The sequence below is a fragment of the Euwallacea fornicatus genome, chromosome 16 (assembly GCF_040115645.1).
Source record: "Euwallacea fornicatus isolate EFF26 chromosome 16, ASM4011564v1, whole genome shotgun sequence".
Lineage (NCBI taxonomy): Eukaryota > Metazoa > Arthropoda > Insecta > Coleoptera > Curculionidae > Euwallacea > Euwallacea fornicatus.
The window spans coordinates 369,920-1,420,676 of NC_089556.1; the positions used below are offsets into that span (position 1 = coordinate 369,920).

At 38.4% G+C, this 1,050,757-nt stretch overlaps 33 protein-coding genes, 7 long non-coding RNA genes and 4 other non-coding genes across 92 annotated transcripts; 21 read left to right on the forward strand and 23 right to left on the reverse strand.

Moving 5' to 3' along the window:
- The first annotated feature begins 237 nt into the window (after positions 1–237).
- LOC136344226 (adenylate cyclase type 6) lies at positions 238–117,452 on the forward strand. The gene is made up of 28 exons (XM_066291476.1): positions 238–267; positions 47,183–47,269; positions 58,441–58,542; positions 67,994–68,084; positions 68,548–68,613; positions 68,671–68,786; positions 77,538–77,732; positions 82,187–82,412; positions 83,167–83,258; positions 86,276–86,464; positions 86,977–87,126; positions 90,984–91,105; positions 93,686–93,778; positions 94,776–94,922; positions 102,088–102,246; positions 105,666–105,807; positions 107,387–107,481; positions 107,540–107,699; positions 108,432–108,529; positions 108,596–108,686; positions 109,113–109,229; positions 109,284–109,415; positions 109,975–110,150; positions 112,660–112,793; positions 112,901–113,010; positions 114,783–115,002; positions 115,811–116,067; positions 116,211–117,452. The coding sequence occupies exons 1-28, from the start codon at positions 253–255 to the stop codon at positions 116,427–116,429; spliced, it is 3,801 nt and encodes a 1,266-aa protein (XP_066147573.1). The 5' UTR covers positions 238–252; the 3' UTR covers positions 116,430–117,452.
- LOC136344227 (uncharacterized) lies at positions 32,922–35,615 on the forward strand. Of its 2 annotated transcripts, none has more exons than XR_010732926.1 (3): positions 32,922–33,522; positions 35,038–35,127; positions 35,177–35,615. It is a non-coding gene; the product is annotated as an uncharacterized lncRNA (long non-coding RNA). The 2 variants fall into 2 exon arrangements; XR_010732925.1 differs by having other exon boundaries at positions 32,923–33,522; positions 35,038–35,131.
- Positions 49,084–51,788, reverse strand: LOC136343982 (uncharacterized). The gene is made up of 3 exons (XM_066291007.1): positions 51,584–51,788; positions 50,417–50,646; positions 49,084–49,611 (listed from the first exon to the last, which is right to left on the reverse strand). The coding sequence occupies exons 1-3, from the start codon at positions 51,706–51,708 to the stop codon at positions 49,463–49,465; spliced, it is 504 nt and encodes a 167-aa protein (XP_066147104.1). The 5' UTR covers positions 51,709–51,788; the 3' UTR covers positions 49,084–49,462.
- Positions 117,453–119,162: 1,710 nt separating the features above from the next.
- Spag1 (Spag1 axonemal dynein assembly factor) lies at positions 119,163–121,466 on the forward strand. The gene is made up of 5 exons (XM_066291464.1): positions 119,163–119,635; positions 119,718–119,906; positions 119,955–120,252; positions 120,905–121,187; positions 121,246–121,466. The coding sequence occupies exons 1-5, from the start codon at positions 119,397–119,399 to the stop codon at positions 121,398–121,400; spliced, it is 1,164 nt and encodes a 387-aa protein (XP_066147561.1). The 5' UTR covers positions 119,163–119,396; the 3' UTR covers positions 121,401–121,466.
- A 1,627-nt stretch (positions 121,467–123,093) lies between these two features.
- On the forward strand, positions 123,094–163,457 carry LOC136344223 (tribbles homolog 2-like). The gene is made up of 5 exons (XM_066291467.1): positions 123,094–123,240; positions 124,120–124,613; positions 129,485–129,774; positions 153,909–154,097; positions 161,585–163,457. Exons 2-5 carry the CDS (start codon positions 124,233–124,235, stop codon positions 161,838–161,840), a joined length of 1,116 nt encoding a protein of 371 aa, XP_066147564.1. The 5' UTR covers positions 123,094–123,240; positions 124,120–124,232; the 3' UTR covers positions 161,841–163,457.
- LOC136344230 (uncharacterized) lies at positions 146,252–147,878 on the reverse strand. The gene is made up of 2 exons (XR_010732929.1): positions 146,820–147,878; positions 146,252–146,465 (listed from the first exon to the last, which is right to left on the reverse strand). It is a non-coding gene; the product is annotated as an uncharacterized lncRNA (long non-coding RNA).
- Positions 163,106–182,951, reverse strand: Rgl (Ral guanine nucleotide dissociation stimulator-like). 5 transcript variants are annotated; one of them, XM_066291454.1, is made up of 15 exons: positions 182,766–182,951; positions 182,575–182,650; positions 171,827–171,937; positions 171,504–171,763; positions 171,295–171,450; positions 168,747–168,894; positions 167,771–167,898; positions 167,152–167,310; positions 166,960–167,096; positions 166,682–166,902; positions 166,480–166,622; positions 165,851–166,065; positions 165,672–165,772; positions 165,437–165,605; positions 163,106–164,990 (listed from the first exon to the last, which is right to left on the reverse strand). In XM_066291454.1, the coding sequence occupies exons 2-15, from the start codon at positions 182,593–182,595 to the stop codon at positions 164,857–164,859; spliced, it is 2,103 nt and encodes a 700-aa protein (XP_066147551.1). In that variant the 5' UTR covers positions 182,596–182,650; positions 182,766–182,951; the 3' UTR covers positions 163,106–164,856. The 5 variants fall into 5 exon arrangements, with proteins under 5 accessions (XP_066147551.1, XP_066147550.1, XP_066147548.1 ...); XM_066291453.1 differs by having other exon boundaries at positions 171,827–171,940; XM_066291451.1 differs by lacking the exons at positions 182,575–182,650; positions 182,766–182,951 and adding an exon at positions 179,838–180,755.
- LOC136344228 (uncharacterized) lies at positions 176,221–177,110 on the forward strand. Its single transcript, XR_010732927.1, has 3 exons — positions 176,221–176,289; positions 176,340–176,756; positions 176,818–177,110. It is a non-coding gene; the product is annotated as an uncharacterized lncRNA (long non-coding RNA).
- Positions 182,952–183,033: 82 nt separating the features above from the next.
- LOC136344224 (solute carrier family 25 member 44) lies at positions 183,034–186,388 on the forward strand. The gene is made up of 6 exons (XM_066291468.1): positions 183,034–183,365; positions 183,429–183,754; positions 184,385–184,477; positions 184,684–184,865; positions 184,947–185,133; positions 185,324–186,388. Exons 2-6 carry the CDS (start codon positions 183,535–183,537, stop codon positions 185,641–185,643), a joined length of 1,002 nt encoding a protein of 333 aa, XP_066147565.1. The 5' UTR covers positions 183,034–183,365; positions 183,429–183,534; the 3' UTR covers positions 185,644–186,388.
- Positions 186,389–187,455: 1,067 nt separating this feature from the next.
- Stat92E (Signal transducer and transcription activator Stat92E) lies at positions 187,456–205,102 on the forward strand. 3 transcript variants are annotated; one of them, XM_066291447.1, is made up of 16 exons: positions 187,456–187,770; positions 190,518–190,659; positions 190,708–190,884; positions 192,945–193,113; positions 193,764–193,845; positions 194,108–194,271; positions 194,360–194,538; positions 194,598–194,807; positions 194,900–195,063; positions 195,223–195,395; positions 195,446–195,574; positions 195,661–195,917; positions 196,079–196,203; positions 196,511–196,666; positions 197,375–197,528; positions 201,653–205,102. In XM_066291447.1, the coding sequence occupies exons 2-16, from the start codon at positions 190,526–190,528 to the stop codon at positions 201,792–201,794; spliced, it is 2,415 nt and encodes an 804-aa protein (XP_066147544.1). In that variant the 5' UTR covers positions 187,456–187,770; positions 190,518–190,525; the 3' UTR covers positions 201,795–205,102. The 3 variants fall into 3 exon arrangements, with proteins under 3 accessions (XP_066147544.1, XP_066147546.1, XP_066147545.1); XM_066291449.1 differs by lacking the exon at positions 201,653–205,102 and adding an exon at positions 200,600–201,113; XM_066291448.1 differs by having other exon boundaries at positions 187,457–187,770; positions 194,123–194,271.
- A 92-nt stretch (positions 205,103–205,194) lies between these two features.
- Positions 205,195–213,553, reverse strand: LOC136344256 (putative leucine-rich repeat-containing protein DDB_G0290503). 2 transcript variants are annotated; one of them, XM_066291555.1, is made up of 10 exons: positions 213,538–213,553; positions 213,108–213,296; positions 211,572–211,839; positions 210,255–211,515; positions 209,944–210,030; positions 208,703–209,881; positions 208,204–208,380; positions 207,892–208,065; positions 207,025–207,294; positions 205,195–206,942 (listed from the first exon to the last, which is right to left on the reverse strand). In XM_066291555.1, the coding sequence occupies exons 2-10, from the start codon at positions 213,237–213,239 to the stop codon at positions 205,616–205,618; spliced, it is 4,875 nt and encodes a 1,624-aa protein (XP_066147652.1). In that variant the 5' UTR covers positions 213,240–213,296; positions 213,538–213,553; the 3' UTR covers positions 205,195–205,615. The 2 variants fall into 2 exon arrangements, with proteins under 2 accessions (XP_066147652.1, XP_066147650.1); XM_066291553.1 differs by lacking the exon at positions 213,538–213,553 and having other exon boundaries at positions 213,108–213,363.
- A 110-nt stretch (positions 213,554–213,663) lies between these two features.
- On the forward strand, positions 213,664–283,577 carry cno (adherens junction formation factor afadin). 5 transcript variants are annotated; one of them, XM_066291552.1, is made up of 30 exons: positions 213,664–213,944; positions 222,051–222,176; positions 225,033–225,332; positions 225,396–225,552; positions 225,611–225,736; positions 225,834–225,962; positions 227,918–228,037; positions 258,137–258,333; positions 263,888–264,093; positions 265,049–265,126; positions 265,711–265,869; positions 265,978–266,148; positions 266,653–266,908; positions 269,704–269,859; positions 271,205–271,502; positions 271,678–271,869; positions 271,928–272,064; positions 272,119–272,440; positions 272,900–274,584; positions 274,891–274,945; positions 275,919–276,081; positions 276,229–276,360; positions 276,418–276,673; positions 276,736–277,075; positions 277,318–277,474; positions 277,933–278,612; positions 278,938–279,110; positions 279,466–279,728; positions 279,835–279,985; positions 280,162–283,577. In XM_066291552.1, exons 2-30 carry the CDS (start codon positions 222,060–222,062, stop codon positions 280,483–280,485), a joined length of 7,500 nt encoding a protein of 2,499 aa, XP_066147649.1. In that variant the 5' UTR covers positions 213,664–213,944; positions 222,051–222,059; the 3' UTR covers positions 280,486–283,577. The 5 variants fall into 5 exon arrangements, with proteins under 5 accessions (XP_066147649.1, XP_066147645.1, XP_066147647.1 ...); XM_066291548.1 differs by lacking the exons at positions 272,900–274,584; positions 274,891–274,945 and having other exon boundaries at positions 213,666–213,944; XM_066291550.1 differs by lacking the exons at positions 272,900–274,584; positions 274,891–274,945 and having other exon boundaries at positions 213,666–213,944; positions 276,739–277,075.
- TRNAT-AGU (transfer RNA threonine (anticodon AGU)) lies at positions 238,227–238,300 on the forward strand. Its single transcript has one exon. It is a non-coding gene; the product is annotated as a tRNA-Thr (tRNA).
- Positions 271,594–286,201, reverse strand: LOC136344266 (uncharacterized). The gene is made up of 3 exons (XR_010732934.1): positions 286,073–286,201; positions 284,826–284,982; positions 271,594–272,448 (listed from the first exon to the last, which is right to left on the reverse strand). It is a non-coding gene; the product is annotated as an uncharacterized lncRNA (long non-coding RNA).
- On the forward strand, positions 284,259–288,361 carry Pdss2 (Decaprenyl diphosphate synthase subunit 2). Its single transcript, XM_066291559.1, has 7 exons — positions 284,259–284,996; positions 285,082–285,200; positions 285,497–285,671; positions 286,085–286,332; positions 286,815–286,955; positions 287,006–287,137; positions 287,213–288,361. Exons 1-7 carry the CDS (start codon positions 284,710–284,712, stop codon positions 287,356–287,358), a joined length of 1,248 nt encoding a protein of 415 aa, XP_066147656.1. The 5' UTR covers positions 284,259–284,709; the 3' UTR covers positions 287,359–288,361.
- Positions 287,813–292,957, reverse strand: LOC136344260 (all trans-polyprenyl-diphosphate synthase PDSS2-like). The gene is made up of 6 exons (XM_066291560.1): positions 292,420–292,957; positions 291,168–291,280; positions 288,733–288,882; positions 288,408–288,671; positions 288,183–288,359; positions 287,813–288,131 (listed from the first exon to the last, which is right to left on the reverse strand). The coding sequence occupies exons 1-6, from the start codon at positions 292,695–292,697 to the stop codon at positions 287,893–287,895; spliced, it is 1,221 nt and encodes a 406-aa protein (XP_066147657.1). The 5' UTR covers positions 292,698–292,957; the 3' UTR covers positions 287,813–287,892.
- Positions 292,958–293,499: 542 nt separating this feature from the next.
- On the forward strand, positions 293,500–297,274 carry LOC136344258 (coilin-like). The gene is made up of 4 exons (XM_066291558.1): positions 293,500–294,396; positions 294,905–296,576; positions 296,679–296,778; positions 297,025–297,274. The coding sequence occupies exons 1-4, from the start codon at positions 294,158–294,160 to the stop codon at positions 297,156–297,158; spliced, it is 2,145 nt and encodes a 714-aa protein (XP_066147655.1). The 5' UTR covers positions 293,500–294,157; the 3' UTR covers positions 297,159–297,274.
- A 221-nt stretch (positions 297,275–297,495) lies between these two features.
- tud (tudor domain containing protein) lies at positions 297,496–311,790 on the reverse strand. Of its 5 annotated transcripts, none has more exons than XM_066291543.1 (33): positions 311,607–311,790; positions 311,205–311,541; positions 309,510–309,691; positions 308,912–309,447; positions 308,200–308,480; positions 307,876–308,069; positions 307,649–307,806; positions 307,120–307,266; positions 306,554–306,729; positions 306,414–306,500; positions 306,308–306,334; positions 306,177–306,251; positions 305,738–305,880; positions 305,528–305,684; positions 305,112–305,294; positions 304,860–304,883; positions 303,855–303,959; positions 303,626–303,803; positions 303,320–303,530; positions 303,111–303,264; positions 302,799–303,057; positions 302,582–302,745; positions 301,384–301,535; positions 301,141–301,319; positions 300,827–301,082; positions 300,352–300,562; positions 299,958–300,285; positions 299,700–299,825; positions 299,364–299,484; positions 298,974–299,153; positions 298,664–298,918; positions 298,435–298,611; positions 297,496–298,377 (listed from the first exon to the last, which is right to left on the reverse strand). In XM_066291543.1, the coding sequence occupies exons 2-33, from the start codon at positions 311,429–311,431 to the stop codon at positions 297,683–297,685; spliced, it is 6,348 nt and encodes a 2,115-aa protein (XP_066147640.1). In that variant the 5' UTR covers positions 311,432–311,541; positions 311,607–311,790; the 3' UTR covers positions 297,496–297,682. The 5 variants fall into 5 exon arrangements, with proteins under 5 accessions (XP_066147640.1, XP_066147644.1, XP_066147639.1 ...); XM_066291547.1 differs by lacking the exon at positions 311,607–311,790 and having other exon boundaries at positions 297,496–298,050; positions 298,108–298,377; positions 311,205–311,583; XM_066291542.1 differs by lacking the exon at positions 311,607–311,790 and having other exon boundaries at positions 311,205–311,583.
- Positions 311,791–313,107: 1,317 nt separating this feature from the next.
- On the reverse strand, positions 313,108–315,272 carry olf186-M (Ki-ras-induced actin-interacting protein-IP3R-interacting domain olf186-M). Of its 2 annotated transcripts, none has more exons than XM_066291566.1 (5): positions 315,105–315,272; positions 314,679–314,843; positions 314,446–314,611; positions 314,129–314,196; positions 313,108–314,045 (listed from the first exon to the last, which is right to left on the reverse strand). In XM_066291566.1, the coding sequence occupies exons 1-5, from the start codon at positions 315,125–315,127 to the stop codon at positions 314,003–314,005; spliced, it is 465 nt and encodes a 154-aa protein (XP_066147663.1). In that variant the 5' UTR covers positions 315,128–315,272; the 3' UTR covers positions 313,108–314,002. The 2 variants fall into 2 exon arrangements, with proteins under 2 accessions (XP_066147663.1, XP_066147664.1); XM_066291567.1 differs by having other exon boundaries at positions 315,109–315,263.
- A 120-nt stretch (positions 315,273–315,392) lies between these two features.
- On the reverse strand, positions 315,393–318,641 carry LOC136344263 (uncharacterized). Of its 3 annotated transcripts, XM_066291563.1 has the most exons (6): positions 318,529–318,601; positions 318,409–318,454; positions 316,572–316,685; positions 316,274–316,512; positions 316,107–316,229; positions 315,394–316,046 (listed from the first exon to the last, which is right to left on the reverse strand). In XM_066291563.1, the coding sequence occupies exons 2-6, from the start codon at positions 318,442–318,444 to the stop codon at positions 315,944–315,946; spliced, it is 615 nt and encodes a 204-aa protein (XP_066147660.1). In that variant the 5' UTR covers positions 318,445–318,454; positions 318,529–318,601; the 3' UTR covers positions 315,394–315,943. The 3 variants fall into 3 exon arrangements, with proteins under 3 accessions (XP_066147662.1, XP_066147660.1, XP_066147661.1); XM_066291565.1 differs by lacking the exon at positions 318,529–318,601 and having other exon boundaries at positions 315,393–316,046; positions 316,572–316,669; positions 318,409–318,521; XM_066291564.1 differs by lacking the exon at positions 318,409–318,454 and having other exon boundaries at positions 315,395–316,046; positions 318,529–318,641.
- Positions 318,642–318,677: 36 nt separating this feature from the next.
- On the forward strand, positions 318,678–586,240 carry CadN (Cadherin-N). 11 transcript variants are annotated; one of them, XM_066291540.1, is made up of 38 exons: positions 319,370–319,407; positions 326,596–327,692; positions 327,748–328,029; positions 352,067–352,286; positions 352,855–353,073; positions 353,624–353,840; positions 355,339–355,432; positions 355,519–355,730; positions 355,844–356,000; positions 356,083–356,366; positions 356,416–356,688; positions 358,938–359,129; positions 365,715–365,905; positions 367,665–367,854; positions 367,915–368,097; positions 370,525–370,714; positions 518,351–518,494; positions 533,635–533,750; positions 534,235–534,399; positions 541,761–541,898; positions 551,680–551,917; positions 558,582–559,540; positions 559,766–559,892; positions 559,955–560,164; positions 560,347–560,531; positions 560,829–560,984; positions 561,107–561,343; positions 567,276–567,362; positions 567,662–567,831; positions 568,366–568,739; positions 568,799–569,111; positions 572,927–573,483; positions 576,583–576,772; positions 580,051–580,304; positions 581,691–581,894; positions 581,954–582,118; positions 582,325–582,350; positions 583,568–586,240. In XM_066291540.1, the coding sequence occupies exons 1-37, from the start codon at positions 319,385–319,387 to the stop codon at positions 582,342–582,344; spliced, it is 9,033 nt and encodes a 3,010-aa protein (XP_066147637.1). In that variant the 5' UTR covers positions 319,370–319,384; the 3' UTR covers positions 582,345–582,350; positions 583,568–586,240. The 11 variants fall into 11 exon arrangements, with proteins under 11 accessions (XP_066147636.1, XP_066147637.1, XP_066147633.1 ...); XM_066291539.1 differs by lacking the exons at positions 319,370–319,407; positions 582,325–582,350 and adding an exon at positions 318,678–318,923; XM_066291536.1 differs by lacking the exons at positions 365,715–365,905; positions 580,051–580,304; positions 582,325–582,350 and adding exons at positions 365,207–365,397; positions 577,981–578,222.
- An 863-nt stretch (positions 586,241–587,103) lies between these two features.
- On the forward strand, positions 587,104–591,085 carry LOC136344261 (protein obstructor-E-like). The gene is made up of 5 exons (XM_066291561.1): positions 587,104–587,413; positions 590,034–590,285; positions 590,338–590,538; positions 590,595–590,790; positions 590,844–591,085. Exons 1-5 carry the CDS (start codon positions 587,308–587,310, stop codon positions 590,977–590,979), a joined length of 891 nt encoding a protein of 296 aa, XP_066147658.1. The 5' UTR covers positions 587,104–587,307; the 3' UTR covers positions 590,980–591,085.
- Positions 591,086–591,710: 625 nt separating this feature from the next.
- LOC136344262 (proteasome subunit alpha type-7-1-like) lies at positions 591,711–592,976 on the reverse strand. Its single transcript, XM_066291562.1, has 4 exons — positions 592,771–592,976; positions 592,333–592,562; positions 592,050–592,279; positions 591,711–591,987 (listed from the first exon to the last, which is right to left on the reverse strand). The coding sequence occupies exons 1-4, from the start codon at positions 592,870–592,872 to the stop codon at positions 591,800–591,802; spliced, it is 750 nt and encodes a 249-aa protein (XP_066147659.1). The 5' UTR covers positions 592,873–592,976; the 3' UTR covers positions 591,711–591,799.
- A 649-nt stretch (positions 592,977–593,625) lies between these two features.
- Rubicon (rubicon) lies at positions 593,626–597,879 on the forward strand. Of its 2 annotated transcripts, none has more exons than XM_066291557.1 (11): positions 593,626–593,810; positions 593,920–594,129; positions 594,178–595,099; positions 595,363–595,773; positions 595,873–595,989; positions 596,039–596,213; positions 596,463–596,642; positions 596,763–596,945; positions 597,011–597,193; positions 597,249–597,400; positions 597,457–597,596. In XM_066291557.1, the coding sequence occupies exons 2-11, from the start codon at positions 593,935–593,937 to the stop codon at positions 597,468–597,470; spliced, it is 2,532 nt and encodes an 843-aa protein (XP_066147654.1). In that variant the 5' UTR covers positions 593,626–593,810; positions 593,920–593,934; the 3' UTR covers positions 597,471–597,596. The 2 variants fall into 2 exon arrangements, with proteins under 2 accessions (XP_066147654.1, XP_066147653.1); XM_066291556.1 differs by having other exon boundaries at positions 593,629–593,810; positions 597,249–597,405; positions 597,457–597,879.
- Positions 597,880–602,928: 5,049 nt separating this feature from the next.
- Positions 602,929–608,761, reverse strand: CycB3 (cyclin B3). 5 transcript variants are annotated; one of them, XM_066291006.1, is made up of 8 exons: positions 608,633–608,761; positions 605,954–606,210; positions 605,338–605,633; positions 604,987–605,227; positions 604,794–604,931; positions 604,495–604,743; positions 603,994–604,168; positions 602,929–603,939 (listed from the first exon to the last, which is right to left on the reverse strand). In XM_066291006.1, the coding sequence occupies exons 2-8, from the start codon at positions 606,161–606,163 to the stop codon at positions 603,779–603,781; spliced, it is 1,470 nt and encodes a 489-aa protein (XP_066147103.1). In that variant the 5' UTR covers positions 606,164–606,210; positions 608,633–608,761; the 3' UTR covers positions 602,929–603,778. The 5 variants fall into 5 exon arrangements, with proteins under 5 accessions (XP_066147103.1, XP_066147101.1, XP_066147102.1 ...); XM_066291004.1 differs by having other exon boundaries at positions 604,987–605,251; XM_066291005.1 differs by having other exon boundaries at positions 605,332–605,633.
- A 280-nt stretch (positions 608,762–609,041) lies between these two features.
- Positions 609,042–615,132, forward strand: Pex1 (peroxin 1). 3 transcript variants are annotated; one of them, XM_066290932.1, is made up of 15 exons: positions 609,046–609,260; positions 609,322–609,543; positions 610,017–610,131; positions 610,323–610,421; positions 610,670–611,509; positions 611,559–611,817; positions 611,876–612,038; positions 612,093–612,243; positions 612,320–612,507; positions 612,609–612,808; positions 612,868–612,927; positions 613,002–613,188; positions 613,765–613,929; positions 614,764–614,873; positions 614,928–615,132. In XM_066290932.1, exons 1-15 carry the CDS (start codon positions 609,171–609,173, stop codon positions 614,992–614,994), a joined length of 2,916 nt encoding a protein of 971 aa, XP_066147029.1. In that variant the 5' UTR covers positions 609,046–609,170; the 3' UTR covers positions 614,995–615,132. The 3 variants fall into 3 exon arrangements, with proteins under 3 accessions (XP_066147031.1, XP_066147029.1, XP_066147030.1); XM_066290933.1 differs by lacking the exons at positions 609,046–609,260; positions 610,017–610,131 and having other exon boundaries at positions 609,419–609,543; XM_066290934.1 differs by lacking the exons at positions 613,765–613,929; positions 614,764–614,873; positions 614,928–615,132 and having other exon boundaries at positions 609,042–609,260; positions 612,989–613,157.
- Positions 615,133–629,488: 14,356 nt separating this feature from the next.
- Positions 629,489–634,485, reverse strand: LOC136343936 (uncharacterized). The gene is made up of 4 exons (XR_010732880.1): positions 634,335–634,485; positions 633,592–633,777; positions 633,174–633,329; positions 629,489–633,038 (listed from the first exon to the last, which is right to left on the reverse strand). It is a non-coding gene; the product is annotated as an uncharacterized lncRNA (long non-coding RNA).
- Positions 634,486–636,174: 1,689 nt separating this feature from the next.
- On the reverse strand, positions 636,175–643,843 carry LOC136344265 (uncharacterized). Its single transcript, XR_010732933.1, has 3 exons — positions 643,708–643,843; positions 643,286–643,456; positions 636,175–642,279 (listed from the first exon to the last, which is right to left on the reverse strand). It is a non-coding gene; the product is annotated as an uncharacterized lncRNA (long non-coding RNA).
- Positions 643,844–645,574: 1,731 nt separating this feature from the next.
- Positions 645,575–657,301, reverse strand: LOC136344251 (uncharacterized). 4 transcript variants are annotated; one of them, XM_066291529.1, is made up of 7 exons: positions 657,159–657,301; positions 656,388–656,548; positions 655,970–656,109; positions 653,945–654,017; positions 653,669–653,833; positions 653,214–653,280; positions 645,575–653,106 (listed from the first exon to the last, which is right to left on the reverse strand). In XM_066291529.1, exons 1-6 carry the CDS (start codon positions 657,177–657,179, stop codon positions 653,226–653,228), a joined length of 615 nt encoding a protein of 204 aa, XP_066147626.1. In that variant the 5' UTR covers positions 657,180–657,301; the 3' UTR covers positions 645,575–653,106; positions 653,214–653,225. The 4 variants fall into 4 exon arrangements, with proteins under 4 accessions (XP_066147626.1, XP_066147625.1, XP_066147627.1 ...); XM_066291528.1 differs by having other exon boundaries at positions 653,184–653,280; XM_066291530.1 differs by having other exon boundaries at positions 645,575–653,280; positions 653,945–654,014.
- Positions 657,302–661,807: 4,506 nt separating this feature from the next.
- LOC136343995 (uncharacterized) lies at positions 661,808–671,626 on the forward strand. The gene is made up of 2 exons (XM_066291023.1): positions 661,808–662,522; positions 670,445–671,626. The coding sequence occupies exons 1-2, from the start codon at positions 662,299–662,301 to the stop codon at positions 670,965–670,967; spliced, it is 747 nt and encodes a 248-aa protein (XP_066147120.1). The 5' UTR covers positions 661,808–662,298; the 3' UTR covers positions 670,968–671,626.
- A 25,633-nt stretch (positions 671,627–697,259) lies between these two features.
- On the reverse strand, positions 697,260–727,593 carry LOC136343964 (transcription factor Sox-3-like). Its single transcript, XM_066290986.1, has 5 exons — positions 727,361–727,593; positions 721,437–721,678; positions 714,237–714,431; positions 703,376–703,527; positions 697,260–699,007 (listed from the first exon to the last, which is right to left on the reverse strand). Exons 2-5 carry the CDS (start codon positions 721,663–721,665, stop codon positions 698,408–698,410), a joined length of 1,176 nt encoding a protein of 391 aa, XP_066147083.1. The 5' UTR covers positions 721,666–721,678; positions 727,361–727,593; the 3' UTR covers positions 697,260–698,407.
- Positions 727,594–751,034: 23,441 nt separating this feature from the next.
- Positions 751,035–752,805, reverse strand: LOC136344037 (jerky protein homolog-like). The gene is made up of 2 exons (XM_066291102.1): positions 751,924–752,805; positions 751,035–751,861 (listed from the first exon to the last, which is right to left on the reverse strand). Exons 1-2 carry the CDS (start codon positions 752,728–752,730, stop codon positions 751,079–751,081), a joined length of 1,590 nt encoding a protein of 529 aa, XP_066147199.1. The 5' UTR covers positions 752,731–752,805; the 3' UTR covers positions 751,035–751,078.
- Positions 752,806–759,620: 6,815 nt separating this feature from the next.
- Positions 759,621–759,692, reverse strand: TRNAE-UUC (transfer RNA glutamic acid (anticodon UUC)). Its single transcript has one exon. It is a non-coding gene; the product is annotated as a tRNA-Glu (tRNA).
- A 3,119-nt stretch (positions 759,693–762,811) lies between these two features.
- Positions 762,812–763,641, reverse strand: LOC136343979 (uncharacterized). Its single transcript, XM_066291000.1, has 4 exons — positions 763,414–763,641; positions 763,283–763,362; positions 763,066–763,225; positions 762,812–763,008 (listed from the first exon to the last, which is right to left on the reverse strand). Exons 1-4 carry the CDS (start codon positions 763,586–763,588, stop codon positions 762,911–762,913), a joined length of 513 nt encoding a protein of 170 aa, XP_066147097.1. The 5' UTR covers positions 763,589–763,641; the 3' UTR covers positions 762,812–762,910.
- Positions 763,642–772,097: 8,456 nt separating this feature from the next.
- Positions 772,098–773,789, reverse strand: LOC136344006 (SOX domain-containing protein dichaete-like). 2 transcript variants are annotated; one of them, XR_010732892.1, is made up of 2 exons: positions 772,569–773,789; positions 772,098–772,386 (listed from the first exon to the last, which is right to left on the reverse strand). XR_010732892.1 is itself a non-coding variant. In XM_066291038.1 (1 exon), the coding sequence occupies exon 1, from the start codon at positions 773,694–773,696 to the stop codon at positions 772,980–772,982; it is 717 nt and encodes a 238-aa protein (XP_066147135.1). In that variant the 5' UTR covers positions 773,697–773,789; the 3' UTR covers positions 772,454–772,979. The 2 variants fall into 2 exon arrangements, 1 of the variants encoding a protein (XP_066147135.1); XM_066291038.1 differs by lacking the exon at positions 772,098–772,386 and having other exon boundaries at positions 772,454–773,789.
- Positions 773,790–779,836: 6,047 nt separating this feature from the next.
- TRNAR-UCG (transfer RNA arginine (anticodon UCG)) lies at positions 779,837–779,909 on the reverse strand. The gene has a single exon. It is a non-coding gene; the product is annotated as a tRNA-Arg (tRNA).
- A 9,169-nt stretch (positions 779,910–789,078) lies between these two features.
- Positions 789,079–796,762, reverse strand: LOC136343881 (uncharacterized). Of its 5 annotated transcripts, none has more exons than XM_066290864.1 (5): positions 791,299–791,411; positions 790,970–791,124; positions 790,726–790,917; positions 790,510–790,664; positions 789,079–790,457 (listed from the first exon to the last, which is right to left on the reverse strand). In XM_066290864.1, exons 1-5 carry the CDS (start codon positions 791,340–791,342, stop codon positions 790,263–790,265), a joined length of 741 nt encoding a protein of 246 aa, XP_066146961.1. In that variant the 5' UTR covers positions 791,343–791,411; the 3' UTR covers positions 789,079–790,262. The 5 variants fall into 5 exon arrangements, with proteins under 5 accessions (XP_066146961.1, XP_066146963.1, XP_066146960.1 ...); XM_066290866.1 differs by lacking the exon at positions 791,299–791,411 and adding an exon at positions 796,697–796,762 and having other exon boundaries at positions 789,080–790,457; positions 790,510–790,667; XM_066290863.1 differs by having other exon boundaries at positions 789,080–790,457; positions 790,510–790,667.
- A 439-nt stretch (positions 796,763–797,201) lies between these two features.
- On the forward strand, positions 797,202–797,274 carry TRNAR-UCG (transfer RNA arginine (anticodon UCG)). Its single transcript has one exon. It is a non-coding gene; the product is annotated as a tRNA-Arg (tRNA).
- Positions 797,275–804,550: 7,276 nt separating this feature from the next.
- LOC136344293 (general odorant-binding protein 72-like) lies at positions 804,551–819,468 on the reverse strand. 3 transcript variants are annotated; one of them, XM_066291609.1, is made up of 8 exons: positions 819,449–819,468; positions 805,302–805,437; positions 805,179–805,254; positions 805,073–805,125; positions 804,986–805,021; positions 804,815–804,929; positions 804,688–804,758; positions 804,551–804,631 (listed from the first exon to the last, which is right to left on the reverse strand). In XM_066291609.1, exons 2-8 carry the CDS (start codon positions 805,383–805,385, stop codon positions 804,614–804,616), a joined length of 453 nt encoding a protein of 150 aa, XP_066147706.1. In that variant the 5' UTR covers positions 805,386–805,437; positions 819,449–819,468; the 3' UTR covers positions 804,551–804,613. The 3 variants fall into 3 exon arrangements, with proteins under 3 accessions (XP_066147706.1, XP_066147705.1, XP_066147704.1); XM_066291608.1 differs by lacking the exon at positions 819,449–819,468 and adding an exon at positions 806,325–806,380; XM_066291607.1 differs by lacking the exon at positions 819,449–819,468 and adding an exon at positions 806,177–806,290.
- On the forward strand, positions 807,653–822,730 carry LOC136344186 (uncharacterized). The gene is made up of 50 exons (XM_066291398.1): positions 807,653–807,906; positions 807,961–808,107; positions 808,158–808,354; positions 808,409–808,578; positions 808,635–808,779; positions 808,828–808,965; positions 809,015–809,170; positions 809,226–809,443; positions 809,495–809,660; positions 809,711–809,795; positions 809,846–809,987; positions 810,042–810,179; positions 810,231–810,391; positions 810,445–810,717; positions 810,770–810,888; positions 810,938–811,081; positions 811,129–811,412; positions 812,192–812,277; positions 813,475–813,612; positions 813,659–813,855; positions 813,910–814,079; positions 814,132–814,276; positions 814,329–814,466; positions 814,517–814,672; positions 814,720–814,934; positions 814,987–815,164; positions 815,218–815,302; positions 815,363–815,504; positions 815,558–815,695; positions 815,749–815,909; positions 815,962–816,234; positions 816,295–816,413; positions 817,051–817,194; positions 817,248–817,510; positions 818,310–818,425; positions 818,474–818,611; positions 818,661–818,845; positions 818,896–819,065; positions 819,115–819,259; positions 819,312–819,449; positions 819,512–819,673; positions 820,458–820,678; positions 820,791–820,968; positions 821,030–821,114; positions 821,163–821,304; positions 821,356–821,493; positions 821,544–821,977; positions 822,031–822,149; positions 822,205–822,348; positions 822,410–822,730. Exons 1-50 carry the CDS (start codon positions 807,825–807,827, stop codon positions 822,689–822,691), a joined length of 8,310 nt encoding a protein of 2,769 aa, XP_066147495.1. The 5' UTR covers positions 807,653–807,824; the 3' UTR covers positions 822,692–822,730.
- A 3,542-nt stretch (positions 822,731–826,272) lies between these two features.
- Positions 826,273–829,125, forward strand: LOC136343984 (uncharacterized). Its single transcript, XM_066291008.1, has 5 exons — positions 826,273–826,440; positions 827,894–827,988; positions 828,045–828,266; positions 828,551–828,586; positions 828,643–829,125. Exons 1-5 carry the CDS (start codon positions 826,356–826,358, stop codon positions 829,003–829,005), a joined length of 801 nt encoding a protein of 266 aa, XP_066147105.1. The 5' UTR covers positions 826,273–826,355; the 3' UTR covers positions 829,006–829,125.
- Positions 829,126–955,451: 126,326 nt separating this feature from the next.
- On the forward strand, positions 955,452–1,045,707 carry caps (capricious). The gene is made up of 4 exons (XM_066290882.1): positions 955,452–955,747; positions 977,995–978,035; positions 1,019,874–1,019,906; positions 1,041,627–1,045,707. The coding sequence occupies exons 2-4, from the start codon at positions 978,009–978,011 to the stop codon at positions 1,043,136–1,043,138; spliced, it is 1,572 nt and encodes a 523-aa protein (XP_066146979.1). The 5' UTR covers positions 955,452–955,747; positions 977,995–978,008; the 3' UTR covers positions 1,043,139–1,045,707.
- LOC136343889 (uncharacterized) lies at positions 977,261–996,157 on the reverse strand. 3 transcript variants are annotated; one of them, XR_010732873.1, is made up of 9 exons: positions 995,764–996,157; positions 993,783–994,031; positions 992,949–993,728; positions 992,671–992,884; positions 992,478–992,613; positions 992,235–992,363; positions 990,653–990,869; positions 990,277–990,595; positions 977,261–977,538 (listed from the first exon to the last, which is right to left on the reverse strand). It is a non-coding gene; the product is annotated as an uncharacterized lncRNA (long non-coding RNA). The 3 variants fall into 3 exon arrangements; XR_010732871.1 differs by lacking the exon at positions 995,764–996,157 and having other exon boundaries at positions 993,783–995,227; XR_010732872.1 differs by lacking the exons at positions 977,261–977,538; positions 990,277–990,595; positions 990,653–990,869; positions 995,764–996,157 and having other exon boundaries at positions 991,464–992,363; positions 993,783–995,227.
- Positions 1,045,708–1,047,285: 1,578 nt separating the features above from the next.
- Positions 1,047,286–1,048,968, forward strand: Fis1 (fission 1 protein). The gene is made up of 3 exons (XM_066291026.1): positions 1,047,286–1,047,472; positions 1,047,919–1,048,177; positions 1,048,231–1,048,968. The coding sequence occupies exons 1-3, from the start codon at positions 1,047,428–1,047,430 to the stop codon at positions 1,048,374–1,048,376; spliced, it is 450 nt and encodes a 149-aa protein (XP_066147123.1). The 5' UTR covers positions 1,047,286–1,047,427; the 3' UTR covers positions 1,048,377–1,048,968.
- The last annotated feature ends 1,789 nt before the right edge of the window (positions 1,048,969–1,050,757 follow it).

Below are 1,050,757 nucleotides of genomic sequence, written 5' to 3' on the forward strand. Positions count from 1 at the left end.
TTTATTTGAGTTATTGAAATATGCGTTTCATTGTCATACATTTGCATATATGATGCATTTTACGATGTTTATATGTATGTGAATGTATCGCGAAACGGTAGGGACGGACTTAATTGGACACTGAGCCGCAGAGGACAGTTTGGTTCCGAAAGTGCCATAGAAGAGAAAATCGTTGGTTCGGCAGCGGAACGTTCGTCTCTTCATCAGCGCGCCGAAGGAGATCTGCCAGCGTCGCTAAGTTGTCTAGGTGTAATGGCCCTACACAGGGTGAGTACTTTTTCACGCACATTCAAGGGATCTTCGAAGCTAAACGAGATAGGGAGTCGGTTAAACGGGAGGTTTGCAGCTTTTTAAACCGAGTTTAAAGCCATGTTCAAAGAAACTCATGGCTTATTGCGTGTTTAGGAAAAAATAAAATAGGCGAAAAAAACTAAATCGCCGATGGTCCCGTTGCTATCAATAATATCAGGAAAGTGTAAACGTAAAGGTCGTACACGATTGTTCTGCAAATACGATAAAATTAAGTAACTTTTTTCGTAAAGTGGGCGTTTCCGAGATATGGCACAAATTAATTTTTTTTTACACCTTGTACGTGGGTATTGTCTCCTAAAGCGCGTGCGCGATCGTTCATTTTTTGGGGGGTTTAGAGATGATGCCCCTCTAAAAGAACGGGGCTTTCCAGCGTTACGTCAATAGGGCACAGCACCTACGCCAATTTCACGTTTTTAGTTTTCCTTTCGAATAAATTGCGCCTTAGTCATTGACGAAAATATTTTTTGTTGAACAAATATTTCGGTTTACTTATAAAATATACTCACTCGCAAAATTGGGTTCTCCGCATATTTCGTTGAGCATCTACATTTTGTAAAGACGGAATTTCCGCTATTTCATAATTTTACCGATCGATTCCTTAGCTGTTCTGGTTAGAGATTTTCGACTTGATGCTATCGCATAACATGCCACAAAATGCCCCGAAATGTGAGACCCCGCGGCCTCTCCAAGCCCTCAAATCCTGCTCTCCGGAAGTTCGATCTCGGCCGAATAGTATATTGTCGGCCTAATATCTCGAATTAAAAACCGCCCCCTAATCACCCACTAAGCAGGTACAGAGTCGTTCCCCATATTTTTCCTCGACCCTGAATCTTTATTTTTGGAAATAGAAGAAAAAATTGTCAGTCAAATAGGAATCAGGGAGGCGAGCAGGTTCCAAAAAGGTATAAACGTACAGGGTGTTCTGTTTAAAAGGCAAAACTTGCCATTTTTTTGACAGCTTCACGCTGCTCGTCCGTTTCATCCGATGGCGGATTCTGATAGTTCACAAGAACCAAACATTTGTCTGCACTATTTTTCTCCGTTTCCAAAAATTACGACTTTTAGGGTCGGGGGGAAATGTGGGGAATAACCCCGTGCACCGTATTTTTTGAACTTTTCAGACGTTCCGTGGAAGCAACTACTTATCACGGCCCGATGTTAATTTTTAAATTGAAAATTTTCCAATTTTCACCTCAAATGTCGTCGTAAATAAGTTAGAGCTAAAGGCGGTGATATGATTACATGAAAACATCTAAATCGATGTTGTTCGCCCACCAATGGTGAAATGAACAAAAATTACTAAGAAATGTTACTAAAAATAGGCTCTATTAAGTACGGTCGGAAGACTATAATTTCGATGTAACGTTCTTGTAAATATAGCTTTCGGGCTAAGTACATATGTATAATGTAATTGTTCGTCGTCCGTGGAAATATACATAAGGTTTTCCAAATGGTTTTGAAAAATTTTAGACGGAGGAAAATGCAGACGATGTAAGGTTTGAAATGAATATTCTATGTACAGTCGACACCCAAGAAGGTGCCTTTAGCAATCAGGGTAGATGCATCTCGCTGCTCTAACCGCTGATCCATTCCCATCAGGGATCGATTCCATACCCGAATCGTTATATCTTTGCGTGCACGTCGATAATAAATGAGAATTGATTGCGTGCTATGCAATCAATTCTCGTTTCAGTTTATTACTAAAAGATAGTTTGTCGCCGACAAACTATCTATTATTGATTATGATTTTGACGGCAAAGACAATTTTCGAAAGATTCCTATGAGAAACATGAGGCACATGTGGGAGTTCGTAATTTTTCGCGTTTATACAGAAGGAGGTAGGAAGTAAGTAATAAAATTATAAAATTGCAATTTGCCAGCAAATTTGCTTTGTGATTATTCCGTTAATGGAAGTTGGTTGTTGTAGGGAGATAGAAAATGAAATTGAGCGCAAATACCCGCAACATAAATCAGATAATTGAACATATTATATGGAAAAAATTACTTTTCGGATTTGAAATGCGAGTTACAATCAATGTGCGGAATGAATCGTTTAAAAAACGTCCCAATCTTCGGACATAGCAATTGTCAAGTCCACCAGCTCCGAACTTAAACAATTTACGGCTAAAAATAAATATTTTCAACTTAATTGCTTTGCGTTGCTGTACGCGAAGTCGTTACTCTACTATTGATCTCGAAGATTATGAATGTGATTAACACGGGTTAAGTTTGATCGCACACCAGAGGTGCACGAGAATTATGCAACACGAGACGTGCAGTAAGACTGATTAGAGACGTGTTTTACAGCAATATTTGCGTACGCCACTCTGGCGGGGGATGCTTCCTGGGACACCTGAATTCGAAAGGGTAGGAACTGCGGAAATACATTAAGGGACAGAAAAGTCGCATGTTTAGTTGCTCCACTCGGGACAGTTGTGAAAACCAGAAAAATCTACTGTTTGTCGCTGTTCTCGTGTTAAATTCTGAAAGATCGACTCCGTCGACAGACTCATTAAATTCCCGAACGAACTGTGGTATATTTAGGCGTTATTAAAATAACAGTAAAAAAGAATTTTCTCCTAAACTTCAACGTATATTTGGGAAACTAACCTGAACACATGCAAATTCGTAGAGACTTCCTTTTCAAGTATTGACCCGAGGAATGTGCCCTTAAATTGGCGCCGCATGTTTAGGGAACGTCCTACGTACAAGGCGATTCAAGGCTCGAGGTGAAAAATTAAGGAATGCGCACAGTTTGATATTCTGGTTAAAACATGTAGAATGAAATTTTAGCTGACAGGCCTTCGTTTCCGAGTTATTACACTTCAAAGTGCCTGCACGTTACGATTTTTTACAATTTTAATAAAACAAGCCATGAGACAAGTCAGGAATGTCAGAAGTGATAAAGGAAAATTATTTCTGAGAAAGTTTTTTGTTGTTTGTTCCGTTAAATATGCAATTTTGTTCTCATTCGGCACAGCGAAACTTTTAAATGGGAGATAGCTCGGCGGGCGTGGTTAAGTGTTATGGCCCCCGAGATCGCCTGACTTGAATCCTTTGGATCATTGCGTATGGGGACATTTAAAACAATGGATTTGTGCAGTAGAAATTGATAATCACGAGCAACTCGTGTGGGGAATAACGAATGCAGGCAGATACATTCAAAACGGACAAAGTATACAATCAGCATATGATTCGCTTATTTTATGCCGCCAAGCCTGTATGGACGCCGATAGTGATATTTCGAACACTTGTTACAATCATTATTATTATTATGTTGTTTAATTATTAATAATAAAAAATTACAATTATGACTTTATTGTTGATGACCAATGATAACATACGGAAACTTCGAAGTGTAATAACCAGAAAATCAACGGCTTGACGGCAAAAAATTGATTTTAACCAGAACATCAAACCGCGCACGTTTCTTAATTTTGCACCTCAAGGTTTGAATCACCCTGTATTTGACCAGTTCACATCATACAACTTGTACATCAAAGTTCTATTACCCGTAATCACTTTAACACCATCTAAACACCATAATTATCACTAGTGGCACGATGTTTAGACTTTCGTTTCATTCATGACAATAACTCACCAGCACACACATTGAACTTCCGTTTATGGAGCCCTTTAGTTTTTCAATCTGACTACCTGCTCATTTTTGATATTAAAATGGTGCACTGACCACCATTGAACAGCCCCTTGGCTCATTTGTTGGATTTATTGAGTAGCACTGAGGGCTTCAAGCAAATAAATTGAGCTAACTGAGTGAAGTTGAGACGGCTCTCTTTTGTTATGTGATTCTTTGTATAGATTTTTTCCCCGCTTTATTACAGTTATAGGTAGCTACAGTATCAGCTTAATTGCCCGACTTTCTGATGGGTTTTAAAAGTTAATGGGGCCCATAAATTTACAACCAATCCGCCCCACGACCGCTTCGCGGCTCGAGGGTAGCTGTCAGGACTTCCGCCCTGTAAGTCAGGCACGGATATCGTTTACGCATTTTAATTACGAAATTCATTTTTCTTTCACCACAGCGGTTAAACTGCATAAAGTATGGGCTATGGAACCTTAGTAATTGTTTTAAAAATTCGAGATCGAACTGGTCAACGTCGATTTTGCTCGACGGGCGATGGGCCGGTCTTTTTCCAAAGGAAGCCAGACTTGTACCAGGTTTTTTTTTGGAAATTATGGGCTTTAAAAGAACAGAAAAAAACTGCGAGCACCGCCATACTCAAAATATAAATGTTTAAAAAAAAATTATGGAATTGTTATTCTCGAAACTGGAGAGTAGAACGTTTCCTAAACTGCACTTTCAGTATGAAGTCGGTTTCCATCTATCGTCAGTGGCGCAATCAGGCACGAGCCTGCCGATGATTTAGCTAAAAAAATCCAGAACGCCAGTGGATTTTTCAATACTTGAATTTTCTTCGGACGCTCCTATGATTTTACAACAGAAAAAGTCTTTTGATTTTTTTTTTGTCTAATACTAATCCATGTATTTAAGCGTTATTTAAGTAATTAAAAAAACGCTCAATTATACACAGGAAATGTATTCTGGTCTAGGTCGTCTACATTCGTCCGTTTTGAAGTTATTTGCGTTTAAAAGGTGCAATATATCTTGTTATGAATGTTTTTTTCATTTTTCCTTCACCTTCATTATCTTTAAGAGTTCCGGTAGATAATACGAGAAGCCATGAATACGTTTAACAATAATGGAGAAATTTTGATTAACGTCCAGAGACACTCAGGAAAGTGTATTTTAGGCGGCGGACACCTCTAACATTTGACTTGAAATTTGTTATTATCACTTTTCCCTATGATTGTTGCAGTTATCTACTGTCGTTTTGACTAGTTTTCCGTACTTTTTCATCTTTCCAAAAAAAAAGAAATATATATATATACAGGGTGGTCATTTAGTGCGGTCTCGGAAGATTACGGCTAAACAATTTAAAATTTTGAATTTCTTTTTTTTTGCGTTATATAGAACTCGATTATGGGCACATTCTAAAATTGTTTTCGTTTTATACAGGGTGTTCTAAATAAGTGAAAAATATCAAGTTATGTTTTTTTAAATAGGACACCCCATATATTAATATCGTTTCAGATTTCTTGAGAAAAATAAATGTAAGTTTCATTAAGGTTTACTTGTCCCAAATCTTAAGGATTTCGAAATAATTAAGTTTTGTTTAAAAAATCATGCAATTTTAAAAACTTTGCTTTGAAGGAAGTTTAAACTGCAGTAAATCGAAATTCATACCAAACCTCAGATATGAGACGTATTTTATGCCAGAATTATTAAAATTGAAATATCTCATACAGTGCGTCCAAAAGATAACATGAAAATTGCATTCTTTTTGAAAGGAAATAACTTGCTTAATTTAAATAGAACACCCCATATTTTATTACTCGAAATAAGAGATAAACATATGACTAATCAAAAATCGTTACACGTTCCTATACCTAAATGTACAGGTTCTCTTCGAAAAATAAGATTTATAAATAATGATTTAAATTACTTTAATAACGCTGTGAAACTATTGCCCTCTAGGAGCAACGTGAAAACGAGCTTAAAATTCGCAATTCTCACACCAAAAGACATAAAACTACCATTTTTCAGATTTAAAACATCAGAAATTTCTCGATTGTTGACGAATTTTAGAATAAAATTTGAAATTTGAACGAGCCGTCTCGTAAACCACCAACGTTGGTAGGAGCCACGCTGAGCTCGGCCACAACACTTCGGTGTCTAGTGTTTCGGTTTAGCGCTGGCCCGTTTTTGTCCACTCACACCGTATATGCTGATCGACTCTGTGATACTGAACGTTTCGGTTTTAGTCGTCGACATCGAGCACAATTGGGACTTGCTTCCTCTGGACCGTGACAAGACGGGAAGAAATAACGACCATTTTTTGCCACTTCTGGAACAGAGCATTTCGATAAATAACGGAAGATTGTTTAATCGCAGTGAATAAATAACGCTGTACCATATAACAAAAACACTGTTGCGTAGGCGCACCAGATTCAATGACTTACTTAGCCACCTGTAGGTTCCTACCGTTTCGCGATTGTTTCGCTCCTCGTCGTCGATTCTTCCCAGTTGGCGTCGCGATATCAAAGCAGTAACTGGAAACGCTTCGCGGCGCATCAAAAGTGCTTTGCCGGCTTCCGTCGCCGGCAGGACGCAAAGTTGAACTTTTTCGAAAAGTGCCCGTAAAAATAAATACCATTATGATTGGTGGCGATTAAGGGACAATTGAACAACTAAACTTTAATGAGCTAAGGTTGGTTAATAATAGCCGTTTTGTTGCTGTTGTTAGGTTCGATGTTAATGATCGTTTTGCAGGAAATGTGTAATTGCTTTTTAACTTCGTACAAAGGACGGCTAAATAGAATTACCGCGGAGGGAACGGTGTTTTAAACTTTAAATTACTTTTCTTCGCTCTAGCGTCTTCTGATGGAAGCCTCTTTAGTAGGCAAGATTATTGTTTTAGTCTTTCGAATGCAATTATGAATTCGCCAACTTTTCGACATCCAAGGGCTTAATGTAACACCGTGGGGAGCATCTTGGAAATTACCAAGCGGATATTCTAAATCGATGTTGACACACCAAACCATTGTAGCACGTAGGTACTTGCAATCATCGCTAGTCGACCTGTTTTTAAGTAAATAATATCGAGCTTGAAATGTGGTCGTCTATGAAAGCAAGTGAACGTAGTAAAGCACAACGAATCTTTTTTTTTTTTTTTTTTGAAGATTATTTATGTTAGTTAAAAAATCTTATGAGCGATCATTCATGAAATTCATTTCCAACGCATTTGTTTCGGCCCTCTTCAAAGTACTTGACTTTGACCTTTTAATATAGGCAAATATGAAAAACAACTACTTATTAATTATAAGTCTGCTAAATAATTACTGATTGTTAAGGATATCCCTTTATTATAAATTGTAACCGTTTCCGAACATCGTACAGTGTGTCCCCGTCAAACGAAGCAAATTCAGAATTTCAATTATAGGGCGTATATAGTCAAAAAATTGAGACACGCCAAGCTTAGATTTAAAAACGATATCCTGCACATCCCATGGTGTGCGAATATCATCCTCATCAATGGTCCTCGTTCCAGTCCTCTTGATACCTCCATTTTATATTGTACATGCCCTTCATTTTTTAATAGCATCCAAAGGTTTCTACGGTTTCAAAACTTCTATAGCAAAATTTTATTCTTAAAGATATGTTAATCGTTGGCAGTCGAGAGGGAAAACATCTTAGAAGTGGGGTAATATCAAAATCTCTTCTTACTTCCTATCAATTTATAAATTTTCGATCAGCAACTGTCGCCTGAAGGTGGAAGTTGTCGGATATAATGATACTCTTATGTCGCAGAATATCGTTTTGAAAGCTAAAACTGACCAGCTTCGTTTTTTTTTTTATCAACTATCGGTAACAAATCCAGAGATTTCTGTGGGGATTTCGGAAACTATAAGAGATAGAGAGTCACTCTGTTCACCACAGACGTGCACAGTGTGAAACCGATCTAAAGTGTGACTCGAAATAGGGAAAGTTGTTCTGCACATATTCAAAAAAATGCTGTAAGAAAGCCACAAAGTGCAGAAATCTAGAAAGTAAAACATAATTTGAATCAACTTTTGAGGACGTTTCATTGGTTATCAAGTAAAACAAATACTTCTTTATTTAACTTATTTTCATTTGAACGCCTCTACTGGCTAGATCTTTCTGTTTTTCACGACCTGATTTTCCTCATAATGACGTGAGCATGGAAAATAATGGATAGTTTACGGCTACGCGTACCGACGTATTGGGCCTAAAAAGCTCAAAATCAATTTTGGCAACGTAAGGACCGAAAAGCGTTGTTAAGGCTAAACGTAAAAATTTTTGAATACAGTAGATGGGTACCATGTATTGAGAGGCAACAGGCTGGAATATCTTCTAAACAAAGGGGAAAATGAGAATTAGAAAGCAAAAAAATTAAGATAAAGCAACATTTAGTTTAAACAATTAAACACCTAAACGATTGGCCAGCGGGAAAAAAGTTGGGGTGGAGGGGGGGCCCGCCCATAGACCCCCACGTTCCCACTCTGGTTTAAAATTTTTGCACAAATTGGGTAAAATTGTGCATTATTGCAAAATTTTATTGAAATTTGTCAAGAAACTCCGAAGTTATTCTTCTCTCTATGTCTCTTTTTTTAACAACTGCAACACTGTGTAGTTAGCATAGAGAGCCAAAGAGAGGCCGCATAACGAAGTCTAAGTATTTTCGTTGAAGGAATCTGTGCTTAAAGAATTGGTCTACTAGTTTGCAACACCCTATATATATATGTATTAAAATATGAGAACAGACGTATCTCTACAATACAAATTAACATCCGTAATTGGTACTCTTAACCTAATCAAGTGTTTTCAACCGTGCTCTATTCATCGGACTACAATTTTGACCGTTAAAACGTGAGTTTCTAGCAGGAATTTTAGTTTTGTGACTGTCGCAGTCATAACAGTTCAGGGATTCCCGTAAAACTTAATATTTTCATATACGAAACTGAGCTTTTCAACTTGCAACGCCGAAAACATTACAAAACTCTATTTGAAGACCATCGGCGAACTGCGGACTCAAAGAGAGCCTTTAACTTTCATTTTTACTACTAAAAAAATAGAGCTAACTGTGGTTTCACCCGGCCCGAATTCAAGATATCGGGGTCCCGAGCCAACCTCACCATTTGTCAGTTTTATGATGTCCCGAATGGATCGGGTCGGGTTTCGCCCTTGAGTCGGCCCGACTCCGCAGCCGGGCCAAATCCGGGGGCGAAATCAGTTATCTTATGCTTAAAATTTAATGCAATAAGGAAATAACATTACGTGTGGCTCCTCTTGTCCTGTGGACCCTTATATATGTCGAGTTATGCAAATGGGTCCACTCTGATAATGCATTATCCCTAAATGAATTTTCCGACGCGTAATCATGACAAATTGTTTGCATCGATGCTCTCATTGTAAAGTAGGCACTCTCCCATATGTGGAACGTTTCGCAGCCCTTGTCCGTTCAGCATCAGAGCCAAACCAACGTGCGAATGTGATAAATCTAAAATGAAATGCTTTTATGCCTTGCAGATTTGAAATAGGCACACGCGGAGACCTTCAGGGTTTTTCTTTTAAAGTTTTTTTTTTTTTTTTTAAATAATTTTTCGGACTGAAGTCGAGCGACTTTCGAAACGAATTGTTGTATCTAAGATATGGATGGAGCAGCGATCCGAAAAATACAGCAAATACAAATAGTGTAATCAGTACCTTCGCTAATTTTAACCACAATCACGCGGAAGTCTATGAACACATAATAAAATATATATTTTTTAATTAAGCAAGTGCTCTGAGATAAGGATTAGGTGGTATCTAATTGTTAACACAAAACGGTACCCTAATATTGAATAATCCAGAGACACATGCATAACATTTACATTGTTAAAGTAAACTGTGTTGAGTCGGTAAGTTTAGTAGTGAGTCTTTCAGCGGAAGATTTCTGTTGGCGAACCACACCCGTTATCACCAAAAACGTTTCGTTTTTCCATATGAATTTCCTCCTCACTCCCAACTCTGGTTTTGACGAATTCGCGGCGACCCCTGGGGGGGAATTTGAGAAGCTCTAATTTCGCGACGTGCGGGGCATTATTTGGGTGCGTGTCCAAGCTTCAAGGGACGATTCTTCGAGCGATTACAGGACGGAAAGTTTACAAAAATATAGGTCCGTCACCAACAGTAGCCGCAGACAACCGAACAACTAAACCAACAAAATACATAAAATATTTAGGAGTAACAATCGACTATCAAATGAAATTCACGAAATACGCACAGGAAATCAGGACGGAAGTTAAGAAAAGAACTAAACACTTCAGATTACTCGCGTACAAAGATAAGGGAATTAGCACGGAGACAGCCACCAAAATATATAAATCCATCTGCAGACCACCATCAGACTACGGGCACATGATAAGAGCGAACACCACAGAAAAAACAAAAAGACATATCCAGACGACAGAACAAATCGCACTCAGACTAATTACTAAGATACGTCACCCCGACAACCTCCCACATAACCCATCCAACCATTATACCAAAGCACCAACATGACAAGAATAACGGAAGGAATTCTGGACATGCAAACGAAATGGAAGGACAATCCTGACAATTGGGCAATAGTAACCCCACTGTGTCTGACAAGACAAACGAGACAGTCAAATCTCCAATTCCCCAATACAACCCTGATAGAGCACTACAGCCTGCAAATGTAAATAGTGCAACTGATTCAAAATATTTCTGTTCTTTCTTCTTTTCTCTCTTGGACAGTATGAAACACTAAGTTTAGTGATTTATATCATGGGCAGAAAGACCAATAACGGTCGATAGCCCTTTTCCTTTTGGAAATAAAGATTTTATATATATATATACAGAGTGAGTCGGGAGGATCGTGCCAAACTTCAGGAGCGTGTTGTACATGAAAAATAAATGTAAAAAAACTCAAATGTTGTTATCCGATTTTCGTTTGTTTACAAGTTGAGTGATGAGTAGTGACGCACTTGATGAGCTTCACCTGAGTTATCACTAGAATTTACATTTTCAACTTGATGGAGCGCCCATTCATAATGCGGTTAATGTGAGAAATTGGTTAAATGATAATTTTCCCAACCGCTGAATCGGACGAAATAGTCCTCTTGTTCGTTGGCCACCACGATCTCCGGATATCACACCCATGGATTTTTTCGTTTCGGGAACAATAAAAAATAAAGTTTATGCCGCAAGACCCCGGGCCCGAGAAGAGCTTTGTGCGCGTATTAGAGAGACTTGTCAGAGCTTAACTCCACGACAACTGAGTAAAGTACTGAGAAATAATCGTCGACGTATTGAAAAATGTATGCGAAAATTGGGGGGGTGGATTGAAAATATCAAAATTTAGTTAGTTATTGTTAAAACAAATTTTTTTGCCAATTTTAAAATTCGTTTACGTAAAAAACATGTTTTCTTGATTTTCTCGAAAATTCTGTACAGTAGAGAAATGAAAGTCGGAATAGGTAAGTTTTAGGTCATTCCATTTAAGAATCTGTTTCCGTTTTTATCCCAAAAAAGCCCTAATAGTATTTTCCGAAATTTGATAAAAATGCGCGCGATTGGTTATGATTATGGGTAAAGAGGGATCGTATCCATTAGACGAATGCGCATTTTGAATATCTAATTAATAAAAAAAAAACGTCAAAATCGATTAAGAAATAAAGGTTTTACGAAAGTGTTAAATCCATAACCCGGACACACTGTATATATATATATATATATATATATACAGGGTTCGCCATTACTCCGGCCTTGGTTCCTGGTGTCTTTGTATAAATATCAATATGAAATGTTTAGTACAGTACTTATTTATATTGGAAAGCTGCATGATTTAATAATACTTTTGTTTATACAGAGTGTTCCGTTTTCGCTGGGCAGCATAAAGTCATAATTTTTTAAATAGCAACCCATAATTTTTTTTATGCCATTTGATGAAACCTGAATTTAGAAGGAAAGTGCATTAAACATTTTTTAAATTGGTGGCGGCGTTGCCATATTAGAGAAATTTCTTTAAAAGTGCAGCGTCGGAAAAAAATGATCACAAAACTGGTGTTTTTTGAAATTACACAGTTATGGAGATATTTACAAAATTTCAATCAAATAGCAACAGGCATTATTATAATCAACATTTACAGTTTTACAGATATTGATAGAGTAAACCTTAGTTAAACTAAAGAATAATAAAAAACAACAAAATAAAAAATATATATATTAATTTAACAAGTGCTCGAAAATTCTTTGATGATCATTTCGATAGCGACAGATATTTGGGATATAGATAAATATAGGTTATATATATATGTATATATAGGTTCGATGACGTTTCGTTTTCATAATACGAGGCTGCACGTTTTTTTGTAAATCGTTCGTCGCCAGTCCTGCTGCGGTTACATAGCCTTTCCGCCTCGGAGTCAGTCCCCATTGCTTGCAGCGAACTTACGTGTACCGAAAACCTGGGACGCCCTGTATATTAGTCGAGTCCGACGTGCCGGCAGGGACCGGGTGATATGAATAACGCAAAAAGTGCACGACTGGGTCAGAATGCGAGGTTTAAGCCTGGCGGTGGATCAGTGAGTTTGAAAAGTTTATGGCTCCCAAATCTAAAATTAATTTATAGCATTTCCTTTAATTTCCCGTTTGAACTAAAATTTCAGTGAATGTTCTATAAATTTTCCACGGTCAAAAATAAATAGCATATCCACGTATATTGTATCTATAGTCAATTTCATTTACAACCAGTTGTAAATTAAAAATTTTCGTTTTTGCTAATCATATATGGAACCCATGCCGCAGCGCAATATATCATAACTTTTAGAATGTATTAGTTGTATTGGGTACGTTTTTGCCGGTACGGTGCAACCGGTTCTCCGTGCATTTGAAATCTTTACCAAGGCAATGAGTTTTAATATATTTTTTTTATCGGTATTCACAGACAAACGAGATAATTTCGTAGATATTGCAAGTTCAGCCGATTTAAGTCGCTATCAATTTTGCCGATCGGTTCTAGCGTTACTTAGCGGTTTCTGGACGTCGAAAATTTTAACATTAATTAAATTTGAAAGTAAACTTCGTCTAATTCAGCGAAAAGGTGTTCGCAAACCGAACGAAGGGAAGAAATATGCAGTTTAACTCCGGTACATTTTCCCCCGCGGGAAGCTCGAGAAAAAAGCCACTTCGATGACGAAACGTGCCGCACGTAAAGAAACGTTTCAAACAGGGCTTTAAAGAAGTTACCTCTTTTGTACTCTACAACTTGCTCTAACGCGGCATTTATCACTTCTCTCGTGTAAGTCCTCGCAAACATTTAGATGAAAACTCGAAATTTTCATTTTACTTCTGGCAATAATTCCGAATTTAAAACGGGCATTTTTGGCCCCGTCGGTTTAAACGCGCTACTGACACCACAGTTTTATCTCGTTCGCCTCCTAATAAAGGTGCAATAATGATATTTGATAATGGGATTTCCTTTAAGACTTGAACCGACTTGACTGATCTCCTGGTGATATTCCTGGTAACTGATTGCCACACTTATCGGATGCTTAGCGAGACCTCGATCGTTGCCTCCCGTGTTATCAGAGCTTTAAGTAAAACGTACGTAAAAATTATTCTAAGCAAATTGCCGTGGAAATTCCCCTCGAAAGCGGAATTCCGAGGGGATCAAAGTGTGTCGTTTTAATCCTAATGAAATTCGAATTAATTATTCTAACTTTCGATTTATAGATGCGGGAATTGTCCGTCGAAGCTTGTTCTTCAAATAGCTTAAATTGATGCTTTGCACAGCCCGAAATCCTGCTGCTTTTTCCAGCTTTCCCTCCTGCCAAATTACTCGTCTCAAGCTTGAAATCTTTTGTACAGCAAGCTAAAAAGATAACATAAAACAATGTTTACTTTTAATTTAAAGCGTTTCGGCAGTTAAATTTGAGAATTTCCAATAAAGCCCACTTGACTAAACATTTTAAGTATCCCGTTGCCATGTCGGTGAGCGTTTAGAAGAATTTTGAAATTATTTTTTTCTGCTTGTTTATTTTTCGGCTCCCCAAAAATAATTGTTTATAAAATCCTCGCATCTGCGCACTCTGCCAAAAGAACGGCCACGGACCCTCCTGCGTTGGCTCCAACTTCAACTGTCGATGCCGCACGTTTTTTTCCATCACTAATGACGATTATTTGGGCTAAAAATTATAGTAATTGTTATTAACAGAGCTAAATTTGCATATGATTATGCGCACATTAATTGACTGGACCGCAGAAGTGAAAACAAGTAATTCGATCTAAAAGCACACACTGCTGACCCATTTGATATTGACGATATCGTTTTCAATGATTTTAACCAATAGGGAGGCTACGGCGAATCGATCAATGGGTTCATTAAATTGATGACAAATCGCATTTGGCCATCTGTAACACGGCGAGTGATTTAAGTAGCTGAAGGGTGTTTTTGAATTTTGAAATAAACGAACGAGGAAGTGCAGGCTCGGCTCCTTAACCGTAACTCAAATTTGATAATTCCGCTCCGATCGAATCTCAGAAAATTCGAGGATAGAGATATCGACCTTCAATCGATACATCAACCGCATATGCGATTGACTTGGGGCGTTCCGGAATGTTACTGGTTCCAGTAATGCTGGATTAAGCGGAGCATGGTCACCCGAACCGAAAGGAAAAAAGCGTATCGATTCCTCGAGTCATGCGAGCCCTTCTGGCCCTCATCCTAAAACCTCCAGGCTTTAAAAAGATGTTGGAAACAAAGCAATGATGGTGATCCCGAATTATGGACACGCAAACATGGACCAAGCCGATTTTATGTAAATATGTCGGTGCATTGCGCGGGGCCATTCTCTCCTGCGGGTCTGTACTGAGGTAAAGTGCTCGAAGCTGTCTTAGGAGGTTATTTTAAAGAACGGCTTTCACGATAACAATAAGCATTTACGAGGAACAGATCCTCTAGATAAAGCAAATACTGACTCACTTTTAACCATTTTTAGTATAGAAAGCTTCAGGACTCCCGGTATGGGAAACAATGCACGAGGGTTTGCTGCATGAGACTTGGAAAGTTGTCCCAGCAGTAGCTTAAGACGCGAAGACGTACGTACATACGGGGTCCTGCAATGGTGCGGCAGACTTCGTCAACTTCCATGCCAACAAAGTTGATTTTTTCCCTCCAGGATTACACATAAATTTATACTTACGTGCTGTAATTATTTACTACGTGATTATAATTAAAAAAAAAATTGGCGAAAGAACGAATTTGCATATCGTCGCACTTTTTGAGGCCACTCTGTGCATGACAAAATAACTTTTGAAAATACGTCTGTACGTGCCGCATTATTCTGCAGAAGGAAAACGTGTTTCACTTCGTCGGCATAGAAGTTAAGGAGGTCCGGCGCACTGTGGCAGGACCCTGTATAAGTAGTTCACTACCAGAATAGAGATTGCTTTACCAACGAGGGCTAGGCGGTGATTTCAGAGAATCTTATGTAATTTTAGAGAGATGTCGGAATTGGAAGATGGTGAGGCATCTAGCCATAGGTCGGAGTGCTGGCGCTGATTTGCAATTCGGGGTGGTGCAGTGTCATCTCTACCTTCCGATAACGGTCCTAAACTCATTAAGTTGATATCATTGTTTCGCAAATCCCCAGCGAAATATGGGTTATCAATTCAATATATCTGTTTAAAATCCCCCCCCCCCAAATTTATTTATTTATTTATTTATTTATATATTTATTTATTTAATCATTCACGTTACATATTATGAATTAAAAATTTGCAATGCGGACGCAAACATTGATATAGTTAAAAGTATATTTAAAGTTTCATTGAAAGTATCAGTTTTCGTGCACATTTCGAATCGAAACGCTTAAGGTTTCTATTTTTATTGATAGAGACAGAATCTCGGTCTATTGCTTTTGCAATCTGTGCATGTCTTTGCCTTTGTGTGTGAGCAAAGTCTTGTAAACATTCATTTTATATACAGCGTGTAAATGAAATGGGGGGACATGTTTTAAGGGTCGATTCTACATTTGAAATTTTGAAAAAAAGTTGGTACAAACACGGGTCGGTAAAAGTCTCCGAAGAGAGCTACGACTCCCAAAGGACGCTTTATGACTGTTAATTTACGTAGTTTTGCTTTTTTTCCCTTTTATTATTAATTTTTTTTTAAATTAATTTTCAACTTGATTTTTTTTACCTTTGCTTTCGTTTCATAACATCTATAAAAGAAAAATAAGTGTTGTTTTCCTAGACAATTTAACTACCCAATTTTAGCTTCTCACCCTGCAATGTTCCCTTTACAGCGACATATCTCTTAAACGGTTCGTTCTGTACTGCAATTTATCAAGAGTAATTCCGATGTCAAATTGTCGTAAAAGTTAAAGGACACAGAAATATGTTAAGTAAATGTAGCCGCTCCCCGGTTCCGTACGCCATTCTGCATTACTTGAGGGCCACTGTCGCAAGGCCGTAGTCCCCCTCACAAGGCTTGCGGGCCCATATTTATGCCAAAATTCAGCCCTTAAAAGTATGCCCCCTTATTTCGTTTAAACCCTGCACATTTATATTTGTGTACGTGGAATTTTGGGAAGTTACAGTCACGAACTACCAGGTCTACCGGTATGCAATGACCGCTATTTTGTGAAAATAAAACACCAATTTCAACGAGAAAAAAAATTATTCAAAATATTGACCGTTGCTTTCAGCACATTTTGACCACCTTTCTGGCAATTTATGGACACCAATAGAAGTGTGCCTCTTTGGCATCAAACCACTTAGACACTTCTTCGTAGGCATCGAAGTGCTGCTCAGCCAATGCGTGTCCCATCGATGAAAACACATGCTAGTCCGAAGGAGCCAAGTCTGGTGAATACGGCGGATGGGGCAGCAACTCCTAGCCGAATGTTTCGATGGTATCCTGAACCGGTGTTGCTTCGTGTGCAGGTGCGTTGTCATGGAGCAAAATTACCTCCCCGTGTCTTCTGGCCCGTTCTGATCGTTTTTCGATCAATGCACTGTTTAAATTAATCAATTGTTGTCGTTAGCTATCAGTTTTGACGGTTTCGCCAGATTTCAAATGGTCGCGGTGCACCACACCGTTCTGATCCCACCAAACGCACAGCGTTGCCTTTTTGCCGAATCGATCAGGTTTCGCAGTCGATGTTGATGGTTGTCCCGAATCGACCCGTGATTTTTTCCGTTTAGGATTTTGAAAATAAATAAATTTTTCATCTCCAGTAACAATTCGATGCAAAACTGATTTTCTTTCGCGCCTTTGAAGCAAAATTTCACGGGTGTTTTTCGGTTCTCCATCTGTCTTCCATTCGATTCGTGCGGCACCCATTTTCCACACTTCTGGACCTTTCCCGTAGCTTTTGAACGATCAGAAATCGTTCGTTGTGCAACATTTAACATTTCTGCCATTTGCTTTTGACTTAAAGCGTCATCTTCGTCCAATATCAATTGCAGTTCGGCGTCTTCGAACTTTTTTGGTGGTCTGGCACGTTCTTCGTTTTGCGCATCAAAATTGTTATTTCTGAACCGTTGAAGCCATCTTTTGCATGTTGCTTCTGGTAAAGCATGACCATCACATGCCTCGACGAGCATTCGATGCGACTCTGCAGCACTTCTCTTCAAATGAAAGCAAAAAATTAACGCTCTCCGCAAATCATCGTTTTGTTGTACAAAATTCGACATTTTTGGCACAATGAAATAATTTATTGTTATTTGTTCGAGGACTTGATTCGTAGTAAATATGTTTGTTGGTTTGCACACGAACCAAGCAAACAAAAACAAGGGTTTGTTTACAACGAATGCCCTGTATATCGAGACATTTATATCCTGACGCTCTCTTCATACCGGTATACCGGGTGTGTTTAAATGTATTAAGAGATTCAGTTAACGATGGCTTTTTGAGACATCGTTGCAACCTACTAATAAAAATGATGTGCCTCCTAAATAAAAGCAATTACGTCAGCATATTATTTACCATTACAGAGTAATAAAAAAGCAATTAGTTCGGTGGTAATGAAATTACGTGCGGGGACATCTGAAGTAATCAAGTGGCTAACTTTCTTATCGGTAATTTTAGTTGGTATTTACAGCCATTACCAGCCTTAGCAAGGACTTCGGCAAGGTATAAGCACATAAGAAAGTCCTCAAGGTGTTCTGCACAAACTCTTGTCTCGATGCACAGCTCTAAGCTTATTATTAGACACTGGTATCAGTCTCCAAGAAACTGTTCAAATTTGCATTCCGAAGGTTGGCCCAAATTTGCATATATATTTCCTCTAATACAGGACCTTTTGAAAGCTTAATGCGAAATAAGTATACCGGCATTGGTCAGATTTATGGAAATTCAAAGGTATCCCTCTCTTGTAGTGAACCTTTCATATAAGGAGGTTAGGATTCCGTTATTTTTGTCTATATACAGGGTGAGTCGGGAGGATCGTGCCAAACTTCAGGAGCGTGTTGTACATGGAAAATAAATGTAAAAATACTCAAATGTTGTCATCCGATTTTCGTTTGTTTACAAGTTATAGCGTAAATAAAACGTTGGATTGGTCGTGGTGGCCCTATTAGTTGGCCTCCAAGGTCTCCAGACCTAACACCACTAGACTATTGTTTTTGGGGTCGGTTTAAAACTGAAGTGTACAGAGTAAAAGTGGACACGCGAGATGCGCTAATTCAACGCGTTAGAAATGCCGCAGCTGCCATTAAAGAAAGACATGGAACAATCAGGAGCGCAACGAATGCTCTTCATAGACGAAGCCGAAAATGTTTAGAAGTTAATGGCGATATTTTTGAACATTTACTATGATGTCCAAATTTATGGAATTTCTTATGAAATTTATAATTTTTTTTTAATTTTATGTTTTAATTTTATTTACGCTATAACTTGTAAACAAACGAAAATCGGATAAGAAAATTTGAGTTTTTTTACATTTATTTTTCATGTACAACACGCTCCTGAAGTTTGGCACGATCCTCCCGACTCACCCTGTATATTTCGGATTTTTCGTCCTCCGTTATTTTACCTACATCTAGAGCTCGCTCTGTTCTCTACGAACCTCGGCGGCGGACCTAAGGATAATTCGTGCTCAGTATGATGGGAAATTGACGTAGGGCTGCTTCCATTGCTCAACGCGTGGTACTCGCCTCCGGAGAGATGGGGCAATTTCATTCGTAGAGGCTCAAAAAAAGCGCCAAAGAGCACAATGAAGCACGAAATTGCATCGATTTATCTCGGAATTTTTCGAAAGCGGTAGTAAAAAACCGTCCTCAGGAACCCACTTTCGTACCCTGTATATCGAAGACCAAGCGCCTTTTGACACACAGGATGTTTCGGATTAATATATTATAAATTTATGGCGTGATTCTGTGAGGGATTTGGTTGGAAGGTTGATAAGAATCTTTAATGCAGGTCCGGACTTAAAAAAAAATATATATATGGCAAATTTTAACACCCTGTGTTTCAGACAGAAAGCGAAAGCGGATCCATGTTCATATAAACTTTTTTTCTCAAAATCGCTCGTAGAATCACCCCTTAAATTTATGACATACTGCTCTGAAGCACCCTGCGCGTTTATATGAAGTTTTTGTCACATTTTGAGACCTACAACGTGTGGATGAATTTATGGCACTACGTTCAGAGACACTTGGTACATTAAGTCATTGGCGTATCGCGATCTTAAAACATCCAGTATCTTCGATTTTTCATGAAAAATGATTTTGGCGGAATTTGATTTTCTTGGTCGTGGGTATTTCTGATTCTTTCTTGGAAATGGTGTTCCATGCGATTGGCTTTAGGCATTTTTCAGCATTCTCTCGAGCCCTATCTCATAATAAGCACCTTCGGCGCTAATAAATCAGATGTTTGCGAATTCCTCAAATAAATGGTTTGCAAATGCGAATGCTATCACATCTGTTATCACTCAAAATGTACGTAGCAAAGGCATAGAAAAAATAACTCGCATTTAACGTTCGCTGCTATCTCGGCTGTTTTCACCTATAATTACCAATTTTCCTCCGCTCTGAAATTTTCCATTTCCACCGGCAATTTCAGACTTATCCCTTTGCTCACTTTCTATATTTCATTTAAAAGTATTAAAAATATGACCCAAAAAAACTTTTCCTGGATGAAATTTGTACGGCTCGCCTGCCCACTCTGCGAGTGAAATATCTCGCTGTATAGTATAAAACTGAAATATGCCACTTGAAGTCAGTTCCATAAATAAGAGGAAATGGAAATGGGCGTCTTTTGAGAATTTTCAAGTCTTTTCATTAGGACGCATATTCGTAAAGGTAAGTGGCATTTCTCAGTGGCTTATTACCCGTTTTTCTACAGCTCGCCAAATTAATTGTCGCTGGTTGCACGCTTTCAACCCGGCTTCCATTCTGTTTTTAATTAGTCGTGATACGCAAAATTTCCATTCCTCAAGCAGCACCCAAGCAAAGAACCGCGAAAAGTGGATCCCCATTTGTCGCATTTGAATAGTGTTAAATAATGCAAAATTGCAGGGGCTCTATCCGAAATAAGTTGCCGGATAAAAGGTTTTTACCGGAGATTTTGCACTTTCCAACACTTAATACCCATATTGTATCGATCGTGGCAACTCATGCATGAATGAGTAAAGCGCCGCATTTAGAATTGTTAGGAGAATCTCAAAATATCCTCGGGGCATTATTTCGCTCTGGCACACATTGGTAAAGAGGTTGTGGCAGTATATGGCTGAAAACGTGGTTAAGTAAACAGATATTTCCAACGGAATCGGGAATGAAATTATCCGCAAATCTATTTACTTAGTGCAGATATTTTTTCGTTCATCCTCTACGCGGATCTTCAGCTGCACGAAGGAATTCGCGAAATGAAGTAGACGAAAGTATGCCAAATAACACAAACAATAATCATTAAAATGAAGGAGGTTTATTTCGAAACTGTGCACAGAAATTGAAGCAAATAACCTCGACAAAAACGTCCGTGTGGATCGTCCATCGGTTCGTAAAATCCCACTTTCCCGGAAAAGTCTGACGACACGAAGCATAATGAATTTTTTTTGGCTCGGAAAAATTTGCGAGTCGGTAGTTCGCTCTGAAAAATGAAGAAAAATGCCACAAGGAAAAAAACATCGAATGACATTTGCACGGGAGCCCCCCTATGCGACGCCCCTGGCTCAAATCTGCGGTTATTAACACGAAAAAGTTTCCCCGTTCCAACTTATTACGGTATGCTGACTTTAATAATTTTAGCGTAAACCGCTTCGAAAATGCTGCTAAAAAACATCTTTAGGGTTCAGCGAGGGGTTCTAGCCCCATTAGGGAGCAGTTTCTTGGGACATCTTCGTTAGAACTTTTTCATTATTTCGATCTCCGCAATCGCCTCCCAAAACATTCGAACGGCGTTTCGGGACACCCTGTGTAAAACGTAACCGAGGAAATTTGCTTCCGACGAAGTTTTTCGTGGGTTTAAGCAAATCAGCAATGTTACGTAACCAATCGAGTAAAGTGGAAGACTTTAAGGTCTCGATATTGAATAATGCGATACCTTAATGGGTTATCCACGAAACATTATTAAACGGATTTGCTAAATATTTACCGATACATTATCTTCATTCTTTTATTGACACAACTCCGATAGTAGAATATTGGCGATGACTGTATCCGAGTAGCTACACTATAGACTATGACTATCCGTTCGGTAAGTCCTAGATTCACGTTCAAATTTTAACTAGAGTAAGTAAAACGATTCCATTGGCCTCAAACGTGCTTGAAATAAGCTGATAGATATTACAGTCGGTGCAGAAAGTATTCGTACAACAGATAATATTTTATAAATAGATAAATTTCAATGATTTTAATGTTAATTTACTTTGCCAAATTGATCATACACATTGTTTCACATTATTATATTACGACATCAAGAAAAAAAAAAACATAAACAAGAGTATTTCTAAGAAAATTACACCAAGAACAAAAAATCGACCGGAATAGACTCGCATAAAGTATTCGTACATAGCATGTAGTTGCATCTTCACCGTGACTTAACACATACACATTTTAAATTTAGTAAAATTGAAAAAGTTGAATATTAAAGGTAATAAAATAATTTTTTTTACAATGGTACATAACATTTTGAAAGCTTCTTAGGATCATGGGACGTAAAAGTAATGAAACATCGGAAGAAGTGCGACAGTTGATTGTTAAAATTACATAATAAATGCAAATCTTTAGCGGAAATTGGTAGAATAGTAAATAGGCCAAGATCTACTATACAAACGATTATACACAAATATTGTGAGCGCAAAACTTCCAAGAATAAACCTCGTGTTGGACGTCCAAAAAAATTAACTGAACATCTAAGACGCATTATTGCGAGGAAAGTTAAAGAGAATCCTCGAATAAGTGCGGAAAAAATTGCTACAGAACTAAAGACATACAACAATACACTTGTTTCTGCTAGTACTGTGAGGAATTGTTTAAAAAAACAAGGCTATCAAGGCAGAGTTGCTCGTAAAAAATATTTTATTAATGAGATCAATAGTAAGAAGCGATTAGAATTCGCTAGAAGACATCTTACCACCCCACTATCTTACTGAAATCGAGTCATATTTACTGATGAAAGTAAATTTGAAGTTTTTGGCAACAAACGGCATTTTAAGGTATGAAGAAAAAAAGGAACTGCGTTTAATAAAGAAAATTTACAACCGACAGTGAAGTATGGTGGAGGATCTGTTTTGGTTTGGGGCTGTATGAACGCTTCAGGAGTAGGATCACTTCATTTTATTGATGGTATTATGAACCAAATGGTATATATTCACATTTTAAAAACCCACCTTCTACAAAGTGCAACAAAAATGGGAATTAAGGATAACTATATCTTTAGCCAAGACAATGATCCTAAGCACACTGTTATAAATACCAGGCTCTGGATCCTTTATAACACCCCAAAATATTTGAAAACTCCTCCTCAGTCGCCAGATATTAATTCCATCGAACATTTTTGGAGTTACTTGGAAAAAAAAATTAGAAACCACCCAATCCAATCAAGGGAGGGATTAAAAGTTGCACTTTTAGAAGAGTGGAACAAAATTCCGGAAAATTTTACAAGAAATTTAGTTAATTCTATGCCCAGAAGGTTAGAGGCAATTATAAAGTCAAGAGGTTATCCTACAAAATACTAAAACTGTTATTAGAGTCGTATTTGTTACTTTAAATTTTGTTTTTGACATGTGTACGAATACTTATTGCGTCTGAATTCGTGATTATTTTGTAGTTTCCTATATTTATTTAAATAATAAAATTATTAAACTTACTTTTTCTTTTAAAAATATTTGTGAATAATATAAATGAACCTCTATATGTTTCTTTTTGTCTTGTAAAGATGTCCTTTATAGCATAAAATCGATCGTTTTTATAATTTTGCGTTCTGTACGAATACTTTCTGCACCGACTGTATATGAAAATTATCGCACACTTCAATGTCCTGAACCCGCGTCGGTTTATCTTTGTTACCTTGTTGACATAGAATTTCATTAAGGTCTGCGTCATCAACATAATGCAGGTAACCATTACAAATCCCTTGCAGAGTTGATTGTTCGTCCTGATGCTCCGTCATCAGATAAATAGCCCTGTTCCTAAGCCATAGCTTGGATTAGTTTCATTGTGTGCACAGTATTAAACTAATGCATACCTGTCTCCATTTGAAAAAGCGTCAAACTATGGATTTTTTACCGACTTCTCGTTCACCTCTAAATTTCACTGGTTTAATTACGTTCCTGTTCCCATAGAGATTAAAAATTGTTTAATTTTTCATCAGACACCTAATCTTCATTCCGATAACAGTTTACGGAGTAAATTTCTGCAAGCAGTTATATAGCACGAATTGTTTAATTTAAAATCGAAGCTTTGTCTCATATTTTCCATGCTGGCTATGAACCAAATCGTGCGACGACGTTCGCTGAGGTATTTAGTTGCGAAGAGCAGTGGCAGGAGCCTCCGTGGAACCGTGCTAGAAACTGATCGATGTCATAGAACCGGACGATGATTTTCCGTTAAAAACTGCAAGGACACTCTCGCCGACGTAAAATGGGCTTCTGACTCGGTTTTTATGAGTGCGTGTCGGAAGCGAACCCAGTGGAACCCAGAGCCCTAGGACGATCGTCGTAAGCAAACGATTTTAGATGGCATGAAAATAGTCGCAAGGGGCTAAATCAGGCGATCGCGCCGGCCAGAGCAAGTCACCGCCCGAGGAGGTGGCTCGTCGTCCTGGGAAGTGCTGCCAGAAAACGGCAATTGACAAGTGTGCTGCGTGTAACGTGCCACCGTCCTTCTGGAACCACAATTTCCCACGTCCGTCTCGTTGAGCGTCGGCAGGACGAACTCGCGGAATTATGTGGAAGTCACGGTCAGAAGTCACGGACGCTGCCCGTTCGCATTCTCCCAAAAACCCACGCGATGGGAGGCCTGAACTGGAAGACGTTCAGAAACACGCCGACATCCAGGTCTACTGTTGGAACGCCTCACGTTACGAAAGTGTTATTATTCTCCTCGCTTCTAGCGCTTCACTATAAATTCATGCACGATGACAATAAATATCGAATTATCGGTTGAAATAAATAACAAGATCCCAAGAGAAATGGCAACGAATCGATAAAAAGTTCAAAATTAAATTCTGTTTGCCTCTGCAACACGGGGCAATTTTCTTGTGCAAACAAGATGTGCACGTTTTTTCAGATAAAGTTTTCCAAATGATTGCCGAAGGGACCCAGCAGTGTAGAGGTATTTGTGCTGGAGATACGACGTTAGTTTGGCAGCTTTAGGGTTTTTTTGTAACCAGGTAAAAGGCAGCCTGCTCCTATTTGTGAAATTGGAAGATTTGAGACGGCTACATAAAAGAGAAAGTAAACTTAAATTTCCGTTTTACTAGAGTTCCCAGGGATAGAGCGAATTTAAATGTGATCATGAATTTTGAACGAAGTGGATGCAGCTTCCACTACAAGGTGCCCCAAAAGTCCACTCGACGAATTTGAAGAAGTGGCGGGGGCATCGGCGCAAACTTTTCCCTTTAACGAACGTGTGTGCGCAAGAACGGCGTTAGAGCTGCCGAGAAAATAACAAATTACTTTTAAATAATTTATAAATATTATTTTTAAACGACTAAATTAATTATTGATTTAGTTAGACGTTTTTCTGCTTCGGCCGATTTGTTTTTGTCCTCGGAACATTTCTTTGCAACAATCAGACACACCAAAAATTCGAATTCCAGCACCGTAGCAGGTATTATTACTAAACCACGATTATTCGTTTGGAATAGCAACAGCCATTTTATTCATTTTTAAAACAAAACATGTATCGAAACTGGGCGTGAATTTTTTAATTTGAAGAATTTACCGATAGCGGAGAAGGGCCCGCAGCCTGGCCTGCGCATTCTCCTGATCTGAACACCCTAGATCGTTTCCATCGCGTTTATCTCCGATCTCTGGCCTACGGAACTCCCATTCGCAACGAGGAAGGTCTCTTAGCGAGAATAATGACCAGTTGGGTACATCGACGAGCTCTTCCCGGAATGTTCCGTAGGGTCCGCGTGTCACAGTGCGATCTTTGTGCTGCAGCAAATGGTTAACGCTTGGAACAATTACTATGAGCCATCGTTTATTTATCGATAAAACATCTAGCACTAACAAACACTGATTGTGCCGATCGGAACCATATCGTCTAGTTTCCTGTTCAAACGGCCTATTGGCTGGCACGCGTTTATTTAAGAAAAAGTTTGTATTGATGCCTCTCACCGGCCCTTAAAGCGTATCGGTACGTATGGGACGCTCTGTACGTGGGGTGATCGGCCACCCTTCAAACGTCACAGATGGAAGGAATGTGCGTTGATTGGCACCGGTCTGACGTGGAGCCCTTTCGTAGGGCTCACTTTTCGGATTTTGGTATCAAAACCACTTATGGAATATGCAAATCCTGCGATAAAAATAGCTGGAGTAATTCCCGGACTTATCCCCGTTTAATCAATCGATCGGAAGGCTTCCTGAGTGGTAATCAATTAAGTTAGTTCGAATTGTAATGAAATTTCTTCTTTTCACAAGCAGGTAATCACTCTCCTGGATTCCAATAATTTCTCTCCTAGCTGGATGTTGTATTTGATCGCAGATATACTTAAAATAATGCTGATTTCTAATTAACTTTTACAACCCTGTGTAAGAAACTATAATGGAAAAAATTCTAAAAATAGCGATAGATATTTCCTGCCTATACGTACATACACGCGTATACAAATTCAAGGTACATACTTAAATTTAGTTGTGCTGTTTGGATAATATGTTCATATGCACACATGATAATAAATTCATGCTTACACAGCTTACATTGTTGACTTAGCTAGGAAGGTGTATTAATTATTCTTTATTTCATTAATTATCGCACAGATACTACGGTTGGTACTGATTCCCTTTCGTTTTGGTTATATGTATTTAGATTACTCATCTACGCATCGATTTGGAAGTGTGTTCGTATAATATACAGGATGTAATAAAACCTGCGGCAAAATTCCAAGAAGCAGACCTTCGAATAATTCAACGTTAAAAGTTCACATTAACAGGTGTGCACAACGGCTGAGTCTTCGAGATAATTCTATTCCCACAAATTAATTTTTTGCCGCATTGGTAATGCCCAAGCCCATAGCGCCCCTTTTTGCTCGAGCAGGTAATCTGCAGGCGTATGTTTATTTAAGAAAAAAGTTTGCACCGACGTGCCCCACCGCCCCTTAAGGTCGGTCGGTACATTTTTGGGCCATCCGACACATCTCCGCAATTGACACTTTCGCGAAATCGCTAATAAACCCATATGGAGGTGCGAAGGGACGTCCGATGGACACCCTGTGTTTTCGGTAGATAACGGGACACTTCGGAGAAAATTGTGCATGCCGGGGATGTGTTCGAAATTTTGGTGATATTCGCACAAAATCGTGGCATTGGTAGCTTCCACAAGACAACACGCGACCCAGGAAGGCCTGCCACGTCCGATGGATTGGAATTGAGAATTCACGGTAATAAAATTATGTGGAAAAAGCTCGCCGCTGTGGGCCCACGTAAATACGGAGTTTTTCTCTCAAAACCTTCCCAAGTGTGTCTTAACGTTTATCCGAATACCTAGTTAACACCCTGTAGAATAAAGTGTTAGTTTCGTACGTGAACCTCTCAATTATTATTAGACGACCTGTGTTTTTAACCATCAAGTGATAATTACTGTAATTATGTACAATTCAGTAGTCACGCTATAAAATATATGATAAGCATTACCAGATATATCAATTAGGATTACTACCTACACACTCATTCGAACACGAATCTCCAATTCCAAGACTCCCCAATTGGCAAGTAAAACGTGGAGAAATTCTACTCCTCAAATCATAAATCATAAAACACCTAAGAACGAACGAATAATTAATTAGAGAGCATTTCAATATGATCTTTGCTTAGACGTATTTCCATTATGATTTCACTAATTTTAGGTAACGTGTTCAACATGTGTAGGCAATATGTACCTACGTATATTTGCTGTCATGCACTTGTTAAGTTGGAGATGTCTTAGTTCATCCGACATCAAAGCGGAGTTATATTCCGTTCGGGGGAATCTGGTCCTCCGTTAACAACTGTAAAATACCGGATGGCGGAGTTTAAACTCGGTCGCGTGAGCTGCCAACACCAACTCCGCAGTGATCGACCCGATGACACTCCAGATCTGACCGCTCCAGATATTGTGGAGACCATCAGCGAAATCGTTCCGAAAGGGGAACGTTTCGAAAAGTATTGTACATCGCAATTTGAACGAAGTGGTTGATACGAGAAAGCAGTGCGTGAGATGGGCGTAGCGATTTCTAACAACTGAACAAAAACAGCGTAACGAGAACGTTTCAGGGGAGGATTCGACGATATATCGCAGCAATAGAGCTGGGTTTTTGCATCAATTCATAACCGGGGATGAAACGTGAGTCCATCATGAGACGAAAGAGCAGCCGTAACAACGAATTCGAAGGGGAGAATGGGCCCCAAAGAAGGCGCACACCGTTCCATCTGCAGGAGCGGCGAAGGCGTCAGTTTTTCGAGAGGCGCGAGGGATAATTTTGATTGACTATCTTCCTAAAGGAAAAACAATAAACGAAAAATATTACGTGAATTTGTTACAGCCTTTGAGAGGGCAAATTAGGAAAAAGCGACCGCACATGGTGACGCAGCAAGTCTTATTTCATCGAGAGAACGCACCGGGCCGGACTTCCGCCGTCGCGATGACCCAATCAATCGGCTTGGTTTCGGGCCTTTTCCTCGCCCACCGTATTTGCCAGATTTAGCCCCCTCGGACTATTTTTAATTTCCAAACTTGAAAAAAGATTTACCGACAACGAAGAGGTGGAGTGGGAGGTTGCTTCCTATTTCGAAACCTTTGAAGTTTTTTACTACGAACGAGACGTAAGAGCCGTAAAACATCGCTGGAAAAAGTGTGTCAATCTCAAAGGAGACTGTATGGAGAAGTAATGTGATATTTCTCAACCTTTCCCCTTCAAGCGTTAGGGCGGGTACTTCTTGGACTATCCTCGTACGACACGCACGAAACAGAACTAATGCGATGGTATCGTATGTTAAACCTTACGGCTAGTCGTAATGCACAGGATATTCATAACTACTTGTAATTTACAGAAATGATGGAATAGAATGCGATAATTGATATTTCTGAGAATATGTTCTAATTGACGAGGACTGGACATGGAATATAAAACGTTAACCTCGATTGTTTGCTTTCATTGCGAAACGATCCGAAATTAGATGAACAATTTCACAGAAATTTATTTATTCAAATCGCCATCATGCGGGCTCATTTTGGCATTGAAATACTTTTCCTATCCCTAGAAACTTGTGCGGATGCCGCTTTGTAAACTGTAGACGAATGAAAATTAACATCAAACGGTTAAATATATGTACCAAGGCTATGTTCATGCATTAATGTATAGGGGGAGGGGGGGAACAATTTTATGAAAGACGAGGCTAGTTTCCGAAGTCGACCTTCACCTTTGTTACGATAATTGCTTTCAACGATCACTGTTTACAGAATTAAATGGTTCATCATGGGGAATTCTACACAAATTACTGAGGTGCGAGTTCTTCCCTAGAAGAACCGACTGCTCAGAATCCGGCAATAAAAATTTCCCGATGTTTGCTACCTGAAACGTTCCGAGAAGCAATTATAAATGGTGTTCTTCAGAGGGATCCTTCTCGGCACTATACAAAGTGTTCGCTTAAAAATTTATCGTCCCAGTAAGTTCAGAAGCAGGAGGCGCCGAAATGCGGTTTCTTGAAGTCTCAGCGGCTGCAAGGGGGATCATTTGCGGCAGCAGCAGTGTTAACCTTAGGCGCGCCTCTGTCTCCGTCACCAAAATTTCATAGTGGAAAATCGCAATCTGCCTCGATGTACACGCCATAGTAAAGGACGTTTAAAATTCGCTATTTAGATATAAATAATTCTAAAACTGATAATAAATGCAAAATCGAAAAAAAAACAATTCTTTAACAGAATAAACAAATTTGCCAGAACTCAGTTTGATTCGAACATTACTGTGTGGTAACTGACAAATAATTTACTGCTATTATTAAAGTACTAGTTAACTAAAAATAATTTATTCCATTGAAAAAAAATGTATTAATTTATAGAGCGAATAATGGATTTTCTATGCAAACTGTGGCGGATTCAACGGGAAAAATCCCGACAAACATGTTTCGCATGTTCATGTCTTTCGACTATTGGGAAAAATTTTAACGACCGGATCTGCAGCAAACATAAAACCGAACAATCACAGGGTGTTAGACGAAGCTGCTCCGATCGAAGTGCTGGGACGCCGCACCCGAGATCACTATATCACTAAGGAGTATGTCCAAGGAAACCGTAACTTCATTAGGCTCAGTGCGCGAAATGATAAAAAGTCGGAAGCTGGGGAGGGATCGACAACAGAGGTGCAATGGAATGGTCGACAAGATCTCCTGACTTAATAATACAAAATGATAACATGCAGAAACTTCGAAATACAGTAACTCGGAAACAAAGGCTTTCCAGCAAAAATTGTATTTTACATTTTTTAATCGTTCCATCAAGCTGTGCACGTTCCTTAATTTTTCGCCTCGAGTTTTCAATCACCTTGTATAGAAACTGACGGATGCAAGTGGGTACCTTACGAGTGAAAAAAAAAAATCAGGAACTCGTGAAGGGGCTAAACTACCAAGTGATCATATAAATCGAAGTACGTATTTCAACAAATCGGGAATATTTCAAAATTGAATCATGAATCATACGTGAACAGTTTAAACCAGACTAACCCTGATAAATAACGTTGCGGACTGATTCTTTACAATAGTGCAATATTATGTGCAAACATTCTACATTTATCAAAATATAAATTTACGAACTACTATTGATGTAATAAGGTTATTCAGTCCATAAAACGTAATGGAAATTGCCTCTTTTAGCCAGTATCTATATTTAAATTCTGCAAAGTTGTTTTTTTATTCAACTTGGTAAAATGGCGTAAAATTATTAATTTATGGACTGTTTATTTTTAATAGCCAGCAAGAGAAGTAATTTAATAAAGCGTCCGGCACTAAATTAAAGTAGGTAAAAACGGAAGGTGTAGTGCCTGCGAGTGAATGTGTCGGGTATAAAAACGAATGAGTTCATTTGTATGTCGATAGAAACTGAAATATTACAAGGAAACGGGGCGAAAGGCACTTCATCTAGTAAATGAAAACTGAGCAACGTAATCCCGACACATTGAAATCATCAATTACGCCTATGAGCCTTTGATCATCCGCTACACCCGAACGCGTCCCTCTTCAAACTCTGCCTAACTCTATTTTCCACCACTTAAACCATCTCGGAGACCCTTCAGCCAACTAAAACTAACAATGACTTTAAAAGGAGAAAACCATCTATAACCTCGAGAGAGTCTTAACAGAATTGCGCCCCTTTGAAACCTGCTCTGCTCCTGAACTCTTCGTTTCATAACACCAGTTCTGTTATCAAATATCTCTTTGCGTCATTAGCCACTGCAAATTGATAACATAACTAAAGCTTGTATAACATATTGCTTTTGTGATGACTTTGGTGTTATGAATAACTGAGACGTGAGTAATTCAAGTTAAGAATTGGAAACTTGCCCCAGAAGACTTGAAAATACGTGAAGTTTTACTTTGTGTGGAGAAGTTGCCGAACTTTTACCATAAAGCTTCTGATATACATAAATGCAGTTTGTAAAGTGCTTTGTGTGTTCCTGCACTAAACTTATCCCTTTAGGTGGATTAGATATATATTTTCAATCATTGACAAAAAAAGTTGCAAAACAAAGAGTAAAGAGTTACTTTTACTGCGTAGGAAGTGAAGTGCAACTTTACTGTTCGTTTCCTGTCCGATTGCAGAAAATTTCACGAATTCCTTTAATGCGAAGAAATGTAATGAAAATTATGAGACTTTGGGCACAGTTCGTGGAAAATCGCTAACGTATTAAGAAATTTTAATACTGGATAATTCATAAAGAACTATTTCTTAGAGGCCTGAAAAATTGTGAAGATTTTTATACTTCAGTACTTTACACGTCGAATCCAGGACGTGCTGCATAATTCATTGAAAATTCTGCATTTTCCTTTGAAGTTAACAACTTGAAAATGTCGAGAAGCTTGGATAATATTGAGGAATCTTAAATATTCTAGAATTTCTTGGTGAGTCCTAGAGAGGCTTTAAGACTCCCAGCTAACATCAGGCGCTTCTATCCTGGGAAATTCTAGCCAGTTTATAGGTAATTTTTCAATTTGCTTGCATTGCAAGAAATATAAGTTCTCGTACATTCTGAATTATTTTAAATTTATCTTGAGCGAAAAAATATAATTTTCAGATCCTTTATTTCGAAGCACCTTCAAAATCGAGAAAATCAGTGTTTCAGTATTAAAGTTAATCCATATTTCAGGAAAAGAAAGAAAGAGAGAAACCTGCCCAGAGCAGACTGATAGAACTCATCGCGGCCGTATGTGGATATCCAGTTAATACCAGACATTTTTATTCCTGGATATCTTTCGAAATTCAGTGAAAATTCTGCCGTCTGCCCAAATTTGAACAACTCGACGTAAATTTCTCAAGTTTTAGGTAATTCTAATCAGCTTGCAACATATACAAGGTGGTCGTTTGAAAACGAAACACGCACAGTTCTGAACAGTTGAGAAAATTTATGCAAAAACGCTCGGACACGAAAACTTATTTTTGAGGGGAAGACATTTTAGGAGAATTTGGATTCCCCTATCTGTAATCCCTTAAGCGAGAGGGTGTTCGGCCCCAAAATCTAAACGGAAAAGGGAGTCGAGTGTGTATGAATGTAAATGAGTAGCTCATATTGCTCTGCACATGTCCTCCACTAAATCAGGATGTCGTTGAATCGCTAATCCGTAATACAACGACAAATCGCTCAACGCCGTGCAAAGGGGGACAAGGCACTAAACGCGAATTTTGAGTTAAGGTCATAAATCACACGAGAATTGTTGAAAATTGTGTTACATGGAGAGTTCGAAAATTAATTCTGACGAATAAGTTAAGCTCAAGTTCAGTTATAATACGTATTTTCGTATTTTTCACTTTTTTGCGTATAATTTGCAAAAATGTCTATCGATGCAAAGGAAGTAAGGAAAAAAGTATAATCCGGCTTAGTTATTAATTATGTGAAGCGATTTGTAACATTTAATCGAATTTCGGAAAATCACCATTCACAATTCTCCTAGAATAGTCGAGAGTTTGCCGGTCCATGAGGCAAAGAGTAGAGTCCTACATCTTGGTAGGAGGACATTTTAAAAAAATTGTATTTTTTTTTTGCTTCGATTTATTTAAATTTTAAGCTGCGCAGTTAAACAAAATTAAGCTAAAAGCAAAATTTGGCTAAAGAAGTTTCTTAATATTGAAAAATACCTGCGTTCTTTCCACAATCTACCGCGAAGGTCAGTTCAAGGTGGATACAGCAAAAAATGGAAGGCGTACCTGGCGCCTCCTAATATAGGTCACGTGACATTCCACACATTCCACTGCGAAGTGTTAAGCGCGCACTAAAGGGGATGACCTCTTTAATAAAGCGATAGCTGTGAAGGTTTTGAGACAATGTGGCATCGGACGTAAGACAGAGATTTAATACGTCTAGATGAATGCCAGATAAGGATGACAGATGTGTAACGCACTGAGAGAGACGGGATGATAATATTGCCGCCCTTTTCCAAGATGTCTCGTTCGTTGCTTTCATTCTAACCTCAAATTATTTGATTTGATTTGAATTAAAAGACCGTTAATATTCCGTTAGTTACAACTTAATTATGTGATGTGTAATTCAAGGACTTACTTTTTACTACGTATTATGTTGGAGTTTCCTTAATACCATAATTAACAATATAGATTAACCTTAAGACACAAACGAAATTACTTTGAGGAAGTGAACGATCGGGCTCGATTGTGTGCCGCGGAAGAGGTTACAAAACCCAGAAGAAATAGTGGTAACTGAACCTGTTGCATTTTTGGATCAATGTGACGAGGTAGGTGTAAAAAATGCTATTTTTCTAGTACAGAAAATCTTTATTTAATGAGAGAGCATTACTTTTAACACGAATCTTCAGTTAAATGTCTGGTGCAAATTGACTTTTTGCCAAAACTGATTGGAGAACTGTAAAAAAGTGAGTAATAAGCCTTTTGCAAAAGATGTATCTCCCGTTTTGGAGGATCGTCCTCTCCCTTTAAGACGATATTTTCCATTTATTCAAGAAGGTTCTGCTCAGTACCATAATATTAAAACTCTGTTATGGCGAACCTGGGTTATAACGATCGGTCGCCTTTAATGAACTAAACGTCAAGAATGCACAAAGTGTCCACTTACGTGTCACTTGTATTCGAATATAGGGAACCATCGGTTTTAGCGAACGCTTTTCAGACAAGAAGTTATAGGTTCGATCGGTTATAACGCACTAATGCGTATTTAAAATACCATTCTGAAGAATTTATTAGGCTATTTTAGGGTATTTTTTTGTCGGGATAATCTCGGCACGGTAAATCCCCGTGCATTGAATCATAGTTGATTTTGTACGATTTCGGATTGCATTAACTGCATTTTATTAGAATTGGATGTTAAGACTTGGGTAATCTCCAAATCTGTCATCCCCATTTGTCCTTGCATAAAATTAATGTGTATATGTCTAGGTTTAGTTCACACCCCCTAATCAGCCACAAGTAAACGCAGTTTAGTGTCAGCCAAGGCGAACACACTATATGTATTGACATATTAACTAGAATCGAATATAACCAACGCCCGGCTGTAGTGAATAAAATCCCTCGTCTCCTCATGTTCATTGGAAACAATTATCGATTGTATGCCTAAGACTAAATTATAGAGCGACGTGCGTTTGCGACTACATTTGTACAAATAGTTGAAAAATACACTGTTACATACGATCATACTGTAAAAGAGTGTGCAGGAAAAACCTCAGTGTATATCTTATTTATCTACTCCGAATGCCTAGGGCGCTCCGTTAGTGCTTTTGGTTTGAAGCGTCATTATTAGTCGAAAAGGGAGGAGGCGCCTAAAGAGTCTATGGAATATTAATTCTACGATCATGATCATATACTATGGAAAAAAAATCAATTTTTTTGACCCGTAACTAGCCTACCCGCTTAAGGGGGAAAGGGGGTCATGGCCATAGAATTAATATTCTATAGGGAAAGATTTCTACGTGGTCCTGGCATTTCCGATTGGTCGTAAAAGTGAGTTTTTTATGAGTTTTTCATTTTGAAAACTTTGAAAGCGTTTTTCTCAATACGACGTTTTTACACCCGGCGCAGACTATTCAAAAACAATGTTCGGCATATTTATGACTGTCGTCCGTACCCCACGCATGTTGAAATCGTAACGCATAATTTCGCCTCATATATAGCCCAAGAAAATGTATGTTTTCCTCTCCGTCGCCATTTTGTTAATTTACAGCGAAATTAAAAAATTTTGGTACGGGCGGTAGCGATCGTAACACAGATTAAGAATATCTTTCGATTTTCTGTTTCAGATATCTAGGAGGGCCGGAATTACCTGCGTCAGCAGAACTGATATTTTTTTTGATCGATGTGGAAGCAGATTTTTAAATAAATACATATTTGTAAGTTAAAAAAAAAAAAATTCTACTGTCCTAAATCATACCTTTCCAGGAAGAAAGTTCGCTCGATTGTATGCGATACTTTTTGAAAAGAATATGTTGAAAACTTGTTCGTGTTCAGACGTTCACGCTAGCCTACCCACCCAAGTCGGCATAAATTTCTATAAGGAAAAATTATTTTGATAACGTTCTTATGGCAAGACCAAGCTTAAGGTAGCCCCAATTAAAAGCCGCCAAGGAGAATGCCAGCACAGAAGCATAAGAAATGAAGTCAACCTTTAATGTCCAATCGGCGAAATTGCGAATTTACTGCCTCAGACTCGCCTATGAAGAACGCTACTGCAGCAAATATGTAACTTTTTGCCTCGTTAATCAAATAATTATTTAAAGCTTAAATCAAATAATTATTCCTAAAAGAAATCGTCGATAAACGAGAACGATTGAGCGGAAGTAATTAAATGTCAAATTTATATATTTGTATTCGAAGTTTGCAGAAGTATCGCTTGTTTGACTTAAACATAATAAAGCGGTTGCCTTTGCCACAAAGTATGTTTTACCAGGGAAAGCAAACGTTTAACGAAACAGAACTTTGATTGTGAATTATTTGAGCTCACGTCAGGGGATTCGAATATGTACCCTTAATTGAGTTCCTTATAGGGAACGAAATGAAGCCAGAAATGTCTTATAAAGCCTGTAGTTAGACCATGCAACTGACTTCAATGAAACAAAGAACTTTATGGAAATGACGTCCAATAAAGACAATATTTTAGCTTATTACTGGAGGGCGAACGATAGCTGTATTTGATCGTTCCGTAATATTTTACTTTTCCAAATGGGTAGCGTTCACCGAAAAATGATCAATTTTAATTTCGAGAAATCTGAAACAACACATGCAGTAAAACTCAAAGCTCGTGTTAATGGGATTTTGTTGTTAGCGCGGTTCATTATAAAACATTTCTAAACATGAACATAAAAAAAAACTGGAAATGTTTCACTGGAATACAAATGCCCCGTCGGGGCTTATTTACGGGATGAGCATGAACGAAATCACAAAAGAATTGAATGGGTAGAAACATACGCATCAAATTGATTGTGACTAAAGCTGATTTGAAAGTTTGTTGCTTTTCAAATGGGTGATAAATAGTTTGTAGAAGCATGGAACTTCAGATTGGAAAATTACGCTTTGAACAATGCACGTCCCTTGGGGAAGTATCTACTTTGCAGATTTTTAACTAAAGGTTCGAATGGTTCTTTTGGACGTTAACAAAACCGTTTGAAGCCCCTCTGTTGAGGTGAGCTTACTTCTGTTCCCTTGTGGAATGTGATCATTTTTCTTTTAATTTGCGGATTTGTCCTTCGACTCCTTTTGAGGGGTTATTAGATATTTTATAATTCCACTTCGTCGAAACACTGCATCTCGTGGTATGGTGCAGAATCTATGACCTTGGCGGCCTTTTTTACATACTGAAATTTTTTTTGGAATTTTTACTACATCTGTTCTTTTGCCGATTTTGCCAGACTAGTCGTTCCACTTTATTATATCGTCAAAGAGTGTCCGTAATTTTCAATAGACGATGAAGATGCCTTTCAATTCTCAATGACAAGTCCATGCTCGCAACTCAAAAAGTTGGGGGTTGCAGGTGTCAGGCGAAAGGGGTTTAATCGAGGGCCAAAATTTGGACCCCACAAAATGTAATTTCGAAGCCTAAAATTTGCGTGTTTCGGCATTTTTTCGCACACTTCGAAATATCCAGATATTGAGTTTGTTCCATTTGGCCGTTCCACCCCATGTGTGTCAGGTCGGAAACTTGTTGAGTCACGTGGCATATTTTTCAATTTGTTTCTCAACTCCTTTTATGGATTTCGAATCTTTGTCGGACGTCAATCAAGAGCTGCAATTGCCTCATCTGTAGTAGCTGATCTGGGACCGAACGAACGGACAGCTGGCGTTGTCTGGAATGCGATACGCGGTCAACAGGGAGTGCGGACAACATTAATATGTTGGACGAATACTGACAAGGCAGAAATGATATTTATATTTCGCCGAATTATTAAAATTTACGCAATGACATTATGCATTAAAATGTAAATTTCATATTAATATACCCATCCACATCCAGAGAGGAAAACTGCCACCGTACTCAATTTTTCCCAATGACTGAAAACCAAAACCTAATTTCCATAATCGCTCCCAGTAGTTTCGCCCTACCTATATTAATTTAAGCCACACATGACAGTTTTCAGACGGAATTTTACATAGGTGTTATTAACTTTTAGGCGGAAATTCTTTTTCCCAGGTGGAATTTCCGCTGAACTAACCCAATGTAATTTGGCGAAGAGGAAAGGTTACTTTTGGTGCGGGGCCGAAGTTTTAATGCTTTACCCGTATCACCTGTCACTAAACAATTTGGGAGTTTTTGAGGATTTAATTTTGAGAGGCTGAAGAGGTGAGGATTATTGACGGGCAATATTCCAAAATTGTAAGTGAGGATACGGGAAATTAGACATATCTACATTCAAAAGCTGCGCGAAATTTATCTCTAGATAGAGCAGTAGATCCAGTTGATGTAAATCGTGAACTTTTTATGCTTACGTGTGCGTTTTGTATGAAACTTTACCGATTTGAATCGGTATAGTTCACCTACTCGTCGTAGAGCACACCGTGCGGCTCTGAATCATTTGAGGTGCCACCGGATCCATTTTCAATTAAAAGAAAAAATGCCGTTTTGTGCTATAGGTGACCTAAGTGACATTAGAAAAAATTAAACAAACATCGAAAGATAGTATTTTTCGTCCTGTTTAATGCTCCTTTTGAGTAAAAAAAAATAATAATAATTTGTTGGGAGGTGGGGGGTTGGGGGAGGGGGCATAATGAAAATCCGCACGGAAACATGGATGAATACTGTCGGAATCATCAACGTAACTTTTCCCTTTTCTTCCTCTCCCTCAGAAATCCCTGCTCCCTTCGAAACCTTGACGTGTTCTCAAACTGTCCATGGACAAATTTTATAGCATGAAAGTATTAGGTATTGGACATTTTTACGCTTTTTTTTTGAGTTTAAAAACAATTCACACAACAACAGATCTTCAAACAGGCAGAACTTTTAAACAGAAAAAAAGAAATTTATCAATGAGGACTTTTTGAGAGATTCCTACTTGCTCCTAGTATACGACCCAAACACCCCATTACTTCCTCATGTCAAATTAATATTCGTTAAATACAAGTTTGGGGGAATGGCTGAAAGATAATAAAGCTATTTAATACTAACTGTCTTTAACTAGCAAATAAGGGAGGAATTTATGACGTAGTTCATGTTTAATAAGCACATAGGGGAACATGATTGGGGCGATTTCGGGCGAAATTCAGGACGGGAAGTTAACCCGGAATACTTTTTATTATATACTAAACGAGAGGAATATTGTAAAATTGCGTTGTCCTGCACCTGAAAATCTCCTAGAGCAATTATTTTCTCGTGCGTCTTGCAGGTGCACGAAAATTTTTTTTCCCGCACGTTGGGTTTGTTAACATCAGACGAACGAATCGATATTACGCTTATATTTAGATCAGCTGGATGCTGGCTGCTATTATACAACTAAACCTTGCACGCTACTAGTTATTTGCTTCTTGCATTGGTAAACGACTTCTACTGCCAGGAAATTTGGAAGGTAACTTTGTTATCCCCCAGTCAAAAGAGTCGAACATTTTATTCGCTTTGAGTTGAATCGGCTATATCCAAAAATAGAGATTTGTTTCTTTATTTTCCGGACCTTGTGAGTCTTAAAAGCGCCGCTCTATATAAAGCCAAGATAAAAGGGCCGGATATTATGCTCAGCCCACCTTGAGACAGCCCGAAAGGCTCCTAATATCGCTTCGAAAAGGGAATGCGAAAAAAATATCCGAAGTGACAGAAATCGAGTTTTTTATAAGCGTCACTTACCTGCGGGGATCGATGGTGTCTCGAAGGGAAATTTATTCGCCAAAATAGGTAAGTCGGGCGAAACTTCACCTGGAGGGTTCCTAAATTCAGGCAAACCGTATATCTCCAAGCGATTCGATTTAAAACTTTTTTTCGGAAACTTGAATTTTATCCGCTTTGTTTACTTAGACGTTTTTACAATACTTCCGAAGGTGTCCGTGCACGCGGGAAGCTAACGACACGGGCTACTCCTTCTTGGTGAAAGAAAGCACCTTTGAACTGCCTTGAACTTAACGTTGACAGCTCGAAGATGTGGAAAACATCAACGGAATTTCCTCTCGTTAACGCTTTCGAGTTATCGAAATAGATTGATCGTATCGAACGAAATAAAAATACTCCCGTATGTATCCGTTGCCACTTCGAATTTCCCCGTCATCTTTTAGTATCAAACGCCGGCTAAAAATGGCCATTATCGACAAGTTTAATCGTACGGAATAATTGATTCAATGACTGGTACTAAATAAATTAGAGAAATTGATTTTGCTTCGCTTAAAATAAACCAACGAAATTTCCAGTAATCAACGGTGCACGGTCCGTTGTAAATACCCGAAATCAAAATAACTTTCCACGTGCTGGTCGGTGCACATTTTGCAGATTTTACGCGTCTCATTCATGAAATTAAAAATAACTATTTGAGTAACGCAACGTAGACATGGATAGAATGAATAACACGGAAATTTGATAAGGCCTCTATACTCGAAACGAGCCAATCAGCCTAGTTCCAGAAGTTCGGTTCAAGGATTTTTGGTTCTGATTATTCATGACGTTTGAGTGTTTCGAATACGATTCCACGTTCGCCTTTCACGTACTGAATACACTACGTTAGCCCGCAATTAGTGCCTCCTTATCTCCAGCTTTTACTGTCTCGCTGGCGAAAATACTATTTTATGTCAAGTTCACGCAGAGTAAACTTACCACAACTTATCTTATTATATTAAACTTCAGCTCGCCATGTACAACACCTTAGATATCGATAACAAACACTATAAAATTTATATCGAATATGTAGAACCCAAGTCTTACATATTCGATATACAGCAGCGGACAAAGGTGGAGCCGCAAGCGTATTCTTGAAAATGTTCAGGGTTTGTTGCGACCTGTCCGTAAATTAGTAATACCAAAACTGCGTTGGGACATCTGGAAATAACGCTGGAAAAAACTACAAGTTTGTCCCTTGAGTTGGAGGCGTTCAACAGCAAAAACGAATAAATGTGGCGGACAAACGTCGAGCGACGATATGCAGGGTGTCCGGGAGTAGCGTTGAATTATTTTATGAGGTGATTCTGGGGGTTAAAACAATAAAAAAAGCTCTTACAAACATACCCCAAAAAATGCCTCTTGAAGGGGCTGCAACCCCTTAAAGGAGGACCCCTGAAGATGTTCTTTTTTTGCAACATTTTCGAAACGGTTTGTGTGAAAATTACGAAATTCGGCGCGCTTTAGCGAGTAGGAACGGGAAAACTTTCCTTGTTTTAATAATTGCAAATTTTAGTCAGGGTCGTCACATACGGGGGGCCTCCCACGTAAATCTCGCCTTAATTTTTTTGTTTGTGACGTATCTTTATTTTCGAAATCAAATTGCCGATTCGCAACTGTTTTTCAGTAAAAAAAACTTTTGTTTCATTCATCTCGTTTGGATAGACCGTTTTCCAGGAAAATAGATTTTTATAAATCGACGCGCGATTACGGGGACATAGAAATGTACGATGTTCCATGAAGAAAAGAATAAGAAGATCTGCTGAGATGGACGGAGGCCATTTTCAACATTTGTTCTCAGTAATAATTACTAATATTGCTCGTAATTGGTCAATAAAAAAATATTTCTATCAACAAGGATGCCCACCATGCTCATTAAGATACATTTCCATGTCCCTGTAATGCCGTATCGATTCTGACTTATTAAAATATACCGAATATTTTAGTTTTAACACAAACCGTTTCGAAAATATTGCAAAAAAAACATCTTCAGAGGTCCTCCGTTAAAGCGTTTTAACCCCTGTAAGAAGCATTCTTTGGGGTATGCTTGTAAGAACTTTTTTTATTATTTTAATCTCTAGAATCACCTCATAAAATATTTCAACGCCATTCCCGGACACCCTGTATATCGTCGCTCCACTTTCGCCCGCACATTTATTCGTTTTTGCCGTTGGATGCCTCCAATTCAGGGGACAAACTTATAATTTTTTCCAGCGTTACTCCCAGATATCCCAACATAATTTTGATATTGCTAATTTGAGAATAAGTCGTAACAAACCCCGAATGTTTTCAAGAATACGCTTGTGGCTCCACCTTTGTCCGCCGCTGCAAATTCGCACTTGCGATTTTTCCCGGTGTCTCGTGCCCCACTGGGTCACAGTCGCACTCCACAAACCCAAATTGGGTAACGAGAAGTTCGTCGCTAGTCCGTGGCGGACATCTGGATGAAGGATAATGACGATCTATTTCGAGTCTCCCTAATAAACCCAAATTTCGACTCAGAACCAACAGATCCAATTCTCGATTGTTGGCCATGCCCACACATTTAAATCCAACACACGTTAAATTCGAGACGTTTAAATGAGACAAAGCCAACATGAAAATCATACATTAAATCTACCACCCTCGGAGGAATATGATAGACATGCCCAAACTAAGGCGATAATTCAGTTAAATTTAGTTAGTACGCAGTTTGCCCCCTCATAAGAAACCACTAACACGTAATACGGTTCGGGTTGATGTTGCTAACGAAATCTAGTAATAAAAGAGAATGAACCAAATGGCAAATATAGTGGGAAGGAACTGGGTCAAATTTATTCTATCAGGCTCATTTGGTTGCATATAGAAGCCAGAAATTTGGCGTTGTACAGTCCATACTCCTCACTGAGGCTCTTGCCCTGCGTGGAAAACTTTCGTTATTATCTTTGGAGGGGTTCTGTGGTCGACCTAATAAAATTTAATGTACGAATTAATTTACGTTTTCAACTTCAGTGCTTAAAACACCTTAAAGACCCTCCATACCAAACTTTAAATTAGTTTTCCCCAAAATAATAGTCGAACCTAATCTGTGCCGGCCGCTTCAGGACGATAACGGAGGTGGAAACGCCCGGTATTTTTTGAACTTGTGATTTAATATAACTCATAGGAGTACAGTATAATTATAGGGGTAAAAAACAGTTATTTTTGCTGATCATTTGAGTCCGACACTTTCGAATCATTAGTTCTGGCCACACGTTAACTTCGTTACTGTTATTTTGAGATTTAGTGCTTGAACAGACCGCTTAATGGGCGTGTTCTCTTCAGTTTTTCTCGGTAAAAAGACATTTTACGATAAGTAACATGAAACTTACAAGAGTTGCTGGAAATGTTCTTCTTTAACTTCGGCGCAAGCATTAGCTCGCTTTAACATTGATTGCCGAGCACATTGAAATATTCCCGGCGTACATCTCATCCGATTACATGAACTCCGTATCCGTTGGATTCGTTCTTCTTCGGTATCGACTGGAGTCCTATCTCCGAAGGACTTTACGTGCCACCAAAGGGACAAATCGAACGGATTTAAATCTGGCGATCTGGGCGACCTTGACTGTGCTTAATGCAAAAAAACGTGAACGTTTTTAAAGAGCAGGTGGCGCATAAAAAGCAATAATAACTGTAAATAGCACTGACAAATTCCAATAATGCGGGGCAAAAAATTGTTGAGTTTTTGCGAAGAAACGAGTCTCGAGGAAAAGTTTCACATCCTGTATCTTTAAAGCGAAACATCGCCGGAGCTAGTTTGTCATAAAAAGCCTTAGAATCACTCCATGAATCACCCCTTGGGGTGTAACCACGTTCTTAAATAACTCCCTGTATGTTGTAAATGCGCGTTTTATGTTGTTCTAATGAACCATCGATTATGGGGCGTTTCTTCTCCATTAAATTCTCTCTCTCAAGAACGTATACAATTAAAGGGAAAATATGATATAAACGAGACCAGTTTATCTCGTGTTTAAATCGTCAAGGCTTAATGTAGATTTCGTTTTCGATTGGGGACTTAGAGACATTTTTTTTTCACTTTTCTCTAAGGAAACCGGCGATAAATTGGGTTCCCGAAATAAATACGCAAACAGGCGATTTGTGTTTATACGTGAATATTGAGCTTCGATCTCTAGGTTAGTCGGCTTTTCGATACAAAATTTATAAAGAAAATTTCTTTTCAAAGTAAGACACGAAGTGTAATCTGGTTTGTCACAATAAAACTAGCCGATTCAAAGATACTATCGACCGTTTCTTTCTATATAACCTTTCGACGGTGAGTGAAGCCGACGTAAAATGCTTAGCATTTGGGAGTGACTTTTTTGAAGAAATCTTATCTACCTAATCCAGGGGAATGATCGCAAATAGGAGGTCACGACATCAGCTTTTTCCAAGCAGCGCTGGTTTCACGTCTGGCAGACGTCTCCCCCCTTGACGAAGCACGAGAGGAGCGTAACACCAGCATTCTTTCACCATCTCCTAATTAATTAAATTGGCGACATAAACATTTCATCCCCTCATTTACTACAAAATTCAAAAACGACTGATTATTCGTTATGCGGAAATGTAATTTCGTTGTTAAAGTCTCTTTTGCGCATAATTTAGTAGGCCCTTGAAGGATCTTATCCTCATTACAACCTAAAAGTCTTCTTTTTGCGGTCCGAGGGACAATGATGATGATTTCTGCCCGACGTTCCGTTGAATTGGGAAAACATAATAAGGCAGTTCATCACGTTGAAGAAATATTAATTGACATGTCTCTAGATAAAACATCGTGCGAATTTAGGTTTTGCTTTTGAGCGGATTACAGTTAATACCTAAAGAAAGAACTTGGGAAATAGCAAAAGAGTGATGGATATTTCCAATATTCTCGTTCGAATCGCCCTTAAAATTCCATCAGAAGCAATTCTCGTTAAGATAACTTGAAAGAAATGTGGTTAAATTACATTAAAGCATTTGTTCCCTGGAACGTACCTGTAGGCAAGAGAGAATGATACTTCTAATTGAATTTTAAATTAAATTTTGTCTGCAAATTGAATTTTTTTCAATTGCGACCAATTTGCAAATGTCAGACGATTTTCGTCAAAAGTAAATGGGTTTTATACGTCTACGAAGGTTGAATTAATTGAATCGTTTGTCTTGAAACATGAGCGTGAATCAGATCTAGTTCTTCAATTTCAGTATTTAGATAAATTTGATTGTATGACTCAACAATAAAGCGAACACAATTAATCCTTGCGGACGTGTTTTTGTTATTAGGAATCGGTTGAGTAGAGCTGTTACCGAACACCTACACGGTTTTATTATATTTCATTCGAACCCGTTATTTCGGCGTTAATTTGTCAAAATTAATTAGCGTTAGTAAGCTTTCAAAGTACATACATATGCGAGCAATAAAATAAATACAGCCATCAGTTCATTACGAATCTTGTGGAAATTCAGATGCCATGTAATTGTTCGGAGATTAATCAAGTCACGTGACTGGTGCAATGTGTATTTCTCCCAGATGACAGAAAGATGATACATCCCTATGAACAATAGAAACTGTCAAAAATTCAATTGTTTTTACCCGAGCGCTTCTTGACTGACATTCTTATAAACGTCAGAAAGTGAAATTTATTAATTTTTACGATAATAATTTCTGTTAAGTAAGATCAGCTTGTGAAGCTTTGTTTCCTTCGAATATCCTGTAGTGTTCTATAAAAAAAATTGAAGAAAAAGGGTCGCAACAAGCACCCTTCGTCCGATGAAAGGCGTCTGATAAGGAACCTAAAAAATGGAGGGCTGTCATCCCGGTCCATCGCAAGAGTTATTGGATGTTCCGTCGGAATGGTCCAGAATGCCTTTTAAGACCATCCGAATCAAGAAAACAGAGGTAAACCTCGGAAGGGCACGCCTAGTATGGATCGGAAAATTATGCGAATGGTAAAGAAAGGCCCTTTCAAGACGGCCCAAGAAATACTCACCGAGTCAGACGCTAATGTCAGTGTTTGAACAATTCGGAGAAGGCTCCTGAACAGAACTTGAAGGCGAGAAGTCCCCGACAGGTGCCCCTTTCGAAAAAAATTCATCGAGTAGCTCGCTAAACATTCGCTCGAGAACACTTAGAACGGTCGAGAGAGGAAAATCAGAAAAAATGGTGAAACATTCCATGGAGTGACGAATCCAAGATTATGCCGTTTAGTTCAGGCCGTTCGGGATTGGCGCTATGGCCCTCAAGGTTAGCGTTCGACCCCAGATACACGGTGAAGACCGTAAAGGAGGCCGCATGGAGGCGGCAATATAAAAATCTGGAGATTTTTTTCTTGGACTGGTAGTAAAGTTGATGCATTCTAACTAAAGAACTGTATTAGGACATCTTAAAAAAAAACAACAGATGTTGCCGTACGCCGAGGAAGACATGCACTTTAAAATTTCAGCAAGATGCGGCAAAGGTTGTGAAGAATTGTTTCGGCACAGATTCCATTGATGTTGTGGGTTGGCCCGCACAATCGCCAGACTTGAATCCCATAGAAAACCTTCGGCACTACTTGAAAAACCACGTAAAAGAAAGGAGACCAGCTTCCCTAAAGGATTTATTGGCCATAACTCTAGAGGAATGGAGGAAAATACCTATCGAGTACCGCCAGAGGCTTATCGCCTCCATGGCGTCAACAAGGTTTGGAAGCAAACGGGCATACAATTAAATACTAATCATGAGATTTTATAGTGACATGTAAATAATTTTTTTTTATATTTAATTCGTTTTTGTCTATTTAATGAAAATACCTCATTTTTCAATTTTTGTGTTTTTTGCTTTAATTTCCAAAATTTCGCACATGTTGCTGATAATTTACTGTAGAGTAATATTAAATACTGCCTTAGACAAGTTCTCAACGTAGAAGGACTATTTCTCGCAAACACTTCGACAGTACAGAGCGTTAAGCAGCAAATGTGTTTATTTCATTGCTCGCATCTGTATTTGAAACAGTAGTACAACAGATCAAAAAGGCATTCGTACACCTATGAGGTTGCTTTACTTATCCCTGCATCTTTAACAGTTTTGAGAAATTTAAAACGTGCGAAAGCCAGTTATAACGAAAGTGCAATAAACATCTCTTCGAAGCAAAATAAGAGTTCACTAAGCATCACTAACTATGCACAACTAATGTGAGTGCCTTCTCCTCAGCTGCTGAATTGGGATCTGCCGCTGGACAATGCGTTCATCCAGAAACTCTTAGTGTTCATCTAAGGAAAAGCGTTTATCATGATAGAAAACCCGTAAAGAAGCCATGGATTAGCGGCCAAAAACTAAGAATAGAGCTCGCAAGATCCCACTTAGACAGGCCCTTAGAATTTTTGCAAAAAGTTGTTTTTAAGACGAACGTAAACTTAACATCTTTTTTCGCTCTGACGGAGCAAATTTTGAATGGGAAAATCCAGAGAAAGGCGCGAATCTGCAACCAGCAGAAAAATATGGAGGTGGAAACGTCATAGTCTGGGATCGTATGGCTGCAATGGGGCGAACTTCATTTTATCCATGGAACCGTGGGTGGGTTGGTGTGTGGAGACGTATTGACACAAAATTTACTTACAAAGCTTGGATTGGCCGAAGGTTATTACTTTTAATGACGCACTGACCTCAAGCTGATGCGTAAATGGTTGTTGTACAATGTGCCTCAAGAGTTAATGACACTTCCATAATCTTCGGATCTAAACCCTGTTGAACAGTTGTGGTTAATATCTGGATGGACAAGTTCGGAAATATGAGTTCCAAAACAAAGTTTGGTAGGAGCGGTGTTAAAGGAAATATGGTAAAAAAATTCTCTAGAAATTACCGATAATGCCTCATCATCTATGAGCAGTTATCGAGGCCAAGACCGATATCCAGACCGTACTTTTCTATTTTATTAATTAACAATAATTAAAATCAACTATGTATAAAAATACTTTTGGGGTTGAAATATTTCAATTACTGTTTAAGATTCATCGATAAGTCCGGCAACCTAACAGGGGTACGAATACTTTTTTAACGGACCTGTATACTGTAGTAAAAAACTTGACGAGCCTTATTTTAAGTAAATAATTGTATTTTTCTTCTTTTGCAGATAATTTTATCATGGCATGACTTCGTTAAACAACGATTTTATGAACGAGAGTTTAGGACTTTGCACCAAATTACAAACAATATAATGGTAAGACAGGCTAATCTGTCCCCACACACTTGGTGTTGGTTGGGCCAATATCGAAAACGCTTTAACAGGTTTTCGTCAAATTTGGGTCAAGTAATGGTGGATTCTGAATTCGAAATTCCGGGTGAAATTCAGCGAAAAACGGGGGCCAATTTCTGTTAAAAAGTTATTTGCTCATGAATTTCCGCAAATGTTACGTTTCGGGTATAACTAATTTTTATTCTCGTCTTTTTTCCATTTTCGTGCTAAATGGCTTACTTCCCATCATCACTTGAATTCCTTTTTTACTCAAGGGGTTGGTGTTTTCCCCGTTATTCCTGTTCTCATTCTGAGACGAAATCAGCTGGCATTTGATATGAATAGACATGAGGATTTGAAATACGTAACTCCATTTATCATTGATTTCCAGTCTTCTGTATCCCATCTGTTATGCTGAAATGTGCCATTTGTTCCATAATAGAAACAGCCTAAACATACCTAAATTATTCAGCTCCTACATTAAACTAACAATTTCAAGAAATTGCTGTTAACCTGGAAACTCGTTTCAGATTAATGGTTTGAAATGACAGAAGGTTTTCAAGGGCTCAATTTTCTTCACAAGGGCATAAATTATATTCCGCGCTAATACTTAGAAAAGGCTGGACCCAACGGGGAAGGTACGGGGTTAAAACCGAAATTGAGCTGGTCGCTATGGACCGGAAGGGATTTCCGAATATAAGCTCTAAAACAAATAATACGAATATTATTTAAGCCCATGCAGATTTAATAATTTACGAATTACGGTGACCACCGAGGCAGCAAATTTTGAATATAGCGGCTGGTGGCGGTTCCGGAAAGGTTTCATCATCCGTTTTCCTAATTGGGGCAATTAGCGCTTCACAATGAGTGATCTAGTGAAGTCCACGCGTTCGTCGAGAAGAAATTTTTATTTTCTTCACTGCGACACGCGGATTAAATCTTTATTTCGAACATCCTCTCAGTCGCCATGATTGCGCCTTCAAGCATCCAAAGAACTGGTAACCGACTTTAATATCGCAACATCTCAATATTGATCCTGGAGTATCTTGTATATTAAATTCTTTATTGTATTTTCACCCTCAATGCAAAACTAGAGCCCTATTCCCAGAAAAGTGTACGTACAGTCTGGAGCAGAGAGATACGCCTGGAATATCCAATGTAAACTGACCAGAACCGATTGGAAACCGTCGTAATGGATTCTTTGGTCGACGGATATTGGAAGAGGCAAATTGTCGTAAAAAATAAATTGAGGCCATGAATATGTAGCACGTCGAGATTGATTGTATAATATTGCTCGGCCTGACTGCGAGATTAATAATATATTGGCCATAAATCAACAGAGGTCGTTATGTCCGAGACAGCGTCACTCTTTATTGTATCAGATTGCATAAAAGGATCCTCTCTTGGGGAGTTAAATCGGCTTTACCTTCAAGCAATTAGTTAAGAAAAGTTATTACCGCATCGTGAACTAAATAGAGAGTGACGCAAAGTTTTACCTACGGTGACGGTCGTTGAATTAAGGACGTATAGAAAAATAGAGAGATGTTTTATTGTCACGATGTCCGAAAAATTACTAAACGCGTCCCCGGTCCAGAAAAAGGTAAAATAAATATTAACTGCCATGGGCGAAAGCAACCCATAAGGCGGTCATTGTCTTGGGAATACACCTACAATTCTTACTTCAGGGGAATTTTAGGGGGTTTCGATGTCGCGAGATGAGAAACAACACTGAGTCAAAGTGTGTTTTGCACACGGAAATTCTTGCGAAGGTCGTTCCTCATGGAGAAAAAACACATGCATATGTTCAAAGGAAAGAAATTTATTTAAATCGATTAGAAATCTCTATGATACTAGGAAAAAATACACTTTTTATATTAGATTATATTATACATAAATATTAAGGACGATGCTATCACAAAGTTGAAACTCCAGTAAACCAATAACGTTTTAAATATTGAATAAATTAATGTGCCGCATTCGGTGCGAGCAATGGGAACGTTCACTCATTAGAAGTCATCAAATTTTGTACATTAACCATGAAAGTACGATTTCCATTTAGGGCCAAATAAAGTACATAGAAACCGAATTAAAAACAATTAAATAAATATTGGGTTATGAGGTTTTGCGCTTAGACTAAATTAAATTAAGTGGGAAATTTTACGTTCATCTAGATGGGTCCTAGAAAGTCGCTTTTCCGCCTAAAAATACTCCGAAATCTGGCTTACCACCGCCCGGTCCGAAGTGTCTGCGGTATTCTCCAGTAATTCCAAAATTGGCATTTGGTTTTTGAATGAAGTTCCAAGTGCCCGAAGCTCCTACGTCGGTACCTGAAGGGAAGAAGGTGAAAATGGTCAATGCTGGAAAGCTGCTGGCAAAATTAGCAAAAGACAGGTTGTAACCGAGAGGACTAGCACGAGGAATATCGCATTAATCTCAGTTGGAATTCTAGCCGTACCGATCATTTTTACGAAGAAGGTTTGGTAGGTGTGGTAAAGTAGGATTCGCATACGTTTCGGTTTCATCACCAGACCATTTAGGAAGTATGCAACGTCGACCCACGAAAGCCTTTAAAAATATTGCGGCCTATAAAATTAATTAACTTAATCGATTGTGAAACGGGGTCTTTAACTGTCGCAATTTCATGAAAATTTACCTCAATTTCTTCGCATGACATCAAATATTGAATCCGACGTAATAATTTTCCTTCCATTTTTATTAAAAAAAAAAAATAAAAAAAAACCCGACTTTATTTTCGAAGTTTCCTTCAAAAGACGATATTTGAAAAACCGGGAAGCCTGGAATTATTTGATTAAGTAAACTCTCTTTGAGACGTTGAGGTATCTGTGAGGTTCAATTTAATTAAAATGGTCAATAGCGCACCTCAAGAATCATAAATGCACAACGCAAGAACGTGACCGGTCCGCAACGAGCGACTTCATCATCACTGTAAACCATAAGTACCGCAATGGTTAAACCGTTGCACTTCTACTGACAAGACTGTGGGGGCGCGATCGCCCCAAAAATTCAACTAAAGAAGTTGAAGGGTTAAGGCGCCATTCCTCTAGGTGCTCTTAATGGACACTCTTGACGAATGGCACTCGCCACAACTTCGATTCAAAAGGCAATATTTACCTGATCTCCGAAAATGATCAGCAGTGACACCCAATCCAGCGCCGCTGGGCTTGTGCAAGTAATCCAGGCTGCCGCCATAGCCGTCGGGCCTCAAACCACCATGCCTGGAGAAATCTTTCGTGGCATAACCCATCCCGTCCAATCTGTGGTTGTTATTGTTTAATAGAGTTCCTTGGTGGCTCAAGGTTGCGATTCCAGGAGATTTGACTTGAAAATTCGTTCGTTGTTGCCTAGAATAGAAGAATTGCTGCAACGGCTATTTGCATCTGACTGCGCGGGATCGGCCACACTGTCCGTTCGTCAAAGAAACGTTTGATTTCTGCCCAAATCGTACCCCAGTGGAATTTGGTTTCAGGCTAGAATCGAACGTTTTGAATTCGAGTCGAATATTTTTGAAAAGTGCCGCCGTTTTCAAAATATTTTGTCTGTCAAAGGCGAGGTCGAGAATTTGCCAATGAGAGGGTCGCGGGGCGAACCCTGTAGAATTTTTTTTCCGTGTTCGAATTAGGTCAAAATTTTTTGGAGGGTTGACGTGCGCGGACAACGTAGTTTTTTCGAGTTTTAACGTCACTCGAACACGAGAAACGCCCCTCTTCGAATTTCGAAAATTAGGCCCTTAACGGGAATATAGGAAAAACGCACTGCTCCATCACCTTTTTCCGTTGCTAGAGGTGACTTTCATAGTTAGATAGTCGACATTAGAGTTATTAGTATACATTATGCGCGATTGTGCTGGCATACAAATATTCATTTTAAAATATATGACAAACAAAGCTGCAAGTATAAATAAATCCCTTAGTATATCACTCTTAATACGAAAATACCTCTATCCTCTCAATGTGTGATGTGTAAGCCGTGAATTTATGGCGAAATAGACTTTAATTCTTTGTCAAGATGGATATAATTGTGCTGCAGCTTTAAATCACAATAAAGCTAAACACGAAACAACTATTATTGTTGTCCCTTGCCGGCAAACAATGAGGCAATACAGGCTCAGTCACAGAAGTTCGAATTTATTTTTGGCGTTGGTATTTACACATTTTGTTAATTTAACGTTAAGCAATTATTGCGCGATTAACAGAATTAAATAATTGATAGCGCTCTCCGCTAATTGCAACATTTGCTGAACGCTTTTACATGCGGCCTAAGAAAATTGAACCAACATACCTCTTTTCCCTCCGTAAGGGCACCAGGTACATTACATCTTCTTCACTGTCATGTTCGCCTACAGGATGTGACTGAACACTAACGAAGGCAAACGCTATAACAAAACTAAGAGCGACTAACTTCATTTTTCTGAGTTGATATGATTTATGGCACTAAAAAGTCAGTAAACCAAAGATTCGTTACGAACACTAGAGGTAATGTCCTGACCCGGCCGAATCGAGGGTTTATATATCTCGAGAAGTCGGAGATTAATCAGTAAACGCGGTACTTTTTCGCCTGATAAGTCTTTCCCAGCCAAGGGGAAATACTGTTAAATCCCATCCGCAGCAGTTGCTTAGACGGGTCGTTTAAGAGATGTAAAGTTCTAATTTCCAATGCATAAACGCTTCTTTTTGCTCTTATAGACGCAGTGAGTCACGAAAGCGTTCAGAATGAAATGTTAATTAACGTAATGCTGCTACTTCACGTATGGTAAATTACATTACCTATGGAGAATAGAATCGATATTGATAAATAAATGCAAAAAATTATGACAAATACTATACCGTTCAATAGGCATCTGCGATGTTGTTTATTTTGACCCGTAAGAGCGGTCGAACGCTGAAAATGTTACATACAGGGTGTCCCGGAGCAAAGTGCAAATATTTTACCCGCGGTGTCTACTAATGAAGTTAACAAACACGTATTTTTTCATTCTGTCCAGAAGTATGTCGTCTAAGTTCTAGGGCTCTTTGAACGCGGGGCCCCATTCGGATAAAACGATTTGTGTTGAAAGGGCCCTCGACGGATTGCTATGAAATTTGGTGCGCAGACGCTTTCGATCGTAGCAATTCACAAGTAAAAAAACGAAATATGCAGCTTTGCCATAACACAGATAGAAGGGCCGGACTATGAACATATAGGCCCCTTATTTGTTTAACCGTCAAATATTTCGACGAAGTGATCATACCTTCAATTTAGAAACGTTTTCGTCTCTCGGAGATTTTTTGCGGAACGCGTCGTTTTCTCATGGTGGTAATTTTGAAGCAATTCGTACTTATCTCCCTCGGATTAGACCGTGTCCGCCTAAAGTTATTTATTGAATCGTTTGAAGCAAAACAACAAAGAAGAGCGAAATCGTGCGCTATAAAAGTTGTTCGAAATGACCGCCATCTTGCTTGATGCACAGACGGGCACGCGCTTCTAAGGGGTTAACTGCTGCACGTAAAACATGAGGAAAAGTTTTCAACTCTATTCGAACTGTGAATAATATTTCTACCTCACCAAATGAACTATCTCGTATATCTTGAAACAGAGAAGTATCATCAATAAATCTGGATCAGACAGACCGAAAAAATTGATAAATCGCGGATAGGCGATGGTTTTGCGTCGACATGCAAAAACTCTTTTTATTTCTGCACCGAGGTTAGCGGAGTACGTCATAACCCAGTGTGGAAAAGAAGCGTATTCTGAATTATGAAGACGTTTTTTAACAAGTAACGACACACATAGATGAGCAGTGTCCGTCAGGAAACCCGAAAAGAGCATTTAAACCTTCCGAAACGGTACATACCTATGGATAATACGTTTTGGGAGAAGGTACTTTTCTCCCGTGAGAGCAGGTACAATGTTTCTGGCAGTGATAGACATCAAAAGGTGTGGAGGAAAAATAATTCAGAACTGAATCGGAGAAACTTGCGTGCAAGTGTTAAACAGGAGGGAGGAGTATGGAGGGTGCATGGCGGCGAGTGGGGTTGCAAACACTTTCTCGATGGACGGAACGATGGATGAAAGGAGATATTTGCAAACTTAAAAAATAAATTTAAAGTTAAACGTAAGGAAATTGTAATTGCTAGAAAATCGTTGGTTGCAATGGGACGCAATGACCCGGAACACACTAACCCATACGGTGAAATCTTGGTTAGCTCACAATAACCATCGTTTATTACCGACTCCGCCACAATACCCAGGTCTGGACTCTGTCGCACGTTCGTGGGACGAAGTCGAAATGACTCAGAACTTACCTCGTCGCCTCTAAGGAGAGTTTAACGAAATATATCTCGGAGTCCTGGAATTCCATTTGTGTCCAAGCGACGCGAAATTGAGTTCATTTGCCGTGACGTCGTCCACGGGCGGTAATTGAGGCAAAAGGAGCCGACGCCGAATATTAAAATATTACAAATCAATTTACTTTTATTTTGTTTCACTTTATTCGAATACTTCTGCGGGTTAAATTTGATCGCTTTCAGAGAAAAATCACAATTTAAATTGGCCGCACCTAATCGCTCGAAATATTATTTTTGTATTATTCCGTGGAAATTAACGCACTTTTACGTGACGTAGCTCGTCTGACTTTTTTTCTTTTCGACATTAAAAATTCAAACACCTTTCGAACGCCTCTGTGACCCGGCGCAAACAAATTCGTCTCTTTTCGAAGTCTTACCGGTCTTACGCAAAAGCGTACGAACGTCCGGCACGGTGGGCGTAAAGAGGTCATACCAAGTGGGTGAACAAAGCCATCCATCATTAAAACTTAATTAAGGTTTTTACGAGCCATGTATATTAAACTTTATCAGAGCCCAAAACTCCATCCACTAGACACAATTATCCCTGCTTTGTCCGTATACAATGCCAAGAATCCCTTTGTCCGTTGTCGAGTGTCCATGGGCTTTTAAGTGACTGAACCATAAAAAGACATTTAGAGACGTTTTACGAACACTTGCACTAAAGGTCTAGTAAATAAATGCTTTATTCATTTTTCTTTTGCTTAGGGGTCGCTAACTCCCAAAAGTCGTTTGCATAAATTCAAATATAAAATGGAAAACGTCCCACATTTAAACAAAATTGCCTGGGATTATTCCATTGTTTCAGAGGCGCGCAAAGCTATTTAGCAACTCCTTAAATATTAACGAATGCCGCTTTGCCCGAGTACCAAACAAGACATAATGCATTATTCAGGCGCAATGTACCTACACGGTGGCCCGATAAAAATTTTGCCACCTGACCCTTCGGCATTTAAAACGAAAGTGTGTAAAGACCTCGGACCCGCCGACTTGCGATGCCAACGGGACAACGTTTTTATTGCATTTTCAACCCTTTCGGTTCGACCTCCGAACAGGGGCGGCAGTTACGCCCAACGTTTTTAATGAGAAGGGAGGTCAAGTGACACCCCGTTTCAAAGGTGCTACCTCGATAATGATCACCAACTTTGAGCTTACCGCCGTTATCACAGTTGGTACGACAGCTTGTCACAGTCCGTGAGGAATTTATCACAGCGAGAGCGGCAGACTTCAAAATGAGGGCAGGAAGACGGTTGAAAGTGAGACGTCACTGAATCTGGCGAATATGAGTTTTACCCCTAATTGTGTAATTCGTAAATGCCCTTAACCGACATTTGATTCGTTGCACGGAGGCAAAGGGCGGTAATTTCCAATACTTAATAAATTGATCGGAAAAGTAATTTGTACACCTCCGTTTCTTTTATCCACATTTTTTAAGAAAAAAAACACAAATAAAGGAACGAACTCTTTAATTTCACGGGGGAAACTCACCTCCGTTAAAACGATTCAGTGATATCTCACGTTTAAAGACTTCCCTACCCCCAGTTTGAAGTCTGCAGTTGTTATGGTGACAAATTAATTATTAACTATTAGAAACTTTTTCCCACCAACTTTGGCAAGCTGTCATATCAGCGGAGATAATGCCATTTACTGCAAACTTGGAGGCTGTAATCGAGATTCAACCACCTTTAAAACGAGGTATCATTCGACACCCCTTCCTAGTAACAATTTCGGGGGTAACCATCACCCCCGTTCAGGGGTCGAAATTTGAGTTAAAAATATGATAAAAAATTGCCCCCTTGGAGTCGAAGTCGACGAGCTTCTTTAAGCATTTCAAGCGCGAAAAAGCGAAATACAAAGCTTTCGTCGGGTCACTCTGTATATTTTCATTGCAACCACGCCTGGATGTCCTCATTGCGGGTTTCTATTAAATAAATCTGGTTTTGAATAATAAACACAAAGAGCTTTTCGAATTAGAGGGAAGTTTCTTCGTGGATAAACGGTTAGATCAGTTTCTCGGGTTTACCAATTGTTGTAGTGTAGGAATGGGCGGCAAAGTAGTCCTCCTTGCTTACCTGATGGAAATTCTCCAACGACCCAGATTTCATACGTGAGATGTTAAAGTTCAGCCCCTCCCCCCCCCCTCCCCCAACCCTTTTTACACGTAAACAGATGGACTTAGCAAAGAAATTTTTTTCCCACATTAAGTAAGAGGACGCAAGAGGGCTTCCAGAGTATTTGGAATATGGAAAACCACCGATAATGTTCCTGAAATCATTCGACGGTTTCTGTAGCATAATTCCATTGGCACATGGAAATCTTGCTGGTTGATTTCAAATAATAAAGAGATTTACAAGTTCCAGATGAAATTTCGAGAAAGCGGTTTTGGCTAAAGTAAATTTACGTAACATAGTTTGTAGAGTTTTTTATTCGGCAGAACGGATTTAAATCTCTGTGTGTTTTAAATTAATCAACGTATTAAAAAGGGTCAGCTTCCGCCCTTCACCTTGAAAAATATGATGTTAAAGAACGCTAATTTACAAAAGCCAAATTAACTTTAAACGCGTCCCCAAAGGGCGCGTTAAAACACGGTTTACCGCTCCAAAAGCCAGAAAAATGGGGTTTTATGAGCAAGGAGAAAGTAAAGGTACACTAAGTAAATTTTTGATAAGCAGACAGTGAAAGGACAATCTTGTTAAGGCTTAATTCGGGTTTTCATTTTGAGGACAATTTTGTTGGTTAGAGGCTCAAAGCATATTAAAAAAAAAAAAAAAAAAAAATGTAATTTGGGCGAATGAAAAATCACTCTGGTTCGGCATGTAGTAGACAAATAATGGTAAAAGCCAAATTAACTAGCAGTGAAATTAGAGAAGGGTTAATTCGAATACTCAACCTGGTCGGATTTTTTTTCCACGCCCAATTTGAACAAAACACAGAAAAAACAAATATATAAAAATTTATCCAGTTTTGAAGCTTTAAATTATCTGCAGCAAAAGCTCCGGAATGGGGACATTAAAAATGTGGCGTAGATTTATTCAGCTTTCATTGGAATTTTTTAACAATTTACCGGCGATATTTGTTTTAAACTATTTACTCTAGTTATGGAACAAATAACAGATCAAAATTACATTTTATTATATGAAAAATTAGATTTCGCAGCGTTTTATTACGCCGTTGGAAGTGTTATTAATAATATACGAATTTTTACAACAATCGTGCGTATAAATATTGTAGTTCCTGTCAAAAGATATTGAGCAAAAAGCTCAATGAGAACTTTTTGCGGGGTAAAAATCATAGTAAATTCACTTCCCCTTTAGCGTACATAGCATTATATGAACATTAACCGAGAGGCTGCACCCTTTGAAATTTGATAGAGGCCCTCTTTGTCTCTGCGTCTTATTTCAAGGGAGCTCCCTAAGTGCACAGTAATCGCTGAACTGTTATATATTTGGGTTAAAACAAATGTGTTAGAATCAATAAGTAACTTTCTACTCGGGAGAAAAGCACAACGAACAAAGAATTATAAAGAGGAGAATTACTGACTTACCTGAGGTTCGTCGGGTAAGACTTTGCTATTTTATTAGTCTTATATCGTCAACATTGGACACCTGAGTTTCCCTTAATAATTTTCCGCTTTCCATTTCTGCAATTGCATGATTGCAGCCGTACCCAAACTCACAAGCTACGAAGATATCTTAACAAAAAAAAATTAGCAGGGCGGTTTACCCGTGCTCGTCCGAAAGGGGGTGGCATCTGACCATGTATACAGGGTGTTTCCTAACTACGTGTAAAAAATTTAAAGGCGTAATCCTCGATTTTGAGTCAAAAATATCTAATAAACATATGTCCGCAAATGCCTTGTTTCCAAGATACAGAGTGTTGAAATGTGACAAGAAAAAGAGATTTTATTTCCAAAATGACTCAATTTGGGTGTTTGAATTTTAAAAAAGACAATTCCGGGGGTTCCCGGGTTTTCTTCAATACGTCTTAAGATTTCTTCCTCCACTTCTGGTGTTCGACGTGTTATTGGCTTTCCTCCTCCTGGAGTTTTCATAAGAGATCCTGTATCACGAAGACGTTGAAAGAGGTTTTTAAAGGTTTGGTGGTTGGGAGCTTGGTGGTTTGGAAACCTTTCCATGTAAATTCCAAATACTTACCATCAGCAAGGCCGTAAACAAAAACCATATTGGCCATTTCTTGATTAGTGTAATTAGGCATTTGAAAAATGTTCAAAACTGAGGTATAATCTGATTTTTGGGACACAGAACTGAATTCTTTCACTTTAGAGAGTAAAACACCAAAATAACACTGACTATCTTGTTTATAGTAGTGGAAGTAGCAAAAAAAACTAACAATAAACAAGTTAGTAAATACCACCAAACCTTTTTCGACGTCTTTCGGTCAACACCCTGTATTTTGGAAACAAGGCATTTGCGGACATATGTTTATTAGACATTTTTGCCTCAAAATCAGTCGAGGATTGCGCCTCCAAATTTTTTACACGTAGTTAGGAAACACCCTGTATATTTGCAAGTCCCTCGAATTTCGATATTTTTCCGAATTTCACCGAATTCGCTGCTAATTTCCATGCGATTCGTGATGCGAATTCAGTGAAACATTCGACCTGATTTTATTATTTTTTTGGCACAAACTTGGGAATGTATTTCATCGAAATCAAATATGCAACTGAGTCTACATGTGAAAAACAACAAATCGTAGATTGTTTAAAAACTCCCTTATTGTTTGTCCAATAACGGGCGGCGACGGGCGGGACGTCCGTCGTTTAAATTGTTATTTAAACGAACTTATTTGTTTTAGAATATGCAATCCACGCCCATGCTGAGTCCTCCGAGTGCAGACTCGACCCCGAAACGAGATTGGAAAAAGAGACTCAGCCTCAGAGACCGGAGGAGGGACACGGTGAGATATGATTTGTTCTTTCAGGTGCCGCCCGAATATTTCCGAAACGAAGGAAGGCCCGCACGCTTAGAATTTCCTTAAATCTACGACAGTTAAAGTCTTGCGGTCTGGCAAAAATTTCATTAACTCTGGAAAACTTAACTAAAACCTGAAACAAAACTTCAAAGTTTCTGAAACTTTTCATTTGAATGCGATAAGAGTGAAAACAATCTTCAGAGCAAAAATATGAAAAAAAAAAAAAACTTTAGAAAAACTCTTTCGCCGAGACAAGTAAAACGCTGCCTCATCTTAAATTGTTCTGAGCTACTGCTGGTTGAGTCATGGCCGAGGAGAACGGTTTTTCCAGAATTATTATATTATCGTGCAAAACTGCCTTCTTTCCAGACGGACAACGTTTAATTCGTAAATATTTGCAAAAGTGGTCGAGCTTTCCACCTGTCGGAAAAGGGCCGAGTAGATGCCGAGTAAATATAGAACCATAAACGATCAGACAGGGATCTTTGGAGTAAAAGTTAAGTGTCAAGGAAAATACCAGCGTGGAAATTTCGATCGAGTTAATTAAAAATAACGAGCTTAATCGGTCTTTTATTTGCGGACGAACGAACGAAAAATTGGAGCCGTGTGCCTTTATTAAAAATGTCCAAGTTTGCCTCACTAATTGGCAAGATTTCAGTTCAATTGCTCATTATTCCCGAAAGTTCTGCTCGATTATGGACAAAAAAAAATCTGATAATCCAACTTGTCTGCAAATTATCGGACCACGGCAAGAAAACACCCTGTCAACTTCAAAAACACCCTCCCCGCTCTAATTTGAAAGGTGTACCTTATCCAGTGGAGAAATCTGGAAGTAATGTAATCTACGGGAAAGCCTGTCGCATACAGCTGTGTGTACCTTGTTTGCTTTTGAAATGAAGACGGGTTGATGAAGTTTGTTTAATACAAGCGGCTGCTTTTATAATGACGATGAAAACGACAGTTATTGATTAAAACATGCAAATCTGACAGAAAGTAAATATCCCAGATATAGATCCCATACAGAGTGTCCCAACAATGCCCCGGCGGACATTACGCGGTGACGAAGGACGTCAATACAAAATTTTTTCTCTGATAAACACCTGCGCTCAGAGCCCGCCGGGGCTGCAGAGAAAACAAAATAATTTAAATTACATCAAATAATTAAATTAATTTTTAATTTTGTTGGACTCCATTGTCCGCCGTTGAATAATTTTCGCTCCAACTATGTTTGTTATTGGGAGCACAAACATTTCTTCATTACAATTAAACATTCCAAAGGTGCAGGCACAGTAACATTAATTTTGTTGGTTTTTAGACCGAAATTCGTGTTGAAAGTGGACGTTAATTTTTCATTTGAAGAACCCACCGACACGTGCCCACAGGGGAGATCCCGCAGCCTGGCCTGCGCGCCCCCCGGATCTGAACACCCTCGATTTTTTTTTTTTTTTGCATTATTTCAAACTTCTGGTTAGCGAAGCTACTGTTCACAACGAGGACAATCTCTTAGCAAGAAAAGTGTGCAGTTGCCCACATCTAGAAGCTTTTCTCGGAGCATTCTGTCGAGCCCGCGAGTCAGCGGAGCGCAGTCCCGGTGTTGAAGCAACATTTTGAGCAATCACTGCAAGCCAGTAAACTGTCGAATTTTTCAGTGAGACGTCTAGGCCCAACAAAAGGCGATTGCAACGACCAAAAGCATATCGCCTTCTTTCTGCTCAAGTTTGCAAGCATACGCGTTTCTAAGAAAAATAGTGTGTATTTACGTCGCCCCTCAAAGCTCGTCGGTATATTTTGGGGACGCCCGGTATGCAGGCTGACCTCATCCGTTTCCGTCACAGGGACTTTTCCGGTTTCCATTATACTCCTCTGGATTAATCTCGTATAAGGAAGAGTTCTCTCAGAGATGCTCCTTAAACCCAGCAAGGTTTCTTTTTATTTATGCCGTTATGACATGAGACCATTTAGGATTTAATGAAATAAAATGTCTCGGTTGAATTAAAAAAGGATTATAGTCCGAAAAGTTTTGCAACTGTAAATTTACTTTCAACGGGAAAAGCCGATCTCCGATTACAAGACGGGGGCTCTACGAACTAAGGTAAATTGCGAAAGTTGGTCAAAGAAAACGTGTCTTAACGCGTTGTTAAGGCCCAATATGTAAGAAGAGTTTGCCTCTGGCGAGTAAATAATTACGAGATATTTACTTGCGAAAATGGAATTCCTTTTTGCTTTTCTATTAAAAAAATCATTCGTAATTGTCGAGTTCGACGGGGGCTTTAGCGGTGAGAGAGGGGTAACGAATTCCTTCGATTTGACCGATTGACGCAGAGAAAAAGTAAATTACCGATTTTTTTCCGATTGACCTTTCCAATTTGCCCTTTGCCCTAAACTCGAGCTTGAAATCGAAATCTACTATGGGACACTACTCGGTTATTCTAAACACAAAGAACACTTCAAATTATCCTATTAGATGTTCGACGGACGTCGATGAACACCTGAAAATCCCCGATACGCTTTTCCCTCGATCGTCGAGGACACAAATCGCCTCCACGGAAGTCTAAATTGAAAAACTCTGATCGTTATGAATATCGCCTTGTTGACGTCACGGACCAATTGACCCCGTCCAATGAAGCAATTTCATTTTCTCTCTGTGTAAGTGTCCGCTTATTATACCTTTCTGCAGTCTCCTTTGATTTATGCTGAAAATCCTGCAAAATGACGGCTACAACGCCGGTAATAATGTAATGTTAAGCAAATGTATATATACGTTTCGGAAGAACCTCGTTTAGGTGTTTTCGTACTTTGCCGAATGGCGGAACGTGTTTGGGAATACAAAATTCCCTAATCACTTTGTCTGATTTTATGCTGATAAGGGTTGCACTACCTACATAAAGCATGCCGGGTTTCTTTCTCCGATTCTAAGTGGGTTTGGAGGATTTGCTTTTATAGATACACGCAACGCCGAAAGTCTTGGGCTTAGCCTTGTTAAACAAGTATCTTGTTGGGAAAAAAATATATTTATAGGAGTATGTTGTTTGTTACATCTGTTTTTGCGATAGTATTTCCACAAACCGAGATATCCTAGAAGATTAAGGATTAACAAAGCATGATTTTGTCGGCAAAATATATACTTTTAGTACGTATTTGGAACGTGACCGTAGGGAACTATGCAGGAACTAGGAATCACTGCTTCTATTCAACTTCTCAATGGTGCAAGAACACGACAACACCAGACACTAATCGTGGGTTTCTTCTTACGGCGGCCGGGAAATCTGCGCGACTTCTGCAGAGAGGGTGCCTCTTTCAAGGGGTTCCCAGGTGCTTATAAGCTGCTGCTCTCATTAAGGGTAGTTCGTAGGTTAAACCGAACTTAGACCTTTAACCCGGCAACCTACTGTAAACGAATTTACAGTGCTGGACAAAGAGATAACAGCCAAATGTAGCAAATAACTTGATTGTTCTGTGACGTGTCTGGACGCTTGAGGAGACGTTCCACGAGAACTAAGATAACACGGGAGGTGCATTACATCGTTTTCCGTATATAATTTTTTTATTTATGTACTATTTATTTTTTATTTTATTTATTTCTATTATTACCAATTTTGTTGCGCGTCACATATGTACTTTTCCGGTGTGCTCGGGGCCCAAACGTGGCTCACGTATGTGAGCATCTAGAGAAATAGTCAAACGGAAAAAACTCGGAGGGAATTTAGCGGCCAATGCTACCCCACTTCGTTTAAAGGGTCATTAGTCACCCTACCTCCACAGAGGACAGTTTTCTTAATCTGGTTATCCTGAGACTTAGGTTAAAACTCACCTTTTCGAGCTTCATCTACGAATCCACGTGTAACGCGAGCTTACGCTCCGAGCGATTTCGTACTTGGGTTGAACATTGGTTTGAGACACCAAACTGCAACCAACGGAATTTAGATTTCCCGTCTTGTTGAGATAGTTGCCGATCAATGCAGGATCAATTAATGGTGAGTCGTCACAATACTAGTGACGGCGCACATGTCGCGTTCCAGGTATTTTAGATTTAACAATTGATACGAGCTTAGAGCTTGGGTATTTGCGGTAATGAGCTCGAAGCAAGGTATTAGCGGCATTTGCCCTTGCAAATTGGCACTTTCGGCTTGCACAAAGGGTAAGTAATCAAAGTGAATCAGATGTCTAAAAATAGATATGAATGTCTGTTGTCCTGTTTGCGTAACAGTAATCATGCGAACCCTTCAATTTTCCCTTCTATACAATTTCGCAAAAGTCGCACACGTTTGAAATTACAGGCACCTGTGTCAAATTTGAACGACTGAATTAGAGGCAATGCGTCGGGATTGTGTTGCCGTTTTGCATCTACTTTGGTTTCAAACACCGGCTTTGACATCAATATAATACACTCGATTTCAAAAGTCTCGCACCCGCCATGTTATCACAAAGATGGAATTAATACAAGTTGGCAAGCTGAAAATCCCCCCTCCGATCACCCCCCCCCATCACCCCTCACCCCCTCCAATCACCCCCCCATCACCCCTCACCCCTCCAATCACCCCCCCCCACCACCACCCCTCACCCCCTCCAATCACCCCCCCCCACACACAGCCGCGTCATCTCCAAGCGAGATATACAGGCTGCAACTTAAGTGGTGGCATTAATTTTAAGGGATGATTCCCTGTCACATTTTATGAAAAAATCTTCATACAAACGTGTGTCCCAACTTGCGCCATTTTCGTGATACTGGGTGTCAAAGTTTTATCAAAAAATCCAGTTTTCATTAATTATTCGAACTTGTTTTCGTCTTAAATCTTAAAAATGCCGAAAATCAAGTTCGAAAATCGAGAATCAAAAATCAAGAGTTACAAAAAAAATGTCAAAGAACATGAAAATTGCACTTTTAATCGTTTGGTCTGAAACGAATGTCGAATTCAGGAGAAAACGGTGACGTACAATGATCACGCCATAAATATCAATCAGGTGACTATTTGCGACGTCACTGATATGGTTATTCGAAATGCAGCAAAGTCAAAAGTAGCCCTTCATTGGTGCTAACACGCATGCCGAGTTTAATCGAGATCGGCGCAGAGGTTTTCGGATCGTTAATAAAAGCTCGTTTTTTTTAATCAAACTTTGACACCCAGTGTCTCGAAAATGGTGCAAGTTAGGACACACGTTTGTATGTAGATTTTTTCATAAAATGTGACATTGAATCGCCCCTTAAAATCAACGACGTCACTTAAGTGACGCCCTGTATTAAAAAAAAAACAAACCGCAGGAACACGTCAATTTTGTGTTCGAGGAGGTACAATTTTCACGTAGAATTTACTGCGCCCCTTTCAACCCCCAATCCTCCGGAGTTGCCCTTTCAAACGTCTAAATATCTCAAGTGGGAGAGAGGCCTGATTGATAGATAATTTTAAAAAAGCTTTTCATGCTCTACATTTTGGGGCCTCACGTGCCACATTTAACTGTCGTGTTATCAAGTTCAAGACGCCTTCGTTCGTTCTTAATTCGTTTCTCTTATTAGAGAGACGAACCCCATGAAACACGTAAGGGGTTTCGTCTCGGAAACCATTTTCACCCTGAACAACCCACTGCGAAATAGAGAAAGAATATTGCTGCCGCTGCAGAAGAATGGATGAATATTCCTCAAGAAACGATCATTAATTTGATTATTGAGAAGTCTAGATGAGTAAACGCACTCGTAAGGAGTGGAGGCTCGAACGCTGAGTGGTCATTGGCCATGGTGCGTTGTCAGTTTTTAGTTTTTTAACACGATTTAACTCATATTTTCTGAAATTTTTGCATTGCAGTTTTGTTATGTTGTCTATACCTATTAGTTCATGTCAATAAATCATATTATCGCATTTCTTGTCAGCTCTAAATTCATACTTTTCACGGGGGATTTAAAACGTTTTACACAATATTGCACAAACCAACACAAGTGGGAGATGCGATATTTTTGGAAATTCGTGCATTTAGGGAGAAACACGCTCGACACATTGTAATCCCTGAAGCTGTAATTTGTTGGTCCAGCGGCTGCAACCGAAATGACCCGCCGTCCAAGATCGTGGGTTGCACAGAACTTAAACCCACACTTCCACACACTTTGATCCATAAAACACCTCACAATATGGCTAGCCGATGCATGCAAGGGAAATGATCTGGATCTTAAGGTCAGCGACGCAATGGCGAAGCCAAAGCCTCTCTAACTGCTCGGGTTTTTGAGAAATTTCGCGGGAGCAAAACCGATGCGTTTTCGAGAAAAAAAATTTAATCGATTGTTTATTTGCAAAAAACGAAATCTGCATTAATCTGCCTGGAGCAGTTTTTTTTTTATCGAAATCCGTCCGTGAAGATGCAATTTTAAAGCAACGTGTGAATTCTCCGGAAGCGTCCATAATTGCAGTCTTATGTCCCTGGGACCGTCCGCGCCTTGTAAATGTTGCTAACGTTAACATGCGAACGAATCGATCTGTTTTGTCTAGTGAACTTCTGCACTAGATTCGGAGGTATAAGATAAACTAAAAATTTCAACTGAAACTGTGGTCCAATATTGAAAACTTCCGGGATGATTGATTGATATGATCCGAGTGCACATCTGCGATTGTCAATATGGAGCTCCCGGTAAGTTTTATTCGATCAACTAAGTTTGGAAGTCCAATATTGATGACTGTAACTTTACAACTTTGGAAAATATTTGTCCTGGAAGCGCTCAGACTACATTTTCAAAGTTCAATACCCAGCGGTTTCGAATTTTCTTTAAGCTTGGGGGAATTACTTTAAACTACTCGCAAGTCCGTGGCATTTTTCTGGATTCGGTTCCGTTTAATTTCGGTGCCGCCTCCCAATTTGGAAAAATATATAAATTTTTGAGGAAAGGTAGCGGGGGGAGGGGGGCGCATAATTTAGGGCCGCGCGGTACGATCAGTTAACGCGGAAAGGAAATATCGAAAATGTTCCCGGCAGGCAAAAGCTTTTGTCGGAATTTTTTCGTCATGTGCACGTAGCTTTTGTGGCCTTTTCAGTGATTTAAAGTGCCAATTGAATACAATAAATGAACAAATCGTCCCGATGATTGATGAAAAGTCCGCTCATCTGGTACAGCAGCTACAAGCTGATTGCTGCTAAATAATTACGAACGGTTTGCCTTTTCGACTGAACAAGTTAAGTTAATTAATCATACATTTTCCCTGTGTTCGCCTATTCTACCACCGCTGAATATTCAATCTAGTTCCGAATTAGTTTCGCAACTTCGATATGGCCATCTGCAATTTAAGTTTACTTTTTGGAGCACACGCACATAGAGTTGGAGGTTCGGGGAAATTAGCCAATTTCTCCTCATAATACATAGTAATAATAGTTACCATCTATATTAATAATAAGTGACAAGGCGGGAATACTGTTTCGAGAGTGCAGATCTGTTTTTAAATAAATGGAGGTAATTCGGGAACGCCCTCGGTTTCCATTTAAGACCATTTCTCCCTGGGAATCGTTTGGATTCACCTCTCAGACCGCTTTACTCGGGTCACTCATGGAAGTCATTTAAGCACCTTCCTCTGGTCACATTAGACTAGGCTGGTGTTACAGCTGCTATTGTAGCTGCGTGAAGACTAGCTAAGTTTCGCACCGAACCTGCTTGTCCAGGTGGCCATCCTCAACGTATATGTATGTAGGGCGTCCAAGGAATGTGGGCCACCATCCGCACCTTGGAAACTATGACTAGGGAAAAGTCGAAACTTGGGCGCCATACTAAAGTGGAGATTAGAAATATTTTCGTGAAAATACCGCTTCCGGTTACGCCGGAAATTGATGTCGATTCGCTTATTTTAAACGCAACACCCTGTATATTATAACGGATTGCGGTGTATCGAGATAATCTTCGTTTGAATAATTCACGAGCGCCGCCATACTTGGATTCTGGCGAGCAGCGCCATCTAGTAACTCTAGACGGCACAAAGCACTTAGCCGTTTTCGAATTATTCGAAAACACGGCTGAAACTATAATTCTTTTTGGAAAATTCTAAATATGTCGAAAACAGTAAAAATTAAGTATGCACGACTAATATCCATAATGCTCCACAGAACCTAAATTTGTTGTGATATATAGGGTGTTCAGTTTAAAATAAGCGAGTCGAGATTCTTTTTCGGTATAACCGGAAGTGGTATTTTCACGAAAATGTTTTCAATCTCCACTTTAGTAGCATGGCGCCCAAGTTTCAACGTTTTCCTAGTCATAGTTTTCAAGATACCGGCAGTGGCCCACAGTCCTAGGACGCCCTGTACAGTTGGTGACACGAGATTCGTTCGGACGGTAATGATTCGCTAAAAAAATTAAGCTCCACCATTTTTTACGAGTATTCTTAGTATGCTTTTATAGATATTCAATATTTCTCTCTAGTTCGTATGCCCTTACAAGGTGTCCCAAATCAAATTTGCACCTCGTGAAATCACCGATTTCGTCTAAATGTGGGAAAAATATTATTAAACCACGTCAGTTTTGAATTGGAGGGGGACCAAATTTTGTTTTGCTTTCTAAGTGATTTCTGCACTCCTCTAGCGCCCAAAGCGACCCTTTTAAAAACTTCAAATGGTGAGAGGGGCCTCGTGACACATCACTTCGGAACTGCTTCCATTATCTATGCAAACACGTTTTTTTTCCGAGGTTCGGTCATCGGTTTCGCAGAACACTGCTCAGATGACTGTGAAAGTAATCAAAACTGGTAATGAGGAAACAATTCAATTTAAGGAATGTGTTGCTCTGAGGGTCCACCACCGATTTCCATAGAGTAAGACGAGCGATTGTGACGAGCTTCTCCCAGGTTTTGCAAAATTTCTGACGTGGCCGAAGGGCCCTCGGCAACGATTCACTCTCGAGACGTTTGCGGAGGTGAGGGTGACGCGGCATTAACGCTATGTTTTAAGTGGCCCCAAAAAAGAGATACACGGGGGTAACAAATTTTAAAGATAAGTGCAGATAAGGTAGCGTTTCTCAGTCTGATCTCAACAAAAAAAAATGTTCACACAACGTCGAACACATAACAATTTCGCGATTCTGAGAAATCAATCGCTTAAACTTAAAGAAAAAAAACATGGTTGCATGGAGAATGGAAGCTGCTGAAAAATGATGTGTCGCTCGGCCCCTCTCGCCACTTAAAATTTTTGAAGGGGTGGGCCTTGGCGCTGGGGGATGCAGAAATTGCTTCGGAACCGAGATCAAATTCGGCCCTCCCTCAAATTACGATCGACATATTTTGGCGTTTTCCCACGTTTGGACAAAATCTGAGATTTCGAGCGGTGCAAAGCTCAGCTGGGACACCCTGTATATCTGAAAATCGTGCCGTTCGCTATCCAACTCATCGATACGAGAAAAATAAGTTTTCTTTTTTCCCTTCCACCGCACCACCAATTTTAATATCGCACGTGTAAATTTGAGTCTTTTTCGTTTCAGGACACGTCCACAGTAAAGAGAGGCACTGGACGGCGATGGACAAGTTTGAGACAACCCCCGAAGTTGTTTAAAGGATCTTCGAATGAAAGCTGTAAGGAAAAAAGCAATATCGATCGCTCCTATAAAGAGAACTAACCGAGATTAACGTTTAATCTGAACAGACCATTGGAATTGGCTTCAAAAAATTAATCCTGATTTCCGCTCTGTGCGCCAGAATCTGTCGATACATTTTTGGCTAGATTTATCATCTCCATGTTTCGTTCTTCCTTTCGACCATTTTCAGAACGCGTTTTTGATGTCCGTGTAACAATTATCCATCTTAACACTTGTCTGATTAGTTCCAGAACTAAAGCATGCAAACCCGACTTCCGGAACTAGAACAAACCTAATCCTGTTTGCAAGTTTAGCCACAAAGTGTACTGTTGAGGTTAAGCTCCCCATATAAGGGAATTTAATATAGCATGAAGGCATGCAGCTTGCGGCAATTACTCGGTTTACCAATTATTCCCTTTAGGAAACGGTAAAGTGAACATTTGAACTTAATTTTTTTCCAGGTACAGACACAACAATTTCAACGCCCACCTCAACAGCTACGACTAGCCCTTTTTCCGGAGGCGGAGGCGGTGGCGGAGGAGGAGGAGGGGGCGGAGGAGGTGGCGGAGGAGGAGGTGGAGGAGGGGGGGTAGGTGGCACTGGGAGCGTCGGTGGGGAGAGCGTCAGGAAAAGCAACTGGCAAGTGATCGAGCATTTCGGTTCTAAGGAGAAAGGCAGTTTATCATCCAGTCTTATAGCAGTAAGTATGAGCAAAATCACATAAACATGTTTGTATTCCTTGGCGAATAATCCGTCTTTATCCAGGGCATTAAACATGACAGAGGCAACTTTCTATATAATCCGGTGATGTTTGCTGTAGGAGCAAATCCACTGTCAAACAGTAATGAAAAAGTTCCTCCAGGGAAATAGGACAAAGCCCAACTTCAAACAATGTAATTACTTTTGAGATATAAGCCCAGTCCAAAATGATCACACAATATTGCGGAAAGTTAATTATTTTTTGTTTACCAAACTTCTAAAGAGGCTCTTCAATTCTCGGCCGGATATTTCTCCTTAAAGTTCAAATTCAACTTTACAATGTGGATTTCCGGTAGTTCTCGTTTTAGAGAAAGCTCTGAATCATTTTTTCTACCCGGGACTTTCGGCGGTTTATGCGTCGAGGCGCACCCTCCCCCGTCCCCGCGTGCGCCTTAAGACTTTTGAAAGCGAAAGAAGATAATTTCTCTGGGTTTTCGGCACATTTCCTCCAAATTCTCCGAAAATAAAATCGGCAATTTGAGGGGAATTCAATTTCATAAAATCTGGAACGATTCGGACGAGAACCGCATTCCAAGTAGGACAACTCCATCTTTTACAGCCCCTTCCGGGTTGTTGATCGGATAATTTTATGCGGAAATCGCGTGTCTCGGACTGTTCCTTAAATACTTAAATCGAGGATATACTTTGATAAAACTGTTGAAATAAATTGCATGAATATTTTACGCAACTGATAGATGGTAATTTGAGGAAAATAATTGAGATTTTTTACAGATCCGCGATTCTCCGCGAACAGGTACTGCTGTGAATTTGAAACTCAAATTAAAACTAAGCGGGTGGTACCACCACTGAAGCATCACTACCTAGTTGGATCGTTTCACAATTTGTCCTCTGAATCGTCCATTTGCGGCGTGAACATGGTCGCCGCGTCACTGTCGCTTTCTCATGGTCCCAAGTTATGGAACTTAGTTGCTAAACGATTTTTTAGGTTTTCACAAGTTTTGGACCTAAAAATGACCAAGCGGGATCTTTCATCCATGCATGGAGATATTAAAAATGGCGCGTGATTCGTGAATAAAACTCTGCACTTTCGTCACCTCCTGTAGGAACCATTTTGATTTTTTTTCTGCCACCAGCTGACTTCATTTTGAAATTTTTCGACTCTCGTAAAATTCCCCCCAATCGCGCAGTTTCCCTGCGACAAAATCATTTTCGATTCCTTGAACTTCATGACTTGTTCAGTCGGCGCGAAAACATGGAAAAAGCTTTCTTATTAGGTTCATTCTCGTGACATGTGTTCGAAATTCCGACCGTTCTCTTGAATTCATTAGGTCTACCGGAAAGTTCCGTCCGTTTATGAAGAAGAAGAAAATTATGCAGTTTTTGGTCCATCTAACGACACTCACTGTACGACATAATTCCCATTATTGTTTATGACTTCTTGCCAGCGCGACGGCAACGTGTAAATCCCTCTTGTGAAGAACGCCTCGCCTTCGAAGACGAAAAACTCAAGAAGCGCCGTTTTGACGTCTTCTTCATTTTCGAACTTTTTTCCCGCCGAAAAATTTCGCAAAGAGAGGAACAAGTGAAAATCAGAGGGTGCAAGGTCTGGGGAGTGCGGTGGACGCCAAGGGATTTTCCAGCGTAGCTCTGCAATTTCCTGTCGCCGAAGCTGCATGTGATCGGGCATTGTCGTGGTGCAATGCGATTTGCTTCCTGTTGAACATCTCCATCATCCACACTTTCTTGGAATGCTTTCTTCAACTCGTCCATTTGCCAACAGTGTTTCACCGAATTGAGCTTTTCGTTGGGTTTCAAAAGCTCGTAACGGATCGGTCCTTGGATGTCCCACCATATACACATACGCATTCTCTTTTTAAAGCTCAATCCAGGTTTAGGAGCGGAGGGGGCAGGTTACAGTACGCTCTTTTCCTTACGATGGTTTAATACGTTCTTTTCCACTTTTCGTCCCCAGTTATCGTATGGTCCTAGAAAGGTTCGCTATTGGTCCGAGCAAGGAGAGATGCGCCAATGACGTCATGCAAATTTTCTTCACTTAACTCGTGAGGCACCCATCTGGAATATTCGTAGACCAATCCTGGCTTCCGAATGTGGTCCGAAACGGTTCGTTGAGCCGAGTTAAGTTTCTCCGCGGTCTCCGACGTTGTTAGATCTTGGCGCACCACGGTCTTTGCAACATCGTCATCGATCGGGGATGGCCGCCCAGAGCCTTATCACCAAGATCGAAATCAGCCGCCTCAATTTTTTCGAACCGTCTCCTACATGTCCTTTCTGAAACGGCACCTCCCTCAAAAACTTTCACTAAATTGCGACGTAGCATTTCTACCCCGTTGGAGTTCGTAAAACACACGGCGTCTCAAATGAACTCTATTATTACCCGCGTTTTCACGATCGCCCCTAGCTGAATAAAGACGTGAGATATCTTTACCGCAGTTAATTTCGGAGGAAACGCGTATGCACATGCAGCTATGAAGAGCCGCGGCCATGTATGGCGCGAAAGAGCATGCGCGCGCATGTTTAAACTTGATGCGAAGTTACCGGACGGAACTTTCCGGTAGGCCTGATGTAAATAAATTCATTTCGGAAAATTAGTCTTACTCTGGTCATCGAGCTCTTCTTCAACTTCTTTGTTTTCGCGACAACGGCGAATTACAGGGTATCGTAAATAACGTTTTTGGCAGGTGGTCTGTGTGTCAGACGAAAGATTTACGAGAGAGGAAAGTTTTTAAATAAAGTCGGCTGGAGGAAAAAATAAATTTAAATCATTCTTCAATTTTACAAGTGCTGATTTGCTGGACGACGCTAAAGATTTTTAATGGTGATATTGCGTGCTCGCAAGAATTGCCTTCGTAAATGCGGAGCGAAGTAAACGAGTGTTTACTTTTTAGTGCCTTTAGTGATGTGATTTATCCGAATCGCCCAACTTTCCCATCTAAAAATCTTCAATTCTAATGCCGTCGCCGACATGTTACCAATATCCCGTTGCAGTTCGAATGCGTCCAATTTTCGACTGTTTATTCCTCAATTCAACGTTGATTGGATGCCTCAAGGCATTCCCTTCCCGCCAGTGTGTTCTTCATAATAAAATTTCATCTAAAGTTCCACATTTTGTTTCGAACAACTCTAAAACAAAACTTATTCCGCGGAACACAATATGCAGAACAATGCTACCCCATTGATGCCACAGCATGGAAAAAAGCTCCTCTACCTCTTTATGCTTTTGCCGTGATGATGTTTGTTTCATGTCCTAAAAGTCGTAATATTCAGTAATAACAAATGGAACCCACGAGGCGGAATGTACAATTTATCAGTGTTTTGCTTTGCGCCGCTTTTAAACAGTAACACTGATTATTAGATTCGGTCAGGACGTTTTTTATCCGGGACAAAAATATGTCCCTTTTGATATTCCGGCAATTATTTGGAGTTCGGAAATTAACCGTTGATAAAGCAAGGTCAACGCTGACGAGCTCAATTGACCTCGATGGACGCAGGGGGTTTAATTAGGAAATCTGTAGGAGGACGGTCCTGGAAATGCCCGGCCCAACACTTAAAAAAATGTCACGTGTGCAGCAACGGAAAAATGTGGAGCGACTTGAAGAAAAAATGATATAATCACAGCTGAGCTAGTTGGACTCATTTCAATAGAGGTTGAATATAGAGGTACCACCACATAAGGGCATACTTTGACCATCGGAGATATCAACATTTATTTTATGTTTTTATACCGATAACGTTCTTGGAATGGCAAAAACCAGAGCGACTCTCGAGGAATGTAAACATTTATCCGTAAAAACGAAGCAAAAACAGTATTGTTTATCGTTTTTTGTGAAAAAGACCCTCGACCTTCTGGCATCTGTTGAGCATCGACCTTATCGGTTTTGACGTCACCGTGGGATCCACGCTGCACCAGGCTTCCCTCAATGTTTCGAATAATCGATCGGTACTCGCGCAACTTTTTCCCCCGGATCTTTTGGTCTAAAATTCCCCAGAGGTTCCCGATCGGATCGAGATCGGGGGATTGCGAAGGCCGTTCCAGAACGTTGACATTTCCTCCCCTAAACCATGCTTTCACGTGTTTCGACGCATGCTCGGGATCGTTATCCCGTTGGAAAATACGTCGTAAGGGCATGTGGCACCATTTGGTTCTCCAAGATGTCCCTATATGTTGAAACCTACCCATGCCGCCTGCTATTTTGTGGATCGGACCAACACCCTAGTCCGAGAAATGGCCCCGGACCATCATCGACCCATCTCCGTGCTTGACTGTGGAGCGTTTGGGATTAAGTTTTTTACCCTCAGGGCGTCTTGCATAGACCGTGCCGTCACTGTTGAATTAACAGAATTTTGATTCCTCGCTCCCAATGACTCTTTGTCCAGTCTTTCTCTGTCCGGCGCAAATGTGATTTGGCGAAATCGAAACGAGCCCGTCTGTTTCTCGTTGATAAGAGCGATTTTTTGGCTTGGCCCTCTGCCATACAACTTAGCTTCCATCAATCTATTCCTCATAATCCTAGGAAAGGCTTCGATTCCAAGTCCTCCAGAAATACGGCGTTTGATCGTGTCAGGGCCAATGGAAGGTTCGCTTTTTGCAAATTTTATAATTTGTTTGTCCTCATATCTATTGGATTTTTTTGGCCTTCCGGGTTTCTCCTTGACCGGACCATTCCCGAACGCACGATTTTGTCCGGAAACAATGGACTTGTTTAGGTCCATAAGCTTGTTCAAGCCTGCTTTCGACCACTCTCACGTAAATTAACAATAATAGTTTTACTTCCAAAGACAAATGTTTTCCTCTGGGCATGTTTGCTGATGTAAACTTCCAGTTGAAATGATTATCAAGGAAAAGTTGTTTAAACGTTTCGTATCGTTGAAAATGTTGCTCTGTCTCTTTCCATCCCCAATAGAACGTTATCGGTATAAAAACATAAAATAAATGTTGATACCTCCGATGGTCAAAGTATGTCCTTATGTGGTGGTACCTCTATATTCAACCTCTATTGAAATGAGTCCAGCTGGCTTAGCTGGGATCAGATCATTTTTAAACTAATTAATAATTAAATTACTTAAAAGTTGCTCTCCACTACTGCATGTATGTCAGATTGGGCACTTCCGGGGATGCCCCCGCAATAAAATCTAATTGCTACTTTGACCACAACGAATAAATTTTCATCAGACACATCATGCATCGTCAATGTGCTACACAGTGATTTATACATTAAATGGACGTTTCGTGAATCTTCGAAACTTAAAAGTCCTCCTCTTGCGGTGTCCCAGATATCTGAAATTTTGCCTTCGAGTTACTCGCACGCACAAACACGTCATAGCTCGACTTCCATTTTGGGTAACTACTCCAAATTAACTTCGGACTTTTACAATTTACCCGTAGGCCTTGAGGCTCGTTGACCACAGTAATGTGGGCAACTCACGAAACCCAAAAATACATCTGGAGGTCCCCGTCGATCCGACTCGATGCAAGCAGTTTTTGGTCCAGTTTGGACTGAATTCAATATCAATTTCGCTGGGAGTGAAAACCAGGTTTTCGGCCGCATAGTTGCTAATAACTTCAAATTTAAAGAACGTAAATTTATCGCCTTTGTAGGCAACGGGAGGCGGATATTAATTATTGGAACCTTTCGTTGCGATAATTATTTCCATTAATTAATGTCTACAAGAATAAAACTTGGCGACATTTATGAGATTTCCAGTTAAAAGAACAATAAAATTAGTTCTTTTGAATGCGCGAAACGGCTATACAGGACGTTTCAGAACTGCTGGATCAAATTTTTAGGAACTGCCCAGTGCGACGATGGAGGACACCTGAGTATAAAAACCCGTATCCGCAAATGTCTCGTCTAAGACACTACGGCCTTATGGTTCTTTAAGACGGTTACGTGCATGTTTCATCGAGTTTTAGTAGATTTTATTTTAATTTGTTTGCGCAAAGCGGCACCACACAAATTATTCAAAATGTCGATGCGTTGGTCTGGTGACGCTGAGCAGTACAACTTGAACATTTCCTCCCTGAGCCACCCTTAAGGCGTAACTCCGAATTATAATAATCAAATTCGATTTAGATTGAAATTGAAATAGGTTACTGCTGGCGCATGGCATGCGGATGATCTTATGAATTTCATCGTATATCGAAATACTAATTTTTCAAGATAATCCATAAATCCAGGGAACGTTCTAGGTTGTGGATGCCAAAACATTCTATACAAAATTTTAGGATATTGGAGCATTTTAAGTCGATTAAAACGTTTCTAAAGACCGCTATCTAGGCCATTAAAAGTGTAATTATAAAAATCGTTTTAAATCTCTTTAATCGCTTTATACAGCTTTGGCTAAAGCCAAATTGTTGAATCATCGCTTAAGCCTGGCTCACCTATCGTCGTAGGGCAGCAATTTTTACAGCGTGAAGAACCGAATTGCTGTCTCCACAACAGCAATCTCACATAAATAAATAAATTCCTTATGTGTGTTCGTATACACGAGGGTCGGGTTCTAATTGAGCTTTGACTCTTACTCAGCACCACTATAGTTCCGGTCGTCTTATAGCCCAGAATACTCTCCCCGAGGAATATGCGGGGCGCTTAAGAGAGAAAGAGCCATAGGTCGAGAGTGGAAGAACGTCTAAAACGTAGTTAAATGCAGTAAGAACGATGACTCCTCTTCCGGATTTAGGCATTTTAGTAAATGTTGCCGAAAACCCAATTTCATTTATTTAAACCAGCCATTTCTCCATTTCGTACCCCTCAAAACGCGAGTACGATTACATTTTTAAAGTCCACATTAATTTTCTATCAGATAAGGCAGTTTTTGTTGGTAAATGTGCCTTTTTCAACCGAACGTGGCGGTCTAAAAACTAGGAAAATCTAAAAATCCATATTTATTCGTATTGCTCAATGGCGGCTCACGTAATGAATTTCCCAGCTACCTCTTTGGAGATTTCATCAAAGTTGTCCTATTTAATATACATTTAAAAGGTATCCGTACAAAGTGATTCGAAACTAGATGGGAAAAATTACAAATCCTTTACAATTGATGTGCAGATTTTGGTTGAAAAATGTAAAATGAAAGTTTAGCTGGCTTTGTTTCCGAGTTATTACGCTTCAAAGTTTGCGCATTGATCGGGCGCGATCAGGTACTGTGACCTCCGAGACCACCTGATTTGAATCATTTGGATAATTTCGCGTGGGGACTTTTCAAACAATTGGCTTATGCAGTAGAAATTGATAGCCACGAGCAATTAATGCAAAGAATAATTAATGCAATCGAATACATTCAAAATGGACAAAATATGCAATCAGCGTACGATTCGCTTATTTCGCGCTGGCAAGCCCGTACCCGCGCTAATGGTGATAATATATTTTTGAACACTTGTTATGATAAATTTTTTTTTTCTGTTGAATTGCTAATAATAAAAAAATTAAACATAATTATTATATAACTATTATTTACGATGAAAAATGGCGACATGCGGAACCTTTAAATTTGAATAATTCGGAAACCAGGGCCTGCCAGCAAAAAATTTTATTTTGCATTTTTTAACCGGAACATCAAACCGTACACGTTCCTTAATTTTTTGTGTCAAATTACGAATCACTCGGTATATCTCGAAGAAAAGTCAGGCCAGAGCCCTTGTTGTGGCAAGATTTTACTACATTTTCGATAATCCAATCGCCCTCAACTCACGTCCCTTTCTCTCTGAAACGTCCTGTATGTAACTCCTCCATTTAAGCTTTTGAACAGTCAAGCTAGAATCAATCTCCAGGTTTTTTGCTTCCCATCGTTCTCACTACCAGTAGTTAGTTGCTTTTAAAATCAATTTCCGTCGACTTTACCAAGTCTCAAAGCATTATTTCTCACTTCTTTGTTTCGGCCACCGCTCCAGCTGCATTCTAACTTCTTTATTTAATTGAGTTCCCTCGGAATCAGAGCTCACTTTTACCCCAGTTCAAAAAGTTTGCGTATATGCATTGAATTATTAAACCCGGGCATTCCTCAGAGAATGTATCTTGCCTAAACTCGATTAAATGTTTCTTGTAACACCCTTTGTTAGAGAAGTCGACTCTAGGATATTTAACCGTGATTAATTTATACGACTCCTACATTGGCTTCATCACATCCTGATTACTTGAGTTCCCTCCAGCGATGTTGTTTTTTTGTATTTTGATTAAGTTATTTGAGAAGTTACATAATTTATGTCTAAGGAGAAACGCATTGTGAAGCACGGCGCCTCCCCGCGCATCTCGGGGTTCACCTTGCCATTCGCCTCCCCAAGCGATGAACGTCGCCGTGTATCATATTTCAATTGTCTAGTTTCTCACAAAGAAAGAGGTAGTAAAAATACCGTTAGGTTCTTCAGGAGCGTAACTGACATGAAATCCTTTTTCTACCGCCATTCAAATATTCAACCTTACGGCTGGGAACTAGTTGGGGCTCTCTGAGTTTTTCCAGATCAATTAATGGCAAAGATGCTGAAAAATATATCTCTCGACTTTTTTGTAGTTCAGCCCTAATATCACTTGCTATGCGGAAAAATAAGTGATTAAAGGCGATGCTATCAATTAAATATGACTTCACTTGTGCGAATCTACTGAGCAAACGGCTAAGCAAATTCGCTTTAAGGCACAGTCTGGGTTTTTCCTATGTAGAAAGATATTATAAGCGAACAAATAGTCAAAATTTGAACGTCCATTATGTTTTATTTTAGGTCGGCAGCATAACGAGATCACCACCGAATAGAGAGAATGGCTCCGGGCCAAATTCTCCCGATCCGGAGAATAGGGAGGTAGAGGACGAGCTTCTTGTCTCGTCGGCATCCAAGAAAGAGATGCCCGGCGTCTTTCGGAAACTCCTCCGGCTATTGAGGAAGCTTTGTAGTACTCATCAGTTTAAAAATGAACAAGTAAGTGTGGAAAATTTACTCTGGAATCGTGTGATATACCTCTGTTATCGATTCTCTGTCGGTTACTGTCGATCTCTCGAAAATTACCCGGATGAACCCTATAGAGATTATTAATTGTGTAATATATACAAAATTAGGGAAAACATGTCATCATCCATTAGCGTTCGGGAGTATTCTAGTTCTATGATCATCCAGGAAATAGCAGCGCGGCAGAAGTGTTTTGTTTTTAGAGAAATGAGCACGTGGCTGCGTACGGCACGTCACCATATAGAGCAGAGAAAATCTGCGGCCCTTTAATACTAAATTTAATACTGAGTTTAATGCTAAGGTAGTTTAAGGGAATGTCGCGACTTATATATTTTAGGATTCAACATTTTAAACTAGGAGATGAATCTTTGAAGTTCCAACTTCCATGGAAATTTACAGCCCTCGAATGACGTCGAAGTTGCACAAACTTTAATCTATTATCCACACGTAGCAGACCACGTGCGTAATATTGACGTCATTCGAAGCCGAAATGCTGTTATTAGGAACTAAGGAATTGCGCTTCCCATTTTAGGCAGGCTGAAGCATTGCACGATGATGTAAAATATACGAAATTGCGGACTTTTACAGCTTAAATATTTGATTATGTTGTTTAACCATTGCGCAAGAAAGTTATGAGTCTTGGTTTCGTATATCTCGAGAATTGGATCAGCGAAAAAACGAAATGAGTTGTGTAAAATTGCCAACGTTTCGCAGCTTTATTACACCCTCAGGACAAATCTATTTTTATCGCTCCTCGTCTAATAAAACCCACGCAAGTACAGTTGCATAGACGTGTATATATATACCGTCCGGCTCTAAATTCTACCCCCCGAAAATTTTTCAACTAATAATGCTTTTTTGACATTCAAAAGCCACATTAAATAGGACAAAAAGCGCCATCTTGTGACGTTTGTTTATTATTTTTTTAATATTCCTTACGTCACCGGCAGCACAAAATGGCGGATTTTCAAAAACTGGAGCGTGAATCAAGTAACGACTAACGTTAAAGGTGTTTCACAACTAAATTCAATGGTGAATTGCGATTCAACATCTATCGGTTAGCTTTTGCGGAAAACTGGTACAAATTTGGTAAAAAAAAGTAGCACAAACTCTAATAAATAGTACGTGAACAATTTAATTTGTTTATCGATTGGAAATGTGTTTGTTTTCGATTTTGGTCTCGCGAACAGTCTTTGGATATTTATGTCATTTTTCTGTTTTGACTTTTTTAGCAAAAAAATGTACAGTTTAAGAGGATTTTAGAATGTAAAAACGAGTTTCTCCCAGTTAAATTTATGATTAGAACATTAGCAAAATATTGCTCAACACGTTTGCTCGCAACAGAAAATTCCTCTATTGACCCTGATCCTCTGCAAATTGAACATTTTAATTCTTTTGAGGGTTGTACGTATTTTATTTCGCCCTAGCTACTAATCCCTGCATCATTTTAGTTAATATTCCCTACATCACTGAGGGTGATTTGGCTGCGATATATTTCCTGTAGGTATAATCAAAACCAAGGACCGTGTACCTACTAATGCCTAGATAATTACGAGTGTGGTTTGGCAACTTGTTTAATAACAATAACACGCTTAAATTGTAAAATGCAATTCCAATTAGTCAAAATTTAAATTAATAGTTAGGTGCGTAAAATGATTAATTACGATATGATGAGTCAATCTACTCTTAATTGAGATATCTTAAAAACATGTCCACTAAACTTCAAGGTGTGATTCTTTAGGCGATTCTAAGTCGAAAAGTTTATATAAACGTGGCTGCGGTAATGCTGCGTTTTCAAGATACAGGGTGTCAAACTTTTCTTTAAAAAAAATTTTTTCCGTAAAAATCTTTACCCGATTTTGGTGAAATTTGGCAGCGTTGACTGTGTATGGATTTTATTGTTATTTATGCGCCCCAGAGTTTTAAAAAACTTTCACTTCATTTTTTCGCATTGAGCCCAATCACGGCCACCCGGATCGCCAGATTTAAATCCGTTAGATTTTTCCCCTTGGTGGCACGTAAAGCCTTTCGCAGATAGGACTCCAGTCAATACCGAAGAAGAATGAATCCAACGGATACGGAGTTCATGTAATCAGATGAGATATACACCGGGAATATTTCAATATGTTCGAAAATCGATGTTAAGGCGAGGTAATAACGCTAACGTGGAGGTTGAAGGGGACATTTTTAGCAACTATTGTAGGTTTTGTGTTACTGTTAAATGTGTTTTTACGAAAAATGCGTATTGTTCATTCAGCTATACAATTTTAATAAAGTTTTTTTTGTTTGGTTTTCGTTAAACTTTTGGCGTTACCCCTGCGCACCAGCTGCGCCGCCGACAATGAAATCCGAAGAATTTTCAGCTTTAAAGATCTCTTCGCACCACTCCAAAAACTGCCATCGAACTTCAACGTCGTTTTTCGTATTCTTGTTATCTAGAAGTTTTTTAAATACGTAACGACAAGAAAAAGTTCGACGCCCCGTATGTCGGAAGTGAAGCATTGCGGGACCTATGATCACATAAAGTTTTCGTCTTAAAATCACTCAAAGAATCACCCTTTCAAGTTTTGTCACGTACTTAAATAATGCCCTGTATAATAACAAAACGCTGACCTAATACTGAAGTTGCAAAACTAATACCGAGACCTGTGTTCTTAAGTTTATAAAGAAGGCGTAAGTCCCAATTTGTCCTGAATCCTGAAAGTTATCGCCTGAAAGCAACTCCTGTTTGATATTATCCAGTTTAAACCAAAACTTTGTTATAGAAATCCTATTTGGGGTCCCGGAAGTTTTACCAAGATATTAATTGCTCCGGGCTCTGTAACTCGAAGTCGATTTAATATTTAGCATAAATAATGTGCCTAAACTAGTTCCGTATAGTGTACTCTCTCTGACGTCAAATTCCGGAGCAACATTACCATACTTGCAAAATTTGCGTCCTTAATCGCTTTACAGATTGAGATAACTGCAGGCAATGTTTCAAATCTATCAGATGACGTAGTGTTCTGGAAATAACTATCTTTTTCATATTAAGTAGAACCTCCACTTCGCATTCATACACGAGAATTTATGAGAACAATTTAAACAATAGACGTATTTCAGAACCGATAAATTAGATTAAAAGCAGAAACGCCAGAAATAAATAAAACAGATACGTCACGGGCTCGTTTCCAGATAAAGAAATGAGGAAAAGAATGAATTTTTACGTTTAGATGTCTAAAGTGAAACGATACGGAATGTTCCGTGCGGAATTTGATATTCCGTTACGGAACACTTGCTCCTTCATTAATGTAGGTTTTCATTTCGTTAGCCTAGGGGCACGGCTCAAAGCTGGGTGTCTTTATGAGGGTGGACGCGGCTTTTGTCTTCACATCGAAACCGAATCGAACATCAGCAGGAATCGGGGTTGGAACAGAATAGGAATTCCTCGTCTGCTGGAAAGTCTTGAATACTAAACCCTCCGGCGGCGCACCACGGGCGCACCCCGGTTGGGGGTGCCATCGACGTCACGTGCGCTACCCGCCGCATCGGATCGCGGCGGCGAAGCGGATAAGAGCTCCTTCGTCGGCGGCAATTGCGTCTGCATCATAAAGACCGAGGACGCTTATCATAAGTAATACCGACGCCGGCAAAGTGACTCGGCGGGAATTCTCAGGCGCCAGCCAAAGTCCACCGCGGGCGTGCCAAAGGGGCACATCATCTCCCCAACGATAACTTAGCCCTAACTCCGTTTACAATCGACCACCGTCCCGACGGAGTCTCGACATAAATCAGAATACGCGATGCAACGAAATTAAAAACTGTGTACACGGTGGTTGATTTGACTGCTGGATCCTACGTTGATTGCGTTGATGTTTCAGCACTGGCGCTCAATCCGGAGCGCGAAAGCTGCGCGAAAGCTGAGCGAAAGCTGAGCGAAAGCTGCGCGAAAGCTGCGCGAACAAATAAAATTCCAAGGTCAATAATGGTCGTTTCCGTATGGAGCACGTGTTCGCACAAAAGTAATTCCATATCAGCTGGAAGCTCAAAAAATTCGCGAGATTTGCTTCGTCGATTTTTTAATATTTGTAGGATTTTATATTGTGCAGACAGATTGGGTGCCTTAGATAGAAGTTTTCGAATAAAAGAGATTTCAATCTATAAATTAATCTGTGGAAGTCCACGTTGCTCTAAGTGTTTTATTTCCCTCTTTGAAACCATCTCAAGCGCTCATCTCGTCATTTATCTTGAGGATCTCGTCGGTCTTCTTGCCTGCTTAAAATGCATAGAATAAATTGGTTTTTTTGAATTTAGTATGTGATTATTTTCGAATACATTTTAGGAATGAGTAAAACTGCAGGAATACATTGTTTACACTCTGGAAATTGGACGGACACGACATTGCCTCCGACGTAGTACTCTGTTTTAAAGATTTTCTTCCTTTCCAGGTAGAAATGTTGTACCAAAGATATTTTCTTAAAATGAATCAAAGCAATATGACAAACCTGATATCGCTGCTGCTGTTGCTTTGTATAGCGTTTTTATTACTGGGAGCAGTGGACTTCATCCTGCCCCGAGATGAAGACTCCCACTCCTATTTCAAAGACTCAACTCGCTTAGATTATTTAGTCGTACTTATGTGTACTTCAGCTTGCTGTATCGCTGTTTATGGTGGTAAGTAAATCTTTATTTGTCGTTTATTACCCCTCGACCAAAATTTTCTCCGCTCCGACTTACTCGCCCGCGAAAACGACTCTCGTGGGGGGCTGGGGAGGGGGGGGGGTGAGCTGAACGTCCATCTTGTCGAAAAACGAATCGTTTGAATTAATAACAGGCGAAACAGTCAATCCTCATCTCAACTGCCATCAAAATTTTCAATTGTAGAGCAGATCCAAATACCGACAAAAGGCATAAAAGGGATTTAAAAGACAATAAGATAATCTCGAGGCGACTTTAAAGCGATTCGAGTTTTCAGCTTTGGAACATCGGCAACGGTTTCGCATATTATTCCGCGGGGAATTTAAACGGGAATTAAGTGTCTCATTGTATGACAATGTACCATTTTAGAATGCCTCAGAGATTATTTTAGGCTGCTTTTGAGCGACTTGATTCTAAGTAATGAGTTTCTTTCCATGAAGTTTCATATAGCTCACCCCGAACACCGAGAAATTATAAGTCTGGGAGGAGTCTCGATCCGAAGTCGAACCGCGAGGAGCTTGACTGACTGAGTTTTCCCAATCGTTATCCAGGACCGTGCGGGGGAAACTGAAAATCAAATTCTCGTCAATGTTGTCTAGTCGATATTCGGGTGTCATTGACACGCCGTATTTTCTGTTTTTTTTATTTTATTTTTATTTATTTGCACATTATACATGTATTATCATTTTTATTTACTGCAACTCAAGGTGGACCCGTTTCTTTGTTTCAGTTTTACTCACAGTGGTGTCGAAGCCTACAATGAATGAGGTTTATTTAATCATAATCTCGTACTTTATTTTGTTAACATTTGTAACATTACAGGTAAGTTATAGAATGTAGTACCTAACGGTCAGTGTTGTATGGCAGTAGGGCCGGTGACATTTGTCTTGAAATAGCTCTTCAAATAAAGACGGAAAAAATAAAAATAATACAGCAAATTTTCGTTTTTTTCTGGACGTCTCCGGGATTGTTCGGAATCTTTGCGGGTCCGGAGCGGTACTTTCTCGGGCGTTAAACGCGCGATTTTGCCTCAGTTTAAACGACCCCGCATCTCTTATAGTTCCCGCGATCCCAACGACACGCCTCGAATGCGGACCACCCTATGCTCATTTCGTTTAATCAAAGCCTGGAAGTTTCGCGACCGACTGCCTATTTCATCACGAGCGACCGGTACCATGCACGTAGAGAAACAGAGAAAACTGTTTCGTTTCATTCGCACCCGTTCGTCGAAACCCGATTTTCGTCACAGAGATTCTCGAAATTCGGTAAATGTCAAAATCGCCTACGGGGCGTCCCCGCGAAAAATCCCACCCCCCTCTAGCTTCTTGAAATATTGAAATGGATAAAAAGTACTTGAACGCTCGTGTAGTTTTTCAAGGTAGTGAGCAGTTTTATACAGGGTGTTTGATGACGCGTTCCAACTTAATATTGCGCTTTTTGGACAATTAGACGTTGCTTTGTTGCACATTCAAATTCTGCGTTTCATTTCGAATTCAAAGATACATACCGAAACTTAAGGGTCTACTCCGATGTATTGAAACGTTAGGGGGGGAGGGGTGAGCCTTCGCGTGGACACCCTGCGCATGGACGGCTTAGGAGTGTCCTAACGTTGAAGGTTCCCGTCATGTTTACGTGATTTACATCACTATGACGTCGTATCGAGACGAACTAATCCCGGGGTCTGAAGGACTGGCCTCAAGGTGGACAGTCCGCGGGGTTATGATTCGCTTACCAAGATGGAAACCGAACTGCAAATTTAGTGTAATTTTTGTCCACGTAACAAACAAATTTTCGTTTGCATAACAAAATTGACGAGAAATTTCATCGCTGCTGGCAAGCCGAAATATTGAATTGAAAAGTTTTGTTCTGCTCATAATTGGTAGTTTTATCGAGTATATATACATACGCATTACAAATTTCACCGGGCCAAAATGGAAGTATGAAACATAAATTCTGGTCTAACGGTTATATCAATATCCATGTCTGTTGTTCCAAAACGTACATTTCAAAAATTCTGGCGTCCCAGAACAATATTAATGCTCCGCGGTCTCTGAATCTAAATTTAGAATTTCAAAGTTGGAATTACAAGTTGATACACGTGCTTAAAACAACTCGGAGATTAAAGTTGGGCGGAAAATTGCAAAGTTCGTGTACCATAACAATGAGCTTATTTCTATTTAAAACGCTCCCTTTACAACCGATTTCAAGTCTTGATTCGCGCTTATACAGGGTCCGGCAACAAGAGCGAACTAACTTAAAAAGCTTGCGGTGAGGAAACGAATGTAGCGACTCTAACGGCCAGTACTGAAACATGGGCTCTGATAATTTGCAATTTCTCATTGTTTGGAAATTGTCCCCTCAAAATGTCCGCCACGCTCATCGACGCACACGTTTGCCGTATCTTCCTAAAATTCTCTAACACGTTTCGAAACCAATCTTGATCAAAATACCCTTTACCGCTTGCCTAAGCCGATCTCTTAAATTTTGCATTGTCTGAGGACGAGCGGTCCACACTTTTGCGTTTGAATAAACCTAAAAAAAAAAAAAAATAATAATAATCTGGTGCTACCAGATCCGGAGATCTTGGGGGCCGTTGAATGTCACCAAAACGTGAAATGAGGAAAGGTAAGAACATTTGCCCCAAAACGGTTAAATTTCGCCTATTTATACGAGCGGCAGTACCAGCTTATTGAAGCCATGCAATATTTTGTCTCCCTCCTTTGAAGTTACAAATTCACATAGAGGGATGGAAAAAGCATATAAACAACCCCTTCAAAATCTTTTAGAAGATGAATTTTCCTTGCTTCGTAAATAAGTTATATGACCGTAAACTTAGACGTATTTCACATGTTCATTTTGAGTTTATCGCGAAAAAGGGCTTATCAAAAAAATTCAGTATTTTGGTTTCGATGAAAACACATGGTCTGCCACATTGTGTTAATTCCTTCGATAAGCAAACATTATTAAAAATGCTTTAAATAACTGTTCACACGTATATTTCACGTGCCCCGAGGACCACAGACTACTGTGGAAATGAAGAAAAGCGATGGTTCGCCACAAGCAGATAACGCAAAAACTTTAAATTTGGCAGTTTGGACAATTATTAACAAATGTAACCAAAAAGGACACGATTGAAGGTGCCCGAAGGATTGTCCGGCCTAGAAAACTTGGAATTGGAGCAATTAGGTCGATCAAAACTATTTTATTAGGTTGATGAGACTGAGCCTACATGATGATAAGCCCGCTGAGAACGTTTCGATCGTTATTTAACATTTCTGAAGAATTCTTGCAGAAACGTAAAGCGGCTTCTTTGTCAGGATCATTCGACTTATAAACAATTTGTATTTTAAATGGGTGGTAGCGTAAGTCTTCGGGCAAAATTCGTCTTAAAGTTACCGCCTGGTGCTTTGAATATTTACCGGAATACCAATTGTACGAGTACCACCAGAAACTCTGATGCGACGCCGCCCGTTTCTTCAAAACATCTTACTCGTCTTAAAATCGCGTTTCTTGGTATTCGTTTTCGAGGTGGCACGTGCAGTTCGTCGTGGCGGCACCTTTGTGTCCGTAATACAGATTTTTTAATAAAACACTTTACAGCGAAGACACGTTGGTTTATTTCCCAATCAGCCATAACAAACTGAATTGTCATACCGATAAAATCGAGAAATCGCACTTTGAAAAACGTGACTTCATTAGCTTTTCCACGGCAAGCTTTTCAAAACCGTTCAACGCCGCTTTCCGGACCCTGTATTTAGGGTCTTTATACTTTCTTAATTCAAATTTAATGAGCGGGAAAGTATTGATAAGACTTTGCTACTACTCCTTCTCATTTTCAGATCTGTATATCATTTTTCTTTGGGACAGGCAGACCGTTGATTGGTACGGCCTTTGCCGTTACCACTACTTATCTGACTTACGCGCTGATGCCAAACCGACTGAAAGATGCAGTTTTGTCAGGAACAATACTGGCAGTTATAGAGCTGGTACTGCTGATTTATGTGGCGAATTTCAGAGATTTTTCACACGTAAGTAAAAAAATCTGGTCACGCAGTAGGAAGGTTTGTGCGCCCGCCAATGGGTATGGTGGCCGACGGGCGACCAACCATTGGCATCGAACAAGAGGAATTCCTCTGTACACCGAGAGATACATCGAGAAAGGCGGAAGCTCTTCCGATGTAAACTGGATTGTGGCTCCATGTGCTGTCGAACGTTCTGCCTCCGCGGCCATGGGAGCAAATTGAATTTGCTTCCATGCCCCTTGTTTCCTATTAAATTACTGATTTTTGTTGGTCTAGTAAAGAACTAGTATCATTCGAGCGTTTAGTGGTGTAAGGCGATTTTGGTGGGGGGTGGCTTTTTCTGTAAACATTATGCTTGCCTTCCACAGTGAGAGTGTACATACCTCTGTTTCTTCAGGTAATAAACGGATACTTTTCAGCAGCAGCAATCTCTACAGAGCTCTTCACCGTAAACAATTATGTTCGCGAGCACTGCTTAAAATGCAAAACCCCAGGGACGTTAATTTTTTTTTTTTCAGATAATCAGCAATTTCATAATTCTTCTCTGCTCCAACATGGCGGGAGTGTGTACTCATTATCCGAGGGAAGTAGCCCAAAGAAAAGCTTTTTTAGAAACGAGACAATGCATCGAAGCCCGATTAAAAATACAAAGAGAGAACCAACAACAGGTAGGTTTCATATTTTCCGCATTAGACCATTTCTATATTATTTTGTTTCGGGACGTTTTTCTCGAGTAGTTCCTCGCAGAACTGCAGGGCTTGTGAGACAACCACAGTCCAGCCCGGAGTTTTCGGCTAATTAGGAAAGTTAATTTTTCAATTAAAAACATTAATTTACAAGTTGCTAATTATGCTGTAAACTGTGTGTGAAAACGACCGTATGTTCACATCAGGCAGGAGCTCGATCCCGCACAATGAGCAAAGTACACAACATTAAAAGCCGAAGATAAACAAGGTTGTCTAATCCGAAAAATTCAATTTTCCATAATGGGGTTTATCCGTGAATTTTACGCAGCCCCTCGACATCTTATTATTCAAGATGCAGGTGTTTGGTATGCCATTTTTCTCGAATGAATTAGCACGAAAATAGCTTTACGGCAAGCAAACAATTTTAAAAGTTTTTCTATTATAGGCAAATCTCCCTCGTGAAGTTTGGAAAAGCGCCCATATTATTATTCCCATGAAGTTCGAATTGGGGATTTGACTACTCGGGACAAAAGAAAAATGAGAGCAGATTAGCGCACATGTGAAAATTTTTTAAATGAGCTGAACGCTTTCGTAACTGCACTGCGATTTGGGAAAATTGGCATGTTGCATGTTTGGTGATGAGGCTAAATTTGAGACATGCAAAGGGAACAAACAAGTTATTGTTACCTGTCTAAATCCTCAACCGCATAAGTATATAGACGGGCAGTTGAAAGAATTAGTCGAAGAGAAGAACCTAAATTAAATTCAAATTATTCTTGCTTGCCAGGTGCGCAATTAAGTCTCCGGGTTTCACTCATGGATGGCGCTAACGACACGTGCAGTCGACACACATGGCGGAAACCGTGTTTTGTTTATAGCATGCGCAGTTCTTGAGAATTAACCGGTTGCGACATCGACGCATATCGCAACGCAAATGTATCTTGTCCAAGAACGAATACGTCGAGTTTCGTGCCGTATAAACAGCGTTTGCGGGAAGTTTCGCTTTTCCGGTTTACTTCGAAAAGAAACTGCAGCGAAGCACGTCATTTGCTTGAGGAGACCTACGCCGAATATGCACTAAACTACCTGTGAAGATTGGTTCAAACGCTTCAGAAGTGGCGGTTTTAACACTGAGGACAAGAAGCCCTCTTCGGAAGACCGAAAATAATTGAAAACGCCCACCTGCGAGCGCTACTGGACGAGGATGGTGCGCAAACACAAGATCAACTTGCGGAGGCATTAAACGTGACTCGCCAAGGTATTTTCAGACGTTTACGTGCTATGGAAAAAATTCCGAAGGAGGGAAAACGGGTGCCGCACGAGTTCTCTGAGAGACAGGTGGAGAGTCGCTGCGGAATGAAGAGAACGCTCTGCGTTTGGTGGGACCAGAAAGGAATCTGTGTACCGCGAGCTGCCCGAACTGGGCGTCGCTACCGACGAAAACTTATCAGTCTGAACCATGGATTGCTCGAAAAGAGGCCAGAATGGGACGCGAGACACGAACGAACGCTCCGCGCTCTCGCGCTTCCATCGTTCAGGACACCATCAAAATGCTGAAATGGGACCTGCTGCCGCACCCGCCACCTTCGCCAGACCTGACCCCTTCCGATCACTGCTCGTTCCGATCGCAGGCACGTGGTTTGGCTGGGCTGCACCGGGCCAATTTCGAAAAAGTTTAAAATTGGTTGGACGAATGGTTTCGGTCCACAGACGCGTTGGTTCGGTCGTCGCGGCATTCGTGCGTTACCAGAAAGATGGCAAAAATGCGTAGGTAGAGCGGGACGATCATTAAATGAACCATTTGAAGTATATTTCTCTTGAAATTTTACATTTTTCGTTGATGAAACAAACCCGGAAACTTAGTCGCGCATCTAGGAGCTCGCAATCAAGGGTGTTCTTCATCGACCAACCTCCTCCCGAACCGGAAACAGGCAGTTGAATATTCGAGGGTCGAAATTCTTTAAATAGTAACTTTAGAGAAAATATATTCTCGAAGCTCGATTAGTGTTCTAAAAATTGCCATCTACCTTAAGACATAAATAATTGTAACACCAAGTACATAGTCATAGCGAGGGCTAAATTGAGAATTAACGTCCTGAGAAATTCTAAGATGAATAAAATCTTTTGAGCATCCTCAAAACTCTTCCAAGACTCGTGAACTCGTTTCGATAATTCGAAACAATTAAATCTGCGGTCGCTCAGGGAAAGTGAATTTCAATCGGCTTCGACGCATTGAGGCTTTCCATACGTTTTTTGCATTTTTATATATTATCTTACCCGGCATCTCATACAAATTCCTTAGTCTCCCATTCTCTGTTCTGGAAAGTTCTGAAGTATCAGCTTACTGTCTTTCTCATCATCTTCGGGGTATTCTTTACCCGCAATTTCGACCGCAATTTAGATATCGATCCAGATTCTTTCCACATTCCTTCCCTTAGGGCTTCCTAAATTATCAACCCGTTGAAAGATATTTGCGTGATTAAAGTTTTACTGTACATGCGACAAATCTTTCATTTTTTAATTGGTATTCCCCATGTGCAAAGCTTCGTGGACACAGGCCCGAAATTGCCTGGCTCTAAAGCAACTATAGGAAATTCAAATTAAAGCAGTTATGGCAAAGTTGAGGACATTGTTTTCTTTTCGCTGTTTGTTCAATGTTAAGCTCCAACAATTGAGCTCACCGTGAGATTCAATTTAACAGATATTCGATAGAAACTGCACGATTTTGCCATCTACCACTCGCATGTAACAATTATTACAATTTTCCAATCAGCCGTTGATTATCCAGCTATGAGGCGCCGAGAATGGGATCTACAAAACAAAGCTTTGCCGCAGCTCTGTTCATCTGAAAGATTTAATCTACATATTCAGTTTAAGCTGGGTTTCGCTAGTAAATAAACTACAACTTTGCAAGGCTAATAATAGAGCTTTGTGGAGCAAAACGGCCCGATTTGATTATGTCTGATCACATAACGGCAAGTTATTTTGGGATTAAGTCAATACCGGATTAGGCTTATCATTTTATTCTGAGGGTGTCTCAGTACTGGGATAGTCCCGAAAGCACACTGAAAGAAAAAAATCGAAAATGTTCCGTCATTTCTCGACGCAATCTCCTTCGAGGTTGATATGCTCTTCCCAGCGATGTGGTGTGGCTTCTACATCCTATTTATACTAAGAAGCTCCGAATGTTGCAAAATAAGCATCAAACTCCGGCTCCACCTCTGCGTTATTGGCAAATCTCTTTTCAAGTTATGGGAAATGGAAAATAATCCATGGGGGCTAAATCTGGCGGATGCGGTGGATGGGGAAAAATTCCGACACCGAATCGATTGATTCTGGCCATTGAAATGACGCACGTATAACATCACCGGGTCGCAAGGCAAATTTTTAACGAAGAAAATCGTCCTCCGTATGTCGGGTGAGGTACTTCTGGGACTGTCCTCGTAGCTTTTGTGTTTATTGGCCCGAAAACCCATAAATTCATCTGAAAGCTGCAAATAACCTAACGCCAGAATTTTTACGTCTGATTTTCCGTGCAAACTTTCCAGAACACAATAGCGAGTTCCCTAAACCGCGGATTCGTTCCATATTAGGAAAGTTAACACAGCGATACCAAGTTCAATGGATGAAACGTAAATCAAACAAAAACCGATAGGACTATCGTGCGGTTAAGTCGATGAATACGCATTCATATTGGTACAATTGCAAAAACCGCAGGCTCCTGTTAGCTTCGAGTCCATTGTTTGGGACGAAATCTGGAACGTATATTCAGGATTATCTGCTGAAATTACGCTGAATTTTATCCCTCCGAAATCACTGAAATACTTAATTAATTTCAGGAAAGATTGCTGCTCTCGGTTCTTCCTCGACACGTCGCAATGGAAATGAAGGCGGACATCGCGGGTCAGCCGAAAGAAGAACAATTCCATAAAATATACATTCAAAGACATGAAAACGTTAGGTGAGTTCCTAAAACCTGCAAAGTATGCTGATAAAGTGAACCTCGACACTCTTTAGCGTTTCTGGCTGGCTCGGAATCTAAATTATGTTCAAAATCCTCGACAAAATCCCCAGCAGACCAACGGCCAACAAATAATGGAATAAAATGTTTATTAAGACAAAGATAAATGGAAGTACAACTCCGCCTTCAGCTCAATTTTATCTCCGTCCGTGTAAATAACTGAAATAGCAAAGTTTAGGATTTAAGCTCGGGGTCTTTTTCGTTGAGAGGTGAACGTTTCCAGGGGCGTTATAGTTTTTCAGTGAGTAATAGGTTTTCTTTTTGCGACTTTTCGTGATAATATCATCTTCAGTTTCATTCTATAAATGGATAGTTCGGGGAAGAATAAGCTTTTTAAATGAAAGCCTCAATTGGAAAAATGCAGTACGGTTTATCGCTTCAGAAATTGAGATGGTGTACTCTCCTCCTCATAGCGCACGCACCTCGATCCCCACCCTGAGCCGATGAATCTTGGATATTTCATTATTTCTTTAAAAAAAAAAAAAAACTTTTTCAATTCCATTAATGCATGTCCAGGACAAAAACCGAAATTTGCCTTAAAATTGGTCTGAATCTAAAAAGTTTGTGTGCAAATAGCGAAGCAGAGGCAATTTTCGCTAAAAAATAGCTTCGATATTCAATAATCTCAGACGTGCAGCTTCATTATTCTCTCGGCGTAGCTTCGTGCAGCTACGCCAATTAATTCTCGATACGCGATGGCTTAATTGTTCCTTTCTACGAATTATGATAAATATCAAGACTGCATCCAAATATGCCAAGCAACGGCGAATTTCCTACATTCTAAGAGAACGCGAGTTAGTCAATGAAATCTTGGCATTCTACGAATTCACTATTGCTTCACGAGAAGAATTTTTCCCTTTTCGCCCGAGGTGAGTGCGACCATCGAATTTAACCCCGTCCAGAAGGGTTGTTTCGATGTTCACGTTTACACCTGTGGTAGCGAGCGTGTCGTAATGAAATTCGAAAAGAGTACTGCTAATCGTGCGTTAGAAGACGCACTTAAAGGCTTTGGGAACCCCCAGTACATTTACCCATTAGATTTTAGTGGTGTCGTTTATCCTGGGCATTTGTCCGGACAATTTCCGTGCTGATACGCCCCAAATGCACGAAGCACTAGCTCCGGTGGTCGTTTCGAAGAACACGTGCTGTTGCGACAAGGGCAACACGTAGGCCAATGAGGCATCGTGTCCAAGCAAAAGTGCCCGAAATCGGTTATCGAAAGTTTTCGATCACCTGATTTCACTCGGGGCGTTCCACGTCTGACCCATTAATAATTTAATTACCGCCCATTCATTGTTTGATTCCACTTAAAATCCCTCTTAATCCTCCTCATTCCGATCGCATTCTTCAGTCGGCGCTATCCCGGACTGTCGTTTTTCGGCAAGTTCCAATCGAACCCTTCATCCCAAATATATTTTTCAACGTCAGGATGAGCGCTTTTCTCCTATATTTTTTATATTTTAATGAACGAACTTCACGATAAGATAAATAGCATCTGGTTAACATTAACACAGAGGTTATAAATCAGGTGTCCCGTTAAATCACCTTTTCTATTCCAGCGCTGTGATCGCCGATATGCAAGGGTTCACGAACTCGTTCATTTTCCATATTGTTAAAGCGCACGAGAGTACGAGATTCGGAAAAATCATTACTTTTGTCGATAAATACGGGAAAATTTACAACAAATTTTCGGGCAGTAATTTTGCTTGCGAGGCGGCGTCACGTGAGCTCATCGATTGACGCACGAGGTATTTGAATTGTCTGAACCGCGAGGACACGCGAGTTCCGCAAACGCGACTGCGATGTTGCAATTCGTCGTGCGACGAAGTTTACCCGAAAATTGCGAAATCGGCAACACTGCCGTTGTGCCCAGGTGAAATTCTCGCGTTGGATGTTCGCCATTGCTCGTATATATATTTTTAAAAAGTTTCTGCTCGTTGTACCTGAACGGCATAAGCGAGGCAAGACTTTTTACTAAATCATGCCGCAATTTGTGTCAGAAATTGCAGATTGCCGCATACATAACACACCAATCGGATCGCATCCTTATACACATATTGTATAAGTCGATGAAGGTCGCGCGTTTTTCAATTGTGTCCTCAAGAATGGAAGATTTCGCCTAATGAACTACACGTTGCCATAAGCGAAACTCGTCTTTCGTGCTTTATGTTGTTTGATACAACGTGAGTACGAGAATGGACTTAAAGCTGGCCATCTAAACCTGCAATTATTTACTCTTCGTTCGAGTTATGTACATATGACTCCAATGACCGGAATGAACAAGGACCCTTCGCGAACGTTTCCATTCACGTAATATTTCCATTCGCGATATGGTAAATCCGCTCCCTATCCGGATCTCATAGACTTTTTACTCGCCTGTGCGCAATTAACAACATACTAAACTCTTAGTCTAGCTTTTGCAACAATATCCATTGCTGGAATGGAATAATCCCAATTTGTTCGGCATGTACAAGGTAACCGTAAATCAAATGTCCCATTAAATTTCCCTTCCTGTTACAGTATCCTGTTCGCCGATATATGCGGGTTCACGACCCTCTCCGATCAGTGCACCGCTGAAGAACTCGTCCGAATTCTCAACGAACTCTTCGCCCGGTAAGTCTCGTTTTATCGAATTTTTATTTTTAGTAAAAGTTAAAATTGCTCATCTTTCTATTATTGTTCCGTTTCCTTCTGATTTTGAGGGGCCAAAACGCAATTAGGTTATTGGATTCTCAGGAAATGAAAAGTTCAAGTGATAAGCTCTCGAGGCGCGCTTGAAACTTTGAGGGCAGACAAAGAGCTACGATCACATATGTTATCGTAAATATTTCTTTCTGATGCGGAATGCGATGTTCTCTGTGAAACCCGGTTAACTATTTGCTCTTTAAACAACGTCTTGGCTGGAATAAATAATATCGGGAACAATTTAGATCCCACTGCGGACATATCTTTAATTTCCTGCTGTGACTGAGTCCTAATAAGCTGTAGCATGCACTCTTGTTCCGGGTAACGTTTTACAGAAGCTTAATTTATGAGAGAGAATTCAGCTAGTGCACATGCTAACGGAGGAAGACCATATTGTTTTACAGGTGCACATTAAATTTTAAGTTTCGGGAGGGGGGGGGGGGGGGTAAAATATACAGTCAGTCCCCGCAGGACGATAAAATTATCAAATTCAGAAAATATTGTGAAATTAACTATGCTAATTTCTATGACAGTTTCAGCTATTCTAACACTCAAAGAGGATACTTTCTTCTTTAATTTTCGTTTACATAATTTCCATTTTACGAGTTTCCCCCATTAACATGGAAAGTTATTCGTCAATTAACTTATATTTTAATATGAATTTCATTAAAAAAATTTTAAAGCGGTTTACATGGATATTACTCCTCTTTTATGCCCGCGTGGTCCACTATTATAATACCATAATGTGGTTGGTTTAAATACCAGGAACCTTTCACACACACACACACACACACTCACACACTCACGTATATAAAGGTTTTTACTTTCCTCTTTGTTTTGCAGTGCGAGGTGTACCGAGTGTGTGATTTTGCGCAATGAAGATCGTCCATTTCGTGTTTTACAAAGCGTTTTTTCATCATTTTAGATTTGATAAACTAGCAGCTGAACACCACTGTCTGCGAATTAAACTCCTGGGGGACTGCTATTACTGCGTGTCAGGATTGCCAGAACCGAGGCCTGATCACGCCCAGTGCACAGTTGAGATGGGTCTGGACATGATCGATGCAATCGCGTAAGTATGGAAACCGGTTCTCATAAAATATGAAACCACCAAGAGGCTCAAGAAAGGGATTCAACATACATCTAACCCGTTGACTTCTGTCTGCTGTTGACTTGTCCGTCGTATGTTACTGGACGCAGCTAAACTAATCCTAGAAACCACGTACGGTCAACTGGACGGAACGCTTTTATGTCCAGAACCCTGTCTGCTTAAGTAGACGGGAGATGCGAACGGCTGCATGTTGTCAAGTCGTAGTTTGATCTCTTGGAGTAAATTCTTTGGTAATATTTGCCCGCCGAGGGTTTCCTAATTCACATCTTATTTTTTTCTTAGTTTTGGTGACCGATGGCACCTTCACTTGGGGGGGAGGGGGGGACGTAGAACAATACTTTGGGTTACAATAAAGTTCCGTATGTGCACTAAATTTAGAAAAATTTACGGAAGTACGGGTCGGTTAAGTAACATCGGTTTATTCCGGTAATTTGGTTTGATTGGAGGATATCCATTGAAATAGAAGAGTGGTGTTCAGCTACAGCAGGAACTCTATGCGCTCTAAGCTAGAGAAAGGTCGTCACTCAACCCATCAACGTTCAAGAGAATGCCATGCCCCGTGTTTCCCAAAAGTGAACGAATTAAGAATTGTTTTTAGCCATTTAAACCCATGGCCGTAAAACGTTCGACAATGAGATCGGAAGGCTATTGAGCTAGATTTTTTTTAATGGGTGGTACCGAAGGCGTTAGAAAAGTACCGTCTGTGCCCCGCGCCGGAAGTAATCTCAAAGCGACTTCAAAATACTGTAAAAAAAACTTCACGTACGAGGGGCAAGAGTGTACGTTTCGTCCTTAATATCGGATGTGCTATTGTTTAGCTGCTCGAAAAGCTCTAAAAATGTATTATCAATTTTTCAAAATTATCCAAAAATACCCTGGATCGAACTTACATGGAATCGTCCAGGATTTTGCAAAGAAATGATTTTTGGTGGAAATATTACGTAATAACGAAAATAAACTAAAGGGCTCTCATTTTGTAAAAGCAAGATTTATAAAAAAATCAAATTATAAATGAAATTACAGACTTTTTGGGTGTTTTAGTAATCTGCATTTCCACCCCTAACTTCGAGGCAAGAACGGATGCGACGGGGCATGCGTCTGAAAGTTTGTCAATTTTTCATCGAGGAATATTTCTCCAGTCTGCAAGAACTACTTGTATCAGTTATTGTGTATTTCCCAGATTGAATTTCCGAGCCCTAACCTTTCTTTTAATCACGTCCCATAAACGTTCTACGAGATTCAGGTCTGGAGGACAAGCAGGCCACGCTACTAAAACTCTGATACCGTCCATTTCCAAGGTATTTTTCTACTGGTACGCGGTGGAGCATAAATAAAAAATTCCCTCCAAGTTGTTATTATTGCTTGAGGCATTAAATTTACGTACCTCTGTCCAGTTAAGGTGGGTCGAATGGGAATTAAGGGAGTTTTTTCTCCCATCATTATGCCGCCCCAAAACATTACTATTCCCCCTTTATATTTCGGGACAGTATGGAGCCTGGCTTGCCTTCCACCGCCTCTGAAAACGTGGAATCGCCGATCATCAGATCTAAGTACAATCCAGGTTTCGTTCGAAAAAGGGACGTTTCGCCGTTCGTCCGTTGTCCAATTTTGGCGCTGCAAGCGCCAATTTAATCTATCGCGTTTGTGTTGTCTCGTCAATTCGGAGACTTTTAGTGCCCTTCGACTAAATAATTCTCTAGCTCGAAGTCGTTTTCTAATTGTTTCCACGGACACGCGTATCTCTGTCGCTCGTGGAAATTGCCTTCGAAGCTCTGGAATCGTTACCGTTGGATTTCTTCCAGCTATTTGCACTAAAAATCGATCTCGTCGATCTGTAGTGCCGTTTCGGCGACTTCTTCTCGGCCTGTTTTGCCACGTTCCCAATTCCGAGTACCTCGAATAAGCTTCCGAAATCACCCGTCGCGAGGCGCCAGCTGCACGGGCAACAGTTCTTCGGGGCATATCCAGCTCCGCCAACGCAGTTGTTCTTCCTCTCTGGACATCAGATAATCCCACAAAAGGCGTTTTAAGGCAGTTTAAAGCGAAAAATTCAAATGAGAAAACCTGAGACGTGGCTTATTAATTAGTGAGGTCTATCCTGCCGATGTGCCGACATTAATGTTTTGTTGAACTAAACTTTGTTGCCCATCAACAAATACGGCGTTTGTTTATTCGCATGCAAAAACTAATCAGTAGGAACACCTTTCTGGAAAATACTGGGTGATTCCGGATAAGTTTGATTGAGTGTGCATCCCAAATACATATCACCGTCCACAAATGAGCGCTGCGTAACGAACCAAATCCGCTGAAACTGAATTTGCTACGTTTTCGAGCAAATTTGCGAAGTTCGTTTACAATTACCATTCTACATAATTCAAAATTATGGCAAACGAAACGTCGGAAATTTAATGCCGGCAACTTTGGAAAAAATTACAATAAATTCCCAACATGTCAGAAAGGATTACGGAGGCTTAAGTGCAATTTCTTAATATTGTTAACAGTCTTGACAAGTCATTTTTCCTGCGTTTATATAAGTATTATCTCGGGTATGAATTATGAGAGAATTATTTCAACCCGGCAGTTATTTGAACGAGATGAAGGTAAAACTCGGAGGGCCGCTACATAAAAAGTGTAACGTTTCACTAACAAAGGGCGGGGAAAACGCCGTAATGGTTTTTTTAACTCAAAGGAACTTTCTGGAAAATTAAAACATTAGAAACCTTTTAGTCTTATCCCATCTAATCTGTAATATATAACCGAAGTTGCGCATTCACTAAACCCCAATAGAAAGTTACATCTATCAGCGCTAGAATGGTCTGCTGGAAAGAAAAGTTATGGCCCCATCAATATTATTTCTAGCCCATGTATGAACGTAACGGATTACCTGAGGGACAAGAATCTGAGGGTTAGAACATAACTAAGTGTTCTTTCTGGGGAATAAAACTTCTTCATGTATGGAATCCGGAGTTCCGTTATTCGAACGAAAATAACCGAGTGAAAGGGGGAAAACGTCCTAAAACGCTTGAGGATATTAAAAATTAATTAAGACGAAGATTAATTTCGGAAGTTTGCTTCGTTCAGTTCGAACGAAGATTTAGTGTGAAGGAGCATTATGAAGGAGATTGCATATTTACCCAATAATTGATCTTCGTCCCAAGGAGGAGTACGAAAATTTTCCCTGGAGCTTTAATTGCTTCTGTTCAAAGAGTTAAGACAAATGTTCCCTTCCTTGGGGCTACAAACGCATAGTTCAAACGCTCAAAATCGTAAAGACCAGTTGGAGCTACTCCATAGTTAATATTCATTTAGACCTTTCCAATTTTATGCCTAAACCGAAATGAATCCTTGTCGTCGTCTCCTGAGAGTTGAGCATTCGGAACGGGGAATTTTCTGCTTTGTTGCCTGTTTCGTAAAGGAAATAATAGGAAATGGAAGCAACTCGAGAGCTTTATAACGTTAATTAAAGAAAGATTGATATGATGTTATTTCATCTCGAAACTGAACAAACCGAAGGTAGGAGAGAATCTGTGCCTCTTTTTACAAAAGCTGAAAGCAAAGTTTTCAACTTTAAACGCCGATTTTGAGTTTACGGCGAATGAAGTTTATGTAAAGTTATAATTATGTTAGCTTACTTTTCCTGGTAGCTGATGGTATCTGATGGCAAATTAAGCCGATTCAACTTAACTTTAAACCTAATGTAAACCGAATATAAGTTTAGATGTTATTGTTGGGGGGGGGGGGGGGGGCGTAGCGTCGTTCCGTGTATACAGGGATGCTGATACTCGAAACTGGGATTTGAGGACTTCGATTCGTTTTCGAGCTTCTCAGCTTGACCTAACGTAAAATATTGAAGCAATCGTTCGCGCATCGAAATCGACCCATGTAGTTTCATGGCGATGCACTGCAACTCGACTGCAAATTGCTTCCATTTTACGGAACGGGCATGCGACGAAAATTTCCGAAATGAACGCGAGTTTCCCATTGGATTGAACCAAAAATGTGTGCGTTTTTGTATCGGCGCGATTTACAGAGCGTGACGTAAGTAGAAATTTTCCTCTTAACGCGACATAGACCTCAAAAGACCACGCGACATTTTTATGCGACATTTTTTCGAAATCTCAAAAACAACCGAAACACGCGCCTATGGAAGTTTTGATAAGTACTACATCTTTAGCTACTACTCGCTCCGAGACTGGCTACAGAAGGCGTTCGAAATTGCCCCCATTGGTCTCGTTTGCACGAACCGCTGCCAGAGGTGATGATGGTTCGCCTCTAACGATCTCTGTCCGTTCGCGCAATTCTTCCGCTGTGTCAATTTCGCTCGTAAACACCAAACTTTTCACGTAACCCCCTGAATAAAAATCACGCGGATTAAGGTCCGGCGATCTTGCGGGCCATCTTATCGGTCCGTCGCGACCTATCCACCTGTTAGGAAATTGATCGTACGAAAAGTCCCGTGCTTCGCGCGTGAAATGGGGTGGAGCACCGTCACGTAAAAACCCCATAGACCGTCTGAAGGCACGTTTTCAAGAAGTTCAGGCAAATTATGTTCCAGAAAATGGAGATGGTCCAAGCCCGCTATTCCATCTGGAAGACGTAGAGGCCCGATCGGCAAGCTATTGACCGTGTCGGCCCAAACATTTAAAGAAAACCTCTGCTGGAAAGTAGTCCGGCCAATAGCGTGAGGATTTTCCACTGCCCATACGTGCGTATTTCGGAAATTATTTATTCCGTTACGGGTAAAAATAGATTGATCCCTTACCAGAACAAACTTAAGGAAATTTTCATTGTCGACGGTTTCTCGTGAGTCACGCACGAAAGTGTACTTTTAGGAGATGGTCTTGTGGCGTTAACGCTTCAACTCGTTGCAGGTGATAGGGGTGCAGTTGATTTTCATTTGAATTTTTCCGCACTGCCATGTGAGATGTAGGAACTTGCTCTGCGATTCTTCTAGTACTGGTAGCTGGATTGTCTTGAACGATATGTAAAACATGCACTTACAATGGGTGCCATTCTAGGTGGCCTAGGTCTTCCAGCACGCCCACCATGCGTTGCTGTTAGGTTTCCGGTTTCACGAGCTGTTCTAACGAGATAAACAGGTCTGCGGGCTGCAGGATGGTGTCTTCCCGGAAAGGGCTCAGCATGCAACTGCGAAGCTGCGACGGAGTTCTGGTGACACTCCCCGTACATCCGCAACGTGTCCACCAATTGGCGATTCGAGCAGTTACGGCCCTTTGTCGATTTAATGGTATCAATAGTGATCGTTTATCAAAAGAACACCTGGAGCTGAACTTCGCGACTGATTTTCGAGCGGCGCGGGTAAATTACACAAAAACAGTAAACATTAAATGTTTTTTGCGTTTTTGCGATGGCCGATCATTTTTTGTGGGACTTTTTATCTCCTTTACATTGAATCACCCTTTTATGCAGGAACGGATTTAGATTTCATGCAAAAATGCACTAAAACTCATCTGCGCATGTTTCGTTTTTTTTTTTTTGAGATCTCAGAGATTTTTCAGAAAAAATGCTACATAAAAATATTGCTTAGTTTTTTGAGGTCTACGTCGCCTTAAAACGATAACCCCTACTTACGTTACACCCTGTATTTTGTAGGTTTTAAAAAGCTCTTCCAGATTTACTCATTAATTAGAATGAATTTATTGATCGTTTAATTTGATTCGTTTTAGTAAAATCGTGGAACATTTTAAGAATCTAGAACTCCTACGCGACTATTCCAAAGAGAAGTTTAAGGGTAGTGAAGCGGCAAGGAAAATACGCGAAGTGGAACGAGGAGAGGTCGTCTTAGTTCAAACGGCACAAAAATTGTTCAAAAAGTTCGATGAAGGACACACAGACCTCAAAGATGAGCCGCGAGACGACCTCCAGTTTGAAACTCGATAATGTTCCATTTTTGGAAAATTACTTCGGAAATATAAAAAAAAAAAACACTGGACCTCTTCGTTGGCTCTAACAAACGGGCGATGCCAATTTGATTGAAACCTTCTTGAGAGAACTTCGAGGTGAAACTCGGAAATGAAGAAACAATTCGATCTAACACTGAACCAACCTGAAATTTTGACGAAAGCTTATTTAAATTGGATCAGTCCGGGTTCCTCGAGAGCGCCAGAGTTTGATATTATGAATGAAGATTTAATTGCTCTAATTTCGAATGGGGTGCGCGCACTCCGTGCTCCTAAAACCGATAAATTTGAAATGAGGCGATTTCAAAACGAATTAAACCGAGTCAACTCGAATTTGAGTTAAATAATTCGAAAACATGTTGAATTCCAAATTAGGGTTGCTTCAAGTTTCCTGCGGTGTTCGAGGCTGTTGTTTCAAAACCGCAGGATAAATAACTTCGGGTTACATCAGTTTACCCGAAGACTTTAGGGGCATGGTTTGGATTTGGGGTTGCTTCGAGATTTCGAAGGTGCGTAATGAAAGAAAGTCCCTTTCAAGGCTCTATAACTCCAACACGGTTATAATTAAGCATGGGAATAGGCAAGTTGACGAGAACTCCCCATCGTATGCAGTGTATAAACAGGTTGCTAGGAAGGGTTACGTTAACCCCGTTTTGGGACGCTAAAGGGGTAATTTTAGAAGACTACAAGCCGTACGAAGGTAAAGTTCCTAGTGCAACTTACTCAAAACTTCGGACCGCCTCAAGCCTGCTATCAGGACCAAGAGACGAGGATCTCTAATGACGTGTTTTTGCGACACCACTGCGTACTGTGCGTTAACGGCGACAGTCGTCCAAGATTTGAAGCTTGAATGTCCACCACATCCTCCACATTCGCCTGACCTCGCCCCCAGCGACTATCGCGCGTTTGATTGTCTAAAAAAGGCTTCGGTGGGGAAAAATTTTAAATTAATGACGAAATGACTCAAGCGAGGCACGAGTGGCGGCGCACACTATCAAAAGTTTTTTTTCTTCGGGCATTCAAGCACCTCTGGAACGATGGAAGAGATATAATGAACGCGATGGTGACTACATTGAAAAGGGGCATTTTATTCGTTTTTGGTATTATTCCAAGAAATTAAGTCTAATGCCGTTCATCGGATTTTCATTTGACTCTTCCTCGCATAAATAACGAACCTGATCACAGGCCCTTTTTTTTATTTTTAGTTTAGTTCGTGGCGTGATGAACGTAAACGTCAATATGAGGGTTGGAATACACACCGGAAGGGTCCATTGCGGAGTATTGGGGTTGAGAAAATGGCAATTCGATGTGTGGTCCAACGATGTCACATTAGCCAATTACATGGAGAGCGGAGGAATTCCTGGGTAAGTTTTCTTGTACATAAAACTGCACGAGCCGTCATTTCACACGTAACTAATTTTAATTTAAAACTCAATTTTGACGCGAAAGGAATACTGATTACTTAGAAAATCCATCGGTTTTCGAAAAGGAATCTCGTTAAATTTAGTCTTGCATCCGCGAAGGTTTCACATGTTATAATAACATCAAATGCAGAAATCCCTTTAATCAATTTTCACTCCCTTTAATAATACCGTAAGTAAAGGCCCTTAGAGTAATTAGTCACATCCATTCCCTTCAAAACCGTAATCTCGCCCAGAATTTTCTAGTTGAGATAATTATCATACTGACGGCACTTTAACCGTGAATGTTTCAAGGGTCTCATTAAATAACCTCTTGATTTACAAATTCAGTCTCTGTTACTCGTTAGGGAAATGTTCCCCGGCACAAAGACACACATCATGATTCTTGGCATGAAATCAATATTCCTTTCGAAATATTTTCGAGTGAGGACTGACAAAACAACAATGTAAATTACGAAAACGTCTTCCATTCGGCGCCTCTTCATACATTCATATATCAGAAACTTAAATAACGAATCCATATTTGAATTTCAAGACTTCATCGCGCGTCTTTAAAGGGACTTGGAAAAATACAAAGGAATCCGACCTAGTTCTACGTGAAATAAAAACAAATATAAACTGTATTCGAAAACTTGCCAGACATGCACCAACAGCGAAAACATAAAATTCCACTTTTGTCTTTTAAGTTTATCTGGAAATAGTTGCGATGTTGGGCTGAGAGAGATGAAATATTTTGATGATTTCCAGGAAACGGAGATGGATATTTGCTGCCTATTGCATCTTGGGAATTCTATACGTGGAGAACCAAACGTTGCGCATAAATTCATTAAAAATCGAACGGAATATTTCTCATGGAAATGGTGGAGCGCGTCAAAGTTTTTTTCTTGCGCGCCTTTTGACGTAACAGACCCGCACAGGGCGTACCGGAGTGACGGTCGAACCTCTTAACGGGGCATTCTACCAGCCATTTTAGGGGGGTCTTCGCACGAAATTTAGGCTCTTCCCGCCCAAATATTCGGGTCTTAAAATGGCGGAAAATAAGCTTTTTTTTCATTTCTTAAAAACGGTTAAAAATCGGAACTTTTTCCTGCGATAGCCGATTTCAGCAAAACCTCGTTTTTAAACGCCGAACGTAACTTAAAATTTTTCTTCACTCCCGTCACTTTTCCATGCGACCAACAGGTTGCGTAAAAATAATACACGGAGAAAACGAAATTAGGGGTTGCCCTCCAGAAACGTGAGTGAAGGAACAGACACCACTACGAAATAGCGTTTGACTAGCTGCTAGGGCGTGCCAAAATTGAAATTTCTAAGCGTAACCGTTCTCGAGAAATAAAGGTAACGACTATTTGCCGCCATTTTGAGACCCGAATATTTGGACGGGAAGGGCCCAAATTGAGAAATTTCGTGCGAAGATCCCCACTGAAATGATCCCGTTAGAAGATTTGACCGTCATTCCGCAACACCCTGTGTACAGGGTCGCCCGCGCAGGAGACAAATGTACTATTTCGATTTTTTCTCGCGGAACCTCACGTGCGTTGTGACGTTATCGCGTTCTTCGAGAAATTCTCAACATATTTCATGTAACGTACCCACGTCTAAATGCGACAAATTTACAAACTGAGACCCTCGAGAAGAGCTAAAACCATCTGACGCGTCACAGAGTGCAAATGGACTTTGTTCCGTACAACAAAGAAAACATGGATCGTTGAATATGTTCCACAAGTGGTTCATACGTTACGTCTTTGAAAGCCTTTTCCTGACATAAGTAGGTAAAACAGTTCTGTTCTTATTCTGCTCCTAGCCCAGCCTGACAGAGAACAATAGGCCCTTGAGGAATGACGCTTTATGTCTTGGAAAGGTTTGGATGTGGATAGCAGAATGAAAACGTTGGGCGAAAGCATAACATTAAAATTACGAGAGGTAGATTTGGTATAACCGAAAAGGAACCAAAATGTTTATTTAAAATGTCAGGTCGGCCCTTAAGCTAAAAGAAAATATGTAGGTCGCATTTTATGCATAAATCAACCTTAACATTAAACTACCCCAACTTAGCATTAAGGGTCGCTTGAACTTAACGTTTTCTGAATCTTGATACTTAATGCTGGACTTGCATGCGTCCACTTTCCTGCTGCTTTTTCCCGTACTTCACGTGGTGAGTGATTAAATGTTTTGCATTGAACATGCAATATCAATTTCGTATTTTCGTTTTAGTTAGAAAGTGAGTTCAGTTCGTCCGTTGCAATGCCGAGTAATGAATCAACATTATTTTTACCTTTTGCAAAAGAATGTTCACGTCTGAAGTAATCTATTGGCTCTTTTATGCATGCATAGCAAATGAAGCAATTTGCCCTAATAGCCAAAGTAACCGGCCTACATAAATATGCTATAACATAAGCTGCTGTTGCTAACTTAAGCAATCAGCTTTGATGAAGCTGCGATTTGCCTAAGTGATGAAATTAGCATATTTGGGTCTCCCTCAGGAATTTATCCTCACCGCATTTCCTATGCAGAATTTTGACTGTGCAAGTTTCGATGGTCAAAAATCGGGATGTTCCAAGGAAACGTGTTACTGATACGTTCCCGTATCGTAAATGCGACTGGAAGAGCGTGAAATAGACTCAGCGGAAAAATCTAAGGATATTTTCATGGATGGATTGACGTTCTGATGAAATTAATTGGAAAATGAAGTGCGTTTATAACGTCGGATGCTGTTCAATGTACGACAAAATTAAACTTTCATCGATAGATTTCCAGATCACATTGATTTATTCATAAGTTCTAAATATAACTAAGACGCCCTTCTTGGGACTTAACGAAAAATCGTCAAGAAAAAAAAAATTGAGTCTAACGCAAGGCATGGCCTCCGCGGTCATTAAGCGCGGCCCTAGTTCCGGGGTCCAACTACTCAAAACGATATCGTTGATTTCGGCATACGGCCTCCATCCCCTTTTCCGTAAAAGTAGCCCCCGGAATGTTGGCCATACGAAACGCCTCTCTGCAGCACGTCTACGACGCGCTCAATTGGATTCAGATCTGGCGATTGTGCCGGCCGCGGCAATGCGACTGTTCCCCCGTTGACGAACCGCTCTGTCGCAATACAAATATCTGTAGAGACGTTGCGCCGTTTTCTCAATCGTAGTTCGAACCGAAATTATTCAAGGCTCTATTCAGCTTGTACAAGGTTTTTCTTGCTGTTCTCGCTGGAGCTAATGAAAGAAAGTCCCCTTGCCGAGCTCTCCCGTGTCATTTTTCCGTTAACTAGCCCATTTATTTAGCATATTGAAAGGCTACAAAATTTTATTTATTTTCCCTCTTCTCACCTAATCCTATAACAACATAACCGCATAATATTGTTCCAGGCGTGTTCACATCACCGAAGAGACCCTCAAGTGTTTGGGGAACGATTACGAGGTGGAACCGGGACACGGAGACGAGCGCAACGCTTACCTTAAAGACCACAACATTGACACGTTCCTGATTGTAGCACCAACCTATCGAGGGGTAATTATAGCATCATTATTCTAGAAATGAACGTCGGGATAACGTGATTTTCACATGCTCTTTGCCAGATTGCGGCTCTAAAAGCCATTAGCCAGGATTTGTTTCATCTCATTTTTCCAGTCAAAAAATCTGCTTTTATTTCTAAACTTAATCTTATTGGATATATACGCCCAAGTTTCCAGACCCATTCATTTCAGCAATTAAATTAACTCCAAACTAAAATATTCCAGACGAATTGTATGCAAATAACTACAGAGTTTGTTCCCATAATATTTACTTACTTTGGGTAAATGAGCTGCGAGGATTTATCCTTCGCTTTATAATTTGGCGGGATCAAGATTTCATTAGTACTGTAGCTGCAGTTGCCTGATAAGTCTGAGGATTGTAGAGTGTAGTCAGTAAATGCACAAGCTGAGCATAAAATTTTAAAAATGCTCAAGGAGAATTAAGAGTGTCCCGGAATCATCACAGCCGAACCGGTCTGGACTCCGCTTAGCTCACGAGACCTACGTCATAAGCTCCCTCTCTCCCCTTCAACCGCTCCATTAGGATATTTCGAAATGCGTTCGTTTCCTATTTTTGTATTTTACGAATGATTGTTTATGCGTGAAGGTAAACGTTTTGTCACAACGGCAGAAAGGCCAAGTGATGTGTGATGATAGATGTTGTGCACAGCGTGTTCCTAAATATCACGTACATGTCGAAGGAGGTAGTTATTCACATTGTTTCACGACTAAGAGTTCATAAAAATATAAGTCCGCGAGCAACTCGTAACCTATCTACAGGGTGTTAAAAAAATGAATATCATCGATGAGTTAAAAATGGAATATTGGACGCACGCAAGAAATACCGGGGGTGTACGAAAGAGTACGAACGGCAATGAAAAGAAGGGCGGGTCCGTGTGTAAGGGTTGGAGGAAATTTCTTCAACGGTTGCTGCAACGTAGTTTCCTCGTTAACGCTATCATCATGATTTAGGGGTATGTCGGCGACAATTGTTCACAGGTGGTTCCAAACCCTCAAACTTCTCAAAAATATGAAGATTTCTTTCAATAAATAATTGCTCGCCCGTAACAAATTTCAATTTCATCCGGTGAATTACTGAAAATCGTTTTTTTTGTTTTTTATCGATGACCGATGGAGATACGAAGAAACTGCAAGAGGCCAAACAATTCCCAAACGGAATAGGAAAAAAGTCGTGTTGTGTTTTAGAATGTGTCAGCGGTGCACTGCGAAAATTCGGAGGAAGGAAGGGGCGGCGCGACCTCTGGAAAAGTATCACCCTGTAGAATACGAAAACCGTTCTACATGTCCGATGATGTAAATCTTACGGCGCAAACTACATTTCAATATTTGGCTAAACATTTTAAAAACTGCAGGAGCTATGGAGAGAAACAATGAATATTGCGGAATTTCAACACCCTGACGATAGACGACGAGGCGTTTGCGGGCCTACGCATATGTTAGCTTTTAGCCATGAACAAGCTGAAGAACTACCCCCTTCCGCGTGTGCATGATATTTAGGAACTCCCAGTATACAAAAAAAAATTTTTTTAGTTCTCTCAAACTGTACTTTATAGGGTAGCACACCATATCAAAGTCATTCCATGAATGGCAACGTTGCCAAAGAAATGAGGATAATGGGTCACGGTACTCAGCCTGGACATTCCACGAAGTAATCATTTACAAAACCAAGTTACGCAGGTATTTTACTTTATTTGTGGCTTCTTTAGACCCTTTAGCGAAACCGGCGAATCCAGAGATAAGAATCCGGAAGACGAAGTGAATGAGTACCTGATGAAAGCTATAGATGCGAGAAGCATCGACAGGCTTAGGACTGAGCACTGCAGGACTTTATTGCTTAATTTTAGAGATCCCAATAAGGAGAGAAAGGTGAGCGAGCATTGCGACAAACCGTCAACGATGAAAAATCGAAATTTTATTGTTTAATTCGAAGAGTTGTTGTTGTTGTTGAAATCTCCGGAAAGCGAGAAATTCAAGTAAATAAATAATTATTAGACGCTTACGGCGGTAACTTTCACAAAGTTATTCTAATAATAAGATCGAGCAACTTTTCTATAACAATTTCGAAAAGTTTTGAATAGATTATTGAAGTAGAGATCTGAAACTTCCATTTGTATAAGAAGTTAAATGAAGTTAAAGTTGTTTTTGAGGCGATTTTTTCTTCGATCGGAACAACCCTTTAGTGCCAGATGCGGAGTCTAATGAAGGGAATAAATCTGTTATTACGTAAGAATCGTGTTGATTTTATATCATCAACGGTTTACGTCAGACTTTCCCACAGGTCAAACGCTCTGAGCGTTCAAACATTCAGATCACAAGGGACGACTACTTCTTTACAATAATCTATATTAGGTGCTTCTGCCGGCACATTTGAATAATTTACTAAGATTAAGACCTAACGAAGGCCAGTTTTGCAGGTCGGAATTAAGTCCAAGGTATGTGACACGCCCAACTGACCGAAGCATAAAGTTTCCGTGAAGTTGGGAATAAAGTATCACCGTTGATCCTCTGCCTCACTTCATGAGCAATTTCAACTGAACCCACAAAACTGGCCGAGCGTGAGTTTACAGGGCGATCACAAATCACTTTTTTTTTTTTCAGTACGCTTTAGAAAGGGATCGAATGTTAACCCTCTATTTCGTTTGCTCTACTTTCTGTTTTGCTGCTATAGTCCTAGTGCAGATAGCAATATTTAAAAGGTAACTCAGCGTTTTACGGTATACTAAACGGCCATTTACTTTTGTACAACAACGTCTTGGTTTCAGCAACGAGACTGCTCTGCTGTGTTCAGTTCCTGTAGTGCTGTTACTTATCCTTCTTCCCGTGGTGGTTTACATGGACAACGTCAATATTAGGGTATGTTCTTCTTCGAGACGCCTCTAGTTTACTGTAGAAATGTTCATTATCCGAATGTACTAACACAACGCCTCTGGAGCCGCATTATCGTTTCCTGACGACTTTTCCATTCTAGAGAAGGTCTATCGTTTGGTCTATAAAAAAAACTCATTATCTTAAAAGAAACTCGTGCAATTAACGTAAAAAGTAAAATAGAGAACTTTGGGATGCGGAAAACATATCTCCAGAAAAACAGACCTCGCTACATATCTTTCGATTCTGTGGTCTCGTTCGGAATAACGAACCTCTGTTGGGATTTGGAGGAGGAACTTCGTGTTGACAATATGAAATATTTAAGGAATTTGTTGGTAAACTTCTCTATTGTCTTATTCTTAAATATTAAAATTCGTTAAAATTGTAAAATATCAATCTATTGTCCTTTTTTAGCATTTCCAGAAGAAAATTTTCGCAGTCTCCAGACAAATCCACAAAAACCGAAACATCGCTCAAATTTTTTGCGTTTTCATGTGCGTCTGCATTTACTTTCTTGTAATGTTGCGAAGTGTAAGCCGACCCCCTGAAGCCAAGATTCTAAACAGTAATGCTATTACCTTCCAGCTAGTTTTGCCAGACGATATCCAGTGTCTGAACACGACCTTATTTGAAAAAAACTGTACGAGCTTTTTAGAGGATCCGGGAATTTCGGCTCAGGACTACAACAAAGACTGCAAACCTTATACGCTGGTCGACGTAAGTATTGGCCAAATCCGTAAAATTACGTTACGGTAATGTTCAGATAACGATAGCTATTATTACTTGATTAAATCGTGGAAGCTTCGTTAAATTTCAGCGTTTCCCTTTTCAGTTTCCCCGTTAAATAATTTAGCATCGGCCCTTGTTTGCCTTTTAGGGCGAAGGTTATCTCGAAGCAAAAAACGTTTTCCTCCATTGACTCTTTTCTTCCAGGAATGCTCGAATTAATTTTCCCGATTGTTAGTCCCGTTTCCCAATCAGCGGCGATTTCACATTTAACCGCCGAACCCACACTTGAGACCATATTTTGCAGTTCATACGCCTGCAAATGGTCTGTTCATTCTCCTCGGCACAGCCCGTGAAGGACAACTCTTCCTGGAGTATTTAATTTAAAAAATATATATATATTAATTTAAAAAAAAAAAAAATTAATTTAAAAAAAAAAAAATTTTTAATTTAAAAAAAATTTTTTAAATTTTTTTTTAAAAAATTATAAAAAAAAATTACTTTTTGTTTTAATTTTAATTCTAATTTGCGCACTTGCCGCACATTGCAGAATCTTCTCCTCCTAGTCCTAATTTCAATGATAGCCTGCGCAGTCTACCAGATCATGATTTCCCTCGTGAAGACCATCATTCTGCTGGGCGCGATGGCTGGGTTTCTGGCTGTCTACATGAAGTACACCAAAGAAGTGGACCTAATTTACAAGACGTCCTGCACGCATAAATACAAGTAAGTCATAACTATTTGGAAATTTCCCGAAACGGGGCGCATGCAAAGGAACTCTCCCGAAAATTCTTATTGTCGTTGTATCACGGAGACATGATAAATTAGTAAGTACAATGTCACATTTTAAATCCTCCATTGTGTTTTATGATATTTCACGCCGTATTTCTGAGCTACCCAGAAGTTTGCAAAGGTCTCGGTTCCTTTGTTTCTAACTCAAACAATATATTCCTGTCTTGTGTTTGATATAGGAAATATACGTGACGCAACTAAATTATATTTCCCTTCGCTATTCCCAGGACAGAAAGGGTTAACTAAAGCAAATATTTCTTTTCTTTTTGTATTTGATATTCGAGGATTGAGCCATTGGCAGACGATGTGGCGGTTAGTTCCGCTCGAGGAATGCCTAATCAAGTATTGTGTTATATGCAGTTCCGGGATGATATATCGGATTTATTCCAGTGGATGACTGACTTGAAATCAATATCGAACTGGTGGTTAGTATCCAGATGGTTTATAATACGACGTGGAAATTAATCTACAATTGAAACAATTCCGTTGAGAAAAGGTCGGGGCGTGTATTAATTTCTGCGTGTCTGTCTCGGAAATCCTTTCAGCAATTGCTTGTTCAAATTGATTGTCTTGACGAGGGCTCTCAGCAAGGCCGTAATACGGGGATAGCCCCGGAAGTACCCGACTTGACCCGTGGAGGGCGATATTTTTTTTATTTGTCTACATCACGAAAACCTATCCTCGAAAACTCGTATCTGAAGTCCGAGGTGACCGCTTCGATTTTTTGGGTTGCCCAAGAGGAAATTTGTACTGCCTCTCTCCCTCAAGGAAGAGCAACAAATTATATAAATAAAAAAATATATTGTGTAAACTTATCGCGGCGCTCGAGTGAAGAAATTAGAAAAGAGCGACCGCATTCGGTGAAAAAGAGGGTCAGCTTCCTCAAGGCGTCAAAGCAGTCCACACGCTTCCATCATCGCGATTTCCGAAATCAATCAATATGGTAACGGATTATTTCCTCGCCCACCCCATTCGCCGCATTTAGCCCCCTCAGATTGTTTCCTCTTTCTAAGGTCGAAAAAATGCCTCGATCGAAAGAGATTTGGCAATAATGAAGAGGTGGAGTCCGAGATTGATGCCCATTTTGAAACTTTCCGAGCTTCTTACTAAAAACGGGGAATAAAAGACTCAAAACATCGCCGAGAAAATTGTCAATCTCAAAGGAAACTATATTGAGAAATAACGCAATATTCTCAATTTTTGTTTCTTTAAACGTTCGATCGGGCACTTCTGGGACTGTCCTCGTACATCTTTTAATTGCACGGCTGATACCAAATTGAAGCAGCTGTCCCAGAGTTACCGAACATCCTCTCGCCATTTGTACTGAGACGTTTTATTGCTTTTCCGGACTTACCAATAACTTTTCCTGCTTCATTTTCGTCGGCACAATTCTTTCCACCGCTGAACAGTGCTGGCTGGTGGGCATCCGAGACAGAGCTGCCTTGAATGCTCTGAACTCGTCCCGGAAATTGGTCAGCCTTCGGCTGTGTCCAGAATGGCCGAGCCGAAGCCTGCTTCTGACTTCCTCCTTTTTTCCCCTTTCTATCCAGGCTCCGTCCACTTTTGCGTATGTTTTCGGAGACGCGCGACACGTTGCCCTTGCACCTTTACGCACGCGTGCCTCATGGGAGTCATAAGTGGCGCGCACCGAACCACATTTTCAAAGCTGCATTGTGGAAGTGTGCGTCTCTCCCAGCACTTCAAAGCTAAATATAATAAATTTTTTTTTAGGATATGTTGCCGTCACTAGTGCTTTTAAACAGGCTACAAACTCACATTTTGTTTTATTACCCGTTTTCGTGAAACTCCCAAATTGGCACAAATATTTTACCTCAGCGTCAAATTGGATTTTAGGGCGAAATCTGGAAACTTACTAACATTTTTAAGGGAAGTGGGGCATGTAAAAAAGTATATCCTTAAATCATTGCCAAAATAAAACGGGCGTCCCTTTCTTTCGCTTCAACTTTTGCCATCGTCCTAAAGGCATATCCATTATCGACGGCGACCTGGGATTTGATATTAGATCCATTTATCTGCAATGTTTGACCATTATAGGGGAAAACATTTAGATTTCCTGTTCCAGGGAGCTTTGGTCCAAATAAATAACGAATCCGTCTTTTCACAAGTAGGTTGCTCCGATTTGATACTGTAACTGGTGTTTTCCAAAAGAGCCCGGCAACGTTCCCCACCGACTCTCAATCTCCAGCCAGACCCGTTAATTTTTTTGGAAAAAGCATGTGGCTAGAGCGTTAGCTTGGATCATCCGCGGCCTCTATGGAGGGAAATTTAGTGTACGCGACGGGGAATAAAATTGTCGGAAAAATCATCAACTAAACGTGTTTTCAGAGCTTCATTGATCTTCATTACGCGGTGTAGTGACGTAATAAACTTTATTTTTTAAAAATCATATTAAGCTCCGTCAAAACTTATTTTGGTATTTCAGTGCAGATGACACGCTCACTCAACACTACATGAATATCGTAATTTTGGCTGGATTTGTCATAGCCTTAATCCTCCACGGGCAGCAGACGGAGGCGACCTACAGGTTGGATTTCGTTTGGAAGTTGCAGGCGACAGGTAATTGCCAATTATAATAACTTTCGCGAAGTTTTTCGTAACCACAATGTCCCGGTAAAAAACATTTAATGTAATCTTCTACATTGAAATACTACAACTCGTTACAGAGGAGAAAGAAGATATGGAACACCTGGAGGCATACAACCGAAAATTATTAGCCAATATTTTACCAGTCCATGTCGCAGAACATTTCCTGAATACGGACAAAAATAATGATGTGAGTAATTTGTTATGATTTCCTTTCCATCCAGCTGTAATTAATGGCTCCAGAAGATTTTTTGTGATAAATTTCAGTTTGCCCGTATCACATGCGGACGGACCTTTGCGTACATACAAATTTTCTGCTCCCAAACTCAATTTTCCATTAATTATTGATATTGTTCAGCTATCAACTCAACTAAATTCTAAAATAGTGTTGACATTACATTAAATCTAAATTAATAAATTCGTTAAAAGCCATAATATAACAAAGTACGTGCTTTTACGTGGTCAAGAGTTGGGATAATTAATTAATTCGTCGCCCGCTACAAAGCGAGCTTCCAGCCTGCTAATTGAACTGACCATTAGGAGACACGGGATCGGCGATTATGTTAAAGAGGGATCATCATTTCTTTTATATTAGCTCTCGTAAATGTTTTGGCTTTTTTGAGAGAGCTTTTCCCAGGAAGCGCAGATCAATTTTTTGCAGCGATCGCTGCGCTTCTTTTTCAAGCTCGGGCATTGTTTTTTCCGTCTTTGACATCTTCCTAATGCAAACAGTTCGGGGGGGGGGCTCACGCACCTTCCCCTTTTGTTCGCGACGCTAATCACCGTCGTTCTTTTCACGTACGCGATGTGCACCGTTGCTGTCCACCCTCGGATTATTTACTTCCGCTCCATTGTCCGAAGGACACGCCGGAACTTCAGCCTCTTCAACACTCGTCGAGTTTATTGAATTTTTTTGAATATTCTGTCCTCCCATTCGTGATTATTGAATCCGAACGCAATGCGATCACGCAAGCGTTCCCTTCAGACCGTACTGCTGAAATCACAATTTCCTGCTAAACGCAGTAATTTATTTATGAATTCGCTCATAAGGTTCCACTTGGTCCCAGAAACAACTGGCGAAGTTTATCGTTTGATAAATTGATCGCTTCGGAAAATAACGTGGATTCTGAAATCGGCACGGACGATGCAAAATGAGGTAAAAAGAGAATACGCAAAGGCCCATCAGATGTTTTATTGAAACTAATTTCACTTCTCTTTTTTCCTCCTGTAAACACAGCACTAGGTATTTCCGTGGGCATTTTATTTTATTACGGCCCTCACAAATGAGTTTAGAATTGATATCTCTCGTCTGATATTGTCGCGAAATTATCTGTGAGAGGCGTCAGAACAGCTTTTTCTAGACCGAGCTTTCGCGTTCTTTAAATGGATGAACGTAGTAACCCTATTGTAAGAGAGAGAGGGAGAGAGAGAAAAAACCTCTGAAAAAAATATGATCTTCACAGATTTCAATTCTACAGTCAACAATTAACAATTTTTTTCAAGCTTCATATGGGAAAAGAAGCGTTAAAATTTCACGCACATCAGCAGTCTCTGTTAAAGCTCGTGAAGGATTGGCTGCAACGAATAAGTCGAAAGTAATAAAAAAAAAATTTTTTAAATTGGCAAGAAAATCCACTTTACGACCATTCCACTGAATCGACGAGTTTTTACCAATTTATTCCACGTGTTGACTTTGATTCATATTCCAGAACCAAATCAAATTTTCTGCTTAACGTTCATTCCCCATCGATTTGTAATAATCAATTACAGCCAGGGGAGTGACTTAACTCACACAATCATTGCACCTATTTATGTACGTTTACATGCTGAAAAAATTCGAACTTAAATTATTTTTCGTAAAAAATGTATTTTCTCTTTGTTTATTTGCAATTTACCAACATAAATATTTATCAAGGTTTCAAATCTCTCTAGAATTACGTCAAATGAAATTGTTCGTTTTAGGAACTGTATCATGAACAATGCGATTTCGTTTGCATCATGTTCGCTTCCATTCCCAACTTCTCAGAATTTTACGTGGAACTAGAAGGAAACAACGAAGGTGTCGAGTGTTTAAGACTGCTCAACGAAATCATTGCTGATTTCGATGAAATGCTCTCTGAGGATCAGTTCAAATACATTGAGAAAATTAAGAGCACCGGAGCGACGTATATGGCGGCATCAGGTGAGTTCTAGTCGGAACAGGCGGAAAAATCACTTTTCTGCTGCTGCAGATTTTGAAGCAGGTACGATTTTCATTAAAAACAAGATTTACACGAAGCGTCTCTGAACCTGGAAGGGTACTGATTTGTCAACTTTTCTCACATAGTGAAAAGAACCCAAATGCGTTGCTTGAATTTTACCGGTCTCAACCTCACCTTAGTGGATCGCGCCTTCAGACGTTCTCTGATAGTTCGGGATCGTATTGATGAGTCCAAGCAAGAGCGATAAACGCTCGGCGTAAAGGACCTCAGTTATTCTCATGTACTGGTAAAGGTGATAACACACAAACCTGCTGCATGAGTTTTGCTGGTTCTTAGTCCTTTCATGAATAAATGTATGATAGGGGACAGTGATGAGATTGATGTGAACTTCAATTGCTCCCCCGAACCGAGAAAAGTACAGCTAAACGTGAAAATAGTTCCGTCCATTGTTTGTTCATCTGTTATGCTAACAAGCTGTGCTATGCTAGCAGCCTTAATACCTTATGCAATTAGTGTACGTTGTACTCAAAAGTAAGCAGCCACCAGCCGAAAGAACGGTATTTGATTTATCGATTTGCCTTTTATTGATTATTTATTCGACCATTAAGTATTTCTGTATTGTGCCATGTTTCTTAATCTACATTGCATATTTCAAAGCGTATCAATGTTTGTTTTTCTTTTCGCATCTCTTATTATTTGTTCCCGTTACTTGTCTCAACTGAAATTGACTGCTTAACGGGGTATTGATGATGATCGATGTCTTTTACGGATTCTACAACAAAATTTCAGGTCTCACTCAAAACACTTGCGATATGCAAGGTTTCCGACACGTCATAGCAATGGCGGACTATGCCCTTCGGCTGAAAGAGCAGCTCCAAGAGGTGAACGAGCATTCTTTCAACAACTTTCGAATTAGGATCGGAATCAACGTGGGGCCAGTAGTCGCGGGAGTGATTGGCGCCAGAAAACCGCAGTACGATATTTGGGGCAACGCCGTAAATGTCGCGTCGCGAATGGACAGCACTGGAGTATTTGATAAAATACAGGTAAGGAGTCCTAAGAACCGAAACGTCCACATTTTACCAAGGGGCTCTCTAGAAATGATGAAATAATTGGTTTTGGTGAAAATTATCTTCCAAGTGATAAAATGTACCGACGATAATTTACGGCTATTTGTGGTGAATTTCAGGTTACCAAAGAAGTATATCAGATTTTAAGCACAAAAGGCTACATGCTTACATGTCGAGGCACCATCGACGTGAAGGGCAAAGGTTCCATGGAAACGTACTTTCTAGAGGGCAAATGTAAACAACTATCTCAACCCCCTACTAATATAACTGTGAACCCCTTGGCTGTCTCCCAATCTAACAATAGTTCGATGTTAGACACAATTTCAGAGCGAATTTAAGAGCTTTTTGTTGATCACTATAGTTTCTCCCTGGTTTGATTGGTTGCTCCGAGCACCTAAGTGTTAAGAGAAGCTAAACTCTGTGCATAGTTCGAATGGGAAAAAACCAATCAAATCTATCAAATCAACTTTTAAAAACTTATATGGAGGTATGATGATCTAAATCTGTTTTTTTAAGTTTTGAACATTTGAAGACACCAATAATAAAACATGGTAGGTATACTGAGGTGTGACCAGATGCACATTAAAATTTTCTGCCCAAGTCATTTCGTATGGTTAAAGTCTTTTGCGAGCGTCCATTAAACTTCTTTTCGTTAACTTTAGACAGCTAAGAGGTATTTGAAGAAGGTTAACATCACCTCGAACTAAAACTTTTCAGGCATAATTTCCTATGTCATACCTCCATGTTCATGTAACAAGAAACAACGGCTTAACAATATATAACTATTTTTATGTAGCCGAACAACGTCCCAAAGGCCCATGTTTCCGTAAGGTTGTGATTTGTGATGGTAGTACAAAGTTAATTGTATTATTACAGTACCTATTATACTATTTTTGTATTATATACATTTTTGTGTAAATAATACAAATTTATTTTGTTATTTTACCTTTTGTTTTGTATTACTTAATGTTTTAATTTGTCTAGAGATGTATGTTTTATTAAGAAAATTTGTTTACAAATTATTGTAGAAAATGTATAGTTTTAGTTTAACTTTATACACTTCTTGTTTTATCTTGTTTTCTTCTTGCTTTCGTAAGTTATTGGCAAAGATTCTGTCCACGATTCCTCCCCCTAACTAATAGTCAAAGTAATCAAAAATAAATTGATGTTATTTTTTTATTATAGGTATAAAAGAAAGTAAAGGGACAAATTTAGAGGCAAAGGTTTATACAAGCCGTTGTTGACTTGTCATTTGATAATACTCTTGTATATATAGATACTTCGTCATCCATCAGTGTTCTTACAGTTTATTTTTGTTTATAGACAGTTTTATAATAAAACTTACAAATAATTTGGGTTGACTTGTGTATAATTCCGGGCATTTTCACATAACCATTAAGAATATTGCTATCAGCAGATGTTATCATCGGAACTCGTGCATTCACCAAAACTTCAAGAAGTAGTAGACAAAAAAGTCAATTAAGTATAATATGTAATTTTATTGTCTACGCAAGAAATTAATTAAATGACTGTCATACAACGAAAAAACACCCCTGTACAGTATTAATAACAACTCCTACATATTCCTCAAATCCCTAGAAGCTTTATGGCGAAACGTAAACCGCATAGATACCTTTTAATAATCAATTTGAATATACCAATCATGATTGAGGAATTCTTGGTTCAATCCTCAGCCCCTTGATTTAAACTTAACAATACTTTGAGTTTAATCTAACCACTTAAAAAATGTTTAAGGCAGTTACTGAGGAAGTCTGGCCATCATTCATGAAAAAAGAAGAGCCTATATAGTGCTGGGCACAACTCATAGCTTTTCACCCTCCCTCGAAGAGTTTCTCCTATCAATGACAAAAAAAATGCCTGCTACTAAATGGGAGTTAAAATCAATCTTAAGAGGAACGTTAAGGAGAGAAATCTTCAATTCACAATCGTTGGTTCCTAAATTCTTCAAAATTGAAGATTTCCTCAGTGAATTATCTGATCGACGTTTGCTAACTTGAACTAATTAGATATTTGAAAGGTTCTGTTTGTAAGATGAATAACTCTTTTTTGGACTCTACTGCAACCGCTTCGGCCTCCATGTGGATGACAAAGTAAACCATTAGCAGCTTTAAATTCTGTTACATTTCTATAAATAATTGTGTTATTTTACGAGTATTTGGTTACTATGTGCGTATTGAGAAATACGATGAAAAAGACCTAAAGATGAACTCTATCTGCGATGCTAATTAGCCATTTCGATGAATGAATGGTATAGGAGCGTGTGCAGACTACACTTTTGGAGTGAATTTTGCAACTCTGTTGGATATTGCCTCAGATTTTTCTTGTAATTAACAATTATTTCATAATTTGCATATGATTAACCAAAGCTATTCCATCGTTAATAAAAGCAAATATCAGAACTTTTATATGATAAAATTATTATGTTATAATCTTGCTCATTATTCTTTGATCAATTTCTCCATTCAGGCACTTTACGTTTAAGCGCCCTTTTACTACTTCATGCTTCACTGTTATATACCTGCATAAATTCACTAAAATACATTTATTACCCAGAAATAGTGTTGATACCCAGGCATGTAGCCATTTATGAATTTATTTTACCTATGTAAATATGGAAAATACCAAAGTAATAAAACTTTGATCGCCTTTGGGCTGCAATTAGGCAGGAAATATACAATCAGACTCTCTTATATGTTTTTTTTTATTATTATTATATAAGAGAACCCACATCAACGCAAATATTATAAGATAAAGTATTGACAAATATATTTGTCTCTTGTTTGTTTGTCTGGACGACCATTAGTAACGCCATTGCAAATTATTTGTTGCCTGTTTGCTGTTTACGCTAACTCTTAAGGCAATTAGGAGAAAATGTTATTCATGGAAATTTTTGAAGATTAAATTCGAATTACAAATACCTTTAGTTGTTGAGCTCCGGCATTAAATATTCAAAACAAGTTATCAGAGAAAAAAATCGGCATGTCCAGATTAATTGGTCAATGAGAGAAATTATAGAGTTTTAGCGAGTCTCGTAAAGCTCGTAGCAAAGCTGGAACGAAATGACATCAAGTAAGTGATATACGAGAGCGGAATGCAAGAAATCTTCGACTATGATAAGTTCATAAAGTTGAGTTTTACAGTATCCAAAATTAAAACATTCCTAATAAGAATAGATCCATCGCATGCTAGGTGACACCAGGAACAAACGAGTAGATACGTTTCCATAGCATCAATCCTGTTATTAAATCAATGTCCTTTTTCATTCCTCTTTTGCCATTCTCTCGATGTCCTCAAAACCAGTCCCCAGCATGTTAAATTTAGATGATTTATCGCAAAGCTACAAAAACGACTCCTACGGGATTAAAAACTTTGGACCTGAAGAGTCTTTGTTAAACAAATACAAAATCCCAATCCAACATTTCGATTTCAAGTATGTGTCCCGGGCAAAAAATCCGAATGAGCTAGAAAAGATTATGGAAGTTTTAATTTCGGGACAGGAGGGATATTACCCTGATTTGCTTAGGTATGTAAACCGTTTTCTATCTCTCGACAACAAAAAAATTCAAGTTTTTGTGGCTGTTTGACAGACTTATTTGGCATTTCAGGGCTACTGAAGACAAACTTCGAAGACTGAAACCAAACAGCAGATTTTTAAGGCGAACTTCTAAAGTTCTGAACAAAAAAGAGTTGGCAGAAAATGAAGTCGAACTCATTTCCGATGATATGCAAAAGTGGGTTTCAGACGTTTCCAGAGACAGCAAAGAGCTGGAGCAAAAAACGACAAAAAATATCCGGTAATAAACAATTTTTTTAAGTTTTATTGCAATTAACTGTTTACTTAGGTGTGAAGTACAAATTCGTCGACACGACTCTCAACCGGAACAATTAAAACTTGTCAAAGACGAAAAACGAATTTCGTCTACGGATTATCGAGCTTGGGATCAGTATGATCCCGACACTGAGTTGTTGAAGCAGGAGTTGGGCGAGGAGAGAATGAAGCAGCAGGCAAAGCAAGCTCAGAAGGCTGCAGAGAAGATGAAACTGGACGCTGGAAATTTCGTTTATGCAGAAACGAGCAGGCAATCTCACGTTACCACAAACGATCTGAATAATACCAATATAAAGAAGCTGAAAACGTCGGTGAGGAAAGTGTATTTTATGCTTCCAAATTCTACCAGTCTTTGTCATTTATTTCTTCAGAATTTCATTTAAACTTTTTATCCCGCGTTTCTGATAAGTCCGTGTAATTTTTTTATCTGGGGCCTGATCAAGTCAATAGTAAAAGGGAAGAGCTAAAGGAGTTCTCAGTTTAAAATCCAAGGCAATCCTATATTCTTCATCTTAAATGCTAGAAGAAGGAGCATAGAACTTTGGGACACTCTGTATAGAATAAGGAAAATCTTTCTTGAGACAATGCCTTAAATATTAATTTTGAATGGCATCTAATCACGTTTTTATAAAAGGGAGAATCTTCTTAAAAGCCAAAGAAGAGGCATCAATTACGCTCCTTTCGTTTTGGCCGCAATCAGTGCGTAGTTTCCTTTAAATTATATTTGACGAATCTCTACAGTTCCTCTATCGTTCTTAAACCCTATTAGGATTCTTTTGAAAAAGAATCTAAGCCAAAAGGACCTATTCTTATTAGGGAGGAGTTGCTCTTTCATATCTCCCTATACGTTTTCTCTTATATTCAGAGACGAAATCATAGATAGAAACGAACTTATGCATAGTGTTATTCGTTATATACTATAAATTCTTAGGCTAATACCATTAAAAAAAATTACGTTTCTAGGTACCTTTGAACCAATATTACACTGAAGTGGAAGCATCATTTACTTCAAACAGGGAACTGGAAAAAGGCAGAGAGTTCTTTACGACTGGTGACTATGAGTTCGCACTCAAATGCTTCACCCAAAGCATCTTATGTAAACCTTCAGTTATAAACCTAAGCAACAGAGCTTTAACCTTCTTAAAATTGAATAAATTTGAGGAAGCTGTCAGCGACTGTGATCACGTATTGGCAATTGACGATAAAGATTTGAACGCTTTGCTACGAAAAGCTCAAGCTCTAGAAGGTATATAAGCTCACAGATGCTGTTGAGTCAACTGGATGAGTCGCTTTTCTCGTTGTAGGTTTGAAGAAATACGAAGAAGCATTGGATTGCGTAGATTTGGTCATAGAGAAAGATCCCAATAATAATGTGGCACAAGAACTAGCGGAACGTGTACGAAAATATTGCCGGAACCTAATGAAAAACACAAGGATGAAGATTATTGAAATTCAGTAGTTGTATTTTAGAGTTTACTGCAATTTCCTATAGACTTAATGTTCGATAATCAGTTTGCAAAATAAACGTAATCAGTTATGTATTAACAAAACAATGTTATTTACAAGTAGATAACTTGGTGCATCAAGCAAACATGAATAAGTCAAAATATTGACATATGGAAGAGAACTTTAATCCTCAGCATCTGCAACGACAATCTGCCCTTTTCATACGCTGGCAATAAAAACCTAACGAGATAAAAAATAGGGCACACATCTGTCCCTGTGTAAGTTTCTTTGTGCGTGGTTCGAACTTGTTTTCTGATGGTATGTTGAGGGATGAAGGTGGGTGGCTAAAGGGCCAAGCTGCACTGGCATCCCGAAAGGCAGATGCAACGTACCTTTGTATTATGTTACCTGGTTCACCTACGTACGCATATGGTACCAAAGTACTGCATAATGATTATTCAAGAAAATTTCATAACTTCAGCTAATCGGAAGAGAAAATATTCATAATGGTGATTTGATCCTAAAGAAATAAGTATAGCTACTTAAACTGCCTTATATAGTAGCTGTACACAAAGGTAATATAATCAGAAGTAGAGATAAAGTATGTAAACCGGTAAATTTCTAATGGTCATACCGTTCCAATTTTGCAATGTGCAGAACTGCTAATAAGTTGATTTGCGGAGAACACCGGAGAATGGTGTGCGGTTTTAGTATAGGCAAACACGTTATCTGCTTTCTCCAAAGTTCAATCACCGAGGAAGAAATTGCCTACTTGTTGACCTAGCGCAACATTTTCAAAGAAGTCATTAGGATCAGGAAAAGCTACTTAGTTTTTAAGTTGTATCTATGAAATCATGTAGGAATCATAGTGAAAATATTTAAGGTAGGTCCCGTCTTCGAATTATGTCATTAATTATTGGTATCTCGTCCTATTCCTACATATTACTAACGTTGAAGCACTTCCCTATCCTGGGTGGCCAGATGCGTCAATAAGCGATCTGCCGCACATTTATTTTATAATACAGGGCGTACATGGTTTAAGGCTCTCCTTACGTGAGGTTAAGAGGGAACTTAAACAGAAATAATGTCAGTTTTATATATAAGCTATAAGCAACATTTCAGATTTTCAATGAGAGTTACCCATAAGAAAACGAGATAGAGGAATCTGATGTATCTTGCTCGACATGACGCTTTCAAATTCGAAATGCGCATTATTTAAGCGTAGGCACGTGACCGTTGACCAATACAAAAACTGCTAATACTCACTAGACAACTAATGACAGTGTCAGAATCGGAAAGCCATGTACATCTCCATCATAGGCCGCTTTTTTGACTTGGACTGACTATAATAATTTATCTATTTAGTAATCGCAATCTAACACGAGCCGTAAACCCCATCCTGAGTGACCCGGATTGACTGCATTAAATTTATTTTGTTTTAGTAACGTTTAAAGAGACTTATAATTTCGGAATATTCTCGAAGAGCGGCAACAGCGCATGAGGCCCGCCCATTTCTTTTACGTTTTTAATTGACTTACCCGAGAAGGCGGCAACAGTGCCGAGCATTCCGAGCAATGGCGCCACGACGCGACGTTTGGATTTTCGTCGATTTTTCAGACGGACCATGCCGGCGGTAGAGTGTGCACGTTCGCTCGTTCTCATCGTTGAATTCATGGCTGTGCTTTGTTATTCGTTTGTTTCGTGTTGAAGACTTAAAAGTCGGGACTTTGAGTGACATTTTCGGGCTTTTCACTCGGTTCTAGTGGTTCCAGTTATAATTGCCCTCCCCCCGCGAGCCATATTTCGGATTAATTCCGCAGTTTTCTGCCTGACCAGTCAAAATCAAATTCAAGGTGAGTGTGTATACCATACGCAATGTCACAATAATGGTTCTTTTTGACCTTTTCCAATAACACATACGTGTCGTAATTTTTACGCAAGGTTTTTTCGTTTAATTTTTTTGGGTGTTCCATTGTTTCAAGGCAAATTTTAGTTCGGGCTTCTTTAAAGAGTTTTTTTTTTTAATATGTTCTCATCGGTTTTGTCCCAAAATTATTTAATTTTATCAAAACATTTGAAAATGTCAAAAACATTTATTTCAATAACTGGTAAACAATCGCCCAGTCGTCATGGTTACATACGATTAGACAGACGTTCAAATTTCCCGTCCTGCATTGAAAATTTTTACGCAAATTATGATACAACGTGATGGGGAAAACGTTTTGCCTCCTCGAAATCCGGACGAATTCAAGATTTCTCATGTAGTCGCGGGACTGCGCCCTCGAATCTCTAATGTATGTAATATCGTAATTGCGACAGCCGAACTAATTCGTGAAAAGACGACAAACATAAAAAACTAATTTAATGTATTTGTTTTCAACGAAATTGCAAGTACGTATGGATCCGTGTTTGTAGATATTTTGCGAATGTTTAGTGTTCGTTTGAAAATGTATTAATCAGTTTTTTTGGCAAAAAAGTAAATAAAGTATATGGAGTACCTTGAGTGCGATATGAAAACGACACGTTACTACGTATTTTGAATAAAATAGAAACTCGAGGGACATGAAAAATTCATTTATCTTATTAATTTTCCAGTCAGTTATTCCGTAATAGTAAAGACATTTGTTACCAAATTCCGACCTTTTCAAATGTTCTTTTTGCCTTGTACAGTGTTTTCTTTATAGGTGCATTTCGCCTTACTTTTTTACATTTACATCTAATGTTGTTACCAGATCATTCCTGACACATCAACCTTCTTATCAAGCCACAACATCGACCTCAAACTCACATCTCTTGAAGCAAGCCTTCAAGACACAAATCAAGCAAGACAATAATCTTGTCACCCATGCGAGGCAACAAAATGTCTACTATCCAGAACGGCGCAGTATCAGCCTTGATATCAGCCATGATACATGATACTGACAAGCTGAGGCATAGTGATAACCCTCGTGATAACCGTATCCCCGTTACGAGTCGGGATATCGTGTCTTCGTCCATAGCCGATGCTGTGATACGCAAAATTCGACTAGCTAACAGCTGTGATCCACGAGTTAAGGCCATCAGCAAGGGAACTCAACAACATGAAATTGTGATACCTGGGCAAAACTGTGATAACGACTTGGATAATGCTTTATTCACTGACAAGTACCAGTTGTTCGAACAAGTGATTGGGAGTTCGTTGTATAGGTGTGTTGACGTGAAGAATAAGCAGGAGTTAGTTTGCAAGGTAAGATTTTTGGGGAGGTGTTATTTTTTGGGGTAGGTACATTTAGATGAACATCACATCATGTTTTTTTTCTCGTTGTCTTACACTTTCAACCCTGCATTTACATAATAAATCCCGAAGTTTTCGTCCTAGAGGTGAGAAGTGTTTTCCCTGCTTTAGAGCAGGACAAACACTCCTCGACAGATCCGCTCATAACTGACGATCCAATGGAGACTATTATCGTGACAGCGTCATTTGTCACTGGAGTGTTTTCTCTTAGTTGATTTGTCAATTTTTTAATGTAATACGTGACGGCGAGATGGCGAGCAAAATTTGAGGTTTACGGGGATTTGTCCCGGTTCTACCCTGAATTCTGGGTTAAATTTCTTCGAACTTCCGATAAACGGATACTATACATATTTCATTTTAAAGCTACCAACTGTTAGTAGCTAATTGTCTAGTGTCTTAATCTCTTTGCTCCAACAAGGGCTTAATTCTTTCCAATGCGATTTGTGTTAATCGCTAAAACGATTAACCTTCTCAGCAATTTTCCATTGACAATTTGCCGAGGAATTTGCATACTTACATTATCCTCCAATACTGTCCAAGGTCAATTATTGTGACACGCTCACCACAATTTTCTGGCTGATATATCATTCCATAAAACATCGTACGATTTCGTCAGCACCAACGTCATTTCCTATTTCGTGTGTTACTATTGGTTGTTAGATTTTCGTAAGTATTTTTGTTTAATTTTATTAGGGATATATCCTCGTATATTCCACGTGAAATTTCACAATATTTCATAAATAGTAATGGATACGTCTACTCATTGAGCTACTGTGATACACGCTCATCAAGGATATCGCATTCACATGTTTGAACTCTAGGTTCAACGATTAGTTTGTGCAATAGCATTTTTACGATATTTTATGATTAAATACGTTGATGTTCCGTCTCGAATTCCATTCCAATGGATTAAGGTCCAAAAACTTTTGGGGTTAAAAAATCGGTTCACTTTTAAGCAGTCCACATATCTTTTTTAAGGTTATAAAATCTTGGTAGAATATTAGTCAGCTTCGCAGTTTCAAGTGTGCCTTCACAGCGAATCTACCAGAAATAGTCTTTTTTCAGCGAAGCTCCAATGAGATAACATCCACAGGAGTTGTGGACGAACGTCAACGTGAAGCAGCTCTATCGAAACACGGTTTATATATCTATGCCTGAAAATGATTTCCAATTGTATTTTGACCAGCTGCCGAAAGCCTTTATAGTCTGATGGAATTACATTTTCTTTTTTATTTTGGAAAATCTCAGACACCACAGTTCAGTTATCACACATTTCAGTCAACTATTAATGTAAATTTGAGTCGTGGGATTCACTTAAAAGTTCGTTTTGCACTCGTTCCTGCAGGGCATTCTCACAATCAAAATAGGTTTTTTGTGAGATGTTGGATACTTTCCAAATCTTGATAGACAAAATCCCGTTTTTCTTTCTTTTTTTTTCTAGAAACTTTCAGATTTTAGACTTATGTGTAACAAAGGCTATTTCACATCATAAGTTACGTGACATTCTAACGAACAAAATCGATTTCTTTTGATAGAGAAAAAAATTCTTACACCGGGACGTTGGAACAGCCTTTGGCTATGGCATCGGGGAATAGATAGATAATATTCTGTCAGGAACTTGTCCAATTATTTAAAAAAAAATTAAATGTTTGTTTTTTTATTATTTTTACTTCAGCTTTATCTTGAATTCATTTGTTATTGAGACTTTAATGGGCCCCACGAACGGTCTCCCTGGCGTCCAAGTCGATACATCAACTCACTAAATACTCAGTTCCACACTTTCTCCAAACGTATATTCACAATTTTTTACGACTTACAATTTTTTCTCACGGCAAAAGCATCGACCCTAGCTATCACAGGAGTTTTCTCCCCAAAGCCGACTCCAGTTTCCTATCCAATTTGCATCCTTGTGTTTGGTTCTCAATCTAGCCACCCTTCGGCTTTTATGGTGATCACAAGTTTGAGATCAAAGTTTACCCTCGCTTTTGCCACCTTACACCTTACCTAACCTGTTCCGTTAATATTGGTCCTTAGTTGCCCTCCGTGTAACCCCCAAGTTCGAGATCAAGTTATAGAGTGGGTCGAGAGAAGAGTGAATTAAAAACTGGTCGATGAGATCCCATATTTGTAATGGAAATATTTTAAAATATTGCTCCATTCTAAACGGAAATTCGGAAATTTCCGTCCCTGAATATTCATTCATCCGTTGACGCATCCTTGTCCGAGGCATAATTCTAATTAAGAAGCGTATTAATCAGCAAAGGGCATAAACGTCTCTTGACAAATGAGAGGAAATTCAGTTTGCAGTGAGCAAGAGCAATCATTAAGTGACGTTTCTGAACTCGTACCTAACACTAGCCGGACAAACGAGGAGGGAAAGTTGAGTTTCCATCCCCGCTCTCCTATGTACTCAAATAATATTTTTTTAAATCTTCTCTGTGCCCGTTCCCAGTTTTATGTTTTCCCCCATTTGTCCTTAGCTTTTCCTCTGGTTTCCTCTTATTGTTTGGCGATCAAATGATAGGGTGTGGTGGTGGGTGTCCGAGTGAGGCAGACGTAAGTGCAGCCGCCTTCCTGATACCAAGGTACATAAATTGGCGAAATGGGTGCATGTAACTATTTTTTTGCGAGGGGGTTGATGGAAAATTCCGACCCTGCATCAGTATTTGGCTCATAATTTGGATTCCTTCCCACTGCCAATTTTTAAATAAATAATATAATATATTTAGAAGGGAGCACATGTAGTTTTGGCTTCGCGTTTTCTACTAACCGGGCATGGCCCTACGCTCTCGCCCCATTTTGCAGTCTCATTAGGTGCAACTCGCACAAGCGCTCATTACAATGAAGCTGAAACATTGAACATTGGAACGTTGGCCCAAGGTTAAGATTAATTTCAATGTGTAGCGATTGCGAAATATATTTTTTGTGGGTTGGCCAAATTTATTTACTCGCTCTGGTCGATCTAAAAATACCAAGGTTAATCTGTTGCACCAAGCGTTTTATCCGATATGAGTAGTCATGAAATTAAAAAAGTCTGGCAGAACAAGGAAAGTCGTCATCAATACGGCAATTAGTTAACAGTAAATCTAATCCGCTACGTTGCTCTTCGATTTATTGGCATAATTGTGGGCGTATAAATGCGATGCAAGATTACAAAACCAATTCAAAGACACGATCATTCCACCTTGATAATTCTCAATTATTCAGCATACATTCTACGATAATTCGTAGAAGGGCAACTGCACATATTCCTGAACCGCCGCATTGCCACCTTGAATACTTCCTCAGTTACGAAAAAGTCCCACCAGCTGCTTTGGCGCTTTTCATCTCGGGAAGATTACGAACCATTAGTAGTCAGCGCAGGTATTACTTAGCCCCTGACATAGAAATATTATAAATTGATATTTTATTTCTATTAAAACGAAGTTGCCCAACGTTTAAATGTGATGTAACAACGTGCAATTGTCAAGGTAATGTCGTTTTTGCAGAGTTAAATACAAAAGAATTATTTGTTAAACAGCTATATTGTAATTGGTGGGTAGGTACACCTAGTATGTAATTATATATGTGTTTTATTTCAGATTAAATGCCAATGAAAATGTGTTATTGACTTGTAGGGGTAAAGTTTAGACGTGTTCCAAGTAGGAATTCATGACATCATCTCCTATCATGTACGCATCGAAACTTAACTAACAATCGCCATTTATTAATTCACCTTAAATGGTACGCTCAATAGTGATTACAAAATGATTATAACGAGAGCTATAAGACCAATCCTTTTTGGTTTCGAAATAAGTCTTTCACAAACAGGTTGCAAAAAATACAACATACGAATCGATTTCCTAATGACCAGCTCAGCATATAGTGTTTTAAAATTGGTATCTAATTATTATGTAGGTATCAGTGACAGTGCTGATATTAATAATATTGCCTCGCTACCAGATTTGCAGGTTGTCAACTGCTAAATGCAGGAAAGTTGAAATACCTTATGTAAAGGGTTTAGGCGACCTCGAGGTCATCATGTAGGTATTTGAATGAAGACAAGAAAGGATGCGTAGTGCATGTCAGAGTATGGAGAATCCACAGGTGTAAATTTTAATTACTTATTGATAGAATAAAAAGCATGGTAATAAACAATGGCCGTTCTTCTATTCCCTTCCTGTCTCGTAATGACAACTCCTTTCTTGGTGGACTCCAGCTAACAAAGTAATGACACAGCGTCGGCAATATTTGATCAAATTAACCGCCTTTGGTTTGTTAGGAAGTTCTAGAAGACCATTTCTCAGCAAATCGTCGGGTTATAGTAACGACGAAATAAGAGCGGGAGTATTGGTCAGTTTCTCCGTTACGCGGGCATTTTCTTATCACCAAAGTTACCACAAGTTCGAAACCTTATACCATCATTAACGTGCCGTAAACCTTACTTGCAAGCGAATTGTCATAGAAACGTTAAAATGCCATTTTTTCTTCATCGGATGCTTGGTTCAACGGAAGTTAATTTAATGTTAAAACAACCAGCACATTCATAATTAACGAATATATCTCCAAGAGATCTTTCCGTTGGCCGTTCAGACCGAGGTTAGGTTTTTTCCGATCGAATTACTAAATCAGCAGATGCGTTGCAGGTCAGAAAAATTTCGATCTGGGTAGACAGGTCTCGCCAATTCACGCATTTCCCTCAATTTTTGAAGATCTGCATGATTTAGGAATGTTTCAGTGTTCCCTCCTATCGCTAGAAATAAGTGGTCCCAAACCCAAATCATCTACCGTTCTAGGACAATTTCGAACACTAAGGTAGTTTTTTTTAATTTTATTTCTTTCAGATTGTGTCAAGGGATAACCACTCGTTGATCTCCGCACATTATCGGTTGGATTCTCATCCGCTCGTCCAATCGCTACACGAAGTGGTCGTCGGGCAACGCTATCTCTACCTCGTATTTCCGAACTCGCACGGCGACCTCCATTCGTACGTGCGACAGCGGAAGCGCCTGCGCGAAACTGAAGCGCGCAGACTCTTTAAGCAGATCGTTGAGACGGTACAGCTCTGTCATCAGAACGGGATCGTACTGAGAGATTTGAAGCTGAGGAAGTTCGTTTTTGCGAATCCTGAGCAGTAAGTATTTTTTTTTATATTGAGGATTTTGATGTGGGGGTAAATGCGCTTCTGAGCATTTCTTGAGGTGCAAAGTCGTTCCGAAAGACCGCCCGGAAAATCACGAGATAACAGGAGTCGGTTTCCGTAATTTTTGGGTTTAAACTTTTTTATGAATTTTCGAAATTTTGCAATTTTCGGTTTTCCGTTCTTTCCAAATCTCTGGAATTTTAAGAGAAATTTAGCGAGCGCCAATTTGCCTAAAACGCGTCGGCGCATCGTGGGAAATTTCAAAGGTCAAATCTAAAAGTACTTGTTTTCCCTTATTTTTCCTTCCAGCAAAGCAAGTTTTCAGCACGGCCGGTTTCAAATCGTTCTCACTGTATCAGTGGCTTTTTGTAGACACATTTGTTAATATCTGATTTTATAAATCAACGTGTAAGGATTGACGCTGGAATGAAGACTGCACGACGCACTAGAGGATTAAGATGTTTGGTTGCCGCAAAGCTATAAAAAGTCAGCACCAAAACGGTTTTTCACCAGCAAATCGCTTACGTTGCTTTGAAAACTACCAAGGAAACGCTAATCGTAATTGGCATTTATATCTTCGTCAATTACGATCTTTCTGTTTTCTGTGCATGCATTTATCTACCGGAACTATCTGCGGTTCTGAAATAACTTGAAAGGACGAGCAACACGAAAACTTTGCACACAGTTACGATTTATTCTTGGCGTGCAATCTCCTTTATGTGTCCAGGAAGGCACTGTGAACTTTAAAGCTCAACTTTAACCGGAAGTGGCCAAAACAAAATCGAAATCCCAGCTGTGCGAAAGGAATTTTAAAGTTCGGAGCGGAAGCTGCCAATCTCTGTCGCCTACCTTGGCAGCCGACCTGACCAAATTTATCGAATAGATCCGGTCGCATTTTCATCGCAAAAAGACTTTAGGCCCTGGAGCTATTTTAAATCCGGAGTTTGCGGCAATTTCGCAAGAATTTTTCAATTATCCGCCTAGCAAACGATACACTTAGCTTGAATGCCATTAAAAGGCACGAAAAAGGGCGCGGTTTTCAATGTTACAGGGACCCCTTTTCTTTTCGCTCATTACTCGATTGAGCAACGAGGCTCGTTTCTTGTAGGTCCCATTGATTTTCTCGATTGCGCGACCGGTCGAAAGGTCAGCATTTTATTATTAATTCAGCATTTCAATTTCATTGCACTATTTCATCTTGAGTAATTGCGTGTGTCAATATTGGCAAAGGTAAATAAATGGCTCCGAGCTCCAATAAAACGTACTTTAATTTGTTTGACCAGCGCTCTGAACAAATCATACGAAGCTTTCCTCGCCTTTGCAATAAACGCCATAAGACTCATTAAGATCTTTACAAAATACATCTTACACCACGTTTCTACATTTCCAACAACACAATCCTCTTAACGTTACCAACTCGGTTGCCAATCCACCTGAAAGGAACACCGTAATTGTTATTTAAAGTTACCAAATAGGATTTGGCAACCCACCGTTGTCATTGTAGTTCGTACCTATGTGGTAAAATATTGATTTCAGCCAATTATGCATTTGTGTGGTACCTGATGATGGTGCGCGCGTGCTTCAGGGTGACCATCGACGTAACGAGCTGAATCTAAGGATATTTGCTTATCATTGGCCAGTCGCAAGGTCAAATAAAGTTGTTAATGCCGTGAAAAATCGCCATTAATTAAGCATTAAAAATCGAGCTCTTCGTCGAGTGATGTACAGACGCGGAGAGTTATTGCAGCGTAAACCACGTCTGAACCACCCAAAGGTGGTAGATGTACGTATGAGATATTGTTACGTGTTCCTCGGAGCAGCTAAATCAATCAGCAATTTGCAAGCTTGCGTTATTTTACATTGACCTCTAGACCTTTCCGATATGTGTAACACAATTATGTATTCACCACTCGCTAATTGGTGTAATTTGCCCTTTGTTTTCGATCTATGTATTCTCATTGTGAACCAGTTTGTTGGGTTTGTGCGTCGATATTATTTTGTAATAATTAGAGCCGTCGTATTATGTGTTTACGGCAAGGAGCAATTAAACGCATTCCATGGAGTTTACCGTTCACTCAGAGGTTTAATAAAATATGAATTTTGTAAGTTCCAGAGGTAAAACTATGAGGCAATAGATTTCAAGTGAACCGTCAGGCCGAAGCCAAACAAACACTCACTTACACCGAGATATTTCGTTGCTCAATTTTTCGTTACTTCCCAATCATGAAACGTGTGGGCAGAGCTTTACCTCGGTGACGAAACCCGGGCAGTATATTTGAATTTTAAATAGACATTTTTCGGTTTCTATGGACTCTCTTAGCTAGAGCACTTCTTTATAAAAGACAATCGAAAACTCTGCGCCGTGCTCGCGAACTAGGTTAACTTTTGACCACGAAAATGATAAGAACTTTGTTTAACGGGCAATTCGACCTTTGCTCGAACCTTTCTCAACCTAAAAATCATCTGTCCACTTTATTTTTATTATTAACCAGATCCGAATGTATTTCTGCTGATGTTTCGATCTGTGAAGTGGCACGCGATAAAATTATTACTGTCTCAAACGATAGTTAAAAACCACAATTGAAGGTTGAACCATTTTTATCGAGAGCATCGGAACCGTCGTGGAAAAACCGTGGAAAGAGCGTTCTTCCTCCTCGATTTCGGGGGCAAATTCTGGATAGTGCGAGGCCGAACCTCGATTCCCAAGCTCCAGATCGGGAGGAATGGAGTGCGAGACAAAAAAATGATTCAAGGCGATCACATTGTGCGGTTTAGCGTACCCCTTGGTCGTAATAATAGATCTAGAGGTGAATAAACTTCCTAAGTTCAATTAACTTAACCGAGATGATGTTAATGTGAAAAGGGAAGACATCACGAGCCGGCGAATCTTACAATTTCCCTAAAACTCGATCGTTGAACTGTCGCACGATTAGAAGATCACTTTTATCCGACTTTACTCTTCGTGATTTTTCCCGGCCAGCAGGCTATTTGCTTCACACAAAGTAATAATCGCGCAGAGTTGTAAAAATCCGTTTGTCAAATTTACTTAAGTATCACAGGATCTTTTGGTTGCAGCTGTTACATAACTTCCGTAATCTAAAGACTCGAGCCCAAATCGTGCTATCTCGATATCATCCTTAAAATACAGCTGTACATGCCAACAATAACCTTTCAGGGGGAAGAGTTCGCGGTTAACAGCTCATCTTTAAGCTCACCTACATGTACTCTTACACCTTTAGGCTCTTCCGTTTCCCATTTCCCGACATCGAGAGCGAATGCTCTCAAATCTTTTCCTCCATGTCGGGTCCCATTCCTGGCTTCCACGATCCACTCGACGACCAGGTATTCCAGTTCTTGGTCTCATCAGACGCGATCTTTGAAAGCAGAGAGAAAGAGAGATAAATGGGGATATAGAGGAACTCGATTGGATTTCGGTTGGCTTAGGTCTGGATTTGCCGCATTAAAGTATCCCCGCGGAATAAGATGCGATTAGGAGTTTAGTTATTCGCCCACCACGGTTGTTTCCTAAAGATCGTTCTTACCACACACTAAGTGTTGCGCTTGGTTGAAAATGAGCCTATATGGTATTAAACCGTTCAGTTTTTATTAAATTAGCAGTAAAATAATTCTCAATAATTATAAAAATTGCTTCAAAATGATAATAGTTTCAAAATCCGAGCCGAGCAAAGCTATCCGTCCACTTTGCAGAAGCAACAAAATATTTACTGTTTATTATTATTTTTTTTTAATTCTTCAAGGCAATTTAAACGTGCCATTGTGAATATCACAATATTGTTTACTATTTTCACAAAAGTGCAGGTTAGTACAAGTTACTTGTAAAAATGGGTCGTAAATCTTCTGAAGTTTCTTCTCACGTAAGAGAGTTGATCATAGAATTAAATGCCGAAGGAAAATCCCGACGGGCAATGGCCGAAATTACTGGAAGGAGCAGATCAACGGTCCAGTCCACCATGAAAAAATATAAAGCAACAGGAACATTGGCGGGAAGAGGGAGAAAACCTGCATTTAACAAATTCGTGAAACGGGAAATTATTAGGAAAGTGAATGTTAATCCAAATATTACTGTAACAGATTTGGGAAAGAGAGTTGAAAGTAATTGTGGAGAAGTTGTACATGTTACTACAATGAGAAAATTGTCGAACAAGAACGGTTCAGGGCACGAGTAGCTAAGAAGAAATCGTTTGTTGGTGAAGTAAATAGAAGGAAGCGTCTTGAATTTGCTTAACAGTGTATTAATAAAGACGTTGCAATCTGGGAAAACGTTATTTTCACGAATGAAACTGAAATTGAGTTATTTGGAAAATGACGAAAAGTTTTAGTCAACAGAAAACAAGGAGAGACGTATAAACCAAAATCCAAGGGTGAAACATGAGGTAGTTCAGTTAGTTCTCATTCGGGGGACGTATGTCCTGGCTTGGTGCGGGTCGGCTTCATTTTATTGATAGAATTAGGGACCGCTTTGTCTGCACATTCGTAAGAGCAATTTACGAGACGGTTCAAATAACATGGGAATTTTGGATAAATACGTTTTTGAACGAGACAACGGCCCTAAGCGTCAACCGAGTATTGTTAGCGGTAACACACCAAAAGTATTGGAGACCTCGCCTCATTTGCCAGACGTGAACCGTATTGAACGTTCACGGTTCGATTTGAAAGAAATGGTAAAAAATATGAAATATCCAATAAGGAATAATTAAAAACCAGTTGTCAAGGAGACTGGGCCAAAATAGACGTTAATTTTATTAAAAAAAAAAAAAAATTGTAGAATCAATGCCCAAAAGGCCGGGGGGGATTGTAAAACAGAAAGGATATTCCATAAAGTAGACATTTCGTATCAAAATCCAAGTGAATGCAAAGTAGACGAATAATTTTGCTCGGCTTAGATTTTGAAATTATTAATATTTTCAAGCAATTTTATTTAAACTAAATAGTTTAATTGCGCGTAGGCTCATTTTCAACCAAGCGCAACATTTGGTGTGTGCTATAAACAATTTTTAGAAAATAACTATGGTGGACGAATAATTAATCTCCCGATTGCATTCACGACTTTAACTTTATCTAAAGGTGTTTGTTTAAGCTTGTGCAAGTTCGAAAGGTATTCGAAAAGGAAATTTGTGTTTGGTTACTTTACCGGCATTATTCCTATTCATCACAGCTCAAAGAGTCTTCTAATCATGATTCAGTGTCTTTTTTTTATCCTGAGATAGGATTGCCATTCGAAGGTCTATACATTGAAATATCTGAATAAGGAAGAGTTTTGATGTGGATTGTAGATGTAAACGATCTTTCAATGTTTGCTGCTATCTACTTGCCCGCTTGTGTAATTTATAGACTCGGTATGTAGGATTTCGAAGAGATGCAAATTAACCCTGTCTTAAACCATAATTATCGAAGAATTCAAATGGGTAAAGCATTCATTTAATCTCGATATTAATTGATTCCGTGTCTGGTCGTCGATTGTGTTATCTGATGACAACACCTCTTAAATCATGAACATCAACGGTGACATTTCACTTAACATTCATTTCCATGGCAACCATAAATAAAACAGCAAGGTGAACCATTGTGGTCTATTAGTTTGCTAGATAAATAATGATCCATAAGCGTGTCATTACTATCCTGTTGTTCAACTGTTTTTTAGAAAAAAAAGGCTAGAAAACGTACTTCACAGTCATTCAACACGCCCAATAATGGTTTAACGTTAATAATGGAAAAAAGCTTTTGCTTCGAACGTTCGACGTCATTTGTTCAGAAAAGTCCAGTTACAAATAAAACTGGACGATATTACGTACATGGGCCTCAATATCCAAGTTTTTCAGTCGACACCTTGGTAGTGGAAATCTGGAAGTTTTTCCCTGTTGTTCAAACGGTTCTTCCATCTCGCTTCATAGATGCCGCACCTTTTCCAGTGAGTTTTCCCTTTTGTCCGTACCCTTCCGCGCCTGCGACCCCGTTAGGATAGCGCAGCAACGGGATGTTACAGCAAACGAAGCTCTCCAGCTAAATGGAAATCATTTTCCAATACAGGGTGTCCAACGAATACGGGCCACTATCCGGATCTTGGGAACTGCGACTAGGAAAAAGCTGGAACTTGGGCACCACACTAAAGTGGAGGCGATCTATTGATTCAAAATATTTTCGTGAAAATACTACTTCCGCTCATACCGGCAATGAATGTCAGCTCGCTTATTTTAAACAGAACACCCTATATATTACAATAAATTTCGATTCTGTGGAACAGTAGGAATATTTTTCGTGTATAGTGTTCTATACCAGATTTTTAAGATTTTCGAAATATTTTGAATTTTCCAACGAAAATTAGAGTTTCAGCCATGAACGTGTTTCCAAATAGCTCGAAAATGGCTAAGTGTTTTGTAACGTCTAGAGCTACTAGGTGGCGCTGCTGGCCAGAATCTAAGTGTGGCGGCACTCGTAAATTATTCAAACGAAGATTATCTCAATATGTTTATTATTTACGTTGAATGTAACAAAGTATTGACCAGAACGTGTGGTGCATTTGGTGTCCGATACCCAGAGAAACCGAAGCCATCACGAAAACTCCTCAAACGCGTCAGAGATCATTTTAAAACGAGCGGATCTGTCAAAACGTCTCACAGAAGAAAGAAGCCTATCGTTGGCGATCGTTGCGCCACCTAGTAACACTAGACGTTATTTAAAATGAATTCTTAAGTACTGAACATTGAAACAATTTTTCTTTTTTTTTTTTAAATAAAATGAAAACGGTAAGATTTAGATATAGACAATTGAATTGAAAGTGGTACTTATTCTTGGTGTTAAATATGTATTCGTTGAAAAATAGGGGGTTCCTGTTTAAAAAATTTGAGTTTCTTACAATTCTTCAAGGATAATTTTGGACTCTCTTTTCGAATACCCAGTACGAAGAAACGTGATTTAACTCACTGATGCGAGGACTGTAAAGCATTTTGTACAATACCGCAGAATTCCATTGCGAAATATACTTGGCGATTATCGAATTCATCGGACACCCTGTATAGTTGCGTGTAAATTATCGTCGTTAAATGATTTTGGTAAGAGCGTGAACGGGAAACTGCATCGAATCGACCAGTGTAAAGTCGCTACTCAGTCTGAACGCTGATGGCATTTGACGAGGTTTAAAATATGAAAACGACGAAGAAAATAAGTTCGAAAATGACTTACGAGTTAAATTTTAGAATTCGGAATGTCGACCGTCATCACACCCGTCACTTTCCCTTATTTCACTCTCTACTCATATGTAATATTTTTAGCAGACAAAGCTTGCCAAAAGTTCGCGGATGCACATAAAATCGGGCGCTGACGCAGGTACCTGTTAAACTGTTAGGAAAGACAAATAAACTTATGTAGAAAACACGGCACTGGATTACAAATATCTGTTAAGTGTACGATAAAACACTGGGGAGCGGATGTGCGTAATATGCCATTCGCATTCGAGGTCCGTGCCAGAAGTGTGATCTGAATATGGCTTCCTCTATGCTAAAACATATCCTGGTTTATTCGGGTCAAAAATTAAAATGTACACGGACCAATAACACGGGATCCCATCACAAATCAGTTATAAAAACTTGACTGGCATTACAAAACACAGGATACCTTCCCGACTTCCCATCTTAAGAACAAACGTTTTTTTTTTTTTAGGTCATCCACTTACAGAAATAGGATATCCCCCTTGAACCAAATCGACCATTCATCGGATCCTGTTTTAGCAGGCACGCGCCCTCATTGTTCGAATTGTTTCTTTAGGTTGCCTGTTCGGGGTATACTTTAACAGGCGGAAGTTCCACAGACACGTTATTGCCAGCACGAATCCCACATAAAAATCTAAATTTAAACAAATAACAATAATCATCGAAAAATTCTTCATCGCTCAACCCGAATCGATTGGTAAACTTTCTCAATTAAAGTGAGTGTGACAGAGACAACCAGATAGTGTCGTGATACGGATCGTCTTACACACACTCGTAATTTATATATACGAACATATCTGTGTTTATTAAACGGCACGTGATATTTCGAAACGTATATTATGTACATGAAACAAGCGGCAGAGGAGTATTAAGTTATTGCAGCATTTTGGATTTTTCGGAATGATAAGGATAATTTTATCATCCGGGAAGATTGTGAGAACTTTGTCAGTGCTGTGGAAAAAAGTGCATGTGTACTAGAGATACGTGGGAGAATCAACGTCGTATCTGGTATATTTTTATAAATAACCACAACAATTCGAATATGTTTATAAATATTGCACGCTTGATTTCCTGTGCTGAATTGGGTGTCCTGCAAGGAGTAACATGTTGTTGCTTCATGCGTTCCAAAAAGTTGTGAAACTTCTTTGATTATGAATGACGAGTTCAAAACAAATAAGATGCAGAGGTCTCCGCCGCGGGTCACGATGACTCCATAACCCAAATTTCAACTAGGAAAAAAATCACAGCTCCAAGTGATCCAGCATCTGGACGGTTGAGCCGCGCACGCGGCTCGAAGTTGCAGACATCTGATGAAATCGTCGATTAATACGTGAGATCTTGTTCGATTTCCAGCATAGAAACCTCGACGACCGTGAAACGAACCGCGAAAACAACGGGCCGCCCGATCCAGGAAATTATACCATGAGATCGAAGAATTCTTAGACAAAGATGTCAGTCAAGAGAAATCCACATTACGAAAATCTTGCGTGACGATTGTACAACAGCAAATTTAAACCGAAAAATAAAATAAATACGTTTCGGATCAAAATTAAATAAGAAAGTGAAAATACCTGTGCGAGTGGTGCAAAATCGAGAATTGAACTTGAAAGTTCATTAGCTCGCTCGGAAAGTGCAACTGAAGCCACAAGTGGTTGGAAGACGTGAAAGATCTTATTATACCACGTTAAAATGGTATAGAGAAATGGGGGTTTTGCGAGATAGATTCACAAACTGGAATGCCATACTCTTGGACTGTTGCACTAAATTTGGGCTCGTTATCACTAGAAACCAACCGTGAATGACATGCAGTTTCTCGTCCTTCGTGCCCTTCCGATCGATCTTTTTGCGATTTTCTCTTCGTCGGAGGTTCTAATTTCGTTTGAAGGTAGTCATATTTAGTTACGATTTGATTATCGCAGAGCCCTATAATTTTCATTCCAGAACATTAAGGCGTCCGTCCAATTTCCTTTCTCCTCCTCTTTCCAGTTACAAGTCGTGCAGTCCTCAGACGGTCGCTATTGGTTGATATTTTAAAAATCTTCAAAAATAACTCTGTCATCCTCACGTTCCCCGGTCTCGTCGGGGACTCCCAACCGTACATCGATGGCGGTTCTCAATAGGTCAATTTCCGCCTCAATTTGCAGACATTTTTAGGCCGGCCCGTCCAACCATGAGAAAGATATTCGCAACTTCGAACCGGTGTTACTCCCTGTAGGCAATAAATTTTCGAAACCGATTATAAAGCAAACATGCACACACACGTCAACCCACTAGAAATAGCTGTTCCGTCGAACGAACGGTGTAAGTGTCGAAAGAGACGTTGTTGCATCAAGTGTTGCACAAATTGTTTAAATCTCGTCGCTCGTTGTTTTAGGCCGTTGCACAAACGCCACTGTTGCCTTCGGCGACCGAACCTACATTTTCACATAGGCGAAATTTGTTCTGAATACATTTTCAACAAACAAAGAGGAGTTCTTATCAGGATTTTTTGACAAATTAACGTCTTCGGTCTTGATGGGAAAACGTTGCGAGATCTAAATCAGTTGTTCATCGAATGAAATTTGCAAATTTCTTCATTTTACAACTAGCGATATCTCGTCCTTCTCTTGCCTTGAGGAGAATCTTCTCCACCGGTGAACTTATCGTTCGCAAATTGTTTTTTCTTCTGTATGGCTTTTTCATCCATCTAATCTGTGTAGTAATCTTCGGGGCCTACGATAATGCCAGCGTCTCCGATACTGGTAAAGTTCAGAACCATTCAAGACCTCCACGTCTCAAGCCTTCTCCTTGAGCCGATTCTAATCGTTTTATTAAAATTGCTAATAATGTCTATGACACCATTCTACACCTTTAAATAAAGCACATTACTGTAATCTTACATTGCAGAAAATTATTTTTAAAGCTTGATAGATGTATGCACATATAGCAGAACGGTGGCATTGCTCAAAGGATTGTTTGTTCGACTAGTACAGGTTGAAATATGACTTTTCAGTGTTTTGATGTTAAAATAGTTAAGGTACAGTTAATTAATCTCGGTTTAACTAGGGCATGCAGGTGTGGTGTATTAACTACACGTCTTTATTGCATTTTTTGATTGAATTATGTATTTACGGTTTTGTAACAGATACTACTAGTTGTGTTGCAATAGTATAAGCCAAATCGACTACGCGACGTTTTTATCCGACAACCAGTAAACCTAGTTCCGATTGTTTGCGACATCTAGAGCATGCTAAAGCAAGGATTAAATATCATCTCTTGGACCGCTCTTTGTATTTAAAAAATCAACCGCCTCATAACCTTAATAAAGACGTAGGCTCGTATAAAAAAAAACAAGGCCAAGAGTAACAAAATGCAACTTAAGTCCGCAAGTGGGTTAAGGTTCCCGCAAGGTTCTATGAAAGCAATTACTCATTCACATGCTTCTGCGCTTTAGACGGAGACGCAAGAACGAGCCGTAGCGGTGGTGCGAGAAGGAGAGAACTGGCGCCGATGTGTAGTTCCGAAAGGAAGCGAATTTCGGTACGGTATTGGCGATTTTTTCGTCTAGGGACGATTTGTTTCAAGGAAACTGACATTGTCCTCTTTTGAGCCGTAAAATTCGGGTGACCTTGACGAAGGGACGTGTGGTTTTCGTTGATTCAAGTTTGAATCACCTTGGATAGTCTGGTGCAATAACGCAGCCAGATGAACCAGGACTCGAATGCAATTTTTCACAGTTTCAGATTAGTCAACGACAAATTGTTTCGTTACAAATGTGATAAGCGTTAGCGGAGACCCCCTGAAATACGCGACAATCGTGTCTCGTTAGTATCTTGCGTTGCGTGTGTAAGCCTTTCTTCTTGATAACGTTACAAGCACATTAATAACTTGGACTTAGGTGGAGCTATTTACGATGATTTGGAATTATTGTTCGCGATTATGCGTAAGATTATGTAAATTGTGGAACATCTTATGTAACCTAAGGATATAGCTTAATGTTTCGTTCAAATACCTCAGAAATATACTGCCATTTAACATAGTATCTTTTTCGAGTACCTCATTAATTCTAATGTGCGCGAGGTACTAAATCAAATCAGAAGCACGCTATAAAATCGCCACAACCCAACTATTAGATGGAGCTTAGCAACCCGGCTTACCTGCGCTTGTGAGCCGTCTCTATGGTAACTGCTGAGCGATCTCTTGACAAATGAACGTCGCAGGGTTGTCGCGCTACTGTGCTTTTTGCGAACACCGCAGTTCTCAATGAAGTCATCTCTCGAGTCTCGAATTTGGAAAAACCGAGCGAGACACTGAGGACCCAAATAAAATTTTGAAGTTTTCCATTATTCCTCGGACCTTTGTGATTGGGATACGTTCCATTTCCTACTTCAGGGTTATGTGTGGAATTAATGCGATCCACGCACTCTCTAGAGCATTAATTATAATTATTATTGCAGCAGCCAGCGTGAATGTTGCACGTTGGAGAAAGACGGAACACGCGCCAAGTACATTGCACTATTACGGAAGAGCGGTGCATAATGCTATTGAAATATCGGTCAAATTATTCTATATTTTGCGGCCGCTGATTGCTGCAAGTTTTGCATTTTTTCCAAAGAAACCCATAGGCGTAGAGATATAGTGGAAAGTCGGTGTTAACTAAAAACATCCTTTAGAGGCAGAGTTTTTACCTCATAAATTCCTTTTCTGCTAAGATCTTCATAATATTTTCTTCTACGGCATCAACGGTCTTTTATTTCTCGCCTATTCCGCAAGGTATTAAATAATATCTTCGCGTTTGCGCCACATAATGGTGCGGGCAATAATTATGGTAAAATTTCTCCACTTTTCCGTAATATTCTGCAAATGCATTTTTTGCACTTTCTTTCCGCCATCGTTCATTGCACCTCGCCATTTTTGTCCGCAACGATCAAACGTTCACCTATCACTTTCTCAAACCGTTATTTTCACAATTGCGGTTTTATTCAATTAGTCCATTAGGCGAGGATTAGGCTAGGTACCCCTGCTACAAATTAGATCTACAATAAGCCTCGGCTTTTGAGAAAAAGACTGTTTTAAATGCGATGGCGGAAGTAATATGAATTTCAGAGTATTGGCAAATTTTTGCCATTATTTAACACTGGAGAGACAAAAATATTAGTGTAATGCTTATGCAATTGGGATTTAAAAAATGTCGAGGGAATTCGGTAATAAGATTAAGCGGTTTGGACAAAAAGCGACTAGTGGAGTGCCGTTAAGCGTAAAAGCATCAAAATCTACATGTTTGAAGTCTTTGAAATGGTTCATTGCACTGTTGGTCCTTCAAGTTTCAAGGTAAATTTAATTGTCGTAGCAAAGAAGTAGTTTTGAAAAACAGTCACTTCTGGCCCATTGTGGTCATTACGTCGGGTTAAATTTACATCGTTTTGCTGTTCAATCAAAAACGTCATTACCGCGAAGCCTGGGGCGAGATTCTGGAATCGGCTTGGCGACCGGCATAAACCACCCAAAAAGCGCCCAGAAAAACGTTTCGTTCTGCGTTTATTAATGGTGCCAACGTTACATGGGACCCCTCACGGGGTTACTGAACTAACCACTATTCTACAATATATTTCACTTCGCTCCAAAAATTCCATACTCCACGACACTTGCTGTAATATTAATAATTTTTTTCCTGAAACAAAACAAGTTTGGTTTTACAACAAATATTATCAGAAATCACTGACTCATTAAAATAACCTAATGCAACATATTGCTTTAATAATACCTCATAAGAAAATTGCAATCGGCCGTTTTGCAAAAATATTGTTGTAAAATCAGCAAGAGAATTTCCGAGGAATTGCACGTTCACTGCAGAATGCAATGGCGCAAATTACGCATTGCAAAGTCGGTGAAGAAAGAGATAACCCATCAAAAATTATACAATACTGTTTTATAATACTAGGCATAGGCGGTGAAGAAGTTCTTAGATTATGTGGAAACGATCTACCAAATCTAGCCGATCAGCGTTTTAGTATAAGTGGCCACCATTTTACCTGATGCCTAGACCCAAAAGTGTCACCCGGTTCTGTTACGGAAATCAGCGATTTATATATAGCAGATGTACGGAGAACCAGATAGACCAGCCAAAGGTTCAGTATCAACAATAGAGAATGGGTTTGTGCGGTGTTTGGGCTACCTCACAACCCCTAGGTTTCGCCACGCATATCCACCTTATTCAGAGTTATTCACGTATCACACATTGGGCCATCTAATTAACAAACTTACTGTAGGTTGGCTAATATTTTGGTAATGGCGGATCGGTGCGTTCAAGTACTTCGTGTGTATTAATACATCTCATTTTGAAACAAGTATTGACTGCCTTTCCAGACGCGAATGTGTTTCGTAATTTTAGAGGCCTAGATTTTGCAAAAACCCCTGCAGGTGTAACCGATTAAGAGGATGCTTGAAATAGAGATGTATTTGAGCTAGGTCAATACGTAAATTATTAACGTACGTATAGTGACGTAAAGTTCTCTTTTTGGTTCGTTCTGCGGTTAATGGTTTGACCATCAGAGGTGGGTGTCATTTGTTCCGACACGAAAATCCTGCGATTGAACCATGTTATTCTTGAACTATACAATTTTGTTAATGGCTGGAAATGAGGGCGTTCGTTCGTTGTCCTTCTTCAAAAATTAGGGAACGATTTTAGCCGTCCCTCAATCTTAATTTCGCCCACTTGGACTGCTCTAATTTGTCACTTAAAGGGCGATTTTAGTACATTCGATAATTTACTTACTCTTGAAAGTGCCTGTCGTCGAAAACGATGGAGATCTATTGGAAAGCCAAGCTTGGAGAAAACAAATTATTAAAGTGGATACAAAGAAAAATGCGGGCTTTTATGTGGATTTTAGCACCTCGCGTACTATTTTCTTCCCTACGTTTCTGCCATCAGAACGTCCTGAATTTTAAATATTTCATAATTTTTATGAAAATCGCAGGAACCTTCGAGGAATCCCACGGAAATCGAAACTGGAAAACGCGGGTTGGCACATCGTTGCCAAAATCCTTACTCTTGTCGTTTCGATGTTCAGCCCCTTCCTAAAATATTCAAAACGTGAACTTCCCAAAGTTGGAGAAAATCTTGCTTGTCGTCGTAAAAATTGTAGACATTTCTCCATTTAAGCTTCGGAGAGTTTTCGTGAGGGGTCCTCGATCGTCTCAGACAAAATATTAAAAAAAAAGACGATTCCTATGAAAATCCCCTTGGTAGACTTGCCCATGAATCAACTTGGAGAGATCTTTAGATTGGAAAATTTAGTTCCCGAAATAAAAGGCAATTTAGCATTTAGTACGCCCCAATTGTAAGATCTAATGAATCCTTTCCCTCGTTCCTCATTCTCCAAATTCGAGGAACTGGAACGGCACGAGCACTTGAGTCATCTTCAATCATTGAGCATCTCCAAAATCCTTCAAGTAGGCGGAGCCTATTATTCAACAGCCCTGAACAATGGAAACGATAAAAACACTTCCTGATTCGAGAACGAGTCGTCTAAATTAATCGGCCCCCAAGAATCTCGACATTGCGAAACGATCTCACGGTCACGGACTCGCTTGATTTATTTCTGTTATTTTGTCTTTCTACGTAAAATAATGTCTTTCTTTTTGTTCATATGGTATTTTCATTGGATCGAAACCAAAACCAACAGAATGTTTCTGTTTATGCAAAACGGGAAGTCGCGCTTATGAGCCACGCTTCAGAGAGGTGACTATCAGGTTACATTCCGGGAAAAGAATCAGTAAAAGTCATCAAAACGTTAACTTTTGCTGGAATTTTACAAAAATACACGTGTTTAAAGATCCATATCCAGTGATAGTGAACTCGGTGTCAGGGTACCAACCATCAAGAAATGTGAAAGTTCGTTGACTCTACAAGAGCGATGGTAAATTCGCGATGCAGTTTATCTAGGTTACAACGAACCTTGTTGTGATAAAAATTCAAACGTGACCTCACGTATAGTTTTTGTGAAGATTCACGTTGTTAAGTCAATGTATAATTGTGTGAACTTGAAAAATCAAACAGCTTCAACCGGAAATACCCGCTTAACCCGAGGGAGATATGGCCTTTGTCTTCTAGATAATGGAACAAAGGCACTTAACCACATATCTAATGAAAACATTAAGTATTTATGTCATTCCCTTTAAGAACGGCAGTACAAAGTCTGGTCATCAGCAGCAGTTCTTGCAAGACAAAGCCTGGTCACTCGACACTTGGCTAGCACTATAATCCTTGAAGATGGCAGAATATTTTATGTAAATACTCGGAATACATTAGGGGAGATTTAGGAAGTATTTTAGTTCTAATTGACGTTACTATCAAGAGAATGATAGGTGCTTAGAATTGTGTCGCCTAGTTGGTATGTTGCTTTGAGCAGACCAGTTCGGAGAGGTTCGGCCCTTATCTGAGCCTGTCAGAACGTGCCCCAGACTACCTGAAGAACCACAAGGTGGATTCGAAGTTCCTCTATGACCTTGTAGAGATGTGCAGTTTGTAAAATAACAATTGTTGTTTATTCTAGTAATTGAGCATGTTTCTTCTCTCAAAGCCAAAACAACGCACTTTTACCAATTTGTGCTATCAAAGGGTTACAAAGTCTACCATTAAAATCAACATACTTACATTATCTTGATGTTAATGTCATTATACACACACACAAATAAATAAATAAATATATATAACAATCGCTGGTTGGGCTGGAAGTGCATAGCGCAATTGGAAGTCGCAATTCGATATTATGCAGGTGCGTTTGCGCAGAAAAAGTCGTGTCAGTTGACTTGCTAAGGGCCAAATTATCAGTTTGTGGTTAACTTTGGCTACAAGCTAATGACCATCGGAATAGAGTCTAACTATTGGTCAGATTCTTTCTTTCGAGGCAAATTAATTTCTTGTTAAAGTTAAGAAAACAGTATAATACTAATTTGGCGCTAGGTGGCGCTCATCGAAGTCCGGGTAACTTTATCCGGGAGATGGTTCCTTGAAAATCGCGGAACTTCGCTTTTGCCATGTGCTTTCCAAGCTTCCCTCTTGCAGCCAATGCCAGGGCAGATAATTTGGCAAAATTTTGGGCTTTGCTCCCGGTCATTCGCTCACCTTTTGAGGACTAATGCCATTCCCCGTTGCAATGTAGTTTCATGTTCTTACCACAACAAACCTTCGTGAATGCAGAGTCCTTTCTATCGAGCTCATAAACGGCCTTATTACTCGTATTACATGAAACAGTGCATAATTTATGATCCTATCTGTATATTTACATCGGCATACGAGCGAGAAATACTATTATTTGTAAATACCGAATTCATTCTGACGATATCTCCAACGAAAACGTCTAAGAGAGCAAAGATCCAGTGTTGCTCTATTTCCACGAATTTCGACACGGAACTTAAAATAATGTGAACAGTTCATCGGGGCACACTAACTAATTGGTATGTGTAAATTGCTATCTGAAAATTTAATGCAATATGTTAATTGATTTTAGTAATTTCGTACCGAACAAATAAAAGTATTTAAATAAATAAATAATATTTTTAGCGGCGAAAGCCGATAAGCGCTAGGCAGCTACTAAATCAAAAACAGGAACTTTGCATATAAACACGAACAAACTATGTGACCTCCTTTAATGAGGTGTCATGAAGAAATTTTGAATTCGCACGGGGGTCAAGCGCGGTTAATATCCACTAACGGAAACACTTACGAAATTCGAGATAACTGTTGGTACGTATTGATGTGCATAACACCGAAAAGAGAAAAGGGCTTCACACGTTGAACAATCAAAGAATTCTCGACGAACCGCTCACCGATGTGCCGTTTGGAGACTTGGATTCAGCGATGTGTACTCAGCTTCGGACCTCGGCCATGCTACGCTCGTGCAATTCAAAACGATTGTTGATACGTGTTAAGGTACGAGTGCTCGGATTTGGAGTGTTTTGACGGGAAAAACCCCATTTTCCGACTAGATAGGGAAAAACTAGCCGATACGTCAAGAGTTTGATTTTTCAGAAAACATTAATGACAAACGCCACGTTTCGATGTTGTTACACTCCGCGGCGCTAGGGGGCGCTCTTCAAATTTTGGCCATTAATGTTCTCTCAAAAATCGAACTCGTGGCGTGTACGCTCGTTTTTCCCTATCTAGCCGAGAAATGTGATTTTCCCGTCAAAACGCTGCGAGACCCGAACGCCCGGTAGATAACCCAAAACGAGAGAACGGCACGCGGAATTAATATTGCGAGTTTCACGGGCATTAGCAGCTTGAGCCATCAAAGAGTTCTCGTCGAATCGCTCTTTGGGGGGGTGCCCTTTGACGAACTAGAGCGAGCAAAGTTGTCACCGCACTACCCCAATATTCGTAGATTTGCGAGATTCGAGAAGCGCACTGAATCGTCAAAGACCTCTCGAGAAATTTGCTCTCGCATCTAATTGTCCCGCCGATGTCCTGGTCGGTGAACTGAATTCGGCAAAACTATCACCGTCAGTCCTCGGTCATCGTCCAGGCCAAAGAAAGCCGTATTCTTGCGTCAATGACGATTATTCAAAAACGATATGATGCAATTTTAAACAAACGAACGTCTTGGCCAAGCCCGGTTCTTGCATACTGTTAATCGGAAAGCACAGTTATAGTTTTGAAATAGCTTTTTTGTTGTAATCATGCTGGATGAAATGTTCCTCTGGCGTGTAAATGTCTGTGGAGTTGGGTCTACCATCTGCTTGCGAAGTATATGGGACACATTTTTACCTGCCTATGCACGTTCTAACCCCCGCACCAACTTCACATATTTGGGTGTCTTTGTCCGATTTGGCCTCGGACTCTTTTTGTGTTGTTTGCCTGGGCTGCGCCGTAGCGCCTACGAAAAACTATTTAAGACCGCTTTTTTGGCGAAACCTTCACAATTTCTTCCAAAAACTGACAAAACGCGAAATATATGTTTCCTTTAATATACCTGTTTCTCTCCTACACGCAACCATTACCTGCACATCTGCCACCTTTATACACTCTCATTCTTCGTGTAAAGGTACCAACAATGCGAGACCTTTTTTCTGCCTTTGGGTTTTGTTTTTTTTTTGCTCGGATTGGCCAAGTGTTCAGACCATCTGCCACGCGACCTGGTCACATGATACTCACTCGAGTGTAATGCGGCCGAAAGACCCGCAATTTGGTCCTTTTTCTGTTTTGGCCATTGGCCTGTTTTGGTTTGGACCGTGATAAGCATCGCAGAGGTTGCGCGTTCGCGGTGGGGGGTGGTACACGTTTTTGTTTTGATATTGCAGGTGAAAAAAGAAAATCTCTTCGGAGCCTTGGGAAGTTTTCAACGACTTAGTTTTCATCATGAGAGAACGTTTCCCAGGTTGTGCAGTGGCACGGTTAACAGCTTTCTCCTGATCCCAGGTCTTCAGACCAAAAGCATAAAAATAATCGATTCCGTCATGGATTCCTACCGTAGCGATGATCGCCTGTTCATTCACATGTCCTTATCTGTAGTCTTAATCATCTCAGGTAATCTTGTCTTAATGGCATTCAATCTATCTTTATGTTGCTTTCCTCTGCGTGAATGGAACGTGACTACTGGGATTGCACCAGCACGCGGGCCTATGCAGGTCCTCCAAAAAAAAAAAATATTTATATATAAATATTTAATGAGGGATCGACGTTGGTAAAAAGAACGTGACAAATAATCGAACCATCTCTCATATTAGCTCGGTTCTCTTCGAGAAGACTGCCTTTCCTCTCCCAAGCCGTCCCTCCCAGCTCCTCTCTCATTTTGATCAAAATCATCAACATCTATTGAAGACCGAAACCGTCTAGGTCGGAGCACGAGCATTATAATGGCGCATAGATACGCGGAAGTGCCCCAGATCATGCCATACCATACCAGCGAAGTCATCGACTGGGGCTAGACCTGGTCTGTGCGGCGGCCAAGGTTCTCGCCGAAGACTTCCGCGATTGGTGCTTACCGAGCGGTGTGCCCCAGGACACCTCATAGACCTTGAGAAGAAGATGACAGCGAATTTTGCACACGCGGCAGACGCAGAGGTAGTCAGTGGAATATTTACTGGTTGGCTTCTGGCGGCTTTGAATAGATGTGACTGACTGTTATTGAATGTTTAATTGGCGTGATGGAGAATGCTTAATGCGCAGTTATCTAGCTGCTTAGTAAACTACTTATAGGTCAGAATTGAAATCAATACTTCTCGGATTTTAAACGCATTTACGACTTGTGTTCAGGCACATTTCGACATGAAGTATATAAAGATTTATCAACTGGCGCGCTTTTATGTAATTGTTTATGTCAAACCTTTAAGCACATATTTAACGTGAGTAATTTTTGCACCTAATTTTAGTGGATTTCACTGAAACCTTACTACCAGCGATTATTTCGCCATATATTTATTTTATGTGGTAACATTCAAGATACTTCAAACGGTAACTTATTAAGTCTCGTTGACAATAAGTCGATCAATATTGTGCTCATCGAAAATTTTGAAAAAACCCTTCTCTGGGATACGAGACAATTTACTACCTAATTAGCGAGTGAGCAATTAAATTCCTAGGCATTTCCCTAATAACAAATATTTATATAAACTACCTTTAATTTATTCCCTTTGTGCAACTCGTACGTTTGAAACTGCAACTTTTTACGATAATAATGAGCGAGATATTGCGTTTATAATCAGCAACATACCAATTTGGTTGCTATTGCAAAGCGTTTACGTCGAGTACCTTTAACAAACATAATGGTCGTGTTTCAAAACTGAATTCTAAATACGACCCGGTCATTGAAAATATCATTAAAATCTGGCACCTACTTGAGATTGGCAAATCTTGTCGGGTGTTGCAAGTGCCGCGTTCTCTCAGAGACCAGAAATAAGTTGCAGTTACACGTATAGTATTATTCATATTAGCTGCAATCACTTAAACCGCCGATTTTTACGAGGAATATTGGGAGAAAACCGCGAATTTTGTAGAGAAATTCTAGTAGATTTGAATATTTACCGTTCGTAAATATTAAGGACTTATCGATATGCAATCATTATGACATCTAAATTCCTAAAAGTGAAAAGGAAAATTTGTGCAATAATTCATTGCCCAAGCAACCTTTACTTAAGGCATGATTAAGATTTTTCTTCATATGTGGGAATGGTCCAGTTAGCTCGAAGCGATTTTGTTGAGGGTGTTGCTTGGCAACCAAATTTCCTTCCGTCCTCCGCAATTATTACACAACTTCGTCAATTTATTTGTTCGGCGTACGCTCGGACGTGGATAAATTAGTCTCAAACACTGCGCTTATAAGAAATGGGGAAGAACTATTGCAGTCTCATGCATTCTGCTTAAATCAGGTTTCTTTGGACTAAAGTCTGTTGCTGCTGCTGTTGCACTGCTGCTTTTTCAATCGAAATCGACGCGAACTAATCTCAAGATCTTCAAGATTGTCTTTCATCATTCGATACACTCAGCAAAATTACCGTTCTATTAGTCTCAACTAACCCGAAATGACCTCAGTGTGTTGCCACTTTCGAACCTTCACCGAACGTCCACCAAAATCATCTCCATCGCAGTGCACTGCAGAGTCTATTTTAGACGTCCCAAACACGCCCTAAGGGGTAGATTTTTGAGGGTTAAAATCGATACAGGTTAACTTGGAGTTATGCAGATAGGCCCGATGATCGAAAATGATTGTTTTTTACAGCTCTGCTCTGCCTTTTTTGTAAACGAACTCCCTAATCCGGGACGGTTAAATTGGAAGAAATAACTTTGACGTTCCACGTCGCGCCTGCGTGTCACGCGTCTCCGACGACAAAACAACGCGACGAAGGCGCCGGTAGATGGCAGATTTCCGTCGAACGATTTCGACTAATTTTGGTTCGACGTTGCTCTGCTTTGTAAACCTCCACGAAGCCGTCGCTTTTCGGCTTCGATCCTCTTTGATTTTTCTTGTCATGATGTAACGATAATGGTTTGCTCACATCATAAATAGGCCGAGATAAAGCTGTGAGAGCTGTTTAGCGAGGTGTAAATGCTATCGTGCCAAGGTCGAAGCTTTCGAAGTTGTTGCGAAACAGGATAGTGATAAGAAGAATCCACATGTCAAGAGTATTAGGGTTTTGCAATCGCGCCACTGGAATGAAAATGTGTGTTGAGAAACATTGTTATCTCGCTGTGTAGGCACCTAAATATTACAAAATCGCCTTCAATCCCAGTTCATTTCAGCGCAAACACATTTAAGAACAGCGAGACCCAAACTTATCTTTTTTGTTGTGCGTATGTTTGCCTCATTTCTGGATAAACCATTACTCAGTCCAAGAGTCGTTCCTAGAACAATTTTTAATTGCACTTTCGTGGTTATGCATCGAAAACAAACGCGATATCACAGAAAATAACAGTTTACGAATTTGTTTTTAAGAATTACAAGTAATCAATTTGACGTGTTTAAGCCAGTTCATGGTTGAAGGACCTAATCGGTCGCAAAATCAATGACCGGTCTGTTAGCAACAGGCACATAGCTGTTCAGACTTACATTTTGCGCCCATCCTAGACCAGAAACCAGGAGAAGAAGAATGGTGATTTATAGGTGTACGAGGCTCTAGAAGTATCGCGAGTTGAAAATGTGCTGCTATTGAATATTCTACTTGAACCTTTTCACTTATTGCAACGATTTTGAAATTGTTCAAGGCGGTAGAACTGCCTTTGCTATATTTGGTATTTTGACCATAAGCATGATAATTATGATAGGCAGATGGAAGCATTAATCTTGGTCGAGTGTGTCGTGTTGCCTCGACGAACGCCAAAAGTGAGTCGCGAGGAAAGAGATAACAGAGCTATCCGAGAGTTCTCAAAAATCGGTTTTATGGGAACCACCTAAATGCAGCTCATTCGTTCGTCAAAATCTGGCGATTCCATTTTCACCTTTAGTCCCAGCCCCCGAGGTTTATATTAGCGAATTACTCATCATATTCGGGGTCAATATATTTCGAGTTGAAACGGTAACCAAAAAGTCTTTGTTATACACACAGACGTGCAGCGATGTAACCAGTTCTTCCAGTTTTTTTACTAGTTTCTTAATACACTTCACGAAATGTATGTTATTTTTATGTAATCATTAATTTAAAGTAGTGTGCGAGTTTGAAACCAGAAGTGGCCGAGTTTGTGTTCGCATTTGCAGCAGCACATCTTGAAGTCGACAATTTCAAACACTTTCTGCCCCTAATATCGTCAATTTCCCACGTCAGAGCGAAACGGCCGATCCAATTAGCCTTCCACAAATTCTGTACTTCTCCACAATTGATCGTTAATAATTTCCCAAGAGAACAAGTTTTTTAGTGCGCTTTGATGATTGAAAGGGCCAGCAAGGCCACCAGATCTGAGTACCGGCGATTTGCTTTTTGCATTATTTTAACGTAACATTTTTTGTCGCGGACAGAGCTGGAGCACAATTCATGTAAATTTACGTGGTTTAAGAAATGAATTATAATACACAAAGTGCGGCCTTGGAAATGCGAGCAGGAAACAACACTTCTTGCACACGCTCGGATGCTGGTAAATTATGAAATCTAAATCAATGGAAACCGTAATACGACAAATTAATTATTATTTGTTGATATTCCCGTCGGAACAAATCAATCAATGCGAACGTGCGAGTGCACGACTGGCCTTTATTTCTCGGCCAAAGTAACGCGTTAATCCTTGCTAGAAACAACAGGTTTGCAACTTCTGATATCAGAACTTCGTGCCTGCCTACTTAATTGAGTTCAACTTAATATATGCCATCTAACGTTGCGCAAGCTCTTGAAAGTTCCTTATTGCCACTTCGTGCAGAAAGCTTCCCAACAAGGAGACGATAACACTTACCGCACGTCTGTCATACTTGCTCACCAAGAATTATTAGTCACTTTAGACAAATTTTCAATACAATCTATTTCCAACGAACGCAGGAAAATACAAATTAGTAATCACTTGTCAGCATAATTTTTGTTTGGATCAGTAATTGTGATCTTGCAATAGTTACAATCGCAAGTGCTGAGTGAGCACATTCTTTATTCTCAACCCCATGATAAATAATTTTGAGAGTTGAGAAAAATTGCGCAATTTCAGAAGGATCGTGGTTGCTGTTTGACTCCAGGCACGTATGCTTTGTTTACGATTACAAAGCGCTCACTAATCGACTCACTTGGGGAAGCCACCAGTTTAGAAGCTTCGTTTTGAATGCGATGTAGATACATAAAGTGCTTCTAAATAGTTATTTCATATTGTTATTCATTCGGCATGACGCAACGTATCTGCATCCAAGTACAATGAACCTGCTAATAAAATCAATTTCTATAGTGTTATAACGCTACGGCGTTTCGACATCGCTCACTCGCACGTTCGTAAGAAATGCGGAAAGTCGAACTATACCTCACGGCCCTTTTTCGGATTTCGTACCTGGCCATCTGCTCGGCACGCATTGTAAATAGATAGCTGACGCGCACCGTGAGGCCAAAACCGTTCAAACAATGAATATCCTCATGATTTATCCGAATATTGCTCGTGTGTGCTATTGAATCCAAAATCAGCATTGGGCAATTGAGGATGTGGAGATCATTTTGTCGCAACAACAGTGCTATTATATTCGATAATTGGGCTACGAAATTTCGTTTCGTCAATGTTGCAGCATTACCTAATGACACAATAAAAGATGGTTAATTGATAAGCAAATGATGTCTAGTTATGTTTTGTCCTTACCAGCGATGCAATGTCTGTTTATGTAAATATCAAACCAGAGTTTGTTGTTGTGGCTACGACGTTTGCACACCGCAGACCGAGTGTGCGATGTGACGCTTTTTCGGCACATTCATTTCGAGTTTCCAAGCAACAGCAAGAACACTCCTACCAAATCTTCTTTTCTTTTTCAGGACGAACCTCAAACTCGAGTCCTTCGAAGACGCGGTGATGCTAGAGCAGCCGGAGTCCGATTGGCTGCAAGACAAAAGGGGTTGTCCTGCCTACGTTAGTCCTGAAATCCTAAAAGCCGGACAGTATTCGGGGAAAGCAGCCGACATGTGGTCGTTGGGGGTGATTTTGTATACCATGCTGGTGGGAAGGTGAGTGTCGCCTCGAGTGATCTGCGGCGTTCGCCTCTGAGAGCTGGCACGATCCACGCACGGAAGCTGACGAGTTCAAAGCGATTGCGTTTTGTTGAAAAAAATCTGACGTCAGAATCCGCTGGTCGGGTCTTTTTCCACGGAACGAAGACGCATTATCGAACTTGTAATTTTCTCTATGCGGATTGTGTCAGCTCCCAAGGGCGAACCCGTACGTAGATAATTGCTGTAAGAAGTTGCTTGACAGTGACTTAGGTCTCGAGTCTTGCGGTAGTAGTTTCCGACGAAAACTCCTAAGTTCCTCAATTAAATGTACGAGCTCATTTATTAAAACTTAGCTTAGCTGCATTTAAGACACCCCTTTGCGCGCTCTCAACTCCCGGCCCATGCCTGACAAAATCATTAAAATTAATGAACATATACAACGTTATGACAGTGCAAGATGTGAGTAGAAACGCGATAGGTGATTCGCCGCATTTTGACCTATGAACATCAAAGTATCATATTTTTGCCAAATCATCTCCAGGTCAGAAATCCAGTCAGAAGAGCTTGGCGAACGTGTTAATACAACTCTATTTAACCACAGTTAAAACGTGCGTTAAAAGGCCGCTAATTTTATGTTGGGAATAATTTATTTTAGTGCGGGCTGCACCGGTCGGTCGAGGTTACTCGGACCGATTCGCGCTGCTGTTGCTGAAAACACTTCGAACAGGTCAGTTCGGAGCTGATGTAATTTGGGCTATTTACGTTAGGCGCTCAATTAATTGGTCATAAATTGAACTAAAATCGGACAAAGCCCATTGTGCAATCATAATTTTTTAACCCGACTTGAAGTCGACGATTTGATTAGTAACTCCGGAGTTGTTGGAGACGAACGGCAATGCAGGATGGCACAAATGCTCGTCTTGGCGTGGGCCTCTTGGAAGCCGTCGAGTGACTGAATGCCGCGTTAGAGTGTCGTTTTGTATACAGGATGTTTCTTAACGACGGGCTGATATTTAAAGGTGGGATTCTGCATGAAAAACCGTGATAGTTTGTCGTATTAAACTGTGCTCCAAAAACGCTCCGTTGCTAACACGGAGGGCTGCAGTTTTGGGAAAAAACGGAAATCGATTAACGTTTCCGAAACCGCTCGGGGTATTTCTATGAAATTTGGTACGTAAAGGGGCGTCAATTGCAATAAGAACATGCAGTACAATGCAAACTTACTCAAAACCATTTTGACACGAGTAAAAAAATAGAAAATTTGACACGTCATGGGTTGACATCGTGACGAAATAGGAATTCCAAATTGCTTCGGTGCGTTTGAAGAAAAAGAAGGTGCGCCACTGATTTTTGTCGCAACCAAAAAGGGTTCAACAAGCAAATTTGTTGTTGCCACTGTTGCCGTTGCGAAATCTGCTCCTCCAGTTTCATCTTTTGCCGGTGCGGCTGAACAGTGTTCCTTTGGAAAATGTTGAACACTTATCTACTGTAAACGTCACCGCAAAATAATCTGTTCACTGGAGAGCTGAGCTTCGTGCGTCCGATGTGATGCAGCAATTTTTGGAAATGAAATTTCCACAGATCCACATGGAGCCGAGCAGGCTCCATTTTTCCCGACACACACTAGGCGTGTTTAAAATCAAATAATCCGCCGCTATTATTTCAATTCACCAATTTACGTTTCCAAGAATGCCTTATCATTTCTTAGCACTAGACGACAGGTATATTTATAGTGTAAACAATCACAGACGATTAGCATCACTCGCAGCCTTGAACTTACGCCATTACAACAGGAACTCGAGCTCTAAAAAACATGTTTACATTAAACGTAAATATTGTTGGGATAGGACACTTTTCGAAGTCTCTATTACCTAACACGAACGTTCGCCTCAATAACACTTTTAGTTTTCGCGGGCAGCACTTTAGGAACTTCTTGGGGAGCTTTTATCCGCACGTAATCGCTTGACTTACAAATGCGTGATTGAAGACCAAAAGCAAAAAACAGAAAAAAAAAAAAAGCGAAACCTGATGCAGGCAGGCATCAGGTAGATATTTAGGAGCACCTGCCGACGTCAAGATAAAGAAAGCCAAAAACCAAAAAAAAGAAAAAAGAAGAAAACTATTTAATACAGCCCTCATGCTACGCCACCGGCTACCGTCATGTATGAGGGGCAGGTGGTCCCGAAACAAAATTAATGTGTGCCGTGCAATAATCTTGATTGGACGGGGTTTACGTCTTGGTATTTGGTATAATACACTGCTCAATGCGTTCACCATTTTCAGACGCAAGTCGCAGGGCGACCATAGAATCACCTCTTCTAACGGCAAACGGATCAACTGAGTCTCTTCTGCTTGACCACTTAAAAGGCGACTTTGCACGTTCCGGAAATATTCCGGAACCCATCGGATGTTTCAAGTTCCGTTCAAATTCCGGTTCTATTGCTCCTAGATCTTTCCAGGTCGAAAGAGCATTGTATGTCCGTGACGGGTTCACCATCTTATTTCGTCATTGCAAGATTAAGTCATATCTCGGACTGTGAAACCTCGTGTTCTTAGCGTTCAAGAGATCGTCGTGGAATTATGTCGAGTCGCTCAAAAAAGTATTCGCACAACTGAGGAAAAATTCTGTAAATTCCGATTTTCGACTGATTTTGTTCGAGTTTTGTACGGTGAAAATTCAAGTCGAAACGCAGTTGACGTGTTCGAGCAACTTTTGAAAATTTTATTTTTAGATTGCTCTTCGAGACATTAAACGACGACTTTGGACGGCTGCAACTGCCTTACTTGAAGTCCGACTTTGAGTCGAATTTTCGGGATATATTTGGAAAAATACTCTCTGCAATATTATTAACCCATCAGCGCCCAGTGATCTATACAGGGTGTTTCCTAACTACGTGTAAAAAATTTAGAGGCGTAATCCTCGACTGATTTTGAGGCAAAAATGTCTAATAAACATATGTCCGCAAATGCCTTGTTTCCAAGATACAGGGTGTTGACTGAAAGAGGTTGAAAAAGGTTTGGTGGTATTTACTAACTTGTTTATTGTTAGTTTTTTTTGCTACTTCCACTACTATAAACAAGATAGTCAGTGTTATTTTGGTGTTTTACTCTCTAAAGTGAAAGAATTTAGTTCTGTGTCCCAAAAATCAGATTATACCTCAGTTTTGAACATTTTTCAAATGCCTAATTACACTAATCAAGAAATGGCCAATATGGTTTTTGTTTACGGCCTTGCTGATGGTAAGTATTTGGAATTTACATGGAAAGGTTTCCAAACCACCAAGCTCCCAACCACCAAACCTTTAAAAACCTCTTTCAACGTCTTTCAGTCAACACCCTGTATCTTGGAAACAAGGCATTTGCGGACTTATGTTTATTAGACATTTTTGACTCAAAATCAGTCGAGGATTACGCCTTTAAATACTTTACACGTAGTTAAGAAACACCCAGTATATAAATCGCAGAAAATAAACAACTTTTACGACATAAATTTGTTTATTAAAACAATTTTTATTGGGACATAAGGTTAGCTTATGCAGGTGGTTGTAGTAGTAGCGAGTATGCAGCGAGAACTGCATTCGTACGATGGTTTCCCTGTTAAATTTTGTGACAAATGTAATGTTACCTTGTGTACTCTTTGCTTTCCTAATTGGCACAATAAGTAGACCTGTACTTCCAGTTTATTTAGTTTTTATATATTTTTTTTATTAAATAGTTTTTGTAAAAAATAAAATTTATGAATTTAACGCCTAAATAATTTAACCAAAAATGAAATAAAAAAGTATACGGCACATCCCAGTGATCTATATATAGATCACCTTTTTTTAAAAAAATCGCCGAAAAAAAAGATACATTTCAAGATGAATTTTTGAAATATGATGCTAAAAGACTAATTCGTGAAGAAAGCAGGACATTTTTTCACGACAAAATAATTTGGGCGCTAATGGGTTAAAGCCATATTGAAAGTCTTCCACCGCGCGAGAATTTTCCAAAGCGGAGGTGTTTTTGACACCCCGAAAATTGCATTTTCAAAAATTGCTCGAACACGTGAACTGGGTTCAGGTTTGAATTTTCACCGTGCAAAATTCGAGCAAAATCAGTCGAAAATCGGAATTTACAGAATTTTTCTTCAGTTGGACGAATACTCTTTCGAGTAACTGTGTGTAAATGCGGTCCCTTGGAGTTCTCAAAACTACTTACTACCTTAAAATGGCGAGAACCTGATTGACCACAAAGATTGTTTTAGTAAGAGTTTGGAGGCAGCTTTGATAAGAAACCACTTCTGCGAATAATGAAAACGTGGAATTACTTCAGAAATTCCTAGGAACTCTCAAAAGTGGTAGACGTGAGTGTTCCAAAACGTCGAAAACCGCACTTACTCATCAGAAATACCTAGTAACACTTAAGGAGAATCCGTAAAGAGCCCCGTAGAAGTATCTGTAGAATGTGCCAGCCCTGATGTAAGTTAGATAAAAATTAGAAAAATAGTCATTACGGCGAAGTGTCCTTCTCGCCCTTTTGTCCATCTGGGAAACCCCATTACGTGTCTTTTTGTTTGCCTCGTCCTCGAATAGCTACTCGAAAGTCTAAACCTTTCAGTTAATTCCGCGTAAACGTGAAAACATTGATACAATAACCCGCAACTCCTAAAAGCAGGTACTTACGGGTTGAGGCTAGGGGCAAGCAGGTGGTTAACTTATCAAGGGTTTATCGAAATTTCAAGAGGGTCGTTTTTTTTTACTGTTCCTAATCGGACAGTGGCCATCTCTTCGCCTGTAAAGGAACAGGTGCATTTGAGCTCTTTCGAATTGTTGTTTGGAAGGGGTGCGCTATTTTGAGGGTTGATTTTTGACAATACGGCATTCACGAGGGGCTGTAAATAACAACAAGTTGCATTCAAGGAGGTTCGGTTCGTGAAGCGTATTCTCTTATTTACATATACGACTACCCATAATCGGTCGCACACGCGTTTCAAAGTGGTTTTTAATGAATCAATCAACAGGATATAAATCAGGAAAGGACACTACAAGCTAATTTTCTTGTATATTCATTACTATGAGACACACGTGTGTGTCACGTCTGTGATGCGAAGTGCGACGATAGTGAATGGCGAAAAGATTCACAGAACCCCGCAGGAACGTTCCTGTGAACGTTCACACTGCGTCGTGGACCAACCAGACGTCGCCAGAATCTCTGTTACATAATCATATAAACACGAATAACGACACCAAGTTCTTTACGAGTGATTTCAGCAGGATTTTTTCAAGGGCAATTTCGGTCTATTGTATTAAGCTCTGAGGTGTACTTTTACAGGAACCCATTCACTGTGATCTCCGCTTTATGGTATTGTAATTTTCCCAGCTGTATCCTTACCGTGAAGGTTAATTGATTCATTAGTTACGGTAAAATGCCTTAAAACCTTTGACTACCCATATGCGTGGTAGTCGTTATTAGGTACCCAAATTTAATATACCAATTGCGGTGTGGATCGATTTGTATTCTTTCAGAGGAGGCGAATCGTTTAAGATCGATCCGGGTTAGTTGGAAATACTCGAACCCGCGAATGGTTCCCGTTTAAGTCTTTTCGACGCGACGAGCAAAAATTTTGAAACTGCGATTTAACGCCGGCTAGAATCGGTGAAATATTCCACAGATGGTACCTCCAGATACCTCTTTTAATTGGCTGTTTTTTAATTAGTCACTTTAGCGTTTATAGCAAAATCCGATTAAAAGAAGGTTTCTGAATTTGTTTCTCCTCGTTATTCCCGGTCGGTCACGGACTCTGAATATTACTAGTACCGGGTCGGTCAGAAATTCTGCAGTTAGAAATTCAGAAAATTGACGATCTGACCGGTTCGTCAGTTGAAACTCACGAAAATTAATCACTCGTATATCACTTATCTCCAAGCTAAGGCAACAGCGGACGAACCGATGCCACAGAGCGGAATGTTCATCATTTGGCTACGTGGCCCAAAACTGTTTTCATTCCGAATATAATCATAATCATCATTATTTCCACAGCAATCAAAAATAGGATTCAGTACCACTTGAGAAAAAAAAAGTGGAGTTTCTCGTTCAAACTAACAAAGCCTAGATAATTTTGCTGCATCAGCGTTATTTAAAAATATTTTGAAAGTATTGCTGAGTAGGTGGTTTCTAACCCACTCATTGTCAGAAAGCCGGATGTGTAATTTGAGATTCTACTTAATTCACAATAGGAAACATATTACGATGAATATAATTAAATTCCATTTTAATCATGCGGAACGAGCAATTTTTTTCTTTTCTTTGAAAGAAACGATTTTCAGGCGAAATCTTCCAAATCAAAAACCACCCAGAATATCTGATAGCTCTCCGATGCGTAACGGTCTTACCATATGACTGCCCATAAAAATTCCGATAATTAAATACCAACACAGGTGAACCAAGAAATAAGTTGCCCCAAGCATGCACATGTTATTGTATCCTATTAGAGGATACAAAAGGGTGAGGGTTCTCCTTGGTGGATTGCGGTACCTATACCTTTAAAGGTCCCATCGTCTACCATATGTTTCCTGTCGGCCGCGATGGTCTGTTATTTTATTTTCCCTTTAAATTTGTTGTGTTCGTGTGAAAATATCATGTTGGGGTTTCATGGTAGAGTAGGTTCAGATGGATTTGGAAAATCTTCTTTTCATTGAGGGTGAAACAGCTGTTTTGGTGGTAGGTTCGCTTCAGAATTGCGGTTCGATCACGTGTTTTAACAGATAATCATCACACAGATCATTGATTCGACAAAGAAGTGCGCTCCTGGATGAGCTCCGAACTCATCCTCCTTCTGCTCGCGATGCCGCTTGACAGGCGCACGAGTAAACTTAAATCCCCCGCTCGGTTCCTTGTTTTCGATTTGAACGATCGGTTTCGCCTCTTGTCTGCTACGGCTGTCGACTATTTCGGCCTCAATCCTCCTATGAGAAGCCACAGCCTCCAAATTAGAAGCTCCGGCTACCCCAACAAGACATTAAACGTCACTCCCGGTGTGGTTCTGAGTGCACCAGTCATTATCAGGCACACCACTGTTTGCAAGCTTGCCAACTTCACCGCGTAGCAGATTTTATCCATCGTTGGCCTGCAAACCACAGGCAATTTGCATTCGGTCGCAGGTACTGCCGACAAACTTGCGCAGGACAATCGTCGGCCCGTTGTCAGCATGGAGACGTCACAGGGGCGATGATAAGTAGTTGAAGTAGCTACCCTGTGGGCAGTCGCTCTTGACCCAGATTTCCTTCTGGTTGCTTCCCAGACGTGCCGCGAGAATCGCGAAGGTTTCCGATCTTTACCTCATTGAATGCTTCTTGCTTGTCAAACAAGAGTGCTAGCACCGCATTTTTCTAAATGAGCCCTCTCTATCCTGTGCGCTACTAAACGGAGAGCCAAATTGAGAACAAATCGAACTGGCATTGCCGTTCGATGACCAACGAGAAATCATAAGTTTGAACTAATGTATTTTTGTATTGTTTCAGGTACCCTTTCAACGATGCCGGAACCACGGTTCACGCCAGCCTCTTCGCTAGAATTTCCAGTTGTTGTTACATAATACCGGAATGTGTCTCCCCAAAAGCTCGGTGCTTGATCAGATCTCTACTCCGAAAAGAACCATCGGAACGAATTTCTTCAGAAGATATCCTTTATCATCCTTGGTTAGCGAAAGAAGAGAGGGAATGGGTGTCCAGGTCGTGTGATCAGATGGTTCCAGAGTGCAGCATATATGACAACTAGGTTATCTTCAAATGAACTGAGTGGTTGGGAATTTTGGAGTAGTTCGAGTCAGTTTTATTTATTATTTATTTGTCTGGGGAGGTTTTTTTTTATGGGCAGTAGGAAGTTTTCAAACGGATGTTTTAAGTATTTTTCCTCGTTTTTTTGAATTTTATGCATGGCACTCTGATTTCTAGGCATTCCTTTCACCATTATATTTAGAACATTCATTCTTAAAAACTCCTTGCTGTTCCGTAAAGGAAAGTTTTCTCATTTTTGTGAATATCGCCTCATCTTTTTGCTCGCTTCGAATTTGTCTTTTCTCTATGTCGCGATACATAAAACGCAGCCATGAACTAATTTTGGTATGGTCCGTCTCAATTTTAGTTTTATTTTCTATGCAAAATGCAGCATGCTGTCTCATTATTGTTAGCAAAAAGGTTTGGCACAAATGAAGTTCCCATTTTCCCAGGTGAAATTCCCATTTTCGTTGCCCCTGCTTTGTCAAAAAAAGCAATTCAGGCATGGTAGTGGTGTGCGTCTTCTCGAAAAATTCAGTGCAATTTGTCACATATTTTTGACAGAGAATCGGCAACTCGTCTAGGAATGTACGTGCAAAGTCTTGTGCTGTGTTGTAGGTTTTAAGCGTTAGTGTCTAAATTTATTTCTAAGCCATATTAGATCGTCTTAAAAGGGTTTATACCAGGTAGTAGTAGTAGTAGTAGTAGTAGTTTTCCTTTATTACCGTTTGGTTGCAGATTATGTAAGTTCGGACTATAGACTTGGACATTGGTTTGCAATGGGCCAACGGCAGGCCGTTGACTCGTCTTGAACTTCTATCAAGTACCAAGTAGCCAAAGTAGTTTACAAAAATACAGGTGAACCTATTTTCCCTTGAAAAATTGTTATTTTGAATGATTAAAAAATGAATATTTCAAAAACTACTTTGTTTCTACTACAATTAATTTGTGTGTAAACTTTTTTTCATTTCCTTTATTGAATGGAGAGCACTATGACTGCTTCAGTTTCATAAAAAATTGTACTTATTTTATTTAATTTTGTTTTGAGGGTCATTGTAAATTAATACGATTTTTTATTGTTGTGTTTTTATCAGAGAAATTTCCGTTACAACAAGGAAGCATCACTGTGGAAAAGACTGATGTAAATTGTCTTTATTTATTGTCTTTTTACGTTAAAATTCAGACCTTTCACAATCATATAGTGTCGCTAATTAATTTGCTTCTGAAACTAACTTAATTATGTCTAAAAATGAATTCTTCCACCACTATGTGCCAAAAACTAGTTTTATTTACTGTAAAAAAATCTCGATAATATTTACTATTCGTTAAGTGATCTCTATCCTACTTTGTATTATTATTGAACTATATTAGGCCACAGCGACACTCCTTGTGTATAAAAAAATTATCAAATTACTATAATTCATAATTATTACATTAAATTCTTTGAACTGATGTATATAAAACTCGTTAAGAACATTATTATTACATAATACAGTAATAAATAAGTGTAACATGTTTACTATAAAAATGTACATAAAGCTTAATGGTAATGATTGTTAGAATTCGTTGGTAAAATTTGCCTAAACTGTTTGCAATAAACACTATTTATTTAAAAATATTTATTGGTTTGTTTCATTTCAGTCTCGGAACGCGATTTGTAAGAAACGGTTTGTGCGAGTGAAAATCTATTTTATTAGAAAAATAATACACATACTTAGTTGTTGGTATGGACATAAGAATACTGGTCAAACTTTGACGCTTTGTACTCGAAAACCTGAATGAATCTTACCTATTTAAAGCGTATTCGAATTAAACTTAAATGTTCAATTGAAAGATGTAGTACATACGACTCGTAGTATTCAGTTCAGTTCGGGTGGGAACACACAAAATGCTTTACCTGCCACCCTGCGATACGTAGCACTGATCCAAGTCCAGGATTAAAAAGTACCATAATTGTTGAGTTAATCACGCTTAGCCTGTCCACTTTGTGGTCGGTTACATATGGTATTGCTTTCTGATATTCCCTAATAATTCGGTGGTTTTTTAATCAATTTATATTGGCAACCGTAAGTCTTACTAGAACATAAATCACGAAACATGAAAATGTGGATAAAAAGCAATTTTACAAAATCTCTAGCAACATATCGTTTCATCGCCGACATGAAAGTGTTATTGTATTGAGTATTGGAAGCATCAAAGTTTGCTTGTCGATATTACAGAATATAGTGACATTACAAGAACTTAAGTACAACAGTTATTAAAGAAATAATGTTAAGTTAATCAGATCTATGGAACTATTTACATAAATTCATGTTGTTAAGACGAACTCGATGATCGATAGTGACAACAAGCGATAGTAAAAGTAAGTGGATGGGAGACAAACTGAGTATTTTATAATTAGATATATCAATTATTTAACTAAAATTGATTGGATTTTGTTTTAACCCTTAAGTTTTCAACATAAAATAAATTTCATTAATTCTATATTTTTGGCATGGCTTTCGTAAAAACCTATTGTATGTTAATTAAAGCAGCAATTCCACTAATAAATAAAAATTTCCTTTTAAATACAAAAAATCCTAATACGTTACAAAAAAATACAAAAATATCAAAGATATACAATAAATTAAAATTTACTTATGGTATGTGATGATAACCGAGTAGAGCTTGATTTATCACAGTTAATGTTTCTTTTAAACAATCCATTTTAATATAATGGGACACGTTTGAGAATATTATCAAAGAATTATAATCCGTTAAAGAGGTAATGGGAAGCGAGGTCCAAAATCTTCATGGATCCAGTTTAAGGCAGGATTTTGTCACAAAAATTGAAATTGCTCCACGAGAAATTGAAGAAAATGTTTTCTCCTGGTAAAAAAATCCTCGCAGAAATTTTTAAATATTAAAACGTGGAGAAATTTCTATATAAATTTGAAACGTCTTCCTCAGCCTTTTTAATCGAATTACAAATGCTGAAATTAAAAATTTTATACAAAAGTGTCCCATTTCAGTAACTGTTATGACTTGGACTTTGCCTTTAGTCCTTTATTAATAGAATTTATGTCGATTTTCTTTGGACGAAGTATAAAATTGAGGTTGTGTGCGGTATTGACTGCGTAATACACATTGGCATTGGGAGGGAGGATCATATCTGAAACAAAAATTAAGGTTTTTATTTAACCAGCCAAAGATAATTAAGTGAATAAAAACACAGTTAAAATGCAGCACATTAAAATCTTAGCAAATGTTTAGTACGTGGTGAAGACACTAGTAGACTAAACATAATGAGAATCACACTGGACGAATGTTAAACTAGGCAAAAACAGACATTTTATTGCAATTCTATATTTTTTATAATCCCAGCAAAAGCAATTTCCACTGCCAAGGCACAGATGAGGGCTAAATAAAAAAATGCTATAAAGGGCCATTTGACACGATAAAAGAAATTAACTACCAATAGAGTGTATCCTTTAAAACTTTCATGACAATATATATTCATATCGCAAAAAGATTACTGCGTACTTCATCCGGCATTATTCAATGCTTACGCTTCGGCTGTGCTTGACCCAAACAAAAAATTAACAAATCGCGACTTACCTTTTTCGGGAAGCACTTGTGCAAGTGTATATTGGTCAGGACTCCCTTCTAAACCTAATTTGTACATGGCGTTGCGGATGACCTGAGGCGTCCTTTCATTATTGCTCAACATGATGCTCTTGTACAAAACTATTCCCTCCGTTTCCGGGTTATCGGTTTCGTAAGTTACCTAAAGAAATATTAATTCAAAACATTAAATTCGTCAATTTACACCTTTACTCGGCCGAGTACTTACTTTTATTATATAAAAATCAGGACTACTTTTTTGAGAAGTATTGCTTAAAGTTCCCGAATTATTGGACAAAGGCACTTGAAGCGCGCGATTTGTTGCACTACCTAGAATATTAACTATTTAAATTTCCTCACAATAAACTAAAAACATGAGCATTTTCTCGTGATGTCGGAATAGATTACCTGAATGAGAACTGTTCAAACTAACATCCAAACTGCGTAAAGACGAATTGCTGCTAGAATTCGACATCTGACTAGGACTCATTTTACGGTCTATACTGTTATGAGGCGACCCAGAAACGCTCTCCATGTCACAGTAAAACTGAGAACTGTTACTGCTGCTCGTACTTGTAATGGAATCATTCTTTTGGTGTCCAGGTGTTGATTTCTTGTTAGTCCTAGAAGGTCAAGAGGTTCATTTAGCTGTTAAGCCTGGTGTACAGGTGCAGTTTTCAGACGCTCTAGTAGTAAATATTTTATTGACCGACAAATACTATAATTCAGTGTTATCATTCAATTTAGCCAAGATAATGGTGTACTCAATAATTTTAAACGCCACAATTAAGGCAGATTGTTAGTACTCCAAAATCGAATTAGAAATGCGTGAAATGATTATTTATGGAGTAACCAAATTTGTTCACTGCACGCTCTCCAAGACTACTAGAAAACGTATTCTTTGGAAATAATTTAAACACGTTCCTATGTCTTTCTACGTCAATCAAACGTGCTGAGATTAATCAGGGCAATTTTACTTATGCGCGCTTATTTCTTTATTAAGTTTTCCAAATGATCTTTTGAAAACCACCGCTTACCGATCTCTTCTGTTCTGTCCATTTGTTGCGGGTTCTATCTGACAACTAAGCTGATAGGCCTCGCGATCATCCAGCACCAAAATTGAGTCAAACCATCGATCGAACGCTGGATCTTCGACGAAATGATAAGCGTTTGCGGCACCCTATACACACGAATGAACGATTACTGGCGAAAATCGTAAATACGATTAAAAAATCTCACTTGCAAAAGCTTAATCTGCGCCAACACCTCAAACTCCTTTCGCCTCTTATCGAAATTAATCAAACCGTCCCCAATGGTGTCTTGAATCGCCGTATCTATCATAGTGAGATCAGTTAAAAAGGTTCCCAAATATGGTATAGTTCCAAAGGAAATATTCGCAGTGTGATGGTTTTGTCTTTGAAAGATCTTTTGTAGTTGTTTGTCGTTTTCCCCTACCGTGTCTACGGAAGAAAATAACTTTTATGCACGCACTTAATTGTATTACGAGGAAAACATACCCGCAAATTTTGCAGTGCCCTCTTTCATTAACAATTCCCTCTGAGTCCACTGATTATTATCTTCGCTAAAAATTCGAGCCAACTCGTCGAACAGCTCAATTTTCTCTTTGGATATTGTTTGCCACGTTTTCTGAAGCCTGAAAGTTTGAACATGAAGAACGCGGTTAGCTAATGACATGATACTTGACTTACCTGTAGATGGGATTACTTTGCAGGCCGCTAATGATGGCTTTTAAACTACTAAAATTCTTGATAAGCCTCAGTTCCTGCGCTATGTCGATCCAGCAGGTAACCAAAGCCGCTCTATCGTGCGCTCTGAGAGTTGGTTCAACTAATATCGAAGAAATTACCCTGAAAACAAGAAAATGTGTAAAATTCGCGTAAGACGGTAGATTTTCACTTATGTCTAATATACACAAATTCTGGCATCACATCGATAATGCGACATTGTGATGTCATAGTTTATTAATAGCAACCGCTATACAGGGTGTCCAACGAATATGAGCCTCTATCCGCATCTTGAAACCTACGACTAAGAAAAAGTTGAAATTTGGGTATCATGCTAAAGTGAAGGTGATATCGTGATTAAAAATATTTTCATGAAATTACCACGTCCGGTTACAACGGTAATGAATGTCAACTCGCTTATTTTGTATGGGACACCACTGTATATTACATCGAATTGCGATTCTGCAGAACGTTATGAGAATTTTTTATGAATAATGTTCTGTACCAAAATTTTACAATTTTCGCGATATTGAGGGTTTTCCACAAAAATGCCAGCATAACAGTTCAATATTATCGATCTTACCTAAATGACACTGCATTAAATTGGTTAACTGTAGCTAAAACTGTGGCAGCTTCATGCGAACGACTTCGATCTCTTCGAGACCATACTGCCCCCAAACATTGATGTGGGACTAGTTTCTTAAATAAATCCTGGAAAAACACATACGTAAATATCAAGGACGACCACGATCAAACTGAGCGCGTTTTGAAATAATCTGGGAAATTCCTCCAAGTGTTTATTAAAGAAATTTCAAACGTAGAATCCAGTTGGTACAGAAATTTTGTCCGAATTTAATATTTTAAAGAATTTTATCGTGTTACAGCAGCCTTGTAGCGTAATATCAACAAAATGAGGTTTAATTAAATTTAGATATGATAATATAACATTTTTAATACATACGGAGCCATTTAATAGAATTTCTGGTAAATTCAATCTAGCATATAAGATTAGAAGGTATAAGTTCACATAATAAATCATCGGTCATACTAGACTCGAGATAGTCTAATAGAGTTCAAGTTTATAAACAAATTGATTAATAAAAATTATGTCATTGCCAAACAATTGAGTAATATCCCTGTGATCTGCCTTTAAACTTAAAATCACTAGTCGGGTAGAACAAAAACATCAGGTGGATCGCTCAGGAGTTAAATGTCTAATTGCCGGATGAGTCCTGTAATAATTACTTGACAAATTGTTCACAGCATAAAACAGACATAAAACAGGCAGTGTGAGATACAATGCGATAAATTGATTTTTATGCATTTCAAAGATAAAGTGAAACAATTTTCTATTGTGCTTGAACTGAGTTCGTCAAGGATTCTTTCCACTGACGAACGAATTTACGGATTAACAATTAGAGTCAGTGTATTTTTTTCGTTAATGTGCCCATTGTTTCTTAATTGAGATGACTGACAGTACTTCCAGCCGCTTCGTTGATAATGTTCGTTTTTTAGATAAATTTAAGAACAATATGGAATAATGGTAACCTGATACGTACCACATCCATTCTGGTGAGTTGTTCGGCGAAATGCCTGACTGGAACGTCTGGTAACTTGTAATTCCTCCATCCCGACGATGTGATGGAACGCATGGCAAACGCTGGAGGAGGAGCTAGGAGTGGATCCACGTGTGCTTCTCTTGAATATCTAAAATAATCCCTTTTTTGGAACAAAACCAAGAAATACGTGCATACTAGAAAAGCTATTTATTACATATAATCCGAGAATGATCCGAAACTCTCTCTTTCTTGTGCGAATGCGTGCCAATTCCGCAACAAAATCATGAACTTATTCTAGCATATCCAGGGTGTTTTTGAAATAATCACAGAATCGTCAACTTTTGATATACAGTGTGACCCATTTGTTTTGGGGTCAGTCTGTAAAAAGTTTATTGATTGTGCGATTTAGCCCGGATTTTCTTTTTAATTATAGAGCTCGATAAACTGCACATTTTCAGCAAAAATGGCCGGGTTGACATGAAATTCAAGGCCCACTATGACAGTTTCTAGGAGCAAAATTTTAATAAATCACGTTAGCGATTTTTTTAGAAAAATCTGTGCACGCCACTGAGTTGATCACCCCTCAAAACGGGCTTGCACAAAATTTTAGTGAAAAATTTTGAGTAATAACGATTTTGTGGAAGAATTAAAAATGCACACTGGGTACTTACTTACATCTTTTTAGACTTTATCTGGGCATATTAAGGTCCAAACTAGCCATTCTAATACTATTTCGGGAATTGTCGTTAAAATAGTGAAAAATTTTGTTGTTATTTAGACAAAGTCCACGACGTCCATATTGCCTCGTTACTTCGACTCACCGGTCTATCTGGATGTCCGACGTTGAATTCTGCCGCAGCTTCTGCTGCCGAGCGCACGTTGTCGCCAACAAGACGAACAATTTCTGTTCTTTCTCTTAGACTTAAATTTTCTATAATTATCACGATCGAAAATTTAATTTGTGTTAAGCACAAATACGTTCTGATATCGGTGTTGACGTTTGTTGCGTTTGTTTGACAGTTGAACACTTCACTCGACCTCCACAGCCGACTATGAATTTTTGAAAATAAATAACTACTGAGGGTGCACTTTTAATTCTTCTAAAAGATCGTTATTACTCTAAATTTTTCATTAAAATTTGGTACAAGCCCGTTTTGAGGGGTGGTCCACCCAATGGCGTGCACAGGTTTTTCTAAAAAAATCGCTAATGTGGTTTATTAAAATTTTGCTCCCAGAAACTGTCATAGTAGGCTTTGAGTTTTATGTCAACCGGGCCATTTTTGCTGAAAATGTGCGGTTCCTCGAGCTTTATAATTCAAAAAAATCGGGGCTAAATTGCACAATCAATAAACTTTTCACAGACCGACCCCAAAACAAATGGGTCACACTGTATATAATTTTCTTTTTTATTATAACAGCATAGATGAAAACATAGTTTTTTATAATCGTAAGCAGACATTTACATCTGGCATGTTTCCAAGCAGAGGAAAGTGGGCTTTTCTATATCGTTTGCCTCGCCCTTTGAATGTTTTCTGAAGTGCGCACAGTACGTTGAGGGCCGAGAGACTTTTTTTCGATTGTTGAACCTTCTGTTCGTCGAATGTTAACCGAACTTAAAATTGTGTCACGCGTGGGAATAGAATCGTTCGGATTAATATTGAATCTGCGACGAAAGTCAGGCTGAACTGCAGTCACAGACTCACCACTCCTAACAAAATTATCATAAACGAATATCGATGTTCTAACATCTCACGATGGCTCCATGGTGACAACTAAGAGATAATAACACTAGGAGCCAAAGGATGAAATGCCCGCTGAAGCACAACCCTTCCGTTCTAAAAGGTCGAGTTTTACCCACACATAATCGCCACGCAATTTGATTTAAGTTTAACCTCCACTGATCTGGATCTGCGACCTATAAAGACTCAGAAAACATCTATTCATGTTAACGACAATTTGGTCAAACTCGCATTTGTAAAGCATTAAAAAGTCATTGTACGTGGACGTTCAAAATACTTTTCTATGAGTTTAATGCACGTATCGCATCATTTTTATAACCGTGCGATTATAGTTAAGTTCTCTTTAAGCGCCTCTCAGAAAATAAATCTAAAAAAGCTTTGAAAAGCAAGTTATAGGAGAAAAATAGACTCGAAAATAATATCACATTTATTGTTAAATTTGCTGAGCTAGTTTTTATAAGCACTATTTCTTGGGAGCCCACGGTTTCCAGAAAATCTACATAAGCCTCTAATTAACTGTAACGTGAGACAATGCTATGTCATTGTTAAAATTCTAGCTACTGTAATAATAGGAAACAATTTTCAGTTCTACGATTTTACGAATTAAAATTGAATAATTCAGTTTATCCTTGAGATCCCTCTTAAAGGGGCTAAAAAGTATTTCCCCGAAAGGTATCCATCTACTTATAGCTCACCCTACGAAGAAGTCTTCCGCAGATATTCAAACCCGGGGTGATGCGGACAATGCTTAAAGATTTTCCATTCGTGCGCGATGGGGAGACATGTATGAACAAAAAAGCTTTCCTTACCTGTCCAGCCTATGTCGAACTTTAGCATCCAATTCAGTATTTGGCAAAAAGTCTTCACAAAAATTGAGTAACAATCGAAGAGCGATAAAATCCGGAGGTTCTTTGAAATCTTCAGGGTAACTATCGAGCCATACGTGCAACGCAGAGATAAGAGTCCTAAATTCAACCGTCATTATATTATTTATCACTGTAAGAACACAAAACCGTACTTCTTGTGTTGTTCATGTTGTTCAGGTCTGTCATTGTGGTGAGATTCGCTCAATTCCTCATATCTACGCAGCAATAGTGTAAGCACTTCTTTAGGGGTAGAAAAACTTCTGTAAGTTGCTAAGAACACGTTGATGTAGGTGGTTTCCAGTTCTCCATCGTCCGTGGACAGCGCCTCGACCAACTTCTTCAGCGTACCAGCTTTCACAAACCTGACTCTGACTGTTTCCCACTCTAGGTGAGATATTTCGTCATCTGAGTCCTTTAGTAGAAAGACATTAGATGTTTACAACAAATATAATTATTAATATGCCAGAATATTCACCGAATGCGACGAAGAAAGGCTTCGTGTAGGCCGATGATATCGCACCTTCTTGAGGTAAACCGTATAAAGAGCGCCGTCTGCCTTTTCTTCTCCCCAAAGCCGCCATGTAGGCTGCTGGAAGATACAAGAAATTAGAAGAGAGCTGCTTACTAAGGAAACCCAAAAAGACACATGCAAATAGCAACAAGCACGTAGTAAAGTTCATTGGGAACTTACAATTTCATCGCAAAAACAGACAAAGGAGACCCGAATAGGCTCACTGGCACTGCTCATTGTTTTCAAGTCATATTTAACTGATCTATTAAACACAGTACCGCAATGAATCATTTTGTCAACATTTCTTCCCACAACCTATCACTATAATTAGTACCAATTCATAATTGTCTTATCAGTCACCTACATGTTTATCCTTATCAATAGATAAATAGTGCATGGAAGGGGGGATATTGGCAGTGAATTGTATCATGATCATCTAGAAAAAAGTGATTGCAAAAATTAAAATTTCTTCTTCAGAGTATAGGATTCTCCTCGCCTATTGTTGACCCAGGAAACCTATTATTAAGCAATTATTTTATTTAGAACTTGTAATAATTACCTCAATTGAACACAATGGCTAATTGAGAATAAAAGAAAATAACAATAATTGACTTGGGAAGATCGAGTATTTTGCAGTGTGACCGTATTGGATATGTATCATGAGGAAGACAAAGGAAAAATAGTTATGATAATAAATGAATGAAACGAAACATACTTAAAACTCCACTTTTACATTTATTAATAAACCTCTTTTTACACGATGTAAAACAAACATGAAAAAGCCCCTGAAAGCCGCATGGGTATTAAATCTAAACAAAAAAGCTGCAGGATGTAATTATGAAGCATAGATGGATGGTACCTATGACTCATACGCTTCCTCCAACTCTCAGAAGATAAAGACCGACATTACTGAAAATACCCGTCTTTGACAGTATGGTCATATCGAGGCACTATTGTTTAAACTTTGTCAAGCGTGATAACAGCACCACTTTTGTCATTATCATTTAAAACTGTCATGTATCCTAATAATAAAATTAATATTTATTATGTTTTAACATTCTGCGAAACAGCATTCGATGAAAAATAAACTCAAAAGTTCAAAGAAATATAACAAAAGTGGAAATGATGATTACAGTCTAATTCAGAGAATAACATAAATAGAACCGAACCAGCTTCGTGCATTTTAAGGTCCCTACGGCGCTATATTCCCTTACACCGTATTGGTTTTCACAACAGATTATCAACCACTTCAACAATATTTATTGAAAACTATTTATAAAGTGCGGTAGCCGATATTGACAATTATTATTAAATCTTTCTGCATGTTACTGCAAAAATAATCAATGGAAAAACAATATAGCGTAAATTACCTGTAGTGACTAACACGTACAGTTCGAGACTCACAATGGAGTTTAATTAATTAGAGTTAATTTTCTTGAAAATGAGTAATGCCCAGGTGGGAACTAAATCAGAACAAATTATGTGCTTGCGTAGCACTTATTCAGTATACAGGGTGAGTTGTAACGGAACAGAACAAGGGTGTGTAGGAGACCTCAAAATGTACCTATTTGTTGAACAAAATTTTTTTTACAGTTGATAGTTGAGGATATATTAATCTCCAAAGTTCGCTTTTAAATTTCTCAAAACAGCATACTTCAGCAGTGCATCATCTCAACGTAACTAAATTTGGAACATGTCTCATTCTTATCAATATTTTTAATTGGTAAACACGTAAAGTCGATAGATGCTCAATAAGGTTAAGGTAAGGTCTAAAAGAGTTGGGATTTTTTTATCTGCAAAGCAACCAACAAACCAACAATAACATTTAAGAGTAAATTTAATTCTAAAACTTTTATTCCCCTTGAAAATATGTCGAAAACTTTATCGATGTGACTTTATCAGTTCTGGTAAAATCGTAGCCTTGTGGAATAGAAACAAACGGAATTTAAAGGAATTTAAAGGGATTATCAGTTAAATGTAGTGATGTAATGCAACATTTAAGATAACTACGACTTGCGTGATTTTGGCAAATTACAAATAGCTTATTAATCAAAAACCGTATTGTTTTTAACCGCTAATCTCTTCAAACCCCATTAAATTTGATTTGGTTCTATCCAACAAAACTGTGACTTTTTTAAAAAATGATAAGGTTTGCGACAAATTTTGAAGGAGAGTAAAAGCTTTAGGATTCAACTTGCTATTAAATGATGTTGCCCATTTGTTGGCTACTTTACAGATTAAAAAAATCCAACTCGTTTAGATTTTGGCTCAACCCCAATCCAACCCTTATTTAGAATCAACCAATTTCACATTTCTACCGAGTAAAGATGTTGAAAAGAGAAAAATAAGTTCCAGATTTGGTTGCGTTATGACGACGCGCTACTGTTTATGTACGTATGTTGTTTTTTATAAATTTACAAGCTACAACTTCGGAGGTCAATATTTCCTCGACTATCAACCGTAACAAAAAATCAACAAATCGTTATATTTTGAGGTCGACTACACTCACCTGTTCTGTATCGATTCCGTGCGACTCACCCTGTATATCGGACAATGGAAATTCACGTAAATTTTAGCACAATACGATTAGCTGGAACGACCAAACAAGGTGACACATGTGGGTCAAACCGATACTAATTATGGAGCATGGACTATATGAACACGAGAATGTTTTTTTTTCAAATATCAACCTAAATTGACAGTCTGCACCATAATAATGTTAAGTTATTTCGCAATTCAGGTGTAAGCAATTCGAAAAAAAGGAGGCACAGAACAATAAGGAAACGAACTATGAAGTCACATAATAAGAAGACGATCTAAAAACAGTAATGTACCACCCAACATACATGTGAAAGACCTATCATCTATCATATCATCATTCTGCATCGAAACGTGGAAATGTAACGAAAACGTCAATTTCTTATAACTATAAAGTCTATTGTTTCAATTTTTCCTAAAAGTAATTTTGATTTTGGAAAGCAGGAAGGTAGGAACTGTTTAAAAAAATAAATTCTTTATCTCTTGAATATTTTGTACTAGCGGATAAAAGCCAATAAATAGTAAGCTTTCTCCACTTTTAAATAATAACGAAACGTTCAGCGATTTACGTTAAATATTTATGAATCAACGGGAATAAATTTCAAAAATGTGGTTTCATTGAAACTTGTGTAACTTCGCGAAAGGCTCGGGTGGCTCATAGTTACTGTGATTACGCTCATACCGATGATTTTTTGGTTGAGACTTCGGATAATTTTGCATTTATTTGTAATAAGAATCACTAATTCTAATGGGTTTTCTCAAAAAAAAACTGGGAAACCCGTCACGTATATAAAAAATTCGTAGTTTTCATGCGATTTTTTTGAGGAATTTCTAGTTCTATACCTTTAGACGCACCGTCAGGGGTAGCCTTAGCGAGATCTCCTCTGCCGAAGCCCACAGGGCCATTTGGAGGTCACTGCCATAGTTCACACGATTCAATTACACTTTTAAAGGAATTTCAAAAATATCCTCTCCCAGTTTTGCAACAGCTAATAATTTTAAAAACAGACGGAGCTCAATCTGGCGGAAGAATAAATTTCTATAACATGCTTAATTGCAGTGTTACATAAAATGCACAACAAACACGTGAAATAATTGTTTTAAAAGGAAAACGCATAATTTGTGCTGCCAAGGTTAAAACTTACGATGGTGCCACCGATTTCCTAGAGGCGGAAATAGGCGTTTTGTACTCGAATTTCACATATAGTTGCTCGTCACGATGCGAAATTGTAGCTAATGAATCAGAAAATACGTATCATATTGCTTGCGCCTAATGCAGATACACAGGGTGTTTGGAAATGTTGGTACAAATCTTAAGGGGTGAAATTAGAGGTAAAAATATTTTAAAAAGTTCCTATAGACGATGATTCGACGAAACACCGTTACTGAAGCATAGCCGTCTAAAAGGGTCCCATTATTTGGATATTATTTAAAATAACTTTCTGATTAAGATAATGGAATGAGTATTGAAGATAATCATCATACCATAAGTAGCTTTAATTATCATAAGTTTCATCAAAGTCGATTATAAATAAGGGCAGTTTTCTAATCAGCCCTAACAGAAATTTTCCGATTTTTTTTATCCCTTAAATTATCAAGTAAAAATTATTTTTTAATGAAATACTTATATTTTTTGATAGAAAAAATGTCTCTACTTTTTTAGAATTCTACGTAGCTTAGTCAGAAATAATTATTTTTTGCAATAATATATGGCAGAACCGTAATTTTTTTACATTTTCACGTAAAAGTTATCTGTCACAGTGACAGTTTCATTAGAGTGATTGACACTTACATGTTTTGACGATTACCACAATGAAACTGTCAACATAAAATAAAATAGTATGTTTGTATGTAGTCGTGATGTGGCATACTACATCAGTATTAGATAGGTAAGAACAAAACAAAAGTGTTCGTTTTACCTCTTTTTTTTTGCTTTCAGCTGGTGTAGAAATCTTAGCTATGTATATACGAATTCAAAGAAAAAAACTCAACTCATGAGAATTTTTAAGACAAACATAATAGTATGTATATGTATGTACATAATAACTGGAATCGGATATAATGAACGCCCGGCTGTAGCGAACAAAACCTCTGACCCTCTCGTGTTCTTTATAATCGACTTCGACTGTATTTTCGTATCTTTTACTTCCTGTAGAATTTGCAAAAATATCTATCGATGCAAATTAAGAATGTAAAGAAAGCAAGGAAAATATAATCATCCGGCTCAATGATCAACTATGTATCTGAAGCAATTCGTAACGTTTAATCAAATTTCTCAAAATCATCATGCGCAATGCTGCTAGAATAATCAAGAGTTTTCTGGTCTATGAGGCAAAGAGTGGAGCGCTGCATCTTGGTACGAAGGCATTTTCAGAAGTTTTTATATTTGTTTTATTTCCATATATATTTATTTTAAGTTAAAGAGTTAAACAAAATTAGGCTAAAAGCCAAATTAGGCTGCAAGAGTCCCTTAATATTCAAAAACCCGTGTTCATTCCGCAAACAGCGAAGGTCAGTTCAAGGTGAATGCAGATAAACGGAAGGCGCACCTGGCGCTTCCTAATATAGGTCACGTCACATTCCAGACATTTCGATGCGAAGTGTTAAACGCGCATTAAAAGGGATGACCTCTTTAATAAAGCGATAGCTCTGAAGGCTTTGGGTCAATGTGTCATCGTAAGTAAGACAGAGAGTCAAAACCTCCGGACGAATGCCAGATAAAGATGGAATATCTGTAACGCACTGGGAGAGACGGGATGATAATATTGCCGTCCTTCTCCTAGATGTCTTTTTCGTTCGTTCCATTCTAACCTCAAAATATTTGATTTGATTTGAATTAAAAGATCGTTAATGTTACGTTATTTACAACTTAAATATCATAATAAACAATGTAGATTAACCTTAAGAAACAAACTAAATTACTATGAAGAAGTGGATGATCACCCCATTGTATGCTGTGGAAAAGGTTACAAAACCCAAGTAATAGTGGTAACTGAGCCTCTTGGTGCATTTTTGAATTAGTCTGACGAGGTAGGTGTGAAAAATGCTATTCTTCAAGTACAGAAGATCTTTATTTAATAAAAGAGCATTACTTTCAACATGGACCTTCAGTCAAATGTCTGGTATAAGTTGACCTTTCGATAAAACTGATTGGGGAACCATAAAAAAGGGAGTAAGAAGCCTTTTGCAAAAGGTTCCAATTTTTGAGGACCATCCTCTCACTTTAAGAGAATGTTTTCAGCTTATGTAATAAGGTTCTGCTCAGTACCGTATATACTAAAACTCTATTGTGATGAACCTGGGTTATAACGAACGTTCAATTTTAACGAACTAAATGTCAACAAGTACAAAGTGTTTACTTATGTGTTATTCTTATTCGAATATAAGGAACCATCGGTTTTAGCAAACGCTATTCGAAGAATTTCTAGATCGGATCGGTTATAACGCACTAATATCTGTTAAAAATATCATTCTAAAGAATTTATTAGACTAGTTTTAGGGTATTTTTTGTTCGGATGATCCCGACACCGGGGAATATCCATGTATAGAATCGTAGGCGATTTTGCACGATTTTGAACTGCAACAGCTGCGTTTTATTAGTATAGATTGTTAAGATTTGAATTATCTACAAGTCCGTCGATGCCCATTTGTCCATGTATAAAATTAACGTGTATATGCCTAGATTTATTTCACACCCCCTAATTAATCACCCTTCAAATTACTAAGTTTAAAAGGTTTCAACTGGGTATACTCGGTCAAAAAACGTTAGAAAAGGCCAGATCAACATACGAAAAGAAAAATACCCAAAAGACACGTGTCCACCTTGCATCAGAAATAATGTTTTGCCTCTGTTGGACTATTCATTTGAGTAAAAAATAAGCCAAGAATTATTCACCAAAAACTCAACTTACTCACGCCAGAGAAAAATACGTGATTTTAACACTTGTTGTCTGAAGTTTAAAATTATCTACCATTTAGTGCGACCTGCTAAATTTAATGCGAAAACCGCAGATAAATCATTTAAAAATATTTTCAATCGTTAAAACAGTGAAATGTTTCCGAAATTTTGAATGTGCAGTGGGAAAACCAGGGAATTAGTTCATCAGACTCATAAAAGATTAACAAAAAAAAAGAAAAGTAGTGTAATTAGATTTAAAATGTTTCACTCATCTTCAACGCCAATCTTGTCATGGCTAGCAGGCTCAAGGAGAAATTAAGAACAATTTAAGCCTGATGTAGGTACATCATGTTTATGGTTCGAGAGTATCAATCAGGTTTGCGAACACACGTATGTCTGTGACATGCCTAGAAATGGATGGTTAGTGATAATAATTTGTACTAAAGCACAGGAATTTAAAAGTTTATTTAATCCGCATTACAAAGTGGGAAGACTCCCACAAACGTCTCGTGATTGAGTTAAAACATCTGTGTTCTCAAAACTGTAAAACGTTTTTATTACTTGTAACACTAAACGAAATTCGAATGTTTGCATCAACTTTGAGTTTATTGCAGCTCCTGTGTATTTTTCTTTAAACTACCAACGGTTACAACCGTAAGAAAACAAGAAACAAAGAATCTATTGAGACCTCATAAGCGCATAGAACTAGGAAAAATTCTCAAAGCCAACAAAACATTTACTTAAAGAGTGTGCACATGTTGTCTTATTCCGAGTTAAAATATTCCAGATTGAAATTTTTGGATTTGGGCCAATCATGTACTCATGTAAAGATTGAAATCTTTAGGAACACCGACAGGGTGGAACGGTTATGTAAATGTTAAGATAGGTCGTGGATTATTTAATGTTTCCTAGAGAATGATGCTATTTGACATTTTTTCCCAGGGTTAAGGCAGCTGTAATTTTGCTGTTGCAACCTCCCCCCAATTAATGTTGTATTGTCTCGAGTTTGTATAGATTTCCAGGACTATGAACGTCTGAACAATGTCTGTTCATAGTATTAGAAGCCCCTCCCTTCAAAGATAAAAGAAACTATGAGAAGTCAACTATAGGGGTGTTGAAATTCGTCCAACAGGTAAAATTACCTAAGAACCTATATGCGATTTTCAGCGGTTTTGAGATATGGAGCACTAACTTCAATTTATTTGTATACCCACATAGAAAACAAAATCCTCTGCAAATAAGTCGTAGCCGTAACCATGACCTAATGGCTTTATCCTTGCTAACACATATCTTTCATTAATAAATGAATCAATATAATTGCGCACATTAGAGGAAATTGCCAGTCTACATTAAAGAGGGTAATGTGCAAGGTTTCATATGAATGACATCGATAATGTATGAAATTATCCGTCCGACTCTCACTTAAAATAGAAATAGTGCCCATAATTAATTAAAATAAAAGTAATTAAAGTTAAGGAAAAAATCTTTCTCAAACAGTATTCATATGAGTTCTTAATATATTCATATGTTCAGACATACCTTTACATACCACTTGGCCGATTTCTTATTTTTCCGAGGACCGGTGCAGGCACAAAACTTAAATTTATTCCTATCAGCACTTTTACTCCTACTATGACTATTCAAGGCACCCTTATTTTGCTTCCTACCGCAGTTCAAAGTCAAAAACTTAGTTTTTTCTACTACCTCGTGGTAGATATCGGTTTGAAATCCTATAGGGCAGTTCGAGTTTGTTGTCGGCAAAAGCATATCAAATTCTCACACACAGTTATTCACAAAAAAAATTAAACACATCCCAGACAAGCGCTCTATACTCTCTTGGAAAGCAAAACAGGGGTTGTAAGCGACGCGGAAAACTGACTCACGGGAAACCCTCCCTTAGGGTCATCCACATAGTTATCGATTGATCGATCCCTTTACGTGGGCTACACGTTGTAATAATGTATTTTAAGACTAAAACTTCGCTGACGGTGCCTGCTTCGAGGTCACAACCGGAATAAATCAGACGAGATACTCGCCCGTGCATGTACGATATGCACAAGACCATTGCCGCTTATTGCTGTGGTACTGGGTAAATTGCGGTAGAGGAGATGGTCAGCCAATGACCGAAAGTCATTTAAAAATTTTGAATGCAATTTTTGGTCATATCAACATTATACTATCCAACTAATCTAGAATTATTGTTGACCAACACTGATGACGCCTACGAAATGGAATATTACATTGTATACTTCGGCTACAAAACAATTGGATAAATGTTTAAATAGATAAATTTTTCTGGCGGCTGGTACCACTCATTTCCTTTCGCGGTTAAATTACATGATGGTCACGTTTTTATCTATTGTGCTTTGTCCTCCCTCCAAAGTTAAAAATCAATATGTATGCGACTTCTCCATGTCCACATAATATAATAATAATTATTATTGCTATTGAAGTTTGGAATTTTTAGCATTTACACAGAAACAGGTACATGTAAGTAATACCATTGATTGCAAGTGATTATTATAAATAGATAGAGGACAAAATTGGACATGAATAATTACAAAATAAACTAACCAATTGAAAAAATTAAGCAGAAAATTAGAGTTGTTAGTAGTTTGGTTCCTACTTTCTTTCTCATTGAGGCGAACTAAGTATGTGATTCAATGTCAGTACGGGTCTCCTCAAATTCTTTTCTGTTCTATCTTTTATCCCAATTGTTGGAATGATTACAAAGCAAATTTGCTTACAAATTTTTACTTTGTAACCTTAGTTCCTTTTTACTCATTTCTACCCTTCTTTTCCATATCTATTTTTTTATAAAACTTAATTTTATAATCACTCTGTCTAAAAATGGGTAGTTTTTTACCTATTTATTCCATATATTGGAATCGACCGCACTTATCATATTTCTTTTTTGACATTCCTTCAATTAACTACTTAATTTTGTGCCTATTTATGCTCAATTTCGTTCTTTATCGATTTTCAATAATTAATAGCAATCAATAGAATACTCGCACAGCAGATTTCTCTGTAAATTGCAATTTTATTACAGTGTACCTAATTCTGCATAAATGGTAAAAATTCTAAATTTAACTATTTTTCATAAGAAAAAAGTATTTCAGTCTCTTAAAAATTGTATAGCTTAAGAGACGATCCTAAGAATGTAATGATATATCAAAAAATTAGATTAATAGAACGCCATTCTATTTGGGTGAATGTTATTAATCTAGGCAAATTTTGGTTTCAGCTGTAAAAAGAAATTAGAAAATTGAACAAAGACTGTAAAAGATGTTGCCATATGTGGTGCTCTAATTTTTTTTAACCAGTGGGTGTAATATACTGCATTAGTGACAAAATATTAATGTGCTGTGATTTTTACCTGCAAGGCAATTGCCATAAAAATATTTAAATAGAGCCTATAACAACACAATAATTTGGTGTAGGGACATTTGCACTACTACAGCTAAATTATTAATGTGCTTTTAACATTACCATCAAGTTAGTTTCTATAGGAACCAATAAGCTGACTTATAGTAAGGGTCTATTTCAACGTTTTTATGGCAATTAAGTTACATTTGAATTTGAAAGCACATTAATAATTTGTTCATGTAAGAAACCAATATACATGAAGTTTGTAATAGGAACAATTAGATACATCATGGTAGATTCCTTGTTTGATCATTGCTTAGAACTTTTACATAATAATTTACTTAGTAGACATCATTTGTTTAAACTAGTTCCCTACTTGCAATAAGCGGGTAAGGTCTGTACAACTTCTCTCATATAACCTAAATTAACATGAGCAAAGGCATGCAGTAAATATTTACCAATTTTCTTTTGCAAAATTGAAGGATTCAATAATTTTGTTGCCTAAATATTAAAAAAAACACTGCAACACTAATTCGTTAAAAATTTCAATTGAAGATGTTGAATTTCTTTATCACTCTCACATTTTTCAGTAGCATCATCCCCTTAATATACTTGCCATCTCTGCCAAAATCACTACCGTCACATTTGAAGAATTTTCACAAAAACTTCTGTTAAATTGTTATACTGTTTAATTATTTTTTTGAAACAACAATTGGTTCGATTTTTTCTTTTAATCTGCTTTATAAACCATAAGCTACTGTTTAATAAGACCCTTGTTTTGTCAACTGTTTTAACAATCTTCTGTAGGTATTTCTTGTGAATGTCACAAAAACTAGAAAACCCTCTACCAGAATCTCATTAACCCACCACCAGTAATCCACCCACCAAGAACAAATCTTGTACTGACCAAGCTATCTGCATCATTCATTTTTTTCTCGGCATTTTGGTTTAAAATGGTCCCATAGGTCTGCTGCTAAGTTTGGCTTAAAATGAGAAAATGTTGCTTTCTAATTCACAAAGATACATTGAAATACACGTCTTATAGCTTTAGCAAAATAATTATTTACAACACTTATGGGAATGAAGAAAAGCCATTACTTTGCTGGATTAGGTTGGAGACAATCACATAAGCAAAACGAGTACGACAACGCTTCTAAACTACGACGGCACAATAAGATCCGGGTGTGGGATTTAACATTAAATTCAAAGGAAATTTGAAAATTATGAAAAATTACACAAAATTTAATTTCATCCCATCTCCATTTCCAGCTTTCACTTTTCACCTGTTGCTGTAGCTGTGTTGCCGTTTCTCTTCTGCCTTCTTAACTTAGGTGACCCGTCATGAATGTCAGTAAATATACTGTCCGATAATGAAGGGAACAGAGAAACTTCAAAATTTCCCATTACCAGCAGTTTTGCAGATTTATAAGGGAGTTTTGGATTAAACTTGCGGCTGCTTTGCTTTGCCTTGTCATAGACCGGGTTTATTTAGAGCAGTTAAGTTAGAAATCAGAAAGTTTCACAACATCGCACAATGCTTGGAACTGTCACTGTCACCGTCACGAGCCACTCTTCACACTTCTTCATCGCTCACATTCAGGGTCAAAATTCACAATACAAGAATTGTTCAAAATCATCTGACTTCCAAAAGAAAAATTTGCAAGTTCATAGTGCAATGGGAATAATCCATGGGGAAGGGTATATTACAATAACTTACGAGAAGAATCAATCAATGTCTTTATTAATAATCTTCTATTTTAGGACCATTATCTAGTTCATACATATCTAAAATGTTGATCCTTCCAATTCTTCAAACATAACCATCATATTTTATGATGATAAGTTGACGCGCAAAATCAAATTTTAAATGTTTCTGTATAAAGTTTTAAAACTAGACATGGATTTCATACCTGTAGATGTTGAGGAACATAAAGACTACATAAAGACTATCGAATGGCATATGATGGATAAAAACAAATTTTTTCCATTGTCCATGTTGAGTTCCTTCAGTGTTCGATGCGCCTTGTACCCCTTAACGTTAATTAAAACTCGTTTACAAGTGCAGAAGCACAATGATATATATTCAGGTAAGTTTAGATTCATTCACATATTCTCATAAGAAAATACAATGTCTAGCTAAGCTTTCTACAAAATGGCACTGTTAAAATAGAAAAATACAATCAGAGGCGCAGTGGGTAAATCCCTTTAGAGACCTTTATTTGCAACTTGTAAATACTTACTAGTGTTGGAATCAGTAACTTCATATCCATCCTACATTTGTTTTCAAATCCAGGTGTTACGGACTGGTTTTCTTGAGATGTTGGTGGTTAGTTGCATGGTTACCATGAACATCTGAAAAACTCTCAGGTTTCATATTTATAACTAGATTTTTCTGAACCCTATTTTATGAAAATATGTGTATACCTGTTATTCTGGTTCTAATTGTTATCTGATAATGACACATTTGATTTTTAGTATAGAGCAGGTGGTGAATTAAATTTTAAATAACGTATCTCATAAATCAAATTCTTGTAGGTAACTTAACTTCAACTAAAGTTCTATTGTTGTTAAAGAATTTTAATAACACCCAGGTTCTGTTTCAATGGTTTTATGGATATTTGCTTTTAACTATAGTTGACATAATATCAGTTATGTAGTTCTAAAGTGAATAATACTGTTTGAGAGCTGATATTGTTTTAATCATTGTTGTTTTTCAGGAATGTTTGACGCTTATGGAAAAATTTACAAATATGAAGGAATTTCTGGCCTTTATAAGGGTTTTTGGATTTCATCAGTACAAATCGTGAGCGGTAGGTATTTTAATTATATACTTAAGTGGTTATATTGCCTAATATAACAATCTTTCAAAGGGTTATTTTTATTATTGGAATAATACCAGTCAGGTCTTCTGAGCTCAAATATTTATTTATATATTCAGATGTAAAGACGAACATTTAAAGCAAATAATTCTATACAATACATAATATAGGTAACCAAAAAACAATATTATTTGCAGGTGTATTTTATATATCTACGTACGAAGGCGTAAGACACCTGCTAGCACAAAAAAATGTAGATTCACGACTTAGAGCTCTGGTAGCAGGTGGATGTGCGTCATTGGTGGGCCAGACCATTATTGTACCATTTGACGTTTTAAGTCAGCATCTTATGATGATAGGAACCATGGGTAAAAAAAATGTTAGTACCACAAGATATCCCCTTATCAATTATTATATTCCTGTTCCTCATAAATTCCAAAGAGTTTCAACCTTTTTTCAGATAGCATTTAATCCTTTAGGAATAAATAATAGCCCAGATAGGAGTAAATTAGCCATGACGGTAGAGTTAACGAGAAAAATAATTCAAATGGATGGAATTAGCGGGTTTTATAGAGGATATTGGGCGAGTTTAGCGGCGTATGTACCTAATTCTGCTCTTTGGTGGGGTTTCTACCATTTTTACCAAGGTATGCAGGGAGAGGTATTTGTTAATTATACATCAAAATATAATTAACATATTCACTAATACATGATACTATTGCACAATGACATTTAGTTCAAACTATGATGTAATGAGAAAAAAAATTAATTTGTTGTCATCCTTTATACTTTCAAGCTGTTTTTATATGAAAATATTGGCCATGATCGATATTTCAGATGAACTTTTGAAGATAATTCCCTCGTCCGTATCTCATTTGTTGATACAAACATTAGCCGGAACCTTAGGAGGCTTCACCACTACCGTTATTACGAATCCCTTAGATATTGTAAGGGCCAGATTACAGGTTCAAAGAGTGGAGTCCATGGGACTCGTATTTCGGGACCTATGGCGGGAAGAAGGGCTGCGTATGTTTTCCAAAGGGCTTAGCGCCAGGTTAGTACAGTCTGCCACTTTTAGCTTTAGCATAATTCTAGGATATGAGACAATTAAACGAGTGTCAGTTAATGAAGAATACAGAGAGTATGTTCGGTGGTGATATAGATTTACGTCATGTTTATTTTCATAGGAAAATTATTTTTGGCTCGTGAAGTACATGTACGTTGTAGTAGAAGAGTGTCTGATGAATCTTGAAGTAATCCAAAGAAATTTGTTTATGATAGAGAGATATTGTGTGATAGTTTAGAGCAATATAGGGAATATACATAAAATCATTTAATCAAAGAAAGGCCTTTTATCATGATATATGATAGGCCAAGTTCAATAAATTATTTCACATTGAAGTTCACACTAATTTAGAGAAATTACCACTAATTTAATAGCTTAAATATAATTGTTCTGCACGTACCTGAAGCCCATCGAATGATTTATTGGTAATTCAGTTCATTTCTCATAAAATTATCTCAATAATATCTAACAAGTAAGTGGTATTGTGGTTGGAAAAAGTTTTGATTTTTCAACTGAATATTATGCTTCAATATACATACAATGACAGGTTTTGTATCAAATCAATGATTGAATAATATTTTAATGGATTTTTTATATATATTTAATTGCATTATTTATGTTAATTTAACACTTTGGGAGCTATTAGTTCTAGAGAAGTACACATCAAATCTAATATAATATGTGTTATAGTTCTAGTTGTTGATCTTTTAAATCAATTTAAGCCAATGTTACTTGTTATTTTGAGAAAATGTATATAGTTCATATGATTTTGCGGCACATTATTGTGTTAGTGACAATACGCTTAGGTCAATAAAAATGAGTGGTATCAAGAGAAATTCTATTTTATTCAAATCGCAGGAACGAACCTCATCCCCTTACCATTCTGCAGTATTAAACGCATTTTTCCACTTCCTTTGCGATTAGTTATTTATTACTGACCTAATTCCACGGGAACATGTAAGAATTTCATTGGACAAGTTTTCATTCCCCTTTGCACGTATTTCTATAGAATAACAACTCCCGCTGCCATTTCTAATGAGTGTGACGCGTTTTTGTACCTGTAACTTGTATGTTTTATCGTTACAAATGGAACTACGAAAGTACATATTAATTTGAGGTAGCAACCAAAAGCATCGATACCAAAGAAGCATTGTAAGTCGACTGATGGAGCTAACGTTATAAATACAGCCTAGTATATATTTTTTCCTTGTTTACGATTCTTAGAGGCTTTTTCTATCACAAGGAAAATCTTGTAAAGACACCCGGTATAGTATTCTGGGAACTGGGTCGTGAGGGATTCACCGATTGTCTGCTCACGAAAAACTCCGTACTTTAAAAGTGATCTTGTGGAATATTGTTAGCATCGGAGAGCGCTGTGCGTAACTACTATCCATTTCACTCAGCTTATGCTAGTTAATTCCGCGCTCTCCTCATCTGTTGTTTTTTTAGAACATCTATATCTTTGAGTTATTTCGTTCTAATTTATTTATTTTCGTCTTTCTTATAATTGAAAAGGCCCTCGTGATAGCTTCGTACCTCCTCATAGTCGATTTATGTCCGTTCAAGTTGCGAAGCAATGCCACTTGTACTCCTCCAATCATTTTGTCGAGGTCTTTTTAAATCCCGTACTGTGTTACCAATTGTAATGTATCCATCCGAGAGAAATATTAGCGTTTTTGCCTTCGGCAATTGAAGTGGTTCTTGCATGTTTGCCATTTCTATTGAGATGCTTTCCTGTGCGTCTCATTATTTCTACGTGTATGTTTGAGTCACTTTCTTCAAACCATCGATAATTAACACAGCTCTATTATGATTACGCGATTGTCAAGCCATGACTCCGACGTAACTTTCAACGTCATTAGTGACATAAATGATGGACCGCCATTCAATAACGTAGAAGAATAGAAAACATTCAAAAACAACATGGCTGTCGGGCAGCAAGAATTGTGCGCCGCTAGTAAAATGTGATTCAAAATTTCTGATATTTATACAAACTTGTGTTGTTGTACGATAAGGTCGGAAAGAAATTGTTTACATTAGTTTTTACGAAGCCCACAATGTTTTTTTTTCTCTAAATATTGTATTGTCGATCTACGAATTGTAGAATTGCAAACAAATATTTCACTTGTCCTCGGCAACGAGCTGCGGCGACCTTGACTGATGTTCAGCTAATCTGTTGAATTTGCTTCTTCCTATCTTGAAATTGTCATTTTATTGGGTAAGTGAGAACGTAGTATTTAGACTTAATAATTTAACCCCAAACGTGAGCTGGTTCCCCGCGGAGGCAGTTCGAATAACCATTACTATACAAAGCGGTGTTTAGAAGTTCCGGAAAAACCTTATCACAATATAGATATTTATTTCCACTGTATAAAGCAAGTCCACTTTAAACCACTCAATATGAGGTAAATGTGAATGGTGCTTACCCTTATGCACGCTCTCATCAAGCAAATATAATACTTCCTTGAGAATGAGAGTTCATTTAATCTGAGCCCAAACGGTTCAGCAAGCAAAGCTCTCATTTATCAGATCAAAGTTATGAGTAATAAAAATTTCCTTTTGAACAGATCCAGGCCCTTAAAAAGCATTGTAACTCCTCAGATGGAGTGCTTGCAATGATATGGCCAAGCCATTCCTATTTATTTGTGTACTTTGGGTATCTCAATGTGCTGTATTAGTGACGTTGAACTTTTCTGTTCATATCTTTATCATACTCTCTTAATCAATTACTTTCATTTTGGGTTTAACCAATTTTGCAGCCCTTTTTTCAGATTTAACTTCACATCACAACGTCAGTATCTATCTCAGATTTTAGAGCCGGCTCCTAACAATCTCTTTGATTTTTAAATTTTGGTTAAGGCATTTTTGTAATTCAAGCTGTTAAAAATGATAAAAAAGTTTGCAGTATCAATCTTTGCAGTGAGAAGTTTATTTACGTCCTATGGAGTCCTAAAAAGTATTTTGCTTTGCGGTTTTCTTCGAAACAACTTCAGAAATAAATAAAAATAAGAGTCAAACATTCGCTTTTTTTTTAATTTCTGGGAGCGCCGTATATGTTACGGTTTCAGAAATCCCCAATTCCCGAATCCGTATCTTGGTCGTTCCGTATAGAGGAGCTTCTGACTACTTCATTAGACAATTTGACAATCGGAATAGTTTTCAATGGGACTCGCAATTTTTAAGAGTTTTTAAATTGAGTTATGTCGTTTTAGTAACAGTTGTGTGTAATTTTTCGCTGGGTTCCTTAATTTTAGTGAAAATCTTCAAATGTTGAAAATTTAGGTTTTTCCTTTTTCAAATTCTGTACGTATATTTAAAACCTCAAGAAAGTGACAATTTTAAAATTCATTTTAGTTCCTTATTACCCTCGTTGTTCCCATGTAATTTCTCCAACCTTGTGCAGTTATTTACTGTATAGCTTCCGTCACACCCAGATACCTAAATTTATGGCATTTTGGACCTTTAACTTCCGAATGGTCACGAAGGTTTCGAAAGGTCCTGTGCGCCGAGCTGATGTTTTCACAACGGCCATGCGGGTTTTTAGAAGAAAATTATCAAGAACGGTCAATTTGAAAAGCGACATTTCGCGTGGTTTTTCATTTGAGTGGAGCATCTCTCGCGGGGTTTCAAATATAAATCCTGTTGAAGATTTGGGTGTTGTATGTTGCTAGACTTATGTACCAGTTACTAAAATTCTTAATAATTAAAGCTGAAACAACACATTTATTTTATTGTAACCTACAGGTATTTATGCGATCCGATAGGAGAAGTATTGTTTTGTGCAATGAGTGGGATTTGCGAGACGAGGAAAAAGGATATCCCGCAATATAACATAAGCTTTAGATATGATATGTTTCTAATTTTACTGCACGAGGATTGAGTCACGAGAAATTTGCATATACTTTAACATGTTCAATGTGTTTCGTCTGTCTTTGTAAACCTTCTTAAGTAAACCCAAGTTACCATATTTGCGATTAGGTTTGCTTCGTACAATTGTCGTTTGTGTTCATGGATATTTGAATAGGCACCCAAAAACATGGGTTCAAGATGGAGGGGCAAACGCACCTACTCTAAAAAGCTTCAGTCTGCCCCTTCAAGGGTTTAAGAGACGTTTATGATTATCGTTTCCGTTCACTCTTTGCAAATGCCCTGTTACGTCTCCTTATAGTGACAGAACTACCCATTTCTTAAAGTTCTTACGTCACAGTAAGCCGGAATTAAGTAAATGTTTTTTTAATTAACATTAATGCATTTTTCTTGTTTTTAAATATGTATATTTCTTAATAACGACTCATTTTTTATTAATAATCCCTTTGCGTCAGAGGCCATCGTCCTTTTCCAAGTGGTATGATCATGTGAATTGAACGTTTTGTATGCAGGGTGTTCAAATTTATTGTACTAGAAATTCAATTGTGTATTCGACATTAAGAAAGAATACCAGTTTCCTATATATATATTTTTTATGCAGAGTTTCTTTATAAAGTATATTACAGAAACGCATCGCTACTGATATACGAGGGTTCAATGTTTGCCCTTTTCTAAGGTTTTATTCGTAGTTCCTCCAGTTCTTGAGGCGTTGAGTTGAAATTCGCACGCCCGGTATTTTTTACCATCTACACGATTTCAAGCTACAAACTGTTGTTAAAACGTACAGGGTGGTACTTTTCTGGTGGTCAGGTCCCTTTTTGAATTTACTTGTTATTCAGCCTCCTTCAAAGCAGGCATAGCACGTAAAATCATAATCGAAAATCTGTCCTCTGCCGGACTATTTGCACGACCGTTACATACGTTTTTGCATAACCATTAAAATTAAATTTACTTCTTCGTTTCTTAAATAAATTTACAACTTTTATGTTACTTATTCTCTCACTGAGTTTAGTTTATCTCGGACAAACCGAAATTCGCCTAGTCGTAAAAAGATGAAGCGTTATTATCATAGTTATAATCCTTCTGTTTTATAATCAGGTTTTACAATGTCTTTGTGGGCAAAAGCTCAGCAGCTGCCTGCGGACAGTATCCATCTCCAACAAATTCGAGGCATTTATGGCGATCATTTTCCAATTGAAGTCAGACACTATCTGGCACAATTCATCGAAGAGAAATTTTGGTACGAAACATTTCTTTCCCGACTTTTTTGCAAACAGTAATTTAATAGGTCGGACATCGAACTTATGCCTGAAAATGCAACTTACGAGACTTACGTGGGAAACCTGGTCAATCAGTTAATCCAGGAAATCGAGAACAAAGCAGAAGGCTCCAGCGAGGTGTCTGAGTACTTCCTCACCAAGCTGAAATTAGCCGAGGCCGCTAAGATGTTCAGGCAACGTTATAGGTAAGATTTTCTGCAAAGTTTGATTTTCAATAACCTTGCTGTGCCTGAAATCGTTCAAATATTGCTCTCGCCTAAGCATTGTTTATTAATAATTAACCATAGTTCTGATCAAATCTTTGGCATATTTTTCACAAATACCTATCTTACGATAGTGCTTCCGTAAATCCGGCGGTATGCTAAAAATATAATACATTAACCGTAGTTTCTCTCGACCTTAAAATTCCAATGACTAATTGGAAAAACTGAAGCTGAATAATGGAATGTTATTTGATACAATTCTGATTTTAAATAGAGCAATCTCAAGAAATAACCATTTAATATTTTGAAATAAACACTATTCCCAAATCGTTTAGAAAAAACAGAGTTGCAGATTTTCATATTCATGGAAAAAACTTGTGTTCTTTGACCCCGATTCCGCGAACACCTGTTATTACTCAAAGATGTTGCGTTCATAAAAAATTGTTTATCATTTTGTTGTGGTTATACTTTTCAAAGAGTAGCAAAAACAATCAGGCCGTATACCACAGTATTTATAAATTACAAAGAATTTGAAGATATTAGGTAACAGGATGTTAAATTTTATCTAAATGGTTCGATTTAAGACTGGCATGAAAAGCATTGAAAGAAATTGTTTAGTATTCAGTAGTATCACTCAGGTGGTAAGTTGTAAAGGACTCGTCAAAAGGGAATTTGCTTGAACGAGCACATTACGGAGATTCCTTAGTCTGTTTCGTTAAGTTTCAGAATGGTTATTTCCATCCTTACTGCATTTCCCCCGTCTGCAAAGAAGTTATAGCTCTAATTGGGTAGATGCAGAAAGCAATTTGTTAATGACTCTTCGGGAAATTGATTCGTTTCTATTCACTTTGAGTAGAGTAATAAGTTAATGAAACTTCATTCTCTTGAAGGTGAAACTGTCAATAATCATTTTTGATCGTTTCTCATTTTTTAACTGCACGAAGTGTGGAATTTAATAATATCATACATGCGAGATAAGTTGCCTGTTTAAATCCGCACATGACATTTGGGTATCTATATCTAATCATTAAATAAACAACGTTATAACTAAACGTATTGCAAAGTTCGTGTACTGAAATATATATGACGAGATTAGTTCGCATCTTCTGGGAATCAATATGAGTTTTCAGGTTATTTGCGAACTTTGCGGGTTGAGGGATTGCGTTTGTAAAACGGATGCAAAATTTATTTTAACGCATATTCTGCATTACTATTCATCCAATCAGTAGCCTATTTACTCTAATACATTAAACATTTTCAGTGAGTCGTTTCGTATTTAACCAATTTTTAAAATTCCTTTAGTTAAGTTAGTTCGGATTGGGTTAGTAGGCTGTAGTATCTTTCTCTTTCACTTATGCTTTAATATATCAGTGAAATAATTATATTCAGCAGTAAAGTGGCACTGCAGGTGTTCGACCATTTTTTTAAATTTTATCTGCACTGTAAGATTGATTCATATTTATGTTTTGGTTTGGGTATCAATTCCAATAATAACGACACAATTAGTTCTTCGGGCATGAGTCGAAAAAAATGTTTATTTGAATGTCGCAAATGTGCAGCTTCTTTATATTTATTGTGTAAACATTTACATGCTTACACGTTATATAGTACTCTCCATCGACCTATGATTCGTAAAACATCTGTTTATTATTATAAAATGTTATATCTTCGTACTACGGCGGTTTTAGGCTCATAAGAGCTTGTAGGATACTTTACTTTTGATATAAAAATATAAAATATGGTTTCTGATTTACTAGTCTAAAACCATGAAAAAAAATGACTTCATTTCTACCAAATCGAAGGAATTGATTAAAAAAAAATGTAAGTTAGTCGCAAAGTACAATACATATTTCTAATTTTTTTTTATATAAAATGAATGAACCAGCAGAAACTAAATTTTAGCCTTTCTCACGCGTCACTTTGTCATTGCTCACTACTTTAATTGCTACAGTTACTCATTATTTTTTTATCAAACCGAACCTCGTAAAGTTTTCCCCGTATAACAGCAAATCTTATCTCTAAGCAATGTTTTTTGTTTCCAGTCAAAATCCCATGCAACTGTTCAATTTCATTCGACAGTGTTTGGCGGCCGAAATGAAATATCTTCAAGATGCCGGTGCCGACTTCATGGGAATGGGTCCCGCTCTCACGATTTCGGACTCAGCTGCGGAGGTATTGCATAAACTGGAAGACCTCAGGCGTAGAACCACTGTGAGTTTATATTTTACGTTCGGAATTGGTTCACCTTCAGTTTGCAAATTTGAGGCGGTTTGCCTAGTTTTCTGAGATGTTGAAGCACCTAGCGATGCAAATTGGGTCGCTTTTAAGAGTGCGGTAATTTTTGCTATATGAATTTTGTAATTTCAAAGATAATCAAAATCAAAAAATTTTCAGGAAATAGTTTTTCGTTATCTGAAAATGTCCCGATTATCAATAACCCATTGATGACATCCTGGGGTTTCATTGACTCTTGTAAGACTTTGCCAAGCATAGTCCCAAAATTTTTTTGAAGGATGACGTGTACTGCCACCCATTAGAGATTTTCCTCCATCAACAAGTTTTTTGCCCCAGTATATTTTAACAGGCCGAAATACGCATTTCTCTAGCTTGTATGCGATCCGTCAGATATATTTTGAAGAACCTGATGAAAAACCTTCTAAACAGTTCAAAAACGCTGCTAAAAATGGCGGCAAACCGTGTAAAAGCTTAATAATTATCAATTATTGTAGTTTCTCCAATAGTTTTTGCTGCTACACCATTTTAAGGCCATACTAAATCTTGTTTACAATTGCGCCTAGTTTACATATACTGCCGATGGCGGTAAATACTATTCTTTTAATTTTCGCATTTGATTATTTCAGTCAACAGCAGAAGACACGAGGAAACTAGAACAGGAACAAGAGGCATTTGCTTTGCAGTACCATGAATGTACGAAAGTTAATGGTGAGTGCTCACTATTTTATATAATCTGTCTTAGGTTAGTTCAGATGCGGGAAGATAAAAAAAGCTTCGTTAATAATAAGACAATATACTTGCTCTTTCTAAAAAATAGTTCCCAAATTTGCTACTTGAATTCCCTGCAAATTCGTTTTTGGCTAACAGTATAGTTGCGCTCTTTGTCAAATTGAGAAAGGAAAAAATATATATAAATATATATTTTGAAAAAAATGATTATTTAAAAATAATGGTGTTATAAATATAACAGTTTTTAAATTTCTAGCCCACTTGCAACAACTGAAAAATCAAGGAGGTCCAGCATGCACTGGTGACCAGATCCACAGATTTGCAGCGTCTGTTGATCCACCAGATCAACAAACACTACAAATGATTAGCAAAAAGGAATTGTTGGAGCAAGACTTAAATCGCAGGGTGAGTAATATACTGGCGCATCATTTTTGTGTTAAACCTCCGAAAGAATCCAAAGTCTACGATCGTTCACGTTAAAATTAAATAACAGGTGGCCCAACTGATGGAATTGCGAATTAGAATAATGGAAAAGTTACGACAGACGTATCAGCATCTGGCTCAGTTGCAGAGCCAAATCATCGATGACGAGTTGATTCGGTGGAAGCGGGACCAACAATTGTCCGGAAATGGTGTTCCATTTACCAGTAATTTAGACCAAATCCAGGATTGGTATGGCATATTTTTTCCACATCATGCTTCATTTATTTAATAATTTCACGTCTTAAAAGGTGCGAAAGTTTGGCTGAAATCATCTGGCACAATCGACAGCAGATCAAAGAAGTAGAACGACTGAAGCAAAAATTGGCCTTAGATCCTCCGGGAGTTGTTGATGCTCTTTCAAGTATTTTGACTGACATCACCCAATTGCTGTCATCTTTGGTCACATCGACATTTATAATAGAAAAACAACCGCCACAAGTGATGAAAACTAACACCAGGTGAAGTAAAAATACACAACAATAGGTTTATCCTATCTTTTTACTGCAATATGCTTTTTTTTAAATTGTGTTAGTCATAATTTTCTTTTCAGATTTACAGCTACAATTCGACTATTAGTAGGAGGCAAACTTAATGTTCACATGACTCCTCCTCAAGTCAAAGTCACAATAATATCCGAATCCCAGGCAAATATGCTTCTTAAAAATGATAAGTTGCTGAAAGGCGAAAGTTCTGGGGAGATTCTCAATAATACAGGTGAGTAGGGATTTTACTGAATAAATAATAAAATAGGCACAACACTCAGAAACTATTTTGTTGTTTTTGAGTTCGTTTTTGCATATTTAAATATTAATGATTCACTAATGTTTTCTCATAAAATAATCATTATAGTCGTAATACGTTTGGAATGTTTAGGTACAATGGAGTATCAACAGACCACCAGGCAGTTATCGGTTAGTTTTCGAAACATGCAATTGAAGAAAATTAAAAGGGCTGAGAAGAAAGGCACCGAAAGCGTCATGGACGAAAAGTTTTCGCTTTTTTTCCAGTCGCAGTTCAGTGTTGGTGGCGGCGAACTCATGTTTCAGGTACATAACAATTTGCTTTTTTTTTCTTTTTTTTTATAATAAAATTTCAGGTTTGGACTTTGAGTTTGCCAGTTGTTGTAATCGTGCATGGAAATCAAGAGCCTCATGCTTGGGCTACAGTAACTTGGGATAATGCTTTCAGTGAGCCTGGCCGGTGCCCGTTCCAAGTTCCAGATAAGGTAGTTTTTTCACATTCACTTATTTGGGATTTCCTATGTTAAATTTGATCGATTTGAAGTTAATGAATGTTTTTACATTTAACAAGGTGCCGTGGTCAAAAATGAAAGAAACTTTATCTTTGAAAATGAAACATGCCACCGGAAGGGGACTCACTGAAGACAATTTACGGTTCCTGGCTGAAAAAGCTTTCCGAGGAAATTACAACGAGGCTACAAACTCAATGCTTAGTTGGGCTCAATTCTGTAAGGAGCCACTTTCAGAACGTAACTTCACTTTCTGGGAATGGTTCTTTGCTATCATGAAGCTAACTAGAGAGCATCTGAGGGGACCTTGGTTTGATGCGTAAGTTTAGTAGTAATTATTAGTTATTTTATTGTCTTGACCATCTTCGAAATGTTAACCTTCATAGAAATTTCTCCATTATATAAAGAGTCTCTAATATGTGGATTCGGTTTGTTATTTGCTGTTTAAGCTTTTAAAAAATTCAAAACTATATTTCACAGTACTATTATGGGATTTGTGAAGAAGAAACAAGCCGAAGAGATGCTTTCAACATGTCCTGCTGGCACTTTTCTTTTGAGATTTTCTGACAGTGAACTAGGAGGAATTACCATTGCCTGGATTTCAGGTACTAAGCGACATTATTTTCTTTTTTTTTCAGGCCCATGACTAATTTTTTGTACGAACGTGATGTAAAGTGGCTTTATCTCACGCATTTACGATCTGAAAGCAATTTTTTTACTGTGACTTTTATAATAAAACTTTTTTACCCCACGTAAATATTGTAACTAAATTTATTGAAATCAATAAAGTTATGTCCTGGGTAATAAATATATTTGTCTTAAAAAGTACTATGTTCCTAAATTGTAATCGGCGTACTGTAAATAATTACTTTCGATACTTGTTAGGTAAACTATTATCTGTCCGTTATTTAGATTCTCAAGAAGTGTTCAGCTTACAACCGTTTACCGCCAAGGATTTTACAGTGAGATCTCTGGCCGACAGAATTTCTGATTTGAATCATCTGATAACTTTGTATCCAGACACACCGAAGGATGCCGTTTTTAATAAATATTATACGCCTTATCAAGGTAAGTACCGTTATAATACAGTGCGCGCTCGATAAAGATGTTTGGATAATTAAAACGCAAGACAATACTTCAAGTGAGAGAAAAACTACTTTCTCGGCAATATTTCAACTTTTGGCAAAGTTCTGCAGGTAAATTTTAGCGCACATCAAGTATTAATGTTAGGAACACTAACAGTCTTAGAAAGTGGTATTAACATTTTTCTCCACTACTGCGGTGTTTAAAAAGAGATCTGTTCTCAATTGCCAACAAATGTATGTATACGTCGGTTTAGCTAGCTACAATCTGAGAAGACTCCCACTAAATTCTCGATGTATTACCGGCATCTTCTTAACCGCCATAAACTCTTGAACGTGGCAAGGGAGATATTAGTTCTGGGTTTGCTTAAATACTACGTCCAGATTGCTTTTGGTCTTTGCTATTTAAACGTTAGCATAAGAGCAAAGTTAATTTTCAATAATTGTTCGTCAACATATTGGGGTATGTGCATTTCTAAAACGTGACATTCTTGTTAGATGTCTATCTGCAGGGCAAATCCATTCGTTTAAAGGGGTATGATTGGGCCGTACTATTGAAGAAGCACGTTTAATAGAGTAAACTCAAAAATCGAGCTTCTAATATCTGCCATATTTTTCCATCACCATTTTACCTGTAAACCCAACGAATTAGTCTATAGACGTTTCCACTAACAAAACTACATATCTATTTTAGATCAACAACAACCTATCAACGGTTACGTGAGACCTCTATTGGTAAATTTCGTGCCCGGTTTCAACAACACGGCGACCAACTATAACGCTACACCCAATCACAGCTCTTACATGAGTCCCGACCCTTTGAGAGATACACCATCAGTAGCTAGCAGGTATGTTCGTTCTTCACCACTTTACAGATATAAAACGCTTTTAGCTACTTGCATTTTCTCCAACAAGTAAAAGAAAGTTCGAATATTATCCTTTCTGAACTTATTTGAATTGTAATTATTCTGTGTTTCTGTGTAGCAACATTACGACTAAGAACATTTGCTTTACGCTTTCGCCTCTGTGCTCTAGGTTTCGTAGGTTAATTTTAGTTGTGTCTGGTTTTCCATAGTAGAGTGAAATTTCGAACCAGTTGCTTGCACGATCATATTAATTCAGTTTCCCGTTCGTTAGCTAAGCTAAGATTTCTTGCAAAAAGACGTGATTTCAAATTTTACATTTTCGTGCAGTAGATTGCAATACGTAATTGGGAACAGTTTGGAGGTGTGATTTGTGAGGTGTAAAATGTGTAGACTATACAGGGTGTTCAAGAAATAAGTGCCATAATTTGAATCAATAATGGAACTCGTAAAAAGCAATATTTTATGCGTAAGTTTTCCAGTTTAATTCATTAATAGATTTAGTACGATTCCGTTACCCGCCTATGGCATCTAAAATTGTTTATCCTAGTTCGGATCCTTCCCATAGATATCTACTAAATTTTCTGCCTGCTTTCTTATGTGCATGTCTTTTGCGAATAATCAATAAACGCGTACAGCTAAGGAGGAGGAGTTATTGGGGTTTTACGTTATTTACTGTTAAAATAATAAAAAAATGTGACTTACCTACAAAAGAGGTTACATTAAGTGTTCAAAATGTCTTCCATTATTGTTGGAAATTATGTGTATATTTAGTAGAAATTGGGATTAACAAAACACGAATGCAGGAACCGACTTTACTTATAAACGGCAAAGGCACCACTGCAGCACGAGCATCGTGAAAGATTACAAGAAATATTTCCCTTTTTATGTGCACGTGAATCAACTTGGTGCGTACACAATATGAGTCAACTGTGCCGAAATTGTTACTGAACTATTACTATTTAGATTCGATTTTTCTACATAGATTTGTAATGTAACAAATCCAACAATTATTCTCGAAGCATGTCTGTATTCGGCATTGAAAATTTTCTTCTACCCTCAGTATCGCTTCCCTATCATTTCGAATAATTCTGGCGGCATTTTCAACGCGTCCTCGTAGTTCCTCAATTGTGTCAAATGTTGTAAAATACACTATTTGTTTCATACGGCCTCGTAAATAAAAATCGCAAGGACTTAAATCTGAGGATCGAGCGGGCCACGCAAAGGAATCATTTCGGCCAATCCCACCTATTGGGAAAGTGCTCATTCAACCATTCTCGTGCGATTCGGGCGTTACGGCAAGGAGCACCATCGCGAAAATACCAAACGTTTCCACGAATTTCCAGCGAAAACATCTTCCAATAAATGATTTAGCTCGTTATCTAAAAACTGTAAATAACTTTTATCATCTAATCGATCTGGTAAAAAGCGAGGGCCGATGAGCCGGCCGTCTATCGTTCCAGCCCGTACATTTATTGGAAATCTCTCTTGAAAATTGCGAGGCCTTATACCGTGGGGATTTTTTCATCTGTCCAAATGTGAGTGTCGTGCATATTAAATACCCCTTCCCCGGTGAATCCCGCTTCGTCGATGGCCAATACACGGCGAAGAAAGTTTGGAACACGTCTTAGTTTTCTTACAACCCAGTTGCAGGACCGCTGTCGATGATTATAGTCCTGCGGTTGTAAACACTGAACTTTTCGTACACGGTATGGGTATAATTGTTGTTAATCTTAAAGTCCTCCAAACTGAACTTTCCGACACATAGCGCTCCATTGCCATTCTACGAGTGCTGCTCCCAGGATCATTTCCAACACTTTCCGAAATTTCATTTTCAACATTTGCTAAACGATTAGGCCGTCGTCTGCCGCGATCTCGATAGGCACCTGCTCAGGTTCGACTATTGCGAAGTCCTTGGAATAACACGAACAAACGTGCGCCTGTTAGGTGTAGGCCGATCCGGCAAACGACGCGTACAAATCCTACGAGCCCGATTTGAATTTCCACGGGATATTCCCCATAAGCTAACACCATATCGGTGTATTCGTTATTTGTAAATTGCGGCATTTCACACGAAAATTCCTCAATGCCATCGATCGTAAACAATACAAGACTTGCGGTGCGTCGACCTTGACTCACGTTAGCAAAAAAAACTTTACGATAAGAAAATACCAACGAAATATCCAGTGTTTATTTGGATTTTTTTCCGAATCCTTAAGCGGTGCCATATGGGGGGTTTTAACGGGTAAAAATGTCGGAAGTAAATGTGATTAAAAAAAAAAAACTTATTTGACAAAAGTTGTTACCATTGATGAGTTCTGTTGCTTGTCGAAATTGTGGCACTTATTTCCGGGACACCCTGTATCCCGAGCCTTTCCCTTTCGCAATTTCAAAAAAGTTGCACGATGTCTGTGCGCGTATGCATCGATTTTTTTTTTATATATATATATAAGAAAATTGATGTATTGCGCGATTTGGAAACTTGTAAAGCCCTTTTACTTATGTAGTTTGGCCATTGGGAACTCTCTAAATATCTTGTTGAAATGTAAATTCTCTAGGGTTTGTAGGACTAATGCACACAAATGTAACTAGATTAAACTACACGCCGCACGACTAACTACAGCTTCTGCTAGTTGACGCTATTTCGTATTTGACAAAACCCATACAATTCAATCTGTACCATATATCACACCATAGACACAAAAAATGTGGCATGAAGTAACTTTCTAATAGCTAAGACTAAATGGTATATTATCAGTTCCGTCAATTGCTTGGGGTCAGATCTAATTGGGTCACTTAAAGGAGAAGTTAAATAAAGCCGGGCTCTTCGTCTCCCCAAATGATCTGAAAATGGCGTATACATGTGTAACATCATAAATTGACACGAATGGCCTGTTTTTTTTTTAATAAGATTTTATATTGTGTGTTATGTGACTGAAAAAGTGGAGTTGGTCCTAATCGTGGCACCGTGCACCTCGTTTCACTCACAGTTTATTTTTATTTTGTCCATGTTGTGCAACAATAGTTATTAAATTAATTGTGATCTATCTGTTCAGTTTTCAGAGTGTTCTTGATCTTTAAGAACAAGCACATCCTGTCTACTTCAAAAACACGCATGCCTTATGACATTAGTGATACAATGTATTATTAAAATGTATTTCGAGTTTACATTTAAACGCTTCATATCACTGTTAATAGTAAAGTGAAATTTGTCACTACCAATTTTCAATACAGAATCGACTTTATAAAAAAAAAACTTATTAGTGATCGTTTTATATTTTTATACTGTTTATGAATTTTTGAAGTTTTAGAATTTATAGCGTAGGCGTTTTAGATTTGATTTAGTGTCGTAGGTTAATCCATTTAATTAGTGTTCGTTCTTTTTGATTAATATTTGTGCTTACTGTAAGAGTAGGAGTGCTCTCATTATGCTGCGATTTTTTTGTTTTTGTTTTTCGCGAGATGCAAGTTTTATTATCCGTACTTAATTGAGTTGATTGTTTGAGAAATGCTGATGATATGTGCCTATTTTTTAAATACCAAGCCCTCAAATAAATAATTGCATTCAAAGTTGATTATCTTTGTTCCATTGAAGATACATACATAGTTTTTCACAACGAAAACGAGCATGCTGCAACACAGACATAACCAGACACATTTGCCGGACCTGTTTTTAGTTTTTTCCTTAAGTTATTTTTCATTTACTCTCAATTTGATGAATTCGGCATACTTTTGTTAACACTTGTGTTTCAGCTCTAGAGGTGAAATAGCCTCTACACGTAATAAGAGTGTCTTGGGCTAAGAGCGCACCGGATCGAAGACGCATAAAATTGCAGAACAATCTAATATTTCCGCTTTGAGACGCAACCTTGCCCCCATTACCAGTGCCAGTATCGTTTTTTTTTTCTTTTTTAAAGTTTAATGAGTATGTGGTTGATTTTAACTGAACTGTTGATAATAGTGTAGTTTGGCTTTGAAAGAGCAGGTGCATCTAGCACTTGGCAAATGTAATGTAATTTTTCGCCCCACTTTTCATGGTTATAATCTGTCTTGCAGTCATGACCGCATTCGAATCTGACAATCTAAGTCTGGTTATGTTCTGTTTGCAGCTACGCGGGCTCAACCGCCACCATGACCACCGGTCCCGGGGGACTTTCCATGAATATGGACTGCTTTGATAACTTAGACGAATCGAGTTACGCAGGCATCGACATCAATGAAATTGTGGCACTCAGTTACAACAGCAAATAATTCGACTTTAAGGTAGATATTTGAGGCCACCTTTTCGCGGTTCGTACTCAAATGTCGCGGGATCACGCAACAATCTCAATATTTTTTATCACAAATTTGTTGTCAAACATACTATAGATTGCTGTATTCAGAGGGGCACACTCTATTGTAGTTTTTGAGAGAGTAATTTACAAGGAAAAAACAAGCGAAAACCTAGAACCTTTCCTGCCGAGAACCAATTTTTTTTTTTTTTTTTTTAATCGGTTCACAGTTTTTTTCGACAGCTTGGCAACGTTGTCTATGTAGCTGCTACGGCGTACCTATCAAAGTCAGTCATATATCCTTGAAGTAAATGCTAAGCACGATGTTGCCTTTTCCTAATTTAATTTAAATCGCATCGAAATTGGGACTTCTAATTTGATTGAAACAAAATAAGCTAAAAAATGTGTTTCTATTTTATTTGAAGTTGATAAAAGTGTCTAAGCCGCAATCCACTGACCAATCTTAAACTGTTTTTTTCGAGTGACTTCTTGACGTTACTAAGGAGAGAATTTCGTTTTTGCTGCCTTGCGGTCATACACGTATGGTCCCCTGTACATATTTCACAGACCTGAAAACTGGTTTTGAATATTATGAGTGCTGGTTCTTTTCACTATATTCTGCTAATCATCGTTCAGAATGTGGTAAAGGGAACTCTGATTCGTACGCGAAACCTCAGAGATCCTGTTGTCGGTACAAGCTCATAATGGCTGCGCTTTTAAGGTTTCATTCTACTTTTTGCCTCAGATGTTGATATTGTTTCAAAGTAGTGGCGAAGAAGGTACTACGTTTTCCAATTGGTCAAATTGTTTCTTGATTGGACGGTTTCTGTCGTGACAAAAACTGTTCAATCAACAAATTTTCATGCAATCGGTCTCACCCGTAAATTATTTTGAAATGTTGCAACAGTCAAATCACGTACTCTTTCACCGTTTCGGAGAGAGATGAGATACTTCTCTTGAGTGCCATGAATATTAAAATGACAAAAAAATTTAGTTTGAATAATTACTTTTTGGCTTCAACTAAAAACTAAAAAATAATTTACAGGTGTTTAAGTTGGTTTAATAAGGATGTATAAATTTGCGTATCTTTATTGTTCCTTGTAATTGGGTAAATATAATTTTCTGTATGTGTCCTGTTTCTGCTCTGATTTTAGTGTTCACGGTGTAAGAAATGTCGAAAACCAATTTTCGGTTGACTGCGCATGAACACATTCCTTAAATATGTTCAAACTCTTAGCGACCTTTACTCGAGAGGGATTACCTCCGCCAATTCCCAAATACTCATCGGAACCGCACATGTGTCTGTTGCAATGCTTTGTATATTTCCTTAAATTTCTGCAAGGATGAAGACACCTTCGAAACGTCGAAAACGCACTTTTTATCGGGAGCATATACTTTTTTCCCACAATTTGCTATAAAGATATCTTTTCGTAGCAGGTGAGTCACGCAAAAAAGAAGTGATGAAGCTGTCGAAAAAACTCATGTTTACTTCATGCGTTTACGTGCAAAACCAGATTCGAATCGGATCGAAGCTCCCAAGTTGCAGTCGTGGCGTTGTCCCTTACTCGCCTGATTAAATTTTTGAATATTTTTGGTCCACCGATTTTTAATTCTCAAAGTTGAATGTTTTTCATTTCGTTGTTTCTTTTCGCAATGCAGTCGACGGAAAAATGCTTTAACTAACACGTATATTACTGAACGGTTAATAATCTTTACTTCTAAAGTACCTCTTATTGATCGCCGTGACGAATATGCTTGTTCGTTAAATAACAATTATTCTTAGAGATAGAGTTATTGAATGATATACGTATTTTCAAGTGTAAAAGTACATAAGAATTTTATTGGGTAATGTGCTAGTGAAAATAATTACGATAATGACGGCTGTTTTTGTGCCTCTCAAATTAGTCCTGTCGAACTTGGACAGTGATATTTGCTAGATAATAAAAGTGATGCTATTGCACGCGGTAGTGTTCAGGCTCCTTTTTAAGTTTTCATTGTAATTTTATATTACAATTTACAATGAAAATCGTCTGAGATGTTATTAAAAATAAGGCTGGTGTTTCGAGTGAGAAGAATCATTTGCTTAAAATGAAAGAAAAATATTTTTACGATATTTACGATATTAAAAATTTTATTAGTAGTATACCTACATAAGGAGCTTAACTTTCGGATATTTCTTACACCTCTAACGCAACAAATGTTAATGCTAAATGTGGCCATATTATTTTTAAACATTTGCAATTATTTCTTTTTACAAGTTACGATTTGTCACATTATTATTTCCGTGGGGCACTCTTAGGTGTCGTTTTTTGCATTAAAATCTGAATTTAAGAAATTCGATGTTTGTTCAAGCAGAATGCTGCGCATAAATTTTGTCAATTGCGTCAAAAGATTTTACTGCAAAAACATTAAGTACAAATACACTATTTGGTAAGATTAGACCTTTAAAGTCAATTTTAGTTTAGTTCATAAGTTAGTGCAATGTTTTAACCTCTTTTGTAAATAATAGTAGCTTTTGTTTATCTGTTGTGTTTACTTATAAATGGTGCTTATTGTAAAGGGGGAATTACATCAAACTGAGTAGTCGCAAAACCGTAGAATAGCGAGACCTTTCTCTCACAAACCAACACTAAACCTGTAATTTGAACGAATGGCTATGTTCCTACTGAATTTTATAAAATATTACTCACGACCGAGTTTGACGCCTATTTGTATCATTTCCTTTTTTGCGAAAAACCAACTACGCGTTTAGTTTAAACTACCTAATTATTTTTTGTTTTTAAACATGTATAGAGCTTTGACGAACGATGCGAACGGCAAGGAGGGATTTTAATATATTTACCCGCAGATACGTTTTTGTAATTTATACACGTCGTAATGAAATTGAACACCCGAAGATGTAGGTGTCGCGGTCAAAGTTGATACAAACGGGAGTAAGAATTATTCATGCTCAGTTTCATGTGGTCCAATCTTTATAAAGATAGAAATATTTAAAGCACTTACGACGTTAACGCAATATTTTTTATTATATAAAGTGATTTGCATGTGCAGTGGTCAATATTGATATCGCTTTCAGTCGTATCTTGTTTAGATGACCGCCAAGTCTATCTAACGCCATACTCAATTTTATTATAATTATTAAGATTTCATTTTTAAGATAAAGTACCATCCTTTTACACTATCATCTTAGACAATCCTGTTTAGGCTTCTGCCGACATGTTGTACGTATACCTATTGTTAGATTTGCACACCATTTTGGAAGTAAATAAAGTTTAATGTTCACAGTTATCGAGTTGGTTTTACTTCGTTGTTAACACCTGTGCGTGGGGCATTATGAGAAGTTCCTCTGATGGATCAGCGCGCGATTAGAATTAAAACTCTTTAATATTAAATTTGACAAATTTACATTTTGTCGTATATTTTTTCACGTGCCTAATTTGTATTTATAATATGTAAAAACTAGATATTAACCTAAGTTAAAAAAACTTAACTCTGCTTCATTTAAGCGACCCCACTTCTTAACGATTTGCAAAATATTAACTATAAATTACCAGAAATCAAAAGAACGCACTATACTTTATTTAAAACAACATAAAACTAAAAAACTAACTAAATTACATAAGAAAAAGTCAATGTATCAAAATCAATATATGTATGAAGATTTTTTTTTATCTTAAAACACTATTGACATCAAATGAAAAATACACAAATTAAATTCGTAATCAACAAACTTAAATCTTATTATCACAGATTCTCCAGATAAAACAAAACACATTACAGCTGCTAATATAAAAAATCTTATTACGTTTTCTGTATCAATTGTATAACTCTCACTCGTTTCTGGCGATCTCTTTTCATTGGCGTGGCCAAATAGCTTTTGTAACCGTTCGTCTGGGTCGATAAATCGTTATTCACAACTGGAGTACTGCTAGAGTTGATCTGTTTCTCTTCATGATTCGTCGACACTTGAGGGACGTCTACTTCATTATTTTCTTTTGGACGTTTCATCGGCGTGGACGTATTCAGGTTCTTTCCCAGCATATTAGAAAAGTCCAGCTTGTCGACGCGTTCGTTGCCATTTTGTGTTTCGTTATGGGCGGTTTTGACACCTCGAGTTTTGTCCTCGCTGCCGAACGAATGCAGACTCTTGTCGCCCAAGTATTCCGTCATATTGTCCAATATCACTTTCTCCAGTGTCCCCAGCAACGATACATCTTTGGAATCCAAATTTATTTGATTAACTGTGTTGTCGTTAGATGCATCCACGGTATTTGTTTCAGCTAAATCTGATAATTTTCTTTGGAATGCCGTCGTCTTGGTGCTTCCCAAAGGGCAGTCGGCGTAGACGTGGGTTGCTGAAGTTTTCTTTTCAAACAGTTTCAACATTCCCTCGATATGCGGCAAGGGTGATTGGCTCGATATGCCAAATTCAACAGACATTTTCTGCATCTTCCCCGGTCGTTCGTCTTTAAGTGGCGTATTTATCTTTCTTTTCTTTGTCCCCTCTTCCATAAGGTTGCCATCTATAGAACTGTCAACTTCACCAATTTTCACTGGGGTTATTCTCCTTGTTTGCGTTTTTCTTTCTTCAGAAGCATCAAGTTTTTGCTCCTCTTTGGGGCTTTGCTCCACTGTTTTAGTAATATTTTTATTTTTTCGTTTGACTTTCACCGATGGTGTCAAAGGTGTTTCAAACTCGGAAATTAGTTTTTGTTCGTGGTGTTTTTTCGAGACCACTTTTTGCGCTTCCTCCTGAATCGCTTGGTTGTATTCGTGTGCAATATCCTCAGAATTATCATTAGTGTTATCTTGGGATATATCTCTAGTTTTACTTTGTTGCTTCTTAGAAACCCTGGACCTGTTCTTTGATGAAGTAGTTTTCTCACTGTCTCCAATGCATTTCGCTCTTTTAGTTTTACATTTTTTAATGCGTTTGTCCTTTTTATTTTGCTCGTTAAATGGCATTTTCACTCTAATTCTCGCTTTCGATTGTTTTGGGGTTCTCTTACGCTTGATCTTTGTGTCAGGAGTTGTGGATTCTGTGCATTTATCGACAGCTTGTTCTTTCTTGGTCGATACTTCTTGTTCTAATTTTATTCGAGCATTTGGACCCGAACAAACGGGAATACTGGAAAGAAAAAAAAAAGTGAAAGTCCCTTTCAAAACTGCCATAGGTAATCTTGATTCTTAATCAACACGAATATACTCACTAATGCAGATTGTTGCGGAAAATCGAATAATTCACATCTCCTCGATCAAAATTTCTTGAACCCCTTTCTATAGACGCTTCCAAATTATTTTTGCCTAAAATTTCAGACAAAACTGCATCGGCTGTTTGGCATCTACTTTTCCTCATCTTCGGTTTGCTCAGCCCAGCTTTTTTCGTTTCTTGAGTCGCCCCAGTGTTTCGAGCTGTTGGTAAGTCAGCTAGATTCTTTCCCAATTTTTCAGATTGCATTTCGTGGAATTTTGTTAATCTCCTGTTGACAGATGACAAAAATCTATACAAATACGACATTTAATAATAATAAATTTTCTCACCGCTTACAAGCGAGTGGAAAGGCATTTTCTTGTAATAATAACAATAGTAACGTAGTTGACAATAAGCTTTTATAATATAAGGTATTTTCGGATATAATGTATTTCCAAGGGATACAGTTACCTACAATATATTTCAATTGCAGATTCACTGAGATTCGCCATAATAGAGCTAACCATGTTCAGCAGTTTGATCCAGCCATTCAGTACTAAACATTACAGACCATTTTAGATTGCCTATGCTGTACACATACAATTTATTTGTATATTGAAGTCAAATAAGTAAATCTAGACACATGGTTTCGTTCAAATCTATTAAAGTTGCGTCTTATAGAAAAATTACGCTAATTCTTCCCAGTTCCAAAATTATAATATTAAGACTCGAATTTGGGCCATCCTATAGATATTAGAGACAAATCTAAATGAGTTTGCATCTGTTACTTCTTTTGAAAATTCTTAATACATATTACCCTCAATGTTTAACTAAAACATCTCCTTTATCGACTAAAAAGATAAATAAAATTTGCAAAACAACTTACTCTGAATTCACTGGAGAATCACTCCCAAATAAACGGACAATCTTTTCGTGACACGGTCTTTTCAGTGGCTTTGAGTCTATGACATTGTCGGGACTAACTTGGGGAAGAATTGGAGACTCGGGAATATCGTCCTCCAGACACTTCTGCAACTCTTCCGTGTCTAGTTCGCTTAAACTGAAAAAATTTTGACTTTAGGCTACTAGGGTTAGACACAAAAAATTTATTTAAAAAAAGATATTTAATTGTGAAATAATTATTAAATATACCAGTTATTTAAACTACAAAAATTAAAACTTTGTAATAAATCCATACCTAACCATTGATGTAGTATGCTCAGTTCGTGGAACATGAGTATGTATTGCTTCTTGAATTTGTTCTATACATTCAAAATTGTCCGAGTTTTTTTTAGAGTGACTTTCTGTAGCTGTTTCCAAAACGTTTGATATTGATTCTTTTCTGGTATTAGAAGTGTGCGACAATGAAAGTGAACTACAAAAAAAGAGATGAGGAACAGACTGAACAAGAATTGAACACACAATTTCACTTAATTGTCAAATATCACCGCCTCTATACATTTATTCGTCAGAAAGTGAAATTTTTACCCTAGTCTAAACAAGTAAATGCTTATTGAAGATACGTTATCGACCTTTTTTTTTAATTATACTAGTATGAACTTCATGTAGAGGGGCGATTATATTTCAAGTATAATTAGCATTTGAACACTGTGTATATAATGAAATCATAGGCAGATTGAACACATAAAACCAATATTAACGTAAAAGAATGGAAATTGAAATTTATTAACACTTACCTATCTGCCGGAATTACTACAACATCAATAATACTAATTTTCATTTCGACTTTGTCGTCTTTTATAGGCTCCACTTTTTTGAAAGTGTTTTCATCTTCGTCATCAGACATACTTAAGTCATGAAGAAAACTATTGTCATTTATAAGTACTATATTATTCTGGCTGTTTCTTACTAATTGAGAATCATTATCCTGTGTTTTGTCTTTATTGAAAATTATATTTTCTTCATCTTTTAAAAATTTAGCCTTCTTGTTCATTAATTCCGAATCATCATTTTGTATTTTACTGCTATTTGAAGCAATTTTGTTTATTCCGTCATTTATAACTGTAGTTTTTTTATCCCTAGTTATTCCTTCAGAATTATCACTCTGTAGTTTGCCCGTATTTGAAATACTGTTTGGTTCGTCCCTTACAATAGTAGTATTTTGGTTCTTGTTTCCTCCTTCACAATTATGATTTTGTGTTTCGCCATTATTTGATATCTTGTTTAGTTCTTCACTTACAACTGTCTTCTGGCTCTTGTTTCCTCCTTCAGAATTATCATTTGATATTTTCCTATTTTCATTTAAAATACTGTTTAATTCGTCATTGACAACTATTTTGTTTTGATTCTTGTTTATTTTTACATTGTTATCGTTCCGGGCTTCATCAGTTCTTTGACCCAATAATTGGGCTTCTGTCTTCTTTTCCTTTGTTTCATCTAATGTTTTAATGCTTTTGGTAATTTTTATACTACATCGCTGTTTATACTGGTCCATATCTATTTTTTTCTTAATTTTATCCTCTACTGACTTGATGTCATCAACAGGTTGCTTAACTTCTTCCTTTGGTTTGGAATTTTTTGAAAGTTTTTGATCTACAAGTTGTTCAATACTTGATTTTGTAATATTATCAGTTATTTCTGTTCTACATTGTTCTGTAACTGACCGGTTTGTTACAATTTCGTCATTCTGACTTACAGCCTTCCTTTGCCCAAATTCAAATATGGACTTACATTGATCTAAGTCACTCTCTTTTTTTTTATTGAGGTCACTAGGTTTCGATTTTATATCTAAATTAGATTCAATATCTGACATATAACTTTCAAAATCGCTGAACGCAGTGTCAGCGCCAACAGAATTATCAGACGCTGAAGACGACTCGATAAATTGTAATACTTCTTGCTTGTCGTTTGAGTTCCTAAAAATAATAAATTTCAATGCATATTAATTTTTTATTTAGTAGCAAAATTGTTATCTCACCTTTTAAGATCAGGTTTGCATAATTTATTTATGTCTTTGAAAGATTGAATGGGTTTAACGTTACATTCTTTCCTGTTTGGTACATCTCTAAAATAAGACAGCAACAATACAAAAGCGTGTTACAAATCACTCATTATCAATAAGAAAATTTTAAATTGGACTAACGTAGAATCTAACTACTTGAGATCAACTCTGAAAAACTTTATTTAAATCATTCCTTTTCATTTTATTTTACAGTTTTACTGTACAATTTGTTTAAGTATTTCAAATAAACATTTGTTCAACTTTACTGAATTCCTCTACTAACTTACCTTCTAATGTCCATATCAATATCGCCATAATCCATTTGGCCTCTTCGCAGCGATGTCTTATTCTTTTTCCTTGACTCTCTATTTTCCTCTTTATTGAATTGAATCTCCTTCTGTGAATTGCTCAGTTTTTTCCACTCTCCATGAGTTGGAGCAATATTATCTCCATACCTATCCCTTTGATCTGATGTCTTTTTTGAGCGCTTTGTATCCTCCACACTTCTCGAAAAACGTAAGAAACTGGGACTTCTCCTTCTATCTGTATGCTTGGTTTGAAAACCAATGTCGCCTCTAGAACGTGACCGTAATTCAAATCTTTCTTCCTCTCTTTTTAATTGTTCATTCGCAATTTTTCCATCTCTGTGGGTTCTTAAAGGTGATATTGATCTGAATGGTTTCCAGGTTCTACGATGCCTTCCGGGACTCTTTGAGGGAGATCTACGACTTGTTCTTTTACTAATTTTGTTTCTAGACAAAGATGATGGGAGTGAATCAGATGAAGTTCGTGGATCATTTCGCTCACGTGTTTTACTTCTAGATCGTCTAGATCTAGATGTATTTTCTCTAGATTTAACATCTTTACTGCTAGCAAAATTACTTGTAGTGGAAATTAGGTTTTGGCTCTCTAAATTTTTAGACACTGGTTCTGATTTTGTACAATTCTCTCCGTGCACTTGATGAGGATTTAAAGACTTATTTTTGTTTTTGTCAATATTCTTTATTCTTTCTGAACATCTATGGTTTTTATCTCGTTCAGAATTGCTAATAGAAGGAGATATTTTTTGTTCTTTAGGTTTTAGTTGACTTTTACCACTTTCTGTATGTACATATTGTTCATATTTTTCTGTGAACACATCATCATTTTTGACAAAACAATCTTCATTAATTTTTTTATTAAATTTTAATCTTAAATCGTTAGAATCTCTCAAATTCCTCTTTTCATGCACCTGTTTTACAGGCAATTTTAAATCATTATTAATAGTTTTTGGGATCCCTGCAGATTTTCTTGGAGAACGGCGCAATTCAGGCTTTGATTCCATTTTTAATGTTTCTGATTTATCAGGAACACTAATTTTTACTTCATCAACAGTTTGAACAAAAGCTATATCCTCATCTGAGATAAGCAAAACATCGTTACTTTCTGCTTGGACATTACTGTTATGATGGATGGGTGGTTCTGAATCTTCAACCTTTTGTCTTACATCTGTTTTGTTCTCTCGACGGTTATCCTTGGAGTGGTTCTGATGAAACACATTATTTCTGGCTATAATAAAAACGTTTAAAATTTCAATAAAACAAAAATGCAAGTATTGCTCTCACTATTCTCATTTGGCTGCTTGTGAGGCTGATTATTAACACGTTTTTTTCTTAACAGCATATTATTGATATTATCATTTAATTGAAGTAATCTTTTATCCTTTCTTTCCAGTTCAGCTTTAGCAGTTTTGTATACTTCAGATATTCTTAATTCCAAAAGACTTTTTTCATTTTCCAACTGTTTAATCTTTAATTTCAACTCTTCATTTTCTGCTAGTATCAATGAGAATTCTCTAGTTGTTGAAGGCAACACATTGTTAGGTATATTATCCTAGAATTGATAAAATCTAGTAAATCTGAAATTCTAGATATAAGTTGGGAAAGGAATCATTAATCTAATTACCCATCAATGGCAAGCAATTAGTTTAATTACTCCTTTTTCAAAGTAGTAGATAAATAATGTAAAATGAAAAGATTGAGGGTAGTGGCAATCAATTTTTGATCATTTTATTGCTGTTTTTATAATTTTTGAACTCATTTCAACTGAAGAACCCTAAAATAAAAAGGGAAAGTTTGATCTAAAGTATCTGACTCAGATCAAACACATATTCCATCTAACATCGTATCCATAAATGTTCATGATTAACCCATAATGTGATATAGGAAATTTGCCTGTAGAGCAAGATAATTTATAAAGAGAACTTTATTACTTTCTCTGAAAATACATTTACAGACGTAAAAGGCGAGGAAATATACAGCACATCACCATGTTAACTTAGTTAGGCCCTTCCTTGCCAGTGCCTCTTGCTCCTTGTATTTTTGCACACACTATAGTCGTGCTGTTTGCACAGCATATGCATCTCATCTTTCTAATGATCAAAGATATAATCATTAACATATTTTAAAAACAATCTCAATTCCAGTACTGGCTCCTGTGAAACTTGTGCCTCAAGCATTCTCTTATTAGAGGAAAAATAATGCAGGTGGCTAGTTTTGCAATGACAGGACCTTCAAAAGTACTCTATGTGCAGTACCTGTTTGTTATTAGAAATATACATATTTCATATTAAGAGTCAAGTTCTCATTACCCTCATAGTCAAATAAGTGCAATGCTCACTTGAATGCACAGGACTATGGTTTTCCTTCAGTGTAGACTTACTTTTCAATGTATTAGCTTCTGAGATTTGCTTGAAAAGACCATAAGTGTTTCTACAGTATGGAATAGTTTTTAAGAACTTTTTAAGAACCATAAAGGAGACCACAAGTTGTATAACTTGTGGATGTACAATTAGTTTTAGAGACCTCACATAAGAGGCATGTAACTATGTGGTTGACCAAGATCAAGAGCATGACCACAACTTCACTCTTAAATTTAAACTTTTTTCCAGACACATTTATATGAGATTAAATTCAGTCTTATTTCAAAATACAAAAACTCAATTGTACTAGTAAGTACAAATTAGGAAACATAATGGTACTGGGTATGTCTGTTAAAAAACAACCTTTTGAGGATATATTTAACAAGTGGGATTTGCATGCTTCTGTATTATTAAACTAACAACTAAGACTTCTGTGGAAATAAAACATTTTAGAGCTTACCTGTTCATTTTTAGATCCGTCAGGGTTTTGAAATGAAGGTTTGAAGGCAAAAATATCGCTATCGTCTACATCGTCGTAAATATAAGCCATTAATTTATCGTCGTATAAATTATTGCAGGGAGTCTCATCCATTTTTTTTAACTAATTGGAGCAAGTTTACTGTTGAGGAAGCCTCAAAAACTACTCAAACTAAAAGAAATACATACAAATAAAACTAAAATGAACTGATACCATAACCTCAAAGTTCTGTGGCAACAGCTTGTGGAGGGAAGCTGTGAACAGAGACGTGCAAAGTTTATTTCAAGTAAATATTAAGGTTTTTCCATTTGCGGCTATTTGTCAGTATGTGAGTTTGAACTAACTACGTAACTCGCAAAATACATCAAGGAAATGACACAATTAAATCAAGTAGAAATTAAATATAACGTACCTGTAAATAATGTTTAAGTAGAAAGGCGAAATAAAAATTGCATTGAATTAACTGAGCTACGCCACTGGTTAATGCGCAAAACCCAGCGCAGCTGTCAAATTTCCATTCCGTACCTTTAATTTTTCGTGTTTCGTTCGTGCTTCGACTGTTTCAACTGTTTCGAGGACGCGAATAGTGGAGTCGTGCAAGTCACACCTTGGGAAATTCGAATATTTACGCGCATTTCCACGCGAAAATACCGGAAAAACTTTTATAAAGTGTACTAAAACTTCAGAAATGTTGCTCGGAGTATGAACAATGTCATAAGTGATCTGAAATTTCTCATTGTAAGTCGTTATAAGTGAGATTTATTGGTAAATAAATGGATTAAGAGCAAAAACATCGCTTCATCCGTGGAAAAACAACAGGTAAACTTTACAACTTCCATCTTTTCTTTCTTTATGTTTTCTCGATAAAGTCGGTGTGTTATGAAGTGATGAGTTTTATTAAGAAATATGCCGTAAATTGTTTAAAAAACGGTACTTTATACGACTTTAGAACTAACTATCCTGACAGAACCCGATTACAGGTAAAAGCCATGTTCACACAGCACACAAAATGCCTTGTGGTATGGTACCGCTGGTACCTCTTGGGTACACGCGGGCTTTTAAATGACCATACACGTACAGGTCAAGAAGCATTGATTGGTTTTAATTTAAAATTCATTCACGCATTTCGAAACACGGTTTTGTCGTTTTATATTTTGCTTGTTGTCACTGTGGACACAAAAGGAGTACCTGGATTGAATGGCTATTGCTATTGTCAATAGTTTTATTGGAATTGTAACCACTGGCATCAGATTAAAGTTGTTCCAAAACTAAAATTTTCAGGGGTTAGTCATCTCTTGGGTCATCTTTGTGGTTTAAATTGATTAAGTACTTAAGTGCTTGTTGGTCTGTTGACTATACTGACGAATATTTGAATTACATTATATTCTGGATTCTATCTTGTCGTGTAGAGTGCTGTTTCTTGTTTACAAAGCAGTAGAGATGGAGTCTTCACTTTCACTGGCTTTGATTTGCAGTATTCTGGTGTACACACTCGAGATATTTCAAGATATCTCGAGAAATTCTAAAGAGTCCAGAAAAATGTCGTAAGTGATCCATCCGAAAGGAAAATCATTTACAAATATGTGTACATTGAAATTCTATTTTTAAGGAAAATTCACCTACCTCCCAAACTTTTGCTTAAAATTCCATGAATTTCCTATATCTAACATAATAACCTAAATATTTTTACCTAAATTCCAATAAATTCTTCTAAATAATAGCTTTTAGGAATCAATAAAATTTTATGGATGGGTTCAAAATTGGAAAGCTTTCCATTAAGGGCTAGTTTCGTTTTGGATTATCTAACAACTTGTTTTACCATTAAAACAACATTGATTGTGGCCAGGGTTAAAAAATTCGATGTTTAAATACATATCAGATATACAGGGCGATTCACGATAAAATGGACACAGAACTTTGGTTTGTGTAGACCTTGAATCCAGTCAATTTTTATATAATTTTTTTCTTATTTCTATCGTTGTTGAGGTATTGGTTTAAGAAAATGTCGTAAAAAAATTTGAAAAAACCCTATTTCAGCAATGCCTTAACATAGAACAACCAAATATTGACAATGCACATTTATTTGATTGGCGCCTTTAAAATTTTCTAAATTTTCTGAATTGAAACGTAATTTAGAGTTAAGGTTTCTAGAACAGATTCAATTTTACAGTTTTTATTCTGGTTAATTTTTTGAGACAATACCCTCTTTCTGAGAAAACAGCGATTTTCTGATACGGGCCATAATCGATTAAATCAAGCAAAAAATAAAATTGTGTGCCTTCAGGGCGATTCAAAAATTGCTGATCAAGAGTTCCCTATATTAAACTGCATTTTAACGTGGAGGTTAACATAGGAGAGCACGGATAGACGCCTCATTCTAGTTGACCTTGAGGAAGGAATGCACTTCTAAGCACAAATTGCTTCAGCACCACAACTTCTAGTTTTACCACAACAGGCGAACAAAGTTTTTGGCAACACCCACTTTCACTCACCAAATGACAGTTGTATTAATTAAGTTAATGCGAACGATAAAAATAAAGCACATTTTAAGTATTCAATAATTTTTTTTTCACCTTTACCTATTTAAGTATTGGAGAATCTATCTATAAATCCCTCGGTACGTTTTTATTCGGGGTATTGCCTACTGCAGACATCTTCAGGAAATAATCCTTTACAAACAATTATCCGCCAGGCTAGTGAACCATTTAATATTTGGTGGGTTCAGAAGAGCAGAGACAGTAATAATGCATCTGACTTCTTAGAACTTTATATGTAATTAATTTAATAAATTGGGTAATTTGCATGTTGAACGACCCTATTTATTAGCTTATTAATTTCAATTTCACTGGCATCTTTGCCAATGGACTTACTTAAGCATTTAACGCAGTTTTTATGACATTTGCGTTCCATTACTCATTTGTTGAGTCATATAAAGCCCACCGCAACAGCGTTTAAGCTCGAGTACATTCCAATTCTTCGATGGGAGTCAAAGACACTCCCATACCAAGCTGATAAGTAAGAGATGCGTTGTTCTTTGAAGGTCTTTTTTGAACATTGATGCAAATAATGCGAGATTTTAGCGCCCTTTTGAAATTCTCTCAGCTGCCCAAAAAGAAAACGACGAAAAAGAGGTTTTAACTTTGCTTTAATTAGAAAACCAGATTACAATTCTTGATAAATGGTGACTATTCGCGTGATATGTCGCTGAATATTTATTTCTGAATGTTCTAAGTAGGAGGTTAAATATACAAAAACTACTAGATAACATACTTGGCGCACGAAAGGAAGTTAAGAAATCAATAATTGCTGCATGGCGGTTGATGATTGTTCTTTGGTTGGACATAGCTAGAAGCTCGGTTAGAAGTGAGAGATAATAGTTGGTTATACCTCGGTCAACTTTCGTGATCTAATGCACTTGATGAATTATCATTTTCCACTTTAATGTATGTTAAAGGCCCGGTCAAGAGGGAAATATTCGCAATTCCAAATAGGTACACTGTCTTGCACTTGCAGATCGTGCTCTCTTCTCGAGTTGAGGGCCGTAATGGGTTTGCTTATGCAAATATTTTTAAATTGGAAATATCTAATAAACGAAACGAAATTCTGGTAATGCACAACATGCAGTTCGTATTTGGGCTAAATCTCCCTTCAATGTGGAGAAATAATTACCTATTCAGCGTTCACAGTTGAATATCTAATCCTCCATCTAATCCCTATACTAAAAATCCAATGGCCTGTGCCAGTTGGTGCTAACTTGCCACGCAGCCCGGTGGAACTTTGAGTTTTCAATATAGAGTTTCCAATCTGAATAAAGAACTTTGGGAGCAGCCAAAGAAACGATTTATGGTGCATAAACGTAAAGTAATTAAAATACTAATTAATTAGAATATGTAGTAAAGCTGTACATTCGTTCGTTCGTATGTAATTGTCTCTTTGAATTTAAATAGTTTTCATTGTTATTATTATTCAAGGAAAACTTCTCAATTTCAACCACATCTCGCCATTAAGAATCTAGTTTACGCTCGTTTGTTCTTTATTTATTAAAGCCCATATTAAAGCTATAATCTGCTCTGAACACATCATAGCCCTTCTCTCATTTGCAATGGGAATTAATTATTAGGAGAACTACTCTCTCGTGACTGCCAGGTACATTTCGCAGTCGTATCTGTGTCAACTGCAGGAAGTTTCTTCATTTCGAAGCAATGCGTATTTCGTTCAAATTTTTTTATTTTATTTATTTTTTGGTTCGAGTTTAATTGACATTAATGAAACATTCCAGTGTTTCTGGGGAAAATTCAGGACATTACTTAGGTGACTTATTTAAAGTGAACTTAGTTAAGTTAATGAACTCGAGCAATTGTTATCATTCACGCCTCCTCACTTGCGTTTACGTTCGTGCATTCTGGTTAATGCAGGTTCGATATGGAATGTCATGTTTGTTTTAGAAATTTCACGTAGCTCAAAATGAGTAGTCTAAATACGTCTTGATGAACGGCCTAAAAATGGGCCACAACGTAAGGCACATCTCGAGAGGAAACATCTTTTACATTTCGGTGCACCAATGCGATGTTTGGGTTAGTGCCTGTACACGGGCGTGTCCTCACCTCCCTCTTTAAGTTCTTAGAAAAGTCGTGTGTTAAAAAGGCAATTTATGGCACTTTTGAAATTCCCATCCACTCGAACTTCGACAGTTTTTTAAGTGGTTCCAACCCAGTTCAAGGTAAATTGCACGAGGATCTTTGAGTACCGGCAGTGGAAGGGTATCTTATTTCTGCTGACTTCTTTCCTTCGATGTGTGGGACCATTTGGTCATAATCTGTCCAAATGCTATTTCGATTAATGCGGATTACGTATCCCATGTTAGTGACTGGCGACGCGACGGTTTCTCGTTTCAAAGACCCTGATCAATTCGTTCATTGTTTGAATTCCTCCTTTAGCAGCAAAGCTCAGGTTTCAAAGATTTTTAATGTCGATGCGGTGCACTGGATACAATGAAAAGTTTGATCGATGTTTTCGGTTGTGTGTACAACCAGCCAATAATGGAGGAAAATTGGATTGAATAGCATCGACGCCCAACATATCGTAGCTTCATGCCCAAACAAGCACTTCATTTAACTTTGACGTCGAAGTGCAATTCGTAAAGGCAAATATTGCACCAAAATAAATATTTAACTTGCAACAGAAATGAAACTTCACCCACGTTATTTGTTACCTATGAAGAGTTCCCTTCAAAAATATTCATCTTCTAGTTTCGACACCAATAAGGTTATTAACATTTATCTGTTCGTTATTTATAGAAGATCACTGCATTAATTGTTATTGTAGTCGTTGGCTCAGTGGCTGACCTCCTCAGCAGATACCTTGAACAGGTGTTTAGCCATGGAGGAATGTGCATAGCTAAGCTCGTACGCATTGGATTGTAGGGGAATATTAAAAACACTGGTATTATACTAACGCAGTTAAATATTAAGCATTAAACCATCATGGTGGGTACTCTTGAACAAACCGGTAGGTAACTATTACGGCCGAGATTAATGTAGTGATTAATAAATCTAGAGAACTGACCTCGATAGTGGATGTTAAAAAAATTGTATGTTTATTTTGTAGTTTTTAACGCAGTATTTCAACAGTTCCTATTATTCCATTAAAGCCATCGAGAGTGTGTAAAAGAATTTCCGGAGTGTTTTGATTTGTTTACCCAAGTAAGAACCAAGGAACATGTTAAGCTCGATGTTATCTCTGTTAACACACTTAAGTCAAAATAACTAGAATGAAAGTGTAATGTATTTTGCACTTCATCTAAGTTGAAAGCTGGTTGTATACGAAATGTTTACTTTTAGTTAAAAACCATTTAAAATAGGTAAAATTGCGATACGTGACAGCTGGTGTTAATTGGCCAAAAAAGCCATTTATACCCACAATTAGTGTTGAAGTTAATTATCGGCGTAGCCATTCGGGAGGCCATTCTGCGGTTCTTGAAGAATTTAAGTTTTGAGCTGTTAGATGTACTTAAACGAACAGCGAGGTGTTAGAGCTTTAGCTATTTATGTTTCAATGTCAAAAGTGGGAACGTAAAAGGATTCGTAGCGCTCAACGCCCTGTCTTGCTTCGTATTTCAATCGGAAATAACAAATAGATGTTGATTTTATACGATGCTCCGTAAATTTCGGCAAACGTCTTAATACCATTAGGGAGGTTCCTTAGACTGAGCGTTCGATAAGGTGTTGTACTTCTTTGACTGGTCAAAGATACAATGGCGCGGGTACCGAGAACGAATTTATCTGGGGCATTAACCAATTTTACCGAGAAATTTCCAGAATTTTGAAGTGCATTCGTTCACTCGCTGTCCATATTTTTTCTATTCCCGTTGAAATCCAGCGTTTGGAGAAGAAATTATATAGTGAAGTTCACGATTTGATTGGTACCTACAGAGGTTTTTTTTTTATTTATACCTTGACTGTAGCTTTCAGCCTTGGAACTACCGTTTCTGTAGATTTTCTTACACAGAGCTTTTAGATAATATACATTTTTTGGCAACTCATTGCTTTCATCAACGGAGGGAATTCCTCGTGGAATGAAAATTCCTACGTAAACGTGCAGGGAGTATTTGCATTATAATATATCCTTAGTATTCTGCTTTTTAAAATTCTTAATTTTTGTGACCCCGGATTTATTTGCAAACTTTTAGCCATCAAGACCTTCAAAAAATACCTCAAATTATTCATCGTGACGGCATTCTTAACCGCAGGGGGAACCCAGGTTGTAATAGATCTTCGAGACTCCAATATCCAGGGGTACTTTCTTAATTTATTTTTCCGTTTTGGATGCCTCTTCCTCATCCCTGAGTCACACACACACACACACACACATACACACACACCATTGTGATATTTGTTCAATTGCATATGACGAAATAGTGTTTTAGAGAAACGGTGATTTGTGTATAAATCCTCAGTGTCGATTTCCTCCGCACTTCTTAAGTAACAAAACCACAGTTATTAGATATTTACTTAAACTTCATGAGTAAACATTCCGTGGAGCAAAAGTATGATTTCCATGTGTCATATCATATAAGCCGATACATGCACAAAATAACTTTAACATAATAATCACCCTGTAATTTGACTTGTTTAACATGCAAATATACTGTAAACTACGCCTTCTAACAACAATTCACATACTGGATAAAACGCCGACTATTGAACTTAAGTAATTGGTGATCGTTTAGCGTGAAAATGCGAATTTTATTACGTTCACGATAACTAATGTGTAGGTGTTGCCTTTTGATTGATACCTCACGATTCTGGCATCGAACCGGAAAAAATAGTACGGAAACACCGGAACGGTGGAGCGGAACTTTCACTAATTACAGGTACCGCCGGATAGTCCTTTTTTTTAACTACCTATTAGCCAAATTTGTCCGCCGTGATGAAGAAATCAGCAATAGAACCAGAATATATAATGCGTTTAATTAGTATGGTTCAGTGTTGGTAGTAGTTTACCTGCCGGACTTAACTGTATTTACCAATACAAAAAAAAATGAACTAATTGAAAATGACAAAGTCAATTATACAGGGTGTTCTAAATGATGTGCGAATATATAAAGGTGGCATCCAACGTGAAAAAATAATGATAGTTCGTCATACAAACTATGTTCCAAAATGCTCCGTTACGAAAATATAGGGCTGCAAAGTTTGAGGGAAAAAAATGTAACTTAATGAATATTTTCAAAACCTTGAGATATTTCAATTAAATGTGGTATGCAAAGACTGTAAAGGGGCATTAATTGCGATAAAAATATGCGGTACAATGCAAACTCATTCAAAACTATTTTAATGCAACAAATAAAACAGTAGAAAATTTAACACATTATGGGCTGACATCGCAGTGAAACGTTAATTGCAACTAACAAGAAACAAAAAAACGCGATTTTTACAAGTACTGAAAAGTTGTAATTCATAGTTCATTGCGATGTCGGCCCTTAATGCGTTAAATTTCCTATCGTTTTATTTATTGTATTAAAATAGTTTTGAACAAGTTTGCATTGTACTGAATATTTATATCGCAATTGCCGCCCCTTTATAAACAGTCTTTATGTGCCAAATTTCACTGAAATATCGCGAGCGGTTTCGGAAATACTCATTAATTTCTATTTTTTTAACTGTAGCCCTGCATTTCGGAACGTAGCACTTCTGGAACATAGTTTATATAACAAACTATCATTATTTTTTCATGTGGAATCCCACCTTAAAATGTTCGTACATCATCACGGAACACCCTGTATGGCCCTGAAACTTCGAGTAAGAAAACTAATAAACTATTTTCTTTTAAATTTTAATTCCTTTTAAAATCGCCTTAAAGCCACGTACTTACCGATTGAGTAACGAACAAATCATTATTGTTATTCCTTCGGTTGTTTTGTAAATTCGTAAATTCCTCGATTTTTTCTCATGCGTTGCACTGTGACAGCACCATTGGTTCCAATGATTAAATAGGAAAGTACCGTTTGTAGCTCGTAAACTGTAACAATGAATGGGGAACTGAATACTCTTATACTGAAGCCCTGAAGTGACAGTTAGATTATTAAGAATTATGACTGAATTGGGGCACCATTGGTGGTCAGCCACGTGTCAAAAAATGATTTGTTAACGGGGTAAATTGCACAAAAATGTGCCCGAGATCATTTAGTTACTTATACAACAAATATTTCTATTATGATGTACGAAGTATTACAAAGAAGGAAAAAATGTCTGTCCCCGTCACAATAGAACGAGTTTCCCACGGTCGATTATCGGCATTTGGTAAATTTCATCCATCTTAAAACTGGCGGCAGGTTTCATTGGTTTTCCTCAGCTGTCCTTGGATTGTTTAAATAATTTCCCTTAACGTACAAGTTACAATTTTAATTAGATACGTTTGTTACAGGGTCTCTAGATGATCGGCGGCACGTCGAACGATCGCAGGGCCCTCGAGAGAGAGGCCCTGCGAAATGTCATCAACCAATGGAATGCTAATCGTCTTGATCTTTTTGAGCTCTCAGAACCAAATGAGGTAATTTTTTCAGCGTTGACTAACATTAGTATAAGTATATGGTATCCGTTTTTTCATTTTAAAAGTTGGGTGTGTTGGAGTTGTTATTATAAATTGTAAACCGTCATTTCAGTCAGGTGGAAATACGCACCACTGGCCCTATGCAAGTTTAGCCCCATGGCATTATGCAGGTGAACTGAACCGTAATAAGAGAAAGACAAAATCATAAAATGCGTTTTTGGTGCAGGTCGTAAATTGTGAACAAGTCTGAAATTTTGGAAATAAAAACGCTTTGTCGCCAATCTATGCCGGCCATATTACCTTTTATAGGTAGAATCAGGTTCCAAAGCGTAACGCGCACACCCGAACTCGCGGACAATGCCTGATTTTGGGTATACAGAGAAATAATATGAAAATCCACTTTCCAAATTATTTTATTGCTCTCGGCGTACTTTTCCCTTCAATTAGATCAAGCTATATACGAATTCAATTACGTTTTCCATGATGCAATCTATTTACTGTGACCGAAGAGCTAGTTGCTGCCGATAACATGATAAGTATGTCATGGTACCTGCCGTTCTATCAAATGGCTCTGAGTTACACAGGCGTAACTTAGAGCCGTTCGATTTTAGATTAAAAACGTCTAGATGTCAGTGAGGTCTTCCATAAGTTATAAGATTCGTGTCGTGTGTCGAAATTGGAGCGTTTTCCGGAACCTCCATTACTTAAATACACTTCGCAAGGAAGGATTTGCCCTCGAAGGGGAACGAGGAGGAAATGCTGTTGCTGTCCTCCGAAAAATTTAAAGTTACGTCAAACAGCATTTTACTTCGGCATACCTGAGCCCGTCAATAAACGTTGGAAATACGAATTGTTGGACGGACATTGATGCACACGCTAAGTTGATTAGAAATTGCTTCGTGTTTGCTTATACTGGGCACGGATGAAAAGGAAATGCAGATCTCCGTTGCTTTATGGCACTTGAAATTATTGGTACAGGGAAAGTTTTTTTTTTATTACCAAACGTACAGGTTGTCAAGGCTCATTGAATTTTCTAGCGAAGCCACTTTTCGACATTCGTGCTTTTTATGGTCGTCATTACCACACTAATGGAAGAACAATTACTCTGAGAGAATGCGAATATCAGTCGAAAAGATGTGTGCCCGACACAAACTCATAGGTACTAATAAATAAACGCATTAATCTAGTTTAAAGCACACAATTTACAAGATAACCTTGATACCCCATTTAAGGTTTCCCGCGGATCGATTTTCTTTTTGTATTTGAAACGTACACAAACAGGAAAACATTTTAAGGCCTTATAAAGGCTTACTATATATAATATTTGAGTGAGATGTCACAGAAGTAGGTTAGTCAGTAGGTTAGCGAAAGACCGAATTGTTCAACCTGGCTAAAGCCGGGGCATTAGCGCAGACTTACAAGGTAAAGAGCAACGACCGGCGAAACGTGTGTGTGAGGTATAATGGCCGGCTCTTTTTCAATTTCAATCGTCTTATTCTAACATAGAAAAGAGAAGCCGACTCGATGACAACACGGTTGAACTTTAAAATTAAGCATCGGGTAATTGCCGGATCCTGAAGTTGAGAACGAACTGGATTCAGGCAATGAAGAACAATTATTACAGCTACGTTAATTCATTCTCGTTGCAACCATACCGGAGGACCAATGCCAACAAGATTATGTCGTCAATTAGGACTTACAGGTGTTGGCCTAATGGTTTCTGTTACGGGCCGATTTTGAGAAGTCTTAAAATTGTTTAAGTTGAACTATCCGAGAAGTAATCGTAGCCGGACCGAGTGTGTATAATTTAATTTTACATCCAGCAAGGCGCAAAATGAAAATTTAACAACTGCGAAGTTTGCTTTATTGGGATTAAAAAGGTGTATCTTAAAACCGCCAGAGTTATACATAATACGATTTAATTTAAATGCCAGAACCGTACACTAATTTACAGTTATATTGTCTTGTAAACATAATTAATATCCGACATTGGCCTAGTCATTATTCATAAAGTAAAAGCGGTAGGTATCCCAAATTAGAAACTTACTATTGTTAGTGTATTGCGAACATAATTAATTAGTAAGTATCTCCTTATAGGATTTTATTCTTTTTTTCCGCGATGAGATTTAAATACGCTTTACCTTTTATCTTGTTTTTTGGAGGCAGTGCGCTTCCCAGGATCTTTTTCTCGACTTAATTAAAAGGGAAAATTATAAGAACAAATCCCGAAGCATCCGCCATATTTTAAGACTTAAATGGATTCGGTTCGAAATCCGCGAGCGCCAGTGATCTATGCGATGCGCATAAACAAAGTATCGGAAATGGCAAAATGCGAAATTCTGTTTTTGAATTACTCATTAATTCAAAAAAAAAAATTTTTTAAATTGGTCTTTTAGCAGAATTTGAATCAAGACGCTGTAACAGACACGAATTTCCGACCCGGCACTGAATTTCCTGTCTTTATGGCAGATTGCACCTTCTATCTCTTTAGCATTCATCATATCGTACAGATTGCAGTATCCGCTTATTACAAACACTTGTTTAGATTAAAAGATCGATTTACAATTATGCAAAACGAAATTGAACATAGTTTAAGATTCATACCGTAATACGTGGCTCATGCAATACTGGTCGGTTCTGGCTTAATAGCGGTTTCTATTGCCTTCTATTAGTTTTTAGAGTATGCGTCTCCCTTTCCGTTGGCTGTCAGTGATATTAGTCATTCTAATGTAGGTGAAAACTCACTGCCGACGTCAAAATTGGCCTCTTTTGACGCTCATGATTCGCGTTCCCACACACTCCCCAACCGTTCGGTCGAAATGATAAAATTATGATTCAACAATCATTTTTTTCTAGGACTTGGAATTTCATGGTGTGATGCGATTCTATTTCCAAGACTCCGGGCAAAAAGTCGCCACGAAGTGTATTCGAGTGGCCAGCGATGCCACCGTGGAAGACGTCATCGGTACCCTAGTAGAGAAGTTTCGGCCCGATATGCGAATGCTCAGCGTGCCCAGCTACGCCCTTTTCGAGCTGCACGAAGGGTGTGCCGAAAGAAAAATGTCTGGAGACGAAAAACCATTGCTGGTACAGCTGAATTGGCATATAGATGACCGAGAAGGGAGGTTTTTGTTAAAGAACGTCGATGATAAAACGGTAGGTTCTGAGTCTGAGTCGCATACAACGTCATGATTTAACAAGACCCCGTGTTCGTTTTAGGTTAGTTCGATGGGTTCTTTAGATTCAAACGCGAGCTTTCGAAGGAAATTATCGAAAAGGGAAAAAAAGCAACTGAAGAAGCAGGAGAAACTGTCGCGGATGAAGAGCGAGAATTTAGATGTAAATGGTGATAATGTAACTGAAAAATTATATCATGGTAAGTAAAAATTGTTATTTTTGTTAGATTATCGTCATATTAACGTGCTTTTCCATAGAACTTCCGGAAACGTCGTTCACTCGGTCAATATCAAACCCTGAGGCTGTGATGAGGCGAAGGCGCCAACAAAAGTTAGAGAAGAAATTACAACAGTTTAGATCGAAAGATGGGGGCCCAGATACTGGTACGTGTTACTACGCAATTTTGGTCCAGACAATCTCGAAACCAAAATCGATGATATTTTCTGGCTTTCTCTTGTTTTATAGGGCACTTTGTTTTAGGTGGAACACTGAAAATTTACGGAGAGGCTCTGTGCAAAGATGTACCTTATAAGACGTTACTGTTATCGATAAGAGACTGTGCGGGTGCGGTAGTGCGGGAGATGTTGGATAAATATGGTCTAACAAGAGGTACGTAAAGACTGCGATGTACAGGGTGATTTAAAAGTACTTTGAGAAACTTCAGAGAAGACGATTGCTGCCATTGCTTTAAGAAAAATAGTTCTTATATACGGCGGCTCTTCACATCAAGTAGATTATTTTCTATGTACGATATTTCCCAAATCTGTTCGTTCTTTTTTCTTTCGTATCATGAATACTAAAATTTATTTTTGTGTTGCAGTTATTGTTGTGCTGCAATATACAGTGTGGTATGGAAAGTTCATAAGTGGACAAAAATTGTATGCAGGGCATTCGCTCGAACACATGTCTAAATGTTTCATAGAGCTGTTAACACTCCTTGCAATCGTGATCCGTTTGATAATTCCGATGCCTAATGTTCGTTCAACTATTGTTTACATTTCTAAGGTTGTCGTAGTCTTGGAGATGCCTTCAAATTTCTCAAATTCGTTTGGCCTTGATTCAACAATAACGTCCTGCAGAAAAATTACGAATGCTCGATAAGAATCGTATTCAGATATTCGAATCTTGATGTGCGAATCCAGCAATCCCGCATTGGAATAACATAAAAATAAGAATTTCGACACGACTATTGGTTGATGTGTGAACCGAAGCGGCCAAACTATGAGCTTTTTGGTTCTTGACTAATAGCAGTGATGAGACAAGGACCCAATTTTTCGTGATTTTAATAAAATAAAAAATTGGAATTATTTGAGAATTACTTAATAAATATTGTGGTAGATAATTAGCATTACTTTACATTCTAAGTATAATATGTATATGTAGTCTAGGAAATAAGGATTGAACATAATAAATAAGCGATTGTCAGGTTAAATTTAATGCTGGAAAATAATCATATTGGTTATAGTACTTTGACAATGTGTTAATTAAATATCGAAATGGCAATGAATTCTGCCCAACTTCGCCTATTTCTATATTTATTAATAAAAAAGTTCCTTGTATAACGAGATAGTTAATTGCCATCTTATATTTTTGAACCCCAGTGAATATCAGCATAAGGTCCGTTTAGTCCGTAACTGCAGAATGTCTCTGGTACAGGTTCCATTTTATTGTTTGCTGTTACTGTCCATTGCACAATATTTGTGCATGAGTACGCGGAATCTGCATATTTAGCCTTACTAATCCGGAGGAATTTTACACAACACACACAAAACGGGAATTCATCTATTTAATTCTCTAGGCTCCATCATGTCCTCTTTCAGTGAAATTCAGCGGAAGGACAATTTATAATTAAATTTTCTAAAGTGATTTTAATAATATAGGATTATATCGTTTTTCTGCTACACATTGATGTCTACTTGCTTTTTCTTATTTTGCGGGCGATAGTGTGGGTTTCACTCAATATTGCTGCCCTTCTATCTTAATCGTTTGTCCGAAGGCGTCATCCCATGATATTGAAGGACGGTGATTTCCGAAGTGCGTATACTCCGTACTGCTTGGTTTCACACTTTAGTATGTATGCATTCTTTAACCTTCTCTCTAGTTATGCCATGAGATTCGTCGGGTTTTACAAAGAAAACAAATATTTTGTTAGGAGAATTTCTAAGCGTTCGTCACACTAACACCAAAAAATATTGGAATTCCGATAAGTTTAGTAGGCAAGGTCTTAAAATTCCTGCTAAATCGGAAGACTTCGTTATTCCGTTCTTTCGTTTGCACGAAAACCGGGGATGGTTTAATTGAAAAAAGGCCCTTATTTTTATTTTGCGGTTTCCAAACTACACCTTGCATATTAAAAATATAAAAAACTTGTAAAAATCATTTCATCCATTTAAATCCTTTTTAGTAGTCCATTTTGCTAATTTTTTGCTATTTTAATCGTTTTAATACTGACGATAATAAGTAGAGAAATTTCCAATTGAGCATGCCGTTTTGCATATATTAAATATATAAATTATATTTGTTGTTGTTTTGAAATGTCCCCCATCATCATTTTTTGCTTATAGGAGATCCATCGCAGTTTTGTCTAGTGCAAGTCACGCAGCAACCAGGAATTCCGGATACAGAATACGTACTTGACGATGACGAATGTCCACTCAGTATACTCATGACGGCGCCAAACACAGGTTAGTTATCTCTGGATATTTTTCATGAACTGAAAATTGGCCATAAACATTGCGAGGGCATTGTTTACCAGCGGTGGCCAGAAAGCGCAGGCTAAAATCCCTTCACAGTATTTTATTGTCATCATCTGACTAAGTTCCTTAAAAACTATAGGATATTTGTCTCTTCGTCACCATCCTTTGGATTCCATTGAGGATATGTTTCTGTGAAGTTAGTCTTGTTGTTTTTGTTGTTATTGTTGCAACGATTTGGCGAATGCAAGTCCGTCGTTTTTGTCAATGTGATGTCATGAATGGAAAGAATTCGAAAAAGGTATTGAAATATTCTGAGCGTACAACTCTACGACTAATAGATTAAAATATTATTTTCGTGTATTCATCATTAAAAGGTTAATCGGGTGATAATATTATCAAGGCAATTGATTACAAACTCATAATTGTGAAAAATTTATTATAAGCATACATGAGCAAAAAAAGGAAGAAATGATCAATATCCTTATGTGGGTTGTATGGTTTCACATCTTTCCTACGTGTACATGATTTTTAATTATCATAAATTTAATAGGATTTTTAACTAAAGAGCTTGTATCACTCTACTATGAAACTACACAATTTATTTTGCTACCTCAAAATGGAAACAATTTTTTAAAATGATAATAACTTTGTAATATAAATACTGATGGAGTAGTGGGATATTTTGATACTCGAATTAATTGATAGGTGATTTCCATTCAAAGTAGATTCCTGTCTTGTATTGATTATTTTCCTCAGCTTTAAATTCGTCCCATCCAAATACAGAGGGCGCAAGTTAAAGTTCACTACTTTACCACTAAATAGCGTGTTTATAATGTTTTTTTTTTACATTTCTTCTATGGATGTTGCATAGAACTCGATTAGAGAAATATAAAGCGGGTTAATGTGGAAAGCCAGTGAATGTTCAATCAAAATTCAAACGAAGCTTTTCCTATTGGAAAATATCGTAAAAAAGCACGCGTTGATTTCAATTACAACTTACGATATTGCACAACACTATAGAGCAGGAAGTATACGGGGTGATAATAGGAAGTGCTATAATTCGGAAGTTTATTATTAGTTTCGATTTAATTATAAAATTCGTGGAGTTCAATACTGAAAATATTTGAGAAATGTTTCAAAACCTTTGTAAAATTTTAAGTAAAATACGCAAGTAGATTTAAAGGTTTGCAAATTCTCAAGCAAGCTAGATGTGGCATTTCACTTCTCACGATCTAAAATATGTATGTGCACATGTAGAGAATACACCTAAGAAGGGCGACTATATAAATATATAGTGTATCATCAAAGGTATTGTACTCCATTTTTCTACTTTATTCAAACGAATGATAAATGAACATACAATAGAGCTAAAGATTGGATTAAATTATTTATACTTTAATTTTTGTCCGCAAATTTTCTGGCCCAGTTTAAGGTTTTCTTATAAATTTCAGAACGAACCAAATAATAGGCACCATATAATCATCGGATTCTCATTATAAATTAATATAATAAAACGCGTATAATAAGTCGTTTAAACCTACCTCTGATTATTAATTAATTAATGCAATTAATATTGATTGAGTTTCCAGTTCAGTAAATTAATGAATATCTCTTCAAATAATTATATTAATTATTCGTCGTCAGTACCTCGATATCGCCTGATATTTGATTCTGCTGAAACTGTTCTTTGTTGGCAAAAAATACCCCTTGTTACCCCGTATAACGCTTCTCGCACCTTGACTTTGTTTCTACTCTTTGAAATTAATTTTACGTAAATCATTCATCATTGTGATGGCTGTAACCTAAATGTGAACGAGTTTCAGTAACATGTATGATGTTTTTGAATATTGAACATGATTGTTATTAATTGGTAATAATTGTTAAACGTGAGGTATTTTGTGTCTATATTTATTTCTGGTATGCCCTTTCATTAAAGTGTAATATTACGGCTATAACGTGTGAGCTTGTTTTAGAGAAATTCATAAAACTCAATTATTATTATTTATTGAGCGGAGGATTAATTAGCAGAATGGGGATTTAGAGATGAATGTGTGGAAACGAATTTATTGCTTCTGGTAGAGGTGAAAATTGAATTAACGGAATATACGTAAACTTGCTCTTATTCAGGTTACACATTTAGAGTGGTTTTATCAAAGGACTGTTTCTTAGATGTTTATTTTGTCTCAGCATTAAAGGAAATTTATATTTGAGCTTTTTACAGAAACTAATTCAATTCGTTCGTCCGTTCAGAGTTCAAAAGCGAATTTCATTTGGCTTGGTTAATAAGGCAAGTCAGACGAAATATTCTCCATCTACAGAATCAAACGGGGTTCTGATTTTGTTGAACCGGTCGAATTAGCGTTCATCAAATTGGAATTTTTAGGAGCAAAAGAGCACCGTTTGCTCAATTACGTTTTGGAATAAAGTCAATTTTTACGTTTCGGTGATCATACCTCGTCCTGATTATAGCAAAAAATTGGGGACTTTAATTATTTTAACATGAAGGTTTGGAATTTGTGAAAAAATGACTTTAGTTCTGAAATTTTTAACGTTTTCGCACCTTGAAGAAAAGGAAGCGAACATGTGTACCTATGTAATAAAAATTTTTCGTAAATGCTGTGAAATCATGCTTCAAGTGATTTTACAAAAGGGCAATATTAAGATTCGAACGGCAAATAATATTGGAAAAATGTGGAAAACTGTAATATCTCTCTTCAAAAGAATTGAGTTGAAATGCGTCAAATGGAATATACCATAGATTTATTCTCGCTTGTGCATAAGGATAATGCCATGAAAAGACACCCTGCATTGGAAAGATGTGGTTAAGTTACAATTTGAGTTAAAATACTGGGCGATTCAAGGAGATGGCTTTCCATTATAACTTTTTTTGTTATTAAACGTCGAATGTTGCAATTTGGAGGGAGCGATATGAGAATGGAGCCGTTGATTGAGATTAATGGCGTTTATCTAGCTATTCCAATTTAACAAGAAATGATCTCAACTTTCGATTTTTAAATATAATGCCCTATAATTTGTCACTTTTTTAGAATCTAGAAGTCGTTTTTAGTTTAAAAATATTTAGAAAAATTCTTTTGTGGTTTTTTCACGTCAACTACGCCACTGAGGCATACATAATGGGCTTAATTTTGGGTCAAAATTATGAGGAAAATACCGATTTGTCATTTTATTGGGTACTTTTTCTTTTATGAGTAATTTAAATGCAAACAAAAAAACTGTTTTTTCTACATATCCTCTGTTTTCCAAATGGCAACATAGTGGCTCTTAGCGATATTCTAAAACACTATTTCTCCCTGATTTTTTTGATACCAAACACAACGTATGTTCATACAGAAATAAACTGTTAATTTATTTAAAACATTCAAATATGGAAAGAAAATATATGTCGGCCGAGGCATGCGACATGATCACCTTCCCAATGACAGAACAGAAAAATAAAATATTTCTACTGGTAGAAGTTGTGTATAGTCGTGAAAACGCAGGAGAATTAAATTACAAAAAAAAATGCAAAGTTATGCTAAAAGTGAAAAAATGGATATGCTGTTAGTATTTGGAGAATGCTGTCAAAGATTTCCACTTAGAAACCATCTAGGGCACCGCTATTCAAAACAAATATTGTATAAAATAAAAGCGGGAAATGCTAATGGAAAAGAGAACTTTATTATCAGTGAAGGCGAATCAGAATTTGTGGCGTAGCTGGACATGGAAAAACCACACGAAAAAAAATTTTTTTTTTTTAATGACATATTTTTAGACCAAAAATTAGCTCGAAATTTAAAAAAAACTACAAATTTATAGCACATTACGTTTATAGATGGAAAGTTGACGTCATTTCTGGTTAACCCGGAAGCGCTAGATAAACGTCATTAACATCAATCAATCGGCTCTATTCTCGTGTAGCTCCCCTCGAAACGTCAACTTTCTAATTTTAAAAGCAAAAAAGTCACAAGGGCGCGCCACCTTCTTGAATCACCCGGTATATTGGGAAAAAGCAGCAATTTTAAATACGTAAATATTTTTATTTGAATAAAAAAACAATTGTGTCCGACCTGCGCCCAATGGAATACGCTTTGGAATTAAACCCGAAACGCATTTATTGTTCCTTTCGGAGGAGTCACTTGCTCCTCGTCGCACGTTACAGCTATTTATGCAACAATCGTCACTTTCCAATCGTCATTAGTCGATGTTCAAATTACGGAGTTGTCCCGTTTTGAAGAAGTGGAGGATGTTCGGTTTAACTGGGTTATTGTTATAGTAATTCAAGCGGCGAGCGCAGCTATCTTCCGAATTATTACTCTCACTGCAAAGATGACTGACCTAAGCCATCCTCCTTCTTCTTTGTCTTTCCTCTTCGGCGATTAGAGAAGAAACCGGCGGCCAACGGGGCGGGCAGCGCATGCTTCACCGCGTGCAAGTTTCCGAGTTCACGTCGCACGACGAAGAATCGCGGTATCATCATCAGTTCCTGCTGTGGCCGTTACGTACAGCAGGAATCAAATATCATCTCGAAACACGCCGCGCAAAGTTAACTCTTTTAAACCAGTTTCGAAAATGTAAAGTTTGCCACGTAAATTATTTCGGGAGAGTTCTTTGTTTGAAGCCCACGAACGAAATGCCGGGTGGAAAGGAAGGAGGTCTTGTCATTATGAGCGTAACAGACTAATCCAGTTTGGTATAGGGGTTGGCGCCATGACCTGACTTAACGAGGGAGTGAGGAGTATGTGACAGTTAAAATGATGGACTGGGGCATCAGACGTACGTATGGATTTCAGTTATTTTTCAGTCGTCTTTGTCGACCTCAGTTTACCAACGATAGAAAAACGTGCGGCAAGGCTGGAGAAATAATCCGGCTGTATTGAATGGCCGCGATGTAAAACTATTTGCGATCATGATAATAACTTTCCGTGGCACCAGAATTTTCGTTTTTCCTTCTACGGCCTGGAAAGAGAAGTTTTCCTAGATTAAAAGCAGATTCAGCGTTCCGTTTTAGTTTGGACATTAAACTTCCGATTGTTAATTATCAAGGGTCAAAATATAAATTACTTTACTCTTAAACTGATCCAACTCGAGGGAGTTGCATTGTCAAATTTTGCCTTTGTATTGCTCGGACCGTGGTTGACGAACAAAAGTTTTGATCAGATTTGATAATTCTCGCGTACGACTTTGAACGCGCTCAACTGGCCTTAACAATATCTTACGTGGTTTATCTAAAGCTCGAGTTCTAAATGGACGTTGTAAGTAACTTTTAGCTCTCAGAAACTGAAAACATATTACACAAAATGGTACCACCGACACCCAATCGGATCTAAAAGATAAAACCAAAACGGGTTTTCTAGAGACCTTTAAAACGGCCGACATGCTGATTTATGCTGTTGCTTTTTTCAAACCAGTCACGAGAGACTCACAGCTGTGTGGTACCAACAAATGATTATGCAGTTCGTATGTACCGCACGCTCTTAATGCCCTCTATTGTCTTCATTACCAAATAAAAGCGTTTGTTTATGTTCTTGTTTGTTTCTTAACACGTTTGTTGCGTCGGGAATTTCATTTTAATACGAAATTAATTACTTAGGGACTATTTAATAAACAACCATTAAACCTATCAGTAAATCGCGTGAGAACTGCGACACGCGGTCTGCCATTACTGAAACGGCATTTTTTATGATATAACTGTAGATCGTCTATTATTAGAAAGCAACTTAAAAATTAAACGTACTTTTGTCATGAATAAATAATGCGGTAAAGGCTGCAAGTAGGGCCAGGGATTGAATTGATCGCCATTGTGCCCCGCTTCCGTATTTCCATTGAGCAAAGCAAATGTTTTTTAAAGCCGGGTGACACAAAATAGAAATTACCCAAGTTTGGCTTTTTACGTGCTAAGCCCTAACTACAATGGAATGCCCGATGTTTAACCCATCCATCGATTTCAATTATGCATGTGTCGTGTCTTGGGGGTACTTAATGCCCTTGCCCTATAATCACGTCGAACCGGCATAAACACACCTATTATTTCGTTTCCGCTAATCCATATTCAGTCCTTATTCAATGCACGGTCCTTTGTGTCTCCAATTGCAATGTCAACTGAGTAAATAAACTCTCAATTAGTCAAAACAATAGATGGATTAGCATGGGAACTGCAGTGTGCTTAAAAATTCTCATCGTTCCTAGGAGAGCTCGAGATCGTACCTCTTAACATTTTTCATTTTAATTTTTTGAGTTTAAAAATGAAAAAAAAAGACATCCACGCATCGAGAAAACAGCGACAGAGGTTTTTCTGGCCCTCTTCGAGATCGCGATCGCCAGGTTTTATATATACATGGAAGAATGTAAGTTCTGATCGATCAAAGAATAACACTAACGAGTTTGAATTATTGATAATAACTAAGTCCGTCGAGGTTTCGCCGTAGATCAAACGTAATAAACTTAAAATGTCGGCAATTATTTCGCATCTGTCGCATAATTGATTATCGATTTCAATGGAAGGAAGGGCAAAATGGTGCCGTTTGATACTCGGAACGTATAAACGGAAGTAAGCTTTACGTCGCTCCTTTAAAGTTTTCTCCCAGCTAATGATGCCCCGGAATTGGAACTTGAAGGAAGATGATGGAAACTTTTAGATAACCTTTTGGGAACGGCAAAGAACGTGCCTTTGAGAGGTTTTAAAAATAGTTTCGGTAAGCGAGCATGTGCTAATGCGTTCTTATATCGAAATAATTATTGGCAAAATTTTTTGGTGCGGCGCGATGTTCCCGCTTAAAAAAAAAGAAAAAAGTGAATAGTGATCGGACCGACAGGATTCAACTTCCTTTGGTCCAATTACACAACGTCTGCCTTAAACCTCCCGTAGAATAACCGGTGCTGTAGCCCATTAGTGAAATTAACAGCACTGACACAAAATTGACGTTTATTGTGTGGAAACGTCTCTAATTTAATACCTTCTAACATTTAACACCCCCGCTTGACATTACGCCTAGAAACGCTACCACTCGAGACATGAAAATTCAATTTCGCGTCTATTGAAATAATGCGATCGAAGGAGGTTTGCTGCAACTTTCAATAAAGCCCAAATATTTTTTAAGAGAATCCCAAGATGTGCGTTTTATGAAAATAAATGGTGCCTCTAGTCTACCCCGTCCTTCGACTAGATTTTTGCTTATCTTTCACCCTTTGAAGGACAGGGCAGTGTCAGCAAAGGTCAGCGAGCATTATATTTTCAGTCTTGCTGTGGTTATATTAAAATTCGAGTAGTTTGTCTCTAAATCCCATTTTGTATGTCCTTGGTACGTCTTTTTTGTACCTTTCGAAATAAGCGAGGAGCCATCCTACCAGGGGAGGGTTATTAATTAATTTTAAGAATTTAATCGAGAGGGGACTCCTACATCAATTCGTTTCGTGTCGGCGTGTTACAAATTTTACGGGTTAGCATTGATACCACCTCCGTCACCGCAAGGAATTTTAAATTAGTTAAATGAGAGCAAAATTGCACATTTTCAAACAAATGAAAAAATCCGTCCTTATTTATTTTTCACGGCTTTATTACTTAATATTTTCAAAAACCATTAGCAGTTTCTCGGGCCGCTTTTTTATCCTCTTCGAGAAAATAATTTGATTCGTCAGCCATGACGTTTAGTTTTATTGCGCGCTGTTTTTAAAAATATTTTTGCGTAGTTTTGGTGTTGAAAAGTGCTCAGGGCGCAAGACCTCTATGTTGCCGTATCTCCCGATTTCAAAAATTTTAAATTTACCGCTGTTCTCTCCGACCCTCCCCAACATACGCGTTCCATAAGAACGTTCTTCGACACATCTTAAAATCAACTTAATCCAGACGTGGATCGGTACGTTACTTCAACAATTTGCTTATCGCTTCAATCAGTAATTCCCAAAATAGATTTTTTTTTTATGTCTTCGGGCATAGGCTGACGTCGCCTTGATCCACCCTTGCGATCACTTAATCCAGATAGGAGACTCCCCCGAAGTTTCTGGCACAAAATCATTTAGTCGCCGTTCCCGTTTTTGTCCTAATGCGACAGGAAGTGAGTTCGTATCCATTGTGACGGATCATGTGTTCTAGAATGTGATTTGGGTAAGCGCGGGGGAGGATTTCATTTTGCTTATCGCTTAAGAACGGATTAATTGAATGTGTATGGAACGACGAAGGGTGAGTTTTGTTGTGGTGCCTGGAGGAGGTTCATCAGTTTTATATAGTTGTAATGGATTATTGATTTTCAGTGAAAGTTTGCGGTTGCCCGAGAAAGTTTACTGTTGAAAAAGTGTGAGGTTTATTTAAAAGGCCGATCAATTGTAAGCAATGACACGTTGTGTGGTTCAATAGAGTAAGACCGTTAAAAGGTTTTGTCTTCGTTTTGATAAACCGTTTAAAATGCACATGGATTACTTGCGTTTTAATTGTTTACGTCAAATTTAGATGGTTAAGTATATTTTCATTCTGCCCAAGGTGTTTGAGCGATCATTTTTGCTTGATTATTTCCACCGAATTTGAACCACGAGCTTGAAATTGATCACGAGAGTAAAATCCATCCGGTTCGAGTTTGCCAACGCCCAAGTAGTTGTCCTCAGTGCTTTTTACCTAATTTCATAGCTCAAATGCCAGTAGTTTCGCAAACAATTGAATGTACTTATGCAGGACCTAAAAATGCATTTATGAATCAGTTCTGATCTCTCGAGCCTATGCAGATTTCCTCCATACAAACAACTAGAATTTATATTCGTAGAATCTGTAAGCGTAGAAGGACGAGTAGCTCATTAAGACCATATTTTAAAGCGTACCAGCACTTCAAATGATTTGACCATTCTATGTCTTGTGTAGTGTTCCCTAACATTTCAAGAGTCGTCCCGATATCATCTGTACTCCAACACGTTTGATAGCTCTTGACTTTGTAATAAAGACAACAGCGACTGTCCTTCAGGGGTTTGACCAATTTTATTCGACAACTACGATTGTAGGAAAATTCTGTTTAGGCCCAGATTTTCGATATCCCAACCGAACCAAGAAAATTGTCAGACTAAAACCATTGACCTATATCGTGATTAATCAATTTTATTAGGCGTTAGAGAGTTTAATTATTTTGTCTGATGGAGCAATTTGGTTTTAATATCGAAGCTAAAGTCGCGATTAACCTCAAACAGTTTTTCATGAACAAATTTCCCTTAAGCCGTGGCGGTTTCGGAAATATTTAGCGAACGAATGCATCGGGAAATAGAATTTTAATGCTTTAAAAACACCCTTTAGAACAAAATTGAATAAAATACTCAATATTCTTTAAGAATCATAATGTTTACTGATAATTGTGTATTCTGTTGCAAATTTAACCACTGATCTGGTTTATTTGTTGAAATCTTAAGTGAGTTCGGATTTAGCGAACTTCCCCCAATGCCCTTAATTTACCGAGATGTCTGACATGGCACCCTCGAGTCTAGTCTGATGCTCATCCACTAAACAGAAATTACGTGAAGTTTAGCGTTCAGGTAGTTACTCATATATCGATTACTTGACAAGTTCGATTCGGACTTTCATAATCTTTGACAGACACCATCTAGAACAGCCCCATTTTATATTTAAGACATGAAAGGAATTTCTCCAGAAGTTTTGTCAGAAACTCGAAACTTAAATAATTGCAGTTGTTGCTAACTAGGCTTTGCCTGAATGCAGAAGTTTCCATAGACAATTAAGTAGACATCTAAAAGCCATGCAAACAATCGATATCAAATTACCTTTTTGGCACAATTCACCCCGGCCGAATCAGTGGTTAATTATTAACCCCGTAATAGAGATAACTCCTACACTTGGCACTCTCTATAAATCTCCCAATCAAAAGATAGCGTATTTTACCTGATGGATGTAATTTATCAGAAAGTTGTTCGGGAAGTTAGCGCAGGTTTGATTTGGTATTGATTTGGTGATTTATGTAATTTTCATAGGGGTACGTTCAGGCAACCTTATGTATTATTGGTCCTCAGAATGTCGTTTTCTATTTCGAGTTAAATGTCAGGGAGGGTGCCTCTAAAACGCATTACATTATTACCGCACTAATCATATCGTGTTCGAAATGATGTCTCACTCATTACCACTCATTCTGATAAAGATATCTGATATTTCAGCATTCCAAACCAGCTTGAACTGCGTGAGTTTGAAAATATCGGCGCCGTGGCTTAGTTGGTTAAAGCGCCTGTCTAGTAAACAGGAGATCGTGAGTTCGAATCTCGCCGGGGCCTCGAATGTTTTTTTTATCTACCTTTCCGACTTCTTCACCAGCATCCCTGCAACTGTCAACGACTCTCTTAACCCACTTCCACGTCATATAAAAAGCAACGACTCGCAACGGCCAAGTCGTAACGAGTCTCTATCTCTCTATATTAAACTCGTCCGCTCTAACATCCTTTAAATCCCAATTGTGCCATCATCCATTGGAAACTTTTATCGCTGTTAAGTAAACCAGAGCCCTAATTGAATTACGGTCCCAAAACCAAAGTTTGTTAAAATGCCGCCCGTCACTCGTAATCCCATTATCATGCGCTGTAACTCTTAAGACAACTTTAATTAGGGCTGTTACAGCAGCGTATTTTCAAACATGAAAACCAACCTTAGTTAACTTGATTCGAAGTAGTGCCACTTCACCGTCCCTGAGCCATCAACCTTTGTTAATATCTCTCTGGAAAACTGATGAACACATATCAGGTTATAGCTACTTTTTTTTCGAGGAAATTCCATTAAAAGTTCGGAAACTTTCTTTCGGTTGGTAGCCGAAAATATGCCTATTGACAAAATGGCGAAGGTGCCGCAGCAAATTTATTCTAAAAATTGTGTTTCGATAGCGTCAGCTAAACGTTGCATATGAATATGATGAACTGGGTTAGCATTACTCGCAGAGCGCAACGGCCGTTGAAAAAGATTTGGGAAGTATTTAATTGCTGCGGGTCGAAATTAATTAAACCGAATTTCCAGCGAGAGCACTATTTCGAACAATTAGGTTATCAGGTGCTGAAATTTCACGTTAATTGTGGAAATGGTTGCGGGATGTTCTGTAAATGTCAACGACCTATTTTGGTTCTATAACTGCGAGTACTTTCGATAAGCAAGATTAATGAGAAAACCTTCAAAGGTGAAAAATAAGCGCTAATGCCCCTCGCCAACTCCGTGCTAAATAAATTTTTAACTTTACGAAATTAACATCTTTATATTTTATATTTAATCGTATTCTCCGCTAATTTGCATTAAATTTTCATACTATCCCGAGCTTTAGACAAAAATTGGCTCGGTGAAAACGTCCTGAGCTTTTAACTCTGGAATTGTTTCCATCACCTGGTGAAATAGTTTAACCGGCTTATGTTAGAATTGTTAAGCAGGACGGGGGTAATTTCTAGGTTATTCGAGATTCGATCTCAATCCACCATGGTGTAAGATGGAGTGATTAGTGTTGAGTTTGGATGCGTTTTATTAAATATGTCGAGTTGTTTCAGGTCGAATTCTTGTTTTAGCCGTAGACGTTAGAGATTTTCCGAACAGGATTACAGCGATTTCACAGCTACAAGTTCATGGCCGAAATTTATTTGAAATCTCTCTGCTCAAGTTACCAATATTCTCGGCCAAAAGTTGACCGCTTACTCAACACGAAATACTTGTGTTTAGTAGTGATATTTACGGCTTTTTTCGTTAAAATATCGTTTTTTGAAAAGCACTGAAGTACCGTTTAAGAATCAAATCTAACCCAGCCAAATGGGTTAAATTTCCTCCGTTTGAGTTACCAATATTCTGAGCTAGATTCTCGCATCTTTACGCAGTTGCGAATACTCGTTTTTAGCAAAAAATCGAAGAGTATCTGTGCAGAACTCTAATTTTAGTTAAGACTTGACGGCGTAATTTCAAAACGATTTCAATAAAGGCAGTGTACTTCTCTTGAGTTTAAAGACACTTTCGGCTAAAAGTCGCGTTTCTCACAATTCCGAATAAATTTAAAAGTGAAGAAGCAAGACTTCTAAGCTGCAAAAATAATTCCGGAAATAAAATTGAGCTTTCTCCGCTTTAGTTTGAAGATGTTCTGAGCTAAAACGTTTTGTTTATACAGGGCAAATTACTTATTTTTAGCGCAAAAATTGCAGGTGTTCGCAGCAACACTCTAGCGATTTTTTAAAAGCCGCTTTAGGTTTAATATAAGCCCATTTAAGTAAACGCAATTATAGACGCATCTGAGCTGAAGCTCGATAATTTATGCAGCTTCGAACGCTTTAAGCAAAAAAAAATCACTGTGTTTCCCTCATTGTCGACCTTTTTTCGTCTTATCCGGGGTCTCTTGGTCGCCTCGTAAATGCGGGCATGCATCCTTCTTCTCGCCCTCGCACATTCTATTATACGTACGTTTATTGGCCCTTGCCTAGTAATAAAAACCCTTATAATGAAATTATTTCAGAATTAACCGGTTATTTATTAGTTACGCTTTTGCCGAGGGAGTTGGGATTGTACTTTTTGTTTACACGCCAATTTTGTTCGGCATTTTAATACAATTTTCTTCTGAATATCGAATTTCTTTCGCCAGAACAATAAAAAGTAAAAGAAGTCGGTTTGTGCTTAACAAGTTTACAGAGACAAGATATATCTCTCTCGGTAGCTATAAAAATAAAATGCCAGAGGTCGTGGGAAATTTCCGAAGCGAATTTCCTCACTTCCCTATTCGCGGATGTTTTCCTCCGGCGCGTGTGTCTCTTGAAGTGCCTTATTAGGGATCAAATATAATAAGCCCTTGGCAGACTATTTTACGTGGGGAAATGTAGGCTAACGAGATATAAACAGCCTAAAACATATCTGCGACGGCTTATTTCTACGTACGAAGAAAATGTGAAAGTTCACAAAATGTATGTATGCATAAGAGCTCGAACTCCAGTTCTCGTTATTTCTGATGTATTGTACACAATAGCTCTGTTGAATTCACGATCTTTGAACGGATCCGAGTGTGTTTCGTATCCGGTTGTATTGTAGTGGAAAATTAAAAATATCTCTAGGAAGTAATCAGCGATGGTTTAGCGAGAGTCCTTTAGCGACATTTATTAGAGAAATTTAGTAACGGTTCTGAAATGTACGAACGTCGCTCGCGTAAGCTGGTGAAAGGTTAAGAAAAAGGTGGATTTTTAGTCAATGAATTAATGTAATTTTAATGAAATATTACTCTGAAGAATGTCGAGAAAAAGCGGTCTGCAACAAAATACGCCGTGTAAACGGTGTCAATGCATGGCTGCACGCGAACATGTCCAACATCTGTGTTTACCCAAGTGTGATTTCATTACTAATCTGTGAAAAACGATCTGTCGATTAACAGCTCGCTTACTGCCTGGATGCTGTTAATTACATTTTTTTTTTGTTTCCTCATTGCATCGGTCGTTAAGCTCTTTTCATCTCGTTAAAAACACAGCAGCCATAACAACTAATGCAATCCGGTAACAAAAATAATACTGTAATAGGGAGGGAAAGGTGAAAACTCAATATCCAACCACTTCAATACAAACAATCGGTCGTCGACTAATTGGTCCCAATTGACGTCAAAAGCCGGACGAATTGGCTCAAAAATCAATTTCGTTTGATCCGTAAACTTTACCCGAAGTGCCATTCGATGCGATAAACTCCAACGTTTTAATGCCTGCAAATTGTAAATCGCGGTCCCTATCATTAAATGAGATTATATCACTTTCGGTCCAGGTTTAATCCAGATTGTCTCTCGTTTTATGCGCAATTGTGGAGAATCACCTAAATTAAAAGAGCATGTTTCCTTTTAGCGTACAGGTGGACGAAGGTAATTAATATGCCTTAGGGGACTATTCATTTTTGAGCCTACGGCTTTTAATGGAAAATTGGAAGGAAACCGGCATATTTGCCGAGTTTTCAGGTTGGGGACAAATTTGTTTTCAGGAGAAGGCAAAAATTTCAAGCACGAAGAGTTTCATTTCGGGAATTTGGCTGGTTTTAACATTACGTTTTAACGCAATTGTCGACTGAGGCTTCGGTTGGAGAACCTGCAATCTGTTTATTTTCCAAATATGTACACGCAGGTTATCTTATTAGATTAAGCCATGTCACACCCGCTTAATACCCGAATGCGAATTTCTTATCTTCCTACTATCTGGCCCATTCAATTCTTTCAATGGGTAGCTACTTCCAAGTACCTAACTGTCCATTTCAATAAAATTCGCCCTTTTTTTAGACCATTTACGTTTTTAATACTCTTGCGAGCACTGAAGACGACATTAAGATCCTTGTGGTTGTCCATAACGATAACTTTTTATGCCGTTCCTCCTTTATCGTCCGCTTCAAGAAAAAAATCCTTTTCGATATCTTTCCTCTAAATTTGTTTTATATCCCATCTAGTCCCATTCCCATTCTCTATGAAAATCCCAGGTCGCAAACGAAAACTCGGTCCAGTAAACTGTTTTCCGTTTGCAGGCCCATATCCGTAAAACTCGATTATGCTGGGTTTCGCGTATACATTTCTAGTTTGATCCCACTGGATCCAGAAAATGTGGTCGTAAGATTTACTAGCTCCCGCAGCGCAAACATGGATAAAATACCAAATGTATCGGCGCAAGAAAATTGTTTATTAAACCCTCTTAGAATTTAGAGCCAGGCTCAATACACGGCAAGCTTTCTGACGGGGTATTTATGGACCCGTTCGCGCAATATTTCACGGAGGAGAGACACGTTGTGCTTGAGGGCGGATTTCTCCGGTAATATAGTTTAGAGGTTCCATTTCGTTTTCACCATAAAACGTGCTATTTTCAGAGCTACTTCATTTGACAACCAAGATACACTTCGCTTAGAAATCGTTAAGAGGTTCTAAAACGTAAAAGTTCTTAAACTGTCATTGTCATAGAGATATGGATCGTCGTGTTCGACTGGATTTTATCCAGTTTTATCGCCACTTTTCGTAGAAATGTTGATTTTATTCGTTTATATATGATTTTATTCGCCATTTCGTCAAGAGTCACGAGCGTAATATTAACAAAATATTGAAGTACTAGAAAACATTTCAGATAGGGAGAAACTGTCTTATCAGTATTTTATTAAGGCAAGCAAATATCCTACAAATCCGAGTGTCGTATACACACCACCAAGAATATACGTCTTTTCCAAACCATTCCCCTTTTCTTCCAATCTTGTTAGAGCGAAGAAGCTGCCGCGGTGGTCAGATTTATGATTTTCTATGCTCTAAGGATCGCTTGGATCGTACGATGTAAATTTTGAATTAAAGTAGATCTCTTTTATTTCAAGACGTTTCAATTTGTCCTAGTTAAGCACGGAGGAAATTGGATTCTTAAAATTGTTTGTAACAACGCCGTTAATACCGTTTGAAATATGCGCTGACGTGTAATCTTAATTGTATAAAATTTTGAAACGATATACATATACAATGCTGATGTGCTGTAAGTAAGGCGTTTACGCAATTCCTTTAGTGGTCCGGTCAGAAAGAATGAATTTCAAAAATTGGACAAAATTTATTTAATGTCCAAAGTCACGTTAGAATGAGTGATTATATCAAGCTTGGAATAAGTTTTTATTTGCAAGTTTCCTTGGATAATGCCATTGTTGGGCTTCCATATTTATATCTCTGTGCTGAACGTATTCGGAATTTATCTTCTTTCAAGTTTTACTTCTAGGATGAACACGGAAATTGGTACAGATATGGAAAGTTTTTAGTGGTGGGTTAAAGTGGAAAATGCCAAATTTTGCCAATGTTGCTTTGCCAAGGTCTAATTTTATGCTAACTCTAACCGAGGCCCGTATTATCCAAGTTCATATAATTAATTTCTGGTCGTAAACGTAATTCCTGTCCATAACAATGCATTGAAACAAATTTATGATTATGAATTACTCTTGTTACGCTAGATAATCCCAGGGTTTGAGCCTCATACCAGAACATGAATTTCTATTATGAGACAAGTTCGAGAATTTCTTGGTTTCGGTGCGATGTTGAGACTGTCGTATAGGCCCTTTCTGTTGCACGGTCCCGTCTCAGTACCGCATAATACACGATTTTAAACAGCAGAAAAGATTCTACACTTTTTCCCATAATAATAAATCGTTATTTTGAATTTCACTTTTTTCATGATCGATTGTGTAAGTTTCGATCTTGATATAAAATACCAAGGCCGAGACCTAGGTTTAATTGTAAATACGAGATCGACAGACACTTCAGTCTCGCGAAACACCAGTATTTGATGGTAATATCAACACGTTTTCGAATCCCAAAGCGAATGGTTGTCAATGGAGCAATGAAGGATTTCTTCCATCTTTCTTGGGCTTATCGTCGAATTTTCGTTAGGAAATTAAAAGTGGTTGGTGATCTAAAGTCGCATTTATAAACCGTGGATTATTAGTTTTAATTTAAGTTTTGAGATTTTTACCTGAAAATGTTGAAAACGATATATAGATTTAAACTGTGCTCACATTCCTCCCCGTTTCACACAATGTCTGTAACCCCATCTAGTGGCCGTCCATGTTCCACACATCGTTATTAATGGTTTGTTACAAGAGCGCCATTGGCAGTGTCCGCCATCCCCCTCCATGTAGGAAGTGTGCCGGTGGCGCCCGTTTTCAAAATCTAACATTTAAGGGTTGTTATCAAGTTGATGGGTTGCAGTCGTTAGTTCTACGCGGCGGCGTTTGGCGCGATTGCCGGATAATCTGTCGTCAATTGAGCGGAAACCGGAGCCGATCCGGAGTGGGCCCGAACTCGGAATTCAGCGCGGGAATGGCGCGTTTCAAATCTGCGGGTCGTATTTCCGCGAATTATCCACAGTTTCGACCATTCAAATTTTCAACGATGATCTTTTTTTTCCCGATGGAAAATTTGAAAACTTGAAAGTCACGTGTTAGTTCACTTTTTTTTTATTCTTCCCGCCAAACAGGCCCCACTTGTACTTGCGTTATTGTTGGGTGGTCAATATTGCCGAAAAACACTCTTCGAACTTGTACATTCCGGAAATGAATTAAATAAATACAAATGCATAATGTATATCCTTTTTAGTTCAGGTATTGTAACACGCAGTGGACAGCTGACGTATTCCCATATCCAAACAAATAAATATTTCAGATCTAGGCATGTTTAGTGTGAGACCAGAATAGCGCACTCCAAATCCAATATCCAAATTTAATGAGTTTCTCAGAATTTTTGGATCGAACTATGTAGATCTGTACGAGTTTTACCGTTGCCTGAAGCAAAAACGTGCCATATTGCCTGAAAAAAGGCGTGCATCGAGCACGGAGGATTCCCAGATCCAGGAATATTGCAATTTGGTCCCCTGAGCCTGCAAGAATTGTTTTTCTGGCGTTACGGTTTGTTTTCAATTTTTCTCCGCAAAATCCATAATCTGAGTCCGTCATTAACTAAGTGACTCGCACATTGATCACTAATGGGCACTCCTTTCCATACCGTGACAATACTGTTGCCTCCAAGCGCAGAGTAATTAAGCCCTATCCCAGTCGATACGTGTTTTTCCATTCATAATTACTGTTTTCTTTGCATGCAGTGAACAATACCATCATTATTCCACTTTCATCTGGTAAATATCCCCCTGACAAAGTGGCACTAAAAGCCAAACTGAAACATTTTATAGACTATTTCGCAAGGACATTACTTGTACTGGTAAAATTGCACGACACAACGTTTCTGATCGAAGTGCTTACACGGGGATTTTAAATCGCAGCAATCATTCTGCTTTCGGAAAACGCGAATAATCTAAATAATAGAGATATGAAAATATAGAAGAAATTCCGGTTTTGTCGAGGACTGATCGGAATATCAAGATGATGAGCTTTAGGTCGTTGAAGAGAGTGAGGAACGGCGATTATGAGGTGGTGTTGGGTAGGTATTTTAATTAGATCGTTAACCATTTACCTATAACTTTAATCTTTGTGTAACGTATGTATTAATGAATACATTTCTCTAAGAGACGAGTTAAAAATATACATTTAGCACAGCATTGTCGCGTAATTTTATATTTCTATACCGTTAATATTCGCATGTCTTTCTTATTTCTGATTTTTTGTGGTTACTCAAGTAACCTCGAAAGCTCTCAAAAGTACATTGTCGTTAAAATGATAAGATTTGCAGTTTAAAGAGTCCACTTTAAGGGGTTCTCTGTTGAGCAGATATTGTTAAATCGGTTGAACACTGGTGGTTACAGCCGTGACGCCTTGACTTGTGACGAGGATACGTTCAATTTTCTTAATATGCATATAGATCATAAAGATATTGAACAACTAATTAAAAAAAAAAAAATTAAGAAACGAAACCTGTAAATTTTTCCCGCTTAAGGTACTTTGTGACTTCCGGGATTCCCGAGGTGACCATAAAAGCTTTCGCTGCGTGCCATCTTCCACATTATTGCGAACCATCTTCATTTCAGTTCCAGGTGAAATTTCATGCAATGTTATTTTTCTTGCTTTATAACTTTTAGATGTGTCGGCAGATAGTGACCGCATTTAAGATTTTCTCATGTTTTTAAAGCGTGAAGCATTACGCTCATGGAGTGAGAGGAAAAAGCCTGAATGTGTGCTCTTATCCTGCCTCAACATACACAATGAAAATACTAATAAAGGAAGATACGACAATCAAGTTGTCTCTCCAGTAATTTACCGAGACAGGCGAGTCAAATTACATTTACTTGAACATTTTAGACGGCGTCACAAGGCAAATAATGAAATTAAAGGCGTTTTCGACTGGAACTAAGTAAAGTCAACTCTAAGTTAAGTAGGTAAACTCAGTAAACACTTATTGGTTTGAACGAAAATTTCTCATAGAATGTGCTGTGTTGGGAAACTAAGCGTTAACACCTTATTTATATGGAAATTTTCATATATCCTATTCTGCAAATAGAGTTGTGGACAAAACTACCATAACTACTAAAACCATGGCATCTTTTAAATCCATCATAGTTTTATATCAAAATAGTTGATCATTAAAAAATAAGCGTAATCCTCAAAAACCCAAGTATATATTTAACAATGTTATAAACAAAAATGGTAAATTACGCTGGACAAAAGAATGGAATACTTCGTAAAAGTCATTATAATCAATACAAAACTTTAAATAAACTAATATTTCGTGGCATATCCTTTCCAGTCTAGGGCAACGTGACATCGACTGTGCACAGAATCGATAAAATTTTCACAAATGGAAATAGGCATCTTCACCCATTCTTCCTACAGGACATTCCACAACTCATCCCGATTGGACACATTCTTGTCTCGAACTTTTCGTTTTAAGTACTCCCAGAGACGCTCAATCGGGTTGAGATCCGGCGATTGAGACGGTCACTTTAACACGGGAATGTTATTATCATTCAGCCAATTTTTTACTAATTGGAATGAACGTTCAAGGTCATTATCCGGCTGGAAACGCCAAAGCGAAGGCATATCTTCATAGGCAAATGGCAACATGTGGTTTTTAAATGTGTCTTTGTATTGAAACCGATTGATAATTCCCCGAGTTTTGAATCGAGAAAAACATCCCTGTGTTATTATGCTGCTGCCACCATTTTCCACTATTGATTTTTAACAATTGGGATCAAACCTAATTCCCACAGGTCGACGAACATAACTTTTCTCATCAGAATCAAAAATATGAACTGCAGTTTCATCACTAAAAAAAAAAAGAATACTCCACTTTGAAGGGGACCAAACTAAATGTTCCTTAGCAAATTTAGTTTTGGCTCTTCTGGTCTTAGAAATGAAGGGCTTCTTAAGGGCTTCTCCACTGCAGTCCTTCCTACTAATCTCATTTCGCACAACCGACGCCGTACAGTGTGATCGCTTATATTGATTTCATTATTGTTAGTAACTTCTTGCTTTATAATCCTGAAGGAGTTGCCAGTATCTGCAGATGATATTTGTTTAATCCATCGATTGGTAGTGGCGCTCGTTTTTCTTGGACGTGCAAGTTTTAGACCATTTTTACATCCCCAGAAGCGTTAAATTTTCTTAAAATTTTGGAGACGGCGCCTTAGCTGATTTTTAACGTCTTTGCCACATCTTTGTGGTTGTAGCGATCACGTGACATTTGGATTATTGACTTTCGAAAATATTCGGAAAAATACTTTTTCTTTGTCATGTTTCGTTAAAAATGCACCACAAAATCGGATTGAATAACTGACAATGCCCCCAGAAACAAAAACACTACGTAGTAATCCATACTTTTGTCCAACAAAAGAATGGTTTTTAACGATATTTAAAAAAAAAATAACATTCCTGAGCCCAAAATTATACGGCGAAATGAGGAACACACACCTTTACCTTATTAACAAACTTTGGAGCTGAAAATAAAAATGGTCATTAAGAAAATGTTTTAAAAAAATATTAAATACTTTTGCCCACAACTGTATGTCCCCTGCCCCCCTTCCCAAAATGGATTCTTTGAAGAATAATGATTTGTCTAAGCGCATGATTTTAATCACTATTGTATTCCTACGTTCCTGTGTAAACCAATTCCTATATAAACTATTCCGTCGAACATAAATCACTTAGTACTCCTGCTTAAAAGAGTTCCTGCAGTCTCATCAGACCCATTAAATGTGTAAACACATTCAAAACTTTTATAACAAAACATTGTTTATATTCCTTTTACCACTACTAACGACTTCTACGATCTTTTAACCCATTCGTTCCTAGTTCAGGTTAAACATTTCGCGACACACATGTATTAACCAAATTATTAGCTACTTTCTTGTATAATAATGTGCATTTAAAGACGAAGTCCATTTAAAACACGAACCCATTACTCCACCTAATTGATGGCTCAAAAAAAGATTGAAGGCATGTCGTGTTCAGTAGTCGTGGGCGTTATTGTCTTACGGTGATTTAACTTTGTGTTTTTGGGTTTGTCCTATTGTTTGTCAGGAAGACGCACGTGGATGTCGTTGAGAAAATAGTTTAAATGTAAATTAAAGCCAAAAAATAGCTGAACCTTAAGTGAAACCAGGCGATCGTATTGGGGTCGAAAACGTCACCAATGTAATTAGGCATTTTTCGGCAATGGCATCGCGCTACGCCTTATTATTTTTGAGATTATGAGAATTCACTGTAAGAGCATTTGCATTGTAGATTGAAACACTCTCTCGCATTTTCACTGAGAAAACTCAAATTTCCTCTATGGTGAGAATCTGCCGTTATTACAGGATTAGTTTAACATTCTATCTTTTCACTTTTCTGTATTTATCTATTTATGGCTAAAATCAACTAAAATTTTCTAGACATTGGTGTCAGAGTGTGTGTGTGTTTTCTATTTAATGTACTTAGCTGCATTACATGATTTTTAATACATACGGCGTGACCCATTTGTTTTGGGGTCGATCTGTAAAAATTTTATTAATTGTACGGTTTAGCCCGGATTTTTTTTTAATTATGGAACTTGACAAGCTGCACATTTTTGGCAAAAATGGCCTGGTTGACGTAAAATTCAAGGCCTACTATGACAGTTTCTAAGAGCAAAATTTTAATGAACCACATTAGCGATTTTTTTTAGAGAAATCTGTGCGCGCCACTGGATTGACCACCCCTCAAAACGGGCTTAGTAATAGTAAAAAAATTTTGAGTAATAACGATTTTGTGGAAGAATTAAAAATGCACGCTGGGTACTTACTTACATCTTCTTAGGCTTTATCTAGGTATATTAAGGTCCAAACTAGCCACTCTAACACTATTTCGGGGATTGTCGTTAAAATATTGCAAAAGTTGGTTGTTATTTGGGAAAAGTTCATGACTTCCATTTTGCCTCGTTACTTCGACTTACCGGTCTATCTGGATGTCTGATGTCGAATTCTGCATTCTGCCTCAGTTTCTGCTCCTGACCCCACGTAGTCGCCAACAAAACACGAACAATGTCTGTTTTTTCTCTTACACTCAACTTTTCCATAATTATCACGATTAATAATTTAATTCGCATTAAGCACGAATACGTTCTGATATCGATGTTGACGTTTGTTGCGTTTGTTTGACAGTTGAACACTTCACTCGATCGCCACAGCCGACTATGAATTTTTGAAAATAAACAACTACTGAGGGTGCACTTTTAATTTTTCTACAAAATCGTTATCGCTCAAAATTTTTCGATAAAATTTGTACAAGCCCGTTTTGAGAGGTGGCCAATCCAGTGGTGTGCATAGATTTTTTCTAAAAAATAGCTAATATGATAATTTTTAAAATTTTCCTCCTAGAAACCGTCACAGTGGACCTTGAATTTTATGCCAACCAGGCCATTTTTGCTGCAGATGTTCAGTTCATCAAGCTCTATCATTAAAAAAAAAATCCGGGCTAAATCTCACCACCAATAAACTTTCTACGAACTGACCCCAACACAAATGAGTCACACCGTATATGTCGAAGAAAAAATGATGTTGTTGTAGTGTATTTTGGATAAATAATAGATGCACTGTTATGCGAGTTCCCTATGTTGCACCGTTGAAGGTGCTCATGATGGCCCACTCAAATGTGAATATCGCTCCTTCTTGAAGCGTCCCTTTTCCTTCCCAGAAGCTGCACAAAAAGAGATTTTTTTCTGGAATCCACCAACATGTGAACTCTGCCATTACCAAAATAATCATCAACCACAGTAAAATTAAACGAATAACATTTTGTATACAAATGTAGGATGCTGAATGGCGGTTTGCTATATTTGTACACCGGAAATGTATTGCTCTATTTACATTTCTAAATTAGAATTTTAATCACAGTACTCTTTGTTTAGTGTAGGGTTGAGGTCTCGCACGTGCGTTTCTCGTAATTGGCCTTCATTGCAATGACTTATTAAATTGAAACACATTGTAAATCTCTCTAAAAATATCTAAAAGCAATTCCCAATATTAATTCTCAATTAACCAAAATAAACAATTTCTTTTCCCGGAAAGTTACAAATTTACGTAAATATTTGATGATGAAATGCACGAAAGAGGGAAAATGTGATCGTCCGGAAGATTGACTTTCGCAAAGCGAGAAACTCGCATTTTGCATATTCATTGTTATCCTTCGGTCGCAGCATGAATCGCATTCTGACTTCAGAAAATTAAATTCTTTGAAATGATGCTTACAAATGTCGAAATATCTTTTCCGAGTCTATCTTTTGTTGCAAATATGCTTTTTTTTAGCAGGCGATAAATTGAGATCTAAATGGACTTTCGTGGTTGCTCATTTTTCGATGCTTTATAAATACCTTCGACTGTCTATAATCTTAAGTACCGGAAGTAGATACTTCACGGGGATTGTAAGTCTTCTGTCTACATCCGAGACATTCCAACCAAAACCCCGATGGCATTTCGACCCTTTCTGATTTAAGCTACTGAGGCATTTTAATGCCGGCCATTATTAGCCGTTATCTCGTTCATATTTCTGTTAAGAGTTTTTGATATTTATAACAATTAACCGTGGGCGTAGGAAAAACAGTCGGTTTTATTGCTTAAAATTCTTGATATTGGGAGAGATCTGTTCTATGTTCTTCAGACTTTTAAGGTGCACTTATCTATATGTTGCTGCAACTTATCTCGGAACGTATAAATCTATCCTTAAAAGAATCGGTTCGAGAGCCCCGAGAGGATCAGGTGTCTTCATTATTTAGTTTGTCGTTTACCCCAGGGGAGTGAAGTTCGGTTTCAACCATTGTGTTGCAGTTTTGTTTGATTAGTAAAATGGTTGTTTGTCAGGATAGGAAATGTCAACATTATTACGTTCAAAAACAATGTTATACCATCGGTAAGTTAACATTGCATTTAAAACTCTTTTGGGAATATGCGGAGCATGTATTAAAAAATTAAAAAAAAAAAACCGTTTGTGTGTATTGAAACGCGTTTCATCCTGTTATGTGTGAATCTGAAGCCGTTCTGGCATAACGCTCGCTTTGAGTGTACCAAACCTTTTCGTTTGCTGACTTTTTATCCAAATCACTTTACACCCCGACGCCTCCAATCAGCATCTACTTCCGAAAGTATACCCGTTTCGAGCACAACGAGTCTAATAAATAAAAATAAATTTTAATACCTTTTCGAAGAGCAAATCCGTCTCGTGAACAGTTTGAACGATGGGGAATTAACTTTTTTTTGGTAAACACGATTCACGGGGGTCCAATCGGGGAAACGTGCCACGTTCTCATCATGAATAAATTAAGACTGTTGCCTAAATCATATTGACGCACTGCGGCGTTCGCCAGCTTTTGATTAAAACAAATTAATTTATAAATAAGTGTGTCGAAGACATCGTTCGAAATTTCTAAAATTAGGTAATTAAAACATTTCTGATCATAACTGTGAGTTTGCGACGGTCGAGCACTGCAGCACCCGAAGGTTTTGCCCGACAATTCGATTTCAGTGGCAGCCGTTAATGGGAGTCTTGTTAATTTGGACTTCTTGAAGAGATTTTAATGCCACAAATTACTCGCGATAAATCCCTCAAAAAATTAGAAAGTGACGATGTTACGGCGTTTTCACGCGACTCATTGTTTTCAATCCGCAATCCTGATAATAAAATCTTTATCGGCGCCTAATAAATTCCCGATCCAATTTTCCGTAAACCCGTAAAAGCTATTCTGGTCGTTATACCAACATTAAATGGCGGGGTAAAGAAAATTGGAAACTATGCATGATCCAATATGTACCTACTTCAGAACAGGATTGGATGAACCTCACTGGTTTGATTAAAAATTTATATTCAACATAGCTCGGTATAGAGGTGGCTTAATAGAAAATTGTTACGCGGTGTACAGTTGAGTTAAGGCTTTAATCGAATCGAAAATTCATTCACCGTGTTCGAAAATGAAAAAAGAACGCACTATTTGTTCGATCGGTCTTTCGAACTCGAGAAAACAACCACCGGATTCGATGTATCATTGCAATGGTAATCGCCCCATTATAACAGAATTAACCTGGCAATTAAACTAAGCGCAAGAGACGTCCAAAATTAAACTTGCAATTCGAAACAATGAAACCGCAATTAGATGTCTGACCTGGATATCCACCATTTGCATACAATGTTAGGAATGAAATAAGGTGTAAAAAGAGCGGGGAAACTTCTACCAGAAGTGCAATCATGTTTGGTAAAAACGAGCTAATTATGTGCTAGGCGTGTTGATTTAATGCCGGATTTTCTTCCAGTTTAAAGCAAATTGGAAGGCAAAAAACCGCTCTTATTCGGCTGATTCGTGTGGATTTCAGCGTAATTCTTCTAGTTTTATTGACGTTTGCCCAGCCGAGTTCCGTTTGATCTACTTAGATGTATCAGCACTAAGTTCATCGGGAACGCCGGGGCGCTGGTGAAACAAGTTTCGCGAGTGTGACCGATGATTAGGAACGCTATTTTGAACAAAAAAAATCCCTATAACAAGGGGTCGTAAATACAACCATTTCCCCGAAAAATAAAAAAAAAACATCTTCTGAAAATTGGCAACGTCGCGTCGTGTTTATTTCATTTTGACACCTCCCTAAGTAGCCGCATGAACTAGATGGGGTGCATTTACACCGGTTTTTTCGGTTCGAAAGGTTTTATGATTAAAACGTAAACATTGTGCGATTTTACTGTTTTGAAAAGCCGCTTACCTCTAAATTACTGTGGTCTTCTATAATTAGCACAATACGTTACGTTACACATTTTATACAACCCACATCATAATGAAAAAAACAAATTTGTTATTGTTTGCACTACATTCAACATATTAAATGTCCGCCATCTGGGTCCATGTACTGCGTTTTAACCAATTCTCCCGTCCACGATCAAAAATTCCTGGCCCATTCCTAATATGATCAACGGCAGCGAAAATACGTTGTCGTAACTGATTTTCATTCCTTATTTCAACAGCGTAGACCTAATTTTAATAAAGCCCCGAATTATTAAAATCCGGAGATCTGACAGGCCAATGATTAGGGCCATTTCTTCCTATCCCTCTCCTCGAAATTAAGACTTAAGTGCTCGACAACTAGACCTAAAGAACACATTTTCACGTGGGTGTTACTAGCTTGGAATAGATTCATCTCCGGCTCATCCAAATAAACTTTGAGGGTGAGGTGTTGTGCGTAATGACAGAAGAAGCATTCGAACGAAGAACGAGGTCGCACTAAAGTATTAAACGTATGGAATAACATAGAGTCCAGGATAAATGTGAAATCTAAGGGCGGTTTTATTTTGTCCCTTCTCCCTAATGGGCACCACTTGTCCATTGGTGCCAGGCTTCTTTGAACAGGATAAGATGGGATAAAGTGCAGATGACCACAGAGTAAGGCGACGCAGATGGCTACGTCACTCAGATATTGACACTCGAAATAACCTGAACTAACCTGTTCGCGGCGCGTCCGATGCTTTATCGCTTCACCCACAAAGTTAACTTGGGCGACCCTTTAAAGGGTCAGATTACCAGGGTTCGGTGCGGCGTTGCCGCTGAAGATTACTTTTACCGTTTCAGTCGTATTATTAGTTTCGATTAAGTTTCAAATTGCTTTCGACAATGTTAACGCCGAATAATTTTTAATTTTTTCGTTACACGTCACACAATCAAAGTCTATCAAGAAGGTTTTTCAACGTTTTATTCAAATTTTGGGAGTATCATAACTTTTTGGTTACCAACTTAAAAATTTTTTCTTTAAACAACTATTATGTTTTAGACCCCTGTTGTGCGGAACTTTTTTTGTTTAAAATTATGCTCTTAATCGTTTGTTAAACTTGCGAAATTTATTTAACCAACACCCTGTATCTCTCTCTCCTTCCAGCTTTCTTGTGTTGACCCTCCAACAGTCCTGATGATAATAATGGTAGTTGTTACCGCTCTACCCTCTGACAATCACACCTCTTTGTTGCTCGATTTTTTTCTCTTATTCCCTTCTCCCCTTTACTTCTCAAACGACTATCTTGGAAAAAATAAACGTAACTCCCTAAGGAGTAATAAGGAAACATAATCTAAGGAAAATATTTCAGAATTTTTATACGCACTGATAAAACTGTAGATTATCGGGTTGCATGACTAAGCATGGTTGCTTTTGGGGGGATATCTTCGAAGGGAAAATGCCTTGAGATATTTCTAGGAGATTTTAGTAAGCAGGAATAATTGTGTGCGTTTCCGTCTAGTTTGTACCTCTACAGTAAAAATTCGAAAAATTTTTATGCAAGCGATGCAGGCTTCAGAAACCTGACCGAGCAAAGCTGCCGGGTACTCGGAATGGAATTCGGAGCAAACTAGTGTAGATGGCGGACACCAGACTTTCGAAAATCAAACGACGGCACAACCCGTGAAGATAGGAGAGTCTAATGCTCTATTCCCTTAGGAACCGGTTGGTGTCGAGCGTGGGTTTCAAACCCACGCTCTCTTCAGCGAACCAGATTTGTAGCACCAATGCAAACTTGGCACAAGCCAATGAATTCGATTAATAAACTGGGTTTGAAGTCATGTAAGCGAATACAGGAGGCACAGCTACGAAACGGTTTTTTTTTTAATGGAGATCACTTTAGCGAGAACATCTCTAGTGATTTATAAATGAACTGTGTTCGTGGGTGTGTAATAATTGTATGGGTGGATTTCTGGCATTGATTTAGACAGGACGTGTAAACTTATCATCGAAAAAACCTTTCACGAAAATTCTTGTCGCAGCGGCAGATATGTGGAGAAATATACAGGGTGTCTCTAAAAGGTCTGTACAAAATTCTATCACAGATTTCTAAGGTCAGAACATGACGATTTAACCCAATTTACCTTAGTCCAAAAGTGGACGGTCTTCGAAATACAGGGCGTCAAAGTGAAAACAAAAAAAAGCAAAAAAATTAATTTCTTGGTTGGTAATCTACACAAAATGTCGTATCGGGCGGTTTTTGGGGATAAGAAATCAGAATCCGTTTACATTTTCGATGCACAATGTAGAGGGCGTTGTCAGCGCTCGATGAACCCTCTTTAAAAGGGCATAACTTTTTCATCACCCGGTATAAAATTTATTTATGACTAAACTTGTGTTTTCCTATATTTTTTAAGGAAAAAAGGTCTCTTGTTAAAAATTTCTACGAGGCTTCCTTCTTGAGATATTTGAAGCTTAAAGTTCGCTGCATGTCTTGAACAATAATTTTAATGTACTACATATCAATTCTTACAGTTGGATCGAAAAAAATCAATACTTAAAAATAGGTTACAAATTACTTGAAAACATAGATACCAAACATAAGAACGAAAAAATTATACTTTTAGTAGATGCTCGAAATGACCACCATTGACTTGCATACAAAGATTAATAATTAAATAAGTAACAAAAAATTGGTATGCACAAATAAAAACATGAAGATTTAAATAAAAGGATAAGAACTGAAGACTATTTTAAAATTTTTTATTTTGTATTTCGAAAACCGTCCACTTTTGGACTAAGGTAAATTGGGTTAAATCGTCATGTTTTGACCTCAGAAATCTGTGGTAGAATTTTGTACAGACCTTTTAGAGACACCCTGTATATATATATATATGTATATATTTCTAGCCTTTTTTCAAAAAAAGGCTTCAGGACAATGGTTCAAGGAAAATAATAGTTGAAATTAGGCTGAAATAAAAAAAAATTAGCTTTATATTGAAACTAAATTGCAGAACACATAAAAATACAAAAAACAAAAAACATCTATCCATTTCAATTAGAAAGACATCACGTCATGTGCATATATTTACATGCTCGCATTCATTCATCAAAATTTAAATTGTCGACTCGATCTAGCAAAGTGCATCCATATGAACATAGAAAAATTCGTCTTTGTGTTTTTAATTTCGTATTCGCTAATACCGTCATCAGGCCTTTTGTGAAATGCACCGCGGTCGTTAATGAAACCATGCCGGAAAATCTGCATTTCCTACTGTACCATGTATTCTAGGCAAAGAGCGAGGAAAACGGACCTGCTAGTCCATAAATCAATTGACAATCATGTATGTGTCAACTGCACACACGGCATCAGGTTCTATCGGCACGATTTTTTCATGTGTCGTTCCAGAAATGGTTTTACTTCATGTTATTTTTTTCCGAATTAAACCTTGTTAAAACATATACATGCAAAGATGGAAATTTTAGTGGCACCTGCGAATTAGGTTTAAATTATGCACTGAAAGGAAAACAAAAGAGCTGTTTTCCTCAGTATTACGAGGAAAATTCTACATGCATTACGCGTTTGGGAAACGCGACGCTTCATATCGTCGGAATGATCGAATTTGGCATAGAATTTACATATTTATGAAGTAAAATTTGCATTACAATATTAGGAAGAACGTTTCGGTTTCTGTATATTTTCCAGGATTAATTTGATGTTTTGGTGGTGCAGTATTTTTCGTCTGTGTATTTAGTCCGATTAAAGCGAGGACAAATAAACTTTACAGTTGGTGTCTATGTAAAAACCTCAAACGCAGCTGCACCTCCGAGTTTTACACTCACTAATGTAACAAATGTCTTTGTCGAACAGTTTTAACGTATTGACGGAACTGTTTTTCTTCCATTTAAGAGAATTGGTCTGCGTATCGCGCAAATGCGAAATGGATTTAGTCAAAGGGCCACATGGCCGAAGTCGAGGCGGTATTTTAAAATAAAAACATTCTATTATAGATCAAAAAAATTATTTATGAGGTAAGAGGAGGCAGGTCGATTTTGGATTAATACTCATCAGTTTTTCGCTATTTTTGCAACTTTTTCATACCCATATTTCCAACCCAAATTTCCCTGTTTAGGGTTAACACTCTTTTTCCATACGGAACACTTCTGGCGTTTCATTTTTAACCTTTCAGCCTAAACAGGTTACACACAAAGAACCGCTCATTCCTCACTTCGGAGAAACATCGCAATGTGGTCTATTTTTAGTAAAATATGTTAATAAACTTGAACCCTGCAGCATTTTCTCACGTTTCCAGTTGCCAAAATGTTTTTCGCCGAGTAGTCGCACCTTGTAAAGCGCGCTGCTTCAAAAAAAAAAAAATCTATATATATATATATTAAAAATGAAGAAATTCACAAGGAAAATAGGTCAGATTTTCCCATTAGTAATGTCATTGATTGTATCAAAGCAAACTACAATTAAGTTTTGTTTGGTTTTAGGCTCCATAATGTTCCATGTACGACGGCGTCCAGCGGACTGTGCTCCCCGCAAACGCAAGAAAAAACCGCTTGGAGGTGTACGGGGAGACCAAAGAGCGGACGCGGCCCCGTTCCTCTTGGAATTGGGCCCAGATGGACAAGCGCCTCATCCAGCGGACACTAACAAGACAGTCAGGCTGGTGAATGACGTCATGGAGGTGAGTTTAGGCATTCATAAAAGCCCTTTATCCGCGCTCTTATATCGCGTAAGTATTACAAAAAGTTTGCACGAGCTTTTTGTAAGCCTTTACAGTTAGGCGTTAAAACATTATTGTATATTGCCTTTTAATAGTATCGAACGGGCTGCTATTATCTTTTATATTACAGACCATCACCTGTAGCAGTGAAATATTCATTGCTAGGATATTACCATTACTTTCGATGTTATTGCGGGAAATATGAGGGATCCTGTTTTCATTGTTAGATACTAAAAATTTGATCGATAATTCGATTCAAATGTGGTTTCTCGTAGACCTAATTAGAGTAATGTATGAACTTCATTTTTGTTCTTTTCTATCTCGAGGATGTATTTCCTTCGTCTTTAGTCGGATTCCGGTGTAGGTAGTAATGTGAGGGTAAATATGTCGGAAATATTTACCTTGAACATTCTTTTCGCCGCAATTCGTGGTAATTTGCTGCTGCGGCAATTTGGCCTCAATGAAAACTTCAGGAGAAATGCGGAAAATATAAGACAAGCGTGACCCGCCCCACTTATTCCTACTTTGCCGTTGCCAAATTGAAGTGCACGAAAACGCTTTTTTAACTCATTCAGTTACATTATTATTTAGAATACTGCATCGCCCGACATTTTGAGGTAATTAGTGAGTACGTGCAAACTCAAAGAGGACTTTGCTTGTTTTTGTCAAATATTGGGCCGATGCAGGCGCTGCATTGCAAAATTAACGCATAACTTTTTAAAGTGCACAATTTGCTTTCGAAAATGTTTATAAAGGGCGCTGGAGATTTTAAATTATTGTTTATGGCTTTTAAAACTTTTTCATTTTTTTTTACACGTTTATTTATGATATAGCAACGGTTGTTTGCAAAATACTCGAAATCGTCCCACTCAGTTTCATATGAAATGCACCACGCAGCAATAATAATAATTAAGTCTTGTAACTTTGGCAAAATGACGCTTCATAACGGAGTATCGAATGATCAGTTTCGCTGAAGAAGAAAGAACGTCAATGGTTTTTTTGTCATCGACCTTTTAGGTTTTTTACTCAATTGCTAATAAAAAAAAACAATATTTACATGGAAATATCATATCGGTGAGGAGTAAAAAATTAGGTGATTTTTTGTGCTCCGCGTACGCTCTTAGCTGTGCCCCGCGTATTCTCTTAGCTGGGCCCCTCATTGGATTTCGTCAAGTTAGATTTATCGAAAATGACGGTTATCCCCCTTAGCAAACGCAAAACCTTTTCTCCAAAAATCGCAAAAACGACAATGCGTAAATATTTCAAATGTGCGTTAGTTTTGCGGTGCGGCGTATATATCTGCTCTGGGTGGATCTATCTGTCATTAATTCCCATTTGACCAGCTGAAACTTTTTCATGGTACTCTCGCCTCGGAAGAAGTACCACTTGTGCTGAAGCGTACAGCGAGAATTCGACATAAAACTCTTTCTCGAGATTCCTTCTCGCGCATGCGATAACCCATGTCACATCCATTCGTGGCAAAGATGTTTGGTGACGTAACGGACGACCCCTTCTTTGGCAGTTCGTTCTACCCCCTAAGCACGAAAAGGAGCAACACCCTTTTCCAGTAAAGGATCGACGTTAGTGTCGTGCCAGAGGGCGAAGAGCTAGAGATAGTTTCTAAAATCTTTTATCAGCTCAAATAAGTTATTTAATTATTTTACCGTATTAATGTCTGAAATGAAAATTAATGCCCTTGGCCCAGTAACCACCAGTTTAATAATGCAATTCCCACCTCCCCATGCCGCTCCGTATCTTACACATTTTCCCTATAGAGGCATAATCCCAGCGAGAATTCAACGCTTTTCCATACTGTTCATTTGGACGTTAATTTTGTAACAGATTACAGTAGATTAGACGCTGCCAGCTTTCTGTATTTGAGATATTGTTCGTCTAACACATTGTTTCCCATTATTTGCGGAAACAATAGGTCACAATTAGCGTTCTGCGTGACTGCAGGGCGAAAATGGTTTACAGCAAGTATGTAGATTATCATGATAATGATTTCCAGTTATTCGGAACAAAAGACCAGGGTTTCTATCTTATTGGATTCGATGTGCAGTTTCAGTTTCGAGCGTTATGGATTCCTTATCAGCAGGATTGAGTGACGCGTTGAAGCAGAACACTCATGGCTCTCCCTAGGGAGCCGTTGTTAAAAACAATATGCCACTGTTAGATTGCCCTTGGTGCTTTTAGCTCTGCGTTTTATCTAAATTGATTTTTATAATTAAATTTGAAAGGAATCATTCAGTTAATAGTGCCAGCAACAGTCGAGTCTGTCTTACTCCGGTCTGTGATCGATATTGTGCATTTTATTTGTTAAAAGTACGTTTTGAATGACCGCTAACCGGGGAATTTTAATTGAAAATCAGTCGCTAAGGTATCCGGTTTTGTTAGGAATAATCGGGTATGTTGTGCCCCGTTTTTAGCGTGGCAATTGCCAGGTAGGTTAATTAAACAGGCGTGTAATTCGGAAAAGTACGAAAAATAAATTAATTAACCAGAAATTTAACGCCGAGCGCGCGTCCACGTCTTTGCGAAATTTCCTTAAACGATCCGTAAGGCGAACGAAAAAGCTGAGTAACGGCGGCCGCACGTGTTTCGTCGCAATTAAAGGAGGAAGGAAATTATACTTTTCCTGCATTAAATGAAAAGAAAACTGAAATAATTGGTAGAACCGGGATGCGAAATCCTTTTTCCACGTCCCGCAACTTCGGCATATGTCCGGAGTTTTGCGGGACTCGTCCCGTGTTGTTCGGGCCGTCATATTTATTTACTTTCGGAGAAGAATAAAACGCGGTGTGCATTTCACGCGAATGCAATCCCGAGAGATCTAACAACGGCGCCTCACATCAAATACAAGAAACGGGACAAATAATACCGAGCCTCGCTTTCAACACCGAAACAAATTTATCTGCATTTGCTGTGCTACTGCTGGTAAACATCCGCACCATCCTCGGAGTTATAATTAATTTCGTACTTTTGTGACAGTTATATTAGTGAATGCCCCAAAGGAGGGGATTGTGCCCCTTTGTTGTTACTTTTTCCGAACTTTTTCAGGGGACCATTTCACGAAGGGGCATTGATAGTGCTGCTTCGAAAAAGACCATTAGGCGTAAAATTGCGGTGTGAATGATGTGCTGTCAACCTTAACTGCAAGATAATTTCCATGGAAACGCGATAGAGAATTAGTATCGGTCAAGTTCGCAATTTCTATGGAAACTAGCCTCGCGTCGAGTCCAACAGGAAATTAACAATTTACCTCTAATTCCCAGTATTTCCTCCGTTTCGATGGAAATTATCTCCTCGACAGAGTTACCGCGACAGTCGCATCGACATGCGATAGCGGAAAAACGTAGAGCGACTTTTGAAAAATTGATATAATTAGAGCTTTAGTTGTAAATAATCGGGCATAGCTTCGATATGCAGCCGGCATGTACCCAAATGCTCCTACAAGAATAATCGTTATTTTCATTTTTTCTGTGGAACTTGTATTAATAGTTTTTTTTTGGAAAAAATAAAGCAACTTGTCAGATTACGGTAAATATTTACCTTAAAATTAATTTCACTCGCGGAATATCGCTGACCAAAACGCCTCGAGGCAAAAATGCATCAATGGAAATAAAAAACATGTTGTTAACTTGAATGGAAGCGGCCGAAAGAAGGCAAATATTGCTAAAACATTTAATTTAAACAAATCCATTGTTTGCTGAATCATCCGGCAATCTCTAGTGTCTGGGAATGTTGATGTTAAAAATGAAGCGTGGCAGACCCAGGACCAACCAATCGTTACCAAGATAAGCAAATTTCGAAAACTGCAAAAAACGAACCATATCTAGGATCGAACAGAAGTGGGGGCCGTATTTCTGATGAGCTCGGTGTTGAAATGACATTTAGAGCAGTGGAAAACAAGTTACTTGAAGGCGAATTTTACGGAAGAAGACCAGCCAAAAAAACCTCTTTTATCTGAAAGAAGTAGACGTGACCGACTTAATTTTGCGTGACAACATCTTCATTAGATGGAGCTGGGTTGGAAAAAAAGTGATCTGGAGCGACAAATCAAGCTTTTGTTTACTTAATAGTGATGCTATCGCCTACGCGAAGCACCAAAAAAGTGAAAGACGCAATCCGAAATACACCCGCCCTACAGTGAAGCACGGAAGTGGGTCGATGATGGTATGGTGTTGGCCCCCTTTACAAAATAGATGGCCATACGAATGGATTTCGATATAGAGAAATCTTGAAAAATCAAATGGTGCCATATGCTGACGATGTTATGCCCTTAAGACAGGTTTTCCAACAGGATAACGGTCCAAAAAACACGTCCCAATATGCGAAAGGATAGTTGAGGAGAGGGAAAGAGAATACGCGTTTTGGAATGGCCTTCGCAATCTCCCGATCTAAATCCCATTGAGGACCTCTGGGGAAACTTAGATCGGAAAATCGCAGATAGGACCTATAGGAATCAGGACGAAGTGTTTATTACTTTAAAAGGCGCGCGGATAAGCATGGACCAAATTGCTGAGGTCTATGGCAAAAAGATGCGATGCTGTAATAAAAAACAATGGATGTTTTGTTGAATATTTAATTTTTTTAACGTAAATTGGTGTTTTGATATATTTCAAAGTAACTGTTTACTAGAATTTGATAAGTTGCTCTACCTTTTTCTACCAAAAAATACTATTGTTAATATAAAATTTCACAAAAAAATAAAAATATATTTTTTTTTTCAGAAGTGTTTGGACGGACACTGGATTCTTACTGAACGTACATCTAAACATTTATAACTATTGAAACTGTAATTATGTTAATTTTTCAAAGTTGCTCTACATTCCTCCGCCACTGTACGTTTCGGCAAAGAGTCATGATTAAATTTTGCATTGTTCAATATCAAATTTTCACCGTGTTTCAAATTTCACTGATATCAGCACAAGACTTTACTGGCTTGGGTAACGTGTTAAAAATTATGATAACGTCGTCACAGTATGCTTGAAACTTCATACCCATAAAATGGAAGTTCGCGACAAGTCGACGTAAACTTAACTCGTGGTCGAGTGGTAAGGAAAAGGGCAATTGCGTGAAAAGAAACCATACACTTAGTAACAGTTTATCAGAAATTTTTAATCTTGTATACTTAATGGATTTCATGAAGCCGCTTATTAATAATTAACGAGCGTTAATAGGCCGTTAATTGTTAGATAACCTTTGCAATGAACTGTAAAACCATGTCTTCTGAGATGAACGCGTTTTAAAGGTTCGAAGTTGAAAACCTTGATCTGAAGTATGAAGAGCAGATTTAATTTAAGAATATGGGTTCCTTTCCATTTTTTTTTCGTTTCCATGGTAATTGTCTGACTGCTAAAAGTTGCCAGGAGATTCACAATTTCCTCCTGAAGGAATCTTAGTTGTTCGGCTTAATCGGAAGAACTACAATCACATACAAAATTCGATGAAATGGCAACCTCGAAATTTCTAATATTCAACAAAGATTCTTGATACTAGAAATTTCTTCCAGGTTGGATCTGCCAACGGTATAGCCCTCCAGCTCTACGGTCCGCACATTCAACCACGTCACTGCGTCATCACCAACTCTGACGGGGTCACCTCTCTCACGTCTTGTCACGCCGATGCTCATACTTACGTCAACGGTCAGAGAATCCATCAGACGACCATTCTGACTAATGGGTGTCTGGTCAAGTTCGGAAACAGCAATACCTACAAGTAGGTGTGAAGATGTCGATGGTTTTTTGGCCAAATAGGCAAACGTGAGAACTCGGAAAAGTCGCACGATTCAAAGGATTTTAATAAAATAAAAAAGTGTCTGTTGCTTCATTTAAAGTCGCTGAAAAAAAGCAGTCGTACAGCGGGAGAAAATTCTGTAAGCCGTAATTTTCGACTAATTTTGTTTAAATTTTGTATAATAAAAATTCAAAACTAAATGCAGTTTGCGTGTTCGAGCAGCTTTTGAAAATTTAATTTTTAAAGTGTTAAAACAAACTCAGTTTTGGAAAGTTCTCGTGCGATGGAAATTTTTCAATATCGTTTTAGTAATCTCGCAGATGGGATCGTTCTGCGCATATCCCGAAAATTTGATTAAAGTCGAATCACAAAGACAGGAGTTGCAGCCTTCTAAATTCGCCAAAAAGTGACGGTTTTCGCGCAAAATCGTGAAATTTAGACATTTTTGACGACTTTAAAAGGCTGCGACTCCTGTATTTGTGGTTCGACTTTAGTCAAATTTTCGGGATATGCGCAGAACAATCCCATCTACGAGATTACTGAAACGATATTGAAAAATTTCCACCGCACGAGAACTTTCCAAAAAGGAGGTTTTTTTAATACCCTGAAAAACAGCCTGAAAATTACATTTTCAAAAGTTGCTCGAGCACGCGAACTGAGTTCGGGTTTGAATTTTCATTATACAAAATTTGCACAAAATCGGGCGAAAAAATACAGTTTACAGAATTTTTTTCGGCTGTTCGAACGCTTTTTTTGGAGTGACTGTATGTGCCAAACCTTCCACCTTCGAATGTCACGTTTACCTTATCGTCCTAAAGCACTTTTAAGATTAAAAGTTACCTGACAAATTGCCGTAGATCATCCGTACTATAAGAAAAAAACCAATTAAAGCTTTAATTATTAAAATGATTAATAACACTTAGGTTCCAATTTATAGATTTGTCGATCCAACTCAGGAGGATAGAACGCGACACCCGCTCGGAAACCTGGACAACCAGGCTCGCATATACGAAAGGTAAAGCAACGGTTTCGTTAATTAGTGTCATGAATATTAAAATTTCTTTTTACTAATTTGGGAGAGTGCAAAATTTGTTTGTGAATTATTCAAAAGTTGCAAGGATTTTAATTAAACTGCAGAGAGCGTTCCGCAAAATGCAGGGAGGAACGAATTCGGTGTGTTCTGAAACGCGTTTTTTATGATAATGTTATGTTGTTGCATATCAGAATTGTTGCTGCTGCCGGAAAATCAATACAATTTAAGCTAGGAAGCCGCAGTGATTTCTATTAAGTATTTAAATCAAATCTAAGCACCGACGTTAAAAGCTTCTCTGGATGGGAACTCGGAGAGTATCGATAAAAGTTTCAGCAATAACATGAGCTTCTAGTTTCTACTTCAAGTTTAGCGTCTTCTCCAGAAATTGAACGATTGCAAAAAGGACTGAACAGTACTTTTACATCAGCCAATCAACTCGAAGTCTTTATTTCAATTCAGTTTTTGGCTTTGCTTTTAATTTAAGTTGAATTTTAGGTGTTTTTCCTTTGTACCGCCGCTTTCATTTGTTTGTTTTATTTTTTTTTTCTTATTTTATTTTCATTTAGCCGATCGCCTAGAGCTCTAAGTCCGACACAGGCGTCAGGTTCTAGAGAAAATATAGAAACCACTTTCGATATTGACGGAAATGTCGAGACTGTGTCTACACATAGCGGGGCTCGAGAGGATAATAGGTCTTTAGGGTCCGATAGCAGGTCGGAGAATAGGTACTTTTTTGGTTTTAAAAAAATTGGTCGAGGTTTTTCTTTAACGGATTAGAGTACTTTCATAGAATGTTTGGACTGGAGGGACTCTTTATAGCCAATTTTTCTTAGGTTAAGTGGTATGGATAGATATCCGCGCGGCCAGGACCCAATTTTGCCGGCTGTCCTGGAGTTTCCCGAAGATCCTCAAGAGCAGTTCTTGGCCAGAGTCATTACGCACTTGGACGTTACAACACCCACATTTAGGCTAGCCCCAGCGTATACGCTCTACTTATGTGCCAGGTAATTTGCTATTGCTATTATTTTTTAATGTTGGCTTTAATTGATTGCTAAACTTCAGAATAATCTTAATGCAATGATAGCCGGCGTAATTACCGCATTTTTCAACACACTCAAGTTTTATTCATCAACATATTCGTCAGGAATTTAAATGGAGAAAGTCGATTTTAATCAAAACGAAACTCCATTCATTTGCTTTTAAAACATGATATTAGAAATTAAAGGTTAACAATGAAAAAAAAAATCCTTCGTTATCCAATTTCATTTCATTCCATCATTATCAAGAGCGAATCGAGTGAATTGGGGAATCGTGAGATTATCTGCGTTTTGATAGATCAAATATCCATTTGTGCATGCATACGTTTTTTCTCATCTGGCGAAGCGTAATTTCTATAAACAATTCTCTATTGCTTTGGTCATACTTGTGCATACTTTCCATGCTTTTCCTGGGCTAAATTTTTCGTTGACTATGTGCAAACGTGGGTGAAATTTTTCCCATTGTTGCAGGTATCGAGCGTCGACCCATTACAGGCCGGAACTGACCCCAACGGAACGCGCCCACAAATTGACTTTACTACTTCAGCATGCCGCCATGTTAATCCGGCACACGGTACAGGATAGAAGCACGGAGAGCACGTCGCAAGCCTTTTGGTTGGCCAATGCCAGCGAATTACTTCATTTTCTAAAGAATGACAGGCATATCAGCGCATTTTCTTTGCAAGCACAGGACACGCTAGCCGACGCTGTACAGCTAGCTTTCAAGGTAAGCTAATCTCGTAAAGATAAAAAAAGGATACTGTTTTAATTAATTTAGTTGAATCGGATTGGAAACACTGTGTAAACGGCCTATTTAGTCGAGATCGATCGAAGTCCGTTAGTATGAGATCACCCTTTATAGTACAGTATGCGAAGGGCAGAAATCAAAAACGGAAAAGTAAATTGTGTTACATATCAGATAGCTATCAATTACACTGGTTTGCAAAATTTACCTTTTTCTCTGTTGCCGGAAATTGTATAACTGATAAAAGTTATTTCTAACATGCCGTTTTTAAATTTCTGAACCTCTTTTTTTGTACACCTCCAGATCCTTCAATATTTGTTTTTTGCTTATTTTTATTTACTTGCTAATAACGTGCAGGTTTTAAGCGAAATCACTGTGTTGCAACCATAAGCAAAGTTTTGGCACTGTGAGTAGTTTCAAGAGGTCTTGTTTAAATAACAAAAAAAAAAACATTTTTGTTACATATGCGGTGAACATGTGTAAAAAAATTTTAGAAAAACCATCGCCGAGTACGTTAAAAATACCTATTTGCTACATTTCGGCTTGACGATGGATAGAAATGATGAACCCTGATTGTGTTTGAAAATCGTGCGTTGAATACTTGGGATTATGGAAAAGCGGAAAAAGGAGGACGCTTAAATTTGGAATCCCAACCATTTGGCAAAAAAACAAAAAATTACCCTGACAATTGTTATTTTTTTTTGTTTGAATATAAAAGGCACGCACGGTAGAAATCGAACTAAACGGCAGCGCCCAAATACTACATCTGTGCAGCATTCCATATAACTTTCGGTTGGAGTTCCAATTTCTTCAGTTTCAGTTACTGAAAATGGATCTCAACATGAAATACAAGGAAACGTAGATTTTGCATCAACAGAAGCTGATACTGATTTTGAAAGTTTATCAGATGAAAAATCTCAACCTTCTTCGCAAAACGAATTAGACGATCTTGGAAGAGGTCTAAATCTTTCTAAAAAATCATCGGCATTACGGTTAAAAGAAAAAAACTGACACTGTTTTTTGACCAAGATGACAAAATTGCATTCTGTTTAGATATCAAAAATTTATTGATAAAAATGGGTTTGGCGCAGCATCAACCAAGCGAATGGCATTTGCTTGTCGACAGCTCAAAACGTAGCCTTAAATGCATTTTGTTACCTACGCTGGGATGTCTATTGCACACAGTACAAAATTGAAGGAGGAATATTGTAATGTTTCATTAATTTTGAAAAAAATTGAAGTATCATGAACATCAATGGGTTATTTGTGTGGATTTGAAAATGGTTAACGTCCTTCTTGGTCAGCAAAGCGGGTACATTAAGTTCCCTTGTTTCATATATCTTTGACATAGCAGAGCTAAAGCTAATCATTGAGTACGAAGGAATTGGCCTTGGAGAGAATATATGAGACCTGCTAAACAAAGTATGATTCACCATTCATTGGTATCTCGTGACAAAATCATTTTGCCATCATTACATATAAAACTGGGCATAATGAAACAGTTTGTCAAAAATTTTTATAAAAATTGGAGCTGTTTCTCATACAGTTGCCGAAAATTTCTTCACCTTACAATGGAAAAGTTAAAAGCAAATACTTTTGATGGTCCTCAAATCAGACAACTCACGCAAGATGCCAACTTCATAGATTCGATGACTGATACTGAATCAAATGCTTGGAAGGGCTTTTTGTCGTAGTGATGCAAAATTTTTGGTTAATAGAAAATCGGATAATGAGGCCTAGAAGATCCACTGCTACGATTAAAAAATGTAGGATGTAGTACCAGTACAAAAATTTACATTCTTCATAGTTATTTTGACAAGTTTTCTGACAACTTGGGTGATTTGAGTGAAGAGCTAGGAGAACGTATGCGTCAAGATTTTCGTGTCATTAAGGAGCGTTTCCTGGATTTTTGATATACGCGTGTGATAAACAGTCTGTCCCGGATAAGGATGAACAGCATGGGGATCTCGAAAACGGTAATAGATACAAAATGGTCTAAATTGGGAAAAAGTTGGGCAATTTAAAGCAAATTAATAATCTGTTTTCATACCGGCTAAATTCCCGATGGTTACGAAGATATCCGGAAAAACCGAATTTGGCGGTTTTCGTTTTTTGCAGGTAACTCTTATACGGTTATAGTTAGAGGAATGAAAGTTTTAAATTATTGAAACACTTGTTTTGAGAACTGCTTAGCAGTGTTGCCAGTTTTCCCGTTAAAGCCTTACTTTCAGAGGACAATTGGTAAACTTTTGATTTTCACATAGGCGCGATATCTATTACCTATATTTTCGAAATCGTCATAAAATTCCCTTTTCAGCCATGTATTACATATGGTATTTTTCTCAGAAACTCTATGAGCTTCAGCCATTAAAACATTTTTCGATAAGTCGGCTGTGATTTTGACTTGCGGTGATGTTACGTATTAAATAAATGAATGCCGTGGAAACGTCATAATTATTTTGAAGTATTTGCGCTTTGGAGTTGAACATATCATTAGCACCCGGCAACAGTTCGAACATTTCAGGTAACAGATATTGTTTAAACCAGTTAATACTGGTATACACAATAGATTCGAAACCCCTTTCACCCTCCCTAAACAAAGAGGCAACGGTAGCCATCTTCAGGAAAGAAAGAACACAGTGACGTTCAGTTTCTTTTCGAGGAGATTTCCATTCTTTCCCTGAAGTTTTTGTTAAACAAAATTATCCATCCTTTTCTTTTGTCTTACCATACAGGCTTTCGACAACACAGCAATAAAAATAGTTTTTTTTCCATAGAATTTGGTCGCTTGCCTGACAGACGAACTCAACGCGGGTATGGCCTATTTAATGTCGGTAACCGGAGACGATCATCCAAGAGAGGTCATAAATATTTTGAGTGGGGCGATGAACCTACTGCGAAAATGTAGGGTAAATGCCGCATTGACTATACAGGTAAGGAGAAATTAGTTATATCCCTCGCCCGTTTTGTTGTTTTTGCTTCGCGCAGACATATTCATGTCGGATATCTTTTAACAGTATTTATCTGCAGTGTGAGCCGTGGTAATGGCGGCTAAAACATTATCATATGCTGCTTAATTAAATTAATTAAAAGTAAGAAGGGATTAAGTAAAAAGTGGCTTTCATTACTCCTCCCCAAAAATCTGTAATTAACGGGGAACATATTGAGTTATTTATAGTAACCATTGAAAATAATAAGTTTTGTTTTCATGAGAAGTAAAAGTTAAATTTAATATTAAACTCTCTCTGTATCTCTCTCTCTCTCTCTCCTCCTTTCTCTCTTTGTGCTTAAATCTCCAAATTCTGCCAATTAGGACAGTAATTGAGGTAGACATTATTCAATCATATTTAATTCTCAACTCTTTCGATTCATTGATCATCTTTATGGGGAACGTACGCCTCCGGCCAGAAGTTTGGATACACTTGGTTAATCACGAATAATCATTTATCAACTTTGTTTACCAGCTACTAAATACGGCTATTTATTTGTTTTATGTCAGTATTTAATTTTTAAAGTGAAAACAGACAAAAAATCCACTCAATATTTTGTGACTACTGGAATCGGTACGTCAAGAGTAAAAAAGGTCTTTCTTCGCTTATCAGGAATAAGGGATTTACCGCTCACCTGCTATTTTTTATGATCCACGTTCAAATAAATTGTGGTTGTTTACATTTAAAATAGTTCTGAAAGAACATTTGGATTTTTTGCCACGAGTGCTCGAGTGCAGAACACGCCGAAACCTTTCCAAAAAAATTCGTGGACAAATTCTTTAACGATCCACCTGCTTAGAGAATTTAAAATGGCAAAAAGGATTGAAATTAGCGTTATGAGACGAATTGCAATGATCGCTTTACACGGGGAAGGATTTTCATATCGCCAAATTGCTAAAAAGTGAAAGTTTCCCTCGAAGGTGTACAATCGAACATTGATCGATTCAATCATACGCGCAGTTTTCGCGATCGCCCTTGTAGTGGACGGCTAAAAGTGACCACCCCGCAAGAAGATGCTGATGTTATTGTCACCAGCATAATAAATAGGCTATTAACAGCACCAGAAATCCGAGCAACTTTGAGCGGTACCCGACTAAACCCCGTGTCGTTAACAACAGTAAAAAGGGGTCTGTACCAAGGGGGATTAAAGGGGTGCATTTCTGTGAAGAAACTGTTGTTAAGATTGGCAAACAAACAAAAACGCCTTCAATAGGGACAGTTCACTTTTTTTAGTGGTATCCCAACTTTCGGCTGGTAGGGTGTGTTTCATCATTCACTATTTTTTCAGCTTTTCTCGCAACTCTTCCATTGGATATCGGCAAAGGCGCTAACGAACGCGATCTCAAACAGCAATCTTTGCACACGAAATTTTGGCAACAAATTGGCCAATCGACTGCGTAACCTCCAAGCATGGGCAGAGTCACAAGGACTGGAACTGGCAGCTGAATGCCACCTGGCCAAAATCGTCCAATGCGCCCATCTATTACAAGCGGTCAAATACACCCCCGAAGATTTGGCCAATTTGAGTTCCGCTTGTTTCAAACTCAACTCAATGCAGCTGGGAGCTTTGCTTATGCAATACAAAGGTGAGATTGACAGCAAGATTTTATTTTCTGCGACATATTGTGTAGGGTTGGAGTAAGTGTAAGGTAGGAAAAGCATTGAAAAGTCTATTGATAAGCAAAAGCAACTGCTATATTACTGTTCAAAATCGTCTATTAACCAGATGTAATTTTTGAGGCAATAATCCGTTCTTCTTAGCTGAACCTGGCGAAAAAATCGCTTCTCCGTCTCTTCTTGAGCAGGCGGCTAAAGCGGCTGAAAGTGTAGCTGATGAACTGACTCGTGCGGAAGGCAGAGAAGTGACTTTGTACGAAGATCCCGCTCCTCCATTGCAACTCCTTTTGCCGGATGATGGATTTAGCTGTGATGTTGTTCAAGGAGTCCCTCCAGGTTAGCCCCTGCCGAATCGGTATATGGCTTTAACTAAACAAAGTATCTTCTCCTCAAGGTCTTGCCGATTTCTTACATCCTCTGCAAGCAGCAGGATTGTGCAGATTGGCCGCCCAACCAACGAGTTCCGGCTTTTGGACGGTATATATGAATGTACCAAGGCCACCTAGCGCTTTGAGTTCAACTCAACCAGAGGTTGATACCGTAGTTTAGACATTATTATAACATTACCTCATGGTATTTTTCTAGGTCCAGGTAATACGTTTACACAAAGCAGGCGGTGGCATGGGTCTTTCCATAGTGGCAGCTAAAGGCGCAGGACAAGAACGGTTGGGAATCTACATTAAATCCGTAGTTCCCGGTGGCGCAGCTGATAGAGACGGTAGATTAGCCGCTGGAGATCAGCTTCTTTCCGTGGATGGTCAGTCTCTGTTGGGGATAACTCAGGAAAAAGCCGCCGAATTTCTGGTTAGGACTGGCAGTGTAGTCACTCTGGAGGTGGCCAAAGGCGGAGCAGTATATCATGGTTTGGCAACGTTGCTTCAACAGCCTAGTCCGACGCCTCAAAGAGGTGAGTACCTATGTTTTATTGACATTAAGTGACGGACTCATGGTGGTGTTAATTTAGTAAAATTGTGCGCATGGATTAAGTACTCTTGGGTGCTCAAGTTATGGGGAAAGTATACTTTAAAATTACATTAAGTACTGCTAGTTGTGTAGTAATGGCCATTATGAGCATCAATCGCTTATTTCGAGAATGCAACATCTAAACTTATGGGAGGATTCGATGTTAAAATTGCCTTATTAACGGTTCTAAATGTTTGTAAAATATTTGTAAATAAAGAAGTTCGAGTAGTTTTTTGAAGTTACCATTTTAGTTTTTTCGACATCTCCGAAAAACTGTGTAAAATGGTCAAATCGGCGAAGGGCGATGGGTTCCTAACGAGATTGTCTAAAAGTTTCGTCGTTTAATATTTATATTAACTCTTTAATTTCTCGCTAACGCTAGAATTCCTTTCTTTTCATGCAGCCTTGGATTCCAATTTTTATGATCAATATTACTATTACAACCACAGAAGCCCTATGGGGTCGAACGAGTCCTTATATTCAAATCCGGGCAATCTTTATACACCACCAGTTGACAGACCTAAAAACAATGTGTTTTTCAACTCGGACGATAGCCTATTCAAAACCGAAAAGCGTAAACTCATAATTCCCAGAATCGAAATTCAAACCGACGAACCTGTATTCAATCTTCAAGTGACCGATTTCAGTGATCCGTCTCCAAAAAACGTAACACTCACATACGACGAAACTGGTTGCAACATGAAGCTGCAAAAGGTCGAGGATTATGTGAAGCCGAAAAGCAAAGCACAAGAGTTTGCTCAGAACAAGAGCTTTTCTATAGAAATCAACGATAGTTTCGTAGATATTAGAAGTGTCAAAGATACCGATAAGTTCCTTAGTATTGGGGCCAAAAAGCTTTCCCGGCAAAAAGCAACATCTACTTCTTTGATAGATCTTTCAAGCTCTACTTCATCAATAAACAGTTGCATTTACGAGTCGAATTTAGATCTCAGCCAAATCGACCCGGACACCCCGCTTAAACATTGGAAAAGTCCCTTTGAAATTCGACATGCGAAAGATCTAGAAAGGGATAATAAAGCCACCAGCGAACCGGCTCTCAATAAGGCCAAACATTTTGTTAGTAGCCGGAGCAAGAGCGTAAGTGAAGAAAATTTGAATAATAAGCTGACAGAGTATGAGCGACTGGAGATTTTGAAGTTGTTGCATGATTGGAGTTTGAACGGGTCGGAGTCTAAAAGCGAGTTTAATATTAATCTACACAGGGCAAGGAGCACTGAAAATATCGATAGTATCGCTAACGAAGAGGCTGATGTCGGGACGTTGAAGAAATTTGCAGGGAGATTTTGGTCAGAGCCAAATTTGTCCCCCAAAACACGTTATAAGGACCAAATGAAAGAACCACAAATAGTTTTAGAAAAATTCAGTTCAGAATCGAAAATATCTTCTACAGTACCAAACGACGATTTCTTGCACAAATGTCAATATAGAAACTGCATATTCAACGTAGATTTTACTCCAGTAAACGGGACCAATTTTTCGTCTATCCAAGATATATCAGTAAAAACTAATTCTGGAAAACTTAAAGGAATTTTGAAAAACAGCCTCGAAAGGCTGGATAAAAAAGATACCGCGTCCAGCGAATCGCTGAAGGAAAACTTCGATACCGACAATCGCAACAATATCGTGAATTTGAAAATGAATGAAGAAAAACCTAAAAACCAATTCGGGTCTAGGCGCTATAGCGAGATCATAGAAACCAATAAGACGATAAACAGCGTTTTAATTCGGTGCGACAGTCTGGAGAGGTTGACGCAAATGCGTAAACCAAAAAAATTTCCTGAGTCCTACGTAGTCACCAGAAAGCCTAGCCTGAGAATTGGACAAAGACTGAAGAATAACGAGAATGGTCAAAGGCCTAAAAGCCCAAAAATCATAGTGCTAAGGAAGAAGTGCGTTCCCAAGACTTGGAAAAGCTGCTCGGATATAAAACCTAGAAAACAAGTAAAGAAATGCTGCAAGAACGCAAAGAAAAACTGTCCGATTTTAAAAAATTCCTCGGACTCGCCAAAGAGGGCCAGAAAAACCAAGAGTTGCGCCTGCATTAGCGAAGAGAATATCGTGGAATCTGTTTGCGATCAGGAGCCCCAGTTTCCTGATTCAAACACCAAACCGATCAGAGAAGTGAAAGTTTGTTTCGCAGACGAAGATGAGAAGTTTCAGGACAATTTCTGCAGCATGTCCCCGCAAAAACTTGCCAAACAGCACTCGTTCGGGGTTCGACCGAACCAAAAAATACCTCTGAAATCTCTCTTTAGACAGAACACCCTGCCCGAAACTTCAGTTTATTGCGTGAAGTGCCAAACAGTTACGCAAAATATCGAAGATCCATTCCAGATAAGGCATCGCGAGGGCATTTGTATTGGTGGCCAGCAGCAGAAAGCTTCTGCTAGGTTAGCAGCTGGTTTTTCCCTCATACCTGGCTCTGCTTGTATTGTTCATCGTAAGCTTACGATACTGTCTTCCGCACCTTATGATTTTTTGATATTTAAAACATTTTGTTTGACGGTTTGCTGTTCCTCAAGGGTTATTTTGCGCAATACTGGGTGTCGGTCTTTCGTCGTAAATGTGGAGTGTTTTCTTTTAAAGGTCGTTAAAGTACCGTTTACGATGAACACCCAACGTAAAAAATGTTGAACTCTTGGGGGAACGAACCTTTTTAAGGGTCTTTAATTATTCCTGATTAAGATGGATGGCCTGACCAATTCATTAAACACACGTAACTTCGTTAGTTTTTCAGTTCAGAATCTTATTCTGAATTTTTTAAACGAATAAACAAATTCAATTCAATACTACTTATAACTCAACTTGAACAGGGATGTTATTAGAGACTCGTTATATCCGTTTTGTTTTCGTGTAGCATTCGATTTTGCCATGTTTCGAGCAGCTTGTTTTGAAGTTATTATTCTTGTATTTTATTTGAAACAGGTTAATGTTTTATATATTTTGCTAAAGACTATAAAGAATTTATTAGAGAGTATTTTGAAATGTATGATATTTAAAATGATTATAAGACTCTCAAATAGATTCTCTGTCGTCTCAATATATTTCTATACACGTCCTCTGTCTTATTTGGACCTTAGTTTACCTAAAACAAGAGATTTGAGCATTTTTGGAGCCGCCATAAGTTCGGCGTTACTTTGGCTTATTATTGTGTTCTTAATGGCGTCTCCTGTCGGGCAATTTGCCAGTTATTGTACCTTAAAAGTTGGAGTGTTTGAAAGTTTATGATTGAGAGGGAACTCTTTCAGTTTAAATTTTCTCTTTTTATCAAAAAATATCAGACTCCAAACTTTACACTAACAAGTTAAGAAAACAATACTGAATAAAAAAAAAGTCTCGCAATAAATTTTGCTCAAATCTAAAATACCTCTTGGCCGTAAGTAATAACTCTTTTTTATAAGTAGGTCCCAGACGAATGTCTGAACGAGATCTGCCTTCTCGAGTCGACTCAGAACGCACCATTCCCTCTTCCAAATCCGTTCCTGCTCTGCATCAAATTCATTCCTCATCTCAAGATCCGCCAAGAGCTGTTGGAAGTCAACCGAATAATTTTCTAAATGATGGGTAAGTACTTCTACCTGAACCTGTATTAAAAAAGCACCTGTTCTATTGTTGTTTTGCATGTCCCATTCTTTCCTTAATAATGTTTTTATTTATTAACGGTATACCACACGCTATGATGCTCATGTTCAGAACTTTTTTGTTTTGCAGTGGAAACCAAAACGGTCCTTCAGGCCTTAGGAGTCGATCCACTCACAACTTGAATCAACAAGATGGTGGATTTTATCAGAATCTTAGTGTGTATCGCAATAAAGTGCCTAGCCCCCAACAGTTGGGCGACCGGTAAGTTTAAACGCACCCCAAACTAATCGATTATTAACTAAATCTGGGACATTTCAGGACTTCGGCCCTCCGTTCATCCCAAAACTCCCTGCAATCTTCAATCGCTTCTCCTCCAAACTCTCAACGGCCCTCGTCGGCCTATTACCCCACCAACCAATCACAACCCAACTTCGCTCGGCCCAATTTGCACCAATCCATCCCGAACTTGAAAAGTCCGCCATCGATGCAGCGGCTCCATCAGGAGGATAGTAACCGTATTTCCGGCAGTTACCCGAACGTTGGAGGAGGGCTTATGCAGCAACAGTATTATGGGGTAAGAATGTTTTGAATATATAAAACATTATAGTTCACGGTGATTTTTTTCTTGTATTAAAGCAGCCAGCGGCCCAACAACAACCACCACCTCAAACTTATGGTAGACAAGTTGCTGCACAGCAAAACTATCCTGGGTCTCCCGATGAGCAGCTCAGCACTCGGACTCAGTACAATAATTCTTATGGGAACAATTCAAATCAACCCTATCCCTCTCCAACACTCAGTAGCACCCCAAATTACAGTCAGTCCAACAATTATCCTACAATAAGTAACCCACAAAACAACTATTCTCCCGCTGGAGCTCAGCATAATATGGCTTATAACCCATCATTGAATAATGGAAACTTAAGCAATGGACAAAAGTATGATGAAAGAATGGAATCTAGAATTGAGCAAAGAGGTATGTAAGGTCTCAATGTTCGGTAATGGCCTGTGCTGTGATTGATATTATATTGTAGTTTAGCGAGATAGACTAGAGCTTCTGTTATTTATAACAGGAGTTAACACAATGTTTATATAATATATAATTTTAACAGATAAATATATATTAATGAGTGATGGACAGAAGCATGCAAAGTATATCACTCAAATTTGATTATTTTTGATATTTAAAACTTGTTCTTATTCATTATTTAATTTCAGGGTATGCAACTCCAAACACTGGAATGTTACGTGAAGATGTTTTGAGACAGTCTCACAATGCCCGGTCGGAGGAAATGTTGAGATATCCAAGCACCAACAATATCAGAATATCTGAGGCTCAAATACAGAACAATAGAGGAAGCGATGATCTGAACAGGTGAATAGATTTATTATTTCAAGTAGGATTTGAAACATTCATTACTCTGTAAACTCTGTTCAGTTATACTTCATATTACACAAGTTTACCAATTAGCAGTTTACTGAATTGTTTGTGTTTGCAACGCAAGCACATCAGGTCTGATAGAGAAACATTTCGCAAAATTAACTTTGACCACGATTATGAAATGACTGAGAGTTCATTTCTTATCAAATAATAATAGGCAAAAAGTGATTTTATAACAATTAGATTTTTTCTGATGCTTTCGGAACTGGTCGATTTTTCCAATATCAAACAAACATTTTATTGTGCAATAGTGAAAATTAATCGACCATTAATTGTTTAAATAATCGCTTTTCATGTTTAATCTTAAAAAACAATCATCTGGATTAAATATCAATCATATTTCTATTAGAAAATAAGTGTGTCGTTATTTCAACCAACGTAAAAATTCACAGGCATCAAGAAATGAGAAACTCGAAGAGCGATGACATGCTGAAGCATCACCATCAGGGAGAGATGTTGCGTTACGCGAGTAGCGGCAACATTCGAAGCCACGACATTAATCAACCTCTAAGGTCGATTCAAGACCATCAGCACAGATTAACCAATGAAGAGAGACTGCTTCGTGGCCAGGCAAAATTGGCTGAAATGGGCGAGGAGGTTAGAAGGCGACAGCAGCTTCAGCAACAACAACCATCACAAAACCGATTACTAAGTCAAATCCCGCCTAATTCATATTACCAAGCGCAGCAGCAACAGCAGCAACACTACTATAATACCCAAATGGCCCAGTCCCTACAGAATCTATCGATTAATCCTACTTACCAAAATAGCGGTTATAATCAGAATTATCCGGGAAATAACTATTATCAGAGTCAAGGCCCGACGTCGCCTACTTACAGGTCTCAAAACAACCTTCAAAAATCAGTGAAGAAAGAGGAATCTCCTCCAGCGCCTCCTCCTACTAGTACGCATCCCTTGTATGGACAACCTCCTACGACAACAGATCCTCTAGCTACTTATACAGCGTCCAATCAAGATCCGCCAAAAATGGCTTTGTATCCGACAAGTCCTCCTTCCACCAGTAAACCTCCTAGGGATCCGTGGGCAAGGGAGGAACAGGAGAGACAGCAAGGTGACGAATTTTTGTTGTTTCCTGCTTTCCTAGTGAATTTTTAGGCGATGTCTGTTTAAAATTAGAGTAACGTCTCATTAGCAATATAATAATGTGACATTGTCGAACCCCGAAAAGCAGTTGTTAGACCTCTAAATATTCTCTAAGCGAACGTGGTTTTGATCCGCAAATCAATGAAACTTAAGCCAAAAATGCCTGCTGGGTGAAAAATATGCACTTTTGAAATTTTAAGCATAATTTGGGCAGTTTGCATTGATCTATTTGGGAGGGGACATTTTGCAAGAATGTCCCAAGACCTCTCTAATATTAATTTATTTTTCCACAGAAGCTAGAAGGGAAGCCGCGAGACAATGGCAAGAACAGCAAATACGGGAATTGATGACGCTCTCGTACAGATCTCCTCAGCAAGAGGAACAACTCAGGGTTTTGCAGTTGGAGCGAGAGTTTCAAAGGCGAGCGCAAGAAGCAGCCGGGGAGGACGATGACGAGACAGAAAAGGTAAGATTATTTGCAAGTGTTTTCGACTTACCGATAAGTTACTTATTAGGATCTATTGTGACGCCATAATGCCGAAATTTATCCGACTCTTTTGCCCATATATGTTTCCTCTTCCTTTCAATAGCAATATTGCTATCCAATGGCAAACGTTGATTTAATGACGTAGCATATAGTATTTATTCATTACTGTCATTTCGACGGGAGGCAAATATACATGTATTGTGTGCTACTTATTGTTGACAAATTGTCCTTTTAACGAAACACTGCAACATCAATCAGTACCCCTTGTAGCACGGACGTTGCTTATTAACGCGAATAAGACTCTGTAGTCTGTAACGCCATAACTTTTTTCAAGGAGTCTCCCATCCCACACATGCCACAACCCCAACCAGTTTCCAGTCAAACTGTGGTAAGCACGGTGTCGTCTACTACAGTCTCCAGTAGACAGGAGCCGACCCAACAACCACCTACATCTATTTTAAAGTCGGGAGTTATCGGGGCATCTCAACTTCCACCACCCTCCATCACTAACGTTTCCAGGGAATCCCGAGAGGTACATTTACCGACACAGAGGCCGCTGTCACCTGTGGAATATTCAGCCCCACCACCACCAGAAAGGTAAGAAAAAAATATTGTAGGCAGCATTTTGTGAACTCGAAGGCAGAAGTGAATATCAAGTTATGATTCTTTTTAATAATAACAAAAATATCATTTTTGTCAACAGGGGATCGAGTTTTGCTGTCATGTCCATGAGAGCTAAAGACGCTGGGAAACGCGTGTCATTCGAGCCTGTATCGAATCATAACAACATTCAATCGCCGCCTCAAATTCCCAACTCTTTACCAGTGAAAGAGACTGTCAGGGAGGATCCGAATGTAAGTAGTCCGATTTAGTTACGTGAGGTTTCAGAAATCACTTCATGTAAATGACACCTATACCGTCTTACAACATGGAATTTTAAATTGACACTTTGTCAAAAGTATGCCCCCCGCCCCTCCCCCCATCTAGCGTTTTGTGTGCATTTGTTCCTAAAATATTTCGCCTTCTTCAGAGTTTTATTCGCCAAGCCGAATCTATGTTGGCATCCCCTACCTCACCCACCGAGGTCAGTCAAAGCATGGCGACGGCTACCCCAGGCGTCATAGGCGCCCAAGAGGTATATCGAGACCCCCGAGCGCGGCGTCTTGCCGAACAACAAAAAAAGACCCAAAACGAGGCCACGCCCGTTCCCGAAAAGCTCAGTTTCAAGGAGAAAATGAAGATGTTTGCAATGGATTCAGGAGAGCAGGAGACGCCCAAAGACAAAAGCAAAATCAGCCGGGCGCAGCGCGACATTGACAATCTCGGCTCGCCGAGTTCGGGAATGGTGCATTAGGAGTTTGAGGAATAGTCTGCGAGAAATCGCGCTTTTTGTTTCACTTGGGACCAAGTTGTAAGCAGAGACATATATTTTTTGTGTTTTTTTTTTAGTATTTATTGAGGTTTTTTATGATAATGCAAGAGGCATGATTTATACATAGGAGAGGTGTTGTGAAGCAGGGCACTTGCGGGTTTTTGGTAGCTAATATCTTCTTATTGGTTATCAAGCTCAATCAAATAATGCAGAAGAGCTTTAGAACTATGCGCGTTCTCCGAGATTAACCAAGTTTTTGAGCGGTCTTGAATTTATCACAAAAAAAAGACCAGAGCAGGCACTAAAGTACTTATGGAAGAGAGTTGAGAAATTGTTTTGTATCTTTTTTTTCAGTAGTAGGTTGGCTTGACTAACTGGAATGTGCGTAGCAATTTATGTCCCCACAACGTCAAAAACTTGGATTTTATTATGCGAATCTGCTAAAGAACAACATCGAGCTTGGCATTTTTTTATTTTTTTCTAAAGATTGACCTCGCATTTTGGCAAGAAAATCATTGTCAATCCGGCAAGCAACATTCCAGATGTATAAAATCTTAGGTGAAAGCAGGTCGCTTATTAGTCCAGGTTTCGCATAAAATAGGTCAAAACGTAGGTTCAAAAGTACGTAGACCCAACGGCAGTACCTATTCTGGTCTTAAGAGAGTTGTTTTCATACTTACAGAGGTATTTTCGCATTAATCATTTCTGGTATTCCATCGAAAGTTCTCATAAGAGTTCCCATTATCTGCGCCTTATCACAGCTTTGGAAGCTCTCAATCAGTTTTTCCAGCTCCGAAGCCACTCATTGGAAACACACCGCATTTTTTCGTGCCAACGGTCCACAGGCGGAACTGTACGACAAAAATAGAGCTCGTCTTGCGAGGTGGCAACAAAGAGCATAACTAGATCATTAATGCCGTTTTATTGATTTTTATTGTGATTTGCTCGTATATTACAAAAAACGCTTACCAAGGATCGATTCTTTCGCGGGTCAACAAAGGGCGATCGCCCCCATATCACGTTTAGAGAGGAACCCTCCTTCGAGAAATACGTTTTCACATATTTTTATGCTTAAAACGGTTCTGTTGTAAGTTATACGCCCGCATAGATAGACTCGACGACATTCCTGCTAAACTGGATTGAGACGACTTTCTATAAAGATGTGATATTTAATCCCATACAAATACCAAACGCTCACCGCATAACTAAAAGACATAACAATGTCGATGTGCTTTGACTAACGACAAATGAGGTCTCAAATAGTTTTATAATGCAACGGATGAAAACACCAATATTTCCTTCTCAAAGTGAAACAACCATGTCTTCAGATAAATGGGGCCTATATGCTAATCCCGTTCTGATATGCGTGTTTGGCTTCAAACACGCATAAGGGCATGTGCCATTATTTTTCCTAAGCAAATGATATTGTGCGTAACAAATGACTTCTTGTGATGTTTTATCTTCGAGGGACCTAAAGGTTTTTGAGCAGCTGATGCACATTTAAAGTAGTTTTAAGCGTAAGGGTATAAATATAATTCAAAAAAAGCGCTGTAGTCGGACCAAAAATTAGTCATAGAGTTACACAATTTTGATCATATCTTCTTACCTTACCCGTCCATACTTGTGACCATATTTTGATATCTAGCGATTGGTTTTCCTTGTGCGATTGTTTTTTCTTTTGCTACTGACAAAAAATTTTAACTCACTATCAAAACAGTCAGAGTTGAACGTATTTTCCCGTCAGTTTTGAGAAATCGTGTTTCGGACAGTCCTTTAAACCACGTTCTGGACAAACAAGTGCAACATGCGAGCTCCCAAAAAGGCCGTAAAAATTTATCTCTCCGAGTATTTTAGCGAACAGTTTGTTTGTTTTTTTTTCGAAATAAACAAACGGAATGTTATTTGTTTAAAGTACCGTTCACCGACAGTAAAGAAGAAGAAACTGACGCTAAGGCAAACCGAAATATTTACTAGAATTTATAGAGAGTAGATATATGGTTGCAATGGTATATTGAGGATTCTCTATCTTAATGAATTCACCTCTTAAGAATATGTAGGGGTCATTTCAAGCGGTCTAATTGAATTGGTCTTAAGCATACGTTACTTCGTGTGGGTTTCTTTTTTCGACATTTCTGCTGACTGAATAACTGAAATATTGATCATTCTTTACTAGGTACCTAGAGACTATTTTGACGATTAAAATCAATACAATTTGCCGCCGCTTTAATATCGAACGTAGTGGCTTAGATAGTGATTCAAACTACTTTATTAAAAGTGTAAATTGTAGATGTTCAAAGGCTTGATAATATATTTAAAAATATACTATATTATACATAAAATTATGATAACACGTTGTTTCGGAAGATACATTTTTGCGGTTTCATAAAAAAATATCACATAAATTAATTCAAACGTAAAAAAATCAGGAGACTTCGACCTTTAAATACTCTATTTTTAATCTATTGATAAGCAATACTGTTTGCACTTAAGGACCAATTGTTTATAGCTTGTAAGAGCTTATAGGGCACACACACAATTAATAAGAGTTTTTGGTGAATCTTATTTAATTTTGGGGATCGTGAAACTGCTTCTAACACGTCTGATCTACTTGAAGACTAATAATTGATGAATTTCTGTAGTCAGACTTGGTTTGACTCGATCGATTATATGCGGTGTTTCGATTGCCTCCTCCCCAATAGTTGTAATGAAATTTCAAGTCGAACTTCTCTGTTTACTTAAAAATGAATTGAGTTTAGTGATCTTTTATCGAGTTCTACACACTAATGTCCGTGTACTTTTTCTTTGTAAAAATATATAAAGTTCATATTAATTAAATTGAATATTAATTTTCACATTTTTCTTTTAATATAAGCAATACATCTCTCTGTATTTATGTCAATATTTAGTAGATTTCTGTACATAAACATATGAAGAATGTATATTAATACTAAGGGTATAGTGAAGTACTGAATCTATGTTTATCTTTTAGGAGAATTGCTACCAATATAAACAAAATTATGATCTGTTAAATTATGTAATGTCTATTTCTTTCAATTAAAGTTTAAGAATTTAAAGCTGTTTGATTTATTTCCGTTGAAAAGGTATTTAACACCGAGAAGAAAGTTGATTGTTAAAGGTTTTAATTGTGAAACGATGCACTGGCAAGGAAACAAACGTATGTTTACCCTAAGTAAACGTCCGTCACAAGCTGAACTGAAATTTTGATAAAAAAGAAAAAATATTTGTACAGCATCTTCGCAATTTTTTCCACGCGTCCAAATTCCTCCCGAAAATTTTTACATATGACAGTTTTGATCGCCAAATTTGGACTGCGGCAAAACAGTGGCGTACATGACAATTTTCGACAAAAAAAAATGAGTGAAAATTAAGTTCTCAGATTGAGGCGAGGCTGGGTTCCGCAGTAGCCGTGCGATAAAGCTTTAGTACATTGCAGTCAAAACTCGAGTCGGATAACTTTGATTTTCTGGCCCGAAAATTTTCATAGTGTACAGTCAACGATATGCACGAATGCACAAGATGAAATCATGGTGGCCTCATCAGACACATGAGACCTCAAAAAGCAGTAAAGAGGACTGCTGCAAATGTCCCTGCGTTTCGGCTAGTCTACAATAGATGGCACACTAAATTTGTACGACGAAACAATAACCGACATACGCATCACTTTCTATCTCCGTCAGAAAAGCATAACTCCTTTTCTATGACAAAGAAAGCAATCGGAGTTGAATTGTTTTCAATGTCAACACGAAATTTAAACCAAACATTTAAAGGTGCAAACGTAAACAAAACAATTTCTTTAAAAATTTTAAATCAGTTGTTGGCCCATGTTAACGATGTTAATTGTTATTGCCGCCTTTCATCTTTCTTCATTAAGTACCTCTGTTAAAAAACCTCTCTTTAGTACTGCTATACATCTTGCATTAGTACGTGAATCAGAATATAGATTATTAATTCGACCCTCAACCCGCTTCTTCAAAGTTGAAACAAACGTTTCCTAATGCGGAATCTGTAATTTGAGTACCAGGTACTACCTCCCAAATTTAAACCAAACATACACATTAAAGCAATACATATTAAAATGCAAATAATGAGGTCAACTTTCACCTTCACCAGTAACCACTTTCCATTAGTCCTATGGCCGTCCTCAGCAGAATTTTATCAAACTTTTTGGTGTCACACTAATTCCCAATGTCTTTATCAAAGTTATTTGTTAGCAGCTTAATTAGAAATCTAAGGGGCCCATTCGATAATATTTTGCATGGGTCAAAATACATGTCTTCAGAAATTCAGCGTACCAAACTTACCCAAGAGAAGAAACCTGATTGGAATAGGGCTGTGAGTGAAGCAGAGAAAATTGTTGGGTATCCAACATCTTTTTTAAGTCTACGATGGTTGTTGAGTGATGAAATTGCCAATGTGGCCCTGCATCTGAGAAAATTGGTAGGTTCAAATCATCCACTGCTGAAAACAACAAAGTAAGTTATTCTTCTAAGTGTTAAGTTAATTGAAATCATTACATTATAATCATCGATGACCATCATGAACATTTTGTCATTGCAGAGGCCTTTTGTATAATGGTAAAAACAATATGCAAGCATGGGGTCTTATTGTTTTGTTGATATCTAAAGCTGCAGGTCACTCTGCTGATATTCCAGATATGGAACAAGATAAGGCAGCAGGTGAGAAACTCGAATTATTGAACTTAATCATGTTTTAAGTTTGAGCTACATAAGCCTTTGATGCCTATAAAAAGTTTATTTAAATGTGATATTGGCTAAAGTTGAATAAAAAAATAAATGCATGGAATGGGAACGAGAGAAAACTTCTGTACAGAGTAGTCCAAATTCAATGTGATTCAAAGTTGGAAGAGATTTTCTTAAAATATCTACATCATTCATAACTTTGAACCATACCCAATTTGGACCACCTTCTAGATGAAATGATAAAAAGTTTTATATGATAATCTGATGTTAAGGAGTTCTACACAACCAGAGGGCCCTAGCTGAAGTAACTGAAATGATAAGAACAAGTCATCTGGTTCATAAAGGACTGGTGAATTTACAACCACCAAACGATGTTGATGCCAGCGGCGATATGATCTTTGGAAATAAAATCGCTTTATTGAGTGGCGACTATTTGTTGAGCAATAGGTATGTTGCAAGGAAAAGAGTTTCATTCAAGCCTCAAACTACGGACGAATGTTGAAAGTAATGCTAAACTTAAACGACAGTTGAGTCACACGGAAAGAATGCAAAATATGCCGTGTATTGGTGTGGTTCGCTAGGAAGTCATCATCCTGTTAAAAATTATCAGGATTATGATTTTTAAGGAACTTATTCTATTGTATCAAGTTTAACAGAGAATTAAACTTCTTGTTAACTGGCAAATAGAAACTACCATCGTTAGGCCGTTGCTCCGTTTTCATGGAATTTCTGCCCTTGGTAAAGATAGTGATACTTCAGTAATTTAGCCCTTAGCTATACATAATTTCTTTTACCATCAAATTGTTCAAACTGGCACATCTTTCGTATTTTAAAAAAACTTTCCTTACATCTCCCAATAGTTGTATTGAGCTGGCCAATCTTAGAAACCAGGATTTGGTGGAATTGATGAGTTCTGCAGTGAGAGACTTGGCGGAAGCAGAGTTTGTTGGCCCGAGAGATAAACAAAACAATCCATTACCTGCCAAGCCAAAATCGAATCAAATAGAGTACAAACAGTTTACAGAAAACAACTTGGAACCTTTGGTTGTTAGTGAAGCCTTAGGAAATGCACAGGCGGAGTGGACTCTGCGACACGTCTTGAACGCCGGTGAATTTTGAGTATTTGAAATATTGATGTAAAGCCTATTTGTCGAGATAGACACGATCAAAACGAACGCCATCACACCGTAATCGCAAAACTATTGAACAGGACCGCACTTAGGTTTTCTTAAAATGTAATAAAGGACAATTTGTGAGCTTATTGCTAAAATAACTTAATAAATTGAAAGTTGAACTATATGAGGATATTAACAAATCACAAACAACAATAAATAACAATTAATAACACGTATATAGGTATGTACAAATGCAACGAGAATGAAACTGATTGCATCTCTGTAAAACAATATGTCACGTGCAGGTGTAGACCAATAAGAGGCTGGTCACGTGGCGGATGACGCTTTTATTATTGTTTTGACCGTGTCGGTCTTTAAGATAAATTAACTATAAACTATACGAGATATACTAGTGTATACTTACCTCATACTGCTGTATATCTCGTACCTTTTGGTTTAATATATATCTTGTTAGGTTCCCTTCTTGGAAAATCATGTCAAGGGACCTTGAAACTTGCGGGCCATTCTGAAGAACTTCAAGAAAAAGGATATCTTTTCGGCAAGCATCTAGCTCTCGCCTGGCAAGCTTGTTTGGATCGGGAACCTTTCCAGCCAGGTCGGTGAGGGTGCCTTACTTGACATCATGTATGCTATATATATCTTTAGGGTCAGGAGGTCCATTCAGTCTGGTGTGCGCCCCTCTTATGTTCACACTTCAACACAAACCCGAACTATACAAACATATAGAGAAAGGACTCGAAACTGTCGACGACGTGGATTATGATTTACTGCGAAATGAGGAAAGTGCGCAATATCATGTTCTGCTACTAAATTTATCCATCCTTAAAAGTATTTTAATACTTATGTTACTTTAGGTTTTGGAAGGTCCTGGATTGGAATTAACTAAACACTTGCAAAAAGAACATTCCCAAGCGGCTCTTAAAGTACTGAATGAATTGCCCGCTTCTGATGCGAGAACTGCATTGGCCAACATAATTGCGGCGGTCCAGGAGTCATAAAAAAATTGAGCAATAAAAAATCTGCTTCTGTTTACTGTGATAAAAACGAATACTGGATGTTTCAGAAATAAATATCTTCGGTTTACAATATTGGTACATGATACGTTTGTTACGTATACTATAAGTACAATATGTTTGTATACTTGCATTTTTTCACTTCTAAACATATATTCTAAGAGATATATATATATATACACACACACACACACACATATATATTTTTTATATAATATATTTATAGGTGTTGGATAAATATATTCTTTTCCTCTTTTTGAGAAACTACTTGGAATTACTACGCTACAATTAATAGGTCTTGATGAATTACATCCGGAATTTGGATGTTTCAGATAGTCACAATTTTTTTGATTCTCTCTACGACGATACGTGTGTCTCGCAACAATAAACTCCAAAAATATTCAAAAAGAAAATAAAGGAAACAGAAATAACGACAAAATATCATTGATAATGTATTAACAAATAAAACATTCAAATCAGGTACTGACAACAAACATCATATCACATTGGCGAAAGGAACTATAAAACTTTAACTATATTTTCTAATGCTTTTTTGGCCTCACTATCCTTGAACCGCTGAAGGGCTTGAAAGCTTTTACTTACGTGTTCTTCTTTTAATTGCATCGCTTTGGCAATTCCTGGTCCGCGTCTCACAGTTTCGTGTATCCTTTCAAAGTCGCAATCGTGAACGTCTTCCGCTCCTTTCAGAATTTCCGAATAAAAATCTGGATCATGTTGTAGATGAAACATTAATGGAGCTAAAATGACGCAACGAAATGTAATCTTGTAATATTCGTCCCCAAACTAACCTGATATTAAACTGAACGGTCCTTTTTGCTCTTCTTCAAATATCCCTATATCATAATGTGCTTGCCATGCCAGTGCCATATGTCTTCCAAATAAATTACCACATTTTTGATACTCTTCGTCATGATTGGCTAATTTTAACGTCGCTTGACAAAATTTTGCCAACAGGCTTGCTTGAGCTGAAAGATCTTGGCATAATGATGATAAACCAGCCAATCTTCTCTTACCTAAGAAATGTCTTAAAGTCCACTCTGCTTTGGCATTACCTAAAATTTCGTTCACTTTAAAAGGCCCGTCATCAAGCTCGATTGGGATTTCAATTTTCCCGAATTCTACTAAAGGCTTGGCAGGCATTGGCCTATTCTGTTTATCTCTGGGTTGAATAAATTCGGCTTCAACCATGTCTCTGAGAACCGTCGAGATTAGCTCGTTTATCTCTTGATTTTTGAGTATGGACATTTCACGAAAGCTACTGCTTAGTAAGTAGTCTCCTGAAGCGGTGACGGTGAAATTGATGAAAAAATACTCTTGGACTGTGGATGGAAAACTTGCCTGCCAATAAACTAAGCATGTTTCCGAAATTTAAATCTGAATATTCTCGAAGGTCTTTGGTGTAAATATTTAAAACACTATTGTGAAGAATATTGCTTGTTCTAATCATTTCTGATATTTCAGCCAATACCCTCTGCGTGTGTAAAATACCTGGAATGGTTCCGTTACCGGTGTAAAAGAAGGCGAATTCACTGAGGCACATAATGAGAGTATGTATACGATTATGAAATTATACCGAGTGTTCCTGAGATGACTGTATTATTTATTTATTTTTTTTATTTGCATTATTATTAAGATCAACCAAAAATTCCTGAACCAAAAACAAGGCGGTCTAAGCAAACTTCCTTACATCCAATGTTGTTTCGTTTTGCCAATATAGGCCGCCAAAGTTTGCAAATTAATACCGTTTTTTCGAAATAATTGCTAAACGCTTTTATCGTTTTTCACTAATTTTGGAAGTAATAGTTACTACGTAAATTGACGAGATTTGGCATGAGCGGAATATTTTGTCAATTCGTGGAAATATTAAAAATGACGTGTGGTCCGTAAATAAGTTTGTATTTTTGTATCTACTGCACGAATGTTTTTAATTCTTTCTCTGCCGCAAGCTGTTTTTATTTTAATTATATCTTTATATTTAACTTAGAAGAAGAAAGGTATTTTTTGGACACTTTTTAAACTTGGAACGCCAATATCTCGGGAAGGCATGAGGTAATTTGGAAAATATCTCAAATCTATCCTTTCGAAGCGCTCTGGAACTTTACGCAAACAGCTTAAGAAAACCTCTTTCGTTTATACAATTTAATTGGTTTCCTACAAAAGTCACGTACTAATAAAAATGATGAATTCTGGACAATTTGATGAAGGAAGGAATGCCACTGCAGGATAGCAACGCGATGCTTATGGCTATTGTTCATAAGATAATTAAATTTATTAGCTCACGTATATCATTGAGCCCTCGGAATTGTTAAGTTTCCAACAGACCGAGACAAAATGATAAGGTTGATAGGGGCTTTATTCATTTTATGAGCTTATTAATTACGAACATGACGCATTTAATACGGTTTTAAATTCTAAATTAGTATTGTTTCTGGAAAACCTCAGACTTATTTTTCCATCTAGTTTTCTTCACAATAGGAAATTGTTTTTTCATTTCGTTGGGATATGTTTTCATCACGAAATTGCAGTCCCGGATTTACATTTCCCTTATTTAGCTAAATCTGGAAACGTCGCATGTTACTTCCAATCGAGTATCGATCCAAACACCGATGAGTTGTACCTTTACAAAGGCAGGCAGTAATTTTTTTGTACCTTTTGGTACCGATATCACTTCGTAGTTGATTCATTCGAATGTTAACGTGGCGATGAACAAGACGTGCGTAATGCGCGCTCCACTAATGATCGGGAAAATCGGGTTTTCTTTAGTTTTAAAGACTTGAGAGATGTGCCATTGGTGTATCTATGACTTAGTGAGTGAAAATAGATGATGTTTAACTGTGTTTTGAGAGTGAAAGGAGATGTTGCTGACGTTGTTCTAAATCACGCGTTTGATATGCGTGGATAAGTTCTAATTGTTTCTTTTGGTTCGTAGTACCGTGTTCTCACGTCAATGAAAACGACGTGATTAGAATTTAAATTGAAAGTGGTAATTACTCGCAATTTGGGCTCTTTCGAAAGGTACTTAGGACCACCTTTAGGCGTACCTGAAGAATAATATCGCAAATCAAGCTGCTTCGAAGATTTAAAAAACTTTTTTCAGAATGTAATAATGTTTTTTTTTTTTAATTCGGGGCCTTAATTAAGGCGCCTCTGCCTCAAGTCGAAATTAATTCAAAACCAATTGTTTTAAAGATTATTTTCCAGAAATTAATATTTAATTCTTTTGTGTTTCAGTGTTCCAATGTGTGCGCCTCCGTTTCGAGTCGAAGTTCATTCCAAACTCTACTTGTTTCGGATTTTTTTTCCAGCGATTAATACGCAGTTTTTCTCAGGAATTAATGTTGAATTCTTTTGTGTTTCCGGTTTCAATTGAATGCGCCTCTGCTTCGACTCGAAATTACTTCGAAAATAACTGTTTTGAAAATTGTTTTTCTAAGAATGAATATTGATTTTGTTTCGTGTATCGCAGAATTTCGAACTATCAAGCCTTCGTGAGTAATGAAAAGCAACTTAGAGAAGTAAGTAGTTTTAATACAAATAATGTAATTTCTGATCCAGTGTTGTACAGTCATTTCAAGGACATCCTATATAATCTCATTTAATTTCTTGAAAGAACAAATTAATTCACAACACATTTCACCCTTCACATCACTTGTCAGTTTATAGAATCACATCATTTTGGTGTTGTTCAATAAAGCTTTACGGTTTAGATTTAATAACGTGACATTAGAGTGAGATATATGTGATGACTGACTGATTGATTCAAAATTTAATACCTGCTGTAATATCTTTATCCACATCTGTGAATCCTTTTCCAATTTCACCAGCTTTAGAAATTAATAACACGATTAAGCCCCATGTGGGTGTGCGGTCACCGAGAATTAAATTTCTGTAATTAAAGTTTTAAAGTAATTAAATTCAGTGTGGGCCCTGAGTATTAAATTCTAATTACCGCGTTTTTAATAGTTATTTTTTCTCTATAATAAGGCAAAAATAGGTATTCTGGAACAACCTAAATAAGTAACACATTTTAAAGTATCAATATTCATCCAAGATATTGTACAAGACCATATAGAATTGGTTTCTTTTAATAGGTGTACCTCTTTGTTGAACCAGTAAGGCATAAAAATATAACACCCATTACACAAAATTTCAAACTAATCCTGAATTAAACTTATTCTATAGTAAAATGTTAGAGACTCGGTTCGAAAATATATAGGCAATCCAAAAAACATGTAATAAATCTTTAAGATGTTTTAAACTATTAAAATTTGGGAAAAATAAGTTTCATCCACTTTCTCAATCTTCTAACAATTTTATCAACAAGATAATTTCTATAGAAATGGGAAAATTTACGAACGACTTTTGCTTTGATGTGATGGTATCCAGGGAAATTTTCATTGCTTGAATTTTGACATTTTTATGGAAATTATCTTAATGGCAAAGTTAGCAAGAGTCTTAAAGCCTTGGCCCTAAACCAGTAGCAGGTTCATACATTGCCACGTATCTCATGGTAATTTTCATAACAAAGATGCTGCTAATCAGTATTTAGTTACTCAGATAATCTGAGGAACCCACCACAGCTTTAGGTTTAGTGGATCTACCAAGAATCTTGATTTATATTATATTGGGATTATATATATTTATATTAAAAATCTTGATATATTTAGCAATAGCTGACTTAAAGCAAATCTCAGTTCTGTTTCATTTTTTGCCACCACAGATCCACTAATGTTCTTTTCAATAAGCCACAAGTTGTGTAAATGGCTATGTCATGGGCAAAGAGGATATAAGAGATTAGGCTTACTAACAGATCAATTACACATTAATTACAATTTCAAAATATACACTTTATATCCACTGTGTAAACCAAGGGATAATACAGCAATCGTGATTGATATTTTTTTCATAATACTGGACCAGAAATTTTTTATAAACCCCTTATTATATTGTTTTATTTTATCAATGATTTTTTTAAACTCTGACGAGTACATTCCTCTCACACTAAATCTTACATCTATGACTTACCGAGCTGTAGCTAATAGTGGATGGTTTGTTCCAATGAGTTTTCTAATGTAATAGACAATATTTGCAACTTCATCATTTAGCAACCAGCGCAGGTTCAAAAATGAAGTTGGATATCCCACAATCTTTTCAGCCTCACTTACAGCCTTTTTGCAGATTATTTCTCCTCTATATTGCGTAGCAACACACTTTTTTGATACAGGATATAGGAAAGAAGTCACAGAATTTTGTAGAGTTTTAGGAAGAGTCTTATTGAGCTGATTGAATAATTGTGTACACATACTTACATATGTATGTTAGTGTGGATATATTGAGTTGTTTTAGTTTTATATTTTGAATTATTTGAATATCTTGAATCTTGACCGAAGGGAACAATTTCTTTCAAATAAAATATAAAAAATTACAGAAAATTAATAAGCTTTTGTTTAACTTGCAATTCTTAATTATAAAGTATATTCTATATTGTGATTAAAATAAAGTATCAAAAAAACAATTCAATATTAAATAAGAGAAATGATAAAAATAAATAAATAATGCAAACAAAAAGATGTCAGAAGAGACAGAACGCCAAAATCAGAAAAATAAGTCTATCCTTGTTGTTTGGTGAGAGATGAACAAAGTAAAAACCAGTAATAAACTAGTTTTCCTGTGGATTTTAAGCACACGTGACCTAGACTGGTTTTTTGAACTAATTGGTTAAATTTAAATGCGGACAGTGAACAAATTTTACTTTAAAATCAACAAATACAAATGATTGATTGATTTACTTCAATCATGATTATTCTTCATTTTTAAAATAAATACAGTGATTCAAACGATATTTATTATTTTTATGTAGGGTAGAGTAGATAAATTAAAAGCAAACAGGCGGATATTATCGCAAATAGGTTTTTTCTAAAAGATGAGACAGACCTAAGATCATTAGACTTAACTTGTTAGATCTCAGTTCTTAACAATGCCACAGATTAAAATAAATGTAAATAAACGGTCTTGAAGGCATTTTACCCACGTATCGTACTGAGCTAAAAAATTTCATATAAATATATATTGAAAACGCTCTTTTTTTCTATATAAAGGGTATAAAAGTTAATTCCTGAGGATTAAAATTAATATTGGCGATATTCATCTTTCGACTTAGTTTGAATCGTTAGATTTAAAATGGTTTACGTGTGTTTGTATTCAGTCTTCGGTATCGCGTCCATCGATTCCAGAAATAAACGGCTGAATTAGTCATTAGATGGTTTTTTTTTTTAATTCTAACACCAAAGACCACAACGAAGTGACTCAAGGACAAACTCATTCCCTGCTAGATTCTTCAAATTTATTATTATTTTTTGCAAAACCGTACTCTTACAAAAAAAAGTGACACGAATTAAGGTTAAAAGAATGTAAACAAAAGATGTGCGGTATGTCACAGTGGCTACGTCCCAATCGATGCGCAGTAATCAAAAAACGATTTATATGGGCCTTAGCTAACCTATAAATTTCTACCCTCCTTACGTCCTGTGTCCTACGATAGTGGTCGCTTTATAGACGAGTCCCAAAGCCCTTCATAATGTTATTAATACTATAGTTTTTACCGCGCTTTGCCCTTTTTATCTCATCTTTTTTTCTCGTCTTGTGTATGTAGATAACATAATAAATTTCTCAATATTTAATTCCTAAAGAAATGATCGTCGGTTGATAAAAAAAATATATATATAAGTGCTAATTACCACACGTGGGGACAACGTTCGGAGCAATGTCTTTAAATACAAATTTTGCTAATATTTTCACTGTAACGCTAGATCTAAGTAAATATTACAAAGATTACCGTAAATATACAATAATTTTGATTAAAGACACTTTTAAAACAATACAAGATGTAAAACAGCACATTGAAAATCTCTTTAAAATAAAAGATTTTTATTTAACTATTGCACAACACTATTTACCTGCTGCAGAAGATGTGAGGATTCTTCATAGCCAGAAGATCGTGTGGTAAGTAGGTAGATTCTTTTGTCATTTCTGTCTATGCAGTATGCCTTTTAGGGGCTAATGTTTCAGGTAGACCTAGTTATGATTGTTTTAAAGAAGAAACCATGTTCCTTGTATATAGTGAAAAGAGATTTAATCAGAATTAAAGGCAAGAAATTTGTCAAAAAATTATTGACACATCATATCAATAAGCTAGCATCATCACATGAAGTTATATTTAAATAAACCAATTTTGTGCCTTTCCCAAAAGTAAAATATAATATGTATGTAGATGTGTACAAAAACAATAAAAATGTAATTGATTCCAACTCAGAAAAATGATTTCAACTGGTGACCGCTTTGTTATTGTTCTGATTGTGTATATTTTGAAGATTAATAGACTATAGTTTGTACTGGCTTAATCAGAACTGAAATGCTAAATAATAGCAACACTGTCAGATTTTAAGTATATAGTATTGCAAAATATTAAACATTTCATTGTTGTTTACTAATGTTAACTTTCCATCTTCAGTGTTCATCCCATACATCAACTTGAGGCTGCATATGAGCTCTTTAATAATATCTCTACGCTGGAGGATATTGTCCCAAACACGCCGACGAAAAGACGATTAGAAGAGCAGCCTAATTCAACAGGCGAAGGAGACGTAGATTACAAAAGGCACAAAACTGATTTCCAAGCTCCTGGTACCAATTTTTCAAATAATACAACTTCCCTAGAAGAGGATCAGGCAAAAACAGAAGTTCCTCTATCAGTGTCGACTCCAATAACTGTTATAGATTCAGTTACAGAGGAGAAACAAAATCGAGAAAGTCCGGATATTACAAGCCAAGAAGGATTGACCCCTGTGAAACCCAATAAATGTCACATTAGTACAGTTGATCCAATATTACCAGAGACAGCAGTGAGACTTTCAAGACAGGCAGACACTGCAGTTCAACAATATACCAAATATGTTCCCCCACAAAGAATAACTGATGAACATATATCAAAGAAACGAGTTAATATTGTTAAAGTTGAATATCTTACCAAGCCAGGTGTTGTTGCAGGAAATGACAAAGTTGTGGCAAGTGATCGTTTGTCTAAACGGCTGTCAGAGTGCTCAGAGGATTTCCCAAGAGAAAACTATGTCAAGATTATGATCTCTGAATTTGAAAAAGTCATTCCCTCAGGGAAGGTTGAGGCATCTCCTGAGAATCAAAAAGAAGAAGCATCAAATTACACCCAAATTTATTTAAATCAGAAAGCCGCAAATACCTCATGTACCAATCCGGCATTTAGTAGTGAGAAGACAGGTTTAGATTCTTCTGAGCCAAAGAAACAATTAGGCAAAGTTCTACAAGTCCTCAAAAATGATGTGAATCCACAATTATCAGCAACTGACTTGTCACAAAGCACCTTCCTAAAAGATGACGTGATCTCATTACCATCAAGTGATAGTTTTAATGTACCTGTGCTGATAGGACCTGTAAAAGAGAACGAGACGTGCAGCTTTAAAAATCCTAGACCGATACCTTGCGTATTGGATGGAATTGAAGAAAGTAATTTGAAAGATCCGAATTATTTAAATGGTCCTCGTATTTCTGAAATATACCTGGATTCTTCATATGATTCAGTCATGCACAACATTAGTACTGCTTCACAAGAATTAAACACTACTACTGACATCCTAAAATCTGTAAAAGATAGTAAAATGAGAAAATCTAGTACAGGGTTTGGTATAGGTTCTTTTTTAGAGGAATTAAGGGAAACATCTTCAGTCTTGTCTCAAGAAAGCGATGTTTCATCAATAGAACATGTAAAGAAAAGAAAGCGATTGAGGAAACGCGTTAGAAAATCTAAAAGCAAAGTTGAACCGTTATTTATACCGGCTACACATGGAATTTCTATACCTGAAACTGCATCCAATATTCAGAGGGTTCATATAAGGTTTGATGACCAAGGACGAGCAATAAATCAGGATGAAGAGCAAAGTGTTGAAGCATTGAAGATTGATGAGAAAAGTAGTGATCCTACTGGGAGTGAGAAATCTTCTGTTGTTCCCCAAGTTGAAGCAATGCCAATTGCTAACGAAAAAGATATTTTAATGGAAGATAAACCGATATTTACTGCGGAAAATATCGAGAATTCTCCATCTATGAAAGATAGACTTGAGCCCAAGGTTGGAGATATCATAGCTTTTAAGGTAATATTTTAATACTCCAGTTTCGATGAAAGTAAAATTGCATATTACGATATTTTATTATGTTGCGCAAAGTTTCAGTCGTTTATAAATAGCTGTTTGCAGATTCTCAAAATCTCAGAAAACTATACCCCACAATTGTCCAGTCGTATTATTGGGAAAGTAACAAACTACGCGTCCGAAGTTGTGTCTTTTAAGATACTAAGTAAGTCAAATTTATTAAATATTTTATGTCTGATTGGATTATAAAGGCCTCATTATGATATCGTTCTGTGGTTGTAAATTGACTTATTATAATCCTTGTATAATAAAGCAGGTAACAGTTCTATGTTCACTTAAATTTTACAATGCAATTCTACAACATGCGATGTATCTTTACATTTACGTTTTATGGGTCGGATTGTATGTTATATTTTTAATAAAAATGTATTTATAGTTCCCGCGTTTTCAGGTGGTATGCAGGAATTTGCTAATCCCACTGGAAAATTCTTCATAGATCTCGATGTAGAAGCAATGGATATAGAACCAGGGTGTAAAGAGTTGCGATGGGAGAATGTTGTCGAACCGAAGTTGTTATTCCCTTAAAGTATTCGTTATTATCACTTATTGTCCTCTATTAATTTCTTATTTTCTTTTGTGATTTTGTTATAATTATCCTTATCCGCAATTAAAGAATAATGATGTTGAGTCCTAAAGTCGAATATTGCAATATTATAATGTATTATAATGTAAGTAGAAGTAGAACCACTTTAAAAAAAAGTTGGAAACATTAGATAACATTGAATCTAAGGTAGTTCGTCTGTAATTACTCGTGCGCTCACATAAGAAGTTCAATGAGCATCCCTTCAATAGCAGCACACTAAATGGAAACACTATTACTTTTATAAACTTAGTATGTTCCAGAAAAAAAAATAACACAACGTATCGATACATACTTTATAATTCACATAAACAAGAAAACCGTTAAAGAAAATGAGGCGATTCTCGGAAAATAAACGTGCTAGAACACACACTTAATCCACAAACACTTAAGTGTCGGTACGAATCAACATGATTAGTAAAAACGAGCTGTAATTAAAAAAAGTAAGTAAATTATATTAACAGCACATTTAACCCTCCTGCTCCGGTACAGGAGTCTGTGGCCGAGATAAAACTGCAGGCAAAATTTTGTCATCATGACTTATACGACGGCCCTGAGAACTGGAAGGTCTACTTGCGGGTTTGTTTTCTTCGGTTAGGTTTTCGGGTAGAGGACTTTGAGGACGTGACACGCAACCGGGGATAATTTGTTCATCGTGACGACTGCGAGGTCTTTCTGTACTGGACGGTCTACTCTTTACTGACTTTTGCACAAGTTTAGTTGAAACTGACTCATCACGAGATGTTCCATCATCTGGCTTAACAATTTCCTTCTTCAACGTTTTTATTTCTTGATCTTCAGAGGAAACTGCCTGAATTTTGGTTTTACTCTCGTTTTCTACAACCTCCACTTTTAAATCTTTTCTTTCTAGTCTATTCAATTCTTTGACATCACCTTTCTCTTTTTCAGCTTTAAAATTGGGGTCTTCACTTTGCTGAAATCCTGTTTTTTCCACTTTGCCTGTCTTAATTATCTCCTGTTCTGTAATAACACCCGAATCTTCATCTAAAATAGTAATATCATCTGCAATCTTCTCAAGCTCAGAAGAACATCTGGAGTTTTGGTCTTCCGTTTCTGGGGCTGGATAAACGACCGGCCCCGATGTTGTTTCAATTATTTCTGTAACTGTCTGCTTGGAATGTTGGCTCTCAAAATTATCACGACCTGAAAGAGAATATTATAGTCATCAGTAGTGTTTAGTGATATAAAGTAGTCATTTACCGGCTTTGTAGTCAATTACTTGATCCTCACTCGCGGATAGGTCCTCAGTCTTCTCGGATTCATTATTAGATAAGTTATGTGTGGTTTTTACGCCTCCTAAATTTATGCGGATATCCACGCCCTGCTTATAAAGGCGAACACCATTATCACTTATAAATTCTACTTGGAATAAAGTATCTGCAATAAATAATTTTAATAACAACAGAGATTTTCAATTACTCTTTCGTACTGTTAGGGTACAGTTTTAAGAAGTTCATGCTGGACTCCTCGTCCCAAGCCATGTTAGGCATGGGTTCCAGGTATAATTCCGGTAACATTTCCTCCCCCTTTTCAATGCAGAATTTTAATAAAGATTCGAAATTTCTAACAAACCCGTCTTCAGTTACAGGTAAAAGTTTTGGAACTATGTTTTCACCGTTGAGCAGTAGCTCGACCGTAGCAGTTTCCCCTGCAGTAACTTTGTTTAATTCGAATGTAGTCGCACCTAAAAATGTACTTTAGAAATCGTAATTTTGAACTTGAACTTAAAGAAAATTTACCATCTGCAGCAAGTTCAGCAAATTTATCTTGAGTCTGTTTGGTCCAGTACGGTATCGTTTCTGGCCTTTGAAGACTACACTTCTGGGCCAAAGGAGGGGTCACTACTAAGTTTTCTGGTAGCTGTCGAAGACTGCTGCTTACGCTTGGGTTGCCGTAATCGATGAAAAGTAGTTCAATACCTATTCGGAAAGATGGATATTGGTATAAATAATTTAATAACTAAGATTTAAACTGTTTACAGCCAGTTATTCAAGATTGTAACAACCAATGCTCACGAATGAGGGGACTTATTGTTGAGGTTGATTTTTCTACTCACAATATGACTTATCAAGTGAATTGCAAGGTAAGTGTTTTAAAGCTTATAGTATTTTTGCTCAAATTATATTTACCTGCGACTGTATTTGATAAAATCCGGGCACGATACCACATGTCGTCATCCGGAAATAATGCTGCGCATAGTGTACCAGGTGTCAAATCTTCTAATTCAGGAAATTGTTCAGCACCGGAAAGCTGCAGAAGGAAGTCATATTCACAAGTGAAATTATCAAGGTAAAACCGAAGACTAATAAAATTAAATATTTATTGAAAGATTGTTCACAAATAACTTTATATACCTTGGTCTATGTAGTTTTTCATTAACATACCATTTAGAGACCTTTGTTTTATATGCTATTTTGCCCATAATTTTGTGCAATGCGACTATTTCCGCTAAATTCTCTACCCACCTGCTCTGCGATAAATTCCAATTCATTCACGCAATTCTCCATTTGAACCCAAAACTCTGAAGGAGAATTTAAATGACTGACGAAACATTTTGCGACGCTACTCTCGGCACCAATTTCGCATGGAGTCTGAAAAAATTATTTTAATGTTATGTAATCTAATTTGTTGGGTTTCTGATTACTACTACAAGTTAGTTTGCGAGTTGAAAACAATGTAAATTAACCATATGCTTAATAAATGTGTTCTTAATCACAACTTACGGCCAGATTTTGAGCTATCAACACATCCTTTATGTTAGTCCTGTTCGCATATACCTCCACGATATTGGTTTTCTCATCTTGAGCGATAAATTGTGCGGTCACATTATCATATTTTGTCAACTCCTCAAATACTTCGAGAGCCTGCTCGCTCCATTCTTCGTCTATCGCTTTAAGTTTCAAGCTGCATCTAGAGGCGTACACCGCGAGACTTAACAAATTTGCGGGCAATGTTTTTATTTCTGTTGTCTTGTTGCTAATCACATCGGTATTGCCGTAATCGATGAAACGGACTGTGGTTATGTCTTCATCGGCATCCAATACTTCAGCTCTAAGAAAGAAGGAAAAAATACTTTATTTTCATGGCAATTGGAAGGTTTGAAAAACAAGCACTGACCGGTACCACAAGTGGTCAAGGCTGTAAGGTGCAGCACATAAAACTCCGACCGAAATATTCTCCACTATAGGCATTTTTCCTGCCGTATCCTGCAGTTGTTGTTGCAATTCTTCTAAAGCTGCTTTGGTTTCGGTAAATTGTATATAAAATTCGGTCGGGCTGTCGATATGGCTGACAAAGACAGGGATTCCGGGCTGAGCTATTTCTGCAACTGAAAGAGGCGCAGAGTACAACCAAAACGAAAAAAGATTTCAAACCTCTTTGGTACCACTCAGATTTATGTAATGTTGTCTGAATTTTGAAAAGTTTCTCAAAAAACTGAAATTTCACAGTGGCATAAGGTCAGTCAGATATCTCAATTCTGAGATCGATTATAAATTTTGCAACCAAACGTTATTCCAATTTTTTTTTCTTAATTTCTTTGTTGCTCAAGCTTTTTTTTTTAACTCGAATTAAAATGAGCCCATTTGCTTACCTACAGTTTTTCCTGGGGTCGGTGATTGCTTCTCTGCAAATTGTTGCTCAGTTACAGGTGAAGGTTCATGAGCAACTTCCACAGCAACAGTCTGTTCTTGTGCGATTTTTTCAGCTGTCAAGGAAACCTGCTCCTTAATTTTCTCTGGTTGAACCCATTCCTCCAGTGCACCTTCCCAACCGTTATCCCCATAACAGATAGAGGTGACTACGTTTTTATCCAGAAACGAGGAAGCTGCCCCGGAAGTTACACTGACCTGTTTATGGTGTTTACATCCAGAAAACATCTTCCAGTAAAATTTAACTAAAACCTACCTGCACACACATCATGCTAGGGACGTTGAACTCGCTTTTTAGTTCTCTTAGCGAGCTAAAAGGCACGTTCTCGTAGTTTCCATAATCAACATAAAAAACTGTGGCATTATCGTCGTCGAAACTATCGACTCTCCCTCGGTACCAATTGCCATCACAACCGTGGACAGCATATACAAAGCCTATTTTACAAAAAAATAGGTCTTGATATAATATCAAATTTCAAATCATTTTACATTGCTGTACCTTCTTCCGGAATTATGTTACTTTCCTCAGTAACATTTTCGTAAGCCTGAAATAACTTATGTAATAAATCAGTGATTTGGTCCCCTTGAGCGTTCGGCTGAATAAAAACAGACGTCTCGGTTGCATGAGAAACGTAACCCACCAGCGTAGAACTAAAATAGTAAAAGTTAGTTAAGTTTAATGTAGATTTTAGCGACAGTAATTTCTATGAGTAACTATTGCAAAAAAACTATTTTCCTTAAGCCAATACTTCATATTGCTGATATGTTAAGATTGATGTAATATTAATAGAACTTGATAGAAAAAAAAAGATGTGACGGTATGCTTAAAATCATGCGATCTATCATTTTTCATCATAAGTTCAAGAATCAATAAATTGTCCAATGAAAGCAAGCAGAATTTGCATCTCCCATTCGCATAGAACCATTTGTTATTGATACCCGAAACGAGAAGTTTACCAAGTTTCAACGACAAATTATATCGTTTGTAAAATTATTTCATAATTAAGAACAATTCGAATCCAGCCTTACCGAACTCAGGTCTTGAATTAAGTTCCATCAACATTCTCAACATAAACTTGGGCTGTTATTACGACCTTTTTTCTGTTTTCTCAAAATTATGTTCGAACATCTCCAAAACCCAATCCCTCCAACGCTATTTAATCAGATTTTGCTTGGTGATGTTCTCACTCACAACTCGCATAAGTATTTAACTTATTTATCATGATATTATATAATTTTTATTTCAAATAACTTGTCCCGAAACCCACAATTTCGCGTCATTAGTCACTCCGCTATTACTTTTCAAAAACATTTTTTTAATGCCAAATTCTCATTGGTGATCCATTCCAATTCAGTTTTAACACCATTTTTTTCGTCGAAAACTGAAATTACCCTTTCATAAATTTTATAGATTTTGGCAGTGTTTTCAGCGATTTTTTTGGATTTCCAGAACTTTTTGAATATTTTTAGAGTCCTCACTGCGATTTAAACGATTTCTTTTTGGAAATGCCGGGATCTCTACTTTACCTCTAGTTGTGTACGTGCTTGAGGAACAATGATGCGCATGATATACATTGTGACCTTCGCAGCCGCGCGTCAAAAAGTTTGGGATGGTGAACACCCTGTACATTATCGTAGTTATAATTTAACTTTTCCTAGAATTAAGACAAACATTTGAAAATTAAATCTTTGCTCACCTGACCACTAACGGAGGGCATAGGGGATCCACATTATCTAACGCTCCCTCATCAGGTGTTAATATCACAATTTTATTGCCTTCGTTGTCATAGAAAGTTACGTCTAACACGGTACCATCTATTACATTATCGACGTACATGATCAAAATTTGTTCCACATAAGTCTTAAAATGAAACGATTAAAATTTTAAACATACATGTATATAGAAATAAGAACCTTCAAGAGATCCTCAAATGATTCGCTAGCCCTCTCAATATTATGTGCTTTACAACTCAATGCCAAGCCACATTCCAGAGCAACGATAATATCATTTAAGTTGTTTACGCTTTTAAGTACCACGCGGAACTGTTGATTAAGTAGTAGAGGAACTTGGACACCTAATTCTGGCTGAGTGTTAGCCGGAACTTTTATAAGGTTAGCTTGTTTGAGAAGTTGCAAAACCTCGTTTTGATTGTCCCATAATTGGACATAAGTTCTGAAAAATCACTAATTGATTACTAAAAAAAATATAAAGTATAATGAACTGACCGATTTTCATCTCTGTTTAAAAATCGGGCGATGTAAAATTCTTTTCCAAAATACTGGGAAAAGATTGATGGGTCAGGCCAATCTTCACCGCAAGGAGCCACTTTGGCCAATCCACAGTTCAAACCCTGAGCGGGCATTTGCATAAATTTCTTGTCTGCAATAATTTTTTTGTTTGAATTTTTTAAGCTATCGTAGAATAAACTTTGTACCAATTGGCCAGACTTTCGTAATAGTAGAAACATTTCCGAAGTCCACGTAAAACACTTTGTAAAGACCACCCACGACTTCTAAAATTTGCGCTCTGTATAGAACGTTATCTTCAGCAAAAAGACCTACTACTGGTGCTCCTACGGCACAGGATTCCGGTATTCTATCCTTATAAAATTGTTGTATTTCATCCATTAATATTTTAAACTCCGGCTGAAATTCAGAATAAAATAATGACAATAAAAAATTTGTTTATAAACTAACGTTAAAGTATAATTCAAAAACATTACTTTTCCATGGAATCTTACCTGAATGCTTTGTAGTTGACAATAAAAATGTGCCGGATTATGGAACCAACTAATCACTACAGCGGCTTCGATACCTACAACATCTTGTTTCGCGAAAGACGCAGAGTTTGGAGCTGCATCGAGGGGCACGCTGACACTACTTACATTCCATGAGTTAGTGTCAAACGAATTGCCTCCCCTACGAATCAACTCCTATAAGTGCTGTTATAAATTATTTGGTAATATTTACTTGTGTTGGAAGCCCCTTCCGGCACCATAATCATTTCTAGAACTAGTTCTGGGACCTTTGCGGAAGCTTTTTTCTGAACCGCTTGAACTCAGTTCACTGCCGTCTCTAAAAACACAAAACTCTACAGTGGCGTGATAATATACTGGATGGGTTAAAAAAACACATAAAGCACACCGAATTTTACATTGGACTACAAGTGAATATACTCAATCTTGTAGGTAGCTATTTATCGGAAGAGAAAGCATAAAAATAATTATTTCCTATTTTTTTCAATCTTGGAACTGCGCTAGTTTCAGATATTAGCAGCCCGAATTTTAGTGAAAATTCATCTGGTATAATCTGCAATTCAAATACATACTTTAAAAAAATAATGAGAATTAAGTTAGAAGCACATATAAATAAAACCTTTTAGAAACTTTCTGAATTGGATTTTCCTAAAATACTTGTTTACAAGCAACAAAAATTAAAAATTGAAACTACCAATTCACTTATCACCACAATTTACATAAGCATTATTTCGTAACGCACATTCTTGTACCGTGACCTAAGCATTCCCACATAAAATTTATGACATTCTGGCAATGTATTTTATACAGTGTGGCGATTTCAGTGATTCATGTAGTTGAGGATTTGTCAAAGCAAGTCCGTGGTGCATTTAGGAAAAACAAAAGTAGAAATACAGATGCAAAATGGAGCTTTAAAACTCACTGAGGATCACCTCCATCTCCAACAAATGAAAGCTCCTCCACATAAAACAAATTTAATGACAAATTTCATAGGCAAATTAACTAGGTACCGCAATAAAAGATTAGGTTTCAAATATATGTTTCGGAAACCCAAAAATACATACAAGCTCCCATAAGACACTTTCTCAAAAATATATGCAAAGAGCATTTGCATAATTACAACACCGACACACAAATAGTAGTCACAAATGCATCAACGAACCTGAGTATGTGTTTTTAAATTACTTACACCGCATTGATCGTTTTACCATTCATTTACCTGTTATGCCTAGGTGGGCATGGTCTGAAAAGGATTATTACTGTTGACATAAAATGTTAAAGAAAGTGTTTCAACTAAAGGCCTGTTCCGACAGAAAGGTAAATCGATTCCGGATCTTCAGAAATAGTCAGAAAAATGCGGAGAATACCGATCGAAAAGGCTTCCACATATTTCTGACGTTTTTGACGACCCGGAATTATTTTCCTGCCTTGTTGGATCAAAACTTTTATATTAAACACTTGCACTACTTACTTTCTGAAATCCTTTCTGAAACCGTCTCGATTAAACCCATCTTTGTTCCACCCGCCTTTGGCGTCGTCTTTCTTGTCCCAGCCCCCTTTATTGTCTTTATTGGACCATGCGGCCTTGTCACCGTCTCGACTTTTCCAACCACCTCGCTCACCCCGATCTGGCCTGTCACTACGATTGTCATACCTGAAGGAAAGAAAAAAAAATTAATGTGAATATCATTAAAACAACATAAACGTAAATAGATGAAGCACACAAATTAACCCTCATCGTCCATTGTTCTCATGTGACATTCGGAATTCACGTCTTCTAAAAGGCGGAACTCGACAAATATCTCGAACCTTTTACTTCGTAATCATTGGGAAAAGTTTATGAAAAATGAATTATTGTAATGGCGAAAGTGAGAATAAAACACTCACTTTTTCCGTCCTCCGAACTTATCCTCCCTGGACTTGCGCCCACCGTCAAAACTGTTCTGTCCCGGGGAAGTGGCATCCGTCCATCCCTCGTCGGATGCAGGTGAAGCACTTTCATTTACCGGACTGTTGTTCCAAATTGACGACTTCTGAAATTCATCTTAAAAAAAAAATCAACAAAACTCTAATGAATGGACTTTCCAATTGACGTACTATCTTGATTATTCCGGTTACTATTCCTATTTTCTCCTCCCCGTTCGCCTCTGTCCCTATTTTTAGTAAACCTTTCAATTATATTCGACCTTTCTCCTTGCTGGTTCCGATCGCCCCAGTCCCTATTGTTTCGGTCTTGTCGACTGCAAATTTAAACGTATATATGTATAGGATGAAACTTAAATATTATTTGTAAAAATTCAAGGGCAGAAATTTTTCGCACCAAACAATGATCAAGAAAAAGAATGGTTAATATAAACATTCGTGTGTAAATATCTCGGTTCCAAGGCACAGATTAAAATTTGAAAAGGACCTTAATGTGGTCTCTACAGTTCTTAGTTCATCAGATATTTACATCAATAATCAATCAGCTTTTTTTGTCTTATTTTTATGAAAAGAATATTTATAAAACAACCCGCGAAAGGTTTTTATAGCTTACTTAAATCCTTTGTTATTTTGTCTCCATGATGCACCATCATTGGATGATCCCTCGTTCTGATTAGTATCGTTTTGCCTTAAAAAAAAGAGTATACATTATTTTTAACATTTGAAAAAAGTGAAGAATAATACCTTATACGCCAAGATATGTTTGACCCGCTTAAGAAAACAATAATATTAATATTTAGGCTTATTTACGTGCTTATTAAAAATTTAACGTATTTGGACAACTTCTTACCTCGTGTCTCGGTTTTCATTTCGCCGTGGTGTGTCGTTTCCTCTATCGGTATTTCGGTTATCGTTTCTTTCGTTCCTACCCCAGTCTCTACATAGAAAAATCAACTCATGCGCTCAGACACAAATAATTGTAGTTCTAACCTTGCCGGTTTCTTTTGCCCTCGATAACTATCGCTGGAATCACTGCTCTTTCGGTGTTCCAACGTGTTACCTGCCTGCACCAACATTGGACTCACCTGGCTCTTGGATGCAGCTACTTTATCCAGCAATACTGAAGCAATATTGTAGTTACTGCTATCAATCAGTTCCACGAGAGCCTGAGAAAACAGCGAATAAAATAAAAACACCCTTCCAAATCCTCATGTATTTCAAATAAAATTCTCTTGCTGGATTTATAAACTCCGTTATTCGTATTGCTCGTAATTCGTTGTTTGTGATTCCCCTGTTCGGAAAATAAATGTACCGAATCGCTTGTATCAATTTACCAACTGCCGCCATTGCGTTATTCGCGGTTATTATTGTTGATCAATTTATTACGAATTTCATAAACGAATATGTCAACAGTGAAAAACCAACAACCACTAACAAGCACAATATATCATTATAAATTATAAACACGAAAACAGCAATAATAACAGTGTCATCGAAATAACAGAGATCATAAAGTTTATAGAATTTATAAATCCTACTAATGAAGCATTTCTCACTTTCTTCCCGATCATTTCGTTGACCCTCATCGTAAAATTTTGCTCCAAAATTAGCTCTTCCAACAAAGCGTCTCTCGTTTCGTCTGCACCCATATTTTGATAACCATTCAGACAACATTCTATGGCTTGAGGCCGAAGAACGGTAAGCTAAAATATGTTTTACCTTTTTATGATTTTGAAAAAGATGGTCGACGAAATACGTAAATAATTTATGATTAAAACAAAACTGGTTAACAATACAAACATCTTGACTATTTGTTAATACAACTGTGCAAGGAAACTAATATTTAATTTTTTATTATTAGGCCTACTTCTATAAACATGATTCAAAATTCGATTTAGCTGAACCAGAACTACTACTTAAATTGCTACGTAAGAACAGCAATAATATTCATATGAATGATTAAAGTACCAGTTCTGGTTCAGATAAACACACTTTTGAATCATAACTGAACAACTGGGTTTTACACTGTATAATTTGATCCACAAAGTTGCACAAATTCGTTCAATCAACAGCTAATTCACTTACCAATTCTCCCTCTACCGTTTTTAAATTTGTCACCGGAACCACTTCCTCATTTCCATAATCTATGTACCGAACTCTAACATTATCCTTGTTCACTACCTCTACTATTTCGCTTCGATACCAGAACTGGTCTTCTTCAAAAAGGGCGCAACATGGAAGACCTGTAACCAAAAGACAAATAATTAGATAATATGAAAATATTTCAGAAAATTTTATTTATCAATGCATACCGAGTTTGATTTCATAAACAGGATCACTAGATTGGCAAGACACTTGAAGCTCCGCCATTAACTTTTCGAGTTCTGCTTCTTTACTTAAAAGTTGAACGTAAAATCGGTTACAGCTGAATACATAGCTTATTTTGACTGGCAATGTGAGACCTCTGTTTAGGATTAGTGGTTCTGGATATGCATACTGGGCGGCTCTAGACATATTAACAAAATCAATAAAAGTATTAAATTGTTAAGTAAATTCAAACTTTCAGCTTTCTAAAAAAATAAATTTTAGATTTATCTTTAGTAATACACCAAAATAACACCAAAACAATCCCTCACCTATTAATTACGTCCAAAGCGTTGGTCTTTGTTGCAGGATCCCACAGTTCACATTTTGGTATGGTAATTTTCTTTGCTGAAGACAATACTTTCATATACAGAAGTCTATTATCAACAAACTTTTTAAAAGCAAGTAGCATCTCCATGGTAACCGTGGATTTTTCTACGCCGTTCAAGGCTACTCTAATGGCCATTACTTTAGGGAGTACGTATTTAAAAGGAATTTGATACAGACACTCAAGTGGTAAGGTTTCATAGTTTCCAAAGTCTACGTAAAAAATCTAGAAGAAAAAAAAGGGAATATTGAAGAAACCAAAAGACCAAACACCGAGTGCACCTTATGCAGTATAAAACATGAGATAAAACACAGTACACTACAAAGGCAAGCAATGACTTGAAATATACTCCGAAGTTTCAGCAAAAAAAGCAGTCTCCCCCCCCAAAAAAAAAATCAAATATATGTATAGACTTCAAAGCAACATAGATATATAAAAAAATGTATATTCCCGTAATAGGCGTAGCCAGAACAATTATTTAATGACTATTGAAGAGGCGGCAAGATTAACTGACAGAATAAATTTTTTTTGAGATAAAAATAAAGACTTGGTGTGTTCCTTCATTTCCATGAGAACTGTAGTCTCAGAAAACTTAACAGCATTTTAATAATTTGCGTCTAATTCAACATAAATAAAAAAAACAATAAATATTATACCTTAAATAGATTATCTACTTCATTTGTTACTACAGCACGACACACATTTTGATCCTCCTGACATCTTGCCAAACAAATTGTGCCCGGTAACGGCACATCGTCTAGCAATTTCAAATTAATTTCATTGATATCTTTCATCAATTTAGCTAACATATCCTCCGACTGCTGAAGCTGTACCGAAAAATGTGTGGGACCCTCATTGACAAATGAGACATAAACAGCATATTGCTGCATGGGTTCTAAAGTACATGCTTTAAATGTATGAATTTCCGGAGTCGGAGAGACCACCATCTGAGCGGGACTCGGTTGAGGTCGCCTTTCTAAACTCATGCTGAGCAGCACGGCTTGTTGAGCATTCAGATGTATTGGTTGCAATAATCCACGATTAATCAAGAGAGAACCCACATCTGTGCCATCAATGTATAGGCTTATTAAATAATAGTGAGTAGCCTGGGTTATTAGGTGGCACTGAACTTCTCTATACCGAAGTTCTTTTGCGATAACATCAAATATCTGCTCTTTCCATTCTCCACCGCCTAAATCATAGAAGAAATAATTAAATATTTTTATAAAAAAATAAAAGAAAGTTTATACATGCCTGGGCAATGGGCTTCTGCTAAAATGAAAGAGGTGGCTAATGGTGGTATAGAGGCAAAGGCTGTTGGAAAATTTTGCAGACTTCTAATGGTTTCAGCTGGGACTACATCTCGGTTTCCATAATCTATAAAGCTTACTTCCACAAAAACTTGGTTCAGATAGTCTATGCTGGTTATTTTTGACCTTGAAGGGACAATGATAAGTGTAACTATTTCCAATGCTCTATTTTAACTTACAAGAATATTTATATTAAATTGTGGAAAATTATTTTTATTATTTAGAATATTAGAACAAATTTGAATATAAAAAATAAGAAATCCTTGTTGAGCAAATTAGTTGCAATAACCTATTTTCTGTGTATTAGAAATAAACTTGAAATTGTATTTGATTGTGCCTCGTTTATTCAGTTTTTTTGGAGAAACTTGAGATATGAGGTCTGTGGACATGTTGGGCAACACTCATTAGAGTTGCAAGTGGTAGATACTTCATATTAACTGAAGGTTTAATATATTCTTGTGGAAAAGAGTAATTTACATATGCATGCCAATTGATTTAGTCAAAATTTGACAGTAATTAACAGTGGCTATTGCGTTTTGAGCATCCATAATTAATTATTTCACACCATTCCAAGATGTAATTCCAGTTAAATGTGCATTGAAACTACTTCATGTTTGGTTTCCTCTAGAATATTTTTCAGAAAGTAGCTTCACCTATTTAAAACTAATGGTAAAGAATTAGATGCAAAATCTGTTTATTACTTAAGGTAAGAATTATGAAACTGAGCTTCAATGTTCAATTAAGTTGGTAATGTGTTCTATATGTTTCAGGAGGATTGTTAATTTTTATATTTCTATTTGAGAATAAAATTAATTCTTCGTTAAGGCCTCCAACACAACAAGAAATATCAATTTATAAAGTTGTAGTTAGATTTGGCATTATGTTGCTAACCTGAACATCACTATATAAATAAAATTTCATTTTATGTTTATCATTTCCATAGAAAATCAAAAGATGATCCTGTGCTCTCAAGGGCTGATTTCATTTAACTACAACATGCTGTGGTTTCACTGTGAGTGTCAATGTCAAAAAAGTAAAATTGGTTTATTTTCAATGAAAAGCCAGTGGAGACTAAGCTGCAACTTCATATAGGCTAGCACTAAGTTTTCTAATACTAAAGGCTGTAAATGTTGCTTCTGTGAGAATACTGCTTTGAGTTTAGCAGGCATAGTTAGTAGAAACCTCAATAAAAAGCAAAGAATAGGAATCTTTTAACAAAATATTTAAATTTCACTTTTAAGTTTATACTAAATTGAGGCAACTTCTCGAAGAATTCAATAATAATTTTACACTTACAACCTTGATCACTGACCTTCAATTTGGTTTGCTTTTGTGACATTAATCAATTATCGAATCAGTCATATAAGGTCACATATCAGTGACAAGCTTATTAAACCAAGAATAATATAGTCTAGCAATAAGTGTCACCAAGTTGATGCAAGGTGGGAAATGTAGTGATGGAGACTAGCATAATAATAAATACCACAAAATACAGTTGTTAAACCCATTAATCTCTATGTATATAATTAAAGGTGATATAAACTCAGGAGAACTTGGCTGCTGTGTCCCAAACTATGCAATATACACAGAATTAGCCTTGTATTCTAGCTTCTGCAGTAGTACAAATCCAATTCCATACCTGTAATATTTGTTGTCTTTATACTTGGCACAAACTAGAGCACCAACTTGTAAAGATTCGAACGGTATTTTACCGATGCCTTGATCGAATTGCGAGGAGGCACCGAGCAGAAACTGTTCCACATAAATTGAATTATTTTTTTCTGCTTGCCCCCACACTTTCAAGAAGGGACCCTCCTTATCCACGTAAGTTATGAAAAGGCTCACGGACTGAGCAGTTGGATTCATGATACAGTTACAACCTAACGGATTAAATTAGCGAATCTGGTAGTTCATTTACCGGCATGAACACTCGCTCAACAGGCCATCGATAAGATAAGTGGCAGGTAGGTATTTATCTAAAATATGGTAATAAAAATTTGGCATTTTCTTTATCTTCCGATAGGCAAATTCCCATACATACATGAATAAATAAATAATAAATATCCCGCGGTTTCCGATCTGCACGATTACAATCTTTCAGACCATATTGCGTCTTTGTTTTACATCTAAATTAAAAATAAAAGAGAGATCACACTAACCGCGCATGTGCAACGCAGTTGGTTTTTTAAGGTATTTCAGTTTGATCTCGTACGTGAAGCAACTGAACTGGCTCTCTGTACACCAGATTTGACACGTTTTGAATGGAGCTGCGCCAAATTAAAAAACGGCGTTTAGATTGTACAGGGTGTACATAATTTAACATGTCATCGTGAAAATATTTCTAAGGGCAATAGTACTTTACAAAATAAAAAAAAAACGATAACAAGCCTGCGGTCAAAAATGCAGTATTTTAGACATACAAAGTGAAAAAGATAAATTTTTTTTGTATGTTGACAAACGCAAAATATGAAACTAAATACGAAAATCTTCCATCTTGTAAATCAAAAACGGTGCTTTTTTACTATGGGTCTATCAGCATTTGTTAAAATTATTTTGCAGATTGTTAATGCCTCCTAAAATATTTCTTTGATATATTTTACTCTGTATGCGACTAAAATTATAATTGATAGAAATTTAAGGGTGCCATGTACATGGTCTTAAATTCAAGAACTTCGAAATAAACGTAGCTGAAATATATTAATATTACAGAGGATTGCTTACTGCCAATTTGGTGAACGGGGAGAATTTATTTAACATCATTTATGATTAATCTTAGGTGCATAGAAATAGTTAAATTAATATTTTGTATAAATAATAGAAAATTGTTTGGTTTCATAATAAAAGTTGTACCAGTATTTGATTGAAACACTATTATATATTGTATAATACCTAACAGTTTATTATTCATTCTAATAGATACTGAACATATACATTTCTTTTTTTATAATAAATCATTTAACAACTATTACTAGAACTTTAACTTACATAAATTCAATAAATAACATGTAAAAAAGTGCATAAAATATGGATAAATAGGTGTACATTCACATAAAATTGACAATTTAAATTTAAAAAGATATAAATTGCCTCAAAGTAGGTCGTAAACCAATCGGCTCATTCCAACCAACTCAGGACTAACACAAAAAGCGCAGTCTATAGCTTATCACTTCTTTGTTGGAACGAACCTCCAGTATACGATTTACTACCAATGAATATCCAAAAAATGGAATGTTGTGCTTTATTTTTTATTCTTATTTAATTATTACATGATTGTCTGAAGTCTCATATTAATTATTCACTGAAAATACTGGAAATAAATTAAACCCGCAATCAAAAGGCCTAATATCAATGGAGATATACTTTATGGAATAGCAGAATCACTTTTTGTTCAAAGTTTCTTACGAAACTTTTTTAAAGGTAGAGACACCAATAGAGGAATTTTAGTTAGAAATAGAGAGGTATAGAAATTTCGGCATGTTGCTGCTAATTAGATTTAATTGTTTTCCATTGTATCACAGAACTTTGACATTGAGTAGTAGGTGCTAAAATCTTTGTTTCTTGCTAACAACCGTTATGAAAATACACGTTAGAGGTTAGACAGTATCGAAATCTGGGGAAATTATGTATGTGTACTTAGCTGCCTATTAAAATTATCTCTAAATATTCAAGCACTTTCTGCAGCTAGGCTACCGATTTAAAATATTTTACTTAGTTTTATCATTTACTGTACTAGTTAATAAGAAAATCGGAATATCTGATTTTTAAAATATCTATTATTAGCACTGTACAAAACAGTACTTTTAATAATAGTAATAATTGACATAATGTAAATATAGACATGTAGTTTAAAATTTGAATCTTCAATCTATATCTTTGGTCCACTACAGTTTAATATAGGATGTCCCGAAATTCGTGATCTGGAATGATTATTCACCATTTACTAGTAATGATAGTCACCAGCTATTTAGCTCAACTAAAATGTTATCACTTAATAATTTTGAGACACCATATATAAGCACCCTGATCATTTCTAATTAACTTGATAAAATTTATAAATTGTCTAATTATCTAAAGGAATGTAAAAGTGTGGCCATGAAATATACGTGTATGTAGTATTTTTTGTAATTATTGAATAAATTTTCAAGGTAAATTGGAGTGTTTCAATACTACTTCTGGTCGGAATGGCGAAGTATACATAAAGTACCTTAATAAACTAAAAACTTGTCAATAATTATTATTCTGAAATATTTCGGTAGGAAGATATAATTGCATTTTTTACTATCAATATAAATTGGCAAGAATGCAACAAATGCATTAGGAACTTTCGACTCAATTAGGATATCCGATATTAAAAGACCACGAAAAAAAAATTAGCCTTAGAAAAGACAAAAACCAATGCATATTAATTACGAAGATGTCGTCTAAAATATGTATTATTTAATTCTTTTGTTTCAAATGGACTGGAGAATTCGGAATGGACCTGAAATTTACAAGAAATAATTTTGAGACTTCATTGGAAATCATTTTTACTCTACTGAAATGTAGGTATTATTCAATACTTACTGTGGTAAATCAGCAGAATTTTGAGCATATCTCTCAAGGAACTCATTAATGTCAATTTGGGGTATTAACTGAAATATAAAATAAGTGATTTTTACCTGTTTTATTCCAGATCTTAATTTATTTTCACAATCTTGCAACAAACTGCTGTTATTATACCATGACCTAAATTGACTCATTTGTAAAACAATACCATTACCAATTATATTGCTAACTCATCAGATTACAAATTTATATGATGAAATCTTTGGGACCATTCCTTCATCATCTAAGATATCAATAAATATTCTAACTAGAACCGAACTAGGTGTATTACTTACTCTAGAGGGCTGCAGAAACCTAGCAGGAATTCTCCCTATATTATGTGAATTTCGCCTAGGCCCAAACCCCAAGCTTAGCAATACTTCTTCAGGATCTGGCTTTCTGAGTTCCAACACTGACTCAACACTACTGCAGTGGCTGTCATCTGATTGGATAGAATTATCTCTACATAAGATATGATGATTTTCTTAGTATGGTAGACCTAAATTGCTTTACAGATATGTTATTCTACCTTAATAGTTGTCTCTGTCTGCTCATTAGTGATTGCTGCGGGGCATACATGTTTGAGTAGGAAGTATTTTGGAGATGATTCATTTGGTGGTTCTGAAGGTTTTGCAAGTTCTCTAACCATTGCTGAGTTACCGTAGAGTTTTTTCTTTTAAGTTCTGCCATATTACTATAAAGAACATAGTTGGCTTAAAACTTGCAAATGTCTACTTGGAAAACACTAATTTAATAATGGATTCAATGACTTTTAATATTCTTGTTTTCAGTCAAGATAACCATAGGTGTCTAGTTTAGTTTTAAATTGGTATATCTTTTCTACTTTTTCTCTAATTTTTGAATCTAAGACTTCTGAATCTAAGAAACAGTTAAATTTACCCTAAATTTTTTATTCATTGTGACAACATAAATTGTGTTAGATCTTCATACTCACCTACTTTTAGGTGATTTTTCCATGTCTGCAACTTAATGCGTTCAGCAATTTTATAAGATTATAATAGTTCGTTGAAAAGGTAAGTATCAAAAATAGAACATTTTTAATTAAGAATTATTTTATAAAAACAATAATATCAAAAAATGGAAACAAATTTCATAATTAATATGATTGACAGTGACAATTTCATGGTACTGGACAATTTTGTGTTTGATTTGATAGTTGTCGGTCGCGTTCACAAACAACACAATCCGTTCTAACCAGCGTACGACACACTCACCTTGTCCGCACTTATTGTTCTCAGCTGGACTTCCCTCATAGTTTCCATGCTTTTCTTATGATTGAAATCTTTGTTCAATTTATACTTTAATGTGGAGAATTGACTACTAAATGACTAACAATTAGCATCCAACATACCGCTTCAATAACCCATTAGTGGTATTTGTTCTTCTTATAAATAAATTTAAAGTTGAGCTTAAGCCGATTTACTACTTGACTGGATTTACCGAGGATAAAACAAATCGACGAATATTTTGAATAAGCGGAATCATTTCATTCTGTAGTATCATTTTAATTCTATGATAAAAATATGTTGTATCATTTAGCAGAGGCTTTTAGAGATTTATTTAGATTAAAATTAATTTCGTTTGAAGGCACAAGCCACTTTGGGTACGAATGAGAGTTAAGCCTCAAAATTAAATGAATTGTATATGCTAATGCACACGCATATAAGGATCGATTAAACCGATAAAATATAGATATATGTATATTGCCGCAACAGACGCTATTTAATTCTTAAGATTTCATTGCTTCTTGAAAGTTGGAAGGAAATGAGGAGTTTAAGGTCCTAGTAGGAGCTTCTCTATTTTCTCTTTTTGTTTTTTGGTCAAAACTATTAACTCCTTTGGGTCTACTGAGCTCAAAATCGGATTGCAAAATTCCCTGAAATTTTAGAACATTTTCTATCAATGAACAGTTTTCTCATTACTCTCCGGTTTTTACCTGTGAATTCGTACACCATCCAGTGCTCTTGCTCTTAAAAGCTCATGCGCTTTAAGTTCTCTAATAAATTGAGTCCTTTGCTGCTTACCAGCTTTAAGCAGTCTTTGGCGACACACTACGAAACTACAAAAATAAAATAAACTTAGATCCATTTCTATCTCACTTACTACGGCAATTTTAATTGCGTAGGATCATTAGTGTCACTTGACGCCCTTTCATAATCCTTGGTAGCCTCTTCAATGTTGTTTTCAACACCGCAAATCTGAGACATTTTACTTTTTGCATCCTTTGCCTGCTCATCCCTGAATTCGTTTTCCACTTCTAGCTTCTTAGATTTGATGAATCCCTCAAGACTTTCTCGTGCGGAATCTGTAGTACTGGGTGTATGTTTTATCAAGTCATATATCTAGAGATAGAAGCTTTGGAATAATAGTAAATTTCCTTATGATGTTAATGGTAACTTACCTCATTTTCAAGCGAGCACGCTATTGAGTGTCTTTCCTGTAGAGTTTGTCTTTCCTTAGGACAGTCTTCTTCATTCGACATGTTAATGGAAATTAACGCTGGACACAGGAATTTCTAAATCAAGCGATGAATTTGTAGGAATAAATTTACTTTAAAGTTTTGTGATAAAAATGAGTAAAGCTTAACACAAAACCGCATCAAAAATAATACATTGGCGTGGTGAATAAGGCGCTTCGCGTATAGATACATAATAAGGAGGCTCAGAAGAATGTAGTTTGATCGATAGGTCTGTATGAACAGCGTCGATTAAAAAGTTAGCCTCCTGTGAAATAATCTGATGCTTGTGTTTTTCTTGGTAAAGCATTTTTGTTTACCAAGAATCACAGCAAATGTGCTGATCATAACCTCTGTAATTATCCATGCTCTTTTGGTGTTGGGCAAGCCACAAGTTACAAGACAATGTAAACACCCATAAAATCAATGACTAATAATACCTTTTAAACAACTCCGAAGCCAATTACTGGGCAATTTTGGGGGTGAGGTTGATGTTTCATATAATTATACAACTGAAGGAACTTGATTTTAGATCATCGAGAGAACCCACCCATCAGAAAACAAAGCTAAGTTAAAAAATGACCTAATGACATAGTACCTGGGTATCAGAAATTACTTCCTCGAGAGTGCCGAAAAATTATTTAATACTACCGTGGTATCTTCTTTAGTAGAATGCTTATGAAGAAATGGTATAATGCATCTTGCGCGTATTTTTAGCCCAATTATATTTCTAGGCGGATCGAGTAATTTGCGGCAATATATTCAGATCTGCAGACTCAACCATTTCAGAATCAGTCTTCTGATATGAAAAACGTTGCAGGCACCTGCTTGCTCTTGGGGATAATCTACGTGTTCCACTTTGAATGTATTTCGTATTCTTTATTACCGGGTGGGAATCTCTGACAAATTTTAAATTTAAAGGGATAGTAGCTTCCAGAATTTATAGTCACCTTAGAAAAAAGGTTCATAGAACAATATATGTTAACTTTTCTGAAAAATAAAAATGATGGCTTCTAATGTTCCATCTAACCGATACCAAGAAGAGTTCTCGGGATTGGTTATATAGGGTGTCTTAGTAAATCTGTTACAAGGCGATATCTTCATTGTGGTTAGAGATACTGGAAGATATTTTGGGGACAAATTGTTTGGTTTGATGAAATACATTATGTGGTGGGATTATACAGTTTTTTGAAAAGTCGTTTGACAATAAAATTTTCATTTTGCTTTATTATTTTAGAATGGTGCTCTCAACGTGTTTTATTTTCAATTAAATCTGTACATATTTTTAAATTGGTTCAATATATGACGCAGTACTGGTCGGTTTATTAGTCGTTTTAGCTATTTTTCTTACCGATTTACCTTGTTTATAGTGTCGCAAAGTAAGTTTCTTCATTTTCATGCTCATTTTTTTCTTTTTCGACTCATTCATTCATTTTAATATCGAATTTCTATAAAACACTTTTTTAGACTTCACTAAACTAATACGTCTCGATATTTTGCTGACTCTTATTTTCCTTCAAATGGTTCTTTATTAAACTTATTATATAACTACCTTTTTGTTTTAGATTTTGCAGAATTATTAAAAATACATAGATAAGTACGGCAACCTAATAGGTGGACGAATACTTTTTTGATCTATTGCATATCAAACGAAGATATCAGAGGCGCAACGCTAGTTTAAGCACGTAAAGTTCTTCGAGCAACAAAGTTTTCGGGCGCGTCAAGATTAATGATGAGTTTTACGGTTTGTATACTAAACTAATATTTGTTTTATTTTACTCACAGCAAGATCAACTCCAGCCCGATTTCGAAGTCCCATTCAATAAGACCTGACAAATTTATCTATAGAGTTTCCCTCCTGAATTCCACGCGACATCACAAATCTTAATCAAGGATCACCTACCTCCTCAGGTTGACTGCTTCACAGGTCGATCCCGGTCGCTCCCGAAATTCCTCCCAGAAATCGGGCAACGTCGCGTGTCGTCCATCCCGATTGCGCGAGATTCCCATTCCGACTCCGTCTGGTGTAGTATCGATGTGACGCGGTCCTAAAGCAGGTCGGGCGTATTGCCAACTTCTCTGATTGGTCTGACAACTAAAGCGGGTGAATTGCGGCGATATACGCGTTTCCGGGGGTTTTTGGATGATTTCCGGGCTCAAGATGGACGGCAAGTGAATCTGTGTGGATTTCTTTGGTTGCAGTTGGGGATGTAATTGGTGTTGGAAGTGGGTTTAAGTGAGAGTTCTTCCATTGGAGCCAGGAGCGCCTCGCGCACCTTTTTGAGTCGGATTTTAGAGGTAATTAGCAGTTCAAGGGGTAGAAATGCAGTATTCGATTAGCTTTCTAGGAAAAGTGTTGGGAGTTTTATTATCATTTTATGTGGAAGTGTGAGTGATTTAAATATTACTACATCAACCAGCGATCCGCGCTTGATAGTGTACATTGAACGGAGGGAATTTTTGAATTCCTTCCAAAGATGCGTGTTTTTTTTTTAAATGAAGATGAGTGGGGTTTTCAACTGGTTTTGTAAAGATTTGTGGTTGTAGTGTCCGAAACGTTTCCTCCTGTCAAATGAAGTAATGGCCAGGAAGTCGGATTTTGCGATTGCGCGTTTCTAGGGGAAACTTCAAGCTTGACATCCTATCGAATATTATAAGGGTGCTTCGGCTCGGTCTTGTTACATTTTTATGTTTAATTTTTTGATTTTTTGCTTTGTATATGGTGATTTGCTGCTGAATGATGAAAAAACCAACAATTAATGGAATGTTTGATCTCTGCACGGTGAACCCTCTCAAAATTAAGTCTAAATTTAACACCCATCTCTTATTATTGTTTACAACATAGTTTAATGACCCGCCATATTCATTACTTATGTGTATTACTCTACTACTTTACCTATTCAAATAATTACATTATGCGGCAGCAGAAAGTTCTTAATGGGACCTATATTAAATTATGATAATCCGAGCATGGAAAAGTGTCGTTAACTTATCAATCATTGATTAAATGGTTGATTCTAAGTTATTTTTTTAATGTATATGGTTGATGGATCTTGATAAATTTTCTGGCTTGGATGTCAGCAATTCAACCGATAATTCCTGAAGAGGGATGAAAGACATGCATATTTGCAGTGGAATTTTGTTCTTGGATAAGTAATTGTGCTATTTCGTCGTTAGACAAAAATGTAAATTGTAAGAGCATGTAAGGGATATGGTATACGTATAACGATTGCCCTATTCATTCAGTGGAACAAATTTGAGATCGCCATATCAGTTTCGCACGGCAATTGATAGGCCTCTCTTACCTTAAATTAGTGCATATTTTTTTCTTTCACCCATTCATTGGCAACTGCAAATAATGTGTGGTAAAGCATCAGTAACTAATATATGCAAGTGCTGTAAAGATTTTTTTCTATGAGTGGTAAAAAGAGATTAAGCCTTAATTAAACTTACAGAAGACTACATTAAATTGATAAAATACGCTCTCTTATAAAATATAAAATATTGCGCGCAAAAATATTGCATCTAACACGTGTGAAAGCGTCTTAATTTTCAATTTGGACAGAAAGAAACGGTTTCCACCTAGATGTTTAATCTACATTTACAGCGTGTTGTGGGATATGTTGACACATACTCAATCAACACTATGAAGGTGTCAACAGAAACTGACATAGAGTTGACAAAAAGCTTGTAGTAGAGATTGTTCAAGATGTTTCGGTTAAAACCGTCACCAGTTTTCGTTTATAGGCTTGTAAGGCACACATGTTCCATGAAACCAATGTTGTTCTAAATATATTTAAGATAGGTCCAGTGGCTGATCTAGGGGTATAATTAGTTTTGGTGCAAAGCTGATTCACTGCTCAACATAGGAAACAGCTGAGTTTGAGAAGAAAGAAAAAAATGAGTAGAGAGGTAAGAAATTTGGAGAGAGGAGGATTCAATAAGCGTCGAATTTGAGAAAAAAAAAATGCATCCTAAATAAGGAGGAAAAGGGAAGTGCTCCAGGAGTCCAACGAGTCGATACTAACTACCACGCCACAAATTCGGATTATGAACGGTAACTACCATTCCAATAAACACCTGGGAAAGAACGTATTGCAATCAGAATTTGAGGAAGATGTAAACGTAATGGCGGCAAAGGCGCATTTTTACAAACAAAAAGAAATAGATACGTTCTTCAATAAGGCCAACAGATAAAGAAATTTTGATTTTTTGCTCTTTGGGCACAGAACAGATCTTCTGGTATTAGAAAAAAAGCAGAGACTGGGGCATTTATCCACGTGATTTTTCAATGATAAATATATGCTTGGTGACCGTAGGGTATACGAATAAGCATTTAGTAAGTTCTTTCTATTCCTCCAGATATCTTTTCCCTAAGTTGATGAAAGTCTTCAGTCTTGAGAGTTAGTGTTCTGTGTTCAATTCATTCTGAACTGGATGGTTTGATGGGTGTTCCAGTGACTAGGTGTGTCTGATTTTTATCTTTCAATGGCAAATCTGGATATTTTTAAAACTATCGTTGAATTTCAACAGGTTCGTTTCGCCTTTTAATTAATATAAATTCGACAGCTGATAATGCTGAACAAAAAAAAGGTGGGTGTCACCCCTTGACACGCGTCTATCGAATGCCGGAACACGTTGTCAGGGTGCTGCTGCGACGCATACGTGCACCCTATTAAAAATCAATACGTAGAAGAAGGACACGTTTTCAGAATATTTCCCAAACGTGCATCTCCCACATATTACATCATGAAATTAATCTAGACCAAATAGGTTGGATAAAAAGCTTATTAATATAATTAAATGGTGATTTATTCAAGTGGAGCAGATAAACCAACCTCCACCACGGGCATATAATCTCTTAGATCACAATCTATAATGGAACCATTCTTCATAATCAAAAGATCGCCATCAGAACCAATACTGACCGTCAGACTTCATCACTTCGCTTTGCTTACTGGCCACAATAAATCAGTTTGTATCTCGATGTTTAACAAGATAAGGCCTCATAATGTGGTTCTTCAAAGGCATTAGGAAACGACAGGTATAAAGAAAAACACAAATCTGTCAACACACGATCTTGTCTTGAATAAAACGTTAATGGGCGTATAAAATTCCGAAGGATGGTAGGGTGCCGGTACCGGCGTGATCCCTTTCACATAAAATTATGTTAATGAGAAGGTTGAGTGGTTCCTAAAGGTGGGGTTCAATAAGGTATTGTATTCTTATAGACTATAAGTGTGCTCAAGTGAAAATATACCTTTGATTTTTTAAAAGAATTTTACAGAGATTTTCATTTTTGTCCCGTATTTTCGAGCGACATAATAGGATTTTAGTTAGATATTTGTGGGAATTTTGAAGGATTTGTGTTGCGTTTCACATCATTTTTAGAATAATGAAGCAATTGTGCCGAGTGATATTTTTGTGTTTTTCGAGGATTTTAAAAGGTTTATTAGACTGCAGAGAAGTTGTCATCAGAGATTAATTGGAAACCTACTGGGGACGCATTTGATAGTATAGAAGGCTAAAATACCCCACAATAATGTAAGGGACTAAAACACCAATAATAATACAAAGGGTCTAAAAAGGAGGTATAAAAATATGGGCTTTTAGTCTCGCATATTATTGTGCCTCCTCCTTTGTCGAACATCTCAAGTTGTTGATTTCCCAATGTGGTGGAAGTAACTTTGAACTTGAATTAGCGAACTGTCGAAATGGAAGAGCCAATTGATCGCCATAGAATGCTTAGAAGATCAATACTCATCAAATTCAAATGTACCACAAATGAAGACAATATATTCAGTTCCGAATTTTCTTTGTGAATATAGCCCTGTATACAATAAATAGGACACTTTAAGTCGAATATCCTCAACATAGCTAACAATATCTCGAAAACGTTACCAGTTACGAAGGCTAGTGGTTGCTGACTGAAACAAGGAAAAGAGCTCAGAGAAAACAGCTACGATTGTAAAACGAGTAAAAACAACGTATAACGTTTTTATTGATATAAAAGTGCTAACGGATGTGATGCTGAGATGCTCAGTTTGATTTAACAAGTAAAGTGAAAGTTCGTGTGCTCTTTCAAGCATGGGTTGTAGAAGCAAGGCATAAGATCCAATGGTTAGTGAATAAAAAGTTTCGTAACACACTCACGTGTTTGCCGCCCTCATCTGTGGCTCGTGCGTAACATTTGAGGCTCGTGAGTTCGAGGGTCAAACGTTATTTAAAAATCTTCAAAATGAAATAAAATCTAAGAAATTTGTATCAAGATGGATTTGAACTAATAACTCCTGGCAGATCTCGAACAACTTTATACGCTTTTAAGGCTGCACCAATGCCACTTTGCACTAACAATTTTCAATTATCTACAGCTGCAATCCATGAGATATAGAATCGTTAAGGCATGTAAACGGGTTTCTTAACTAAACTCCCAAGCCGCTATTAGCTCTAATAATGATCCAGGCAGTGGGTTTAGTTACATCCAAATTTAACCGCTGGATAATAAAAGCAAATCAGGCAATTCTCGGAATGTATAACAGGACACAGTTCATAACCCCTAATGCGTGTCCTACATGATGGATTCGAACTGACTTCAAGATTTAGAGTTTAGCTTGAGGCTCGCGTGTTCTTCTTGAAGAAGATGTGGAAGAAAAAGGTCTTAATGATATGTTTTCTTGTTAAGTTTTCCGAATTTATTGTTATTCAGGACATGCAAAGCAGCACAAATAGAATCTTAGCTCTGCAGCTACTATGGATTGATTTATGGGACGTAGTAAGAAGGCGAAAGGCCAAAGAGAGCTACAAATCAAACGAGTAGCGCCGAATATGCTAATGTAGCAGCTGGAAGTATTCGAAATTGTTTCTTTTACTTGTCAGCTTTGGTATTTTCGTTTGGAACAGTGTCTCATATTGCTTTTAAGGAAAATGAGGAACAGTATGTCTTGCATTAGAACAATTGAAATACATTGGCATAATCACTGGGTTATAAATTGTGTACCTTGTTTGTGATTTTTCTAACATTAATAATGAAACTGTGCTATTATAAACCTCATTGTTAAACACATATTACAAATCTAGAGTACCTCCACCTATATGTTGGCTTAGACTTAAGTTTCAAACTCGAATAAATTTTTATGTTTCATTCCTTCCATCGTGTGGCTTAATTTGTGACCATTAACGCCCAATTCCATTCTCTATTTACCTACAATACTCAATTGCAATCGGTTGAATGGCCACAAACCAGATTTCCTGTTAAACTTCCATTTGGTAATACCATTACTTACTTTTTGTAAAAACATTACTATGACACTACACTACTAATTTACACTCTTTCTTACATAAAATAAATTTTCCGCTAACTTACAATCTTTATCTTAAAACCTAATCTCGCTTCATCTATCTAAAAATATCTGTTCTTTTCTAATACCTCAGTGAAGAATCTTTGAAGTCCACTAGGCCATAACATAAAAAGAAGATTAAAAAGTTCTGTTACACTACAGGTCGATTTCTTTTTAATCATTTTAAAATGGCCTTTCGTGAATTGATGCATTAACTGTGTACTGCACGTGCAGAAAACATGTGAGACATTAGCTATTCTTAGTCTCTAACTTTCCGGCCTCATGTTCCAGCTTATTAGCCTTTTTCTTGCCTGAAACTGAAATATCATAGAGATAATAGCAGTTTGTGGGTTCCTATTTCCGGTCAACGTTAAACTTGATCTTTATTTCTCCTCTCCGTGGATCCTTGAAATTTTCTCGGGAAAAACTGTTCCGACACGTTGCCTTTAGTGACGCAACAATTGGATGCATGCTCTAGTATTACGTATAAACAAATGGAAGTAGGATTTTCTCCTGGATCCTAGTGAATTTTAGTTCACGTTAGGTTAATTAGATCAAATTCCTGATAACTTTAGGTCGAAAATTGGTACTAAATACTCCCCGAATTATCTTTGATAGCTACTTAGTCAATGTCTTAAACTTTCCTTCACTAAACTTTTGTATAAGTAAATTTTCCCCTTTTTAAAGGTTTTAGTCATTTGTCTGCATAAGGAGTGTTTGGTTCCTTAAAAGTAGTTCTTGAAACCGTATGAGTTGATCCAACGACTTAGTTTCGGATTCAGCAGAGACTTATATGCGAATTTGAAACATCCTGGAACCTTAGGAAACGGTATCAAATGTTTCGACGGATTCAATGTAATACTTATTATTTTAATAAATTGAATTTTGGTACATACGCGCAACATAAAGTTTAATAAAATGAATATCCTTTAAACTCCATTTTTAACGTGCCAAAATAGCCTTTAAATGGGGTCCATCCACCATGGAAGTAGGATATATCATGTATTCTTTCATAAAAATAATACACGCAAATTTTCGAGGTGGCGAGGCTCTGCCAGTTTTCTATCGCTTCGATATCTCGGAAATTTGAAGAGGAACTGTCTTAAAAATGTACCACAAATTATTCGTCCCGATTAGCCGGATAAGGGCTTGCATAAACTGAATTTTAACAGTAAAGCTTCTGAGACCAGGGCAATGGTAGCACCCATTTTAGCAATTTTCAAAGTTCTTGAGAATTTTAGACGCCTCAAACTGCACGTCTAAGCTTCCAAGAAATTAATTCATGCATAATATGTTAGTCGAATATAAGATCCACGTCTCACCATCGAAAAATTCCACCTGAAATATTTAGAGATTGTCCTGAGAATTCTCTACTTTGTACCACTTTTCAAATTTACATATGATCACCGATATCATGTAAGGCCGCAGAGCAATTGCCTTAAAATGCAAATCACAGTATTCTCCTCAACGAGTTTTATGAATCTGTACTGGTTGCGTTCGAATATCCTTTTTTTCCGAGACAAGGGTTTGATTGATTTTTTTTTCTTAATGTTTCTATGATTGTTCTATCTTCTACGCACTTTTAAGTTTCGAAGACTCTCTTAAGATAATTGAGTTCACAGATTATGTAGGAACGATTATGCATTATATAGATTATATATGTACATGAACGTTAAGTAAGGATTTACCTTTTAACACATAAAGATTTTAAATAACTAAGCAAAATCTTCATATGGCATTTTTTCGAAATCTCAAAAACAACCAAAATATGCGCGTATGAAAGTTTCAATAACTGACAAAACCTTTAATTATTGTTGTTGGCGCCAGGACTGGTTAGAAAAAGTGTCTGAAATGGGCTTCATTGCTATAATTTACGCAAATTGTCACTCGCTTTATCCACCACCCTGTACATCCCGTTAAAAACAATCTCTTCAATCGATTTATTTTTGGGAGTGTTTTCTATCCGTTCATGCAACTTTGCCACTGTGAGAATTTCAGTTGTAAAAACTAAATTTTTTACGTAACCCCATAGATAAAAATCACATGAATTTGGGGCCGATAATGTCACGGGGTATCTCATTGGTCCATTGGGATTCATTAATCTGTTAGGAAATTGGTTGTTCAAAAAGTCACATAAGTTTCAAATTAACGTGGGAGTAGTGTTGTAACTCTAAAATATACCCAGTGACATCCGTTAGGCACTAAAAAAGGAAAAATTGGTAACAAATAAAAAGGTGTAAAACAGTTAGCAGCGTAATCAACTAATAAAATGCAATTTCACGAACTAAATTTCCTAATAAAATATACATAATATAAACAACAGCTTTAGCCTCGTAACCTCGGATAGCTGATAAATAAAACACGTTAAGTGCTTAAGACGTGAATTATCATGGACAAGACTGGTCATTCAAGAGCTCTGTGTTCTTACGTGCAATAAAAATTCCTTTAATTTTAGCCCACGTAGATTCTTCAAGTCCTATTTTTGTTACCAAACGTTTTAACTTTACCAAAATAACTTCTTTGAGAGTGTGGTTTAATTGCGTCGTGTAACTTAACATATGTGAGAGTGTCAAGAACTATTCGCTTTGATCTAGTTTGCCCTTTACCTATAATAGATTAATACTCATTTTCAGGTCACTACATCCAAATGTTCCATCCTACCACCAGCTGAAACATTACAAAAACTCAAAGGCCAAGATGAAGGCCACTGAAGCATTGGCTATTGCAATAGCCTTTGCCATCTTAACGTTAGCGAAATCTGATACAGTGTCAGTCATTCCACACGATGCTCATCCGGGCTACAGTGTTAAAAAGTTCAACGAACACTACACTCTAGTCAATTCTAGCTTTAGCGAATTCTTTACCATGCTCCAAGATGGATCTATAATGACCGTCAGCGATGTAAGTCCTCTGGTGGATCGGCCAGTTGATTTATTAGTGCTGGAGAACGATGGGAACACCACCAAAAAGCATTTGGTCCAGCTATGTGTTCTAGACAGGAGGAATATGCTCCAGTTTAAAGATGATAGTGAAGAGATTGTGGGAAGGGTTGCTGAAAATCAGCCTACAGGGACTAGAGTGGCTGGGTTATCGCTGATCCAAGCTTTGGCTAGCCACAACTTCCCAGTGACATATAGTGTTATTGCTGGCAACCTCGATCAGGCGTTTATGCTCAGGAACAGCATCACGGGGGAGAACATGCCGAATGTAACTATAGACAACTCAGGAGGAGTGTATCTTGTGACGGCCCAAGTTCTGGATAGGGAGGAAGTACCTAGATACGTGCTGACTATCCAGGCTAGTGACACTAGTGGTATAAATAAAGCAGTCACAAATATTGTGGTTGAGATTCTGGATGAAAATGATAATAGCCCAGTGTTTACTCAGAAAGTCTATAGATTCATAGTTGGTGATAGTTCGCTGGAGGGAGATAACGTCACTATGAATTGGAAGAGGTTTTCCCCTATAGGAAAAGTTGAAGCGACAGATGCAGATGGCGATAAGGTTGCCTACAGACTGGTAACTCCAACCAGCTTTCTGGTGATTGTTCCTCAAACAGGAGATCTTTTGCTCGCATTGGAGCCGATAGAGGAGATGGAATTAGAGTTAGTGGTTGAGGCTCACGATATACGGATGCCCAGTAGAACTTCACCCAGACCTGCTCAAGTGATCTTTCACTTTAAGCCTTTGGAGGAATCTTCCGGTTTAGATTTGCAGAGTCTCGGCGAAGGTATAGACCTTTTTTTTTAACACAATTTAAGGTTTTGTCATTTTATTTTCTTCAGGCGATCACATACTTCATCGAGAGAAACGGAGGGTGACCAGAGCAGTAAGGCCAACAAAGCGAATCGAATTTACGGAGACTGATGGCGAAACTGAAGGGAAAGTGGTGTTTCAGTTAGAAAAAGAGACTGAAAAGGAAACGTTCAAAATAAGGGATGATAATAGCTGGGTGGTGGTGGAGCCCAATGGATCTGTGAAAGTGAGGAAGAAGTGGGACTATGAAGAGTTGGGGCCCGAGAAGACTATCGATTTTTGGGTCACCATCACCAATGCAGAGAAAGGGGGTAAGTTGTAATTTACATTATATTGGTAGTTGTCGCATAACATTTACAAAAAAATGGGGGTTCTGCGTAAAACTTGTTCGAACAAAGAAATTTAACCATTAGCGGCAACTAATAAATATTTATAATCGTGGTTTATTTGACGATAGATGAATATGTATAAAATTTAATCCAAACGAATTGTTTGAAAATCCATCAGTTCATATTTGTTGGTTTAAATGCATATAAAACGAAGTTATCTGTCGTAACTTTTAACGGTTTTTTGATTAAATTATTATTCAAATTTTAGGGCAGAAATGAAATTTTCCAACATTATTGCATTGTGTTCGTTGCTTTAATGTGAAGCTCATTTACTCCCAACTTGCGCGAATTGGCACTGAATCTTTAAGGGAGGATTTTTTGTACGTACCGTGTCTGGTAAAAACTTAATCTACAGGTAGATTGAAATACCTTCCCGACTGGGAAGCAGACAAATAGAATCGAGATTCGGTGTCCATTGCAATGTGGAAAATTTATGTGTCGTAAATTTAAATAGAGAGAGTTCTAGAGTGTTTTTCAAGGGATGATTGATTAATTGAATTCATTATTCAACTGCCAAATGGCATTAGTGCATTCACAAATTCGGTTTTAGTCATTTATTCTGTGTGAGAACAGAGCGTGGTACTTGAATTTGAGAGGTACCTAGGTATGAAAGAGCACACCTAAACACATTTCTGGACTACTTTCGGGAACTTGTTCGGTTTCCAAGGTCTCTGTTTTTTCGACTACTTATGTGACATGCGAATTACTAGTTAAAGCTGTATTAGACCAAATGAACGTTTTTTATTTCTTTCAAAATTATTCAAATTTCAACATTAATATTTATAGTATCACTTGTAAGTCGACCAAATGAACGTAGGAATAACTTTAAACGCAATTCAGAAATGTGCAGAAGCTTTCGTTTTATTGACTTTTCATTTGATTTTACGAATGAAGGATTACGTCACATGCAGTAATTTTTTTACTCCCCTGGGAGTAAATAATTCACTTTACTCCTTCCTTGGGGGGTAAAAATTTTATTTTAGTCTTGGAAGTGCAACAAAGCTATTATTCTCCCTATTTGTAAGAGTGATGATCCGGATCAACTTGGGGATTACAGATCTACAATCTTATCCCCATCATGTCTAAGATCCTTTTAAAATATTTATGGCTTTACAGGCGCTGCGACTCGTTCGCAGAAATTGATGTGTTTAATAGTTCGTGGTTTGATTTTCGATTCTTGAGATTTGACCTTCTGTATTGTTAAATCATTTCACGAAAAAATTGAAATGTACTGTACTCGTCTTCTGCCGAATGGAAAAGGATGGTTTTCAAAATGTGTACCATGGATAATGTTCCAACATTTGAATTAACATTTTTTAGATTCACCACGCATCCACAACTCTTCGTAATAGTGGAGTTCCAACAAGTTCTTTGGGGCGGTATTGGCTATCAGAAACCCCCAACGTGCGTTTGCACTACAGCCCGGTGATTTTCAAGAAATTACGATTTTCGACTTTTTTATTTTCGGAAATTTTTTTCTGAGAAAGTCTATTCCGCTGGGGACAAGTTCTGAAATCTGCAGAATAATATATTTCCGGAGAACGATGTTAAAAGGAGGTGTATTGGTTGACATTCTTCACGGCGACACGGCATTAGTTGCACCATTTTGCTGTTATTAAAGCTTACATATTTACGAATATACGCAATATGACAGTAGTTTGTTAATTTTCACATACCACATGTTCCTTACTGGTTCCTCTTCCTCAAGGGCTTGTAGATCCGTGTAACTTTTAAATTTCACCGAGAGATCATTTCGATAGAGACCAAGTTTTTGGCGCATGCCTCGTAACCTGTCCATGCAAATATTCTCCTGGACATAGCAACATTTCCTTTTTTCGCATCAAACCTTAAGGTTTAAATTACGTTGATTTCCCAAGAAACGCCCACACCGTCGAATTATTCAAAAAATGTGACGACTCATTGACTTCCTTGGACCATTTAACATCCCCTAACTGTCAACCACAAAATGAACAAGCAAATATAAACTGAACCTAGTTGAAAGCAGAGCGATAAAATAGAGTCGCTCTATTTATACCTGGGAAGATGGATTAGGTAAGTGCGTGACCTCTTTCGTTTTGTCAACATGCGAAAGACCCTTTTTAAAATATGGGACTACTTAATAATTTGTCCCGGGACATGAACTCTTTGGAATGAATTTGACAAACTATGTATTTATGTGTTCAGATTTAATACGGTGAAATTCTTGATTTGGAAAGATCCCCTGCCGCCGTTGAAATCTTCGAGATGTCCCGCTACTGACACAATTATTTCGTCATTTGCTAGTTAATTTTTTCCTCCAAGTTTTCACATTAAAAAATACTTAGATGGAATTTCCCGTTTCGAATTGGAAGTTTCAAATTATAGGAAGATATAGATCGGAGTTAAGTTCAATAGCAAATCTTTTTATTTGATTTCTAACCCAAAAATAAATTGAAAACTATTCGAAAATCCAATATCGAGAAGAAAGCTACATAGATTTACTGAGTAGTTTTATTGCACTGATGTGATCTCTTGTCTATAACAGATATGTAATAGAACATTGATTTTGTTGTACGAGGCCTTCCAGACACAGTTAGGTAGTTTCTCTAAAATACGTTTCTTTTACATTACTCCAGACTGAAAAGTTTTTAATTCCATTCTTCTCTATGTGTTCGTGGCATTGAAACCTCCAATTATTTGTTGTTCATAATACTTGAACAGAAATTAGTTATAAGTGTTGTGCAATTCCATTCAGTCATCATAATTATTGAAAAACACCGGCAATTAACTAACATTAATGCTTGAATACAAGACCCGTCGGTTCATTTTACGTAAGATTTCGGATCATTTATCTTTGAATGACAAGAAGATACATCATTGAGTGTTTTTCAAATGTGAATGAATGTAAATAGCAGATTTGATGGATTATCGTATAGTGTTTTGTAGAGAAAATTACGATTCAAGGTTAGGACCCAGTTAAAAACTCCTAAGGGGTAAATTGTACTTTAATGTATTGATAATTTTGTAAGGGTTGTAATGGTCATGGAAGCCAGGAGAGTGGTTAACTACATGTTATAATATATTGTGGATGTTTTGTTTCCCTTCCACGAACACACGTTCTGTTTTGGACAGGCTCAGTGGTTCCGTTGGGTGTAAGCTGTGTAACATTCTACTGGCACATTGGGAACAGAAACTTTTACCGAGCTCACAACTAACAAATTTGTTCTTATAATAATGTTTAGAAGGAAATTGCTTGATTGATATCGGATGATTGAAGAAGTAAATCCCCTTACAGGTCACTTGTTGGTGGTTTTTTACTTTTAGTTACACCCTCTTGGCTAACTTCGAGGCTACATTACTAGACTACACTATCATCCATCGTACAGTATCCTAAACTGCTTCTTCATTTTACAACAGAGATTTTGAAACTTCTTGTTGATCACAGTTACGGTTAGCTGAAAATCCTTAAAATTCAAGTCAATCTCGAGGAAATGTAATTCGATTTAATCGAGAAACAGTAAATGCCAGGAGTAAATCCCTGAAAACTTTTCATTAATGGTAGCTCTAAGTTAGCTTAAAATCGCTAAACTGAATTAAGTCAGGTTGGGTTAGTCAGGAGCCCGATAATTTGTCATTTTGAGGCAATTCTAATTAGTAAAGATTTCTCATTTGGGTCAATTGGAGCTATTCAAGAATATTAGAAATTGTAAATAAAGCGAATTATTCACCCAATTTTTTAGAAGACGGTATTTGATCTTTTTTCATTGACAAATTGAAAAATGTCGGTTCTGCTTCATTGCGTAAAAATATCTAGAGAAAAAAATTCTGATAAATTCGAATCAGGTGTAGATGTAGATTACCTAAAAATTTGCGGAGAGGAATCATGGCATCTCATGGTGCTTTAAAATATGTGACGTGAAATATGGCCAGAACGGATGCGTAAAATATCTAGGAAAAGGGATTAGGTTAGTTCAGGTTGGTTCAAAATTTATGGAAATATGAGATTAATTGGGGTTATTACTAAAATAAGAAACTAGGTGTCTAGTTTAGGGAACTTAGTTTGAGAACCAAAACCAGGTCGTTTCAAGTTCAAAGGCATTGAAATGTCAAGGATTGATTCAAGTCATTGAAGATTATTGTAAAATTACTTCTCAAACTCTCAACTTTCTTGTTTCTGAAAGTTCCGAAAGATTTGGCGTTTTCACAGATTTTTAAGTACTTCGAACTGCTCTGATTTTTTCGTCATGTCTTTTTTAAGACTCAATTCCACCGATTTTTTTTAATGCAACTGAACGTACCAGAACTTTGCTTCGTATAGAGTCGTAAAAGTCATAATACATGATGATTTTTGTTTCAATTTCGGAGAAAGGGATTGAGAGATTCGCACTTTCATAATGTGTCATAGGCATCCTCGTCCATCTAAAGAGACCAAGGCTAGAGCCTTAACTATTATATTCTCTAAAGGCATTCGTTCGTATTGGAATTTCATCCTTAATTTCATCGAGGTATTTTTTCCTATCGTGTCTCTGGCCAGTTATACCTACAGTTCGTATGATTCACACAAGAGAATTGTTCAGTTTGCTCTTAATCGTCAGCAATTATTATGGTGTTCTTCATCAGGGTATCATAGTATAATTATGGTTATTACGACTCTCGCATCGTTTTATATGTAATATAAAACTCCTTCTCATTTGCTCAGATGATTCAACACTGCTCGTTGTTTGGCATTAGAAGAGCAATTACAGCTGTGTAAGTCACCGTAAAAATTAAGTCGTAATGTAATTTTGGTAAATTGAAGAAATCTTCAGGGTTCTTCCCCCCTTCCCCCAGGGTATGAACGAAACGTAAACTGACTTGAAGGAGTTTTTGGCTTAATGCCGTGTTAATTAAGAAAAATATTAATAAATCAATATAAAAGGTGTAAATAATTTTTTTCTCTGTTATTACTTAAACCTGCTTCATTGCACATCGTTCTTCATTTTCTGTTATCATTGTTTTATGGTTCGTATCTGCTGGCCGCAAACGTTCGAGCGTATCAAACTGATTAACTATAATAGCCCCAATTGAAAAACCGACAATCTCACGACCATCACGGCTAGGACTGTTACAGGTGCTTATTTATGTAGGAAAAATTACACCGGAATTTGAAGTAATTCTTTGAGGAAATTCCATTTCCTTCAGTACTGGCGGGCAAAACCATAAATCACTACCAAAATACTTTTATGTCACATACAAAGGTTAAATCGTTTTATTTTATTGAATTGAAGCTATCTTTTGAAGTGCTTCTGACTCAATTAAATTAGCCTCTGCCCACATAAATAAACATTGAATGGATATGCAGATTCAGGATCGGCAAATCAGTTATTTGCGACTAAAAATCTATTAACTGTAGCTTAAAAGCAAACTCTTATCTAACCAAGTGGAAAACACATCCGTGACACAAGCTCCTCGAATAAATTTCAGGAAAATATCGGAGAATTTCCTCGGCAATTTCCTGGGCCAGCCTGCGGCAAAATATGCAAATTGAGTGGGAGAAAAGCCCAATTATCGGGCTTGAAGAAAATCGCCCAAGCGTGGAATCGTGTCTGCTTCTCCTGCATCCCGTATTTTTGTTTGTTTAGGTATATGTGTGCGGATTATTTTCTCTAGGTGTGGCACAAAGAAAAGACCTCACTATTTTATACCCTCCAAAAGTTTTTAGTATATCGATACTAAACCTTCGACATTCGAACCCCATTTTCTCGAGTTTGTCAGGCAAAAACCGGATGAAAAGGAACTTTCTCGCCACCAGTAACTACATTTAACTTGACAAGGGCCCTTAGGTGTCAGTTGCCATGGCAATTTTCAATCGTTCTGGAAGCCTGATTGGGGGGTCGTCTACCCCAAAGAAAAGTTCGACGATTCGAGTGGGAAAAAGTAAATATTTCTTTGAAAATCCGATCAGATATGCTTCCACGATAAAGATTTTGAAAGCTCACCGTTCTTATTCTTCATTGAAAGCAATTAAAGACCCAGCTTGTGTTGTCTAGTGGGTGCATTGCATTCCAGTTTATTTTTCTATTTATAAAACCCACAATTAAAGTTACGGTCCGTTGTATCCGGAGAAGGAGAAGCTGCACGTACAGCTGCGTTCTGTGCGTCTGCGGCAGCTTTTTGTTTATGATTCGTGTGTAAGTTTTTGAGTCCCCGCAGTTCTTAATGCCGTTATTACCTAATGAATTCCTAATTCAGGGCTGAAATAAATTCCAAGAAAAAAAAATTAAACTAAAAAACAGACGACAGTGCTCTCATTAGAACATGCACTCTTGAAATGCTTTCAAGAGATTATCCCGGCGACAAATATCTTTCATCGCTTTCGGTCGGAGTTTTTCCCATTGTTAAGAGGCAGGTCCTTTTGTTTATCGAAATTTTTAGGAACAGGCACGAGGAAAAGGGTGTAGTTGTTTATTAATGGTTGGGCTTTATTAAGGGATAATAATGACTAAGCCCCTTTTGGTAGTTATGGAAACACGGATGGGTACTTAATAATTTGTAATGGTGTTTTCCGCACTAATGAAAATGTGGAATGAAAAAGATTAGGTGATTATAAGTTGAAGGAAAGTGAAACTTCTTAAAAGAGTTTGAGCCAAATTATCGATAATATCTTGTGGAGAAGAGATTTTCGCAACCAGAATTAAGCCTGAATCTTAATTTAGCAAAAATGCAGGAACTAGATATTTTATGAAAGTTAGGAAATTTTCGGAATTTGGGGCTTAAGAGTGTCTATGTTGACACGTACTGGCAGGGGTTCTCTTAGTTGTGTTTATACAGTATTTTAAGGTCAAGGGAAAATTTACGAAAAAAAATCATGTTCGAAAAGAAAATGCAAGTTTTACAGATAGAAGATCATAATTGGGACACACTTAACTGGGTCATGTCAGGAACATAGTGAGAAACACATTCCCAAAGTTGCTTGGAAATTGAACTTCAAGTTCATAAATCGACAACGATGAATTAAAACGCTTTCGAAATATATTTTGGCGGCTGAATTTAAAACATAAAACAAACGTTTCCATTTTAGAAGGATTGTCCTAAAACAAAACGACAAAAACAGTTAGTTTCCTAGCCAAATATCCGTTTTTTTCCGTATTAAACTATCCAACCGAGTGAAGGAAGCAACAGCACAAAAGTCGAAAACGAAGATCGATGGAACCGTAATGCGGAGAATACGAACACTAATGGCACTAACCACAAAGAGATCGTTATGATGATAAGTTTATGGGCCTTTTTGCGATCGACCCTGCTAACGTTTTAATGATGATTGTGCAACCGTGGGAATAAAGCGCATTGAGAAACACGATACATCAATATGCAAATGCGGTTTATGATTTATCGGAAAAATCATCGTGAAAAACCATTTAATCAGAGCATAAACCATCGAGTTATTAAACGTAAATCTGTCTTAAATAGTCGAGGTGGCGAAGCCGATGGCTAAGAATATTTTGAGAAATTCGGTGCAAGCCGGCAACATCGTCCACCCCCACTTAACAATCTCTCTCGCTCTAACTTAGTCTCCTTTTGACGAGGCCCTTGTGCCCGTGACGTTGTCGCGATGGTGGGAAGAGGGGGTGGCGGACACAGGCGTGGTTAGTTACAATTCGCCGGAAAAATCAATAAAGCCGGGAAGACGCGGGGCTTACTCACGAAGTCTGGACGTTCTTTGATTTTCGAGCGTGGAGTGTCGTAGTAGGGCAACGTTGCCGAGAATAGCCGTTTTTTCGCGATATAGGGGCTATCGCCTATAGAGAGAAGCTGATATTAAGGCCGACAATTTACAATGATTTTATTAATTGCGTTAGTTTTCAGGTTCCAATCATCGTATTAACGTAGGCTATTTAGCCTAAATCTTTCGGAACATCTTGTGTCCGAGAATTAGTTGTTTAGAAGTAACTAAAGTGTCAACACAATAATTCTACCACAAAATGTAGAAAAAGGCATGAAAATAACAGTGGCGGACACACAACAGTTTGCAGTACTCATACCGGATTCCATGTAATTTGAGGAATATGCATTTTCATTTAGTAAAACTTTCAAGTAACTGCTGCACAACTGCCGACTTTGTTGACCCGGCCATTGGAAACCAGTGAAAGGATTTGAAATTTCAAAAAGGAAAGTGCCGTAGTTTGTCACTTAACTTTCTAGAAATCCGTAGATACGCGATTACGAAATATGCCACTGATATTCTTGAAAATTGAAAGTTCATAAATCGGGTGATATATCAGAAGATAACACTTAGGAAAAGCTCATTCAACATTCAAAACCATAGATGCGCTACAGAACGCAGAAAACCGCGGATTTTCGTTGATACGCAGTAACTCTTAGATCCTAATTTGGTGCCACTGGTATGGACAAATAAGACCGCGCTAAAAAAGTGTACACAACAAAAAACAAATAAATTCGAGTTTTTCGTGACGCAACATTGTGGAAGTTCTGAAAAACCGACTGCGCCACTGGCTTTTAAAAAGCTTTTTTATTTATTTTATTTTCATTATTAAGTCCGAACTAGATCGTGAGAAATATCGAAATTTCCATCGGATCAATAAATCAAAAACACTCTAAATACCCCGCTGATTTTCATAAAAATGCAACAATCGATGCACGTCATCATCTCATTATGGCCTCGGTGGGAAGCAGGGTTGCCAGCGCAAGCCGATATTTGAATTTTTAGGGATAAAACACGAATGCTTTTTGGTTGGATCTGAAAAGAATGTCGTGCCGTAATGAGTTTGCCATTATTAGCTCTCTTGGACAGAGTCAACAGTTGTGCAACGGTTGAGAATTATACTGAATCACATGGCACCTTTCAGATACCTTTAAATAGGAGCTGAAGTCTTTTTTGCTCCGCATTTCACATTTGGAAACTGTTACATATCAGTAGAACCACCATTCCTTAGTTCTATTGCAACGGGAGGCTCAGTGTAAGCCAAACTAAAACAAGCTAGAATATCGTTGCACTGTGTCCTATTTCTTACTCTTTATCGCGGTTAGGCATCGATATTCCTCTCTTTTGGTACAGACCTATTGGGTTCGCACTGTCGCTAGGAACCTAGTTCGACAGCAAGGTAGTGCGCTACATGAATTTACTTTGCATTAAGTCCCAATTACCCCTAGAGCCGCCACTGAGACAGATTTTGATTATATTGGGATCTGAGTTTTAATTCAACCGCACATTACAGTTCTTTGACCTGAAAAAACGGGATATTTTGAGTTAATTTAGGTGCGTAAACTGCAAATCACCGGACGATAAAATCAGTTTCAGCTAAAGCATTATTTGAGATTTACGCTTTGTTTATGTTTTGATTTACACCAACCTTTCAAGCGGAAAATCGATAGCAATTAGTTGCCCGACAGTTAACACCAAATGTTACAAGGCAAAGATCGTTAAAGGTCTTCAAAATCAAAGCTAGTTGCGGGCCCATTGTGTCTCCTCGCTGTTCGTGGGGTATTTTGCAAACTCAGTATTTGGTATTTAAGTCGGCTTAAAACTAAGGTTGAGCACTTCCATTAATGCGTCGGCAGGCCCATCATTACAAAGATAAATCAACCCAGATTAAAAGGTCAATTTGCGAGATGTGTTAAGATATGAGGTTGCATTGGTGCAGCACCGACGTGCTGCTGATACGAAGTGAGTAATTTGCAAGTCGCATTTTGTCGCTGTGAGATCTTTCTCAAAGAAACTTTTCTTGATGAATCGAGAAATTTTGTCTTAGTTTTTTGCACCTTGTCGAGGTTACTTCGATTAGTCGCTGTCGATGTCTCTTCTGCAGTACAAAAATCGACTTGTTACGTACATTTTTACTCTTGTAGATAAATATTATCTAGTAGCGTTGATCCGAAGGAACTAGACATAGCGATTGCGGAAATTGTAGTTATAATGCTGGAAATACTTTCCGTTTCTTTTCCCTTTTTTTTTTTATCCAATTTGATGTTAATATAACAAAAATCGGAATTTTATTGCACAACTGAAAAACTAATAATCCAGAGCCTTTATTTGATTCTATTGGCAATTTTTCTCCGGCCAAACTCCCTTAATCATCGCACAAGTAGAAAGCCCCTTTTGCTGTATAGGGGTGTAAATGGGGTGCACTCACCCCACAGTCTCGTGCACGTCGCTATTGTTGCCGAAATTAAAGGGACCAAGACCAATGCCGTTTGGCTTCGATTTATGACCTTAGAAAGTCTGGGCTTCTAGTTATAATAATTTTATATATAAAATTTCGTATCGTGAGTTTGGCACAACTCAAACCCGAACAGTAGCTTAACGGCTTAAGGCCAAGTGGTTCAATGACAATGCAGTCAGTGGTGCATGCTCAGGAGATAAAATGAAGTGAACATTTCGAGATGAGGGGACCCATTGATCTGTTGTCCCCAAGCAGCACAAGTCTGCGTCTGACTCTTTCACTGTGTTTAAAATGCACTCGTGCATAGCCGGTATTTGTTTCTATTCCCGTTTTGTATAATATAATGTGAAGCGAGGAAGATTGGTTTCCTGATTTGAAAATGGACATGCAATGTCCGTATTAGTTTCAGTGGGCCCTATGGAGGTATTCAGGTTCATTTCGTGATTAGCGTTATTTGATTTCAGTCGTCATTTTATGATCTCTATTAGGAGATGGCTGTGACATTTGCTTAGGAATATACACTCAAAATGCTTCTAAAATGACAGAAATGAAGAACATTTATCACCTGCTTTGTTTTTTGATAGACCGTTTAATTTTCTTCATAAGCCATTTGTCAATCTGGGTTATCTGAATGTTGCTCCTCGAGAAATGAGTAATGGATATAGTCTTCTGATGTTTCAAGTTAGTATTGAGAAAATTTATGACTTCATACTCAATTACATTATGTAAGCCAGGCGATAATTCCAAACGTATACAATAACATTCTCAGGACGATCCGTCATTTCAGTGACTTCTTGAGATGGAACAGGAGCTGGTTGTCCGCATTTTAAAATAAGTTAAGGTTCAGGCATAGTATGAATAATATGGAAAGTGTGAGTGTGCTTTGCAGACGTGGCCCTCAGCACGAAAAGCCTTACGTAAATGAGCTACAGGGGCATGTAACTTTACACTAGCACAGCATTATTCTCGTTAAGTCAAAAATTTTTATGGATCTTTTTTTTATGTTGTGTGGGTATAAGGCCTCAGATACAAATAACGGTTATTGGAGCGGCGGAATTGCACGCTATTTTCAGGAAAATCTAACTGACAACGTCATTCACCCTTTACTAAGGGCTTTTATTCAGCCACGTTATCATTTTATTTGAAATAAGTGTTCGATTATTGTGTTAAATTTAATTTTTTTTTTTACAACCTTATTACCAGTATTTGTGATTAGCTGAAGTGGCGTTTGTTAGAGTGTAATACTTCTTGCGTTCAAAGCTGCTCCTTCTTTCAAATATAGGAAACCACGTAAAATATTTATATGGATTTCTGTTATAATGGCACCCTGGGAGGGATGCGTCATTACATTTTTTGGTGACTGTTATTGTCAGATTGTTTCAATCGAGAGTAGGGTACAATTCCAGCGCTTCGTCAGCTCCTATTTGTGTGTGTAGTGTTATTCCCGAACAAAATAAAACAAAAAAAATAACAGTCAGCCCCAACTTGATAGAATATAGAGATACAAATATAGATATTTATGAACCTCTGTTTAATAGAGTCGTGCAGAGTGCCTCGTGAATTCAAAATCAACAAATCTTCTAGTTTATATATTTCTCTCTACGGTTTAAATAGAAACGAACGAGGTAAAGCGAAGGTAAAACATCGATCGAATCTCAGAGGAAGCAATTTTTGCTCGATACCCTTTGAAGAAAAACAATTTTCTACAGAATCCCCCGAAAAAAAGGATCTGATCGTACACGGATTCTCCTCAGCTGCCCTTTAAGTCGTATTATTTTCGCATACGTCCAACATAATTGAACACTAATTGTTACACTCACACAGTTTTATTCATCTCATTGTATCGTGCCAAACCTAAAGTTAAATTCCCCTCCAAACCTCGCTGACCGTACAAAATCATACTAATGGTGCTCTTGTCGATTAGCTTTCATTATTTATTCAACAAACAACCAAATATGTATGAAATCTGTTTCCAAACAATCTACCATATAGCCTGGAAAGCAATTAAATTATTCTAGGCTAGATGAGAGTAGACCAGAATAGGTCTGCTAGTAGAGTGCCTCATGGGATAAACATATACCTTGTAGAAGCACTCAATACTGATTTACAACAATTAAATTTACTTTAATTTTGGGATTATGTGTGAACGATGTGAAACCGGGATTCTTGGAGTTAGGGAGTAGGAGTATGCTCTGAATAGTCAATTTGACTTGAACTGAATGATGAACATGAGGGGTCATACTTTTTTCTGGCACCTTTCAACCCCTGTAGTGTGTAAAATCCCGAGTTGTTTCCCGAATCGATTTGGAGATTTAGGATCTTTAAGGGGACCATTGAATTCAATCTACAACCATCTCATATACTTTTCCTTTCGGGATTCTCTAGGATGATCCAACAAGCTCTTTTCATCAAAGATTTTGTCTGGATTTCTTAGTGGATGAACATGTTGATAATTTATGCATGGTATGTGCAATAGTAGTTAAAACACACGTCTAAATGTAAATTGATACATAACAGTGAAAGAACACTAACAACGGTTTCCAACTTTAGAATTTCCCGTTTGGCTTCCTAGATGGATTGTAACATACACGTATCTCACCATATCGATTTCCCTCTGGCGAATAAGTCTAATAGCATGCATTACGGTAGAAGGGTAACCCAAAACCAAGTATCTCTTTAAAAGTAGAGCCATGAATACTTAGGTACCTCTACTTAGCGCGTTGTTATCCTTTTGCCTCGTAGTGATATTGTATAACACGTGCTTATAGTCTTATTACGGGCTGATGTATGATATCACATGGCACTGAAAAATGCTCCTCGTTGGTTCCGGAATACCATCACAATGAGTCATTTTCAGAAAATCGTTTAAAATTAATATGCCTGCATCATCCTCCAAACGGCATTGCAATTTTTTTGGGAAATAAATTTGATGTTTGCGTGGTGGCAGAGGAGTTGCTTCGATGAATAAAACATCTTCGGCATATTAAATCCCCTTTTTATTGGATATCGTTTTAGTTTCGGCACAAAATGAGGAAAGAAAAGGCGTGGAAGATTCAGGTTATTACTTTATGGCTGATATCTTTTGCATCATATTACACACAGCGGCTCTATTCCTAAAAGAAAGTGTAATTTTCCTTTAGAAGCATCAAACTATGACTTCCGTCCGGCGTGTTCACCTAATTAATTTTTTTACTAAACTCTTTAATTTTCTCACGACCTTCACTCATTGTTAACTGCCGTGGCATAGTTTGTTTTATAATTATTGTATGTTATTGAAAATTTAAAAAAATTCACAGGAAACATTAATTTATCTCGTTATTTATAGTGGAGCGACTCTAAACATTCATTATTCCTATATGGTCCTTAGAGTTTCCAATCAGATTGGGGTTCATCACTGTCACATACCATGACTTGCTACATAAAGTACCAAAGTACACAATGCCATGTGCATTGTGCGCTATGCATACAATGGGACAATTCTTCTAACCAGGTGCTTCTAAAGGGACTAACGATGAGATATTGGAAATTGACCTCCGCTTCTAAATTCGGATTTGTCTGCTCATTTGTTCGGTGCATGCGACTAAAGCAAATATTTTGCAATCTAATCGATTTTTCTTATAAATGCATTCCATAAAACTGTTAGTTTTTCTTGGCACGTCTCAAAGCTCATCAATATTGCAAAACTTGATAGAAGCCATAGCTTTAAGTTGGCCCTCCGAAGATTCGAAACATACACCCTAGTTCATTTCCTCTGGGGAATATTGTTAATATATTGCAGGGAATATTGCCCTTTTACTAGTTGTATTGATTGATATTGCAATAAGGATGAATCATAAATTATCCGTCGAGGGAGAGGGAAGTTCTTGGACATGCGATAACATGGCCGAACTCCCAGCAAGTGAAGATTTATTGTTTTTGCTGATACTTGAGAAAATTAGTTTTGCAATGAACGAAATTTAAGGTATCCAACTGTCTTCGCATCTCAGTTATATCTACATTTCACGAAATTGTGCTTCTGGAGAATTGCTCTATCTCAGACATTTCCTGCTTGGATGAGAACAACAACACTCCGTCTTATATTCCCCCTTTTATAGAAAATTACTTTCATTTATTTCTCGAGTCAGCTGCATGGGTGGAACCTCAGAAATTTCGTCTGCATGGGGGAAATGTACTATTTGAAGAGGGCTGAGAGTTGCTGTGAAGGTTTATAACTGAATCCTGATTAATTAAGAAAGTAAATAATTTTCTGAGTTTGGTGTCCGGGTTGGAACCATAGACGCTCAAATGTAGAGAACACCTGTGTGCAGAGGAATGTTGCTTAAAAAAAGGAAAAAGGATCTTTGCAGGGTCACGATAAAAAAATAAAAACAGATGTTTACGCACTATTTGACGAATCGAATCGGAGTACTCTCCGGAATTTGAGTGAAATCACGAAACCCGTTAAATTGAAAAGTAAACACTTGGTTTTTGCCCACATCATAATGCACCATGATTTAGGTCTGCCATTATTACACGAGGTACGACGTGTCATCATGGAGATACTTCAAGTGGCGATAGTACTCGGCAAAAAAGAAGATGCTAATGGGGCCATTGCCAAGAACGTATCATTTTTGACATACACGGGGTGGTAAAATTTCACGTTTTTTCTCATATTTTGCGTTCTTGTAACGTTTGCCTTGAGTAAAATTTCGTATTTCCTTTAAGATCATGTGTGACAAAATGTCAGAATTGTTGTTGTCCACATAAACGATGTTATGTTTCTTTGGCTCATGCATTATTTTATGCTTTGACTATTTTCCGGAAGATCTTGCACGAATGCTGATAGCAAATTTAAATCCCTTCTTCAGTTCTCTAGCTTTTTGGTCTGTTGCAACGTTTTCGAACCTTTCACCGTTTTCCCAGAATTTGCAAAAGTGTCTGTTGGTGCAAATTAAGAATGCAAAAGAACCGAGTAAAAAAATCGTTAGTTGTCAGCGACGTGAATGTCTCAAGGGGAATACGACGAAATTCAAAAAATCTAACTCGAGGCATGTGTGGGAAAAATGCAAAGTATGAGAAAAAATGTAAAACTCTGCCGCCTTGTGCATCGAAAATGATGCGTTTTTGACCATGGGTCAACTAACATTTTTTAAAAGTTATTTTACACATTACTATAACTCCTTGACGTATCCCCATGCAGATGTGTTACATCCTGTATATATTCTACTCCTACTGTGTACATCGGTACATCCTTTGACAGTTCAAATATGAAAACTATTTGTTATTTTATGTATAAGTTTGTAAAGTGAGGGCAGAAAACGCATCATCAGACACCGAGTGCATGCCGTGTTAATTCCTATTGTCCCTGGGAAAATGGCTGCTACCGGCAAATGCAATTAGGACCGGTCCCAGTTGGACCTGTGCACTTTAATAAATTAACGTCATAAATTTTAATTATCTGCTTAGTAGAGGAAGCGTTTAACCAAGCCTGTGTTAAGGAATCAAGTTGGGGTTGCGTTTCTGATTAGAGTCAATTTCACTGAACATTTGTTGATCTCAAATAAGCTTTGTTATCCTTTTGAATTTTAAGCTTAAAGAAAATACATTTCTGGGCTCTAAGGGTAACACAACGTCACGCTTTGCTTATCTATTGAAAAGAAAAGTCCACACATTTAGTTTTCTTTATTACGACTATTATGGCGAAAGGGGAAATTTAAAGCAATGTTTGAGTCGATGGAAATTTTCGTCTGCACGAACGGCGAGGTTTGTGCCCGTCCACCGCAAAACATATTTCAAATACATCGGAGGGATTTTCAGTTCCTTACTGTTTGGTATTTTCTATATTTAGGGGATATTTTCCCTTTTTTGACCCCTACCAGAAAGCGATTATGCAGCTGCTACGCCGTGTTTTTGCAGAATCATAAATTTTAATACGTTCCTGCATAGACCCCTTCAGAAGTAAATTTAATAACCGGAGGGTGTATAATTGGTTATGTGGGTCACTAATACTGGTCAGCTCATGCCAGCACCGCCTCGCAATGGACGTCTAAGATAATAATGTCAACGAATAAGCACGTCGGTGAACTCATAAGGAAAAATTTATTGTGGTACTATTTTTTCAACTTTAAGGCCTCTTTTGAAAAATGACGCAGTTAGTCTAGATTTAAAAATTGTGTAGGAGATGACAGTGCAGAACAAAACGAGCTAAAAATGATACGCTAGCAAAATAAGCAAGAAAGGAAAACGGATTCAAATCTCTGCACAAACGAGGCGCAGAGAATCAAAACTGTCTGGTATTGATTAGTATGTACATACTGCAGAAATGTCGTCTCTGGTGCCACTTTCGAAATGGAATAAACTCTAAGATAAGAAATAGACGGAAACAGGAATTTCCATCGGGCAGTTCTGAAGTCACCTATGATTTTTGTTACATTCATGCAACTCAGGCATGTGTCCACGTATCGGCCATCCAACGAAAATTCAACTCAAGTTTCTGGTCGTTCCTAATTTCTGGAAGTTTGTCGGCGAAATTGGGGTTTGGTATCGTCGGCGTTGGATTTTTATCCTGTTTCTCGGTCCATCTTGTCCGCTCCGCCCATGTCCACAAAATCTGATCCAAAGTTTCTTGAGTTGGAATTTGAACGTTTGCTTATACGTGTCGTGGCAAGGACCTACAGCAACAATCTAGTTCCTTATGTTCCCCCCCTCATGGAAATTATATATTACATTATCATTTCAAAAACACATTAAATTGATTCGGAAGTTGATCACAACGTACCCCCGTTTTGTACTATGTCACGCTAATTAAAATACAAATGAACATTTGCAAAGTTACAATTGATAACAGTTTCACTATGTTTTGCAAATTGGACGCAAACCAAAACTTTCCCTCCATTTTACCAGCTCTGCCTTTGTTAGGAAGGTAATTAATGTCCGAGTGTACCCTGAATTTTACGGAACACACTAACTGATAATTAATGCCGTTTAATAATAATTTATTATCCGACCACGCCTTGAATTATTGCAGTTGCCCCGTAGCGCAATTTATCCAGGTCAGGTAGATATTAGATCATTCAGGAACTTTGCAAAGCCCTTTGCCAGGAGTTTTTTTAAATTCGTTCATGGACCTTCCAGCACCAGGGCATTTTTCACCACTATTTAAACGAGAGTCTTTGTCAATACGCTAAAAGAGCTAATCTCCAGCCATTCTCCGTTTTTCATTACTTCTTTAATTACTTCTAATAAGTGTTAAAAGGGGAATAAACTGGCAGCCGGCTCCCAGACAAATAAAAATTAATTAAGGTTAACTCTGAAAAGAGATGCATTTCTTTGGAAGCTAGATAAATGTGATGGTTTTGTCGATAGATTTCAGGTCAAATCTAGTACTTTTCACTGCATCCCGTTCCTGGAAAAATTCCAAATCTGCCCTATATACACGAATAAACTTGAGAAATCCTTCAGCCGCTCTAATCCCTTTCGAAATTGCGTTAGAGAAATTTTCAGCAAACGGAATGTTATTCAGTTGGAGAACAATTTTCCTGGAACAGCGTGTCCGAATCTTTTGTTGGTTCGAACGGTCGACTGCCTGCAGGGCTATTAAACTCAAACTCTGCGGGATTTTGAGGTTTTATTTATTTATTGATCGATCCAGGATATTTTCGTAAACTTCAGAGTTTCCAGTACAGGGGCGTAGAAGTGTGGGTCAAGGTAACCGACTTGATTCGGACGAATCAAATCTAGAAATCTTTAGATCTGTATTTTTATGTCTTTACCATCTTTTCTTCTCTTTTATTTATTAGTTGCGAGGGCCTCGTGTGTACTTACAGAACTAAATTGCGAAGATTCCAGATGGAGATTGCCTTATGAAGGAAGCAGCCTGTTGAAGTTTCAAAGAAGTATGCTAACTCAAGAAGGAAGTCCGATTTGCAAACCATCGGCACGGAGAATCTATTATTATCTTTGCCCTGCAATCGTGATGGATATCTCTTTCTGTGCAGTTTCCGTTTAAAGGCGCCGACAATGCGCGAAATTTTCGTTCACCTTTGCGTGGTTATAAACTCATTATAAACGGGGTGTTTCTTATTCCAACACGTCTCTACGAGATAATCCCGTTTAACTGCCGCCACTAACTCTATTGCTATACAATATACATAAACGGGAGGTTCCCATCAAACTGACCGAAATTGGGATCAAAATAATCCCATAAGTTGACTGCCCACAAATGTTGCGTTCAAACTTTGATATCCGATTAATTAGGACATTAAATTTCCTCCGCCCAACTTTTGTGTAATATAAGGGAAAATTACATTAGCTTTTAACGTTTCCGTTTGCCATTCCGCATGTAAGCCTCCAAAAGAAAACCACTTACGCAAATGTCGTCTATACAAAAGTTCCATCAGTTTGAACGTACAAACACCACTTTTCCAAATCACTGGAAAATAGACCAAATGCTTGTCGAACATCAGATTCAATTTAAATGCGCGTCGAACTTGTTTGGCTGTTGAAATTTCTTTTTTTTTTCAGCATGGGGACTCTTTTAGCTAAAAATTTGCCCCCTCGTTCTTTTCATGAATAAATTCGATCCGATTTGTGGAATCGGAGAATTTTAGAGTACCTACACAAGTTTTGAAATCGCGCTAATTTAAAGCCTTCTTTTATTGGAATATTAATTGAAATAAAATTTTCCGGACAAAGACCTTCTCACCCTAATTTCTACTGCAATCGTGATTGAGAAAAAGCACAAAAGAATGAAATGTCAGCGAAACCTTTTCAAGCCGATTTTATCGCCCTTTTTCAACGTCTGTCCGAAGGGAATCAATAATTCCTTCGTCCTCCAACTTTAATTTTCCAATTACGTTTGCTTAGCGCGCCCGACCTGCTGAGACAATCAAATTCCCGTCTTTAACTTTTAAAACTTCAGATAAGGGAAACTTGAAAAATTAAGAAATAATTTTTTCAATTCCGGAGTTTGATAATGAAATTCTTTATCTTTCTGTCATAGGAAATGTTCCGGATTCCCACTTTCAATGTTTGAAGGTGATTTAATGTAATTGGAAGTGTAGAATAGATTTGATTTATCGCGAGCGGCCCTAAAATTGTTTGTCCCACGACTTAGCACATCCATCGTGTCTTAATATCGTTTATAGCTCACTTGGCAGATTCGACTTCTGTTTGTTCGTCCCTTTTCCATCAAAGCGCCACTTTGTATTCTTCAATGGTCAGGAAAAAGCTACTCAGGAAATGACTCTCAGAGAGAAGCTCTGACGTTTCTTTGAGCTCGGAGAAGAAGTAGCAACTGGAGCCCCAACTGTAGTGCTAGTCTTGTAGTGCTGATATATCGTGATATTTCATAGTTTGTGAGGTACATAATTTCATTTAGCACGATTCGATCGTTTTCGATCAAAAAATATTTGTCCTTCAAAAACGACCGATTTCTTGAAAAATGTGTAAGAGTGCAAAAAGATGTAGAACTCAATTTACTGTCACATTGTTAAACCTTAATTGCATGTTAGATTAAGGTAAAAAAATTCGTAACTTTTAAGGATGACCCACCCTTAATCTACCTCTTATTGAGCTTTCGCCCACTTCAAATTTTTAGCAAATAAAAATGTCAATAAAGTATAAACATTTTCCAAACATTGTTATTCCAAGTTAAGGCTTTTCTGAAATTCCCAACTTTTTCAAGTTTTTTATTCACCTTCTGAAACCAATACCTCAGCAACCACAGGCATCAGAAAAACTTCATATAAAAAAATGAGATGTTTGGAGGTCCTCTAAAAGCACCTGTTCTGTGTCGGTTGCGTTGCGAATCACCCTGTATCTGCATGTCGAGGCAGTATACGAAGAGAATGCAAACTGACAGCATGCAGCGTGACACCTTCAACTGGGTCGCGCTTTACCGGATTGCCGGTTAGTCGTGAGCTGTTACGTAATCAGACCGGTTGGCGTTAAACATTATTCAGAGAACACGGTTGGACGAAGACGTGAAATAACTTTCTAGTTATAAAAAATTCGACATTTTGTATTGAATTTGGTATGAAGAAAAGAAAATTTTATATTAACCCGTCCTTGCTGTTTGGATTTGATCCCTTCTACAGAGTTGTCGGTTGGATGCGAGTTCTTGACCGGTGCAGTTCCCGAGTTTGGCTTTCAAATTGATCTGATCTAACGAGAATGGAAATTGACACTTACATAGATTGGCTAAGTAAAGGGTTTTACACCATTATTTTTCCAGTCTTTTCTTTGATAATGCGGCGTGACAGCGCAATAACGAAACAAGGAGAGTCCGGCTTTAATGGAGTATCCGAGGAAAAACGGGGCATTTACGTGGCTTATTTCTGTAAAGCCATTATAGTGCTCTTTCTAGAATATTTTAAAATTTATAGGTTCAATATGTCTGCTCGTTATTTGCTCCATTAGGCCTTTACAAGCTTGTAAATTTACTATAAATTATTGAATGGCGTCTAGTAAATGAATATTCTGACACAATAATTGAGCTAATTCAGTAAGTTAATGGGATGTATTTAATATTATGCAAAAAAAAGGGTTTTTGATGCTTACATACTTTATTTCATTGCGACGCGCTAAACATAGTTTAAGTAATTTGGATTTTATTGCAATTCAAGTTCGTTCAAAGGAAATCTCCCTGGCAGGGACCATCATCTATGGGAAATTACTAATTCTTGCTAATAAGTATTTTTTTTATTTTCTGCCTTAAAAAGCACTTATTCCATCATCTGTCCATTTGTACATATTACTTAAAAATCTCGAAAAGCTTACTTAGTAGATTAAATTTAGAAAGCTCATAATTTACGTTCCAAGCAAGCATAGAAAATTCCATTAAGTTCTTAAAACTTCCCCTCAGAACTGTCAGACATTTAACATAATTTCATGTAGATGTCGGGAAGTTAATCTTCAAATGCATAAGATGGTGGGTTTTAAGATCCGTATATGCATACATTTCAGCAAGTACGTACATCTACGGGCTATTGGGACCAAAAATATGATGCATCGATCATACAGAGATGTAAAATTGTTACTTTAATGTTGATTTCATATAACTGGATTAATTAGAAATCAGTTCAAGCTCTATACGCCAAGATTGAATAATGCCGGGTTTGCGATTTGAACCCTCTTCTCTGTCATTCGCAGTTTTCTCCAAGATTTACTATCTTATCGCTTAATTCAACAGATGAGAAAACAAAGGGTCGATTATATTTAATGAGTGCACTCAAAATAAATAGGAAACGTCGATAATGTCCTCCGTTTCCAGGTTTAACAAATGATGGCAATTCCTAACGCCTGTGTTCAGAATATTACTTTAAACGACAAAACTTTTATAGCCAAGAAAGTAGAAAATGACACTTAGCTCCAGCTTATACACGAAGAGCTTTTAAAAATTCCGCTAAAGTTTCTCTGCCCATAATCTTTGTATCTACTTTTAATTTGTCAATTTTTGCCAGTTTAGTTTCAAAGCCTGACAAGGATTACTGAGAAATGAAAAGGCTAAGGAGGGTAAAATGCTCTATCTGTCCCAAAATAATATGCTAATAGTTCGATTTCATTTGCATCTTGAGGGGTAAATTTCGGTCTAAAACGTTTTCACACTTATGTATTCACCAAATTAACAGAGTTTATATCATTTGTCATCCAGATAACTCTCTGAGCCCTATATTGTCGTCGGTCTGTCTCATTTACATTTTCGGCATTAGTTTGCTACTAAAAAGCAATTGAGGAAAGGCGCATTACTTTCTTGATTTAGGGAACGCGTCACAATGATACTTTACCCACTTAATTTGTCTTTGATACGAATCATCACTCTTTCCTTTAATCGCATCGTTTTTGGAAATTTTTTCCAGTATCGATTAGACTTAAATGTTGACGAATCCTTTCACCGATTTTTGTCCATATTTGCAATTTCTTACCAATACAATTTTAAAATGAATTTGAACTTTAGACCTGATTGTGTATCTTACACCGTTTTGCATACCTTCATTAGAAAGATGAGCTTGAGTGCACGGAGCTCAACACTGCTCGTATGCAGTACACTGCTTTCAAACAAATATCATTTATCTCCATTTGTACCACGTCTCCTTATATTTAATAACCAACGTAACGTAGTATTGCTATACAGGGTGTTCTCGAATTAGTGTATATCCATTTAAACGGCCTTAAATGTTCTCGTTACACTGTCCGAAATGGCCTGGTCATTAAGGAACGAACTGGGTGTTATTAAATGATATTTTTAATAAATTACGGAGCAACATGGTGTAATTTAATGCTGGTAGGAGGTATTATTGTGTACGACCATATCCATATCAGCTCTTCGGCTTGTTAATTTGGTTTTCTTGTTCCAAAGATGTCTTACATGAGGCTGTTTGCCTACGGCTGTCTAATGGGCACCAAAAAGCACGAAACCGGTAATGGGCTAGATTTTCTTGAGCGCGCTGTTTCTGACAAAATGTGTTTCTGAATCTGTGCAAATCATTGCGGCTAATCGAATTTACCAAATTTCACGTTCAGTGGCGTATTATACAAAACTTGCGGTGATAAATGGAGGCTTATGACCCCAGAAAAATTACACTACCCTGTAGGTGTTATGTACAATATGTACCATAGACGTTCTTTCAGAAAAATTGTGTCTGGATGAGTTACCTTATTTGCGATGACTATTTTTTCGTTTATTCCATTTGACCTTTGGATTTGGAATCGATAACCCTACACACGAAACACAATGAAACTACTAAAAAATCCGCTCCTTAGCTATACTGACCCATAATGGAAATTCCACCCTTATCTTCGTCCACTCCATAATAAAAATGCGGGCTTGTGTAGCATGTAAGCCATTTGAGATATAAACTTTCCCATATTCCCAAGGAAAAGCGCAGTGGTGCTACCCAGAACTTTAATCTCATGACAAATAAAAGAAAATCGTTCCTCGCAGAAGTCCCTGAAAAACTTATAAACCGAAGAGACCTGCCGAAATTAACTTCTAAAGTTTTCAGACAAATTTTACGTGGAAGGACTTGGTAAACAGAATTGTACGTATGTTTTCGTTTCATCAGCTCTATGGAGCCAGATATTGGCACTTTAGTCAAAGTTTGGGAAATTTATTGGAGTTTGATGAAGGGATGAGGCTTTCTTCGTTTGCTTTTTAAAGTTTGATATGCCAACAATGGGGGGGAAATTTGCGATCAATGAGGTATGCGAGTGTTATGCGAAAACAACATTTTTTAACGAAAGAATTTTTTAACAGTTTGTTCTATAAATAAATTTATTTTCGCTTTATTTTATTGGGATATTAATATTCCAAACAAAGAAATATCTTGAAACTAATGTGGATTTTTTTAATTTTTCATTGCTGCTATTTCTCGCAGGACTAAAATGTAAGTACTTTATGGTTTTGTAGCATAATATGTAACCTGTGTTCTTTCCTTGCTTCGTTGAACGTCCAAAATAAAACATTTCTAATAGCTAACCGTCTGTAATCTTGACGTTAAATGTACTCATATAAATTTACCCCCTCAATAAAAAGCCCTTCCTACCTGGCACCCCCCAATCAAAATAAAGCACCTCATAATTTAAATCTTGCCACGTGGTGTATTATAAAACCTTTTTATTCCCTATGGCCTTTGTTGCGATTTCAGTTCCTATTTAACTAATTCGAACCCACCTTTTGACCCTCACAAAATAAAGCTATGGTATAAAGGCCCGGAAATCCCAGTTGTCTGTTTTAAGGTTTTGAATAAGTCTCAGCGCCAATCAGACTTGGTCGAGGATTTTGCTTTTAGACCAGAAATCCACTTTAGCAGGCTTTTTTTGCAACAATGATCAATTTCCAGATACTGACAATCAGAGGGTTATAATCCACGTCCGGGATGTTAACGACGAGCCGCCTTACTTTATCAACAGGCCCCTGCCTATGCAGGCGGTGGTACAATTGAATGCGCCCCCTAACACCCCCGTGTTCACCCTGCAGGCCAGAGATCCGGACACGGATCACAATATCCACTATTTTATTGTCAGAGACCGAACGGGAGGACGATTTGAGGTCGACGAAAGGTAAGAGAGATTTATCGGTCTCGTGTTAAAGTATTTGTGTTACACCACGAGAGCTGAAAATTAATTTCCTACGATTTGCTATAAAGAAGCTCGAGAAACTGAAAGGAGGTACGTCTTGAGCTTTCGATTTGGCTTTTTAAAGATAAACATGGGGATGGTTGAGTCTTATCAAATATGTGCTTATTGTACTGAAAATGTAGCAATGGATATTTGAAGGAAAAGAGAATCAAGAATTATTTATATACTCTGTAAGGAAATTCAAACGAGGCTTTGATATCTCCTTTAGTTGTGGAAATATGAGACGTGATTATTCAGTTCATTCACATGCCATTCAAACTGCGTGTATGATTGCGATGCTTTTGATTGCTTCGACGGAAACCAAAGTCCTGCTGATGAACTCAAAAGGGTGAAACTGTTAAAAAGGGATGGGTTTCTGTCAAAGTAAGCAAAGTCGTGGTTTTCCATAAAGCTGTTTAAAATGTCAAAAACTTTATTTACGTGTACCAATGGCGAGAGAAAATAATTTTTTTACAGTAATTGTTAGGAGTGGTAAAGATATTTGTTTTAGATCTGGAGTTGTCCGCACTCGAGGTACGGATTTGTTTCAACTGGACATGGAGTACGTCTTGTACGTAAAAGCTGAAGACCAGAATGGCAGATTGGACGATCGACGCTACCAGAGCACACCTGAGGAACGTCTGTCCATAGTTGGTGGTAAAAGGGCTCCGCAGTTCTACATGCAAAGTTATGAGGCTGAAATTCCCGAAAATCAGAAGAAAGATTCAGAGTGAGTCTATTAAGGCTTTTAAAAGAGTGTTATTCTTTTTGGGTGTGGAGAGTATTAGTTTTGTTGGCTCAGAGTAAGGTGTTGGAACTGACAAATTGTTTGTGCTTCACTTGACTAATAACTTTAGTTTGCCTTTTTTAAACACAGAATTTACGAGTAACTACGTTTCATCAACTTCCTTTGTGTATCTCTAATTCGAAAAAAAAAATCTGAACGTTTTCACAACTAATGAATCCATTTAGCTTGAGCGGATAATTAAAACGTCAAGAACACACCTGTCCGTTCGTGCATTTTAAGTTATGCCTTTGAACATCTGGGCCTATATTTAGAACTTTGAACCATTTTTTGCATTCAACAACTAAAATCATTAGCAACCCCTTTAAACTCAGCTCGATGGGGATTGCAGTGCTGAGCCTAGTTGTTATTAGTTATTACAGTCTAATTACTTGAGAAACTTTTAACTGGAGTTTCTAATCAAGATCGCATTAAACAAATTGAACTTAATAAACACTTAAAAAGGTGATAAGAAATTCATATGTGTTTTTTTCAGTATTATTTCAGTTAAAGCAAAATCGTTTGCGGATCGTGAAATTCGGTACACGTTGAAGGCTGCAGGACAAGGTGCTGGCACCTTTAATATCGGTCCTACGTCAGGGATTGTTAAGCTGGCCAAAGAGCTAGATTTTGAGGACCTCAGACAACCTCACGTTTATTCATTAATAGTTACTGCTACAGAGGATTCTGGAGGATTTTCGACCACAGTTGAGGTAAGGCCACATATAAAGCAGTCGCTTTCAGCATCTTAACTTCATCTTTATGTTCGGTAATATTTTAAACTGAACAGACAAATTGGAAGAAAGTATCTACTCTTTGTACAGAAGTTTATAAGATGTATAAGTTTTTCGCGAGCTTGTTATTTTCTTGTTTTCAGCGATAAATCTGAACTATATTTCAGAAGCGACACATCGCTGTTTCTATCTGTATTCACCCCCGTAAAACTACGCTAACAAAGTGCTGAGTATGATAGATCTATATTTATAGCTCCCATTTCTCACGTTTTATTGTTTAGCTTCTCGAAATGGAAAAATCCTTAATACAGGGAAGTGGCTCAAATTTGTAAGAGTCTTGATTGAACAAAGTAGGTAACAACCACGATGGTACACATATTAAGTAAATAGTAAGTCGTTCATTTAGAGATACAACCAATTTTGGCGATTTCACCAATGTGTTTCATACCTGCAGAACTATGCACATTGAGATCTACTTACTACCTCTGATAAGGTTTGAAACATTCAGTAAGATAACACACAGGATGTATTTGAATAAAACTTTATTCGGTGCTTTCGTTTGATGATCAAATGATGACCAAATTATTGAATTAACTTATTGGCTGATGATGATTTAAGGCGTTTGAAGGAAGAAGATAGATAAACCACCTAATGATTTTCATATTACTTAAAAGTTTCAGGCGAAGGTTTGGTCAAATCCTCAGATAAAATATATGTATTGAAGTGCATAACATTTTCTATTCTTTAATAAGAAAACTCAATATTTACCTTTTGAAGATTTACTGCGTTTTTTTTTCGAAAATGTGGCTTATTTACCCTAATCTTTGGAGCGCTTTATTTATCCTCTCAATTCTTTTATTTTTTTATGTAATCTTTATTAATAATGCTATTTCTTCTTCTGATTATTTTCTGTAAGTAAACTTTCATTGCCATTCTTGACTCTCTCGCGTTTTGGGGATATTCATTAGTTTAAATTTAGACATTAGGGATTCTTTCAGAATCCATAAGCAGAGTATCAGGTTCCATTGAAATCTAAATAATATCAACATGGAGAAATTGCTCTTTTAACAATATCTCTACCCAAATTAAGGACAACTCCTTTCGAATCGATAAATAATTAAGGATTCCGTATTAGTGACGGCTCTGGGGTGGTCGATAAATAGCTCTAAAAGGTATTAATTCATTTGAAAAGAAAAGTAATTCCAACTTAAATTAGGGATATAGTAGATAGTTCTAAAACAATGTCTCCACCCAAGTTCACGATAATTCCTTTAAAATGGATCAGTAATTAAGGATAGGATGGATAAATAGCCAAGGACTCGGCATAGATAAGTAGAGTTAAAGAGTATCAATTCTTTCAACTTTTCAATCGATTAATATTTACTTCACCTTTTTATTGGACAAATACTTATTTTTCATCTTAATTTTAATTTTCGAGACTATTAAGGAAATTCCTACATTAAATCATCATTTGCAGCTAACCATTAGGGTGACTGACGTGAACGACAATGCCCCGAAATTTGAACTTCCTGACTACCAAGCTCATAACGTTGACGAAGATATTCCTCCTGGTAAGCCTTAACTTCTTTATTGCAAAATCTTAAAATTCCTTCTTAGTCATAGGTTAATCGGTGAACTTTCTTATTGCTTTGTGTAGGCACATCTATCCTGAAAGTAAAAGCAATGGACTCCGACTCGGGCACTAATGCTGAAATCGAGTATTTGGTGTCAGACGATCATTTCAGCGTCGATCCAAGCGGTATTATTAGCAACAATAAGCAACTTGATGCTGACAACAATAATGCTTACTATGAGTTTGTTGTGACTGCCAAGGATAAAGGAGAACCACCGAAAACTGGAACAGCCACGGTAAGACCAGAATTGGAAAAAAAATGGGCTGGAGGCATGAAAACAGAATACTCCAACACCTAATTTTGATCTTTCCAATTTTTTAAAGTTAATTTTTTATGTATGAATCGCAGGTTCGAGTTTATACGAAAAACAAGAACGATGAAGAACCTAAGTTTTCCCAGCAAGTCTACACGCCCAATGTAGACGAAAACGCAGGTCCGAATACTTTGGTGACAACTGTGGTGGCTTCTGATAAGGACGGTGATAATGTTCGATTTGGTTTTGTGGGTAAGATTTTAGATATATATGAAAAATCTTCCTTAAACTTAAAATTACTTTTATAATAAAGATCGAATAAATTTTATCTTAGGTGGCGGAACAACTTCAGGCCAATTCGTCATCGAAGAAATAACAGGAGTTATACGTCTGCATTCCAAGCCGATTTCCTTGGATCGTGATAAGTATGAGTTGAATGTGACTGCAATGGATGACGGAGCTTGTTGCGTTAATGGAGACTTGACCATTCACACGAGCACTGCGGTTGTCGTTGTTTTTATCACGGACGTAAACGATAACAAACCCATCTTCAAGGATTGCGGAACTTATTATCCTAAGGTCGAAGAAGGGGCTCCGAACGGTTCTCCCGTAATTAAGGTCAGTGTGACAAAATTGTATTCAAAATTGTTTTTCAATGAATCTTTAGGTTCACGCAACTGACGAGGACAAAGGCGTAAACGGTCAAGTAAAGTACTCCATAGTGCAGCAGCCTAACCAGAAGGGCACTAAGTTTACTGTAAATGAGGAAACTGGAGAAGTTTCTACCAACAAAGTTTTCGACAGAGAAGGGGATGATGGCAAATTCGTATCGGTTACTGTTAAAGCTACAGATCAAGGGGAGCCAAGTTTGGAGGGAGTATGCTCCTTCACCGTGGAAATTACGGATGTGAACGACAATCCGCCCTTATTTGACAGACAGGTGAATAAAGCTCCAATTCATTGCAGAAGCGACAAAAAAATTCTAAATTTTGGTCCATGACTATTAAATGTGCCTGAAACTACTGCAGCTTATCGTGAATAAAGATCTTTTTATTTCTCTGGCGCGTTGCTAGTATGTATAAAAGCGTAATATTACTAACTGGCATTAAATATCTCTTATATCTGCGCCATTTAGCATGAAATATACGGTCTCTATGTAAATGCGAGAGTGCTTATTGTTTTATACCTTTAGACTGTGTATTTCTTCGGTTTGAACGGTAATTGAATATCTCGTGAAAAACCGTCTCGAGAGTGCAGGCACCAAATGCTTTTATATTCGGTTTCTGAAATCAGAGATTTTCCTCTAGCAGAAATTTGTTCAATATTTGAAATTATGGTTTATGTCTGCATTTGTGGTGTTTTAAATATATATTAAATGATGAAAATTATACCACTCCATTGAGGCCATCTAGTGCTCAACGTCGACAGATAAAAGTTTATTTAGGAACGGTTACACAAATTCGTGCTATGTCTTCCTCTTGCAAGACCCTTTCAATTTTAGTTGATGTCTGCTACAGGTCATTTCTGCAATTCAAAACCAGCTATCTTTTTTATTCACCTGGACGTGAACGAAATTGATGTGAGTTAATATACTGGATGCTCCAGTCCCTTCATTTTAAAAGTTTTTTTAACCGTATGAGTAATAGGACTTAATAAACGTAGATATTTTTCCCCAATACTCACCACCAAGAAAAAACGCCCTGTGACGAACAAATATTACAGCAAACAGATTAATTTTTCATGAATATTTTAGTCGATACATGTCAAACGAGGGGCCTAATCTATAGCATCGAATGCAAATAAATTTCGTATTTAAATGATGTCAAAATTCGGAAAAATCGATATCATTAAAGTTGCAAATATCAACATTGCCGGGTTCATAGAAAAATAAATGGCAATTGATCCAGTCATTTCAAATTGATGCAATATCGCTAAATCAATGCACATTCGAGATAATGCGAAATCTCCAAAACTAATTGAAAATAATTCGATAATAGGTAAAATATTTGAAATTGGAGTTTGAGTCAGGTTAATGTAGAATCGGCTAAACATTCTGAGTTCGGGTTAATTCGGTTGCTCACTAATAGTATATTGTTTAATAATAGGTCGATTAATGTTCCCGAACAAGCATCAATATAATTAAAAAAATTTAATTAAAAGATTAATGGAATTTAGATCTGCATGAGCATAATTCTGTAATTTTAAATGGTAGAATTTCGCATTCGAATAACGCGAAATTAAAAAATGTAATTTAGTAGTATCGATGATCCAATATTCGTCATTTTGATACCATGTGAATACTTAACATTCTCATTCGAATTTAAAAACAATCCCAACGGGTATTGATTTCATGTCGCTTTGTAAAATTTATATGAATTTATTGAAAAAGTTGTCTTGCAGGAGAGTTCACTGTTTACCCGAACACTCTTTACCGGGGCACCAATTATAATAGATCATTAAGTATTAATGCAATTTTTGGAAGGAAATTCTAGGTTAATATTAACTCTTTTATTTTTATGTCGTCAGGCTTGTGATTGCGAACATGGTCAAATGCATACGGGGTATAATTTTGCAAAATTTAGAAGTATCGTTTAAGTTCTGAACAGTTTTGTACAATAGCTAGGTACTAGATGCTTGTTAAAATTTATATTTTTAATTAAAACTCATCCTGGTATTCATATCCAAATACTCACTTTTGTTTATACAGGGTGGTTCTCTACTCTGCCCTCAATCTAGTTGACTATTTTATTCTCATATTCGTTATATACAAATATTTCCGATTCATTTTAATGTCCAAAAGATCTGAAGGTTTGTCTTATTATTTAAAGTTTTGTCTAAAACTCCGACAGTTTTTGAGATATTACTTTCGATTTTTTTTTAAGAGATTCATTTAGATTTCCACTATTATGCCGAATTAATGGTGATTTTTGTAATCTACGGGGAACACTTTCGACTTACTGTGTGTAATTCAGATAGAAAAAATCAAATAATTGTGGTATTTTGCAAAGAAGCACGGAGAAAATAACAGGCGGAGACGGATTTTCCCAAGCTTTTTAGTTTTTTTTTTTATTTCAGCGACCGATGCAGAGCTCCAAATTACTGCCTAAACTAATTATTCTTATTCGTTTCTTAGATATGTTACTTCCTAAATGTGTAGGAGAAAATATACACCCATTTAATGTTTTTTAGAAATACGTTGAAAATGTGAAACAAGACGCCAGCATAGGAACCAACATCCTCCGAGTCTCAGCATCAGACGAAGACGCTGACAACAATGGAGCTATTGTCTACACCCTGAATGCTGGCTCGAATCCAGCCGACTTGGATTACTTTGAAATCCAGCCGGAGAGCGGCTGGATTGTCCTCAGGAAGCCCTTGGACGTAAGTATTATAAGATCCCTAAAATGAGCCCATTTACAATTATTGCAAAGCTTAAAAGATTCTAAATTATTGAATGCATTAAAACTGATAAGTATGTTTAGCCATTTGATAATTTGAAGATGTTAAGCTTTTGAACGTAGCTGAACATAAAGTAAAGAAAAATTTCAGAAAAAGGCAGTTCAGCTATATCCTATTATTTTGCATATAAACGAGAGAAACTCATATTTCTTTTTGATGATTTCGAGATGAAAAAAATATTTTTTTAATAGGAATATTTCAAAATTCTCTCCATAAAGTGTCGCAATTAACGCAATATCATTCCTTCAATAAATTTTCAGCAGTTTTGTCATATAAAACCGGTTTAATTGTTTATAGTAACATTATGATAACTAACAATTTTTTGCAGTTTTAGCATTGACATCTGCTGTGGTCAGTCCTAGCTTTGTAGTAACGTTATTAACGTTCTTATGTCCTAAAATAACTAACGAGAAGTTAATTATATTACAGAGTGAGTGAGTGTGTGAGTGCGAGTTTCAGGAAAAAATCTGTAGGGGGCCTAAAATACATGACAATGTCCGGAAACTGATAGGTACGAGTGGACATACCAATTTAAAGTTCATTCCATTTTCGAGTTTTGTTTCATGAATGGTACAGAAAAGTTTAAGCAACACCACACCCCCGTAAACAAATTGGAAACTGCCTCGGTTGCCTTTCATCTAGAAAAGAGATTTGAAATGAGAAAAACTTAGAAGTTTGTTCAATCTTTTTAAGAGGTTGGTGGTGTAATGAAATGTTGTTTGACCTTTGAAATATGAAACAAATTGGAACTACGAATATGGTTCAACATGGAATGTTCTTTAGAAGCTTTTTAGTTAATAATTTTACAGCGCACCTTATCTTTAAGTTGCCAAATTATCCAGATCATCTCCCATCGGAGGTTTCTGGTCAATTGCACCGTTCTCTTTTTGAACTTTTATTCGATGAGTTCGTTTGTACGGCACACCTTGCATACAGTTACAACGTATTAGAGACTTTCTGATGAATTTTTTCTCTATACCTCTTTTGTTTTTTGATTTTTCGTCGGGTTGAACATTGGAAGGAAAAAAATATATATTTGATGTTTTTAAAAAAATATACTATTTAATTTGAGCTGTTTCCTTCCAAAACTCAACTAACTTACCCCATTCTATATTTTTTTGGCGTAGCAAGGAGCGCTGTCCATTTTTGTTTTGTATTGCCAGGTACTACCTACAATTTTTGGCCGCCACTGTGATTTTTTGAAATTCACCTGGCCAATATAAAACGAGCTTTTAATCTTGCAGCTCAGACATTTTCGAAATAAGTACTATTTTTCAATTAAGCAGTAAATTTTGTGACTGTGAGCTGTGAGATTAAAACCATATGAATGGCCCAGGTACCCCGTTTTTGACTGTGTGATTTTTGTGATTTTTGAGAGAGATTTTTACAGGTGCTACGACTGGACTTGTATTTTTATATTTAAGACAAGCTTGGACAGTGGGAGGAACGATTTTTGAACACCTCGCATTGGTGTACTCCTTCTGTCTTAAAGGGAGCTGTCACTTGTACTTGAAATAACTTTGTTTTTTGTCATTGGACTTTAAATTAGAGAGTTATTTCTCTGTCCACGGTGCTTCCTTTAACATTGTGACATTTTTGAATTGTGTATGGGGCGGCGATTAAAACTGCATTGAATCGAGAAAGATCGAAAATTAAACGTCTAACCGGTTTTTGATAGTCGTTTAACGTGGAAAACTTTTTGATGCACGTCCTTGCTCCCGACTTACCCTCAAGTTTTTGTTTCTCCTGTCTTTGCATGCGGTTTGCCTGCTTACTAATTTGGTTGTTTTGGTTATATTATTCTATGTGCGTTTACGCCGTGTCCTTAGGTTCAGAAACAGTCCTCAATGGATCATCGAAACAGAACAACATCCTTAGTTATATTAACGTGGCATATTTCAGAAGTGTTGGAAAAATCTACGATTTTTAATTATGACCAGTACACTTTTCTTCCCATAATTTCCACCATTTTGCCATCAATCGTTTTATAACTTTTAATGCATTGTTGGGGGTTTTTGATGTGCACATAAAATTCAGTTTAACGTCGTGTACTTTTTACTTATTTTCAGACGTGAAAAGGCATTCTAATTCATTTAACAATACTGTCAATAGTTAATGCGTCGTTAGAGAAATTCCAAATCATATCTAGTCCTAGTTCCAGATCTTATTTTATAAGACAAAAAAATACATTTATTACGTATTATACAACATTAATTTCTAAATACATCAAGAAATCTTATGTAGATGGCTATTTTGAGGCAAAAAAGTGCATTTTTCAATGTAGAGTTTCTGAAAACTGGTTGAATTCTCCGAGAAAAACGTAGCAAATAGCGAATTGATAGAGCCACCAAGCAAAATATCCTTAGATGTAACATGAAACTGTTGCAGATTCTGCGAGGAAAATTATTATGATCAGATGGTGCTAAACATCAAAAATAGTATTCAAAAGATCAATGTCGCATGCAAGTTAATTGGATACTCACCATTTTTGCCCAAGCTCTTGATTTATTTCGTATGATTTTACGTGCTCCATGTTCAATGGAACAGAAGTATTTGCAAGAAAATCTGCTTTATGCCCATTTCATTGGTTGCAATTGAATATTACGAATATATAAAGAATGAAATTGAGTATTATGTTGACATTGATCCACATTTCACAGTTAAATATCATTCTTTGCTATCTTTCTTCGATTATACTTGCAGGATTGTAGAGGTTAATAGTAAGGTATCCCATCTCTAGATAATATGTAGATATCTATTGATTTTTTTCATATTTCTGACTTTTATTACGGCTTTTAAAATTGAAATTGGATTAGCAAAAAAATAATAATAGAAAAAATGTATTTATCTTTTTTGTGGACAAGTAGGATCGAATCGCCAGGAAAAAACACCCCCCTTAATTAAAATTTTCGAGGGAACCACCTTGCATTTGGGGCGAACCAATGGGGATAAAAATTTAAATAAAAAAAACCACCGAATTGGCTCAAATAAGTATTGTAATGTGTATGAACTGATGGTGAACTAATTTCGACCAAATGCCTTGTTTCACTTTACAAAAATCACCAAACATAAATCACTTGCGATGAATCTCTTTGTACACCCCCTTTGTTACGAAATACATAACATTTTTAATCTTGTGGTGTAAAGTCATTCTAAATAACTTTGAAAATAATTGAGGATGTTGAGTCTGTACATCCTTAATTTCTGGAATATTATTTTATCCTGATGAATCGCGAGGCGACATGGAAATTCACATCTCAATCTTTCTACATAGTTGCCTGTTTCGAAATAATTTTAGTGATCGGCGTAAAATACATAGTCTTACAATATTATATGATTTCTTTATTTCTTAATTTAACTGCACATTTTTCGTTGTTCACTTAAAATATACCACCGACCAATGGAATACAGGGATGTTACCCAGTAAGTAATTCTTGTAAGAACCAAGAGGGCTAGATACGTATTAGTATCATGCTTAGTTATGGTGAAAGAATCATCAATGTTCAATAAAGGCTGTGTTTTGGTGAATCGGTGAATAACGATCTACCTAATCTCATGTTATCGAGTTTGATTTATTTGTTTTGTTTCATCTGAGCTTAGTTAAAATGAGTTCTTTAAAATGAAGAAATAGTGCACTTTATGTTTTGGTTTATTTGTAAAACTACATTAGTTTAAGAAATTTGATGCAGATTTGAGTATGTTGTAGATGACTCTCAGGGTGCTTCACTTCGGATAAGGTTAGTTTGCAAGCCAATCAACATGCAGAAAGCTCAAGTGGATATGACACATAATAATAATTGAAGTTTTGTTGATGATCCCAGCAGGTAAAGTGCGCGTGATAATGTCAGGCAATTTGTGATAATTTTGCCTAACACAGTTTTTATTTTTCTGACTTAATCAATAGGAGCTGCATCATTCAAATAAGTAGTAAAATCAAATTGTGTTCTAAACGAAACTAATATTTTGGGGTTGTATTTACCACGCGAGTTTTCGTAACTATTCACAGTTTCAAGATAACTGTTTAGATGTATTAAGGCACTTTTGCAGAATGACACTATGCCAGACTTTTTAACGCATTGTTGTACAAGTATTTCGTGTATTTGAAACCATGCAAATCCAAACCTACACTGCTCAAACAATGTCAGGCAGCTCACTTATGAAGTGTGTACAGGGATATTGTGCTGATATGAAATTCTTCAACGGCGTGTTTATTTCAAATTCCTAGCACATCCTTATTGTAAAAATATTTCAGGAAAATTTCGAAAAATTTAAATAATATTTTCAAGGGCGAAAAGTATTTATCCACCCGGGGAAAAATCCTAGGTGGAGAATCACATTTATAAACACGTTATAATTTCCTCATACGACATTTGATCAAGTCATTTGAGTTTTTCCTAGTAATCATTTCACAGTTTTCTCTGACATCGAGAATTGATCGAAAATAAATGTGTTATTAGTGAAAATCTGGTTGAATCATGTGATGTTAGAGGTACCTAGCAGTTTGTAGATATAACATGTGGTAACTTGAACTGCCTGATTGATCAAAATCTTGAAAGCTCGCCAAAAGTTATTTACAGAAGATCGATTTTCGGTGCTTTCAAAGAAGAAAAATTATGATCTAGGAATCTTGTCGGCAACTCTATGGGCTTTCTTTTCCATTTAGTCAATCGCGTACTGGTTTATGGACGCTAGGGAGTGCAAACATTTATTTCTACATTCAGTAACTGTGATCACACAAACTATGACCAGAGGAACGACTGCTCCTTTCAGAATGTTTAAATAACCTAAGTTGACTATTTAAATACTTCTATTCAAATTTCCATAGTGAAATATTGGTTCTACAAGAATATTTCCTAATGTGCATTTCCGAACGTTTACTTTTAATGGAAATCGGGTGTGTTATTCAAGAAAAAAATATGAAAGTTTTTTATATCTATAATTTTACTTGTTGATTTTTCAATTCAAATGAAATGAGTATTCATCAGGGATTCAATTATTTCGTCTCGCAAACATAGTTATACACGTATTATGTTGTTTTCTAAAAGTGAGTTCTTCCTTATAGATAATCTGCAATAAATTTGTGGAAAGCTGAATTTTATGAGGGCGAAATGTGTGCTGTTTGTTGTCACCGGAGTGTTTATTTAATGTCTATTCTTACCCCTTGAAACTATTATTGACATACATATTTCAGAATTTCCCTGAATTTTTGTACAGTAAGAAGAAGATAGGGCTTTCAAATTTTGAACGGGACTCTTTGTATACATATTTTCTCAACTAGTTAGTTGTTATATGAAGAAATGTAAATTTTTATTGAATAACTCATGTTTTATTCAACGGTTAAAACCAAAACACAGTCAATTCACCAAGATGAAAAGTATGTCGGCCTCATCATATCCATTTATGTTTAAGTTTAGTTGTGTGATTGAGTTTAGATTACTAATTTGTTAACTAATTATTATCGAATTTATTTCTATTATTTATATTCATTTCATCTTTAATGGGTCCCTATCTTTGGGAGTAGTTACGTCCAATGTTGATGCATCTTCATTGGTCAGCGTTAAAATGACAGTTGTAGTGCAACTTCATTAGTGGTAACTGTCGACTCCGATTCTCATAGGTGGAAAGATAACTGTGCACTGTGATTTTTTCGAAAATGTCATAAATATCGAAACCTTTCACCAATGGAATTGTGTAAAGACTTTTATGCTTATGAGAATCCAATTGCGAATTCAGACATTCAAAAAGTGAGCACCGGGACCTACAAAATGCCCGATTTCTTCCAATGTCTTTGTTTTATTGTAATATTTCGTAACGCCTCAGATTGACGTAGTTGGTGGGCACTTTTTCGATGTACGAATTCGATATAAATTAACAATCCCAAAGATCGCGACACATTAATGTCATTTCAATTTACGTTATTACCAAAAACAACGTAATTATATTTGGTTGTATCCCTCACCTGATCATGACCGTGCCGTTTGTCTATTTCACTCTCGCAGAGAGACAGGTACAGATTGCGCGTGCGCGCATACGATCGGGGAAAACCACCCACTTACGCCGACGTCGACATCGAGCTTGACGTGGTCGACCGCAACAACAAGCCGCCGCTCTGGGACAGAGACACCTTAAGCCCCATCCACATTAAAGAAAATGTCACAGTGGGTACTGTGGTCACGTCGGTCAAGGCCAGGTTTGTATGACGTCCAGCCGGGTGTCGGGGTTGTTCCTCCTCGAGCTTAGAACGTGCTTTATGGGGTGAGCGCGTTCACCTTATAAAGTGCGTTCTAATGCCAAAATGGCCGAGCAGCCAGGTAGAGTGATTGAATATTGGGTTACCATCAATTAACCTGGCATTCATAGAACAAACGATCCATTTTCTTTTTAAGTAGTCGCCGATGGGTGATAGAAGATCGCTCTCAAAAATATATTTTAATTTTACCACCTGTCGCCCTTAATTCCTCGCAACTAACGCCAAGTCCGGCTCTGCTCTCTTTCATTACTCATCAGCGCGAGTCGTACCGTCTCGAGGCCACTGCGAAGGACAAAGGGTTCCCGCCCCTCTCCCGATCTGTGGAGGTTCAGATCGACGTGGTCGATCGGGCCAACAATCCACCCGTTTGGGATCACGTGGTCTACGGGCCCATCTACATCCGGGAAAACTTCCCGGTCGGCGCCAAGGTGGTGTCCGTTAAAGCCAGGTCTGTCTTTAATGGAGAGCCAGATGGACATGTGGTAGATGAAGGAAAACTTTTGCTGCATAGGGGCAATCAACCCAAGTGTAATTGTTAACAATAAAGTGCAATCCTGGGATATTGCTTACTTGAGGGTTGCTTTTCATGTCTCAATATGGCATTCATTGACGTTTCGAGGTAGAGACGGAACTGAAGTGATGTAGCCAGATAATTTATTTTTAAATGAGTCGATATTAATTATTTTAAGGTGATGGACTCCGTGTCGGAAGCTTTAATATAATCGACGAAAAGCTTTTCCATTCGGGGGGAATTAGGCTCTCGAAGCGGCTATGCTTGTGCCTTACTCTCACATGTTTCTCTGTTGTGAGGCTCAATATTTGCGACGGTTAGACGCTTGTGGTTCCGCACGTAACTAAAAGTGAGGCGGTTCAAGGGCCCGAATCCGTCCATTGGTTGCTTTATCGGTATATGGCTATGTGCTTAACTCAACTCTTTCACTGGAAACTAAGACTCTTTTAAATTTATGGCGACGAAGTCGAGAAATACGTTTCTTTCATAAACAACATTTTCCCGATTCAATGAATCGGATATAAATCGTTTTCCGACCTTTGATGACGATTTTCCAGCCTTGAAGCAAAAGTTTTCCTTTCGGTTTCAAAATGCAAACTGCAGTTTTATTTCGTCACTTTCTGTGCCCTCGAAATCAATTAAATGTTAAATTGCAGTTTTCATTTTGTCCAGCTCTCCCCACCTACAAGAGATCAATAAAATGGTGTCAGTGTTAACCACCGCGGCAGCACGCAGCGCCGCGTTGTGGCTGGAGTCGTAATTTGCACGCTTTATTTACAGAAAATTTTAAGTTAAAATTCCAAAAAAAGAAGTTCGGATCGAGCACGAGTTCCGAAAATCGATAGACTGAAGACTTCTCAGTTGTTTTTGTCGTGTATTTTATTTTTTATTTAGAATGTAAATCCATATGCATTTTTTAAACAGTCTTAAAGTATGGATTTCCGCTGTAGTCCCAATTTAAAATCTGGAATTTGTGCGAAAAGTATCAGTGCGAAAAAATAGATGCTGCTCTAAATGCACTTCACCGCAATATTAACTCACCTGTGCTTTCTAAAAGATGGTTGAAAGAGGCACTCAAATGGCAGCATTCAGAGTTAAATGATGATTCACTTTTCCTGAGCCAAACTCTTACTCTCTATCCCTATCCTGATTTTACAAATAACAACATTTTTAAAAACATACAAAATGGATCGGTTTTTGAAAACATTGAACTAGGTACCCGTTGAGGGTGCATCTGATTTTTCAAATGAGGTAATTGGCATTCCGGAATTAACGAAAGACCAGACCTTCATGCATGTTTTTATCCTTGAAAGTAGCCATGTTAGAGTGATTACAGTTCAGTTCAAATACTTTTATTTCGAAAATCTCGTAACAAAGGGAATGCCAGTGTCCTTAGTTAGATTTATACATTTTTGCATGTACATTTACAGTAAAAATGCCACAATTTTCTTTTAGAAAAGTAAACAGTGATCGGCGTTTTTACTGTAACACTAATTTTTGCATGTGGCTATAGATTTTTGTCGGCCATGATTTTTGAGGCGCTATGTTTTGATCGTTAACAGAGCGATATTTTTGAGGGCGCTGTTTTTTCATAGGCAGTTTTACTTTTGTCACTCTGAAATTTTTGAATTTTTGCAAAAGTACTACTGCTCCTGCATCGAGGACCCTATGCTATAAAACTATTATTTCCCTCTAGTTCTGGGATAGAGAATAACCCCACTGTGTTTTATCGTTTGATGCCCGGTTCTACTGCGCAAACCAACAAATTGCACACGTTCTACCTTCAACAAAGACCTGATAACGGGTTCACTTGGGCCGATATCAAAGTCAACCATCCATTAGATTATGAGCAAATCAAGGAGTACAATTTGACAATCCGAGTTGAGGTATGCTACTTAAAGGGTCGAAGAAGAAAAAGCTCAAGCGTATTTCCCCGTTATTTGTAGAATAACGGCGTTCAGCAACTTGCTTCCGAAGCGATAGTCTACATTCAGCTTGAAGATGTCAATGACGAAATTCCCCTGTTCACCGAAAGGGAACAAGAAACCGTGTTGGAGGGAGAGCCAATTGGTACTAAAGTGACCCAGGTCAACGCGATAGACCGGGATGGAACTTTCCCTAACAATCAGGTAAATCTTTAAAGAAGAAATCATTAGTATTCCCGAAGCTTACCGCTGCAAAGCTTTATTCAGCAATCGTAATATTTGTATTAATAAAACACGTGTACCGCATTAAAAATTTGATTTGCGCCTCTGGCACCGGAGAGATCTTATTAATCGAGTTTTCATTTAAATAAACTCCCGTGGGTTTTGTATTATTTAAAATTCATGACGGGGCGCATTGAAAGCGTAAGGCACTAAATAGCTAAAACGCAATATGAAAGGTGGAGGGCGGGGGGCGTCTTAAATCGAGATTCAATGATGTTTGGCCGGGAGCAAAAAATTGCTGAATTTTGTTTTGCCTGGAAATTTAAGTGAAATTTCGTGTTTTGCTTCGGAGATTGATTAACGGCCAAAAGGTATTGCTAGCAATCAAGAGACTCTGAAGTTTTGCGTTTGGAATAAATTTAATACAGAATTATGAAGGTATTATTAGGAGCAGCGTTATTTGAAGTCATTCATTTTAATCTTATTCTTGATAGTCTTTCATGAATGTGTGTTCATAAGACCGAATTGTGGCGAAGAGAGTCCGGAATCTCATTAAATGTAACGAGAAACAAAAATATATTTTAAGTTATTATTATTATTCTTATTCGCCCCTGCAAGGGAAATATTTTGTGGGTCGTGCGTGTTAAACTCCCGGGTATCATTCCTGATCAAACTCATTAGGGCTGCATGTCGCAAATAGGATCAAGAATATGAACAGAATTAGGGTCGACTCAAAACCTCAAGTTTGCGAGATATAATCACGTATTGGTGTTGGAAAGAGAACATAAAAACTGCTCGGGGCAGTTCTAAAGTGCTAAATGTGGAAGAAATTACTATAAATTGTAAGTTCGTTTCCCTAATTGATGGCGAAACATTTAAAGACGTTCTCTTTAGGTGGTAACCCTTGGAATGAAGAGTGAGGGAACACTCGTTCTATTACTCCCGATAGTGTTTTTCGCACGGTAGAGGTTCTATCATATGATCGAAGAAGATTTCAGTACCTGTACTTGTAAAAACATAATTTGTCATGTCTAATCGTGAATTCCACCAACAATATATTTTTTTCCTTTTCAACGCTCCTTTTTCCTCTAATCTCTTTTTCAATACCGTGAGGGATTGGCGTAGGTCGCCGTAAGTGGCTTCGTGGTTTGCGAAATAATACTCGAATCTGTAGAAAACATTTTTTTCTTTGAGTACATGATATGAAACTTAGCCGAATGATATTTAGGAGCTTGAAAATCGCAGATCGTCTGAAATGTAACGAGAGAAGGAACTAATAAAAATTAGAGACGAACACCGACTCTTTTATTATTTGAGCAATAATAATTCTCAATGGAAAAATTTAATTTAGAGTTCTCGGCACGTGGAGTTTTATTTTAAGGTTGGGGAAATTTGTACATGGAAATACGCCATTGCTTCATTTCAAATTGCACTTTAAATTTACTTACTGGTGTATAAATCGTTGCGTTTCATTCCTAAATAGCTCAATTTATTGAGTTAAAAATAGGTGATGGCGATTTCTTTTGGCATTAAATGAAAACTTCGTACTTAAGTCAAGGCTGAATTTCATAGGTGCTGAACACTGATTCAGCTGAACCGAAATCAAGTTGTTGGACAAAAAATTAACAACCCGATGGGCACTTAATAGTTTTTTCCAAAATTCTATTACTTAGAAGGATTTGAAAAATGTGGAGATTGATCGCTGCTCGAAACTGAAAATATACTCGTAGCTGCCCCTTTTTTAAAACCAGGAACATCATTTGTCAAAATCAATATTTCTTGCCCGAGAACTTACCACGAGTTGATTGAAAATTAAGTAGTTTCCCGTGTTTTTCGTCTTAGAGGGAAATCCGTGTTAATTTCTCTGGGTTAAATTTAATTTCAGAGCCTGCACTTCTTCGCTGCAAAGAACTTTATTAGATTCGAACTTTTTGGAAAACAAAAATATACTTTTCAAAGCCTGTAAAATAGAAATAAGGGCACACCTATATTTCACCTAGGATTATCACTATTTTGCACCGGAGACTTTGCAATGTGGCTGTATATACAATTTAAAATTCCACTTATACACATCCCTTGTAATACTTCCTAGAATATTCGAGAAACTACTCCACCTTAAGTACACCGAAAACACTAAGTATTAATAAATTTTAATGTGTTCTACATGTTTAAGATCTCAGTCTTGGATGGAGATAATTATTTTAAAATTTCAGCAGGCTTGTATAGCAGGAGATAATAACACTTTAATGCTCTTACCTGCAGAATAAGTTTTGAAATTAAAATTTTATAGGATAAAGTAGTGCTTTCGGTTAATAAGTTTGAAATTAGATTTAGCTGCTCCTTGAACCTAAATTGAGGTATGTTTTGCTGTTCTTAGCTAAACTAAAAATCTTTGTATTTCTCTCTTAGGTTTACTATTACATTGTGGAATCGCCGAGGAACGAAGGGAAGGATTTCTTCGAAATTAACAAAGAAACCGGGGAAGTGTTCACTAAAGTAGTCTTCGATCGTGAGAAGCAAGGGGCGTACGCCTTGGAGGTAGAAGCCAGGGATGGAGCACCCTCTGCCAGGCCGAATAGTGACAACGAACCCAATTCAGGTGAGTCTCGTGTGTTATTTAATCTGAAGTAAAACTGAGTAATATCAATTTCTCCAATTGAATAAGTCAATGTAGCTGAAAACGGATTGCGATAGATCTGTGAGCCGGTGTAGGGAATATACATATATTTCATGAAAACGCTCGCCTGGAAATGCTCGTATACGTCCCAAGATAAAGCGAATTGTGAAAACCATCTCGCGTGAAAAATCACGAAACTATGCATATTTTATATGTAGCTTGTTTAGCTTGTTTACTGTCATGTATAATTTTAGCTGGCATAAGGGAATTAGGTCTTTTTTGGCATTTGGTAACAGAATAACGTGAGAAAACTTCTAACTGTTAGAGATATTTTTAATAATGTTTGAGGCGCGGCACAAATCTTTGCACGATAATCAAGAGTAGCGGCTTCCATTGGTTGTGAAGAGGTACTATGAATAATCAGAGCTTGGAACTATGCCTAAAATTTCAATAATAGCTATGAAATCGTCGATCTAATAGATGTTAAAATATTCTGTCCACTAACACTTCGACAATGATTCAAAGTGAAATCTACTTAAGAGATGCATCGTTAACTCTGACTTGGAAATTGTGCAGAATCGAAACTCCTGCCTGTGCTCAAAATTTTTATAATAAACGGGACAATGTTGATCCGATAGATATTGAGGTGTAATGTCCACTAACAGTTGGATAACAATTCAAGGTGAAATCTTATGGGGCATCCACTTAATTTTTGGCATGTGAACGGTCATTTACTAGAATGAAAATGACCTTAATCGGTCAGATATTTCCTTCTCAAGCTAGTGTCTTCTAGTATAATTTTTTATTTCGCGCTTTCCCTGAGAACAGAACGTAAAGCTACAAGATTTCTGACCAGATTTTCTTTATTATTTTCAATGTCTTGTTGACAATATGATTAAGAATATTGTGAAAATGAGAAATGCCGGTGTAAAGACTCATTGTGCCCAGCCTTTGTGTGTTAATAACGGCAGGTTTAATGCTTGACTTAACTTGTGGCCCGAAACGCTCCTACATCGTCTTATCAAATTTCAACTTTTTTCATCGGAACATCCATCACCTCTCATGAATCGATTATAAAGTCCTTCTGTTGTTAGTTAAGAGTTAAAATTGTCTGCGTAAAAGGAGTTAAGGTGGCGCAATGCTGAAATAAGTTAGTCTAGAAAAGGTGTCTCTTTCCATATCACGTAACCACCAAGTTGTTTGAAGGTAGTTTCTATGAGGGTAAACGCCCCCTCGAGATATCAATCAATAAAACTGAAGACAACAAGAAAGGAGAGCTGTGGGTTGCAGGAATTCATGCGGCCTGAAGATATCCCCCTAAGAATTCATTCGGAACAATTTCTTAAGGGACGATTCTACGCCCCTGAGAAAAAATAAAAGGTGGAATATCAGATGAGTCCGACGTTGTGCTTTTTTTAATAGGACACCAATTGGCACCAGTGCTTCTTTACCCTCTGTCAGCGCCATTTGATAACTTCATCGAAGGCATGTGTCTACCCCTCTACCACCAGACGAGGAAAAAAGATGAAATATCGTATGAATCCCATGTTGAGCAGTTTTCTAGCAGAGCTTAAATTTATGCCAGGACTCCCCTAAGGCACTCTGTCATCATTCATACGGCATTTCATGATTTGTTTTTCGATATGGGGGTATTTTCACCCTTCAACTAAGTCATTTCAGGTATGATGTGCGTTTTAGATAGGACATGTTCTGGCAGAAATTTAACTCTTACCAGAGTAGCGCATAACGTGAGATTCATGAGAAATTCCACGTTTTATTTTTCTGATATAAGGGTAGCTTTCATTCCCCTCAAGAAGTTATTTTAGGTTTAACAGTAATAGGACGTGTCTTGGCACGAACGTATATGCTACTGCTAGTTCGCAACGTTGGATTCATGTGATATTCTACATTTTATTTTTGTAAATGAGACCACAGATTCTTACCCCTACGAAGTTCTGTCAGGTTTGGCACTTAGTGTACTGAGAATAGAGCCTCAGGACCCGATTATGGTCGTACGAAGATAGTTCACAACGTGGGGCTCATGCGATGTTTAACATTTTATTTTCTCATATGGGGGCAAATTCGCTCTCTCGAATTTTTTCCAAGTAAGGTACCGATGAGGGTCTTAAGAGATGTCCTGGCATTTTTATAAATCGTGTAACATTGAAGTCATACGTCAGATTCATGTTCTATTCAGTTTTATTGCTTTTCGCAATGAGGCAGGTTCACTCCCTTGCACAGTAATTTCAAATGAATCCCTCAGAAAGCTTATAAAAACGCATCTATTATACATTCGTATAACCTACATCACAACCGCGTAGTACGCGAGATTAATATTCTATTCAGTTTTATTACTTTTAAAAAATAAGGGGGAGGGGGGGGGGGTTGGTTTGGGGCCATCTCCATAGAAAGTAATTGCCGAGGAGTATGGATACCTGGAAGAGTTTGCTAAGGAACATCCATATACATGTCTGCAACCTAAACTAGAATTAGGTATCGCCCATTTCAATTGAAGAAGTTGAATTGTGCTTGCTGAGGCATCTGCCACCTTGTTTGCAAAGCCTTGAACGACAATAGATCCTTCCATGCAATCCTTCTCCAAATAAATTATTACTCGGGGAAGGTTTTGTCGTGGGATTTTCTCCAAATGAACTTACTTCTAGAACTCAATTGTTATCCATTATCCGTTATCCAGATAGCATGAGCTGAACATTGATATCGGAATGATGACTTTCTGGAGGACTTAGTGTTTGATGCATGATTCATTGAACGTGCAGCAACTAATGACACACGCTTTCAGGGATCTTCCTTGAAACGGTAATCATTCTAGTGTTCTAAAGAGGAACCATTCATTTTATTCGACATCAATACAATTCAGTCACATGCATGTAGTAATTACAAACCTCTATAAAGCTCTTGACTGCTGATAACGAAACCACTAAAGCTTATAATTATTGGGGAATACTAAAACCGCCGAAAAAGGGGGAACGTTCATATAATCGGAAAGTTCAAAGGAAAACTTGTTCCAATAATCTGTCACCATGGCGGCTAATGATTTTTCGCTGTAAAAATTCATTAGCAAGATATGTTTTTATTCTCGGAAAAATTGGCAAAGCTGGGAAATGCACGTCAACGTTGCGTTATACATTTTGATGAATTTGGTGCCGAGAAAAATAACGGCAGTAGCTTCCGGCATATTTAATTCTCTGTGGGTTTCGATAGCTAAAGGCGAATGTAGTCGTGCTAGTGATAAATAAGGAATAAATTTTTTTAACTGCCAACACTCATATAAATCAGTCAACAAAAATGAATTCCGATGAAGAAACCATTAGCATTTCCATTGCAAAATAAATATTATTCATTAAAGGGCCCCTTTGATGGCTCCGGTTATTTCGTTTAAATTTATTCATAATTTTCTTTGACGAGGGAACGCCGTCTAGAAACCAATACCGCCGAGTGGGTAAGTTAATTGGAGCAGTTTTTTGATTATGAAATTAATTATTTTTAATACTAGAACTACGCAGAAAAATATGCGCTATTTATTTCCCAATAAAGCAAAGTACATTCTTGCAGGAGTCTATCTGTAACACAGCCTTAGGGTCCGAGGGAAAGGTCTCCGATAAATGGGATTTGCGGTGTATGCTTTGTTCCATAAAGCTAAACTCAATTTTAGGTTGAATGGAAAAAGGAGCGTAATAAGATTGAAAAGTGCTACCTTCGTCTTATACTAAAATACATTTCTAAGAACTACCTACTCAATACATAATAAAGCAAGATTTTCGTGCAGGAATAACAAAGAGCAATTTTTGCATTTTAAATCCGAACCGATTCTTTTGCTAAGTAAAGTAATCATGCAATTTCTGCTCAGATTTCAGTAGTAATAAGTTGCCGTGTAAGAGATCTTTTATTTACCCTGATAGGATCCATCTTTCCGAGAATCCAATTAAAATTTAAAATAGGTAGGCCATTCTCAAGATTCCGATATTACCATAAAGTTGCAGCTCGCGGAATCGTTGCGGACGTATTTTATTCATCAGTTTCTTCCTTGTCATTTTATTTCTATGGTTATCGAGGGGTACTTCCAAACTACTTGAGCAGTCGAACCGCAGATTTCAAAATGCGACCCACTTAACCCTCAAACTTTATGACATATATCGCCATTTTCGACACAGCTTTGCCAAATACAGAGCAGCTTTTAGACTTGACAAGAAATTCAGCTTGTGGAGTGGAAGTTCGCGCTTGTGGAAGTCGCACTTAAACCGCTACAGCTTCCGGCGATTTACGACGATTGATTTATGCTTTCTTTGGGAGTTTCGAAATATTCTATTCTTCTCTAAATTCGATTTATGGATGCCAGGTGGAGGTATTTATTCACGTGGAAATCTTAATTTACTGCCACTTTGACAAGCGGAAAGAAGCTAAGTGGCTAAGTACCACGTAAGTGCAGCATTCTGGGTTTTATGTCATTAGCGAGACCTCCCATGCGGCTCTGTCCAACTGTGGTGTGCCGAAGTCCAAAGGGACTGTTCTCTAAGTGGATGCATTTAAAATTTTTGTTTTTTACAAAGTTACGCCCATGTGCTTAGCCCCCTTCGTGGATGTGATACATTTCCCTCACAGAGAGCTAAGCAGTCGAGGCCTTCGGCTGATTTCTTAGAAAATTTGAAAATGCAATTTTTTTTTTGAGTCTTTGAGCATATTCGAATTTTTGAGAAAGATAGGGGAGCACCCACGGTGCGAGGCTTTCAAGAATAGAAATGGAACGTCCCGAAAATGGAACTTCGACAACCTGACAAATAGCTCGCTGTAAAAAGGACTAAAATCTTTTGTTACGTTCCAAATATTTTGAACTGTCGAAATATTCCTCCCCAAATTTGTATTCTTTGGATAGTCCCGTAGATTGTCAGGAGTAACACTAAGCCTTGTAGTGAATTCGAATGGAACTGCTCGTTTTTCAAAAAAGTTGCTAACAAGGATCGGGAGATAGCTCCCAAAGTGAAGGACACAAACGCCTAAAAAAATTTTAGTATTTTTTTAGAAAATAAAAAAAAAGACGTCGCGAAGATGGAATCACAAGAATTTTGTTAAATTTCGGAAATCGTAAACTGAAACACAAAGTGAAAATCGAAAATCGTACATAATTATCTGCTTTTCGGTCATTCCGTTGGTTCCAGTAGATCATTGCAGATTGACAGTGAGCGAAACTGTGCATCGACGGCCACAAAATAAAGCAGATAATCGAAGAAATGAAGTAAAAAATTAAATTTGAATTGAGAAATGTGGGTCAACACCAAGAAATGGAATAAATGGATGAGAGACGTACCCATTTTTAGAAAGAATGGCTGCAATATCACTTTCTGCTACCACACTTTTGCATGCTATCTCTGTCATTTATTTGTTTAGAAACTTCAGCATGTTTGCAGTCAAATGTTTTGTCGTCTTTGAGGATCACATTGTGAGCACAAAGTGTATAAAACTGAATATATTTTACTTTGGATGTACGGTTACCGAACATAAAATTTTAGCAATCCAACTTACGTGCTCTTAAACCGGAACAGTAAATCTAAACATCAGGCGCAGCCTGATCGGAACTCCCAGAGCCATAACTGATGGCCACCTGTTTATATTGTGGCCATATCCAAACAACCATAAAATACTTGGAAACAATTTTGCAATAAATCAGTACGGAAATCGGATTGAACTCCTATGGAAAGTCGGAAACTATTTCCATTCAGTCAATGTAATTCCAGTGTCGTAAAAACGCAGGGAAATTTAAAAGTAATTGCATTCACTTGAAATAAAATCGGTTTTCAGCTGACTATCAAGTCTGAGATAATTAGTTCTATTTCGTAATTAAATTGGGTCAGATCGGGAGTGCCTTTTGCAATTTTAATTTTGTCAAGTGCTTTTTGTGGATAGAAAAATGTCGTAAGTTTGAATAGGAAAAGCTTAAAGCTCAGGGATTATCGGATTGCTGATAATACCGATTCTTTTTTTTTTTAAACAGATATGCGACGTTTTTAAATGGAAACTGGCTCATGCATATTCAATTCCTTTACAAAAACACCACATATGGGGTTGCTGGGTAAGGTTTATTAAAATAATTGTTGATGTGAGTGGAACGGCATAGTTTTCATTTGTGAATTCGTATTTTGATTAATTTTTGTTTCCAGAAGTAGTGTAACTTGGAATGTCGCGGGAATTTAAATTATAGTTCTTTTTCCGCTAGCAGAGTATCACGAATATCTCCTTTTAATTGCGGTTAACACACGCAGTTTAATTAACCTGCCTTGTAGTTTAACGAACTTGTCTGATTTGTGCATTCCCGCTGCTGCTTCAGCAAATCTAATTTCATAAGCCCCCTCCTATATATCACAACTTAATTGATAATCTAACGAACGCCGAATTTTCATCTCGGAATCTATGAGAAAACGCGAGTGCCCTCCTCATATTTTTATTATTATTTCATCCTCTGATGTGCCCGTCCATCCATTCCTATGTATAATTGGAGATTCCTCCAGCGTAATTTCCAAAAATGTGAGGTCCGGTTTGCATGCAGGCTGTAAATCAATTTTCTGATTTATATCCAAGCAATTCTGAACCGTTTTATTCATTGCCCTGCAATGGTCACATCCTAAACCATTTTAGCTGATTTATAAGCATCCAGGTAAAGGTAGGAATGGATTTTGTGATTTCAATGTCCGGCGGTACATGTATCGCTTCGCTTGCAGTGGATCACCGATTTGTATTCCTGGTTGGTGCAAAGGTATTTCCCATTGTGGTAAATGAAGTCAAAAAAAATGCAAATAGAATCTCCGATCCATTTTTGCAGTAACGGAAATTTGGGCTGATGCAAGTTGAAAGTGTCCATAATATAAAATCTTGAATGGCATTATTGCACACCTTCTTAGTGAAAAGCCGCCCCCTAAATGGCAAACAGCTTTTAAGCGGGTCCGAGAAGCCGCCCCCGACATTTTGTGACCCGACTTGGGTTTGGAGTTTTATTAAAGACGAAAGCGAAGCATCGTTTCCTGAAGACGATGTCGACTTGCGGACGGTTTATTCTACGTTAAATATTTTAATTTAAATTTTCATGCACATTTCGAGATCTTGCATTTAAATATTTAATTAAATTTTCCGGTGGATGCGTAAACCTTATCTGATTTTTCTTGTTGCCTGGGGAAATGCAACGAGGATCTACTAGCTGATGTTCGAGAATTAATATAGCCAGATTCCTTAGATGAAAATAGACGAGTTTGAAAACGTAATCAAAAATTTTATCGAGGCAAATTTACTCGCAAACGACAAATCAACCCTCCCTACACCTTGCTGTTCCTGACAGGGACTCAAGTGCTCGGAACCCGAACCTAAGGAGCAGGTTTCTAATGTTGCCATAGAAACAAATTTACGAAGGTACTTTAAAGAATATACGAGTAGATATACATATATCAGAAGCTGCTGGAGAAGAAAAACTCATTATAGAGCGATGTGATTTGAATATCTTTCTTTGCGAATGTTGGAAAAAGTAAAAATATTCAATATATTCGATGGAAATTTTTTTGCAAAAAGCGGAAAACTTGAATATCTTTCTTTGGCACGAGGCACGAGAGTGATTGAATATGCTTTAAAATTATGTCCGAAAGTGTGGTGCGAAAGCAGCAGGTTCAGAAATGCAGGGAAACTCGAATATCTTTCTTTAGATATATCATATCATGCGATTGATCAGCCATGCTTCACAATCGTACCCAAAATATTGAGCATCTTTCTTTATGAAATGTTCGAAATAGTGAATATTTTCAATACCGTCCTTCGCAAAAATTCTGGGGGCACATGACTATGCTTTAGACTCATGCCTGTAATTTGTATGCACGAAAGACCTTGTCATTCGTATAACTCAAATCTGGGCAGTGTGTGAAACTTGAATGTATTTCTGTGAAACTATTGAAAAAAAGTGAAAACGGGCAACCTTATTTTACCAAATTGCGCAGACACGTGACTGATCGAATGGATACGGTTTTTTAAAACGCTTCAAATTTGTGTGCAATAGGGCCTCACGTCCTTGAGGACCGAAAATTTGGACCAAGTAGGAAACTTCAATAACTTTGTAGAAATTTTGAAAAAATGTAAATTTTCAATGCCAGCGTTTACCCAAATTGTGTAGGAATTGTGACTGATTGCGTTTACGATCATGCCTAAAATTCATATCCAAAAAATTTTTGTTTAGCTCAAAATCGGCAATTCTAGATAGAAGCGGAACGTTAGAACTTTTTTTTTTTTCGAAAAATTAAACGACTCGAAACATCTCATCTTCTTCCTTAATATCTCGGAGTCGACGAGCGACTGACTGATTTAATATGCTCTCTGGACTCATTTCCGATATTCTTATGCTAAAAGGGCATCAATCGCAAATTCCAAATCTGGAGATATCGGGAAACTTGAATATCTTCGCGAAAATTTTAAAAAGTCGAACGGCGCGAGGAAGAACGGAGACCGCAGTTCGTTACTCGTATCGTCGGAAAAAGCGGAAAACTTTAATTGTATTTTCGCCCTTAAACTGTCAAACTCTCCTTTTCTGTTGTTAATTTTCTTTCGTTGGGCTAAGGTAAAATATGACCTATTTCTCGTCATTTTGCGCTTGCGACAGTACAGTCGCAGGTGCAAAACAATAGCGGTGTTTTAACAAGATGTTGGAAAAACCAGATGCACATTCTGAACTGCGGAAAAATTTAAAATTTTTAACGACGAGGTTGGCCGTTAGGGCGAAGACTAAAAGACTGAAGACGTGAAAAGGCTCGGAAATGAACGCCTATACCACCACGCCCTCTCCAACATTCACGGGCGGCGGTATTCTGGTTATGGTCTCATCATCAACAACTGAAGCATCTGAGCTCTAGATTGCAGACTGACACTTCTCACGGTTTAGCGTCGAATCTGACCGTTGATTTTTCCTAATCCTTTTCGTAGTAGCTCGACGTGTTTCTCGAAGCAAAACGTAAATGTGTTGAGTGAAGAGAACTACTCTAGGTCAACCCCACCCGCCTGGTCGATTAGGCGCTTCGAATTGGTTGGAACATGGTCGAGACCAAGGAAACATCCGCTCAAGTTTTACACAGGCCTGGACATTTGGCCGCACCGCGAACAACGCAGCGACCTCAACGCCAAACGAACAAACCACTTGTTTGGACGGGGTGAGATACACGTTTGCGAATTCTATGGGTTGCTACCCCGTCGGAATGAGTATTTTATTCGGCGTCAAGTTCGTTGTATTGTTCGTCGTAAACTGTTCAGGCCTGTACGAAGTTGTCGAGTCAAAAAGGTCTAAAATCTTTAAGACCCTGTTTTTCAAACTCCTAGTGACTTTGCTAACAAGATAATTTCCATAGAAATTACAACATTAGAGCAGAACGTTATCTTGCTGGCAAAGTTACCGGGAGATTCTGACTCTTTTGATACTCTGAAAATCACTGCTATATGTTGTTTGCGTAAAACTGAATATAGATTTGAATCTCTCCATGAAAAGTTCATTCTCGCTGCTGAGATAATTAGTTTACCAGAATCCTTCACGAATGCACACATACCATATGCTCATTTTGTATTACGTTTGTAGCGTGAATCATGTAGGGTATGTATAGCATAACCAGCAAATAAAGACTTAATTAATTTGCTTTCGGAAACCCCTAAATCTATTTACATCTTGGGGTGGAAAACAAACGGAAACTCGATTTGGCTAGTTAACACTATCTAGAGCAGGAACTCGGCTACTAACATTGCAACGGAAATAAAACCATCAATTTTTCTGTGGTGTGACAGCGGTAATTTCGAATCTCTCCTTTGTTTATATGGACGAGATGGACAGATTGCATCACTGATAACCGAATGCCTCGAAAAATATGAATATGGAGATTGGTAAACAGGGGTCGGCTTCATGCATATGCAGTGTTTCTATTATTAAAGACACATGTGCGTTCGTCTCGGTTTTTGTTACGTTTTTCAGGAGACAAAGCTGGAATTTCAAATGGCTCGTGTGGTCCACACGTTGCTGGTCCCGCTGAAAAATATTCCCGAATAACTTTCCCTAAAACTGAGGGCCAACTGAATCGAATCAAACATATTATTCAAATATCTTTTATTAAATCCCGGATCTTATTGCCCTCGATTCTGGAAAGCTGCGAGATTAAACCTGAAATCTAGCTAGTTTTCACAATACTATAGCGCCTCCCGTTCCTCTAATATCCTCTATTCCAAATTTCATTTTGTCTATAACGGAATTCCTTCGGATATGGCTGGAATGGAGAGGAATTCCTTTTTTGCCTCCAGTCGTGATATACGGAGGAAATTTGTTTCGCCTTTCGTGGCTGTTGGTTCGTAAACCAATAAAACAATTCGATTTGCCGTTTGAGAGTACGTACTATTAATAACGATAGCGGTAATTAATGAAGCGAGTAAACTCGACTTGCCTTTATGCAATAGAGAAATAATCCGGATAGTTCATTTTTTGGATAATTCATTTGCCGTTTTCGAAATTAACTGGGCCGACTTTCCCAAACGACCGAAACCATTTTCGGAATAAATTGTCATAGAAATCTAAAACTCGGATATCCGTGCGTGCATCCCCTATTGCACGTGATTCTCCATGTAAATTTTTTCCTAAAGCACTCGACTTCGGGTGTTTCGAAGCAATGTGATATCAGTCAGTGTGTACATGCACCTTTCCGACGATTTTTTTTTGTGCCGTTGCAGTGCTTTAGACGTTTTTCGAATCCCGTAAAAATCAGAAATAAAAATGATTGATGATCCATTGTTATAAAATACGTTATAAATGTTATATAGAGCAGCATTCGCCTACATAATCATAGCTCACGAACATCTTTCCTCCAGCGGAAAACCTGGTAATTTGAAATAACATGGAACTATAACAATGAAAATTTCATTGTAAACTACAGGTAAAACGTTTTATTGTTTTGAAAACAAGCGAGCCCCCTCGTAAAACTAAATGACCCAGGGCTTTGGTGTATAGTTTATGCTATGACACCACACTTCATGGGGACACGTTGTGAAACTTGGGGATATTACGTTTTTGCGTCTAACTCCGAGAGAAATGTCAAAAAGTTTTGCATCACATATTAAAAATAAACTTTCTATATTAGTGAATAATTATTATATATATATGTTCATTTGAAGTTAATCTACACGAGCGAGCTTCACTTCTGAAAGTTGAAACATCATTACATGGCAGGTGGAGTAATTAAAAGTTTACTCCATTATACTTTAAAGTTAACGATTATTTTCCCCAAATTTCATTGGAATCATTCTGCCATATCGCAACTCCCAGGTCAGGTCTAATGCACAATAAAAATTGCCTGGAACTTTATAATATCATTTTAATTTAGGTTTTCTACGTTACCTCAGGAATAGTGTTTAAAAACTTAAACCATTATCCACTGGCCATAAAACATGTGGCTTCCTAAAACTCATGGCACTTTTACAGCTTTTTTTTTATAGTACAAAGTAAAAAGAGGTATAAATCTGAATGTTATAAAAACCCCGAAAGGCAACTGGGTTTTGAATTTTATATTGCCGACCCATTAATATCAATACTCTAGGAGTTTGAAGACAGAGCAACCTGGTCTTTTTCAGAGCTTGATCCTTGGAAACTTTGCCAATGACGTGGATAATAGAGAGTTATAACGATTATGGAGAGGCGACAAGTAGAGAGCCTTCGAAGGCCCGGATGGTTCGATTTGATCAGTTAGACATTTCTCAATGGAAACAGCAGTTATTTACCTGAGATGATCAACCTTCCGGGATGATGATGCGAATCGCGTGAAAAATGCCATTTCCCAGCGGTCGAGAAGAGAAATTTCGTGGGGTTTCACGCGTTTTAGATCATTGCTGGATGATGGGGGACAGATTCGTCACCGAAAAATGCCCGTGGGTGTCCGCCCGATCGTTTACTAAAGGATAAATTATTGTTGGAAATTATGAGTGTATTTAATGGAAATCGGGGATTAACAAAACCCGAATGCAGGAACCGACTTTACTGATAAACGGCAAAGGCACTACTGCAGTACGAGCATCGTGAAAGATTACAAGAAATATTTCCGTTTTTATGTACACCTGAATCAGCTTGGTGCGTACACAATATGAGTCAACCATGCCGAAATTATTATTTATCTGTTACTATTTAGATTCTAATTTTGCACATACAGTATGTAACAGTTATGTACGTACAAATGTATTTTTTTAATAAAACACTCGATTTGTGCTTTCCAATGCAACGTTGTTTATGCTTATTTAATTTTTTTGATCAATTACTATGTTGTTAACATTTATATAATTTAAACAAATTTCATTGTTCATATTTAACATCATATATATATATATATATATATATATATATACAACTCAATTTTCATGCAATAATTCTGTTCGTACGCTTCAACTTAAATATAAAAGTAAACAAAGATTTTTCTTGTTCGCATTGTTAATTAATGTTTTGTTGAATCGCCTTTTGCTTCGATCACCGCTTGACATCTTCTTTTCGTGGAATAAACCGAATCCTTGCACATGTCTGGAGTGATTCTTTCCCACTCTTGAATCGTACTACTTCTTAAGTGAGATTTTGACGAAATTCCATGCTTTCTAATGCTCCTCTTCAAAATGGCCCACAAGCCCTCGATGGGGTTTAAGTCGGAGGATTGTGGTGGTGTCTTAAGCCACTTTGGAACATTCCAAATTAGCCATTCTTCGTTAAGCAGAGCCGTATGATTGGGGTCGCTGTCTGGTTGGAATCTACCAAGCCCGGGCATACCTAATTTTTGTGCACTTTCTTTCACATCTCTTTTCAAAATTCCGTTGTGGCCATGTTTATCCATAATATATTCTATAAAATGAATAGTTCCACCTCCTCTTGCTGACATGCAACCCCAAATAATTAGAGATCCACTTCCGTGTTTTGCACTTGGAACTGTGTTACATGGATTATTGTCGTCTTCATCGGCTTTCCTTCACACTCTGTCGATTCTAACGGGATCAAAAAGATTAATTTTTGTTTCATCCTACCGAATTACAGTATTCCAAAACTTTTCTACTTTGTCTATGTGTTCTTGAGCAAATAGAAGTCGTTTGCGACGGTTTATCTTATTAGTGCAGGGTTTCTTCCTTGGAATTCTACCATGATATCCGTTTTTCAATAATATGCGCCGCATTATTTGATTGGTTACAACCTTTCCTGTTGCAATTTCGATGATTGGGCGAATTCGTGGTAGGCTCATCCTCGGGTTCTTAATTTCTGTAAGAATTAGACGTTTTTCTCTTTCATTTAATCTTTTTGTTTTCGGTTTTTGCGGAAAGTTTTTAGTAGTGCCTTGATATTCAAATTCGTTCACAATATACTGAATTGTCGAGTGCCTTTTATTAGTCATTTGACCCATTTTTCTCGAACTACGGCCCATTAGTGTCATATTAACAATAGCGTTCTTTAAATCGCCACCAAGTTCTTTTCGATTTGCCATTTTACATGGAACTAATGCAGTATTCTTGATAGACTACACGATAAGATGTGGGCAAGCAAAAACTTTCTAACAAAAAACATTTGTTTACAAAGTTTTTGCTGCATTTTTTATCCACCGTACGAGTAGCAATGTTGCTCGAAAATAAGACGTTCCTGTCGAATCAACCATTTATCCGCGTTATACATGAACGATGAAATTTGTCTCAATCACGTAAATGTTCACAACACGGTGATTGTTAAAAATCAACGTTGTATTGGAGAATACGAATCGAGTGTTTTATTCCAAAACTGCATTTGTTCGAACAGAACTGTTACATACTGTAGATTTGTAGTTTAACAAATCCAACAATGATACTCCCAGATAGTTTTAGCTGGGAAGAATATGCAATTGCACCGTTCTGCCAGCCTCCAAGGGGGTGTGACGCGCCATTCCCAAAACTAAGAGAAAGAATGAAGAGCCCCTCAAACGCGTATGACGCATTGGAGCACATCATTATGTTCTGTCGCAGCGGCAAATGGTTTACACGGAGGGCGTCTCAATATTGACCATATCGTCGGTACCAGTGACCGGTCCAACTAGAGTGGTTTCTTTGCCATCAGGAAAATCGGCAATTTCACCACAGTGGGATGTCGTGATTGCAGAGTGGACGCTCAAATCAACCACGGTCGTTGCTCATTACACGTCAAACCAGATCCTTCTCGACGATTTTGCGACGTACTTCGAAAGTTCGGCCACGTTTGTCTGCTTGTTTCTCTGGTTTCCATTTCGAGGATAAACGAGTCCTCTTACTCGAATGTAGATATTGGGGCGTTTTATTTAAACCACTGAATAAAAGCCGTGAATAATAGTTCTCTCTTTATCCACGAATGGGTGTTGATCACACAACAAAAGCAAAGCCACGCAAGATTGAACATCGCCGTTAACCGCACCTTTCGTAACCCGTCCAATAACAACGGCGGCACCAGTCAGCGTCAGGTTTTCCCAAAGAGGACATTAAGAAAAATTACTTCCCGCAGGCGAAATTCACCGTCGATTGATCTCCGAATGCGCCCCGTCAGACAGATGGCGCAAGGAACGATTTTACGTTTTGCGAATACTCAATTCGAACGTTCTATAAAATGTGTAATTACACTGCATAAAGTCCTCGATGTGTATTCTCGGTTTTGTGCCTGGAATAATGGAGCTCTCCAGTCATGCGGAGGCTTGTGATACCATTTTGTCCGGGATTTTTATTGACACTTATTCCAATGGGGGCATCTGTAGGAGATCGATCGAAATTAAATTTATGTTAAGACCTACAATTTATATCAACATGCTACAGTAAAACCATCGTTGAATCGAATCGAATGAACGAGATGGTGAGTGATACTGCTTTAATGGGCCCTGTGCTAACTCTGGCCGCTCGTCCTATATCTTCATTTTTCCTCGAAATCGAAAGGGGGAATTTTCATTATAAATAAAAAGCTTCAAAGATCTCCGGTTTTTTCTCTCGCCCTGCTTGTGTGTGACCGTCCTTTTTTCCCGTAAGTGGAAATTCTGCAAAACGTACCAAATAATGAAAACTGTATTTGAAATTTCATTAGACGTCGAACCTTCAGCGGACAATCGACCGCTACCTTTGAAGTCCTTATTGTGTTCATCGAAAGAAAAAATTAACACGTTTAACCTTGTTAATTCGAATTTTGTTCGATTGGTCTCTTAAATTGAGGTGGGGGGGAGTTGAATGCGTTTTTAAATTTGTCAGAACTTGAGCCTCCTGAGGTCCAACTTACAGTGGTGTCCGCACAAATCAGATCAGTCTGTAAAATGTACCAACCTTATTTATAATCGGAAAAATAAAAACATTTCTCTATCATCTTAGCTCGATATTAAATAACATTTATTTTTATTAAGATCTTTAACGTTTCCAATGAGGATTTAGGTCAACACGACAAACAAGTAAAGTTCCTCTGGACAAATAAATAAGAACGATTCCATTTAAGCTAAATTTTAATCCTAAAATGGCCTAAACCTACTAATAATCACATTAATACTGCTACAAACTGAAATTAATATTTAGTTGGGTATCCTTTATTCTGGATGACTTTATAACACCGTTGCGGCAAAGAGTTAATTAACTTCTGGCATCGTTTTCGTGGTATGACATACCAAATCCGCTGAATTCCTCCGTAAAGTTGAATAAGATTTATTATATTTTCATCTTTTAGTGCCTGTTTTACGTCCACCGTAAATTCTCAATTGGGTTAAAGTCGGGACTGTAAGCGGGCCACTTAATAACATCAACTTGATTTTTTATTAACCACTGTTTTACAATTGTTGCTGTACATTTCGCGTCGTTGACGTGCTGAAACTGCCAAACGACAAGAAGGGCATTCTTTGCATATGGCAGCATAATATTCTCAAGAATATCGCGATATTTCTGCATGTACGAGCTACCGTCAATTTTGGTAGCGGGCCTAATTCCGTGCCAAGACGTGCACCTCCACAGTTTAACATTGCCGTCACCATGCGTGGTTGTCACGTGGTCGAGGGTACTTTAGGTTAAATTCTGTGTCACGAGGTCGTCTCACATGACCTCGACCAACGAATCTGTTAATTTTTGCTTCGTCCGACCATAACACCTGCTTCCATCGACAACTCGACCTTCCAACATGAAGTTTTGCAAATTCCGACCGCGCAGTTCTGTTACGTTTCGGTGTCATGGGTTCTCTTCTGGAAACTTTTTCAAACAAACCTTCATCATTTAAACGCCTTCGTATTGTTCCTGTTGGAATTGTGGGCATTTCTGGGCCGAAGAGCCCCCTTTGTAGTTGAATAGACGTTAATTTCGGATCTTTTTTGGTTAGTATTAATAAATGTCTATCAAACAGGGCTGTTGTTTTTCTTTTCCTTTGCTGTCTCATAGGAATTTCTAAAGTTTTATGGATATTAAAATGTTTTACTGCACTCGCGGCCATGGTTTTAGAGCAATCTAAATTGTTCGCGATTTTTTGACAACTCCAACTCTTTCCCGCTAAAGACAAAATCAATTTTCGCAAGCCTGGAGAGCAATGTTTTCTTTTATCCATTTCATCTCCCATTAAGGTATTTTGCACACTACAGCAGCACGAATTGATCGACAAATCATTTATTCGAAAACAATCTTATTTATTTGTCCAAGGGAATTTTGTTTATTTATCGCTTCGCTCTATAGCATTAATATAAAAAAAATGTAATGTTGACTAAAAATGGACGTATTTTATTATAAAAATGCCCGATCACACAAATATGTTTATTATTTTTGTTTTAAAGAAGTTTTCCACTTTAAGGAGCGTTTTCATTTATACGCCAATATATGTTCACGACAGGGCCGGAGAAATAATGGGAACGGGACTAGCAGTGGGAACCTGGCGTTAGAGCGCGGATGGTGGGTAGGCGTTCGGTCGTACTGAGAGTACCAACACGAGTACTAGTCGGAATGATTTGAAAGTTTGCTGCCGATTTTCAAGGAATTTTAGCGTTATTCTCCTCATCTGTCACGCCACCTTTTCGCGCCTCTCCTCATGTCAGTGTGGCTCCCACGTGTTCGATCGTTTCCTCATCAATTGGAATTGTTGCGACGATTTTGATCGCAGAGCGATTCACAGTTCTCAACGTTATCGCGAGGTTAATTCTGTCGATGCCCGTTAGTACCGCGACGTTATGCTCATTCGGTTCTGGCAGTTCTTCCGTTCCTCACTCGAGTTAGAGCGACTCTGTATAAAGCGTGAGTGTAGCTTTAAATGGCAAACAATCGGGTAAACCGGAATGTTGTAATATTTTTCAGGTTGATAAATTCCCCGGAGTTTGCAATAAATACAGGCGTTCGAGTCATAATGCGTCTGTTCATTTATTACGTCAAAACACAAATAAGCGTGTTCAATTCCACACGTCCGCGTCTTTCGGGAACCAATTTTTCTTTATCTGGAGTAATTGATTCACCGTTTGGTGGTAACAAAGATAAATTTGTACACTCGAAACCGGCAGAATTCATTCTTTAAGTTCGCCCGAACTAGAACTTATATTTATGTGAAAACTTTCGAGGAAGAGTCGTTATTAAATTTCCCGACTCATATTATTTAACCTCTTATTGAAAAGTTAAGTGGAATTTTTATCGGAAAAGTTCGAAATGAGCGGAACATTTTACCTATTTCATTGGTTTCGAAGTCTGCAGATTTGCGAGCTTTATTTAGGATACTCTTCCGAGCATCTAAGACGGCATCGTGGAAACAAAATATCTGATTTCAAAGACAAATAAGAAGCGAATTGAAACCGATTTGATTGGCGGGCGGAATATAATTAAATTGGGAATTAGTAAAATTAGAACGTAAATGAGCAACGTTGAGCTCATTACTTCCGGGAAGCAAAGACCAGTTGAACCGAAATTAAATTTCTAACATTCCTGACGAATTTTCGATTAATATCGGATGTTTTATGTTTGAGGAGCTTTAAGGCTCGAATTCGAACAGCAGTTTTAATCTGTTTGAGTTGATTTTTATCGACTGAACTTTCACAGAAACGAAGAGGTTCTTTAGCGAACGCTGCATGCTGAATTGCGGATACAACATACAATTTAAATCAGAAACGCTTATTTTATAGACCGGAGTGCTTGCGGGAAGTTCTCAAAATGCTATTCTATTCTGTAATTGCAGATTCTTATGAGTCTTGTGCTACAATTAGTAGCGAGAGTTCGAATTTATAATCGCCTCCCCCTCTGCGAACTTCCTCGGAACTTCGCTAATACCCTCCTAGATAGGACAACAATAACATTTAGTCAGAATTACATAGCTAACGGAGCTAAAAATAACAAGTGCTCTTCAAAGAGCAACAAGCACTTCTCCCTGATTAATGTTATAGGGACAACGCGAAATGGCAAATCAGACCTTTGGTTGCTGAAAATCATGACATTTGCGTTTTGAACGTTCGCTAAATGAAAGGGACAGAATGTTTCGGTTACGTATGTAAAATGCACTTAATAAAATTTTATTCCTCATGGAACCTTAAACGATACGATTTTCGAAAAGTTGAACATGGGACAACTTTCCTGCAAAAACTTCAGGATTTGTCCCAAATCACGTCTATTAGAAATAGTTTCCGGCTTGTTAAATTTAATTTGTATCAAACAAACTTCGGCCATAACAACAAAACTAATTTCGCTAAATGCCACAGATTTGTTTTAATTTGTTGTATCAGTTTAAGCTTTGGCCGGAATTGGTCTTTCCTGTGAACTAGGGAACGTGGTAAAATGAATCACACACAACCGCTCATAGTAAAACTGCCCTCGATTATTCGGCAGCTAAACAATTGTACGATTTTCCCATTGCCGATACAACTTTCCCGAAGAAAATGCGATTCTATCATAATAGACCGAGCCCACAAAGGCTGGCAAAAACCACGAACAAAAGGCATAGGATAAGCATTAGTGTGAAAGGTCTCTTCTACTTCGAGCTTGCCATTTTTATATTTTATAGTTCAATGACTTCCGCGATTTATCAATCTTCCCGGGTGTATTGATAGGGCATTGTTCAGGGGATATATGTAGTTCGCGTTTGTGGTAAGACCCCTACGAAAATAAAACTAAGCCTATGAAGATGGAGATTAACAGCCCGAATGAACCGTGTAATGCCGTAATAGGGACATTATTTCATCGTCAAGCGACCTAGACAGGAACAATGCGGTGCCAAAATTTATAAGGCGAGCTAAGTTCTCCAACTCTAATAAATTAAAAGCTCCTGCATCTTACGGTACGTCAAATTGTTTAATAACTTTAAGGAGCAAATTAAATTATGATTCTGCAATTTATAAGAAATACGAGCTTTTGGTCGGTAGACGAAGGCCGGAAAGGTGAAATTTAGGTCATTTCAAATTATTAAAAGTGCTTTTAAATTCAGTCAGTGGAAACGCTGCAAGTCTGATACCATCTATTTAAGTATTCAAAACTTTAGTTTCTCGGATCTCAAAAACTTCTAATATGAATTTATGAGACACGCAAAATCTTGTCGTACTTCCTCTGAAACAGAAAAATTTCTTTTAACACGAGATGGGAAAATCTCCTTTATAGGTTCAACTGCACTCGGATTGTCATTGTTGTTGACAGAAATCGAATTGCCATTATGGGTTGTCTTGAATACATTATTTCCGGGCATGAGAGACTGAACTGCGTTCCTGGTGTTGACAATTTCTTTTCCCTTTCACAGGCCTCGAGGCACAACTTCAGGTTTGCGTCTGTGCCTCCTTTCAGTTTTAAAACTTTTATCAAACAAACTGAGAAGTAACGAGTACCAACGCACAATGAGCTAATTGAGCATATTTATATTTGGAGACAGTTTAAAGGGCTTAAATTTTCCGGAAACTCATCGCGCTACACCGCATGACGTTTTCGAGATAGTCTCAGACACGTGTGTCTTTGACACACCCTCACTTGCAAATATCTTCGAAACTGGGGTTGATAATTCGTAAATATCGGCACTTGCTGCTCGTTGAAGACTAAAAATTTTGAAAACTCGCCTTTTGTTGAATTCCTCATACGCCCCAATGTTCATTTTTTGTGATGGTCTCGTGAACTTTCAAATCGTCCGGGAAGTGTGTTTTGCAAAGTAAATGGATGGCTCCTTTTCCTAATGAATTACCAAAACTCTGAGCCGGTCTCGAGCTCATCTGAGACGATTGTTGAAATTTTTTATCACGAGTTTCAAAATCTGTTAGTTCTCATCAATCGTCGGTTACCAAAATTGAATTTTTTTAAAAATTATTTACACTGTACCACCCCTCTAGGCCTGACTTCATTCGGTGACTATAAGCTTCGAGCTCACTTCTTTGTGTTGTCTGTAAATTGATAGTTTTCCGTTACATTTTCCAGTTTATGATATTGCGAGTCGATTTCTCTCTCGCATTCAGCTTTTATTGTCTCGCTTCTTAGCATCTAGGCCAACTTATCCCATCCTTTAGAGCTTTATCAGTGAGACGTATTGAATACTTCTCTTTGTACTACCTTTCACGGGTACTCGTTTAAAGTTTATATCAGAATATCTGTGTTATTGAATGAGAAATCAGGAAAAAATTTGAACTCTCGCAAAGGGGGATAATTCATAAACTTAAATCGAGGTATCCATGTGAAGGCGACAATGAGTCGAATTTGCATTTAGATGTCTGGGTTTTACCAGTGGCACGAAATTGATTTGTTTCTTTTGTCAGCTCCTTTTGAGGAATCTGAACGCGACAACGCTTCTTTTCCCACTAGTTCTACCAACTCTACCATCTGCCAGATTCCACTTACAAAGGTCGTAGCTAATATCCTGGATTACGCGATCGTATCCTTATGAGTCTCGCCTGCTCGTACGTACCAAAAAAATTCAAGTCGCCTTCTTGAAGCTCGTATGCGATCTCGTATTTAATACGAATATTAGAATCTCATTTTTACACGGCTCTTAATATAAAATCCAAAATTCAACATTCGCAAGCAGCCAAACTGGGTTTCCGACGTTAATTATTTCAATTTCTTCCGTACCTGCCTCATTCTCAGCAGTTGTTAATAAAGATATAAGACGAGCCGGGTTAAAACGAGAACACGAACTGCTTGTATCATGCCGCGTTTCCTCTAAATTGTCTATTTTGTACGTCATTAGGGAAATTTAAGGGGAATTTTACGCCCTTTGGAGGAGGAGAAGAGGTGTCTTCCGAGAAAAAGTGAATATGGCAAATGAGTGCCTGGGACTAACATGAAAGTGGGCAGGCTTAGTTCTTAAAACGTTGGTACTTAATAACTTTGTCGTCCGGAAAGTTATCTATTATTTCGGGCAGCTAGTCGAAGCAAGTTTATATATAAGTTTGTGCAAAGTCTGGAAATTGAAATTAAAACTTTTTCGGAGCGTTAATTTAATAGAACGGAAAGGATTTGAAGATGCTTGTGAGTCATATGCCAGCAGATTACGGTCAAAGTTGAGAATCCTCGAAATCGCCACCGAAAGCTTAAAGAAGAAAAGGCGTAATATCCTAACATTACCCGAGCTGTACCTTTGTGGCATGAAAGAGTCTATTTCGGCTATCAATTTAAATGCAACTTCTTCCCCTTGAGAGCAGCTTGAGTAAACTCCGGTAAAGTGCCTGCCCTCGAGATGAAAATTAAAACTTTAATAGGGGCGTCTTAGTTACAACTTTTTCAATCTCTTGTCATTTCCTGTAAACCAGCCCTCATTAAAAATTTGCTAACTGTCGTGAATAAAGGTCGAAAAATTTGCGTCTAGTTTTAAACTAATTAATGAAGCTTTATCTGAATCTAGCTGATTGGTCATTGACCTAAACCAGCCTTGTTTGCATTAACACAATTAAGTAAGTATTAATAGAGTGTCTCTAGTCGATAAGGGACTAAAGCGCTGTGATGATCGGCTGACGCCAATGCAACTTCCCATCACTTTGCAATAATAATTTCCTTTCCTTTGCAACGTTTTGCAGCTTGACAGCAGTAAATTGCGGAAATGCCAGGAAGAAAATTAAAACAGGGTGAGTGCGCCAGGAGTTGGTAATAAAATATAATAAAAATATGTTGCCATCGGGACTTGGGACGTATGTAACTGCGCACTATTTTTCCTCTGCGTTTTTAAAACTTGATTTACAAGTTGCATACACCGCGGAATAGAAATGGGGTTTATGTTTTAATGCTGAAGAGAGCAATATAAAGCGAAGGCTTAAATTAGCTTCCTTGTCAAAATCTTTCACATCAAAGTTGATCCGGGTGAGCACGGAGATTCAAAAACCCGAACAAAGTTAACAAAAATTGCATACACACCTGGCAAGTTTTAAAGCAGTTCTGGAGTTTATAACTTCCCTGCTTGCTAGTAATCATTTTGTCATCCATATCGGAAATTGTGTGTTCGAAAGTTCTGCAACGTGATGCGTGTTTCCTATATCATAAATATGTCAATACTTAAGGGTAGCTTTTTGAAGAAAACTTCCCTGCTCTTTTGGAACTCAACAAAGTCCTTTTGTTAACCCACGAAGGAGGATAATTCTCTACGGGATTCGCTCTAAAACTCTCGAAGGCGATCCATTTATTACATTGTATTTAGCATGAGGTGAACTGAACTGTTAGCCTTCCGAAACTCTAATTTTAGTTCCCAACTTCCGAAAGTTTTAACTGTGTCACCTAAAAACTGAGTCTTGTATTGGAGTGGCTGAGAGTAAAACAAAGTTTTCAAATTTCTGCTTTTGACAGAATTTGCTCAGGGCTAGATAGATTTGAAAACTTGCTTTAAATATTCTCCCGCTGCAGTCGGGGTAACTTTGGGGGATTAATTCCTGCCTGAACTCTAAATATATCGAACTATAGTGAACAATTAGTGCAACGTATCAATACCTACTCGTACGAAGCCATTAGCCAAATTCTGCACCGCTCCATGCTCCATTTACCGCTCACTGAACAAATTTCCGTTTTAACTATGCATAATACGTATGGCGGTGCTCACGTGAGATTAAAGTCATTGATAAAGTTGGAGGTGAAATAAACCCGCGAGCAACAAACGTAATTTAATCATATAAATTCGTCAAATGTACGTTACATGTACAGATTCGGTTCTACCTATAACTCAGATATGTATGAAGTATGAAGGTGTGCATGTCGGAAATATGGAGTCTCTGATTGCTTGGCGATCCCGATTTGCAATCTCTTACATCGCAGTTCATATTCGAATCGATTATTCCCATTAGAGACGAAAATACCTTTTCCAGTTTTCATATTTTCGAGTTTTTTGAAATTTGACGTTCTCTGAGAAAGAGCTCTATGAACTTTCCTTCATACTATATGACGATGCATCAGCTATTTTTAGGTCTTTTGGAGTCTTAACTACCGAGTTAATCGAGTGCGGTTGGATTTTCAAAAACACACTTTGCCATCTGTGTGGTGGATTAGCCCAAATTGGCCGATACATTGACACGAGCAGCTTCTAATCAACTTCGATTGTTGCGCATCTTGCCCAGAAATGCATCACGCATTTTAGGTTCGAGGCGTTTAAAGAATGCTTAAAAAATGCTGTGCTGAATATCGTTAATCCAGCATTTTCGTTATCCAATTGTACCGTCCAGAATCCATTACCACAATCCAATATGCTGAAATATTTAGCCTCTGACAACTTCAATACAATTCGGCCTAATGTTGGGATGTGAAAATACTACCGCTTAATCGCTAAATTGAGTTGTTTTGGGTCAATATATAGGGTGGTTCTAAATATCATCTACGTACGGAAGGGGGCAATTCTTTAGCTCATTTCACGATTGAAAGTTCGGACCAACGTAAGTCCGCAAATACCTCTGTGGGGCGTCTAAAGTTCACAAATTTATTGTTTTTCTTTTTCTTCACGACTCCTGCAGTTTTTCAGATATTTTGGTAAATTTTCGAATGTAGTTGATGTTTTAGGATGCGCATGAGCTAAAGAATTACCCCTTCCTGGTGCACGTATTCAGGAACGCCCTGTATATTCTAATGCCATTATTGTTTTGTTACAACAAAAGCATTTGCCCTGTTTGTCGGCTGGTTTATTTTTTCAATTATGTGTTGGTTTTCGATTTCTGTTAATTTATCTCTTATCTTATCATGCAATGCATGCGGATTTTTCCTGGATGAGTATATTTTTGAACGTATTGATTTTTCTATTTCGACTCTGCGTTTACCTGAAAACCAACCTATACAACTAGGGATATATTTATATTTTTCAATGATATTGTTACCCATATTACACTTGTTATTTTAAATTTGACTTTACGGGGTGTTCAGATTCTTAAAACGTCGTTCAGGTGAAATATTTAATTGCACGTCTGCTTCTAATTTAAATGAAAAATTTATTGGATAATTGGGAAAAAGATTAAGACATTAATCATTACAATAATTTATTTCCAACTCATCTATTTGCGGAAGGCTTAAAAATTTATCTCCTTTTCCGACTGATTGATCCGATTCCTCCGCTGATGGCTTATAATTCAACTCGTAAATCTCCGTAATGTTGTAAAATGATTAAATTTACTGCATTCTTTACATTTGTGTCCGTTGGATGGGCATTTGAATGTCGCATACCACATCGCTAGCATGCTCGCTCTGCGGGGCTCTTTTCCTGACTACGTCCCTGTAGGGTTTTGTGACGCACGGACGAATGTTCAACCCCACATCCTCCACCTCTCTTAACTCTTCAGTGGTCGTGTGCTGAATACTTACACCGCTAGTCGTTTGGATTCATATTTTACCTCAGAGCAAAAACCTGATATAAACATATATTGTGATAACTCGTCAAATTACCTCTGCTGTAATATGGCAGCTTTCTGATTAAGCTTTTTATGAGCTTAAGTTTCACGGTCCGTTTCCGAATTAAACAGGATATTTACGAATGTAATATATACAATTCGTAATCCAGACAGGAAAGAAACGAAATAATTTAATCCCAAGCTATGAGATCGTACATCATCTTGTAATAAGATTGGTAGCGTGTGCTGCTCAGGGCAAATAATAATAATGTATAATATAAGTGCATAAGAAAGCCTTTAAAGCACGCGCGACATACTGCACAACACGACCCGCAGCGAAGTGTTTCTTAAGGCACAAGGGCTTTAAAGGCCCTTTTATTCGAATATTATACAATAGTTCCTATTACAAGTCCATCAATATTACAAATAATTGACACTTCTGGGCTTCAAGAAGTGTTGAGTCGAAAAGAAAAAATCTGCCTGCGTCAGTGTCATGCATTGAGGCATGACGGAATGGAAAATTGCCGGAAAAAAATCATGATGACCGTTTTGCACACATGGTCGAGAGGGGCAGCACGAATTAGTTCTTCAAAATTGGACGCAGGGATGTGTTCTCTTAACGGATCACTGGTTTGGTCACTTCGAGTTTAAAGAGGAAAACTGTACTAACCTGAATTAATCCATTTAATTTAAATTTATAATAGTCGATATCTCGAGAGACCGAAGTGCGATTACCTTCAAAAACCATCCGAAATTTGTTGTGTCAATGAGCGATTGCGTAAACGCAATTGGGGTATTTCATCGGGTTCTGGACGTCCGGGGACACTTTGCTATCTGAGCTGAGGATTTTAATATTGCCGTTAAATTGAGATTCCTAAATCTCAATTTCCAGGAATTGATCCTCAAACGAACTATTCCGAGTTTATGGAACATACGCGTCAGTCGATCTAAGCGAAAAACAAGCACTTTTCAATACGAGGGTCCGTACTCCTCAAGCCGATGTGAAAGATGTGGGTTCAAGACGTATGCATGTATTTCTGACCTATGCATTTGTACAGTTATTGTATAGTTGAGAGGCAGTAGGGACATTAAGAATAATGTATTTCCATTGTTAAATGAATGAATGATACGATGTTTTTCATTTAACGATACAGAGTTCGGGGAATCCCTCTATAGGAGACCGAGAAAATAAAGAATAACACGATAATTTTTCATCCATTAATCTCCGAATTTTCGGTCAGAGTCACGTCATGATGTCTCCAGGAATAGCTTTCGGCTCTAGGCACTAGCCTGATCTTGTGGTTTTGCGATTTCGGCTTTTTAATTAAATTATCTTCAGATTACAATTTTTATTACTCTTCGGCGTTCGTACTCCTCAATCTGCATAAGCAATCCGTGTTCGTTCTTTATCTTTCTTCACATCTGCCGCAAACACCCCGTTCCTCAATAAAATCAACCCTCAAATATATTCGGAGAATATTTCGCGCAATTCCCAAATACCATCGTTGACACCGTAGGATTCCTGCCGAGCCGTCGCCTTCCTAATAACTTCACGGACCGAATTTGTTTCGGGACTTCGGGAATTTCGTTCGACGTTTGCTGAAACTTTTTAATAACTTTCAACTCCGCAGTTGTTTTACAGTTACTCCACTCGAAGTTCCACATGTCAAACTTTCCAGAGGCAGGTTGTGTTCAGATTTCTTTCGTTTACCAGACTGTTTCGACCTGCTGACGCCTTAAATGCGAATCTTCGTGGTGCCACACTCACACAGCTTTCCTACCGGGTTCGTTCTCCAGCCGAACTTTACCCTTTAGGGTCGCATAAATTAGCATTTATCGCAGGACACCTGGCAATCCCACACTGACCAAACTTCTCAATAAAAGTAATACCTTTCGGCCCTCAAACGGGTCGTCCCCGAGTTTATCCGGCTTTGGCTCGCCGCAGTTGTGCCGTAAACGTCTGACATTAAACCGTAATTGTTAGTGCGATATTTGAGTCTCATATGTAGTCATAATTCATCTATAATCTCCTTTGCGGCTTACAATTTTAACTTGCATGATGGTGGCTATATTTCGTCTTTGTTCATTGCTTTCAGCAATGCCCGTCCGGGCAGGTATTGTTGTCAGATTTCCGATAAATTTTAACATTGAATGGAGGGCTGCTTTTTGTGGTATCCCGTTAAAATGCAATGCCTAAATTGGTGCTATCTGTGGAAAATCGGTACCGTTGGTCTAATCCTTGTTTAAAGTAATTTCAGAAAGAAACAGAAATACGTTTTTCTGCAAGCGCTAAGCTTACGCCGCCTCTCAGTGCAGCAATTGCATAATTCCATCTTGTTCCAGCGCTTTGAGCTTAACTCTAATAAGCAAACTTTTAAAGCTTTGTAACCTAAATATGTTTTGCCTCGAAGATTTGGAACTTTTTCCTAATTAAGACGGAACTTTTATCCTCCCGAGTAATCCAAAGCATCTGCGTCAACCATCCGCGCAGTAGTCTTTAAAATGATAAAACATTTTTTTTTCCATTTCGGCTTGCCAAAATCATTTGCGTTTTATCGCTTTCCATTAATACAATGTAATTGTAGTTAATTAAGTTGAGTTTGAGAGCGTTTTGGAACAAACACAAATTAGCCCATAAATTCGTCAAGCAAATTACATATATATGGGGTCGAATGGTACAGTTTGGCTGCTGAATCCATGGAATTTATTGAGTTTTGCTCGAGTGGCGTCCGTAATTACACAACTATGCTAGGGCGAAATAATTATTCGGCTGTTAGTGTAATGTGGGCCTCAACTAGTCATTAGGAAGTATGTTGTGATTATGGGGAAAATTTGGCTATTCTGTCAAATCTGGCAAGGAGGAAAAGAGCGCCGGGAAAAGGCAGAACCTGCAAGCTTTTCAATTTCAAATTAACCTTTAATCATTTGATATTTTCTTGCTCTTATGCAAATTATTTGTGGCGCTTCTGATAGCCGAAAAGTGCACCACCTATTCAAATGCATTATTACCTCGACAGAAGCCCGTGAAATGCCGCCTATTGTTCTAGATATTCAGTTCTGCTACACTTAGGATGATTGCAGACATTTATACCAAAGCAAACAAAGTTAACGATTTTCGTAAGTAGATTGTCGGTGAACCTCATAGTTATTTTCCGATCCGGCTATGATCCAAGTTAAAGTCTGAAAGTGAGCAGAAGGGTTCACACGTGTTAGTGTGAAATGTCTCCTGCGCGTTCCGCTCTTCCTAAGATTTTTGTTTTGGAAATCCGAGTTTCCCTAACAATTTGACCTTCGAAACTTCTGCTCTTAAACAACGTTCTACGCAATTTCAAGGACCAAAATTGAGCGAATGTCTTGACGATTGAGAACTTGTAATAGGTCAGGTTAGTCCAGGTTAAGTTATAATAGTAACTACGGATTTGACATTGGTACGTATGCAGATTGACAAAAGTAGAAAAGCATCAATACAGAATGTTGTAAAATTCACTTTGGAAGAGGTTACTTAAAGTATTCGTGTTTCCAAGGCGGTGTTAACTGACGTTGTCGGCCGTAGGCCGAGCGAATGCGGCGAATTGGATGAGGTGTTCAAATTGTTTCGGGAAATGCTTTCGGCATATGCCTGACGTTTTCCCGAAGATAACTGTGAACACGCCCTTGTTCAGAAAAGTGGCATGTTTCTTATGTGAGCGAAACTGACAACAAATTGGAAAATTGAAGTTTAATCTTTTCCGAACAGCGGTAATCACGAACAACAAATTACGAGCAGCACGACTAACAGAGTTTACAGACACAGTTTTAGTTCTACTTGAAATTCGTCAGAAATGCTATTGACTGAACCGTATTTGGTTCCATGTACACATGCGCTTTTTGCGTTTGCTTTTTTGAATTACTCGACCCGATCTCGGGAGAATAATAGAAATTTCATTTAATCTACTTCGACTGGGGTGACCGAGAAAGCTTTTCGAATATTAGGAGTGCTGTCAAGGCTTCTGTAAGAAATCAAATTGCGTCAGGTCCGTGCACGATTTTGTTAGGCAATTTCAAAATCTAAAATCGTCAAATTTAATTATTGTCGAAAACCACGTCGTGTCTTGTCAGTGCTTTCTTTTCTTGTCGATCTCCGAATTTACAGACTTATCCTCGCCGACCTCGCGGTGTTCTTTTTTTCTGAAAATGCCCACTATAGATTGGAGAACGTGTCATGTTTTCCAACCAAAAATTGTGACAAGAAATATATGAGGAACTTCCCAAAAAAGGGGATTTATTGAGCTGATTTCGAATCACACAAAGGGGATAATCAAGGCACGGCCAAAGATAAGGTAAAGCAAAGAAAAGGGTGTACCAAAACTTAGAAGGATCCGGTCTGTAAAATTTGAAACCGGTTTAAAATTTAAGAAAGCGTTCGTCCGGCTCACAAACCCGAAGCAATGGAACATCAAAGCTGGTACAACGAGTTGCGAATCCATAAAGAAGCAGGAAGCTCCAGGTTCGCGTGTGTGAGATAAGGTTTAGCAACGAAGCTGCCAGTGCGCTAACTGGATTCAATTAACATGATCTGGCTCAAACGAAATATTTTCTTTCCCTGATGTCACAAAATATAGAGCAGATGAACCGCGAGTGAATCGACGACCCAGAACAAAATAGAGAGGAAGAACGACGTGCCGCTGAAGTTGACGTAACACAATGCGACCAATGGCCGAGCACCAGCAAACGGAAGACGCAACAAGAAGACAAATTTATTTAAATTAATTAAAGCAGCACAAAAATCCCATGCGGACGCAAATAAAATGATAAGAGATCGCAATTTATTACGAGAGGAGTATCGGAGGAGGTATCGATGCATGATGCACTACTAAAAGTGGAGGAAACTACCACAGGATAATCATCTAATTGAATGTAAACACAGCTAGTTAAAGAAAATTGAATAAACAAGGGTCCTATGACGGAAGTCAAAATAATTGTGAGCATTAAAGACGTCAAACAAGAGATACAGAAATGGAAATCGAACAAATATTTACTTCCAAGCCTGATACTGAACAGGCCGAATGGAGACTTAATCAACAAATACCTACGGGGGCAAAATGAGGAAAATGGGGTTAATTGTTTAATAATTCAACCTGCGAATTTGTCGATGAGTCAGATATTTGAGGACCTAAAAATTTTCCGTTATTAGCTTATCATCTTCACGATGGAATACATGCGATGTCGGCTCCATGTTCCGGGAAGAGAGTAATGGAAAAATACTGACCCTTAACTTCTCAGCACGCCTTCTAAGCTGTTTATTTAACGAAACTTGGAGCGTTCGCGACTCCGGCAGCAAATTAGTCCTTTGTTTTAAAACCATTAGGCACCCCTCGTTTACGATCAAAAATTCGCATAAAACAAGGACATTATCCTAAACAAACCGACTAAGAGCCTTAAGTAAACGGGTCCCGGCTATTTAACACAATTGTCAGCCGCACACAATACTACTAACCCAGACTCTGGCAGATAATTGTCAATAAATCTCGTCGTCCGATCTTTATCTCTTTATATAGAAAACCCTAAAGTTCGATTAAATCAACGCTGTTACTCGAAAATGACTCTTCAGGGAGCAGTTTTTGCCCTTTCGAGTTTTAAGCAAGGATCTACTCGTGGTCCCTTAGCCATTTAGGCTTTGTTTAGGTTAGGATACACCTATAAAAATGCCTTTTGTTTGATAGGGCATTTTGCTTTCTCTTGTACCTTTTCGTACATCTAAAAGAAAACGGGACGGTTTTTCTCGGAAAAACACCGCGAGCAAAACACATCAGCCCGGGTCCGTCTATCATCCCTGGCGGGCTTTTGCATCTTGCATCTTATTTTTATGAAAAATTCTGGCACTTTGGGACCCGTCCACACCTTGTTGTGTCTAAAACAAATTTATATGGGCTCAAAGGCCCTGGTGGCCTCCACTCATAAATCTTTTGAAAAACAAAACAGCGGAGGGATGGCATCGACATCTCGGGAATGATTTTATAAAGTTGTTTCCGGTTTTTTGTTGACGACCAGATGTTTTCGGAACTTACGAAGGGAAAGGAAATTAAGGCGGTTTCCATTTTGGGTGTTTTAGGAGTTTTGAAGAATTCCCGCGTATACGCGAGGAAGAACTGTGTTGGTTCTTCGACCCTCCGAATCGATAACGAGCAACTAACAAGCTCCAATTCCTCCCACTATTTAGTCTCGGAACTATATTGCAGCTGACACGTTTCCTTTCACGCCATAAATCTGTCCCTTTCAAGCAAAATTTCATCGCTCTGTGCAACCCCACAATTATTTGCCACCCCATTCTCATGTTTATGCAAGCAAACGTTATGTTTGGGTCGCACAACTTTCGACAGCGAAAGGTTTTGGTGTGTACCCCTGTTAGTTTTGCCCATAGATTGTTTGACTTTTGTTTGGGGTAACGTGGAGAAGTTTCGGTTTTTATGACATGGGGTTGCGGTCTTTGTGACTCATTACAGAAGCCGATTCTACTGGATTCTATTGGGGTAATAATAGGCATCGTAATAGGGAAGGCACTGCGAGCGCCGTAGGCTGTATAAGACGAAGTTTTCATTCAAAGCAGAAACGGTCAATTTTGGAACGCTTAAAGGCTTAGTTAGAGGCAGTTCTATCCAAGTATCGGATAACTTCTTCGGGAATTTTCGGAAACCGTCCTAGGTCAATCTCAACGGACAACTTCGTTAATTGTTTTCAGCGAACTTGGTCGGTCCTGAATAATAATTTTTGGCCATTTCCTTGGCTGGGACCGGCTCGAGTAGACGTGTGGTAGAAACGTATCGAAAAAGGTCCAGAGTTGTGAAACGAACCGAGGTGGTTCCAAATCTTGGACGGGACACATAACTTGGAATCGCTCTACGTGGTAATTTTCGGTGGGTCGTTTTGAAGCAATTTCCATCTTCGACCGCATGACGAGGTGATTACTGGCGTTTTAAGATTTTGAAAAACTCGCATCATCATCCTCTAAGCTCCTCCTCTTCTCTGAGCTTCTCCTGCTCAATTTTCTTCGGCGCATGCTAATTTTAGTTATGTGTAGATGTGTAGGTACATGCGATAGCATCGCAGAGGTTTCTCCCTTGCCCAGCACGTGCAGTTTTCGTCGGTCAAGTTCCTCAAGCCAATAAATTCTCCGGTGATTCTCCTCGGAGGTTGAGCTCAAGAGGCACAGAAAATGGTTTTGAATGTCGAGATGTTTAGGATTCAAAGCCGTTACGTAAAGTCCTATATTAACTCGCGTAATACGAGAAAAATGTAGCTCTAAATTTCCCTTTGGACGTTGAAATTTCAGTTTTTATTTAATGACTTTTCATTAAAATAATTCAACCACGATTAATAATGACCACCAAACAAGGGTAGATTTTAATTTGAAAATTAAATTACCGCTACGCAATTTATGCGCACTATTTGTTTATTATTAAAAATATCATCACCATACCGTAGGTTAAACGTTATAAAAAAAAATGAATTAATCTAATTTGGTTGTCGGCATATTTGCATTTATTTATCGATTTAATACGCCGAATTAGTTTTAAAATTTATATGGACATCTGCAAATTCGTTTTCAATCAGTGTTGACGCGCGGCCGTTGAAAAGCAAAAATATCCTCTACGTCCATCAGACGTAGTAATTATTTTGTTTACGACCTCACATTTCTTTAGGAAGATCCGCAGATTAAATATTTAATCCGAGCCACCAATTTGAAAGTAAAACATTCAAGTAGCGCCTTTGGGAATTTAAATTACGGACGATAACTGCTAAATTAAAATTTATGGTGACGGCCGAAATTTGCCTTCTTAATTCTTAAACAAACACCACCAGCCTGGTGTAAGTTAAACTCAGATTGAGAAAGGTAGAGGGGCTAGAGAATATTTTACCATTATTAACTTTTGATTGGTTCATCGAAGGGTCGCTCGGATTTTTGAATTGTAAAATTCGGGCTTTAATCGAGGAACTCGCGTCCCGGATCTGTTTAACGACTAAAGGTTAAAGAACATTAATGTAATATAAACAGGCGCGTCATTTTAGATCCCCAATCCATAACTTTCCATATGTTTAGGTTTGATAGCAGTGCCGCTTATTTGCCAGTATAAACTTAAAAGCGTTCTTCGATCAGCTTGCTGAGCTGAAATGATTCGGAAAAAACTGGCTTCGCTAGCTTTATATTAGCTACTTCTCTCGCACACACGATCTCTCCCATAGCTTTAACGTCAGAGAACATATTGATGGCTTTTTAATACATAAGTCCTCATGCTCTTCACGTCCACGCTTCAAACTTGATAGATTATTAAACAGTACACCCCGAAGGCGGACTCATTCGGTGTACTAAGTGTAAGCATGAGCTAATATAGCGTGAAGAATTTCTGAGAGGATTGAACGACGATCGGTCATTAAAACTTCAACTTTGGGTCGAAGGTTTTGCGGAAAAAATATCTTTAAATAGGAATTTAGTCCGACGGCGGCAGTCTTGGTCAGAGATGAGCAAAACAAGAGCAATTCGGAGGTACCCTAAACTTTTCTAATGAATAAATTTAAGTTGCACTCTGAGAAATCGGATTATAATTCAATTCGGAAGTAAGAGGGCCCTTTTCTAATTTAAGACGAGGTTTCTAAAATAAAATCCATTTCGGTCGCAGATTTCTTTTTTTGTAAGTAAATGGATTGGAAGAATCGTAAGGAATAATTATTACAGTGCCGCAAAATTCTGTCTCTATTTGCCACATTACTAGAAGCTTAAAGACTTCACTCAAATTGGTTTTGAATCGATGTGTTAAATTATAAATAAACGAGCTTTTTCGAGAATCAATCAAGTTTCCGGACAAGGGTGTTTTTAAACTACAGCCGTTTTGTTCGTTCAAAGATGTTCGTAAATCTCGGATTAAGCGAGCGTATGACACTTGTTCCATCTTTATCCGTAAGGATTTTAAGTAAGTTTTTGAAAAAGTAGCGAGAAACGAATTTCGTGTGTCTCGAGTTAAGCTGCCACGCTTAGCCGCCATGACCATCTGGAACCAGCAAAATTAGCCAGCTGCGAACATCCTAGGCGAATGCGTGCGACCGAACGTACCCTTTACGCGTGTCTTTTCGCAGCCTTTGCGTACACCCCGGTAAAAACTGAGAGATCTTTTATAATGTTTTTATAATGGTCATATCCTCGATTCCAAAGATATTCATGACCTTTAGAGAAGTAATCGAGATGTCAAACTCGAGTTTTACAGCCAATAAACGCCCCTCGTAAGGTTCGTATACACATTGCCAACCGCATGTGATCCCCAATCGAGCGATTTTTCTCGATATATCGTTTAGGCGACCGAACGCGGTCGAAAGCAAACTTATGCCCTGCCTAACGTGCTTTCAATAGGAGGACTAAATGCATAAGTTCGATTGTGTTCGTTCGCCTAATGTACGCGGTTTAGGGGGACCCCTCAATACATTATAGTGCCAAGTCCTCTTAATGCCGCTCTTGCCCTATTGACGAATTATGCGCATATATCGCCTTCGTATTTTTGACCAAAACCAACGTGGCGAACGGCCGAATCTCGGCATCTTCGGGTTATCTCGAAGTTGCTTTTATCTGATTAGATCGAAGTTAGGCGTCGGGTTGAATTTTCCATATCGATATATGTACATATATTGGGTGATATTATTCGATTATATTTCTAAAGCGAGCTTAATTTTAAATATGGAATATTGATTGTGAAATTCAAGTTCCACGCGTGGTTGTGTTTAAACGATCGAGAGATTTTAGAGATTGATAGATATGCAAGATCTGGGTGGAGAATCGCGAACCCCATGACGGTCTCGAAAATCCGATATGGCATGTTAAAAATCTGACGACATCGTCCCGTAGTGAAGAAAACTGCCCGTGAAGAAATGCCGTTTATTTCGGGAAACATCTCGAAATGAGCACGGGACTAAATGAAAACTCTTGAAGTAAATATTATGTTTTCCGAATATTTCCGGAACCAGTAGGAATTTCCTAAACTTTAAAAGATAGTTTTGCTCGGCATAAAAATCTGCAAGTTTGCGCCAATTCAACCGACATCGTATCTATTACGGTTTTCGAAATCCCAATGCGGAGCAACGAATTTGAATAACCCAGGGTCATAGTTTTATAGAAACTGCTACAAAATTGAAGTGTCTCTCGGGCCTTCGAAGCCACTCATAAAAATATATCGTTTTTTTGTGGACCAAGGATGCTACAGAAACTAACAAAGACTTCCTGCAACTGAGAAAAACTAGAGCGTCTCTCGGATTTACTGTAGAAAGCAATTAAAAATCCTTAAAAAAATAAAATTGTTTGAGACACAAATCTGTGCCCCATCGACGTCTTTCGGTGAGACCAAACCAGAGGGGAAGATAAAACTGGTCATTTAAACGAATTTGGAAATATACTGCGTGACGTTGAAAAGAGAAAATCCCGTTAAACCGGTTTAATTTGGATAATTCTTGGAACGAACGTTTCTTATGCTAAAACAAATATTTCATTAAAAAATTTAACAATTTTCCTCGTCAAAAACCAAAAGGAAAAATATAATTTGTTGGTCCTCCGCTGTGTCTTATACATTCCAGTGCACGTCTAGGCATGGATCTAATGAGGTGATTGATGTCCCCTTGGGAGATCTCATTCCAGGATAACTGGACAGCATGTCATAGCGGCGCTAAGGTTTGTGGGGGATGGGCTAAATTATGCAATCGTCTACGTACAATATCCCAGCATGTTTAATCGGTGAGAAATCTGGAGGGCGAGGTGGCCAAGATAGCAAATCGAGTGCATTTCGTTGAAATAAATCTATAGTCACTCCAGCCACATGTGGTCGCGCTGGAAAACTGGACCAACAAAATTTTCCAGATAAGGCACGAGATGAAGTTCCAACACTCCTTGGATGTATCGTTGGACCGTCACATTGCACCTAATGAAAAGCAAAGGTGACCTGCCATCACGTGCACCATTACTTCAACAGTCTGATGGACGTGCCTCTGTATTGTAAGCTGAGGATCCCGTCTATCACCCCGTCTTCTTTGTGCTCTTGCGCGACAATCATGCCCAAACAGAATCCGGATTCATCACTAAACACGATATTATCCCATTCCAGATTTCGATGTATCCGTTCTCTGCACCACTGCAGTCGATTTTGACGATGATTGAAGGTGAGGGGTAACACAAGACGGGGACGGCAGGAAATTAGTCCAAAACTTCTTATCCGGCGATAAATGATTCGAATCCCAATGGGCTTTCCATACTCAGCAAACTGCCGAGCCACCGGCGCCCTCGAGGAGATGAGCCCATCCCTTAGGGCCATAATTCGAAGGCGGCGATCTTGGCGTTCTCTAATTCTTCGGGATAGTCCAGTACCCCTCCCTGTACCCGTTTGCTTTCCTTGGAACCACGTCTGACAACATCTCTCTGTGGTGTTTACGTTACGGTTCAATCAAGTGGCGATTTCCCTAAATGACCGAGGGGCCCCTCGCAGACCCACTATTCGACCTCTCTCAAATTCGCTCAATTGATAAAAATTTCAGTACATTCTGCCTGTGGGCATATTTGATTAATCTAAAAGCAGTTTCTAACCGCACTGTGTACCAATAAATGAAATATTGCGGCCATATTGTTGATACTTTATTGGAATTGTTATAGGTAAAAAACCCTAAAATTCCCGATAACGTAAAAATATTGACAAATATGGCTGAAAATTGAGTCCTTTCTTGGGTTCCCATGTACGAACGTGCACGTCAAAAATTATTTAAGTGAAGACATTATTTACGGGGCGTTCTCTTTTCTACGTAGCGCAGGACACGAACGGACTGATTTCAGTTAAATATACGTGGACGATGTAAAGAGAATTGTTTAAAAACCCTTTGTCGGTATATATGATAACTTTAAGTCTCTCTTAACCTTCCGTACTCTGTCGAAAAAGTTGCACTGGATTTCTGGTGGTTGCATGTTCCTGTTCCCGTCACTTTGAGCAATCCATTTGAAATCAACGCATTTCAGTTCCAGGTTGATCGTTTAATTGGATTGATTGTGGATGACTTCAAGGTTATTTCCTGCTATTAACAAGTACAACTCCGAGGCTGTCAGGTTGCGTACAAATAAACACGACTACCTTAAATTATATCCGATTCGCCTGAACTGGTCATCTTCACAGCATGCAGTTCTTACGTTCAATTTCGTTGATGAAACGTCCAAGGAAAAGCAACTTTATCTTGACGACGAAAGGCCACCCTTCAAACAACATCACAACTAATAGCTATCAAATTCCGTTTATTCAAATTGACCCAATCCGAGAACTAATCGCACAAACCGGGCACATTCGCAGTGAAATGGCCGAAATTTCGAACGGCTCTAATCGGCTTAAGTTGTTCAAAAGACACACTTTCGATCCCCAATCACTTTAAAACTATAATTCTAGTTCCTAACCGAGTTTTGGGTTAGTTTTGCCTGAATAACAAAGGCACTTCGGTTTAGTGTTGCAAAGGTTTCGCTCGTTTTTGAAGTTTCATTGCAATGTCGATACGAGATAGAATTGGAAAACAACTTAATTGGGGATATTCTATAAGATTTTATAGTACAATATATTAGTTAAAGGAATCGTTGATGCTCGAACAACACCCGATAACGGGTCGGCCAGGGTCTAAAAAGGGGCTTGCGCCACTGTAGGTAAAAAAGCTTCATGCTTTAGGGGGAAAAAAAATGGATTTTTGACCTTAAGTTTTTCACATTAAATTTACCGCATCACAAAACGTAAATAACGTTTTACTTTTCATTAAAATTAACTTCATTTATTTGCTTTTCCTGTAATCCGGCAAATTCCAATTTCATCTGTTTATCCTACAATATGTACTCAACGCGGTAGCGAAAAGTCCCCTTTTAAATCTAAGGCACATTGAAATTTTATTATTTTTGACGACATGAATTTACATTAACAATATTTTTCTTTCCAGGTAAGTGCCGACTTTTCGAGCCTCCTCAATTTACCCGTAAGTCTCATGATACTTTTCATTAAACTCACTAATGTGAACTGAGTGAAGTCGGAAAGCGAATTTCTGACCTTTAAAAACGTACACCCGGGACACTCGGTCTCTGGACTAAAAATGGTGTTAGGCACGCAAATATCTCCGGAGCGTTTTAAGAGCTTGAGGTATTGTGAATGAACATCGTTGAAAAATTCCCAATCTTCGTGGGTCGCGTTAATGACGTATTAATTGCCGCAAGTTCCGCTTCATGCGAAAAAACTCGCTAGGAAGACCAGAAAGAATTGCAATAATAGACCCAAAAAACCGAAAACAAGATATTTATCTTTCCCCAAAGCATCAAAAGAAACCCCTAAAAGGGGTCAAATCACGTTTCGAGACCTTCCTATTCAGACGAGTGTGAGGTCCTCAACATTCCTTCGTCCTATTCACTCAAATCGGTCCTCCTCCTGCATTCGGGGCCGGTCGGGAAACACTCCGATTCAGTCTTCTAAACAGAATCCAAACGTTGTCTGGCAGTTTGCGTTGGATATCTCGACGTTTGCGTGGTTCTCCGATGTAAACGCGGCTTTACACGTCTCGTTTTCGCGGCAAAAATTGCTCATTTGGTACTCAGTTTTGTGGTTTTGTGACTATGGTTCTCGTGATCTAGATGGATTAGCTTCGAAGGGGGTTTCGGGTCAGGGTGGGTGGTATTTGCAGGAGCACGGACGATTACATCAGATGCCGGCACATCCTGTCAAAAAAAATTTTGGATTTGTTCCTATAGCCTTTATGAACCAAGAGCTAACATTGATCAAGGTTGTTTTAGTCTCTGATATCGGTTCTCATTTTAAAATCTCGATGCTAACGAGAATCAGATTCTCAGTGACTTTGGCCTTAGAAGGTTTTTTATTGGCATTTTCATCCATTTTTTTATTTGAATAACAAATAGGCTGCTGAAGAACTACTCAAAACTTACATCTATGTCAATGATCGTATAGTTTACGAGTCCTTAGAACTTAATTAAATTTTGAAGTGGTTGTAATCTATAGAGAGAATAGCGGTTAAGGCATGAACAACCTGAAATCTCTAATATCGGAAAATCCGGAAAATCCTTGAAATTAGTGCTACGTTCTAAAATTTCTTGAACAGCATATTGAACAATATTTGAAATGTAGTAAATTTCCATTCAAATCATTAGAAAATAGTTATAAAAATGTTCAGTGTCATGTGGATTTTCAGTTACTGTCGTCGTTTCGCAACGTTATTGTTGCATCATCTGGGTATCAAAGCAGCAGGCCTCGTTGGGACACATACAATAAAGAGTCTTCTACGTCATTAATGACGATTAAACCGCAAGATCAATATAGGTAAAATGAAAAGAGGCACAATCATAATACGAGGTCTGAAAAAATACGTGAATAATTTGCCTCTTTTCTTCAGTTACATCATCATTCCAATCTTATTGTCATGCATTACATAAGCGTATACAGAAACATCATTCGGAGGTGACTAATTTATCTCACATCTCTAGGGATGTTTCTTAATTTAAGGAACATCTTTATTGGAGTTGCCCTGCATATCGGTTTCTATAACAACATGGGTTAGATGAATATTGTAAGTAGGGGGAAAAATGCGAACTTCAACGTTATGATCGTGTTTCATTTTTGCTCTGTTACTTTTGATCTTAAGGTTTAATGACTGTTAACTTCCCGCACCTGCAGAGTTCGTGGGAAGTCATTTTTGTATGAATATCTCATCGAGACTTACTGATTTACTTCCTCGATGGTGCAGCAATAAAGGTGCATATCTTGTCAATTAACCGCATCATTATTTAACAATTCATATCTCCGAAACCAGGAAAATGTGAGGCACTTGTCTGCTCTGTTTGATCGATTAAAATACATTTTAGCTAAGGGAAATTATTTGTTTCGGTCGGGGACCCTTCCCGAGGTGGCATTTGCAAGTATCAGCTTACCGCTTTTGAAAAGGAAACATGGTCGCAACAGCGAAAAAAATGAACAAGTTTATATCTCTGATACCGGAAATCTTAGGGGCATTTGCCTCTCTTGCATCGATGCACGAGGAAAAATTAACATCCCAAGCCGTGAGAAACCACGAAGCAATCGTCATAAGCATTAGGTCACTCTTCTGGATGAGGTTACGTTATCAAAACTTTGACAAAACTGAATCCTGCGAAACCAGGAGGGTCAGAGGAGTAATTTTAGGCTTTCGTGATGATAACCCGAAAGAGTAGAACTACGGCACGGAAAAGTTGTTTTAATCACGCATTTCTCGGCCGCAAGTATGCGCCCATCTCGTATGCGGTAAAAATTTTTACCTCACGCAAATTGAAGTATCGTGTCTCAGTGTCAAAAGTCTCTCCGTCTGTTTGACATCGACATGCGTGCGATAAAATTTTCTACCTTACGTTTCCATGTAGAGATTTTATCGCATGCAAATATTTAATTGAAATTACAGGGAGAAAATAAGGGTAATACGAATGCTCTCGTGGAAAAAATATTGTACACACCTGCGGAAGCGCCTTGTTCGTATCAGAGTAATCACCTTCGATCGGTAAGCGGCAAAGTAACACTTTCCACAATTCGGCAACTAACTATTAAAACGACGGAACTTTGTTTTGATTGCGCTGACCGATGGCTAGTTTTGGAGATCAACTGGTATTTTTATAGTTCTAATTTCCTAACCTTCTTTCCATTTCGTTCTCGCGAGGAATGCGTTCTTTCTGTCGGAAAACTCAATACTCAGACTAAAATATATACACACGCACAAAAACAAGCTCCCTGTTGATGATGATGATGATGTGAGAAATTTCCTGTAAAATAAAACTAATTGTCCGGAAAATTGTCTGACGGGTCCCTCCAAAGTATACTTCTGAGGGGGCCCTTCAAGAGGAATAATTTGAGTTTGAAATAAGCTGTATAAATCGCAAAATAACAGTTACAAACACCAACTTCACCACGTAAAGGGTCTAATTTATAGAAAACGTTTCAACTCTGATATATTTCGTTGAGTATCAAAAGGCCTTTGTCTACGGACTCAATCACTTGTTCTATTATTTGTTGTGGTTAACCGAAAACTAGAGCCTAAAGGAAAATAATCAAACCGATTGACGTTGGGAGATTTATGTCCGAGCTGTTGATCATTTTCTAATCTCAGAGATTGCTATTATAGGGAATGTGTTTTTCTAAGCAACAAAACCAATTAAGATTATTTCAGTTTGAGTTTCATTAGATTGCTCGCAACCTCTAATCCAATTAATTCCGTCTATGAGGCGATAGTATAAGCCGCAGAAAGCAGAAGATCCACTTAAGAATGTGGTTATCGGGACAAAGGAATTTTAGGATTTTCTAGATTTTTTTTTTCTTACGATTGCGCCCCGGATAGATTAGTGTATTGATGTAAAAATGGGTCATCATTTGGAAACTGAGGACCTATAAATAATACGAAACGTCTAACATATGGCAGTTGTGTATAGCTGAGGGTTTTCTGTATGCAACGAACCGAACAGAAAAATATACAATTTTTCACGAGTAGAGACAGGAAATTTTCATTTTATATCGTGCTAGAGCTCTATGTCGCTTTCAACTGTCATGTTAAACGCGATTTATGTTTCCTTACTATCGATTCAATTAGCGGTTCCTGGTTTGGAACAACTGTGTAATATGATATTTCTATAATAGCGAAATAAGACCCTTCGTGGCAGACATCATAATTGCTCAATTTATTATAAAAATTAGGGCAAAATTTTTAGTCTCAGCTGCCGGAGAAAAATCACAAAACATTAAAACAATACGCGTCTTGATATTTAATTTGGGCTCTCCATCCTTTCTTCCAAATTCGGCTTATTTAAATTGGCAAATATTTCGTGGAAGGAATTCTTCGCAGCAGCGTGCCGAAATAAACTTAATTTATCCCGTAAACCCTTAACAATAACGTTAAATATAGGTTACTTGTCTAACATTCGAAATTCTTGACAAGTGCAAGTAAACAGCCGCGAAACTTTAGTTTGGGCCTTACTGAAACGCAAACATCACCCCTAGGCAAGTAACTAGATAAGTTTGTTATTCCTTGGATTTAACTTACTTGTACGATATGGAAATTAGCTAAGGTTAGCACTTGCAGGTATATCAAATTTCATTGAAAACAATCGGTTTTTGCAAATTAACTTCGCGTAATTAAAAGTTGTTTCTCATCAGCTAATAGACGTTTTCACAACAAACTGTCCCCGAAACCGTACCAAAATTTATGGATCTTCAGGTGTGGGTGATAGGGCATAATTAATTTGCATAGAAATTTGGGAAAAGCTGCCAGTCCCAACTTTTAATTAAATTTAATAGTAAAATCCCTTTCCAGCTGTTCATTTTAGTTCGGTCAGCGAAATTTTGACTCCTTAACTCTCCGAAACAAATCGGTTTTGACAATAAACCAACTTCCGAAGTAATTAAAATTTACATTTGGATTTGTATAGCTTTCGGTTCAAATTTACCTATGTCCCTTTGGGGATGTTTCGGTAGGTTATTAAATCGGGCACCACATATATTTGATAATGAGCAAATTACCACGGAAAAAATTTTTCATTTTTTTTTCGGTCATTCCTATTTTCGATTTAGATCCCGATTGATGGCCAAAATTTCACGAATATTCGCGGAATACCGATTGAATTCAGCGGGACTCCAGCTAATTGCTCAGGTTCAAACAATATAGTACAATGAGTGAGTTTAATTGCAGAAATGATGAATAGACGAGATTAAGCGACGGCCATGAAATAAAGTAAACGTTGTTAAATGAGCAGTTAATATTGGGATTGATAATGGAGTTTATAAGCTTCGATATGGCCGAAATGTTTTTTCTTGCGACGAAAAGGTGTGTCCACTCGTCAACGCAATCACCGCGTTGGCGAACAACTCATTTTTGATAATTTGGCCCTAGAAAAAACACCATCGCTAAGTGAGCGAAACACGAGTGACGCAAAGGAAAACTTGTAATGAGGATGTTGTGCATGAGAGAGATCCAATGATATTGATTCTTTCCGTGAGCTAGTCACGCTTAATTGTGCAGATTCGCCTTAATTTAGCCTATTTTATTCCCTATAAGCTTTGGGCACATAGATGTATTTCACTATCTACATTTCTAAGTGAAACATGTTGCAATTTGCCGCTTCCTAATTGAATAACTCTTAAAAAAAAACAAAAGAACAGCGCTCATGAAGTTTGTTAAACCGTTGTTTAACGAATAGAAATTAGTGAACTTGTCACGTACCATGAGAACTCAACTTTAAGCACTCGACTAATATTGCACATACGAAGCTTCTAGCACGGGCAATTCTGGTTTGCAAATCGACTTTAAGCACCGGACAACCGTGCTTTGGACGATCGTCGAGACAGGTACATAAGAGTCTCAGAAGTGGCATGGAAAACCCGATGTAGGGATCAGAAGCTGACTTATCGATGCAGCTCGAAAACATACCGTTAAAAGTAATCGTGTTTGTCTTGCGGTTCAAACTGCATTTCCCCTAGTTGGTCCGTGCCGGAAGCGGTCGACTCACGTGACGTAGATATGGGCACGGGAGGGCCTTGGTCTCGATACCACGTGGTATTCAACGGCTTATTTTCTGAACGGTATCAAATATTTAAATGAAAATTCGTTTTTGTCGAACGGCGGCGGGGTTCGTCAGGATATTTTTGAGTAATTCCGGCTTGCAGGGGCTCGGCTTGCGCTAAAAGTCCTGGAAATTGTGGGTTTGAAGATATCTAAATATTGCGTACCCTCAAATTAAATTCCCTGTCCAAATATTGAATAAAACACTTTTCAATTTCTCAAGAACACGATTTAACAATGTTCAAATGTTTTCGATTCTATACATCGTTCCCATTTCTTGGACGACGAAATTAAATTTGGCGAAGCGCGTAAATATTCGATCCTTTATTTCTCTATTGTATCCCATTCCTTTGTTTCTTTATACGGTAATATTCGTTCGAAATTGAATTAAAACAACAAAAATGTTAAATTTTATTATTTATGCATAAAAATTGAATTGAGTTGCGCACCGCAGCAGAGCTCTCAATGTGTTTTAATTCAATTATTGTTTTACGGTGTAATGCTTTAACGGTTAAGAGAAATTTAATATTTTATGGACAAATTTTATAATGGAAAGTAAACTTTAAATGTTTAACGCAATTCGCCCGTGCTCGCAGTAGAATTCTCTGCTCAACAAAGCTTTTGGCATTCATTCAATATTTTCCTTTCCGCTCGTTTATATTCAGCATCGACGATGGATAAACGTCATACAAAGTAACAAAAGACATATTCCAGAAGATTTATTGTTAAAAAAGAATCCTCCTGAAAGTACGCAAACGAATAAATCTCGCCTATTCGGCTAATTTGATTAATTTTCTGGGCTTTGTAGCATTTGTTCCGGTGCGGCCAACAATAGGAAGGAGGAAAATCGAAACAGCTTCGCACAATATAAGTTAGAAAATAACAGAAAATCAGCAACATATTTCCACGGAAACTTTCTACCGGTTTTGTTCCTTTCCGTGGCCGGATTTTTAATCAGGACAATAAAACAGGTATATTGGATGCAGCTTTCTACCTAGTCGGTATAAATCTTTATTTGAGAAATTCTTGTAGTTACTCAAATTAACGATCTAAATTTCGAAAATTCGAAATTAAGCGCATGCGAGTTTGTCCTACTGGACGTGTATGACGTACGAACATTTCCATTTATCTATCGCGAATGTGAAAAATTGGAAAATTCACTGGGTATTGTTAGATTTGATAGGAATTTGGGTTTCAGTTTGCAATACGAGCACTGGATTATGTGGATATTAATGCACGTGCAGAAAAATCGCAAATGCCATAGTTTGTTTTTAAGCTTAACAAAAAATAGTTTATTGATCTATTGATTGCGGATTTGTATACAGGAACATGTTGATTTTGAGAACGATGCAAGGCAAACGAACTCGGTTAAACACAATAATGTGTGTTAAATTCAGTTCTTTAATATCCTGCTAGAACTGAATGTGAAGCGACTTACCGCACAGAAAAACCATCAGTTAAAGTGTCTGTGTCAATTGTGGAGGCGTTGCAGATAGCTGTCCTGAGGTCAACTGTTGGTTAAATTTCTCTTTTTGTTTGAAAAACACTTCATTGCCGAGAGCTGCCAGTTAATAACTAGCTCGCTTGCTAATTCGACGTTGAAAAACCTATACCAAACTGACAGCTACGCTATTTACATGGTACGGTTTAAGTACCAGCCGTGGTTCACCCGAACCGATTTTTATACGTCTCGGCCATCATGTAGGTTTCTATATCGAATCTTTTTGTTTTTGTTTTAAACATTTTCTTTACGCCTTTTCTCCCTTCAAGTGGCCTGCTCCGCCATTTATTCCGCGCATTTGTCCATTTATAGAGTTTTAGTTTGTATGTAACATCGCATGTGTTCAGGTTAGTTCAGTTTCAAACTCCCTTAGTGCACCTCTGCATGCAGGTTTTTACTTGCGCTTTGTTAGAAAACCAACCTGGTGTCTGTGGCCACATTTATCAGTGAATTCGCAGGCAATTTGAACCGAGTATCCGAAATAATGAAATTCGAATATGGATATTCCAAGACAACAGCGTCATCAAACATGAAATATAATTCATGCTAACGGTTGCATGTTTCGTCGTTTACACGACCACAATGGTAGGAACACGAGTAGGATTTCATTCAATAAGGTCCCTGATGTCAAAGAGGAAACGTAGACAATTTTTTCCGCTAGATCATCAAGTAGAATGCAGCAAAAGGCCGTGTGATGGTTTTGTATAAGGATAGGTTATTAGCTCTTGGGGATGAAAATTTCCTTCTTCTTGTATATTTCTCGTAACCTACATTATATGAGAAGATCGTGAAATATGCCAAGAATGGGAATAGTATAGTTCATTACGAGCCCAGAAAATAGTATTTTATCGTCCCGGAAAGTCATGCAAGTACGGGAAAATGCATTTCGCTACACGTACGTCTAATGAACGAAACTATTAAATTGTGAAAATAATACGTTATTATTACTCGCTAAAATATTAACAAAATGTTTCATTCGGAAGTTCTTAGTGTATCTTATGAGGCAGGAGGAAAAATAGCCCACCGAAAACGTCCTTCCATGCTGTCTTCTCGTGCCTTTAAAGGGCGGTACGGTTTACTAATCGGAAGAGGGGGCATTTTCATAGTCGTGTAATAACGCAATTCTGATATTTTGAAGCAACGTTCGGGAAAAATGCTTTACTATAGGCAACAGTAAAGAGTCAATGAAAATCCTTATTGTCAAAATCGGGAAAAATACGTAATTTTTTTTACAATATTTATTTTCCATCTAATTAAAGCGCTGGCCTTTGAAAATTCATATACTTTTCCGATATTAAATGACCGCGGTCAAAATAGGCAATTCATGTTGATTTTTTCATGCACTTTTGCGGTTATTTTGTGCGAGTTTCGACATGCCGAAGAATTAATTTAAAACTGGAAAAAAAATAACAACATGTGACGACACTTTAAAATTGTCGTAACAGAGTTAGAGGACTTACAGATTGACGGGACGATGAGAACATCTCTCTTTTCAATTCAAACGTAAACGTCGAGATTTTCATTCAAAAGTAATGTTGGTTTTTACATAAACTATATGCCAAAAATCCCTCGTTATTGATTTCAAATTTCTTGATTGTTAATCGAGATATGCGTGTTACCCTTGAGGGATAATTCACTCTGCAATTCCGTGGCAGGGATACTTCGCTCGTTAGAAACTTTAAAAATTGGTCTTGTTTGGATGATCTTTTAGAGTTGCTCTCCAATGCCTGCACATGAAATCTTTATACTCCGACGCTCTTTCATTACATGTTGCATTAAAAATTTAATCAATTACAGGTCATATTTCAGGGGTTTCATTGGCGTAGTGGTGCCATTATATTTTTCTTGAATGGTATTTTAGGGCTGGAGTGTTTTCATATAAGACCCTTATGTGCCACCGTTTCATCACATATTAAGTTATAAATTTAATCAATTTCGCCGTATTTAAAAACGGGTTCACCGTGAAGGTCGTTGGTTCGGGTTAGTTTAGGTAGAATTTTTTTGTTACATTTTTTCCTTTATTCGAGGGGATTTGTGAGTTGCTTAAAAATGACTGGAAATTAGATTTTCCAGATAATTCGTCATGTATTATTTCACAAAGGGAAGGAGGCACGAAACATAAACACTGAAATATCATTTTTTTGCTCAATATCCTACATCACACGATCGGTTAAATTCGGACCTTATAATCTCGATCTCCTGTATATTATCGTTTTTGCGGTGGTTCAGGGTGAGTTTTCCGCGATAGAGCATGAAATCAAAACCGGGAGAATGTACGATTCTTTCCAATTGCTTGGCTGAATTTATTTCCGCCTTAACTGCAAAAACGAGCTTTTAAGCCAATACATCAATTACTTTAATAAGACAGAGAACAATTATGAGACAAAAGGGTCTATCGTTAATACCATTAAGAATTTATGCCCCATAAAAACTTCTCGTGATGCTGTAAAAACCGTTCCCGATTTCAACGTAACGACTCAGAAATGAAATCAGTAAACCTCCAGGATGTTCCACTCTAAATAATTAAACTGAAAACGATCGTATTTCGTTATCCAAGTCGGCTTTCATAAATTTACCTGTAAAAGCCTCCTTGCAAGTTATCCGTTTTGCCTTGGCAATGAATGATACCAAATGGACTGAAAAATTCCCCAGATAGTCGTTGGACTTTATTTAAGTATTTTATTATTATTATTTTTTTTTATCAAATAATACAAGGTGAAATATTACACAGAAGAATCTCTCTGTATCCGAGGAATTTCCGTATGGGATTGCGGGGCGGTTTCGCTAATGGTAAATTCTGGACAAAATCAAATTTGTTACTTCCGAAAAACTTTCTGATGAATAGGCCGAGGACCGATTGAGAGATACCGCTCGGCCCGGGCAATTTGGCAGTAAATTAAAATATATATCTTGATCCGGACAAAAGTGGGTGACTGATATAAAAAATAGCCCCGTTTTACCTTTTTCCATTTAAATCTATAGGGGTCGTAATAAATTTTATGCGGGTTCGGGCATATATTTTATATGCGCTTGCTGTATAATATTGCGATGGTCTTTTGCCATTTGAAAGCGATCGTTGGGAGCAGAGTGACAGGGAATTGGCCTTCAATGGGCTGCTTATAGGAACGGACCGAGGAAAGGAATTAAAAAAAAAAAAGAAAAAAAAATGTAATAAATAGAATTCCTTTCTAGTCTGAACAGACGGACTCATTTTAAACTCGGAAGATTCAATTTACGGAGGTAGAGAGAAGATTGTCGAATTCAAAATGGTCTTAAAGTCGTTGGCGTAAGTTGATTTTTAGGGCATTAGGAAACTTTTCATCAGAAAGCGAAATTGCAAATTTGTTAGTGTTCCTGTAGTTTTTACTCTTTCAGATCGCACATCGGTCGATATTTTTATTAATCTCTGCGAGCCTGACCGCGACTTATTCTCGAACGTTGAATAACGCGAAACATTTATTTCACAGAAAATAGAGTTGGGCTATCGGACATAAAACGAGGCCTGGTGAAATTGCTGTGATGTTAGTGATTTTGATCCTCTCAAGCGCAATAAATTAACCACTAAAACTTTTCAAACCCACGGATGTAAACGGTGGTGTCGTTGTAGTTGGAAACCTCTCGCGAACATCGGTTACGTTATAGAAAGGCTTACTACACGGCACTTGGAAAAAGAGTATTGCGACACGTTTATAGCGTCCATAAACGCGTTATTTGAAAAAAAAAAGGTTAAATGCGTATAATTTTTTTTAAACGCATCTGATGCATTATTTTCGATGTTCCAAATGTTCACCCCTATCCAGCTACCCCTACTAGCGCTCAATTTTCAAATGGAGAGATATCCGTTATACCGCATCAAATGAAACGTAATTCAATTTGAGATAGAACGGTATACTGAGAAGTAAAATTGGATCTAAAGTTCTTTAAAATTAAAAAAAAAATAGAACAATGTCTATATCCTAGAAAGTTTAAAAGTTTTAATCCTTGCTTCCTAGATAGACAATCCATTTCCATTTCACTTTGAAAAAGAGTGAAAAAATGACGATAGGGCGTGGAAATCTCAAATCGTTTTCCAAGTAAACCATTTTGTAGATAGAAAATATTTTGATTTTCTTAGAATTCCTTAATAGGCGAGCTCGATTGAGTTCAATTTTTCCGTGGAGGCACGTTAGGGGTTCCGTTTACAAAAGTAGACCACAAAATTTGGATGATTTATGTCTTAGAATTCAAATAGAACGACAATTAATAACAGGAGCAACACTTGATAATTCCACAGAAGAGTCCGAGGAACGACTGAGTCATTGTCAAATTGTTAATGGAGCCCGATTTGAGCGTTTATTGCAGACACTTCAGGTTTTCTTCGACGCACTAGTGATTTACCATATTTTGTATTTTGTAATTTTATTTTTTAAGGAAACTGCAGATCCAGCTTTAGTTCCGAGCACGTCGCGGTGTCCCTTATCGAATAACATTTCGACTGATACACCACAATGGGCGTCTTTCTATTTGAAAATAAAAAGTTAGCAAGGGCAGCTGGACAAGGGTGAAAATTTTGAACGTCGAAACTGACGCATTAAATGTCTGTTTCCAAAGAAAATTGTGTTTGTTTAAACATTAAAAAAATATATATCAGGTTGGTGAAAAACCGCAATACTTTAAAAAACACTATATAAACAAACTTCAGGCAGGCATTTGGGAAGCTGTTTCGATAGGTCTATGTGAGATTGAATCAATATGATGGTGAAGGTCGTCAACCTCGCAAATTGGCAATTCCGAATTTTTTGCCGGTTGATTAACAGGGGACCGCTTGAAATTTGCAGAATACAAAACCGCTAAGTAAAAAGGTAATTAATACCCAAGAAGCCTTTTAAATTGTTTTCGACCAATGAAAAATGGTCAGCCTCTATTAATCACGGAATGTTGAGGGATGCTTTATCTTCTTTACGTAATTATTAATTCGTTTTTGTTGCGCGCATTTTTTATTTTTATTTTTCCCTTAAAGTTTGGCCCTGTCGACGTGTAATGTTGATTGATAACTTTTAAACGGGATAAGCGTTTTGTTTCACGGTTAAAACATAAGAGTTCCGGGTGCGGAAACTTGGAAAAGAGAATTTAACGCGGGGATCTTCCTATTTCCGTATGAGATTACGTCCGTCGGTCATGTTGAATTTACAATTATTTTTTTTTTGGCTTTTTGGCATTTTTCACACCTGAGAGGGTGAATTCTGAAAGACTTTGAAACAATAAAGATTTTGCTTACATATTTCCATACCAGAGGTACATATTATGTTGTGACGTTAAATTCAGGGGTTTTTGTTTACTTTCCGCTTCATTATGGTAATGCACGTAGGCACTGTTATGAATAATAAAGTAACTTTTTTGTGTGAGCTTTTAGTTATGTTGTGGATTTAGTATTAAATCGCTTTTAAAAAATGCTTTTGACCTCAAATCCAAACGTTATTACTTAACGTTCTTGTGATTTATAGTGAATATTTTGATGGCGAACTATAAAGGAGAGGCATTACGGTATTTTCTGCAAATCCTCATTGATGGCTAAGAAAACTATTTTCTGTTTAAATTGAGCGGACGATCCGACTCAGTTTCTATTCGAGTGCGCTTTCAATCTTGACATGGTAGATCAAAAATTTTTCAACTTGAACATAAAACTCCTTGGAATTTGGGCATCGTAGATAAACCAAATACGGAGGAACGTGTCCTTTCTTGTTGCATATCGAGGGCGATTTCGCCTTAGTTTCAATTCGTTGAGTGACAGGGAACTTTAAGCAATTCGTAAACGCTTCTGGGTTTCAAGTTCAAGTAGAATTTTGCAAATTTTTTGCGGCCTTAAATGTACCATGCGAGTATTTACTTAATACGAGAGTTTAACATTCTCAAGTCTACTAAAAACGAGACGCAATAAAGCTCAAGTTGATCCAACTTGAAACCTCATTTCAATGCCGTATTTATTAAATCGAAATGTGAATAAAATCTACATCGAAGAAATTCCCCCTCTCGGTCCAAGGAAACGTATCATCGTGCGGATATTAGGGCCTAAGAATGCCCGATGCGGTATAAGAACATTTAATTGCAGCATTTAGTTTTTCTTGTGTAAGCTTCTTGAGTTCACACGGTGTTTGTTTAAACCTAAGTTCCACATCACCCCAAGTTTCCTTCCGAACCGAGTTTGCTTTGAAGCTAAGAGGTTCGCGGGAAGGATACCAGAGAATCGACTGAAATTCGTTCATCGTCGGGAGAATATGTCTAAATTTCAATAGAATCACGTGAAAAATACGTTTTAGTTTCGACTTCAGTAGTTTATTTACAATTATAAAATTTTGCAGCAAAAACGTCTCAGCTTCAATCCGAGATCCCTTTCAATCTGCGGTCGTTATCGACTTAATTTTAATCTCGAGCTTCCCTTCAGAACGTCTATTTATTTCAATCGATATGTTTAGTTGGAAGCAGTTTGCGCAGAAGCAGGTAGAATGTACGAATTGTTGATACCAACAACTTGTTGGAATGCTTCACCAGTCTCAGCAAGAGCTCCCTTTCAACGTGAATTTCCATTCAGCCGAACGATGGCGGAGAAAGGGCGACAGGTCGAACCTCACTTTGTTTTCAACCTTAGTTTCGAGCCTCCAAGGTACATCGAAATAGAACTGAGGAGAAAAAGAGAAAAATTGAAAGTAATTTTCTTGTTTTTCTTACCGGTTTCGTTTTGACACAACTTGGAGGCTTAACATATTGGAGAAATGCTTCTTAGTTTTTTCTGATCAATAAATTGGGAGCCACTCCGTCCAATAACGTCGCAGGTGAATAAAATGTGTCAGTTTTTACATCCCCTTTCATTTCATCAATGCACGTTGCGACCTGAATTTCGCTTCAACCTGAGTTCTTACAATCTGGTCCTCGCGGAGGACGCATCACAGTTTACGTATGAGTATATTTTTCACCTGAACATCTGGAGGAAAGTACGTCTCATTTTCAATCCGAACCTCACTTCGTCCTGGGCGTGAAGTGAAAAATATGTTTCAGTTTCCACTCGAGTCCTTTTTCAATCTGAGCGTCGGTGGATGAACATGTTTCAGTTCCGACCCGCGCTTCTTTCCTACTTGAGCACCATTGGGAAAACGTTTTAGTTCAAAGTTTTCAACCAAGAAAATGATTTTAAGTAGCTGTTGAGGCAAGCGAAAGCAGAGAGATATGGCCGACATGACGCAGCAGTTTTACTTTTTTCGTCTCTAGTCATTCGTTTGTGGGCTTCCCCGTTGTTTATGAGGCAAAACAATGGTCTTCATCACGCCATAGAAAACATAGAAAAGTTCACGCCGGCACGATTCGTTTTTTACGGCATTAAAAATGCCGAAATTCAGAGGGGACTTAAATTTAAAAGACTCAGTTTCCGTGCCTGAATCCTACGATAACCTTCTCCGACCTCATAATTTCTTAATAGACATTTTACCCGCAACGAAGCGTTGAGAAAAACCTTATCCTAAATCCCCTTATTTATATTCTGCAGGCAGGAAAACAATAAACTTAAAGTGTAATGCAGCGAAATTATGAAATATGGCCGAATGATCTTCGTAATGAGGTTCGTGACCTTGTCGTCCATAAAAGAGATTTAGGGCCCTCCCAAAATGTATTTTTCGATACTGCTGAAGAGTAAGGTATTTAAGGAAAGCTTATTTAGACCAGGTAATCTTTTTATAATGGTTCGTTGGATTGGCTCTTCCAATATAGCTTATTTCTTAGGAAATCCCTGGATGTGGGTACATGATAATGTTAATGCTCCGAAGTAAAATTACGATCCGATCGAGCAATTTGTTGCGACTCGTCTATCTACGATTGGTCTCGGAAAATATCGCATCCTTCAGATATAATGGTCGTATAATATCAGAACAATACACAAAACAAATAGCGATTTTAAACCAAAGCTGTACTCTGGGTTAAATTCGAAGCCCACAAATCTTCCCTATGACTGAAACAATAGGATGGTTGTTTACACAAAGAAAAGGGAGATTGCAATCACCATAAAACTCATAGATCTTGGGAGCTATAAACGCCGGGTAACAAATCTGTTGAAAACTGCGCCAATATTCGTCTGCAGAAACTTGCCAAATGGCCCGAATAAATCAACTTCCTGGAACTATTCTTATCCGATTATCTCCAAGTTTTTGAAGGAGTTTTCTGGTCCCATCGATAACGCGGCTGTTTTTCATATCAGCGAGTTTGGGCAAAGTTTCGGCAATTTGGCTATAAAATACAAACTTTAATGGTAATTAATGTTTCCCTCGTAAAACGGAATAAAGAAAACTACAGGAATTCATACAGGGAGTGTTGGACGCGTAATCGTGCAGAAGAGCGACGGCGAAGAGGAGATTCTGCTTGATTAAGATCGCCCCTCTGTCGTGTGACATATTCTTGTTATAAAAATTGCACACCTCTGGAGAATCTTGAGACGACGGCACGAATCTTTTTACAAGAATGAATAAGTAATTTTAACAGCTAAACGAGGCAAACCATTCGGGACTTCTGTTTATTTAAACACCCGAATTTGTCATCTGCACGGGAACGTGTTATTAAAAATTCACGAATTTTACACGCGCAATAATTCCACCAGGAAACATACCTTAAGGGCAAAAACCGACGTTCTGCGAACCGGCTGCCCATCAACACTAATCACTTATTGAAATTTGGAGGTTGCTCCTATCAACATCACTGCAGGATGAATTGTCGTCATCGGTCATATTAGATATCTCTGCAGAGGTTTAATGTGGGGTTTGGTCAAATTTAGGACCCAATTTAAGTGATTCAAATTTGACAGCGGGACGATAAGGAGGGTTATTTATTGGTGAGATAGCGTTGTCTTGGTTGAATTAGTTCATTATTAATGACTTCTTCCTTCATAAAACCGAATTTTGAAAATAAATAAGTCGGTTTCGGTGAGAGGTTCGGTCTCAAGTTTAACCTGATACAACAGGCTTTAAATTAAATTGCGGACCACAACCTTCCGGTTGCCATTTTTTCCCGCCCCAGAAATTAAAACTTATATTTTGGGACTAAACTCAATTTCTAACGACAACGTCATCTCTTCAACCGGGCTTGACGAGGTTTTAAACCCCGTAATGAGAAAAGCGTACTATATAAGGGAATTTTAGGAATATCTTGCTATCCCCCAGATTTTCGAGGTAATAAAATGCTAAATGAAACTCCTTTGTGTCGTCCTTACGGCTTTTACGCAGACTTTCTGAAAATTTCTTCGGCCAAATCTTACAGGTTGCTGAACCATAAGGAAAATTCAGAGGGGATGGGGTTTCAGTACCGAATTGATTAACCTAACGCCGAAATGAGACTCAATTTGTTTGCGAGGTGAGGGAAGGGCGTAAGGATTTCAAATGGAGATAAACAGTTCCTTATTGTCTTTTGCGCCTTCCGAAATGGTAATTGGAGGCATTATTGACGGGATGGAGGTTTCAGTTCTGATGAGGGCATTTTCTTCGTAAGTGTCACACAACGATTCACGTTATTCGGTTCGTTTCTGGCTGGACCGGTCGGACATCGGCGAAATGGTACTTTACAAAATTTTGCACCGTCTCCTATCATTTTCAACGGTTTAGCCCCGTAAAAATACCGTTAAAATAACGGTGTTTGATACGGAACGCTCTGCACGACAATCGAGAAACACTGTACAGGGTCTTGGTCGCTAGTGTGCCTCCATACACTCCCGTCCTACCCATTTTTTTATACCGTTCGCGTAACTAAATAATTTCCGATGGGTAAGCAGGAATGAGCCGAAAGTGGAAATACGGAAGGAAAAGCGAAATTATATAAATTCAGCACAATAAACCAATGTGATTCTATAGTAAAAGCTAATTTGTAGGTTTTTCCCCATGTAATGCAAATTCATTAGGCACAATATTTGTTTGAGCTTTAATTTTAGCGGGATTCCAGAGGATAACTCATCAAGTTGAATTTAATGATTTAATGGAAATGAATAGAAAATGGATATGCCTAGTAATTTTAATTAATTCGTCGAAATGTAAAGTACGAAATATTCGCTGCATTATCGAGATTCACCGAAGAAGTTTGTATCATCTCGGAGGTTTTCCAAGGCATTCTTGCGGGCTGAGCAAGATGCCTTATTCTGTGAGCGATCTGTGCTAATGCATAGCAGCTCTATAAATAACGTTTTACCTCTAGTGATTTAAAACACATTAAGCCTCCAACGGCAGTATATCGTAAAAATGTTTGCATTGTCCAGAATTAAATGCCGGATATTTAATCATAACCGTCGGGTATTTAATCCCATCATTTTTTTATTATAATATATTCTAAATCGAATCAAATTTTGATGAGCGCAACTGGAAATTGATTGGATGCGAAAGTGTGCTGCGAAAATGTGCAGAAGGAATTTTTTTCGATAAATAATTTTGACTGTAGCAACAGAAATTCCGCTGGGAGCATCTGTAGGCGCGACGATCCGCGGACCCGAGGTTGAACAGGTATGTCATGTTTCTGGGAGTGCCTTCGGAAAAATTCTGCTGTGAAGTTGTAGGGATTCGACCACGTTCAGGTCTTTAGCAAAAGATCTCGTTTTGAACAGGGACGCGGTTTTTTCTTTAATAATACGAATTTCTCTGTTACTTGTCACAGAGAGATAATGCGGACTTTGCGGTAACTTAACAAATATGTAAACAGGCCTTGCCCGTGGCTCCAACAGTTCGTCACTTATGGCATTTCGCCTCCCGAATTTCGGCGCTTGTTATTGTGTTTGACTTGGTTAAATACAGAATCTTCATGAAATACTCTCGTTGTATGCGTAATCTACTCAAATATTGATTTGGCTTCCATTAATGTACTTTATTAAACCAAATTCTCGAGCTTCGTTAGATACATTCGTATCGAACACATTGGGACGACAATTTTTTATCCGATATCCCGCCATATAAAGTTTTAATAAAACCATTTATTTAGTCTGAATCGAGCATTGTCAAACAGCGGCATCGATGTGAAAAGCCTTTGTAACGTAAACTCATTTATTTTGAATAAATTCCAAGCGTTGACTGTTTAAATTATTGTATATCGTTGCTTGTTTCAGTAGTATGGATATTACTATTTAGCTTATTGCCGAGCGGAATAAAGAGGCGAACAAGGGTAAATTTTAATATAACAACCCCTTAAAATCAAATCATTTTTCAATTAGGAAGAAGAATCCTTCAGGGGAAAGAACGGTATCATTTTCGCCGCCGGGATTGTTGCAATGTAGAAAATTATTCTCAGTCTTTTTGAGTAGGTTTTAGTCTTTTTAGAGCGGAATATTAAAATCGTTTCCCGTATTATTTGCAAAGCCTATATTTAACCTTTTTTTAAAATAAACAATCACCATCAGAGGGATGTGGGCCACGATTTTTCCAATCAATGTACACTACAATGTAAATATTGACACTTAATCAATTATTTTACCTTCCTGGTAAGTGCATGCCTCGCACCATGCCTTACTACAAATATATAGTAAATTTTCCATTTTGAAGCTCATCCATAAGATGTTTGCAGAAAAACCCACTTCAACATGTTTACTATGCGTCGTCACCCAAAAATGCAAAAATCCTTATCTGTTAAATCTCAATTCCATTTTCAGTATATTTACATTTAATCTGAACTTTGTCGAGGTTAACGAAAAAAGTCTGCATTCCATTTTAAACGGTCCTTAATGCCCCATGTGAGTTTAAGAGTTTCCTCTTTGAGTTCTGCGGGAGGAAATAAAATATTTCAAGCGCCGGAGGCTGAGCGTTTTTACTCCTCGACGAGAGTAAGACGTTTTCCTGGATTAGTAGTCGGGAATAAGGGAGATGATGTGGCCATTTGTTTGTTGTGCTTCCAGAACGGGTGTACCGACTTGAATTAGGCGAAAAAAGGCCCCGCTTTTGGGGTAGATTTGCGTCTTTTCGAAGTATTCATCAAAAACTCGAATAAACATCGGGAACTCGTGAAAACTGTTTCCAAATTGGAGACAAATCAGATTTTAAACATCGTTGCACTCCGTAGGCAATTAAACGAACCGTGTTAATCCATCTAGTTAGCAGCTGTTTATGATGTTATCTCTCTATCTCTAATAACAGATTTCAACTTTATTAATATCAATCCAGTGATGATATTTCCAAAACCTGAAGTACATGACTGATCGCATGATACGAAACACATTGAGCAAATGATTTCTTCTCGTTCCCCTGTTAGTAAGTCGCAAATAACGCGAGGATAACCCACGCCGAAAAATCGGCCATTAATATTAGTAAGGGTGTGTAATGAAGCTGAAAAACGTGTTTAATAGCATTAACCCAGAGCATTGAGTAGAAAAAGGGTCATAGTGGCGTAAACGCGGGAACTGCACCACGACACGTGTTTTACGTACATACAGGGTGTTTCAGAACAATATGTCATAAATTTAAGGGGTGATTCTAAGGGTGATTTTGAGAAAAAAAGTTCATGTGAACTTAGGTCCGTTTTCGCTTTCTGTCTGCGATACTGGGTGTTAAAATTTGCTATATTTTTTTGCTTTTTTTTTATAAGTCCGGACCTGCATTAAATATTTTTATCATACTTGGTGGTCTAAAAAAAACAAAAAAATAGAGCAAATTTTAACACCCTGTATTTCAGACAGAAAGCGAAAACGGACCTAGGTACACATTAAACTTTTTTTCTCAAAATCCCTCGTAGAATCACCCCTTAAATTTATGACATACTATTCTGAAACACCTTGTGTATGCCTTCAGGGTTTCGGAATGCAAACGAAAGGAACGTCATTTTTGAAAATTGACATGATAATTACACAAGTTTACGATCAAAGAGCCTGTAGAGTTCCGTTGATGTAATCGATCTTCGCAAACTGCAAAAAAATCATTATGCACTAGTTGACTACTAACGATTGTCCTTGCGACTCGATCGCAACCGTTCGTCTGGCGCGTAATATGTTTCTCGCTCCTCTCGTAATATATTGCCCTATTTTCCACGAGCGTGCGTGATAGTGGTACTTACTTTGTCGCGCCGTAGTGATAGTTATATACCTAAAAATCGCGAACAGTATTACTTTCAGCAATTTTTACGCCATCGGTGAGCAATGGAGTGCGGTAAAGGCACCCTGACCCGTTTTAAATGTCATGTTATTCTTACGAGCGCGTGTGTGTTAATTTCGTTGTGATTTGTAAGTTCCATTACGAACATCGATTAATTAAATAACGTCGGATAAAGCACTTGGCACGTGTGAGTTAAAAACTTTTACCGTCGCTCTTCAGCGGCTGCAGCTTGACGTTGCTGCCATGTCGTGTCGGGCGCGGTAAAAATTTTGAAAATTATTTTGCTGCATTCTCATTGGAGAATATTTCCCTCGGACACCGTATAAAGTGGCATGTGTTAGTGTTAAAAAATCTTCTCGGCCGTAAGGGAGCCGTCGGCGTTAACACGTTTACGATAAAACCTCGCTTTTATCTCTTAAATTTTTGATTGAACTTATCGAAGACCAGATTAAGCCAGGACGGACATGCAGTCACTGGAACTATTTTCTGGTGTAATGAAACGTAGGGTGCTACCCGAATCGAATCTGGGTTCATTATTCAAACCCAAAAAACCGACCCTGGCAATAATTACTGGGAAATTGCGCTTCAGCACTAGGCAAATAAGATGAAAACTGAAACGGGTCCGTTGAATTATGTATGAATCGGTCCAATCTAGGGATTCAATCCGATATTAAATACCGGCAGACCGAGGCACCGCCATTGACTTGATCTGCTTAAGTGAATAGACGGTGTGTCCTGTTATTCTGCTCCGGCACGATAAGGACTTCGTGGACGGATATTTCGTTTTCAAGGTGCAAATTTCGAAGTTAGTTTATTTGTGTCACCGGGGAAGGAAAATGTAAGATTCCGATGCCGGTTAAAAATCGGGCCTTAATTAGTTTTCGAAGGTATTGAGAAATTTGCGTAAGTTTTTCGTAACCTTTGGGGTAGGCATAAAGAGGTTTATGTAATATGTAGAGCGTGTTCCGGGTTAGCCGAGGGATCTGGATGGAATTGCTGTAATAAAAGGGATAGAATTCGACGTAGAGGTTGCGCTGCATCTGGACCAAATAATCGCTTACCGGTTTCTGGCTTTTAAGGCACGACATCGGCTATGGTGGACCGTGAATAAAAAGTGAAATGGCCGCTTTTACGTGCGTTTACTAAGCCAAACAGCTGCATCGAATCTTGCCGAAGTTCTAGGAGAAGAGGGAAAATTCAAAGTAACAATCAAAATTCGGTAGTTTGTTACTGCCACTTCTTCGAACCTGTAGACTTGGGGACATCTACATGATCGTTAGAAATTTAGTTCCTAAAAATGCGGAATTAACTCTGACTCATTCGTGATTGCGCGAATCGGTTCTACTTCTATATTACATTTTTTGAATCGGACATCTTCCAGAATCTGCATCCCTTCAGTTCTCGTTACGAATATTTATATCCACACCTGTTCCCATTTCTCCGCGTGGAAATCAGATTTCTTCATTTTTTAAAATTTATTATTATTTTTTTCTTCTTAGATAAAATCAACAAATTAAATATTTCGGCAGCGTTTCTCTTCCAGTTCTCAATCTCCGTCACCTCGACCCAACGCGGGTTCCGCTCAGATGCCGCGATTAACTTTAAATCGTCACCGTATCGAAACAAAACAATTGCGATGTATATTGCCTCAACTATATTCAGATTTGTCATGTGACACAGGCTAAATAATGCGAGATTCGAGTGCCATGGGACGGTTGAAATTTCCAGCTCAATGATCCATATCAATCACGATATATATACACATCCCTAGATGCAATTAATTTCGTCATTGAACCCGAACTCATCTAAAGTAATCATAATCATTCAGACCAATTGTCAATTACAGTCTAGGGAAACGAACTTTCTCTGCGGGTTTTATGCCTGGTGCAATAGGTTAACATCATCCGAACCACCTGACTATTTAGAGATATCATGGTTGCGTGTTCTTAAGTGATTTTCGCTCAGAGTGGAGTCCGAGATAAGTGAAGTCTTTTTCATTTATTTGTAATCTCCATGCGCAGGTTATAAAGCTTTAAAAATGGCGATAAGTAGTTCTTCCCCACCTTTTAGAGTTTTTTAAACGTCGCTTTTCGTTTAATTGCGCGGTTTGTATGTTATATGGGTCTTTATGGTAGTTGTTGCACCCGAACAGGTTCGATATTGCGGAAAAAGGTGTCGAAGTCACAGAACATTTTTTTATTTTCGATATTTTATGTTTTCACTTGGAACGAATGGCTTGGTGGAAATCAAAGCTACATGACAGCTGAACATATACATAAAGTGTAAAACATCAAAGCCCCAAACGCTAAAAAGAAATTTATCTCAAACCCAATAAAGGGGAGTGAGAAAAAATCTGCCCAACAGGGGAAGATAAAGAAGCCCCAGCTTTCGCTCCTTTATTCAACAAAAACTTCATGCAGTAAATTTACTGATAGTAAACAGCTACTGACAGGAAACTTGAATTACTTTAGTTTTCTAGGAAACGTAGGTAAATAAGCAGAATTAAGAATATATTTAATCCCGATATTTGTTTCGTATTCATGTATGTTAATAAGTTTTAAACTCCGGCCTCCCGGATAAGAGAAATGTTAAGGGCGGAAAAGTTTGTTATTTTAGCGAGTCTTTGAACCGGTGCTGGTAGAAAGATTTTCCTTGAGAATTAAGGTAGTCTTATTATTTAAATGCGAGATAAAAACTTCAAAGTTTGTTTAATCTTTTGGGGAAAATGCTGGGCTTTATGTTGTTTAAGATAATTAGGTACTTAATTCCCTCTTGAAAAATCGATATTTTAACCCTTTCAAGAGCGAAGAAGTAGTGCATCGCAGTTCGTTCTCCTGCTAAAAATTGAACAGGTCGGCCGGCTCTCGGCAGGCCCGACATCAAAAGCTAAAAGCGTCCCGATTGTGATTTCCTTTAACTTGCATTTCATGAAATATATTTTACCGACGTACCCGTTAATATCAGCCACAATTTCGCATATTATTATTTTACAATAAATATTAATTTAGAATAACAAATAGTAATAATAATTTGGTTTTGAATTTGCGAAATTTATTTCATTACATCGCTGCCGGGTTTAATTCTTTAAAATATACGTTTGTGATTAATGGGAAGTCGGTAAATTAAAAAAATGTCATGCTATTAATCACTTAGTAAAAACTAAATTTTTCGATAAATTTGTTGATTGTGCGGGAGTTATTATTGTAACCTGCAATGACCTGTGGCCGCATTACATTATCGAATGTTGGCGGAGGCCTGTTTACTGCAATTTAGACATTAGTTTCAAGTTTGAAGCCTTCGTGTCTGGCGTGTTTCACAAGGAGTTTATGATCGTTTAACTCGAGTCCACACGACTCAGGCTTAGTGCTTTTGTTCGGATGCCAATAGCTCCTACGTTCGATATTTAACTATAGAATATGCCAAGCACAAGAGAAAATTATATGTGCCACTCTAAAGACCACAATACGCCATTTCCCCATCCATTCTCTCTCGCCAAACTCAGACCTAACTGCTGTTCAACCATTAATATAACTTGCTTGCATCATAAGCAATAGTGACACTGGTAATGCGACTGTAATTCTGCTTACTAAACGCTGACGAATTATCTATTGTGATGTGCCTTAATCCTGAGGGCTGCACCTCCATAATCGAGGGGAAACCGAAATCTGCATATCGACAAAGCCCCTATTGTGCGGTTATATTCAGAAAAAATTTATCGAGTCTTTGTCGAAAAACCTCTCGACCATTACCCAAGATTTAGAGGGTTCTAAAATAAATAGAAACAGCTCAATTCGCAGGGAGAGCGCCTCGATTTAATCCAGCCAAACTTTGGTGGCTACTTATCTTTAACCTAATTCGTTATACGGAAGAGGCATTCTTGACAGTCTCGTGTCCCGTTCAAATATTTATGCAAACTAGTTTCGGGCTTCTATCTGCTTTTTTACGTCCAGGCGCCAAGACGTCTTTTAATTAACGGCGCAAAAGTGGGACACTGTCTTTGCTCCTCGGAGAATAATGGCTTTGGGCGACCTAATTCCTCTCTTAAAATTCTCCACCACTGTGGGCGCATTAGGGTCGATTTTCTATGCACTGGGATTGAGTTTAAAGGTTAGGGGGAGGGGAGGGGAGAGGGGGGGGGGTGTTGCTTAAGTACGTATGGGTGAAATTTTAAGAGTTTCAATACTCGATTTTATCTGCTCGCACATCTTCGGCCACGCTTGGAGAGAAACCCAATTAAAGGTTTCCCCCCAGGAAACTAAGGCGAAATATTCGCCGCGAAGCCGAAATAGAAAATTCGCAGTGAAAATCTGAGCCGTAAAATTCGAGTCTGTCTTAACTTCGAGATTTGTCAGCGGGCAATCGAAATATAATTCGAAATTGAAGCGGTGTGAAGCGAAACTTGTGCATTGTCTCCGAATAAATTTAATGAACACTCGGGCCTTTGAATTTTAAGCCGATGTAATCTGTTTCCTTTGCAATTCGGTGTAGACGTATGAATCGGTACCGCGAACGGTGGTACCGGGGCCGCAATAACTTCTCAAGCACAGTTATTGTTGCCGCGGTGCCGAGATCTATAACGTACTCGCCACCAAACATTTTTACACAAGACTCGAAACAACACCTGTGTCGGGTCTGGCGAATTCACTTCAATATAGATTTTCAGTAACACCACGGCAGAGCGAACACATAACTTATAATTTTCCACCTCACAGCGATCATGCTAACGGATAGAGCTTTTTCGTCGGACACGCTTGATCTTCTCACATAGTATATGGCCGGAACTTTCACGTAAAGAAATATAAACTAAAACCTGAATTACGTACCATGCGATAAAAAAACAAACTTAAATAATTTTATATTTTCAATTCCGTAAACCGAGGTTTTAATTAAACCATTTAAATAAATTCAAAATATAAAAAATCCCCCCTTAAAATGCGGCATATTTAACGGAACTCAGTGCAAAAATAATAACAACTGCCCTCGCCTATTAACTTGATTAAGTGAATATAAACCTGAATAAAACTGTCGTGCTATGTAAAAGCACATAAAAATAAAGAATAAATCCTTCTATAAAATAAAAAAATAAAATAAAAAACACATAACGTGTGCAGTGAGCATTTTGAGAGAATGCTCAACGGACGCTACACGTCTCGAAAGTAAGTTGACTTTAAAACCGCTTTCAAAGTCTAAGTTAAATGATGATACGGGCTAATTGGCTTCAGTGCCCCGCTGCACAGTTCTAACTTGTCTCCTCAGAATTTGGAAATATCGAATTTTATTGCTGTTGTGGAAGATCCTACGGTGCAGCTCTCCTTTGGCCTTGCCGAAAGATCATTTCGCGATCAGCGTGATGCCGGTTGCTGACGTCCACTGGTTAATAACAGACGAAGTGTTGTCATTGTGCTAAAATCGCACGGAGTTGGCCAGAACAGCACGAAGTCCTATAGAGGTATCTAAAACATTAAACCCATAAGCGTGCCTTTGGCACGACCCATCGAGAATCTGCGGGTCTTAACGAGGGGGAGAGTGCACGGCCAAAATTGGGAACCTCGCACTGAAGAACGGTCGAGGCCGTAGGATCTATGAAAAAAACACCCATGAAATTGAAGTTGCCTCGATGCAAAGTCTTATGGGGCAAGTTAGAGCTGAATTGCCATCGGAGGAAATGGACTTTTATCAATGATTTGATTTAGGTTTATGAATTTGCATTCATCTACGATTAAGATGTCAAACCAGAGAAACTCTCTTTGCGCGTCGTATCAGTTAGATAAAAGAAATAAACTTTAAATTAAGTTTTTCATTAAGAAAGTATACTGTGCGGATGATTTCACGCTAGAGACCAATAAAATCTTCAGTTGGTTAAATGAGAGAAAAGCTGCCGGATTGGATGTTAGTACTGGATTATTAGTTTCTTTAAGCTAATACGTAGCAATGTTTTTAATATAATCTTGTTCCTTGTTTATTTTCTTAGATATTTCAGGATATAAAGTAACTTTCACAGACTCAGCCTGATTTTTTAAATAAAAAAAGCCTGACAATGGCTTCGAAAAACGTAAAACGCCGATTATAGCGTGAGAGTTCATTTGATTGGCGTTGACGAGGGCGAGCAAAGCATCCAAGTCTGCATTCAAAAAAGTCAAATTTCAGCCAGTGCCTCACACGCTAAAGGGGATAAAAAATGATCTATCGACAAGAGTTTTAATGAGGTTTCTGGCATAATTTGCCGTGTTTTATGTGTTCGATCAACCTTTCGTGAATAACCTCATAAGATCCAGAACAGGTATTTTCCACCTTCCAATGTAAATATCTACAGTAAAACAAGAAACATGATACTACTACAAATACGAAATAATTAACCTAATATAACAGCCTTCATTTTAATGCATCTAGATATATGTATGTGCCTACAGGCAAATAATTGGAATTTAATCCCACACATCTCTATACTAATGTATTATTAGTCAGTGTGGGTTTAGATTATTCCATCGCACTGCAAATTCCATAGACCCAGCTAGTTCCTTCTCAGAGGCCAAGAACTGGGATCAATAATGATGAACAGTTTTTCAGTTTAAGCATTGTTCAAAAACTTTAAAATGGTTCCATCGTTAACCGAAAACTTTGCACCGGACGACAATCGATCCGCATATATCAATCGGTGATCATTTGGCAGTAATGGCGATTCCTATGGCTTTTTCTGACTACAATGTGCAACTTGTCGCATCCCTACTCAGGCTTCTTGTCGGTGAGTATATATTCATTGTGTTTTTTTGCGAAAAAGTAATATTTTTTTATAAACCCCTTAAAGAAGAATTTGTATGTGTCCGTAAATAACGAATTTTACGTTCTATTTACATCAAAAAATGTTATGGAAAGTCGCATAATAGACGTCCCAATCTATGCATATTAGAGCTTCAGTCTTGAATTTGGAAGAATGATATTTGGTTCCCTGAGACTAATTGAGTTATTCCAGTCATTCTTCATTTCGCTAGCGCGCAGGCAGACGTAAGTTGTCAGGTATAATGTAACTAGAGCTATTGAACTAATTGTGAGTCATTAATTTGAGAGACAGGTTTAGTGAACAACGGAAATAACCTTAGGCGATTGGATTGCGATAATAAGAATTGCACTGCTCTTCAGAACGATAAGGGACGAGAGTCTTCTAAATATAATGGCCCTCCTTCAATAAATTTTCGCTAGGATTATTTAGAGAGACGTTTAAATTCGGTGATGGTTCCCATGTTTCTACCGATGGCACACATCACACGGACACGACGTTGAACAACGTTGAACGCACAACAATTGAACAATGTTCATCTGGTCATTGGGATGTTGCAGCTGAAGTTCCTGCTCCCTAGAGTTAAAAATATATTCCCAGCAGCGTGACTCTCTCGCTAGCTCTATTCTCGAAGGTGAAATATTTTGCTCTAATAAATGAATACACCCCAAAGCATCCCCAGAATAAAAACTGTTTGGTATTCGGGCGAAACGACAGAGTTTTCTACCTCTAGTGTGGACGTCACCATGCCTAGAACAGTCGAAACTAGTTCCCAAAAAATCATAATTAACGGTCTGCGAAGGTGCTCGCCAGGTGGTATCGAGGACAAACTGTTAAATTCTATTTTTCCGCTTTGAAAGTTACATTCGGAGACGGTTTCTTGCAAAGAACGACAATCTTCGAATATTTCAAACTTTAAAAAGCTCGTAACAGTTCAATCTCGTGGAGTGGTGCTAGAGCTACGTCTTCGATGCTTAGAAGTTACCATTAGGTCTAAATCATCATTTGGATCTCCATCCTAGTTTTCAATACTAAAATTTTCAATACTAGAGTGAAAATCTCAATGTAAGGAATTAATTAAATGCGCTTACAACAGGACGCTCATTGCTTCATTATTTAGAACGATGGAGGAACGGAGTTTTCGAATTTATAGGCATTTTTAGACCCTTAACCGGAGGCTTAGTTCTACTCAGTTTCTCGTTTGTCATGTCTTATGACAATGTTTTCTACGAATTCGTGGAGTCTTTAAAGAATGAGGGCAGATTTTTCCTTTGTAATGATCCATTAAAGAACGCTCGGGATCTCTAATTTTTCTACGGGATCGTCAAGACTCAATAAAAATTCTTTGAATTTAGGGCTATTTTTGTGATACCTGTGACCATTGCGAATGTGAAGTGGGTTTATCATCTCCAGTCCGGTAAATCAGAAATTGCCCTATAGCGTCCCGTCTCGATTTTCATTGCGGGCTCAGTTAGACGAATTAGTGGTTTATCGGAGTGATTTCCGGAAAAATTATTTTCAGTTCAGACTTTCCTAATTTTCCTCTGTTCGTTGCATATTTCCGCTTTTCAACGTTGCAATTTTGTGGCGATTCCTGAAAAAGGACCATCGCCCAGTTCCTTAAAGCTCCTGTCGGACTTCTTCGTTGTTCTCACGCCTTCACAGTATTATTTACTTTCCATCTGCAATATTTCATTTGTATCTTCACTGTCTTTTTTTGAGGGGGGGGGGGGAGACTTTTAATATATTATACCTCGACGTAGGAATATAAATATTTTTTCATGTATCTGTAACAAATGGGTTCTCCATTCGCTGAACTGTAAACTGTTTTCTTATGAAAGAGCCGGAATGAGAAAAAAAAATAAAAGTGATGTATGGCGGTCCTTTTGTGTTTGTCGACGATTGATAAGGCCAGTATAGAAACTTTATTTAAAGTCTTTAGATAGATCTACCTAATTGTATCTTTTCGAGTCGTGATATTGTCGGAGGACGTCTGGCGTTCGGTTGAAAATCACGAATCCGCCTTGCGGAGCGAAATTCTACACGACGTGATATTGATTCTAACGAGGGAAGTCGCCAAAACAATATTTACCATGTCAAGTTGTGTCCCTAAATCAATTTTTTATTTAAATAATCGAGTAATGAAAAATCTTGGAATAGGTTTTTTTTATCGTGCTTCGGGGAGCAATAAAAATACGTGGATGTTCGCCATTTCCCCCTTTCCATGCCAACTGGAAACCTGGGCACACCGGCCGCTTTTTCCCCGAGACCTTGACAAACTATCGATGTCATTTGCTCCTCTCACTGGAACCAAAAGTGGTTTCTTATAAAGCGTTTAAACACATTTGCTTTCAATTTATCTTTCCGCCATTAACTCGACGGGTTGGAATAAAATTTGCTTTCATTTTAATTCGTGGTCGAAAGGTAATGTATTACCCTAATGATAAATTAACTTCCACATACAAGGGTGGTAATTCTTGCACCAGGAGAGAACTCGAACTTTAACTGGGCTTGATGTAGAACCAGAAAATTAACAAAACCTCGTTCACCAAAAAGACAAACCGAACTTAAGCCGAGCTTCTTCCAGACTCAACCAATCCAAATTTACATTTCCAATTCTACCTATTTGGGATTCTGCCCTTGTAATTTAAGTTTCAAATTATTTCAAGTTAGATAAGCCAGCCGAATTTTCTTATTTTGACCGTACAACATTCGTCCACCAAAGTTTCAGCGGTGCAAACTTCCAGTAAATTTCGTTTAGATAAATTGCCTGTCAGATTTTAATTAGTTTACTTACACTCTGCCAGTATTGGTGTATTGGGAGATAGGAATAGTTGCAACGGGCTAGTAAATGTTATGGGTGTTTACAAATTTGTGTTGGAAATGGTTGATAACCAATGCTGAGTCGTAATTTTGAACCGAGTGGTAATTTCCTCGATTTAGACTCCTGATATTTTGAACTAATAACTTTTATTTTGTTTTCAGGTAAGCAACCACTGTCTCTGAACTGCCTCTTCTCAATATTCGAAAAGGGTAAGGTTTCCCATTAAATTTCACTCCTGCGGAAAATGTTGAGAATGTAATTTTCCAATTAAACACAGTTTAATGTAACGAATGCGTTACGGTTAATTATCATTGTAATATGAAACGAAAACCAAGAGTAAGCACACGTGTGAAATCATGTAGGTAAGTTAAATATAGAAGCAATATTTGCTATATTCCAAGCGTAATTTAGTTGGCCGAGTACGGAATTTGAAACTAGCGATAAATCAATATGGAGGTAGCATATGCACCAAACAATGAATAGGATGGTTCTCCTATGATTTATCGGTCCATCTGTTAATGGTCCCTATTTTTCGATAACAATTAAGTCCAGAAGAGAAATTTTAGACTACGATTGCAAACTGAAACTGCACAAATCTGAGCAGCTAAGTTCTAGTTATACTTTTCTTTCGTTCGAGGGTGCAATTTGGCCCAGTTACCGAAACAAAAAACGCATACGTATAGGGAAGAAAACCATTCTGTGTAGACTAGAACTTCACATCGAAAATCAATATTCTAATCAGGAATAAGTTCGTTCGTTCGTCTGGTCGCTTATGCATACTGCACGTTGATTTGGTGTTTGTCGTAAATATGTTGCTTGAATTACGCGTATGGAGAATGACAAATATCGAGAATTAGTTCTTGTTAGTTGGGCTTCGGTTTTTCGTCTTAAACGTAAGGCGAAATAGTAGATCGCTTCATCAACGTCCAGCATCGGAAAACGGCGTCGCCCCAGGCAGAGGTCCATTTTGTTTTCGGCGTAATAATCTCCTGAAACACCAATGGCTTTGGAGTCTTACGTATCCAGTTTCGCTCTTCCCTTACCGCCAATTGTTCCGGCCTTGCCTTGGACACGAGCGAGAAACCCCAGCAGAATTCCCAGGGTGTTCGAATTTTCCCAATTCTTTGCCCCTCCGTTGTTCTCTTACATGTGCCTGGGGCTACGCTTCTATGTAACTCTCAAGCTGTACATAATTATCATAAGATAAAATTTGTTTCAATGGGTGTAAGCCCTTAAAACACGGCTTTTAAAATCCCAGTAAAACCGAGAAAATACCAACAGCCTCGTTCCGATAACTCCATTATCTACGGTTCTATTTTAAAAACCTTTTCCTTTAAAGAATATTTTCCACGAATAGATAAAACTAAGCTCACATATCCGCTGCACTTTCCATACGTGTTCCACACACAGCTCGGAAGACATATCATATTATTAGAATATACCGTAGTATGCGCGGGCGCTGATGCAAACTAAAATATGATTAGATTATAGAATATTCATAAATATTCAGTGTTTACGTTGCATACACCCATAGATTTACCTCGTCTGTTTTCTTTAAGAATCACTGAACTTCATTTACGGGAAATACTGTTATTTACACATTCCGCTCTAAGGGCAAAACTTCGCTAGCAGCGGTTTTTGATATACTGCGCTCGTACGTCGACGCTCGGAGTAACTATTGAACTGTCCGGCATCGAATTCTAATTCCCTCGGTCGAAAAAGAACCTTTAACACACCCCCCGTGTGTTATCTGAAAAGCCAGCCTCTTTTATCTTTGTGAAAAGCTTTGAAAAATCCCACCTAAATGGGTTTTTTACGTCCAACCCTACACGTAGGTGAAAAGATCACCAGAATTCCCACGAATAGAAACTTATAGGGCTCGAAAATAGAAATTATATTATGCTGTTTAACTCGAACAGTTGAGAGCGTTTAATCATTTATGGAGGGTTTCTTTCTAGTTTGGCGCTTGGCTTATAAAATGCATTTTAATTAAAACTTTTAGCGGCGATGCTTGAAAAAGGATTGGGATTTTTTATTTAGTTTGATAAAAGCCAAATGATTTGTTAGGAATGCTTTTTGCTGACGTTAATGAAAAACATTTTCTAAGGACCCTTTAAATTTTGAACATGGAATTTTCGAAATGTGGGCAAAATTTGCCCCCCAACCGTAAAAAAAAAATTTTTTTTTGAGAATTTCCCATCGTGACTTGATCAGGTCGTCTCTCTTGGCCGAATGAAGGAAATTGGTCGGGATTTTTAACGCAACTATTAATCCCAAAAATATCAAAAATTAATCGTCAAATTCGAAAAACTGCGGAGAGGCGTGCCGAGGGAGCACGGCGCAAACAGGCACGCCCTCTTTACTGCTCTAGTACGGAAAATCAAAAACGTTGCAGAACAGGGAATGCCACCAAAACATACAAAGCTACGTGCAGGTCATTGCTGGATTGCGGTCACGAGTTGAGGGCCAATGCGACATATAAAACCAAACGATAGATACCAACAACGGAACAGATTGCAGCTAGACCGATCACCAAGATGAGACGCCCGAGAAACCCACTGCACGGCCCAACAAACCAACTACCGTATGGACATGTAGTGACGGGAATGACTGAAAGACTACCACAGCTGCAGGCCAAACGGAAAGACAACCCTCGCAACTGGACGACGCTGAACCCACTTTGTCTCGCAGGACAGACGAAAGAAGCAAAGTTGCGTCTGCCGTCAAAACCCGTGCTGGAGTACTATCGGCGGCAGAGCTCCTCTGAGCTTTTTGAGTTTTCCTTCTGATCTTTGCGTTGCTGCGTTTTCGATCATTTTCCTCATTGTAGTGAAATATGTTGGCAACATAGAATAATTGTACAACAGGGGCAGAAAGACCAAACGGTCGATAGCCCATTCCTTTGGGAATGAAGATGAGTTATATATATATATATATATATATATATATATATATATATATATATATATGTAAAAAATGTTATATGTAAATAACAGGGATGTTTTTTGCAATTGACAAATACGGCGGTGCATTATAATAACAATCCTGCCCAGGGCGGTCGCTGCGCCGCGTTTTTCGCAACGTGTGTGTGTGTGTGTGTGTTAGGATATCCTAACATTGGCGTGCGTTAGATTTTTTTGTTCACAAGTATTGAAATTAATGTGCGTGTGTTTGCGTTTTATTCTCCGAGAGCACACATTCCACAATGTTTTCATAACGTATGAGAGAACTAAACAATCGAACGCATTAAACGAACAAATGCCTTTTAAACTTTTCGCTTTTCCAAATAAAAAATTCATCGCTTCATGGCTCAAACTCAGTTTGTATTTATGGGTTTTTTAACAAGGCCGTATATTTGCTGGTACCGGGGGCTCTAATGATTTGGAAAACAATTGTTTTTGTTGCTTTTACGCATCAGTTTCATTGGCATTGCTTTATAAAAAGCGCCGTTTTCAATTTTAACGAGAATATATATTACACAATGCAAATCATGTCTAAAAATCCGACTTTTCCCAAAGGCGATGATTTTTCCCGTGAAATTAATGTTTAAATATAAGTCCGACCGAACAGTAATTAAACCCGCAGCTCTAACGTAACAACACATCAAAGTACCGAAATTTGTTTTATAACGTAGTGCCGATGACAATGGCAAAACCTATAAAATACGGTCGTACATTGCCCGAAAACTAAGCTAACCACAGTTGGTAAAAGTAATCAGCAACTTTTGTAATTTCTGTGATTTATGGCTATCTACGGGCTGAAAATGTTCCTAATAAATACTCACATTCGTCTTTTAGTTTTGCTTCCATTCAAAATCGCGTTTATTGCTTAATTTTAGCCTTTTATGTAATAGACAATTTCAAAACTATTCCCAGTGCAGGCTCATAATACACATACGCAACTAGCAAATTTGCAATTTCGTCCGGGAAAGTTATGTCTAATTACTCTGCCAGATGACACAGTTTATCACCGTTTTGCGAAATGTTTTACGGGGCCACATAAAACGCATATTTCATACAAATATTTAAAACACCCATTAGAGATGGGGAAGGGGAAGAGGGGGGGGGGGATTTAAATTCATTCTAGAAATAAAATGTTAGTTATTGAAGTAATAAAACCGGATGTAAATATAAGTAAACAATGTTGAAAACTGCACTCGCTGGAAAATTTATGTTAAACTTTATTCCAACTAATGAGGCTTAATACTGGTGAACTTTCAGAATTTCAGCTATTGCGATATGTGTTAATTTATGGTTGGTAAATGGCCAAAAAGCTTCAAAGGTATCGACGCGCTAAGCTAGTCCGAACAGGAATAAATGTGCTCATTTTGAAAATACTAGGCCTGTGGGTTTATAGATTAGCGGATTACTGAGCATTGCAGAGCCCATTAGTACTTTTTTCTACTTGCAATATATGGCCGGAGGTAAGAATTAATTATGGTTTTTCATTTATTAAATAACAACGGAATAATGTTCGAAGCCTAATCCGAACACCGTCGGCGGCCTTATTGAATACGTTTCGTTGTTGATGCATCACTGCTCGGATGTTACTCGATATTCCGCCGGATAAAAACGCGCGACTTACCAGTAACTTCTATTACCTGCCCTTAGCGCGACGTCCTCTAGCACCTTCGTACGATTGAAGGTGTCGTACGAAGGGGCCTTGCCCGTCCAATTTTATTTTGCTCAGACATTTCGGTGCACTCGTTGAAGTTATTAATTGCGCGATCTGAAATCAACTATGTTATATCACTCTTCTAAATAAGCCAGAATGTGACATGATTTAAACCGATAAATTGTTAGGGCAACATTGAAATGCTGATTATTATGAAAGATATCGCGATTCCGCATTCATACATATTGTATAATTTGTTTAATAATTAGCTTCCATTTTGAACTTTCAATGAGTTTTCGCTACCACTCGCATTTAGTTATATTGACAGCGTGCAATGCCACATCTGATATTTGGTTAAAACTCTTTGTCCCAAGTGTCTAACAGTTATTAATTATGATAGGGGCCCATTTCGCTGGATATCGACCATTATCAACGAATTAATTATTATTTTAATGAAATATTTGTGTAATCCCGTATGACCTGTAATATTATGTAAATTGAATGGTATCGTGTTCAGTTGACAATGGTCAAACAACTAATGTTATTAAATGTATTTCATTAACTTTTGGGTCAGGATTAATAAGGGGCTAATTAATTATGTATCCACCGCAAACTGAATTAATAAATAATGCGCTCAATTGAGTGTTGTACAATATTAATTAATCCCTATAATGTAATTGTAAAGGTTTTTGGGGTATCTCGTGAGGCTTCATACTATTCAAGAATATCAGCCTACGAACGGCACAAAGACAAGGGAGAATTACAATGGTTTCAACCTCAAATAGGAGACAGATACTTTGGATATTAACTATTAAATTATAAGACAGTTGTTCCTATGGGTTAATTTGCTAATGAAATTTCCACGACCACAGAGAATTGTTTTATGTAGTATGTGTCTGGTATTGAGCTTACCCCCTCTAGTTCTCTTGTAAGCCTTCAAACAAGTTTTAAATCCCCACATATCTGCTTCGAATTAAACCTCCATAATCCACGGCAGAGTTTTGATCCCTTCAATCGTACACCGTCGACGATAATGCGTTGATTACAGGAACCTTGATTAATACGTGAAAATGTCTTTTAGTCTCAGCCAATGTACAAGGGGCGTGATGTAATTAATCTGCTATGTCAGGTAACGTGTGCGTTCACTGCGTAATTCTTTTGTATGTAAATGAGTTCTCGGTATTAAAGGGTTAAGGGAATAAGGGCGTTTAATTTTCAGTAAATAGAGCGTGTTCGGTGTGGGTTTTCTATTCGTGGCTTTTTAATTAACTCTCTCAAATGTTGCACACAGGTAGATATTTGTTGATAATTCGGTATCTAATTTTCGTCTTTTTGTGCCAAACACGTGCCATAGTTCGTTATTCCGTCCAACAATCTCCATTTCTCCTTATAGACATAGAAGACATAGATACTGCTGCCTTCGAAATAAATTTTTATATCTGTTTGATTTCTTTCTCTGAGGGACGATCAATTGACTTACTGCTATCCGGGCTCTCCTATTTTCTTCGTTCCCTTCAGTAATTCAATTTTGACTTTACGAGAGTCTGATAGTGTCCACAACGCCTTCAAGTTGGGATCGTTCAATTCGGAATAACTTCCAGGTTGGCGACATCAGCGATCTCTTGTAACTCGGACCTCTGGTCTTCAATTTTCGCTATAAATGTGGGTCCGATGATTGGGTCTTCGGTCATTTCTTCCTGAAGTTCCCGTGCGTCATAAAAATTCTCTTGACACAAAGAAAGCCGTATTCTTTTGCACCGGCGATGCCCTTCTAAATACGATCTTATGTGCAGATTTTAGATATGTCTTTCTGGCTGATGCCAAATTTTGCAATAATTCTTGTAGTAGAGATTTCAATGCGCCCATGGGCAGTTCTAACCAGGAATATTTCTCCATATATAACGGTAGTACCGCTCGGGGCACTTGAATATCGTTAACAGCTCCTTTCTAGTAACGCAGTAGTTCCTTTTTCCTTCACTTAACGTCTCATTCTGGTATTCGACAACCTTCTGATGTCCATCCTGTCTTTAAGAAAGCGCGGCATCTAGACCATAGTTAGTCGAATTTTTGTCTGAGACGGAGAGTACGTCACCCGTAGGACGATCTAGGATTGGACCGAAGCCAGGGGCCGTTTTAAGCTTTGCAAATCACCGACTCCTCCATTAGTTCGTGTAGTGGTTCCGCGATATCGGCAATCCTCTGTATAAATCTCCTCAAGTAGATTTGCATGCAGGTCCAAAAGCCCCCTTCATGCGTGCCTCGGGAACCTGACCAATAATTAATCGCAGATATCTCGCCCTGTGCGGCTGCAGAGCGTACACCAGAGGGGCATCTTATTTTGTTCCGCTCCTGCCAGTGATTGGACGAATTCTGCAGCTTTTCCACGGAACGTTACCATTAATTCTGTTAATTTCCACTACACAGACGAATGATGCCAATTCGTAGCTGCCTCGAAGCTAGTTTTGTGTATTTCCTCGGCCGTAGGCTCAACGCAATTAGCCTAAGCGATCTCGGCACGGAGTGTCCTAAAATCCTCCACCGAACTGTCACCATCGTCATCATCGATGCGATTTTCGAGAAATTTCTTTCGTATCTTCCATTGCTTTATGCCGGCCGGTAGTCATCGGCATAAAACGCGAAATGTTCGGTAAATAAACAGTCACTCAAAGTTCAACAGGAGCAAGTTCTCAAGTCTTTGAATGGAGTTTTGAAATCAAACGTTGTTTTTTCGAAGTTTCAATAATTCAGTATAACACTGGTTTTCAACGTAAATAACTTTTATTGACTCAAAAAATAAAAACAATTATAACTGGCCGAGAGATGGCCCGCTAATACGTCACCATTGCGCTGTTGAACATTTTTAATATCGCTTTTTATGCTCGCTCAATTCTCATACCCGTAGTAGTCTTCGACACACCCGATTTTTAATAACGTCTCCTCATATCTAAAGAAAAATTTCAAAGTTCGTTGAACGACATCGGCTTCATTTCTTTAAAGCATCTTCCATGCGAGGTGGTGTGTTATTATGAATTAATGGAGTAGAACTAATGACGACTTCGTGTCTGAATAATCCAATTTTTAAAGACAATTTTTCAGCTGAGTGGCACTCTAGAGGTGTTTTTTATGAAACGATGTTAATCTTGACTGAGGGTTATTCGCCCCCTTGCGTCGGAGTCGATGTTAAGCGAAAGATACGCGACGTACCATGGCTAATCATGGTGAACGGTCGATATTTCACCAATCTTTACATCTTATGAGGAACGTGGCATGGCTACCACGTTTTACCGCTCAGCCATTCAGTAAATGTCAAAAAAAATGTAGTACTTTAAAGGCTTTCACAGCTGCAAACCTCGTGTAAAACTGAACGTGTAACGGACACTCACCAATGAGTGATACTGCACTTGTAATGGGTGAATGGCATAAATCTTTACTTATTTACCAACAGTCATTTACTGTTGTTTTGATGCGTTTTAACTGTATCCTATTTATCTTCTTCCAAAGTTTAATTTTACAAACAGTATCCAATTGGAATCATTAATTCAAAACACTCGACTGATATGTTGAGAGTTATTCCATTAAAATAAAACAAACAAACGTACATTTTCTATTCCGTAATTACAAAAATAAAATATTAATTGAAAGTTGTTAACGAGGTGTTTCTGTATTACGAAATTTAAACAATGCGTCAGCTTAGAGGCCGTTTGAACAATTATTGCTAATTATTTGTAAATAAATTGGTAAGGGATTCGAATCATTATTTTACTGCCTATTATCTTCTAGTGTTGTTATAAGGTCAGTAAACTGCTGCTTGATTGCAGTGTTGTATTTCAGAGCATTGTGACCAGAATTTTGATCCTTTAATACAATAGCAGGCTTGAGCTGGTAATTAATTACTGTTGTGGCACACGTCTCGTCCGAGAGAATATCACATCCAAATCCTTTACAACCTCGTTCAAAACTCCGAACGGATAGTGAGAAATTCGAGATAATTATTAATGTTAGATATGTTATGGTTTTTCCACAATGGCTTTTTCGGGATGAGAGATGGAAGTTGATTCTGGACGTCGCAACCTTTTGTCCGGAGGTTGGTGACGAGAATAAAGCGGTCGTATCATCAAATGATATGAATTCCACGATTGAAGAAAATTTTCAAATTGTCCTTTGCAAATTTATATGCCACGCCGTAATGGCTGGAGAATTATGGCTTTTCTACGGATTTCCAGGAATGTACGAGAGGTTTAAAAGGGTCTGATGGAGCCATAAATTCTCTTGCACGAAAAAGTTAATTCCGCTGCATGAAAATCAGAGGCATATCTTATAGTCGGAGGTGCGTCCAAATAGTCGATAATTTTACATGAAAGCTTATAGTCTGAAATATGCATGAGTTCGTTTTCATATTGTGGCAAAAGAGCTCGTTGACATAAGATTTAATGGGTCTGTGGTACGTCGTTTTGCCAATGTTTGCTAGTACTCGCAGGAAAATTACGTTTTTCTCTTTTTCCATAATTATACTTACTTAATTACCTAGCTACGCAGTGGTGTCGCTGTCGCTCGGTGTCTTCAAAAGATCACGGAAGTCACACGTTGTGATATGTGCAGTGTTCATGTAAAATAGCAAGACGAGACACGCCAAACCACACAGTGAAAGTGATTTTCAGCGTTTCACTCTCATTTTGCTTTGATGCAGGCTCGAAATTTCCTGCCCAATATAATTTTGACAAAATTTCTTGTTCAGACGTCCGTCCAGTAGAACCGGGCCTGGAAATGTTTCTGGAAGGTGATTCGTCCCGAAAATTGTTCAAACTTAAAAAAATTAAATATTTGATTTTTTTTTTGGATGTAATATGTTCGTAATTTGTAATTGTCCGACATTTGTCCTGGTCTGGTATGATTTGCAGTTCAACTGCAAGCGACTCCAACCGCACTACTTTAAATACCGGGTGATCTACTTCACAATTGCTAGCAAGGCTTCACCCAAGGACGGGCAGCGTTGGAATAATATCCGTTTCGCAAATTTTTTTCCACAGACAGACCGCAGTGTATCGTCGCAAACTTCGTTCAAAGACGACAGACACGCTGGTTTTTTTAGGAAATTTGAAGATTTTTACGCACTGATATTGTGTTGACGTCATTAATTTCACTATAATTGCGTTTTCTATCAATAATTCATTTCAAGATAACTGTTAGGTACTATTTAATTCAGGTAAAACTTCATGTGCTGTTTGAAATTCTATCCATCTATGTACATATATCAATTGTACAAATACGTTTTATCAATATTTGAACAACTGAAAAATGTGCTCAGTTTGTAACGTCAAGAAAATCCATTTATTATTTACTCAACAAAAAAAATCGGTTGTTCCCAGGTATAGATGTTCTGACTATGCAAGTTAGCAGTAATCAAATACACTGAAAAAGAAGCTGTTTTGTACAGTTACATTTTTTGATGAGTATACCATTTCGTATACACTTCATATAAAAATATAATGTACGAACATGTCTTAACGATTCTAATTTAACGCTAGTTTTATTCGAGATAAATCTTACTAAAATATGCAGAGATAAAGAGATATGATAAAACGTCATTTTTAGAACTTGACAATATATGTTCCAACAAATTCCAAAACTACTAGTAGGAAAACAATCAAAATGATATTGCTCAATATGTTTGCAGAATGTAGGAGATAATTTTGAAATTATAGTTTAACGTTGATAGTTGATGCAATTTTGAATACTAATATTAACATATTATACATGGTTGTAATGAAAATTTAATGCGGTGACTTTGATGGATATTTGTTCAAAAAACCGCAAATATCGCACCAAAATGCATTTGCAATTAAAAAATTATAGACAAGCTTGTGGGCATCAGTTTCAAAAATCACCCGGTGCGGTACCTCTCACCACATCAAGCTTTCTCCCAAAACTGTGGAACACTTGCTGACAAATTGGAGAACTCATTGGAGTAATTCCACAGTATCATGCCATGTCGGCGTGCCTTTTGAAAAATATATGCACAATCTTCTGAACTATGATATCCATTTAGTTTAATACGAGGATAATCCCCGAAGTGCCTCTCCTAACACTTGAAGATTTTTTTCTTCGAAATATTACATTACCTCTTAACATAGTTTCTTTTAAAGTTAACACACCTTTTGCAGCGATAATCTACGGCTTCTATGCCCTGTTTACGTTAAGAGGTTTCGAACGTTTCAAAATAGACATCAACTTCCGACTACATCTGCGTATTATTGACAAATCTCTTTTCAAGTTTGGAATTATAAAATAATCTGAGGGGACTAAATCTGGCGAATAGGGTGGATGAGTAAAAAAGGTGGAAATTGATTTTGGAGCTGGCAATGACGAAAGTGCGGACTGGTGCGTTGTCGTGACGAAACAAAACGATTTTTTTCACCAAATGCAGCCGCTTTTTCGTAATTTCTTCGCTTAAACGCTGCAACAAATTTGTGTGATATTCTCCGTTTATTGTTTTTCCGTTAGAGAGACAGTTAATACAAATTTTCTCATGTTCGGCCCAAAAAACTGACGTCATCACTTTTCCTGCAAATGAAACGATTTTCATCTTCTTTGGAGCCGATTGTCTCCTTTGAGTCCATTGTTTTGATTGCTCTTTCTTCTCGGGTATGAAATGATAAACCCATGTTTCATCCATGGTTATGAATTGACGTAAAAACTTGGCTTTGTTGCCTAACGCCGCTGTTTTTTTCCGTTATGAGTAATCATGTGACTATTCACGGTACTCCATGTTGCGCACAATTTTCTCATATTCGATTATTCGGTTCAACAAGTACTGTACATTAGAAAATACAATATGTAGTACTTGTTCAAACACCTATGTTCCAGTAGAGTTTTGTGGATTTTCGCAACAATATCCGGAATGTTTAGATCTGGAGTGTCATTGGGTCAACCACTGCGGAGATTCTTCTAGAGTAAAGCCTAACTCCGCTTTGATGCTGGATATACCAAGACTTAAAAATGTTCATAAAATCTCTAAAAACGTTCATTAAAAACAGCTGCTAAGCACGCTCAATTCAACGTACCACCCTCAATCTTCAGACATAAGCTTTGTAAGGTTAAGTCTTTGTAATATAGGCAAATTTTTAACACAAAAAGCGCCATCTACAGTCGTGGACAAAAGTATGAAATACTACGATTTTGTTGTGCATTTTATACGAAATACGTCAAAGAAAAAATATTTTTCCGGAGATTTTCGAAATTCGATAGTCCAAATGTCACGTGATGGCTACGACCAAAAAGACACTGCAAAGATGTTCAAAAACAGCCAAGGAGCCGTCTACAAAAATTTAAGAAAATTTAGCAATTATGAAGATATACAAGGTGGTCAAAAACCTGAACTTCTAAGAAAAACGAATGACCCTCCCAATCGACGGATTAAACAAAAATCATCTGCAGATCCTGGCAAGTCCTCGAGGATTGTAAAGCAAGGAGTCGCTAACAATAGTGACATCAATATAAGCGATCACACTATACGTCGTCGGTTGTGAAAAACGAGATTAATAAGAAGGATTGCAGCGGAGAAGTCCTTAATCTCTAAGAACAAAAGAGCCAAAACTAAATTTGCTCAGGAACATTTAGTTTGGGCCCCTTCAAAGTGGAGCACTCTTTTTTCAGTGATGAAACTGAGGTTCATATTTTTGATTCTGATGAGAAAAGTTTCGTTCGTCGACTTGTGGGAACTAGGTTTGATCCCAATTATCAAAAATCAACAGTAAAACATGGTGGAGGCAGCATAATGGTATGGAGATGTTTTCCCCGATCCGACGTTGGACCATTGGTCAACATTTAGGAAATTATAGTTCGATTTCAATACAAAGACACATTTGAGAACCATACGCTGTCATTTGCCGATGAAGATATTCCTTTGATTTGGAGTTTTCAGCAGGATAACGACCCTCAACATTCATCCCGTTTAAAAAAAAATTGGTTGAATAATAATGACATCCTCGTATTAGAGCGGCCGTCGCACTCGCTGGATCTCAATCCGTTTGAGCAGCTGCTGGAAACATTTAAAACGAAAAATTCGAGACAGGAATGTGACCAATCGGGATGAGTTGTGGAAAGTCCTGCAGGAAGAACGGGTGAAGATTCCTATTTCCATTTGGAAAAATTTAATCGACTCTATGCATCGTCGACGTCAGGTTGTTACCGATTCGATGGGCCACAAAATATTAGTTTATTTAAAGTTTTGCGTTAATTATATTGGATTTTACGAAGTATTCAATTTTTTTATCAGCATAAATTATTGTTTTTGTTTATGATCTCGTTAAATATTATATATGCTTGGGTTTTTGCACGAATGTTTATTCTTATTTTGATACAAAAATAAGACGTTTTTAAAATATTCCACATTTTCGTCCGCAACGGTGTGCGTCAGATCGGGTACTTCTGGGACTACCCTCGAAGCGGAAGAGGGCGCTGCGTTCGGTGTCTTCCGATTGTTTGAGATATTTAGTTCTTAAAGTCGAAGGTGTACCATGTTAATCTACGATTGAAGACACACTCGTTTTTCCTGACAAATTCAATTTTAGTGTCACACCAAATCCGAAACTAATGCTCGTCCCTCCCGTTTTGGAGTGTTAATTGGAAGGACCGAAACAGCGGCACATCGCCAAAATGGCTCGAATCCGAACGATAACTACTGATTGCGACTGTCAGATCGAATTTAAGGGACCCATTTCGTGTTCGGCGAACTAAACAATTTTTCGGAATGGTCGCGTTAACACGTGAAAAACTGTTTTCGGCTTATTGTGGCTTATAATTTCTAAATAGAAAGGTTTTTCAATTTGAAACTGTTGAGTGACAATATCCGTTTATTTCCCAAAAATTTCCAAGTGGAAATGCAATCCAGAGAAAATTGGAATTATTCCGGTGGATATAGGAAAGGTGAACTGGAAATGTTTTTGATCCCCTCAAAGAGGACCAGAATTCTAAGTGAAACGCCCCCTAAAATGTTTTACTTTTGAGGATGGTGGCTCGTCACGGTTCGTAATCTTCATTCACGTTAAGAGACGGAGTTCCACGCTTCTGGAGATCTGAAATGCCACTCCGTCCAGGGTCTGGCTGCAAATGCATAAATCTAGTTGCAATAGAATTGTGTAATTCATGCTAGAGCATTTAAGAGGTACTTAGGGTGATAATCTTGGCGCACGTCGTGAATATTTTATCGCGTCGCAAATTTTACACTCTGTTCTGCCTTGTCTGGTGTTATTAAAGTAAAACGCAGCCCGAGTAGGTATTTAGGCTGAATTCACGCTGGATGCATCCCATGCACTAATTACCCAACTATCCCGGGACTCCGCTGTTATTAATCTCAATTTTCTTTTACGCTCTTTTACTCTCCATGAATTTATTATTTCGAACGCCGCAGCACACGCTTTTAAATTCAGCAGTATAGGAGCAAAAAATTATTTAATACTGATAGGGCGGAGCCGCCCCTGTCCTTAATGGGAAAACGAAATTAACGTTTTTGTCCCTTCCTTGGACCTGATTAAAAATGTTCCTCTAGTGGTTTTACTATATTAAGCCGTTATGTGAGCGTTAATTGCTGCGGAAGTTTAACAAGGAAACAGCTGATAAAGTTGGAAGCAGCAAAGCTATCCATTGAAAGAGTAATAATTGAAAAGGGTTAGGGGACGTAACGTTCAGGAAGTCGATTTGGGCAGTTACAAATGTTAAAAAAAAAAAAATTGCATACCGACCGTGTCCGAAGGTCTTTGCTCTTCTCCGAAACTAGAAGAAATCACGGAAGTTCTTGGGGAAACTCTGCATTCTCTATCTCTCTATTTACATAAGAACTGGCAAAGAGCGGTCGCTCCACGACGTACAGTACGCGTCGACTTGGCTCTCGTGCCCCTATCTGCACAGGGCTTAACATGACTTGCGAAATCCTGAGGAGCTTTAAGAACTTGCAAAACGTCCGTAACTAAGTCCGAAATTCTATAGAATTCATCAGTACGTTTCACTCATTTGAAGACTCAATAAAGTCAGATCATTTAGGCTCAGTCATCGTTTCGGCATTGCTTCTGTGCAAATTTAATCCGATATAACATGAAGGTCTGAGGATATAACTTGCCACAATATTCCTCCCCTAATTGTGGGAAATCTGATACTGCTTCTATGCCCAGAATTATTTGCCTTCTTGCGGATCAAATTGGGCTAAGAAAGGTACGTTTGCCGGGTAGACGGTTTCTGTGAGGGTCATAATACAACGCAGATCGATTATTGTTAACTCATTAACCCTTCGGCAAACAAGACAAACGTGCATCTAGCTTAATATCTAGATATTGTTTTTAGGAGTTTTCGTAGTTTATTTAAAGGTTGAAAAATATTACGTACATCAAACCGGTGTCCAACTATCAACGGCAGAAAAGTAGCCTTCAACAGTGTCCTATATAGAGAATGATGTTGAACGCTGATGTTCCTCATTTTTCATGCTAATATGAACAGAATATATACAAGATTTAAGATGTTTCTTATTGATGTCGGTTGTCAAACTGCGTTTGGACGGCAACGTCATTAAGTCGTTCGGCGAAAATGTGTAATTTTGACAACGATGCGTTAAGTCGATAGTTTTTCTCCTGGGCCAAACGCATCTGTTGGCTTCGGGAAACGGTTTAGAAGAGTTGCATGTGGTGTCAGTAGTTAACGTAAAAATACGACGTATTTAAACCGTTTTAAACCGTATTAGCGAGAAAGAATGGTTTTGGTGTCCCTTTAAATTCTCAAAAGTGTCTAAAATTGCCAGTAATTTCCCACAAGGCGTGTGCCTTGTCATTTCTGAGTAAATTTTGGCTTCCTAAAAGGTCACATCCTAGAAGCATCCGATAATTAGGCCCTATCATTACCCAGTGACAAGGGTTAATTCTCTTCCGGGGACGTAGAAATTATTCGTGGACGTAACTAAGTTGGACCTATCTTTCGCCGTGACAAATTACAATAAAATGAAAACATTACACCCAAGAAAATTAATTCAGTCTCAACAAGAATTTTAATGGAATAAAATATAAATCATAAATCAAGAGAAGGACAATAACTATGTCAGGGAGTCTTTTATTTTTAAAACATAAGCCCCAGATTCATTTATTTCCTCGGCGAGGAAATCTGATATATGATCAACTATAGAACATACACGCAGGTGTTAGAAAAACCCGGCCTAAAATGATCCGCACAGGGGTGATAAATTACAAATTTAATCTCACCGGACAGGCCGGGTGATGAATTACCAATGGATAGAGATTGAACAGAATGGGGATAATAGAGTTGAAAGACTTTGCTGGCCGAATGTGGGAAAGTTGCGTCCTTTTGTCCCGACATTAGTGTCCCCCTTTTTAGCGTGATTTGAGATCGCTGATGTCGAATATCTCTCCAGCTTGACGAGTACTTAATTACAAAGGTGTCACCTCGAAATTCAGACCTCAGAAAACACAAAACGGTTGTCGCGACTACTGAAACGGAAAATCACTTCAGCATTTTAAAATTCTCCGGACAAATTCATACTAAAACAAATTACTAAGGCATTCATTCAATGCAAAGGAATTCCGGAACTACAAGTCTCCGTCTTTGCAACTAACTTCGTAGTCTTATTTGGGAAAGTGAGTTGTATAAACGGGTGGATTAATCAGCCTTAGAAAGCATTCGGAATTCTAAGCCTCTTAGCATCTGCTTCACTATTCAGATTTTCCGAAACAGGAACAATATGACATTATAGTTTAAATTAAGAATTCATTAATCAACATTCGGGGTAGAGGAATTAAGTGAGGAAAAATATCCCGAGGATAATGTTAAATAGATATAGATAGTATAATAGTTGGAATGAATTCGTTTATAATTCATGTGGTGTTTGTTCGGGAACGAACGCCGACCTGCCGCCTTTATGATGATTAACTGAATTTCATGGAAATATGATGATATTCGAAATAATATCGAAAAAGTAGACGTTTGTTTTAGAGAACGCGTATCTGAAAGTAAATGGAAATCGATGGATCCGAGTTTTATATATATACATATATATATATATATATATATATCGACGTATATACAGAGCCTCTCTAGAAGCCATTTCATCCAAAGAACTAACTATTCAAACAACATCATCTTACTACTAGAGAGATAATAATTCCCCAAGGCAAGTTTATGTCGGACGTTCTACAAGTTTGCTACAGTAACCAAGGACATTAAGGGCCCTAAGCTGGATTTTGAATTTATGAAACGTTACGTGCATCGTTAAAATTCCACATTGAACGTTATATTTGTATCAGAACCGACACATGCCTTGTCTGAGGCCGGATCCACTCTTCCCGGGGCGTGCAATAGCGAGTATTCAGTCAGTCAGTTAGGCTCAGTCAGAATTCGCCATATTTAGAATGTGTAAACTTGACTTTATAGTGCAGTTGATACTGAGGGAAAAATCGATATGTTTATTTTTCTGAATCTTAACTTTGTGTCTTCCTGCTTCCGTTAACTGTCCTATAAATCTGGCTTAGTGCTGCTTAATGGATTCCACTTTGGTCTAAGTCATGGGTATTTTTGGCCCTTCCACTTCGTGAACCAAAGAATTTCCTTGCTGCAGAGGTAATCGAGGCAAACTTTCAGGATCTTTTGAGTGAACAACTTCTCTCATGACTCTCATGGCAAACGTAGCAAAACGGATATAGCAATGGGCACAAACTTAAAAAAGGGATCTCCCAATAAGTGAAAAGGAGAACGTTAGACGGAGAGAGAGCTGTAAGTGGAATGGGATAGAATAATTGAGTAATCTATAGATAGGGACATCTAGAAAGTTCTCGAGAAGTAGGTCTGATAAAATAACCTGAACTGATCTATCGACCTTGCCGTTGTTTTTATTCTTTTAAGTGATTAGTTACTCCTGGGGAGGTGTTTGATTTTTGTGAAAACGGATTTGGTTTTTAGGACGTGACCTGAATTGGACGGGGCCTTAAGCTGCCCCGAGGCTTATTCCCGTGCATCCTTCATCCAACGATACGATGTTCCGAAATTCAATGGTAGGAAACGATCTGTTACAATACGGGAAACTATACAGGGTGAATCTCAGGAAGGCGTCTTGCTGTTAACGCGAAATAGACCCCAAAAACTCCGCAAAAAATGTTTCAAGTTTTTCTTCTATATCTCAAAAACAATCGAATTAGGCGCGTATGGAAAAAAAATTAAAAAATAACAACGGGACTTTTTAAGTAACTAATTTTTTAACAGGTGGATAGGTCGCAATAGCCGAATAAGGTGGTCCACGAGATCGTCACATTTAAATCCATTTGATTTTCATTTGAGCGATTATATGAAAAATTCGATATTTACGCAGTGGCGGAGTCGCGTGGACGGATCAAAAAGGTCGCAGAAATAATTCGAGGAAAAAGATCTTTTCTCGTGGCACAGACTCGTGAATAACACGAATGACAGTTTGTGAATTGTGTACACGAGACCAACAGCAACAATTTCGGACACCTCTTGCAGCCAGTCCCGGAGCTAATGATAAGTAAAGCCTTTGTCATTTGTCAAAATCGTCATCGTACCTCGGTTGTTTTTGAAATCACGAAACGTGTTACACGAAGATTGTGCTTTCGAGGTCTGCGTCGGCTTAAAATGGAAAGCACCTATTCAAGAGTCACCCTGTATATTAGCCAAAGATTTATCTTAAAAATATACGTCAAGGGGCAGAAGTTAAAAAGCCCCCGATCCGGCGTCGTGCCAATTAGTCAACCAAACCAATTAAACTGCCCGGCAATTCATATTATCGTCGAATGGCGCTTGCATGATACGAAGTTAAAGCTCATTTCTCGTGCGCTTTTCATCCGACGATACGATGGCGTGGCCTCGTCTCATCTGAATCTCCTGAAGTGAAATGTATTACTTTCCTATGGTGTCATTTCTGATGTTTTTGAACATTGAGCTTCGCCTCGTGAGGGACTATAAAGTTAATCTAAAATCCGGGCGAATTATTTTTATCGCAGTTCTATTGCCCGGATATCGATGTCCTCGTGTTAAAAGGCACTGCCATTTCCGTGGCTAAACCGTATCTGGAAAAAAGCATAAATCAACATAATTCGTCCCAAAAGGCGAATTTCCCATATTACCTAAAATGAAAAAAAAAACCTCCGTTTTATGGCGGGAATCGTGTCACAACTTTTTGACAAGTTAAACCACGTTTTTACGTCGGCCAGGTACTCTCGCAAGGGTCTGTTTGGAATGCTGCCAGGATCGGTGAGTTGCACCAAGCAGCAAACGTTTTCCCTAAATTACCGAATTTACATAACTATTATTCAGGGAGGTTATTAGTCATAAAACTACGCTTCAAGGGTCTTACTTTACATTAATTTTCAAGGAATAAACGCCCCGTCCCGTGGACAACTTGAATGTTGGATTAGGGTGGAGGTAATAACAAACAGATGCGTCCTAGACTAGATAATAAAACGCTTACGAATGCAAGTTCCTAAATGATTACGGTATTTTGGGTCACAATATAACTTTTGGGGTTAAGTAATAAACTGAAAATCATTTGGAAAAGTCGTATCGAGGTTTGAAAACATTACCTAAGAGTAATTGAACATCTTCTGTTGCTCTACATGAAATTTACATCGGTGGAACTATCACTCGCTCAAGGTGAATGATTAAGATGAATCATTGTATCAGGAAGGCTTACGGTGTTCACAATCATTCGAACTTATCAAATGAAAAGTATCAGAGTACAGACGTGGTTTACACATAAAGTTTTAGTGAACTGACGCCAATAATCTGCACCAATGATATAAGTTGAAAGCAGTTGGACTCTTTGGCATCAGTGATTACCCCGACACTGAAGCCAATGAACGTTCGTGCATACATCTAGTTTAGACAGACGTTAATAGGTAAAATGATAGAAAACTGGATTCGTTACTTGTGCCTTTTTGTTTAAATCTGCGCTCAAATAAGGCTGTATTTGTTACATAGAGATGTAATGCTAGATGATTGTTCATCCGCGTACATGTGGTCATTTTCTATTATTTTTATCCTACTGTGTTCACGGTTTGAGCTTTTTGATTATACAACATGCGCGTTTTTGCAGTTTCAGGCGTGGCCATGTACTTGGTGTAAGTTTCACGTCCCGTTGAAAAAAGCAGATTCAGATAAAAACAGGGATGCAAAATTGAATTTGCAAAGGATATTGTCGGGGCTCGTCCTCCATTTGCGCAAATTGTCTCTATGACTTGCCTACGAATGCATTCAAGACGCTGCATTTTACATAAGCAAATAACCAGTTTAGATAGAAGTGCATGCATTACCTACATACGATTTTATTCTTGCGATTTCTCTTTTGTAGTCTTACCAGCTTTGTTGGTCTGTATTCACTTAAAAGCCTCTGTTCGCGTGTAGTTTCCATTACTGATAGATTTTTCTTTAGTTCGACTGGAAAAACCCGCCTTCCATTTTATAAAATATATCACGAGATTTAAGTGACTTTGCACCGACGCTAATACTAGAAGAAACTTTCAATGTAGTTGTCAACACATATTAGGCTTTGCGCGGTCTATTTCCCCGCAGAAATTTCTTGCACTATGTGTGCACAGCGTTCTGCCTTCTTGGCTGAAATAGAGCGAATCAGAAGCGATACATATACGAACTGAAACTGAGAAAAATGTACTCTAAAAAAAGATTTATGAGCACTGAAACCTGCTCAAAGTTCAACTTTTCACATTAAACAAGGACGTTTTTAGTATAATTTTACTTTAGTTTCTGCTATAATTGGTATTTACAAGGACATTGTGTTCCCTCATTTCATGTCCTTATCCCGAACCGTTTTCGAAATATTTAAAAACTTAAAAAAAAAAAAGTTAAACCCTCTGTATCTTGGAAAAAGCGATTGCGGACCTACGGTTGTCGTCAAAGCAATAGCGGTACCTTAATAAAATTGCGGAAAGTGCAGATTTTGCGTTTAAAAATTCTCTCAACGCAAAAAAAATTAAATATTGAAATTTTTTCAACGCTAATTTCAAATATCGTACAAAAAACTGTATTGATAAAATGTGAATAAACAAAACTCCAATAATGTCCCGTGGGGACGCCCAATCTTACACGGACAAAATAATAGCGGTTCTCGAAACTTCTTGGTATTTGTACTAGTTTAACTTTTTTTATTCGTAAGTAATTCTCATTTTTCTATTATTTACGCAATTGTGAAGAAGCATTTCCGTTTTCAAAAAGATGATGGGAAGAAAAATCGCATTGTTCTGCAGAAAAGCGAGATTTCATTTTAAAAAGACGCAACGAGAACAAAACCTGCTCAGAAAATCAAAATCTTTTGGGTTGTTCGACGAAAATGGCGAGAAATGCTCTAAATTGGCAACTTATACCCGAAACCCGTGGTCGGAAACGGGAAACGACCACAAGAGAGCACAGAACGACGACGAGAGCTGCAAAGGCCAATCCATTTGCCTCTTCTTATCAACTCCAGGAGACGATGATTGGAAATCAAGAACCATAAAGCGATGCCTTCAGGATTTCAATCCATTAACAAGAAATCGGCCAAAGGTAGCCTTGCTCAATAAAAAACATTAAAAAAACGATTAGGGTTAGCAAAAGCACATTTAGATGGGCCGTCTACAAAATGGTGTAATGGTCTTTGATGGGATGAAAGTAAGATCCTATTATTTGGTAATAATGAACGCAGAGTTTGTCCGACGTCCCCCGGGAACTGTCTATCAACCTGAGTACGCCCTTAAGACCTTTAAACATGGAGATTCGAAAATTATGGCGTGGGCGTGTTTTTCTTATTATGGAGTAGGACCTGTATTTTGAGCAAAAACATCATGACTGTCAGAATTTATGCTGACGTATTGAGGGAAGTTATGCTACCTTACGAGCGATACGAAATGCCGCTAAGATGGGGCTTCGTGCAGGTTGACGATTCAAAGCATACTAGCCGGCTTTGCAAACAATTTTTAAACGATGAAAATATTGATGTATTAGATTGGCCAGCTCAAAGCCCGGATCTCAATCCTATTGAAAATTTGTGGGGCAACGTCAAAGATGCTGTTGCAAAGGGGATGCCCAAAAATCAAAATAATCTTGGAGCTGTCCTGGAAAATTCTTGGAAAAACATTCCCCTTGCTAGATGCCAAGACTTAGTAAATTCCATGGGTTATCGATTTCGAGCTGCCATTGCCAATAAAGGGTTTACAACAAAATATTAAGATTGGGAGAACGTATCTGTCTACTTTTATAAGATTAATGAAGTACTGCCGTTATTTCGCCCATCGAGCTTTGTGAACGTGTTTAGTTTCTCTTTAACTTTCGAGGATGCATTTTATTTTTTACTTGTAATTATTCTTTTTATTTATAACATAAAATAATATACTACTCGAGTTTTCTCAATTTTCATTAAAAGTTCTGACTGCATACGTTGTTGGTAATTTGTTAAAGCACTGCTGTTTTTTCGACGACGACTGTGACTTCACTCCACTTGAACATAAAGCTCCGCGTCCGCTGGAAGTTTGTCGGCGCGTTTGTGAAGCACCCCGTACATTTCGGTTCCCGGAAATCTAAAACGCTTTGACAAATTCATGACACTTCTTGAAGCGTTAAAGTTGTAACGTTACGCTACTGCAGTACTTGTAATTGAAAACGTCGAATTAAACTCGTGCATAAGAGTCTGCGAAGCCCCGCCTTGCACAACCCTTCGCCGCGCGTTACACGTTCTTAGGCGCGCATGCTCGAAGGGCCTTGTTACATACTTAAAAATGGCGGTCGTTAAAAAATCCTAAGTTGGGATTGCAACGCCAGCGGCATATCCCGGATAAATTTACTTGTCACGAGTCCTCAGTCAGATGTGTCGTGGTAAATAAAAAATGGCTCCGTCCCACATTTACGGTTCACCTCCTGCTGCGACGTCTTTTAATGATCACCCGTTATTATAATTTTTTTTTTTCATTTTACGAGGCCATTTACAAGACAGCTCATATTTCATAAAAACGTGCGGAGGAAATTTTTTTGCTGCCTTTGTCATGTGCGGTGAAGCAAAAGGCAGCTCCTGATTTCAGCAGGGGAGATATTTGAGGATTCCTTATTTCAATTCTTCACTCCACCTTGCAGGCTCAAACATAAGCAAGCTTAGAGATCGCATTCTATTAAAGCAAACACACGCAGTAGCTAGAGCGAACGAATAGTAATATTTGTTATACGTCGAAATCGGAAAGAACACGGATTCAAGCTGTCAAAGAAATTGAGAATAACAGCTGGTTTTCAATGCAAAAGTCTTACATTGTCGGGTATTGGCGTTCGCTCGGAATGCGAATGTTATTTGCCAGAGTCATTGCCATGTCAGTGCCCTTTCAAAGAGCTTTTTTTTTTTTTTTGTCAGTCCCATCTGCGTTAATTTTCCAGGAAGTTTAGTAAAGTTTTATACGACATAATATCCATTTACACTCACCGAAGTTTGGTTATTTCTAATCCATTTCATTCTGGCTTAGCTTAATTAAAGCAACAAAATATGCGGGAGCAGCTTTTGCCGGCAGTTTGGAAACAAATTCTTTTGAAATGGGCCAACAAAGTGTCCCAAGGAACTGAGCAAACATTAATATGAAATGCAGCTCGAGACGCATTGTTACCCAGAGCGTTTGAAGCAAAAAACTTCGCTAATTGCGTCTGCAAATTTTTATGTTACGTGACTTTCTAAGTTTGAGTTTACACAACTGAGCTTTGCTTTGTAGAGTAGCAAAGGAAAATGTTTTCTTTGTGGGTTTTAAATAGTTTAACTTTGCGGTTGAATCTCAGCGAAATGTAAACTGAGAGCAAAACACTCTTATCTGGTAACGGACATAAATTCAACATACTTTACTCTTATTCTTTCGGAAAACGGTGATGGGAGAGTTTTAAGGAAAGAATGAACACTTGTGTTTGCTTGTTCTTTGCTTGCCGGGATTACTCCGCAGTCTTGTTGTTTTTCTCATCGTAGCTGATTTTAGTCAAAAGTGAATTCTGTGGTCAAATAAAGTTTCCTATTTTTTTTCTAATAAATAAACTTTGCTCAACAGTAAGTGCTTCACCATCAGAGACACACAATACCAAAGAATGCTTTTATACTCACCGAAGCAATTCCCACACTAGTAATAAATTTTTCTTTTGTCCGAGTTTCTGGGTAATGCGAGTCGTAAAAATACAAACTTTTCAAGATACTGGCAATTAATTCGCCGTGGATTTCGGCTATAAGAATTTTGGAACTTCTGAAAGGAGGGGAAATTTATGTCCATACTTTGTCCTGGACAAAAAGTACGTTTTAATTCCATAGCGTATGCATAGTGTAGAAGTGCTTTCTTTGATTACATGCTTCGATGGAAGTTCTCCAGGAATTCATCCAAAAGTTTTGCCAGTCTCCCTCAAGTGATTTTATCACTTTTTCTCGATGAAGTCGATTTAAAATCTCCGAACTTGTTTGTCTCTTTGACTCGGTTGTTTTCTAATCTTCGAATTTTTATTCTTTTGCTGAAAGATGTGTTTTCGAAAATTGGAAACCGAACCGCTCGGTTTCGTCCTTGGTTTTCCCAGGGGCCCCGATTAAACCTTTCCGTCGGTGCCATCATGTTGCAGGGTCGCAAAACCAGGCCATAAGTTAGTTGACCGTCGGCTTTTTCTTAAATTTACGTGTCGGTTCTTTCCATTTGACAACGCCGCGTCCCCGCCCTTGAAGACATCACGATAAGACAGTTGGAGTGACGATCCTTCGGCCATCTGGTGCCCAGATGCGACCGAGCGGAGGTGAGAAACCCAGGTAGTAGTTAAGTTAGTTGGTAAAAGGAAGAGGTTGACCCGAAAAACCACGAACTGAGATGACACAGGCTTCGGTCCCCTTGCTCTTCCTTCCCCGTTGCTCTTCTATTTTAGTTAATGAACGCACATTTATAGCTTTTATTTCTTGGGTTGTGATTCCTTTCGTAGATATAACCACCACCACACATCTGCTCTAGTATTGGAATTTGAAACCCCATTGATTTTCCATACTACAATATTATTCTTTTTTTGCTTGGTGTGGTATGAACCAGGCGCAGTCGCGTAAACGATCATAAAACGGACGTTCTAGTATATTCGCGTCTATTTTCTCTACCCATAGAGTCCTCCTACCTAGAACGAGCTTTCGTAGCAGCTTTTCTTAAAAATATGACGAAATATGTATATCAGAACTTTCGATGAAAAACAGCTTCATAAAGACCAATTTCGGAGTTTTATCCGAAATTTCTACGTGAGACCACATCCGACGTTTAATTTGCGCATATTATACTTATATTATTTTAGATAGTTTCGTGGATGCAATCAGCTCAGTACATGTAGCTACACAGAGCCTCTAATCAAGCAATCGAATTCTAGGTCTAAACTACCATCTGCACAGTTAATTATTGTTTTCCTTAAATAATTTACTTTGAGTAATCTAACAGTTTTGCGCTAAATCGCAGAACCAACGTGCTCTGGAGATTGGGTTTACACAGAGATTAAACCGAAGCTGAGCTACACTTTGGCATTAATTAGACGATAAAACGAAGTTTTAGGGTACGTGTGTTACCCCATTGTCATGCTAAAGAATTATGCTCGGAAATGAGATTGTTTAATTAATTTTTTTTCCCTGGCAAAACGAACTTCTTTTACCTTAAATAGAAAGGGCTCTGCCAATAGCAACGTAAAACACCCTTTTAATGCCGTTCCTGATATTTTCGAGAAAACTCGATGTGGACTATGCATTACATTTAGCTCGGGCGGAGCTGCTTCTATTCCAAGACTTTAAGAGCTGCCCGTGTCCAAAAGGAAGAAAACCTATTAGAAGTAAAAGAAAAACATTTTCTCTTCCGGTAACGTAAAAGCTCCTCTTAGATTTAGTTCTGTTTTAAAGAAGTCACGAAAGGTGAAAATTTGCCGTGTAATTTACGATTCCGGTCGTACAAGACTGCGCTTTGCATGGTAATGATATTTACATTTTAATAGTGTCTCTTGTAAGATATAAACATTTGCATATTCAGGTTCTTCTCTGGAACTTTTCTCCAATATAACGCAGTGTGGTAACGGAGGTTTGTTTAAGGATCGTTAGTCTGATATGGGAAATGAAACGGGAAGGGTAGTTACTTTCGATTTACGTGACAGCGTAACACTTCATTCTTTAGGATCACGTCGAATGGGAATATTAGGATTTGCATGGTTTCCGATAAATTTTGACCTCTGGCAGTGACTGTAACTCATCCAGTCAATGGCGCTATTTACGAATTTAACATAAATAAAAACAGGACGAGATGAGAACTTTTCGCTCTCAATATGTTCACTTCACTTCCTCTTCACGGAGTGTCTATTAAAATCGTTTTATGCTAATCTCGGATACTTGAGAAAATTCATGTCTCTTTGCAGAAATTCAATCTTCACAGAGTTTCATCTGACATCGGTGCGAATTTGCGTTTTATTCTCAGTTATTTGATAACCACTAACAGCCGTTTTATTCTTTAATTTCTAATTGCAATTTTTATGTCCTTAAAAACAGCATTTTTCCGCTCAAAGTATTTCAATTAGCTCTAATTTAAAATGCAATACAAATTTTATACATATCACATGTTGACATAAGCTGAAAATAGAGGTACCTAAATGTTATTTGTAAAATTCCAATATTTTAATTAGAAGATTTAGCAATATTTGTGTTTCAAAATTAAATTTTATTGTGCATACACATGCTCGAGCATACTCCCTATATGAGGAGTATAGGTTACACTGAACAGATGACGTTCAATTTTTTTATATTATGTTAGTAAAAAACGTCTATAACATTGTTGGAATCGTTTAATAAGAGCATGCTCTGTTTCATGCAGCTGCTAAAGGGCTCGAGAGAAATTGCATTTGAACACGTTTTTTTTCCACGACTTTTTGGAATATTCTAAAATTTAAAATTTCCAATATTTTGGTGATGGCGTAACTCATGTAAATATGCCGCAATTCGTGACGTATCTGCTTACCGTCCAATTATCGGGACGCACCTTTATCTTGAAGAGCAATCGATTCATGACCGTGGCTTCCAGTTTTACACCATATACACATGTACTACATAGGTTCTATACCACACCAAAAGTGATGCTTTGCATTTCACTTCTAGATACTTTTAGTTACTCGACCATCTCCACAATGAATTTCTCAATGTTCGTTTAAAATGCAAATCCATGTAGCACACCTCGAAATTGACTAGATAAACCTTTATTAATGAATGACGACCGGCAGGGCCATTACGGTTAAAAACAATTACGCGTATGTACATATTTATCAAATAATTTACTGCTTAACTATATTTAATTTCCATTACAATATGTGTACATGGAAGCTCGTTCTACAATCCCTCTTCTAGTGTTTCCCCCGAATCTTCCAAATGCTCCATTTTGGTTGGCAAATTTTGTCTGCTTACTTGTTTAGGTTTTTGGTATGAGTTTCAAATTCCCCAACAAACACATCTTTCACCTAGTTAATTAGATGAAAATGTGTTTATATGAATCAGCAGAACTTGAGCTTGAGCGAAGTTATTCTTTGCATCTGTGAAGTCATCACTCGGTCAGCGTGTCGTGAAAACGGTGTAGGTTGAGCGTGGCGCTTGTGGTCAATTTCAAAATTCTGTCGAAAATGGTTTCGTCGCATTAAAACTAACTTTTGAAGGAAAATAGAAAAGAAGGCGTAAGTTTTGGGCATGCTCTTAGTTTAAACAGAAAAATATCTAAGGAGCCCAAGGGAACACTCACACTATCAATTGATCAACATTACTTCCCTAGGCGTTACTATCGTCCATTGTGTAATTTCTCTCAGTTATAAAAACAGCATTTCTCCTTTGCGAATTAAAAGTAATTGACAATATACCCGAAAGCCGTAATATTTCCTTTGAAGTTTACCGACTTTATGGCCCTAACGAAATTGCGCCGCAGGAAAAACCCGCGGCCTAGCCGAGCTTGGTGTGACCTTAACAAAATAGGTCAATTATATTTTGGAAACTGCAGGGAGTAATAAAAAACTGGAGGATCAATGAACTCACTGTCTTGAGATTAAATAGCTTCCTATCAATCCAAATCACCCACTTTCGCCTTCGTACAAGACCTCCCGACGAATTATTCTGCCAGAAGCAGCAGTTGATCCGATCTTCGATCTTCTTGGCTTATTGTCTCCGGTGGTGGTCAAGGTACAGATATTTACACCAACGTTTTGTTTTTCTTTTTTCCACACGAATGAGACACTTGGCAAATCGAGTTCGTGAGGTCAGAGTCTTCCGGAATTAAATGATCAGCTCAGATCAAGAACAGTCACTGTGAGCATATGTACAGTATCGGAAAAAATTAAATTGACTTTAATAATTGTTCTGTAGAAGTGAGAAGTTAACTAACTAAAAATTTAAAAATTCATAAACCGGGCGATTCAAGGATATGGCTCGATTTTATGACTTTTTTGTTTCTAAACTTACAAAGTTGAAATTTGGAATGAAGCTCTATGGGCGTAGAGCCGACTGATTCACTTTAATGGCGTTTATCTAGCGCTTCCGGCTTAACCGCAAAAAACCTCAATTTTCGATTTTTAAATGTAACTCACCATCATTTTTCACTTTTTTTAAATCCAGTGGTCGCTTTTAGTCCGAAAATATGTAATTTTAAAAAATTTATTTATGTGTTTTTTTGTGAAAAAGTTGGTGTGCTGTTGGCAGTGTTCGGAGGATGTCGTCAACGACCCTGGGATGCTGCGCGGCTTTATGCCTTTATGGAAAAGTTTCCACTTAGCAAGCGTCCATTGTTAAATATAATTATTATTAGCTTTCTTATAACAAAATGTTTACCTATTTAAATAAAATTATTATTTTTGATATCTTTATTATTGATGAAAAAATATTGACATTCGCTGATAGTTGATTTAATTTTGTCCAGTGCTGTAGGGTTAAATATTTATGGCATTTCAAAGTCGTGATGTTTCATGACTAGTCCCAGGCTGCTGGTGGAGTGGGCATTTACCCAGTGACGGTGAGAAAAGCTATGTTGGTAACCCTTGATCCACCTCGTTTCGGCCATGGGCCATCGTGCAACTTTTTCTATGTGCTTGTTGAGCTAACTGACAAGTTAACACTTCTTCTCTTTTCGAATTCGGAAGAATTACGAGTTTACTGGAGTTGTGCGCTTTTAAAAGCGGTTTGAATTTGCCAATAAATGCGAGTTCCCAGGCCCCGCTGCCAGAGGAAAATTTTATATCTTCGTTAGCTTTTCTATCTTTATTAAGCGCGCTTTCGGGCAAAACATGCAATCGGCCAACAAGAAAAGGATTCGGACAGCACGAGATCTCGTTTAAAAGAGCTTTTTATGCTATATTATCGCAAGTAATATTCTAATTAAAATCCGTGACAGAATTTAAATTGTCATGTCGCTTTCCAGTGTACACATCCTTCGAACTCGGCTTATGTTAGTATAGTGCCTTTGCATCCGTTATTCTGCCTTGCACTGCAAACTTCCGGGGACAAAATACATGCATCCGAAGTACGTGGAATAATTGACAGTTTAATTAAATTGGAACTTTCATTGCGGAAATTCTTCAACGTGGAAACGAGGCACATCTGGCGTGGGTTTGCTCCGCCCTCATTTTAAACTTCAAATAAAAACTTTGTATACCTTACTCCCGGCTTACCTGAGAGATAAATATTTTATCTCGAGGGCAGTTACGTCGTTTGCCATCTAACCTACCTACTGAAGAAAAACGACATTTCCTTATTTCCTCGCTCCTGCCTTGTAGGTACGTGATTGCTTTTTCTTTAACAGGCGAAGTTCATATAAAATTGAAAAATGTCGTCGACTAACATGATTTCAGTTTTCCACGAGATAAACTTTAAATGTTGCCATTTAGTAATTTATTACGCAATTTGGCTCCCTATTCAGCTTGTATTTCTTGGAGAAATGTAAGTTTGATTTTCTATACCCCTAGTTGCTAGAAGACTTTAATTCATGCTATTTCTAAGTTTACGGTGAGAGTTTCCAAAAAAAAAACGTTGCTCATTTGCATGGATACCTGTTACTTGGTTACCATTCTAATGCAATAAAGTTTGACCTTTTTACAAGGAAACTTTTCAGTGTATTTAATAAGTTGACCTGTAAATAAGTTGGAACGTCTCCAGCTTGTTAAGACGAAAATCCAGTTATTTAAAGTTTGCGCCCCTTCTTCACTTAATTTGTATTATGAAAAGACCCTTTGTTGTTCGAGAACTTCTATGCAAGTAACTATCAAAACGTCAGAAAGTTTGTACATAAGGGGGGATATTGTAATTTCCGTAAGATATTAATTAAGTTTCCTCCTTGCACATAGTATTTCAATTTAAACCTGATAAGAGATTGATAAATTAATTCCCTGATTATATGGGGCGTCACCATTTATTGCACCTAATTTTTATTAAGGAAAAAAAGTTCCACTCTATACATCTTTCCGCGCTTCCATTATTCCCTGGACTCCGGGAGTACGTCCACTTAAAAGGTCTTTTTCCTAATTTCCCTTATTCAGGATTTGGCCAAAGTAAGTGGCTTCTTACCTAAGCTGAATGGGACACGAGCTCGGGATAATAGATCTGAGTCATTATTTGCGGTCGCCTGGACCTCCCAACTTGATCTTTGGAAAGTGGTTTTTACTTATGCATGGGCAAGGGGTAACTTTCGAGGACGATGTTGGTTCTTTTTTCGAGTATTATTGAACTGTTTTATGGCAAAAAAATGTTTGATATTGAGGAAAAACGGTGGAGATTTATCAGGAACACGTAGAAAGATCATTAATCAGGTCTTAATGTATTTTATTTTGTTTCAGGTAAGGAACTCTAAGCTGCTTCCCAGCGTGAATAGAGAATTCAAAACGATCATCAAACATTTGGTGAGAACGAACCAAGTATGTAAGTGAGCTGCATTCACGTGTCTGACTTGACATTTCAACTGTTAAATGTTGGTAGTTGTAGCACGAGTATCGGGTAATTTATCCGGTCGCAAATGTAGCAATAGTAATAAACTGAAATGCAATATTCCTCAATTGAAATGGAAGCCGTGAAATTTTAGGTCAAAGCTAATCTCAAAGTTTCAAATCGAAGGTGAACTAATCCAGGGCCTAGCAAAATGTGTGTAAAATTTGTTGAAGTTGTTTCATCCGAATTCGGATTCCAGAATGAAATTTGAATTTAATTGCGCTACTCCATATCCTGAATTCTGCTGGGTTGATGTTCGATATCCCATATAGGGAAGTCGATTTGCCATTAGTATCTCATAAACTGCTATTAAATTTTCTGGTAAATTAAAAATCGCAAAGCAACGTCGTTGCAAAATTACAATCAATTTTCAGGATATTGCAAATTCCGCCGATAGCAAAAAATATTTTTCAGACGTGGAAACATTAATGATACCTTTTGTTGAGGACTCAAGGTGCAGCGCAAAATAATCAAAAAGAGCTTATTCTAGCAATTAATTTCATCATGAAACGTGGATTCTCGTATAATCCTGAAAGGAACGTGGTTTCATTCGATGGCAAAAAATTCATAGAAATCGGCGGCAACAAGAAAAACATGATACCTGTGTCGTCTAGTGGCTCAAGCGAGAAAAATTCTTCAAACGCTAAATAAATCGTGAAAGGTGACTACTGAAATTGGTCCTGAATTTTTCGTTGGATTGGTGATTTGGAACTCGAATGGGAGAGAAATAACCATTCGAATGCTGAACAATAGTTCCTGATTTTTTTCCGAGCATAATAACTCTGGCAAAGACATACTGACGTGCGCCCTCATGTGTAAGATCTAAATAGGTAGATATATAGAGTACTGCAAAATTTTGCTAAGAGAATTTTAGGCAGATTCTACATTCATAGCTAAAAACAAAATTCTTATAAACTTAAACACGGATTACAACACCCTGTAATGCGACAACGAATCATTTTCGCACGTATGAGCACAGAACATTTCTTCCAACTTTTTTGATATATAGGAATAGAATTTTCTAGAATTCTTTACACAATATTTTCCAATATCCGGTAGGTCGTTGTGCGAACTGATAAGAATTCTTCAAAGATGAAACATCTTACATGGAAGGTATCAGTATTTCCAAATATGTTTTCACCTGTTAGGAGATCACTTGGGTGAACGGAAAGTTCGCTCTACGAAACGACACATTTTTGTTTACGAAACAGATCAATTGCCCGTGTTAGTCATACAGGGTCGGCACCAAACTTGAGGATAACTCCAACCTTGATCGCCAGTTCCCTGTCTACGCGAGCAAAACAATTGGAGCACTAATACCTGCACGGGGAGCATATTTTTCTGAGAATTGGGGCTTGATAGTGAGATTTTATAAACTATAATTAAAGCTACCGGAAAGTTATGCTTCTGCTACATTTGGCAGGGTTCAATCATTTGGTGTTACGTCAGGTGGAACAGCGCACATTGGTGAGGATCAGACTCAAAGAAAATGTTTCCACAGTTTCATCTGAACCATTTAACGTGACATGATAAAAATTGTTGAAGAATTTAAAATGCACCAACTGTCACGAATTGAAAATGTGTAATAACAATACTAGCCTGAAGCAGACCGTTTCGGTGTCAATCATATCGACACTGGCGGTGATCAATTAATTGATCAATACACGCTTCAAGCACTTCTGGTGAAAGAGTAAAAGATTTATTTATTGAAATGTTCCGATTTATCCTGTCCGCGATCGCCTCCAGCAATCTTCGTGCAGTATAAATCTGAATCTGCAGAGGCTCTGTGTCGACTATATATATAAGAGAAGTTTGACCGCGAATATATGATACTTTTCTGTTTCTATTTACACGAACATTTGCAAAACTTGAAGAAGAGTGTCTTTTCTAAGAAAGTTGCAGTAATTATGAGAAATTGGTAAAGGTTTGGTCAATATTCTGTATTATTAGGGATGCACCTTTTTTTTTCTTTTTTTTAATGGAGGTTGAGGGGAATCTGCAAGCAGACCTTGGGGGCTCGGCACTCGGCGATCTTATTTGCCCCCTTTGTGTCGGGTTAGCGTCCCAATCCAGGGCACGCCGACCGACTTAACCTCCCGTCCCCTCTTCACCGTCGTTCCCCCGGAACCGCCGCAAGGCATTACTTCGGGGGAAATTAGAGATGTGTCTAATCAACATTTTAAAGAAGCACCAAAATAGAAATCCGTGGTACACAGGATACTTCATTTTGAATTCGACCTAGAAATCTATCGCCTTACATTTCATTTGTGGAATACTGTATTTCTTTACCTCGCAGCTGCATACTTCATAGATTTAATTCATGAAATTCCCTTGTTATATAATCAATATTCTGTTCCCATTCATTCTAAAGTATGCTTCAAGATACGAGAATGACATAAATCTTATTTAAATGTTAAAAGCGGCCAATTGCCACGTTTCAGGTTAGTTTGCGTTAGCTCCTAATTTCCTAGCGTGACATGAGGACAGTGCGAGATTTCTGACGAATTTTCTCTAGTTCGTTTTTAGGGGCTGAAATGATTTCCAAATGCATCAATTGCAAAATTTCGTTCTCTGATCACTGTCGGGACAAAAACTATTCCTGACCTCGGCGAATGTCGCACCATGTTCTTCTTGCGCGCGAGAAGAGGAACTCTGAAAGATGTTTCTCAATATGAAGGGAATTGTCAAGTCAACTAATCAACGTCTTCGCACCCATTCCCAAGTTTGTTTTAAAATACGAGCCTGACATAAATCTGATTTTGAACCTGTCTCCGAGTAAGTGAAAGACCATTCTCCGGTTAATGTACTTGAAAGTGGAATGGTCTTATCAATTTAGCTGCACTATGACTGGATATAAAGCGAAGCTTAATAGAGTCCGAGAGACACACAGGCCTTTTAGTCTTTCGGGCGCTACACCAAAAAGGTTTTTTGCGATCCACATCTTTCGAGCTCACTGGCCTTCTGAGGTCTGTCATTATCACACATTTCTTATTACACGTTATTGTCCATAGGTTTCTGGCTTAAATCCAACTTTAAATTGCAATCATCTCTCCCATATTTTCAACCTCCGACGATCCAGCGTAATCATCAAAGTGCAATAAAAAATTCCACGTGTCAAACGCAAACGAACAAGTGGAGAATAGGTTATTCAGGAAAGTTGTGTACGTGATGGGAATTTTTTGCATTCAGATTAGAACGAATTCCTCACTGAATGCTAATACGTGAAGTTGTGCATCCCCGATGACCCCCGCAGATAATGTCACTGCATGTAGAAAAAAAGCTCGGAAATTTCATATCTTCCGAATAAATGTTTTGAAACGTAACCTACGGCCTGTCAGATAAAAAAATTAAGCAGCTTACCGCGTTTTAATTCTTTTTCCTGGAAAACCGGGACTGCATCGTTCCAGATACATAACTAACATAGCACAATTCCGACGCGGGTAGTATATCTACCAACCCAACCCTAGCCATGGGCATGATACATTTATTGATGCATAAACAAGATCTAACAGTTTACATCTAATCTGGTCTCAACGAAATTAATTTCGTCCATAAAGAATGAATCATCAGCGCGGTAGCCCCCGGAATTAATATCGAAGACAAGGAAAAATGAACAAGAGAGCTGATATAAGATACAACTGTTTAGAGTGTTTTGTTAATGAGCCTTATCTTTATGATTTAAGATGGCGTTTATTTGCGTTGTGATGGAACAGGGGAATCCTTGAAATTAAATGATTTAATCTTTTTGCCTAAAGCGGGAAAAATATGTGAAACAAGGGGAGTTCGTTGGCCTGCTGCCACGGCAGGGGCCACAAACTCTACGCCACTGATCTAGTTTATAGATATATCGGTTTTGACTCTGAAGTCGTACTCCACCGCCTTTCGGAAAAGAAATGTGTTTTCGCCAACCTCCTAATTTTTCGATGCTGGAATTTGGGATCTTGGGCCGCAGATAACGTTTATTTCGTCTCGTTTGGGCAGAATTGAGCGACTAAGATAAAAAAATTTCTAGATATATCATCGATCATTAAAAACGTATTGTTCTAGCTTCAGAATAATGTATATATAATTTACGAACACTCTTGAATAATGTTTGATAATGCCTGTTAGCGTCTCTATATCTACTTCTTCATTCCAGTCAAATGTAGCAGAATATGAAATGTAATCAGTTTTTCGTAAGATTTCTTTAAGAATTGCTACCTCTCCAGCATCTAAATTTCGCGTATTTCCATAAATTCGCACGACAGCTTATTCTCTGTTCAACTCTACACACAGCCAAACCCATATCAAATTATTTTCGATTTTGATACTTTTAGAGGCAATAAGTGGTACTCTAACATGCCTGAAAACTATTTAAATGAATTAAATAGGTTATATGGGTACGTCTATCTTTTTTACTGACTTGACGTGATCCCACACACATGCCGACCATTCAATTTATGGCCCTGGTCCACGTGAAAAATTCCACTCTTTCTTTCGCAAACCATGAAACCAATGTTTCCGGATCACGAAACTTGTATCGTGCTGTTCCTCGGTCTCTCAACCTTAGCAGGTAATAGTTGTCTTGTCAGCAACAATTGATTTTCTCTTTGTGTCTCACTTATCCCAGATTAGAGCTATTTTTAGACTATTTTTACTAATTAGTTTTATGCTTCTGAGAGGTTGTCTCCTCGTAATTCTTGAGAGACAAATTCAATACACTACGTGCTTGAGATTGACCTACCCTTGAAACGAACATGTCGTTAACTTAATATTCGCCAATTTTCCATTCGGTAATTTTAGCAGTAACATCTGCCAAGTCAAGTGATTATATATATATATATATATATATATTAATTATGATATATTTATGTTTTAGAAATAACCTCATTTTTTCTCAGAAAACGCTAACGATTTGGTCGGCTATAATTTGAAATTTAGATAGTCCATGATATCTTGTTTGGCAATATTTCTCGAGACAGTTTGTTCGAGATATTCTAGTCAGCTAACATCAGCTACAATATAAAAAACTGAAAACAATAGGAATGGTCCACTTGTTGATTCTTGCAAACATCGGATATTTCTCGGTAACTCTATTTAAGAGATCTACTCGATCCATGTTGACATTGTAGGCAGCTACTACAAGATCTTTGACAACGATGCACTTAGCGTCTTTGACCATTTTCTTCATTTACTTTCTTGTCCCACGCCACATATTGAATTTGCAGAATGCACAAGTCATCATCGGATGACGAAACTTTTCTCTCATCTTGTTCGCCCTTGTCAGTTTGGCTCAAAAAGACCGTCATCTGCGTCACTAACTACAGAATTCTAAATTTGCTGAGATTCGTATTATCACCGACATCGTGGAGTTCCTTCATGGCATTAATGGTTCTGAAGACGAGAATTTTTCTTGTTTCAGAAACGTCGTAATCAAACAAAATTTCGTTATTTCCGCCAAAACCAGAAAGTATTGTGGCTTGTTCGGTGATAGGGCAACATTCGTTATGCAAAACAATAACAAAAACTTGGTTATTTGCTGCTTTTTGACTTTGAAGCCCTTAGCAGGCCGTACGTGACTTGAGGCTCCTGCCGCACGACACGTAAAGAGAAACAAAACACTTAATGAATCTAACTTCAGAGCTCTGAGCGAGCATGGGTAAAAATTACAGCTCTAAGTTCCACCGTATCTTAAGGGAGAGAAACAGTGCTGTGGCTCCAAAACACGTTCCGCTGCGTATCAATAAATTTCAACTACATGTAAAACATTTCGGGCCTGAAGAGGTTTGAGCATTTTCCGAGAGTACAATTTGCATAAAATTTCAAAATTATTAGGTGTTTCCTTTGATCGCTATAGGACATAGCTATCAACGTATCTGTAGCTATACTAATGCAATTTATCGTTTCAGGACCACAAAATTTGTATCTCGCCCTTCTTCTGCCTCTCGTTCTTGATAGCGAGTAGTAAGATTTTGCGAGTTCCTCTGCGGATTCGGCTGCTTTCTAAGCTGCTTTAATCCGAACAAACCAACAGTAAGTGGTAAGCTTAACGCAACTGCAATGCGACCTCAACGCGAGACGGCGCTAATGTTTAAATACGTGTGTTTCCACTTACTCGAACGCGATTCAATTGCATCGCAACCACTTGAAGTTCAGCTTGTCAGTAGCGCTGTCAGTCAAACTCGAACCGAAAAAAATCAAAAAAAGGCTCGGCAGAGACCTCTGCAGGCCGATGTACATGCTATTTTAAACTTCCGTTAAAGGGCCATCCGTGCTCGAGAGGGCGCTCCGTGTAGAAATCGATAAATTCCCTATTGGGCAGTATCAAGTTCGCCCGGAAAAAGGCGCTGTCTTGTGCCCAAAAGAGCAAACTCTGCGGGGAAATCGATTTTCCTGGAGCAGCAAACTGCACCAAGTGGCTAAACCAGAGCGAGATTGCTCGATAATTGTTTAGAGGGCGCGTTCTGTGCCATATTCTCTACCACACTTTCCCTACGAAGTTTGTTCAATTTGCATGCATTTAACAAAAAGAATCAATTTCGATTTTTATTTCTTTTTATATCGAAGCTATTTCCTTCGTTATCCATAAAGTATTCAAGGAGAAATTCTCACCGTTCTCGATTCCCCGTCTCGAACGCTTCAATACCTCTTTATTTGCACCTTATCAGGAGTTTTGACTATATGCAGCGCCTGGAAAATTTTGCTATTTACTAAAGCCGTATCCAGCCTTTACGAATATCATATTATGGAAATTCCACGCTTCTGGAGGAATATACTGAATTTCTTTCTTTTTTTTTGGTAGCACGTTTTCTTTAAGGTGTCTAGAACCAGTTTACCAGTATCAAGTTGTACATATAATTGAAATTTAATGCTGCACACATGCACGGCTGAGCCAAATCCGCAGTAAATTGCCTTCATTATTCCCCGACATCTCCCGGGTAATCTATCAAAATAATCCGACCGCAACCACAAATGCCTCTGGTCACTATCTTGTAGCATATAGTATTTCAGCGGACTGTGTTCGGAAAATGTGGTTGCTCTGTCCCAAATTAGTAACGAAACTTGTGTAGAATTGTATCTCCCCTGGGAAACTGGACATAGAATGCAGATACGTCTATACATTTGAAGAACGTAATCCTGCAGCTGTTAGTAATTGATTGGTTCAATGGAGGATATTTTGCGCAGCGGGAGTCCAGAATTGAAAAATTTGTTTCAGTGCAGGACAAGGCAGCCTTTGTCCTGACACTAGGACTGCTGCTTTTGCATAGAGTTCTTACAACTTGATTAACATTTTTCGCAGTTGGCCCTAGTGCCAACGGGGGGAACATTGCTTTTCGAAGTTGATTTCCGTACGCTTCACAGACCTTAAGTTACCCTCTTCTACGAGCATTTAATCGGAAAGGTTTAACTTGCACCAGGTCAACAACGGTAAATTTGAACGTGTATTACGCTCATTAATACATAAACAGGGAATTCTCGAGAAAATAATTAAATCTTAAAATGCATTAATTGAAAAGTTTCAACTTGCGTCGTCTTGTTATGAAGTCACAACAATCGTGTCTTATCGTCAATGGAGAAACTTTGAGTTTAACGTTCATAATTCAGTCTTGATCCTGCCGTTTTCACTAAGTCTGCACGATAATTATGCCATTAATGTGGAAATTTCGAATTGTCACGAAAAAAATTCTACATCTAAATCCAGTCACAAATCTCCCGCGTTTCGGAGGACGTGCACCTCCTAGATATTTCCAAAAGTGATTTTAAATCGTCCTAATCATGTCACTAGTGTAAGAAATTGTACCTCAATGTCTCATTTGAATTTCTCCATCTCAAGTTTCTACATCGTCAAGACAGGAATTGTGTTAAAATAATTGCCCTAATGGTTCGTTATCTCACATTTTGACTTGAAATTAAACTTGCACTTCCCACGGAAATGTCAGGAAATAATTGCTTTTATCTGTTCACCCCCAATTTGACTTAAAGTTGAAGTGCCACATCTCTCTCCCATTATGTTCTTGATGCAGCTTTTCCTTGATTATGTTACATTGGATTAAACACTTCCATTGGTCTGTTTCGAACACCTCAGAACCACAAAAATTAATTCTTCGCGTATCTTTGTTGAATCCACTCTAAATCGGTAAATTTCCCTGGAAATTGCCTACTCAGAGAATCATTTCATCCGTCTGCATAGTTTACATCAAAGGTTGAGATTGTCCTAATTGGAAAATTACGCATTCTCTCTGGCCCCGGAGTCATAAATTACATTTACGTTGGTTACAGTTGTGCCAATCAGGACATCGCTAATATTGCGACCACAGCTAATAGCCACGTGGCGTGAAGGTACTATTGGGAAATCATTGAATATTTAATGACATCAAAGCGAGAAATTCATGGAAATTGACCGAAGAAAACAACAACGGACATTGATTTTATGTTCGAATTATTGAAATTGAAATGAAACAGGGTTGGAAAATTTATTTAAACGGGAAATGTTGTTTTCTTCTTAAAGCCTCAAGTCCTCAGTAGGTCTAAATCCTGGCTACGCGGTTGGTTCGGAAACGACCTGAATTTCCCTGTTCCAGTTTCTGGATTTCTTGCCGGTAATTTTAGGACCCTTTTACACATGTTCCCGTGCACATCTCGACAGTTCAATTCGCGATTTCAAGCATATTTATGCGTACAAAAAAATTTAATTATAAGGAACTAGCAGCGTCCTGCAACCTTCTGCCGTTGCTTTTAAAAATTCCGAAGTTTGGCCCTATTTATGGATGTATTCAGAACTCAGGCATATTTTTACTATGAACCACGGAACCTGATTCGTATAGGAAAATTCGTTTCAACTTCAGGCTAGCATCGCATTTCATTTTAATGTGAGAATGACGTATTTTCGTGTGTTTATTTTTCGACAAATCTGGAAATTTCTTTCTTGTCATTGTTGAGAGTTAAGCATCGGCCGTCCTAACTGAATTTGTAGAGAGGCCTGGAAATGAAGATGTCCTCTTCCTCATCACAACCCAACCAAATGGGTCTCAACTTCATCGTTGCACTTTACAATTTATTCTATCCGGATGTCGCGGCACAACGCATCATTTAAGAGCTCAATTTTATAGACTTACTTTATCTAGGCCAGTCGGGTTGTCACGTACCCGATAGTTCAATTCGCTACTCCGAGCTACCATAAAACGGTCTTTTTAGTCGCAGAGAAATCGCGTTTCCCCGTAATTTTCCACCTTTTTAAAGATAATGAAAATAATCTACGTCCACTCCCATTAAAACTATTCCCATCTATAGCGTCAGTATCCTTGGTACCATTCTGAGAATTTGACCGAAACTTCGTGTTTGACTCGAATTTCTTTTGGAGGTGGACATGTGTGCCGAAAATATGTGCTCCCACGTATTTTTGGAGAGTTCTAGAAATCTCTCTTTCACCATCGTCGAAATTAACATCTTGTGTCTTAACTGTGTGTTTACGACTTGCTCAGTTCCGCTCTTCTCTTAGAAACCCAAGTCGGGCACGGTTCCAGGTGTGTGTGTGTGTGTGTGTGCCTTCGACGAGATGACATCACGAGATGGTATCATGTATTCAATTAAATTCTCCACCCTAAATTGTTTCTCTATTTTGGATCCTGGTGGAAATAAAGCTACGCGTCAACAACAGATATGCCTTTGCATATCTATAAGCTTTTGCTTCTGCTCAATTTAACAGTCCGCACATATTGCTAGCTCGAAGGCAATTTGCATTAATTTATTTGATTAATTTATGTGGTGCATACGTGAAACTCGAACGAGAACCACTATAAAGCATCTTATCAACAACATTCAAGGTAATATTGCCGGAAATACCGTGCAATAAAGTAGATTTATCAATCGCCATATACGCGTCTACGTTGAAGATGCGCTTGCAATCATAATTCCCATGATCCCTGTGTGTGATGTCTAAAATATCACTATGCCCTTGTTCGATTTTTCAAATTCTCTTCGCGACCGAGTTATACTGAAATTAATTAAGTGAAGTGGATCGCAAAGCAATCTTGAAGAAAACATTCCACGAGATACACCTCGAGTGCCATTGAGCAAACAAAATTCCCTGCGATGTGAACATAAAACTCCCATTACTCTCATTTATTTAATGAGTACAACATTTCCGATGCTTCCTGCGTCATTTCGAAACTTCCTCAGTATCGAGATTAGGTTTGAGTTTCCTGCTTTGGATGGACTTAACCCGTCTCTAAATTACAGGTCCTGCGGCTGATGCGTCGCTTAATATTAAACCCTATCGATAAGCAGGGCCTCGTAAACAAAGTGGACCCTTTGAAGTTACGTTACCGCCTAAGAGCCAATTCGCTATTGTACTTATGTTGAGACTATAACGCCCGCAGGGCAGGTTTATCCCTTTCATCTGAAACAATGTTACTATTGGCTTATTCCTGCGGATGGTTTAAGTTTGCATTTCCGGATAGATGCGTGGAAAATTTCGAAAGGACGATACACTCCGTGTGCAGTGGCGTCCTGGAAGTTCGGACGTTCCAATTTGGTGAGGAAACAAATTTGGGATTTCCCGTTGTGGGGGTTTTGAAAGTCATCCCGAAGAGTTGAACATTTTCGAAACTCGAGTCGCGGTTATTCCGATGTCGTTAGATATCTCTCGTTCTCGATTTATCGATATATTTCACTTGCATTGTTGTGGACCGTGGTAGTGAAGGGTCCGAGGAACCATTGCCTCCCCCTTGGGGATATATTGGCGCTTAGCATTTTTGTCTGCATTTACGAATACGTTTTATTGTACAATGTTGGGCGACACTATTTATCGTTGCGCGCTAATAAGAACATTTTTTAAACCGAAATTAAAATTTAATGGAAAATAAATCAACCCAGCTCAAATAGTGTCATGAATTCGTATTGAAAGTTAAACAACATCCGTTCATCAATATGTAAATAGTTTATTTGCTACTGCTTTGTGCGAACAAATAGCCATATTCACATATTTACGATGTAAATGTTTAAGTACCCTTTTAATATGTACATATATATTTGTGCATTTTTTACCCCAACAGATAGTCAAGAAGCATCTCGCTGAATGCGTTCGATCCCTCCCCTATTTCATGATATAACTATCCGTTATAATAAATATTCGATGCCTCTCTCAGATTTCACATTCATGAATCGTCTATGGACACATAAAGCCACTTATTGATTCGCTGGTCTTCATACATACCAACCAAATTCGCGATCTACTTTAGAATTCTCGTGATCCGAGAGGGATCACAGGACGTCCCGTACCTATAAGAGCTGCTTTCGAACTTTCGCAGCCAAACTCGAATCTCTTTTAATGGTTGATACGTCGTGTTTCCACGAGCCACAGCCTTATAATCGGGATTCGATGTAAATCATATATTTTCGCTCGACGAATCGGGTTTAATGCTTTAGTGGTGGTCGTTGACCAAATTGATCTGGATTAGTTCGGTTTGTATGCGCCTTCAGAGAGCCTAATGCGCCACTCGTTATTCTTTTTGATGTCAGGACGGAGAGACACACGACTCCTATTCCCGTGTAATTCTACACTCATGAACAAAAAAGTCTGGAACTCTAATGATATTTAGGAATGTGTTCTCTTCGTGTTTCTGCCATATAGTTGTGAACCCCTGGGTAACTGAGAATCCGCACCCGACTCGACTTTCTTTTTAATGTGGATATATCGCGCTCCCCTATGTATCTTTATGCAATGCCATAATTCTAGAATTTCTCTTGTCATAATCCAATCATCATTATTCAAATTCCGTCTCAACCAGGGATCTATGCTTAATTGATGTAATTTTAATCACCCTTGGCACCTATATATAAGTCATAATCCCGCGTTCCTCTTAATAGATAAATTCAAAACTCCTAGCTAAACTCGACATTCTCTTTAGTGTGAATACGCAGTGTTTCCATTTATTTTCTGACTATGCAATTTCAGAAATTCCTCCCATTCCTCGCGACAGCTTTCCCGTAGCAAGCATATACTCCTCCTCCTCCTGAGGAAGTTTTCGGGGTCCAAGTCATAATCTCGAGTATCCGAATATTGATATTAACAGGTTAAATTGCGAATTGTTTTGGGTTATGTTGTGATAAAATGCACCTCTCTACCATGCGACTCCCATTATCGATGTTGAGGAAGTCTTCCGACGAAGTCGAGGCGTTACGAACACCCGATTCAAAATTTGTAGTTCCTGGACTCGTGCAGACTTTAACACAATAATATATTGCATTAAGAACCGAAACTAATTAAATTAATCTTTTGTCATTTCAACATGTTATCATCAACATTAATTAGTGTAAAATATCAATATGGAAGAGATGAAAGTTAATTTATTGCAAACGCACCTCGGATATGCGATTGTCATATCCATTTATCACTGATGGATTTAAATTTGCATGTTATATTATTTGCTTATTAAATATTCAGCATAGAACAAATCGAGCTTTTTATAGTTGATTATTTTATCCTATAAACCGTTTTGATAAATGCGGATATTGCTACGTTTTTATCTGCTGCATGGGTTCAGTTGGGCGTATTAAACACTTTATAATGAATTTATAGTCTAGAAGCACTGAATAGAATCAGAGAAGGAATAAAGAAAAAGTCATTGCAATCAATATCGCAGGTTTCAATTCGATCATCTTTATTACTCCACGCCGAACAAGAAAGCCATTGTTGAGACACGTTTAATTGAATTTACTAGTCGCCGGATGACAGCGGAAAATTTAACACCCAGTACAAGCGATAACATTCATTAGATAGGCAGTATTGTGAGGACGTAATTGGGTTCTAGATTATATTCTCCTGATAATGGGTCAACTATTAATTAGCTTTAGTTTTGGAGGTTGGTCCAGGATTTGAGGTGACAAAAAGAAGGGTCTTTGCGAGTTTCAATCATTGGAAATTAACTGAAACGTTATCCCAGCTCCAGCTCTGAACAAGATAATGGGGGGGAAAGTTTTTTTTTTTTTTTTACCATTTCCTGACTCGTTGGTTCACGAACATGGCCAAATGCAACGTTTGCAATTATTGATGTTTATTCATATTCCATTCTTTGTGAATTCCCTTTAAATAAATTTATTTTCAGAATATTTCATTTAGTTTTTGCAGAAATGGCATGTTTTTATTTCAAATGTTTCGCCTGTGCTGGAAATATCCCTCAAAGCCGCAAGGCACATTAACAATTTTATCGGTTCGACTGACTGTTGATAAGAGTGTTTGTTGCTGATAAAAGGAAGATATTTTTTTGTTCAATTCTTAAAGGGTTAAACTCGATTTGAAAAGGAAAACTTTCAACCTCGAGAATAATAATTTAAAAATTATCCAGATTAGCCTTTTTAAACGTGAAAAGGGAATAATACCGTAGGCGACATAAACGAAGAAAATAATAAAAAAATTATCCTCATTCTCAAGTTTAATTTCGCGATTTAAGCGGAAAACGCGAATTTCATTTCAGAGACGATACAAACTTTGTCCGAGTCGAAATTAGACCTATTTGAATTATTTATACTTTTTACGTTGACGTTTGTAGTAAGTTCGGAAATTCAGGAAATGCTTCCAGAGAACTTTAGATGAGTTCTTGTTTATGTTTTCTGCGGTATTTGTGCTGCCAGTTAAGTTTCTTCAAAAACATAAAAGCAACTTTCTATTTCTCAGTAACTCTTCTAAATTTTATTTCTCCGCGACACTGTTCCGGGAAAAACTAAAAAATTAGTTTTTGTTAAATTCTCCATAATGCGAAGCGCAATTTTCTCTAAATCTTTGGCCAATCTCTGGCGGCGTCCAACCTACGATCCAAATTCGCAACTTCCGCAGATGGGGCGGAAATAAATTCAAGTTATTACGCCCCTGTTTCAGTTTCATACATGGCGCACTGTTCGAAGACAAGAAACGTACATTCCTATGACTTCACATCAAACACCGAGATTTTTTAAATAGAGACGTTCTTATCGTGGGATTAATATTTGACCACACCCATGAATTAATAAGCTATTTACTTTGGGACAAGTTATCACGGCACCATCTGATTGCAACGTGTTAGGCTGATAAATAGATGGCGGGAGATTATGATTATAGGTAAATTCTCGTATTTATGGCCAGCTGATTTAAAATTTAACGTTAATTTGCCACTCGTTTTCGTTTCGACTAAATCCAAATTTGTGTTTATCTGTCTCTTCAGGCGAATGTGTCATAGTAAAATTTGGCCCAAATGCCCGGAACATAAATAGAACAGTGTAAGAATAGTGGCGTGAACGTACCTCAGATGCTGCAATGATTCATGATAGGGTTTTATCAAAATACTTTTTTACCCTGTATGCAGAGGTTTTTGTAGCGCCTCCGCAGGTATTAGTACGTCCCGAGGTCCCGCCAGATGATAACGGTACGGAGGTTGGCCTTAGTCCGGGAATTTGCAGGGTGTTTGCATACACTTCCGCCTTACGGAAAGGTTTTGATAGAAATATGTCCCTCGGAGGAACGTGTACGAAGCTATTTGGTTTCATATTAATTAACGTCAATGTTATGAAATTTTTCAATCACTCTTCTCAAGAAAGTTACATTTTCTCCAATGTCCAATTTCCAAAGAGAATTTCCAAAGGAGCTGCCATTACGCTCGTTAAATCAAGAAACATGTATGAAACTTAAGCTTCTACCTTTTTTCTTTATTGCGATTGATCGCTTCAAATATTTACAACATCTTTGAGAAGCCAGAGGCGTACTAAGGGAGCGGTAAGATACGCCTTCGAAATCATATGGCTCCGTAGATACTTATGAATATTATGACCTTCAAAAAGGTGCCTTTAGGGTTATTTATATTTGAATACGAATTGGAGAAGCTTTGTGATGTGGACAACCGCAGTTCCAAAAACGTCGCACTGTCGAAGCCACAAAATTAAATAGTGACAGTGGAAAAAATGTGTCAAAGCTTAGGGACGAACTGCGCCATGGAACCAAAGGTACCTTTAGGACTAAAGGCATGAAGCGCCAGTCACCGGACATTAAAAAACTTGCAACAACATACCGGATTTTCCCACTTCCCTTCGTTTTACTTGACCGATTACTGGCTTTGAAGTCTTGAGAAAACCCGAGCAGTACAGAAATAGCTTAACGATCATGGGACTGGATGCGGAACAATAGATTTGTTGACCCGCACCAAAATCTTAGGTTTAGGTTGAATTTTGTAAATATCAGAGGCGTACCGGTGCATTTCTCAAGACCTTGAAAGTGCAGAGATATCCACAAACGATCCAACTTTATGCGCGACCGCAACTCGCTTTAAATGTTTTAACTGATATTTTCGCGAAATCGCAGCGGGTGACTTCCCCGCCATCCCCGGAGTTGAGCGACAAATTGCAGAAGACCCACGGGTTTTTTCGGAAAACTAAAAAGGGAGGGCAAGGGCAAAACCAACGCCGGCCCCAAATAACTTGTGTGCGACGGAGAGCTCGTTGTTCGGTTGCACAACTGTTGACTCCGCTGAAGAAGGCCGTCGAACGCCGCACTAAAAATGAACGTGTACAGCTTTGCGAAATGACGATCGCGCCTACTATATTGATCCATTAATAACTGAAGCAATACTTGTAAACAATATGATTACGGTAATTAGTTTTGCTGGGTTAATTATTCTGGTAATTACTAATTCACTCATGGTGGGAGCCTTCAAGGGAATATTTAAACATGGTATGGATAACAAGCCTAATAGAGCGTGCGATGGAGAATGAAAAGCGTCCCCGTAAAAAAAATCACGCGGCCGCGCCAATGGTGTTTTTTTCATTTTTGCAGAGTTCCGCGAAGGTCAATTAATTCTTTTACGAGGCAATAACTTCAAATAATGTCATAACTTTTCTCAAAAATGTTCTAATAAAAAAAAAGCTGCCGCTCGCGCTTTATTAAACTGAAAGGACATTATTCTCGTCCGTCGTTACTTAAATCAAGGGGGTGTCACGATTTTTAGGTTTATCAGGGCGCTTTTTGCGTAGGTAGCAAGTATCCGATGTTATCGCCTTTATGACTCTATATTACGACAGTGTGGGCCAAGTTTGTATAAGACGTTTCCGTTTGATGTTTCGGGGAGCGAAAGATCACCCGACGACTTCCAATTACGTCACGAGCTCCCTCCGTTTTCGGATTATTATGAAAACGGCCATTTTAGATTGAACAATTCCTATATTGAAACCAATATTTCCTAATTTACGCAATTACCAACTGAACTAACTATCTTCGCTCGCTATTATTATGAACGGAAATTCGTGTCGCTAATGCCTCCATTTCAATAAAATTATCGCACCAGTGGAATGCCACAGCAAATTATGTTATCCATGTAAGTGTCGGCGTTTGTACGTTTGTCAAATTTCATTTCATTATAGCGGAAACATTAGTGCAATTTACGTGGGTACTAAACTCGACTGAGTAACCAAATTAAATATATATGAAGGGATCTGTTCAAGCCTCAACATCTCTATTCAGCTTGAAAATTTAACCTCATATGTAGGCCGCATTTGGGTCTCCGTATACTTTGCAAATTGGATAAAGTTGAGAGATGCATAGACTGGGAAACTTTTAGTAAAGTATGGCTTATAAGCTGTGGGGATGGATTAATTCTGAAACCTTTAAGACGGGCCCGTGACGAATGGTCCGAAAAAAAAAAAAAAATGCCGTAAAGTCAAATTACAATTTTGTCGATTTCCGGGCGTCTTCCACAACCAGTCCGAGCCGCTCGGCGACGACTTAGTGGCGCGCGGTGGCTCGTGCCACTCCCGACTCGTCGGGAAATTATCGTATTGTAGTCCTCTTTTCCCGATAAAAAAAAATAACGCGAAAATTCAAGGATCCAACGTGACACTCCACCCGGAAGAATAATATTTCAACTAGGGGATGAAGTGAATGGCAGACGAGCAAACACAGGGGGTAATGTAGCGGGAAAAGTATTAAAAAATTCCTATAAATTGTGGAATTTAATATTCGGCGCTACATTTAAATTCAAAAATAAACGTTTGGTAAATTGTTATTAAAATCAATAAATAAAAACGTTGACAAATAAATCAAGGACCGTTTCAGTATTTGTTTTGTATTCTCAATATTATGGTGGTTATAAATGGCGTCGTTTTAACAATTTATGAGTATACCTTTATTATTTAAATGGGGTCATATTGATATTATTTTTTGCCGGCATTGCCGTTTTTCGTATAACAAGGGAAATTTCCGGACGCGACAAGGTAGATAAAGGAGGGACATTGTCGGCCGATCAGATGGCTGGAATTAGGGGAAATTGAGTCAGTTTTTGGGGAGTTTCAGAAATATCATATTCCACACCTGCGATTTATCCCACCTACTTTTTCGACGGTAAAATCGGTCCCGACGTTGTCGCTACTCCGAAGATTAAACAAAAAAAATCTTATTCCCGGTCTCCGGCCGTTATATCGCCGCCCGAGAATCTCACCTTTCCCACTAGATATGCAAAGCGCTATTGCGGCCTTAAAATGCAAACTGGCCAGAAACTCGACTTAGATTTTCTGGTGATTTCAATACTGTAGCCGTCATCAAAATTCAATGGGAAATTCTCTACATTAAAACGACATCCCTCTGATTTTAATTCAAAACATTAAACCTGGGAGGGGTGTGCAAATCGACACAATCAATTAGAAGACATAATGGAAGGACGAATCGTAATGTTTGATATTTTCTTAAATTGTCGACCATTATAAATGCAAAATTAATGGTCTTTGTGGGAATTAAATTTTATCTTTTTACCATTTTCTTCCAGGTAAGACCGATGTTCGCTGATGATGCTGTTGCTCTTAGTAATCCTACTTATTGGTACGTATAAAAGCCATTATCTTCGTAGGTACTTTATACAATATTCTATTCTCATTCAAAATGACAACCCTTAAGCCGAAAATGATAGTATTTCTGTTAGACACGTCAAAGTTTACGTTGAACTGAAATTGATCCAACATCCACGGAAAACGTAGATTAAAGACCCTCAGGTCTAATTCGTAACGCTCGTACGAATGCCTGTTGGTTCTACAACTTAATTATTATTGTTGCTATCTATGATGGGATCAGAGAACTTTTTATGTTAAATGTATTAAACAATTTGCAAAAAAAAAGAACAAATATTTTATAAGTTCCTTTGACAATTTAAGTAGCAATTCTTTCAGGCTTAACCATACCCAAAAGCAGTTTATGTCATCGATCTATCAAGTTAATGGATGTCTCTTGTTTTTCTATTGCCCCTGTATCAAGTATGTTCTCCCCATTCATTCGTCTTCTTTCAGGCTGTGTAACCTACAGTCTACAATATTCCATCGGTTTGAAAACCGGACTTGAGTTCTATTGAAATTTCAGAGTGATATAATTTACAATTAGGGCCCTTCGCTTACAGCCACAACGTGTCATTCAAGTTCATATTTAAAATGATAATTTTTCTAAAACAGTCTTAAATTTAATTACTCTCACTTCAGAATTTAGATGCTGAAACACCGTACATGGAACGATTTATTATTTTTTATATGCCTTAAAGGGCACAAATTCAATTCGTAATTTTTCGAATGAGAACGTGTAGGACTTTTTACGTATTGAAAATAGATTGAGTCTGTTATTTTCTCTATTTTGATCTATAAAAACGTTCGAAGATATGGCGCCCAACGTGGCAACATCTTCCTGCGCTCTAGTTCTGGCCGACAGGGCTCTAATTTGTCAGTGTACCTAACACGTTTGCTCAGCTCTAACCTTCGTGACGAAGACCGCTTAAACAAATTTCGCGAAAACATCGTTGCGTTTTCAAAAAACTTTAAGTTTGAAGTACAGAGAACATTATTAAAATTTGGTTAAATATTGCCCCATCGCCACTATTATTGCTATTTAACATCAAAATATTAATTTCAAATAATCAAATTTTAAATCAAAACATAAAATAATAGAAGTTCCCTTACAAATTTTCCGTACTTTTTTTGTTATTATATTTGATAAATATATACAAAATATTCCCGATTTATGATCATTAACTCCGTGACATAAAGGCAATAGTGAGGACCACAGTGATACGTGTGATATGCAATGTGATACCTTCTTGGAATTGTTTTGGGTGATGGTTGACCCTTTCAAAGTATTCTGGGTATTGACTAACAGCTCATACATAGGTAAATATTCATTCGCTTAAATTTGTTTTATTCATCAGCTTCTGGAAGAATCCAATTGGGTTTATTTCGATTTAATTTTTTTCCGAAAGTCTTATCAGGCAATTTAGATCAAAGTGGACAATCGAAAAATCTGGTGAATCGTGAGGGACAAGCAAGTTTATTCATAAATTATTGTTTATTATTTTCGTTATACTAGAATAATACGTCTCTACTAAGAGGTCAAAATTTTGAATATTTTATTACGTTAAAGAGAATACTTTAGGATCAAATTGACCCTTTTTGTTACACTGTCTGAAAATGGTAAAATTAATGGAATAAACACAAAGGACAAAGAAAATAAAGGGGCATTTAATGAGGGTTGCGTAAATGGCTTTTAGTAACTTCCTAAATTCTCAAATTGACTAAATTCCGATCATAAAAATTTTAATTGAACTTTTATCAAAAATCTAGACTCGCGAGATAACGAAATAGACATTTCTATGGAAGGCCAATGGTTAAGTTATTGTTCTTTTTATCCTTTAACTTCTGCCCGGCTTCCTAGACAAATTTCAGTAACAAAGCAAAAGGGAGTTAAAGAATCCTTTGCTTACGGTCCAGGAAAGTGATATTGAGAAAGATAAACCGAATAAGAGACAATCGAACATAGAGGGTAATGTGTCCCAGACAAAATGTGAAAAAATCCTACGAAGTCCAATAATCAAGTTAATGTATTTTCCAAGACCAACAGAGCAAACTATACAACATATCTATAAAATATTAAGAATTTCCTGAAAAATCCTAGATCTTCCATGTCTTTTTCCATTCCCTCTTAAAAAAGACCACCAGAAGAGTAGTTTTTGCCCATTCCAATCTGCGACTTTTAAGTTTCACATAAAGTAATATCAAATCTTCTCTGAACCAGCCCAGCCGAAGGCCGTTTTCAATGGTTTTTCCACCATTGTGTTTTTCCATTTTTGATTGATAGCCCTCAGTTGTACACACGGACCTCTTCAAACGAATTAAGTAACCGACTAAGCCGTCCTGGCTGACCAAAAGTCTGTAACCTACGGTGACCGTTAAAGTGCAGTTTAAGAACTGAGAAACCTAGACGTAAAAGGCATTAATGATTCATGTGCAATTTTTATTCCAGAACTGAGTCAGATGTTCACTGGAATTATTTTTACAAATTTTTAGCATTAAGGAAATTGAAGGTCCTTCGCATTCGTCCGCCTCAGGGGCACTGGATTAACGTATTGGAATTTTTAAGCGTAAGCTAATTTCAGTGGTAGCTACCAAATAAGGCGACGATGCTCCTTTATTTTGTCCTTTCCATGGAAATGAAATACTTTCCAAAGTTATTGGGATAACGGCACTTCGGCATGTAAAGGAAGGCTGAGGTGGACCTCAAACTTGTTTCACAATGGTGTCTTCTTTGATGTTACGGTTCTCATAGTCGTATGAGGAATTGCGACCGCCTCAGTTTAATTTCATAGGGAAGAGATGCGTGCAATGGAAAAAGTATTTCTCCCTTTTTGCCGTCATCTATGTCTTAGCGAACGCCCCTTCGCGATTTTCCTTAATTACGAAATAAAAACTCTTTCATCTCCTCCGATCTCAGAATGTTCCATCCTCTTTGTTCAATTTTCTATATTAGCGCCATATTCATTCGCGATCCAACATTCGAATACCTCCGTGGAAATTTTGCTGGTGAGGCTAGGAACATCGTGTATATAATCTGGAACCGTCTGCATGCCGACTCTTAATTGAATTTGCAAGAATTCCGAGACTGGAAACCAACAATAAGGAAATTTACAGCGTCTGGAAAGAACGATTCTCTCAGTGCTTGCCGCCGATTTGTTCACCTGGTTTTAACCGTCGAAACATATTGAGACAGTTTCCATGGCCGAAGGAATGCCCTTTTAATTTACGTATGTGGCACCAGATGTTTAGATTGACAATAGCCCTGCTCACGGGTTGCAACATGGGAAGTAATAATTATAAAACAATATGGTCGCTTCTGAAACTAAAGTTGAGCTATCCGGAGGTTTTCAGGCGTGTGGTTCAGAGCTGAGACAACCGTGTATTGTTCCCAGAGTAGAGAACAATTAAGTTGTTTCATAACTTTCACTTTACAGGGCTGCTTTTTAATCACCCCCTACCACGAAAACCCTGTTATCACTGTTAGTTCAGTAATTCGGACAATAAAACTGTTCTGGCAATGCCACCATCACGCACATACGAAACCCTATTATGGTTTGAGAAATAATCGCCCATATATTTCTTTCCATACATTGAAACAATCCCGGTGAAGCATTATATTAAACCATATGAAATATAACCCTGCGTTTAAGATTACCATCAAGCCCCTCTAAATTCGTCGCTTTATTTAATATTAATGGAAGTCGTTTTATAATTTCCAAAAGGGGTAATTGTTTGTTTGGAGTTAGAATGTGAGATTTTCGGATTACCTTTCGGATAAATGCGTAAATGCTAAATGGAGGCCTTGGGCAGTAAACACACTTTACATGGCTAATGTGAAATATCGTTTTCCTTTGTGCGCGAGCTTTAATTTTTGTTAATGTTTCGCGAATCTTGATATGACCATTCGTATTTCACAGGTCCGGAAACAAATTTTAAACAAGGTTGAACATCCGCAACTCCTCGCAGGAAAACAGGCTCTTGCGAACAGAATACGAGATATCCAGATTTCCGTCTGTCTCGGAAATCTGGGAAAGCGCTTATCTCGTATTACTTATTCAAGCGAAGGTATTCTCGAAGAGGCGTCTGGAGCTGTTTTTGCAAAAGTCAGAGCTAACACGGGATTCTTTTATGTTTGCGGCACTCAGTACCAGCTGAGAGCAGTAATGGGCAGATAGTAATAAAAGCATTCAGCGTCGACAATGTTGTCTTATAATGCAACTGCCTGGTGTATATCAACCACCGATATAATGGCGTTAAATGTCAGAGAGGACCAAAGTTTACACAGATGATTTACTGAGCGTTGATAAAACAAAGCGAGTATTCATTGGACCGTCGCCATTTTATAAAACAAACTGTTGCGGAGCAGAGAACTTCCCTAATGTTGAACAATGCTATAAGAAGCTTTAGTCTTTTGGTACGAGGTGAAACGAGCTATTTACGTTCTCGTACTTGTCAACCACGGGCACATATTTCAGTGCTCATTATAAGTACGTGAAATTAAATACAACGTGTTCGGGAGAAGGAATAAGATTCGGCATTAAAATGTCCCGAAAGAGATGCAGGGTTGGTTAAATCAGAAGAAAGTTAACACAAAACCAAAGTTGTGTAGTTCCGGAGTTTGGAAGTTCCAGCTACTTCAGCGAGTATCCGCGAGTAATTAAATCGTCGGATTTTTGTCTTTTCTCATTAATTCTAACTCTCACTGTGGAAAGATGGAAATAAGGCACCTTTTTCCGAAATATCGAAAGGGGTTTTTCAGCTTCAATCGGATTTTTCATGTTGTTCATGGTAAAAGAGATACAGCAGACGTCTTCTTTCCTGTGGATCGATTTCCAGATTTTAAGTCACTTTTTGCTTTTGAGTGGAGTCTGATTTCAACGGTTCTCGACTGTGTTTTTCCACCAAGAAATCCCCGGGGGCTGATTATAAAGGAAATTTAAACAACAAGAAACGCCAATAACTCCCTTTGGTGATGACATATGTACGTGAGCATTCTTCGTCCATGTTGAAACAATTAATCAATTATCAGAAAATATCATGGGGTTCTGACTCTAAATTCCTCCCAAGATAAGTGCGAGAAAATGGTAAAAGGGCCGTCATGAATCTCCTCGCATTTCTTGTTTATGTTGAGACTATTAATTGGCATTATCTGAAAGTGGTGCAGGCTTTTGGTACCAAACTCTTCCCCAGATTAGCGTGGGAAGAGAGGGTTTTTTATAAATTCCTTTAGCGTAGCTGAGAATGACGTTTAGGGGTTTGGTACCCGTGGGAAAAAAGGTGGACAGCCCTTCCATCTTATCGGTTCTCTCACGACGAGGGGATGCGTTCTGCGTATGCATATCGGGTTGTATCGGGGTTCCATTTTTGGTTCACGGAGAATAAAGAAGTGCTCTGAGAATTATCTTTTCGCTCTCCGCCCTTGAACCGCGAATCTTACATGTACGTATTACACAGTGCGAACAATTTACAAATATGCAAGTTCGCCGTTTGCCTAAACGGCACGCATAAGTTTGTTTTAACGGCCTTTTACTGAAATTAACCTCGTTCTATTCGAATGAATAGAAATTCTCAATTATACGAACTAATTATCGGTTGTGCATCGTTACCAAATTTTAATCAAAAGTAATTTCTATTACGGGAAATTGTTTTTACATGATTTAAAATAATACGCATTTGTAGGCCATTACTGATATTAAAATTTATGTCTTTTTGCGATGCATTTAGACTGTGAAATGAAAAGCTCGTGCCTCTGAAATTCTGCTTTGTTCCGTCACGTTGGAAGCTTCCCGTGTTTGATTTTTTCCAAGAGTACCAATTTCGGAAATTTCCAATTCGAGAACGAGACCTTACTCAGCAATTCTTCCATCTTGATGCATTCAAAATTTAGTATCTTTTTTTTTTTAATTCTCTTTTCAAAATCTGTTTTCGAATATGTTGCTGTTCGACTTAGTCGGATTGATGAGGTCCAGAACTGTCTATTTTCGAAGTAATCGATCCCTATCTGCATTAACATCCGACTGTCCTCACACGAGAAAAAATAAATGTCACATTTGCACTTAAATACTTAATCATGTTTGCTGACTTATAAATAAATGATGTTTGTTGGAAAATTTCACTCTGTACCACAAATCAATGACCTTGGTTGATGTTACGCACCTGACGATGTATTTTTCCTCTGGAGCTTTTACTCGGGACTCAATGCAAGACTCGTTTCGATCCTACTTACTCCTCCTAACTACTCGGAGTGTTATGTTTGGAGAAATTGGACGCCAAGACAGGGAGGTTTGTTATTAACGCTGCTTGGTGCTTGACATCGCTAAGGTCTGCATATGTTATGTGTCTGGCCTGTGGGACGTCTTTGAACGGTGGCCCGATGAGAAGTGTGATTGACGGCATGATTGCATTCGTCACAGTAAAGCGTCAGATGTGAAGAATGCTACAGGAGCTGGTTCGCCCGGCGAGACTTATCAAAAGAGCTAAGTTGCCGCGGTACCGTGTGCACGCTGTGCTTTTTAGGCAAGTTAGCTGAATTGCCCGATGTTTTTTACCTTCGACGCCCAACACTCATTTTTTACCATTGTTTCTAGGCCAACGTGTACGACAGGAAAAAGATTTACGATTTTTTGTCCTTGGTTGTCCAGCAGCTACCTGCTTTCGGGTCTTTCAGGGGCGGTACGAAGTCTTTTTTTCTCATTGAGAGGGCTTTTCCATGTCCCCTTTGCCAATTTGCAAAACTTAAGTGTCTACATTTCGGCCACTCGCGGAGGCATTGTCTTTGAAAGTTGCGCACATTCATCGTTTCGAGTCGTTTAAGTTTGCGTAGGTCGGGTTGTAATGTCTCTTCTAGTTACTGAGATAGGGGAACCCTTTGATGCCTTTGATTTTGCCGATTTCGAAACCTTAAATGAAGGTGTCTTAAACTGCATTTACACGAGACAAGGGCTTTAATTGATGTTTCCGGCTCCAATGGGGGAACTACGTAAGTTCAATAGGCCGAAAATTAGAACGGTTAATCGAATAGAAATTAATCGAAAACATGAAAAAACTTCAAATTTTCGTTTCGGGAAGTTGCCGAACGCGCGCCACGTCATCGTTTCAACGCCAAATTTGATTTCGCAATTCATTCATATTTGCTAATTACAGTGGATACCACGTGATAGTCATTTTCCAAAAATTCCTGCTAAATTTAACCCCTAATAAATGAGGTCTGCTCACCGAAACTTCGAGTTAAAATGACCATTAATAATTGCGCCGCTTACCCCAATATGAAATTAATGCCGTTGCCACATATTGAAGGTGAGGTTAATTCCGAGGTTAATTAAGCGAATATAGTGGAGGAAAGTTGAGCACGCCATAATAATCGGGAATAGTTTTAATTTATCGTCGGGATTTTTCCGGTATTCGTCAAGTTATATTAAGCTCCCGAGCCGGCCGTTTCGCCGGTCGAATCTCCTCGTTGCCGCCCGCAGCAGCAGCTTCGAAAGGAGCGAAGCTGAGGGTCTTCTTTTAACTAGTTTTTCAATCGTTTATGTGACGTTGCAAATGAGAAATACGGCGATAAATGCGGAAGGAGATTGAGGAAATTTCGAAACTTTTGCCCCGCACTTTGCGACACCTATTGATTGTGCAGAAATGTATAACTCCACTTCCTCCAGGTTGTTTTTGTCTCTATTTCGTTCCTCCATTTTATACTATTTTTAGACGAACAACAATGTATTCTTGCTCTATGAACACCGACTTCTTTACATGTAACGGAGCAAAGTCGAAAATAAATAGCGAAAAAGAACGGCATCACGTTTTATAATCATCACAAAGAGCCAGTGAAACAAGTAAACTGCCGTCACCGCAAAAATAAATTTATGCTAACGCTCATTGGGGATTTTATTTTCTACCATAAAACCGCCTATAAAACAAACGAGCATGAATTTGTATGAAATATAAATGGTGTGCTTGTATAGAAATATGTTGGAATAAACGCGCCGTTTTGTTAATTTTGTTGTTATGACATATTATGATAATTTACTGTTCATAAATTTGTGAGAGCGTGAGCGATAAACGTTATACAATTCAATAGGGAATTTAATTTATTGCTAAAATGTTGCAAAATATTGGAGTTACGGTCCAATTTAAATAGTAATTTTCAATTAAAAGCTGCCTTGAAGTGTCCGAGAGCGTCCGGAATGAACCCAACACGGTTCGGAGCCGCCACCTCCGATGCTCTTCGTCGATGCGGCATTAGAACCCGACCGACCTCTCCCTCCAGTAGTCGCCGAAATCCCATCGCCACAAGGCTCCGATTTTTAGGCTTAGGCGATGACTCAATTTTAGAGCGCTTCCGAGCCTTTTTGCCCGCTCCCTTTCAAACCAGATTTGTTTAAGTCGCCGGTTTTTCGTTGTTGTAGTTCGTTTTGTTAGTCGTCGTTATTCGCACTTTCGTCCCCGAAGTTGCGCCCACGTACCTATTCCAAGAATACCATCCGGGCGCCCATCAGGCCACATGGTGCTTTATGGCTGGGAAATACGCTTCTAGTCAAAGGAAGATTTGTCGGTTGGTGGGACCGTTGCCGCGATCTGCAGCTCGGTGGGCCCGCAACGTTCCCAGAAAAGCGACTCGTAGTCGTCAGGTGGCCGCGATTTGCGGCATCCGGCTCGGCCGTAGCCCGCAAGGGCTCGCGGCGCTGGTGCGCCCCCGGTTGGAATTCCTCGGGTTTAGTACTCAAGGGATAATCGAAGTAATTCTGCGCACTTCTCTTCGTCTCGGAGCGGTGTCGGACATATGTGATCCGAATCGTAGTTCGCAAACCGCCCGATTGAGCAGTCTCCCTCTTCACACTTAAACTGCCAAATTCTGTCATTATTTCAAATCAGCGCAGCTAAATACAGGCCGTTTTCGCGGTTTCGCATGTCGAAGGGACCCCTTGACGACATTTCATCAAAGTCTCTTCTACCTTACGACTTCTCTGGCCTGCGTAGAAACTGCGCGACGTCCGGATTCTTCCCTCCTAGCCTCCAAATTTTCAACATTTGCCGCTACAGATATAGATACATCTTCCACGTTTTCTTGGAAACACGGACATTTTTATTTTGCATGTTGAATATAGTCATAAAAAAGAAACGAGATCGTATTTCACCTCGCATTTCTGTCTAAACTGAATTTTGAATGTATTAACCAGTAAAACAGACGTAAAGCGCTATACATGTTTCGGAGTTTTCATGATAAAACATCTCGAAAAAAAAACGAGATATAAATCCTCATATTTGTGTATATCTGAAAAATTCGATGGTCGTGAGACGTATGGAACAACGGAAATGAATAATATTTGTTCCATTTCCCGCGTCCGTTGCTTTCGCGTCAATTATTACGAATGGAAAAAACAGGATCCCCTAAGAGGGCTTTAAAATCGCGTTGTTGGCATGACTAATTGTGATGACAGGATTGTATAATTAAAACCAGCAACTGCAGTTTTCCCTTTAAAAACTTTTTAGTTTTAGAGCTGGGACAAAATTAAAACTTTCCTAGAAAATTCGCTAACTTTCAGCTGGAGGTAAGTAATTGGGTTATTTATCTAAGGAACCTTCCATTAAAGGAAATAACGACCTTAATAATTTCCGCTGCAGCTGCAAATGTTTTATATAATAAACTTTAACAGCTACCTTTTTTTTGATTTTATTACTGTTATTTTTCAATCTGAAATTATATCAAACTTGAACCATCGATCACCCTCAAAACTGCAAGCTGCCCTCTTCAAATTACCAGACGTGATTTTCCGCTTATTATGTCGCTAAGCAGATTAAGAACTAATTTATGCAAAGCTACTTAAATTGGGCATTAAGAAGTTGTCTTCCCGACTAGCTCGGGCCTAAATTTGCTCCGAAGGGTGCCGAGTTAAATACAAATTGAATGCAAAAATTATTATTTATAGACGCGGGTGTTTAGATAACTTCATTAAGGTGCCATTTAATCATGAGAAAATTCCGGATTTAAAAGCTCTCAGGTGGCATCCACTTGGCGTCGTTAGGCTACTAAAATTCATGCTTCATCTATATACAAATGGGAATTGATATTTAATACGAGGAGGCTTATATTGGGATGTCTAGTTTAAAGAGAATTGGTGGGTCATTGATGACGCGGACCGGACACGCAATCATGAAATTTGATCCAAGTTACGACGGTGACCCGGTTTTCAGTTCCGCTGTATTATTTAAATTCGAAAGATTGTGTACCTATCTTTTATGGCCCCCCGATTTAGGTGGTTCGAATGGAAATGGTTTTTTTGCCCAAATCTGGTCAAGTCGAATTCGGAGAATCAGAGTCGTTAGAGCCGCGTCTACTGAACACACGAGGGAATGAAGTCAAACATATTTCTATAATTATATTTTGCCAGTAAATCGGAGAAAATGCGTGTAAGCGAAGATGTCTGTAAATAAAAGCATATTAAGATAGCGCGGTATTTATAAGTGCGCTATAAGAGGTCCTCAATAGCAGTGTGCGCGCTACTGTTCGTTGTTCGATACTACGTTTCGTAATTCGGAGAAAACCAGATATTTTTCCCCCTTAGAGTCATGTTTAGAAGTCGATATGTGATTTTCAGGAGTTCTTTATGTCTTAAAGCCCGATAGCCTATTTTATGAAGCAATAGAACGTATTTTCTTTCCGTCTAGTTCATTTTTCCCAGGAAACATTTCCTTTTCTTTTAGGCCAGTCATGCAAGAGCTCACCCTTCTCAAAAATGAGCATTAAATTCCGACCGTTCCCATTCGAAAACCCGTACCAAGCTCGTCCTTTCGTACCCCGGAAAGGTTTTGAGACCAAAAAGTATTTTGACGGACGCAGTTTTTGATGCAACGCATAAATCCAGTGATTAACGCATTGTTGGATCGCGTCGGCCCGAAAAGTTCCTTTTTAAACTTCGAAATTTGCACTTAAAGTCGTCAAGTTTTGTGAAATATCAGGCGGCAAAATAGCACCGGCGAGGGGGGGGCGGAGACATGTGTCTCTGCGATTTCCCACAGTTTCTCAGTAGAATATCTAAATTGAGCCGTTTTCATTTCAGTTTTTAAAAGGAGAATAAAAAAGCTTCAAGTCGCACACATTCGCCTTCGTTTAACCGATCCTGTATCTCTTAAGGTTTAGAAGAGTCTCGTAAATTCTTGCGAATTTGTATAGCACCCTGCAGACTAGTGTTGCAAATTTGATCACATTTTATTTAAAAAAAAAAAAAAAAAAAAAAAAAAATTAAATAACCTTTGAAACCACTTGGAGTATGGGTAAACTGGGCTCGAACGGTAATTACGGTAACCCGCTATTGTTCGAATTCTTGGAGGCCCAGTGTTCTGAAATTCCTTCCATTATTCGAAATAAATATCCATGCTGGTACCACGCACGAATTTCATCCACCTTTATTATCGAGCTCACATGTCGCACACAGATGTACGCTCAGACATTCTGCGGTATTCACGCAGGGTAAGTTTAATTCGAACACCGTCTCCTCGAGTTACATTCATTAGCATTGTCGCACTAGGAAGACAATTTAAATTACCACTCTATTTGATATCCTCCAGGAGCAAAAGTATAGAGTTACGTGTATTCTCCTTATGTAATCTAATATTCCATCTTTCGAGGGAATATTGCATATTAAATATTACCACAATTCTGGCAAGTTCAATAGATTGAATGTTTTATTAGGCATTTATTAGTTTTCAAAAACTGCGGCATTATACCGTTACCCATCAGTCACCGGGAATGTTTAATGTGTCGGAGATTTATTAGTCCCTAAGTGATAAAGTGTAACATTACAAGCTGATAATATGACGAAGGGCAGGCTGACAGGGCCACCTTAAGGAAAAGCACTGTCGAACGAGGTCGCTACCACCAAGGGCGAAATCGAGAGGCCGCGTGCGCGAGCCTTCGCGGGAAACAGGGACCAGCAGGTACCCTATCCCTCGGATTTGAAAGACTCGCGAGATCTGGAAAACCAGAAACCAAAAAGGGACAGGCAGATTAGATTGGGAAGCGACGAAAAGCGCTCGTGTGGTAGCGAATTCGTTGGTTTTGCCCTTTTTCTATTCTTGTTATTAAAAGTGAACTAAATACTTTATATCATCATGGAAAACCTTCCTATTGATGATCCGACAGATACAATACCGCGTACAAGACGTGCATAACGAATTGCCCTATCCATCTTTTCATGTTCTTGACGGATATAAGACGATCGTGATCAGGATTTCGTCTCCCCTTTAAGGCAATAAATTCCCACTAAAACGATCTGACAATACTACATCGTTTCATGGCACATTTGGCTGTTAAAAGATGAGACGTAAATTTATGTGTCGTGTATTTCCAATGGAATTTTACTGTTTTTTCCTCCTTTGGGAAACGCACGGAGAGGGGGGGGGGGCGGTGTTGCAAAGAGAGAGAGGAATTAGTTGTTCGACAAACTGTGTGATATAAATCGATTTCTAATCAACATCTCCACCTCGATAAGGCGAGTGGAGCTCTGAATTTTTGCGCTCTCCAGAACGGCCACCGACTTGCCCTCTAAATGATCTAACAAGTGGGCTAGAGAACTTGAGTATTACATAAGAAGGAATCCCAAAAAGGGCTTTTAAATTCACCCCTAATACCCTTTCATCATCTTTTACGCCTTTTTTAAGGTATCCAGATCATCGTCCAGTGACAACTCCTCAACCGCCTTGAACCATATTATATTTCCTGAAAATCCAAATTATTATCACTCGAAGGACATTCATTATTGTGACATTGTGTTGATTTTTGTCACTTCACACACCTTAGCAGCATCACTCTTCTCCATTTGGATGGTTCCTCATGTCTTGCTATGCACTGATGCAACTCCGAGTCGAACCGAGGGGTAAAGATTACTTCTGGACTATTTTTCCAGTGGGAGGAAATGTCGTTTTGAACGCAAAAAATATGGTTGAATCTAAATGATATCTTCACAATTAAATTAGGACCAAATTTTTACATCAAAATTCCTAATAGGAGGAACACGTTCAGGCTCTCGCTGAGGTTCGCCTCGTTGATCAAATAGTCTAAGAGGAGCGACTACTTGGTCGACGGTTACCCCCTTGATATGGGACGTGGGGAAATCGGATATTATAGATACTTGCTCTGTTTAGGCCAGGAACTGCCCGGGTTCCTGCCTAACGGTAGCGACTGCCTCACTGGGCATCCACAGAGACATCCAAACACTCTGGCGGGGTCTTTTACTTGAGTCGAAGGACCAGACGGGCTACCGTCATGAAATGATGAGGGTCCGATGGTTCGAGAGGGTACAGAAACTTTGTGACACGAATCACATTAAATTTAATCACAAACTAGTTGAAATGCTGGGTTTGATTGGCGATTGAACTATCAATTATAAGCCCCGCGCACAACATCTCGGTTGCGACGAAATGCGTTAGAAGTTGGTTTATTCGAACTGTGAAATTGGGAGAGTTGAGAAGTTGCTGTTAACGCGACGAAATTCGAAACGGTCCTGCGTTCTCCTCCAAGAGGGGTGGTGCTCCTTCCCGAAAAATACAAGTCCCAGTGTTTGGTTTTTTCCCCTGAATTCGGGGGAAAGTCACCACCTTAATACTTTCACACCATTGCGTTATCGCTAACACCCTCTAGTTCTTGGGCCATTTACGCGGGTTGATACGAGACATTCCATCCTAATTTACCGCGGCCCTTAATCTGTTTTACGATTCGCCCTTCATATATCAGGAGGGAAGCAAACCGGACGAACGGTAGTTGGCGCGGTGTCCGTGGTTCGACACCCAATGGGGTGGGTCGAGGTTTGGGTGCTGGTTTCTTTCAATTTTTATTTATTGCCCGCATGCTAGGGCATTGCGTGAGCGCGATCTTCATGTTGGAATTTGTCCGGCGAGCTCTTTACGTATAACTTAAAACCAGGACGAACAATTATGTATTTAGGAAAAAAACACCGATTGCCCGATTACTATTTGAGGTCCTCGCGTGTTTGGACGTTTTGAGCGAACAACTCTACTTTTTCGCCCTCTGAAGTCCAGTTGTCCAGTTGCAAGTTGCGAGTTCACTTAATAACTTGATTTTTGTGGTAGACCCGGACGAGCTAACGAGACGACAAACCTGGACGGGCTATCAAAGTTATAAATATTTAACAGTGAAATCGTTTTATTGTCAGATTGTTAATGTCGTAATGCGCAAGTCTATTTCGGCAGCAAGTGCCGATCTGCCTGCCGATTTCGGACTCGTGGGGATATTTCGGTAAAATTAACGTAACACGGATGATTTGGACCCGAAAGAGTTTTTTTTTTTCTAACCAGTTCAGCAGGGAGTTCTTTTCCATCTCGTGTCTGGGAGTGCCGAGTCATTACTCACCAACTACTTTAAGGAGCACATGAATCCATCACAATAAGCCCTCCCTGTGCTGGTCAAAAAAATCCTTTAGGGGCTTATTTCAAAATTAACTCCCCCCCCCCCCTTTTTTTCCTCTGCCGCCCTTTTCAAGTGTTTTACCTTAACCGCGAAAAAGTTTCTTTAATAGACATGTAAGCCCTATCTCATCAGATAAATTGTATCCTTTTAAGGTTTTGCCTTGGTAAATAACATTTTAAAAAGCGTGACTTTCTTTTAAAAAGATGTCTTTTAATACGCCGTGCCAGGGAAACTTTCTACGTTTTCTTAATTCACTGGCTCGATAATAACTTGGCCTGAATAGAAATTCTTTTGTGCACTACGGAGTTTTGAAATTTTGTCCCTCATAAAAACGGTTTTAGAGGTTTTCCCAGGTTTAATACTGTTGTGTTCTTTTTTGATTGTCGTTAAGAAATAATGGGTTTGTTTCAATGCTCGAGATCGTTGCCGGTCTTGAATGCAGTGCTTCTTTTAGGAGGAAAATATCACACGATTGAAGTCTGGAAAGGAAAAAAACGTGCGAATTATTCATCCAGGGACGGACTCAATGGGTCGAGAACTGTCGCATTTTCGCGTACGGAGGTGATAAAAATTTGTTGCAATTTTTGAGGTTGCAGCCGGGTGATCAAATTACCGGGGCAGGGCATCACTATTAAAAGTAACACAAAAGAATCCCCTCCTTAATAAAAGAATGAAACTTTATACGTCCCGAGGCAAAGGAGAGATATAAAACTTCCATTTAACTGTTTCGCAGCAATTCTGGCTTTAGAGTATCTCTCACAAAGAAACAGCAAGAATTAAAAACACCCTAAAAGTAATTGAAGCTGTCTACTCTGAAAACGAGTGCCTTGCATGCTTGTAATTGTCGGTTCTTGCAAGTTTGCCGTGAGTGGTTCTTAGACGCCATTTCTCTGTAAAACTTTTGATTTCAATTAAGTTGGACAAACAAAAATTAGTTGCACTCGCTTGTCAGTTATCTTGTCTTCGTTGATCCATCTGTAATCGAATATGGAAGTTGCCGGGCCTCTTTTAAAATGATTATTTATTTCGGCTCCCCAATTAATTTGCGACCCTTGCGACTTGTCCTTCAGCCCTTTGTAATTAGGGTCAATTTTGAAAAGTCAAATTAAATTTACATTTAATTAGAAGAATTATTGAAGAAAGGGAAACTTTCGAGTTATTCATCTCATGTCTTGACGTTGGCGTATTTATAGTACAAATTAGAGGAGAGAAATTCAAATATAAAGTCATGTCAAACAACAAATTGTTAATATTGACTCTTCCAGAGTTGGGAATCTAATAAATTCGTCTTTTAGAAGTCTTTGCTCAGCAACTAAATAAGAACTTTGATATAGATCTGAAAGTAATAAATATGTTTGTCTTTAACTTTAACTTTAACTTTAACTTATTGTGCCCATCGGGGAAGTTTCAAGGGTAAACGAATTGATAGAGCTTGAAAATTTGCCACGTAGGGCGGTATTAATACTGTTCGATTTAAAATGTTTCCCTGTTGAGGAGAAGTACAACTGCAATTTAGAGCCAATTTATCGGGCACTAATTTTAATTGCATGACAGCACACCTGCGTGCAGCCAATCACAAGGGAATAATATGTCCGATGATGTTTCAGAATTTAGAGATTTCGATAGATTTAGAATGAAAGTTATAGCAGTATGCCGGGACAGCTACATTTGCAACGAAAGCTATTTAGCCGCAGATCGAGGAAAGGAGCTTCTGTTTTCGAAGGAAGAAGTATTCCCATAAGTTCCTGACATTTGAGCAGACATCGGACACTTTTCGATGCAGCAGCAAATACACTGCTCGAAAGAATCTATTTTTTTTTTTTTGAAATTCGGAATAAATTCACGCAAAATTTCTTCGATACCCACCCCGAATGAGTCGAAATTTAAACCGAGACCCACCTGAGACTGACACATTGGCTCGTTCTTCCAGACTCCGTTGTCGGTGTTGCTCCGCCAAGCCAGACGCGAAGTCCGATTTCCTCGACTCGTATGGGGTGACAAGGGAGTAGCCCAGATTCATGAAATAGATTTTTAGCAGGTTGGTCCGAAACCAACATCTCCCCATACCTCGTGCCAGTCTCCAATCAGATCCGCAGCTATAGCTGTTGTTACACGTCCAAAAAATGATCTTGCGCCGCTCTCGTGATAGGGGTACGGCCAGTATGTCTTTCTAGCACGCCTCCAGCTTCTTGGTACCGTTCCCACGATCGACTAATAACCGACTGAGACGCATGAAGTATCAGCAACTTTCTTTTTACAACAAGTGAATCAAATGTAAGAATTTTTCAACAGTTGTCCTTGTCGCTAGATTGTTTTGGGCAGTGTATGTAGCTGCATTTGCTATAACCAAAAAGCAAAGTCATTTTCTCCAAACTGATTTTTGTAATAGCTGCGCTATTGTCGAACGAAAAATTACGTGAAGTGTGTCTCCTTGGATTGAAAGTGGAACACATACATACAAATATACTTTAGGTTATTGCTATTTCGATTATTTCTATCGTTTACCATTGATGAAAAGAGAGAAGGGGCTGCAGTGAAGACTGCGCCCCGTTTCCGCCCCATAAATTACGGCAAAAAACATCCGACAGCGTTACAAAATTGTGCGTAAAATGAAGAGGGGAAGCTGGAGCAAATTAACAAAAAGAGACAGGTGGAAACCAGGATTTTGTGTATTATAAAACTGACAAAATCTCGGTTTTAACAGTTCTCTCGAAATATCATTTTGTGCAAACACAGCCGCTGTCCCTGTGCCCACGATTAAACTTTGCTTAAATATTTAACGACCGAAGGGAGCAAGCAATATGACGCATCGCAAGTCTTGAAGCAATTAGCTAAATAATATGGGAGTTCACATCAATGAAAAACTTTCGGAAAGGAAACTTCAAAGGCGATATTATAAGAGAGTAAAGGTATTTCCTCCTGCTTTATTTGTCTCGATGTAAGAAGCATTGTGAGAAGTACACTTTTCGGTCTTTATACCTTCCACAATTTCCAGCATAAAATGAAGGCCTCGCGGATGTAAAAGCAGCTTGACTTGAACGTCCCAGCTATTCCCGCCAAAGTCAAATTCTTCATGATTCATCCTCCTGTCATATGTCTTTCGTCGTTGACCTTCGGTCTCATAGATCCTCGGCCAAGCAAAAAACCTAAACATGTCAGCCATTCTCCCTTTAAACCCACGGCGATGCAGGTCGAACACCGCAAAATGTGTTCCTAGAGCTGACACGTAGTTTTATTGATACAAAAACCGAAGGGCTTCACATTAAAGGTATTTACTGGCATCCCTTTCTAGTTCGAGGCCCTATTTGACTCTTCCAAGTTTGGTTTCATTAAGGCGAATGTGTACATCTTGCCTTGTAATTGCAGGAAACCGGGTTTCAAAGTTCTTGCTTTGGATGGGACATATTTGGATTGTCTCCGTATCGTTAAACTTTGGTTAATTAATTGTTTGAGATCCGCTTTATCAAGGAGCTAGGATTAACGTCGTAATTTAATGCTTAAGTATAAAGGGGTCCTGAGTCGTTACAATACTCTTAATGTCTCGGTTAAAGAGCTCGAGGGCACTGGTTTCACGTAATTAATAACGGAGCTGTCACATTTGCTAATTAAAAGGTTTATCGTTTAGAACTAACCTTTTTTGTTTAAATCAAGTTTTACTTTATGCGAGTATGAAGTTCGCCCACCTCCAGCTACATTTCACTGCCAATTGATTCTTAGATTCTAAATCATTCAGCTCACTGATCCTCGACAACCTAAAGCTTTTTAGTCATTCAAGGTTTTTCCATAAGAACTAACCTGAAATTTAGCGTAACGTTAAGGATACGTTAAGGGTAACGAGTCTACATGAATAAGTAAGAAAAAAATCAGTTTCGTGAAAGGTCTCTAAAATTTCAGTATCAGTTTCTAACCTTAATAATAAATCTTCTTTCTCTCAAATCCCCCTTGAGAGGATCTTATTCCACGGGATTTTCGGTGGTTGAAAATTTATTTAAAGAGGTGCCTCAAAGGCCGGTTTCTGTTGTGCCATAGGCTCGTTTCTGTAATTAAATATTCACCTTTGTGCGAAACTTCACAAGTGAGATGTGTTTAAATTTACTTGTGTTGGTGTTCGATAGTTTAACTAGACATTTTATTTGTTCATAGAGTTTGGCGGCTGAATGAAGCACCGCCAGTTCGCAAATTATCTTCCACGTTTAGATCGATTAAGGCCGGGAGTATTCGAATAAGTCGATTCATATTTATCAGTAATATGGTGATTCGTTCACCGCACTACATCTGTCGCCGTCCTCAAACATCCGATCGTTCGAATAATTAAGTGGGCCTTCTGTCGTCATTGGTGAAGAATATCACAGAAACACGACAAGGGCCTAATTCGTGCCGTCGGTGAATGCGAAAACGAAACAGGCATAATGTCGTCCAGTAATTTTAAGCATTCAATTTCGTTCATTTGAAATTTCTTCAAGCAGACCGATGTTGCCAGTCCAAAAGACGTTTTCCGGAAGGCCCGCCAGCAGGTCGTCGGTGGTACCGAGAAAGTTTAAATAGAAAGCGTAGTCGAAGCTGGACCTCAACTGTCCCCCGATCCGACCACCGCACCTGGACGCTGGCACTTCGTAAAATTCACATACCCGAGTTTTGTTTTGATAAGACACATTTCAATCGCACTACCCTCGGAGTTCTCCCTACGCCGATCGAATTAAGCCACTTTCTTCGTTCGCAAAGAGGACGAACTTTTGCAACTTCGCAAACACTGAAGCACCCAGTATACGATGACTTTAAAACAATATCCATGCCCCGTCCGACATTTCCATTACAACTTCATTGGCCAACGGAACAAACTTAAACCGCTACATGGGGCGCTTTTTAATACACTTAAGCAAAAACTGGTCGAAGAATCGACGTGTTCGATTACCGATCCGCTTGTGGAGAGATTGGAATAATAATGGAGAAATCGAAGATCGTCGTGCATTTTCACTAGCGGGATTTTATCTGCTCGTTCTAGTTTTGGTTTAGCCAACTATTGCGGATTATTGTCGAAGATCGCTGATCGAAATTGCATAATACGCCACCGTGACAATCTTCTTATATATTTTTTTAGCAAATTCATTTTCTGAAACGATGGATGCGACCCAATTACTCGCGTATAAAAGATACCATTCTAGATTATAACAACGTAAAATCTAGTCAATTTCGAAAGGCACTAAGCGCTTTATACCAAGTCGGACGAGTTGGCTTTAGTAACTTTTTACCAAAGTACACTAACTACTAATTTCTGACTTCATTAAAACGTCAGGTTTTTAGTTTTTATTGCGAAGGAGCACAAAGCTTTGCGGACGAGACTGGTCTTCGTAAGGCTTAAGCCGCTTGTGGCAAATGCAAAAATCTAATTACCTTTTGAAGCTATGATATTTGTGCAAAAAAATTTTTTAAAAATTGTCCATCTATGGCCCGACGGTTAAAGGGTTTTGAAGTTGCACTTACGGACTATCTGAGACCATCGTTTTCCCGAACATTAAACAATTTACTTTAACTCTGCATTACAATTAGGCAGTAAAACACAACAGCACGTACGTTTGGTTATCCATGGCCTATCTAATCGATACAACGGTAATTAGGCAGATTTGCAAACCTAAATTTAAATTGAGCCAGTGTTTAGTTTTGCTTATTTGTGAAATCAGTTTTAGATCGGATGCAATTAGTCGACATGCAAATTAACTGGGGCCGTCTGCTAAATAAATCATCCGAGTAAACTTCAAACTGGCCGACAGTAATCGGTCGATTTTGCTAAGTAGTTTAGTTAGCCGTGGTACGGCGGGCGCATAATTTCTCCTATGTTAGTCAAGATAGTGGTAAGAAGTGGATTTTGAGAAAGTTGCTCGTTTATCGGGTCAAGGTCGAGCATTTTCTATTTCGGGAGAGCCAGGGAGAATGATAGAATTTTCTAACGAATCGACTGACCGAAAGCATTTTACCCCCCCTTCCCCTACAAAGAAGACGCAAAAGACGTTTTTTGGACAATCTTCTCCTCTGCCGTAAGAATGAAAGTGTCGAGACCCTTACACTGGCTTGAGCCTTAAAAAAAATCGAAAAAGTATTGTCGACATAGTCTCCTTTGGGGTGAACATACTTTTCTCAGCGACGTCCCTTGACCTCTATATCCTCTTTACAGTAAGAAGCTTGTAATGTTTCAAAATAGGCATCAACCTCGAACTCTACCTCTCCATTGTTTGCAAATTTCTTTTCAAATTTGAAAATAGAAAATAATCTGAGGGGTCTAAATCTGCCGAATTGGGTGGATGGGGAAAAGTTCGATCGATTTCGCGCATCGCGATGACGAAAGTGCGTTGTCTTAATGGAACAAGACGATCTTTTTCGGCAAGTGTGATACATTTGTATAATATTTCCCGTTCATTTTTATTTCCTTAGGTAGATAGTCAACAAAACTTGTCCTACGTGCTAAAAAACTGACGCCATCAATATTCCTACAGATGGAACGGTTTCCACCTCCTCCGGGGCGGATTCTCTCCATTAAATGCATTATTTTGATTGCTGCTACGACCGCCTTTAAGCTCTGCCTCCAATGTTTTACAGTCGCTAACGAAAGACCAGGTTACCCCAGAATTCGATCTAATTCCATTTCGATATTGGATGGATATAAACTTTTTAAGATTAAGTCTCTGTAATGTTGGGTAATTTTTTAAGAAAAACCGCCATCTATATGTCAAGTCCGGCACTTTTGCGACTGTCCTCCTATGAGGTTTAGAACACCACCATCTCTGTTTACCAAGAACGTTGATAGGAGAAAATCCTAGAAATTTTGAGCATTTGGCTACTGTCAAGCTTAGGGGCTTAACCAACTTTGTAAGTTCAGCTCTAAAATATAAACGAAAATCCTATACGTGCAGTGTGACGACCGGTCAGCATCGCTTAAAGCAAATCCACAAACATATACGGTCATGTCGGCAAACTGCGGGCACGTAATGCAAGAGGTACGGCCACATGGAACATAATTTGTGGACATGTAAATTCCAAAGTATACAAACGCGGATTAGATAAAATTGCGAGAATACTGAGAAGAGAGAATAAATTCGCGCAAAATACCTAGAAAATGCACGAAAACTCTATAGCAGCCTTAGAGGAGGAGAGTGAACGCTTGGTGACAAATACGAGGGCTGTAAACGAGGGTTTCATAAAACAAGTTGATGTTTTTAAATGGACAAGGTTAAGTTTGGGGTTAACTGAGCTCGCTTTGCTATTCGCGTCTTCACCGGACCTTCATGAATTTGCAGAACTCTTTGTCATTGACCAGTGGCTTATGCCCGATTTTTCACACAGAAAACGTTAGTTTAGTCCAATCTTTCTTTTAGGAAATGACCACCGCCTTGAAACTAGGGCTCCGTTGTTTTGGTTGCGTGCAAAAATCGAAATCCAAGTTAGAGCGGTTAAAATTGATGAGTCGCTGAGTCTAATAACGCTATTTAGCATAAAATTTCGGGGATTTGCAAGAATAACTTCGTAAATGAGCACAAATCTACGGCGATTACGCTCATAAAATCGGCTCATTTAAAGAATACGTTTGCGAACCTTGGGTCAAACAACTGGCGAATCCTGGAAATTTCCGGAATTGCAGAGTAGCTGTATTTCCAACAAATTTCACGCTTTTATACTTACTGTTGGGATCATATAGGGCTGTTTTTTATCATTTTTTTAAATCAATTTTTGAAAGCACCTTAAACGTGTACTTGAATCAAGTCGGAACAAAGTGGCTCAACCTCAACGTATCGTGTTTACAAGTCCACATTTTTGCGGAACGTAATATTGACGTTGCAGCTCAAATATAGCGTGAAAATGTGGATCTGGACATTTTTCATGGTCCATACTCACGGCATGGATATGGCTGTTACATGTCGCTTATCAATGATGAGACCGAGGAGGGGATGAATAAGTTCTTGCGCGAGAGCCACAAGTTGGAGAAATAAGCCACGCAGATAACAGAGTACAAGAAGATAATGGATAGCGCCCCTTTAGCCACGGAACTTGTGATAACCATGGAAATGCAGGACATTAGCCAAAGCGAACTTACTCATACACCTGAAACGCAAACTGACATTCTTCGAGAGAAGCTGATTAAAAAGTATGTTAAGAATTGTCGGTAATTTTGCAGGCGGTGAGCCAATCTTGAAATTATTGTTCAATTTAGTTTGATAGTTTCACGTTTATCGAGGAAAGACGACCTCAATTACTCATAGTTCAATTTGTGATCCAATCTGCATCCATCGCACAATTCGAATCCATCGCACTGAGTGACTTAAGTTGTCAGCTCTCAAAGTTTCAGGTCAATAACTTTTTTAATCTTCCATTTACTGGATAACATCCCTCCAAAGGCTCTTATGAGTGATGGATTTCATCGAAGTGGGTGGATGAATAAAAAAAAGCGCCCATTGGCTCTACTGTAAATTGACACTTCTATTACGCAAACGTCTCTTCAGTACGTTCGCTAAAAACTGTGAATAATGGAAGAGAGTTGACCAACCATATTCCTCGTTTAAACATGAATATTGTGTTTTCAAATAAATTACGCTTTTTTTTTCTTTCGCTCTGTTCAAGATTAATGGCCCACACAAAAGTAGGAGTAGTTGGAGCGGTGGAATTGCCCACTATTTTCAGTTAAAACTAACTGAGAATAACATTCACCCTTTGCTAAGGGCTCGAACGAAAACCCTTGTTAACGTTGCGGCGGCAAATCTGTTAGCGTTCAGAACCTGGGGAAAATTATTAGAAAGAACACCCCCTAACAATTAAGCAAAATATCGGGAGGGTGAATTCATGAGATGTGTGTGAACATCCTCAAATTGCGCTTTTCATATGTGTAAATTTTTTTTTGCGAATGTGAGAAATTTTATATATGGTGGAACCTCTGGTCTCTTAAAACTGGAGGTTTTAGGACCTCGGAATTTCAGCAAAATTAGAGAATTTCAGAGGGCAGATAGATGCCAGCACGCTATTAATAATGGTCGCAGAATTAAATGAAACGCTGCTTTTATCGTTACCGAAAAGGTATCGGCAAAGAACCGCAAACTCCAAAAACTTTGATATACAGGGTGGCCAAGTTTCACGTTTTTTCCATATTTTACGTTTTACTCAGATACACCTCGAGTTCAATTTTTTAAATTTCGTACCTCTGTTTTCTTTACAACTCTCTACAATAAAGTGTCAAAATCCTCGATAGCCATATACATGGTGTCATGTTTTTGTCGGGCCATATAATATGTTATACTTTGTTTTTTTTTCGAAGCCCCTGTTGGGGAAATGCCCAACACCACTTATCGAGTCTGGACACCTAAATTATTGTCCAGTTGATTGAAACCCAACACCCGTAATAGCATGGGCAAATCACTGGACATAATTTAGGTCTTAGACTAAACAAAAACTATCTTTATTTTTTATTGCGTTGACGGGGTGCTGCTCAAAGGCGACCAGGCAGCTTTGAGCGTCAGCAGCTCTTCTCCTTCTCACTTGCGCACTTGGTTCTGGTCCTTACAGCCTTGGTAAGGTACCTTTGACTCGCCCATTTAATCACTAATATCTAGTTGTTAACACTAAACCCGTTATAAGTACAACCTTGGAAGCACCAAGAATCATTGTTGTCCCTTGTTGTTCTCTCGTATTATCTTAGTATCTGTTTTCTAGACTTTAGTTCAGTTGTGCAGTGTCGTTCGTTTTTGTTTTAAATAAAACTGTGCGATCTCGCATCGGGTATATGTTTAAAATCGGTTTAGGGCTGTATGAGCTGTAGTCCTTCGATAACTCAACCTTTGCAAAATATAAGTGCTCCCCTTTGTGTTGGGGTAAGACGCCGAATGCCAGACTGCTCCGACGGCGCCCTGTATGAAGGCCGATACCAAATTAAAATTCCTTCTTTCCATGCAAGTTCAGAATGCAAAGAATGTGAGGGAAAAAATGATCGTCCGACTGAGTTAACAACTATCTGATGCAACTCGTGACGTTCAGTCAAGCTTCTTGGAATAAACATAAATCTAAAAGGAAACGAAATTATAAAATCTGTTGAAAAAACTTCCTTTAAAAAATGTGACACTTTGCCACTCTGTATGTTAAAAATACTGCGTTTGTGGTGGTGATGGTGTTGTTGGTGTTGATGGTGGTTATGATGGTGGTTATGATGGTGATGGTGGTGATGGTGGTGATGGTGGTGATGGTGGTGATGGTGGTGATGATAGTGATGGTGGTGATGATAGTGATGGTGGTGATGATAGTGATGGTGGTGATGGTGGTGATGGTGGTGATGGGGGGTGTATGGGCCATGGGTGTATAAGTTATTTCAAAATGATTTTGTCCGGTTCTGTCGTTCCCTGAAACTCTCCCGTCATGATACGTTGCGTCCTTTGCGTTGCTTCAAGATACCAATGGATGAGTTCTTGTACCGCGAGCGCGGCCAACACTTGGTCGGCAAACGAAAAATGGACAATCCACCTCGAATACATAGAATATACTTAAATCGATTTGTCGATCGGCCCCCAGGTTTTTGTCTCGATTTGGCCGATATTGGTAATTTTCCCGTTTGCGTTTGCTACCAGCCATTGGGTGCACGCAATAAAGCAGATCAAATTTATAAAATCTCGCTTGCCTTGCGTTTCACTTTAATTTTAACGATTCACTCTTACCTGACAGAACTTCCTAAACCGATATTTCAACTAAATTGTACTAATCCCTAACCTGAATCGCTGCAGAAAACTTCACGTCGTTTCGGCTTGTCGCCAATTTGGAAACTCCGAAACTGGCTAAACACTATTCGAAACAGTACATTCCGAAACAACTTTCCGCTTCTTAACTTTATTTCGTGCATTGAAATAAATTTGCCAACAATTTGAGCATTTTAGACGTTCCAAAAGCAGGTGGATCATGAACAACTGCAAAGAATTCTGCCCCTTTGGCCTCCGCAGTGTTAGCATAACAAAAATGCACAATCGTAATTTAGGGAAGTTAGCGAGGCGCATTGAATGGACTCGAAATGGAATTGCGAAGCAAAGTTGTGCTCGCTATTCTGCGATTATTGCTTTAGAGGAAATTTCTTGAATTACTGTGCTTAGTTTGGACTCCCTTGAAGCGTTATTTCATCAGCAAAAAGTGTTAATAAGACGCTGCTTCCGGCCTTAATAACGAACTAAAAGCACTTAAAACAAAGCTAGGTCGTTTCCTGGAAGACCCCTATAACGATAAATCATTGCTACAAGGCCTAAATAAAACAACTGGAAATAAGTACGTACGTGACGAATATTTATTGCAGTTCTTCATATTCTTTTTATATTATATGGTACACCCAAATCTTGACGATTTCGATTCCGGCCCTCTATTTCCTCTCGAGGGCTGTTTTACTGCCGAAATAAGAGGATTGTGGATATTTTTATGTTTCTTTTATTGCAGTGAAGATATAAAAAACCAAGTTAATAAGATGTTGGTTGTGAAATATGGTCGGACACTGCTAGGTTTCTATTTCCATTTACATATGTCCGAATGCCCTAAGGCCCGACTTTATCTGATCGGCAAAAGGGCGTTTCACACATTTTCACGATTGCGTGCGGGTTTTATACATTTTTACTTCGTTATTGCCCTAATTCAGTTACGTCTTGGAATGTGTCGTGAAATCATAAATTCCATTCAGTCCGGCGGTTGGCAAATACATATACAGGGTGAGTCGGGAGGATCGTGCCAAACTTCAGGAGCGTGTTGTACGTGAAAAATAAATGTAAAAAAACTCAAATGTTGTCATCCGATTTTCGTTTGTTTGCAAACTTGGCGCGCCGATATTTTTTTAATTGAGCACAAAAATTGGATAATTCACGAAACGTAAAACAGTGCCGTAGGGTGGCCCATTTTCAGGTTTACGGAGCGTATTTCTTCAAAACTATTTTAAAAATTTATAAGCAATAAAAACTTTATGAAGCACCCACTAAATTTCCTACAAATGCGGACTGTGGTGGCATTCTCAAGCATGAAAACTGGGAATTTCATAAAACTTTGATTAGTGGCGCATACAGGTTTTGAATTAGGCTTATAATTTTTTTTTTCTTACAAAAGAGTATTAGGAGAATGATTATGTGCGCTGCGACACGCCAATGAAAATCACCACAGGTGGGGGGTCCAGCGTCTTGTGTAAAAATGCAAATTGGGACTTCGTTCAATTCCAAACAGCGACACGCGAAGGGTTAATTTATCCCGTGTTAGCATCATTTTTAAACGAAGGGCACGTTTAATAATGTGTGACCTTGGGAATGCCTCGGTGATACGCCATTGAGATTCGCTGCCGACGTAGTGCCTAGTGGAGGGTTTCGACGAGGGGCGCCTTCACCAACTATCCTCGAAGGTACTAAAAATGAGCGATTCGATAACTAAAACTTGAGTCTTTCATTCTAAACGTTTTCATTGTGATGAATTTATCAAAGACATCCATTAAACCAAATCGAAAGGATTTTCTCCCTTTTCTCCTCTAAACGTAATTATTCCTTTAATATTTCTCGTCGCGAAGGCTGCCTACGAGCAACAATTTCCCATCCTTTCAGATAAAAATTCCCTCGCATTATTACCTAGTATATGCACATCTCTCCAAGGACCTTATTGTGTGTGTTAGCTTAGGTGCATCAGAAAGCTCCTTTATAATAAATAAATAATCCCCGGTAGTTTGGAGCTCCGCAGGTTTTCAAGGAAATTTTCTGTTGATGTGATCTAAAATTACTCGCCCGTTTAGCTTTGCTGAAATATTCAAGCAGGTGATAAGTTCTCATAACAAATTTCAGTAATTTGTTACGTATGTACGAGTGGGAGCACATTTATTTGAATAACGCAGATAAATGTGAATTCTCTGAAAGGGGAACTTGCCCCCAGAAGCTGCGTTCGAATACATAATTGCATATTGAACTATTACGTGTAAGCATTTAGTCCTCCGACTGTATTTGCTGTGGCACATAACAGACCTAAATATTAAATTCCTGTAGTGATATGTCTGGTATCAGTAATAATGCAATGCGATATTGCATATTTCATAAACGTAATTAGGGCGACTTCTGAGGAGAAGTTAGAAAGATTAATTCATTCGTTGGAGACGCTCAGTTCCTTGAAGCCCCAAATATAATTGCGAACGGAAATTTCTACGGATTTATTCGTAAAAAATGCGAGTTATTTATCAAAATTTAATGTGAGATTTCTGGAGAAGTGGGCTTCCTCAGGGGGCAGCTTGGGTCAAGCAAGACGTATCTAACGACTTAAAAGTGATAGATAACATTTGCGCTCCTAATAACTGGCCCAATTATGTAGCCGAAAGCTGCAAAGAACGCGTGTTCTGCGTCGAAGTTAGAGGCATATCGGGACTAAGGCTGAATACCAATATTTCATTTTGTGGTTCCGTTTATTACTTATCCTGTCTGGAATATCCAGTTGGAGGGGATCCATTTTTCTCAAAATAAATATCCTAATCCAGGAACAAAATCACAATGACACTGAACGATAAATAAACCCGGACGGAGTTTCGAATTGATTTCAACCTCGCCCGAGTGAAATTATATGAAGTGAATAAGAGAAAGAGAGAATGCAGGGCGGAATGAAAAATGTGATAAGGGTGGGTAGGTTTAGGTATTTCACGGATCCTGTTTTTGACTTCAGGTTTGACGTGGGTAATTTCCCTGAAAATAAAAAATACCAAGCGGGGGATTTTTTCGGGATTTTACCTAATTGTTTAGGGCTTATTTCGGGTTTATTTGTACACTTGCTACCAGATTTGTTTGCCTAAGTGATTGCTTTCGGATAGGATTAGTGGCTTCGGCCGTAAGCGATATACAATTTCTGCAAAATTATGCACGAGGAATGACAGTCGGTTTGTTATGTATCGCGGTGACATAAATGTCGAGATGACGAAGGATGGAAGTTTTTGAAAACGCAAGTGTATTTACGTTACGTAAAAAGAGAGACGAGCAACGGAAGCTACACGAGACCTAAAACGGAGCTTTCCTCAAACAGTTGTGAGACATACGGAAGCGAGCTCTCAGCAGTGCACACCGCCTTTTTTTTAAAGAGGAATTTTCCTCTCGAATTGATTTTAATCAATCTCGAACGACCGCTAACAAATGTCCTTTTTTTTCGCATTAAAAACCGAATTCATCGATTCACAAATTACGTCACCGGTGACAGATCAATTCTCTCGATTCAACTTCAACTCTTCATCATTCCGAATTTATTCCAACACTGTAAATCAATGAAAAAACACACAATTTCTGTGTCACTTTTGGGAAAATTATTTTTGACCCTATAGACTCCGCGTCACCCGCATTTGATATATTATCCCCATTGTGGCCACTATTCACCTGCACCGCACTCCACGTTCTTTTTATACCCTCCATGAAAATGGAAACTTTAATAGAGTTAATCTATTGTAGCTTTCAGCACACGTGCTGCTTTATCCATATTACTCTGTACCTTTCAAACAAACCCTCAACGTCACACATTCCCGTTCGGCCGAACTTCCAGATTTAATGATTTGTTTATAACCTCAGTAATAACTAAACTTGCAAAATGCTGCTTTTAGAAATTTGTTAATTAAATTCTCTTTCAATTTGTGAGTTCTCATCAGGGCTTTCAAACGGATTGTGAACTGTTATTGGGACATTACGTTCGGGCAATGCTGATGTTCTCTGTGTGATAACGATTTCTTTTCGTGGTTAAAGATTCTGCGGTGGTTCCTGAGGCATTTTCGAGAATTGAATTCAATGAATGTTTAATCGATTACTGTCCAGATTAAAATTGAATGGGTTTGATACAGTTATGGAAATTTCAATGTTTAATCGTAGAAACCATCAGCTGGCTGTTCGGGCGATGATTTTTACTTAGGAGGTTTTATTTACAAGAGTGGTTTTCCCTGAGCAGGTTAAAAAAACGAATGATTTTCGTTTTTATTAGCGAACTATTTATGCAGCCGATAGCTCGCGTTGTAATCGTTTTATTCAGAATCGCAGGGTGTAAAAATAAAGAAGGTTCGAATTTAAAAAGCTCAATTATTACATGGTCGACTTGGAGCACCAGGAGTTTAAAGTGCTGATATTAGAGTTTTACGGCTGTCTCGGAAAACTGTTATTGTACCTATTACAGGTAACGTCATATCACCGATTATTCGAAATTTCCTGCAGTTTTAGAGTTTGAGTAAAATCAACAGTTTCGTTCGACATAAAACACCGAGGGTTTATCGTCCCGGTACATGGAATTTTTCGAGTTCTTCTTCTTTCCCTAAAGCCCCTATTGTAACCGTTGCAAGTTTACAGAATTACAGAATATTACCTTACGGAATATTTAAAATTTCATGCCGGCAAAGAATTTGAATTTAAAATGTAGCGACATGCTCGCCACGGAGCACAAAGAGTTCAGGGCATGGATGCAGGGAATTTTTAATTGAACGGCCATTTTTGCCGACCTCCTGTAATTATTATATGTTGCGTCACACACACACACAGAATATTCGAAATTTCCTGTCGATTCGAGATTTAAATATGTATTGCTGTAGACACGGAACAATAATAGTTTTAGTCTAGATATCTTATAGGATTCCAGAGTTTCACCACTGCCTTGGGAGCTGTTATTGTTCCTACTACAAGTTAAGCCTTATTACATGAATATTCAATATTTCGTGCCGGTTCAGGGTTTAAGCTTACAATGAACAACAATTACTTAGACATAAAATAACAAGAGTTTAACATCGGGTTACATGGATTTTTGAGTTCCCCGATTGACTCTTTAATCCGTCTCGGCGTCCCTTACAAGCTCGCGATGCGGAATATTCCAAATTTATTGCACTACAGGATTTAAGTTTGGAACAAGCTGTAGCTGTAGAGAGTTTGAAATCCAGGTACGGGGGGTTCCCAAGCCTTGCCGTGGCCTTCGAAGACTTCAGTTGTACCTGTATACTACCACGGCTGTTAAGAGTCACGGCTCATTGCAAAATATTTTCAATTTCATATCTATACGGGGCTTATGTTTGCACTGAACCGTCGAGTGAATGTAAATCGGTAAAAGTTTAATATAGGATTTAGAATCGGATAACGAGGGACTTTCAAATTCATTCATCTAGAGTTTGCCATTACGGCCGTTACAAATTCATATCACAAATTATTTTTTAAAAATTCGCATTTACAATGCGTAGAATTCCCGAGTCCCGTCACATTTTTTTTGCAGAACGTCATTACAGCTGTACACAAATCAAGCCTTTATCGTGTACGTGCGTAGATAAGTATACAGGGTTTCAGTTACGATTGGCTACGGAACGGCCACGAAAAAATAAAGGTTATTTGGTTTCAACGCGATCGAAACGGCAACGTTAAAACAACGGTCGAAAGGTCACTTAGGGGTGGCACAAACACATTTCAAAAAAAAAGAAAAAACTGAAATTTCGCAGCTTTAGGGCTGTTGCCGGTTGAAAGTGCAACAAGCTGCGCATTGAAAAATATTCAAAATTTCACGCGGGCGTCTGCTTGCGTTTCAACGGACAGTTCCCTCAGTACGATGCAGCTAGAGTCTGAAGTCGGATGTGCGTTTGTAGGAATTGCCATTGTAACTGTTAAAACCTACGTCTTATTATTGAATATTCGACATTTCGTGCCTAAACCGACACACGCTTTGACGTTTAATCGTCTCAATCCCCCCTCCTCCCCCCCCTTTTTTTTATTTCGGCTGATTCCACCGACGTCCCCCTCCTGTCCTTTTTCTCCCGATGGCCGCAGGTCCTTTAACGCAGCGTCCAGCTCGAGTTAAAAAATATCGAAATGATCCCTCCAATCTCCATTATCACCTCGTTCCGATTAGTGTTGACCCCATCTAAGCGCAATTCATCAAATCACGAGCGTTTAACAGTTAGTTCACATCGGATCGAACAACACGTTATATAATAGCGTCGGTAATTTTTCTTGTCTCTCCATCAATTTGAGAGTCTTTCTCCGACATTTTTCAACCCCGAATAAACAATAACAAATGACTGGGAATGTTTTTTTAGATATATCATTCTTGTCACGCATTCTTCCTGTCACATACATACACTTTTGATTTATTATCTTCGTGGCTTTTCCTTCATAATTCCGCGAGAAAACAGTTTTTATTGAGTTGTAAAAAATGTCGTCGAATTTTTATGGCCACAAGTGCGAGAAAACGTTAATTCTTTTTGCTAGGTGCAAAAAGGTGATATTTCTGTTTTGATTTCAGTCACCAAGTTCATCCGCATTGGCATCGCAGATAAGAATGACAATCCACCTTATTTCGACAAGGCTCTATATGAAGCGGAAGTCGACGAGAATGAAGATATTCAACACACGGTGCTTACCGTCACCGCCAAAGATCACGATGAGTGTAAGTACCCCTGATATATTTGCGATTGAGTGTTAAACGACTTACTTAGCCACAACTTTAACCCTCAAGCGAATCCATTTCGAGACCATTAACGAGCATCCTTTGTTTCCTTGGGCGCAAAGAGATTCCCTGGAAATTGCTTTATCCTTCAGGTATTGTGCCATAAACCTCAATACAATTCAGTTGTATCAAGTGCCTCTTTACGGACCATAATTGGTGCAATATATAAAAATATTATTTCTCTCTAAACGTTCCCTAAACATAGGAAATCAATTTAACGCGGAAAGCTTTTCTGTTTTTGTGAGTTCTCCAAGAAAAATAAAATAGTAACGCTGAAAGTGTTATGCCGAATTCATCGTTTAAAAATCTCTTTTGGGGTCGGGAAAAATGGGATTTTCAAAAACCTGCACCGTTATGAAACGTTACATCTTCGACGTGAGCTAATAATTTATTGAATCGCATATATTTAATGTGTCTAGTGCGTTAGAAAACTGGAGGAACGCGGGTAAACTAATCCATTTAGTTCGCATTCCACGTGCCTCCTGAGCATTTAGTCCTGTTGTTGATGGCAAAATGTCTTTGGCTGGTGTAGATTTTAACGCCAACGTACTCTCATTGCGGAGGTGATGAACTGCTTGCCAACAGGTTGTGATAATTACTCTTTAGGCTCGATTGCGTTTAGCCGCGCTTGGGAGTAGGACCGCTCATTTACTTCTTTCAATATGCAACTCGGGAAAAACTACACGAAGTAAGGCATCCCGTGTAAACGGTTTCTTAAAGAAGAGAGGAGTCCCGGGTCCCGAAAATATACAGCGTAGTCCATTATTGAAAAAAAAAAACTGAAGTTTTACATCCGCGAATGGAAGGGTGCAGGAAAGGAAAGAAAGTTTGAGCGAAAACCAACATCTCTTCTGCCGAAAAAATCAATATCTGGAAAAGCGATAGATATCGCTACGGAACCGTGAAATGGAAAATTTCCAAAAATAAAGCGAGTATCCCACTGAAGTGCATCATTGGCATAGTTTAGATTCCATTTGGCCCGCTCTTCGGAAATGGTAAGAAACCTCTCCCACAGCAGTCAGACTTCAAATTCAATCAACTTTTTGCTTCTGGCAACTATCTGACGTGAGTTTGTTCCAGTTTCGCGGTTGAATTTTGCAATCCCTCATTAGTACGATGAAGAAAATGTCGATTTTCCTTACGAACGAACTCCCGTTATTTCTCCAGATCCTCGACCCAAATTTGAAGAGCTTGAATTGTTGGCTCGCTCTTCGAACTCGAAAACGAATTTCAACACAGCTGATGCATACGTCAAGTCGATCGTAACACAAAGTTTCCCTAAGCCGCTCTTAAACTTTAACCCGCTCTAACCGCATAAGCATGAACTCTGGCTATGTCAGGTGATCATGCAAAGTCAGCCAACTTGGCCTCTTAGCGTCTCCATTACAACTGTGTCTACTTGTTATGCAATATTCATCTTGCATTACACTGAATCTCGTCCACTAAATATTTCGATGTAGTCAAGCATATTTCTTTCACAATGACAACTGAAATTCCTAGGCTTCAGGCGTGCCATAGATCCGAATACATTATTCAACAGTTTACAAATCTTTTTGACAGCCTCATCGAGTTGGGTAAGATTCAGATTACCGATCCACGCGAAAGCTGCGGCCTGCTTAAAAGCTCAGACGAGCTTTTATTTCTTTGAGGTGAAGGCGAATTTGTGAGTTGACCTCAGCTTAAACAGAGTGTATCGTGTAGTTCGTTACAGATAAATTTGGAATTATGTTGGTGAAGCCTGGGAAAGCTCAAATTTAAGGTTTGTTAGGAAACTTCTTGGCAGTTTCTTTGAAGCTCAGTTCATGTACTTTTAGTTGACTGATAATCAAGGCAGTAAATAAAACGAAGGCCGAACGGAAGAAGTTCCGATGCAGCCCTGCCGCCGTTCTTTTATTGATCACGTTAATATTGACTGAGCTTATTCAGGAAATAAATACACAAAAACAAGGATTTTCGCTGTAATATTGCTAGCGTAATGATTCTGCGTTGATCTTATTGTTTGCATAAATACAGGCATAAACTGGCTGTGCCGAGATGCTATTGTGCCTCGGAATGGGTAAGATTCGGCTCAGAAAAGTAAGCAATATTTCAGCAATTCCTTTAAAACATTTACAAAGCCAGAAAACCCTTGATAGACCTTTATAAACCTTCATTTATAAGTCAGGAAATGGTATGGGAAAATTGTGTGCAATTGTAACTCAAAAGAAGACTTATTTATGTTCTTAACTCATCGATAGTTCCGTTTTCTTTTCTTTGATGCGCTGTGCCATTTACGGCTTGGTAGATTTATGGGGAAAGTTTTGCTCAAGGGCCGTTATCTAAGATCAGAGTTGATAAAAAATGAATCAGCACTAGGGGAGATGCTATGACCTATGAGTTGCCCGAAATCGGAATTTCGGGGGATGAAAGTTTTCGCTAGCCAAGAATTTAAGACAAATTTCATGTCGTTTTCCGAAGGAAATTCTAAAAATTTGATAGTAACGATTATCAAACTTCACTAGAACTCTGTGACGGTCCGTGCGCATCCACGAAAAACATCTCGATTTTGCAACCCCTCGGGATTTTTCCTAATTTTCCTCAGCATTGAAAAGAAAAACTGAAAATTCCTGAGGTTAGTCATTTGCATAGAAAAAACAGCAACTTTTGGATTTCGGACCTCTCAGAGAAGTGCCCTCCTTGATTTCGATTGAGTAGTCCCAGCATGTCGCAAGATAGAGTAACGCAGCTCCTCAGTGTTTTTCCCGCGAATAACGAATTATAATAATTCTCAAAGTGGAATGATGAGCTTCCTGTTTGAATTTTTTGTGAATAGTGCCTTAATGAGTCCTTGTGAATAATGAATTCAGGAAATTATCAAGTAAAATTCCTCGAATTTATAATATTTTTAAAATTTCTGGCGCGGAGAGATTTTCCTTTATTTTCCGGAAGTAATCCGGTATCTAGTGACTCCCTTAGATCCACAGATCGCATCAAGTCCTTTAATATTATTCTATCGATTTTTAAACACTTTACCGGTTTAACATCCCAATTAAAAGCACTTGATCCCGGCGAAGCTTTAAAATGAAAATTACGAAACCATCTATTTCCTCATTCAAAGTCCGCAACTTACATTTTAAAGCATCCATAAAGCTCGCTTTATCTTATTTCGAGCAATTTAAATTTGACTTTAGAATTTTCTGATCAATAACATTTTTGCTCTCCATAACCCGGGCAGTTCCTGATTGAAATTTCCTGACTTCACTAATGCCTTAAATTAATATTTATCTACGCTTTTCTCTTGGAAAACGTTCTTAAGTAATTTGAAAAAGACCTCCGCCTCTAGTAATTCGAAAGATTAAAGCTAGCGGATCTTCACGTCGAAATGATTTATTACGGGCGATTTAACAAACCGCACTAAGAAGTATTGCGAAGTTTTATCAAAGTCGAATCGATGAAATCGTAGAGATCATTAAGGATAAATATTGTATTAAAGCTTGCTTAAAGTCGCTTTTGCTGGGACGCTCTGAGTGTATGGAGCCGGCTAATTAGCAGCTTTGGCAGGGGCATAATGTTTGAGTTAACTTGTTCATCCAGGCGACTCTAATAAGAACGAAGGGTCAATTTGTGACTCGACAATGGAACTGCTTCACAGATTTTTCCATTAGTGCCATTATTATTACACCACATTCGTTTTGCACTTTCCCATTCTTGACAAATGATCGTGAAAAGCGGCGAGCTAAAAAAAAATTTCTAAGAGCTTTTTGAGAGAGTTTTAACCTACAAGAAATAACCAGTTTTCTTCTTTTATACGCGGAATAAAGGAAGGGACTCCCTATTTTATTTGTGAAGCACTTTAGTTGTCGAGTCGCTCTCGGAAAGGCGCGAATCATTTTTAAGATGTGGTTTCTCTAAATTGCTTGACCCAAAACTAATAAATAACTCTCTTCAAAGGCTTGAAGTGAGTGTTCTTAATGGTCTGTGTACGAAGACTATTAGTCTTCAACAATTTCTGCAGTAAATTCGTAACAAGCCTTTCGGAACCTATCCAGAAATCCTCCCCTCAATAACCAAATCCGCATATATTATTACGTAATTTATGGTAAATATTAAAATTCGTATAAAGCCTCTTATAACTCGCCCGTCATCATCCATTTGCATAAGTCCTTGTTCGAGGTGAACTTAATTGCGCTGAAGTGGTTTTAAGAAAACGTTTACGTTAACTAACGTTAATTAAAATGGATTACGTGGAAGTGAATTAGGAAGTTACGTACCCACCGACGTCGGTAAGAACTGTGCGAATGGTTATGATATGCTTTATTGACCAAATCGAATTGGCGCAGTCATTCTGGGGCTGGCCCGGGGGTTTTGGGAAATTCCACATGAGGGAAAAGGTTCGCACGTGAGACGTGTGAACGGGAGCGAATTGCCGCGAGGACATTTCGAGGGCGAAAGGTGTCACGGGCCTGTTAGATGACGCAGAAAGTTGCTGCCCAATAACCTCAGTGTACAGGGGCTCTGCTAACGTCAAGGAGGGGTTCCTCGTCACGTTGCATGAAAAAAGTCCTAATAAGCGTATCTCCTATCTTGTCTCGTTTTCGCGATACTGAGACTTTTTTTGAAAAATTTTTCGGCCGCAAGGGCCACATCGCGGTGACATTCAGCATTCGGGGGCGTTCCGAAACGGGGAATTCGAGTATGACATCGGTTTCGACGCGATATGGGGGGGGGGGGGGGGGCAGTAATGTTCTTCTGTTAAACGTGCCCCAAAGTTTTTAGGACCCTGCATTTTGGCTTCTGATAGATTACGCCTTGTTCCCCCGTCGATTCTAAACGAAAAAGGTACGCTTTGACGGAATACTCTCAGAGCAATCGACGATTAAAAACGTCTCCGCCGGTCGTTTCATCAAATCGATGATTCATCAGTGAACATGTAACAGTAACCACCTGCACGTTGCGGTAAAGCCGGTGTCACGTTTGAATCCCTCGTCTCGGAACACCCCCGAACCTCTGCCGATACTGCCCTTGCGGCCGAAACTGTTTATGAAAAAATCTAAAAAAAACTTTGACACCCGGTATCGCGAAGCGGAAACAGGATAGAACGCACGTTCATTAGGGCCGTTTTCCTAAGGCGTGACGAGGAGTCGCCCCTTGAAATCGATGCCGGCCCTTAGCGGAGACCCTGTATGTGGATTTACGTGTAAGGTTAATGTCGAAGGGCGAAGGCATTTCACCAAAGTTTCCATTACATCGTGCGCTGGAAAAATATTTGTTGCCCCGCTTTTTTTCCTTATGCAGAGCAGTCTCGCTTCTCCGACGAAATTTCGTTCCTTGGATACTTGAAAAGCCGAGGTCTCGAGACGAAAAAAATTAAATTAATTAGGGCTTATTGAATTCCAACTACCTAACGCCGCCTTTTCGTTTCCACACTCGAGATGGACCGTGTGATGCCAAAATTAACTCCGAATTAAACCTTTCAATCAACATTTTAAAAGCAATAAATTCGGCCCGAAAAACAGTGAAACTAATCTAACCAACACTCCAATAATAGGTTTACTGTTCAAATAAAACTAAATTTCCCTAGCCGTTTAAACCATTAGTTACAGCTGGAAAATTGCAAAAATCAAAGCGGAAAAACGGAAAAAGGTTCTTTCGGTATTGTATCCAAGCTTAGTGAACCGTGTGCCAGCACCAATATCATCAATTATTACTCCTGTTGCAAGAGAGACAATAATTAGTATCTTGTGTATCTGTTTACCAGTGCTAAGAGCAATAACCAGTAGTAATGACTTCCGATATAATAAAGCATGCAATAACAGGTTTGTGCTCGATAAATTGAAAATTCCAGAGATCGTATAAATGGCCCCTTAAGAACGTCCAATGATTCTTAAGAGGGCCCACGTTACGACCAAACTTATTGACCCAATTTTAAAACCTCTCTCCATAACAGCATTTCGGCCGAAATTGCGTCCAATAATTCTTGCGAGGTATTTTTAAAATTCGTTTAGAATTTGTATTCCAGGCGTTTGAGTCCAGACAAATACCGAGCAATTTCGAATTAACCGCAATTCTTTTTCGAAAAGTCCCTTACAGCTCACGAGGATTGATTGATACCGACCCTCAATGTGAACTTTAATTTGGAAAATGAAATATGGCAATGGAAATCTATGATGGGGACTAGACAAATTGAGACATTATCCCGCAGATCTTGATAAATGAATCTGAATTAAGTTCTTAAAGGCCAAATTTCAGATTTGAAACCGTAAAACGGTCGTTGTGGTAAAAACAGGGAGGTTTTAACTCTCCTTGCTCACTAACGCAGCCAAATTTATGAGTTGACCCATATAGGTAAAGCAGTTTAATAAGAATTTATATCCTCGGAGTTGCAGGAGGTCGCAGTTTATAAGAAGTTTAGTTTCCTCTGGGGCAATCTCGAGTTATGTTATTGGATTTAAAAGGATTGAAAACTCCAGCTCTTGACACTGCGTATGTCGGGGACCAGACGTTACGTTTGTTCTATCAATCGATTTGAGGCTTCGCTCACATGAGGAGAGGTAAAACAATAAATGCTGAAGGGACAGCTGTCCGTAACAGTTATCGCGGTCGTTTTAGAGGAAATTGATAGCGAGGTAATTTGTATTTCAGATAGAAGACCGAGAGTAATTAAGACGGCTAGTCAAAGAACTAAATGAAGGTCCAAACTTTCGGGGGTAGGGCGTACTACTATCTGATGAGCACAGGGGGGTTCAAAAAATAATTAAATTGATTGTTCTATGATCACTTTGCTTAAAACTTTTTCTTCTTTCGAGAGCCGCTTCCGCAATGCGAAAAAGGCCACAGTCGTAATTTAAACTGCGCCCTTTAATCTGCGGTTATTTCCACCCTTTCAATACAATCCCTCCAATTTTCGAATCACTATTAGAAAAAGGATCCGCTCGTGGGTTTCACTATCCTACTCGAAATCGCCATTTCCTGCCAGTAATACGTTATCAAACACTATAAAAACCAGATATCCCTTTGACGATATGTTCCTGCGAGAGTTAGCTACGTCTCCTGGATGGAAAAGTCGAATAAAGCCTGGAAAATTATGCAGGAGCTGTCCTCGAAACGATCGTTTATAAAAATGGGTCATTTATTTCATTTGCTGACGAGTTTAGTTTAATCGATGGGGTCTGGGCGGGAGGTCTCCTGGAAAAATAGGAACTCTTAGGAAAGGTCGAAATTGCTTAAGATCGATGTGGTAAATTGCTCGACAAATTCCGTTTTTTTTTTTTTTTTTTTTTTTGATCACAATTGGAACATGAAAGTGCACGCAATGGGACCGTGGGCTCCATCCCTATGAGCTCTACCCATTTAAATTCAAGGTGTTTTTGCTATGATCTTGTACGGCCCCAAAGCGCTGACAATGTGTGTTAAAAAACGTAACTCGCGTAATAAAGAATCGAAAATATTTCTAACGGTCAGATGGTAAAATAAGTGAAGTACGTCACTGAATTCTACTGCGAAAAGAGCCTCAAAAAACCTCGAAGAAATTTTGGAATTTCGTCAATTATCGGGTTTCCTTCGGCGAAGGAAATTTGCGAGAGATTCCAATCAAGATTAAGAGGGAGACCACGACTTATCGTTAGAATGCGTGCGGTATTCCATTTTATACGATTTATGAAGTGTCTGCTTCTCGTGGAACCATGCGAGTTCTCGTGGAACCATCCGAGTTCTCGCGGATTTCCAAGCAAAATTCCGTGAAAAATTTCCGTCGTTGGTCATCCAAAATGGCTACGAAACTTTTCCTTTCGATAAGAATAAACAATAATAATTATCGACGTGTGGGACGCATGTGAGACTCATTTCAACGACCGAATCTTCTAATAAAAAAAAAAAAAAAAAAAAAATTGATGGGAGAAACCCGAAGGGGCGAGATGGTATCGATTGCTCAGCGGCATAAAAAGTCTTAATCCGCCCTTGCTTAAAAGAGATCTCATGAGTTACTAAATAAGGGAATTTATCGTCCAGACAGCTTGCTGGATCCTCAATAAAGACGTATTAATTGTCCCAGCTAACAGTAAAAATGGGATCTAATTCTGTTTGGTCGTTAATCGTTATTAACCTACTCTCCACATCGGAACATTAGAGCGGCTCTAATAAATTATTCGCGGACGTCGGTCAGCCCCATGTTGTAGATGGACCCTTTTCATTGAGTTTCAAACAAAAGAAGACACAAAAGCTCGAAACCATCAGTTCACCAACATCCCTTTAAATTCGTCAAAGATTGGAATAGACACGATATCATTCGTTCATATAAAAGCTCGCATTAATACGCACATGGAACGATTCTGACTAAAACTCGAACCTTTTTATTAATTCCCCTTTATTGTAATGTGAGCAAATTCCATTTAACGGGCATTTACGTCGCATGCTGAATTTTAATGAGAGTGCACAGAGTCAATAATTATCGCTATTTGCTTTTATTCGCACATCACTTTGCCCATGTCATTACGTTAAGTTTCCCTAGTGATTAGTCCAAAACGTTGTTGGAATAAATTTGTTTTAGGCAAAGTATCACGAATAATCCCCATTCTCTTGTGCAAGATCTATTTTCAACCAACAAACGATCTTGTTTTTATTTTCGTTTCCCCGGTTTTCTAATCATTGGTGTGTACCGAATCCAAATTGCTTCCCGGAGGCAAAACAGAAATTAACTCCGAGACCTCCCCCCCCTCCCCGCTACCGGAACCACTTTTTATTCCCGTCTAACCATAATTTCGAAATTTATGCCTTAATCTCTAAGATCTAAAACTCGGTTAATAACGGAGAGACGTAAATTTATTGTCGGTTTAGTGAAACGTAATAAAAGTTCGATGTCGCTTTTGTTCGGTTTTTCTGTCGGGCGAGATTTTTAATTTTCAGGTAGCATGTTGAGCCGCTTTTTAATTTAGAGCAATGGCTTGTTATTGGTGGCCTTCATTGAATTTTTTACCCATAGAAATGATTTGAAAAAAATGAATTAACAGGAATTCCTTTGAAATGAAAAATTCATCACTGCAAATGCAAAACTATACAATAAGCGAAGAGGGGAATTGCAGGGTAGTAATTCCGAAAGAGAAAATTAGTGACACTGAACGTCCGAAATTCCGCCAAATTAACTCCAGTTTAATTTGACAAAAAAGATTCCGTTGCAAGCCTGAGACATTCAGTGGCAGTTCGCCAAGTAATAACTTGATCCAGCTGAAAGTGCAGCGTAATTTCTATAGATCACTTCGAGGTAAAACTTTGCTGACGTACTGCTCATAATTTTAAAACTAAGCGCCGGGATTTCTCTAAGATGGAACAAGATAATATATATTCTTTATTTGAGGCTACCGAATTTACGAGGGCGTCCGAGGTAGCAGAATTCATCCCGGGTCGTCGTGGAATATAATGAATGGTCCCAATGAGAATTGTTTTCCTGGCATTATTTTTGAACCACGAAGAAACTCCTTTATACGCAATTGAAAGTTAAGCCGGCCATGTTGGCAGTGACGTAAATAATTTACTGCTTTTAGCAAAATTGGATTTTTATTAAGTGGCAAATTGGGTCAATAAGTTCGATGATAATCCTGCTTAACTCAGCTTAAGTGTGCAGAAAAAGCTTATAAAAGTTTTATGTTATATCTGCCACTTCCATCCGAGCCACCATAAATCGTTTATGAGTCAATAAAATAGTTGATTTCCTTTTCCTAATCTATGGAAAACTTACTTCGTAAATATGTTTTCGGTATTGAAGAGCTACTTGCCTGAAGTGAGATAGGAGGGAAACTTTGTGGGAAAACTTTAACTTCATGATTAATAAAAGGCATCCAACGAGGACATCAAATTTCCTGAAACACCGTTCATGTTTAAGTGTTTAATGCAGTAGTCTACCTCCAAATCTACTTTTCAACGTGGGAAAACTGAAACATTCCCCAAAAACTTTGAGGATACTGTGGACGTATTTGCGGAATAGTTTATTACTAAGTTCGCCGAATTATTATATGACAGTAATAAAAACCCAAACTAATTTCGAAGCACGCGAGAGGGATTTTGTTTGACAATATCACTGATATCAGTTTTGTGAGCCTGGAACTAACCATATTACATTTTACATGCAGTTTAACTACACTCGGCAAATATTTAGCTGGAAGAGAGTTATGTAACGTTTGTTTACATTTGGACCATAATGTAGACTTTAGAGAACCATGTTGGAAAATTACATAGTAATAGACCCCAAATAATTTTGGGTTAAAACTTTCAAAATCAACTTTGTTTAATCCTTTAAATCGGGTTTAAATTTCCGGATCCTGCAATTCTAAGCTGGGAAATAAATGGCCAATAAAACGACGTCGTGTAGCATTTAGTTTCGCGATACAAGAATTGGAGGAAGAATAATTACAAAAAATTCTTTGAACTTCGTTTGAATAGTCGGTAATTCCATATGAATTGGACTAAGTGGAAAGTTTGGATGTAGCGACGTTAATTTTTAGCTTAAACACTCCACTTTTCCAATCTCGGAACGATAATGCACTCGTTCAATCTTGAGTTTTGGTGAAACGAAACCGACTAAAATGAAATAAGCCATTATGACACACCAAGCGTAAAAATTTCTATTTTGTCCCACATAGTTTCTTACAAGGGCACAACCACTTTCAGACATATAATAGGCAAGAATGGGGGCTAAACTAAATCCTCTTAAACTTCCTAATAGTTCTTAGAACACTATTTGGGAATTTGGCAATCATCGATAATAGCAGGTACTTTCAGAAGAGTTTAGGCTTACGACTTGGTAGTTTTAGGAAATAATAAAACAGTTTCTACTTTGCAGTATTACTAACTCTGCGCGTGCGAAATAGTAAATCTTACATCTCCAAGGCCAAATTGTTATGAGAATATCGATGGTCTCCACATTTATTTATTACGTGAACCATTGGTAGGTACCCGAACGAACCTGCTCAAATCGAACACTCTGAGAAAAGAATCGGGGACGGTATGTTGAGGGATCGAAATGAAGAGAGATTTAAACCAACTTAAGTGCCCTAGACGACCACATTCGAAATTTGTGATCTTATCAAATGCGACTCACCTACGCCAATGATTAAGTAAGCCAGTTAAGAACGCACCTCATATTTTTACTATGTTATTTAACAGGTGTCAAAAGATGCATGAAGTGAATAAGCTGTATGGCCTCTATGAAGCTGTGCAAATGCAATTTTGACATTTCTGTGATACGGAATTGATCACACTTTTCACGGCAGTGCCCATGAATCACTACAGTAATTGCTCATCACCAATATCATGCTATCTCAATGACTAATATACGTTAACCGAAACATATTGTTTCGTCCGGAACAAATATGTAACTGAACGGGTAGAATGAGTTAGTTTCACGTCATGAGATTTATAAATGTGGTTCAGAATGGACACATCATTAGCATTTGTGGTAATTAAATAACTAGTTAAAAACTGCCGCGAAACGCAGCTGAAGCTATTTTTAATATCCGTAAACCACGCAGCCAGACACGAAGGTTAGAAGTTCATTACGGTTTATCCACAGTAAAAATTTTCTTGCGTGGTGGAGGACACTTTGCGTCGAAAATACCGTTCGGGGGTTGTTCGAAATATATAAAAAATGTGTTGGCTCAGATGTAGCTTCTACAGACTGCTACCTGAGCCGCTGCTACCTAACCTGAACTTACCTACTTCAGGTATACCAGTATAATGCAAGTGATTCCATATATTTCGAAAAGTACCATGAAGAGGACGAGTGCGGGATGGGCCTTTAGATATGAATTAATTAAAATACGAAATGTTTGTAAATTATGTGACAATTTTCGGACACAAAATTGGACATTACCGACCTATATCAGAACTACCGGATCATTATAATTTATCTGCGCTAAATATGCAATTTGGATGTGGGCCCAAAGCTTAACAAAATATTAGCTCACCTTAATTGAATTGTTACGTTAAATATTGTGTTTTCCACGGCCCTATGTATCTATATATCTATATATGTATCTATCTATCTCTATATACAGTGTAACCGCGATTGGAGTGCACGAGAGGAAAAAAATCTTTATTATTTACCTTACCAGAAAAAATTGTTCACTATGAAAAGCTTCGTTTGTTGAGAAAATGAGATTGCAATATAAAAATTTTAGATTAGATGTACTGGGTGTTAATAAATTGGGAAATGTGTCTTTTCAATACACTGTAGATTTTTTCGGGGAAAAATTTCCTAATAAGCCTGTAACGAAAGAAGCATTGCGAAAGTTGTTGAAAAAAAACAATGGATCGATGATGAATGTGAAGAAACCTAAGGAAACATACCACGAAAACGACGCACCTGCATTGTTAGAAATTAGGGTCAGTTTTAGACAATATAAATTTATCTTTAAGAAACCGTGCGGAACTGGAGGACTTAAGCAAAAGTGAATCGTACACAATTTTTAAGGAAAATAGGATTAAGTCTTTTAAGCCAAAGCTGCGGCATACACTTGAAGCCGAAGATTAAAAGAGACGTCTGGAGTTTAGTTTCTGGATGAGTGAAAACTATCTTGAAAACCGGAGATTTCACAGATGATTTTTTTCTACCGATGATTAATCTATATTTTGCACAAACGGGCACGTATCTTCCCAAAACTGCCGTCATTGGGCTCTCGAAAATCCTAATTGTGCAATAAACAAACGAAGTCGACATTATCAATAAATTAACGTATGATGTGGAATTTTTTTGGATCGGGTCATCGGTCCATATTTCAGAGAGGGAAATTTAAACCGACACGTGTATTTGGACATTTTGGTAACTATTTGTTTCGCCATTTCTTAACAGTTCAGAACCAAAAGTAGTAAATAACACGTTCTGACAACAAGAGGGATGTCCTGCTCATTGCGCAGCCTTGGTCAGACAATGGTTACATAATCATTTTGGCGTAAAGCGGATGGGGTGGTTTGGCTCAATCCATTGTCCAGCTAGGTCGCCTGACCATTCTTTGTTAGTCTTTTTTTCTATGGGGTGCCTCAAAACAAAGGGTTTATACGAATGATCTTCCACATAATAGGGAAGTATTAAATGAGCGCGTACAGGAAGCAATAGATGAACTAAATGTGCCGCTAATTATTGTTAAAATGTATGGTAAACTAATTGAATTAGCAGAAAAGTGTGTCGAGTTGGTAGGCAGTTAGGTCGAATCATTTTTAATTATGTGGTTAATTAATTTAATACTTTCAAATCCTCATTCCAAGATTGGTATTTAGATTTTTCGTTAGTTCGACGTTGTTTCGTGCATTTTTCCTTCGAAAAAATTAACAATGGCTCTTCTGTCTTGAAGGAATTTTTAGATTTTCCTGATTTGTTAACACCCCGCACATCTAACCTCAAATGTTTGTAATGCAAACTCATTTCCTCAACGGGCAGAATCGTTTTTAATAAAGAATGCTTTTTGTCTTAAAATAAGTAATAAAGATCTTTTCCTCGTCTGCACTCCATCCGCGGACACATTTCGAATATACAGGATGTCCAACGAATATGGGTCACTATTCGCATCTCGGAAACTGTGGCTAGGGAAGAGTCGAAACTTGGGCATCATACTAAAGTGGGGGTGATCTGTTGATTGAAAGTATTTCCATGAAAATACCACTTCCGGTCATACCGGAAATCAATCATTTTAAATAAAGTCTAGAGTTACTAGGTGGCGCTGCTCGCCAGAATTTAAGCATGGCGGCACTGGTAAACTATTCAAACGAAGATTATCTCAATGCGTTAAACAAGTTGTTAAATATAAAATGTTTTTTTTTTTAATAAAATGAAAACTGTTAGAAATAGATGTAGACAAATGAGTATTTATTTTTAGTGTTAAATATGTACTCGTTGAAAAAATAGGGGGTTCCTATTGAAAAAAAAATGAGTTTTTTTACAATTCTTGAATGATAATTTTGGACTCTCTTTTTGAATACCCGGTATGAAGAAGCTTGATTTATCTCACTGATCCAAGGACTGTAAAGCATTTTGTGCAACAGCGCAGGATTTCGTTGCAAAATACTTAGCCGCTTTCGAATTATTGCAAAATACATTCATGGCTGAAACTTTAATATTTTTGTAAAATTCTAAATATCTCGAAAACCGAAAAAACTGGCGTAGAACACTACCCACGAAAAATATGCATAACGTCCCACAGAATCGACATTTGTTGTAATATATGGGGTGTTCCATTTAAAATAAGCGAGTTGACGTTCATTTCCGGTGTAACCGGAAGTGGTTTTTCATGAAAACATTTTTAACCAATAGATCACCTCCACCTTCGCGTGTTGTCCAAGTTTCAACACCTTTCGAGATAGTGGACCGTATTCGTTGGACACCCTGTATAATACGCATCTGGATACTGACTTCAAGCTTAAGTAATATTACTTCTTATTATTAGTTATAACTTCTGGCGGGCTGGCGCTACATAAAAAAGCTCAATTTTGCTATGTATTCAGAACGTAAAACCAACTATTCCAGGAGCGGCTGTGAAGCATAATTGAACTATTAAACTTTTCTATGTCCGAGTCTCAGTGGTTTAACGTTTATTTGATCCTTTTCCATAACAAAATATAATGCTACCGAACTATGTTTTTGCCTGAAAATTTTAGTTACAAAATACGGTTGGGTTAGGTAATTCCGCAGTTGAACCTGACGCTCTTTTAATTGCCGTGACCGACGCATTTCAACGAATAAAAACGTAGAAGCTTCGGACGTAAAGAGGAAACAAACAAAAATTTATGTCCACACAAAAACTTTAAATTAATGCAGTACTAAGGCCCAACTATGCAGCGGTAAAGCATAAAGGCAGAAGAGAACGTTCTCCAGAATTACATTTAATTTACTTAAGTAACTAACTGGAGGATAGGTCACTACTTAACACAGACTGATTGTTTGAAATTCGCTTTAAATCAGAGCGATGCGTTCCATGCACAAAGTGAAAGGAATTGCTGCTCTTTTTTAAGTAAATTCACCTCAGTAATGTACGAAAATAGACATTTTGCCAACGTCACGATGATTACTCAATCAATTACAGTTATAAATGATTACTCAATCGAACATGTACTTGTTTCAGCTTCCCGTATTCGATACGAGATTACAAGCGGTAACATAGGAGGAGCTTTTGCGGTTAAGAACATGACTGGAGCGATCTACGTTGCTGGGGCATTGGATTATGAGACCAGGAAGAGGGTAACTAGAAACTTTCACTATAGCACTAACGTCTCTTACCTTAAACAAATTCAGAGAGAAACGGATAGTAAATGGAAACAAAGAGTTTTCACGAAAATAGCAGGGTAACTCTGAAGTAGAAGTATGTATATGCCAGGTTTGTCCTGAAGAGACGTCGTAAAATGAGATTTATGCACTCGGTGAAAAATAAAACGTAAAGTACGGTGTACAAGACGAGTTGATATAAAGCCTTGGCATGCCTCTACATCATTCCATTATTGCAACTTTATTCTGAAAACGGGAATTAAGGTTAAGCTATTTCATTTGAAGAGGACGTACAATGTGCGAAGTTCCTCCTAGTACTGCCGCTCTCAAAATTTGTTTATAGTCAATCAAACGCTTGGAAAAATACAAAAAACTTTCCACTTTCAAATAAGACTCAACACGTAGATGGTATTCTTCCAAGTGTAGCATTTACTAACCCACTTTCCACGTTTGCAAACAGTACGAGCTGAGACTGGCAGCATCTGATAACCTGAAGGAGAACTACACCACCGTGGTGATACACGTTAAAGATGTGAATGACAATCCACCGGTCTTCGAAAGACCCACTTACAGGACCCAAATCACTGAAGAAGACGATCGAAACTTGCCGAAATCTGTTTTAAGGGCGAGTGTCTTGGGGCCGAATTTTTAAATAAATCGTATAGGGATGATTTGCGTTATAGCTCCCCTATACGTTTTTGTATCCGAACTCGCATGCGAATTTTTTTTTAATTTTAATTTTTCTGCAGCGTGTTTCTCTGAAATGTTGAACCGAGCTATTGTGTTAAATATCCCAGAACAATGCACTTTTTATTTGGCAAAAAGAAGGGACATTTAGCGCAATTTCTCTGAAGTAATATAATTTACATAATTTAGCTAGTTTCCCGTTGTTTTGCAGAGGCATCACCCCGTTGTGACCCACTTTTCGACATGAAAATCATGTTCTGCATGACGGTCGTAAGTTACGATTGATAAAGTTTGGAAGACGTGGACGTTCTGGGTTATTTTTCTCCCCACACAAATCGACACTTTAAACTTTGCAGTAAACAGGAATATCAATTGTAAGATTTTTGCATAGGGAGAGAAATATTTCAATCTTTTGTGTCGAATTTCCATGTCTGTTCACTTTGTTGGGCGTAAGTAGAATTTTCCCGAGTGTTTTGTTGGGAATTGAATTTTCGTTACCGGCTAAGGGAGGTTTGCGACATCTCGGATTTAAATTGCTACGTGGACGGATACCTGGAAAGTTTCCATTCCTGCGTTCGTTAATATTTCCAATAAGCACAAATTTGATATTGAAGTTTCATGGCGAGATATGAAATTACAAAAACAAATTTCCTAAATAAACGTTCGATTCGAATTGTCGATTTTAAAGTAACCGTCCGGGTTGAGTCCACATAACTTCCGAATAACTGATGCAATTGGTGGAAAGGTGTTATATTTCCTGCCCTCGGATCTCCTCTAAAGCTACCTCTCTTTTATAAATTCAAACCATGTCCATAAATTTTTCATTCTATTGCCAGAAGACTTTTAAATTATTGATACGCGCGTGTTAAAACGGCATACAAATGAGCAGGTACAGATTCAAATCTATTCAAAACTCAAAGGTCACAAATCATAAATCACATATTTTCCAGCCGGTCGCTTCCAAACTTTATCAGGGCCGAACTTCCCAACCGTATCGTATTATTTACGATTTTATTTCGTATTTATTGCGCATCCCACGGCATATTTATTTGTTTTGTTATAAATCTATTATTGGTGGCCCTTTAGACAATAGAGACCGGGAATACGAAACGTCACGAGACCGTATTAGTCCTCTCATTTGTCTCTCGGTCCTCCAGTTTTGTTTTCTGTTTTGTTTTTGGTTTTGGCATGCCTAGTACGAGCTAACCCTGGTAGCGTCAGATAGCCTAAATGAAAATTACACCACGGTAGTCATACATATTAAGGACGTGAACGACCTACCTCCTAGGTTCAACTGTAGCGCTTACGATAGGAAGGTTCAAGAGGAATACCCTGGAGAGTATCCCATGTTACTAATGCAGGTTAGACTTTAGATTTAAGGTTTTCTCTTATTCTCAGCTCCTTACTAATATCCTGGAGATATAAAACAGCTGTTACCTTAGGAAAGGTTTTAATACAATATCTCTCCACAGCCTGGAAGTGCTCAATTTAAGAGGTAGGTGGCTGAAGACATCTGTCGACACATGCATTTCTTGAAGAATTTATGTCGGTGATATATCCAGCAACCTCTTATATTTTACGACATTCTTAAACGGGGCTTTCTCTGTTTGTCCTCATCCAAATTTTATTGTTTGACGGCAATTTTTAAACTGAAACTCTTAGACTTTTCCTCGAGCGTTATTGAACACGGGCCCCGACCTTCTACAGCTATTAAATTACATGAAACGAAACGTTGGTGACTGCTGAGCAAAGTTTCCTCATTACAGGGAAATGTTATATCGAATTTCGGTTTTTATAAAGGTACCTCTTTTTTGGGGGCAATGTAGAAATTGGTAAAATTAAAGCCCTTTGAGATTATATATCTGGGGGCGATTGAAAAAGAAACCAAATCGGGGTCTTTTATATCGTGGAGCCGGGTCGACAAAGTTAAAGGTCGACGAGGAGATGGTATTAGCGATTTGAAGAGTTACACAAAGAATATGATTGATATCGCAGCTGGATCAAATACCATTAGCCAGAGAAATTCAATTCATTAGGAAGAAGACAAATATGGAAGTTCGTTAATAGTTCAAAAACCGTTTGACACAATTAGACGAAATTTGGGAATTGTAAGAAAACATCATCAAAATCACAATATATAGGGTGTTCCAGAATGCGGGGGTCAAGGCTTCACTACAGTTTCCTTGGTCAAAAATATATCGATTCACGGTGATATAGTTATATACGAAATTGTCTCTTTCTGGAGATGCAGCCCGTCAATTTTTTTTTAATTTTGCAAATAAGTCGAAAACGGCTGATTTCATTTTTTTCCGTCTAATTGAGGCTCCAAATCAAAATTCGATGATAAGATTAAAAAAAAAAAAGTTGCATAATAGACCGGAAATTTCACATAAAAAAAATCAATCGTCTTCGTGAGCGAATAAAAAAGTTCTGGTGTATTTAACATTCGACCTTCTCGGAATTGACCACTACCCGTGATGATTTTGGAATAATGACCCCCGTCTAATGTGCCCCGAGAGGCAGAAAGATTATGCACCAAATTTCGTTGCAACTCATATAGCCGTTCTCGGCATATTTGCAAAATAAAAAAAAAGTGAAACTTCGGCTGTCTGTATATCAAGAATGAGACAATTTCGTATATAAGTACATCGCCACGAATCGATATACATATTTTTGACCGAGGAATATATGGTTAAGCCTTGACCCCCTCGTTCTGGACACCCAGTATAAATTAAAAAACATATGGGGACAAGAGTAGTTGAACATTTTGTGAAGGGTAGAGCGCAAACGCAATAAACTTTTTTTTTAATGGATAACCATATATGTTATCGCGTCTTTGGGTTGCTCATGGAGTTCTCCGAATACGTCATGTAGCACGCCCCGTTCCGATTATCAAAAAATTTACGTTTAAAATGTGACAGATTCTTTCCCCATGGCCTGCACATCTCCCGAGAAAGTCTTTGCCCTTAACGTCCTAAATTATTGGATGGGCCAGTTCCATTAAACATCAGTGGACGGGCATTTTGAAAGAGTCATCCTCTGGCTTTTGTGCCTACTCCGCTTATGAATCTCTTTCAAGAAACAACATTTTTTTGACGTATCTCGGTATAGCCGGACCGCTTTAGGACCTTAGGTTTCACGGACGTCTTTAAAATGACTCGTATCGTTTAACTAAAATATCGCATATCCCTGGACCATTGTCGTGCAATCAGGTTTTATCGGGGGACCTGAGACGATGACTAGATTAGGCGTAACCCGGCCGCGGCCCCTAGGAACCCTCGCCGAGCCCGATCAACAAAACTTATCGCTATTCATGGCCCGACCCGAAGTGAAATAATAAAACCGACAAATTGACGGGGTTTGCCCAGGAATTTTAATGACACTTATGCCATTTCTCATCTTCGCCAATCTTAGATATGCCCCATACGTTTCCACTCATAAAAATACCCCCTCGGAACAGATAACTTCTGTTATCTAATAACCAGCGATATGTCAAATCTTTTGACAAAGATGAAAAAATTAATCAATTCCGATTTTTCCGGAGGGAAGAAATACTGAATAAATCACGGGCCAATTTCTCATTCTCGGCTTTACCCCGAAGTCAGTCACATCTTAAGGGACAATAAACTAAATGACAACCCTAATATGAATTCTCGACAGCGAATCGAAGGCCGATGAAACTTTCATGAGCAGGTCTTTTAAACTTATTAGTCGGACCTTGTCGTCGAAGCCACTTTTATTATTAGAGATTATGAGGTCTCCTGCCTCATCCGACGCATGAGGCGGATGAACTTTATATAATGAATGCAGATTAAATTTGTCCAAACCCTGAAGAGGTTTGGAACAATATTTTCAAGTTAAAATTGCAAAAGTGGCACCGCATTAGGCTTAATGACGGGTTTTCACACGGGCCCCTCTCTCTGTCCCTCTCGCTCCCTCTCTGTCCGCGTAAGCCCTCCTTTCAGACGTTAAAATCTTAGAAATATTGAGCTTAATGAAGATGAAAATTAATGGCATGGCATTAAAAAGTTTAAGCATTAAATACAATCTTTTAAAATTAGGCGATTTTTTTTTCCGGAGGACCTCCGTTTAATGCGTTTAATTGGACGAAATAAGGGCTAAAAAGGGCGATGAATTTTTAAAATAATTTTCTCTTCAATTCTCTTTGACGCGCTGCATTGTCAAAACCACTCATATCTCTGTTAGACACTTACCCACGTTAGACCCTAACAGCGTATTCAACGAGGCACATTATTTCGTAAAACGCACCCTAGGGTGTCTTTCCAATTTCCCTTGCCATTTAATTTCCATTCAAGGTTGGAAACTTAGCAATTACTATATTTTAATTTGGCTGTCTCTCGAAAAATGATTATTTTAATAATTTCAGCTCCTACCTCTAACCGGCATCAATTTTTCCTCCCATTGTCCTGAGAAGATTTCTCCCGAGAATTGGACTTCACAAACGTAGGCATTAGGGATTTTTAAGCCAATTTATTTAAAAGCTCCCAGATTAGCTCCAAAGTTAAATTCTACTTAAGGCAATTAATAGATTATTCCGGATCTTTCAAAGTTAGTCACTTCGAGTTTCGCCTCGTTGGAACATTAATAACGTCCGTCAGCAAGTGCAGATTTTCCAATTAGTTGTCCATAAACTTTTATACGTGCCGTACGGATCCTTTCGCAAGAGCTTTTCCCTTCACATTTTTGTGGCATTTTGCTTCCTACAAAATGGCACTAATTTTTTTTTCACTCCCTGTAATCGACGAAAGCAATTGTTCGAAAACTTCCCCAATAATTGTTGAGTTAAATTTCAAAGTCGAAATGCCAACTGGAAACTTATTTAACTCGGAAACAATGGCTTAAATCGTTTACCTATTTGTCTGGACTCTAAAGTGGATGTCGGCTGAAAAGTACAAATGGCATAGCAGATTAGCTAAATGCAGCGTAGAGCTGCATACACGCAAAATGCATCTGAGTCTGATCGTGATTAAACGGGTTTTAGAATTTCGGTTTGACTGGTTATTTCACTGTTATGTATGCTCGTGTGTGTGTGTGTGTGTCTGTGTGCCTGTGTGTGTGAGTGTATGTGAGGGTGTGTGTATCAAATTGTGACTGCTCTAGAAAGATTACCTGGTATTTGTTCTGTGCTCTAAAAAACTGGCTCGTTTTCAATTCGCATACAGATGTAGCTAAAAAGACCGTATTCAACCTTGTTATGCATTTAATATAATCAGTCTCTCTCACTATTGCAATGTTACGAGATTGAAAGAGCAAGGCTTGATTTGTCAAAAAAAAAAACGAACGATCCGGGTGTATAAACAGGCTTACACGCCATAGCACTGGATTCTCGCATATTGGGGTTTTGGTGTCAAAAGCCACCAACCCAATACTTGCCGAACTTAACGAGCTACGCTCCGCCCCGTGGGCAGCCGCCTTTAGCCGCTAGTCTTGAAATTTGAAATCAACCAGAACTTCGTTTCCATCCGACTCTGGAAATGCGGCATCAGAACGTCATCAAATTCTCTTCCATCGTGATAAAGGTTCGGGCAGTTCGGGTTCCTGGACAAATGCCAAAAGGTTTCATTTCGTTTTCGGTAAAATTAAAAAAAAAATCAAAGGTCAGTTTTGCCTGATTGCGGAGACTTGTCTGTGTGCAAATTTCAATTAACTGAGATGTCTTAACCTGAATTTCAGTTTACCCGAACAAAACTAACAGAAACAATCTGGTTTTCCTTCTGGGAAATTGTTAAACAATTTCGGGTTAGCTAAGTGGTATTTCATGAAAAACGGTGATCAAAATTTTAAAACTTTGCTGCATATTCATGAAAGGATTCAAAGGCTTTTCTGAAATTAAAATTCGAGTGAACTCAGTGTGCTGGTAATTCGCGAACTCTAAATCGGCAATAAGTGCTCGCCACAATCCTAGAATATCGCTAACACAATTCGGAAATATGTCAATTTAACTACTTTTTTGGATAACACGAACCAAATTCACCTAAGTAAAGATTCCTGGAAAATCGTGAGCGTACTCCAGTTTTTGCGCTAGAACATTTTGAAAAAAGCTCGCATCAATTGAGTTTTTTCAAAAACAATGATGAAAATCCCAGAACTGAGCTAGAAAATTGTGAAAAAATTAAGCAGCTTTGTTGGGAACTTAAAAAATTGAGGCCGGGCTCAGGTCGTTGAAAAATGAACGAAATCCAGATACAATTCACGGACGAAATGCGAGTTTAAAATTTTTTTTTCTCCAGTTAGGATTTGTGGAAACTCAAGATTAAAATACAGTCACTTTCCGGAAAATCAAATTGTTCAGATACCCCTTCCGATTCGATTAAATTACGAAATGTAATCTTTCCTTACGAAATCGTATTTCGCCGAAATTAGCTTTTAAGCACGCAGTACTAATTTATTTGCCGACATTTCCTTACAAACCAGTAATTTGCATTCCAACGAAAACGATATTTCCAGATAGGATTGAAGGCCAATGCTCAACTAGTGCTGAAAATATCACTTTTGAAACGACTTTACACCTGATATGAGAAGTATTTAAAATATAAATTTTTTTCCCTAATTTTGATCAAGTGACAGTTTTTTTCCTAAAAACGGATCGTCCGACGGGTTCGATTTCCCAACTAGTTGCGCAATGAAAACGAGTACTTTAATGGGCAGTGGTAATTTATTCAACTGCAACAACAATGGTCTAGGGGTATAGGATGAATATTGAATATGTTCAAAATTGGGTCCAGGAAGTATATGGCAAAATTTCCCCCAACTTACTCGTCGTAAGTCAAAATTAGGTAAAATCGTGTATAAAACTCTGTAGGAAATACTATTTTATGCAGCGCGTGCCACGTTGCAGAACCTCGCTTCGCGGCTCCCGCAACATTCCGCTCGGTACCAAGAACTATGTATTTCCTAACTTGTTAGATAAGTAGCTGCTCCTGCAGTTGCAGAAAGACAGCAAACGCACTTCAACGATTTATTTCAGAAAACTGCACTTTACGCACTCGTATGCGGAATCCGTGCATAAATTTGTAGATAGTGATGTTCAACTTACGCTCCCAACGCTCGTTTTCGGGACAGCCACAGTGAGGAAAAAGTCGTAAATATCATATCGAACAAATCTGAATTAGATCTTTAATCTTATGAAGTTTTCAAACTTGCATGCGTGTTTTTGCCTACGTGAATTTCACCTTTAAGCTTGCGCACATTTCCTGATTGAAGTAGCAGTAGAACCTGCCGTGTTCCCTCTAATATGGCGTAAGGACGGCACCTAATAACGTACATTTAATTGTGCAGGTTACTGCAACAGATGGAGACAAAGACAGGCCACAGAATATCGTCTATTTCCTCACCGGCCAAGGAATTGATCCAGATAATCCGGCCAACAGCAAATTCGACATAAACAGGACAACTGGTGAAATTTTTGTTTTAAAGGTAAGTCGGTTTCCAGATGGAAAGGGCAAGAAGTCGGCCCAAATGCGATGTTGTATGTGTGTTTTCGGTGTGATAATGTTGTATTGCTCTAACGATATGGAGGTTCCATACAAGTTTTTTTTAAGTCTTTTGATGACATAAAAGCGATAAGCGGCGGTGTTGCCCCAGTCCTGCGTCACTGTTAAAGGTTCCCCTCATTGATTTCTCAACAAACACTGATTGTTGAAAATGTCCGCGTTCATTTCCGGGCCTGACAGTCCACCTCTGCGTGATAGAATGTTTATCAGACGAAAATAAGGAAATGTGTGACTTCCCAACCCACTTTAAGTGAAAGAATGAACCAAAATATACCAACGATAACTGAAGCAAGTAATCTTCAAGGTGCATTTATTTTTCACCTGCCACACTAGGCACATATACATTAGGATAGTCCAAGTTCCCCAGCTGGTTCTTTTATTTGCTTAACGGCGAGTTTGGCAAAGTTTCAAAAGAATAGCTGAGTTTTCCGCTCTAAAACTTTCAAGCAGCTTACGGTGCTCTTGGCACTGGACGGGCCAGTTTAGGATACTACGTGGAAACTTTCAACGAAACGCGAAAATATATGTATATCTAACTAACTAGTTTCAAATTACCGTTAGGTGAATCCGGGGAAATAACACTGTTTCTGGCTCCTTTACTGGAATGAGGTTATTTATTTTAGAGGGGTATGTTGGCCATTTATACCCAGTTATTTAGTAAGCGCAGCTATGTGGTTTTCCTGGGAAAATTTGGAAAACCCGTGGAAGGTGAAAAGGAAAACTCGTGATTCCGAGGAAATCTTAGTTGTCACTGAGAGATCCATAATAATATAAAAGTATGTGGGAGATTAAATGGGTGTTTAACTGGCTGGTTTCGTAAGACTTAAGGCGGAGCCCCTGACTGGGATGGCTCAAATGCCACGTAGTAAATAACAACTTACTAAATTTAGGAACGTGATCAACCGTCGGGGCTCCAAAGGCTGCAAAAGCAATCTCTTTAATTTTTTACACGGTTGAAAGGTCGTTAATTTTCCAAAAGCAATAAACTGGTCCGAATTCAGTGTCTGGATTTCAACCTCTTAATCGGAATTTGTTTCCGAGTGGCGAATTGGAGCAATATTTCATTACCCTTCGACTTACAACAACCCTCCGATACACTTTGTGTTTACTCTTTTAATAGGAACGTTTAAAGTAGCATCCCTTCTTAAGGGCAGATATTACATTCTTGGGTGCCTCGTTACCTTCGTTTCTTCCTACAGTTATTATATCAAATAATGAGATTGAGCATCTCGAGTGTTGACCGAACGTGATAAATTTTACGTTCGACCTGCTTAGGTATTTATTATTATTCCATATGTGTACATAGCTTCGGCGATATTATTTACTTAAAAATGGTACATAAAGCATTGTCTTTGTTGGTTTTCAATGCTGCAGCTTCGGCCGCCCATCGGATGTTTGTTTTGTCGCCATGTCACGTTCGCGAGTAAGCACTTTGTGCCCCTCAAAAGCCAAAGTGGAAAATTGAAGTAGGAACAGGTATAACAACTTAAAGCCAAATTGAAAGTTTTAATGTGTCTCGTAAAATTGAGGATAAAACGATTTGGTCGTCGTTTAAAGTGGGAAATCAGTCTTATCACTCCAGTTGGATTTATTGGGAGAAGGAAAAAGCTCACAGTGGCACCATATAAATTATTTTAATTTAGTTTAAAAAACTGCTCTATCGAAGCCGTTTCCAGCAGTCGTGCTCCAGTTTCGACTAACCGAAGTAGGATTGTTTAGAGCTCAAGCGCAGAGCGGAGGGCTGTAGAGTAAAGCACGTCGGAATTCCTCGATGTCGTTTAAAAAAAACTTTAAGTTTTTACATGTAAATTTCTGGAATTCATAAAGCTTCTAAGCCGAATAACGCACGACAGCAGCACTCCCATCGAAGTAGATCGCGAAGCAGCCCGGTTCCATTCACGATCTGATCCCACGTTCTGTCAATTCAAGCATTGAAATAATATTATTTGAGTCCCACTCTGAGGATTTGGACATGGGAAAAGCTTCTGTGACAGATTTAAATAAATGTGTAAAAAGAGGATTGCTGAGAAATCCCGATCAAAAAAACTGTAATCGATACAGATCCCTCACAATGATTGCAAAATCGATTAAAGCCGCCGCCATTGTCAAGAACGCCATTGGAGGTATTGGAAGTCCCCGTACTAAAATTCAAGAGCCATTCAAACACTCCTTCGGTTAAATGAAATTTTCTATTTAAGAAAGCTATTTTTCCCTCCGCATTTATGAATTTAATGGAAAGAAATAGAGTCTAATCCGAAAAATCTTTTATCATTTAACCGGACGCTAATTCCATCCCTTACTTTTTGGGGGTTTAAACCCTGTCACTAACCCTGTTCCAATTCGTTAAACGCGCTTTCGGGTTTCAATTTCTCAGGACAACATCGAGCCCCTGAAATTTATTTGGTCCGAACTCTCTATTGACAAAGAAAAGAGAGAGAGAACATTAAATATGTGTTTCGCTCAAATAAGAGTCTTTTTGCGCTCAAAAAGCTCACATAATTTGTTATTGTTTGATGTAGCTGTGGACGCGGAATTAATTATGATTGAGCCGAGCGCACAACAAGCCTCAACTTAATTACTCGAACAATTAATTCTTTTGGTAAACTACTCCGGATGCGAGCTTAAGATTTGCATAAAAACAAAGCGCAAAAACATTCGAAATGGAGCCATAAATCAGTAGCATCGCTGTGAAACATGGTTTGTAAACATCATAAAATTACGTAAGTTGAATCGTGAGCTCCACTTGGAATGTCCTTTTTATCCATTGCATGGAACGACCCATAAATCTCCATGAAACAAAGGCAACTAACCATGAAAACAGGAAAAAATGGAGGACGTGTTCGTGATACACAGTCTAGTGCAGACCAAACGGTTTCGGTGTTTTTCGTTCGCTGCTGGTGATTTGACAGAAGTGAAATTTAATAAATTAGAAGCTGAAAAACGGGAAAAATTTGAATTTTTCAAATTTCTTTAATTAATGTCTATAATATCCTTTTTAGAAGTTCGTAATCCCAATTACTAAAACTGTCTTAGATATCTCAAGTCTGTTAATTAAGCTTTTTGGCTGTACGTTTTCTTTTACAATTGTGAAGTTTCTCTACAATAATTCAGAGTTAGCAATTATTCATGTCCATAATTGCAAGATTAAATCCAAGGAAAAAGGATTTTTTCGTTTAGTCATGCCACTCTTTTTTCATCCTCATTTATTCGCAGTAAGTATACAAGTGATAGAGCATCCAGCTCTCTTACAGGTCAAAATTCTGTGCATGAAATTGGAAACTTTTGAGTGTTTCAATTCGTTTGGAAGTCAATCGCAAGAATCCCAGTACTTGGAGGTTTGGAGTAAAAGGAAGCAGAGTATTTTTCGAAAAAAAAAACATTTTTTCACGAGGAAATACTTCAAGACACCCGACCTGTTGTTCTGGCAACCAAGTAGTGCGGGATTCCCCCGGACGCCTTAACACTAAAAACTTGGGGAGAACCAAGGAACCGATCTTCGATGACCCGGAGGTACCCGTGGGGGACATACCCTCAGTGTTGAGTAAGCATTAAAATTCTATTAGCTGTAATTCTTCGAATTGAAATTATCGTCCTCCTTCCAGTGAGGAGGGTTCATTGCACTTCTATTATGTGGCGATTCCTTTCTTTATTGGGTTATTACGTTGTCCTATTGTCCCTCGTGATTAGTGGAACACTCCGTTCGTTCCTTTTTTTTGACCATCGCGGAAATGGCACTGATGCAACGGTCCCAATTCCTTTTCCTTTTTGATACCTCGTTCATAAGAGATGTTGAAGTCAAATTATTCACGCACTTATTCAATGTTCCTTTTTATTCTCCGAATAAGGAGCATTGAAAAATGCTGTGCTCTACGAAGTTGTCGGCCCCGCAGTCCTTGCAATCCGGGCCCGTCTTACCGATACGGTGCATATAGTCCCTAAAACTTCCTTGTCCGCTGAGGGCCTGACTTAGGTAGTAATTCAGGCGCTTATGTTTAAACGAGACCCATAAATTTAGCTTAGGGATAAGTCTTTTGGTCTACTTGTCCTCGAGAATTGACCGACGATCCTGTCATTTCTGGATGCTCCTGCTTCTGCGTGCTCTAATATCCTCTTCCGGTAACCGTGAAAGAGCGCCGAGGATTGAGCGTTCCTCCCGGAGCAAGTCGAGGGAGGGGTTTGAGCTGCCTCGTGGGGTACAGCGTGATATGCACATATGGCCTACAATAAGGATTTCCTCTATACTCTCAGCATCATATGTGCACACTTTGTATTCTCGCCATCCAGACCCAAATTGAGGAACTCGAAGGGACCCAAGTATAATGAACGGTTCCAGGATGGTTTTCTCACGGGGGAAATAGAGAAAAGATGCCGTTCTACCTTTTCATTATTCTCAACTGTCTGTGTGTATTAATATTTATTCCCGTCGATCAGAAAAGTAGCCGTTTCAAGTGTCGCTGTTTACAGCAAAACTAAGCATTAACCAGCGGTTTTCATGATATATTTCCATGTAAATCACTTGTCCGGTGCCGTTATGAGTTGCGATCCCCCGAGTAAACGAAATAGCCGACAAGAAATGCAGTCGTTTCTCATGCTGTTGCTGAGTTTACGATGTGCTAATACAATATTTCCCTGATGTCCAGGATGACGCATTCGAGTCATGAAATAAGAGATAACAGGCATCAACCCTCCAATTGTCGAACATTGCCGACATGATTATTATTCAAGCCGCAAATTTGGGTCCCAGTCCAAAAAATGGAAAACTTTTAGAAAGCAATTAATCTTTTCCAGAATAAAATCAGCATTTTTAACACACCGCCGTGAGATAAGGGAAATGAAGGACGCCGATTAATCATTGGAACCGAAATCTCGCTTGTCGGGGGCTGTTTTAAATTGGACACATTCGCAAATATATCCTATCACTTAATTACTAGTGAAATTGGGTTGGATAAGGTGCGTTTCCTGGTTATCCTGTAATTTCCATGTTAATTGAATATTAAGCAGTTCGAAATTCCAATTAAAAGGAATGAAACAAAAACGGTTTCGAAAAATCGCAGAAGATTGTCGAGGCGAAGCGTAACGGTCGGATTTAGAATTGGTCAAAAATCACTGGGCATCAGTTTTCCCCCCCCCCCTTTTTTTTTAACCCGACATTGTACAGTTTCAACGAAACTCAGGCTGAATTTCAAACATTAAAATAATGGAAATATCCATTCGAATGGAAAGTACTTGCTCTAAATATCGAATAAGCGATATTTGAAAATTCACAGCACAGATTGTTTACATCAGCCAGGAAATCGATGAGAAAATTGCTTTGGAAGCTCTGGATTTTTCCAAGTTTCACTCCGGCTGCTCGAAAATATGGAAAAGTTGTTGAACGTTTTCGTTTCGGTTTATAAATCCATAATCTGGCAAAATCTTACTTACAGTGGAAGGAAGAAAAGGGTCAAAGTTTGAATTAATGAGAGAATTTGGCTCATTAAGAAATCCATAAAATAACGACTAATGTCTTTTTCATTAGCTACCTCGCTGAATAATTTGGTGACATTGTGGTAACTCCGCAGAATAAAGATGCCCCAGAGAGACGCTCTTGATGAGTTTCTACTGAAAGCTTTTGAAATGAATAAGAAAAATTTGAAACTTTTGAAAAGGGTTTAATGTAATATTCATTATCGTCGTGGGACGTATTATTAATTATTAAATGTGGCATTTCAATTAAAAAAGTTCGGGAAATTTAAATAAAACGTTTGTTAAGTTATTAGGGTCAGCAAAATTGTAATCCCACAAGTGAAATCAATTAGGGAAAAGCCACAAAGTGTATTTAATTTTTTTTTAACATTGTGGCCGACGCAAGGGAAAGTTCACAAAAGAAATCCTTTTCAAGGGGAAATGGAGGGTGTCGGGTGATCCCGCAACACGTGTTTTTGCTTATTGGGGGCCTCGAGTGTGTGTGTGTGTGGACTTAAGGTAGGTACACACTTCGTGCAGCAGGTGCCCGAAAATATACACCCACGCGGGTATCACCAGGAATGGATAGGAGGAAAAAAGGGCAACTGCAAACAAACATGACCTTAACCTTTTCTGGAAACACTCAAAACTTCCCTTATTTCGAGGACGCGTTCCGGATCCACTGCTAAATAAGAGATTTTCCTCTGATATATGTATAAAGAAGACGTTAGGCAAACAGAAAATCTTTCAAGCACCTCTCTAATATTAAAATATTTAGATGCCGCTTGGGGTATTGCCGTGACATCTTTGCTTTTATGGAAAAAAAATTATTATTGCCAAAGAACGAATCACAAGTTCTACATTCAAACAGATGTGAAAAAATGAAAAAAAAAGGGAAGAAAACGGTCTGCATTGTGGATCCCGATGAGAATGATTGGTGTGGCGTCCCTACGAGCGGTTATGTACTCGAAATCTATACCTCCAGAATTTAATTAATTTATGTGAAAAGTTTGGAATTTTCCGCGATTTTAAGGCTAATATCTGAAATATTCGGAGTTGCTTATAGGTAATTTAAAATTTTTGCAATCTGCACAAATATCCATTTGTATCGAGCGAAAATTATGACTGATGGAGACGGAATCCAACAAGGAATATACATGTGCCCGCCCAAATCAATATGACAAAACTAAGAACCGCGCTGCTTTTTGATGTGCAGTGGTGGCCATAAGTGTGGAATATTATTTTAATTTGATAAAATATTTATTAAAAAGTAATAAAACAAAAATTACACAAACGCTCGAAGGACTTTATTTAATTTCCTATAATTATAGCATAAAATTAAGATTTCAAGTTGAAAAACGTTTTACAAAAATGAAAATGAAAAATTACACTTGGACAAAAGTATGGAATATTTTTTATATCGTGGTATGGAGCCTGCCGTCTTAAGTAAACTCAATATGTTGTGGCATGCCCCTTAGCGTCTAGGACAGCCTGACACCGACGCTGCGTTGAATCAATTAGATTCTGGCACGTTGAGGAAGAAATGTTTTTCCATTCTTCTTGCACGATCCTCCACAATTCTTCAGTATTTGACACGTGTCTTTGTCTAATTTTTCGTTTCAAATGGTCCCACAGACGTTCGATGGGATTTAAATCGGGATATTGTGAAGGCCACTCTATAACATCCATCTGCTTTTCAATAAACCTATTTTTAATCAACCGCGAAGAATGTTTAGGATCATTATCCTGTTGGAACCGCCATACCAGTGGCATTTCTTCCTCGGCAAATGGAAGCATGTGCCGCTCTAGGATATTTCTGTATAAAAACCGATCCATTATTCCATCAATTTTGACTAATAGGCCAACTCCAGATCTCGAAAAAGATCCCCACACCGTTAAACTCTGACCGCCATGTTTAACAGTGGGCTTTTGGTACTTGGGATCAAACCTCTTCCCTATTGGTCGCCGAAGACAAGTTTTTCCATCCAAATCAAACAGTTCGATTTTGGTTTCGTTCCTGAAAAGGACGGTAATCCATTTTTCGGATGTCCAAAACAGATGCGAGCGTGCAAACTTAATTCTAGCCTTCCAGTTTTTTTTGGAAATTAATGGTTTCCTCACTGCCAGTCGTCCAAACAATCCAGTATCACATGGACGACGCCTCACAGCACGATCACTAATTTCAATATCACTGTTAGTTGTAATTTCTTCCTTTATTAAGCGCGATGATTTTTCGGGATCTTCGGAGGATATAATTTTAACACGTTGGTCTGTATGGGCTGTCGTTTTCCTGGGACGTCCTGTTTTCGGGCGGTTTTTTACGGCGTTGAATGCCCTAAACTTCCTCAAAATTTCCGATACACACCCCTGGCTCACATTAAATGTCTTTGCGACGTCCTTCTGATCGGCTCCGTCATTTGACATCTCCCCTATTCGTGATCGAAGATCTTCCGAAAGATATATTTTTTTAACCATTTCGGCTTCAAACTTTATCGAACTGTAACACTCAACACTGAACACTAAATGCAAAATAAATTTAAATCTGTGCTATTCCGTACTTTTGTCCATCTGAAAAAATTCGTTTATCGGTGAAATTTTTGATAGCAACATTCTCTAAATACCGTATGGTTCAAAATGTGGAATCGACCTATCCCAATTTAAATATACCAGAATGGAAGAAAAAGGTAAAGGCCCTTTAGCTAAGTAAAGTTTCAAAAAATATTCCGTGCTTGTGGCCACCACTGTAACTTGTTGCTGATAACTTTTATGATACCTGCACGAACCCTTCCCCGCCTGAATAGAATTTCATCTATTTACATGGAAAGACCAAGCGAGCCCAAACTGAGGCTTATTTAAAATTTTGTGATTGTTAGCTGAATTGTCCAGAGCTGCGTGAAATACTCAGAAAGGCATTAAAATAAACGTCAGCAAATTTAAAGAGAAACAAGGGATTTCGATGTTAGCAGTAGCGTTAAAATTATAAACCGTTTACCTTAGAGGACCCACCAGAATAGCGCTCTTTTTGAGCTAAGGCAAAATTGAGGACGACCCAGAAAACCGGCTCTGAATTTAATATTTTGTCCAATTTAATATTCGAAGTCAGCGCTAAATAAGATATTATCCTCTGGTGTATAAAGAAGGCGAAAGGCAAACAAAAAGTCTTTAAGCAACCTCACTGATATTAAGATAGATAGTTTCATTTACATTTTCGCGTCATTGATGCGAAGTTAAACTAAACCTCTGAAGCTTCGGAACACATAATGAAAATTCGTAGCTCGTATTTCAAGTTATATATCCGCGAAAACAAAAAAAAGTATTTGGACTATCGCATGCGAGCATTTGAAGTCTCGTACTTTATATAAGAAAATATACGGTCGGAAAAAAGGTTTTTTAACATCAAGGAAATTTCACCATGGCGATGGTAACGAAGACGATCTTTTTGTCGACCCTGTAGTAGTTTTCCGGTGCGATGTACGGGCCTTCCAATACCCTTGAACCTCAGCTCCAGGACGCGCTATTTAGACATGTTGCATGAAACATGTTCCGAATTTGTCATGGGGCTCGAAAAGTCGGAACGTACGCGGAGTTCCACGAGGAAAAAAATGACAAAATACACTTATCTACCACGTGAGTAACCCTGTGCACTTTCCACGAAAAATGCGTCCAATTTTGAATAGATTTACACGGGACATTTGGTCCTCTACGTGCATCTGAATACGGTTCTCGCGCTCGGAGATCTTCCCTTTTTCCTACATATTTAATTTCACAATTAGTTGGAAGTTTTTCATTACACTCTATGATGAATTATTAATATAATAATTAAATATTCCCGCAGTTTAAACTTTCACCGTTGAATAGCACACTGAGGCATTCGCTGCCTGAAGCAAACATGTGAAGGGCCCTTGTAAGCGAATCCCAGTTCCATTACAACGTTATATGATCGAAGGGCTAAATCGAATTTAACCTCGGCCAATATTTCAGATCAAATTAAGTGTTGAGCCGAAAGCTGAAAATCTCACTGCAATTTGATTTATAGTACCAGCACTATTGTCCGGCATTTATTCAGCAATAAATCTCCAAACGAGGCTTCCTCTCGAAAATCGATTAGAAAACCCGAACTGTACATCGACGATCAAAAGCCATTTCTGTCCGATTGAACTCTGGTTATTGTCAATTGCCGACAAAGCTTTTATAAGTCAAATTTCCTTATTGGAAAACTTTCCGAAAAGTGTTACAAAACATTTTTTTTCTTGTTTCAGCCACTGGATCGTGATCAACCGAACGGCAGGCCCCAGTGGCGTTTCACGGTCTTCGCCCAAGACGAGGGAGGCGAAGGACTAGTGGGATACGCTGATGTGCAGGTCAACCTGAAAGATATAAACGACAACGCCCCCATTTTCCCGCAGGGCGTATACTTCGGAAATGTCACTGAGAACGGCACCGCAGGAATGGTGGTCATGACCATGACCGCCGTGGACTATGACGACCCATCAGAGGGTAAGTTAAAAATTAAAAATCTCATATTTGTTCTGGCATTCGCCGAGGCGATTGCTGAATTCACGCCAGAGTGGCAAAAAGGCGGGCGGTCCAGACCGAATCGCGGCAAAAAACACAGGTACATTATACGCTCAAAGACGTCCAAAAAAAGCCAATTTACATCCGGATAACTTTATTGCCTCTAGATCTGATTGATTGGAATTGCTCCGCGCTCCCTCTAAATTATAACAATCGTTTGAGCGAACCAAAATTAATTATGCCATAAATTCAACCAAAATAGAATAAATTTCATCTAAAGGTGCAATTGAATGTAATCATATAGAATCGAAATAAATGAGAATGCGGCCATTAATTTAGAAGTATTCGATTTTCATGCATAGTTATGCGGGATTTTAATTCGATTTGAGCATGAATCGCGACGTGTAAATGGGCTTTGCAACTTCTACCTGTAAACTGCGCGAACGGATTGAAATTTCACGCAGATCGGTTTAATAAATTTGCACCCTCCTGGGCCAAAAATATGGATGCTCAGTATATCTCGGATGGAGAAGAAACCGGGAACTCTTCGGAATTCTAATGGGGGGCCGCAGACACTATCAAGAAATTTACTATTAAGTAATATGCCTGCGACAGATTTCGGAAATTTATTGTTATAAAATGGCATTTATTTATACGCTTCCAGAAGAGAATGGCTCGCGCGAAGGCCGCCGCTGAGTAGCGCAGAGCTACTGGACTCTTAGTCATAGATAGTAACGACTGCCACCCTTCAAGCGGGCGGTCAAAACGCGTCATTCTTAAAAAAAAACGTAGCAACTGTTCATTTCTATTATTAATTTCAGGCTGGAATCGCAATTCGAAGTGCTGGAACGCGCAACTTTTCCACCCCGCGGATCGAAAATGGTGCGCTTTCGGCCATTGGCCTATTGGCATTCTTTTATTACGTTGCGGAGCACTGTCACCCCTGAACTATCTGCGTGGCACTACGTTACACCCTGTATAGTATTGCAGCGCAATTATTTCTCCCTTAATGTACTGCGGAACGTGAAACAGAGAACACCCCGTAAAAATGGATTCATTTAAATCATTTTTGGTATGCACGTTTTTATATGGCAAAGCAAAAATGATTCAATTTTCAGCCATATTTGTCAATGCATTTACGAGTTATCGGAAATTTTGTTTTTTTTCACTATAGAAATAGCAATAAAATATCAACAATATGACGGCAATATATCATTTATTAGTGTCTAGTGAAGTGCTTAGAAAGTACTTCCAGTTTAATCGAATATAGACCAAAATGCAGCGAAATTTTCATGAATTGAGAGGGTTTTAGAGAGGTCGAGTAACAGTGATTTCACGAGAGGCCGGTCGGTCATTTAAGGAAAACGCCACTAAATTGAACCGTAATGGAAACTTTATAGAGAGATGTTGTCCGGCATGCTTCCAAGGAGAGTAAACTGGCAGGAGGAGAGACACTGGACGATCCCGAAGAACTACCGACCGCCAAGATCGCCTCCGTCGACCTATGACCCTAAGAGATTGACTCATCTCGTCGAGAAACGCTGGCGGATCAATGGTTTGCTGAGTATGTGAAAGCCAAACGGGATTCGAACCCTTTATCGTCGAATAGAAAGTTTTGGACTGATTTCCTGCCGTCCCCGTTTTGTGTTACCCCTCATCCTAAATCATCGTCAAGATCGACTGCAGTGGTGCAGAGAGCGCATACGTTAGAATCTGCAATGGGATTTAGTTGCGAATCCAGATTCTGTTTGAGTACGCTTGGTGGTCGGGCAAGAGTAAGCAGAAGACGAGGTGAAAGATTGGATCCTCAGTTTACAACGCAGAGGCACGTCAATCACACCGTTGGGGTAATGGTTTGGGGTGCTGTCGCATACGGTAACAGGTCACCTTCACTTTTCATTAGAGGCAATATGAGAGCCCAATGATGCGTCCGAAAAGTCCTGGATCTCGTTAGTCCAGTTTTCCAGCAAGGTAATGCACGACTATTGACTTCTTTCAACGGAATGCAACCAATTCGCTCTACCTTGGCCACCTCGCGCTCCAGACCTCTCACCGATTGAGCATGTATGAGATATTGTAGGTAGAACGTTGCGTAATTTACCCCATCGTTCACGAACCCTTACGGCGCCGTGTCATGTTGCCCAGTTAGCCTGGAATGAGATCGCCCGAAAGGACATCAATCATCTCATTAGATCCATGCCGAGACGCGTACATGTATGGAGTCGCCGCGGAGGGGCGACAAATTATTATTATTATTTTTTATTTTTCAACAATTAATTGTGTTCGATGTTTTAACGAAGCAATTGTTTCAGCGCAAGAGACACGGAAAACAAAAATTATTTAAATAAAGCCATTTTTACGGGGTGCGCCATTTTCTACGTCACGCGGGATATTTATTGCAATGGCGCGTGCTGTCGCTCCACGTCCTATTGCATTACGCTCGCAGGACCTGCTACAAGAGATAGATGATCCAAGACAGCGTTATTTTTTCGCATTTTCAAAGATAAAATTCAAATTTGCGGAAAGCGAAAATGCGATCCGTAATAAATTTCCCGAAGCCGGTTTCGCGTTTTACTGAAAAAAAGGCGTCAAAGTCAAGACTCATTATCCACATTCTAAACCGCTCAATTCCAGCCTAACAATCCATATATCTTCCCGCCAAGGTTGTAGATCTCACAGCGGTTTTCACTCTGCTATTCTCTGAGTTATTACCTTTAATTTGTGGAGAGATTGTGGTTCCAGCTAAAGTGTAATTCGCTAAGAATTTGTAGTTTGCAAATGTTGGAGATAAATTGCGTAAAATAGCGCGTAGCTGTTCCAGTAAAAATGAGCGGTTCCATTCCGGATTGTCGTCTATTGTTTAGGAAACTTCCGAGGAAGATGTTAAAATGAGTTATTGCAGGCAAATAGCTAGATAATGGCTAATATCCTTTAGTCAAATAGAACGGCACGAATAGTTGCACGAGTTTCCAACTTTGCTCCTATTCGGAATTTAAATTAGGTCCTATTAGGAATCTCCTGATTTAGTTTTCAGACACAATCTCGATGTTTATAGTATCTACAAATAATAAACTGCATTAAACTCAGTGTCGTCTTTGTTGCGAAAGTTTCCATTTGAAACATGTTCCAATCTAGCCTCCAGCTCCGTTGCGATTAGTACCGGTATCCATCCCGGTGCTCGTGCACCAAACCATACCGTCCTCGGCAAACACGTGGCCATTCCTCATGCATGCCTTTCATGGGGAATTAAAATTGAAGCCATATTTGTATCAGTACTAAATATATTATTCTCCGTCCAATTTCGTTCGTGTGGCGAAAGAGATTACCACTAAAAACATACTCAAAAAGCTGCAAATGAAACTCTCATTCGAGTCAGCTCTAAAACACTTGTAGATTCCTGTTTTTATACACGAGTGTACGGCTACAGCAAATGGAATTGAAACATGCTGTAATAGAGAAGCTTTGAAAATCCTCCGAACATTTCAGATGCTTGCAAAGTGAATTGGAAATGTGTGGATTAAATTTACTCGGTCGTTACGATTTATAGAGAAGCTCAATCGAAGAATGAAAAGAGAATGTAGACTAGATGCTCGATAAAGTAAGCGCCCTTTAGATAAAATCTACATAGGTTTACTTTATTGTTTGAGGGAGTATCCGTGGGATAAGTCACGTTTGGAAGATAATAATTGATTATCTCCCGAGTCGGAGAGATTCTGAGATAGCTTCGATTACAACCTTGTCATAGGTGTCGACAGCAGAAGTCCTATACGTGGGGGAGAGAACAGAAACGTTCAATTATTAGCGTTACATACAGCGCGCACAAACCGTTCTCGTACTCGCTATGTCGAATCAGGAAATACTGGAGGCCATTCAATCGAACCACCTCGTCCACGCCAATTTAAAGCCGCATTGTATAGGCGGAGACACATCAGGGAGATATTTGAATTGATATTGTTTCCGACTCTCTCCAATTAGTCTTGTGACCGTCAGTTCGATTTCTCTTATTGTGAATCTCCCTATCTGCGTTTAGCACGAGAAAAGAAACTGCAGTTTTTTTCTTCCGCGATTCGATGGCGGAGGAATGTCATCTTTCGCTCCCTCGCCGATTTTCGTATTCTTCATTCGCTGAAGTCCTTGCTGGGTGCAACTGGGATATCTATGCCCTCTTTCCCCCTAGTTTTCTTATCCGTTTTATTAAAGACCGAAAGAATGTCTTTCAGGGTTCTCTGACCTCAAAATAACTTCATATTAATTTGAGTGGCGCTTTAAACTAAAGCCGGAAAGTATCGACGTTAAAGGGCTGATGTTCTTTGATCCTCAAAGAATGTCTCACAGTTATGCAATAAGTTATACTCCCACTACAATTTTCACTGAGGTCAAGTATCAAACTTGCTTAATTCATTTTCAATTAGTTGCTGGTAAACTTGTAAATTACTTGTCAGGGTTGGAAACTTAACTACATATGCGGGGGGCCACAGTGCAAATCAATAAATATCGTACGAGGTGGAACAGTGAAATTTTTATGTGATTTGACACTGATTTTACTGAGGTCTTTAAAAGACTGGAATTGCAATATAGTGAGCTGAAAATAAGGAAGTGTAAAGCGGGACACGATAAAGAGAAAACTCTGGAAATTGAATATGGCGCCCATAAAAATGTTTTTCACTCTATCTTTGGTGTTTTGCGTGCTCTTCGCGAACATCTATAAAAATAACCGAAACTGTATAAACTTCAAAGCGTGATTTTGTTGATTTCTAAACTGGACGTTCAACTTTTTTGTAATTAAAACGACCACGCAGTTCTTGTCGCTTCCGACATGCCCATACATCCCCATTGCTAGTTAGAATAGACTGAGGGTAGCAAGCAATCACAGACATTCTGAAATCTCTGGGATCTCGCAGACTTGCTCACCTCGTTCGGATTTATCCAAATCAGCTATCGAACATTCTAGAACGTTTATTTGTAGAGTAATATCGAATAATTGATGTAAACACAATTTCACGGTTTTCAGGTTTTCACACGCGTTTCTAGAAAACTCTGGGAGTCTCTGCGAGTCAATCCAAGCTCTAAGGTCGACCCGGACTTTCTATTTTGGACAGTTCACGCCCCCTTTAGACTAGTCGCCAGTTGTTGTCGTGATTTTCTTGATTTAAAATATTTAAAATTAAATCAAAAGTTTTTCACGGTCTCGAACATTTCATTAAGTTCTCGAGTAAGAAATAGTTATCGATTTTTCTAATTTGAAAAGTTTTCTCGTCTCTAGTTTCCTCTGTAGTTTTTTAAGCAACTTGTGGCGACTTTAAATATTTTAAAAATTAATTCAAAAGCTTATGATACTTCTTAGAAATCCTACTAAATTCCACAGCAGTGGAAAAACGATCGAAGCTTTCTCTTTAACAAGACACCATCTCCATTTAACCTTCTAACCGATTGCAAAACATTCTGCTATCATGTCAGAACTCTCTACGCCTAAAGGGCGGACTGCATAAACTTTTCTGTTAGTCGAGAATTGACCTAAACAATGGGTGTTCATGTGCTACACTCTCTTTGTTCTTTTAAATGAATCTGAGAGATTTATAAATGAAATTTCATGTAAACAATTGAAAGCATTTGAAATGTGGCAAGTTTTGTATTTCCAGGGCTCATTCATGTAACGAGCATTACCGGAATCGGACGCGAAATCAGGAATTTTTAACAACATTCGTTCTGTTATTAAACAGGGTAAATCGGAGGATTTTACCATGTAATGAAATCCTGACGCTAATTGTGTAGGGGCAAACATAGAAGGGAAGTACGACCTACGAGAATAAATAAATATCAAGGGAGAATTTAATGAAAAGCGAAGCCTAAAGCATATTTTTGAAGAAACTTTTCGATTTTTGCTAAATCAAAAATTTTCAGCAAAAAAGTGAGTATTGCTAAACACAGCGGAACTTGCTCAATAATAAGGAAATATACTAATTTTGTTGATATAGAAGAAGCCATTGATCTATATAAATTGGAGCGTTAATGTTTGTCCCATCTCTTTCCTCCCCTCTTCTGCGTATGCTTTTGGTCAAACTGTTCGATTTATTCCCAATCTCGTGCATAGGTTTAGCACCGAGGAATCCCAAATACAAGATAGAAATATCGGTTGTTCCAGATAGTAAAAAAATTCATTGCTGGTCAGGAACTCGTTGTTTAATTGATAAATAGTTCGATCATCAGCGCCAGAGGTCTCCTGGCTCTTCTGGAACGAAAACTGGAATACAGTAATCAAAATCAACATGGCCCTCTGCACAAAGGTGTCTCAATTTTCTATTATTCCACATTCAACGTCTGTACGAAAAAAGGCAGATAAGGGCAGTAAATTGAAACGAACCCCCAAAGGCAGCATTCGTTCAATCAGCAGTTTCGTTTGGTCTTAATTTCTTTCGAGGGTTCCGCGTGTAAATACGTTTTCCGGTCTTTCATGCAACTCCACCGATAAATTGGTTTAGAATTCCTAATAAAACGGTTTCCAATATCCTGTTAGACCTACTGAAACCTCTTTTCCGTCATATTGAATTGCAAATTTATTATAAATTTTTCGAATTATCTGGTTTCGCGCAGTGGATAATTTCATTAAATGATCAGGCTTTGAAATGATATTTAAATATTGTTTCAGGTACGAACGCGAAGCTGACCTATTCCATCGAGAAGAACGTGATTGAGGAGGAGACTGGATCTCCCATCTTCGAAATCGAGAGTGAAACGGGAGTGATCAAAACTGCCGTGTGTTGTTTAGATCGCGAACGCACTCCAGACTATTCTATACAGGTTGTCGCTATGGACGGTGGAGGGTTAAAGGGAACTGGGACAGCTAGTATACGAGTGAAAGACATAAACGACATGCCACCCGCTTTCACCAAAGACGAGTGGTTCACAGAAGTGGACGAAACTGATGGTAGTGCTTTACCAGAAATGCCCATCTTGACGGTGACGGTACATGACGAAGATGAGACTAACAAGTTCCAGTATAAGGTAATCGAGAACAGCGGCTATGGGGCGGATAAATTCACAATGGTGCGAAACAACGACGGAACTGGTTCCTTGAAAATCGTCCAACCTCTGGACTTTGAGGACCTGTTGCAAAGCAACGGCTTCCGTTTCCGCATCCAAGTGAACGACAAGGGCGAAGACAATGACAACGACAAATACCACGTGGCTTATTCATGGGTTGTTGTTAAGCTAAGAGATATCAACGACAATAAACCAGTTTTCGAAAGACCTAATATCGAGGTCAGCGTGGCGGAAAACGCTGAGGTGGGAAAGAGCTTGGAGACCTTCAAGGCTACAGATCCGGATCAAGGAGGAAAGAGTAAGGTCTCATTTACAATTGACAGGACTTCGGACAGAAAGAGGCAGTTCGCTATTAACCAAGAAGGTACTGTGAGTATCCAAAGGTCTCTGGATAGGGAAGACACCCCTAGACACCAAGTGAAAATTCTGGCCATTGACGATGGAATTCCTCCAAAAACAGCCACTGCCACTTTAACAGTAATCGTCCAGGATATTAACGATAATGCACCCACTTTCCTAAAAGATTACAGGCCTGTCATTACGGAGCACGTTGCCCCTAAGAAGGTAGATTTCAATTTTTCAAAAAAGTTTGAAATACTGGGTGTCCTACAAAAAAAATAATTTGCTTGATGATCAGAGAACTAGCCAGGCATGGAAAGTCTGCTTAGATTCAGATTTCGAAAATTTTGACTAAAGTAATTTTAACATGACATTGGGGACCCTCCGTATTTCTCCTTCGATTCACGAGGTATAGGATGACTTTAATGGTATCGTTTTGTTGGTTTTCAGGTTGTGGAGATTCTGGCCACAGATGACGACGACAGATCAAAAAGCAACGGCCCACCTTTCCAGTTCCGGCTTGACCCCAGTGCCAGCGATCTCGTAAGAGCCAGTTTCAAGGTTGAACAAGATCAAAGTGAGTTTTTCCACTTTTCAAAGCTCCCAAGTCTAAAATTGTTGCTGCTGTGATGTTTTCAGAGGGCGCAAATGGCGACGGAATGGCCATTGTAACGTCCCTTCGCTCGTTCGACAGAGAAGTGCAAAAAGAGTTTCACATTCCCATTGTAATTAAAGACCATGGAAATCCTGCCATGACCGGCACCAGTACCCTCACAGTGGTAGTGGGAGATGTAAACGATAATAAAATGCAGCCAGGTTCAAAGAACATTTTCGTCTACAATTATCAAGGTAAAGCTAGAACTTGAATTACAAATTCCTGCTGATCTCTACAGCCACAGTCCTGATTACCTTATTTGCTCAAAGCTGACCTAAATACACCTCGATATATCATATTGCTCGTGAAATCTCTCGACATAAAGTCAATCCGGGCCAAAACAGCATCATGAAACAGGCATAAATCCTTGTCCTAGGTCAAGCCCCGGAAACCGAAATAGGGCGAGTATATGTCTATGATCTGGACGACTGGGACCTGCCCGATAAGAAATTCTATTGGGAGAATAACTCGGAACATCCCAGGTTCAAGTTGAACGAGGACACAGGAATGATATCAATGAAGCACGGCACCAGAGACGGGGTTTATCACCTGAGGTTTAAAGTAAGGCACCTCTGGGTTTACGTAATATTGCTTTATTATCCTTCAAGTTTGCCAAGAAATTATTTGGGAAAATTGAACTTTGTGCGGGTAGATTACAGAGTAAAGCTTTCTGGTTTTAAGTAATAAAATATAAAAATGAATCTCTTTCGATTTTTAGCTCGCAACAAAGAGATAAATTCGGAAAACCTGAAAGGGAAAGATTTCGGTTTCGTACGTTATGCCCTCAGGTGCTTGAGATATTCTTTATTTCCCTTCATTTAAATTGTCATTCTACACATGTGTTTTTCCTATTTTAAGGTCTACGATAGAAAACATACTCAAACAGATGTTCCTGCCAACGTAACTGTAACCGTAAAAGAAATCCCACACGAGGCGGTCATCAATTCGGGATCGGTGAGGATAGCCGGTATTACTGATGAACAATTCATTAGAATGTGGGACTACAAATTACACGTAAGTACAAACCGTCTGAAAAATGTTTCGCTTCGACAAGGAAGAAAAATGTTCGTTTTATTTCTGGCCAAAGGTTTTTGATTTCAAGCATGTCTCAAGATTCATCTCAGGGTTTGTTCCAGGATTTGCCCAAATCAATGGCGGAGAAATTCCGGGACAAAATCGCGGACTTACTTAACGTCGATCGGGAAAATGTCGACGTGTTCAGTGTGCAATTGCGCAGGAAACACCCTCCAGTGACAGACGTTCGTTTCTCGGCACATGGTGGTACCCCCTATTACAAACCGGTAAGGCTCAACGGCATGGTACTGATGCATCGAGAGGAAATAGAAAGAGCTGTGGGAATCAATATAACTATGGTAAGTGAAATTCGTCCCTTCTTTGGTTATTCATTGGGACTGTTGTAAAACGTAAAAAATTCTCGGTTGAATATAAAATTCGAGTGTTCACATTCCAAACCGCCACTAAGCACCACCTACAGAGGCAGCAGAGTCAGAAAAAAGAGCGAACAGAACAGCTGGCTATAATCAGACATAAAATATTGATGTTAAGCTTATACAAGAGCATTTTTATTCAAGTTTCGTTTAGTGCGCAGTGGATACTCAGTTGCCACAGAGATGGAGTTTATATTTAGTATCATTTGTTTATATCATTTGTCAAATCGTATTAAACGAGTGACCTTTTTGATGTCACGATTTCGAACTGAGTCCATTTTGATTAGGACAACTGCAATCCAAGCTTCCGCCAGATGTGAGATTAGTTTACACCACAGTTACTGCAGCATTGCATTGAGGAACTCTTAAACATCTAAAAGGACTCACACGAAACAAAAGGAAAGGCACGTTGTCATCGGGAATAGTTTTATTTGATGATAATGACCGCATCCATGCAGCAGTACACATGAAAGAGCTGTTTAAGAATTTCGGATGGAAGCATTTGACCATCCGCTGTAGAGTCCTGATTTGGGACCGAGTGATTTTCATTTATTCGCTAAGATGAAAGTGCGGTTGAGAAAACGGCGATTAAACACAAACAAGAAATTGGAAGGGTGTGCGCAAAATCGGCTTAGTGCACAGACGGCGACTTAGTATGAAGAGGGTGTAAAAACACTTGTTACGATAAATGTCTTAATGTCCCTAGTGACTATGTCGAAAAGTATAGTCAAAAAATCTACTCCATCTGCGATAGCCAGTCGTGCACATTTTTCTTGTGCCGTGTAAAATTAAACTTTTTAGCACCTAATCATGTCTTGTTTTTAAACTATGATGATGCAAATTTTATATTATATAAAATGATAGGACATTACTGCCTACGACATGGCAACATGGCATTTAAATTTGAACCCAGCAAAATGCCTGGGGAAATGAAAAACTTCCCGATTGCAAAAAAGAGGCATTTAGAGCATCCCCGAAATTAAAAGAGTTAGGTCCATAAACAAAAACCGGTACACAACAAAGAGTGAAGCATTTAAATGTAACGACCCCGAAATGTGACGTAATGATATCATTTGTCACGCCGATTAATTCGTGACAAGGAGCGAACGAGCGTCGAAAGAGTTACGCCGTAGAGCGAAAAAGAAGAGCGAAAAGGATAGCAGCGTTCTTGGGATCAGTTCAAGGTTGTTCGAGTATGTGAATATAAATTTGACGTCATGTAAAGAAACGGCAAAGCAGAGCAGACTACATGACAACGCAGCATTGCAACTGCACTGAGGATATTCAGGGTGTCTTGTACAGGGTGTACACGCGAAAAGTCCTAAACCCCCTCCCCCTCTAAATGTTAATATATTGAAATAGAAATTTTTTTTAACAAAAAGTGCTTGAAAGTTCATGTAGTTTTTTAAGATCGTTAGAAATTCTGTACAAGATATTTAATAAACCTGTGCCAACGCAATATTGTATATTTTGAACAATTAAGCATTACTTTTTTTACATATTTAAATGCTGCATTTTGTTACGAATTCAACAATGCATATACACCATACCTTAAATTTTATAATTTTCGAAATTTTTACAAACATTTACTCCCGTGTAACATAATTCGATAGCGATGTTCTACAAATATATTTTAGTTAGCTTTGAAAACAACATGGCTGATGTAGGCAGTAGTGGTGGTTTATTTTGTCATTGTTATGGATAGTCTCAAAATTAAATTCAATAGTTCATTGCGTTTATAATCAATATTTTGCTACACAAATTATATATATTGAAAAAACATGATATCGAATTTTGTCAATTTACTTAAAATATGAGAAAATGCTTTAAAAGTTATTTATTTTTCTTATTTTCGAGACTAAAAAAATATTTACTTTTCAGCCCAATCGGAGTATGCTCTTGTACATCCCAATAGGAATACACTAAGCAGGAAAACATGAAAAAAAACTCACAATACAATAAAAGAAACATTTATTTTTTAACCAAAACAAAATTATACAAATTAACGTAAGGACAGATCAGAGAAATCTACACGAATATAGACAAAATCCTAGTGCCTCTTTGCGCAGTGGAAGTTTGAAAATGAATCTACCTCGAGGACTACTACATAAAGTTTTAAAAAATAATCAAATGAAAGCTCACAAGTTTACAGCAGTGCAAAAATCGTCAGATACTCATATGCAGAAAAAATCAAATTTTTGTAACTATATGTTAAGTCGCCTAAGGGATAATCCAATTTTTTAAAATTTATTGCCAAATGAGGCAACATTTGCGACTGCTGGTGCGTTTAACGGACAAAACGTGCACGCTTGGTCTAGGTGCAACCCAAATTTAAAAAAAAAGTAAAAAATAATTCAAGGCAGAACTAAATGTTCTTGTGTGGTGTGGTATTTTCAACAATAACTTTATTAGGCCAATTACTTTCGGTGCCACCTCGACGGGTCAACGGTGTTATGGATTTGTAAATGAAGACATCTTTGATTTCATTGAAAATTTACCCCGTAATGAGCGTTATGAAATTATTTGGCAACCAGATGGCGCGCCAAAACAAATCGGGAATGTCCATGACGAATCGGAAAAAACGGAACAATTCCACGGCCACCAAACGGTCCCGACCTCACCCCGTTGGGCACTCTTTCATGGGGTGCTTTAAAAAACTAGATATACGGTGGTGCGTTGGTTGATACGTTAGACGCGACGAGAAGAGGAGTCTCAAGTATAATAAATCACAGTAATCGAAGTGATGTGATAACAATGTGCCTACGAAATTTGGAAAAAAGATATCGATCGTGTGTTGTACATTATAGAAGGAACTTTGAATGATAGTTGTAAAATAACAACAAAAACAGGGGAATAAGTTTATTCTGCCTTGTTGTGATTGTATTCAATTTAATTTAACTTTAATTGTTAATATTTTAGAAAATAACTTTCCTCTTCGGTACTTACCGTTTTTCATAGAAAATATTGATTATTAACGCAATGAACCATTGAATGGAACGTTGACACCGTCCGTCACGATGACAAAACAAATGACTACTGCTGGCCACATCAGTCATGTTGTTTTCAAAGCTAACTAAGATGTACACCTTTGTAGAGCACCGCCATCGAATTACGTTGCAGGGGAGTGAATTTTTGTAAATATTTTGAAAAATTCAATATAGGGTTGGCGCACGGTCATTAAACGCCCTGTGTGAAACTGCTGACTATCTCGAATAACTACAACAGCACCTTTTGTCACAAAAAAATGCCTATTTCAATATACTTGAAAGTTAGAAAGGGGAGGGAGTTTTCGCGTGGACGCCCTGCACATTTGAACCTTTTCTCCAGCACCACTCACCGCCTGTATTACCAATCGGCTCTCGTCCATTGACCACGGACAACTTTTACGTCGGCATCTCGGGACGCCCGTGGAGGTGTCACAATTCAAAAATTTCCTGATCTCAAAAAAAAGGGACTTTTAGGGCATCACCAAAATTGAAAGAGTTAAGTAGCATCCAGTATATAATCAAGGGTGAAGAATTTAAATGTAACGATCCCGAAATGTGACATAATGACGTCATTTGTCACGCCCATTAATTCGCGACAAGGAGCGGACGAGCGTCGAAAAAGTTACGCTCCGGAGCCAAAAAGAAGAACGAAGAGAAGAGCTTTCTTTGCGTCAGTTCATAACATCTCGACGCTGACAAAGTTAAATCGAAAGAAGTTGCCAGCATTTTAACGACGACGATACTTTTTGCCGCCTAGAAAGCTGCTACATATTTTTATTCGTTTGAGCTTTAATGTTACAGAGGGATGTTGTCGTGAAGCTTTCAAGGACGATTTACTTCACTGGATATGTATAATGCAACGGGAATTGATATTGTGTTTGAAGTAATTCTGTAACGTGCGCAATTTTTATCCAGGGCAAAGCATTCTTAAATTTGGTGTGATGGGCGGAGTTTCCGAAAGCCTTCCGGACAAGTCGGAAGATTAACAACGTGATATGAGTCTTCAGAGGCCTGAATCAAACTCCTACAGAATCTATGTCCGGAATTTTTTGACCACGGGTCTGTTAGAATGAAGCACGCTGTGTACCTGTTCGCGTCCCCGAGATTAACCAGATTACCTGAAGATCGAATGAGCCATGTACCGACCTAAGAGGACATGGGGAGGAACTTCAAAATTATTGAAAGTCAGATAAAAATGACCATTCGTAGTAAATCGGGTATTAGAACAGGTATACTTAAGGGCAGATTCTTGGTGCGTACAGGGTGTTTGAAAAAGATGCTTCAGTATTTGACGGAGTGATTTCTCAGGCCGTTTTATGAAAAAAAGGTTCCTTTATACGCAGGTCCGGAAATATACGTTACCAAGATAGAAGGGGATAATTTATTTTGAATAATGATTTTTGAAAAATAATTCCAATATCTTTTGACGGATTTTTTTTCTAATTCGGTAACTTTGTAATAATACGGGACAGAATCATCGAAACATAAAATATGCTTAGGGAATAAGGGAATAAACCCTTGAGTTTTTTGAAAATGTTTTTCTATGATTAATTAAATTTAAAAAATATCGGTCCAAAGATATTTGAACTATTTTTCGAAAACCGTTAATAAAAAAAAAATTACTCCCTCCATCTTGGAAATAAGGCATTTCCGGATCCGTGCTTATCGGGACTTTTTTTCCATAAAATGACCTGAGAAATCACTCCTTTAAATATTGCCGCGTCTATTTGAAACACCCTGTATATTTTCGGATCTTACAATTACTAACGAAGAAATATAATTCCTGAATTAAAAAGAAACTCTCCAGCACGGCTATTTAAAAAATACCACTGCATTAAGTTTGCTTTAAACTGCTGCTGCGGTGTAATAGTAACTTTACCCATAAACGAACCGATATTGTTTGTTCACATCACAGTTTCCATGGCGGAAACCATGAGTTTTTGACCAGCGAACTTCGTTTTATTTTTACAGCCCTTCGTAGACGGCAATGGGCCGTAAAGTTGTAATGTCTTTCGCTTTTGGCAACGAGCCGTAAAGTAGAAATAATGCCTGTTCATTTTTTTAACTGCTTTTAACCAAAAAATAGACGTACTAATTTTGTTCTACTTGCACGTGGAGGGTTTAAAAAATATCATTTATGCGTAAAAAGTTTTACGTCTTACGAGATGAAAGGTTTGCGCCCTTGACCGCATAAAGACCCTCTGCCCCGCGTCGGGTATCAAACTTCGGCCGCAGGCGTACTCTTATTGTTTCAGCGTCTTACTCATAAATAACTCTTATGATGGTATCATTTGAACTTTCTACGGCACCCCGTTTTTACTTCAAAAAGATATTTAAAAAAAAACAATAGAAAGAACAAAAATATCAGCAACTTTGCCAATTTCACTTCTATTGTACCCTTAACCAAGACCCGTTGTTCTTTCCTCATGTAACAAATTTTCCCCAATAGTCCCCTACTTTGGCACTACAAAGCATTGAATGAAACGATTATTAAACAACTTTTAAAGTAGCATATTTCAATCGAGCCCTGTAACAGAATAGGGACAATAACTAATATGCCCCAACGTGATAAATCACTTTTTATATTGCTTGGGAGTACGAGACATGTTGGCATCGTCCTTCCGTTATAACACGCAGTGACATTTTTGATAATAATGTGATGAATCGACTTTATGTATTTAGAGCGATAACGTCATATTATGTTTCTTCAGTCTTTCCATCGTTCCCCACCTCAATTATTTTCCATTTGTTTCCCTTCGCGATGGATTAAAATAGGTTTCACATACACGCCTGCATAGTAAATAATTATCCTTGGAAGTACTTAAGGTGATGGGACTTGTTTAAAGATGTTTTTCTTCTTTTATTTCCAGGTGGGGATCGATGAGTGCCTGTACGAAAACCAAATGTGCGAGGGATCCTGCACAAACACGTTGGACATAAGTGCCTTGCCCTACATGGTAAGTACCCGCCCATATCGTCGTCATCGAGTAATGGTTCTTTTTTAAATAATGGCCCATCAATTCCGGACGGATTGTGAGCTATCTCCTGGATATATGTCGTGAACGAAATTGCGATAATGGTAACCGTCTAATATGTCAGGGATGTGACGGATTTTGATATATTAAAGATTAGAGCAAAAAAGTGTTGGAAACGATTAGTTAAACGAAAATGTGTTATTGGATTTTTTTCGAAGAAGCTTAGATATTTCGATAAGATTTTTTGGCAAAGTCTAAAATTGCCTCACGGATTTTTCCAGGTCAATGCCAATAAAACTGCTCTGGTGGGGGTGAGAGTAGATGTATTGGCAGAGTGCACATGCGGGGCAAGAAACTTTTCCAAGGAGGAAAATTGCAGAAATACGCCCTGCTACAACGGTGGACGATGTAGCGAAACCAGGTTTTCTTTGGCTTGTTCTTGTCCTGCAGGGTAAGAAAAATCTTTTTATTCTGAAAAAAACTGAGAAAAACTCGAATTAATTTCTTTAACTGGAAGTAAATTTTCTTTTATACACTTCTTGTGTTTTGCGTTAAACAATAAGCGAAAATATAGCGGACTGTATATTTCCTTTCTTAGCCATTTGCATATTAATGCGCTTTATGAACTGAGAAGGTAGTAAATCTAGTTGTTCCGGAATTAATTAAATTTTAACAGGCAGTAACACAAAAGAGAACAACGGTGCAAAGTAAAGAAGACAGAACAAACCTAGATTTTTCCGATTTTACGAACTTCGAGGCCGTGGGTTTAAATTTCCGAAACTTCAGTAAATATTTATACATCACTGGTTTTTCTCTTAAGAATAACATTAAAACAGAATTTCAAGTTATTATAATTCATAACGGGCGATCGTTGAAAAAAGTCGATGATGAACCGTACCCTTAGGACCTCGATTAATCCATTTACTAATTATCATCAAATATCTATGTGTGGTTTTTTGGCTTTACCCGTCTGTACCCCAAACAGATACAACGGTCCCCGATGTCAGCAAACCGCAAGAAGTTTCCACGGCAACGGCTGGGCCTGGTATCCAGCCTTGGATATGTGCGACAAAAGTCATCTGCACTTTGAATTCTCCACCAGAAAAGGTGATGGCTTGCTCCTCTACAACGGCCCCATTGTCCCACCAGAAAAAGACGAAGTCATGGTCTCCGACTACATCGCCCTGGAACTGGAAAGAGGCTATCCCAGGCTGCTCTTAGATTTCGGGTCAGGAACCTTGGAACTAAGGGTTAAAACCAAGAAAACATTGGATGACGGAGAGTGGCACAGATTGGACATTTTCTGGGACACTGAGAACGTGAGGATGGTGGTTGATTTTTGTAAATCTGCAGATATAGGTAACAAGTTAGAGGGCTTAAATTTTATCTTAAAAACTACTTCAAACGCTCTTTTTTAGCTGAACTAGAAGATGGCACTGCGCCAGAATTCGATGATAGCAGCTGCCAAGCTCAAGGCTCCATTCCTCCGTTCAACGAGTACCTCAATGTGAATGCTCCCCTTCAATTGGGTGGGCTATATGTCGAACAATTCGACCCGACGCACTACCATTGGCAATACATGCCTGTTGGAAAGAGTTTCGATGGGTGCATCCGCAATTTGTTCCATAATTCCAAGTTGTACGATCTGGCGCACCCAGGGCTGTCCAGGCACAGTCAGGCCGGGTGTCCTCAGACTGACGATTTGTGTCAGCGAACAGACATCACAGCCCGGTAAGAAAAGTTACGTTTTTTCACTGCGAATCGATTGCATCCAGCGTGAATGATAAACCTGGATCCAAAAGATGTCGCCCAGAAAGATTATTGGACAATTTTATACTCGATGGTTGATTTTGAAAAGTCCAGAATTGACTCATCACTAGAAATATCACCGATTTCTATCAAAATCGCCATTATCTTTACAACCATCCGTCAGAAGCGTCTCAAAAATGTTTAATATTGACTACTTTAAGGGAGTTGCAAAATTCCGATGATTCAGCTCGATTTTTTAGTTGACCTAAATATCCAATAATTGGAATAAATTATCATGTGCCTTATCCAGTGAAGGTTTCCCGAAGTTCCCGAGAACGTCGAAAATTTCTTTTAAGTTCGTACTAAATTTCCCTGGAAGAAAGGCTCTGAAGACTGAAGTATTGTATCTGCATTGAGACGACAATAGACCTTTTGGGGGAAAGAGACCGTAACAAAATGTCCCAGTTTGATTGGAGCTCCCTATACATATCTGAAATTTTGCCAAAATGTAAATCTGAGCATTTCGCCGAACAATGAAAAATACAGCGACCCACACTGCAAACGAAACAACAGTTCAGATGGGACCACAAACGCCTTTGCGAATAGGTTCTCAAATTATGTTTCTTCGTCAAAGGGCTTGCGGTGTTCCCATCACTTATCAGCTTTCCCCGACATTAATATTAATGCTCATTAAATATACATTTGAAGATACAACACAAACACGTTCCGTTTGTTGCATTGCTTATTGTTCGACGAAATCCTCAGATGTATACAAAGCATACCATAGAATGTATAATAAAAAATTCATTATTGCATTTCCGGACCCCCTGTATAATAATTAGTTCAGGTCCGATAAGTATGCATACATTTGTTGCTACTGGAAAACTGGAGAACGTCCAGTTTTTACGTCATATGGGAATATGTCTTCTGCTCGTCCTTTTGCGGCCCCATTTCGCATTCCTCGCTCGCGAGCCTCGCAAACGTCGTTTTCCTTCCCGGTCTTAAGACAGGATAACGGGCCGTTCCTGAATTTTTCATTGCAAATCGCTTAGTAGCCCCATTTTTTACGATGATGAATTCGGTAATAAATGATACGTTTACGTAATGTTGTGTTTCTCTAACGAATTAGGTTGGGAGATTAAATTCGCCTACAAAAACATTTAATCAAAATTTCATGCTCTAAAAGATAATGAAAGTCGAATTGTTAGTAACACGAACGTCTTCTCAAAACCATGAACTTTGCTGTTTTCTTAGCACTCTCAACGAAACGAAGGAGATTAACTTGGATGTTAACGTGACTTCGTGCGATAAGGAACATTCATTATTATTAAATGGAACTGTTATTTTGTTAACTGAAAGGATAAGTATATATTATTACGTTAAATCGTCGCGTTTTCTGGTCTTTGTTGGACTAACCCACAAAGACATCTTAATAGGTGTAGTTTCATCGTCACTTGGGACAAATTATACAGCTCCGACTTGTTAAGATCAGAGATCGATGCTGTTACACTTCATGGGGAGGACATGCCTTACTGGTACGTTCGAAGAGTTTATAGCGAAAAATAACGACAATACAGCCTAACTTAAAAACCTATTTCGTGCAAGAACACTTTATGAGCAAGAAAAAAAATTAATAACGTTCGAAAGGTACACTGTAGATCTGCACAGCCGCTGGGTCCTATTGTGAGAAGTACGCATTGCACACGAGCGACCGAAATTAGGGGCGGCCATATTCGGTAGAGGTTTTCAAATGGTAATTTTTATTACTTGCTGGAGTCTTAAACTCAACTATAAATCATGTTTATAAAATTTCTCCTGCAAGCTCTGACTGTCCTATTAGGTAGAGAATAATTCTTTACCGTCAAAGCATAAATTTTTATAAAATATTTCCGGTACGTAAACCTGCAGCTGGAAAGAAATCAAAGGAATGTCTATGAGAGATTGTTGTATATTTTTTTTATTCCGCTAGCTAAAGCACCAGGTGTATATAGATTCAGGAATGTTCCTTGTCCTTTTTTTTTAACAATAATACGGTTTTTAGCAGGTTCGCGCCAGCTACTAATTTCAGTAAAAAAATACATCATTTCATTACATAGACCGTTAATAGAGGAACATGCTCCGTTCTACAGGTGCATTAAACTACGTAATAGGCTGCCGGTATGCATAAATGCAATGTGAAATATCAGTTAAATTAATAATGCTGTATATAATCCCTTGATTGATATTAATCCACACACTTTAAAACAGTATTTTAATTAGTATCGTTTGTCACATATTACGCACCTGCTCTTAGTGATTTTCCGTATTTCTTACCTCACCCCATTTTATTGAACAACGTATAATACACCATCGTACGGATATTTCGGTAAGCGACAGTGCTCTGCAAAGCAATAAAAGAGGCTGATGGGACAATGGTCGAAAACGCACCATTCTCGATAGACAGGATGGCACATTTTCTATTGTTTTCATAATTTTCTTTTTTAGATTTATTTCCATCTTCGGTGTTCCGAAAAAGATACGTAACAAAATAGTACATGGCTCGAAAAAACACAACACTGTGTATATGGCCATCGAGGACTTTGCCGTTTTGTGAGAAGACCATTATTTTTATTAAAATTTTCCAGTGAAAATCTAGTTAGCTCGACGAGCTGATAGTGCGTGTTAGCTCGGTTTTTGGAAACTGAGTAAATTTCAAAATTTTATTCACACGCATGGGGCGATTTCGTCGATTTTTTAATATTTTGGCAAATTTTAAAAACTTGGAGAGCTCCTTAAACATTTTTTACAATTTTAAAAACGTTGCCAATCACAAAATGTGTCCCATTGTCCTAAATCCAGTCCACATGGGTTTAAAAGGCTTATCGTAAGTTTTAAATTTGTGCAAAGTTACAACGATTTTAAGCACTTCCAATTTGATGTAACTAATCGATATTCGCTGCTAGCCAGCATTTTTAAATCATGAAATTCTCCATTATTTAAATAATATATTTAGTCATAATTGTGCTTTTTAAATCATTTTAATTATAAAAGCGATAAGATAATTACGTTTAAATGTGATATTTTTAACGCAAACTTCTGATTCATCAATTCGAGATTGCCCTGTGCGTTTCTTCGAATAATTTACATTAAACTCATACTCCAAATCAAGATGAATATTTGATTTACCTTTTGAAAATTTAATAAGAAATTTCCAGCCAAATGGGAAATCTCCTATTTGCGTATCTACTTCGAAGATTTGTAATTGACATTTAATTTTCTTTTCATCCTTTTTTACTAAAAACATTAAATAAAACTCGTTGTGAATTACATACTTTATATTAAAATAGTTTACAGATTTTGCATTGGATTTAATGGTAACTGAAATCTATGTACTTTATTTGGAGCGTGGCTGCTTGTTCAGTATTTTAATTAAATTCTGTTATCAAAAACTTCGCATTTGGGACCTTTTTATAGGGGAAAAAAATACTGAAAGGTTACTAATGTCGCTGTTCACTGTACATCCAAAACGATATACTGAATCCCAGCCATTATAAACTTTAAAACAAAATTTACGATATGGTATAAGTGAATATATCGGGTTTTTCCGAGAAATACAACTTGCAACCACCCGACAGGTCTAATCTGAAGGTTATGAAATTCTCTAACAACTTCAACAAATTAGAACTGAATAATACTTCTTTCCATCTAGAATTGATGTCTCCATCTGCCTTCTCTACCATACAGCTTCTTCTCACAATCCTACAACTCAACTCCCTATTTTTTGTGCCTTTTTCCTGATGCATGGAATTTTTTTCCAGATGTTGGGAACACGGAACCTGCGTAGGCAGCATGAACGAAGCAAAATGCCAGTGCCATCCCGGCTGGACGGGGCCCGCTTGTTCCATTTCCACCATCCCCACGAGCTTCCGCCCTCAATCATATGTCAAATACGCCCTCAGCTTCGAGCCGGACCGTTTCTCCACCCAAATTCAGCTTCGGTTCAGAACCCGCGAGGTACACGGCGAACTTTTCCGTGTATCCGACCAACATAATCGCGAGTACGCCATTCTGGAAATCAAAGACTCTCGTCTCTATTTCCGGTACAACCTGAACTCGCTGAGGACAGAAGAGAAGGACATTTGGTTGAGTGCGGTACCGGTGGACGATGGACAGTGGCACGTGGCGCGAGTGTCCCGGTACGGCAGTGCGGCAACCTTGGAGCTTGATGGGGGCGAGGGGAGGAGATACAACGAAACATTTAATTATTTGGGACACCAATGGTTGCTTGTTGACAAGCAGGAGGGGGTTTATGCTGGAGGGAAGGCCGAGTATACTGGGGTGAGAACCTTCGAAGTATATGCCGATTATCAGAAAGGTAAGTGGTCCGTTTCGGTTGTTTTACAAGTGTCTTCACCTAACATGTTCTTCAATTTACTGTGATGCGATGCTCTCGCACACATCTACACTGGTTTTAAATGCGCTAAGGTTTACGTAGAAATTGGCTTCTTTGCAATTCAGGGTATGACAAGTTTTGCACGTCTGACTCATAGCTCTGTTCCAATAGGAAGGAACACCAATTTCGGATAGTCATAAATCGGCGCAACATAGCCCGATTGGCACATTGCGCATATTGATAATGAACCGGAATACGTTTTCCTGTCCGTTAGAAGTTACAACTTGGAACATACCCGATATTTCACGTGGGAGATATTTTGCCACCGGGATACCATCGCCGCGGATGTTCTGTATTAAAAATTGCATAAGCAGTAAGGCTGTTCCCTCAGCGTTTCCTTACAATTTCGTGCCCAAGTTGTCCCGAAAAATGTATTGTTTGCAGACTAGGGTACGCGTTTAGATCACTACCCCTAACTCTCATATGTCACTTAGTAGATTTGCAAGCAGCGGATTGCCTTATTCCCCTCCTCACAAGTTGATACATAGTCCTGCCACTATTCACTTACGCTAGATTTTATTTTTAGAAGCTCTTGCAGTCCAGCAAAAATGAGATGTCCTGTTTCCGAGACATTCAAAAAACGATCCCTTTAGAAAAACTTATCTCATTCCACCTTTCGTCCTTAAACGTCGTGACAAAATCGTCTGAAAATTAAATTTCCTTCTCGCCAAACCGGAAATTTGTCGCTAGCATTAGGAGCTCTATTCTTTGAGAAAGGGTTTTTCTTTACCTTAAGGAGTAGGGCTATCCCTTACGTAACGTTTTGCGCGATATATCATATCAGGGGGCAAAAGTTCCATTAATGCGTTGAAGTATCGCTTTCAGTGTTATGCGACCCTTATCAAACTTAGGACTAGTTATTAGAGGATGATGCGCGTAGTAATTTCGCTTTTTATGACCTTTGGGATTTCATACATTATGCATGATGGAATTCATGACTGTCACTCACCTTAGGGAATTTGTAATATACATACCTTGTTACCAACCAGTAATATGAATGTTCTTTGGGTTAATGCAGAAAGTTCTAGGATTCTGTTTGGTGCAATAAGCACACAAGAAGCTAACAAGGAAACTGCATTATTTCTTGAAGAGAAGACTTAGGGCTAGTTTGTCGCGTTGAAAGTTTGGTCCCCTGATGTGAGCAAAGACAATAAGTACCAGAGTTTCGAAAGGGGAAAAACCTGGACAGCGCGCGTAGACAATGCTATTGCAGCCTTTATGCAGCTTTTAAACTAAAAAATTAATAATCTACTTTGAAATCAAAGTTATCTTAAAGTTTTCACGGTATCTTTGGCCGGATGAGGAACTTAGAGATCATTTTGGATCACTTAGCGCAATTAATTGACTCCCGTGCATCTAGCAGTTTCAAAAATATTGTCCAACCATTAATGGTTTATCCCGAATGTGGTTTTACACCACTATTAACATTCCCCTCGTTGAGATAAGCGAGACTCTTTTCTCATCAACCGCAATCAGCAGCAAATGACGAAGGAGAACAGCAGAGCTTACAAATCCAGCTTAATAGCTTCTCTAACTCGCTCAATTAGTATAAATTTAATTTGGCCCCCGGGCAATTTGAGGTATATCCCAATTCGCATAACGAATGGTTATAATACAATAGGACGAGGACAAGGGACGTATCGACGACACAAAAGGGCGGACTGAGCGCGAGGAAAATTGGGGCGATGCCAGTTAACTGAAGCGTTCCGAATGTTTAAGGGCCGTTAAATCGGATCGTGCCGTTCTTTTGTATTAAATATCTACGAAGCAGGTTTTTATATCAAAGGAACAACGATAACTTCCGAGAGTGGTCTAGAGATGCCATTTTGCAAAACCTAGGAAATGAGTATAAGATTTACTATATAGACCTGGATGGCGCATTTTTCAGGGTTGCTCTCGAATTTCAGCAAGAACAACAACTTTTTTCGACTATGAGCTTTAAAGGACACCATTGTCGGTGTATTGAATAACAGAAGGGGGTTATCGTGATCCACCTTACAATCCCAACCACCCCCGCCCCCCAGTTATTTCTATCTGCCCTTACAAATCATGCTAAAACCCATGACCAAAGTGGTAATTCAATATATTTTTGCTGAGCGACATTTTAATTAGTCAGTCAAATATCGCATTTTGCGAATACTAATTTGCTAGCATTCATTTATGCAACAGTTAATTAACGAATATGGTATTTTCAATTTAAATTATTCACTTCTAAAAAAAGTGGTATTCTTTGTAAGCCGTTTTGCAATCTGATGGTCAATATAACGCAGCAATTAGGATAGTAAAATATTGCTATTGCAATTGCAATTTAAAGAGAGTTTATTTCGTTGAGTTCGGGCTATATCCAAATTCAATTTTAGCTACTGGAACTCTGCCTATACCTCTATTTCCTCTGCTTCCAAAACTTCACTAATTTTCAATCAGGCAAATACTGGCCTCAACATGCAACAAAATGGGGAAGTCACGTTTGCACACACCCCTTGTCCTAGCAGACGCTATCCAGATGGCGCCATTTACACCAGGGTCCAACTGTACAACGGGACTTTCGGCTTTCCATTTTAATGGAAGGGCAAATTCGTTGACGTATCACGGATTGATAAATCTCTCGGTTACATACTATTATTCACCAGTATAAATTTAATGCCGGTAATAGTACCGATCAGTCAGGAACCCACGGACGTCCCATTCAACTGTTACGGTCTTTACAACGTTATATTATGTGATTTCCACGCGATTATTTGAAATTTGAGTAAATAACACACGAGGTGCATACGTTAAAGTTGATGATGATATGAGCAACGTGCCGTGCAAAGCAGGGCCTGTGACAAAATCCATACTCGATTCCCGAAGCGTAAAAGATCAAAAATGTAGCGACCAGACCTGGAGATAAAAAGTTAGGGCCCTTATTCTTCAACGTAAATCAATGTCATCCGTCCAAATGGATTGGTCATATTCCCACGTCCCCAGCTCTATTTTCGTACCCACGAGATACATTTATCATATCTGGAATTTTCTTTTCAGGTTGTTTGGACGATATCCGCCTTGAAGGCAAACACCTACCGCTTCCGCCCGCGATGAACGGTACTCAGTGGGGCCAGGCCACAATGGCAAGGAACCTGGACCGCGGCTGCGCGTCCAACAAACCATGCGCAAACGTCATTTGTCCAGAACCGTTTGAATGTGTGGATCTATGGAATGATTACGAGTGCACGTACGTACTCTAATTGTTCATGTTTTACATAATACACATCTGCAGATATAACACACCTTTCAATGATACGTGATCACCTTTGGTTTAGTTGCAGGGGCACTGAGTATTTTATTTATTTTCTATATGTACATAATTACATGTTTACGCGTATCATCATCATTATTATTTGGACTTTATTTCAACGATTCTTCATTATTATTAAATCGATTTAAATAATTATTATTAGTCACGTGTATATTTCCGATTGACGGGGGATTTGAAAATTGCACTTTTGATTTGGTTTCAAGCAACTGCATTTATTTGAAATATTCCAGGTGAATGATTTTATTTTCTATATCATGGTGAATGTATTATTTTTCTGTTAAGTTTGGTTTATCGTTGGCTTTATCGTTGTCATTCTTAATGAAATGGATTTTTAGTGCATTTTATTTTGTGGTTTAAGCGCATTTGTCCTGGTTCTTTTAAGTTGGGAGCACTTTTGTTTGAGGAATACAGACTTACTTGCCCAAAATATACTATTACAGAGTACTCTGCATGTGATTGGTGACTCACAAGTTGTTGATAACAAACGTATAATACGTCAACATCTCGCAAACCTGAGGCAAAACTTGATGAAAGTTGATGCCTTCGGATAAGAAAATATACCTGACGAAATGGCGAGCTCCGCATTGGCACGTGAGGCGATTTGTGAGAGTATTTTGAGGACAGAAATAGAAACTCGGAAAAGTTGTCGAGATTGGTTAATGTTGTTTTTCACATTGCTCGATGTTTTGTACCACTCTTTTCCCAAGCACAATGGGAGAAGGGGGGAGCATAGAAATAAACATTTTTTAAAATTTATGTGTAATTTCAAAGTGGACTAAATATAGAACGTCCCTCAGCAACAATGCGAAAGTCGTCATTCTGTCGCAGGGAGTTTCTGGAGCACAGGTGGATAACCGTTCCACGAATTTATTACACACCGTGTGTACATATATCAAGACTCGGTTAGGAAAACTTCAAACTGTAGCCACATCCTAATTAAGTAAATGGTTATTATAGAAGTTATTCCAGAAGTAAATCTAAATTGCAACTGGAGGAGGTGTAGATGCATAATGCCGTACCTAAATTAATTACGTAAAGGCTACCTCCTTCGCTGATTCATAAGTCTTGAAACGAACCGATTTTGTATCCAATAAATTCACAATCCCAATGTTCCTTTGACATAGCTGTGGTGAAGGTCGCATCATGTCTTCAGACTCGAAAGATTGCAACGACAAAGACGAGTGTCTAGACCTCCCTTGCCTAAACGGGGGAACCTGCATCAATCTGGAACCGAACCTACGTTACAGGTGCAACTGTCCAGATGGTTTCTGGGGCGAAAATTGCGAACTTATCCAGGAAGGCCAAACGTTGAAACTTTCAATGGGCGCTCTGGCCGCCATTCTCGTGTGCCTGTTGATTATCTTAAGTGAGCAGGAATCTATGTTTTAGGCTAGATATAGACCACGTTATAGAGAATTCTTCATAAACTAGCACTTTAAAAAATAAATTGAAACACTATTCGTTGTAAGGCATGAGTGTGCTGCACGCGATGCATGGATGTATAAATGGTAGATAGGTACTACTAGATGACTGATTCGTAATCTCAGCATTCGGTAAGTCGCTATTAACTTCTTAAATTGAATATGTAGTTGCCTAGACTTCGTCATAGTTGCTAATCGCTGGTTGGCCCCCTCGCAACTTTACAAACTAGAAGTAATTATTCCTGAACAAAGTGGGGTAACTTGCGAATTTGCTCGAAAATCGGTTTATCCGCAACTTTGCGCCAAGTAAGAAACAGAATTTACGAAAACACAATACAGATAATTAAAATCTGAATGAACACCACCGCGGCTTGGGAACAAGTTTATGGAAGCTGCAGTAAAATAAATAGGTCATCCAGGAAGTGAATATGGATTCCATTGAGATAAGTGCGCATCCGACAAGTCTCAGTGTTAAGAATTCATTATCAATCTTTGTTATAAAGTTACCTACGGGCAATTTACGATCTCGTTAAGGTCGGAAATGTTCGATCGATCATCAAATATTCAGTTCATCTGCCATCGATGTGCTTCAACTGTGGTTCTATCACGAAAATTGGGCCTAAATTTACGCCGCTACAAAATTATTTGCTGCATCAAATTGAATCATCCATTATCAAAGTGGGTTTTCAATGTTAAATTTTTTTATTATTTTTGCTTGGGGCATGATGTGTGTTTTATGAGGCCCTAAGTCTCTCTGATACTATTACCCGAATTCTGGTTTTCATTGATGGAATCCATGAAGGTTCGCGAGTTCGAACTCTCCGCTGGAAATCGCTCTGTAGCTGTAATCTGATTTTTGAATGATCGTTCGAGCGTATGATTCTTATTATTAGCAACAATTTCCAGCTTGATTCGGCAGGAAAAGGAGATACGTTCGGAACTGATACAAAATTGGCGGCAGTTACACGGGAAGATTCGTTTATCAAATAATAGCGTTTTCCAAAATTTGAATCCCGAATAACAGGCATTCCACGCCAAAGCGATTTTACTCGTTTTCGGTGCAACTTCTTGGAAAAACGAGTTAAAACGTTCAACTTCATTTGGCAAGAACCGCACAGCCACCGTCACCTTTGGGGCACAGGCTGACGCCCCGGAGGTGGCGGCAATAATAGATATTTCGTTTCCAAAAAGACTATTTTCGAAAATTGAAATTTGTCACAACGAACGCCCCACGCTAATGTGCTTTTGATCGATTTTGGTGCGACAAGTTGTTCAACAAATAGGGACGAGGACACTGTAAAACAGCCTTGTGGCATTCCGTATATCTGATAAGATCCGACATAACTCGAAAAAAATCAAAAATCGTTTTCGGCGGAAAACCTTTTTAAATTATGGAATATCTGAAAGGAAAGTTTGGAGCGCAGTGTCCCCATTCAACAGAGGTAACAGTTGTGAGTGAAACTGTTGCACAACCCTTTGAGATTCAGAGCAAGAATAATGCCAACGCGCGTTTAAACATGTTCCTGGGGTAACGTGTCATTTAGCGGAAATCCCAGCAGCTGCACAACGAACCTGTGACGGTTTTCATTTCAAGCAAGCGATACAAGCAAAAAAAAAACACTTTTTCGACGAAATTGTCCTAAATATAAAAATCAGCTTAACAGTCATAAGACACATACCTGCAAAATTACCCAAGGGCGTACTCAGTGCCATCGCAACTTAAACCAATCCTCCTCCAAGAAGGTAAGTGACCGAGAAATTACCCCTTTTTAGTTGTCGAGCAGGGTACAAAGCACATGTCCGAGGGTCCTCGGAACTCGAGTGCGTTAACGTTAATGAATGCCATTGGTTGCCTTGCACCAATGGAGGCATATGCGTGGACCTCGATCCTCCTTTAAGGTACGAGTGCATTTGTCCTCGGGAACACACAGGCCTTAATTGCGAACTCGAACTGGCCTCGGCTGGTGCCATTATGCCCTCGAAGGATTTCATTTTGACTGTGATTGGTTGTTTACTGCTGCTTATGGGTAGGTATTCCACAATGTCTATGGATGATCATTCACCTTAACTTTATCAATCTTGCATGCTAGGTGAACAATTAGGGAATTAAAAGGAAAAGGTTTGATTTCAAAACTTCCAAACGGTTCTCCGGGTTTTCTCTATACGTGGAAGTCGCAAAACGACGCTTTTGTTCAAATTTCTCCATTGCACAATTCGTGATTGGGCGACCGTCCAGGGCGGCGACCCAAGGGAGCGGCGGACTTTCCCGGTCCGCTTTTTTCTTGGGGGTATGCGGGCAGTGATTACAAATTTCTCCGAGGACGCCAGGCTTGCTACATAGAAATGGAAAGATGGATGTTCCATTTGAGACAAGTTTTTTTTTTACCCACAAGCGGTCCAAAATGACGAGAGACATCCAAATGTGTGCTTAACTAATACCTTTGTGCCGTGGAAATGGAAATTTGATCAAAATTACGTGCTAACTCTGTGTTAAGTTGCTAAGTGAACGCGCCTATCTGAGATCGTCTGGCTTAAGAAAATCCAGTGAACCGTCTTAGTTTCGAATTTGAGCCGAAAACTTGCTCGATACCTTGGGCCAGCAGTTTACGTAATAAAAAGGCTGAAGCAATTATCCCTGATGAACCAAATTTCTTAAAAATTTAATTATAAAGTACTCAAACTTGCATCAACTTATGACAGCCTTTAGTGTTGATCTAATTAAAACTTGGAACTTCCCGGATGTTGTGGATTGATGAGTTTACTTCCGTGGCCGAAAAGAAGCAAAACGGTGACTTTAGCTTGTTTCAATGAAAACGTGCACCTTTATGTATTTGAAAGTCAATTCAAGCAAAGCCTTAAAATCGGTTTTTGTTCTCGAGAAACATGGCATTGCTAAGGCTAAGCTACAACTTTCATATATTTAGTTACAACATCGAAATGTGGCAGTTTCGTCAAGTTTCCAACTTCTAAAGAAGAGCTCAACCGGCTGAAAAGTATTAGAGTTGGTTAAAGTAAAAGTTTAAGCAAGTAGATCTTAGCGCTTGGCAATGGCACTTAGAAGATAATTCCTATGGAAACCGATAATTCTGTACACTTATCGTATCGTTACTATGCAAATAATTTACGACAATACTAAATTATCCTCCTGGTAGCGTTATCTGGACTTTGACTTTCTACCTCGGAGGTCCTATTACCGAGGTGCCGGCAACGTTACCGGGAGCATAGCTACCTTCAAAGTGACGAACTATTAAAATAACATAATTTATGGCGCTGTTAAACTTTGCATAACTCCGATAATTTGGACCTAAAGAGCTCGTCGATTTCCAATTTTTGCACCAGCATGCTAAAATCTACTCTAAACTTTTTTACTTTCATAATTACTTTCATAATCAAAACTAATTGACTTATCATAGTCCTGGTGCTGGTCTTCGTGGTCTATAACCGGCGAAGAGAGGCGCACATAAAATATCCAGGTCCAGACGATGACGTCAGGGAGAACATCATCAACTACGACGACGAAGGAGGAGGCGAAGATGACATGACGGCCTTCGATATCACGCCTCTGCAAATCCCGATTAATGGACCGCATCCAGAGTTCGATCCCAATAAGCTCGGATGTAAGTGATGTCGATGGCGGGGAGGGTTCAGGTTTAAATGTGTATTTGGTCGTGCGCAGTCACCATGATGGTGCCTGGCCAGGAGCCCAACGTGGGCGGTTTCATTGACGAGCACAAGAAACGGGCAGATTGCGACCCCAACGCGCCACCCTTCGACGATTTAAGGAACTACGCCTACGAGGGTGGTGGCAGTACTGCGGGATCTCTCAGCTCTTTGGCTTCTGGTAAATTATTAGCTATTAGTAATGAGTTCATTTTGCTCTTGTTCTTTTTTGTACGGTTTTGTAGTTGTTTTGTTATCTTTTTCCCTCTTAATTTCATTCTCTACAGTTGTTTTGAATTGTGGTTAATTGCAATGTTTCTCATATTAGTTTTTTCATTGTCGTGATAAGCAGTTTCTTAAATTTATCGTTTTATCAAATGTTGGCAGATGGCGGTTACGTGGCATAAATCCAAGTATGTGGTTAGATACAATGGCTTCAGCTTTGTATCGTTTTTGGTTGATTTTCATTTGGAATGCAGTTATGTGCCTTCACATGCAGACGTCTTAGTGGCTGTGTCCACTTTGATTTCATCATTACAATTCGAACTTAATATATGAACACGTGAAACAATGATAATAGTAATCCCTACATCACGGTGGACATGGTTTTAGTGCACAAGTTGTATATATCTGTGTAAAAGAAGTTATGAAACATATTTTTAAGGATTTTTTAGGAAGGTGTGGTTATATCCTTACCAATGGGGGTCTTGCCAAAACCCCGGTAACGATCCAAACTGGCACGTTATTGGAATTTCTTTGTTTTAATTATAAAATATAAACCCGAAATTGTACGCATATCTGCTGCATGGGCATCGTGAACTACCGTATCTTCAAAAAAGAGAAAACTGATAGATGTATCGACGTGTTTCTAGGAACACAGGAAAAATTCTCGCCGCAATTTTTGGAAAATTACAATTGAAAATCGTCACATTCTCGAAAAATAATATTTTAGGTCGACAAAAGTGTCGCGGAAATCGTCAAAGTTCGTAATTAGGCCGCTCAAGGGCGGGTTCCTTCGAAATTTCCACAAACTTCTCTCAGATGGGATGAAGTTATTTGAACATTGCGAAAAAGTCGTATTGTCGCAAATTTTATTTTATAGATACAATCGTCCGCTACTTTTCTAAAGGATTCTCGGGCATTGGCCCAAACATTTCCTGAAAAATCAATTTGAGATGGATGTGGAAGTAGTTCCTGATTAGGATATTCCCAGACATTCCTGCCCAAATCGGAAACTACTCACCCTACTATAGAATGTTTTCCTTATCAATCAATTTTTTTGGCCCCGTATAAATAACGGAAAGTGGCGGCAGCCAAATTTTACATACGAGCGAGGTAAGAAATATAACAAATGTCACGACAAGTGTCAACATTGACACAAGAATTCAGCATATTACCTATTAAAATTTGACATTTGTTAGAGTTGTCACCTCACTCACGCAATATACCAAATTCAGCCGCCGTCACTGTCCGTTCTTTTAAATGGCACCTATTGACGATCATCTCTTCTCTGTATAGTTAACTGACATTAGGACTATATAGGAAGACGTTTAAAGAAATCATCTCGACTTACTTAGAGGGAGACCCACCATACTTTTTCATTTATTTTCGAATTCTTCCTCCTTTCCAGGCACAGATGACGAACAACAGGACTACGGGTATTTGGATGCGTGGGGACCTCGTTTTGATAAATTGGCTGATATGTACGCCGCACCAGGAGAAGAGACTGAGCTTGAAGAATAGGCAGTTATTTAACTTAAAACAGAATCCTCATTCATACCAAAGACTTACCTTTAAGGAAAACTTACTTTAGGTTTAATTTTATATAGGAGCGTGGCTCATAAATATGGTATTTTCCTGGCAACAAAATCTCAGATTACTTTGGCTCATTATCATTGAGTACTCCATTTTGAGTGCATAAAGAATTTAACGATTGTTTGGAATTTTATGACAACGAATATTTTTTGTTTTGTTTGGAAAACTTCCTTGACAATACTTTGGTAAACACATCATGCTCAAAATAATGTTAAATTCTTTGCTGTGGTCAAAATTTAATGCTCATTTTTGCACTGCAGTCCATGGACTTATACGGGACTTTCTTCAGCTGTTAAGCCCTTGTTTACAGTGCTAATTTGAACTATCTCTCACTGCCACTTTTTTAGTTTTATACCGACGAGTTAAGGCATTTTCAAGGTTATTAATTTCGACGTTAGGATGGTTTCAAACTAGACATTCTGGACTTGACACTGCAAGAGGCCCTTCGGGTAGGCATCTATCCTACAGAGGCGCATATATTCTGATCAATATGAAGAGTTTGGACCCTCCCAGCTCATTGAAATACCATAACATAATCGTTCTCTCAATAAGCCAGCATTTCATTCACTTAGATAAAGTCACTAATTTCTAGGGGAATAGTATAATGCAGGTTATCCTAGTACTAATAGAAAAATCACCGTGAATGTTTGTTGAATTGAACGCGCTTAGTTTCAATCAGCCCTGTATGTTACAAGCATGCGAAAATAATGTATATATGACTAGAAAAGCATCTAAACAGAAATCACAACTTTTATATTTAAATAAGCACTGTATGTTGCCATAATAATGTGTTAATCTAACTTATTACATACTTAGGTTAATCAGACTGTAAAGGCTTTCACGGCCGGTGAAAATGCAATTGGGAATATTTTCTAGCCCTTCAAGCAGTGATCCAGTGACATTTGTTCATAACGTCCACGACGGCGATGGATCTTATCAAGGGCGATGAGATAACGATCAGAGAAGAGAGATGAGAAAAAGTCATTAATATGAGTCTCTCAAAATCTGAAAAACCTCCACCACAAATGGCAAAGGAAGTTCTACGATAATTTGAAGGATTTCTTAAGAATCTCAAAGTGACAATCTGAAGGGAAATCGAGGATAGGTCTATCGTGATAAAAGTCTTATTTTATTATGAAACACGGGAAACTTCAGGCTTACTTGGAGAAATTTTTCATTCATTAAAAACCTCAAAAATAGCTTCATACGTTTTACAGAAAACTATAACTATAGCGGGATAATTCTTAAATAATTCAAGCATATATTGTTAAATTCCCAAATACTTTGGTTCAAGCTTAACCGGACAAATTCGTTTGAAGATATAAAGATAACTTAATACGAATGAAGATTAATCTGAACAAAGGTCTCATGTACATGTGCTGAGGTGCGCCGCATTTGTGGACGAAAAATCGAGAAACGCTTCCTACGAAGTACTAATTAGGTTCCCGGAAAATATTGCCAAATTGTTCTTAGGTTAAGCTTAAGTCGAATACTCATTGTTTAGTACGTAACTTAGTTCTTAGTAACCTTTGAAGAAATTGGGCATTGATTTTAAACTTTTTCACACGCGCGTGTTTAATTGGGGGTGTGAACGAACGAAGCGATTCGCGATCAGTTAAGATAATAGTAAGTAAAATAGGAGAAATCTTAATTAGTGTTACCTGTTTCTATATAAATAATATTGTGCGGGTTATTTTCACACTTCCAATTGTTGTACTCTGCTCTGTCCATTTTTGTGAAAGACTGACGTCAATTTTACCGCGATATTGTTATAAATTTGACGTAAGTTTAAAGTGAATATATTATTATTACCATAGAGAAAGCTCTAGGATAGTTAACTAATATGTACTTTTCTCCAAAGACACTGGTATATCTGTAAAAGCTATGCATGTCCTCAATTTTTAGAGAGATCGCATTGCAGGACAATAAGTCCTAATCTTATTCAGAAAGATCTCTTTAAAGGTTGTTCATTTTTTCTTACTAATTATGTTAATTTTTGTAGGTATGTATATAGAGCAAAAAGAACGAGAGGGATGGATGCGTCGTGCCAATACTACCTTGTAATTGTAACAAAAACTGAATGCTGAAACTAAAAAATATTAAAATAATGAATACATGTTTGCACTCACTTTATTCATCCTGTCATTTACCAAATTATGTATGTATTTATTCCAATGTTCGTCTTATGATTCGAATAAGTACCCATTTCAATTTTATTCATTAACGCCACTTATGTAGAAAACGTTTAACAAGAATTTTTATAGGCAACAAACTTTTGGGTTGTGTGAAAATTTTTGCTAAAGTGTAATAGAAATCACGCTAAAATCTTGATTTTAATCCGGTTGTATTATGTAAAATTTGAGTGGTAATCTAGTTTGCGAATTCTTAATTTTCTTAAGGGTTCGCTTTAGGTGAATTAATATTACGTATCTGTGGTATGTAAAATTATTTCGAATTTTTTATTTAAATAAAATTACATAGAAATTAATTTCAGAAGTATTTTATTCTTGATTATGTACAAAGAATCCTTTATTTTGCCCCTTAAAGACGGGTCCTTTGAAGCACGATTCAAAGTCGGATACAACAGACGAATCGAAAATGACGATCTTTGTTTCCAGAGGCGACTCTCGTTATTTTCGGGAAACCGGCTTTTGCAAAACATTTCTTTATGAATTCAAGTTAAAGAAATATCCGTTAATAGTAATCAATCAAGAGTCTTATCGTCAATTTGCTTTAACTTGAAAACGAAGCGATGTGCGAAGAAATACCGAAGGACCGAGCAGTTGAAATTGTTGACAAACCAATCCTGTAGGCACCCCTCTAACGCTTTTGAATCAACTCGAATATCTGAATTAATATCTAAGTTGATATCTAAAAGACACTCTAGTAAAGAAAGGGAAATATAGATATAACGACTATCTGAAAAAAATGTTGCTGATAATTTTAGTGCAGTGCCAAATGACCCAATTCAGGTAGTTCCGGAAAACACCAATAAAGATTCAATTTCCTCAATGATTTCAACAATATTTTAGTGCATATCCAAAACAGTTTAACTATGTGATTTTCGAAAATTCCTGTATTTGAAGGTCACTGAGGTTATTCACTGTTCTCCATAATCCGATCACATTAACGGACAATTAACTAAAGCAGAGTCGCTTAAATTCTAATAAACATACTTAAAGTAGGTTTGACATTTTGACAATATTTAAGAACCTCGCACCTTTACTAAAAGCCAAACCCGAAGGCCTTGGAGAGCCGGAAGCTGCCTCTACCACAAAAGAGACCATGATGTATTAAATACCAGGTTAACCCTGATCTGTCTCCTCTGAAACTACACACCTAATTATACAATAATCCATATTGAAGAAAATTATCAAACCGAACACTTCGTGCCAAGTCTCAGTGGTAGAAACACCTAACGACCAATTACTTTCCTAAGAAGATACACTTGCGTAAATCCCAGAAAGGAATGAAAATTGCTTCAGAAACCGAGGAATCGCTTTGACTCTTCATTTCTTCGTGCATATGTCAGCGAAGGTCAGTCCGCATACTTGAATGGCAAGTTCTTTCTTTATAGCAGCTCGCCACTTCAGTTTGCCCACCAGTTACAACTTAATCATGAACAAGTTACGATGTATTGTTTGGATTTGTCTTCTTATTGGTGAGTTTTTAACAGATTTTGTATTTAAAAAAATGTATGTACACATATGTAAGTGGTAAAGGTGCAAGAAGGAAAGCTTGCAAGTCTGCTTTTGACTTCTTTGCTTCGCCTTCAGATATTTACACACCTTTCTATCGGGGCATTGTTGAATATTTCTTATTGTGAACAGTGCGGTCCAGTACCAAGTATTATAGTTTAATAAGTAGATCACTTTCTTGGTGCTTTGTAATTACTTTTAAAATTTAAATGCCAACTTGGTGCGTTTTGCCGAGTGACGGTGACGAATCACTAATCAGCACTAAGTTTATTAAGCTGCCTTTGTGCGCTTTTTATACGGAAATAGACAGTTAATCGATTGAAAGGAAGCAATCGTTTATCTACTCGTCGAAACAAGCCACCATTGGCATATTCTTTTCAATTAACACCCCATGAAACCGTCCGAACGTTGCCATAGCAAATGGGGTGCAAGTCGTCGCGCATAAAATTTCCAGATTATACTTTTTGGTCTAGAATCGCCTAGAACCAGAGGATGCAAAATGCACTGGCAAAATCTAATTTCCAATATTCTTCCATCGTCGTCTGTGTCGTGGTTTCGAACCTTTGTGGGCGTAAACCTTTAGCACTTTCATCACATACATAAATAATTAGTAATTCTTAATAGAATTTTGCAAGTTTGTAACACGTAACCTCTTGCCCGATATGCCAAGTTATGCTGAAATATATCCTTCCTTATTTCACAGGCCAGTTTCGCAGTTTTCAAGCCTTTTTAACAACAATACACAATACATTTAATTGATTTTTGTATTTTTTTTGTCAGTTCATTAGGGAAAGTTGAGATTGTAGAAAGTCGCTTATTCGCTTGCGTAAACTTCGATTGATGGAAACCCCCCAAACTTTACATTAACCAGTGTCGGATTCATTCTTGTTGAAAGGGTTTACTTGAAAAAATTTCTTAAGTCATTCTAGTTCATTAGTAGCTGCATACATGTATCGCAGCGGGAAATGTTTATGAATCTGGCTTTGACCTTGGTTATTTCTTTGGTGCCACCGGTCTCACTTTCAACCAAAACAAGTACCCATTATAAAATCATTAATTTTCAATTGACAGTGGTAATTCGGGTATTTTTAGCATAATTTTGTTATTATAAATCTAGTTGTAACGGTAATATCACGGAATAGCCATCTTCAATTGTGAAGAAACTAGAATTGACCCGAATCAAGCAAAACAGTAGATTTGATGTCTTTAACTTCGTGGCCCAAAAATTCAGCACTTTCATATTGATTAGAGATCTTAATGTTAGATGGATAAAGAAATTACAGCCTCCAAGATCTGTCGTTCTGAAGACATTATACATTCGGTAATTTAAGAAAAGCTTGAATTACTCTGTGGCTCTGAAAAATTAAGTAACTTTGAAGTAACCGAATGGGCTTCAACAGGAAAAAAGTACGTTTCGTAAAATCAACTCGTTTTTGCAACAAATATACTGTATTTTCGAGCCCTCTGCTCTGGAATGGTCATCAACCCCCATAGCAATGATCCTAGGGTACACTATACACACATCTAGGATTGTAATGTTATACCGTATTTCAATTTGTAACACTATATAAAGGCTAATTTATGCGAAATCTTCTAAATTACATAAATTTTAAAATAAATTGAGGGAACGTAAACAGGACAAACAACAAATTCTATAGATTTATGAAGTCTGGAAACGTACTTCCGGACCCCATATCTAATCTACAGGGCAGTTGCAATGTGTAAATGGGTCAACGCTGGTGAAGCGTTCTCAGCTCCTCTCCAAGGCACAAAATCTCAAATAATTACTAGAAAAAACCGGTCAATAAAAATAAAGTTACAAAAGTTTACAAAATCGTTTCACCGTTTTCGAAAATTTACATATGAATTTACTACTCAGAACCAGTACCGCTTGAATCAGCAAATATCTACTCTAACACATTCGTCATGGCGGATGCCGGAGTCTGCTAACATTTTGTTGTTCCGGGACGAACAAACTCAAATTGTAAATGTAAAAATTGTTGTGGCAACTAGTGAAATATTTCTCTATATACCTGAATTACGTAAAAAAAATGTCGCATAGCTCTATTTTTACGGTGGCTGCTCTGCAATGAACTTTATTTCTCTTATATACATCACAGAAGAACAGTGAAAGTTACAGAAAGCTCAAACGTGTCGTGTTCTTTAGCGCACATACGTGTCTGTTAGATTGAAAATGCCTTCTTACGGTGTTTATCATGGCTCCTTTAACTTTCAGTTAGCAAAACGTAGCTGCACTACGGGTCTAATTGAAAATTCTACCATAGAGCCACGACAGACACCGGCCCCTACCAGCCATTTTGTTAAGCGATTCCTTGACATTATTCTCAATGTTGCGTCTAATGTTGAAGGCGTTGAAGATAATTTTACTTTAAACTATTATGATATATAAAGGCGTAAAAGCAAAGGTCCTTAAAATGTTGAAATGATCGCGGGAGTAGTTGGGAAAATTTGCACTGTTGCTTGAATTACAGATTCACCTCACTTACCAGTATCACTTATTTCAACTGCTTCAATCCACTCGATATTAGTAAACTTTAATTATCACAATTATTCTTACCCTAGGAGGAGCCACTACTGCTTCTTCCCGAAAACAACCCGCGAAACAAGAAGATGATTCTCTAACTTCAGATGAATGTCCCGAAGCCAACGGATACTTTGCGGATGCGGAACAATGCGACAAGTACTATCAATGCTTAGATGGTGTCATCACCGAAAAATTGTGTCCTGATGGTATGGTCTTCAATGACTATAGCTCCGAATACGAAAAATGTGACTTGCCTTTCAATATTGACTGCAGTCAAAGACATAAACTTCGTAAGTGATCTATGAAATTCATAATTCCATATCTAAAATGTCCCCTTTGCAGAACAACCCCAACCATCAGAACATTGCCCCAGGAAAAATGGCTATTTTGCTCATGAAGAAAGAAACATTTGCGACAAATTCTATTATTGCGTGGATGGCAAATTCAACATGATTATTTGCCCCAATGGACTTGTGTACAACGAAAACGCTGGAATTTGCTCATGGCCTGATGAGGCTAAGAGGAAAGGATGCACCTCTGAAGGTATCAGTTACCAACCTCACCATCACAATAAATATGTTAAAATACCACCTTTGCAGAGGTATTTCAATTTGAATGCCCTAAAGTAAACGAATCAATCGGAGCTACTCATCCAAGATACGCAGACCCTGAAGACTGCCAATTCTTTTATGTCTGCATCAATGGTAACACTCCTCGAAGGAATGGATGCAAATTGGGTCAAGTATTCGATGACGACGTAAAGAGATGTGACTGGGCCAGAAACGTACCTGAATGGTGAATTTCTTGATTTCATTGGTTTCCAAATTTATTAATTTACTCTGTTTTAGCGCTGACTGGTACAAAGGTCGCCTTACCGAGGAGCAAATAAAGGAGTTGGAGAATCCCACAACACCAAAACCAAAAGTTACCAAGGTCTCAAAGAGGAGGAATAGGCCGAGGCCTTTGGTAGCTGAAGAACAGTGAGGAATAAATGTCTTTAAGTTAATAGGTGCTTAAATGTAATGTTAAAAAGAGATGTTGAATAAAATAACAAAATGGGAGAAATTCAATTAAAATTAAAAAATACCTTCACGTACTAACCTGAACTAATTTGAACGCAAACATTTTTTTTTTCTAAGTAAATATTTCATTCTATTTAGTAGGGTATTCATTGGTTTCTAAAAGCAAATTAAAGAAATACATAAGTTAAATGCAACCTTCTATTCCGAACGATTTAGGAGACGGTACTAATGAACCATAGCAAATGGACCACCAATGTAGGAATGTTTTATGTTCTATTAAATATTCATATCGCATACCCCAATCCTGAACTAACTCCCGTGCCAAGATAAGAGAGGCATGAGCAGTCATCTGTTCAAACAACTTTTTAATTTCAGTCTGTGGCTTGGAAATAAAATGACTCACACATCGGCCACAGGTTTGTTAAAAATGTACTTGTCCATTTCTTGTGATAACTGAGACATTCCATAAAGGAATGAAATCTGGACGCTCCCCATAAGTAATTTAGTTGAAATAAACCTTCCTTGCAAGTACCTACAAATTGAATGTTGTTAAGTTACTTGGGATATTTGACTTCAGTTTGAAGCTCCTATCACTTTGCTATATAAAAACTGAACCTTATCTTACATGTATATCTCTCACCTCATATGGAATAAACTAACTTTATAATACTCTATAATTAAACTCAATCAAAATTTATCAGTTTAAAAATTAGTTATTTTAATGCAAAAGATATATAACTTAACCCAAATGTAAGATAAGAATTTCATAATATTCCTCCCTCTCATTTCTTTGCTTTCTTCTTCTCAGCTTCTTCCTCTTTTTCTTTTTCAATCTCAGTAACATACTGCTCAATGGTGTTACCATCCAACATTTCCATAGGTTCCCCATGACGCATTACTGCAATTTCTAAATTCTTTTGTCCTGATTGAACGACTTCCAGCAAGGCTCGAATAGCTAACTTAATGGTCCCTTTAAGGTAAAAAGTAAATGTAGTTTTTATTCAAACGTCTATAATTCATAAAATGTTCTACCTCTTTCTGTAGACACTTCATCGGCAGTATAATACTTCTCCAAGAATTCCCTTACTGTTTTTGCTGATCTCCCAGTAGCATTTGCTTTCCACTCATAGTAAATACCTGAAGGTTCAGTCTGATATAAGTGGGGACTACCATCAAAATCAAAACCTCCAATAAGGCAAGAAATCCCAAAAGGCCGTCTACCATTACTTTGAGTGTACTTTTGTTTCAGACTTGCTATGTATCTATAGATAATTTGATTAACTTTTCTATTTATAAGAAATATAAGTAATTCAACCTCGTAATGTATTCTAATGTCACAGGGTCTTCAACAGTCAATTTATGACTCTGGCACTCAATTTGAGCACGATTAATTAGAATTCGGGCATCAGCAGTCAATCCTGCAAATGCCATTACAACATGGTCATCTAAGAGGCATATTTTTCGCACTGTGCGCTCCTCTTGGAGTTTTGCTACCGATTTCTTTTCTACTCCAAGAACAACTGTGTTGGCTCCTCGAACTCCAACCTGTAAGTATTAACCACTTTATAAAACATTTAGGAGTCAAAAAATAAAATGAAATGACAGTCAATAAAATTGGAAGTATGTAAAATATCGTTGTACTCAAAAACGATGCTAGTACTAAGGACAGAAAATGGGTAGAAATAAAGGAAAATAAACATATAGAAATATTTGATAAATCAGGACAAAACAGTAAGCAAAGAATACAACTTACGGCTGTAGATCCTTTACGGACGGCTTCTTGGGCATATTCCACTTGAAGTAAATGTCCATCGGGCGAGAACACAGTAATTGCACGATCGTATCTTGCAGACATTTTTTTTTAAATACAAAATTTCTTTACACTTCTCGAAGATGAAAATGAAAAGCCGAAATCTAACCTCAAAAACTATTTTGCTCGTAAGGGCGACTTGCAGGAAATGGACATTTGAGGAGTCAATATTTTTGACAGTTGACCTTAAGAACAATTTTTACTAATAGTTCACCACTACGTCAAGAACGTAAATAATAGTGAAAATATTAAGGTTTAAAGATACAGACAGATGAATTTAAGAAATACAGATCGTCAATAATAAATTATTAAACACCAAAGAAATTAAAAATCGATCGTTCATATTTCCTTGTGTGTACTTCTTTTTCAGTACTATCTCAAATATCAAGATCATACACATGAATATATTGTTCGTTCAGTTCAAAGAAGAAAAATGTAAATACTTTTCAATACAATTTATTGGAAATTATGTTCTTTAATCAACTATGAAGATTGTCCAATAGCCTGCCAAAAAACCGAAACATATGGGAAGACATTAATGGGTGTTTTAATATCTCAACTAGAAGTATGCGAGGTAAGAAATGATACTCCAAAGAAACCAGAACTCACAAAAACACGGAAATCATCAGAAAACTATTTTCACCTTTCAAAAACGCAAAAAGACGAACAAAAATCCTGAAAATTGATTTCGCTCCGATGACTATGACCATTGTACAGGACTTGTCACAAATCCTAAGAGCGTTTGTACCGACGTGATCGAGATATACTAAACGAACGTCAAATTGACAAATTCATAGGAATATTCTGTCAAAGTCATCCATATATTAAAATTTCTTTTATTATTAAAAGTAAGTTTTTTTTTTATTTTTTTCAAATATTTGTTAAAATAAGTAGGAATGTAAAAGAAATCCATAAAAGTTACATATATGGAACTCGCACACTGTAATTAAAAACAATTTCATCCAAAAGCACTAAAACCAAAGGTATATTTAAGATACTTATCTCAAAATTTCTGTTTATAATTACAAATTTTAATGGAATTTTTGTCTACTTTAAAATAAATAAAAGTACTGCAGGAAAACTGTTGAATAGATTTGTAGTTTTACCATGAGCCACCCCTCCTCTTCTACAAGTACCAATGATCCTGCAATTTATCAACAATACTTGTATGGGTTAAAAAGCACTGTAGAAGGCTTATTGGTAGCTCAAGTGGCCAATGTATGGTCTATTTATGGAGGCTTAAATCGACTTTACTTGTGCCTGGAAAAGATTTTTCAACATGGAAGCAAACATACATCTCAAGTAAGGTTTCAATGGCAGTTTGATAATGATCCATTAATATTTCAATAGGAGGGCACTTTCTATAACTTCATCAAAGGGCTTGAATGGCTGCAACCAGATACCTCAAATGCATATTTTGCCCTTGACTGCGAGTACCGTTCTCATGTACCAGCTATTCTAAAAAATGACAAATCACACATTTGGCTCTTTCGAAACTTGGAATCTTATTCTCTCTTTGTTAAGCTCTCTTGGCTGCTAATAGATGAATCCCATTTGCATTCCTGCTATGAACCATGGGCTTTTTTATGCCAAAAAGAATATGCTGAGGCTACATTGATATGTTTAAGAGCTGTTGAGAAAAATCGAGCAGCTTACCTATCTGAAATAAATCCTTGCTTGTTTTTAAAAAACGCAAATTCTGGTGAATTTGTCAAGACACATCGTAGGAGCTGTTCACTCCCTGATAGTCACTTCAAACACTCTGTTAACAAAATTATGACTGGTGCCTTACAAGAAGTTGCCGATAATAGTTCTAAATCAAAGCAGAAGATAAAAAATACAGTAATAGGGAAACTGAAACCTTGGTCAAGTTTACCAGCACTGCAGATTGACAGTTCAATTAAAACAGCAAAAAGGGTTCATTTTGAGAGTAAAACTATGCCAAACACTCCAGTTCACAGCAGAAAAATTTCCCCAAGTCAACTTGAGGTTGACTATAAAGTGCTGAAGCAAACAATTCCTAGGGCTAGTCTTAAAAAATCTACTGGGAAATTGAAACCCAAGTCAATAGATGTTAAAGCCATCATAATTAATAATAGTGATATCATTGAATATACTCCTCCTTTGAGTAGCAGCCAGAGCAGTGGTGTTACAGCCAGGGATGAATATGGATCTCCAAGTTCTTCATATGATCAGAAATGTGAGAAGAAAAAGAGATTTTTTTCACAAAGTCCATTGTCTATGGTGGAATATAGTTTTTTGCCCAGACAAGGTATGTTTGAAATAAAGTTACCAACATAAATGAATATTGCAAATGATTTAAACATAAAGAGGTACACAGGCATACATTTCACAAAATAGTATTAATCTAAATGAGAATATAAAAACAAATGAGTTGAAACAATTTATTTGTATGGGTTTTAAGAAGGGTGGTTCTTAAAAATGCAAATCTTGAATATTACATATGAAACAGATACATTTTCCAAGATATACCGCTACACAGTATTATTGTGTACACTTTCTTATTGCATCTAGGAGAAAAGGACTATAGCCGTCACCAACCGAAAAGTTTTATTGAAGACGGAGGAATGAGCATTCAGCCAATGTCTACAGGTCAAGATTACTTTCCCAGACCAATAAAAGGTCAGAGCATCGCTTCTTACCTCACTTCCAGTAAATTAGCACGTAGCAATGCTGAATTGGATAGGGAAAACGCACATTTCAGCGTGTCTGAAGCCATTATATCAGCGATGGAAAAATTGAAATGTCAATATAGAGACATGGGTTATTTCGACAAATTGATGACGGATAGTGATGATAGTGAAGACAGAGCAAATGATTTATCTAGAAATCTTAAGCAGCGAATTCGATTAAGGAGAGGAAGGATGATGCGGACCCGATGGAAATGTTGGCATGGAGGATTGTTGGGTGATGGGAGGACCGATAGTAAGTTCTTGATAAGCACACATTATAAAATAATAAAACAAATTAGTACTATTATATCTGAAAAAATGCAGTTTCGATAGTACCATGACATTGTTTCAGCTACAACGACCGTGAGTCCTAATTCAACCCCCGAAGATTCGCCCTCATATTGCAGTAGCTCTGAAGAGGTAGACGATTTGGAAATTGACGAAGCAAATAGTCTTAAAGAAAATCAAGGTTTTGCGGTTTTTTAATCATGCGAACATGGCTAAAAATTCTATTACAGGTCTTTCAATGTCTATGGCGTCTCTTTATTCCGATGCAGACATTCTAAAAAAACCGAGAGGCGCACCAGATGGCTCTTCCGAAATTATAGCAGCAGTTGCGCCGTCGGACGTGTTGAGTGCTGAAGGAGTGGCTTTGTCTTTGATTAGCAAATTTAATGAGAAACATCTACCAAAGTTAGTGGTGGTATTGGCTGCTGTATAACGGGGTTATTTTAGATCATTAATAACTCATAAATCAATTCTCGTAAAATTCTCATTCAAATGCTAGGGGTATTTTAAGAATTTGAGTCTATGCGTGATTCATAATTATTACTCTTCAATTCCAAAATAACCCCTCTATTCGATAATTAATGGATAATTAATCTACTAACTACTTAATATTTCTACTTTCACTAAAAAACAAAACACATTTGTTCATTTTAGAGCTTCTGATTTGGAATGGTTGGTGTCCGAGGAGGAAGCTCCTCAGGCTTTGCTACCACTTCCAAAGAGCTTTCCGGTAGATCCTGACAGCCACGAAGGCATTTCCACTCCTTTGCGCGGCACTAGAGATTGGGCTCCACCACGTCCTCAAATTGTTCTTACTCTATTACCTCCACCATCGTAAGTGAATGTTAAACTTAAAACAATTTTTAATTGTGGTCTAACGTTGATTATCGACTCATATTTTTCACTTTTTTATTCGGAAAGCATAGAATTTTTTTGTTAAACGACAAATTTCAGGCGGAAGGAGTTAATAGAGAAACAGAACTATAAATGTGCAGGGTGTGGAATGACAGTGGCCGCTCAATATGCCTCCAAATATCGATATTGTAATTATTTAGGAAAGTATTTTTGCACTGGGTGCCATAAGAACCAAGTGGCTATGATACCGGCTCGAATTTTATATAAATGGGATTTTGGACGGTGAGTTTTCGCAAACTTTTAAAAAAATTTACTTTGATGAACAACAAATGGACTTTGCATACTAGGTACCCAGTCTCAACATTTTCCTTTAAACTTCTCGAACAAATGTACGGTGATCCTTTGTTCCGAATTTTCGACCTTAACAAAGACATTAAGAAGTTTTCTAAAAACTTAGAATTTATCAGAAAATACCGCCTAGGGCTGTGTTATATTAAAGAATACATTTACACGTGCCGATATGCGGAAATGTAAGCGAATATAAAATTTTACTTAATAGTTTCCAATGAATATCGTATATTTTAGAGCACAAGAAAGACTGGACAGAGATTTGCCGGCCTACTTTTTCTCGAAACCTGACGAGTACTCTATAGATGATCTAGTCAATATAAAAAATGGGGAACTGAAAACAAAACTTAAGTTTTTGGTGGACATTTGCCTTCGCCATACTTCAGAGTGTAAAGTACATATATCCCTGTAATTACAATTAAAATATTCATGGTAATTGTTTCAGCTTTGTTTTGCTAGAGGTTACATTTGCGAACTGTGCAAAACAAGTGAAATTATATTTCCATGGCAAATGAAATTTGTCATTAGGTGTACGACTTGTGCTGCGTGTTACCACCTGAAGTGTTGGAAACGGGAAGAAAATATGAAATGTCCAAAGTGCCAACGCAAATTGCGGAGAGATGAACTTAGTAATAATGATCCAAGCATATCCTAGCGAGAATTGAATTTCGGGGGACTTGCATAGTTTATGAAAATGTTTACCTTAAACGGTAACGGAATATTTGACCGACCAAAGTGATATTATTTTTATTTTCACTGTTTTATATTAAATATAGGTTATTTTATATAAAATTTTAATCGCCACATTGTTCTTCATTGTTCTAAATATTTTTATTAAATAAAAAATAACGTTTTGATTATGTAAAAATATTCATCGACATATTTTACCATTTGTGATTCCTTCAATTCTCATTAAAAACTAACCTGAAGCAATTATTAGCCGGTTTTGCTAAAACTTTTAAAATAGTTGGCGAAGTGCACACTTTCAAAACGGATATTTGATCGTTTTCCCTAGAACCAGTACCGATCTTGGAGGGCGGTGGGCGATAAAAAATTTCACTTAGGGAGCCAAACTTGCTAAGGCTGGCCCTGAGTAGAACTATTGTTTTCGCAAAGAACAGGGATGAAAGTTTTACTATACAGAACTATTCTTTTTTGAAGATAATTAGTACTACAATTTAGCCAGGTATGTTACCAAAAAGTGGTGATGTACATAGCCACAACAAAATGGCCACTACCGTTATTTTAAAAAGGAACAGGATTCATACAGTTTGTTCAATAATTCACTAGATACAATTACTCTCGATATTAATTCAGTCAGAACTGTATAGGGCTAAAGTTAGATACTTCCGCAAAGTAACCAATACACATAAATATATAGTTGTGGGCGGTATAAACACGCTGGAACCACCCTGAGTTCGCAGTTTCAGAGAAACTGTTTCATACATAAATAACTAACAATCTTCTTAAATATTACTAATGTGTAGTAGTTTAACTCTCATACGAACTGGACAATATCGACATATACATGCAAAAATGCAGTACCAGTTTAGTGCCCAAAAAAGGTGTTTATGTATGCCGGCAGAAATATGAGCAAAAACGTAATAAAAATAACGCTCCACGGCGAATGGCACGGTTGCCACGTTGACTGGGATTTACCACAATACAATTTTAAATTACATGCATTAGCGATAATGCGTGGCAACATTGGCAATGCGGTAGGAGAAGGAAACGTGCAGAAACACTTTTTGAATCGTTATTAAAAGGACTTTTTGGCAAGACTGTGATTCATTTAGTCATTCAGATGACACTTCATGAGAGCATTGTGCATAACAAATTTTAAATTTAGAGTCGAACCAACATTACCGAAATGACTGCTATATACAGGGTGTCTCGGAAATAACGATTCAACGCTTGACTAAATTCCTTAACTAAAATTAAGACGTTTAATGCAAACTTACCTATATCCAATGTTGCTTCATTTGGCTGCTACAGGACACTAAGTTACTACATAAACTGGCGTGTCTTGACGTGAGCGGAGTCTTTTGTCAATGAATCGAAACATTGAAAACGATGCGGGACTCGTACATAGAAGTTTGTATTTTTTTATTACTCCCAGCACGATCAACTTTAATATTTTCTCTACCACAATGTGGCTTTTTCTTCAAACCTTTATTGTCACGTGTGAAATTCTGCGACAGGCATCCAGTTTATTCACAAAAAAAATTATTACGATATTAGATTGTACTTCACACATGCATTAATTTCTTTAAATAATTCATTTCCTGAAATAAAATCAATATTAATTAAAAAAAAAAAACATTTCAACACAATTAGTCTCGAATTAATTTCGACTCGAAGCAGAGCCGTACCAAGTGAAAACCTGAAACAAAAAAATCGGTAGTAATATCTCAGGAATAAAAATTTTGGTTGTAAGTTCAAGCAGAGGTGTACAGAGTGGCACCCTGAAACAAAAAAATCGGTAGTAATATCTCAAGAATAAAAATTTTGGTTGTAAGTTCAAGCAGAGGTGTACAGAGTGGCACCCTGAAACAAAAAAATCTGTATTAATATCTAAAGATTAAAAATTTTGGTTGTAAGTCCAAGCAGAGGTGTACAGAGTGGCATCCTGAAACAAAAAAATCGGTAGTAATATCTCAAGAATAAAAATTTTGGTTGTAAGTTCAAGCAGAGGTGTACAGAGTGGCATCCTGAAACAAAAAAATCGGTAGTAATATCTCAAGAATAAAAATTTTGGTTGTAAGTTCAAGCAGAGGTGTACAGAGTGGCACCCTGAAACAAAAAAATCTGTATTAATATCTAAAGATTAAAAATTTTGGTTGTAAGTCCAAGCAGAGGTGTACAGAGTGGCATCCTGAAACAAAAAAATCGGTATTAATATCTCAGGAATAAAAATTTTGGTTGTAAGTTCAAGCAGAGGTGTACAGAGTGGCATCCTGAAACAAAAAAATCGGTATTAATATCTCAGGAATAAAAATTTTGGTTGTAAGTTCAAGCAGAGGTGTACAGAGTGGCACCCTGAAACAAAAAAATCGGTAGTAATATCTCAAGAATAAAAATTTTGGTTGTAAGTTCAAGCAGAGGTGTACAGAGTGGCACCCTGAAACAAAAAAATCTGTATTAATATCTAAAGATTAAAAATTTTGGTTGTAAGTCCAAGCAGAGGTGTACAGAGTGGCATCCTGAAACAAAAAAATCGGTAGTAATATCTCAAGAATAAAAATTTTGGTTGTAAGTTCAAGCAGAGGTGTACAGAGTGGCACCCTGAAACAAAAAAATCTGTATTAATATCTAAAGATTAAAAATTTTGGTTGTAAGTCCAAGCAGAGGTGTACAGAGTGGCATCCTGAAACAAAAAAATCGGTATTAATATCTCAGGAATAAAAATTTTGGTTGTAAGTTCAAGCAGAGGTGTACAGAGTGGCACCCTGAAACAAAAAAATCGGTATTAATATCTAAAGAATAAAAATTTTGGTTGTAAGTCCAAGAAGAGGTGTACAGAGTGGCATCCTGAAACAAAAAAATCGGTATTAATATCCAAAGAATAAAAATTTTAGCTGTAAGTCTAAGAAGAGGCGTATAAAGTGGCATCCTGAAACAAAAAAAATCGGTATTAATGCTTAAAGAAAAAAAACTTTTAGGTGCGAATCGAACAGATGTTTACATCCTGGAATCCTGAAACAAAAAAATCGGTATTAATTTCTAAAAAAAAAAAAAAAAATTATGTGCGAATCAAAGCAGATGTTTACATTGTGGAATCTTGAAATAAAAGGTTGTGAATATTAAGTACTGAAGACGACATATTCAAAACAGCTAGTTTCGAATTAATTTGGATTCGAAGTGAAGACGCACACAGTGGTAATCTGAAAAATAAAAAAATTCAATGTTAATTCCTGAGGACAGAATATTTAAAACAGCGAAAATTTCAAATTGATTTGGAATTGAAGCGCAGGTGCATACAGTGGAAAGATGAATCAAGAAAGTTCGGTATTGATAAAAAAAAAAATGTTCAAAAAAAAATTAGAGGTTCAGATCAAAGCAGAAGCGTACATAGCAGAAACCTGAAACAAAAAAAACAATATTCACTCTAAAGAAAAAATCTTTGAAACAATTGAAGTTGTGATATTATTCTTTGGCTACGTCCAAATCTGGTTCTAAGTATCTTCCAGAAAAACCAAAATTGCAAATAGGCTCTCAACTAAAATTCGAATTATGTCGTTTTTGTTGACCTGAATAAACTTAACTGCAAAGCAGAAGTGACAACATTCAAAACTCACCCCCAAGCACCGAAAGCGTTACCCAGAATCACGTGAACAACATTCCCTTTCACTCCCAAAATACAGTTAAACGTCATCTATTTTCATCCACTAAATCATGGATACACCAACGGCACATCTCACAAGTCTTTAAAACTAAAGAAAACCCGATTTTCCCGATTATTAGTGGAGCGCGCATTACGCACGTCTTGTTCATCGCCACGTTAACATTCGAATGAATCAACTGCTAAGTGATATCGGTACCAAAAGGTACAAAAAAATTACTGCCTGCCTTTGTAAAGGTACAACTCATCGGTGTTTGGATCGATACTCGATTGGAAGTAACATGCGACGTTTCCAGATTTAGCTAAATAAGGGAAATGTAAATCCGGGACTGCAATTTCGTGATGAAAACATATCCCAACGAAATGAAAAAACAATTTCCTATTGTGAAGAAAACTAGATGGAAAAAGAAGTCTGAGGTTTTCCAAGAACAATATTAATTTAGAATTTAAAACCGTATTAAATGCGTCATGTTCGTAATTTATAAACTCATAAAATGAATAAAGCCACTATCAACCTTAATATTTTGCCTCGGTCTGTTGAGAACTTAATAACTCCGAGGGCTCAATGATATATGTGAGCTAATAAATTTAATTATCTTATGAACAATAGCCATAAACGTTATGTCGCGATCCTTCAGTGGCATCTCCGTGTAGCACATTTCTGACTCATGCCGGCAACTATTACAATATTTGCAATAAATATACATATAAACATAATTCTATCCCTTGAATGACCTCCTGAAAGCTTTCTGACCGTTTATTTATATATTGGGAATTATTGGGGACTCTATTAGCAAAGGCTTCATACTTCATAGGTATTCTACCAGTCTACTGGAATGGCACCATATTTTTTTTCTTCTCAATTTTTGGCATTGGCGATTAACGTCATTTGGACTAAAACTACCTCTTTCCTTAAGTTGCTTCTTAATACTCGCGAAAATATGATGATTCAGCCGTTGGCGATTTGAATATTTGTGACGATACTCATATGTACGTCCATTTCCGTCGCAAAATCAATTTACTAGAAGCATGTAAATATTCTCAGTAATGTAATATTCCATTTTGCGACACCAAAATTTATTCATTTTACAATAAGCTCAACTCCAATCAATTACAACCATAGCAAACACTATCGGTATGTCAGATGTATAGAATGCAAAACACATTTTTTGTAATATTGTTTTCACAACAACGATCAATTGCAAGGTGTCTTCTTGTAACAAAGAAAAAATTAGATATTTGTATCCAAAAACAAACTATTGTTTATGAAGCACACGCCATTTTTATATCTGTGCATTAAAAAAAAATCCGCACACGTCAAAACACGCTAATTTATATAGTACCTTTTTATTCCAAAATTATAAAAACCGATAAAACCGTTTAACAATTATTTCTATAAAAACGCTATTAATTTGAGAACTTTGGTGCGTTATAGCGGCAAAACAAAGCAATATTGGGTGTAGGCAAGTTTGCCTAGAATGCCTTATTTTTCATTCACAAATTATTGATCAAGCGTTGTACACTGATTTCAGGGATACCCTGTATAAGGAATATATAATAATAAATAAGAACTCATTATATCCAGGATAAGAATTTATTAATTAAAACGTAACAAAGTACACCAATAAATGGGCTAATTATCATATCCTCAAATAGCTCAAAAATTACCTAATAAAAAACCGACACATTAGTAATCTCCAAGTGTTCCAGTATAGGGAAAACACCTTACAATTCACTTCCTTGCAGGTTTTCAATTGCAAAATTTTGGATTCTTATTTGTATTCCTAAAGAATACATGTCATTCACACTTACCAAAGACAGAAATTGTAATGTGTGTGCCCCAAATTGGTTCTACAAGTATGGAGATCTCTGCGTCATAAGAAATACGAAGGCTGTTAAGTAGGGAATATTTTAGAGAAGAATTTTGTAAGAAGCTCGTACCCTTTTTAAATATCCCTTAAGGATTTTTTTGTTTTCCAGAATAATGGAAAGGAATGAGACACTATGTGTAACTTTGTCCTGTAGTATTTAAAGAAATTTCTAAATCAAATATGAGTTTCCAAACTCCTTTTAAACTCTAAATCTGTTCCTATTTAACTGACCCTGTACCTCATATGGCCACCGAGATTTCCACGCATATGCTCAGAACTAATTTGGGACGCACTATATACACAATAAATTAACGTCTGTTATGTCCTGTCTAAATACGAAGTTTTTCCCGAATCTCTTGTGAAATTCGGGGAAAAAGCACAAAAAAAAACATTATTTCAGACATCAAAGCTTGCCAATTAATCTTTTTAATAAAACTTAAAAATCCATATATTACACAACATTATAATAATGGATGTAAAATAAAATGTAGAGAAAAACTTAAAATGTTTAGTAGTCAGATTGGGTGATAAGCGGTTGGAATGCAACAGCTAATCTAAAAGAGATTCGCATCGCTGAGTAAAGGCGTTTTGGCTACTTCAAAGAATATTTTGTGCGAATATTTATTTCGTACTGTCATTAATTGCGATTTCGGAGGCTTGCTGATAGCTCTGTTTAGGAGGAGCACTGTGTTCCTCAAGTCATTTAGTTCATAGCCTGAAATAAAAGCCAATATCCTTCGACTCCTAAAAACTCTCGGAAAGAACATACCAGTATAGAACTCTAAGGTAGGTGTCCAGCCACTGATCTCTTTCATCCTTAAGGATAAATACAAAGAAGCAGACGCTAACAGTGAGTCTCTGATTGTAACTGTTTCATACTCCATCAGGCTGAATTCTAAGATGTATCTTGCTAAGGTCAGGACATTCATAGTGATTTTCGAACACTGGAATGCATAAGTGTTATTTCAATTTCGAATTAAAAGTTAAAAGTATGATCAGTAAATCATGCGATTTCATATGAATTTAAATAGATATGTTTTCTTTACGCGGATGGAAGCTTTGGAAAATCTCTTTTCTTTGCTCTATATATATTTTATTAAGTTGGTTCCTACCTTTACGTCTTCGCAGTATAAATATGAATATTTTTCCAAACCAGGTTCTGAACAATTACTAACTATATAAACAATTATTACAAAACACACAAATCCACCAAAACTATTTCGTTTTTACCGCCACCATATTCACCAAAAATGCAAAAATAAAGACTCACCCTTGCATATCTTCTTAAAAATCTATAGCTAATAGGTATCCCCAAATTGAAACCGACGACTTTCAACAGGTTTGCTTCCATCTTGATCATTTCCCGGCTGGTATATGCTCCATCACAAATATATAAAAAGTCGTCAATCATTGGGGGAATCCTTTCGTCGAATTTGCTAGCTACGAACATGGCAGCTGCCCCTACCAATTGTAGGGTTTCTTTCGAAACCGTCACGCGGTCTAAATACATATCGACCAACTGGAAAATACGATAGAAAAATTTGCACCCGTGCAATAAATGTCTGTTACCTTAACTCCTAAATACAGAGTTTCATGGTTAAGTTCAAAACTTTCTTGAATCTCGACCATCCAGTCGACTAAAAGTGACCTCATCCACTTGGAAAGGCATATTTGTTTGTCTATGTAATCTCCGACGGGAAATTCTTTCTGCATTATTTCAGACAAATCAATTATAGAAATTTAATCAATTGAAAAATCCTACCTCCTTTTCCTTGTAATAGTTGAAAATGTCCATGGCGTAGTGCGATACCTGATAGATATCGTCCCAGTTCTCCTTATCGTAATCAGTCACTCCTTCGGGCACCTCGTGATTGCCTAAGTTTAGTTTGGTCTGCAGTTGAAGAGCCACAAACGACAAGTTATTTGTGGATTTGGCACCATCATCAATAGCTGATGAAGAACTGGCCCGTTGCTTTAAAGCTCTAGTCGTAGGCCTTTTGGCACTGAAGTATGTAGAATCGTTGTTACTAAAAGCCATGTGTGGAATCAAGGAGTAACGACGCAAGTCATACTCATCTATTTGGGAAATCCCCCAAAGAATACTCACACATACCTCTCTTCCAATGCGGTACTGTACAGCGACCCATCACTCTTCTCGAACTCATTACTGAGACGTTTTTTAGTAGTAACTGCCACTGGTGCTGTGTTTTCTTTATTTGCCTCTTTAGGTTTGACAGCTGTGTGAGTAGCACAATGCACGATATTTTTCACAGTTGCTCTAGTCACAATTTTGTTAACCACTGGGGCAGGCGGAGGGGCTAAATTTTCATTTTGTTTCGGTTTTTGAACCGTTTTCACTGTGGGAAGTATTTTGGCCTGTACTGTGATAGGTTTTGTGGGTTTCGTTACCTAAGGAGAAGAAAAGTTGTTGATAAATTATTGAATGATAGTGTAATTGGTCAGAGTGTAGTAAATATTCACATGACTGTACTGACTACAATTCAAGTGCACGTGGCACTATTTCTTGGTTGACTCAACTAAAATACTTTTTGAATATATAAATATAATACTTTAGAGTACTTTTATTCAGTTCTAATACATTTTAAATGTTTAGTGATAATTTTTTTATTTACATGGTGACATAGTGAACCCAATTAACAAAATGCAAAACATTTATACCGCATTGTCACTGTATGTGATAAATAAGGGAAGCTTAAGCAATTACTTACCCTAGTCTCGATTATTTTCTTGTAATTGTTAGTTAAATTTATTAAAGCAGACCTTTTTACTGCTTTATCTTTCGAAGGTGAGCATTCGGCTTTTCTCTTGCCGCGCACATGTTTATCTACTGCTTTGTTAGGATTGGTATTCTCGCATTGTGTTTTACTCCTTGTAGTAATGTTAGTAGTTATCTTGCTTAACGCTTTTGCCGGTGCCATTATTTGGAAATGTTTTTTTTTTGTTACTTCAACTGCTTTGTCTGCAACTGAATTTGAAAGTTAGTTTAACATTAGTTAACTGGAATCTTGAATTGAATATGTTAATAATTGGATAAGTTACCAAAAGTACCCCTTGATACTTCTTCGTACATGTCTTGTTGCCCATAGATATTATAGGAATTTGGTTTGAAAGACTTTGAAAGTTACGAAATTAAGGAATTTGTTTGGGGGGGTTTTAACGGGTAATAAATGTTCTTAAACACTACCTATACATTGTCCAGTACTAAAATTGATGCACGTCATAAATTACGTAATTCCGTTGCCAGCTTACGTTTTCAAAATACGAAAAATTTTCAACGAGGAATTCACCTAGAGATAAACAATAATTATTCGAATAAACTATAACAAGTACTTGGACCTAAGAGTAACCTACCCGTTAACATTTCGTAAAATAATTAAACTTAATATGAACGTGCTTTTAAAATATTAGGCTTGGCTATTCCTGACAGTAAGGACCGAAATGGGAAAACAATTATAATATCACATTATAAAATCATACAATTCGTCAGTATAACCGTAACTAATGTTTGGTCATTGAAAGATTATTCCAACAGCAATGAAATTGAAAAAATTCAAAAGGGATTTTAGCACTATTTATTTGTCAAAGAAAAAAAACATTTATCCGTTCAAGATCTCATACAGCTCCATCCATGAGTTTCGACATATGTATATAATGTGCTAGGAAGAAATCCCAGTCTTTTGCCCCCGATATGATAATCATTTAATATTATTTATTCTGAAAGTACCTTAAAAAAGCTAAGAAAAACATGTTATGTTGAAAGCGTTTATGCAAAGCAATAGTCATTCCAACATTCCCTCAAAAACATATTTCCGTCAGTAACAATTAAAATAAGACAAAACAAAACATTTACAATGTTGACGATGACATCAACAATCTTCAATGTTGTAAGTTTTCAATCTTGGCTTGGCGCATTTCAATCTACGAAGATCAAGTTATCAGATCATCTCCTTTAAGGATATCTAAAGTTAAATAGGACTCGAAACATATTTTGGAAGCAACATGGCAATCCTGTTACTTTATAAAACATTTTAGCAGATATTTTTTTTAGTTTTGATCAGACATTTTGAGACTAGATGAGGTTGTATAATTAGTATAGAGTGTTTGTCAAATGTTAATTAAATAACCAGAAAAACGCGCTACAGATAGAAAAATTATTCCTATGGAAATATTTTTGTAAATAAAGTTAATTTAGTGCATACTAGTTCCAACATATTCTCTTTCCCATGATGTCTGAAACAATTAAGGTTTATTTGAAAAAAATATTATGTAATTACCTAAAAAATGATGGAGTTAAGAAAATCTCATTCTTATTTATCATTCTCCAAATCTACTCAAAACAGTGCATAAATAATGTAGGAATTATATTTATCCAGCTAACATAATAATTAAAAAATGTATATTTATCAAAAATGGCCAAACTTAAACTTTTGCTTCTAGTTGCAGAAATTATTGAAAATCTTTAGTTATTTCTTAAAGTTACCGAGCTTTCTACATATACATCAAAATTTACCCAAACTGTACAGATATTCTTCAAAATAAAAATAAATCTAAAAAAATCAAATCAATCTAAATAGAAGACATTTTTTGTAGCAACACTGGATTCCTGTAAAAACCAACCCCAAAGTGCAAAGATTTTTTCATATACTTCAAAGAGTATTCAAAATATTTAGAAAATAATATTTGTGGGATGCCATTTTCAAATGGCTTTAGTTCTTTCAAAACTCATTTATGGGCTCATGTTCATAGGAACTTTCTCTCTTATTTTAACTACTCTGTAAATAATCCCATGTGAAAAAATCAAAATCAATATTTAATAAGCTAAATTTAACGAAAAATTAATAAGAATTAATAAAAAGAATATATTTTGAACTTTCCTAATAATAAAAATTAATAAGTAAATCCAATAGTTATTGAATGGCAAAAATTAAATCTGGGAACACATGGACAAAAGTAAAAGAAGATCCCCTAAATTGGCCCTAACTTTTTGGATATGCTACACAAATGTATTTTGAGTTTTAATAAACTAATTGCAATAATTAATAAACGAATTCCTGAAAAACATAGCATGGAGGCATTACGTGACACGGGGTCACACGTCACACACCCTTGGTTTACCGCGTTTTTTGGTCACTCAATATCATTTATAATTACAAATTAAATATAATTTGTAGTTAGCATACCTTATAATTTCTCTGTTGATTAATCAAGGCTACTAAAGCAGAAAAGCAAGAAAAATATAACACAACAACACAACCCAATACGAAAGGTACAGGAAGTAGCGCCAGTGCTCCGGCGTTAGCTAATAAACAAGGCGTTTTATGAATGAAAATTTCAATGCAAAAGAAGCTTCTTAAAAGAAATGCTTCGTTAAAAGAATTTATGCTTACCACAGGACCGGAAAGTCACAAAATTACAATATTTCTCGTGTATAGTTTAAAATTCACATAAAAAAATATCAAAAGACGTTACAAAAAACGTCAAGCCCATCTGCTTAGTCGTTTGACGTTTACTGACGTCAATAAAGAAAACGGTTGCTTGATTATTTAAAATGAGAGTTTCATTGGTCGGTTCAAAGTAAGGGAAGCGATTTTTTGATTGGTTGAATATCATGGAATCTGTCAATCCACAATATGATATGTAGCATTTGACATGAGACGCCGTTGATTTCACGGTTTTCTTCTGAACCTGGACCATTTACGTTTTCTCACATACCACGTATCAGATAAGGACAGCAAGATGTTTGCTTAGTCTTTGATAATAACTAACACAAATACGAATTAGAACTTGGCTTCTTCCAAATTTCTAATCTGACTTAACCTTAAATTTCAAATTATATGTTTACAAACTTTTTTATTATAAAATATACTTCACACTTTTTTCTTTTTATCATTCATGTCTCGCTGTTGTGATACCAAGCTTTAAACAATGTTTGACAGAGTGTTGTGTGTGAAATATGTATCATTTAAAGATTGTTTTATATATTTATCCCCCAATCATAAATATTTGAATGCAGGGGTAAGATATTTAAACCTTGTACCCAGCGCCTCATTTCCTTAAAACTTATCTCAACTTACAGGTGTCAATTAAAGTCGCTTATAACGGTGATTTTATAGCTTATTTCTCAGCTTCCTTTGTTAAGAATGTGGTGGATGATGAATCAATTGGTATTAACTCGAGATATGCCAAAGTCTTAGGTATTAAAGAGAGAGAATATGTTAATGTGTCTCAAATTCAGCAGCTACCAATTATTGATTCTATAAGCATCCAGCCACTGTCTCAGTCAGACTACGAGGTGCTGGTGGGTGTATTTAATATCTAAAGCTACCTAAAGATTACAGAAAATAAATCTGCTATTCAATTATTTAATACTTATTTAAATTTAGACATGAATTTATTCAATAAATGTATGATTGAGTATATTTTGTAAGTGAACAATGCATGTAGTATAGTAAAACCCTTATTAATTGTATCCCCTCAGAAGTACCCAAACATTGATCAAAGCTGAATTCGAGTTTAATTATCACATTCTATTTGATAATTGAAGTTCAGCTATATTTGAATTTTTTGGCTTGAATGCCTTTGCGTAAAGTATCAATACTATTTATGATGTGATTTTCCATCTTCATGTAGTGTTTAATCACTCATGATTTTTTGAATAATAAGTTACTGTGTATGAATAGAAAATCTATATTTTGCTTACAAGATTAACTAATTGATGATCTCTATTTCCTTTTCTTTGGCTAAGGTCCGTTAACTACAATTATTTTGTAGGAATTATTGTCTCAAAGTGTTCAATCTAACCTTCTAGATCAAGTAAGAGTTGTTAATGCTGATCAGAAATTGATTATTTGGATTGGAAATAATTTGTTTGTCACTGTGAATGTGGGTATGTACCTACCAGCTAATCTTATGAGTAATTTTCTTACAATTTTACCTATATTTTCAAAATTGAACATTTAGATACTTTAAATATAATGTTTTTCTATTTTTTGTATTAAAAACTAAACTTAAAATTGGTAAAATATCAAAAAAAATATTCCTATTTACGCCTTATTCATTACAAAACTCGTTTTCTAGAAACTGTAAAACCCATTTCTCCGGGAATGCTGGATTTTTTGTCTGAAGTAATAATTAAACATCCAAATAATTGTATCCAAGATAGTAAACCAGTGGAAGGTGAGTGAGTGTAATATTTTCTTATAAACCTTGCCAACCAGCTGATGTGTCAAAAGATAACAATTATCAGCTTGTGTCAATTGACTACCTGTACATATTAACCCACACTTTAAATTCTTCCTTGGTTTATCAAGTTTTTTTTTAATCATTTTAATTTCCTTTTATCATTGGCATCTCAATTGATTTATTTAATTTTTCTTACATTATGTGGGATTCTTCAACATTTTTACATTATACTTGCTTTTTAGCCAATAATGTACTGGCCAACAAATACCTCCAACAACAAAAATGGATTTTTGACAATTTTTTTACCAAACAGTCTTCCACCAAAAATTTACCTGATCCATACGAAAACTTCTCAAGGCCAAATATATTTTACTATCGTCTAGTGCATTTGCAGGAACTTCCCAGTTTCAAAAATGCGAATTTCTATCCCTTTAACGTCTTTGTTTGCAAAAGTTGTTGTGTAGACAATGATGAAGATCATAACTTTTATAGTATGCAATCGTTGAACAAACATAAAGAAGGGAAGACAATTTATGTCAAAGTTAAACTTCTGGAAAACTGTCCAGAGGTAAAGGAACGGATATTTTTAAAATCCAATGAAAACACCATGTTTGTCAATGAGGAAATTCTAAATATCTTGCATTGCGAGATTGGAACTCGCGTGATTCTACAAAGAGTCGCGTCGAGACCTCCAATAGAGAAAATTATGGTGAACAGTGGGCAGAACGACACAACTAATATTGTGGATGAACTGAAGAAATACTTTGCTAAATATTGCAATGAAAAGCTCATTCTTAACACTCGCTTTCCAATAACATTAAACTCGCACTTGAAATGCTCTCTAGATTTCCAATTCAAACTTTCCACCAGTCCGTTTTGTATTATTGATCAGGATTTTTTAAGAGATTGCTCATATAGCGTTTGTGAAGGATACACATTCTCATTCAAGAGTTCCGTGGCCAAGCATGCAGAAGCTGAAAATATTTGTGAGGATATAAACATTAGTAAAGATGTCTGGTCATATGTGTTGTCAATTTTACTTAGAGATGAAATGGTCCAAAAGGAGAATATTATCATTACTGGTAGATGTTTAAAATGGAGATTTTGTGGTTTGGTAACATATTTTTCTAGGCCCTCCTGGTACTGGAAAAACAACAATTCTACGGTATATTTCTGAAAAATTGAGGTCATATCCGTATTTTATCAATATGAAGGTAGTAAGCTGCAAAACGCTGAAAGGAAAATCATTAGATTCATTACATAAGTTCCTTGGCGATATTATTAATAATCTAGTTCTCTGTCAGCCTTCTTTCCTATTACTCGATGATCTTCATGTCCTTTGTGAAAATAGGGAAGGGGGAGAAACTGGAAATGAGTTGTATACGCACAGGTATTATCATATTTGAGATTACATCAACTCTCAGAGGTATAGTGTCGCATTTTTCTAGAGTAAGCGAATCACTTTATACCTTAATTACAAACATTCAAAGGCATTATTTTATTGGAATTGTGGCCAGCGTCAAGTCCCTTTCAAGTCTTAGCAAAAGTCTGTACACATCCAGAGGAAATCATTTGTTCAAAAATGTGGTTTCCTTGAAGGATTTAAATAAGGTGTTAAATTTTTTTAATTAAGATATAGATTTTTCGTTATAATGGGGTTTTTAGGAGGACAGAGTTCAGTTGGTAAAGCACTTCCTTAAATCCACAGATGTTAGCGATGATTTAGACTTTGATGATTTAGCCGTTAAAACTGACGGTTTTGTGGCGCAAGATATTAAGGATTTTTGTAATAAAGCTCTTTTCGAAGCCCATAAAGGTACCTAAAATTAAAGAAAACTTCATACTACGTTTCATACATACCTTATACACGGCGATACTCTCTTATTATGTAGATTCCTCTGAGAAAAATGGAAAAGTAATCGTATTCAAGCGACACTGTGAGGAAGCTTTGAAAAAAATGTGTTCTTTAGCTCTTCAAAATGTCGAGTTTCATTCCGCCGGAAGCAAGTCTTTTGGCGATGTAGGAGGGTTGCACGATGTCAAAAACACTTTGGTTGAGAGTTTGCTATGGCCAGTAAAGGTATCAATACGAATGTAGAACGATTTTCTACACGATTTAAATAATTTTTCTCATTCCCCTACATGATTAGCACCTGAATGTGTCTCTTTTACTGTGTTTAGTATTCCAATATTTTCGGAAACTCCCCATTGAGACTCCAATCGGGGATTCTTTTGTATGGACCACCAGGTTGTGGAAAAACTCTCCTTGCAGGAGTGGCTGCCAACCACTGCAGTTTAAGACTGATTTCCGTGAAAGGACCCGAATTACTCGGCAAATACATTGGTTCCAGTGAACAGGCGGTCAGAGATGTTTTTGAGAAGTACGTTCGGTTTTTTCACATAACTTTGACCCCCAAACGGCATATTAACACCTTTTCAGGGCTCAAAGAGCGAAGCCTTGTATATTGTTTTTCGATGAGTTTGATAGCTTAGCTCCCAGGTAAGAGCTTCATCGTACAATTTTTCTCTCTCTGGACTCATTATCAATAGTTGAGGAACAGGAGTTCTTTTCAGGCGTGGTCATGACGATACGGGTGTTACTGACCGAGTTGTCAATCAGCTCTTAACTCAGTTGGATGGTGTCGAAGCTCTGACGGGAGTCTGTGTTTTGGCCGCTACTTCTAGACCAGATCTTCTAGATCCGGCTCTGTTAAGACCAGGGAGATTGGATAAACAGCTTTTATGTCCTATGCCAACGCAGGTAATCTAGTTAGATCAGCAAGTTTGAGGTTTTGCTGGGGAGTTTTTGAAGTTCCTGGGGAATTATTTTGGGAACTTTTTGAGTTTGAGAAATATAACTTGCTATTTCCATTTAGAGAATAATTTTTTAGCCTTTCAGAATATTCTTACAGGCCTGCCGTCACATGCACTTCGAGAGTTCCCGGGTACTTTCCAATCTATTTTCCAACAAATGAAAGATTTCTGTTTTAGTTGACTTTAATTTTCTCGAGAATTCTTTTCAGCTTTCCATAAAGAATTCTTAGAATTTCCACTGAGAAATAGAGGAATTTTTGTCTAGAGTTTACATTTATTACTCCATAGGTTCTCAATTACGGAATCTAGTCTCGAGAATTTTGCGAATTTTTGATGAGTACGTGCGTAAAATTCTTTTCGGTCCAAAGGAGATAAATAAGAGAGTTTTTAGACACCAAAAGCAAAATATTTCTATTTTCCGGTTATTCAAAATTCGACTTTGTTGATGCGCTTTTAAGTTTCTTCAGTGCTCTGGACAGAGTTTGCAATACTAAATTAACCATTTTCTCCTATATTTTCCTAGGATGATCGTTTAGAAATTTTGAAAATTCTCTCGGCTAAATTGACGTTCGATGAGGATGTAAATTTAGAAGTGGTGGCTGGACAAACTGATGGATATTCCGGTGCCGATTTGCAGTCTCTTCTTTACACAGCTCAGATTGCAGCAATGAAAGACATTTTTGACGAGGTAAGTCAGTTTTATTCAATTTGAAACTTATGAAAATTAGGCTGCTTGAATAAAATCACATTTGTTCGTTGTTTTGTTGGAAAATTAAGGTGCGGTAACTGTTAAAAGATATAGTTACGTTTACAAAAATTTACTCTAAGATTTTTTTATTCTGAACTCTGTTTTAAAATATCTAATAGAGAAAAACTATATTATCTACGGAAATCCAAGCGTTAAGGTAAGTATCTACGTTAAAATCGACATTTCAAATGAGTGGAATATTTCGAAATACTCGTTATGATCATCAATTTCCAGATCGTCTTTGTAATTTTAACTAACGTGCCGTTTTTGTACTAGTTAATATTTAATCTGATGTTTCGCTATATGGTTCCAATGACAGCACCAATTTTTTGCTGCAGTGAAGCTCAGGTTTTCTCGAAATTGAAAAATTCGGATCCCGTGTTTCCTAATTTAAGGGATGCAGGGCTGTCTTTATAATTTTAACAAATGGCCCCACCTCAGAACTAACCGAAGATAATGTATTAGTTCAATATAAGTTCCCTTGATTTTTCCGATTTTAACAAGAATTTGTTAATTACTTTCGTAATCTCACACAATTAATGACAAAACTTGAGCGATGTAGGGTAAGTAGTTATCTATAATTTTGCTGTAGTTGCTTTTTAAAATGTAATATGAAAATTCATTAAGGACTGTTGTTCAATTTCATAGCGAGTTTGCTCCGTGATGGAGTATTACATTAGTTAAAGTAAAGTTTGATCTAAAGTTACTATTACGTTCATATTTATTACATTTACTGCATGTAAAAATACATATGTATAATTTTCTTGTACGTAGGAGAGTACTGACATAGAAGAATTCCACGTCAATCAGTCCTTACTGCTAGAATCCCTTGAACACACTCGTCCATCTTTAACAAAACTGGAAAGGGGGAAATACAATATTATGTAAAAGCTGTTTTGTATAATTTCATATGATAATTTCTAATGGTAGTTTTGTAGATACGAAAAATTCCGAGGGGAGAAACTCGAGGATTTTAAGGCAGGTTCCAAGGTAACTTTAGCATAGTTTTTTAAAAACAGCTTCAAAAAATGTGTAAATTTTATATGTTTCCACTTTTTATGTATCCAATTACAGGTGTAAGTGTGAAACTATATTGTTTTTATTGTCTTTGTTGGAAATTAAATGTTTGTTTTAACACTAAAATTTTGTTTCTTTTATTTACATATAATTAATAATTCCTACAGAAATGTGGTTTTTCATTGGAGCTACTTTTCCTCACGAAGTATTACCGTAACAATGTCCGTTTTGGCTCTTTTTCGTCGGCGTGAAAGTTCTAGTGTTTGAAAGTGAGTTCTTATCTCTCAAGAAAATAAATGTGTTATTTATAACATTGAATAAATAACAAGTGTTAGTTTTCTGTTGTTTTCCACCGCTGAAGGCGTATTTTTAGATGCCCATGGTATTCCTCAGTGGTATTTAAATGTTAGCAGCAATAACGCTTACAAGGAAGGTAAGAGATATAGTATGTTTTTGTGCTGTATTTATTTATGTTCCGTTGTTTTATTTGAGTCGACCTAGTAAGACTGAAATGTAATATTTGTTTCGAGTTCACGTGAAAATATCACCGGTTTAAACTTTTAACTTGCAAAGCATTCGGTTGGAATCATGTAATATCTGAATGGAATGAAATAATCTGAATAGAAAAGAAATCTTGATCTGAAATAGTCTTAACATCAAATCAAATAATTTTGTTTGAGGTTCTAAAGGAGAATTAGCGAATCACTCATATCACAATCCTTAATTTAAAAAAGTTCATACCTTATATTAGACTTTTAACGCTATTGCAGAACAGTACATAAAGATCTATGTACGTATGTGCATCACTAAGTTTTAGATCTGCCATGCTTTTGGCTGTATTATAGTAATAATTAGAGCGGCAGCTCCCCGGAATTAGCGCTTTAAGTTATTATTAAAAAATTCATATTACAACCTCGTCGTCTTCAATTTGCTCACGTTTTGGGCAGCAGCAGTTTTCAGCTTTTTACTACTAGTAAAATACCTCTCCAGTTCTAGAATTGGCATTTGAAGGGCCAAAATCCAAAAGGTGGCAACCGGGAAGATGAGGACGAATAACCTCCAGTAAGAATATGCCTGAAATATACCTCGGCAAGTAAATCGTAAATTGAACGTTAGTGCACGTACCACGTTAAACGCTGAAAAATAGTTTGGATATTCTCAATAGTACAGTACCAAATAAAGCAAGATGTAGTGGATTAGGTAAATTATGTAACTCAATTTGTTTAAGATGTAGAGGACGTAGGACGTGTAGAGGAAAAAAAACTGAATGCCGAAGGAAAAATTGTAACATTTCCTTGTAAATCCAACATTACGGAGAGAGTGACTGCTGGGAAGAAAGTCAACAAAAACTTTAATTTAACTTTAAATAATACCATTTTGAAAAATTACAAGGCATTCTTTGATATGTACTTTTATTCCTGATTTTAAATTAGTTTAACACCTTCTCTTTGAACGTGTATATGTTTATTTAAGTCTTCTGTATTATGCACGTAATTAATATTCCCTTAGAAATGTGACTAACTATGAGCCAAACAATTTCCTTTCCCTTTTTGCTAAGAACACACAACTCAATTTACATTACATAAAATGAAACAATTTGTAAGGATTTCAGTATACTTCACTTGCTTTTGACGCAGAGGCTTTCGGTTATAATTATTATTTCATTGTCTTTCCTTAATTATTTACCCTCTATCAATAAACCACCACTTTGACTTCAATAGTTGTGCCGCAATTAAAATCACTTTTATGTGTACGAAAAATTACACGTTTCCTTAATGCGAACTAGATACACATGCATTCCTCATTAAGACTATTTACCGAATTCCCATCCAGAAAAATTGAATCGTCCGAAATTGAATTCATTAATATTCATTGGCTTAGTTAGGGCTTATTCATCTTGTTTTTAAAGTTTTTAAAATCTTAACTCATAAAGGCAGATATTTTCCGTCGGAATGAATAAGGGCTTTTAAATTTCCAACGTTTGAATTAGCTGGCATTGACATACAAAGCGGTTTTGACGACTCTGGATAAAAACGCGACGCTTATCGTTTTTCTTAAGAAATATTTTTAACTTAATTGTCGGAGTCTTGGTTGGCAGTGAATCTCAAACGGTACGAGTCGATAAAGCGCACTTTACCGTAATGATTTCGAAGATGAGCGGTTGAGCAGCTGGACAGTCCAGCGGATCTCTAATTTCTCATTGCACGTTCAGCCAAAGGTGTCCTGCACGTCTATGTCCAAACGTCCAATTGAAGCAGCTGGGTTCCTAAAGGATCTATGGCGCCCCTCTTCACTGATTCTCCTAAAAGCGACATATTAATGCAGTTAAAAAAAAAATCGGTTTCAAGCTCCGGAAATGTGTTAGAACAAAACTTTTAAACTTTTCAGGAATTAACACATTTTAATTGTTCTTCCAGACGTTGAGGCAATTGAAGACCTGCTGGGAAGAGTTTGTTCTCGTACGGTGCAAAATAAACTTTTTGTAGTCCCTGAAATGTCTCGTTAAAAATTCCCAGAATGACGTATTTTTCGTCTAATTTGAAACTTTTTTGTAAATACATTCTTCTAATTTTCTTGCTAGCGCTTTCTGGTTTAATTGGATTTGCGCCTCAAAGTTTAGTGAATTTTAAGAAGTAAATTACGGTTCTTTTGTTTAATTTTGGGTACAAAACATGTTTTGTGCCAACGCTGGTGACCAAATCCATACCAGCCATTTGATAATTATTTAGCAAAAACCGGTCGATATTTAATTTATTTCCAGGAATTTGGAACGGCTCTGCAGCCAATCGAAATTCGCAAGGTCGACGTCAGGTTGGTACGGGCCAGTCTTAAGATATGAAAACAGCCACTAAGAAAAGCAAGGGCAATAGCGGAAAAAAATTTTACTATGCCCTGAACGAGAATGACACACGAAATGGCCTTAACAAGGCCTATAAATGAAATTCGTGAGAAAAGAGACGAAGAGCAGGTAAAAAAGCGTTTTCTTCTTAGAACAGTTGGTGATTCTAAAACAGAAATTGTTCTGCATTTCAAGACGAAAGAGCTAGAGCACTTACCAAATTCAAGAAAAAGAAACCAGTCGGCGCTGATGGGACCACTGCTGAGCTGCCACTCGGTAGTAATCCTTGCCCTCGATTGAAACATCCTCGTTATCGGTATCTACCTTAAAAACAACTTATAAAACCTTATAATATTGATTTGTAAAACATGTCAACTTTATTATAAATTTCCAAAACCTAGACGGCGTGAAACAAGACGAGAAGGGCGAAATTGTTTTCGCCCTGCGATTAAAGGGCGTCGATCCGTGAGGTAACATTGTTACCGACAAATTTGTCATTGCTGATGGAAATTTCTGAATGCGCTTTAAGCTCCAGGCTGGATGTCTCAGGCAGCTTTCAGGATAATAATAAAACAGTAATACAGACAGTTTACAAAATTGTCGTTTGCTGATCGATTAGGTGGCGTTTGGTAGGTAAGCATGGTAAAAATTAGTTATTTGTTCTTAGCTGTATTAGCGAGAGTGAAAACAGCATAAACTTTTTTATTTTGGACAAACAAAGTAAGAGTTTTCTTATCTGAAATAATTGTAAAATAGAAGCGGTGTCCTTAGTTAATGAATGGGATTAATCGTAATAATGCTTGCTATAGTTGTGAAGACTACAGCAAGTATTGTTATTTAAAGTAATATTCCACATTGTGATTATAACGTGGGAGAGAAGTCTGTTACGAACGAGCCCCATACAGAATTCATTGGCCAATTTCGTAAAGAGGATTCATGAAACTTCTCGATCATTAACTCCCTTCCATTCCTTTCAATGGCCCTCTACGAATCTATAGGTATTTCATCTAATTCTAGTAGAGTAATCGATACGTTTCACATAACTTAGGCAATCAATTTTCTGTCATTTCATATATCAGTTGTACACATCTTATTCAAATTTCTAAATCTTAACCACCTTCTAATGTGCTGGTTCAGGGCTGTGTAATTATTTTCCAAAATAATCGAGATGCGGAGTTAATAATGTAGGTTCATACCTCGTCGGTTTCCCACATAATTTATTTCCCAACCGCTATTAAACGTTAATTGCAACTAACTTTGGCAAAGATTGGAAGATCGTCGAGTCTCTATGAATTTTGTAGAAGTTCGGAACATTTTTGCTTTGTTCATGAACGATTTGTCCAAGTGTATTTGCGTAACCTCATCTTATGTTTCTATTAATAATATATAACAATACGTGTTAAATCAGGACATTTTTACTTGAATTTTAGCAAACTCCAGTCAAATTAGCACAAAGAATTTTCCACTTTTAGCCACTGTCTTAAACATCGCCCAACAAAGCTATCGCAAGGAGCGAAACGACTTTTCATAAATTGCCATTTTCTTTTACGCCCTTCCAGCAATGACCCGACATGGAAGACGGGTGAAAAGAAAAGGAAAATGCTGTAGTCGTAAATTTTAAATATAAAGTAAGAAAGCCCATTTCGGGTCTGTTACATTATTTCTTTTCATAATAAACGTTCTTTCTTTTTATTTTCGTGGTATTTCATGGCTAACCTGCCAGAGCCTTTATTTTTTTTTAAGAAATAGATTCGATGTTACCACAGTTTCTGGGAAAGGAACACACTACGTTCAAAAATTACGACAACACCAAAAACGGTTCTCGTCCTAGCCCTTAGTAAAGGGTGTGCAATTTCACCGACCCAACACCCACTACTTGTAAATCAGACGTTATTCTCCAAAAGCGTTAAAGAAAAAAAGTAACATTACTCCCCAAACTATTGAATATATTTAGATTGTTAGTTCAGGTTAGTAACCATGACTGTGTCTATGAGGCTAACTAATCTGACTATGTACAAGTTAACCAACGAGGACCAGATAAAGCCTAGTTGGATAACTGGTAACGTATAGTCCAAGCTAATCCGAGCGATCGCCTGTCAAAACAATGATATTTGTGCAATCCGCACGGGTAACGCTTCCGATTGGTGCGATAGTTACAAAAGTGCCACGCCTACCACAGAAAATGAAATGTTTTATAGATATTGGCAATCCTGACTGGACTGACTGCTTGTCCAACGTGTGCATTTGTTTAGTTGGACACCACGTGGGATTACTTTTATTGTGTTTTATTTTCAATTAAAATCTAGAATGCGCTCCTGAGGTAGGGGCCGAGACTTTTGTGTCACCGTGTATCATTGGTATTTTGATCATTTTAAAAATTAGAAAAAAAAATCGACGCCGGAACGTCGACTCGCGACAAAAATGGGCATACCCGTGTTAGAAGAAAATTAATGAAGCCGTTGAACGATCGAAACGTCGCAACTTGAAAACACTACTTTAATGTTCTGCGTCGTAGAAAGGGCCTTAAATAATTGAAAAATTAAGAATGTTATTCCTGTTTTTATGCCATTATAAAATCAAGTTGTGCGATCTATTTGGAAATAACAGGATGTTTGTTGCTATTAGAATAGCGAAATAGTTCCCTCATCAAGGCCCAACTTTGCAGCCATTTGATCGATTCTGTATCCCCGTGGTTTTCGAGATCCCTACGTTGCAGCCGAGTTTGGGACACGCTGTGTGTATATTTGGAGTTAAACTCCAAAACTAAACGAAACATTTTCCCTTACCCGAAGCGCCAGTACTAATTTCTTTCATGTTTCTGGCGGGCGCACGGATTTATGTCTCCGGCGCACGTGCGCAAGATAGTGATGAAGTATACGGCCTTGCCCCGCGAGATAACGCCCTCTGGCATAATAGGATTTACTATACGTTACATAATGGACCATTCTGTGGCGTTTTCTTATTCTTTCTCGAGATAAAGTGGCGAAATACGCGCGATATCTGGTTATCAGCGGTGGCGCAGCGCCTCGGCACCCGGAAATGAACGAATCTGGCCGATAAAGTGACGACACAGTCGCTCCACAATACGCGAATATAATGTTATCAGGGGAGGGTTTTTACGCCTTTTGTGTTTTTAGACCGAGCTCCTTTTTGTCTCACACAATCGGACCTGATTGTTAATTGAGTTTTGAGGATGTCGCTAAACTGTCAAATTCACTAACGACGCCGACGCCGTCTTTTGTTCCTGCACAGATGGGGCTTTTGCCAATTTGTTGGAAATCCAATCCTTTGCAAGTTTTGGATATATGGACGGACCGTGGAGCACTCTGCAGCGCTTTCCGCATGTGGAATTTGCAATTTCTTCCTTTTTGCGATTTGCAGATTTTACTTAAAAAAAAACACTCAGAAGTCATAAACAAAAAATTACCACCCTCTTCTACAACACTAATTCGACAATATGAATGTATAAAATAAATAAATAAAACAATTATGTTATGTCAAATTATAACCGCAAGTGCCGCCATCTTGAAAATATTTTTAACGCGTGTCCGCCAACGAATTGGGTATATCCCATGATTTTTAGATTTTTCCAATTTATGGCTTTTCCGCAATCGATCGAGGGACTTCCCAGAAGACCGCCCTGTATATACATAAAACTTTCATAAAATGGTCAAGGTAATATGCGTAAAAATTGCTCTTAAAACTTCCTCCTTCCAATAGCTATCCAATGAGGTGTTACACGTTCAACGAATCGTTTGTGATTCCAAAAAAAACGTCGAAATGCCTTAGATGAACAATTTATCTTAAATTCGAAATTGGAAAATTCACGTATATATACAGGATGTTTTTAAAGTTGAAGCTATCTTTTCACCAGCGAATAGGGCTTAAAGAAATAGAAATTTTTCTTTGGCTCTTCTTCGAAATATCACCATCAACGGAGATACAGAGTGTCAAAGTTTCATAGAAAAAAATCAAATTTATTAATGGTTGCCAAGCAACTTGAGATAATTAAACGAAATGTTCTAGATCTGATTATACATATATAATCAAACGCCCCCCTCCCCCCATACACATGCAAGAAAAACCGCTGACCAGGAAAGTCCATCGCCCTGGGGTGTTGCCCAGCCTCGCCCTCATAAGGCCGGTATAGGACTTAGGGTAGGTCTGATTTTTTTGGTCCTAAGGTGTTAAATCATAAGAAGTTTTGAGGCTCTGAGGTATAGCATTGTTCGAGTGTGTTGTGCGAATTTTGGCCAAATTCAATTGTTCAACGTTTCCGGAAGGTTTTCGTTATTACGGGTCAATTCGGGTGGACACATATCTTTAAAAATTCACGTTACAACAGTTAAAAATGAGAATACCACATATATCAAAGAAAGTGTCCCGAATTCATAAAATGGCAATAGAATATTATAATATAAGTGCATAAGAAGGCTTTTAAAGTACGAGCGACATTGCAAAACCAACGCGCAGAGTGGTGTTTTTTCAGGCGCCAGGGCTTTAAAGGCCCTTTTACACAAATATCATACAATACTTTTTATTCCAAATGCAGCAATATTATACGTTTTGTCGTGGCGAAACTGAAATGTCTATATAAGTGAAGGAATATCTAGTTGGAATAAAAAAATTGATTAAACCTTTGAAATTGCTTTCTTTGAAATGTTTTTTATTTTTTTTATTTTGAAACAGCTAATTTTTAACCATCATGTTAGTTCAGGAGACATATTCTGCGGTATGTTTATGAGAAATAAATTAACATGATGAACCAAATTTTTTTTCGGTATAACATCTCCTTATTGAACCATACAAGAATTAACCTAGAGCTCTAAAAAGCCCCTCATCGTATCAAGAGTCAGCCTCTCACAAAATTACCGTTAACTTCAAGGAAATTCCCCAAAGCTCATCCGGTAAACTTCCAAAATATATCGCGATTAATAGGGAGTTTAGACGGTAATTAAGAGCCGTCGCTGCCAAAAAGACAACTTATAATTAACATGTGTAAAGTTGGCCTAAACAAACTTTTTAATTGTTACAAATTGCTCAAGTTACACTGAGACGTAATTAACTCCCAACCTCGAGTTTCAACGTAATTTCCTCTTAGATAAACGAAGGAGGCGTTTAATTCTGTTATGCTTCCTGCCCTCAAAAATGACGAGATTGAGTGGAGTTGCATGGGGATTTTCAGTTTGTAATTACGCTTAGTTATTATTATTGGTTTTGTGGGCTCCTTTATACCGCGTGCATCTAAATATCGTGGAAAATCTTTAATAACACATCCCAGCTAATATTTCTTCGCACTATATTCAATAATTGTTGTAGGAAAGAAAACGTTACACTCACCATTTTGTCAAGAGAGAGGCATAGAAGTTCCTCGCAACCATCAGACTCTTTTGGAAGAAATTGCGACACGGGGCTACTGCAAATCCATTAGCTGAGTAAGTTTCCTAATCCCCAAGTACGTCTTTTTTTCCCACTTTACACCACCTATGATAGTATGTTTGAACGTGCAATACTGGCTATGATCCTTACAAGCCATAGAACCTTAACCCAATTTGCTAAACAAATTCCATACAGCCTTCGCCTTAAAATAGCAGGCACAAAGGCATCTTTATGCCGGCAATTCGTCCCGAATAGATCGTATTTACATGAGAGATATGATATCAAAGGGGGAGTGTTATGGGGCACTTCGTGAATAAAGCCATAGATTGACTGGGAGGACAAAGTCGTAATTCAGGTCACGTGCCAGCCCAATCAGGACACAAAGGCGCGAATTTTCTCCCTGATCCGAACGGGTTACGGAGTATACAAATGATATGGCAGTAGTGCTACTACAACAGAAATATTTGGAATAAGTTTCTAGTTTCTGCCTAATTTCGGTTCCATTCAGCCTCAACAGAATATCATCTAAATAGTTCTGAAAGAATTTATTCACGATGTATTTCAATTTAGTCGAAAGCGGATTTGATCTCAAATCGTACAAACTGGCTACATAAAAGGCTCTTTTAAAGAGATTTATTGAAATCATATTTGCACTTTTGCGGATCGCCCATGCGTAGCGAATAGACTTATTAGAAAGGGTGGTGTATGAAAGGGAGTATTTGCCTCGAACCAATTCGCTTGTAAATAACATACTAAGGCTTTATTAATTTTCATTGAAGATGTGAATATTCATCATCATTTCTTACACTAATGAAACTTTCAGTGCCTATACGGGAAAAAATGTACACACCATATATCATGCCTTATGAAAATTTCCTTTTGTGTCTGATAAAAAGGGAAATGTAGATGATACGCTTATTGGTTGAAAGCATAAATAAATAAGGAGGGGTGAATGGTTGTATTGACAGTAGATACAAATCTTGTATTTCCGGGAGATGACCAAAGGGTGGCCATATGTGCGTCTAGAGAGTGGTTATCTAAATGACTAAGACCGAACTGAATTTGAAAATATATGGTTTTTAGATAGGCAAAGTTAGTATTGTAACTTATGGGATTTTCCGTACTTAGTATCAGTAAGGATATAGGGGTAGATTCTATGCAGGACATGTGCTGGGACGCAGTATATATCCTTTCAAGAAAAGGTTTAGTGCATATAGGTACGTAGGTGCGACTGTCCCGTTAACTCTTGTCTCTAGTTTTCGATCATTATTTTAATGATGTTGAAAACACATTTGGGTTGAAGGTGTATAGACAGTTTCAACGAAGGAATATATGAATAAATGCAGTATTGCGTCGATCTTTGAGAGAATGAATTGTCGATTATCAGATTCTCAACTCTTGGAATTTCCGTTTGCTTCGAAATGTTAAAATCTTTAATCTCTTTCTGAGACAGAAATTTTGTTAATTGGTCTATAAGAAACGGCGTCCAAGTACGAATCAATATAAGATCAAAGAGGTAGTACGGTGCAATGTTCCAGCGTCTATATCTCGATAGTTAGCAGAGCAATTCCGTTGCATAGGATTTAAATGATAATTTGAAAGTGCCTCTAAATGAATCTCTAGCACAGCAATTCATAAGAATTAGATATTGGTTTCCAGGGTCGAAATAGAATCCAAATTATTAATTCATTAGGTAGTTTAAATATATTCAATTTTTTCCAATAACTTAACTCGGTGCAAATCTACGAGACTGATCAAAGTCAAGTAATATTTGCGTTAGCTTGACACTTTTACGGCGCCCCCTTTTAAAAGACTCATTCCATTGTCAACTTCACGCTACTTGGCCGATAAATGAAGTGTATCTTTTCGCCCCTACCGCCTTTATCTCCAAAACAATCACTATTTGAGCATATTCAGAGGTGATTCTCTAAAAACAGGCGATCGCCGTGGGAATTATTTTGCGTTTTTTTTTCACATATGATGTTTCTATATTGGTTATGCAGCCTTTTCATCGAATCACCCCCTTTGCAATACAGATACATAGTATATCCACAACAAGGGCGCACTATCATCTGTTTATCGAAATTGATTCTTATGTGTGGGTACTTTCAATTAAACCATGAACAAAATGCATACAAAGAAGCGGATGCTGAGTGTTTGTGCTATGATTACTGGGGACATTTGTAGGGATTTGCATTTATCTGATAACTACTAGGGTTGGGGCTACGCAAGCCTCCTTATGTCATTCTAAAGGGCTGAAACGTGGAATTTTAAGGCTTCTGATGGAGACCCAATAGGAGGGACAACTTTTTGAATTTTTATCTCGAACTGTATGTAAAACAAGAGCCTTGCTCCAGAAAACAATCCTTCCGAAGTCATCTCTGTTCCTTCCCATTGTGTGTCAGTTAAATTTTGATATCGACCTTTCTGATGATAATTGTTAAATTTCCAATTTTGTTTATTTTAAGGCGTGTTTTTTGTGGTTGAAGGTTTTTAAAGCAACTGGCAAAAAAGACAAGAAAAACCCATTAACTCGGCTGAAGGTAAACAAGGTTTGAAACGAATTTCAGCAACAGGATGAAATTGGATAAATGTCGAGTGGAAATAATGATAATGCAATATTGAGGCCGAGCGTCGGGAGCGCTCGTCTGTATGAAATTACAATCATGGACGAAAAATAGAAAACGTGCCACAACGCCATCAAAATTAGTGAAAATTGGCAGAAAATACAGACGCCTTTCTCATTTTCTGTAAACACTATTCTATTACCAGACTAGCCGGAAATTTTAGCGTAATTTTCTTTAACGAAAAAAGAAAAGTGCCTAGACTCGTGCAATGGCAATTATTACCTATAACGACCATTAAGGTAGTCATTCATCAGGAAAATTATATTCTAACAGCATGTCAACAATATCCAATCGTAATCAATGGAAGGAGTAATTGTTGTAGCAGCCGTGCCTGAAGTTCAGGATTAACTGGGATAATAGTTATTGGTTTGCATAATCCTGGATATAACGTTTATTTTGCGATAAATCAATGGACAAATAGATATGTTATTTTAATATTAATTAGATGTCTACGCGGATGTTGTAGAAATGTCTACGCATATGCCGAAGATTTTACCGCAAAAATACTAAAATAGGGACATCGCCACAGTTAAGTCGCAATATTGACGAGGAAAAATCACTAAGTGTACTGGACGGTATTTAAGTCATAATAATCCCCAAGATTTTTCCCTGTGGGACACTGAAATGCAATTATTTTCAACGTAATAGTCATCTAAATGATATTGGTTAACGGGCAGAATTCCGTACATACCACGAATTCTTGCTGAGGAAGGAACACGCCCCCCCTCCCCAAAAAAAGGGATTAAATTGCTTTGCCTTCTTAGAAATAATTGCAATTAGTGTTTTGCAAGGTTTAATCGGACCATAGATACCTGGTACGTGATCGTCATGAGTATATTCAATCAATAGACAGACTATGGATGAATGAATAAAGCAGTATTGCATCCATCTTTGATAACATTGATCTTCTATATTTAAGAGATTTTCGACTCTTAGAGTTTCCATTCGCTTCGGAATTTTGACATTTTTTGGAGGTTCTGGTAGCCTTCCGACAGAATCTGAAATTTCTGAGAGAAGCTGCACAAATATGCCATCCTGCGTCTTTTTCTAAGATATTTTGGAATGCCACTAGGAGAAAAGTATCAGAAGTAAAATAAACAACACTCTTGTCCAAGGCTCAATTTGTTAACTTCTCGCCGAATGAAGGAATAGTTTTCCAAACATTCAATAATTCGAACAAACCTTAAAAAGGTGGTTTTCTGAAACGGTCATTGTGATTTCATTGAACATGCCGCCGAAAATCCAAAGGGAAGGTACGCAAATTTCCATAATCTGGATAAATTCCAGAAGAATTCTTAAGATGAGAATAACATGCAATTGAAAAAAACCTGGCAGAAGGTTTCAGGATTTTTATTCAGTTATTATCAACTGATAAAAAAAATTCAATTGGGGGATGAAATTTCAGGGATACAGTTTAAGGCTTAGTGGGGAAATGGTGCATCCAAGTCCACGATCTCCTTTCCGTCCCTTCTGGCCTGAAACAATTTCTCATGTAGCGACAATTCACTCAATGGAAAGGGAATCTGCATTCATTCTCTTGCGATTCTCCTCCGTAATTAAATCAATCTATTTTTCAGGCTTCTACCTTCTGGTCTGACAATAAATCCCTCTGCACAAACCCACAACGTTGTGTCAATAGAAATTAAACTCGTCGAACACTACACCGACCAATCAGATTTTAATCCAATTTTTCCACCCACAATCGACAGTTTTAATCGCGGCTAAAGTAATTTTAAGTTTTAATTTAAACCAGTATTGCGTGCCTAAATGAGGTTTTTAATTTGTTTGTTTATTGTTGAGGCTACATCGGCCTGGTTCAAATATTTGAGTTCGCGATTGCGGCTATACAGAACTGTAATTTAGTTTTATGTTTATGTTGATCGCATTATGTTTAATAAACGTGGCTGAAGGTAAACGGATACCTTTCCTACTTTCCTGCTGTGATGGAAATTGCGGATTAGTTATTGATTGCTTCTGTGTCGTCGTCACCGGATCCCAATCCGTTTACCGTCGAATAATAAGTCCGATTTTATGAATTGTGCCCGAATAGCAAGAACGAGCAACTGGCTATAGAGGCCAGTGAATGGGCCTTAAAGACCACTCAGATATGGCTCTATTCTGTGAGTTGCAAGCGCTCTCGTCTTTGTCACCTTTTTCTGTGATTTCCGCTGCTCTCGCAACCCTTTCGATGTCGGTATTGTGTTTGATGAATAAAAATATAATGGAGCTCTATTCAAGCTTTCTTCCCGGCTCTAAGTCAATAAAATAACATTGCAATCAACAGCAGAAATTAAAAAAAAAAAAAAAATACCCTTGGACTAAAAGCGAAAGCTCCGAAATCGGCTTGCGGTGAACATAAAAGTCACAATTCCGAACGGGATTTGTAAACTTTACGATATTATTCTTGTGCTATTCTCACTTATAGAAGCTCTTTATCAAGATTCCTCCAAGTTTGCTCCTTTCAAAAGAAACCATTCAAAAAGAATTGGCGAAATTGAAAGCGCCGCATAGCGCTAAACCCGAGAAAAGAAAGATGAACGGGAATTATATTGCCAAGAGGATTTATAGTATATTCGTTTAACCTTATAAACCCAATATCTTTACTTATTTGCCTTTAGGAATGAAACGAATTAATTTCTGGAGCAGTCAATTTCCAGAACAACCCCGAGGAATTTAGCCGATAAAGGGGTTTTATTCAATTCGTCTTTGCCGAATAAAAAGAGCATCCACATAGTATTTCCACGTATGTCGGATTCTTCGTCAAATGGCCGTATTTTTGGGATTTGAGAAAGCGTGTAAAGATATGGCCGCATTTTCTAAGCAAATCCTTTCGAATGGTATATTGGATTTTCTATAGATATGCGACAGTGTGCCGTGCGATCGTTTCTATTCAAGCTCAAGTCTGTTTTCCAGAAGCATTCTTATTTCAATTTTGATGACATGCAAGCAACAAGGAACCAAGGCTTTGATGGGTGAGCGAATTAACTTAAATTATATTTATTTAGGTTTAATATACAGGGCGTCCGAAAGCGAGTTCTCCAGCCGCCGGGAGCAGGCCCGCCTTCGAAAGGTGCCTCTTTAAGTTATTATCTCCGTCTTAATCTTCGACATCGTCAAGGTATTTTCGCAAGCCAATTATCCACGTCAAATGATTTATTCATTCAAATTAGATCTTGTTAGATTACGAACCAAAGTAACTGAAAGTCTATTAAGCTTCCCTGCTCTAAAATCGATGTATTTTTCAGAAATTGAATTGTTTTTCTCCTGAGGCCCACTCAGCAGCAAAATAAACTGGTACCGCTTATCATAACCCATTTTGGTTGGCAATAAATCTCGTTTTCAAATATGCAAACATTTTACCAAAAATTAATCATGTACGTTCTTGAAAAATGAAACGTGTAAACCAACTCAGTTCCCTTGTGTATCCAGGAATATGCTGCCTATAGCAGCGCATTCTTAATATCTAAAATTCTGGCAAGTTTAGCCACGGTTACATCGAAGATTCAGTTAAGTATGAAATTTCGTGACATATTTTAGAGTGGAAAACACTTAAGGCCCTTTAGGCTACAAGAATAACTGGAATGAAATAGACGAACGCAGATGCGGGAGCGGGTAACTGTCAAATAGAACAAAAATATTTTAAATTGGGTTTACATGGTCTTTATTCCTTTAAGTTCATACAAGTTTTTTAGTGTTAAAATAGAAAATGACCATGTGGTATCATCCTCACATAGAGCAGTGAAAATGGTACCGAAGTATACATATATAATTTTTATTGCACAATTCCATATACGTACACAGTTTAACATAAGTATTACAGCTAAATGACATCCATGCACGTATCATTAGAAATTACAATAAACTTGATGGTGACCATAATAAAGCAAACTGAAAAGTATTTAGTAAACATAAATTATCAAAAATAAACCATAATAACATCTAGAATCTGACACGCCGAAGTCAAATTGACAATAAGTGCTAAGTCTTTGGTTTTTTTTTTGGCACCAGGCAGTGAAGTTTGACTCCCCTGAGAATTCATTAAATCTACTTAATTTCTTGGAGGAAAAAGTTCGAACTGATAGTTCACAAACTAGTAAAGACCGGCAATATTGAGAACTAATCGTTAACCCAGTCCACTTGTGGCCGATATAACAACCCCTTAGCTCTTGCTCGCATCCCAGACCTAAACAACCTAAAGTGAGGCATGGAGGCTGATCCCAAAATTTTCTAAATACCCAAAACAACTATACAAATATACTTCTTCGCTGACCTATGCTCAGAATGAGGTGACAGGTGTTTATAGATCTCAAAGCGGCCTCCGACAATGTTAGATATCAAAATCTAAGAAGGCACATGACTGAAGCGTGCGCAGACAAAGGAATTGTTGAGTCGATCATGAATCTGTGGGACGATCTGGAAATTCTGATTGCGTTCATTTTAAGCGCTTTCACTGGGAAAGTTCTACCTATTTATGACAGTCAGACATGACTTTAATCATTTTAAAATGACTCAGATTTAATCAGTGCTCTACCTATCGTCTGAATTCATGATATTCGTAATAAATCAGTAGAAGCTCGGAGTCACAATTCTACTAGATGTTTAAAGCTCCACGATGTGTGACTGTAAGAATTCAATCATGGGTACTCATTAATATGATCATGTTTAATCGTAAATTAGGAGAAATTTCTAATGATGAAAATGGAGTCTTGATTGAAGACTCATAGGCCAATGAAGTACAATCAGTGAAAAGATTAAATGCCGAAATTTGTGTCTGTGTCGTCAGCTAATCTTGCACGTGCGGCAGATTCTATATGCGAATTTGTGTATAGTAAAACAGTTAAGAGGTGAGTTGAAACAATTTTGGTCAATTGCCAACAAAAAAACGCATTTTCCGGCTTTTCTTTATATTATGCAGACTAAACTAATCTACTGTCCAAACCTTAGAAAGGGCCGATTTGCGAGCAGACCTGTCTAGAGTGGTCGGTTGAGCAGGATAGTATGTGTATATGACTCAACGGTGTTTTGAGGGTTTTGTTGGCCATGCTTTTTCCTATGGATTTCTATAAGCAAAGGATCGCGATTCTTTACCCTACAGGGATACGTGAGCAAAGTATAGTAAAACCATCACCAATAAATCATTCAATTTTGAAGCGTTGGCCGCTTTGCGCGAGGCTATAACTGATAGTTTACATCAATGAGAGCAAGCGGAAGACCGAAGGTTATGTTTAATACGTGGACGACAGCTCAAATTTACTAAAAGCTTGACCATTCGAACATTTCGTTTTCATCACATTTTACCGAAAATCACGAGGATCCACCTATCAGAAGACACCATAACATACCAAAACTGCCTCAATTGACTTCATATGTATCTCGAATCTACTGGAGCTTCCAACTAGTGGCTCTAAATTTCGAAATTGCGTGGATTCGCTACAAAAACTATTCACAATTTCATATTAACCGGAACTTTTTTGATTTAAGTTCCTTCGGACCTGTGAAAGACCTGGCAACAACACCTCTCCTAACCAAAGAACAGAACCTCCACATTTCTTAAATTAATAAAGTCTCCTACATCAGCCCTTTGCCTGTCCGAGGTACATTTCCAATGCATAAATAGTTCAGTACAGCTAAAAGACAATAGAGGTCTAACTTTTCACTCCACCCTCCGAATAGATTCATCCGTCCTAGTGGGAAATCCTATAAAGTATTAAGGTGCACCAGTACATTGGAAGATGTATAGAAGGAGGGCTAAGAGAGTCGAAAACAGCCTTTTGTGGTGTTGTCTTCATAAGGGGTGGGAATTGACTGCTCAGCTCTTGAGGCATTCAGATCCGGCATTTATTCGATGCTTCAATCTTTGAGTTTTAAGGGCCCCGCCCCGGTAGTCGTGAGGAAGCAGCAAAAAAAATTAAACCTTTTATCAAGTAAAAGTCTGGATATTTTCCTGATAAAATGTTGGAAAAATAAACAAAATATTTCCAGGTTTTTTCTGTTAGTGAAAATCAAGCGGGGCAGCAATTGAAATGCCCAATGGGGAAAATGAGAGCATTTGCCTTCCTGACAATTAATTGGTCTCTGAAGGATCTGGGTGCAAAAATGAATGAAATAACTAAAATTACTTCGAGGGTACCGGAAACAAGTCTACTGTGTGGAAGATGACGATGACGAAGACTGGCGTTAGGCCTGAATTAAAGAAAATTTAATTAAAAAAGGAAGAGTAAAAAAACGCACTTCTTGTTCGTAGTAAACTCAGGGCGAAAAACGTTATAAGACTATAAAAGTCGCAATATTTCTCATCACTGTTAACTTTACAAGTAAGTTCGATTTCCAACTTCAATTGGTCATCATAAAGCCTTTTGCGCTCTTTTGCATGTTTTGGTCATTTGGTACAAAACAGCAATATCGAAAGATTCTGAAGTGAAGTGCAGTTGCCCTATGTGAAGTGGGGAATAAAATGGGGAAAGAGAAACTATTCCGTAACTCAAAATCAATTTAAAATCCAGATGAGTCGAAAGTTGTGCCTCATACTACTACTAATACTCGCTACTATTGTTTGGCTGTGGAATGGAGTTGTTCTTAGTGCTAAAGTCTCATTTGTGAAACAGGATGATGATAGGCATTCAATATACCTACATAGAGAGATAGCACTTCAAGTAAAATCACTAGGTGTGGATACTAACACATTAGAATAGAGTTAATATTTCTAGAGATAACTATTCGTTTTCAAGGGGTCGAAATTTCAATTTTTGTCTGTGGTGCAAGAAAAAAACCTTGAAACCTATAAGAGTTAACACATTTATCACTATAGCGAACATTTTCAAAAAATTCGGTTTTAACTCGAATTGGTGACCATCAAGCCTTTTTTTTGTGATTTTTAAATTTTCGATCTTAATAAAACATTTACATTCACAAACAAATTGCTACTTTCTCAGCAGTAATTGAAGAGTTAAATGATGAGCCGCCTATCAACTAATATCACAGATATGATCATCAGGGGTGTAGTCAATGTCTTTTCAAATGTCTGCACTCCTGAACATTATATTAATATCACTGTATAAAACTCACATTTGGTGATTTCAGACGCGAGGGTATTCACTGATGGTGTATGGACCTTATGATGATCGTACTTGATGTTCTGTACGTTTTGCAGACTAAGGTGATTGGTAGCTAAACTTTGATGAGAATACCTAAAGAAAAAAAGAGATTTGAGGAACATTCTGTATAAAACCTAAGAAGAGTTAGTTAGAGAATGCAAGAGGAAAGATATTGGCATTATTTCTTGTAATTTCATTTAGACAAAAAATAATTAATCTTCAACTCACCAAAACCTATTTGGTTGACTAACACCCTTAAGTGTTACAAGGGGCATAAGGTCAGGGGCATCATCTGTAGATACGTCAACCAGGAGCTTGGTGATGTCCAATTGAGATCTCCTGAGGGTGTTCAGTGCCAAGTAGTTAATGCAAAAACATGAATAACTGAAATAATTACGCATCAGTACCAGAAAATAGTAGTGTTAAGCGCAGTAATTACTTAGTTAAGGCACAGGAATGAATGGTGTAAGCTATTGTTAGTTTTATTGTTTTCTAAAGCGAATATTAACGATTTAGTCAGTTAATAAATAAAAAAATTACTAATTAAGAGCAACTAAATTTGTCATTTACTTAATTATAATAATCTCTCAGTTTTCATGATTAAATGTCTGTTTTTTCTAACCTCAGAAGATTTCTTGCAACTTACTAACGGTAACGTGGAACATTCTTGCAGAACGTCTGTCCTCGCCGTGAAAATTAGGACGATACTTTCATGGCGGGACATTTTCCCTCTAGAGGCCACAATTGCCCCGTGGTGCACCCGTGCATTGGGGGGTCACGCTGAGATGGAACATGAAGGGTTGACCACCAATTCTCCCCAAACCCAGATTATCTGCAAATAATTTTTAAACTTTTAATTTTCAAACGGATCTTGGTGCACGTTTGCAATTAATAAAATTATTAAGTTTGAAGTTTGGACTGATATCAAAAATTGTGTCAGAGTAGGTCTAATTCAGGGGTTTTTTATGAGTAACATTGCCACATGCACTAACAATTTGCGCGTTTAAGGAGAATATTTGCCGCTTTTAGTTCTAAAAATAATAACTTTATGATTTTAAACTTGTTAAATTATACTTATAATCCAAAGGATTTAATCAGTAATTTAAACTAAAATTCTGCGATTATACATCCGTGATTTTTTACCAAGAAACGATAATAGAGTTTGAAGTGCTAATGGTACCATTAGTGAAAATACGCGTAATGAGATTTTTTGATGAGATCTGTAAAAAAATCGGTTTTTAAGGAAAAGAACTGAAACATCCCTTTTTATTTTCGCATCATAATGTCATATAATTAGAATTTAAATTTAATTAATAATTTTAAAAAGCTTATAAAAAAAAACATTGTAAAATTGAAAGCTACGTATTTCCTCAATACAATTTTCCTTACCATGAAGAACTTGAGACACATTTCCGCAGTTATTTTTCCGATGGTAATCTGCGATGTTCTAAACGATGGATAGGAAAGAAACGTCCGATCCGGTCAGTCGCTGCCGAGAAAGAGAACCTGTTCTTCGAAACATGCGAAAAATTCGTCTAAATCCCCCCTACTAAGAGGAAATAAGTATAATAATAAAAAGATAATAAATAAATGTACAGTTTTTGTCATGGCCTTGACAAAATTCAACGACAATCTTGGCTTTGTGTACTTTTTGTGTGGACGGTCTGAAAGTTTTTTTTTTATTAAGTTGGCACTTCTGAGTTGAAGCATGCTTGTTTGGTACTTGATGAAATTGTATGCGATTTTGCTTCAACGAAAATTGGCGAATACATAAATTATGGTAAATGCTAACCTTCACCTTCTATTTTTCACTTCAAAACTCGCTCAAAAGGGAAAAACTAAAGGTACATAACTTGACAGAAAAGGGCGGTGTTCCTTCTCTCTATTGAGGAACACGAAGAAGGTTTATTTCGATTTATGGCAATTGCAAATTTGCAAGCCAACGTCAAGTTGAACTGCAAAATCAAATTGTGCAGGAATCCAATTTAATTCGATTTTTTCTTATTTTTTCTATTTGATTCGGTACTTCGAGTAATTTCAACATATTTCCGTTGTGCTAGAAAACCTAAAAGAGAACTAGCTAAGAAAAAGAGCTATTTATTAGTTGGTTTTAATTCAACAACAACAAAATAAGAGAGAAAAATATTGGTCTATTTTGAGAAGCAAAAAGCATTTGTTATTAAATATTGCTTTCTTTTTTTCTTTTTTCAGGGCGTATAAAATTCAATCTCCTTTGTCTTTCTGCAATCTTTGTCCAGTTTACTCAATCCACGGAAGAATTTCTTTTACCTCCCTACAGTTTTTTTACTTTTTGACTCAGTATTTGCTAAAAATTCGAAGGAATTTTCTCTAACACTTCTAAACTTTTTTAAAATTACAAAATCTCTCTCATTCCACTGTAAATTATGGTATATAAGCGCCATATAATTTACCTGCCATTGCGAAAGTCGTTATATTCACTTACCACTCCTTGCTGGGCAAAAGGGGCTCAATTAAAAAATATATCAAGTTAATATCAAAAAGCCAGTTTTGTCGTCTAATAATCTGTTTTTTTCAAATTTTTAAATGTATATTCTATTAATTAAATAAATGTTTATCACATACTGGTCATTTTTCAAAAGAACTTTAGTTCGGTTGCTAAAAATTCATTACTACCTCTACATGGACCAATGGTCTGAGAGGATATTTAGACCAATGCCTTGGTTTGGATTAACACGGATGATGATTAACAAAGTCGTGAGCTCTTAGCAGGCTTCTGATAAGTTTGATTCGCCCACCTACTTTGTAAATTATAAATATTACTTTCACAAATGACCTAGTAGAAGTCTCTAAAAATAAAATCAAGAATTATTTAATGTCTTTTGCAACCGGCAATATGGGTGCCAATGCTTTTTCAGTATTCCACAATCAGTGAAAAACTAATTTTGTTGTTTAAACTGCCAAAATTGTTCTTGATGGTGCTGTAACATTTCAAATTGTAAGTATTGCCCATTTGAAAGCAGAGCACTTACGAAAAAGCTGTATTTACATTACATATTTTAGTCGCTGAAATGGACTTCTCTTGCATGGAGATTAGCAGCCATGAGAGAACAAAATAGAGGAAGGAAAAACGAGGCTGTTATGCTAAAAGCAAATGGACAAAAAATTAGGCAACGAGAATTGAAATGGAAAATTAAGATAATGGATCTGGAGGTAGGTAGCAAGAAGGCAGAATAAAAACCCGTTAAAATGGAGTTTACATCGTTTTTATTTTTTTACAATAAGGTTATAACAATAACTGAAACTCATAGTGGATTCATAATGAAATCTGCCATTTGTTTGTTCAGTTTAAGCATTTAAATTCATGCATCATTATAATGTATATAAATAATAAAAGCTTAAATGGAAATGTTTTTCCAGACACTGTGTTATATCATTATGCATAGAGTTTTACGTCCTAGAGATCGTAAATATATAATTTTTATTGCACGATACGATACATAAACACAGTTATACATAAATAAGCACTACAGGTACATTACATCTATGTAAATATCATTGGATATACATATTTATACAGTAAGCATGATGGTGACCAAGTCATTGTAAATTTGAAAAATTTTGGCTTAACAGCGCCTGAAACTTCTGAAGAAGTGAAGAATGGAGGCGCTTTCTAAGTAAATAAGCGTAAATTCTCCCCCCCAAAAAATAAACTAATTTGAGGCACCGAGGTCAAATTAACCCCACAAATGATAAAATTTCGAGTTATATAGGAACTGTTTGAGTCACTCTGTGATACATTGTAAGTTATACAAATGAATTTAAGATTTACTTATTCTAGTTTAGGCGGTAATGAGATAGATTCGGTTTTTCAGCATATTGTAGTTCGTTGATCGAAGTAACAAACCATAGCAAATCAATCAGAATAAATTAGTTTAGGGGAAAAATTCTGTCGATTTATGTCACATTCAATCAGTCGAAGTTTTCGTAGATTCTACAGATTTGTGTCATGCTCGACCAGCAGAAGAGCTTCGTGGGCGATCAAGAAGGGATAAAACTGTATGTAACAAATTGTGTACTGTATATTTCTCCAATCCCAAAGAATATATTGAGTAAAGAATTACCCTATCGTGTTCCTCAGCCGTAACCTTCATCATTATGCAACTTCAGCGCGAGACATGAGAGGTTTTTCAAGGTATCATCATTCAGGACACGTTTAAAAGGGACTTTTGACAGATAGAAATCCCAATATCCTTCCACTTTACGTTCATGAGTTGTATTCGGTGTTTTAAGGATTCCTCGTTTTGGACAAATTTCATCTTATATTGTCACCTAATAAGGCTTGATGGACGGCCATTACAGTCGTTTCAGGGAAGTTGCGAATCAATTCAAATGAGCGATTTTGGTGGTAAATTTCTATGGATAATTACGTCATGTTTGCCATAACTCGGCAGAAGCTCGAAGTAACAATAAACAAATTAATTAAATGATTAGTAAGGAGAACTTTCCAGCAATAAAAATGAAGTCTTGTTGTGATTTTCAGAACGATGATATTCGACTTTTTTCTGCAGCAGTAGATAACAAATTCATAAATTTTGTATTCACAGATGCACTTGTCCCGTATTGCATTTATCATTTCGGGGTTGATTACTGGAAAGTTCTAAATTTCAAAATTTTAAACAGATTGGCACTTCAAAGGACATTACATAATTCCCATATTATGGCTGGTTGTGGAAAAGCGAAGTCTGGAATATAATCAGCAGAAGGGTTATGTCAGCACCTAGTAATTATGCTGGGCTTAATTACTTGGAAGCCCTAAATTTCATCATTTTAGCCAGCAACGTCTAGTACGGGAAGTAGTACTAGAGAGCAGTCTTTAAAAGTAATGGAACATTGTGAGAAAATGCTTGGATGATTCCGAACAGTAATTAACGTGTGTTGCTGAAGCTTTGGAAGCTTTATGGCGATGACAGTGAGAGCACTACTAATCATGGTAAAAATGTCTCCAACTATACTTGACATAAACGCTATGTTCTGATTTGATAAAGAAAGGGAATTTCGAGGGTTGGAAAAGGTCGCATAAAAATCGATTTGGTTTAGATGTAACATGGTTGTTATAGTCGCAAATAACTTTGGAAAAGGGCACAGATGTTGCAGTAGAACAATTATCTACTTTGCCTTCAGTCCAAAGCAACATTGAACATTTCGCAACCAGGCGCAAAAGATTTCATTCAGCTTTATAATTTCACTTGGTTGATTTTAGCTTTTCCAGACCTGCCAAACCTCCGGAAACAAAATCTCCCATAACTAAAGAATCGAAGTCTCTATCATTCCACAAACTAGTAAAGTCCCCTATAACAGCTCCGTGCTTTTCGGAGGTGTCTTTTCAAAACACCAAAAGCTCAAGCTGCTTGAAGACGGTGGAGGTCACTGATGTTAAAAGGCCGAGTATATTCATCCAATCATACTCCTGATTTATTCTATTGAAATCTACTAATAAAAAGGTCAAGATCCGAAATAGTGTTGCAGGTCGCAAGTGCGTTTGAAGATGAGTAGAAAGAAGTCTGTAAGACCTAGTACTGGGATCAATTCTAATTAATTGCCTCCCTGTGAGGGCCAGGGGGCTCAATTCCTAACACCAGTCACAGGAAAGCAATTCAAGAAGAATATCACACCGAGTGCAAGTCCCTTCATCCAGCCCTTCTTTCTGTGATGAAAAGCTACAAGCTAAACGGCTTTTCAAAATGTCCCACTCCACAGTATAAAGAATGATGCACTTTGTAAGGTCGTGGTTGGACCCTAAGGTACAAAATTGGTCCAAATTTAAGGCCTCTAAGATTTAATATTGCGTGTGTCTACATTACTGGGCTATTTTGGATGCTGGCGGAAGCGATGCAGTATTAAGCCGTAATAGAAGAGAAGACCCCTCCTCTTCGTCTCTCTGTGGAATGACGAACGTAGTTATGTGTTTAATGACAAACGAGTTTAAGTCTATGAAGTTTTGTGCACACCGGGAGGTACCTAGAAGGAAGCGTCTTAAGACAAGCGCAGGTTTCCCTTACGCCTTGCAGTCTTATACATTGCTTCCGGTAACTAGGAACCTCTGAGGCTATTGCGGAACAAAGCAAATATTCAGCTGCACCTCAAGGTTGAAGAACTCGGAAAATGAGCGAGGGTTCCTGAATTTGCTGGCAATAACTTTCGTTTAGGATTTGTGAATGTGCAATTGCCAATCCTACCAAGAGAATTGCTGGCGCAGTGTTGCCAGCAACAAAGGCAGAGTGTTTGCTTTCATTCGCGCTTCCTGAAAGAAATACTAAGCCGCTATTGCTGGCAACACCCCCGCTAGCGCAACTCTAAATAGGTTTGACATTTGCATGCCCACAAAGCCGTAAAACGTTAAAACCAGCAAAAACAGGATCGTCCCGTCAAAATCTTTCGTAGTGACACTCCTTGAAACCCAACCAAATACTAAGTTAAAGGGATGGGTGGTAGCAAAAGAGGACGGAAGGATAGATATAGGGGTGTTCGCTTCTATGCTGATGTCTCTTGCAAAGCTGCCCGGACGAGGTTCGAAATTGTGCCCAAAATAAATCTATGGAAGTTTGCGTTGAGAAAACTGGACCGGAAAAGGAAAAAGATTGAATTGCCATGCTATTGCTGTTGGTGAATCACCATAGTGAGGGACGGCAGCAGTGCAAAGGACCATTGGGAGAACAGCGGTGAGGTATTTGAGTACCTCGCTAATCTCTGACTTACTGCGCTGCGGTGGAAGGGGGTGCGAAATAAGGATGCAAAAATAAATGATTTGACTTGGTGATAAGCGTGCAAAAGCAGCTACTATGTTGCGTTTATAAGGCTATCTTGAGTGCGAGCGTGCAACTCAAACTTTAAAAAAAAACCATAACGAAACGGAAAATATCACGTGCTGTATAAGTAGGTTCTTAGCGGGTTTGTCACTGCACTATTGAGGTATGATTGTAGAAGTCTACCAGGCCTGGTGCCTCCAATGCTAAAGTCCCATGTATACATGAGACTGGATAACGGAGAGAGGCAACGGTTCTTAAATGAGAGAAAAATCAAGCAAAAACACTAGATGAAGATACTAACTCATCAAAATGTAGTTTGATTGAAGATTTGCCGGGAGAACTAGTTTTCATTCACCTGAGATGCTGTTTTAAATATATTCAAAGGGGAAAAGGAAATAAACCAGGTTTTCGTACACGTATATTTAGTCGGTTTAGTCCATCTTTTACTACCAAAACATATGAGACAATCTCATCACGCCATTGTGCACCTAAATAAGGAGGCGCCAGCACGAAGGCGTGCCAAGACCTGAATCACTTAACAACTCAAACAATTGTTCCCAACCCAAGCAACTAGACAACACCACTCTCTGTACCACTCCATGGAACCCATCGAGTGACGATGAAGGACTGAAGGTCGTTTCGTCCAGCCATTAGCTCCATTCTGGTCTTAATTCTATGGAAGTGCACGAAGAGGTGCTCAGGGGTAGAGAGAAGATAAGATACTATAGAACGCAGCCCCTGCCAATCGAAACCAAAACTGAAACAAATACTAAGTGGGGTAGCAACCCTACTGGCATTGAACTGCAGTGATATTACTCGACGACTTTGTCGGGGAAGCGGGATATCCCTATGATGATGGAAGATGCCTTATTTTTAGATTTGTCTCAAGGAAGAACTTGGGAAATCCGAAAGTTGTGGAAAAATCCGGTGGGCACAGCAATCCCTCGAGCTCTGGAGCTACGTTTGTACCAATCTTCTCCGGTTCCGTTGGAGGTACTTCCTTACCGCTTGCCGGGACATTTCCCATGATAAATCCTGAAGGAAGTACCTGTCAATGGATCACGCACCGTTGGAAAAGCTTCACTTTGATATGGAAACTAAGCGTTTCCAAATCGCAGTAAGTAGCGCGATGTTCTCATAAAACGTCTTTTCCACCCAAGCACCATAACGCGAATGCATCTGCCACAGAAGGCCAAAAGCGAATTATGGCAGTATAAAATGAGGAGGAAGAACTAGGAAAATTGAAGCTTTGATCAAGTAAAACTTTGCATGTTTCAATGAATAAAAATGAGCAAATTTTTCCAAGAATTCTTCTGTTAGTGAAAATCAAGCGGGACAGCAATGGAAACGGCCAATGGGGAAAATAAGAGCATTTACCTTCCCGAAACTTCATTGGTCTCTAAAGGAACTGGGTGCAAAAATGAATGAAATAACTGAAATGGCTTTGAGGGCACCGGACACAACTCTGCTGTGTGGAAGATGATGATGACGAGGACTGGCGTTAGGCCTGAATTAAAAAAGTTGATTAAAAAAAGAAAGTAAAAAATCGCACTTCTTGTTCGTGGCAAGCTCAGAATGAAAAACGTTTCGAAAACTGTAAAAATCAAAACATCTCTCATCACTGCTAATTTCATAAGTAAGTTCGATTTCCAATTCTAATTGGTCATCATCAAGCCTTTTTTGATTTTTCTTATTTTTTTGTCGTTTAGCACAAAACGGTGACAGTGAAGGCATCAAAAATGAAGTGCAGTTGCCTTGTGTGAAGTATCGGACGAAATGTGGAAAGAGCAACCAATCCATAACTCAGAATGAATTTGATATCAATTGGGGCAACAGTGCTTTATACTGAAGTGCCATAACTGGTTGGTGTATAGATCTAGTTGTCTTCAATGCTAAACTCCCATTTCTGGGCCAAGACGATGGAGAGTGGTGTTAGACTTGGATAAAAAAAATTAATTATAAAAAGAAAGAGTTAAAATTGCATTGTCGGCTTGAGGCAGGCTCAGAGTAAAAAGTTTTGAAGACTATGAGTCAAAACATTATCATCAGTGCCGACCTTTTCAACAAGTTCGATCGCCAAGTTGAATTGGTCACCATCAAGCTTTTGTTGTCATTTCTTATTTCTTGAGCCTATTTTTATGTTAAAACACTACATGCACACATACTACACACATATGTTCATAAACACTTTGATGCTCTTCAAGCAGTAACCAAACAGTTAAAATATGAGTCACGTATGAACTAGTATCACAGATATGATTATCATTGTAGGTGTGGTCACCTCGAATTGAGAAACGTTGAGATTAAAACCAGCTTGAATCATGAAGATTTAAATTTCTGCAGTCAAGTCGGTCAACAAACTTATTATTAAGAGTTTCAACGAGTTCTTAAGTATTACATTGGTTTTACCGCACAAAACTCACATTTGGTAGTCTCGGACGGGAAGGTATTCCGTGATTGCGGGGGGAGTTTCTGACGATTGGATTTTGGGTTTTGTATATCTTGTAGGCGTGGATGGTTATTAGCCAAAACATTAATAAGAATACCTAAGGGCGAAGAACAAATTAGAAACATGTTTTCCATAAAATTTAGGAAAAATCTACGTAAGAAGGTAAGAGGAAACATATTACAAGCTAAATTACTGATGAAATTTCGTGGTTTTTACCCATGGATGAGCGTATGTATTATAAGAGTAGGTAATGAAAGCTCGAGGTGCCAACCAATGGTAGGCGCATTTCCATGTCATCCGCCTACCTAAATCCACCTCTTTATGATACATGATCAATGCTTGCATGTGATGCTGAATTTAGAATACCATAAGTGTTTGATCCAATATATGTTTTCATTTTAAATTATCGAGGAAAAGTGATTTATATCATTTTAATGCGAACATTCTGTGATAAATGCTAGAAAATAGATAACATTGATAAAGTTGTTACATGCATTTAGGTTCATTCAATGTTCAGAGCGCCGTTGGTTTTACAGGATCGGAATACATTTTTTTTGCAGTTATTTACGGAACTGATGGAAAAAAACTATGGTAAACTGATGGGCGATTAACATTAGATTTGGTTAATTTATTTACTTTTTCATGAGACTGAGCTCTGATGCTGTTGTGATTTAATGCCCACAGCTCCATTTATTTCTGAAAGATCAAATTGAAAATTTATGTGCTGGCTTAGGAAATATATATCGGAATTAAATCAAACATGGGCACTCGGCACATGGACACATGGATGAAACATACGGAATCATTTCAGATTTTTTTTTTCAATTATTTACGTTTCCTGGCAGCGCTCAGTGTCACGTGATTGAGTCAGAAACATGAATCAATAAAATAATCATGCATAAATTACAGCGAAATAGGATTAATTGCCTCGTGCATTAATTACCATTGTTCGATTTTAGTGTTTTCCAAATCGATTATTAACGATTTAGGCAGTTAATGAACAACAAATAAAAATAATAATTTTGATTATCAGCAATTAGCCCTTTTTTCAAGTTTCAATTTATCACAGTTAAGTAGCAGTTTTTCTCTAACCCTGAACTTACTAAGGATCGACTGGAACATTCTCACAGAACGTCTTCTCAAGTCATGAAACTCAAGGTGGAACCTTCTTTTTGGGGGCCACAATGACCCAGCGGTGTACCCTACCATTGGAGTCGCTTTGAGTGGGCAAAAGATGAGATGTTAACCACCTATTGTCTCTAAACCCAGATTACCTGCAAGTAACTTTTATTTACACAACGATCTTTGAACACGTGTGTAAATAATGAGATTATTTGCAATGTAAGGTGAAAATATTCGAAAAAAATGCCTAATCATGTTTCAAGTCGGGGATAAGAAGTTTCTTCGGAGTATAAGGAATAAGAATGGTTGTGTTAATGGGTCTATCACAGATCAAAATAACCCTAATTCGGCTGGTTTATTTTTTAAATTTTCAAACATAATCAATCAATAGAATTTTTCTTACCATCAAAAACTCAAAACACATCTTTGCGATTAATTTCCAGATGGTACTGAATGATGAATGGACAGCAGCAATACGTCCGATCTGATCAGTTGCTGCTAAGAAAGAGAACCTCTACTTCGAAACATGCGATAAATTCTTTTAAATATCTCCCTCCCATTTGACCTCTCTTTCTCTCTTTCTCTCTTTCTCTCTTTCTCTCTTTCTCTCTTTCTCTCTCTCTCTCTCTCTTTCTCTTTATTTCGAATAAATAAGTAAATGTACAGATTTATGTCGTGACCTTGAGAGGATTTCATACGAAAATTGGCTTCAAGTAGTTTTTGTGTAAAAATTCCTGAACATTTTGTTTTTTTACCTTTTTATTTCTTCTCCCTAGTTTTGACGCAAACCGTTAATGAAACGAAGAAAAGTCTAAGAATAACAACTTTATAGGGGACGACCGTTTCTCTCCTGCCCGTTGAGGAGGAACCGAATGAGGAAAAAGTAAGATCCTTTGAGAGTTAAGGAGTATAATCCTCACATTAACTTGTGCAAAAGCATCGTGCTAACCCAGCTCTTTTTCTACTTTATTTCGAACTGAAAATTTCTACAAAGATAACCATATGATTTTGGGACGAAGAGCAGACTGGTTAGAGTAGCACTCCGTTCCAATATTTTTTGAATAAAAAATACAGAACAAGAATTGAAAAAAATATATATTTAAAATACTTACCCTAAGGCAAGGAAATTTAAAGTGAACTTAAGGAAATGAATCTGTTTCCCATATATATAAGTCACAAGGGCCACCAAAATCAGAAATATTGAAACGATGAAAACAACTTAAAAGTTTTCATCTACATTTTGACTAGAAATGTTCGGAGAATGAGAATAAAAGGAAAGATGAGTTAGTTTGTCAAAAAATCTAGGGACTTAGAGAAGAAGAAAATCTAATACAAACTGAGAAACGCGCTTTTCCTCTAAATTTTACCTCTAAATTTCAAGAAAACTAATGAGAAAATGAACGTTAATTAACACTAAAATAGAGGACTGTTCTCCTTTCTATTTTTTCTCAGAATGCTAAAAAAGCGAAGAAAAAAGAATATATAATTTAATGTATATAAAAGAATGTATGCGCCTTTACGCACCTGCAGAATATAATTTTACAGTCATTTGGTCCGAAGTTCATTTATCCCATATTTTTATCCTTTTACTCCATACGCAAAGTGAACATTGTCTCGGTTCAACACCCAATCTAATTTTAACTTAATTTCTTTAATTACGTAGAATGGAGGACGAAAAAACTAGGCTACAGTAGTAAGCGCAAATGGACAAAAGCAACTGGTTAATGGAAATTGTCTGGATGTGGAGGTGGGCATGCTTAAGGTTAAATGAAATTCTGTTAAAATTCGATTTATGCCGTCTTTATTTCTTTGCAATAACGGTGTAACAATAACTAAAATATATTAAACATAAATTAATTTCAATGGACGATATTGGATTAAGTACGAAAAACGTGTATATCTGGATTTTATCGCAAAAAATTAGGCTTCTAGGCGCCTATTTTCGAAAGTTAAAAATGTTCATTTTTTTTTTTTTTTTTTTTTTTTTCGTGTAGTTACACTGTCGCCTTTTAAAGCGTTCAAACAAGACTACAGATTAAAAAAAAAGCCAATGTTTCCTGCCCGTATTCGATACAGATTAACACCATGTATAAATGGATGACAAAAAAAATAAGGCCTCCAGATATCATCCTTTGAAAGGTACAAACTTTCATATTTTTTTCAATTTTCTAGTGCATTTACTGCGTGTTCCCTATGCCCCCAGGCAAAGCCACAGTTCTTTCAAACCTGTTTTTTGCTCATATTCATCGTAAACTAAAATTAAAAACAAATTAAAAGCTGCATAAATGGTTAGTCTTTATTTCTTCATTTTTTCATTTCATTACAACAATAGCACAACAATGACTAGAATTCACAACGGATTCAAAATAAAATCCGCCATTTTGTTGCTCATTTTAAATATTTAAATTCAACATGGTGTGATATAAATAGTTAAGCTTATTGAAAGTATATACATATTTATATATTTTGTTCGGTTAAATTACAAAATGGCAGTATGTTACCATCTTTACGCATTGTGCTAAAGATGGTAATTACATTATTTTATTGCACAATTCCATATACATACACAGTTATGCATAAGCATTACAGGTACATAATAAGTATGATGATGACCCATGTAACGCAAAATTACAAAATATTTGGCTTAACAGCGCCTTAAACTTCTGTAGGTAGAAAGGTACAGATGCTTTTAGGGTAAATAAGGTCAAATAGGTCATAAACGACCAAGCTATAGGAACTGTTTGAGTCCCGTCGTGAGTTATAGTACGGCAGAAATTAATTTATGTTGTAATTGTTGAATATTAGTTGGTAATGAGGTTGATTGGGTTTATCAGCGCATTGTTGTCCGTTGATCTAAGTAGCAACCCTTGGCAAATCAATCAGAGGAAATTAGTTTACACGGAAAGTGTTATCGATTCTGTCATGTTCAATTAGTAGAAGCTCCCCATTAATCAATGGAATGAAATTTGGATGATTCACAAATTGCGTGTGGTGTATGTCCCCAATCCCAAAGAATTTACCAACTAAAGAATTGCCTCGTGTTCCTCAGTTTCTTCAAACCCTTCATCAGTGTACCCAATCTGTAGAAGACGTGTTACGTTGAAATATCATCATTCAGAACAAGTCTTGAGGCAACACTTTCGTTGGACAAAAGCCTCGAAACCCCTCTACGTCATGTTACTCAGCTTTTTTCAAAATCTTAGCTGCACTCAGCAGACAGGTCGCTTAGTTCAATGTATCATAATTTAGACTACGAGGCAAATCCATTCGTAGCTATTGAAATGCAAATGTTGGTAGAGAAAAGCTCGGTGGTACGAGGTAGTGGGAAAGGTTTACCTATTTGGTGGCTGGTCTCGATGTTGGGCTTCATTGCTGAAAAGGTCTAAAATTTGTCATTTTGAATCTTTAAATGGGTATTCGATATCGAAAAAGTGGCAGTGGCGTTACAGAACTGTAAGGCAAACCCTCAAACTATTGTTGCCTCCATAAAGGCGAATTCTGAGAGTTAATCAGATGAAGGGCGATTTTCTGAGATTTTAATCTAATAATTTTTAACACTTGAAAAACGCTTTTATTACGAACATCATTGTTAGTTCTGAAAAAGAAAATTCTCAAAAAGCTACTTAACAAACCCACAACGATCTAAAAATTTCAGTCAGCATTTTCCAATAAAATAGTCCAACCAACAAGGACGTCGGCGAACATGAAGGTGCGATAGGTTTGATGTTCGAAATTGTGTACAAGAGATCAACCCAGTGCCAAACCAAATTTGATGGCAAAATGGTCCCATATCTTCGATGTTACAGCAATGATATGCTTTTTGATATGTATCGAGACGACTAGGAAATTTTGCAAACCTGTGTGTATATTACAACTGAAGTTATAGGGTGCAAATGAGTGGAATGTGAGGTATACAAAAAGTACCAGTCTCTATAAAAACAACCACCCTCAACATCAAACGGACTTAAGGCTATTAAGTACAGTGCCCTTATGCAAAACCGACCTAATTTTCATTAAGTCGGTAAAGTGCATGTTCGGTTTGGTCCACAAATCAGTAAGGGCGAGTCACAATGGCTGTTTGGCTCTGCCCGCCAGTGGCCCAGTCGCCAACTGCCGTCACCAAACCAGGACAGAATCTGCTTTTGCTCAATTCTCCCATGGCGAAAAAGATGTTATATCGCATCAAAGTAGAATCGTCCAAAAGCAGATCCTAAGCACCAGATGTTCTGTGCGTTTGCAGGGTTTTAACACATATTGAGATGCGAATGCCTTGGAGTCTTAGTCCCCAGATCACATTATCACCACTCAAGCGATATTTTAACTCGCGAAGCTGCCCGAAAAAAAATTTCTCCAAATAGATTTTACGTGCAGATGTTAATTTTGCAGCGGCGTACCGCCCGTGGAAAATCTATAATGAAATAATTTTCGAGCGGCGAAAAAGTATCGCTTGCGCGGTGTCGCAGTGCGCAAGGTCTAGACCTATGGCGCTCACATCCCCTCACATGCTGGGACACCCCACATTCCCACCCCGTACCCACACACACCCCTGTGACTTGGGAGCGGCTCGGCATCCCGTTTTGGCAGGCAGCAGTCGGCGGCCGTCGCAAACGAACAGAACCCGCCTCCATTGTGTCAAAACCCTTAAATTTGCTTTCCAAACTTTAATTGATGTTATATGGACTAGCTACCGATACGGCGCTGCTGTCTCGAACCTTAAGTAAGCAAATAAGCGATGAAAATCGGAAGTTCTCCATGTTCGAAAAACATGCAACATTTTTTTCCCACATGTGCGGATGTTAGCAACGGCTTACAATCCTTCTATTGTGGGCAAAAGAGCCACCAAGAATCGTCATCAAACAAACCGCATTTAGATCATTTCAGTCCACATAACACATAATATCCAACGCATTGAATAATATGCATCTCGTTTCCTGGATGCGTGTAAATGAGTTTGAGTGTCTTACTGGATGCCGTCATTCCAGCAAGAAAACACACGGAAAAGAAAATCCTGCATATGGTTCTCTATACACCATGGATATGCAGTCCTGCAAATAAGCAACGTAATTAGTGGAGGGAATTATTAGCCGGGGGTTGTTAGTTGGGATGCTGTATAACAGCAGCAACTTAAACGGTAATAAAAGGGCACTTTTTTTTTTCTTTTTTTTTTTGTAATTTGGGGGCCCAGGTTAGTACTGATGTTATGGTACAAAGTGAAGGTGAATGATATGAACTTGATAAATGAGGTGAAATAGGGACAATGGTGCGAACACAAACGATCGACAGATATCAACTCCTGCCATCACACCGAGACATGATCTGCTTTTATGTAATTGCACCAGAGGAATATGATGTTCCATTGCCTACCAGTGCAACCAAGCAGACTCTAAGCACTAGATGTTCTGCGCTTTTGCGGGTGTTGTTGCTTGCCCGCCGACCATGGTTCGTATTCGTTCCATTGGTAGCGGGCATTCGTCTCGTTGTGGCAAGCAGGTGCTGGTGGCTACCGTAAACAGCAGAGACAACAAATTGTGTATGTGTGTGTGTGTGAATGGGTGGAATGGTGCTATTGCAAAATCGGTTATTTAAAACTAACTTATTTGTAGTGAATTAGTAAGAATTAATGAGCCTCTAAATCTATCTAAAATTTATAATCGCAGCATTCGTTTGACTTTTGAGTTTTGTGAAACCGAAGTTTACACGAAAAATTAGGAACATAAGAGAAAGAAAAGGAAACTTAATATCTATAGGATATATAATAAACAGTAATCCTAGCCATCAACTATATCCAGCGCCGGGGATAGTACTAGAAACCAACCTCCAGAAGTAAAGTACCATGATGGTACAAAATGCTGGGCTAGTTGAGACACCAGTAATTCACCATCGATGCGGAAACATATCAACCTCTAAGGCAGTAACATTGAGACCGAGATTCTAACTGATCAAAATGATATTACTAATCATGATAGAAATGCCTTCAGCATCGAATGGTTCAATCCTTAGTCTTCGATCCTGCATAGAAAAGGGATGTTTTACATATTTTATGACATGAGTTTGAATTGGCAGGTTTTTGGTTGTGGGTTTAGAAAATCTCACTTCAAGAATAAATTTCCCTTAGATGCAATGCGGTTGTTAACGAGGCAGCAAAGTTTGAAGAAAAAAGGAAATTTGCCGAAAGTGCATGTTGTGTTCATCAATTCAGTACTGGCCATTATGCCGTCATTCGCATCGGATTTGACCGTAAATTCCAAGAACCCCTCCAGTAATGAAAACCGAATCTTGAAATTGATCAGAGGATGCTGAGATGCTTCTTTGGTCCGGGAAATCGAACTCACAGCTTTATAATTTCCAAAAGCAGCTGAAATCATCGGTTTTAAGTCTGTAACGAACGATAGAGCCTCAATCAGAACGAACAGGTTTACCCGGAAAGTTCTCCCGTTTTGTGATTCTCAGATATCGAAAGTATTGATCATGGCTTCAATCATTAGGAAAGTTGAAATTTCATCATAAAATCACAAGACACTTTGCAATGATAAAAATCAAACCCTGGAAGCTAGCAGAAGATATAAGAATCTACGAGAACTGCCTCAAAGAAAGAAAATATAGAAATCATTCGTAAACTAACTTTTAATTTATTAATCTATTGATGGTTGCAAGTGAAGACTCACTAATCCAAAGTTATGAGGATTGATTACTCAAATTAGCTACGACATCACGATAATTAGAACTTTCTTGATTTGAGCTCCTCCAGGTTTGCCAGACAATCAAAAGCAAAACATCTTATAACTAAAGAAGCGAAACCTATCGACCAGTCCTCAGCTAGTAAAGTCTCCTCTAACAGCTCTTTGCTTGTGAAAGGCGCATTTTCAATGCACAAAAAGCTAAAACTGCTGGGAGACGATCGAGGTCTAACTGTGTTATTAATTAGGAGAATATATTTATCATATCATAGCCCTGAATACACTCTATTGAAATCTGCAATTGGAAGATCACGATTGAAGTGCACGAGTGCATTTGAAAGTGCATAGAAGGACTGCCATGAGACCTGGTACGTGGATACAGCCCATCTGGGGTGTCCTCTCCATAAGAATGGGAACCAACGATTCAAATCTTGACGCATTCAGATCCGGCCGTGATTAGATGCCTCGATCTTTGAGTTTAAAGGGCCCCGATCTTGTAGCCATAGAGAAACTCTAGAAACGCCCTAGCCAGGTTCAAAGCCTCGTTTGTCAGAGCCTCCCTAATTGGAGAAGAGTAAATGGCTCTACAAAAGGTTCCATCTCTTTTGAATCGAAATTATGCACTTTAGCCTACACGGACTTATGTAATGCTTTTCGCGGTTGAGGCCTCGATGGCTATGACCAGACACAACGTATAGTCAGAGGTATCTCAAAGATCAAGAACTTGAAAAGTCAGCAAGTCGAGTCTGAATTTGCTTGCAATGACGTTTCTTCAGACTCTGAGGACATGCAATAGCCAATCCTATCTAGAGAGGTGCTGGTGCAGTGATGCCAGCAAAAAGGGCAAAGTGTTTGCTTTCATATGCACTTTTCGGAAAGAAACACTAGGCCGCTTTTACTGGCAACACTCCACTAATGTAGCTCTTGGTAGGGTTGGCATCTACATGCGCACAAAGCCTTAGATTGTTCAAACTAGAAGAAGCAGAATCTTCCGGCCGACTTCCTTCGCTGTGACGGTCTTCGAAAAACAACCAAATGTTAAGGCATGGACCACAATGGCTGTTATGAACGAGAACGAAGATATAGATATGATGGTGTTCGCTTTTATGCTGGTATCTCTTGCAAAGCTACCCATAGATAAAGAATTCTTCCCGAAATCAAACTGTGCACGTTTGTGTTGGGAAATGCGGATTTAAATGAAAAAAAAAAAAGATTTTTTTAATTGAAGCGGGGCACCAATACAAAGAATCAATGTTAAGAGGTGTTGAAGGTTTTTTTCGGTGGTAAATAATATAAAATTAACCGATGTGTCGTGGGAATCAGCATGCGAGAGGAGCTACTGTGTCAGATGTTTTGGGGGATGTTTTGTGCTCTTACAAGCTATGTAAGTGGTTTAATAGAGAAATTTTCGCTGCACTAATCAGTTATGATGTCTAAAAAGTTAATGGACACCATTGCTGCATACAAGTACTATGTATACAAGACTATATGATTGAGAGCGACGACGAGTCTTATATGAAAGACAGTTCAAACAAAAATACCAGATGAAGATACTAACTCATCAGAATAAAATTTGGTTGAAGATATGTCTGGAGAATTAAATTTTGAAAGGTTAACGTCTTGCATACCCAGGAATTTTTCACCTTTCGCTACTTTAATTTAAGAAAATCTTGGATGGCAAAAAATGCCGATTAAGCAGTATTTTAATTGGCGTTAGAATGAAAAATCTCTTAAAGCTGCATGTACTCAAATTAGTCCAAATTTTCCTATTAGAACGATAATATTATGAGGTGTTCTGGTCATTGTATTATGCGCGTTGACGAAGAGGTTCTCTCCACAACGATTTGCCAAGGCTCGAACCCCTGATCAACCACTTCAAAGGACTCAAACAGTTCTTTCCAACCTTCGAAACGAAACAGCCAATACCACTCTCTATATCACTCTTTAAATTACATTAATCCTCTTCTGTAACTGATTATCCAGCAAAGGATGATGAAGAGCTAGCTTGTTGTTTTTTTTTTGCACATTGAATTTCCACCCACCATCCTACCTCTTTTCTGGACTTAATTTTATTGAAGTGCACGAAGAAGGTGCTTAGGAGTAGAGAAGAATTAAAGCACTAGAAAGCGGCACCTCCATGATAAGGAGAAAAACAGAAAGAACTACTTCGAAAGCTAAGACTCCTACTAGCATTGAACAACACTCTTTTTCATCCCGCTGTGGAAGGTGAGTTGTTTTTACCCTTAATAATAAATCGGCAGGGATGAATAATTGTCTATGATGCTTTACGCGTTTTTCGTCTTTGATCATTTACACCGCAAATTTTTCGTAGCTCTGATGAATTAAGAGTTTGGCAGAAATGCGAATGACCAATGGTGGAAATAGCAAGACTTGCCCGACCGATACTGTGTAGATTCATGAGACAACTGAGTGTAAAATTTAATGAAATAACCAAAATGGCATTGGAGATATTGGAAACAAGTTTAGAGTAGAGTTCTTACTCTATATTATTGTCCATCCCGATTGCCACGAAACAGTATCATAGAAGAGCTTTAAACTAAGCCATAACTCACCATTAAAAATTGTGCTTTATACTGCTACTATGGAGTTTTTTGCTTTGGCAGTGGAAGTTTATGAAGCTAGCCGTCTTTAGTTGTATAGTTCCATTTATGGATCAAAATGATATTGGAGAGCAGCATTAGACTCTAATTGGCAGCATTTCAAACAAACCATTCGCTATGGATACTAACTCATCAGAATGAACTTTAGATGAAAATGTGCCTAATTATTTGTTTTCAAAGGGTGAAAATTTCAATACTTTTCCGTGGCTTTATCACCCTAGCGAACCTGTCAAACAAGTTCGATTTCGACTTGAATTTATCGCCATTAAGCCGTTTTTGTTATTTTTAAGTCTTTGGTATCAATTTCTATTCTAAAACTTACATACATACATTAAAAATCTAGACAAACACATTGCTACCTTCTCATCAGCAACTGGGCAATTAAATTATGAGCCTCCTATGAACTAGTATCACAGATCGGATAGTTAGGGGTGCAGCCACTTTCCTTTGAGGTAGATTACGTAAGTAAATTAAATAGTACAATATTCTTAGAGTTAAGTCAGCCTAGAAAATTATCACAATAAGCTTTAAAAAATGGCTGCACTGGTGAATTCACATTAATATCACTATTTAAAACTCACATTTGGTGGTTCCGAACGCGAAGTTATTACCTGATGGTTGGTTTAGTTTCTGATGGTTGTTGGTATCTGGTGACAGCCAAAATATTGATGAAAATACCTAAGGACGAAGATGGAATTAGAGACGAATTTCGTAAAATCTAGAAAACAGTTAAAGTCGCAAGAGGAAGATATTACTAAATTCGAAGGATCAATAACAATATTCAGTAGCACGATTTAGAATTAACTGCAGAACATATCGTCACAGCAGCTATTGACTTTCACCATGAAAATTTTAGTTACAATCTAGTAGATGTAAGAATATTTCTGGTCCTTCAGAACCTGATTGGCAGAAAAAGCGATCTTTAAACGCCACAAAAGGGGCTGCACAGTGTGATTTTTACTGCCTAGGCACAAAAATCTTTCAATTTGCTGCCAATTTACGAGCTAAGGAATCAATACATGCACGTTTTCTAGAATATACAGGTTAACGGCATGATCGCGCTTACCCGCGTCCAGAGTTGAATTGGCGTAAAGATGCTCCAGAAGTTACTGAAGGTTGGTCCAGTCTTCGATATCGATTAATTTGAGAAAGTCCTGTGCTGATGCGGAAAGAGCAAACGCCCAGGCTCATGGTCAAAGTGCTGTTGTCGATGGTGAATTGCTTGGTAAATCTGTGGAAGTTTTTTTCTTGCAAGTTAATACAGCACGAGATGTTAATAAACACTTAATTTTATTAATGGAATTTGACTAAATTGCAATTTTAAAAATGTGAAATTATTTACCTTACGCGGGATATTCTCAACGGTAGGCCAATGGCAAGTAACGGGGTAACACCATCATCCAATAATTGGTCTTCTGAAATAACAATACGATATATAGATAACGTATACCGGCACAAAATACCTGTAATAGATATCAGGTCTGTCAGTGTATTCTCACTGAATGCAAATTACTCCACGAAAAGAGCATTTTTTCTCTAAAAACTCTTTCTTTATACCTGACTCCGAGCCGCAGGGGAGGGAGACACGTCATAAAAGAGTGTGTTCTTATTAAGTGGAACATCCAGTACCAATAGTGGCGTTCCAGGTGGCAATAATTAATATTAACCAACTTCTTCCAAAAATAGACGATAAAATCATATACATATATTTAATCACGTTTTTCATAAAATTCAATAAAAATTATTAGTCAAAAAACACTCGAGGCACAATTGAAAACCAGGAAGTTATTGATATTAATAAAAAATAACTAATTTAAGAATTATTATAATACAATTATTACTTACTAAAACATTATTGATAAGTAAGAAGTACAAAAATTTATAACTATCCTAAATTTTCTTTTTCTCTTCTGAACCCACCTCCATTTGGTTCATTACCAATGCTTGCGTGTGACACTGAACCTAGAATCCAATAAGTATTTGTTACAATAATTGCTTTAATGTCTTTTGTAATTGTCGTTAATGTTATATTAAGGAAGATAATAAATTAATATTTAGATACGTGAGTGCACGTTGCATAGCAAAAGCTTTGTTAGTGCAAGCAGAAGTTGTTAGAAGCAAGTAAAAATGCCAAAATACTTACCTTTTCTTAGTTAAAAAAAACTGAGAATGTACGAAAATGAAATTTAGTAGTAAAAATTTTACTTATTTTGTACCATTCACCTTTCTAATAAGTTTTTTCGAGGACTCGTTCACGTTTCCATGGACACTTTAAACATAATTTTTCCAGACTTGTCCTCTTATTTTTTAACAGTTTTCTGAAGACCTGGAATTTTCCAGTGCTGTGATAGATAATTTTGTACATTGCTACTGAGTTTTTAAAGAAACTTCAGGACACTTTTGAAAATTTGTTCAAAGTTTCCAGTTATTTCCAGTTTTTCAAGTCTTTTTTGCTACTAAATGAAATTTTAGGGTTATAATATTTGGAATATTTAATGATATTCACGATCCTATGACATTTTCATCTCACGATATTTTCTTAAATTAAAAATATTAAGGTTATTACTTGAGACTCCTTGAAATTAATTCGTGTTTTTGACAATATTCTATAATTTTTTTAACGGCATTCCATGCTCCGCGCGCCACTGAGCTTAAAGGCATAAAACTGAAAATTTATGCGCTGGTTTAGGGCAAATATCCTAATCACACGCTACCAATTCACAGTTGTATCAGTACAAACTTCAACATGAGATTTTTCAAATGCCGATTTCGTGAAAAAATAGAATGTATTAAATAGTGGGGTGGTTCCCATGTTTGGAACGGCACTGGTTTCCGAGAACAGAATTGAAAATTTATAAAAAGATCAGAAAAACTCAGGAGCATTCATTGCTAGTTACAACACAGATATTTTTAAAACTAAATTCAAATAAATTTAATTAAACTTTGTACGATGAATATTATAAACGTGATATATGCACCTACTACATGATAAATATCCAGGGATTTTAACGTAGTGAAGGTGAGATCAGAGACACAAGACACATGCAGCAGAATAAATTTCAGGTCACGTAACTCAAATCTGCCGTGTGTGGATGAAGCTTCAGAGAAAGCAAAAGCACATACAAGAAGGACAACGGTTTGAAAGAAATAGAGCAGTAGTCCCCCAAAACTTAGTCAAAAGCCCGATATAGCCAATCATGAGAAACCGGAAAACAGAGCAAGTAGCAGTTGTGAGAATTAACTAACGAAGAAAGCGTCCAGACAAAGACAAAAAATGAATAGTGATGTATACATAAAATCCAGATATTAACGGTATTTTTTTTCCATTTCCCTTAAAGGGAAATTGGCTCAACTGCTTAGAACTCACCAGTAAGTTTTCTGTCTTTTGATTGAGTATTTGAGGGCGTTATCATGGACGAAAAGTTAGGGGCATCATCTGTAGATTCGTCAATAAACAGCTTGGTGATATCAAATTTATATCTCCCGAGTGCGTTCAGTATTAAGTCACTGTAACAGAAACATCAATGAATTAATGAAATAATTACGCATCAATTGCAACAAAATACTATTAATTGCCTCGTGGATTAATTACATAATTGAGATGATGAGAAAGGTGTTGTATAAGCTATTGTTCAGTTTCTGTGTTTTCCAAATCGTTTACTAATGATTTAGTCAGTTAATAAACAAGAGATAAAAACTATAATTTCTATTTACGTGCCATTGAATATGTTTTTTAAGTTTTCACTCATTATAATTAAATATCGAATTTTTTAACTGGAACTTACGAAGGATAACCTGCAACATTCTCACAGAACGTTTGCCCACCCTGTGGTACACAGGGTGGCACGCTCCCTTTTTGAGCCGCGATGGCCTTATGGTGTGCTCTTTCGTTGGGATCGCTTTGAGACAAGGTGTTAACAATGAAGTGTCCCCAAACCCAAATCACCTACAAACGATTTTAATTTACATCACGGTTCTTTGTGCACGTCGGTGAATAATAAGATTATTTGCAAAACCAGATGCAAATATTGGAAAAAAACACTTGTTCGTTCTTCGCTTCGGAAATGAGGAAATTCAAGGTTGTACTAATGTGTCTGTCATTGGTCAAGATGAATCTAATTCAGGTTGTTTGTAATGAGGAACGCTGGTATACATTTTAGCGATTTGTATGTTAAAGCTCTGCTTTTAATTCTAAAAATACCTTTAGTAGGATTAAATTACTTTAGATTAATCTACGAATTTGAAGGATTTTTTTTCTCTAATTTAATGCAAAATCATGGATATGTACAAATATTTATGGGCGTTTTGCTACTTTTTACAAAGAAGCACTATAACAGATTAATATTTGAATATTAAATTTTTTTTGGCCTTAAGCCTTCAGCAAACTGATTTTTCCACTCAGGTACCAATAAAAATATTTTTTGACTATTTTTGCTACGGACACTTACACATTGACAATCGTATAATTAGAACTTCCAGAAACATTGAAAAAAATTAAAATTGAATAAATTCGTTCAATTTCAAGTTCCATAATATCTCAATAAAATTTTTCTTACCATCAAACACTTAAGACACATTTTCGCGATTTTTTTCCCGATGGTACTTGACCATACTTTGGGAAATGGGTAACAACGGAACGTCTGATCTGGTCAAGCGCTGCTGAGAAAGAGAACCTGTTCTTCGAAACTTGCGATAAATTCTACTAAATCCCTACCCCCCATTATCCCCCTCTCCACTTTTTACAAAATAATAAGTAAATGTACAGATTTGTGCTGTGGCCTTGATAAGGTCCAACAGAAAACTTGTCTTTGTATGTTTTTTGTGTGGAAATTCCGAAAAGTTTTTCACCGAATTGGTACTGCCAAACCAGCGTGTTCGAATAACGATGTTTTATTGGTACTTCTAGAAATTTCGTACAATTTTCGTTCCGAAAGAAGCTGAGGAGTATAAAGTAATTTTTATGAGTGCTTTTCTTGTCTTTATTCTGTTTTTAAAATGAAATATTAACGAAAACAGGAAGAAGCGCACAAAAGAAGGCTGTTCCCTTTCTCCCAATGGAGAGTGTGGCCATTTCTGTCGGTGAGAGAAACATTTCAACTAAACGAAAAAGGGAAAAATATAACCTGAACTTTAACAGCATTCTTCATCTCAGGGAAATGTGAAAGCGACATATTGAGTTATCCCACTACATTTTAATTTAAAATTTGCACAAGTTGAAGGAAACAAAAATGAATTAACTTGAGTGAAGGAGATAAAATTAAGGGGGAACTGAATGTTCGGATATCTTGGAAGGTGGTTTCCATCTAAGTTTTGATCCAAAAATTTGCAGAAAACCAGAAAGATAGAACATACAAAGTAGTAGTTAGTTTTTTGTCGGTTTTGACCTGAAATATCCCGAAAAGGGAGAGAAAGGACGGATGAGTTAACAAAAGGGGAAGGACCCTTCTCCGTCTCTATTTTGCTTAATCAAAACTCAATTACATGAGAGCAAAAGCAAAACTGCGATATGACAAAACAATTTTCCCTATTTACCTACACTTTTCATCCAGGAATGTAAGGAGAACATCTTTTTCTCTCTTCATATTGACTAAAAAATATTTCAAAACCCTTCTGAAATATTTAACTATACTGGACGATTTCAATTTAATATTGCAGAATTTTTTACTCCCTAACAACTATTGTTATTTTTTTTTAATAAATTGGTGCACCTACCCCTAACATAAATTGCATATTTCTCCTCTAAAAAATTAAAGCGGACCATTTCATCATCCAAGACTGTCTTACGTGTACCCGACACACTTCATATTAATAAATTTTAATTTATTAATTGAAACTTAGGAAAATATTTAATATCAAGTGCAGGTGATGACCTTGAGATAGGCAAAGCTATTACAGAGCTTGAGTTTTACTCAAATCTAAAAGGAAATAAAATTATTCTATCTTGATAGTTGCTGGGTGGACGAAATTAAAGAAAACACCATGTTTTTTTGTCAGTATGTCACCGTATTTCCCCCGTCTAAGGCACCTTCTCTTCTCCTCGTATCTACAGAGCCTAAACAATGACCTGGCTAAGCATCATTTAAGACCCAACAACCCTTATAAGATCTAGCCAAATATCCCGACATGAACACAAGATATCTGAGCCAATGGCACAAACAAGGCGGGGTTTAAACAATCGATGAGGGTGGAGGGGTGCAGCAACAAGTTGCACCACCGGAGATGGTTATAACGTGGGAAGACCGCTAATCCTGGGTTAACTTTGGAAGAGGAGACTTTGGAGAAATATTGCAATTTTCGGTTAATAAGAAGCATTTAGGAATGATATTGGGTAAGATCTCAGAGCCGGTTTTTTTCCATATATTTTTCATATGCCATTCATATGTACATATGCATTGATTCGTTAAAATATAGGGGTGTACTTGCCCTGGGAAATTTTAAAGAATCGAAAATAAATCAAAGATGTTTCAGGTTTCTCTGTCGAGGATTTGCTTAAGACACTGATCACAGAATAGAAGTAAGGAGGAATCCTCATGGAAAAATAACGCACGTAACCTTTAGATATATACATTCTTTCTCCCCTTAAAGCTTACCAAAGTAGGTAGTTAGTAAACACCCAATTTAGAGGCTATTTAGAATGACTTTACTCCATCTCACACATTTACTCAGGTGTTCAAAACCTTTTGAGTGATTGTGCAATCTCTATAGGTGTTTGGCCCTTCTTTAGACCACCTAAATAGATTTTCACAATAATTTCTGAAATGTCTTGAGTAGATCTAGAATAAGAACTTGAGATCTTTGAAAATTTATGAAATATATTACGTGTTTGTCTCAGTCCTGGGGGTTCCGAATGTTTCGCAGATCTGAGCAACAGTTACGCCCTTGACGGGTCTCAATTCTACGAAGAATCTATTACATTTCCTCAGTGGGGGAACGTTTCGGAAAATCCTGAGTCGATTTAGGATACTGAGAAGTTTTGAGAAACTTACTATTTTTAATCTATTAGATTTGAGGCACCTAGAAGGTTTCCTAGAATGTTAAGTATGGACGTAGAAGGCCTCTACAACTCATGGATGTGCGGCGTTCCTTTATGAAATCTTTTAGAATGTTTCCCCCTCCGGTAATTGTTTGGTAGAAATATCTCAATTTCTCCACGTCCATGTAAATCATCGGAAGTTCCGAGCCCATTTCAAATGGAATTGCATTGATCCTTAGTTTTACAATTTTGGAAAAACCTGCTAAATAAAGGTTAATGAATACTTAAAGACTTAAATGGAAAAATTCGACATAAACCGACGAGTATGGGTGTATGTTTATCTGAGACAATGGGTCAGTTTGTCCGTGCCCTTTAGCCCAACTCGAAGGGTTGCCCTGAATCGATCTTCTTAGCACGTGTTTTTACTAGAAACAATAAAATGTCAGTTTTCTCATATTGCTATAAATTCACACATATAAAACACCCATATATTCCTCATACTATTGTTGAGTATTGCAAAAAATGACGACTTTGGCCGCAAACCAAAAATGCACAAATAACACAAAATACCTCCATAGTTAATCCACCATCGTTGGCCTTTTGTGCTCGAAATAACAAATACCACTTTTACAATAGTCTGCAAAATGTTAACTGAAAACGTAATGATCGAATTATGCATATACAATCAAGGGAGTATTGTAAATCGACCATTATTTGGTCTTCAATCGATTTTTTTCTTTGTTAATAATCGTCGTTGTGGCTAAATGTTTTGCGGCTTTAGCGTGCGTGATTTGTTTACAATTTAATGCCGGTTAAATGTTTATGATCATACAGGGGTGGCAGGAAAAAATAAATCAAAATAAATTCTCCTCTCATGGATTTAAACAAAATTGAACTAAAACGGAAAAAGAGTCTCAAAAACAGTGAATGCCATTTAAGGGCGAATCAAAATTCCTCCCCCGTAAGTTTGACCTGAATGGCGATAAATTGTCGGCGGCCGTGCGGCACTGTTTGTCAGGCCTACTGCATTGTCGGGGGTACAAAAACAAATTGACATCGCAAAAACCGGCAATTGTCTCACCAATCACGGTCCATTGTCTGAGCAGATGACTGTTTAGGGGCGACAGTGTAAGGGGATGAACCCTTTTCGATAAGAGCTTACTCCAGGTTGCCCATCATGCCATCGTTATTGCCCATGTTAATGCGTTGGAACTTACATAGGCAGTCATAATAAATCTGCTGAATTAAGTACCGAGGGGGAGTAATAATTGGCTAATTTGACTGAATTTAAAAAAGTGATATTCTAATTGCTGCAGTTTTTTCCCAGATTGGAGAATTTCTGCAGACGAACTGGTGAAATTCACCAGTTCACCTTTACAAGTCAGCTGTTCCCGCATTGCTACTCCTACTTTTATGTCCATCAGCGCACACTTTTTATTGTAGAACATTTCTGGTGAGATGAATCAGAGCAGGTAACTATAAAAAAAAACTCGTGGATGCTCATAACTCATTTCTGAAATTGATGACATCTGGGCTGTTTCCACTGTATGCTGAGTTGATGCATGCTTGTGGTATTTTGCTTTCCATCCTCTCCAGGCTACTCCCGCACATGCGGACGTCTTCCAACATGCGCAGCATGATGCGTGTGTCTGTGTCAGCGCGACCTATTTTATACGCAAGCATCCCTGATGAAGCCAGTAAATAGAAACACCTGTCCTCGAGTTGTCAAGATCCGTTTTTCATTCCTACTCGGACGGTCATTAATTTTGCGGACTTGCTACCAACTTTTCCTACTTCATTGGAATTCTACACATACAGAAATTGGTGGCGTGTCTCGCATTTTATTCTCTATAGGAATTACAAACGCTGAAATTTTTAGTGAATTCAACGTGCTTTTCAGGTTTTCAGACATGCCCCTCGTTCACAGTGTACTTAATACACACTTTGAACCCCTCCAGGGGAGCTTTTGTTCTTCAGGGGTTTTTCAAAACTATTGCAAACATTGAAATTTTCATGGATTGGGCTTTCGTAGAGGAAAAGAGGTCTTTTATTATTTTTTTTTTTAATTGTTTTGTTGTAGCTAAACCTGACTATACAGCAAAGTCATAGGCGCCTTTCACGTTACACAATCCTCTTAAAAGCATTCCCGCTTCTCTGAAACTTGAATGACTACCGATCTTTTGTCTCTTCCTATTTTTAAACTACATATTAAACATGTTTGTACCGTTCGTTTTGTCCATCAGCAGTTTATTTCTGAACGGGGGAACACAAAAAACTACTTTACATTAAATTCTAACATCTTTCCCATCACTCCCCCGCCTGCGCCAATACGGAAAGTAAGAAGTCCCGACAAAGGTCAACCGCAGTAATTCACCATCAAATCGTGTTCAAGTACAAAACACAACATTATGTAAAACCGCCACTTTAGGTCCTAATAAATCGGGAATAATTTCAGCGGCGCACGTTTACTCCGCCCCAAAGGGGCACCCCGTCCCCACCACCCTTCGAAACAACGACGAGGGGAAAATAATTTCGAAAGTCGGCGTGCGACAACTTCAGTTTGCATTATCAACTACCCAAGATAACGTTCTAAGTGATAAAAATTGGTGCAATTCATATGTCTTTCGTTAGTAGATGATGGGTCTTCTCCGAGCATTTCAATGCTAATCTCGAGTGATTGTGATAAAATCCAACCATAAAACATTTAGTGGTAGTCAACAAACATGTCATCATCTCCGAAACCGAATAATCTTCATCAGAGTGGGCAAGAGCATATCAAGAGGCCGATGAATGCTTTTATGGTGTGGTCACGAGGTCAGCGACGGAAGATGGCTCAGGAGAATCCGAAGATGCACAACTCGGAGATATCCAAGAGGTTGGGCGCTGAGTGGAAGTTGCTCAGTGAGGGGGAGAAGCGTCCTTTCATTGATGAAGCGAAAAGGCTAAGGTAAGCTCATATTTCAATTGGATTAAAATGTATTACGATAGTAATTTAATGAACCGTGGAACATCGGTCATTGTTGATTAATCGTTTGTGTGTACGATTAGCATAAATTATCGGCTATTAATGTCGGAAAGAGATTCAGAAGAAAATATTTTCCCTCATATTTGGTGCGAAAAAAACTCTTTTTTACATATTTGTATATGTTCGTTAAATTTTGGGTATTAACATACCGATGTTTAGCCATTGTACATTGAACGCTCTGTAGAGAACATAGTTTGCCAATGCACTCTTCATTCAATTTCATCAGTCATTTCCATTTATGAGTAATAGTTTATATGTTTCTCCTACCACCTTGGTTTCTGCACGATGGCGGGGGTAACATCTTGTGGCCCACTATTGTTCATTCATATTCATGATATTTAGACTGTCGCAAATTAGTCAGTTTTGTTTCTATCGAACGTTATGATACTTCGAGGACTCCAAGGGATTTCGGAACAAATTTTGGAATATCGCGGAGATTCACTAGAATGCAATATATATTGTTGATTGGTTGTATGTATAGGAAAAATAAAAGTGAAGTTAAGTCAGTTTTCGAAGGAATTTTGTGAAAAAGTCAAAAAATTTCCAAAATAAAAATGGCGTCCTAATGAGGCTACAGGTAAATTCCATCAGGAACGTCTAAACACGAATCCAACGGGAGTTTCAAAGACGAATTGTAAAAATTATAGAGTTCTATCATTTCTGTGATCCTATATTGGCCAATTGACGTTCAGGTTGCAAAATTAGGCAGACTAGATACCATAGAATTGTGTAGAAAAAAAAAATTGTAGGAAAATTATGCAGATTTTGAAAATGAGAAATTTGGGGTGTTTACGAGAGTTTCCTGGAAAATGCATTAATGAAGGAGTCAGTTTATGAGAGCTTTGAGAGGTGCTACATAGCTGCCTTATTTTCACAATTCCATAAAAGACTGTTAAAAAGATCGCCCGGGTTAGGAAGGTTTGATGAACGGAGGCTATCATCTTCTGACGAAGTTTTTCCCACAGTTAGTACACCAGTCTGGCGCCGGAAGAGAACCGCCCAGCACTGGATTTTTTTCGCTAGTTGTTTAATGGTGGCCACACGTGGTACCCGACGCTTCTAGGACGATTTGGGCATCATGTACCGTAAGCGGTTCAGCAAAAAACGTGTTCAGAAGCATCGGCAAATCCTTGAAACCACGATAATGCACCGCTTGATTTACGGCAAAGCCACAAACAAAGCAAAAAAGGACATAAACAAAAGTTCGTCCGGGACAGATTAATGTTTCAGAGAACCCGTTGCCACGAACCTGTAGTAATTTTCAAAAGTATCGAAAAAATCTTGGAGTAAAAAAAATCTAAGACTGTAAAAGAATTATTCAGGAAAACGAAATTTGTAGGTAAGATGGTTTTGAACATGAATAATTTCGAAAATTTACCTGGTAAGTTATCTCAATACCGACTTAGTAACAATTTCAACGTCGAAAAATCTGAAATAGTACGGATAATTTCCAATAGGTCCTAGACAATTATATAAAAATCCTACTAGAGCTAGTTTTTGGAAAGATGTTAAAAAAATCAAATTGACCAGGTATTTAGTGGTGTTTCCACATTAAAGTCACACAAAAACCTCTGAGATAGATCCATTTCTTGCACGTAATAAAGCATAAAAAGGGAACGTCCACTCGCTTTCAGATTATTGTTATTTAATAATGTTCCAGTGGTGGGGGAAATTTTTTATTCTCGTTTGCCCTACACAGAATTTCTTGAAAATGTTTAAATGCTTCTGTTTATAGATCGGCTAATGGATGAATGTAACACCTACGCCAATGATGTTCATGTCACAAATTGCAGATCTAAAAATGTGCAGGCAAAGGTGTTTAGGAAACTTCACATTTCCTCGGGTATCTCTATTTAGAAATAATTCTACAGGCTCGTAAAAAGCGCGAAAGATGTTCTTAAAATCTCCAAAAATCCTTAAATATCTATTTAAAAAGCCGTGACGCAAGTCAGATTCTCATGATCAAAAAGTGAAAAAGTGGATGCTAGAAAATATCACTGACAACTTCTTTCGAGACGAAAAAAGCAGACATAGTCGTGAGCACCTTCAAAATTTCTTATGAAGCCGTGAAAAGCGCTCATGGAATTTTCGAAATTTTGCAAAAGTTTCATTATCGTGTGTTTCCAAACCTGAAGAAGCTGGGAGTTCGTTGGATGCGGAAAATGCTAGATAGGCCTGTGCTCGGGCTTATGTAAATATCGAGAGCTAAACTTATATCATTTTGCCAACCTAGCAAATATCACCTTTAAATTACACGGCTGAAAAGTATATAGTAAAAAATAAAGATATATCTGGCAAATATTAAAGTACATGAAATTATCTCAAACAAGTACATACTTATATGTACATACATGGTAGATCTGTGCGGCCAAAACTAAAACATAATGATTCGAAGTCAATTTCTCACATTTCTACAACCTTCGAGCGACATTCGACACGTCTTATTTTTTCATGAGCTGTATTATTTCATAGATATCTGCAGATTCTCAGATTTGTCACGTGGTCCACTTAACAGATGAGACACTCGCCCGTGGCCCTTTTCTCCCGTTGAGAACAAAGATATCTGAACCAAAACAAGGGTAGTCGTTATACGAGCATAGTTTAAATAAGAAACTATTAACTAATATTTAAACAAAACTGTGAGATATGAATGTCTCAGCTCATAAAGTCGAATTCTTACTGTTTTTGGGCAAAGAGATTCGCCCATATCTTGCCTTCATTTATCTGAGAAACAACTCACAATTGTATAGACTCCAAGTAAAATAATGCCCCATGGTGTAAAGGTGATACATCTTTGTTTGTGTGTTTACTCGAGGAAACCTGGGTAAATACGAATTCAAAAATTTATACTACTGATAAAGTGTTTCCTTATTTGTTTATTAACAAAATCGTCGTTGATGTGCCTTATTTCTCGCTGTTTTCAGATTATGTACACCTTTTATTGACCCAAGATAATATGCTCTTTATATTGATATAATATACTAATTCTCGGGTTTATCACTCTTCAAATAGTGTTCTTATGGGAACAAATGCGATGGAATAATCGTATCGAAGTGATGCAGCATCTAAGATGAAAATTACAGGAGTTGCCATAGTAAACCATCCCAAACCAACGGTTTGACTTCTGCGTAGCATGAATTTTTCCGATGGGCCTCAAGAAGACTTTTAATCGAAAAATGACGCAATATAATTAAATATTGAAATAACATATGTAATCGCTAATAAAAATAGAAACGACACATCAAACGTATTAGATAGGCAAAGAATCAATTTCAATTGGAAACACTTTACAACGACAATGGGTATTTCAATGTAACGAGTGAAAATAATTAATCGTAAGTTGTAGATTCGTATTAACAATACGTGGTACTTCATGAAAACAAAACATTTGACTTAAATAGCTATCAATTTAGATTAGTTTCTTTAAGTGCGAAGATAAGAGTATTTTCAGGTCGAGTTAGCCAAACATGTGTGCGAACATCATGCTGCGGAAAAGTAATGTGCATTCGTCGAGGTTCCCTAAATTCGTAGCAAATCCGAATGATAATCCGGTTTGGGAAGATCTGATAGGTAAAAAAAAAACAACAACAACAACCGAATAGTTGCGGAAGTTGTGCTTTTAAATTCGTTTCCCTTGTACACCACTTCCAAGATCATCTGCAGCCTCAGCTTCCGAACATGAGTCGTCACGGAGATGTAGTTAAAAAATGAATTAAAAAAAAGTATAATGTTAAAGGAAGACGAAAAAGAAAAACGTCAAAATTCATCCCAAGAAAAATGAGAGAGGAAGTGACTTCTCAGAAATTTGAGGCTGATGATTCAGAGATAAATGTGCGATATTCAAAGTATACGCGCGTCTCTTTCCTTCTCTAGCAATATCAAATTTCAATCTTTTTCTAAGGACGTTTTTCCAGGTCCTACGTATCGTTTGAATGCGATTTCCTCATCCCATCCATTGCGGTTTTCGTATTAGACATTTATCGCCTCCTGTCTGGGTAAGCGAACATTGGTTTAAATGATATCAATAAGTACTCATTTTGCCTTCCCCCCATATTCATTGCCAACTATGTTTGATGATCACTTGAACGTAGAATTCACTATGATCAAGGAACTTCTAATCTTAAGAGTACATACTCTCGTTGGTCCCACCAGCTATTTAAGAATAAAACGAAATCTGGCGCGTCAGGGAAAAAACATGGATGAGATTCAGATTAGGTGATGAACACGTTTCAGAAAGCTTCTAAGATGTCTCAAACATCTTTAAGTGGGTTTGTTCTGTGTAGAAGCTATTTGGATCTAATTCCCGGATGCGTTTTCTCTCCAGAGTAAAAACTCACTAGAACCCTACTGATGTCCCTATCCGGAAGAGACGACCTGATCACATCCTTTGGGATTTAGGAGTCGATGTGGAATTCACACTCTTTAATTTAAGAATTTCGAAACGCGAGCATTGAGCATCAGCAGTTTAAGAGATTCCAAATGAAGGAATTAAAAAGATCCTGGTGTGCAGGCTAGAAGGGTTGAAGGAGCTTTTACCTAGAATATATTAGAGGTTCTGGAAGAGTACTGAACTTACTCACGCACCCACTTGAGAGCACGCATTAGGATAATGGTAATAAGGAGAATTCCAGATTCTCTTCACTTATCTACGACAATAGAAGAAGATTATTGAAAAAGTACTGATTGAAGTTGCTAACACGACTGAAGTCCAAACAGAAACACCTTGAAGTATTTCTTCGGGATGGCGAAAATATGTTAACGAAGATGTAGGAAGAAGAGAGTGAAGTCAGCCAAAATTCAGCAGAAACAATTACTTACAGCAAATATTACACTAAGTGGTCCCATTTCTCGTCTGATGGTTTAGGATTGAGACACTGCAGGTCGATGAAGAAGTGGAGAGTCGAACTTTCCGCTAGAAGAAAATTCTAACCGGAGAATTTCATCACTTAAAACAACGAATGCTCCATTTTTAAACAGTGCTCCTTTCTTTTTGTCTGTAAGTTTGTCTGGAGAATGATCGAAGTCCAGATAAACGAAGAAGAAAGAAGTAAAACTTGTTAAAAGAGAAAATCGATGCCACAGATGATCCAAGGCAAATAATTTTCCTCGCCCGAGCACGTATCTTCAGGATACGGACAATTCTTCACAAGAAAATGGGGAAAAAATAGGGAAAAATAAAGAATTATGAAATGAGACTTACTGATGAAATGACGACGATGACACACAGAAGCTCATCTCCTTAACGTGGCTGGAATTTTTCCTGGCAATTGCGAAAAGGTGGTAATGTTGGACGCCAGCGGGGCTCGAAGTCGAAAAAATCCTTTGGAGATAATCAAGGAAGATTGAAAAAAATCTTTAGTCGATCGATCCCATTCAGATATGGAGGTTAAGAAGACGGTGATTCTGAATTTGCAGATTTTTACCGAAGTTAAAATCAATTCTATATCATCCATCGTGCTCATCCAGGAAACCAACTCGAGACGATTTCCCTTCTAATGTCTGAATGTAAATAGAGTGTGCGGAATTGCGAGCAGAAACAAAAGGAAGTGGCGCGTGAAAGGAGCATTATAACCGAAAGGATAGAGCTCCAGTTAGACAATCTCTCACTGTGAATAGGATCACAGGAGGTGCTCACTGTGTCCTTACAATGCCAGCATTATCTTTTGTCGCCAGCTGAATATGTCGGCTTAGATAGACCATTGTGTTTTCTCGCCGCTATTCCCTGTTAAATAACTTTTCGCTTCGCTGTTTGCACTTTCGACTAATAGAGATTCATTGCATTAAAAATTCCTGGTACGCAAAAATAATGTCTGGAAAGTACACTATTTACCGAAAGAAAACATTATGCACAACTATAAATCAGAGGCATTGTTTACAGTCCTAATCCCCGGGGCACACATAAAGTATTTAGATCGTCCCCATAACAGAGCGTTATGACTTTATTAATATGCCCCGTCTAATCCCTAAGTCCCCATAATGGGATGCACGGAGCCCCATTCTGAAGCGCGAGCTGTTATCTTTTGTAAAACAGACGACCTGCTTTGTAGTGAATCATTTTAAATCTCTGTTTATTGAGATGAGAATCGCGTGGCTCCGACGCGCATCTCTCCCAAATACTTGTGGGAAACGTAGCACTCGAATTGAGGAGAGAAATGGAAGGTTTCCATTTAAAAGAGTGATGAATTTTGGGCTTCAGGAAGTGGTGTTTTGTGACTCAAGAAATACAAGATGTCTGTTTGTGGAGCTTAACGATGATCATAAAAAGGTCTGTTAAATTGTTGCAAAGTCGCGCCCTTCCGAGTTAACGAATGCGTCGTCTAAAATTTGAAAAATTCAGACGACTTTCGGAGGCGGTTGGAAAAACTCATATTTTGGAAAAACCTCTTTTATTTTTTCCTCGTTTGTTTAACGAAGTAATCCTAGAATAGGACAGAAGGGTATGGTCTGAGAAGACGGTCAGTTTAACATCCTGAGCATCCAGCCTTCAAATTCGTTGTTTTGAGAGATCAGTGCCGCGCCAAAGAAGATGTGAAGAGTGGTCGAAAACTCCGACAAAAACATCGAATATTTTCTCATTCTGAAAATTATGTTACGCCCGGGGCTTTCAAACTTAACATTGTTGGACATTCCAGTGCAAGATGTTGGTTTTAGAGAATTTCGAGACATCGAGAGCTATTTTTAAATAGGAGTGACAAAATCTTTATTTTTGAGAAACTGTGAAAAATTGTTTGAAGAATGTATTGCCTCTCCCTTTAGAGAATTTAGGAATTTGAAACTTTAGATTTAGTGTTCAAAAGGGAGTTTGCTGAAGTCAAGGGCATTACACAGTTGCAAATGGAAGAAAATCGCCAAACGTTTCTATATTAAAAAAAAAAAAAATCATGCAATTCCCAAAGACAGTTACGCCTCTGGAAATAGAGTTTATCGGACTGACGATTTAGTTTCAAAATTCGGATTTTACAGGTGACTTTCTTAACATCTGCATGGTGCCAAACAATTCTCAAAAAGAGTCAAAAACACACGAGAAATCGTCAAATATTTATCCATTTTGCCTCCAAGTTGGACCTCTAAGGGTCAGTTCTTCAATGTTCTGCTAAAACTGCATGTTAAGTCCTTCACAGCCGATGGTAACCATCAGTCTAAGTGTATCCGTTACGTGAACTGTGGAAGTGTTTCACATAAAGGCTGTTCCTACTTCAACCGACGGTTGAGCTTTAACATCGGTTTGAAAAACACGTCGTCAGTCATCATGCAGATGCGGGTTTCTATCCCGACATTAAGAAACCAGCCCTAAAAGTATCAAACTTAATACTATAATTCACGTTTGGTGCTCGCCCGTTGTCCAGCAGTTTATATTATTAGTCTGAAATTGGATCAAGTCGATTTTATTTCCATTAAACTTTGTATATTTGAACGAACGGCTTGTTATTCTAGAAAAAAAGAGAAGTAAAAAGTATCTGTACAAATATGTGAAAGCAAGTGGGATTTCAATTTTGTACTTCGAGCCATTTGCTTGAATATTTCTACCTACCTGTGAAAATTTATTTATTTATTTAACCTTGAAACGGGTCTCGCATGGTACCCATATTTTTATCGAGACACATTCCCATAAAAAATGCAAAAAATCAATTAATTTTTTTTTATATTCATCCCCAGTCGACCAAAACAATCACTTTTCACATGCCAGATGTACTTACTTGTTATTGCCTCCGATTTACAAGAAAATGGGGTCTAACATACGGTAGAATCTGACAATACGGGGGAGGATAGAGAGGGGACCTCTTATGCAGCCTCTTTACCTCTCACAGCTACTTTTAGGTACCTATATGTTTTTGTTGTTTCAGGGCTCTCCACATGAAGGAACACCCGGACTACAAATACCGCCCGCGGCGAAAACCGAAGCCGCTCATCAAGAAAGAACCAAAATTCGGCTTCTCCATGTCCCCTCTCCTCCCTCCCTCCTTGGATAACCACAACCTTCAACGCGCCCTCATGCCTCCCATCTCCACCGCCTCGGGCATCCCATCACTCTTAAATCCCGACTCTGATCACTTAAAATTATCCCGTACTTTATTCCCGCCGCTGCCCTATCTGTACCATCCCTTCCGGCATCCGGACGAATCCAAATTTGCCGCGGAACTGGCCCTTTTATACAGCAATAGCCCTTTGTACCCGCCTAATATTAATTGGCCAATTAACAATATCCCGTCGCCAAATCTCAACGGGTCGAATCCGGCGTGTAATATGTGCCCTCCGAGCTTCGCCAGGAGGTCTCCGAGCCCGGAATCGATGAAGAGGCCTCCGGTTTGTATGATCATGAAAAACGAGGAGTTCCGGAATGAAGCGGTTCCGGCGCCGGTTATATGAAAACCGCTTCCGGTTCTACCGGATCGGTTGAACCATTGGTTTGGTGATATTGCCAATTTGGCCACCAGTTCCAGTAGCAGGTCAGCTGGGGCTCCTGTGGTGGAGTATAATGGGGATTCTGGGAGAGATAGCACTAGTCCTTGCAATTAGGAGTAGGAGGATAGTTGTGATAATACGGGAGAGTTTGAAGGGAACTACTGACAATGATGGTTTGTTCATATTTGAAAGTTAAGGACGTGTGCCACTTAATAACTAGATTTATTTCGGAGTATTTCAATGTAGATGGGTCTCCTTCGTCGAGGGAAGAACTTTTGATTTTGAGTTGTAATATTCAAGGGAAATATGCAATTTACAGGTAAACGATTTCTCTGTAACAGTGACAGAACAAAAATTCATAAGGGTTTACGGTTGGTATTCATGAAGTCAGTGTACGAAAGACATGTAAATATTAGCTATTCCTAGAGGTTTAATCTTTGAATATACATATGCCAGTTTTTAATTTACATTAAATTAATTGTTATTACGTTGAAATTGTAGTGCAATTATTATTATATTATCAGCTGTTAGTTTTGTTTCGTTTTAGAAATGGTAATGTACAAACGTTCTTGTTTCCTTTGGTACCGCAACGTTGTTAATAAAATTAAGTTCCACAAAACTGAGTACGCATTCCAATTTTTTCTTCAGCTTCCAGGTTAGTGAAACTACAGTGAATGCAAGAGTTCCCGTGTCGATTTCACTGAAGGACATGCAGGTCCAGGTGCTACTTCCAATCCAGAAACTTTCCTAAACAATCCAGGAATGTTTTTCAGCCAAACAATTCTCCACTGAAATATTCTGCTCCTTTTACCACCTCTTAGTACTTCCATACGGGCAAATGCTCAATACTCAAATAAGCATTCTTCCTTGTGTATTTTCGGGACGCATTAACTTGGGGTGCCAAGTCCATTTCAGCCACCTATAGGATTTTCGCATCGATCCTTGGTTTACTAAGTTTTAAGGGCGTTTCAAAGCCGAAATATTCCGTTCCAAGAACGAAACAGCATTTCTAGATGAGGACAGGCAAAGTTCCTCTTCGACTTGTCCAGACTCCATACAGTCCAAACAGTCTCTTATGAACGCCTCAGATCCATCAACCTTATGGTATACGCCATTGAGCCGCCAAGATATGTCTGTAACTTACCTCCCACTCTCCTCTATCCATTTGCCAACGCTTTGGAAAAGAAGTTTGAGATTCGCAAATTCAAAGCTCTCAATCTAGATATAGAAACGAGGATTAAGCTGTCACTATTCTTGAAAGGGCTGAATATTAACTGGAACTGGACTGAATCTGGATTAAATTCGTTTCCATCGGCAAGGCCCCAGAAACAGCTGAAACTATTCTTCATCTTCACTGAAATTTTAACCGAAGAAATCTTTAAAATGTTCTTTCCAGCTGCAGCGGGGACTCCAAAATATGACGACATTTTCGTTCTCATCAATTCAGGTTGGGAGCGGCGGATCGCGGAGAGATATTCTGGGGCGGGGAGGGGGGTGCTCGTGCTAGACTAATCCTTGGCTGGTCAAATGTTGAGTCAAATAGCCTCAACACTGAGTCATGTTGGGGAAACCTGAGTCGGCTTTATTATGGTAATGCCACAAAACATATTTATCACGGAAAGTTCGCTTCGCCGCGGCATCTTGATCTAGTTAGATGAAAGTAACGCCCATAGAACCCGAAAGGACTAGATATATTTGGAATTTTGTCGCTTATTTTTGGTTAATCTTATCACACGATAGAGCTCCAAGGTACATAAAGTTGCTGCGTTCTCTGTTTCGGGTGCGTTCGCGATATAAGGGTCACTTCAGCAGTTCAGCAGATGAGGTAGCAATGACGTCAATTTACTTTTTTTCGATATTGATAAATATAAGATTGCTTCACGCGGTCAGGATGTAATCGCAGGGCAACTTACATTGCAAATTTGACTTCGAAGTGCCCATTGCCCGTACTGATTCTTGGACCACTCCTAGATACTCTCCTAGTGGCTAGGAGCAAACATGATGTGTCGGGAGATAGCGAGCCACGATGCAACAATGAGCATATCAATGCAAGTAAACTCAATAGTAAAATCACTCCAAGACAGTCCCAGAATCCGTTTGGGTTATATTGCAGATTCGACCTCGAAATGCCCACTAGCCAGACTGGCTCTTGGACCGTTCCTAGACAATCTCCTGGTGAGTCGAAGCAAGCATGGTAATATGTTCGGTGATAGAGAGTTACCATGCAATAAGCAGCATATCAACGAAGTGAAATATGCTTCTGTGAGGCCATAGTTATTAGTGAATTTATTAAACTTTGAACCCAGTTCGAGCATCTGCAGTAAGATTCCACAAATCGAAAAGTGAGAATCGATCGTGAGGTCCCAGCATAAATCTTGAAATTCATGATCCTTCGAACATTGAGCGTAAGTTCGTCAATGTGATGAGCCGATGTGCGATAACGAGGATCGAGAAGAAATATGAAGACGAGCTAAACACCCCTTGCAATACCTTTGTTTTGCTGTTGATTGGAAAATGCCGGTGCTAGATCCGATATTTATCGAAACAAAGCGTATCAAGCCGGATGGCTTTTGCTCGATTTCAAGTGGAAAAGTCGAAAGAGAGTCATCAAGAATAAGTCCTCAATTTCCACAAAACACATTTCCAATGAAAACAGTCTTTATTTTGAAAGAACAAATGAACAACTCGCGGGTATTTGACATAGACACCATTCTGTTGACTCTGGACACAAGGCCGGGCATTATTGGACCGGATGGGTCCTGTTGATTCATTCTTTGAACTCAATAAGAGGTCGTCCAATATTTGTGTTCAGGATTCGCCGATACGTTTCCATTATATTTCGGCGAAGTTTGGAGACAATGATCAATATTTTTATACTCAGAACTGTTTAATATTCAATAGCGAATTCGTCAACGTCCTCTATTCCCTATATACAATGATACGATTATTTTTTCCAAACAAATACCCTGTTTGCACTTCGGGATATAATGGAAGCTCCTCACCAGCGTTCGACGATAGATCCCGCAATGAATACGTCCTTTATGCCAATTCAGTGATTCCCTTCACACGAAATTGGATTATTTTTACACATGTCGGTTTTGACTGTATAGTTTCAATAAGAAATAAAGGACATACTTCAGTACCCACGGTTTCTATCAATACGTTCAAATACACCTCAATTTGTTTTTATTATTTGTCCAAACAGAAAGCCCTTCTTTGTTGCAAGTGGAGTGGTTTTTCGCGAAACTTTTCAGCTGCTGAACGATAACAATATCCAACATTATTTGTTACATATTCAAAGGAAATAACGTCATAAATAACCAAATGCGATTATGCCGGTATCAGCAGGGTACTCGCCAAGGTTTGTAGTATCGCACGTTCTAAGACAAAAGCGACTTAAGTATAAGTATGAATCTTTTCAATGGTGTATTTAATCTCATTGTGCTTTAATGGTGTTTTCACAGCAATGCAGGCGATTGGGAGGATGTATAGTCTGTAGTCAGAATCTTTGCGCGACGATCGAATTAGGTAGCACGTACGTGTCTAAGGTGCGGGGGGCAACGCAACATTCAAGTTAAAAAGACGGAGATATGGTATGCATGTCTTCTACAGTCTGGACTAACGGGTCGAAATTGATAATGGCAGTGTATGCGGGTTGAACAGAGACGGCGGTATGGACGTGTACCTTTGAACTGGTTATTTGTTGCAATTGTAGCACGATCAGAAGCGTGACAATATGAGTTAACGATTTCACTGTGTTCCCCATAACTTTAAACAGCTTTCCTGATTTCGACTTTATCTCCCTGACGTTTGGTTCATAAGTTTACGGTGCTTCATCTCGTAATCCTCTACCTGCCCTTGCTGTACCAGCTATTTTCACTTCAATCAAAAAACGTAAACACTTTGAGACGCCACTGGTCACATCTTACGTTGACATTGATTTGATGCATCCGATTCGTGTGTATGACGCACATGCAAAGATCCAAACCGCACACTATAGATGGTTTCCAGAAGTACCCGCGAGTTCTTTCGGAGAATCAAATTTCCGGAGGGGTGATTCCATCTAAAGTCTAACCTAAGCTTGTTGCACATATAGATCCACGTAGGATTATTAGCGGCAAACTAGCATTAAAATTGCATCAAGCACGTGAATATCGTTTAATTATAACATTGAAACGGCATAAAATATTTTCAATCGAAATCAAGTGGTGGCAACACTTTTGTTTCTATTTTCTGCCTATATAGCGTTTAGAGGACCCTTCAAGCCCTACGACCGAACGTGAGGGGTGCACGAGCGAAAATTTAAAAACGTTAAGAATTGAGTACCCTCGGGAATTATGAACCCTGCCGGTTTATTAAAAGATAATTTGAATGCTTAGTTTCGAATTTAATAAAAGTAGCATTGCTGGGTTAAATCAACGTAACGGTAGTCGCAATTAAAAACTGATTTAGGTGTTACTACGTGTTACTATGGTGGAAATTTTCAATTTCGTCTCCTTCAGCTTATGAACTATCTAGTGCAACCGAATTTTCGGATAACAACGACTATTAGCGGGATCGAATTCCCATGTTATGGGACCATCCAGAAATACACGAAGGTCTAAAATACAAAAATGCAAACATTTTGCAAAAATGCAAAAATGCAAAAAGACAACTTGGATTCAGGTACCTCCATGAAGTAAACTCTTGAAGGTTCGACGTTGTTTCTATAAAATTCAAGTGGCGATTTAATGCGGGAAGAAGTCATAATGTGTGGATCTAGCTGCTTTTCACAAACCATTTTTTTTTTTGAAATTATTTACCTACAGCAAATGTCTAAAACTTCGAATAATTTCCAAAAAGCAAAATTTCCATGTTGCGTTCAGAACTTAAAAGTATCTGAATTGTTTGCGTCTTCACGTACACATTTCACATGGACTACTGCAACGCGCGAATTCCTAAAGATATCTCCAAAATTTTGCATTTCTTTCATTGTCTGCATAAATGTCTCTCATCAATGTGCGACGTAAACTAGTTTGTAAGAAGCGACATTATCAGGTTTCCTCATTGATTACATCAACTAGAAGCAACAATTCCATAGTGAAACAAGCAAGAAAGTCATCATAAAACTTTATGAGCAAATTCAAAAAACCCGGTTCGGATTGGTGACATGGATTACATGGACGTCTTGAATGAGAGCGAGATTTGAGCTATGTCCAAAGGGCAGCGAGGCGCTGAATTACCTGCATTGTTCACGTGATTTTCGATATATTGTAATTCAATGGTGGTAATTTAATTTGGTTCGTGCAAATAACATACAGTATTTAGACGAAAAATTTCTGTTAATGGCACATACGAGCTCTTGACTGTAATTCAATAGTCGAAAAGGTAGGTCTCCAAGCAAATCTGATTTTAAAATATCAAACTATCAATGTTGGTGACATAAACGTTCGTGGCGAATATCCAACGAGAGTTGGTCGAAGTGGTAATATATACGTTGTTTCCATTTTTTTGCCTAAATATTTCATATAATTATTTAACTTGAAATAATCTCCAAAAATTAACATGCGACGTGAGTTATCTTCCAGAGGAAAAATTTCGCATCTGCGATATTAATCACATGATACGCTGGACCAAGCCTGGAAACTGGACGTCTGTCTAGATAGAGCCAGCTCTTAGGTCCATTCGGAAGTTTGTGATCCGCATTAAAGGCAGCACACTCCAGTTTTCATTTTAGCGCGTCCACATTGAACTGTTTCTGATTGAACACCTCAAGCCCCAACGTACATCTAACCAAGTTACGTCAGTTACGATAATTGCACAGCGAGCAGGTATTTACGTTACGTTATGTTACGTTAAGTTCGCGTTACGTTACGTTATGTGCAAATCTATAAAAGATCGGCACTCAAAACAACTCAAAAAATTACTGGCGTCATCTATCAGCAGCACTCTTGCACCTTAAATCCTCACTTTCTGGGCGATCAATAACCGAGACAGAAAGCTGCAGCTCTGACATTACTGAGACGGCGAATAGGTGGCGTCGCCGGACGGTTTCAAGGCAACATCTGCAATACTACGCGATGTAGTTCCAGTCTTCATCGTTAGGTGGTGAGGGCGCAAGATTCAATATTTTATAAAAATTATATTTTAGGTAAATCTGGAGGGTTATTTGTCAAGGCGCTCAATTTGAGAATAAAGCTAGATGAAATTTCAAATAGTGGTCTTTTTAAGGAAACAAATCTGTTAGGGTTTAAACCCGCTGATTAAATTTCCTAGATGGCGCAAGTGGTCTTTAGTAGCGCATTTTATTATAATTTTTATTTTTAACAGCCGAAACATATTATTTTATGTCTGAACAAATACCGTGTTTTCACAGAAAAAAAATTGATAAATAAACCAGGAACATTTCCCAGACGATTTGTATTATAGTTGTTTTTTTAAATCCTCTTATGTAAAACGAAAAGGCACCCAGCACCTACAAGAAAGCCTCCTTGTTTGGCTTCACAATATAAGATATAAAATCAAATCATTATGGAAGCCACATTTATAATACCTTAGCATAGGGGCGAAACATAAAGAACGAAAAAATGGAGGCTCTAGACAAAATAATGCTATACAAGGCAAAGGAGGAAGAGCAAACACTGAATAGGAGGAGCGATGGCCGGTGTGGATGTGAATAAATTTTAATCATTCTCTGAGAGTACGTGAAGATCCAACTTCTCGACGGGCCTTTGAGCTCGTTGTATTGAAACATGAGAAATATAAATAAATTTTTAAATTATATAAACGCAGAAGCGAAAAATATGTTTTTCAAGTTATGTCGTCTTCTCACAGTCAAAGGGCCGTAAGGGCCATTATCATAGCAATGCGTCAGAAGCTGCATTGTGGCTGATAATAAATAAATCGAAACTTATTTGTTCAGGTGTCATTAAGGAGTCTTTTGTCATTTTAACAATGTAATTAAAGCGAACGCACCCTCGTACATCCACTTCGTTATGAGAATTTTAATTAAAGTTTCCAAATGAAGAGTGTGACTTTCGTTTTTTGGTTCGGGCGTATGTTTTCAAATATACGTGTTGATTCGTTACGCTTCTAATGAGATTCCGGTTAATAATAAGCCGGTACGATTTGGTTTTCTTTATTTGACAAGAGAGGACTTGGTTAATTTAACAGTTCGAATTGCTCCCACAAAAGTTATATAAGGAAAGAAAATCTTATTCGGCAAGGAAGTGTGTTGAATTTCACGGTGGTTATTGTAGAGAAAAAGTTGGAGGAAAAAGATGCATCCACCCCCCCACTACAGGTTCATCCTTCACCGAACTGGTTCGGAAAAAGAACTGTGTGTCCATTATCAGACACTCGAGACACTCAGGTCCGCTTTTCTAACGAAAAATACAGGGGGAACTCCTCAAGCCAAGGATCCAATCAAAAATTTAGACATTTACATAAAATATCAAGTTTGACTTCCTTCCAAGCCAATTCGAGTTTAGTTAAAAAGCATGAAACTTTCCTGGCGGACCTTTGCCAGCGGATGATTACACTCGCCATATTAGAATTAGATTCAAGGGACTGCTTAGCAGGACTTCTATCTATACTTCAACGCCTCTGTTCCAATTTAATTTTTTTCTTGTCATTTTCTCAACATTTTTGGTATTTACGTTCTTCAGCTTTGAATACCGTACAAGTATTCCGCTGGGGCGTCCTAATCAGGATGTTCTCATGTCATGTCCCTTTCACTCCCATTTCCCCAAATACCACACGACACAGCTGTCTTCCTCCTCCGGGAGGAACTTCCACCTCCCGAAATAACACTGAGCGGCAGTTCCTAGGAGGTATCCAGAGTGAAGAGTGGGAAGTAGTGTAGCCGATGCTGTGTGGGCAAATAAAACGCCTTTAGTGCCAAGCCCACATACCCGGAAACAAATTCTCTACTTATACAAAAAAAAAACAAACATCGTTCAAGTTGGCGTCAATCCTACTAATATGTGATGATTTAAAAACAATGTTGCCAAGTTGTGGTAAATTTCCTTGATATTGAAATTATTTTTGAAAATTCCTGAAGTTCGCTCCTCAAGTTGAAGTATACGTATAATATGAGCGATTGAAACATATATGTTGTCTGATGCTAATTGTCAACGTTCCCACTTCTAAAATCTTTGCAGGAGCCGAAAACTGCATAATTTATTTGGAATTGCATTTTTTCAATTGACTGGGTTTTCATCCGAAGATGAAAAATGCTAATCTAAGGCACAATTTCAGCAGTTGCTGCTCCAGTTTTAAAAAATGTCCACATTAACCACTAATTGCGATCCTTTGATCCTGACCTGATTCAAGATTTTTTTTAACTAAATGAGATTAAAAATTTTTTTTTTCTGGAGCATTGAGAACGAATACTTAGTTAAACTGTGGTCCTGGGAGGTTAGCAATTATTCCATTTCATTTTTTTCCTTTATTCCATTCGCACTGCTAGCGACAATATGAGCGGGCCTGAAGAGCCTGCAGCAGTGTCTGAAAAGTGACTTTTTCGCAAACGTCTAGGTTTTGATGGTATGATCATTTCATCTCGATAAAATTTCATTTTACAATAACTTTTTTGTTCATGAAGATATCGATACGCGACCAAGGCTATTCTCTAGACCTTCGTATCAATTTTTGTGCAAATTGAGAGTTAACTCCCAAATCTGTCAAATTTGGAAATTTCGTGACGTATCTTGAATTTTTTTAAATGGAACATCCTGTATATTTTTTCCGTATTTTTAGGGAAAAATCTAAACATATTTTTATAGTAGGTCTATCCCTCACTGCTACCATAGTATGCCAATTTATGTGTTGAAAATAGTGTTCATATGAAACGGTCTCTGGCTTGAACGGCCTTGTTAGAGTTAGGGATTTGCCTTTCGTAAATAATAGTAGTAGTAGTAGTATTGAAACCGGGTATTGATTTTTCCTAACAATATCACAAACTCATTCTTTTATTACACATCTATTAGGAAACTAATGAAAATAATTGTTAACCATCGAAAGCAACTAACATCTAATTATCTGGTGTTATTTGTTGGAAGAATCGCTGAAGGTGGCCGCCCTGTTGCGGAACGCACTTTTAATAAACTTTAATGATATGTCTCAGAGAATTAACGAGGGCTGCTGGTCTCTGTCCTAATCCTTGGACAAAGTGTTTTTTTTTTTAATTTTAATTCTTTTCGAGTTTCACATCCTTCACTCTTCACATATGCCCAAACGACATAGATCAATTTTAGTTTTAACTAAAAACCGTTTAAGCACTCAGAGACTACCTGCGTCATACGAAAACTATTTTCAATTTTTACATTGGCTTACTGAGCTAACGGTACGAGATGAACGTACTAAGTGTTGTGTAAAATACGCTTGGAATTTCTCCTAGAATATGAAAATGAGAAAATATACAGGATGCTCCATTTTAAAAAGTGCAAGTCACGTCAATAAATCTCAATACTTGACAGTTATGGGAATTCATTTCGATTTATAAAAACTTGTTGCAAAATGAAATGTTATCATGATAAAACGATCACACCGTACCTTAACGGTCCTCTCGCCGATAGTGTATTGGTGCAACACGTTCACTGTTTCTACCACTCATTTAAATCTTCTTTTTCCGCATTCCGGAGGATGACGTTGCATGTGAACTCACAGTAGGGCTTTCATTCGCTCTCATCCAATTGTTTCGATTTTCGGGATGTTTTTACGATTGGTTTGTTTGGAAGCAAAGATCCCGAAAGACGCATTTCTCGACAACTCATCCATGTATAAAAATATACTAAGGAGACCTCAAAACCCTCTGACGACGTTTGCGGCAAAGTGCGGCCACTCAGAGCTCTCCGGCGTCTCCCATTTACTGCTTCAAGTAGCAATTAGCTTTTATGTCAAAGTGAGGTTTTCATTTGCCGTGTGCCTTTTCAGTTTCCATCTTTATATTGCCTTAAAGCGTTGCTTTTAATGACGTTTTTGACGTTTTATTTAACTACCTTTTACGTAGGTATTTTCTTTCAGGGCACATGTCTCGTACAGTAATTCAATAATGGAACCATGAAACTGGAAACTAGAAACTCCAGAAATCCAATTAAACTACCTACGCCGCCCTATTCTGGGAGCATTTCGCCGACAAAACAAAAAACAATCGCAGTCGGAACAAAGGGCACAATCCGAACAAAAAGCAATATTCAGAGCTGACCAGGATCCCTAGTTAATCACTAAAATGGCGTCTACTGTTTTCCCATGTGTTTTTATTGTGCTGGAAATTAAAACAGCGACTACATTGAGCTTCCGCGGGAGTTTTCATTCTCTCTGTTGCAGGGTTGCAGCGATTGCGACGCAACGAGAGCCCCAGGGACCTCGTTGGTTGGCAATTTTGCTGAGTAGCTTTCGGATATTGTGCTTTCCACTCTTTGGGGAAAATACTGCAAAGCTCGGAGAAAAAAAAAGTTTTGTTTTTGCGTGTCACGAAGCTACATAATAATAAAATGAGCATCCGCAGCTCTCAAGCTGGTTGGCCTCGGTGATCCCCAATCAGATTCCACGTGATTTAACGTAACGGCAGGCGGTCTTCAATGGTAAAGACGATGGTAAATGATCGGGTACCACCGCTCGCTCGTGGTTCTGCCATGGCCGCCAACGGGCGGGTTTCTTAAGTCGGTCGTGGGCCGCAAGTCCGCCTTAAGCATGTGCGATTGGGAGGAGCGTGCGAGTATTTATCAGTTGCAGTCGGATGAGAGAACCATCTGGTGGAGGAATCAGTAGTTCTGTTGGAAGTGTCAGGAAAATTGTTCAGTTTCGGTCAGATTTGTGAAGCATCAAGCTTCGCAGGCTCATAAATGCTTCACATGACAGATTTGAGGAGCACCTCCTTGATCCTGAAACTCTGCCTGAAATCTTCGCTGAAGACTTTGAGATGAAAATTAAGGACTGTTTTGTAGAAGTTGGCTCCCGAAGCTTTAAATCGGTAGTTTAACCAGGGTGCATTGGACATACAGACGCCTACAGGGTGTTTACTAAATACTCGAACAAACTCTAAACAGTGACTCTGACTAATTTTAACATAAAAAATTCACATGAACATAGGGCCGTATCGGCTTGGTTCTTGAGGTACAGGGCTTTAAAAACAAAAGCCTCCCAGATCACCAGATGTGAATTCTTTGGATTATTTTCCGCGAGGTCACAAGTTTGCACAACTGCAAGATCTAAGAAACAGTACATTTGCATCGTGTGCTATTATTAATCAGCCTCCAGGTATATTCTAAAGAGTTGTTTATTCACGGATTCATGCGGTAAACCTCAGTTATTTTCGGCAATAACTGTGAATGTTATGAACTTATTTGCAAGAGTCGTTTAGTCCTAGTGTCGTAAGCGATCTAAGTTTATCACGTTATAATACAATCATCAAAAGATATATTTTTCAAAAATTCTCAGTGATTGGACAGGGGTTCTTTGTTTAGCTCCTCTTCCATGCTCACGTGTCTATTACACGCGTGGGAGTTGCCTACCTTTTGGTATCCCTTAAATTTGGTTCAGGTCAGTTAAATCAAGCTTGGGAACCCCGCATGGTCAATTCATCGGCCTGGGGACCTCCACTTCCTGCCCTATGAACTCGGGCCCAACCTACAGTGACTCTCTTCGCACTCGCCAGTTGCTGAGGAGTATATCTGCATTCCTGGACCAGCTTGAGAGACATCTTGCTCCTATAGGTAAGTCGCCGTGTCGCTTTCCTGACTTTCTCTCGTATGAGCATCATACGTGCACGAAACCCCGGGGTTAAACTTCGTTGTTTAGTCTCGCAAGAGCAAAAACTCGCTCTGTCCCGGGGGTAGTCCTGGACATCTCGGTTTCAAATTCGCATCGAATCCAGAAACTTCGCAGTTATCCAATCGCGATTGAAAAAGTTCTATCGTAAATTATTCTCTCTTTAGGATGTTCACTCTGAACGACTGTTTCAGCTCTAGTTCGGGCTATTCTTTTCCAGAGTACGATGCAATGTGCCGTCAAAGGAACTCGGTGATCTTGTAATGACCGGTTTTGTCGGTGTCCTTTCTCGGTTTGCAGGCGCCAATCTTTCTGTGGAAAGTCGCAGCCTCTTTGTTGATCCAGATTGGGAATTTGGGCAATCTAAGCCAGGCATTCGGCCTGTCGTTGGCGCAGGTCCGCGCGCTGAGTCTCTCGGTCTGAGGCTCCATCGGGAGATGTCATTTATATTTTAACAATAAGAATGTTCGATGCAAGTGTGAAACTTCACAGTTCTATTTACTCATTCAGTTAAATTCAATTAAATAAAGTGTCATGAATATTTCAGCTCACTCAACTTCCTCATTCACGACAGCTTCTCTATTTAAATTCAAAAGGAAAACTTCTCAAAATAACAAAACATTAGCATTTCGCATTTGCAAACGTAGGCCACAATTTTCCCTCGAACAATACGTATCCACCATTATAAAAGGTGGAAATATTTACAGTTGTATATTTGTAAAAAAAGAATTTACATAGCAGAAAAGGGCCATTCGTATGGAAATGGCTTTTCTGTTCCCTTTTGTCGAACGTCGATAAAATATAAGACGGCAACAAAGGATTTTAGCTGAAAGCTTTTTGGCATAGAAAGCGCCATTCCGACTCTATGCAGCAGAATGGGTATTTGGCTTTAGCCACTGTATGCTAACGACTCAGGATGTCCGGTTTTTCTAGTTTTATTTTATTTTCCAGAATAAATAAACCATTAATTTCACGAACCATTTGTTTAGTTGCGTTTCGTCCATAATCGATTGAAACCTCAATAAACCCCAATTGGGCAGAGGCAGACGTCCCGAAAGGTAGATACAGTTAATTAGAGAAGAAAGCACAAAAAGGACAAATTGAAAATAAAGTACAAAGCCAGTTGCAAAAAGGTCCTATCACAGTCACTTTTGCCCCCATATATCGAGGCTTTGTGCGAATTGTAAGCTTGAGTTCATTACAAATGGACCTTTTATGCACTGGTCAATCTCATCTGAAAGCGATCTGCTACAAGAAATGGATTTCGTCGTCTTTTTATAAGGAGGGATTTTCCCCGATTCATTCGGAAAGTTACATCTGTCGGGGGATTAGCTGGAAGTGGAAAATATTGAGTCCCGAATATATTTTAGGAGAATTTTGAATTTAAAAGTTTTCAATTTGAATCTCTATTGAATTCTCTATCGATACCACCAAGCAAATTTTTTAATTAGACTCTGGCGTCGCTAACTGTATATTAGTAATTATGATTGTGTGGCACACACCACCCTTGCTCAATAATACATTGTTTTGAGCTGCACAATACGGATCCTAACAAAGGCAGTCAGGTATATAACATTGGTATCAATACAATTAAGGCAGAGTCTGAAAAGTTTTAACGATGTATTCTGCATTAAATAATAACTTGTTAGAGCATGGAACGCGATCAATACACTACTGTATCCATGCAGTGTGATATTTCCTCGATAAAGTTATTTGAATTAGTCAGTTGTGGAACTTTTCAGGTTTAAAAAGTCAGGTCTGTTGTGCAAGACTGGAAAACTCTGGTATCGTAATCCATGATGGAAGATAAAATTTATTATACCGAGAGGTGGTCATAAAGAAAAACGAAATCTGGGAAGCAAACTCCGAAATTACTCCTTAGTCGGAACAAGTTTTTCCAGGATTAAATTCTCGAAAATGTCGGTAAGTCCGGTAATTAAATCGGGGAAGTCGTACCATTCAAATTGGCCAGGAATAACGCGAAAAGGAATAAATTGAAGGGAGTGCTGTCGTCATATTTTTGTAGGGGTGATCAACTGACCTTTGGCGATTTACAGGGCGGTCCAAAACTGAGGACGAGCATTTTAATATGGCATTTTTGAGTTGTTTCTTCCTGCGAACCTCCATCCCAAAACGCGTCCCTTCGGAGCTGGAGTCACCGAAAGAGAACTCCCAAGTCTTTGTTTTTTTGGGCTCTCTATTCATTATTTTTTGCTTCGAAAACTATTTGAACGTAATTCCAGAAGGAAATAAATGGAAATATCAGGGATCGCAGTCCAAGTTTTTTAGTTCGTCATTTTGATGATGTGCATTACCCCTTCGTCCAACAGCAATTTTCTTGCAAACGGCTGGTTAGATCGGAAAAACGCTAGATGTGAAATTTTTTATGGCCCATGGATGATGGTTAAATTTAAAGGTTCTGGGTGGAGACACAAAATGTGGGCTCAATGCAAGATGTCGATCCCCGATCAACCCTCCTGAAATTAGGTCTAAGTAATTTTCGAAGCGAAAAATTGATAGGGCTCCTAAAAAACAGGGGCTTGCAAGTTTTCATGAAATCCGATCGGTAGCTTTGATTAGAATTTGACCTAATCAATTTTTTTAGCCCAACTTTCGATGGCCAGCTCCAACGGGGTACATTTTAGGGCACAGCCTCATAGGTTAAAACCATCTGATTTTGATCTCAAAAATACTCTCTTAAAATATTTCCGCTCCATTTTGCATCGTCCTGTAGGTTTGCAAATTTCCAACAGGGCTTTAACCAGGTGGTCAGTATCGCAGCACACAAATGTCTAATGTCGAAGTTCCACATGTTCATATTTTTGATACTTTTAACAGTTTTGGTGGCGACATGTTAAGAACAAAAGTTTAACGTGTATTTGTTTTTCGTAGGAGTCTTATTAACGAAATTGGAAGATTGCGGTTTAATCTATTCCTCCCTCGTACGCCACTGCGTTATTAACAATTTTCATCATCAGTTAAACTATCCGCCCGTACGCAATTAATGGCTCATCACAAATATTTTGAGATGTTCCCATTTTCCTTACGAATCAGTAAGGTAGTTTCTGAGGTTTCATTGAACTCATCGGAGTGCATGCCATTCTTGTTCCATCGAATCATGTAGGTTTTGCGAAATTGGAGAAACAGTTTAAGCCGCGTTCTTATTAGAATGCACTGGCGTAACACAAATATTTTTACACGTGCCCGTTTTTGATCGAAATCAGTAGAACACTGGCGCAAGTGCGGATTATTCACTCCTCTGCACGCCACTCTCTCATTATCGAACCGCATTTAATATCCGAAAGCGCGAGCGAACAGTACGCACAACGTAATTTACAATTTACAACAATCTGCTTAACGCACAGCCACATTCAAACTACAGATTTTTATGGATACTCGATATTGCTATTAAACTACGTTTTTCGTGGTTATTCGAGAAAATTGAAATTTTCCTGACACGCCTGGTTATTATCTCGGAAAATACGGGAGCAACCTGAACAAAGTTTATTGATGGGAAATGCAATCTCGCCGCAAATTGTTAACGAAAAGGTTAACACGCCTATAAGCAATACTGTTTCTAACATCGAAGTTAAATTTCGCACGTTACGGTATGATCAGCATAAACAAGATAAGTGCCATTTTGTCCGTCCAATTTTTTCCTGAATAATAGAGGGCTATAATATAATTTTTGGGAATGGCATTGTATATAAAATCATAACAGATTTAGCGGCATTATTCCCATTTACATAATGGCAGTTTACTTCTTTATTTGGCAGTCACGGGACCGTGAACATTGTTTTCAAAAGTAGCTGGCAATAAATCAAGACAACCATAGGGATAAGGGCTATTAGCGGGTACTTAGGGTCTCCTCTTGTTCGTTATTCGGCGAGAGTGGCAATTTGCGGCAGTGGCGCCACCTCGAATCCTCCACTATGAAATGTACGGTAGCACGGACAAACGCCACACGAGGAGAAATTTGTGCTTGATCTGGCTGTGGCCGTCCCCTTACACACGTAGAAAATCTCAAAGGAGATTATTGTTAAGGAGGGCGTTGAGGGTAAAATTATCCTCCTGCGCCTCTGTGTATTCGGCGTGGACTTAAACAATATGTTCGCAACTATGCGTCTGTGCTGTAATTGGGTTGAGTGATGCACGGCACACGCGCCGCTTCTCTCGAGATGGGGTGGAAATACGCATTTTATTAATATTTATGTCATAATATCTTCCTTCCTGTCGCAACTCGTGTTATACGCTATGAGTAATGGCATGGAGGCCGATAAGTTTAAATAAACCACGAGGCTTAACGCCTTCTCAAAAATGCATAACTAAGAACAAAATAATACGCATTTCTAATTAAAAATTAATTATCCAACATGCTGAAAATTGCAATTTACCATAAACACATGCACGATTTCACTATAGTGAATAGATGTAACACAAAACGCCAGTTTCTTCTGATTGACGTGTAATTGTTGTTTGAGTGTAATTAGCGACGAACAATGAGGACCGCATTTGCAAATCATACTTCTTGTAATTACGAATGGAAAATTAAAGTTTCCTGTTCACTTAAATCATTCTTGGTTTTCATCGGCAAGTAATTATCTATTCTCTTTCATTATTTATAGGCACAATGCGGGGTTTGTACTCGCACAACGGTATTGTTGAAATATTTGCTTACAGAGTATGAGCGAACGAACGAGCGAACATTTTGAGCGATAAGTTTATTTTAAATATTTCTAAAAGGGGAAATTTAATGTCCTTCCTAGTTCTCGTCCTTGTTCGGGAGTACGTAGACTTCGCGTCAAATCCAAATATAACATTGAAGGATTTAATGAATTGATGTTTCAATGTTAACCAACCTCAAGCTGCAAAAACAGGACGAGATGGAGAGAAGGGGGAGGAGGGAGGAAGGTTATAGGGAGGGACTGGGGGAGTCAAGAAAGGTCGAAGGAGCTGGGAGTGGCGTGTGTGCTGTAGATTACAGCAGGAATAATAATAGATTGAGGGACACTGAAGTTATATAAAAATCCCGTACAAATTCGTTAAAAATCGAAGGAAAAATTTTCCATTGCAATGCCGGAACATGTCAAATATCGTTTTTAGTTGTGCATTTTTTGCCGTGACCGATATGCATGCAAGGTTGCCCATGGAGTAGATAAAGGCACTTATCCATTTTTTCCCTGCGGACCCTAAGCGTATGGGTCTCATCTTAGTTTATTAAACTGATGATCCACATAGATTTTGACTCGGGCCATCTTCATCGGCGATTTTTACTGGAGATGGCATTTTTACCATGTAGAAAATCCCTAGTTGGATTTTGTGGTCTCATGAAATTCAGAGATTTTTTTTTAGTAGTGCCCTCATCAACTTCGAGTCTTCGACTCGATTTCTTCGCGACCTCAGGAAATGATTTGTCCTGCGCCTATGGTTTCCTAAACCGTTTGAACTGTTGATCTATGAACCCGTTGACTTGTACTAACACCGATTTCAAAGATTCTCATTGAACATCTGTTAGGTTACGGATTTTTCGTTTTGCCTTGTGACAGTAAGTTACTCTTATGTAATTTCAGGAGATTGACACGTGTTTTTTTGTTAAGTATCGAAGTATTTGTGCCAGTTACTCACTCAGCTGAACTTTCTGATATTAGTCGGTTTCTCGCAATATGAAAAGGATCTTTGTTCTGTAACCAGAGTTTTTCGAATCTCGTTCTAGTGCTTAATTACTTGATCCAGTAATTTAGCAATTTACTACGGTCAAGCGACAATAAAGAATGTCAAGGCAAAATAGCTTAATCACTGGAATCCCCTATAACGAGGATGGATCCAGTATTACTCGACTCAACGTATAGATGGAGTTTTTTTTGTCACAAGTTTGCGTACATTACCCAAACCTAACCCTAAAAAAATTATGTATGAAATTTTAGAGAACTACGTTGATTTGTGATTGTCTTGGAGCTGTTTTTAATGTTCGCTTTTAGAGCTTTTGTGAACATGGAAAAAATCAGTCATCGATACGTGATTGAATATTTTAATCTGAAAGATCTTAGTCCTTTCAACATTAAACGTTTATTAATTACGTAATTTATTTTGACATAAACGGCAGCATCGGTCTGCGAGACCGACTTAAAAAATGGTTTTGTCATGCGCTATACACTAATTTCGCAATTGTTTCAAATTTGAGTGAATCAAGATCATACAAGTTGTAAATGTTTTTTTTTTGAAAAATTGAGCTAACTATAAAATTTAGAAAATCGTACACGGCAAGAGTCCAAAACGGTTAACACTTTTGTATGAACATTCAAAAAATATATTGTTTTTGTTTTATTATGAAAATTAAATTTTTACATATTTCAAATTTTTTTTAATATTTCGAAAAATAAGGATAAGTCGGTTACACTGTTTCGAATATTAGCTAAGCCCCAAGTTTAACGCATTTTCTTTAATTTATCTAACCTGGATCTCACCGTTTACGAGTTAGCAATGGTACCCAATGGCATTTGCGACACCCTGTATAGTGCATATTGCAACGTCGACCTCTCAGACTATTACCGTGTGTGGTAAAAGCATACACATAGTATGCATGCGACTGTTGATTTTTCGTGAGGAAACAGAGGCTTCTGGTGTAAGAAGATACTGGGAGGGTGAATACACAATTCTTGTCAGTCTCACAGACCGCACATTGCCAACGAAAGGTTAAAACGGAGTTAGATTCTGCTCTGAGAGAATCTGATCCTTCGTTAACAACTGTGAAACATTTTAAACACGGTTGTACCAGCTGCTCAAGGCAAGCTCCGCAGTACTCGACCCAACGAAGTGACCGCTCCAGAAATTGGGCTGAAAATCTACAAAAGTATTCTGAAAGATCGACACTTTGACAAGTATTGTACATCGCACTTTGACTGAACAACCGGATATCAGAAAGCTCTGCGCAAGACAGGTGTCGCCATTACTCACAGTTGGATAAGAGCAGCGTAACGAGGATGTTTCAAGGAAGTGTTTGGCAATGTTTTGCAACAATAGAGCCGAGCTTTTGCTTCGATTCATGACCACGGATGAAACATCAACGGTCCATCATTTCACACATCAGACAAAGAACCAGGGAAGGCAATGGACTTAGAGGGGAGAACCGGCTCCGAAGGAGGAGAAAACCGTTCCATCTGCAGGAAAAGCGATAGCGTCACTTTTTTTTTTTTTTGGAAAACGAAAAGGAAGAAAATCAATCGATTTGGTTTCGAGCGTTGTCCTCACCGACCTATTCGCCAGACTTAGCCCCCTCAGAGTGATTTGTATTCGCGAACTTGCAGAGAGAGTCGCCAATAATGAGGAAGTGGAGTCCGAGGTTGATGTCTGTTTTGAAACATTCGTAGCTTACCATAAACAGGGTATAAAAGCCATAGACCATTGCTGGGAGAAGTGTGTCGATCTGATAGGAGACTATATTCAGAAATAACGTAATATTTTCCATTTTTTTTTCCTTCAAGTGTTAGATCGAATACTTTTGGGACTGTCCCGGTAGTAGTCCTCCAAGTAGCCATTACCACAGCCCATTCGAAACTGGAGGCGTTTCTTTAATCATTCTGGAGAGAATGCCGTCAGATATTCTTATTTAGTCAAAGCTCTTGCTACACATGTACGCGGCCACATGGTGCGACGGAAGGAGCTGTCGCCGGACACTTGGAGTGACGATCGATATTCCAAATATCTAATTCTGATGATGTTGGCTGGGAATAAATGGCTTTATAGACAACACACTCGACCGAATCAGCCAACAGAAAACATCACTAAATTGATTGAGCATTTATAAAGTCATAAATGCTATCACTCAGGTGGATCATTATGGGAAAATATGTTCGGGACGCGTCCAGTACATACACACGCTTAATATTCAAAACGCTTTTCGCTTAGATTCGTTTCGCTGTCACCCGATAATGATTTATCGAATATTTAATGGTTTATTTTCCTTTGTGTGGCCGAGAAGTGTCAGTTTAGTATAATTCGAAAATAAACATTCGTTTTTGTCCAGGAACAACGTGGCCTCTTTTATAAGGAAATGTAATTATCTATAGACGTATTTGCTAAAACCCTTGTCCCTTGTTCGTCATGACTTAAAATAGCTTGTGTGTTTTAGCATTTATTGATGGAAAAGTGGGTCCCTAATTGGACATGGTTAAAGGAAACAGAATTGGCCCCTATGGGCTTGACTGATTTATTAGTAAAAAGAAGGGAATTATGGAAAAACATTTATTAGCCGACAGCACTGATGGTGTCTGTGATCGTGCTGCAGACGTATTGAAGTTTATTATGTCGGATTTAATCCTTTTGTACAATAATTCCCCGTTAATCACAACAAAATCAACAAAACATGATTTGGGGAAGTGATTCCAATTTAATAATCCTGATGCGAGTTCGTTCCAAGAGTCTAACGAAATTATGCGTTCGTTACTTTATTTCGCCTCGCACAATGAATTGTCCAAAGGAGAAAACAACAATTAGACCGGTGAATAACACCGAAAAAAGTTGCAAGTAATTGTTGAAAATGATTAAGCTTTACAATCGCCGCAAACAAAAGCCTAAAAATCAGTCAATCATCACAGCAGCGCATTAATAGTCTATTAACGTCGAGATTCTATTTGATTCGAGAAAACAATTCGAGGGTTCGGTAGCGACAAAGTTTTCGGACAATGTACCCCACACTGGGTCCAGTTCGTACCGAATTAAACGCCGACCACCGCCAATCACATTCGGCCATTGTCTGGCTCAATTGTAGCCTCTGGAGTAGTTCGAAGCGCCCCCCGGGGGGTAAAAGGCACATTGCTCCGCCCGGATATTATTTTTAGATAACATTTAAACTGAAGTTACGTAAGAGTAATCGGTGTAGGTTACAAGGACATGTAATGCCCCCCAGTTCTTCACCTTACACTATGGCGAGTCGACATTATCGAATCGACATAACTCGGGCGATATGAATATGCTTGATCTTGTAAGACCAAGCCCATACATAACTGCACTGTACATACAGTGTGAGTCAAAAATATGACAAATATACGTTCATGGCAATTCATTATTATATGTTATACAGGGTGTTTAAATAAGACGCGGCAATATTTAAGGGATGGTTTCTCGGGTCGTTTTAAGACGGTTTCTCAAAAACGATCCCAATATCTTTCGACCTAAACTACTCGACTAATAATCGACTAAAACAAAATTGGCTGCGTTGGTTTTAATAATAAGGGGCTGATTTGGCCCCAACTACATTAAAATTGTGAAATTCAGTTATGTCACTGGGGGACACCTCAACCAAATTTATTGACGAAAGAATGTACGCCGCTGACTTTAAACTAAATTTCGCTGTTGCCTTTTAAATGAAGCAACTAAAAATGCAACTTTTTTGTTTCTTGCTCTGTCGGCGTGTCTTACTTCGTTCATGAGCTAAAAAATAAAAACCATTTTATTGCATGTTCATTTATCACAAAAAACATTTTCAAAAAATTCCAGCGTTTCCCGCCTTGTGTAATAAGAGCATTTTGCGCTTTGATGATTTTTAAAAAGTTTTAAAAAACAGGCCAAAAAATACTTTAATTGTTTATCAAAAACCGCCATTGAAAATACAACTTACACCCTGTATCTTGGAAACAATATATTTCCGGGCCTGTGTGTATAGGAACTTTTTTCCACAAATCCACCTGAGCAATCGCCCACTTAAATACTGCCGCGTCTTTTTTAAACACCCTGTATATCTATGATAATCCAAACAAAATGAGCATCAAGAATCCCAACAGGCGTAAATCGTCATTCAATCCTATGCGATTCGCCATTCGATCTGGCACGACTACACGTCCAACTGCGCAACTGCAAAACCTAATAAAGCTCGGACAAACAATTCCCGAGATATTGGGTGAAATCCAAACTTGAGTTATATGCCTTGAATATCTCAATTCTGCATTTTATTTGCTTTCAAGTTTCTTTTATAGATGGTGGGCCTTTCTCATATTTACCAAACCTCTTTCGCACATGCAAAAAAGATAGGACAAACACTATGTCCAGGTTAAATTTTCATGGCCTGTCCTTTGGCAAACACTAGCAAATACGGGTTATATGCTTGGACAGCCAAATATCGTCGAATCGGCCCCTTTTTACTTAGTGTTTTTGCGAAAAGTGCCATGCACGCTACTGTTTTCTTGAAGCCTAAATATGTCAATACAAATGTGTGTAAAATTTTTCACAAAAAAATGTTCATGATGTGTACAACGCCTTAAAATTGGATCTTTGCAAAATTAAGAGGGAAATGACGAATTTACTCCGGTTTTAGCGATATTTGGCTCTGTAGCACCTGCACGATAGAGTATTGATTTGCTAAGGTCAAAAGTCGAATCAGAACACTTCGAATTTTCAGTTAAAAACTTACATGATGTATCGATGATATTTTTCGTATAAAAAAATCGGTGTGGTTCGATTCGAGTTTTGATTTACTTAGAGTGAGGCTGCATCGTATGTGCACGACGAAGCCACACATCACTGGAATCGGAACTATCCAGTTTTCACTTAATTTTTTTTACGTAAAATTGTCACGCAGGCCACTGACTTTTCGCGCTCAAATTTGCCGATTTGTGCCTATAGCGACGCATAGGGTGTGGAAATTTGAAAAAGGGATCTCGACGTTTGCCTTCTGTTCGTAATTAATCAGACGATTACTGCACATTCGGGGCGATTATAATTACAGTTAAAGGTATAAATGATATCGCCTTCGCGACTGATGGTCAAAATTTACAGAGTGATGCTGATTTTCGAGTCACGTCCTTGGCTACTTTTCGAAATTTTTATGCGCCTCAAGAACTACAACTCTAACGACTTTCGGCATCAACCGAGACACGTGACTTATGTGCATGCATGTTTCCCTACATCTCGGTAAGTAAACATTTGCCTACCAATGTTCATGTGGAAGTTGTCTGCGCTTTCTGATGTAAAGTCTGTCCTCGTAGCCGTTCTGATCAACATTTGCAACCCGTTATCCACCAAATAAGACTGCAGGATCTACTCTCTGCGTCCATGAAACATTCCAGATTTGCCTCGTAAAGAATTTACTTTATAGATAATATAAAAACTAACTTCGCTTAGTAAAATCTTTATGAAAATAATGTATCAGTTGGAACCCACATTGCTCCTGTTTTTTTTTTTTTTTACAGCGGACTCCAAGTACCCATTATGCACTGAGGGCTATTACAGTAAAGCACGTGGGCTTTATAACCATACAATTCCAACATAGTAACGTCATAATCAGCGAAGTATTTTACTACTCTAAAATCACCAATGGACGTTTTTATTGTGGGACAAATAAAAATTTTACAACCTCAATTTGGCAGTAAATTTTAGTGCCAAGGGTAGCTTTCTTCTTAGAATTATAGATGATCATAAATAATTTTATAGAAGGTCCTGTAGCTTGCTCCTACCTATACTACAGAATTTCTTGCTCTCCGACTCAAAAAGCTTTTCAAGGGCGCGTATTACAGCGAAAAACAAAGACGCTTTTTTCACCGAGACTAAAAGGTAAAGAGTGATAATATCTTTAAAGTCATCGTTACTGCGTTGAAAATTCTCCTTTTCCTTGGCCTTTTAATTGCACAATAACATCGAAATTTGAAGCCTGCCCCATGTAATTTTCCTCGTTATTTCGATCAGCGTTCGATTTCACCCCCAGATTCTTTTCAACAGCCAACTTCTTATGGAATTATCGCCCCTTATGTCGTTTTCTGGTTGTCTAAACAACGTTGAGTTTCTGTTTGCCAATAGACCAAGAGGGAGGACGCCTATTGTCGTCTCGAAAATCGATAAGATGACAAGATAATTGGGTTATTAGGTTATCACTTGTCATACGAAGGAGGAATTCGTCTGTATTCGACCACTATGAATGGTCGATTTGAAAGTAGTGTTTAAATGATCTAAAATGCAGTACAATGTAGCTTTAAGACCAGGAGCCCATCAACATTAACAAGATAATCATACCAGTAATCGGACCGAGTCATCATTATTAAGAAATTCCTGAAAGAGCTAAGCAGCTTTAAAACACCCAACCATTATCCTTTCTGACACCTGATTATTTTCAAACCCTGTAATTACCCGAAACCAACTATTATCTGATTAAAAACAGAAGACTTAGTTTGGACTTGTGAATGAATGAAGTAAGTGTTGAAAAAGACAGAACTGTAATTATAATTAAAATGCCTTATAAGCAGAAATGTAAATACAATGTGGATTTATCATTCTTTTTTCAATCAGATTCGAATAAGAACACCGAAAGGAAGTCAGGTTGGAGCTGAGCTAAAAGTATGAATTGGAAAAGAAAGTGACAGTGACCCCCTTAGGTGAATCAGAGAAGGGGAAACCTCAATCTGAAGTACTTTGGACGAATGCACACCTTCACATTCTAATGCATAGTAACAAAGAAAAGAAAAACGGGAAAATCGTATTATGGTCAAAAAGGTAAACCGTGGAAGAAGTGATGGACGTAGGCCGAAGTGTGAGCCTTGAAAGACATCCAGTGATTACCTGCTTTCAGTTCATGGAACGAAGGGCGTGTTTTTCGACTTTGTCGAGAGTGACTTTTCATTATACAAAAAAGCGAGATGGACACGTAGAAGAAAAAAATCAACAGCTCGTCCATGTTGCTCCTCGACGGGATTAGGGCGGAGATTCGGGAAGAAGCTTGAGAATGGACGATTACCTTCCACACAGTAGACACTCCGATAGAGCAGCTTTCTCGTGCTGAAGGGGGAATTTCTGTTTCCTGAAATCAACGTATCATTTCATGAAGAAGGCTCTCAGTGATGTGGAAGAATGTATTTGCCTCAGAAATTACATGTTAAATTTACACAAAAAAAATTGAATTACATAAGTCCATCGTAAATAATTTAAACATGTATTATATATTCTCCTTTTAAATGAACTAAAGTTGAAGCAAACCATTAAATTTTGATATCGAGTCGAGCATCCTAATGATTCGCTGCTTATTAAAGTACAAATTTTGCTATTGAAACAAAAAGTCATTTCGCAACTTTAGTTACTTAAAGCTAACATAAATCACTTAAAAATATATAATATTCAAATTTTTAAATGAATTTTATGAACATTATTTATGCTTGATGGATTCGCTTAAGTTGAAGCTAATGAAAACGTTTGATTCTGTCAACATATTTGGTCAGGTTCGCCAGACATTAGCACTAGAGGAGAGACAAAAATGCAGGGAAGAAAAATATTAGTTGATTAGAGAGATTATCAACAATATAAAAATTGCGGATTGGAACTGTAGGACCAACGCAGATAACAAATATGTTATGACATCTTTTGCATAAGCTAAAATTTTGCGAATTTCACCCTCATGCAAACAAACCTTAATTCCTGGAAGGGCAGAGGAAATTTCCGCTATTCAATTTCGCAAAAAGTTAAAATAATTTCGGAAATTTTCTATCGCCGCTCAAATCAAACAACAATCAATTTTTTGATCGATTAAAGACCCGAAATGTAAAATTTCGGAATATATTTTTGATGTTGGTGGATGTAGTTGATGCTGGAAAACAACCGAAATGGTCATATTACCTTGAAAACACTGAATGCAATCAGATTTTATACCGCGATAAAAAACGTGTTTTTATCGATGCCCCGACCAATTTACTCGGTAGTAAATATGGTATTCGAATCTGTCGATTAAAGCGATAAACAGCAACTTAAAAACTTCGGAATTTCCCATTCTAGACCATTGTCGTGGACGTCGGGCGCAGAGTCAAGTCTGGATAGAAAAATAGAATTTTATAGATGAAAGATATGTCGTCTTGCTCACATCTGATGCCTTTTTCGAATTTTTTTTTCTGCTCAAAACACCATCGAAGAAACACCAAACAGAAAGTAGGGCCTGAAGGAGGAAAAGTTGCAGGTCGGAATTACCTTTTGAAATCTAACAATCGCCAATCGATGAACGTCTAACTGGAACAGTGCGTTTAGAGCAACTTCCAGCTTCCAGACCCGAGAGTGAATCAAATAGTTAATAGTTTTATAGTTCAGTTCTAAGGTGTACTATGAAACTTTGTAATAAATCTTCTGGCCCTTGAAGTGCAATTGGTTTCCGGTAAACCCGTAATAAAACTAATTTTCGTACGGGGATCTGCTGCTTTGAAGAAACAGGTGCGAGGCCGATTGGAATTTAAATTGTTACTTTGGGGGGTTCGAGATTTGCCCCAATGCATTTCTTACTTACTAGAACACTAGGATCCTACAGAGGCTAATGTTTGAGGTATCAACGAGAATACGAAGTACTAATAGACACAGCTTTCCAGAAGAGAAAGGTTTTTCGGAAGATTGACGTATGGAGTTAATGAAGTACTTATCAGATGATCCGTCATCACTTGGAAAAGTGAAACGACCAACATGCGTGAATTTCACTCATAATCGGAGGAAGAAAACGACCTTGTTGGCTTTCTAAAGACTAATTGGTTAAACTGAAATAAATCTGAAAACTTTAGTTCACAAGAGGCTCTATTACTGTTATTAATAACCATTTTGTTTCTCTATACAATAACGTAATGTGTATGTTTACATTAATATGCCTACGGCTACTATTAGGTAATGAATGATAATAACAAGATTTGCAAGAGATTTAAGTAGGTAGGTATACTTAATTCACATTACTTTCTGTTTATGTTACATTACTATCTAGCAAAAATAGGAACAAAAATTATAATCTCTGGATATAGAAACAATAGTAAAATCTAGTCAAATGACCGGTCTGAATAACTACAAATAAATAGAGTTTCTAACATTTTTTATAATCTTAAGAATAGAAAGGGGACTTTAAATTACACGTTGATATTTTATACAGAGTGTCGGAAAAACGAGGCCGATTTGCCATCCGGATATTGCGATCAGGTCAAATACCACAATACAGATTTCGAATTTTTTATCGACACCCCGTGCCCGCAAAAAAAAACTGATTCTGCTGTAACTGACCCTTGAGCTTTTAACAAAAAAAAAATATATTTCTTCTTCAATAACAAATCAAAAGTCTTATTTTTAGAGACTATTTGATACACTTGTCACGTACGCGATATATTAAATAATATTTTGTACACACTATAAATAGTGATATCTACACAGTCTATATGATACCGCTGAAACAAACCAAGAGGAAGCATGTAGCTTAAGTCTAGAAAACTCAATAGGTAAATGAAAAGAAAATTTGATAATTTTCAGAACCAAAGTGGCAATAATTATACACTCTGAGCACATGTTTATACTCCCAACCATGAAATAATCACATTCCATCAATTCGAACGAAACGAGAAGAAAAAATATAGGAAACTAAGCTAATCCCATGTGATTTTTCAGAGTTATACGAAATTGCGTTATTATGCATCTACCAGGTACTTACTATCATTCTAGGGTAAGACATCCACGCTGGAATACTCACTGGAATAAATTTAAAAACCAAAAAAATATCGAGGAAATTAATGTTTGATTCTACGTTGAACAAAATAACAAAATCCAGAAATAATCATCATTGATGTCAGAGTCATACCCCCAAAAACAATTTCCACAGGTCTACTCTCCATCCCTATCACTAGTATGCACCTAAACGATATCACTAATCACATTCACATATTTTCTGGTCAAAAGATCACGGTCAGCGGCCTTCTAAACTCACTACCAGGAGTCTGCGATGGGTACTGACTGGCGTACTGCGTCATAGGCAAAATTCCTGGAGGTACCGAATTGCCCTGTTGCATGGCACTTCCTGGATAGTAGCTGGGGATCGCCCCCGGGGACGCTCCTGCCGATGATGTGGTGGTGGAACTAGAAGAACTGGCCGCATCTAATCTTTCCTGATTATTCACTTTGCTCTCTGGAGGAGATTCACTTCTTGGCGAGCCAATGCTATTGCTGGGAAGATGTTGCTGCTGCTGTTGGTTTAATCCTCCGTTGGCCCCCATGCCAGTGTCGTACATTTTACCTATATCCAGGCCTGGGTACGTTCTAGGGCTGTCGCTGCTGTACTTGCCGTCCATGTACATTTTTGAGGTTTCGAAGTACGCTTTGGTAAACACAGATGTAGAGTCCAAATAACCTCTTTCCAGATAGGCCTTGGAGTTGCTGTCCATGTACTTCGGATCGGAATACATGGACATGGCTAAGGTAGAGGGAGGCATGTAGGGGGACCTATATTTGTCTGCCTCCATGGAGTACTTCATGGCGTCCATCGAGCTTACCACCTGCAACAATCGAGAGACATTTTTAAGTACAGAATGCAGAATTATCCGAGCTGTAATAATAACAAGCTGAAGCAGGAATTTCTTCCGAAAAAGGGTTGATTTATGAGGAAGACACACGAAATCCCGGCGAGGCCAGAAAGCTGAAAAGAAACTGCGTGACAGAAAATTCCACGCATCGTCCACCATTACGGCACAAAGAACCGGTGTTATATGTTACACGGCTTTGTAGTCGGGTTAGGAGCAGCACCTTGCTGACGATATATCATCCTGTACAATGGGCCTTAATGGACGAGATAAATGCCATGCGTTACGCATAACGTTATGTGTCTTCTGTGTGTTTAGGATGGAGGGTGTTAAAGACGCTTACTGAGATATTGTTTACGTTGGGGCGATGAAATAAAGAGTTGTTTCGGGAACCTTTAAGGGGTGTTTTTGCACGGAATGCCGTCTTGATCCTGCCTTTTAATTAACCGACTTTCGGCGTGAGGCAATCCCTGCGTTTTTAACGATTATTTCCGCACTCGCGGAAAACCCATCAAACACGACGGCGATTTTCCACTAGTTTGGAGATAAACTATTGGACTTATCGTGCCTTGAGCTCATCACATGGTATTCGGATCGGTGGAGGAGCAAGCCCATGATAACATCGAGCGTCAGTGTCTCGGGAACCGACGGAGGAATCGCCTCAAAGAATTAGCCGGCTGCTCTTTCCGTGGTGATTTTGAAAAAAATGCCCAAAACAACGGGAATTCTCTAAGTGCCGCTGCCTGGTTCGATTGCAGGATTCACATCGGTGAACTGCACTAAAATTGTCGAAAGGGGCAGTGACATCTGACTTTTGCCGATTTGACAGTTTGAACTCGGATATCTCGGGAACTGGCGGAACGATCGCATTAAAGGTGGCCACAATGAATCATCTGGATGAGCCTCGCAGATCGGCACCGACATACTTTTGGTTTTTGAGGTAGCCGTGTTCGGGGCGTCTAGTGCCCCCTTCGAACTTGCCTTGCGGCGATTTCGACGAGGGATTTCACCGGCGGTTTTTTGTCGGTGAAAACGAGGCGAATCGCCAGATTTTTTTCTATTTTCTTCCAGAGATGCCCGAATCGAATTCGTTTCCGTTCCGAAGCGACTAAAATTTTAATTAAGCGTCTAAATTCCCCAGACTGCTCTTAACCATTCTGTGCACAATAAAATATCCACTTTATTTATCAACATTACAAATTAATTAGATCGGTGACAATAAATTTATTATCGGTCGGATTACGGGGAGCCAACATTTGAATATAAATATGAAACGATGCCCAGCGTGCATTTGACAACTCACTTATTACCGCTAAGTTATAATAGGAAGGCCTATAAATTGGGTGTTAATACCATAAAAAATGGCCCTCTTGCATGCATTATTTTTCAAAAGTTGTTTGGGTTGATGTCGTTAACGACAAAAGGTGTCTGGCAGCGCGGTTATTGCTATTCTCAATTCGACAATGTGACTTTTACCGGATGTGAAGTGGACAATCGGGATTACCGGGCCTCAAGTGCCTGCCTTCTTAAATCCCTTGATATATTATAATTGACCTACCAAGGGAAAAACTATAGGAGTATCGCTGCCGTTGAAGAAACACAGTTTCTTGCACCTCGCCGAGGTTTGCTGCCGGTTATTTAGCAAACAAACCATTTTTCATGTTACGGATACGCCGGTGCTAAAAATCGAGGATAAAGATCTTACAAACAGTCACTATTGTGATTTGCTTGTTAGCACTTTTTCCATACGCATAGAGCAAACAGGAAAACAACTGCCCAACAAAAAAATGTCATTTGCGGCTAATAATTTAAGCATATTTCAGCTTGAAGTGCTAATTGTGTCCACTTGTTGGGCTGCTTGTTTTCGTCCAGTATGGTGTTTTTTATTTCTCGTTACAGATGCACGTTTCGGATTTGAACGACACTAGAGTCGCTCAATTATTATTCGCTCATTCAGAAAGTGGCAATTGACTCAATCGGATTTTTGTCAACCCGGCAGTATCAGGAAATTTGAACTTCGCGGAACGGTCCTCCGGACAGAAGGAAACTGTCGAAGAACGCTCAATTTGATGCAAAGTTTCAGCTGCTTCCAGGCCACCCCCCTACAAGAGCTCGGAGTCCTTTCACCTTTGTGAGAAGCCGGCAGGGCGTCAGTCCGATTATCAACGTCCACTGCCTCACTAACCCCGCAATCAACGAAATTCATGCCGATTTTTTCTTATAATACTGTTGGTGGAAACGACTGTTGGTGGAAACGACTGTTGGCGGAAACTGTCCGTTCCGTTGCGCGTTTGTTCAATTCCAGTACGAAAACCGTTAATTTTTCTCTGCAGACATGAAGGACTGTACTTTTTGGCGAAAGTCGGGTTAAATGGCCCCTCTCTTATTCACGCAACTAACTAATCACATAATCTAATTGCTCCACGCAGAGTTTAGAGTGAAACATACCTAGCGTGCATACAAAGCACTAAACAAAAGGAGCCTGCCAACATTATTCAGATGTAACCATGAATATTAAAGAGGACAACGAGATTTAAACTTCTAGACAGTATGAAAAGATCCCATTATCATGATCCCTAGTTTTAAAGCAATTTCGTAAGATGACTGGGCAGAATTAACCCTGTCCTTCCGCCGGTTTTAAGCCTGGCTGCCACCAAAATTGATGTCCCTCCACCCTTTTCGCCTCAAAAAGATCTTTTCGCAGGGATTCACCGAAAAAAAACACACTCATTTCGAGGGTAGTGTTTTGCAATCTTTACTGTGCCTAATCGAGTGTGAGAATTGGCACACGCTGCCTTCGGTTTTTAGTTTGGGCGAAATGCCAAGTCACGACGGTGACTGGTCATGGCTGGTCATTAAGGAAAGCGAAATTAAAACCGGCCAGGTGTTAAGGTGTCCATTAAATGTACTATTAAAAGGTTTTTCGAATGGATGTATTATTCATGATGGAGCAGTCACTACTGATGCTCAGAAATGTGAATATCATTGGAGAAACGAAATGTGATGGGCAATGAATCGAGGAAGCTCCATTCAAAAAGTCGAGGTTTAGTCAAAGACACATACACATGAGAGGTAATAATGCATTATTTCCGTCAAGGTCTTTGGTACGGAACATTATGTAATAATTGTGCAGATGTTTAAATTGCCTCAAATCAACCTTGCACATAGGTACACCTGTGTTGGATGGGCCTAAGAGAGCCCTATTTCTAGGAGCCACAAAAGGAAACTGATATTGGTTTCTGGGACTCAATTTTTATAACAAACTTAACGGAGGAAATCGCACCTTTAGATGGTTTACCGTTTGAAAGCTAAGAGGTGTTTCAGAAAAAATGCATTTTTAAATGCCTAAAACTTATCCTGTTCGAAATTTTGAATTTCTACTGAAACGTCGTCTGAGGGAGAAGGTACTTTTTAAGTGAACCTTTCAGAAGTAATTTTTCAAAAAATAAAATTTTACCATTAAACTCTATGTAAAAACGTGGCTTGAAATTCTGATTTTTGCTTTCTTTGGAAAATAAACAATCGGATATACAGGACGACACAAATTAGCATGGAGACATTTCAGGAACCGACAGTACTCTGCAAATAATAGAAAAAACGCTAACAAATCCACAATCAAAAACGCGCCGTTTTGGATATACGGGAGTGGCAAAATGTCAAATCGTTTCGTGTATGTCAAGTCATCCTCAGGGATGCTTTAAGTAAATGTTTTGATACTCGAACACTTATTTTCTTTAAAACCCTTTACTAGAAGATGTCAAAATTGTCAGTAGCCACACACAGGGTGTTATGTTTGTTTGGGTCATGTGCTGGTTTACGTTTTGTTTCTTTTTTTTTTGGAACACGCTGAACGACTTGTGATACCAGATTTAAATTCCCCTTTCAAATCTTTAGCGTTTTCGTCTCTCGCAGTATTTTCGTCCTTTCACCGTTTTCGCAAAATTTGCAAAAATATCTATAGGCGTAAGCTGAGGAAAAAAATAATCGTCCGGTTCAGTTACCAAGAATCTGAAGCGATTCGTAACATTTAATCAAATTTATGAAAACGAAAACGATATTATAAAAACTCTTGAAAATGCCCCTTACAAAATATGGAACTTTGCCCCCCGCACGTCGAAAATGGTACGCGTCTGTCAGCGTTTTTTCATTATTGTGGAGAGCACCGCTCCCTGAAATGTCTCCGTGATGACATGTTGCGTCCTGCATAGCTACTTTTAGAAAATGATCGTTTTCGAAAGACCCCCTCCATAACTGTGAAACTGACTTTCACACATCGATATCACTTTTACGGCTCCTAGTAAAATTGTCGAGCAATGCAATTTTCATAATGGCTAAATTTCCTACTTGTCCAGGCGATGTCAGACTAGCGGTCATTGCCGCTGCCGACTGCTGGGCAGCTGCGGCTGCAGCTGCCATAGAAGCTGCGCTCAGTGATCCGTAAGCTGCCGATGGATTGTAGTATGACGCCATGGACTGACCCATACTCGATGCCATTCCTGAAAAGAAAAATAATAATATGAAAACTGAGATGAATATTTGGAGATTGTGCTGAAACAATATTCCGACGTTTAAATTGCGCTCAAAACGATATCACCAGACGGTGTATCAGAAGTATCATGCTTTCTGATTTGAATTTCAATTTTGCAAGCGTCACAAAAACGCATGGCAGAGCGTTAAATACGTAATTTTTAAGCTAGAAAAGGAACTTTTGCCCCTTAGAACTTGAAGGGAAATAGTAGAAACCTGCCCCTTTTTTTTCTTTTTACTGTATAATCCAAACTTGAGGATTGAAGAACCAAGAGTCTTTGGCATCGCAATCGATAATAATTAATCACCGTGTTTATCTGCAACCGCCACAACATTCCTGCGGTTACCAGGGTCCGATCCCCCAGAAAGCTGACCAGCAGGAACTCACACTTCTTCACTTAGAGGCCAGTCCAGGTGTGTCCGAATCTTCTCCTCGCTCCGTGACACTGAAGATATTTATGAGGAGAGAAAGAACCACTCCGGTTCTGATATGAATCATTCCGGAGCGGTTTCTTTTTTGTGTCGATCTGGTCGATCGCATTTGCGGCTGATTTACACCGGAGCGATTTGTTAGGATTTACGCTTTGCGACGTACCTGTCTGATTATGTTTATGGCTTGCTGGGCTAAAATGATATGTTGCCCATTGTGGAAATGTTGCATTAGATTTTTTGAAATTCCTCCGATAGTTACATACATGCCCTAGGTGTCAATAGGTACAAAGAATGTGTCACTGAGGCGCTAATGTTTTTTACTGCCTAATTTGACGAAACGCTAATGAGCGTTAGTGGTCGTTTAATAGCCTCAGTGACGTAATCCCACATAACCATAAAGATATCGAAGACATGTGCTAAGATCTCCTCATAGAAACAGCTGCAGGAAAGATTTTTTCTAAAACGCTTCTGTTACAAGGTTATGAACTTATCATTATTAAAATCTTTACGTAACGGGCGATTCAATACACAGAATTGTTCAGCAAATATTTGAGAAATCATCCTGCCGCCTGCAAGAAACAATCAATCAATTGTCGTGGTGTTTAATTAATGTCATTTTTGATGAATATTAATATCCATTTTATTAACAAGTACTGCCTTTCGGCGTGTCAACTACATCACGCCGGCATCGTTGTATGAGAACCGAGTTCTGTTTGTTTTTAGTCCCGGTACGCACTTCAGAAAATAGTGTCTTTCATTAGTACTGCCACAAAAATACCTTTAGATAATAAATTTCAGCTTCACAAAGTATGTAAGTACTGCCACAATAATTATTCGCAAAGTGGGTTAGGATAAGTGCAATTACCGGTTCTATAGAGTATACATAGCTACACGCAAGAAGGGCCACGTTTCTTTTCTCACTCGCAATTGTGTGTTTACTTTCTAGATGGCTTTTTTCGATCTTTGTCTTCTGTCGCAACAGTAGCAATAACAAAAACAAACATCAACAATTTCTTAGAAGAGCCGAAACACCAACATTCGCTCAATCTTCAAACTTCCATTTTCCGCATTATTAATTTTTTGAGCATGGCACTCCTGTTGCCCTGTCGGTGTTTGCGAACGGCCAAATACCAGTTCTCAAAAATGACCCAAAAATGTTGCATTTCGACTAAATTTGTAAACAGTTTACGTCAAAGTTTACTTAAATATGCCGCGCGACACAGAAAAGAGAACACCCCGTAAAAATGGTTTTGTTTAAATAATTTTTGATGTGCGCGTTTCCTACCCGAAATCAATTACTTCATTAAAAAATTGCATAAATTTAATTGTTAAACACCAAAAAAAAAATTATTAATTTGTCGGTCCTCCGCGGTCACCCATACACTCCAGTACACGTCTCGGCATGGCTCAATGAGGTGATTGATGCCCTCTGGGGGATCTCGTTCTAAGCTAACAGCCTAGCATGACATAGCGCCACTAGGGTTTCTGGGGAATGGGGTAAATTATGCAACCTTCTACGAACAATATCCCATTCATGCTCAATGGGTGAGGGGTCTGAAACGCAAGGTGGCCAAGGTAGCAAATTGAGTGCGTTTAATTGAAAGAAGTCCATAGTCGCTCTAGCTACATGTGGTCGTGCATTGTCTTGCTGGAAAACTGGATTGATAAGAGTTCACAGATAGAGCACGAGATAAAGTTCCAGGACTTCTTGGGCTGTCATACTGCCTCTAAAGAGAAGTAAAGGTGACCTGCTACCATATGCAATAGCACCCCAAACCATTACCCCAATGGTCTGATTGTAATTGTAAACTGAGGATCCCGTCTTTCACCCTTCTTCTTATTCTTGTCCGGCAATCATGCGTACCTAAAGAAAATCTGGATTCGTCATTGAACACGATATTATCCCATTTCAGATTCCAATTTATCCGTTCTCTGCATCACTGCAGTAGATTTTGATGATGATTTAAGGTGTGGGGTAACACAAGATTGGGACGATAGGAAATCAGTCCAAAACTTCTTATCCGGCGATAAATGGTTCGAATCCCAATGGGTCTTCCATACTCAACAAACTACTGATTCGCCAGCGTCATCGACGAGACGAACCCATCTCTAAGAGCCATAATTCGAAGGCGGCGATCTTGGCGTTCTGTAGTACTTCGGCATCGCCCTGTACCCCTCCCTCCGCCTGTTTGCTTTTCTTGGAACAACCCCTGACGACATCTCTCTGTAGGGTTTACACTACGGTTCAATCTAGTAGCGATTTGCCTAAATGAGCGACCCGCCTCTCGTAGACCCAACATTAGACCTCTATCAAACTCGCTCGATTGATGAACATTTCACTGCATTCTGCACGTAGGCATATTCGATTGATCTAAAATCCCTTTCCTAGCACACTATACACCAATAAATGATATTTCGCAGTCGTATTGTTGATATTTTATTGCAATTTTTATAGAAGAAAGTCTAAAAAACTCGTAAATACATTGATAAATATGACTGAAAATTTAATCGTTTCTTGCGTTCCCATATACAAAAACGCATACCAAAAATTATTTAAATAAAACCATTTTTACGGGGTGCGCTCTTTTCTGTCACGCAGTATATTTGGTACTTCTGCAGAACTAACACTTCCCTATTCTAACGTTAACCCGTAGGAGTGTGTCTCTAACCGTTCTCGAGATATAAATTTATAAACTTAGAATGTAGGTACGTAAGAACTGCTTGTTCTTTTACAGGACTACATTGTATTTCGACTTTGGGTAGATGTGCTCTTTGAGTTGCTCTGTAACGTCGTGAGTGTAAACCGAAACAGAAAGCATTTTACGTAACACGGTGAGGGTGGACGTCCTCAGGAGGTCATTCAAACTGCACAAGAGATAGTTTATGAAAATCTCACGACGTCCATTACGCACCTATGTCAACAAATTCAGGTTTCATTTACAACATGTCATAAAGTTTTGCGGAATGACTTGCAACTTTACGCTTATCGTGTCCAATATGTTCAGGAGTGCTACAACCAGCTTACAATAGTTGTATCATAGTGCCAACAACTGTCCAGTTGCCGAAATAATCTTTTCTGGTGTTGAAGTCTACATCCAGCGAAAGTTTGAACAAGAACAAGCAAACAAAGAATAATCGTTGGTCGAATTTTCTGAAGGTACCCAGTTAACCTGTTTTGATGCGATTATTCGTTAAAGTGGGAGCATTATTCATTTTCGAGAACATCAACTACAGAACACGATCGAAATGAAATTCTTATTCCATTCTTTGAACAACTTCACAACGACCGACTGAAAAGTGGCAATTTTTAACTTTGAATATACGTACGTATATACACACTAGTGCAAGTTAAAACTTCTACAACCCTGCCAAGTTTTACGTTACTGCCATTTCAATTTCTGACACACTACTACGGAGCAAGGATTTATATATACAACGATAATTTATTCGATAACAAGATAATTTAAATCATTATCGAATGATTGTTATTAGAGAAAGTGTTTGAAATGATCCCCATTACGTGCCGCACACAAATTGGAACATTGCCACCTAGACTACCGGACATCTCCCGTATTTTCAGTAGTTGTTCTAAAAGCGGAATTTTCGATTCGCCCTATGAGCTCTTTTTGAAAGTTTATAAGAGCAGAGCATGCGTTTTTTTTCACAAACCTCGAAACGCAAAGCTCTAGAGGTGTTAGATCGGTCGGTAGAGGAGGCCAAACAATCGGTTCTGCGCGCGTCTGTCCATCTTTGTGGATAATTTGCATCTAACCAATTCCTCGCCGCCAGAGAACAATGTGAAGAACATTCGTGTAATCATGCTGTTAATTTATGGTCAAAATTTAAGCTAAACAACTCAAAAACCTTTTCAGCAATAAAAAATAAACTGCAAAAAATATGATACTTCAGCAGCCCCGTATTTCCTTAACAAAGCTTTTCTCGTATATAGTTAACATAGCAAACTAATGTTATTTTTATGCGTAGAATACATGGCAATCACTGTATTGACCGTGACACATCCGTTGAGGAAACATGATTTTGACGATGAAGTGTTTAATAATTGGAGGAAAGTGTGATAAAAATTATTTTTGGATTGAAGCGTGTCACGAGTGCAACGTATATAGATAATCCGTGGAAACTCGGATTCATGCTAGAAAATCGTCACGACACTAAAAACACCACTAGAAGTAGGGAAAATAGGCGTAAATGTAGATGCAGATAGATATGAAAAACTGGGATTACGAAATATCCGGTCGGGAAATATATTTGACTTGCTTGACAGGTAAATTACCGGTTAATATCATTTTATATATCTAAGCGTCAACTGTTGCTGTCATTTACGCCAAATATGTCACTCATTCTGTCATTATTGAAATTGACAACCGAATTAAAAAACATTCGAACAAATTCAACACGACTTGTTGGCTTAGGTCAATGATTTTGGCGGTAATTTCCCGGTAAGATAATTGTCATCTTACCCTAAGAAATATGGATACTTGAATTTACTATTAATGTGTCACACCGAGTATTCTCCAGTTCATGCACCCACAAGACGTAATATTTTCTCGACTGAAGAATGGAATTCTTTTGAATTTGCTACATCACAGTTACTACGCTTTCACGAAAATTGAGCATGTTCTAAAACCGATTCGAGTAACGAAATTTGTGTGGGGGTTCCCATGCTGAGCTTCAGTTGGTTTTCAAGTAAGTTTTTCAATTAGGCAAATCGAAATATCGACAGCGATCCGAAGTAACCGAAACTGAACTGACACGATTAAATTGTACTCAAAGTACATTTTCATCGTTACCTTCGCCGTCAATCCAAGTTTACCTGACGTGACCGACACAGCCTTTGAAGAAATCCCAACTAACTAATCATCGGTATGACCAGATATAATTCGCAACAACCATAATGAAATTTCAAACGAATTTGATTAACATGAAGAATTGAAACAGAATAAACATGTGTCAAAGGAGTGAATCGAAACAAAACGGAGAGCAATCAAAGGAGGAAGTTGAAGCGAGTAGGAAACGAAAATCGATATAGAAGTCGAAAAAATCGAGGAAAAAGCAATTTCAGATACTGATATGGCGTTTGATGAATGCTCAGTCTAATGAAGCTTAGCGATGAATGAATGTTCGAAATGTGCAGGTGAAAGTTTAATTTCTTGTTTGTTGGAAATGTTCAGGGCTGACAGCCCGGGCGAATTAGGAACAATTAGAAGAAAAATTGCGCTCATTTCGTTAATTTACCCAATTAGACGGTAATAGTGAGTTTACAAAATTACGCGACTGCGGCCGCCGTAAATAATCAAGAGCAATGACGGTTTAGGGCGTTAATACGGCTTGTTGGAAATCACCACAAGTGACACAACCTTATTCTCCTACAATACTCCATTATGTATCTGCCATCGTTAACGCGGTAACAATAAAATTGCGAGGAAATATAAATATGCGAGAGGCATTCTCACCTGTCTTAAAAGGTCGCTCAAGCCACCAGGAAACCACTGTTGGTTACGTACACTGTCGACCGTCTCATTATAAATTAGTTCGAATTTAAAATTGGCGCAGCTGAGAGAATAAAACTTTCGAAAGAAGTCAAAAGAAGAATTAACAATATTTGCCGACTACCGAGTCAGTTTTATCCTTCCTTTTCCCATTGCAAACAATGAGATCGAATCCGTTCGACTACCTGAACCAGATATAAGAAAATAGACAAAAATCAAGCTGGAATGGCAGATTGATTGAAAACCAACAATACGGGGATTGTATTCCCTCTTTTCATTCGAAATCCTCCTCTCGTATTCTTGTGCGAAAAGAGGAAGCTCCGTTGAACACGTTTGAAATAATAACACCTGGTGCACGTCTGAAACAATTATCTGACCTATGCTTTGGCAGTTCACATCCGGATTTGAATTTCAAATTCCTTGGTTTTGAGAGCAGTTATTACCTGGTAATAGCTTGCACAAGCACCAACGACAAAGACAAATCGTTATATACATTCGCACCCAACGGACATCAATTAACTGTGAAACAATGCGGCCATAATTCATAAATTTCAAAACCGAACATGTTCAGCATTCTACGTCGACGTTTACACGTATGTTCTGTCCTCACTGTGCTGCCTTTCGGGCTATAAATCACTAAAGTAACCAATCTTACATGTCAAATATGAATATTAAATGATGCTTGATTGACGGTTAAATGTGGCCGGCTCTTTATCGGACCCACAATTGTAAAATTGTGAGGGAATATTAATGGATTTTTAAAAGAGAGATCTTTTAATGAACGAGTTGTATTAATGAGGTATTATTGAGGTGTCAGATCGATAGGGTTTAGTGCAGAAAAATGCCTAGTTGAGATGTGTCATGCTTGCAAATTGCTGAGCTAATCGCTGAAGAATGCAAATCCGATGAAAGTGTAAGGGAATTTGGAGAGCAATGTCAATATACCTTTGACTGGAACATTTCGCTAGGACTCATATGAAGGATCCGACTAGAGTGTCAGGGGCGCGCCTTCCGTCGCGACGTCCGAGTTTCTGGACGCGACGCATGCAGGGTGTCCCGTTTGAAGCTGCCGATTTAAGGTCGCTCAACAACGGCACGTCGCGTGAAAAAGAGCTTCGAATGGAAGCTGTCCGGTGAAGAGGGACACACGTCGTCAGAGCAGGGAGTTATAGCCAAAACGTCATTTCGAGGGCAACATTCTTTTTCGAACGGCAACCCTGCATTCCTTTTACGGGTCCCGTTAGACCTCCACGACACGGATATCTTTCATTTAAACAATTTTTCCTTAGACACCTTACAGCAAAGCCGCTCTTGATTTTCGACCGATTTTCGAGATAGTCAAAACATTGATTTTTTTTCTAAAATAGTTTTGCTACGAATATTCCGTGCAAAACTCACAGCAGTCCTTCCATTCAATCAAGAAAAAACTACTTCTATAAAAAATAGAATTTTTTTTTTTTTAATTTGGCAAATTAGTTTAAAATCTTGACCTGAGGAACTTATGGGAGCAAATGTCCAAAGTAGTGTCCTTCCTGCTTCAAACGCGTCCCAACTCTTATTCGAAAAGACCTGTTTACTCTGCGGAATAACTCCTCGTTTATCAATTTGACACGCATTTTCAATGCTGCTTTTCGTGTCGACTGCAGTTGCTGGTACTTCTGCAAAAACTTTGCTCTTTGAAGAACCCCAAAGGAAAAAATCTGGCGAAGCCAGATCGGGCGACCTAAGAGGCCAGTTCGCTGGACCGCCCTGTCCGGTCTATCGATCTGAATACGTTTCATCCAGAAATTCACGAAACATTCTAGAAAAATGGGCCGTCATACTAATACCACATCACCCGTCTAATTGAAAGTAGAACGTTTTCTATCAATTCCGGAAGATTATGACGCAAGGAATTGTGGTACATTTCTCCATTCAAGTTTCTTCAATGATGGAAGGTCCAATTAAGGATTCCCCAATAATACCGCACAATACATTCATCAACCGTGGTCTTTGATGTCCAACTTCTCTAAGCCTGTATGGGTTTACAGCACTCCAAAAATGCAGATTATGGCGATTCACTGCATCATGGTCTAATGAATGTGGATTCGTCCGAATACAAAACGTTGGAGAAGAAATTTGCATTTTGATTTAATTGCTGCCTTGGCCAATTACAAATATAGACTCGGTTTTCAATGGTAATTCTATGGAGTTTCTGACGTAAAGAAATGTGGTGAGGACAGTATTTATTCATCTTCAAAATTCTTCGGACACTTGTCTTTGATATTCCCGAACCAGCAGCAATTTGACGACAACTTTTATATGGAGATCGAAGGCAACAGCTGCAAGAACTGCTATTTGATGGCCTTCATGTATTGCACTTCGGAAGCGATTGCGGTTTTTTGTTGAAAACATTTTCGGTTCTTTGAAATTTTAAATGACACTAGTGAAAGTCGTTCAATGGGGAGCTCTTTCGTCCAAAAAATCTTTCAGCATAAATTTCTATTGCCCGACTAACACTTCTTCAAGCCTCTCCATAAATAAAATTCATTTCAAATTTTTCATCCAAAGTGCAGCGACCCATTTCAATTATTGAATTTTCAAATGAAAATAATAATTTTTGAATAATTTCACATAAAACACTTAGATTGACTATCGGAAAAAGAATATCGATTTCCTGCAGATCCCGTTATGAGGCAGACTCTATCAAGAGGAAATTTAACAAATTTTTTTTCATAGAAATATTTTTTTTTTTTTTTGAATTGGTAGAAGGATTTTTACGAATTTTGAACAGAATATGCATTGCAAAACTTTCTTAGAAAAAAAATGCAATTATTTCGACTATTTCAAAGATTGGACAATAATCAAGGATAACACTGCAGCAAAACACCTAAGAAAAAAATTGTTCAATTAAGGGATGCTCATTTTTTTGGAGGTCTACAGGAATCTGTAAAAAATACGAGTTTGCCGTTTGGGAAAAAAATTGCCCTTAAAATGGCGTTTTGGCTAAAATTGACTACCTTCATAACATGTCCCCCTATTTACCGGAAAACTTTGATTTGAATTTTTGTTATGCAACATACCGCTTTCGAGTAACGTTCAATCACAGCCTTAAATGGGACGCCCTGTATATCTAAGATTTACTGATGGACAAATTAAACATCCTCGATATTTGCTTTTTAAAATCGACTTTGCTCAACCATCCTTCTAAGCAGGCCGCCTCACCTTTTCCCATCAAACTCTCGCAGAGCACGGTGACTCACTTTACATGTCGCATTTTCAAGCACTATCTCAAATGAGTAATATTCAAATTTACGAATATTACCAAATAATTGCAATTAACAGTATCAACAATAACAATAAATGATCACATTCTTGTGTTGTGTCCAAAAATGACATAGGAAATAAGGAAAATTCCCTCGCATTGCCTCTAATGCCACGCTAGTTATAACAGCTAAATATCAGATCTTTACTTATGGTTCTTGGATTTCTTTCCTTCGCTTAAATCTTCATTTTTTTTTTCAAATCTCTAAAATGTACTTTAAAAATCTGTAGACGTTCGATCACTCGTTCAAGTCACACTTGGAACTTCATTCGGGTAAATTCCTATACAGTTCCAAAACTAAGGTTGATGAATCCAGTTTACGCTCGAAACACCAGGTAGCTCAATCCTGGCACTATTTTATGCAAAATGTTCTTTCGAAAATTCTCAAAAGTCCCTTCGGTATTTACGTGATTTCGAACTCATTGAAATCGGTTCAAGAGAATTGATATACACATTTAAAATTTTGATGGACTTTAATTATTAAATTTCAAAATTAATAACGAAAATCCATCAAAAAACTCGTAGAGAATTTTCGTTATAATAGAATCCGGCTTTCAATAAATTTCGCTTTTAAAACCGATTATTTCAATTTTATTTCCATAGCTTTTACACATATGGCAGCATATCATATAAGCATTGTGAAAACTGAGGCAACAATGGCTCAAAAGGCGGGTACGTATAATATTAAAATCCTATTTTGGGACTGAATTAAAAACAGACCCTCACATAAAAAGGGTTTTTGTGTCGCTTTATATCTGGAATTAGTTTTGGAGCAGTGTTTTCGAATTGGAAATTTAATGGAAATTATTATCTACTTCAAATATAAATTTCGATTATCGCAATTATGAAATTCACTTCCATCGCCCGTGGAGTTCGTTCGATTAATTATTAATTAGAACGCTGCAGTATCATCATAAAAGACAGATTGGTAGAAGATGCGGTACCTAAGCCAGCGTTAGTCCACAATTTTAACCCACATTGACCGTACCGTAAACATACCAATATGAATACCCATTGATGCATCTCTAAATAAACGCCAAGGTACTTCACACAACCATTAGTGAACCATTACAATCGTCATTCGCGAATAATTATTCTTATTGCCCATTTAGATAATTAATTAGGTGAAACGACAAAAACTCAATATGGAAAATTGCTTTCCAAACAAAAACGCTGTTTTATGTTTTGTCGTGTTGAAGTCCGCCCATCTCTCACTTAAAATAATTAAATCGCATAAAAATTCCACCTTATTTTCAATGCTCTTATCAGCATTTTTATCTAACGAGGCATAAAACTTAAGAGCCTCCAAAAACCCTACACCCTCACACAATGGGCGGGCTACTGCACGCAGGAAACAATTGTAGTAATACTTTCACCCAATGAAATGCCCCATAAGTGATAAAATTTTCACTAGCTTAGATCGATGAGGGCTTACCTGCCCTAAGGGCGTCCATTGGCACTGACGGATATGGTATGGAATAAGGATAACCCTCCTTCCTTAGAGTTTTCGGCTTCCTACGAGGGCGATACTTGTAGTCTGGATGCTCTTTCATGTGCATCGCCCTAAGACGCTTGGCTTCGTCAATAAAGGGCCGTTTCTCGTCCTCGGTTAGAAGTTTCCATTCGGCACCTGAAAATCAAAAATCGAATATCTAATATGGGATATTGAAATTCCTCGTTGAAACGGCTATCATTGTTGGTTCTGGTAAAGGGCAGATTTTATCTGCGATACAAAAGGGCGAGAGACAAAAAATTGGCGTTAAATATAGGAATTGCAGCAAGGCGTCTCCAAGGAACAGCCAATCGCTTGCTTCATTGTCTCGCCAATGGGAAAACACTGGCAAATATCAAGTTATAATGGATCGATCCGGGAAATGCCGGTGCTCCATGTTTTTCTTAACGACCTTATTATGTAAGTACTGGGTTTGAAATAAAGGGAAAATATTGCCACGATTTCGATTATGAATTTTCGCTTTGAATGACTGATTTTGATGGATTCAAAGTCCCTGGAAATCGGTTTCGTTCAATTTCCAGGGATTTTCCCGAGAGATTTCTTAACAACTACAAGCGATTTAATGTTCGAATATTTCCTGGGAAATATCTTTCCCTCTCTTTCTCGCATGGCATGGAGAAGTCTTTAAACGTGATTCTCGTTTTTTTTTGCGCAATTTTCGATAATTTTCAGGCGACATGTATGTTGAGATATTCGGAAATTTGCAACGGGCGAGCCCCTGCCCGAGTTTCGTAAAAGCAACACCCTGTACGTTAATGGCACTCAGGTTTCCTGCATCTGGGCAACGTTTTTTCCGTTCGGCAAGCCAGTCAAGAACAAGGGAACATTTTTTTATTGGAAGTAATTTTTATGTATGTGATTCACATTAAATAAAAATCAAATTGAGTTAAATCTCAACGAAAACAAACTAGAAAATTCAACCCGATTCCATTAACAGTAATCAAGACAAATTGAATTCCGTTTACTCACCATCAGCTGGACAATCCGAGATAAAACTAATTTGCCGCACAATGGTTCATTAGGGCCCAAACAAACACTCCGAAATAACCGTCTGTCTCTGTTATTCCAACCAGGCATCCACGGTGGAAAAAAATTAAAAAATACATTTCAACCCAACTGAACGTAGAAGAAAACACCGAGTGCATACAAAAACACTCGAAATTCCATATAAGCGTGAAACGGCAGCTGTAGACTGTCACTTGTCCATCATATACGGGGCCGTAGATGATCTGAATATGGTTTTGAATAAAACATGAGGCTCCCCACTACATAAACAGTGGTAGCACAATGTGTTATGATATGCCTTTAATGCCGTTTTAGGGGTGGAAATCTATTTAAAAATGACGTTTACAGGATACATATGTGTGGCGGCCATTGATATGTTAAAGGGGTCCTTTGTGCCGTTTTAAAATTTATATTGTTATTTTATTAGGTCCGCAACTTCATTTGGAGAAGGAGTTTTTAGGGGCTTTGTGCTTTAGACGGGCGCGTTTTCGCCATTGTGTCTTCCTATGCTAATATGTACATCATGGGATTACGGTTTCGCAATATTGTTCTTCCTATTGTTTCGGGTTAATTTCATTTTGACAATGCACGTGAAGTTGGGTGATAATGGGACTTGTAAGGAGAAGGAGCACGATGAACAGGTTGTGGAGATGCCCCTAAAACCAGTCGAGTTTTCCAATCACGTTTTATTTATTCAACCTCCGGCTGCAAAAATTTTTAATTTTTTTAATGCAAAAAGCTTTATTTTCGCAATATTTTAATGTAGAACAGTCAAATTTTGAAAAAATACATCTTTTATGGATTTATTTAATTGGGTAAACCTTGATGGGACGGTAAGAAAACATTTCTTACATACAAATGCACTATTCGCTGAAAGTTCCACTACTTTCAACATTTTAACACGATTTTTATAATTTCCTAAATCTTCCTAATTCTCAAGGGGCGTCGACTATACAAATTCTTTTAAAGTCTCCCAGAACAAAAGTCACATTTATTTAAATCTGGTGATCGTGGTGGCCAGTGTTGAGAGCAGTTACAGTCGTGACCTATCTGAGCTCCTTCCGTGAAGAGCCTCATCGAGGTAAATCTCCAGTCTTTGATTTCCTTAAGTTGCGAATTTATTTATTTGCAGGAGGCAGAGAGTACATGCGGCCTTCGCAAAATTTCAAAATGCACATTTTATTTGTTGATAGCCAGCAATCATCCAAAAATGTGATTTTTTGGTTTTGTTTGGATGACGCACATATCAGCGTATTCCAATTCTGTTTTCACTTAACTCACGTTAATAATCATATCACTTACAGAAACCACTAATAGGATGTGCAATATCTAGCAGAAAATCCAGAATGTGTCACCTAATTACTAAATACTACCGTGTTGTGGTTAATTATCGATCATTCAGTAGATGTCCAGTACGCCTCTGATTTCAATTGCCCCAAGTTGCAATTCCTTTTATTAAAAGAGACACTAAAGAGTTGCGCCCTGTAGAATATCACGGTTTCTAGGAATGTTCAAAAAATGTAGGGGATTGGGTTAAATTTCGAGAGATGGAAAAAGTTACTTTGTCGCACTTATGCGATTACGACGCAAAGACCTAACTTTACAGTAGGGAGTGCGGTAAATTATTTCCCGTTGTTCTCTGTGGGTTTTCCATTAATTTAATTGTCCAAACTGCACTTTCCGTGGGAACAACTCAAAACGAAGACGACAGTCTCCAGCAAAAGGTTAAGTTTAGCAAACGGTTACTAAAATCTGGCACGTACTTATGAAACTGAAGAAATGAATGAATCTACCTGTAGATCGAGATCCTTTACCTCAGTAGGAAAGACCGAAGAATTCCATTAATTTTAACATTAAAATTACCTAAACGAACACTTTGGCACAACAATTTCCAGGGTCGCGATGAAGGCTGCTCTCAGATGCCATATATTCTTTGAAGGTTAGATCAGGATAGATACGTGCAAATGAGATAAATATCTGAGCATCTCCGGCAGACCATACGTGACCGATTGGTGAAAAGGCGGGTTGAGATATATGTACATGTGAGAAGTATGTGGAAAATAAGACGAGGCCCAAAATGGAGCTCTGATTGCCCTTCACCGACAACGGGTCTGAAATAACTTGTTCATTTAATACACCTTGATCGTCGTCACTTAAAAAAGTCACGAAAAAAGTAACAGTATCATGCCCCAGTTTAACATTTTCTAAGACCAACAGTAGAACGTCATGATTAGGCGTATCGAATGCCCGAGAGTAATAAGAAGCAGAACTAAGGCGATTAGCATACTCTTTTCAGTGGCCCTGAAGATGTCCTCGGTTGGGTGCACCTGCGGCGTGGTTCTTTTCTAAAACTACACTGACTCTCCGGTACTCATCCCCCAATATCGTTGTCAGTTAAATACTTTACTGTTTGCAATTTTTAAGGTCATAAATTATAATTAAACCATTGGAGAAAATTCTACGAATTTTGGATATGTCCATTATCGACAAGCGAATCGAATGATTTTCTCAGAATTTTTACATCAGCCTCTTTAATCAACTAATCCCAATGATGTCACAAGAGACTATCCTCCCGTGCTAAGAAGCGTCCCACATTGCAGTGGACGCACAATCCAATGGTGGGCAGGGCCGTTATTGATGGTTTCATGCTAGTTGGCGTTCACCCGACGTCTGTAGGTAATTAAAAGATCAAGAAGTAATTTGAAGAAACAGCAGAATTCAATAGCGGCATTGAATTGTATTGTTTCCCAGTATTTAAAAATTTATTTGCTTTTGCTTGTCTTCTTTCCAGAAATGCTATCCACGAAGCGATTTGCGTCCGCAATTTAGTAAAAAAAAAATATATATATATATATATATAATTCACTTTTAATCCAGCATTTAATCAACTTATTAAATTCAAAAATATTTAATAAGATCTAAAAGGCAATCCTTATAAAGCTCGTCCAATCAGTCTTGTATTTTTCGCGTCTCGAAACGTTGGTCTTGGCGGTTTTAGTCTTGTCCCTGCATTGCCAGTCTGGGTCTTGGTCTTCCATTTGGTGCAAAACCAAGACCGAGACTGCAAAACCGACCCCTTTGCTCATCACTAGTAGCAAGATTCCAAATCCGTGTTCGGTTCTGCAAATAAAAATGAACTGTGACTCAAATGAATCTCGTAGTGTCAATGTCACGTGTACGAGGTTTTATTGAGGAGCGTTCGGAGATTCAGAAAAAAAATGCGTCAAAGTGGGGGAGGTTCAGAAAACGTGAAAAAAACTGTGTAGATGGATGCATGAAAACGAAGAAAATTAATGCGAAAAACGGGAATATGAAAATGCAGGAAATGGTGTTGAAATTGAAGGAGAAGACGAGAAAATAATGAAACTGTGAAGAACGGGGGGAGAAATCATTTTCAACATTGCGTTATGTTGCAATGCATTACGTATGAGAGCGGTTTGATTCTAAAGATACTCGGGACATACAGAGTGTTATTTAGGTACGTGGGAAACTCCAAAGGGTGATTTTCTGAGTGATTCTAAAATGAGAAGTTTGTGTAAACGTAGATCCGGTATGCTTGGTTTCCGACGTATTGGGTGTTAAACTTTTTTGTTTTGCTAGTTTTTCCGTATGAATCTTAATAATCCTCTAACCGATCCTGTAGAAATTTGTCTGTATCATTTATGGTTATTATTGTTGTTTATTTGTTTAGATGCAATCTTAACAAAGTGTTTTTCCCATTTGATTTTTCATAAATTGTCGGCGTTACCCTTGTGTCACTAGCCAAAGAAGAAAAGCAATTTCTAGCTTAAAAACTCCTTTGTACTGCATTAAAAACTGTCACCAAGTTTCGACGTCGTATTAGTTTGCGTCTTCTTGTTTTTTGAGTTTTTAAAAAATATTTAATAACAAAAAAAGTTTAACACTTTGTATCTTGAAAACGGAGCGTTACTGGAGTATTTTTATATAAACTTTTCGCCTCAGAGTCATTCAACGAATGGCCCATTGAAGTTTGGTCACGTACTCAAACAACGCCCTGTATGTAACAGTAACGAAATCGCTATAATTTGCATTGTGACAATTGATTTTCACTCCAGTGTAAGAAAGAAATCATACTCACCTTCGTTTTAGTTTCGGGTTAGTTCAAGTTAGTGCATCTAACCTGAACTAACCTGGCGCGCGTCACATCTTTCGTATTTTTCAAACTTTTGGTAATCGCGTTGCACCGTTTCAGTTTACCGTTTCGCTGTAAAAACCTTCAGTTATACTGATATTACTTGCGATAATCATGAGGAATCGAGTTTCGCGACAGCTTCGTAAGCTTCTCGTGTGCTGGCTAACTTGACGACGAAAATCGAATAAAATTCCCGTTAAATGCCAATTGATTCTTCGACAACAAATTGTCTTTATTATTTACGTCAACTTTTAACAATCTCGTAGTAACAATCAGCCTCAAAACGGCTCAAAATAGATAAATGTTTCAAAAATATAAAGGCCCGTTACTCGACGTACTTAACGAAGCCTCACAACCACACAATAGTGATTCTGTGCCGAAGTAAGATAAAGCAATCAGAAAAGACAATCTCTTCGAAATTATGTAACTTGAAGCGTCTATTCTGCGAACAGAGAGGACAATGCGAAGTGAACAAAGCCTCCTAAAGAGACATCTCTTAGCCCATTGTTCAAATTGAATCTGTTTGTCCTTCGACAAAAGAACAGTTTGAACTGCAAACATATTGCTGAATAGGACGCTATCGCGGATTAACCAAGTTCTTTCCCGATTTAAGGACAAATTCCTTTTTTAAGTGAAGAAATATTTCCCAGGCTCGCTAATTGGCTAGAATAAACACTTTGAATAGATATTGTAACCTACATAGATAGGTAGATGCTCTAGTCTGAAAGAGGCGAAGCCAAACAAAGGGGGTTATCGTGTGGCGCCCTTGGGCAAACAAAAATATTTGACTTCTCGTTACCTGGATAAAAGGTCAAACATTTTACTAAAACATTAATAATGTCTCAAAACCAGGGTACTTCTTCTACGGTAGTTAACACCCTCACGATAATTTGGTGACAATGTTAGGAAATATGTAAACTGTGACCAGCTACTTGTTACACGTCTATGCGCAAACGAAAGTACATAAAAAATAATGTTGTTTACTCGGCTCTATCTTCGTCTGTGTAGTCTGTTTTTGAGTATTTGCTTTTACTGTAAATGTCAAATATTGAGCCATTCAATCTCTTATTGCGCCTCCATATTAGTTTTTTAAATTAACTGCTAGTGAATAAATACCATAGTCAATCACACTTCTTCATTCCTTTCTCCTATTTGTTCCTGAATGAATGTTTCCTTTTGTACCTCGTTTCAGAGGAACCACAAAGATGTGTTCTATTGTCGGAACCTGATGTTTTTGCCTTGCGGTACCATTTGAATTTATAAATAAACTTTGAATGGAACATGTTTGTTTACATGCCACAAGAATCCAGTACAAAAGCAGTATTTTTACAATGTGAATTCGTGCAGTTTTGCCTACTAAATTTAGAAAATACGAAAAATATGTTCAACGATGTTCATTGTCGCTCACCGCAAACGCAATATATCTTTGGAACATAATGAATATTCACAGTTCACAGTGGATATGTTTTTATGAATGGAAAAAAACTCAAGTGGAAAAACCGAGCAGCTCAACAATGTGGCTCAAAACACGGTATTAATAATGAACGTTATTGGTAATTATTTTGCAAATAAGTAATTTTTAGGCTAATGACCAGAAATGAATAAGCAGAATTTTTTTCACCTTCAGAGAAGTGAGAGGTAATTCTCTAAGATCTTTCCGAAGCTAAATATTCAGCAATATATCATTCGGTAATATCGCGGTGTAGCAATACTCCGGATAGTATTTTTTTCGGTGAGCTCTGTAACCCTCAAACCCTTAAAGGTTATCACATACGGATCCCTTTGCCCCAACGTTACACTGACGATTTCGGAAACATCACTAAAAATGTGCATTGACTGCATTACAAAGTTCAATATATTACGCGATTCAAGCTTGGTGAGAGCAAAACCAAATAATTACAAACTAGCGAAGCTGCATACAGAATTTGAGCTAAACCCGCTCGTAAACCAACTCAATTTCTTACCCAATCGTTTAGATATCTCTGAGTTGTGCATCTTGGGGTTTTCCTGCGCAATTTTTCTTCTCTGCAATCTGGACCATACCATAAACGCATTCATCGGCCTCTTGATGTGGTCTTCTGGCTTCTTGACCCCCTGAGAGCCCTGTAGGCTCTGAGGCATGCCAATGGGGGTGCCACCCAAGGAAGCCATTCTAGAGAATCCTTCTGCGGAATTGAAGCCTCCATCACACATCTGGCTCACGGACCTGAAATGTAAAATAAAGACTTTTAGGCCCGGTTTTACGGCCATGTCTCGCTATGTTTGTGACGTAATTTTACAAGAAATAGCAACAACAAATAGCCGGAGGATCTAAATTTATTACGGGACGTCGGCGAGCATCCTTTAAACTACAAATATGTCGTATTGCCTGACGTTAATTAGGATAACTCTTCGTAAACTATTTTTATCCGAGAATATTCTAAAGAATGAAACTCTTGAAAATATGTTGCTGAGAATGTCATCCATTCACACCACTAAATCTGTCACAACGTTGTGTTTAGCCGGGAGGAATTCAAACTTACTGCATATACCGGGGGGTCACTATGTCCACAATATTAATGCCCCCTTGGACAGGGGGTGAATTAAATGAATCAAAAACAAATGGTTGAAGTTATGTGACCGATAAAATGCCTCTATGCTAACCCTGAATATCATTGATTAGAGAATTAATTCGCCCATTCTTTCTCTATCCTTTGGCGAGTTGTTATTCTGGCGGGCACAAATCCGGAATTAAATTTGATGGGTTTTCTTTATACGTTCGCGCCTTTTCATATTCATAAGCAAAACCACAAAGGCCTTAAGCCTCAACCGGGAATAAGACAGACTTTATGTTTGCTTTTCATAAAGCCGTATTTACACAGCCCCTGTCACTTGCACGGGCGTTTTATGTTTATTTTCGTACGTTTTAATACGTGTAGGTTATTCTGCACCGAGTTCTATTACCATTTTACTATTGTTTAAAATCTCTGAGCTTTGTTTGCTTACCTGTCGACATTTTTTCTTATTTAAATTAGGCAGTAGTCGAGTGGATTTTCGAATGAGTAATCAATACGTTATAGTGAGATTTCGAGAGTGCGCCCACTTACAAGGTGCACGATGACGTCCACTCTTGACTTGTCCACTGAAGATGTCTTCATTTTAAATTCAAATTTTGCTAGCTATACTACAGTAGAAGAGCATTAAACAGATCAATTAAATTTTGTGTTGTGTACGCCTCTGGTGACAAAATAATTACAAATCCGAATCCCGGAGAGCCATAACCAATTAACACGAGACATTAAGTTACAACAATCTTGTAAACGTCCGACCGCAGTGGGAGGTTATGGTCCCAAAGAGCTCTTAAATGAGGGGCAAACAATCGTCTGAGAGTATAGAAAGTGGCTAGAAAAGGCTCTTTATTAGGTAGGCAATGTTTTCTACAAGATTATACAAAGGTCAACATGCTGTAAAAATACCTGTTGGGATCAGCTTGATCTGTAGGTTTCGATAATTTAACATGACATTTCATGATGCAGATTTTTCCGCAATACACCGATTCCCGAACTGTAATATCGGAAGATCATAGCTATGAGTCGTTATCAGCGTTTTGATGGGTCTTAAGGTCGCTGCTAAATGTAAACTTTCTTACGATTTTTTCTTAGATTTTTACCTGGGTATTGCCCCGTTTAGGGCTGCGAAGAGTGAAGCTTTCGCACGGTTCTCAAACAAATCTTCTGCGTGTTGAACTATGTTGAGTTGTGTGGCTAGGGAAGATTGATCAAAAAATCAGGCCAGTGGCGAAACTCGGAAGAAATATCTGGGAGTCAAAAAGGGAATCAGGGGAAAATTCAGGTTGTGTCACAATAAGAAACACAGCAAAAAATTTCTAAGGTCCCTTGGATATGTTCCAATTCTTATAGCTGGATGATCGGTCCGCATACGATTTGTCAGCTCTATCGGGAGAATGTCAGTAATCCAGATTGAACGGTAAATTCTCAGGTTTCTTTGGACCTATCTTCAATACGAATTTCTCCAACCAAATTTAATATTAAATAACAACAAAACGATAAATAATAATGATAATAACAAACTCTATGAGGATTTAACCAAGCTGCAGAAAATAGCTTGGTTAAACGCTCGTAGAGTTTGTTTCTCTAGAGAGAACGGTCTATCCCTGCGATAACGCAGCTGCTTTAGATTTTTTGGCCATTTCATATCGCCGAATTTTTAGCATTTCCACGTTTTTCACGGAATGAGGTGTTCATACGGAAAATCTCTCTGTGAAAACCGGACCGCGGATGCACTCTACAGCATTAGTTGGCCGCATATGTAAAGAAAACAAAACTGTGGAAAATTTCGATTTATTTCCCCTACAGGAGACCTGGCACTGTGGTGACGCAGTCACCATCAAGTTCTCGCTTAATTTCGTCAATTATATCTGGTTTACTTTGCGATTTTTTCTGCTCAATTTCATTCTCCACCTATTTGCAACAATCGATTGCACCCAACGAAATGGAGATTTGCCTAAAAATCTCCATTGTTGTATCTTGTTTCTATTATATTCATTGTGTCGAAGTACCATAAACTCCAAAGTTAATATATTTCGTCTCATGTTCCACACCCAAATTCTTTGAGTGGTCTCACGGATAAGATGTTCTTTATTCTTAGTGATAGTAACTTGGGCTAGAGAATAGGTTGTAAATTCGAAATTTGGAATTTCAAGGGGGCTCAATTCAAAACGTGAAATTTCAGCCATAAACTGGTATCTACCTATTTCGAAGGTCAGAGGAGAAATATGCTATTTCATTCTTTCTTGTGAAGAAGGTAGAATTTTTTTGTACCTACATATGTACAGTGGTAACTTCGCATGATTTCAGACGAGTTGTAGGCATTTTTTCAATATTAACCGAACGTGCATAGTTTGCTGATTTCCCTCAATGATGATTCAATTTTAGAGATAATTGCTGAGAAATGAAAGTTGCAAAGAACCTTTGGCAATACCGTATCCGGAATGTGCTTGCCACTGATATAGCTCTTGGGTGAGAGCTTCGTCCTCAGACCGTCAGTCCATTGCCGATACTCATTCGTCTCCTTTGCATATGTCAACAACGAGATTAAAGATTGTCCTAAAATGTTTCGTAGTCAAGAACAACGAGGGCGATTAGTTTTTGACTAGGCACCCTGTATATATATACACCAAGATATGCGAGAATGCCAAATTATGTACCATTGCATGCTGTCACGCGTCGTTAAAGTTCGCGTAATATCAGAATTCAGAAGCATGCTGGAATAAAATATATAATCGCATGTAAGCTTCCGTCCACCTATGTAATGAGGACGGTTATCATATAAGCCGTAGTTAAAGGACCAACAATGTATGGCTAACCATGTCCGAAAGCGCGAAAACCACGTTGCGCATTTAAGCGACAGTTCGTCATAATTATCATCAATCTACATACAAACTTGCACCCAGAAAGGTAAATGGAACGCACTTGGGATAAATTTAGTGAAACAGAATCAGAAAAAAACGAGATCAGCTGTCCGAATGCGGCCATTTTGGTAGCACCTGTTGTAAGCGTGATTGTAAATTCAGGGTCAATGAAAACGGTCCAGCTACACGGAATTGGTCGAAAGGTACCCAGCCCCCTTTAAATTTAAGTAATTCCTCCAAGGTCGATATTTAGCTCTGCGCCTTGTGAAGTAGCGGAACGAATTAAAAAGGTATATGTACAGACCCTGTAACCTAACTGTATCGTGGGGTTAGGAGTTACCCTCGTCGAGCTGGAGCCCGTGCTAAAATGCCTTGCTGGCAAATTGTCTTGTAGCAGCGCCAGAAAGTCATGAAGAGAGACCATAGAGTGTTATTGCTACATTAATGTAATGTTAATGCATAGTGTACTGAGCTCCGCGATTTAACAAAAAGTACGCTGCATATGAAGAGGTTGTTACCCGATTGCACGGAAGGTAGCAAACAGCCAAGGGAGTAAAAGATGCTTTATTTTTTGCACTTTGAAATGTGGGCATTCTTATCATTTTGATATAAATTAGAGTTAGGCCGTTAGAACTGCACACTATTTTCAGCTAAACTTAACTGAGAATAACATTAACCTGTAAGGGGTATAACTTTCTGAAAATTCCTTGCCTTAGTCGCCGAGGAAGGACAGTGTTTACCGTAAACCATGTTAACATTTAACTTCATGAAACCGACGTGTGAGTTTTTGTTCGGGAAACACGGATAAGACTTGATTACCTATGCTTAACCAAGATGTCAATCTTGAATGCATAAAAAGAAACTAAACGTGAAGAAATACCACTTTGAGTAATGGCTTACACAAGAGATGACATTAAAAAAATAGATGACAAATCATCGCTTACCGCAAATTAATCTTATAGATTGACGACATGGCTCATGTCAAAAACTATCATTACTCATTGACTGAGGAAAAATTGTCAGTACATTTCAAACATTTTACGTGTTCACCTCCCATTCATTTAAGTTCAGCTTCGTTTTCGTCCTTCTAATTATTTTTTTCGATTTTGATTAGGGTCACAGATTTGTCCTCGAAGCACCAATAAGAGCTTTTGACCGGACCCTTGATAAAGGGTGAATGTTATTCTCCGTGAGTTTTAACTGAGAATAATATGCTGTTCCGTCACTCCCACAACCCTTATTTGCGTGTGAAGCGTTAACCCCGGACGGATTAAAAGAAATAATAGGTAGTGTCGGTTCTCAAGAAATATCAATGATAAATGTTAAATAGACACCATTAAATCGATAAAATAAAAAATGATTAAGGTCGAAGATGGTTATGAAGATGCTGCAGAAGAGACCGCTAAGGCAATCAGAAAGTCAGAAAACGTCAAAACTGATACGCGAGGAATGACATATGAAGAGAGAGAAGGGCATTAAAATTATTCAGAAAATGTGTTCCTCCTACATTTTTTCTTTGGACAATCAAACGAACTGCATCAATCGTATCGGAAACGTACTCCATGCCGAAGGTTTCTTTTATCTCTAACGATAATTTGGGCACGTCAAAATACCAGAGCTTTTAGTCTTTCTAATAGGCAAAATGCAGCTTACAAGCTAGAAAAGTCCAAACTGCTCGTCAACAAAGCAAATTCCTACCGAATGTTTCTGATGATGGATATCTATCGATGAAGATAACGATATTTATACCAGCATTTCCATGTTGGTATACCTTTGAAAATCGTCCTACTTACAGGACAGCAGTCGCCTACCGGGCGATGAGCTCTCCATCAGTTAAGGGCCAGCAAAAAATTATGTGGATCGATTATTTGTGGTTAAAAATTCTGCTGTTGAGGGCGACGTGGTGTTATACTAATGCGGTAGATCGAATTGAGAAACCAGGTAGATCAACGATTTTTTTCAGACATACATTAATAATGGATGACTTAATCAAGCTATAGGAAGGATGTCTTTTCACGTGCCAATATCTTCACGCGACATTGGGTTAGAAGGGCGTTTGCAACAATGTTCTGGTAGCCATGCATAGGAACTGAAGAAGGTTGACGAACTGGGAAAGGAATTTTTGGAAAACTTCAAAAAATCCGTTTAATTTCCAACGTTTCTACCGTGCCACCAGCTATACCGCAAAACTGTCTCAAATGGAAGAATTTTTTGGAAAAGCCTTCCTCATAAATAAATAAAAAAGTCAAGCGCCGTTTTGCTCCACTTCAAGATTTGTTCCCCAACATATCATAAAACTGCTGGAACTGACACGATCATATTCTAAAAGTGTCTGGGGAAGTATCTCCATCTTAAGTGAAAATCGTTTGTAATTTCAATGCAAATAAAGGCGTAAGTGTAGGGAAACCTCCTCCCATCATCGCTTAATTGACAGCAGCGCATCATTTATTTACATCTAGTCAATATTTACTGTCATACCTAATGAAGTGGCCGCTCGAGGCCTGTCGCTGTAGATCCAGATCAATTTTGAGGCCTTTCTTCACACTCTTCGCACTAAACCGAACGGAAATTCACGCGCCGCGTGCACAGTCCACCAAAACTGTCCGCAATTGTCCCTTTCCAGTATAATTGCCAATAAAATGGAATACAATGGCACAACGGGCTCGAAAATACGTGCAAATCTCATCAACTTGCGGCACTCTGTGTGTAAATTGTCCTACTGCTAAAGGTGAGTTTATAGGGGGCATGCGCCTAGAAGAGCGGACATGTAGCACCAATGAGGACAGCGGGCGGAGCTCCACGCATTATCTCCGGACGTTATGCTCCGAGAACAGAACGGATCCGCCTAGCGATTGTCATGTTAATTTTTTGTCTCTTGTCCTTTTGTACAGGTGTTTTTGTATTGTATTTGCTTTTGAAGGTTTTTTTCTTGTATCGATTGTGTTTCGCAGGATGCCAGCTTTCGAGGCTTTGTCGCAGTTTCTGAATTAGCAGGGAATTATAATTGCCACTTATTTATTTGAAAAAGCAGCCAGTGCTGAAGGTGGCACAAATGCCTTTCATGCGAGTTAATAAATGAGATGAATTCGTCAAGATGGAGTTGTGGATTTATTGCAGTATTTGCTGTTTTCAACTATCCTTCATTTTCTTTTGGAACATCTCAGCATTCATTTATAGAATCTGCACAAAGGCAATCAGAAAATTGAATCGTCCCCAATAAAATACATCACCACACAGGCGCACCTAAAAATAGCCTAAACTGCAGATAAACAATGGAATCTATAGAGACTAGCAAACATGTGGAGGGTAGCAATTGCAGATATCGAATTGAATAGTTAAGTCACATTGTTCTGGCGACGGCTGTCGTGAATGCAGGAAAGTACCACTTTCCGCATGAGTTAAGGCCACTTTATAGTTTACCAGTTTGCTAGACCTTTCATCAATTTTAATTGCACTTATGCGCGTTATTATCACTATTTCTGAATGTTCGCACTCTGATCTTAAAATCTGAGCGAGCCCGAAAACTGACAATTCTGCGTGTAGCTGACTTAGGGAGGAAATGGAGGTTGGAGCGTAAAAATGAATGATGGCGTGAACGTGAGCGTAAAATTGACAAGAGCAATTGGTGGGGAAATTTTGTCGGGCTGGGTCGGTTTCGCAGCAGATCAAGACTTGCTTTCAGTTTCAACACTGTCGTGAAGATTCACTGTAAAAGTATCTCTTTCTGCGAGAGATTTCAGTCGTACATTGTCATTCAATGCATCGCTCTTCGTCATATTCCATATTATGTCATCACATTTATTATCACCCCACTACGTATTGAATCGCCCATCAATCTCATCCCACCATGTAATGAGGAATTAATCTGAGCCCGACTCAATGATGCATATTTAATCCCGATCTTGTGCCGCCAATAAATTTCATTCCTTTTTCATATCTAGCATCAATTTGTCAACATTATCACTGCATTGTGCGTCTATTATCTTCGGACCGGATGATCCTCAACACACCCCATCGTCTTCACCATTAATACCGGTTAATGCATTCATATTATTCATACAACGGCGGTCGAAATAAATCACCTACCAAATAGGCCACAGGAATATAACTCTTAAAAAACGAATAAAGAAATCAAGCAATAAAACCTCGATAATCCCCGTCAAATGAATGAGAGGGTGCTGCTTTCGTATATTAGCATATTATGGAACATATTTTATAATTACCCCACATAATGGGCTTTGTGATGGTAATTCTGCTGGTATAATGGTATAATGCCAACATTACATGGCTTGAATTTGATAGTAATGAAAGTGAAATATAATATTGCATATTATAGATAGACGTAAATGGTGGTTGGTGTCTTTTTTCCATGGAAAGCCATGCTCTGAATAAATCTAGAGTTTTACGCATGTTCAAGGGTATTGGGTTGAAACTGATAGGAAAGACCATTAATCATTTGGGAATTAAGCGTGTCAAGGTCTAAAAAAGCTGGACTTAAAGTAATAAAAAAGCGAGATGTTGGATGTATTGGAATTCTCGACTAACCCCAAAAAACGCAATGCGCTCTGCCGCAATTCGAACCATGTGGGATTTCTGAATAACCCTAAAAACTGAGAAAAAACCACAGACGGGTGCGAGTTACTTCGAAAGATACAAATGTAACTTCAATTCCCATTTATTTCTTCTTTTACATATATATATATATATATACAGGGTGTCCTCGAATTACGTGGCCAAAATAATACCGCAGATTGTTTGAGTGAAAATAAGTCGATTTAACTAAACTTCTCTCAGTCCAAAAGTTGATAATTATGGAGCTACAGAGTGTTAAAGTTGAAAAAAAAAATCACATTTTCTTTAATATCTTTCGATTTCTTTGAGTTAATTTCACGAAATTTCATATTTGAGGGTGTTTTAGGATACGAAATTCAAATTTATTAACGATTTAGTTGTTTCTTCTAGGGGGCGCCACAAGCGACCATTAGGACACATTTAAATCTCTGTAACTTTTTCGTGCCACGGTGTATATTATTTTGGTATTTAAAAACCTTTTTCCCTACCTTTTATACTTAGAAAAGGTATACTTTATTGACATCGCTAGAAGCAACGGTTTTGGAGAAAAACGCATCTAAGCCTGATGATGCATGCAAATTACCTTAAAATTATTTTCCGTTAAAAAAAATTAAGTTTTTCAAAAATAATTATTAGTGAAGGTATAACAATAAGTTTTCAAAATCAGATATTATTTTGACTATTACAACGGTAAAGTCCATAAACTAACAGCATATCCACCATTTCAGAATAAGTGAATTTATTGGCCATACTTATGGATATTTACAGGAACAAGAAGCAAAACTGACAAGAAAAACTGAGGGCTAAATAAAAAAACTGACATTTGAGAAACAAATTCAAGTGTTAAAATGTCAATTAAAAACATAGCCAACTGAGTTATTTACTTAAAAGCGCTAACGCAAATATGCAGCGCGTTAGAATTATGCGTTTTTCTCCAAAACCGTTGCTTCTAGCGACGTCAATAAAGTATACCTTTTCCAAGTATAAAAGGTAGGGAAAAAGGTTTTTAAATACCAAAATAATATACACCGTGGCACGAAAAAGTTACAGAGATTTAAATGTGTCCTAATGGTCGCTTGTGGCGCCCCCTAGAAGAAACAACTAAATCGTTAATAAATTTGAATTTCGTATCCTAAAACACCCTCAAATATGAAATTTCGTGAAATTAACTCAAAGAAATCGAAAGATATTAAAGAAAATGTGATTTTTTTTTTCAACTTTAACACCCTGTAGCTCCATAATTATCAACTTTTGGACTGAGGGAAGTTTAGTTAAATCGACTTATTTTCACTCAAACAATCTGCGGTATTATTTTGGCCACGTAATTCGAGGACACCCTGTATATTCATTTCTAATCCCCCTATGTTATCAAAGAACTTGCTCTTGAAGTGAAACAAGGACGAGTGAGGGACCTGAAAGAAATGGTTGGGACCTGAGTAACCGCAAGAGGAAGAAGGAAATAAGCGTAACTGCGTAGCAAGCGACTCGATACCCTTGCTGGGACGCTGTTGGAATGGCTCAGGAACCCCAAGACGAGGACGGAAGTTGGTGGCAACCCCCTGGGACTACGTCGCTCGAATCTCGAAACCAGAACTTACATATATTTTGTCGGAATTCCAATTTCAATCTCGAAACACTAGAGACGAATTCGTTAGTAGGTATGAGGAGACTGAAAGTAACTCGATGGTATTCTTGGATAATCCACGAAGACGCAACGTCGACCTGCTGGAAGCGATGGACGTAACTCTTGTTTTCCAACTCGGAAGGAACTTTTAACCAACCTGGAGTGATCAGAAATGAACTGTGCTGCTGAGGATTCTCTTAGTGTCTTTTCATGAATTCCTCAGTCACCTGACATAACGGCACTACAAAAAAGAAACCAAAAACATTAACGGTCGTTTTCAAAGGACCGCATATCGTGGGTATCTCCACTTCATCGATAAACTGGTGCAATGGAAATAAAAGCGTCCAATTGTTCCCCATCACATATCAGCAGATCGAATCGAGACATGGGTCACTCTCTAATCCATTTCCACAGGAAATACTAAACGTAACAGCAGAATCAACATGTGACATTTTTTACGAATCTCCACCGCACAATGAAAAGGGCCCTTGATCTTTAAATTCACTTATCAGATTGAACAATAATGGCGACCTAATCCCGAAAACCTTGAGAGGCCTTTGATGTGCCATATCGGACGTATATCTTGAATCGATCATCGATATACGCAGATATTTGTATTTTTATTGTAGGCTTTTTAAAAGGAGGCTTAATGGGATTTCACGCATATTGGGCAATGTTGTTTTGCCAAAGAAGAAATCCACAAACAGAATTTGTTCCTTAATCTTGTTTGCAGCTGAACTGGGACATATTTAATTCCCTTATAAGGGCAGTTTTTAAATTCGTTTCTGTAGGGAGCGAGTGATTTTAGCATACAAAAGCGTCTAATGGTGGCCTATGAAATATGTGCCTTTTCTGCGAACAAAGCCCTTAGAAATGCGCAGTTCGACCGTTACGCCATGCAAAAATTGATATCATTATTAGGAAAGTAATAAATTTTAAAACGGGCCCATCCCATTCTCACCCAATTTCTATCGTTGAAGAACAGCGATTCCACCATTAGCACCACATCTGAAAGTATGTTCCATCGTGCGTACGCCGTAAATAAAATCACGACCCCTTTCACATCACAAACGAAATAAATTCGGTAAAATGAATGGTACAATAGCACATGCACAAGAGAAAATGTCGATATAAAGACATAACCCTTAAGGGGTGGAGAAACAAAATTCTATTGTGCGAAAAAAGGTCCTGGACCAATTTTATATTCATTTGGGCCATGGTGTGTAAACCCCATCCGTTTTTTTATGATTTATAAACGCCGATTTCCCATAAACGGTCTTGTACTATAACAAATCTGAATTACCATAACAGTTGATCGATTTATTTACGATTGAAATGTGTATCGGACCGTTTCGCTCCGGTTTGGGAATCGGTTTAGGGGCGTGCGCATATATACATGTATTTCTACTCTCATTTGAATCGCATTACATATCAATTGAGAATGTGACTTTAGGATTAGTTTGTATGCATTTATGCACTTTCTAAAGCATATGCCTCCGATTTAAAACGGGCGTTTGGGCGCAAAAGGAGGAGAGAATGGGGTATCAATTACAGAAAATTATTTTTTTTTAAACGACAAACCCTTATAAAGCTTCGGTATGCAAATATCCGAGTTTTGAGCCCCTAAATGTAGGTATACAGGAGAGTTTGTTATTTATGACAAATTCTTATTTGTGATGTAAAACGTGACTTTTTCGCTTGAATAAGGTGTAAAATTACCTTGTAATAAAAGGCGAGTAACGGAAAAATCCTGCTCCCAAGCGCCTAGTTCCGTTAGAGACACGTTTTCTCCCATTAACGTGTATATTTTTCCATTTCGCGTTCCAAAGGAAAATTTTCAGGGTGCTCAAAAATTTATCTACGCTTTTCCCAATTTTTTTGAGCGAATGAGGATTTTCTTACATTTAGCAAACGAAATTATTACGGGAGAAATGGAAGAATGGAAGACTGTTGTTGGGAACGTGGGGAGGAAGCTTTATGGCAATATCAACTCGTGGTAGTGAATTCGTCCGTCGACAACTCATCCAAGATCTCCTGTCCAATTGCCTTCTGAAAAAACATGTTTTAAGAAGTTCTCTACGGTCACCTGAAGGTGGTTATGCTCTTCTGGTTTTAAATGGTTTAACACTTTGAAGTGATTCCAGACATACAGCTTCCCGTCGAGCGGGACTTAAAACGGGGGGAAAGTTCCAGGAAAAACAGCAAATATATAATAAATAACTCTGATTTTTTAAAATTTAATAGAACGCTCCAAAGGATGTTTTAATTAAAGACACGTTGAAAAAAGAGGAATTGCTGCGGGGCCTTAATTGGAGGTCGATTTCAAAGTGGTGGCAGAAGAACATATCTTCCAACTAGTCGCTTTAACTTTTCGACTGAAAAAAAGCGTTAATCTTATCTACCTCGATTTAAGTAGCTCCTTCATCGAACTTCAGAGACGGACTTACCATTCTCGCCCGCAGATTCATTTCGCTCTTGTTAAATCTCGTCTAATCAATATTCAGCAAAATTTAATACGTAAACACTTGAAGGGGGCACTTTGGATAATCAAAAACAGGGGTCCTCATCCCTAATCTCTTTACCGACACATCATCATCAAGACAACAAACATTTCTCGCGGCTATTGCGAATCCGATCTTTTATTTAGTCCACCCCAACTCGGGGCTCTATTCAAATAAATCCACTTGCAGACACTTCGCCGATTGTAAAAATCCCTATTATGTCGTTGCAGGTCCTTTGTAAATGTAAATAACGACGAAAATAGAGGAGTATGGTAGTGACGCGCCTCCCGTGCATGCCCTTCGATAGTCATTAGCACTGGGAAGTCCCGCTGGGCCAAGACCGCATTGCGATGACACGTCCTTTTGACATGATGACGTGTTGTTACTTGATGATTTGAAGCTTACAATAGTTACGAGTACGTCAAAATGTTGCAATTGCAATAAGAAGTCTTGAGGTGTTGGTTGCAAAGCGCATCACCCTATAGGCAAAATAGAGGAATGCTGTTCAGCCATATTCGTGTAATTTTGTCCCCGGTCGAGCTTAATTGGCATTAATACACACATGACAACTGAGAAAGCATTAACCTATAGGGATTCTCAAATCCGATTCTCACCGCTGGGATCTCGGAAGCTAGGAGGAGATGCGAACCAGTTTAAGCGGAGGCAAAGCTATGTAATTTAGCGCTTGAGCAAACGTCTTTTTCAAAATTTGAATTTTCCCACTGCTTCCATAGATATCTGAAAAAGACTAAAAATTTGAGATTTTGTTTTTGGTTTTCTAACTAGTAACCTCGAACTTCTTCGCATCTTCTCTTGTTTCTCTCTCTGTTTCCGAGATCCCGATGGTGAGGGCCGAAGTTGGAGTACCCTGTGTGTATGTACATAATCAACATACGTAGCTATTGAGCGTGAATTAATCATGCTCTGCACTGGGAACGGCTTCATCTGACCATAGTTACAAAAATGTCGAGGGCACCACATGCGAAGTCGCTACGCGCTCATTACATAAATTAAATTAACTGGTGTAGGCAGGACCATTCAGGAGAACATTCTTTATAAAGAATTAAAAGAAGCTCTCATGTCTCAATATGGTTTTAGCAATCTTGCCTGGTATTTACAATATTTCTACGAACTCGATCTTCGTAAATCTTAAGGTGTTCAATAGGAAATAGACATTTAACACGTCCTTAATATTTGAGAATTAATACGTGAGAATTTCTTAGGATTAACAGGGATAAATTAACTCAGGATAAAAATAGCTTCATGTCTTTTTTAGATAACTTTTTTAGAAAACTGTAAGAGACAATTTTGTCCGAATACAAAAGCTTTATGGTTTAAACTGGCAATTAACATCAAGGCTAATTTGAATATTACATGAGCTTGCTGGGAGTATCTCGCTTCATGTTACTAATTCGTAGTCACACAAACGTAATTTGTTCGCAAGTGTATTTTTAGATGAAAATGCAATAACGACCATAAATTAGCGATACGAAACTGGACAATCCCGGCCCCGAACAAATCATGCCGTGTGTGATACAAAAACAAACTAAAATTGTCATTACGTAAAAATCTAACACTCGGTGTGTAGGTCGAAGATAAAATAATTAAATTCTCATTGATAAACCACGAAGTCTATAATGTTTTACATTTTATTCCAGTTTCCGAAGAGATACCGTATCATCTGTTGGGCGGGCCACCCTGTATATGTTACATAGCTGTTCGCAGAACTTTCAGTGGTCTTTCACTACTGCTACCTGTCGACAAGGAGAGGAAAAGAGAAGTAAAAGCAAGTTATGAAGGGATGATTCGCTCACAATCGTTGCAAATAATACTGCGAATTTACTCTTCCCCGATCTGGATAATGGACATAGACGAATGAGAGACACATATTGAGAGGGGGAGTGTATATAAAAAATTGGGAGGGGGGTGCTCAAACGTTCCAAGCTTTAAGACCTTAGTTAAGCACATACTTGCGAAACTTTAGACTCTGTGGAACCCTGCTCATGATGACTGGAAGTGTCTGCCACTGCGCAGACTCCCCGAACCAAGACTGAAAGGAAAATCCTGGTTATCTCGCTCTTCATCAGAATGAAGAGCGGGGAATTTCCGTGATGGATTTTACGAATTGCATCGTTATAATGTCCCTGATAACTCGTAAATTTCAAGGGTGCATTGAGATGCCCGAAAGATGAATCAATAACGAGATAGTTCGATGGGATCTAAAATATAGATTGGTGACCATTATTGGGCTCGGCCCTTTCAGAAAATTAAATTCTTGCATCTGACAATCCGAAATAAATCCGTCACTCGAAAACGCATCGGACGAGGGCCTGACGTGCGAGTTTTCCGCTATTGAAAAGGGTTCTTTTTGGCAGGTGCATCATCGGCCTCGAGATCGAAGTGCATTAGTGGCTGAATACCGGCCAATGAAGCCATTATTGACCACCGGAGAGTGGTTTTTTTCTGCCGATCATTGTTTGCGACCGGCCCCGCAACCGTCGGATTGATTGAAATATATCAACTTGGAAAATACGACTGCTTATCACAATAAATCACTATTGATATCTGTCCGGAATATTTTTTACCTTTCGCTTTTCTTGTCGAAAATGATTTATTTCGAGACTCGGAGGACCATTGTGGACCGGCGGATCGCTTAATGCATTAGACACTTCAATTAATCCATTAATACCCAAGTTGTATTTCCGAAATTTTATTTGCCATCAAGATTTTGTTCCTGCTGCTGATAAATTTGCTTGCATTCAAAATAAATTGGAATGTGTCAGTCATTTGAGTAGTTCGGTGATAATCAATTTGTCGAATTAAATTCAAAGTGATAAAGCTGGATCCAGCGAGACCGACTGAATTATTGCGTGTGTAATGAGGGTTCAAATATCTGCCTTCCAGTTCCATAAAGGATCAAGGACGTCTATGAACTATGGTTAACTAACCCGAAGCATCAAAAGGGTCTCGTTTTTTCACGAGTACCATTAAACTGCCCCGGATTAAACCGCTTAAACACCATAAGTAAACTCATTTAGCAGACAAACGTATCCAGCCGGTCTGGAGAGCCCTTGAAAAATTACCAATTGATACCCATAACGATTTTTCTGGGTAAACACAATTAATCTTCCTCAGCATATTGCGAGCCTCGTCGTGGCTAGAGGGCACCCCAAATTAGTGATGGCACATTAATTCCATAGTCGGCCAAGCACTATACGAACATCATCTGCCGCTTGTACGTGGTACGCGACAACCCTGTATAATACAACTGCACAGGGGCGGAGATGAAATCCTTTACAGTGGAGAGGGAAGGGTACCGTTTTGTTTCTCTGGAGAGAGAAAGCATATTCTCCGTTGCTGCCGAAGTGTCCTCTTGATCATAGTGAATTTCCATTTTTTAGCCATAAAAAATGCAGCTAATCCAATTATTCCTCCTAAGGAATATATACTGTGAACGTGAGTGTAAATTATCTCTCATTGAAGTTGCACCTAAAAAACGAACAAACTCGAATCCGTATCGGCGACAATCATAAATTCAAAGAGACCAACCAGCGTCGTGTTTCACAAAAGACGGATTAAAATCGACATTAATCCTTGCCCAAAAAAGCCCATGAATGCGCTGAAAATCTACCTAAAATAAATAGGGGACAATAGGAACTACTTGCACATTGCAAAGCGAACAAAAGTAGACAATAAACAGCTAACAATGAAGTAAAACACGCTCAATAGACACTATTAAGCCGACCAACAAACATCCAACACTTCGAAAATGAGGGAAATTCGCCTTTAGGGCCTGCGTCGGTAAGGGTCTGTTACATTGGTCGTCAATGGGCCGAAATAATTTGGATTTGTAACCAGTTACTACAAAAAGCTTAATTCGTGTGGACGTTGATAATATGTCGGAGATAAGTGAATGCGATGCTTTTGTTCGCCTGGTTGATACCCATCATTGAGATTGGACCCATACAGGAATAAGATGAGGGAAATGTAAACCCCAATGTAATGGAGAGAAAAAGGGGTTTTGACTTTGAGGATACGAACTATTAGTAACAAACCATAGATGAAAATGCATCTGAGCTTGTTCTTTTACGAAATTTGAAACATTCTATTTGGGCTGGAAAGAACTTCTTCACAACAGTCCTTTGATTACAAGTTAGTACGGCGAATTCTCTCTTAGCGGACAGCTCCCAATGGCGAACATCTCGCATTATCGGACAATTTCTCTAGACCCAAATTATTGAGTGTCAGTTCGCATGTAAGAGATGTTTTGATTAGCGGATACTGTCGGACGGACACGAACAGAGGAATTAGTCTCAGTTTGCCCAAAACACCCCCATCAACGGATACGAATCTCCGATAACGGACAACCGCAGTTTCGTTCGACGGCGACGGTTTTTCTCTGATTGCCGCTGGGATTCCCCTGTGATTTCAAATGTTGTGTTTAGCACGTCTTAGAGTCAGTATTAGGTAAATTATGTTCTGGAAGCGGTGCAGCGAAAAATGACGCTTTTTAGAAATTTTCTGACATTAAGGGAGGAAATAGAAGCCATTAACACTGCCGAGCAAGAAAATTTTAATATCCGCAAACTGGATAAAAATTGAGTTGGTACATGGAATTTTTTTGTATTTTTTTGCCTAGAATTGTGAATAAATTTTAGATTCAGTATAAGAAAAAACTCAAGCCGCAGAGATTGTGACACAAAAGGGGAGCACCCGTAGTCAGGAGGCAATTTAAATAAACAAAAAATTCTTTAAAATTGAAAGCTGATGCTGTCCAAAAGGACAAAATTGGTTTTGAATGATTTGCTCGTGCGAGAAGCCAGAACGTTCCTATTTCAGGATCACAAATAAAAGCTAAGGCCAAAAAGGTAGCTAAAGGTTTAGAGTGTCAGAACTTTAGTGCATCCGATGGGATGGCTAAACGAATAGAGAAAAAAGCATAAAATTAGCTTTATGTATATTTCAAGTGAGTCAGAGGACGTTAATCTGAGAGATGTTGATCGATTTTTCGAAAAATTTCCAGAAATGCTGTTGAGATACAAACTCGAAGACATCTGCAATGCAGATGAGAGTGGCCTGTCTTTCAAAGCCATACTTTGACACGTAAAGGCGAAACTTCTGTAGGGGGCAAAATGGCAAAGGAAAGATTAACCATATTGTTTTGTGCCACTAAGGCGTGTGAAAAGAGAAGCTTTTGATCGTCGGAAAAGCTGTGCGATCAAGGCATTAAAAAATATACCACATAATAGTTTGCCTGCGACACGGAGCTCGAATAAAAAAGCCTCAATGACTAGTTCTATAATGACTAGCTTCTAGATTTTGATGAAAATGTGAGATTTTGAAAATGAAAAATTCTGCTCTTCCTAGGTAATGCTGTTTCGCGTCCTAGAGAACTGAATTTGGACAATATTAAAATGATTTTTCTTCCCACTAATACAACATCTGGTGTCAGCCCATGAATCAAAGTATTCCACAGAATCTTAAGTTTTTCCATCGGTATCAGATTTTAGGGCACGTCCTCCCAAAAATAAATTATGTTTTCTCAGTTTTAGAACATTTCAGAAGTTGTTTATTTCATTCAAAACGCCTGGAATAAAGTAACTTCATCACCATCAAAAACTGCTGCGCTAAAGCAAAAATTAAAAAAAATTGTTGAAGAAGGGTTAGATTTAGGGTACGATGCAGAAGGTGACCTGCCCTTGGCAACCCCAGCACGATTTTGAGGAGACTATAATGAAGTTGGTCAATCTTCTGAAAGCCAATGTGAGGGCGTTATTGATTTGGACCAAAAGCTTTCCATTGGGGAGAGATTTAGTGAAAATATAAAAATTAGACGTGATGTAAAGGAAGAGAGAAAAGTGATAATGCAGAAGAAGTCGAAGAAATATCTAATCCTAAAAATTCCTATACTGACACCTTAAGAATTGTCGAAAGTCTCAAAAGGTTTTTAAAAGGGGATTTTGCTGCGTTTGAACATTCAAAAAATATCGAGTCACGTTTCAAAAACTGCTTTTTCCATTAAAAAAAGTAAAAAATGAAGCAGTCGAAAATATTAAAGTTAAAAAAAAATGCCTTTTTTAAATGCCTAATTATGTAAAGTATGTATATGTACATATGTATATAAGTGGTTTTATGGTACTACTTTTTTATTTCTTAGATCTAGCTTTTAGATATGCTTGTATGTACATATGTTTGTACTATGTACTCAATACATAACTTGCTTTATTATATAACTTTTCTTATTATATTAATTTGGTTTTTAAGCGTCAAATATAGCTTTGAAAAAAATGAACGTATGTACCCAGTGGGTTTTTTTACATATTTATCGTGTTCACAACAGTCTTACAACTTGAGATTTCTCGTTAGCAGAGAAGAAAAACTTGGAACCGTCGCTGTTGCTAATGGGAGATTTCAAAGTACCTGGGGCGCTCCTTTCTCCCTTACGTTATTATCGTGACAATGCTACAATTGTGAAATAGCTTCCAAGTGAGTATGGCATCCAAGCTCTTAGTCTCGTGGGACTCATAACTTCAAAGTATCTGACTATCATTATGCTAAAAACCATCACGTACCATCAATAACCATAAATCACTCAACTGATACCCAATGAGATGAAGTGTACGAGACGATTAAGAACCCAGAACCTAGATGAAAAAAGAAGATTGGTGATGTGTTACAATGTTGGTTGATGAAACAGTTAGGTTGACATTGTGTTCCAGGCGCACTTTCGGGCTCTCCGGTGAGACATTGGTAGGACCTACTTTAAATATCCTTCCTAGTGAGAACGAAGGTTGTACGATGAGAGCAAGAGAGAGATAGAGAGAGAAAGAAGGAAATGGAGAGAGAAAAAGAGAGAGAGAGAGAGAGAAGTGAGGACTTCAGATTAAAGGGGCGAAGAGGTGTTCGAATAAAAGTGAAGCACGACGTCAAAGATAAGATGAAAAGCCAGTGTTATCTCAGATGATATTTGTGACTAAGAGCGGGAGGGTAGTTGCTGGAATTATGATAGCTTTAAACACGAAACAGGCGATCTTTTTTGAATTCTTATGCCCCATGGGTATTTTTTGTGTGATATTGCAATAATGGGTGATGATGTGAGCCGAACAGTTTGATTATTAGGCGTTCTGCCCATGGCCTGCATTTGGACTTTGCAGTGAACCAGCTGCTAAGCCCTCTTTTTTTGGCGATGAGCAATAGTTCTTGATAAACTCTTCGAGTGGGATACAGTGGGTTCCTAAAAAAAAAACAATCTTTTTAGAACTTGAAAATTCAATTGAAAAACATTTGCAAAGGCATGATGGAGAAATCGTGCTACTTATCCCCTTGGCGGGGGGTCTTCTGGGACGGATGAGAAGCAGCAGCTGAGGCATCCTAAGATAAACAAAAACGGAAAAAAAAAATTCTAAGAAACAATGCTCTCAGTTCTCGGCCATCTCTCCACCACTGACTTCCGAAATGGTCAAAGTCCTTGATGTGTTCGATGAGGGCATTCAAAGAGAGATCCGGCCGCCAGATAGATTGACGATATCACGTTCAACGTGTTAGGGACATCAGTGTACCCTGTTAGTAGGCGTAGATGATCCATTGTTATGTAATTGTCCGTTTTTTATTTGAGATGGAAACGCCTCGGATGTCAGCTATCTTCATCCGAGATGCCACCTGGCCCAGGCGGCATCTACTGGATCGCTGTCTAGCGCTTTTAAAACGAAAAATTCCTATCTAAATTGTTCCTGTGCTTGTCATTAATAATAACAAGAAAGGTCTTGTTCGTTCTCCCTTACCAAATTGCTTTATTTAGGCTTTATGCATGGGTTTTTATCTAAGATAAAAGAATAAGATTGTTGGTACAGGTTTTTTGATGTACAATTTCACGGTCTTAAAATTTTTAGTACTTAATTGACAGTACTCTGGACGAGATGGGTGGCCAACGAAGCCCGATTATAACCTATCCTTAGTAGTTTTTTTCGGCTATCCCGGCACCTACAGAACCAAAAGAAAGTTTTCTTAAAATTGGTACTGCGTCCCATGCGAAATCTACAGGAAGGGAATTTATAACACCATGTGAAGGCATTGTAGATGCTGTCTGAAAACGTATAAACAAATGGAAATCCGAAAGTTACGATTGGGCATAAATATGAAGGCAGTGCGTGCCTCTTGAAGTCGGGATAATAAATATAACAAGCTATTGATCATCATCGCAGCGAGCAAACCGCATGGATGAGAGAAAACCACTCGCGGAGCGGTTTCCTGCATGGACGACCGAAAAAACGTCCATCAGATAATTTGAAGTGACTTTAAAGCGAACAATATGATAGACAGGTTCCTCTTTCGTTGCCGAGATATTGACTTCTCTTTACATTAGGCCTTTTAAGGCGCTACTAAAACGATTCTTCAACATAGATATGGTAGCGATTCTCAATGATATCTCTTTCCTTTATTCTTAAGCATTAATGTTGAATTTATTTCAGTGATTCATTTACTTTTATCTGTTAATCACAGCTTTATTCAAAGACAGTTATTAAATGAATCCACTTAAATGTAGATGGTAGGAACTGTCTTAATTGAAGCTAATCACTTACCTACTTGGGTTCTTTCGTATGTTTAACAAACCCCAGATTATATCGGGACAGAATACTTTGGCTAAATGTTTCAGAGGCTCAGTTCTAGCTCGGCTTCTTTTAAAATATTGAAAGAGCACAATGGGCTGGACACATAAGTGTATAAACTACCTGGGCAGACAGCTTGGCACCAAACCTTTCGGGTTCTGGGAAAAGAATCTATTTACGTGGGCATAACCTTTAGTTTTCATGCGTAATAGCAGCCATGCAGGTATCGTATCTGGAAGTTATATTTTATTTTTATTACCTATAAGTGGGTGGTTCTTCTAAAATCAGTCGTTTTATTGGGTTCGAACTTTATTACTTGACATGGGTATGTGTTTTTTGATTAGGATCTTAAATCCCCATTTGGCTCCTTTGTAGAGGAGGAGCGCCAGAATTCACGTGAAGCAAGATTGGCGAAATTTGGAGAGATCTATGCAGGCTTGGATGTCTCTCAGGATCTTGGCGAAATCGTGTAAATGAAATCAGTAAGGAGTCTTAAGGCAGGTGAACATTTCGAAGGACGAGACCTAACTTACTAGGTAGTTGGAAAAACATCAGCCACTCACCGTTCGCACTGCATTTTCGGATCTTGGTCGACTTTTGTCGGATCATTGCATCCAATTTTTCCTCTCCGACGTCATGCCAAGGAGTTGCTGTATTCTGTTCGGATCGCGGACTTTAGTGAGCACCTAGTCACGAGAGAGCATTGGAAGTCAGTCATTCGTTCTTCAGCTCGCTATTACCACCGACGTGACACATTATGAGCAAATGGAAAAAGAGGTCGAACCTGCAAATGAGATGGAATTGTTAAACTGTAATCATGACCAGTCGGCATCAATAATTGGTAAATAGTGTTTCCCGATGGCAGCGAGAATCCAAAAGTGAAAATAAATTAATCGGAGGGAAAGTGAAGGCCTTGATATTCCTGACCTAGAGCAAAGCAATAAAATGAAGGAAATATTATAAACCGTCAGAAGTGAAGAATGGACTTCCTGGGGCGTCTTTGGAGCAATAGGGCGCATGACAGTGCTTACCCGATCTTTCTGAATGAATTCATCCCCGTGTCTCTGAAACATGACGATGGGTCTTTGGTAGAAGTCTTCATGGCGTTTCATTGTAATATAATCGTCACTGTATTTTATGTCATACTTATCTAATATAAAAAATGGGCAGCAAAGGGCCGAGTGTTCTACAAGTTTTCGAATGTGTCCCATAGCTCCAGCAGCTGCTAAGCCGATGAAGTGATTATTAAAACCTACTGAATGATAGTGTCCGCGGGGTCAACCACTCTTAAATGTACAACATCGTTTCAGTTATTGCAGCTGTGTCATTGCATAGCAAATTAATACCATTTTTACGTCATGTTAAAGTGCTACTACAGAAAACCTGGACGCCCTGCGGACTAATCTAAATTTAGCTGATTTCGGGAAGAAGGATGGGCAAAAACGTTTTCCTTTGAAGATGAAGAGTCATGAACGTTGCAGTCAGAGTGGGGCCTTCCCTAGGAATCCTCCCGACGTTCCCGCTTCTCTCGATGTATTTAAAATGAGTAAATGTTCATGTACGGAATATTGGTTCGTGCCACGTTTCGAAATAGCCCCAACCTCGGCGATTTTGAAGTAATGACTCTCAAACCTTAAAAAAAAAATTCCGGAGATGAATGTTGAACTCGGGAAGAATTGAAGAGAATTCGGCCGTTGTATAACAAAAGTCGATTCTGCATTGCGGTATTGTACGATTTTACAAACGTATGCTTGAAACAGATTACGTAATTATATGTATTTTCTTCATTGAAACTACAACGCGAATTCGAACTTTCATCCACATTAGCATTTCATTAGAAACGGTCAATAGAACTATCAACGTAACAATAATTCATTCAAATCCTCCGGCGTGGTCCTTTTTACCGCAGTCGATTACATCCATTCTCTGTCAGAATTATACGGGCACTCCGGGCCTAATCTATCAAGTCGGCAATATCTTAAACGTGTTTCGAAATAATAAATGAGACACCTTAAACATGAATGAACCATAGAAACCTACATGAATCATAAAGAAACTACGGGATTTCTTGGGAGAAAATTTTGTGCGCGACCACCTGTGACTTAGGTAAAAATTCTTCAGAAAAGGGCTTTTGGGTTGACCACTCCAGACTGCTTGTCGCCGACGAGGCCGCCTCTGCAGGGCTGGATTTAGGGTGATTGTAAAATCTAACTTGTTTGCGTTAGTTACCGCAAGTCCTCTTTTAAATGCCTCGTTAGTAACTTTAGTAACGCTTCCACAATTTCGGGTTAGAATCCAATTCTCCACCCTTTTTGTTCGCCCACGTCAGCCATGAATGCAGATTCCTTTTTAGAAACACAACACGATTTTATGGAATGGAAATTGACTTCTTGGGTGGCACATTATGTAGGTGTTCGAAACTCGTTATTTAGCCGTCCTTTGTGCTATAAAATAAAACGTAAATTGGCAAATTTCAGTTTAATTTACTGGGCAGAGTACCGACGTTGTCTTCCTATAAAGCATGAGTGAAAGCTAAATAGAACTCTTTAGATTCGGATTTGTGCACGAAGAGCCCAATTTATGCCTTCAAGCTGACCTCTGGGCGAATTCTTTTTCGCAGGTGTGAAAACATAATTTAATACCCAATAAATTCCCGCAAAGATCTGACAAACAATGCCACATATCAAGAGTATTTTTATTTGGGATACAGAAACAATCATAAAGGATTCCGCGCAGCAGGGCGAATGCTGAAGTTTTAAATTGACCGCGGGGGGTTAATGTTGCCTTTCAAACATCAAAAAGGCGTTTACGACAACCTTCATGGGGTAAATATCTTTATAAATTATACAATCAATGTGAATATAAAACGATTTGTTTTCGACTTAATAAAAGGTAGTTAGGATGGCATCCCCTGGTATCAACTCAATGCGGTTGATTAATTGCTGGGTAGACCAATGATTTGAAACACCAAGGAAATCCCCGAGCTTTCGACCTTAACTAAGCCGCAAAATCTACAACAATAAATCTCCAAGAGTGAAAAAATTCTCAAATAAATAAGGCTAGTTACATTTCCTTATTGTGATCTATAGATTGTAGGCACGTTTGGGTCATAAGCTGTCTATTCAAATAATTTATATTTGGCCACGGGATGCAAAATGCCCTTTCAATATTTATGGTAATGCCGCTCCATTATGGGACCATAAAGGACTGGGATTTAAGTAGAGTAGCGTGAAAGTAGCTTTCCTATTGATTTTTTCGTTTCCTTTTTAGTCCCGTTGGTGAGCAAGAAAGGCATTGGAACGAAGCGAGTTGAATATAATTCGGCTTATTATACGGTTATACAATTATCTCCTTCGGTGGGATTTACGAAATGGTAGAGTAGGAAGGTCAAGAGGGTGCGCTAAGAATACCAACGAGCATCAAACGACTCGCTTGGGGGTACGTCAAGTGAGGTGGTCTGTGGAGGGCTATAAATCTGGGCAAACGAGGTTGGTAGCGAAGGTGCCCCTTCGCGATTTCCGACCGAACGAAGCATCTCCGAACTACAGTTTTGGGAGACTACAAAATTTGACGTTTCGGGCAGAAGCGGTGCACTGAAAGTCCTGAACTGGCGGAGGGGGGAGTGGCCGGTTGTTTGAGGTATCCGCTACCAAGTGAAAAGGTGTGAATCGGATAGCGACAAGGGACCTACGAGCAGTGCTTCGGCCAGCAGCTTTTCCCGCCCTACCACTTGATGACTAAAAAACCGTGCAGGCAAGACAGTGGAGAATCCTTTGAGATCTGCGAGACTTTTGCCTCGTAATTGAAAACCAAATTCAAGAAGATCACTAACCATTAAATGGATGCGAGAGATTTATGAAAAGAAAACGTCGCGATTTTCCACGCCCTCGAAGCGGACTGGTCGTGATCCCACGTACCCCCCAGTTCTTTCCACCCAAGCCGCCGAAAATCTTTCTCGTTGCAACGCAAGGCCCCAACCACGACTCCGAACTCGCTACTGAACGGGAACGGGTAATGATCTCCCGACGGCGCTGCAGCAGGAAATCACACGGCCTCTGCAGCCTGGGGCGGCTACGCTCTCTGTAATCTGAGACTACCAAGTGACGGATCAGCTCAGAATTCTTCTCGAAAAGGCATGACACTATTACAGAATTGCAGAAACGACTTTCTATTCTACTTTAACCGAGAAAATCACGAGCCCCACAATGAAAGAATGAAAATTATCCAAGCCTTGAATGGGTTTCCCTTACAACGAAGTGACAAATGGTAAATGGGCTATTTTGTTATAGGAGTAAATACGTCTAAAAAGAAACGATCTGATTCGAAAAGAACATTCTATCATGTATCAATGGCATGTCTCAAAAGAATGTTACCAAAGCAGGTAGAAATACAGAGGATATAAATCGGAGTAGCATTTTGTTTCGTATGAAAGTGACCACACCTTTTCGAGCTCCTCTCACACATTTTAAGGGTTTCCGGTGTTTTGTTGGCCATTCTTTTCTGGCAACATTGTTAGGCTCTGAATTGTTTAGCCACATAATAAATGTTGGATACTCGACATTATGCTCTCCTTTTGGTGCCTTGATGAAACGTGACTCAGCATCCGAACCTAGATTTAACTTGCCGAAAATTGGTCAATTAAGCTCGATAGGCATGTAATTATTAATTTAACGTTTTTAAGTTTCTCCACATGCGGAGTTTAATGCCAGTTGTGGTGGTCTTGGATAGCGCGGATCGCATTGGATACGTTAACAAAGCAGCATTCCATTTTTCATTCGATATAATAGCTCTATTAAAAAGTTTAATATGGTAGCGCGAATAAAACAATAATTAAATCCGATTGTTGCGTCATCGACAGAAGGTGCAACAATGACTTTCGTTACCGCACAACAATGGTTTATTAGTGGAGAGTGGCTGCCTGAAGATAAGACTCGTTCAATTTACATTCTAAAGAAGTCACAATGACTTCACGAAGTGGACATTTTACATTCTTCGAGCCCACTTATGAACACATGTTTGGATGGAGCTGGACCAACGGCACTTTTCAGGGATCGCATTGATTGTTTGATGTTTCCTTTCGATTTTGGTTTTTGTGTTATAAACGAAACGTGGGCAAACTTAAAATCAATGTGTGGTCTCAAAAAGATAACAATTTCGAATTGAGGTTGAGGGAGTTGAGGGAGCTCGGAGCAGCTTATTCATCGGCGTCTTATGAACCGAAACGTGATTCTAGCGACCTTGACGCCGAGGTCACTTGGAACTTTGATTTGGTGCTGTTCCAGTTCTGACTTTGCAAAGTTGAAAAATGGCGCTATTTTCGAGTCGTTGGTTCGATGGCTCCGAAATTTGTGCATCGACACCTTTACAAAGATTATAAAAAGCTGTAGAGAGATAATGTGGAGGTGAGAGCACCTATATACGCAAATTTTTGCTTTTTTCCACTTCGTGCGCTGATATTTTTTGGATAACGATAATAAGTTTAACGAAAGCTACGCAAGCGAGGTGGAAATGCTTCGATTGAACACTTTCCAGCCAAATTTTCTTAACTTCAAAGGATCCTTGCATTCCCAGGGAATTCGAACGCCATTTCGAACCGTTTTACCTTCGAACCAAAAACGGATTGTTAAACTTATTAAACTGAACAATGCGAGCAACTCAGTAGCTCATAATATCAATCTGTTGCCAACACATTTAAATTAGACCTCATAATATGTCAACTGTAACGCCTTCTCTTTGAACAACTACTGTATTATAAACAAGCCAAGACTACCACATTACTCATTCAATAGCTCAACGAATAAAATCTCATTATACAATATTTTTTAACATAAAAGACAAATCTGATTTCAGTCGGGTGACTGTTATACTCTGTCTAATATCTTATGTTGATTCGAAGATCGAAATCGCCAGTGTCGCGACGATATTTGAAGGCTCGAGGAGTTGACTCGGACGCTCTTAACGCAAGCCACGGCTGCGCCACTGCGTCGACATCAAAACCAAAAAAAATAAAGTATAACATAAAGCAGTCGGTTTAACTAAAGAACAGGTTCCTATATGACACTATTTTAAATTTTATTCATATTATTTATGCACATACATTAAGCGTCTTTGTGAGCTGCCGCTTTTTTGAATTGGATACGGTTTTACAAGATGAATGTGGAAATACTGAATTGGAAGAAAGAAAAGGATATACACACGGACACATTATGATTTGTATTATGGGGGCCCTTTTAATTTTCTCAATGGAAACGCTATTTACGGAGAGCTAATCCTCGACTATATGGTTCTTGAGGAAGTCAAATGGATAAATTTATGGACCACGGTTTCGGGTACGAAAGGTTACTGCTTGAGGAGACGCGTATAATGCACGGTTCTTCAGCAAACGAGTTTTCGATTTTTTGGTGATACGGCTTTGAAGGAAATTTACTGTGATATGTGATCCAACTGTAAGTGAACTAATCCAGAATCGTTCGTAGATCAGATGTGTTCCGGCACTAATTTGACATATCAATTTGAATCGAGGGGAGTCGATCGAAGAATACGAATTTTCAGAAAAAGACCCAAAATTTCTGACCAATGCATCGAAATATCTTTAACGCTCCTTTAGGCCCGAATTATGAATGCGCTAACTTTAACCCCAAGCTAATTTCCCAGCGTTGAAATGGGGCTCTAATATTGCCGAAATTCTTGGTTCTCACGAAAACTACCTTGATGTTTAACATCGACATTAACAATATGTTGGGCTTTTAGGGCCGAACTATTAACATGGCGGTACGTTGTCCAACACCGCCATGTTAATAATCTCCTCTTACTGGACATGGGACCGCCTATTTTTAGATATATCGAGAGAAACCTGTTTATGATCGAGTTCGTTTTCATTAAAATTTTGGATGCGTGCGTGGTCACGTTGAGATTTCTATCTAAGTATATTCGAAGGCACTTGACTGCTTCTTGACCTTCGATCATTTGATCTCGACTGTAATTCGAAGGTTTGGAATTCCATCGTGCAGGACAACCATCTCAGTTTTGAACGCCCATTTTCAGATCCTTAATTTTCAGTACCTTCACTATTCAGCACGGACCTATGAGGCCTTGTCACGAAATCGCTGCTCTGCCGTGGTCCAACCACAACAGCGAGGTCGTCTGCGCAAATTTTTGGGTCCACCCTATCCTCCATTTCCATTTACAAAGTTCTGCCATACATGCAACGATAGTCCTGGAAGTACCCGACCTGAGATGGTTGCCGCGATTATTCAAACTTGGACAAAAACAGCGTCGTGAGGATGTTTCTAGAGAGTGTTTGACAAAGTTTCGCAGAAATGGAGCCCAGATTTTGCTTCGATTCGTAACTATGGATGAAACATGAGGCCATAATTTCGTACCTAAGACAAAAGAGCACTCGAAACAATGGACTCAAAGGGGAAAATCGGCTTCAAAGAAGGAGAAAACCGTTCCATCTGCAGGAAAGTTGATGGAGGCAGTTTTTTGGGATTCTCGTGGAATAATTTTTATTGAATATTTTCCTAAAAAAAAAACCATAAACGGAGAATATTACACAAATTTATTTCAGCGTTTAAGCGGAAAAGACCGCCGCATTTGTCGAAAAAGAAAGTTTTGTTTCATAAATGCAACGCAGTAATCTACACTTCGGTTATCGCGATGGTCAAAATCAATCAATTTAATTTCGAACCTTTCCTCGTCCACCCTATTCTCCAGATTTAGACCCCTCAGATTATTTTCTATTTCGAAATTTGAAAAAATGGCTCGGTGGAAAGAGGTTTGCCATTAGTGAAGATGTGGAGTGTTGGTTGGGACCTATTTTGAAACGTTTGACGCGTCTTACTATCAAGAGGATAAAGAAGCCATTAAAAATCGCTGGGGAAAATGGGCCAATCCCAAGGAGATATGAAAAGTAATGTATTATTTTCCAAACTGTTTTCTTTCTCTAAGTGTTAAGTCGGACACTTCTGGGACTACCCTCGTAGAATACGATTGAAAGGGTCGAGCCGAGAACAGATTAAAATTTTCTGTCCATTTTCGTACGTAGTCAGGTGGTCCGACAGGTAAGTTTGCCATACAAGTTGCCTTATGGCAACTAATGAGACTATTAGTAAAAGTTATTGGGCAATGGGAATTACATTATCCCACAGACATCCCTCACACTAGTTCCAGGAATGTTCCCAACAAGGATTACGTCTATCTCCGGAACTTCTTTACGTTTACTGCGCCAGAGCCGGAGCCAGCTCTTTCTGATTTATAGGACCAATATAGCCTCTGTTGGTTAGTTCGATAAGTATTTGAGGTTCCAGTTACTTATTTTTTTCTCGAAACACTACCGCTCTCTGACATGCTTTCGCCCTCATATCACTGTCTTCATCTGGTTGTTCAAAATGAATTTTGCGAGGCACTAATTTGAACTATCTGGAACTCGAAGAAGTTCTCGTTTCCAGCAATGCAGTTCCACAAAGCTGAAGCTTCCAAGATCCGGAATACTAGGTGCCATCTTGGAAACTTTGGAACATCTAAGATAAGCTGACTGTAACTCCATTCAAAAAAACGTTTTTTTTTTTTTTAATTTTGAATTATGTAGTTCATCAGTTTTAATGATTATAAATTTTAAAATTTTTATCGTCTAATTTGACGTCTCTGGAAAATTAAGTGAATCTCCACCAATAAGTTTTAAAGGCATTATGCTTGATTGCTTAAGTATTTGACTATACAGCAGACGTTCGATAATGTGAACTAATTAAAACCAAGTGTGGTTCACATTATCGAAATGTTTCCATTAGCGAACGTAATTTAAAAATTCAAAGATTTATTGAAAGAAACGTTTAATACTAACATACCTATAAAAAATTAACAAATATTCTTTTATTGTAGTAATAAGTAGTTATTAATTAGAAGAAAAATAATCAGCAATTTTAGTCTGCGTAAATTTGCGATTAGCATTATCTTCCAATGCCTGAGCCCGTAATTTACGAAGAACTAAAATATCCGCGTATGACACTTCTTTTCTTTCAGCCCAATCTAAAGCTTCATTAAATATATGTACAGCTTGGGCATCAGTCACCAAACTTTTTGCTTCAATGGAATCGTCTTCATCATTCTCACTGTTCTCATCTTTAGTAGCATCATTCGTTAGTTTGTCCTCGTTCCAAATATTAATATCAGCTGAGGTACAAACAGTGTTAGGATTCACTACTTTCAATAAATTAACAACATCCAATGATGCACTATTGACAATAGAGTCAACGCTGGATAGCAAACGTTCTCTAATTACACTTAAGGGAACATTCTCTTCTTCATTATCTTCATCATTGGTACTAAACAGCTTATTCCAACATTTTGCAATAGTTTCCTGATTAAGTTCACTCCAGGCCATATGTAAATCTGTGACAGCTTCTCTTAATGTTACTTTTTTTAAAGCATCAGATATGTTTTGAGGATTCTTAGACAAAACAGATGAAAGTAAAAACTTTCGATAGTACAGTTTTGTTAGTCTTATTATATTCTGGTCCATTGGTTGAATTATTGATGTTACGTTAGGAGGCATGTACATAACAAAAATTGACCCATCTCTGCTCCTCAGTTGTTGTTCTGGAGGATGACATGGTGCATTATCCAATAGTAATAACGCTTTTATTGGAAGCTTCTGTTCTTTTAGGAAATTTTTTACCTACAAATTGAAAAACATCTTTAAATTATGCACAGATCATTTGTGTTTGTTTATTGTTATACCTGAGGAACAAAGCGCTTATGAAACCATTTCAGGAATATACCGCTAGTCATCCAGGCGGTTTTTGAACAGTCATAATCAACAGGAACTTTAAAATTTTTAAATGATCGTGGATTTTGTGCTTTTCCTATTACCAATGGTTTTATCTTGTGTGAACCATTAGCATTAGTACAGGCCAAAAACGTTATTCGTTGTTTTTCTGTTTTTATACCCGGAGCAGATTTTTCATATGATGCAGCGTAAGTTTTCTCTGGTAACATTTTCCAATAAAGACCACTTTCATCTGCGTTGTAAATTTGTTCCATTCTTAAATCTAACTCTTTAATGATTTTTATCAATTTTTCTTTAAATGGTTGTACTAATTGTGGTTGTGCTGATAATTTTTCACCAGATATAGATAACAGTCGAATTCCATATCTTCCTTTGAATCGTTGCAGCCAGCCATCACTAGCAACGAAATTTTCAGTTTCTTTCAGTTTTTGATTTAACAATTTAGCTCTCTCTTTAAGTATTTCGCCACTAATTGGAACATGATTTTCCCGCTGTTGTAAAAACCACTTATACAGAGAATTTTCCATTTTGGGTGCCTTTGCATTTTTTAAAGTTCTTCTATTTCCCGGTCCTCCAAATGTATTGCACGTTCTTTGTAAAAGTTGTCTTTTCATGCGCTTAATTTTGCAAATTGTTGCTTTTGATACACCATATTTTTTTGCTAATTGTGTTACTCCAGCGCCTAATGAAACTTCTTCTATAATTTTCACTTTCTCACTTAATTTTAAACATTTTCTTTTATACGACATGGATGCCATGATCGTAAAAATGTATTAACGCATGCAATGTATTGGTTGTTATAACGTATGTATAAACGTGTTCTAAACACCATCTACGACTGGCTTGGTTTGCCAGGTTTGTCGTACTTTCTTGCAAAGCTGAATCCCCAACATAAATCGGCGATTCACCGTCGCAAAAAGTTGTTTACGTCATCGAGCGTATACATTGTTTACATTATCGCGTGTTCCGTTTGATGCTATAGAACGAAGTATGTGTTTACATTAGCGCAAGTTTTAGTTATCCCATATTTACGTTATCGAGCGTCTGCTGTATTTGATATTTGATGTATATATCAAATTTAAAAATTATGTCAAGAAGTAAATCCCTCGCACAGGTGGATTTCAAAAGGCGAACTTTGGCACCTCCATTATCTCTTGGCAAAGTCAAGGTGTTAAGGGGAGGATGAAGGGAACCACTGGTAAAGGCAAACGAAAAAATTAAACAGTTGGAAATTTGGAGGATTTGGTAAAAGCACATTATATGATTGCTGTAGCCGAGGTAAAATAATCACTTGATATAATTAATTGTTAATAATCGGAATAAAACGGCAGAAAAGAGCACGAACGTATTCTTATCTAAATTCTCTTCCTTTTTGGAACTTGTCTGCCCTTCAAGTCTGAATCATGTACGTGGCTTTTCCCCTAAATCTAGGATTAGGCGGCGTCATAACAAGAAACCTTAGAGAATTATATCCGCAATTTAAAAAGAAAAATCGACAATGGCAATACTTACACAACTGCTCATTCTTGCGAGAGCGGTTTTGTAGGCAGGAAATCGTATTTTTCAAGCCCACTTCCACATTTATAATGCCATTTTAGACCAAAAGCTGCACTCACAAAGACCCACAATACTCAACTTTCAAAGGGGATTCTTGTTGGTACATTATTATCCCCAAAATAGAAAACACGAATCCGACAGAACTGGCGTATGAATATGAAAATAATTTTAGTTTTTGGACTCTTTGAGACTAAAGAATTGTATGTGAAGAATTGATGAAGAATAGAAACACAATTGCCACAATGGCGCAAAACACTGTTTGCATCACAAAGAGCAGTTTTAATTTAATCTCCCAGTATAAAATAAGGCAGGCTGGAAACGTATGCAGGGGTTTCGCTACTGTTGGACAACAGGAATAATTTCTTCGGCAACAATAACAATCCTGTTTCATTCCACCCCTTAATGTCTAATGGGAGACGCTATTTGTCAATTGAAGGGGTATGACCGCATGCTAAATTGATTTGCATTTTTAACGGTCATGTTTTATTGATGATGGAGGCAGAGCAGCGATCACTATTAGAGGGAATATGGACTGAAGGACGAATAAAAAATATATTATGTTTTGCTGAAAATTAAATATTGTTTTATTTTCAGATGCCAGCCGTCACCTCTCGTATGATTCATGATGTTTTAAAGGCATTTCTACCTCCGCCTGTCAAGAGCCAAAGAACGTCCTCAGCGGGTAGTCCCGGACATTCTCAGGTGTTCCACCATGTCTTCTTGAAAGACCTTCATGTTCACCACATCGTTGCCAAGTCGATCGATCTGGGTACGACATTGAAAAATCACGAACCAACCTGGAAACTCTTAATTCAGTTATTCTGATTGTGAGTGTGAAAAAATGCAAACTTATCCGGAAAATTTGGTATCACAAGATTCTCTTTGAATTGAAAATGGATCTCAGGAACTTTGGCAACACTGCAAGTACATAAGGTTCATGTTGGAGCCGCCACGTCTGGCGTGGATGATTGCACTTGACCGGGTATAAGTTAAGGTATGGGATACCCACTCGTATAGGTCTGAAGTTGCTTTTAATATTAAAATTCGAAAGCCACACTCAGTTTGATTCATTTTCGGTTGATGAATGAAGTGTTTGGAATGCCTTTATGTCCCGATAGAAATTCTCATTAAGGCTGTTATAATATAATGGCCGTTTCTTAGACCATCCGCATCACCCCTCTTCAAACCACTTCCGTATACCTCTCGACTGAAAACCTTTTAATTACAAAATAACAGCAGAAAAGACCTAACCCTTATACGGTTTACCTGCACTGCACAATGGCGAATTATTGGATCATCCCCTTTTCTGGGCAATCAGCGAGAATCAAAAAAAGTGGTCCATTTCCCACAGCTGTTCTGAAAGAGATCACGCTGGTTCGGTGGCAAAAATCACTATAAATAAAGTTAACGAAGGTGGTCTGGGACAATATCTCACCCTGTGTGTTATTGGGTTGAAAGGGCAGTTCACAGGGACGGACTGGGCGCAATCAAAAATCCCGTGCACGTAGTAAAAAAGCCAGAACTACGGTCCTGACAGGTCACTGTACGACTCCAGGAAGACAAGCTGAGCTATTTTTTGCTACATTTATTGCTTTGACTTTAATTCTTGAATGGAGGATGGCCAAATGCTTTGTGACATTTTCGATCCTTTGTGCCCGTATTAATTTATTCTTTTATCTGTCTGTGTGAACGGTGTTTCTATTTCTCCGATTGCAAAGGGAGGAATATCTTATTTGGCATGGGCGCCAAAGATCCACGGAGATGGGTTGCTTCCAGTTGAAGAAGGTCCGAAAGATGTCAATCATTTAATTTTTAGGGCCATTTTTAAGGGTCTGTCAAGGCTGGCTGTAATGTATTAGCCATGTAGTACAAAGGGTGCTAATTTAGTCTATTTCTAGGCATCCAAGAGTATGAATTCTCTTGAGATGAGATCCTCTTAGCTTCTTTCAGGTTAGATGACCGAAAAGATCCGTGTCTAGGAAAAGCCGAAAATTTTGAAAAAACATCTTAATTTCAATGAAACGTACAAAATAATGAATCTCATCGTATCTAATCCTCTCAACCATGAAGATTCTGATTCACGTCACTGAGGGCAGCTGCAATCCCAGTGTTCCATACCATCGCAGGGGTCATACGTGTCAGAATCAATTCGAATTTTCTGTCGAATTCAGATCGTAAGGAGTGAAACTTACCTCTCAGTTTCCACTCGAGTTTTCGGTTTTCTCTCATTGTGACCATCAAAGGAGAAAAGTTACCTGGCCTGATTTCAGCTTGAGTTTTCGCTCAGTCGGTGCGCCATGAGGGTATACATCTTAATTTCAACCGAATTTTCTCTCAACTTTACCATAATGGCAGATTTCTAGTTCGTTCACTAACTAAAGCATTCTATGGGGTGAAAGACACCTTCGATTTTCAGTAGAAATTATCCGATACAATCGATACCGGGAGTCACCGAGAAACCGTCATTTAACGTTTTCTTGAAATCATCAAATGTCACTGGGCTGCCCTGCAATTGCGACCATCCAGACACCCTTTTAACATAAATTTTAGAACCCAGTAAAAAATCTCCCTTTGCACAATGCACAATTAGCAGCCACCCCGTCTGAACAACTTTTAATGGACGGTATTCATACCTACACGGCACATTCGAAGGAGAAAACCCAATTTTTATTTTAAAACAGGCCAACTACAATGGGCAGATTACAATAGACAAAGTACCGTGCTTACTGCCATGTCACATTAGTTATGATAGATCGGTGTCCCTGTCACGCTAATTCTGACCTTACCTTAGTAGTCGATATGGTTTAGGTTCGCTCGTCAGGCAGGCTGAGGTGTTTCTGTGAGAAACTTGTACGGCTAGACTGCTCGGCCCCTTCTATTAGTACTGATTTTAGGGTCTTTTTTTTATATATATTTATTACTGTTTTATTTTTATGGGTGTTTCGGCCGTAGTTGCGTTTTATTGTCATGATATTTTTTCTAAAGGTTGACTTGTTTTTAATTTATTTATTGCTTTTGATGCCAATGAAGAAGGTAGTATAATCCTTTGGGCGGGTTAGATATTATTGATGATTGCTTAGCATTTAAAAAGAATCAAGCGTAGATGAGGAATTGCTGAAAAAAGTACTGTCACAAAATGCCATGAACACGGTCTGCATTCCTAATAACTGGGTATGAAGGCATCTCTGTCCGATGGACCTTCAAGCCTGCGAGAGAGTGGATTGGATTCACCATCAGAGAGGACGTCGAAGGGGGTTTGGCAGTGATGAGGATGAGGAACAACTTCGGAATGCGTGAGTGGCCTTTTACATTAAGGGAAGCAGAACTGCAAGTCTCCACCAAGAGTTGCGCTTATGCTGGAGCAACGGTGAAGACGAAAAAGTGAATTTTTTGCCCGTTATGAACCGTATCTGAACAACATCAAGGAAAAAATTTGTTGCATGCAAGGACGGCTTTTTCGGCCTAATTCTGATATTACTCAGAGTGTCGAAGATAAGGGTGCACTACACGGACATCTCCGAAAGCGTAAGAGATAGCTACAGATCACGTTTCAATGCTCCACAAGGCGGATTTGTTTTAAAAAATCGAAATTTCATCTCCGATATACCGATATCGAAGTTCTGACGATACGTTAAAGAATACCTTGTTGCTCATCGGTTAAGTCAAACTTTACCTCGATCCTTTGTTAATGATTTAATTAATGTCTTCTAATACCAGTATCCATCATGCTCATAATATCTATTTATTTTTTTATAAAAAAAATCTAATATTACCAGCTATTCGTGCTGGGAATCCCGATTACTGTCTGAGTGCCAGTGGCAATTATAATAATAAATGTGATACCATTAATAATGACATGAGGTAAAATATGCTGATGGACACCGGGAAGCGGTGGCCATCGGGTTGTCCTTCACGATTTCGTAACGCGGATAAGAATCATAAATATATTAAAAAGTATTGAAGGTTCGTCGGAAGTTCAAGGGGAAACCGAAACTTCAATACTTCCTGCGTCAAAATGAGGATAACATATGCCCAGGTTAGCTTCACTTCCGAAATACTGGGTGTGGCAGCTTAAAAATATGTTCTTATTATATTTAAAATGTATTTAAAATTATTATTTATTAAATAAATTTAACTCTAACTTTCGCCATTTCATGACATCATTGTGGTGTGCCTTTTAGCTGTCTCCGCGTTCGTCCAGAAATTTCAGGACCACGCTCACGGAGTGGACCTGTGGGAACTCTGTACAAAAATGGCAACGCCCAACAGATAATATTCGTTTTTGTCGCGTTTCGAAATGTTCGCTTCGTATGATAATTTAGCTGACCTCCTATCTTTTACGGTTTCCGAGATTCTCGTGCAGTACATCCCCGTTGTGGACGCATCGTGTATTATTAATACCACGCAGAATCTTCACTTGACCATGGAGACCCACATACCACGATCTGTTTCAAATAAGGAGACTTGAGAATACCGTCAAATGCATAAACAAATTCTCTTCTCTTTGCACAAAAGACCGTACCCCCGACGAGCGAACTCCTCGATACCATAATGAAGGTCCAAGCACGTCGCTACATTTCTGCTCGGCAATTATTATGAAGAAAGTAATAGATATCGTGATGGGCTTGGTCAAATCTTTATGAGCGAATCGTTTCAAAGTGAACGATGCGTGGGGTTCAGTCGATCATCCAGGTGGAGGCAACCACATTGTAATAGGTATTTCAATTAAGCTGGCACAGTTCTAATTATACAAATATATGCATATCAAGTAGCTTAATTGGCATTTCATCAACATGACAACAATTCTTCAACCATGCCCACTAGAATTATCTCTCTGAAATAATTAACGTCTTACAAAGCAATCATTTCCCGAAAGCGTCACATTCAAACCGCTATAATTATAAGATTTGCTCAAACACGTGAGACAATAGAACACAAACTATGAAACATAATAATTGTAAAGTCTGAGCTTCCTATTCAAAATAAGACAAGTTTTAGCGGTATTCTAGGCTTCTTCGAGTCATATAATAATTCTAGCTACGTCTTAAGGCTTTGCCTGTCTTGTTACCGAATTTATCTCCTCTGAGACACAATTACGGCACAAAGTTGACAGGCTGCTTGTGTTGGATTGAAAGAGCTCATAGAATTATTACAAACTCGAAGCCTAGAAATTGTGCTCGCTTGTGACTATTGCTGAAGTATTTATGACATTCAGAAATAGCGAAATCAAAAGCTATTTGTCATGTGCGTGTTGGTGTAAGGTATTGTTCTTAATTTATTTGTCGGGGTGATGAGAGCTGTTAATGACTAGATTTCTAATAAATTTTACGTACATGGGTTCGTAAAATTACAAAAAAAAAACAAAAAAAAAACGAGGCGAATTGGCTTGCGGTTTAATCGCCATACGCATGCCAGCAACAATACCGAAAAAGCGATTGTTGCCATTGTGCCCAATTGTCAGCTGCATGAAACAGATCCATTGTGCGATATTTGCCCATATAATTACCTAAATACTGCGCAAACAAAACGTTTTCAACTTTTACCTGCCCACTTTTTTCAATGGCAAATTTTTAGGAAAAGCACCCGAACCTATCGGGACATTTTATTTTCGTATTTCCTCCCGAAGAATGGGTCCGACACTGTCTGACAAAAGAGACAAAACCTTTCGGCGTCTCTAACGCGTGTATATCTAAGCGAACCTTTTGTCCTCTGTGAATGGAATAAAACTGTACATAGTGAATTCTTCAATAGCTGATATAATATATTGTCACATGCTGTTTCGAGTTTCACAATGGGTTCCTGTGTGGCATTGTACCTTCGGAGCGTGATTTTACGCCTTATTGTTGGGTGCTTTTAGGACCAAAACGGACCCACTGTTTTTCGTGATGAAGAGGAATTGTGAAGCCAGATACAGGGTGGATAGTCCAATTACCCTGTTTCCGGTGTTTTAAGTTTTATAGAAGGATTTATTTTATCTGGAAAAAATAATAACATACTTTGAATCGTTATTATAAATATTGATGATAAAGATTATATCAGTTCAGGAATGCTGGGAAATTGTTTATAATTAGTAAAAGGAAACAAAAAAATATTCCGATACCGGGAATCGAACCCGAGCCTCCTGGGTGAAAGCCAGGTATCCTAGCCACTAGACCATATCGGATATGAGAGGATGACTGTGAAGTCCCATCATAAATGCACAGCCCAAAAATTACAAGCCAACATATTGTCCATTGAATTTTGGATATTTTGTATTCAGTATAACAGTCGGCTGACACCCCGTTCACACTAATTGATCCAGGAAAGATGTCGAAGGAAGCTCTCGTGGGTGTGAAACGGGCATGTTAAAAGCTATATGTGTTGTCATTTGGTTCAGCGGTTTTGAACGTATTGTACAATATCCTAAATTATGAGAATCAACAGTACGAACCATTTTGAAGTTTCTAATTCCAAATTCACTTGGTACGTTCATTTGGAAAGCAATTTTGAAGCCTCTTTGCTGAAATGATAGAAGTCTGAACTCTCTGGACTCATACCAAGATCAGCCCATTATTGAAAATTCAATTATTCTCCAAAAAGGGCTTTCAAGATAATAATATTTAATATAAAAGCTGCCTTGTCAAGCTACTGGTCTTATTGTGCCCGTCGACAATGAACGAAAATGAATGAAATCTCCTCCCCCTACAAGAGCTTGCATTTTGTCAAACGTTTTAATATAACACGGAAGCTTTAAGCACTGGCGGAGCTCTGTATTTGCACAAAAGCTCATTTTTCTTTGTCACGTATATTTTTAATAAAACGTGCTTCCTGTGTTATACATTTTTATATCAATTGCACATTTTATATGTATAGAAACTTTTCAAGTGTCTATTACCTTAAACCAGGCAGCTTTGAGCAAAACTTACACTCGGCACGTCGCAATTCCATTTCTTCGGTCGTCAATAGATTATCCCGAGAAATGGCCCATTGTCCATCGTGACAGGAATTGAATTTCGCCCATTGTGTGATATATTGTTGCAAGGTGTTTAAAAGAAAACTGGTCAACGGTACAAACAAAAGATTGTTTTCAACGCGTGTTAAATATGGGGTGTTGGTATGGACCACTACGAAGACCAGGTGGTCTCAAACTCGGTTCTCAGAAGCAATGGTGACTCTTCAGTTTTTGGTCTTCTCGCGCCAAAGCATATGTCACAGGAGTGTAAAGCGATCCCCAACCAAATCTCTCCCCAAATTACACCCTAATATTTAAATACAATTTCATTAAGCATGATGGGGGAGGCTAAGAACGTAATCCGAGTACCCCCTTGATAATCCCTCATTCCACGTTCAGTGATTCGAGAAATATAAATCGTTAACAAAATCATTGAATCGGAATTTTATAATTACTGTGATATATGCTGCAAACATGCTGTATAACGATCTTTATGTTAATTGTCTCTGGAGTATGTCGCTTGGCTGAAAGAGGCATTAGAGTGCGTGTTAACAGGGTGGATTGAGTGAGGGGCAAATATTAATTAATTGCCATGATTTCTATTAAAACCCAATCACATTATTTAGTTATTTGAAAAGGAAAATGCATGGGTCCACGTCTCGTAAAAATGAAGTTTTGCCGAGAAGAACCAAAAATGCAAACGAAGGTCGTTCATATCATCAAACAAATGAGAGCCATAAAACTAGTGTATAAAGCAAGAAAGCTCATATTTTGCGCCACAATAGACTCGTTCCATTTGAAAAATACCAGCTCTAAGAATTTCGAATTTAATCTCATAATGGATCGCGGAGAAAATGGAAGTCACAATTTAACGCTATTATACAAGTAAAACAAAAACGTTCGCCAAGAATCGAATAAGAAACTCGAAGCCGTCAGTCACCGGGGCGAAATAAAAGTTGAAATTCAATGGCGAAAACACTGGCTTTGTTTCCCAGTTTAAAAACAATGTTTTCAAAGAAGTTAAAGTTTCAGAACAGAAAACTACAACCCTTTCATTTTAGTTGCCTTTGGTCTTTTGTTTAAATGAGTTCTGCTCCCCTCTTTCGACATGCACAGGACAGGACTAGAAGTCAAATATAAATAGTCGAAAAACAGTTCAGTCGCATACATACATTTTTCCCTCCATAAACTCCACATTCAAAATTAAAGCTGATGATAAAAAAAAAGTCCTTGAAGTCGGCGTTGAAATATCCAAGGCATGTCTTAGATCAGTTCAACTCTTAGTCAAACGCTTGATGGTAAGCAGTTAACTGCTCAATGAACGCACTACGTACACGGGTCACCTTTTACTGCGAGGTTGCTTTTAAATGACCCCCTTGGCGTAATGAACTAGGCCCAAGTTAAAATTGAAAATTTCAAAGGACAAGTCCATTCATCTGAGACTTTCGACGTTGATATCTACACTAACACCATCCTGGCACCTGAAAATATTCTTCTCGGGGTTGGTCCAAAATGGTTCTAGACCAACCCTGTATAAAAAGCGATGGTAATTGAAATAATAATTGAATGAAACTGTGGCTCTCGACTTCTCGGCATTGTCTAAACTGTATTAAGGGCCTTTGGTCGAAAGGGAAAATGTTATTCAACATCTAAGTAGTTGCTGCAAGTAGGCTTCGCCTCTGAGAACAATGCGGCAGGCTCTGGATTAATGGTGGTTGTTCGTTTAGAAAGGGTAACAGGGATTTTTCAGCTAAGGTACATTCATTTTTGCAGGAAAGTTCAAGGATTTTCTACCCAAAAGCGTAGGAACAAATCGTCCTTTTCGGACACGAACTGCCCCATTAAATTCTAAAAATCTGTCGGAGTCTGATGTGATTTGGAATAACAGAAAATAAACTCGGTATATAAATACGTACATATTCAACATAGAAAAAGAGAAAAGAGGGAGAAAGAAATTAAAAAAAGTTACATGCTGACTAACAGAATTAAAAACTCCTTCAAATGAGGTGTCACTCAACCTACAGTGCTATTTGACATTCTAAAGTTGAATGTGCCCCCGCAAAGGGGGTTGTTTTGGTGAATCTGCATTTCATGCTAAAATGTGTTCCCCTCGAGAACGAAATTCACGTGTCGCGACAATTTCCAAAATTTTAATCGCAGTTTAAAATTATTTGGTGCAAAAGGTGCAAAGTTTTCATTGGTACACCCTGTATATTCAGTTGTGGCTTGAACGCCCTTTTGCATCTTGAAAAAAGTGTTTTGGGTCGAAATTAAGAATTTGTTTACATATCTCAAAGGTTACGTTAGGCTGGTTTGATTAAGTACATTTCTCTATTAATAAGTTAGAAGTCAATGGCATGTATTTTTCTATCATTAAAACTACTTAATGGATTGATTGACAATGATAATCGAACAACCTATTTAAATCATGTAATTACTGGAACTCCTCCTCATGTGAGGGCCTTGCAAAGCTTCTTCTCCATCTTCCTTCGGTACCAGAGATTGGCGGACAATAGCAAGGTTCTCAGAATGAAAATCACTCTCAGCCCTTAAAAACACAGTATCACTCATTTTCCGTTTCTGCCAAAACACATAGGATGGGTACCTAAACTAACTGACATTAGGACCAACGCCACCCAATGTAAGCCGGTTGAATATCTCACAGTTCTTAAAACAGCCACCATCTTCCGCAAACTCTTGTAATGGTTGAAATATAGCCCATACAGGGTGACTACGACCCATGGAAAAATTAATGTAGTTTTTCTCTGGAATTTAACATTTAAAAAATCGTCTTTTTCTAGAGAGTATTCAGAAACGTCTACCATGCAGAGACCTTTGTGCATCATCCACGCCGCGGACATTAAAAGCAGGACGTCTTGTACGTTGAAGGATATGGCGGCACCTTCGTGCATAAGTTGTTATTTCGATATTCAGGGAAGTTAAAAAATTGTACCTTGAAGATTTCCGATGAATTCTATCTTGCATGCGGAAAAAATTGACTGGAATAACCAAAGAGAGGCCATCAGCAAGACGGAAGGTTCGGATTCTGTGAATTTCCCATCCACGCCCTTCTGGCTTATTTGGTGTCTTGGGGGGTGTCGTTGCACAGCCAGGGTTTCTGAATTCATTTGAAATTTGGAGTTGTTTTGGTAATTCACATGTATTTTTTCGTAATTTTGACATTAAGTGTCGCTAGAGTGTTGCAGGTAGTACTACCGGTAATTGATTTGTTTAAGGCAGGTACTTCAGTTCAGGCTCGTTGATTTAACATGGAATTCGCTGGAAAATTACACTCTTCTTTCCTTCTTCAGATTTATTACCTTCGCAAGAAGGCGAATCTTTTGACCAATAGTACTTTATGCCAGAATGTCCTTGATATCCGTTCCTCATAGGTGGCATGAGTAATCGACGTATAAGTAATCAGCTACTCACCGTTCGAACCATCACATCCACGGTATTTGATATTAAGCTGGTGGAAGGTGAAATTTACTGTGTGTATTTCCTTGGGCAATTTTCGGAAGGAAAAAGACCATTGACTTTCGAAAACCCCCGCGTGTTTCCCCGCACGTCTGTATCCTAATTTAACCGCCTACGGTTTTCGAGGTCCCCATACACCTTGCACACACTGTATAATTGTCAAGGCAAAACAGAAGCAATTCACTCGATTAAATCGAGAGTGTGTGAAACATTATCGGCTTTCAAATCGATTTAGTGCCTAGGGACATACGCTATTTAAGTAATACGTCGATTTATTGACCCGTTAAAGAAGGGTGAATTTTTAATTGAATATATCAGAACCGCATTAAGCTTGCAAATATGTCCACTTTGCAACGTGAAATTGCAACATCATCAGGGGAAGACTCCTTTTGTCTAACGTCTGCGGAGGAGTTTTGACGCTAGAATATATTTGATACCCCTCATTGAAATTTCTGGGCATTGTCCCTTCTGCACAACCAACTAAATACCAACAATACAACCTAATCCCAGTCCGGACCTAATAGAAAAATGTTGGTACACACCAGATGTGCTGCTGCGTTGCCAAACACTCATTGTGTACCTCCAACAATGAAAGTTAAATGTACGGCCGTAGATTAGGCAACGATTGTATTGACACCGAAATAATTTGTGAGGGCCCTGTATTTGTTCTATACAGCAGAACTGATGGATGGAGGTGATAAGGTTCGAGCTGTGGCTGGATTGTTTATTTTCAATCCTTTACAACAATTACGACATGTAATGAGCTTAGTTCGGATGAGTGGCTTGTTGAGATTTTCCGATTGCGGATTATTGAGGGGTTTCTCCATCATGTGTGTGAACGTAAAATTGGAGCAGCTGAGCCGACGAAACCTGTAGATCTGGCGTTACTTTTCCGACCTCCAATATTTCCTCCATCGTCGCGGACAGACGTATGAAGGGGGATTTTGGCTGCGTGAGTTCGCAAGTGTATCTAATATCCCGCTAAAAAGGAACGCCAATATTAACAAAAAAAAAATGCAAATCGACGTTCCGCAGCTCATCACGTGTCTGCAAATCATGGAAATGCTGGACAAATACGTTGTTTATTGTCTCATCTTGAGACGTCATTGTTACTCGCATCTTTAGCAAATCCGGCCACATTTCGCACATCCAGCAAGTACACATATTCAGTTTTTAAACGAAACTTCATCAAGCAAATCCTCATGAGTGAATGAGCATGTAATAAATGCTAATTAGGCTTAACTCCCACGTTTACATAATAGTTAACGTGGGCGCAATAGAGATGAAACTTATGGATATTAGCAGAAGACGCTAATTACTCATACGCTATTTGTTATGCCGAAGCACGTTATTTCTTTGCACAAGTTTAGAAAATCACATACATATGTTTACAGTGAAGCATACTTCCTTTGGCTCAGAACTGAAAACAAATCAGGCGTAAGACGTTATTACCTACATTACCATAAACGAATAGGGACGCCATTTTTCTCCCAACAATACTACACCCAAAATATAAGTGGCTGTATTATTCCCCCGGACAATGGACCCTATAACATTTTCCATTGAACCGGGCTTTTTTCACACAGTTTCGGATAATGGACACTTCCGATTATAAAGCACAATAAGAATTATATCTAAAATTCTGTATTATTTTGGTAGTTTGCCAAACATAATTTATAGATTGGGTATCGAGGGGTACATCCTGCTCCTGGTAGCTGGTAGGGAGCTCTGTAAACAGCTGATTGAACCATTCAACACACAAGGGGTAAGCTATTGTGCTGTTTGTGTGAAAATAATAGCTAATGAAGCGTAAGTAAAGGATTTCAATACTGGAACTTTGATTTACATTCAAGGCTATTAGCACGCATTAAACCATATACCATTGTACCATTTTCTCTCTTGGATATACCCTCATAAGTGCGGAATATGAATCAGGAGTTGATTGAATCAAGGTTAGTACGAAGCCGTATGCGTCTTGTGGGAGCTCGCAACACGGGACTGCTCCAGATTTATTCGCACCTTTCTTTCTTACTCCGAGGACTTCTTGCGGCATTGAAGTGGCAAACCGAAAATTCCTCCACTTCGCCTTTTTTTATATGTGCAAAATCTTAGTGGGAAGAACCTAAGCTAATCAGTAATGTATTATTGTGGTCTTTTGTTCCTTGAAAAGCCACTTGATGCTCCTGCTGAGGAGAATTTCATCTCGCATCCCGATGCTAAACAAAACGTTTAGTAATTCGTTACTAATTTGCCCAGATGGACAAAAGCAACAATCGACAATCGCCCACAGTGTTAGGTTTAACGCCTAATCATGCCGGCAATTTCAGATGGAGCGCCCCATGGTAGCCATAACACACGGTAGCAATCACCATCACCGCATGGGGCTCCTTTTGTCTATCGTTCTTCGAACTAGATATCATCTCGCTACTAATTATCCCGCTTTCGAGTTTCAATTAACAAGATGACATTTATGTTTCGAACAAGTCTGTTCACGCCTTTGATTGCTTTTTCGGGCACCGCCAAAAGAATCGGGCATGGGTCTCCATCAGAAAAAATTTGGTAAAAGACATCCAGCTTGTGCTCCGCAACCAACCATTTTAACAAGGCGTCATAAAACTTCCATTTTATTAAGGGGCACCCACATAAAGTGTCGTTTAATTCGTCGTTGAGGCTGTGCCAGGGCCATAAATCTGGATCGACCACGAATCTTGGGCGCAGCAATTAAAGCGACAAAGCCGGTGATTGAACCCCACTTGAGCCGGTCCGTCGAGTTTAATCAATTCACATTCACGTTTTAATCATATTAAGCTGAAATAAGAGGGTGCACACTCCAGGTTTTAATTGTATGTGAAAATGCGAGAGGAAAATGTTTACTGGACAAAGGAATTTTGTCTGGTGTGGAGTTTAGTGCTCCGGTATTATTGGAATGCAAATCATGTTCATTTACTTGGAAATTAATTTACAAGAAAGTTTGAGTCGGGCTGTCTGCATTACTGGGGATCGCAGGTGCAAACTCACATATAAACGGCGGAACGTTGCGGGCTGATCACGTCATACGTTCACATGAATGTGACGTCGCACTTGATCGTGGGGTCTCCCCGAAACGAGTAGGAAACGTTTACACTTTTAGCATTATCGAAATCGATATCATCCACGCTAACTGTGATATTCAATTTGTTTACGAGGGTTGTTTAACAAAATCATATTTTTTATGTCTTCTCACTTCACGCTACTCTCAAATCGCAGTACATCTGATTATACGGGGTGATCTTTTCGCTCGCCGACAAAGTGACGCAGATGAAAGGTGAGGTCGTTGTAAGAAAATAATTCATATAGATGCATGTCCAATTTCAATTATTTAACGGTTTAGGCGGCTTGAAAGTTTCTGCATATCACCTGTTTGTTATTAAAAATTGCGCAGATGAGGCAGTTAAAATTAAAACTATCGCGGCGGTTGCTCAAAATGTCCTCCCTCTGCAACGGTACATGCGTCAGAATGAAGAAGGAATGACCCTTTCGTCAGGATCAACAAACGGCACGAGAATATCAAGAAAGATACCGGCACAGGCCTCAACTCCATCACACAGTTTTTGCCGAATCCTTCGGAATATTGCGAAAAAATCCTGCTCCGGTTAAAGTTATGCAACTTCTCACCATCAACCTGTAAGGCAAAACTTTTAACAAAAATTTCCTAGACCTGCATGTACTTGACAAACGCTGAAACACAGATTCCTACAGAAGTTTTATGGACGATGCAATTTTTTGACTTGATCAGGACGTGCCACTTCATGTAATTCAAAATATCTGGTGCCGGCATGATGATGGTGCGTCACCTCATCGCACCGCCGCGATTTCCAGACTTAAATCTTTTGGATTTTTATTTATGGGACCATACGAAGTAATTTATGTACCAAGAGACAATTAACACAAGAGAGCAGTTTTTAGATAGACTGCACGTAGCTGCTGCTGATCTAAGAAATCGTCCAGATATGTTGATTCGGGTGAAGAACTCATTATTTCGTCGTTGCGGGACATGTATTCTTGCAGAAAGAGGACATTTTGAGCAATTGCTATGATATCTTTACTTTCAACCGTCATTCGCGTGATTTTTAGTAATAAATAGATAATATGCAGAAAACTTTGAAGTCCTTAAATAATTGAAATCGGACATGTGCCCATATGAAGTTTTTCCTAAAATAACCTCACCTTGCCGGTGAATTAAAGAACCACCTCGTGTAGTTAGTGCATTCATTAAACTTTTTTAAGGCTTGTGACGTGCAGGTAATTAAAGCTACATTATTGAATGTTGATACATCAATTACTCTTGGTTTCGTTATATAAATGAATTTTCTTGATGTATCGCTAAAATATAACGTCCATATGTCGTTAGTAAAAGTGGTGGATAAAAGGTAATTTTTCATCCGCGCGACATCTCACTGGTAGGGTTTTACGCCAATTCTCTGTGAGATTTTTTTGCGTCAAACTGTTACGTTACTGTTACGTCAATCTTTCATGCGTCCTTCGATCTGTTCATTTTCCGCTGACTCGCTTTCAACTTGGGAAAAACTCGTAAGAAAAACTTTCACCTTCGCCTTTCCACCATCATTGCCACCAAATTTAGGACCACTCTCTCGTAGTATGAGCGTTTCCTGCGCCTTTTCGAGAGTACCTGTATTCGAGCTAAAGCAGAATTTATGCTTCAAGTTCGCCTCATTTCTATAATACTTCTAATGGAAAAATTAACAGACTCCACAATTTCGTCCCCCTTTTGAATTTTTCTCTTATTGTCTGCTCTTTTCTCTGAGCAATTTTCAGAGGGAAATAAATCGAAGATATTTGTTCCGAATTATTTCTTCACAGTAATCTCATTCCTTCCTGGACTTCTATCCCTCATGGAATTACATAAGGTAACGCAGCCGTTGTTCAGATAATTCTATAGCGGATTCGATTTGCAAAAACACGAAATCGATCATACAAATATTGATGCGCAAATGTTTCGTTGGCGAGATACGGGAGGCTGAAGTGTCAAAGTAGCTTCAAATTTTTCATAGACTGAAAAAAATATGGCGAATTTTCAGCACCAACTGAAACACCTTAAAATTGAAGATTTTTGCCCCTCTGAAATTTTTCCAATTGGCAATTTTGCCAATCGCCACATGGTTTCACCTCGGACGAAGATAATTAATGATGTGCTTATTCAGTTGTTCGTAATGTCGAAACTGAACGTAAATGCCCAAAGAAAGCTACACATGGTATAGATTTAATACAGGGTATTGACTTAGGTCGGTTCACTGTTACATGTTTATCATGTTACGACAGATGTGATAATCACAGGTTCGCACTCAAGATCACCAGTCTCATCATTCGCCCTCCTTGGCGCCTTAAGCCAAGTAGACTGCAAACAAATTAATCTTCTTCGAGCACTTCAGGTTCTAACCCCATCGAAGGTTCAATAGAAAAACTGAATTGAATATATCCATTTTGGTCAAGAAAAGGCACTTGTTATACGCGTTTTCTTGGGAGTTTTAGTATATTGTCTTGTGGTATTTTTATATTTATTTATCAAAAAATCAATAAATGACCGGTCTAAAAGAAAAAAATTAATATATCCATAAGCCTAATCTAAACAACTCGTACCCAGTGAACAAGGCATTCCTTTTGACACTGGCTTGATAATTGGTGGCACAAATATAAAATGAACATCATTAGAGACTTGATGCTGGGTACATACACCTACACGCTGTACGAATATATCTCCAAGAGATCATTATGATTGTGAATGTAATTTGACCTTTGTTTTAACATCTTGTTTTCGAAACGTGTTAGATGGTTGAATAACGGCATTGCCGAGCACAAACAACATGGGTTTAACAATCATTATTGTGCCTGACCTTATAGAATATAGTTTTGTTAGCACGTTAGTAGAAAATCGCTAAAAAACATAAACAGATATTTGAGAACCGGATTTACATTAAGTGTCTTGAACAGGTTTTGTTCTGGAATTTTTTCAATCTCTTCGCATATTTAACTGAGATGTGTGCCCATTCAAAAGGGTAACCTATAGCCGATATAGGTGATTTCCTGATCCAAAATCTGATATCGTAAGCAGGAAAACAAGCTATTTTCATTTCCCTTACAGGACCCCGTCCGGACAATGGGCCGAATCTTTGGGATTGGGACGGCAACAATGGACAACAATTGATTCAATGTCCGATAAACATGAGTTCATTACTTGATAACGTTGCCTTTAGAATATACTTCCCTCCGTATGTGATCAATTTCCCGGGAAACTCGACGACGTAGCTGCATAGTTCCCCGTGTCTAGACTTCCTGGTCCGACCTTTAAATTGGATAAGCTCCTTTTATAATCCAGAAAAATTTATCTCTAATGCAGTTAGAAAAAGCGGAACTTTATTCAGTATTTTTCTAAAATTAATTAGTTTTAGGTAAATGATAGTAATATGTGCCTCAAAGAAGGAAACCTGTCCTAAGTTCGGTTTGAAAGCAGAGGAACTCGCAAGCCACCGCTTTTCCACGCTTCTCTTTAATTCACATTAATTAATGGACCCCTTTGATGTTGATAAACCTCTAATTATGCAATTGCCATCGGCAATTAACGCCCAAGCAGTAAATTTTAAATGCCGATTGCATAGGAGAGCAAAGAGTTCTGTTGGAAACCTTTCATATTCAGGGAGAGGAGGGTTTTCCCCCCAGGACTCCTATTTCAAGCGATAGATAAGTTTTGTTCTCTATAATCATTAAATACTTCGTGACACCATCATCAGGTTTCATTATCCATTGAACCATCATAAGAGAACTCTAGGTATTTGGTACGGTGACGATATATGTCAATAAGAAATTTATACTTTTAAGACAGTAATCATATTAGCAGTCATTGAATTAACATGTTCGTTTATGAAATTAAAACTAAATCAAAATTTACTTCATTGCATTCAGTTTAGTCTAGATTTTTAAGGTCTCTTATAGGTAAAAAAAAAACTTAAACTAATTGTTTTAATTAACGTTAATGGCGGCTATACCATATGTCGTCTCAAAAACGAATCACATCAGCGGATTGACATGATTCGTTTTATACCTCGTAGATTTTTTGAGACACCCTTTACATTGTTTTGAAACCTCACAAACAACAGACAAAAACACACAGATGCCAAAGAAGGTTTCAAAAAAGTCAATAGATCGAAATCACCCTATTGTACAATAACAGCCAGCACATCCGTGCAAGATGTTGTGAACCTTCATTCGTTTCATAAAAAATAGGCGTCAACACTGGCGAAAACATCTTTTCCTATACATATTCGTTAATTAGTGAGATACTTAGTGAAGGGAACGAAAATTGGACATTTTTTACATTTTATAAAACTTCTAGTTCTCATTTGGAATTTACCAGATCAAAATAGAATTAAAGTCGCTCAATTAAAATCGTAAATAAAAACTAACAGTTAATGTACTGAAACTTTGACTACCGAAGTTACGAGGATATTAATGAACAATCCATTTATAGATCAATACTTAAGTATAAGTTTAAATGGTTCTTCTTGATGACCCCTCTATAAACCTGCATTGTACGGAGTGGTGAAAATTGATACCTTTTTCACTTTCCGAGATGTAGAGTCACCTTGTTACCTTTTTTTCACCAGAGCCGGTCACGGAAATATCCAAAAAAAGTGGGCAGGGATGGTCATCGTCCAGTGGAGAGCCGCAGAGATAGAGCGCTTTTGGAACGCCTGCTGCGGCCTTGTATACTCGAGGGGGTATATTTTATCAATCACAGTGATAATGACATTCTTATTCGACGTTCTATTTATTTTTCATCTTTTCTCGAGCAACTTCAGTTTACCACCCATTCCGTATTACCTAACAATATCACCTTGATTATGTGAACCGACAGGACTTAACATTAAGTTCTGTGTATCTGCTGGGGCATCTGTATTCCGCTACAGAGCGAAACAAAAGTTAAGTACGAAACAGGTTTCTATATAAACACCTGGTAATCCATAAAACACAAATGTTTCTCTAATTTCGGCATCATTCTTGAGGAAACAGCTTTTCATGTTTCTGTAACGAAAACTCCCATCGCAGCCTCAAGGACATAAAACTACATATGCATACAGGATGTCTCCTACATGTACCGGGCAAGGGCATATTCTTTAGGTCAAAATAAGCAAAATAAAGTTTAGAGCGTACCGATACAAAGAGCTGGTTCCGTCATGGCAGGTATAAATCTATTGTGTCAAGCTGGGGGTAAAATTTACCAAAATTACCTACAATGTGACTATTGCCTTGGGTTTTGTCATGTGAACTTAATTTTACAATGAAATTATGCAGACACCAAATTTTCGAAAATTCGTTATTTCATCACGTGCCGGTTAGCTTCACGTCTGCGTCATGTTCAAGTCTTTGCCACGTTCATACCTGTCCATATTCAATGCTGCAAAAAATTGTTCTTAATACTGTTGGTTATGATACACCGTTCCTAGGTAAAGCAGGCTATACACTCCCATTATGTAATTTTTATTCATTTTTTCCATATAAATATTTCGGTTTAACAAAATATCAACAATCGATACAGCTTTATCTACGTCAGCTATACAAGAAATTAAATATAAATACCTTATATTTACATTTTCACATCAAGAGTTCAGTCGAAATGATCACAGAACAAAAACCTACATACTAACGTAATAAAAACATAATCAGTACTATCCAGATCTCAAAACATTATTTTAGATTTGAAAGGATTGATTTTGACCTTCAAACCGGACATAGGAATTCTGAAATTCATATAGGTGCTCCAGGAAAAATATTTACAATAATTGCATAGATAAAAATAACAATAATAATTAAATATAGTCTATAATACACTTTTGAATTGATAAGAGATTCATCATCACTGAGACCAAATTTAATTGTCATATAGCTGGGAAACATAAAACAATTTCCCAGGGAACAAGACATGGATATATGCCTTACCCCATTCAAAAGCATATCACTAATTCACTCTTAAAGCACTATTAACAGTCACTAATACATAACAGGCACAGGCCTTCTAATTTCCAGATCTGTGCTCCCAGTACTAGACGCTGGACTCGATGATGCAGAGTACATCAATGATGTCGTAGGCAGTGACGTGGCCATCGAAGAAAACATCCCATGCATAGGTGCAAAAGACTTGGCTGTAGGCTGCTGGTACAGCGAACTGTACAGTGATGAGTGCAGGGAGGGTGCTGGTTGAGGCATTTTTTCTGGCTGATGGGGCATTCTGGAGATGTCAAACGCTGATGGGTTGAAGTATGGATAGGGTGCACTTAAACTGTCCAAAGGATTAAAGTATGGGAGTTGTAGACTTGGAAAACCCATTCCATGTTTAAACCCTGAGGTCATTGGGGTCTTAGGTTTCCTCCTTGGTCTGTACTTGTAGTCTGGATGTTCCTTCATGTGCAAAGCCCTCAGCCTCTTAGCCTCATCGATAAAAGGCCGTTTTTCACTTTCACTGAGCAACTTCCACTCGGCCCCCAGCCGCTTTGATATTTCGGAATTGTGCATTTTGGGATTCTCCAAAGATATTTTTCTTCTCTGGATGCGAGACCAAACCATGAAGGCGTTCATCGGACGCTTAATGTGACTCTCACCTCCAGGACTCACAGGTTCGTTGGACTGGGTTGGAGGTGGTGGTAGCTGATGGGCCGCTGCCGCATATTCTTCCATGATGGGATTTGCCGATGGGAAACCGTACATCATTCCAGGGATACTTGACAACGTTCGACGTGAATAACGAAATGAACCGACTAATACTAAATCGAACTAACAACTGTGCTCTTAACGTACAGCAAAAGGTATTTTGTACACAAATAGGCGGGGCGTAACGGTAAGAGAAATGTAAGAGAATGACGGAATGGCGTGCCCCGCCTATTTTTTTCACCATTGGTCGATTCTTCCCCACTTTTCAATCACTCTGACTCTCTCCGTTAACCGCACATTATTTAACCGCTCTCTTTATCGTTTTGTTATAGCCGTACGCGTAATAATATTCTTACAGAACGTGTACCTGTTCATGTTTTCTTGCACCCAGACATGAAATATGGCCATTGTGGCTCTTATAATCTCTGAATTAATGTGTTTGTGAATGTTACATTATTCGGGTTCATTTTGTAATATAGAGCCTGTAATAAATTCTTTGTAGTTTTGTTGTTACGATTTTTTAGTTCCACTTCAGGCGATAGCTGAGTTGTTAAGCTGTTAGGAGCAATTAGGTTTGAAGCGCATTTGTTCGGTCTCCGCCATAGGGGAACCAAAAATTTAATATATAAATGAGGGAAGTAATAATGAAGATCACTTGAGGGGTTTTGTAAACATGAGTAAACGTTTGTAAGCCACGTTCTCAACCCATTAGGTTTGCCACATGGCGGTGATTATGGTAACACGTTCGATATTAGTAAATTCTGGATGGTTTTGAGTTGGGATAGAGCTTTGCGACACCCTGAAATCGGTCTCGGTGATGCTTAAAATCGAGCGACGAACCTTAAAAAAGGTAATTGAAAATCACTAAAACCACATTGAAAATAGATAATGTCATAGCTTAATGCATGTTAGAGTACCTTTAATTACGGCCAGAGAATTGATACGAACTTTCCTGCATCATTACCATGGAACCAATATCGAAGAAGCGTAAAATAAAAGGAGATGGTATATTTTACGTATTAAAAATTAGTCTGTGGTCTCTTGTCCAGTAAATATGTAGATATCAGTTGACTACCTCTACTTCAGCTAGAAGCCAACCTCGGACATGCAAAACGAAATTGAACGCTAATTAATACCACTTAGAGCGAAACAGTGAAAATTAAATTTCCAAATTTAAGATGTAATCAATTAGCTTTAATTGATTAAACAGCATCGACTTTCTCAAATCAATCTTTTGCGATGGTGGCATGACTTATGCCAAAAAAAACTGTTATTCTTCAGCGATTGAAAAAAGGATTTTCAAACGAATTCACACAATTTAGATTCTGACCTTTCACGTATTTCAGTTTATCTTTTATTTTCGTTTTTCCACTTTTTTCCTACCTTGTGATTACCATGACAAATTTGTCACCGACATGTTAACAAGGGTGTTCGTTCGTTTTGGATTGTTAAAGAAATAATCTTTTTCTTGCTGTCGTTACATTCAGTTAATATAAAATGACAAATATCAAATCACTTGTCTACCTTAATCACAACACAAAGCTCAAAATTCTTTTTTTTCTGGGATTTCATTTCCGCCTAACTCAAATATATTAATCCAGTCCACACAATAATAAGTTGGACCGTCAAATCGAACCATGCACTCATGGCAAATCAAAAACACCTCATCTTAAGTGCCGACTAACAGAGAGTTAGCTTTCACACAAAACCAGCCAAGTCCCCGGGGTTCCCACAGAGACAAACCACCGTCCACTTCTCTCGAGGGCCCCCCGGCCTACACTCGAGATCCAGCTTTCTTTGACGTCTGGCCACTTATTCCAATTCAGTAATATGCTCCCTAATGGCCCCTTAATAACCGATATATAGGTATTAATAAAGCAGGCCAAGGCGGTTTTGGCAAAGACCCCTTACTAACGATTATCTCTGGATAAATGAAATTGGGGTTGATTTGTTTTAAATCATGGCGTGGACACCTTAATTCACCAACGAGGTTCATGTTATTATAGGATAAATTTAGTTGAAATATATCACAAAATTTCTTCAATGGTGGAAATTTTGCTGGTTCAGGGAAATTTATACAAATTCGCTTTAGACATTAAACAGGATTTATCATTCCACTCACGTGTTTCAACCGTTTATGATCTAAAATTCTTCGAGAAGCAACAAACCCTATCTTTGACTTTCTTTTTTTCTGAGAAGGTTCGAGTCCTTAATCGCAGAAGGACAAAAGTTGTTTACTATTTTATTGTTTTATAGACGTCATAAATTTTATTAGAATCATAGATTTTATGCAGAAGGGTAACACAAGGAGCAACAATAACCATAAGAATCGGCGTCCTTTGGTTGAAACAAAGTGCTTTGGCTGACAATCCCTTCTCAGCGCTTTCCTTCAAGGTGAGTTAAAATTTTATTGCAGCACTCATCAACAAATTCTTCAGTCATTTCGCGATTTGCTATGGACAAAGTTACATAATAATCGCGCGACTAAAGCAATTTCACCATACATTCTTGCAAAAAAAGAAAAAATTGTCTCATCAGGAATCAGACGCACGGCACATGTGGCACTAAAGCTCTGTGGTACTTCTGCTAATTACGCACGTAAACAACCCATTACAAACCCAGTCAGCTTTTCGGAGAACCTAGCTGATAATAGCGTTCATAATCCCCGATGCAACAAAAAACGTTGGCTCAACAACAACCGTTTCGGCTGTGTTCCGCACAATGTGCTCTAATGGTTTTTTGCCCCATCTGATAATGGGCATCATAACATAATGGTGAAGCAGCGTTGGTTCAAAATGTCCTTAAAGTAATTTATCTTATTAGCTTTCATTACGTACACTGGATTTTGTCGCAGTGAAAAGCTTATTATTCGCTAGCAAAGTATGAAGAAAGGCCCTGTGTTCAGGCAAGCAGAAATCGGTTTTATTGTATGAAAATTTTGTCGAGAGTGTGTCCCATATTTCTTTTATTAATTTTGAGATTTCCAGTTTCATAGATGAATGCGAATGTTGTATGGACTCCATTTGAAATCAAATAAGAGAAGAATTTTCTTTGTTCAAAAATCCCTAATCCGCCAAAAACGTAACCCATTTCCTTTTCTGGCAAGAATCGTGGACCGCTACAAATAAAATACACAAATGGCGCTTTATGTGGTCTGAATTTACAAAGCAATTGAAAAGATTTCAATATCGGTGTAAGCGCTGTATGTTGCAGATATTTGTGTGTACAGAATTCGATTGAAAGGCTCCCCGATTCGCCATTGTGATGAAAATTTACACTTGTGCACTCCAAGGCACATGCTTCTGTTGGAAATGTTGTGTTAAGTCGGAACTTTTCCTTTCTGCCTCGCAAACTGAATTTAATTCGTTTTTGGCGGTCTGGATGCTGAAAAGCCACCTCTCCAAAAAGGAACGACCTTCTTTCGCTTATTTAAAAAAATTGTAATATATGGCCGGACATACACTGATTTATTATGTCAGATTCAGGCTGATTTTCCTCCAAAAGCACTGCCACAGGCCCTCTGAAAACGTATTATTTGCTTTCAACACTAAAATCTGTGCCATTATATTTAATTTTAAACCATGACGTACTAAAACGACCAAGTGTTGCGAATTAGCTTAAGGGTGGTTATTTTTGCCCCTTATAAACCGTTTGTGTTGATACAACGGTCGTAAAAGACACAATTGTTTGAGCACTGGCTATAGTTTCTCATTGTGACTTAGACAAACAGTACACATAGGGGACTCTAGGTTTCAAAGTCACTGAAGGACAAAGGTTTAGGTTTGAAGAAGAAACCTAAGATTTGAAAAGTTAATTACGGTTTTACAACAGGCAATTTTGTTCAGTTCTAACTAAAGATAATCAATTAGAGAATATTCTTTCCGTACAACCGAAAATAAACAAAGAAAAAATGCGTGGTAACCGTGAACAAACTGAAGGTTGATTGGTGATTAAACAAACCTTCATGGTATTTCAGAGATTTCAATTAAGGCAAAGAAAATACTAGAGCTTCACCTATAATAAATTGGTTAATGTTCCTATAGATGATCAATGTGTTTAAGAACACCTAAGGCCTGTGTCTGTGACACATGAAATAATCTTCCCAATGCTTCAAATTACTGCACCTAGTGCAATCATTTAGTAACTTGGACTTATTACTACCGCACATACTCTTTTTAGTTATAGCACGTTAGGTTAACCACTAGCCAGAGGTCAATAATATATTCGAAATTATTCGACCTCCGATGGTAAAATTTACAAGTATTTTGGTCTAGACTCAAGAAATATGAGAGAAAACTCACTATAGACGACCTTCGTGACCCCCTTGGAACCCCTTAGTTCCTGGATTAGAGGCTACTTGTTAATGCTGTTATATAGAGTGTCCGGTTTTTTTGCGACACGATTTTAATAAAGCATTTCTGGAATGTTGTTAATATAGCAAACTAATGATATTTTTATGCTTAAAAAACGTTGTTAAAGTCCTGCTCCAAAATACCCAATCACCCTTTAGTTTAACGTGTTTTTCTAGTTCCCAATTATTTCCTCGTTGCGAAGTATAATATTAAGAAGAACCGTTTGTAGTAATACGTATGTCGGATACACAAAGATTGTGTACAGAGTGGTTTATCAAATTATAGTACCACCACATTGGGGTTCCCTTCCTCTGAAGTCTTCCCTATGAAGATGCTTATCGAACATCTGAGGCCAGTGAAAGTCTGACAATGCAAAATCTTCTTCGTTCCCAGTCACATTCTCATTGCTTCTTTTCTATAAATTTTCATGTCTTCTTAGTTGAATGCAAATTTAAATGGTCCACTCCCCTTGCCCCATACCTTGGCGCGCTTATAATATCAATTGTTAAGCGATTTTTTCCATGTTGCCTTGGAATATTTTCCGCTTCCAATTCGCCAGACCTAACTGGATGGCCTCAGGAAAATATCCACATATTGACACATAATAATAATGATTAGTGATTTTAAGCCTGAAACAGCAAACTCATTGACAAGGGTGTGAAAACCGTGGCCATTAATTTAGGGGGCGTTATAAGATACGTTGGCAACGATAAAAGCGGACACATGCGGTCCCACTTTCGGGGGCACTCCCATCGAACTAATTGTGCCCCCTGCGGCCACCAAACAGACACCCACAGCACCGCCCTTGTCTTTAACACCCTGTATAATTTAGGTGTCAAATTTATCGATCTCAACAAACGTTTTATTTGGACTCGTGAGAATAAAATATCAATTAGAATGCCCCAACATTAACGTGTTTGAAATAAAAATGGTTCAGTTATACTTTCTTTCCCATCATTTTTCGAAAAAAATTGTGAGTTCTCATAGCAATACGAATTTTGAATGCAATTGTTGATTCAGTCCGAAGTTAAAGTTCGAGGTTCAAGTCCCAAATTCGAGGTTTGAATCATAAGATTACAAGACAGCAGTATTCCGGACTTTCATGGAAGTTTCGTGGTCTGATGGTGAAATGCGGATTTTTGCCGGATTTAATTCAACGATGTCGCTACAAAATCTCATGCATATCTCGAAATAGCGTTCACCCTCATCCAATTAATTAATCTAATTAGGTAGCCAGTTATTCACCAAAGCGAGACATGCACGATAAGACGATCACTTCCTTTCTACTGAATGAAAGAAAACACATCTCATTGCTCAGGCATCGATAATCAGGACGGTGGTAAAAAAGCTTCGTAATAATTTTTAATAAATGGAACCAGAATGAGCCGCCATTATACCAAATATTTGATTGACTATTGAAGAGAATCGGCGGACAACAGATGTCTTAAATGAATAATGATTCTTATCACCTAGATTAATGCGTTTCGTGCAGGTATACAAGATGGCGTGTCTTAGGGAGGAGCAATAGAATTTTGAGTGATAATGAATGAATGGGGTTATATAAGTGAAGCTAAATTTGTGCAAATTGGTGCTTTTTTATGATTTTTGGGGGCGCTGCCCTAGAGATCATGACACCAGGATTTGAGTGATTTTTAAGTAATTTCTTCTCAGTACTTCAAAAGTAAATTCAAATTGGTTTCACTCCAAATTTCTGCAGACATTTATTTTAGCAAATATAAAAATATTAATTTTAAAAGGATCCCTGATTTATGACATCCACCTGACAGTTTTAACATATTCTGAAAATGTTTAATATAAAAAAAGTTGGTTCTATTAAAAAAAAAACAACGACCGTGACAGGATTCGAACCTGCAATCTTCGGATCCGAAGTCCGACGCCTTATCCATTAGGCCACACGGTCACGTTTCCGTCCCTTCAAATACACCCTTTTTACTAGACGAAGCACCTGACGACCATTTTAATTAGACAAATTTTAAACCTACACCTCTTTTCTTCCTTTGCCACCCGCCACTGTGGACCTACTGATAACAATCTCCTATAAGATAAGCGATGAAACGGATCGTTAGTTTACATCCTCTAATATCATTGCGGCCTGTTCGAGTCATTAGAGCCCATTGTCAGTCCCGTCGAAGCGAAATCTTTCCCGGTTTTGTTAAGGGTTAATGATTAATTATTTTTTTAAGTTTCGTAATCCTTTTTTAATCAATTAAAGGCACCGTTCGACGGCCCTTTCAAAACTGGTGTCAAAGATCCCTTTGTTGGTGCTATAGGTCCCCTGGAGGGTTATTGTGCTTTTGGAGCACTACTGCTAGACCATTTTACATGCCCAAGAGCTTGGCAATTTTATATTTCATCACTCTCTTAATACGGCCCGTGTAGTAATTTTCTAGATTAAAAATACCGCTATCAGGATTACAAATGATTATTTCATGCAAAGCCACAATAGAGCGGTATAATATGACGTCTCTATACAAAAGCCCTCCAGCGCAGACATAGAATCTCATAAATAACGCAATTCGGGACGACAAAGGGACACATTATGGTAAAAGTTTAGCCGAAGAAGAATACACAAAACCCTTAAAAGAAACATGTCCCTCCGTATCGTGCCAACAAATATCATTTATTATAAGGAAAAGAGGAGAAAATACTGAAAACGGCAAACAAGAGTATCAATAATGACGTTGACAATGGGGAAATTGTCGTCATTGTTGCTATAACATACAGTGGTGTAGTAACATAAAATATTATTTGAATACTGGCAAGTGTATGAGTTCAGTCAGAGTCGGGCTGCTACTGACCATCATGGTATCCTCAACAATATGAGCCTATAGTCGAAGTTGTGGATCAACTGAGAGAGACATGCTAGTGAACATATTGGCAAGCTGCGACGCCACTGGAAAGTAGCACATATCCAAACTTACTATGATTAATGGGAAAGAACAACCTCAAAAGACCATGCAGCTAATGTTTCCGGATATTAAGGAAGCTCTCTAAATAGCCACCAAGAAAAAGTCGTATATAGAGCCACCCTATTCCGGTGGGCATTAGAGCTATTAGAAAAGGGCGGGACATTCGAGTTATTGTTGTGGGAAGCTTCTTGATATTTCAAGGAAAACATTTAATAGATAATTTCACTACATATGCATCATGAATTGTAGTTATCGTCTTCATTCACTTCGTTCTTATATTTTTCATCTCACTTGGAGACCGCAGTCAAGCAAAACACATCGACGCAAGTTTAGAAGTTAAGTTGAAGCATGTTCACCAATACAATTTGCAATGGGATAATGCCATTCAGCTATGGAGAATTGTTCTATAGTTTCTAGATACTCGGATCTCTTTATGATTTAACTCGAATTCGCCTTCAAATGCCGTGTCAGCATTTCCTTTCTTGCGCCTTGGCAGGACCTGCGCTCCTATGCGGCACCAAGAAACTCGTTTTCTTCAAATATGGAAGCACATTGCAATTTGAACATTAGGGAGAGTGCATTTAAAGCTTAAAATATTAGCCCTCGATACATTGAAACACCAGCAATTAACGCTGTACCTCTGGTTAATCTCAAAAAGGTTTCCGTCGATAATATTTTGAATCTTAAAGACCACGAGGCGGCTATCACGTGGCATAGTAATCAGAACCATATGATAGTCGCATCATCGGGAAAGAGAGTAAATATGCCAGGTATTTGAAGCCTTGCAAAGAAGTGCAAAGAGAACGATAAGATTCCTTAGGGGAAGACAGAGGGAAACAGAACTCGAGGGACATCGGCACTCGACTGTAATGTCCCAGACGGTTAAATTGTACTATTTAAACTCTATCACCAAGATCGTTTCGAAACCGATCTCTGATCCGCTGCTCCATTTTCTGTATCAAAGTATCGCGGCGGACGCAGTCGAATGCCGTTGACAAGTCACAAAGAACGACAAAGATGACAACCGTATTAATTCCAAATATAGCCCTCCAAGAAGGAAAAATATGGCATCCGAAAGGCTCGTAGCTGCCCGGACTAGTACTGTTCAGAAGTGAGAATCGCGTATCTATTGAGGAAAAAGTTACAAAGTCGACGTTTCTTACGGTAACACCCTGTGTAGTTTTAAACGTTTTGAAGTTGTAAAAAATAGGAAGCCGCCAAAATTCAGCTACAGCTTTCTTTAAGGTTTCATGGTAGTTTCATCGTTGTGTCTCAGTGTTATTTGATAAAAAAAGGGTTTTTCTGGAAATTACAATTGCAGGCAAATTGTTTTATTTGAGGAAAACTTTCCTCTGACTCGAAGATATAATTAAATTTGCAGAAAAACAAATAGCCATTTGAGTCTTGGGTTTGGGTGGCACTATCGTCTATCAACACTGAGGTAAATTCCGAACTGAAGCGACATGTGGATGGTACCGCAAATTTTAGAACTTTCTGGATGGAACTTACGCCCCTTGACCAATATTTACCTTTTTGCTCTATAAACCCGCTTTACAAATCCCTCTCATTCCAATAAATTTCTCATTGCAGATAACAGGAAAAATCAAATATTCCATCAAAAAAACTAGAAGCGAGAACCGGTATCATTGATCGCATTCTTTTTGAAAACTGTCAGAAGCAATGCGGCTTTGTCAGACGTCTCGCCAGCCTCATTGTGATCGCCTATTCGAGCCTTCATTATCTAAAAGTTGAAGCGCTGAAGAAGCTTGACAAAATAATGCAGATATTGGTAATGGATTTCGTCGCTTTCGAGTTTTGTGATTTTAAATGCAATAGCTTTTTCAATTTGACAACGGCAGCCCCGTTGTGTATTGATTGTTCCATTGTCGAGTCGCGTAATGGAAAAATTTTCAGTTCCAAGTGGTCTTGGTTTTGATGGAGATTCCCTCAAATGCAGCTCAATGAAACTATTGTTGGCAACAGTGTGTATTTTGTGTACGTAACTGGCATGTTACTACGCAGTAACTGCGCTTGCGTGGGGAAATGAGCTTTAAAGAGCATTTGCTTCCGGAACCGGGTCGTGCCGGTACGGTTCGCATTGGTTCAGTTAATTAGGAAAAAGTATGAAGCCAATAATTGCTTGGTTTCACCTTGGTATGCTGCTGTTTCACTGGGTTTTCGACGTGGAAGATTCACTTAGCTTTAATTCGCCACCTCAAATTAGCCTGGAGTCAGTCTCAATGCGAGCCACATCGAATTCAAACGCATGGAAAATGAAATCATATTGATATTTAAGCTAAAAACATTGACTTTCACGGGAAAACGAACCATCCGCCTCCAATCTTCTTTTACTGGAATTGTTCCCTATTTTACGACGTAATCAGAGATGGCACTGCATCCATTAGAAGGGCACAAAAGGGCTTTCATCCGGATTAGCGCTGAGAACGTCTCTCGAGGCGCAACCCTCAACTGTTTGTTTATCACTTTCTGCACTTCTATTAATAAAATGTATGCAGATTGAATTGTGTACTTTTCGTATTTTTAATTCTCGGCACACCCTTTCGCTTAAATGATGCACTTGACGGGTTTTATTTCGATTTTTAAGTACCGATGAGAAGAAAACTGCTGGGAAATGAAGAGACGTATGATGGGGTTTGAATATATCAGGGGAGTGTCGCTCGTCGGGCCTAAAGATTTGTTTTTTAGGTATGTGCACACAGTTTTGAGTTTTTGAACAAGGGCCCTCCCCACCACTTTTCCACTCAATAAACCCCATTTAAAAATGTCCCCCACAAAGCGTCCCGCACAATTTCCTTTTCAAAACGACACAATGTTATGTATCGCACCGTACCTGATTGACACTCGATTTAAACCCGCCGGATTTTCTTTTCATTCTTGTTTTAATATCTATTCAGCCGCAAGAATGTCATTTGCCGATTTTGTCCACTGCCCTTGTGTCTGGCATAAGCCTCTTTTGACGCTTTAAATAGATTGAAAATTCTGGCATCCCAGAGGCGTACGTGGGCTATATTAAAAATGCCGAGATAAGGCAGGCTGTAGGGCTTACACCAGATAACAATAATTATCTCCCCCTCATACGCCGAATCATACGTCCCGATTCTGGATTTCTACCCTCACATTTCCAAATTGTTAATTAAAACCATCTGTACGGCAAGCACCAGCAGCAAAACGATCTCAAGAAAACAAACACATGCAAAATAACGTCTGAATGGGAATTTGAGCAAATGAAGGCTTCGCGCGATCTGGTTCAACAATAGAAGAGGGAGGACTCACTCCTTCCGATATTTGACGCCTCGCTCCAGTTTAATCGAAGACTTAACCCTTGTGCAGGGGGTGGAGATGAATAGGTCTTATTGTTATTGGAAAATAAAAAGAGTGAGGCAAAATGCTGCTTTGTGTACCTATTTCATAATTTACGACGGGTTTGGAAGTGAAATCGTAGACGTCAATTGATCGTAAATAATAATTGAGAGCCTTCATTTCGATCGTGCATTTGGAAAGAGGCGCATATTCAATCGAGAAAACGAAGCGTACCCTCTATGCTCAATCGAGTTCCAAACTCATCACCTCAAAACTTGATGTTACCGAAAACCACGGAGCGATTGCTTGGAAAAATTTGCCGAAATTACACCCCTCGGATAGAGACAGGCCCTTTAAATAAACCTACCCACGCAGAGTTGTAGTATCTCTTAGAGTTTCTGAGATATAGTATTGCTTTGTAGAGATTTCCACGATTCGGCGCTAAGAACTATACTGCGTGACATAGAAAAGAGGACCATTTTCACGGAGTGTTCACTTTTCTATGTCACGCAGTGTATCTGCGATAATAGATGCCGTGGAAAGCTTCATCTGAATAAACGCAAGTGCAAGAAAAATTACGTGGCGTGGCCGCAAAGGAATCGAGCGTTCAATAAAAATTGAATAGAAAAGCGGGTGTTGATGGGCAGCCCGACGATGAGTGTTTCTATTTATTGGCTTCATCAGGCATATGTACATATGTAGAGAGCATTTTCACGTTGCGCATATCCAAAGATGCGGACACATACTAGTGTAGCGTGGAAACGCGCTAGAAGCAGCAGAACCGGTACCTGCTTGAGGTTCTGCCCGTGGACGCCTCCGTATACTTTCGGACAGGCGCAGCTTGATATGTGTACCTATTTTATTGTACACATGTTTGATGAAATCAATACACAGAAATAGTCGCCGGGGTGCCCAACATCCTCTTTCTATTTCTACTTGAACACTTAATTCCTTTTGCAGACGTGTCACGAACTTTTCTCCTTGCAGAAACACGACACCTGGTACCATTTACCAGCGGTTGCGGAGCCTGCTATGATGTTTATTAGTGAGATTGGCACCCCTGAATTCCGAATTCAAATTTAAATAAGTTGATGGTTCCATTGAAATATAATTCCATCGCAACCACGAAAATGTCCAATACTCTTCCTTTATTTCAGCATTTCCATGGTTATTCTCCTCTTGCTAAAACTCTCAGGAGTACGATCTAGTTGTCCTCTGAGCGCTACATGAATGCACTGGTAAGTTTACTTGGAAAACCTCAAATTAATTATCTTTATGAACTCGATATGCCTGCTGAGACCGGGATATAATATTTTTTTGGTTTTAGAGTAAAGAGGTCTTTCTCACTTTAAAAAGTATTCTCAAATGAAGGTTTCACAGAGCATTTTTGCCGTTATTGGACTCCAACTGAGGTATCTATGTTGGACATATCAGTTCATTAGATTCAGAGGCCACTCATAGAGAATGACATTTTCCTGAAAATTAGTCGAGCGGGAAATTGCCCATACCCTTTTCTATGCAATGTTTGCATTTTCAAGCTTCGTACGCCGATATCTCGTGAACCTGTAGAACAATTGCCGAGAAACAAAAAACTTTCGGTTCAATACACAGTTGTGATTGTACACGTAGGATGTATTGCAGGTATGAAAATCGCATTTTCTCACCAGGAAAAGAAACAGTTTTAATTAAAATCCCCCCTGGAGACAAAATATGGAAACAAGGAATAGAGAGTGATTAAAATCAACCTTTCTAGCACACAAAACGTATACCAGTCGAAAATAATTTTCCATTAGAAAGGAGACAAAGCTCGAATCGGAATGCGCCAACGTTCTTTTCACAAAATAGCAGCCACATTTCTTTCTTGCGCTGAATCCCTAAGAGAGCTCGCTGCTCTACAATAGAGCTTTTCTACCGAAAAGCTCGCCGTTGTATGACTTTTACGTCGCATTCAACGGGATGTATAAAGAACAAAGCTTATTCTAGAAGCTTTTACTTTATTCAGTTTCGATGTACTGTCGACAATGACGTTTTATTTTTCCTTTTAGTGCGGATTGTTTCCTCCTACTATTGGAAATTCAGCGCTGTCTCCGAATTGCTTTTCAGTCTCTTTTTACCCGATAAAAGTAATGAAAAGAGAGACAATAAAGGGCTTGTTTCTGACCCATTTCATTTCATTGCACCGTTGATGTATAAGGACCCGTCTTTGTATGCGATTCTCAATTTGCTGGAAATTGATACTCTCAGATTAGTTCGGGTTAGTTCCGGTCATTGGTGTGTTCAATAGAAAAACATTATTTCAATAATATATAAAAAGGCGGTAGTTTAATAAGGAATAGAGATATTGTACTATAATAAGTATGATGAGGAATTTTCAAATGTTAGCGTTAGAACTTGATGACACGAACGAGATGGGAATGAAAATTTGATCGCAAAACATCTGGTATAACAGTCATTATTGTTAAGATGAACAGTCATTATTGTTAAGATATAGTCTACTGTTTTGAACATGATATCACTTATCCTACTCAGATATTTTCAATATCTTGGCTCCCTGTATACAGGATATCCCAGATCACAGCTCGAGCACATTCTCAGATTGAAACAAAAAGTTGTATGGAAAACCCGAGCCTGTCTAAATAAAAAATATTACCCTACATATACAGGGTGGAACATATCATCGTGGAGATTTTTCAAGGGCTGATACTACTTCACAAAACAATAATAAAATGTTAATAGACCCATGGTCATAAACGCACCCTGTTCCATATACAGAGTGGCAAAATTTCAAATTGTTTTTCATGTTTTGTAGCTTTCTTACATATGTATGCCTTGGTTTAAATTTTTCAAAATACAAAACTTCAAAAATCATAACAAAATTGTTAAAATGGTCCATACTCAGCCATGGTATCCTAAATTACAGACCGAATTACTTAGACTGGACTTTCTCAATTTGCGATAAATATTTTTTTGAAATTCTACGAGAACGATGATAGATATGAAAAGCTCTGCAAGAGACGAAAATGCTAACAATCTGAAGAGCGGATTTTAACGTGATATCAGACTCGACACAGTATGTTCCAAAAAGATGATACGAAACAAAAAATAGAACATGTCCCCAAAAACATAACATCCTGTAGATAGCTATCGACGATTCTGACATGTCGTAGAAGGTCATAAAGAAAATAGTTATAAAAAATTTCCTAAAATTTTATTCAACGCATGCGTGAGAAAATGCAAAATGTGAGGAAAAAATTTTGTCTTCATGTCTAATATATTGAAAATGGTGCATTTTTGATAAAGGGCCTAATAGTATTTTATTATTATTATTTTGCAGAGTGCTATGGCCTCCTGAAATATCTTCATGATGATATTTTACACCCTGTATAGTCACAAATTGAGAATTGCAACTACGAAGACTTCAATGAGTGGCATATTCTCCGAATTCTAACTTAACTTTTCACAACCTATATAAGCTATGATGAAAAGGATTAAATTGAATTTTAACATCCTGCATACCCCGTTAAAATTAGAAAAAAATTAGACAGTTTCTGATTGAGAATTAATTCAAATATTGACCAAAATACATAGTGTTTTCATGAAAAAAAATTTAGTCAGTTTAGTCCACCCTGTATATTTAAGTAAATTCTTATTGAAAGGAGTTTTTTAGGCGATGCACAAAGACCGGTCTTTGTATGTGGTTCCCAATTTGCTCGAAATTGATACTCTCAGGGAAACTATTGACCAGCTGAATCAGTAGCCCCATAGGCATCCCAGCATATAATGTACATAGCTAATAGTTTCCTAGTTTAACCGCAATGTATGCCTCTGATATTTGGGTTTCAGTGGCTTCGTTTTGTGTGCATCTGAAATGGACATTTCACAGCATTATAGCTGACACACAGCATAGTTTACCAGTGTATACAATAGCTTTGTCTGCATTGTGAGTGCAAACTAACCAATATCATTGTGGCTGATCCCACAATTGCGATTTAACTGAACTGAAAGTCGTGCATAACATGGACAGAAAATATCGTCTAAATATTCCCTATTTTATTGCCTCAATGGACGTTATTGGATCCTATAGAGTTTGAACTGTTAATTACAGCCCAGGCATTAAAAGCCATAAAAGGCGAGTCATAAACTCATGTTTGTACTTAATCAAACGACAAATATGTACTTGGAAGATAAGGGTTTTAATGGCGTATTTGCGTGACATAGAAGGCAGGCTCTTTCTTGGCACTTCTCAGTGTGTTAATCCTCAAAAATTTCGAAAAATTATAAATCATTATTATGGAAATATTTTCATAAAACAGACGCAGGTTGTTAATCAATATTAAACATTGACATCCGAAGTAGGTGCCTTTCGCCGTGCTGAGCATCACGATTTGCATATGAGATTAAATGGGCCTTCGACACGCAGCCTTCCAATTAATTAAAACAAACTGAAGAGTTTTGGGCCGTAAAGTCGCCCTAACAGCACGCGAAGTTATTTATGTCATTATTCTTGTGGAACAAACCTTTTTTCTATGTCGCTAATTGAGAACGTCGGTTTTGTTTGGGTGAAATTTACAAATTAGACCACAGTGTTGGCGTATGCACATAAAGGGCGAGATTTTTACTGCAAGGCAGTTCTCTTTATGAATTTATTATTGTTGCCGACATTCGGGTCATATATTAACTAATTCGGCTTTCGAAATATAAAACCATGGGCGAAAGATCATCAGTCGAGATCAATGCAAGATCTTCGACGTTCTGGGTAGATCCGAACGATGACGGATCGAGATCTATCAGCGAGATTTGCCAAATTGCGCAGATCCGTCGCAACAATTTTTCTGCCGCTCACGCGCAGTGAAATGCTTTTAGCTACTTCGCCACATGCCCGTAGGAAAATGGATTTTGTCGGATTCTCTGTTCTTCGCAGAAATTGAGAGGACTGAAATTCGTCGAGAAGAAGCAACGCAGGTCAAGAGGGAGACGCTTCGAACGTCGCAGATGAAGGAGTTAAGAAAAACATTGATCGTCATACAGAGCTGTATTTTTTTCTGGGCCATTCCACCTCGTTGCTGGTGCGGGTATTTGCGCACCATAGAAATTGCGGTCCAAAGTGGGTCCTAAGCTTCTTCGAATTAAAAAGAATTATACTACGAATCGAATCGTTTGGACTTGCCTCCTTGCATTCCTTTAAATTCACTACGACTGAGCGACCTGACATCACCATCCAGAATATTCCTCTGCGCATGCATAGCGTCGCAACACCGTGCGGAAGCCGCGAACCAACGTCTGCTAGTATGATCCTCAGGATATCGTAATGCACATGGTACCAGAAAAGAAGGTGGAGCAGCTTTGGCAGTGATAAATTAATCATCGACACATCACCACATTAGCACCATCTCAAATCCTCAAATACGCGTTTCTGGTTGCTTCAAGATCTTACAGAGAAGGAAGAAGTTTCTTGTCCAAACGATTTTGCACTGACGGTTGAGGATTTGGGGACGCGATGTCTTCAGGACTAATAGGCACATTGTTTAATTTTGAATATTCGCTAATATCTTCGCCGTACAATCACAGCTTTTCAACTCTAGTTTCAACCCTTAAATTGAATTCGCCCCCATCAAAACATGCTCCCAGGCCACTGTGCGGTAAATCACACAAGACGTCATTCCACGTTTCATTTACATGATAAATTTCCACTAAGACTCGGAGTGATAATACGATTTGCTCGGTGAAAGGTGAAAATAAATTGATTTCGCGTTTCTGGTGACATATTAATGCACATATTAAGATTTTCTTGAAGAGTCTGATGCGTACAAATCCGGCCCCTGATGGAACTCATTACCCGTTCTGCGAGATTGTGCTCGGTATAATGGTGTTTTGATGAATTGGCAAAGCTCAAGCAGAATTACGAATTATTTGCTCGTGACGTTAATACGTATTCTCGGATCGTGTATAATGGATTATGGAGTTTCTTAACAAATAAATTAGTTACTAAACTTTCACATAAAGTCCAACAGAAATATTCAGTTTTAGGGCATGTAAGTCTGTATGGCATTAGAGGCCAAATCGTGGTAAGTATAGAACGAGGCTGCCCTTAAAAGGGCTCTGTGGTGGAGACTCCCTGGCAACGAGTCGCACGGAGGCAAAGGGTGTTGATTCGAGCCGAAATCCGTTAGGAGCCCTTCGTTTTCCTTGTATACTGGGGCGAGTTGATTCGAGTAGTCCTGCATATTATAAAATATGGGAAATTTAGTAGCAAATAGATACTTCACTTACGTATTTGATATACTGCTGTTGAGTCTGGCAGGGTGGATTTAGGACTGAAGAGTTATAACCCACGGAGTAGCCAGGGGCTGGATTTACGTCTGCCCCATATTGCTGTCCCATATCCATGTTTATGGATCCAAACTTCATCACTGAAGGCAGTTTGGCTGCTAAATTATAATCAGTTCAATTACAATAATCACGATTATTCGAATCAATATCTTATACATGTGGCAAAAAACGTCCGATTAATGGCCATTTGCAGAGGACCACAATAACCTTTCTTCCTGCCGTGGGGCTCATTCCCTTGCTTGCCCTGGTTGGGCTTCCTTCTAGGCTTGTATTTGTAGTTAGGATGATCTCGCATGTGCTGAGCTCTAAGTCGTTTGGCCTCATCTATGAAAGGTGTTTTCTCGTTTTCTAGGAACAATTCGTAAAATGAACAGATCACAGAGGAGAGGTGCGAATCTACCAGGTAGAAGTTTCCATTCAGTTCCCAGCCTTTTTGAGATTTCCGAGTTGTGTAGCCCAGGGTTTCTGTTGGCAAGTTGCTTTCTCCGGAGCCTGGACCAGACCATGAAGGCGTTCATGGGACGTTTTACGTGGTCTGGCTTTTGAGTAAAGTCGCTAAAAAATGACAAATTGGTGCGCGATAGTAACGAAAAGAACATACTACACCGTTAGTTCTTTACTTAGGAACTCAATTCTTAAACCTTCTCCGAGGACGTTAACGGCGCGCGTCTCCTTGATGCAGTTTAAGAATTTGGTTCTAAATTTACTAATTAAAAAAAATGTAATAACCTCGAAAAGGTAGCACTAACATCACAATCATCACCACAAGACATTACACAATGTTCACCACTTTACGCTGAATGACAGAGGCCTACAAAAAGACTGACCACAATAAAAGGCGCACCGCTTGTGTTTAACGCTCAGTACACATTGCATTGTAGTTTATCGACAATGTCTGCATTGTCAACTAACTTTATTTAGAGGAAAAAATTATTTGTTCACAATCAAAATAATTGCGCCAGTAAATCGGTATTATTCGACGGGATAAATACGTTTGCGCCCTCTTTGCATTGTTATGTCAGGTGCATTGTCGATGTTATGTAAAAAATTGTCCGAGATTGACAATGAGTTTTAAAGGACAATGTATAACTGAATTGGAAAATTTGTTGGTCTTTTTCTGAATTCCTAATATTCTGTTCAAAACTCGCCGATTCTTGGATGACTGGAACTCCACGTTAAGATGCGCACACCAAGTGAAATGGGACTTGAGAACTGCTCAAGTTCTTTGACGTTGATCACACCTGCGACAAGAAAACTAAGTTTCTCCGGTTAGTTGAGGCTAAGAGGTTTTTCGCAAAAATGAGCTTTTGAGAAAATGTCGAGAGCCTCTAAACCAGATTTCATTGGAGGTTGCCCGCGAAATTCCACCTTGAGGTGGACACATTTCGACTGCACTGGACCGCAAAATTAACGCATAATTTTTTAAACTGAACAATTCGCTTTCGAAAATATTTATAAAGTGCGCTAGAAATTTAAAATTATTGTTTATGGCTCTTAAAACTTTTTTTATAATTTTTTTACGTGTTCATTTGTGAGATAGCAGCAATTGTTAGCGAAATACTCAAAAATTGTTCCACACAGTTTCGTATGAAATGCATCATGCAGTAATAATAATAATTAAGTTTCGTAATTTTGGCAAAATAATGCCTCATAATAGAGCATCAAATGATCAGAGTTTCGCTAAAAATGAACGAACGCCAATGGTTTTTTTGCCATCGACCTTTTAGATTTTTTATTCAATTGCCAATAAACAAAATAATATTTACATGGAAATATCATATTGTTGAGAAATAAAAATTATATGATTTTTTGGTGCGCCGCGTATTCACTTAACTACACCCCTTATTGGATTCGTTAAGTTTAATTTGAATGAAAATTACTGTTAACCTTCTTTAATTAACGTAAAATATTTCTCTAAAATCATAAAAATGCATAAAAATAAAAAACAAGCGGTAATTTTGCGGTGCGGTGTATCAATTCGTGTTCCTTTTTCGGCATATTGCTATACGAGGATCGTTCCAAAAGTACTAACACTTAAGGAAAAAAATTAAAAAATATTACTTTATTTCTCCGCATAAAACCCTTTGAGATTGACACCCTTTTCCCAGCGATGTCCTATGGCTTTTAAACGTTATTTATAGTAAAAAGCTTCGAATATTTCAAAATAGGTATTAACCTCCGCCTCCGCCGCTTCATCGTTGGCAAATCTCTTTCCACCGACCCATTTTTTCAAGTTCGGAAATAGAAAATAGTCTGAGGGGACTAAATCTGATAAATAAGGAGGCCAAGCGAAAAATTCGGAAACAAATTTATTGATTTGGGCCATCGCGATGATGGAAATACGAACTGATACGTTGCCTTAATGAAACAAAACTTTATTTTCCGTCAAATGCGGTGGTTTTTTCCTAATTTCCCCCTTAAAAGCCGCAATAAATTCGAGTGATATTCTCCATTTACTGTTTTTTCTTTAGGAAAAAAGTCAATAAAAAACTGACCTTATCATTTTTCCTGAAGGTGAAACGATTTTCGCCCTCTTTGGAGCGGATTTTCCCTTTTGAGTCCATTATTTTGACTGCTCTTTCGCCGCAGATGCGAAATGATGTACCCATGTTTTATCCGTTGTGAAACTTGGCCAACGCACTCCAAAATGCAACGTACAGTACTTGTTGAAGTGCCTATCTTACAGTACAGTTTTGTGAATTTGCACCACAATTTCTGAACTGGTCAGATCTGGAGTGTCATCGGGTCGACCACTGGGAAATTCGTCTTGGCAGCTCGTACGACCGCCCTAAAACTTTGCCACCCAATATATTATAGTTGTTAGCGAAGGACCAGAGACCCCCAGAGTAGAATCTAACTCTGCTTTAATGTTGGATGGACGAAGATCTATAGAGGATTAACACAATCTTTAAAAGTGTTCACTAAAAATAGCTGCAGTAGAAACATAAATTAACGTAGCACCCTTAAATTTCAGACATAAGCTTTTTAAGGTTAAGTTTTTGTAATATTGCAAATGTTTAACACAAAAAGCGCCATCTACATGTAACATCGGGTACTATTGGCACTACCCTTGTAATGTCACATGTATGAGAATTTTCCAATGCCTCTCACGTACTTGCGCGCATTCTCTTTTTCCTGATTTAATTCTTCATCTGCGATATCTGCAGATCTCGATAGTAATCGTCAAGGGGTTCACCTTTCGCTGGTTTTGCACGTTACAAGTTTCTCAGACACCAAGGAGGGTTCTCATATCTTTTTATGGTTCTTTACAAACCTGATTTTCTGAATTTCTTCTCTGCTAGTTCTTGATTTTAACTTATTTGTCTTACTGTAAATACGGTCAAACATTAGAGACGAATTTCAGTAGACGGAAAACAAGGGAGGACTGAGGACACTGGCTCCAAGATTGGCGTGTTGGAATCTCTTTTAATTTGAGGCTTGGCAAGAATCAAACCGATTTCATAAATTAATTTCTCACTTTCTGAGAGAATCTTTCATGTATAAATTCATGTATAGATGATAAACTTAAAATTCCAAAACGGCGAATGCACTTTCCGCCTTCATTGGACCACTATAGAGGGCGCCCCATATTTTTGGGACACTCTCTGTATCCTTTAGTGTTAATTTCGTGTGCTTAAAGTTTCATCCTTTGGTGTCAGACACTGTTGCAACTTTTCCCTGTTTGTGTGATATTCACTGCCTAATCAGCTTATTGCCTTTGTCAAGCTTAAAACTCCGCAAATGAAACCGCTAACCTCACCCTGCAGATGACTCTTCAATTATCGAGATTTCTTAATTAACCCTCATTTCTATGCAATTGTTTAGGTCGACGGGTTTCCTAAGGATATATTGTTCCGCTAATTTTCGAATTCCCCATTTTTCCAAAGGTTAATAGAAAACCAGCAAGCGCATTAATCGTTTAAAGCCCCCAATATGGAATGCTTTTGAAGAACTAATTTTAAGCCACATGTTCCTTAACTGGAAAGGTGAAATATCGATCATATAGTTTAATTAAAAGGCTCTTTAAGATTCCCCATTCCTGCAATTGGCTGCCATGCAATTAAAAAAATAAAGGGCGAGTTCAGGACTGTATGGGCAGCCTTAATCCACCTTGTTTGATCTCGAATTTTCCACGATTACCTGAAAGGCTTCAGATTCGCATCAGGCTGAAATTGAAACTTGTTAAAAGAGATCTCGAGATTTAATTTATTTCCGGCAATCAATTAGTGGATATGACTTGATTTGTCGTCCCTAAAGTGGTTTTCAGTTTGTATGGACCGGGGGTTGACAAATTGCTTATGACTCGAGAGAACTTTTCAGTCCGGACTTTTCAAGTGTTATTTCTAAGGCTTTGGAAATATTTCTTTAATTACTAGTAATATAAAGGGGGAAGAAAATCACCCATCATCAGTAATTGAAAACGATCTTTTTCCCACATTGTTGCACCTGCCGAATGCTAGAGGGTTGGTCAGATGTTTGGGGTTAGCGGGGTGGATGAAGGAGGAGGGCTGAAAGATGGAAGCTGTTCCTATTGTGTTGCGCATAAAACAATTACTGTGGCGGAAAGCAGCTTCGCTATACGGATTGGCCACGGTTCTCGCACAATCACAAACGATAAATTTTCCTGAAGAGCGGATGCAGTTCATTTTCTGAGGTGTCTTCGAGTCTTATTAAAATATGATTGAATATTGAATATTTTATTAAACGGCTTGAAATGACAAGAAGTCTTCTAGTTTGGTCTCTTCTCATCCGTTTCAAATCGATATGCGAACAATCATTATAGCAACTTTATACACCAACGTTTTAACAATTTTCTAACAGTTTGTAATGAGGCAAAATCGAAGTAAACCGGTAGACTCTTGAAATGGAGAGTTAAAAACATCAAAAGTGCGCTAAAAATAGAGAATTTTGTAGGTCTAATATACGTCAGAGCGCCTTTGACATTATCAAATAGAACCAACCTTACCAAGGTAACGATTGTCAAACCCGCCCCTGGTAAGTTTTTATCGAATTTAAGCGATTTTTTATTGCAAATTCGTTGATGTGATGTATTTTACACAATGTTTTGAACACACATTCGCCTTAGCTGAATATCACACTGTATGTGCAATCTCTAATATTATATTAGAAAAGGAAGCTTCTGTGGTAATGAATAAAAAATATTATGATTTAGCTGAAAAATAGAATGCCTATTTTTATTGTCAAACTGACTTATTGATCCCGGATGTAAAGAGTAATCAAAAGCTTTTATTGTCGGATTTGAAAATTATAAGATAATTTATTGTTGTATTTGAATTGTGACGGTTTGTTTAGTTCTATTTACACGTTCTGTGGTAACATATTTTTTATTGTTGTTGAGGTATTACAATACAATATTTATTATAAGTATGGACGTAATTATTTCATTACAATGAAGTTTGCACATACTAGCGATAGCTTGATAGAAACGTTGCAATTCAGGACCTATTTTGCAGCATTTGACCGAAAAGTAGTATCTTCAAGTGCCGAAATCAATGATTGCATTATTGTGGCAGGAGGATAACATCTACCGAAACAATGGCATAATAGCGGATCATTGATATACTGTCTATCAACATTATCTAACAGATAATTTCCACGGACATGAAGAAACTAAACAATGATGGGTCTTTATCTCATTGCTTTTATAGAAATCATCCTCTTGCCAAAGTTACCTTCGCCACTTATTAAGACAAATTTGTCTAACTGTTTTCCTAATAAACGAGGATAGACACTGCAGGAGATCGTTTTTTTTTTTTGCTACCAGTATAGCGTGACCTCAAATCTTCTGATGAACAGATGTTGCGGTCAGTTTCAGCATCCTGAATTTATAGGAACATGTGCGGTTGCGAATAAGATTTTTTGATCAATCAACGGTTTCAATCAATTTTTTTCCAATCAACGACGCCAAAAATGTCTTTCTCACATGTTCCTACACAATCACGTCCCAGTTACTAGAGCGTAGTTTCGCTACTAACACTAGTGGAGGAAAGTAGGACGCTTTATACTTAAATGAATGAAAGGTGCGCTTTCATGAGTGGAATTAGAGACGTAATACTTTTATTACGTTTTTCTGGTAATTCCAGGGGTTAATCGAAAACTCCAATACCTGGTATTCCCGTAGTCTCATATTAACATCCCTGGCGCCATCTTTCAACGATATAGTAAACCCTTTTAGATGCTTCACAACCAGACAACTAACAGCTATAACCATACAAACTACACACCGTAACAATTTAAACTAATTATAAAGGCAAAGAATGCTGTTGCTTGTCGCACTTCTTATTTTATCAGGTCATAAGAGTTTCAAGTGGCATCACCACACCTCTTTGACCTTATTCATTTATGAGATGAAAAGTATTGATTTAGATGTGAATGAGGCAAGGAATTGAAATAGTTGGCAGTGCTAAATGTAGATGGTGCCAGCTGGGATGATCAAGGTTTCTTGCGATTTGATGAACTATACGATTAATTGTAGTTTAACCTATGTTGTGAGTTTTTGTTTTCATGTAGAAAGTGTCTATATAGAAATATAAATTTAGTTTTAAAAAAATTAGAAAATTTATTTTATAGTTATGTAGAGTTTCTAGAGTATAGCTGACTTTTATTTTTAGGACCGTGTGGCCTAATGGATAAGGCGTCGGACTTCGGATCCGAAGATTGCAGGTTCGAGTCCTGTCACGGTCGCATAATTTTTTTTTAATTGATATTTTTTATTTTTTTAAATCAGTAATTTCTGTTTGTTTCTGATTCCTTAGATTTAAATACAATAAAAAATTTGAAGACATGTTTAACGAATTCGTTACATGTTTGTATTATGTAATAATCCCCATTCTCACTGTACAATTAAAGAAGTTAATGGCTTTTTTTTATCGAGGACCAGTTTAGTTGAGTTCAAACGATTTCCACTGCTTATAAAGTCACAAAATGTGCATCTGCCAATTAGAGACGTTATTTTAGTTCAAAATTTCAAACTAACGCTGGATTTCATATTGGAAATATTCCAAGCAGTATAAGTGCGCATTGGAGTGAATTGGTCACCCGCTTGCAGTATCTAAAATACGAGCGAAAATGGTCGAAAACTTTCAGTCATTAGTTGCATCTGGCGCCACCTCTGAACGAGAGAGTTCAAGGAACTAACCAACGAACAGTTACAACTTTCAGTTGTGTCTCCATCTAGCGCCGAGGAACTACTAAATATCGATAAAAACGTGGGCCTTGGTTCTTATGACAATCAATGTATTGCTCCATATAGAGGTTACTTGATGGATGGGCGTTTAGATGTCACAAATAGTTCTACATTCACACTATCTTCATAAATTATTAAAATAACTACTCAATAAATAGCTGTTTATGTAATCACTTAGGAAATACATAATGCATAACTTTATCCAACAGTGGGGTTCGGCGGCATAATGCGACACGAGTTATACAAGATAGCATTTCCTAATGAGTTTCAGTCACACGTGGACACGGTCGCTGTAAAATCATTTTGTGGAGGTACACAAGTATGCGTGCTTAAGGAGTTATCCTTTCAGTAATTAAATTAAATTTCAATTTGCATCTACCTGTAGTAATTAGTTGCAACCAGTGGAATGGCCGCAAAGCGGATTTGCTGGCAAATTTCTAATTTGTAAGTTTATTACTCTCTTCATATTTCTCGCACCTACTTTTGCGTAAACGCCTAAAATAAAAAATTTAGAAAACTACAATTTTCATAATAATTACATTAACTGGTTAGTTCAGGTTAATATTAAATTAAATAATAATTAACGTGAATTTTCCACGCGTTCGTTAATTTTTTTCATGGCCTTTATAATTTAATTATAGTTAAATTTCTATTGTTTAGTTAAAATTTCAATCGCGATTAATGACTTAGCACAAACAATGCAGTATTTCAATCAAAAACAATTCAATGGAGCTGCTTGGCTAAGAGCCATAGTAGATGATGTATTGTCTATATATTATAAATATTTACTAAAGTCTGCAAAGTTGCCAGTTCCAGTGCAAACTATTGTCAATGAAATTTTACTTGAAAATTGCGAATAATTTTAATATTTTTGGAATTGGTTTCGCTTTCATTTCATATAGGTTCGAGCCAGAATTCTGCCCTCGTCCGTTAAAAAAAAATGCAGTTATCAAAGGAATAACTGAGAAAAACGAACTGCTCTGAGCTAAATCAATTTTCCATGTAGACTCTAATTTTGAGAAAAAATATTATGCCTCAGGTCTTAATTAACTATTCCGGTGAACTGAAAGTGTACCACTATCTGTCAAGAAACTCAATTAACCGCCTTAAGATAACAAAGTTTGTAACTAGATCAATCACTTTATGAAGAAAAATATACGTGTGCTCAAACCCCATGAGGAACTTTAGCTCAATGCCTTGTATATCGAAGTGGTGCTGATCAAAGTTGCTCCAGTAATGATTCTGTTACTGAATTGTCCTTTACACAACAATCTCTCTGAATGGCTTTTTGGAACGAAAACATAATTTACAGGCCAACACAACATAAACTGAGTCCTCTAAAATTCAGTGATAAATTGGAATCTTGATAAAGCGTTGGGCATGTCATGGATGTCCAACGCTCATGTAATCAGTTAACCTGCTTTAGAGCTGCATGAATCTTGATTGATGAAAGTCATATGTATACAACTTGGTGTCACATTGATTAATGACTAAATTCCATCAAAAATGTTCGAAGAGCATTCTCCAAAGATGCGCCTGTAAGCTTCTTATGGAGCGAGAAAATTGGGCGTCTCTGATGGAACTTTAGAACCGGGCATCACAGGTCAAATTATTGTTACGACTTAACTGTACTTACCAGAGGCCATTTATTTTACAATGTTCCCGGCTGTAAAATCTGGCTCTAACGTGTCTTTTGAGGTTTTCCCTGTAAAGATATTCTTTTATATACTGCTTGCAGAGTGGTTAGTTGAGGAAGGAATTCTAATGGATAAGTTATTTTGAAACCTTGGAAGAGCAACTCTTTAGTTGGTATTTTTCTACTGTTACTAAGCTGTTTAAATTCCTCATTGAACACAGTTTAACAGGAAATAAAGGCTTGATGAACATTAAAAACACGCTGTTCCTGACGTGTAACACAGCTCGTTTTGAAAACTCCAAAAGAAACTTTGATGTGTAGCCCGAGGCGCAGTTTCCGACATGAAAGCTAATTTGGTGGCCAATTAAAACGTTAAGTAATTAAGTATATGCAGGAGAGAGGTTAGGATGAAGTATTTTACGTTCAGGGAATAATTTAATTAAAAATTTCTTTGGCGAAGGGCTTAGTAGTGTTGAGTATAAACGAATTGTAGTTTGATCAAAGAGCATTCGATATAATGAAAGAAAAACCACATCAAAAATGTTATACATTTTTTATGTCTTCTATAAAGAGTCTCATGAGTGTAGGGCGCCCTAAACTTCGAATGAGGCAGCTCGTAAACTGAAACATTTTTGGAACCGCTTTGAACTTTAAGTACATTTCGTATAACATATCAAATTCTAATTCTCCGCTATTTTCGCGATAATGACGTTATAAATTTGGCATTTTATGCACTTTTGAGGATACTAAGTAATGGCGACCTTTGGTCAGTTCGATGCTGGAAAACTTTGAATATGGAATGCATTTATAGATTGGTTAACGTAAAGCGTGGCATCCTTAGTTCAGTGTCGTGCCCATACAGACTTGAAAATTGTAAAAAAGTTAAAAATGTCGTTTATTGCTCCAAATTTTGAAAGTTTTTAGAAGCCTCGAGGAATCGAATCGGCCACAGTTCTTTATCTTCGAAATTGAAGTGCCAATGGCAAATTGTTTGTTGAGCGCCATTAGGACTCTCGGCAATTTAGAAGACGAACATTTGAAGCTGGTAAAAACATGGACGCACAGAACACAGTTTCGGAGAAAATCTAATTTAGCAAATTTCTGGATCTCTAAATCCAGCGATACTCCCCGTAACTTCCGAACAATTTTAGTTTGATGTAAGTGATTTTCAGATTATTGTTACAATACAAAAAAATTCGATTTGTCCCAACGAACAATTTTTGACTAAGTTTTGAAAGTTCGCATGAAGGTTTGAATTTCAGCATAACTCAAACCGTTTCGAAGTTACCGCTGGCGAAAACGTGACAAGTGCCAAATCTTGAATATCGACGTGCGGAAAGTGGGGAACGTTCCATAGACTCTGTGGGTTTAAAAATTACCTAGCACGAATTATCTAGTAACTAAAGCGAAATCTGATTAAGAAATGAGGGTAACCATATCTCAAATCCTTCCAATGTTGACGAAACTCAAATCAAGGATTCCGCCCTAATTCCCGGATTATAAGGGTCTATTCGTAAGGGACTAATAATTTTATGTTGTGCATAATTCATCGTTGAATATAAATGCCTCATTCATAGATTAATTTAAGGAATAAGTAATAAATTGCAAATTCCAGCTTTAAGTCATTAGATAAATTAATTATTGCGTAGTAACGTGCATAAAAGTCAAGGAGACTTTATGTCCTCGTAAAAAAGGTAATGGATAATAATGGCCCTGCTTACACACCTGATACCTGCACGTTATTGATAATTACTCTGCAGCTACTAAGGGTTAAATGCATAGTTAAGGAAATTAAGGGATGTTTTCCAAGCTTTTACCGCCGGCATTTCGGGCGCCGAAAATAATTTCTTTCGTTAGGTAGCTTTGCTATTCGTACGTCTTTTATGTCTGGTCTTAAACGAGCCAACCCCTAATATTTTATACTTCTTTACCCCCTTGAGCCCAACATGTTCGGGAGCGCGTTCACCGGACGTGACCGTTGCAAAACTGGGTTAATGTGTGGAATTGCTGTTGGAAATATATGGTCTTTTATATACACATGCACAGCTTGAGGGACGTTTTCACGTTTTAGGGGAGTGTAGAAAATAATGGTAGTTTTTGGGAAAAGATATGGATGCAAGGTTTTTCCGATGAAGAACGATGGAAAGGAAATTTTAGTAACTTGCCCCTCTATTCACGTGAAGAGTTTAAAGCGGACTCGATTAGTCTACGGCTATTTCCTGGTGTTTATAATGGTGCGGACTATAATTGTATTGTTATACAGAAGTAGTTAAGTCTCTAAGAATATAGGAATTTTTGGGAAAATACCGGAAGTAAACTGAACTTATTATGGTAACTTTTGAGCCTTAACGGATAGTTTCGTATGAAACCGAAACCAGTAGTGAACGAGACCCCATTTCTTGGTAATTTTATTTCGTAGGGGCATCCATGAAGCTGAAAAGGATCAGTTGCTGTTCAGCACCAGTCACAAAATACTGGAAACAATTAACCTCTTAAAGACCTCCTTTAGTAGAGAGGAACTTGAGTAGTTAATGCAGCTAATGAATTTTACAAGTGAAAACTGAAGCTCGTTTTGGAAACACTCAAGGAAGCCCTTAGGAGAGCTAGGAACGACTAGGAGAGAAATTTCAGCTCCAAATGTTGTCTTCAATCAGCGGTTCCGCAGCGTAGGCGCCAATGGACTAATTTTAATAGCTTAGTGAAAATGTGGAAAACCTTATCGATGATTGTTTACAGAAATAAGGGTTGCTGTACTTCACTGATACGGCCCCATATTATCTCCAAGTCAACCACTTAAGTTTACTTCTTCCCTTATGGCATTAATCCCCAACTGACTAGGGCAGATAAGAGAGTTTCCTCTTTAACACCAGCTTTAGTAGAAAAATCTCATGAACCTTTTTGAGTTGAATGTTACAATTTCTACTTTCCCAGTCTTAAAACCACACAAATCAATTAAAAAAATTATCGCATGCCTTTACTTCTGCCACTTTAGGAGACAAACTTAACAAACCCACACCAAACTGCTGACGAAAAATGACGACGTTTCTCTAAGAGGCTTCCAATCAGCCATCACGTCCAGTGTAGGGACAAGGGTAGGGGCCAGTGGGGGCCCTTTTTTGAAGGTTAGTTAAGTCCTTTGTTCTCTCATAAAGACAAATGAAGGGATTTGCAGTTATTTTATGGCTTACGTGATGTTACACGACGCGGATTGTTTGCTTTTTATGGTTTCGTATTTGTCTTCATGATAGTGAACGAACGACTGATTTTTTTCATGGAAGTCGAGGCTTTTTGCCTTAAGGGATAAATGTGCAGTTGCCCATTGGTGCGTGTTGTAGTTATTAGAGAGAAGCTTACAACCCCAAACAGGCCTCAAGCACATTTATGTTTTGTATCCTAATGTCTATTCATCGTACAATGTATCTCCTTTAAGTTTTTCGTTTTGGACTAGTAGGAAGTCTTATTAATCAACCTAATCAGCATTTAGTAAATGAATTTCTGGGAATAATATTTGTAAATAAACAAAAAGGAACGATATATCCAAACAACGGCACAGATTGCCTTAAGACTAATTGGAAAAATAAGCTCAAAAACCCGTTACACAACCCATCCAACCAATTGGTATAACGACGCACGTACATGACAAAAATAACCGAAAGACTACTACAACTGCAGAAGAAAAGGAATGACGATCCCCATAACTCAACTATACTAAAACCACTTTGCTTAACAAGACATACAAACCAATACCTCTTCCTCTTTCCGTGGACCGCTCTGTTGGAACATTTCCAGATCGAGATCATAAGTTTGAGTTGTAATAATGTTAAGTTATGAATATGCACCATGAGCAGAAAAGCCAATTTGGGTGATAACTTTTTTCCAGGGAAATACGGATTCTTTATATATATGTATGTATATGTATCTCCAAAAATGACGTAGACACATTTGAGGGGGAAATTCCAAAGAGTTTGGTATCATTTAAAAACTTATTGTCAGTGCTTTTCAACGATATGTCGCAATCATACGCACGCTATTTTGAAAAAATTACCTGGCTGGGGTGCATCTGGTACAGGGCAGTGAGTTCATCATATCCTCAATTATTTTTCTCCATCATATTATGGGAGACGTGTTTTTGGATTTCCTCAGTATCGGCATAGTTTTCAAGATATGGGCGTTTATAGTTAAATGAAACTCACCCTGTATAGCGACTTCAGTGATATTCACGCTCACGCTGAAACGAGCGTGGCTCAGAATTGAATGCATAGTAGCGCGGCGGTCATTTTAGTTTGAGATCACACCTTCAATGCGTTAAATTATGAATTTTTCTTGAGCGGAGCGCGAGAATCACTACAGTATGGAGCGGTCTGTATTGATCATCATCACTACCCAGCGAAAGCAAACGAGAATCTGTGAATACTAGGAATTTCCAATCATTAGGTTTTATTTCCTCTTCTGTTGCAAAGTAGCATTAAAAAGGGACATGGATTTTCCAATTTTGCTCGATAGACTTATAAAAGTAATCCACTTAATATTCATTGTAGTACTTATGCAAAGTGCCCTTGCCTGCAACTGAAATTACAAAATGGCTTAGGTATTTGAAACTTTGAAACTCCAATTCTCCTTTCCGATACTTCCAACAAACTTTTCATTTATCTAATTGGGGATTAAACATTTATTCTTTTGAGGGGCTAATTTTGGAATTAATGAAATTCGATACAATTGCAAATAATCTAGTTCAGTAAGGGGTTGAGGAGGGATTTCTGCAATTTGCTAAATTAAAAGTTTCACGCCTTTCTGGGCAATCAAACAAGAATAATAAATTTCTCCTTTCTATTTAACAACACGCAAAAGGAAGCTCGTTTTAAGAATTAAGGGCGAGGAAGGTTTTGCACGCAACCGAAATCAAATACAGAACTCTGGATGGGGAAATTGATTGTTGTTTTGATTAAAAATTCTTAGGAAAAGTTTTTCTGGGAAAATATGCCAACGTCGGCGAGTTTCCAAGTTGAAAATATGAAGGAAATTCTGCTGATTTGTGCTGCCTTAATGCGAAAAAGTGACACAATCAGTGGTCCCTCCAAGGGCGAGGGATTCCTAATTCGCTTAGCGGGACGTGGGTCAATATTTGAAACACAAAAACTACTTCACATTGCGTTTATTTTACGAATATTTGTATTCCATTGAAGGGCTCATAAGTTGATTATCTAAGGTAGGAAGTATTTCTGGAAAGCAAATATGTATATGAGGCAGGTTGGTATTTGAAGATCACGTTCCTTACCTCTGGATCGCAAAAATAGACGCACTTGGAAAATTGGTAGGCTGCCACGCATTTGTCGGTCAAATTTGTCACTGTAAACCAACAATAAATGCTAAAACTCAGCATTTTTACAATCGTAACTTCTTGCCTGCATTTTCGCATTGGTCTGTGCATCTGACCACGTAATCCCGCAAGCTTTCTGGCAACAAAGTTTCTATCTGCAAGTTGAGCGCTTCTCGGTCAAGCCGGTTATCTTTGCCCATCTTCAAAAATTGCAAAAATTGAACTTTAACAACAAACTGTGCGTTGGAAATTTTACCAGTTTGTAGGAGTTCAGGGCGCACGACATGTAGCACTATAAAGGAAAGCGGTAAGGAAATCGTTTGTGAAATTTGATTTTATTCACCTGAGCTTTGTAGTCCACATCCCAGTCTCCTTGATGCATCTTATCAATATCAGCTAAGTCACATAGAAAATGGGGAAATTAATACTCTCACCTCACTATCGCTTACCTAGATTGGGCTTTTCCTTTACCGTGCACATGTTCCTTACCAGCTTAACTGCAGCCACCAGCTGCTTTTCCGTCATCTGCAATGAAGGATTTAGAAAAATCCCATTCGCAATTTACTTCTCACCCTTGATGCCGTAGGCTCGAACATTAATAATGCACACATGCAAAATAGGACAGAATTCTTCATGCTCGATGACGCGATAGTCATAGTCCAAAGTCACAGCTTCAAGTCATTAAGGTCTGGCTGAAGCAAGATGTAACTAAAAAAAAAATATATAAAATTTAATAACAGACATAAGCATTTAATTATCGTCCATCTAATCGCTAATCGGCAATTAAGAATTTCCTGCATGGACTGTTGAAAGGTTGCATATCAAAATTCGACAAATTGTAGCAACAAAGCTGTATTTACAACAACAAAACGGAGTTTGTTTGGCATTTAAAAGCACATATTAGCGATTAGGAGATACCTCCTTGACGTGTTATTACAATTCGATAGTGGATTTACCTGAAAAGGAAATGGGACGTGACTTAATGGAGGAAATTGTCAAACATGCAATTTAAGCAAGAAACAAAAAAAAAAATCTCACGTATAAGTTATTTAATCATATTCGGGTACTGCACGCGATTTCCCCAATGGACGTTCATGAAACGACAAAATCGTTCCTTATAAACAGAAACAACCCCATCACGCGAAATGTGACACACAATTAATGGATTTGCGGTCGACAAAGACTACAAATTGATTACTAGATGGATATATACCGCGTAATGCTATTATCTTAATCAAAGCTTCATCCGGTTTGATTGTGCTTTTAATAATCCGACCATGATAATTATTTTTGGTGGTGATATATTTGATTCATGACTGTCTGCGACTCAGATGTGAACGTAACATGAAAGGGCGGAGTCCCTTTGAAGGGGGGAAGGTGAAAAATTTACTACGCCTATGATAGGGACCAAGTACGAAATTACCCAAACTGTGACGTCTACAAATACCTGGATTAACTAATTTTCAATATTTCCAGCAGGTAAATATCGCATGCAGTATGCCAGTTTCCGACTTGTGGATAATGTGGTAATATTTCCTCGAGGTCTTAAGCTAGTCCGCATATTTCCTTCAAGGCACGAGGTTGTCACAAGTTACCTTCGAATCAACTGGTTCGAAACTGCAGTCTCAAGATTCCTAGACGATCTGGAATTAGGGATTCGAGGTCAATGCAGGAGTCGAATCGTTTGATTTAAAGAAATTTATAGAACAAGCACCCTAGAAAAAACCCTAAATTAAATGTATCTTTTACCAGTCAGCCAGCTGTAACATCTCATTTAGTTTCTGAGATAAGTCGCTCTGACGTTACCCAGCAGGCACAAATGCGCGTGTACCGTGCATTAAGAACACAACTGCACTAACCTCGAAAAGGGCAGTGTCCAGAACGTCCTCCAGGGTAAATCGCCGTGCAGCGGAACGCCATTACGGCATGGCCGAGGTAGGCCGGCAGCCGCCAATCAACCCTGGTTGTTATCAGATCACCACGAATCGCCCATGGCTTTACTGCGATTTTTGCAAATGGGTGGACGATGGTGACCCGCATGTCATTCCGCTGCATAACTGGTGACGGCATGCTTCACTTTTGGATTTACTACTTCCGCAGTTCGACAAAAGAAAGTTTGGAACTGAAATATTATTAACAATTAAACAAGGAAGCTTCGTCGAGGTCATAAAGTTCTCCCGGCCAAATTCGTCACTTTGCGACCACCATGGCAGGCCAACGAAACACCCCAATAAAATGCGGGAAAATGCTACTTTCAGCCCGCAAATGCATGCGGTAAAGCCCCTTTGCCGCACGCTAGGAATAAAAATCATTTGATCGCTCGCGAATAGGAATACTGAGTTGCAAGCTTAGATGTGGAAAATTTTCATTTCCATAGTCAATGTGATATCCAAATCGGTCTATTTACGACCACCCGAAAAGGAATAGTTTCTTTGATTCATTTATCAAAATTTATATTTCGATAATGCAATTCAATAACGAAATGCGGGTTTCTAGTTCCTGTGCTGAACCACTCAGCGGAAGACTAAAACGGTGACTTGCACTAGTGCAATTATCGCTGTAGTTCAGGCTAGCTGCACAGCGGCAATTTGCACCAGTGCCATTGTGCACATAAAATACCGCAAATAAATGCTTATTGACGGAATCATCGTGTTGAATTAGCGGTGATGTTACTAGAACATTGTGTAGAACTCCTGGCAAGTTTACCTATGACAAGTTTGTTGAGCATACATTTTAATTCCGTCTTTGAGGAATATCGTAACGCACGTTCGAAGTTATTCTGGCCTAAATATTTTCCCTAACACGCTGTTACCTTGAACCATTCAAAATTGGTTTCAATTATAACGTTTTTCCCGCAAAATTCATTATTTTTTAACTAAGCCGATCCTAATCAGAGACGCGTTAGCCTACACATTTATTTTTAAACAGGCAGCTAAGCATTTAGTTTGGCGCTTTACCAACACTTCGTATAGTGAAAAAGACCGAAGAGATATAACTAGATCAGTTTATTAGGTTTACGTCTATGTCGTAGGTTTAGTGTCGCTTTTATTACTTCGGAAGTCTATAAAATAACGGTGCATATGTCGTGAAGGGAGATGGCTTTCGGGAACGTTTCGATTTTGGTCATTTGGCTATTTTATTATCAGTTGAGCTTCGCAAAGGACAATATCCGAATTGGCAAGTAAAACGAACAAAACATAAAGTCTGGTTACCGAATTGTTATTTCTGCAGGAGCATTCTTCAATAAAGATCAGAACGACATAAACTTTTGGGAATCGCTGAAGTTAAATCTTCACGAAGACGTGGAACTGGCGACAGAACCCGTAGATGCTGTTCAGCGAGTGTCTAAACATGACATAATTGAAACAAAAAACATAGGTAAACGAAGACACAAATGGAACCACAGACGACTTTTCCTTATGTTACAGCCTGCAATTTCTTTGGTTCAATCAAAGGTGAAAGACTTGTAGCAGCCTTGGCCCCAAAGTCGCAATTTGTCTCCCCTATATTAGAGTCCGTAAGCGCCCACCTGGCGTTTCCATACATAATAACAGCATGGAGACCCAAAATCGAACACCCCTTTAATGTATTTAATGTCTATCCAGATGCAGAACTTCTGTCCACGGTAACCAACAGAAAGCTCTTTTAGGGGGAGAGCTTGAAGGCAATTTCTTTCCAGGGTTACTCAAAGATCATCGAATCGTTGAACTGGATTTCGGGGTTCATAATTCTCTACGAAGATGACGATGGATTGCTGCGCCTCCAAGAAGTTCTGAAACTGCAAAAGTACATGGAAGGGACCACGACGAATGATATCAGCATAAAGAGATTAAATTCAGGTGACAATAGGTAATAATACTATTCGATCTGAAAGGTGTCCAAAAATATTTTCTTCCGCATTTCAGGGAGATTCTAAAGGCAATTCGTGTGTCAAACACCAACAAAATCGTCTTGGATTGTCACGTGGATCGGATCATAGACATCCTGGATCAGGCCGATAATGTGGGATTGCTTTCAGATTTTTCTACTGGCATTTTGCTTACTTCCCTGGTAAGAATGAGTTTAATGGTGACTCCAAAATAACATGGAAATCTGCAGGATGCCCATACTCTGGATTTCAGTGAAATTAAGACGCAGGCCAATATAACAGCAGTCAGACTTCTGGATCCCTATTCTTCGACGTTCCAAAAAATTGCCACGGAATATTTTCCTGATGTTCTTCCGGAGAAAATTAAAGTAAGACATTTTGGTGGATAAAAGGGGGGTGTACGATATGGCAATTTAGGTGGAAACAGCTCTGGTGTTTGACGCTTTGACTCTGATTTTCGAAACGATCAATCAGCTGAAAGAAGAAAAAGTTGAGTTTGCCGCCCGAGAGTTAAGTTGTGACTCAGAGAAACCATACGACGATAATATAGGTTTAATTAATTCACTGGAAAAAGTACATAGAATTGTTGGTAGAGCCTCAGCAAGTCTATATAATATGCATTTTCCAGGCATTAATTAGTAACACTTTAACAGGTGCAATTTCGTTCCAAAATCGAAAAAGGGACAAATTTACCTTACAAGTTATTGACATCGATACTCCACGTAATTCAATAGCTAACTGGAATTCGGAAAATCCGGATCAGATTCATTTGACGTTGAGCATCAGCGAAAGAGAGGCTGAACTGCAGCGCAGGATGATCAGTCGCAACTTTATAGTAACTTCCAGGTAACCCCATTGAAAAGCCCAGGAATGGACCCTTTTAGCTGATTCTTACAGACTTGGTCCTCCTTATTTAATGGAGGACGAGAAAATGCCAGGCATTTACAGGGGATACTCGGTGGATTTGATAAAAGAAGTCGCCAGAGAAGCAAAAATAACTTTCCAGTTTGTTATAACGAAGGATAACTCTTATACTAATTTAGTGACTGATTTACAGGAGAGGGTAAGTTTGAAATATGCAAATGGAGGCAAATTAATTGGCGCTGCTTTTAGAGGGCAGATTTGGGAATATGCGATTTTACAATAACTCCACAGAGGCAGGAAAAGATAGATTTTAGTATGCCGTTTATGAATTTGGGTAAGTAAAAATGTCCCTTTTTAGACAGCTGAGTCAGGGAAATATTCCAGGCATAGGAATCCTGCATAAAGAAGCCACCCAAGAAGAGGTGGACAATATGTACGCCTTCATGAGACCGATTTCTTGGACTGTGTGGTACTACATGTGGACTTTGAGCTTAGTCAGTTCAATCACAATGTTCTTCGTTGCAAGGTGATTTTCACCCCTTTCCCTCACTGACTTCACAGCTATGTTGTGCTATCCTAGGTTATCACCTCAGGAATGGGAAGATCCTAAACCTTGGGACCCACAATCGAAAGAAAGGGAAAACATCTGGAACGTCAAAAACTTCCTCTGGCTCAGCTTGGGCTCGATTACCGCTCAAGGATGCGATATTCTACCCAAGTACTAGAATATTTCCATTGAAGTCCCACGTCTAATGGAAATTTCTTTAAGGGGAGTGCCAACTCGAGTAATATCAGCCTCATGGTGGTTCTTCTCTTTGATTATCATGAGCTCCTACACTGCGAACTTGGCAGCGTTCCTCACAATGCAGAAAAGGGACGTTACCATCGACTCGGTAGAGGAGCTTGCCGCCCAATCCAAGGTAAAATATGGTAAGTTTTGCATAAATCCCTGGATATTCCCAGAGAGTTTGGATATGTTCCAGGTTTAATGGCAAAAGGCTCTACAGAGCAATTTTTCGCCACTTCTAACAATTCTCTGTACCAAAAGATGTGGAACACAATGATTAATGAAAAACCTGCGGTGTTTGAAAAAGACAACCCTTCGGGGGTTGAAAGGGTTTTGTCCACTAAAAACGGCCTTTATGCCTATTTCATGGAATCGACTGGGATTGAGTATCAGATGGAGAGAGAGTGCAACTTGCGGAAGATCGGCGGTTTGTTAGATTCTAAATCGTACGGAATTGGAATGCCCTTGAGTAGGCAAGTTGTATTTAACTAGGAAATTTAATGAGGAATAGGTGCTTGCAGATGCGGAATATCGCCTCGCAATAAATAACGCAATATTGAAGCTCCAAGAGAGTGGCAAATTGATGGAATTGAAGGAGTTTTGGTGGAAAAACCAAACAGATGGGCCTCCTTGCAATAGGGTACAAATTGAATAACTCAGAAGCAAACTTCTAACGATTGTCTTAACAGAACCAAGAAGAACAGTCAGATGCTTTAGCCCTCTCAAACGTTGGAGGAATCTTCATAGTGCTCGCCGTGGGCATAGGACTGGCCTATGTAATAGCTATAATTGAGTTTTTGTGGAACGTCAGACAACTCTCAGTAGAAGAGCACGTAAGTACCTCAAGGGCTGTTAGCCGAAGTTAACCGGATTTTTTTAGATGTCCTATTTTGAAACATTGAAATGCGAGCTGAAATTCGCTTGTAAAATATACACGAGGAAGAAAAGAGTTAAGCCACTGGCGTCGGAATCGGCGTCGTTCTCGAAATCCGGCTCGGATAGGAATCTGGATAAATTGAGCGCGGCTAGAGATCTGTTTACCAAATCTGCGGTACTTTTAAAATACAACGGGGACTCTGGAAATGAAGGGTTAGGAAGCCAGATAAGCCCTACGAGGACTGAAAGCTCATGCGGTACCAGATTCAGAGTTCGTAGCAGCGATTAGTTTTGATTATGTTATGCATTTGCGAATTTCAATAAATCCTCATTGAAGGAAGTATTGCTGTTTAGTGTTATTTAAGGAAAAATTTGGATTCGAATGAGCGAAGTAAGAAATAACTTTCGCGGTAGCTTATCGTTTCCAGAATTTAAAGCCCAACTTTAATAGGTACTTGTATGTAAGAGCGGAATAGTAAAGCTTTAATTCTCCTATAGCTGCAGTCAAGTTTGCCTCGTTAAAAAACGCTAAAGTTTCCCAGTTTTATATTCGTCTCGTCAACAACTGTCTGGTGTTGGTAACGATATATCATAAACTTGAAATTAGAATCGAGGATCTCTGATTCTCGAACGTGACGCTGAAACGCTAGAACTTCAATTCAGTCTAGTTCTTTTTTCAAATTAGGTTCGTAGATTTCCAGTGGTTTTATGCATGCAGTGTTGCTATCCACTCTCGAACCATCTTTAGGAATAGTCTCGTTACATTATGAGACATCAAGAAAAATATTGCCACTTTCTTAAACCGAGATATATCCGGCAAACTTTTAGAGGAAATCGTCCTAAGGATGGATGGACTGGAGAAAGATCGGACTGGTCCAGGCTTGCCACCGTCAAAACGGGGGAAACGAGAAATATAATTGAATTGAGGATGGGAGGGCGCTCAACACGAGCGAACTGAGACCTAATGTTAAAGCCGGGTCAATCGCTCTAGGTGGGGAGCATGGTAAAAATCCGAATTGTAAGACGCTAAGACTAGCACAGATTTGATGAAATATGATAATGAATAGCAAGGATTGCACTAAACGAGACAGGACTGGAATCTGCCTCAGGCGGGGAGAAAAAGGTAGCGCCATTAAGAACTGCTACAATCAAGGTCTGGGCATAAGAAAGATACTTTTTACGTGCCTCCGGATGATTTTTTACGCGCTCCTAATATATTTTCACGTGCTCCCATGCCATTTAAAAGTTTAACTTGAAAAGGATGTAGAATAAACAGTAAAAATCCCCGAATCTCTCTCTATTAATACGAGTTACCACAACACTTACGTAAGTACTTTCATACGAGGCTGACTATTTCTTCAGCTGCATTTTTCAATTGGATAATGATACGTTCTTTAGGTCGGGTACAGACAACTTGCATATCTCCTAGAGAGCTGCATGCATCGAAATGGAGTATCCTAATTAGCATAATCTCAAAAAACTACATGTACCACTTAAAAACCAGAAATAAACTCGGGGCTTGGTATTTTGAAAGCATAGATAAATCGCTCCACTTCACATAAAATTGTAACATATGGGCGACAAAGTATATTTAGATGTCTAGTAGGAGGAAGATGGTCAATAGATGAAACATTAGTTTTACAGGGCACTATCAAACCATGGAGAGTGTCGGATTCAATGCCTAACTCTTAGGCATCTGGAAAATGGTAATGGAAGTTCAACAAAACAAAATCAAATAAACTCTGATTGTTCTAAACGCCCTTCGAACACAGGAATACGAATCGAATAAAACTGAGGAATAATAAAATCGTTCCATCAACCTGATATTGATATGGAGAAGAGTAGAGCAGAACGTCAGTACGTGCGATGCAGGGTAGCAGCAGCATCGAATAGGCATTGTTTAACAAGGTTAATGAAAATTCCCCGAGTTCTGATCGTACCTACCAAAGCTCCCTCGTACATTTCTAAAAACATCAAACCAACATGCATTTAGTTATAATTAAGATTGAAGCTCGTTATCAGGTTGACGTTTCAGAAATATTTAAATATACCACACATTGAAAACTATTGGCCCAGGACCAGGAAATGTAATGATTTGCATATTAAGTTTAATGGAACAGGGTTACAAGTATTTCGTTAGAAGTTTTTGCAATGACCTAAAAGCAGTTTCGCAGGGAAACTTCTGAAATCTGTTTTCCTATCGGCATGGATTTCGAACGAGTTATTTTATGGATACTGAGTTTTCCGTTTTGGATCGACGTAGGATTATCGAAAGTGACAATAAACGTTGGTAAGTACAGACTTTCGTAACTTCATTACATTCAATATAATCTAAAATTATAATTGAAAGGATTGATAACAACAAGCAGTGAAGAAAACGACTACATCGACACCGACATCTCATCCCAAAACTTTGACGAGACCTTTAACGTTTCCCTGCACAAAATTACCCTCCAAGAAAATGAACTTCTAACATCCACAAATATTTGTAAGCACCCTCGTAAGCCGCTTATAACAATTTTAACGCCCTCCAGTAGATTGCAGCTTCACGAGCCGAGATCATGGCCTCGTTGCTGCGGTTGAGCTTCAGCAAAACGACCTCACAGACACCATCAAATCTCTCTCCAATTATTTGGGAATACCCTATATCAGCACTCAATGGACTGCCAGGGAAAACGAGCATTTGACCACTTCATTTAGCGTCTACCCTGAGGCCTCGTTGCTGTCACAGGTTGGAACTTCCCCAAATGAAAATGAAATGGCCGATAGAAAATTAGTTTTCCAGGCTTTTGGAGTTATAATACAAAGCCTCGGTTGGGACTCTTTTGCCATTTTGTACGAAAACGAAGAATCAATTATAAAAATGCAGGACGTGTTGAAAATTCAGGAACACAATGTCGAGGCGACTAAGAACTCGTTGATATTGAAGAAGATTGATGATCATAATGATAGCAGGTGAGTGGCACTGACTCCACCATGAAATTGGAACTTATAAACCCATTTTTAGGCACATTCTGAAGGAAGTCAGAGCAGCAGGATTTAGTCACATAGTCCTAGATTGCGGCACTGATAAAATCTTGGATGTGCTCCAGCAGGCCAAAGGAGTGAAGCTCTTGGACGATGTCAATACTCATATCTTTATAACCTCCCTCGTAGGTATTTTGGAAAATCGCTCTAATTAGCTTCATACAAAACATATTTTAGGATGCTCATACCCTTGATTACAGTTCTTTAGAGACCCGCTCAAATATCACCGCAATTCGCTTATTCGACCCCAACTCAGCCCTAACAATAGAGAAAATAAGGAAAGCCTATCCAGACGTTACACCTGAGAAAGTCACTGTCAGTACTACGAGCATTTTTTAAGATTAAACCTACTTTGATAGTTGCAGGTTAGAATGGCCCTTCTGCACGATGCCATGCTCCTCTTGGCGGAATCGCTGAACAGCATTATATCAGACTTCGACAACACAACTTTCAATCCCCTGTATTGCAATGCTTCAGAAAAGTATCAAAGTAAAGAAGAAATAATCTCAGCCCTGCAGGAGGTAATAATCATGTTTTAATCAAAAGTCTCGTGATAATTGGATTTCAGGTTTCAATACCAGGAATAACAGGAGAAATAAACCTCCGAAATGGAAATAGAGAGTATTTTGAACTAAACGTAATTGAAATTAATAAGCCAGATAAACCTATTGGTTTCTGGAACTCAAACGATCCAGACAAAGTTATTCGAACTAGGAACGCCACTGAACGAGAAGCAGAGTTGTTGGAGAGATTGAGTCAGCATAATTTTATTGTGACCTCAAGGTTTAAGGCTTCATCAACTTTTAATTAAAAACATTTACATGTTTGCCTACAGAATCGGCGCTCCATATCTATACAAAAACGACGACCCAGATATGATAGGCAACGCCAGATATTACGGATATTCTATGGATCTCATTGGGGAGATTGCAAAGCTTCTGAACATATCTTTCAAATTCCAGATAACGCAGGACAATGCTTATCCAAATTTGCAGAAAGACTTAATCGAACGGGTATAGATCTTATTCAATGGCGTTTACACAGACGAAATTATTTTTTGTCCTAGAGGGCTGACCTAGCAATATGTGACTTCACAGTCACCCCTCAAAGGCAGGAGGTCATAGACTTCAGCCTTCCGTTCATGACTTTAGGTGAGAGGACACAAAATTATAGTGATATTAATCAGTATCAACATCTAAAACCTTTCTAAGGAATTGGAATTGTTCATAAGACAGAGGAAGCGGAAGATAATAGTCATTTATACGCTTTTATGGACCCTTTTTCGAAAGTCGTCTGGTTTTATATAGGAGCTTTCTGTCTGTTTATGTCTTTTATCTTGGTGGTTATCGCAAGGTAATATTTCAAAATCAACGATTATGAATATGTTTTGGAGGATTCATTTCCAGACTTTCCAAGGAGGACTGGGAGAATCCTCATCCTTGCGATCAAAATCCAGAGGAATTGGAAAATATATGGGACTTCAAGAACTGCTGTTGGCTAACTCTAGGATCCATCACGGCCCAGGGTTGCGATATTCTGCCTAAGTCAGAAGATTTGCCGACCCCTACATAGCGCGTGACTCATATTTTATTTCCAGAGGGAAATACACTAGAATTGCGACAGCCAGCTGGTGGATCTTCTCACTTATAATAACAAACTCCTATATCGCCAATTTGGCCGCTTTCCTCACTAGCAATAAGAAGGTGACCACTATCGATACTGTGGAGGAGCTGGCTCAACAATCTAAAGTGAAATATGGTAAATCAGCACGTCCAAAATTTAATCTATTTAAAAAAATGCATCTTCCAAGGTTGCCTGAAAAATGGAGCAACGGCAAGCTTCTTCCAGCACTCCAACGACACTCTCTATCAAAGGATGTGGAACACTATGATAAATGAAAAACCTTCCACATTTGAAGTCAGCAATATGAATGGTGTAGAAAGAGTCCTATCGACTAAAAATGGCCTGTATGCATTTTTTATGGAGTCAACTGGAATTGATTACGAGATGAAGAGGAAGTGTGACTTGAGGCGGATTGGAGACTTACTGGATTCAAAGACTTATGCGATTGGAATGCCTTTGAGTAAGTTGAGCAAACGTGTTCGAATCGTCTGAGACCTGGCGAGAAAATATTATGCTTCAGATGCGGATTATCGTGGTTCCGTGAACTCAGCTGTTTTGCGACTTAGTGAGACAGGAAAATTGGCGGAACTAAGGGAGAAGTGGTGGGAGCAAGAACGAGACGGACTGCCGTGTCCAACTGTGAGTAAATGTTTATTGAGGGAAATGATCCATTTTGTTATGTATAATTTGCAAAAAGCGTACGTTAAACTTTCACATGTAAACAACTTTCAATATCATTCCGAAATCTGGATTTAGAATATTCTATTGAGTTCGCTTTTTCCAGTCTTGATTCGATTTCCTTCTATATCAATTCGCAGCCCCTCCCCAATGATCACCTATCAGTTCCTCATTGTTTTTTATGCGATGATTGTCCTCAGGAATTCTCAGAGTCTCCTAGCGTTTGATCATATGATTTTAAACATTTTAAAACCCATTTAGTACTAATCTTCGTTTTAGTTCGAGTTACATTTCAGACTCAGCAAAGGAATACGCTTGTAGTACTAAACAGTCATTGCAGTATTAAACGATCCTCAGGAGAACGTTTTCGCGTGACTTTAATGATCACTACGTTCCAGTCGTCAATCTGCCGGTAATCTGTTATTCATCTATAATCCAATGTCTGTCATTGGTGCTCTGCCTTTCAGCCCACTCTTTCCTTTCCATATTCCTTTATTAAGAGCCTTCAAAATTCTTAGGAATCCCGGATCTTCAGGTGTGAAAATTTCCATAACGTAATCTCCAGATCTCCTACAATTTACTAATTCCCATTTTTCAGAAAACTCCCGCCAACAGCCTCGCCTTGGCCTTAGAGAACGTAGGAGGAGTCTTCATAGTCCTTATCGCAGGTATCGGCCTGTCCTTCGTGGTTGCCATCGCGCAATTTCTGTGGAACGTCTACAACATCACCATCGAAGAACGCGTACGAAACCCCGAAATTCCCCGAACCCTGTAGAATTGCATGGAAAGTTGCAGATTTCGTATTTGCAAGCTCTGAAAGCCGAACTCAAATTCGCCTGCAACGTTTTCGTGACCAGGAAACGACCGAAACCGGTTATCTCAGAGTCGTCTTCCGCAAAATCGGATGAGGAACACCTGCCTGGAAAGGGAATTTTCACCGGAGCTGGTGCGGTTCTGAACGTTAACGCCGCAATTTTGAACAGAATTGGATCAGCAACTAATCTGGAACAGCAATCGAAATCGAAGAGCACGACAAAGTCTAAAAATAGTGATTTGTAGGTGGTGACTTGTCGGTTCTGGAGTAATTTACGATGCCTGGACGTGAATGGAAGATGATGATGTGAAACGATAATTCGCGCGATAATAAAGCCGCAATTGCAGGAAATTTACTGTTTTTGTTCTCATGTAATAATTGGGGTGTGGCGAATTAGGGCTGATATAATAATCGATACGACACCTCCGACATACTGGATTATTTATCTGCGAGGTGAAATATAATTCAGTGTAACGACCAATAACATAAATAAGGAAAGACGTTCGAAAAGCGTTGTTTTGACGGCCGAGTTCGACTGTAGCATGACGCCCGAAATCAATTATTTTTAGGAGGCATGTAGGCCGTCACGAAGTGCGATTTCTGAATAAATAAGTATAATAGGAAAAATACCAAAAAAAGAATAATTTATTTTGATAATAAATAGTTGTACAATTCCTTAAAGATTCCTCAACTCCCCATCCAAACGCAAATGCAAACCACTCAAATTGCAAATTTTCCTATCATACATTTCGTGCTTCCTAGCTGCATAATATTTCATAATAATTTCTATCAATAAAGCCCACATTTCTCAAGCCAAATATTCAGGATCTCAGGTGCGTCTCGCTATAATTAAGGCCGAACTCATTAGTGAGGATGTCTAGGGCTATTTTCGTATCCTTTAGAAAACGATTGGCCGGGCACCAGGGTCAGATACTTAAAAATATGCCGCATTTTTAATAAGCGAGACTTTACAAAAACAACACGAGTATTTGGTCTGGATTTAGTGCATTACATTAAGTGCGCACCATGATCAATTGAACCAGCCACCTCACGTTGGATCTATTTATAATGACCTGCAGACGTACCTTCCTGCATGTCTTGTGTTTGCTGTTGCTCTCTTGGTTACTCCGTGCCGAAGATGAGGCGAAGATAACCATTGGTAAGCCGAAAACGCAGTAAACCTCCATTTACATTATACATAAACTAGGAGTCGTCACGTTTAACGACAAAGAGGTGGGTAAACTGAATCTGGAAATTCTCAATGACCACATTCCCACCAAATCGAACGTCGAAATCCAGACGTTGGAAATGGTAGAAAATGACTGCTTCGGCTCAGCGCAGGCTTGTAAGATTCTGTTAATTGCCGTCAAACTCATACTAAAGCCAGTTTTTAGTATGTGAGGCTGCCAAAAACAAAGGACTAACCGCCATTTTAGGGGTTGAAACGTTCGACGACACCCTCAAATCAGTTTCACATTTCTTAGGAGTTCCCTACGTAGAAACCGTGTGGTCCCCAAGGGGCAGTAAACAATTTGAGACTTCCTTTAGCGTCTACCCAGAAGCGTCTCTCCTGTCTCAGGTAAATTTGAGCAACTTTTCAATACTCGCCCAACGTGAAGCCGTTCTCAGGCCTACGGAGCCGTAGTGGAGAGTTTGGACTTGAAGACTTTCGCCATCGTTTACGAGAATGAAGAATCGCTGGTGAGAATGCAGGACGTGCTCAAGCTGCAGGAGTTCCAAGCTGATTCCAGGAAGAATTCGGTGATTTTGAAGAAGCTGGACGAGACTGGCGATAACAGGTAAGCAGTTTTATTGCCAACTTGGGTGGTTTAATGAGGACCTTTCCAGGCACATTTTTAAAGAAATTCGAAACACCCCGGTGTTCAGTATAGTGCTAGATTGCAGCACTGACAAGATCATAGACGTGCTCTTGCAGGCCAAGGACGTGATGCTTTTGGACGACCTCAACACCAACATCTTCCTAACATCTCTCGTGAGTTGTTCAAAATGTTTCTTTCTAAATTTTATGGAAAAATACCCCCAAGGACGCACATACGTTGGATTACACAATCCTCAACACCATCACCAACATTACTACAGTTCGTTTGTTCGACCCCTCGTCCGAGATAGTGGAAGGTTACGTAAGCAAGGCATATCCAGATAATAGCGCAAACCAACTTACCGTAAGTAACTTACTGCTTGCAAATAGCGACTGAAAGATGTTAATTTTGGGTATGTTTTTCAGGTGAAAATGGCTCTCGTGCACGACGCAATGCTTCTGTTGGCAGAATCGCTTAATGCCATTAAATCAGCACATGCTGACGGCAAAATTGTTTACGAGCCATTATTTTGTAACGCTTCTGAAAAATATAGCGATAAATATGGCTTAGTGTCAGCCATGCAGGAGGTAAGCTTTTAATAATTCATTACCGCTGCTTAAAATGGCACTGTAGTTTGTCTATGTTGTTTGGCAAGTAGAGCAGTCACAGCAAACGATTTTGGGGCTTTTTTTTCATTTCCGAAAGGTTAAGTCATGGTTTTGATTGCTGACGTAGTTTCATGAAAACTTTACTTCATGTCCTTAAACAATCTCGACGTTTCAAAGGAAAAATCGGAGAGCCCGTAATCAAAAGACCATGCTGCTATAGCGGCCAGTCAGGTGGTTTTCCGGGGCGCTGATATTTCCCCCCGTTCCCGCGGCGACGGATCATTCTAAGCACTAGAAAAGCCATTTTCAATATTTCTACTTCTCAATTGGAGTGTATGGGGCAAACAAAGAGGCCAAATCATTCGTTGCAACAAAAAATAACAAATAAAAAAATTTGAAAAGAGGAACGGGGAGATACCAATTTTTTACCATTTTTCTCGCTTTGATCTTCAATTCGTCTCGACAAGCTTTATAAGCCTCTTAGATAGATTCCGCTACCTCCCCCAGTGTTCAGACAGACCCATATTATAACCCTTCTCATGCCATTATTTTCTTTTGTATTATTGCCAGTTTGAATAACATCCCCCTTTCGACATTCTTCGAAAAATATTCGAAATTTTCGATGCACCCTTTATCAGCCCGTTGGATTCTATGGGTCCTGCGTTGACCGCGGATACCTCACGTGGCGTCCTCGAAAAAGCACTTTGTTGAAGTTTCGACGACATGAAACAAGGATGAAAGTAAGGAAGACCTTTGATTCAAGGTTACCCTAACAGGAATAACTGGGGAGGTCACTTTAAAAGCTGGAAAAAGAGAAAACTTTGACCTGGAAATCGTTGAGTTATCCAGGATGGCAGAGCCCGGCATAATAGGACTGTGGCACGCCACCGAACCAAACCAAGTGGAGAGAACTCGAAGTGCCACGGAGCGAGAGAGAGAATGGAGAGATAGATTGTCGATGAAAAAGTTCATCGTGACCTCGCGGTAAGCTTGAAACATACATTCCTGAAATTTCCTAACGAAACTTGGAGCTTTGACACAGGGATTCATGTTCTTCATAAATACTTATTCGTGCCTATAAATACCCAAAATTTAGAATCGGTGAGCCCTACCTACGTCTCAGTAAAAATCCAGATGCTGAAGGCAATGCCAGATATGAGGGTTTCTCCATGGATCTTATCGATGCGATTGCGAAAGAACTGGGAATAACTTACGAATTTCAGATAACTGAAAAAAACTTGTATCCAAATCTACAGAAAGATCTCATGTCGCGTGTAAGTACGTCGACGATTTCTGTCTTTTAAACTCATTTTTTTCTTTGCGATATGCCATTAGAAAGCTGATTTGGCCATATGCGACTACACGATCACGCCTCAGAGGCAAGAGGCAATTGACTTTAGTCTACCGTTCATGAGTTTAGGTAAAATGGACCGGAATGATTTTCTTAGTGGTGTAAAATTTACTTTAGGTATTGGTATACTACACAAGGCAGAACACGTAGAGCAAGAGGCCAATCTCTATGGTTTCTTGGGCCCTCTATCTGCAACTGTGTGGATGTACATAGGTGCATTGTACCTTTTTATGTCCCTCATTCTAGTAATCATCGTTAGGTATTGAATGATTGAACGCAGGTTGCACCTATTTGATGTTTTTACAAATAGGATGTCTGGAGAAGACTGGGAAAACCCCCATCCATGCGACGAGACCCCTTCAGAACTTGAGAACATTTGGGATTTCAAGAACTGCCTGTGGCTCACTCTGGGTTCGATCACCACTCAAGGATGTGATATTCTGCCCAAGTACATAATACGTAATTTTTCAATGTCCATGTGTTTCAGTTTTTTTATAGGGGTGTGTGCTCGAGAATTGCCACAGCCAGCTGGTGGTTCTTCTCCCTTATCATAACAGCGACATACACTGCCAATTTGGCAGCTTTTTTAACTATGTCCAAGAAAGATGATTCCATAAAATCGGTGGAAGAACTGGCAGCTCAGTCCAAAATAAAATATGGTTGCCTGATGAATGGCGCCACTGCAAGTTTCTTCGAGCACTCCAACAATTCTCTATACCAGAGAATGTGGAACACAATGATCAATGAGAAACCGTCAGTATTTGAGGACAGCAATGTTAAGGGAGTGGAAAGGGTTATGTCTACTAAAAATGAGCTTTATGCCTTCTTTATCGAGTCTACTGGGATCGATTATGAGCTAGAGAGGAAGTGTGACTTGCGGAGGATTGGGGATTTGCTCGACTCCAAGTCGTATGGGATTGGAATGCCTTTAAGTGAGCTATAATAGCTAACGTTGAGGCTGATGAGGAGGATTTTGTATTTGCAGATTCGGGCTACAGAAATGATATTAACAGGGTGCTTTTGCAACTCCAGGAGAAAGGGGAGTTAGGTAAATTGAAAGAGAAGTGGTGGAAGGAAGAGAGAGAAGGAGATCCTTGTCCAACTGTAATGTTATGTTATAGTTAAGCAAAGAACAAATGGTTTAGTGGCAATTTTACAGGTTGTTCCGGGTAACTCAGACGCTTTGGCTCTAGAGAATGTAGGAGGGGTGTTTATAGTTCTAATAGCAGGAATTGGAATAGCCTTTTTGATTGCCATACTGGAATTTCTATGGAACGTCCACAATGTCTCTGTAGAAGAGCATGTAAGAGTTCAATCATCTCTTAAACGTATAACTGGATGATTTTCGATTTTTGTAACACAAGATTTCGTATTTCGAGGCTCTTAAAGTGGAGCTGAAATTCGCCTGCAACATCACCGTTACGAAAAAACGAGCTAAACCACTACTCTCAGAATCCTCATCCTCAAAATCGGTTATCCCTGATGATTCGAAGTCAAACAAAAGGATTCTACTGGGGGCTGGTTCGGTTTTAAACATCAGTGCTTCCATCCTGAATAGGTTGGGATCCACTTTGGATGCAGAGGAAGCACCTATGAAGCATGTGAACTCGCAATCTGCATCGTCTAAGTCGAAACGCAGTAGATAATTTACGAATTATGATAAAATAAAGTATAAAATTAGTTAACACCCTAGTTTCACTTAAGGCATCTGAACTAAATCTGGAAAGTTTCCTTTAAGTTGCAAAGCTGACTCGCCTCGCCGCACTCTGTGACCCCGATTTATATGCGATAGATTGCAGACTCATAAAACATTTAAGGAAGTAATTAACATAGAGCGGGAATTTCTTTAGGTAAAATGCAAATCCCCGTGGAAGTTGAGGAGTTTTTGTTGACGGAGCGAGTTGGAAATTAACAAACTTCCTCCAAGTCATTAAGAAAATGCTGCAGTGACCTCAAGAGAGGGACTTGGGTTTCAGTTTTACTAGCTTCCCCGAGAATTATCCGTGAGATAAATGTACTTAAATGAGAAATACTGTTTGTAGCATTAGGGGAATCATTCGGCAAGTTCAAAGTTTCAAACGAACGTGCAGTGGTGTCAAACTAAATGCTAAATACTTTAACATTTTCCCAATCGCCCCAAATTAAATTCTTTCACGTGGTCGTAGACCGATGGTATGAAGCAAATTTATATTTTCTCTAAAACGGATTGGACTGATTGCTTTGGCATTACCGCAAGCTCCCTGAGCGACAAGAGGAGCAATAATCTCAGAAAACTAATTGGGTCAGACACTAAGAATATACATAGAGATAAGGTTTGTGCATCAACCTGGCCTGGAATTACAGTAGAGCAGCGAAATGAGAAATTGCAACCTCGTATCAATATGCATGAGGTGGAATGCTCCGAGTATAGAGCTACAATTGAGCCATAATAATTCCACATATTTACTGAATATTAAACAATACTCCCTATTAACAGGGCTTTGTGCCAACTCCTGTTTATAATCTAAATCGAGGGTTGTTGGGGAGAAATAGGGTCACTAGACCGTTAATTTTGTTACACATGAGCATCATACTGAATACAGACATACTTGAAGCACTATTTCATGACCGTTTTCCATTGTCGTGAAAGCTGCTCGTAAATTTTTAATAACAAAAGCAATTTATGAAGACCATATTCCGTAACTTGGATATATTAAATCATTCACTCCGGATATTCTTTATTCTTCGCCTCGCAGATTTTTATAGCCCTGGAGAGCCATAAAAATATGTTTTAATTAAATAGTTTGCCAAAAGTCTTGATGTATGCTTCAGAGAGGATTTGTGATAATATAGAGATGGTGAAACTAAATAGAAAATTAGCACTGGTGAACTTGTTATTTTCCGGCAATGAATATCTATTTTACGTAGCTATCTTTTGCTGAGTAGGGATGGAAGTTTCTAATTATAAAAATTGAATTTACTCACGTTAATGGCATTCCACGGCATCGCACCTCGCGAGGATCATTCCGTACAAGCTTTCACTAAGAGTGAAAAGAATTGAAATCCCCCTGGAAATCGCAGAATTTACTTGTCAAAGGAACGAGAAACCGAAAAAAAAAACAGATTTTCTATCGAATTCTACGCCAGAATTCGCAATCGTGGACTTGGAAGATACTGTGGTCAAAATGTAGTCAAAAATCAACAAATTTCATGATTTGACAGGTTGCCAAAATAGATCGAATTTTCCTTAGAAATGTCCTCCGAAAAATTCATATCGTTTCGAGAAAGATTAAAAATTCTTTCATCAGGAGAAGAACTGAAAACTTTGGTCTATAAGTTTTTGAATGCAAAAATTTGGCTGAATTCATACGATTCCTATCTAGACATGTTCGGTTACAATTAAAATTTAACGAAAAATCAAAAAGGGGTCGAAAATGGAAGGAAAAGAACCGTAACAGAAATTACTGCATCTTCGTGACTTTTTCTGCGATTTACAAGAGCTTTCGAAAATCTTTATGCTAAATTAGACATCGAGGTTAAAAACTATCTTAACAAGTACATGATTTTAGCAAAATTATTAAAATTCCTGATAGCATTTACACTCGCTGAAATCAGGCAACGAACAAATTACAGGCTGGACCGAATCGTACTTTGTGGATTTACCAATTTCGTGTTCATCAAACTAATATGTTCACCATTAGCGAATAATTCTCTGTTTCCCGTATTTTTGAATGTAGCTACACATATATAAATCTATTTCGAACCAAACGTATCACCGAGTATAATTCAAAGTGCTACTATATGAATTCAGTGTCCTCTGACCTTTTTGTGATTGGTGATAACCTCACATACAGCGAATTCATATGATTTTCACGCCTCCCTATTCTGTAAGCGACCTTCGACGGTTTTTCATATTTTTAGTATTTATTCACTCTTTCTTAGACAACTTATTGTCTTCCTAGTGGACCGAAATCCACGTCATCTTAGGAATTACTCATAACGATCGTGGTAGCTGAAGACGGGATGCACCTAAGGCATCAGGATATTTCACGAACTATGCCCCACAGCCCAAAATTCTATTAAACTCATCTAATAAGGAAAAACGTCACCACGAGCATCACCATCGAGGCACTGAGCTGTGCTGTGGTGAAGATTTGTTCCAGTCATTAAAAGACAGAGTTCTGGGTATATCACAGAAATGCTTCGAGGACGTAATTGGACTTGAACTTTCGGCTAAAGGCACCAAACATTTTGATTTCTTTAGCTGTGAAGCAGCGGAGAAGAGGAAAAGCGATGTGATTATGATGTCTCATTATTAAAAAATCGTTCTTCGCACGAATAAACAAAATGTTATTTTAGCGCATTAAGCTACGCAAAGGGCAACAATTAGGGCCGGTAATGACAATTTTCCATTGACAATCTTCAGGCTAAACAGCACACATTTCAAGTCCATGAAGGTGGTACTCCTATCAAAGAGAACTTGCCCGAATTCTTCAGAGCATTTTGCTGGTTCTTTAGTCTTGGAAAAGACGGGGGAAAAATGTATGGCCCAACCAATTGCTGGTCAGAGTGCCCAATGAAAATCCATACTAAAGGTCCGAAAACGTGCAATTCCCTCCCTCAGTCTTTCGTCCATTGTCTCTTCGAGTCTAGTTCAACTATTCCGAAGGTCAAATAAAAGACAAAGAGCCTTGCCAGGGAAGAGTTAGGGAAAAGATCGGAGGTCACGGAGGATGAAATCGATTCAAATCACCCAAGGGAGTAATTCATGTTGTTCCTCAGTGTATTTGAATAATGACAATTTGATCAAAGGTGTTCTAAATAATATTCATTTATGTTTCCTTAGGTTTGGTCGACTCATTTGCAAATATGATTCAGCCAAACCCAGAGAGACAAGATCTCAATATTTGCCTTCTATGAAGTACCGTTAAGTCTCTGTTCAGATATGCTAAACAAACATTACTTGGAAGCACCTTTCTTTGCACATTAATTAAAAACAAACCAGGGAAATACCAAATTTGATGTAAACACAGAAGTTCTACGAAGCTTTAAAAAGTAGCTCTCAATGGCATGATGCAGGGTTTAAAATAAAAATAAGTCGTTTTCGATTATCTCTAAGCTTTCTCATACTGAATCTACTTGTTCCATTATCTAATAGCCAGCAAAACACGTTTGTCCTTGACCGAGCACGTTTGTGATTGCCCATCGGGTTCGTAGGTAGGAAGTATAGTAATTTGCAGAAGATGGCTTCCCTGTATATATAAACGGCACTACTGAACCTCAGTTATATTCAGTATTAATCCACGTCTTCATAATACATCATCGGGAGAAATGAATAAGTTAGTGGGTATATGTGCAGCTCTTCTGCTGGCGGTCGTCTGCTCTCTGGCTTACGATTTTGAAGATGACGATTTCAGTAAGTTGCAATTTTGTTGATTGTGAATAAGTTTCCATCATTTGAAAATGTTGAAAGATACTTTAGACTTAGAAAATAGTTCGTACGTGTATGACCAAAAAAAAGCGATTTTTTTCGCGATTTTATTTTCAAGACCCTGAGATTCACTTCCAAAAAATTGAATTGTAAAATTTCTACAGAAGGGGGGGGGTCAAAGGTTATTTAATGAATTATACAGTAAGAGAGTGCGTATAAGCACAGTCGTTGACATGCGTCGTTGACCTATAGCAGGCCGGTCCAGGCTCGAGTCCTATGCGCATATGACTTTCTTCCTAGACGAAGATAATGTTGAAAAAATGTTCGTGGTAATGTTCGTGCTCGTCGTTGCCTTATTCGTCTGCGGCTTCTGGTTTACAGGAACTCAAACATTTCTGTGTTAAAGAGAATTCCTAAATTGTCCAAATTTTATAAATTCATTGGTCTATGATTCTCGTTACTCGGCAGGAAAAAATTAAGTCGTTTTCGTGTTATTTTCACGCTCATTTACGTTTCTGGCTTTTGATTATCTTGAACTAAAAAAATTGCCGTCTCACGAGCAATTTGTGACGGTTCATTTTTCAAAGAACGACTCGACATAAATTTGTGGAGTCATTTTGGTGTTCACTTCAACGTAGGAATCGGGCTTTTTATCATCTCAAACTCTAGTTTGCCCGAATTAAAGGACCTGCTAGACATTACCAACTCAACTTTCCTTCTCGTCTCTCCTCAATATTAATTAGTCTGCTTCTCATTATTCAAAGATCATTTGAAAAAAAAATTGTTAAGCCATTGTGGTGCTCGTTTCATGTCGTCTAGGCCAATGAATTTTGATTTACCGAAGCCGATAAGCGGAGACCCATTGATTGATGAATTGAATTGACTGAAACACTTTCATGCTCTTTAAGTAGCCGATTTCCTTAAATCGTTAATCTCGGAAACATTACCTAATCAAATCTTATTTCAAATGCATTATTAACGACTTAACAGGACGCGAATTACTATTGTTTTGCCACTCTCGAATCACGTCCAAGTTCACGGTCGTGCCAAGACGTTCAACTCCACACCATCCATCTTCCACCACATACCAAGCCGATGTCAACCACATACCTCTGTGGGGAAAAATTAGTGACTTAAAAAAAACGAGACTCAAGACCATTATCAAATCATCTGTCAATATTCAAAGAGTAGAAACTGGTTCTAATCTCGCAAATCACCTCACACAATGGTTCCGTTATCGTTTCGGGGAATTTTTATCGGCATTCGCATCTCTTAACGAAAATATCCATCAATGTCAAGAAGCTTTTTCAGGGGCACTTCGGGTTACTGCTCTTAACACTCAAATAGATTTTGTGTGTGTTAATTAATCGTGATTATTAATCGTTGAATACGTAACGATGTTCGTGTGCGAATAACTGTAACCTCGTTTTAATCTCAGATCAGCTACTTTCTGCCGAATTAGAAGAGATTTATGATTCGCTTGATGAGGTTCCCACGCATCCCCGGGCCAGACGCGATGAAGAGGCCGCGGCAGTAAGTTTTTGAGGTGTTCCCACGGGCTGATTGAGATATTTTGAGACTTTATCAAGGCAAATGAGGAGAAATGCAAGAAACGTCATCGCCGTCCCAAATTGTGCTGCGCAGAGTCGACTCTCGACGCTCTCCACGATAACGAAAAGGAGCTGTGCAGAGCTTGCTACAAGGAGGTGACTGGAGTGGAGAAGTTTAACAGGCACGAGTCTGGACACCATCACAGGAAATTCGACCTTTTCAGCTGTGAGCAGGTCGAGAGGAGGAAGACCGACATGATCGTAAGTGGGATTTCATTATTGATATCTGTTTTCATCCATTTTTTGCGTCTCATTTAAAAATCTAATGGAAAAATTGTTGGGTTGAATCGTTCTCTTCCTACCGCTTTCGAATTTGCAGGAAAGTTGTCTGGTACTTGCACGAAACCTTTTTGATTTTTTTCAATTTTCCATTTTCCGTTTCAATGGAGAAATAGAATTATTAATATTATAAGCTAGTTCGGCTAAGTACAGCTAAGCATAGTTCATAGCGTAATCCGCACTAATCCCTTAATATTTTTTACCAGTGCATCCACCAATGCATCGGACGAAAGAAGGGAGTGGTAAGTCCTGTCAGTTATTAAACAAAACCGCAGAAACTAAAATTCGACAATTCTAGCTTGCAGAAGACGGCTCTCTAATCCCCGAGAAATTAACCGAATTTCTCAAGCAATCCTTCGCTAATGAATCCTGGTTCGATCAGGCAGTTGACAAGATTGTTTTAACTTGCGCCGCAGCAGCTAAAAATGCCACAGAAAATCCTGCTAAATTTTACACCGATGGATTGAAATCCTGCAACCCTTCCGGAATCGCGCTGAAGCATTGCATCTTCAGGGAACTGCAGCTGAGCTGCCCTGCTGATCAAATTAAAGACAAAGTCTCCTGTGATAAGTTCCAAGAGAGGATTAAGAAGGGAATGGAATTTTTTGACAAAGAAGGGCCGGGATTTGACGCCGCAGATGCTTCCGCCGAGGATCACTAGCTATTACTTTAAGTGGGTCTTATTTAAGTTCTTCAACAGGGTAAATTTTAGTTTTTTTTTTTTTTTCGAAGGTGGAGCAATAATAAAATTTAGCTGAATAATAATTAAAAATGCGATTGATCGAGTAGATTTTTTTTCCATGACAAGTGGAGCGCCACTGCAAATCATTATCGACCCTCTCGATAGGCAAATGTTTCGGAAATTGCTTCGGAAATATTCCAATCCTGATCGACGCTTCATTTGCCTTTATTTGCATGTTAATTCTTTTCCACTCCTGAAGCGAAAAGTTCAAATAAACGATAATTGCGAATCGGAACTGAGTTTACCGACCGACGAAAAAGTCAATCTCCAGATTTTTAGATAATGCAAACCGAAATTCTTCCTTTGGGTTCGAATTTCGATTACAATGGAAGGGAACTGATAATTCGTTTTTCAAGAGGTTGTTTCCTTTATTTAAGCCCAAGTCGTCGCCGTATAATTTTCCTGGTTTAGACGAGAAATAAGTTACAGAGTAACTGCTTTGTCAACATTTGCATGAAAATAAAAATTACTCGTTAAAAAGTTTCCCCCGATATCAAATATGCCGTTGGGGTTTCGAGGTAATATGTCAAAAGTTTCACCAGAATATATGCATGGAAATTTAAAAAGAGCTCTTATTATCAATAAAACTGCACGATATTTTAGAAGGAGCACTTAAAGAAAATTATGGGCTACAAGACAGGCAAGTTTTTGTTTGAGGCAATTCGCCTTCGAAGAGACGTTTGAAATGCAAAACTGTATATACCTTGTATAACAAATTTCACTTAAATTTAAATCGAGCGTTTAAGGCCACTTTAACGCACGCACGTACGTTCAATTCGTCCCCGGCTCAAAGTCGTACTAGATCGGACTAGGACCCGTCTCGTTCCTCGAAGATCTGCGACGCCTCAATATCTATTGCAGGGAGCCCCGTTCATGAAAATATCGCACCAATAAACCATTTGTGGGAAATCTAATACAAAACCAGGGGGGAACTTCTTTTCATTAAAGAATTTTCTTAATCTCGGCATCCATTTCATGAGATATCAGCAGGAAACGTTAAAAAAGGGAGAGTTTATTCTATTTTCTGGCGCTTTTTCTCTTCAAAATCTTTCCTTAACTGTCTAATTTTAGCTAAGTAAATATTGATCAGATTTTTTGCTGATATCAAGATACACAGTCCGATCCGGGGAAGGTGTGGATTTTTACGGATCTATTGGAGATTCGGTTCTTAAAAACGTTAAGTTATTGACTTAGGTCCGTGAAGCACAGAAAGGGGCAAAATATGACTGGGGATGTTTTTTAACCGAAAATATTACTTGGAGGCTCTCTGGGAAGACATGTTGAGAACTTTTAGTTAAATTAAATAATGTAGTGCTTCGAGGCAACTTTCTGGAAATCTATCTCCTAGTCAGTGGTGGAGCGCTTTTCAAAGCTCTTTCAACTCTGCTCCTGCAACGCAGCGAACGCACGCGTAATACCTTGTTAAATTTCCCTGGCGCGCCTCTGAGTTTCGGAGAGTTGAGATGTAAAACTTGCTCTAGTTATTTGATATTTGTGTCCTTTACTTCATATAAAGAGTAATGGTGAGACGCGTTTTTCTGGGCCGGAATATTCTTGGAAGTTGATTGATTTTATGAGTTGAAATTCGCTTATAATGTTTTATTCATGTTATCTGGCACGTTTCTGGTTATTATTCACGCGAGATGTTAATTCGACTGAATTTAGCTGACATCTGTTGTCTTTTGTTTCCCGTGATAACCAGCGGCGGCGCACGCTCCACCTCACAAACAACTTCGTAAAAACCCTTCGTCGGCGCTCCTAGTTTTCGGTTGGGACGAGCAAGTAAGTTATCAATTTTTCAGTAATCAGCAGACATCACGGACTATTATCTTACAAAAGAAACGGATGCTGCCTGAAAGATGGAAACTCAAGAAGCAATTTTATTTTCTTGAGAAGTTTTTCATATCTGTAAAGGAAATTTCAGTTGAAAAATGCTCTAGGGCCGGTATGAAATAAACTTAACGTCTACTTCGGTCTACTTTCATTTGCTGATGGAGCACACAGGAAAATGTTCGCCTCCCAAAACTCTGGTGCGACAAAATCGAATGAAAACCCACGTTATTAATTTGGAACTATTACACAATCGCATTCGGCATTAATCATTCGAACTTTGCCTAGGACAAGCGGTAGTAAATTATGATCGCGTAATAATGAAGCATGACTCCATTTATTATTAAAATTAAGCGTACGTACAAACACAAACGATAAAACGGTAAAATATTGCACCGCTGGTAATGAAATAGTCATCAAACGTCGACTAATAAACGCAATAAATAGCCCCTTTATCCAACGAAAATCTAATTGCGGATTCGAAATTTTCAGTCTGATTGTGGCTTACAAAGGGAAACAATTGGGATGCATAATGAAAAGTCAAAGCCGAAACTACAGAATTGATTTAGGCAGATATATATACATACATTAATTACTTGATTATCGGCCCGTTCGTACGACTTATCACGTACTTTTTCACGTGCAAGGGGATAATGTTTCCTCGAGTTGTTTCTCAGTAGAAATTCTCTCCCTCCACCAGATCTCCCGAAATTAAATCCATTGCTATGTAATTAAATCGCAACCCCGCAATAAAGTTTCAAACTACGGACGAAGTTTTTAATCAAACAGGTCCGGATTCGATTCTGGACCGGAGGGTGTCTTCTATTGTCCTTTGTTCCTTGGAATTTCCTCGAAATGCACAATGTAAGCTCCGGCAAGACGGATTTCCATGAAATAGCACACGTCCTTGAAAATTAAAGGACAAGTCCTTGGAAAGAGCATGTGTGAGAGCGAAACTTGTTGCTTAAAAATCCAGTGTATGAATTCCTACCTGCCCCTCTGTCAACAAACCACCTCCGTCGGTATAAATTAGTCCAGCACATCCGGATCGCGACGAAACGGCCCAAATACTCAATGGAAAAGATAATTCCTTTATTTACCAAGCATGACTTTTATAATTCATAAGCGTGGAAACAGGCCTTTAATAATTATGAACCGGTGTTGCGTTACCCATGGTTTTAGGTATGGAACCCAGCCAAAATTGACTTTGGAACCACGAAGAAGTACCCCCCGCCGAAACCGTCAAACGAGCTGCATGGGCAAAAACGCGTCAGGCATGGAGCGTTTCTATGAGAAAACTTTTCGTAACTTGAGATGAAAATCTTTTAGTTTACTGCTTTAAAAAATCATATTTCACCCTGCGGAAACCAGAAAAGAGTCAGATATAATTTCAGATTTAATCGTAAACATTCTCTATAATACAGACATAAAGCCGGATGAGTTTCCGGCGAACAGGAACTTTCAAGGGTAATAAATTTCCACTGTTGTTAAAGTTTTCATATTTAAGTAAATGGAAAAGCGGTGTTTATAATGGTGCATATCTTTAGAAGATTCAAAAGAAAATCCATGGACGATAGAAACTTCCATACACCCAGGACATTTACATCCAATCTGATGAACGTTAAAGTTGAAAGGGCCAAGAATATGGAACAATATTAACTGCATTGCAGTGGTGTCCCAAATTCGTCCCTTTAGCATCTTAATTAGTAGTTTCAACTCTATTATTCACTAATGTCCAAAAGCAGAGTCGGTCTATCCAGAGGCCTCATAGTCGATGTTGTGAGATATTTATTACCAAAGTCTGTTTTGTCCGACGGCGCTAGCCCTGACATTCGAGTGATAAATGGATCTCGCCCCAAATCTGCATTACGTCAATTATTATTATCGGATCGGCCATTGAATTGCTTTACGTTTCAACCGTGGTAGGATTTGATCAATTTGGAGAGAAATCAATCAAAAGATTTTTAGCTTTAAACACACTCTTCCTAACTGGGTTTTTGCTCCACATATTTCTTCTTTTTGACACTCGGGGACTTTCCATTTTCCCTTATCCAGATGCCCTCGTTTGCATTTCTTTGCGATCTTCTCTGCCCCATAATACATCAGTTTACCGACATCGTGAACGTCCAATGGATGTAAAGATTAAAACTCACTTCGCTACTCTGGGCCAGCGACCAAAGTCGTAACAGTAAAGTTCATTGTTTTGAGTTCATGTAGTTGCGCACAACTCAAAATTACCCCTTGGAGGAAGCTTTAGATAATCTCCCGTTGGATTTAATATATAACTATTTCAAGAGGATAGCGTGCCCTTACGTAAGGCAGGAGTTGCGCAGGAACGTCTATCACGTGAATGCCCTGGAAGATGAACAGGTACCCGTTGGAAGGGGTTCGTGTCCCAGCCAGAGGTGCATTTTTGGTGACAACTTTGGCACGTGACAGGTGATTTCGTTAAACATTTATTACGCGCCGTCGCCAAAACGTCAAGAGTGACAAAAAGCGCGTCACTTCCGGTCGATTATTCTCACAGCGCGATTCGCTTTCCTCGTCAAAATTCGAGGATACCTCCTTAAGAGATATCCGAATTTCTTTAATTGGAACAATTTCTATGAGAACAGCAACATCGATACCCAGCCCCCCTTTTTACAGCATTTCTCCTCAGAAAACAACGGTTCTAATCCATTAACAAACAATTTAAGGCATCTTTTTACGGGTGGCTTTTCTGAGCCAGTCGACCAGCAGTAATTTGCTGTTATTTCCGCATTTCGGCTTCTATATAGCTGCCTTAATGGCTGAAACCATTACACGAGCGCATCGTCGCTCCATATTATATTTGTCTTCAAGCAGTTAGCTTTGGCGCCATAATGCCACCGCTGTCGCTTGATGAACTCTTCCAGATTTTAGATAGAGACGATTAACTGGAGCGTATATGCGCAAAAATCTCCTTTGCAGGGAAAAACGCCATTTTCGAAAACAAATTAGCTCTCGTGATTAAGCTCTTAAATAACTGTTAGCAGTGTTGAAGGGTTTCCGTTGTTTTCTAATTTTATTGCTTTCCAATTCCAATGTTTACGGAAAAAGTAATTAATGATCGCCTGATGAAAATCTAATTGAGTTGCTGCTTTTTATTGTTGTGTACTTTGCACTCTAACTCGGCTACTTCACGCGAGGATTTCGATGATTCCTGGGTGTTGCTGTGTGCGATAGCGTGAAGCATTGAAGACGTGCTTTGGGGATCAAACAGGCAAATAGTCAGACTTGGTTAACAGCTTTTCTTTTCATTTCAAAGACAGAGAATTGAGCGTTATTTCAAACACAACATTATGTTTTATTCATGTGGCGTTTTTCACGCGAATATGTGAATTATTTTGACCCAATAAATAAGGGTCGTTTGAAGGGATTTATGCGGTCTATCAGAGCGGCTTTATTGAATTTTTAATATGTTAAGAAACACCGGAATCTTTTTCTGTTCTGGAAAATGTTCTTTCCAAAATGAAAACACTTAAAACTCATTAAAGGAAACTTATCTTAAGCGAAAGCACCTGTGGTATTGTTGGTGATTTATTAACGGGTCTTAACGACCCTCTTTACTACTTGCCTGTTGACAGAATCATGATCTACGACGCTATGGTTGCGAATAAGGCTGTATAATATATGCGAGTTTTATATCTGTGAGGCAGTTTAAAATTCATTAGAGTGCATTCAATTTTCCAACTTTTGGAGAATCAAAAATTACTTTAGTAAAATGTAAAATCCCTTGCCGGTACTGTAATCTCAGAGCTCGCTTCAAAATTAAATGAAAAACATCATAGATTTATTATGTTGCTCTTATAATCAGTAGGTCTATAAAACTTTTATGACACACTTTTGGAGAATGGTATGATCATTCTTATAAGAATTCTCCCTAAAATTTTTATAGGGTTAAATTTATTTACCCCAACCTTTTTACCATCGTAACATCCAATGCATAACAAATTTGCCGAATTAGGGGATGAAAAGCACGCTAAATCGCTCATTATTTCTTTTTTAATAAATAATGTATTTCCTCCTTCCATTTGAAGCCAGTTTGACATATCAAAAATCGTTCAGCGGAGGCACAGCCAGTTAATTTATCTTTGCTGATAGTCATTAGCTGTAATTTTTGAAAATTGCTGAAAAACCCTTCAGTTTAGGCGCTTATACGGGGCGGTGAACTTTCACACCTTGTGACACTTTGCCCCGTTTTTTCTCATTAGGTTTTTTTCACGTATGTCTCGAATTAAGTTCGTAAAATTTTGTACAACGATTTTCTTCAGGAACCTCCATAACAAAATGTCAAAATCGTCAGCAGCCTTATATTGAGTGTTATGTTTTTTATGTCACATATTATTTTATTCTTTGTATCTTTTTTGGAGTACCCTGTACAAAACCTGATAAAAAATTTAATTTTCTTCTTCATTTTTTTTTGTTTTTTAGACTCTTGTAATATGTTCATACCTTTCACCGTTTTGGTAAAATTTGCAAAAACATCTACCGATGCAGGTTAAGAACATAAAGGAGGCAAACAAAAAATGTGAAAAAAACTTGAAGCATTTAATCAAATTTCTTAAAATAAAAATAACTCTAAAAGAGAATAAAATTATAAAATCTTTTGAAAATGTGCGTTTTCGACCATGGGCCTATTAGCATATTTTTATTATTCTCCCCAGTGCTAGCGCTCTCTGAAATATCTCCATTATCATATGTTACACCCTATATAGTTTATATTAATTTTATTGCAGTCGGTATTGCTTCGGGAGTAATAATACTTATAATGTAATTGCAATAAATTCCTTTAATTACTAACCCATTTGGCGCCCCTCAGTTGAACGACTCTTTGATGTTGTAGCGTTCTTCCAAGGTTAAATGGTCGGTTAAATAAACTTTGCTTATTATTACCTAAAAATGCAGATTATTCTAAGGTAAAGATTCTGAAACAGGGCCATTTATGTTGCCTGGTTTGAGAGTTTATAGCCCTGTCCCGCTTATAGAGTAGTCGATGTTGCCAGTGAATACCATTTTAATTAATTTAACTGGGTGAGAAATTATTAAGTCAGCGATATTTATTTAAAAGGATAAATAGGGGCATGGGAAAGTGGAGCAATTTTCCAAGAAATAAACTTGAAGAGTGGCGACTTTGAATATGACACATTTCCTCCACTAAACCAAAATATACATATATGCATGGGTTTGCGAATGCATTTGAAGAAAATGAGAATGGTAACTTAAAAGTAAATAGTCATCTAGGCCTATAATAAATTTTTATGTTATTGTAATGACTGACGATTTTTAACTGATATTTAAAGGGATCTCAGAGCCAGAAGAGTGAGTCAACTCACAATCGAGAATGAAAATTTCGCATTCCTTCATAGTAGCTTGTGTGGCTTTTAATTTTGTCATGGCTGTTTGGCCCTACGTTGATCAAAAATCAATAGTTATTGCCAGTAATTCGAAACATACGGGTCTTATTGCAATCAAAATCAGATCAATCATTATTCGTATTATAGATTTGCTCGTTTTCGGTAATAATCGGATTGTCCTAACGCGTCCACGGCTCTTTGCAGTCAGATATCATACGTGAGTACCCATTTCATGACATATTTCATTTTTTGAGTTCTGCTCAGCTGGATCGTAAATCGTTTATTTTTTTAATAGTTTTTGTTCTAGCACCGAAAATTCCCACGATTGTTGTAATAATTGCCGAAGGACGTACGTTATAGCACTGGAGAAGGTGCCTTTCGAAACTGCTGTAACACTTTGCTATCAATCTGGAATGGAAATTTCCACTCCTGCAACAGCTGAAGAGGAAGCCGCCTTGAACGTGCTTTGACTCAGAGAAATTCTGATTAATAAACACTAAAACCGCTTTCGCAGAAAGTAAAATTCAATTTTACGTTTAAATATCGGAAAATTAAGCAGAGCCAATAACAGTGTATCTTCATATTTTTAAAGCGATTTACCACGACGCGACACGGATAGGAGGAGTTAGATGTTCAGCTGCAAGTTGCTTAAGGCAGGTTCTTCTGGATTACCACAGGAAAGCCCGTAGTCCATAACCAAATACAAACAATGCTAGCGGTACTAAAGAAGGCGAAAACTACCGTATGATTGCACACAGCAATGGTATAAGAAGATGGAACGATTGCGTATGTTCCCATGCGAATAGGTATGCCTGCCAAAATAAGTGTTGTAACCGATCAAGTGTAAATTCGTTTTAAATTTTATGCTTAATTTCTTCATAATAATAAAAATAATTATTATTTCTATATTAAAATTTTTCTCTTCTGTGCATACTTTTGGAGTATTAAAAATATATCTCATATTTTTATTGGTGCATCTACGGACTCTTCAGTCTGAACTAGAAACCGTCAGCCGTTTAATCTTTAGCACTCTTTAAAATGACCTAAACATGCCAGAAACACTCCAAGTATATCTTATAATTTATTAGAAACTCCAGGATACTCTTCCAATATGGAAAACTACGTTAACGAAATCTCATAGCAACTTGCAGATATTGTATATGAACAGAGTAGGATTATACCATTTCAGGACTTGAGTGAGGAACGCGGGCTAACGATCGTAGATCTAGAATACTAGAGTCACAATGAGCGACTTGAACAATCAAAATTTCCGCAGGATTAAAGGTAGTGACAGAAGGCTGCTGCCTCGCGAGCACGCCCCTGTAGATTCTGGATGAAATTTAATATATCTAAAAGGCAGAATATTGTTATTAAGCGAAGAAAAATTTAATTCAATTGGTTTAAGGTTTTTTAAAATATTTAAAAACCGTTTTTAGCTTTGACTCCGATGAGCATTTCGTAGATGAATCGAACCCGGGCATATGTTTAAAGGAACTTTTCGTCTTATTTGGGCCCAAGTATCCTTTTTTCAAAGTTGCGCCGTACGTCATTCCCAGTTTTTTGCACGAAATAGAAAGAAATAATTATTTTATTTTACTTCTTCTGGTAATGAAGACTTCCACCAGCGATTGCTGGCACGCTTGTCACATGTCTCACGCAATACGATTGCAAAAATTGAATTCCGCAACTGTTCTCATTTTGTGCAATTAAATCGGAATAGATTTTGACACTTTTCCGTTGGTTGGGGACGAATCCGCTTTTAAAGTTACTTGAAGAAAAACTGGTTCGGGAAGTTATTGGGCCTAATTCACCAAAAATAATTGCAGTTCACTAATCCATATCGCATTCTAACTCTTAAGATGATTACCGGAACTGCCGATTTCAGCTGAATCACCACAGAACATCCAGTAGTTTATAAATTTCTCTCAGGCGTGTCAGACAATTTAGGAAGTACTGAGAACTGTCTTCAGTTAGTCTTTGTCGTTGGTACCAAAGCTTGGAGCTATGTGCGATGTCCAGGCTTAGGGCTGACTAAATTATTTTGTTATACTATTAATGACAGCAAAAGCCTATGGATCTTAGCATTTCTGTTAGTCATTTTCAGTTTCGTAAATTTAATATTACTCTTTGGCACTCGCAACGAGGAACCAAGACGTACGAGAATGTACTTCGTTTGTCTCTTAATCGAACACCCCGCGCTGAAAAGATTTTTCAGAGAGTTCTGGCACCTTCCTTAATACCATCTTTTCCACCACCGGAAAGCCGACAGTTTACTGGAAGCTTCTTTTAACGTAGCCGAGTAGTAGTAGAAGTCATGAGAATTGTGTTCAGAGAGCATTCACTAATAGCCCAATGGGATGAAACAATGAATTTTCTAGCTATGCGATTATTCGCATTTGAATATGCGAAAATTCACCTTTGATCGGATACCTTATGGTTTCCGATCAAATTAGGTGTTGTCCTTCTTGAAGACATACAATATATTCAGCTACTTGCTATGTTTATATATCTTCGACTGGGATTGAATCTGGGTCCTCTCTGCGACGAAAATATCTCACATATCCTCATTCAAATCAGTTCGAGTTCCTTGCCTTCCCGCTAAACCCAGAAAATCAAAGACCTCCTCTACCCCACACTCCTCTTAGGCTTACTTTCTACATATCGCATCGTAATATTATTATATGAAGTTTCTTTTGGTGTCGAAATTAGGTAATTTCTGTGCTCTTATAAAAATATTTCTCTCGGTATAATAAGAAGCTAACGAGGCGTAATATCACATCACATTTCATTTTTGTTAGAACGAAGTCTGGAGTTTTTCAGCTCAGATGAGGAATTTTATATTTGCATTGTCTGTTTGCCCAAATGGAATTTGTGGTCTTGGAATTTTTCGATAAATTTTCAAGAAAATTATTCGATGAAACCCTCCGTCGAATTTTCCTTGCCGGATCAATTCTGACTAGATCCTCTCTAGATATATCCACAGATTGCCACAGCTATCTTGCAGACGCAATTAACACATTTCGGTCCAGAAAAATGTCCACGCTGGACAATTTATTTCATTTTATCGGACCCTACCGTCACTGAGCCGACCTAAGAAAATTGCCATGTGGAATTGGATGTGCCCTTTCTCGGTAATCTGTTGGACGTTTCTTTAAATCAAATTGCTAATAAGAAAATACTATTACGGTTTCTAACTATCTTCCACGAGAGTTCCGCATTAATTCTCTCTGCTTACAGTAATTAAGCCTTTAACCTTTCTGGAGTTGGCTACTCAAAAGGAAGTTTTTAATCAAACAACTGGTAATTCAATTCCCAGCCCCAGGGTGTATACTATTGTCCCGTCTTTTAGAAGTTTTCTTACAATGCAAATTTTAATTTAGATTGTTATTTCTTTAGGAAATTTCACTGGTTAACTACTGGAGACATAAATGTGAAAATATCCAGAGATGGGAAGTGCGTTATCCAATCTTTTAATGACTAATATGTGGGGTAATATTTTCCTGTTCACTAAAATCGCAGTCCGAATAGTGTCGTTATAAAGACATTAATATCCGTTACGATTTCCGCAAATAATTTATGGCCCTTTTACACTACACCAAATCCGTATTAAATCTCTGCATTATATCCATTTTAATCAATTTTGACTGCACCCGAAGGGTTAATATCCAGTTGTTTTTGGATCGTTTTTACTGGCGATATGCAGATTTTTTGTGTCACTACAAATAACCAGTATATTTTCACGTTTTCAAAACTACTGAATAATTGCATTTAATTTATGTAGGGGAACACGAAATCGGCCATTTTGTTCAACATTACACCTCGTGATTCGGCCAATCACTGTTTCAAGAACTGACATTCTCCCGATGAAAGAAATCAATGGAAAATAATAAAAATTAACTTTAAGGCGAAACGGTCTCGACTGCGCAAAACTACGAAGGAAGCGAGAAAGCATTATCCAGCGATGATTTCATCTTTTTCCATGCGTATTGTTTTTCTGTTAAATTATTAGTACTTAATGCCGTTGGGAGATAAAAACCCATCGGCACCTCCAGGTGATGATCCCTGGATGTCTCCTCCCCGTAGACCGGGTAATCGACCCCGGAAGGGGACACACTGGTAACAGGAAGGCAGAAGGATGGATGTTAAATGGGAAACACTCGCCAGTGCCTAAACGCAGACATGAGGAAGGAGCGATTTATAGCATCAGCAACCCGCCCTTGGGGTACATACATGAGGAGAGACCAAGACGAAAAGACCAAGGAACTAACCCAAAGGCGGCCATACATGAATGGATGCCACATCACAAAGAGAAGGATCTCGGGAGAAACCGGAAACTTGCGGCCACAATTTCCATTGCTAAAGGAAATGGTAAAAATTTCTGCAAGTTTTACACTTTGGGATTGGTAACAACACAATACGGAAACAAAAAGACAAAGAGAAGGCAATTGGAAGGATAAAGAACGGCGGTGTCCCTCAACTAGAAAGGACTGGAACCGAGCACGGGGAAGCGCAAAGCCATTCCGAAGGATCGCTGGATTACACCAACGGTTAAAAGAAGTTAAACAGGACCTACATGATCAAAAGAAACAGTAGATGTCCTAAAAACACAACGGATGTGGGGGGCTCGGAATCAACTAGCAGGAGACGAGTGGATTAGCTACTTGCAGTCCTGTTCGACTCTAACGGTATATCTCAAAAAGTAATGATCTACGTTTCTGTGGGTAACCCAACTTAAAATGTGTTTTTGAATCATTAGTGAACCATTGATTAGAAAACCTGAAACATCCTGTAGACAACTCGCTTTATTAAAAACTTCTTGGAACTTTTCATTTGGAAGTTATAAATTGCGAAACTTGTAGGAAGTTTTGAGTAGCATTTTTAGTCCCAGTGATGCCCTATTAGTTTTATCCATAACATCCAACTCAAAATCGCGAACTCGATTCCATAAAACTAATAATAAAATACTAATTTCTAAACTTACTTGAACCTTCGAGTACACATTTAGAGTTTCAGTGATGCCGGGTTGCTCCTGCCGACGACTTCCAAGAGCAATTGTCGATCGAGCTCATATTTTCAAAATTTTAAAGGAAAATCCATCTACAGAAGGGTGTCTTTTGGAAGTTTTGTTCGAAAGGTACGCATTTTGAAATTCGCTTCAAGTCCCAACAAATTCATGTCAGGCACTGTTCTATTGCTCCCGTCCAAAACTCCCAGCTAAAGACGCGAGTTGAGCTGAAACATCCAGTATTTTTAGGAAAAAATCGTTATTTGGAAGTTACAAATGTTTATATATTGTATGTGCTCTAATTTAATATTTTAAAAATAAATTAAATACTAACGAAATATACATAGTTCTGGGACGACTGCAAGAGTTCGAATTCCTCGAAGTGTATTCAATAGGGAATTCTCATATGGCGATGCGCGCGCAGATGACGCTCCGGTCATATAAAGCGTCATCCGCGGATACCGCGGCAAGTAAAGTAATATATTTACACAAAAAATACCTAAAAAATGTATGAACTTTTCGCCTTTTTGGGACTACTTTCCCTTAACATTGCGGAGAAATGTTCCTAAACCCTTTAAATGGATTAATTTTTAAATAATTTTGGAGAGCAGGTTTCAGGATTCTTGATAAACACCCTGCAGAATGTATTTGGGATATTTCATTATCTGGGAAATTTTGGCGGAGTGGAATTTTCGGACAGCTAAGCATCGATGTTAGTGGTCTTAATAAAGAGAATATTCGAAATTTTTGACTTCTAAAGCTGATATATAATAACTCACGTAGTTCGTAATGCGAATTCGTGAAAGTTTCAATTAAACCTGACTTTTACTGCATATTGAATATTAGCATTTTTGGACTTTACGGGAATGGAGTTAACTAAGAAAAGAAAACTCTCGATTTTTAACGCACTCGAGGATAGATGGGGCGACCCTGAAATTAAAGCGCCCGATGCGCTGGAGATTGATGTGCCCGGAGTCGTCTTGGTTCATCTAAATACCTCCCTAGGAACTAGCACGTTTTCGCCACCATTGATGTGAGTTCTTCTAAAATGGTAGACTATGCCGAACTCTTAAGAATAAAAGAAAACTAACTGCAAGAGGTACGATTTTACCGGTAAAACGCTTATAAATTAGACGAGTAATACTTGGCAAATTCACAACTTGCGGTGGATTCACCTGAAGGATTCGCGCTTTAATACTTAAGAGACTTAAACAAATAGCAGTATAAAACTGTCTGCACATAACGGCAATAAAGCTTGCTATAGGATTTTATCACTTGTATATGACGACCTTATTCTTCCCCGGGCTACATTCTCTCCCTTCGTTTTTATGTTGATTTTGAACTTCTGGTTGAAAAGTATCACTTTAAAATTCCTTTTGTATAGAAAGAGAAGTGGTGCACTTCGGCCAACTAAGAGTATTGAAAGCCAAGTAAAACGTCTTCAAAAGAAACGCCGATCTCCATAAGTCTTATTTATAAAAATTAACATCGACGATCCAAAAGTACCTTCCGTCGTCCAGGAAATCATGCAGATGTCTCAATTTGTCGTTGTTTGAGTTTAAAATTTTAAGTTGTTTCCAAATCAAGAAGTTTTCTGTTTAATTTCCCGATATTTTTCAAGGCGGATGTAGTGAATACGCGACTAGATGAAAAAGTTTCCGAGCTCGAACTTGTAAATTAATTGTATGTCTTTCTAATTTCGCTCAGTGAAGTTTCTTAACGAGTTTAGTGGAGCCTGGGACCGTCCCATTTAAATTTAATTTTAAATGTCTATTTCTGCGAGGCGGTATGGCACTAAATAGAATTATCTTCAGTGTTTCTGTAAAGGGATAAGTTCTAACTACCGGTGCAGTTTTAGTTAGCTAAACTAATACGGAAATTTGCCCCTTAATAAGCTAGATTCCATTTTAACGTCTTGTCGTTAGTCACTAGCGAGATTCGACCCACTGCGTGCTCCTAAAGTATCGCTTCTGAATTGATTCACTTAACAATACGATTGTCCGAGAATGCCAACGTTTGAATTGTCTAAGGTATAATACGTGTACCATTATGACAGGCATTATCATTAGTTGCGAAATATTGCAGAATAACAATTTTCTCTCATCTCCGCATGACCACATCACCCTTAAAGCTGGAATTTCCCACTGGACATAAAAGATTCCTGCCATGGACAGTTGACGCAGTTTACCCAGTGCACTATAGGTCAAAATCGAGGGAAACAGCCACCTTCACATTCCCCTGAAATGGAACAATAAAATGTGTAAGTGCAAAAGAGACAAGATTTAATTAAACTCTGGATTTGACAGTAATTGAAATCGGTAAACGTAGATTTGTGTTACGAGAGCCGCAAAACAATTAACAGCAGGGATTCGATTTAAATCGTTTGTTGGACATATTAACTTTAATCAGAATTCGAACATTATAGAGTGAGAATGGATCCAACACTCATGCAGAGGGGTAATTTTGAACCTTGCAAAAAGTATGGTGAATTTGTGACATGCATAACATTTGGTTCCGGATTGAGTTTTATGATTACGAGGACCTTTGCGATCCGACGAGATTTCCAAATTCTCATTAGAATGCACCTTCATAAATATTCAAATAATCCGAATAACGTTGTCCCTGTTCACAATTTGCCTAATGAAGCTTGAAATAGTGCGTTTCGTCTATTTACATTTCCAGTCCGCCGTGTTAGCTCTGTATAAATTAAACCGATAAAATAATTATTTGATTCGGTTATTTGAAGACTCTATGGTAATGAAGTTATTGAACGTGGAATTTGTACGTAGGTCGATGAAGGCCAGGAGTCCTCAAATCATAAGGAATTACATAGATATATTAACTTGACACATCGAAACTGAAGTAGAGCCACGTCCTAGGGAATTCCACTTACCCTGCCACGTTAACAAATACCGTATAATAAAGCGCCGACAATGCCAAAGTTCCGGCTATAAACGGCACTAGTATCGTAAAATATATCTGGAAAGAATTTGCAGAAACTCTTATATAGAGCCGGAAAGACGAAGTGCATGGCATAAATCACGAGGGACGAGTGAAAATAGCTCTAAAGCCACACCTCTGTTACTTTTCTTAAAATAAGTGGCGCGATTTATAGGTGGGAGTTTGTATCAATTTATAATGCTACCCGAGGTATTAAGTGCAGCTAATGGATGCTGGTCGAAGTGTAATGCTTTTGTTGTAGTGCAAAAGCGACTTTCAGGTGGTGAATTAGTTTTTAGCAAGCTATTGTGGCTGGAACAAACCCGCTTTGTTCCTGAAAGGATTTTGACAAGTGGAAGTATAAGAGAATAGTGGTCTGGAGATGAGCTCAGCTTGAAAAGTTAATGCTGCTCTTAGAATAGACTAGCTTCATTCAAATTCAGCGCTTCTGCTATGTTCCTAGGTCCAGCGGTGTATAATTGAAGTGTAAAACTAATCTGGATGTAAAACGAAAATGTGAAAAATCTCCAGAAAGAACGAAACAAAGAGTAAAGTTCTGAAGAGCTTAACCTCAGAAACTCACGAGAACATATTAAACCGGTTTGTGGGCCGTGTGATAATAAAATGAGCTTACACCGGCAGTACATGCCGATACACAAACTTAGAAAACTTCACATTAAATCTGGTAGCTTTTGAGAGCGTCGCAAAAACGCCTCTGCATTCAATAAGTTGCTCGATCACGTTTTTTCCAAATCGAATTCATCGATAGTAATTTACGATGTGGTTCTTTGTATACGTTATGAAAGTGAACGATTTAAATTTAAAATTTTTAGAGCTTTCATAAGTAGTTCACAATCAAATCCAATTCCGAAAACCCCTTTAAAATTGTTTTAGCAATTTTCTAATGATACTTTTCAGGTCTTTCTCAATTTTCTTCCTCTTCGAAACATATCATAAATATCAAACGTCCGCAAGCAAGGGCACTACTTTAAATAATTGCATCACTTCGCCATAGTGGCTTTGAAGAGAGGTAAAAGGCTTGTTTTGGTCTGTTCTTTCGCCGAGGGAACCATTTGAATATTCATAGGGGCGCGTTCTTAATTTACACTCTCGAAATGTGGCGAGCCGCATGTGCTGCATTTTATGAAATCTGCAAGTGTTACTTAATTGAGTTTTCTGTGGGACCGCTTTTTCCGAAGGAAAACTCGTCTTGCTTTGAATCGGTTTTCTATTCACGTGCAGATGAGCTGACGGTCGCTTGCATTTTTATTATGTTGTTTTCTATAACGACGTTATGGTAAGGAGGAAGGAAAAGAATATGAATTGCTAAAAGTTAATATTGGAAATGACCTCAAAATCAGTCATGCAAACCGCACAAAAATGTACAGCGTGTGTCGCTCCGTTCTATAAGCCGATGAGGGATGCGAGTTTTCTAATATAAAAGGGAAAAAATCTTGGGTGGTATATTTGACTTTCGCCAAATCAAAAACTCAACTGTCTACTTCACATTTGCTTCCGATCGACTATTAAATAATCTGAAAAGCTATTGAGCAAAGTGCATACAATATTTTGAGCAGCAGAAATTGTTTAATTCAATAAAGCGGTCGAGAGACGAATCTTTTAATAAGAACGTCTGAGGAAATCTTCTGCACCAGCCAAAATCTGGATCTGACCACAACGGAAGCTCAACTTCCTAACTCACTTTTACTTCCCTAGACACTATTAATAGAACTTATTAAACTTTCCCGCAAAGATAAAGAATACCCATTTAAGACTCGTCGTATTGTTTGGGTTTATTAACGATGTCTCCTCACTATGGCGAGCCATTATGAATGTTAAATAGGAAACAGTGTCATTGTTTTCTTTGGAGGAGCATTCCCTGTTTTAAATTACTTGGCTGAAACTTTTATAAGCTCCATTGTCCCCAACTTTTTACGTTAGCTCGTTATAAAGCTGCCGAGTTAAGTCTAACATGAAGTTGCTTCCTGAAAGTTCCTTTTTTGTGGAAATTATAATGAGACTGTACTTGATTGTTTGTGAATCTATTGGACATAGAGATGCAATGTTTTTCTTGTTTCTTTATTAAAGTTCAGTCGAGAGCTTTGCCGGAATATTTTCTCGTGCCAATATTTCCTTCGAAACACTTTCCCATAAAAACTGGACCGAAAACTATTTAAACCGAGCGTCACTTCGCCTATTAAACCTTAACCCTCACGACAATTTAAGTCCCCGCTAGCTTCCATTCTATATCTCTAAAGACTTTGGCTTAAAATTGATAAATGTTCCAAGAACAAAGGCGGGCCCTGCAAAACCCAAGGGAAAATCTAGGCTTTCATTTAATCATTCCCGAAATGGAACTGTTGTATACACGTTCGATGATTACATTATAAATTCAATGGAGCTCTGTGTTTCTTGCTCAGTTTTAGTGCAAAGTTGATTTGCTCTTACTGCCCGGAAATTGGTGTATGAAATATGGCGTGCAAAAAGTGTTTCTCATTGGCAAAAATTGCCCCAATAAAAATTTCGAATTAATTATTGTCATTTGCATAAAGCTTACATAAAGCGAAGGTCACCGTCGTTCTTTTTTCCTGCAGGAATCCAATTTAATTTCCTGTGAACACTGCAGATTATAACCCCTTTTAATTTCAAAACCAACAAAAGGGTTGCTCCTTCTTGGTAATTATTTTATTAATACCCATTTAAATTGTCAGATTAATTTTTAATGCTTTCGGTTTTCGTTTCAGATCTATTGCCGTTGAAGTTCAAAAGTGAGGCCCAACTTATTTAATAAATTTCCGCGATATTGGGAAATAAAGCGACATACAAGTTTTTTCCCTTCAACGCTGCCTGATTTCAGGCACCAAATTTGTTCTAAAAAAATCTTATTTTGTGGCCGATCTTCCATTTTAACGAAAACCTTGGGTGTTTCCCCTTGAAATATACGAAGATTTGAGCCTTTCCCACATGGCATGACAGTAAGAAATATCCCGTGGCACTTTTTAAAATTTACGTGCCAAAACGAGTACAACAGAATTTTTATCCTGCAACTGGATGCCTGTTTTATATACACCGCGACACCGAATGCTCGTTCTATGGAAATTTTCCTGCATCCGACTTGTTTATATGTCTCGAATATTTTATCCTGCCGTGAGAAAAACTGACACAAATTCTAGTTTACCCAGGTATATACGGTTTTTATGTTAAAGAGGGTAGATACGGTGCGTTCTGTTTAGATATATAGGACACATATAAATACTTTAGACACTGCTTTCTTCTAATTGTGCCTGCTCCTCGGGCATGTTTTCAAGTAAATGTAGGCCAGGAATTTCGCAATAAATTCCAGAAACAACGCAACCAGCCAGACTGAGGCAGGATTGAAATAGGTCTGGTTCCCAGAAGCAAATTATACACATTTAAACCTTTCACACAGAGAAATTCCAGGGGCGAATCCCTCTACTTAACTTAATTACAAGCCTCAATTGATTATCCAAATAATTGGTAGTGAGCGCAGTTAATGGATTCCAAGTGGCGGCAGAGAGCGATTCCGGCTTTAATCTGGAAATCTATTATTCCTCCGGGTCTAACTAAATCACCTGTGAAAAATCGGAAGTCTGAAGACGGCAGATTGCTGGAATGATTTCTGTCCGATACTGGTACGGATAAATACGTTGCCTGGGTGGAAGATTGATGATTTCTTTAAGGGAATTGGGCCGAAACATTTCTATTATGTGTATATTTGCAACGCTGCAAATAACTTGTTATTGTGTCTGTTAACCCAAAGTGGAACCAGCGGGATTATGAACCGGAGTCTGCATCTTCGTCCTTTCTAGTATGGCGGGGGGACACTTGTTCTTACAATTTTTTTCGTCATGTAAGGCAAAGAGGGTTGGGACAGTTGTTTTTCCGCGTTGTCCGAATTTGGTACAGTCTTTCAGTTGTGCCTGTAAGGTGTGTCCGTCCACAGAGCAACATGAAGACAAATCGGAGTTTTATTACAGGTATTGAATTGGAAATGACTAAATATTCTGAATCAAAATTTGCGCTTATCTCTTTTCCCACAAATCTCCATTTGTCAGTGCTTCGTGATCAAATTTGCACCAAAAAGTCTTTTTGTAAGACCTTAGATAAAGCTTCAGGAGGGGAGCAAGCTCTGCAATACAAAGGAGTTCTCCCCCTCCTGAAGGAGACAAAGTAATACCGTCTACAACAATGTCACCGTTCGCATCGCCTTTAATCCATGACGATCCATGCTGAATCCATACCTATACGTACATGCTGGAAAGTCTGGATTGATTATCTACGGGGAGCGTGCAATTGTTAATACCGCAAAAAGGACATTGAAACGCCATTGAAGAGATCTCAAAGATTATGTTAATTCCTACATTTTGAACAATCGCACGCGCCCTAATGGCCATTGTTACTTCAACAGCTAATAACCTTAACTTTGATACGTTTTTAAATAATGGACAGACAAAGGCAGCAGCTTGTCCACCACGACCCATCTCAACCACACATGGCGAAGGCAAATTAGCAACCGTAACACAACCTCCTTCTTTTCAACTTTTCGTGGATGGCTCTGCACGTGATGTCCGCTAAATTCAGTCGGTGAGTTGGCAGGACTTTCGAGACCACAACATGTGTTACCCTGTACAGTCATTAGCAGGACGTGGCTGATTTGTAAAACTGGTCAGTAAACTGTAATTTTAGAGGTCGAGAGAGCTGTATGAAAAATAGAGCAGGAAAAGCCGGGACAGCGCATCAGCAGGGATGTGACGAGGCCCAATATTTCAATGACACGAGAATCTATTATGCTCAATAGATATTGTCTGGATGCTTTTAACCGGAGAGACGAATGTGTTTACCTATTCTCTCCTAACTATCCGCATTACCCTGATCTATATTAATAAGGTCTTTTGTGTGCCGTTCACTGGTTTTCTTTACCCTTGATGGATTGAGCGATAAGGAGAGAGAGCGCATCAAGTTTCATTGATTCGCTTAAGCTGGTGAGACCAAGGCACCACGTCTGAGCCTTTGGTTTTTCATTTGCCAATTTTTCCGATCTTGAATATTCCAACAACAATATGTCGATTAAATTCCGCTATGATATTAAATTAGCAAGTAGGTTCGGAGGCACTTAGCAAAATCATTACTCCGCAGGGTGCAATTCATTTATCGGCAACAGAATACCCTGGAGCTAAACAAGAACAGATAACGTATACTAAACTGATTTCGGAGTAAACTAGGCAATCGGGCCCGGTTTTATGCCGGGTAAAAAGCACTTTCGAGGGACGCAATAATATGATTAATCGTTATTAATTAGCAAAGAAAAGGGTCTTCCCTGAATGGAACTGTTTTATCATCCGGAAAGTATCTTCTGTACTTTGAATGTCTGCAGGCACTTACTTTCGAATAAAGTTCGTCGGATGATAACACTCTTGCCGTGCTAAAGAAAATGATTTATTGGGACTTTTGTCACCTCGAGTTTGTATGAAGATTTTCAGCTATACTTTAATGAAATATGAGTCATCTTTGACACGAAAATTTCATTAATTTTAAACCTCAGTTTGATGCTTCCTATAATGATTTCCGTGGTTTGATCAAACTTTTTTTTTCCATCAAATTATTTTTTCCAAAGAATTTCACAGGAAAACTAGAGCGACTGCGACACGAATCCGAATGAGTTACATGGCCCTTGGGTGATTGGCCTCAATTCCATAGGCATAAAGTTTTCATCGCGAAATGAAAATGATGTCCTAGTTTTGAGGCTGAAAAACCTCATCAGTCAAACATACTTCATTAAGCGTCGGCTAATTAGTTGAATACTTAAAACATACAAACCGGGGGTCTAATTAACAAACGCGCCTAATTAGTATCTACATATCAAAGACAAATAGGGAGCGACAAATTGACAAAGCAATTTCCACTCGAAACAAACTTTTTGAATTATTATTCTGCTCGTATCAAATTTACCGAACTTTGAGAACGAATCGGGCTGGTTGTAATTATAAAATTTCTTCGGATCCAGGTCAATGAGTAGGTCGGGGTCGTAAATACGCGGAGAAGACCAGGGAAATGCAATACGTTAACCAGGTAAAAATGTAATATGAAAAATGTTATGCAGGGAGAAGGACGTCCCAGTTAAGGAAAGCTTGAGAAAGCTCCGAATAGATTTGAGGAAATTTAGATAGTTGAGGTCAGCAAGAGGGTAGAGGAAATGTCTCCAGAAGATTAACAAATCAGACAGGTGCTGTGGCAAATATGAATACGAACGTCATGAATGATTGACAGTAAATTAAAAAAAATAAGAGAGAAAAATTTCAGGGAAATATTCTCTCTTCCGGAACAGGCAACTCTCGAAGGTTAGCTGCTCGAGGTGAACATGTGGACGGAAATGCTAATGAACAAGGAGTTGCCGGGAGAACTTCCTCGATGCCATTTGCAGAGACGATGACACAGACTTTCTCACGCGCAAACAAAATATCTTCTTCACTTCTAATGGCACCAAGCGCGGATTGCTAAAAGGTAAGATCGATGAGGGCTCAATGTGACTTTCGAACACTTCGCTCTTAATTTTCGACAAGAAGGGCTCGACTAAGCTGTACCAATCCGAACAAACCTGACGTTTTACTGGAAACATCTCATTGAAGTGTATGCGATCAAAAGCATTGTAGTCGCCTGCATTGAGAACCTGAAGAAACGGCGGAAACTTAATCATGGTACATAGTGAATCCTCATAAAAACGTTCATAGAAAGGCCAAAAGGCACCGTCTTACCAACGCAAATCGAACGTCCAGTATTTTTCCAGACTAATACCGTTCGGGATGCTTGTAAATACCATTCCATTCACAGCCAGTTGTTCCGTAATTGATCGCAATCCCTAAAGCTCCAGAATTTGTTCCTTCCTCAATATATCACTTTTAATATAAGGATAAATGCGATGTTGCCCCTAGAAAATGACACTGAAGGCTCCGAAATGGGGTGATCGCAACTGGACGCATTAGAGGCCTAATGCCTTGCAAGTCCAGGGGTGCCGAAAAAATTACCCCGCAGTTGACATCTTAAGGATTTATCGTCGAGGGCGAATGCCCGTAAAAGTCTTGTTTTGTCCTAAAGCCAGTACATAAAAACTTGTCATTTCTTCTTGAAAACTACCCACGTACTCAAAGAGAGATGTGATCCAATTGATGAAATGTTAAAAACATGCCTCAGGATTATGTTTCCCCATTTATTTATTCCCGACAAAATATATGGAAATCTCGAATTCAATTTGGTATTCACAAAGCAGCGCTTCCATATAGTTAAGTAACGCTGCATCGATCAATCAAACCGGATGTAAATCGATCAACGCCTGAAAAGGCCCATATTAATATAAATCAAGGCTATGTTGGTTTGCGATTGGATTAGTCCTACAGATTTATCTTGCTCTTTGAAGTTATTCAAAATAACTCGCCTTGCGGATTCCCACTTTCTCATTCTCAACATGAAGCAAATCGTATTACTCTTCACTACTCCTCAATATGTTCCAAATAGTTTCAAGTTTCCCATAGACAATAGCCTATCAATGCATTGCAAATCCCGCAGAAGCTGGAACTTCCGAGACGGCTTTGGTCAAAATATTGTGACAGTCTCATTAAAACTTGCCACAGTAATAACGGAAGTTCTCTCGAAGTTGGTCTGATTCTAATAAATTTCGGGACGTCTTTTCAAGTCGGTTATTGGGGCGACAGATGGACATAACTATGATTAAATGCGGTACGATAAGGCTTCGGGACACTCTTATAATGAGGGTAGTGTTTGGGTTATCTGAGTCTTGCGATAATAAATGTGAGACGTCCTGAATAAGTTGAAAATAGGGTCGAGTAAAAACTCGTAATGCGGTAATTGTCGAAAAACAATGCTGATTCGTGATCGCAGGTTTTTATTTCGTTAGTCTAGGGGTATGATTCAAAGCTGGGTGTTTTCGTGAGGGTGGACGCGGCTTTTGTCTTCACTTCGAAGTCGAATCGAATGTCAGCAGGAATCGGAGTTGGAACAGGATAGGGATTCACCGTGTCCGGGAATACTAAACCCTCTGGCGGCGCACCACGGGCATACCCTGGTCGAGGGTGCGCTCTCCGTCGCCTTGGATCGCGATGCCGATGCCGACGAAGTCTTGCGCGGGGAACTCCCGTGCCGACAAAGTAACTCCGTGGGAATTCTCACGCACCAGCCCAAGTCTACCGTGGACGTGGCAAAGGGGCACACCACTCTTCTTAACAACAACTTAACCCCAACTTACAGTCTACCACCTCTCCGATAGAGTCTCGACCTAATCAAAATACACAATGCAATCAAAAACTATGTGCAGGGTGGTTGATCCGGCTACTGGATCCCACATGATTTTCCAACAAATCTTTCCCGGTTCTCTTTCTGCTTAACGCTAAATGCTCGTCGTGTTAGTCGATCACACATTTTGAGGTCCGTTAATCGACAGATTTCCATAATGAACAGTATACAGGGCTTTAATGGTAATATCTAGGATTGGGGTAATTTTCAGGTGCGTGCAGAGTAACACAGTAACATAATTAAAGAGAGTATATTGCAGCACAGAAATAATTTATAGTGCTGCAAGTTAGGTAAAGTGAGGGAAATTAATGACATAAATCGATTTAACAATTTGAACTTCAATTATTCATCGGATATCGGCACAGTTTATGTACGCCGAGTCGATCGAGGGAGGTTAAAAATGACGTTGTTCGTTCCACTTTCGTCTTCGGGCAAACGTGCAACCTCCAAATGGCGACATCGTTTCAGGTACCGAATTCGCGGGAACCTTTTTCGTTACCGTTCTAATCCCCCGAGTTGTCGCAAAGCGGGTTCCCACCTAACATTTATTTACGGCTTGAAATGACTGCCAAATGTCCTTTGTGTGTTGTGAAAGACTCTTTCTTCTTACACTTTCGCCAGCTCACCACCCCGCGATAAGATAAATAAATCGTGTATTCACGAAAATTAGAATCAAGAGGTAAAATGGAGTAGAAGTGGAATATTAAGTTACACATAAATGCAAATTCGAATCTTAAACGTGCGCTCTCCTTTTCCGGGTGTTTTATCAAAATATTTCGATGATTTTTTCCCATTTTTCACCACCCGATCACAGAAACATATCACCCATTTTCATGCCTAAGATGCATCACTTGGTTACGTCGTAGGCCACAATACTCCTTAAGCACTAATTCTGTTTTACGTAAGACGTATCCCTGAAACGTTGTTTTTAATTCCCCGCCGTAATATTTTGCCTTAATGGTAATCTACCGCTTTCTGCTAGACTTAAGTGCGGATTCTGCTCTCATATTTGCTTTACAGCTCAGAGCCTCTGCACAGCATATGTTTTTTCACCTCTCTAGCTTGATGCACTTCCATCGTTATACTTGACATATCTCCTGGCTCTTTGTTCGTTTTCCATCTCCTTTTTCTTGAGGCTTTCCAGTGGTCCTTTTTCTTTTCTTTAATGCTTAACCGTAACTTCGAGCCCCTTGGTGTTCGTTATTCCGGGGTTTGTACTCGCTTTGCCAGTTGTATCGGCTCGTCCATTATCTTTGACTATCCGGTGCAATAAGGAATTACGATTTCCAGACAGTGACTCAACATTTGCCAGTTCTCGGAGATCTCGTGCCTTTCTCCGTGTTTTACGGGCCGGTAAGAGTCAGTATCGCTTTCCCGGTTCAGACTTATCAGCAGGTGACCCGTTCTTTATGAAAATCAATTCTCGCAGTCTGGGGGCTCCCTATAAGGCCCTTTTACCACGTTAAGCCTATAACCGAGCCAAATCTTTCGGTTAACATCGAAATTCACTTTATCCGATGGGATGACAAATTTGTCCTCAAACCGTTTTTATCGTTCCTCGCAGCGGCAGCAAAACACCTCAGAACGCTGCTCCTCCTGCGACGGTTCCTCACCCCGGAGTATATCTCCTCTGGTCCGATAATCGCCGAATTTACTCAGTGTCTTTCTCCGAAAGCGGTTGTTTCGGAACAATAATTAAAAATCGCTTAATATCGCTGTTTTTCCAGATGGAACGATTCTGGTCTTTGTAGCAACAGCTTCGGTCGAAAATAATTACATTGTCCTACGCAGTGTTTCTGAACGAGCAAACGCCCAAATAAACAAAATAAATATTTCGGGTCTCGTTAAATCCGGTTGTGCAAATTACTCACAACTTCTGCAAATGGCGCTTTCATTCGTTTATGTTCATCTCGCATGGATTAATTCGCCGGGCTAAACAAACAAATAAGGACGGTATAAAGTGCTGTTTTTGTCGTGTCGATTATAAAAGTGTAGGCTTTGTTTGTGCTACGTATATGGATGCCCTTCACAAAGGGCGGCGCTCGAAAAAACTGTGAAAGTTAGGTCCAATGTTATATGTGGTGGCACAGAGTGTCCAAACATAAACATCCGAAGGGTTCCGAATTCGACAATCATATACCAAACAAATTAATCCTCATGAAACGTTTGCAGACCCCTTTCCGTTCCACTCGGCTACGACAACGCGCTATCTCTCTGTATAGATTGGTTTGCCTGACATTTCGCAGGTTTGTTCTTCGGAGAGCGTAGCTGCAGTAGGAAATCGCTGTGATTAATAAAAAACATGAATTTAGGTCATGTCTTAATGTTCTGCTTGATGGACGCTGGAATGATTAGTTTCGCCAAGTTGCCGAGTTTTTATACTTAAAAACACATCATTTGTGTCGCGAAAAAACACACTGTATTTGACTTGGGGCGCCTTCCAGAGAGACGGAATAAAAATGACGAACCGAAAAGCGGAGACTCCATTACTCCCTCCACGTTCGACCTGCGTGTGAGCAAAAAAATTACAAATCATCGTGGATTCTGAAATATCGAAGGAAAAAATTTAACGATTCCCACCCGGTATACCATCGCATCTCCTTTACATGGCTCGGTTATGGACGTCGCGTCAGCCTAAAAATCCCCACCTCGTTATATACGAAAGATTCCCAATTTAAAATAAATTGCAGGCAATCCCCGAGTTTAAAAACTCACTTTCCAAAATTCATGAATATTAAAATTAGAATTATTATGTGGAATTGCCGGTTTCAAAGGGTCCCGCGGTGTCACAATAAAACTATTTCGGCTATAGCATTGCGGCATATTCGGTCTAGTTGCCCATTTATATTAATGCTTTTACTGGACGAGGGGGACTTGTTTTGTAATTATCCGGGGAAACGTTATTGTTTCGAAGAATCTTGAGCTCATGATCAACGCCATCCATCTGGATAGCAAATAATGATAAATAGGGAAGAATGTTGAGGGTTATGCAACAAAGTGTTATTAGATTTAAAACTCGTTATATTTTCTCTATTAAATCGCACGATTCAAAATGAAGCAATCCCTCTAACAATTCGAATGCGCTAACAGAGTTAGAAGAGTTAAGCGAAATGGCTTTAGCTCCCCCAGGCCATATATGCGGTTATTTAAGTGCTAGAGTGTGGAAGTTCCGCTGTATAAACGTCGGGTTTCAAATATTTACTTATTTCTCTTGGATTTTACTCTATATTCTTAAAACTCTATCATAAAAATGTGTTTGTGTCTTTTCTTTTTTTTTTAACTCGAAGATACGTCCCCACCACGAAGTCGAATTCTTTCATCCACTCAATTAATAAGGTTTGCCCATGGAAATCGCCTCTCTCTCTCTCTCTCTCTCTCTCTCTCTAGCATTGAGGCAAAAAAGCGGCCTCTAACAAGAAATCTGCTAAAGGATAACAAGAGCCAAACAGAGAACAGACAATTTTCCGGCGATTCAGCCGAAAAGCAAACAAACCTGATTTGCATGGAACAGACTAGCAGATTTGCAAACACACGAAACATGTTATTTCGAACCCCCGGCCGAAAATAATGTAAGATTTATGCTGACGGGATCCGCGTCTGTCCAATATTATGCGAGAAATCATGCTATGCTGACCAGATGCTGGATGTGGTCAATCTCTCTTTCCCACGCCATCCTGCCATTTCGTCAAATTATAACTCATGAATCTTCATAAAGAAAGTAAAGATTAAATTCTGCCTCCAGCTGGATGAAGGTTACGGAGAACTAAGGGTGAATTAGTAGGAGAGAAAGCCGGAACTTCATCAATATGACATGGGGGGAGAGGGCTTTCAAACGAAATTTGTTATCCAAATTGCCCCACTAAGCAATGTCCTTTCAATCTACTTAATTCAGGCTACTTCGAGTATGCCAACTCCCAATTGTGTTAGGTCAGCCTTGATGGAATCCAACATAGTTCACATGTGATATTCCCAAAGTTCGGTTTCAATCATCGTCTTGAACGAACCGTCCTTACTAGCCCTAAAATCATGTTGTCACAGTTAGTTAAGGACAAACTGGACTATATTTATCCCCTGTCAGAATAATTCAACGATGTCCTGATATCAAATTATGTTGAACTTGTCCGGTAAGTGTGGAAGTGTTGCCGGGGCTTAATGAAGTGCAAGAGACACTAGATGTCATCAGAAATCTGTCATCGTCAGAAATTGGAACAGGGACGTTTGAAAATATTGGAAGTGAGGATGTTTTCCGTTGCTCTAGGAATCGTCAGAAATACGCATACAGGGTGGGCCGACGGAACGCTCACGCATGGATCATTTATGGCTCGTCCGGCAGACTGGTGGAAAAGCTCACATGCGTTTTGATTTCTGAAGGGACGTCTTTTCGAGTAGAACTCCAAATGTTAAGTAATTGTCCAAGAAGACACTGCGTCGAAATTTTCATTAAAAAAACCGCGGTGGCCGACTCTGTCGAATGCCTTATTAATGCCCATAAATACACCTGCGGATCTTCTCCGGTCAGAAGTGTTCTTTGTACGTTATTGGCAGAAACAAGGGACAGACGAATAATTAAGTGATTCCAACTAAATATCATTACGTGGATTACTTTTGCATCTCTGCAATTAAGGCCTACACGAAATGCCTCCAAACTTTAATCTCCGTACAATTACCCTGCCTTAACACAGACCCTCAACAATTACGTCCAGTGATCGACCACCGAAAGAGAGAGAGAGATAGATAGATAGATAGATAGATAGAGAAAGAGAGAAAGAGAGAAAGATAGAGAGCAAGAGAGAGAGAGAGAGAGAGAGAGATAGAGAGAGAGAGAGAGATAGAGAGTAGAGCCCGTTAAAGCGTGAAATATTTAAATTAGGGCCTGCAGTGTACACATTTCGTGGCCGCGATTGGAGATCGGGCATTAGATTTACATTATGATTTAGCTTCACTCGATGCACAACATTGTTACGTCTGCCAGATTCATTAATTACTGCGGAGAGTCCGTCCTCCTCCCCTCCCCCTCTCCCCCTTGCGATGTAAAGCGGTTTATGTAACCAAGCAGTTGCAACTTGCCTAAATTGAATGAGATGCATATTCTGGAAGAAATGTAATCGCGTTTCCGGAATATGCCGGGCAATCTATCTTGTGGGTTGGGATTAAAAGCTGAATGGTGCGAGCAAGCTCTAATGTCGGTTGTTGGTATCAAGAGAATTCCGAGTACATTTTTATGCGGATGACAATGATCGCATTCGCGTTCAGCGACGCTAAATCCGGCCTGTAAACCAATAAACACATTTGGTGATGTATCAAAGACAAAATCGCTTTGAAATCACGTAAAAGCCACAAACCGCGTAGAACAATAGATACAATTCACCTGTTGATTTTCGGGATTTTAGCAGCACCCGCCTCTGTTTTGCCCCATTCCATTTAGCCGGTATTCAGAACTAATGACCAAGATAGTCCGACCGAGACAGGTGAACCAAAGCGAATTTGGACGATCCATTTGGAACTCTTTTCGACTTTAGTGGAATTAACAATGTTTATTAACTATTAAGCTATAGAATTCCCTCGGCCATGGAAAAGAATAAAACTGAATTGCAAGTTTTTGAGCAGGCAACATTTTCCTGCACCAGTGTCTTCTAAACGTATTAAAGCAATTTCCAGTGTCAACATTCTGCAAGCTCCATGTTGCCTTCTCAAGGGTTCGTATTAAATTAACTTGTTTTCGTTCCACTTTTTATATTGAATTCGCTTTAGTTTCCCCCAGTGTTGTAGGCAATTGTCTTTTAAAACCCAGATGCGAACTTAAGAAAATATTTACAATTCCGCCTTTAAGTTCCGCTCCATTTTGTCGCCAAATTGCTTCGAAAAAACTGTCTGTAAAACTCAATAATTTCAATTTCTCTAGGGAAAACTTGCAGTGGTGCGTTCGGGGTATTAAAAACTCATAAAGGGGGCTGATCCGTGCCTGCGATTTGCCCATCATCATACCCAGATTCGGTTGACAGGCTTCACTTTCAACATCAAATTTATAAGAGGTGCTTTCCTTAAGCTTTGAATGTACGAAATTGAATTCTCGTCATTCTGTCACCACAAAAGAAGAAGAGTCTTTCCAGCGACAAGGAGATTCGTTTGAGACACCATATAAAAGAACGCGAAGAGAAAAGTTTGAAATTGCGAAAAACGTTGTCTTTTTGAAAAAAAAATTTTTCGATTTAGAACTCTGGATCCCGAATCGGGTACGTAGCCCAAAATTAACATTCAAGCAATGGCCCTGAACTCAGATACATTAAAAACTTCCAATTTACGACAGTGAGCGAGAGATGACGCGAGAACAGCCCATGATTATAAATTGGTGTGTCGGGGTCAAGTGGACTGCAGTCCGGCGTGTAAACTGGCCAAACGGTTTGTCGTAGATTCGCTCTCAATATACGGCGAGTCTGCAAATCTATCGCATAAGAAAAAATTCGCAATCGAAGTACATGAGACCTCTGAGACGGCCATCAGAGAGACGATTCAGAATTAGTACTCTAGCCTCAAATAGGGTGCCTGTCAAGGCTGTAAACTGGCCGGAGTGCTGTAACTCTATTCTTAATTCGTGGGCTATGGGGTTAAATACGACGCAATCGGGTCAGTAATCTGACGTAATGACGCTGCCGTTACGGGTCTTTTTTGTCTCGAGGAAAATCTCCTAAGGGCACAGGTCTGGTGTTCCGGCGACCGGATTAGTGCGGGGCACCTGCCCACTAAATTTCCTTTCCCGGCGGCCTGCAACGAACCGGAATTGTCAAAAAGCACACCTACACGAGGCTTACGTAAGCCCTCAGATTAAGGCAAATGAAGTTTCTGATCTCGAATTCTGAAAGGTGAGAGACGCTTCGAAGTTGGTGCGATACAGATTGGTCCGTGGACTCGTGTAACGTGCGTATCTGATGTAATTTGCGGATTGCGAGTCTGCAAATGTTCACGTCATTTCGGTGCGAACGCGGAGGCGTTCGGAGTTACCAAATTTTCCGGGGGGCGGGAAATTTGGTACGGCAGAGCAGAAAAATCAGCGCCACGTCTGGCGCCGCTCCCCCAGCTTCCGTTTAACTTTCATAATACCTGAAGCTACATTTAAAAAATAACTGACCTTTTCACGCACGCCATTGAATTTGCTCTTAAATTAAAACCAACGATACGACCGACAGGTGCAATCTCAGCCTCGACCTTCACCAATCCACCTGTCGATGGCTCCCCGAGAACCGAATCACCTGCGTCTTTAACTCCGACCACAAAATTACCTCCGAATCTCCGCAGCTGTTTACAATAATCGTTAACAATCACAAAATAGCTACTTGAATTTTATGAGTCGGCTTAAAGTTTAAATCCATCCAGATACAACGGATCCCAATTGATTCAAGACAGTAGTTCATTTCAACTAAAATGCAACACACAACAAACGTAATCAACACTTGGCAGATTACAGCAGTCGTGTTTCTATATGAACTTTGGTCTTGCCAAGTAAAATAGACTGCACCAAATCCTCTGGAGATGTGGCCGGGAACTCCAGAGGCCTCTGTTTGTCTCATTAGGAAGTCAAAGACCGAATCCAGTTTGCCAGCCAACTGCTTAATGGATGGCCCTAGTTTAGGATTTTCGGAGGAAAAAACACGTAAGAATATTTCAAATTTTCCCCCATCGCAGGGTGCCTTAAATTGCACCTTTGATCTTCAGCTAAACTATTTTAGGTCGAGGAGAGACGGTCGATTAAAGGTGTCTATGCCATCGCGGTGTCTTTTTAACATATACTTACGGTTTGAAGAAATTTTCCGAAAAGACAGTTTATCGATAGAGCATGCGCCATAGCGGAGTTTAAATAGCAAACCCTATTACCGCAGCTGAGATAAGTAAATGAAACTATGTTCCAACTCTATCCTAAATTGTTTCGCTTGTAAACAAAGCAAAAAAGCAAAACGAAGGGAGTCTGCATTGTAACCGACCGACCGACATCGACATTCACTTTCCAATAACATTTTCAAGACGGTCGAGAAGAAAGAAACATAAAAGAAAACAAAACTGGAAAGGAACGTTTCCGTAAACGACCCCTACAACTTTCAAATTCAATCTCCCTCGGACCTCGGATGACATGGACGTTCGTCGAAAACGAAGACATTTTTGTCCGGCGCCGGCTTTGATCTATTAGATATGCAGGAAGGACAGTGGCGGAGCACTAGTAGCAGCGGTGATACCCCTTTTTGATGTAGTTCCCTTAAAAACGCCGTGCGAGAGGACGTGCAAGCTCGGGATTAAAATTCATTTCCTTTACGCTCCAGATGTTGGAGTTGGGGAGCAGTTCGAACTGGGAGGGATTAATGGCGGGTGACAGTTCTGCCTACAACACTGGAAATTGGAAAAAAGGGCCCCATGTCCATCTATTTTCCATGTTATTGGTTTGATTCGACTGTGTCAATAGAAGCGGTCGGGCTTTCAGGTTTCGACGACTCCTCACAAAAGATTCAAATGCTCGGATAAGTCATTCTTCCTGCTGTGGTCCTGTATTTACTTTTTCTACTCCGCGTTTGGACTTCTCGAGTGGTATTTAAGGAGGAACAATTTATTGCAAGTGTGTTTACTTCGGACTTCAGACCAAAATTTTCCTCGCAGCAGTGTTTTTAAGCTCAAATTTCATTCAGACAAGCGACTAATTGGCCCTTTCCTTTTAGGGGTTTTTGTATCGAAATTTCCAAATGGGAATGAATAAAAGAATTTCCAATTTGCATTGTTTTGATTTAGCTTTGGGAAGCAGGTTCCATTAAAACTGTTTGTTATTATTTCCTCCTCGGGTATTATTGTTTTCCAGGCTTGGCTGAGGCTTTCTTTATGTCTGTTGTTTTTCGCTGTTGACTCAATTAAACCTATGTATCTTTGGGGGCTATTGTGTAGATAATAGGGGGTGAAGCCAAATTATACAACAATACTGGAAAATACGTTATTCGCGGGAAGGAGAATTTTAAACTGAAATATGAGGATTGTGTATCACTTTCGGATTTTCTGCATCTTCATGAAAAATGTGAATACTTTCTGATCCGGCAGCTTAAAACAAAAGCAATTTAAATTCATCCATCGAAAGAGACAGTAACACATCGTTCTTGATATATGCAATGCATTTATATTGACTGCTTTGCACGTAACGCTCGCTGGGCGGGCCGGGTCCTGAAACACGCAGAACTTCATTCCATACCTGTTCCTGTTATGCTTTCGTATATCTTGAACACCCCCTGGCGTGGGGTAAAACTTGATTGATAAGATTTTTACGTGCTGCAACCGACCTCCTATCAATTTCTGAGGTGTTTCCGGTGCCATTGTAGGTATCACATGAGGTCTGAAAATATGGAAACTTACGTGGGTGCGTCGATTTCCTTGAGCCAAGATCTTGAATTAGGCGAAGGGATTCGACGGAACAAATCACGTTGAAAGTTTCGACACGTGAAACTGGAAAAAAACACCACGACGAGCGAATGGTGATCCGCTGGTAGGGAATCGAGAGCAGTTAGCGCAAGTGCACACAAGAAGTCAGTGCTTGGTGGCCACTTCGGATGGCTGTTCGGCCATTCATCATCCGCCACTAATGGATATTGCGTTATTGCTTATTGGGCGGTGATGAGGTTTTCGTTCCTTAATACAGGCCAAATTCGTTACCAGCACATAAATACCTTGACAAAATATAAACTTCAACGGAAATATGCTACATGCTAAACGAATTCTAAACTTATTGCTTGATTTCAGAGATTTTTTCGTTTCCCTGTAGGTCTGCTCGTAGATCATGTCTGTAGCTTTTTAGGCAAGGTTTGGTGCCAGCGCATACCGAGTGAGACAAGTAGGCACAAATGTTTTTTCTTTCTATATTACGAAGCCATCTACGGATTTCATTAGCATTTAAAAGTTGTCACATTTTAAATCACCCTCCAGACACGTTTTTTCGCAAAATTTCGTTTTCTTAGTGCACGTCGATATCTCTAAGAATGATGACCGAGTTACGGAGTATGAGACAGGACCAGAGCAAGTTTTCTTTGCTTAAGGCACATTTTCGTTTGTTTCAAGCGATCTACGAACACCGACAATCATTTTTACGGACACCTGCGGAATTATCATTTTTCCCTATTCTGATGACGTTTCTTACTTTAGTTCCTGAAAAACTGGATTATCGCATATCAATTTTTTGCAACTCGTTAAAGTGCAGCATTCGTCGCCATCGATTAGACCGAAAAATGGCTCCCCAAACGTTCCCAATCTTTTCTGAGAAAATTGGACAGCCACCTATTTGTCGGCACCCTCAGATTTAAAAGCGAAATAAGCATATTGAGATTTCGTCTCACGCGGTTACCCGCACCTCCCTTATTACGTTATCCAGATTAAGGGCCAAAGGAACTCTCTTCGATTTTGATTCCTTAGGCAATCTGCCTTAACGCGAAATGAGCTTAATGATATCAATCAATCCAATCACAGATCTTCATTGAGCTTCGGCTGAGAATGATTTCGTTCGGTGCTGCGTAAATATTTATTTGTGTTACAGGCAAGTGAAAGATTTCACCAGATCGTAGTAGTAACCGAATTGGAGTCTGGAGCCCACAGGCAGGAGTGGCCTTACCAACCTGACGAGCTGGGAGAAATTTTCAATTAACGCTCCCCTACCCCCCGAGAAGAAGTGCCGACAAGGAAAGTCCGCCGCCCTTCCTGGCCCCCTCTCACTGGTACTACCCATAGGCGCGAAAACTAGGTAATGTTCTTTGCAGATTTCTAGTTTCAAAGGTGTGCGGCCTTAAAAAAAGAATGAACTAGAAGGACAAATGGAAGCCTAAAAATTCAACGCTCTTGGTGTCTACGTAGTAAACCAACGGCAACCTACTGATATATATCTCACCTAAGCATCTTACACTTTATTTAACTTGACTTTTTCATCGAGCCCTAAATTTGTGACTAAAAAATTTAAAGCAAGTCTGACTCCCAATATGCGTCCTCCAGTGGCTGTAAATTTTGATCAGGCACCTTTTGGGAGTTCGTTCGCAATCTTGGCATACTTTGGGTAAATCTTTATTATTTTTACTTCTTCTAACTTCCGTGTTTTATTCTTCGGAAATCTGGGCTAAGAGATAAATAAATTTCCATTAGACTCAAAATCGAGCTGATTGAACTGGGCTTTTATCCTGGGCAAAGCGAATTTAGGGCAGTTTGCAACTTTGGAGATGTGAATTTATTAAGATCGATTTCACTTACTTTCAAAGCACAATATAACGCAAATTTGTTTGGAAATGTTTGAAGAAAAACTGGTGGCAAATAAAAGAAAAACCGCATTTCAATGCTCCGTTTGCTGGTCTCGAGGATGGGATTGACAAATGGCTGGTAATTCAAACAAAACCTATCTGAGAACTTTTTCATATAATTCCGATATTGCAACCATCAGCTTTTTCAATATATTCAGGCCCTTTCCGCCTTAACACGCAGCATGTTTTTATAACCCGAATAAAGTTTTATTGGAAAAAGTTGAATAATCAGGATTCCAGATAGATATAAAGTTGAATCGTTTGGAATTTTGAGATTTTTTCGTGCTATCGTTTCACCGGTTGCGTTGTTCACGTGATTAACTGTCTTTTTCTGGTGAACAAATTGCCTCGAAAGGTGTAAAAACTGCTCACAAATCCAGACGTGTAGCTATAATGAAGACAACTTGTTGCTACTAATTTGGCTTAATTTGTTTGGATCAATTCTCGCGGACTTGCTAGAGGAAAAGCAATTATTTTTCTGAGAACCTTTTCTGTTTTCCATGTTTCCAATCTGGCGGTGTTATGTTGATAGAAATCTAATTATTACCGTCTTTCCAGAGCCAAATTGCCCAAGAATCTCCAGTCAACCCAGACGGGCTGCCAGAGTTAACTTCTGACACTTACTTCCTTTTGAAATTTTAGCTGCTCTAAATCGTGTCAGTGGATTTGTAATTCCTACACAAAACATGTAATAAACTTTTTAACTCGACTTTGAACGGTGGTTGAACCCAGATCGACGAAAAAGTTTTTACAAGATATTTCCTTTATATAACAGAGGTCCAACTTTTCTCTAAGAAATGTTATATAAGTTTATGTTCTCCAAGAAGCCCAGAAGTAGTAAAAGAAAATTTAAATTTTCTAACGTCTGCCTGGATTATTTGCGCTTCGTTTCACATTTATTTAATAAAAATATAAAGGGAATATTTCCAGGAGAGGCTTGTTTTAGAGTATAACTTTAAAATGGAGATTTTTGATGTTTTAAGCTGTACTGTTTCCGCGCATTCGTAGTTATTACTCCGTTCTGAAATTCGTATATTTTAAGAATTATAAAACTGAAATACATTTAACCGTCACATTTTAAACCTCCACACATTAGATTACAAAATTTCACTCAGTTTCCGACACGCGAAATGCACAATTCGTTGCAGAGTGCTCTAAAATTAGCATCCTTCGAAGCTCATTTTAAACGGCCTAGAACCTCAATTTAGTCATCCAATACATGACCCGTTTTCGTCGATTGGATTAAAAAAAATCGCATTTTTTCAATCTATTTTTGACCACTTATCTAAAATTAAACGCCCATATCCATGGAACCCGTAGAGCAATTGCGATAAACATAGCTCAATTAACTGCCTCGATAATGCGTTTAAGCCTATATTGACTGGCTGGCAATGACTCTTTTAGTTTCTGATGACGCGGCACTTTGATATCTTCTTTCGCGTATTTTAAACTGCACGGAAAATTATCGAAAGGGGCCAGGTATGGAGCATGCACCTAATTTTTACGATTATTCCAGGTTTACACGGCTATATGTGGATGACCCCCTGAGTAACTGCCTCGAAAATTAGCTGAACCAACTGCCTCGACGATCCTTTCAGAATGCACACACCAGATTGTAATCAATGTGTCAGTTCCCGAGATACTTGGTCACGTTAAAACACACTTTAGAAGGCTGCCAATGCGACCGTGCCTCAAGTGGCATTTCCCAAGCTCGATCAGGACATCACATAAGACATTTCGGTTCGAGGTAGGATGCGTATTAGTTAATTGTATCAAAAGACGACAGAAAATTCCGGAACGCACCTGGAAATATCTAAAGGGAGCAGTGTGCATATACAGGGTGTAATCAAAATGGCGCGCGAGGGCTCGAGCACGGCACGACAACTACACCCTGGTCCCCACGAGACTGATCGAAATGACATTTGTCGGTTTTTTACATTTTTACGAATAAATTTACTTCTGCGGTGTCATAACGTTAACGTGCCACTTGATGATTGGCAGCGATATGGGGACTTATTCATTAGCGGGACATTCTGATGACTGGGAAAATGCCGGAATGAAGAGTTTGATTTTCAAATTTCCACCTATGCCAGAAAAGCGGTCGATCTAATTACTTTTATGAAGCTCCCGGCAGGATTTCCCACAACGCACCGAAGAGGTTGCCCACATTTTAAATACACCCTGTACTTGCGTGTATATGGTTTGTCTATTGTTAAAAATTTATACCGTTTCACATTTATTCGATAAAAATGCAAATTGAATATTCCCAAGGGGAGCTTATTTTTTTTCTGGCATTGGCAGATGTTGCTCAGGTTTATATAAAATGTTATGAATTTTTCAAACTTAAGTGTACGGAATTGATCTAAATTTCGCTATTTTTCATTGTACGTAATGAGCTAACTTGACAATATTGAGTATTGGAAAAGTCGCAGGGCCGTACCCAACAATTATCCGGATTCATCCAGAAGAAACCGCGAGGAAGCCGATCGAATCCATTAATTTCTCCTACATGCGCGTGAATGATCTCGGTGATATCCTCGCTATTGGCATTCCTCAGTCGAAAATAATCTGAATGTATAAGGCAAGAACCTCAAGATTTGTTACAATGCAAAAACGAACAGTTCGAAAGAAAAGCAAAACAGAATCCTTAAAGCAAATTCCTTCCTAACAGTAACCGTAAACGTTTCGTTCCCATTCTTGGTGAATCAATTTAGAGAATGATTTATCCGAATTCGGGCAGTCTCTCGCAAATACATCTGGTAGTTTGTTATTTAAATAGTTCACTGTATCCGCCCACGTTCACTGAAATCCTTTAACTTCCTCCATCAGTGCGGCTGGCTTTGTTTCTCTAAACTTGTAAATAGTTGCGATTTAGTATCGTGAGAAAGGATCGATTAGGACTTATTGGAACTAGCAGCGAAAACATACCGTTATATTTTTCATAGTTGATGATCAGATTGTAGATAACACGTAACTAATGGAGTGCTATGGAAAAAGTTTGTATCAACAGTAATTACGCAGAAAACAGGGCGGGTGCACGTGCTATTTTCAGCTTGCATGCAAACATGCACGGCTCCGAGAACTAAGAAGTGGATTGAATTAATCAGCTCGTGGGTCATCATAATCAATACTGGAACTTTTGTAACGCGAAAGCAAGGTCGTTTGGCAATTTGCCCTACTTGGTAAAATGTATACTCGCATCAAAATAATAATCCTCATTTATCTCCCAACATATCCGAACATTGCAGAATGCACGTGCGAGTTCCGGGCACAAAACTGGCGCCAATTTATCAAAATCCTACATATCTGACCCAGTTTTGCTCATACTCGTGTTCTTGACGCTGACATTTTCTGAACACTCGACCCACCTCAAGGATTATTGTTTTCATAATTTCAGCCGAAAAAGGGGAAATTTAAATAATGTTAAGAACCTCCACCTGAAAGTCCCTTTCCATGTACTGAAATGGACATGACGTTAACCAGTAAGGAAGATAAATGGCACGTTTTGGATTTAAAAGGCATTTTTTTTTGCGTGTAACAAAGTAGCTTTCCACCTAACACTGGGTTAAATGACTTGGTAAAGCGTCAGGGAGAGAGCGAACGTGGCTTTTAAAAAGGCCCCACTGTAAAAAATGTCCTTTAGGTAGGCTTTAATCGATATGTTTTACCAGAGTTTTCAGACCAATAATAAATTATTTTCTAAAGCCGTTTCGCATACCTAGGAAATTCGGCAGGAGCATTTTTAGAATATTTCATATCAAGCAGAGGAAACTGCAAAATTGAGTCTGTCGTCGTTCATAGAACTTTATGTGTGGGATTTCCAGCAATATGTTGGAAGATATCCGCACAAAAGTTGAATGCCATCCATTCAAAGCAATCTCCAAATGTCATGTGTGCAACGGAATTTCAAACGATCCGAGAAATTTTTATTTGACTGCCTGGAGGAGTTTAATGTGCCCCCCGAACATCCAGAACGAACCTCGGATTAATCATCCTTCTTGTCAATAAGGTTTCGATTTTCATTAGCTGCATAACCAGTAAATCTCCCCCCGTGGGTCATAAATCCCTGCATTGTTTTAAACAGGCGACGTCATTTAATTGATTCTTTCCAATAAAATTTATGGACCTTTCAAACGCAAAACGAGGGACAGTGGTCTCCGGATATAAATCAACTGGACCAGACCAGTTTCGCGTATTATTGGAAAATTTCAGGTAAACGAGTTTTAATCAAGTGGGTCGTTTCAAGTGAATAGAAAACATTCCGTAATTTTTTTAGCCATATTTACAATCACTCAAAAACCCAAACATAAAGAGATGAAAGTGGAGCGAAAACGGCGAAAAAGTCTAAATATACGGAACAGTCAGATGAGGAATTAACAGGGTTTAAGATTGGAAGAGGTGCCAAAGGAGACAAAACTGTTCGAAAGTCCAAAAGCTCGATCGAGACATTCACGTTGAACAACTCGAAAATGGTGTTGCTTTGGTTCCTGAGGTGCGAGTTACTTTGACACCTACAAGCTGCTTCGAGAATAATTCTCAAAGCTCCAGCGGCTCACTTCAAACTGTTGGGCGTCGATATCTCGGACATCGGTGGCAAAATTGCCAGTAGACTTATCTCAAATTAATCGCTTAAATGAGCTCCACAAACGAGCACAATTGACATTGCGTCGGCATCACACCCTTAGGCTATGGCGGTTACACCCAGTATAATCACGTCCCGAATAAATACGAATATATTGATCTGATGAAAAAACTAATGCGTCATATTAATTATTTGCTGTTATGTAGGGCATTTAGGGATGCGCAATTCGATGCCGACATGAAAATCTGCATTTGAGGTATATACAATCAGGACCGATGATAAAATTGCTAAAGGACGGCTTCGTTCATTGTCATTTTTTTTCTGTCCTGTACCGCAACCTTCAATATGAAATAATGAACTTAAGTCTGAATTTTCAGCCCGAAGTGGCCTCAGGCAGGTACGTCTTCGTTTAAAGCCATGAAAAAACACTTGAGCTGAAGTAAATTTAATTTTTCAGTTATATCTCCCGTAGTAAAATTTCTCTCCCTCCAACACCTATGTAAATAAATTTCTACGTGCAACAAGCTTCTCACTACTGGCTTTTTCGCTCTATTTACTCGTTCTCCATTGTGGAAAAACTGAAATTTTAAAAACTAACACGAAGGAATGCAAAATTAAAATGAAGTTGTACCACCATACTGAACACACCCACACCTACACAACATTATGCATGGAAATACGTGCAACACGCTCTTGCATTCCAAAGGTTTTATCTCAAGTTTCCATTCCATGTTCGGCCGCAGCTCCACGCTCCACTCCCGCAGGTAATTTACAATTTTTTCCCTGCTACAGACATTTAAATGTCCAACATCTAAACATAATTCCCTAGGGCACCATAACAACTGTAATCTTAATAGAACGCTAGGGACTTAAAAGGGTCGAGAATCGCCTCCAAGACCTTGTACTTATTATCTTCTGCGAGTCCCGGTATTAGTTTACTTAGTGTCTGATCTGATGGGCTTAATGAGGTAGGAATTTAGTACTTGGCAGGGGATTGACTACAGGGCAATTAGATAGCGCAGCTTTAGAGTGGACAGTATTTCAAAGGGAGAAATTTGTGCCTAACAAATAACCATAGAGGAGGCTTCTCGTGAGAGATCCCAGAAATCATCAACTGTATTTTTCAAATTTAACCCTTTAAAATGCTCGCGTTTGTTCGCAACATATTTATTTCGACGCCTGTTCGCAGTCCTTTATGCGAAATCGCATAACAACCCGGATATGTGTAAAACACATACACCCATCTTTAGGACAGGACGAATTGGATTTGTGCAAATTGTCAGTAGTTCCAAACAATTGCCACCGAATTTCCAGGCTGGTAAATATTAATTTTACAAACAATAGTCCTAATCCAATTATTGATGAAGATTATTCAGGATTTATCGTCAGAGCCTGATGGTCTTTCATGCGGAAACGTCCTCTGTAATAAGTTCAATTTGAGGGCTTGGCAGACCGGAAAGGATACTTATACGTACGTGTATTTAAGAAGTTTTTAAATGGAGACATTTCCGGGGACGCATGTAGGTCATGAATTATTTCTTTCGTTAAGCTGGCTCCATTAATTACACTAATGAATCAAATTTTCCGTTTCAAGAATCATCAGGTTAATAGGCTTAGAGCTTAAAACGCAACTGCCATGTTTCCGTTTTTGTTTTCGAGGTTTTTTGTTACGCTCCACCCAATTATCGCTTATTACTTTATGGAAGACCCTTAACGAGTTATTAGGGCTGGCAAAAACATAATTATGAAGATAGAGCCTGCGATAACTTAGTTTCAGCAGCAAAGCGGGGCAATAACCGACAAACGAGGGTTAGGAGTTTTCAAATTTAATCGTTAGCTGTGATTGATACATACATTTTTTCAATTCAATTTGTTGCAAAGAGACGTCTTCGAACACCGCCTTTTGTCGAAATAAACCAGTATTTGTAAATAAAGTGTGGTTAGAATGTGCCTTTATTGCACAAACTTTGCTCAAACTTGGAAACAGTTGATCAAAATCAGGTCTGACCGATCCAGACTATTTAATTATAAACTGTTGTTCTCCATAGCGGATTAAATTATATCTAAACTTTAGTCCTAAGCAGGATGCAGTTTAAACTTTAATGTTCATACTTATTAAAAATATATACGTGTATAGCCTTCAGCGTTAATTGGTTACGAAAGGTTTTGTTGAAAAAAAAACAATTCTAATTCTATGGCAGGAAGTATATAGAATTTTGTTTGCCTCTATTCGCCCGTCTAGCATCAAAATAATTCATAAAAAATTAAAAAGAATTCATATATTTACAGTTATCAATTTTATTCGAAAAGCTAATAATTTCTATTTTTATCGCATTCAATCAAAATTATTGTTTTCAACGGATAATTATTGTTAAATAAATCCTCAGTCAATTAGGGCGAGAGGACCGTTCGTCCACATAGATACTGCGTCTATTCGTCGCGATCCCAAAGACAATTAAAAATCTAAACTCTTGCTAATTCGGACTTAAGGTGGACGGATCGGACTGAAACCATGCAGCAATTCCTACTTACACTTGCTCAGCTTTCTCGTACATTCATCCGACCGAACCACCCGAACTTCAGTCAATAAATTTCTCAGAAAACAATATTTAATGCCTGGATTAGTCCTTCCTAAACTGGATTGAGAAATTTCACTATCGATTTGAACGAATGGAGCCGTTGAATCGGAAGCAACATCAGATCCAGATATTTAAATAGTTTAGAGGATACAACACTCTAAGTTTAGTTGAGTTTATTGAATTCCGATTCCTAAAATCGTAGAATCTCATTTCGGTCGGTTTCATGGGAAAATTTCATGTTTGGGAACAAATGGAATTAATATAGAAAGCTTTGGTGCCTTCGATTCAGAAGCATATTTTCTTTAAATAAGAAATTTATAGCTCGGACCTAATTTCTCTTCGTAAAGTTACAAAAAGGGCCGTTTTTCTCTTCTTTCTTTCGACACGTAACACGTGCCCTGGCTATTCCCATATTTCAAGACCACCTGGGCCTGATGGTTTTGTCGTAGCTTTTGTCCTGCGACATGGTCCTGTAACTCGAAAAATCGCTTTTTGCTTTTTTACGGCGATCCGTTTATTAATAGGGCACAAGTTCTCTTGTCATATTCTTTTTAATCTTACTCCTTATGCAACTCTATCTGTTACACAAGAACTAAGACAATTTACGTCAATATAAATCTCGATAAGCAGGTTGTCGTTCGTAATAAACTCCCTCGAGCATAATTTTCATTAATCACAATAGAAAAAGCTGTGGGTCTCAATTTAAATCAGGCCCAGTGTTGGGCGATGGTCATCTTTTATCCCGTAATAACGTTGATAGCATATGTGAAGGTCTGCTTAAATGATTTGAATAAAGAATAATGATCATTTTTCACTGTGTCATTCTAAAGACCACAGACGTGTCTATTCGAAGGAATGTCGACAGATGGGTGTTATTAATTACTGTTATTTTCACCCGTATCTAATTTAATTACATGACTGTTTAGTTCATGTAAAAGGAGGTTTATGCATATGTTAAAGCTCTGATTCGTCTGAGAGCTGGCTTGAATGGGGCCTCTCAAGCGTAGCAAAGTCGTTTCGTTTCTGTTTCTGATCACCTCCCTTTATCAGGGCACGATTCCCGAGCAAATTGTCTCTGAGGTCAAATTGGCCTTTTTCCACAAGAGATTCCATCTTCAAACAACTTAAAACCCAATAAAAATCCGGCGTCAATATACCGGGCAACCTCTTCTAATTCGCGAGATAAGGTTAATGCGAGAGAGCTTAGGAACGCCGTGAATCGTGACTTAACTCGCTAAAGGCCCGATCGAAACTTTTTGCTCGCTTCATAACGGGTTTAAGCAGGGACGGAGGGAATTCCTTATAAGATTAAATGAAAATAGGTCAACAGCCGAAAAGACGGTTTCCGTCCTCATGGAAATTGGGACGATGCTCTTTTCGCCGTCAATGTCTTGAAATACCACCGAAAGTTCGCTCGAGACCATAAACTTAACTTTCCTAGAGCTCCAAACCCTGGGAACGCCACTGATTGCCAACACTCATCAACCGAAGTATCCGAAAAGACTTTTAGGCCACATTTACTTTTAAGGATGAGGCCGCCTGTATAATGGACGAGATAAATGGATTTTATCCAGGCAAACTACTGGGAACATAGCCTTATTATAGATTCTATAGCGCACAACAATTACCCGAGCTCGGGAAAAAGTATGATTTATTTTCTGGATGGGACTTTTACGAATTACGGGTTAGACTCGGGGCGTTAATTTATTCGATAGATAGAGCAATCGATAGTTCTGGTAAGAACATGGAAAGTTGATTTAAGTTACATGAATCGAGCTTTAGAGGGGTTTTAAGTAAGATGTCTAACAAGAAGTGCTGGTAGTCCATTCTTACATACACGGGATTCTTGCAAATTTATGAACTGGTGTAATTATCTGCAATTATTGGCTTAAATATATTTTATTTAGCATAATTATGTGAATTTTAAACAAATTATGTAGTTAGCATTAAAAGTAATTATTATTAAAATTATACGAACATTTGCAATTTGGTTGTAGTCGCATTTCGGAGTTTGAATCTCTCAAAAGAAGTTGGCCATTTAGGAATCTCAAGAATCTCCCGGAGTCTAAATTAAAAAAAAATCGGGGCAACGAAATTCTCTATAAAATTTGCGAATCGACAATTCGCTCCTTTTCACTCCGTGTGACCCCCCCTCCGCAATCCCAAAGCTGTCTGTTCTCTTTACGAAGGGGAGTTGGAAGTATAAAAAATACTTCCTGAAAGGGAAAGACAGCTTCGAAATACTGATGCTTACAACTAGACAAGCTATTGCACACTTCCTAGAAGTGGAGCATTCGTCTCTCGCATGGTAATGTTTTCGTCTGTCCTCCATTATCAGGAAGTGCATATAACGTATGTACGTTTAGTCTATGAGAACACCCACGAGGTCCCCGAACCACTTAGATTTCTTCTTAGTTGCCATTATATCCTGCACTTGTCCAAGTCGGACGCCAACGTATGCAGCTCGCTTTTCATCGTTCAGATGCCCATGTACAAGTCCACAGTACGTTTCCTACGTGACCTAGCGCGTGGAAACCGTACCTTTTGTTAACTCCTGGACAATATTCGTGTGGTGAAGCGCGGCTGGGAAACCTGCCTGGCCAATTAACATTTTCCGGCACTTTCCTGCAGATTTCCCAAGTTGCATAAGGCCGACAGAGTAGCAATATAAAGCAAAGGATTGGAAGCTTAGAGGCAAGTTGATGGTCTGAATCGGTCCGCTATTTGGGAGAAAAAACTTATGTCGAAAGTGACTTAGATCATTTCTGTCCAGGAAACGCGGTTTTCGCAGATATCAAATTCTAAGAGGCTTCTTCGCATATTCCAACATCTTCAGTCTTATTTGCGTTCGGCTCGTCTGCGCCGTTTGAGCGGAGCAATGGAGCACGGACATTTGAGCAAATGAGCTAACGAACTGATTGATCAATTACAAAAATGTTTTATGTAATAATAAATGTTGTGCTCGATCCCTTGCGAGGCGCTGTTGATGTCCCTTAATAAAGAGCAATTCGATGTTTGTCGCAGAACCTGCAATCTCTTCAATTGTAAAACAAACCACGGTAATTTCCTTTGTCTATCATTACAATTCGCCGTTATTTCGAAAATCGGAAGTTAAACTAAAACAGGAAATAACCCTTTGGCCAATCAGACGCCAACAATAATAACGGACCCATAAATTCAACCTCTGCATGACTTTTGCAGCATTTTCTACCGGAAGCCGCGGTCGTATTTTCTTCGGGTCCTGGACGTAATTCTTCAGTGGGAAAGGTATAATTGGGTTATATTTGATATCGTAAACTTTTATGAAATTGAAACTATTTCAACAAGAAAAATTCTTAATTTATACAATCAATTGCCGCAAACACTGATTTGCTCTAACTCTAATTAAGTTTATGCCTTCGGCAATAAATTTGCGCTCCTTTTCCTAAGATCTCATTTATTTTCGAGGGTAACACACGAGTGGTTAAAGCGGCAGAAGCAGGGCTAATCCCGCCAGATAAAATAGTTTAAAAGGTTTATTCTCAAAGTTAATTTAATTAACTGCCAATCGGGATTATCGGAACTTTCCCTCTGGAAAAGAGGGCAATCACAAAGTTAAAAGCACGAACGAGGCGTCGATTTAAGCGTGAACTCGAAATCCTGAAGAGCTAATTTGAATATTGGAAATTTTACCCTTAATTTTCCTAACATTGTTACATCGAAGAAACCTTTGGAGGTGCCCAAGAATCTCGCTTCCAGAGACAGATATAAAATCGCCAGGGTTTCATATTTTATCCAGGGTTATTCGCCTTATTTTGGAGGATGGAACGAATCGGGAACGTGCTTAGATGTGCCGTTCATATCCTGGCTCGAATATTGACGCTTCATATCCCTGAGGCAAACGCTGAATCGACTCAAGTGTGTACCGGCATTTTAATGCCTGAAGGTCGGAATGCAAACACGAAACTATTTCGGGTTATATCAGGTTTGGTTTGCGATTTATGGTTCATGAAGACCGAAATCGCGAAATTTGTAAAGGGGGAGATACTTACTTTCGCCATGAACCACATCCGCGCACTGATCCACCAATCTCAGCTCCAATTTTTTTTTAATGTATTCAGGAGTTACAGCTTAAATATTATGGAGTTCCGCAAGATTTTATGGTCCAATGTTATGGGCGTTCCGAAGAATCTGGAATCTGAGAAGGAGGTGAAGGACATGCTCCGTCGAGTGCCAAATGTGCAGTCTGAGGCGTCGGTTTGGTTTCTATCTCACGGTTTGTCTCTAAATGAAATGAAAAAAAAAAAAACAGAATATGATTTTGGAATATTTTTCTTTGTGATCAAAAGCGAACCACAGCTATTCTTAATCAAATCCTTCAACTATCGACAAGCACATTTGCTATAAGAACTTTCTATCTTAAATCGGTAATTGGGTGGGCTCTTTCAGGTATCTAGACTCGATGGCCTGGGGAGACCTGCAGAATCTGTTCCCCAGCTCATTCTCATCCAAGGGACGGTTTGAGATATTTATGCCCGCGCTCAAAACTGCCGCTATGTTTTAGATTCTCGGCACCGGAATCCAACCACTATATTCCTTATTCTTATTCAAATCGCAGAAATGCGACATGGACGTGCGAATAATGCCACTGCGCTGCAGAATTACGAGAAGAGTCAGAGATTGACCCCTATACCAGGCGCGATTTGTCCACTGAGCATCTCGAAACCGAAAGGAGACTTGGAGCCCTTGCAGACCCGTGCTGACGCGAACTTCGTGTCTTAAAATTCTTTAAAGATGCATCCCCAAGCTTGCCAAGGTACTTAACCAACGCCCTGTATTTCGGGATATTTACGTCATGTTTGCCAAAATTACAAGATATGTCAGGCCAGTACGTATTTTCTCCGTTACCCTACTCAAGGTGTAGACGACATTAAGGTAAATGTCTGTAACTAGCGACAAGTAGAAACGCTACTAATTACTTTAGACCTCCATTCTGCAAGTTATCACATTTGGGGAGGATACTATCCCTCGAGACGTTTACCATAGGGATCGAAGATTGGCCGATGAGAAGCGCATTTTATAATTTTGAAGAATGTCCGAAAGCCAACATTTGACATCGCAGCAGGGTGCAACTCTCGAATTTTGAACGCGCTCCACCCTTCAAGCGGGTCCGTGTACGGGGTGTTAGAGAAGTAGCTTTCACAAATTCAATCAAATGATTCGCGACATCGTTCTGAACAAAAAAATTACTTGCAACAGGGGTCGAACGCCTGATGGTTTTTCAAAAAAAAAAAAAAAAAAATTGTAAAAGTTTGCGGCAGAAAAGCTATGATAAGCTTAAAATTTTAAGAAAACAATGGAACACGGACTTGCCCGACGCTGACTGTTTGACGGGCAACACAAAAAGTTTAAATTAGTCAGCAATAACACCGCTAGAAGCAATTTAAAATTTAATTAATAACTAATAATACAACCGAGGAGTAAAAGCAAGCTTAACCGGCAACGCCGCACTGAGCGCGACCGAGGGAGCCGAGTTTGTTTTTGTTATGATGATTTTTTGCAATTCCATAATGCCGGATGGCTGATAAGATCTGATCCTTTATTAGTGCCAGAATTTTCTCGGACTTATCGACAGCGTCTACGGGAAAATGTATTCTTCACGCGAGTATCATGAGATCCTTTGGATTTGCGGAGGGCCGTTGCGAAATTCCGAAGATTACGCTAATCGCTATCCAAAAAGGAAACTTCCAAATCCACAAACGGAATTTTTCGTCGTGTCCTGGAAAATTCGTGGAACCGCTGTCGTGCATGCGTGATCGCAAATTACGGATATTTCCAACACTTAATGTAGTGAAAGCAATAATAAATTTGTGGGTTCGATTGTGATGCGCGTGGAAGAACACGTGGAACGTAACGTGTTGTGCTAATCAGGGACGACGACTATAATTTGGAGATGAGTGGCTCTTCCCGTTAATAAAATACGTACTAAACAGCGGTTAAATTTTACCTGTGAAACCCATGAGACCGAAAAAAACCCGTGTAAAAACGCATACCCAGTTGATTGGGCTGTTTGGGGGGGCAGCGAAACGGAATAAAAGCGACGCGACGTTGCCGGTTGTTGCAAGGAAACTTTTTTTTTTGGAAATTATGTCCTCAATCACCGGTCGAATTTGCGAAAGTCATCTCCCTAATACCCCGATATTACATGTAGTGGACAAAGTGACTGGACAAAAACTTGTGGAAGACAAATTTTTGTTAGGACACAATAAATAATCCATCAATCGATTGTCCCACAAGCAAGTGTTTAAGTAAAAATCTAGTGTTCGCTAAATCATAAAACTACCTTCACAACCAAACTCTAATAAAGCATCCACACATTTATCCTTGCCAGGCTTTTGCAGTGTTTTCAACGGAAAGTTGCGGCCATATATTTCAGCAGGTTACTGTTGAAAATAGCTCCTGAGCTGTATATAGAATGGTTGGGGGGTTGTTTTCTATTTGTGTTATAACCAACTTTGCTAGATTGAAACTAAAATAGAGACGCAACTGTAGAAGGTTCGATTTGCCGATTAATTTTTGTTTAGACGATGGAAACTGTTTCTTATGCTCTAATAGGACAAATCTCGAAATGATTTTCCGGGAAAGTGGGCTTTAAATTCAGATTTTACGACCACTTCAACGCGCCACAAAGAGGTTGTTTAATAAAACTAGTTTAATACTGTATTTTTCCGCTCGAAAGTAATTTTATAGGAAACCACTTAAGGTTGCTTATGGAAGCTCTTCTTTATATGGGCGCTCGTATACAAATATCCTGGGGGCTGAATAAATGCCTGTTCTGGATAGCTCGAAATTCTCATGATATTCCATTTTACTAGCTGTGACATTTCACTTTAAAATTAGATTTAAAATGATTTCGATAGTCAGCACTGGGCCTAATCCTGTTTAGCAGGGTGTTTTGATTGCTGTTTACTATTGCTGATTGCGGTTAAATTATATTTGTAATTTTAGCATCCCCTGGTGGAATATGCGAATTGGAGCGCTTTCCATAATTCGAGCGATTTTCAAATTTTAGTTCGAAAGCAACATTTTCGGTTCTCTTTTTCAAAGTTTCATATAATTCGCTGCCAGTTCGAAAGTCAAACACCGGTTCAATCAGGAAATAGTCGACATTCGCTTTAAGACCCGACCACATCCAGCTTTATCCTTGGCTGTTATTTGAACCGAGTGCCAATAAAAATGAAACGCAGCCTAGGCAGCTTTAAGCTAAGATAAAGGTTGAACCTCCAGGTTTTTAGGGCAGTTCCGGCACTTACGGGGTCCTTTCATTTCCTCTTCGGCTTTAATTCTGCCATGAGAGGAAATATATCGCTTTATAATCCCATAGTTATCGTGCGGATAGCAGCGTGCATTCCCATGAGAGATGGGTAATTTTGCTTATACTTTTTGCACCTTATGGGATTTTGTCAAATCTGAATTATAGAAGAGCGCATTTTCCGCCCAAAGAGGTTCATTTTCCTTTAAGCCAAGATAAACCAGAGGTTTAACTGGATTATACTGCACAGTCGATTTTTCACCCCGCAAAGTGGGAGAGCGGTTCAAAGGGGAATAAATATCCCTTTTAAAGGAAAACGACTTCGAACATGTGTTTTAATGTGATTGAGAGTTGCAAGACGCTAACAGCTTTAATATTTGATGCGAGGGACGGTCTTTTAAGGCTTGATTAATATTCGTTCTACAGGTTAATTTCAGATTTTTTTCGAGCCGAAAGACAAAGGTTTAAAATTATACTGAAACGGATTTAAAATTCCCTCGGTCTGAAGGGATGGCGGAAAAATTCCGGCCTATTAAAAATGTATTCAAAGAAATTCATTTAACTCGCGAAGCATTTAAGTCAAGAGCAAATACCCGGATGAAAACAACCCTGAAACAGACTCAAAGGAGAAAAGGAATTAGTAAAAATACAATCATTGTTTTCGCCGCTGCTAATTTAAGCCCTTTTTAATGTTCGGGGAGATTTGTTGGATGCTTTTAAGGCAGATTTACACTGCAAAACTGAACATTTAGATGAAGAAAGATTGGACTCGCTCCGAGGGTTAAAAACTCAAGGGACAAGTAGGGATGTACACGATGCGAAAATTATCCGACTGAAATACGCTATTTCAAAACTGCAACGTGACCTACTGTTCTACTACGGTGCTAGAATATTTCGTCATATACAATAAATCACTCTGGTACGCCTCTGGCTTCCAAGAGAATGGGCTTTCAAATTTCAGGTGCTTCATAATGCAAGTTCTCGCATTACACCATTGACAGGGCCGGACCATGGGTGAAAAAATCCGATTTGAAACCTTCAAAGCAGCTTGCTGCCATTTTCGAAGCGATTAACTTTCCATTTCGGGACACTTAAAAGATATTTCGTGCCAATATGTTATGCCACCTATTTTGCACCATGAGCAATGGTGAGGCATGTGCGATTTACACTTGGAAGTTTTGTAAATTTCAGTTTTCGGAAGTAGAAAATTCGCAAGTAATAATGCTCGAATTTCCCGAATATTGCACTGCATGAACAGTGGCGTGGCGCACGTCGTGAATGTTAGATGTTGTCCTCAAACACTATTTAAAAATCTCTGCTCCCAGCAATTCAAACACTCCTTTTACGGTCAGCTTAGTATGACGTTGATTTATGCAGAGTTAATTTGCAATTTACGGCGGACGTAAACAAGCTACCATATATCACTGCAAAACGTGATTTAGTTGGTCACAATCGACGTGACGAAAAATCGCCTATTTTCGCCCGGCCTGACTCGCGGCCGCGGTTTCAAGGGTCAAGTTGCAATTTTCGACGGGTGTAAAGAATGTGTACTTAAACCTCCCAATTTTCAAAAACTATCGGTGTCGATCCGACCAAATCCCGAACACTGAACACTTTTTTTATCAGGAAACCGCATTCTCGTAAATTATTCGCGCGGCGGCACTGAATCGGAATCGAATCCAACAACAGAACGCTCCCATTTAATTTTGCGCCATAAATCGCCGACTAAATTGAACACCCCCCAATGCAAGGCTTGTTTATTTCTCCTCGACTGGACGAATATCGAATTAAAATTCGGAAACTTACGTCATTAGTGGTCACTTCAAGAAGACCGAAGGCGCCGGCCTTTAGGACCGAAGGTTTCCAAACTTTCAGGAAAACTTTGCTGCTTTATGCTTTATAGGTCCGACGGGGCACACTGGAGATTAAGATATCGGCAGATACACACAGTGCCAGAGAGAATCAATTTCGAATAACAAATACGGCCGCGTGCATTGCGTTAATTTTCATACGATTTCCTTATTAAATAAAGGCCTAAATTCGCTGATATTTCATTAACCATTACTGAAAGCTTTTAAGCAATCCAATTCCATGTTTCGGCCTAATATTTCACATGCCCCCGTTCTGCTGTTTACATTAAGAGATTAGCTTCAACGATTCGTATTAAATGCAAACAATTCCACTAAAGTTAAGATGTAATCTAATACTATTCCAGCTCCAGCTATGGGGTAGTTAGTCTAAACTGCTTGCACGCTAATTGTTAATCATGGTGCGGATATTTTCCACCGAAAGGGCGAATAAATAAGGTCGCGTGTGATATCTCGTAGACACAGGCGTACTGATAATGTTCCTTCTGCGGAATGATATTAATTACGGCAAACATGTTTCAACCCCTGACATAACGCGGAGTGAAAGTTGCGTGAATTCGAGGGAAATCCAATTTACCAAAGTTCAAACCTTTGTATTTGATGGTGAAGTTGGTATTTGCCTCGAACGTGAGAAAAAAACTGAAGAGTTTTAAGTGAAATTGGGCCAGACTCACTGACAGTGCTCCAGAGGAAAAGGGCATTAATTTTAGAAGCGACCTTAATTAATATTATTTTTGCTCTCAGTAATTGGCAAAAACGAGTCTGTCTTTTGTTATTTTAGCCCTTTTGAGTAATAGTCCTCGAAATTGTGTAGACTTCCGGCAGCAGTTTTTCGAAGAGCATCGCAGCAACGAGAGGACGTTTGATCCTACAAATTGTTGTTTATGAGCAGGAAGCGCTTCAGATGGAAATTTCCAAGTTGAATGTATCGGCATTCACGCACACCGCTGGGGGGCGTCTACCTTCCGACAGTTTCCAAGAGGGGCCGAGCGCCTCGGCTCGAGACTTGCCCGAAAGTCATCTCTGAGGACGTTTTTTGGTCATTTAGAGAGATGGAAAATTAACCCGTACAAAGAGTCCGAAGCGCCGTCCGAGGATTTGGCCCTCGTCGGTAGACTTTTTAAGGGGCACATGTGATGCCGCCAGAGCCCGGAGCCGCATTATCGGGAGACCGACGTAGGAATTTTCAGATTTCCGTAAGGGGTCGTAGAATTGATTGGCAAACAGTTGAGAGAAAGGGATAAGTCTATCCGGCGAATCTACGAGCTGGTCGTGGCCCACGATTTCACTTCTCACGCTAAAAAGGAACCGTACAAATATCGGCCTTCGCCTCATTTAAGAGGAACCCCCTGGCCGCCGTGCCAAATTCGGAGCGTCTTTCTCGCCACTCCACCCTGTAACGTTCAATATCTCCGAAACCCGTTAATCAATTTGGCACGTCTCTCTACCCGGAAGTGCACATACTCAATTCCCCACCCCATGAAGTCAAACACAGATTCAATTCCCGATTCATCTCCCGCTAAATCGAGCTGATAAATAATTAACGGAACCATTGTAGCCTTTAATTCCTATTTGCCAATTGACGAGCGTACATGCGAGCCATATTTTAAACATTGTTTACGCTAAGGGAGCACCTAAAGCCGTTCGCGAAGGGCGAACAATTCCCTTCCAACGAACCTATTTAAAATATCTGCAATGCGTAAGCAAGTCATCGTCAGGGGAGGCTGATTCGATCTGATATGTGTGTATTTCCCGTATTTCGCACATAAATTATTACCAACATTTGCATATGGTCGATTTAATATGTTCCTTGTTTAGATTTACACATGAGATTGCTAATTCAAAATTTATGTTCCGTCGGGGTGGGTGGGATTTTGGAAAATCAAATCCGGCACGGAGGTTTAACAAGGCCAAAATCCTCTTATACTAAAGCTGAAAAAACGGAATTGGAAGAGTGAAATCAAGCTCCTGGTTAGGGATTTGGATCTCATAATGTCACGGAGGAAGGTCCATTTAATGCACTTTCCGCGTCGGCTCCGATTTAGTCTCAAGGAGCGATACAGGAAAAAAAAAGAAACGCAATCAATTATAAATTCAATTGCTTATAACTGGGTTTTAGAGGATTAACCAACAGCTATCAATATGCATCAAGGCGTCAGCCCGAGCTTTTCTCCGGTGAAATTTATTCATACTTTAATCTGGGCATATTGTCAAATACGGGGGTAATATCAATTTCGTTATTCATAGCCAATGTCAGTCTCCGTCATAGATCAAAAGAGGTCGCGTCACAAAATATGGTTCTAGCTTCCCAATACGGCAATATTGATACGAGGGCGCATCATCAATCATCGGCAATTTGCTTTATTTGTTGCCAATTGACGCACATTTTAGCATTCAATTTAAGCTAAATTTTTGGTCAAAAATTGGTCTGTTTGCGCTCAAATGCGGTTACAACTAAACCGGCCCTGCGGAAATTTATTAGATGAAAATGATCTCTGGTGTGAGAAAACTCCATACAAACCTTTTACTGGCTTTCATATACCAATATCGGTCAACGCAGATCCCGTCTCTAAACAAAGGGATAAGTGGCTCGAAAGCTTCCTTGCATAAACCATTCAGTTCCATTTTCGATTAACTCGGCAACTTCGCAGACCGCTTTAGGCTTAAGCCAATGAATTTGAAATTGCTCTATTTACCCTCCGCACATGAAATTTGACGATCGAATTAAGTAAACTACTTGTATATAAACATCGCGCTAAGAGTGGGGAGATAAACCACGATTCAAGGAAAAACTTGTTCAGCGTATCGAAATGGAAATTATTCCATTTTTAATGTAAGATATAATCACGATCGCGAAAAAATCATCATCAAATGTAAAGATACGTGAGTGTTTCACTTTGAAGGGTTCGTTAGGACGAAAAGCTCCGAGCCGTGCCTAACCCAATACCAGCCCCTTCTGCACTCATCGTGGGATAAGGACAAATGCTTTTTTTTTCTCTTATTCTAATTACCATTACCAAACGAGGCATACAATGGAACAAAATTCTGAATTTTAATTAGTAAAAACCGGTGGGCGACCTCAAAGGAATTTTACCTCGCCCTCATGCCCCCTTAAATGTCTTAGAGACTGTCGTCCCTCAGCGGTTACCAAAAGGAATTACGGAGTGTTTCGCATCATTTAATTATTCTCTTCTTATGCATTTTAGTTCGCCGTTTATTGTCGTTTGCTCGAACCCATTTTTCTTAGGTACCCTAGGAAACGTCAATGCGTGTGTTCGTTGAAGAAGGGCGAGTGTTGTTCTCAGTGAGTCTTAAGCAAGACTAGAGTGCAATTTCACCGCTTCAGTAACCCTCACTGATGCAGCCAATTCTACGACGTATTTAAAACGGCACACAGCAACTCACATAGATTGGGGAAAGGTCAACTTGCCACCTTCAGCCTCATCGGCTGAAACATGCCAAAGAGGGTGTCATTTGACGCCATTAAGGGGTTAATTCAGAAAGCGACATAACGCGTCACTTGCTCCCCAGGAAGCCTGCGAGCTTCGCATAGTGATACGACATTATATGGAGACAAGGATTAATTAAGACAGCAGAATGGGGGATTACCGAGCCGACTTTATTGGCGGAAACAATCGGCGATGGCATAATAACAATAATAATAATAATAATAATAAGCCGACGAAGGTGTCCGGAATGTCAAATTGCAAATTTGTGGCTTAAATTTGTATTGGCGTGTTATAAGTGAAAATCCATACAGAAACCCTGTCTTTGTTACCGTAGAGCTCGCATCGAAAGCCGCGTTATGTCCAGTCTCGCGGACAACTCAGGCGAGAACTTTCTCGTGTATCATAAAGAAAAACGTCCTCTAATCTGAACCTTCGACGTCTCTACATATCGAAATTTCAACTAGGTATAATTAAATATCCAAAGGCGACCTTAACCAGAAGTGGAATCAAGCAATTTGAGCTATTGAATTGGCCACGGCAGAGAAACTTCGGACATCTTAGAGCGCCACTGGAGACCTCAACTGAAGCGAAGAACTATTGAACGCTTCAGAACGTTCATATTTCAATTGGTTGTGAAAAATAGAATGCAAGGACGTTCTTAAATGGCATTAAAGTAAGCGTTAAACGATTCGTCGTAAATTGAAACGCCGCTGGACGCTACAATTGGTTTAATGAAATTTAAAAAAAAATCGGTCCTAAGACGCCGCTGGAGTTTTAGATTTCCACGTGAAAACTACCGAACTGTTCAAACGTGCAAGTTTGAGTTTGCGTGAACACTCTAGTACAGGGGCGGCTCAGGAGCTAAAATTGACGCCAATAAGAAAAACTGAAAATCATCTTAGAACGCCACTGAAGGCTTCGATTAAATAAAAAAAAAATCATTAATGCTATGCAAAAATTGAGACGAAATTTATTACAGCCCTTTAGGAGGAGTCATTTTCATCTTTTAAGGCTCTTTAACATTTAAAATCATGTTTCAACGTGTACGTTATCAGTATCAGGAAGCTGGGGTGCAGCAGCACAATAGCGATGCAGAATTCATCGGTATCTGATGTCATCCGGCACTTACCAGTGGATCTCCGTTTCAACTAGGACGAGCATCGAAAGGGACGTCCTGTAGTTTCTCGTGATGCTTCCACTCTTTCCATGAACTTTTTCATCTGGCGAATCTCCTGTGTGAAAAAGCATATGCTTGAGCCTAAAGCCCTAATAATAAAATCAAATAAGGGAGGTTATATAGAGATATTTATCACTTTCATTCGCACCCTCGCAGTACCATTGTTTCCCCTCTCGAAAATCTTAATCTGGCAATTTACAAGATCTCCCGCCGCAATTCTTGTAGGCGGTAGCCGTACGGAACAATATAAAATTCCGCAAGAGATCCGTAATAATGCATTTATATGCTATTTATCGCCGTGGCGGCGTGCCATAATTGCATTTTACGTAATTTATGAATCGTAGTCGTCTCTTGAAGGAGTGCAATTGAAATGCGACCATTCATCAACGCCCTTATTGCTCGAGGGTGTGTACACAAGCGCTTATTGAATTTGAACTGCCGAATTTACAGTGTATTGAAAAGGTCAATTGTGGTTCAAGAAGGATTTACATTAAATATACCATTTGATAAATCAATATTATATGCAGTAACTGATAGGATTGCGGCCGACATTGGCAGTCCTGCCAATTTTTGGTATTCAACGCAACAAGTCCCGCAAATGCATGTAAATTACGTGAACAATGGCTCAGTGCTCGGTTGTCGATCACCTGCTATTAATCTGTATTAAAAGCGTATTATTTTAATGTGCGTCGAGAGCCACTTTCGGGTTTAAGTTACAAGCTACATGTTTTAGCTTTTAACGAGTAACTATATAATAAATTACATTTAGACCATATTACACCCGGGCTCGTTACTCCGAAAGGGTTAAATGCGGCGAGAAACGATTATTAGTCCATATTTGGGCTTCTCACCTGCTTTTGAAATCGTAATTAGTCCACCGGAACTAATGCGTGGATTATTTGTTTGGAGTGCAGAAGAATGACAGCGTAGGAGGAACGCCCTTAATGAAATTTTTCGCAATGGTAGTGTTACCGGGCGGGAGCCAAAGAGTCACCCCCCCCCCACCCCCCCCCGAATCGGTTTAAGGCATTATTCAGGTAGCGAACTTTGAGCTTTTCGATTTGCTAACTGTAAGTTTGTTTTCGGAAAATAACTCATCAGCGATGACCAATGAGGGATCTGAATCCCGACGGAGTTCGGTCGGACAAACGGAGCCGGGACAGATTGCAAACGTTCAGGTTCTGCGATTCGGCCCCTATCTAATCATTTTTTATTCACGTCGCATTCCCGTTAACGAGAGCTTGGAATTAAAGATTTACGCTTGGTCTATGATACATGTTCAACAATCGGAAATTTAACTAAAGTCTAAAACTAAAGTCTTGCTCTGGTCAGTTCTGGTTTTGTCCTCGCACATGTCTCGGTCGTGCTTTCTTGTATCTTATTTCGCAGGCGTTTCGTGCACGACCAACACTGAGACTGCAAACGCCGAGGCTTTTTTCTCGTCGCTCTATGTCACGGGAGCCGAATCTATCGCGCTCACGACCTGAGAGAGAACATTTCTGAGCAATGAATTGTGTACAATGCGGAATTGACAATACTTTTTTTGATCAGTCAACTTGTCTGCCCTCTTGTTCGGTACAAATCCCATTCCAAATTTGTCAAAACTAATTTAGTCCGTGCAAAACGTAAGTGTCCTCTACACGCATCATGTTGGTTGCCGAATCTGACATTATAATGCGAATATGGCGATAAAACGTTACGACTAAACCAGGCTTAATAGAGAATTTAAATGTTTAATGCTGTTGAATTACATTTACAAATTTCTCTCGCTTATTTGATAAACCATCCAGGATTGACAAATCTATTGAAATTCCTAATCTCAGGGGGAAAACTTCTCAATTATGAATTTTACTGAATTTAACTTAATCATGCATCAAGCTTATGTTGTCAAAGTTTCCATGCTTTAATATCTTATTATCCTCTCTATTAGAGGATGTGTATCCAAAATCCTCTAATAGAAATATTTCATAGTTTAATTCTACAAAATTCCAGACCGATTCTGGATGAGAAAATATTTCGGATTTCGCATCTTCCAAATTTGTTTCATCTTGCGATTCGCGTCGCCCTTGCAGTTTACGGTCCCAGGGCCAAAGGGTCCTCTCTTAACTTTCGGGTCAAAATCTCCAACTTGGCTTCAGGTGGAGTATAAGATGAAGATGAACAACTGGGCATAAATCCTCCAGACCCGCACTTAGATTTAGTTGATCAGCGTGCTTATGCATCTCTGTCCCTGGTTTCGTGCTGCAGTTGCTATTGCAATCAAGCTTATTACAGTTTGCAACCTCGGGGCCATGAATTTCGGTTTCACCGTCCCAAGACAAGATCGCACTTTCGTACAGTTGATCAGCGAACCTGAATTCGTGTAATGTAGAATTACAACGTTCGTTTCTGTTCAACTGCAGATAGATTCTGGATTAGAGATTCCACGTTCCGCATCTTCCAGTTCGCGGTCGGGTTGCCAAAATGTCATAACCTCAAGACCGAAATTTATTTACAGATCGGTTATTTCAATTTTATAATTCAGCGGGCCTAGGATTCGTATCATGACAATACCGGGAGAGAAACCTGCATTAAAAAAGGAATTAGCCCTTCACTGAACGTCCATTCTTAGCGTCGACGAGTGTGAAGTTTTTCAAGAGTTTCACTCGTTGAAAGAATTTTTGCGCTCTTCAGAGACTTACGCAAAATTATTTTATCAATAAACTCCAATTGTTTTTAATTTACGCACAATGGAGAGCAGCAATTAATAATTCATAATTCAGCCGAAGCTTCGAAATGCCATTTCAATTTCAACTGAGGCAAATATAGATGAATTAAAATTCCGAGCCTAAATTGTTGAAATAAAATAAAATTAGGCAGAATTGAAGCATTTTGAGGCTCAAAATAAATTGGCAGATTTCGATTTTAGCCATTAAATATTAAATAGTATATCGCGAAATATTGCCGTTGCAAAAATAGGTTTTTGTATGCATAATACATGGCAGGATTTTCCAATAAAGTCCCAAGCAAAATTAGGATTTCCCTGACATGTTTGAGATTCCGAAATACGAGGAAGTGTCGATAAATCAATTTGTCGAGTATAATAAATCACGATTTTTTTGTACAAGAAGTGCAGGCGGTAATAAGCAGTGGGGCGACGCGGCAATTCAATTACTGCCGACCTTTCTTGAGCGATAACATCGGCAATAGAGGCGGCGAATGCATCAGAATTGTGCAATATAATTCAGAAGAATTCACTGGGGAACGCCCAAAATCCAATCAAGTGAACTACAAACAGCGGCGGCACTCATTTTATTGCTTTCTGGTATACAGAACGATGCATTTTGAATGGAACACTCCAAAAGATTTGTCAGAGTGCTGGCTAGTGTTGGTCAGGAGGCTCAGAATGTGCTCGAACTTATGTGATCTCCCGATGCAGCACCACTGCTTTTGAATGCGTTTAATATTTACGAATTCACATGTGCTCCTAAAGCTTTCAGGATCTCTGCTTGCGATGAGGAAACCGTTCGTTTTTCCTCTCGCAGGGAGAAAGTCTCGTGAACGAGTTATTCCAGGGAAGATATCGTAAAACTTAATTTATTTAATTGCGTCCATATCTCTTGGAGAAGACCCAGTACTGCCACATTTTTCGTGATATACAGTTTTATTCGAAAATAGTTCCTGTCCTACATTTGACTTTCTCAGATCTCTGCCCGGAAGTTTTCTGGTTGCTCCCTCGTTAGTTGGAAAGACTAAAAATTTAAAGGGACAATAGCAAATGCAGATTTGTCACAAACCGTTCAGTTTTTCCCAAAAAATTCAACACCCCTAGTTTCGTGCCCCTAGTGCGGGTGTTCCCTGGGAGTCCCCTATTGGCAGTTGATTTTTCATCATAGAGAGGGATTCTTCACACAACACGGTATATTCTCAGGAAATTCCACATTTTCGTGTTTTCTCTGATTTTTCCTTGGGTATTTTGAATGTTTCAGAGTGGTTTACGTACAGCTTAAGATGCATTACACGTCTGTTTCCCCCTGCCTTACGCGTTTGGCCTGTTCCAGGTTCGTGCATGCCCTGCTTTCTCTCTTGTAAAAATTCTCTCAATGGCGACGATTAGACCTTCTAAAACGGCAAAATTTCACTTTTTTCGTGAATTAAATCTACCAAAAAGGATCACTGAACAAATTTGTCCCTTATTAGCTCGTCGCCGCTCGTAGAAACGCCACTGCAGCCTCCACAGCACCTACACCATAAATCCTCCCATTTATTCCACCTTGGTTGGTATAATACCTTTTCGTTACACTTCAAAAAGCGCTTTGCTACCCAAATAAATCAGCCAATTATCCCTTAATCTGAATATTCGTTAATAAGGGCCGTAAGAAAAGAAATTGGAGCCCATCGCGGAGGGTTTGGGTCGAAGATGCCCCTAAAAAGCTATAAAAGGTTCATCAGGAAATTAAATTAAGTTTGGGGGAGATTTAAAGCTTCGACATTGAAAATTTTTAATGCAATTTTCGTTTAATTTCCACTGCCTTTTTGTCCGAAACATTATCAGCAATGCTGGGCGACGATTCGGTGGGGGATAGTTGGAATTCTTAAGCAAACTTAAGGGCACATTTAGGGGAATAAAGATAATTTAATCTCGAGTCCAGTTTGAAATAAAACTTAGGCAAAACCGCCCGAAAGAAAGGAAAAGTTTGACTAAACAATCAGCTAAAGCAATTTAGGAAAAGATGTTTAATAAAGATTTGCGGTGCAGGAATTTAAAGTTAATAACACAGAAAGAATATTCGACTCGAGCCCTTTTAAAAGGTATGCAGCGATTGGAACGAAAGAAGTTTTTCACAAGCCAAAGTTAGTTTTATTCCTTTGTCTACATTTAAAAAGCGGGGAAACTTTGGGGAAGCTTTCGAAACGCCAGTTTTACTTCTTTATCCTTTAAAGGGAAAGGTTTAATTTCAATGTTAGTGGGAAATGAAAAATAAGGTTCGCAAGTTTTTATGCGTCCGCTACTGGTTCTCGAATAAAGTCTTATCGAGAACGGTGCAGGACAATAGTAGCAGCAGCAGTAGTAGGCCCTAAGGGGCCGTTTTCACGTTCCTACTTCACACACTAAATATCGCTAATCCCATAGACAAATTCTCGCGCGTCCCGTGCGAAGAAAAACTAAAGGGAAAACTTCAAAATTTCCCACGAACACGTTGGCACATTTTTAGATGGAGAATGCGCTGGTTAAGAAATGGCTGGCTAATTTTGGCAGGCACTGCGCTTAATAAGCCTCAAAGACACTCTCTCCTTTATACCCCGAAAGGGAGCATCATTAAGCTGTTATATTATCGCTGTAGCAGATGGCAAAGAATACATCCATTTTGGCATAAATTGTCGGGTCACGCGATATTACCATGTCAACTCAACATGCGTATCGCTCTTATTATTTTATCACTTAATGACTCACACGAACAACCCTGAGCCTTAAGTGAATCGGCTCCATGCGGAAACAAGATTGCACAAATGCTTGCCCCACCGAGTTTCCAGTGAGTACGTTATTTCAATTATCAACTTTCCTAATCCGAAGATTTTCATGTTAATGTTTAACTTCTCCCCCGAATTTCTCCGGGTATTATTGTCCTATTTCCTTTCCAAAACTGCAAAACTGTTGTCTCTCCAGTATCTTCGGTCTCCATAAACAGTCAGTAATGACTCTCGGACCAGTCTTTAAACGGTTTATTGTGCATAAAAGAAAACTTTCGGGTCACAAGTCAATTTTAAGCCGAGCTATTGAGCAATTTAGTACTGTGTAAATACAAATTTATAACTCTTTGTTTCCAGTTCGCCAGTTTTCCAAACACCCGGAAAGCTGAGTAGTTCTGCCAATTAAAATCGAGTAGCATGCTGAAATTGGTAATTTATTACATGTCTGTAAACTGCTATATGAGAGGAATGGGATCTGATTACCACTCTGCAGATTGCAGTAATTTCGTTAGGGAAGCGTTATGGTGTGAAGGGTTTATTATTTGTAAATCGATTTCAAAACGTGTATGTATTCCATTGGCAATAATGTCTGGAATAATTGACTGAATTTTTATATAAACCGGCACATTTCTACTCAATCAGCCTCGATATTTCCCGACTTACGCGGGGCCGTAGGGAAAGCAACAGAGAAATGGGAATGCGGAAACTCATAGTGAGGATAACAACGGGAATTATCATTATATGAAATGTAAATGAAGGATCAGATCTTGTTTCGGAGGTCCCTTCCAGACAACTGAGGGAAGAACTGACTGGGACCGAAAGAGGGTTACGGGAAGAGTTATCGGGGGCGCTCGCGCGTTCGTCACGGACGTTACGCGTGTGATTCTCGATCAAAATTACTATATACCAACCCTTTCAAAATTAATCCCCAAACCGTCCTTATCCTGAACACCCGTAAATTCAGATCGCTGCCAACTCCTTTTCCCTAAAGGTGACCCTTGACTCGTACACATACAAACATAAAGTGACCCTCCAAACTTTACATCTTGTTATCGCGTTGACAGGGATCTTTGAAAAGTTTGCGACCAAGAGAGTTAACCAATTTTCGGGCAGGTCTGTCAACTTCCGAGGAAATTCTTCACTCAATTGAGTTAACTCCGTTCTGTATGGGAGAGACATGTATAGTTTCCTAAAACACTGGGATCGGCTGTTCCTGTGCGACAACTTAATTTAAAATTAAGGCCCAAACTTAGTTAAGGGACTTCCCTGTCTCTTTACTTAATCGGGCTGGAAAATAATCCTAACGTTGAATTTCAGATACAAAGTTCTGCTTCAGACTGTGTACTCAAGTTACTATCATGGGTAGGCTTTGAATTGATGAGCGGGGCATTGCGTGATAACGTTATAAACGATTTTTCCTACACAACATAAATCTGTCTGAGACCTCTAAAAGATTCAGAAACTTTTACCAAACCATCAGTTACATCTTTAAAGAGCTCTGGAATTGAAAATTTGAGGTTACAAACCACAAATGACTTAATGATATGTTGAAAAGCGGGCCTGAGGCACGTACCTTGTAATTCGTGTCATATTAAGGATTCACTCGTGTCTCATGGGATTTGTGACAAATATCCGTATAATTAACTGTAGTTTACGATAGAGAAATTTTTTCCTGAAAAGGTCTTATTTCAGTTAAAGACGTGTCTAAGGTATGTAATACTCGTTAGGCTTCAGCATGCTTCTGCTAATGAAAAATATATCTCTCCCGTGCCGAAAAGCAGCTCTCGCTGCAATTTCGCGTAAGCCCCCGGTGCATCACAGACAAATTCGTCTAAAATTAGTTTAGAAACTTAATTACTTAGTCGAAAGTTAGATTCTTTGTCCCAATATTATATCATCTCACGAACAAAGTAGGTAAGAACGTGTTCTCTCGAGTTGTTGAAGCGTATGATGACATTAATGTCTTCGTTCGCAAAGACGCCTTGCAGCCAGACGAAATTTATTGGAAGGATGACAATATTAGTTTAACAAGTTTACTTATTAAGCTACTTTCGGTACTAGTTCTGTAGGATACTCTATAAGTCTCAAATAAATACACCAGCAAGTTCACTTCCCTCCACACGAGCAAACATGTGTTTTAAGTAGTGTTTAAACTTAGATTTACACTAAATCGTTCTTATCCCAAATCCTATGGCCATACAACGCCCTCGGACCTTAAGGTTTATGACATTTGAGCCTTATCGATTCAAACAGCCAAACTATCGTTAAAACTTTTACAATGTTGGGCATTTCACCCAGAAGTGGCAATTGTAACTCTGTCACAAAGAACAATATGGGATAGCGCTAAATGAAGTTTAAGTGCTGCCCCTTTCCAGGGAGGGTGAACTTTCAAAGAGAAAACGGGGTTATTGTGACCAATCTGTTCGACAACTACCATTCAAGGTACTAATAGGGGTAATAAGAAACTTTCATTTTTTTCTCATAGACTGAACGAACTACGGTTGAGAAGTTGGATGGTTCCTTCAGAATCGAGTTCCTTTCCGTTCATTTATCAATTATCAGGATTCTTCAGAAGTTCCTTTGAGAGTCATCAAAACGTCCTATTAAGCGATCCCTCGGCGATAATTATTGGTTTGCTTCACGCTTTGAGAAGAAATGCCACGACAAACTCCGGGGTTTCTACATAATTTATCCACGCACATTAGAGTTTCATTAATTATTTATGATGTTATCAACGAGTTTCTCTATGGAGCTTTTCAAAATCGACGAGATCTTCCATCGCTTGCCAAGTTATTTTTCGCATTTTTGCGTGTTGCATTTACTAACAATGTTAAAGCGAGAAATTTGGTACGTTAGATTGTAGTATACAGGGTGTGTAAAAAAGGCGCAGCAATATTTAAACGGGCGATTTCTCAGGTTGTTTTATGAAAAAAAGTCCCTGTAAACATAGGTGGGCAAAAGTGTTGTCTCCAAGACACAGGGGATTAATGTTTTTTTTTTTTAATTACGTTTTTTGAAAAATAATTCAAACATCTTTCCACCGAGTGTTTGACATTGAGTAGCGCTGTTTGTAGTAACAAGGAACTGATTTGTCCATGACTACGTTAAAATGATTAAGTCCAGTGCCGTCGGGCGGGGGAGACCCCTTAACCGAATTTATTGACAATAGAACGTGCGCCACGGAATTCAATTAAATTTAGGTATTTTGTTGAGATGCAGCAACTAAAAAATACAACTTTTTGCCTCTTAAATTTTCGTCGTGTCTCGCTCCGTTTACGAGATAAAAAATAACAACCATTTTATTGCACGTCCATTTATCATAAAAGGACTTTTTCAAAAAATTCAAGGATTTATTCCCTTGTTCCCTAAAAGTATTTTGTGCTTCGATGATTTTGCCCCTAATTACGGCAAACAACGCTACCAAATTCCAAAAAAATCGCTCGATGGACATTTTATTTATTTTTCAAAAAATGTTATTTCAGAAAGATTTTAACATCCTGTATCTCGGAAACAATACATTTCCGGACCTAAGTTTATAGGAACTTTTTTGCATGAAATAACCTGGGCAATTGCCCCCTTAAATTTGCCGCGTACTTTTTAAACGCCCTGTATATTGAAAATGCAGACTTCCCCGAAATGCTAATTTTTGAGAAAACCTCGTAAAATTACCCTTCAGCTTCCCTCGATGATAGTGCTATTTTAAGAGCTTATTATTTTTTTTTTTTAATTTTAGTAAGTGACTTAGTTTTCTCCGAAATCCATCCCCGAGTTAATTCATACAATTTTAAAGTTTTTCAGTATGGTAATTCTTTAATACTTATAAAGTTAACTTTTTTTTTTATAGGGAATTAAGCAATTTTCGTACCCAATTTTTTTAAAATTTGATTATATTATTCTTCGCTTTCCTGAATACTACGAGACCATCGTTGTTCGAGATATTTGCGGTGCTTCCATTTGCCAAGCAAATCGTTAATCAATCCTGGAGCGTTCTCAGTTATTTGCTCCCCAATCTCAGAAGTTTTCACTACTGTTTGTCGCAATACTTCGTGCATTTTTCCTGTGGTTTCGGTCATCAAATTCCAGCCATTTCCCATACACGCCTTGATAAATCATTTCCCATGGAAGGGATATGAACTTTAAACTTTGCACATTTTCCCTGCACCACAAGCTACCCTGTTTGTCACAGAAACATTTCGTCGCAACTTTCACGTCTGACCACTTTCGAGTGCATTTCTCCTTGTTTACTGCATTTTCGCCTTTCTCAGTTCGCCAAATCCGACACCAGACAATCATTAGAACTTTGTGAAATAATACATTTCGCCCTCCAAACTAGCCATTTTCTCAACTTTGTTACGTAAAACGTTCAAATGTGCACTTTTGATCTTTGGTAATATAAATTACCAAAGGGCAGGAACGTTATTTGTTCTATTGAAAGCCTTTTAAGTGAAACAAAAATTATAAATATTTCAAAGGATTCCAAGTCCCTTGGGAGCTCCGATAATACATAAAACTCAATTCTTTTAACCTTTTTCTACGTTTTCTGCAGACAGACATAAAAATGTCTTAATCCTGGAAAACTTTCCCTCCACCCTTCTTCCACTTCCGATCAATACGAGTTACGATTCCGAAATACCTTCTTCCGGTGCGTGAGTCTGTGTAAATAACAACAACCGAAAAACCTTTCAGAGTTCTGGATGGCATCGGAATAAACTGCTGGAGGCCTGGAGAAACTGGGGGTTGGAAAATGCCGTGAAACGCCGAGATTATTTGATTAAGTGCCGGTGAAAATGTTGGAAAGAAAATGACAAAAATGACATCCGAAAAGGTTTCTAATTCGTTGAAACGTGATCGAAACTGTTTGTTTCCTGCAGGATATGCTAATCCTTGCATATCTGTTTGCGCAATAACTTTAATCCCGTAAAACGGCATGAAACAGCTTATTATGACTATGAGTAGTTGCGGTTTGGTGCAGGGACATCCCTTGTCAGGTGGAGTGGAGATAAGGTATAACTAATAGTAATCTTCTGCTCTAATATCGTGTATCGTTTATCATCCGGAGTTTGCAAGCCGGCTTGAACATGAAATGTGCTTAAAGCTGAATTCTAAAGTTGCATAAGAGAGAGAATATTTTGGAAACTCGAGAGGGAGCTAGGGTTCATGTTTTTGCTTGGCGAACACAACAATCTAATAGTGTGTCTAGCTATAACTAGGTGGTTATATGGGATCCTTAGGGCATAAACTGTAAAATTGCGGCAGACACTCCTGAGAAGTGAAAGGTCGTGAAAAAATCGATCTCCGGAAAAGCCGGAGTTTACATCAGAGTTCTGATGCAGATTAAATCGCACGTTTTTGTTATTTCAATAGTTCGCGTTCAAAATTGCGCTTTTCACTAAACTACTTAACCCTTCTTCAGCCCATTTCCAGGTTTTCCCTAAGGCTTACTTGAACTTATCCTACAACTACATCGTTGAGTTCGAGGTAAAGCACTTCTCCTCCAATAAAATCGATACATAACCTGACTTCAACATCATAAAGTCTCTTATCATCTAATCCACTAAGCTATTTGCATCGACGATCACAGGAAGCAACCTATATTACTTTAGCCTTTGCTATTATGTATTGCCTGCTATATGCATTTCTAAACCCTTTGAACTTCTATTGCCTAATGATGCGTGCAAGTTGAGTTCCATTAAGGGTGGAAGTCGCAAGAATAGACATTTATGTAGTCTGTTTCTTTGCGTAATGGAGGTACCTCGGGATAAATGCGTTTCGGGCAGGGAGGTGCCGCATGGGTCAAAATTTCAGTCGGTTATGTGTCGCAATAACTCTATGGGATGTTTTATTGCCCGGCAAAAATATTCTATATGGGTCGTTCATTTCGGGTCATAAAAAGCTCTTTTATAGGAACAAGCGAGATTTCTTCGGCAACTTCCGTTTCCAATATTTATATGAAATCTAATGGAAAAGTTTATGCCCTAAAAATTATGTATGCATAGAAAACCGATGGTAGAGATAACTTGGTTGACTGGTTTAAAAATTTCACGCACGAGGGATTAATTTGCCTGCAGCCAGTTAAATTTGCAACCGTCCCTAGGGGCGGTGTCTCAAAGGACTCACGTCTGTTTGGTAAACATTAGAACTGGCACAAGATGCGTGTCCTCAGAGCAGCGGATCGTCTTGGGCAAGTGGTCGTAATTCAAAAAATTTTAAACTGCATTTAACTATGTAAGTCCATTGCAGCCCGAACAAATGAAATTTCGCTGAACTTTTAAAAAGCAGGAATTATTGGAGAATTAATTCTGAAGGATATACGGTCCATTAGTCGGTGGTTTTTTTTAACGTTTAAACTTTTAGCTGGAAGAACGAAATTCCGCGAGTTGGGGAGTTTTGATAAATTGCCATAGGCGCACCTTTTAACAAGGTGGCGCTCGACTAAATTTTCGCTGTGAAAAAGTTTGAAAAATTCTTAAGACATTATAATAGATCTTATCCTTTATCGAACTAAGAGTCCTGAAAAGTTAAGGCAATTGCTTTTCCCGCTAGTCTTTCTTGTTCGATTACATTTCAGGAAAACTCATATTTTTGCAGCTAATCTGGGACAAGTCGCAGCAATCAGTGCTCTACCAGGACATGGAGCTACGCCCGCAGTGCCTTTCGGTTGGATAAAAAAAAAGAGACATGTTTGGAATTCTTAAATGTGCACTTTGTGCACATCTAAGTAGCACTTTTTTCATTTCCCTCGGATTTCGTTTTTGTCAAAGTCGGAGATGTCCCAGAAACGGATGTGGATTGGTTTATATAAATATTTATCTTTGATCCTTTTGCGCTGAGACGGTTTACTTCGTTGGTTTAAAATTTGTTGGTAGTTTAAAGTAGTTTAGAACGATTTCGGTGGAGTCTTTGAAATTTCTATGGATTCCATCAAAATTTATTAGCGATCCAGACCTGACTCGGAGAGTTTTTCAAGCTGCCGAAGCCTTTCCAATTAAGAAATTTCGCAGTTTCGCTAAAGTTTAGAGGTTTTCCGAATCATTTAATTTTTGTTGTTTACGCAATTATCAACAATCAAAGTTCGTGCCAGTTGAAATCGGAAAAAATCGCATATCTCTCATTCCGAACTAGACTCATTCTTCCGAGTCAACACGTATTTACTCATCTACAACCGATGTGAAATAGCTTTCACATTTTTTTATCCCATTTCCTTCATAAGTTTTTTACCAGTTTCGACTCTCCTTTCCTCCCCTCGATCATGGTTGCATTGTTTCGATCTTTTTTGTATTTTATTGAGACATGTTGGACCTTTACGATAAATCGACTTCACGTTTCTCCTTTGCGAGTAGAAATTTGCGAGATTTTCGACGCTGCTTGATGCTTCAAGAAAAACTGCCAAACAAGTTCTGACAATCCTTTAACTTCATTCACTCGTAAACGGTCTTTGAGAGTTGCGGAGAATTTAGAGGGATTTCTGCGAATTTGACCGGAAACCCTCTGAAGGCGAAAAAACCGCGATCATCGTTGGTACATTGACAGGACATTGTTAAAATGAAAAGATATTCTTCCCGCATTGCTTTGATCCTTCAATGAGGAAGCCTCCGAGGTTACTGCTTCTTGTGCTCATTCCCTGATCGGAGCACGTCAAATTGTTGACGCTGATACACCAATATTAACTCATTCAAACCGTGCGCACCGCTCTATTTCCAACCAAAGAAACCTCGACAAAGCAATAATATTCCATAATTTCTGCCCGAAGGAACCATAATGGCTTAAAAACGAAACCGATATGTTGCGATAATTAAGCCGGAGGTTTACTTAACCTAAACATCCAAATATTGTATTATGGACAACAAAGGGGCAGATGCAAGAAAATCAAACACTGTCAACTCGTATTAGATTCCTTCGGCTTTCATCAAATCAACATGGGATTTGAGATGAAGAATTGTAAGAGGATGCAATCAGTGGCGTAGCTTTAATAAATCCACATAAATATTACAAAATGAGTCTTCGCAAACCTTAACCGACACTGATAATATTGAACTTGGAGCAATATAAGACGAGAGAGTGCAAGTTGTTAGTTTAAGAAAGCATCGCCCTTGTTAGAGTATAAAGATAGGACGCCATTGGACTTTTAGGGTTTACCTAGCTCAAGAGCAATAATACGGCTTAAGAATGAAGACCAAACATCCCATTGTTTGTTAAGTGTTTACGTCAGGCCACATCTGGAGGTCTTTTGGCCACATACATAATTGATAAAGCCGAGCAAAAAAATGCTTTGTGCCCAGGCTTCATAAGTAGCCATGAATTATGTATAAATGGAGACAAATTAGAGCCAAAAAATGATGCTTCTCGAAATCCTAGACGGCGCTTAATCCAGGTGTATAAAACCAAACCAAAGAAACCAGCACCCTCATAAATCTCGATAAAATTGCGACGTTCAGGTTAAGACTGTGGATCATCTGAGGGTCAGCGCATCCTGTATAAACTTGAAATTTCATAAATCTTGCCTTGAGGGAAAAACATAAGACGTAAGCCATCTTGCTTCAGATAGATGCAGAGACATTTAGAGAAAGAAATATTATATTATTAATCTCCTAAACCGTCTGGAATCCGTTTATTTCTTCGAGGCAATAAAAGTTGAGATGAGGGCCGATTTATGAGTGGTTTAATAGGAACGGGGATTTGGGGTGTCACCACTTTAAGGATGTGTTAATCTCTGGTTTAGCGAGATTTACCGAATTTTTTGCAATTATACATCCCATAATTGGAAAGCATTTGTCAAGGAAAATCACCGAGCAGATGTCTGGAAGAGAAGCGGCTATTTGGGTGTTTTGATTTATAGAGGAAGCCCGCGAGAGACCCCGACAAAACTCAAAAGGTCGCTCGTGCATAATGTTGGATAGTCTTAGAAAATCAGCAAATATTCACAAGGCCGAAATGCTATTCATAATCGGAGCCGTTGCCGATGGCCGGACGCGATTAACAATATAATGGCGAAAACAATACAAATGAAATAAATGTAAATTATGTGCCTGAATAGCGTTTACGATTTGCCATAAAAACTGTAAATTTTCCGAATATTTTTGCAATATATCATTTTAATCGTTAACACTCTTTTTATGCACCGCAATGTATTTGTTTTATTTTTCACATCATACCGAAACAAAAAGATTGATACTCTCCTATAAATAATTGTATTTCGAGTTGAAACCCAGCTAGTTCGGATAAATAAAGCCATAGAACACGCATTTGCGTAATTAGTGCACAAACATAAAGCGGAATGCAAATTGAAATTTTATTTAATTAATTTCGGTCGGCGGCAGTGACACTCGATTAATTTACTTTAAAATTTCAGTCGATAACAGAAAAACCTGCTAAAAGGAGGTGTTTCTATTTGCATTGCGTTCGGAAAACAAAACCATTACGATCCATTAAATGAAATGAATTTGTTATTTGCCTCAGCTAAAGCTGCAGCTATTAAGCTTGCGCTTTTGCGCAATGCTTTAGCAAAACCATTAAAAAACGCTAAAACCAAATTGACTTTAAAAATGTCGCCGCCGTTGTGGTCTTTACACTGTAACGTTCGCACTTAAAGCGAGAAGACCATCAGATATCTCGGGGACCTGAATTGATCAACAGTCCTTGGGAGGCTATAATTTACGATATAAAATATTTATACGTTTTAAATATTTATTATTTATGGAAAAGGGACGTGCAATCAATCACCATCGGTCGGGCAACAAGTAATATCTCAAGCACGAGAGAGAGAGAGATAAAGCGGCGCAACTAACTACCACAAAAACTATTTATTTATTTACTTTTTAACCATTTTCTCGAAAAAAATCAGATTAAGTTTATCCAAATATGCTTGTCCGTCCTTCAGACTCCCATCGAAACCCCTGGAATACCGTCGTTGAAAAGGTTTACGAAACGAATAATGCTCAAAACTGAGAGCATTCCTTCGAAAACCGAATCTCGGTGTCGCATCCGTATTACCGAAATTCACATAAAATGCTTAAAATGAGTCATAATTCGTGTGCGAGCAAAATTCTTGAAATCCGTGGGGCTGCAAAGAGCCTCTCCAGGGTAACTAGTTTAGCTTCACGGTAACTAAATAAAGGAAAGTGTTCAAACGTTCCTGGACTCCCAGGCGAGAAACTGAAATAACTTAAATTTCCTATTTTTTTAACAGTTATAGTAAAAGCTTCTAACACAAAAAAAACAAAAATTAAAAAATTCGGAAACGAAAAGCTCGGAAATTATAACAGAGCTTCGTGGGTCTAATTCAGAATCTGAAAAAAGTTTTAACAGGACTCGTTCGCCGGCTTCGTACGAATCGCTTCTGAAGGCGTTTGGACCTCATTTGCCAAAGTTATCACGATTCAAAATTTGAAAATTCGAACAAGATTGACGTTTGAGGACTCAAATGACGCTGCTTCTGAGAAAATTTACAAGATACTGTCAATCCTTATGAGGCATCGCAAAGAGCTCACTCACCTGGTTCATATGAGTCGTTTCTGAAGACATTTGGATCTCATTTTCCGAAGTTACCACGATTGAAAATTTGAAAATTCTAACAAGATTGACGTTTGAGGACTCAAATGACGCTGCATCTGGGAAAGTTTACAAGATACTTCGAAAATTGCCTCAAAACCTGAGAAAATCTCCTTAGATGGCAGTAATCGCCAGAACTCTGGAGTCGTTTAAAAATCCCAATCCTTGTTTTCAAAAAGTGCCAGAATTCCTATAGGAATTTTACTCCGAATTTTTTCGGGGACCTCATAGAAAGACCTCGTCGAAACCGAAAACTTGTAGATCTTTCCGAAAAGGACTTGACGAAATTTCTCAAAACTACCCAAAATTCCAAAAAAACTCAAGGGGGTGGGAAAAATAAGGGCGAGGCTGAGAGTAGCGAAAAATCAGTCCTCGCAAAATCCCTGAAAACGGGAAGGCGTTCAGGCTGCGCGAACCAGATGAAATTTCCAAAAAGCCTCAAATCCCTTTTCATTTAAATAAATCAAGAATATTCCTTTATTACTCGAGAGAAATCTTCTGTTTGTTTTCCCCGTTTGGAAATTGCCAGAACCTGTTAAGATTTACTCGAGGGATATAAAATCTGTCAGAAGTGGAAAAACTGTTTTAACCAATAATGCTCCATAAAAGCAAATATGAGTTCCAGATTAAAAACACCAATTCACCTCTTCCTAAGAACTCGAATTCAAGCCAATTTGGGCTGCCGCACAAGCGAAATGTTATTGCGAAGTCTTCGTTGAGGCTCCATTTTTCCACGGCAACAAATCTTCAGGATTCGGGTTCCAAACGGCCATTTAAAAATCCATCATGTACCGAAATTTAAACCATCTAAAGTGGAAAAAGTTCGCTTAATTGTCGCCCTCAGAGAGGTGGCCGCAACTTTTGCATTCGGACAAATGAAGTTAATTTGATTAGTCCATCCCCGCAAGCAAACAAATCATGATCGTTCCAGGGGTCCGAGACGAAATGACTAAACATTTATTTGTCTGAATTTGACGTTATCACTAAATTAGATTGGGTTTGGCATCAGTCATCCTGAGCCCCCAGGTCTACTATCACATAAAATATATGGAGGTGTTATATATCAAAGAGGGTTTGGGCCTCGGAATATTTCTGATAACTCCCACATTATGGTACAAAGGTTAGTTTTGGTACTTCCATTAATCCCAATATAAAATATCTTTTTTCACATAAATTGTGATTCCGACTGAATGGCTGACAAGTCGAATAAATAGGGCTTTGGAACACCAGCTAAATCAGAGAACGAACCAGCGTATAGCAGTACGTAAATGCTGGTTTTTGTATTTGGCTTATTTACTAAAATACCCCAGTGACACTTCATTAATTACCTCTTTTCAGGCTTGCAAATCATGATTTCGAAATATCCAATAGTGGAGTTTGTAACGATTGTGCAGTCAAGATTAGAAACTACCCGATAATTGGAAATAGTTCATCAAGCTAATAGCGTAACTTCGTTTCCGATATTGTGCGCGATGATTCATCGCTTGGTAGAATAAAAATGAAAAATTTGTCCCTGAGCAACATCAATACCACAGCAAAATCAATCCTGAATCTTGCCAACGGCCAACTTTAACTGACAGTCTAATATTAAACGGAGTTCTACATGCAAATGGAGGGCATTCTCCATGGAGGGCAAAATTACCCTGAAAGATCAAAACGAAAAATCGCCCTCAATATTTCTCGAGTGTCAAACAACGTTCAGCGCACCCTATTTAAGAGTGGAAACCGATAACCAAGGAAAGGAGCTTTATGAAAAGAAAAATACGGATAAAACGGTCTTTCCAGATTAATGTCGTCCAATTTTTAAACGGGCAAAGTCGATTTTGATGCGTCTAGAAATTAATAACTGGATGTGTTTTCTTTGCGATTTGAGGAGGCAGCAGTTCAATTCCTGATAGTAAATTACTCTCCCTCTACCCACCTCTCACCGTTTAGCAGTTTCAGAGTCTGAAGCCGAAGTGTTTCTATTTAAATCGGAAGCTGATCCAGTTTTAGCCACGGGACCCCACACGCCATTTTGCATGAATATATGTTCGTTTCTGACATTTGTTCTTTCTGTTTGCAGCTCGTTTTCCCGGAAGCTAATTCATCGATCGCAAATCGCCCTTCGGCCGGCACACGTGAGTTCGAAATATCTTTAATTCGAGATACCACCTGACCAACGTTTCGTTTTTCGAAAAATCGGCAATTTTGCGATACCGGCGGCACAGGCGACGTTCGGCAATATGAACAAACGTCCGAACACAGTACTCGTGTCCCGTTTAGGGCTGCTTTTGAATTTCTTTTAGCCGAAAGTTCGTTTAAAAGTTTCCGCAGAGAGGGTAAATTTAGACCGGGACTGTGTGCATGATTAGCAATTTTCCGGAACGAGACACCTGTTTCTCGTAGACCCACAACATGACCCCGCTCAAATCGTGTCAATTGCCCGAAGTCGGTACGTTTTCTTGGGGCGTATTCCTGATTAGCGCAACCCAGAGAAAACGAACCGTTCTGCAGTCAGGGCCGGCCCTAGCAAGTCTGGCGCCCTGGGCGAAATTTTTAATCGCCGCCCCCCTGCCCTCGAGAAAAATCGCCGACTAGGAAAGCCCGCAACCCTTGACCGTCGCCCCACCACGCCGCCCCGTGAGACCGCTATCACCTACGGTTTTCCCTATTCAGTAAAAGTCGTGCTGATGTCAAGACTGACATTTCGAACAAAAATAACGAAAAAAATAAAAAGGGCGAATGGTAGATATTGTCAAAATTCCTTGAAGATCTGGCCATTTGTGCCCCTACTGCAAGTAAACACGTACATATACCAGTACCATGAATTCTAGGCGTTGCAATTTCGATAGGTAACATATTTGTAAACTACGAATGGAGACAGGTATTTCTAATGCAGACATTCCCATATCTACCTCCCACTGTTTACGAGATCCGGAGCCTTGAGAAGGATCGTTTCTACGCAAATTGCGAGAGATTTCAGATCGTTCAAATTACATACCTAAGTCGACTTTTCCAAAAAACGCTTTATATTGTTCTTTTTACGTGTTCCTGTTCAATCACTGAACATATTTCAATAATAATAGCAGATTAGAGACAGCCTCCATATAAGGTTAATATTTAAGGAGGGGTTTCTGAACTTTTATAGGTAGGGTCCGAACTTGGAAGCTATGTTAGACAGCTTCGGGCGCTAAGTGGCAAAATAAAGGCCCGAAAGGTCATTAAGGTGATTGATGCGAATATGCCGGCTTTATATATTCTCAAAATAAGTTTTCGTTATTGAGCAATACGCTCCTTTCATGTGCAAAGTTTCTACCTTAGGGTTGGCGCACGAGGGATGAAACCATTTTTGATTCCACTGGGCAGAACAATAAAGCATGCTTGTGGTCATTTAGGTCTATATATAGAAAAATCGTATTAAAGTGACGTCCACTCTTTTGAGTGCGTCCCCTCCACGCTTTCCCATGATTGCAAATACCATTAATCCTCCCATGTGTGATTAAAGTTTAAACTAAGGGAAGATAATTCAAACAAATTCTTCCCCGCTCCTATATATGTATATATATATATATGTATACATATATATGTATATCTGTATATATATATATATATATATATATATATATATATATATATATATATATATGCAAAACAATACACGTGCAACCTCTTCAGACCAAATTTACATCTCCCCAAAACCTTATTATAATCGCACATCCTCGAAACTTTGCTTTACCTCAGCTCAAAACTTGTTAAAGTCAGAATTATCATGCCAGCGAAAATCGATAGGTTACAGCCTATAGGTATACCGAAATTTAAATTCCGTAACCTCTTAAACCTTACTGCCGGTATTCAGACCTCAAAGGAAAACCGGGAAAGCAATTATGGTGATTGATGTGGCAATATCAACTCAAGTTTTATATCCACAACTTCCATCGCCGTAGATTGAACACTTAAAGTGTAAAAAACTCTTATTTGCCGGAAATGAGTGGGTGGAAATGCTTTTTCAGCCCCGTGTTCCCGAGCCCGATTTCCAATAAGGAATTATCATTTCTCAACCTAAATGGACACTTTAAGGGCTCTTATCTCGCAGGAAGCCAATAGGTCAGAGGATAGGAAAGGATTTTTAATATTTTGCCAATTGAGGCGAAGCCCTCTAGAAAACATATTGCATTCCAAGAAGTTGACTCAGGACTTGAATTTAAGAATGATGAAAACACTCCTTCACAACCTTTCCATGTCACGGACACCGAGCCCAATGGCATGTCGAGCCTCTTAATTACCAACTCCCTAAATTAGACACTCCGAAATGCGGAGTCCTTTGACTCAATTACGGAAATGCCTCGATGTTAATTACCGAAAACGAGACCCTGTTAATTGTTTAATGCATTTTTAAGACGACCGCCTCGGAGTTAATTCGGTTTTCAATTATTGATTTGGAGACTATCTGGGAAGGGGACAACCGCCGGAATCATTAAGGATTGCATTGTGCCATGATGCAACCAATGGAAATATTTGCTATTCGCACTAATGGGTCTTGGGTAATCATTGGATTCCTTGTGAATTTCAAATCGAAAAGTGGTTAAATTCGATGCATCTTTGAACGCCCAAAACGACGTCTGCACGGAGTGCAAGAAATTCACAAGGGGAATGCATGAGGATCTTCTAAACTAGAAGAGATACGGCGCGTCGGTTAAATGAAGGCAATTATGCGCGATTTAATATGTATCTTGACGCTGCTATGTAATATTGGACACATTTCCAACACGTCGGGACAAATCCGGGACCGCCGAAATGTGTATTTCTCAAACAGAGGCAGATCATTACAAATCACCAATTTGTTTCGGGTCAAACAGCAGGCATTTTCCTCAATTTCACCGATACTGCATCTTTTACGATTTAGAAAATTCCCATACGTGCCCCCAAATTTATAACACCCCGTAATGTCCATATTTTTTGAATTACTTCAAAGATTATTCTTAAAACTTCCCCGATCGCAAAAACCTCTGTTGGCGATCGAATTCCAGTGAACCCACGTTCAAACCTGGTTCCCATTGCTGTTTAATCGCCACCAATTTTCATTGCCAAAATCTAAAACCCGAAGGAATTTTGTTCGATCACCATCTTGCGAAGTCACTCTCCTCGTCCTAAATTTAGGCCCTACAGCATTATTTAGGGGTAGCTATTTCTACCCTTCTATTCCAACGGGACCATGATTAACTTGTGCTTTCAAGAAGATTTCTCCAAATTAGAAGCATTCAATTTTAAAGTCTCTCCACATATTAAATGAATCTCAAAATCCCTGGAAGTCTGAAGTCTTGGAAATTTACCCCATTATAGCCAATCAATCCGAATTAGATCGTCAATTCCCCAAAAAGGTCTAGAGGATTTAACGTGTTAAATTTTCAACCCCGTGCTGAACTACTAGAATCAGATCCATGACGGCTAACTCAAATAAGGCTTTATGTCAATTGGACTAAATAAGGTTGTAAAAATACCTAAAATAAGCATTTATGGTTTGCACCTTGGTGCATTCTTACCCTCCTCCTCACTACTGTTTTTAATTTTGTATATTGGGTGAACTTACAATTACCATTTTTTTTGCGTTTAAAATGTAGGAATTAAACGGGCATTAATAAACGGTAAAATAGATTCGTTTTAATAATAATGTTGGCGAAAGTGGGTGTTAAAAATGGGTTTATTCAAATTTATTGCTCGAAATGGCTTCGATTTGCAGCTACCTCCAAACGAATGCTCATTTTGAGCATTTTTACAGGCTTTAAAGTGAAGATTCATAGCTGTAACTCTCAAGAAATGCTCGTAGCTTCAAAAGTTTTGCATCACCCTGATTCTTGGATACTTCATCATGTGGAGCGAAAAAAGTATTAAATATTTACTTATTTAAACGTTTTCAACAAAAATCAATTATTCGTGCAATAATTACTTTATTATTAAATTTTCAACAGCAAAAACAATTCTTAAAGGCAAAAAATTTAAATTTCTCTTCAAAATTTTTCAAAAAAGGAAAGGAAACTAATAACGCGCATTTCCACCCGCGTCATTAATATAAGTTTGAAGATGCCACTGCGCACTTTGAAAAAGGTTAACTATAAGACCTTGAGGAATATGCTGGCATCCTTCTGCAGCCCCAATAACAAGCTCCTAAGCGGTTCTGGGAGAAATTATCCGAGGGTGGACAGCTCTGGAAAGCATCTCCCGAGCATGTTCTATAGAGGGTATGTCAGGCGACAAAGCAGGCCAATGTAAACGCTTGATCTTCTCACTTTCAAAGTAGTCAATTGCTGCCATGGCACGATGGGGACGGGCGTTATCCTCCATGAAGATAAATCGTTAACCAACGGCCGCTCGCTCTGATCTAACACATGGGTTCGAAATGTCCCTAATGTATCTATCGCCCGTCATTGTCCCTTGAACATAAACCAACATAACTTGGTACACCCTTCGGGCATTATTTCAGCTCGAAACATGACACTTTCCCCTGCAAAAGGAGGCGCGCGGAGCGAGTGCGGGAAAGTTGAGAAGCTCTCGTTGACTTTCTCCAAATTCGAATTCGGCGGTTATTATTCACCAAACTCTGGTCTCATAAAAAAAAAACAAAAAAAAAAAACAGTATTCCAAAATCCTTTGGGTAAGAGGATGTGCTGTTCGGCCCACTGTAGTGGAGGACGCCTAAATTGGCATCGTAGTCAAGGAGCTCTCATTGGTCGACTACGTCTCAAGTCAGACGGAATGGTTCTGTGTCGATCTCTCAATGTTGAACGAGAAACGGCAACTTCAAGTGCGTGTCTAACTTCCGTTCGAAACTCCGGTATTGCCAAAGTAGAATTTCGCCGAATTGTAAAGTATATATAGCGATTCTGCCTTTGGTTAGCAACAGGCCTGCAGCTACGTCTGGGGCTATCTTGCACACAGTTAGCGCCTAAATAACGACTCCATATGGGAAGACGTAGCTTTGAGAAACGTCTATACGCTCAACTACAAACCTCTGCGACGGCCCCTTCCTCCACTGAAACCACCATTCTTGCACGATCAATTTGTGCCCTTTGAAGCCGAAAATTGCACTATTCCATGCCGTCAAAGTAAGACGCAAACAGGGTTCCGTTGTTAATCATAAACCGTAAATACGAAGGTAACAAGGAATTAATGCTGGTGGCAAGTTATTTTAAAAGAGAAAAACCGGGTGATGCAAAATTTCTGAGCTTATGCGCAGATATCAATGAAATCCTATTTTGCGCGTTAAAAAAAGCAACCTGTACCTCATGGACAGGTTACTCCCGATCCACAATCCATAATTTCCTCAAATTGCATTGCATAGTCCTAAATCGACTCGAATCGCCTCCCCATTCTCAACATCCGATTCGGTGCGGTAAATTAGACTGATTTGAATATTTCCGAAATGGTCGCCATCAGTTCGGAATCCCCGCATGTTATTTAAATGTGACGTAATACAATCTCAATCAGCATCAAGTGCTTCGTGAATTATTCTGCCTCCAACTAAGTTAGCATGATATTTGGACATTATGCAAATGAGCCCCGTCAGATGGCGCCACGGCCGACGCCGGGACAAAAAAACGATGTCTGGATCATATCAAAAACGAATCTGGACCAAGTTGCCAAGGAAAAGTTCCTCTAAAAGGTTTTTCTGCGTTCAAAACTGGAGCGCTAACTACAACCTATGCAAATCGTTCTAATGTCGAATTATTTCGAGAGCGGTTAACGCATATGGCTCGTAGAGAGGGGCATAAAATATGACTTATTAACCTAGAGAACGAGAAACAGCTGTTTTTAGGGCGTCTGAGACGTGCCGGCACAAATGCACTGCATAACACAGGAAGAGGAACAAGCCACTGGAAACCAATTAGAGACCCTGTTGCTACGAGAACGTCATCAAGTCATCAATCAAAGTCCCTTTAGGCCGTCCCGGTAATTCGACGATGAAAAAAAGGAATTCGTGAAAATTTACCGAAACGAACCAACTCATGTTTCCTCGATTATGCGAAGGCCCTTCGTGAAGTTAAACTCTCCAGGAGGCCCCTTGCTAACTTCATTATGGAAAAAGAATAGGTGGTCGCCTAATAAGTCCGGTAATTACCTCAAGTCGATTGCGGTAAAGACATCTTGGCAAGTCTTAAATATAGTATTTATCACGTTAGCTGATGCCTTGTGTTTACCGTCGTCCATAAGATTAATTAAATATTAGCGGAAGATAAATCCTTCACACGCACATCTAAGGTGGTCGGTTACCATGTGGTAAAGCTGGAATATAATTGATTTCCATGCAGGAAACAAGAAAACGATTCATTCGAAATTATGAAACTTTCGAAATTTTGCTGATAATTCCGGCACAGCTTCTCAAAACTTCTCCATTTCGGCGAGCGATGCAGACAAACTTCTGAATCGAATTTCGGGGAGAAAACACATTTATGAAGAATTGAATTGTTTTAAATATCAAATATTGCAAATTTGGGAAAATGGCGTATTCCTAAGGACGATTATGAGATATCGAGCAAATTACTGATTAGAAAGACGTGGCGATTCTCGAATTCCCTCCCTCGAGCAGCGTTACGCAGACGACCCTCTCGGCCATATTTCAGGGCAAAAACACATGTATAAATAAACATAACGATGTGTTCTTTGGCCAAATATGAGTGTTATGGATACCGCAACATGGAAGTGAAAAACTTCAATGGAATTTATTCACTCTTGTTGATGGCTGCACGTTCAGGTCCACCGCTCCTAAATCAGCTGACTAATTGAGCTCACAGTCCCACCGATTGAAGGCAACGGATTGCTCCATGCTCTAACCGAATATGATCCTCCTTGATGTTTTAACATGGAAGCTGCCACTTTTCATATTCGGTAACTTTCCACGATCGGCATTGTAAGATTTTTCGGACAATAGAGAGAATCTTTGAAACTTTTGGGAATGTTTGTATTAGTTATCAAGTCCCTGGGAACTTTAAGAACTCCCGAGAGTTGATCAGTAATTCTCTCCCTTAGTAAATCTATCTCAAAACTTGAGAGTTCCACAAGAAAATTAAGGATTTCCGCGATTTCTACAAGAGGATTGGTTATGTCGAATATGATTCAGGCCCCATCAGGCCAGTATTTTCATTGTACCTGAAGACAATGAGGATTTTCCGTTTTGTTCCGATGCTAATACCTGCTAATTTCTCTCTAATTTTTCACACTTTTCTCTCGCGGTAAATTCACAGGGAACATCGCGGCAAAAACCTCGGCAATTTAAAGTTTTTTCAGCACCCATTTGCATGAATTAGGGTTCCATTAGTCACTTTAAATTCATTACACAGATGCAAAAATGCGAAGCTCCGGTGCGGGCATGACCGTAAAACATACAACCGCGTTCATGCTACCTTTGCTAACGAACGTCATGTGCAATATAATTTAGGAATTATGAATTTTGCTTTATTATTTTGAGGTAGCACCGAATATTCCGGCAGAGACACACCCCACCACATTCGTCTAACTCCATGCAATAACACCCAAATTGAAAACCGCCCTATTGCAACTAAACGAGGCTATGGAGCTCCTTTAAAATTCCACGTCGTGTAATACCCACAGGAATTTCTTGCCAGCTATTGCTCAAAGGCAGAACAGAATTTATTGGTTCTATAATTTAGCTCCAAGTCTTATGTAAAGATACATGCGAGTAGCTAGTTTGAGGTGTATTTATAGCTTCTTGTGTTAAGGTGAAGTTACGGCTCTCAAACAAGATAGATCTATTTCTGATAGGTAACTGAGCGAATTTGAACTGCCTCGCTTAAATCTCATCACAACAAATTACCGCAATGGGGACCTTATTTCTGGAGTAATCGACGATCGAGTAATCTCTAATCGAGCGGGTCGGATAAAACGCTTATGCCGATGGTCGTCCATGGTGTGCTAACAAACTCCCTCCCGCTTTTAGTCTCACCACAGTGGGTAAACCCGCAGCTAATTAACGGCTCTCCTCCAGCAGCCAAATAGTGACAGCTGTTCGTTGAAGCAAGACCTACGCCGCTTTATCAGGACAAAGTGATTTTAAACCGGATTAGTGTTGCATTACAACAATTCATAAAGGCGTACGCTTCCGATCATTATCTCTATTGTGTGAACAATTCCTGAAAGCTTTGGTTTTCTCATTGTCGCCGGTTTGAATTCAAAGTTTCCGTCCCTTAATGCGTTTGACCTGCAGGAAACTCGGTTGGGCCAACTTCGTTCAGGATGCCTCCAATCTGTTTATAGTTGCACATGTACGTATGCCACCTGAATGCCCGCGAACCCGTGGAGGAATTTGCTCGACTCCGATCCACTCGCAATCCACTCTGATCCTGCAACAGCAAAACTTAAGTGCTTTTCAAACTCCTGAAAATACGAGATCACGCGAAACAAAGGACGTCAAGTCTAAAATATCGACTATCCATTAATCAAATCAATCAATTTGCGAGAAACTCACTCACGTTTACTCTGCTGACAACAATTCATCAGTTCGGAAAACAATGCAACGTATCGGAAAAACATCGATGACACGTAATTTATAAGATGAAATATGCCTCTCTTGTATATTCCCTGTTTCAACTAAGCTCCAAAGTTTAGCTATTGATTCCTTCTTGATAGGCTGAAAACTTTCGTAAGTCGTCAGGTTAGTTAAAGAAAGCTTTAAGATTAAACGCTTTCACGAAAGCGAAGGGGCGTAAGGGGGGGGGGGGGGGATTGATTTTTGATGAGAGAGACATTTCGATGAGATAATAATAACACATGTTACCTTGTAAAATAGATGTCAGAGATCTGCGCTTTCTGAAACGTGATCCCTGGAAAATCTCAACTTACATTCTAAGACGCTCTCGGAAATAGTCGAAAATTAGGTTCGTCTGTGGCTGATACACGTCTATCGTGTTCACATTTCATCCCGGCTGATCCCAAATTGGACCAAGCTCATTCGGCAGGAAAATTGTATGACCTATACCTGCAGGACGTTCTTGCAAGCCAGGAATAAATTTCCTGGAACGTAGAAAACCTAATTTCGAATTTTACCTGTTCGAGGTGTGACGTTTTACAAGGAAGTAGGTCAAAATTGATTACCACTCTGTAGGTGTTAAAAAAATGGGAGAATGAATTGTAGAGACAGCAATCAAAAATGCCGAATTTAAGCTTCGCTGACTTGGAAAATCTGCCCGTAACAAATTATAGGGCTTTTAGAACTGCCATTTCCACAGGACAATATCAAACAATTATTCGTTCGTTACGAACGGTATTGTGTCCAGTGCGTTTGTTTAATTGTGTTGGTTTTTTTGTTACATATTCTTCAGCTGAAAGCTTTAGGGAACCTGCTCAAAACGTCCAGAACAAACACATCTCGAGACAGTGAGACAGTCCCTCGGCAAAAAATCCATTATTTCGGTAGAATAGGAAAAGTGGCAAAAACAGCACTTCCAGTGTTTGGCCGAAGTGTAGACGAATAATTTTTCTCCCGAAATTAAGTTAAGAGGTGACAGGTTTGCGAAATTAATTACGGGGAACGTGGAATCATTAATAAAGACAAATTAGACAAAAAAATTGGGAAACAGGGAAGTGTTATCCTTAAGTGGGTAGGGGTCGATTAATTGTCAAAAGCAAAAACTGCGAAAGGGGGTGTGCACCGTGGACCTCGGCTTGTTTGGGAGCTATCAGCTTCGGCAGACCTGATGTACTATCAGTTTATTAGATTTTCCACGACAAAAAACACTGTCCAATGGGGCGCCGTTAGACGGCCTAAACGTTATTCAGAATTTGAAAAGATTGATTTGATGGCTCTAAGGCGGCTCTAATCCTCAAATTAGCCGAATAAAATTTAAAATTGTGTTTTATTCACCTCGAAGCGGTGATTTTATCACGTTTTACTTATGTCTCTGCCGTCATACATGACCCCGTTTTTTCGGGCACCTAGCTGACATCGAATTTTTCCTCGTACGTATCGACGTTGTCCAGGATGTACGGTCACTTAACGAACACTACGTAGTTGTCATTAGGAAGGTTGCTGGTTATCTATAGGTGGAACAGTGTCTCTGAGACTGCCAGCTCGAGGTGGTCCCAAAATGATTATCGATTCCATAACTACGTACAAATATGTACCGACGGACGCCTTGCGGAAGCACCCCAAATATTGACTCTGACGTAGCAAAACCAAATCTGATTTTTACCTTAATTTCTTAAATTATCTGCTGTGTTTTTGCGACTATTTATGCTCCATTTCATTCTCTATCCGTAATAATCAGTTTCAACGGGTGGAATGGCTGCAAAGCAGATTTGCATGCAAATTTCCGTTTTGTAATTTTATTACTTACTTCATATTCATTGTACCTACTTCTGTGTAAACGCTAAAATTTCAAACTTAAACTATTTCTCGCAGGAAATAAATCTTCTATTCAATTAAGGGAAGGAAAAATCTTGGCAGGAACAGAACTTAAGATTTATTATTAATTTTTTATTACTCAGGCGATGATTTGAAGTACCCAGATAACGCTTCGACTGCCAAGTCCAAAGCAGTTTATGAAGGCCGCGGAGGCCCTTGACGAAGTTCAAATTTCAATTATTTTTAATCTATTGATTACTATTAAATGTTTCAAGGGCCAAAGTAAAGCAATAGCTTCGGATTTTTATTTTTGAAAAGCTGAGAGGTAAAATTAGGAACGAACGAGATCGTGGATGATTGAATTTGAATTAACCTTTTTGAGTTCATTTTTCTTCATTTAAGTTAAAAAGTTTTAATTTAAATTGAATATAAGCAAATATGGCGAATTAAGTTGGGTAAATTATCAGATTTTTTATTGCAACTATGTAGACAGTTTAACTGGTCTCTTTGGAACCACCTACACCAAGGTCTTTACTGCCGTTTGCAGCATGGCAACCCTCCTATAATCCCTGACTTCGATTACTTAATTTTGTAATATCGAGGAACGTGCATGGTGTACTCAGTGTTTATATTAATGTCTAGGCCTGTTTCCATGCAGGTTTCTAGCCGGAAATTTCCCATGTTTTCCATTACTGGTCCTCTATTTCGGTAATAAAGTCGCGCTTACTTCAGATCTCACGAATTAAGGTCAACAAGGAGCAACAACGGATTTCTCACAATTTTAGACACTCAGAAAGCCACGTATGAAAATTCCATCAACTCTTCTCGACAGCCGTATTCTAATGAGCACCGACCTTAATGTCCATTGTAGTCTCGATAATGCTGCCTAGAAAGGGCTTTCAAACATGCCTCACATGTATCATGTTATTGCTCGACCATCGTTTCCTGGATGCCCATCTAACACTCCCTTCGCGACTGATTTCTGGGATTCCAGGCCAATCCGGTTTTTCGGAAAAGAGCCGCGATGGCGACGTCATTTTTTTGTCATAACAGGACGCAGACAAAATCAACTGAAATATTCAGTTTACCCCATTAAAATCGGTTCCTAACCCATAATTTAGGATAGAATTAAAATTTTTATATGTTTCGGCAAGGGACATTTTGTGAATTCGAATAACCGGAACACTGATATTAGACCCTTATCTGACATTTTTGTCCGCCGGTTATAACAGGCCGTTCACAGCGAGGTGAAACCCTGAACCATTAAAGGCCGGGCGCGTATAAAAAGCGAAAAAAAAAATGTTGAAAAATCACATTTTCAAACTTTATAATTTGTGGGATATCAGATTACACGAGTCCCCGGCAGCTTGACGTATAAAACCCCGCATCGCTTTTGGCCCCCAACAGAGGTTCTACCCCACTGTGCTCCTTTTGAATGATATTCCGTAATTAAAAAAGAACCGAAGTCCCGGTTGTGTATTCATATAATATTTAGCTGGGGAGAGAAGGAAATAACACAAGGGTCCTTCACTTAGACCCTGTGGGCCTTTTAGGCCGCCACCGTTCCCAATTTGGCCGCGGCCCTATCGGATATGGAGCCTTCGAAATGTCAATATTAATAACGTCTTAATTGCGTGACGTGTTCACTATTATTGCATCTTTTTTTCTTGTATAGGGGAACAACACTACTTTGTGTTTAATATCAATTTCCGGCTGTGGGGAATTCGTAACGTTTGCCCTGTCAGAGGCCCTAATTGAAACATGTTGAAAATTTTAATTCGACGAAAAATTTTCGAATTTCGAAAGGCTAAACAAAATGTAAACGCTCACTTTGCTGCCTCCCTCATATTATTTATGAAGTTATTTTGTATTCTTAACGCACTGGCCTCAAGAGACTTCCGAGAAGCTTCCCTGCAGCTGGGAGAATGAAATATTAAACCTCCCTTCTATGTGTCTATTACATACGGAACACAAGTAATAACATAAATATCCTTATAAATCATGCTCCCTGTGTGGTTACCAATTTTGGAAAACGTCGAATAAATTGACATTTTATGCGGTTAATACACAGGGCGGTTTAACGTATTATTTTTTTTTCTAATACAAGTTACGTTTAAATTAGTTGGAAATTTAATACTCGAAACCGACAGTTTGCATCCGCAGTCTGGCCAGGTGCTCTAATAATTATTCCTCTAAGTTTAGCGGAAAATTGGTCATAACTTTGCTGTCAAAGCGAAACGGTTAAATTAACACCATGTTTGGGATAATTACTCACATACATACCGTGTAACCCCATAGAGATTATGCAAATTTCGAATATATCTGCTGAGGTAATTGGCTGTAGCATCCGGTACGTGGAAGTACAAGTACGAATTACCACTTCAAATTATTTTAAGGTGCGGATGTGCTTGTCTGTAGAGATCGATTAAGCGTATTTGATAGTCAACGCCGAGGCGCAAAGATGGCGAAAGAGGTGGTAAGACACGGACCATCGAAATTATGCCAAAGGTGGTGGGACGGGCCACTTTCGACTGTTCCGAAATTGTGCTCGAAACGTAGTTTTCCTACTTCAAAATTAAATTTTTGGAATATTTTTGCCGACTGAGTGCTTTCAGTAATGCCCCTCTTCGCCTCCTCCCCCTTCGGCTTTACAACAATGTTTACCTCGTGAATTTACGATTTCGTCTCACCAGCAACTCGCATTCATTTTTAAATCTTAACCTACTTACTTGAAACCGTCTATACTTAAAACCGAGTTGGGAATCGCCGTTCCAACTATCAATTTAACCTCAATTAGCTCAATAATACCTCTTTTAATAAAGTATAAATCAAGCTCAATGCCCAGCCTGACACGAATATTACCGGGAATCCAGTGAATTTTAAAGAATACTTAATAGGTCCATAAATCTTTCATGTCCCCGGGTAATATGCAACCTAATCTCCTCTTGTGCAACGTTATATGCCTAAAAACCTTTAATTCTTGCTTCACGGTCGATAATTCTTAGGCTGCATATCAAAACCCCGAGGCGCCTTCCTTGCCTCGTTATTCAGTTCTCTGCAACCCACCACTTTTTTGCAGGAAAAAGTGAGTTTTAGATTGATTAAAGCGGCCCCTTTATGCACAAAGGAGCCTCAAGTGGAATAAGCAGCTATTTACAGCACGTCGATAGTCCAATATTGCAACAGAGGGTTGCCAAATTTACGTAAAATATTAATAAGACAAAGGGGGGACCCTCGTAGCTTCCAGCCATACGAAGATGAAAGCACTCTAATTTGGTGTTCAAGCGGGCACTAAAGTGAAAATAGCTGCGCACTAAAACAATATTTATCCATCCTTTGACCAGGGGCCAAATAAAAAATGCACCCCGCGCAACTTTAGTTGGGGGTGCACATTATTCGCTACCCTAAGACTCGCTCCCGTTTATCAGGAAGGAGAAGTTTTATGGGGTTTTGGGAACGGACACTGAATCACAAACACAGGATTTGAAGCACCATAAAACTTTGCAGGTTGATTTTTCTGTGATGCGCTATGCAATTTTCATCATAGAAGACTTTGGGGGTGCAAGTTTTGAGTGGCCGTCCAACCAGCATAATAATGCTCAATTAAGATTTTAAGATGTTATAATCGACGAAGTTTCCTGCATAATGTGTGAACCAAAACAGTCTGAAAGACGTAGCATTAACAGGGTAATCCTCCGTTAAAACGGCTTAAATTTGCCACTGAATAACACTTTTTGGGAAATTTCGTCTGGTAATTTACGATAAAGTTGTCACATCGGATAATCCTCCCTGAAAGCTAATTTATTATTATAACCATTATCGGTTTTCTTCTACGTGTTTTCCCTTCAACAGTCACAATTTCTCAAGTGTTGCTGGATGTTTCATAATATTTATCTTTTTCGTTGCGCGGCCTGCAACCCCCTCTCGGCCCCTCCAAAGAAACTGTCCCGTGAAGCTCGCCGTTTTTTTGCTTATGTTTTTAGTGGTTAAAAGGACTTAAAAACGGCTTTAAAGCAACTATTAAACGCGTGTGCTTGATCGATGCATTACCGAACATCAACGACCCAAACTGACGAGGTTGGAAATCAACTTTTCACATATTATCCGCTTTCTCAGGGAGTTGTTTGAGTGTCGAACACCCCGCACCTGCAACGTTAAGCTCCTTTAAGTAACAAATATGAGGTAAATGTAGTTGATTTAAATCAGAGAAAAGCTCGACTCCAAGTTTGCGGATTTGGAACGCATAAATTTGCAAAAATTGCTCTCTCGGCCAATGATGATTGTTCCTCACAGGAAGCCAAACCAAGTCGGCTTAGCAATTTCACTGATTAATAATTATAAGTTTGTTACTTGAACCAATAAATCTCAAACTTCCAGACCTCCATAGTGCCACCCAAACAATGCACTCGCACATGCGATGCTTCCCACATGATTCACTAGTCACGTCTGCGACATGTGCATATAAGCACTTGTTAAAAAAAAGTTACAATAATTAAGAATGTTTCCGCTTCACTATTTTTCAATTCAGAACCCGAGAATGCAATTAAATTGCATTCAACGTTCATATCCCCGCGGAATCTACCCTCGCTCTAAATGCACACACATTCCTAATTAAATAATTGTAATCTTACCATAACTCGGAGCATGCAGGGGAAGCTAACCAGAATCTAATGGGTTTTACAATGCAGGCACGGACCGGCTACTTTTTCTCAATTTTTTAATACCAATTCTTACGTCACTAATCTTCGCCTGACCCCATTGAGGATCAAGTAAATGTCTGATTAATACAATCAACAAGATGGATTACAGAGGCCGAGACAGTTTCTGGGCGAGGGCACGCGAAAACAAACACAGAACCGACCCTGTTGTCGCGACCCCCTTCACCGGAAGGGTAGAAAGTGACAATGTTCTGTACATCTGGATAAGAGCCAGTCGGTTAAAGGGCAAGGCCTAACCCCCTGTTGAAACTAATCAGATGCTTGTGATTGCATATTTTACGGAGCAAACCGAAAAAATCGATCACATAATAAATTGGATATAATCAATTCAATTTGGGAGCAATAAGTTTGAGGAAAGTTGTCGTCTGAGCCATTTTTCACGAGTCATTTCATGCGCGGGGTCACAAATTGATTTTGTGATTTATATGTTGCCGAGGGCCATATTCTTATTTAGCTGATAAGGAACGGAGGCGTATCAATCTAATGCTGATTTGGTCGAGGTAAAATCGAAGCATGCTGCTGAGAGAAAGAGAGACAAAGGTAGAGAGAGGGAGAGAGAGAGGGAGCGACTGATAACTGAGATCTGCTTCCAAATGAGAAAATAGTGGATTCAATGAGAACTTAAACCGATCCCCCTGTTCATAACCCCGATAACACAATCCACTCAACCTCAATACTTAGTCAAATGCAGACATTAAAGCCCTTTCTCTCATCAAATTTCACAAGATTCGATCGTTTAGCAATTTAGCTAACGAGTTCATTATCAGTGAATAGACCCATACCTGCCTTCGAATTACGCCGGTGCGTGCCGGCCCCCTTAAGTGCGCACTAATAGTTCTCAGCTCCTGTAATTGAACCGTTAATAGCTCCTCATAGGAAATATTACTATCTTGCCAGCTACGCCGCTAGCACACTTCTAGTAATATTCACTACGGGGACTACAAATGTATGCTCGACCTCAAAGTAATGCGCTGAGTGCGTGTATAGGGTTGTCGTTCTATGTTTATTCATATCTTGAAAGGTATTTTATTCACAAGTGAGAAAATTCAAAATAAACCTTCCAAAAAGCAAAAAGGTCATCATAATACCGAATGCATGTTCCAATTTATATGTGACCATACGACGAGGAAGGGCCGCGCCCTTCGCATAAATTAATAATAACGGTGGGCAAACTACGGGAAAGAGTTAATGGAAATTTGAGGTTAATGTTTCAGAAGGAAGTTTTATTTATGATCGCAATTTATTATTTCGCCGATCGTTGTTTTCTGCAGATAGAGGGAAGGGTCATAAGTTACGCTTATGTTTTGCCCTCTTATGTTTTCCGTTTGATTTGCTTTCGGGGCGTTCGGCTAAACTTATTAATTGAAAAGCATCAGGATGAAGAACCGGAAATGCAAAAACACATCGAATCGGTGAGATGTGAAGGAGCGGTATTTTTAGAGTCTATAACTCTAATCCAGAAGTTGTGTTTGCAAGGCATTTTGCCAGATATTACCCCAGGTGAGCAACGGTAACGCAACTAGAGCTTGCTAAACTAAAAATATTGAAATTGAGTCTTTAGTATAAACTGAGTGCTCAGTTTCCGAAGTCGGTAATATCGAGAAATCCAACGGAGATTTGAAATAAAGATGATAGGTGGTAACAAAGTGGAATGAAAATGGAACGATGAATAGATGAAAGGGTGCATGAAAGCATTCGCGGCACTTCAAGGCCTCCGGGAGATTCTACGTTTAAAACACTCCTTTCAGGATTACCCCTTATGCTATTTTTCTTTCAGCCGGTGTACCGTAGATTTTTCCGAATTCCTCTCGTTTTCAAAATTGATGGGAGACTCTGTCTCAGACACCGCAATAAGCGATGAGCGAGTGAGAATTTACTCAAGGATTTTTCTGTACATTCAGATGGGTTCCTCAGGGGGAAAAGGCTGGACGGTCATGTATTTTTAAACCCTCAACTAGAAACGTAAAATGACATCGAAACAACGTGTCTCTCCATGGAAGCCTCAAAATTGATTATTTCCCGACCTTCGTCGCTTCAGAGATACGTCTGGTGCCGGTCTCGGATCATTCAATGTTCCTAACCTTTCCCCTTCTTGCTCCACGGTGAGAATGTTTGATCTTCCATTATTCGATTCGAATCCGTATCACTTGAACCCTCCACAAATTTATGATTTATGTGATATATATAAATAAATATATATATATACATATATAGAGAAGTAATTCTTTGAAAATAGCGGATCATTTTGCCTAGATTCCATATAGGTATTTGCAAGCTTTCCGGACCGTGGAGTGCGCAGGCCCACTGGGTGGAGTAACATAGTAGTTGAATAGATAATAAACAATGCAATGGAACCTATCAAAACCATTCTCACCCAAATAAAAGCAAACATATGACAGAATTTAAGAACACTTAAAATACATATGGTGAGTTGGCATATGGTTGGGTTAAGTTTCGTCATATTATTTATTATATTTTTTAATATGTTTTTCAATTGCGTTTACGTTTTATTTTACCCCACCCAACACCTTTATTCACTCCGCGGCCCCGAAAGCGGGCAGATTCTTGTGTGGAAAATAAGTTAAAAAAAGCCGCAATTTTTAGCAAAAAAACGCGTATTTGAATATCAAAGAAGTCGTTTTTTCGACGAAAAAACCATACATTTTTGGTGGGTGTCTGTCTCTGGTTTGAACGGCAAAATATCTAAAAAAAATCGACTTAACTACGAATCACATCATATGCAAAAGAAAAACACGAAGTGTTAAATCACGACATGTGTTCGTTGGTGGTGGATTATGGCGCATCCCCTTCTTTATTAAGTCTTTTTAACGACAACTGCTACCTCTCCTTATTATCAGGCAGTGTGGGTCCCCTTCCTATTCATAATGCAAATCATGCAGGCTTGCCTCTTCTGGTGCATCTGATTGGTTAACTTTTTCTTCTTCCAACCATCACCATCGAATCGTGGTTTCCGTCAGCAAATTCCGTCACTTTGATGAACCAGGTTGAGGTTGCACGTGGGTACCGAAACCTCCGATATTAGGGAGTTATTCGACCAATTTACACAAATAAAAATCGTTTCTCCTGCAGGGACGTGAAGTCTCAAAGGCCGCACTCAAATTTATATCGCACCCTGTTTTTATATTTTTCTGTGTAACAAGCACCCGCTCCGGCAATTATACTAATAGACGGAAGGGTAGACGTGAGGTAGGGGCTCTAACTCGAAGTGGTGGGGTTGTTCCATAAAATTGAAATTCACTAGGGGTCTGACAGACCTCACATTCGTAGTTAAGCGCAAATTTGAAGATTATGATCGTTAAAATATAGAGATACTCGATGTGTTTAGACTAACATGTTGGCGGAACCAAGAGAGTACACACGAATATTTTTTTTGGCAATCGGCCCACCAGCGATATGCAAAAAAGAGTTGATAATTGACGTATTTTAAGAGGCTGCGGCAGGCTAATGATTTTTAGAGTGTGCCTGTGGAGTGCTGCTGAAGTTCTTTAAAATTTAAAACAGTTTTCAAAATGATTTAAAACGCTCTTAGAAATCCCTTCGGTTCGCCACTAGTTTAAATAAAACGCAGTGCATGGCCCCTTTTCAGCTTTTTTCAAGCCATTTCTTCCGAGATGTGAACGAACAAACACGTGAATTACACTGTGTCTCAATAATACCGCATCTAGCCCATTCATAGTGCTGCATACTATGCTGTAATTTGACCTTACACGGCCCTAAAACAATGATCATTACCAGTTCTTGGTCTAATCTATGCATGTAGATCAATCAAAGCCAGGCGTCCTGCCTTAAGCAGGTGCATGTCTGGCTGGCATCAGCAGGTGTCTCAGCTAAGGCCAATGATTTACCTCTTCATTTATCCCGGGGCTATTAAATTACAAAAGTCATGCCGGTCTGTCCGATATACAGATATTTATAGCGGCTTTTATACCGGCAATTGCCAGACCGGTTAACTTTTAAATACTAGATAACATTTGGAAAAAACGAGTCCTTAATTGGATGACAATTATATTTAACTACCTATTGGGTTCTTGTCGGAGGATTATTTGTCAATAATGGGTTTAATGGGATAATTACATGGTTCCTCCTTCCTCATACCGAACGTGAAAGCAAATCGTAATATTTCGATTTTCAAAGCGCATGAACTCTGAGATGGTCGGTAAGATTTAACGACCCCTTTTTGGTTTTATCTTACGAACACTCGAGCTTTGTTTATGGGGAATTTTTCTATTTGTTTTGCCGACAAGGACCCTTAACACGTTCAACGGGCCCAGGATACGACTTGAGGAATTTTATCAGAAGGATCCAAGAAATGTATGCCAAGCCGTGAGCGGAATATTTACCCGTCACCCTGATTTACACCGGGTTGGTTTATCTTCTATCTCGCCAGGGAATTGTGGATATATCCTAGGAATCAGCGGAGAAAGGAGAGGATTTATTTAAGCAATATTGAGCAACATACACAATGCTATATAGCCAAATGAAACTGCTTATAAGCTACTTTCTTTGGGATTATTTTTATCAGTCCGCCCAATATTTTTTCAAAGGATTTCCATTATTTCCGAGTCCATACCGTATCACCCCTTGTCATACGTCAGATCACCGAACACAAATAAAACAGAATAGGGGTACATCGCCGACAAGGGAGCATAACGTGTATACAAACTCCGATGGCAGGAATTGAACTTTAAAATGTCTTCTGTGGTTTTGTTTGTGCAAAGGAAAATATGAGAAACTGTATTTCGTCGGAAAATTTCCAAAGGCGCGGAGGTGCCCAATTTTTGCTCTTATCCGGACCTCGGGGGCAGATGTCTCGAAAAGATCGATCTCATCAAACAGTCGGATTAGGCACACCCCAAAAATTTTTGAAACTTTCCCCGAAGTGTCCAAAGGGGGGGGGGGGGCAGAATTTTTGAACTTTTCGCGAGTTTTCAAATTTCGGCTGTCAATATCTCAGGAACTCGTCGCTTCGAAAAATAACTAATATTGTTAATCTCCCTCGTCTTCCTCGGTTTCGAAAATTTGGCATAGGACCTGAACCGCTCACGTGACGCGAAAAGCATTCTGCATTACCGACGGTGGACGTCGGCTAAGTTTTGATGGTGACACATTTTTCCCTTTCATCTGAAGTCAATTATCCAGCCACGATAAATACATCAATGGTGACATTTTCAGGGGCAGGCAATGAACCAAATTCTTCAATAATGTAGAGTCAATATTTGCTCTGGAGCTTAGAGTAGTGACTAAACTTTTCCGTAATATTAACGCAGAAGTTCCCCCTTGTTTGTCGAAAGTAAAGTCACGATTTCATCAAATGCGTAAGTCCCTGCCCTTTTTGTGCAGGGAGCTGTGTGCTGGAACTTTTCTTGAACAATTTTATTATCGATATCAGATGAATCAATGCGTTTTTGCAAGTTCAAAGTTAACTCTTGACGGTGATTGACTGAAACAGCCCCCCCCCCTCCCTCGCTAACCCCGCGACTGCAAAATACCTCATTTATTCCCCTAATAACGGGTTAAATTTCCAGTATTCATCACCAATTTATAACCATGACATGTTAATTTAGCCCCGGGATTTCATAAAAAAGTATCGTGATTCGGCAAAACGTATTATCGAGTTAATATATCTTTCACAACTCATCATTGATTGATAGTTCAATAAAGGGAAGAAAAAAGGGGAATAATAGGGGCGATTTGGAACGCAGCTATTAAGGCAGTTTTTTTAACCATATTCGGGATATCAACGTTTCAATTATACCCCCTGCAACAGAAGGAAAAAACGTGGAGGTTTTTCCCTGGGGGTTGACCATTCGCCCTCGGTCGCTTGAAAATTCATTCCACTTGCTCACCGACCATAATAGAGCAAATTGACCATTGACGGAGACCGACCCTGTATAAGTTACCGAAGGGCGCTCCCAGGGGAAGTAGCCCACCCCAAACAACTGCCGGTTTTCTTGCATAGTTCCCTTAGTGGCGCGTTCTGATAGTGGAGGATTCGACAAATCAATTTTTTATCTGATGACCGGATACGTCATGAGTCACCATTATTACTTTGGGTAGGTGCATGAAAAATGCATTTCGAAGTTGGCACTTTCGGAAAGTTCCAGAAGAGGCCTGAGAATTAAATTGATTGGGGGAGTTATGCATTAGGAAGACGCAATGCATCTTAACCATATTTGATGAAAGAATAAAGAGCGCAAATATTTAAATAGCACGATTCACCTAGTCCCATTTGAAGCGATTGTAAATGGGACAGTTATGAAAGTTTCCAGAAAAATCTAATATTACTCGACTTTCGTTTGAATTCGAGGGATGGTCCCTGACCCGAACGGGTCAACCCTAGTTTTCCATGAAATCAGCAGTTTCTGCATAATCAGGCAATGTCTTCATCACCCAACTGCCGCAGTGGATGTCAAAGAATTACAGGAATAATCGTGAAGCACGATGTTGCCATTTCCTTAGTTTAAAGAAAGTAGTAAAAGTTTCAAGGCACGAGATTGTGGATAATTACAGTCCTTGTCCTGGATATCGGATCCTAAATAGAAGACCTCCTGCACGGAAAGGATAAGTTCTTGCTCTCTGCCTGACAACGAATAATTCTAAATTTGTTCTTTCCAAATAGACTTCCTACACCGCCCAATTCGTGAGGAATTCTCATCATGTGATAATGTACAGAGAGTAAAATTTGATATATCATGAAAGAATCGTGGAGAAGAGACGTATTTCACGACGCGATCAAAAGCAGTTAAAAAGTACTGAACAAAAGGGATATGAAAAAAAATTATCTCCGAAAATAGACCTTCCATGCCGGCAAGTTTACGAGTGAACAATCACCTTGTTGCCATGGATAGATATGGAAGGTTTTAATTTGATTCGACGTGAAAGAGTGATGTATGATAATCGCATTTGATGATGCAATAAGACGCAATTCAAATGGGCTGGATGAAAGGTGAAATTTGAAAAATTACACCATTTCAAACGAATCCTCTACCGCAGTGTGAATTATCATGCTGTAGACAGAGTAAAATGAAAAATTTCATTATTCACGGTGAGTCTCAAGTAATGGCACGCCCTGCAAAGATAGATTCCGCATCGCTTAATCTAAAGCCTAGTTACTGAGATTTGATTGCTTTTGACTGCTTTTCAAACGACTCCACCTTAGTTACAGTAAATTAGTGAAAATCATCACGGGTGCCAAGGCTCAATCAAATTTACTTAAGATTGATTTCGGTCAGTCGTAGGTTTTTAGGCTCTAGAAAATTCTCGAAATTTGGACTCGGACATCTCGGATTTATGGTCGAGTTAACTTAAAGATACCTGAAATTAATAATCAGACTATTGAGCTCTATCAATTTGCATAAACCCCTGTGGAATATCGGAATTGCTTTCATACCAATTCTCACAGGCGCGATTATCTCGAATTTCATTTCCAAGGTTCCACAATCTCCACTAGGGCATCTTGAATTTGAACAGAACCCATATCAATAGATTAGAGCGGAAAACGGCCCGTCGAGGCTTTTCAGAACTTTTCAAGGAAACTTTGCCGGATATAAATTTTGGACATTTTTTATACTTCGCGCGCCTTTTCCATGGAAAAAATTGGAACAATGGAAATCTTCTGGATTATTTTCAATTCTAATAGATTTTTGAACTCCAAAACGATGCTTTGATGTTGTTATTCCAACCGCAGTGCGACCTAATAAACTTCCACCGAAGTCAAGCTCATTGAAACGCCCTTCTAGGGTGAAACCTAAGCACCTAAATATTAAACTTAGACAAAAACGAGCTTGCCGAGATTGCACGGGGCATTTGTAACATGTAAAACGGAGATAAGAGGGTAGTTGTGTACGCAATATCACCCCCAAGAGTGAAATATAAATATTTATTTTGCCGCTTTGAGATAAAAAGAGTGCCGGAGAGAGGCGTTTGAGTTTTGATATGCAGGTGTAACTGATAGGGCCCATATTTGCCTAATTTAAGTATCGCAAATGAGTACAGGCAATCTATTGTGGCGTCTCGTTCCCTTGAAGACATTCTCGTTTATTTTTTGATGAAATAACTCGATTTAGTGTTCCCTCACTTTGTTTCCTAAGACAATAATCCATTTCTTTAGACGGCATCCTCCTACCTTGTTCAAACTGACCGTGTAATTAATCCAAGCCGACCACAAATCGTTTTTCTTAATCCGACAGACAAATAATACATCACCCACACCCTTTGGCAATCATCCATCTTCGTCTGGAGCAAATACAGTTTTGGTTTTGATATACATTACGCTAACCCTAACATATTACATGTCAATCCTTGTGTCTTTAACCCGTTGACCTGCGAGCCAATAGCGCAACCCTTGAGGGCTCAGGTTATCTTGTTCCACCCCTTCGGTTTGCTGAAGGGCCCATGCATCAGGTGAACAATTTGGAATATTTAGTTCAGCTACGGGGCTTCGGTTACAATTAGATGAAGTAGTGTTTAGAGGCACGCGGAAGAGATGCTTCTGTTTCTGGAATTTTGCATAATTATTAGGGATCAGGATTATAATCTGGACCTGTTCTCACTAACCAGATATTGCGTGACAAACCTCTAGTCATTTAAGTTCCCAAACTCATGGCATCTCTGATGAACAGCCTTATAAAGTTAGACGAGAAATTTGGACAGACGCTTAATTTCGTAGACCCAGCGTGTTTTGCTAAACTACATTAATTTCTCCGGAAAATGCCACGGTTAAATCATAACTTACACACGCAATGCATCTAACTTATACTAAGACCCGTATAAAACAAGCTTAGAGTGAGAGTAACATGTTCTCTGAATTAGGTAATCTTGTTTTAGTTGCGATTCTATGCCATGAGCTCCCGCTTCTCTTCGGCAAAACGTCGAGTGATATTTTAAGACCTTAAGGGTGCGACCTCTTTCTCGGTCTTTCGCCTTTTTACAAAATTAATGTCTTGATGGCATTAACAGCTGAGTAAACAGCAGGAGGTTAGGCATAAGGAAATGTTCTTAGGGCAGGGTTTCATTGTCCCTCTACATTATTCAATGCAACCCGAATTTCGTGACTTTTGTTATCATGTAGGGAAAGATTCGCCATTGACCTCAGCTAAGTCAACAGAAAAACCTTTTGGGCGTGAACATTCAAGGAAACCGGGTTGCCACGGCAAGGGGGCAATCTCGGCCCCCTCTTGATGCATTTTTGACGACAACGGATATTATGAAACTAAAACGTTCTAATAAGAAAAAGCTGAGTTGTGCAGAACTTCGTTCGATTCAATTTAAGGCAGAATAATAGTAGATTGCCGGAAGAATGCATTGTGTTGGAAATTATAGTTATCAACTTCAATACCGTGCATGCAAGATGTTTCTGTTCGAATAGAAGCGCCTTTTGTCGCGTGAAGTTTAAAATGGTTATTACAGTTATTCATTGGAAAAAACTGCGAAAAGGAGACGTTTTAATGCCAATGATTTCCTCGTTTTGATTGCTGTTTATGCAGCTTTCGGTACTCGCATGGGAGTACGTAATGACACCAAGACAGGTGGCGCGTGACCAGGTCGTCGAAACGCGTCACAAAGGTCTACACGCTCTACGATATAATAAATGTATTAGTAATAAAAAAATCCGTAATAAATCAAATGTGGAATACTCTGCTGCGTGCATTACGTAACTCTATTACATTTGGCTCGTTTCCCGGCGGTCTTTTCTATGCTAAAAAGGGGCGACTCCAAAGCCGCGGAGGATTGCCGACCTAGGAATCTACTGTCTGCGTTTTCGAAAATATTCGAAAAAACTATATGCTGGAGCAGTCTCAATTTTACCATGCGAAATAGAAATCAACCAAAGCATGTACTGGGAAAGTGATTCATCATGCCAGTCTCGAAGGTCTCATTAGGTATGGGATTGCTATGTGTGAAAGTGGTAAGAATTCACAAGCATTTTTTGCATGTCAGATTAAGGCCTCAAGAATTGCGTTGCACCTAAAATGCGCGGAAACTTCCGGAAGAAAATTTAAGAAACTTGGAATCACGACTACTGCTGCAGCACATATACAGGAACACGTACTTGTCCTTTTTAAAAATAGACGCATATTGAAAAGACATGCACATCATAGTCTATACCCCTCCAGAAGTTGAAACTTTTCAATACTAGGGGCACAGCTTGACCCCGTATCAGAACAGAACTATTATCTATTAAGTCCAATCTATTAGATATAATACAGTCCACGATTTCAAACTGTTGGAAAATAAGTAGCGTATTTTGTAACTTAAACTGGAACCGTATTCTTCAGAACAGTGCTATCAGGCTATTGATACGCAGTTTGTAGCGAGAATAGGTCACACTTTTCGATCGCTTTGACGTTCTTTTGCTCTGTACTTATGCTGTCAGAATGAAGATGCTCACACATATGCCAGAAATGATTTGAAGAATTCAATGAAGTTATCTAGCTCCACCTTGAACAAGATAAAAATTGCGTATCGAAGAAGTTCCGGAAAACGCGCGATCTCGCAGGAATTCAAACTCGAAGAACAACGTTGCACCCACGACTGGCGGATGGATTCAGGAACCAGGAAAAATCATATTCGAGTAGTCATTAATCAGCATCAAAACGACACGGATAGATGCGTTCCTATCCAGCTGCCGTGGACACGAATAAAGAGAAGGAATATCATCCAGTACCGCGTTTGGACGAGAACCACAATTGCAACTGGACCTTTCATCTGGAAGTTCCACAAAAAAACATCTTCACCGTTGAAGATTATGCTTCCTTGGACTGCAACAGCGCCTTTAATACGTTGAGAGAGGAATACGGAGAAAGTTAAGATTCAAGAGTGACGAGATAGTTATGACTGACGAAGCAAGGGTGGGTATCCCGGGAGGGGATACCTATCTTGCCAAACTCGATTTTTGAAAGCACGCGTGAAAATATGCAGATGCCTTTTTTTTAATTACGCCAAATAATCTTAGAAGCCGGTCCTGTGTCTGTTCTCACCGAAAAAGTTTATTAAAGATTCAGGTTTACCACTTGACTAGCTCCGAGTGGTTCCAAATTAAGTTGTACCTGTTAAAAGATAAAATATGTCTGGTCCGAGATTGAAATTTCAGTTATGGTCTTCATTACCATATAAACCCATATAACGCTGACAAAAATTTAGAACAAGTAACTGCCCATAGATCAAGCCGTGTTAAATGGAAAACTCAATGTGTAAGAGCCTCGGGTAGGCTGTTTCTGAATGGCTATAAACAATGGGTTATAATTTATATGTAAAGCATAAAGGCCGTAAATGGGCGTATTAGGTAGATTGTTTGAACCGCGGGGAATGAGCAATAGGTGTCGGAATAAATTTACATGAACAGCTCAAATTGTTGACTTAATAAATTTATTCTCGTGTTTTTGTTGAGTTTTAAGTACGCCCTGGAACGGGGGATTAAATAAATATTCATAGGGCACTTGCGTATTTCAAAAAGATATGAGAAATTCGCAATTTTTAATCGAAGTGAGAACGATGATTGCAAAGTTCACTACCAAAATGGAGCTCGAATAAATATACGCCAACGAGGCACCGTAGAATTGTTAAACACGCAGAGCGAGGTCTTAATTTGATTAACTGATTTGACGAACTAAAACAAGCACTAAAAAGTCCGCTTTACGGACCCGTAGAGAGATCGTTTACTAAATTTTTTATTAGGTATCGTAAAACCTAAAATGAGTCTTGGTTTACGCTGATGAACGCAATCTTATCTGCTTGTCGAAGAGACGTTCGCAGATTAAAATTGTACTTTCATCTATTAGATCCAATTAAATTTTCTCGCAAAGATCGTTTTTGTACTGCATCCTCATTTCCAAATGAAACCATTAAACAAGCCCTCATCGCTTAAAAAGAATTTTATTTACGAGGTGCATTAGACGACGCGAAACCGGAGTTAAGAAACGATGTAAGGGGGATGTTAATGAGTCTATAAGGAGGGGTTGAAACGACAGTATCAGAAACAAGTAGTGAGTAATGAACGGCCAACCCGGGTGGGATGGAATAAACATCAGACAGCTGATAAATAGTGGAAGTAAATAAATTAAATGCATCTCGTATTTGAGATAAACCTTTATGTGTTAAGCCACTCAGGGTGAAATGGAAAAAGGGGATGCAAGTCGCTACCAGAAGATCTCGTGTCAGGAACACTTGGCTCAATAAAGGGAGGGATATGTTGCCGTTTCTAATATATAACCCAAATCAAAATCCAGTTTTATGTGTTTTCAGCTCAAGGTAAAATCCAAAATAGTGCCAGGCCCAAAGAGCCTTAAACTCTCGAACAGCTCTCAAAAATCGACAAACTTTTTACGTCTTTTTTCCCTAATCCTCACGATTTTTTCTACGTCGAGTTTTTCAAAACTTCCAACGACCCTACATGTATCTGCTTATTATTACTACTTCTACCTTGATATTATGTTATTATATTTTATTGCCGAAATTTTCTCTCCATAGAGCCTCAAGAGACAATATACCTAAAGGGAAAATAATTAAGTCGTCCTTAAGTTTCCCCCCATGTCTTTTTATCCATCGTCCTAAAAAATTAACCTGATTTTTTAGAAGAAAGCTAAGCCAATTCCGAGCCTCATCGGAAATCCTCCGCGATTCCTTTTTTCTTACTGGGACATAATGAAAGCAATTTTTACTGATGGGAAAGGTGAACATCGCTCGTTCTGTCTCCCGCAACTTCTGGAGATGATCCGATAAAGGTACGAACCAATTTCCAGTGATTGGCCGATTTGGCGGTTATCTTCCCATCGAGCGGGAAAGGATGCTTTTCCGTATCTGCGGCTGAAGGAAAAACATTTTTTATATATTCGATTCCAGCATTCCCTGAATGAAATGTGACTTCCTTGACGTTAAACTCTAATTTGCCAAAGACAATTGAGTACTCCACAATACACTCGTAAATCGCTCCGAAAGGCAGGTGTTCCATTTTGAATGAATGTTGCTTGAATACGTTTTTATATCCCGAAAACGTTTTATATCAGTTTCCCGTCCGCCTGAAAGGAAGCAAGTCGAGGACCTGGGGAGTGACGTCTCTTATAAGTCCCCATAAGAAACGCCGCATTGAAAACGGGACAAAAAAGTTGCCGCCTCTAAATACAAAGGTCTGGATTCCTATTATTTGGGTCAAGGGGAGGTTTATTGATAAGAGTGTGTACCGGATGCAATAGGATTTTATCGAGAGTTTACCGATGTTGATACTAACATAGATTACTTCCATCAATACACAATAGATTGATAATTTGCTTCTTGTGGGTTTCCGATAAGATTCAATATCGAGAGCTGATGGTAGATATTGAGAAAGGTGTTTCATCTAAAATATTATATTTTGCATCCAAAAATGAATTGAAAGGAGAACTATTTGAGATTCCAGGAGAAAATATTTAAGAATGCTCGGTGAGGATTACATAGGACAAGAAATCAACGAATTAGCTTCGAATTAATTTCAAGCATCAAAAAGAGCTTGACTTTTCTGAACAACGATAAATTTTTAGGGGAACATTGATTTGGCTCGGATTCAATGGAAGTATCATGAATTTTCTAAGAATTTTTAGGAAACTGATCGAATAATACCATTGGAAAATCCAGGAAAAGACCCCTGAAGCAGTTAAAAATGCGACATTATGGGATTTTAGAAGAACCGAGAATTTAATTCAGAATTTCTCAGAAATAATTCTAGAAATGGAAATTAGCTGTTGGTACGGAAACTAGCTTTACAACTAATTTTATGGTGTTTTAGAAAAAAATTATGTGACTCTCATGCTGTACTTGTCATCACTTCAAGTCCAGACGTAAGAAGTTCATACCCATTCATTTGGCATATAAGCAGTACACATAAGGACACCAATATTTTAACAATCCAGCCCTGATTGTATGGAATTGTACACCTTTCCTCTCACCTATCGAATTTCAGTTGAAACAGGAACATCCCGTAGCGCCGGTCTTCGAACCCTTATAACGCAACCGTGCCTGACTATTATTTTCCTTAACCTCAGACCTCGTTATGAGGACCATAAATCATAACACACGTATAGATGCAGGCACCTTTCCGTAGTGAAAACATGACAAATCGTTTCTATATCATTTATATTATATGGATTGTTATTATGTACTTTCGTATCTCTCATTCTTTTTGTGGAATTTTAAAAATATCTATCGATGCAAATTAAGAACGTGAAAGAAGCAACGAAAAAATAACCATTCGATTCATTTAACAACCATCTGAAGAAATTCGCAACATTTAATCAAATTTCTTAAAATAGTCAGTCGCAATACTCCTAGAATAGTCAAGAGGTTGTTGGTCTATGAGGCAAAGAGTAGAGTTCTGCACCTTGGTAAGATATTTTCAACAGATTTTTTTTCTTTTAAGTTGAACAGTTAAACAAAATTAAGCGAAGAAGAAAATTAGGCTGAAAGTATTTCTTAATATTGAAATACCCGCTTTTCTTCCACAATCCACCGCGAAGGTCAGTTCAAGGTGAATGCAGATTACCAGAAAACATATGGCGCCTCTGAATATTATGTCACCTCAACATTCCAGACATTCCACTACGATGTGTTTAGCGCTCATTAAAGGGGATGACTCGTTTAATAAAGAGATAGCTCTGAAGAAACCGGGTTATTCTGTCCCTATAGGTAAGACAGAGTTGCAAAACGTCCAGACGAATGCTAGATAAGGATGGAATATGTGTAACACGCAGAGAGAGACGGGATGATAATATTGCCGTCCTTCTCCCAAATGTCTCTTTTGTTCTTTCCATTCTAACCTCAAATTATTTGTTTTCATTCGAGTTTAATTAGAACATCGTTAATATTATGTTATTTTCAACTTAAATGAATTAAGTCTAATTCAAGTATTTACTTTTTACTATGTGCTATGTTGGAATTAATATTCCTTAATATTGTAATAAACAATGCAGGTCAACTATAAGAAACAAACTAAATTACTTTAAGAGAGTCGACGATCGCTCCGTGGTACGCCGTGGAAGAGGTTACAAAACCCAAGAAATAGTGGTAACTAAGCCTGTTGTTAAATTTTTGGATTAGTGTCGCGAGGTAGATGTGAAAAATGCTATTCTTAAAGCACAGACAACATGAATCTTCCGTTAAATCTGGCACGAGTTGACCTTCCGGCAAAGCTAATTGTGGAACCGTAAAGAAGCAGGTAAGAAGTCTTTTGTAAAATGAGATATCTCCAATTTTGTAGGATCGCCCTTTCGCCTTAAGACAATGTTTTCAGCTTATGCAAGAAGGTTCTGTTCAATATCATATTCACTTAAACTGGGTTACAGCGAACGGCCGCCTTTAACTAACTAAATGTCAAGAATGTACAAAGTGTCCATTTAGTTACGTGTTATTCTTGTTCGGATATAAGGAACACATTGATAATGAACCATTGATTTTAGCGAATTTTGAGGAAGAATTTGCAAGGCCGATCAGTTGTAATGAACTAATGTCTGTTAAAAAGACCATCCTAAAGAATTTGTTAGACCACTCTAAGGATATATTTTGTCGGGATGATCTCGACAACCGGGGGTTCCCCATGTACTGAATTGTAGTAGATTTTGCACGATGGATTAGCTGTATTTTATCAGTATTGGACGTTAAGACTTGAGAAATCCACGAATCTGTCGATTACCATTTGGCCTTGCATAAAATTATTGGGCATATTTTTAGGTTCAACTCACACCCCTAATGAACCAGCCTTCAAGTGAACGCAGTTACCGCCAACCAAGACGGAAGTAGTACATTTATAGACATCTTAATTAAAATTGGATATAAAGAACGCCCAACTATAACGAACAAAATTTCTAATTTTCTCATGTTCGTTTTAACCAAGTTCGACTGTACTTGAGTACCAAAAATGGACACATTCCTCGAAAAAAAAGACAAAATGGTCTTGTTTTATTACCCACTGTCGAAATTCCCTTCAATCTGTCTCTTTTCGAGTCAAATTGGTCGCTATGAAGTTGCTTAAAGGATTTTTGTATATTCAAATGAGGCGAACATATAAAATCGATTGACGAAGAAGCATCGAAATCGAAAGCACTTGAGCTTTTCAGAAACATCTACTTTAAGCAAATATTTGATTCCAATCTAATAAAAATCCTCTTTCATTTTAAAAGCTAGAGAATTCTTATGAAGCTTCCAGTCGCTCCAAAGACAGTCTTTGTTATAGCAAACAGCATTATCATACTAAATTACGCGAAAAGTTTTGAAAAGCTTTTCGCATACATATCCCCCAATTCGTAGCGGACTCGCTTTGGAACTGAATAATTAACATTGACAAACACAATTCTAGGCTTTTCGCTAATTTGCTTAATGCCTTCGCCATATGCAAGTGCTCGAAATAGCGTAGTTATTAACATTGTTATGTTCTGTGTGCAAGATTCTTCTTTAATTATCCAATTTCTATTTATTAATCAAAAGAGAATTTCCCATACCTCTCTGTGGCAGCAGCCTGATAAAATTAAATGTGAACAACACAAACCCTTTAAGCTAACATCTTCTCGTGTTTGTAAATTAATTTAAATCGTTCCTCAATCGAGCGGTGCTTAATCTTAGGGCCCCAAATCAGCTTTTATCATTCCGTTTAACATATTATCCAAACATAATTTCCATAAGATCAAACAAGTCCCTTCATCTTTGATGCATATTTAAGATTGGCGGGGTAATTCCGATAAAAACGAAGGGAAACCGCTTGATCCCCTCGTTTTGGATCGGATTACAATGTCTTGATAGCTGTGCTTCCATGTCTAGTTACTACTTTTGAACGGTGATAATAAAAAATAAAATCTATAGGCATTACAAAAGTCTGATATGCTAAGTTACTTCATTATTGCTCGTACTAAATCAAGCTCTTTTTATGCAAGAATATCTTCACGATCCATTTTAAGGAAGGCGAGCTACTTTGTTTTCTTCGACCTGAAAGGGAACAGATGAATTTTCAGGAATGGTCTCTCCCTCCCTGAATGCGATGCTTTAGCACTTCTCGAGCTAGCGTTGAATTCGAAAATAGCCCGAAGGTTTCAGAAAAAGCTCATAAATTTTCAAAAAAATGCAACTTGTCCTAGCTCATCAAATTTTAGTTGAACTTTAAACAAATCAACATTCTTCAAGGGAACCTGCTAGAAAAGCTGCTACGAAATAAATAGATCTACAAAATTTCTAGAAATGTTAATAGAAACTCAACTCTTGTGGGGAACCTTCAAAAACTCGAAGTAACTAAAAAATAGATTTTCAGTATTTCTTGAAATTTCTGTTGAATCCTACACAAATCAATGTTTGTTCAAGAAATTATGGCACTAATGCTTGTAGACAAGGAAAGATCCGAAAATATTCTCTTATAATTTGGGAAGATACATGTAAGCCCACAATTTTCTCCAGGAAAAAGCGTATGAAAACTTGAAAGCGAAATGTAGGAAACAAACCGATAAAATTCGTATTTATGCTTTTAAGTTTTAAGAAAGAAATTTTTATTGGATGCTCAAATAACTAAAGGGTGGATCATATTTTTAAATTTCTTTTTGGATTTGATATTAAAATGCACTATCGAATATTTTAAATAATTGTTGCTTTATTCGATTAAGCATACCTTTCGATTATTTACGGAAAATTATTTCAGTTAAACAACTTGGAATGGCCTGACTGATCTGGCTGGTTCAACATTAGTCCATTCTTTTCATCCAATTTCGCAGTATATTTTCGTTACTTTGTGGTTCTATTCCACGAAGAACTCGATTAATGTTTCTTTTAAGTGCGTTAATTGTTTGGGGATCGTTGGTGTAACAACGGTCCTTAACGTATACCCATAAAAAGCAGTCCAGTGGGGTCAAATCGCAACTGCGCGATGGCCAATTAATCTCTCCATACCGACTGATAACACGATTACCGAATTTGGTATGCAAAAAATCGATTGTTCCTCTATTTGAATGACACGTTACTCCATGCTGCGGGAACCAAATCTCATTCAAGTCCAATTTTTTTGTGGCAAAAAAATCAGTTATCATGTGTATGCAGCGCACTCCATTTAGAACCTTGTGTTGAAAGAAGTACGGACCAACGATACCCCCCATCCCAGAACCCAGATCGTACCAGTCATTGTTTCAGGATGCGTTGGCTTGTCTTAGATTACGTGTGGATTTTCAGAACTTCACAATCTACAGTTTTGTTTAGTATGATGAAGATGAACTTTGTGCGAAAAAATGATTTTGGGGTTGAAATCGGCGTAATTTTCAAATACATTTAAAATCCACATGGAGAAATTATGGCGAAACTAATGGTTATTTTCCTGCAACTCTTGAGTGAGTTGTACCTTATAGACAAATAATCCGAGGTCTTTATGCAATATTCTCCTCAGGGAAGTGTGACTGATGGTCTCACTTTCGTTTTACTTTGGGCAGTAGTAGCAATTTTTACGGCTGTGAGTAATAGACGCGCACGTGGATAGATTGTTTTCCACAGGCATACCAGTTTCATTAACTTTCTTGCACAAGGCACTGCAGGGGCTTCAAATTCTTCCGTGTTAAGTGAGACAATGTTGTCAATATTAAAAATAACAGTCACTTTAAAAAGAAACGAATAAACGACCGTTAGCGCCTGGTGTAAGAAATAATTTTGTGTAAATATCGCGAAGATATACTTTGTTGAGTAAAGCAACAATTATTTAAATATATTCTCCAAAGTAATTTTAATGGCAATTTCAAGATGAAACCAGTAAATGGCCCGCCCTTTGTATCGAAGGATTATTGGAGGGATCTGGATCTTAGTAAGAGCTTGACTGAATATTTTAGCCTCTCTCCCTCACCCCCCTTCCTGCGAATACGAGCATTTTACTCTTACCTTGTTTCCTTAGTACATCCTGCAAGTCTTGAATCTCTTTTAAATTTCTCGCGTTTTGTTGCTTTGGAAAATCTATGGGTTATATTTTTCTTTCCTTCTTTTTTCGAATTCCCATCTCTGTATTGCCGTGTAATTTCCGCGTTAGCCATCCCACTTCGAACAAGCTTCGATGTTTTCTTCTAGTTTTAACGTCACCATTTGAGTTTTTTCAAATTATTAACTGTTGGAGGCACTTAACTTCGGATATTCCTCAAATACGTGATTGAGTTTCACTCTGGTGGCTTGATTTTTTCATCACATCTTTGGTACCACTTCGCAAGTGAAATGCAAATCATTAGCTAGGTCGAATGAAAAGTAGCTGGTAAGTCACTTTTCATATTAATACACCTGGCATTTTAAAGGAAGTCGTAAATGGCGAATGCTAATTTTAGACCATAAAACGGTCTGCCGGTTAGTGCCTGGAAAATTTACAGCCGCTCACAAATCAGCTCGGAAAGGTGCCTTAATGACTCGTACATACGCATATGTCTTGAGTAATTTTTAGTTAGAAATATAAGACGAAATCGTTGTTGTTCGCGAATCTTCAACTTTAGAAAATATTCCAATTATCATCTCCTTAGCCTCCTACAGCATCAACAGAAGTTATTCCTCCCAAATCCGATCCTCTCTTCCATAATCCAACCCCAATACACTTTTTATTCCTATTCAAAGACACGAAGTTCTTTTCTATTCGAGCACAACAATAGGCCAAAACGACGAATCACGAAGGTTTAACGTAACCGCATATAATTTTATACGTCTTATTGTGTTGGGTTTCCAATGATCTGTGAAAATTGGTACTGACGTGGGGTGGCTGAAACCAAGTTTAAATGAAAAGGAATTGCCGACTTATTGACGACTTTCGGCTCGTGTGAAAGGAATTCTCTTCTTAAGAAAACAATGACGAAGCGTGAGTGAGGATTCAAGGAAACTATTGGGCTGGGAATAATTTAGGTGCGATGAACAGAAAAGGAGAGATCGGATCAAGAGCAAAAACTCGAGACTGCACAAACCGACATTATGGCTTTTCGGCACGATCTCCAGGAGACTTTCTCTATCGCGAATCAATCAAATTCCCAACGAGTCACCGCTGAATTGAAACACAACAAGTGATTTATTTGTAATTCCCACACACTGGGACCTATTCTCACTCCCAAACCTTTTTCGTATTACTTACTTTAAGGCCGGCTGCGAATGTCTTTATTTCCTTCTACCTGAAGCAAAGGTGTGCGTTTGCCCATAGCCGCATAATGGTCAAATTTGGGTGAGACATCCGAACAAAAGACCCTTTTATGAGTTTTTTCCTTAAGTCCATTAAGTTTGTGTTCGGATTCGGTAGTTTTAATGCCTGTAGAGCAAAACTGAGAGAATTCAATCGCCGGGTTTGTCCCGATCAAAGTTGTCCACGAATTTGTGCGAAATCATTCACGTCGGTAATTAATAAACATTTTTCCATCCGTTTAACTAGGTTTGACTAAGGGGGCCGTAATCCTATTAATGTATGCCACAAAATGAACACTCGTAGACATAAATAATTCGATTTAGTTACAGTTTGATTGCTGTATTAACGGGGTTCGGTTAATTAACAGTAAAATGTTGCAGTGGTTCGCGTAACGAAGATACTGTTTGCTGATAGGCTTAAATGCCATCAAGTTGTTAACGTGGACCAGTCTTGATTTCGTGCAATGTTCAATTAACATTTAAGTGCGAAATCAGGATTTATTAATTTCACAAGAATTACTGGTCTGAGCATAATATGTCTGAGTAAACCGGATTGTGATATGCGTGACGCGTTCCGTTTGAGACCGAAGGGAAGCGAATTCTTGCAGATGTTTGCTTCTGGAACCCTTGCGGGTCACGCATAATAAATTTGATTGATACTCTGCCACCCAAAGTTCAATATTCTTCACGCAAAATAGTTAAGAAATTTTACCTTCGAGAGCGGCATTATCTCTGGAAGACTCCGACAACAAATTTGCATTGACAGTCCGTGATCTCCTGTGTGGAATCGTATGCATCTGAGAATTGCAATTGCTCTGAGACACTTCGAATCAACCCCATTCAACAAATTCCCTCATTACCGCAACGACAACAGGGTAACTGCTCTCGTTCAATTCCTTCACGATATCTCTTAATCGTGTCTTTGCTACCGCGCAATTGCCATTGCCGCAACAACCGTATATTACTATGAATTTTTTTTAAACTTTGTTGAAGGCAGTCGATGTTTTTGCTTATATGCATTCGCTGGTGGGCCAGTGAAAGTAGTGGAAATACTAAAAATTATGCTACGACTAGGAGTCGTACCTGTAGATTCTTGCCTTTGCAACAGCTGCTCGCTCATGTCGTCCTCCTCCACCTGCTTACATGAGGTCCTCATCCTCCTCGATGTCTGGGGCCGTCATTAACTCGACTATTTCGGCATTGGTCAGCAGTAACTGCCGATTATATAACCGGATTTAAATGCATCCACTCTTCGCGGCTAAATCATAGCTTATAACCCACGGCTATTACTATTACCTGCATCATAATCGAAACTGCCGACAATGGCTCAGCTTGCCTGCAAAGAATTTAATCACACCATATATTTTATATGCATAAAATTATTAAATTCCACGTCATGTTCGCGCTCACAAAAGGATGAAAGCAGTGAAATAAAAGTCCCTCGGCCATTAAATTTGGAGATAAAATAATAGAAAAATTCTAGTCATTGTCGCTTTGGATAGAGATTAATATCGGGATTGAACCAATGATGCTTTTAATGTGGGTCAGTCCGTGTTTCTTTTGCTTTTTTATCAATTATGTCAGTAGCGTCCATTCGTTTCCCCGCTTCAAAACAACAAACTGATAAAACCATTAGAACTGGAGCTTAAAGCGCAATTAACTTGCTTTTCCTATTTTCGTTTAACACCAGATTGAATTTAACGAGGAAGAATATCGCAAAATTAAAGAATGGAGTAACTTTTTAATTGCTGAAAATGATGTTCAGCGGCTTAAAAGGGACGTTTCTTAAGATTTAAATTAATTTGGCATGCTTTAGAGAACCTAGAAGCTCTAATACATCAACAGGCATTCACATAAGGGATTTAAGCTTATTTCCCACGACACCTTCGAATTAATCCGAGTGTCAGGGGCGTCAAAATAATTCAGAAACTTACTTGTTAGCAACTTGATCCCAGTATATCTGGGGGTACACGATATCGACCAACACGGAGTGTGTCTTTCTACGTCTGTTTCTCAGATTCTGGCTTCAGTTATAAATAGTTAGTAGCACTTTCTGCTTGGCAATGGAGAATTTGTAATCCAATGCCGCAGCGACAGTGATAATTACTCAAAAAAGTTTTAAAATTCCCTCCACCTTTAGCGAAGTTAACCACATGACAGGCTCCGGTGGTAGTAAATTAATAAATTATTAAAACCCCAATCTGGCCCCCTTCCTATGCTTTCGACGGCATTGCATTGTAAAAGAATTCCCGGCCAATTTATAGTTATGCCGGGGCCTATTATATTCCCGAACTTCCCCCTTGCCTGCCCGTCAGAAAGGGGGAATTATATTCTCAGTTCAATATGTTGCTGAACTTAAAAATGGCTCTCGGAGCCTCTGATGAGGCATGAATAATAACTCCTTTTTGTGCATTAATTTAAATTTAATATAGGAGATCCTAGGAAGTTAAATTTCGTCAGTTCTCAGCTGCAGGAGACGGTAGTAGTGGGTTAATGACCGATATAATTACGATCTCTAGGTACAAAAGAAATAAAAACTTACTTACATTATCATAACAGTGCCATTTTGCTTCTCACCTCTGCACACACTCATTGTTTTTAGTAAGTGTTATTTGACATAGCACTTTGTAACAATCATCTCTTTGTTTGGCTTGTACACCGTCAAGTATCTACATCTCAAGGCTTCAAGGTTCTTATTGTTAGGTAACAATTTTGACTCATTGGCCTTAGCAATCAAAGCAACGGAGCACAAGCTAGAGATGAGTGGAAAAGTAGAGGAGTTATTGAGAGCTTTCATTTCAGCGCTGTTTTTTTGGATGATTTTGTCATTTGGCATAAATCGCGTTTGCTCTTTGCCGTTTGATCCGTGATTTTTCTTACGGCGATGTGGTGGTTGCTATTTAAATTGAAGGTGGTGCGACAAGAGCCGCTAAGGAGAATACTATAGCTCAGCCTGGTCCAGGTTAGTTAAGGGTTCAGATTGGGAAGTTTCAGTTAGGGGTTTCTAGGAATAATAGTGCGGTTCATTCGCCTAATTTCACCACGCAGACATTCAAATTTTGTCGAAAATTACCATTTTGAGGGCACGGCGAAGTTTCAAACGTGAGATGTGACCATCTAATGGAACATACGGCGATTCGCTCACCTGACCGTACCACACGAAACGATCAAATTTTTAGAGCGGTGCGAGACAAGTTTCTCAAAGTGGTCAAAGTCCAGGCAGAAACGTCGATTTGGCGCACGATTAAATTTAATAAATGTGACAAGAATGCCTGTGGAGTATGGATGGAGTAGTCACCTGATATGACAACGCAAAGCTCTAAAATTTGAAAAGTCGCGAGAGACAAACTTCGCAGTTTTCAAATTGCGAGCAGAATCTTTCTAGAAGCGACTTTTTTTTGGAAAATGTCGGTTCGAGGACATAAGGCAGAACCGTCTTTGGCGGTTCACTCGTCTGACTTTGACTGCCTAACTAACTAGAATTTGAAGACCGGTGCGGTCAAGTTTAAAAACGATCAAATTTCAAGCAAAGCATCGCAAAAGTGGCCTTTTCCTTACGAAACCACCGCTTTCGACGACCCCCAAAGTGAAGGGCCTTGACTGGCAGAGCGTTCGAAACCAGCGATGTTCCTGGAGATTGTCCCACCCACGGGCGCCCTTTCGAGATGCGACTGCACAAATGAGTGATGGGAATTTTTAAGTCCAACGTTCCTCTGTTGGAATTAGAAGTGGATAACTTGTCGTGTGTTGGCAGGCCCGTAACTGAGCCCCAACGGCTCGACAGGATTACCCTTGAATTGTTATGCGATGAAGCGCTGGGCGCAGCAAATTCTCCGAATGAGAAAATCAAAGGCCGTTCCCTATGGAACTATGGAAGATTTGAACTTTCTTCTTCCTTCTTCGAAAACCACTATGATCCTTTTATCACCAATTTCAAAGCAATAACTTTATCGAGGGTATTAAACCGATGAAAATTACTTGTTGTGCCGACAACCGCCGGATCGTAAAAACGCAACGTTTTGTTTATTACCGTAAGTTTTATTGGTCTTAATAGGATGGTTCTGTTGTTGCACGGCAATAAAACGAAAAATTGCTCAAACGCTGTCAGTATTGCACAAATATTGCAGCTGCCGAGAAAACTTAGGTAATTTTACTGATTTATGGCTTAATTATACCGATGGAAGTTGGGGGTGTCCTAAATGTGTTTCTGCAGAAGGTAAAGATTGCGCAGTTTCTAACAATCACCTCCAACGGCGGACAATACCGGCTAATTGCTCCACTTAACCTTCCAGCAAAAATGTGAAGTGCGGATAATTGGGATTTTTTTTTTTTTGTGCTCTGGCAACCCAATGAATGTCAGAGCTCCGAGTGGATAATGTCGCTTAAAAAAGGTTTCTCATACAATCCCCCGAAAGGTGGTCCAAAATGTACAGAAAAATAAATTACTACTCGGAGTAGCCCCGACGCTGCTTAAGTGGCTATAAAATTAGCGTTCCTTCTTGAAAAATCCCGAGATCCAGCGAGATATGCATGGAGTAATGACTTACAACCAAAGCAGACGGATCCCGATGCGAAGGACCGATAACACGATTTAAAAATGAAACGCCAGGTATAGGCCCTTGTTAAATGCGAAACAATGGCAAAGACGGATTTACACCTTTTCCTCTGACAGTATGATAAATTGTCTTTTCGACTTTTTTTCAAAAATACCTTTTCTAGCCCGGAATTGACGGGAATTAACACTGGGTGAATAACAGGCGAAAGTTTTCGCATGAGGTTATGTAAACTCACGAAAAGGAAGCGGTTTGCCATCGAAAATTGGTTTCCTGTTCGTGTAGGCCCTTCATCGATTGTCATAAATAGGCCAAGAATCTTTTAGGTCCGCATTCAAAGCACAGGAAGTGGACATGTTACCTGTGTAATGTTGCATAAACAAGGGATATTTCCTTGTAGGAAAATGGTGACACCTATTGAATTTTTGTTTTGAGGGCTGGATCAAAACCCCGACACATTGTATCTTGGGGTACCAGCCACCCTACGGCGTGGAATCGGCATTGTGCGAAGGTGCACTGGGAAGGGAAATTCGATATGTATTGGGTTGTTCGATAATCAATGTCGTATTTTTTTATGTTTTTTATACTTACATTAACAATAAATATCAATCAGTGACGTAGGGGCCACCTTGGCGGATGACCTTTTGCCATCTTTCGGCAAGTTGGAAAATTCCGCGTTCAAAAAAACCTAGATTTTTAGAAGTCAAAAATTGATTTAACTCGTTTTTAACGGCTTGATCAGAATCGAAATTTTCACCATTCAAATGATTTTGGAGAGAACGAAACAAATAATATAATCTGATGGCGCCAAGTCTGGGCTACATGGTGGACGAGGTATCAGTTCCCAATTTAGTTCCAATAATTTTTGACGCGTCATTAAAGACGTATGAGGTCTAGCGTTATCATGATGGAACAGTGCCCCTTTGCGATTGGCGAGTTCAGGACGTTTTCTTTTGAATTCTTCGTCCGTTTTCGATAGCTGACGACAGTAAAAGCAGTTCAAAATAACGAATACCCTTGCAGTCCCACCACACAGATAGCAAAATCTTCTTTTGATGAATATTGGATTTGGACGTCGATTGCGCAGGTTTGGTCGCGGCATGGAATGTACTAAATTTTGTATCGTTGGACACCAATAGAATCCCAGGACTCCAAGATATGTTGTACTGAACTGTCCTTAAAGGTGACCGAGTAGGTTCTCAGTCTCTTTTCAACTTCATGCTACAAGTGTTCTATGGGATTTATATTTGGGCTTCGTGGTGGAGTCGGTAATGAGCGAGAGTTATTATAAATCAATCAAGTTTAACTTCATGGGCTGTGTACCTGGACTCACTGTCCTGTTGGGAATATCTGGGAACCTTCACAAGATACTGCCAAGCCTTATGGGGCATCTTAAAGAGCTCGTTGAGCTGATTCATATGAGTCATTTCTGAAAGCATTTGGAGCTAGTTTGCCAAAGTCATCGCGATTCGGAGTTCGAAATGTCGCAAAAAATAGGTATTTGGGCAAATGAATGGTTCAATATCTGGGAATCTTTACAGGACAAAGTCTTACGGGGCATATTGACCAATCATCTCTTGGCGAACCCAGTTTGTTTACATTTTCTTTTAATATTTGCAAATATTTCACTTTATCCGTAATTCGGTCTGCGAAGACAAAGTTTCCATCCCCACCTGCCGCCACGCACCCCCCATACCATCACTGAGCCACCCCCATGTTTAACAGTCGCATGCAAGTTTCTAGGATCCAGTTCTGTGTTCTTTTTCTTCCACACTTTTTGGTATGCATCCCTGCCAAAAACATTGTACTTGCTTTCATCAGCGAAAAGTACTTTATCCCAAAATGTATTATCCTTAGTTATGTATTGTTTTGTAAAGCTGAGACGTTTTTTTCGGTTTTTCTGGCTGATATAAAGCTTCTTTCTAGGAACTCGTCCATGTGTGCCGTTACTTCTTAACAAACATCTACATAATTCAGGATGTACTTCTTTTCCAAATTGGGTTAGAAGATATCCCGCTAATTCTGGTGCAGAAATAAAAGGATTTTTTACATTTTCACGTAAAACCGTGGGGCCTTCACGTTTCGTCAATTTCTTCAATCTTCCTGGTCGACGTTTATTAATGATATTTCCCTGTGTTCTATTTTTTTTAAAGAGGTACGAGAGAGTTAATTTCCTTCTATTTAACAAACGAGCAATTTCTGCATGTTTTCTACCTTCGCTTTCCCATTTTGGTATTAATTCTCGTTCGAGAACTGTTACTTCACTCCTTTCCTTTGCCATTTTTATAAACAATAATTCATGTTGGTAGGGGTAATATTTAGCTATTAACCTTACAACGTTAACTGACCAATGTTTGCGCATTTTGGTCAAAACATTATTTACAGTTCGTTTTTTTTACTTTTTCAAGTGCTCGAATACGTTCGTGGGTCAATATAAAGAATATTTTAAATACCTTTTAAACAGCATGGTTTTCGTTATTCTTCTTTTGTAGCAATTTATCAATACAGACTCTCTTCTTGACAATACAGTTTAATTTACCACATGTTAGGTAAACAGCAATATTACATTCTTATTTACATTGTTCGACCAGTTTTGTGGCTGTAGGCCCCCCGATGCAAAAATTTCGGGTAAGCTGGCAATGAAAAATATTTTCCCTCGAAGTTCTAAAAATATCTATCACGTTAACAAGCAAAAACGTTCTTAATTCGAGTTTTTTTTCTTCTCAAAATTAATATCCAACCAATAAATTTCCTCCGTTTAATGTAATCTCATTAACGATAGGGAGCTCCCTGTTAAATTGAAATTACAAGGCAAAATTCCGAGATACATTGATTTAATTTTCACTTTTTAATCCGAATCTGTAGATAAAGGAAATGCGATTAATTCGTTAAAAAGAGGGGCCAGAAAAATTTGTTAAATAATTTAAATCCCATTAGAATTTTTTTTTTAACAAATTTTCATTTTTTTGAAAACGTTCATCTAGGAGAATAATCAAATAGATTCCTCAGAGCGGCGATCAAACGAAATCGTTATTATCTAGCTCCGTTTTGATAATTTAGAAGAGATTTTTGGAGATCCGCTCCTGTAAAATACGAAGAAATCTAAAAATACCGGTTTTCTTCTTGATCTTTCCAAAACCCCACCTTCGAAGTTACCGGAGATCATCTTCGGATTTTATTCAGAAATATCTACAATTTTATACTTCCAAGTTTCGAACTGTGTTAACACAATTATGCGGACAGTTAACATCGAGACCATATTCCCGTAATTTATTTAATAAATAAATTTTCTCGGATTGGTTTAAAAACTCTTAATAATCCTTCTAAAATTGATCCTCCTTAAAACTTTCCGATGGATTTATCAGAGGATCATATCGGAGACTTACCAGAATCAGAAATATGCGTCCCTTGGAATTTTCCTCACCCCGATTTTCGTCAGTTGAACAGTTCTTCAACTTCTGACAATCAAAAATTGACCTAAAACAAAATCTACGAAATTTCTTAAATCGAGAAATTTTCCAGCTTTAGATGTTTTATAATTAAACTCGCGAATGAGTCACTCGGGAGGTTCCAAGATATTTTTGTGCTATAAATCTTCTGTGTCTACTGGGACGTGGGGAATTGGACTGGGAAACGACCGGAAAATCTGTAGCAGACTAGATGCAGTTAGTTTCAGCAATGAAGAATCGGAGAAGTTCCAAGATATTTTTGTCTAAGGATATCTATAATTTCTGGAATACAGACGGCTCAGATCCAATTTCGAATTGCCCTAAAGTGACGTGACCAGTTTTTTGAATAATAATTGCAGTCAAAATTCCAGGATCTTTTTACCGAACTGGTTCCAGAGGCAAGTTGTTATGATGGGAGATATCTACCTGTGAAAGGCATAAATCTCGAAAAGATTTTTAGTGGAATTTCCAGGACCTGTTTAGTGGAATTTCAATTTGAGGCAAAGTTTAAAGGAATTCCCTCCTTCTGAATAACGCTCCCAAATGAATTTTCGAGACTAATAGCTTTGATCTTCTTACTTAAAAAAAAATTTTGTTCCTGCCTATATTTCCCAAATACCGCATTTCACACTCTCGTGCAGCGCATCAGTATGGTCATTAGGAGTTGGAGACCATAAACTTATCACTCTTTCATAAAGCCTAAATGGTACAATTTATAACCTCATGCGGGACTAAAGGTTGTTTCAGCTGGCCCTTCCCATTCCAAATTGTCTAATATTAGTCGAATAATAGAAACAAATGTGCCTTTTGGGGGGTTTTAGACATCGTCTCCATCAGGCCTATTATCTCCTTTGTTGCTTTCAGTATTACAGTAAAAATTCTCTCTCCAGTTGATGCAGACATTGTCTCGATACGAAGACTTAATTACCCAATTTAGACATTTACGAATCAAAATCTATTCAGCAACTCTCAAACGTATTCATCCTATACATCCCACATGCACAGGGCTTTCCTTCCAAATGAAGTCGCAGAACAATGGACTCCATGCCGCTTTTTACGGCCGATAAAAGAGTGACTAACAGAGAAATGTGATTGATTGTAAATCACTCATTAATTTTTTACAAAAGTCATTGTGGCGACCATTACACGCCGAATTTGGGCTTTGAATGTTTTGATTAAGATCGACGGACCAGTATTAATATTAGGTTTGGGAGTCTGCTTCGTGTGGGTTTTTGAGATCGATTTTTGCTCCGGTAACGATGCCCATGGCATTAATTTAAAAGCATGAAAGCTCCATTGTACTCTAAAAGAAATCCATTTGCTGCACAAGTGGCTTCGTTTTATTTGACGCCAATTCTAGTGCGACTAATCTGCTAAAAACTCTCATTTCAATTACTCACCCTGTCTAGTTTCCCCCCAAACTAAACGGGGCGAAAGAAGCCACATTCCCAGACAAAGTGTCTCCAAAAATGATCGATTCGCGCCGAGTCTCGGTGAAACAAAAGCCATTCAAAAGCTGCAAAAGACAATTTCCAGCTTCTAAGTCCCCGGTATTATAACATTGTGACATTTAGGAGCTAGCGAAGTTTACACTGCCATTAACATGGCTCTATTGTTGTCAGATCGCTGTTGAGCACCATAAAATACCTATTTATTATCTAATTGCTGAATTTGGAGGTGTCTAATTGCAGCCAAAGTGCCCAAATTACTGATTTTTGTCGTTCGGTGCGAACGTATAAATCGAGACGCAATCAGAATTTAACGTTCGACGCTCACATTTGCTGATACGTTGCATACGTTCGAGTCGAAATTTCCACGTTTCCCTATGATTTTTGGGAACAACGCGTGAGACACCGATTGCGGTGGAATTGCACGCCGCACCCGGGCTGGAACCGTCTGGGAACATCGTTCACCCTCAGCTGAACGTTCGGGCGAGCACCCGTACGTCAACGTTTCGGTTACGAACCGATCGCCGTCATCAGAATTTTTAAAGGAATATCGCATTGGACGAAACAACGACCCCCGCCGGGGCGTCATTCTCCAAAAATTAAGAAAAGCTCATTTCGTCCTGCACGAAGACTCAAATGACCGCAACGGGGACATATTAAGAATCGATTTCAAAGCAGCACCTTTCCACAACAAACAGAGAGCCACCGAAGCAAAAAGCGCAAGGTGGTGGCAGAGTTCATTCAGAACTTGTCCATATATCTTAAGCCCCATACAATTACATTGTAATGCCAAAACCCGAAGGAGGTCCCTATTCATGGCTTTTAACAGGACAATGAGTAAATTTAGTTGTATTTAGGCAGGCCCCGAAACTGTCGAACTAAGGCACAAGGTGTCCCGAATATCGTGAAGAAAAATCATTCCTTTCGGGCGAATAATGGCCTTATTGTAATGTTATTTGACGTGAGGTACCTGGTGCAGGCGACACGACGATATTTACATGTAAACTCGATAAGGAGGAGGCTGATTGGAAAGAAACACGAGATTTCAGTCATTTCAAGTTCCATTACGGCTCAGTTTTAGATCATCCGAGATGCGGAGCGTCATTGAGTTAAGTAGCGATAATTTTAATGATAAGTGAGTTTAATCGTTGAATCAATTTGAAATTAGGGACGCCCGAAATTATCCGATAAATGCCAAATCATAAGCCGCCGAAGAGTTGAACTTACGTTGGAGAACGCTCCTTAAGGGTTATTAGTGCGACACTCGAAAATACTTTGAGGTTTTAATTCAAAATTTTCATGTCTTGCAAAAATAGTTCGAAGACATCTTCGATGCCGGAGGACGCGGTAAATTCCTCGGAGAAAAATAAGTTGGAAGGTTCCCTGCTGGGCCTCGCCGAACCGAACTTGGCCCTTATTAATTTGAGGTTTTCGCCTAATTTTCCGATACTTCGCTGTCGAATATTCACTCGTTTAGAGCGGCTCCAAAATTGATTTCAAGCTGTATTTGTCCCAAAAAAACACAAGCGTTGTTGGTCGAAAATATGCGACAATTTCTACAGATTAGGCACTGCCGACGAACGTTACTAAAACCAATTTTTTAGCCGATCTTGGAATTTTTTCCTATGAATCGACGCATATTTGTCAATATTACAAGGACGCCGCCCTTGTAATAGACAAACATCTTATGCAAATTCCTCGAATATTTCATCCTGCGCATAACTAAATAAATCATGCCCATCTGCATTTCGAATTCCTTTAAAGATTATGCAGGTCAGTGGAATCTATTTCAAGGTTGGTCACTGTGAGACCTACAAAGCCAATATATTTCATTCGGACCACCCAACTTCAATATTTCCACGTATACTCTCATATTTTTGACACGTTGTTAGCACCAAATGAAACATTTTTTGCGGTTTAGAATTATTCCAATTGGCCGTTCATTCAACAGCAGCTTTTCACTGATTCACATTCATATTCAAAAATGTATGGAATTTGCTGGAAAGAGGGAAATAAATCATTATAAATGTCAGTGAATTACAAAAAAGCGTATTTTTGCCACCTATTCAAACACCTAGAGCTTAAAATATTAAATGGGGAATATTCGATCAATAAATCACATTTACGAACTCTGAGGAATTGTGATATTTCCCAGCATGTTTAAAGTCAGTTTGTCAGGTTTTTAGAAAACAACCCTTAAAAACCCTTTCTTCGCCCACAAACGTTTTATTAGGGGTCTTTGAAAGGAATTCTTCCATTATCTCACGGGGTGTTTAGACCTCAGCTTATGGTATTTTCCTGGCGGGCAGAAATACTTCTGGAAGTTAAGAAACGAAAAGAATAATTAACGTTGAGGGGATTTGAAGCTCAATTATTGTTCTTTCTTAAGCAGGGTCTTTTTATTCTGTTTAGGATGATGCTGCACACGCACAAGTGGGGCAGCTGGGGCAGTAAATTGCACACTATTCTCAGTAAAAATTAATCAAGTTTCAGCTCACCCCTTACGAAGAGCTCGGACGAAGATCGTCGTTAACGTTTCGGCGACGAATCCGTCACCGTCATCAGAGCCGAGGGAAAAATTAATAGAAAAACGGAAATCGACGGAAGGGAAGGCGTAGAAATTGAACATCTAAAACATGCAAAACGCGAACAGGGGTATTTGTCCGAGCCCTTGGTGAGGGGTCAATGATATTTTCTGTTGGTTTTAACTGAGAATAATGTGCAATTTCACTGCTTTAACAACCCCTACTTTCATACGAGGCGTTGTTCCCAAACAGGATAAAGGAAAAAAAATGAGAATCCGCCTCAAACGTATAGAACGTGTACGTGGTATATCCGAGAAAAATGACGGGAAAAAACAAAGGAAAATGATCATCATAAATATACAACAGTGTACTCCCGCTGGGCTTTGAGATTATTGGTTGCATTCCATTTGCTCAAATAACACCTGCTTGCTTCATTTTTATAAAATAGAACATTGGTCACGGAAAAATTAGATTCACACTTCTGGAGCTTCAGCACTCGAATAAGGGAGAAAAGTTCTTTTTTTTTATCAGCGTGGAAAACCGTCAGTTGCACAACAAGGGAGGAAAGTGCCACTTTTACTCCCTCGAAGGGCGACGCCTCCCGCTTGGCGTCGGGCCTCAAATCATTCGTACGGGTGAAAGTTACACTTTGCTCACACGTTGAGAAATGACTGTTGGAAAAGTGCGGGCTCTACTCAAACATTCTCATATGCTACTGCCTTATTCTACGTTACGCGGTGTGTGGGGCCTTCGTAACTTGAAAAATTCGCTACTTACTAGCTAAGTTTTGTGAAAATCCGTTAGATATAAAGAAAATATAGAGATTACTGGGAGGTTAACGGGGGAGTAGAGAAAAGATGAAAATTTAGAAAATAAAGTGCCGGAAAGTGGAGACCGAAAGAGGTTAAAATATGAAGACCTACCTCTGTTCAAAACGAGATGGAGGAGTTTTGATATTAGTGAATTTAAATATTGATATAAATATCCTTGTTCCTCGACTAAAAGTGATGATTTTCCTCAAGCTGATTGTTCACAAAACTTTCTTAGTATTTTTTCCCTCCCGCTTGGATGATTCTCACCCTTACCACCCATTTCACTCCTGTTTGCTCCTTATACTCGAGCGTCACTCAATTTTTTTCAATTCTTACGGATTATTTCTCAGATCGTACCAATATCGACATATCCAAGGAATCTCGCGCATATACCATCATTTAACCAGCTGTCCCATGCAAAATCGGTTAAAAACCTCCTTCCAATACCGTTCCAAATTGTGAAATATTACGCATCACACCTTTTCACGGCACATTGATTTCATGCGGCATCATATGTGTGGCCCCGTTTCCCATTAATATCTGTTGCTCCTTCGGCTTCCGGGCCAAATCCCCGCATTTTTTACTCCGATGCTTTATACAAAATTGTGACAGGGCGAGAAATTCGAACGGTCTCTTAAGGGCGATTTCTGTATCCGAGGGCCAGTTTATTGGGACCGCGGAAGCCTGGTCAACACCTGCTTACCTGGAGGTTGTCGGACGACCGCTACGAGACAGATCATGGATTCAGATGATTTCGGTGGTGTTGCCACAATTCTGAAATTATACTAGAGAAGAACTGCCGTCCGAAAGGACAACAAGAACATAATCTGTAGGACTGCGTGTAAAAGTTGCAACATCGGTTTGATTCACTTGACCCGGCATTATGCAGCGAACTGCAAGAGAGTAACTAACTTGACCGGATCCCAAAGAAAACAAAAGTATTTTTTAATGGGTAGTTGTTGAGCCTCGCCCTGTAGTATATTAGAGAGCAGGTGCATCCGATTTTGTTTTATCTTTTGTGATATCGAGGCATGGAGCGAACGGGTGATCGTAGCTTTTGATTACAATAATAGGGGCACTGTAGATGAATGGCTTTTGAGCTTTATTCGATAAATTAAAAAGCCTAAAGCTCTGTTTTTGTATGTGAATTTTTTTCATTTTAGATGTTTTGAAAGTATTATCAACGAGAACGCTCTCAATGGAAACTATGAGTCTCAACGGGAGTTCGCTTCGGAAGCTCAACCATAGAACCGTGTTTTAATTTTCTGTAATGTTGCAAAGTTGTAATCATGAGCTGTCACTCGTTTTGAATTTCGCCTTAAAAAAGTTGAGAAATGAATTTTGAAAAATTCTAAAATTTCGGTTTTTTCCAAATACCTCCGGAAAAAATTGTCAAGTTTTAGAATGACGCCTTCTTGAGCTCCAAATTGCTCAAAGAAACGGATACCCTATGTACATAATATGTATATAGAGTTAACATATACACAGGTTTAATGTCTGTCTTAATTCCCGAGATTCTATTTAATGCCTTCTTCCTCAACTCTATTTCAAAGAACCGTAGGACGATAGGCCTCAAATAGATTATAAGCAGTTGATGCAGGGTCCAAACCAAATGTCTTCTATGAAATTACCATTGCGAAAACGTGAAAATCTTCCTGGTAATCCTCAAAACAACGCAATTTTTTTATATTTGATCATAAATATCTTGAGATTTAGACTGATTACCCGATAATAAACCTCTAATTAATAGTCATATCACACATGCTCCATAAGTCTATGGAAACGTATTTGTAGCATCTTCTTCAGGTTCCCAAAAATGGGGTCACGTTGATACCCTCTTTCGCGATTTTACAAGCGCCTCAAGCTAAAATTCTTTCCATAAAGGTTAGACACAGGCACTAGGCACTCCCAGTTCTGAGTCCTTTGATCTAATCTGAGGCATTCGAGCTTTTGAGCGGAATAAAAAACGAGCATAAATTAGCGCCGCAATTTCGCCCCGGAGCCGTTACTTATATCTTCTCTTCTCGGAAACCCATATAATTCTCTCACCCCTCCTGCGCCCCAAGCTCGTGCATCGAACCATGCGATCCACAGACAACTCAGAGATCACCTCCATCTACTTCACCCACAAAGAACCATCGGGTAATCTAAGATAACCGTGAACGTGTCCACTTCAAAATCTTTTTAGAAATTCGGGTCCAGACCTCACAAAATCCTTTTCCCTGGATGCAGGGACTATAAGTTCGACTCTGATCAGTATTCGTGACGCAGCAGCAGGCAGCTCACCTTTATGACATATCATCCAGTGTCCACTCGCAAAAAGGGGCCAGATTTGCACCCAGGTTCGGTGCTAGACGCCCCATTAAAAGCATGGGGGATGACGAGGCTGAGGTGGGCAGATACGTCCATTATATCAAGTATTTTCAATGGAAGTACGAACGGTGGGGTTATTGTGATTGGAGCGAAAGTAAGTAACTTGAGCAAGCAGGATTTGGGGCTTAGCCAAGATTGATCTAAGAAAGCATCGGCTTTGCCGTAAGGGAAGGGGCTCGTTCTCAGTTGATATTTAGTTTGGTTTGACTTCGCGTTCAAAGAGAAATGTTAATTGTGTTATTCAGGCCGGTTTTTCTTGTGCCCCACTGACCCTCCCGTCTCTTTTCAAATCATTCTAGCTGGATCTATACTTCTTGAGAGTGTTGTGATATCTGGATGAAAAATGTAGACATAGAAGCGCCACCATTAAACGAGGCATAATTAGATTATACAGTGAATGCCAAAAATCCTGCATGAATTCATTTAAGAATGGGGGGATTGTTTTTTTGGAAAAAAATTTAATACTCAACTATTTGACTGAACTATTGGAATTTACATTAGATTCAATTGTTTTAAATTGTTCCATGGAAATACGAGGTTGTATCAAATATAAACGGGATTGTTTTTTTTTCTTTAATTACGATGTGGCCGTGACCTTAAAGGAGTTGATACGCAGATAATCTATACTGTTAGCGACAGGGAACAACCATCGCAATTCGCTCGTTTGCCTTAAGTAAGCAAGGAAGCCATGAGCGAGTCAGAAATGCATGTCTCCGTAGAGCAACGGATTATAATTAAATTTTTGACCAACTAGAGGGTGAATCCAACCGAAATTTTGCGACGATTACAGGTACAGTGCGGAGATAACACCCTGTCTAGAACCTGTGTGTTTACATGGCACAAAGAAATATCTGAAGGGCGTGAAAAGGTCGGGAACGACAGCCACCTTTGCCGCCCAAGGACAAGCGTGTCCAAAGCCCACGTTGAGACGGTCAGAAATCTTATAAAGGGAAATCGGCGCATAACTCGCTGGGAAATCGTTGAAGAACTGAACATTAGTTATGGAAGTGTCCACCGAATTGTGACAAAGGACTGGAAAATGCGCAAAGCGTCCGCTAGATGGGTTCTCCGCTTGATATTGGAGGAGAGGATGCATTAGGTTGGCAAACTCTGGACTATCTGCCTTATAGTTCCGACTTGTCCCCGTGTGAGTTCCACCTTTTCGGACCTCTCAGAGGGACGTTTGGGGGAAAACGTTTCGACGACAACGCCGTGGTGGAACCGTTGGTGCCCCAATGCCTACAGAAACGCCCGAAGAATCTCTATGATGACGGAATAAAAAAAAATCCCAATCCGATGGGAAAAATGCGTTTCTAGGGCGGGAGACTATATAGAAAAACATTATATGTTTCTCACTTTAATTAAATATAGGCGGTATTTGTTACATTACGAATCCCGTTTTACTGAAGTGTTATAGATATCCAAATCGCCTTTCTTAGTTGTACACTTGATACGATCTTACTTGGTAATTTTTAAGTTTAGGGATAGGATATGTTGTATGAAACATACGTAGAATTTCACGTAGAATCCAAACATGAAGTAAAAAATAGATGTTTCCATTTGAAAAAACAAAGCTGTTGGTTGTACCTGATTTTCGGGTTACCCGGTATACACGAATTTATCATAAAAAAAACTGCGTTAAAAAATAAAAAAAATTGACGGATCCCAGCATTTTTCCAAAGAAACAACCCCTGAACCTTAAACGAATTTGCGCAGGACTTTTGGACCTCACTGTACATACGTTTCCAGACTTTTACATGGCTCTGACATTTAGCTTCACTTTTCATATTGCCAGCGATTTCTCGTTGATACGAAATTTTTTCCACGTTTCCTGCCGCCCACTGTTTCCGAAACACAGTCTTTTGTTATTCTTCGCACGGTCGGTGCATCTCCTTCAGTTTCCGAGATATCGCAAGATGCGATCTCTAGCTTTTGTGAAAGGACTCGTTACACACAACAATTGCTCAAACAAAACATTCAAATACCCAGGCTCTCAGGTCGTAAACCGCGCTCAAACCAGCCCCGCGAGCGGGTGGCAGACCAAAAATCAATTAGACCCATAAACGCGAAGCGTCCCATTTTTTTTTTCCTAAAGGCCCACACCCAACAAGAGATAACCCCCGAAACGAATCAACCCCTTTTCCATTCCCATTCTCCACTACACAGCTTTTCATATTCTTCCGATATAAAAGCTAATAAATCCTGCGCGATCTACTTGGCGTTTTTGTCGCGCCCCACCGCGATGGCGCCACGATACGCGCGACTCTCAACTGTTTTGAACGCAGACCGAGAGAGAGAAGGTGTCTTGGGTAGAGAAACGTCGGGAATTTAACTCGTCATCCCGTTATTCCCGTTTAGTGCGAGACGAGCGTTCGGACGCAACGTTTCGGAATTCGCCACCGCCATTTTCAGAGATCGACTGGCAACTCTCGTTGGTCTTATGGTTATGTAAAGTCTGCGTAGCCGTGTCAGATGGTTTCGTTTTCCAGAGGTGGATTTTTGTTGTTTGTTGCTTTCTGACATGGATTTACGTAGCTGTTGCTGCTGCTGGTCAAGATGCTGAACAATCTCGCCACGAAACTCCCTGATGGTGAGTTCTCAGCTCTATCAGCATGTTTTTAGCACACTGGGTAGACACGTAATTCTAAGAAATCACAAAGGCGTCGGACACGAATTTATTGTGTCCTTGTACGGAGAGGTCGCAATTACGAACCTGCCTAATAATGAATTCAGTTAACGTAATGATATTATACAGGAACTTGAACTTTGGTATTGTTTTCCTGTTCAGTTACATCTATAAGCGGGTAACATCACCTTGAGAATAATGAGCTTTTAATGAAGGATATTGTTGCCTTAGATAACCTACCTACTTGTTTTCTGTTTCACGCGTATTAAGTGTTGTGCTGCTCATATGGTCACACCCAGAGAGAAAAGTGAAAATTGATGCAGCACAGTATTGTTGTAAATCTTGTAACTGATTACGTCCAACACTTCTAAAACGAACAGAAATTGATTTTACAATAGGAGAAGGAAATGGGCAGTGTTCACTGCTCATCGTAGAAAAGTTGAGGTTTTTGCCTGGAAATTTACTCCTTTTAATTCCAATATCCGGCATTGGAGAGCTGCAACAGTTTGTCTAAAGATTGCCTCTGACGTTTCTGACTTTCAGCAGTTTCGGCATGCTGTAATCCTATAATAGAATTTGCGCTAACTTGTGCCCCATATGACCCTTTCTGCCACTAATGCAGTGCCAGTTTGGAGTTTCATGGAACAATCCAGATCAATTCATCCCAAGCTGGTCGCGTGACCGTGCCTTTACCGATACATTTAGTACATGTAAATTTTCGGAATTAATTTGAACCCCGTCGTACATCTTTTAATAGGATATTTAGTTTCATGCAAAGTTCATTAAGATCAGGTCTTCGAATACTTGAACGCCACTTCCGAGGCTCGGAGTCATTTTGATACCGACTCTCGCTATTTTAGAAGTCTCTATTAAGTGGATTTCCATAAAATATTACTTACAACACAACACTCACGGGTTTCCATTGAACGGTATCCGGTATCCAGAGTCGATATAAAGTTTCAGATCAAATTTTCTGCTCGGTATGGTATGTTCTTTCTTTAAGAGCCTCGTTAAATGAAAATGCTCAACCTTCATTTCCGAAAGCCTTAAGCCTTGAGTGTTAGCGAATGCAAAGAGCGCATCTAAAAAATGTTCCTGAATTTTTGTCAAGTGGGGATAGGATTGGCGGGCATCTACATTTTACAGTTTGTCACATTTCGGTTATCGACGGTACAGATTATCATTAAATTAATCTCCTTGGCCATCTCTCTAAGTCTTCCTAAACGAAGCTCTTTCCAACGTCTACTTCTAATTTCCGAGGTCCGTTTCCATGATTTTGAAACTGATTTCAAATGAAGATTCTTCGAACTAAATTTCCGCAACACTGCAGGGTTGACAATGAGATTCATATCGATAGACTTGTATAAAACGTTATATTCGAACATTCGGTTTTTCCCGGGTACCCGTGAAAGTAGCCGCAAGTGTATAAATTCCTAAACACCATTCGGTTGACCCCGGAACTTTTTAAATTTATTTATGCACCCTTACATCTCTTGCCATTTACGAGATCCCCATTCTAGACATCTTTATCACGCTGTAGTTTGTACTGAAAATATATGAAGAAGCGTTGTTTTGATACGCTGTGATTTGATGAAAATTTGGGCTAAATGTGCGTTTAGATCTTCATCGATCGCTAAATATTTGAATGATGTTTTCATCGAAACATTAGGGTCTCCATCCGATCTTCACGGCTTCCAAGTACAACTACATCTCTCGATTTGAATCTATTATATAGCATTTTTAATACGGAACTGCCATCAAATCTGCTTTACTGCTGAGAACGGTCTGGGAATCTTGTTGATTAAACCAGTACGGCAGAAAGATGGAAACCAACTACTTCTCGTATCACTCCCCCGTCTCCTTTGTAGCGCAAAGCAGTAGCAGCACGAGCGAAGGAGTGAACCTTCCCAATGCACCCAAAGATCGCTCATATGTATAGTGAAAGCAGTAGTGACCCCGAAACAAATCTCTGCTGAACTCCATGGCTAATCTCTTGTTTAGCAGAGGTCATCCACAAACACATATTATGTGTGATAAATCGCCAGCGTTGATCTCCAAGTTTAACCTTTCCGGAAGATTAAAGATCTTCGAACCACCGAATGCCCGAAAGTAAAATCGACTATTTTCCAATATGTTATTTTCAACCAAAAACGTCATTATTCTCCTTTTCAGGAGCTTTTTGACTCTCTTAGATATTGACGGTAATAGAACCACAGACCTGTAGTTTCCAAGAGCTGCATATCGCCTTATACACCCGGATCACAACTGCACGCTTTAGAAATTGAGGAAAGTCATTCTCTGCAAAAGACACATTTATGAATTCAGCCAACGTACAATGTACGTAAATCTCTTGAACATCAGTTGGTGACAAGACAAATGAGTCACTCAAATAATCCCTAAACTGCATTTCCTTGCGTCATCCATCAGAGAAGCTCCAAGCTATTGAGCAATATAAAGCTCATTGAAGCTGCAGAGTGTAGGTAACTTTGCATGGAAATTGATTTCGCCGTTATTGCCTGTAAGATCATCTACGATACTTCAATTTGGCGATAGCAACAGAGTTTTGAAATCGTTACCATAAATGGAACTTCTCGAGTTCCCTTGATCCATCAATTATCCCCGTAAAAACGCTCTTCGGAAGCTTTAAAAAAAAGTGATCAAATTGGGCCACGCCAGATGCCTAATAATCTCAAATCCGAGAAAGCATTAGAGTTTTTGAACCTTAACTGTGAGAGCATGGAAATAAACTCCGACTATTGCGACATGTTCACAGAGTGCAAGGCCCGAGCCGGACGTACTTGTAACAGGACGATCTGGCTACGAAAAAAGAAAGAGACATTTCTTAAGAGCATATATCTGTGATAGAAATATTGGAACTTGGGAATTGGAAAGCTTTAGGTTGTTCTCAACTTTAGGTGCTATTTTTACGTGTTCCACACAAATGTGAGAGTCAGTTGTGGCCCCGGAGGCGTCGAAGATTGTGACCTTATGGAGACGGCATAAGAAAGCCCAATATTATCGGCCCCACACTCGATGTATCAATCCTGTAAGGTACCAAGGAATTTTAGAAGTAAATTTCGTCTTCTCGAATTCGATTCTCGTGGATCGGCGAGCGTCTTTTCATCTTCAACATCTCAAAAATTGATGCGATATCAACTGATTTTTTCAAAAAAGAACAATTTGCGCGAAATCCGTTTTCAGTTTTCGTCGCAGATGGCCCCAACCTGAACTAGCTTGCAACGAACTTTGACGCTTTAAGATCTTCCCTCAAAGGGTTGTGTTTGTGAGATTCTGTTAAACCGTTATATCATAACTTGGGGTTTAACCATTAAGTAAAACTTCAAAAGTTTTGTTCGATTCGTCTTTTTAAGATCGTCTCTATGGAGGGAAAAACCAGGTCGCTTTTAGTATTAGTATTGTTGGCCTTTCTTAAGACAACTTTTTCCAAGTTTCCATTATCTCCAGCCTCCTGAATATAATCTCTTCCGAAACTATTGTCTAGGAGAATCTATAGTCCGCAGGAGGCTATTCACGAAATTTCTGTTTACGTTGGCGAAACAGTATTATTTATTAAACTTTTGAAGAAGAAAATAATAACGACATGATAAACGAGTGTTTTTAATGTTCGACTATTTTTACAGCTTAAAAGCTTAAGCGATATAAATTTGTTTGAAAATGCGCGCTTCTGCCTCAGTAGATTACACAAAATGGACTGAAATATTTCCTGAAAGACGAGCGGAAAATGGTATTTTCTGAGCCATTAAGGTTGAATAATTTAGATAAACGCTCATCTAAATTTTAAGAAATAATGATTATTTTTTCCGTTTGTTCAACCTAGATTTTCTTAGAATCGACTGAAGAATTAAATTAAATATTTAAAAACTACTTCTTGGCATGTAAATCACCATTAGGATCGATGGCTGAAATTGTCTCATTGGAGTAATCGCCGCAGCAATAAATTCTCAATTACAAGGGTAATTCATCTGCATAATGTTTGCTTACATTGCAAATGAAAATTAAAAGCCAATTTAAATAGTACACATAGCAATAAATTTATTTTAACAGTGCCGGACAATGTGCATATTATTACCTTCAGCTGATCAAACATAAACAAATGATGCAATGGTCTTCATGTTGTTCGGAGTGGCCATTTAAATATTTGGAATCCATCGTAAAAAGCCTCATTTCTCATTAATAATGCATTGTGCAACAGGAATTTTGCTTTTTTTTTTCATTTTATTTGTTTCAAAATGTTTTGATTTTTCCGTCCTGTTTTCGCTTTGGCTTTGATAATTAAGTCGTTAATTCGCAGAGTTCCCGCTTGTATCATCAAAGAACCGACAAATCATTCTTTATACTGAACACGATAAAGCGGTGGTTTTGATTGAGATGTTTTGGCTGCGTGCCAGGAAGATGAAACTGCGAAATGTCTTTGAACTGTTATTAACTGGTTATTAAATGGTCCACTGGTAATGGCTTTCACGTTTTGCTCAGCTGTTACTCTAGAGGCTTAAGTAGTACCTGCACACTTTCCCAAGCCACGACAGGGAACTCGAGCCTGTCAGTATGTAAGAGGCGTTTGTTTTGTTCTGAAAGAACTATGAAAATATTCAAATTGTAAAACTCCTGTGTGAAATAAACATGTGGAAGCATGAATTATTCAGCCGCAACGACTTGGAAAATATCGTCTTACCACTCGTAATTCAGAGAATGTCTATGATTTACTGTAATCTAGCAGAGCTGAAGGTTTTGTGATACGACAAAAGTACATATTGGATTATTATCGCTTAAATTGGTATTTTTCGAGTAAACCTATACATTATAGCCGAATTCCTGAACTCCAATGGAGGGTCTATCCGAAGCTTCGCTGCGTTTGCTGACCTCTTTTTTTTTATTTACTTTTAAAGCCGCTTACACGTTTAGTATCCACTTTCAATTACCACGAGGAGAAAACCCCCAAAGCAGTAATTCGGAATAAATTTAAGATATGCAAAAATATGCAATTGATCGCCTTGCTGTGTGCCTCGTCGCTGTTTCCGAACGGCAAAAAAGTGCCCGATGTTGAGCATCGCCTTTTTTTGGCCGACTTCAAAACTCCGCAAAATGCCCTTTTGGCGTCGGTTTCAGAGCAGGAATTCATTCCAAGCCAATTGCGGCATACAATTTTCAAAGCGAGTCCTGCGCAGCAGCGGCTCGGGCTCTCCCTTTCGACGCCCGCAAAAGTGCCACGTAAACGTCCAGTTAACAGCGTATCCGAACAATTATACGTATAATAAGAGCTAATTTAATTTAAATTTCAATTCGGAACAAACTCGACGGATATTTACTCATTTAAAAATCCATTCATCAAATTAGAGGGCCCCAAGTTCGCGTTCACTAGCTTACAGCTTAAAGAGATTTGGTGTAATAAAAACTCGTTTAGGCCTCAGTTCGACCGCTTTCGCAAGAAATGGGGCTGGGAATGGTATTCCGAGCCATCAGGTAGCTGTCGCAAAAATAATTAATTACAATTAGAACCTAATTCCCGCTGACGTGTCACCATCAATGGCAGTATTTTGCAGTTAATTGATTTGGTGCGTAATTGCCCGGAACGTCACAATTATCATAACGCACTGTGCATTATCGTGGGTTAACAGGGTTGAAAAATGATTCTCTCAGAGAGTATCAGTGAAGTTTCTTTTGTATAGTCTGCACGAATACGTTTATATCCCAATGGCTGAATTCAAAGGCACAAAAACTAGTCATCTTTTGAGCAAGCATCATTTTCAAAGTCTAACGTCCTCTACGAATGGGAAATGGGGTATCTTAAAGTCAGATTATACCTATCATGAGAGCGCCGACATGAATTCCAAGATCCACATGTATGATATCAGTTTCTTTGTGAGCAAACTTTCCTTTGTCGGGACCCTGAAATCGTTTTCTTATCTCCGGGAGTTGCATCGAGTTTACTAAAGTGTTTTATAGCTTTATATTCTTGCCGAATCAGAAAACTAATAATGCAGGTCCGACGTTCGACTACAAAGAGTATATTGCACGTACCCAGAGGCTTTTCCTTGTCTCACTAATAGTCTAGTTTCGAATGTCATAAACCGGCGGTAAATATTTCAAGCCCAAACCCACGGGCTTAGAAAGTTAGATAAAAGCAACTCGCCCCGGAGATAGTTTAACAAGTTTTAGATAAATACTTTGTGGAAGATTCAAGCAGTTCATATATCCGCGAACCACCCAGAGACTTGTAATAATACAGTTGGAAACTGTTTTATTAGAATGTTTAACTCTCAAGACTAAAGGAACGTTCCAGCGCTTTACTGCTTTGGATTTTGCTTGACAATTTTGTGCTTGTAATAATTTTGGCTCTGGCAAATGAGGGTAGAATTAGGAGGGATGAGGGGGGGGGGGCAAAAACGACTCGGAGAGATGTTAACAAAAACATTTGTCAGCTGTTCCTCTTTCATCTTCAGCGCCAACGTTGGGTAAAATTAAACGACCCGTGCGACCCTCTTCTTGTGCCCCATCAAAGCTCACCTCCGGCAGTTCGAGGATCGTGCCCAGCCTCGAGTTTGAAGGCCTCTCCGAGTCCCGGCTGAAAATTTTCGGCTCCTCCGACCCCTCTTCCGTCTCCCGTTGAGACCGCACCGTTCTCCTCCAGCCATTTGGAAAGATCGTCTCTTCCACCCACAAAATCCTCTCTACTGCTCAGCTCTAAGCGTTCCAATCGCCTCTAATCGCAGTTCGCAGAGGGCGCCAGCGGTGGCGATGGAACTGCGGAACACCCCAAGCTCGAGCTTCTCGGGGCCTTTAAAGCAAAGGTGGATGACGGAAATTTTGGAGATATGGCGCACCTAAATATTTCGGCATGTCGGGAGATTGCCCTGAAAGCGTCAGAAGAGTGATGAATGCTGACGCGTTTATAATGCCAAGAGATTCGCCCGGACTTGTTGTTGAACGGGGCACGTGCTCTCTGTGAATTCAGTTCTGAATGAACTTGACGTTACTCGATGGATCAGTGTAAAAGCTCTTTGTAGGAGTCACTTGGGGCAGACCGCCTGAATTGTTTTTTCAAACTTCACAACCACACGTGGCCGTTTATTTGGCTCTGACCGTTCGAGTTGAACCCGACCAAGAGATGCCCAAGCGGTTTCGTGTCTGCAGACATTCATCCTCTACCAGTTTTCTCTTCGACAATTCCCACTAAAGAATTGTTTTCCCGAAATATCCGCTGTCAATGGACGCATGGCGAAAGCGCTGCACTGCCCAACGTATCCGCTTCATATCTCCGACCACAGACAGCTTTGGTTCGCTACTTCCAATCTGAGGATTATTATCCAACTTATTAGGAATCTTCTCGCTTAAAAGCTATTTAAAATTACCGACTGATACTTCTCATAGGGCTTAAAGTTTTGATTTATCTTAATTGATTCAAGATAAATGGAAGCCAACATTTCCTCACGCGAGATAAAGTAATTAGTCGATTTTTTATCATCGCCCATTAATCTTCAAGTTTTATTTAGACGAAAATACATAATCTAAACAGCCAGTTTATTATGCCGGGATGGGTTACTTAAGTACCAGTTCGCCTACAAAATATGGCGATGGAAATTTAGGCTTGGGCGAATGCCTTTTGGACACCTCGATAACGTGATAATCGTTTTTATTGTTGGTGATACTCCTCAGTTTTGATTTGCCCCAGATCAACACCTCAATTCCGTCGATTTCCACCAAATTTACCATTGTCAAATATTTGACTTCAATATTTCCCTCAATCAACTGTCGGAATTGAGAAATGGGCAAATACAAATTAATTCAATGTTGCTTTATGCCCGCTCAAATAAATGCCCCGATATAGCATTGGAATTTTTAATCAATTCATTACAATTTGAAGCTTTCCCTGAGGCTTTCCCTCCTCATGCAATATTGCTGTGTTGTTTCAAAGGCTTGAAGCACTCTCCTGCAAAATACTTTTATTGGGCAATTTCAGTGCTAAAATAGAGGTTAATAAAACGTTTCAAATTTATCTAAAAATCACTACTTTCGCTCGTAAAATTCACCTAACGAGAAGGCCCTTGGGTCAGAACACCAACACACCAATTTGCTCATTGTTAATAACGTTCATTTTCCATCGAGATTGCTATAATTCCGCCAAAATGAGAAATATGCAACCCTTGTTAATCTTTAGCGAGCGTGACAGCCATGGGGTAGAATTGTGCATTGTTTGTTGGGACCGAAAGTCGTTCTCGCATAGTTGAGCATATACCAGATACCAGAGAAGAAAATTCTTGCCAGGAGCGTATTAATACGAGTTTGTTAAGCTGGACATATTCGGTAGGGGTAAGGGCTGGCTTTTAGATTTATCATTCGAGTGATAAAGCGAAGGTTAGTCGTTTAAATTTGATCCATTTCGGCCCTCGCACTTGCGGCAAGGGTCAGTATTGTTTTGATTTTTTGAATTATAGAGAAATCCATTCGTTTAAGGCTCCTTTCCCTCGGAAGCGTTACATAAGGAACTTGACGAATATTTAAATTTCACACTTATCATTTACATGTATGACCATGAGAATACCATTTCCTTCGATAATCGAGTTGGATTAATCTTAGATTACTTGCAGATAAAAAAAAACTCTCGCCCACGCAGATTTTAATCATTCGTGCGTCACATTCTCGTCATCAAAGAGCGGTCTTAGAGCTCGCCCTGATCTGCTTCTCTAATCGGCGCTCATCCCCCGTTATCATACTTTTTGCCGCCACTCACGTTTTGAGCGTCGATATCTCGCGAATTGGGGCAGCAATTATTCCATAAATTACCTAGCGCCGATAGCTCCACGAGAACGAACAAACAGGTGGAAAAAGCGAGAGAAGGTCCCTCCCGTTTGCCACTTTTCAAGAAGTCGGCATTTGCACGAGGAAGACCACGTCCCTCTTCGGCCCTAAGCCCGGAGCGTCCTCCTTCACCTTCCCACGCGCACCGTCGTCTACAAACACCTGCAATCCCTCTTTAAATCTGCAGGCGGCCTTCCACCAACGGGAAAAGCCAAATTGCGCAAGCCACCTCGCGTTGGGGAAAATTGAGCAGCGTGCTTTTCCTTGAATTATCGAGGACCGAAAAAGACAGAGAAGGAGAAGGAGGAGATGCAAGGAGCTCCTTCAGTCATCCATAACCGGGGATATTAGTTCAATAAGGCAGGTCGCGTAAGAAGGGGGGCAAAAAGAAGCACGAAATAGAGGAGGGATGGAAGCAGAAGCCGTTTCGGCCACTCCGTTTTTAAAGAATTCAACAAATTATCTTTTCTCATTCCAGGGCGTTGATGTGGGCTTTCAGAGTCACTGAACGAGCACAATATAAATTGCCCGTGATCGATCATTGGAGAAGGCTATAAATTAGAAAAATTGTACCGTATTCATTACAACTTTTACATCCATAAATAACAATCGCCTGTGACAAATAAAATTCATTGATAAAACGTTTAACGAAAGTGGGTCATTATCGACAAATAAATGCAGATTCTCGACGCATTACGCAATGGTCATTATGCAAAGTTGATGGTTCAAGGGAACCAAGTTTACATGGTAAGCCGATAGTGTGTTAAAGCGTGATTTAAAACGTGGCGCAGCAACAGTGTAAATCTGGGCGTAAAAAATAGAAACACAACCAGACGATTATCGAAAGACATTCATGGAGAATGTTGTTGGTTTATAAATATAAATGAGCTATGTTTATTAATTAATCAATAAGCAACTTGAAAAATGCGTTGCTGGAGGTCAACACGAACATTTTACATTAGAACATGTAGTCGGAAAAGGCTTATAAATATTTAACAAAACTGGTCAAAGACCTCGTTTCGCAATATGCCAGGAAAATCAAGCTAACATTTAATGACAGTAGAGATAAACCCCGAATCAATTCATCATCTGTAAAGTTTCATAAGCATCGACTGTTAAGTCAACACGGCTCAACTTGGCATAAAGATGTTAAGTCTCTAATTAGGAAATAAATTACTTAAGTCCCATATTAAACATTTCTCCTGATGAGCGTCATCCTTCATCAACTGTAGGGATGAAGGGGACGGCGCTAAAGAACGTAAGGGTTTTCGGCGCTGATGGCACGTTTGGGAAAGGGAAATGTGCTAAAGGGCGCCGTAAAAAACTATTAAATAGGAATTGGGGAAGTTTTGGTGAACGCCCCGGCTGTTGCTCTACTCCGGCTGGGAAATTTCTAAGAAATTGTCTAAACTATTTTTCATCAAATGAGGAGATTTTAAATTAATCCAAAGTTTTATTTGATCGTACCTCGTTGAACAATGCAGAATTACAATATTTTAAAGCGCAAATAGAACGAACGCGGGTAAAACAATTTTCCAAAACCCCAACTTTAAATAGTTTCCTCGAAGTTTTCCCTTTCCGGCTGTTTAAAAATGAAACATTATTATCCGACGCGGATCTCTCCAGAAAAGAAACTAGGTTGCATCCCAAAGTTTATTTTCTACCAGTTTTTTCACCACAAAATTTCTCTTTGAATATCCGTTCAAAGCGATTGTTTAGACAGACCTGGGGGGTTCTTTGGTTCTTTTCTATTACAAACTCGTTGCCTGTATTTGGAAAAGAGGAATTACGTTCAACCAGAAAAAGGAGGTTTCGAAACCCGAACGAATGTTCGAGTAAATTGCCTTCACTGCGTATTTGACTTGGCTAAAGTTACTTTTGAGATTAAACGTTTAATAGGGTTTCTTCGTATTTGGAGTTTTAAATTCGATATGTAGAACTAAGACAATTCATTCAGGGAAAACGAGGACATTTTTCTTTTAATTTCTGGAAATCACTTAGAAAGAGGTTTACTTCGTATTCCTAATACACGCAGAACGGTCATTACGGTCAGGCCAGTCCAAGTCCCGAACTCTTGAAATTTAACTGAGAAAATTGCAGTTTTAAATGATATGTAGGCAGGTGATCGCGCCCCTTGCGCTCAACCGATGCCTTTGGAACTGGCAAACTGACGTCGAACTAAAAAATCCGGAACCTCATAGATTGTACCACTGGCGTGGCACTGGGAGAACGAGCCGCGCCGTCATCCCCCATCCGAAATTCGCAATCGCTCAGAGACAACGTCACGCTCTCAGCGTAACTGCCATTCAACGCAAAACCCTGATCGCGAGACCATCTGCTTGCAGTTGACCGAGCACCTCCTCCACCATCTCCATCGTCGAGAAAACGTGCCCTAATGACCGCACCGTCGGGAAAAAGATCGTAATCAACAGGCGAGATACTTTCAAGTAGAGAGTAAGTTGAGTCGATTTTTAAGCGGAATTGAGACTTCATTTGGTCGAGAATAGTGATGGGCCCGAGATTAAAACCTGAAGCCACCCACCGCCAGCTCCGACCTGTCCGCCATTTCACCATCGAACGTTACACGTTGCGACATGCCGCTGAAGTAGGATTACGATCAATCCCCTCAAACTCGCGGCCTCCTCGTGAGCAGGTCACGCGAAACGCACTCCAGTCTCTTGCTCGAGCCTCACTGAAGTAGGAATTCGCATGCGCATGGCCCTTAAAAGCACCTGGGATGAATTCAAGAAGCGCATGCTGCGCATCACTGAACAGGTCGTAGCCTTCGAACTGTAAAGCATCTGCGCAATAATCGATTTCGAAAATATTGTGATTATTACAGGGGGGAGCGATAGAGAACTTATGTCACTCCTTACCTCCTCCTCCCCTTGGAAACGGGCAGAACTGAGGTGCGCATCAAAGCCTCAGGCAAGTGAGTCGTCTCCACGCACAGATTAATGATCCTAGTGATGCAGTGAAAAAAATCTCCTCGCAGTCCAGTATAGGCTTTATGCAAATATACAGTGCGTCCAAACTAAGGATAATCCTTGATTTCTTTTATTTTTCCTTGATTTTTTAGCATGAAGAACCAGATCAAAGTGATTGTATATATGTATACGCAGTAAATTATGTATATGCTTAATTCGATAGGAACACTAATCATCTCTTAACGTTGTAGCGTAATTCTCAAAATTCCAGAATGCATGTTTATGTTGCACACATTGTATAACAGCTTACGACGCTCTATATACAGGGTTAGAGCGAGATCATCCCTACTTTGCATGAGATGACGTTCTAGGTAGTGCTGAAAGTTTACGGGATTTTAGTTATTGTGGGTACATTAAAAGCTCGGAAATACGGATGGGAAGCTGACCCTAAAGTGTACGCACTAAGCTAGTTGGGCATACTAGAGCACCAACGACTCATTATTTACCAGCGATCCTTCGCCAGTTTACACTACTCCTTATTAAATCGGGAGGTACCATCCAAGCTGAAATCGTATTTTACACAAAAACATTAATTAGCGAACATAAAATTTAATAATTGTTCCTAAAGAAGTAAATCAACAAAAGAGCAAGATTACAGCAAAGATAATGAAAAGGGGGGGATTATTAAAGTAGAAAGATTTTTAATATAAATGAAGATGGGATTGCTGAGATTAAGCTCAAAAGAGACTGTTACAAATAAATCTTCTCTTTAGACCTACGCTGACCAGATCATCGATCAAAGACAAACTCCTAATCTTAGGTAGATGCTGATGGATAAGGATACAATAGCGGGTCTTGAATCGATTTTAGCGATCCGATTAGAAATAATAAAGTTGATTTCACGAAGGGGAGTTGAAAATCGAATTTGACCACGTACTTAAACTTCTTTTATTTTATTTAATACCACCTTCGAATGTCCTCAAACCTCGACTAAAGTGGCTTATTAGGGCACGATTCTTTGAGAGGCCATCGTCTTCCGTTTACCATCTTTATAAGCCGAAGCGTCGAGAGGGTATACGCAAAGCTTATTTATTAGTTGTATAATTCGCTTAACGAGACATGGGATCCTTTCATTGAATTATTAATGCATATAAATAGCCAGACAAGCAGGTTTAAGCCAAATTTCCCGAATCAATAAAATGCGGCTTAGAGCGAATTTGTAGAACGAAAGGCAATTTAACAATTTAGGTCAGCATGGCAAGAGAGGCATTTCAAGCCAGATCGACCCTTTCCCATGGTTTCAGTAACAAGTATTTAACATATACTGCGTGACATGGAAAAGAGAACGCCCCGTAAAAATGGCTCAATTTAAATCATTTTTTGTATGCGTACTTTTTGACCTACAACAAATAATTCACTAAAAAATTCTACAAATTTAATTGTTAAAAACCAAAAAAAAATTTATTATTTATCGGTCCTCCGCGATGACCCATGCATTTCCGTACTCGTCTCGGCGTGGATCTAATGAGGTGATTGATGTCCCCTTGGGAGATCTCATTCCAAGCTAACTGGACAGCATGACTTAGCGCCGCTAGGGTTTGTGGGGAACGTGGTAAATTATGCAACGTTCTACCTACAATGTCCCATACATGCTCAATCGGTGAGAGGACTGGAGTGCGAGGTGGCCGAGGTAGGAAATTGATTGCATTTTGCTGAAAGAAGTCCATAGTCACTCCGGCCACATCTGGTCGTGCATCGTTTTGCTGCTGGAAAACTGAATTAACCAGAGTTTCCAGATAAAGCACTTAGAGATAAGAACTTCGCGGGATGTATCGTTGGGCTGTCATACTGCCTCTAATGAAAAGTGAAGGTGCTACCACATGCAATAGCACCCCAAGGCATTACAGCCTGACGGACATGCCTCAGTACTGTAAAACGAGGATCTTATCTGCCGCCCGTTCTTCTTGTTACTCTTGCCCGACCATCACGCGTACCCAAACGGAATCTGGATTCGTCACTAAAAACACGATATTATCCCGTTCTAGATTCCAATGTATCAGTTCTCTGCACCACTGCAGTCGATTTGAGGTGAGGAATGACGCAATACGGGGACGGCAGGAAATGAGTCCAGGACTTCGTATATCGCGATAAATGGTCCGAATCCCGATGGGCCTTCCACACTCAGCAGACTGCTGATCCGCCAGCGCCCTCGACGAGACGAGCCTGTCTCCGTAATTCGAAGGCGGCGATCTTGCCGATCTGTAGTTCTTCGAGATCGTCCAGTACCTCTCCTTCTGTCTGTTCGCTCTTCTTGGAACCATGCCTGACAACAATCTCCATAGTGTTTACACTAGGGTTCAAGCTAGTGGCGATTTCCCTAAGCGACCGAGCGGCCTCTCGTAGGCCCGCTACTCGACCTCTCTCAAACTCTCTCAATCGATGAAAATTTCGTTGCATTCTGCGTGTGAGCATATTTGGTTGCTCCAAAGGCACTTTCTAGGCACACGACACACCAATAAATGATATTTCGCAGTCGTATTGTTGATATTTTATTGGATTTTTTACAGTAAAGAAGCCTAAAGTTTCTGATAACTCGTGAATGTATTGATAAGAATGACTGAAAATTTAATCGTTTCTCGCGTTCCCACGCCCAAACAGGAACTCCAAAAATGACTGAAGTAAAACCATTTTTACGGGGCGTTCTCCTTTCTGTGTCACGCACTGAAATACCGAAGCGCGGCAGGAGGCTGGAAAGCAAAACGCAAAAAAAACGGTTGAGGATGAGGACTTGGGGACATCCCGATCCTCAAAATGCGACTTCCCTCCGAGGACGGCCTGAAGCCAGATACTCGAAAATTATCGTATTACAATTCGTTCTTTTTTCCACGAAGTTCAATGTACCCAACCATCAAAAAGGCGAATCCACCTGCCTGAAAGTAAATCGATCAAACACATATTCAAATGCCGGAAAGCCGGAACAAATTCCAAACACGTCCATAGTCTGCTAAGTTTTGGACGTTCCATTTAAATCTGAAGTTGGCGACACGTCAGGATCAACACTTCCTTTATTTATGTGATTCCGGCTGGTGAAAAGTGAGCAGAGTTTGATGAAATTCCCGATGCCAAACTCCACGGAAACTTGTTAGAAACTTAGATTAGTTTTATCACGCCGAGACTCGAGACGAGAGTGCGATCTCGGATTATTTGAATTTTGCGCTTAATCGGCGCATAGTTGTTAAAACAAGACGACGGGAGGACCGTAATATTTTCGCTAATGAGGCAGCCCTTCAAATCCCGTTTTCAAACGGGAAAGGGAGAAAATGAAAATTTCGACTCTAGGGTTGGAATTTATGACGTGCAGCAAAGACACCCAGCATTCCTTTGACGAGCCGGTTTTATGGGTCCTGGGCTTAGGCTGTGAAGGTGTGAATTTAACGCCGTCAGATTATAGAAGTTATTACGTGATATTCCTGGTACCGACGGGATTTTTGTTGTCGGAAGGCGACAAAATCGAGCAGCTGCGCGGAAAAAGTAGCAGCTTCCATAAAATCACTAAAAGGGCCGAAAGTAAACAGTAAAAGGTATATCCAAGTGCTCTTCTCTGAAAAGCGAGCTAGATTCATTTCATTACGGTCCTGAATCCTACATAAAGCATACCGGTAAGTCCCGATAGAGCACATTCGCCATGCACAATGCACAAGTTCCTGCATTCTCCTTTCAAACCGCAATTCAGAATGGATCGTAAAACGGTTCGAAAACGTTTTATATTGTCGGTACGGAGCCATCCCAACTTCGTGCATCTCTCCGTGAGGATATTTCTTCGTTTTGCCATGTTTAGCCCGTGAAAACCGTGACCTTAAGCTGCATTCTTGCATAATAAAAGCGATACTATAATGGATCTTTTTGACCGGTTTGGTACAAGCTCAGATTCAACTGTGTCTCGTGCGGTGTCCGGAAGGGACCGAGATGTGCCGGTGAGGCTGGCTGGTGGGACGGCGTAATTTTGGACATGTTCAATGCCAAAACCGAGAATCAGCCGTCAAGGCCTACATTTTGGTTACAAGATCGGCCAGATGGTCTTTGATCGACGCATCACTTGTCCAGCGCAGGACGCTGCGGTTTCCACTTCAAGACCAAGGGTCCTCGCAGGTCCGAGACAATCTGGACAACGTGGTTGAATTCGCCCTTTTCAAGCAGCCCAGTATTTTTTAAAAATATATCCAAACCCCCGGGGAGGAAATCTGAGAAGAACGCCGTGTGTGTTGGAAAGGTTCAATAAGAATTCCACCCATTTCTTTATGGGGATTCTGGGTGGTTCACGTCGTGCTGCGTTTGCACAGGCTTCAATTAAAGATAGCGAAGAGGTTGATTTGGCCAGATGCGAAAACTTCCAGATACGAATATGTTCCGGCGTTGGAACATCTGAGGGCTCAAAAGTTCCTCTACGCGAATAGAGCAATCTGGCTCAATCTGACGCTGGCCCGTTATGGGTTTGGTGAAGGTCTCGATAGAAAAGATTCGGGATGAGGATTGCAAGGGGGTTGGCAGTGTTCATCTTCACTATCGTCTGACGTGTCACTAGACATGTGAAGGACGTCTGGAGACCATCGGCGTATACACGACGACCCACAACGAATGGAGGGGGTGAATCCCATGACGGTTGTCAATTTTGATGTGGCAACATCTGAGGCCCAGATCAGTCCCTCGTACTGTTTCTTATCTCTCTTTTCAGTGTCCTCAGTATTTTTCGAACATTTTGTTTCGTCCACATTCTCCGGAATGCGATTTTTTCTCTCCTTGAAGGTTAAATCGCTGATCGTTGTATATTTATTTTTTTAATTCACATATTACCGCGCATTGTGTACGTTCTGGTTCCTCCTCTGAACCCCGTTTCCGGCACAGTGCAAACCGGAAGAATTCCGTCATAAAAAAAATGTAATAAGAATACACACAGGACCGACATACAATATTAAAATTTCAGTATTTTTTCCGCTGCATTTTAAAAAAGTTTTTATATCAGACCGAGCGAGCATCCCGACCCATAATAAGGATTTCGCGGGACCAGACTGGAATTTGAATATATCTCACGTATTCCGCTGGATGATGGAAAGTTGAAACGGCATTTATGCGGATTTAATAACGTACTCATGTGGAGTATAGGGCTAGAAGTATGTGAACTGCGCGACGGAAAAAGACAATATTTTCGTCATAAAATATTCGTAAACTGTAAGGATTTATAAACTACTAATGCCTTCGCAAAATAGGAAAACCAACTTTAAAGGGCATATCCCGGAGGAACATGGCTTGCATCGTATTAAACGTCTTTTTCCGGAAGACGCTCGGTGTTCGCTGGTAAATGGCAACAGCGCTGCGTTCATTTGTCAGGAGCAGATGGCAGACAGACCTAGCTACCACGAAGACGCGACGGAGATGGCGACGTATGATTGGTGACAAATCGCGAGAGCCGCATTGCCGAACCTTTTCGGATTTATCAAAAGCAAATGAGGTGTTTTGACAATTTTTGATAAACAGTATAGGTTTCTCGGGTTAATATACGGCAGTGGGGTCCGAATAAATACAATGCAGTCCTGATCTGGAAAAGCAATTATTGAAATGATACAAGCGATTGGCATAATTCAGAGCTTCGTCAGTAGTTAACTTTGTGTATCGTAGAAGCTTAAATTGGTCATATGTATAACGTGGAATTTAAACATTCTGTGACATCTTGAAATAAACATACATATATCATTCCGAGACAGAACAATAATTCCGATCTGACGCATAGATTATCCGTTTCACGATATTCACTGATGTCAAGTCCGGTGGGAGCCGAAGAAATGATATTTCAAAATTAAATGAAACTTTTCAATTTCATGAATGTTTGATGTACCTTGAGGTGATCTGAGGCGATGTTACACATTTGGCGGCTGCGAATAACGGCGTGTTAACATTTCCCCACCTAAAGGTGTTAAAAGGTTCATCGTTCTATAATCTGTGAGTCCGTCTGCCGATAAAAGTATATAGGACAAAAGCTACGTCATCGTCACAAAGCCAGTTCAATGAATGTACTATGGTATTGACTTTTCGTTATTTATGCATTGAACTGAATAATCCAGGGGACATTTCCCTGCATATGCCCATAACGCAGGAGAATACTTACCGGAAATTTTATTATTTTTGAGCCAATGTAATGGAATGATTTCTGTTATTATGTTATTATTTCAATAAGTGAGTGTATAAAATTATATTAATATGCCGCGTTTCGAATAGTTACCCACAATTACTAAATTCGTGCAGTTTATAAAACCTTAACGAATGTCCGTTCCTCGCTCATTGTAGCAAATAGGCTAAAATAATTTAACTGCGGCCCTTATTTAGTAGATGGCATTATGCTAATTGTAGGTAATTGGTATGGACATCCACTTTCATTTAGTTTAGTATGTTGGACGCGGCCCCAACCGCCGATATTCGTCAATACTTTTGTCTCTTACTGTTCTTTTTCTATTCTGATTATCCGTCCTCCTCGCTCCTGCATTTGTGCCTTCATTCGCTTAGATGCTTCCGTATTCCGTTTTTCTCTAACCCTCTTCGGTATTGATATCAATTTTCCTTTCGCGACTCAGCTTTCTTTCCTCCGTGCCAAACGTGGTTTTGTCACTGCGTTTCATTGAGCTTTCGACTTTTCCCGATTGTTTTGTAAGTTGCGTTTCTCGTCGTAATCACTTTATCCCCTCGCGTTATATTCTTTCTGTGATCTACTTGTTACGATTCTCGTCGTTCCTGCCTTTACATTTACTTCACCCATTTACGCGTGTTACGAAATTCCCTGTCTATTTTCTCACCCGTAAGTCGAAGTCACTCCTTTCTCCCCCCCTCCCTGACCAACCGCGGTCCTTCGCACGTTCATTTCTTCATGGGCTCAGTGATTTTTTTACTGCCATTTTCTTCTTCGGCAACTCGACTATTTCTTTGAATTAGAGGCATCTTCTGTCGTTAAATTTTGGTTTTGTTTCAGTTTTTGGTTGGGTGGAAACACACGAAATTTCCCGAATAACGGGGATCAGTGCGGTAAATGTGCATGTGCACCACAAGCGCTTCATTAATCATCTGAAGGGCCTACTTATGCGCATACTAATATCTCTTTCAGTTTCTCTGATACGTTGTCACTCCTCTATCTATTTTTGCTATTTTGCGTGCTTCTAATACACCGATGGCTCAAACTGCGTTTTCAAGTTTCTAAACGTAGGAGGTTCCCAGGATCAAAATGGAATCCACACAAACGACATCAGCAGGAAACAAATTCCCAAGAGATTCGATATGTTCGTGGGGGCGGTACCACATAAGTACCTTCTTTTTCGAATTGCCATTGTTGAGAATTTTACAAGCTTGCTCATTTAATGCGATCGAACATGCGGCAAACGGTTAAAAATCACAGCGCAAATCACGCGTAATGAATACCAAATTTGCAGAACAAATGTAGGCCAATTAAATGTTAATTCGCATGTCATTAACAGCAATAAGGCCTTATAGTTGTCGAATATTGGGAACGACAACCTAATGCAAATAGAACTGTATGCTAAAATTATGTGATGATAATTTGTTGCTACTTTCCATATGGAATTGTCATTAGCACCGTGGATTATGCACTTTTTGCGGAAGTTGCATAATCGAAATTTTCATGTAATTTTGTAATTTAACTCAATGAACATCGATTTGGAAGGCCGCTGGTGTGAGGCCCTCGGTTTTGGTCGTATGTTTCCCTGAATTGTTGTATTACGAAGTCAAAGAATTGTCCAACAAGGCGGATCAACACACACACACACTCACACACACACACACATACACACACACAGAGAGTTTTAAATAAACATTCACTGTTGTATGTCGAAGAGATCAATGGTGGACCGAGAATTGTAAATTTAAAATTTATATTTATTTAGTTTATGTTAAGCCCTCAAACACATTAATTTTACATCGGGCACATATATATATATATACTATTTACAAAATCTTTTAAGCCAAAGTCAATATTTTGTTTGGATGCAAGACGTCGATACCTACACAAGAGAAGAGCTGCTGACATAAACGGCATATACGAAGACCTTCGTGGGTACGATGGCCGGGCCTTAACGATACTAAACACGGGCATGTCAATATTAGAATAATGTTTAGATACAGAGTGTTATTTTTGACGTTAAACACGACCAGGTAGAAAGCCAAAGAGTTGTGGATAATTGCTTAAACGTCCATGAAAACGTGTTACACGTTTGGTGTAAATTGGTTTCACGCTTTATGTTGAGCCAACATCTATGTCTTCTTGGCTCATAAGCTAATTACATGGAATCGTCTGTATTTTGTGACACAATTAAAGCGAAATAGACAGAGATATAATGATGCTCGCCAAAATGCTACTACATCCAAATTGAGAGGAGATGAGCAGATCTTTAGCAACACACGTTCTCCTGAATATAGGTCAGGCCAACAGACAAATGAAAAATACCAGAGAGAAAGATTGCTTTGTATGGGAGCCTTGGGATTTTCAATTTGTTCCCATCGAACCATTCACTTTTCTGTTTTGTCTCTTTTTATATTTAACAGGTATTTTAAGGAACTTATTCGAGATGAAAATTTTATTCCATTCATCAATGACTTAAATACGTAAATCAGAAATTGACTTCTGCTTCTGTGATATTAGGGCTCGTTTCCTGACAAGGCAGGTTTTCTTGCAATGTTGGTTCACTAAGGCGCAATGTTTGCAGATTACACAGTCGAAATGTGGGTTAAAACAATATGCCAAGGTAAAACAATGTGAGAGAGTAAATATATAGAGAATTTAGGTGGATGTGCAGTGGGTCAGTTGTTGTCAACGAGACGGAACTTTGTTTCCTTGAAGGACCGAAATAATGGCCTTTATTAGAAACGATATTAGACGGACATACGTATCCGCATTTGGATCACATCGATACCAAATACAAAAACGATAGGAAATGAAGGCTAATGACGGTTCCGCCAGCGAAGAGAAACGATGACGAAATCGGTGGACGAAGAACGCAGAGCGTAAAGGGTGACCAGAAACGGGGAGAACTGAGTGAGGCCGTCGATCTAGGGATACCAAACGGCTCAGAACGATACATAGACGAGAAAGCCAATAGTGCATAAACGAGCAGCTCAAATCAAAAATACAAAATATTGAGACGGAACAATCAGAAAGGGCATCTCGGCCCATTTTCGATTTACCTTCAGAATTTTCAGTCGGAGTTTCACCGGACGCCTTAAAGATATTCTTCGTTTTTGCTTTTTGTTAAAAAATATCTTTTTGTTGTTTTTCCGCGCGTCGGTTTAAAACTAAATTCGAATTTTCGAAAAAAAAAAAAAAGATTTTATTCGCACCTAATCTGAACAAAATTGCGAAGCGTTGCTGTATTGCAGAAACCTGCCAATCGGCAGTTGATTAACATTTAACTTCACTTATTTTCCAATACAAGTTCGTTAAATTGGATGTTAATTATCCCATTACTAACACGTATCGAAAACGGATTAATTTTTTATTAAATCCGGCCCGAATGAATAATAGCACTTGTCGCTGCAAGCTTTGGGTTTAAATTATTAGCGGGAAATATCGCATAATTTATTCATGCATTTACAATTATTATTATTCGCCTGGTAATGGCAATATTGGTAGCCGACGAATCACAATAGAAAATAATTTATTTTAGTAATAATTAAATGCCCGACAATGAGCTCTGTTCAATGAATCGACCATTTACTATTCAAAGACCTCCTGCTGATGATGCGGCAAGGCTGGTTCCACATGATCGACTTCTGAGCAAGTTAAGGAGCGATTGAAGAGTTGATCTTTGTTGGGCCTCGATAGACCCCATTCGGAAGAACGTAGTAATGGTTCGAGTCTCATGACTATCGATTACTTCTCGCGGCATGTGGATCTGGCCCAGCTATTATGTACCACCAGTGAAGACGATCCACTAAATCATGTAAAAATTTTACTGCCTCCTAAAAATTATTATGATCCATTAAAACAAATCGTTCTCATAAATCGAATCAATAAATATGTCGCCGCCGGAGCCAATCTGCCAGACACATGTTCTGGTGCAAGACACCATAAACATACATACATACGTGTGCGTCTCAATTAAGGTAAATGTTTAAATCTTGGGAATACCTTTCATTTCTGTACTAAGAGAAAGTTCATTGACTGATTGGGTTTCAGTTCGGGGCATATCTAATGATGAGAAAGTGAGACTTAATAATTGGAAATATGGCACGAATCGAGTACATATTGAATTACTTATGAGGCTGATCGACATCTTAGATTAAGTGATTTTTTCGTCATCTGATCGAGAGCTGGAAAAACACTCTTCGCACAGAGAATGCCTGAGCCTAATTAGGAATTTAGAAGATGCGTTCGACTGGTTTTTCTGTATTGGTTAATTTGAGTTTCTTTTTCAGATGACATGGTTTAGATGGTGGTCCAGGAGCTCATAAACATGGTGAGCTAGACTTTTTTTCACTAGGGCTCTATCTGAGGGCAGTGGCCGACATTGTTGGAGGTTCGAAGGAACGATCGAAAATTGCAAACGAAATTCGACGAATTTACACGTCGAGATGGTATACCTATTGATGTGCGTATATGTACACAGGGCAGCTGGTAATTCGACGTATTCCTTTGAGAAGGTGACAGTGCACGAGGTAAGGAATAAATTGAGCCCATATATGCATATTGCAAAATTCACTGGATTTTGAGTTATTTTAATTTGTTCTAATTCGGGGTCGTAATAGTTTCATAGTGACTCTCCAAAAAATTCTTTTTGATTTCTTTTACCTTCGCCTCTCGATCACTTGTCCAACATCATGATCTTCTCTATGGAATGAAATATGTCCGGAAACATTTTCGCTGTGTGAAGATTTTCAGTAAAAACTTCCACGAAATAATTTTTGCAGATCAGCTACTTCTTCTGAGGAGTTTCCAAAAAATGGTCAAGGTAACGTGCGTACAAATTGCTCTAAAAACTTCCTCCTTCCGATAGCTATTCAACGAGATGTTGCGTGTTCAACGAATCGTTGGCGCTTTAAAAAAAAATGTAGTCGAAAATGCCTTAGATGCACAATTTAACGTAAATTTAAAGTAGTAATTGGAAAATCACTCCGAAATCGCTAAAACCCCGAATAAAACAAATGAAGTAACTTAAAATTTAGTGAGTTTTAGAACATGCATATACGGGTTTCATTTACTACTTACCTCACGTCCTACCACCTTCCCCAAGGAACCGCCCACTGAATTACTAATAACCCTGTACATGGGGCGACACTGAACTGTGGTTTGGATGAAGACTCAATTCTGCAGCTGTTTGCTTGTAGCGTGTTTTGAAAAAAGGGGGGCTCCGCAGCTGAGCTGCCTTTGACGCGATGAGCTTTCAAATATTCTTCAACTCACAACAATACGGCCTTGATTCTCATTTTCACTTCTCTAACTAGAAACTTGTCTTCTGTCACCAAAATAGAGAATGAACAAAGCTGGGGTTTGTTGATGAGTCGATGTCTGTAACTCAAGTTTCCTCGGAACAGCGAATTTTTAAATGTTCTCTATTGGTGGCTATCAAATACGGGATGTCCAAATAAATAAAGTGCCAACTCGAAGATGAGTAAAGTTAATCAGCAGCCCTATTGTTCTTCGAGTAAAACACTCTTTAACGTGCTTTTTTAGCTAAAAAGCTCTTGAAACTCGTGATTTCGCTCTGCTCTCTAGTACCTCTGAGTGACGTCGAGGGGTCGCACTGGATTAGGTGGGAAAAGGTCCAAAATTTTCAACTTCCGAACATTCTTATAGGGTACTTATCCCGTTTGCTCGCGGATGATAGCTGAGCCAAAACGCTGAAATTCTCGATGTAAATCTATTAAGTAAAAACAGTGCGTCGAGGCATTGGATCAATGGATACAGCTCCATTCCAGATATATTACTCCAATTTTATGACTCGTTCTGCATCCTGCAGATGAGAGGACGTTGCCTTCCTAATATCTCGGATCCCATTGAGCTGGGAGGGCTTTAACGGGTGATTTCCCGAACGCCATCTTCAAATTGGTTTTGCTCTCTCGTGGCGCCCTCGTAGGCCGATGCGCCCGATATATTTTTTCCGTGGTTCCGGGACACCGCAGACGCAACGGGGACGTGCGTGTCCCGAAACGTGTAGAAAATAAGCTCCTATTTTGCCTAAAAATTGTCTACGGTAACTTATTTGAATGCTCACCCTTATGCCGTAAAGAAATTTAAACAGTTCGGAGGGTTCATCCACTTAAGAATTTATGTATTTCTGGGTAACAGACTGTAGACATTGATGAAAGTGGCGCGTGTGTGAGTAAATAGAAAGGGGGTGCATGAGAGAGCCGGAAACATAAAAAATGGTAATAAGACATTTTTATATTCCGACACGAAATAGGAAGATATGGCGGCCGGCTGCCGTGGGAGTACGAAAACCCGTAACAAGTTTCGAAAAAGAATATAAATTTACCAAAACGCCGGTTGATATCAAATAATAATGGCCGCATTGAGTTTTGTGTCACGTAAACGGTACGCTTTATTAAGCAATCACTGGGAATGCGCATGCAAGGAATCTTAAAATTATCATTGCTTAAGGAATATTCCGTAAAAGTCGAAAAACATTTTTAAAATCTTCGGTATGCGTAATATCAAAAGCAATATGCCTGTAATCAAAACTCTACGACTTCCTAGAAAGTTTTTCAGATATAAATCCTTTTATTTCCCATCGTTCGTTACAAACATAAACAATAAAATTTGCATTGTTTAGGGCTTTTACAAGGCACTAAATGCCAAACCATAAAGTTTTAAAACCTGCTTTTCCATGTGATGCAAGTTAACGACACAAAACGAATAAATAAAACGCGATTCAATCATAAAAACTTGGGCTTTGTAATTTTTCTTTGTCCGAGAGAGTGATAAATTAAGACGGATCGCATTAAAAATTATGCCTCGCAAGTTCGAGAAACTGCAGAAAAACACAAATGTTGGGGCAATTTACTGCCCCCGCTAATGACTCATTAATGCGTTTGATAAAGGTAAGTTCCCATCCCTCCCGTGAACGCATAGAACGCATTTATCACGGCGTCATCTAACACGGTTCTGAGAAACAATACTTAGTAATTCTCTGGTAACAATAATGTAAAATTCAAAAGCCTCATTACCAACGAGGGAGTATATTATTAAATAAAGTTATCGAGCAATTAGGAACCAGCTGCATACAAAGTGGTTTTAAGCAGGCTTTGCAACCACTGGAACTATGTTGTAAATTAATTTCAATTTTAACAATTTCGTAGATTAAAAGTTGCATTAACTAAGTGTTTCCAAGCTGCGGGTTTCGATGTTAAGTAGGAAGGAGTTGAAAGTTTGCTTTCTAATTAATTTACGTGCAAGAGAACATAAAGTTATTAATAAGCGAATAGGTGGTACAATTCTTCCGACATCGGTTCGATCCTGATTGTTGACGTAGAGCGCAAGTGGGGCCTCGGGCTTCGAAAATTTTACTTAATTAAACACGGGTACGTCTATGGTTCAAGTCTGTTCGTTATCCATATCGTTCGTACGTGGAAAACAAGCAATCTAATATGCAAAAATAAAATCTAATTAATATTCCGTAAAGGGGGAATAAGTGGGCACCAGCCGGCCTTACAATAACAACAGAGGAGCCCACTCGTTGCTCTGTCACGAACTTTTTTTACCGTCTGTCCTACAGCCGTTAATTGAAACGCATTGAATCGGATCTTTCATTCGAAAATTTTTAAGTAAGTCGCGAGGGCCTGCGAAATATTTACCTGTTAAGGATTCCCACGATGGGGCCCACCTCTAATAAAAGCAACCAGAGGATCGTCGGGGGCATTGTGGAGTTCGCAGCAGCCGGGCGCCGCAGGCTGGATGAGGTCCACGGGCCTGCGCAGTCTCCAAAATACAATATCGCTCTGACGCCTATTTTCGTAATTTCGAATATGAAATGAAAGTGCTGGCACCCTTACGGGTGACGTAAGATCCGTACCAGTTGAAGAGGCCATATACCGAAATTTTACTAATAACATTCAAGGGTGTTAGGTACGTGTACTTTTTATGCGTGCGATGTCTCGGGAATACGTAGAGCAGTCGCCCTCAAAAATTACTCAAATTAACCGTCCGGGCGAGCTCTAAAATCTCACACACGAACGTGACACAATAAATCCCTTATTTCGTGATATATCGGGTAAATTTGATACCTATTTTCGCGATCTTTTTAAACCGGTTCAAATTTTAAGCCGATATCGCCGGAATCCGCGGAGCAATTATCGTAATCCCTTAAAATGTACCTGGAATCAGACGCGGTGACTTCGGAACTCTTCGGATTTTTCTGGAATCCAGAGTCTTTCAGCGGTTTTCAGTTTTCAGAGACGTCAAATTGTTATTTCGTTTAAGTGGTTTTTGCCCACCGAGCAGGTATCAACTCGACATTTGAACGTTTTACACGTGGGAAATGTCATCATAATGCTCGACTCGCGTCACGAGTGTATGCTCAAAGATTTCCTGACCGAAATCATACACAGAGCTTGCCTCTCGAGCTGCCGTGAAATCAATTCGGAGAAACTGGAAAGGTGGATTACAAAAAAAACCGTAACAGAGGCAAAGGAAAATGAATTTGATGTAACTAGTGCCCTTATGGCAAATCCTCTTGTTAGCCAAACTTAGACTTTTCAACATCCCAACGTAAGTCAGTGGAGTGTACCGAGGATAGTTCGAAAACATAAATAAATTCCTCTATCTTGTGAGTTAAGAAATAGTATTGAAAATATCATCAATAACAAATTTTCGAAACAGGAACGCGTGGACACGACTTTTCCTATTAACAATTCCGATGTAACCATGGCAACCCATACAACAAGTAATAGGATTTCCGTTTTTCTAATCTTAATTTTCAAAGAAAACTTTTACATTTACGTGAAGGGAAGTGTAACAGTTTTCGACCGGTAATATCTCTCTCTGTCGCTCCGAGTAACCAAATATAGGGTGTTCCGTTTAAATTAACCAAGTTAATACTCTTCAAGGCAAATACGTTTTTGAACGTGTTTTATAGACGCCCTGTATAAAATTGCTAAATTTTCATGTCTACAAAATGAAATATGCCCCATGCATGGGTTTTGGTGTCAATCTCGGCTTGCTTCGGTTCGAACTTTCCCCAAAGCAGTTTGCAAATTTGCACCACATTTTGAGAAAATCTCAATTGTTTCAAAATCCTCAAGGCTTAGGCAGACCTGAATCAAACTTGCACTTATTTCTCTCCAGGAATCCGAAACGGCCCTAATACATTGGGTGTTCCATCGAAAGGAAACGCAACCGACATTTTTCACTCATTTACAACCCCCCGTGTGAAAGGGAGATAATTTTTGAAGCGTACCTCAATTTGAGCGAAACCAATTGAAAATATTAAATACTTCGGCCGCAGCACCATTCCGTGTGACGTGGACACGAGGAAACCTGTTCAACACGATCAATTTCACCATCTTTCATGAGTCTGCAAAATCCTATCACATTTTAGTTTTCTTTCAAATATTAAACACGAATATCGGAGTCTTCTACCAATTGCTTAACCACGTCCCGGGGGGCTCTCTCACCGGAGCCAACCTAACCTGAATATGAAGCGTGCTGTAGGGACTCATATGCCGAATGATTATGAAAATGGTAATAACGACTTCGCCTGGATAACGTGCCATCGTGACGTCCTGCCCATTGTTAATTTACCATTGATCAAAACCAAGGTCTTACCTTTTGACGTAAATAGTCCCTATTTTTAGGTGGCAATTGCGGTGCTCTTTCGACCTAATTTCAGTACTTTTATTATCAGGAACTCCCTTCGATCTGATATGAATATATTTATTATATCTGCTCATAAATATTACAATGCGCGCTCATATTTATTAGACACGTTCGACAAACAAAACATCTGATTGCTTCCCCACGATGTAAAATTATCGATAATGTTTACATATTTGATTCGATCAGTAAACTATTATGCAGACATTAGCGCAACGTCTGCGGCCTTCCATTAGTTTCCACGATACTGAAGCGTTGGACAGGTGAAATCTCTCACATTGTACTGCAAGGAAACTTTTTTCATCCCACTTAATATCAAGGCCTATCCGTGGAGGTCGTTGTACCCCAGTTTAACCCCGCAAAGTTCAAATTCCGGGGAAGAAATGTCATCGTGAGCCACTGATCGTATGCGCTCGACATTTCCCCATAGCCATCACGCTTTGTTATCGAGAGTACTGTTTGTAAATTCAAACTATCCATAGGCAAATTGTTTTTATGCTAAATAACCAATTTTAATCACATGCGGATTAAATAATCGTATACGTAATAGGTATACCTTTTGTGCTCTGCTTTATGCGCGCTATCTTATCGGGAGTAATGATCAATGGAATTGTAATGGGTGTAATTGTGATCTCTGGATTGTGATTGTTCCTGTACGAGAACAACACGAAAAGAGAGTTGATTTCGTTTCTAGTCCGTGCGTAATGACGTATTGTGGCAAATGCTTCAAATTACCAGACGTAATTGAGCGAATTCTTAGGAGGTGACGATACGAAAACGATCACGAAGCGAAGGCTGTTAAAACACTCTCGTATTCGCCAGAAACTAATTGAGACACCGCAACCCAACGGCCTCCGCCACTGTCTTATTAAATACATAGTGAATTAGTTAAAACCAGGCTGTGCGTGACGAACGTCAGTCACGCACGTGCCAGTTCCAAGCTCGCTCCTCCTGTAAACGCAGCTTTAGGGCGTATTTTACTTTAGCTGCATAATGTAGTTGCCGAAAGTAATGCGACAAGTAATTTCCGGAATATTTCATATCTCTGATGCCACTCAGATACACCTAATGTAATAGAGCTAAGCAAGATTGTGGCACGAACGCGATCTCTCTATCTACCATTTTCCTTTCAGTCCCAAATCAAGTTTGCAATTTCATCTCGTCAAAATGGCACATTAAATAGATAACATCTGATTAAGCTGCTCCGACTGAGTAATGATTCGTGTTGTTTGCATATAAAGGTTTTAATTCAAACGCACCTCCGCAGCAAAGAGACTTTGAGGGAGGGAAAGCTTTATTTATGACTCATTGTTTCGTTCGCGACCCATCAAAAATCCACTGTTTTCGGTCACCTAGTTAACTGCGTCAAACGACGATAAACTGCGCCAAACGGTCGCTTAGAAGGCGCTACATTGTTTGTTTTGCGTCCCAAATAGTGGAAAAGTTCCGAAGAAAAAATTAATATATAGCCAATTAAGGGTGTTTTGCTACCGGGGGCGGCAAGTACTCGTAGTTTTACGATTGTTTGGCGTCAATTCACTTCCAAAACGGCGGAAAAATTGAGCGTTTTGCTTCGAAGGCAATTAATTTTCCTTACCGGGAATTTGAGATCTAAAATCTGCGAGGTGGGGCACATTTCGCCACACTATGGAGTGATTTAATTTAATCGAAACGTACTTTATTCAGCCCTTAACGTCAGATTCTCTGTGAAAGGTAACTCCGTCTACGTCTCCATCATCATTATCATCATAATCATCATTATTATCATCACCATCATCACCATCATCATCACCACCACCATCATAATCATCATCATCATCATCATCATCATTGTCATCGTCACAATCGTCACCATCAGAATAGTCGTCATCATAATCTTCATCATTACACTACATCAGCTGAAATGAGCAGGGCCCTGCGTTAATCCGTTCCATACCATTCCGGTTGTCTGCGCTGCTGTGCCTGCATACATCAAATTTAGAAACCTCCGTGGTCCTTCCCGCGCAGGATTTTGAAACTCTCCTCATTAATGCAGTGATTAGTCGCAAAACAAACTAGAGAACTTCTCTATAGAGGGAACGAGTATTGAAGACCAGAACATACAAAGTAAATCGTCCTCCAAAGTGGAGGAATGGGAAGGATAGAAGAAGTGCGAGGAAGGCATCAACATTTGCATGTAGATAGAGTAGAATGGGAATAGGAAACTAAACTAAAGGGATTTTTATTCCAATTATTGACTGAAATAAAAATTTTAATGAAAGCGATTTCCTAACTAATTGTTCAACCACTCTGCTCTTTTTCTCTACAAACCCATAACGAACTTTACATATGAAATGAAGTCAATAAAGTGACCATTGAAAAAATTCGAATATTTGAAAACTATATGGATTCAAGTTCTCTCGAAAATCAAGGTAATTGGAGCTTTTCTGCACATCTTCACGTCCATAGAAAAATGTTTAATAACGAAATTCGCCTAAACAAAAGAATGAATTTTTACCATGATCCAGATCATGGTCCGCGACTAACACTTCGCCAAACTGGAACAAATAACAGCTGATTGTTCGACCTTTTTCTTATGCACTGCTAAAAATATCTAAGAAATTCTTACACGTCCTGCCTTTTACAGATTTCCACACCATGTATTCTTGAGGATGTGAGCTGAATGATAGGGGCAATTTGCTAAGCCAGGGAAAAAATGTCGATTTCGTAAATTACGAAAAAATTCAAATCGTAAATAATCGATATCTTAAAAGTGTCGATAACTCTCGTCGTGATAATGCTCCAAAATTCCGAGTATCTGGAACAAACATTTTTGCTATTTTCCTATCGCACTTACGACCTAAAACTCAAACTTTCCTGTCTCATTAATAGAATATTCATCAATCGATGCTGAACTTCCTTTCAAACTCTCATAATAATTTCAACCACACCAAGTGCACAAATTAATAATATCAAGGCTGCACCATAATTATTATCGTCGAAGAAGGATATTTAATCACCGTCATTACAGTGCGGCTGGTGCACTCATAACCCAGCCCTATCATTATGAGAAATGATTCAAAGATTGTAGAGATACATTAGAGCGGGATCTTAAACAAGGAGAGCAGTGTGAGGAATGTGAGATTATTATAGGTGAAAAAAAAAATGTTGGTTTTGGCTTGTAACGGTGTGTGTATGAAGGCTTATTAGTCATCAAACTTTCTTCATGTTCCATTAAGCCAAAGGAGTATTTCTGGAGTGGATTGGTGGTACGGTTAAACAATCGTTTAAGAGTATATTATAAATAGAAAGCGCGTTTGCCTGCTACAGTTTCTTTGATTCATAAAAATTGCATAATAAATCATCACTGTTTAGTTGAGATAACTCTTAACTTTCCCGAGGTACAGTTATAGTTTCAGGAAGTCCAATAACACCTCTCTGCGTTTCTAGCCTTAATGGCAAGTCGAGGCCGCTGAGACATGAATGCGACTTCGGATCTTTGGGGATTATTCAGATTTCCTTTCGTGTCAGTGTGTAAGTCATATATTTCGGGTTGAAAGTAAGTCTCAACGAAGATGAGTGATTTACACTGGGAAGGGTTTTGGAGGATAATGGATCATTTCGAAACTCAATTCTAGAGTCTAAACGCAGCTGGAACGGGGAATTTGAAATAGCCTTTATCCAAACTTTCTACCTCCCGAACCCCCAATTGCGCAACATTGCCCCAGTTTAAGCGACCCGGTTTAACGTGTTGGTCGCCGAGAACGTCATGGCTGAGCTTCGGAGACCGACCCCGTGCACCCGTACAATTACTGCACAGGTTTCGGCCCCGTGCGTTAATTATTCATTGTAGGTTTCGCAGATCGCTTCCTCGACAAAGTGCCACGCTACGTCACGGGCAGTTCGTCTCGGGTCTTCGGAAAAACTGCGCGTTCAAGGACTGCGTCTTTGCAATTTACGACGGTTTACCTCCTCGCCGGTGCAAGTTGGTCTCATTACAATTTTATTCATACGTTTGATTTTGCATGAGGTTGACGACTCTTCGCGGGACTGCGAACTTGAATCAAGGGCATGGCGTAACTTGTATAACCTTCCGACACGCGATGGCGTATCGCCCTAACCAAGTTTAAGGAAACTGCATAAAGTAATTGCAATTTCACTAAAGCAGGAGAGTTATTACTAAAGTATGCAAATATTTGTCGATGCCGTACCCGCTCGCTGACGCGGAACTTCCAAGAAACCTTATCCGCTCCGGGAGCAAACTTGTTAGAAAACTTCGGCTTTAGCTGAATTTTTCCTTTTGCGCCGCTTCGTTGCGGTCTCAAGATAAATTTATACAATTAATACCTTACAAATTACGTGCCGCATTAAATTTAAGTATCCCCGCGTATTTTAATTTCCTTAATCCGCTCGTTTAGCTCCCAGTGTGTTATTTTTCTGCTCCTCCGAGCGAGGCCCCGTTTTATTTTATCACCGCAGAAAAAAACGCTAAAATTAATTATGGCCTGTGCAAGGAGGAAAAATATCGCGCAAACTTACCAGAGATAAATGACATCGCACCGCTCTTTCCGGTGGAAAAAAATGTGTTATTTTTGCAAAAAGTCGAAAAAAAGGTGTTGCTCGGCCACCTAAAAAGACGAGTATACCCACACCCATCCACCAGGAAAGCGTTTTTAATTCACTCAAAGCCGATTAATATTCATGCAAGGCTTCAGCTGCTCGGGCCAATAAAAAATTAAAGCGGGCTTACGGAAAAACGGGAAAACTTTGCAAACAAGCTGAAATATTTTCCCTGCCATGCCATAACGTAATTTTCAGTCTCAACCGGGCCTTCACTTTGACAATTTTAAATTGCTTCCCAAACTTTTTTGAGTCGCCATTGAGCAACCGTGTTTTCTTAAAAATTGCGGATAATGTCCCGCTCAAAGGCCGGCTTAATTGAACTTTGTGATACCACCAAAACGTAACAAAAATAGACATCACTCTTCGAGAATTGGGTCGGGATTTGTTTACGACGCATAACGACCGAACCGACAGGCATAGTTAATCGACTAATGTGGCTAATTATTTTCAGTGATAGCATATTATCGCTTAATGAATTTACGGCACCAAGGCTAGGCGAGACTAAATTTAACCTGTTTAATAAACAGATTAGTACCGGGTATCAGGGCATTCTGATGGATATAGGCAAATTGAGGCGTCCGAGAGGGGCAGATCCGGAATACCAATTAAAACGTTCCAATGCGAAAATGTCCCAAAAACGACGGCCTAGAAGAAATCCTGGACGTAAAATCGCTTTTTTCGCAGCTTCGACGCCGCTTTCGGGCAAATGAGACAGACACCGAACCCTGGCGGTGAAATCGGCAAAAGTGACATGACCGCGACCCCTTCTATCTTATACGCGCCGATTGTGCTGACGCACCATGCGTGTCTGACGTCAAAATTGCATCATCGAGACACTAATACATGGCGGCCTTGAGGTCAGGAAAATTCTCCCCTTTTTACTGTAGTGCCCTCAATTGTCTGTCTTCGTCTTTTGATGTCCCGCACTGGATTCACCCAATGGCCTTTGATATCACCGACCTCATTGACCCTCGGTTATTCCACTTCACATTTGATATCACCGACACTTAAAGCATTTCCATTTAGGTATACCGGAGTCCCCCCGTAAAAATATAATGTTTCTTTTATAAATAATGTTAATTTGATGAGAATTGATTTCTTATGTTGCCAAGTGAGCCAAAGCTCAAGTTGGGCATAGCCCCAGCTGCGCCAGTATAATCGGGATTTGATGAGTGGGTTTTTGTTAAAGTACCTCGTTTTCAATCAAAACCGATTGAAATTTAAATTCATTTCTCAATATCCGGCCTAACCACATTTGATAGCGTGTAAATTTCCATCTCTTCAATCCATTGTATGACATCGTCGTAGAATCGTTGGAGTGACAAGACGAGCCCTCAATGCTTATTTCCCAGAGGTGACACGTAAGGTGTTATTCACGCGTATCATTTACCATCTACGACAATAATGAAAGAAATCACAGCAGCTGCCGCCATATTCGTTTTCTTCGTGAAGCACATTAGTTCTGATCAGGCTCATTGCATCATCCCCGGGGACTTTTCCAAGAATGTTTTTTCGTATTTATCTTGCTTATTGCTTTTCGCTTTAATGGTCTACTATGGAACTTAATAAAATATTGAGTGCCCGAAACTATTAGCAATTTTCTGGGGATTGTAACGAATTTGGTAGCTTCAATATCCTTTATGGGGCTGGGAGCTTATGTGAGCTTAACTGTGATAAATGGCCAGTCATTTGTACTCACTTAGGCCAGAAAGAAAGTTTACGTTTTCAAACCTACGATTCTACATGGGCGCCCCCCGATACATGTTTTTATGGTGTTTTCGTCGTATTTTGGGACCTAGATTGCGTGGTTGAACTTATGACACTACGTTCAGAGACACCTTATGCATCGAAGCCTCAAGCTCACCACTTTTTAACAAGTAATTCCAAACGCAGTAAATTTTGATGGCAAAAAAAAGCTATTTGGTTGAACTAAAGGATTTTCAAAATTATGTGAATCCTCACTAAATGGGCTGCCATTTGAAAGAGCTCATTCCGAATCGTCACCTTCTGAAACGTAACTACTAAATGCATTTTTGGTTCAAAATGGGACAATTGTCATGCGATTAACCGCCCAATTTCCCTGATAATTAATCGTCTAGACGTTGAAGGAAAAATATATGACACTGCTGGTCTAGCACCTAATGGGTTCATTGATAATTATAAAATTAACCTTGAGACCGTTGCAAAGGTTAGAAAGTCGTTTAGGTTAATAACGAGCTTACTCGTGTTCAAAACTTCCGGTTAAAACATACTCGCGGTCATCAACCTCCCTTAAAAAAAACTCTCACCTGCCCTCCAGCACCATTGAAACTTCCCTCAACAGTGAATTTTACTTTCAAAAACTCGCCTTTGTCGCCAATTTGCATTTCATTTCGGGCATGACCGGGGTACAGAGCTCGTCGGATCTTGTTTACATAAAACCCTTTCAAGACATGCGGTCCAAATTCGATAAACTCCCTTTCAAGTACGAATATGGAGCCTCTCTTTAACGATTTAACCCTTTCGGAACTGGCACTAGGATCAGAATCCAGCAATATATCACAATCTTAAGCTGTAAATGTGTCGGTTTTAATAGATTTCATCCATATCCCTCATAGAGGTTCCTGCCTAAAAATAATTGCTTTATCACTCATACCTTGTCAACACGGAAATCCATTATGTCACCTTTAACACCTCTTCAGAATGGCTAACGCATACGTTATTTGCAGTTAAATATACAGAGGGCTTTGTGTACAGAGTGTCGTATATATCCCCGATTGTAATAGAGCAACGGTTCATGGTCAAAATAATTATATTGCTGTAGGTCCCTTTGCTGAGAGGGTGGAAAGAAGTCGACTTCGAGCATCAAAATCTATAGACATGAAGGCGGAAATTCGGACATCTGAAAGAGAATAGGTTTGTGGATCTTTATGTTTGGATACACAAACGTGAGGCAGTTAAGGGTCGTGACTGAAACGAACCCTTAATGAATCGCAAAGTGTGAGGGGTACGGGATTAGGGTAGTTAAAAGGGAAAGAGAATAGTGCACAGTAACTGTAGTTAGTCCAGATGGTTATCGCACACACAAAGTGCGTTTATCTAGATTTCCTAGGGCAGGGTTGAAAATAATTTGTTGGGCTGAACTAGCGATCATCTTTGTAAAGTTCGAGAAATATTCTCTAGGAATTTCGCAACATCCACGGGATTTATGTCGATGTGTACACGATCGGTTTACCCTCCCGAGCCCCAAAACATGCGATAAGAATACTAATAAATCTTGCTTTTATGCCAAACGTCGAACAAAATGGATTTATCTACGCTGTTTCTATAATTTACAGATATCAGAGTACTCCCTTTTTCGGGGGTAATGCTCCGGGTACAATAAGACTTACTTTTTGCGGGGGATTATTGGTATTTATGGGAAATGGGCGTGCATGTCTAATGTCGGTTTGGATATATTGATTCTCATGCACTTTGGGAACAAATACACAAAAAATGAATGGAATAGATTTTACAAAAACATAAACATAGACAAATCTCGCATTGATTCTTATTCCTATTATTCGCTCAAAAAGAAAAAAGAAACGAGTTTACATTTTCTGTAATTTCCAACATTTATATGACAACAGAATGCCAGTTGCTTCCCTTCCTCAAGTCCTGCACACCTCGGTCCATGGCCTTTTTTCTATGCGGGTTCCAGACTTAAATCCTTCTCACACTTTGTAACGTTGTTGCATCCATTAAATTTAATTTAACGCATAGCTCTTCAAGAGATACGATTCTTTTGTCTTTTCTCTCACTAAGTGTCCCAGTCGTTTCCTACCCAGAAGTTACCATCCCCACAAGAGCAGCTGTTGGAAAATTGATGACCAGGGAGGAAGAGGCAATGACAAATAGTCAGCTCCCTCCAATGCTTCCTCATGCGGGGGTCATTTACCCCACCCAAACCCAGGCAAAATTGTTGCCTGCGGCTATGAAGTCAACTGGCAAATAGCGATTTTCGCAACTTAATGAAATTGTTTTTTTCCACGCCACAGTGTCAACTTCTAATACTAAATTGAGCAGAAACAGATTTTTTCTGTGCTCTCCTTCATTAATGCTTGGATCACATCCTAAATCAAACAATTTATTATTTTACAGGACTGCACCGCCACTGTATCATTTAGCTTCTTTTCCCCTTGGATTGACGCGGTTGGAAACATTTCATGTTACGCTCTTGCATCTTTCTTCTTATAGGCAGCATCTTCACTTATAGAAGGATACTCACTTGTGCAATAAAACCCCATTATGCTTCCAAAGTTTTCAAGACCAACACAGTTTTCCGGATTTCCAAATTTCTTCTAGAATTCTAGGAAACACAAGTCTCCTGAAGGGACCTTGAAGATCTGGAACAAAACTGCAAGAAAATCGTTAATAATAACAAAATGTGTTGAAATCTTAACACTATCAAGATTGAAAGTTTTAATGTAAAATCCAGCAGACTTAACTTGAAATCATAAATAAATCCTACCTTCGTTTGCCAGCAAACCCCTTAGCAACTCCCCCCAATGATGGTCGATCCAAGTTACCACCGGATAAACTTAAAGTGTATTTAGGCACGACAGATGATTTATCGCTCCTTATAAGAGGTTGTTGGTTAGGTAATCCTAATTTGAAATATTTCAATACAGCACGTAGTGTTTATCAACACGCAATAACTTTACCATGTTTGAGAGACATAAATTTCCAGACCAAATTCAATCTATCGCAGATAGGAGAGTATTTATTGAATGTTTGGACAGGTTTATTTGGAATTTAAAGCATTCCAAGATTCGAACTTGATTGCAGAGAGAAAATGAAGATTTATGAATACCTCAAATTTCCCTGCGCTAAAACTCAATGATTTAAAGGGTTGTAAACTTTATCTCGTGATTATCCCTAAAAGGGTGTAGAAACTACAATTTTCAACCGATAAACACGTTGCCTTTTATTTGAAACATACCGAAACTTTAAGCGGAGTTGGTGTAAAAGTTGCTGATATTAAACAACAAACGCCTGGTGTGAAGTTTGTTCCACAACAAAAAGGGGGGTTAACAATGCCCGAATCTGGAACTTGTTTATTATTTAAGCTGAAGGGTTAAACTGCTGAATAATTAATTTCCCTGCGAGAGTACAGTTTTGACTTTCTTGTAGGTATTGTTCTCATGCAGGCAACTATCGCAACTCGAATTAACCGTTCCAATCCGGTGGATAACTTATTAAAGACGTCGAATCTTAGAGCGCATCCGTCGTAACTATCTTCAATTTATTAGACTGCACTCCTTGATAAATGGATCCTCATCGAGGGGAATTATTAATCAAATGACTTTCAATGAAACGAGTTTTCCGATCTATTATTAGAACACTCTCTGCCTTCCAACTGGTTTTCTTCGTCCCAAGGACGTAATTAATGATCTTAAGTACTCTCAATCACTATCTTTATAATGTCTTCCTCTTTAATCGCCAATGCTCCTTTTTTGCAGGTGAGTGACACGCCCAAGATTCAAGACGAAGAAGGCGCAGGAAGGTATTCGCTTCGGTTAAGTAGACTTAACTACACATTTCCTATATTTAGCAGGATTGAGATCATACAAACTACAGTAAAGACGCTCACACAGTGAAATATGAATTCCGTCATTAACGATTTCCTTTCTGTTTCGTCTATGTCAACTCAGCAGCACTAAAAACATAACACCTTTTCTGAAACATAAACATTTACAGTGCGGTTTCTCGTGTCAGCAGCCTGCAATAAAAACAAAAATGTCTCGTGGCAAATAACGGTTTATTAGGGATTTACTTTAAAAATCCCTAAAGCACTCGATATAACTTAATTTCAATTAGATTTAAATCCCACATCATCTGATATCCCGCCATAAACTTCTTCAATTCCAAGCTTTAATGTAGAAGTATTATAGCATTTAATTGCTGTAAAACCTTTAACGTTCTGGTCGTCTTCTCAAGAGCTCTCTATTGGTTGTGGTTTCTCTTGAAATCCCTGTATAATGCTCGTATAATATTAATAAAAATTGGGAATGTAAGCTGGAATCTGTAAAGTCATAAAAGATGGATTAAAATATGAAAAATATGGGTTAGAGGTATTTTCTTTGTTTACGGAAATTTACGACTTTTCAATCCGGTGCTTATAAGAAGTAGGAATAACGGAAGGGAAATTTTATGAGCTGGTTTCACGTGAAGCTGTATCCTGCTTTGTGGCCTGATTGCATGCTTTTTATGCCGTTCAATTTTATTATGGTACATGGACGAACAGGAAATGTCTGGAAAAGTTTAGTAAAAGACAGCTGGAGATAGAGTTTTAAAAGATTATAAGGCCAGTTCTCCCAGAATTTCAAAGGGAACTACAAACAGTTGTATCTAATCAATTTGATCCAGATTTCATTCATCCAACGAACTATGATCACCGCCAAAGAACGAAATATTTAGAAAGCATGAAAACATTATCTTATTTCTCTTCTTTAATGAAAGTTTAATTATCATTAGCCAAAGCATTTGGTGAAAATCTCCATCAAGAAATAAATATGTGCAATTAGTCGCCTTGATGAGCAAACACAATTTATAGAAAAATTTATAAGCAATTGAGCTTGATACTTGTGCTTTGTATCCAAATTCTAGAAAAAATGTTCGATTCGTTTACGGTTTTGATTAAAATTTACGGCCAATTGTATTGAGGAATATATTGGAATCATTCAAGTTTGTAGAGGAATTTAGGAGGAGTAAAACTTGATTTAACGAATCAAATTTGTAGGAACATTTAGGAGGAATTGAACTTGGCATCGTAACAAATTGGTAGTGCAAGTTAGGAGGAAATTTAACGAACTCGAATTAACGTAACAAATCTGTAGAACAGTTTAGGAGGAATTGAAGTTAGTTTTACCTAAAATTTGCAGAGAAATGTTGGGCATCGTGAACTTAACAGTGTTCTTTGTTTCAAAATTTGCCCCCAAATGTATGAAGCGGAAAGCAGCAAATTTGAATTATGCCAACAAGTTTGTAGAGAAATATAAGAGAGTTATGGTGATCAAATTGTAAAAAAATTTAGAGGAGTAAAACGTACAGTCGAACTCGGTAAAAACAAATACGAGAAGACCAGAGATTTTATTCGGTATAGCCAGGCATTCATTATATCCGATTCTAGTTAATATGTCCATACATGCACTATATTCGCCTTGGCTAACGCTAACTCGACTGATGTCCTCTTGAAAGGTGTTTCATTAGAAGTGTCAACTAAACCTAAACATACGCGCATTAATTTTACACAAGGCCAAATGGGCATCGACGGATTTGTAGATTACTCAAGTCTGACAATCAAATACTAATAAATACAGCAATTGTCCACTCCAAAATCGTGCAAAATTGACAACGATTCAATAAATGGGGATTCCTTGTTGTCGAGATCATTTCGATAAAAAAGTAAAACCAAAAAAAATTTCAGGATGATCTTTTTAATGGGCATTAGTTCGTAATACCGATCGGATCTGCAAACTCTTCCTCGAAAAGCCTTTGCAAAAACTAATAGTTTGTTCTAAATGTATTCATTACATCCGATCAAGAATAACACGTAGCTAAATGGACACTTTATACATTCTTGACATTTACTTCGTTAAAGGTGGCCGTTCGTCATAACCCAAATTCGCTATAACCCAGTTTAAGTGAATACGGTATTGAGCAGAACCTTCTTGCATAAGCTGAAAACATTGTCTTAACGCGAAAGGACGGTCCTCCAAAGCTGGAGTTACCTCATTTCGCGAAAGGCTTCTTACCCGCTCTTCTACGGTTCCCCAATTAGTTTTGTCGAAAGTTCAACTTGTACCAGACGTTTAACTGAAGATTCATGTTTCCTGGGCTTCAAGAATAGCATTTTTCACAACACCCTTGTAACGCTAATCCAAAAATGTAACAACAGGCTCAGTTACCATTATTTCTTGAGTTTTATAACCTCTTCTACGGCATACAATGGCGCGATCGTGCCTAGTCCTAAAGGAATTTAGTTTGTTTCTTATGGTTAACCTGCATTGTTTATTACGATATTAAGGAACGTTAATTCCAATATAGCACATAGTAAAATGTAAATACTTGAATTAGACTTAATTCATTTAAGTTGAAAATAACATAATATTAACGATTTTCTAATTAAACTCGAACGAAAACAAATAATTTGAGGTTAGAATGGATAGAACAAAAGAGACATTTGAGAGAAGGACGGCAATATTATCATCCCGTCTCTCTCTGCGTGATACACATATTCCATCCTTATCTGGCATTCGTCTGGAGGTTTTGCAACTCCGTCTTACCTATGGAGACAGAATAACTCGGTTTCTTCAGAGATTATCTCTTTATTAAATGGGTCATCCCCTTTAACGAGCGCTAAACACTTCGCAGTGGAATGTCTGGAATGTTGAGGTGACGTAATATCCAGAGGCGCCATATGTTTTCTGGTAATCTGCATTCACCTTGAACTGACCTTCGCGGTGGATTGTGGAAGGAAAGCGGGTATTTCAATATTAAGAAGTTCTTTAAGGCTAATTTGGCTTTTAGCCTAATTTTGGGTAACTGTTTAACTTGAAATAAAAATAAATCTAAACAAAAAAACGTTTTAAAATGTCCTGCTGCGGAGATACGGGGCCCTACGCTGCCCTTAGACCAACAAGCTCTCGACTATTCTAGGAGTATTGCGAATAAAAAATAAAAAATTTTGATTAAATGTTATGAATTGCTTCAAATAGTTGATAACTGAGCGGGAAGATGATTTTTTCCTTGTTTCCTTTACATTCTTCAGTTGCATCAATACGTATTTTTGCAAATTCTTCAAAAAGAGCGAAAGATACCAGAACACAGTTAAACTCGTTATAAAGTGCACGAGGAGACCAGAGATTTTGTTCGACGTAGCCGGGCGTTCGTTATTTCCGAAACCAGTTAATATGTACATACATGTACATACCATTTCGTCCACCTTAAAAAATCTCATGTGTTAAAAAAAACATATATTTTTTTAATTTGTATGTACATAGTTAAAATTTGTACACCAGTTGAAAAGAAAAAAAGAGAAAAAGAACCTTTCTGTTTTATTTGTACCTAAGTAATGCCGATATAGTACATCACATTACTACTACAATACAAACATATTATTTATTTTGTACTGGAAAGTAATCAGTCATTTTATTTTGCAATTGATTTTTAATAGATATAATAAGAAAATGTGTTTCAATATAGCCATATAATTTTCCGAAAATTGATCGTTAGAAAATAGTTACTCATTTTGGTACACTCTTCTAGATCAACATTATTATGCTGCTTAATCCACTCCGATAATGCGTAGTCTTCTACGTTATTTTGATATACGAGTTTATCTTGCTGTCCAAAATCGAAAATCGCGCAAAATCCACTGCAGTTCGATTCATGGGAATTCCGCGGCGTCGAGTTCATCCCAACAAAAAAAAATACTCTAAAACTAGTTTAATAAATTTTTCAGGATGGCCTTTTTAATACAAATTGGTTCGTTATAACCAATCGAACTTCAAAATCCTTCGTCGAAAAAGGTTCGCTAAAACTGATCGTTCATTATAAATGCGTTCGTTATATCCGAACAAGAATAATACGCAATTAAAGGTGAATTTATGCAAAATTTGCAGATAAATGTTGGACTGTCACACACTACATTTGCATAGTGCGATTCGTTTAAAATTTGAAACCAAATTTGTAAAGAAATGTGGGAAGCAGCAAATATGAATAAGCGCGACAGATTTGTGAAGAAATTTATGAGAGGTGGGTAAAAGCTTGTCTTAACATATCAAGTTTGTAGAGAAATTTAGACACATCGACCTTGGCTTGTAATGTAATAAATTTACAGATAATCTTTGGAGGAATTCAACTCGGTCTTAATTCAGTATAGGCAAAGAATTTGCAAAAAAAAATTGCAATTTGAACTGGAATTTAAGTAAGAAATTGGTATTTTACGGTAAATTTTACAGGGGAACAAGAGTATCACGAACTTAACCTAAGCTGCTAGTCATCCCAAACGAATCACTATTCAAAATCACAATCAATATTTTTCCCAAGCGTTATTTGCTATGATTGCGGCGTAACGGACCTTTCCGGTCGCAAATATGAGCACAACTTTATTTCATAGAAGATTAGAGAATCTGCCTTCAGATATGGCGGTCTTGGTTGCCCACATAGTGTCGGACGAGCATACCTCGGGATATTAAACTTCTATCTCTTCATCCTGACCACCGTCAGGCGTTACTGCGGGAGGGGAGTGGTGTAAGGACCTCTTGGTCTCCGTCGGAGATACAACACACGGCCTTCTGTCTTGGCTCTTCTCAAACTCCTTCGTGATTTTAATTAACGTATCGCACGCTCTGTGCGAGTCCTCAAATCTCAGCAAACGAAGGGAAGACGTCCTCCTCGGCGAACTTCCCCCGCCTCCGTTTCCCTCACCGATGCGAAATTTGCACACGGCCATTACTTGACCATACCTGGACCTACCTGGAACAACAAATTAGAAAATTGCCACTTTTGCAGGGGTTGCAGAATAATATCGTCAATTAGTTTCTGTCACTCTGTCATGTTCCCTGTTAGTCCGTGATCGCTGCGTGAAAGACTTGATTTCGGCCTTATCGTTATCTCTCATGTTGCTTTTACTCTCTTGTAAGTTCCATTAATTGGCAGCACCTTTTGCGCACTCGATATTACTTAGTTTAATCTAAATATGGTTGCCACAGATCCACCGCAGGAATTGATATCCAAGGTGTTCTGTTCGATGTCAGGGCGTATGTTCCAAAACTCGGCAACTGTATTCTCTCTCTCAAGTCTTTCGCCATCACCTCACTGACACTTTCATGGCATCGAGTTATGATAAACGAGCGGAAACCGCACTTTTTCCTTGTAAAATGTAAATCAAACAGACTATAAATAACCCTAAACAGGAGTTTGAAAGCGGGCTCTGCTCTATATGAATAAACTGCGCTGGCCTACAAGTTTTATGTATGAGGTAATTTTTGGGCTCCTTTATGTCTCTCTGAACTTCAAAGGACGGGCTGACTTGTCAAAATACCTATATTATCTGCTTGGAAATATGAGTCTGGTTCCGGTAAACACGAATTTGTTTATTAGGGCCATTAATCTGTGGACTATGTGAGCACAGCGAATTGTGTAGTTTTAAGCAAAACTATTAATTATTCCTGCGGTAAGATTGACACTACCGATTTATTTTCCGCTTTAACACACCCAAACGAGAATCGCATAACCTGCAATTGCTCTGTATAATAGTCTCTTCCCGGAATGATCTAACGAGGAAAACTAACAAACTTTTGAATTAAATTGGATGTACCTGGTTCCAGTATCTCAAGTTCCCATCGAAAAGATGTGACGATGAGTCCCGAGATAAGGTCACTGTTTCTGAAACGTAAACCACCTTTGGCCTAGAAAATGTCAGCCACGTTTCTTTACGGTCTCCTCGAATTAGGTGATAATTCAAAACAGGTTCAACGTGATCGTTTGAAGTCTTTTTCATTGTTTCCCAGGCTTGTTGCGCAGCTACTAAAAACGAATTCCCGCTGTGTTATTGAGGCTGCGGTTCGTAATTTCATGGGAAACGGACATGGTATTTAAACTGGCAGATCAAAGGTATAATTCGTTATTTTATTGATATTACTGCAAAAAGACGCCGAGCCGAGTCGATGAAACGGTCTAATTTGTTCTTAATCTGTGAAGTGTCGTCGGAGCCGCAACAAAAATCCCTCTCCGAGAAGCTCTAATTTACTTTACAAAGAACATAATTCTGCATATTTATGTGGAGTAATTTTCGCCTGGCAGCGCACTATAACATAACTACTAATAAAATGCAAAGACCTGCTAAATGAGCTAGAGCAGCTAGCTGTTGTAAGACATAAAAATATATTACTTTGCCAGTTCTTGTTCCACTGCTCGAGGAACATTGTAACGAGAAAGTCGAGAAATTCATTTATCATCTGGGCTTGAAATCTTGAAGGGCTCTTTATATTTTCCAAAAATATATCAAATTTCTTGCTGCTATTAGGGCCAAAGATTAATGATATCACTACTGATGCATCTTAGTTTTCCAGCCATGCAGTTGTTAAAGGCTAAGAAACTTTTCGACTTGCAACTAACGGATTCAATACATCAAATCGGTGGAGAAATTTTGATGGATTTATAGCACCCATGACTGCAAATACGCAATCGGTATACAGGGTGATGTCTTGAAATAGCGAAATATGACATATTTACATCAAACGAGTTCGTGGAGGTTCGATCGGATTTCATAGACTTGCCAGAGGTCAAGGGGGACTCATTTTCGTGAGAGAGCGGAGTGAACTGGTTTCAAGTACATCTCGTAATTAACCATAAAAAAATTCACCTCGCATATGAAAGACATATTCGACCCAGTAGTGGCAAAAACGCACATTCACGTACAATAACTTCTGGGAATAAACAAGGTCGACTTAATCATGTAAACTGCATAAATGGACGAAGAGTTACGGAGGGCAATGCGAAAACAGAACGTGACCACTTGTTTGAATTAAAGAAATGTTAAAACCAACGGGGGAAACCAGGAAGGTGTCAAATTATTTTAATGGCCCAGGGGCGAAAAAACCCTCAATCCGCCCCTGATAGTAAAGGAAATGTATAGAGTATCCAGAGGCTTTGTTAAGAATTCCATTCAGGAAAGTGTAATAAAGGGAATAATCTTGTTTAAAATGCGAGAAATGAACTGAGAAAAGCGGAATCCAGTTGATTTGTAGAGGCGAGGTTACTTCTTTCTTCCAGTTTCTCTATCGTCCAAGAGACAGAGTATCCAGAAGTGTTAAAAATTCTTATCCGAAAATGTATTAAGCGAACCAGTGGATTTTTAGACAACAGTAATTCTTCATTCCAACGTCTCTCTTCTCGTTCCAGACAACATACGCAGCAGTGGCGGGTCTACGGGCAATTGAAAGTAATTAGTGCAAAGCAAGTGCATATGGATCTGGATCTGCTTGCGGCACCCAGCCTGTGCCGCTAAAGTATAACAAAGTTATGTGCCCCAGCGATTTTCTAAAATGATTTCTCCTGTTTGTCCTTCTTTGGGTCCTGATTACTCCCTTGAAGTTGCATAAAATTGCATGCGTTCGCTGCTTTCACTACAATTTAATGATTTTTTTTTAGAATTGTAGGGACTATTTGCAGCACCCGGTATACCCCAAGTTATGAACATGAAAATCGAGAAATTTTCCAAATCAATCTTCTGTCTGATCTAGTTGTTGCTTCCAATGTAGCTTCAAAACCGTTCTGCACGCCTCTGTTTTTGCTGGAGCTAATTGAATGTTGTTCAAGTTATAGAGAACCCTTACAGCATTCAATTTTCAGCACCTACGGCAATGTCTAGGAAAACTAGCGCTTCAATTTCTCAGAGTTCCCACGAATTTTCGAAATTTCGAGTGCAGGTTCGCCCCTGATGTTTTTTAAATTGGCTTAGAAAACTCGAAAGCATAGTGTGTTAATATTTCGGAGGGTCAGCACTGTAGGTATGTGTAGATAGCAGTAATGTCAAATTAAGAATCCTGACTCATTAACACACAGGACAATCAGTAGCGTGCTGCGTCTTTGTTCCTTACGAATTTTGAGCGGTAATTGACTCGTTTTCTCCTTGTTCTAATCAATGTTGGTTTCACCGTCGATTTGTTTGTACAAACCGAATAATTATAAAGCTTCAACTAGAAATTTTTAATGTATTCGAGGCGCACGTCGTTTCTCAGAGATTGATTTTGTGGGTCTAAGGAAACAAGATTACTGCTCTTTGTTCCATTTTCTTTCACCTCCCTCCAGGGGACATCCAGGTATGGATAATGGAGGAAATAACCTTTGTCGGAAACCCGAGAATGAAGCCGCGAAATTGCTCTTTCAGAACTTTTTGTACAGAATTGTTAGCACTGTGCGATTAAAATCACTAGGAGTCTTCAATTGGACTGTAATTAGCAATGAAACGTAATCTCTTAAGGGTTAGGTATGCATGCCTGGTTTAGCCGTTGATATCTGTTGGTATTTTTAAGTTTTCATTATATTTACATTCACTTCTCTATGCACAAACTCCACTACATTTCCCTGCAAAACGTTAAAAAATCGCGATTTTGTCATATACCGAAGTAACACATATGTGATTTTTTTTTATTTTTTTTTAATTCTCATTCGCCTAGTGAGCCTAAATATCAAAATTGAATTTATCTCGATATGTTTCCTATTTGTAGAGATATTTTTTGAATGCTGGCAGTAATGAATGCCAAACCTGCATACATGAGCAATTTGAGCATACCTTTCAGTGAGATGTATAAAAACAATATGTGTATTTTCCAATCCGCGATTTAATTTTAATAAAACCCTGCCATTTATACGTTTCATTTTGTGTAAAAAAAAAGTGAAAATAAAGGTGAAACGTATCAAACCAAAGGGTAAAAGTTAGAGCAATAAAAAGTCTGAACTTTCGATTTATGCTATTTATTACTAAAATGTTAATTTATTGACTCATGTAGTTGTGTATTTCGTTGATCGCTGTAAATTATCGAACTTCTGAATCCGAAACCCCTTACATAAATTATAAGCTTAAATAATGAAAACGCTGCTTGTGTTGAACAACTCGCCTAACATGAATACACAAGTGCAGAATGAAATCTACATAAGTATTAAGCATAAAAAAATTTCTTTCCTCGTTTAATGTCGAATCATTAAGAATTGAATTGCATGTGCAATACTCGCAATAACCATATGGAACCGATCACATCGTTAATTCGTGCTGCTAATAATGAGCGGTGCGGTAATTAGGGTGTTAGTGGCACAGGTGCGACTTCAATGCCCACTTACATAACTGGAACGTTCCATTGTAAAACATTTTTGATTTCATTTCATGGGATTGTGTCACTAATAGTTCGACGGGCGCATCCAACGAATCACGCCCGAGAGCTGGATGTCGAAGCTTCGATTCGCGAAAGATCGAATCAACGGCTTCTCAATTCGGATCGCGAAGCTCAGAGTGTTGCAACGCTCGACCGTTGTCAAATCCCTGAATGGGCCCAATAACTTTAAGGTACCTAAAACTCCAAGCTCGAATCGTAAAACAAATACTCCGGCTCCTGTTTATTATTCGTGAAAAGTCCGACCCTGCATGAGGTAATAAAAAAAGTGGATTTTTTAAAAGTGCATGTAGTCGCACCAGGTGGGCGATTGAAATTTTCGAAAGAATACGGTTACCTGAATCGTTACATTAAAAAAGGTCTGCAATAAAAAAAAAATAAATAAAAAAATAAAATGGATTTAATTTCCTCGCATTGAGTCTAGCGCTCAAAAACATGTAACGAGGGGTGATTAGCACGGAGAATGTTAAGCCCGGGATCGAATTAAGTGATTTTTCCGGTACTGCGGTCAGTCACAGACCACACAACACAAAGAGGTGGTCTGTTTAAACAGTTTCATGTTAATTAGTTCATATCCGTACCAGACCGCCTTCCAATTTTCTAATCGCCCCGTCTTTCTCGCTCCTTTGGTGGAAAACTAATTGAATTTTTTCCATTAATCACAGGCTGTCATTGGGAGCCTTAGCACCAGCGCCTAAACACGTCATGTCAAATTATAATCTTACCGAGTAGAGATTCCAAAAAAAGAGAAGGATGTTCCCGAATAAAAAACGACCCACGACTAAATTAGTTTTAAAAGATAGATTAAATGGGTTTTTGTATTGTTAAAAGCGCCGTGTGAAGTGTCTTGATAAATTGCCTTAATAAAGGTTGCGAGTTTTTGCAGGCGCGGTTTATTGCCCGGACTTAATTTAAAATGACTCGATGGGTTTATGGCATAATTTTGGGTTTTGCATTTTTATCGCACGAGTGCCTCAGAATGGAAATTTGGGATTTCGGTACAGCTTTCTTGGGAAAAATTCGGGGCTCCTGCAGCATCGAACCCCTCCACGACTCTAAACCAACTTCCACTGGACGGACTCGTTCCTTCCGGATCGCCTCAGCGGTTCAACGAACGTTCCGCAAACACATCGATAGATATTTTACAACAGTTCACGGTACCCCGAAGCCCTTGTCGGAGCAATTTAGGGCCCGCAAATTAAACATTTGTTTCCAATTCACGGAATAAAAATAAATATTTAAACACCCCGTAGAGCGAAACCCGGCAATTTTTTTAAATTTGTGTTGCACTAATGCGTTCTGAGAGTTCAACGTTTCTCTCCTCTCTATGATTTTAGAATTTTTAATTTCTATAAAATAAATAGAATGTGTCCAGAGTCTCCCCGGCAGAGCTGTTCTCATGTTCCGGAAGTTAATTTTCCCGTTATTCCAGCCATTTTGTTTTTAATTATTCCATTTAAAACACAAAGGAAAGGATCAGAGATGAAAGGATATGGTCATAGATGGTTTGCCGTAATGACGTCAAAATAGTGCTGTTAAATTCATGATTTAACTAGAATTCATAATGCGCGCAACAAAATAGACGGGGTTAGAGAAAGTATCGTCTAAAGCTCGTAAATTATCAGTTTTTTTTATAAGTTTTTAATTCATAATTTATGACTATTCCTCCCAGTTGAACAGCACATTGCGTTACGTAATTATCATCTTAAATTTCTCATATCGCTTCTCGTGGCATTCAATAGCATTGATCTGTACTTCCCAAAAAAAATCATTTTGGCTCGCGCTCATGCGCGAAGTTGTTGCGCGCTCAGTCGTCGCGTAGCACCATAAGACAAACTGATGGCATTAAGGTACCCAGAAACGGACTATTTCATATATTTTTTTATTTTTAATGAGAGGTATAATTATGAACCACTTAATGACCACATAGACGTCAAAGGGATCCATAAGTTTGAATGCATTTCGCGATGTTATAAAATTGATATCTATTAATTTTTATTGATAGTCATCGGCTCGACGGCCTTGGACTATTGTCATAACCCCGTGGAAACATATTTATTATACTTCGAAACGTTTCTAACTTAAAGCACCTTCGTGCCAGGTCACACGGTATCCTTGTGTCCTTTTGACGTTGCCATGGTTTAATGTAAACTTTGCTGGTAGTAAAGGAGATTATTATAACTAGCAATTTAAATTCCTGCCTCGAAACTGCGACAAACTATAATATAATAATGCATATAGGAATGCTTATAAATTCCCGTTCCGAGTGGCGAGAACCATCCTAGTAGAGCCCCATTACCACTTTCGGGTAATCGCGTCGAACGGTGACCACTTTGGATCTGCCTCAATTATGGATTATTATTAACCGATGCTAAAATGTGTATCGCTTTTTCGGTTCTCTGTTCTGTCCTGACGTCCCATCTTTGTCATTTAGTTACCGCTTTTAGAGACATCCTTGTTGGACAGGATGACGAATTGTGTGTATCTTATTACTGCAGAATATTGCGCTTTGACGCAATGACATCAAAAGTAAAATATATTTTCGCGCCGACTAAAAGGCCCTTTTTCAATGATATAATCATCCACTGTAGATAAATAATGTTCATAAATTAAACAAATGCTTTACAAAGAAATACACGTAATAATGAAATATAAATTGTTATGTGGGCGAAAATAAATTGACTGTTCTTTCAAATAACAAAAAAAAAAACAGACCTAAAAATAAACCCACTCGTTTCTCTAGTACTCAATACTATATCCTCTGTCCCTTCTTACTTCGAATATTCTCTGTTTCGCCCACGCAATTAGCTTGAGAATAAAGTCACGTCTATTTCTGCCGATGTTTGCGCCAAATTTTCGAAAAATTCGTATAATTTGGTTCTAGTTTTTCTGTCCAGATAGTCCTATTAATTTTCCATTGGGTTCAGATCCGGTGGCTGGGATGGCCGTTTAATAACATTAATTGTTTCTCTTGCTAGCCAATTCTTAACGAACTTCGAGGCATGTTTAGGGTCGTTATCGTGCTGAAAGTAGCGCCCAAGAGGCACAATTTCATCTAAATAAGGTCCCATCACGTTCTCTAATATGCCTGGATACTTGAACCTATCCATATTGTCTTCTATTCGATAGAGTGGTCCGATGCCATATCCAGAAAAACATCCCCAGATTATTACTGATCCTCCGCCGTGCTGGACCGTCGGAATAGTATATTTTGGATCGGATTTTTTGCCTTCAGGACGTCTCGCTTATCTTTCCCCATCCGAATTGATCAAATTAAATTTTGACTCGTCACTAAAAATGACTTTTTTCCAATTGTCAACAGTCCCAAGTTCCGTATTCTCTTACAGAATTAAGACGGGCCTTCACGTTTTTTTTTCTCTTTTACTCAGAAAAGGGTTCTTAGCAAGCTTTGCAGTTGTTAGCTCATTATTCTGTAGTTTTCTTCTTACAGTACGCGAACTTACCGAACAAATTTGGTTTTCGTCTAAAATGTCTTTTATTTCTCTAGGAATAATAAATGGATTCTGCTTTGCTTGTCTTAAAATTAATCTACCAGCAGCAATGGTGGTCCCTTTACGTCTTCCAGTTTTTCGACAAGTTAAAACACTACCTCCGATGAGACACTTTTTAATAATTTGTGAAACTGTAGCTCTCAATAACGACTATTCTCTAGCAATATCGGCTCTGCAAATACCTTTTTCACGATCAGCAATAATTCTGGATTCGATGTCACTTGATAAAGCAATTCCTGGCGGCATTTCATTAAATTAGGTACACACAAAATCAATTCACTGTTAAAAGCACAACAATTCAATAGAATCAGTTTTTAAACCACCAGTTAATACATTGTCAATTTATTTTTGTCCGGCCTCACTCCAACCCATCTATTTCTTATCTATAGAATAAGACAACAAACAAATAGTGCGAAAACAAGGAATTTATCAACCCTCGTTTTCGCACTACAAATCAAATACAAACACAATCAAATAGTTTAAGGGTTGCTATTTTATTTTTAGGGGTTTTGTTGGCCAGGTACGGTTTTAAAATTTTTTAGATAAAAAAAGTTTTTCATGTATGAGATTGTCAATTTACTTTTGACCACCAGTGTATGTAAAAGCAATGAAAAAGGCTGTGGGGCCGATTAGTCGACACCACTTCTAATGTGAAGCGTTTGATATGAAAGTGGCTAAGAAGAGAATGGGACTGTACGACATTTATTTTTCTGCCAGAAACAGGTTTAATTAAATCGCTCGGTTTTTTTGGGACGCTCTATATTCTCGGGTAGGCGGGGCCAATCCCTGCGTGGTGCAAAGCCTCGCAGCGACTGTTTAAATGTACAATCAACGATTAAGGAATCGGCCACCAGGTGGCAGCTTGGTTTTCGCGAAAATTATTTGTTTAAAAAAAGAAAAAACCCTCGGAGTGTGATGAGCCGAAAAAATGAGGTAAATAACTTTTCGGAAATTTCGATTTAATAATTTTAACACTTCACTTCCTAATTTAACGAAGTACGCCGGGAAAAACTTGTTACACTTAAGTATCGCCAAGTACAACTGCGTGTCTCCATCAATTTTAAGCACCAACTCGTACTTCAGTTTACTAACACATACGATAAAGATGTTTCCTTTAAACTGCACCAAATGGGGCACATCCCTGGGGTTTATTTGGGGCAAAGTCCCGCACCCCACATGTGGAGTTTCGCCCCATTGAGAATATAAAAATGGAGCATTTTATAACTACGGGAGCTACAAAGGAAAGACGGGCTGCAAGCCTATGACGGAACAGCAGCTACCTGAAGCACGGAGATTAATCGGACCTGGCTTTTCGATGCGATAGTGTGCCAAAGAAATGGGATTTCATGGAAAAACCTTAAGGGGCCGACTGAAGAAAGGAGGAGGTGATAAACTTAGACGATTTCGTAAAACCTTTACTGAATCTCGAGAAAAAGAAATTAGTCAGCCACTGAATTGCTCTAGATCTACATTTTTTTGGCCTTACCCTGAAATATTTAAGATTTCTCCATTTCAAATATGCAGAGGACAACGGGATAAGACATCAATTTTCAGCCGATTCTCAACTCGCTGGGAGGGACTTTACGCGTGAATTCATGAAACGAAACAGATTGTCTCTGCGAGTACCAAGAAAAATCAGTGTTGCCAGGGCAATGGGTTTCAACGGAGTTCAACTTTCGCAATACTTGATAATTTGGGGTCTGCAATGGGGGAACACAAACTTGCTGCTAATCAGATTTATAATATGGACGAACGGGAGTACAGACTGTCCCCAATAAGTTTCCCCTTCGTGTAGCCCCCACAGGAAAAAGGAAAGTTGGAAAGACGGTAGCCGCAGAACAAGGCCGAGCGATAACTGTTATGTGTGCAATGAATCCATTAGGAAACTGTATTTCTCCTTACTTCATCTATACGAGAAAACGGGAAAATCGTCAACTGCTTGGAGGGCGCCTCTTCTGAGTGCATACGGCTGTGACAGACAATGGTTATACGAACGGTCCCACGTTCGTCCTGCGGCTGCAACACTTCGTGAAATACGCAAACCCAAATGCGGAAAATCCAATATTGGTTATTTCGAACAGCCATATCTCCCACGAAGCTCCAAAGGCAATTATGCCAAATCTCACAACATCCACCTCCTCACGTTACCTCCCCACAGCAGTCACCAGACACAACCACCGGTCCGCTGTTTCCTGGGTCCGCCCAAGAGTTATTACCATACCGCTGGAGAATCATGGGCCGTCTCTAAATCTGGGCAGAATTTCATACGCGTACAGCACTGCAGCGTCATTTAAGGTTGCTTTTGAGAAAGCCGGAACCGCTGTAACTGCAGCTCAAACTTTCAAGACGACAGATATTCATACGTTTGATCCCAATATCTTCGTAGAAGCTGACTTTCTTCCGTCAAAAGCAACAGACCAGGATCTACCAGGACAGGAAATCAATCACGATGATCGAAGAATTGACTTTAATGACGACGAAAATGCTAGAGGCGACGAAGGTGCGCCAGCCATTTTTGAAGCTCGTAATGCAGAATCTCGCATTTCTTGTTCATCTACCGTCAGACCAACACTGTCCTCTGCAGACGATACTCAAGTGATGCCCCCCGACGATGTCGTTACTGTTTTTAAAATTAAGACAAGTAGGAAACGTTCGGGTACAGGGTTGAAATCTGCGTTTGTTACATCTTTACATAATTAAAAACGGATGGATAAGGAATTAGAGGAAAAACAAAGATTGACTGCTGAAAAGGAAAAACGTGCAATGGAGAGAAAAAATCGTGCAATGGAAAAAAATTACTTGGGAAAGAAAGAAAACAGCGTGCTATAAGAAGCAGAGAGCGTAAGTTAGAGCTTTCTACATCAAACTTAAGAGAGTGAACGAAAGCTAGAAAAAGCTAAAAGGTTCGGACATAGTCGCTTCAGAGTCGGATGCAGAATTTTCAGTAAACGACAGCAGTTCAGATTGCATCTCGTTCAATGAAGACGGCAGGAATTAAGGAAAAAGACTGACAAAATTTATCAATAAAATAAGAGTTCCTGTTTCATTTTACGATTTATAATGTTAATTTATGCATTGTTATATGTATAGGTGAGATGGCGCTTAATTGAAGAAATTTCACGAATTCGGTTTTTTTTCTGTTCACACATACTTCTATTGGAGCGAAGACTCGCAACGTGAGATTTTGCCCCATTGTTTGGGGCAAAGTCCCGCAACTACATTTTTTTTTTTTTTTTTTTTAATTTTAATGCTTTCTCCGACTGTTGCTCGGATATTACTGGCATTACCAGGGGTGGTCCGTGACATCCTAATCTAAAGCTCCAACATGAAATTCCATTAAAATTCTTTTGTGCTTGCCTCGATGTTTCACTAAACTGAAAGTTGCGCGTATTCACCCCTACCACCCCTATATATCGCCCTTCATCCGGACTTCCACCTGTGCCATCGTAGAATTGTTTTTTGCAGAATCTAAACAGGTCCCGATTTCAAAAATTGCCCATTAGCCGTCATCTTCCTTGCGGGGGGTTGACAAGACAAGAGGGACTCCTCGTGTTCTCTCGCGATTGAGTGGTGGCTACTCCGAAGTTTCCGGCGAGGCCCGTGCCCTGACAGGCCGCGATGACCACAAACGCTCCATTTCTTTGCCCGAAATAATCGCCGTAGCCGAATCACAGGCGGATCGACCGGAGGTCCGATTTTCAAAATATGATCCGTGCACTTTCGAAAGAATATTTCTCTTTTGAAATCGCATAAAGACAAGCGGTAAATTAAATTTACCCCACTGAAAACAAGTAGCAAAAGCGGAAAGTCACGCGTCTCTGCATTTCATAATATTCTTCTTAATTCCGGATGGGGCGCTTTCCGGCAGGAAGAACTCCTGCATGGCTGCGTCTTAGTCTGTCGCTTTTTTGCTTTATCTCTTGAATTTAATTTAGAAGGTGTTGTTGCCAGTATGTCACCAATTGCTCCCGTCTTTGTATTGTGACGGTCCCTTTGTCGCCGTTCTATGTGAACGTTTAGAGGAAATTGGTGCACGTACAGCGTTAAGACCTCTCCAGTTTAATAAAGCTCTTCACTTTTCTCTAAGTGGCAGCTTTAATAAAAAGGATTACGTAAAGACGAAATGTTCCGTCATTGGTTGTCTAAAAAAAGAAAAAATCCTCGTTTCCCACATCAAACATTTGTTTTGGTTTTTCACTCGATCGATTCGGTATCGATGTAAATTGTGACCTTTCTGGTAATTGACCAATTTAGAATTGCGTGGCAGTACAATCACATTACAAAATACCATCTAGTTTACCTTTTTTTTTTCCAATTGGGACCGACTGACGTATTTATTTTAATTCATTTTATTAGCAATTTAAAGTGGTTTTTGTGTTTGCGTCACGGTTGCTTACCTCAGACGTGACTCCGACAAGTCAGTGAAAGGAACTCTGGGAATGCGGCCTCATTGGAATGAATCTTCTACTAAAGCGATAAGGAAAATAGAACACCGCAGTAAAAATTAATTGGCCTGGAGGAATATCGTTGGTTTATACGTCAGACTTGCACTAAACAAGTTTTATTGCTCTGCTTGTGCTTTATGCGTACCACGATTGCGGTAATTGCAGTACAGTAATACGCTCAATGTGGCATTGACATTTTCCTTATTGTTTCCTTCTGATTTGTTAACGTTTCTCAAGAACCTATGTCGTTTCTGCATTGGGACACCGCGCAAAGCCCCAATCTCTTTTTCAACATCGGGGCGGTTCCTTTTGATAAATTAGAGACGGCATCAGTTTTTCGGAGATCGGTGACAAAGCACCGACGTTAAGTTAATTTTAAATTTATTTGCTTTAATGTTTCGTCGCCAATATGGCTTTGAACTTGGCAGAGGAGGGACTTTCAAGTTCTGGTTCACTGACACCGCTTCGGCGGCTTGCCTACTTCCGTTTTAATAATAGAGCAGCAGGTATTAATTATTTCTCGTTGTGTGAACAGGTAAATGGAAGCCAGCCACAATTATTACAGTATCAGTCTTGGGAATTGTACCAGCTTTAATGCCAGTTTATTTAATCAGTGCACATGCGACTGTTTCGTTGCAGTTTCCGGCCCCTACATCAACGACATTGAACGTCCGCTTTTGCAACGTTTTGGAAAACGCGGAAGATCGCGGACGTACGCGGATCCGTGATGAAACCGAGATCGGTCGAATTCGTCAGAAATGTCTCGAGACGCGGCTAGCATTATACCGTTACAATACCCTTAACAAATAAGAAGTTTCGGCAAGATTTCTGTCCAACTCAGCGATAAGGATCTCACGGGGGAACGGCTTAAGATCGACATTTCCGAAAAATGTCCCCGTACGGTTCCTTCAAGCGCCGGTCCAGCGACTGACCCCGACTGCCGCTGCCGGCACCGCTTCTGAAGCCAGCGCGGGCGACGGAGCTTTCAGCCCAAACGAGGCCCAGGACAGCGGCACTCCCCGCTTCCAGAAGTTCGACGAAGGGGGAGACTCGTCCCAGGCAAGCCGGACTACTTGCCCGTGCTGGTGGGGCTCAATTGTGAGCCCGCTCAGAAGATCTTGGGAAGGGAAATCAAGTCCCACTTGCTGCTCTTTGTGCATAGAGGAGAGCAGGAACTCATCGCTAGAGAGAAACTTTGTAGACTTCGATCAAAATCGATAAACGTTACTCTTGTCCAGGTATGTCCACTGGCACTTACACTACCGTCCATAAGTATTTGCCCACCTTGAAGTTTTCATTTAATCACATTATATCTTAAAATTTATTACAGATATTATTTAGAACTTATTTTAAATACAAATTGCCTTCATTTCCAAACTTCGTCTTAAACATGAGCCTCGTCAATATGACCACCTTTATTTTTTATAACTGTTGCACATACCCGTGGCATTCTTTCAAGTAACTTTGTTAGCGTTTTACTTGATATTAAACGCCATGCTTCTTGCAACATCCTCCACAAGGATTCCTCAGATGATGGGCACTTGCTTCTTATCCTTGTGTCGAGCTCATCCCACAATAATTCGATGGGACTGAGGTCAGGCGACTGTGGTGGCCACTCCATCGCCTCAAGTTTATTTTCGGTTTTTAATTGATTCAAATAAGATTTGCAGAGTTTGGATTTGTGTTTCGGATCGTTATCCTGTTGAAAAATCAATTTCTGCCCGAAAATACGACGTCCAGAGGGTAACATTTGTTTCTTTAAAATTTCCAAATATTGTTCCTTCTTCATTATTCCGTTAAACACTGGGGTGGGCAAATACTTATGGACGGTGGGGTGTTTCGGCCGGCGGCCCCCGAGGGGCCGCCCGTGTCCTACGTGTCGGCCTGTAAATTATGCAGTCCGTTCCTGGAGCTCGGGCACGACGATCTCGACAACCGCAAGGCGAGTGAGGCCGGTGAAAGAAGTTCCTTTTCAATTTTTGAAAAATTCCGATGCGCGAAGATGGAGGATGATTCGGGGAAGAAGAAGAGGAGAAAATAAGAAACAAGGTCGAACGGTTAAGCTCCAGAAACGCACACCCTGCGTGCCTCTGGAGGGCTGTTGCGCGGCCCTTTACGTTGATCAAGCGGCTTCGTAAAGCTTTTCGAGACTTTCGATTTCGCGGTCTTCGCTTTTGCTCCGGCGACCGCCGTCTCGTAACTCATGTTATACGCGTACGTCAAAAACACATATAATGCACTAACCAAAACTACATGCAGAGGTCCAATAAATTCCGTAAAGATAATACACAAAAGCAAGGCGACTGTCGTAAATAATTCGTTTATAGGGTGCCAAAAGGCTTCTAGGCTCGCGTAGGAGATTTGCGAGGGAGCGAGGCCGGTTTCCGAGCATATGAGGCGGAAAATAATAAAAATTGCCCGAGTGCAAGCGAAATGACATAAAACTAACCGTGATCCGTAAAGAGCCGGTTTTATGAACTTTTATATGTGTTTAGATATACACGTAACGGGAAGCGGGAAGTTTTCTATCACGCGAACGCTCGTATAAGTTCTTTATGTCGACTTAACTTCGGATATTGGAAAGTGTGGAAATGTTGTTACGACACGATGGTGAACTAATAGAATTTAGAATTAGAGCAGACCTGGAATTGTATACGTACATGCCGTTATCTGAAACTCGAGATGGATCGGCTACGTGTGTGCAATTCGGCTCGATGAACACATCCCGATGCTGTGAGAGTTTGGGAATTTATGCGTTAAACTGTGCATATCTCAAGAAACGTCAAGACCAACTTTAAACCAGCAATAATAAATACGTCCCAGTCCTAATCGTTATGTCTAATCTCAAGGAATGTATATCCTACCGGGAACCTTAATTGGGTCATTTTAAGAAATTTGTTTCAAGCCCAGATGAACGCGGCGATAAGATTTTACTAATGAGATATTCAATTCAAATGGAGGCGATTCGGGTTTCCTGTTACGTTCAACTTTGTTGGAGAAGAAACAGACACATTTCGTAGACTTCTTTGCTTTCTCAATCGCTTCGAAATTTATCGACAACAGTTCAAATTTAAATGCTAAAATTTGCACCGTTTTCCCTTCCGACCGTCAAGAATCTGACTACCAAATGTCGCACGATGCCGCTTTCTGTTGCCACATCAGAATTGGGTGGAGACGTGGACACCAGCCCGGAAAGTCTCCTGCCAGCAAGGCAATTGAATAACTTCATTGTTCAACGATGAAACGTTCCTATTCACTCGCTTGATGAGATTCAAGAGAGAACGCGATCAAAAAACCCAATTTACAGTGTCGTAATGTTTATTCGCAATTACATTCGAGTGAATCCGCGGTTTCATGGTCGTGGAAGGATTTTCTTAGAGTCAAATCTAGGAAACGAGGCTGCTGAACTTCAAGTAATTTCTCCGCCGTGCGACAGTCACTAAAGATGGATTTCCCCTGCGGGACCATCACTTCCAATGGTCATTGCGTTACGCAAAATGGACAGGTAATGATCCTCTTCCTGGGCGCACAAGAACATACTTAGGAATTATGGGCATCAACAATAACGAGACCACAATCGCATTTGTTATTGTTCCTTAAATCGTATTTATGATGATTCGACCCCAGGCCGACACACAACTAAAATCTGAAGACAACTGCAGACGTGAAATTAGGTCAAATTTATACGAGTTGCTCATTTCTTTGACGGATTTAGTACGAATACCGGGTGATACTAGATAGATGGAAGAACCAAGTATCTCAACAACAAAAATATCTGTTAAAAAAAATATCCAAATAAAGTCTGGGAGGGGGGTGGGGGCATCGAAACATTTCTCCAACGTCGCCTTCACCTCTCTTTTGGACCCAACTTGGTTTTTTCAAATGAAATGCCAAATTTTTTTTTTTTTTTCACTGAAAGTGATAAAACTCTCGAAACACTAGATACAATAATAAATGCCTCATTCAACTTTGCTAAGGTATTTGAACAATTTTATTCGTTATACAGTGAATTTTATTTTATTATTTAAAACAATTAATCCAACAAATATTCGAAACTATGCCCTTATTGTTCAACGTAATCTAAAATTCCTTTTTCAAATTATTTTGTAGTATTTTCTATCATCATTTCAAGCGTGATGTTTCGACAAGCGTTCCTAATCCGAATTTTCGTGTCTTCGGCAGTAGTTGGCACTCGATCATAATCGATATGTGTCAAATGACCTCACAAAAGAAAATTTGGTGAAGTCAAATCTGGTGATCGGGCTGGCCAGTTAACTGCACTATCGCGCCCGATCCGCCTATGTGGAAAATGTTCATTTAAGACTTTTCTGGTATTTCTAGCGTAATGAACAGGGCAACCGTCATGTTCCAATCACATTGTAAACCTTCGCTATAACTTAACTTCTTCAAGAAGGTGGGGCAGATCTTCTAACAAAAATTCCGATAGTTTTCCTCATTGAGGTTTCCAATCAGCGAAGTATGGCCCGATTAGATGTCTACGTAATAAATATTCGATGATCGCTGTCTTTCCTCTTCACGCCAGCAATTGACATTTTCGTGGAGTCTTCTTTGCCCCCAAATACGAAAAGTCGCACCACTGCAAGGTACTCGCTTGTCTTATTTATCTAGAATCATCCCGTGTATAGAAAATCATCGACTCGTCAATCTATTAAGCAGCAATGTCTTTTTAAACTAATCGAGTTCTAACCCAAGGCATTGTGCCAATATTCTTTCAATATCGGGTTACTTCGCTAGACATTCTCGTTATTGGATTTCATTCAGGTTAATTGTGTGGTTTATCTCTGGAAAGCGAACCTGAATGAGTTCCATTTAAATACTATTAACAACTCAATATGAATAGATAATATCTCAAAAACTCTTCCAATGGCGGCAAAGCCCGGTTCCTCAGAATCACCATAGGCTATCTTCTTGCAGAATGATGAGCTTGCAATAATTCATTATTAAAAAAAAAACTGTTTTTGAATTCACGACTCTTAATTCGAACAAAGATTTAATGCAGGATCATAATTAACAAAGGAGCAACGAAAATTTCAAGGTATCGTAAAAATCCGACAGTCATTGTACGATTCACACAGCTTATTATGCATTATTGTGAGGACTAGGTGGGCAAGTAGATTTGACCCTTGAGAAGCCCCAGCAACAGTCAGAATTTTGTCTGCTTCCAAATCAGGAATTTCACGTTATGCATCTTGTTGGTCAACTAGCTACTTGACCAAGATATCCAGGAATCATTTGATCCCACTATTTCCTGTTTTCCAAGAAGAAACCGGTCATGCGGTTTTTACGAAGCTTTTAAGGCAATCAGTAAAGACTGCTTCAGCCTGTGATCTTTCCAGACCTTGAGCGCCAGAGATGGAATGTTTTGCGTAAGAGGCGCCAGCTTAATTTCATGTGCCTCCACCTTCTACAATGGAGATTGCACGAGAAGTTTTTTCATAAGCAAAAGTTAATGATCAGAGTCGCTCAGCACGAATGTCATCATTCGTCCCACACTATGGTCCAACAAATCCCATGACATTTCGCTGTCGCCCGAGACCTCAGATAGTCACAGGTGCGAACTCAGTAATCTCAAATTTTCCACGTATTTCTGCGTGAAGGTGCAGTAACACCGACGATCCGCGAGGCAACGCAAATTCCCCCAAAAGATCTGCACCGAAATCGCTCCCGAACTAACAAACCTCCGAGTCTGATCGCACCTGCTCCCGTGACACGGGTCGCTCTCTCATAAGCATCGACTAATCCACGCCGCTCATCTTGCTGATCGTTAACCCAAAGAGAATGAATGCACAAAGTGAAAATCTGGGGTACATTCGCGATGCGTAGACAAAGTTGGCAATCTTCGAAATGTGTCTCATGGGCCCCCTAAGCAGCTTATACTCGTCAGCCTCCATGATTGGACTTGGGCCCGTTCCGAGTCCGGGGGGCCGCGTTCCCGCCACCCAGAATGTTTAAAACAATCTGAATGTCTCCCTGGTCGATGGAAGTTTTTGGAGTTTCGGTGTCTGAACTTTCCTGCTCTCGCTATGCGTGCACCGAAAGCCAAGAGGAGGCTCGTTTCGCACAAAACCTTCCGCAGGACGTTTAAGGTCCGATGCTCTTGTCTTCGTGACTATATTTGATACACAACACCCTGGATGATGTCTTTCTCGAATTCAGTACTAATGAATGTCTGTTTCAGGAATTCCTTTGATACTCAAGTTTAATTTCGTTCCATTTATGCTCGCGATTCGTAAGCGGTGCGCTTATTTCATTTAGAAATTCTACCGTTATGCTTATTATTGCCGGTTTTCTTTGCACTGTAAATTCTGCACTTGGCATTCGCCAATTATGACTCAGGCATCTTAAAAAGGTTATAAATTACAACTGGATGAATTGCCGAGCTCGCAAGAAGAGAGAAAATTCCTGGCTGCCCGTCGAGCTCCGGTTTATGTCATCGATTATCGTGGCAGTCTGCGAGTTTTTGGTTCGGGTTCAAAATGTAAACGACCTTTTACCCATCATATTTATGCAAATAGACATCCCAACAATTTACACACAAATGATAGGTGTGCTCTAAAACCCGAGCCACAGTCGGAGCACCCTCATGAAGCTCTTCAACAACTTTTAACGCTAATTAGGTTCCAAACTAAAGCAATTCCAGATATCATTTATTAGAACCTTAATTAAGGTTATCGCGCACTTGTATGTTTAAAATTGCTTCGAAAATAAACATGGAATCTGGTTTAGCACACATCCTGTTAAACTTGAATTATTCAAACTGCCAGTGACGGGGAGTTTTTGCTTTTGGCCATTGAGGCTCGAGATGCGGACTTAAGGTCGGAACACGCAGTTTCTAAGGCGCAAGAACCACCTAAAGCGCGTATCTATTCCCTCTTCTTTCTTTTTAATTTCAGGCATTATCATCGCTTCATTAGTTCCTTGCTGCGAAGCCATAAGACATCCCTGACAGCATAAAATTTCGTGTTTATCGGTTTATTATTTCAGACAGGGTAATTACTTTCGTTTAAATTGGCAAATTCCTTCGCCAGTAATGGGTAATAAAACATGTCTGTAGTCCTCGTATGGATGCCCCGTTTCACTGTATTCAGCCATTTAGCTCGCTTGTCAAAGAGGCATTAATTTGGCAACAACAAAGGAAGGAAATTCTGCTAGGAATTTCGAAATACACTAAACTTTTACATCCAAAACGAGAAAATCTGGCAACTTCCTGTTAAACATTCATTTACCCCGACAATTTACTCTTTGGCATCCGCCCTGAATAAGTAATACACGATGCGAGTTAAGGGCTATTCGCCCTGATTTGAAGTTCCAAGCCAAGTGAGCAACTAACTTTGGTCTTTGTCGACCTCAAATGGCCGTTAAATTGGACCGTTTCGGAAATTTTACATAATCTATGTCCTGACGCTTGCCAAATGTCGGATCTGTTTCTCCTTAAATTCCGCGTAATCAATCGCGAAGTGCCACAAACAGGCAAGTTACAGGTGTGACTGCTCAAGGAGATTCAATCAAAGATAAAAAAAAAGATATTAAATAATCATAATCAACTGTGAAGGCTTGCTAGAGAAATTCGTGCCAAATTGTGCCCTTTGGCTCTTCGCTTCGCGAGCCTGCCCGAAATGCGAGGCGCCTGTAGTCTTCGAGCTGCATAGGTGCGCTTCTGCCATTTTCCAAATTTCTCCTCGATCTCTCAAGAACTGCTTGAGCGCCTGACCAACCGAGGTCAAAAATTTCGATGAACCTCTATAAACCTGCGCAAACGAGATCTAATAATTTATTTTATTTGCGGGGTCCGAGGTCGCCGTGGTACTAATTTTTGTATTTTTCGTGTTATTAGACAAAGGCCCTTCAACCTGCACTTCCATTCCTCATTGTCCCCCTTGAAAGAGGGAGCCACCGAATGCTCAAATTTTGATTGTCGATTTCCCGACAATTTTGCTCCAACAATTGGCAAAAATTCCTCGCCTCGAGGAGCTCGATATGTTTATTTAATGGAGATCTTAATACCTCCTTTAAATTCCGAAATATTCCTACAATATTTTCTCCAATATAATCTCCACAGGACAAGGAACACGACGTGTCTGAACATCGTAACCCTGAAAAAAGACATTTGCTTAGTAGTAGGTGCGGTTTTGCTATAAAGGAAGAAGAATTTCAAAAGTGTTGTAATGCCTCAAGAAAATCCTTTCGTCCTATAGTGCGTGAAAAAAGCTTTTTTCTGTATGAACCTCTATAGGACGTCGAACATATAGAGTTTGAACAATATTTATTGGCATTTTTAAGTATTATAAAGCTTCACTAGAAGCGTATTTTTGCTGTAAATCTGCACCGGATTTTGCGAAAGTGTAGAAAAAAAATTTTTGGCCCTGTTGCAGGAGTGCTATACTTCCCAAACTTTAAATCGACAACAACAGACCTGAAGGAAGTAACTGTTCAGAAAAATTTTAATGCCCTACCGCAATCCGCAATGACTCCGTTAGTTTCTGAGATATGGGGTAACGGTGACAATTATTTTTGGAATTTCGAAGTGCTCTGAAGCGGCGCCTCGAGCTACATCTGCAAGGTTCCAGGACCTCGGCAGGACAATGCCGATTCAAGTCAGGATCGATATCTAAAAAAAGTCGTTAAATTTCCAAAACTGAGGAAAGAAGAAGCGAATGCTTATGCCATACTTGTGTTACTCCAATGTTGAGACTCTATATCTCAGAAACCCGTAAAGCAGTTGCGTGAAAAGCAGCGTAAGTTGATCGTCTCGATAAGCTGTGTAAATCTACTCACATTGCATTGGAACATCTGTTTTAATCTGCAAAATGCATTATCTTTAATAGCTATTTTCGATATTTCTGAAGTGGTTTTAGCTAATTATTGCGCCCTTCCAATTCTGCTGATGGACTTTTTTCATTAATTGGAATTGTGCACCATCAAGTATGGGGCCATTCCCGGGTTCCGTGTCCACGCACATCAATATTTCATTAAATTTATCTTGTTTCAGGCTCGGATTTCTGCGAAGAATTGCACCTTTAAGGTAAGAAGAAATGCAGGCACCTAAACGCTCAGATTTAACTACCTGAAAGTAAACCAAAACATTTTATAGAAAATCTCTTGAGGAAGAACTTCGCTTTTCTTTTTGTACAATACGAAAGACCAAAATCCTCTTAACAAAAGAAAAACTCATAGAAAATATATTAACTTGTCAGGTTACTTTAGGCTTAGCCCGGAATATAAATCATACATTTCCAGGGGATTTCGCCTACCTTTTTATTTACTTATGATACATCTACGTTACAAATGCAGATATCACAAGGCAAAGATTAACATAGTCTAGTTTTACATAAGTGAAACCAACAGGTTAAAAGGCTCCTGCAAAGCGCATGTTAATCGTCCGATTACATTTGACACACCCCATGATGAACTGATCAAAACACTTAATTTTCGGTGCTCTCGTATCACATATCAACTCCAAATCAAAATGGACTTAAAAACCGGAAAAGGTATGATCAAAAGGCGGCCCCTCACCGAAAGAAAAATTAAAAGCTAATGCATTATTAAAATTTAATTAATGAAAAGATGGCTATTAATCTTTGGGCGCAACACAACCTTATTAATATTAAAAGCGTAGAAGCGTCAAATATGAAATATTTATATTAAAGTTTTTGAATTAATTATAGAGCTTTCGGATATGCCGTAATGGAGCTTTTGATTTTCGACAGCAAAACTGGTATTTTGGGAGTCATAATATTTGTTACGGCTGCTTTACGATGCCGTGGAAATTTCCTTGTTGCCAGCATAGTTAGTTTCCATTACTGCTTTCGGCATTTTTTCGATACAAACGAAGGACGAATTATGGACTCAAAGAAAATCGGACGAGCTCTAGACCCCGAACGTATTTGATCACAAAATATAATCACCTCTAATTTCCTTTCTTCTTTCCTTAAACATTGTCTCGTTCCCTTGGAGAAAATTCGCTAAATATCAACATGATTGTAAGCAAACAAGAATAATAAATCTTTCCTTTTTATCCGATCTCCTTAATCTCCCCAATACCTTTTCCATTATTTCTGTACTTCTATCCTTCCAGGTAATCTCCGAAGGAATAACCTTGACGGAAGTAACCCAGATATTAGGTTTCTCTCAAAATGTAAATTTTCCGTGCATCATCTTCTCTGAACCAGCTTATGTAATTTGGCTTTGGGGTTTAATAAAATTTTTAATCTTAAGAAACACTGGTTAATGAAAATTGACGGAAATAAGGCCTGGACCCAGGTTTTTAAGATGGGAATTTTCCGGGGTTTGTTTTTTTTATGATTTCAAGGTATTGGCAAGGTTATGAATAGTGGTGGATAAGCGAGGGGGGACTGCTCCTTTAAAATGTCTATCAGCAATTTTCGGGCATGACCCGGCCTCTCTTGTAATACTTAATCGGTAAGAAGAGCCGTCTGTATCTACTTCTACTATCTACTAAATTCGTCCGTATTGTTTTTCCACATTTTCAAGTCTACTCCTCACTTAGTGAGTTTTCAATTCACTCCGCCACACAAAATTTGGGAAATTGCAATTTCAAGGGACCGCGACCGTCGATGTTTGAGCGCTGTAAAATTTTTTGTATAATTTGGAGAAATTTTGCATTTAATTATTGTGAAAGCTCTGCCCAGGACCAAGTGCCTGGATCTCAGAGCATTATCCAGCAGTTTTAAGTGTTGAACTCTCGTGCCGGAAGATCTGAATTTGCTATGTGCCGAAGCCCACTTCGCACACACGAATTCTAGTTCTATTTTCAGAGGCTGAACCTCTAATGAATTTCGAAAATCCGAAATTAATCCTCCGTAAGCGGGAATCTTCCCTGGGCCGTCCCAAAGTTGCCTTTCAACCCACGTAAGCCTTCTTCCATAAATAATTTCGTTCTGTCCCTGGCTTGTAACCTAGACGGGATCGATCTCGTGAAATGCAGCGGCTCTTCCCTTCGGATGTCGCAGATGAATATGGCGAACTATAATACAGCGAATGAGCAAAACCAAAGAGCTGTTTCCGTGCAGACTCAAGTTTATCTGATAGTTGTACTGAAGACATTTTCTTTCTAACACCGTCACTGCTCCGCACAATTGCAGCTGCACCTACACGTGGGACGAAAATGAGCAGTTTCAAAGCTTTTACGTCACCTCGTTTAAACGATTTTCGGATGCTGGAATAGTCGACCTTCGAGGTTCAACAAAAGTTTCATAATTTTCGAAAGAGCAAATTTAACTTTAATAAATGTTTTTCGTTCGCTAAAGAACAAATAAAACAATTCCGTTTGGTATAAGAGGGACAATCCCTTTTCTCTGAGAAAGTTGGAGGAATATCTTGGCACAGATATCAAGACCTTCACCGCATCCTTCATATAATCCCGTTCAAAGCTCACTTAATCTCTTTTTGTCGCTTTTGGTATTTTAACGAAATTTCACTGGAGGGACAACACAGCTCGAATTTATTTTCTGCGGTTGTGTTTTCGGGCGTATTTATTTTTACCCGTCCCAGGTCTCCTTTCAAAAACCCCGCTCGCTTACAGAACAGATTTGTGGTGTGAAACCCGGTAAATTGTGTGTTACAAATAATGATTAGGTCCTTTGTCTCCATAAAAAAGGTTTCCTCGAGATTTTTTCTCACTGTGAAGCACCGGGAACGGGGCTTTTGTCAATGTTGTATACCAGGAAAGTTGACATTTCCTCGTATTATCTCCCCACATACAGCGAGGAGTATTTCACGAGATGGAACAAATTATTTTTTACACAACCCATAAGGGAGATTTATGAACGAAACTTGTTGTTAGCATATCTCCAACATTAACTGTCACCCCATAACGCAGCAATCGCACCGACATGGGATTGCAATGCGCAATCATTTGGAGATGAAAGAGCAAAGCAAAAGAGGCAAAATAGCACGTACCTACATAGGGGAAAAGCCATTATTTGGAGACTAATAAAATTTTAAAACATTGTAATGCCGCAAAATACACGTCTAACAGCTCGTTCGCGTATAAGTAAATAACGGAAAATAAAAGTGCAGTTTCGTTCTATGGGTTTATGCTTATATGCATTCGGATTCTTTAACGTTGTGCTTTTAATGTGCATATTCGGAAAAAATTTTGGAGAGATTTTCAAATCCTTTTAATTACTTTTAAATAGCACTTTGCTCCGCCAGAACTACGAAAAAATCACCGAAAACGACTCCGCGGAAATGAGTGACGAAATGCAAGGAATGGGAAAAAATGTACGAGGAGTAGTCAGGAAATTTACTTGCGCAGCGCGAAACCCAACAAGGCCCGGAACATCTCACTCAACCAGCCTGAAGACCGAATTCCTCATTGGGGTCGGTTCCAGTAATTTCTCTAAAATCCGTGATCGGAAGCGCTGACGTTCGGTGCCAGAAATCGCCGTAGTAGTGAAGCAGACCCCCCCAGGTCGAAGCTCCGCAGTCAGGTCCTTAGGACTGCTCCGCAAATCCACTCCCTAGAAACCATATAGAGATGAGAGCAATAAAATAAATACGGCCACCAACTCATTACGAATCTTGTGATAATTCAGATCTTATGAAGTTTTTCAGGAATTCATTAAGCCAGGTAGGTGCAGTGCGTATTTCCCCCAGACGATAGAGAGACGATACATCCCTGTAAACAGTAGAAACTGTCAAAAATTCAGTTGTTTCCACTCGTGCGCTTCTTGACGGATATCCTTATAAACGTCGTAAAGTGAAATTTATTCATTTTCATGATAATAACTTCTTCTAAGTAAGATCAGCTCGTGAAACTTTACTTCCTCCGAACATCCTGTTGTTTTCTATAAAGAAAATTAGAGAAAACGGGTCGCAACAAGCACCGTTCGTCCGATGAAAGGCGTCTGATAAGGAACCTAAAAAATGGAGGGCTGCCGTCCCGGTCCATCGCAAGAGTTATTTGATGTTCCGTCGGAATGGTCCAGAATGCTTATAAAGGCCATCCGAATCAAGAAAACGGAATTAAACCTCGAAAGACTACGCTTAGTATGGATCGAAAAATTGTGCGAATGGCAGAGAAAGACCCTGTCAAGACGGCCCAAGAAACGTTGACTGAGTCAGACGTCAATGTCAGTGTTTGGACAATTCGGAGAAGGCTCCTAGAACAGAACTTGAAAGGGAGAAGTCTCCCACAGGTGTCCCTTTCGAAAAGAAATCATCGAGTAGCTCACAAAACATTAACTCGAGAACACTTAGAACGGTCGAGAGAGGAAAATCCGAAAAAATGGCGAAACATTCTAGCGAGTGACGCATCCGAGATTATGCTGTTTAGTTCAGACCATTCGGGATTGGTGCGATGGCCCTCAGGACTTGCGCTTGACCCTTGATATACGGTGAAGACCGTAAAGCATGCAATATAAAAATCTGGGGATGTTCTTCTTGGGCTGGTGTGGGCCCTCTGGTAAAAATTGATAAAATTCTAACTAAAGAATCATATATATGGACTTCTTAAAAAACCACATGTTGCCGTACGCCGAGGAAGACATGCACTTTAAAATGGGTGTTTCAGCAAGACACGGCAAAGGTTGTGAAGAATTGGTTTAGCGCAAATTCTATTGATGTTGTGGGTTGGTCCGCACAATCGCCAGACTTGAATCCTATAGAAAACCTTTGGCACTACTTGAAAAACCATGTAAAAAAAGGAGACCAACTTCCCTAAAGGATTTATGGGCCATAACTCTAGAGGAATGGAGGACAACACCTATCGAGTACTACCAAAGGCTTGTCGCCTCCGCGGTGTCAACAAGTTTTGGAAGCAAACGGGCATACAATTAAATACTAAATCATAAAATTTCATAATTACGTGTAAATATTTAATTTTTTTTTAAGTTTAATGAGTTTTTATCTATTTAATGAAAATACTCCTTTTTAAAATTTTTGTGTTTTTTGGTTTAATTTCCAAAATTTCGCACATATTACTAATAGTTTACTGTAGAGCAACATTAAATGCAGCCTTAGACAAGTTCTCACCACAGAAGTATTGTGTCTGGTAAAAACTTCGACAATACAGGGCGTTAAGCAGCAAATGTGCAGGTGCGTCTATTTCATGGCTCGCAACTGTATTTAATCTTATAAGAAAATCGAATTATCGTCACTCGAATTTTCTTGTCGAAGCACAGTAACGGAAACACACAAAAAAACACTCAGTAACTACGTATAATCGAATACATCCGCTTTAAAAATCTTAGAAAATGTCGTGTGAGGAGACCTAAATCTTGGAAATTATGCGGTAGAGACGTTTCGAATTTCAAAAACAATCCTGAAAGATTATTTTCGATCAAATAATGAAAACTTACATTATACTGATGTAAAATATGCATATTTCTTGAAATTCGGATCGGCAAACCCTCTGTAGGAACGAACATTGAATTTTGCATTAACAGGAACCTATAAAGTTAGCCCAGTTAAGCCAATTTTGGATTGTCATTCAGGGTTAATCAAGTCAAGTTGATTGAAAATTTAGACAATTATTTACTCTCGTGACCATTGGTCATAACTCGGAAATCCAGATTATCCCTCATTCAATCTTTTACTATTTGAACACTGAATTTCCTCTTTAATTCCCCAGTTCATGGCACTGGGAAATTCAAAAATTACCCCAGTAACGATCGCTTTCATTACGAAAATGGTGTGATACTGATAAAAATAGCAATGACACTGGCTCGAAATACAATCTGGTGGCTGTATTTGGGGACATGCAATGGACGATGCTTTTCATTATTAAACTGCGATTTTTATTTAGTGTCCGGAAAATATTATTTTTCCGCGCGTTCGTCGGAAACGTTAGCTGGGGTCGGTCAGGTTGGTTCGGGGCCGGGATCAAGGAAATATGAAGGTACTTTTCCTCAAAAGAGTCACGTACGTATTTCGGTGACCTCTTCTCCTTTCAGTCCGGTCTTTCTGCAACCATGCCAGACAGTATTCAGGTCCCCCCCCCCCTTACTATTCGCCCCCTCCCCAATTCTTGGGGTTAAATTAAAAATAAAGTTTAATGTAAGTTGACTCGGCCCTCTGGCTCCGTACCACGCCTATAGGGAAGAAAATGACCGATTGCGGCCCAGAGACCATTTCTACCGGGTCCTACATTACGCAGCGCGTTCGCGAAGCCGTCGCGGACTTTGAGAAATATCTCGGAGAATAATTAAAGTTGAGAGGCAATTTTTCGATCGGGGCCCCCGCTCCCCTCGCGCTCTCTCATTTGCATGAGCACTGCGGAATCCAGGTCCTGGTTTCGCTCTCGTGCTTTAACTTTTTCCAGACACAATCGGGGGTCAAAGTCATCTTCCAGACGGTAATAAATTCGCAATAAACAAATAAGTCGCGGTTTCGTTCTCGCGTGACTTGCTCAAATTCATATATCCGCGAATCCGAGACACTCTTCGCGACACACCCTTTTTATTTCATTTTTGATGCGAAATCTTATCTCATGCAAATCAAAAATATATGGCACGAAGACTGGAAATGCATACTTATGCCCGCCGGAATGTTTCTTATCTTCTGCTGTTACTTTATTTCCCTGTCGCTTTGGAATATCCCAGGAAGTGCACTTCGGCGGTGAAAACCAACCGCAGGAGCTCAGGTTAATTCGGGCTGATTGGGTTAATCAGACGCGGCATTATTGGACCCAACAATTATTATTATTATTATTGTTAACATGCAAGACCGAAATTGCGAACACGAGTAGGAATTTGCGGAATGCAGTCATCTGATTAGGGTTAGTAGTTATCAGAATCGCGCTGACGATAATATTAAAAAGGCTGCTATGAGAGAAAAGCTCTGCGGTATGCGGTCCTCGGTGTGCTCGCGGTAGCCCATCGCTCCCGGTTCCCGTGGTCCCACGTCGAAAGGGCCGTGCGGTAATGCGTTGCATTACCTCGCCCGATGCGTTCATCGGTGCCGTCCTTGTCGACGTCATTCGTTCCAGTTTTTCGTATAATCCAGCTGTCGTTATTTCGTTCTCCTAAAGGAAGGAAGGGAAAATTTATCACCTATAGAGCAACAAGAATAAAGTGCTTCCGAAAAAATCCAAAACGACCCTGCAGCGCAGTTTTATCTTATCCAGGTTATTCGTTTCCCAAATTGCTATGACTATTTTAGTCGCCTCGCTTCTAGATTGTTTTAATTAAATCCAGTAATGTTTCGCGTATTATCTTTAGGTTGGAACAATAAAAGCCGAAAAATAATTTGAAGGCAGGTAAACTGGGCCGTTAAAAGTGTGGAATAACAGAATCGCTTGCATAACTCCCGAAGCTGTGGCAATATCTCATCGTTTCGTGCATGAAATGACGCAGAAACAGCGATTTCTTGTGCATTGTTTCTGAATTCTCTCCACCGGCATCATCAGGGCTGTCACGAAGTTTTGGACGAGTTTGGGGACCGAAATGGAGAAATAATTACTTAAACTGTAATTTGGAAGCTGGATTCGAGGGGAGAGGCAGGATTCACAATAAAAGTCTATAGGGCTTCGGTTTAGAGTTTAATACTGCTGTTAAGTTTTTTTTTTTTTTTTGAATAGCCAGATTTATTCCTTCAGCACTGAATGGGGAGCTTCAATTGCCTCATCCACAATCAGCATTTTTTCTTCATTTTCGATCGTTGTTTCGTTCTCAAATTGGAAGTTGGCAACCTGAGATCGCCTGAGTCATCCCGGACCAGCTCCGGACGCAATCTTGCTGGTTCTTCTTTGGAAATTATGTCCCGCGCTCCCCCATTTTCATGTTTTTCATATTCCGGCGTTCCCTTGCAGCGTTTGATGGACAATACGTCTTTGTCGTTCCAATTTTCATAAATACACAATTTTGCTTCACGAACTTTTCGCGAATGTCCGCAATCTAAAGCGTTAAACGCCAACCAACATCTTTAACATTTCAGTCATTTTGAATCCCGCGTAGGTATGCCCCTGATATTTTCAAATCGATTCACAACTCATTTGTGAAGACCAGTGGCGTTGGTTCCTCTAACCTTCCACGAAGATCACGGTGCCAGCCTGGTTTTCTCAGCGAGTTTCAAGTTGAGATTCAAGCTGACACCCCTGCCAGCCAGTGGCGGAGTTATTTTTCTTCGTACCCTTTTATACAGCGGTAAAGGACGACTTGTTCGTTGGCGTTTTCGATCTCTTTTTGATCCAGCCTTGATGGTTTCACGCAAAAGTGAGTTTGCAATGTCCGTTTTAACAGGTGTTTCGGTTAATAATGTCGGTTTTTTGGCAAAATTTAAACGTTTACTTCTATAACGAATTCAATTATATTAATAGTCAAAATATTGGCCGTCGTTAGTAACGACTTTTTCCCACCTTTCCGTCAAAAAGTCGACTCTGTGCCAAAAGCATCTTTTGGTTTTTGAGGCCAACCAATCATCGAGCCAAATTTCTATTTTTTCGTGAGAATGGAAGTGCCGCTGTGAAAGTGCGTGTTGCACCGATCGGAATAAATGATGGTCCGAAGGGGCTAAATCCGGCGAGTGTGGCGGGTGGGTGTAGGACGTCCCATTTAACGTTTTCCATATATTTTTTTGCCGCCTTTTCAACATGAGGCCGAGCACTATCCTGTTGAAAAATAACTCTATCGCGTCTTTGGGCACACTCCGGTCTTTTTTCCTCGGTTTTATTTTATCAATTGTTTTCGGTATCGATCGGTTTCATCAGGTTTCAGCAATTCGTAAAACACAAATCCCTTATTATCCCACTCAATACACAGTAAGGCCTTCCTTCCATGGGTATTGTGTACTGGTTGTGATGTTGATGGTTGGCCTGGATCTACCCGTGATTTTTTTAGTTTTGGGGTGCCAAAGGTAAATTCACTTTTCGTCACTTGTGATAACTCGATGTAAAAAACCCTTTCGTTTCTGCCCGGCAAGCGAAACTTCACAAATGGTTTTTCGCCTTTCAATATACACTTATATGGCGCCCATTTTCCTTCCTTACGAACTTTTTCCGATGCATATAGACCTTCGAAAAAGGTGGCTTGGGCGGCATTCAAGATTTCTGCCAATTCCGCCAACGTTTCAGTGGGATCTTGGTACAATAATTCTTGCAAATCATCGTCTTCAAACTTCTTAGACTGTCCTGGTCGCTCCTCGTCTTTCATGCCACAATCGTCACTTTTAAAATGGTTAAATCATCGTTCACGACTTTTTTGTGATAGAGCGTGTTCACCATACGCTTCAAGTAACCATCGATAACTTTCGGCGGCCTTTTTTTTTAATGAAAGATGGTTGTTAAACTTCCACGCAAAACGTCTCTTCCTGGCACGAAGGTCGCTACATCCAAAGCTGTGAAAGCTATCTTTATTGCACAGCGGCAATTAATAGCGAACCGGCTTTGAATGCGGTATGTTTACCTCTCAAGACGCTATCGATATCGCAAGTTTATATTAACAAATGAATCAGTAACGCAATCTCTCAGGAAAATCGACATTATTGCCCGAAACAGCTATTACTGCATCGTTCCTTTTGGATGCGATTCTGATTTTTTTTTTATTGTTGCTGGTTCTTTGTCAATAATTCAGATGTGCCATTCGGGCCCCCTTTTTGATAAGCGTTAAGTGCAGGTTTTTGAAATTGCGGAGGACCCTTATAGTGTTCAATGTAAATAACTCATTAGCGTAACTCTCCTGAGCTCCGCAGTCTTCCAGAATAATTCATTAAGCTATTGTCTTTATGGCCCTTGAGTTGAATTTACGTCCAGCAGTCACCTTTGTATGTGCGACACTGCCTAGAAATCTAGATAAATATACTTTCAGCGAATTCCTGCAATTTCCCCGAATCCATTCGAGCAACTAATATCTGCCCAAGTTAGCACCTCCGATAAGTTTCCGTTCTCCTTCGCATCTCTGCATAGCTCAATCCAGTTTCGGGGCTTCCACTACCTGGAAGAAACACACAATTTTCAGAATCCGTAATCCAGGGAGATTTTAAGAAAAATTTAGGGAAGTAAAATCCTCATTTCCAGTCTCATTTACACGAAAGTTTCCCCAAAGACCGGAAGGTGCAACTTTTGCGAGGCTTTCCAAAACAACGCATTACGTTCACTTGTTGTAAGAAGCCAAAACGAAATATTCTTCACAAGATGCGATATTTACGTTTGCAGGCTCCATTACACGCTAAGCGTATACAATGCAAATAGCTAAGTAAGCATGACGACAACTAGACATGTTCTCTCAGCTCTATAGCACGCCTCTGTTTTATACAGCTTTATTTCGCATTTTCGCCTCCCATTATTCCAGCTGCTTGATATGTATTTATACAAGGCCCTCGCGAATTGGTTTTTAGTCGATTTCGGTATCCACAAAACCTCTTGCGGAAAGATATATGAAAGGTTTATGCCCGGACCAGAAAAGCCAACTCAGCATAACGATGCGGTGGATTTTGTTACTTTATTGTCTTGAGAGTATCTGCTTTTCGACTGATAACAAAATAAAAAGACGAGCCGAATAATATGAAGGCACAGTACGTTACCTCACACATTCAGCAAGTCTAATGGCACCACCGAGTTTTGGGATTTTTTGAATTTGAACCTACGCCCCTGCATGGGCCCTAAGAGCAAAACGGGCGCGCCCATGGAGATATTTTCAAATTCCTTTGCTAATATTTTTTCATATTAAATTTGCTTTTGATACCGTCGAAATTTGTAATTCGGATGCCGGTTCTCGAAGTTCTTCGAGATGCCCGTTTTGAAATACCACGAAGGATAACAAAAAAAAAAAAATGTGGCTTCACCTTGAATTTCCCTTCATCAAAGGTAAATTGTATCCGATGTTTGTTTTTCCATTCGTCCCTTTCTGCCTAATCTTTGTCGGATTAATTCCGTGAGTCATTCTTGCCATGATAAGATTACCCAGTATTTTGCGACGATTTTATTGACTCTCCGGTGTTTTCTTGTAACTGGCAATTCGTCGATTACATCGGGCACGCCTGCTCGTGTAACCAATTCATTATCGTAAGTTGGAAGTGATTTTTCGATACCCACTTCGCTCATGCGAAAGGTATTGTCTTCGGATTAGTTACACGTTGTTTCAGTTTGTTCACCTTAGGCGACCACCGACGTTGGGTTGGGAGGTGTACACCAACCTTAACCTGTTCCTGCAACTATCAGATCTGCATTATTTTCCATATTTCTGGGTCATTTACTTAGCTTCCATTCACGCCACGTTACGAGACGATTACCCATTGTAATCTGGAAAATTACGTCTTGCGAGCAATCTACTGTAATTACAGTGCCGGACATAAATTAAGCAACTTTCGAAAAGCGTTTCAAATTTTGATACATAAACGTGAAGACTGAAAGTTAGACCATAGTTCTATCGCATGCTAATTATACACGAAAATAGCGCACCACAAGGTGTTCCCAGCGGTTCCAAAAATGTCAACATTTCGTTAAATTTAGCGCGACATAAAATCGGCGAATTTCGACAAACAAAGGCGTTTCGATATACCGAATGTTTCCCTTATCTTTATCAGTTCTATGAATTTTCAACCGTGACAACATGCGACGACGAAGAAGCCCGCCTAGTGATTTAAGAAAATTAGTCATTGCTAAACACAAACAAAAATTACAACAAAAAGCGATTGCTGAACATTTGCATTTTCGCAAATTTATCGTGAGTCGATCAATTAGCAAGTTTAACAGGAATGGAACTTGCGGAAGACGTTTCAGCAGAGGAGGGAGGCGAAGAACGTCAATTCTAATGGACAGAGACACTGAAAGAATTTGTAAATCGGGCCCCACATTAACTGCGCCACAAATGAAAAAAGATCTGAAGCTGGAAACTGTGTCCATAAGAACAATTCAGCGAAGATTGTGTGAAAAAGGTTTATTTGGACGTCGTCCTGACAAAAAGCCTTTAATTTCGGAGAAAAATAGGAAAGCACGGCTTGAGTTTGCCAGAGGACATCTCGACTGGTCGGCAGCAACACGGCACAATGTATTATTTAGTGATGAAACACAAAATAAACATGTTAAATCCTGAAGGTGCTCAGCGGGTAAGAAGGCCAGTTAATGCTAGATTTGACCCCAAATATATTGTAAAAACAGTGAAGCGTAAAGGAGGGACAATAATGGTTTGGGGGTGCTTCTCTCAGCGAGCTGCTGGCCCACTATTTTGAATAAAAGAAACAATGAACGCTAAGAGCTGTAAAAATATCCTCAAAGAAGTCATGCTGCCTCGTGCAGAAGAACATGTGCCACTCAGGTTCGTTTTCCAACAAGACAACGGCCCAAAATGCACCGCTAAGGGCGTGAAATAGTGGTTCGAGGATGAAAAAATAACTGTTATCGTGTGGCCTGCCCAATCACCGGATCTTAATCCGATTGAGCATACGTGGGACGGCTTAAAAAGGCGTTTTGAGAATCAAAAGTTTCACAAGGGTTTGATCGCATTCAGAGTCTTCGGAATGACACTGAAGCAGAAATCATCGAAAATTTTGTGAATTCGATAGCAGCTACGTGTCGCGAAGCGATGAAACCGAGAGGATGTTCCACAAAAATATATTGATTTAAATAATGATTTTTGCTAACAATAATACAAAAAGTGGAAAATTGGAAAAGTTGCCTGTTTTAAGTCGGGCCGAATTGTAAAAGAAATCGAAATTTTATGGAACCTTTAAGAATTTTCATCATTTTTTTTACGATTTATATGTATCGTCAGTAAGCAGTAAAACAGTGGTTTAATTTTAGATCTTTATGATTTTGTAGTGAAATTTGAAACGCTCTTTAAAAGTTGCTTAATTTAAGTGTCCGGTATGTCGACATGTCCAGTACTGCACACACGTCTAATACGGGAATATCTAGGGACGTTCGAGATGCAACATCGCAGAAAAAAACTTGTATCGTCGACATAAATGTTACTTAACTAAACGTTTTCCACGCCACCGTTTGGATGGGCTATTAGTGAAAATTCGAACGTTCCCAGATGTGGTTTACGTGACAATAACCATCACTGTTATATTCGTAGTAATATCTGAAAATTTTCCTCATTTACCCCCACGGCACTGTGGAAATTAATTTGCCTTAGACCGCCCTATGTAAGTCGAATTTACTGGACTGGAATTCGACTCTTTAGTTATAGCCAACGAAATACTACACAGAGTGAATACTAGACCCGGTCCCTCTTATACCAAATAAATTGTCGTTCAACCACTCCATGAGGAAGTAGACACATCCATGAATGGAATTCCTCAGGATCTCCTTAGGAGGGAAGTGAGCGAGCCGCCCTTACCAAGACTGGCGCCCTGGACGAAATTTCTCATTACCTCCCCCCCTTTCCCCAAGGAAAGTCGCCGCCCTTCCTGGTCTGCGATACTGGGCCCCGACCCTAACTCGCCCCCTCCCCCATAAGCCGGCACTGGACGTGCGCGTTATCATCGTTTAGGTAGAGCGTTCAGAGAGAGAAGCTGTCTTATGATAATCACTCTCATGGCCTCATATTCCTGATCATCCAGGCCTGCTCCTTAAGCTGCCTTGGAATTGCTTGATTGTCTGAAATGTACTCTGTCGTTTAAGAACATACTTTCTTGCCACGAAAAAAGTGAGGGAAGAGGAACAGGGAACTTTAAAAAGACTGCGAAGTAACGTGGAGATCTAAGGGCCGCATGGAATCGGGTAAATCAGGGAGACAGATAAAGTTTGAGCCTGATCGACTAAAGACGCAGCAGTTTGGGTTGTTCCATTCTTCAAACGGTTATTGCACGGTATTGTTTCGGCCATTGAGTCGGCAGCGCAACTTCCAACGAGTGAGTGGAACAACTAAACTTCACAATCACAAACAAAATACCAAAAAAAAAAAAAGCGCAAACTCCAGTGCCCTTTGCGCGCCCTTACTCTCCGCTATGCATGCAACCCCCAACAAAATTTCATCGATAGGTCGAAAATTTTCCTCGCAAACGCAACTTTAATGGCAAATATTCTGCGTGACATGGAAAAGAGAACACTCCGTAAAAATGGGTTTATTTAAATAATTTTTGGTATGCGTATTTGTATATGAGAACATAAAAAACATTAAATTTGCAACCGTATTTATCAATGTATTTATCAGTTATCAGGAATTTTTGTTTTTTTTTTTTACTACAGAAATTGCAATAAAATATCAACAATATGACTGCAAAATATTATTTATCGTTGTATTGTGCGCCTAGAAAATGCTTTTAGATTAATCAAATAAGCCTACATGCAGAATGCAGCGAAATTTTCATCAATTAAGCGAGTTTAAGAGAGGCCGAATTGTGGATCTATGAGAGGCTGATTGGCCATTTAGGGAAATCGCCACTTGATTGAACCGTAGCATAAATACTATAGAGAATGTTCATAGCATGGTTCCACGAAGAGCAAACAGGCAGAATAAGAGGTACTGGACGATCCCGAAGAACTACAGAACGTCAAGACCTCCGTCTTCGAATTTTGGCCCTAAAAGACGAGTTCGTCTCGTCGAGGACGCTGGCGGATCAGTGATTTGCAGAATATGGAAGAGCCATTGGGATTCGAACCATTTATCGCTGGATAAGAAGATTTGGAGTGATTTCCTATCGTCCCCATCTCGTGCTGTCCTTTACCTTAAATCGTGGTCAAAATCCCACTTCAGTGGTGCAGAGAACGGATAAATTGGAATCTGAACTGGATTAATATCGTATTTGGTAACGAATCCAGATCTGTTTGGGTACGCGTGATGGTCGGACAACAGTAAGAAGAAGACGGGGGAAAGACGGAATCCTCAGTTTACAATACACAGGCATGTCCATCAGATTGTTGGGGTAATGGTTTGGGCTACTATTGCGTGTGATAGCAGATCACCTTTACTGTTCATTAAAGGCAGTACGACAGGCCAACGATACGTCCAAAAAGTCCTGAAGCCTCATTTTCGTGCGTCACCTACCATCTCTTGTCAATCCAGTTTTCCAGCAAACAACAATGCACGACCACATGTGGCTAGAGTGACTATGGACTTCTTTCAGCAGAATGCTATTCACTTGCTACCTTGGCGATCTCACGCTCCAGACCTCTTACCGATTGAGCGTGTGTGAGATATTGTAGGTGGAAGGTTGTATAATTCACCCCGTCCCCCGCAAACGCGAGCAGCGCCACGTCATGCTGCCCAGTTAGCGCGCAATGAGATCCCCAAGAGGACATCGATCACCTCATTAGTTCCCTACCTAGACGTGTAGAGAAATGTATAAGAAGACCCCACACAGGACTCACAAATTAGTAATTTTTTTTTTAACAATGAAATTTGTTCAATTTTTTAATTAGCTATTCGCTCCAGCGTAAGAAACATGCCCACCAAAAATTATGTAAATCATTTTTACGGGGTGTTCTCTTTTGTATGTCACGCAGTGTACAATGTCGAGGGGTGTCAGATCGGGCGGTCGAGCAGGCTGATCTGCCGATGGCTCGCCAGTCCTTGCGCAGCTTCGTCTGCGATCAGTCGGTTAGATGAGCGCCTAGCGAGAACACCATGAGCGAGACCGAGTTGTAGCGTCAGTTGAAGTATTCGCTATTGAAGGTTACGACGTGCCTACATGAGCTCTGGGGGAATCTAATAAAGTTCGCGGATGTTGTAAAAATGAGCTTTATAAGTTCTTAGTGTGATATGTTGTTCAGTGGTTTGAGGATTACTTTTAGTGGCGGATTTACATCTAAATACTTGAAGTAAGTTGAAAGTGGATTGCGGTGTGTGCAACAGTAGATGTTACAGGAGTAACCTTGGAACGAGAATAGTTCGGCATGCGGATTTGAGTTGTTGGGAGATTTGTAGTAAATTTTGCTTGTGGTTGGTGACGCTTTCGTTGGTTAAGACTTTTGTCCTCTGACGGAATTGCATAATGAGGTCGAAAGGAGAAACTTCGCTCGAGTAAACTATTTGCTTAAACGATTGTTTTTCATATCAAGAATTTCAAACATTCCTTGAATATTTCAAACAGTACCTTGATTGCACAACAAAAGATCGGTTTCTGGTATCAATTTCGGCATTTATTCATTAAAGTTTTATGTAACAAGCCTATTAATAAATATTCATAAGATGTCAGGCTTATAATTTCAGATTTAATTTATTAATGGACCTGTTCACCTCAAAAGAATAATTGAAAGTTGTCTCGTGTAAATAAACGAGTGACCAAAATTTTGAGTATCGAGAATAGATGCACGAGGCCCAAGTCAAATCCGATCGCTGTAGATGGTGAGACTTTGCATTGAGAAGTGATATGACGCGAGACTAAGCGATTGAAAATCCGATTGGACAGTGGTCATCACAGCCATATCCACATGGAGTGCGTTCAGGATGATTCCTATGCGACTACCGTAACTCTACAGAAACGATACCGATCGGTCATATCAATATAATCGGCACATCCACGCTTATTACGTGGAAATCGCTGGGATCAGAGAAAGCACACAAAATTGTTGACACCTTGTTAATCGCAACAACGTCACACCCAGTCCGAAATAACCAAATCTCCTGGACAGTGCCGGACTTGGGGGGAGTGAGGCCGGGTAGCGGCAGACCTGAAACTGGTCGGCGGTTTTTTTTTGGGCGGGCTGCGTTAAAATTTTCGCGCAAGACGCCAAACTCGCTAAAGCCGGCCCTGCCTCTGACAGAGATAACAATAAAAAAAAACAAAAATTATAACCCTTAATTGTTGTAATATCTCGTGAAGGACGAGGAAATTCGACGAAGGTGAGAAGCAATTTAAAGGAGGACGAGACAGAGAGCTTTCGTTCATGCAACGGGCGAAAATGCTACAAACTCCAAACTTGAGCTTAGTACCTGGTTTCGAAAACCTCTTAATGATTTATTCAGTTAAGAAATCTACGGGTAATAATTTACAGCTTAATATTAATTATATTGCAAGAAAAGAGATGGTTTAATGGGTCATATACGTTAAGTTATTGTCGTGACGAACAGCGGTGAAAGAAGACCAAAGAAGTGCCATAATAAGGATGACGACTTAATATTTTTTGAAAATATTTTATGCCCCATTTTTAACGCGATTTCCTGCTTTTTCAATGATGCCGCGATAGTCACAATAAATCCAGAAACGATTTAAAAAAATATATAAAAAAAAGATAAGCGAAAGAGGGTTCTGTTGATCTTGCAGATGTTTTTGATAAAACAGCAACGTGTATTTTGCTGAGAATACAAAACGACAACCATAGAGTTTTTACGAGGGGAATACACGTCCTGCAATCACTGCCCCAAACAAGTTACACCAAAACTATTAAAGATCGTTTCAGAGATCTGCAGATAAACTCAGAACTCAAAAGAGAAATTCTTGATGCCTAAAATTTAACCATTAGCTGCTAATCAAGGGGGGGTTCATTAAACTCCTATTCAAATTAGTGATTTAAGATGTCGGCAATCTCTTAATCCATTAGTCAATTTTAAGTTATTAGTTTATTTCGTGTCGTATATAGAATGATACATTGCACATGCCGTGAATTAGCACCCAAAATCCTTAGAGAGATTGTGATACCGGGAAAATAGAAGGAAATATATTAAGAGTTGCTACCTAAAACGAGGCACGTCATTCATAAGTGTGTAAGATTAAGACTAAGTAGGTCAATTACTTATGATTGTGATTAAGATATGTTTAAGTGTCACAAAGAAGGCAGTTGTTGTGCTGTTTATATTGGTTGGAGTACTACGTCTGTGTTTTATCTCTCAAGTTTGCCGAATAAGACCCCAAAGTAGAAAAATAAGAAAGAGACAATGTCATAAAAGATGAAAGCATGGAACAGCACGAGACGTACCAAAATAATTTATGACACAGATGAAAATCAACAAATAATTAAAGATAACAGACGTCCATCTATGTTCCACTTCAATGCAGGGCACCGACAATAACCATATAAAAGTGGCAGCGTCACTAGCAAACCCAGCTTTACTTGGAATATTACCTTCGTTTTTGCCAACAGCTTCACATCTACAAAACCTTGAGATAAAATTTAATGGAAAATAAGTTTTCTTGCAGGTAATGTGCCCGTGACACCACAAATTACCGGGAAAAACCGATGGAAAAAAAACTCCGGCAACGCTGCAACCGCGTCTTGTCGCGCAATCAATCAGTTGATGTGACGTTGGAAAATCAGGCGGTGTTGGTGTTGACAGGTTGTGTATAAAGTATAATGGCAGGAAAGTGCCCACAGAGAAGCACGCAAAAGAAAATATACAAGAATTTTTGGGGTTATAAGTGTGATAACAAAAACTGCCACAAAATTTGAAACGAGATCGATGGCCGACTGAAGTCTGAATTGCAAGCGATGCTGATCGGTTATGTTGGAGATGATGAGGCGTTGCATTCATAAAATTTCTTTTCAAAATCTATCGTCAAATTTCAAACGGAAAAATCTGTTATCAATCAGCTTTCGAACGACGAACTCGAAATTAAAAAGAAAATAAGGGAAACCATTGAGCGTATAGTGGTGGCAACTCTGCAATCGTCTTTTGTCAGGCGCTCAACTCCGCAGCCGCAGCTGACGTGACATTTTAGGGTCTAACTGCGTTGCCAAATTGCCCAAAATCCACTGATCCGCTCTGTTATTCTGAACATAATAGTCGCATTCCAAAAGCAAGAATTTTACATATTACATATTACCATTACATATAATCTAGCTTGGTCTTACGTGTACATAGATGGTTAAAAAGTCTAAAAAGACTTGAATAAAGAACGTAAAAATTGCACGAGAAGGCATTCTCGGTGTGATTTACCTTCGTTTTTAATAAATCATATACGAGGAGGTCAGAAATGAATCTATTGAGTATCAGTATGTGCGATTGTGTCGTAACGGTGAATAGTCGCTAACGGGAACACAACTGCTTGCTGCAATGTTTGCCTTTCCTGATATCAAACCAAAGAGTTTAGGGTCAAAAGTAATGAATTAGTCATATTTCTTTGAATAGGTGATGATAAAATTGAAACGAACTGAGTTTTTCTAAGCTTTGGGAATGAAAATTTGTTTTTAGCCTTGAAGACTAACATACAGGGCGATTTGTTTTTTTAACGTGATAAGGGGATAGATCGAAACGTTTGACTATTTGAAATTTTGGGATGTCAATGTGCTACGAGGAGGCGCATTTTGACGTCATCAAAGTTTGACGACGCCCGGTGCTACGGGGGATGAGAATGTCATTGACGTGTTAGCTGGAAGAATGTGCTTCCTTGGCAGAAATCGGTACCGTGGGGTTGTTCCTGCATTATAACAAAAAATACAACGTTTATTCTATTCGTTTGGATAACAACAAATTATCGAAAGATTTATAATTTAGGAACGTTTTCCTTTCATCTTTCAAAACATGTTGCAACTCGTTTTTAGACGAATCAAAAAGCTTGTTTTTATTTGGCTCTGCAATGTCCATTTTTGCAAAAAAAAAAACGTCACTAGGTTTGACGCGTCACTATCGCTGTCATTGCCACGCTCACCCCCTTGGACACTGTGTGTCACAAAATGGTAATTAAGACGTCAGAATGTATACCGCGTGTGGCGTATTAACATAAAATTTAATTTCGAATAGTCAAACCTAGATAGAGCCGCAGTAACTAAACCCATTACGAGACCTATTAGGAAGAAACGTATTGGCAGCATAATTAGCATAATTATCCATGAAATTCAATAGTCGAAATCCTAGGGCAAAAAGCCCATTGCTGATGTTTTAATAAAGCATTAAACAGTCGGTTTTAGACATTAGCAAGTCAAAAATTCTTATGGTTAATCCTAGGGTTTTTAAATGGCAAAAGCTAGAAAATTACTGAAATTGAACTAATAGAGTAATTATGTAATTGGATTACTGCTAGCAACGTAAATTGATCAATTAAAAAATTCACTAAATTGGGCATTGTCGTCATCACGGTCATAGAAAAAGACAAAGTAAGTGAGATTATGACTTTATAGTTCTAGATTTTGTGTTGCCACATTGAAGATTACAAATGAAACTATGACTTTTCCTACATGTAGGAATTTTAATATTCGTCGGTTGGTTATTGGATATTCGAAAATCTGTATAGAAATTGCATCCTAATGGAAGCAGAAAAGTACCCAATTCTAATGGGAAATGCGGAGAGACGAATGAAATGAAAACTCCCCGATTTCGTCGAAGTCGAATGATTCTTGAATTCTCCTGAATCCATAAGAAAGCATGAAGTAAACAATTTCATAAAGAGTCATATCAAAGCAAAAGGGACAAAACACGATTTTCGTTAGTTCTTAAATACTTTTGAACTTTTGGTAGATTCGATCGATAGCACAGTTTTTCTATCCTCGGGTATCTGGTAAATGGAACGATGTCTGGTGAAGTTTTGTTGGGTGAATTGAGTGAAACGAAACCAGTAAATCACTTCGAGTTTAAGAACTTGTGAATTATGAAGTGAAAAATGAACGCTTTAACAGGGAGGACACAGCGGAAACGGCATCGAGCAGCTGTAAACTTGGAACAATAATGAGAAATTATTCCGGGAAATATTTTATTATGAATTATACGTATTTTGTATGACTGTTATTTGATGAATTGATGTAAATATTGAATCAAACAATCAATAACAGACATAGTATTTGCAATAAAAATATTAGCTTGACAATACAATAGGAAAACATAAAATTTTATTCATTTCATATCTGTGTGTACATTTTCTGCCAATTACTAAGAAAAATGAAACGAGTTCTCTTTTTTTGAGAAGTTTTTGAAGTGAAGTGAGAAGAAATGTAAAGAAATTTAAAGAATTGTATAACACATCATCGACAGTTGGCAAAGTAATTTTAAAAAATTCTAATAGAATCGTTGTGAGGAGTGCACCATTTTCGATGTACAGGATGGCAAAAAATTTTACTCGTGACATACCTGAGAAAAATGTACAATACGAGGGAAAAGGTGAAATTTCGTCGCGTTTTATATCGAAAAATGTCCGTTTTTGACCGTGGGGTTCATTAGCATTTTTTTGAATTATTTTGCAGAGAACTGCCGCCCCCCGAAATACCTCCACGATGTGATGTGTTGCGCCTTGTACATAAATCCGTACCAAAAATTTCAGTCCAACGTCATTCTTCCTGCATTAGTTGGTGCCACTGTCTGCTATCGGAACAGAGTGCCCCCTTAAGACTTTAATTGTTACATAAGAATTTGCTGCTAAATAGCCAACAACCGGTAGTTTCGCGTTTTGGCGATGAAAATTTCCGGAAAATGTACGCTTTCAGATGTTTAACTATTTTAGGGAAATTTATTTATGTCTCGACTACTGCGGTTTTTGAGGTAGCTCGGGAATTCCCCGTGACGTGAGGCTGCCGCATCTGTAAAAGGAAACTCACCAAACTGCCTCAGAATCGAAATTTGAAAACTGGATCTTAAAAATTCGGAATTTCATCCGAGCCGAGGTCACATGTTTGGCATTCAGAACATATTAATATATATATCTGGAGATTAACTCTACCCCCTCCCCCTCTTTTTAAATCTGTTGTTTTTTTTATCCCGAATAGCTCGAAAATTCGATACAAATTCGTATTGTTTAGCAATCCACATCAAATTATAAAATTGGCTCTAACAAAGGCCTTTCAAACCGTACAAGTCGCATCAAAGCACGCACATCCAGCAAACAGTCGCCCATTATAACATCAGCAGACCGATCCAACCGTATCGAACATCACAGTACCGTAAACATTTATTGTTTCTCGTTCTCTGACCTCTTTCACACAATCTTGAGCTTATTAATTCCCCTTAAAGCTTACCATTTCGTTTTTTTGTTTCAGACCATGATCTACCTCTTTCTGTTGGCGACGTTCGCCACAACCTCCCTTGCCGGAAGCATTCTGGGTTGTCCCACTGGGTGCGTGTGCAACGACGACACGTTCGTGGTGCAATGCGAACACAGCAAGCTGGATGTGATCCCCATAACGCTCAATCCGGCTATCCAGAGGCTTGTCCTCCGTAGTAATAAAATCAAGACTGTGGACGCAGCCTTCCAGTTCTACAGGGATTTGCAGTACGTGGATTTGTCCTGTAATCATCTAGTGAACATCCCCACCAAGAGCTTCTTTCACCAGGAGAAGTTGCAGGAGTTGCACTTAAACAAGAATAAATTGTCCACTGTCAGCAATCGGACGTTTCAAGGGCTGAAGTCCTTGACAGTGCTGAACTTAAGAGAGAATCTCTTCGATGAGTTGTTCAAGGGGATATTTTCTATTCTCCCCAAACTAGAGGAGCTAAATTTAGGCCAGAATAGAATTACCAAAATTGATCCTCTGGCCTTTGATGGGCTGCTCAGCTTAAGAGTGCTATTTCTGGACGACAATTTATTGTCAGTAGTACCGACATTATCATTGTCAGTGCTAGGCAGTCTGGCAGAGCTCTATGTGGGTTTAAACACCTTCGAATCCCTTCCGGATGATTCTTTCAAAGGACTAAGCAAACTCTCGGTTTTGGATTTGAGCAGTGGGGGCATCTCCGACATCGGCAACAACTCCTTTAGAGGATTGGTAGGGCTCAGAAACTTGAATTTAGCGGACAATAGATTACAGCAAATCCCCACCATTCAACTAGCGTATCTATCCAGGCTGGAAGAGCTCACGATAGGCCAAAACGAGTTTTCTTCACTATCAAAGGGAGCATTCGAAGGCCTGTCCAACCTCAGGAGGCTCGATATAACTGGAGCTAAGAATTTGGAGCACATTGAAAAGGGGGTCTTCGCAGATAACATGAACCTAGAGACTATAGTGTTGGTGAGCAATAAGAAGCTGGAGAATTTGGACGATGGGGCTTTGGTGGGTCTACCCAATTTGAAACACTTAGTGCTTCGCGAGAACGCTTTTAAAAGTTTGCCAGAATCGGTGGTGTCCTGGAACGAGCTCAAAGCATTGGAGCTTACAGATAACCCGATAAATTGTGACTGCCAACTCTTGTGGTTGCTGAAACTGGCCAATCAGAAGAACCTCACTAATGTTCAGTGCGCGAGTCCGGTGCAGCTGCGCGATAGATCCCTAAAGTCGCTCACGAGTGATGATTTGGGATGTTCGTTCGGTGACCCTAGTCAGCAAGTAATTATAGTGACCTTTTGTGTTAGTGCCACCATCCTCTTGGCGGTGCTCGGGCTCTTTTTGTTTAGGTACAGACTAAAAGTGCGTGATGCCTTGAAAGACTATAAGTTCAACAAAAGGGCGATTAGTCGGAAGGAGCATGAGTACCAGAAAACTTTTTCCGAGGATGAGTATACGATGCGCACTGGAAATTTGCCCATTAAGCATATACCGGTGACTGAGTTGTAGCTAGAGCTGAGCGCGCCGCCCTCTGGGGTTTTTTGTCTGGAGGGCGAAGGGCGGCGTGCTCGAGGACCTAGAGGTCCCGGCGGGACTCTTCCCGTCACCGGGTTCACATACATACGTACCGGAGAAACCTGCAGGGCGCATTCTTTGAGGACTCTAAACGTGGATGCGTCCAGCACAAGAAACGGGTATCCCCAGTGCCCGGTGGATTTGTTCCCTCGTTGAGGACTACGTTTCAGTTAAGAAAATTGCGGCTGGCGAGCAATAAATGAATGAATCCATTCCAATATGTGATTTTTTACCAATTAGAAAGACTGTACAGTAGCTTATAAGGTTGTGGATATTTTTGGTCTGTGAAACGTTACAGGGCAGCGACTGGCTTTATCTCATGAGAATTCTGTGACACAGTGAGTTCCTTACGAGGGGTAAATCTGTACTCCGAACATTTCACGTAATTTTCACATAAAATAACAGTCCACGCTAACCAAAAATACTGAATTTTTTTAAGAACTTCTGAAAACCAAAAAATAACAGGTGTGCTCGTGATTTTTTTATAAAGATCGACCCTTTAGGATCAATAAATCAAAGTTGCGGCAACTTTGCCCAGGGAAAAATATCGCTGAAAGTTAGCGTCCGGGTAAAGTTGCCAATGCCTACGTACATTCATCGAGGTGAACTTTAAGGTCTCCTTTCATTGCAATCGTCGGTAACCGGAGGCAAACTAGAGGTTTACTGGAACATCGATGGTTGCCTGGACTTGCCAGAGACCAATTTTCGGAAAATTCCCAAAAATTTATAACTGAATAATGCGCTCGTGATCTCCTAATACGACTTTAACAACCTTTTTAGTAAACAAAAATTTTAAATAAATAACAATCAAACAAAACGATGGGCGCACGTGATTTTTCGCCGAAAGGTAACTCCAAAATTGGCCTGTCCATTTAAGATAAGTAGCAACTCGGGGAAATGTTAACCAGGGGCGGACTGGGAACTATTGAAATATTTGCTAAATTAATCCCGAAAAAAACTGAAACGATAATAATTTAAGGAAACGGAAATGAGATTCTAAACAAAAGCCGAAGCACACGGGGGGATTTTCGATGCTCGTTATGTGAGCTTGGCTGCAGACCCTGCTGATACGAGAAAACCATAAAACTTTGCTAAATTGATCCTTTTTCTATAACTTCAGGTAACGTTATTGGTTGGTTCAAGTTACAGAGGAAGTCATCATTGTGATATCCCAGAGGACGTTTGTAGCCCGTAAAATAATAAAAAAAATGCTAATAGACCACACCGTAAATACGAAAATAGTACGTTTTTGACCATGGGTCTATCAGCGTTTTTTTTTTTTTTTTTTTTTTTTTAATTATTTCGAAGAGAACTACCACCCCCTGAAACATTTCCATAGATTAGTTACATCCTGTATATGTTACATAAATAACTCTGTGCGTTTATCTGCATCTTTTAACATATTCACTCGCTCACTCGTTCATTCATTCAGGGTTTTCGCACTTTCCCATATTTCCCACGTTTATCTCTGGACATTTTCTTAATCTGTACACCACCTTGACGAGAGCGATTTACCTCTCTGCACTACACCTTAACTTTGTCCAGTCATGTGCGCTGCAGAATCTCTTATGAAATAAACTCAATACATATACGACTTAAAATTGTACCTAAAAACTTGACTGATTGCTTATCTGTTATTGAAATGGATTTCTGTCCACTTGATGCGTTTGTTTCTAACGTTAACGTTAAACGTTAAAAGTCACAATTATGGAACTCGCTTCCCTATTTGAATAGCAGGTGCATTAGTAACCGTTGTTATTTGTTTTTCGTGTTATTTGGAAATGGAATGCATCAATTGATAAGAATTCCCACCGCTTTAAAGAAGAAAAAAAATGTTTTATTTATGACTCATAATAAGTCTTTTTAATGCAATTTTATTGTCCCTTTATTGCGCCGATGTTGACGAGCGACACTATACAGCAAATCGTTGTGAGATTTAATGTCATTTTTCTCCCTCTTGTTTTTCTTTCTAAAACGGCTTGGCATTAAACCGCACAATCAATTATGTGGTAGAAATCCACGAGATTTTATATTTTCATTGTAAATTTGAGGATATTTAAATCGTTGTATTATAAAACTGTATACATAGTACATGATTGTAAAATATGCAATCTTTCATTTTGATGAAACGAAAATATTTATTACTGTGTAAATTGCGAACAAAGGATGATACTCGGATTTATATCAGTATTTATGTATAATATTTTTATCTGCATTCTGTACTTGATGAGTAACAGTTTGTGAACTATTAAATATCGGAAACAAACCTTCAAGAATTTGCTCTATTCATTTTGAACCAGAATTCAAGCTAACGCCGACCCCCGTCTAACACAATTTTGAACTAGTCATGATAAATTATTTTGAGGAATGTATGTTGTGTGGCGAAGTGTAAATTGTAAGAGTATTTTATATTTGTAAATACCGTAGATTAGTGATTTTGTACATAATAAAATTTATCTTAAACTATCTTACTTATTTAAAAATAAAATAATTTCAAATCTTCCATTTGTGTTTTCTTGCAGGACGCCGTACAGGTAATCGAATTTACGTGCAACGACTTTGTAGCAAGAAATAAGTACAACCAACGTATAAATACCACAACTGCCCAGTTGCTACAACGAAAAGTCATATTGTTTGTTCAAATGTGCACGAGCAGCGCATATGGACTCCTTTTTCGAGTTAGCCCATATAGGAATTATCTCGTCGTTTCATTTACGTATGGCACCATTGAAAGGTCACGTCTGGAATATCGAATTCCATAACAAATTTAAAAATCTGAAGTGGTTTCAGAAATGTAAAAAAAAAACGCATAAACTTGTTCGAGTCATACTGTAGAGGGCAGTCCGAATTGGGCCCATTTAAGGCAAAATTCTTGTTTTTACATCAAATTGGATGCAAAATCGATGTCCGTGTCCGACACCCAATTTTTATCATGAACTTTATGATGAAACCCCGTTCTCCGACATCTATCGCAGAGCTACAGAGCGTTTCTCGCACAGGGGCATTGTTAAAAAATGACTCTAAATCATCTCCCATTCCAAAATTTTAATTTCTTCGAGAACATTTTCAAATCAGCTTTTCATATGAAAGATGATACAGTAGTAGTAGCAAAAGTAGAGGGGCGAAATCCGACGATTAAGACCCTTTGGCACTCCATGTGGGCCTCCTCCGCAAAACAGCACCATGAAGAATAGCATGCCGTCCCATTCAAGAGTCATAAGTTCCTTCCGAAACAACAAGATGGTTTCGAAAAATCTGCGCCCAAAAGCTCACCTATTCTCCTCCTTTTAGTCACAGGTTTTCATTAAGAAAATTGTCTCTTTATATGCCAAAATAGAAAAATGTATATTTTCATTATTGCGAGACATGTGTTACCAGTTTCATTTGATACCAGCGACATGTATATTTTCGTAAAGTCTAAACCGCTAAATGGATATACAAAAAAGTATACCTATTTGAATATAGAATAATACATTCTTTCTGAATAATCAATAATATGCACGGTGTTCCTATAAAAAAAAGTCGTTTGTCTAAAAATATATATTATATTTCCAAAAATTTTTTCTCGTGTTATAAAAATTTAGTTAAAAATACAAATTCTTTATATTTACGCCTTTTCGATATCTTTCCGAGGAAGCTCGATAACCTATGGGTCAATGGACAATATACATATAATAAATTACCTTGTACATCCCACGACTAAAAAAGAAAATCCCAAAGCTTGAGGCCATCTATTAATTTATCATGTAACTACTAGGGCAAGCAACTTAACGATTTCTAATTGGAGCTACTTTCAGCATTAAAACCATAAGATGGCGCTAAACGTAAAGCTGCGCTGTTGGATCTATGCTGCTGATGATTCCTGTGATATATCTACATAAGTGTTTAACAATTTTAAATAAAGAGACTGTATTCTGGATGTGATATCTGCAATAACTCTATCTCAGTTCGAAAAGCCCTGCAGTTATTAGATAGGGTATTTCTAGCATTATTTACAAAGTTTACCGCTTAGTTAAAAACGCACTAAGTATTGCTTTGAGGAAATGCCGAGAGATGTCTCTAGGTCCTTGACAAACAATACCATGACACATTTGCCCTAAAAATATATATAAAATTGAGATTGTTTTGACGTCTGTTCTCTTATTTTATCAGTTTAATATAAAAATCAAATTCCTTGATATTTTATTAACGACTTAATTTTGCACACTCCCATTTTGTATAATATGACTGATATATTGACCGAAACTGTACTTCTTGAAGATTTGAAGGTAAGGCCTGTCATTTTCCTTCCAGAAAGATTCCTCCCAGTTCCTTACAGCATGATATTACTAGTTCTCACAACTGAGGAAAAATGCTAAATTTCTTAGTAAATATGTTATCTCTATATACACTAAAACTGTAAAATACTCTATGAAACACTTGACATTGTAAATCCTTATTGAACACCTTGTTTTGTCTTTGCTTTGTTTATCACTCGTCCCCCTCCCGCCCTCCCCAAAATATAATTACACTAGTTCGGTTAAAAAAACTCGTGACCTTAACAACTGCCTTCTGCATTAGTTTAATTAGGATATAAAATGACTTACTTTTGCAATAAAATAGTGAATTAACCTATAAGTGTTCCTCATTTTTCAATATTTCATATGGTGTTTGTGTACTATAAATTATCATACTTAGTCATTATGTTTTTACAATATTCTCCAAATTATTTCAGAAATTTGAAAAAATCTTTCATGAACAGTTATACAAAAATGATATCACTCCCAAGGCCCAGTTTGAGTATGCTTGGTGCTTAGTTCGCAGCAAATATGCTGCAGATATCCAGAAAGGAATTGTCTTACTGGAAGAGCTGTATAAAACTAATGAAGAAGGACAAAGGGACTACTTGTATTATTTAGCTATTGGCAATGCAAGGCTAAAAGAATACTCAAAGTCTTTATCATATGTTCGATCCTTCTTGTCAATTGAGCCTGGTAATAAATGAGTCATAAATATTCACAGCGCAGTAAGGAATTGGAAATTCCAGGAAACCAACAGGTATTAAATTTACAACATGAAATAAAAAAGAAAATGGAGAAAGAAGGTCTGATGGGAATGGCGTTGGCTGGAGGTGCCGTCCTCGCGGTAGGAGCAATTATTGGTGTGGGAATGGCTATCGCCAAGACAAAGTGATGAAAACTGTTTTTTCTTTGTTTTGTATCTACTTATTTATCAGGATATTTTAGTCAATTCCAATAAATTCCTGTGGGTTCTGTTTTGGAGACAAAACATGTCAAAATTTTTTTTCTCTTATAATTATAAAAATCAACTGTATTTTCTAGCGCACATGCCTTTATTAGCAGTAGTTACTTTCGTGATATCATACATTCATGTCTATATCTAATGACTTTTGTGTTAGCTTAATTAAATAATTTTAAAAAAGCATCACTAAGTTTTTCCAATGTTCTAAGTAGATACACCTTTCATCCTGTGTGACCACCCATGTGGGTAGAAATGTAATTGTTATACATTACTAGCAGCTAAACTAGACGTATCAGACGTAAAATGGTGACATAATGTGTAGATTCTTAAAGACTGGAAAAATAACATTTATTGTTTATTTTCCTCATGGTACCAAAAATGACAGGTTAGTGTTAAAGCTGGCTGTAAAAATATATCTACCAATGTATGTACATAATATATATTAATTATGGGAAAAATTAAGCTTAATCTGATGTATTTAGTAAATGCTTGTAGCAAGAAATATAAATTTGGTTTGATTTGATTTATATGTTTTGACGTTGCAGAATGTGTTCTTAAAGACACCCCTTCGAATCACCTCACTGATGATATTTATATAGTAATTGTGTTGGTTTCGTCGTCAGTTCTTGCCTTGTAACTTTTGAATTCAACCACAGACAACTTAAATTAATGGTCTTAAAACGAATTGACACTTATGGCCTCTGAATAGGTGAGTATCATTTAGAGGCTCTACTAAGAGACAAGCACAATTTTTGTTCTCTGTAGACGTAGAAGATACGGGCAAAAGTTTCTTGACAATGGCGATTGCAACTTTATTGAAGTAATAATTCAACCGGTAAAAATCTAGAAAAAATCTTTAACGCAGCGCCACCTTCCGGAACGCGCTAGAAACTCGTTTAATAATTAATCCATAACATATTCAGAGGAATTTATATTTCCTTGCCAAAATTCTGAATTCAATAGGGCCCCATTTGTATTCCCTATCAGTAAACTCGGACTTTAACTGCGTGAACTGTGTTTTTCTTTATAATCTATATCGATACTTTCCTAGGAAAACGTATTATGTCGTGCCGCATAGGGTCTCCTGTTAGGGCTATATCCTTATATAAATCACGCAATCTATATTACAAATAAACATATATTTGTTGGGTGTTATTGAAAACGCAATCATAAGCATCATGCAATAATTAGTGCTAGAAAGGTTGTTGTTGCCATGCACTTCTGTGGAATCTGCCTTATCGATAAATGATAAATCATTTAATGCTGATATACATGAAGTGAACGATTAATTTGATCGCGATACATAAACAAAGGAGGATAAAAAAATTCCACAATGGAAAACATTTATTACAGAGCATTTGAAGAGGGGATGGTCGCCAGATTGGCGATCGTTTTTCCCATTTATTAAACCCTTATCCGTCTCGTTTAACATTCCACTTATTAAATCTGAAATTTTTCCATTTATTATTAAACTGGAATAATGTACTCTTATCATCAACGGTAACACCAGTGGAACTTCACGTAATACTTTGATCATTATGATTACTGACTGGAATTGAAAACAACTGATTTACACATGAATTGAAATATAAATAATAAAACGAGGAAATTGTGAATGTAAGAATGCATTTACCTGGATAAAATGATTCACTAAATTACACGTTTTTGCGCTCCAAACCAAAACATCTCAAAAAAATTATGGAGTTTTTATAGAGCTTTGTCGATACAACTTACCCGATGTGGCAAATTCAGGCGATAAACATTGAAGGATCCTCAAACATACGCGACATTATATCTAAATAATGAACTTGTTTTTTTTTTTGATAAACTGTCGTCTAGGAGGAAAATCGTCATTTCATTGCAGGCTTAAAGGATAATAAGGAGTCTTGTAAAATCGTGGAGAACATATTTCCCCCTTTTGGCAGTTGGAAGGGTTGCTCAAACCATTATTACTTGAATTCGAATTCAGAGCGAAGTGTCTCGTTCATAGATTGTTAGGCGAAAAATCTTTCTATTTCAGTAGATTAACTGCGAAAGTCCTACTCATGGTCAAATTTTAGCATTGGGACTAATTAGTAGTTTTCACAATATCCCTGGAATAAAAAAAATTATGCTCGCACAATTAGGGAGAACGTACGTTGTATCGAGGGACAACAATGCGCCTTTGAAGTCGTTCCAGGGCATTGTCAATTGCCTGGAATTTATCATTTGACAGACTTCAAGTATAAAAGCCGCGTTGCCATGTTTAATTATTTTTTGAAGATTTGCTGAAGTATTTTTCTTATCATCAAGCGCACCTTTGTGCTTCCGCA

Bases quoted from the DNA above. Each gene is read 5' to 3' on its own strand.
- LOC136344226 (XM_066291476.1), top strand. The intron at 94,923-102,087 runs GTAAGTATGGAA...TTTTATTTTTAG, and splicing joins GACATGATCGATGCAATCGC to TTTAGTTCGTGGCGTGATGA. The intron at 108,687-109,112 runs GTATGTTCTTCT...GTCCTTTTTTAG, and splicing joins TGGACAACGTCAATATTAGG to CATTTCCAGAAGAAAATTTT.
- LOC136343982 (XM_066291007.1), bottom strand. From the start codon at position 51,708: ATGAAGTTAGTCGCTCTTAGTTTTGTTATAGCGTTTGCCTTCGTTAGT. The intron at 50,647-51,583 runs GTATGTTGGTTC...CTTCTATTCTAG, and splicing joins CCCTTACGGAGGGAAAAGAG to GCAACAACGAACGAATTTTC. The intron at 49,612-50,416 runs GTAAATATTGCC...TCTTCCCTTCAG, and splicing joins TGATCATTTTCGGAGATCAG to GTACCGACGTAGGAGCTTCG.
- Spag1 (XM_066291464.1), top strand. From the start codon at position 119,397: ATGTCCTCAAAACCAGTCCCCAGCATGTTAAATTTAGATGATTTATCG. The intron at 119,636-119,717 runs GTATGTAAACCG...TTGGCATTTCAG, and splicing joins TATTACCCTGATTTGCTTAG to GGCTACTGAAGACAAACTTC. The intron at 119,907-119,954 runs GTAATAAACAAT...CTGTTTACTTAG, and splicing joins AAAACGACAAAAAATATCCG to GTGTGAAGTACAAATTCGTC.
- LOC136344223 (XM_066291467.1), top strand. From the start codon at position 124,233: ATGCGAGGCAACAAAATGTCTACTATCCAGAACGGCGCAGTATCAGCC. The intron at 124,614-129,484 runs GTAAGATTTTTG...TATTTCTTTCAG, and splicing joins AGCAGGAGTTAGTTTGCAAG to ATTGTGTCAAGGGATAACCA. The intron at 129,775-153,908 runs GTAAGTATTTTT...TTTCTTTTTCAG, and splicing joins GTTTTTGCGAATCCTGAGCA to GACGAACCTCAAACTCGAGT.
- Rgl (XM_066291450.1), bottom strand. From the start codon at position 180,065: ATGCTTTTGCCGACAACAAACTCGAACTGCCCTATAGGATTTCAAACC. The intron at 167,097-167,151 runs GTAAGTCAAGTA...TCAAACTTTCAG, and splicing joins CAAAGTAATCCCATCTACAG to GCTTCAGAAAACGTGGCAAA. The intron at 166,903-166,959 runs GTATGTTTTCCT...TTTCTTCCGTAG, and splicing joins GGGCACTGCAAAATTTGCGG to ACACGGTAGGGGAAAACGAC.
- LOC136344224 (XM_066291468.1), top strand. From the start codon at position 183,535: ATGTTTCTGTATAAAGTTTTAAAACTAGACATGGATTTCATACCTGTA. The intron at 183,755-184,384 runs GTAAGTTTAGAT...GTTGTTTTTCAG, and splicing joins GCACAATGATATATATTCAG to GAATGTTTGACGCTTATGGA. The intron at 184,478-184,683 runs GTAGGTATTTTA...TATTATTTGCAG, and splicing joins ATCAGTACAAATCGTGAGCG to GTGTATTTTATATATCTACG.
- Stat92E (XM_066291447.1), top strand. From the start codon at position 190,526: ATGTCTTTGTGGGCAAAAGCTCAGCAGCTGCCTGCGGACAGTATCCAT. The intron at 194,539-194,597 runs GTATGGCATATT...ACGTCTTAAAAG, and splicing joins TTAGACCAAATCCAGGATTG to GTGCGAAAGTTTGGCTGAAA. The intron at 195,396-195,445 runs GTACATAACAAT...ATAAAATTTCAG, and splicing joins GCGGCGAACTCATGTTTCAG to GTTTGGACTTTGAGTTTGCC.
- LOC136344256 (XM_066291555.1), bottom strand. From the start codon at position 213,239: ATGGATGAGACTCCCTGCAATAATTTATACGACGATAAATTAATGGCT. The intron at 210,031-210,254 runs GTAAGTTAGTAG...GTCTTATTTTAG, and splicing joins ATTGATATGGACATTAGAAG to AGATGTACCAAACAGGAAAG. The intron at 208,381-208,702 runs GTAAGTGTTAAT...CTTTTTTTGTAG, and splicing joins GTAGTAATTCCGGCAGATAG to TTCACTTTCATTGTCGCACA.
- cno (XM_066291552.1), top strand. From the start codon at position 222,060: ATGATCGGCGGCACGTCGAACGATCGCAGGGCCCTCGAGAGAGAGGCC. The intron at 225,553-225,610 runs GTAAGTAAAAAT...GCTTTTCCATAG, and splicing joins AACTGAAAAATTATATCATG to AACTTCCGGAAACGTCGTTC. The intron at 276,082-276,228 runs GTAAGTACTTCT...TTTGTTTTGCAG, and splicing joins AATAATTTTCTAAATGATGG to TGGAAACCAAAACGGTCCTT.
- Pdss2 (XM_066291559.1), top strand. From the start codon at position 284,710: ATGTCTTTATCAAAGTTATTTGTTAGCAGCTTAATTAGAAATCTAAGG. The intron at 285,672-286,084 runs GTATGTTGCAAG...ATCTCCCAATAG, and splicing joins GACTATTTGTTGAGCAATAG to TTGTATTGAGCTGGCCAATC. The intron at 287,138-287,212 runs AGGAAAGTGCGC...TTATGTTACTTT, and splicing joins TTATGATTTACTGCGAAATG to AGGTTTTGGAAGGTCCTGGA.
- LOC136344260 (XM_066291560.1), bottom strand. From the start codon at position 292,697: ATGTGTACACAATTATTCAATCAGCTCAATAAGACTCTTCCTAAAACT. The intron at 288,883-291,167 runs GTATTAAATTTT...GAACCATTCCAG, and splicing joins GGATAAAGATATTACAGCAG to GTATTTTACACACGCAGAGG. The intron at 288,672-288,732 runs GCAAGTTTTCCA...TCACCGCTTCAG, and splicing joins CATGCTTAGTTTATTGGCAG to GAGACTACTTACTAAGCAGT.
- LOC136344258 (XM_066291558.1), top strand. From the start codon at position 294,158: ATGTCTTTAAATACAAATTTTGCTAATATTTTCACTGTAACGCTAGAT. The intron at 294,397-294,904 runs GTAAGTAGGTAG...TTCCATCTTCAG, and splicing joins CATAGCCAGAAGATCGTGTG to TGTTCATCCCATACATCAAC. The intron at 296,779-297,024 runs GTAAGTCAAATT...CCGCGTTTTCAG, and splicing joins TGTGTCTTTTAAGATACTAA to GTGGTATGCAGGAATTTGCT.
- tud (XM_066291543.1), bottom strand. From the start codon at position 311,431: ATGAATCCAACTGCTCAGTCCGTGAGCCTTTTCATAACTTACGTGGAT. The intron at 304,884-305,111 runs GTAAGTAGTGCA...AATCCTTTTCAG, and splicing joins TTCAGAAAGGATTTCAGAAA to ACCATGCCCACCTAGGCATA. The intron at 299,826-299,957 runs GTAAGTTGTGAT...TAATTTTTTCAG, and splicing joins TGATAGCTCAAAATCTGGCC to ACTCCATGCGAAATTGGTGC.
- olf186-M (XM_066291566.1), bottom strand. From the start codon at position 315,127: ATGGAAAAATCACCTAAAAGTAG. The intron at 314,844-315,104 runs GTGAGTATGAAG...TGTTCTTTATAG, and splicing joins GAAAAATCACCTAAAAGTAG to TAATATGGCAGAACTTAAAA. The intron at 314,612-314,678 runs GTAGAATAACAT...TATCTTATGTAG, and splicing joins AGACAGAGACAACTATTAAG to AGATAATTCTATCCAATCAG.
- LOC136344263 (XM_066291563.1), bottom strand. From the start codon at position 318,444: ATGGGACTTCGAAATCGGGCTGGAGTTGATCTTGCT. The intron at 316,513-316,571 runs GTAAGTTACCAT...TTCTATCTCTAG, and splicing joins CGTGCTCGCTTGAAAATGAG to ATATATGACTTGATAAAACA. The intron at 316,047-316,106 runs GTAAAAACCGGA...CTAAAATTTCAG, and splicing joins GATGGTGTACGAATTCACAG to GGAATTTTGCAATCCGATTT.
- CadN (XM_066291532.1), top strand. From the start codon at position 319,385: ATGGAATGTTTGATCTCTGCACG. The intron at 355,433-355,518 runs GTAAGCCTTAAC...TGCTTTGTGTAG, and splicing joins TGACGAAGATATTCCTCCTG to GCACATCTATCCTGAAAGTA. The intron at 356,367-356,415 runs GTCAGTGTGACA...ATGAATCTTTAG, and splicing joins ACGGTTCTCCCGTAATTAAG to GTTCACGCAACTGACGAGGA.
- LOC136344261 (XM_066291561.1), top strand. From the start codon at position 587,308: ATGGCAAGTTCTTTCTTTATAGCAGCTCGCCACTTCAGTTTGCCCACC. The intron at 587,414-590,033 runs GTGAGTTTTTAA...TTCTTACCCTAG, and splicing joins TTGGATTTGTCTTCTTATTG to GAGGAGCCACTACTGCTTCT. The intron at 590,791-590,843 runs GTGAATTTCTTG...ACTCTGTTTTAG, and splicing joins GCCAGAAACGTACCTGAATG to CGCTGACTGGTACAAAGGTC.
- LOC136344262 (XM_066291562.1), bottom strand. From the start codon at position 592,872: ATGTCTGCAAGATACGATCGTGCAATTACTGTGTTCTCGCCCGATGGA. The intron at 592,563-592,770 runs GTAAGTTGTATT...TAATACTTACAG, and splicing joins TCCGTAAAGGATCTACAGCC to GTTGGAGTTCGAGGAGCCAA. The intron at 592,280-592,332 runs GTTGAATTACTT...AATTATCTATAG, and splicing joins ACATTAGAATACATTACGAG to ATACATAGCAAGTCTGAAAC.
- Rubicon (XM_066291556.1), top strand. From the start codon at position 593,935: ATGAGCCACCCCTCCTCTTCTACAAGTACCAATGATCCTGCAATTTAT. The intron at 595,990-596,038 runs GTTTTGCGGTTT...ATTCTATTACAG, and splicing joins TAGTCTTAAAGAAAATCAAG to GTCTTTCAATGTCTATGGCG. The intron at 596,946-597,010 runs GTGAGTTTTCGC...TTTGCATACTAG, and splicing joins TATAAATGGGATTTTGGACG to GTACCCAGTCTCAACATTTT.
- CycB3 (XM_066291002.1), bottom strand. From the start codon at position 606,163: ATGGCACCGGCAAAAGCGTTAAGCAAGATAACTACTAACATTACTACA. The intron at 605,634-605,953 runs GTAAGTAATTGC...TCTTCTCCTTAG, and splicing joins AGAAAATAATCGAGACTAGG to GTAACGAAACCCACAAAACC. The intron at 604,169-604,494 runs GTGAGTCTTTAT...TATGCATTCCAG, and splicing joins TTTTAAGAAGATATGCAAGG to TGTTCGAAAATCACTATGAA.
- Pex1 (XM_066290932.1), top strand. From the start codon at position 609,171: ATGTTTGACAGAGTGTTGTGTGTGAAATATGTATCATTTAAAGATTGT. The intron at 612,039-612,092 runs GTGTTAAATTTT...TGGGGTTTTTAG, and splicing joins CCTTGAAGGATTTAAATAAG to GAGGACAGAGTTCAGTTGGT. The intron at 613,189-613,764 runs GTAATCTAGTTA...ATATTTTCCTAG, and splicing joins TATGTCCTATGCCAACGCAG to GATGATCGTTTAGAAATTTT.
- LOC136344251 (XM_066291529.1), bottom strand. From the start codon at position 657,179: ATGTGTCTTAAGTGTTTGATG. The intron at 653,834-653,944 runs GTAAATAATTTC...AAACTTCCACAG, and splicing joins TTGAGAATATCCCGCGTAAG to ATTTACCAAGCAATTCACCA. The intron at 653,281-653,668 runs GTAAGCGCGATC...CTTCGTCCTTAG, and splicing joins CAATTCAACTCTGGACGCGG to GTATTTTCATCAATATTTTG.
- LOC136343995 (XM_066291023.1), top strand. From the start codon at position 662,299: ATGTCATCATCTCCGAAACCGAATAATCTTCATCAGAGTGGGCAAGAG. The intron at 662,523-670,444 runs GTAAGCTCATAT...TTGTTGTTTCAG, and splicing joins GATGAAGCGAAAAGGCTAAG to GGCTCTCCACATGAAGGAAC.
- LOC136343964 (XM_066290986.1), bottom strand. From the start codon at position 721,665: ATGTGTGATGGAGGCTTCAATTCCGCAGAAGGATTCTCTAGAATGGCT. The intron at 703,528-714,236 runs GTAAGCCCTCAT...TTTTCTTTTCAG, and splicing joins AATGGACGCCCTTAGGGCAG to GAATGGCATCGAGTATGGGT. The intron at 699,008-703,375 runs GTAGGAAATTTA...CGATTGTTGCAG, and splicing joins GTCTGACATCGCCTGGACAA to GTGGTAAGCTCGATGGACGC.
- LOC136344037 (XM_066291102.1), bottom strand. From the start codon at position 752,730: ATGGCATCCATGTCGTATAAAAGAAAATGTTTAAAATTAAGTGAGAAA. The intron at 751,862-751,923 runs GTATAACAATAA...TTCAATTTGTAG, and splicing joins ATAAGCGCTTTGTTCCTCAG to GTAAAAAATTTCCTAAAAGA.
- LOC136343979 (XM_066291000.1), bottom strand. From the start codon at position 763,588: ATGAATTCAGAAACCCTGGCTGTGCAACGACACCCCCCAAGACACCAA. The intron at 763,363-763,413 runs GTACAATTTTTT...TTATGCACGAAG, and splicing joins ATTCATCGGAAATCTTCAAG to GTGCCGCCATATCCTTCAAC. The intron at 763,009-763,065 runs GTACCCATCCTA...TGTGTTTTTAAG, and splicing joins CCTAATGTCAGTTAGTTTAG to GGCTGAGAGTGATTTTCATT.
- LOC136344006 (XM_066291038.1), bottom strand. From the start codon at position 773,696: ATGATGTACGGTTTCCCATCGGCAAATCCCATCATGGAAGAATATGCG.
- LOC136343881 (XM_066290863.1), bottom strand. From the start codon at position 791,342: ATGTCTTGTGGTGATGATTGTGATGTTAGTGCTACCTTTTCGAG. The intron at 790,918-790,969 runs GTAGATTCGCAC...AATTGTTCCTAG, and splicing joins TGAATGGAAACTTCTACCTG to AAAACGAGAAAACACCTTTC. The intron at 790,668-790,725 runs GTATAAGATATT...ATTATAATTTAG, and splicing joins TCGGACGTTTTTTGCCACAT to CAGCCAAACTGCCTTCAGTG.
- LOC136344293 (XM_066291609.1), bottom strand. From the start codon at position 805,385: ATGACTATCGCGTCATCGAGCATGAAGAATTCTGTCCTATTTTGCATG. The intron at 805,255-805,301 runs GTGAGAAGTAAA...CCTTCATTGCAG, and splicing joins TCGAGCCTACGGCATCAAGG to ATGACGGAAAAGCAGCTGGT. The intron at 805,126-805,178 runs GTAAGCGATAGT...TATGTGACTTAG, and splicing joins AAAGGAAAAGCCCAATCTAG to CTGATATTGATAAGATGCAT.
- LOC136344186 (XM_066291398.1), top strand. From the start codon at position 807,825: ATGGCTTTCGGGAACGTTTCGATTTTGGTCATTTGGCTATTTTATTAT. The intron at 819,066-819,114 runs GTAAGCAGTTTT...GGACCTTTCCAG, and splicing joins GACGAGACTGGCGATAACAG to GCACATTTTTAAAGAAATTC. The intron at 821,305-821,355 runs GTATTGAATGAT...TTTTACAAATAG, and splicing joins ATTCTAGTAATCATCGTTAG to GATGTCTGGAGAAGACTGGG.
- LOC136343984 (XM_066291008.1), top strand. From the start codon at position 826,356: ATGAATAAGTTAGTGGGTATATGTGCAGCTCTTCTGCTGGCGGTCGTC. The intron at 826,441-827,893 runs GTAAGTTGCAAT...TTTTAATCTCAG, and splicing joins TTTTGAAGATGACGATTTCA to ATCAGCTACTTTCTGCCGAA. The intron at 828,267-828,550 runs GTAAGTGGGATT...ATTTTTTACCAG, and splicing joins GGAGGAAGACCGACATGATC to TGCATCCACCAATGCATCGG.
- caps (XM_066290882.1), top strand. From the start codon at position 978,009: ATGGTGGTCCAGGAGCTCATAAACATG. The intron at 978,036-1,019,873 runs GTGAGCTAGACT...ATCTTGTTTCAG, and splicing joins TCCAGGAGCTCATAAACATG to GCTCGGATTTCTGCGAAGAA. The intron at 1,019,907-1,041,626 runs GTAAGAAGAAAT...TTTTTGTTTCAG, and splicing joins CGAAGAATTGCACCTTTAAG to ACCATGATCTACCTCTTTCT.
- Fis1 (XM_066291026.1), top strand. From the start codon at position 1,047,428: ATGACTGATATATTGACCGAAACTGTACTTCTTGAAGATTTGAAG. The intron at 1,047,473-1,047,918 runs GTAAGGCCTGTC...AAATTATTTCAG, and splicing joins TACTTCTTGAAGATTTGAAG to AAATTTGAAAAAATCTTTCA. The intron at 1,048,178-1,048,230 runs GTAATAAATGAG...TGGAAATTCCAG, and splicing joins CTTCTTGTCAATTGAGCCTG to GAAACCAACAGGTATTAAAT.